General features: G+C 39.3%; 2 protein-coding genes, 4 long non-coding RNA genes, 2 other non-coding genes and 3 pseudogenes across 44 annotated transcripts, besides 48 other annotated features; 6 read left to right on the forward strand and 5 right to left on the reverse strand.

The window, feature by feature from the left end:
- Nucleotides 6,167-6,675: an enhancer, noted in NCBI's record as "OCT4-NANOG-H3K27ac-H3K4me1 hESC enhancer chr6:44634844-44635352 (GRCh37/hg19 assembly coordinates)". NCBI's record gives its function as "activates a minimal SCP1, AML or CMV promoter by ChIP-STARR-seq in naive H9 embryonic stem cells {active_cell/tissue: H9 hESC(naive)}" and the evidence as "EXISTENCE:reporter gene assay evidence [ECO:0000049][PMID:30033119]".
- Nucleotides 7,694-8,201: an enhancer, noted in NCBI's record as "H3K27ac-H3K4me1 hESC enhancer chr6:44636371-44636878 (GRCh37/hg19 assembly coordinates)". NCBI's record gives its function as "activates a minimal SCP1, AML or CMV promoter by ChIP-STARR-seq in naive H9 embryonic stem cells {active_cell/tissue: H9 hESC(naive)}" and the evidence as "EXISTENCE:reporter gene assay evidence [ECO:0000049][PMID:30033119]".
- Nucleotides 43,403-43,652: an enhancer, noted in NCBI's record as "active region_24641". NCBI's record gives its function as "activates an Ori minimal core promoter by ATAC-STARR-seq in GM12878 lymphoblastoid cells {active_cell/tissue: GM12878}" and the evidence as "EXISTENCE:reporter gene assay evidence [ECO:0000049][PMID:35858748]".
- On the reverse strand, nucleotides 65,693-67,087 carry LOC124901325 (uncharacterized). The gene is made up of 2 exons (XR_007059603.1): nucleotides 67,005-67,087; nucleotides 65,693-65,875 (listed from the first exon to the last, which is right to left on the reverse strand). It is a non-coding gene; the product is annotated as an uncharacterized LOC124901325 (long non-coding RNA).
- LOC101929770 (uncharacterized) lies at nucleotides 66,996-172,170 on the forward strand. Of its 4 annotated transcripts, none has more exons than XR_926855.3 (3): nucleotides 66,996-67,139; nucleotides 111,579-111,679; nucleotides 168,648-172,170. It is a non-coding gene; the product is annotated as an uncharacterized LOC101929770 (long non-coding RNA). The 4 variants fall into 4 exon arrangements; XR_007059596.1 differs by lacking the exon at nucleotides 66,996-67,139 and adding an exon at nucleotides 70,178-70,428; XR_007059598.1 differs by lacking the exon at nucleotides 111,579-111,679.
- Nucleotides 74,678-74,767: an enhancer, noted in NCBI's record as "active region_24642". NCBI's record gives its function as "activates an Ori minimal core promoter by ATAC-STARR-seq in GM12878 lymphoblastoid cells {active_cell/tissue: GM12878}" and the evidence as "EXISTENCE:reporter gene assay evidence [ECO:0000049][PMID:35858748]".
- Nucleotides 75,008-75,057: an enhancer, noted in NCBI's record as "active region_24643". NCBI's record gives its function as "activates an Ori minimal core promoter by ATAC-STARR-seq in GM12878 lymphoblastoid cells {active_cell/tissue: GM12878}" and the evidence as "EXISTENCE:reporter gene assay evidence [ECO:0000049][PMID:35858748]".
- Nucleotides 98,686-99,277: an enhancer, noted in NCBI's record as "H3K27ac-H3K4me1 hESC enhancer chr6:44727363-44727954 (GRCh37/hg19 assembly coordinates)". NCBI's record gives its function as "activates a minimal SCP1, AML or CMV promoter by ChIP-STARR-seq in primed H9 embryonic stem cells {active_cell/tissue: H9 hESC(primed)}" and the evidence as "EXISTENCE:reporter gene assay evidence [ECO:0000049][PMID:30033119]".
- Nucleotides 110,712-111,331: an enhancer, noted in NCBI's record as "OCT4-NANOG-H3K27ac hESC enhancer chr6:44739389-44740008 (GRCh37/hg19 assembly coordinates)". NCBI's record gives its function as "activates a minimal SCP1, AML or CMV promoter by ChIP-STARR-seq in naive H9 embryonic stem cells {active_cell/tissue: H9 hESC(naive)}" and the evidence as "EXISTENCE:reporter gene assay evidence [ECO:0000049][PMID:30033119]".
- On the reverse strand, nucleotides 148,117-716,994 carry SUPT3H (SPT3 homolog, SAGA and STAGA complex component). 29 transcript variants are annotated; one of them, NR_146635.2, is made up of 13 exons: nucleotides 716,564-716,722; nucleotides 704,261-704,361; nucleotides 444,982-445,066; nucleotides 359,606-359,692; nucleotides 353,861-353,951; nucleotides 342,713-342,852; nucleotides 300,813-300,888; nucleotides 293,555-293,667; nucleotides 292,370-292,477; nucleotides 289,103-289,243; nucleotides 271,713-271,823; nucleotides 168,824-168,917; nucleotides 148,117-148,561 (listed from the first exon to the last, which is right to left on the reverse strand). NR_146635.2 is itself a non-coding variant. In NM_181356.3 (13 exons), exons 3-13 carry the CDS (start codon nucleotides 661,974-661,976, stop codon nucleotides 168,876-168,878), a joined length of 987 nt encoding a protein of 328 aa, NP_852001.1. In that variant the 5' UTR covers nucleotides 661,977-662,027; nucleotides 704,261-704,361; nucleotides 716,828-716,994; the 3' UTR covers nucleotides 165,786-168,875. The 29 variants fall into 29 exon arrangements, 18 of the variants coding, with proteins under 18 accessions (NP_852001.1, XP_011513251.1, XP_016866859.1 ...); NM_181356.3 differs by lacking the exons at nucleotides 148,117-148,561; nucleotides 289,103-289,243; nucleotides 716,564-716,722 and adding exons at nucleotides 660,856-660,951; nucleotides 661,939-662,027; nucleotides 716,828-716,994 and having other exon boundaries at nucleotides 165,786-168,917; XM_011514949.4 differs by lacking the exons at nucleotides 148,117-148,561; nucleotides 289,103-289,243; nucleotides 716,564-716,722 and adding exons at nucleotides 251,061-251,131; nucleotides 660,856-660,951; nucleotides 661,939-662,027 and having other exon boundaries at nucleotides 165,786-168,917; nucleotides 704,261-704,342.
- Nucleotides 209,957-210,580: an enhancer, noted in NCBI's record as "OCT4-NANOG-H3K27ac-H3K4me1 hESC enhancer chr6:44838634-44839257 (GRCh37/hg19 assembly coordinates)". NCBI's record gives its function as "activates a minimal SCP1, AML or CMV promoter by ChIP-STARR-seq in primed H9 embryonic stem cells {active_cell/tissue: H9 hESC(primed)}" and the evidence as "EXISTENCE:reporter gene assay evidence [ECO:0000049][PMID:30033119]".
- Nucleotides 217,889-218,389: an enhancer, noted in NCBI's record as "H3K4me1 hESC enhancer chr6:44846566-44847066 (GRCh37/hg19 assembly coordinates)". NCBI's record gives its function as "activates a minimal SCP1, AML or CMV promoter by ChIP-STARR-seq in naive H9 embryonic stem cells {active_cell/tissue: H9 hESC(naive)}" and the evidence as "EXISTENCE:reporter gene assay evidence [ECO:0000049][PMID:30033119]".
- Nucleotides 221,493-221,662: an enhancer, noted in NCBI's record as "experimental_91988 CRE fragment used in MPRA reporter constructs". NCBI's record gives its function as "activates a minimal promoter by MPRAs in K562 erythroleukemia cells, with activity observed for both the introgressed and non-introgressed 6:44850255 variant alleles {active_cell/tissue: K562}" and the evidence as "EXISTENCE:reporter gene assay evidence [ECO:0000049][PMID:34662402]".
- NUDT19P4 (NUDT19 pseudogene 4) lies at nucleotides 237,693-238,355 on the forward strand (annotated as a pseudogene).
- Nucleotides 269,158-269,359: a silencer, noted in NCBI's record as "fragment chr6:44897835-44898036 (GRCh37/hg19 assembly coordinates)". NCBI's record gives its function as "represses an EF-1alpha promoter that drives an FKBP-Casp9 reporter gene in an ReSE screen in HepG2 liver carcinoma cells {active_cell/tissue: HepG2}" and the evidence as "EXISTENCE:reporter gene assay evidence [ECO:0000049][PMID:32094911]".
- Nucleotides 303,799-303,999: a silencer, noted in NCBI's record as "peak5818 fragment used in MPRA reporter construct". NCBI's record gives its function as "represses an SCP1 promoter by STARR-seq MPRAs in K562 erythroleukemia cells {active_cell/tissue: K562}" and the evidence as "EXISTENCE:reporter gene assay evidence [ECO:0000049][PMID:32103011]".
- Nucleotides 311,879-312,079: a silencer, noted in NCBI's record as "peak5819 fragment used in MPRA reporter construct". NCBI's record gives its function as "represses an SCP1 promoter by STARR-seq MPRAs in K562 erythroleukemia cells {active_cell/tissue: K562}" and the evidence as "EXISTENCE:reporter gene assay evidence [ECO:0000049][PMID:32103011]".
- Nucleotides 401,167-401,827: an enhancer, noted in NCBI's record as "NANOG-H3K27ac-H3K4me1 hESC enhancer chr6:45029844-45030504 (GRCh37/hg19 assembly coordinates)". NCBI's record gives its function as "activates a minimal SCP1, AML or CMV promoter by ChIP-STARR-seq in naive H9 embryonic stem cells {active_cell/tissue: H9 hESC(naive)}" and the evidence as "EXISTENCE:reporter gene assay evidence [ECO:0000049][PMID:30033119]".
- Nucleotides 401,828-402,488: an enhancer, noted in NCBI's record as "NANOG-H3K27ac-H3K4me1 hESC enhancer chr6:45030505-45031165 (GRCh37/hg19 assembly coordinates)". NCBI's record gives its function as "activates a minimal SCP1, AML or CMV promoter by ChIP-STARR-seq in naive H9 embryonic stem cells {active_cell/tissue: H9 hESC(naive)}" and the evidence as "EXISTENCE:reporter gene assay evidence [ECO:0000049][PMID:30033119]".
- Nucleotides 413,659-413,859: a silencer, noted in NCBI's record as "peak5820 fragment used in MPRA reporter construct". NCBI's record gives its function as "represses an SCP1 promoter by STARR-seq MPRAs in K562 erythroleukemia cells {active_cell/tissue: K562}" and the evidence as "EXISTENCE:reporter gene assay evidence [ECO:0000049][PMID:32103011]".
- On the forward strand, nucleotides 437,003-438,409 carry RBM22P4 (RNA binding motif protein 22 pseudogene 4; annotated as a pseudogene).
- On the forward strand, nucleotides 497,906-498,591 carry LOC100420052 (poly(rC) binding protein 2 pseudogene; annotated as a pseudogene).
- Nucleotides 536,734-536,830, reverse strand: MIR586 (microRNA 586). Its single transcript, NR_030313.1, has one exon. It is a non-coding gene; the product is annotated as a microRNA 586 (primary transcript).
- Nucleotides 548,899-549,099: a silencer, noted in NCBI's record as "peak5821 fragment used in MPRA reporter construct". NCBI's record gives its function as "represses an SCP1 promoter by STARR-seq MPRAs in K562 erythroleukemia cells {active_cell/tissue: K562}" and the evidence as "EXISTENCE:reporter gene assay evidence [ECO:0000049][PMID:32103011]".
- Nucleotides 608,299-608,499: a silencer, noted in NCBI's record as "peak5822 fragment used in MPRA reporter construct". NCBI's record gives its function as "represses an SCP1 promoter by STARR-seq MPRAs in K562 erythroleukemia cells {active_cell/tissue: K562}" and the evidence as "EXISTENCE:reporter gene assay evidence [ECO:0000049][PMID:32103011]".
- Nucleotides 666,108-666,114: a transcriptional cis regulatory region, noted in NCBI's record as "FRE (FOXO response element); -1269 to -1263". NCBI's record gives its function as "mediates induction of transcription by Sirt1/Foxo3a" and the evidence as "EXISTENCE:reporter gene assay evidence [ECO:0000049][PMID:21713995]".
- Nucleotides 666,108-667,712: a biological region, named in NCBI's record as "RUNX2 P1 promoter region". NCBI's record gives its function as "regulatory_interactions: RUNX2".
- Nucleotides 666,187-666,210: a protein binding site, noted in NCBI's record as "GATA site". NCBI's record gives its function as "negative regulation of promoter activity" and the evidence as "EXISTENCE:protein binding evidence [ECO:0000024][PMID:16140555]".
- Nucleotides 667,072-667,712: a promoter, noted in NCBI's record as "p306 fragment". NCBI's record gives the evidence for it as "EXISTENCE:reporter gene assay evidence [ECO:0000049][PMID:11604227]".
- Nucleotides 667,119-667,159: an enhancer, noted in NCBI's record as "CE1". NCBI's record gives the evidence for it as "EXISTENCE:reporter gene assay evidence [ECO:0000049][PMID:12186862]".
- Nucleotides 667,272-667,328: a protein binding site, noted in NCBI's record as "TRE-site A". NCBI's record gives the evidence for it as "EXISTENCE:protein binding evidence [ECO:0000024][PMID:27253998]".
- Nucleotides 667,292-667,314: a protein binding site, noted in NCBI's record as "OSE2". NCBI's record gives the evidence for it as "EXISTENCE:protein binding evidence [ECO:0000024][PMID:12890574]".
- RUNX2 (RUNX family transcription factor 2) lies at nucleotides 667,390-890,142 on the forward strand. 6 transcript variants are annotated; one of them, NM_001024630.4, is made up of 9 exons: nucleotides 667,390-667,520; nucleotides 667,721-667,844; nucleotides 761,653-762,017; nucleotides 770,923-771,079; nucleotides 777,007-777,111; nucleotides 831,001-831,174; nucleotides 851,306-851,467; nucleotides 884,277-884,342; nucleotides 885,887-890,142. In NM_001024630.4, the coding sequence occupies exons 2-9, from the start codon at nucleotides 667,787-667,789 to the stop codon at nucleotides 886,363-886,365; spliced, it is 1,566 nt and encodes a 521-aa protein (NP_001019801.3). In that variant the 5' UTR covers nucleotides 667,390-667,520; nucleotides 667,721-667,786; the 3' UTR covers nucleotides 886,366-890,142. The 6 variants fall into 6 exon arrangements, 4 of the variants coding, with proteins under 4 accessions (NP_001019801.3, NP_001015051.3, NP_001356334.1 ...); NM_001015051.4 differs by lacking the exon at nucleotides 884,277-884,342; NM_001369405.1 differs by lacking the exons at nucleotides 667,390-667,520; nucleotides 667,721-667,844 and having other exon boundaries at nucleotides 761,335-762,017.
- Nucleotides 667,397-667,442: a protein binding site, noted in NCBI's record as "TRE-site B". NCBI's record gives the evidence for it as "EXISTENCE:protein binding evidence [ECO:0000024][PMID:27253998]".
- Nucleotides 667,464-667,509: a protein binding site, noted in NCBI's record as "TRE-site C". NCBI's record gives the evidence for it as "EXISTENCE:protein binding evidence [ECO:0000024][PMID:27253998]".
- Nucleotides 672,238-672,438: a silencer, noted in NCBI's record as "peak5825 fragment used in MPRA reporter construct". NCBI's record gives its function as "represses an SCP1 promoter by STARR-seq MPRAs in K562 erythroleukemia cells {active_cell/tissue: K562}" and the evidence as "EXISTENCE:reporter gene assay evidence [ECO:0000049][PMID:32103011]".
- Nucleotides 716,636-716,915: a silencer, noted in NCBI's record as "silent region_17265". NCBI's record gives its function as "represses an Ori minimal core promoter by ATAC-STARR-seq in GM12878 lymphoblastoid cells {active_cell/tissue: GM12878}" and the evidence as "EXISTENCE:reporter gene assay evidence [ECO:0000049][PMID:35858748]".
- Nucleotides 716,926-717,469: an enhancer, noted in NCBI's record as "H3K27ac hESC enhancer chr6:45345603-45346146 (GRCh37/hg19 assembly coordinates)". NCBI's record gives its function as "activates a minimal SCP1, AML or CMV promoter by ChIP-STARR-seq in naive H9 embryonic stem cells {active_cell/tissue: H9 hESC(naive)}" and the evidence as "EXISTENCE:reporter gene assay evidence [ECO:0000049][PMID:30033119]".
- Nucleotides 717,236-717,285: a silencer, noted in NCBI's record as "silent region_17266". NCBI's record gives its function as "represses an Ori minimal core promoter by ATAC-STARR-seq in GM12878 lymphoblastoid cells {active_cell/tissue: GM12878}" and the evidence as "EXISTENCE:reporter gene assay evidence [ECO:0000049][PMID:35858748]".
- Nucleotides 760,139-761,276, reverse strand: LOC124901324 (uncharacterized). The gene is made up of 2 exons (XR_007059602.1): nucleotides 760,905-761,276; nucleotides 760,139-760,719 (listed from the first exon to the last, which is right to left on the reverse strand). It is a non-coding gene; the product is annotated as an uncharacterized LOC124901324 (long non-coding RNA).
- Nucleotides 761,739-761,807: a repeat instability region, noted in NCBI's record as "repeat instability region; changes in the polyglutamine-coding tract can disrupt the gene product, resulting in cleidocranial dysplasia". NCBI's record gives the evidence for it as "EXISTENCE:nucleotide sequencing assay evidence [ECO:0000219][PMID:9182765]" and "EXISTENCE:polymerase chain reaction evidence [ECO:0000082][PMID:9182765]".
- Nucleotides 761,739-761,861: a biological region, named in NCBI's record as "runt related transcription factor 2 polyalanine expansion region".
- Nucleotides 761,742-761,807: a tandem repeat, noted in NCBI's record as "imperfect repeat".
- Nucleotides 761,810-761,854: a tandem repeat, noted in NCBI's record as "imperfect repeat".
- Nucleotides 761,811-761,861: a repeat instability region, noted in NCBI's record as "repeat instability region; expansion of the polyalanine-coding tract are a cause of cleidocranial dysplasia". NCBI's record gives the evidence for it as "EXISTENCE:nucleotide sequencing assay evidence [ECO:0000219][PMID:9182765]" and "EXISTENCE:polymerase chain reaction evidence [ECO:0000082][PMID:9182765]".
- Nucleotides 785,008-785,509: an enhancer, noted in NCBI's record as "NANOG hESC enhancer chr6:45413685-45414186 (GRCh37/hg19 assembly coordinates)". NCBI's record gives its function as "activates a minimal SCP1, AML or CMV promoter by ChIP-STARR-seq in naive H9 embryonic stem cells {active_cell/tissue: H9 hESC(naive)}" and the evidence as "EXISTENCE:reporter gene assay evidence [ECO:0000049][PMID:30033119]".
- Nucleotides 844,012-844,306: an enhancer, noted in NCBI's record as "tiled region #695; HepG2 Activating non-DNase unmatched - State 21:Repr, and K562 Activating DNase unmatched - State 8:EnhW". NCBI's record gives its function as "activates a minimal TATA promoter and a strong SV40 promoter by Sharpr-MPRA in HepG2 and K562 cells {active_cell/tissue: HepG2 | K562}" and the evidence as "EXISTENCE:reporter gene assay evidence [ECO:0000049][PMID:27701403]".
- Nucleotides 859,279-859,833: an enhancer, noted in NCBI's record as "NANOG-H3K27ac hESC enhancer chr6:45487956-45488510 (GRCh37/hg19 assembly coordinates)". NCBI's record gives its function as "activates a minimal SCP1, AML or CMV promoter by ChIP-STARR-seq in primed H9 embryonic stem cells {active_cell/tissue: H9 hESC(primed)}" and the evidence as "EXISTENCE:reporter gene assay evidence [ECO:0000049][PMID:30033119]".
- Nucleotides 881,012-881,306: a silencer, noted in NCBI's record as "tiled region #12811; HepG2 Repressive non-DNase unmatched - State 22:ReprW". NCBI's record gives its function as "represses a minimal TATA promoter and a strong SV40 promoter by Sharpr-MPRA in HepG2 cells {active_cell/tissue: HepG2}" and the evidence as "EXISTENCE:reporter gene assay evidence [ECO:0000049][PMID:27701403]".
- Nucleotides 904,110-915,851, reverse strand: RUNX2-AS1 (RUNX2 antisense RNA 1). Its single transcript, NR_187177.1, has 4 exons — nucleotides 915,087-915,851; nucleotides 912,439-913,174; nucleotides 906,466-906,747; nucleotides 904,110-905,458 (listed from the first exon to the last, which is right to left on the reverse strand). It is a non-coding gene; the product is annotated as an RUNX2 antisense RNA 1 (long non-coding RNA).
- Nucleotides 915,852-985,163: 69,312 nt separating this feature from the next.
- Nucleotides 985,164-985,270, forward strand: LOC124901518 (U6 spliceosomal RNA). The gene has a single exon (XR_007059942.1). It is a non-coding gene; the product is annotated as a U6 spliceosomal RNA (small nuclear RNA).
- Nucleotides 994,756-995,955: an enhancer, noted in NCBI's record as "P300/CBP strongly-dependent group 1 enhancer chr6:45623433-45624632 (GRCh37/hg19 assembly coordinates)". NCBI's record gives its function as "activates an origin of replication core promoter dependent on BRD2, BRD4, P300/CBP, MED14 and CDK7 cofactors, with strong dependence on P300/CBP, by STARR-seq in HCT116 cells {active_cell/tissue: HCT116}" and the evidence as "EXISTENCE:reporter gene assay evidence [ECO:0000049][PMID:35650434]".
- Nucleotides 1,016,822-1,016,881: an enhancer, noted in NCBI's record as "active region_24644". NCBI's record gives its function as "activates an Ori minimal core promoter by ATAC-STARR-seq in GM12878 lymphoblastoid cells {active_cell/tissue: GM12878}" and the evidence as "EXISTENCE:reporter gene assay evidence [ECO:0000049][PMID:35858748]".
- Nucleotides 1,016,892-1,017,011: an enhancer, noted in NCBI's record as "active region_24645". NCBI's record gives its function as "activates an Ori minimal core promoter by ATAC-STARR-seq in GM12878 lymphoblastoid cells {active_cell/tissue: GM12878}" and the evidence as "EXISTENCE:reporter gene assay evidence [ECO:0000049][PMID:35858748]".
- Nucleotides 1,020,942-1,020,991: an enhancer, noted in NCBI's record as "active region_24646". NCBI's record gives its function as "activates an Ori minimal core promoter by ATAC-STARR-seq in GM12878 lymphoblastoid cells {active_cell/tissue: GM12878}" and the evidence as "EXISTENCE:reporter gene assay evidence [ECO:0000049][PMID:35858748]".
- Nucleotides 1,040,565-1,041,072: an enhancer, noted in NCBI's record as "NANOG hESC enhancer chr6:45669242-45669749 (GRCh37/hg19 assembly coordinates)". NCBI's record gives its function as "activates a minimal SCP1, AML or CMV promoter by ChIP-STARR-seq in naive H9 embryonic stem cells {active_cell/tissue: H9 hESC(naive)}" and the evidence as "EXISTENCE:reporter gene assay evidence [ECO:0000049][PMID:30033119]".
- Nucleotides 1,045,574-1,045,623: a silencer, noted in NCBI's record as "silent region_17267". NCBI's record gives its function as "represses an Ori minimal core promoter by ATAC-STARR-seq in GM12878 lymphoblastoid cells {active_cell/tissue: GM12878}" and the evidence as "EXISTENCE:reporter gene assay evidence [ECO:0000049][PMID:35858748]".
- Nucleotides 1,053,792-1,054,086: a silencer, noted in NCBI's record as "tiled region #1586; HepG2 Repressive DNase unmatched - State 12:CtcfO". NCBI's record gives its function as "represses a minimal TATA promoter and a strong SV40 promoter by Sharpr-MPRA in HepG2 cells {active_cell/tissue: HepG2}" and the evidence as "EXISTENCE:reporter gene assay evidence [ECO:0000049][PMID:27701403]".
- Nucleotides 1,093,676-1,094,176: an enhancer, noted in NCBI's record as "H3K4me1 hESC enhancer chr6:45722353-45722853 (GRCh37/hg19 assembly coordinates)". NCBI's record gives its function as "activates a minimal SCP1, AML or CMV promoter by ChIP-STARR-seq in primed H9 embryonic stem cells {active_cell/tissue: H9 hESC(primed)}" and the evidence as "EXISTENCE:reporter gene assay evidence [ECO:0000049][PMID:30033119]".

A 1,153,433-nucleotide genomic window follows, 5' to 3' on the forward strand; every position in this document is an offset into this window, starting at 1 on the left:
GCTTTTTCTGATTTTTGGTTTTCTTGCAGTAGTTCATCTGTTTTTCTTTTCTTTTTTTTTTTTTTTCCTTTTTAATGTAAACAGACTTTCTCCTTTGTAGCCAGCCAAGTCTCCCCGGTGAATTTGTTAGAGTAGGACAACTTTTATGACTTCACAACTGAAAGAATCGTAAAAAGCAACTGGATGTCATAAGAATTGGTGCTGCTCCTTCTGAGATCAGGCCCCAAGGTTTGAGCTGAGACTTGGCTCTCCTTGTTGCTTGGAATTGGCCACACCATGTCACATTGCTTAGAGTCTACTTAGCATTTCCTTCGTTCTGAATTATTTTCGCATTGATTGTTTAAACTAGCCCCCAGTAGACAGTGAACTCCTCTAGGGCAGGGACCGTGACTTACTTATTAAGTCACATCTCTCCCACAGCCCAGCAGACTACCTTGAACTCTGCCCATTCACCAGTTCATTCACTCACAGATGGCTGCATGCAAAAGCCATTTGTGGAATGCCTACCTTGTACTGCCAGAACTCATTAGGGAGAGAACTGCTTGGGCAAGATGGGTCATGCAGATAACATCAACTATTAAAATTCTCATGCAACAAGGATTCAGCCCAATGTGACTTTCCTTTGCACAGCTTGAGCTTTTTAGAGTGGTGAACACCACTGACACAGGCTTCCAGAGGGATCTGATTAAAGGGAAGATTGGGAAAAGCTGATGAGAAGGTGACAGCGATTCTTTGAGGAGAAACAATATCTTCAGCTTCAGAGTCCTAACTAGTCCTTCCCTTCTTTTATTCTTTTTCTTTCATTTAACATATTTTTTGTGAAAAAATATATATACAAAAGTAGAGAAACTAGTATAACAAGCTCCACGACCCATCAATTATCTTTAACTCATGACCAATCTTGTTTCTTCTTTGTTTTACTCCCTGCCCCTGCCCTGGGTTATTTTGAAGCAAAGCGCAGATGTCAGATATCATTTCGCTTATATGTTTCAATATGTGTCTCTAAATGGGAATTTAAAAAAGATATTCATGATGCCACTATATATCTAAAATATTAGCAATGAACCCTTTAATAGTATCAAGTATACAGTTCTGTAATTGTCCCATAAATATTTCTTTTTTTATTTTTAAACAGTTTATCTATTTGTTTCAGTATCCAGATAAGGTCCATACATTGTGATTGGTCAGTATGTTTCCTAAGCCTCTTTGAATTTACAGCAGGAGCTTTTAACTAGGGGCAGTTTTGCTCCTAAAGGGGTAACTTGACAATGTCTGGGGACAATTTTGGTTGTCAAAACTGGGTTGGTGGGGAGTGTATCTAGTGGGTAGAAGCCAGGGATGCTGTTAAGCATCCTATCATGCTCAGGACAGCCCCCGAGACCCCTAACAACAAAAAATTATCCAGCCCCAATGACAAGGGTGTTGAGGTTGAGAACCCTGACCTAGAGGTTCCACCCCCTCTCTCTTTTCCTTGCAATTTATTAGTTGAGGAAAATAGAGTTTGTGCAGTCCCACAGAGTTCCCCTATGCTGGATTTTGCTCCTTGTGTGCCAGTGGTGCAATCTAACATGTTCCTGTGAGCTCTGTATTTCCTGTAACTGGGTGGTTGGAATGTTCACATTTTTCTCAAGGTGGCTCCTGTGCCCGTGCCACTCACAAATACAGGTATTTTCCTAGTGGGTGCGCTACTGCCTTCAGCTGGGTCCTCGTGTTGACCTGCCTTGTAGACAGGGCACACCTGCGGGAAACGTCACGCATCAGAGGAGAAGCACTTCCCCGGGCCCGGGCTCTGTCCTGGTGGCCCCATTTGGCCTCCCTGTGTGTCCTTCTTCCAACTGGGCTAGTCGTCCTCCAGCTTAAGCAAAACATCTGTCCTTTTGTGGTTTTCAATTTGACACTAAGAAACTTGACATTTACACAGATGCAAGTTTTCAAAGCAGGTTCCAGGAATTAAAGTTATTCTTAATCAAATTAGCCCTTGAAACAATCCGGAAGCTCTTGAGTCTGCAGCTGGCGTGCTGTCCATCCACACTCCCCAGATCTACAGGGGGCAATTCACACACAGCCCTTGCAGCGGCCCCCATGGCTTGTCCAAAAGCCAAATTCCTGCCATTCCAACGGTTGAGGACAAAAACCACAGAGACAAAGGTAGAGAACAAGACTCCTGCTTGTCAAGGAAAACAGCTCAGAGCCCTGCAATTTAATTTTTAAGACAGGCGAGGCCCTCACCCAATAATTGGGCATAAAGTAAGACACACAGTCAGCAGCAAGAGGTGAGAATTCACAGCAGAAAGAGTGGAGGGACCATTTCAAAGCCCCAGTGGTCTGCGCCTATTTAGGGCAGAGATAAATAGCCTACTCAGCTCTGTAGCCCCTAGGGCTGTAATTATAATCACCATCATCAGTGTCCAGGACACGTGTCTAAGTCATCAAGAGCAAGACCGAAGGAAAGTTGGTGCTGAAATGATGGAGGGAGAACTGTTTATTGCCCACTGCTCTGGGCGCTGGGAGTACAAGGGGAAAAGACACAAGCCCAGCCTTCAAGAAGTTTATGTGGGCGAACAGGAAGGATTTCTGTGGGGTGAAATTCCATAAATGAGGGAGCACAGTAAGGTAGACCTAATGCAGCTTGAGAAAACTTCCAGGAGAAGCCGACAGCTGGGTTGCGCCCAAGAGGAACAGAAGTTAGCCAGGTAGAAGGGTGACAACAGGACTCTACAGTTCAGACCTGCAAGGGGCATGGCCTGGCTGGCAGGTGGGGCAGGAGAGTGTCCATGAGAATGTTCTGTGCAGCAAACCAAGCACTCGAAGTTTGTTCTCTGAGCTGAAGGGAGTTTTGAAGGTTTTAAGTAGGGGAGGGACATGATGTGATTTACATTTTGGAAAAGGTTAATCTGGCTGAAAGGATCAGGACAGGAGGGGGAGCAAAAGCAGGGCTCCCTTAGTGGTTGACAGTAACCCAGGCAAGCAAGGGAAGGGCCTGAAGGCAGTGGAGGTAAAGAGGAAGGGGCAAGGGACAATGGGATTATTGCAAGGCATCCCCCAGAATGCTATCCCCTACAGGGTCAAAGCCATCTCTCCGGGAGGAGACAGACTCCTGGTGCTATTAAGGTCACAGATAGGGAGCGATGCTCTCTGGATCCCAACCCAGCTCTGACTCCCAACACCAAACCAGTTCCAGGCTGGCAGGGCTGTCCTGCATTTTATGTCTTTGATGAAATTATGCCCAATGTGATATGTAATTTTTTTAAGGTAGGAAAGCATAATATGCTTTAGGAAGATTTCTATAAAACAATTAAAATATCAAAGAGTGCTTTCTCTGGAGAGAACCTGGTAAGTCATGAAGCTGGTGTCCCGATGCCAAGTGGTGACTGTAAAAGTATGTGTTCCAGCCACTGGGAACATGGGCTCCAAGAGAGGCCCCATCATTCAAGGTCTAGGGGGTGGCAGGGCGGGGTGGTGGTCCTTTAGAAGGGCTGTGTCTGACCTAGAGACCAACGGGGAGGTGAAAGATGAAAGGCTTTGAGAGAGAAGGACAGTGTGGGCAGCTTTTTAGAAAGGGCAGAGCCGGGCCCTGCTGCCATGGGAAGGGGCTCGCTGTGTTTACACGGTGACATCGGACCCACCACCAATGGCTCTTATTGAAAAGTGCGGTGGTCTCCACAGGAAGAGGAGAATGGTATGTTTCAGGCTTTCTCTCTCTCTCTCTCTCTCTCTCACCACCACCCCCCGCCCCACACACACACACATGCATACACATACACAGTCTTTTTAAATGTAAAGAGCAAGGGGAAAATGTCTATTTGCACATCTGGCTTGTTCTTTAAATAGCTCATTCCAAGAAAGAAATATGTTCTCCCTGCCTTAATTTATGTTTCTACCTTTTTCTTCCAATAGGCCTGCAGGAGGAAAGAGGGAGGGAGGGGAGGCCTGAGGCCTTGCAGGGATTCGGCAATGGCTTTGGTATGCTGCTGCCTACACAGCAGCATTTAACCCAATTACAGGATAATAAGGGCTCAGACAAATTATCTGCAAATAGATATGTCTATATGTAAACCCTCGTATTTGGAACATGCGTCTGGAGCCAAAGAAAAGTTAAGTGCTTAGCCAGAGAGCGACTGAGCTCACAGTTTTTTTCCCCCTCAGACCTGCATGTGGAGATACTTGACTTAGATAAATAAGAAATCCCAGGTACAGGCTAGATCCAGATGAGCAGTTTGACAGAAGGAGGAAGAGACTGTGCTCCCAGACTATTGCCATTTGGGGTATGTGCCTGCCCAGTGACCCAGGGTACACTGAGGGGCTTCGCTGGGTTGGCCCAGAGTGGCCCTCACACAGACTGCGGTCTCCGGGGGCTGCCTGGCCACCCTCCTCCCCTTCCTTCCCAGACAGCAAGAGCAGACCACCTAGAGAAATGCTCACAGCCCAGCCCAAAAGAAATTGCTGCAAGCCTAATTCACAAAGGCCATGGGCTGGGCTAAGGGCAAGTGGGGACAAAAGCAATGGAAGCTTTGTGCATTTTAGGATTCAAAGCCATCAACCAATGCTCAAAGAACTCCTGTGCTCATCAGCCCCCACACTTGAGCTGCACAGCAGAGAAAGACACTGAGGTGCAGAGAGGAGCCTCATGTTCTGGCCCATGAGGAAGTCAAAGCAGAAAGAACCCAGGTGTCCCCTCCACAGCACAGGACTCTTTTTGGGGCCAGCACCGCCCTCCAAGGAAGAACATGGCTGGGGAGTGGAAAACTGTTCTGGGCGGCACAGCTCCTCTCTGAGAGCACAATCTAGAAGAAGCTGGAATTTGTTTTCTTTTTTTCCCTTTGTCTCCCTAATAATTTACCCCTAGAGGAAACTTTTACAAATATGAATTACGTAATGCGCACAACAAAGTGTGCATTGGGTGATGCAAAATCCCTTCGTTGCCATGGGGGTATGTTTGCTTGAGTACAAACAGGAGCATGATCGGGGACGGCTCTGTGTGTGGGTCTGTGTGTGTCTGTGTGAGTGGCCGTCCCACAGCGGGCCCAGCACTATGATCTCTGAACCATTGTGCTGGCTTAACAGTTTACCCATTTCTCCATTCCACCGTGTGCTTGCTGGGCTACAGTTTTCTGCATTATGATGTGTTCTGCTGCACCTTAAAAACTGTTTTCTTTAGACAGGGTGTTTGCTGTTTTATATGGGGCTATTGAAACCAGCCCACATGTAGGCCTTGGAAAGTAGTTTTGATTCCCAGGGAGAGGGAAGTGTACCAACTGAGGCAGCTTTCCCAGAGGTTGTGGGGAGAGGGGGCTTTTCAGGTAAGACCTGCTAAAGACACCTGGACACTTTCCCTTGTCATTTCCAGGAACATCTTAAATCAGTTTGAACATCTGCAAGGCTTTGAGGATGGTCAAGTCAGGGCCTGGTGGGGAGGCTGGAGGAGGGAAGAAGCCCAGATGTCCAGCCTTAAAAGTCCTCTGTCTTAACTCTTGGAAGATGCCCCCAATCCAGCCAGGCCCACTCCTGCCTGCTTCTACCACCTGTTTTAGTACCAAGGTTTTAAATTTAGTTCAGTGTTCATAGAGCAGGGGCAGCTGAGTATGGAGCAGGGCAGGGAACGGTGGAGAGACCAGGGTGTTGCTTTTTTTTCAGACAGGAGGCCTGGCTTTTGTCGGGTGTGAGGAGGGACCCAGGTGTTTTTAGGCAGCCCCCAGAGCAGGCCTGGCTGTCTGGAGTGGATTTCAATTCTCATTTGCCAAACTACACTTTCAAGAGGTGTCAGATATCGAAAACCTCTCCCCCAAGCCAAAGCAAGCATTTGGGGAAGGAGAGGCACAGAAGGGGCTGCGGACGGTAGGAGAATATGCTGGCTTTTAAATTGGGAAAGAGAAATGTTCCTTCACATAGTGTTCCACGATGGGTATTTGTTTTTAAAATAATTGGTTAAGCTGTTCATAAAACCAGGTAAGTCTATTCTGCATTGCAAAGAAGACTGGGCAGAGCCTGGTCTTCCTGGCACAGGTGGGATTTTTGTAAACCAGAGCTTTACAAGACAAGGGCAGGGGCTGTGTCCTGGTGACCTGAGATGACCCACTTCTTAAGGGAAACCCAGAGGAGGAGAAGGAGGGAACGGCAAGAAAAGGTGTGAGGGAAGCATTGGAAGGAATGGAGGAAGGAGAGAAAGAGGAGAAGAAGGGAAGAGAAGGAGAAGAGGGAGAGGATGAAGGAAAGCAGGCGTGAGCACAAGTTTCTAACTCTGGGGTCTCAGGCCCCTCACCTGTATGAAGGACGAGGCTGGCAGAGCTTGGGAGCCCCAGGCTGTCTCAGCACCTCCATCCTTAAGCATCAATAACTTCATTGACAGTTGCCCCCTCTATAGGGTTCAGCATTCTCTCTAGTGACTCATGAAAGCATAAAATCAAGACATTCTGGGAAGCCAAGGGAATCTGGTTTAAAATGTGTGTTTGGGGAATGGAAAGCATTAGAAGAATGCTTGTGTCTGGACTATTCTGTTGTTTTCATCCTCTGTTTTCTCTTCAAATTAATGGATGAGTCATGGTCGTCTTTAGGCCTGTGAAATGCCTCCACAGGGGGTGTTGGGGGAGCTGGGATCTGACAGTCGCATTTGCTCCGGCTTTTTGGACTGTTCAGACCTGTGGCTGTTTTCCTCTTCCTCTTTCTATGTGTCTCCAGAGAAAGGATCTTTCCCATTAATAAGCAACACAACTTGAATGTGTTTCTCCTCCCTCCTCCTACCACCAGGACTAGACCGCCCACCTTGAATAAAACCCAGCCAAGTTACAGGATTTGCAGGCCAGGTTCCCCTGGATCTCTGCATGGTGCAGAATCTGGGAGGCCAGTTCCCATCTAGTTGAAGCCCTTCCTTTGCCCCACACACCTTTGATTCATCCCCCAGTGTCTGCCTTTTGTCAGTTCCCCAAACCAAGGGCACCCCTTCAGAGTGCACAGAAATAGCTTGTCAACCATCACAGGGTTAAAGAACAAGGTACAGCAGAGCCCCATTTTGCCGAGGTGCCTTCCCTCTTTTCTCCCTGCAGGTGGGCCCCTCCCTTCTCTTGCACTTCAAGGACTCCGCTCCTCCAGGGCCCACTGTTCAGCCTCCTTGGCCCTGCCCTGCTAAGCCTGCTCTGGCCCCACACAGCGCTGAGCCCCTGGGACTTTCACAAGCCAGCCATGCCCCATGATTATCTCTTGAGGGAGTCCTTCTTTCCTCTGCCTCCATAAAACCAGCTGTTCCTGAATGCTGGCGTTAGGAATGTGATATGTGATAATAAAAGGGACGAGAAAGAGAGAAGAGGGAGCATCTCATCTGAAGAGCTCTGCCAGCCTTCCCAAAGCCCTTTGCAGTTCCTACCCCTGCCGACAGATGGCTAAGTGACATCCTTGACTTGCTGTGCCGCCACCACCCTCACCCTGCCTCCAGCGTCCCTGGGGAAAGAGACCAAGACTTCTTTCATGGAGTGCCTACTATGCACCTAGAGTTTTTCATTATGCCCCAGGAACCCTGCCATTGAATCAGGAAACCGCTGAGGTTCAGGGAGGTTACTAAGCAGCCCAAGGTCACCTACCCAGAGAGGGGGCAAGCCAGATTCACTTCTGGATTCATCAACCTTCCAAGCAGGAGCTGACTGCCTCCTGGGCCCCAGAAACATCTTCCCAACCTCTAACTCATTTTTCTTCTTCCGGAAGACAGAACTGGCAGCATCCACGGCCCACTGCTCTCAGAGTCCTGGCCCACGGGCTCAGTCTTGAAACTACATCTTAGCTTGAGGCCAAGCGGTCTCCTGTGCCCAGATGAGACCTGCTGGGGAGGGAGTGGCAGAGAGGGCTGGAGAGCTAAGCCTGCCCCATCCCCCGTACCCGCATTTCCCCCTCTCTCCCCATCCCAGCCAACGTCCAAAATGCCTGAGTTTGTTGTGCCAAAATTAGGCAAAGAACATTTATACCTTATTACCAAGCCACATAGCAACAACTATGCAAATGATTAATTATGCATCAGATAACCTTCGCTGTACGTTTGATTTAATTACAACACTAAAATTCCAAATACATATATTCCATCTTTATAGATTCTTGCTTGTTGACTATGGTCATTTACTCAAAATAAATTGAGGGAACATTGTTTATACATGCCAGTTTCAAAGCCAGTAGAGAAAAGCTGATGTTTATGTAAGATGTGATTATAAAATAATGACTGTGTTTTTTCAGCAAACAGAGTAGGACTCCAAAGACATTCCACTGGAAGGCTCCATCCAATTCCAGTGGAGTTGCCATCGCTCAAGTTCCTTGTGGCATCTCTTTTGGAATTGCCTTCAGAGTCCATTTGTGTGGGCCACATGGAAAAAAAAATAAACCACTCCGTCCCACCTCGTTATTGACCAAAAAATTTCATTACCCAGTTTGATTACTCACCTAATTCACTGGGATTGGCTTCAAATGATTTTCAGTTGCTTCTAAATATCAGATCAACCCTGAAATGATGAGAGTTAGCAGGCTTTGAAGGACATTTCCAAGTACACTGAGCAGGCTCTGAGAACAATCCCAACAGAGTCAGGATCCAGGCAGCGTTGGCGGCGAAGTCAGTTTTGAGCTGAACCTTGAAGGATGAGAAAGCTCTGAGTGACCATATGAGCGCTCTTCAATGTACCAAGTGCTTTTTCCACCTAGCCCTTCTTTGGAGTCTCGCAGCAGTGGGAGGTGTTGTGATGATCACGCAATGGTAGGTGAGGGATTTAAAGGCCAGAGGGAAATCATTCATCCCAGTCCCATAGCTAGAAGACAAATAACAGGGCTGGAACTTGAAATCAAGGCTTTGTGTGCCTGCATGCATAGTGTCCACCTTCCCCCAATGTCCTGCAGGATCTCAGGAGGCAGAAGCCAGTGAGTAGGCTGGGCTGCCTGAAAGAGAGGAGTCCTGTAAACAAGAGGAGGAAGGCAAGGCCAAGGTGGTAGTTTGGGCTGGATTCTGGGAAGCTGTTGGTGCCAGGTTAAAGAGCATGACAGAGATTGAATGCTGTAGCTCCTGGGCACAGACCAGTGGTGGGGACAGCATGGGACCCCCCAACATTGTTGGCTCTTTCCAGACCTGGACAACAAGGGGTTCTGAGATGCCCCAACATGGTGAACACTGCAGGCTGCTTCACTAAACATCTGCCTAAACCAGCCTCTCTGACTTTCCCAAATATGAGGGGTTGGTTCTCTGCAGCCAGAGTTACCTGCTAATGGCGCAGGTATAGCAAATGGCAGCCTCACATGTGGCAGGAAAGATGGCAGCGAGCAACATGAGTGGTGGCCAAGTGTGGGTACATTGGATCCCCTGGGGACATGTTTGTTTTTTCTGGAACCATCCTGACTGGTTCCCAACATCATGGGTGTAGAGTTTCTGCTGAAATTGTCCTGTGGTGTGGTTGGGTATTTGTCTAGTCTGCATTGTTTTTGGTTGGGCAGCATCCTGGCTTGGTTCCTGGGCCTCCCAAGAAACTTTGCAAACTCCCACATACTCTGTAATAAACTCATTTTCATGTCAATAGCTAGAGTAGACTCTGTTGTCTGCAATTAAGCACTTTGTTCAATCCATCCTTCCGTACATTGCACAGATGTATTCTTTTCTTTAAACAATTTATTCAACATCTACTAGTATCAAGTTTTGTGTTTTGACTTGCATTTTTCTTGTTTAATACAACAACTGCCTTGTGACATAGTACCTACTAAGAGAGGAGTACACTGAAGCTCAGAGAGGTTAAGAAACATAACTCAAGCTGCAGAGCCAGATTTGGGCAGATTTTCAAGTTGTCTACCATTTTCCCATGACCTAAAGGTCTGAGAAAAGGATGCACTGGTGAAGGAACAAAGGTGTGTGTGTCTTTTTAAAGACAGGAGGTCCAGCGGGCCAGAGCGTTTTGAGAGGCCCTGACTGCACAACCTCAGGACAGATTTGATAATGAGAAACTGAGGCAAGGACCAGAGAGAAGGCTAATTTGGGCCCTTGTCCTCATTAGGTGCACCCTATCTTTGGGTGTGCCTTGCTTACTAATGGTGATGGATTCTGTAAAATGAGGCCAGATTCCTGTAAATTGAGATATGATTTTAAAGACACTTCGACAGCTCACTATTCACAAGACTACTGCAGAACCTCCTTTTATCATGGGAAGAAGCCTTTTGTGATCATACTGTCTTCTCTGCTTTCCTTTGTAATTCAAGATTTTCACAGATGGAGTCAGTGCACAGTGGGGTCCACCTTCCTTCTCTGCAGCCTCACCAAGGCTTCCCAGTGCTCTCCGGGCAAAAGGTTAAGGCAAGAGGAAGGGGAGTGTTTTAGTTCCAAAAATATCCCCTCTCTTTGAAGCAGGTGAATTCTTTCTATGCTTAGTTCTTTGGAACAAGGGTTGAAAGCCCAGGGCTCAATCCTTTCTTGTTGCAGAGAAATGGTTTGATCAGGGCTAGTCTCCATTTCTCAGCAACAAGGAACTGAAAACATGGAGGGCAACGATTTACATCAATGTGTTCAGCCTTCCCACTTCAGGTTCCCTCCATGACTTCTGGTTCCCCCCACGGCTCGAGGCAGGATGCCTCCCCTGCCCAGTGGGAACAGGGTCCCCAGCAGCCAGAGGAGTGCTCCTGGCAGCTCTGGCCTGGGACGGCCCCTAGGAGGCCCCCTCCCAACTCCTCCCCTCCTTAATTTCCTCACCCCCTTCACTCCCTTACCCCCTCATCTCCTTCAGCATCCTCACCTCCTTCACCCCCTTGCTCTCTCACCCCTCACCTTACTTATCTCTTTACCCCACCCTCCACTCCTCCCAAATTCTCCTAGCCCCCTTACACCCCTAATTCCTCTAATGTCTCTTACACTCTCAATCCCCAGCCCCTCAGTTCTTCTCTCCCCCTCCTCTCCCTCAGCCCCCCACCCCTCCCCTCCCTTACACTTCCCCACCATACCCTGCTCCCTTTGCATCCCTGCACCTTCGGCCCTGCACACAGCTGCTTCACCTCATCCGCAACCAGTTCCTTTTAGTAGAGGCTGGTCTGATGAAAACCAACCCAGGCCAATTTTCTGTAGATTCTGGATATGATCATTTCTATTGCAATGAATAGAAAACTTAGCTCAAAAACCGACTTGAACAGTAAGGGAATAACATATTAGAAAATGCAATGGAAAGGCCAGGAGTGGTTCAACTTGCAGGAATGGTTTGATCAGGGCTATGTCTCCATTTCTCTGTGATCTGCCCAGTTCTGTCCTTTTTGATGATTTGGCTTCATTTCATCCTGATTTCTCAGATGGTGGCAAAACAGCTGCAATTGTTCTGGGCCTCACATCCGCATACCACACTGTGGAGTGTGAGAGAGAGAGAGCTCTCCCACCCCACCCCCAAATATTTAACACGAGTCCTGTGCTTCACTCTGATTTAGCCAGCCTCAGACAGACATTATGGCCAGGAGAGTGTCAAGCACTGATGGGCTTGAGCCTAAGTTCCTTCCCATCCCGGAACAAATAAATCACTGTGGCAAGGGGGATGAAACTACATGGACTGGCTTATGGAGCTAGGAGAGGGATGATTTCCACCAAAGCAGCATGCTGCCCTACTGTGGGAGAGGATGGGGGATGGGGTAGGGGTGGGCTGGGAGCCATCACATTGTCTGCCTCCCAGTGACCTGGTCTTTGGTCTTAGGTACAATCTGAGCCTCAGGGCGTCCTAGTGAAAGCATGGCATTTAGATACTGACAGACCCTATTTGGATATCAGATCTGCCACTCTCAGGTTAAGGAAGCTTTAACAAGTTGCTTAATCTCAATGAGCCTCAGTTTTCCCAGCTGTAAACTAGGCATAATTCTTCCTGCCTTTCAGGGAATTAACATATGCAGGAGAGTCTGCATGGTGCCTGGACCCCACATCTGTCCAGATGCCTGGACAACTGATATGTGGTAACAATAATTATGAGAATTTTTAAGCCACAGATCTCAGGAGTAGGCTGTCTGTTCCCCAACCACCCTACCACTGCTGTCTGCTAGAAGCAAAAAGCTCTTTGTGTTGCATTTGAGCCAGAGGCCAGTACAAAGGTTTCAGGTGACCTGCTGAGCTTCTTCTTGTTCTCAAGTTGCTGGTGAGTCAGGGCCCATGGGCATGTGGCTGATCCCCTCATCTGCCCCCGGGCATCCTAGGAGAGCTTGTTCCAGGTAACACACTCAGAGCTGGCAGGCACACGGCTATGAAAAGCTTTTAGTTCGCTAACAAAGTACTAAGCAAGATTCTGGGAGTAAATAAAGGAATAGTCTTGACCCTGAACATTGGTGTCGGGCTTGAAGGCAGGAGCGTGGGCTTTGGAGTCAGACAGCACTGGTTCCAATCCTGGTGTTGCCACTTAGGACCTGTGTAGTTTACCCCTTGGGAAATGATTTCCTCCTTTGTAATAAGAAAATAATAATCAGGCTCATTTCATGGGTTTGTTTTGAGGACTGACTGCAATAAACCATGCAAGGAACCTAGGACTGTGTCAGAAATTAATGATTGATAAAGGTTAATGCTATCATGATCAACTGCCAATAAAAATATTTCAAGAATCTCTCTGCATTGCGTCTGTAACATTCTAGGATTTGTTGATTATATCTGGGGTTCAAGAAAATTTACAGGATGCTCATATTATGCCAGTTCAACTTGCATCAACATCAATTCATTCAACTGATATTTACTGAGCACCTACCAAGTGCCAGGTACTCTGCCAGGAGCTGAAAACACAACTAGGCAGCCAGGTATGGTCATGCAGGTTGTGCACTGCACAATTTCATGTGCCTAGTCACATCCTAATCTGTGTAAATGCCCCCCATGCTCTGGAACTGTGCAGTGCACAAACTGTCTGGACATACGAGGTGCCCTGCCTACTCTCTACTCAAATCATTCCACCAATATATAATTCAAAACTCAGATGTGTGTAATGAGGAATAGGCAAAGGAGGGCTGGAGTGAGGTCCAAACCATGTAGAACCTCATTGGCTGGGTTAAAGACTTGGATTTTTATCCTTGGAGCAATGGGAAGCCATTGGAGGATTTCTAAGGGGGAGCAACACAATCCAATTTGCATTTTTAAAATATCCTCTGGCTGCTATGTAGAGAATGGATTACAGGGACAAGTGTGGAAAGCAAGGTGTCCTCCATGAGGCTTTTCCAGGAGAAAAATGGTCACATCTTGGACTGGGTGGCAGGAAAAAATGAAAAGAGGAAGAAATTCAGGGGTTTACATGGGCTGGGGGTGGGGAGAAGAAGGAGTAGATGGAGGCTGGGCATTTTTTCTGAGAGGGGAGCCAGAAGGAAGACCACGTTTGCTCCAGACTTCCTAACAAAATCTTCTGTGAAGGGCTTTATGGTGCACCTTCTGTTTCCGTGCCTTGAGACACTTAACATTTCCTCAGCAGCTGCAAGAGTCAAGCTATAAAGGGCAAGCAGGGAAGTGGGTGGTGGGGCAGGCTCGGGGACAGAACTCCAGCTCAAAGCCCTGGCTCAGGAAGATGCTATAATCTCAACCAGGTCAAGGTCATGTCTAAGTCAGGAGCTATGCTGAAAGCCTCGACACAGAGCTGCAATCCTCATCCATAAGTGACAGCAAATCCAGTGTTTGAATTCCCTATGGGATTGCACCTTTATGGGAACCTGCCTGAGGCACTGGAAAGATGAGTCAACCCCAGGCACCGGAAGCATGCGAGACCTCAGAAGTCTACCTGTTGGAAAGCCTATTATTAGACTTCTAAACTGCCTCAATCTAGCCCACAGAGGCACATCCTACCTGTATGCAAATCTCCTTTCCACCCTTAAGTCATTCATTAGTCACCAATGTCTCCCCAGCTTCCAAATCTAGTTCCGCTCTGGAGAGATTACCTAGGGCAGAGTGGGCACCTCTGAGGGCAAAGGTCCCACAAAGATCAACTGCCCTGATTCTCCACCACAAAGGGTGACAATGGGCCACTGCCCTGGCAAACAGGCCACCTCCTCCCTGGAGGACAGCTGGACCTCTGAGTACCTTTCTCTCCGAAGCTCAGCTGCAGACCCAAGCCTCAGAGTGGGTCACAGGGTGAGGGACCGGCAGGGTGCCAGATAACTCAGTGGATATTTACAAAATGGCTTGCGAAGCAGGTTAGGGTCAAACTTTACCAAAAATTCAGTCTTTCAAAGAGTGTAACTGTGAGATGCAGACTTCCCATCAAAAGAGTCCAAAGCACGTTGTCTTTTAGTGTGTGCTATCCCCCTGTTCATTCATTCATTCAGAAAATGTGAATGGAGCACTTTGTGTTTGGCAACGTGCTAGATCCTAGGAAGAATTCAGACACTGAGAGGGGCAGGGTTGCCACCTGTTGGGAGTTTGCATTCTAGTGTGTTGGGACCTAACAGTCTCCCTTTGCCTGAGGTCTGAAAGCTTCTGCTCATTGTCTAGATGTGTCCCTATCATTCTTCTCAAACCTGAGAGGAGGTGCATTAAAAAAAATAACCGGTGCACCTCCTGATTGTAACGAGACCTGCCCAGCAGAAACCAGGATACTCCTGGAGTATTCAGCCAAAGCGGATAACAACCATGAGCTCAACCCCTTGTGGACAGGATGTAGAACAGATTATTAAGTAGGGCTTGCCAATACCTAGAGAAATAAATAGTAATAAAACTAGCTAACATTTGAGCTTTACATGTGCTATTACTAATTCAGTGCTCATAACCACCTTACGAAATTGGTATGATGATTTTTATTGACAAATAACATTTGTACAAATGATACTTTGTTACATGCATAGAATGTGTAATTATTGAGTCAGGGTATTTAGGGTAACTACTGACTCAAGTATTTACCATTTGTATGGGTTGAGAACATTTCAAGTCCTCACTTTTAGCTATTTTGAAATGTACAATACATTGTTTTTAACTACAGTCACCCTACTCTACTACTGAGCATTAGAACTTATTCCTTCTCTCTAACTGTATGTTTGTATCCATTAACCAACCTCTCTTCGTCCTCCACACCCCATACCCACAACCTTCCTGGCCTCTGGCATTCTATCATTCTACTCTTCACGTCCACAAGATCAACTTTTTAAAAAGCTCCCACACATGAGTGAGAACATGCGATGTTTGTCTTTCCATATCTGGCTCATTTCGCTTACCATAATGACCTCCAGTTTCACCCATGTATGCTCAGCAAATGACAGGATCTCATTCTTTTTTATGGCCAAATAGTATTTAATTGGCTATGATGATTACTTGGACTCTGCAGATGAGGATATTGAGACAGAGAATGTGGTTAACAGCTTTGCCCAGTGCCACGCAGGTAGCAAGTAGCAGAGCCAGGATCCACACCGAGGCACCTGGCTCCAGGGCTGTGCCCTAACTGCTGCGCCACACTGCTTCTCCTGGGAGTGCCCCCTGGAGAGAAGCATGAATGCACTGGGAGAGAGTGTGTCCATGCATCCATGTTGCCCTCCTGGCAGGGTGCCAGGATTAGCATATCAGTAAAAGACAGTAGATACGGGGTTTCTGGACAAGACCAGAGAACTATACTGTGTGGTTGGGACAGTGACTGGTTGAATGACTGTCTTCAAGGGGAAGCAGTGACTGGGTTGGTGTTACCCTGGAGGGGCACGTCCTTGAGGAGGGCCACAGGGCATGGAGTTTGCCACCTAGAACATTGGAACCAAACATTCCAACAAAGATGCCCTCAGCCTTGGCCCACTGAGCATGTTCGTCAGTGACTCGGATACTCAGGGGTGAGGCTGTGCCTACTGAGTCTGCAGAGGCAGGAGGGAGAGCCGGTGCAGGCCATATAGACCTCTGTCTCCCAAGCTGGTGGTCTCCCTGGAGGAGGAGAGAAGACGATTACAAGCTTCAATGAGATGACTTCTGGCAAACAAAAGCAGTCACCGCTTAGCAGAAGGAGGCATTTATTGGCAGGTAGGACCTGGCTGGACGCAGTGGGGATGCTGGTTTTGTGGTCTCCTGTCCCAGTCCTAGACACTCTGGAGCCTGGGCTTTAAATCCCATAAGGCCGCTGGCTGAGTCAGCCTCAAAGAGCTGCTTAGCCTGTAGGCTGCTTCCTGTGACTGGATCCCTCAGAAGTAATATCAGAAATGAGATTTGTGAGCAGAGGCTGAGCTGGGAGAAGAGTCGGCTCTGTTGGCTTGGTTTGCACTGTCACCTCCAACCCATGTGAATGCCTGTGAGTCTCCTGTTAAATCCCCTCCAAAGCCTCAGCTAAAAGACATCCATGTCACTGCTACTTACGTATTAGCAGGAATTAGTTTCTTGGTTCCCAGGCCAAGGACTAAGAAGCACCCAAGAGAGGCTAAGGAACCGCCCAAGACAGACTGGCACCCAGGGGCCTCTGCAAAGCCAGATGGGAGGATGGATTATCTCCCATTGCTGTGGAACCACGAACTCTGTGGCTTAAAACAACACCCACTTATTATATCACAGTTCTGTAGGGCGGAAGTCTGGTACAGCATGGCTCAGCTTAGGGTCTCACGGTCCAAAATCAAGGTATCCACTAGCCTGGGCCCTGATCCAGAGGCTGTGGAAGAGAATTCAGGATCTAGCCCCTTTCTGATGTCATCCAAGAGCCTCTCTCTGCTCTGTAAAGCCACTCTCGCCACTGCTCCCTCCATCTTCAAACAGCAAAAGTGGGTCAAGTTCTTCTCACACTTCCAATCTCTCTGACTTCCCTCAGCCATATCTCTTCTGCCTTTCTCCCCTGCCTCATCTCTCTGACTCCAGCCAGAGAAAGTTTTCTGCTTTTAAGCCCCTCTGTGATTAGAATGGGCCATGTTTTCATGTAACTTGTGGCAAGCTTTTATTAAAAAAAATTTTCTTGTAGCATGTGTTGACCTACAGCTGGAATTCCATGTATGGGCTTAAAAAAAAAGATCTCAAAAGACAAAGGATAGAGAAGAGGTGGTAACTGGTGACAGCATCATTCCCTACCCTATGCACACACATGCACATGTGCACACGCATACATGCACACACACACAGACCCGCACATACGCACATGCTGGGTGCCTGCATTGCACTATTCCTGGAATATAACACACACTAAGTAGATGTCATGAGTAACATCACAAGCCACCGCAGCCTAGGGGTATCACAGCCCCCACATAACAGTGACAAAATAGTATCTCTTCACTCGTGCATCAACTGTGTGCACCACTGCCAGGAGTGCTAGGCCCTGTCTCTGTCCCTGCCTCACAGTTTAGCTGTAGAGAAGGATGAGTTACCCCTAGAACATAGTGTCAGGAGGGGCATGATAGGAGTCAAAAGAAAGTGTACAAGCCCTAGTCCGAAGAGCTGAGGGAACATCCCAGTTTCCGCTCCATGAACACTTTTCCCTGCCTTCATTCTCCTGGAGTGAAGGTATCCACCAGCTTGGACCCTTATCTGGAGGCATGATCTCCCTGCCCCCATGACTCCACTTCCAAAAGGGATGGATGACACGTCACCCCTGCAAGAAACCCAGGGCTGGCATGGCAGAGCTGCTCAGGGTCATGCCTGCCTGTCAGCTGACTGTCCCTGCTCCAGGGTGTGTGTCTCAGTGTGTCTGTGTGTGATCTATTCTAGAGTCATGCACACACACATACACACTCATGCACGCACGTGTGCACACACACTCCAGGGCTTAGTGCCAAGATCCCTTATCCCCTCTCTGTCTCCTCCTCTGTCCATCCCTCACTGGGCCACGGAGGGCCTTGGTGGTCCAGGCACACCTGTTTGGCACCCACATGACTCCACTGCTTCAGAGAGAAGGGGTGAGACAGAAGCCTCCTGTGAGCTGGGGGAGCTGCCCCGCCCGGCCTCCCCCTTGCTTCTCCTCTTGTCTCTCTATCTTATCCAGAGGTGGAGGCTCCATCTAACTCCAGCCCCTGCCTGTCCAGAGTGGCCCCATGATGCAACCCAGGCGTCATGAGGGAGGTTCCCAATTGTGACACAGGCGTTTGATTCCACTTAATGGGATGTATCAGTTAGGAACAGTTCTGGCTGTGTATAACAGGATACCCAAATTTTAATAATTTTATCATAAATACGTGAAATTATCTCACAAAACAGGAAGCCCAGATAGCTGGTCCCAGGACGTAGTGGTTCAGAGATGTCCGCAGATCCAGGCTTTCCCCAGCATCTTCCTCTGCCGTCCTCATCCTGACAACACGGAGTGCCCCTTTGTCACAAGATGGCAGCCACAGCTTCAAACATTACACCTTCACACAACAGCATTCCAGGCAGATAGGAGTGATGCAGGGGCTTTGTTTTCACATGGCTTCTATTCCAAGTATGAGGTGGTTTCAGAACTCCTGTCAAGCCAAGACAATCAGGAGTGATTGCGACAGTTCACAGCTTAAAGTTTCTTTCTTTTTTTTAAAAAAATTATTATTATACTTTAAGTTCTAGGGTACATGTGCGCAGCGTGCAGGTTTGTTACATATGTACACATACGCCATGTTGATGAGTTCATGTCCTTTGTAGGGACGTGGATGAAGCTGGAAACCATCTTTCTCAGCAAACTATCTCAAGGACAAAAAACCAAACACCGCATGTTCTCACTCATAGGTGGGAATTGAACAATGAGAACACTTGGACACAGGAAGGGGAACATCACAGCTTAATGTTTTCTTTCCGTAGTCTCCTTTGTTCCCATGGAAAGAAGCTCAGAGCCAAGATTTGATTAAGCCCAACTCATTTACCAAGGAGGCTCAGTGTTCTCTTCCTGCGAGTTCTCACCAGCCACACCCATGCCCTCTGCCTGTCCTATTCCTTTTTCCATGATCTCTTTCTACCCGTATGTCTGTGTGGCACCCCCAAGAGTGAAATAATGTCATGTAATGGATCTGCAGTCCCAGAGGTGGGGGTCAAAGTGACTCTGTCAAATGACTAAATCCACTAAATCTAGAAAGAATGTTTGTGATTCCTTCCCTTCCTTCATTTAACAATTTCACACTCATCTTGTACGAATGCCAGGCACTGTGCATGGGAACAAAGACTCATGGCCCTGTCTTCATGAAACTCATAATCTAGTGGGGAGAGGGACAATATCAGAGAGTCACAAAAATAAGTGCATTGTCACGCTTTGTGATATATGCTCTGAAGGACACATGGAGGTGGTGTGGGCTCTGAGAGCCTCTGATGTGGTCTGGGTGGGGGTGTGCAGAGTAAGGAAAAGCCAGAATCAAGAGGGGGTGGGAGTTAGCCAGGCCAATGTGAGATGAACACAGACAGTGGTGGGCTGCAGCTGGCAGGTACCAGCTTTCCAGAGCTGACTGTGCACATCACATTCCAGCTCTGCTATCAGCAACTTTGTGTTGGTGGCTTGAAATAAGCCACAGAGGGTGTACTTGTACTACAGAAATTGGTAACCACTACAAATCAGGGCTTTCTTCCCTGGAGAGCCAGGAATATTTACCAGCCTGCCACTGAGACAAGGGGTGACTTCTGAGCATGTGCGAAGCTGGAGGCCCACAGTCATTGTTTAAAGTCATTTCTCTACAAAGTTCTGCAGGCTTGTGCAGACAAGGTACAGATTCTCACCTGTCGGATGCATCACTGAACAATAGTTCTGAATCTCCCCACACTTAGGGCTGTGCGGCTGAGAGCATTAAGATCCCATGAGAAAGAGTGAGCCAGCATTTCATCATGATAGGTGTGACCATGGCAACAAACCATCAGAAGGGTTTTTCGTTTGTTGTTTTAACCCACAGGGTATTCTAGGTCTCCCTGGTGCCCCCAGCTCTCCTTCAAGTGCAATCACAGGGTCTCTCCAAGCCCATCCTTGGTTACTCTCCTCTGCAGACCATCTGCTCAAATTAAAGCAAATCTAATTTCTTCCCTCCTTGACTCCTGGCTTCCAGATCACTCTCTTCCCCAGATCCGTCCTTTTGTGACCAGCTCACACCTTCTCAGAATGTAGTCTCTCATAACTGGGTACAGTGCATCCTCTACATTTCCCTTTTAAACCCACCTCCTTCAGGAAGCCTTCCCTGATTACCCCAACTCCACCTTGATGCCTCATTTTGTTTGGTGTCTCTTAGTAGATGTGCTTTTCATTTTCCCCACGGGGGCTAGTGGCTTTGAAACTATTCTCAAGTTAATTCACAGGTGTGCAGTCAGACTTTCCCTTAGAGTATATGCTCCTTAAGGTCAGAAAGTTCATCTTAATATTACTATTATTATTATTTATAACTCCTAAAAAAGGCAAAAATGAGGTAGGCACTTGGAGACATGACCCAAATGCGTAGTCAGCCATTATAAAGTTGTAACAGTGAGTTCTGGAAAGGAGGAGTGTGAGCAGAGGAGGAAGAGCATGAGGCTGTTTTTTACCTCCTTGTCCAAAGGGAGACAAGGCCCTAGGGATGGAGTTGTTAAGCCAAGGTCAAGCATGAGCCTTCTACCCCCTCTCCAATGACCAGCCATGGGGCCTTGGGCTCTTCTACCTCTCTGTCTTTCTCTAGGCCTCCCTTTTCTCATCCCCACAATAGGACAGTAAAACCAAGCTCAGGGGTGGAGCATGGTGGGTAAAGAACAGTGCACGTGAGTGGCACGTAGCAGCACACACCACAGCACTCAGAGACTGCGACTGTGCCCCTGGCAGAGGGGAAAGAAGAGGGTCTGACTCCTGTCCCCACAGGACGCTGCGAGAATTGTTTATCCTTGTGTGCACCGTCTCTCCCTCCCTGGATTCATCTGTTTTATTTATCCTTGTTTCCCCGCCAGCCTCTGCACATAGTAGGTGTGCTTACTATTTGTTGAATGGAGACACCAGTTGTGGAATATCCAGTCATCTGACAGCAGTCATTTTGACATGAACAGTGAGGTTTTTCCAGCAGCTTTTCCCCACCTCCCTTCCTCCGCCTGCAGTAGTGCATTCATCTGGGTCCCATGATTCAGCCTCTGGCTTTTGCTTTGCCCCCTGGCTACCCAGGCAGCCTATGGCATCCTCAGCTGCGCTGGACGCCCCCTTCCTATTGTCCCCCAGTCTGACCCTTCGCACGTCGTCCCTGCTGTGACAGCTGCTCTTTTAAGTCTGTGCAGATTCTCTGACCTAACGTGTCCCTGCTCTCCAATCTCAGTCTTGCGGTTGCCGGGTCACCCTGTGGTTTGCTGAAGGTCAACTCTGGAGGACTCCCAATTTTCTCAAGTGGAATCTAAATCTGCCCCTTGGAGGGGCTCAGTGGAGAGTGCCGGGTGGTAGGTCCTGCCCAGAGTTCTGGCTCCTTCCTCTAAATGGGACCTGCCCCCACCCCCAAATACCTAAGAGGCATCTAGCATTGAAGGGGCCCCTTCTCCTTTCATTTTTTCTGCTTCAACTCAGCTATTTATTAGCCAGCATCTTGACTTGAGAGAGGCCCTCTGGGCCAGCAGGCCTGGCTCCACTTGAGGTTCCCAGACCTTTCCAGGAAGGGTTACAGCAGGCTCGACACCCCCTGGTTTCCTAGAAAAAAAAGGGGAGCCGTCGGCAGAGGTGGGCCCTGTCCTCATATACTCCATGGTGACGTCCTTGGCAGCTACTGCCAGCTGTATCCACCTTGGGGAGATGACTTCCTCAACCAGAAGCCTGAGACCCCTAACCCACAGCATAGCATTCCCTGTGGCTCTGGGCTCCCCTCCCACAAGGCAGCTGCCACACCCCTAAGCCCCTCAACAGTCCTCTCCAGGGATGGAAGCCAGGACGCCAATCCCAGGCTCTGTCCAGGCTCCCGTGTGCCACTTCCTCCTTTTCTTTCTTGTTGCTCCTTCCCTTCCCTCCTTTCCTCTCTCTGGCTCATAAAGCCAAGGCTGTACTCCAGCCATAACTCAGAATTGTGACCAGATGACCATGTAACTGAATTGAACTCTTCTCAGTCATGACATCACATCATTCTAGAAACCTCTGCTTTGGCTCTGCTGACGAGTTCACATCCACTTTAAGGTTTGGCTCCAAAGCCACTGGTCTTACTTGCTCCATATTACCTAAAAAGAGCTACTTATGCTCTGCAAACCTCTGCAGCCTCTGAGGTCAACTGCAGCACATGTAGCGACCATTCCAACGTTCTGAAGCCCATGATGCTTTTGGCTCCTCGGAGCCCTTCTGCGGAAATCCCTGCAACCACTAACCAAGTATTTTTCAAATCCCCTTTAAATAAGTTCGTGTTTTCAAAACACAGAAAGCAATGGTGAGGCTCAGCTACTCCCAGGCTACACCAGAAAGAGAGGAACCAGGGACTCACCCCTCGCCACTTCCATCTCTCCCCTCTCTCTCATCCTCACCCTCCCACAAAATCTAGTTTTCTGCCAGGAGCAGCTCGTCACAGTTTGCGTAGTAAGTTTCATACAGACAGGTTCCTGGAAGGTGAGGTTTGATCCTTATCTTTGGAGAGCGGGCCACAGTAATAATACATAATAATGTAATAAAAGAGTATTTCCATAGCACAGAATTTTAACAACTGTTCCCCAGATCCCTTCCCAGGCTCCTCAACCAGTCATATGACCACTCTGTGACATCTTCTAGTGTCACGGACACATAGGTCTCTGACTCCAAGGCCATCACTCCACATGGAGGCTGTGGTGACTCAGTGGTTCTTTCGTGGAGGCCTTCTTCTGCTTCTAATATTGGCCATGTAGCTCACAGGCTGCTCACAGCCGTCTTGTTGCTGAGTGCAGATGGCCTAAAGTGAGCAAAGCATCCTTCTCCCAATCAACAGCCCAGGAGGATCCGCTTTGGCCCTAGTAACACAATCGTTTTTCTCTCCCAGCCCCCTTTCTTGGGACCTCTGGCACAGGTACAGGTAACTTGTGTTGGAGAGCATGGGGTAAAGGAACACGCAAAAGGACAGAATGATCTAAACTGCACACATGCAAATTATTTTCAGAATGTCCACACCCCTCTGGAGATAACCTATTGTCCTTGCATTGAACATATGCATTTGTACCTCTCTTTCCTTAAAGAAGTGACTCTCAAAGGTGGCCCATAGTGGGAGCACCTGGGGGCATTCCCAACCTTTACACACACACACACACACACACACACACACAGATTTTGATGCCTCTACCCTGCATTGATGTAGTACACTGCCAGTTACCCACTGTGCCAGACAAGTTTGTGGTACTCACCAACTCCTCTGTAATGTAGGGGCTGGAAGACTGGGAACTATATTTCCCAGAATCTGTTGCCAGCAGGCTTCTGGTTTAAATTTCCCGATGAGAGGCACTCACTGAGAATTGGAAGATAGAAGGGGAACAGACGCCAAAGGGTTCCTTCAGCAGTGGTGGGCAGACACATTTGGGTTTGTTTTGCAGCCGCCTCTGATTTTCCCCTGTGAATCACCTGTCTTGGTGTTGCAGGTAGTTCTAGTCATCAGTGGTGGTTTTCTGTGGTCGTGGCATTCCCGTGTCTGAAATCAGGCGGTGAACCCGAGAGCCTGCTCCGACCTTCCCTTCCCTTCCTTCCTTTAGCCCTTTAAACCATCTTGCAAGCACAAGCACTTGATTCTTTGTATCAACTCCCTTTCTCTTTGAACTGCATGAAATGGGGTGTTTTCTGACTGATACACATCTCCAATATTTATTCACATCTTCTTCCTTATGAATAGAATCCTGAGTTCAGCAGGGCAGCCATTTGTTCAGCTACAATGTCCAAATGTTCCCATCCTGACTGATAAGCCATCAGCAAAAGTCTACTGGGCATTTGGGGGAAACATTTTGCTTTTCTGATGACAATATTGCCCCTTCGTTCTCATTTTCTCTCCTCCATTCCTGTTTTCTACTTTCTGGCTGGAATTTGGACTTAGTGGCTGAAAGTTCAGCAACCATATTTTGACCATGAGGAAAAGTCCAAGGGAGATGTAGAGACCTCAGCCCTGAAGTCTGCAAATCCCTAAACTAATACCAGGAACTACCTCTTCTGAACTTCTTACTTTGTGAGGGAAAAAAATCTTCCTTAAATTCTCTGAGCTTGCCAGGTGCAGTGGCTCATGCCACTTTGGGAGGCCGAGGCTGGTGGATCACCTGTGGTCAGTAGTTCAAGACCAGCCTGGCCAACATGGTAAAACCCCGTCTCTACTAAAAATACAAAAATTAGCTGGGCATGAGGGCAGGTGCCTGAATCCCAGCTACTTGGAGGTTGAGGTAGAAGAATCGCTTGAACCTGGGAGGTGGAGGTTGCAGTGAGCTGAAATTGTGCCACTGCACTCCAGCCTGGGTGACGGAGTGAAATTCCATCTCCAAAAAAAAAGAATAATGTCGGCTTCTGTGTAGTCATGTTTTCTATTACTTATAGCCAAGAGTAGTCCTAGTTGACTTAGTAGAGGTGTTCGTCTCCCTTACCTCTTTGGAGAGCACTGTCATATGAGCTACACTAATCCAGTTGTGTTGAGATATAAAAGCAGTTGCAAACCTCTTCTGAATGGAGAATTCTTTCTAGAAGCTCCCTGGGCTCTCCAGGATGTATGAGAATCAGTCCTACCTTGCTGCTTCCACAGTTCCCAAACACGTCCAGGCATGTCTGCATCCACTGGGTAGAGACATCTTAGGCCAGCCTTCCTGCATGAAGGTATGCATAGGTTTTATCTAGAACCTGTTAAATTCAGCTCTAAAATATAAAGTGTCTCATTTCTATAAGGCCTTCCTAATACTCACAATAATCTGCTATATATAAACTGGGATCACAAATTCATTCAAATCTTTTTTTTTAAAGATATCTTCAGGTTTCACTGTGGAACAAAACAGGCCTACTTTGGAAAAAATTATATTTAACATGAGTTCTCGAGGCTATACTACACTAGGAATAATAGTGGGCATAGAAAAAGTACATCTGTTTCTGCAATGCAGTGAGAGGTATTTCTGCTTATTAACAGAAAATCAGGCCACGTGCAGGGGCTCACACCTGTAATCCCAGCACTTTGGGAGGCCAAGGTGGGTGGGTTATTTGAGGTCAGGAGTTCGAGACCAGTCTGGCCAACATGGTGAAACCCTGTATCTACTAAAAATACAAAAAATTAGCTGGGCATGGTGGTACGTGCCTGTACTCCCAGCTAATTGGAAGGCTGAGGTAGGAGGATCACTTGAACCCGGAAGGTAAAAGTTGCAGTGAGCTTAGATGGCACCACTGCACTCCAGCCTGGGTGACAGAACAAGACTCTGTCTCAAAAAAAAAAAAAAAGAGAAAAATTATTTGTATTTTGAAATAAAGAATTTGATCCTGAACATGAAAGAGGATGGTAAAGGACAAAACCCCAATTGATATAGGAAATAGTAGAAGGTTTATGAAAAGATAATTTTATTTGTCTGGAACTATAATACCTGAAGATAATTGAGCCTCATAAATAAGTCATTGAAATTTATTAAAATTTTGCCAAAGCTGCCTAAGTTTTTATGGGTTTATTAATACAATTTAATGTTATCTTTTAAAATTACAAAATATACTTAAACTGTATTATTTGTTTTTCTAAATTTGTAGTGTCAATTATACATACATACATAGTTTATATTTTTATTTCACTAGTTTTGGGGGAAAAGGTGGTGTTTGGTTGCATGGAAAAGTTCTTTAGTGGTGACACTGTACCCAATGTATAGTCTTTTGTCCCTTACCCCCTTCCCTCCTTTCCCACTGAGTCCCCAAAGTCCATTATATCATTCTTATGCCTCTGCATCCTCATAGCTTAGCTCCTACTTATAAGTGAGAACATAGGATGTTTGGTTTTCCATTCCCGCGTTACCTCACTTAGAACAATGGTCTCAAACTCTGTCCAGGTTGCTGCAAATTCCATTATTTTGTTCCTTTTTTATGGCTGAGTAGTATTCTTTGGTATATATACACCACATTTTCTTTATCCACCCGGTTAATGGGGATTTAGGCTGGTTCCATATTTTTGCAATTGCGAATTGTGCTACTACAAACATGCGTGTGCAAGTGTCTTTTTCATATTATGACTTCTTTTCTTCTTGGTAGATACCCAGTAGTGGGATTGCTGGATCAAATGGTAGTTCTACTTTTAGTTCTTTATGGAATCTCCATACTGTTTTCCACAGTGGTTGTACTAGCTTACATTCCCACCAGCAGTGTAAAAGTGTTCTCTTTTCATCATATCCACACCAACATCTGTTATTTTTTTATTTTTAAATTATGGCCATTCTTGCAGGAGTAAGGTGGTATCTCATGGTGGTTTTGATTTGCATTTCCCTGATAATTAGTGGTGCTGAGTGTTTTTTCATATGTTTTTTGGCCATTCGTATATCTTCTTTTGAGAATTGTCTATTCATGTCCTTTGCCCACTTTTTGATAGTTTTTTTTTCTTGCTGATTTGTTTGAATTCCTTGTAGATTTTGGATATTAGTCCTTTGTCAGATGCATCATTGCAAAAATTTTCTCCCATTCTGTGGATTGTCTGTTTACTCTGCTGATTATTTCTTTTGCTGTGCAGAAGATTTTTAGTTTAATTAAGTTCCGTCTATTTATCTTTGTTTTTGTTGCATTTGCTTTTGGATTCTTGGTCATGAACTCTGCCTAAGCCAATGTCTAGGAGTTTTTTCAGTGTTATTTTCTAAAATTTGTATGATTTCAGGTCTTAGATTTAAGTCTTTGATCCATTTTGAGTTGATTTTTGTATAAGGTGAAAGATGAAGATCCAGCTTCATTCTTCTACTTGTGGCTTGCCAATTATCCCAGTACCATTTGTTGAATAGGGTGTCCTTTTCCCACATTATATTTTTGTTTGCTTTGTCAAAGATCCGTTGGCTATGAATATTTGGCTTTATTTCTGAGTTCTCAATTCTGTTCTATTGGTCAATGTGCCTATTTTTATATCAGTACCATGCTATTTTGGTAACTATAACTTTGTAGCATAGTTTGAAGTCAGGTAATGTGATGCCTCTAGATTTGTTCTTGTGGCTTAGTCTTGTTTTGGCTATGCAGGGTCTTTATTTGGTTCCATATGAATTTTAGGATTGTTTTTCCTAGTTCTGTGAAGAATGGCAATGATATTTTGATGAGAATTTCATTGAATTTGTAGATTGCTTTTGACAGTATGGTCATTTTCATAATATTGATTTTACCCATCCATGAGCATGGGATGTGTTTCTATTTGTTTGTGTCATCCATGATTTCTTTCAGCAGTGTTTTATAGTTGTCCTTGTAGAGATATTTTTCACTTCCTTGGTTAGGTATATTTCTAAGTATTTTATTTATTTTGCAGCTGTTGTAAAAGGGGTTGAGTTCTTGATTTTATTCTGAGCTTGGTCATTGTTGGTGTATAGCAGTGCTACTGATTCAGGTACATTGATTTTGTATCCTGAAACTTTACTCAATTCATTTATCAGATCTAGCAGCTTTTTGAATGAGTCTTTAGAGTTTTCTAGGTATATGAACACATCATCATCAATCAGTGACAGTTTGACTTCCTCTTTACTGATTTGGATGCCCTTTATTTCTTTCTCTTGTCTGATTGCTCTGGCTAGGACTTCCAGTACTATGTTGAATAGAAGTGGTGAAAGTGGGAATCCTTGTCTTGTTCCAGTTCTCAGGGGGGAATACTTTCAACTTTTCCCCATTCAGTATAATGTTGGCTGTAGGTTTGTCACTGATGGCTTTTATTTCCTTGAAGTATGTCCCTTCTATGCCAATTTTGCTGAGGGTTTTATGCATAAAGTGATGCTGGATTTTGTCAAATGCTTTTTCTGCATCTATTGAGATGATCATATGGTTTTGTTTCTAATTCTGTTTATGTGGTATATCAGATTTATTGACTTGCATATGTTAAACTATCCCTGCATTCCTGGTATAAAACCCAGTTGATCATGGTGGATTATCTTTTTGATATGCTGTTGAATTCATTTAGCCAGTATTTTATTGAGGACCTTTGCATCTATGTTCATCATGAATATTGGTCTGTAGTTTTCTTTTTTTGTTATGTCCTTTCTTGGTTTTGGAATTAGAGTGATACTGGCTTCATAGAATGATTTAAGGAGAATTCCATCTTTCTCCATCTTTTGGAGTTTCAGTAAGATTGGTACCAATTATTTGAATACTTGATAAAATTCAGCTATAAAGTCATCTGGTCCTGGACTTTTATCATTGGCTGTTTTTAAATTACTGTTTCCATCTTGCTACTTGTTATTTGTCTGTTCAGAGTTTCTATTTCTTCCTGATTTAATCTAGGAGGATTGCATATTTCCAGGAATTTATCAATGACCTCTAGGTTTTCTAGTTTGTGTATTTCAAGATGTTCACAGCAGCCTTGAATGGTCTTTTGTATTTCTGTGGTATTGGTTGTAATGTCTTCCGTTTCACTTCTAATTGAGCTTATTTAGATATTCTGTCCTTTTCTTGGTTAATCTTGCTAATGGTCTATCAATTTTGTATTTGTAGTAGAGACAGGCTTTCTCCATGTTGGTCAGGCTGGTCTCGAACTCCTGACCTCAGGTGATCCAACTGCCCCGATCTCCCAAAGTGCTGGGATTACAGGTGTGGGCCACCCCGCCCTGCCATATGCTCCATATTTCTTAGATAGTCCAATACTATCATGAAAGCTGTATGTGAGGTGTTGACAAATCAAAGCAGTAACATTTCCTAGATTTTCAGAGATTTGTATACATTACAAGAAGGTTCAGGAGGCTGATGAATACTCTTATGAGAAACATTGATCTAACCCATATGTGATAGTTTTATATTATAACCTAATAGGTTTCAGTCTTCTCCATTCTTATTAGCAAGTAATTTCTGATTTCTTTTCATGCTTGCCTGAAAGATTTTTTTTTTTTTATAAACTATAGCCTAGAAATTGGGTCTTCAACAAAGAACAGTCTCAGAAACCCAGTGGAAATGACTGCAACAGATCCTGTTTAATGATTACTACTTCAAGAAATAGACTTATAGATACAAGCTTCTGAGGTGATATCACTTAGACGAGTTTAAGAGAAAAGATTTCTAGGACATTTTTTATTTCAGAAACAAGTGACTTTTTGTAAACCACTGCTAACAAAGATCCAACAGAACCTTACACAGGACTGAGTTAACTGGTAAGGGTGATCTAATTGTGGTTATTTGTTTTCATTTTCATGTTCAATGTTTTATCTTATTATGGCTATGTGATGAAGCCCTTCCTTTTCTTAATCTATTGCTAACCTTTAAGTTAGTAGTCTATGCTTTTGTATGTAGAAATAAAACATTCTGGATGGGTACAGTATCTCATGCCTGTAATCCCAGCACTTTGGGAATCTTAGCTGACAGGATTGCTTGAGGCCAGAAGTTTGAGGCTGCAGTGAGCCATGATTGTACCACTGCACTCCAGCCTGGATGACAGAGTGAGACCCTGTCTCAAAGAAAGAAAGAAAAAGAAAGCAAGAAAGCAAGAAGGCAAGGAAGGAAGGAAGGAAGGAAGGAAGGAAGGAAGGATTATTTAAATAACTTGTTTTTACTGACACCTCAAAATTTAGGAACAAATATAATTTACTGAATCTCTGTGCTTTTAATGGAAGTGTAGTTTATTTATAGATTCAGTAAGAATTTGTCCTCTTTTTGTTTTTTAGCAGGATATAATTGGACAATTTGATTGTACAACCAAAGACAAATTCAGGTGCCATGTTTGAGAATAAATTTCATTTTGTCAGGTATGACAATCCCACTGTTAAAGAACAAAAGTTGCATTTCATACGTGAAACCAATGTCCACAGCCCTCCTAGAAAACTGATCTGAAGGCTGGGCATGGTGACTCATGCCTGTAATCCCAACACTTTGGGAGGCCAAGGCAGGTAGATCACTTGAGGTCAGGAGTTCGAGACCAGCCTGGCCAACATGGTGAAACCCCATCTCTACTAAAATTATAAAAATTAGCTGGCCGTGGTGGTGGGCACCTATAATCTCAGCTACTCAGGAGGCTGAGGCAGGAGAATCAGTTGAACCTGGGAGATGGAGGTTGCAGTAAGCCGAGATTGCGACACTGCATTCCAGTGTGGGCAACAGAGTGAGACTCTGTCTCAAAAAAAAAATAAAAAAATAAAAAAATAAAAAAGGAAGGGAGGGAGGGAGGAGAGAAAGGAGAAAGAGAGAGAGAGAGAGAGAAAGGAAAATTGATCTGATATCTGTTCTATGGCTTATAGAAAAATCACTTCTTGGCAGTCAGGAATCTCTGCAGGTTTGAAGGACCTCGAGAAGAAATTCACTCTTATTTATAGATGTGGTAAGCAAAATTGATGGAGATAATTATTATCTTGGGCCTGGTTTTTTAACTTTGGAATAGAAGAGCAATTTAAAAATACTGGGATAATAGATATTATTGAAGATGCAATTGCTTTCACAGTCTTCAGACAGAAGTTAATTTTCTGGCCATAGCAATGCCTCACACCATATGGCTGTAGATTTGCTGACCAGACTACAAGGAAGTTTACATATGTTAATCTACTTTTTGCTATATGTATATAAATTAATCAGGCCAAAACACAGTGTGATTAAAAATAATACCTGAACATTATTTATAATCACAAAGAAGATAATTCAGGAGAATTATCCAAAAGTTGGAAATAGACAAAGAGATTATTACACATTCTTTCAGTGCTAAGCACTGCTGAGCAGGCCCACTGGAAATTACCCAGTTCTCTAGGAATGTGTTCCTTCGATTTGCTACTTACTACTGATTTAGGCTACTTTATAAATCTATAAAGATAGGTATTGACTTGCAGAAAACTGAAAGCGATGCAATTGGCTTTTGTCCAATAGTAATGTAAATGAATTTTGTTCAGTGGAGACACAAGTATTTCTGTCTGGTAGAAAAGATGACACCAAAGGTTATAGTGTTATTGCTCCATGGCATATTAGCCAGTTTTGTGTCTAAATTAGCAATCATATTCAGGCATTCTTTCTTCCAGTCACTGTGAATAGTTTGCTCCCTCCAATCAGTCTGCCATCTTGCTTGTTCCATTAGGAATACATACTCGCTTAGAATAAAACAGAAACCTGAACACACAGAATGAAGAAACATGAAAGTTGAGATATTTATTAATGTTCCTTTTAACATGTCATAAATGTTCATCTTCTGACTCTGTAGGAAACAAAGAAGATATCATACTAACAATCAACCGTAAGCTGAAATATCTCCCAACACCAGGCAACAAACCCAAACAGAATGTCTTGTGACTATGGAAGTGCTGGGACAAAATAAACCAAATAATTTGTATTTCTGACATAAAAAACAATTCATAATTTTATTTTTTCAACAAAACATAGCTGGCTTATTTTGCTCATAATGTAAATGTGGGATGCAAATAGTGCTAAAAATTGTATCATTAGCCGGGCATGGTGGCTCATGCCTGTAATCCCAGCACTTTGGGAGGCCAAGGCGGGTGGAACACAAGGTCAGGATATCGAGACCATCCTGGCTAACATGGTGAAACCCTGCCTCTACTAAAAGTGCAAAAAATTAGCCCGGCGTGGTGGCGGGCACCTGTAGTCCCAGCTACTCAGGAGGCTGAGGCAGGAGAATAGCGTGAACCCGGGAGGCAGAGCTTGCAGTCAGCCGAGATCGCGCCACTGCACTCCAGCCTGGGCAACAGAGCGAGACTCCATCTCAAAAAAAAAAAAAATATTAAAAGTGGAAAGTACTAAACATTTAAATGTTTTATCAGAATGGCAGTCCCATTCTGATAAAGCTCATAGTCCAAATTTTAAGTTTGCAATCATCAGTGAGGAAAAAAGCAGAAGTTGATCATGAATCAGTTTTCCATAAAACAGCATTTGTAATCATCAACATTTCTGACAGAGCGTTTATCAATGACTATTAATAAAGAGATAAATATTTTGAAAGTACTATTAGACTTCGTAACACTATAAGGTAGCTAGTTAAAAATAAGTGAGTATTTACAGATAGAAAATATTTAACAAACTTCAAAAATCATTAATTTCAATATGGGTATATTGTTATTTATGATCTTGTTTGTTACGAAACATCTATTAGGATAAAAAATTGCTTTTTGGAAGACATACACATTAACCAATAAAATGTCAACCATTATTGATAAAGTCTCAACATTGTTAACAATGTACTTAAATGTGGAATTTAAGACTTTGAAGGTAGTTTAATGGAATTTGTTGATCATACAGAACTGGAAGTAGTAACATCTGAAATGATATTGCTAAGTGTATCAATGCTTGGGAAAAATAATTTTTCACTGAGAAATAGTTACACGAAAATCTCATTGAATTTTATAGAGTGTATCAATATAATGAGATGAATAAAATATGAGGTTTCGGCACAAATTTTAGAAAAAATTTCCAGGTGTTTTAATTTGATATCATCTAAGTTACTGTATTCAGTTCTCTTTGAAATATTCAATGAAAAATGTAAATAAGTAAATCATTTTAAATCTGTCCTCCATTAACTTTATATTTATCACCTTTCTCCAAATAAGATATTAAAGATTAAATAATATACTTGAAGAGCTTAGAATTTAAATGACAAAAACCGGACAAATATTCAGTCTTCAAGAGCCAGCCTGCGGCATAAGAGCTGCAAAGGCAGGTTGGACATTGTGTCAAGGTTGAGATATTTATTTTAACAGAAATTATAAAGTGGCTATAGTTGAACATTTTCAAAATTTGTTTTAAGAGATGTGGCTTTAATCAATGACATTCATCCATTCTTTTGCCTTTTAAGAAAGAAAAGTTTCTTTGATAATTAATTTGAGGACAATTATGGTATCTGAGCCTAAAAAACGAAATATGGGAAACCATGAAAGAGACACACAAGATGTTACAGAGACAAAGCAGTACATCTTCTGTCTGTTTCCTCCTGCCCCTAGCCCTCTCTCTCTCCTTCTCTGCTCTGTTCTCTCACCTGTATGGCCCATCAAGGCTCACCAATGGGCTCCTGGGAGCTCTGCCTACCAACTGACTTTGGCCAATTGGAGCAGCAACAGAATGTCGGAGAGAGGGAGAAGTCTGAGGTCAAAGTGATCACTGTGAGGCTCCCTCCCTGCTGATAGCCAGTGCCTTCCTCGCACTGTGCACCCAGTTCTCTCTCCAAATGTTAGTAACAGCTCCATCTTCTCCTCAAGCCTGGGTTTAGTAATGACTGGCTGTGAGGTACTGCACTGACCTTTGTCTTTTCCCTGTGCTGGGCCCACCCCTTAGTAAAGAGTCTCTTTATGAACCTCTTCAAATTACTGAATTTGAGTGTTCATCTGTTTCCTACTGGGACGCTGACTGATTTATGTCATTTGAAACAACAAAAGAGAGTATCTGTTCTAAGGAAAAAAACAAAAACAAAAAACAACAATGGCTGGGCACAGTGGCTCATGCCTATAATCCCAGCACTTTGGGAGGCTGAGGAGGGCGGATCACCTGAGGTCAGGAGTTCAAGACCAGCCTGGCCAACATAGTGAAACCTTGTCTCTACTAAAAATACAGAAAAGAATTAGCTGGATGCGATAGCGCATGCCTGTAGTCCCAGCTACTTGGGAGGCTGAGGCTGGAGAATCGCTTGAACCTGGGAGGTGGAGGTTGCAGTGAGCCGAGATCATGCCACTGCACTCCAGCCTGGGTGACAGAAGAGACTCCATCTCCAAAACAAACAAACAAACAAACAAACAAACAAGACAACAAAAAACCATGAGATTATTTTTAGAAGAAAGAAAATGTGTTACATTGTTTGATAACACAAAAATTAAAAATATAATGAATGTTTATGTTCTTTCAATTTGTTAAATCTTGAAGCATGGCTAAGTGACATTTGGGTTTGAAGGTGAACAAACTTAATACATTTAGGCCAATTAAGTATGACGTTCCAATAAATAATTTTGTGTGACTCCTTCAAAAATAGAGACATAGAAGACAAAAACGTCATAAACAGTATGACAAGGGTTGGGAAAAACTTTACCTTGTTGCCATGAGTTTGGCAGGAACTGGGTGGGGGCTCAGTACTATGAACAGTGTCAATGACCTTAAGAGAAATTCTCTGTCTACTGAAACTGAAAGCCACCTGATGACTGTTAATTTATAAGGGAGTCTGTGGAAGGGTTTGATATTGTTCTAGACATCAAAAATTATTTGATATGTTTACCATTTGGGTAGTGACAGCTGAGGAAAGTAAGAATAGAAAAACAACTTCTAAAACTCCACCAGTGATTTGGAAGTTATCGACTGGTCTGGTTTGATGACTGATTTGCAGCACAACTTCTTTTTTTTTTTTCATTTTTTTATTTATTTTATTTTTTTTTTTAATTATACTTTAAGTTTTAGGGTACATGTGCACAATGTGCAGGTTAGTTACATATGTATACATGTGCCATGCTGGTGCGCTGCACCCACTAACTCGTCATCTAGCATTAGGTATATCTCCCGATGTTATCCCTCCCCTCTCCCCCCCACCCCACAACAGTCCCAGAGTGTGATATTCCCCTTCCTGTGTCCATGTGATCTCATTGTTCAATTCCCACCTATGAGTGAGAATATGCGGTGTTTGGTTTTTTGTTCTTGCGATAGTTTACTGAGAATGATGATTTCCAATTTCATCCATGTCCCTACAAAGGACATGAACTCATCATTTTTTATGGCTGCATAGTATTCCATGGTGTATATGTGCCACATTTTCTTAATCCAGTCTATCATTGTTGGACATCTGGGTTGGTTCCAAGTCTTTGCTGTTGTGAATAATGCCGCAATAAACATATGTGTGCATGTGTCTTTATAGCAGCATGATTTATAGTCCTTTGGGTATATACCCAGTAATGGGATGGCTGGGTCAAATGGTATTTCCAGTTCTAGATCCCTGAGGAATCGCCACACTGACTTCCACAATGGTTGAACTAGTTTACAGTCCCACCAACAGTGTAAAAGTGTTCCTATTTCTCCACATCCTCTCCAGCACCTGTTGTTTCCTGACTTTTTAATGATTGCCATTCTAACTGGTGCAGCACAACTTCTATAACTTGGTAAATAGTTCTGTTATTTACAGTATAGTTTATTTGGGAATAAAAGACAATATGTTTTTAAATTTGTGGTTTATACATTGATTTATATTTCAATTTGTTACCACATGAGTGGTTGTATTTTTTAATAGTGGCCATGTCATGTACTATAACAATGGCTTCTCCTAATATGAATTATGATCAATAGATGGTAGAAACCAATTTAAGTAAGGGAAAATTTAAATACAAATAATGCAATCCAGGTTTTTTTCTTTCTTTTACAAATCAACATTCCAATTTCTTTGTCATTGTCTGGGGTTGAATCATAACCACAGTTTTTCATAAAACTTCGCAAATGTTCAGAGGAACAGGGTCTGTGATTTTTTTTCCAGTCTATTACCTTCCCTCAGCAGAGGCCAGAGGAGGTACAAACTGATTTCACATCTCACAGTTGTAAGTGAAGACAGATCCCTGCCTTCAAACTCAGAGTGCTGTGTCATGCTGTAGGACAACAGGCAACATGGCATGGCAGGGGGAGGCCTGGGACAGTACTGACAGTACTCCTAGTGGACTCCCTTGTCTCTGGGGAGGAAAATGGCTCCCAAATGGTGACAATCTGCTTCACTATCTCATTCCTCCTGAGAGACCCAGGTTACAACTCTGGGAGGGTCCAGGCCCTTCCTAAAGAGTTCAGCTCTAATGATGCAGGGATGTGTGTGAGGATGGAGAGAGGGTATCATCAACCTCGAGGGGTGTGGGCCCACTCCTTGTAGACAAGAGTCCTGCTCCAGCTGTCAGGGCTCTGGTTGGCAGCCCAGCCGGATGTAATCCCCAAGTGAGACCAACCTGGAAATCAATTGGCCGAAACCTTTGCTGGAGACAGTGGCATCCAGAGGGAAGGCTGTAGCGAATACACATGAGGCTCAGCCAGACCTGGCAGGTCTAATGGTGCTCTTGAGCCAGAGATGGCTTCTGCTACTTGGACACTCCTGACACATCCAGCACAGGGAGGCATGGGCTAAGGAGGGAGGTGCAAGGGCAGGAAGAGCAGCATGTGGGGTGTGTGGGACAGGAGGTGCATGCACTGCTGCCAGCTGGCCCAGCTGTGCTCCCTGCCAGTAGCAGAATGGGCAAAGCTGCCGGGGAAGGGCTGGCCTCCAGATGTGCTTTCCTAGCGCAGGCTCTCGGACCACACATTCCCTTCATGCTGGGGAATCGGGGATAGGCGATTTTGAGAAAGAAAATGCTCACAATGGCCAAGACCAAGAGGTGGACAGGACTCTAAAGGGCTTTCATTCATTCCTTCAACCCTCTCTCGCGCCCCCAAAAACCCATCGAGGGAGGCAGCAGAGGTATCTTTGATATATTCATGGCTTAGAGTCACACACACACACACACACACACACACACACACACACACCAGTCATGCTCAAGCTTTGAAAAATGTCATTTACAAATTTTTTAATGTAGCTGTGCTGATAACATTCTTACATACTAGAGAGGGACTCCAGAGGGAGAGGCAGCTGGAGGGGTAATAGGATGGGGCAGACAGTTATAATCCTCCTGTGACTCCTCCAAGCACACAGGATAATCTGTCAGCCATTAGGAACCACAGTGTCAGGCCGTGGCTGCCCCAAGAGGAGGCTCAGAGACAGTTCACACTGCGGCAGCTGTAGCCCGCGGTTTGGAGATGTGTCTCAGCTAAACCAGCTGTCGGCGCCCAACTCAGAGCGTCAAACTACTTCGGAGGGTGGGACCAGGGCCTCTTGGGCTCCTCTTCTAGGGTTGCTGATTCTGACGCCATCTGTGGAAGTAAAGACAGGCATGGGCAGCAGGGACAGGGCCTGCCCCTTGGAGGTGGGAACAGCAGGGGCCTGAGTGTGATTCTCGCCTCGGGGGAGGGAAGGAGGTGTGGACAGGACAGGCAGCTGCCTCCCCAAATGAGTAATGAGCATAAAAATGAGTGTGGTGCCTTGCTTGGTGGATGGAGAGGACAGGCCTGGAGCAGAGAAAAGCAAGCACCTTCCCCAGCAGCATCCTCCCTAGCTAGGAAGGCTGGTCTTCTCTGGGTAGCTGTGATAAATCACCAGCACATTCTTCCTGGGACCTCAGCATCTTTTTCTACAGTGTAAGCCACTATCTTAGTGATAGTGGCTTATCACTAAGATAGGGTGGCTTATCCACTGTACCTCCAATTTATGGTTCTCTCCTCTGCCTGGTCAAACCTCACCCTGCCCATTCATTTACTCAACACATTTATTGAGCATCTACTATGTACCAGACCCAGTGCTGGAAAGGTCTCGAATTCAGACAGACCTAGACTCGAATTCTAGTTTGGCCACTTAATAGTTTTATGACTTCAGGTGTTGTCTAATCTCCCTGAGCGTCAGATGTCTTAAAAGGGGGACAAAAATACATACCTTAGAATGCAGTTGTAACAGTTAAATGAGATAATACAAGGTGCTTAACATCATGGGCAACAACTCTAACACCTCTTCCTCGGTTCTCTTTCCCTTCCTGTAGGATAGAGCCCTTGCCTTGTGCTTCCCCAAACACCCTGCAGCACCTAGCACACTGTGAGCACTCCACAAACGTTGGGTAAAGGACTCTAGATATTTCCGGGTGAAGAGTTGGGACACAAGAATCACACGCCTTGTGCTGGGGGACTCTCACTGTGCCTCCAAGCCCTGGTTAGGAGATTTATGGCTGCTTTTGGAGACACTGTCACTCTTTCATTTTGTTTTTGTTTTTATCCTCTCTCCCTCTTGTTAGCAAAAGAGCAAATCAAGACCTGGGGGACAGAAACTTGCCAATAGGGAAGCTGAGCTGCAGAGTGGGGAGCATGCTGGGTGAGGCCAGGAGACCTGGTTCAAAGCATGGACATGCTATGAACAGCATGTGTGCTGGGGCTAAGGCTTTGACATTCTTGGCAGTCCACATCTGCCTCCTCTGAAGTGTGGCTCATCCCTGCTCCATCTACTATGTAAGGTTGTTAGCAAGAACTGGGCCACCATATAGGTGCCATGAAAATGATTTGGAGAGTTCACAGTGCTTTGGCAACTGGGGCTGTCAACTGTTACTTTTGTTTCTCATTAAACCACGTGCACATTTGTGTTAAATGTTCTGTTGGAAAGAATAAGGAATGGGATGTTGGAATCTTAGGTTTAAATCTGGACACAGCTACTAACTTGTTGTGAGATCCTGAGCATCTCCTTGTCCATTCTGTAAACCCAGAGGTTGTGCGAGGTAATATATCACTGCCCTCCAGGATTTAAAGGCTGATGACTCTGAACAGACTCTAGTGCCTGTGAGCAGACATTCATGGCATTGAAACTCAGCAAATTCGCTCCAGCTCTAGATGTTTTGGAGAGTGACAATCTGTTGACAATGAAGTAGCTGGCTTCTTTAGGCCAGACTTTTGGCAGTTTACCCAGAGGGTGCTCAGGCAGGTGGGGGTTGAGCCAGAGGCTGCTTGGGCCATTGCTACAGCCCATGTGCAAGGCAGCTTGTGGGATTGTAAGCACATATTTGAGAGGAAAATAATTTTCCTTGAACAAAAGTCTGGCAGCTGCAGGAGATGTGGAACCCTGGTTCTGAGGTTTTCCAAGCCCTGTCAGATTTTTGACTCTTACCCAATGTGCTTCTGCACCAAAGTTGCAGTGGGGGAAACTTCTGATTCCCCCTTCAACCTCTTCCCCTGTTTAGTGCTGTTTGGCTCCTCAGTGGTCCCACATCACACTCCAGCCTCACAAGGCATCATGGAGAATCAGGGAGCCACAGAGCTTCTGTATTGGAATAATTGAGAGAAGCTTGATTCTACTGTCTTCACATCTTTCCAGTAGTTTTGCTGAAGAATAGGAAACCAACAAAAGTGGCATTTTGTATAAAGGCTTACTATAAAGTCAACATATGAGCATAGTAATGCTGTTTTGATGGTCCCCAAATGGAAAATTCAGAATTAGGTGTTACAGTTATAATCATATCAATATAAGCTTTCAATTTATGTTTGCATTTGTTGTTGTTGTGCAGATCATTAAGAAGATAAGGAGCTCCAATGGCAAATTTTTAGTTGGCTTGGAATCTGAGGATACCTTTCAATTACACAGAGGTGGCTAAGAAGCATCCTTTGTGATCTGCTTAAAAACAAGTTCACCTTCTCCCTCTCTTTCTCTCTCTCTCTCTCTTTCCGGGAGTAAAGGTGGATTGGCAAATTTATAAACCACAGACTAGATTACTCAGTCATGGGGCATGCATTCCCCCATCTGCGTCTGTCTGGTGCCTAGCATAGCACCTAGATAATGTTAAGAACTTGATAAATGTTTGTTGACTGAATAAAAAAAATGGCCAGTTTACTTGATATTTTAATCTTGAAGATATCTTCCTGACAAACTTTCCACCATATTCTCAGTGAAAATAGAGAGATAGATTATAGGTAGGTAGGTATAGAGATAGATAGAGCTAGCCTCTCTTGCAGCTGGGTTGGTAGTCATGTGACTCAGTTCTCACTGACGGAATATGAGCAGAACCGAGATATGTAGCTTCTGCATCGCTTGCTTAAATGCAAGTAGATTGCCCTTCATTTCTGCTCCACCTTGCTCCCTATGAACAGAGATGCTGACAAGGTGGTGACCCAGCTTTGATCCTGCAGATGAGGACAACTCTCAAGAGGATGGCAGAGTAACAGGGTGGAAGAGGCCTGGGTGCCGAGCGACTATGTGGAGCAGAGCTTCCCTCCTGGCCTGAACCACTCATTTCCAGACTGCCACGGGGAAGAGAACCATGCTTCAGTGTGACTGCGGTCTCTGTTAAAGCAGCGTGTCCAGCCTTACATAAAGCCCTACATCCTAAATACTAAACCTGTCTGGGGCTTACTCCTCAGTCACAGTCACCTTTGCAGAGGGTAAAATACACACCTTGCTGAAATTACAAAAGGTCAAGGTCAGAGTATGGTATGTGGAACCCAAGAGGGAAAATTAGAGCCCTCTTGCCTAGGAGCCAACCTTTCAGGAGTCTAGGGTCAGGTATAGAAGGGACCGATATGGAAAGACACCAGCAGAAGGAGTGGTTCTCAGGGATGCTGAGGAAAGACATCCAGCGGGGCTCACTGGCCTTTTGTAACCCATAGCTCTGATCATCCTTGGCCCAACCAAGTTCTGAACTCACAACGGTAGGAGCCATGTTTCAAAGAAGCAGCATCCTTAGTTCTCATGTCCAAGGATTCCTTTCGCACCAAGAACTTCCAAGTCTTCCCTCTTCATCCAGTGTGTGTGTGTGTGTTTGTGTGTGTGTGTGTGCACGTGTGTGCACTGTGGGGGCTGGATGGAGAGGGCTGAGGTTGAGGGTTCAAACGGGGCTCCCATCTGGATGGCAGGCTCTACTTTTCATTCTAGGTGCTGTGACGGTCATCTGGTTATGATGGACTCTGACACTCACACCAGACCTGGCTTTCCCGGGGCCTCAGGGTGCACCCATCACTGGGTTATACCCCCTGGGATGTGGAACCCTCTGCTCAGGCAAGCAGCCCCTTCTCGGACTAGGTCTTCCGTCTATGCCTCCAACATGCAAATATCATGGAGCCAGTCATCCTCCCACTTCTAAGGGCCTTGTCTTTCTTCTGTTTGATCTTGCTGACGCTGACAGGAAGTCCCAGGACTCTGCTAGGGGACTTTGATCCGCGTAATAGAATCAGGCAGAGGGAGTCACTAACATATGCTGAAAGGCTTTTTGGCTGGCTTGGGCTCAGGGCTAAGTGAAGCATGGGCTGGGATGCTTAATGAGGGCAAATTCAGGAAAACCCGGGAAATAAAAAGTGAAAGATGTAAAATAGGGAGAGATTATCGCTGAATTCTTGTAATTGTCTGACAAGCCCCTCTGGAGGGGCAGACAGTGACTAAGAAGGGACTCTGCCATGGGATGATGATTAGGGCTTGGCAGGCAGAGGTGCGGTTTATACTTGGTCTTGAAGGAAGCTAAATGTTCCAATCCAGGTTTTTTCGATCACTGGTTTTGTCAGTTTTCTTCCTCCCGCCCCTGCCCCAAAGCTCGTTAGCATGAGTCAGGCGAAGGATGCTGAGGACTTAGGGAAGTAGGCGGCTGCCTCCCTTTTGTTTGGGAGGGCTGGGCTGGTCCCAGCTCTGCCCTAAGCAGTCACATGAAGCGACAAAGCTTTCCTTTCGCCTCCGCAGGCCTCGGTCTTATTAGTAGCGTGGACCCAGTCACTTCTCACCATCTCTGCTGTGTGGCACATGCAAAGTTGGCTTGTGTGTCTGCCCCTCTATGCTGGACTCCAGCTGTGGGTCCCGGGGAGGGGCAACTTCAGGAGGCAAGAGGGTCCCACTGAGGCAGTGAGGCTGCATGTTGCAGGAACCTGAACTTGGTGTGATGCTCGGTTCTTTCCTGGAACTGACCTGACTTCAGCTAGCTGCATGAACTTGGACGTGGACTTAGCTTCTCTGAGCCTTACTTTTTTCATCTATAACATGGAAGTTGTGAAGAGGAAATAAAATGTTCCATATAAAGTGCTGAGCACAGTGCTTGTCCTTAGGGAGTGCTCAATTCATATTTACCATTACTACCATTCTTCTCCCACTTCTCAGGCTACTCCCTGTGGCACACTAGACCTGGCCTCTGATTCTTCAGCTTCCCCTTGGCCTAGGACTCTGAAACAAAGTTTCATCTTTTGTTAAGATGATGTGACTCATTCATGGTGAGAAAAGCTTTTCATCCAGCTGCTGGCTGGGGTCCTCCTTAGGACACTGTGGGAAGAAATAAGGACCTAGTTGGAGAATAAAGACACACAGGCTTACAGAGAGATGACAGAAACTTAGTAAGGTGGAATTTTAAATTTGGACAAGAGCTGGAAATAAAGTGTGCTTTATTGCTATCTAGAAAGAAATAAACAGCTACCAGGCACTATGGTAGCCATTTTGCATACTGTATTTCCACTTTTTTCAGCACTCTCACAGGTAAAGTATTATTTTCTTCATTTTACAGGAAAGGAGATGGTATCAGAGACTAACGGAATTGACCAAGGCCACACACTTAGAAAGGGCTAGAGCCAGGATTTGAATCAGGTGAAGTGTGGTGCCAAAGCCCACGATGTAGAAACACTGCCTCTGCAGTGAGCCTTTCTAACTTCGCCCCACCTTCTGAGACCAAGTGCACCATAGTGCCTGCCTTGGGCCAGGTACACAGGATGGGGCCTGTGGGCTTTGGTGGACCACAGCAGGCCAAATGCATGATTCTGGCCACATTGGCAGCAAACTCCAGGCAATGGAGCCAGCTGCTGGCTGGGGTCCTCCTTGGGACACTGTGGGAAGAAGTAAAGACCTGGTTGGAGAATAAAGACCCACAGGCTTACTGAGAGATGACAGAACTTCACTAAGGTGGAATTTTAAATTTGGACAAGAGCTGGAAATAAAGTGTGCCTTATTGCTATCTAGAAAGAAAGAACATGCCAAGCAAATTAATAATGTAAACAAGATTTCCCACAAGAATCTTTAATCCATATAATCCTGTCCAATTCAATAAACAGTTTGTAAGCACTTACTGGGTGCTGAATTGAAGAACCGAGTGAATTTGTCCCTTTCAAAGGGAGTTCACAGCCCAGCCTAGAAGTAAGCAATCTAAGTGCACACACACGTGTACACACACACACGCACAAACACACACGCACACACACACAAACACACACACACACACACATATACAAACACAAACACACACATGCAAAGTATTTTAAAAAGTAAGTTCTGCGTGAATAAAATGAAAAGAGGGATAAATTAGGTTTGGCAAGATCCAAGAAAACTTTTAAGACTCAACTGACAATTTTCATAAATGCTTTCCTTCCAGAGGTCCCTTTTATTTGAAAGATTAACCTAGTGATGAAAATTATCCCTATCAAATTATTAAAGCAGGGTATCAAAGGGCTGATATCAACTCAACTTTTGTCAGCCTAGTTTAAACTATCATGTGAACATTAAAATAATAAGACTTTTCCCCTTCTAGAGACATTCTAGAATTTAGGTGTGCATTTGGTTCAAGTGCATCTCTCTCTCAGTCCAAGCTAATGCAGCTTCTCTGTAGGTCATGTGTAGAAAACTTATGTTTTCCATTTCTCAGGGGGTCCTGAAGCATTTTGCAATGAATGAACATTTACTAGAAAAAGGTGAAAATATGGTACAGAGGAATTCAGAGTTAAGATCAAACAGAGAGTACATGGGATGGTACCCTAGGGAGGGGAACTGGGCTATGGGCTTGGCATTTAACCAGTTCTCCTACAGAGACAGGAGAAGCAGTTGTGGGGTGAAGATGGTAGTCAGGAAATGGCAAAATTCAGACACAGAATTGGCAAGAAGCAAGAAAGATGGAGTAGGGTAGAGGCCTTGGCTCTGATGGGTCTATTTTGGAGGGTGGTTGGGAGGCTGTAAACCCTTGGTGACAGGATGTTGGGGCCATAGGAGGCTGGGAACCAGTGGGTGCTCTCTGTGGTTACCTCCCCTGGCTGTTGAGCCTGAGTCGGCTCATGCTCCAAGCCCCCTCTCTCAAAAACCAACATCCCTTCTTGAGTGCTCACTCAAACCCAACTACACTGACTCAGCAGGCCCGGGAAGCACCGAGAAACCTTTGGGGGAAATCCAAAGCCCAGACCTTCTTATTCTGAGAACCTCCCACCACCGGAAGGAAGAAAAGATCACGAAACTCAGCACTTTCCAGCCCACCATTCCTGTCCACCGTGGTGGCACTGGCCAAGGGTTGGCGGGTCTGCAGCTATTTTTACCCTCAGATTTCCGGAATTGCCAACCAATCCTGGTTACATGACACCACAGTCAACTCAACTACATCCGTAGTAATCACAAGAAACCTAAGCCACAATGTGCATCTGTACAAGGCCACACTCACCCTTATCCTGGACACCCGGGACCCTGACTACAGAGTCGAGTGCCAAGGCCCAAGCTGGAGAGCAAGGAGGCACCTCCTTCAGGCTTTCCAAGGGTCAGACGGATGTTCCTAGTAGCCCACAGCCACTGCCTGTTGGAGGACACCAAAGTTCAGGGTTTGTGTTTCAATCCTTCCAAGGGCCTCTAAGTTAGATGTTCCTGTGGTTTGTGGTGGACTTGGTCCATAATAGTATTTTACAGCCACAAAGAGCTACTTTGTTGAAGCCTGTCTCGCCCGACCCTGTGTTAATGGTTACCAACTTGACAATGGTTTCTTTCCTTTTTTAATTCTCTCACCTGTGAACCTCCAGCTGACTTACCTTTCGTTTTCCACCTTCCATCTGCCTCTCAGTCAACAGACTTCTTTCAGAGATTCTACAGGCTGGTATATTTTGAAAAGGAAATATTCCCTCATAGTGTGGATAGATAAATAATGTCAATGTCAAGAAAATTTTAATCCTAAATAGATTTTTTTTTTTCTACCTGGAATATATGAGAAGAATCCTGTGACCTGTAAAGTCCCACTCAAGGCTTTTCCAGGCTGCTGGAAGGAGGGTGTTTGGGAAGAATGAAAATGATCACAGTATTCTTTTCTCCAGTGGCATCCAATGGCTTTGGTTTTCTTTGAAGTGAGAGCTAGAAGAGTCAAAGAATACTTGTTTATAATTGTTGTTTAAATAGCATTTATTGCTGTGTTATATAAAGATAGTCCCGGCTGCAGGCCAAAGGCTGGCCCAGTTGCTCTGCCACCATCTTCCTGGAAAGGAGACCCTCGCTCACAGTGGATGTTTCTGCCTCCTAGTGACCAAAACGTTGTCCACTGAAAGCAACTGAATATTCAAGCCACCATTTTCTTTTTCTTTTATTGACAAATGTTTTTTGAGCCTCAAAACACTACTAAATCATAAGACCATTCCCCCTTGGATTTCCCTCAGAAAATTAACTTGGATCAAGAAGGATTCAGTGTGAGTCGGTCTCTAAATCTGCCCAGCTCAGGGAGCTCAAATGTTGGCCTACAGCCCCTCTTTTGCAGGCCCAGCTTCCGGTGACCATTCATCAGGGGATTTGCAACAGCAAGTATTTTCTGTCTCAGTTACTGATCTGTGATTCACCAACTGCAGAATTACCTAGCTGGCCCATCAGCAAGGGCGCCTCAGGGCTCAGAAGGCCAGGGTGGGTGGCATGGGGTGAGTTGAGGTGGGAGGAAGACGCAGAGAAAAGCTACAAAAACAACAGACTTGATAGGTGCACTATTTCATCATGTAATATTCAAATATAAGACCCTGGCCCAAAATAGCTGCTCACTTGCTGCCTTTTCTCTCTGTGCTAGCTCCAAGAAACACGAAGTGAGAAGGAGCTGAACAAAATGCCTCATTCATGAGAGCCTGGCGGATGCAAAAGAGTTCACAACTCGATAATCCCTGACAGCCCTCATTAAATCATGGCACTGCAGGTGCGAAGGCTGCTGGGAGTGGGGCTGTAACCCGGGTGGGCAGTGTCAGTCCCAAGCCAGAGGACTGGAACTCTGTCCCTTGATTCTCTGTAAGGCAGGAGAGGTCAGCTTCCAAGTTGACAAGGGGACAGCCTGGCCAGGGAACAGTCCCAATTCAGAATGAATACTTAAGGCAGAAGTCTTTCTGCAGCAAAAAGTCAGAGGCTTTCCTGTTAATTTGATGTATGTTCGTATAAAGGCTTGGTTTCTTCAATAAAATCGAGCCCCAGATACTCCAAAACCAGTAAGGGGGGAAGAATCTTTTGGTTCTTGATTCTCATCTCTCAAGAGTCACCCTCCTCTTAGAGGTCAATCCTAACTGCTGTTTTCTGCACATCAACTGCAGGAAAGAGCCTTCCTTGGCAGCTGGAGCACAACATGTGATCCTACCAGTACCAGCACACAAGAGGTCCCTGGTTTCGCCATAGGGGAGCATCTCCAGCAGGCACAGGAGGGCATCTTGTTAAATTGCAAATATCATTGAGAATCATAGCCCATGATGCTGTTCCTAATATTACAAGGTGCCAAGAGGGGATATAAAGGAGTGAAAGAACCCAGCTCCTGCCCACCAGTGACCCCACCAGCAAACTGTTGGTTGGCAAGCAACAGTCACAAAGGAAAACTGACATAGAAGGCAGCTTTAGACAACCTCTCTTGTCCTGTTTCTTTTCACGTACAATGGGGATGATGATAATAAAAACAGCACCTGGCTCTATCAGATGGTTAGGAAAATATAATGAGTCTGGAAATCTAGTATGAGCCTCTCAAAATTATATTAGTTAAGTGAAAACTTCCTATGGCATCGTTTGCCACAAGACAGGCTCCAGGGTAGTGCAACTCTGCTAGACCCTTCCTGGTGGTTTTATTTCCTGGCCTAATAGAGGCTGTGCTCCCCAGGGCCATGGCATGTGTCCCAGGGACTTCACTTTGTGAGGTCTTAAGTCACTTTCTGCAAAGAGAAAAATCTGGCTGCTGGGTCTCTTGGTATACAAGTTGAACTTGTAGCTACGGGGACATCAGGTTTTCAACTTTGATATGCACATTTAAGCCTTTACTTAGTGAAAATACTTTCTTAATAATTAAGATTTTTATTTGATTATTTGAGGGTATCAAATTGTCACATGCATCCCAAAAATATGTACATCTATTACACATCAATAAAAAAAAATTAACTCTTTCATCTGGTCACCTAGATAGCAACCAATATGTGAGGAATTGGGAATGAAAACACAGAAGTCATTCAAAGCAATCCAAACCATTGAAATTCAACCACCGTGTTAACACACTTTGCAAGCAGACTGAAGAAAAATGTAAAACTGAAGCTATTTCTAATGGCTTTAGTTAAACAAAATAAACCTGGAAGCGAAAGTAAAATTATTTCTCCCAACTGCAGTTTTTACAAGGGTAGAAAAATCAAATGCTTTCCTTAAACTACAAAGCAGACAGAACCCTTCAAAAGTACATGAGAAATGGCAGGTATTTAGGTGATTAAGTTTGAGTGGACATGTAAGAAATGTTTCTGGAACACTGTGGAGCAACTGGACAGGATGGCACTCAGCAGAATCATCAGGACTGGATGGTGTTAGAAATGCAAGCCTGCAGCTACACACTTGTATCCCAGGACTTGGAAACTGAATCCATCCTTAACTCCCCGCTACCTTCATCTCCCAAGAGACTAAGACTTGAAGGTCTTCAGAAAGCTAGAATGTTTGAGAAATCACAGGCAAAGTATTTGAAATCATGAGCATTTTCTGGGGCCTTCCTTCTGTTTTTCTAATTGGCCTTCCCCCGTGTGTTAGCCAGCTCAGGCTGCCATAACAAAATGCCACACACTGGGTGGCTTAAACAGAAATTTATTTTCTCACAGTTCTGGAGGCTAGAAGTTCAAAATCAAGGTGTCAGCAGGTCTGGTTTCTCCTGAGGCCTCTCTCTTTGGCTTGCAGATGGCCACCCTCATGCTGTGTCTGTACATGGTTATCTCTGTGTTCACACACATCCCTGTGTCTGTCTGTGTATCCAAATTTCCTCTTCTTGTAAGGACACCAGTCAGATCGGATTAAAGCCCGCCCTAATAGTCTCATTTTAACTTAATCACCTATTTTAAGATGCTATCTGCAAATACAGTCCCATTCTGAGGTACTGGGAGTTAGGATCTCAACACAGAAATTGGTGGTGGGGAGGAGGGGGCACAATTAGCCCATAATGCTCTGTTCTTAATCTCCCTACATCTCTGCACTGGGGATATTCTGCTGGGGGCTCTCTTGCCTGCTTTCTCTTCCATCTCTGAACCTCTTCATCTTTCTGACTCGGCGTCCTCAGTTCCTCTGTGCATGTCTCTTCCACCCACACCCTCCGCCCTCTTACCTACCTCATTCTTCCTGTCTTTCTTCAGATATCTGTTCATTTCTATGTGCCTGTTGTAAGTAATAGTGTATCAGTCTGTTCTCACACTGCTAATAAAGAGATGCCCAAGACTGGGTAATTCATAAAGGAAAGAGATTTAATGGAGTCACAGTTCCACATGGCTGGGGAGGCTTTACAATCATGGCAGAAGGCAAAGGAGGAGCAAAATGACATCTTACATGGTGGCAGGCAAGAGAACTTGTGCAGGGGAACTCCCACTTCTAAAACCATCAGACTTCGTGAGACTTATTTACTATCACGAGAACAGTATGGGGGAAACCACCCCCATGATTCAACTATCTCCACCTGGCCCTGCCCTTGACACGTGGGCATTATTACAATTCAAAGTGAGATTTGGGTGGGGACACAGCCAAACCATGTCAGATGGCAACAGAAAAATGTTGTCCCTGCCCCCTAGAAACTTTTATTCTGAAGTGGAGAGGAGACTTGACCTCAGATAACCATAATACAAAGGCAGCTTGTGATTAGCACCGTAAGAGACTAGAGCGGAGGTTGGCTGGGCACGGTGGCTCATGCCTGTAATCCCAGCACTTTGGGAGGCCGAGGTGGGTGGATCACAAGGTCAAGAGACTGAGACCATCCTGGCCAACATGGTGAAACCTCATCTCTACTAAAAATACAAAAATTAGCTAGGTGTGGTGGCGTGCGCCTGTAGTCCCAGCTACTTGGGAGGCTGAGGCAGGAGAATTGCTTGAACCCGGGAGGTGGAGGTTGCAGTGAGCCGAGATCGCACCACTGCACTCCAGCCTGGTGACAGAGCAAGACTCTGTCTCAGAAAAAAAAAAAAAAAAAGACTAGAGACTAGTAGAGGCTGGCAAACTACAGGCCATAGGCCAAATCCAGCCCACCTGTTTTTATAAATAAAGTTTTATTGAAACACAGCCATGCCCATTTTTGTGTGCATTATTTATGGCTGCTTTTGCGGAGTTGTGTAATTGTGACAAAGACTATATGGCCTGCAAAGCCAAAGATATTTACTTTCTGGTTCTTTACAGAAAAAAGTTTGCTGACTCTTGCACTAAAGTCAGATTTTACAGATGCGAGGTAGGATGAATCCCATTTGACTACTGCACTGGGAATATGTCCCTGAGGAAGTATAGTTTCAGCTAGGCTTTGAAGGATTCATAAAAGTTCAAGAAGTGAAGGTGGGAACAGGGTTCTAACAACATGAACAGCACGGACCAATGTGTGAGGCCACAGAAATCTGATGCATATTTGGGGCCAAAGTGAAGATAGGAGCCTGGATCTCAATCAGTGGGCTGTGGAGTATCTTGGAGACTTTTGTAGCAGGGGTTGACCTATAATTAGCACAGATGAGGCACTGCATGAAATACACAGATGAATTAGACCTGATTCCTGCTATCAAGGAGCTTATAACTCTAATAATGGTAATATGACAAGTGCCCAAACAATTATATTACAGGGCAGAACAATGCCTCTATAGGGAAACCTAAACCTGGAAAGTGATCAAAGAGGGGTTCAAGCACAGTAAAAACTGATAATCAGGTAGAGGATGGATTATTAATGACAATAATAATGATAATTAAGATTCACTGGGCCGGGTACAGTGGTTCACGCCTATAATCCCAGCACTTTGGGAAGCTGAGGTGGGCGGATCACTTGAGGCCAGGAGGTCGAGACCAGCCTGGCCAACATGGTGAAACCATGTCTCTACTAAAAATACAAAAATTAGCCGAGCATGGTGGTGTGTGCGTGTAATCCCAGCTACTCGGGAGGCCGAGGTGGGAGAATTGCTTGAACCTGGGAGGCAGAGGTTGCAGTGAGCCAAGATTATGCCACTACACTCCAGCCTGGGTGACAGAGTGAGACTCCATCTCAAAAAAAAAGAAAGAAAAAAGATTAACTGGACCTGTGGTATGAGCCAGGTCCTCTGCTAAGTGCTTTACACACCACATCTCAATTAATGTCATAATAACCTTGTAAGGAGATACTCATATTATTCCCAATTAACTGATGAGGTAACTCAGTTAAGTCAGATGACCCAGTTAACTATTATTCCTATTTAACTGATGAGGAAATTCAAACTAAGCTGGGATTTGAACCCAAGTTAGATACTTCTATACTCCATACATCCAAATTAGATACTCCCAAACCCCATGCATCCTAGTTAGACACTCCCATACTTCATGTATCCTAGTTAGTCACTTCCATACTCCACACATCCTAGTTAGACACTGCCATACTCCATGCATCCTAGGTAGTCACTTCCATACTCCATGCATCCTAGTTAAATACTCCCATACTCCATGCATCCTAGTTAGACACTCCCATACTCCATGCATCCTAGTTAGATACTCCCATACTCCATGCATCCTAGTTAGATACTCCCATACTCCATGCATCCTAGTTAGACATTCCCATACTCCATGCATCCTACTTAGTCACTTCCATACTCCACACATCCCAGTTAGATACTCCCATACTCCATGCATCCTAGTTAGATACTCCCATACTCCATGCATCCTAGTTAGATACTCCCATACTCCATGCATCTTAGTTAGATACTCCCATACTCCATGCATCCTAGTTAGATACTGCCATACTCCATACATCGTAGTTAGACATTCCCATACTCCATGCATCCTAGTTAGATACTCCCATACTCCATACATCCTAGTTAGATACTCCCATACTCCATTCATCGTAGTTAGACATTCCCATACTCCATGCATCCTAGTTAGATACTCCCATACTCCATACATCCTAGTTAGATACTCCCATACTCCATTCATCGTAGTTAGACATTCCCATACTCCATGCATCCCAGTTAGTCACTTCCATACTCTATGCATCCTAGTTAGGCACTCCCATACTCCACGCATCCTAGTTAGACACTCCCATACTCCATGCATCCTAATTAGACACTCCCATACTCCATGCATCCTAGTTAGACACTCCCATACTCCATGCATCCTAGTCACTTCCACTTCCATACTCCATGCATCCTAGTCACTTCCATACTCCACGCTTCCTAGTTAGATACTCCCATACTCCATGCATCCTAGTTAGGCACTCCCATACTCCACGCATCCTACTCCACACATCCTAGTTAGATACTCCCATACTCCATGCATCCTACTCCACACATCCTAGTTAGATACTCCCATACTCCATGCATCCTAGTTAGACACTCCCATACTCCATGCATCCTAGTTAGTCACTTCCACACTCCATGCATCCTAGTTAGATACTCCCTCCATGCTCTTCACCACTAAGGTGAGAGGGGCAGCAGGGAGAGACCTATTGGAAGACTTTTGCGGAAGTCTTACCATTTGGAGAAAAATGAACAGGAGGATTTAAGATTTGTAGTTTATAGTTAGTATTTGAGTAGGTTCCAGTTTTTGAAAAAACAAGGGGGGGAAATGTATAAGGACGACTGATGGCTCAGCACTTGGTTCCAATGTGTGGGTTGTGAAGGAATGGATTCCCTGCTGCTCCTTTGGGAGCAATGTGCTCCTCTCCCCTTCTAGGAGAGAACTCTAAAGGTGTTGTTCTCAATAGTATGTGCTCACACCATAATAGTTTGTGCTTTACATTTAAAAGTACCTCAAGGTTAGTGATATAACTGGAGGCTCACTGAGGCTGAGGATTGCTGGCATTTCAGATGATGGGTGGTGAGGGGCGGGGGTGTTTGGAAGAAGCCCCTCTGGCCCTTCCACCATCCTCCTACAGGGTGCTGACAAGACTCCTGGAGATGTACGGGAGGCCTCATGGTACTAAGAACCACAGCTAAAAACCATGGCAGAGCAGGGGGCTTGGCGCATCAACAAGGAAGCATCCTCTGGGCAGCAAATGAGCTGGTGGGAAAAGAGACGCTCTGCAGTCCTGACACCCAGCAGGGAGGAGCAGGGAGGAGCAGGGAGGAGCAAGGAGGATCAGGGCCTGCTGACTACATTTGGGTCCTGAGGAGAAAGGTCAGGAGCTACTGCCCAGGGTGTCAGGGAAGACAGAATAGATTCAATGCAGGAAATCAGTAGCCCTTTGGTCCCCCCTTTTCCCCCCTGGGGTTCCACCACATACCACTGGGTCATAAATGACAAGGTGCAATTACAGCAAAGTGCTAAAGTTACAAGTTTGTTCTAAACACTCTTCAACAAAGAATATTCAGTGAAAAGGAACCCCAGGGAGTTATAAACCTTTTTTGCTGTGTAGAAACCATAAGGTTTCCATCCAAGAATGTGTTGTCTGTTTGAGGCTGGCCTTTATTCTTTCAGACGGGTGCCAGTGGCATGCATCTCAAATGAGCAGTTGTCTGTGGCCCCAGAGTCTGTGGCTGAGGCATATCTAATCAGGTTAAGCGGCCGTTCATCCCAGCTGTCAGCTCTCTGGAAATCAGAACATTATCTGCAACCACACACAATTCAAATAAGAGGCTGGCATTCAGAGGCCTGAATCTCCAACTTCCCCCCAACCTTGCTGTGATGGTCCCTGGTTTTCTCTTTTCCTACGTGACTATATACAATAGTAGCAAAGCTATTTTAGGGATTAAAACAGCTAATTGCAGATTTCCATCATGGCCAGCCACTCAGAACACAGGTTTGAAGAGCGAGCTGTGGTCTTTGCCTCTGGGGATGGTTTTGGCTCCTTTGCCTGTGAAGTCCACATCGCTGGTCCTTAAAGTTGTTAACGGGGGCTCTTCCATGTGGCCCATGTGGTTCTGGGCTTGAGGAATTTGGTGGAACTTAGTGAGAAATAGTGTGTGATGGTCTCTTGGCTCTAGAAGTGTGGCTAGAAGGGCCTTTAAACATCATCTACTCTGCCTGCTTTACTGGATCAAGAAATCAGGCTCAAAAAGACTCACCACTCTTGAAGTGGCATGAGGCTCCATGTGTCCTGACTGTCTTTCTGGTGTGCTCTCTTATGAGATGCCTGAACAACTTGATCCTGTTGCTTAACAGCATAAGGGAGGCAGTAAAACAGGACTAAAGTCAGGTTTAAATCCAGGTTCCCACATACATAGTGGTATGATTGTGGGTGAATTATTTAACCTGGCTGAGCTATAGTTGCTTTATCTATAAAATGGCAGTAATAATACCTGCCTATCAGGTTGACCAAGTATTTACACAAGATCATGACTTAAAGCTTTCAGCACAATACCTGACATTTAGTAAATGGCCTCTTGACAGTGTTTGGTGTATGTCTTGGTCTGTTCAGGTTGCTATAACAAAATATCATAAATTGGGTAGCTTATAAGTAATGGAAATTTATTGCTCACAGTTCTGGAGGCTGGAACGTCCAAGATCAAGTCAGCAGCAGATCTGGTGTCTGGTGAGGGCCCCCTTCCTGGTTCACAGTCAGTGCCTTCTCTCTGTGTCCTCCTCACATGGTGGGAGAGGAGAAGGAGCTCTCCAGGCCCTCTCTTATAAAAGTGCTAATCCCATTCACAAAGACTCTGCCTTCATTACCTAATGACCTCCCAAAGGCCCCACCTGCTAACACCATCACTTTGGGGGTTAGGATTTCAACATATTAATTTTGATGGGGGTGCATAAACACTCAGCCCACTGCAGTGTCCCTGTTACTATTGTAATGATGATATGTGGATCCTTTTGCTGAGAGCTACTCTACAGATTCTCCACCTAGGAGATGCATTGGACGTTGATTTTCATGCAGCAGCTCCCTCCAGCTACCTAAATGCCTCCTGTCATTTCTGAGAGGTAATCTCCACAGGGCCAGTGGGACCTAATCCTGGGAAGGCTGGGGACATAGAGGGAGCAGAGACATTCAGGAGGAAAATACATTATTTTATCCCCAAGAATTAAATATCCTCCTGCAATGAAAATAAAGCCTTCCAATTGTGGTCCTCCTCTTTCTTTAGAATAGATTGGATGTGCAGGATAACATGCTCACTCACCACTCAATGTCCTTGGCCTCTCCAGAGAAAGCTGTTTGTGTATCTCCACCACTGGCCCAGAGGACACGCTGCATGAGGCAGCCCACAGTTGCCAGGTAGGGTTTCCCTCCTTCAGGGGAAAGTGTGGTTCTCACAAGAGAGGAAAGGATGGTTCCTGCTTTGCTCATTGCCATCCCAGCTCAGAAGGCAGTATCTTGAATTAATTTCAGAAGAGAAAGTTTCCAGTTTGGGGACAATGATAGACACTTTGCAGGAGAAGGGGGTCTTTACTGGGGATATTCTTTTGGTGAGATAATTTGACTAGAAATAGAGAACGGAGCCTTGAAGATGGGAAAGAAAGAAAACAAGCATTTGGGCAGTGAGCTGGACTTGAGGAGAACCGGGAGATGAGCCTGAGGAGCCTGGGCATTTGGGCAAAGGCTGGGTGAGGGGCTCTGCCCGTGGCCTCACTTCACACAGAGCTTCTCCCCAGCTCTGGAAAGCCTTGGAAAGCTCTACCTGGTGTGCGCTCCTCGGAGTTTTTCCAATTGCCATGTGGAACTGCCAACATTTTCCACATTAAGAACAAATCAAAAGAGATTTTTCACTAAGCGTGAGTTAGTGGATGGGAATGAGAGCAAATCAAATTCATGCAAAAATAGAGGAAATTAATTTTTAAAAAGCCCAACCAAACACCCTGTAATTTTCAGTGATTTCCTTTCAGGGAAACTGTGACCACTGTCACTATAAACAAAGCAGAGAATAAATAAATAAAAAGGGAAAGAAGGTTGTGTTTTTTCTACTTGCCTCCCTGATGGATGGTTTATAGAGGCCTCGGGATAAAAGTCAGCCTCTAATCGCTCCCAGATGGCGCCTGCCTCTGCCCCTGCTTCAGCGTTTCCCCACGTGCCTCCGCCTGGCCTGCCAGACACACCGATGGTGACAGGAGCCGGACTCTCGCCTCCTTGGCTGTGGCCACAGCCCAGATGCAAAGGGGCAGCAGAAGGTTGGGGCCACTGGAGGGAGGGGTAGATGGCCACAACAGACCCATCAGCTCCATGGAAATGAGCCACCCAAGCCAGCACCCTCTCTGTTCAGGGCATGGCTGGGCCGTGGGGGCCACCAAGGAGCCTATGTGTTTCCTTCCTCCTTGGAACCCTTCCTCAAGTGTGCTCACTGCCATGCTCCTGGGCTCTGCTGAGTTCCACCTCTGAGGGAGGGGGGCCTAACCCAGGAGAAGGATTCTGCCCTTCTGATGCACTGCTTATATTGGAGTATCTGGACCAAATCTTATAAGCAATCCAAAACCTTTCTGAAATGAGGCAGGGTGTCCATCAGAATGAAAGTCACCATCTTATATCATCTTTGCTCCTGGGCTATTGAGGCTGGGGGTCCCCAGGGACTGCCCTCAGTTGGCATAGCTGTCCCATCTACCAGGAGTCTCCACAGCCCATGTTGCCACCCCCAAGGCCTCTGCTGCTTGTCTGCCTCCACAAACCTCAGGAGGCTGCACTGGCAGAGCACATGACTGCACTGATCACTTGGGAAGCATCTTCTGTCTCCTTTCCTTCTCCCCGCCCCACCTTTTCAGAATGAAACCTGAGATGCCACATGAGTAAGTCCCCACTTGATCCCTCAATAACTGGGATTTAGCAGAAATGAGGGTTGGACGTGTAGCCAGATTTTGAGCCACTGTTCTCACCGTCTTGGCTTCTCTATTGACTATTTTAGGAATTCAGGTGCTTTTACGGGACGAGATGTTCTTTTTGTACACGAGAAGACATAAGCCTTTCTCTATGAAGAACTTGAAAATAACTTTTTAGCTATCGAATATCTCTTGCAAAACAAATATCATGATGAGTTGGGGTAAATGAATCAGAAACAGATGGATAAAATTTCTCTGAAATACACAGATTTTCAACCTAGAGGGAAGGGCAGAGGCAAAAAGCATTTGGGGTTTCCATGAGCCCAAAATACAAGGAAAAGGGCACGAGGCACTTGACTGATCCAACCAGCTCATGTGGGAGCACCCAGTCCAGCGTCAACAGAAATGTCTGTGCAGCCTCCAAGAGGCACAGTTATCAAGAACATGGAGCTGCTATCAAGTTTCTAAAACATGGCTTCTGAAAATAAGCTGTTCTAATTTACAGTATACCTTCCCTAAACCACTCCCCTGGAGCACTTCCATGGAAGATGAAAATTATTTTGGAGGTAACCAGTTGCTGGGTTTGCCATCCATTCTGCAACAGTTAGATGTGTGCATAGAGGCCCTGACTGGTGGGGTGGGAGTGTGCTGGATGGTGGAAGCGGACACATCAGTGGTTTCTGCAAGAATGGGAAAATAGTATATTTTGTGACCAAGTTGCTCCAGGGTAGGCAGATTGCTCTCAAATCGGTTACAGATTTCCCTGAAATATGCAGGGACTTCCATACAGAAGAAAGGGAATTTGGAGCTGAAATGCATTTGGAGTTTTGTTAAGCTCAAAACACAGGAACAGAGTCAGAGATAATGGCTGGTCCCAGCAGTGGCCTCTTGGCCAGTCCTCATCTTTCCAGCACACCTGCTGCCTGTGCTAGCTGCACATCTGTAGGCTTTGCAGAGTTCTCAAGGGGAGTTGCTGCCTCCGTGGTTCTCCAGTCGGTGCTGTGGTATTAGTCTATCCTCCAAAGCTGAATGGAGTCTATCACCACCATGCAGCTATCTTTGTTGTTCAAAGGAGTTGTTCCTGTTGAGACATAATATTCTGAAAATGATACCAAAAGGAAAAATGATTGGGGATCTTCAGAATTTGTCCTAAATTTAATGTTCTATGGAATTTTTTTTAGACATTCCATCACAGGCCCAACTGTGGTCCTTCCTAGAAAATCAAAAGCATTATAAAATCTGCTAATTCATACTTAGCACGTCTAAAGTGGGATTCTTTGTTTCTGTTACTGCCTTAGTATTCCCATGTCAGGCAGGGGCAGTGGAGTCTACTCAAGTTGGAAATCTCAGATTCCGCCTCAATCACTCCCTCTTGCTCATTCTTTAGATTCAGTACACAAGGAAATCCTAGAAGTATGACTCCCAGGCCCAAAAATATGTCTTGAATCTATACACTGCCATCGACTCCTCCAGGCACCAGCATCTTCTGGCTGGACAACCTCAGTCACCTCCCAGGTAGCCTCCATCATCTCTACTCACTGCTCTTCCTGCCTTTCCACCAGTGCCTCCTCCAGACAGCTGTCCCAGAGACCATGTCACTTCTCAAAGCATAATTCAGATCATGTCATTTCTCTGCATAAAAATGTACAGTGGCTTTCCATTGTAGTTAGAATTAAATCCAAACATCTCACTGTGACCTGCAAGGCCTTGCTTGATCCAATCCTCACTTCCCTTAACTCTCTCCCCATTCCCACTCTGCACCCCATTCTGTCTTCCCTGGGCTACAGATACCTGCCCCCCAACCAACCCTGACAACTCCCAGACACTCACACCCATCTCAAGCCCTTTACACATGCATAGCACTGAGATCTCACTCGGAAGCTCTTTTTATCACGGGTTCCTTCTCATTCTTTGAGTCTCAGCTTGAAGGTCTCCTCTTATTTGTTCATAGATTATAATAACAATCTCAAAGCCCTAAGATCTTAATGTAAATTGGCCATTGATTAGACAGTTTTCTGGCTGCAGATTTTTTTTTTGTTTTGTTTTGTTTTGTTTTGTTTTTTTGAGATGGGGTCTCACACTGTTGCCCAGGCTGAAGTGCAGTGGCACGATCTCAGCTCACTGCAACCTCTGCCTCCCAGGTTCAAGTGATTCTCCTGCCTCAGCCTCCTGTGTAGCTAGGATTACAGGTGCCTGCCACCATGCCTGGCTAATTTTTTTTTTTTTGTATTTTTAGTAGAGATGGGGTATCACTATGTTGGCCAGGCTGGTCTTGAACTCCTGACCTCGTTATCTGTCTGCCTTGGCCTCCCAAAGTGTTGGGATTACAGGCATGAACCACCATTCCTGGCCCTGGCTGCAGATCTTAATGTCTGTTGAGTCTTTGACACTTGTTAGCATAAGAAGGCACATTTGCATACATGTAAGGGTATATACAACACACATATTAACATGCATTCACCTGACATTGGCATGGAGTATACTGGTGAGGAGGGTGATGATGGTAGCAGAGCTGGGAGACCTATAAGCAAATTCCCACAATAAAAAAAAGCAATTGTAATCTTGGATCCTCCCAGCCTAGGAAACCCCACGAAGGTTCTGTGAGGGAGGGTCTCTCTCCTCTTCCCTGGCAGTGAAAGATGAGGATCCTAGAATGGCTGCTGGGTCTGTGCTGAGTGAGTTGGTAAGGAGGAGCATTCCATTGCATCGGGGGCAGGACAATGATATCTAATTTTTACCAACACACGGGAGCATGAAAGGGTAGAAAGAGAGTAGGAGGAAGGCCTGATTTAGGACAGACAGGAGAGACAGAACAATACATGCTCTCTTGTAAACTTTAAACATTACAGAAAATTAAGATCTAGGGGAACAAATCTCTAAGGATGCCCTTATCCAAAGACAACTATTGCTATGATTTTGATGAGTTTATTTCCGCCTTTCCTTTATGTGATTTTTTTTTTAGTGTTACCAAGCAGCCATGATATTGTACATACAACTTTCTGTCCTGTTTTTTCCACGTAACCTTGTAACCTAAGCATTTTCAGATTATTACTTAGCCACTGAGAATATTATTAAGGGCATGGACATACTCAATATTCAGTTTATCTTTCCCCTATGTATGGGAATTTGCTTTATCTTGAACAGTTAATTTTATACATAAAGTGGTAGTTAACATTTTTTATGAAAGATTTAGGACAACTTTCTCAGGATAGATTAGATGGACTCTTTAAGTTAAGCTAGTAATTTTAATCTGTGACTTCAAATTACATTTATTTAGTTCACCATAGTCAGTAATCACTTTTACATCTCTACTTTCTCTCTTCATCTTTTGTTTTCCCTTTAGATTCTTTCTGAGGTATCTTCCAAATGTTTGCAGGTCTCACCAATGTCTATGTAGGTGTGTGGCAGAGACTGATGACTGCTCAGGAAAACCCGTTCTCCCCTTCTTCCATGCACACAACTAGATCCACTTCCCAGCTTTCCTTGCCATTGGGCATGTCATGTCATTGACTTTGGCCATTGGAATGTAAAAGGAGGTGAGGTGCTCCACTTTCAGACTGAGCCAGAAAGTCTCCCACTTATGATCCTCTGTAGTTTTCTCCTTCTATCAACTGGGTGCATGATACCATAGAGAATGACAGAGCCATGAGATAGAAGGAAACTGGATCCCTGAATGACATGGAAGAGCATCACCCTACCTTTCTTGACAACTGTACAGAACTATTACATGAGCAAGAGATAAACTTGTATTGTGTTGACATATTACAGCTTGGGACTATTTGTTACAACAGTTTAGCCCACATGCACAAATGCAGAGTGCAAATAAAACTGCACTAACATCAGTCCCAAGCTTTGGATGGCTCTAAGCCCCTATCAGTATGAGTGTAGGATTTTGTCTCCTCACCCAGGTATTCCTGGAGGTCCTGGGCACAGAAACAGTTCTCCTCATCCTCATCCATCTGCCTCACCATGGAATCCTGTTTCCTTCTCCAAGGTGAGTAAAGCACAGGTGTTTTCAATCTCCTAGGATGTGGCTTTGGAATAGACAGTCAGAGACATGCTTTGAGTTCCTCAGGGATAGGTACTATCAGAGTCTCTACCTGGCTGAAGGGTTCAGGAACCTCTCCTGAGCTGTCCCCTGTGAAGGGATCTCTGGACCTGCATAGGACTCAGAAGCAAGGCAGATCTGACTGGCATTGCCCAAGGCAAAGGCAAGGATAACCAAACCACAGTCCTTCTGAAGCCTCTTTCCCAAGAGGCAGGGTGGTGGGCAGCCAGAAACAGGGTGGGGGTGAGGGGTAGATGGAGCAGAGGTGAGGCAACACACCCTGGTGAGTCCCAAGTGCTCCAGAGTGGGCCCTGTGTCCTTGCTCATGGGAGCTAATGGGTCTCCCAAGGGTGCCAAATCCATTTAAACATGTGCCACAAAATGATAAGGTGCTATTTCCTGAACTGCCTAATTTAAAAGCCCCCACATCAGTGACTTGGTAATAAAAATACCGTTTCATTTTCCATATATGATGAAAGCTTCCCAAGTGCCAGTGTTTCCACTAAGGAACCTCTTGCTCCATCATGGTCCCACTCATTCAGTTTCACAGTCTGTCTCTGTCACAAGGTACAGTGTGGACATCGAATCCCAGCTCCAGTGGCTCTACTAGACAAGGGCTAGTTTCTGACATCTCTGTGCCCTAGTTTCCCCCTCTGGAAGATGGGGACAAAGGTGGAAACTGTCGCAGAGGCATCAAAAAGATTGAATGAATAAAAAAGCATGAAAAATCACATAACTACCTGGAAGATAGCTACAGGTTGAATATCCCTTATCCAAAATGCTTGGGAACCAGAACTATTTCTGATTTCATACTTTTTCATATTTTGGAATATTTGCATAGACCTGAAATGCTCCAGCGAGCATTTCCTTTGAGCATTATGTCAGCACTCAAAAAGTTTCAGATTTTGGAGCATTTCAGATTCCAGATTTTCCTATTTGGGAGGCTCAATCTGTATGATTACAAGAAACAGGCTTCTCTGGCTGAATTCTACAACTTAGACACAGACTGTGACCTTATATTTACCAGACACTTGAACCAAATAAAATAGCTATCCAATTTGGAGAACACTTTTATGTTTTGTTTTTGTTCCAGTTCAAGTTTTTATTTTCATTTAAAAATTTTTAAACAGGTTCAATTATTTTTTTCCAAGTAGGTTTGCTGGGCTTTTAGAAAATCTTTGGTTTGGTTAATGGCAAAATTTGAAAAATATCATTTGGGTTTGGTTTGGCTTTCAGTTGAAGAGAGTAGTTTGGGCTGGTCTGGGGTTCAGTTCAAAGCCTGCCCATGAGAATTTGATTCTTTTTTTCAAAAAGAATGTCTACGGTGTGCAGGGCACGAGAGAACAGCAACACCCTAGATGTCAGTGCAGCTGCAAATATTAAAAGTTGCTAAGCTTTAGGCTCTGTATCAAAAAGTTACTTGAAAACTATGGCCTGCAAGCATCTTGCAATATAATAATATTAGAGGTCTCAGAACCACATATCTCACATTGTAGGGCAATGGCATAAAGTTTTTGTTATTGTTCGGTTTTGGCTTTTTTTTATGTAGCATAAGAGTTTCACACACACACACACACACAAAAGCCCATAGGCACTCAGAAGAGCCTGCAGCAGAACCAGGTCTCATCCTGAAAGTTCAGCGTATATTTGTTCTAAATTCATGTCCATTGATGAATTTTAACTTTCTGCCTCACACTATTTCAGAACCACTGAATTTGTAGAAAATGTTGGAGTCACCCACCAAAACATTACTTTTAGATTTATTTCCCCCAACTACTTTGAACCAGAGAGGTTAAGCAAATTTCCAAGTCATGTAATGACACATGAGGACACCAGAAACATCCCAGGACTCCTAACATCTCATGTCCTGCGCTAACCTCCAGTATTTCCTCATCTTCAGGAGGGTGGATATGTTACTTAATGGTATCCCCTAATTCCCTGGTAAGTCCATGGTGATCTGACATGCAAGTGAACAGGCTGTTTTTTCACTTTCTTTTTTGGCATCTCAAATACTGAATAGAGAATTAGGTCCATAACACTGAAGAACAATCAGTAAGTAAATGTGCTATGATTTTATTTATTTATCCTAGTTCCCCAGGCCACTCCAGCAAATCAGCACAGATTAAGTCCCCATGAATGATAAGAATCCACAGTTCGCTGGATCTCACATCCATGTGCTTAGGGAGGACCTTGGCCCCTGCCAGATCTCCTCTGTTTTCCTTCAGCCTTCTAGCTCCTTGGTCCCAGAAATGAATCCATGGGGATTTCAGAGGGGACACAACAGAATGACAGATTTCAAGCTCAAGCTCTATTCTGAACTGTGGCTACTTACTGATCCCTATGGGTGTTTTTTAGTTTTGTTTTTTTTTGTTTTTAACTTGCTCAAGTTGGCCCCATCTGGCTGCCTCCCCTCTTGGGCTGCATTCTCCTAGCCGCCCCATTTCCTCAGTCACATATGCCTCTGGTGACCCTCCCCATGAGCTCCCCAGACACACTCAGATAAGTCCTAATTCCAATTTAGGCCTCCTCTGTTTTTCTTAGGGTATATAATGCCTGTGGGTAGATGAAAATATCAGGAACTCAGGGCTTGAGCTATCTTATAAAGATATTTAAATATCAACACATGAAATAAGTAATGAGTCACATTAAATAATAAGAAATGAGCAATGAGAAATCACATTGTAAATTACAATGTGCTCTGCAGATAACAGACTGATTTGCCAAAAATCAGCCTGCCACCTCATCTGCCTGCTGGCGTTTCCCATTTCACTATATCCCTTATTATGGGTGGGGTCAGGGGGATATGAGGTCCATTCCTGCCTCTAATTGGGTTGAATTTACCTGATCAAAACCATGTTTCTAGTAACTATTTACCAACTCACACTTCATGAAATGGTTTCCACAGCCTTTGGGGGTTTTCCTTATTTTCAGTTCTAGTTTTGCTGAGGCTTTCTAAAGCCAATCCCTGAAGCTGGCTTGTGGGAGGGAGCTCCAGAGACCCTATCTTTTGGAGCAACAGTGGTGTCCTCCCTTTCCCCACAACTTGCTCCACAATTCCCCTGAGTCCTGCCCTCATAAACACCTGGGAGCAAGCCCTTGACACCCCACTTCTTCACATAAAACCTGCCAGTTTGGGATGCAATTGTCATTTCTGGCAAATTGTCCAGGGGTAAGACTAGATTGTCTGCAAATACAGCCAATAACATTCTTCCCATCCCTTATGGGCATCAAGAAGTCCATTCTCCCTCCCCCTTGAATCTGGGCTGACTTTGTGGAATGTGACCTTCTGGGACTTCTGAGCCCAGGCTTTAAGAGGTCTGGTAGCTTCGGTTATCTTGGAGCTCTGAGCTACCCCTTGTAAGTCAGGCTACTCTGCTAGAGACAAAGGTCCTACCAGCTCTCAGCTGTTGCTGCTGTGAGGGCCAGGCATATTGATTTATTCAGCCTCAGTCCAGCCTCCAGCCTGTAGAATCATGAGCAAATAAATGGTTCTTGTTTTAAGCCACTAGGTTTTGGGGTGGCTTTGTTATGCAGCAATAGATAATTGATACACCATCTGTAGCAGGTTGATTACTCTGGCAGCTTGCATATGATTAACTCGAAACTTACTGGGGAAATGTGAGCAAATTTGCATAAGGAACTCAGGAGTCTTCTGGGAGAAACCAGAATTCTCTCCTCCGAGATTCCATATTGTGAACATTAGTCAGGATAAATCCAAAGCCCAGGCTATCATCTAGGGACATGAGCATACAATAAATCTCCTGAAATAAAACCAGTGGAGTGGCAGTGATCAGTGCTTAGGACCCACATTAATGACCACCGTGATTCCTGTACTAAGGCAGTGGCCACAGGCAGAGGGACTCTCTAATTCCCTACCTAGCTCGGTTCTGTTAAGAAGAGCCAGATGGATATATTGGAGTTTTCTTGACATATGAAGAAGGGGAGGTGAAGGCAGAAGCAGGGTTGATAAAGAGACTCAGTATACTGGGACCTCAAACACTGCCCTTTGAGACAGTACTCGGGTGTTATATTTCGACTCCTAAACTGTAAAGTCAGACATCCCAGCTGTGTTACTGTTACAATTTTCAGTTTAATTTTCTTTTAAAAAGTAGGTACTCAATCTTGAGCAGGAAAACATTTTTGAAAAACAGTAACAAAAATTGTAAAGAAATATCCTGTTCACAAGCAGTGTCACTCTGCCTTTCCAAATGCACACTGTGTATAGCAGAAAACAAAGAAATAATTTTTAGCCTATGAGGAAAATTGTTCTTAATATCCCCATACCTAGTGTATGAAAAGAAGCCTCTGCCCTCATTGAATATATGAATGGTTAACATCTTGATTCTCTTTAAAAACAAAGCACCCGAAAGAAAACTGATTTTGGATTTTTCTGGTGTGTGTGTGTGTGGGGGTGTGTGTGTGTGTGTGTGTGTGTGTGTGTGTGTGTGTGTATTTTCCAAAAATCAACAAATCAGAACACAACTCCACCTCACTGAACTTGAACTCCAAACATGTGCTTAAGGAAGACAGGGCGGACAGCCTAGGGACTTGAAGGTCCCATTAGCAGTCATCCACACCCATTACCTTGTCTCACTGGATTTCCTTTTATGCCACTGTTCCAACACTCTGCAAAATGAACTGACAGACAGATTCTGAAATTTGCATGCAGATCCTTCTTGATAGTAAAAATGCTTCAAGATGTGGCTGGGAGAACTAAGTGGCTGACTTCTGAGGCTTTGAAAGGCACTCCTGGTCTCAGCCTCATTTCTCACAGTGGAGTGGTACCTGTAGTTGGCCCTCCCGACAGCAGTGACCCCTCAACTCCTCTGCACTGGAGGAGTCTTAAAAGGGACCATGTGACCTGGGAAGGTGACTTTCTCCAGAGCACTTGAAGGTCAAGGTTCAGAGAAGTGGGGATGCGCAGTGAGGGGCTGTAGAAGGCAGAATGTGTGGACACAGTGGGTTTGCAAATCCTCTTCAGTGACTCGCATCATGGCTGGAGCTAATCCAATGACTACAGGGGGAAACAGGGTAAAGGAGAGGACATTTACTCATGGTCATTCTGCCATCTCACGGCTGCAGAATGTCACGGAAGGAAGTCAGCCTGCAGTCACCCCACTTCCCTACCTACAAATCTGTCAGGCCTTTTCCTTTAGCTTTTCCTCTGGAGCTGTCTCTCTAGCAGAGTTTCTTAATCTGAGGTTAAATTTTCAGGGGTTCTCTGAATTTGAAGGAGAAAAGAAAAACTTTATTTTTATTCCCCTAAAGTTGAAATGTAGCATTCCTTTCAAATGCAGTCTTTTTCACTGGCAATCACAGATATTTTCATATTATAGTTACAAATATCAAGAAATATTTTTTATATTACGGTCCCACCACAAGAGCTTGTTATTTAAGGTCTTAATGAAGCATATATAAAATTTTATCACACACCTCACACCCATTATGATGGCTACTATCAAAAAAATAGAAAATGGATGTTGCTGAAGATCTGAAGAAAGTGGAACCCCTTGTGCACTCCCTGCAGGAATGTAAAATGGTGCAGTTGTGTGGAGAGCAGTAGGGTGGTTCCTCAAAAACAAAAAAATAGAATTGCCATAGGATCCAGCAAGTCTAATTCTGGGTCTATACCCTAAAGAACTGAAAGCAGGATCTCACTTTGGGAGGCTGAGGCAGGCAGATCACGAGGTCAGGAGATCGAGACCACGGTGAAACCCCGTCTCTACTAAAAAATACAAAAAATTAGCTGGGCTTGGTGGCGGGCGCCTGTAGTCCCAGCTATTCGGGAGGCTGGGGTAGGAGAATGGCGTGAACCTGGGAGGCGGAGCTTGCAGTGAGCTGAGATTGTGCCACTGCACTCCAGCGTGGGCGACAGAGTGAGACTCTGTCTCAAAAAAAAGCAGGATCTCAAAGAGATATTTGTACACCCATGTTTATAACAGCATTATTCACAATAGCCGGAAGCTGGAAGCAACCCAAGTATATATTGATTGATGAATGAATAATACGTAGTATTCACATTCAATGGAATATTATTCAGCCTTAAAAAGGAAGGAATTCTGACACATGGGTGAACCTTGAAGCCATTACGCTAAGTGAAATCAGCCAGTCACAAATTGACTGTTTGATTCCACTTATATGAGGTAGTTAAAAGTATTCAAAATCATAGAGAAGAAAAGTAGAATGGTGGTTGCCAGGGGGGTGGGAGTACAGGGGAATGCGGAGTTAGCATTTAATGGGTAGAGTTTCAGTTTGCAAGATGAAGAGCTCTGTGGATGGATAGCGGTGGTGGTCGCACAGCAGTGTGAATATATTTACTACCACTGGAACTGTACACTTAAAAATGGTTAAGATAACTTTTTAAAAAGCTGTCCAAAAAAAAGAACCCCCCAAAAAACTGTATCACAAATTCAATTCAAAAAATATTGTTAATTATATTTTGATATGGCTTGTTTCCTTTATAATCTCAAGTGTTTTATTTTATGCATTTAAAACATTATTCTGGGGAGGAGTCCCTGGACTTCTTCAGGCAGCGAGAAGGGTCTGCAGCACACATACTTGAGATCCTCTGGTCCAAGGCTCTGCTCTTCAAACTGCCTGGAGACACAGAATTGGTGCCTGAATAAACAAGAATGGTCCCTGGAAAATCTGTTTTATTCAAGTGTTACACCTTTTGAACATATTTAAGAAGACCCGGATGTATCATGGAGTAGAAAGCAAACTTTACGTGAACTCTCAGGATAAAAATGTTAAATGCATTTTGTGCGTGTGGCTGTTTGGATATACCTCCAAAACCTCAGGGGCTTACAGTCTTCTCTGTGTTAAGGATTAGGTATGTTCCCTGAAAATCTGAGATGTCAGTTTCCTCTTTAGCCTCATGGCCCTTCAAATTAGGAAGGCTGCGTGAGGTGGCTGAAAGAGGAAAAGTTTTCGCAGAAGAAAAACCTGGGTTCAAATCTGAGCTCTACTAGTTATAGCTGTGTGGCTGTGGGTCAGTTCCCTACCTGCCCAGGGCCTCCGTTTCCCCATCTGTAAAATAGAGATAGATGGCAGTATCTACCTCATAAAGTATACAAAACTTCTAGTCCCTAGAAGGGGCCCAACACAACTTAGCTTCAAAACAGGAAAACCAAGCTCTTTCTTGTCTGTGGATAGCTGTATCCAGGGCTGTCATGGCCTGGGTACCAATTTTTGTTTCAGCTCCTCCACCTTACTCCAGTGAGATGGGATCTCCCTTTCCGACTCCCCGGCCTGCATTTGCGGGTCCTCAGTATTTTGGCTGTCTCCTCTCGGGGGCTTCCAATTTGACGACGAATCTGAACAGGCTGGTAACAGCCGCAGCCAGGCTAGTGGAAAACTCGCCGGATCTGAAGCTGCCCCCCCACCTTTCACCGCCCTAGGAAGACCTCGACAATCCCCGCAGCTTTTATCAGCACACAAGATCGGCGCTGAGCACCACAACTCCAATCACCGCTAGAGAAGCTGGGTCCAGAGGAGTTGGAGGCAGCGCAGAACCTTGGGAGGGCCCGCACCTGCTAAGCATGCACGCGGCAGGCTCACCTGAAGCCCGAAAGTGAGCCCGCACAACGCACGCACATGAGCACGCACGCGCACGCACGGAGGCTCGCTGGAAGCTTGGAGGCGAGCCCGCACGATGCTCGCACATGAGCGAGCACGCACGCGTACACACGAGGCACGCAGGTGGGCATGCGTGCGTTAGGTGTACCTGTACACTTGCTGCTCCCCTGATGATTTGCTCAACAGTGTCTGCAATTGGCAGCCAGAAGGAGTCCGCAAGAAGCAGGAGGGTTCGGACCTGAGACCGCGCCACAGGAGGAAGGCCAGGATCTGGGAGCGCAAGGTGAGTGCAGGGGAAAACAGCCTGAGCAGGTCTTGAGCCAGCTTCCTGCTGCCTGGGGCAATGATGGCGTCAGGCCTGTGGAAATAAGCGCCAGGTTTGAATACTCAAGGACAGTAAAGCCAATTAAACAAGTGGGTGCCCCTCTCTCCTTTTCTGATTAGGCCTCTCAGGCCTTGCGCCATCTCGTGCTAGGATGCCTCTTCAGTCTCTTTCTCACTACTTTTATCCTCACGCTCTCAGCTCTGGTCGTGTGCCCTGCCTTGGGGCAGACACCTCCTGGACTGCACCCTGAAATGAATGTCTGAAGCCTAGCCCTGCCCTCCGGAAAGAACAGCCAGCTGTCCCACAGTGGCCTTACTGACACTGCCCTGCGCCTTCTGTTGGGAGCCCACCTAGTCTCCTGCAGGTGCGGAGCCGGTGCACAGCTGGCCAGGCCAGGCAGTGGGAGACTCAGGCTCTGCAGGCCTCCTTTTCCTTTGAGGCCAAAGATGGGCTGTGGTCAGCACATGTTGGATGTGCCTCATTGGGGCTTAGTGAACTGGCAATAATAATAGTGCTACAAAATGAAAAAGTAGTAATACCTTATATTTGTGCTTTCAAATTTGAAAAGCCCTTTCATTAATGAAAGTGTAATGCTTGCAACCTTTTAAGGTTAATGGTATCCACCCATCTTCTTATTCCCATTTTACAGATGAGGAAACTGAGTCACAGAAAAGTTATGCAACTTGCTCAGGTCACTGAACCTTTTTTTTTTTTTTAATCATTCTGATTTGTAAGTGCCTCTATGGTTAAATTGGGGTAGCGGGTAAAAGGACAACCACCGCAAAAATGGTACATGGGCAGTGTCTTGTCCAAAAGCGAGGGTCTCCAGGTTCTTCTGAAAGCATCTCAGACAAGAGAAGGCCACTCCTGGGCCCTAAGGGCTGCTACCAGCCTGGTTTATAAGTTGTATGCTAAACGAGACCTGAGATATTGGGGCTGGGGTGGAGGCCAAGGACCACCTGAGAGACAAAGCTGGGCATTGCAGCAACACAGGTATAACACAGGTTATTACCTCAGCAACACAGGTTATTACCATGGCCACTTCACCAAACTGTAGTGATGTCTCAGCAGATCTTGCAGATCCTTAACACTGTGATGATTAGTGTCCCCATCTCCTGCCTCCTGTGTCTCCAGGCAGAGAGGAGGCTTCAATTCAACCATTTTGAACAGGGTGATACTACCAGCTGAGGGGCAATTAGCATTTTGCACACTGGATAAAGGATGCCCAATACCCTGCCATTCCTGAGACTGTCCTGCAAAATGAAGAATTGTACTGTGCCCTACACAACTGTCAAATTACTAACTGGACAATTCTGGAGGTGAAAAACCTGACTTTATCATCTTATACCAGGACGCAATACAGATTATTTTTTGCACGGTTTTAGAAAACATTGAATGCATGCAACCAGTATGTAAATTAAGATTGTACTTTAACAGTGTTCACAATACAGGAAAGCATTGTATCTGACAGCAATGCTGCATGTAGTTTTGGAATCCCTGTATGACCCACCTTGTCACTCTGCATTGATGATGTTGCTGGCACCGGGAGTCCGTTCAGCGGTGCGGTGCTGTGCTTCATCAGGGCTTCCGAAGTAGCCATGCCCACACATTTATATATGGCAGTACACATTAATTTATCATAAATTGCCCTTTTTACAGTTAAGATGTTTGACCTTTTAAAATTATGAGTATAATATATTACCTTTTATTTCAGGATAATAAGGGAGTATTATGATATATTTGTAACAGAATAGAGGCATTGAGTTTGAGAATCACTGCTCTGAGCAAATGGCAGTTTCCTTTTTTTCCTAGAAATCATAGGATTTCAGGGTTAGAGGAGACCTTGAGTGTCACTCAGTCCTTTCCCCACTCCATCTAGTACTCAAATCCCTGCAGTTGGAGGACCAAGGACCTTCACACACCTCTGTTTCCTTCCTCCTATGATGTGACCCTTTGGAGTTCCCAGGATGGAACCAAGTGGGAAATGGGCCTGAAGGACCAAGGGCCCAGGCTCAGTGAGCTTCACCAGATCTTGGCAGGTGGTATTATAGATATTGGGATCCAAGAGTCATTCAAGATCTCATCCACTTAAAGAGGTTGGCATCAGCTCAATGGAAAACCTAGACCTGCATTGCAAGAGGAAATACTCTACCCTCAGAGGCTCAGTCCATATCAGGGACCCCCAGAAATGCCAGGCTGGTGGACAAACAAACTGTATCTCAGAACATACCCTGGTGCTGGAGTTCTGAATGACTCCATGGCATCTGATTCTCAAGAAGCACTGGGCTAGGTGGAAAGAAGTAAATAGATGGGCTGGGATCATTAGGAAACTAGAGGCAACTAAGTGAAGGTGTCTCCTCTTGGCAGTTTATTCCAGGATCAAGCTTCAATGACTTCATATTCTTGGATGAAGGGGCTGTGTCATGTCAGAAGGGCTAGCTTAGTGAGCTTCAGCCAGGGCGAGCCCCAGTGCCTTTGCTGACTCAGTGTCCCAAAGCTGCCTTGACAGGAGACGGACCTGAGAGGCAGAATGCTGGATTAAACCACCTGCAACCGTGCTCAAATCCTTCCCCCATCTTTCTTCTCCACTGCCCTCACTACCCAATGAATTTGCCACTCAGTTGTTCCTTCCCATGCCCTGTGCCCTTTCCACTGGAGGCTGGACAGCTATACTCCACCTACTTCCCTCCAGCCCCCCTGGACTGACACAGAGCCCTCTGTCTTCCTGTGGAATGCAGTAGCAATTCTGAGCATGGTGCTGGACAAGAAGTCCAGCTCCCCTCATAAACTTTTTATAGCTTAGGAAAATAAACATGTGGTTTAAGGTCTTTGCATAGGCGGTGCTCGCTGAGTTTGAGCTTGCTTTACAGAACTACGAAAGAAAATATTGGTAGAGCTAAGAAATTTCTGAGCCAGCCAAGGGACAGTAGTCCAGAAATCTTGGGGAGGGTTTGATGGTTCAGGCAATAAAAAGAGAAGTCATCTACCTAGCTGTTATCTCGCTCTGTCCTGCTAAGAATCTGCCTGCCTGAGTGATGCAGCCAGGCTCCCTTGTTCCCTGGGGCAAGGAACCAGTAGAGGGATAGGGAATCACAGTGTTTCCCGGCTGCAAGGGCCCTTGGAGATGGTTTTACAGATGAGGAAGCAGAGTCCAGAGAAAGGAAGTGATCTGCTGGGAACCACTGTACTTTTCACACAAGCAACTTTCCGGGCATCTGCTATGTGCTGTCCACAGGATGGCGAGGGGGTAAGGAGACCACTTAATGCATGTGTGCCAGCAGCAGGGCAGCAGCAGGGGTTCAGGGGCCATTTGTAAGGTTTACTTCCTGGCTTTGTGGAAGAGAAGAGACACTTGAAGAAGGAAGAATGACTATGAGGTTTTCAGTTGGAGCAGTGGGTAGTAAGAATAAAAATAATATCAGTATTGCTCTTGTTATCATTTATTAGACATTTACTCTGTAAGACCTGCTGTCACCCCACTGAATCCTCAGAACCCTGAGAGGCTCATATTAAAGTCCTCAATTTGCAGTTAAGAAAAACTACAGCTCAAGGGGGTTGAGTCATTTGCCCACAATCACCCAGCTGGTAAATGCAGAGCCAGAATTAAACCCATGCTGCCTGACCCCTGAAGCCGGGACACCTGCTCAAATAGCTTGCTGGAACAGGTGATGGGAAAGCAGACAAGAAGAGTGGGTTAGGCCGGGCTAAATTTGAGGATCCCGTGGAACAGTCCGGCAGAAATACAGGTCCAGGTTGGAGTTGGGCATCCGAGAGGGATACGTGGATTGGGGTCACCTGCTAAAGGGATATTGAAGCATGTCTGTTTACTGCCAAAGTCTCTCTTTGGGACACTGAAACTCTGTGTGTAGAGAGTGGTGCAGGAGGACTAGGTGGAAACCTGGGGCAGTTAGTGGTTACAGGCAGGCAGAAGGCAACTGGGGCTCTGTTTACAATGGGCAGGTCTATGCAATCCCACCCCCAAAGTCTGAAGAAGCTGAGAGGCTGAAGAAAGAGGCTGACAAATCCAGTTTCTTAGAAACATTTAATAGAGACTTAAGAAAACAAACCATGTTTATGTCTCAGGTGGCAGTGAGAGGAGATGGTGGATCCACGTGCCATTACCCTCCAGACCCAGGGCTTATATACCACAGGGGAGGGGTGGTTCAGAAGGGAAGTGTAGGACAGTTGAAGTATGATAACATCAAGGTTGACCTAAGGGCAGGATTTATAGTAAGTACTTGCTCTTACACAAGGAACAATGGATATGCTGGAAATCTTAGAGGCCGTCCCAGAACTGCGGATAATCAGAAGTCAACATGGTGGGTAGCTTCCAAGATGGAGTTGCTTTGGCCTCCACAGGCTCTAAAGGCGGCTCTGGCCTTACTTGCGGCAGAGGAGAAGCCACACCACAGCAGAATGTTCCTGGCCTAGAGGCTGATACTATAACTCCCTAGTGAGAAAAAACAATCCCCATGGCCGACAAGGACATGGAGGACAGGTACATGTTCCTCTCCTACTATGCCTTCCAGGCACACTCATTCTCTCCAGGCCAGGACAGCAGCATCTGAATCAACCCTGCAGGTAGGCATTCCATTCAAACCCAGCATTTTCCTCTTCTAGGAACTTATTCTGAAGACATAATGAGGGATGCGTATGAGGATATGTATCACAGCATTACTTCTATTTGTGAAAAATCACAGATCATATAAATATCCCACAGGAAAGGATAGATTACATCATTAAATACATGCTGATAGTAAAATCAAATTGTAGATTAATATTTATGGCCAACATTTTTGACATATTATTACATTTTAACTGGCAGGCTACAAACAGTATGACAATTTTTTGTAATGAAAAGAATGGCTATGTGTACATATTTCATAGGAAAACACTAAGTGTGCATGCCAGGAGGTGAAGAGGATTCTTTTCGGGTTGAGGAATTGTGTGAGTGGGTTTTCCCTTTTTTCTTTTTTCAGATATTGCAAGGTTGGTTTGTTTTTACATCGAGTATATATTAGGTTTGTAATTTGAAAAAAGAATTCTTTATGTAAGGGTTACTCATGAATAATATTAGCAAATGCTTGCCTGGTGCTTATTTTATGCCAACCTCTGTTCTGAGTGCTTTTCATGGATTAAGTGATTTAACCCTCACGAGAATTTAGACACGGGAACCATAGCTCAGGAGGGCTGGGCAGGTTGCCCAGGTCAGCAGAGTTGGTATGTGGCAGAGCTAGAATCTGAAGCCAAGCCATCTGCCAACAGGGTCCATGCAATTAACCACTGCACCACATTATTACTCCCCAGTGGAAAAAGACAATCCCCATGGCCAACAAGGACATGCGTGGAAATGCATGTGTTCCTCTCCTGCTATTGGTAGCAGAGGTTCCCTTGATACACCTTGATCCCAAGTGCTCCATGATGGTAGTGCTCAGGTACTATATTCAGTGAATGAATGCAAGTGACAGGTTCCACTTGTCCCCCAGGATCTGAAAAGACAGTCCAGCTTTTGCTAGATTTTGAGCATGACCATGATGGGACTCAAGGAACCTTCCCTCCCTAACTTGGCAGTGGGTGACTTGACTTCCTCACATGCTCTGGAGGATGGTTTTCCACTGAGAAACCTGTCCTGTCTTCTACTTTTCTGGGAGGGTAGAGGATGGCTCAGGGTATCATGGCTCTATCCCCATCGAAGGGGGCAGAGGGGATTCACCAGCTGTGGTAGGTCATTGCTTTGTGGCATTCAATGAACTATGTCTCTTAGAAGTCACACTTTTGTGTGGTCGCTCCTGCATTGACTCTGGAGTTTGCCATGTGGCTTTCTTTGGCCAAAAGGATATTAACAAGCATGATCCAAGCCGTGGCTTTATGAGTGCTTGCGCACTAGGCTTGTCTTCTTAGAACAGTTCCTCTTGGAACCCAGCCACCCTGCTGCTAAAAGGAAGTCCAGACTAGGCCAGTGGATAATGCAGGGACATGGGAGAGAAGCTCTGGAGGATAAGAGGCCATCTTGGACATTCCAGCTTCAAACAAGCTTCCAGATGAAAGCAGCTGCTAAATGAGCCCTGCCAAACCACCCAGCTGAATCCAGTCAACACAGATTCATGAGAAATCATAAATCGTTGTTATAAGCCACTAAATTGGTAGTTTGTTCTGCAGCCACAGGTAACTGAAATACTAGTCTTCTTTTCCTGGACACGCCTGAAAACAGATCCATATATACTTATTAAGTACCCACTGTGTGCCCAGCCCTGTTCTAGGCACTATGGGATAATCATGAAAGGATTCTAAGAAATGAGAATCTGAGGAGACAAGACTGCTACAGGAAGTAAATCTGAAGAAGAATTATGGCTAAACTGCTGCATAGTAAGGAAAGGCGACTGATTTCCCCAACCCAGCCCCCAACATTTCACCTCACAGCAAAGCTGTTGTGGCTGATAAATTTGGCAAACAGGGGTGGCATTGTTGGATACATTGATCTTTTACTTTATTATGATGATGGTTTTGGGCACCTCGGGCCCCCAGCTTTGTTAAATGCTGTTCCTATGGCAGGACAGTATTCTCCATGCACTTAAAGGGGAACCATTTGTGTGACCTTCAGATCAAAGAAGGTAGATGAGATGGAGAATTGAGTGGCCTACTCAGCCGATGGACTGTGACACACCATCATTACTCTTTAATGGGTGGGAGGGGGTCTTGCTAGTGCATCTGCTTGGCTCTGGCTAGGACTGGCCTGCTCACAACTTCATGAATATTCAGTTGCTCCATGAAGGTCCACTGCCTAGAACATTGGAGCAACCCGGAGGGTCATCTGGTCTGATGTTCTCACTGTTGAAAGGAGGAAACTGAGGCCCAGAGGTGAGAAGGGCTCGCTGGAGGGCACACAAGATTTATAGCTCCTCCATCACTGGCGCTGGTGTTAGCCACAGCTCAGCTGTGGTTTGCAGATCCTCTGAGACCCCAAATCCCATGCTCTTTCTCTTACTGCCCTCCACCCTCCTGCTCGGGGCTTGCTTTGGTGGCCAAGCAACCAGGGAACTGAGAAAGTCCACCCAGTTGCAACAAGGCTATATACATTAACCTCTGCTTCAGACAGTATACATGAAACTGCAAAAGTGTGCAGAGACACAGTTCCACTTAAAGCATTTAAAGGTGTCCTGAGGGGAGTGCTTGGGAAAGCAGGCAGACAGCCCATCATTTCACTTTCTCTCTTAGTTTGATTTTCAGTGTGGGTTTTGCTTCTAAGGGGCCATACCTCATACTGCACACTTGAAGGAATGCCAGTTGTGCTTGAAACCCTACACATTCCTGAGCAGCCCCTTTTCCCATCTGGGCCAGTGCAGGTGGATGGCAGGACCCCTGGCCTCAGGAGCCTTGCTGCTGACACTGGCCCTGAGAAGCCTGTTCATAGGGCCTTGTGGAACTGGCCACTTCTTTTCTTTGTTTCTTGATTTTTTTTCACTGAGACCAGATGAGGAGAGCCAAGACTATGGGTAAATTCCACGAATCAAAGATACATCTGGAATCTGCTGGGGAGCCTGGGAGGCTGTTCAAGCCAAGGCATCATCATTTCTCAAATTGGGAAAACACAGGCATGGAGGGGCAAAGGGGTTTTCCCAAGGCCTGGGGCTGGTGGGCTCGATGCCAGGAGAAGACTCAGGGACGATGCTTTCGGCTGGAGGACAGGATGAGTCAGGCCCCCAAGGTGTTTTCCCCACATGGTTTCAGTTCTTAGGTCAGGGTCTTGGCACCTGAAGGAAAACCTGGTCTAGGCCATGTGGAAATCCCGAGCTGCTGCAGCATCTCACTCCGATCGGGCATGTCTGGGAGGCAGCAGGTTGCAAATAAGTGATTTACAGCATGTTCCCTGATGTTTTACATTTTCATCATTTCATGTTGCAGTCCTATCTCCAGTAATGGTATCTGCAAAGGAGTGCAGCTCCCAGCCTGCTATCTGCAGGAGCCCGAGTGGGGAAGCCTGTGTAGTCTCAGGTCTCAGCCTTGACTTTCACGGTGTGACTGTGGTGTCTCAGGACTCTGCGACCCAGGATCATCATTGTGACCATCTTCCTAGTCTTCACTGCTTCCTTTACACCTCAATTCTGAGGACCTGCTCTGAGCCGCACACGGTTCTGGGCTCTAGGAATGGCGGAGGACTTGGGTGCCACGAGAGCACCAGGTAGTAGCTCCAGCTCAGCCTCCCCTAACCCTGACTCAAACAAAACCATCAGATGCATCCCCTACCACTATCTATCTGTCTGAGGATTCTCAGAACCTTTCCACTGGTGGGAATGTAAAGTGATGCAGCCCTGCGGAAAGAAGTTTGGCCATTCCTCAAAAGTATATTATATAGAATTACTATATGACCCGGCAACTCCCCTCCTAGGCATATGCCCAAAAGAATTGAAAGCAAGGACTCAAACAAATACTTGGGCGTACATGCTTATAGGAGCATTATTCACACTAGCCAAAGGTGGGCACAGTTGTCCATCAGCAGATGAATGGCTACACAAGGTGTAGTATATACATACAAAGAAATACTACTATTCAGCCATAAAAAGGAATGGAATTCTGATACATGCAACAACATGGATGAACTTCAGAAACATGCTAAGTTTCTAAGCCAAGCTAACATGCTAAGAAGCCAGACACTGAAGGTCACATATTGTATGATTCTGCTTATATGAAACATCTGGAAAGAGACAGAAAGCACATCAGTGACTGCCAGGGCCTGGGATGAGGAGAACTTGGGAGTGATTGCTTCGTGGGCATGAGTTTTCCCTTTGGGGTGAAGAAAATGTTCTGCAACTAAATAGAGGCAGCAGATGCATGACACTGTGAATGTACTAAGTGCTACTGAATTGTGTTTAAAATGGTTAATTTTATATTATGTGAATTTCACCTCTAAGAATTTTTTTTTCTTTTTTTCTTTTTTTTTTTTTGAGACCAAGTCTCACTCTGTCACCCAGACTGGAGTGCAGTGGTGCAATCTTGGCTCACTGCAACCTCTGCCTCCTGGGTTCAAGTGATTCTCCTGCCTCAGCCTCCCAAGTAGCTGGGACTACAGGTGCCCGATACCACACCACACCTGGCTAATTTTCGTATTTTTAGTAGATATGGGGTTTTGCCATGTTGGCCAGGCTGGTCTTGAACTCCTGACCTCATGTGATCTGCCCACCTCAGCCTCCCAAAGTGCTGGGATTACAGGTATGAGCCAACATGCCTGGCCTAAGAAAAAATTTTAATTAAAACTTGCCGCTGCCTACAAATCTCACAGCACCCTGATGTCACATATATCAGCCGCAACTCCACCTGCTAACCCAGAGCTCCAGATTCCTGACATGAGGTAGTAGGTGAGACTGTTGAGGCAGGAATTTGAAGATTGGCCTGCAGTGGGGCCGCGTGCGGGTCAGGGGGTTGGCACGGGGGCCTCTCTTAGCTAGCGAGTGCACTAGAGGCCTCCCAACACAGGCATCACACCTCGGATCAATTTTGTCCTGTCTCCCTATCCCCATGCTCACTGTAACACTCATAATGTGCTTTGCTGCACCTGGTGGGAGGAGTTAACGATATGTAATAGTGGTAGCTGAGAATTGTGGGGGCTAACATGGCTTCAAAACACTCCCTTTGTCACTGATTGGGAAGTAATGAGAGGTCTAGATCTTTAGCTTGGGCTTCCAAACTCAATGGATGGGCTCAGTTAACTCCCAGCATCACTCCCACCCCTCCGGGAGGACACTCCACTACTCTGGCACTCTCTTGAAGACTCAGATTATTACTTCCTCCACACCAGAGCACCACTCTTCTGTGAAGACTCTTTGGCCCAGCCTCCAGTTTTCCCTTGCTTGCCTGAACTCCTGAGGTCACTGTCTGGGCCTCTTCCCTGGTGTTTATTCTAACTGTGTGTGCATGTAGGTCAGTCATATGAAAGTTTGTCATTTTGGTAGTTAATATCAGCCCTACTTTGTATTTGCTTTAAGAGGAAGTGAAATACATTCGTGCATTTATTTTGTCTTTTGTACTTGGCTGGGATTCTGTAATTAATACTTGCTGTTTAAATGTAGACTGGCTGTACGTGGCTCCCTCGAATCTGACACTAGCATTTCCTCTTGGGCTTGTCACAGGTGATCTGACCTGGGCCTGTCCCCGGACTGATGGCGGCAGCATTGTTAGTGGGAAAGCAGGTGGAGCAGGAGGCTCTGTGGGATTGGGATGTGGACAGTGGGAGATGCCAGGGGCACCCCAGTCTTACCCTGAGAACAGTAAGCCCTTCTCAGCAGGGCTCCTGGCCTTCCCTGGCCAGGCCAGTCCTCAAAAGATACCAGCCAGTCCCTGAAGGAACCCCCTACCCCTCAAGTGCTGCTTTCCAGGAGGGCTGAGAGCAGAGGGCCCTGTCTTGGCTTCTGCGCTGCTGTAGAAGGTCCCCATATTTCCTTCTTTAGATTCTTATATATGCTTCCTGTGACTTTAGGCTTTGGCTTTGGAGCAATGAGGCCTCAGTGTGAAAACTAACAGGGTAAAAAGATGGGGCCTGGCAGAAGGTGGCACATCCGGAGCCTGAGAATGAGCCAATCCCCCGGGGATCTTGTGCAGTGCAGTGCACTTCTGTAGTGCAGTTTTGAAATTGCCTTTCTGACTCAAAGGAAAGCCCTTTGGCCTCCATGTGAGAGCAATGCTGATGATTCTTTGCCCTTCTTTGGCTCTGATATGGGCGGGGGATGGGGAGTATGTGGATGTGAAGCAGTAGGGAGAACAGGCCAGCAGAATAAACAGACAGTGTCAGCCCAGGCCTGGGGTTGTCACTGGAGGAAGGGTTGTACCCTGGGGAGAGGATCATGGGGGTGCCCAGTGACAAGGAGAGAGGTTGGCTCAGGAGGAAGGAGACTGAGAACAAAGAAAGCGAACATCCACACAGAGAGAGAAAGGGAACGTGTGGGGGCAGGGCGAGAACACAGAGACCAGCCTCCCCCTTCCCCACCCTCCTCTCCGCCCCCAGACACTGACGTTCTCAGGCTGCCCTTTCACATATGGGCCTAATTCAGGTAGAGTGAAATCTTGCATTGCTCCGGGTAAAAATTATTGCTTTGGATAATGAAATCTTTGTCATTGGAAACTTTAAAAGAAAAAAATGCCCTTCAAGCCGTGACTTATGGGCAGTGTGGTGATGGAAACGAATTCATCATCCCATTTCCCGCACTGGAATGGGAGGACAAGGTTGATTCATAGCTGGGCCGCGTGCGGCTGGTCCCGCGGGCAGGGTGGCGGCCGGGCCTGCTGAGGAGCCAGCAGGGGAAGCTCCAGCCGAGCGCTGGGGCTGTGGGAGCGGAGTGATAAGCGGCTGGTTGGCACGCTCTGGTCTCAGGTTTTCCTGAGAATTTGCCTGAGCTGTCAAAACATTTTAGGGCTGTGCAGAGACTGTGTGCCTCAACAGAAAAATCCCATAATGGCTCTATGAAACAAGCTGTATTTTTTTCTTTAAACTCTAAAACTCATAGCCATAAAAAAATCTCCCAGCCAAAGCCATTTGACCAGCACGAGTGAACAGTATGGCTGTGAATCTCTCTGACTGTGGCACTTTTCATCTGAGAAGTACAATGTGCTTTCAATTTTATATTTCATTGATGTTCTGGGCTCCCCACAGGGTAAACAAAGGGAACACATCATTGAATGTGTTTGGTAGAAGTGGAGTTCAGCCACAGCCAGTGATCCTGAGCGTGTTGCACATGGAACCAGGAGCCTCCAGTCCCTAGCTCAGGGTCTGGGCCTCATCCCCAGGCCTCTAGCCAGTAGTCCACCTCCAGGCCCTGTGTTCCTTCCATTTCATGACAAGGGTTTGGCCACCTGGAGTCAGGGTCCTGACATCTTTATAGGGCAGAATTGTTTTTGTTTCCCTAAAGCCTAAAGGTCAATGAGCATGAGAGGTTGTAGAAAGGCTGAAGGGAATTCCTGGGCAGACTTGGGGTAGAGGACCTCCAAAGGACCAGGGCAGACTGGTCTGCCAGTTTGGAGACCCACCAGGTAGGGTAGCAGGATCTGGCTTGGACTCCTGTCAGGTGACATCTGGTCCAGTTGTCATTCCTCCCACAGCAATTCTTCATGGGGAAATGGAGTAGAAAAGCTGCCACTGAGGTGGTTGGGCTGTGGAGAGAGGGTTATTGATATGGGCAAGAGATGGCTTTTGCTGGTGTTCAGACTCTGCCGCCTCCTTCACTTTGCCAGATATTTGTATGTGAGTGCTGGCGGACCTAGGCACTGGGGATTTGGGAAAACAGGACAGATACATTCCACTTTCACGTTTAGGGCATGGGGGAGACAATAAGTAATAAACAAATGAGAAAATTTCAAGTTAAGTTCCAAGAAGAAAATATGACAGAGTGAGGAGAGGGAGAGGGCCTGGGGGCTTCTTTGGATTAGGAGGTCAGCAAGGCTTTTGCAAGGAGAAGTCCCCTAAACTTAGTCCCAAAGACAAGATGGGGCCTGCTGTACTGAAACCTAGTGGGAGAGTATTCCAGAACAGCGGCAGAGTCCCTGAGGTGGGAACAGACACACAATTTACCGGCCCCCAGCAGCTGAATATTCTCCCAGAACCCACATGGCACGTGGGAGACTAGGAAGCAGACGTGTGGAGTTTGCATTCTGGCTGCCTGTTTACTTCCTAACTGTGGGGCTTTGAGCAAGTCACTCAACCACTGAGACCCTCAGCTTCCTTATCTGTGAAGTAAAAGGATGACTCTCTCTGGGGCTTACTGTGTGTATTAGAAATGATGTAATGTAAAAGGCTTTAGCACTGCTCCTGGCACCCAGGATTAGTAGCTTTGCTTTATGGCTAAAGGCGCCTTCTAGCCCTCCCAGCTCTGCCTGGTTTCTCATTCCTCATTGCCTGCGAGCAAAAGCCCAGCCTTCTGTGCCAGCCCCTCACACCCTGGCGGTCTCGGTCCAGCCACCTAACATAGGCTCCCTAGAACTCAGGATTGCCTGTTCTCAGGACTCCAAACACCACTGCTTCTGGAACTTTGACAAGGCAGTGGCATGCTCGCTTCCTGCCTGGGTCATGAAGATCCCCTCTCAGAACCACCTGCCCCTCTTGCAGCAGACCCCTCCTGCAGGCCAAGACCTCAGCCAAATCAGAGGCAGCCCAGAAGGAAAGGCAACTTTCTGTGAAGACAGATCCCAGTGCAATCCCAACTCTTCCTCTTGCTATGTGATCTTGACTGATTTATTTAAACTACTGAGTCCAATTGGCCTCATCTGTAAAATAATGGTACTTTCAGAGGTAGGAAATTACTATTTTACCACAACCAGTACCAGTTTCACATGGGAAAGGAATGATCTTAGTTTAGTAAAATGCACAGTAGGTGGGAGGCTGAGGCGGGTGGATCATGAGGTCAGGAGATCGAGACCATCCTGGCTAACACGGTGAAACCCCGTCTCTACTAAAAATACAAAAAATTAGCCGGGCATGGTGGCGGGCGCCTGTAGTCCCAGCTACTCGGGAGGCTGAGGCAGGAGAATGGCGTGAACCCAGGAGGCGGAGGTTGTGGTGAGCCGAGATAGTGCCACTGCAGTCCAGCCTGGGTGAAAGAGTGAGACTCCATCTCAAACAAATAAAAAAAAAAATGCACAGTAGGACATGAGGGTGGGAGGGGCCCCTAGGGGAGGCTGGAGTAAGAAGAGGAATAGGGAACCATCCTAGTCTGCATGAGAAGGGACCAGAATTGGTGGTGGGCTCGGGGAGAGGATTAGAGAAGAGAGGGCTGCAGCAACCAGGAACGGAGGCAGAAGGGTAGGAAATGCCCAGGGGCTTCCTAAGAACTTAAGTCCACTTTTAAATTTCCCTGCATCTTGGAGTGAGATGCACGTTTCCAGCTATTGCCCCTAAATCTTCAGAAAAATCTCTACATCCAACTTCCATGCCTGCTTGTACTCAGAAGCTTGGGGATCAGGGAAAGTTTCTGGGTCTGTGCTGGGAGGTGTCATAGGAAGAGACACAAAATGAAGAAGAAGGATAATTCAGCAGAATTCTGAAATCAGCGCCAGAAGAGGATAGAAGAAGCACCAATCTCTGAGAATTCCCAGAAGTCTTGGTGAGGGCACTGCACATGCCAGGGGGAGGGGTTCAAGACAATCAGGTCTAGATCTTAAGGGACAGATGACCCCGGCTGACACCAGGGTTGGGCCACTTTTTAAGGCACTGGAGGAGAGTCAGCAGCTTCTGTGGGTATTTGTATTCAAAGGGCTCTCTTACAAGACATTCACGGACATTACCCTAGCTGGGGGACTTGGCCCCCTGGTGGTCTCTCTTACCTGGCTTGGGTCAGAGGGTAGGGTTTAGGTGATTTGCTTCCTGAAAGCATGGGGATGCCTAGCTGGTTCCTTAATGCCTTCTGATGCCTCTGTGTCCCCAGTGCAGCCCTGAGGTGTGGGACCAAGCCTCAGAAAACAAATCACATGCACTGAAGCAATTTCTGCTTTGAGTGCTGGTCTGCTCTCCAGACCCACTGGTTATTTGAGTGAGCCAGCGAATGAGTGAAGAGCTGCTCAGGAATTCCATCCTGTCCAAGTGGTTGGAGTGATGCAGCCAGCTTCCAAGAGTGAGCTGAGTCCCCTTCACCTTAACAGCTGCAAGGATGCAGGGGAGTGTTGGTGGAAGAGTGGTGCATCTTTGCACAGAAATTCAGGTTCTAGGCTTGGGCTTAGAGGGAAGCCAGATATTCAGGCCTATCCTTGGCCATCCTGGTAACCAGTACTCTTGGAGGTCCTCCACCTCCCTAGGAGGGCTGCTGGTTCTACTCATGAGGGGAACTCCACAAGCTCCTTTGGATGGGGCTCCTTCCTTCTCTCTGCCCTCTCCTCTACTGCGTGATCCCATTAAGCTGCTCTGGCTCCTGGAAGGCAAAGTCCAGGAAATTCATCGTCTCTAAGCAGACTTTAACCCCAGCCTGTACCACAAGGCTCCCCAGAGGTGCAGGAGCACAGAGAAGCTTCCCACTTGGAACAGAGGGAAAAATACAGCATGAATTCATGTCTCAATGAATTATCCTGCAATCATCTTCATATAAATCACCTCAAATGGCTCAGATGTAGGGGGCTGGTGCAAGTTTGTGTTGCCACAAGAAAGCTTTCCTGGGACATTTGGGAGCCCAGCTCTTTGAACCCAGGATTTAGAGAGGAATTGTAAGCTATATCCCTGGAGACCCCAGCCTCCTTCCTCAGCACTGTCACCTGGGAATGCCACTTCCTTACTCCAAAAAGGCTTCTAGTCCCTGTTGTCTGTTGACCTAAAAGGTAAAGAAGCTGAGGCAAAATTAATATAAGTAGAAAGTTTATTTGGGCCAGGCCTGAGGATTACAACCCAGCAGTATAGATTCAAGTTGTCCTGAGTATACTGTCTAATTAGCAGCAGTTACAAATGGGAAGGAAGAGGCCATTCCTGAGTTGTTTACCAAGACTTTACCTTAAAATAACATAAACTGTTGACTATACATTGTTAAGCTATAGACTGGGTTATAGTTTCTGGTGGAGCATTATTAGGTTACTTTGTAGCTACTAGTGGCAATAGCAAGCAGTTTTAAGAGATGAATACATATCTTAAAAATGGGGTGGGGGAGTAGGATGTGATTGTGGCTATAGTTTCATGCCTCTCTGGGTCTGATAATTTAAAAGGATTTGCGTTTCTCAGATAAATTTTCTTTTATTTTCTCATTTCCCTCTTTTGATCAAAAATATTTCTTCTTGAAAGCATTGATGATCAAAATCTGAGTGTCAAGGTGTCCCTCATTGCTGGGAAGGCTCGATCTTAGGGTAGTCCTGTCAAAGTCATTGATCTATAGCTGCTGTCACTTGTTAAATCATCTCTAGTCTGTAGGGTACCATGAATTTAGTTTTCTTAGAAGTAGTAAAACAATGAGAGATATATAGTAGAAATATAATACACACAAGGACTATAATAAAGAAGAAAATGTGTATGCCAAAATTTTTAATAAACCTATTCCATTGGGGAAGTCAGTTAAACGCATCATGAAGAAAATTAAAGCCTGGTCCTTTTTTAGAGACTTGTATCCAGGAAGTAGTTCAGGATGTAGTCCAAATTGTAGGAAGATAATAAAAACTCAGAAAAATGGACAGGGCTAGAGTCTAATAACAGGTGTACTGTAGTTTTCTTCTGAAACATAATTTTTTTCTGTTTTCAGCCCCCATTTTTACCAACGATAAATCTTAGTAGGACCAATTTATTTGTAAAATAAGTTTTAATGTTATACTTGGTCTGATTACTTGCATAAAGTGCAAGAAAAATGATTGGCCAAATAGGCTCTTTTAGGTTGACTTTGCTGGAACTTTCATAAGGAATTTTGGATTACACTGTTAAAAGTTTTGAGGTTAGGAAATCAAGCCAAGGATTCACCACTAGACTGCCATTGTAATACCTGTAGGAATTGGTAAATTTGTCTCTTCACAAGGTCCCCAAAATATCTTGAGGTTCCCAAACCTGTCTAAAAGTGACATTCTTTACTTACCACAAGGACAGAAATCTTGAAAGGGAACTGTGTAAGATAAGGTTTCAGGCCAGTCTTTCCAAGAGGCTTTTTATCAGCTCTATAAAGTCAACCTCAATTCCTCAAAGCAGTCTGATCATCTCTGAAAATATACCATTCCAGTCAAAGTCTGGCTAAAAACACCACCACCACCAAACAATGTCTTCAGTTGTGTCCTGTTACAGAAAACAGATTCTTATTGAACTAGTGCAGATTACTAGATTGCCATGAAATAAGAATACCCATGAATAATTTCCAAATTTGGGGGAAACAAAGTAGAGAGAAAGGCAAATGTTTTGATTTTGCTTATAAAGATATATTACCCAATTGCTATAACCTATAAATAGCTCAAAAGAAAAATGTATTTTTGACTCTGGAAAACAAAATATAAAAAAAATCAGCAATGTTTGAAATAAAAGGTCTTAAAAATCATTTCAGTTCTTTATCAGTTTAGTGACATGTAATTCATGTTCTGCTTGATGTTGGGTTAGTAATCTTCATGAACACGTTAGTTTATTGAGTTTTGAAGATTTTTACTTAGTCCAGTGGTATGATCTCTGAAGTTATCAGATGTCTGTACTCAAGAGTACTTGTCAGGGTCCCTTTTCATGAATTTCTTTGAAGAAAAAGCAAATTTTGGATTGTAGCAAATTTTTAAAAAAATTTTGTTATTGTACTTCAAGTTCTGGGATACATGTGCAGAATGTGCAGGTTTGTTACATAGGTATACATGTGCCATGGTGGTTTGCTGCACACATCAACTCATCATCTACATTAGGTATATCACCTAATGCTATCCTCCCCTAGCCCCCCATCCCCCGACAGGCCCTGGTGTGTGATGTTCTCCTCCCTGTGTCCACATGTTCTCATTGTTCACCTCCAACTTATGAGTGAGAATATGCGGTGTTTGGTTTTCTGTTCTTGTGTTAGTTTGCTGAGAATGATGGTTTCCAGCTTCATCCATGTCCCTGCAAAGGACATGAACTCATCCTTTTTTTTTTTTTTACAGCTGCATAGTATTCCATGGTGTAGATATACCACGTTTTCTTTAACCAGTCTATTATTGATGGACATTTGGGTTGGGTCCAAGTCTTTGCTATTTTGTGAACAGTGCTGCAATAGCAATAAACATATGTGTGCATGTGTTGTGGTTTTTTATTTTTTTTCTTTTTTGAGATGGAGTCTTGCTCTGTCGCCCAGGCTGGAGTGCAGGGGTGCAATCTTGGCTCACTGCAAGCTCCATCTCCTGGGTTCACGCAATTCTCCTGCCTCCGCCTCCCAAGTAGCTGGGACTACAGGTGCCCACCACCATGCCTGGCTAATTTTTTTTAATTTTTTAGTAGAGACAGGGTTTCACCATGTTAGCCAGGATGGTCTTGATCTCCTGACCCTGCCTTGATCCCCCTGCCTCGGCCTCCCAAAGTGCTGGGATTACAGGTGTGAGCCACTGTGCCCGGCTGCATGTGTTTTTATAGTAGAATGATTTATAATCCTTTGCTGGGTCAAATGGTATTTCTGGTTCTAGATCCCTGAGGAATCGCCACACTGTCTTCCACAATGGTTGAACTAGTTTATACTCCTACCAACATTGTAAAAGAGTTCTGATTTCTCCACATCCTCTCCAGCATCTGTTGTTTCCTGACTTTTTAATAATTGCCATTCTAACTGGTGTGAGATGGTATCTCATTGTGGTTTTGATTTGCATTTCTCTGATGACCAGTGATGATGAGCTTTTTTTCAGATGTTTGTTGGCTGCATAAATGTCTTCTTTTGAGAACTGTCTGTTCATATCCTTCACCACTTTTTGATGGGATTTTTTTTTCTTGTAAATTTGTTTAAGGCCTTTGTAGATTCTGGATATTAGCCCTTTGTCAGATGGATAGATTGCAAAAATGTTCGCCTATTCTGTAGGTTGCCTGTTCACTCTGATGATAGTTTCTTTTGCTGTGCAGAAGCTCTTTAGTTTAATTAGATCCCATTTGCCTATTTTGGCTTTTGTTTCCGTTGCTTTAAACCATTTTTTGTTTTGTTTTGTTTTGTTTTTCAGAAGAATCAAAGTAGAATACTAATTGTCTGTAAATGACAAAAGACTTAGGATAGCTATGGTTAAAGACAAAATTGACAAGGAAATTTGGTTATTCCTGTGGCATACAGCAGTTTAATCATAATCATGACTGATTTCATATACCAAGACATATCTGAAGTGGAATCTCCTACAATTTTGGAACATATTAACATAGCTATACAAATATAACTCAAAGTTAAATACTATTTCTTATTTGACAGTGCTTCCCATATGATTTTAATATACCAAATAAGCCTAATATATCTCTCTTGGACTTCCAGGGTTTTCTTCTGGAAAAGACTTAATTTTAGAATTTTAAATTTGATTTTGGGAGTATGTCAGATACTGAAGGTTTAAAATATTTGATCAAAATAGGATTACAGGCCACTAATAATAGTCATTCATTTAACCAAAGTGATAATTCAAATATTTCTGAAAGCAAAAACCTTCTTTGCATATAAATAGGACCAAAAAACCACAAAAAACAACACCTTTACTCTTTGATAGAGAGGAGACTCAGTTTTCCAAGCAATCAAAAGACCTAATAAAGACAGCATTGGATGAAAAAATGTCTTTCCCTCTTTTTTCCACTCAGAAGGTGAACAAAAAATTAATCCTTATTAGTACTTCACAAAAATATTGTTCAAAAGAGAAAAACAAATCTTACCTTTGCATCAGTGTATTATTAATGTAAAGCTAATTTTAATTAAACTTTATAAACAAATCTATCCAGATGTTTATTTACAAGATGGCTGAATAGGAACAGCTCCAGTCTACAGCTCCCAGCATGAGTGACGCAGAAGACTGGTGATTTCTGCATTTCCAACTGAGGTACCAGGTTCATCTCACTGGGGCTTGTCGGACAGTGGGGGCAGGACAGTGAGTGCAGCCCACTGAGTGTGAGCTAAAGCAGGGCAAGGCATCACCTCACCTGAGAAGCACAGGGGGTCGGGGAATTCCCTCTCCTAGCCAAGGGAAGGGGTGAGAGATGGCACCTGGAAAATCGGGTCACTCCCACCCTAGCACTGTGCTTTTCCAATGGTCTTAGCAAACAGCACACCAGGAGATTATATCCCACGCATGGCTCAGAGGGTCCCATGCCCACGGAGCCTCACTCTTTGCTAGCACGGCAGTCTGAGATCAAACTGCAAGGCGGCAGCAAGGCTGGGGGAGGGGCACCCACCATTGCTGAGACTTGAGTAGGTAAGCAAAGCTTCTGGGAAGCTTGAACTCGGTGGAGCCCACTGCAGCTCAAGGAGGCCTGCCTGCTTCTGTGGACCCCACCTCTGGGGGCAGGGCATAGCTGAACAAAAGGCAGCAGAAACCTCTGCAGACTTAAATGTCCCTGTCTGACAGCTTTGAAGAGAGTAGTGGTTCTCCCAGCATGGAGTTTGAGATCTGAGAACGGACAGACTGCCTCCTCAAGTGGGTCCCTGACCCCCAAGTAGGCTAACTGGGAGGCACCCCCCAGTAGGGGTAGACTGACACCTCACACGGCCAGGTACCCCTCTGAGACGAAGCTTCCAGAGGAATGATCAGGCAGGAAAACTTGCTGTTCAGCAATATTTGCTGTTCTGCAGCCTCCATTGCTGATACACAGGCAAACAGGGTCTGGAGTGGACCTCCAGCAAACTCCAACAGACCTGCTTCTGAGGGTCCTGACTGTTAGAAGGAAAACTAACAAACAGAAAGGACATCCACACCAAAACCCCATCTGTACGTCACCATCATCAAAGACCAAAGGTAGATAAAACCACAAAGTTGGGGAAAAAACAGAGCAGAAAAGCTGAAAATTCTAAAAATCAGAGCGCCTCTCCCACTCCAAAGGAACGCAGCTCCTCACCAGCAACAGAACAAAGCTGGACAGAAAATGACTTTGATGAGTTGAGAGAAGAAGGCTTCAGGTGATCAAATTTCTCTGAGCTAAGTTTGAACCCATTGCAAAGAAGCTAAAAACCTTGAAAAAAGATTAGACGAATGGCTAACTAGAATAACCAGTGTAGAGAAGTCCTTAAATGACCTGATGGAGCTGAAAATCATGGCACAAGAACTATGTGACAAATGCACAAGCTTCAGTAGCTGATTTGATCAACTGGAAGAAACGGTATCAGTGATTGAAGATCAAATGAATGAAGTGAAGTGAGAAGAGAAGTTTAGAGAAAAAAGAGTAAAAAGGAATGAACAAAGCCTCCAAGAAATATAGGACTCTGTGAGAAGAGCAAATCTACATCTGATTGGTGTTCCTGAAAGTGACGGGGAGAATGGAACCAAGTTGGAAAACACTCTGCAGGATATTATCCAGGAGAACTTCCCCAACGTAGCAAGGCAGGCCAACATTCAAATTCAGGAAATACAGAGAATGCCACAAAGATACTCCTCAAGAAGAGCAACTCCAAGACACATAATTTTCAGATTCACCAAAGTTGAAATGAAGGAAAAAATGTTAAGGGCAGCCAGAGAGAAAGGTCCGGTTACCCACAAAGGGAAGCCCATCAGACTAACAGCTGATCTCTTGGCAGAAACTCTACAAGCCAGAAGAGACTGGGGGCCAATATTCAACATTCTTAAAGAAAAGAATTTTCAACCCAGAATTTCATATCCAGCCAAACAAAGCTTTATAAGTGAAGGAGAAATAAAATTCTTTACAGACAAGCAAATGCTGAGAGACTTTGTCAACACCAGGCCTGCCCTACAAGAGCTCCTGAAGGAAGCACTAAACATGGAAAGGAACAACCAGTACCAGCCACTGCAAAAACATGACAAATTGTAAAGACCATCGAGGCTAGGAAGAAACTGCATCAACTAACGAGCAAAATAACCAGCTAACATCATAATGACAGGATGAAATTCACACATAACAATATTAACCTTAAATGAAAATGGGTTAAATGCTCCAATTAAAAGACACAGACTGGCATTTCGGATAAACAGTCAAGACCCATCAGTGTGCTGTATTCAGGAGACCCATCTCACATGCAGAGACACACATAAGCTCAAAATAAAGGGATGGAGGAAGATCTACCAAGCAAATGGAAAACAAAGGTAGGGGTTGCAATCCTAGTCTCTGATAAAACAGACTTTAAACCAACAAAGATCAAAAGAGACAAAGAAGGCCATTACATAATGGTAAAGGGATCAATTCAACAAGAAGAGCTAACTATCCTAAATATATATGCACCCAATACAGGAGCACCCAGATTCATAAAGCAAGTCCTTAGAGATCCACAAAGAGATTTAGATTCCTACACAATAATAATGAGAGACTTTAACACCCCACTGTCAACATGAGACAGATCAACGAGACAGAAAGTTAACAAAGATATCCAGGAATTGAACTCAGCTCTGCACCAAGTGGACCTAAAGACAGCTACAGAATTCTCCACCCCAAATCAACAGAATATACGTTCTTCTCAGCACCACATCGCACTTATTCCAAAACTGACCACACAGTTGGAAGTAAAGCACTCCTCAGCAAATGTAAAAGAACAGAAATTATGAGAAACTGTCTCTCAGACCACAGTGCAATCAAATTAGAAGTCAGGATTAAGAATCCCACTCAAAACCGCTCAACTACATGGAAACTGAACAACCTGCTCCTGAATGAATACTGGGTACATAACAAAATGAAGGCAGAAATAAAGATGTTCTTTGAAACCAATGAGAACAAAGACACAACATACCAGGATCTCTGGGACACATTTAAAGCAGTGTGTAGAGGGAAATTTATAGCACTAAATGCCCACAAGAAAAAGCAGGAAAGATCTAAAATTGACACCCTAACATCACAATTAAAAGAACTAGATAAGCAAGAGCAAACATATTCAAAAGCTAGCAGAAGGCAAGAAATAACTAAGATCAGAGCAGAACTGAAAGAGATAGAGACACAAAAACCCTTCAAAAAATCAATGAATCCAGGAGCTGGTTTTCTGAAAAGATCGACAAAATTGATAGACCACTATCAAGACTAATAAAGAAGAAAAGAGAAGAATCAAATAGATGCAATAAAAAATGATACAGGAGATATCACCACCGATCCCACAGAAATACAAACTACCATCAGAGAATACTATAAACACCTCTATGCAAATAAACTAGAAAATCTAGAAGAAATGGATAAATTCCTGGACACATATACACTCCCAAGACTAAACCAGGAAGAAGTTGAATCCCTGAATACACCAATAACAGGCTCTGAAATGGAGGCAATAATTAATAGCCTACCAACCAAAAAAAGTCCAGGACCAGATGGATTCACAGCCAAATTCTACCAGAGGTACAAGGAGAAGCTGGTACCATTCCTTCTGAAAGTATTCCTATCAATAGAAAAAGAAGGAATCCTCCCTAACTCGTTTTATGAGGCCAGCATCATCCTGATACCAAAGCCTGGCAGAGACACAATAAAAAAAGAGAATTTTAGACCAATATCCCTGATGAACATCGATGCAAAAATCCTCAATAAAATACTGGCAAACCAAATCCAGCAGCACATCAAAAAGCTTATCCACTATGATCAAGTGGGCTTCATCCCTGGGATGGAAGGCTGGTTCAACATACACAAATCAATAAATATAATCCAGCATATAAACAGAACCAAAGACAAAAACCACATGATTATCTCAATAGATGCAAAAAAAGGCCTTTGACAAAATTCAACAACCCTTCATGCTAAAAACTCTCAATAAATTAGGTATTGATGGGACATATCTCAAAATAATGACAGCTATTTATGACAAACCTACAGCTAATATACTGAATGGGCAAAAACTGGAAGCATTCCCTTTGAAAACTGGCACAAGTCAGGGATGCCCTCTCTTACCACTCCTGTTCAACATGTTATTGGAAGTTCTGGCCAGGACAATCAGGCAAGAGAAATAAATAAAGGGTATTCAATTAGGAAATGAGGAAGTCAAATTGTCCCTGTTTGCAGATGACATGATTGTATATTTAGAAAACCCCACCGTCTCAGCCCAAAATCTCTTTAAGCTGATAAGCAACTTCAGCAAAGTCTCAGGATACAAAGTCAATGTGCAAAAATCACAAGCATTCCTATACACCATTAACAGACAAACAGAGAGCCAAATCATGAGTGAACTCCCATTCACAATTGCTACAAAGAGAATAAAATACCTAGGAATCCAACTTACAAGGGATGTAAAGGAGCTCTTCAAGGAGTACTACAAAGCACTGCTCAACGAAATAAAAGAGGACACAAACAAATGGAAGAACACTTCATGCTCATGGATAGGAAGAATCAATATTTTGAAAATGGCCATACTGCCTAAAGTAATTTATAGATTCAATGCCATCCCCATCAAGCTACCAATGACTTTCTTCACAGAATTGGAAAAAACTACTTTAAAGTTCATATGGAACCAAAAAAGAGCTGACATTGCCAAGAGAATCCTAAGTCAAAAGAACAAAGCTGGAGGCATCATGCTACCTGACTTCAAATTATATTACAAGGCTCAGTAACCAAAACAGCATGGTACTGGTACCAAAACAGAGATATAGACCAATGGAACAGAACAGAGCCCTCAGAAATCATACCACACATCTACAACCATCTGGTCTTTGACAAACATGACAAAAACAAGCAATGGGGAAAGGATTCCCTATTTAATAAATGGTGTTGTGAAAACTGGCTAGCCATATGTAGAAAGCTGAAACTGGATCCCTTCCTTACACCTTATACAAAAATTAATTCAAGATGGGTTAAAGACTTACATGTTAGACCTAAAACCATAAAAACCCTAGAAGAAAACCTAGGCGATACCATTCAGGACACGGGCATGTGCAAGGACTTCATGTCTAAAACACCAAAAGCAATGGCAACAAAAGCCAAAATTGACAAATGGGATCTAATTAAACTAAAGAGCTTCTGCACAGCAAAAGAAACTACCATCAGAGTGAACAGGCAACCAACAAAATGGGAGAAAATTTTCGCAATCTACTCATCTGACAAAGGGCTAATATCCAGAATCTACAATGAACTCAAACAAATTTACAAGAAAAAAACAAACAACCCCATCAAAAAGTGGGCAAAGGACATGAACAGACACTTCTCAAAAGAAGACATTTATGCAGCCAAAAAACACATGAAAAAATGCTCACCATCACTGGCCATCAGAGAAATGCAAATCAAAACCACAATGAGATACCATCTCACACCAGTTAGAATGGCAATCATTAAAAAGTCAGGAAACAACAGGTGCTGGAGAGGATGTGGAGAAATAGGAACACTTTTACACTGCTGGTGGGACTGTAAACTAGTTCAACCATTGTGGAAGTCAGTGTGGCGATTCCTCAGGGATCTAGAACTAGAAATACCATTTGACCCAGCCATCCCATTACTGGGTATATACCCAAAGGACTATAAATCATGCTGCTATAAAGACACATACACACGTATGTTTATTGCGGCATTATTCACAATAGCAAAGACTTGGAACCAACCCAAATGTCCAACAATGATAGATTGGATTAAGAAAATGTGGCACATATATACCATGGAAAACTATGCAGCCATAAAAAATGATGAGTTCATGTCCTTTGTAGGGACATGGATGAAATTGGAAATCATCATTCTCAGCAAACTATCACAAGGACAAAAAACAAAACACCACATGTTCTCATTCATAGGTGGGAATTGAACAATGAGAATACTTGGACACAGGAAGGGGAACATCACACACCGGGGCCTGTTGTGGGTTGGGGGGAGGGGGGAGGGAAAGCATTAGGAGATATACCTAATGTAAATGACAAGTTAATGGGTGCAGCACACCAACATGGCACATGTATACATATGTAACAAACCTGTACATTGTGCACATGTACCCTAGAACTTAAAGTGTAATTAAAAAAAAAAAAGAAAAAAACAAACAACCCCATCAAAAAGTGGGCAAAGGATGTAAACAGACACTTCTCAAAAGAAGACATTTATGCAGCCAACAGACACATGAAAAAATGCTCATCATCACTGGCCATCAGAGACATGCAAATCAAAACCACAATGAGATACCATCTCACACCAGTTAGAATGGCAATCATTAAAAAGTCAGGAAACAACAGGTGCTGGAGAGGATGGGGAGAAATAGGAACACTTTAACACTGTTGGTGGGACTGTAAACTAATTCAACCATTGTGGAAGATAGTGTGGCAATTCCTCAATGATCTAGAACTAGAAATACCATTTGACCCAGCCATCCCATTACTGGGTATATACCCAAAGGATTATAAATCATGTTGCTATAAAGACACATGCACACATATGTTTATTGCGGCACTATTCACAATAGCAAAGACTTGGAACCGACTCAAATGTCCATCAGTGATAGACTGGATTAAGAAAATATGGCACATATACACCACGGAATACTATGCAGCCATAAAAAAGGAAGAGTTCATGTCCTTTGTAGGGACATGGATGAAGCTGGAAACCATCATTCTCAGCAAACTATCGCAAGGACAAAAAACCAAGCACTGCATGTTCTCACTCATAGGTGGGAATTGAACAACGAGAACACTTGGACACAGGAAGGGGAACATCACACACTGGGGCCTTTCGTGGTGTGGGGGGAGGAGGGGAGGGAGAGCATTAGGAGATATACCTAATGCAAATGACGAGTTAATGGGTGCAGTGCACCAACATGGCACATGTATACATATGTAACAAACCTGCACGTTGTGCACATGTACCCTAGAACTTAAAGTGTAATTAAAAACAAAAAACAAAAAACAAATCTATCCAATCTCAATCTCAGTTTTTTTTTTTTTTATTATACTTTAAGTTTTAGGGTACATGTGCACAACGTGCAGGTTAGTTACATATGTATACATGTGCCATGCTGGTGCGCTGCGCCCACTAACTCGTCATCTAGCATTAGGTATATCTCCCGATGCTATCCCTCCCCCCTCCCCCCACCCCACAACAGTCCCCAGAGTGTGATGTTCCCCTTCCTGTGTCCATGTGATCTCATTGTTCAATTCCCACCTATGAGTGAGAATATGTGGTGTTTGGTTTTTTGTTCTTGAGATAGTTTACTGAGAATGATGATTTCCAATTTCATCCATGTCCCTACAAAGGACATGAACTCATCATTTTTTATGGCTACATAGTATTCCATGGTGTATATGTGCCACATTTTCTTAATCCAGTCTATCATTGTTGGACATTTGGGTTGGTTCCAAGTCTTTGCTATTGTGAATATTGCCGCAATAAACATACGTATGCATGTGTCTTTATAGCAGCATGATTTATAGTCCTTTGGGTATATACCCAGTAATGGGATGGCTGGGTCAAATGGTATTTCTAGTTCTAGATCCCTGAGGAATCGCCACACTGACTTCCACAATGGTTGAACTAGTTTACAGTCCCACCAACAGTGTAAAAGTGTTCCTATTTCTCCACATCCTCTCCAGCACGTGTTGTTTCCTGACTTTTTAATGATTGCCATTCTAACTGGCATGAGATGGTATCTCATTGTGGTTTTGATTTGCATTTCTCTGATGGCCAGTGATGGTGAGCATTTTTTCATGTGTTTTTTGGCTGCATAAATGTCTTCTTTTGAGAAGTGTCTGTTCATGTCCTTTGCCCACTTTTTGATGGGGTTGTTTGTTTTTTTCTTGTAAATTTGTTTGAGTTCATTATAGATTCTGGATATTAGCCCTTTGTCAGATGAGTAGATTGCGAAAATTTTCTCCCATTTTGTTGGTTGCCTGTTCACTCTGATGGTAGTTTCTTTTGCTGTGCAGAAGCTCTTTAGTTTAATTAGATCCCATTTGTCAATTTTGGCTTTTGTTGCCATTGCTTTTGGTGTTTTAGACATGAAGTCCTTGCCCATGCCTATGTCCTGAATGGTAATGCCTAGGTTTTCTTCTAGGGTTTTTATGGTTTTAGGTCTAACGTTTAAATCTTTAATCCATCTTGAATTGATTTTTGTATAAGGCATAAGGAAGGGATCCAGTTTCAGCTTTCTACATATGGCTAGCCAGTTTTCCCAACACCATTTATTAAATAGGGAATCCTTTCCCTATTGCTTGTTTTTGTCATGTTTGTCAAAGATCAGATAGTTGTAGATATGCGGCATTATTTCTGAGGGCTCTATTCTGTTCCATTGATCTATATCTCTGTTTTGGTACCAGTACCATGCTGTTTTGGTTACTGTGGACTTGTAGTCTAGTTTGAAGTCAGGTAGTGTGATGCCTCCAGCTTTGTTCTTTTGGCTTAGGATTGACTTGGCGATGCGGGCTCTGTTTTGGTTCCATATGAACTTTAGAGTAGTTTTTTCCAATTCTGTGAAGAAAGTCATTGTTAGCTTGATGGGGATGGCATTGAATCTATAAATTACCTTGGGCAGTATGGCCATTTTCACGATATTGATTCTTCCTACCCATGAGCATGGAATGTTCTTCCATTTATTTGTATCCTCTTTTATTTTGTTGAGCAGTGCTTTGTAGTTCTCCTTGAAGAGGTCCTTCACATCCCTTGTAAGTTGGATTCCTAGGTATTTTATTCTCTTTGAAGCAATTGTGAATGGGAGTTCACTCATGATTTGGCTCTCTGTTTGTCTGTTGTTGGTGTATAAGAATGCTTGTGATTTTTATACATTGATTTTGTATCCTGAGACTTTGCTGAAGTCGCTTATCAGCTTAAGGAGATTTTGGGCTGAGACAATGGGGTTTTCTAGATATACAATCATGTCATCTGCAAACAGGGACAATTTGACTTCCTCTTTTCCTAATTGAATACCCTTTATTTCCTTCTCCTGCCTAATTGCCCTGGCCAGAACTTCCATCACTATGTTGAATAGGAGTGGTGAGAGAGGGTATCCCTGTCTTGTGCCATTTTTCAAAGGGAATGCTTCCAGTTTTTGCCCATTCAGAATGATATTGGCTGTGGGTTTGTCATAGATAGCTCTTATTATTTTGAAATACGTCCCATCAATACCTAATTTATTGAGTGTTTTTAGCATGAAGGGTTGTTGAATTTTGTCAAAGGCTTTTTCTGCATCTATTGAGATAATCATGTGGTTTTTGTCTTTGGCTCTGTTTATATGCTGGATTACATTTATTGATTTGCATATATTGAACCAGCCTTGCATCCCAGGGATGAAGCCCACTTGATCATGGTGGATAAGCTTTTTGATGTGCTGCTGGATTTGGTTTGCCAGTATTTTATTGAGGATTTTTGCATCAATGTCCATCAAGGATATTGGTCTAAAATTCTCTTTTTTTATTGTGTCTCTGCCTGGTTTTGGTATCAGAATGATGCTGGCCTCATAAAATGAGTTAGGGAGGATTCCCTCTTTTTCTATTGATTGGAATAGTTTCAGAAGGAGTGGTACCAGTTCCTCCTTGTACCTCTGGTAGAATTCGGCTGTGAACCCATCTGGTCCTGGACTCTTTTTGGTTGGTAAGCTATTGATTATTGCCACAATTTCAGCTCCTGTTATTGGTCTATTCAGAGATTCAACTTCTTCCTGGTTTAGTCTTGGGAGAGTGTATGTGTCCAGGAATTTATCCATTTCTTCTAGATTTTCTAGTTTATTTGCATGGAGGTGTTGGTAGTATTCTCTGATGGTAGTTTGTATTTCTGTGGGATCAGTGGTGATATCCCCTTTATCATTTTTTATTGCATCTATTTGATTCTTCCCTCTTTTTTTCTTTATTAGTCTTGCTAGCAGTCTATCAATTTTGTTGATCCTTTCAAAAAACCAGCTCCTGGATTCATTAATTTTTTGAAGGGTTTTTTGTGTCTCTATTTCCTTCAGTTCTGCTCTGATTTTAGTTATTTCTTGCCTTCTGCTAGCTTTTGAATGTGTTTGCTCTTGCTTTTCTAGTTCTTTTAATTGTGATGTTAGGGTGTCAATTTTGGATCTTTCCTGCTTTCTCTTGTGGGCATTTAGTGCTATAAATTTCCCTCTACACACTGCTTTGAATGCGTCCCAGAGATTCTGGTATGTTGTGTCTTTGTTCTCATTGGTTTCAAAGAACATCTGTATTTCTGCCTTCATTTCGTTATGTACCCAGTAGTCATTCAGGAGCAGGTTGTTCAGTTTCCATGTAGTTGAGCGGCTTTGAGTGGGATTCTTAATCCTGAGTTCTAGTTTGATTGCACTGTGGTCTGAGAGATAGTTTGTTATAATTTCTGTTCTTTTACGTTTGCTGAGGAGAGCTTTACTTCCCAGTATGTGGTCAATTTTTGAATAGGTGTGGTGTGCTGCTGAAAAAAATGTATATTCTGTTGATTTGGGGTGGAGAGTTCTGTAGATGTGTATTAGGTCCGCCTGGTGCAGAGCTGAGTTCAATTCCTGGGTATCCTTGTTGACTTTCTGTCTCGTTGATCTGTCTAATGTTGACAGTGGGGTGTTAAAGTCTCCCATTATTAATGTGTGGTAGTCTAAGTCTCTTTTTAGGTCACTCAGGACTTGCTTTATGAATCTGGGTGCTCCTGTATTGGGTGCATATATATTTAGGATAGTTAGCTCTTCTTGCTGAATTGATCCCTTTACCATTAGGTAATGGCCTACTTTGTCTCTTTTGATCTTTGTTGGTTTAAAGTCTGTTTTATGAGAGACTAGGATTGCAACCCCTGCCTTTTTGTTTTCCATTGGCTTGGTAGATCTTCCTCCATCCTTTTATTTTGAGCCTATGTGTGTCTCTGCACGTGAGATGGGTTTCCTGAATACAGCACACTGATGGGTCTTGACTCTTTATCCAATTTGCCAGTCTGTGTCTTTTAATTGGAGCATTTAGTCCATTTACATTTAAAGTTAATATTGTTATATGTGAATTTCATCCTGTCATTATGATGTTAGCTGGTTATTTTGCTCGTTAGTTGATGCAGTTTCTTCCTAGTCTCGATGGTCTTTACATTTTGGCATGATTTTGCAGTGGCTGGTACTGGTTGTCCCTTTCCCTGTTTAGTGCTTCCTTCAGGAGCTCTTTTAAGGCAGGCCTGGTGGTGACAAAATCTCTCAGCATTTGCTTGTCTGTAAAGTATTTTATTTCTCCTTCACTTATGAATCTTAGTTTGGCTGGATATGAAATTCTGGGTTGAAAATTCTTTTCTTTAAGAATGTCGAATATTGGCCCCCACTCTCTTCTGGCTTGTAGGGTTTCTGGCAAGAGATCAGCTGTTAGTCTGATGGGCTTCCCTTTGAGGGTAACCCGACCTTTCTCTCTGGCTGCCCTTAACATTTTTTCCTTCATTTCAACTTTGGTGAATCTGACAATTATGTGTCTTGGAGTTGCTCTTCTTGAGGAGTATCTTTGTGGTGTTCTCTGTATTTCCTGAATCTGAACGTTGGCCTGCCTTGCTAGATTGGGGAAGTTCTCCTGGATAATATCTTGCAGAGTGTTTTCCAACTTGGTTCCATTCTCCCTGTCACTTTCAGGTACACCAATCAGACGTAGATTTGGTCTTTTCACATAGTCCCATATTTCTTGGAGGCTTTGCTCATTTCTTTTTATTCTTTTTTCTCTAAACTTCCCTTCTCGCTTCATTTCATTCATTTCATCTTCCATTGCTGATACCCTTTCTTCCAGTTGATCGCATCGGCTCCTGAGGCTTCTGCATTCTTCACGTAGTTCTCGAGCCTTGGTTTTCAGCTCCATCAGCTCCTTTAAGCACTTTTCTGTATTGGTTATTCTAGTTATACATTCTTCTAAATTTTTTTCAAAGTTTTCAACTTCTTTGCCTTTGGTTTGAATTTCCTCCTGTAGCTGAGAGTAATTTGATCGTCTGAAGCCTTCTTCTCTCAGCTCGTCAAAGTCATTCTCCATCCAGCTTTGTTCCGTTGCTGGTGAGGAACTGCGTTCCTTTGGAGGAGGAGAGGCGCTCTGCTTTTTAGAGTTTCCAGTTTTTCTGTTCTGTTTTTTCCCCATCTTTGTGGTTTTATCTACTTTTGGTCTTTGATGATGGTGGTGTACAGATGGGTTTTTGGTGTGGATGTCCTTTCTGTTTGTTAGTTTTCCTTCTAACAGACAGGACCCTCAGCTGCAGGTCTGTTGGAGTGACACCCTGCCATGTGAGGTGTCAGTGTGCCCCTGCTGGGGGGTGCCTCCCAGTTAGGCTGCTCGGGGTTCAGGGGTCAGGGACCCACTTGAGGAGGCAGTCTGCCCGTTCTCAGATCTCCAGCCGTGTGCTGGGAGAACCACTGCTCTCTTCAAAGCTGTCCGACAGGGACATTTAAGTCTGCAGAGGTTACTGCTGTCTTTTTGTTTGTCTGTGCCCTGCCCCCAGAGGTGGAGCCTACATAGGCAGGCAGGCCTCCTTGAGCTGTGGTGGGCTCCACCCAGTTCGAGCTTCCTGGCAGCTTTGTTTACCTAATCATGCCTGGGCAATGGCGGGCGCCCCTCCCCCAGCCTCGCTGCTGCCTTGCAGTTTGATCTCAGACTGCTGTGCTAGCAATCAGCAAGACTCCGTGGGCATAGGACCCTCTGAGCCAGGTGCGGGATATAATCTCGTGTTGCGCCATTTTTTAAGCCCATCGGAAAAGCACAGTATTCGGGTGGGAGTGACCCGATTTTCCAGGTGCTGTCAATCACCCCTTTCTTTGACTCAGAAAGGGAACTCCCTGACCCCTTGCGCTTCCCAAGTGAGGCAATGCCTCGCCCTGCTTCTGCTCACGCACGGTGCGCGCACACACTGACCTGCGCCCACTGTCTGGCACTCCCTAGTGAGATGAACCCAGTACCTCAGATGGAAATGCAGAAATCACCCGTCTTCTGCGTTGCTCATGCTGGGAGCTGTAGACCGGAGCTGTTCCTATTCGGCCATCTTTCAATCTCAGTTTTGACTGCACAAGATTTCTGTAAACCTTTTAACCTTTACAATTTTCTATTAAAGAACAGATCAGTGCTCCAAGAAAACCCTGTTATTTTGACCCAGGGGCCTAACTCTGGCCCTGCATCAGTGTATTTTTGATATGCTCCATTTTTAGGAAAAATAATCCCCTTCTAATTTAGCCAACTTAATCACACATAAAATTCTTTTCATGAGATTAATCTTCTACAGGCCTTCTACAACTTGCTTAAACCTTCAGTTTTGTGTTGTATATCCCCTTTTTATATTGGCATTCTACCTTAGGTGAAAATTTACTTTCCTTGCCCTCTTGTTTTGACCACACAAAGTTCTCTCATGTAAAAGGAAAAAAATTATTCTTTTTAAAAACTCTTTTTGCATCTTACTTTCTTTATATACTCTGTATGTAGAATTGTTTGTCTTATACTTAGTAGTTTTAATTGCATATATTAATTCCAGTGTGAACTCTTAGTAACCCTGATTTTCAGTGAAAAACCTAGGAACCGATTTTACTTATGTGTCAGATGCAGATCCCAGGACAAAGGTTGGATGCAGCCTTTCCAGCATGGTCAAGAGGCATAGCTGACCCAGGGAGGATGCAGCCCAGGCACTGTCCCAAGGCCTCACCATGGCCACTATCTATACCACAGGATTTAAAGGCCCAAATTCAAAGACATAAGCTCACAGACAAATTAAGCAAGTGTCAAAAATATCATAAAAGCAACAGCTTTATGACTTTAAAATATCTAGTAGAGACATTATAAACAGATCTGATCAGTAGACCCAGGCAAAAATGTCTAAAATTCTGAAGACATTTCTATTATTTTATCAACAATTTAAAAACTATCTTTATTTACCAAAGAGTACTAAAGTCACAGGGACCTGAAAAGCATTTGGGTTATTTAACTTATGAGCCCTCATTTATTTATAAGTCAATGGTATCACAACCAATATACAAACAGCCATGTATATATGTACACATAATACAGACAGGCACAAATAAAGACATTATAGCTTTGATTTAAAACTCTTAACCATGAGACCTGTAAAAGTCACTAGCTTGAAAGGATGGTGGGATTCAAACTGTGTCTTTGTGAATGAAAAAGGTTAAAGTTTATCTCTCTCACAGGGCTGAAGCCCTTACGGAGTTTTAGAGAAAACATGATAGCAAATTTACTTCTCAAATCAGAGAGAGAGAGACAGAGAGAATTTGGCTTCTTTCAAGAAGGAGTTTGGGTGTGTTAGAGAAAGATTTAAAATGGATGCCAAGGTAACACAAATGATAGGAAAATGCCATAGCATTTTATAAGGAGACCAATTTTATTTAGATAAGTAGCTTTTAATTTAGCCTGTTTTCCAACTGGACTGCTATGTTCAGGGCAGAGCCCATTAAGAAACATGACCAACAAAGCATTTGTAATTTTTAATGGCCTAATAATTTATGTGAAAAGCAGGTGCAGTTGGGAGGCAGAACATCTAGATATTTAAAAATCAAGGACTCCACTTTTACACTTTATCCTGAGTTCCCAGAAAGAGGAGAATGCCATGGGACTGAGCCACGCAATGCTTTCACAGTGCACTTTACTAGAAACACATTTCTTTAAGTGTTTAAATCATGCCTTTTAAATCTAAACATGCAAAGAAATGAGTAGCCCTCTCTAATAGTAACCATTCATTATACTTCCTAAAGTAAGGAAGAGAAAAAAGAAAGCAAAAATAAAAATTTTAAAGTTTTTAGAAAATAACCATTCATTTTAAACAGCTGCTGTCAGCTACCTCCAAAACTGCAGCTCTTGCCATTGACTCAGCAGCCATCACACATACAAAGGTCAAGTGCTCTCTCACAGTACAGAGAAATCTCTGGTACCCCTCAAAGCCAAAGAGATCAGGTAATACAATACAAAAGAAAGCAGAGTTTTAGACCTGAGAGGAACTCGTCCATGACTCTTCAGACTCCACAGGAAGACAGAATACCCCAAAAAGAGGGTTAGTGGTACTCTTTTCTGTGTGCCTTAAGGGAATTTGAGTCATTAGAAGTCTCTTCTAGATTCTTTCATGTGCGACCAAAGACAACAAAGAGAAAGGAGGAACTTGTATATCAGCTTTTAATTAAGCTGACTTTAACCATAGAGCTTAAAAAAAAAAAGTCTTTGCATACCTCTTATTATCAGATTTTAGCCAGGAAAAATAGCTGGTATTCCTGGCATTTGAACTTTTGTTTTAACCAAAGGCAACCTCCCAAGTGACTCACCAAAACCAATAAGGCTTAACCAAGGTATGACTTTTTTTTTTTAATTTAAGTTCAAGGGTACATGTGCACAACATGCAGGTTTGATACATAGGTATGCATGTGCCATGTTGGTTTGCTGCATCCATCAACTCATCATTTACATTAGGTATTTCTCCTAATGCTATTCCTCCCCCAGTAGGCCCTGGTGTGTGATGTTCCCCACCCTGTGTCCAAGTGATCTCATTGTTCAGTTCCCACCTATGAGTGAGAACATGCAGTGTTTGGTTTTCTGTCCTTGTGATAGTTTGCTGAGAATGATGGTTTCCAGCTTCATCTAGCTTCATCCATCTCCCTGCAAAGGACATGAACTCATCCTTTTTTATGGTTGCCTAGTATTCCATAGTGTATATGTGCCACATTTCTTTAATCCAGTCTATCATTGATGGACATTTGGGTTGGTTCCAAGTCTTTGCTATAGAGAACAGTGCCGCAACAAACATACGTGTGCATGTGTCTTTATAGTAGTATGATTTATAATCCTTTGGGTACATACCCAGTAATGGGATGGCTGGGTCAAATGGTAATTCTAGTTCTAGATCCTTGAGGAATCGCCACACTGTCTTCCACAATGGTTGAACTAATTTACACTCCCACCAACAATGTAAAAGCATTCCTATTTCTCCACATCCTCTACAGCATCTGTTGTTTCCTGACTTTTTAATGATTGCCATTCTAACTGGTGTGAGATGGTATCTCATTGTGGTTTTGATTTGCATGTCTCTGATGACCAATGATGATGAGCATTTTTTCATGTGTCTTTTGCCTGCATAGATGTCTTCTTTTGAGAAGTGTATGTTTATATCCTTTGCCCACTTTTTGATGGGGTTGTTTTTTTCTTGTAAATTTGAGTTCTTTTTAGATTCTGGATATTAGCCCTTTGTCAGATGGGTAGATTGCAAAAATTTTCTCCCATTCTGTAGGTCACCTGTTCACTGTGATGGTAGTTTCTTTTGCTGTGCAGAAGCTCTTTAGTTTAATTAGATCCCATTAGTCTATTTTGGCTTTTGTTGCCATTGCTTTCGGTGTTTTTGTCATGAAGTTCTTGCCCATGCCTATGTCCTGAATGGTATTGCCTAGGTTTTCTTCTAGGGTTTTTATGGTTTTAGGTCTAACATTTAAGTCTTTAATCCATCTTGAATTAATTTTTGTACAAGTTGTAAGGAAGGGATCCAGTTTCAGCTTTCTACATATGGCTAGCCAGTTTTCCCAGCACCATTTATTAAATAGGGAATACTTTCCCCATTTCTTGTTTTTGTCATGTTTGTCAAAGATCAGATAGTTGTAAATGTGTGGTGTTATTTCTGAGGCCTCTGTTCTGTTCCATTTGTCTATATCTCTGTTTTGGTACCAGTACCATGCTGTTTTGGTTACTGGAACCTTGTAATATAGTTTGAAGTCAGGTAGCATGATGCCTCCAGCTTTGTTCTTTTACTTAGGATTGTCTTGGCTATGTGGGCTCTTTTTTTGGTTCCATAAGAACTTTGAAGTAGTTTTTTTTCCAATTCTGTGAAGAAAATCATTGGTAGCTTGATGGGGATGGCATTGAATCTATAAATTATTTTAGGCAGTATGGCCACTTTCACGATATTGATTCTTCCTCTCCATGAGCATGGAATATTCTTCCATTTGTTTGTGTCCTCTTTTATTTCATTGAGCAGTGGTTTGTAGTTCTCCTGAAGAGGTCCTTCATATCCCTTGTAAGTTGTATACCTAGGCATTTTATTCTCTTTGTAGCAATTGTGAATGGGAGTTCACTCATGATTTGGCTCTCTGTTTGTCTGTTAATGGTGTATAGGAATGCTTGTGATTTTTGCACATTGACTTTGTATCCTGAGACTTTGCTGAGTTGCTTATCAGCTTAAGGAGATTTTGGGCTGAGACGGTGGGGTTTTCTAAATATACAATCATGTCATCTGCAAACAGGGACAATTTGACTTCCTCATTTCCTAATTGAATACCCCTTATTTATTTCTCTTGCCTGATTGTCCTGGCCAGAACTTCCAACACCATGTTGAACAGGAGTGGTGAGAGAGGGCATCCCTGTCTTGTGCCAGTTTTCAAAGGGAATGCTTCCAGTTTTTGCCCATTCAGTATGATATTGTCTGTGGGTTTGTCATAAATAGCTGTCATTATTTTGAGATACGTTCCATCGATACCTAGTTTATTGAAGAGTTTTTTTTAGCATGAAGGGCTGTTGAATTTATCGAAGGCCTTTTCTGCCTCTATTGAGATAATCATGAGGTTTTTGTCATTGGTTCTGTTTATGTGATGGATTACGTCTATTGATTCGTGTATGTTGAACCAGCCTTCCATCCCAGGGATGAAGCTGACTTGATCATGGTGGATAAGCTTTTTGATGTGCTGCTAGATTTGGTTTGCCAGTATTTTATTGAGGATTTTCGCATCAATGTTCATCAGGGATATTGGTCTAAAATTCTCTTTTTTTTGTTGTATCTCTGCCAGGCTTTGGTATCAGGATGATTCTGGCCTCATAAAATGAGTTAGGGAGGATTCCTTCTTTTTCTATTGATTGGAATAGTTTCAGAAGGAATGGTACCAGCTCCTCTTTGTACCTCTGGTAGAATTTGGCTGTGAATCCATCTGGTCCTGGACTTTTTTTGGTTGGTAGACTATTAATTATTGTCTCCATTTCAGAGCCTGTTATTGGTGTATTCAGGGATTCAACTTCTTCCTGGTTTAGTCTTGGGAGGGTGTATGTGTCCAGGAATTTATCCATTTCTTTTATATTTTCTAATTTATTTGCATAGAGGTGTTTATAGTATTCTCTGATAGTAGTTTGTATTTCTGTGGGATCGGTGGTGATACCCCCTTTATCATTTTTGATTGTGTCTATTTGATTCTTCTCTTTTCTTCTTTATTAGTCTTGAGAGTGGTCTGTCAATTTTGTTGATCTTTTCAAGAAACAGCTCCTAGATTCATTGATTTTTTTTGAAGGGTTTTTGTGTCTCTATCTCTTTCAGTTCTGCTCTGATCTTAGTTATTTCTTGCCTTTTGCTAGCTTTTGAATTTGTTTGCTCTTGCTTATCTAGTTCTTTTAATTGTGATGTTAGGGTGTCAATTTTAGATCTTTCCTGCTTTCTGTTGTGAGCATTTAGTGCTATAAATTTCCCTCTACACACTGCTTTAAATGTGTACCAGAGATTCTGATACGTTGTGTCTTTGTCCTCATTAGTTTCAAAGAACATCTTTATTTCTGCCTTCACTTTGTTATGTACCCAGTAGTCATTCAGGAGCAGGTTTTTCAGTTTCTATGTAGTTGAACGGTTTTGAGTGAGTTTTTTAATCCTCACTTCTAATTTGATTGCACTGTGGTCTGAGAGACAGTTTGTTGTGATTTCTGTTCTTTTACATTTGCTGAGGAGTGCTTTACTTCCAACTATGTGGTCAATTTTGGAATAAGTGCGATGTGGTGCTGAGAAGAATGTATATTCTGTTGATTTGGGGTGGAGAGTTCTGTAGATGTCTATTAGGTCTGCTTGGTGCAGAGCTGAGTTCAGTTTCTGGATATCCTTGTTAACCTTCTGTCTCATTGATCTGTCTAATATTGACAGTGGGGTGTTAAAGTCTCCCATTATTATTGTGTGGGAGTCTAAGTCTCTTTGTAAGTCTCTAAGGACTTGCTTTATGAATCTGGGTGCTCCTGTATTGGGTGCATATATATTTAGGATAGTTAGCTCTTCTTTTTGAATTCATCCCTTTACCATTATGTAATGGCCTTCTTTGTGTCTTTTGATCTTTGTTGGTTTCGTGAAGTATCTCCAAAGAAGTTCAAAGCAGTCCTCACAAGATCCAGAACTACCCCAAAGACAGCTCAAAGAAAGGAAGGTTTTGCTAGCTGCAAATGGAGTAAACTCACATTTCTGTCTGGCCATGTTTTCTTGGATCTCAGCCTTTCAGCCTAGCACCTGTGCACAAGGACCCGAAGCCCCATATGCCCCACAAATGGAAAAAGAAGGGAGCCCAAAAGCTCTCCACGGAAAGGGAAAAGGACCAGTAACAAATGAGTATCCCAAAAGGTCATGAATCATGCAAATAATTTTAAACAAATCGGACTATTTCCCTGACCAGGGATTGAACCTGGGCCACCCTGGCCACTAGACTACAGGGTGGAGTGCTTTTTTGTGTGTCAATCCTGCAGGGGATCCAAAGCAGGAAGTTTGAGTGTTTAAAGGATTTTAACTTATTTCTGATCTGATTTGAGTTGGACTGCTGCTTTGCTAATTTTCTGGATGTTAGCATTTCAAAGACACGATAAAGTTTAAAGGGTATTGTTTGATATTGGGTCAGAAAATCAGTGTATTTATTAGTCTTGGTTTAGGACAGTTGTTAGATCTGCATTTTTATAATCACAGTAGTTTTATTTCCATCCTGCAGTTGCTCCATTTGTTCCTTCTGTTCTAAATTTAAATTCATTTTCCCCTCTGAGAGAAGGAAATGTGTACACTGTAAAATTCCAGAATATCTCTGGCTAAAAGGTGTATGGGAGTTGAGGGAACAAGCAGAAAGGGATGAGTAGATCACAGGGCTCATCTGAAGGAGCAGTGAGAGGTGAAAGGGAGAAAGCCTGTGAAGTCTATTTTAATAGTTTCAAATATTCCTTTGTTTACCTGTTGAATGGAAGAGGCAATTTTTTTCTGTTAGAGTTTCTTTTAGAGGTTTTAAGGTGTATTGGAAATAAGTCTCCTATTCAATTTATCTGGTTCTAAAACCAGCTGTTCCTAATTGTTCACAGAAATAATTTTTTTTTTTTTTGAGACGGAGTCTCGCTCTGTTGCCTAGGCTGGAGTGCAGTGGCACGATCTCGGCTCACTGAAACCTCTGCATCCTGGGTTCAAGCAATTCTCCTGCCTCAGCCTCCTGAGTAGCTGGACTACAGGTGCGTGCCACCATACCTGGCTAATTTTTCTATTTTTAGCAGAGATGGGGTTTCACCATGTTGGCCAGGATGTTCTTGATCTCCTGACCTCGTGATCCACCTGCCTTGGCCTCCTAAAGTGCTGGGATTACAGGCGTGAACCACTGTACCTGGCCTGTTTTTGGTATTTTTAAAGGCCTTCATTTTTGGTCATTGCTGCTTATGACCATCCCAGGTTAGGTGGGTCCACGTTCCTGGATATCTACAAGAGGGCACCCTATAAGTGTTCTACATAAATCCAGCTGGTGTTTTTAAAAGGAGCATTGAGATTTTGAAGCTTGATTTCCCATCATTTAGGAATTTTTCAAAAGTGAGGCTGGGAATGTGTTTAGGGTCAAAGTGTGATGAATCTCTGAGTGTGTCTAACTGCCAGGTGGCAGCAGAATGCTAAAAGTATGTGGGGCCAGACCCTTATAAGAGTCTGGAAGAGCAAAACGGGGGTACACTTTTCACTTAGTAACAAACAGGAACCAGTCACAAATGAAAGGCTAACCCTGAATTTTCAAGAGATAGAAAACAGCCACAATCTTAAAAGCATACTATGTAAAATGAAACCACCAGTGCCTAACTGCCAGCCTTTTGCCCTGAGTCTCTGCTGTGAGGCAGGCAGAAAAACCTTGACTCAAACCTCTGGTCCTGAGGCAGAGGTGGAAAAACCTTGACCCGAACTTCTGCTGTGAGACAGAAGTGGGAAAAAAGGCAGTTCCCCACAGAGCTCTCCACCAGAATCTCCTGTCCAAAGACTGAAGCCCTCACTCTTCAAGAAAGAGTTTGAAAAACGGTCCAAAGAAAGTCTAGACCTTTAACCAAAGAGTGGGAGGTCTGAATTCAGGAAAACTCATCTGAAACACCCAACGGGACTTCTGAAGACAGACTGTTTATGCTGGTACCGAGCGCTGCTTTCTGAGAGAAACACCAAGCGGTTGGGGTCCCGGGGAGTCACTCTGAGTCCTGCTGATTTATGCTAGACATGTTGACCTAAAAGGAAGAAGCTGAGGCAAAATTAATAAAAGTAGAAAGTTTATTTGGGCCCAGCTTGAAGATTACAACCCAGGAGCATTGATTCAAGTTGTCCCAAATATACTCTCCAGTTGGCAGCAGTTACAAGTACACTGTTGAAGGGAAAGAAGAGTCCATTTCTGAGTTTGTTACCGGTGGCAGGCATCTGAGTTACTGGCGGTGAATCCATATGGGTCTGCAGCAACCTCAATTTTTGCCTTCTCAGAAGAAAGAATTCAACTGAGGGGCATATGGCAGAAGAAGAGACCGAAGCAAGTTTTAGAGCAGGAGCGAAAGTTTATTAAAAAGCTTTAGAACAGGAATGAAGGAAAGTACACTTGGAAGAGGTCCAAGTGGGCGACTTGAAGGGCAAGTAGTCAGCTTGACCTTTGCCTTGGGGTTTTATACATTGGCCTACTTCCAGGGTCTTGCATCCTTTCTCCCCTGATTTTTCCCTTGGGGTCTGTTGTCTGCATGCACAGTGGCCTGCTAGCACTTGGGAGGTGAGCATGCACAGTGTGTGTACTGGAGTTGTACACATGCTCACTTGAGACATTTTTTTCCCTCGCTGGTGGAATGTCCACGGAGGGTCATATACCTGTTAAACGCCATCATTTTGCCTCTTAGTGCGCATGTGTGAGCCCACTCTTCCAACTCCTGAAATCTTATCAGGAAGCTGCTGATCACCAGTTTCAGGTTTTGTTTTTTTTTAAAAATCTATAGGGAGTCTGCTTTTCCCTGGCACTGACTGCGACCAATTGTTATTTTAGAGAGACAGTTAACAACTGCCTGGCCGTCACCTGATGGTCGCCTGACCTTCCTTGTTGTGATGGGCAAGCTCTCCTGCCCTGCTCATATCTGCCTGACTACCTACTGTAACAAGTTGTTTACCAAGACTGTACATTAAAAATAACAACCTATAGATTGACTATACATTGTTAAGCTATAGGGTGTGGGTTATAGTGCCTGGAGCAGCATTATTAGGTTAGTTTATAGCTGTGGCAGTAGCAAGCAGTTTCAAGAGATAAATACAAGTCTCAAAAGGGAGGGAGTAGGATGTGATTGCTGCCTCATTTTAATGTCTCTCTGGGTCTGATAGTTTAAAAGGACTCACATTCCCCAGATAAAAGTTCTTTTTTTTTTTGTTTTTTGTTTTTCTCTCACATCTGTCAGACAGGAAGGGTTTCCTCCACATGGATGTGATGCTTAAATTTTCTGAAAAATCAAGACCAGCTTTGTTCATTTTGCTTAGGATTGTCTTGGCTTTATGGGCTCTTTTTTTGGTTCCATATGAAATTTAAAGTAGTTTTTTCTAATTCTGTAAACAAAGTCAATGGTAGCTTGATGGGGATAGCATTGAATCTATAAATTACTTTGGGCAGTGTGGCCATTTTCACGATATTGGTAACAAAGCTGGAGGCATCACGCTACCTGACTTCAAACTATACTACAAGGCTACAGTAAACAAAACAGCATGGTACTGGTACCAAAACAGATATGTAGACCAATGGAACAGAACAGAAATAATGCCACACATCTACAACCATCTGATCTTTGACAAACCTGACAAAAACAAGCAGTGGGGAAAGGGTTCCCTATTTAACAAGTGGTGTTGGGAAAACTGGTTAGCCATATGCAGAAAGCTGAAACTGGATCCCTTCATTACACCTTATACAAAAATTAACTCAAGATGGATTAAAGACTTAAACGTAAGACCTAAAACCATAAAAACTCTAGAAGAAAACCTAGGCAATGCCATTCAGGACATAGGCATGGGCAAAGATTTCGTGACTAAAACACCAAAAGCAATGGCAACCAAAGCCAAAATTGACAAATGGGATCTAATTAAACTAAAGAGCTTCTGCACAGCAAAAGAAACTACCGTCAGAGTGAACAGGCAACCTACAGAATGGGAGAAAATTTTTGAAATCTATCCATCTGACAAAGGGCTAATATCCAGAATCTACAAAGAACTTAAATTTACAAGAAAAAAACAACCCCATCAACAAGTGGGTGAAGGATATGAACAGTCGCTTCTGAAAAAAAGACATTTTTGTGGCCAACAAACTCATGAAAAAAAGCTCATCATCACTGTTCATTAGAGAAATGCAAATCAAAACCACAATGAGATACCATCTCATGCCAGTTAGAATGGCGATCATTACAAAGTCAGGAAACAATAGATGCTGGGGAGGATGTGGAGAAATAGGAACCCTTTTACAATGTTGGTGGGAGTATACATTAGTTCAACCATTGTGGAAGACAGTGTGGCAATTCCTCAAGGATCTAGAACCAGAAATACCATTTGACCCAGCAATCCCATTACTGGGTATATACCCAAAGGATTATAAATTATTCTGCTATAAAGACACATGCACACGTATGTTTATTGCAGCACTGTTCACAGTAGCAAAGACTTGGAACCAACCCAAATGCCCATCAATGATAGGCTGGATAAAGAAAATGTGGCACATCTACACCATGGAATTCTGTGCAGCCATAAAAAAGGATGAGGTCATGTCCTTTGTAGGGACATGGATGAAGCTGGAAACCATCATTCTCAGCAAACTAACGCAAGAACAGAAAACCAAACACTGCATATTCTCACTCATAAGTGGGAGTTGAACAATGAGAACACATAGACACAGGGAAGGGAATATCACACACCAGGGCCTGTGAAGGGGTGGGGAGCCAGGGGAGGGATAGCATTAGGAGAAATACCTAATGCAGGAGACGGGTTGATAGGTGCAGCAAACCACCGTGGCACGTGTATACCTCTGTAACAAACCTGTATGTTTAATATCCTTAATATATAATAAAATTTTACAAATAAGTAGGAAAACTTAAATAAAAAAAAGTCAAGACCAGAAGCCTCAGACATCTGTCTTTGCTGCTGATTACAGAAGCAGCCTACAGTTTCAGACAGTTCTGGGCAAGTGTAAAAGCCAGCCTAGAGAAAATGATACTTATTAGCAGGCAAAACCTCTGCTGAGGAGAATCCACAGGCAGGGAAGTGGCAATAATTGGGCCAGAGGCCAGGCCAGAGCTTGCCCTCTTTACTAACTGCAGGAAGAGCTCAGAAGGGAAAAAAAAAAGGAAGGCAGGGAGGAGGGGAATGCTTAACTGCCTTAGGAGAACAAACAGCTTTTAAATACTTTAGACCCATTTTTCACCTGTAACCAATTGATGTGCTAATTCCACTTCATTCTTCTTTGTGGCACCAAAGGAAGCTCTAAAGCCCCTACTTGCCAATAGCTTGTTTCAGATTATACTGTTTGTCCGTAGAAAAAAAATAAAACTACATTTCTTTAAAGCTAGTGTTTGATTTCTTTAAGAACAGCGTATAATAGAGAGTTTTAATAAATTCCATTTATTTCCACAATTGCCATCCAGGTCAGCCCTAGGTCCCCCTCTGTCAGGGCCAGGGCCCAAGTAAGGAGAAACATGTCTGGGAGCTGTGATGACGTCACCCTCAAGAGGTTAGGGACATTTTGGAACATCTGTAGCTTCCTGATTCACAGGCCTCCTTTATGTTACTAAAGAAATGATGCAGGTCATCCATGAGCACCCCAGCTGGGAGTACACGCTCCATACTTTCCCACCTAGGAGATCAGCCTTCCTTTTATTTGCCAGAACTCAACTCTGCAGCCTCACCCAGCAGAATCTTTCATCTTAGACTTGGGGGTCAGGGGGATGGGGACACAAGTCCTGGGTGTCCTCTTCTGGAGGGCACCCTTCCCAGCTTTAAGTCTCAGCCCCTTTCCTTTACAGCCTCATCTTGCAGCCTGAGGGAACAGCCTCATATTCAGGCTTCCTTTTGCCTTCTCTGCTTCACCTTGATTGAAGCTACCCTTCTCTGCACCTTCTTTAAGGTAAGCAAATGCCATTTTTTGGAAGCTGGTCTTGAAACTGCCTTCGCAAAATTATAAGTAATGAGGGAAATCTAACATGACTGACTGAGGTTAGAGGTTACTTCTAACCTCACAGGCTAAATTATTGTTTTGTTTTTGTTTTTTTGCTTATTCTAGTGTTGAGGCCAAGATAACGATGAGAGGACTTTAGTTCACAGGTAAAGTTTGAAGCAAGGAAAACTGATCCTCTCCTTGTCCAGAGATTGAAGCTACATTCATATGACAAGGCTAGAACTATGGTGGAGGCTTGAACTTTGTTAAGGAATCAGCATAAATAGTAACCTGCCATTGCTTAGTTTGCTTTTCTATAAATTGCTTACTACCCCACCATCACATAATCAAAGATTGCAAGATTTATAACTTCCCCCAACTACTCCTATACATGACATCACTATTGTGAAACCTAAAGAACTGATCTTTGAGATATTTTTTCAGATTTAGCATTTTGGTAAACCAAAAGATGCCACCTGGTCCTGAGACCCCCCTCCCTACACCCTGCCACCAAGAACTGACTCAGCTGCATGAAGACAGTTTAGACACCCCTGTGATTTCATCCTAAGCCAATCAATTGTTTCATTTCTCCAGTATCCTGCTCACCAAAGTACTCTTAAAAACCCTAGCCTCTGGATTTATTTATTTATTTATTTACATTTTTTCATTTAAAAAATTTCATGGTATATAGTAGGTCTATATATTTAAGGGGTACGTGAGATGTTTTGATACAGGCATGCAATGTGAAATAAGCACATCATGGAGAATAGAGTAATCATTCCCTCAAGCATTTATCCTTCGAGTTACAAACAATCTAGTTGCACTCTTTAAATTATTTTAAAATGTACAGTTAGGTTATTATTGACTATAGTCACCCTGTTGTGCTATCAAATAGCACAAAGTAGTTCTTATTCATCCTTTCCATTTTTTTATGCCCATTAACCATCTCCACTCCTCCCCAGTTCCACACTATTCTTCCCAGCCTCTGGTAACTAACCTTCTACTCTCTCTGCCCATGAGTTCAATTGTTTTGATTTTTAGATCCCACAAATAAGTGAGAACATGCGACGTTTATCTTTCTATGCCTGGCTTATTTCGCTTAACATAATGATCTCCAGTTCTATCCATGTTGTTGCAAATGACAGGATCTCATTCTTTTTTATGACTGAATAGTACTCCATTGTGTATCTGTCCCGCATTTTCTTTATCCATTCATCTCTTGATGGACACTTAGGTTGCTTCCAGATGTTAGCTATCGTAAACAGTGCTGCAGCAAACATAGAAGTGCAGATATCTCTTTGATATACTGATTTCTTTTCTTTTTGGTGTATACCCAGCAGTGGGATTGCTGGATCATATGGTAGCTCGATTTTTAGTTTTTTAAGGAACCTCCAAACTGTTCTCCATAGTGGATGTACTAATTTGCATTCCCACCAAAAGTGTACAAAGGTTCCCTTTTCTCTACATCCTCATCAACATTTGTTATTGCCTATCTTTTAGATATATGCCATTTTAACTGGAATGAAATGATATCTCATTATAGTTTTGATTTGCATTTCTCTAATGATCAATGAAGTCAAGCACATTTTCATATGTGACATGGTTTGGCTCTGTGTCTCCACCCAAATCTCATCTCGAATGGTAATCCCTACGTGTTGAGGGAGGGACCTGTAATCCCCACAAGTCGAGGGAGGGAGGTGATTGGATCATGAGAGTGGTTCCCCCCGTGCTGTTCTCATGATAATGAGTCCTCTTGAGATCTGATGGTTTTATAAATGTTTCACAGTTCTTCCTTCACACGTTCTCTCTCCTGCTGCCTTGTGAAGAAGGTGCTTGCTTCCCCTTCACCTTCTGCCTTGATTGTAAGTTTCCTGAGGCCTCCTCAGCCATGTGCAATTGTGAGTCAATTAAACTTCTTTCCTTTATAAATTACCCAGTCCGTCTTGGGTATTTCTTTATGGCAGTGTGAAAATGGACTAATATGATATGCCTGTTTGCCATTTGTATGTCTTCTTTTGAGAAATGTCTGTTCAAATCTTTTGCCCATTTTTTTGATTGGATGATTAGATTTTTTTTTCTTGTAAAGTTGAGCTCCTTATATATTCTGGTTATTCATCCCTTGTCAGATAGGTAGTTTGCACATATTTCCTCCTACTCTATGGGTTGTCTCTTCACTTTATTGATTGTATCATTTGCTGTGCAGAAGCTTTTTAACTTGATATCGTCACATTTGTCCATTTTTGCTTTGGTTGCCTGTGCTTTTGGGGTATTGCTCAAGAAATTCTTGCTCAGACTAATGTCCTGAAGATTTTCCCCAATGTTTTCTTGTAATAATTTCATAGTTTGAGGTCTAGCTTCTGAATTATCAGGGAGGCAGATTTGAGAAATAACATCGTCTCTATCATCCTTTCATTTGCCTGGCCCTGCAATTATTAAGCTCTTTCTTTGCTGCAGTACCTGCTGTTCCTAGTGCATTGTCTTTTCTGGGCAGCAGGAAGAAAGAACCCATTGGGCTATGACAGTCTGACTTCCAGTGCCAGAGGAAATTCACTCACTGCAAATGTCATTTACCTAGTACTTCCAATTCTCCTTCCAGGCACATGGAAGTATTACATTTCCCTGCCCCTTGGAGCCAAGCTTGGCCATGTGACATGCTGTGTGAACCACAGTGGTATGTGTCACTTCTGGGTGGAAGCATTCAGAGCTAGTGTGTGATTTTCCGTGCTGGAGGTTTCCTTATGCTGTGGGAACCACTATTGTATCAGACAGTGGCTTCTCTGAGAAAGCTGCTCAGCCTCCAAGGGGGACACAGTCTCCAGAGCTCACTCCTGACTTGGCCAAAGAGAAAGAATATTCCAGAGGGCTGATCCAGAGATCTCAGAGGGCAGTGGACAATGGGAGCTTCTTTCAGAGCTGGAAATGAAGGCCTAATCAAGAAACAATCCCCATCCAATGATAGGTGCCCTCAAAGTGGGCAGGGCGGGTGTTTGTTGTCTGCTAAATTCTCCATTCCCCTTTTAGGACTGGAGTGTCATTCTGCCCCTACACCACATTTGTACATTGTGGGTATGGGGCAGATAACTTGTCATAGGCATTCATATCAGGAAAAAACACACATCCAATGTAGACTTGATGATGGGAATATTGTGCATTGCCCAGGGATCTGGGACCTCCACCAGAGGTCTGCACAGACTTACAGATTGTCTTCCTAAGGGAGGAAGCACTTGCTTTGGTCAATGAAATGTTAATGGGGTTGATATGGGTCGCCTCTGAGCAGTGAACAATTTGTCATTTCTGTCTCTCCCTTTGCCGTGATGATAGACACTGTTTCAGATGGTGACGACTCCGTCAGACCAATTCCAGTGTGTTGATAATTTAGAGCTCCCAGCCAATTGAAAGACTTGTTTCATGAGCAAGAAATCAACCTTTTGTTAATCATTCTAAGCCAGTGAGGTTTTGGTAACCAGAGCATAATCTAGTTCATTCTGACTGATACTCTCTAACACACATTAATTCTTTCATTCAACAAATGTTGACTTAATGTGTGCTGCCTTGAGCCCCAAAAATGCAGAAATTAATAAAGTGCAGTTCACTGCCTTTAAGGTGCTCACTGTTTAAGGGAGACAGACCAGGCCAATAGACAAGCAACATTACCCTTCCACCTCATGCATATCTGCGACAGATATTAGCACTCTGGCACTTTTCTAACTGTCTTCCAATAATCTCTGTATATTTCCCCTAAAAGCTCAATACTCTCAAAGATCTTATAGGACAGGGATTGGTTGGGGGGGTGGGTTGATGGATGGATGGATGGATGGATGGATGGATGGATGGATAGTTGTGTGGCTGAGTGAGTGGATGGATGGATGGATGGATGGATAGATGGATGGATGGATGGATAGATAGTTGTTTGGCTGGGTGAGTGGATGGATGGATGAATGGGTGGATGGATGGATAAATGGATGGATGGATGGACAAGTGGACAGATGGATGAAAGGAAGGAATCAGGTGGAGCTAGTTTGATTGAAGAAGCACTTTCTCAGGGCCCATCCTCCACCCTTTCTCCACACCATATCAAGCTCCACAGCAGTAGGAACAATCGTGTGATCCTTCTCTGGTTCTCAAGTATTAGCAGCCTGATAATATTGATTCTAGAAATTTGCCTGAGTGATGGCAATACATACTTCTCTATTCATTTGAGAAACCTTTATTAAAAACTTATAGCCGCCCTACCTTTGAAGGGTCAGATATGATATATGATTCCTGAATAGATATACCACATTTTTGGCCTCTGATCATCTTTCTACAAAAGCCCACCAAAACTCCTGTACCCCACATTTCTCTTGTCTACTTTATGCTGCCACTGACTTGTTAGGAATGTGGAGTGAGTCTAAGAGAGCCTCAAACCTGCCTTCTCTCCACAGTTGCTTGTAATAGGGAGAGTGGTTTAGGTTGAATTAGCATATCAGCATGCCTTTTAAAATGTTTTGTTTGCTCCCAAACATAATTTGAGACAGTTTACTAAATAGCATATTCTGCAGTAGATGTTACTGTAAGAAATGAAGGTTGAGTTCCCCGGACAGCCTGACTACTTAATTTCAGGCGGGGCTGGTTCTAGGCTAAATTGTGAGGTCAAAATCATAATCTCTACCTCTGTTTTCAACATCCTTGTCTCACCTATATCTCCCTGATCCAGCCTGGGCACTATAAAGAACTGGCAGTCAGGAGGTCAGGGTTCATCCAGGATCCTCTGGTAAGTAGCTGTGTAGGTCATGCCATGTCCCTGAGTCTTGGCCCTCTCCTCTGCAAGAGTCCAAGGTCATACTCAGCATCCTCCTATGTTCTTGCCAGGCCCAGCACTCTAAAATTTTGTTGCCTACTTATAAGAGTAACATTTTAATTTCAAACTAAATGTTATTTATGATTAAAGAGGTAATATAATTGTGTACTTCAAAACTCATGATAATATGAAAAGATACACAGTAAGAAGTCTTGTCCTGCTCCATCTCTAGCCACCTAATTCCCTCCTCCCCCCATCTAGAACTGTGAACGGTTTGATTTTACCCTGCTTGCAAGCTAACATATAAGCCACCACTGTTATACAGGCAGAAGATGTAAGAATTAGGTAAGAAACAAAGGACTTCATTACTCATGGCACAACAGACAGCATGCATTTGATATTCATACCAGTTCCTTGTGTCCCCCAGGGCGGGCATGTGGAGTGGCCAAGGTGGGTGCCATACATGCAGTAGGTTTGCATCATAATTCAGGAATCCCGAGATTAGGAAACCCTAATGTTTTATATTGGGCTGAGAACATACCTACCCAATATTTGCCCTGGAGAAAGACATTATTTTACTTTTACCAGACAGCAAACAAATCTCTTTTCTGCTCTGGAGAGAGACACTATATCTTCTAAGCCTGTTTCTGTACACACATCCTTGGAAAAATAATCTACAACATATGCTGTCATGGTCTCTGCTCAGAAGACATGCAGAAAATTGTCTCCCAGCACCCCACACCTAGCCATCTAGATGTCTGCTCTTATTAGTTTCTTGTGTATCCTTCCAACATTTGTATATGTAACTATAAGCAAATATATTTTCTAATTTTATGCTGTTTGTTATATGAAAGCTGAACACCACATTCATGGTTATATACTTTGGTTTTTTTAGTTAACAATGTAAGTTTTTCTCTTTTATTCTGCTGCAGAGTACCCATTGTACAGACATACCATAGTTGATTTGGCCAATCCCCTATATATGGACACTTTTTGCTGTTTCAAATAATGCTGCAATAGGTGATCTTGAACATTTAGAATGAAGAGGGATTGGTTACTGAGCTAGATGGTGATTGAATTTGTAATTTATTAGATATTGTGAAATTTCTCTACATAAAGGTTATATACTATTTTGTGCTTTCACCAGTTTTACCAATTTTATCAGTGAAGGGGCTGGGCAATCTTCTCAAGAACAGTAACCAAACAGGAGGCTGACAGGTTGCAAAATAGGAAGGAAGGAGTTAACTTTTGCCCCCTCCAACCTTGCAGTCTCCATCTAGTGCCCCCTCTTGGCAGAGCCTAAGAGGTCAACAGCTGTCAAACTAGAGAAGGGGTTTGCAGAGGTCCAGCCCCAGCATTGCAAAGCAGAAGCGAGAGGGGTGGGTTTGGAGCTGAGAGTCAGTAACAAAAACTAGCACATCTCTAGGTGTATTTGTCAAACATTTGGATTTTTGCCAACCTAATAGGTGAGAAATGGTATCTCAATGGAGTTTTAACATGCATTCTTATGAGTGACATTGACCGATTTTTTTATAAGTTTAAGGGCAATGTATGTACATTTTCTGTTAACTCACTGTATCCATTGGCTATTTTTCATTTGGGTTGTTGGCTTTTTCAGCAACATCTTAGTGCAAATAGGCACAAGTAAGCTGAGTAATTAATCCTATCCAGAGTATGGCCATGCTTAAAGAGGCAGCAGAGCTCAACTCAGAAGAACGAAGCTCCATCGGGAGAGTCTTAGACATGGCAATGCCCAGCTTGGGAGATCAGTAGGCCACCTGTGACCTTCACAGCACACACTCTTAGCTCAAGCCTATACTCCTTGTGTAGCTCAGGCCCTGGCCTTGGAAGCCACCCATGCCTGCCTTGCCCTGGAGTGGCCTTCTGGCTGCCTCCACTCTGGCTTCGATTGTTATTTCCACACCTGTAGTCTCCTTGGTGAGCCCTTCAAGAGACATGCTGGATCCTTATTTGTGCTTGAAATACAGGTGATTTCTGCTGTCGCCACTTCCCCAAGTGGCTCATCCAAGGTAGGACGTTCTGTCACAGGGCAGTGTTTGCAAAACCTGGAAAGTACTGGAGAGTTTTAGACAAATTCAGGGTGTGTGACATTGGATATAAAACACACTTTCCAAAAAGGGAACAGAAACCCACACACATGATTAAATCATAGAACACGTTGGGGAAAACTCCTGTCCTCTCAGCTGTGAACCAAGAAGGAAGCAGAAAAGTTCTCCAACCTCTCAGAGGTCAGTGTGCCCGAGATCACATGCTTCACTCATGCTGAGCTCCTCAGGCCTCTGTTCACAGCCTGCTAGTTCTTCTATTGACAGGGAGGGGTGATTTGCAAAAGAAAAGCAATGTTTAGCTTTTAATAACAGTTACCGTTTATTGAATGATGACTGTTGAGTGGTACCTGCCTTTCATGTTTTATTTCTAGTGTCTACAACAAGCTGGCAAAGCAGTGCAGTTATCCCCATTTTATAAATGAGAAACGGAGGCCCAGAGAGGTCAGGTAACATGTGCAGGGCACACACGTGGTAAGCCTGGAGTGAGTCTGATTGACTGGGATGAGAGCTGAGGAGCTGTAGTGTCTCATCTCCCAAGGAAAGCATGGGGTTGTGCTTGGTGAGCCCAGCAGGGGTGAAAAGCATTCAGGGGAGGAAGAGACTGTGGAGGCTATGGCAGCCCAAGAGGCCTTCTTGACGGAGGTGGGGCTTGAGCTGGGCCCGGAAGGCTGAGAAGGATCAGGGAAGCGGGGAGGGACAATGAGGGAGAGTAGCATTCCAGGCAGGTAAGCCCACTAGGGTGAAGGAATATGGAGGTCCTTGCATGGTGGGGACCTTCTGGCTCAGGCAGGCACTTACCATCTCCACCTTATTGTGATAGGCCCACAGGAAGAGTTCCTGCACTGACTGAATGCAGCATGGAGGGGCCTGGGCCGGGCACTCCGGGATGAGAACAGCACCTGAGAGGAGGTGCCCTCCCTTCCCAGTGCTGACTAAAGCCATGGTCCCAGTTGGGCCAGGGGCAGGACAGACCTGAGGCCTGCTGAAGGCGTACCTCTGACCCACCAGGGGCTCCCGGCACCCTCATGGTCTCTGTGGCGAGACACTCAGGCATTTGCGGGATTCACCTCCTGCTGCCGCTCTGAGCCTAGAGTTCATTTTTATTTATAAGGGTTTATTTGATATTCAGATTGCAGAAGTACGACATATTTCCTGCACAAAATAATAGAAAACACAGAAAATCACCAATAAGACAACTGAGAAAAGTAACCTATCAACTGATATCCCAGAGATTCCACTTGTTACTTTTTGGTAGAGAGACATCTCTGCTACTGTTTGTTAAGTACTCACCAGGTGGAGATACTGTGCCATGGGCTTCACATTGAGCCCTCATAACTACATGAAGAAGGAAGGGCCTTTCATCCCCATTTCATAGCCGAAGAGCTAAGACTTTGAGAGAATTAGTTAAGTTGCCCAGGTTATCTGAATGTTGAGTTTGAGCTCTTAGTCATTTTGCTATGCTGCTGTTGATTTTATACATATATATATATATATCTCCGTTTATCACATCTTTCTCACTTGACAATAAAAGATGCTTATTTTCCTACATCACAACATATTCTCCTACAACACATTTTAATGTCAGCATTTGGAGGCATAATGATTTATTAACCCCTTTCCTATCATTGTTTCTAAGTGTTTTCTCAAATAAGCAAAGCTGCCACAGCATTGTTTTACCCAAAGCCCTGTGCATATCTAGCAATATTTCTTTATGGCAAACCTGTAGTTTAGGGATTGGTGGTTCAAAGGGTTGGTCTGATTTAAGGGCTTTTGATACAAACTGCCAAACTGCCTACCAAGAGTTTATAACAGTTTATTCTTTCACCTGCATGGGAACAGCTGTCATTCTACAATCTCACTGGTGTCAGATGTATCTTTTAAAACCTCCTTGCTGATTTGATAGGTGACAAATGGTGACTTGTTTTAGTTTACATTTTTCTAAGTGAGGCTGGACATTTTCCCTCAAACTCTTTGTGTCTCAGTATCCCAAAGTTCTGCAGTCCCCACTTAGAATCTATTCCCTTTAGAGATTGGGTCTCTGTCTGTGTTTTTCTATTTAAAATTAAAAAGTGGTGACACCCCAGATCCCTTCTGAGATCAGCAGGAGACACCGAGGCCCCCTACTTCCAGGTTCACCTCCCAGAAATTCTCCCTAATTAGGCCCTGCATGAAAACACAGAAATGTGCTTTGCTTTCCCCGCTTAAAGTATATTTTTTTCTTTAATACAACATCAAAGAAACATTGTTTTTGGGAGGACTTATCCAAAAATTTTACTAGGTATATAAAGCAGCCATTATATACTCTCCTATAGAGAGGGAAAAGGAAAAGAAAGAGAAAAAGGAAAAGATTCTCACTCCGCAAGACTGTAAAGGGTTTCTCAAGCAAGGGCAGGGCTAACGGGGACCAGCCTGGAAACAGGATCCCTTCTGTCCCAGGGCAGCCACTTGGAATTCCTAGTCCTCATCAGGAATTGGGATGTAGCTTAGTCAGTGAGGGTAGAAACTGAATTAGAGAAGAAATAGAAAATCCAATTGCTCATGAAGGAATCCAGACTGCAAACAATGCTAAATGCTGCCTCCCTTGTCAGTCCACATATGGATAACTGCAGAAATGAATGTCCCAGGGGCCCTGGCTTAATGTTTCAGGCTCCTGCCCTTGGCATCATCTAACAAAGAGCCCGTAGCAGGTTTGCACTAAAGAGCTGACCCTAGCAGTGAATTCCTAAAGTACCAACAGTTACTGGCTGGAAAGCAGGCAGCCTGGTGGCATGTGGGGGGCAAGATTCCCCTGACCTTGCCTTCTCTCTGGAGTGCGGAGTGCATGTTTGGAAGCTTCCACATTAGCATGGCTCACATTCAGCACCAGACCCTGGCCAGGGTGGCATGGGCAGTGAGCACTGTGGCCACACACATGTGAATGTAGGGATGTGTATTCCCTTGATGCCCTGCCCCTACTGCTGAGCAAGTCATCTGGAAGCACACAGACATCTGCCAGTTGCTTTAACAAAGTATGTTGGCAAGTGATCCATCTAGTAATATTCCTGGCTCAGTAGACAGTAGTGTACAGTAGTTAATAACCAGTACACTACATCACTAAGAACCAGCTATGTCACCTACCATCTGGGATACCTTTGGCAAGTTACTTAAGCACTCAAAATTTCACTTTCCTCACCTCTGAAATATAGATAATAAAGGTTCCTAAATCATATGGAGGGTGGCTGCCTCAGTGAATGGTGATCTCATTCCTCCAGTTCGCTCAGGTCAAAACCTGGTTGATCTCCATGGTCCTTCTCTCAGACTCCATCTACAATCTAGCAGTACATCTTGCCAGCTCTGCCTTCAAAATATCAACATATATTCAGGATCTTACCATCTCCATTGCTCCTCTCTTGTTCAAGCCACCATCATTTCTTGCCTACATCATCTTATTAGCTTCTTAGTAAGTTCTCCATTTCTACCCTTGCCCTCCTGCAGTCTATTCTCCACACAGCAACCAGAGTGATTCTTGTTAAAACATAGTTAGTCTTTCTCTTGTATTACTCGCTCTTGGGGAAGTTAGATGTCATGTTGTCACGACACTCAAATAGCCTGTAGAGAGGGCCATTTGGTGAGGAACTGAGCCTCCTGCTAACTCCCATGTGTGGGAGCCATCCAGCTTCAGTCAAGCCTTTTAGTGACTTCGGCTCCTGCCAACATTCTGACTATAGCTACATGAGAGGCCCCAAGTAAGAACCTCTCAGCTAAACTGCCCCTGAATTTCTGAACCACAGATACTGTGTCATAATAAATGTTTTGGGGTTAATTTGTTACATGACAATCAAGAATACAGGTTTTTGGTATCTGCAAGAGGGGGTTGCCATAACAAATACCTACAGAAGTTGAAGTGGCTTTGGAACCAGGAGGTAAATGGAAGCTGGAAGGACATTAAAGAGAGTGCTGCTGAAAGCCTGAAGTGCCTTGAACAGTCTGGATGAGAAGGCTGCTGATAGGCCCTAACAGGAACAAAGGAACATGTTACTGGAAGCTGGATAAAGGGAAATCCTGAATACCTAGTGGCAGAAAGGGTAGCAAAAGTGTCACCTAGAGTCATGTGGAAATAGAAAATGCACCTAATGAACTGTGTGATCTAGTAAGGATATTTCCAGCTAGAGTGTTAGAAGTTTCACCTGATTCATGATGCTTCTACTAAAATGCGACAGGAGGGAGATAAGCTAAGAGGAGTAAGGACTTGTGATTTAGACACTTCCTAACATCTCTAGATGCCAAATGATGCTAAAAATTAAGAAATATCTTTTAACTAAAGATCAAATCAAGGGCACTGCTGGGAAAACATGGTCCAAAAATAAAGCTGAGGCTGTGGCTGTAAAATTCATTGTTAAGATTTCAGAAAAGATCTAAGAGATGCCTTAGAGTACCATTCAGATAGACAAAAGGTGCTAAAGTTTCTAAGAAGCTTAAGAGTAAAGCTAACTGATTGCAGTAGAAGCCCAGGGTAGAGAAGGGCTTATCTCAAAGAGATTTATATGTATGTGGCTTTTGTCTAATGGAGAAAACCCCCAATGACATTCATAGGAAAGCTACAAGTTTTTAGATAATAATCACAAAAACATATCCGGCTTGTACTGAAAGGGACAGAATTAGTACAAAATAAATAAAGGCCTTTGGACCACAAAATTCTGGCAGGAATCAGGGTGAGACAAAAAACAAAAATAAAGAAAAAAAGAATGACTCACAAGGGGAAATCAAGAGCACAGGGGCTGGAACTAAGAGCCTGGATGTTAGAGTCAAAATCCAAGGAGAATTGTTCTCTGGCTTTTGACTCAATCAGAAGTAAGACTGATTCCTAATCAGGGAATTTGCCCCCATGAGATTTCAGAATTGCTATGGGCCAGTGACTCCTTTGTACCTCCCATTTCCCCTGCTTTTGAACAGGAATTCCTGTAGAAATTATCCTATCCATGTTCCAACATCAAGTGTTGGGGGAGGAAGGGATAACTTGTCTGTCTAGTTTGAAGGTTTTAAAATCAAAAGTAGCGTATTCAAGGAGCTTGCTTAAGGAACTACCCTCAAAGGAACCCCATGAGCACCTAGACCTCATTTAGATGAAGGGATTCTGAACTTTGATCTGAAGCCATAATGGTATGAGACTTTTGGGAAACTTGGAAAGGGGGAAGTGTATTTTGCATGTGGGAGGGAAGTGAATTTTGGAAGGCTAGAGGGTAGACTGGGATAGCCTGCCTCAAAGATGCCCTCCTACTCAGACTCATGTCACTTACAAGTGCCCCTAAGTGTGACTGTTGTACCCCTGACTGATAGTGGGATATAAGAGGCTGGTATCCTTTTGTGTAAGTGGCATACATTTTAGGTGGTAATTCATACTTCAGAGCTCCCCACGGGATCAGACAGACTAGACTTCCTCTGAACCCATTTCTTTGCCTATCTTCTTCCCTTGTCCTATCCTGCTTTATTCACTCCCTCAATAAAACATTTATACACAGAATTCTTGCCTCAGGTTCTGCTTCTAAGAAACTCAACCTAAAACACCTAATAATTATAAAGTGGTGCTTGTTCAAGACATGTTTACTTCCTAATGGAATTTTGGGGCATTTTGTGAAATCGTCATGGATATCAGGAAAAAAAAGAATGAAACAGCCTTAAATCCAAAGTTAAACAGCCTTAAATCCAAAGTTGAGATATTCATGGTTGAGGTAACATTGGCAATCTTTGTTTGTTTTATTTGCTTGTTTTGTTTTTTCTGTTGAACTTGAGGAGCAGAGTAGAGGTAATTGTACTCCCTAGTTGGTAGTACACTGTCTTCACTAGCCTGGGCAAGCCCTTCTCTTGTTGCATTTTATTCCATTTCCCCCTTCTCTCTGACTCACGTTCTTATTTATTCTGAATATTCACCCTAATGCATTGGAATGATTTGGATATCCTTAAATTTGTTTGTATCTTTGTAAAATATGTACTGTTTTGTGTATACATGTTTTTAATTTGCATAAACAGAAATATGCTATAATTTTTGTTCTGCTTCATATTTTTTTACTCAGCACTGTGTTTTGAGGACTATCCATGTGATTATATGTTCATTTAGCTCATTGCTTCTTACTGTTGCATGATATCAGCTCTTTAAGTTAATTTTAATATAGTCAAGTTTGTCAGTATGATCCTATATAGTTTGCATTTACCTGTCTTGTTAAATAATTCCTTCCTGGCTCTGAGATCATAGAGATAGCCTCTCCCATTGTCTTCTGAAAGATGTAAACTTTTGCCTTTCACAGGTTTTTAACCCACCCAAAGTTGGTGTTTTTTTTTAATGTAGAGTGTGAGGTAAGGCTCTAAGTTTATTTTTATCTCACATAGATAACACATTGTCTTAGTTATATTGATCAGTCCACCCTGCAATGCCTGTTTTGTATTGGGTTTGGTCCTGGGTTGATTATTCTCTTCCACAGGTCTCTTCGTCTCTTCTTGTGCTAATACCGCACTGTCTTCATTTTTATAGCTTTATTGAAAGTTTTGATATTTGGTAGGACAAGTCCCTCCATTTTGTTTTTCATCTTTAAGTTATTTTTGACTTTTGTTCTTCCATATAAATTTTTAGAACCACCTTGTTTAGTTGCTGTCCCCCTGCCACCACTGTCATATACACACACGTAATGAGATTTTGCTTGCACTTGCATTGACTGTGCATCAACTGAGGAGAATATTGACAACTTCAGGATCTAGAGTCTTCCTATTTAAGTACAGTCATCTTAATTAGGTCTTTTTTGTATCTCTTAATACATGTTTATAACTTTATCTGTAGAGGACTTTCACATCTTTGGTAGATTTATTTCTGGATATATTTTTGTTGCTATTCTAAGTGCAGTGTTTTATTACATTGTCTAGCTGTTTTTACTGGAATATAGAAAGGGAATCAGCTTACGTATTAGGTTGGTGCAAAAGTAGTTGTGGTTTTTGCTATAATATCACTTTTAAAGTCTATTTTATTAACTCTAATATTTATCTCAAGATTATTTTGAGTTTTCTAAATGGAAAACCAAATCATCTGCAAATAATGGTAATTTTGTTTCTTTCCAATCCTGACATTTCTTTATGTGTCCTGTGGAGATGGCTGGACAGCATTGAACAGGAGTAGAAAGGGACAGCCCCATGTTTCTGCCATCACAAAGGGAGGGCTTCTGCGATTTCAGGGAATGCGTTTGCTGCAGGTTCTTTGTGGATATTCTTGATCAGATTCAAGAACAGGTCTTCGGATCCTAGTTTGCAAAAAGCTTTTGTTTTCCCATTGTCAATTTTTGAATTTTACCTAATGCTTTATAAGGAATTCATTGCTTTAAAAAGCAATGAGATGATCATAAGGGTTTTCCTCCTTTAATATAACATTAATGTAATGATTTATTAATTGTTAATATAATTATATAATTAATAGATTCTAACTTGGCCAGGATGTATTGTTTTAAAATTTATTTCTAATAAAATATTTGTTTGCTAATCTTTTGTTCAGAATGTTTGGAGTGAGATTGTCCTGTAATATTTTTGCTTGTACTATGCTGTCATTTGCATTGATCTCTTTTTAGTCTCCTCGGTAAATTGGAGATGGGAGAATAAATTGCTCTTATTCCATTATTTTATTTGTATTGGAATGATCAATTCTTTAAATGATTTATAGAAGTTACTGTAAAGCCTTTTGGACTGTGGTTGTCTTTTTACTGCTATTTTAAACTAGTAATTTAATTTCCTTAGTACTTATAAGATTACCCTGGTTCTTTATTTTTGCTTGAGTCACTTTTGGCAACTTGTATTTTTCTAAGAATTTATCTATTTCATTTTATCTGAATTTTTAAATTTACAGACATAAAGTTGTTCATAGTATCCTCTTATTATCTGTTAATCTCTACAGGATGTGTGGGTCATGTTCCATTTTTCATTCCTAAAATGGAGCGCTTTAGCGCCCTTTTTTTCTTGATTCATCTTGCCGAGGTTTACCTTTTCTAAGAACCCGCTTTTGACTTTGTTGATTCTGTTATCTATTTTCTGGTTCCTTAACTTCTACCTTAAGTTTTATTTCCTGCTTTCTTCTTCCTGTGGGCTGAGTGGTTCTTTTTCTGACTTCTTAAGTGGGAAGGCTGTCACTCATCTCGGTCCTTCCTTACTCTCTGAGGTAAGCATGTACAGTGTCCTGGCCCGTGCGTTGCTCTTAGCTGCAGTCCTGAGTTCTGATATGGTATGCGTGCCCCTCATTTTTCTTATCCACTCCCCTAGAGGTTAACATTTGGGATTCTCTTAACTCTCCATCACCAAAGTAATACCACACAAACATTTCTGTACATATCCCCTTACCAAACTGTGTAAAAAGGATTGCTTGAGCTTGGAGAACCCCATACTTGGTTTTCTTTAAATATTGCCAGATTTCTTTGCAGTGCGACTGTGCCTGTGCCCATTCCCACCAGTGGTTCCTGTGTCCTCACATCCAAGCACTGAGACATTTAAACAAGACCAGGTGAGCCTTCAGGTGGCATCAGAATGCCTTCACACTACCTCTACTACCCAAGTAGAGGAGGATCGGGGAGGCTGTCTAATCCCGAGATGTGCCACACCAGCCACTGCTGACCCGCGTCAAAGGACGCGGTGAGGAATGGGGAGAACAGCTTGAGCGGAGTCTGCTGTAACAACTGAAGCACTTTGAGTCCCAGAGGTGAGACTCTTTGTGGAGGGCCTGAGGCCTTGCTTGTGGGTGAGGAAGGCTCTGTCAAGGACAGAGAGCTAGCTCCGGCCCCAGGCTGTTTTCTGTCGTCTGGTGCCACCCAGGATTTTATGAAGGGCTCCATCTCCTCCTTTCCACAAGCCCCATTCCACATCCTTGACCCTAACCCATGGCCTATTTCACCTCTATTCCCATCTTCTCAGGCTCCCGCCAACTCTATGTCACCAGTGACTCAGCACATGCGCAGATGCCCACTGGAAGGGCCACTCGAGCCCAGCATGATGACAGGGTTGCCCCAGGGGCAGCTTCCTGGAAGATGTTTTAAAGACAGAGCCCGAATCCCAAGCCCTCTTGTGATCTTAATTTGTGGCTTTGTCTGATGGACTCGCTTCCCTCTGCATCTTCCTCTGGCTGTTTATTTGGGTAAAGGATATTCTCCTCCCTTTCATGTCTGAGCGGTTTCCTCCTGTGAGTGTTCACTGGGAGGTCTTCTGCATGCTGCTCTGCGGGGAGGGGTGGGTTCTTCTTCTGAGAAGGGAGCCCTTGGGTGGGGGTCGGCCAGACCTTGTCTTGGGGCTGCACCCTGTGAGGCCCAGTTTGCCCAGTAGGCAATCCCAGCAGATCTGACTCTCAGCAGATCTCCTTGGACTTGGGCTAATAAGATTTTTCCTTTAAAAGGAACTTTCCATTGTTTGTTTTAAAAGTGAAATAAGCATTTTTTCCAACCGCAGAGGCGATGCTGAAGGAGCCTGTAATTTCTAGGATCCAAGACTGGAACTTAAAAACAAGAAGAATAAAAGGGGGGAAAAAGCTGTCCAATTAAAATGGGCCTCTTTCCTCCTCCCCTCAGGCTTTCTCCCGTCTTCAGCCTTCATCCTGGGGAGTCAGCAGGACTCTTATTTTTCCCTTCCACCCCAAACTCTCATGAGCAAATTCTGACATTTTCTTTTCACCAATAAAGATATACCTGCAGCTGATTAGAGGAACTGGGTTGAATCTGAAGTTGAAAACGAAGTCCCAATGCCATTCAGTTCAGTGCACACCTACTATGTGCCATGCAGTAACTACTGAGCACTTGCCCACAGCACGCCCCACTCTAGGGCGCAAGCAGGGCTTACACAGCCTGGTAGGGAAGATAGGGAGGGAGGCGAATATGCACAGCACAGAGTGAGGAGAATGAAATCATTGATGGGAAGGAGTGGGGAGCTCAGAGATGGGCCTGATGAACTGTTGTGTGGTGTTTTTGTTTGTCTTTCTTTTCCTTTTTTCCTCCCAGAGCAGAACAGTGGGTGCATACCAGGCAGGGTACCAAGGTGACAAAGACATAATCGCTGCTGTAAGGGGACGATAGTCTTTGGGGGATCCACTCACAAATCTGGATCAAGGCAGGCAGACTGAGTCCTAAGTAAGTTGTATGACACAGTGGTGAGCACAGTGCCATGAGAGTCTAAGGAGAGGGAGAGATGATTTGAGACTGGGGAGGAAGGGTTTCAGAGGAAGCCAGAAGAATCCCTTCTCTTAAAACCCAGGAGAAGAAGGTACCCCACCTGGGCAGACACCTGACACAGGTCTATGAGGTTGCTGCAAGGCATCAGAGCAGTAAGGGGCTGGAGGGAGTGAGGGCCCTCTGCAGTCGTGAGGGGGCTGCCAGGCATTGCTCAGAAGAGCTCAGAGCTGACCTGGCCCGAGCACTCAAGTTCATTACCAGTCCTGATTCTACCTTCCAGACTTTGCAGCACTTGGCTGGAAAGTTTATGAGAACTGGCTTATTCTCTGGTGTCTTGGCACTTTCCCTTCATGTCCTGATTGGAACCAGGGAGGCTCTAAGTGCAAACGTTTTTGTACCTTAGAGTAAATTATATCTGCGTTCCTGGAGAAGGCCGTGGTGAAAGTGTCTCTTGTTTCCAGTGGCCCCACTCTCCCCCTCAGGAGACCCAAATTCCAAGTCGGCGCTACTATAAAGTTGATGAATGCATGCCAGGCCCTAATCCAATATGCAATTGCCCTTCTTTTCTCCTCTCCTTTCTGCAGGGAAAGGAAGCTGGATTTTTTAATAAGGTAATAGCACCTCTTTTATATTTTCCTTTCATAAATTATAAAGAATTGAAAGCAGAATAAGGCAGCAGCTTGGCATAATGGAAAGATTACTGAATGGGGTGGGAGTGTAAATTGGTACAACCACTTTTGGAGAGCAAATTGGCAATATCTAGTAAAGCTGAAGCCCAGCAGTTCTTCTCTCAGGTGGATTCCCTAGAGAAACTCTGGGCCACGTGTCTAGGGGCATTGCAGCATTGACAGAAATAGCAACACACTGGGAAAAAAATGAGTCCATCAATAGGAAAATGGAAAACTGTGTCCCCCAAATACTTATTGCAACATTATTTGTAACAGTGAAAGAAACAGAACTAAATACCCATCAATAAAGGGATAAATAAATTACGGTACCTGAGTAGTTTGAACGAATGAACCAGCCCTGCATTTACCAACATGGTTTTAAATCTCAAGAACATAATGGCCATTTGGAGGACTTGTACAGGATAGTGATGTTTATATGAAGTTTTAAAACATACAAGATGATTCTATGTACTGTTTATGTATACATACATATGTTGTAGAAGTATAAAAACACTTGGAAATGTTAAATACCAAATTCAGGTAACCTCGGGGGAAAAGGAGTGGGGAATGGAATTAGGGGAGGGTACACAGGGACTCTCAATTGTGTTATAATGCTTCATTTAAAAACAAAAGATATACACTTTGGGAGGGCCTGAGGTGGGAGGATGGCTTGAGGCTAGGAGTTCAAGACCAGCCTGGGCAGTGTAGTGAGACTCATCTCTACAAAAAATTTAAAAATTAGCTGGGTTTGGTAGTCGCAGCTACTCAGGAGGCTTAGATGGGAGGACTGCTTGAGCCCAGGAGTTTGAGGCTGCAGTGAGCTATGATTGCATCACTGTAATCCAGCCTGGGCAACAGAGTGAGACCCTGTCTCAAAAAGTAGGCAATTTTTGCAAAATATAAAAATTGAACAGGGCTGGGAGGTGGGTATGTTACTATACTTTTCTGCATGCAGGGGCCCTGGTTGCACCCCAGATTTGCCACTAATTCACTATGTGACTTTGGGCAAGCCATACCTCTCTTTAGGTCTCAGTTTCCTCATCTGTAGAATGAGAGGTTTGGCCAGATCATCCAGTGTCCCTTTTGTGGCTCAAAGAATTGAAAGGAAGCTTAGGGGTGCTTATGTCATGAGCTTCCTGAGCAAGTGTCCAACGAGACTGGGGAAAGGCAAGTCAGTAGAGAGCGCCTCTCTCAGGAAGGAGGCTGGCCTGGCATCTTCCTGAGCCTGCTCATGTCCTCAAACTAGGGAGCTGCCCAGAGTATGGAGGGCAGAACTCTCACCACTCACACAGTTCACCACTCAGCTTTCCTAGTGGCCCAAGGGCAGACAGGCAGGATTGCTGAACTGGGCGTCTGGTGATCAGGACTCCAGACCCAAATCCTATTAACTGGCTGTGTGACCTTGGAAAATTACTTCATTCTTTGCTTCATTAGTGAAAAAAGTAAGAATGGTACTCCTCCTTGTCCCCCGCTCCCCCAAGGAGGGGGCGTTGTGACAATTGAACCCTGTGAAATTACTGTAGAATGGAAGGCACTGCTGTCTTTGTCCTCTCCCAAATCCTCAAATCTGGATTTTCTTCTATTAATATAACAGTTTGTCTTACCCAATCTGGACAAAGGGTTCCCTCCCTGCTCTACCCACTCTGCTCTTCCACTCCTAACCTGCACTTACTTTTGGAACAGAAAGACTGTCCCCAGCTACATAGGAGTTTGTGGATTCATTCATTCATTCAGTAAATATTTATTGAATGCTGGGACTGTGCTAGGTGTTTGGAACACAAGGTTTCTGCTCTCATAGAAGTTATATTCTGGTGAGGGGAGACAGAAAAGAACAAGGTAAATAAGATGACACTGAATGATATAAATGAAGTGAAAGTGTGACATGGCAGAGTGGGCCAGTGGAGGGGAGCTAGTTGAGGTCAGGGAAGCCTCTCTGAGGAGGTGACTTTGAGCTGAGGTATAAAATCAGGAGGGAGTCAGCCATGCTGCTCTGTAGGAAGGTAAGCATGGCAGCAAGAAGTTAGTAAGATGATGATGGATTCCAGGAGCTCAGGTCAGAAGTAACGAGGTCTTGGATCAGGACTGTTGCTGTGGAGATGGAGAGAGATAGATGAATAAGGGCAATATTTTGGCTTGATGTATTGGATGTGGGATTTAGGGGAAAGAGGGTGATTGAGGGTGACTCCTTACATTTCGAGTTCCAGCACTTGGGTGAATGTTGGGGCCATTTACTGAAACCAGGAAGAACAAATTTGTGGCAGAAGATAAAGAGTTATCTTTTGGCTTTTAAATGAGATCTTTTTTGTTGTTGTTTTTTTCTGAGACAGAGTCTCGCTCTGTCTCCCAGGCTGGAGTGCAGTGGCGAGATGGCTCACTGCAAGCTCCACCTCCCGGGTTCACGCCATTCTCCTGCCTCAGCCTCCAGAGCAGCTGGGACTACAGGCGCCCACCACAGCGCCGGCTAATTTTTTTGTATTTTTAGTAGAGACGGGGTTTCACCGTGGTCTCAATCTCCTGACCTCATGATCCGCCCGCCTCGGCCTCCCAAAGTGCTGGGATTACAGGCGTGAGCCACTGCGCCTGGCCTAAATGAGATCTTTTAAGTGAAGACATCATGTAAGTGGTTGGATATATCAGTTTGATGCTCATTGGAGATGTCAGAGCTAGGGATATCTGGCAGTCACTAGCAAAGCGATGGTGTTTAAAGCCATAAGACTAGATGTGATCTTTTAGGAAGATACTGTAGGGCCAAGCACTGGGAATCTCAACATTAAATGTTTGATCAGAGGAGGAAAAGCTGCGAAGGAGACTGAGAATGAATAGCAACTGAAGTGGGGGAAAAGTGGGCATGGATGGTGTCACCGACATCAAGAGTATTGAGGATGAAAAAGGAGGGGGCGATCAACTGTGCCAAATGCTGCTCAGAGGCCAGGAAAGAAAAGAAGAGAGAAATAATGACTGGATTGGCGGTGTGGAGTCCCTGAAGACCTCAATAGGAGATGAGGAAGACTTGGAAGATGGGTTTTGGAGTGGGGAGGAGTTGGAGCACGTGCTCCCATACTTCTTAGGGAGGAGGCAGCAGGCCATGTGACTCCACGCCCGGCCACAGATGAGAGGCACAGGAATAGACTTTACCCAAGTAGAGCCAGTTGGATTGTCTGTTCCAGGACAGAGGCCTCAAGATGCCGTGACTCCAGTTGATTGATCAGTGCCTCTGGGCCTGGAGTGCCTGTTTTTGTGCTAAATATAAGAGGGCAGTGGTTCACCAATATCCTTGCTTAGGTAAAGATCCTAGGATTCAGTTCTATGCCAGAGACGGTGCTGGGGCCTTTACTTCCACACTCTGCCTCCTTCTGCGTGTCATTTCTCTTTGGGGAGCTCATGAGTGTCCTGTGCCATTACATTAAATGCAAATTAGAATAGGGTGAACAGCGTGTTAGAACATTACTCCTGCTGGAACAATTGTCAGGCCATGTGCAGGCTGCCGTCAATGGGAGAGCCTTGCTGACCAATGAGGCTACCCAGTGAGCTTCTGGATAGGCAAAGAATGGTGACCGGAAGCCTGTGGGTGTTGACTTGACAGTTTCTGGACAAGACTCTACTTCCACTTTCCCACTCTGGCTCCTGCCAGTTTGCCTCATCATGTTCCCGTGGTGCCATCCATTTTGCAGCCTGTGGAACCATTCACCTCTGGGGTCTGCTGGTCTCTTTCCACACCTAATAATCTGTGCCATCAGTCTGGATTATGGCATCAGTCCTGTTCAGGATTTTGCCTTTTGTGTTTCCATACCACAAAACTGATTAAGGCCCAGCAGACTCTTTTGCTTCCACATTCGCTTGGTTCTTGCCAATCAAAAGCCCTGGCTTTCAAGACTAACGTTTTTGCCATCAGTGTCAGAAGTCTCTTTTCCAAAAGTGGGCATGGAGGAGGGTTTCTTTGTTTCCCTTCCTTTTAGATTGACAGCCCCAACATTCCCTGAACAATGGATGCCACTGTCTGAACAGGATCAGGTCTAAAGAAAGTTAATTATTCAAGATGTGATCTGACCTCATAAGAGAGAGGATGCTGGTGGGCAGAACTAACGGAGAGAGTAAAAGAGGTGCAGGGTTAAAGAGGAAGGGGAGACTCTGAGAGGCTGTGTGGGGAATGAGAGGGAGAAAGATGTTGCTGTGTTTCCTATAGCTAGCTGGTTCCAGCTCAGCCCCTTATTAGATCTGCCTTATTTACTGCCCTGACTCCTTACACCAAACTCACTTTTCCTTAAGCCAGTGTGAGTAGGCCTTTCTTTCTTGCCCACTGAGGCAGTGTGAATGACCCAGGGAGCTCATTTGGCTGATGTGTGCGCCAATGAAGCTGGTGACCACACAGATACTTTTCATGGGGCAGGGTGTGGCAAATGCTTTTATAGACATTTAATCCTCACTCTCAGAGACAAGTCAGAGCTCACAGTCACTTCCACTGCCAAAGGAGTGTGTGAGTTCAATGAATTGGGTTTTAATTCTGCCATCTTTCTGGGTTTGCTGTAGTTTCTTGCATAGAGGTCAAGTTCTTAGAGCATGGAGGCTATATCTAGTGATCACGGCCACAGTAGATGCTCAAGAAATGTTTAGTAAATTGTTGATTAGTTTTTTTCTAGAGAGCGCCTTTTACTTCTAGTTCAGTGCACCCAGAAAGCACTCAGCACCAAAAAAGGGAGCCTGGGAGCCATCTCCCTAACCCAAGACATGTGTCACTCTTGGTGGTCGCAGGTCTGAGACCTCCAATCTCATGCCACACCACAAAACCACTCTTCCATTGTCTCCCACAAGCCCTTCTTCTTCCTTTGCTCACTACCTACCCTGTAGTAGTTTTTAAAAACTCATTTATCGTGGAAAATTTCAAATATATAAGTAGACAGAATAGTATAATGAAACTCAGAGCACTCCTCTCCCATTTCAACAGTTATCATCGATATTTTTCCAATCTTTCATTTATTCTCCACCACTTTTATTTCTTAAGCATTTAAAAACAGATCCCATAGGTATTCATTTTCTATTAGTGCTGATGAAATTACCTCGGTGACTTAAAACAACACAAATTTATTATTTTACGGTGTCTGGCAGGGCTATGGCCCTTTCTTGAGGCTCCGGGGGAAAATCTGTTTCCTTGCTTTTTCCATCTGCAGGAGGCAGCCCACATCCCGCATCCCGCAGCCCACAGCCCGCATCCTGCATCCTTTGTGTTATGGCCTCTCTTCTCTATCACTTATGTGATTAGATTGGGTGCACCTGGATAACCCAGGCCGATCTATCTGAAGATCCTTAATTTAATCATGTCCACCAGGTTCCTTTTGCCATGCAAAGTAACACATTCACAGGTTCCAGGGATTAGAACACAGGCATCTTTAGGAGTCATTATTCAGCCCACTACACTAGACATTATGTAATTCACCCTAAATAATTCAGTGTGGATCTCCAACTGTTAAGGTATATCTCCATGCCATTATCATACCTTAAAAATTTAAAAATAAATAGTAATAGCCAGTCCATCGTCAGTTTCCTGATTTGTTATAGCCTTCTTGCAGTTGGTTTGTTCAAATCAGGATCCAAGCAAGGTCCACACATTGTATTTGGTCGTTTTATCTCCTAAGTCTTTTTTATTCTTTAAAAACTCCCTTATCTACCACCTCTTTTTAATATCTACCACCTCTTTTTAATACCTTTGATTTGGTAGAGATATCGGGTTATGTGACCTGAAGGAGGTTCTACATTTTTGATTTGGTTGATTGCTTCCTCATGGTATTGTTTGGTTTGTTCCTCTGTCCCTTGGATTTCCTCTACACTGCTACTGAGTGTTGATCAGATTCAAGTTTGTTTGGCAGTACTTCAGAGGGAGTATATCACATTATGAAACACACAGTGTTCAGCTGCCCCCCCTTTACTGATGCCAAAACTGACTGATACATTCAGGTGGTGTCCACCTGTCCCTTCCACTGGAAAGCTCCCCATCAACCTTTCATCTGATGATTTTGGGACCTTCAATGATTGTTGCTTGATACATTATTTCATTAGGAGTTGCAAAATGGTGATTTTTATATTTCTATTTTTCTTTTTTTGCACTTATTATTTGGAATTCTTCTAAAAAAATTTTCCCTAATAACAGTTTAGTTTCTCCAAAATCCAGTTCATGCAGGAAAGACAGGATAAATGCTTAATTCCTCTCAATTTTTAAAAGCAAGTTTTCAGAATAATGAGTTGGTGGCTTAGTAACTTGAAAAAAGGTACTGTAAATTTTCATTGTACAATTGTTCTGAACCCATGGATGTATATCAGATATATATATTATTGGGTGTGTTTTAATCTTTTTGATGTTCATGTTATCCTATTGTAGGCCAATAGGAGCCCCTTCAAATAGACTCCGATGTCCTGTTTTAATGAGCAGACTCTCATTAAAATTAGTCTTTGATAGTTTCCCTGCTTTCTGGTTCAAGATATCAGGCTCATCTTGTATATTTATTGCACTAGACCTGAAGTCAAACATTTCTCTAAGAATGTTTGGTTTCTTTTGAAAGGAAATCGCATTTAGAGGCCACGATGTAGGAGCTTACTGCTACTGGGTTGTCAGTTTCTAAGCCTTTTCAATGGATAGAGCTAGGAAATATGCTTTGTTAAGAGAACAAAGGATTCACATTGATTTTCCAATGTGAATTAAAATTACAATAAGACACCTGAATGCAGTATAAGATCTCTTTGTAGTTCTTTTTGTCCTGATAATATACCTTACCAGAGATGTATAATCAAAATACTGTATTTTAAAGTGACCTGAAGTAATTCTTTACTCTGTGTGGCTGTATCACCAAATTGATACAAAGTTAAGATTATTTCAGTTTGTTTGAATAATTTTTAAATATTCATCTAAATGAATATTCATTCATTTGTATATTATATATCGCCATAGCAGTGATTACTACTGGGAACTTACCTTGTTCATTGTTTGTTTCTTATCTACTTCCCCCATTTAGCAGGTAAGCTCCGTAAGAGGAGGGTTCCCTTCTGTCTTGTACCCTGCTTATCCCCAGTACCTGGAATAATTTCTGACATGTAATACACCTTCATAAGATGCCCATAAGATGGAAGCTGCTTTCTCATACATATCCCAACAGTGAGAGGTAGCATTATTATCCCGAATTAACAGATGAGGAGGCTCAGGCTCATGCAGGATAATTGCTCATACAGGGTTTCACATGTAGTCACAAGTGGAAACTTGAGGGAGGCTGGGCTGGTGGATAAGATTCTGGGCTTCCAGTAATTCTAGATTTGGATAAATTCAATTCCTGAGTAGAGAAACAGAGGCCCTAATGCCCTTGGTTCCTGGAAAAGGAAGCTGTATGGAGAACTTCTTCACAGATGCAGGAAGCAAGGCAGGCCTGGGTCTCCCAGTGACTTCACCCCCTTGCACTTAAGCCATATTAAAAAATCCTCCCTACTTTTAATTTGCAACAAGAAAAAGGACTTATCCCAGAAGCGGTTCCCTGTGGTAGAAGGAGCATCGATGGAAAGTCAGAGACTTGCTTTAGAGATCTATCTTCATTGCATTTTGCCTGTGTGCCCCTCAAGACACGCAATCTCTGCAAACCTCAATTTCCTCATTTGTAAAATGGACTGACAGTTTCAGCCCTGATTACTTCTCAGTATTGTTGTAGGATGAAAGGAGGCAGTGGATGAGAAAGCTCTTTGTGCATGTAAAAGGCTTTCTAGACAGAAGGGGTATGATTGTCTCTCCCTCTACTCTCTTTTCTAGTGGCATTTTATTAGAAATGTGTTCACCTCTGCCAAAGGCTTTCAAAGAAGTTGGCCAGAAATATTCTTACCCAGGAGGCAGGCAGATACTTTTTTGGAGGAAATTATCAAATGAAGAACAAAAAGAAAACCCCAAACCAGAGAGTGGATGGAATAATTGGCTTTTAGTGATTACTCACTATGGAAGGGGGAAAAAAAGTAAGTCTTCAGAATAAACAGTGGAGTTAGAAATTTATGCTGATGAAAACTGAATGTAGCAAAATAATGGGTCCCCCTCACTGACCACACGCTCTGTGCCAGTTGCATAACCAGCACTACCCCAAATCCTGCAAGACAGGAATTATCACCTCCATTTTATAGATGAGGAAATTGAAGCTCAAATAGGTCAAGTGACATGCCCAAGAATAGACAGCTGACCAGAACCAGAACCAGAACTCAAAGCCTATGAAGTTCTCACTCCTGTGTATCATCTTCAAGTCCAGGGAAGTTTGGCAAACTCTATTAAGTCATAAGGGTGAGAGAATTACACATTTAATGTGAACCTAGGTGGAGGAGGGCTTCACTTTACTTGGTTAAGGGAACCTGCATTCTCCCTGTGTTGTTGATGTGTGGTACAGTGCTTGGAACATAGAGGGCTCAATGAATAAAAGAGGAAAGACTGTTTCATAGAGAATTTTGGATGATCTACAGGAAAATGGAGTGACTATCATGCTTGCAGACACTTTTAAGAGGCATAGAAGCCAGTGCTCAGCTAGTGGCCGTATTTGGCTTCATGGCCTCAGGGCCAGGCCAAGGTGGGTGGATCATTTGAGGTCAGGAGTTCGAGACTAGCCTGGCCAACATGGTGAAACCCCGTCTCTGCTAAAAATACAAAGATTAGCTGGGCGTGGTGGCGGGTGCCTGTAGTCCTAGCTACTTGGGAGGCTGAGGCAGGAGAATCGCTTGAACCCAGGAGGTGGAGGTTGCAGTGAGCCGAGGTTGCACCACTGCACTCCAGCCTGGGTGACAGAGCGAGACTCTGTCTCAAAAAAAAAAAAAAAAAAAAAAAAAAAAAAGGAAAGAAGCCCCAAGCAAGTTAATCAAACCCCAAGCAAGTTAATCAAAAGCCACATGATTCACTCCAGGAAGTGCAATAAGACAGGCTGCCATTTTACCTTCTCCATTTCAGGGCCAGTAAAAATGCTGATGCCCCTCCTGGTTCCATCACGTTTGGGTTCATGAAAGCGAGATCAGCAGGAATGAGGAGACCTGTTTCAGACTGGGTTTCAGCACAAATTTATCGCATGCCTGCAGGCAAACCTACATTACAAAGCCTCAGTTTTCTGGACTATAAGTGGACAGAGATGCCAAAGTCACCACTGAGCACTTTCTAACCCCTCAGGAAGAGGTCTAGAACTTTGGCCATGTTCTATTTTTTATTTGCTTTTTAGCACGCACAAGTATTTGCTCTTGTGATTGTTTTTAATCTCCAGCGGTACCTCTCCTAAACCGTTCTGAGCCCCCTTTTCTGTTTAGGAGAACCGCATAGCCATCTCCAGTTCACTCCATGGTTCAATCTGTGTGGCCTTAAACCCCTCTTCACCTCAGATTTTCATCTGTAAAATGGAATAATAACATCAATCTCAGGACTGTGGTAAAGATTAAATAAGATATAAATATAAATGTGTGTATATTTGAGATAGGTGTTATATTTTAAGTACTTTTAGACAGGATTTTTTTCCCTTTTTATTACAGAAAGTTCTGTCCTGTTCTCTGATTTCTTTTCCCATTCCATCATCAGAACACAAATGACAGGAGTCAGTTGGAACCTGGAACTTCTAATTCAGAAATCTTAACTTGAAACCACAATAGGGAGAAATGTTTTCCTCTGGTTTGAGACAAAGTGACAAAGAATGATGACTGCAAGTTGCTGGAGTTTAATTATTACACATAATTATATACTTATTCTATATAAATACTTTTGCTACTTTTATTTTTCCCTAGAGGGGAATAAATGACTTAATTCTCTTTCCATTCTTTTCCTGATTGGAATTTTTACCCGTTGACTTCCCTGTTTCTCTCTTATAAAACATATCTCAGGTGATGAAACCTTGGAGCGGAATGAACAGCTTGAGGAAACTCAGGGCTTCTGTAGAAAGCAACAAGCTGTTGCTAGGGAGGCTGGAGAGAAGTGTATTTGTTTAACATCCTTATTCCTGCCTTGCTGAGTCCAGTGGCATGTTATTTCCACTGGGTGGGAGCCAACATTGAGTTCCTCCCTGTTGTGTCCAACCTTGAACATTTCTCTGCGATTATGTTTCATCCAGGGATTAGCAAAATGCAGAGGGGAAAAAACCTGAGAAGGTGTTTGGCACGGGGCTTAGTGCTGCGTTCGCACAATCTGCTTGCATTCTCGGCTAATTGGAGAACAGCAGCAAACAGAAGTGGCTCCGAAGCTCACGGGAACTCCTTATCTTAGCTTCTATAAATGGTTTATTTATTGAGTGTCAAGGTTTTTTGTTTGTTTGTCTTTTATAATCCCCAAGGAGACCCCAACTAAACACACAGTTCTCACTCCCTGCCTTGTCTTCACCATTACTTATCAGGAAATCTGAGAGCAGTGAGTGGAGCTAGGAATTCTCCCTTTCAGACTTGCCAAGTGTCATCACTTGGTGAATCTTGAAGATTCATTTTCCTTTTTTGTAAGTGGGATACACATAGCTGTTAGAAGAAGAAAAGGGGTTTCCAAATGAAAGATAAAGTTCTGTTACCTAAGATTTGCTTTTGGCAAAAGAAGTGCAAATTTCTGAGTTTGCCTCAGTCTGTCCATGGCTACCCCATCAAGACTTCAGAGTGGAGCTCTGTGGGGTCCACTCTGTGGGGCAGTGGGGTAGTGTCTGCCTGAGGTGCAGGATTGTGTCCAAGGCAACATCTGAGTGACTCTTCACCTCTTCTCTTCGCACCAGACTTGGCCTCCCTCGTGTTGCTGCTTGTCTTGAGCATAGAGCCCTTAGTGGAGACCTCAGTAGAGCAGACACGTGCCAGGAGGAAATAAAAAGGAGGCTGGCTCAGAAAAGAAAAGCAGTCCTCTCTGGGCCCAGGAGCCTGCACGCAACAGCTTCCACTCAAGCTTTCAGAACTCGAACCTTTTACAGTCCCTCTGTGAGGCCAGGGGGGAAGCAACACTTTAGCAGGTACTGAGCTGCCACCAAGTCGCAACAGAACTAGGAGCTCCAAGTTTCTTATTAAAACTCCAAGGCCGTTGGTTGCATTTAAATGAGCTGCAGCAGTCAAGTAGCAAGTGAGGTCACCAGCTGGTCCTGTAAAAACTGGTTGAGAGCTGTAGTCCTGGGGAAAAAAGCCAATAACCCCGAGATCTCAAGAACACATCAGGAGAAGGGAGAAAACAGATTGAAAGTGCAGGCAGTAGGTCTGAGGCTGGGATATGTAGCTTGAGACAAAGTGTGACAGTGGAAAGAGACAAAAGTTCTAAGGCAGGCTGGCAGGGAGACCCAGAGTTAACAAGGAATAAGATAATTAAAGCAGCATGAAATCTCACAAAACCATAGTCTGGAATGAAGTGTCTGAGGGTGTGTAGGGTACAGCATCTTGCTAGGATTATTTGGCTTAGAGGATTACAACACCGTGCTAGGGAGACAAGGAGACCGAGATGGGGTCAGGCTCCATATGGATTGTATAGCCCCACCCCTGCTCCCATCCTATGGCCACAAATTATTCCTTCCTTTGGAGGAAGCTATTTTAAGGGAACACCATTACCCCAAAGGGGATCATGAGTGTGAAATTTTCGAAATGATTCTGAACTTTGTATCAGAAGACCTGGATTCTAGTCTTCTAGTCCTAGGATTCTATCAGGATTCTAGTCCTGATACTGCCACTTACTAGCTCTTGGCAAGCAGCTTAACCTCTTAGAGTCTCTAGTTTCGTCATCTGGGAAGTGCATGCGTTGGATATATTATGCAAGATCACATAAGAGAAAGCGCTTTATAATTATAAAGACATTTAATTACTTACATGTAGAATGAGAAAAATAAAAGTTTTTTTTCTTTTTAATAGAGACAGGGTCTTGCTCTGTCACCCAGGCTGGAGTGCAGTGCTGTGATCATGGCTAAGTGCAACCTCTAACTCCTGAGCTCAAGTGATCCTCCTGTCTCAGCCTACCAAGTAGCTGGGACCAGAGGTGCACACCACTGCACCAGCTAATTTTTAGAATTTTTTTTTTTTTATATATAGAGACAGGGTCTCACTATGTTGCCTAGGCTTGTCTTGAACTTCTGGCCTCAAGTGATCCTCCCAGCTCGGCCTCCCAGAGTGCTGGGATTATAGGTGTGAGCCTGCACCTGGCCAATAAAAGCTATTAGTAGAGAGTTGGTAGATCGATTGCAAAAATATCCACACTTCACCACCCTTCCCTATTGCTGTGCCCTTTGCAGTGTCACTTTGCAGTTCCTCTCAGAAAGAGGTAGAGCCTACTTTCCCACCCCGTGAATGTAGGCAGGGCTTGTGGTATATTTTGGCCTTGAATGTGGCAGAAGTGACGTTGACATTGTACCAGTTCTGAGCCTAGGGCTCAAGAGACCCTCTCATGGAATCCTGCTGCCTCTATATGAACCACCCAGGGCCAGAAGGGTAAGACTACATGGAGAAGAGCCCACTTGTCTTAGCCACAGCCATCCTATGCCAGACGCAGTCACCTGACCCCTAAACAGATGATAGTGTCCAGCCAGGATCAGCAGAGCTGCCAACCAACACACAGAACGCAGATGCAGATGCACGAGTAAGTCACCTGAGACCAGAAGATCTCTGGACTCATCCACAATAATAAATGCATGTTGGTTTAAGCTACTGAGTTCTAGGATTTTGTTAGGTGGCAATAGCTAACTGATATGGACCTTGTGGAGTATTTTGCCAAAAATTAATCAATCAGAACTAATAGTTAAGGGCAAAGTCAGTATAAGTAATGGCAGTGGCACATGCAGTCCATCACAGAGAGGGGCAATATGGCCACCAGCCCTGAGGGTCTCTTCCTTGGGTCACACTCTCCGGCAGGAGGATGGGATGGCACATCAAATGATGTCTTGGTCATGTCTTAGGTAGACTTGGGGTTCAGAACAATGTAATATGAGTCTGTGTGAGGCAGTTTCTGAAAGGAAAGTCCATGTTTCTTTGAAGTTTATAAAAACACAATTGTAACAATGAGTGAAGTATCTCTGTGGAACCTGCTAAAATAATACGCAGCATTGTAAATGTAATAATTTGAAGTCAAAGTCCCCCTTCTTGACTTACAGGTTTACCAAATTAACCTGCGAAATTAACATCCTTCTTGCAAAGACAAAGAAACTTCCAAGAATGGACTGAAATGTCATGTGTCATCTCCAGCATAGCCTCAGCTCTGAGACATGCTGGGACTTCAGTGGAGGCTGCTGGGTGGGACGAAGTAGTCAAAAAATGTATGCTTCTGGAGTTAGGGTAGATAAAGGGAGTGTAGGACGAGCTCTAGTCCAAATTGCTGTCCCGAGTGTGTGATAAACAGAGCTCTGGTGTGGGGTGTCCATGCACAAGTCTGCACTGCTGAGTGGGGCATGGCAGGAGTCTCTGCAGAGGCAGTGGTCAGGAGGCTGGCTCCTGGGGACCTCCCCCAACAAGGTGAAGCTGCATCATAGCCAGAGGATAAAGGGGTAGGAAACAAGAGTGTCCTGGCAGTGGTGGAGGGGGTGACAGGATGGGTCCTTGCATCATTCCAGTGGACTGGGGCAGGGACTGGACTAAGACTGCAGGTTCATGGCCCTGAGTTCCTCTGGAAGTCTGTGGCAATCATGGATGACCAGTGAAGAGCATCTGAGCCACTGGTCATTCTGTGCAAATGGTAGACGTCACTGAGTGATCAGTGGCAGGTAGGTATTTCACAAAGAACTTGTGGAAGAAAGTGGAGCACCAGTGGGTCCATGCCCAGAAATCAGAATACTCGCCACAAAATATCTAGAGCCATCAGGATGGGAGAAGAATGGATGTGGAGGGAGCGGCAGGCTCCCTTGGCTGAGAAGATACCACCTTTGAGGGTGGTGGGGACCAGCACTTCATGTTCCTGTGCTCATCTCGGAAAGTTGTGAATGGATCTTAGAGGACCCAAGACTTCTTTCTGCTCTAAACTTCAGTGATTCCATGATTTTATGCAGATTTAAGACCAGCTAGGCCACCCTCAGGCTGCATTTCCTCCAGTGCAGAACTAAACCAGCCCCTACTTTGGATGGAACACATAGCTCTCTCTCTAGATACGGGTTCTGCAGGTTTCTGGCTGAAAATCGTTCCTCAATTTTCAATCAGCTGTGGCTGATTCTGGAACTCTGAAAGGTTCCAGACTTGCTGTCTAGGATGAAAGACCTTATTCTGTAGCACTTTTTCCATAGAAGCAATGACCTCATTTATATTCACTGCTGACCCAGCCAGCATTTAAGGTGCAGAATCTGCCCCTTCAGTATGGCAAGTCCTGATTCCTCCAGGGCCAGCCCCAGGGCTTCTGCAAGCACACACAGTGACTTTGTACAAACAAGCCAAATGGATCCTCATGAGGCAGAAGAATTACGAAAAAGTGCCTCCTCTAGGTAGGGGAATGATAAAACAACGCTCCCTCTGAGTGGACCTTGCTCCTGGCTGACACAACTCCTGTGCCAGGATGCAAGGCTTGGCAAGTGAAGGCCAAAATGAAAGTTAGTCTCCATCAATGCCTTCCTGGCCTGGTTTCTTTGTGTAGGGCACAGTCTGTAAAACTCTGCCAGGTCCTGTTTGCTGCTGCCTAGAACCAAACAGCCTCACACCTTGCTCTTACAGGGCCTGTGCCCACTTAGGACAAGTGGGATTCAAGTCGAGTGGCCAGGAAGTCTGAAGGGAGTTGAGGAGTAAGAAGGCATGAGGAACAACCTCCTTCATTAGACCTGTGCTCCTGTCCTGACAGACTTCTTTGAACTTCTTGCCACTTGCTGATTAAGTGACTGAGGGGACTCAGGTGAGCTGGAGGACACCCCCGTCTTTCTCCAACAGGTGAAACAAGGTGGTTCTTTTCTGTAAGACAAATGTGGGTAATAAACAGAAAAAAGGCCAGCAAACAGATCAAGTTCCATAAAAACAAAAGCAATCAGTGCACCCTCTATGACGTAGGTTCACAGAAATGACAGACCAAGTGTGTGAGACACGTCCTGTGCAGGGACACGTGTGACCTTCCGAGCTGTGGGGGAAGGTGCAGCTCAGCGCAAACCGTACTCAAGATGAGTTTTATTTCCCTTCTGGTGTATCTCCAGAGCATGCTGGCAAGTGAGTGAGTCCACTGTTTCTTGCTTCTCGGCATCAGTGACATCATCACTTAATAAGTTAGGGAATCACAACCACATTTCAAAGAATCATTCAGTTTTCTCATTAAGATTCTATAGGATTTTTTTTTTCCACAGCAACAGTCTTGCCAAAATAATGTTAAAAATAGACCTGGTAATACTTTTCACATTTGTAGGCAGTCATGAATGTTTAACAGTGTTTATGTCCAGCAGATGCACATAACTTAAGAATTAGGCATGAGATTTTACACAGTAATACAGAGTACATATATTGTCAAAAGGATTTTTTTTTTTAAATAAAGCAAATACCAAGCCTGGGGAAGAAAAACCTGTTCCCACTTCATCTTCTTGTAGGAAAGTGTTTAATGCATAAAAAATTGGGAGGAAAAGGCATATGTAAAATGTTTGTGAAAAAAGTTTTCAACAGTGATTAAATTTGGATATTCTGACTCACTTAAGTGCATATGGTAAATTCTCAAAATTCAAGGGTCTGAATTCTGGCTCCCGAAGTAGAGAATTATTTTGGAGACAGGTAGCGTCCTATGCTTGTCTGAGTCTGCATGGCTTGGGAAAGGGACACATAGGTTTGGGGCGAGCTGAGAGGTGGTTAAGGTCAGAGGTCCCTCTGCTGAGAAAATGCACCGAGTCTGACTGCCTGGAATTTCTCAGTGAGATAAGCTCTACAGGTCACTGGCCTACAGAAAATGAGATGCTACCTTAAAAGAGGTAAATGAAGTAAAATGTAATTATAATGATTTTAAAACAGAAGTTCTACACATTAATAACTTTATTTGGGGGACTGTCCCTAGTGAGTCCCAATTAAATCACTGGCTCCCAAAAAAACTGGCCTAGATGGCCTTTAAAGAATCTTTTTACAGCTGGGCCTACTTGACATTTTGGAAATGTAAACGTGCCTCCATGCATTTGGAGGATGGCTACATGGATGTTTCCTGAGTTCCCAGCTCTCCTTTTTTATTAATAGTTGTAACTGATCAACAGACGATACAGAATTGATGGCTGTATAAATATAGCTCTTAAATATAGTCATCGTAACTTTCTGATTAGCTTTGGCTGGAACTTTTTTAACTTCTAGCCGTACATCTACAAATGGAAGTTTTCTTGCTTTGGGGGTAATCACATAGATGGAGATTAACTCTCTTTTTCTCCCAGGCTCTAAAAATTATTTTGACCAAAATGTTTAAGTCAGGGGTTTCATGTAGACACAGCTTACATGAGTCATTAAGAATTTTATTGGTTAAAGTAGGCATATTTTTTTCCTAGTAGACATAATGACATAACAGTAATAAAAATGTAATATTCAAGTAATTGGTGTAATGTAATTACAGTTTGGTCATAAAGTAAGATTAGAAGTCTGAGATGGCTGTTTTGTGGGTGTGCACTTTAGCGTCTGAATGTAGTCTTCGAGGTGCCTGCCCGGTCTCCCTGGAATGCTAGTGCAGTTCATCACATAACCAGGTGGCTGGGCGCCCAGCTGAGCCAGCATTATCTGTGAGTCCTGTTTACCCAGTCTGCCCTGTCTGGACGTTGGTGTCCTGCCTGCTTCAGATACCTAACCATCACAGGAACTGAAAACAGTGTTTCTGGTTTTATATAGACAACAAAAGGGGGAAATAAAGGCCAGGGTCCTCACTAGGCAAGGGACAGACGGAGTTCCAGTGCCATCCTAGAATGGCCACCTCTTTGCCCACATGATGTTGTAGCTCCCCATCTCCCTTAAATTGCAGTGCTTGGAGCAGAGAGCTCCCATATGCCTCTGATGTGCTACAGTGTCAGCCTGTTCTGGCTTTTGGAGGGAAGAACAATTTCCAGATTGAGGCTGAACAAAAGGAGCTGTCTTAGGCATTTGACCAAAATATATTTTATCAAAGGATTTGCCATCATTGGAGATACTCTTTCAACTATTATAAATGAATTTCTCCCTGTTTGCATTTCTTATTTAGTGGCATGGCCTGCAGAAACACAAAATTTAAGCAAGAGTACTTATCTATTTTTGAACACAAACATAACATTTTAATTAACAGTACTTACAATAAATAATTTAAAGAACATCTGATTTCTTTTTTACTATTTTTTCCTTTTTAATTAATCAGTAATTTGTGGGGAGACAATCTGAGACTACATAAACCACTTCTTATCAGTCTTCCTCTACCATGGATGATCTTTTAATGCTACTATTCCTTCTTATTTATTAGTTGGCATTCTTCTGCAAAGAAGACTTTTCACTTTCTCCTCTGTTTACTTATTTATACTGCATGGACTCATGAATATTTATTCGATGGGTGACAAACTAGTACTATCATTTATTTTGATGCTCAAATTGTCCCAGATTTGGCCAGTAAGAGCCTCTTCCAGCTCCATTTTTGACCTCTCCCCATGGTTCTTTGACCAGTTCCTTATTTTCTTATGCAATAAAATATTCAAGGCTCATTTTTCCAGGCATCTTTCCCTGCCCTGGTTCTGGGATCAGGCATTTCTCCAAGGAACCCTGAATACCAGTGGGGAATGATATTTAGAAACTAAGATCTGGGCACTAGGTGTGAAAGATCATCACTTTTTAAATGTGTAAAATTTATTTGGAAAAATTTAGGGTGCTTATAAAGAGCTAAGCATGTGCCACAGGTGAAGGCTGCCTTTGGATCCTGAAAGGGTTGGAATTCTAAGAGAAATCACCCCCCGCCCTCACCGGCCCTTGCCAAATAATGTAAATATGTCACGTAGTATGCCAATTACAGTTTCTGCAAATTGATAAGATCTTTAGGCTTTTCTCCTTCTAAGCAAATACTGTTGTCTAAACCTATTTCAAAAGAACATTAGTATCACTCCTAACTGACAGCTCTTGATGTCTGCTAACTCACAGTTCAGTCATTCATCAACGGCGCAGAGTGATTCACAAACTTAATTTCTTGCCAATATCAGTGACTTTAAACATCCATTGTCTCCGAACCCCCCTTTATGAATATAAATCACACACCTACAAAGGCCTGTCATGAATGCAGCGGGCCACATGCAGTATGTCTGTGCCTCATCATTCCTTCTGGCATGTCACCTTAGTAAACAATGTATAGAGTCTCATTCTAACCCTTGAGTCTGTGGTCTTGTTTTCTACAATGGTGGCTGCTGAGCTGAGGCCCCAAGGAAGGTGAGAAGCCAGCCACACTGAGCCAAAGGGCTGGCAACAGTGACTGGAGCAAGGCTGGACATACAGGATTCCCTGTCTTTAACTCCTTTAAGTAAAGTCAAGGGAAAGCAGAGTTTGGTATCCGACTGATGCAGACTGTTGGCTTTTACTTGGCATGTACTTTCTTACTGCTTGAGAAATGTTATTTTTTCCTTAAACTTCTTTCTCATTAATCTTGTGTTAAGAGTGGTCTAACCCTGTTAGTTTGGTAGGCAGCTTCTGTTCCAATTAGCATATATTTCCATAAGTGTTGAGTGGGGAAGGGAAGGAAAACGCAGAATTTCTCAACTATTGACCTTGAGGGACTTGTAGGAAGGTGTGTCTGACATGCTTGTAATACAACTGACTCTGAAAAAGCTCTAGTAAATGGTTAAGTTATGGTTGGCTCTGATGATTTATGCTGAACAGAATAAACTATGATGGAGACATAAAATATTTCTAAGCTTACACTTTAGTCACTCAATATACATGAAACTCAATCTTCTTACTTAAAAAACAGATAGAGCACTGAGAATCTCCTAAGGAAATCAAGTTGTTTATTAGTCTTGTGTTCACCCATGTCATGCATACGAAGATTGAAGAGCTGAAAACGCTTTGATATTCTCCACTGTAAGGCACTGTGTGATACCCCGCTTAAAACTATTCCTACCATTCCACCAAGGGACTTTCCTTTCCACTGACAAGTTGAAGGAGGAATTCAGAGACAGTGCTTCCGTAGCCAAATTGTTTCATTGTTCAAGTATATTGATAGGGTGGTTGCCTAAGCAGAAAATGCAGAATTAAACGAAGGAAGCTTGTTTTGAGAGCAGGTCTGTCACCATCTATGGTACATATGACAAGGAAGTAAACAGGAAGTGCTGAATTGGCTTGGTTTACTCCTACAGGGACAGAGAGAAATAAAATCAGTGTTTACCAAATGGAAAAGCACAAAGTTGGTACAGAGAGAAATGTTATTTTCAGGCTTCTAAAAAGGCATTACAAATAACACAAAGTTTCAAACCTATAATTAAAAACTATTTTTAAAAAGTTTTGATTAGGTTCCCTTCAAAAATAGGCATTTTAGGCTGAAATAAATTCTTAAAGTTTTGACTCCCACTTATGCTGGTTTTTCCATAATCCACACTCCATAAATGCCCCTCTTAAATAACAGATTTCAGGAGTAAAAAATATGTCTTAAAGTCATCTAGTAGAACTTCAATGCTCCCACTTAATAGATGAGGAATCCAAGACCCCAAAGTTAAAGCAATTTCTCAAACACCACACAGCCATTAAGGGCAGGGAGAATTTAGGATCCAAGTTACTCATCAGGCAAGAGTTACGAATAGATATAATTTCTTAGTGCCAGATCCACGGAGGAAACAAACCTTGTGGTGAAGGGGCCAAATGTATTGTTGGTGTAGTTTTTTCCAGAAGCCAAGACTGGGCCTGTGGGTCCAAACCGAGTATACTTCTGTCCTTCAGCAGCTCTGGACAAGAGCTAAATACCATCTAAATGCCTGACTCCAGAATCATGAGAAATAAAAAAAATAATGTTGCCTTAAAGCCACTAACGTTTGGGGTGGGTTTGTTACACAGCAAAAGATAACTGAAACAGAAATAGGCAGGATCACCCCATGAGGCAAGGAAGCACATCAGCTGAGTTGTTTACTAAGGGCAAAGGCGATATGGACTGGCTAACAGAAGACGGAAGTTATAAATACTAGCAAGGACCATTGGACCAGTTACAGAAATGATGACAGTAGTGGTTGTAAGTATTTCTTTCTTACTTTAATATGAATACAGCATTTTTTTGGTATTAATTTTCTTTACTCCCCCACTTCCATTCCCTATCTTTAATAGAAGATGTGTTAATAGTGGCTAGCCATATAGCTCAGTATTTAAGTTACAGGATATTAAAGAGGGAGTGTGACTCAGAGAAAAGAGGAAAAAATATCACCCCAAAATGGATGTGTCATATAGGACTTAATAGCCTTTTACTAAAAAAAAAAAAAAATGCACTTTTGGCGGGGCATGGTGGCTCACGCCTGTAATCCCAGCACTTTGGGAGGCTGAGGCAGGTGGATCACGAGGTCAGGAGATTGAGACCATCCTGGCCAACATGGTGAAACTCCGTCTCCATTAAAAATACAAAAATTAGCCAGGCCTGGTGGCACATGCCTGTAGTCCCAGCTACTTGGGAGGCTGAGGCAAGAGAATCACTTGAACCTGGGAGGCGGAGGCTGCAGTGAGCTGAGATCGTGCCACTGCACTCCAGCCTGGATGACAGAGCGAGAGACTCCATCTCAAAAAAAAAAAAAATTTATATTAGAACAGTTTTACATTTACTGAATTGTGAAGACAGCACAAAGTTCCCATATACCCAACACCTACTTTCCTCTATTATTAGTAATTTACATTATGATACATTTGTCACAATTAATGAACAAATATTGGTATGTTATTTCCTAAAGCCCATACTTGATTCGGATTTCCTTAGTTTTTATCCATTGTCCCGTTTCTGCTCCAGAATTGCATCCAGGATGCCACATTACATTTATGTCATGTCTCCTTAGGCTCCTCTTGGCTATGATAGTTTCTCAGGCTTTCCTTGACAGTTTTGAGGAGTGTGGTCAGGTATTCTGTAATGCCTCTCAAGTGACATTTGTATGATGCTCAAGATTAGAAGGGGTTATGGGTTATTGGGAAGATGACCACAAAGGTATTTATACCCTTTTTGGAGGACAGGGTTAGCATGCATCATGTTAGGTGGAAGCATTTTGCTGTTGACTTTATTTGGAGGTTAAACATGGTTAAAAGATGTATGTATGGGTACCAAGTAGACAAAGGTTGGATAGACTGCAGTCATTGGTAGTGTGCCAACTTGGTGAAACTTAAACTACTTTCCCATTCCCTACAGGGTTCTGAGTTAGAGTTGGCCAAAAGGGAAATGTATGCAGATGTGGAAGGTGGAAATGAAGCAGCTATTGATCTTTGAAGGTCTTGCAGGTACAGAGAAGGCACAGAAATGCTGACAGGTTCTAGCTTGTCTTCACATTCTTCTACTCCACATTCAGTTCTGACTGAAGAGGCTGTTGACCAACAGTGGCTCCCAGCTTATGCCAGACACTCAGTGGTGGGCCTGCCAAGGTGGCAGTTATACAGAAGCATGGCTTCCTGCATACCTTCTCATAAGCCATCACTTTGCAGCCACTTTTGGCACTTGGTTGTTCTTTGTTTCTCACATTGATGGGTTGGTCTTTTTTTTTTTTTTCTCTGATCCTCCAACTTCCTTCCTATGCTTTCACTTTCCTAGTTCTTCTCACAACTGTATAAGGTCTGATTCCTGTAATCCTCATCCCATAGTACACAGTGGTTCTGATTCTGTGACTGAACCCTGACTGATAACTCAAGGTATGAGAGACTGATTTTCAAACTGCAAACAACTACAGAAGCTGGAAAAAAAAATACAAATGCAGTTGTGTAATAGTTTTCTATGATGCCGTAACAAATTACTACAAATTTAGTAGCATAAATACCACAAATTTATTATCTTACAGTTCTATAGGCCAGAAGTCCAGTATAAGTCTCATTAGACTAAAATCAGTGTTGTCAGACTATGTTTTTTTCTGGAGGCTATAGGGAAGAATCTGTTTCCTGTTCATTCAGATTGTTGGGAGAACTCAGTTTCTGTTTCTTCAGTACCAAGGTCTCCATTTTCGAGCCGTCTGTAAGCTGGGGCCATTCTAGGAGGCCATCATATTCCTTGGCTCGTGGCTCCTTTACTCTGTCTTCAAAGCTAGAACATCAAGTCATTTTCATGTTGCATCTCTCTTACCCATTCTTCTGCTTTTAAGAGCTCATGTGATTAGACTGGACCCATGTGGATAATCTAGGATAACCTCTCCATCTTAACTTCCTTTGATTAGCAACCTTCATGCCATCTGCAACCTTATTTCCCTTTTGCTATGTGATGTAACATATTCACAGGTTCTGAGATTTGGATATGGACATCTTGGGGTAGGGGTACAAATTATTTGAAGCATCAGAAAAAATCCAGTGTGGCCAGGACTTGAGAGAATAAGATAATGGAGAAAAGTCAGGTTCTCTTTTTTTCTCACGAAATTTGCCAATTAACTGTGAGACGAAGTGAGGCCAAACAGTCTGGGAATTATGGCAGTATCACTGGGCTGGGGAAGCAGAGGTTGGAGTTTGGGGCTGCCAAGGCAGTTGAGGGACCATGATTCCCTGACCAGAGGAAACTACAGAGAAATAAGTCTATAATTCTGCATGCAATTTCCCCTTGAAGCATATGTCAACTCCAAAGCTGTACATATGGTGGGGTGGGGGGTGAGAGCAGCAGACGGAAGGCTAAAAAGGTGAGCAAAAATTCCATCAATCTTATTGGGTTAGGGGTTAGATTTCAGAGCTCACCAGGGTTGAAGGGGCCTGGTAAACACCATAGGCTCTCAGCTGAGACCCTAGGGATATTTTCTAGGAATAAAGGCAAAGCAGAAATAGATCAACCTTGATCCAACTGTACCCCATCTGCCTGCCAGAAAATTATATCCTCTCTAGAAAAAATCACCATCCAGAGTTTCTTTAAGACAAGGTCTTGATCTGTCATCCAGGTTGGAGTGCGGTGGTGCAATCATAACTCACAGCAGCCTCAAATTCCTGAGCTTAAGGGATCCTCCTGCCTCAGCCTTCTGAGTGGCTGGGACTACTACAGGCACATGCCACCACGCCCAGTTAATTTTTATTTTTGTAGCGATGGGGTCTTGCTTTGTTGCCCAGGGTGGTCTTGAAATCCTGGGCTCAAGAGATCCTCCCCCCTACCTTGGCCTCCCAAAGTGGTGAGATTACAGGGGTGAGCCAGTGTGCCCAGCCCAGAGCGTCTATATCTTTTGCATATATGATGTCTGGCATTCAGTAAAACACTCATAGGCAAAGCAGGAGGCACTGAAAACCAAGAGGAAAAAAAAAAAAACAGACAACAGAAACATTCCCAAGCAACCCAAATATTGAGGTAATAAAGAAGGGACTGGAACTGGAATTTTTTTTTTTTCAAAAAAGAATCAAATGGTGATGGTATAATTAAAAAAATAAAAAAAATTTAAGAATTCAGTAGATGAGCTTAATAGAATTTTAGAAGGAAAGTTCAATAAATACAAGATAGGTCAGTAGAAAATATTCATATTGAAGCAGAGAGAAAAGGAAATAAGAAATACAGAAAAGGGTACAGAAGACATATAATGTATGGTTAAAAAAATAAGTCTGACATACATCTAATTGAAATCCTAGAAGACATAAAGAAATATTTGAAGAAAAGTGGATAGGATCTAAAAAAATCGATGAAAAATATCCAGCCACAGATTCAAGTAGTTCTACAAATTCCAAGAAAGAAAAACAAAGAAAACTACATGTAGGCATGTCATACTACAACTGTTAAAGAATAAAAGGAAAAACACCTCAAAAGCATCCAGAGAAAAGCAGGCACATTACCTTCACAGGGGCAACAACAGGCTGACAACCAAAATGACAGAGGCCAAAAGAGAAGGAAATAAGTCTGATGTGTGAAAAATAATGCACATTTTATAATGCAAAACTTTAGGAAAAGAGAAATGTCCAAAAATAGGATACAATTGAAAACGAACCAGCCATCATAGTATGAAGAAATGTAGTGACAGGTCTCCCAACAGGTTATTTAAGGGTATATGTTCACTGCTTGAACCCTAAAGGCCAGGCAGTGATCCAAGTCCAGGGTGCCCAGCAGAGGAGCAGGTGTCCCTGAGAATCCAAACTTCCCAGAGAGTATCTGGGAACATACCAAGGAAAACAGTCCCATCACACACACGGTAGGCAAAGAGCCAGAAAATTAGCTTAAAAGCAGCCTTCGAGATGGGAGGCAGCGTGGATCTCTAGAGTTGTTCTGCTGCTGCCCAGGAGTTCCCTGTCTGTAAGTCTTAATAAACTCATCTACTCACCAAGCTGGACTTGTCCGAATCATTCTTTGGTTTCTTGGCATCTTCCCAGTTTGGGGGTGGGAGCAGTGTTATAGTCTCAAAATTTTATTTTTACTGTTATTTTTTTTTTAGACAGAGTCTCATTTTGTTGCCCAGGCTGGAGTGCAGTGGTGTGATCTCAGGTCACTGCAACCTCTGCCTTCCGGGTTCAAGCAATTCTCCTGCCTCAGCGTCCTGAATAGCTGGGATTACAAGTGTGCGTCACCACGCCTGGATAATTTTTGTATTTTTAGTAGAGATGGGGTTTAGCCATGTTGGCCAGGCTGGTTTCAAACTCTTGGCCTCAAGTGATACACCTGCCTTGGCCTCCCAAAGTGCTGGGATTATAGTTGTGAGCCACCACGCCCGGCCTCAAATTTTTTTCATAACAGAAATACTCTGCAGTCTTAAAAAAAAGTCATGAGAAAGTGTTACTATAGGTTACAAAGAAGTATGTACTTTATGAACATATTGTGTGTGTGTGTATGTGTGCATGTGTGTATTAAAATGTCAGTCACGTGTAGTCTCAACGTTAAAGGACTATAGCTAATTCTAATTGCATTCTTTGTGCTTTTCTGAGTCTTCTGAGTTTTTTGTTTGCAATGAATGAATATTTTAAAAATAATAAAAAGGGTGGTAAAGAACAAGTTAAAGAGTTAAAATGACAAAAATAAGTTAAAACCAAGAAATACAAGTTAGCATGTTAAGGAGTTATGATGAGGATAAGATTGTAGATTTAAATGTAACCATATCAATCATTACATTAGATATAGTCTAAAGAGTGGGATTAAAAGGCAGAGATTGTAAAATGGGTTAAAAAGCAACACCTAACTATAGGCTATCAGTGAAAAAGATACTTTAAATAAAAGTAAAGGATGAAAAAATATGTATAATATAAGTACTGAAGAAAGATGAAGTAGATTTATTAATATCAGACCAAGTACACTTCAGAACATGACATACTGTCAGGGGTAAAAAGGAAAATTAAGAATGCTAAAGGGGACAATTAATCAAGAAGACATGCCATTCCTAAATGTGTGTATGTAACTGAGAACAGAACTTCAAAATATACTAAGCAAAACCTAATAAAACTCAAAGGAGAAACAGATAAGTCTACAATATTAATTGAAGACATTAACCCTCCTTTCTCAGTAATTGATTGTAAAAAGTAGAAAATCAGTAAGTATACAGAAGAACTGAATAACACTGTTAGGTTGATGCAAAAGTAATCATGGTTTTTCCCATTACTATTTCAAAGGCAAAAACCGTGATTACTTTTGCACCAACATATCAACCAACTTGACCTAATATTTATAGAATACTACATCAAAGAGCACAATACACAAGTTTTCAAGTGCATATGCACATGTTCTGGGCCATAAGCAAACCTTAGAAAACCTAAAGGAACTGAAATCATACAAAGTATGTATTATAAAATTAAACTAAAATTTAGTAACAGGAAGATATCTAGGACATTCTCAAACATTTGGAAACGAATCAACACATTTCTAAATAAGCCATGAGTCAAAGAGAAAATCAGAAAGGAAATTAGAAAATGTTCTGAATTGGATGAAAATGAAAACAAAACACATTAAAGGTTGTGGGATATAGCTAAAGTAGTGTTTAGAGGGAAACTGAAAAGGAAGAATAAACAAATTGCCAATCTTAGGAATTAAAAAGAGGAGTGTCACTACAGATCCTACAGACATTTAAAGGATTATAAGATAATTTAATGAACAACTTTATGCCAAAACTTTTGTTAACTTAGATAAGGGACAAATAAGAGACAAACTATCAAAACTCTCTCAAGAAGAAATAGATAACCTTATATCTAATAGATAACCTTATATCTATCTAAGAAATAGCCTTATATCTAATATTATTCATAGCTAAAAGCTTTCCCACAAAAAAACACTTCAGACCCTGATAGCCTCCCTGGTGAATTCTACGGAATTTTAACAACAACAACAAAAAACACTAATTCTACAGAAACTCTTCCAGAACATAGAAAAGGAAGCAGCAGGCCCAAACTCATTTTATGAGCCTAGCATTAGCTGATATAAAAACCAGAAATGAGACATTACAAAAACTCCAGATCAATACTTTTCATGAGTACAGATACAAAAATACCTAGCAAAATGTTAGCAAATCAGATCCATCAAAATGTCGCCAGGCACAGTAGCTCAGGCCTATAATCCCAGTACTTTGGGAGGCCAAGGTGGGAAGATCACTTGAGGCCAGGAGATCGAGACCAGCCTAGGCAACAAGCAAGACCCTGTCACTACAAAATAAAACAACAACAAAAAAAATGCCAGGCATGGTGATGTGTGCTTATACTTCTAGCTGTTTGGGAGGCTGAGGCGAGAAGATGGCTTGAGCCCAGGAGTTCCAGGTTGCAGTGAGCTATGATCATGCCACTGCACTCCAGCTTGGACTACAGAGTGAGACCCTGTCTCTTTAAAAATACAAACACACAAATATATATAAATATACACATACATATTCACACACACACACACACATGCCCACACACACGGAGGTTAATACATCATGACCGAATTGCATTTATCCCAGTAATGAAAGATTAGTTCAACAAGTAAAAATCAATCAACGTAATCTATCACTGGGAAAAAAAAAAAAAACTCATTGTCTTCAAGGATGAAGAAATCCATTTGATAAAATTCAACATCCATAAAAACACTCGGCAAAAAAGGAATAAAAGGAAACTTCCTTAATGTGATAAAAAGCATCTAAGAAAATCTTAGCTAATTTAATGGGGTAAAGGCTGAATGCTTTCCCCATAAAATAGGGAAAAGGACAGGATGTCCATTTTTACCACTCCTATTCAATAGTGTACTGGAGATCCTAGTCACTGCAATAAGACATGAAGAAGAAATAAAAACCATACAGATTAGAAAGAAAAAAAATTGTATTTGCAAACAAAATGATCATCTATGTAGAAAATCCCGAAGAAACTATAACTGCCCCCACCACCTCAGCAATCTATTAGAGCTAGTAAGTTCAGCAAGGTTTTAGCATAAAAAGTTAATATACAAAAATCAATTTTATTTCTCTGTGAAATAAAATGAATAATGAATAATTGGAAAATGAAAAAAATTTAAATATTTCTTATAACATCAGCCATGAAATATCCATGCACGAACCTAATAAAATATGTACTAGGTTTATATTCTGAAAGCTATAAAACATTGATGAGAAAAATTTAAAAAGACCTTTATAAATGGAGAGCTATATCATGTTCATTAATTAGAAGGCTTAATGTTGCTAAGGTGTCAGTTCTTTCCAAATTAAGCTATACATTGTAAGCAATCCCAGTGAAAATTTCAGAAAGTGTTTTGTAGAAATATGAAAAAGCAAAGAATCTAAAATATGCAAAGCAATTTTGAAAAAGAAGAGCTGAGAAACTCTTAAGACCTGATTTCATGACTTAGTATAGAAGTCATAGTAATCAAGACAACCAGCATTAGTATCAGGATAAACAAATAGACTAATGGAACAAAACAGGATGCAAAGCAGAGCAATATTTATATGGTCAATTAATTTTAGACAAGGGTGTCAAGGTAATTCAACACAGAAAGGATAGTTTTCTCAACGAGTGGTATTGAAACTATCTGACATCCACATCCATATGCAAAAAAAACAAAAAAATAGAACCTCAACTCTTATCTTGTATTAATACCATATACAAAGTCAAAATAAATAGAAAACCTAAAAGTAAAAATTCAAAACTTAAATATCTAAAAGAAAACATAGGAGAAAGAAAGCCTTTGTGAGCTTGGGTTAGATGAAGGTTTCTTACATAAGACATACAGTATAAGCCATAAAAGAATAAAAATTGATAACTTTGACTTATTCAAAATTAAAAATATCAGCTTTTCCAAGGGCACTTTAGGAAAGAACAAGCTCCAGACTTGAAAGTTTTGAAAAGCACATTTCTGATAATAGATCTGTATCTAAAAGACATAACACTTATATTGTAAAGAGACAAACAACCATGTTTTTAAGGGGCAAAAGATGTGAATAAACACTTCAACAAAGAAAAAATACAGATGGCAAATGAACACATGGAAAATGCTTAATATCATTGGTCATCAGGGAAATGCAGGTAAAGCCACAATGAGATATCACTATGCACCTACTGGAATGGCTAAAATTAAAGCAAAATAAATAAGCAATACACCAAATGCTGGATCATACCAAAAGCTAGTGAAGATATGGAGAAACTAGAAATCTCATATTTCTGGTGGGAGTGCCATATGGTACATCTACATTGGAAAACATTTTGGTAGTTTTTTATAAAAATAAATATTCACTTACCATGAGTCAGTAATCCCACTTCTAGGTATTTACCCAATACAAATGAACACGTGAGTCCACACAAAGATCTGTCCATTTGTGTTCAGAGCAATTTTATTTTTAATAGCAACGAAATGGAAACAATGCAAATGTCCACTCAATAGCGAATGGATGAACAAATTGTAGTGCATCCATATGATGGAATATTACTCAGCAATAACATATAATGAACTAACACACGAAACAAGATGGATAAATCTCAAAAGCATAATGCTAAGTAAAAAAGACACACAAAAATCTTGAAATTCAACTTGATATGGAATTATTGCATTTAATATGCCATTCTGGAAAATATAAAAAATGATAGGGACAGAATGAGTGTTGCCAGGGGTTAGTGATGAGGCGGGGGAATCATGTTACAAAGGAACATGAAAAAACTGTTTTGGGTTCTTTTATTTTTATTGTGATGGTGATTACACAACTGTTCATTTGTCAGAAGTCACTAAATTGTGCTGTACATATAAAAAGGGTTTATACCTATATGCAAACTAGATCAGACTAAGCATTTTTTTTTTTTTAAAGAAACATAGATAAGAGTGGTGATTCATGCCTATAATCGCAGTACTTTGGGAGGCTGAGGCAGGAGGACAGTTTGAATCCAGGAGTTTGAGATAAGCCTGAGCAACATAGTGAGACCCTGTCTCTATAAAAAGAAAAAAAAAATGCTGGGCATGGTGGCATGTGCTTTGTAGTCCCAACTACTCAGGAGGCTGAGGTGGGAGGATTGCTTGAGCCCAGGAGCTGTGATCATGCCAGTGTACTTCAGCCTGGGTGACAGAGTAAGACCCTGTATCAAAAAAAAGAAAAAAGGAAATATATTGTTTCTATGTGCCATATCTAAAGAACTTCTGCAACATATGAAGTGATAAATAATACATGATTTTTTAAATAAAAATGCTAACCTGGAGCTGTGGTAAAAAGAAAATTTGAGCAAGTGGTGAAACAGATATATCAAAATAGGCCAGGTGCAGTGGCTCATGCCTGTAATCCCAACACTTTGGGAAGACAAGGTGGGCGGATCACTTGAGCTCAGGAATTCAAGACCAGCCTGGGCAACGTGGTGAAACCCTGTCTCTACCAAAAAAATATTAGCCGGGCATGGTGGCATGCGCCTGTGGTCCCAGCTACTCAGGAGGCTGAGGTGGGAGGATCATTTGAGCCCAGGAGGCAGGGGTTGCGGTGAGCCAGGATCACGCCACTGTACTCCAGCCTAGGTAACAGAGTGAGACCCCATCTCAAAAAGAAAAAAAGATACATCAAATAAAATTTGACATAATATTACTGAAACCTAATGACATCACAACTAATTTCTGCTTGTAGTGGTCAAATTTCTTATTTTGTTGGAGATGCACTGTGATTTAGGAAGTACCAAAATGCAAAAATGTTTTTTAAAAGAGTTATGTTGAAAAACACAGTTGAAGAAGTTCAGAAGTCTTGGGAAAGTCAAGGGGAAGCTGAATGTTGAGATATGAAGATGACGAGCCAGGACAGAAGTGAAAAGGAAAAGCTAAAGGCTGGAGAAGAACCAGAGAAGTATAATAACATGGGTATAGTGTTGCAAGAATTTGCAGAATTAAGTACTGATCAGTCATTCATTCATATAATACTGACTCAACACGTATTATGTGTCATGCACTGTTCTAAGTGCTGGGATATAGCAGTAGGCAAAATAGACCATGATCCTTAATTGCAGAGTCTACATTCTAGAGGGAGAACACAGTAACAAAATAAACAGATCTATGAAATGGTATTTTAGAAGACAGTAAGTGTTAGAGTGAAAAAGAAAGCAAGGAAAGGGATATGATGTGCTAGAGCAGGGGTTGGGGTCTCAATATTTAAAAGGGTGGTCAGAGAAGGTCTTATAGAGAAAGTGATTTATGTTTTTTTGAGACAGGGTCTGGCTGTGTTGCCCAGGTTGGAGTGCAATGGCACTATCCTAGCTCAGTGCTGCCTTGAACTCCTGGGCTCAAGCGATTCTCCTGCCTCAGCCTTCCCATTAGCTGGGACTACAGGAATGTGCCACTGTGCCTGGCTACTTTTTTAATTTTTTGTAGAGGCAGGGTCTTGCTCTGTTGCCCAGGCTGGTCTCCAATTCTTCGCCTCAAGCAATCCTCCCACTTTGGCCTTCTAAAGTTCTGGGATTACAGGTGTGAGCCACTGTGGCCCGGTCTGAGAAAGTAACATGATATTTCATGTATGGCTTGAAGAAGGTAAGGTAGCCATGAGGACAGCTTTTTACGGTGGATGCTTCTAAACACCGAGTACTCATGGTATGCACAGCTAACATCCATCTACTTCGTTGAGACCCATTTAGCTTCCATTGAAATGATATTCAAATATACCATTAATGTGATAATTGGTTATGACTGCTGATAAAAATGATTTACAAAATAATCTTCATTTCAACTGAGCAAGAAAAATTTGAGATCCAACTGAAAGAAAACCACATACCTCACTTTATTTTTAACTACTACTACCCCCCTCTCTGAAACCTGCCCCTCTTTCAATTTTCATTATATGTGACTTTGGGAATGCTGAATTTACTTTTTTAGTATCATTAGCTGGGAAAGGGGGTTAGAAAGAGTGGGAGGAAATAGCCTATCCATATGAAAACAATAATCACATAATATTTATTGTCTGGGATTGAAATGTTTCAAATAGGCAAAGCAATAAAATGTCAGGAAAAGCAAAACTTCCTAATGTTAAAAATATCATAAATTTTTCCCAAAATAAGACATATGAAAAAAGTTCCAGTGATAGTTTATGTCAAAGGAAGAAAAAAGCCCTCAAATCCACGTTAAAGCTGCCTGAAATCTTCAGAAGGCACAATCTACTCACCATTGGAGAACGAGGAGACAATGGCAATTATGATAAAGTACAGAAAGCAACGATTACCTTTTATTGAGCTTGAGAATCACTTTTTAACATAAACTCACTGATCCCTGCATTCTATAACTTGGCTTTTGCTATCTATTGTTTTTTAAAAAAAGGTAGTGTCAAAAAACTAGCAGGATTTCAGTATCACGTTAAAGTGATTTTACATTTTATAATTACAATGGGACTTATGTGTATATTTATTAATAAAATAGAGTAGCACCTACATGGGCAAAATATACTTTATTGAATCTACAGATAATTTAATCTAGGTGGGTTCATGAACCCCTTTCTGTAATTTCACGGTTCCCCTCAGGCTCACTGTTTGGGGCCTGCAGACTACATGTTGATTGCTTGATTTTCATAGGTGCCAAATAAGATTTCTGAAGGAATGGCTATAAAGAAAACAGACATTTTAATTTCAAGCTACTCTTTGGAGTAGCTTCCGGTTCACAAAATGTTATTTTTAGTCTAAATAGATCTTTATATTTGCTTTAAGTTCAGTGGACATGTTATTCCATTACCTTTAGGGAAATTTGATCCTAAAAGGCTCATTGTCTTTACAGTGAACCAGTGGGAGAACTGGTAGGTTTTCAAAGATGGACTATATACAAAAATAGTCCTACTAGTTTGTAATTCTTTTTCAAGATTGTATAGATTCAGATGGAACTCAAAGGTTCTTAGGTCTTAGTAGTGCAAAGTAATGCAAATATGATTAAGGTCATCTGTTTATGAGGTCCTTAACCCCTTCACACAAGACTGATGGCACAGTGACCTACTCACAAAGGCCACAAGAAACCTGATGCATGCGGTGCTTTAAATTGGTTTTTCTGAGACATTGTATTTGTCTTTAAGAGAAAAGCTGTGATCATCTAAAGTTCATAAGCTGTATAGCCAAATAAGTGAAATAAGAATTGATGAGATTAAACAAAGATTTTTAAAAAAGGATTCTGAGCTTATGTTTAAATGCATTTTTTTTTGGCTGGGCACGGTGGCTCACACCTGTAATTCCAGCACTTTGGGAAGCTGAGGCAGGTGGACTACTAGAGGTGAGGAGTTCAAGACCAGCCTTTCCAACATGGTGAAACCCTGTCTCTACTAAAAATACAAAAATCAGCTGGATGTGGTGGCGCATGCCTGTAATCCCAGCTACTCTGGAGGCTGAGGCAGGAGAATTGCTTGAACCCGGGAGGCGGAGGTTCCTGTGAGCCACTTCAGCCTGGGCAATAGAATGAGACTCCGTTTCAAAAAAAAAAAAAAAAAAAAATTTTTTTCTACCAACCAAACCACAAATGTTTATGAGTATCTGTGTATATGAGAATGACAAAGAGGTGTTAATTCAAGACTTGCCCTCAAGAAATTCTTAATCTGGTGCAGTCTAAAGGCACATGGACAGATGATCAGGGATACTAAATAGGAAGCAGAGAGAACAACAAGGGCTTAGAGTTCAGAGGAAGCAAAGGGTGCTATGTGCTGAGACAGGCAGGAAACTTTATGGGAAAGAGCTAGGGAAGGAGACCACCATGAAAACCTAGGAAAGAAGAGGCAGATTGATTTTGCATACTGCTAACAGAAACACCTGACCTTCTACACATTGCCATGGAAGGGCTCCCAGGAGACCTCATCTCCACATAGGCCACGCAGCCCTACCTAGGCCATAGGGACCTTCCTCTGTGATTGTCACAGGAACACAGCAAGACAGCCACTCTTGAGAGGAGCTGCCACAGGTAGTTTTGCATCTGACTCCCTAGTTCTGGTAAGGCAAAGGTCTTTCCACCTCAGCCCCCTTTGGGATGTGAATGCAAGCTATAAAACTGCTTGGCTGGCCAGGCACGGTGGCTCACGCCTGTAATCCCAGCACTTTGGGAGGCTGAGGCGGGTGGATCGCCCGAGGTCAGGAGTTCGAGACCAACCTGGCCAACATAGTGAAACCCCGTCTCTACTAAAAATACAAAAAATTAGCTGGGCGTGGTGGCAGGCGCCTGTAATCCCAGCTACTCGGGAGGCTGAGGCAGGAGAATCGCTTGAACCTGGGAGGTGGAGGTTGCAGTGAGCTGAGATCGAGCCATTGCACTCCAGCCTGGGCAACAAGAGTGAAACTCTGTCTCAAAAACACAAAAAACAAAACCAAAAAACTGCTTGGCTGTGGTTTAGAGTTGGCTCCTCCATGACATGGTAACCCCCCAGTCACTCATGTCTTCTGTCAATTGGCCCCTCTGGCTTGGTATCTTCCTGTGGGATTAGGAACGTGGGAAGTTGACACTGTGCCGATCTTGCTTATGTAGCTGTGTAACAGACTGTCTAAAGCCATTTGGGCTCACCGTTTCCTTACAGGCCAAACCTATGGAAGTGTGGCAAGCCAACTCATGAGCTGCAGTAGTTGGTGCTGCTTAGTGTCTGCTTGCTTGACTGACTGGTATGTTTAGGTCAGGGAGGGGTGACAAGTGGCCAATGCATTGGCAGGTGAACTAACTCTTCCCAAGTGAAGTAGCTGGAAGACACACTTAAAACCATTCAGAAATAGCTGGGTGAGGTGGCTTGTGCCTGTAGTCCCAGCTAATCAGGAGGCTGAGGTGGGAGGACTGCTTGCACCTAGGAGTTGGAGACCAGCCTCAGTGATATAGGGAGACCCCATCTTAAAAAAAAAATTCAGAAAAGAAAGTTGTACCACAGGCTGGTGCAGTTATTTGGAATCTTAAAGGACATAAATCAGAAGGTGGCTTGTCCTGAGGCAGAACAAACTTAGGGTTGAATTAAAGAAGCTGCTGACTGGGTGTGGTGGCTCATGCCTATAATCCCAGCATTTTGGGAGGCCAAGGTGGGAGGATCACTTGAGTCCAAGAGTTTGAGATCAGCCTGGGCAACAAAGAGAGACCTGACTCTCTCTCTCTGTAAAACAAAGCTGCTGCTAACTACTGAGTGGAATGGAAAACTATCCTTTGTAATTCAAATTGTGCATGGTAGCTTTTTTTCCACTTTCCTATTTATTTCCATACACCACTTCCCCCAGACCTGCCTCACACACAAACATGTCAGGCTGGGAAAAACTATGACTACTATATAATTAATGAATTAATGAGCAAGCCTTTAAAAGGGTCATTTATTTAAAGTTTCAGGGCATTGCCATATGTACTTTTGTATCTGCTGCTGCAAACACGTAAACAAGATGGGAATTATTTTATAACATGGATACATACCTTGTATGAAAGCGTGAAACGGTAGCCTGTAAACAGAGCCTTCTGGGGAAATCTGGTCTTCAGAAAGGAGAGAAGCTTTGTATACATGGATCTTTGAGGAATTTTTTCCCATAATTTGTATAGGGACTTTTTAGTATATTCATTGATTATATACATTTATCTTGAGGCTTAAGACATTATTAAAAACTTGGCATGAGCCTATATAATTATATTCTATTGTACATGATATAATATTCTATTATATACATAATACTTGGCATTAGAGGAGGAATGTTAAGTTAAAATTTTCTTGCAATCAAATTTTCTGGTTCTGAGAAGTGCTTCTAGGTTCAAGGTCAGGCAGCAATTCTCTTTAATATGGTCTCAGAAATCTCTACTCCAGTACAGTCCACGTTGTGTAACAGTGGTTAACAGCATGAGCTTTGGGATCAAAGTGCTGGGTACAAAAGCCAGCTCTACCTTGGGTAATTCTGCATAAGACATTTAATCTGCTGTTCCTCAGTTTCCTCTCTCCTGCCTGTGGGCAACAGGGCATATCTGGTAGTGGGGCTGTGAGTATTAAATGAGATAAATCGCACAAACTGCTTAGTACACAGGGTAGCACATGGTGTGCTGTAATTATTATGTCATAGCTTATTAAAATGCTGACACAATACATCATCATTTTTGATAGCAAGTAGAGTGTTACCTGGTATAAGTAAAACTATATTTTGATCATCTTGAGCCTTGCCTCCTTCTTTTTTTCCTATCTATCTATCTTTACCCTCCTTTGAAAAAAATGAGAATAGTGAATATTCAGTAGTGATGAGCAGAAAAGGGATCATGAACACAATGCTGTACAGATAATTACAGTGGCTCCCAACAATGAAATATGTATGCGGCGTTCTTGTGACTGCAGGAATTGATTGCTTTAAAATATGCTTCAATTGCCAAAACTTCCATGACTTATGACAGCTTGACTATTTACTATCTATCTTGCTCTGGAAAACAAATGCAAGTCTCGTCTCTTTCTTTAGGTATCATGGTATCAGTATCCGACTTACAACATTTGAGACTTTCTTTAAGAGATACGACTTTCTAATATTTGAGTTTTTAACGACATCTGGCCCTTATTTAACCATCACATTTACATCCAATTCCTGCAGGCAAAGTTTTGTTGTTTAAGCTTGGCTAGATGCCCTCTGCAGAAAGCCTTTGCTTTAATGAACACAATTCCACAAAAACTGCTAGAGTTCCCTGCTCTCTTCTCACCCCTGCCACTGTACAACAATAGCATGTAAAGTTTCATCTTGAGTTTCAAATAAGAAGGTAAAAATAAGAAACTGTGTTGCTGGAGAATTAGCTCTTTGTAGTGGCCACTGCTATGACATATTCAACTTGATGCCCTTAGATTATTTGCAGAGTGTTTATGTACTATGAAATGTTCGGCCAGAGCATACAGGAAACTGTAAAATATTTTATGAGATGTATACATGGTTGATGGTAGAATTTTAAATGTAGCCTGGAAAGGTTCTATCCAAATTCCAGGGGGGCAGATGAGAGAATATGTTCTCTTTAGTGATTCAGTTTTACACAAGAGGTTATATGAACTGGAAAGCATTGCCTGATTTGAGAACTACGTAAAAAAATTCATAAAATTAAACTTTATAATTAATTCTAAACAAGTAAACATGTTTTCTTTCAGACCAAGAATCACCAGTTATGTTTATTTGTCTTCTACATGGTAAAAGCATCAGACATGGCTTGTTTATTATTTTATAAAAACAAAGAACAGCAATAAATGAAGGGTTCTCCCCAGATACAGGAATTATATACACCATTTAAAAAATATTTGTGCTTCTGATGGTTTTCAAATAAAAAGTCTTGGTTTTAAAATTGAAACAGTATTTTTGAATCACAACGATTACAATCTAAGAAGGCAGGAAAGCTAATGGCATAACCCTCTAAATGGCACGTTCAGAAAGTTATACTTCCAAATTTAGGTGAAGGGAGAAATATTTCTACTTTCTTTACCCTTAAATCTAGGAAGCAGTATCAAGAGACGCTATTTATTTATTGGCTTATTTATTTTCAAATTCAGTCTCTAAAATACAAGGGACAAAAAATAGAAACTAGCTTTGTATATTTCCATTTGACTTAGAGTTAAGCCTGATGTGTAAGATAACAGACTGTTTACTTAATACCACAGTCACACTGAAGATTTTACTATATAACACGTATGCTTTAGGATGTATCCATAATTAGTACAGTTTTTAAATAAATTTACATCGTTGTCTAGGATAAATATGCCATAAAACCCCAACATGTCTTAGTAATATTCTTATGCTAACCCAGTATGGTAGAAAATACTGTATAATACCGACTGAAAATTAGGGACCATCGATTCTCATCTCTGGTCTGTCACTACATTATTGAGTGATCTTAGGAAACTCACTTTCCCTCTCTAGGCCATGGTTTTTTCATTTGCAAGATGAGCAGCTGTTCTTAATGATCTCTAAGACTATCTTCTGCTCTAACATTATGATTATTGAGAAAATAATTTACTGAAGTTTTCTTAAACATTCCTTCTGTAAATTTTCTTTTGTTTCTATAGTCACTGCTGAAGGAAGTTTTATTTCACTTCAAATTTAGTATTGTGCAAAGAGTCAGAGAAAGAACCTAAGTATAAAAAATAGAAAAGGGAATTAAAAATATTGAGCAATTATGGGGACATGTAGGCTGGTTCAGGACAGACATAAATGACCTTGCTTTATTCTAAATTCAGCTTACTGGCTTATGATGAAAAATGAAAGGTTTTATATGAACTTACTGGGCAAAACCAGATTTTATAAATAATTACCTGTCAGACTGTTCAAGATAGACAAACATATGCCAGACCAACAAAAACACAGACCTGTCATATTTCTGAGAGAAATGTACATTGAGTCTTCCTTCTCTGGGACTATAAGGAGATCAGGTGGAATAAAACGAAGGAAAAAAACCCAAACCCTATATTTTCTGCCTTGTGCATACTTTAAAATGTATAATGTGGGAGAGAAGGAATTTTGATGTGAAAAATTATCCCCTGAAAATTTTATACCATCTATAAGCCTGGCAGATCAAAACCAAATACAATAAATGCTATCGTTTAAAAGTTAAGTTAAGTTAGGATGTTTACTGCAAGCTTGTAATTTTCCATGATTATGGATGCCAAGGAAAATAAGAATGATAAAAAGTTTAATCATAATCATACATTTTAACAAGCATAGATGGAACATCAAAATCCTTTGGGAATATTTTGATATTATATATCTATCCGTGCTTTTTGTTTCTGAAATGCAAATTTTTTCTAAAAAGATTAACATAGAGCAGGTAAATGACAGTTAACAAATGTAAATAATGTGGCATAATAATATTAACTGAGCCTCATAATTCTTTGAGTCTGATGGTTTTCAAATAAAAAGTCTTGAATTTAAAATTGAAACAGTGTTTTTGAATCGCAACTATTACAATATAAGAAGGCAGGAAAGCTAATGACATAACCTCTAAATGGCATGTTCAGAAAGTTTTATACTTCCAAATTTGGGTGAAGGGAGAACTATTTCTACTTTCTTTACCCTTAAATCTAGGAAGCAGTATCAAGAGAGGCTTGCTCTCTTGAGCAGTATCAAGAAAAAGGAGCAGTATCAAGAAAAAGATCTTTCATGTTTCTCATTTCTGTTTTTATTAATTCTTTAGAAAGAGTGTTTCAAGTATGTGTAAAAACCATAAAAGTAAAATTATACAAAACTCCCACAGAATTAAAGAAATAACTTTCTTTTTTGCAACTGAAGTTTAATCAGGAACTGTACAATTACATCTGCTATATTTTGGTTTGTTCCAAAGAGTTACGGTTCCTCATTTACTGGAGAAAGTATAGATGCCAGAAGGGTAGCTCGGCTGCTAACAGCAAGAAATTACCCAGCCCACATTTCCAGTCTAGGTGTGGTAGTGCTTTGAAGGGAGGAAGCAAGAAATCACTCTGCTCCCCTTCTACTGATTCTGAATACTTGGCTTCTAAATGTGTATGGCATGTGCAGGAGTGGTGGATCTGGGGATTGGAGGAACAGGAAAAGGAGGGAAATGAAGATGGAGGAAGAGGTTCTGTGTGAGGAAAAACACACATGAAAGGCAGATGGCAGGAAGTTGGGAAGCAGGCATTGAAAATGACACATACTATAAGTGGAGTGAAGGGGAAAGGAGGTGGGAACAGGTGATTTATCAGGTCTGTTAGATCTTTGATTACTGTAAGTTTATAAAATGGATAGCTGTCACTAAAACACATGTCAACAAATGTTGGAAAGTAAAGTTGGTGGTGTAAGGGAAGGCGAAAACTCACTGTCCTTTTAATTTTGTTTCCTTGTTCCAAACCTGGATTATAAAATATATCAAATAAAATGCAGACAAAACGCTGGACGGGGGCAACCACTGCTTTTAAGGTATGTGAGCTGAGGGCAGTAAATCTACTCAAATTAAAATTTCAAAACTGTGTGATCTGCATTCTTGTCCACCTACAGACTATCCTAAACATCCTGCCATTAATTAGCTGAACAGCCCATCTAGTAAACAAGACCGATGGTTGAGGGGCTGGAAAAGAGGAGGAGTCAGCAAGTTGAAAGTCACAACAGACCAGCCCACTCCCTCAGATAAAAGAAAGGTAAATTTGTATTTTATTTTGTTCACAAGAAATCACCTTAATATAACATTGCCTTTCCTGTTGTTGCAGGCACATCACAGTTGTCACATCAGCAGGCTAGAAAAGCCATCCCATTCCTGCGGTAGGCATTCTGTCAAAGAAAAAGAAATCTGCAATGAATTATCACATGAAGTCAAACAAGGAAAGGAGGCAAAAAGCAAGCAGAGCCCTCTTCCTGTTTTGTAGACTCTGCTGGCTACAATCTAATAGAATGCTTAATCTGAATATTTCTGGTGGCAAAACTATAGCAACCATTCTGTCTATTAAAAAGTCAGTGTGGTTAACAAGTGGTTAGTGATTCTATTTTTGGGAAGTAGCAGATACATAAAATAAGACATCCCATTTTGTTAACTGATTGGGCTTGGTTAGGCCAAAGAGATGTATTGAATCTGTTTGTCTTTTATAAACATGTGTTCTCTATTCGATATGCTCAGGAATCACTTCTAACTAACTAAGTATCTTAATAGTCTATAAATTACTGACTCATTACTGGCCCTTCCCGGGCCTAATTTATAGTCTGAGTGAAAAGCTGTCGGAACAGACACTAATAGAGGCCTCTCCTCCTCCCTAAAATATGATGATCTCAAAGGAGTTCTGTATAGTTCTGCATATTGTAGACAGTATCAAAAATGCAAATCTTATATAATTTTATATACATACCTGTACGTACAGATGTACACATGGATATGCATGGTGGGATAAAATACTCCCATAAAAGAAAATGGGAAAATGGATTCTAAGTGCAATAATTAATACGTTTCAGTAAAGAAAGAAAAGTTGCATGCTTTTCATTCCAAGAGACATATTTTGCATTTCAGTGTTGGGAGACCTGGATCACACAGGGTCTCTGTAACATCCTGAATTCCACCATAAGACCCAGAGGGGAGCAGAACTAAAATTCAGGACTTAGGAATAAAATTTCCCTTTCCCTGGCACATTTTTAATCATTTAAACTAGTAACAGTCACATCCAGAGAATTCATAACCGTCAATCTTTTCAGAAAAACAAAGAAAATCATAAAATTCAGGTTAGGGATTTTTCCCCCTTAGGCTAATAACTCTGAAGCAGTTCTGGAGTCTGTATACTTCCAGCCCAATGAATTAACCTTGAACAGCCACAGCCATATTTTAAGAAATACAGAATAACCTTTTACGATCAAGATAATGCTATGGAGGCAGTGAAATCTTCATCTTAAAAAATAATTAAACCACATTTATAATTAATTATACTAAAAATGGAAAGTAGACTTAACCCTTTTAGAAAGACTTCCATCAACATGAGGTGAAACAAATATAGTTTTCTAGATAACCTTCTCTTAATCATAAAATTCAATTAACTTGAAAACCTTCTCTCCAAATATCCTGCTTAAGAAGATTTACTGTGCTTGTCAGGCTTTGGCGCCCTGGCTGAAATTTCTTTGCTTAGTTATGCTGCTATGCAGTTCACTCCAGATCAGTGTATCAGGGATGACAAAACAGTGGCACATTCCAAGTGTCATTCCTCAGTGTTCTTTCTGTGAGCTTGTTCTTTACCATGGGGCTTTTTGTGTTGTAGAACACTTCTGGATTGAAGAAAACATTCTAACAAGGACTAGAAAATTCCAACTCTACTTCCTAAAATTGCGCTATAGAACAGTGTTAAGTGAATGCCTCAGAGAGCCACAAATAACTTGCAGGAATGCATAGGGTGTCTTCCCACAACCACAGGCAGTGGAGCCTCAGTCTGTGAAACAAACAGCTCCTACCACCACGGCTGCCTTACAGAGAGGCTTATGCCAAAGTAATACTCTTAGCTTCTTGACCTTGATATTTTAAATTTTATAACCACAGTGACAATCTTTAACATCATGTATTATTTAAAGCACAGGGATGGTTTTATATGGAGTTAAATGGACCTAGGAGTAAGGCTGCATTCCTTCTAAACATACAGTGTTGAAGTGAGCCTTGCTTGAGAAAGGAGGTTTTGGCTTAGAGGGAGACTGAGTCTTAGCTGAGTTCACCTGAGAAATAACCAGGTTTTAATCTTTTCAGACGGGGCAATATAAAATAGTTCTTATTAGCATGGAAAAGGTCACTTTTGAAAGATCGATTCACCTTCACAGATGATTTATCACTGCTTTGCAAACAAAAGATTTTTTTTTAATAACTTATTTAATAACACAGATCCTATGAGAAAACCAAAGTTTAGAGTTGACCCAGATTTCTGTGATGTTCTTCCCATTTGAATTCTGAAATAAATAAAGAAGGAACAAACAAGCATGTGTAATTAGTGAAGAGCAATTTCAGTAAACATATTCCCTAGGGTACTCTATTTTGAGTCACTGCTTTTTCCTTTTGATGTACAAAGGATGTACATTGTCTATGTAGGGCAATTATGGGAACGTCCCAACTTTGGCATGCTTTCCAGAATAAGCAACTTTACAGGAAGATGGATGAAGACAACAACTCATCTTCACGTCAACTGTAAATTTCTCTCTATTTGTGTTGCAAATGTTGAAACTAAATTTAAACATTGCTTGGTGTGAGGGCCTTCCAGAGGCCACATTCTCATGGAATACTTTGTATCCCACTTACTTTCTTCTGTCAGACCCTATGAATGATTCCCAGTTCTGTATCTATCTTTACAGACACTCCTAGTTAGTAAAATCCAGGCTTTGACCAGAAAGAGTCAGGACTTCCACCCACTACTGAAAATTATAGCTTAATCAATAACACAATTAGACCTCCCCAACAAACTGGATCCTACGTGCCTATATACTACTTAAGGTTCATTTCTGGTTTAATAAAGCTCTGTTCTCAACATCAGTTGCTCCTTTGTGAATTTGCTGAAAAGCTCAGACATTTTAGCATCTCTTAAAGTTCACAGCAAAGACAATACTTAATGTGTTTAAGGCCCAATTAGTTATAAAATTAGGAATTCATAGTTCCCATTTTTTTTAATTGAGGACCCAATTTTTGACATTCATTTATTCATACAGTGCCAAATTACGACCTGTGCCAGAATGTCAATCTACCTGGATAAGCAGATACAGATTTTACCTACTGCACTGGGCACTGTGGGGTAATTAATTTCTAAGTGTGTACTTTTTAAAGTGACTGTTTTTTACTTCATATGGACAAGGTAGAGAAAACATTTAAATCCCATAGTGGTTTACTTCTGTTTTTTATGGGTTATCATAAATTGATACATCTTAGGGGATACAAATGAATATTAAAAAGCAAAAGATTAATATTTTTCTTAAAAGGACACATGCTACAAAACTTACTTTGTAGTTCCGACTTAAATATTACTGCGTATTATGTTTGCCATTAGCCTACTTATTAAAACATTAACTATAAACACCAGTCTTTCTTCCAGTACAGACTTGTTTTATTCTATTACCTTTCCTGATTCTCTTCTGCTTTCTCAAATCTTAAATAAACTAGCATAAGAATCTCACTGTAGTAAGTAAGTCCCAAACTCTCCTACAAATACTTTATTTCTCAAAGGCATAAGAAAGAGGTTTTGGTTCTATTGTCTGAATTCCTATAAATTTGCTTAATATGATTTCAGCAAATTTTTACTGAGTTCTTATTCTGTAAATCACTGTGTGCTTGGTGGTACAACAGGACACTAAGATAAATAGACAGTCCCTGGCTTCACTAAACTTCCAGTTTCACATTCAAGTTTTAACCACCACAAGTAAAATGCACTGAGAGGTCATTCTCAAAGTGAGAAAGGAGGGAGAAAACAAAGCAGGCTTTTGTTTTTTTGCTTCTAATCACAATATTTAATTTGAACTTACTTACACTTTCGAAAGGCATGAGATTTGTCTATTTCTCAAAGTAGGGAGGGGCAAAGATTAAAAAATGCTGAGATACATGGTTTTATGGTTTATGAAATATTTTCATGTCTGTATCTAATTTGAGCCTTACCACAATTAGTAAAAGAGTAGATTTTGGATTTAAAACCCAGGGCCTGTGTTCTTTTCATTATACTACATTGTCTTACAATAAACAAAACAAACCAGACAGTCCCCTGCCCCAATTCCACCCAGAGCACTGTAGATACACATATTCTCTTAGTCCTAACAAACTCAGTTCTTGCTAAACATCACTTAAAGGGTAAATTACAATTTTATTTCAAATTTAAGCTAAATCAGCCAGGTATAATACTTCCGAGTACAGACAATGGACCTTAAATCTAAATCATCTTCACTTTGGAGGCTTTCTCAACTACTGCTTATTTTCCAAACTAACTTTAAGAATAGTGTATAGTATAGAACATTGCACCCAAATCACTTGGGGAGCTTTAAAAGACACAGATGCTGTAGCTCCAGTTCTTCAAAGCCAATGGGTCTGAGTGGAGATTAGGCTTTGGAATGTCTTAGAAGTATCCCAGGTGCATAGTGAGAGCTGAGAACAGTGGTAAAATGGATGAGGAGATCATTAACAGGACCCAATAATGGTTTCGTCAATAAATGGAACATTTTCAGAATCTGTCATGATTATGGAGTAAATAAATATTTCCTAATGGAAATTCTAATTTTGGCATTTAGTAAATTTAACATGGAAGAGGCAGAAATTGAAGTTTTCAGATTGTGGCTTTTATCCACAGCAGATGGGTTACCTGTATCTCTCACTTTAGGTTATCTGTAGATTAGGCATTGCTTTCCGCCCCCAAGATGCTGAGATGCCACTGTTAGGAGCACAGTCTGTCTGACTGCCACAACATGTTTAATACTATAGTGAAAAAGGAATTTGGAAACTAAGCCTGCTAAACCAAGCTGAACAAACCCTTTACTAACATCTAGAATCAAGGAACAATAGAACTTTGGAATTGGAAAGTATCTTTGTGAATTCCTCTGGCCCCATTCTTAATTTAACAGATGAAAAAACTAATGCCCAGAGAGAGTGACCCATCCACAGTCACATGGTTTTCGCCTAGGATTCCTGACTCAGTTTAGGGCTTGTTGCAGATGGTTCTGATTCTGCCCAAAGCTATGTGTTTAGCTTCCCCGGCCTTAATGGGGAAAACAGATGCAGGGAAAGAAACAGTTTTTCTGGATAAAGAACAGCCCTTGGGAGCAGAACAAAAGTGAAGAAACTGGTGGAGTTGGCGGAGGGGCGGTTAGGGGAGGGGGAAGGAAGGAACACAACTTAATTATGTCCGAAACAATATAGCTGAGCAGGTAGAGGTCAAGCCATTATAAGCTTTGAGTTCTACCTTGGGCTTTTCTGCTTTATGATTAGCCCTCCCCTGGAGAATCACTTAATTTTCCTGAGTGCCCAAAATAATAATTCTGATAAATGGACAAAGCATCAAAATAAGATAGATATACATAGCTGAAAGGTTCTGTGGCAAATGTATGCATCTTTAGGACCTTCAGGGGGTTGATACACCATGTGTTTTCATGGAAGTCTTACTATGGCTATGCTCAGTATCTGATTTTGGGTTGAGCAAATAATATGGCCTGCGTGGAGCTGTTTGGAGTTGGCAAGTTTGGGTTAAATCAAGCAGTAAAAGGGACGATAAAAAAGATTTGGAGCATACATTCACCCTCTCCCAAACTACTGTTAACTCCTAATTAACTAAGTATAGAGTATACATGCTCTGTCTCTAGGATGATCTGTGGGCCACAGGAGCTGCCCTGTCACCAAGAGCCTGGGGTTTTCCAAATTCTTCACATCTTGGGATGTGAGGGCACAGAGGGTTGAGGTTGAAAGGGATGAAGATGGGCACAGAGGGTTGAGGTTGAAAGGGATGAAGATGGGCACAGAGGGTTGAGGTTCTATGCTGGCTTTGCTTTGCTGGGAGAAAAAGGTAGGGAGGTAGTAGAATAAACTAGAAGCAACAGGCTTTCACTAACTCTTACTTGTTAACCTAAATGTCTGGTTTATTGGAATACTCAGTTGAGCCACCGTTGGGATGGTAGGTACATTTCTGAATTTCATGTATAAATGCTGTTTAGGTCAACTAAATTAGTCCCCCTCTCTGTCCCACCCCACTCCCAAGCTTTATAGTAAAAATCAGTTGTGCTTCTAACAGGCCTTTTTCAATCTCTCTTCTGGTAGAAGAGAGACTATGCCAAGTTGTCTCAAACTTAGGTTGTTTCAAATTCAACTGCTCCCATATGTCCGAATTCAGCCCTGGTCTCTGTGAGGTCATTAGATTCTGAGTCTAAGCCCTCCATTTGCCTAAGAAGATGACCGTGCTCTGAAAGACATATTGTTTTGCTTTAATACTATAAATCCTGGAAGTTCAGGAGTTTCATATGAAAGCTATGCAATCGCTTTTTAAAAGATAAAATATGCCCCTTTCTTTGCTGCCCTTGTGTCTGCGTGTGGGCAAGATATTTAATTATAATGAATAAAGCCAAATGGTGGTCTAAGACTCTTAAAATCAAAGTGGGAATCATGGCTGAATTTCATTAGCAAACATAAATACAAATAGGCACATCTTGTTTGCACCATGCCATGTGACTTTTCTCCTTTTGATAATTTCATTCTAACTCTGATATTTCAGAGGACCTAAATTAAACCATATGATATATAGCACTGTATAACATGCAAAACTCATCATTAAACATTTTTCTTTTGTATACTTGCCCTATGTTATAAATATCCTGTCAGAAGCAGAGCCCTGATTTAACAACAGTGGAGGGAGCCCTGCCCTTTAAATAAGAGGTCTTCTCCGGCTGGCAGAATGGGAAAAAAACATAGTATTAACTCTCATTGTAGTCCATGTAACCCAGAGCCCATAAATCTTGAGGAACTTGTCATTTTATGCCCGATTTTCCCTAACTCTATGCCAGTCTCTTCTTATTTTATTGAAAATACTAACATTGGACTTTTATAAATTCTTGAGTTATTACCAAGTTGTTTTGGCAGTCTGAATACAAAAATCTCTAGATTAAATTTAGTTATTAAAAGTTACCATTCATAATTGCCCAAGTCATTTCAAATTATGAGATATATTAAGACTTTTTTGTTGTTGAGCAAAATAATTAAGTGGCTAATAAATACAACATTGTATTTTAGGAAAAAAAGGTTTTTTGTAAATATTATCTTCAGCAATTTTATGAGACTATGTATAAATTCTTTCCATGACACTACATGCACTTACATACATCTTTGTTTAATAGTAACTTAACACCAATAATATTAAACTTGTCTTCAGCTACTTTTATATTAAAGACAATCAAAACAAATGTCTCAAATTATTCCAAGCTGCAAACACATATAAGTAAACATTTTAGGTTCACATACTGTTACCAAAAATTAGAATCAATAGTAGGTTTGTAATAGATAACATCAAATACTCTTTTTTTTACAATCTTGGTTTTGTAGTCATGTTACTCAACTGCATTTTCAAGGTCTTAGACAATACTGATACAAGATAAAAACAAAAAGAACGGCCAAAAAGTGCCAAATTGGCAGGAGTTAGTAACCCAAATAACAATTGTTTGGGGGCTCAGCTCTAACAACAGTTAATTCTCATTTCGCTTGAGTAACCTATAACCTCCAGAAGGAAGGGAACTTACTGTTCTGTTTATTTCTGTATGTCTAAGGCATAACCCAATGCATGAAATAAATTAAATGCTTAATAAATAGTCATCTAATGAATGAATGAATTTGACTAGCAGGTAGCTTCTTTTCCTCTGGGCAATAATGGGAAATGCTGATGTGCTCATCATTAGAGCAGGGGCTGGATAGTCTCAGTTCCTAAAAAGTGGGCTTAGACCACACACTTACCATTTTGCAAGAGAACCATCAGCACCAGTTATTAAGAAAACTAAATTAGTGACCTTGATAGCCCAACCACTAGCAATGTTGCAAAGCAGTTATTCTGATATTAGGTCTCAGTTCCCACTGGGAGCATTTCTGGGCTTCTTCTTACTGATTATCAGTCAACAGTGAAAAGTTATGCATCAATCAAGCCAATTGCTTTGTTTGCCAGAAAAAGAATATTCAATTCATCTAAAACAACACTGTGAAATTATTTTGTTGAGTCTATAAACATTTTAGGTTCAAATACTCTGTTACCAAAAATTATAATCAACAGTAAGTTTGTAGTAGATAATATAATTTTTTTTACAATCTTGGTTTTGTAGTCATGTTACTCAATTGCATTTTCAAGGTCTTAGACAATACTGATGTAAGACAAAAACAAAAAGAAAATACTGTTGCTATGGCCTTCCCCCGCCTTCTCAATGGCCTTTGCCACATTAAAACACCATACAAGGAGTAAGAACACAGATAGCAATAGCTGTTTGCCAATGGTCAACACCAATTTGATTGGACAGTAAGTAAATTACAATTAAGGTCTTTAAGAATTCTTTAAAGACAATAAATAAAAAATTATGACAAAAATCAGGAGATGGTAGTTAATAATATCAATTACATTCGGTAGCCACCTGAGAAGATATATTTTTACACTTGATTTTAGCCAAAAGGCTGAGAAATGATAGAGAAGGTGTATGTCTGTATGAACCTACTGTCATTTTACTTATTCATTCAAAAAACACAGAGTACAAGGTACAGTGGGTACAGCAGGATCACAGATGTGGTTCCTGCCCTCTGTGGTGAACAGGCTGAGGGGGAAGACACATACTGAATGAGAAATGCCAAAAGTGATGGAAGTTACAAAATGAGAATAGAGTGTAATGGGCTGTGTAAGAGGGCAGTAGAGGGAGATGGTGGTCATCAAGGAGGTTTCTTGAAGAAGTCACACAGCTGAGATCTGAGTTGGGGACGGGAAGGGGATGGGTTCAGGGGACAAAAAAGTGTTTTAAGTAAGGCCAAGAGGAGAGAGATCTTGACTTATCTTGTTTCCAAATGCCAATCTATAGGCTAGTCAATAAATGCTAAGTCTGAGACACCAACCCAAACTACCTACCACTAAAGAGCTTATCCAAATTCAGGTCCGAGATACTCATAAGCATTCAACCAAGTGATTCTCTTGAATCACTGCTTTAGGGCCTGGCATAAACTCTTTATATTAAATTAGAGTACTCTCTGTTGGCATTTATTTCCAAGCTGAACTGCTGTGGACTGACAATAGGGGGGCATGCCTCTTCCATGCCTTTGTGTCTCTTTCCTTAAAGTTAGGTGTTCTTGAGACACTGTGAACATACTTTTACCTTGTACATATTACACATCTATATTTCTAAAACAGAGTTGTGTTAAATTTGCCATGGACATTTACAATAATATGCCTTAACCATTCTGAAAATTTATCTCCAACATATCATAAATAACAAAAGTGTCTCCTCTGATGTGAAAGATTAATTTGAACAGAGCTATCATATTAAATGACAAGATCCGAGTTGTGGAGCCATCCCAAGTCAGATATATTATTTATGTGGTAGTGACAGTACTCATTTTATTGGGTATTATTCTAATTAATTCTAAAAGGTGAGCTTTTGGGCTCATGGTAACTAGGATCCTGCACTGGCCCAGATCACCCTTATCACACTATTGTCCAAGTCAACTGCCTACTGGTTACATTGTCTCATAAACACAGTGAAAAGGCTTAAGCGCATCAAAAATAAATGTTTGTTTCACTATTATTATTATTTTTTTTTGAAACTGGGTCTCGCCCAGGCTAGAGTGATGTGGTGTGATCATGGCTCAATGAAGCCCCAATCTCCCACACTCAAGCAATTCTCCCACCTCAGCCTCCTGAGTAGCTGGGACTGCAGGTGTGCACCACCACGCTCAGCTAATTAAAAAAATTTTTTTTAGAGATGAGGGTCTCACTTTGTTGCCCAGGCTGGTCTTGAACTCCTGGGCTTGAATGATCTTCTTGCCTTAGCTACCCATCATGCCTGGCCCCTTGTTTCACTTTTAACATAAGTTATTATAATTAAAAATACTTATTAAAAATATTTTATTACTCAACAGCCAAATTAACAAAATGGATCCTCAAAAGGGCCTATGAAAAATTCAGCACCAGTTTTTTTTTTCTTTTTTGAGACGGAGTCTCTCTCTGTCGCCCAGGCTGGAGTGCAGTGGCGCCATCTCGGCTCACTGCAAGCTCCACCTCCCGGGTTCATGCCATTCTCCTGCCTCAGCCTCCCGAGTAGCTGGGACTACAGGTGCCCGCCACCACGCCCGGCTACTTTTTGTATTTTTAGTAGAGATGGGGTTTCACCGTGTTAGCCAGGATGGTCTCGATCTCCTGACCTCGTGATCCGCCCGCCTTGGCCTCCCAAAGTGCTGGGATTACAGGCGTGAGCCACCGCACCCAGCCCAGCACCAGTTTTTGACTACTGAATTAAGAAGTCAGTTGAAATTCTTGTCCAAACTGGTTGGCAAAAGTTGAGATCAGAGTCATCCTTACAAAAGAATGTGGCTGTTATATTTCAATAACTTTTACTGCGATTTCTTGAGGACCAGCTGCATAAATTCTACCTTTATGTATTCTATTCATGTAGCAGTCAAATGAAATGTAAACAGGCATTCTATAAAATATAGCCTCAATGTATAATCTCTATGCTTAATTCAAGGAATAATTTCAACTAGGTTTTAGGAGAAGGGCAAATGGACCTTCCTCTGTCTCTCCAGTCCAATTGGTGGTGGGAGTGACTGGGTAAGCTGGTCTCACCACTTTCGGGACTGCCTGGCCTCCTGTGCATGCAGCCAGTCTCTTGTTCAGCAGACCCGTGGGAGGTGAGAGGAGGTAAGCTAATGCACAAGTAGCTGCCAGAAGAAAAGATGGGAGAAAAAAGCAAAAGAAATATAGTATTTCAATCAAAGTCTAAAATTTGTAAAAGTGGTTTTGGTCTCCATATAGTAAAAATATTTATCCAAGAAACTCCTACTCGGGTGTGAACATCCTACTTCTAGTGGGATTTTGTTTGGCAAAGGTCTGTGAAAGAGTGGAAGCTAATACAGAACATGTCTATAAACAAATTTATTTAGTTAGTACAGATTGACACATTCACTATAGGATTTCAGCAATTACATGTGTAAAACTATTTCCTATAGTGGTTTCCTTTTGTGATTTTGCTAATTTATTCAATCTAGGCCATTTTCATGCACTGACTCTTAGAAGCCCTTTAGCCACCCAGGCTGAAATGAACATATGGAGACTCTATGCCTTCTTTCCAATTCTTTGTGTAAACATAATTATATGGTGATATTAAAGAGTCAAACTTCCAATGAAAAAGTCAAATAAGGTTGCAATACCTTAAAACATGATGTTGTCATCTAACTTTGGAGAAGAGAAATTTGAGAGTTTGGCTATGATAATGTACATGAAAGTATTATCTCTCTGTCTGTCTCTGTGATGTGCCTGCTTCCCCTTTGCCTTCTGCCATTATTGGAAGCTTCCTGAAGCAGATGCTGCCATGCTTCCTGTACAGCCTGGAGAACCATGAGCCAATAAAACCTCTTTTCTTTATAAATTACCTAGTCTCAGGTATTTTGTTATAGCAAGCAAGAATGTCCTAACAGATATTATTATTAGTTGTTATATGAATTAATAAGTTCCACCTTTTAAACCCTGTTTTAGCCATTATTATATCTCCTGTAATGTCTGACATTTAGATGCTCAATAGGTATTTGGTGAATAGAATTTATTTAAATACTGTTCAAGTTTAGGTAATCCGTGCTATGCTGTGAATATGGTTTTTCCCCACCAAAACTATTTTTTTAAAGCCTCACCAAAACTAATGGTAAGGCTTGGTCCTCAATGTGGAAGTGTTGGGAGGTGTTTAAAGACACCCACATAGGAGGTGCTGTACTTCTCGTAGCCACTGACCAACAAAATATGTAATGATTGAAAGCCTTCAATAATGTGTTTAAATAAATTTTATTAATCACAATGGTATCTAATATGTAATGACTGACAGCCTTCAATAATGTATTTAAGTAAATTTTATTAATCACGATGGTATCTACATACCACTGAAAAACATAAAGAAAAATCAGTTATTCTCCCTACAGACAATGCTTAATGCATCTTTGGGTCTGCAGATGTCCCATTGTAAGCATAAGGCTCTTGGGGAACTCAGGTTTGGAAACGCCTCTCTGGCCTACTTTTGCTTATTCATTTGTTCATTCACTCATTTACAAGTATTTATTAAGTGCCTATGACATGTCAGGCACAGTTCTTAGTGCTGGAGATGTATCGTGAATACATGTGAATCCACTAAATCTTACTTTCTAGTGAGGTATAAGATAGTCTCTGTATGTGTGTGTGTATATACACACAATGACAGTGGTAAGTGCTATAAAGACAAATAAGGCAGGATGAGGTGACAGAGAGAGATGGGGTGAAGGTGTTACCTCTCTGATAAAGTGACATTTAGAGGCCTGAATGGAGGAAGCCATGCAGACACCAGAGTGCAGATGGCCTATTAATGGACAGCAGAGTGTGGGTGCTGAAATTGTGTTTAAAAGGAAGGCTTTGATAGGATGCTGGGAACATTGAGAATGACTTGTCTTTCCAACATTTTTTTCTGTGTATATTCTCTGTGAAATGCACATGGTAGGCTCTGAGGAATCAGTTAAACAGTCATGGTTCTTATTACACAGGAGTCTCACTTTGGGCTGGGGGTGGGCAGAGGAAGGAAGTTACTTAGATGTCTGTGTGTATCATGTATATGTATACATGCATATTGGATTTAGAAATATAAATATTATTCATTAATAAATAATGTTTATTAACATTTATTTAGAAATAAATGTTTCCTCTACAAAAACAGGTAAGTGGTATCAGTGTCAGGACATGAGATCATGAGGCTAGTCAGTGCTGTCCAATTGTCTTGGGATTATTTCAATATAAAGAAATGAATGGAAAGAGAGTAAGACATTACCAACTATAAATCATTTAAAGGCTTTTCATGCTGTCATATACCTATTTTTTTTTAAAAAAATGCTTACATGATACATAAAGATAAGAAAGATTATTTTTTAAAATACCAGTGATATAAGAGCAGTTTGATGGTCTGTGCTTTGACACAAGGGGAACATGATTACAGACAGGCCTATTTATCCAGTCTCCTGTGAGACAGAAGGGACCATTTATTACATTACTATATATCAGCACAAGATTATGGTGGTGACTATGAATACATGCTCACATCAGAATGAATCATAATAAATGTTAATGATGTCACTTGTTTTCGGTGGGAGCAAAAAGACATTGCTCAATGAAAAAGACCCACGTCTACTGACTTTTGAAAAGAAACATACTGTTACGTGGAAGGGAATTATCACCTGGGCACATTGTGGCTACCCAAATGTCCATCCACTGAAGGGAGACTGGATAAAAAATATCCAATATTTCTAGAAATTTTAGAAATAGTAAAAAAATAAAAGCCTAGTTTCAGGACACATGCAATTCAGTGTGCTGACAAAAAACCTTTTTGGTAGCAGCAAATTATTATAAATTGTTTTATATCGGTGCTTTAAGTGATATACATGAAGAAGCATTAGAAATTTCAAAATGAGTTGTGTATACATACACAAAAATAGACAGGCAAGAACAATGGTGCTGTACAATCTGATAAAAGACATACATAAAAACCCCACAGCTAACATCAGTCTTAGTGGTGAAAGTCTAAAACAATTTCTCCATAAGATCAGGGATAAAGCAAAGATATCTACTCCCACTGCACCTATTTCACCATTAATACCAGCTGAAATAAGGAAAGAAAACAAAAGGCATACAGATTGGAAGTGCTGAAATAAACTGCCAGTATTCACAGACAATAATACAATTGTTTACATAGAAAATACCAAAGAATCTACAGAAAACTTACTGGAACTAGAGAGTTTAGTAAGGTTATAGGCTATAAAATCAACACCAGAAAAAAATAAACTTTATTTCTATATCTAGCAGTGAACAAGAAGAAAAAATTAAGAAATTAAAATGGCATAAAAACATAATATTAATTAGGGGACTCTTAAAATATGTGTAAGACCTGTACAATGAAAACTACAAAACACTACAGAGGAAAAATTTTAAATATTAATATATAAGTGGAGAGAGATACTGTGTTAAGGGATCAGAAGACAATATTGTAAAGATATTTTTCCATAGACTTATCTATAGAGTCGGTGTAATTCTTTTCTAAATCCTACCAGGCTTTTCTGTAGAAAGTGATAAACTGATTCCAAATAAAAACTCAAAGGACCTTGAACAGCCAAACACACACACACACACACACACGCACACACACACACACACACACACACACACACATGCACAGAAAAAGAACAAAGTTGGGAGGAGGCACACTACCTAATTTTAAAGCTAAAGTAATCAAGTCAGTATGGTATTGGCACAGATAGAAATGCAGATCAGTGAAACAGATGAGAGAGTCCAAATAGACCTACACGTTTTTGGAGTATTTATTTTCAGCATAGGTGCCAAGATAACTCAATAGGGAAAGGACAGTCTTCAATATATGATGCTGGAACAATTGGACATCCATATGCAAAAAAGTGAACCTCGATTCTTACCCCATACCATGTACAAATATTAACTGAAAATGAATCACAGACCCAAACACAAGTAACCATAAAAATTCTAGAAGAAATAGGACAAAATTTTTGTGCCCTTATAAGCAAAGCTTTCTTAGCTAACATACTTATCTGTAAAAAAAAGATCGATAAATCAGACTATGTCAAAATTACCAACTCAAGAGAAATGAAAACATGTCCATGTTTTATAGGTGAACATTTATATATTTTTATGTAAACTTTATTCCTAATTGCTCAAAACTGGAAATATCCCAAATGTCCACTACAAAGAAACCAAATGCGGTACACCCATAGAAGGGAACACTCTTCAGCAATAAAAAAGGAATGTATTATTGATATATGCAATAACACAGATGAACTTCAAATGCATTATGCTAAATGAAAAGAAGTCAGACTCAAAGGGGTACATATATACAATTTGCATTTGTATGACATATTACAAATGGGAAAATTATAGGGTCAGAAAACACATCAGTGATTGACAGAGCTATGGATGGTAGGGGTAGAGGACTGACTATAATGAGATGTCAGGACATCTTTTTTGCAGCAATGGAAATGCTCTAATATTTTAATTGTGATGGTGGTTTTATGGCTATATACATTTGTCAAAATCATCAAACTATATATTTTAAAAGAATGAATTTTATTGTATGCAAATTATAACTCAGTAAAATAAAACAACAAAACCCCCCCCACAATAATGCTTTTGTTGGAGATGGTCAGGATTTGTACATCACAGGCAGGATGTACTTGTTTGGACTTGAACAGTACTAGAAATGAAACACAGCACTTAGTAAGTTTCCAAGTTGTTAGTTTTCTACATGGCAGCACACTACATGTTCATTAGAAAGTCCCAGTTGAATAGAAAAATTATATGACTAGAGTTCCTTAAGACCAAGGTAAACTGTGTATATAATTATACAATAAATTCCATTCATTTTGGCAAACATTTATTGAATGCTTACTAGTACCAGACACTGGGGTAGAAACTGAGTGGGAGAAAAACAGATACGTGAGGCATAAAACAGGGTCTCCTGGGACTCACAGGAGTACATCTAAGCCATCCATTCATAAGCTATCATTGTGAAGTGATATACCAATCACTAGACAGCTCTGAAATGGCATTTCTCTATGGAGGGCTTGAATTCTAATTCTGAAGAACTGCTCCTTGATAAAGGTATATGAAGTAGCAGGCTTTCAAAAACTGTTTTGGTACTGGTATGGAAGAGGGGCAAAGAAGTGCTGGGAAGAGAAGGGTGGGTCCCTGGTGAGGGCTCCACCCTAGGGCCTGTACCCACAGACCTAGGTGAGGACAGGCACTTCTGCCCAAATGTTGCATTTCCCAAGACCACCCTGGTCCACCACGCCCCGATCCTGTGCCTATAAAAACCTGAGACCCTAGTGGGCACACACACAAGCGGCTGGACATCAAGAGGAACACACTGGCAGAAGAAGACACAAGAGGCTGGATGTCAAGAGGACGTTGAGGGGAGCTCGCTGGCATGAGCCCAGGCCACTGAGCAACCCGACACCAGGGGAAAATATCTCCCTTCTGGCTCCCCTATCTGCTGAGAGCTACTTCCACTCAATAAAACCTTGTGCTCATTCTCCAAGCCCATGTGTGATCTGATTTTTCCGGTACACCAAGGCAAGAACCCTGGGATACAGAAAGCCCTCTGTCCTTGCGATAAGGCAGGGGTCTAATTGAGCTGACTAACACAAGCTGCCTATGGACGGCTAAACTAAAAGAGCACCCTGTAACACACGCCCACTGGGGCTTCAGCTGTAAACGTTCACCCCTAGACACTGCCATGGGGTCAGAGCCCACAGCCTGCCCGTCTTTATGCTCCCCTAGAGGTATGGGCAGTGGGGCACTGAACAAGCGAGCCACACCCCCACTGCATGCCCTGTGAGGGGGAGAAGGGAATTTTTCCCATTTCAGTACCATCCCTGATCCTTTGTCCTTTTCATCACTTTGCCTTCCAACTTTGCACTCACTCTGCTCTGTAACTTTAGGCTTGTCAATCATGAACTTTTCCTCAACTTAATGCAAAAGGCTAGTTAAGGATACCAACAGTTCGATTTACTAATCTCTTCAAGAGTTACACTTACGCATATTTCAACAAGCTAACCACACAGATAGTGACAAGAGGCTCAAAGGTAGTTCAGACACCAGACAACCTTACAGTTGAAGGGAGGAACCTCAGAGCCCTTCAATAAAGCATGTGCACCAGACTACAGAAGAAACAAGGGAGGTTTTAGAAGGGAAGGAGTGGGAAAAAGGAGGTAAGACCAGGATAGATGTCTATATTGCAGGAAACTGAGAAGGGTCTTTGGAGAGAACAGGGGAGGGCTGAGCTTTCTGAACATTTTTGTCTTTCCCAATTGAATTTTTTTTTTTTTCTTTTTGAGACAGAGTCTCCCTCTGTCGCTCAGGCTGGAGTGCAGTGGCGCAATACTGGCTCACTGCAACCTCCGCCTCCTGGGTTCAAGCAATTCTCCTGCCTCAGCTTTCTGAGTAGCTGGGATTACAGGCATCTGCCACCACATCTGGCTCATTTTTGTATTTTTGGTAGAGACGGGGTTTCTCTGCTGGACAGGCTGGTCTCAAACTCTTGACCTCAGGTGATCTCTCCGCCTTAGCCTCCCAAAGTGCTGGGATTACAGGCGTGAGGCACTGTACCCAGCCCCAGTTGAAAAGTTTTTTGAAGACTAAAACAATTTCCACATCAGGGATGGAGTTTTTAAGGCTTACCGTTTGACTTTCTTGGCTTTTTCTGTGTTTAAACTGGAAAACACATAAATGTGATTTTTCTGTTTTCAGTAATTGATATTAAGGATGAGATTGAATCCTTGGGCACAAATCAGGACAATGCTCTGAGAACTGGACCCTTAGCATCACAATGAAAGACTAATATTTTTTTTCTTGTATTTTAGTTTGGGACTGTGCTAGCTACTATATACTTTTCCAATTGCTGATACAGTTATTTTGTTAGGCATAGAAATGACCTGAGACTACAAGTCTGGTCACAATCAAAGTGTCTACACATTTCATGGAATCAGCCATGATTGGTTATAACAACACAGATTAGCTGTTACTTAAATATTTACTACAGGGAACAAGAATTGTGAAAACAGCACTTACACTTGTGTTTACGTATACCTATCGCCACTTGACTCATTCTATAGCTATCATATTACTGGTTGAATACTAATTTTTAAATGGAAACTTAAACAGTTATGGGAAGATTTTTTTTTTTTTTTTGAGACAGAGTCTTGCTCTGTCACCCAGGCTGGAGTGCAGTGGCACAATCTTGGCTCACTACAACCTCCGCCTCCCGGGTTCAAGTGATTCTCCTGCCTCAGCCTTCTGAGTAGCTGGGACTACAGGCATGTGCCACCATGCCCAGCTAATTTTTGTATTTTTAGTAGAGATGGGGTTTCGCTATGTTGGCCAGGCTGGTCTCGAACTCCTGACCTCGGGTGATCCACCTGCCTTGGCCTCCCAAAGTGCTGGGATTACAGGCGTGAGCCACCACACCCAGCCTATGGGAAGATTTTTTAAATGCTCTGTCTTTTCTTCTCCTGCTCTTGTCACTGGTGAGATGTCAACCTAAGCTACTATAGACTATTGTTGGAGATGTATGGATTCCACTAATTTTCTTTACCATTCATTACAGAAATATTTTCTTCTAGTGTTGACAGTTATCTCTGTGTCTTTTTTTTTTTTTTTTTTTTTTTTTTGAGATGGAGTCTGGCTCTGTTATCCAGGCTGGAGTGCAGTGGCATGATCTTGACTCACTGCAACCTCTGTCTTGTGGTTCAAGTGATTCTCCTGCCTCAGCCTCCTGAGTAGCTGGAATTACAGGTGTGTGCCACCACACTCAGCTAATTTTTTTTTGTATTTTTAGTAGAGACGGGGTTTCACCATGTTGGCCAGGCTGGTCTCGAACTCCTATCCTCAAGTGATCCACCTGTCTCAGCCTCCCAAAGTGCTAGGATTACAGGAGTGAGCCACTGTACCCAGCCTGTGTCTTCATAACTAGACTTCTGGAGGTCTTTTATTGATTTCTCTAGCACGGTGACTTTTCTCAACACTGGCTGGTTGTACATTAGAGCCACTTGGGGAACTTTTAAATATCCTGAGACCCACTGGCACCAATTAATTTCTGGTGACAGGCCCCAGGCATCAATTCCAAAGTTCAGCCAGGGCAGAGAACCACTAGGCTAGGGAGAAAAATCAAAACCTTATTTGTCAGGTTCATTCCTAGTTTTAAATCTCTGTTGTCTTTATTCTTGTGATAAGAACAGTATTAGAGTAATAGTCTGTGTACATTTGTTGTGTGGATCTCTGCAACTGTCCTTTTCTAATGAAGGTTTTCCTGTGAGCTGACTTACAATTATAAGAGAGTCTTTTCTATTACAGACCAATAGATATTATAGAGATAGGCAAGGTACTTCTACAAGCATTCTCTCATGTGAACCTAACTGTAATTCTGGAAAGCAGGGGGGATTACTATGCCCATTTTAGATGAGAAACTGTGGCTCAAAAAGGTTAAATGATTTTTCTAAATTTCGTGGTTCAATGACAGACTCAGGACTCGAAACAATGACATCTAACATTTAACCTACTACACTTCCTACTACTTCATTCCCCCCAACCTTCCTTTGAAGGAAATCAGAAGTGAATAAGAGACGACTTTCTTTTTAAAGGCATTTTAGTCTAAATAAACAACTGATAAAAACACTACCTTATAACTTTAATTTCAACTCCAATGTGACATTATAGGCTAAGTCATAGCTGAAGCACTGGGTACCATACATGGGAGCAGTTTAACGTAATTTCATGAAGTGCCTAGAATATAACATATGGCCAACAAATATTTGTTGAATAAATTTACAAACTTCCACTTGTTTCTTGCCATGTATATGACTTTTCTATAGGGCATAGCTGTAGATATAAGCACTACAAATGAATACTTTTTTTTTTTTTTTTTTTTTTTTGAGACGGAGTCTCGCTCTGTCGCCCAGGCTGGAGTGCAGTGGCGGGATCTCGGCTCACTGCAAGCTCCGCCTCCCGGGTTCACGCCATTCTCCTGCCTCAGCCTCCCAAGTAGCTGGGACTACAGGCGCCCGCCACTACGCCCGGCTAATTTTTTGTATTTTTTAGTAGAGACGGGGTTTCACCATTTTAGCCGGGATGGTCTCGATCTCCTGACCTCGTGATCCGCCCGCCTCGGCCTCCCAAAGTGCTGGGATTACAGGCGTGAGCCACCGCGCCCGGCCATGAATACTAATTTTTATTCTAGTTTGATCTGCCTATAATCATGAGGATCTGGAGAAAGGGTCAGAAAAAGTAACTAAGCATTTAGGCTGAATTAGTCTTGCAGGAAGACAAGGACAGACTGATGGACAAAAAGAGACACAGACATAGTCCTCTATTCTTCTGTCTGGAACAATAATCTCAGGAAATAACTAAATATGTGCAGGAGAAAATATTAACCAAAAACAGCTTACAAGACCTACACATTGAATTAAAATCACTGGGCAGGAAAAATAAAGGATAGCTATTCCAGCAGATCAACCAGATGTATGGCCTGAGTACAACTGTAGAGGCAATATATTTATACATTTATAAAAGCGAATTCATACTGTTGGCAATGTATTTAGCTGGGGAGAAGACAGTTACTATGTATTTGTAATAATGCCCCCAGGACACCTGGCCTGAGGACCACCACTGGCTGACATTTGGAGCAATGCATAGATACCACTTCCTCTTCAGACATTCAAGTCTGAGGAGTTGCAGAGTGGATATGAGGCCAAGAACTGGTCAGAGATGATGACTAAAATCTGTGAAACAAAATGCTAGTTAATGGTAGAATAACTTCCAAGAAAAAGAATCAACAATTTTAAAATGCTACTAATGTAAGAATGCACTAATGATCAGATTAAATTTTAACCAATAAATGATTTAAGGAGGCCTAAGGGACAATCTCCTTATTGAAAAATAAAAACTTAAATAAAATAAACAGAAAATTGTTTGAATCACAGTTCCCCTCCACTTCCCCCTAACCTTTTTTTTCCTGCTTCCTTTCAGTTTCTTTAGTCTCTCAGAAATTCCCTGGTGGGGCTTTAAAGGGACACACTCTTCTTGACATATATTAGGCAGGTCAAATCCAGATGTATGTTTTTTGAATTAAGATGGCTTATTTAAAGCAATAAGAAGCTGCCACAGAATAGCCAAAATTATAGATATTAGAGATGGAAAAGACTTATTAGATCATCAAGTCTGTCCCTCAGGGCCAGTGCAGGAGAAGCAATCAAAATAAAATGATCCACTCACTCCAACTGTTCTCTGTGGTTAGCAAGACAAAAACATTCTCAAATAGAAAGGAGTCTTGGAAGTTTATGACTGAAATACTGAACTTTCTTTTTTCAATTATTTTGTTCATTGTCAGTCAGAATCCAGGGAAGCTGGGCTTATTTTGCTTTTGGTTTTATATACATCTATCTATCTATCTATCTATCTATCTATCTATCTATCTATCTATCTATAAATGTACCTTGTATGTACAAACATATATAGATGCTATGAAGCCACCATTTATAGCTTTCAGTTTTCTCAGTTATAGTCATATTAGCATTCATAATAAGCTACTGGTTTATCTAGCGGTTTCTGATAAAGCTTCTGGTTTGTTCAAGATTTGCTAGTAGGAACCCACCCATAGACCAAGTTCTCTCTTTTTTGGGAGCTCAAGGTCTAATGACATGGCTGTGACCTCTGACAGATGGTGTACGTGATGGACACTGAATTTAATTCATGTGATGGAATTCTGGAAATAAGCATCAAGGACTTGGGGATTTTTCTATGTGTAGAGACCACAGGAAGGGATCAGCCTTTAGCCCTCCTCATAGGAATGGTTTCAATAAATTTGAATACCTTTCCATGGCCCTTTATATTTTTTGAAATATTTACATATAAAGATGTACTTAAATACAAGAGCAGAATAAAATAACACCAATATCTAAGGAATAAAAAGAGTTTTCTAAACTGGCTAGGATGAGCAGAAAGTGGGGATGTAAGAAATTCTCCTTCATTGGTAAACAGGCAGTCTTGGAGAGACACTGATGTGACTCACGCTTGTGTTCATATTCACCACAATTATGGTTGGCAGAACAGACAGACTTATTAGGCAATTAGAAGGAAATAAATCCAACTTCAGATTGATCTACCAAAATACTCAGTCTCTAAGACTTGTGCTAGATATAGTGGAACTAGTGATGAGAAAAAGTGTGATTTCTTTATTGAAGAGCCATCATTGAGTTATCCTAGGTCTCCTTGGAGAAACTTGTCAAAATGATCCCCGGTTAGCCTTTTGAATTTCCATACCAATGGAGACATATTGTTGCCTTCTAGTTCCTTAAAACAAAAATGTGATAGGATAATTTTTAAAAAGGATTCCATATGGCTATGAACTTATTAAAAATACATAAATATCTAGGTTATGAAATACTAGAGTGCCTTTTAAAATTGATTCAGTTGATGAAATCTGGTGTCTGGAGTGATTTCTATAAAAAGCTGCTCATTGAGCCCCTGATCAAGATTATAAACTCCTACTGAACACTGTTTCTATGGGAAAATCGAAAACTGACTTACATCATTTTGACTTGTCAGGCCTTTTCCAGGAACTTAGTCTGCCAAAGAGACAAAGATTGACTCCTTATTTAAATAAGAGGGGCCCCATTGGCGTTTCCTACAAATTTGGGTGCCAAATGAAATGGAAAATCCATCATCCTCACACATTAGAGGACCAATTCGTGGTAATAATACCATATCTTCTATTTTCCAGCCTTGGGGAAACTCAAAAACTTTTGCTTTTAATTTTCACTGTATTCTAGTGAGGAGGGAAGAGGCTGAGAATCAATTATTTAAAGTATTTAAGCCAGAATTAGGCAAATGGGCACCTGAGGAAAAGTAATTATAGGTGGCACTAGTCACCTTTTCCAGTTTGCTTTCTTTACCTTTCAACTAATTCCACTCTACTATTTTTTCCCTAATTTTGCATTATGCTTGGCTGAGGCATGCTCAGACCTTGCTCAGCTTCATTTACTACACTGAAAGCCATATTATAGAGCTGTGAACATATAATATGGCACCTACATCAAAAAAGGCTTTGGAGGTCAAGTTTCAGCAGGGCTCTATTTTTACATTTTTACTTAACCTCTTCTGGTTCTAAGGCTATTGAAGGACTTCATCCTTTGAAAAATTAAGTGGAGAAGGAACAACCTCTTCTCCCAAGCTTTCTGTTACTTTCCTTACCCTCTTCCCAACCTCCCACAAGAGAAATAGTATTCATGAACATTAGAAGAAAATGAAAACATCTTAAAAATTTATGCTATTTACTCATTCTTCTAATTTGGAGAACATACTATTTTCATAGAAGAACAGCTATGGTAAATTCTCTATATTTTTAACCTTTAAGTGTTTTATTAAACAAAAACTCCTATCAGCATACAAAAGGTCTTGCTCTCCCACAAAACAAGTAATTTGTATAAAAAATGCTACTTCTTCCATAGTTGTCGCTGTTCTGTGAGCTGACCTTAGGGCAAGTGCAGAGAAAAGGTGTACGTACAGTATTAGCTAACTATGCAGCAATTTGTTTTGCACTTTGTCTTGCAGGAGGTTCCAGTCTACCACCTGGTTCAAAACAATTCTAAACAGAGTTTTACATCTATATCTTTAACATTTTTAAATAATGTCCTAGTGGCTGTAGAAAGTATGTTACCTAACGACTGCCTTGCTCTCTAGAGATTAAAGAGAAATAAGCTTTTGTTTTTTAATTATAATAACAAAGTCTAACATACTGTGTTTACTCTGTGCTTGGGACTATTCTAAGCATTTAACATGTATTAACTTATTTAGTCCTTATAACAATGCTATTAGACAGGTGCTTTCAGTAAGGTTATATAACTTGCCCAAAGTCACACAGTTGCTAAGTGGAGAGTCATGATGTGAACCTAGGCAGTTGCTCCACAACCCATGTTCTCAACTTCTACGTTGTACTGGCCTTTGAATCACTGATAACCTCGAGAAGCTCTAAAATCATCATAGGAAACATGCATTCAATAAATGCAAGTGGTGCATGAGGTGGCTTATGCCTATAATCCTAGCACTTTGGGAGGTCAATGCAGAAGGATTGCTTGAGCCCAGAAGTTCCAGACCAGTCTGGGCAACATAGTGGGAAACCAACTCTATCAAAAATAAAAAAATAAAAATTAAATAAGTACATGTGTACAGGAGGAAACAATGCTTCCTTTTACTCTTTCCAGGTTCTCTGGTCTAAGAATTAAATCAGTGTAAGACAGATTAACAGGAGAAAAAAACTTAATTACATACATATGCATGAGTGTTTTACAAAAATGAGGCTCAAGGAGATGGGCAGATAATTGAGACTTACATACCTGAGCTATAAACAGGAGTAGTGGTTTAGGGGCTTCTGGTGGGGGGAGTGGGAGGCAAATTATGGGAAGGTGAGGGGAAAAATGTGTAGCAAATAAAGTTTGCTTTATTATGCTGGTAAGAGTGATAAGAACTACTGAGAGTAGTTCTCTTCCTGATAAAAATACTTTACTAGTGGAAATTTCATTTACAAAAGTAAATTTATACTTTATTCTAGATAGTTGAGGGGGAGGTAAAGAGCTTTTCCTGCATCAGCTGGTTCTCAATTGCCTTTAGCTAAAAAAAAAAAAAAGTCAAAGTGGTATATTTTGAACCCCTTCACTTATAATAAATATACGCAGAGAGCTCTTGGAGTCTGCACTGGAGACAGAAGAATAAACAAGACACAAATATCACTGCCATGACATTCAGTCATTTAAACAGATGAAAAGTTAATCCATGCTTGGGGCCTGAAAATGCACATAGAACAAATTATAAAATTTATTCCCCCAAACAGGGGAATAAAAATGAATGCAGGAATGATTTTTTTTGTCTTGTTAACAGGCAAGAAAAAAATAGGCTGAAATCAGCTTTCCCAAAACAAAATGCACTGTACCATCATCCTTCTATGGACTCTTTTAATAACACCCTAACTGGTCTCCTTGCTTCTCTTCTGGTCTGTAGGACACTCTCTTCATAGCAGCCTGAGTGATCCTTTACCACCTATTTTGAAAAGAAGCTGTCAATCAGTATAAACTAATACTGAACAGTAGATACTAGGAGTCATTCTGCTCTTCTGTTGAACTTGGTTCTGGAGCGGGAGAGCTTAGTGGCATCAATGTTACTGAACAGCTTCTCTCTGCTGAGGTTCCTTCTCCTTTTTCCCATTCTATATGCCCTCAATCCCTTGCAGCCAGAATTCTCCTCTCTTTTCTTTACGCTTCTTGCAGATCCAGCTCCATTCAGCTTCTGCACTCAGTGAGTACGCCCTTATGAACCATCTCTGCTTATGACCACAAACACATTAAAGTAAAAATGCCAGCATTTAAATGTATCTAAAATGTGATTTTAAAATATTATTCATATGAAAGATAAGAAGAAATTTATTTCCATCTGGATAATTCTTTTAAACTAAAGACTTTCTTACAGAATCTGGAAAGATGACAGCTATCTTCAAATACCTGAAGGACTATCTTATGTGACAGGATTCATTATATTACTTAAGTTCAAGAAACCTCCAGAGATAAAACATAGAATTTCCTTATCTAAAAGATAAGCACAAAGAGGAAGCACAAAATGTGTCCTTGATGTTTTCACCTTAGAATGAAAACAATCATAGAGTTCATTTTTCACCACTCAGTTGTGCAACTTGCAATTCTTGGGTTATCAAAGAACAGTCAGATTATATTAAGAAACTCATGTTTTCTGATCTCAAAGCTTTTTCTATCACATGGAATTGCACACAAACATCTTGCACTTTCTAGAGAGGGTCATATAATACCACACACTTAACTTTGCCCCTCTTCTCCCAAACTGCTTTGCTGTGGATCAGGGAGGTGCTGACGGGCTTGAGTCCCATCTCTTGGGCTGGCCAGTTTTGACTGGCAGATGCTTCTACTGAAGCAGCAGTTTTTCATCTCCCCAGCTTTATGGCCCACACTGTAACAGATAAGGGGTAGCAGACATCCTGGCTCTAGTGTGCTCAGAAACGAATACAAACTAATGCAAAACAGAATCAGAAGGCACAGTTTTTCTTATTTGCTCTCCTAATGAAACTGTCATCTTTATTCATAGAATGGTTTCTTCATATCTTTTCACTACTTCTGTGCAGCCATAGGTACTGGTCTGAAATGTGCCGTATTTGATTCTTGGTCAATTCCAGTTTCTTCAAATATTGCAGGGAATCAAGAATTAATATACAGCAAAGACTACACAAAGATGGTGTGTAGACGATAATGCAGATAGACAACAGATACATCCATACATCTTACACAAAACCATTATATATGCGCTCACATTCTTTTTCTGTTTCGGTTCTAGGACAGCCTTTAGGTCCCACCCCACCACCCTGACAATCAGAGACACTTTTGACTACTTCAGAGGCAGTCAAGCATTTACACTACCATTATTCTCGTTTAGTAACAATACTGAAAAGCTTCATACTGTCTGCCATTATGCCTCCTCAAGCTGTCTTTTAATAGTTTCAATGAAAGCTGTGCAAGGAAATAATATTCTACAATCTCCAGTCTCCAGGGAAGAATATGACTGTTCCCAGAGGAGAGTAAGCCTTTGCTGAATCTGCTACTTTATGAGTAAAACAGGAAGTTCGGTCCTCTTTTATTGTACCTTTTTCATTTTTGAAAAGCTGCCCAAATGGTTCCAAATATAGTTGAAGCACTTATTAATGTCAAGAAGCCAAGATATTTCTCCATGGTTTGCTGAATAAGAAAGGAAGAAAACCGCTTGTACTCAGTTGTCCTTTGCTTCCCTTGCCAAAGAAGCAGGAAGGAGAGTGAATGAATAAGTGAAAAGGGATGGTGTTTATCTTTCAACAAAATCATAATGTTCTGCACTCAGCTCCTGCAGTCAAATGTGGCCACTGCATCTTTAAGACAGCTAGTCTCTTCCCTCAGAGACGACACACTAATTATAGTGCTTCTGCCAGAGGGAACTCACACATGTAAACCATTATGTAAAATATAATTTCTTTTTCTTTAGGAATACTCAAGATCATTAGACATGGTTTCTTCAATGCTAGAAAATCAGGCCAAAAATGAAAATAAACAGTTTCAAGTATTTGCAACATAATTCCCTCATGCATTTATGGAAATACAGTAAAAGTGCCCTAAAATGTGGTTTGACATTTCATGCTGCACTGGTTTTTTCTATTTTTCCAATTCTCTAACATTTGCCCTCTTATCCTATATCATTTCAGTTTCACTATATTTCAAATACTCACATAGCAATAGCCACAGCTATTACCAAATAGTTGGGCTTTGAGGGAGCTAGTGAACAACAGGAAGCAGCCCAGAAGCTTGTTGTAAATTAAACAAACGCCTTATAAATTAAACATGGTAACACATGAACACAAACGTAGGGCACGGCAACATGACATAACTTTTAAAAACAGCAATTAAATGTATAGCATTGCTTTCCCTAATGATGTGCTATGCTAATTTAAGGCAAAGGTAATGATTCCGTTGATTTAACAGTTTGACATGGAACTCATAAATGAGAATAAAATCTGTAATAAATCATGGGGACTTCGGTATTCACGAGTATAGAATTAGGTATGTTATTATATGGGGGAAAGATATACATTTCAATTCAATCAATTTTCTATATCATAAACTAACCCAAAACATAGGCTCAACAGTAAGCAGTCTTTTGAGACTCAAAGAAATAATCCCTTTATTAAAAATTCAGATTTTCAATAGTATATTAATTGGTAAATTTTCTTTTTTATTGTTACTGTCTGCATTTTGCTTCTTCCACATTGTTTACCTTTTTAATCTTTTTATCCAGATGTTCTGAAAATACAAAATAAATAAAGCATCACTTATAATACCCTTATAAAACACAAAGCGCCATAATGGACACATAAGTTTTATCTTAGTAAAAGGACAAAAGCGGAAGAGAAACACATTCTCTTAAGCTCGTATGGGTTTGTGAAAGAAAGGGATGTTCTACTGGGGAGAGCAGTCTCATTGGGAGAGATCTGACTGCTACAATCGTTTGCTTTAACTGGTTTACTTTGCTCTATTAAAAAAAATCCATATCAATTGGATTGATTTTTAATGTCTATGTTTAGCTCAATGTTAACTGGCTTTGTTTTTGAAAAATGCACTCTTTGGTTATTCAGATAAATAAGTAATCCAGCTCTTCTACAATGATTTTACTATTGCTATTATTATGTAGCATTATTAACAGATTTTCTTTAAAAGTTCTTTTCTATTCTGGAGGCCCAGTTTTTACTTTTTAGTCGATTTTTCTTACCTAGGATTACATAAAAATACCTTTAGAGAATAGCCACTTCTGTACAGGACAAAAACATTACAGCTGGAATCCTTTGGTAAGCAACTCTCGAACTATTCAAATAGGCAACTAGCAATAAGCTCTTGATCACATTGGTAAAAATCATATACATTTTTGCCATGGTGTCAACAGATGAAACCTGTTGATATATGGGGTAATAAGTGCAAAACAGGAGGGAAGTAAAGACTTGTTCTCAGAACACATAATGCTCTCTCTCCCTCCAGCCTCTATACTTTATATTCATGCTGATGAGTCTGTTCTTCCTGGTTACTTTTTCTTGGCTAACGTTATTAGTCCTTTAGATTTCAGCTTAGCTGACATTCCCTGCAGGAAGCCTTCCCTGATCATTAAGACAAAATCAGGCCTCGCCCAAGTGCACTAAGTCCACAGCACCTGCTAGCCCTACAGTAGCACTTATACTACATTACTACTACACTACACTACATTATAATTGAACCTTGAGGGTAGGGAATATAGCCTATTCAGAAATGTGGCCCCAGTACCAGGCAGCTTGCCAAATAGTCAGAAGCCAATAAATATTCATTGAACAAACAAATTAGTAACATGCTGATAATGATGACAATGTTACTAATGACTAAATTTACTGAGTGCTTGTTACATGTCAAGTGCTATTCTAGGCCTTTTACATTTAATCTTCACAACCCTACAAGGAAGGTGCATTTGTGCCATTACCACCTCCATTTTACGGATGAAGAAGCTGAGACACAGAGAACCTTCTGTATTTTGTTGCATTGCTTTGTTTTGGTAGTGGCTTGTCAATTTAGATGAATTCAGATTATATGCTCGGAGCAAAGGTGAAGTGAAGAGTAACTGCTAATTGATAACAGATCAAAATAATTACTAAGTTGAACCATATAAAACTGTTGGCATTCAATTGGGTTTGACCTACATAAATGGCAATTTCATCTTTATCCCTGTGCTTTATCTCTAAATCTACCCACAACTGGGTAGCATGCACCTACATATTGCCATGCTAGAGTGACACGCACCTGGAGAAGGACCTGAGAAGGTATTTATGCACATAATTATTTTTAACTGTGTCAACAGAGCTTTGTTCCTATGGCTGTCTAGGACTTAATGATATTTTTGGGATATATTTGCTATAATACATTTTGCCTGTGTAGACAAAGTCAAGGGACTCAAAAGAGGTAAAATCAGTAATGATGGTTTTTCCATAGTTCTAACTCATCCAGGATGACAAAAAGCCAAAGATAAAAGAAAAAAAGAATCTGGAATTGAAAATGATTTAAATTTGCCAGTTCCCAGCACTTCTGGAATACTGCCAGGGTTAATTTGGATTGGGCCTTTCAGAGTTTGCATTACTTTAACTTGATGTAACCTAAAAAATAGACTTGATATAAAGAGGTAAAAAGAGTCCATCTAACTCAACACAACTGACAGTCTGTTCTCAAGTTGCCTAGCCCTGAACCAGAATGTTTTATTTGTTTCACTCCAGAAGAGGGTGATACTGTGTCTCTTAGTGAAAGGTATTTGTGATGAAAATAACTTATAGACTAATCCAAAGCTATGTAAGGCAAATGCTCACAGAAGGAAACAGAACTTGTTTTTTAAGGTGGAAACATTTTTAGAGCTTGCTGGAGATTTTCATTTCAAAATCTCCAAATTCAACAATTCTTCAGCCTCTGTAAACTTTCAAATGGAAAGCTCCAATATTTAGAGTAAATAATGTCTAAGCTTCCCCTTCATAGCAAGTTTTCTTTTTCTCTCCTGTCATAAGAGTGTTATATCCTGGCAAGTGAAATACAGAACCCCTTTGTAGTAAAGCTATCATACTATACCACTCAGAATGTGGTGCTAATGAGGTTATTGCTTAATAGAACCATAGAAGGACATTGAAAAAAGAAAATACCCTGACAAATGTGTTGACCAAAGGATACCAACAACTCTCCTAGGGTCCTGTCCGAAATTCAAGGATTTAAAAAAGTAAAAATGAACTTTAGTGTATGTGAAAAATCATAACATTGAAACATAAGTCCATTTATCTTTTAACTATTTTTCTAGTTCTCTTCCAAAATTTTGCTGGTTATTAAAACACTGCTGTGTAAATAAAAATGTTCTGCTTTATAACTTAACCCCATTTCTTGTCCTTACAATATAATAATGTCATTGTTTGTTATATCACACTTATTCTCAAAGTAATAGGGCTTGATTTAAAGGACTTTAAATAGCACATTGAGGAAGGGCTTCTGCAGAAAAATGAGATTGGGGAATCAAACACAGAATGGGGAATTCAGAAATGGACTATGAAGGACTTCTATTATTCTGAGAGTCCTAAAAGAGTTTATATACCATGACTCCCACTGAGATAAGCACAGCTCTTCATAAACACTCTTAATAAACATCTGCTAAGTGGGCTGTCCCAAGGCTGAACTGTCCACTGATAAGGTCGTGGGGAATTTATTACTAGAATTTCAGTGAAGCCATTCAAATTCCCAGACTGTGAATATAGTTGCAAATAAATGAACTCATTTCATTAATACATATCCTCTGCCCTGATGAGTAAATGCCCACTTTTGCGTCTCTTCAGAGATATTCACAATCAACTGCTTCATGTACCCAGCTATCCTTAGTCATTCAGACCACCAAAAATGAGAGCTTGCAGCAGTCTATAACATCACCACTCTCACAGATAAAACACAACATACCCTATAATTAGAATCACAGACTGTAGGAGCTCGAATGGGCCTTAGAAGTAATTTAGTTCAACCTTCTCATTGTACAGTTGAGCTTGAGTGACTTTTCCAAATGTTATTCAACCAGTTAATGGCCGGACTGGGAGTAGAACCAGGTCTCCCGACTCTTATTCAACTGCTTTTGCCATTATAACAGGATTCAGCCATGACATACTATTTAAGCAAGGTCAGTAAACAGACACTACTAGGACTTAATGGCAAGTGATTTCATTAACAACAAGAGGCTGTAACAAAAAACTCCCTGTATCTAATTCCTAAAAAATTCAAGTTGAGGGATGGTAACTTGGTATTCTAGCCACTAACATAAAAAAGCAAAGAAACTATATGGACTAGAAACCAATTCTAAAAGAATCTTTTTAAAAAAAGTCTGCATTAATAAGATTAATAAGGATATACTCAATGTAGAACATTTATTCTACTTGGGTGATATATATTTTTTTAATCTCACCTATTGCACCTGCATAAGAGTGAGGAATTTCTGTATTAAACAGTAAAAGTTTTCTTTTGCCAATGATGTACATTATACTGCAGAAAAGAACTAGATTGAGAATCAAGAGTCCTGGGTTCTGCTATTAATTCACTGAGATACTCTAATTTTCTCATTTTCTCAGTCATAGCTTTCTTTTGTTTTGTTTTGTTTTTTTATTTTTTGGATACAGGGTGTCACTCTGTGATTCAGGCTGGAGTGTAGTAGCACGATCACAGCTCACTGCAGCCTCAACTTCCTGGTGATCCTCCTGCCTCAGCCTCCTGAGTAGCTAGGACTACAGGCAAGCACCACCACACCTGGCTAGTTGTTTTATTTTTGTAGAGATGGGGTCTTCCTATGTTGCCCAGGCTAATCTCAAACTCCTGGGCTCAAGTGATCCTCTCACCTCAGCTTCCCAAAGGGATTAAAGGCATGGGCCATGATGCTCAGCCACAGTTTTCTTTTCTTTTCTTTTTGTTTTTTTTTGAGAAGGAGTCTCACTCTGTCGCTCAGGATGGAGTACAGTGGCACAATCTTGTCTCACTACAACCTCCGCCTCCTGGATTCAAGCGATTCTCCCGCCTCAGCTTCCTGAGTAGCTAGGATTACAGGTGTCTGCCATCACGCCCAGCTAATTTTTGTATTTTTAGTAGAAACAGGGTTTCACCATGTTGGTCAGGCTGGTCTTCAACTCCCGACCTCAGGTGATTCACCTGCTTCAGCCTCCCAAAGTGCTGGGATTACAGATGTGAGCCACCACCATGCCTGGCCCCAGCCACAGTTTTCTAATATAAAAATTGAAAGGGTTGATTTTTAACAGTGTGCTAAGAAGGGCCCTGGAAGTTTCCCAGAGTTGTCCTAGGAGCTGACAAGAGGGGCTAGGGAAGAATAAGGAAGATACCAAGCTTGGAAGTTCTGTGTTTTCCACCCCAACCTCAACTGGGCAGTTCTGCTTTGATCTGATTTTAATATTAAGCTAAAATGTAAGATCTTGTTTGAAGAACAAGTTATGTGGCTGAAGTTTCAAAGCCACTGAAAAGTTGACAGTACCTATAATACACCTTCTGACTCTGATGTTCGCTTAAAAGCCCTGCAAGGACACTACCTTAAGGATTAAACCCAAGCTCCTAAATACAGCATTCTCCATGCCTCAGCCCCCGCCTCTCCTTTTCTTCTCATCTCCAGCCATTTCTCACCATGTACTTCATGCTTTAAGCATTTCAAAATGTTGGTAATAACCTGACAATGCAGTGCTGTTTCACACCTCCTTGGAACTCACTTTTGCTCATGCTCCTTCTGCAATTTGCCCCCTTCTCTGCTTGGCTTAACTCTTCTTACTCTTCAAAATTCAGCTCAGGCAATCCTTTCTCCACAAAGCCTTTTTGGAACCCCAAAACCAGGTGAAGTGCCCTCTACTTGCTCTTACTACAGCCTGTGAAGGATTCGCACATTACACCTTATAAAGAAATGATACAGGGCCAGGCGCAGTGACACACACCTGTAATTCCAGCATTTTCGGAGGCCGAGGTGAGCGGATCACCTGTGGTCAGGAGTTTGAGACCAGCCTGGCCAACATGGTGAAATCCCGCCTCTACTAAAAATACAAAAATTAGCCGGGCGTGGTGGCAGGCACCTGTAACCCCAGCTACTTGGGAGGCTGAGGCAGGGAGAATTGCTTGAACAAGGCGGGTGGAGGTTGCAGCGAGCCAAGATTGCGCCACTGCACTCCAGCCTGGGCAACAGAATGAAACTCTGTATCAAAAAAAAAAAAAATTAATATTAAAATAAAAAAAGAAATGATAGAATTCTATAGTTTCTCTTTCATTTGGGCTATAATTGTCTCATGGGCAAGGCCCTTCTCTTTTGTATTTGTTAAAATATTAGTGTCTAAAAGTTCAATAAAGACGTATTGAAGGAGGACATTAAAAAATTTTAAAAACACCTTGAACCTGATCAAACAATTTAATTTCAAAAACTAAAAAATCCCCTGATGGTGTACAGCTTCTCTCTTTGACGGCATATTCTCTTAAGCAAACATTTTAGTTAAGAAAGGAGTCTCCACAAGGTTTGCCTGCAGCTGACATCTGCTTGTTAGGAAGCAAGAGAGCAACACTCCACCTAAAAACTGTTATAAAAACTCCCCTCAAAGAACAAACCTAAAAATTACTAATTAAAAACAAAATAAAATAACAAAGTTCACCAAAGAAAGGGCTAGTATATTTGCAGAATGTATGTATATCTACTCTATCTTTAATCCAGTCATGCACTGATTACTTACCAGTCACTCTTCTAGGTGTGGGAATGCACCTGTGAGCCAAACAGGTAAAGTCCATGCTCTCACACAAAATATTACAGTGGAAGAAATATGCAATAAACACACACACACAGTATTTGTGGGTGACACATGCTATGGGATGAAAAGGGGTAATGTGCTATGGGGAAAAGATATCCTGGGAAAAAGCAACGGTGAGTTCTAGAGAGGAGGTGGTGTTCCTATTTCATGTAAGGGGTCAGGAGGTCCTGTTCGTGAAGGTATCATTAGATCAGGGAGCTCTATAGTAAATGACAGAATAAGCCATGTAGTATAATATATGACCAAAAAGCACTCTAGGTAGAGAGAAGTGAAAGTGGAAAGACGTTGGGGTAGGAACATTAAGTGGAGTCTTTGAGGAACAGGATAGAGGTCAGGGTGGCTGCAGCAGAATGAGCAAGAGGGCAGGTATTAAGAGATGAATTAAGAGGTTGTCGGGGGCCAGATCATGTGGGGCTGTATTTTCATGCTGCTGATAAAGACATACTCAAGACTGCATAATTTACAAAGAAAAAGAGATTTAATGGACTCACAGTTCCACGTGGCTAGGGAGACCTCAAAATCATGGTGGAAGGCAAGAGTCACGTCTCACATCGCAGCAGGCAAGAGAGAGAATAAGAGTCAAGTGGAACAGGTTTCCCTTTATCAAACATCAGATCTCGTGACACTTATTCACTACCATGAGAACAGTATGGGAGAAACTGCCCCCATGATTCAATTATCTCCCACCGAGTCCCTCCCACAATATGTGGGAATTATGGGAGTACAATTCAAGATGAGATTTGGGTGGGGACACAGAATGAAAGCATATCATTCTGCTCCTGCCCCCTGCCAAATCTCATATTCTCACATTTCAAAATCAATCATGCCTTTCCAACAGTCCCCCAAAGTCTTAACTCATTTCAGCATTAACTCAAAGTCCATAGTCCCAAGTCTTATCTGAGACAAGGCAAGTCTCTTCCGCCTATGAGCCTGTAAAATCAAAAGCAAGTTAGTTAATTCCTAGATATAATGAAGGTACAGGCATTGGGTAAATACAGCCATTCCAAATGGTAGAAACTGGCTAAAACAAAGGGGCTACTGGCCCCATGGTGCAAGCTGTCAGTGGATCTACCATTCTGGAGTCTGGAGGATGGTGACCCTCTTCTCACAGCTCCACTAGGTGATGCCCCAGTAGGGACTCTGTGTGGGGACTCCAATCCCATATTTCCCTTCTGCACTGCCCTAGGAGAGGTTCTCCATGAGAGCCCCACCCCTGCAGCAAACTTTTGCCTGGACATCCAGGTATTTCCCTACATCCTCTCAAATCTAAGCAGAGGTTCCCAAACCCCAATTCTTGACTTCTGTGCACTGGCAGGCTCAACACCACGTGGCAGCTGCCAAGGCTTGAGGCTTTCATCCTCTGAAGCCATGTCCTGAGCTCTGTGTTGGCCCCTTTCAGCCATGGCTGGAGTGACTGGGACACAGGGCACCAAGTCCCTAGGCTGCACACAGCGTGGGGACCCTGGGCCCAGCCCACAAAAAAAACACTCTTTTCTCCTAGGCCTCCGGGCCATGATGGGAAGGGCTGCCATGAAGACCTCTGACATGCCCTGGAGACATTTTCCCCATTGTCTTGGGGCTTAACATTTGGCTCTGTGTTACTTATAAAAATTTCTAAAGCTGGCTTGAATTTCTCCTCATATAATGGGATCTTCTTTTATATCGCATTGTCAGGCTGCAAACTTTTATGTCTGCTTCCCTTATAAACCGAATGCCTTTAACACACCAAGTCACTTCTTGAATACTTTGCAGGTTAGAAATTTCTTCTGCCAGATACCTTAAATCATCTCTCTCAAGTTGAAAGTTCCACAAGTCTCTAGGGCAGGGGCAAAATGCTGCCAGTCTCTTTGCTAAAACCTAACAAGTGTCACCTTTGCTCCAGTTCCCAACAAGTTCCTCATCTCCATCTGAGACCACCTCAGCGTGGATTTCACTGTCCACTCCATATCATTATCACCATTTTGGTCAAAGCCATTCAGCAAGTCTCTAGAGAGTTCCAAACTTTCCTACATTTTCCTGTCTTCTTCTGAGCCCTCCAAACTGTTCCAACTTCTGTCTGTTATTCAGGTTCCAAAGTCACTTCCACATTTTCAGGTATCTTTTCAGCAGCACCCCACTCCTGGTACCCATTTACTGTATTACTTCATTTTTATGCTGCTGATAAAGACATACCCAAGACTGGGTAATTTACAAAGAAAAAGAGATTTAATGGACTCACAGTTCCACGTGGCTGGGGAGGCCTCACAAGCATGGCAAAAGGTGAAAGGCATGTCTTACATTGCAGCAGGCAAGAGAGAGAATGAGCACCAAATGAAACAGGTTTTCCCTTATCAAACCATTAGAACTTATGAAACATATTCACTATCACAAGAACAGTATGGGAGAAACCACCATGATTCAATTATCTCCCACTGGGTCTCTCCTACAATATGTGGGAATTATGGGAGTAAAATTCAAGATAAGATTTGAGTGGGGAAACAGAGCCAAACCATACCAGGAGCCTTAGAGGCAGGGACTTGAGGTACATCACATATATTAAGTAGAATGTTCTCCAATCTTCTAAAGAGTTCTGCTGTAAAAGGGCAGTAACAATAATAGTCATCTGCACTGCCAAGGAGAGGACTCAAGATGGGGGAGACCTGAGTCTGCTAAAATACAGACAGGAAGCAGAAAGCCAAGTGGGAGAACTTGCAGTGAGGGAGGGGAGTTTAAGAGCTCTGCTTGACAAACTAATCAGTACTTTCTCCTCAGAAACAGGTCTAAGAGAGATAACAGGAATTAAATTACAGAAATGTTGAGGTGAGGAAGAAAATAATTTAGAAAGCCTACATCGACTTTTTTTTTTTTTTTTTTTTTAAGCAAAGTAGATTGCCTGTCTAAGAGTCACAGGGGCAAACTGGGGGCTTGAAAAGAGTGAATAACTTTTGTATGATTCCTATGGGATAAATGAATCCTCCAAATTCATTACTTCTCTACTCCATGACTTGAGGGGGAGGTGGCACATGAATTATGTTTTATTGTTTAACTGGGGAAAAAGAAAGAAAATACTAAAAATGACAAAAGCAAACCCGGCTTAGCAGTGCACGCCTGTAGTCCCACTTACTTGGGAAGTTCAGGTAGGAGGATCACTTGAGGCTAGGAATTTGAGGACAGCCTAGGTAATATGTTGAGATCCATCTCTTAGGTAATATATATATATATTGAGATCCATCTCTTAGGTAATATATATATATTGAGATCCATCTCTTAGGAAAATAAAAAAAAAAACATAAAGCTTTACAACTGTCTTCTATACAAGCAACTCCTTCTAGTGCCCAACTCCTTTTAGGCTTTACTGTGTGTCAAATTAGGTTTGGTCTTTTTCTGCAGCAGCTGGTGTGACAACTCCTTTTCTGGTCTAGGGGCAGCAGTTAAAGACCTGAAATCATTGCCTCAGCTTATATCCTAGAGAAAGCTCTGACTATTCATATTTATTATCCCCCACAGCCTTCAATGGCTACTTGAGTTGAAGTTCTAAATTATTCTTCAGCTGGTAAAACATTAGCTTGCAGTAAGGGAAGTCTAAGGAGTGACTTAAATCAGTGTAAACACAAATCATTACCAAGGGTTGCGCTTAAGTCAGAAGAATAGCACATTTAGTAAAGACATATTCCATAGTAATAAAGACTATCACAATTTTAGATATTCTCGGATATTATGGAAAGGAGAGTGAAAGGAAACATCACTGTCCTTTAACTGCACATGTAAAAATACTAACAACTGAAGAAAACTATTTCTTAAGTAAATGGATTAAAAACAGCCACTATGATTACTGAAATTTGGGCCACGAATAATTAAATCTTTAAAGAACTTTTTAGACAGTTACTTATAAAGGAAGATACACTTTTTTTTTTTTTTTGAAATGGAGTCTCACTCTGTCACCCAGGTTGCAGTGCAGTGGTGTGATCTCAGCTCACTGCAACCTCCGCCTCCTGGGCTCAAGTGATTCTCCTGTCTCAGTCTCCTGAGGAGCTGGGATTACAGGCAGGCATCATCACAGTCAGTTAATTTTCATATTTTTAGTAGATACATGTTGGCCGGGCTGGTTTCGAACTCCTGACCTCAAGTGATCCTCCCGCCTCGGCCTCCCACCTTTTTTAATAAAATTCATGTCACAATAAAGGGCTACCAAATATTCAATCTTCAATTCAGAATGCTTTAAATTTCATCTTCTACTATAGATATGATTGATTCGCTAACATCTAAAAAAGATTCAGCTAGTCAGAATTGCTGTCTCTTTCTAGCAAGTTTTCACTTTTTTTTAAGCAGTAATAAGCAATTCCATCCCCAATGCGGACTTAGAATCACAGCCTACATGTGCAAGTCTATAACAAACCTGCATGACACACAGTAGAATCTCATTGGTTCACACCCTTGCAAAAACCACAACCCCTCAACTTTCAAAAAAGCAAAGGCCTCTTTACCTAAGTGCACATTAGCTGCTGGCTTAGGCAGGCCTTATGACATGGCTGCCTCCCCAGTGGGCAGGCGTACCACAGCAAGGCACTCATTAAGCTATTGAGTTTCATTCCAGTAACCGTTCAAATACATTCTTCATTGTACCATAAAGTATGTTTGTTTGATGCTAGAACTTTGATTTTCCTCCTCCTTCTCTTTTTCTATCCCCCATCCCTACCTTCTCAACCATTTTGGTATTTTTTTTTTTTTCTCCCATGCTAACACACTCACAAAAATCCAGTAATTCTCAATGGATCTCTTGGTCATTAGTGCAAATTAGTGAGGTTTTACTGAATATGCTCAGATTTGATTTGCCAAGTTCTTTTCCCGTTAAAGTTTTAAACCCATGTGTATTTCAAAGGAAATCTAATTTGTAGGTTTCGGATTCATTTACACTCAACTCACAAACGTGGTTCTGTGAGTGCCCCCATAGCTGGTGTACAAGAAGCCACAGGAGCTGGTTTCCCTTCCTCTTAACAAGTTCTTGTTAGAATGTTTGCTTTGAAGTAGGTATTTGGACCATGCTGGAAGCAAACAGAATAAAACCCCAGGAAAACGTAAAGTAAAATTTAAAAACCAAGTTCATGTTTTTCTTGCCCCAATAATTATACTTTTTAAAGAAAAGTCTCTAAGGATGGAACCATCCATTTCAGCCTTTTAAGGATGATGTCACCATCTACCTGCCTGGATGAGGCTGTGTCTCATAATGCTTCTGTGACAAGGTAGTCATCTGCGAGTATATGGCTTTCTCTGCTTAGGTCCTGTCTTGTCCATTTTGTCATGCTATGGACTCTGTTCAGCTGCTAGGCAACCCAACGCTGCTCCACCATTCCCTCTAAGACTCTGCTGCTGGGAGTCTTGAAGGTGCCATTTCTGCCTGTGGGGGTCCCCACACCTATCAATTCCTGCCTGTCTTCCCCTCTTTGGAGCTCCTTAGCTCTGCCTGTTTTCTTGGACTTCATCACAGCAACTACTTCCTGTGTTTCCTGATGTTTGTCCCAAAGACAAACATCAGGATAGATTCCTTGTCAACTCATCTTGGATTCCCAATGCTTCTTGGCTAAAGTCACAACTGCAGACCTCCTGCTGCAGTCACGGAATACCATGGTTTTGCCTCTGTGCTGACAATTTCCCCAATAGCTATGCTATCCCAATGGGTGGACCTACTGCCTACTGCTGACCCTGGCTTCTCTTTGTCACTTTTGATTCCTCTGAATAAAAGAGCCAAATGTCACTGATGTTTCTGTTTCTATTACCCATTTCCACAGTGTGAGACCAGTAGCAGGTAAGATGTGAATGCTGATGAGACTCTGTGCTCACATGGATGGCATGAGCTGTGCCTCAAAAGGCAGAACATCTCTAGCAGTGCCAGCTCTTGTCCAAACATCAAAAGTAAGCAGCAATTCTTAACACTGAGTATAGGCTGCTTTGTCTTTTTTTTTTTCTTTGAAGACTGCCTCCTTGGAAAGACAAATAGCATATCACACCCCAAAGGCTGTGACAATACTGAAAAAGCCCTTCTTTACCAACTGTCTTCTACAAAAACAACTCCTTGGGAGTTCATTTCAAGGGACTCGAGAAAAATAGCCATGCATGCTGCTAAATGCTGGGTGACTCACTGAGGCAGAGGTGAAACTCTGAGCAGTGAACCAAGGGCTGAGATATAAACCACTAAGAAAACCCAGTAGGTTGAAACAGACGATATTGCAACTGTTCTGAAAATCAGCACGTATGTAGGTAATTACTCCTAATATGCCCAGACAACTTCAATGTGTGTATCTGTGTGTCTTATCTATGTAAATGCAAAAAAACCTAAACCAATTCTACCTACCTACCTAAATGCAAAGAAATATAAACCAAGTACACCCATGAATCAGAAAGCTCTTTTCTAACCTGCCCCGAATCCCTTGCTCTAAGACTCCTTGAAAGCATTGTGCCACAGTCCACCGGAAGATATAGCATAATTATCTCATAACCACTAGTTAGGAAGTCCCTAGGAAGTACCTTCTGACTGCTAAGAATAGCTATTCATTTATTTTCACTCATTCACTCACCTATCAATCTTTAACAAGGTGTCAAACATGTCAGGACAATGTGAGGCTCTCTGTATTAGATAAGAAAGAATTTCTAGGGAGAATAGTGGAGATGAGAAACAATATCTCTTTTCATTTCCCTGCCTCTAAATTTACAAAGCAAAAGTAGAAAGCAAATTATACAAGCAAGTTGTGTATGAGGTACCCAAACACCTATAACCAGTCTTTTGCCAATTATCAGCCAATTTTGCTTTTTTTCCCCCAAAGAATTTCAACATTTCTCTTCATTCATCCACTTCCCAACCTGGTCCTTTTTAGTGATTTAACTTTGATCTGGCAAATAATGGCTCTTTCAACAACTAACAAGTTATAAACAGCTTCTACCAATGGAACAGTGCCTCTTTCCTCACAAAACAGCTCTTTCAATTAACATGTATACAGAGCACAGCAAGAGTTAAAATGATGATCAAAAAGAGTTTCATCAGCATAGTATGCTTAAGATTTGTGTATGTCGGCCAGGCGTGGTGGTTCATGCCTGTAATCCCAGCACTTCGTGAGTCTGAGGCAGGAGGATCTCTTGAGGCCAGGAGCTCAAGACCAGCCTGGGCAACACGGTGAAACTCCATCTCTACGAAAAATACAAAAATTAGCCAGGTGTGTGGTGGTGCACACCTGTAGTCCCAGCTACTTGGGAGGCTGAGGTGAGATGAGCACTTGAGCCCAGGAGGTCGAGGCTGCAGCGAGCCGGGACTGTGCTACTATACTCCAGCCTGGGTGACAGAGTGAGACTCTGTCTCAAAAAAAAAAAAAAAAAGAAAGAAAAAGAAAAAGAAGGGGGAGGAGCCAAGATGGCCGAATAGGAACAGCTCCAGTCTACAGCTCCCAGCATGAGCGACGCAGAAGACGGGTGATTTCTGCATTTCCATCTGAGGTACCGGGTTCATCTCACTAGGGAGTGCCAGAGAGTGGGCGCAGGCCAGTGTGTGCGCGCACCCTGCGCGAGCTGAAGCAGGGCGAGGCATTCCCTCACCTGGGAAGCGCAAGGGGTCAGGGAGTTCCCTTTCCGAGTCAAAGAAAGGGGTGACGGATGCACCTGGAAAATCGGGTCACTCCCACCCGAATATTGCGCTTTTCAGACCGGCTTAAAAAACGGCGCACCACGAGACTATATCCCACACCTGGCTCAGAGGGTCCTATGCCCACGGAATCTCGCTGATTGCTAGCACAGCAGTCTGAGATCAAACTGCAAGGCGGCAACGAGGCTGGGGGAGGGGCGCCCGCCATTGCCCAGGCTTGCTTAGGTAAAAAAAGCAGCCGGGAAGCTCGAACTGGGTGGAGCCCACCACAGCTCAAGGAGGCCTGCCTGCCTATGTAGGCTCCACCTCTGGGGGCAGGGCACAGACAAACAAAAAGACAGCAGTAACCTCTGCAGACTTAAGTGTCCCTGTCTGACAGCTTTGAAGAGAGCAGTGGTTCTCCCAGCACGCAGCTGGAGATCTGAGAACGGGCAGACTGCCTCCTCAAGTGGGTCCCTGACCCCTGACCCCCGAGCAGCCTAACTGGGAGGCACCCCCCAGCAGGGGCACACTGACACCTCACACGGCAGGGTATTCCAACAGACCTGCAGCTGAGGGTCCTGTCTGTTAGAAGGAAAACTAACAACCAGAAAGGACATCTACACCAAAAACCCATCTGTACATCACCATCATCAAAGACCAAAAGTAGATAAAACCACAAAGATGGGGAAAAAACAGAACAGAAAAACTGGAAACTCTAAAACGCAGAGCGCCTCTCCTCCTCCAAAGGAACGCAGTTCCTCACCAGCAACGGAACAAAGCTGGATGGAGAATGATTTTGACGAGCTGAGAGAAGAAGGCTTCAGACGATCAAATTACTCTGAGCTACGGGAGGACATTCAAACCAAAGGCAAAGAAGTTGAAAACTTTGAAAAAAATTTAGAAGAATGTATAACTAGAATAACCAATACAGAAAAGTGCTTAAAGGAGCTGATGGAGCTGAAAACCAAGGCTCGAGAACTACGTGAAGAATGCAGAAGCCTCAGGAGCCGATGCGATCAACTGGAAGAAAGGGTATCAGCAATGGAAGATGAAATGAATGAAATGAAGCGAGAAGGGAAGTTTAGAGAAAAAAGAATAAAAAGAAATGAGCAAAGCCTCCAAGAAATATGGGACTATGTGAAAAGACCAAATCTACGTCTGATTGGTGTACCTGAAAGTGATGTGGAGAATGGAACCAAGTTGGAAAACACTCTGCAGGATATTATCCAGGAGAACTTCCCCAATCTAGCAAGGCAGGCCAACGTTCAGATTCAGGAAATACAGAGAACGCCACAAAGATACTCCTCGAGAAGAGCAACTCCAAGACACATAATTGTCAGATTCACCAAAGTTGAAATGAAGGAAAAAATGTTAAGGGCAGCCAGAGAGAAAGGTCGGGTTACCCTCAAAGGAAAGCCCATCAGACTAACAGCGGATCTCTCGGCAGAAACCCTACAAGCCAGAAGAGAGTGGGGGCCAATATTCAACATTCTTAAAGAAAAGAATTTTCAACCCAGAATTTCATATCCAGCCAAACTAAACTTCATAAGTGAAGGAGAAATAAAATACTTTATAGACAAGCAAATGCTGAGAGATTTTGTCACCACCAGGCCTGCCCTAAAAGAGCTCCTGAAGGAAGTGCTAAACATGGAAAGGAACAACCGGTACCAGCCACTGCAAAATCATGACAAAATGTAAAGACCATCGAGGCTAGGAAGAAACTGCATCAACTAACGAGCAAAACCACCAGCTAACATCATAATGACAGGATCAAATTCAAACATAACAATATTAACTTTAAATATAAATGGACTAAATTCTGCAATTAAAAGACACAGACTGGCAAGTTGGATAAAGAGTCAAGACCCATCAGTGTGCTGTATTCAGGAAACCCATCTCACGTGCAGAGACACACATAGGCTCAAAATAAAAGGATGGAGGAAGATCTACCAAGCCAATGGAAAACAAAAAAAGGCAGGGGTTGCAATCCTAGTCTCTGATAAAACAGACTTTAAACCAACAAAGATCAAAAGAGACAAAGAAGGCCATTACATAATGGTAAAGGGATCAATTCAACAAGAGGAGCTAACTATCCTAAATATTTATGCACCCAATACAGGAGCACACAGATTCATAAAGCAAGTCCTGAGTGACCTACAAAGAGACTTAGACTCCCACACATTAATAATGGGAGACTTTAACATCCCACTGTCAACATTAGACAGATCAACGAGACAGAAAGTCAACAAGGATACCCAGGAATTGAACTCAGCTCTGCACCAAGCGGACCTAATAGACATCTACAGAACTCTCCACCCCAAATCAACAGAATATACATTTTTTTCAGCACCACACCACACCTATTCCAAAATTGACCACATAGTTGGAAGTAAAGCTCTCCTCAGCAAATGTAAAAGAACAGAAATTATAACAAACTATCTCTCAGACCACAGTGCAATCAAACTAGAACTCAGGATTAAGAATCTCACTCAAAGCCGCTCAACTACATGGAAACTGAACAATCTGCTCCTGAATGACTACTGGGTACATAACGAAATGAAGGCAGAAATAAAGATGTTCTTTGAAACCAACGAGAACAAAGACACCACATACCAGAATCTCTGGGACGCATTCAAAGCAGTGTGTAGAGGGAAATTTATAGCAGTAAATGCCCACAAGAGAAAGCAGGAAAGATCCAAAATTGACACCCTAACATCACAATTAAAAGAACTAGAAAAGCAAGAGCAAACACATTCAAAAGCTAGCAGAAGGCAAGAAATAACTAAAATCAGAGCAGAACTGAAGGAAATAGAGACACAAAAAACCCTTCAAAAAATCAATGAATCCAGGAGCTGGTTTTTTGAAAGGATCAACAAAATTGATAGACCGCTAGCAAGACTAATAAAGAAAAAAAGAGAGAAGAATCAAATAGACACAATAAAAAATGGTAAAGGGGATATCACCACCGATCCCACAGAAATACAAACTACCATCAGAGAATACTACAAACACCTCTATGCAAATAAACTAGAAAATCTAGAAGAAATGGATACATTCCTCGACACATACACTCTCCGAAGACTAAACCAGGAAGAAGTTGAATCTCTGAATAGACCAATAACAGGCTCTGAAATTGTGGCAATAATCAATAGTTTACCAACCAAAAAGAGTCCAGGACCAGATGGATTCACAGCCGAATTCTACCAGAGGTACAAGGAGGAACTGGTACCATTCCTTCTGAAACTATTCCAATCAATAGAAAAAGAGGGAATCCTCCCTAACTCATTTTATGAGGCCAGCATCATTCTGATACCAAAGCCGGGCAGAGACACAACCAAAAAAGAGAATTTTAGACCAATATCCTTGATGAACATTGATGCAAAAATCCTCAATAAAATACTGGCAAACCAAATCCAGCAGCACATCAAAAAGCTTATCCACCATGATCAAGTGGGCTTCATCCCTGGGATGCAAGGCTGGTTCAATATACGCAAATCAATAAATGTAATCCAGCATATCAACAGAACCAAAGACAAAAACCACATGATTATCTCAATAGATGCAGAAAAAGCCTTTGACAAAATTCAACAACCCTTCATGCTAAAAACTCTCAATAAATTAGGTATTGATGGGACGTATTTCAAAATAATAAGAGCTATCTATGACAAACCCACAGCCAATATCATACTGAATGGGCAAAAACTGGAAGCATTCCCTTTGAAAAATGGCACAAGACAGGGATGCCCTCTCTCACCACTCCTATTCAACATAGTGTTGGAAGTTCTGGCCAGGGCAATCAGGCAGGAGAAGGAAATAAAGGGTATTCAATTAGGAAAAGAGGAAGTCAAATTGTCCCTGTTTGCAGACGACATGATTGTTTATCTAGAAAACCCCATCGTCTCAGCCCAAAATCTCCTTAAGCTGATAAGCAACTTCAGCAAAGTCTCAGGATACAAAATCAATGTACAAAAATCACAAGCATTCTTATACACCAACAACAGACAAACAGAGAGGCAAATCACGAGTGAACTCCCATTCACAATTGCTTCAAAGAGAATAAAATACCTAGGAATCCAACTTACAAGGGATGTGAAGGACCTCTTCAAGGAGAACTACAAACCACTGCTCAAGGAAATAAAAGAGGACACAAACAAATGGAAGAACATTCCATGCTCATGGGTAGGAAGAATCAATATCGTGAAAATGGCCATACTGCCCAAGGTAATTTACAGATTCAATGCCATCCCCATCAAGCTACCAATGACTTTCTTCACAGAATTGGAAAAAACTACTTTAAAGTTCATATGGAACCAAAAAAGAGCCCGCATCGCCAAGTCAATCCTAAGCCAAAAGAACAAAGCTGGAGGCATCACACTACCTGACTTCAAACTATACTACAAGGCTACAGTAACCAAAACAGCATGGTACTGGTACCAAAACAGAGATATACATCAATGGAACAGAACAGAGCCCTCAGAAATAATGCCGCATATCTACAACTATCTGATCTTTGACAAACCTGAGAAAAACAAGCAATGGGGAAAGGATTCCCTATTTAATAAATGGTGCTGGGAAAACTGGCTAGCCATATGTAGAAAGCTGAAACTGGATCCCTTCCTTACACCTTATACAAAAATTAATTCAAGATGGATTAAAGATTTAAACGTTAGACCTAAAACCATAAAAACCCTAGAAGAAAACCTAGGCATTACCATTCAGGACATAGGCGTGGGCAAGGACTTCATGTCCAAAACACCAAAAGCAATGGCAACAAAAGCCAAAATTGACAAATGGGATCTAATTAAACTAAAGAGCTTCTGCACAGCAAAAGAAACTACCATCAGAGTGAACAGGCAACCTACAACATGGGAGAAAATTTTTGCAACCTACTCATCTGACAAAGGGCTAATATCCAGAATCTACAATGAACTCAAACAAATTTACAAGAAAAAAACAAACAACCCCATCAAAAAGTGGGTGAAGGACATGAACAGACACTTCTCAAAAGAAGACATTTATGCAGCCAAAAAACACATGAAAAAATGCTCATCATCACTGGCCATCAGAGAAATGCAAATCAAAACCACTATGAGATATCATCTCACACCAGTTAGAATGGCAATCATTAAAAAGTCAGGAAACAACAGGTGCTGGAGAGGATGTGGAGAAATAGGAACACTTTTACACTGTTGGTGGGACTGTAAAGTAGTTCAACCATTGTGGAAGTCAGTGTGGCGATTCCTCAGGGATCTTGAACTAGAAATACCATTTGACCCAGCCATCCCATTACTGGGTATATACCCAAATGACTATAAATCATGCTGCTATAAAGACACATGCACACGTATGTTTATTGCGGCATTATTCACGATAGCAAAGACTTGGAACCAACCCAAATGTCCAACAATGATAGACTGGATTAAGAAAATGTGGCACATATACACCATGGAATACTATGCAGCCATAAAAAATGATGAGTTCATGTCCTTTGTAGGGACATGGATGAAATTGGAAACCATCATTCTCAGTAAACTATCGCAAGAACAAAAAACCAAACACCGCATATTCTCACTCATAGGTGGGAATTGAACAATGAGATCACATGGACACTGGAAGGGGAATATCATACTCTGTGGACTGTGGTGGGGTCGGGGGAGGGGGGAGGGATAGCATTGGGAGATATACCTAATGCTAGATGATACGTTAGTGGGTGCAGCGCACCAGCATGGCACATGTATACATATGTAACTAACCTGCACAATGTGCACATGTACCCTAAAACTTAAAGTATAATTTAAAAAAAAAATTAAAAAAAAAATTAAACAACATACTCTTAAATAACCAATGGATCAAAGGAGAAACATCAAGGGAAATTAGAAAATACTTTGAGATGAATGAAAATGAAAACACAAAAGCAAAACTGTGCTTAAAATACATAGTTGTAAAAGCCTACAATAAAAATAAAGATCTTCAATTGAAAAAAAAAAAAAAGAAAAAGAAAAAAAAAGTGTATGACATTGTATGAAAATTTTATCTTAAAAGAAAAAAACTGAACATTAGTTAATAACATGCATCCTTAAATGCTGATGTTTGTAACCTACTTAGAAATGCATTAAAAAGATGGGGTAGGTTATACCTCAAGGAAACTGGAAAAAGGATTTGACAGTTATGTCTAGTGTATTTCTATAAATTTGCTTTTAAATATCTTATCCTATGTCAAATAATGTAGCCTTCTTTACTCCTTACAATATGCTGAGCATTTTCCCAAGCCATTCAACATTTTACAAAATGTTATTTTAATGGCTACTTAATATCCCAGTGCATGGGCTGGGCACGGTGGATCATGCCTGTAATCCCAGCACTTTGGGAGGCTGAAGCAGGCAGATCACCTGAGGTCAGGAGTTCAAGACCAGTCTGGTCAACATGGTGAAACCCTGTCTCTACTAAAAGCACAAAAAAATTAGCCAGGCGTGGTGGCGCATGCCTGTAGTCCTAGCTACTTTGGAGACTGAGGCAGCAGAATCACTTGAACCCCAGAGGCAGAGGTTGCAGTGAGCTGCGATAGTGCCACTGCACTCCAGCCTTGGTGACAGAGTGAGACTCAGTCTCAAAAAAAAAAAAAAAAAAATCCCAGTTTGTAACACAAATTATTCAGGTGTGTCCTTACAGGTAAGCAGATTATTTCCACATTTTCACTAACATAAGTGTACTACCAGGAAAACCCTTAAATGAAAATTATTCAATCCCATTTACTTCTTCAGCATGGCTAAAGGGTAGGAACAGTTTATGTGTGTGTGTATCTATATATCTATACATTTTTAAACAGACCTAAGATTGCATTTCTCATGCAAACCTCTCCTGCATCAAACATTATGTTCAATTTTTTTTTGTCAGTGATGTAGACATTGGTTTATCATTGTTTTCATAGAATTCCATTATCAGTGAAGTCTGCCATTCATATTTTTAGATGAATTGTCGGTGTTTGTTCTCCAGTTCTGCACTGTGATGTTGGTATTTTTCTCCTTATTGACTTCCAAAGGTTCTTTGAATAAGCCTGATGTGCTTTCCATCCTGGAACCTGATCCTGTTTGTAAATTCCTTAGTATGTCTAAAAGGAATTTAATATAAAATGTATGATATGCCGTTTCTTCATTTGGTGAAGCATTAAAGCTATTTTGACACCCAACTAAAGGAGTCCTTCCAGGACAGAATGCTAACATGGGCCAAACACTGAACCCTAGCTGCCAGCATTTTGCTTTTAAGTCTAACAAATCCTAAGTAATTCATATGCTGTTGTAAACAATTAGGTATGATCCTAAATAGTGATAAAGTAATATAGAGCAGTGTTGTAACAAGGTTTTATTTGAAATTGTTTTCTAAAATGTGATGCATTACTGATTTTGACACTGTTTGAAGCAAAGTCCATCATCAAATGTGATGCTTATGATGAGAAGATACATGTATTTGTAACGTTTAATGGAACCTAAACTCTTTTAAAAACAACGTGCCATTTGTGGGTATGTTTCTAATCTCCTATCATAAATCGTGAGATAGGCCTTTTTTTGGAGATATTTGGGCTTGCACTAAAGCCTTTTTTTTTTTAAACTAATGAGAGTTTTGAGAAATAGAAGATCGTGTTGAAGTTACTGTGTATGTGTGTGAATCCCTTGCTTAAAAATATTTCATCCATTGGTTAGGTTGTGGAGAAACTGGAACACTTACGCATTGCTCGTAGTAATATAAAATGGTATAGCTGCTCTCGGGTGTGGATGGCAAGATGGCTGAATAGGAACCACTCTGGTCTACAGCTCCCAGTGAGATTAATGAAGAAGGCGGGTGATTTCTGCATTTCCAGCTGAGGTACCCAGCTTATCTCATTGGGACTGGTTAGACAGTGGGTGCAGCCCACGGAGGGCAAGCCGAAGCAGGGTGGGGCGTTCCCTCACCAGGAATAGCAAGGGGTCAGGGAACTCCCTCCCTTAGCCAAGGGAAGCCGTGAGGGACCATGCTGTGAGGAATGATGCATTCCAGCCCAGATAACTATGCTTTTCCTAGGGTCTTCGCAACCCTCAGACCAAGAGATTCCCTTGGGTACCTACATCACCAGGGCCCTGGGTTTCAAGCACAAAACTGGGCAGCTGTTTGGGCAGACACCGAGCTAGCTCCAGGAGTTTGTTTTAATACCCCAGTGACACCTGGAATGCCAGTGAGACAGAACCATTCACTGCCCTGGAAAGGGGGCTGAAGCCAGGGAGCCAAGTGGTCTAGCTCAGCAAATCCCACCCCCATGGAGCCCAGCAAGCTAAGATCCACTGGCTTGAAATTCTTGCTGCCAGCACAGCAGTCTGAAGTCGAGCTGGGACATTCGAGCTTGGTGGTGGGAGGGGCGTCCACCATTACTGAGGCTTGAGTAGGCAATGTTCCCCTCACAGTGTAAGCAAAGCTGCCTGGAACTTTGAACTGGGCAGAGCCCACTGCAGCTTGGCTAAGCTGCTGTGGCCAGTCTGCCTGTCTAGATTCCTCCTCTCTGGGCAGGGCATCTCTGAAAGAAAGGCAGCAGCCCCAGTCAGGGGCTTACAGATAAAGCTCCCATCTTCCTGGGACAGAGCATCTAGGGGAAGGGGTGGATGTGGGCACAGCTTCAGCAGACATAAATATTCCTGCCTGCTGGTTCTGAAGAGAGCAGTGGATCTCCCAGCACAGCACTCGAGCTCTGCCAAGGGACAGGCTGCCTCCTCAAGTGGGGCCCTGACCCCCATGCCTCCTGACTTGGAGACAACTCCCAGTAGGGGCTGACAGACACCTCATACAGGAGAGTTCTGGCTGGCATCTGGCGGGTGCCCCACTGGGATGAAGCTTCCAGAGGAAGGAACAGGCAGCAATCTTTGCTGTTCTGCAGCCTCTGCTGGTGATACCCAGGCAAACAGGGTCTGGAGTGGACCTCCAGCATACTCCAGCAGACCTGCAGCAGAGGGGCCTGACTGTTAGAAGGAAAATGAACAAACACAAAGGAATAGCATCAACATCAACAAAAAGGACATCCACTCAAAAGCCCCATCTGAAGGTCACCAAAATCAAAGACCAGAGGTAAATAAATCCACGAAGATGAGAAAAAAGTAGAGCAAAAAGGCTGAAAATTCCAAAAACCAGAATGCCTCTTCTCCAAAAAATCACAACTCCTCGCCAGCAAGGGAACAAAACTGGATGGAGAATGAGTTTGACGAACTGACAGAAGTAGGCTTCAGAAGGTGGGTAATAACAAACTTCTCCGAGCTAAAGGAGCATATTCCAACCCAAAGCAAGAAAGCTGAGAACCCTGAAAAAAGGTTAGAGGAATTGCTGTCTAGAATAACCAGTTTAGAGAAGAATATAAATGACCTGATAGAGCTGAAAAACACAGCATGAGAACTTCATGAAGCATTCACAAGTATCAGTAGCCGAATCGATCAAGCGGAAGAAAGGATATCAGAGATTGAAGATCAACTTGAAGAAATAAAGTGTGAAGACAACATTAGAGAAAAAAGAATGAAAAGGAGTGAACAAAGCCTCCAAGAAATATGGGACTATGTGAAAAGACCAAACCTACACTTGATTGGTGTACCTGAAAGTGACGGGGAGAATGGAACCAAGTTGGAAAACACTCTGCAGGATATTATCCAGGAGAACTTCCCCAGCCTAGCAAGGCAGGCCAACATTCAAATTCTGGAAATACAGAGAACACCACAAAGATATTCCTTTAGAAGAGCAACTTCAAGACACATAATCATCAGATTCACCAAGGTTGAAATGAAGTAAAAAATATTAAGGGCAGCCAGAGAGTAAGAAAGGGTTACCGACAAAGGGAAGCCCATCAGACTAACAGCAGATCTCTCTGCAGAAACCCTACAAGCCAGAAGAGAGTGGGGGCCAATATTCAACATTCTTAAAGAAAAGAATTTTCAACCCAGAATTTCATATCCAGCCAAACTAAGCTTCATAAGTGAAGGAAAAATAAAATCCTTTACGGACAATCAAATGCTGATTTTGTCACCACCAGGCCTACGTTACAAGAGCTCCTGAAGGAAGCACTAAATATGGAAAGGAACAACCAGTACCAGCCATTGCAAAAACATACCAAATTCTAAAGACCATCATCAACTAATGGGCAAAATAACCAGCTGGCATCATAATGACCAGATCAAATTCACACATAATAATATTAATGTAAACAGGCTAAATGCCCCAATTAAAAGACACAGACTGGCACATTGGATAAGACCCATTGGTGTGGTGTATTCAGGAGACCCATCTCATGTGCAAAGACACAAAAAGGCTCAAAATAAAGGGATGGAGGAATATTTACCAAGCAAATGGAAAGCAAAAAAAAGCAGGGGTTGCAATCCTAGTTTGATAAAACAGACTTTAACTAACAAAGATCAAAAGAGACAAAGAAGGCCATTACATAATGGTAAAGGGATCAATGCAACAAGAAGAGCTAACTATCCTAAATATATATGCACTCAATACTGGAGCACCCAGATTCATAAAGCAAGTTCTTAGAGATCTACAAAGAGACTTAGACTCCCACACAATAATAGTGGGAGACTTTAACACCCCACTGTCAATATTAGACAGATCAACAAGACAGAAAATTAACAAGGCTATTCAGGACTTGAACTCAGCTCTGGACCAAGTGGACCTAATAGATATCTACAGAACTCTCCACCCCAAATCAACAGAATATACATTCTTCTCAGCACCACATTGCACTTATTCTAAAATTGATCACATTATTGGAAGTCAAACACTCCTCAGCAAATGCAAGAGAACGGAAATCATAAACAGCCTCTCAGACCACAGTGCAATCAAATTAGAACTCAGGATTAAGAAACTCACTAAAAACTGCACAGCTACATAGAAACTGAACAACCTGCTCCTGAATGACTACTGGGTAAATAATAAAATTAAGGCAGAAGTAAATAAGTTCTTCGAAGCCAATGAGAACTAAGACATGACGTACAAGAATCTCTGGGACACAGCTAAAGCAGTGATTAGAGGGAAATTTATAGCACTAAAATGCCCACAGGAGAAAGTGGGAAAGATCCAAAATCGACACCCTAACATCACAACTAAAAGAACTAGAGAAGCAAGAGCAAACACATTCAAAAGCTAGCAGAAGCCAAGACATAACTAAGATCAGAGCAGAAGTGAAGGAGACAGAGACACGAAAAACCCTTCAAAAAAATCAATGAATCCAGGAGCTGGTTCTTTTGAAAAGATTAACAAAATAGACTGCTAGCAAGACTAATAAAGAATAAAAGACAGAAGAATCAAATAGACACAATAAAAAATGATAAAGGTGATATTACCACGGATCCCACATAAATACAAACTACCATCAGAGAAAACTATAAACACCTCTACGCAAATAAACTAGAAAATCCAGAAGAAATGGATAAATTGCTGGACACATACACCCTCCCAAGACTAAACTAAGAAGAAGTACAATCCCTGATTATATCAATAACAAGTTCTGAAATTGAGGCAGTAATTAATAGCCTACCAACCAAAAAGAGTCCAGGACCAGATGGATTCACAGCCGAATTCTACCAGAGGTACAAGGAGGAATTGGTAACATTCCTTCTGAAACTATTCCAAACAATAGAAAAAGAGGGACTCCTCCTTAAATCATTTTATGAGGCCAGCATCATCCTGATACCAAAACCTGGAAGAGACACAACAAATAAAGAAAATTTCAGGCCAATATCCCTGATGAACATCAATGCAAAAATCCTCAATAAAATACTGGCAAACCGGATCCAGCAGCACATTAAAAAGCTTATCCACCACGATCACGTTGGCTTCATCCCTGGGATGCAAGGCTGATTCAACTTATGCAAATCAATAAACGTAATCCATCACATAAACAGAACCAATGACAAAAACCAAATGATCATCTCAATAGATGCAGAAAAGGCCTTCGATAAAATTCAACACTCCTTCATGCTAAAAACTCTCAATAAACTAGGTATTGATGGAACGTATCTCAAAATAATAAGAGCTGTTTATGACAAATCCACAGCCAATATCATACTGAATAGGCAAAAGCTGGAAGCATTCCTTCTTAAAACCAGTGCAAGACAAGGATGGCCTCTCTCACCACTCCTATTCAACACAGTATTTGAAGTTCTGGCCAGGGCAATCAGGCAAGAGAAAGAAATAAATGGCATTCAAATAGGAAAAGAGGAAGTCAAATTGTCTCTGTTTGCAGGTGACATGATTGTATATTTAGAAAACTCAATCATCTCAGCCCAAAATCTCCTTAAGCTGATAAGCAACTTCAGCAAAGTCTCAGGATGCAAAATCAATGTGCAAAAATCACAAGCATTCCTATACACAAACACAGAGCCAAATCATGAGTGAACTCCCATTCACAATTGCTACAAAGAGAATAAAATACCTAGGAATACAACTTACAAGGGATGTGAAGGACCTCCTAAAGGAGAACTACAAACCACTGCTCAAGAAAATAAGAGAGGACACAAACAAATGGAAAAACATTCCATGCTTATGGATGGGAATAATCAATATCATGAAAATGGCCATACTGCCCCAAAGTAATTTACAGATTTGATGCTGTCCCCAATCAAGCTACCATTGACTTTCTTCATACAATTAGATAAAACTACTTTAAATTTCATATGGAATCAAAAAAGAGCTCATATAGCTAAGACAGTCCTAAGCAAAAAGAACAAAGCTAGAGGTATCAAAATTGTAACTATACTACAAGGCTACAGTAACCAAAAAGCATGGTACTAGTACCAAAACAGATATACAGACCAATGGAACAGAACAGAGGCCTCAGAAATAACACACCACACATCTACAACTATCTGATCTTTGGCAAACCTGACAAAAACAAGCAATGGGGAAAGGATTCCCTATTTAATAAATGGTGTTGGGAAAACTGGCTAGCCATATGCAGAATAATGAAACTGGACCCCTTCCTTACACCTTATACAAAAATTAACTCAAGATGGATTAAAACTTAAACATAAGACCTAAAACCATAAAAACCCTAGAAGAAAACCTAGGCAATACCCATAAGCATGGGCAAAGACTTCATGACTAAAACACCAAAAGCAATGACAGCAAAAGCCAAAATTGACAAATGGGATCTAATTAAACTAAAGAGCTTCTGCACAGTGAAAGAAACTCATCAGAGTGAACAGACAACCTACAGAATGGGTGAAAATTTTTGCAATCTATCCATTTGACAAAGGGCTAATATCCAGAATCTACAAGGAACTTAAACAAATTTACAAGAAAAAAGCAACACCATCAAAAAGTGGGCGAAGGATATGAACAGATACTTCTGAAAAGAAGACATTTATGCGGCCAACAAACGTGAAAAAAAGCTCATCATCACTGGTCATTAGAGAAATGCAAATCAAACCATAATGAGATACCATCTCACGCCAGTTAGAATGGTGATCATTAAAAAGTCAGGAAACAACAGATGCTGGAGAGGATGTGAAGAAATAGGAACGCTTTTACACCGTTGGTGGGAGTGTAAATCAGTTCAACCATTGTGGAAGACAGTGTGGCGATTCCTCCAGGATCTAGAAGCAGAAATACCATTTGCTCCAGCAAATACCAAAGGATTATAAATCATTCCATTATAAAAACACATGCACACATATGTTTACTGCAGCACTACTCACAATAGCAAAGACTTGGAACCAACCCAAATGCCTATCAATGATAGACTGGATAAAGAAAATGTGGATCAGGAGCCAAGATGGCCGAATAGGAACAGCTCCGGTCTACAGCTCCCAGCATGAGCAATGCAGAAGACGGGTGATTTCTGCATTTCTATCTGAGGTACCGGGTTCATCTCACTAGGGAGTGCCAGACAGTGGGCGCAGGTCAGTGGGTGCAGCACACTGTGGGCGAGCCGAAGCAGGGCGAGGCATTGCTTCACTTGGGAAGTGCAAGGGGTCAGGGAGTTCCCTTTCCTAGTCAAAGAAAGGGGTGACAGACGGCACCTCGAAAATCGGGTCACTCCCACCCTAATACTGCGCTTTTCCAATGGGCTTAAAAAACGGCGCACCAGGAGATTATATCCTGCACCTGGCTCGGAGGGTCCTACGCCCACGGAGTCTGGCTGATTGCTAGCACAGCAGTCTGAAATCAAACTGCAAGGCGGCAGTGAGGCTGGGGAAGGGGCACCCGCCATTGCCCAGGCTTGCTTAGGTAAACAAAGCAGCCAGGAAGCTCGAACTGGGTGGAGCCCACCACAGCTCAAGGGGACCTGCCTGCCTCTGTAGGCTCCACCTCTGCGGGCAGGGCACAGACAAACAAAAAGACAGCAGTAACCTCTGCAGACTTAAATGTCCCTGTCTGACAGCTTTGAAGAGAGCAGTGGTTCTCCCAGCATGCAGCTGGAGATCTGAGAACGGGCAGACTGCCTCCTCAAGTGGGTCCCTGACACCTGACCCCGAGAAGCCTAACTGCGAGGCACCCCCAGTAGGGGCAGACTGACACCTCACACGTCCGGGTACTCCTCTGAGACAAAACTTCCAGAGGAACGATCAGACAGCAGCATTCGCGGTTCACAAAAATCCGCTGTTCTGCAGCCACCGCTGCTGTTACCCAGGCAAACAGTGACTGGAGTGGACCTCTAGCAAACTCCAACAGACCTGCAGCTAAGGGTCCTGTCTGTTAGAAGGAAAACTAACAAACAGAAAGGACATCCACAGCAAAAACCCATCTGTACATCACCATTATCAAAGACCAAAAGAAGACAAAACCACAAAGATGGGGAAAAAACAGAGCAGAAAAACTGGAAAGTCTAAAAAGCAGAGCACCTCTCCTCCTCCAAAGGAACACAGTTCCTCACCAGCAACGGAACAAAGCCGGACGGAGAATGACTTTGACGAGTTGAGAGAAGAAGGCTTCAGACGATCAAACTACTCCGAGCTACAGGAGGAAATTCAAACCAAAGGCAAAGAAGGTGAAAACTTTGAAAAAAATTTAGATGAATGTATAACTAGAATAACCAATACACAGAAGTGCTTAAAGGAGCTGATGGAGCTGAAAGCCAAGGCATGAGAACTACGTGAAAAATGCACAAGCCTCAGGAGCCGATTAGATCAACTGGAAGAAAGGGTATCAGTGATGGAAGATGAAATGAATGAAATGAAGTGAGAAGGGAAGTTTAGAGAAAAAAGAATAAAAAGAAACGAACAATGCCTCCAAGAAATATGGGACTACGTGAAAAGACCAAATCTGAGTCTGATTGGTGTTCCTGAAAGTGACGGGGGAGAATGGAACCAAGTTGGAAAACACTCTGCAGGATATTATCCAGGAGAACTTCCCCAATCTAGCAAGGCAGGCCAACGTTCAGATTCAGGAAATACAGAGAACGCCACAAAGATACTCCTCGAGAAGAGCAACTCCAAGACACATAATTGTCAGATTCACCAAAGTTGAAATGAAGGAAAAAATGTTAAGGGCAGCCAGAGAGAAAGGTCGGGTTACCCACAAAGGGAAGCCCATCAGACTGACAGCTGATCTCTCGCCAGAAACTCCACAAGCCAGAAGAGAGTGGGGGCTAATATTCAACATTCTTAAAGAAAAGAACTTTCAACCCAGAATTTCATATACAGCCAAACTAAGCTTCAGAAGTGAAGGAGAAATAAAATCCTTTACAGACAAGCAAATGCTGAGAGATTTTGTCACCACCAGGCCTGCCCTAAAAGAGCTCCTGAAGGAAGCACTAAACATGGAAAGGAAAAACTGGTACCAGCCACTGCAAAATCATGCCAAATTGTAAAGACCATCGAGGCTAGGAAGAAACTGCATCAACTAACGAGCAAAATCACCAGCTAACATCATAATGACAGGATCAAATTCACACATAACAATATTAACTTTAAATGTAAATGGACTAAATGCTCCAATTAAAAGACACAGACTGGCAAATTGGATAAAGAGTCAAGACCCATCAGTGTGCTATATTCAGGAAACCCATCTCACATGCGGAGACACACAGAAGCTCAAAATAAAAGGATGGAGGAAGATCTACCAAGCTAATGGAAAACAAAAAAAGGCAGGGGTTGCAATCCTAGTCTCTGATAAAACAGACTTTAAACCAACAAAGATCAAAAGAGACAAAGAAGGCCATTACATAATGGTAAAGGGATCAATACAACAAGAAGAGCTAACTATACTAAATATATATGCACCCAAGACAGGAGCACCCAGTTTCATAAAGCAAGTCCTGTGTGACCAACAAAGAGACTTAGACTCCCACACAATAATAATGGGAGACTTTAACACCCCACTGTCAACATTAGACACATCAACGAGACAGAAAGTTAACAAGGATATCCAGGAATTGAACTCAGCTCTGCACCAAGCTGACCTAATAGACATCTACAGAACTCCCCACTGCAAATCAACAGAATATACATTTTTTTCAGCACCACACCACACCTACTCCAAAATTGACCACACGGTTGGAAATAAAGCTCTCCTCAGCAAATGTAAAAGAACAGAAATTATAACAAACTGTCTCTCAGACCACAGTGCAATCAAACTAGAACTCAGGATTAAGAAACTCACTCAAAAGTGCTCAAGTACATGGAAACTGAACAACCTGCTCCTGAATGACTACTGGGTACATAATGAAATGAAGGCAGAAATAAAGATGTCCTTTGAAACCAACAAGAACAAAGACACAACATACCAGAATCTCTGGGACACATTCAAAGCAGTGTGTAGAGGGAAATTTATAGCACTAAATGCCCACAAGAGAAAGCAGGAAAGATCCAAAATTGACACCCTAACATCACAATTAAAAGAACTAGAAAAGCAAGAGCAAACACATTCAAAAGCTAGCAGAAGGCAAGAAATAACTAAAATCAGAGCAGAACTGAAGGAAATAGAGACACAAAAAACCCTTCAAAAAATTAATGAATCCAGGAGCTGGTTTTTTGAAAGGATCAACAAAATTGATAGACTGCTAGCAAGACTAATAAAGAAGAAAAGAGAGAAGAACCAAATAGAGGCAATAAAAAATGATAAAGGGGATATCACCACCGATCCCACAGAAATACAAACTACCATCAGAGAATACTACAAACACCTCTACACAAATAAACTAGAAAATCTAGAATGGATAAATTCCTGGACACATACACCCTCCCAAGACTAAACCAGGAAGAAGTTGAATCTCTGAATAGACCAATAAGAGGCTCTGAAATTGTGGCAATAATCAATGGCTTACCAACCAAAAAGTGTCCAGGACCAGAAGGATTCACAGCCGAATTCTATCAGAGGTACAAGGAGGAATTGGTACCATTCCTTCTGAAACTATTCCAATCAACAGAAAAAGAGGGAATCCTCCCTGACTCATTTTATGAGGCCAGCATCATCCTGATACCAAAGCCGGGCAGAGACACAACAAAAAAAGAGAATTTTAGACCAATATCCTTGATGAACATTGATGCAAAAATCCTCAATAAAATACTGGCAAACCGAATCCAGCAGCACATCAAAAAGCTTATCCACCATGATCAAGTGGGCTTCATCCCTGGGATGCAAGGCTGGTTCAACATACGCAAATCAATAAAAGTAATCCAGCATATAAATAGAACCAAAGACAAAAACCACATGATTACCTCAATAGATGCAGAAAAGGCCTTTGACAAAATTCAACAACCCTTCATGCTAAAAACTCTCAATAAATTAGGTATTGATGGGACCTATCACAAAATAACAAGAGCTATCTATGACAAACCCACAGCCAATATCATACTGAATGGGCAAAAACTGGAAGCATTCCCTTTGAAAACTGGCACAAGACAGGGATGCCCTCTCTCACCACTCCTATTCAACATAGTGTTGGAAGTTCTGGCCAGGGCATTTGGGCAGGAGAAGGAAATAAAGGGTATTCAATTAGGAAAAGAAGAAGTCAAATTGTCCCTGTTTGCAGATGACATGATTGTATATCTAGAAAACCCCATCGTCTCAGCCCAAAATCTCCTTAAGCTGATAAGCGACTTCAGCAAAGTCTCAGGATACAAAATCAATGTATAAAAATCACAAGCATTCTTATACACCAACAACAGACAAACAGAGAGCCAAATCATGAGTGAACTCCCATGCACAATTGCTTCAAAGAGAATAAAATACCTAGGAATCCAACTTACAAGGGATGTGAAGGACCTCTTCAAGGAGAACTACAAACCACTGCTCAATGAAATAAAAGAGGATACAAACAAATGGAATAACATTCCATGCTCATGGGTAGGAAGAATCAATATTGTGAAAATGGCCATACTGTCCAAGGTAATTTATAGATTCAATGCCATCCCCATCAAGCTACCAATGACTTTCTTCACAGAATTGGAAAACACTACTTTAAAGTTCATATGGAACCAAAACAGAGCCCGCATCACCAAGTCAATCCTAAGCCAAAAGAACAAAGTTGGAGGCATCACGCTACCTGACTTCAAACTATACTACAAGGCTACAGTAACCAAAACAGCATGGTACTGGTACCAAAACAGAGATATACATCAATGGAACAGAGCCCTCAGAAATAACACCGCATATCTGCAACTATCTGATCTTTGACAAACCTGAGAAAAATAAGCAATGGGGAAAGGAATCCCTATTTAATAAATGGTGCTGGGAAAACTGGCTAGCCACATGTAGAAAGCTGAAACTGGATGCCTTCCTTACGCCTTATACAAAAATTAATTCAAGATGGATTAAAGACTTAAACGTTAGACCTAAAACCATAAAAACCCTAGAAGAAAACCTAGGCATTACTATTCAGGACATAGGCATGGGCAAGGACTTCATGTCTAAAACACCAAAAGCAATGGCAACCAAAGACAAAATTGACAAATGGGATCTAATTAAACTAAAGAGCTTCTGCACAGCAAAAGAAACTACCATCAGAGTGAACAGGCAACCTACAAAATGGGAGAAAATTTTCGCAACCTACTTATCTGACAAAGGGCTAATATCCAGAATCTACAATGAACTCCAACAAATTTACAAGAAAAAAACAAACAACCCCATCAAAAAGTGGGCGGACATGAACAGACACTTCTCAAAAGAAGACATTTATGCAGCCAAAAACACATGAAACAATGCTCACCATCACTGGCCATCAGAGAAATGCAAATCAAAACCACAATGAGATACCATCTCACACCAGTTAGAATGGCGATCATTAAAAAGTCAGGAAGCAACACGTGCTGGAGAGGATGTGGAGAAATAGGAACACTTTTACACTGCTGGTGGGACTGTAAACTGGTTCAACCATTGTGGAAGTCAGTGTGGCGATTCCTCAGGGATCTAGAACTAGAAATACCATTTGACCCAGCCATCCCATTACTGGGTATATACCCAAAGGACTATAAATCATGCTGCTATAAAGACACATGCACACATATGTTTATTGCGGCATTATTCACAATAGCAAAGACTTGGAACCAACCCAAATGTCCAACAATGATAGACTGGATTAAGAAAATGTGGCACATACATACCATGGAATACTGTGCAGCCATTAAAAATGATGAGTTCATGTCCTTTGTAGGGACATGGATGAAATTGGAAATCATCATTCTCAGTAAACTATCGCCAGAACAAAAAACCAGACACCGCATATTCTCACTCATAGGTGGGAATTGAACAATGAGAACACATGGACACAGGAAGGGGAACATCACACTGTGGGGACTGTTGTGGGGTGGGGGAGGGGGGAGGGATAGCATTAGGAGACGTACCTAATGCTAAATGACGAGTTAATGGGTGCAGCACACCAGCATGGCACATGTATGCATATGTAACTAACCTGCACATTGTGCACATGTACCCTAAAACTTAAAGTATAATAATAATAATAATAAAAAAAAAAGAAAATGTGGCACACATGGAATACTATGCAGCCATAAAACAGGATGAGTTCATGTCCTTTGCAGGGACATGGATGAAGCTAGAAACTATCATTCTCAGCAAACCAACACAGGAACAGAAAACCAAACACTGCAAGTCGGAGTTGAACAATAAGAACACAAGGACACAGGAAGGGGAACATCACACACTGGGGCCTGTCGGGGTTGGGGGACTAGGGGAGGGGTAACATTAGGAGAAATACCTAATGTAGATGACGGGTTGATGGGTGCAGGAAACCACCATGGCACATGTATACCTATGTAACAAACCTGTACATTCTGCACATGTATCCCAGAACTTAAAGTATAATAATAAAAAGAAGAAGACCTCTTAAGAAGTCAAAAAAAGAAATAAAAAATAAAATGGTACAGCTGCTGTGGAAAACAGTTCGGTGGTTCTTCAGAAAGTTAAACATAAAATGACCATCTGATACAGAAATTCTACTTCTAGGTGTCTAATCAAAATAACTGAAAGCAGGAACTCAGATACTGGTACACCAATATTCACGGCCACATTATTCACAATAGCCAATAGATGAAAATAACCCAAGAATCAATTGACTAAAACAAATGTGGTTTATGATGGAAGATTATTCAACCATAAAAGGGAACAAAATTCTGATACACATTACAATAAGTATAAACCTTGAAAATATTATGAGTGAAATAAGCCAGACACAAGAGACCACATATCATATAATTCCATTTATATGATGTATCTAGAATAGGCAAATTCTTATAGATAGAAAGTCGATAGAGGCTATTAGGGATTGGGGTTGGGGAGGAAAGAATGGGTTGTTATTGCTTAATGGGTACAGAGTTTCTGTTTGGGATGATAAAATATTTCTGAAAATGGATAGTGGTGGTGGTTGTACAACACTGTGAATGTACTGAATTCCACTGAATGTACACTTAAAAATGGTTACACTGGTAAATTTTTTATTATGTATATTTTACAATAAAAAATAAAAGATTCATTCCAGGAAAAAAAAGATGGTTGATGGAGAATGGACAGATTAGTGACCAAAAAAAAAAGACAAATAAAATATTAACTGTCGATATAGGTGGTAGGTATACAGGTGTTCACTGTAAACTTTTATCAACTTCTCTGTATGTTCCTAAGTGTCCTAATAAAATCTTGGGGAAAATTCCATCAAAATGTTCTATTCTTTTATATATTTATTATTTCTCTTATTAATTTAGAAAGCTCATGAAATGTTAGTATTTTCTTCCTTTTTAATCTAAAAAAGGAAGATAGTGAGTACAAACCATCTGGAATGAAGAGAATGTCTAGAGTGAAATGAAATTCTGGGAGAACTGCTATGGACTGAACTGTATCCTTCCAAAATTCATATGTTGAACCCCTAACCCCCAATGTGACTATATTTGGAGACAGAGCTCTAAGGAGATAGTTATAGTTAAATGAGCTCATATGGTTAGGGCTCTGACTTTACAGGATTGGTGGCTTTATAAGATGAGGAAGAGAGGGAGAGAGGGATCTCTCTCTCCACAGACAAGTACCAAGGAAAGGCCATGTGAAAATACAGTGAGAAGGTAGGTGGTCATCTACAGCTAGGAAGAGGGTCCGTACCAGGAACTGAGTCACCCAGCAGCTTGATCTTGGACTTTTCAGCCTCTAGAACTGAGGGAAAATAAATTTCTGTTGTTTAAGCCATAAAGTCTGTGGTATTTTGTTATGGCAGCCCTAGCTAACTAAGACAAAGTCTACAGTTAAACATCTATGGATATTTAGATAATCTGCATGCAATTAATACACAGGGAAAAAAGGATCTGAAACAGTACATGCAGAATTTGAATGATGGAATATTAAAGCTTGAAGACATTCCAGCAACCATACTACTGTCAAACCTTTCATTTTACAGATAGGGAAACAGAAGCCCACATAGGTCAAGTGATTTATCTGAGGTCCTTCAGACAGATTAGTGGTAGAGCCCAGGACTGAAGCCCAGGCCTCTTGACTTCTGCTCTTTTCACCACAGCACATGGCTTCATCAAATCAAACACCCTGAGCCAAGTGTTAGCAGCCAAAATTATAATTACTTTCCTTCCACTAAAATCTCTTTCAGAAATTCAGCTGAATTTTTCTGATTTTGTACTTTACTCTTTTTTTTTAAACCCACAAACCAACTATCCAAGCAGGATAAAAACTAAAGAAGTCTTTTGAACAAATACAAAATGTATGTAGGAATACAAAAATACAAAACAATATATACAAACACACACACACATAATTTAAATTTGGACAAATGTTGACTCAATTATTCATTTACAGCAGAGGCCTGTGTGCCTAAAGGTTGCATATGTACACACAGAAGGCATCTCATCTCACTTCCTTCTAGTTGCCTATTTATAATATATAAAGGCATTCTGGAAAAATAATAAAAATGTATTTTTTTTAATTATTATACTTTAAGTTTTAGGGTACATGTGCACAATGTGCAGGTTAGTTACATATGTATACATGTGCCATGCTGGTGCGCTGCACCCACTAACTCGTCATCTAGCATTAGCTATATCTCCCAATGCTATCCCTCCCCCCTGCCCCCACCCCACAACAGTCCCCAGAGTGTGATGTTCCCCTTCCTGTGTCCATGTGTTCTCATTGTTCAATTCCCACCTACGAATATGCGGTGTTTGGTTTTTTGTTCTTGCAATAGTTTACTGAGAATAATGATTTCCAATTTCATCCATGTCCCTACAAAGGACGTGAACTCATCATTTTTTATGGCTGCACAGTATTCCATGGTATATATGTGCCACATTTTCTTAATCCAGTCTATCATTGTTGGACATTTGGGTTGGTTCCAAGTCTTTGCTATTGTGAATAATGCCGCAATAAACATATGTGTGCATGTGTCTTTATAGCAGCATGATTTATAGTCCTTTGGGTATATACCCAGTAATGGGATGGCTGGGTCAAATGGTATTTCTAGTTCTAGATCCCTGAGGAATCGCCACACTGACTTCCACAATGGTTGAACTAGTTTACAGTCCCACCAACAGTGTAAAAGTGTTCCTATTTCTCCACATCCTCTCCAGCACGTGTTGCTTCCTGACTTTTTAATGATCGCCATTCTAACTGGTGTGAGATGGTATCTCATTGTGGTTTTGATTTGCATTTCTCTGATGGCCAGTGATGGTGAGCATTTTTTCATGTGTTTTTTGGCTGCATAAATGTCTTCTTTTGAGAAGTGTCTGTTCATGTCCTTCGCCCACTTTTTGATGGGGTTGTTTGTTTTTTTCTTGTAAATTTGTTGGAGTTCATTGTAGATTCTGGATATTAGCCCTTTGTCAGATGAGTAGGTTGCGAAAATTTTCTCCCATGTTGTAGGTTGCCTGTTCACTCTGATGGCAGTTTCTTTTGCTGTGCAGAAGCTCTTTAGTTTAATTAGATCCCATTTCTCAATTTTGGCTTTTGTTGCCATTGCTTTTGGTGTTTTAGACATGAAGTCCTTGCCCATGCCTATGTCCTGAATGGTAATGCCTAGGTTTTCTTCTAGGGTTTTTATGGTTTTAGGTCTCACGTTTAAGTCTTTAATGCATCTTGAATTGATTTTTGTATAAGGTGTAAGGAAGGGATCCAGTTTCAGCTTTCTATATACGGCTAGCCAGTTTTCCCAGCACCATTTATAAATAGGGAATCCTTTCCCCATTGCTTGTTTTTCTCAGGTTTGTCAAAGATCAGATAGTTGTAGATATGCGGTGTTATTTCTGAGGGCTCTGTTCTGTTCTATTGATGTATATCTCTGTTTTGGTACCAGTACCATGCTGTTTTGGTTACTGTAGCCTTGTAGTATAGTTTGAAGTCAGGTAGCGTGATGCCTCCAGCTTTGTTCTTTTGGCTTAGGATTGACTTGGTGATGCGGTTTTTCAAATTATTTATAGTCTAATTTAGCAAAGTATTATATATTTATTATATTTAAAATATGTATTTTGAGAAAACGCCCTTATAGGCCAGGAAAACCATGTTAATAAGCATGAGTGTTTCATAGGGCAATAATATATTTTATAACATTTTAAAATAATATAAAATATAAAAATTGAACAATCTAATAATTGAGCATTATTTTGTTTAAAAGAGTTCTTATAGAACTTTTAATTTCACTTTTCCACTAGGTAAACTTAAGAGTGCATGAAGAGAAATACCTCTAATGATGTTGATATAATGGGAATGTGCCAATGACATCCAGAAATGGTAATAACCCATTATTACCATTCAATACTTAAACATTTTCTTTAACATTTATTTTTTTCCTCAGTTTAGATTCATTATACACAGACAATGAATTGAACCATAAGAAAGTCCATTTCATAATTTTTCTTTTTCATATTAAAGTCAGATGTATCAGAGGTGGTCTTAATCTATAACTATATGGAATAATAATAGTGTGATTTGTTTGTCATCACTTAGTCTTGTTTTTTTTTTTTTTTTTTTTTAAGAGACACAGTTTCACTCTGTTGCCCAGGCTGGTCTCGAACTTCTAGGCTCAAGGGATCTTCCTGTTTCAGCTTCTTACTGGGATTACAGGCACACAGTACCATACCTGGCTCAACCATTTAGTCTTTTCAAAAGGACGTGCTGAAAGCTCTGAAGATAATTATTAAAGCTGATTTTAAAAATACTTTGACCAAAGGCAGCACTGTTTGGAACTGTAGATATATTCAAGGACATTTTGTTTTGAGAGACAGTCTCTGAGAAATAATGCTCTAGTTATATTTGAAAACAAAACAAGCAATAACAAAACCAGTGAAATTACTTTCTAGTATCACCTGTCTTTTTAACATGGCTAAAACAATGTTTGTATTGTCTGGGGCTGTGGTTCAGCCTGATGGAATAACTGCAGTGAAGGGAATGGGATTTTACTTTTTATGCACTTACCCAGGGCAGAACCACAATTAGTGGAAAAGATTGGAGAATTGGAGAACAAAGAGCCGATTTCAAAAGCAAACAATTATTTTACTGCTTTAATAGGCTGTATAATGTAAAATGAAGTTCATTCTCTTTATCCAAATAAGTAAGAAACGTGTAGACATAACTAAAGTAGGGTAAAAAAAGTGAAGCGGTCACAAATAGTGCTTGGGGAAAAAAGCAGAATTCTCTTCTACCTTCCTAGGTAGTGATGCCCTGTAAGACTTCTTACTTTTGAAGGAGGGATTGTATATGTCCCATGGGCATTCAGAGGCCTGGGGACAAACAACATTACAACTTCTCATTCCATGCTTTTTTCTGTAACACAACCTATAAAAAACGCTGGGAGAGTGTGATTAGGGGTCCAGCTGTGTAGATGCTGTGCTAGTCAATTAGTATTTCAAAACCAGGTAACGAGGTTTGAAATAAATATGTGCAAATAATGTGGTTTGATGGAATTCATAAGCCTTGAATTCAAGTTCCAGCTGTATAAGCTCTAAGTAACCTCAGAAAACTTAAGTAACTGTCATGAATTTCAGCTTCCTCATCTGCAAAATCATCATCATCATTATTAACACTTAGGGTCCTAAATACATCGCAAGTAATGTTCTAAGGACCTCACATATTTTAATTCATTGAATTCTTAACATCCCCAAGAGAAGGCACTATTATTGGTCACATTTTCTACATAAAGAAACTGAGTTACAGAGAGGTTAAGTAACTTGCTCAAAGACAGGAACACTTATTCCACAGGGTTGTTGTGAGATGAAACAAAATCAATAATCTGGTTAGTGATGGAACAGATTCTGAGATCATCCAGTCTAGGCTCTAACAGTAACTAAGAGGCATCACAACAAAATTGGTTAACTGCAGACGTCAAACCAGGTCTTCTGGTTCTTATTCCTGTGCTTTTTAAACACATCTCCTTACTATTTTGCTTTCCTGTAAGTAATTTTCATATATTTCACTTATATGTATAAAATTCCTCTAGGGTAGAAAAGTGGGAGAGTTGTTAATTTCTATGTTTTAAAAAAACAGATGAGAAAATGCAGGATACCCTGAAGTCAGCGTGTATACAGCACAGCTAGACAGAGGGTCAAGGTCAACTGAATGATAGTGACAACGATGACACAATGAAGATGGCTGTAATACCATCTCATTTATCAGATCCAGATTCTCTTTAGGGCACTGTGCCAAAGCGCCTTATGCAAATTATCTCATTTAATGCTAAATCTATTTCTGAGTATGTGACTTAAAATCCTGTTAGTTTTAAAATCACAGAATGGCTAAGCCTGAGGTATACAAAATGCAGACTTTCTGGAGTCAGGATCACAAATCCCAGCTGTGTCGATTCAGCCCAAGGTCCTAATACAGAGAATAAACTGAAGGCCAAGTAGATTAGTTAGTGTGGGCTTTGGGCTAGACATTGAGAATGAAGACCTTTTCTCTACAGTGAGGATACACACTTGGTGCTTTTTGAAAAAGCTGGGGTTAACCTCAACTCTTTCGACAGAATATCGGGTTTATTTGCCAAAATGGATTTTTAAAAATAATGGCTGAATTGCCCTACAGTCCATTAGTCATCCTATAGAAATCTAATGTTAGAAAAATATTCACTTAAAATATAGTGGGAAAAACTCTCTGAACTATGTTCAGCAGTTCTTGGCTGTGGTCTTTTATCCAACAGAAATTTCCTCTTTTGAAATGACCAGTTACTTTGTGTAATATAGCCTAATCTTCAGCATTTGTACTTATGGAGAAGAGATTAAAGCTCCTGACTTTGCATCATGTTTTTACTGATAATGTGATGTACTGGAACATCATTTCAAGCAAAATCATAAAACCCTAAGCAAAGGCCATGCTTCCATTTTTAGCTCTCTGTACAATATTCTCCACATCCTAGGAACTCCAGAAATTAATCACTGGACATCTACTTGTATTATGCAGTGTGCTGGTTCCTGGGGATACAACAGCGAGCAAAGGTGACCCAGACCCTGCTTCTGGAGGGAGCTCAAGTTCAGTTTATTTCTCATATCCCCCAGTTAAGGGTATCTTTGCTATGCTCTTCTTTCTCTGGCTCCCCCAAACTCCTTCTTCACTGAGCCCTAGGCCTCATCTACTATCGTCCTGTCAACAAAGAGTTGACATTTAATTTTTTCAGTCACCAAATCATACTGTATTTTCTTGTTATACAATTATATAAGACATTTGAGAAAATGCCAAGATCTCAGAACCATTCCATCCAAAAAAACTTATAACCATTTGTCACATACACAAATTATTATTACATAACATACTTGCTTACCCAATTTTAAGAAATAAGGGACTAAGAATTTGCATTGGGACTAAGAATTTGCATCTTATGATCCTTTGAGGCCTTTTGTTAACTTGAAGTAGAAATGATCTCTTATCCTAAAGATTATATCCTTCTTAAGGTATGGTGGTAGCCAGCTTCCAGATGGTACCTGACAATTCTTGCCTCCGGGTATTCATGCCCTTATGTATAGTTCCTTCCCATACTGAATGTAACAATGGTGAAAGGAACAGTATGTGACCTTTAGGGTTAGGTCGCAGAAGGCACTGTGGTTCACACCTTGGTCTCCTGGATTGCTTGCTCTGGAGTAAGCCAGCTGCCATCCAATGAGAATGCTTCAGCCCTCCCATGGAAAACTGAGGCCCCCAGCCAACTCCTAGCATTACTCTATCAGCTACGTAACAAATCAGTGAACAGCTGGCTGACATCTGACTGCAACCTCACAGGAAATTCCAAGCCAGAATTGCCCAGCCAAGCTACTCCCAAATTCCTGCCCACAGAAATCACCATATAAGTGGTTACTGTTGTAACAGTAAGTTCTAAGGTTATTGCTATAATAGATACAATAGAAACCAGGCCTCCCAGCCAGCCCCCTACACCTGAGGTGCCTGCATTCTTGCACTGCCACAGGGCCTGGCCGCCTGGTGTGCTTGTGCACACCTGGACTGCACAGCGTGACACCTGGGCGCTGCATGACAGGAGCAGCCGGCTCACGCCTTTCACGTGCAGTGGCAGTCGCTGCTTCAACAGGGTATTCTTCCTATGCTGCCTGCATGAGCTGCTCCATGACTACCCCGACTTGGCCAAGGTGGTGAGCTGTCAGTGGTCATTGACATCAGAGGCAACTGACAGTTTTTTTTATCAACAGAAATTTGGTTGTTGCCCCCAAAGTTCTATGAAATAAGAAGACTTGAAAACTCTGCCCCCCTCCCTGATTTGCAAAAATTTTGTTTGGATCATGAATTAGAAAGGGTAGAAAGATGGCTGGGATCACCTTATTAACTGCTGATGGGATGCCCAGCTTTTACCAGGTTATGAGCTGGCTTTGTTTACCTAGAAGATTCACACTTTTTAGAAAATATTTTGTCTACTGAAAAAAAGACTGACAAAATCATGAAGGCAAGAAATGTCACTGAGTAGTGATGTACAATTGCCATCTTTACAATATCCATGTGACTATTCAAAGTAGAAATACATTTATCTTAAGAACTATATAGTAAGTAAGAGTCACTTGTAAGGTGCTGCCTGGTTGTAAGCTGGTCTATTTGTAGTCCTGATGAATAATGAGGGTTGACTAAACTTGCTTGAAATTTAAGGAAATTTGTGCCTATAAAAGTTATAATGTGGCCGGTGTGGTGGCTCATGCCTGTAATCCCAGCGCTTTGGGAGGTGGAGGTGGGCAGATCACGAGGTCAGGAGTTCGAGACCAGCCTGGCCAACATGGTGAAACCCCGTTTCTAATAAAAATACAAAAAATTAGCCAGGTGTGGTGGCGGGAACCTGTAATCCCAGTTACATGGGAGGCTGAGGCAGGAGAATCGTTTGAACCCGGGAGATGGAGGATGCAGTGAGCTGAGACCATGCCACTGCGCTCCAACCTGGGCAACAGAGTGAGACTCGTCTCAAAACAAAACAAAACAAACAAACAAAAAATTTCACAAGGGTTCCCACTCTGTATTGTTTTATTATCTCAAAAGTTTAAATGAGATGTTCTACTGCCATTGGCCATTGTTATTCTTGCTCTCAAATGTATTAGTACTTTTCCTGATGTACTCTGGAGGTTGATCCATGAATTTCATAGACTTTCTGCTGGAAACTAAGGGTGTCTGATTAGATGGTGGAATGTAGATGGAGACAACCTTCAAGTGATAATGTCATTGTTTTCTTGCTGTGTCATTACCTTGATGATTAAGATACAATTATTTTTAAAACCAAAAGGCACTAGTTATGTTTCTCAAATTAGAAAACTATTTTAGGATGATGGAGCCAAGACGGCTGAATAGAACAGCTCCAGTCTACAGCTCCCAGCATAAGCGACGCAGAAGACAGGTGATTTCTGCATTTCCAACTGAGGTACCCGGTTCATCTCACTGGGGAATGTCGTAAAGTGGGTGCAGGACAGTGGGTGCAGCGCACCGAGCGTGAGCTGAAGTAGGGCAAGGCATTGCCTCACCCGGGAAGCACAAGGGGTCAGGGAATTACCTTTCCTAGTCAAAGAAAGGGGTGACAGACTGCACCTGGAAAATCGGGTCACTGCCACCCTAATACTGCGCTTTTCCAAAGCTCTTAGCAAACGGCACACCAGGAGATTATATTCTGCGCCTGGCTCGGAGGGTCCTATGCCCACGGAGCCTCGCTCACTGCTAGCACAGTAGTCTGAGATCAAACCGCAAGGCGGCAGCAAGGCTGGGGGAGGGGCGCCTGCCATTGCCGAGGCTTGAGTAGGTAAACAAAGCGGCCAGGAAGCTCGAACTGGGTGGAGCCCACCACAACTCAAGGAGGCCTGCCTTACTGTGTAGACTCCACCTCTGGGGGCAGGGCTTAGCCAAACTAAAGGCAGCAGAATCCTCTGCAGACTTAAATGCCCCTGTCTGACAGCTTTGAAGAGAGTAGTGGTTCTCCCAGCATGCAGTTAGAGATCTGAGAACCGACAGACTGCCTCCTCAAGTGGGTCCCTGACCCCCAAGTAGCCTAACTGGGAGGCACCCCCTAGCAGGGGCAGACTGACACCTCACACGGCCGGGTACTCCCCTGAGACAAAACTTCCAGAGGAACGATCAGGCAGCAACATTTGATGCTCACCAATATCCGCTGTTCTGCAGCCTCCGCTTTTGATACCCAGGCAAACAGGGTCTGGAGTGGACCTCCAGCAAACGCCAACAGACCTGCAGATGAGGGTCCTGACTGTTAGAAGGAAAACTAACAAACAGAAGGAACATCCACACCAAAACCCCATCTATACGTGACCATCATCAAAGACCAAAGGTAGATAAAACCACAAAGATGGGGGAAAAAACAGAGCAGAAAAACTGGAAACTCTAAAAATCAGAGCACCTCTCCTCCTCCAAAGGAACGCAGCTCCTCACCAGCAACAGAACAAAGCTGGATGGAGAATGACTTTGACAAGTTGAGAGAAGAAGGCTTCAGACAATCAAACTACTCCGAGCTAAAGGAGGAAGTTCGAACCCATGGCAAAGAAATTAAAAACCTTGAAAAAAAATTAGACGAATGGCTAACTAGAATAACCAACGCAGAGAAGTCCTAAAAGGACCTGATGGAGCTGAAAACCAAGGCACAAGAACTACGTGACGAATGCACAAGCCTCAGTAGCCGATATGATCGACTGGAAGAAAGGGTATCAGTGATGGAAGATCAAATGAATGAAATGAAGCGAGAAGAGAAGTTTAGAGAAAAAAGAATAAAAAGAAACGAACAAAGCCTCCAAGAAATATGGGACTATGTGAAAAGACCAAATCTACGTCTGATTGGTGTACCTGAAAGTGACAGGGAGAATGGAACCAAGTTGGAAAACACTCTGCAGGATATTATCCAGGAGAACTTCCCCAATCTAGCAAGGCAGGCCAACATTCAGATTCAGGAAATACAGAGAACGCCACAAAGATACTCCTCGAGAAGAGCAACTCCAAGACACATAATTGTCAGATTCACCAAAGTTGAAATGAAGGAAAAAATGTTAAGGGCAGCCAGAGAGAAAGGTCGGGTTACCCACAAAGGGAAGCCCATCAGACTAACAGCTGATCTCTCACCAGAAACTCTACAAGCCAGAAGAGAGTGGGGGCTAATATTCAACATTCTTAAAGAAAAGGATTTTCAACCCAGAATTTCATATCCAGCCAAACTAAGCTTCAGAAGTGAAGGAGAAATAAAATCCTTTACAGACAAGCAAATGCTGAGAGATTTTGTCACCACCAGGCCTGCCCTAAAAGAGCTCCTGAAGGAAGCACTAAACATGGAAAGGAAAAACTGGTACCAGCCACTGCAAAATCATGCCAAATTGTAAAGACCATCGAGGCTAGGAAGAAACTGCATCAACTAACGAGCAAAATCACCAGCTAACATCATAATGACATGATGAAATTCACACATAACAATATTAACCTTAAATGTAAATGGGCTAAATGCTCCAATTAAAAGACACAGACTGGCAAATTGGATAAAGAGTCATGATCCATCAGTGTGCTGTATTTAGGAAACCCATCTCATGTGCACAGACACACAGAGGCTCAAAATAAAGGGATGGAAGAAGATCTACCAAGCAAATGGAAAACAAAAAAAGGCAGGATTGCAGGGGTTGCAATCCTAGTCTCTGATAAAACAGACTTTAAAATTACAAAGATCAAAAGAGACAAAGAAGTCCATAACATAATGGTAAAGGGATCAATTCAACAAGAAGAGCTAACTATCCTAAATATATATGCACCCAATACAGGAGCACCCAGATTCATAAAGCAAGTCCTCAGAGACCTACAAAGAGACTTAGACTCCCACAATAATAATGGGAGACTTTAACACCCCACTGTCAATATTAGACACATCAACGAGACAGAAAATTAACAAGGATATCCAGGAATTGAACTCAGCTCTGCACCAAGCTGACCTAAAAGACATCTACAGAACTCCCCACTGCAAATCAACAGAATATACATTCTTCTCAGCACCACACTGCACTTACTCCAAAATTGACCACATAGTTGGAAGCAAAACACTCCTCAGCAAATGCAAAAGAACAGAAATTATAACAAACTGTCTCTCAGACCACAGTGCAATCAAACCAGAACTCAGGATTAAGAAACTCACTCAGAACTGCTCAACTACATGGAAACTGAACAACCTGCTCCTGAATGACTACTGGGTACATCATGAAATGAAGGCAGAAATAAAGATGTCCTTTGAAACCAACGAGAACAAAGACACAACATACCAGAATCTCTGGGACACATTCAAAGCAGTGTGTAGAGGGAAATTTATAGCACTAAATGCCCACAAGAGAAAGCAGGAAAGATCTAAAACTGACACCCTAACATCACAATTAAAAGAACTAGAGAAGCAAGAGCAAACAAATTCAAAAGCTAGCAAAAGGCAAGAAATAACTAAGATCAGAGCAGGACTGAAGGAGATAGAGACACAAAAAACCCTTCAAAAAATCAATGAATCCAGTAGCTGGTTTTTTGAAAAGAACAACAAAATTGATAGACCGCTAGCAAGACTAATAAAGAAGAAAAGAGAGAAGAATCAAATAGACACAATAAAAAATGATAAAGGGGATATTACCACTGATCCCACAGAAATACAAACTACCATCAGAGAATACTATAAACACCTCTACGCAAATAAACTAGAAAATCTAGAAGAAATGGATAAATTCCTGGACACATACACCCTCCCAAGACTAAACCAGGAAGAATTTGAATCTCTGAATAGACCAATAACAGGCTCTGAAATTGAGGCAATAATTAATAGCTTACCTACCAAAAAAAGTCCAGGACCAGATGGATTCACAGCCGAATTCTACCAGAGGTACAAGTAGGAGCTGCTACCATTCCTTCTGAAAGTATTCCAATCAACAGAAAAAGAGGGAATCCTCCCTAACTCATTTTATGAGGCCAGCATCATCCTGATACCAAAGCCGGGCAGAGACACCACCAAAAAAGAGAATTTTAGACCAATATCTGTGATTAATATTGATGCAAAAATCCTCAATAAAATACTGGCAAACCGAATCCAGCAGCACATCAAAAAGCTTATCCACCATGATCAAGTGGGCTTCATCCCTGGGATGCAAGGCTGGTTCAACATACGAAAATCAATAAACCTAATCCAGCATATAAACAGAACCAATGGCAAAAAACCATGATTATCTCAATAGATGCAGAAAAGGCCTTTGACAAAATTCAACAGCCCTTCATCCTAAAAACTCTCAATAAATTAGGTATTGATGGGATGCATCTCAAAATAATAAGAGCTATCTATGACAAACCCATAGCCAATATCATACAGAATGGGCAAAAACCGGAAGCATTCCCTTTGAAAACTGGCACAAGACAGGGATGCCCTCTCTCACCACTCCTATTCAACATAGTGTTGGAAGTTCTGGCCAGGGAGAAGGAAATAAAGGGTATTCAATTAGGAAAAGAGGAAGTCAAATTGTCCCTGTCTGCAGATGACATGATTGTATATCTAGAAAACCCCATTGTCTCAGCCCCAAATCTCCTTAAGCTGATAAGCAACTTCAGCAAAGTCTCAGGATACAAAATCAACCTGCAAAAATCACAAGCATTCTTATACACCAATAACAGACAAACAGAGAGCCAAATCATGAGTGGACTCCCATTCACAATTGCTTCAAAGAGAATAAAATACCTAGGAATCCAACTTACAAGGGACATGAAGGACCTCTTCAAGGAGAAGTACAAACCACTGCTCAAAGAAATAAAAGAGGACACAAACAAATGGAAGAACACTCCATGCTCATGGATAGGAAGAATCAATATCATGAAAATGGCCATACTGCCCAAGGTAATTTATAGATTCAATGCCATCCCCATCAAGCTACCAATGACTTTCTTCACAGAATTGGAAAAAACTACTTTAAAGTTCATATGGAACCAAAAAAGAGCTTGCACCGCGAAGTCAATCCTAAGCCAAAAGAACAAAGTTGGAGGCATCACGCTACCTGACTTCAAACTATACTACAAGGCTACAGTAACCAAAACAGCATGGTACTGGCACCAAAACAGAGATATAGACCAATAGAACAGAACAGAGCCCTCAGAAATAATGCCACATATCTACAACCATCTGAACTTTGACAAACCTGACAAAAACAAGAAATGGGAAAACGATTCCCTGTTAAATTAATGGTGCTGGGAACACTGGCTGGCCATATGTAGAAAGCTGAAACTGGATCCCTTCCTTACACCTTATACAAAAATTAATTCAAGATGGATTAAAGACTTAAACGTTAGACCTAAAACCATAAAAACCCTAGAAGAAAACCTAGGCAATACCATTCAGGACATAGGCATGGGCAAGGACTTCATGTCTAAAACACCAAAAGCAATGGCAACAGAAGCCAAAATTGACAAATGGGATCTAATTAAACTAAAGAGCTTCTGCACAGCAAAAGAAACTACCATCAGAGTGAACAGGCAACCTACAGAATGGAAGAAAATTTTTGCAATCTACTCATCTGACAAAAGGCTAATATCCAGAATCTACAATGATCTCCAACAATTTACAAGAAAAAAACAAACAGCCCCATCAAAAAGTGGGCAAAGGATACGAACAGACACTTCTCAAAAGAAGACATTTATGCAGCCGAAAGACACATGAAAAAATGCTCATCATCACTGGCCATCAGAGAAATGCAAATCAAAACCACAATGAGATACCATCTCACACCAGTTAGAATGGCAATCATTAAAAAGTCAGGAAACAACAGGTGCTGGAGAGGATGTGGAGAAACAGGAACACTTTTACACTGTTGGTGGGACTGTAAACTAGTTCAACCATTGTGGAAGTCAGTGTGGCGATTCCTCAGGGATCTTGAACTAGAAATACCATTTGACCCAGCCATCCCATTACTGGGTATATACCCAAAGGATTATAAATCATGTTGCTATAAAGACACATGCACATGTATGTTTATTGCGGCACTATTCACAATAGCAAAGACTTGGAACCTACCCAAATGTCCAACCAACAATGATAGACTGGATTAAGAAAATGTGGCACATATACACCACGGAATACTATGCAGCCATAAAAAATGATGAGTGCATGTCCTTTGTAGGGACATGGATGAAGCTGGAAACCATCATTCTCAGCAAACTATCGCAAGGACAAAAAAACCAAACACCACATGTTCTCACTCACAGGTGGGAACTGAACAATGAGAACACATAGACACAGGAAGGGGAACATCACACACCGGGGCCTGTTGTGCGGTGGGGGGATGGGGAGGGATAGCATTAGGAGATATACCTAATGTTAAATGATGAGTTAATGGTTGCAGCACATCAAATGGCACATGTATACATATGTAACTAACCTGCACATTGTGCACATGTACCCTAAAACCTAAAGTATAATAAAACTATTTTAGTTATTTTGAAGAAATATAAAGCCATAACAAAAGCCATTATGCTTTTTACTCGAGTGTTAATGAATGCAAAGAGATTAGATAGTAGTATTTAATTAATGATGTTTATCTTCAGTATATTTAATATGAGTAATTTTTCACCTCCTTTACAGAGGAACAATGTTTATTGTTTAAAGGTGGGAAATGATGGCTAAGCCACCAAATCTATTTCACGATATTTGACTGTATTATGCATTGTACAATGGATTTCATTTTTCATGTAATATCTCAGTTTTCTTACCTATAAAACAAAAGCAGTGGCTGGGCGCGGTGGCTCATGCCTGTAATCGCAGCGCTTTGGGAGGCCGAGTTGGGCGGATCACGAGGTCAGGAGTTTGAGACCAGCCTGGCCAACATTGTGAAACCCGTCTCTAATAAAAATACAAAAAATTAGCCAGGCATGGTGGTGGGCCCCTATAATCCCAGTTACTTGGGAGGCTGAGGCAGGAGAATCGCTTAAACCTGGGAGGCAGAGGTTGCAGTGAGCCGAGACTGCGCCACTGCACTCCAACCTGGGCAACAGAGTGAGACTCCGTCTCAAAAAACAAACAAAAAAAATTCACAAGGGTTCCCAGTCTGTATTGTTTTATTATCTCAAAAGTTTAAATAAGATGTTCTCCTGCTCTTGGCCATTGTTGTTTTTACTCTCAAATGCATTAGTACTTTTCCTGATGTACTTTGGAGGTTGACCCATGAATTTCATAGACTTTCTGCTGGAATTTAAGGGTGTCTGATTAGATGTGGAATGTAGACGGACACAACCTTCAAGTGATTAACGTCATTGTTTTCTTGCTGTGTCATTACCTTGATGATTAAGATACAATTCTTTTAAAAACCAAATGACACTAGTTATGTTTCTCAAATTAGAAAACTATTTGTTATTTTAAAGAAATATGAAGCCATAACAAAAACCATTATGTTTTTTACTCCAGAGTGTAAATGAATGCAGAGATTAGACAGTGGTATTTAATTAATGATGTTTATTTTCACTATATTTAATCTGAGTAATTTTTCACCTCCTTTACGGGGGAATAATGTTTATTGTTTAAAGGTGGGAAATGATGGTTAAGCCACCAAATCTATTTCACGATATTTGACTGTATTAGCATTGTACAATGGATTTCATTTTTTATGTAATGTCTCAGTTTTCTTACCTATAAAATAAAAGCAGTGGCCGGGCATGGTAACTCATGCCTGTAATCCCGACACTTTGGGAGGCTGAGACGGGCGGATCACCTGAGGTGGGGAGTTCAAGACTAGGCTGGCCAACATGGTGAGACCCTATCTCTACTAAAAATACAAAAAGTTAACCAGGCATGGTGGTACACAACTGTAATCCCAGCTACTTGGGAGGCTGAGGCAGGAGAGTTGCTTGAACCTGGGAGGCAGAGGTTGCAGTGAGCCCAGATCATGCCACTGCACTCCAGCCTGGGCAACACAGTGAGACTCTGTCTCAAAAAAGGAAAACAGTAAAATTATTATACTCTAATTTGTATGCGGTTGTTACAGGCATTATTGTTTTGGAAGGTGATATTTTTCATCTTGTACACAACATGGCTGTCTCCATTTTGTGAGATGCTGACCTCACAGGCTTTCAAAATTTCTGATTTGCTAAAAATATTAGTAATGAATGTTTATCTATATTTTCCTCAATGTTAAGTTAAAGAAAAAGAAAAACAAAACTTGCTTAGTTACTTTCTGAAGATAAGTTTTGATGATGTGGCTCTGACTATGGTAAAGTAAGGAACTGTGGAGGACCAAAGAGCCAGGAGAACTTGAAAGAGTAGCAAGAAATAACCAAAACTGCTGAAATCCATTTCATTGACCTTCTCAAGGAAAAAATTTTAACAACTCCCCATGTGTCCAAAGAATTTAATTTTAACCAGTGCAAAAATGTAGCAAGATTTTTAGAAATAACTTTTTTTTCTTTTCTTTTTTTTTTTTTTTGAGATGGAGTCTCGCTCTGTCACTCAGGCTGGAGTGCAGTGGAGCTATCTGAGCTCACTGCAAGCTCTGCCTCCTGGGTTCACATCATTCTCCTGCCTCAGCCTCCCAAGTAGCTGGGACTACAGGCGCCCACCACCATGCCCAGCTAATTTTTTGTAATTTTAGTAGAGACGGGGTTTTACCGTGTTAGCCAGGATGGTCTCGATCTCCTGACCTCGTGATCCGCCCACCTAGGACTCCCAAAGTGTTGGGATTACAGGCATAAGCCACCGTGTCTGGCCAGAAATACCATTTTTAAAAGCTAGACACTGGGCACTGAATCTCAATTCTAAACAGAAAAGACATACTACGCATGAATTCATGGAACTTGCCTGGCTGCCAAAAATTTGCTATTTCACACTGGTACTATGGGGAAAGTATTTAAGAGAACTGCCAACTACGCAATCTAGCTTCGTAAATTAGACCCATTCCATGTGTAAAGGAAAGTCACCTTTACACCCCAGAAAGTCTTCACTGCAAGCCAACTTTGTGCCTAGCACTATGCAAAGAACTGTGGAAAGGTAGGTATATATAATTCCTGACATATCAGACATGTAGGCCACTAAAATATCTGAGTACAAACTAAAAAAAAAATATTGAAATATTTGGTTTATAGAAGTACTCACTGGTTCAGCCTTACTCTGAGCTAATATTGTCTCTAAAATTTTAATAAATAGGTAATAGTGGAAAATTGGTTTAGAAACTCTAAATTATAGCATAGGGAAATATTAAATAATAAGCTTTCATCTATCTCCTCAGCAACAACTACTTTTATGATTTTCATGTGTCCTTCCAGATAATTCTATGTATATACTAGCATATATATGTATACACATATAGCTATAAAAATATATCTTTAATTACCCCCTTAATATAAATAACACTATGTATCTTTCTGCTGCTCTATACCTAAGAGGTGTGTGTGTGTGTGTGCGTGTGTGTGTGTGTGTGTGTGTGTGTGTGGTTACTAACATATTTTGGGAATTTTTTCTATATCATATGCTAAACTTGCTATCCATATTTGGGTGTATTTCTGATCTTTCTAGGCTGCTCAATTTATCTATTTATGTATTAACATCAAATTGAATTACTGTAGCTTTGTAATGTTTTGATATTGGGCCTAGTTAATTAATAACTCCCTCCCTAATTATACTTTTCAAGAAATTTCCTGGCTCTTCTTATATATTTCATTTTCTATATGAAATTCTGGATCACCTATTTAGTCCTTTCCCCAACCTCTGATTTTGATTTTTAAAAATTGGGATCAGAAGTGCTACATCTTTAAGCTCACACTTATCCTATAAAATGCTCAGATTAAGTCTTAACCATGTAGCATACTAATATATAACAATTATCTTGAATTTTATAGTTATCTAGAATTTTCCTATGTACGAAGACTGTTCACTTTTATTATCTCCTTTAACCTTTTCAACCACTATGGCACCATGCAGGGGCCTGTTTTTTGACTCTCACATTACAGATGGAGAGAGGCGCATGGACTTGTCCTCAAGGCCTGTAGGTAAGGGCTCTGACACCTAGCTCAGGCCCAGGGCTCTTCCCATTATACCAAAGGCTGAGGGCATTACAAGTCTTCAGGAAACATTTTCAAAATAGGGAATGCTACCATTTTAGAAATGTTGGCAGGCTATCAAATTTTCAAACTTTAAATGAAGTTTAAAACACAATAATACTGGCATGAATACAGTGAAATGAGAACTCTCACGAATTGCTGGTGGGAGGGTAAAGTAGCATAGCGCTTTTGGAAAGTATTTGGACAATACATACCAAAAGTCTTAAAGTGTTTCAGAGGAAGAAGAAAATTGCTACTGGGATTTCTGGGCTGCAGTTCCCTCTGCTCATGAACCCACTTCCCTTGCTCCAGTTGGGCCTATTTCCCCACTGTCTTCTGAGTCCTGTAATCATGCTCAACTCTCTACCTGTCTGTAGAACCTCCCTTCCCCTATCTTCTCCTTCTCTCTTTTCCCCTACACCTTGGACCTTCAGGCTGGCAAGGTGTCACTGAAACCTGACCTTCCATGTTTCCCAACATTTCCCATTAGCTCCAGATCCTTACATGTCATGCCTTCATTCCCAGTCTCTTATCTTCTCCCAAGGTTTCTCTACTGCGTATCTTGCTGGTGGAGAAAATTGTTTACTATATTCCTTTCATTTTTATTTCAGAATTAATAACCATTGTTCTCATTTTCCAATTAAATGACAAAATTAAAACTTTTTCAAACAATGCACATCCCCTTACTTACTTCATGGGATTTAAGTAACTTTTCCAGAAATAACAACAAAATAAACCCCAAAATGATAAGACAGTCACTGAAATACTTTTCTCTGAATAATATGCCTTTATCTACCATGACCAGAAAATATTATCTAAAGAAATTAAGATTGTGAATCTTCTTCATAATTAGGCAAATATTTTCATTTCCTTTTTCTAATTTCTCTTTGATTTAGAAAATGTATTTTCTTTCAAATTAAAAAAAAAAAAGGGGGCCAGGCATGGTGGCTCACGCCTGTAACCCCAGCACTTTATGAGGCCGAGGAGGGTGGATCACTCGAGGTCAGGAGTTCAAGACCAGTCTGGCCAACATGGTGAAACCCCATCTTCACTAAAAAATACAAAAATTAGCCAGGTATGATGGCAGGTGCCTATACTCCCAGCCACTCGGGAGGCTTAGGCAGGAGAACCATTTGAACCTGGGAGGCAGAGGTTGCAATGAGCCGAGATCATGCCACCGCACTCCAGCCTGGGCAACAGAGTGAGACTCCATCTCAAAAAAAAAAAAAAAAAAAAAAAAAAGTAGCTTCTTTTATAAATGAAATAGTCTAACTTAGATATAATTGTTTTTGATGAGTTTTTTTTTAAAGCTATTGCTAACACTATTGGTAAGCTTTTGCTAACATTATTATCCATATCAAGTAACTATTGATAGCACAATTCAAAATTGATTTCATTTTCCTCCAAAAAGGCTTTGAGAATCTTCTGTTGTTCTCTTTTAGTGCATCTTCTTTTGTCTTAGAATTAATCACTTAAATTTTTTAGTCAGCATTCCCACCACATGTTTGACAGTGGTTGCAAGGTCAAATTTGGTATATATTTAATTAGGATGTTTTTTCCTTTGGGCAGATTCAGAAAATATCATAACTATCTTCCAAATTGTTCCAAAGAATGTCACTGTTATTGACACAACTCCTAGCAATACATTCAAAAGACGATGCATTACTTACGGCATAAAAAATACTTCTGGAATTTATGCCAAAATTCTGGCATGTATACCTTTTCTTTTGTCAGCTGTATTAGTACCATCATGATGGTCTTGCCCTTCAGATGATTTTAAATTTTTAAAATAAAGCTGCAATTTTTATTATAATTTTTTGAAAATTTAATGGACTCATTAAATATTTCTATTTTAAAGAAGGTATTCACAATTCTAATGTCTACTATCCATATAGTTGCCAATATAAGGAATGACTATTACAGTTCATGCACTTTACATCTAGGCCTAAATATGTACCAGTGTAAGGGTAATACGAATTGTTACTGTTTTTCAGCTAACATTTGCAACTGCTGTGGATACTGTGTTAATTTGTGAGCATATTTGGAACCTTGAATTAGAACATGGAGAGAGGCAAGAAAACTGATGCTTGGCACCACTAGGAAACAATGCTTCCTTATGCCAGAAACTATTGCATTCATACCCAGAGAAAGGCTTTGATGAGTTAATTTCCTTTCCCTCTTAAATAAAAGCTCTGCAGCTCAAATCTTCCCCTTGCTCTTACTTAAGCAGTGTCTGTCTACGAAGTCATGGCAGCACAATCCACAGAACTTCATGGAATTCAGCAGCAGTTTCCTTTGGAGGCAGGGGGTGATAAAATATATATAACAAAATTTGTCATTTTAACAATTTTTAAGTGTACAAGTCAGTGGCATTAATTACATTAATAATATTGTACAAGCATCATCATCTACTTTTTCATCATCCCGAACAGAAGTTCTGTGCCCATTAAGCAATAATTCCTCCTCTTCCCCCACTGCTGTAGCTTCTAATCTACTTTCTGCCTGTGTGAATTTGCTCATTCTAGATATTTCCAGTAAGTGGGATCATACAGTATTTGTCCTTTTGTGTCTGGCTTATTTCACTTAGCATAATATTTTCAAGGTTTATCCATGTTATAGCACGTATCAGAACCTCACTCCTTTTTATGGCTGAATAATATTTCATTGTATGTATATACTATGTTTTGCATCCCCATTCATCATCAGTTGCCTCTTATTCAGGGCACATTGTAAGAGATGTGGAGAAGTGGAACCTGAACAATGTTTGTGATAGGAGATACTCTCTACACTGTGGGACCTGGGGCAGGAGTCCTTCTGCCTGGTCTGAGAGCAGTAGTGCTGCCCCACAAGAATCACTGGCAGAGATTCTTGATTATTCCAGTTGTTGTTCCCTTTACCTCTGGATTCCTAAAGCACCTAGAACCAATGATGTGAAGTTTAACACTTATCTACAGAATGAGTTACTGTTGCCCTCCTTACAATTAAATGTAAAGTCTCTTTTTGTTCTCAGCTGTTGATAGTTGATACAGAAGGAAATGAACACTGGCTCTGAATGTGGCAGTTACTGTGCTAGGTGAGGAGGCACCATAGATGTTCAGTTTCTTCCCCTTCTCTCTTCTCCAGTGTCTAATATTGCACTGATAATACACTAGGAATTCAAAATTATTGTCGATTCATTGATTGGAAAATGCCTTCTTCCCAAGAAAATGTGTGAAATACTTGACTCTCATTCTTCTTTGTTCATCAGAAAAACTGATTTCCCTGGCCAGTAAGAAGAGGCAAACCAAAGCTTACCCCTCAGGAAAAAGAGGCTTCAGAGAATTGCATTTCCTGATTGTAGATGGGAGAGGGGATTTCTTCTCCCTTTCTTCCCAAGGCTCATCTCTATCTGCATAATGGAGTAGAATCATCATCCTTCCAGTTGACAGTCTACATTAGGACACATTTCTTTGCATTATTTTTTCTTTGCTACAATGCTGAGAATTCTTCTCTTTTTCCCAAGGAAAGCAGAGTCACAGCATGCCTGTGTTTATCATTGGCTTTTATTTGGCATAATTAAAACAAAAAAAGATGAATTCTCCTCCAGTCAGGAAACATGTGAAGCCCCATCTTCAACTTGCAGCTGTCTAGCTTTTTTATTTAGCCATATAGCACAAAATATTTTATGTTGGGAATTTCTTAACAGGATGAGAGAAGGGCTCCTCATTAAGAATGTAGACAACTACAGTCTGCATGGGAACCTGATGAATTTCATGGCTGCATGTGAATTTGTTATCCAAGAAGAGAACATAACTTCCAAATTTGAAAACAAGACGTCTAGACTCTTTTCTTAATTGATGACTACACATAAAAATGTATAATAAAAATGTGTCTGCAACTCTACAAAAGCATCCCACTAACAAAAGCACTTTTATCAGAAAAATTAGGTTGTGTCTATGAGAACACACATTCATCTAACAAATAGATGCGTCTTACTGTCCATATTATTCTGCTACTTGGGGTTCTTCAAATTTTGTTTTCCAAGTGGTTATTTTTGGTATCTAAAATTTTTCAGACAAAAGCTTCCTAAATGGATAGTGATGATTCAGTGCCACCCCTATCATATAGTTTCATGTGTAACTTGTGATTTTCATAACAAATGTTTATCAACTATCAACTTGAGTCCTCATTAAATATTTTCCATTTAATAGCTCATAAAATAGTCACATGAGTAAAATCTGCCTTCATCAAGTACCATTACAAAGAATAATATTCTATTATAATAATATTCTATCCAGAACCTAATAGTTAGGCATTGCTCCTTTGAATACATTTTTTTAAAAAATTGCTGTCAGGAACAAATAGGTAGACAGAATGGACTTCTGTGATAAAAGTAACCATGAAGATTAAATGTTTTATACATATTACCTAGTCACCTAAAAGCCACTTTTGCAAAATGATTAAAGAGTTTTATCAGTGAAGTTAAAAGATAATCCTCAGAGGCTTAAAATTGACAGCAAAGTTCTTTCTTGTTGGTTATGTGGAGCTTTGCTCCTCAGTGCTGAATGAGGTGCAGAGTGCAAAGGTCAATTAAACAGGCATTTATTAGCTCCAATTATAGTTCCAGCATGGTGCTAGGAGCTCAGCTTCATACTTTTCCCAGTATGGTTAGGGTAGTACATAACTACCCACTGAACATATTATTTCAAAACAGGTATTACTCATGAGGTAGCTTGGGCATTATTTTGCCTTGGATTCATGAGGAATCAATGATCAATCCTGGACAGTAATAATCAAACAATCTTATGATTTCTTTTGGCTGCCCTGCAGTTACCCATATGCAAATTAATCATAGGTAATGAAGTGTACATTTATATAAGGCACATTAAGTTTGAGGGGCCTAAAACTGATTAGGGAGATTAAAATTGGACTCTATCAGGTGGCTGTTGTCTCTTCAGACCATCGTTCTGTACACTTGTCCATCCATTCATCAATCTTTTATGTTGAGCTACAAATAAACAAAAGTATTGTCCTTTGCTGAGAGAGGAACCCAAGATGATTAAGACGCAGTCCTTTGGTCTACCTGAGGATACAGGTCCTCACCAGGTGTGGATCAGATCAGGAAATACGATGTATCTTGGAGCAAGTGGGTCAAAGCTTAGGACTAGATCCAAAAGGAGAAAACAGTTCAAACAAAGTCAAGGAAGTAAGAAAGAGATGAGATCTGGACTCTTACTACCATGCCCTGTATCACCAGGAATTCCCTGGGCACATATCTATCTAAATCTGAACATCCAATTCTTTCTCCTTACCTTACCTCTAAAGAAAGTATGAGTGCTAAGAAGCCATCTTGGGATAAAAGTAAAGAGAGTGGCAAAATTCTCCCAACTGAATGCATGAGAAATACTGCTACCAAAATTTGGAAGGGCCTCAGAGAGTTTGTTCATATAACATTACACATTTTTCTTTCCACTGGGGAGAAAGAAACACTTTCAACTTAGGTTTGAAGAAAAGTATGTAACTATCAGATGCTAAGATAACCTGGCGACCAAGATTTCACAATTAAATTCTTAGGAAATTTCTGGAAACTGTATACATTCTCATCTGTCTTGAATAATTTACGGTTCTGCTGAAATAGACTAAGAGAATAAACCAAAGATCATACTAGTTACCATAAACCAAAAGTAAAGTTCTAAGGCCCCCCAACCATCTGAATGGACTTTCTCCTTGGCCAGTGCATTCTAAAATTTAACCTGAAAGACTAGTTCATGCCATGATGGGAAGTGGGGGTTGGACATGCCACATTATACCCTCCAGCATTAACATCAACACAGACCTTAAGTCTGATAAGAAACATTTACACTCTATTCTCTCTGAAGTCTGCTACCTGGAGGCTTCATCTGCATGATAAAATTTTTGGTCTCCACAACCTCTTATTGTAACTCAGACATTCATTTCTATTGATAATAACTCAACCAATTGCCAATCAGAAAAATTTTAAATCTACCTATAACGTGGAAGCTCCTGACCCCTCCCCACTTCAAGGTGTCCCGCCTTTCTGGACCAGACCAATAAATGTACTTGATTGATGTCTCATGTCTCCCTAAAATGTAAAAAACCAAGCTGCACCCCAACCACCTTGGACATATGTTCTCAGGACCTCCCAAGGGCTGCATCATGGGCCGTGGTTACTCATATTTGGCTCAGAATAAATCTTTTCAAATATTTTACAGAGTTTGACTCTTTTCATCAACATTATCAACTTAAAGTGTTATTGCTGAACAATTTTGTTGAATTATAGATTTTCTCATCTAGATGTTTGAAACGTTAAATTTTCACAGGTGTACAAAGACATATTTTAAGAGATGACAATGACTCCACACTAGTAGAAGTTTAGGAATCAGTAAAAGCAGAAGTAGGAACTATTTCTGGGTAAGGATCCTTTCCTGATGCTCAAGCTGGAAACTTATCATTAAAGCCAATTCACAATACACTGCATCTTTCATTTTTTTCTTTCAATCTAAAGCTTCCAACTTCAGTAAGCTCTCATTCCTGGAAATGATTTTGGTAGTTACTTTTTGGAACCCACAATTTCTGTAGATCCTCATCTTTTTACCATACCCTTACTGCCTCTAAGCCTTATTCCCCATATGTGGTCAGTAATGCCATGGACACTGGGAAGTAAAATGGTACTCAGAATGGGTCTGTTTGCCCACACAAGGGCAAACATGCAGGGCAGGAAAGGAGTCCAGCATTTGTGGATCTCAAGATATTCTGAAAGGTTTTGGTAAAGAGAACATATTATTACTAACTGAAAATGGACATAGAAACATTAGGGAATTTTTTGAAGGCTATAAAGAAAGCCAATTATGGCTCTGGGTCTCTGTCTCACACTCAAATGTCAGGCTGGGCTTCCCTTTGTGATTCTCTGAAGGGTACTATTGGCAAACTAGCATTGTAATCTACATTTAAATTCTAATATGATAATAATGATTTTTAAATACTGCATTTCTTTAAGCATGTTCTATGTTAAGCACAGTGCTGGAAGCTTTGAAGTATTATTACTGACACTTATTAAAAGTTGCTAATTTGGGGGCTAGGCACAGAGGCTCATGTCTGTAATTTCCCAGTACTTTGGGAGGCTGAGGCAGCTGGATCGCTTGAGTTCAGGAGTTCAAGGCTGTGGGTAACATGGTGAGACCCTGTCTCTACAAAAAACAAACAAACAAACAAACAAACAAACAAAACTACTTGGGCATGACAGTATACGTCTGTAGTCCCAGCTATTTGGGAGGCTGAGGCGGGAGGATTGTTTGAGCCTGGGAGGTTGAGGCTGCAGTGAGCCAGGGCTGCACCACTGCATTCCAGCCTGGGTAACAGAGTGAGACCCTGTCTCAAAAAGAAAAAAAAAAATTGCTAATTTTAACAAATCACAAAACTGACTCAGGCAAGTTGTCTGACTCAAAAGCCCTTGAAAAACCATCAAAGACAGTAGAATGTTAACTGGTCATTTACGTAAAATAGTGTTCATTAAATTTTTGGTTCATTTAGGATAATCATTTTAAATGAGACTGTATTTGAGACTGTATACACATACATATACATGTTTACACACATATACGTACAATATATGTACATTCTATCTAAAAGATCATACATGTGTGTACATATATGTTTTTAAAAGTCAAACTGACATATTAATGGAAACAGTGCTTACATCTCTGGTAGTGATTTTCTATTAGCAGCAGCCCTACATATGCTGCGTCTCTGAACAGCATGTCAGTGCCATGACTGTCTAAACATGCAAATATGACTGACAGACTCTTGAGACAGCTTTCACCTTGGTAGAGCACAGGGAGCACCACATAAATTTTCAGGAGTATAAATGAAGCCTCATGAGTCTTTTAGAATAAATACCTCCAGGCTAGGTGGGACCACAGCCAAGCAGCCTAGAAGTTCTATCCTTGCTTACAATAGTTTGTGAACTACGATACTGAGAGCTGTGTAATCCAAGTATTTTAAATACTTCCACACCATTTCCAGTACAATCATGGAAATTTAAAAATACTCCTCTATCATCATATATTATATAGAAAAAAACCAGTTCTTTGCAAAGCTGGCTTAAGTGAGATATTTGAGTACTTAAAACCTACTTTAAAATTTCTATCGGTAATGCCATGCTCTATCAGCACAATATTGGCTTCCTCATTAGCAAATTCACTCTAAGTAAATTCATTGGGGGTAATCTAGTGATACAGCTGGTAACCTGTGACATTAAGTTAAATGACCAATGTATCTCTAGAAAATTAGTTCAAAATGATGCATCATTTTGCCAAAAGGTCTTAGGAATTAGCTAAGATCTCTCTTTAGAAATATGAATCCCCTTGAAACCACTCCCACAAATAGCCAACATTTTAAGTAACTGCTAAGCCACCTGGTTTTCTCCAAGAAACATCATGAAACTCACAAGTTAGTAAAGTTTTGGAAAGCCTACAAAATCCCTATTTTTCTGACAAAGTTTACATATTTTGTTTCAGTGACTTTATTTCCCCTTTTCTGAGAATTAAAAAGTCCCCACATCAGATTTATAGTTCAAGCTACAGACTTATTTGCAAAAGAAGGACTTGTAAGTAGATGCCAAAGAACACTTCTTCATCACTTTAGTCTGGACTTGGCACAGTGTTTCAGATGGTATTCATTTGGAATAAAGAGATCGATGATATACCTTGTCCAATCCTCCTTTATAAGTGACTTTACTAGAAGTGGGTAAGGGCATAAAAATATAAATTCATCTGACTGTAGGCAACCAAAAATATACCAACTCATCTTGGAGTAATTTAACCAATAAGATGATTTAGAGGACAGTTCAGTGGCACCATTTTTGGAAGGCAAAAGCTTAGCAGAAGGAACATAAATCAAAGGTGACTGGCAGGTAAAGGATATATGCTGCAATCAGCCAAACCATGTGCATACTGGCACAAATTCAATAAGATCATTTATAAAATTTTTAAGGCAGAAGTACACAAAAGGGGGTCTGGTGCTAACGAAATCCACAGATAGCTTACACGCCACTGAAATAAACACTTCCAGATGCGGGTGTACAAAAACCTTTCACAGAAAGAAATGTTTTCTTTCATAAATCTGAAGGAGGGACACTTAGCAGGGAAGGGCAAAAATGCCTGAAATTGAGCCTGAGCTTCTTACAGACTGGAAGTGCTTATTGAGGTGGAATGATTGTATGGGTGATGATGAACTACATAGCAAGTCTCCTTTAGAAGCATCACTACAATCAGTAAGGCTGGATTTCTGTTAAATTGTACAAAAAGTGCTAACTCATCATTTCATAAATCCTATAAAATCTGGTGTGTAAGTTAGTGCTGCTCTCATTACGTTCCTTACAGTTTCTTTTTCAGGGGGCGTGGAAGAGCAATGACAGAGACGATAGCTTCTCACAGAGATAAAAGCTGCTAATCAAAGTTTAGGAAAATAATGCCTTGGATCTTACCCAAAGCTATTGCAGGCATGGCTTTAATGAAGGAAAAAAAAAGTCAAAACCTGGTTAGATTAGGCGTCTTCTAAGAATGCATGACCAAATTCATTAACGGTTTAGAAAGTCAATTTGTTCATCAAAACAGCATAATATGTGGGACTTTCTGGTCGTATATACAAACCCTCCCAGAAGTTCAAACAGAAAGCTATAGTGTATTTTTTTTTTTTTAAAGTTTAGATGACTTCTGCTTTGAGCTACCCCCACCCTTAACCAGGATATCCCCCTGAAATTAGTTTCCCTGGTGAATCTTTAAATTTAATGCAAGTTCTTCATTAAGTATATGAGCATTGAATTTAGTCTCGAGAACATTTCTAATTGTCTGTTCTATGCATTCAGCCAAATTGTAAACTTGCTATTTTTTTATTCTTCTCTCACTCAGGGTCTTATTCTACTTATTCTATACGGCAAATATATCTTGAATACATTTTGTCTTCTCTGGTCTCACGCCATTGCCTCAGAAGATGCTCTTTTAGCCTCTCGCCTGCAATATTGCAGTGCCACCTAATTTGTTTCCTTGCCTATTATATCCCCTCACACCAGTCTCTTCTCAACACAATCACTTCTTTTTCTTTTTTCTTTTTTATTTTTTGAGACCCAGTCTTGCTCTGTTGCCCAGGGTGGAGTGCAGTGGCGTGATCTCAGCTCACCACGACCTCCGCCTCCCAGGTTCAGGCGATTCTCCTGCCTCAGCCTCCCGAGTAGCTGGGATTACAGGCGCATGCCACCACACCCGGCTAATTTTTTGTATTTTTAGTAAAGACAGGGTTTCACTGTGTTAGCCAGGATGGTCTCCATCTCCTGACCTCGTTATCCACCCACCTCGGCCTCCCAAAGTGCTGGGATTACAGGCATGAGTCACTGTGCCCAACCCACAATCACTTATATTTTTCTACAACACAGAGCTGTTCATATTAATACTTTGCTTAAAAAAATCTGAAATAGCTCCTTAATGACTATGTCTGTTGTTTAAAAGAAAATTTCCCACTGGGTGTGGTGGCTCACATCTGTAATCCCAGCACTTTGGGAGGCCAAGGCAGGAGGATTGCTTGAGGCCAGGAGTTAGAGACCAGTCCGGGCAAGAGAGTGAGACCCCATCTCTCCAAAAAGTTTTAAAAAATTAGCCAGGCATGGTGGTGCATAACTACTTGGGAGCCTGAGGTACGAGGATCACTTGAGCCTGGGAGATGGAGGCTGCAGTGAGCTATTACTGCACTACTGCATCACAGCCTGGGTGATAGAATGGGACCTTGTTTCTTTCAAAAAAAAAAAAAAAAAAGACAGAAAAGGAAAAAGAAATTTAAGAGACAAAAATTTGTATAACTAGAGAAAACACTATTATTTGTGGGAAATCCATAATGTATTTTGGCAGAACAGTTTGCTAACTGCTGCCCTAAATCATAAAGTCTGGGTAAACTGGCTCGCAATTAAAAGTCCTTCTCAAAATGGCATCACTTTATCTTTGATGCTTCATCTCATCTCAACGTACTCCAGATCCAGTTCCTCATCTTTGCCTGAACAGCCATGCTACTTTCATACATCTATTTTATTTTTCATTTTATTCCTGCTCCTCTGTGTGCTTGTATTGTCTTTTCAAAATCACTATTCATTCCCTTCCCCTCTGTTTTATAAAGTCAAATATTAAACACCCTAAAAGTTTTCCTTCACTTCCTCAGGCAGATTGTGCCATCCTTTCGCCGTATCTAAGGGACTGTCCCTCTTTTAGTTACAACATCAGTCACATGGCACTGCTTATTTATTCACCTCCTTTGCTATATTTGGATAACTGGTTTCTTATCTCCATACACCATACCTCCCTCCCAATATATTTCTAACACAATGTTTGGCACATGCTTATTGAATAAATGCAGGTATCAAAGCTATAAGGATCTCAGGACACATGTGGATGTTAATAATGGTCACATGTAGTTCAGTTGTACAGATACGGATTCTTGTCCATACTCAAAAATCAAGTGCTGTCCTTTGTATGCGAAGTGTGCTTTCATTCTATCAGGAAGGCATGTACTTTGGATTGTTTTTCTAGCAGTGGTGGGTGACAGATTGACTCATAGCAGTACACAGTCTTGCCCTGCCTCCTTAATTTTTTATTTTAACCATTTGCAAGCTGGTTGTGTGAACGATAGACATTGTTTGCCATCAAAAATTAAGGCAAAGTTAGGTCACCAACATGAAGATCAACCCCTAATACTTTCTTCTTTAGACAGTGGCTTCAGAGAAAAGCACAGTGTAGAAACCAAGCTAGCTCTCTTTTCTTTTTTCTCTTTCTCTTTTGAACACCAAAACCCTGCTTGGATGAGAAATATTTGTCAACTATAACTCATTTACTTATTAGGATCTTACCTAATTAGTCTTGAATACAGGTATGGGTTTTTGGGTTAGATCAGGAATATAGAGTGAAATCAGAGCCAGAAATGTAGTCTCTAACGTCTCTACTGGAAACTGTAAAATCTACACAAGTGTTTGAATTGGATTGACAGAAATCTGTAGGCCAGGCTGTGAACTTCTGCAGCCAGAAAGTCAACTCAAATACTCCCTCCCTGCTATTTCCACCAGAGAGGCACAGCAGCCCAACTGTCACCTTGAATGCGCCTGGGCAAACTCAGAGCCTGACACTGGGCTCTGTCCTCATGACCTCTGCCAACTAATCAGTCAAAATATTTCCTGATCTAGAGAGCATACTCCACCTATTGGGCATATGCCCAGAGCTGCGAGTGCACTCTAATCAGGTGGGAGAACCTATCCAGGTGCCAGGGCAAAAATTAACATCTGACTGACATATGGACTATGAATTTTCTCTTCTCGCATCCTAGAGTCATGCAGAGGCAGTATGTGGGGATGGGAGATTTGATCTGTGCATACATAGCCTAGGGGATTTGGTTTAAATCAAATCATAATTAAAACACTGGTTAGGAAAACAAGGCATAATTATTTTTTTCCCGCACATTTTAACTAACTTGCATATAGTCTTAAATATATGTTGGGCACAATAAGAGTAAGGTATCAGTTTCATTTTTGAAAGGTGCAAATTTCCTATTTAAAACAATCCACTTATTATGTTCTGGGATTAACTTTGCAGCTACATCAGTAAATTAAAGGACATTTCAATGATTACATTTGTTGACTAAAGTTATGTAACACTATTTAAGAAATCACCAAAAAGTAAATCACCTACAGTTCAACAGGCTCTCATCACAGGTATTTGGAGGGGATTTTTTTGTCACACTATCAATAAAACAGTATACAAATGCTTCACTTAAACAAAACACACTTATGAATGTTAGATGTTTCTGGCAATAGTAAATAAATAATCTATTTAAATAGAACTGATATGTTATTTTTCTAATATTCAACTAATTTGTATATAAAATACTTAAAAAATGAAAATAATATTTTTGCTAGGTCAACATGAGCAACTTAATGTACTGAAAGAGTCATCTATCTGAGTATTTATAATCTTCTTGTTTCTTCATAGACTTTAAAGAAGTTTCTTGCCATTTTTACAGCACAATTTTAAAATTTAGAAATAGCTCAACTTAGTTTAGTTTCTCCTGGCTAATCCTTGTGCTGCTTTCATGAATTCATGAGTTAAAAGAATCCTGTAATTTTTTTAAAGCCATATTTTCCTTTTCAGAGTCACTCCAAGGATTTTCTTCATTCGATTTCCATTCCTCCAGAAGACAGCAAAAACCCAGAAACTGTAACAACATTTAAACCTCAAGATTTAGTCCTTTTAGAATATTCCACTCAAAAGGTTTCTATTTGGTATAAATTACCCCTTTCCTTGCACTCATGATCAAATTCTTCCTCTATTCCTCAAGATACAGTATACCTGTTATAACAAAAATAGATTTCTTGAAGTACTACCAATTTAAAAAGACTTTGAAATATATAAACTTGGAGAAAATACAGAGGGATGATTAAGACTGTCATCTTTCATTGCTGCTTTATGTCCCCCATTAGAGAAAAGTGATTTGCTTTTCCAGACTATGTTCCTGAAAATTCTAGGATTCTTTGGAGTATTCTAGGGTCTCCATAGATGTTTGGTTTGAATGTCTATCACAATTTTTGTGCTACTCCAAATAAAGGTTATGTCATCCACTGTTTTATATTTGAACTTTTCATAATTGTTCTGTTGATTAGTAAGTTACGTCTTGGAATTTAGGTTTTGTTTTTGATATTTAAAGCAGCCCAAATATACTCTGAATAAAATTGTGCAAGTAAGTCTATCACCTCAGGATGTATGTCCTGTGCTGAACTAAATTTCAGGTGTTTACTAATAACACAAAGTGAAAGCAGGAAAGAGTAAAATGTGTTTGAACAGTCACTGTATACCACAGAGACAAACATTAGTTATTGGCAATACCAGGATTTTTCAAAACAGAACTGAATAATTTCTTATAAACAAATGTACTGGCTGCCCCAAGGTAAGATATTGCTGCAGAGAGTTTAAATGAGATAAGATCTCTCTTCCCTTCTCCCCACATCTGCCTGCTGATTAAAAAAAACAAAAAACAAAAAAACAATAAACAATTTTATAATAGAACTCCAGTTGGCAATGTAGACTCATGATGTTATGCTTACAATAGCGGAAAATGAAGTTCACCAAATATGGTTTCAATAGACGAAGCAAAATAAATTTAACTCTCAAACTTCAATAAATATTTGTCAGAGAAGGATCCTCAGATGACGGAGATTTTCTTTGTGACATCTTTAAGTAGCTTACAGTGTTTTAAGATTCATTTAAAAATATTTTCCAGAAAACCTTGAAGAATTATGCTGGATAAGAAATCCATATATTGATTCCCTCTAAACACTTTCCAGTTTAGAAATGGAAGCACGTGCCAGATATTGTTAGTGAAACAACTTTCAAACAAATAATTTTTACTATTTCTTTTGCACCAAGACTTTTGCAGGCCTGTATAGCACATTATTAAAAACGGCTGTATTTTGAATCAAACTCTTTTCAATGCTGTGCAATTAAAAATATACAAAAATAAAGTGGACATTAATGGATATAATATTCCAACTGTCATCCATAACTTTGACTTCAAAATACACCTATACTTACTGAGTGAAATTTTAAGAGTGGATCTTCCTTACACAAATACAGACTTAATACCTCTTGGAATACTTGTCTTCTACAGAATTTAGTTTAGGAAATGCTGTAGTTTTAGAATAAAACCACTGAAAGAGTTAAGAATACAGGTCAACCAATAAAGAAAAAGTTTAATGGGTAGGATTAGTAAGAATTTATTGAAGCCTATGGTACCAGTAAGCCATAGAGTATTTAGCTGCTGTACACAGAAAAGGCTCTGGTGATTAAAATTAAAAGTAATTAAATTAAATGTTTCATATCTTTCTGGGAAATACTCACTTTCAGGTTATTCTTATATGATAAATATGCTACATGTTAATTTTTTTCCTTAGGATCAGTGGCCTACAGTTTTAAACATATGTTTGGTTTCCAATCTGTAATAATAGATTTAGTACTCTCAAAAAATTTATTATGAAAATTTTCACTTCCAGTAAAAACACATATAATTTATTTCTACCCAATTTCTACTTGGTATTTACATTTGAAAATTATTCTAATATTTTGTGACATTTAATTTTCCAGGTTGAACACATAAGATGCAGACAAACCTAATGTGCTCATGACATAAATATTTGCAAATATGAAATTCTAGATCAAAATGATCAAAACAATCTGCCATGCCACTTTTGTTTTTAAAAGTTCAATGTGAAGAATTCTTTAAAAATTTTTCATATTTTCGATCCCTATTAGTCCATTATGAACATCCCTAAACTAATGATATGAAAACATCTCTAGTACCCTCTAATAAATTTACATCAAAGTAAATGGGCACAGTAATCTGAGAGTCAGGAGGCTGGATTCTAGGGTTAGTTCTGTCATGCACTTGCAAAGTGTCTTTGGGTACAGCACAAAGCTTCTCAGAGGTCCAGACTAACTGGCTAGCTCAAGTCCTCTCCAGTAAGGACTAGAGATTTGTTTCTACAGATGCACTTAAGGTATTATTCAGGTTAATGACCATGCTTAAATGAGCAATTTTATTGTCTCACTATTCTAGTTCAATAGAAAGTTACCTGATAACATGCAAGTTCAGAGGGTTAACATTTTTCTACTGTGAATATCAGGAGAAACTAAAATAGATTTAGGCATTACAGATGGGATTATGTCATCACACTCGGCAAACACAGTTTCCTTTCTCTGGCTTTCAAAATTACAGACCTGGGTTTATATCAGCAATTTACAGCACTTCCCATTGAGAGCTAGGCTTGAGTAGGTAACCATGGGTACCACCCACTGCTTGTAAATAGTGAAGATCTAGATAAAACATGTCTGACCACCTTCCCTGTGACATAAGAGAACACTAGACTACCCCTCAGAGTTATTTTCTCTGAGAGAAAACACCAAATGCTCTAATCATAACATTTTAAAATGCTCTTTACTTCTAACCCTGAACAAGTAAATTCTAAGAATGTTTTTGTTAAAATCATTACCATTACCATTCAAAAGCATTTGAATTTTTAGGTTGTGAAAAAAATATTCTTCAAACAAATGCCAATGAATTTTCTGATGGGACAATTCATTTAAACCTTTGTTACACCCATTTTTAGACCCTGAGGCCCTTCCTCAATATTGTATTCTTTATATATTCAGGTAGTACATACAAAACATTATCAATAATTTTGGAAAATAATACAGAATAGAAAACAGAAAGACCCGCGATACGCTTGTAGTAATTTAACAGATGATAAATAAAGTAATCCTAATAAATAGGAACTGGATAGATTACTCATTTAATTGATTGGCATATTTTGATATTTAGTTTTTATATTATAGAAACTCTCATTCCATATATTAGATAAAAATGTAGAATTATAGTTGAATAAAAAATAATTAAAAATACAGATGTGTATTTAATCTCAGGTTATACAATTTTTTAAATCTTAAGACAACGGAATATTATAGAGGAAAATACCAGTAGACCTAACTACATAAAATCCTATATATTGAAAACATATCGAATTAGAAAAAAATTAAGATAAATGGAGAACTGGGAAAAATACCTGCAACAAACCTGACAAAAAGTTTTACTGTTCATGACTGATAAATGTCTTAAAAATTTTTTTAATTACAAAAATTTATTCACATAAGTTAGTAGATTCATACAAATAAATCTAATGCCCTACAAAAAATGGCAAAGACATAATTCAATTCAAAGAAATACAAATTATTAGTAAATATATAAAAATGTTCAATATCATTAGTTATCAAATACAAATTAAAACAAAAATATCCTATCACTCACTAGCTGTATGTTAACTTGGGAAGGCTAGTAACAGTCTGTTAGTTTTCTCATCTATAAATTAACAATAGTTTCTATTTGTTAAGGTCGTCATGAGGCCTGTGTGAGTCAGTACAGTGCAGTGCATGATGCATGAGTGCTCAACAAATATTAGCTGCTATAGTTGCTACTTTATTTTTGCCTGGAAAATGACAAAAATAAAACTGATAATATTCAACGCTGATTTGAGTTTATACTCTCATATACCACTTATACAATTATGAAGTCATTCATGTTTTCTAAGAATTATTTTGGTAAGATTATCAGGAAATTTAAAAGGTCCAATCCTTTGATCCAGGAATTTCACTTCTAGTAATCTATCATAAGGAAACAACTAGATAGATGGATAAATATTTACATACAAGAATATCCACTATCACTATTTATAACCTAAATAAAGAACAAAATGGAATGGTTAAGTGAATAAAGGTACAGTTAGATGTATAATGTGTATTATGAAGCTATTACAAATCATGTTTTTAAGGACTACATAATATACTATAAAATGATAAGTAACAATATTAGAATAATCTCAATTTTGCTAAATTATTAATATGTATATACAAAGAAAAAGGGCAGGATGAAAAGGTAGTGATATATTAACAGTAGTTATCTCTAGGATGTAAGTTTTATTCTATTCTTTATTTTTCTATATTTTCGTAATTTTCTAACAGTAGCATTTCTTTCATAATGAGTAAACTGAAGAAACTTTAAAAGTTGAGAAAAATAAGCCCAGTAATTAAAAAATGTATCAACTTTGATATATTCATCAATTTCTGAAAACCTTTTCAATAACTTATGCAAATATGTAAAATCACAAACACTGAAATTGAAGAAACTTTATAAATTAGGTCACCCATTTGTTCTTTAGATTTCTGTTCCACAGAGCTAGTATGCAAAACCTAGCTGGTATGCAAAAAATCGGGTGGTAAGTATGTACACTCAGTTGCTAAGACTTATTTATGATGATCAGTGATTAAAAAAACAATTATATTCTTTAGCCGTTATTAATCCAAAGAGTAAAAATGAATATTTTCAGGAACAATAATTTTTACATGGTATTTAAATTTCAATGGTACAAACTATTAGTCCATAAACAAACCACATTATTATTGAAATTTTTAGTTTTTTTCCGGGCTTATAGAGTAAGGCCAGATAGGCTCGGTGTGTACATATGTGTGCACAGGCACACGCATTTGAGTGTGGTTGAGTGGAATGGTTTCCGCTTACTTTGTATTATTTATGTCTTTTAAAAAATATACCATAGCTACTACTACTTCCACTATTACTAATATAATTTATTAAGAGCTTAGTTCTTACAGTACTTCTTAAATCCTATTATGAAGTATAATCTAATATCCTCACTTTAGGGATGAGGAAACAGCCATAAAGCGGTGAAAAAACCTGTGTAAGGCTACTCAGCTTGTAGGTAGCAGGGCTGGGATCTGGACCCTAGCCATTTAGCTCCAGGATCGAAGTTCTTAATCACCACACAATATAACTTCACATATTATCAACTACTATGAATAAAAATGCAATATAAGATGGCAAGCATCAAAATCACTCAGGACATTCTAGGTTGCAAAAGCACTCTAGAATACTGCAGATCATAGAATCTGAAGTGATTTTTAGAACTAAGAAAAACAAACAAGAAGCAAAAAAGTAAAATTAGTTTCTCTAAAGGTTCTTTAGAGTGTGTATACAGAAAGTGAGGTACGGTGGGCACAGTTGCAAAAGTGTGTATTTCAGGAGAAAGTGTTTGAAGCTAGGGGTTGGAAGGCCTGAATCTTAGCTCTGGTTTAATTTAATTTAATCTAATGAATAGCTTGACTTAGGAAAATTACTTAAGAAGGTAAGATACCTTCTCTTATCTTCTGTGTAGGATTGAGAATAAATGAGAATACAGAAAAGAAACAAGGGCCGGGCGCGGTGGCTCACGCCTGTAATCCCAGCACTTTGGGAGGCCGAGGCGGGCGGATCACGAGGTCAGGAGATCGAGACCACGGTGAAACCCCGTCTCTACTAAAAATACAAAAAATTAGCTGGGCGCAGTGGCGGGCGCCTGTAGTCCCAGCTACTCGGGAGGCTGAGGCAGGAGAATGGCGTGAACCTGGGAGGCGGAGCTTGCAGTGAGCGGAGATCGCGCCACAGCACTCCCGCCTGGGCGACAGAACGAGACTCCGTCTCAAAAAAAAAAAAAAAAAAAAAAGAAAAGAAAAGAAACAAATCACCAATGAAAACCAATATGCCAAAGAGAGTACTGTTGTTAACCACTGAGTGGGGACGGATGGTGTGTGTCTCCACAGCACACATGAATGTGGTGTTCACAGGTGTGTGGCAGGTGACTGATGTTTATGCCATTCTCCCTGTGTACTTCCTACTCCAGGAGCTACTACAATTCAAAGCATTGTTTGTACTCTTCTCCTTCTTCCCCAGCTAACATGGCTTTAAGTATTCCTTTCTTCTATCACTTTAAATAATTCCTAAGGTGAAAAATTCACTTACAATTCTTTATATAATGAATTATATTCCTGAAATTGATCATGTCATTTGGTATAAAATTATTTCAGAAGTCATAAAGTAGACAGAAAGATGACTCGCTAAAAGCAGATTTTTAAATATAGTATCTGAATTATGTTTCCATGTAAACTATTAACAATATCAAATTATTGGTAAATGGATATATATATACACATTGTTATGGGTATTCTAAATTAGATGTTACATTTAAATATATACCAAAAACTCTAGATTTGGGATGACATGCTATGAAGACAAAATCTCTATGCTTCATAAATATAAACTAGTTGTTCATTGGCATTTTAATTTATGAAGTACATTTTACATTGGAGGCAAGTCAGTTCAGCCTTTCTGTATGAAAATATAGGTGTCAATCTATGATTACTATAAAAGCAGTCCACATACCTTTTCTCTTGTTAGGAGCTGCAGCTCAAAGCCAAGGTGGCAAAGTGTCCCCACTGCAGCTTAAAGTACCATGTCAGGTCCTCAGAGTGGACCTTAGGGAAGTGAACATCAGCATCCCCAATCATGGTAAGTTTCTACCATGAGCTCCCTTTTTTTTTTTTTTTTAGCAGCTTGAGGTATGTGGGAGCCAAGACAGGGTGGCCGCGTTATTGACACACACAGTCTACAAATCCATCCCATTTTAATGAGATAATTTTTAACTTTAAAAGGAAGATTTATGTATTATATACCCTGAAACCTGTGTCACCCTGGTCATGCAATTCATGATATAAAAAAGCATAGGTAGCCTGGGCGCTGTGGCTCATACCTGTAATCCCAGCACTTTGCGAGGCCGAGGTGGGTGGATCACCTGAGGTCAGGAGTTCAAGGCCAGCCTGGCCAACATGGCGAAGTTCTACTAAAAATTACAAAAATTAGGCTGGGCGAGGTGGCTCACGCCTGTAATCCCAGCACTTTGGGAGGCTGAGGCAGGCAGATCATGAGGTCAGGAGATCGAGACCATCCTGGCTAACATGGTGAAACCCCGTCTCTACTAAAAAACACACACAAAATTAGCCAGGCGTGATGGCGGGTGCCTGTAGTCCCAGCTACTCAGGAGGCTGAGATAGGAGAATGGCGTGAATCCGGGAGGCGGAGCTTGCAGTGAGCCGAGTTCGCGCCACTGCATTCCAGCCTGGGTGACAGAGTGAGACTCCGTCTCAAAAAAAAAAAGAAAAAAAAATTATTACAAAAATTAGTTGGGCATGGTGGCAGGTGCCTGTAATCACAGCTACTCAGGAGGCTGAGGTAGGGAGAACTGCTCGAACCTGGGAGGTAGAAGTTGCAGTGAGCTGAGATCGTACCAATGCACTCCAGCCTGGGCAAACAGAGTGAGACTCCGTCTCAAAAAAAAAAAAAAAAAAAAAAAGTGCAGGCATATTCACTCTTGTAGTGCGCAAATTCTCATAGCTGAAGAAAATGGAGGAGACCTTTCCAGGTGGTGGTCCCCTCCTGAGGAATAATAACACCTTGGGTGCCCCTCTGGGGTGGAGTTTGTTACCATTTGTTGTTGATTTTGTTTGATTGTTCTACTAGCGGCTAACTGAACCTTCCAGGTCATGGCTTGTTTTATTTTCTAGATGTATTTAAATTAAGCATTTTAAAATTGTGTCATCAGTTTTAAAAAGCCCATTCTTTATGTTTATTAGATCCAAATTAGCTTAGGCAATACCTGAAGCTAGCTTAAAGTGCATTTTTATCATATACTAATACTAACAGTCTTAGATTGTAAAAGTAGTAATACATAAGTACCAGGTTGGACATGGGGGAAAAGATATACACACACACATGTATGTAAATAGTGTCATCAACCACGATGGCTCTCAGGTGATCTGTCCAGTCTATTTTAAAAACAAAAACTTTGAAGAGAGAAGCAGCTACCGCTTCTTTTTGAGGAAATAATGCAGACTTCATGATTAGGGCATTTTCTCCTTGTATCAGATACATTTTCCTTTATGTAATCTTATTCATTACTTTTAGTTACCATTTTAGGTTATTTCTCAAAAATCATGTTTCCCTTTGCTATCTTTTAATTGCTTCTAGATTATTATCAAACACTGCCTCTTTTTTCTTCTTTTTCCCTTCCACTGTCTCAACCTATTCATCATTATTTGACTGTTTTCGATGGATTTGATATTTTTAATCTTTCATTATAAGTTTTTTTTCACTCTCAGTTGGTTTTTAAATTCTTACTTCCAATTATCTCTTATTTTTCTCATTCATAATTTTTCATGTTCATCTTCCTTCTGGCCTGTCATTTAAAACAGCTTCACCCATCATGTAAAAGAAACTTGATTTAATTATTTCTTTTCAATTATAAGACTTCAAAAACATTCATGCAAAAGGATATATTGCTTTAATCAGCAATATTAAAATCATGTTCTTATATAAGATAAACTTCAAATATTAAAAGTGCAAAGTTTCACCATTACAGAGAGCTTCTGGAGACATTTATAAAACATGTTCTTCCTGTTACACAGAGAATCTATCTACATAATTAACAACAACTAAAAAAAATAAAGGATGGAAAGAAAGCATTCTATTTAACTAAACATAAGGAAAAAAGATAATATAGACAAAATCATGACTTTTATGAATAGTAAAATCCACTCAGGTAAAAATGTATACTATGTAATACTATTTATTTTCTCATTTGTTTATGTATAATGTTATACATATACATTTTCATTAGCTTGTTAAAACAGAGTATCAAAAAAGTAAATTTGACTTTCCTCAGTTAGGTATATCAAACTTTACTTTCTGTTGAACTACTTCCTTATAAACAGAGTAGGACTTGAAGAAATTTCTCTTAACACAAATAAGATCTTTTTTTTAAAGGGCCATAAGATGAGCATTTAATTAAAACACACACACCTGCACACACTTTCTTTAGACTGTTGAAATATCAGGTCTTTAATTCCCCATTAAAACAACACAAAACCCTGATTATAAGTTTTCAAATCATTTGAAGATGTAAAAGGCTGTCTGCATTTCAGCTTAGTTCAAAGCCAGTAAAGAAATATCTCTTCTTCTTCCAACTAAAAGCATGTTTAGGAGAAGGATATCTGATAGAAGTGGTAATGCCAATCTAACCAATTTTAAAATATAAAGTGCTACTAGCAATATTTAGATACATATAATTTGAGAATAACGTTTTATAAACCTAAGCTTTGAAAAATAGAAACTATAAACCTCAACAAAAAAACTTAATTTGTAATTGAAAGAAAATAATATTTTGTAGAAAAAAAGTGTCCTTCCAAAAAGAGATGAAAATGACTTTCATTTCCCAAGAGAATTATGCCACTTTTATACAACAAAATTACAGTCACCACAAATTGCTTTCAACAATTCCATTGCTTCTTCATTTGACCACTTGAAAATCAAAATTCTTTCATATTATAAATATAACTTTTTATAACTCTGTTATTACGTACTGTGAATGGGGAAAGTGGGCCAATCCTGTGGCTGTAGCGTCGAATGGCCTCTCTGATGTGGCAGGGCTGGATGGCATCGCTGTGAGCCTCAACACCACAGGCTGCAGTGCTCTGCGACAGAAAAACACATAAATTGTTACTAAATCAAAAACACGCAACAGAACTACAGTGTATAAATATGAAAATAAACCTTTACAAAAGAGACCGGTTTTTCCCTTAGGATGCACATCACTACTGCCATATACTACATCTAAAAAAGAATTCCATTAACAAATCAAAGATGACTTTTACATGACCCCTTTCTAGCAGACCTACCAAACGCAATTTTTATGCCCACAATATTTCACCTAAGCCTGCATGTCAAGACACAGGAGAATACAGCCACTTGCCTGCAGATAAAAAGTGTCATGAAAGCTTACTGAAAGAACCACAGGAAGTTATTTTTTTAAAAAAAACATTTTAACATTTATTATTATAAACGTTTCTTAGGAGCTTCTTTGGCACATTTCTGAAATAACTTGAGGGTCATCAACTTAAAATGAAAAATGTTAAATTATGATACATTTATTTATCATACCTGGGATTGTCATAAGACCATTTCAACTTGGTTTCTAATTTTCTAGGTATCTCAGGACAAAACAAAAACGAAACCAACAACTTTCTGTTTTAATTTGCCGCATCTGTAAAAGGCAGGTTTGCAAGCACAAAAAGATACAAAAAAGATAAGGATTATTTGCGATGAGAGTGTGAATACAAACTTAAGAAATTATAGATGTGTATATGTGTGTTCAGCATGATTTTTCAAAATAACTTATAGGGCTAGGGTTTAGCCCTACAAGTTACCAGCTCTGCCAAGATACATAATATCTCGGGCCTCGGTTTCCTCACCTGTAAATTGGGAAAACAATTATAATTGCTTGTAGGACTGTTGTGAAAATTAAATAAGTTGAAATACATAAACCACTTAGAACAATGCCTGACACATGCTAGGAAATTGTTTTATTTTTATAAAGAGATGTTTCATTTTGTCACCTAGACTGCAGTGCAGTGGTGTGCTCACAGCTCACTGAAGCCTCAAACTTCTGGGCTCAAGCGATCCTCTGGCCTCAGCCTCTGAAGTAGCTGAGACTAAAGGCAAGTGCCACCACATATGGCTAAAAAAAAGGATTAATTTCTTTAGAGATATGGTCTCGCTATGATGCCCAGGATGGTCTTGAACTGCTGGGCTGAAGTGATCCTCCTGACTCAGCCTCCTGGGTAATGTTAGCTAGTAATAGTATTAGGTTATTTAAATTAAGTGTTAAAAATGGGATCGCTAAGTTTTTGAAATGGAAGCTCATTTACTTCAAAGTATAGTAGGTAGCAGATGGCAGGCCATCAACATTAAAGAATTAACTTGCATATTACTATAACGGGTCTAGAAGTCATTTGTAGTCACAGAATTAATATTATTTGTTTTTCTGATAATTACTGTATTTTTTTGATAATTAATACATTTTTTACTCATAATTCTTTGTAGGGAATATAACTCTATAGATAGCAACCTCTATGGATAGCAATTTGGCAAAATCTTATAAAAATGAAAAAGAACAACCTCTTTTACTCAGCAATTTCACCTGTAAGAATTTATCCTACAGATATATTGCACAGGTACAAAATAATATATATACATAAGGATACTTACTATAGTACTAAATGTTCATTAATGAGGGATTGGTTAAATAAATTATCCATTCAAAGAAACAGAAACCAAAGCAACCACTGAAAAGAATGAGGCAGTTCCCTACATACTCCTATGGAGCTATCTCTAAGATATTATATGAAACACTGATCAAAAACTGAAGTAGGAGGTTTACTATGGTAAGTCTTTGTGTTCCCCTAAAATTTGTACGTTGAAATCCAAGCCCACAAAGTGATGGTATTAGGATAAGAAGCCTCTGGGAATTGATTTATCCACGAGGGTGGAGCTCTCATGAATGGAATTAGTTCCCTTTTAAAGAGACCAGGGAAAGACCACTCACCCCTTCTGCCATGTGAGGTTTGGGTGAACAGATGACTGCCTATGAACCAGGAAGTGGGCCATCACAAAACACTGAATTTGCCAATGTCTTAATCTGGGACTTCCTAGCCTCCAGAACTATAAGAAATACATTCCTATTGTTTATAAGCCACCCAGTTTACAGGATTTTGTTATGGAAGCCCAAATGGACTAAGATAGAAGCTAAGTTAGAAAAATTTTGTGACTGCCATTTGTAAGATATGGAGACACATAAGCCAGCCTGGCTGAATCATGCTATTTTTGCCAAAATGTGACATTAAATTATATTAAAATAAAAACATTGAATTTTGTGAAAAATGTCATTAGAGTTTCCATTTTGCCAATTTCAGGTTTATCTGCCATAATTCAGCAACTGTTAACATTAGCATAATGAAGCTACTAGGCGCACTTTTATACTTTCTTGATTTGCTCATTGAGTTCTCCGGAAGGAAGCCTTTAAACGTTATAATCCCAGTTTTTTTTTTTTCCACCTCAACAAATATCTTCACATTCTCTTTGTCTGTCAACATCTAGTCCTTTATCAAGGTGCTAATAATCTGTTCAAATTAAAAATGTATCCAAAGTTTAGAATTTTTAATATAGCAGTGATTCTAGCATTATATTCTTCAAAATTGCTTCAGAAGAATTAACATAAAATGTACATATTTGTTATTAATAATCTTATATCAGCTATAAACACGTGTGAAGAGCATTATACTTATACATCAATTCATCTTTAGCATCCTGATTAGGCCTAAATTTTATGATATTCTTTAAATTTTCAAAAACTAAACCCAAATATTTGACAAAATACTGAGTCCTGTTTATAGAGTATTTGCAGAAATCTCTCTGGGATATAAACTCTGTATTTCTTTAAGAAAAGTACTAGCTGTTTGGAAAAGTTCTCCATATGTCAGGTCCTCTTCCTCTTGGCTGCATTCACACTCTATTCTTGTATCCTTCCATTTTTGTATTAATAGTTCTTCAACTAGAAACTGATGCTGGGTATTAGAAGCTGAAATAGCATATGGAGTTCTACATATTTTCCGGATTTGGCTGTTGTCTCTCTGCTTTTCTCTGCCGGTTTACAATGAACAAAATATCTTAGCAGTTTAAACTCTCAACTGTGATGCAGAAAGTTATACTGAAACTTAGGTTTGCCCCTGGATCTCTCACTGAACCTTTTTCTCCCAACTTAAAAAAGTTCTTGGCAGGGTTAGTGTCCTATCCTTTCTCAGCCTTCCCCTTACCAGAGTGAGTGTTTAAGAAGGATCTAGAATCTCAATCAACTGCATCTTATTCTTTCCACATCTATAATGGTAAACTAGATCTTCTGCTAAATGTAAAATCTTAAGTCTTACAGAGAAGTAACACTTACCTCAGACTAGAGCAACTGAAAGTCTAGTACTACTATTACTAACATTTTGCAGACCACAAAAGTTGATATGATCTGGCCAAGGAAGTATTGTCTTTCTCCTGTTACACACATAGCTCCTCCAAAGTTTCATCCTTATGGAGAATTTTTTTCACATGAAGGTGGGCCATTCATTGGCCAAAGGATATAGTGTACAACATATGTAATTTTCTCATTTAAAAGTTTGAGATGGTAACTGTTAAAATGTAGTTCTTATATAACTAGAAAAAGCTTTTATTTATTTTTTTCTTTGTATAAATGTATGCAGTACAAGTGTGATTATGTTACATGCATAGATTAGAGTGGTAAAGTTAGGGCTTTTAGGATATCCATTTCTTGAGTAACATAGTTACTCATTAAGTAATTTCTCATCATCTACCCCTACTTACTCCCAACCTTCCAAATCTCCATTGTCTATCATTCCACACTCTACCTCTATGTGTACACATTATTTAGCTCTCACTTATAAGTAAGAACATGCAATATTTGACTTTCTGTTTCTGAGCTGTTTCACATAAGATGATTGCCTCTAGTTCCATCCATGTTGTAAAAAATATTATTTCGTTCCTTATTTCTTTTTTGAGACAGCGTCTTGCTCTGTCCCCCGGGCTGGAGTACAGTGGTGCGATCTTGACTCAATGCAACCTCTGTTACCCAAGTTCAAGTGATTCTCATGCATAAGCCACCCAAATAGCTGGGACTACAGGCACACCTACCGCACCTGGCTTATTTTTGTATTGTTAGTAGAGACAGGGTTTTGCCACATTAGCCAGGCTGGTATCAAATTCCTGACCTCAAGTGATCCACCTGCCTCGGCCTCCCAATGTGCTGGAATTACAGGCATGAGCCACTGCACCTGACCCATTCTTTTCCATTTCTGAATATTATTCCATTGTGTATACATGCCACATTTTCTTTACCTATTCATCTGTTGATGGAAACTTAGGTTGACTGCATCTTTGCCAAAGTAAATAGAAGTGCAAATAAACATATGAGAGGAGGTATCTTTTTGATGTAATGATTTCTTTTCCTTTGACTAGATACCCAGTAATGAGATTGCTGGATTGAATGATAGTTCTATTTTCAGTTAAGAAATAGCTATACTGGCCAGGCGCAGTGGCTCATGCCTGTAATCCCAGCACTTTGGGAGGCCGAGGCAGGTGGATCACTAGAGGTCAAGAGTTTGAGACCAGCCTGGCCAACATGGTGAAACCCCGTCTCTACTAAAAATATAAAAAAATTAGCCAGGTGTGATGGCACTTGCCTGTAATCCCAGCTACTCGGGAGGCTGAGGCAAGGGAATCGCTTGAACCCGGGAGGTGGAGGTTGCAGTGAGCCCAGATCACGCCACTGCACTCCAGCCTGGGTACCAGAGTGAGACACTGTCTCAAAAAAAAAAACCGTACTGTTTTCAATAGAAGTTGTACTAATTTACATTCCCAACAACAGTGTACATGAGTTCCCTTTTCTCCATATCCTCACCAACATGTTATTTTCTCTTTTTAATAATAGCCATTCTGATTGGTGTAAAATGATATCTCATTGTGGTTTTAATTTGCATTTCTCTGATTAGTGATGTTGAGCATTTCTTTATATGCCTGTTGGCCATCGGTATGTCTTATTTTAAAAAATGCCTATTCATTTCCTTTGACTAGTTTTTAATGGGATTACTTGGTGTTTTTTTGTTGTTGTTGTTTAGCTGTTTGAGTTCCTTGTAAATTCTGGCTGTTAGTCCCCTGTCGGATGCACAATTTGCAAATGTTTTCTCCCATTCTGCAGGTTCTTTGCTCACTATCTTTTTTTTTTTTTTTTTTTTTTTTTTTGAGGCGGAGTCTCACTTTGTAGCCCAGGCTGGAGTGCAGTGGTGTAATCTCAGCTTACTGCAACCTCCGCCTCCTGGGTTCAGGCAATTCTCCTGCCTCAGCCTCCTGTCACTATCTTATTTCTTTTTCCATGCAGAAGCTTTTTAGTTTAATTAAGTCCCATTGTCTATTTTTTTTTTTTACCTGTGCTTTTGAGGTCTTAGTCATGAATTCTTCACCTAGACCAATGTCCAGAAGAGTTTTCCTCAGGTTTACTTTGAGTATCTTTTTATAGTTTCAGGTCTTATCTTTAAGTCTTTATTCCATCTTGAGTTGATTTTTGTATATGATAAGAGATAGGGGACCAGTTTCATTCTTCTGCATATGCTGATCCAATTCCCCAGCTCCTTTTTCTGAAGAGGGTGTCCTTTCCCCAGTGTATGCTCTTGTTAACTTAGGCAAAGTTTAGTTGGCTGTAAATACATGGTTTTATTTCTGGGTTACCTACTCTCTTCCATTGACCTATGTGTCTATTTTTATATCAGTACCATGCTGTTTTGTTACTATGGCCTCACAGTATAATCTGAAGTCAGGAAATGTAATGTCTTCAGCTTTGTTGTTTTTGCTTAAGATTGTTTTGCCTATTTGAGCACTTTTTTGGTTCCATATGAATTTTAGGATTTTTTTTTCTAATTCTGTAAAAGATGGGGTTGGTATTTTGATAGAGATTGCACTGGATCTGTACAATGCTTTGGGCAGTATAATCATTTTAATGATATTAATTCTTCTGATCCATAAGCATGGGATGGTTTTCCATTTGTCAGTATCCTCTACAATTACTTTCATCGCTGGTTTGTAGTTTTCTTTGTAGAGATCTTTCATTTCATTGGTTAAATATTACTAGATATTTTGTTATTTTCTTTGTAGTACTTTAAATGAGATTGCCTTCTTGATTTCTTTCTCAGCTAGATTATCGGTGAATAGAAACACTACTGATTTTTGTACAATGATTTTGTGTACTCAAACTTTGAATTCATTTATCAAATTTGAGAGGTTTTTGGTGGAATCTTTAGGTTTTTCTAGATATAAGATCATATAATCAGCAAACGGGAATAATTTTACTTCTTCTTTTCCAATTTGGATAACTTTTATTTCTTTCTCCTGCTTTATTGTTCTGGTTAGGACTTCCAGTACTATGTTGAATAGGAGTGGTTAAAGTGGGCATCATTGTCTTGTTACAGTTCTTTGAGGGAACGCTTTCAACTTTTTCCACTTCAGTATGATGTTGGCTGTGGGTTTGTAGTATATGGCCTTTACTACTGTGAGGTATATTCCTTTTAGGCCTAGTTTGTTAAGGGTTTTTATAATGCAGGGATGCTGAATTGTATCAAATGCTTTTTCTGTACCTATTTAGATAATCACGATTTTTGTCCTTCATTCTGTTTATGTAATGTATCCCATTTATTGATTTGTGTATGTTGCATCCTTGTATCCCTGGTATAAAACTCACTCAACCATGGTAATTATCTTTATGATATGCTAGTAGATTTGGTTTGTTAGTATTTTGTTGAGGATTTTGGAGTCTGTGTTCATCAGGGATATTGGTCTGTACTTTTCTGTTTTTGTTGTGTCCTTGCCTGGTTTGGTATCAGGATGGTAATGACCTCATAGAATTATTTATGGAGAATTCCCTACTCCTTAATTTTTTGGGGCAGGTTCAGGAGGACTGGTATTAATTCTTCTTTGTACACATTTGGCTGTGAATCCATCTGGTCCTGAATTCTTTTTTGTTGGGAGATTTTTAAATTACTGATTCAATCTTGGTACTTGTTATTGGTCTATTCAGGATTTCTATTTCTTCTGGGTTCAATATTGGGAGGTTGTATGTTTCCAGGAATTTATCCATTTCTTCCAGGTTTTCTACTTTGTGAGTGTATAGTTGCTCATAATAGTCTGTGACAATCTTTTGTATGTTTGTGGTATCAGTTGTAATATCTCTTGTTCAATTCTGGTTTTGTTTATTTGGATCCTCTCTCTTCCTAGTTAGTCTTGCTAGCAATTTACCAATTTTGTTTATCTTTTTGAAGAACCAACTTTTAATTTCCTTGATCTTTTGTATTTTTTTTTGTCTTTATTTTTATTTAGTGCTGCTCAGGTCTTTGTTATTTCTTCTGATAATTCTGGGTTTGGTATTTTCTTGCTTTTCTAATTCCTTGAGACAGAATGATAGGTCATCAATTTGGGATCTTTCTGCTTTTTTGATATATAGGCATTTAATGCTACAAACTTCCCTTTTGCAATGCTTTTGCTGTATACCACAGGTTTCAGTGCGTTGTGTTTCCATTTTCATTTGTTTCAAAAAATCTTTTAATGTGTCTTAATTTCTTCATTAATCCCATGATCATTCCAGAGGATATTGTTTAATTTCCATGTATTTTTATGCTTTCTGAAGCTCCTCTTGTTACTGGTTACAGATTTATTCCACTGTGGTCTGAGAAGATACTTGATTTTAAAAATCTCTTAAGACTTGTTTAGTGGCCTAACATGTGATATCTATCTTGGCAAATGTTCCATGTGCTCATAAGAAGAATGCATATTCTGCAGTTGTTGGGTAGAATGTTCTGTAAATGATTGTTGAAGTCCTTTTGGTCTAAAGTCCAATTTAAGTCCAATATGTCTTTGTTGACTTCTGTCTCAACCATTTGACTAATGCTGTCAACAGGGTGTTGAAGTTGTCCATTATTACTGTATTGCTGTCTATCTCTTTAGGTCTAGTAATAAGTCTAGTAATATTTGTTTAGGTCTAGTAATATTTGTTTCATGAATCTGAGCCTTCCGGTGTTGGGTGCATATATACTTAGAATTGTTTTAGCCTCTTGCTGAACTGATTCCTTTATTATTATGTAGTGACTTTCTTTGTCTTTTTTCCTGTTTTTGATACAAAGTCTGTGTTATCTAAGTATCACTACTGCTGTTCACTTTTGCTTTATATCTGCATGAAATGTCTTTTTCCTCCCTTTCACTTTCAGTCCATATATGTCTTTATAGGTAAAGTGAGTTTCTTGTAAGCAACATATAGTTAAATCATGTTTTGTTTTTTCCATCCATTCTGCCAATCTGTATTTTTTAAGTGGAGCATTTAATCCATTTATGTCATGGTTAATATTGATAAGTGAGGTTTTGCTCCTGTGATATTGTTAATTATTTTCTAGTTGTTTGATAAATTCTTTGTTTCTTTTTCTCTTTGTGGTTTGGTGGAATTCTGCCAAATTGCCATTTGATTCATTTCTCTTCCTTCTTTGTGTGATATTTTATAAGACCTGAGAATTTTATACTTTTGTGTCTTTGTATGATGGCGAATATTAACCTTTTGTTTCCATGTTTAGGACTCCTTTGAGCATTTTGTGTAAGGTCAGACTAGTGTGATGAAGTCCCTCAGTGTTTGCTTACCTGGGAAAAGCTATTTCTCCTTCATTTATGAAGCTTAATCTTACTGTATACAAAATTTTTGGCTGACAGTTTTTTTCTTCTTTCAGTACTTCGAAAATGCCATCCCATTATTTCCTAGCCTGCCTGTAAGGTTTTGCTGAGAAGTCTGCTGTTAGTCTGATGGGGTTTTCTTATAGGTGACTGAAAAAGGTTTTCTTTAATTAAAACCAGAAAGGTGTTTAAGGAAAAAATAATAGAGGTTCACTAAATTCAAGGATTCATACATTATTATCTCTGGATGGGACATAAGAATGGTCTATTCTAAATGTTTCCAACTCCTACACAATTTTATAGATGAAAGAGTGAAAATACGGGACATGTCCAAGGCTACAACAATAGTATTACAGATATAACTATACATCAAATTTCTTGGCTTGTAATACACGTAGTGAGTGTAGAGATTTTATTATTATATGCAGGATTACTTGAACCATTATAGCATCATAGCTGAGGTTTCCAGTGAGTAAAACTCAAAATATAGCAAAAGTCTGAATATAGAAAGAAGTGTATAAATGAGTAGAAAAATAATTAAAGCCTCTGAAGTGGAACAATATTAATTCTGATGCCACTAAGTTCAAATTCAAGAGAATACAGACATAGACTGGGATAATACTTTCCTCAGGAAAACTTTGTTGTAAAATAACTCCAATTTAATAGTTTTCAACAGGATCGGGAAGAAATGTTTAAATATACGGAGAAAAATGTAAAGAATTTCTAAAAACATAAAAAATTAATTTATGTATACATATCACTAGGTTAATTACAACTCCTTCTCACATACTTTGTGAATCAAATTAACTGAAGAGGTCTTTTAGGTAAGATTTTGTTACCATAGTTTTAGCTACTGAATGAGTTGCAGAGTACAATAGCTGAAATTCTTACAAACTTTGAATAGGTAATAAAAAAAAAAACCAAGTATATGAAAGCACTGTAGACTGATCAAAACCAGACTGAAACTGGAAACGGTAGTATGTACTTTTAGAAGGGAATGTCAGTGGGTGGATTTCCTGTCTTTACAGTTTTAGCCTAAGGGCAGCATCCAGTGGGTAGAGGAGTGGCTAACATATAATCTTAGATCCTTGATAAACGAGATGCCAGAGTTCGCGCAATCACAGTAGGTGCGGAATGAGAAAGGAAATCCCCAAAGGGACAGAATAGAAAAAGGGGGAGCCCCAAATTCGGTGTACAAATTTTACCCAAATATTTTTTTGTGGGTGGGGAGAGATGGGGTCTCACTATGTCCGGGCTAGTCTGAAACTCCTAGGCTAAAGTGATCTTCCTATCTCAGCCTCCTGAGTAGCTGAAATAACAAGTGCCGTCACGTATGGCTTTCCGCAAATCTTTTACTAACCCCTAAGTTCTTCCTGTATGGTATGAAATGCATGCAATCTCACTAAAGCAAAAAGAAATGAAAAGACATTCTAGTTGCTGCCACTGAAGAGGAGTTCAAAGTTTATAGGTGAGTCTAGAAAAGTAACTTCCCTGCTGAACACATATACCAATGCCACTACCACCACCACCAATAAAAACAATATATTCACAGGAATAAAACAGAATCCTAAAATGCCTATGATGTATTACTCACAATGTCCACTTTACAATTCAAAATTACCAGACATGCAAAACACAAGAAAGCATGACTTATATTCAATGGAGACCAAGAAAATTCACATATTTAATTTTGCAATCAAGAATTTTAAAACAGCAATTCTAACCATGCTCCAAAGCACAAAATAAAATACATTTGTAACAAACGGACAAATAAAAAATAATGATAGATAAATGGAAACTATAAAAAATCAAATAGAAATTTTAGAAGTATAAAATGAAATATCAGAAATAAAATATTACTAGATGGGTGTCACAATAGATTGGAGTTGACAGAAAGAAATGTATAGAAGATAAAAGTTCAATAGAATTGCTCCAATCTGAAGAACAGAGAGAAAATATTAAAAGAGGAATTAAAAAGCACCTAAGTTACCTATGGAATAATATCAAAGTAACTAATACAATGTACTTGGAGTTTCAGAAGTGAAGGAGAGGGAATAAGGCAGAAAAAAATCTGAAGAAATAACTGCCAAAAAGTCCCCTAATTTGGTTAAAGACATACACTGTCTTTGATTCAAGAGATTCAAGATTCAAGAATTTTGGTGAATTTTCGGCAGGATAAATACAAAGAAAACCATGTCTATGGATATCATGGCCAAACAGCTGAACATCAAAAGTAAAAATACAATTCTGAAAGCATCCAGAGAAAACAACACATTAGACACAGGGAAACGATAATAGAAACCTACTGACTTATGATTAAAAACAATAGAGAAAAAAGTGGAATGACATCATTAAAATACTGAAAAATAAAACTTTCGAGACAGAATTCTGTATCTAATGAAACATCATCCAACAATGAAGAAAAAGTAAAGACTTTTTCAGAAATATCAAAACTAAGATAACCATCACTAGCTAACTTGCACTACAACAAATGTTAAACAAAATTTAGCAGAACAGAAAAGAAAAATGATACAAGAAAACTCTAATTATGAAAGAGAAATAAAGAACAATGGGAATGGTAAACAATAAGCTCTTTTTTTTAGTTGCTTCTCAGCCTTTTGGCTAAGATCAAGTGAAGCTCTATTTTTTTCTCTTAGTTTCATTAAAACGCACTAGATTATTTAAGACAAAAATTATGGTATTATGGCTTATAATATATATAGATGTAGTATGCATGACAATTATAGCATAAAGGACCTGGACCTATATATATACAAGAGTCTTACATTTTATGTGAGTTAAACAGTGTAATAACTCCCAAGTATACTGAACATTTAAGGATGTACATTGTAATTCTTACCATGACTACTGAAAAAAGGATGCAAAAAGATATCATAAAGAAATCAATATATAAATTAAAGGGAATTTCTAAAAAACACACAACCCAAAAGAAGACAGGAAAGAGAAACAGATAAACAGTAAGAGAGGAAATAAGCAGAAAAGAAATAGGAAAAGTTACCCTATATCTGACCACGTGACTTAATACATCAAATATCACAGAATTATGGACTACAATTAAAAGATACAGATCGGGGGAGGGCACAGCAGCTCATGCCTATAAAAGCACTTTGGGAGGCTGAGGTGGGTGGACCGCTTGAGCCCAGGAGTTTGAGAATAGCTTGGGCAACACAGTGAAACCCTGTCTCTACAAAAAAAAATACAATAATTAGCTAGGCGTAGTGGTGCATGCCTGTAGTCCCAGCTACTCAGGAAGCTGAGGTGGGAGGATTGCTTGAGCCTGGGAGATTCAGGCTGCAGTGAGCTATGATCATGCTACTGTACTCCAGCCTGGGAGACAAAGCAAGACCCTCTCTCCAAAAAAAAAAAAAAAAAAAAAAAGAAAAGAAAAAAAGATACAGACAGACAGAAAGGAGGAATAAAGAAGCAAGACCCAATTATTTGCTGACTATAAGAGATGACTTTAAATATATTATATTTATCTTTCAATACAGGCATACCTCACTTTATTGCACTTTGATTTATTGTGCTTCACAGATGTTGTAAGTTTTGCAAATTTAAGGTTTATGGTAACCCTAAATCAAGCAAGTCTTATCAGTGCCATTTTTCCAAAAGCATATACGTGTCCAACTTTATGTCTCTGTGTCATATTTTGGTACTTTTCACAGTATATTTCAAATATTTTCATTATTATTTTATCTGTTATGGTGATCTGTGATCTTTAGTGTTACTATTGTAATTGTCTTGGGGCGCCACGAACTGTATTCATATGAGATAGCAAATTTAATAAAAGTGTTTGTTCCGACTACTCCACTGACTAGCTGTTCCTCCATCTTTCTTCTCTCAGGCCTCCCTATTCCCTGAGACACAACAATACTGAAATTAGGCCAATTAATAACCCTACAATGGCCCCTAAGTATTTCAGATGTAAGGAAGAGTTGCATGTCTCTCACTTTAAATCAAAGCCTACAAATGATTAAGCTTAGTGAAGGAGGCATGTTGACAGCCAAGACAGGATGAAAGCTAGCCCTCTTGCCCCAAATAGCCAAGCTGTGAGTGCCAAGGCAAAGTTCTTGAAGAAAATTAAAAAATGCTGGTCCACTGAACACACAAATGATAAGAAGGTGAAACAGCCTTATTGCTGATATGGAGAATGTTTCAGTAGGATGAATAGAAGATCAAACTAGCCATGACATTTCCTTAAGTCAAAGCCTAATCCAGAGCAAGGTGCTAACTCTCTTTAATTCTGTGAAGGCCAAGAGAGATGAGAAACATGCAAAAGAAAAGTTAGAGGCTACCAGAGACTGGTTCATAAGATTTAGGAAAGAAGCCATCTCTATAATATAAAAGTGCAAGGTGAAGCAGCGAATGATGATGTAGAAGCTGTAGCAAGTTGTCCTGAAGGTTAAGCTAAGATCAATGATGAAGATGGCTACATGTAACAACAGATTTTCATTGTAGATGAAATGGCTATTAGAAGAAGATGCCATCTTGGCCATTCATAGCTAGAAGAGGAGAAATCAATGCCTGGCTTCAAAGCTTCAAAGCTGACTCTCTTGTCAGGGGCTCATGCAGCTGGTGATTTTAAGTTTTAGCTAGTGTTCATGTACCATTCTAAAAATCAGGATCCTGAAAAATTATGTTAAATCTATTCTGCTTATGCTCTATAAGTGGAACAACAAAGCCTAGATGACAGCATATCCATTTACAGCATGGCTTACTGAATATTTTAATTCCAGTGTTGAGACCTACTATTCAGGAAAAAAAGATTCCTTTCAAAATAATTACTGCTCATTGACAATGTATCTGGTCACCCAAGAGCTCTGCTGGAGAAGTACAAAAAGATGAACACTGTCTTCACAATAGCTAACAAAATCCATTCTGCAGCACAGTTCAAGAAATAATTTCAACTTTCAAGTTTTATTACTTAAGAAATATATTTCATAAGACTATTGCTGCCATAGATAGTGATTCCTCTGATGGATCCAAGGAAAGTAAATGAAAATCTTCTGGAAAGGATTCATTATTCTACATGCCATTAAGAACATCTGTGATTCACGTGAAGAGGTCAAAATATCAACATTTACAGGAGTTTGGAAGAAGCTGATTCCAGCTATCACGAATGGCTTTGAGCGGTCCAGACTTCAGTGGAGGAGGTAACTGCAGATGTGGTATAAATGGCAGGAGAACTAAAAGTGCAGCCTGAAGATATGACTGAACTGCTCAATCTCATGATAAAACTTGAATGGGTGAGAGTTGTTGCTTATGGATGAGTCAAGAAAGTGGTTTCTTGAGAAGATGTCTATATCTGTTGAAGATGCTGTGAACATTTTTAAAAATAACTACAAAAACTCCTACAAAGGACTTAGACTTAGTTCCATAAACTTAGCTGATAAAGCAATGTCAGGGTTTGAGAGAACTGACTCCAATTATGAAAGAAGTACTGCTATGGGTAAATGCTATCAAACAATATCACGTGCTACAGAGAAATCTTTCAAGAAAGGAAGAGTCAATCAATGTGGCAAACTTCACACTGTTGTCCTATCTTAAGATATTGCCACAGCTACCCCAACCTTCGGCAACCACCACCCTGATCAATCAGTAGCCATTAACATCGAGGCAAAACCTTCCACCAGCAAAAAGATTATGACATGCAAATGACTCAGATAATAATTAGCATTTAAAAAATAAAGTATTTTAAAATTAAGGTATGTACATGTTTTAGACATAATGCCATTGCAGACTTATAGACTACAGTATAGCGTAAACATAATTTTTATATGCACCAGGAAAGCAGAAAATTTGTGTGACTCGCTTTATTGCAATATTCACTTCAATATGGTGGTGTGGAAACAAACCTGCAATATCTCTGAAGTATGCCTGCAGAAACATACAAATATATTGAAAGGAAGTGGATGGAAAAACATATTATGTAAACAGCAATCACATGGCTGGAATGGCTAAATCAATCACATAAACAGACTTCATATGTACAGCATTTTCAGTAATAAAAAGAGATATTTCATAAATATAAAAAAGAGAGAAAATCCATGTTCATGGATTGTGAGACTTAGTATTGCTAAAACATATCCCAAACTGATGTAAGCAGTCAGCCTAATTCCTTTCAAAATCCCACCAGGCTTTTCTTTTTTTTCTTTTTCTTTCTTTGGCAGTAACTAACAAGTTGATTCTAAAATTTACATAGAAATGCGAAGAACACAGCATGTCCATATTAAGCTTAAAAAATAACAGAGTTTGAAGACTTACATTATAATCAAATAAACACAAATGAAACTCCAAAAATAAATCCATTTAGATATATTGTTCAAGCAATCCAATGGGAGAAAAGAGTCTTTCAGCAAATAGTTCTGCAATAACTAGATATCCATAAGTAAAAATTGGATTTGGCTTCAACTCATACAATAAATGGATTTTAATTTGACCAGATTAATAGAACTAAATACAAAAACCAAAGAGATAAAGCTTCTAGAAGAAAACACAGGACAATATCATCATGACATGGGAGTAGCCAAAGGTTTCTTAGGACACAGGCAATAAATATAAAAGAAAAAAATTGTGTAAGGAAGGGATCCAGTTTCAGCTTTCTACATATGGCTAGCCAGTTTTCCCAGCACCATTTATTAAATAGGGAATCCTTTACCCATTTCTTGTTTTTGCCAGATTTGTCAAAGATCAGATGGTTGTGGATGTGTGGTATTATTTCTGAGGGCTCTGTTCTGTTCCATTGGTGTATATCTCTGTTTTGGTACCAGTACCATTCTGTTTTGGTTACTGAAACTAGATCCCTTCCTTACACCTTATACAAAAATTAATTCAAGATGGATTAAAGACTTAAATATTAGACCTAAAACCATAAAAACCCTAGAAGAAAACCTAGGCAATACCATTCAGGACATAGGCATGGGCAAGGACTTCATGACTGAAACACCAAAAGCAATGGCAACAGAAGCCAAAATTGACAAATGGGATCTAATTAAACTAAAGAGCTTCTGCACAGCAAAAGAATCTACCATCAGAGTGAACAGGCAACCTACAGAATGGGAGAAAATTTTTACAATCTACCCATCTGACAAAGGGCTAATATCCAGAATCTACAAAGAACTTAAACAAATTTACAAGAAAAAATCAAACAACCCAATCAAAAAGTGGGCGAAGGATATGAACAGACACTTCTCAAAAGAAGACATTTATGCAGCCAAAAAACACATGGAAAAATGCTCATCATCACTGGCCATCAGAGAAATGCAAATCAAAACCACAATGAGATACCATCTCACACCACTTAGAATGGCAATCATTAAAAAGTCAGGAAACAACAGGTGCTGGAGAGGATGTGGAGAAATAGGAACACTTTTACACTGCTGGTGGGACTGTAAACTAGTTCAACCATTGTGGAAGACAGTGTGGTGATTCCTCAAGAATCTAGAACTAGAAATACCATTTGACCCAGCCATCCCATTACTGGCTATATACCCAAAGGATTATAAATTATGTTGCTATAAAGACACATGCACACATATGTTTATTGTGGCACTATTCTCAATACCTAAGACTTGGAACCAACCCAAATGTCCAACAATGATAGACTGGATTAAGAAAATGTGGCACATATACACCATGGAATACTATGCAGCCATAAAAAAGGATGAGTTCATGTCCTTTGTAGAGACATGTATGAAGCTGGAAACATCATTCTGAGCAAACTAACGCAAGGACAGAAAACCAAACACCGCATGTTCTCACTCATAGGTGGGATTTGAACAATGAGAACACTGGGAGACAGGGTGGGGAACATCACACACCAGGGCCCGTTGTGGGGTGGGGGGAATGGGGAGGGATAGCATTACGAGACATACCTAGTGTAAATGACGAGTTAATGGGTGTAGCACACCAACATGGCACATGTATACATATGTAACAAACCTGCAGGTTGTGCACATGTACCCTAGAACTTAAAGTATAATTAACAAAAAATTAAAAAAATAAATAAATGCAAGCGGAATATTGTCAAAAAAAAGAAAAAAAAGAAAAAAATTGGATAAATTAGGCTTCATCAGAAACTTAAAATTTCTCAGCTAACAAACTGAGAGAAAAATATGTGAAAAATATGTGTTTGATACAGGACTGTTGTCACAAGATATGTAAAGAACTACAAACTGGTAATAAAAGTCAGCCCCTTTGCCTGCAAAAAAAAAAAAAATGGGCAAAGGATTTGAAGAGACACTTCTCAGAGTAAGATACATAAATGGCCAATCAATACATTAAAAAGTGCTCAACCTTATCAGTCATCAGAGAAATACACACTTAAACTGTTATCAGAAAATATCCACTAGAATGGCTAAAAGTAAAAATGACAATGCCAAATGTTGATGAAGCTGTGGAGCAACTGGAACTCTAATACACTGTTGGTGGAAGTATAAAATGGTACAACCTGTTTGGAAAAAAAGTCTGTTTCTTTAAAAACCAAACACATGCCTAACTCTATGACCCAACAATTTCATTCACTGCCATCTACCTAAGAAAAACAAAAGCATTTGTCCTTCCAGACTTGTACAGTAATATTCATAGCAGGTTTATTCATAATACCTCAGAAACTGGTGACAGTCCAGATACTCACCAACATGAGAATGCATAAACTGATATGTTCAAGGAAGTCTGTTCTTTCTTTATGGAGAAGTACTTTTAAATAGTTGAAGACTTATCTTTCATAGCCTCTTCTCTTTAATGGTCAAACACCTCAAGTTCATCCCAGCAGTTACTACAAGAAATGTTTTTCAGTTTCTTCAGACACCTGCCCCCTTTCCCATTACTCTCCTTTAGACATGCTCCACTGTGTCAATGTCCATTCTATAGGATGATGCCCAATACTAAAAAAATTCCTTATCAGTCACATCACAGTATTGGCTCCTAAGAAATTCACAGGCAAATAAAAATCTCAAAATCATTTTAATGTATGGTATTATTAATCTACATTTTCCTCATCATCAATCATACCAACTGCACTACTGGCCCACAATTCTTCATAATGTATTTTAAAAAATAGCCGAGCATAGTGGTGTGCCTGTAGTCCCAGCTACATGGAAGGATGAGGCAGAGAGATGGCTTGAGTCCAGGAGATCAAGGCTGTAGTGCACTATGATCATGCCTGTGAATAGCCACTGCACTCCAGCCTGGGCAACATAGAAAATCTAGAAAGTTAACTTGAATTAATATTAAACTTGCTAATCTAGTAAGAACCCAAGCTTAACCAGCCCAGTTCCTTATATGGTTAGTGCTCAAGAATGATACCCCTTAAAATAAAATGCACTGTGTATTAACCCACATCTTGAGTTTCCAATTCTAATCCACTGTACATGGCACTACCATTTGGATCTTTTTTTTTTTTTCCTCTTGTTTTATTTTTTATTATTATTATTTTTTATTTATTTTTTATTTTTTATTATACTTTAAGTTTTAGGGTACATGTGCACATTGTGCAGGTTAGTTATACCATTTGGATCTTAAAACACCCTTTTGAACTCCTCACCCTTCAGCCAAGAAACCATCAACAATTCATTCCTTCCTAACTCTAGCAGTCTAAGACTCTATATAATCTGAGCCTTAATTTTCTAATCCAAATGCCTACTATTCCTCTTTAATGAACCTTAATCCTTGAATATTTTAAACAGCGTTGGGTTTTTCTCCTTCTAAAATGGTACTTATGCTGTCTTTGAGTCCTAGAGTATTATCCTAACTTCTACCTTATCATAGTCCTATTTTTCTTTTAACCTTAGCTTTCTCTCTAAAGTCTTTGACTGCAACTAGAGAAGGTTTTTTTTTTTTTTTTTAAACTTCTGTATTTTCTGTCTGAGTCACTCATTTGGAAACCAGTATATGCCATCTTAAACTGTTTGTTCAATTATTTGCTTATTTGTTTTACAAAATATCCTGTCTCCCTGAACAGAGATCACATCAGTCTCCAGAGTCCCACTTTGGACTCAATTTGGTATAGTATTTGATGTACAGGCCCTTGATGTTAGCTGCTGATTTTGTCAAGTGATAAAGGGCAGGAAGGAAGACTTCCAGTCTCTGAATATTCATCTTGACTACCAGTCACAGGAGGGGAGGGGTGTCTGCCAGCCAGAAAAAAGTTTGAGGCTTATACTAACATATTTTGTCAGGAGGCTCTCTGACACTCATGCTCCCACCTCCCAGAGAGCCCAGGAAATCCAGCACATATAGGATATTCCTCTCAACTGCTGGGTAGCTGGGAACAGCGGCTGCGGTTGCTGAGCAGTTGCCTAGGGCAGCTTGGCCACCCTGGAGAACCAAGAAAAGAGGGGAAATAAAGAGTTTTCCTAGGCATGCAAGCAATCACTTGAATGTTAAAAGAAAACTAGGCCCGTTGTGTTCACAGTAAATTTTCTCAATTAGAAATGTTATAACAAATTTGTCTGATGTTAATGGAAAGCATACTTATACACATATTCATAAAGTGAACAAACATCAAAGACATTTTAAAGGGGGTTTTTTGACATCATAATTTGGGTTTGTAACATAAAGAAAACAAATAGTGATTAATCAACTAAGTAAGCTTTAGGGACTTTTGTATGTTGACTGATAATGATGTATGACCTTTTCTAAGAAAAAAATGGATTTTTAATGGGCATAAACATTTTAATCCCTATTTGGTTTCCAAGCCAATTTGATTTTCCAAGGGGCATAAGAAAATGTTGAATTGTCCTTTTGTTTGTAATAAGATGCTATATGGGCATATATGTTAACATATTTTCTATGTATCCTAGAGCAGAGAAATTTAAACCTAGGGTCCATAGGGTTCACAGATCCCTTGGATCCATAGAATGGCTTCAGAATGTCTCTGAACAATCTGAAACTGTAGGCAAAATTTGTGAATGTGTTTATAGAAAAAGGGTTTATAGTTTTCATCAGATTCTCAAAGGGGTGTGTGACCTAAAGAAGATTACAACTACTTCTTAGAAATGATTTGAACCACTATCCTTGCCTATAGATATTTAACAAGGAGTAGAAATGTGTAATCAAGGTATGGCTATAAAACAGAGCTTAGCCATTTTCAGGTTATATATTTCAACCAACTTGATCCAAAACGTACTTCACAACTCTACATGTAGATGCGAACTTAACCTTCTTGCTGTCTTATCTATGGATATTCGATTGAATTACGTGAAACTGCTGTTTTTGTTAGTGAAAAGGGTCGAATATTGGCAAATACATTCAAGACACTGCAATACATTTCTGGTTTTGAGGTAGATGCTGTTTACAGAGGAGATTCTGTATACTAAAAGTGGTGCACAGTTATTATACAGAGCCTTAAAATTGGAAAGAAAACTTTACGGTTCCCATAGCAAAGCCAGATCAGAAAAGAATATAATTTTCACATAGTAGGGGCAATCTAAAAACTCAAGATGAATGAAGACAAGCTTCTTTAAATCATTTTTAGAGATGAATCAATAACTGAAATGGAAAGTTATCAATAAATGCCAGGGATTATTTTGTGAATAATAATGATAACCCTCTTATCTTTTGAAGCACAAAGAAATAAATGACTTTTCCAACATTACCTAAACCAGTTTTTCATCTCCCATAAAAATAAGAAATGCCTTGCAACTATCCCTTTCAATGAAGGGGTAGGAAAGCTAAGTGAAGCAAGAAAAACGTGAAAAAAGTCATTGTCTTAAGTGGACTGTCAGGGCCTGGCACACAGTAGGTGCTCAATTAAATACTTATTTGAATGTCTAATGTATTAAGATTCTTTGACTGAAGGTTATACACTCCTGCATAATCTTTATTAAAGAATCACTAATGTAAATACCAGATATGTGTCAAAATTCACAAATGTTTTAAGACAGATTTTTTTTGTACTTACCTCAGCAGAGTTGTGATACTGAATGAAGGTTGCAGAAATGGCATGGCTGAAGGGGTCCCCTGCCTTGGTTACCATGTCTTGCCTCACAAGAAGAGCCAGATCCACTAACTAGAAGACCAGAAGAATGAAAGTCACATAGCTAGAAATAATCATGAATGCCACTGAAGTGGCAAACCTAAAAGCAATACATTCTGAATGTTACTGATAATCCTGCTTGCCTAAAAATCTATATTGTAGACATGAGCACACACTTTCATTGACTGGTGAATGGACCTAGTCATGATATATTCTGACTTTTTAGGAGAGTAGTTCTCAAAATTTATTTCACAGTCACTAGTGCAAATTTCTGGGCTTTAAGTCCAGAGATTCTAATTCAGTAGGTCTGTTTTAAGCATATAGTCTAGGAATTTGCTTATTTTATTTTATTTTATTAATTTTTGAAATGGAGTTTCGCTCTTGTTGCCCAGGCTGGAGTGCAATGGTGCGACCTCAGCTCACTGCAACCTCGGCCTCCTAGGTTCAAATGATTCTCCTGCCTCAGCCTTCCTGAGTAGCTGGGACTACAGGTGCCCGCCACCATGCCCGGCTAACTTTTTTTTGGTATTATTAGTAGAGATGTGGTTTCACCATATTGGCCAAGCTGGTCTTGAACTCCTGACTGCAGGTGATCCACCCACCTCGGCCTCCCAAAGTGTTGGGATTACAGGCAAGAGCCACCGCGCCTGGCCAGAATTTGCATTTTAAACAAGAACCAAGGAGATGCTGATGCCTGTGGTCTAAAGACCACATCTTGAGAAAGTCTTTTAGAGGGCGAGATTCCAGACCCAGAATTTGGTAAGTACTCCTAAATTCTCACATACGTAGAAAGGTGTTTTTCAAAGCTCAAAAATAATCTCTAAACAAGGCAGATGTGGATTTGAGTTCAATGTCAAGAAAAAGCATGCAGGGATTCCATTTCTCATTAAGATAAAGGTACAAGAACTCTTTTTTATCCTAGCATCCACTTGAATTGAGGATGCAGAGACACATAACTGAACTAAATTTTAGAAAATGATGTAAATGCCACAGGAGAGAATTCATGGCTGTTATTACTGGTAGAGCAGCAGGGAGAAGAAGAATTGATCATGGGCAGAGATAAAGAAAAACCAGCCAGTGTGGCCCGATATGACAGATTAGAATTCTTACCTGTGCCACAGTTTCATACGCTAAATATGCTAAGATTTCCATTGCGACAACATTGGGTTTTATCTCCATACTGCTGCAGTCCAACCAGTCTCGAAATTTGGAAGCTTTTTTGGCTGGCCATTTAAAAAAAACAAGTGCAGAAATTTTAATTTTTAAAGTGTTTTAATACTGCACATTACTATCACAAAATTAAAAAAGTATACTCAGAATTGTACACAAAAAATAATGCACATAAAATGCATAATTAATGTCTAGATATTCTGGCCCCAAGAAATCCAAGTTTTAACTCTCAGTTATAAGGCAACACAATGGTTGTTTTCAACAACTCTCTTACGTATTTGGGTCTTTTATTTTACACCTATGCTATATGACATAGTATATTAAAGCATTTAATGTTTAATACTTCTCACACTGTCAGATTTACCATTGGCTACCGCTCATGTTACAACAAGAAGTCAGAAGATGTTCTTGTCTGATGTAACCTTAATTTACTCATATAGAAAGAAAATCTTGCAAGAAAGAACCTGTGATGAAAAAAGAAACATACAGAAACTATTGCTAATATTTTTCAAAAATATTCTCTAGTCTCAGAAGAAAATGGCACATAGCAGGCAGGATTAACTTGCAGCTCCCACTTGGATGGGTAGAGCAGCACGTGGAGACCCACACTGTGAACTTTTGCTCCAAGAACTACCGTAGGAATATACCAGGAAAGCCAAGAGCCACAGACCCCTTGAAGGAGGTGGATCACCACTGCAGGCTCTGTGGGACGCAGAGGAACTGTGAGTAGGCTTGCTTTCTCAGCTAGGAAGCCGGTAGCCTGGGGAAAGTTCTCAGCCCTGCTCACCAGCTGCCTGGAAATAAAGTTGGTGCTGTTACGGGCAGAGGGCATGGTGGAGTGAGACCGGCCTTTCGGGCTGTGGGCTGCATGGGAGCTGGGTGAGGCCTGCGGCTGCTGGCTTTCCCCCACTTCCCTGGCGACCTGCGTGGGGCAACAGAGGCAGCCATAATGCCCCTGGCAACGGTAACTCCCTTGTTCTAGAAGCCACACCCTCATCCCCCACAACAGCCACAGCAAGCCCCGCCCAAGAAGAGTCTGAGCTCAGACATGCCTAACCCTGCCTCCAGCTCATGGCAACCCAAATATCCTATACTCTCACTTATAACTGAGAGCTAAACTATGAGGACGCAAAGGCATAAGAATGATACAGTGGAATTTGGGGACTCAGGGGAAAGGGTAGGAGGGGGGTGAGGGATAAAAGACTGCACATTGGGTACAATATACACACTGCTCGGGTGATGGGTGCACCAAAACCTCAGAAATTGCTACTAAAGATTCATGTAGGCTGGGCGCGGTGGCTCACGCCTGTAATCCCAGCACTTTGGGAGGCCGACGCGGGCCGATCACGAGGTCAGGAGATCGAGACCATCCTGGCTAATATGGTGAAACCCCGTCTCTACTAAAAATACAAAAAAAATTAGCCAGGCATGGTAGCGGGTGCCTGTAGTCCCAGCTACTTGGGAGGCTGAGGCAGGAGAATGGTGTGAACCTGGGAGGTGGAGCTTACAGTGAGCCGAGATGGAGCCACTGCACTCCAGCCTGGGCGAGTGCGAGACTCCGTCTCAAAAAAAAAAAAGATTCATGTAACTAAACACCACCGGTTCCCCAAAAAACCTACTAAATAAATACGTTTAAAAAAAGTGTCTAGGTCGGGCGCGGTGGCTCACGCCTGTAATCCCAGCACTTCGGAAGGCCAAGGTGGGCAGATCACGAGGTCAAGAGATGGAGACCATCCTGGCCAACATGGTGAAACCCCATCTCTACTAAAAATACAAAAAATTAGCTGGGCGTGGTGGTGCGTGCCTGTAGTCCCAGCTACTCGTGAGGCTGAGGCAGGAGAATTGATTGAAACCGGAAGGTGGAGGTTGCAGTGAGCCGAGATGGCGCCACTGCACAACAAGAGCGAAACTGTCTCAAAAAAAAAAAAATAAAAAAAAAAAATAAAAATAAAAAAAAAAAAGTGTCTATTACCAGAATGGCTCAAAGTTGTAAATTTAAAGTTAAATAAACTGACATCTGGTCTAATCTAAGCCTGTGGTTACATTTTTTCCGGTTATGAAGATGTCTAAATTCTTAAGCCTGACTCAAAACCATCCAGACTGATTCCAAGCAGCCTTTAAGATATTTCCCTATTAAACCATCACCTGGCCTTGAGTCTTTTCCTCTGTGTGTCTACTCCTACTCCTTTCCTTCCATGGAATGCTCTGCCATCACTCTTCTTCATTCATATGAATCTTGATCATACAGGCCAAAGGTATACTTCCCTACTCTAGCCATTTATTGAACACTGATACCATCAGATATTCTTTCACAAATGCTTATAATTTCTTAAGCCATATTACAAATTTTTGTGGGAGAAGACCATGCCTTATGTCTCTGCATGTGTAATAGTACCAAGCATATACAGAACCAAGCGCGTATGTAACCTTTAGTTAAATATCTCTACACTGCCACAGTGCTAAGCAGTCTAATTTGATATAGGGACTTCATTAGACATTATTCATTTAACTAGTAACCTAGAGGGAAAGATTGATAGTGAAGATTTTATGAAATCTGTAAGATTTTCTTTATAATCCACTGATTATTCTTTTGATTAATCTGGCCCCACGGGTCTATAAAACACTTAATAGTAACTCAAAGCATGATATTTTGATCCTTCTATATAGAATCTTCAGGATTCCACATACAGAAGAGTTCTCTTTTAAATAAATCATGGAAAACATTAAGTCCTGCTATCGAAGCATATACCCAAAGCTGTCAAATATGGCAGAATTATGATAATCCCCCTTAAAGCTATCTCCCCAACGTAACAAATCTTCCAAATACTTTCTGACATGCAACATTCCATCTAACTAGTATGCTGCGATAGCTCACAAACACTTGTTTAACATCTGTGGAATACTTCTAAAGTTAAAGTTAACAGGCAGCAATTTGGCAAGATCAATGAGATGTACATTAATCACTTATCTCCTTGACAGATCTTTAGGACAGAAACAGATATTTTGTGACTGTGCTCTAAACAGTTGATTTTAAAAGTGAGGGAAAGGATCATTATTAATATTCAGTTGGATCTATCCACATAACAGAATTAGCTTCCTTGCTAGATTGTAACCACCGAGAATGCAGGGACAAGGACCATATATCTCCAACTGTATCCCTAGCACCTAGAATACTGCCTGGCATTAGCAGACTCACAAGAAATATTTCCAGAAGAAATGAATAAATGAATGAAGTATTTTTTAAATAAAAGAGTAGAGTCCAAACTTTTCTATTCATCAAAAGACATGCATAGAAGTCCAAAAACCACTTGGGTTATTGCTGTTCCACCAAGTGGTGGAGATTCTTTGAGAGCTAATTCCTTCCCTGTCATGTGGAGAAGGATGGCTTTAGAGCCTCACCCTTCCAAGGTATTGTTGGTTCCAGCAAAAGAGGCACAGATACCTGTAGTTAAGACAGTTTGTTTTCATCAAGAGGTGAGAGGGGCCTCAGAATAAACAAGTTCCTTCTCCTTCGCCCCTCTTCCCAACGTATCAGGAGAAACGATAACCTGGAAATTGACTAACAAACAGAATCCTGAGCAATGGTCAAAAGTTCCTAGGATTATTAGCATTGTAATACTACCTGGATTTTCAGCCTGCGCTGAACTTAAAAAGCAATTTTACATGATAATTTCATATGGAAATTTAAGGTTAATCTCACATACTTTTTATCTTTCTTATCAATGATCACTAACAAAATTTAAGTTTCTTGCAATATTCCATTCTCTCATGCCTGCATACTATTCAGTGATTTCTATCCCATCCCTTCCCAACAGTCTTTCCATTCCCAGTCCTTTCCTTAGGGTCCTCTGGAATGCTCATTCCACTCAGAAGAAACTACTTTGCAACTTCAACCTAATTGAAAATAGCCTTCTTCAGAGGGCATGGTTTTCCCTGGAAACTTCCCTAGCAGGAGTTCCTTATTCCTTTCCTTTATACATATTTATGGGCAACTACTTGGGCCAGTGTGTTCATTTCCCCATATAAGGGGGGACCTGGCGTCAATGTCTTCATTCTCTTAGTTTCTTCCACAGGAAACATACATAATAAGTAGACTGACAGCAAACTTCTACCAACAACAGGGGCCAAAAGACAAGGGAATCATGTCTTAACAAGTTAACTATCAGCTTACCATTTCCTACCCAACTAAACAATCATTTAAGTATGGGGGCAAAATAAAGACATTTAAGAAAAAAAAATGGGTGTTTTTAAGCTTGTACAGAGCTGTAGGAAAAAATGACATTAGGCCAAGAAGGAAAGTTTAAGTACTTATCAATGGTTTTTTTTTTTTTTTTTTTTTGAGACGAGTCTCACCCTGTCCCCCAGGCTGATAGTGCAATGGCGCGATCTCGGCTCACTGCAACCTCCACCTCCCGGGTTCTAGTGACTCTCCTGCCTTGGCCTCCCAAGTAGCTGGGATTACAGGCATGCACCACCACGCCTGGCTTGTTTGTTTGTTTGTTTGTTTGTATTTTTAGTAGAGACAGGGTTTCACCATGTTGGTCAGGCTGGTCTCTAACTCCTGACCTTAGGTGATCCACCTGCCTCGGTCTCCCAAAGCACTAGGATTACAGGCGTGAGCCACCGTGCCTAGCCAAATATTTAACAATTTTAAAAACTTTACGTCATGGATGTATATCAAAAAAAAGATAGCAACTGAAATAGTACAAAGAGAATATAGGACTTACAAACTTGCAGAGGAAAAAGAAATGAAGAAAACCCAATCAATCTAATACAACATAGAAAAGGAGGAGAAAAAGCAAATTAAAAAGCACAGAAATTTAAAACACAAGACAGCATATACAATATCAGTAATTAAATCCATATAAATTAATCAATTAAAATACACAGAGCCTCTCTGATTACAAACAAAATCTAGATAAAACCAAATATAAAATAAAAAGTTGAAAGTAAAGGACTGGAAAATAATTTACCAATTATACATTTTAATTATAGATTATAAATTTTAATGATTTAAATTATTATAAATTATTCTTTATGATTATGAGCTTTGTGTGTCAATATTAATATCAGATTTTAAAAGACTTTAAGAGAAATAACTCTCTGACTTATATACATATGAAAACAAAAGACTGAATTGTGAATTAGATTAGTGTGCCGATGCTACAGCTTACCCTCAGCCTATAAAGTTACAGACTCATTATTTTAAAATGTACCAGTAATTCCAGGGATGGCTATGATCAAATACTTAAGAAGATACATATGGCAGGACCACAATTCCTGTATCTTGGTAATTTATTAGAAGGAGAAGAATGAAAAGAGCATAACACTCTGACGAGTGCAGGAATAGCTTCTGAATTTGCTGACCCACGTGGATTAAAGCATTCTCAACCACAGTATTTTGCCATATAAAACAGATTTCCCCACCAAGGTTTCATAATAAAACACCTATGGGCACCATATATAAATAGTTTTAAATGACCAAGTCCTTCCACTCTAAAGAAAAGAAAATTAAACATAATACACTGTTTATACTATAGTTATTTTATACAGAAAGGGAAAATATTATTTTTTAATCTACTATAGTTTATTATTGAGTTAAAAACAAAACATGGGCCGGGCACAGTGGCTCACCTGAGGTCAGGAGTTCAAGACCACCCTGGCCAACATAGTGAAACCCCGTGTCTATTAAAAATACAAAAATTAGCTGGGTGTGGTGGTGCACGCCTGTAGTCCCAGCTACTCAGGAGGTTGAGGCAAGGAGAATCACTTGAACCCAGGAGGAGGAGGAGGAGGAGGAGGCTGCAGTGAGCCGAGATCGCACCACTGCACTCCAGACTGGGCAACAGAGTGAGATTCCATCTCAAAAAAAAAAAAAAAAGAACAAAAGCAAAACAAAACAAACAAAAACAAACAAACAAAAAAACATGAAGTAACTGAAAATCTGATTTTCAAAGAGAAGGCATATTAGGAGACTTTAAGATTATGAGTTTCAGTGTGAAAGTAGTATGTCTGTTCCTTTAAGTGAATTAAATTTAAAATATAATTTAAAAAAATAGTTCAATTGCACTAAATGTTACTTTATAAACTGGAGGTTGATACTTATAAAGACTTGAATGCCATTTTTAAACCTAAAAATTACAATACAAAACCTTTCATTTGCTGAAATTGCCATGATCTGAAGTGCCATTTACTTAATGCTTCACAGATGTATGATGCCAAGTTGTTAGTCAAATTGGAAAGTATATTTAGTCAGAAAAAAAAAATCTTCCAAAACATGTTTTCCTATATTTTACTGACATTTACATGGGATACTATGCAATGTGTCATTTATTTGCACTTTATAATCTATAAATGAAGCTCTCCCTTTCTTTTTCCAAATCAAATATGCTGTTATTGGGACCACATAATAGCTTTCCATTTAAAGACACCATTGTTTCTATAATCCCTCAGACCATGGTCATGTGCTACTTTGTCATATTTTTGACTGGACTTTTCATCACACTTTCTTCTTTGACCTTTACCCCGAGAGCCTTAGTCACAACTGAAACTTTGCTGTAAGGATGTTTTGCTACACAATCTAGCTCACTATTACGAGTCATTATACACTTTCAATAAGCTGATGTGCAGTGATGTGAAAGTACTAATTTTACCACGAGGTTACTAGTGTTACTAGAGCATGTACTAATAAATTTGGCTAACACTGAATACATGCCACGGTAGGAGGTTAGACAAAAATGGAAGAGACCAGTGATATGTTCCTTTGTGGTAATGAGTATACATAAAGGAAAATAATTAATATTAGGGTCCTTTAAATGTCATGACTACTATTAGAGTCCATTACGGATCAAATGCAATCAGAAATACTAGTGTAAATATGACTAGGAAACTAGAAATTAAAATGGAAATACTAAGACAATGGAATTTTTATGATTAAAAGTACTGTAAATAATTACCATAGCACTCTGTATATTACCAGCACCACTTAAGACCTCTTAATGTTATTAACTGCAAAGCAGTAGAATGTAGGAAAATCATTTATAGGCTCCCCACAATGTAGACGTTGTTTGTATAGCACTTACAACTACACATATATTAAATCCACCAATTTCTAAGAAACAGATCCTGTCATACTTTAGTACATCTATAACACAAATCTCTTATGCATATAATTAAGCAAAGTTAAATAGTTACTTACAGAAACTTAATTGTCGACTTTCACAGAATTCTGCATATTGAGCTGAATCCATAATTCGAGTTTGTCTTTCTGCTCTCTAAAAGATAAAAATACATAACATTTTTTAAAGCAAGCAGATTATTATATATGTTTTCACAGCTTAAACTTAGAATTGAAGTACCATTTTCCTTTCCTTATTCCAGGTGAACAGGGTAGTACTACCACATAGATCACGATACATAAAATCACAATAACTAACACTAGTTGTGAAGCTGGTGTCTTTTGGAAATAAAGTTTAAATATTACTTTCTGCTCCTTTGTTATTGAAACTAAAACTAAAGGACCTCACGTCTAAATTTTCTGACTTGTATCATCCTTTTAAAGAAAAAGAAAATGATGAGGGAATAATAAACCAAACAGAAAAACTGTTACAAATATTATTGTCAATCTGCTTTAAAGCTGTGATGTTCAATGTTAAACAAGAATCAGTGAATGGAATCCATATATTCCCTTTCAGTCAGAATCTGGGGCCACAGTTGACAAATCCATATTTTAGATTGCAAGAAAATAAAGAAAAAGGTAAACACAATACAGATCCTTTAATCTGAGTCCAGGTATGATTCATTTGGTATAGTTTCATTTGTGGAGTTTTTGATTCAGTATAGCAGATGTTTACTGCTTCACTGTCCCACAAGAGGTAGGATAATTATAATTCATCCATAGTTTGGTGGGAAAGAATATGACCACTTCCGCTTCCTTGGTAAGGAGAGCATTTTGAAATGAGACAGGCTGGTACTTCTTGGAATGAATTTCTGCCCAGCGAAGAAAAAAAAAAATCCCTGAGATTTAATTTTTTTTTTCTGTTGTGGAAGAACTTTCAGCAAGTTACCTTTACCATCGTTGTCAGAGCACATAAGTACCATTTCTTCTAATGTCTGTGGATGTTTTTGTATTTTTGAAATAGAAATTATTCTTTTTTCTTTTATTTGTGTGAGTAGTCAATTCCAATGATAGGTCAGTTGATGGAATGAATAATGGTGTACTAACTGGAGCTTAATAGAGAATATAGATGGGGCAGTAGGAGTTAAGGTAAAAATTACTAGTCACTACCGTGGTTCCTTCTAAGACCAATGACTGTTTTTCCCCTTCCTTATTTTCTGTCTCCCTTTTTTCTTTCTCTCCCTCTCTCCCTTCCTTCATTCCTTACCTCCCACACATCCACATACTCACAAATCCAAGTCTATCTTGGTTATTTACCCACTAGGTTCAAGTATACTTTTTGGGCATATACAAACATTTTATATATATACACATATAATGTATATATGTATGTGTATATATATACACATATAAAGATAAATATATAAATTATATATGTACACATATACACATAAATTTCTTTTTTTATATATATACACAAACACACATATATGTATATATGTATGTAAACATCTTCTTGTGCATGTGTCAGAAATATCACGTCTCGGCTGGGTGTGGTGGCTCACGCCTGTAATCCCAGCACTTGGGAGGTCCAGGCAGGTGGATCACTTGAAGGCAGCAGTTCGAGATCAGCCTGGCCAACATGGCAAAACCCTGTCTCTACTAAAAATACAAAAATTAGCTGGACATGGGTCTGTAATCCCAGCTACTTGGAAGGCTGAGGCAGGAGAATTGCTTGAACCTGGGAGGTGGAGGTTGCAGTGAGCTGAGATCACGCCACTGCACACCAGCCTGGGTGACAGAGTGAGACTCCGTCTCAAACAAACAAACAAACAAACAACCACACAACCACGTCTCCTTAAGAGTATATTATTGGGTTAATTTTTATTTACTTGGAAGTATTTTTTGATATTTAAATGCATGATCTAGTTTTAGCCCTCTTTTTAATGTATCTGACACATGACTCAATAAATGTTTCCTGATGAAAATAGGAAGCAAGAAAGGGAGAATTTATTTATGTGTTTTGAACATTACAAAAAAAGTTGCAGCTGGGCACGGTGGCTCATGCCTATAATCCCAGCACTTTCGAAGGCTGAGGCGGGTGGATCATGAGGTCAGGAGATTGAGACCATCCTGGCTAACACGGTGAAACCCCATCTCTACTAAAAATATAAAATATTAGCCGGGTGTGGTTGCATGCGGCTGTAGTCCCAGCTACTCGGAGGCTGAGGCAGGAGAATCGCTTGAACTCGGGAGGCAGAGGTTGTAGTGAGCCAAGATCACGCCACTGCACTCCACCCTGGGAAACAGAGGGAGACTCCGTTTCAAAAAAAAAAAAATTGTTAATGTGTTTATTTAAATAAACTCTCTAAGACTGATAATACTAACGTTAATTTGTATCTATGTACGTATGTTTGTGTATATATATCTGTTTGTCTGTGTCTCACTATAGCAGGAACTACTCACGTTTGAATTTCTAGCTCCTAGGAAAATATCTGACACATGGTAAATAAGCAATAAACATTTGTTGGATGAACAAATGCGACTGTTTTATTCCACAGGGCAAATGACTATCACCATAATGAAACTAGATCGAGAATGATTATCTAATGATTCCTACATACCATCTCTGCTGCTCTCCAGCTTGGTAGCCTCCTCCAACCAATAAATGGCTGGACAGAAAAGATTTGGATAACTATGGAAAAAGAATGTTCCTAAAGGGATTCTTAACACTAACTTTTTCTTCCACCAAGTTGGACAACCAAGATTTGGCCTCTGCATATATGCTTACATAGCTGATGTATTCGCAATAAGTGTTTCTAGAAATGAGAGGTAGCAAAATTTGTCGTCAGAGGTTAAGGTTGCCAGGATTGCCAGCTACAATATTTCAAAGATATCCATAAACATGTGAAAGACTAAATTATGGCAAGCTTCATTCCTTTCAGACACCCTCTCCAATGCCTATTCTCTTTTCTTCATTAAGCATCCTAGTTCTTTTTTAATTCCTCCAGCATCGAAGCAGTAAACTTTGATCTGAGGAGCCCCACAAATCTGACCCTAGGGTATATATAAGAAGCCATTTATCCAGTGCCTAGCACACAGGAAACACTCCACGCAAAGCAGCTGACTCAACAGCAAAGACTTATAGACAATACAAAATCATGGCTTAGAGATAGAAGGCAGCTTAAAGTTTATCTTGTTCAAATCTCTTCAATTCAAAGGGAATTGAGGCTCAGAGAAGTGATTTGTCAAAGGTGGACTAAGTTAGAATTCAAGCTCAGGACTCCCAATTCCTAAGTCAGCCTATTTTCATTATAAAAAGCTGTCTTCAACTAATGGTAATTTTTTATTCCAATGTTTTCCTTTGGGATGCTCTAAATTTCATATATTGTCTTACTAAAACATGTCATGTAGCTCCTACAATTAACATGCTCAAACTATTCTTAAGAAAAAGAAATTAGCGAGGCCCTGGGTCAGCAAATGACGTACAAGCTGGGGGTAATCTAATGAAGAGTGTAGAAACTGTAGTGTATCTGATAGTGCAAGCACATCACAGGTGTGTAGAGATACTGATTCCATTCACTCTCTGGATGCTGAACGAAGCTGAGGCAGCAGAACCCCTAGGCTGGTATCTGCTACCAGCTGCCTTGTCCATTTACCTTGGTGGGTGATAAAAATATTATCATTTTCTATGTGTGCCATGATGTGAGAAAGACTGGAAGCACTGTACTAATACTAATGTCCTTGAATATTATATGATATAACACATGAATGGTATTCACAGCATAGTCAAGGGAGTTCATGAAATCAGAGATTCTTTGAGCTATATATGCACTGACTTGGATTTGAGGATGATGAAGATGATCTGGATATGCTTATCACCTAATTTTTGTTTATTCCTCTCTCTTCCCCTGAATTGTTTAAAAAAAAAATGGAACAAATTTTGGCCAATGATGAAGATGATTTGGATATGCTTATCACCTAATTTTTGTTTATTCCTCTCTTCCCCCAGAATTGTTTCAAAGATACAAAAAAAAAGGAACAAATTTTGGCCATATGATCCAAATAATTCAACATCTGAGTATTATATTTTCTCCTGTCCTTCCACTATCATCTTAAATACTGAGAAAGGGAGTAAATATCTAACTTTCATGAACTGTATGTTCTCCAAATACAGGAACCGTGCTGCTCTTCTAGAGTGCTGAGGCAATGCTTTGCTTGGATTTGCCTGGGCCTCACTAGCTGAATCAAGGGACAGATGAATGGATGGACTAGGACAAAAGAAATGCGTTTAAGTACGTGTTGACCGGCCTAAGACCAGAAACTGTAAGAATTAGGATCAAACTGTAATCCAATTTTACAAATCCCAGGGAGACAAGGCAGTTTTAAAGACAAAAATCCATTAAAAAAATCAAGACAGTGGTCAAATATTAAATAAGTGTGGCTCTTATTTTCTGTGGTGCCCTAATTCTACCTTCTCCTCTGCCTCTATTCAGATCACCCATTCTGATCCATACTAAAGTATACACTGGCAGTCCTTTTCTATTCCTTTAAGAAATCTTTGGAAAAAGATTCAAGGGGACAATATCATAAGCCTAGTAAAACATCATGATCAGAATAATGCTTACTCTTTACTGAGATGGTTTTATTTTTAAAATGAACATAATTTTTTTTATTTTTAAAATGAAACTAATAAAACTGCTTATTCTTTGAGATGGTTTTATAAAATAAAATTTATAAAATATTTATATTTATTTACATATTTAAAATATTTATAAAGTAAAACCATCTCAATAAAGAGTAAGCAGTTTTATTAGTTTCATTTTACAAATGAAGACACTGATTTAGAGAACTTAAAGGAAAACTTTAAAAGCATACAGTTAATAAAGAGGCAAAACTAGAAGTAAAACTTGGGTCCTAAATACCTACCTCTAAGGTATACAAAGTTTCTCAGAAAACAGTTACTATTCTAGATCATATTACTTGTAATGAAGGTTGTACTCCCTTTAGGCTCTAGTTTCTTTTGAACTAAATATTACAATGCAAACTTAATTTTAAAAGACTTACTTTGGCTATTCCGTATAGTCATTAAACTATAACAAAAAAGACATCATATCATTGTCAAAGGCACTGAAAACACAAATCTCTGAAATAAAAGTCACTGAATAATCACAGATGATTTATCATGGCTTTTATTCATACTGAACATTCTCAAATTACACAATGCTCTCCTATCTCAGACGGCCACATGAATGTAAGGTCATCTTTGGATTAGTCATACTCTTGTATCTGCAAGTCCAGTATGTCTTCTGCTTAATCTGTCAATTCCACCCACTCCCTGGTTTCTTTAGGTGTCATCAACAGCATTCTTGAACATTCATAAAATATGCAACATACTTAGAGGATTTTAGGAAATTAAATCTTACTAGTATTACAATATAGCTAAGTATTATAACATAGGCACAAATGTGGAGAAACTACTTGTGAAAGAATTATTCCTAAAGTTTTCCAAATACTCAACAGTATTTTAAAATTTAATTGAAATAGCTTTTTAAAAAGGTAAAACAGAATAGTTGGTGACTAGTTGCTTTTCTCACTACCGGGAAGTTACAGCATTTTCTTGTTATTGTAAAACATACAGAGAAGGCAGACTTTTATGCTAGATGAACTCACTTTCTGCGTCCTACTTAAATGAAAACAGAAATGCTAATATCCCTACAGATACAGTGCCTAGTATAATTTGTTTGTTCAATATCGTGAATACAACAAACTCTCGGTACATATTTGTTAATCTGAATTTTCAGTGAAAAGTTTTTATTTCAATTAATGTGAAGTTGATTGTGCCTTTGAAAAATACTTTCAGTACGGACAATCATCATTTGCCCTGTCTATACCACTTTGAGGTGTAAGGCTGGATTACTTATGCAGCATGCAGTTGCATTTAAATTCCATGTGCTCTCACTGAAGCATTTTTAAAGGTTATGGAAGCTATGTGCTGGCATATCTCTTGGCAGCTTCTCAAGGCACATGGCATTTAACTTTCTTCAGCAACACAAAAACACAGAGCATAACTTTCAAACCAAGATGAGAGTATCTGCTCTCACTTCTACTTCAACATTTTTTTCATTTCTTTTTTGAGACAGGGTCTTGCTCTGTCACCCAGGCTGGTGTGCAGTGACACCATCATGGCTTACTTCAGCCTCAACCTCCCCAGTTTAAGTGAGCCTCCTGCCTCAGCCTCCTGGGTAGCTGGGACTACAGGTGTGTGCCATCAGGCCTGGCAAATTGTTTTCTTATTTTTATAGAGATGAGATCTCTATAAAATTGCCCAGGCTGGTCTTGAATTCCTGGCCTCAAGTGATCCTCCTGCCTCGGCCTCCCAAAGTGCTGGGATTACAGGCATGAGCCACTGCACCTGGCCAAAAAATTTTTTTTAATCTTATTCTGATTACTCTTAAAAGTCTTACAATTGAAATGCAGAGTCCTTTTTGCATGGAAAAGGCAAAATGCCTTTTACTAAAATGGTAATCTACCAACAATCTCATGTTCAATAGGCATTGGTTGTTGAACTTGAAAACTTCAAATGGAGTGGTTGGCAGCAGCATTCAGCAATGCGGCAACATGTAAATTATGAAATGTGTATGCATGTTTATATATGTATAACGTGGTCCACTTGCAGAAGGATAATATTAACAAGTCAGTAAATACCACAAAATGCCGAAGAAACCATATCTCTAACTCACTGTAGGTAAAGAAGCTGAGGTCCAGAAAGGTTAAAGGATTTACTGGGATGGTTGCAGAGGCAATCCAGTACCCCAGTGAGTGCTCATTCTGCTTGCTGGGTCAGTTTGTAATTTGGTAGACTCCTTACCCAAAAGCTAAGTAAGCCTCCCTCAAAACACATGGTAAAGCACCCTTTCTTTTTATTCCACTGCAAAAGTCATCATTTTGGTCCTGGGGTATTGCAACAGCTTCCTAGCTTTCACAGACCTTTCCTCTCCCAACCTATCCTGCATACTAGTATTTTAAATAAAAACATGGAGAAAAGGCCCTCGTACATTGTAAGATTCACTGTAGTAGGCTGTCCTGTGTCCCCACATCACTTTCTTTTCTCTGACTCATAAACAAATGGCTCTAAACTAAGCACTGCATCAAATTTAAGCTCAAATGCCTGACTTCTAATTACAGACATAATCTCGGCCATTCTACCTCAGCACACATTGTTCTCACTAAAACCAAATTTATTCTTTGTTTTTAGTTAGGTCACCCTTTGTCATATGTGCCATGTACTGCTGCCACCCTGCCACTCCCCCATTACTGTGCTGGCCACCCCTCCCCATCTTCAGGGTCATTTAAATCATTCCCTTTCTTCAAGGTCTTGCGTAGGTCCCACCTCCTCTGGGAAGTTTGTCCAGTTTACACTGATTTCTCTCTTCTGAAATTATTTGTTCTTCTAGATAGTATTATACCCCTTCCTGCACTTTCCCATGTGTGCTACTTTTGTCTCTCCTCAAAGATTAGCTGCAGGAATGTATTATTAATGGAAAAATCAAGTTGCATACTAGAATGCATGTACCTTAATTCCATTTATGTTTGAACATACACACACATATGCACGTGTATGTCTGCAAATACACGGAAAGTCTGGAAGCATATACATTATACTTTTGATAGTATTTATCTCTGGAGGTGAAATTATAGGTAACTTTAACTTTTCAGTGACACATTTCAGTAATTTTTTTTTTTAACAGTGAATTACAAACAGAAAAAGCATTTCAAAAGTAAAGAAATCTTCTTTCCTCTTGAGTTAATTTTACTTGACTTACAGGAAGTCATTAACTGTGCACACATAAAAATAATCAAAGCAGTTACCCAAGAGGCAGAAAATCACAGAGAAACAGCAGAGGCTTGAATATATGTTTTTAGAAAAAAAATCAAAAAACAAAAACACACATACGCACACAAAGGAGAACGTCATGCAATATTTAAGGGACCGACTCAGAATCCTGACTGATGAAGTAGAAACCAAAAGTTCATTTAGGTTTGACCTGCAATTTTCACTGAATTACATCGACTTGAATAGAAATGCAGTATATTTTCTATATCACAGCCTTAAAAAATAGGTTTCCAGTGGTGCTAATTTGTTTCCCCAGAGTGGCATTCATAATATACCAATTTTACATGTCCAAGGTATTAAGAATGTCTTACAGTAATTATATGAAGTTTCCTAAAGAAAGAGCTGTAGACCCTAGAAGATTCAAAGGATTTAAAAGAAATTTTGTGCTGAAAGTGAGTAATCCTCAGCAAGTACAAAGCATCAGTGATTGAGAAACACACAAAAAGATATTTGTGCTACTATGACATAATAGAGTTGTTTCAAAATATTGAATTCAGTTTTTTTTATCTATATCCTATGGGTCTAAATATATTAATTAATGTCATCATAGGAGCTTTACCTTTTTCATACATTTTAAACTATCAAGAGTGGGCATTAATTGGTTATATAATGAAAAATGTAGTTATTAAAATCAAACTAATAAATTTAAAAATGTTTTAATGCCCATTAAAAATTTTTAATCTAAATTTATTAAGCCAGTAATGGGGAAAAAAACCATATGTAATAAAATATTTCCCATCTTGGGATAAAATGTGTGTTAAGAAAAGTATCATTTTAAAACAACCTAGTGCCATACAACCTAATTACCTGTCAAGTTGTAAATCCCAGTGTTTAGTGTTAGTACCAATTTTTGCTAATGTTTCCTTAAAATTGTAAATATGCTCTGGAATAACTCGGTTGGCAAATAACATAAAAAGCCATGTGAGTTTCTGCCCAAACTATTTCTTTTAAGTAATAGAACACTGACTTTGACTTTTTGTTTTCCTGATTAAGGATGTTACAACCCTTTTTTTTTTTTGGTGATTTTTATTTGGCTATATATAAAAAAGTGAACATGCTAGTTTAATATGTATAAAATCTTCAGGCATTTTGAATAACATTCTTAAAAATTCTCAGAGGTTTACATAATATCTAGATGAGCTGAAAGGCTTTACAGTACAGCAAGCATATAGGGATATGGTTAAATATTTTGGTCATTTTGGGTAAAACTTTAGAATACTGCCTGAAAAATATATAAAGCCATTAATTCATAAAATTTAGTTCATACTTTCTCTTTAATCCTGAGTTAGAACTGCAGATCTTTCCATCTTGGTTTAGGCAAGATCAAATTCTCAAGTAGTCAAATATGCACACTTTATGGAGTCTGGCTTTACTTACATAGAATAAAAGTCTAGCATCTTTAAGGTAAAATCTTGTGAAAAGGGAAGCCTGTCAGTGCAGCATGGCTCTCACCATCCTCCCCAAGGATACACAGAATTCTGTAAAGAACAAAGGAGCCCTGCTTGCAATCTCCCTTTGTTGCTACTATGTGATTTATCTTAGTTTTTTCAGTAAGGACTTTTTCTAAACATGTGAAAATAAAAATTTTTATTGCAGATTAAGTCATCAGTTAATTCCCTCTAAGCATTTTCAATCAGCTCTATCTTTAAAATACAACTAAAATAAACCACTTTCATCACCTTCTAGGGTCACTGATACTACTCTAGTCCAAGCCACCATCATCAACTCTCCTCTGGATTGCTCTATTAGTTTGTTCTCATGCTGCTATAAAGGACTGCCTGAGACTGGGTAATTTATAAAGGAAAGAAGTTTAACTGACTCACATTTCCACAGAACTGGGGAGGCCTCAGGAAACTTACAATCATGGCAGAAGGGGAAGCAAACACATCCTTCTTCACGTGATGGCAGGAAGGAGAAGTGCCAAGCAAAAGGAGGAAAAGCCCCTTATAAAAACATCAGATCTCCTGAGAACTCACTCACTATGATGAGAACAGAAGCATGGGGGTAACTGCCCCCCATGATTCAATGACCTCCCAATGGGTCCTTCCCATGACACATGGGGATTATGGGAACTACAATTCAAGATGAGATTTGAGTGGGGACACAGCCAAACCATATTAATTCCATCCCAGCTCCTCCCAGATCTCATGTCCTCACATTTCAAAACCAATCATGCCTTCCCAACATCCCCCAAAGTCTTTTTTGCCTGTTTGTTTTTTCTTGAGACGGAGTCTCACTCTGTCGCCCAGGCTGGAGTGCAGTGGTGCAATCTCGGCTCACTGCAAGCTCCGCCTCCTGGGTTCATGCCATTCTCCTGCCTCAGCATCCCGAGTAGCTGGGACAACAGGCGCCTGCCACCACACCCGGCTAATTTTTTTTGTATTTTTAGTAGAGACGGGGTTTCACCATGTTAGCCAGGATGGTCTCTATCTCCTGACCTTGTGATCTGTCCACCTCGGCCTCCCAAAGTGCTGGGATTACAGGCATGAGCCACTGCGCCCAGCCAACATCCCCCAAAGTCTTAACTCATTCCAGCATTAACCCAAAAGTCCAAGTCCAAAGTCTCATCTGAGACAAGACCAGTCCCTTCCACTTACAAGCCTGTAAAATCAAAGACAAGTTAGTTACTTCCTAGATACAATGGTGGTACAGGCATTGGGTAAACATACCCATTCTAAATGGGAGAAATTGGCCAAAATGAAGGGGTTACAGGCCCCACATAAGTCCAAAATCCAGTGGGGCAGTCAAATCTTAAAACTCCAAAATGATCTCTTTTGACTCCATGTCTCATATCCAGGTCGCACGGATTCAAGAGAGGTGGGGTCCCAGGGCCTCTTGTCAGCTACGCCCCTGTGGCTTTGTAGGGCACAGCTCCCCTCCCAGATGCTTTCATGGGCTGGTGTTGAGTATCTGCGGCTTTTCCAGGAACACAGTGCAAGCTGTCAGTGGATCTACCATTCTGCGATCTGGAGAATGGTGGCCCTTTTACAGCTCTACTAGGCAGTGCCCCAGTAGGGACCTGTGTGGTGGCTCCAACCCCACATTTCCTTTCTGCACTGCCCTAGTAGAGGTTTTCCAGGAGGGCTCTGCCCCGGCAACACACCCCTGCCTAGACATCCAGGTGTTTCCATACATCCTGTGAAGTCTAGGTGGAGGTTCCCAAACCTCAATTCTAGACTTCTTTGCTCCCACAGACTCAACACCATGTGGAAGCTGCCAAGGCTTGGGACTTGCACCCTCTGAAGCCACAACTCTTTTAGCCATGCTGGGACACAGGGCACCAATTCCCAAAACTGCACAAAGCAGCAAGGCCCTGGGCCTGACTCATGAAACCATTTTTTCCTCCTACGCCTCTGGGCCTGTGATGGGAGGGGTTGCCGTGAAGACCTCTGACATGCCTTGGAGACATTTTCCCCTGTTTTGGCAATTAACATTTTGCTCCTCATTATTTATGCAAATTTCTGCAGCAGGCTTGAGTTTCTTCTCAGAAAATAGGTTTATCTTTTCTATCATATCACGAGGCTGCAAATTTTCCAAAGTTTTATGCTCTGGTTCCCTTTTAAACATAAGTTCCAATTCCAAAGTGTCTCTGTAAATACATAAAACTGAATACTTTTTACAGCACCCAAGGAACCTCTTGAATGACTTGTTGCTTAAAAATTTCTTCTGCTATATACCCTAAATCATCTCTCCCCAGTTCAAAGTTCCACAGACCTCTAGGGCAGGGAAAAAATGCTGCCAGTCTCTTTGCTAAAACACAGCAAGAGTCACCATTATTTTAGTTCCCAACAACTTCCTCATCTCCATCTGGGACCACCTTAGCCTGGACTTCATTGTTTACATTACTGTCAGCATTTTGGTCAAAGCCATTCAACAAGTCTGTAGGAATTTCCAAACTTTCCTACATCTTCATGTCTCCTGAGCCCTCCAAGTCTCTAGGAAGTTTCAGACTTTCCCATATTTTCCTGTCTTCTTCTGAGGCCTCCAAACTGTTCCGACCTTGGCCTGTTACCAACTTCCAAAGTCACTTCCACATTTTCAGGTATTTTTACAGCAGCACACCACTACCTGGTACCAATTTCCTATATTAATCTGTTTTCACACTGCTAATAAAGACATACCAGAGATTGGGTAATTTATAAAGGAAAATGGTTTAATTGACTCACAGTTCTGCAGGGCTGGGGAGGTCTCAGGAAACTTACAATCATGGCAGAAGGGGAAGCAAATACATCCTTCTTCACATGGTGGCAGCAAAGAGGAGAAGCCCCTTATAAAACCATCAGATCTCCTGAGAACTCACTTACTACCATGAAAACAGCATGGAGGTAACAGCCCCCATAATTCAATTACCTTCCACCAGGTCCCTCCCACGACACGTGAGGATTATGGGAACTACAATTCCAGATGAGATTTGGGTGGGGACACAGCCAAACTGTATCAATTGCTATAACAGACTCCTAATGAGTCTTCCTGCTATGGCTCACATATATTAGGTAACTTGTCCAAGGTTGCTAAGCAATGTGTGCTGCAATCTGAAATGAGATCTGTCTTACTCTAAAGTTTATGCTCTTTTTACTACAAAAGGGGTTTGGCTACGTGTGTATATGCTGGGTGGGGTAGGTGTATGTGAACATTTGAAAATATGTATTTGTGTATATATATATTCATATATACATGTTTGTATATATAAATATATATATGTCTGTATAACTATATACACACATATATGTATAATGTGTGTGTATAAATTGTGTGTGTTTGTGTTTGTGTAATTTAAGAGATACCTTATGGAACCCTCATAAATGAAGGTGCTGAAACCAGAGATGCTTTGATAGAGGTGAGGGAAGAAGACTCACAGTCCTCCAATATTCTTTCTCCTCTGCAAAGTACTTCTCAATGAAATACCAAAAACTGCAAAACACAACTTGAAAACTACTGTACTATACACATTGCCGTCCCTTCAAGGAGTAAGCATTGTGCTTCTGGTTTCAAAACAGAGGCCATTTCACAGGAAGATCATGGTACCAAAGGAAAAAGTAATCCCCACACACCGGACAAAGTGACCTTTTAAAAATGCAAATCATGCTGTGTCATTTCTATCAAAACCCTCCTTGGTCCTGACATCATGGTCTGTTGCAAAAATGACAGGCTATCTATAAAGCACTTAGGAAAAACTGCTCCTAAAACAGACTAGAACAAATGTTGCTATATTTAACTTCCCTGAGTCAATACAATAAGACCTCTCTTCACCTCTGATAAAAATTCTATACCCTATGTGAAAGCTACCCTACTGCTGCCAGAAATGTTAATGAGTAGCAGAGATAACTGGCTCAATGATGTATTAAGATGACCAGTTTATTGGGAGGCCGAGGCAGGTGGATCACCTGAGGTCAGGAGTTCGAGACCAGCCTGACCAATATGGTAAGACCCCGTCTCTACTAAAAATACAAAAATTAGCTGGGCATGGTGGTGGGTGCCTGTAATCCTAGCTAGTCGGGAGGTTGAGGCAGGGGAATCACTTGAACCCAGGAGGCGGAGGGTGCAGTGAGCAGAGATCGGGCCACTGCACTCCAGCCTGGGTGACACAGCAAGACTCCATCTCAAACAAACAAACAAACAAACAAAAAAGACGACCAGTTTATAGCTTTTACTATCTGTAATTTATCTTCTTAGTTTCACTCTCCCAGTTTATAAATATTTTAAAAGTTGACTCTTTATATAGAAAACCATAAGTATTCTAACTAACGAACTAAGTTGGGCCTAAATGCCCATCAACCAACAACTGAATAAAGAAAATGTGGTATATATATACCATGGAATACTACTCAGCCATAAAAAGGAATGAAATAATGGCATCTGCAGCAAGCTGGATGGAGTTGGAGATCATTATTCTAAGTGAATTATCTCAGGAATGAAAAACTAATTATCTTATGTTCTCACTTATAAGTAAGAACTAAGCTATGAAGATGCAAAGGCATAAGAATGATATAAGGAACTTTGGAGACTTGGTGGGAAGGGTGGGAGGGGGTGAGGGATAAAAGACTACACTTGGGTACAGTGTACACTGCTCGGGTTACAGTGCACCAAAATCTTAGAAATCACCACTAAAGAACTTATACACGTAACCAAAAACCACCTGTTCCTCAAACACTATTGGGAAAAAAATTGAAATGTCAATATACTTGGAAAGAGTCCTATTAATAATATAAACATCAAATTACTTCTGATTTTTGATAAGCAGAGTAAGTAAAATGATGAGCTCATTATTAAAAAAAAGAAAATATGAAAAAAGCAAACTCATGCTGAGTATGTCATGCTCCAGTAAGGAAACAATGCCACCAGTGTGGGAAAAATTCTCGAGGAAAAATAGGCTTTTATAACTGGATAGCATTTGAGTTAAGATTAGAAACAAAACAAACAAAATTAAATTATTTATTCCTCTAAATGGAACGTTCTTAATCATCTTAATGCTAAAGTTTCCTTTCTTGTAATTGGCTGAGTTGTTTTCACGAATCAGAAATGAGCAAGTCCATCAATAGAAATCTGTCACAGAGACTGATCTAAGCTAGAAGCATGAGTTAACATAAAACAAAAGGAAGAAAATTTTTTTCCTGAGAATGCCAAGATTTAGTCACTAAGAAAAGGAGAAAATGATAGTCTTTACCAAGTATGACTATCACGAAGATACAAGAATAATCATAACAATCAAAAATGCTTTGCTTCAGATGTAGTAAACGTAAATTCCTAAATACTTAAGAAAAAGCAGAAATGTCTACACATTTGGAAAATTAATGTCTTTTTTTTTTTTCTTGAGACAGAGTCTCACTCTGTTGCCCAGGCTGGAGTGCAGTGGCGCAATCTTGGCTCACTGCAATCTCTGCCTCCAGGGCTCGAGAGATTCTCCTGCCTCAGCGTCCCGAATAGCTGGGAATACAGGTGACCACAACCATGCCTGGCTAATTTTTTGTATTTTTAGTAGAGACGGGGTTTCACCATGTTGGCTAGGCTGGTTTCAAACTCCTGACCTCAAGTGATCTGCCCGCTTCAGCCTCCCAAAGTGCTAGGATTACAGGCATGAGGCACTGCGCCCGGCCATATTTTGAATTCTTATCTGAAAAGTCTACTTACCTAAACTAAAAATATTTTTTAAAAACAGAAATAATCTTTAAAATAATTGTGGGTGTGAAAATCTTTGAATTATAAAGTCTTGCAGGGACTTTTCTCTTGAAGAAGGCTTGGCTATACTTAGATTCAGTATAGGTATTTCAAGTAGCCTGAACACAATGGCTGTCCCTTGAGCTTCTAAGAATGCAGAAGAGCAAAATCCTCTGCAATCATAAGTGCAAAACCTGTAATTATGGTTATTTAACAAAATGGTTTCTGTTAAGATATTTGATGATGAAATTTCCACTCTCTTAGATGTCAGTGCCCACATTTTATTCAGGCTTTACTCATGAGTAAATGTATTATAACTGTTATTTGATTAAATGTCAGTGGCCACCAGGCCTAGTTCATAAGCAAGAAGCTTAAAGAAGGCAAGCCACAGAGGGTGTGGAATGATTACAAAGAAAGATGATGAAAGGAGAATTGTTTTTGCAACTTGGTGATGTGAGGCAGTGTTTCACCTTAAATAAAGTAACCACAAAAGCTTTAAAGAAGCAAAGGACTATTTTGGCAGCAAGAGGAAGGGAAGATCAGTAAAATGGGTAAAGTCAAGTAAGGAAGAATCACAGCATAGAACAGCAGTATTTTAAAGTTTTATGTATACTGCCTTATTTACATGTTTATCCACTCAACAGCTGTGTCAGGGAGAAAGATAAGCTATTATTACATTTCCATTTATAGAAGAAACTGAAACTTACTGATTCTCTGGATTTTTTAAAAATACTTTTTAAAAAAAATTTTTGAACTAATTTTAGATTTGCAGAAAAACTTCAAAAATAGTACAGAGAGTTCCTGTATACTCTTCACCCCACCTTGCCACCCTACATGCATCTTATCTGATCTCACAAGCTAAACTGGGTCAGGTTTGTTTAGTACTTGGATGAGAGTTTTGTGGTTTTTCACCAAGGTAAAATATATTGCTAGAAAGAGTTTAAGATTCCTATTCCAAAATCAGTGCTCTTTCTACTATACTACTGACTTCTACACAAAACTCCTTATTCAGATATAAAATTTTCTATCTGATCAAGTAAAATTATGCAGTTCACTTGACATTACTACTACATGTTACAACTTTAGAGATGTATAAAATTTGCAATAATCTAAAAAATTCTACGTGAAATGCTCTGTAGTGGCCCTGATAAGAAACTGGTTTTGTTTTATAGAATTGAAACCCTCAGATTGCGCTACATGCAGTTTTCATAAGATCTAGAAATGTATTCTAAAATGAATACATTGCTTAATGAAATATAAGTGGACGAATGTCATGGAATTATCATAGTGCCTACTGAATATTCAGACTACATTTTCTGAGTCATTTTACTCGGTGGTAGTAGTAAATATTACATATTCCACTAACTTGATGTTATGCATGCTGCAAATCCTTTGATTCTGATTCTAGTCACTATGAAGGGAAGATTATTTCTAAAGTAAATTCCATAGGAATATTGCTATATTATATATTTTCATAAAGAAGATTCTGTCAATGACAGCTACCATTTCTTAAACACCCATGTGCTGAACTGAGCCAGGTATATTACATATGTTATCACAAATCCTTCCCAACACTTCTAAGATGCAGGTCCAGATAAAGGAATCTGAGACTCAGAAACATGTAGTAATTTGTCCAGGTTAGTAACATACCTTGGATAAAGAATGGAACTGTGATTTTAATATGTAGGTCTATATGACCCCAAAGCCCATGCTCTGGTCATAATACCATACAATCTAAAGAGAGTATCAGAAAAAAGACAAGTATACTACAAACAGTTTGGTAAAAGATAAAAACTGTCATTCTATAATAAAGAAAATGATGCAGAGGGAAGAGATAGATTTGCTAAACAATGAGAATATGCATACTGTGTATGTTTCATTAGTTTGTAGGCTTTAAGTGGGAACACAGTGTTGTGACATAGCATGGTCTCATCTGTCTGGGAAGGTCATCCTTCCTTTCTATTCGTTCTAAGTAATAGAATAATAGTTATTCTATTGAGTAAGAAGCAACATGAAGGATCCACATGGGAGGACTAGGGTGAGGGTGAAAGTAGGGAGAGAGTTTGGTCTGTCAGAACAGGCTAAAAACCCTATAATCACTGGGGCAACAGGTTTCATGACCAGATTGCCCAAACGTTGTATGCAGATTAGAAACAAAACAAAACATGGACAACATTGAAATAAGTAACAGAAATCCACACAATGAAAATATGTCCTTGCCAAAATAATAAATTAATATTCTTCAAAGCACAAAAGCAATCCTGTTAATATTCTTTTCTATTGGTGCCTTTTAGGTACATTTACAACATGATAAACTAAATTGGATTTTATACAATTCTTAAGTAATACTCCTATTGTACCACACCAGGTATCCCATATAGTTAAATGAACACGCCTTGTTACTTTGCATACCCTCCTTTGCATAATGTTCTTTAGAGGTAGAAAAACACACAGCCCAGATGGTACTTATTTTTCTGTAGCACAGTATTTTAATTTCTCAAGTCGCAGAACGAATATTTTGATTAACAAAAAAGCCTAAAATCAAATCCTCCCATTTTCTTTCAGAATTTAAGAGACAAGAAACATACTAATAAATACTGAATGATTTCTTCAACCATTTGATAGGTTGATAGGTTTCAATGAACAAAATTCTTCAAATTAGTATGAGTCTTAGGCTAAAACATGTTAAGATATTAACACTTGGCCTATGGTTATGATTGTTCTTTGAAAATCATAAACCATGACAAAATACTCTTTCAATACAAAAAGTAAACTCAGTTTTTATCAATTATCTGTGAAAGAATGAACAAAGTGTGTGTGGGGGGGGGAAATCAATGTTCTATGTAAAAGGTTAAGTGGAGCTTTGGAATTGACAGTGAAAGCCCACACAAAAGCTAGGATGAGTAATCTCTACAGCCTCCTTGACCCATTAAAAGGTGATGAGTTTGTGTGACAGCCAAGAATTATCTGCTCTCATGACATGGGACAAAAAAAGTTCGTTTTACATCTTATGAACTTACGAGTTCATTTCATTGGCACAAATTAGAAATAAGACTATGAGATAACCTGGATTTCTTCAAGCATCAGGTAAAACAGAACGCAATTACTGTCAAACAGATTGGAATTATTAAGTTCTTTCCATTTACCAAACTGTTAACTAAAACAATTTTTATAGTAGACCAGGTCTACCTTAAGACACTAATTATTTTCTTGAAGTACGTTCTTATCAATCCAGGGGGCTCATTCACGTTTTATTAGTTAAGATTATTTCTGGCTACATATATAAGCCAAAATTATAGTTGCTTAGGCAAGATCAAAGTTTATTTTTCCTCACATAAATGAATTCTGGAGATAGGTATTCAGGCTTTACACAAACACTGACTGAAGTCTCCAGGGCCTCAATCTCCTCCAGTATCTGCTCTGACATTTTGTGATTCAGAATGTCTTGGCTTCTAAAGCTCCAGCCTTGAATCTGCATAAAATAGACAAATGCAGAAAGGGTAGGGAGTGTACCCTTTCTCTAAAAAAAAAAAAAAGAAAAAATGACAGTAAGTCCTCACTTCATCTCATTGATAAGTTCTCGGAAACTGAAAATTTATGTGAAACAACATATAACAAAATCATTTTTTTCTTTGTCCCTCATCAATGTTATAACAAAATGACAGTGAAGGAAAGGAAGTTGAGGGCCTGCTGTACAATGATGTTACGTGAGGGCTTATTGTACTAAGGATTCCCATAGAATGCTTACATTTCATTGGCCACAACTCAGTCGTGTGACCAAACGTGGCTGAGGGTAAGAGAAATGCAGATTTTCTTTCTTTCTTCTTGTTTGGTCTAGATGTTAAAATACCCAGCTACAAATCAGTTTTGTTACAAAGGAAGGAGAACATGGATACTGAGTGGCAAGTAGTTGTGTCTACATGGTGGTATATGACTGAGGTTAAAAATTCATTACATCTATGTGACCCATCATAATCATTTCCAGAACTGATTTTTAGCAGTCATAGGAACCTCTAATAAGTTTAAGAATGAGGATTCTCTTCCTTCACATCACTTACAAACATTTTTTTAAATGCAATTTATGTAGCTTTAAACTTCACTAGAGTACTTTCAGAGGATAAGGAGAAGGCAAAGTTAAGTCAAATAACCATGTCTAATAACTGTCCTAATTCCAAAAAGATTAAGAAGCGCACGTCTGAAGAAGTAGATTTAGTGGCATTTAATCTATTCATACCTTAGAGTTAGCATAACAACTCCTCAAGGAAGGCAAGTGACAGGAAAAGGGGTTTGACAAATGATTCACTCCAATGCCTACTTAAATGCTTTGCCGTTTTGCGTAAATGCCAGCTGGTGGGATGGATCACTGCTACTGACATGTTCTACTCTAACTCTTTACTGGAAGCCCAGCTATAGCTGCTATCCATCTCAAACTTCATCTTAGGGAGAAATACACTACAGGATATGAGGGGTAAAGTGATTCCAAGAACAAGGAACTTGAAAGTAACAGAGAATATTTGCAGAGCTGGGTATAAATAAATGAAGGATGGATTTTAATGAAGAAGTCATATACCTGGAAAATATTGCTTCACTTGTTAACAAAAAGCATGAAATTACATTTTTGTCGTTTTATTTTGATGAGAGAGATATGAATAAAGCAAATGACATTTAAGATATATTTGAAAAGGAATGGACTGGGTACATCATAGGGTAAATACGATTCCAACCCAATCCCAATACATTCTGTATATCAACAGTGCTTAAGTGTTGTAACTCAGTGGCAAATGAGTTTTAATCATAACCCAAATATTTTGAAATATTCTTCTATAATATTGAGAAACATTTTATACCATTAGAAAAAGATTAGCGTGAGTGGTAATAGGAATGTTTACCTGGGAATCAGAAGATCTGGACTCTAGGTCTCAGTTTTACCTCTAACACAAGATGGGACTCTCTAGGTTAAGTTGCTTCATCTCACTGTGACTGAGTTCTCTCTTCTTTAATATAGCTCTGAGATTCTGTGGTTCTACGTGTATTCTCTTATCTCAGGGAACTCCTGAAAGCCTTAGAAACATTTTGGCTGGGCATGGTAGCTCATGCCTGTAATCTCAGCACTTTGGGAGGTGAAACTCCATCTCTACATGACATGAAAAAAAAAAAAAAAAGCAAAACTAGCTAGGGACCATGGTGCGTGCCTGTAGTCCCAGCTACTGGGGAGGCTAAAGTGGGAGGATCGCTTGAGCACAGGAGTTTGACACTGCAGTGAGCAATGATCTCACTATTGTGCTCCAGCCTGGTCAACAGAGTGAGATCCTGTGTCTAAAACAAAGCAAAGCAAAACAAAAGAAAAGAAAAAGAAATTTAAAAAGCAAAGAAATATTTCATAGTTCTAAGATTTAAGAGATAAGACAACCTGGCCAAATCCACACTGAGAAAATTTCAAGCTGTTTGCAATGATTCTTTTTGTTTGTTTGTTTGTTTGTTTGAGACAGTCTCACTCTGTCACCCAGGCTTTTTTTTTGAGATGGAGTCTCGCTCTGTCGCCCAGGCTGGAGTGCTGTGGCACAATATCAGCTCACTGCAAGCTCTGCCTCCTGGGTTCACACCATTTTCCTGCCTCAGCCTCCCGAGTAGCTGGGACTACAAGTGCCCGCCACCACGTCTGGCTAATTTTTTGTATTTTTAGTAGAGACAGTGTTTCACCGTGTTAGCCAGGATGGCCTCCATCTCCTGACCTCAATCTCCTGGCCTCCTGAAGCGCTGGGATTACAGGCGTGAGCCACCATGCCCAGCCCGATTCTTTATATAGAAGAAATGTCACTGGAAGAAGCCATAAGGGTCCTAACTTCTGGTAAACATCCAGATACTTCAAAACTATGAGTGTGTTAGAATCACTTCACTTGTATCAAAGATACAGCTATGTACTCTCCTGTATCAACTTTGTATTAGTCTCCTATCTCTCCTCTATCTTGCACAGAAGAATTTTTTGCTGATTTAGAGAATGAAGAGGCCTTGTGATAGTGATAATGAAAGACAGACTATGGCATTCGTAAGAATCTGTACTTTCATAACAGAGAATGGAAAAATAATTCAGGTACTTCTTAAAGTCAAGAAAATAAAAGGATAGGAAAAACACCACTACTCTGGCTTCAAATAGTTCCTCCTAGAGATGCTCGTATAGTGAATTAGGTCCAACACAAGAAATCTAAGAAGATGTTCTAAAGAACTTTGCAAAAGGTACCAATCACCATGGGATTCACATAGAGGCTAAATATTAAATCTGTCTTTTTAAGATAAAATATATGTTGAAAGCTATTATCAATAGTTGTTTTTGAGAGAAGTATATCTAAGAGATTATGGTATTCAAATGTATGTCAATGCTCTTTGAAAATAAGTGTAAAAAATTCTAAATGGATGTTTGAGTCACATAAGCATAGATGAGCAGAAGCAAATGTAAACTCCCAAATCAAATAATGTCAGTTATTTGTAGATCACCATAGCCTCATACTTTTCCACTATATTAGTCTATACAGGGTGACTTGTTAGGTAAAAGTGGACATTCTAGATTACAAGAAAGTCTTTGGTTTTCTGATAATAAGGAGATAAAGTGAGCCTTCAAAAATTTACATTAAATTTATTGGACACATTTTAAGAAAGTGAAAGTTCATTTTCTAATAGCTAATGAAGGCAGTGTGTACCTTCAGTAGGCAAGGAATGTGAACATACCTTTACATATTCTTTGAGAAAAGCATATCCTATCCCATTAACTGAAGAAAGAAAGAAAGAAAAAAAATCCCCTACCATGTCCCTATTAAAAAGAAATCAGGCTTGGTATGCTTATGACACTTCAAAGAGCATATTATGTGGGAAAACAAAATAAACATTTAACCTGGCAAATGAAAATGGACTTGGGGTTTTGACATACTTGGCAGACAGGTAGAATTAAATTCAAGTAAAGAATGCAGAGAAACTAATATAGTATTTAAATATTTGCTTAAGTAATATAGTATTTAAAATAACATTCAAAGAACCGTTTTTATTGAAATGTTTTACAGGTTTAGTGAGGATGTTTTTTAACTGAAAGAGCTTGACTGGAAGTACACTTTACTTTCTCTCTGTCATTCTGTGAACTTTAGTGAGGTTTTCTATTTACTTTTTCATTAGGCATTTTCCTGTAAGTCTAAGATAACTGTACAGTATGCTCTGTAGCTTTTTAAAGAAAATTTAGATGACAAAAGTCATTTTTGAAATAAAATACCGACAGTCTCAAGATCAACCTAGCATATATATGGCATATTATGAATATAAATGTTGAGTGGATGAATGAATAGAGGGTCTAATCTAGTAAGGAGCTAAGGCACTGTCTGCCTCCTCTTGCCTCCATCTCCGCAAGGTTGCCTAGAAGCCTCTATGTGAGAGAGGTGTAACAGGATCCTGCCTTCTAGCGATGGTGCCAAGTCCAGGCCTGGACACTAGACACAGCTGAATCAAACAGAGGCCATTTCCTGAGACTTAAGATTGGTAATCCAGTGAGCTGGGCCTGCCTCTCTCAAGGTGATGAAGCTAACTTGGGAACTACTGGTGGCATGTAACCCTCTAAGTATAAAGCATAGCTCAACAAGGAGAGAAAAATTAAGCCTATGTAGAGAGAAGTGGAGATCAGAAATAGTGAATAAAATTTTTATTTTATTGGTGTCTGAGTTGTAGTTCTTGAGGCCCAGTTGTATACCCATCTGTAGGTTGCTTAGAAGATACACATCCTTATAAAATGAGAAATTTGTCTATGTAGTTAACTATTTTTCCAAACAACATGTCAAATAGAGTATAAGTGAATATATATTTAGCATCTTTGCGATCCCCAGTCTCTACATGAATCCATGATCTCTGTATAGTCTGTCACCAATTGCAGGAAGAACAGTAGCAACTCCCAATGAAATAAAACTCCCATCGCAACTTTGCTTCAGCATCCTGACAAAACTGACCTCTTTCCTATATGTAACTAACTTTTATTACTAGTAGCACACTTAATTAATATACATGTTTTAATTACCATAAGGACATTAACCATCAGGGCATTGCCAGAAACATAAACATAAATTACATAAAGGCCAAAAGATCAACACAAAGTCCTTTACATAGTAGGAAATATTATCTTCCTAAATAGCCCATAATAAATCAGGTAGAGGTGCCAAATTTTGCTCAGTATTCATCTGTAATACTAGTTTTCTGTTCCCAGAGAAAACAAGCTTGATGAAAGAGTTTTGGGGGATGACGGACAGTTTTGTGTCATTGAAAATTTGTGATCACAAAAAAGTCACATTCAAAACTAAAATATAGGCTGGGTATGGCAGCTCATGCCTGTAATCCTCGTGTTCTGGGAGGCTGTGATGGAAAGACTGCTTGAGGCCAGGAGTTCAGAACCAGCCTGGTTAACAAAGCAAGACCTCATCTCTACCAAATAAATAAATAAATAAATAAATAAATAAATAAATAAATAAAATAAAATAAAATAAAATAAATAAATAAAATAGCCAGGCATGGTGGCACGCATCTGTAGTCCCAGCTACTTAGGAGTCTGAGGTAAGAGGATCGCTTGAGCTCAGTTCAAGGATGCAGTGTGCTACGATGGCACCACTGCACTCCAGCTTGGGTGACACAGTGAGACTCTTTATCCAAAAAGTTAAAAATAAAAGAAGATATAGAATCTCCCAATTCATAAATACGTTGTATCCTAAAAGTCTGTTTAGGGTACAACATCCTAAACAAATCCATCTTCCCATAGAAACACTGTCCTAAATGGTGGTTAGGTTCCCAAGTAATCTACAAAAACCTCTTTAACCCATATGCACCTGGACATACTCAGTTTATGCAGGAATCAGAAGGGACATATTTAAGAAAATTTTGTCCTCTTTCTACAAGTACCAGTATTACGCAAAATTCTGAAAGCATAAAGTTGGTCTTTGACATATTTTCACTTTATTTCTGAAATCTTCTCAACTTCTTAGCATCTCTCTCTAGAATTTTCTCCTTCCAACAAGTACAGCACCTCACTTAATATTCCCTACTCTTTAAGGTTCAAAACTACTTTACCTCTACTCTTTGCCAAACAAAATTCTTTAAAGTCCCTCTTAGCTAATGATCAAGAGGTAAGCAATCTGATTCACACTAATATGTAAATAACTGAGTGTCCTTGGCCCTTCATGTGTTTTTAAAATTTTTGAAAGAAGATAAAGTAATCTCTTATCAACTATGGTTTTATAAATTGTGGACTTAAGATAATGAGGGTTCACGTTTGTAAACCAAGTATGATAAGTCCATTATCTTTTAATATGTGATTCTGTTCAGAAATTGACATGGCCAAGCAAAAGTAAAATATCTTTATCAGCCTTAAAATTAGGGAGCCTAGCAACTATACATAACAAAACTCGAGAAGTTTCTTCCAGATAAAGACCAGAATGGAAGAAATATAAAACTTTCCCAATACTTTCCTTTTCCAGATAGTGCATGCACAGAGGAGATTGCTTTCCTGGTACTTTTCACTTTGTAACTGTGACCCTAGACAAGTTACCTAATCTCTGTGCTTCAGTGTCCCCAACTATAAAGTGAACAGGGTAACAGAAACTATCCCATGGGTAGACTGTGAAGAAAGGAATACATCAGATAATACATATATTAGGGTTTAGAACAGTATCTGGCATGCAGTAAGTGCAATGAATGACTCTGGTACTACTACTACTAATACTATTGAGGACACTACAATTTATTGCACTTGGTAGAGGGAAATGTCTTGGCTATGGTCAATTAAAATTATACCATCAGTAGTCGAAATCTTTACAATACTTTGAGTTGAGATGCAGAATGAATGTCAAAATCCTTTATCCTACCCAAAGGTTCACTGGTTCGCTCTAAGCAAAGTAATTAAAGTAATTAAAGGTGGTTATTATGAAATTTCTGAACAGAATCACATACTAAAGATATTTTCATTATTTGTTTATATAAAATATATTTATTGAGCATCTACTATTATTACACTCTGTTCAGGGTACCGGAGATACTGCAGTGAACATAATAGATGAAGCTCTTGTCTCCTGGAGCTTTCTCCTCAAGTAGAGGAAGACAGAAAAAAAAACAACATATAAAAGATCACGGATGATAAGTGCCATGAATAATATAGTAGAGTAAGGATTTAGAAAAGGATTGATATATGGGAAGTACACTGTTCCTTTTGTCAGTCTGCTGGGGCTGCCATAACAAAATACCATAGAATAGGTGGCTTAAACAACAGAAATATATTTCTCCCGGTTCTGAAGGCTAGAGGTTCAACATCAGGGTGCCAGCACACTCTGGTTCTGGTGAGGGCTCTCTTCCTGGCTTACAGATAGCTGTCTTCTCCCTATGTCCTCACATGGCAGAGATCTCTAGAGGTTCTTCCTGTTCTTACAAAACACTAATCCCATCATGAAACTCTACTCTCATGACTTAGTCTAAACCTAATTAACTCCCAAAGGTCCCATCTCCAAATACCATCACACTGGGCATTGGGAGTCAGGGCTTCAACATATAAATTGGGCGGGGGGTGGGTGGGAAGAGGGCAATTCAGTCCATAGCCCCTTTTTATGGGATGGTCAGAGAAAATCTCTCTGAAAATATGATATGTGAGTAGAGATCTGAGGAAAATGAGAGAGCTAGAAAACAGCACATGCAAAATTCTGGAAGTGGCAGTGTGCTGGTTCAGTTCAGGGCCACTGAGAGCTGATATCCAGAGAAAGATGGAGATGGAGAATTGACCAATGTATTTGGCAACAATGGAGGTTAGTAGCAACCTTAACAAGAGTAATTTCTTGTAGAGTGCTGAGGATGAAAGCATGATTCAAGTGGGTTCTAAAGAGAATGGAAGGAGAGGAAATGTAACCTCTTTTGAGAAGTTTTATGCTGAATGAGAGCAGAAAAATATAGTTGAAAGCTTTTTTTGTTTGTTTAAGATGGGGGAAATTATAACATTTTTCTGTGCTGATAAAAATTAACCAATAATGTATGTCGGTGCTCTGGTAGCGTGTGAAAGTACTCTTCCGATTACTTCTTTTTTCTCAGTGCAACAAGATGAAGTGAATCTGGAGAATGAGTGAACTAGGAATGAAGCTGGAAAAGGGAAGAAGTGCAAAAAGTCTGAAGAGAGGAAAAGGTTTAAATAATCATTAAGTACCACGGGAGAATGGGTACACTAGGGAATGTTCTAGGATTGCTGGGCAGCGCCAAGGGTATTTGAGATTCTTAGTGAAGTAAGAAAGTAAGATTAGTCTGCTTATTTTTCTCCAGTTGTGTTCTGCTACTGAGGAATAGACATAATATAGCTATGAAATGGGCAAAGAGTGAGATCTAACCAGGATTGGGGTTTTACTAGGGCAGGCATTGGTGCAGTGTGAGTTTTCAAATTTTTACTGAAGAGGGTCTGTGGTCAAAAAAAATTTCGGAGACTAAGGATGAAAAAGCACTAAGTACTACTAATACTGATGATCTAGAAGATACTTGAAAATCTTCCTAACCTGTCCACGGAACAGTTGTAAAAAGCCACTACATATCAATGTCACCAAGAAAATTCTAATAAATTCCTTATGCTAATATATCTAACAATCTAACTACTATGCAACAAAACAACTAAAATACCTAATAAAGGAAGAAACATATAAAACACCCAGCCATTTGGAAAATATATATCTATATATTTTAAATATTATAAGTAAATTAGGCCAAAGGGCAATTCAAAAGGGAAATTACAGACTATGTATGAAAGGCTTAAATAAAAAAAAAAAAAAAAAAAAAAAATTTATGGGCTACACCAAAAGCAATATTAAGATGAAAGTTTACAACACTAATATTTCTATTGTTAAATAAAAATTTTCCTATTTTTAAAAAAAAGACTACATTTGATTTTAAAACATATTTGTAAAATTATTTCCCTAGGAGAGTACCTAGAAATGCAATTTCTGCATCAAATAACATATAATGGTTTTTAACATGTATTTGATAGATATTGCCACATGTATTTCCAGAAAGCTGTATCAATATATGCTTCCACTAATATGAGATTGTCTATTTCTCCACACCCAAGCAAACACTGGATAATTCTTGGTACAAATTAAACAAATTACATTTTCTAGCTTAAATAAAGTGTGGCTTCTTTTCTTCCTGGTTTTGATTTGGTTTCTGGGGTGGGGAGATTCAATATTATTAGAATTTATTACGAATGAATTGTAAATTTTCTTATAGATGTCTCATGCCTCAGAGATCCCACAATTCTTTGAATAACACACATTTGGCCTATAGTTGTATGTGAAAGTACCCAAGTCCCACACAAGTGGATGGAATGATTTATAATAACATGAGACATTAAAAGAATATTTAAAAATATCTGATGAGTTTGAGATGACTGATATCCCAAGGAAATAAAATCCAGGCCACCAAAATAACCCATCACCCTTTGGTTACACTGCATGTATAAGTGAGATCATGTAGTATTTTTCTTTCTGTGTCTGGCTTACTGCACTTAGCATAATATACTCTAGGTTCATTCATGTAGTCACAAATGGCACAATATCCACTTTTTTGAAGGCTGAGTAATATTTTATTATATATGTGTGTATATCTATTTCACAATTTCTTTATCCATTCACCTGCTGACAGGTCAGGTAGGCTGTTTCCACATCTTGGCTATCTTGGCTATTGTGAATTATGCTGCAATGAACATGGGAATGCAGGCATCTCTTTGAGGTATCAAGATCATTTCTTTTGGATATATACCCAGAAGCAGCATTGCTGGATCATCTGATAGTCTACTTTTAACTTTTTGAGGAACTTCCATGCTGTTTTCCGTAATGACTGTACCAAACTTCCTTTCCCACAAATAACGTACAAAGGTTCCTATTCCTCCACGCCCTAACACTTACCTCTTGTCTTTTTAATAAAGGCCATCCTAATAGGTGTGAGGTGATACATCTCACTGCAGCTTTGATTTGCATTTCCCTGATGATTAGTACTGTTAAGCATCTTTTCATATACTTGTTAGCCATTTTTATGTCTTCTTTGGAAAAATGTCTCGTCAGGTCCTTTGTTCCTTTTTTTAATTGGGTTGTTATTTTGCTATTGAGTTGTGTGAGTTCCTTATATATTTTGGGTATTAACTCCTTATCAGATGTATGATTTGCAAATATTTCTCCCAACCCACAGGTTTCCTTTTCATATTGTTGACTTTTTCCTTTGCCATGCAGAAGCTTTTTAGAGTGATATAGTCCAAATTGTTTATTTTTGTTTTTGCTTCATGAGCTTTTGGTGTGATATCCAAAAAATCTTACCAAGGCCAACGTCAAGGAGCTTTGCCCTATGTTTTCTCCTAGGAGTTTTACACTTTTATGTTTATCTTCAATCCATCTGAGTTAATTACGGTGAGAGATAAGGATTCAATTTCATTTTTTTTTCGCATGTGGATATTCACTTTTACCAACACCATTTATTGAAGAGACTATCCTTTCCCCATTGTGCATTCTTGACACCTTTGTCGAAGATTAGTTGACCACATGCGTGTAGGTTTATTTCTGGGCTTTCTGTTCCATTGGTCTCTGTGTCTGTTTTTATGGCAAATCTCATGTTAAAATGTGATTTCCAGTGTTGGAGGTGGGGCCTGGTAGGAGGTGATTGAATCATGGGGGCAGTAGGGTACTGTTTTGATTACTATAGCTTGGTAACATAATTGGAGATCAGGGTGTGATGCCTCCCACTTTGTTCTTTCTCAAGGTTGCTGATATGGTTTGGATATTCTTCCCCTCTAAATCATATGTTAAAATGTGATTCCCAGTGTTGGAAATGGGGCCTGGTTGGGGGTGATTGGATCATGGGGGCAAGCCCATCATGAATAGACAATGGAACTTTACACAGAGCTACTCTCTAGGAACAAAGGCTTCACTTCTTCATCCATTCATCTCTCTCTTTTTCTTCCCCTACCTCATTTCTTTGTCTCTCCCTCACTTGAATAACTTCTACAGTTACAGTAAAGGTATACGGTAGTATTCTTTGCAGATATTTGTGTATGTATTAAATTTTGGCAAAGTCTTATTTTAAATTACTTAAAAGAACAATGATTTAAAATAAATTTATTATTTTAATAAACAAGTTATTTATTAAAATAATTATTATACTTTTATGTAATACAAGTATTCTTGCAAAATGAAAACAATTACCCAGTGATTTTGGATTTTTCTAAAGTTTGTTTTCCTAAAGGTGGCCACTTTTGTAATTTAACCTCTATATTTGAGAGCAGCTCAACGAATCCATTAGTCATGACTGTCTTCTACTATTTGAGGTGAGAATAATGAGGAAATAAAAGTCCTTTCTTCAAGGTAGGACATGTAAAAGTAAGATATAATAAATATTTTTAAAAAATGAGATAAAATGCCCAAATTGTTAATACTTATTATTTATCTGAAAATTAAACACTCAAAAGTTTATTTCATGGCTATTAATTGTGAGAGTAAAAATTTTCGGAATTTCTATAGCAATGCAAAACACTGCCCTTTGTAACTGAATATTAAGTGCCATAGTGGTGACAGTAATAATCATATTAATCCCATGCTAAGGAATTAAGACTGCTCTCTAGAAAATGGAGAATCATGAAAAGGAGAAGCCTGGTAGGATCTGATCTGCCTTTTTGACTGATGCTATGAAAAGTTCCAAACGGATATGCTAATACAATAGATTATACTAATCACTAAATATTTATGGCTTAATCCAAAATTCTTTTTATTTATTTATTTATTTATTTATTTTTAGATGGAGTCTCCCTCTGTTGCCTACGCTGGAGTACAGTGACACGACCTCAGCTCACTGCAACCTCCGCCTTGTGGGTTCAAGCGTTAATCCAAAATTATTAATTCTAAATGAGGAACACAATGATATAGAAAAAAATCGAATTACATTAAACAGCTTGATTTGCACATTTTCTATAAAGTAGTGGCAACAATAAGAATTAAACTAAAGGCAGCTCCTCAGCATGGATGCACATAAAGAAATGGGGGAAATTATCTATACCAAACAAATAATGATCTGTTAATTCCACTAAATAAACTGAAACATTAAAAAGACAAAAATCTTGCCAGAGAATACACTTGTTTTCATATTTAGAAACACTAACTTGGTGAGATTAAACCAATAAAGATAAATAAAGGCCAAACTATGTAACAACCATCTGCCCACCTACTGTGGGGAATGTGGGTAAGGAGAAAGAATAGGGAAATATAATCCACAAAATATTCAAGGCAAAAATATTTTGGTTATTACAACAACCACAATTTGAGAACTATAAACATTAAATGTAAATTAGTGGCAAATCTTGTGGTGTTCTTAAATTCAATGATATTTTAAAATTCATCTTTGCCAAGGTGTTTTACAAACAAGCTAGAAGACTGATCTCTAAGAAAACCCTTGAAAAGTATTTTTTAAAAGAGAAGGATCTCATTTTAAAAAGAACAAACTGAAATTACTTGAGACAGAAAATATTGAGTGATTCTATAAAAAACTTAATTGAACAGTATAATCACCATGTGGCAGTCAAATATCCGTTTAGGCAAGACTAAAAACAGCAGCCCGGTAAGGCCTGCATCATGCATCACCAACAGTGGACACGAGTGTTCACAGTGTGCAGTGCTGATGTCTATCTTTACCCAAATAAATGACTCTGTTTTACTTCCCTTGATGTAGGAAAGGTGGAAATAAATAGCAATCATTATTCCAATGCTTTCCTACCAAATCCAGATAGAAAATATCATGTCCCCATAACAAAAGATACTTGTGAATATCAGATAATATATTCTGATCTGGATTAGGGAAAATAGGATTACTATGAGTATGGTTTCAATGCTGCCACCATGTATTTTGCTCCCCTGCAGACTAAAGAAAGGAATAGGGGGAAGAAAACTTTTAAATTTCATCCAAAAACTAACAGTAAAGAATCTAAATAGGTCCAAGGGTGGGGGACAAATGGGAATGGTACTAATATTGTTTTTAAAAAGATGGCAGTCATTTGATTAATCCTGCTATAAAATTTCTCTACAGCAAAGCAACAACTGTAAGAGATTATATATCCAGAAATGTTAGAGAATGATTAAAAAACAGTGCCAGGCTTGGTGCCTCACACCTATAATCCCAGCATTTTGGGAGGCTAAGATGGGAGGATTGCTTGAGCCCAGGAGTTTGAGACCAGCCTGGACAACATAGTAAGACCCTGTCTCTACAAAAATATGAAAATTTGGTGGGTGTGGTGGCACGTTCCTGTAGTCTCAACTACTTGGGAGGCTCAGGCTAGAGGATCGATCAAGCCTGGGAGGTTGAGGCTGCAGTGAGCTGTGATTGGGCCATGGCATTTCAGCCTGGGGAACAGAAGGAGACTCTGTCTTTAAAACAAAACAAAACAAAAACAGAATAAAACAAACACAACCACTCTAGTTTCACACCTGTATGTGAGGTGCTCTAATCATCAAAGCAGAAGTCAGACTCCACCCTCAGCTGAAGCTCATATTTCACAAGGTTAAGAAAAGCATAAAAAGATCCCTTGAGAGCCATCTTCAAATTGGATATAGTAAGCTACAGAAAAATAGGGATCTAGGTAAGAGTTAGGTTAGAGTTCCATTTTTATAGATCTGTAACTTGCTTTTTATTTCATTAACTGAAAAATGCCTTCTCCAGAAGGCACTTTCCCCAATTTTAGACAAGCACTTATGACAACAAATACACAATTCTTTACCATTATATCATAAAAGTACAGCTATAGCTATGGGTAAAATGTAATTTGATAGTATAAAAAGTCACAGACGGAAATCACTTTCAGAGCTACATATTACATCTATTTTGGGTTCTTCTAAATCAAATAATACTACCTCGTCTACAGTTCCTATGCCAGAATAACATATACTGAATGACATTAATCCTGCACTGTGCAGCTAGATTTACCACAGGTATCTTGTTGGTATTTCTACTAATACTCCCTTCAGAATAATTTCATAAGTATTTTGAAATTGTTTGAACAAAAATTAACCTTTAATAAACATAACAATGAGTTATCCTAATGAAACTCTTCCAGGAACTAACCTTGACGTATTACATTGTTTCATGTTTTTCAATGCACCCTAGCCCTTTTCAAGTTTATTTTGCAAACCACACTGAAGCTAATTCAATGACCCTGCCTAAATGTCTTAAAGAAGTAATGTGCCCTATGTCAGAATAAACTAAATTTCAAATTATGTAGCAAGTAGAAAATATATGGCTCAAAAACAAAACCAATAATCCATTAAGAAGGTTCAAAATTAAAAACAAATATAGTAATAATTAGAATAGTAACCCATTTATTGAGGCTGTATTCACCTTTACTAGATACTTACTTTTGATTGGTCAGTTATTACTCTAGGACTGTGAGGGCAAAGGCCATATTTTATCTTTTTTTAATAGTCACAGCCTCAGGACCTAGAACAGTGATTGACTTAAAAAATCTCAATAAATAAATGTTTAATAAATAAAGGAGTGAAAGCATGGATGGACGATTTGCTTGACTCCAAAGAAAAAGATTTGCATTCATTTTTACCACGTTGTGTCTTAGAGAAAACTTCCTAGAGAGTTGAACAGAGCGCCAAGATTCTAAGACATCATTCTACTAATTCACACTGCCGTAATGTTAAAGACCTTTACACTGAAGGACCTTTGTGGCTATCTTTTCACACCCATTACTTCTTCCTAAAGTTCCAGAGATCCAGGGTTTTGCTGAAGTCTGACTGTACACTCAACTTCAGGGATGAAGCATACAGCTTAGGGTAAGCCAGACAGGACATTTCATCCTACTAGCTACTGCCACTGGCAGGGACTGGGGAGATGTTGTGACCCAAGCCTTTTTAAGAGTAAATCTTGGGACAAAGGCATTCTCTCTCCACCTGGACCTAAAACTTCTATAGTCATTTGTGCTCCTATGTGAGAAATAAATATTCAATATGACCTGAAGATTAGGCCAACAAAAACATAAAAGGGCAGGAAAAGCAGAATAGGGAATTGGAGCTAGAAATCCAATGTACATTGTGAACTTCAATATCAAACCTTGCTTGAAGCCAAATCTACCTCTGGGCTTTGTTATCTGAAACAAAACCTTTCCCTAGCTGCTTAATTTTGTTTGAATTGGTTTTTTTTTTTTAATTAACTGCAATCAATAGCATCATGCAAAAATATTAACTGTTTTCAACTTTTACATCATTATTACTGCTCTGAAGATGGTCTGTATGACACTATGTAGGGTTATAGTCCCCTACTCTTCAATTATATGATGTAATATTATACCTATACATCTTCAAATTGGAACAGCAGCTTTCTGAAATATTTGAGAATCTAAACTCAAACTATAGCTGAATAAAACATTTAAAGGACTAAAAATAAACACCAATATTAATATCTATTGATATTTATTTATTGAGAGCATCTAATAGATGTTACTGCATTTATACAAAAATACCCATGAAACTAGAATCTTCCTGATATAATCATGTCTCAAATAAAATGCAAAATAAACTTTATTACTTTCAGTATGACAATTCACAGACAACTTTTTCTTCCCTAAAGATCTATTTTATTCCCTACCTCTTTAAACTGTCTTGCATCTAGAAACAAGGGACAATTAAAAGGAAAAACATGCATAAGAAACAACTGCTTACTTAGCAAATCACAACTAAACCACCATACTTTCTTATGTCTAAAATTTAACTGACACTTTACGAGTTTCTAACTGCTAGTATTTCAATCTGGCAACAAGCGCCTTCTCTAGATGAGAAAAAATCAATGGTACATCTTTTTGCACAACATGCATTTACTTGTATTTACATGCATATTATATGTGTATATTGCTTCATACATTCATCTGTTCAGTCTTAACTGCAAGCATCTAAAGAGCCTATTTAATTTGCTTCATAAAGCATATCCTTCAGCACCACTTACAAAGTAAATACTTCTGATGGGAAAAATAAAATAAAATGAAAAGAGAAATTGCAGAACAAAGGAAATCAAATGAGGATTAAGAGAAACATAACAGAGATGGTAAATATGTAAATTCAAAACAGCATAAATTTATAAATTCAATAAACTTGTAAATCTCATCCTCCACTGTCAGCCACTATTAGCATGTTGGTATATTTCTCCTTGCAGCCTTAATTTCAATGTGTTTGCGAAACATGAATATTCCCTTATCATCAGGTAAACAGGGTTCTCAGCCCATTTCCAATACTATGAAAAACATTGTGATGAATAGTTTTGTGCATATGAATGTGCACATGAACAAAATTCCTGATATCTAAAGAGAAATTACCAAATGTAGGTCTACTAGGCTGCAGTATATTAATGCTTCTAATGCTTCTAACTGAATTGATATTTTAAAATACTTTCTCGGTTTTACTAATCTACATTTCCACAGTTAATGTGTTACCACTCCCATCTTACTTTTGACCATTTTATATACAAAAATGGCATTATTTCAATACCAGTAAGTAGATACTTTATATATTTATTTTTATTTCTTCTTGTTTTTCATATCCTTTGCCAATTTTCCTACTAGAATGTTCTTACTGATTTTAAAAGAGCTATATAAATGATACTGATAGTTTTGTCATATTTTTATTCATTTGCCTTTTAATAATTTTTGTGTTTTTGAAACAGACATAATTTTTATAAGATCAAATTTAAAAGTCACTTCCTTTGTGATTTTTTCACCCCCAAACTGGGCTCTGAGTGACCTTTCAGAATATTTTAATAGAGTCTATTTCCTCTCTTGAAAAATTCACAAAATTTAGCATACAAAACCCTCTGAAAATTCCTAAAAGAAACTTCTTAAAAGTTTGAACTTAGCATTTCACAAACTTATTTGAAAACAGACCACTCCCTACTCCCACAGTGTATTTGACAACATCTTGAGGAACAGCATTTCTCAAAAGCTTTGAAACAAAAGCCTAGAAAGTCCTTCCATATTACCTGTGGTTATTTGTATTTTTTAAAAATGGTTTTACTTTTTATACCAATTTTTTAATATTCTGGAATGTATTTTGATGCATGTGTAAGGTTAAGAGTTATCATTATGTTTTCTTTTTCAGTAGTTCTATAATTGTCTTGGCATCTTTCTCCCACTGATTTCTAATACCATCTTTATTGTGACTAATTCTTCTTTATATTTAATTGTATCATTTATTCTCTTCACAGGAGTGCCTGTGGGTTTTACACTAGTACCACACTATTTTGACTGTCGTAGTTTCATGGAATCTTATATTATTTGGTGGTATTAGGTTGGTGCAAAAGTAATTGTGGTTTTGCCATTAAATTAAACTCAATCTCCTACTCTTCTTTAATGAAAATTTCTTGGCTATCCTAATTTTTTATAACTTCAGATGAAGTCTAATATCATTTTATAAAGTTTTTTTTAAATCCTGCTGAGATTTCTGTTTAAACAACATTAAGCCAATACATTAATGTGGAAACAACTGAGCTATTTACAACATTTAGTCTATATCCAGGAACATAGTGCTTTTTCATTTATACACTCATGTCTCAGTACATTATTAAAAATGAGTTACATATTTCTTTTACATTTTTTGTTAATATAAAGTTCATCTCCAAATAATTTTTTTCTTGTATTATTCTGATTGACACTGTCTTTTTTCTCAATTCTACTATTGAATATTACTGAATTTATTATTGAGTATTACTGAATTATGGAAGAAGCTCCTAATTTTGGTCAGTGTCTATCTGACTTAATGAAGACTTTTACTGGCTTCAGTACTTTTTACATTGATGCTCAAGGATTACCAAAATTAATAAATTATGTTATCTGTACATAATGATAAATTTTTGTCTCCTGCCAATAGCAATGCCTTTTATTGCACTGCCTAGTGCTCCTTGAACTCTCGCAAATAAAAGTGGTAACAGTGGGCATTCCAGAATTTGACAGAACTCTTAATATTTTTAAAACTATCATGATGTCTGTTCATTTAAGTGAGATATTTTTTATCATGAAGTAGAAGGACTTTTCTATATCTAGTTTATTAAGATTTTCTAAAAAGTCTAGGAAGTGAATTTTGTCATATCTCTTTTTATTACCAATTAAAACTATCATATGGTTATTCTTATTTGACCTAGCTATTTGATATATGATAGTAATATATTTTCTAATATTGAAGCATACTCGAACTCAAGGAAAAAATCCTACTCAGTTGTGATACATTTTTCATTATATATACTTTCAAATTAAAATTGCTAATACTTTAAGATTTATGCATCTATATTCCTAAGGAAGGTATTATGATAATTTTCATTCATTTGAGCTCTGTCTGAAGTTATGCTTGCTTTTTAAAATTTAATGACAAGTTCTCCTTTTTTTTTCTTTTCTATGCTCTGAGATAGCTTGGATAGCATGATAATTAACTATTTCATGAATTAAAGAGCTCTTCCATAAACTGGGTTAGATTCAGAGACTTCTGAGCATACAACTGTTTAAAAAAATTTGTCATTTCTTTGAGTTACTGATTTATCCAGGTTTAGTACTTCCTGATGAGTAAAAATTACACATTTATATTTTCTTAGAAAAACACTCATTCATCAAGATTTATAAATAAATTGGTTACTAAATTATCGAGCATCTATGGCTATATCATTATTCACTGCTAATTTTTAGTATTGATTGGTGCAAAAGTAATTGCGGTTTTTGCCTTTTTAAATGGCAAAATGATAAATTGTGGTCTTCTGTCAATAGCTATACCTTTTATTGAGAGCTCCTTGAACTCTGGCAAATAAAAGTGGTAACAGTGGGCATTCTAGAATTAAATTTTTTAGTGGCAAAAACTGCAATTACTTTTGCACCAACCTAATACTTATTTTTTATTTTTCTTATTTAGAGGTGACACAGATTCATTCTACCACTTTGTTCTTATATTTGCAAAGAATTTCTTAAGTTGATAAATTTAATTATATGTCTTCTTTTTATTTCTGCTTATCTTTGTATTTTCATTTTTCCTGTCTTCTCTATTTTATTGTAAAATTTCTATGCTTTAGTTGAATGTTTGGTTTATTTTCATTATTTCCAATTTAATAATGAAAGACTTAAAAGCAAAAAAGTTGCTTCTCTTTTTAACAAAGCTTTGTCTACACTTGTTTAATTTTATATGGACTTTTCTCGTTGTTACTATCTAAACAGTCTGTGACAGTACAGTTAAATTTATTTTTGGTTCATTAGTTGCCTCTGTGATTTTTTTTCCCTTTTTAATTTTCAATCAGTCAAGGTTTTGTTTGTTAGTTTAACTTCCGTTATTACTTTCTAGGTTTTCTTTCCATTCTGGTAAAGTAATATGCCCTATAAATTTTTGCATTTTTGGAGTTTGTTGACTGTATGTGTGTGAGAGAAAGCGACAGTAAGAAAGAGAGTGAGAGTGAAGGTGGGTGTGAGAGACAGAGAAAGATTTTGTTTGATTCTTCATGGATGGTTGAATAGTGTTTCGGTTTTTCGTTTTTAACAGACAAGGTCTTGCTATGTTGCCCAGGTTGGACTTGAACTCCTAGGCTCAAATGACTCAGTCTCCTGAATAGCTGGGACTACAGGCGTACACCACCACGTGCACCTGAAGGGTGGTGTTTTGTAACGATTTTCGATTTTAAAAAACAGTGAATCACTTTCTTCACTGATGATATGTACAGCCATTACATATAATTGAACATGTGCTGGTTGAAGGTGTGAGGGCAGATGGAGGCTACAGCCCCACCAAACCTCTTCTCTCTTCCCTGAAGAGACCCATGGAATCCTTGGAGTTGTACGATTTTAAGACTATTGCTCATTTATAAAACATTATATATGCATCTATTAGATAAACTTAGATATTTATTAAAGTCTTTTTTTTCCCTTGAATTAATCAGTCAAAGATGGGGATGGTGTGTTCTAGTCTCCACAACAAATGTTTTTCTCTGACCTCTCTCCACATACTAGAAGCTTTCAATGCTCTGGAATTTGATGATTAACAGTTTGCACCTACTATATTTTCACTATAGGTGTATCTTTTAGTAACATAAAATTATTGCCTTTATTCCATTTTAAAGCTTCTCTCCTTAAATTCTCTTTTCTCTGAAATTAATACTGTAACCCCCAGTATTACAGGGTTTGTATGATATACCTCTGATTGTTCTTTAACTTTTACCTTTTAAATAATCTAGAAAAATTACATTTCTATTTCTATATATGTATATATGGGCATAGTGTATACATGTATGTACATGAATTTGCATATGTAAATGTATATACACATATAAATGTATATACACAGATATATACATACATGTATTTATTATGTACATATGTAAACTACATATATCTTTGTAGTATATAATTCTATCTTTATTTCACAGTCCCATATATTATAACATATTTAAGAGTTTCAGTTTTTAACTCAACTTTTTAAACTTTTCTGGTATTTGTGAATGTTTATCTTACTGGGATTAGCCTTTTTCTTTTATGTTAAGTATTATGTAAGATATTTTTGGACTGTTAGCTTTACAGACATTTTATTTTCCTTTTCCTTATAACTGAAATAAATCATGATAGGTAGAAATGGGAATGGTAGAAAGACTTCAAAAACAGGAGATGGACAACTTCTACAGGCATCCACCTATTTCTTCTTCAATGAGTTTTCTAGTCCACTTACCTCCAAAAACCATAACCCTGGGACTCAAAATCTCCAGGCATCATAACCATGCCACACTTGGGCACAACTGAATGATATATCTGATTTCTCTTATTATTCAGTCTTTATGAGAAACTATATGTTTTCAAATCTATGGTCAGTTCATTTCAGGTTAAGCAAATTCAGATGACTACCTGGCACCTTATTTAATTTAAAGCTTATTATCAACAAATTTTAAGCTGCCTTAAATGTTATGTATATCACTCTGCTTTCTCTCTAGATTCCACTATTAAGCCTCTGATATGAAAACACAAGATAAAAAGTCACTAGGGATTTTCTGCACCCCAAACTGTTTAAAAGCTGCTCTCTCTGGTAAGCTCTAATCCTTGCTCTCTTGTTTACTTTTATCAATTTGAGGATTACTCTGAAGGTAGAGTTCTCTCAACTTTTTAAGCACCCATTGTTTACATCTCTTTACAAACTTAGGGGCTTACAAGACTAGATAGTTTACTTGATTATTGACAAACTTGAGCTTCTCAGGTTCCTCTACAAGCAGCAAAGCAGGTTCTTAGGCACAGCTCTTCTGTGGGTGACCACAGTTCCTCACTGACAAGAAAACTCAAAGCTATTTGAAGCTTTCAGTGACTGTATTTTGGTCTTTGGTTGACAATATTTGATTAGATGAAAAAATTAGAATGAAAGAAACATTAGCTACACTTAGACACACCTGCCTTATTTTAGGATGGAGGTGGGTGGGGTTGGAGGGAAGCTATAGTTGTATGTATTTCCCTGCTCTTCTTTCTCAGTCCCTCAAATACACTAAAGCAACTCTGAGCATTATTTAATCTTTATTTGATCATTTAAAAGGATGTTCTGAGATCATGGATCTCTACTATAGGTATGCCCAAGTGCTAGAATCTGGTGCTAGAGAAAAATAAATGTGTAAGAGTTAGCTAACTATCACGATGATGAACTAGTAAGGCAAAATGGATGTAAAAATTCAGATTTTTTTATATTTCAAGTCACATAAACTAATAGTAATGAAGTAAATTATGGATGAAACTAAAGCCAAGCACACATACATCAGCTGAAAACAATAGGAAAGAACTCAGGCTGTTTTTTGTATGTTTGCTCAATGTTTTGAGAAGAAGCTAGAATACCAAGTGAGTTTTTATATCTATAAAGAAGAAAGAAAACTAAAATTAAGCCTGTTGGTAGGTCTATACCATTTTCATACATGCTAGGGGAGAAGGTAGTAAACAAAGTTTCTGCAACCATAAGTGATGCTTGGAGGAAAGTTAAGTCATTGAATGATGCCAGGACTGATTATTCTACTGAACTTTAAAAGCAAGAGATTGCAGTCTCTGAGTCCAAAGTGGTTTCATATGAACTGCCACAGTTGTGGTTAACTCTTGAAACTATAACCTATCAAATTAGAAGCAGGCAAGGCCTATGCTCTTAACAGTTCCACTTTCTACTGTCTACAGTTAAGTTATGTCTACAAGCCCAGCATATTTTTTTCAGTTAAACTGTTATTTGGATGAGTAGAATATAAAAGCTACTCTGTTATGTTGGCCAGAGAAGATTTTTGTTATGATACAAAGCTTAACGAAGTTGCCAGTCTCATGTTTATTTGTACATATGAAGATTTTCACTGTAACTAGTTTTATCAACTTCTGATATTTTATTATCCTGGTTACCAGTATGTAATACATAACTATAAAGAAGAAGTGTACAGACTGCATAAGTACCCAAGCTTTTTCTACCCTGCATCTCCAGATATTTTATTGACTTTAGTACCCTGCTGACCCCCAGTTTTCTAGGTCTACAGTAGCCTGCTATTATAGAGCTACAAAATGTTCCATTTCTTCTCTTCTTGATTGTGGAATGCCCTTTTAGGTAACAGGTTTGGCTAGCCAAGATCTTCCCATCAAAATTGAAAAGTTACCTGTTCAATTTTACTAATGCTTTATGTATTATGCTTTATTCCTTAATGAACCTTTCTCAGTGGCCATTTTTATAATATAAAAATATTTAAAAAATAAAGCATAAACAATATTTGCTCTTTGTGTAATGCATCATAAGTGAAACCATGCCACTAAACAACCATATCCTGTTTGGGCAATGATGACATCAGAAATACATGTTTATCATCTGCTTTGGACAACTTAGCATGTTTTTGGCCCAAGGCAAAGTTGAACTAAAATTATTTGCAGTTGTACCAAACCAAGATAACCACACATTTCTAAAGTAATTGATACCTAAAAGAACACTGCCTTTAGATCACAGTTCATGATCCAAGCCTGCTAATTCTTTAAAGGTTGTTGAAGTTTATAAAGCATGTATGTCTACTGGACCTCCTCCAAAGTTTAACATAAAATAATTATATCTTCAGCATGCATAGAAACTATAAAAAAGTTGGCACTTAGCACATCTTTTGCAATTCTGAAATTACCTCCATTGCCCAACTGAAAGAGAAGGGGAAAATGGAGATTCCTTATATGTGAAAGTATGATAATAGCAATATGAACTGTGAAAATACTGTCTTGTAATTTGGAAGGCACTCAAATGCAATAAATCATTTTACTTTAAATTTTTCCTTTAGTGTTTAAAGAAATAATAATTTTATGTATAGATAGCTAAGGTAAAAAGAAGACATATAATTTTCAAATGCATTGTTAAGACATATCCAGGGAATCCAAATACATGTCACTAATTTTGTCTTGCAGTGATATAAAGCATGTAACTGCCCTGGGTACTACCCTAGCTAGTAAGTCCAATCAGAGCCTGCAACTATAGCCAGAAGAATAGCTCTTCACACTATATATGCCAACATAAAAGCAGTAAGAATTAGTTTTGTTTACAAATAAAACTGGATGATTTGAAACAAGAAAGGTAAATATTTAATTAGAAATTAGCTTCATAAAATAAAATCAGTAAATGTCAGATCCAGAGTAGGGAAACCTAATCATTTTCAAAACGGGAAATAAGGAAACAGAAAACAGAAGTTGTTTCCCAAAGTTGATGCTGAAGGCAGATCTGACTCCCACTTCAGGGGCTGATCCTCTGCACATCGCTGCCATCAGACATAAAACCACTGACTTAGAGATTTCAGACAACATTTAAAGAACATGAGAATAGGACCAAACAGCATAGGCACTGCAATGATTGTTCTATTTCTGTAAAAAGGGAAGAATGTACTATACCTCCATTCTTTCTTGTTTAACTTCATCAATTTCGTCATCTTCAAACATTGCTAAAAGTTCTCCTGTCTGGTCAATAGAGTTGAGGAAGTCCTGAGCAATCTTTTGTCTTTTGTTCGCATTATTGCTGCCACTCAATTTGTCTTCATGAAGTCAAGGGAAAGAAAAAAAGAAATGTTCTCAATAGGTTTACATCAGCACTAATTATTACATGTATTAAATATAGTATACCAAATTCAGAATTGGGATTCTCTGAAAATAATCTTTTAAAAAATTCTTGCATTCAAAATAAAAGTATAAGTCATACAGAATTAAATAATTTTTCATGTCACAAATTAGAATGAAAGAATAGAACCAAATGATCAATTATCAAAGTAAGTGTGAAAGGGCTAATTAAATCCCTTATAAAAAGGAGAGAGTGGTGTGCTCAGATTTGGAAAAAGAATACTGTTATATAGTATTTATAACAAACACCTCTGAAATGAAATGACAATACAAAAAATGATGAGTAAGGATATGCTAGGCAAATACAAGCTAAGAAAGCAGAACTGGTAACATTAACGTTAGAAAATACAGCTCAAGACCAAAAACACTAAAGGAGACAGGGTGAAATACTATCTAGTAATAAAAGGAATTTTAAACGGCCATAAACTTTTATGTAACAAAATAATAGCAAAATGAATAACACAAAGGAAATCTTAAAAAGCACAATTATTGTGAGATATCTGAATATATATATTTTTAAATTTGACAACTTAAGGTTACAGAAGATTTAAAAAATATATATCTCTAAGCACATTAACAACTATATACATATAAGAATCTATATTATCATCTTAGGTCCATAGATCTTTTTCTTCATTTTTATCATTTCTTTTAAATTTTTAAATCAAAAAGTTTTATAAACATCTATAAATTAAAATATATTAAAATATCACATATCATTTTTGCTTGATTACTCTTTCCCATTTCCTTCCCTTTTACATGATCAGCCAAATTCCAACTCAAAATCTTGTAACTCATATTAACACCACCCAATATGTATTCTCCATGCTCATATATCCATAAAAATACATTCATTTATAGAGCTGTTTTATTCATTTATATTTTCTAGAAAAGGGTTCTTATGATATTCCTTCTATTTCTTTCTGGTCTTGCACTTCATGTTTCTTCGTCAATTAGGAAGAAAAATCCCTCCAAGTCAACTGGTACAGCCCTGATTCCTTCTTAACGGCTGTGTAATATTTTACAGTATGTATGTACCACAGCTTTCCAGCCAATCCCCTATTGATGGGCATAAACTTTGTTTCAGGTTTTTGCTACCCAGGGGAAATGCAGTAATGAACATCCCATCCATATGGCATTCTGTATGGTTGGCTTAATGTTTATGGCATAGATTCACAAGGATGGAACTACTGAGTTAAAAGGTACAAACATTTTAATGGAAGTTAAGAGATTGTTTACCAGTGCATTAACCTTCAAGTTTCCAAGACTAATGAGGAATGCCTTGTCTCTCCATGAGAAAAGCCTAATAAATGTAAAGTGATACATCATTGTGATTAAAATATTTAATTTCCCTAATGAATCTAAACATGTTTTCCCATATGTTTGTTAGCTATCTGAATAAGCCTTTCTGTTAATTGTCTAGTTTTATCCTTTGCCCATTTTCAACTGGGTTGCCTTTTTCTTAACAATTCAAAGGGCTCTTTTATATTACCCCTTTGTTATCTAAGTTAAAAATGTTTATCCTAGTCTTTCATTTGCCTATGAATTTTAAAGCATCTTTTGCCACTAAAAAATTTAAAATTTGCCAGGCGTGGTGGCTCACGCCTGTAATCCCAGCACTTTGGGAGGCTGAGGCGGGCGGATCACCTGAGGTCAGGAGTTTGAGACCAGCCTGACCAACATGGAGAGACCCTGTGTCTACTATAATCACAGCTACTCGGGAGGCTGAGGCAGGAGAATCGCTTGAACCCGGGATACAGAGGTTGTGGTGAGCCGAGATTGCTCCATTGCACTCCAGCCTGGGCAACAAGTGCAAAACTCGTCTCAAAAAAAAAAAAAAAAATTTAATTTCTATATTGTCAAATAAGTTCATTTTTTCTTTTATAACTTTTGTTTGAGATGACTTCTCTCCACTCACACAGATGGAATGGATCCTATCAGATATCTATTCTTATTTAAATTTGTAAAGGTTTACTTTGTGGCCAATTTTACAATTAAGTTTTGTAAATGTTCTGTAGATATATTGAAAAAATTCATAGACCCTCTATTCCAGATAAATACAGGTCGAAGCATATCTTGCTATTTTGCTGATTTACTATTTAGTGCTTATGGGTCTATTATGTTAAAAATTGTGTCTTCTATAATTATTCCTCTTTATCCTGTTTTATTATTATTATTATTACCCTTTATCCTTCTATAAAATATTCCTCTTTGTTCTGTTTGGGCTTTTAATGTTAAATTATAGCTTGCATGATGCTAATATTGCCACTTCCGCTTTCTTTGCATTTGTGTATGCATTTATTTACCATTTATTTGTTCATCGCATTATTTATAACCTTTCTTTATGTTCAAGTTTTATTTTTGTGGTTGTTTATAATGTCTCAATGTAAGAATTTAATCCATTTCATAATTAGTGCAATGACCGATATATTTCATTTTTATTATTTTCTCTTGCTTTATATTTGGTATTTATTTCATATTCTTGTTTTTTCCTTTTCCTTTCTTCATTTTTAATGGTTTGGCCATGTTGATAGTCCTTCCATTTCTTCTCATTGTTAATTTGAAATTGTAATATACTTTTCTATTCTGTTAACGTTTACCACCCCTTTTTCCATTTTCTTTAATGTTTACCTCGCTCTTTTCTGGTTGGACACATTGCTTGAACATATTTTAGACAACAGTTTCCATTATTATTTAAAGTAAGATATCAATTATACTCCTACCAAGAGGTAACATTTTCCCAATCAAGTAACTTTTTCTTCTAACGTTTCACCCTTTCCAGTATCAAGAGACCTTCAGAACACTTTCATTTTCCCTATCTCAGCTTCCTATCAATAGACCTTTGAAAAATTTTTACTTCACCCCTTCTCCATCTCTAAACTTTTGGCTTTCCGATGAAAAGGGGTATTATTTTTACAGTATTAACAGAATTTCACCAGTATTTTAAGAAATTTAGCGCTTATATTGCATGTTCTCACATATTGTATCATTAGAGATAAATACTGAGTCCAAACAAGATTAACTACTCAACATACTTCTTTCCTATTCTTCCTTTTTCTAACTTTGAAGTTTATCACTGGGATCTATGGATGATTTACTTTCTGCATTTGCATTTACTTTCTGCACTTGATATTTGCATATTGTCGAATATGTTTCTTTAGCACTATAGACAGATATCTTATCTTGGTTGGGTATAAAGTCCTTGGATTGCAGTCCCTTCCTCTCATGAATCGATAAATATGATTCTAGTGCCTTCTAGCTTCCGGTGTTATACATGAGAAGTCCAATTATAATGTGATTCATTTAATAATTCCTTTTTTGGAGGTAGAGGAGGCTGAGCTTTTGTAAGATTTTCTCATTATGTTTAGAGATCAAGAATTTTACTAAGACATTCCAGGTGTTTATCTACTCAACTTTTTTTACTCTGCAGTCTTGGATTATTCTTAGCTCTATAATTTATTAATAATTGCCTCTCCTCCATCTCCTACTTTTACTTTCTGAAATGCCTATCATATGCATCTTAACTCCTCCGAATTTATCCTCTATATCTCTTACCTTTTTCCCTCATAATTTTCATATCTTTACATTTTTCTATGTGCTTTGAGATAACTATTGCATTTTATTCTCCCTAATTAGGTCTGAAGAGTGACTTTTTGACAAAAAATCATTTAGTTGTGAATTACTGTGTGTTAACTCTAGAAAATCTCTTTTGTGCTACATTTGAGTCCCACTATTGTTCTCCTTACTTTTTAAAATTTAAGTTGTCATCTAATCCCAACTATTTTGCTGGCAGATATTACGTTCTGTCTTAGCTTCCTCTATGTTGGTGCATTACTCCCCTCACCCTAAGTATTCCCCCCCACTTTTTTTTTTTTTTGCTGCTTGATGGGATTCAGTTGTAATGTAATCAATGGTAAGGGTTTGAGTGGAGGATTTTAATGGGATTTTAAATGATTCCCTATCTCAATCTTCCCCTCCACCAACTCTAGGCAACCACTACTCTACACTCCATCTCTTTAGATTTGCCTATTCCAGACATTTCATATAAATAGAATAAAATATCTGGTCTTTGTGATTGGTTTCTTTCATTTAGCTTAATATTTTCAAGGTTCATCCATGTTTTAGCATATATCAGTATTTAATTCCTTTTTATAGCCAAATAATATTCCTTTATATGAATATTCCATACTTATTTATCCATTCATCCACTGATAGACATTTGGGCTATTTCCTTTTTTATTATCATGAATGCTGCTGCTAACACTCATGTACAAATTTTTATGTGAATACATATTTTCATTTATCTTATTCCACTTCTTTTGCTAGGAATGGAATTTCTGGTTCAGTTGGTAAATCTATGTTTACCCTTTTGAGGAACTTCCAAAATGCTTTCTGAATTGTCTGCACCATTTTATACTCTAACAACTTAAGAAGGTTCTAGCTCTCCATGTCCTCAACAGCACTTGTTATTATCATTTTGTGTGTTTGTTTGTTTTTAATAGATAGGGTCTCGCTCTGTTGCCAGGCTGGAATGAAGTGGTGCAGTCACAGCATACTGCAGCCTCTAACTCCTGGGCTCAAGTAATCTTCCCACCTCAGCCTCCTGAGTAGCTGGGTCCACAGGCACATGCCACTGAGACTGGCTAATTAATTTTTTTTTTCTAGAGATGGGGTCTTGCTTTGTTGCCCAGGCTGGTTTCAAAATCCTGGCTTAAAGTGATCCTCCTGCCTCAGCCTCCCAAAATGCTGGGATTATAGATATGAGCCACCATACTCGGCCTTGTTTTTATCTTTTTGATCACAGTCATCCTAGTGGGTGTGGAGTATTATATCAATGTGGTTTTGATTTGCATTTCTCTGATGGCTAATGACTTTTTTTTTTTTGAGATGGAATCTCCCTCTATTGCCCAGGCTGGTGTGCAATGGCACAATCACGGCTCACTGCAACCTCTGCCTCCTGTTTCAGGGTATTCTATTGCCTCAGCCTCCCAGGTAACTGGGATTACAGGCACACACCACTATACCCAGCTCATTTTTTGTATTTTTAGTAGAGATGGGGTTTTACTATGTTGGCCAGGCTGGTCTTGAACTCCTGACCTCAAGTGATCCACCCGCTTCAGCCTCCTCAAGTGCTGGGATTATTTATAGGCATGATTTTTAAGTATCTTTTTCAGTGTCTATTGTCCATTAGTTAATCTTCTTTGTAGAAATCTCTATTCAGACCCTTTGCCCATTTTTAAATTGGGCCACTGTCTTTTTATTGTTAAGTTGCATGCATTCTTGATATATTCTATACAAAAGTACCCTATCAGATATATAAGAAAAATTTTCTTCCATTCTGTGGTTTGTCTTTTCACTTTCTTGATGTTGCTCTTTGAAACATAAAACTTTTAAAATTGATCAGTTAATTTATTAGTCATTGTTTTGACTTTGAAATAATTGATCAAGTCCAATTTTCCCTTTTTCTTTTGCTGTTTGTGCTTTTGGTGTCATACATTCAGAATGCTTTGCCTCCTCCAAAGTCATCAACATTTATTACTGTATTTCTTTTTAAGAATTTTATAGTTTGAGCCCTTGTATTTAGGTCTATGATCCATATTGGGTTAACTTTGTGTACTGTGTTGTTGTAGGTGCCCAAATTCTTTCTCTTGGACGTGGATATCCAGTTGCTCCAGCAATATTTGTCAAAATGGCTATTTTTTCCCTATCAAATTCTCTTGAAATCCTTGTCAATATCAACTGATCCTAAATGCTCATTACTGAACTCTCATTCCATTCCATTTCATTGACAAATATGTCTACACTTATGCCAGTACTGCTCTATCGTAATTACTGTAGCTTTATGGTAAGTTTTGAAATCAGTAAGCATGAGTCCTCTGACTTTATTCTTTGTTAAGATTGTTCTAGGTATTCTAGTTCCCTCACGACCTAGATGAGTCATTTCCATATCAGAATCTGGTATTTCTATATGATTGGTAGAATCAGCGTATTCATGATTGGTAGAATCAGTGTATTCATTTCTACAAAAAAGCAGATGAAATCTGTAGGCCAAGTTGGAGAGTATTAACACTTTAATAATACTGAATGTTCCAATCCATGAACGTAGGATGTCTTTCCATTACTATCTAGGCCTTCTTTCAACAATATTTTGTAATTTTCAGTACATAAATCTTGCAGGTCTTTAGTAATTTTATTCCAAAATATTTTATTCTTTTTGATGCTATTGTAAATGGCATTGTTTTCTTAATTTCATTTTTGAGGTGTGCATAGCTGATATATTAAAATATGCTTGATTTTTGCATATTTCTCTTATATCCAGCAAACACATCGAACCAGTCTATTAGTTGTAATAGTTTTTATTGAATTTCTTAGAATTTTCTATATACAAAATTATGTTATCTGTAAACAGAGGTAGTTGTACTTCTTTTTTTCTAATCTGGATGCCCTTCATTTCTCTTTCTGACTAAACACCTGGCTAAAACCTTCAGTACAATATTGCATATAAGTGCCATTAATGGACATCTTTGTCTTGTTCCCGATCTTATAAGGGAAAGCATACAGTCTTTTACCATTAACTATGATGTTAGGTGTGGGTTTTCCATATATGTCTGTCTTAGCTCAGGCTGCTACAACAAATACATCATAAACTGGGAGGCTTAAACAACAAACATTTATTTCTCACAGTTCTGGAGGTTGGGAAGTCTAAGATCAAGGTGCCAGTAGATTTAGTGTCTGGTGAAGGCCTGCTTCATGGCTTACAGATGACATGATCTTGTTGTATCCACATATGGTGGACAGCAGAAACAGAAGAAACAAACTTTCTTGTGTCTCTTCTCAGAAATGCCCTAATCATAAAGGTTCCATCCTTATGACCTAATTTTTAATGCTTCCCACAATTCTCATCTCCAAATACTACCACACTGGGAATTAGGCTTCAACATATATATTCAGAGGGTGAGGAGGGACAAAAACATTCAGTCCATGCAATCATCTTTATCAAGTTAAAGAGGTTTCCTTCTCTTCCTGGTTTGTTGAATGTCCCTCTCATTAAACACTTTTGGAATTTTGTTAAATGCTTTTCCTACATTTATTGAGGTGATCATGTGATTTTTCTCCTTTATTCTGTTAATTTGATGCATTACATGAATTGTTTTCTAAGTTTAAAACAACTTTATATCCCTATGACAAATCCCATTTGGTCATGGTTTATAATCCTTTCTATACTTGCTGAATTCAGTTTAATGGCATTCTGTTGAGGATTTTTGCATCTGTATTAAAAAACATTGCAGTCTGGTTTTCTTTTCTTGTGATATCTTTGTCTGGTTTTCATATCAGGCTCAATCTATATTACCTTTATAGAATTAGTTGGGAAATAATTGGTATTCTTCTTTAAACATTTGGTGGAATTCAACAGTGAAATAATCTGTGACTGAGCTTTTCTTTGTGGAAATTTTTAAGCTACTAATTTAACCTTTTGCTATTGTCCTGTTCAGATTTTCCATTCCTTCTTGATTCAGTTTCAGTGGTCTGTGTCTTCATAGTAGACCAACTGTATATTTATATAGTTTGTTATATTAACCATTTTATTTGCCACTTCTGGTTCTTTTCATTTCTTTCTATAACTTGAGGTGCCATTTCCTTACCCCAGTACAGCATTATTACCACTTACCTCATTCGTGTCATTACTGTCAAATATATTATATTTCCAAACATTACAGACCCAACATAACAATTTTTATATACATAGTGTTTTATATAGCTGCTTTATAAATCAATTTTAAAAAGGAAATATACAATTATACTATCTCTTATATTTATGTACTTAATTATCTTTATAAATGTGTGAATTCAAATTATTTGGTGCAGCTTGCTTTTAGACAACTATACTTTCTCTTATATTTATGTACTTAATTATCTTTATAAATGTGTGGATTCAAATTATTTGGTGCAGCTTGCTTTTAGCCTTAAAAACTTTTCTTACATGGGTCTGACGGCAAGAAATTCTCCTGGTTTTTGTTTATCTGGGAATGTATTTTGCATTCATTTTTGAAAGATAGTTTTGCTGGATATAAGTTTCTCGGTGGAGAAGTTTTTTCTTTCAGCACTTTGAATATATCATCCCACTGCCTTCTGATTGCTATGTTGATGAGAAGTCAGCCATAAATATTGTCAGGGTCCCCCTGTATATGCTTTTTTCTTGTGACTTTCATGATTTTTTGTCTGTTTTTTTTTTTCCCACATTTTTGGTAAAAGTGTCTTAGTGTAGATTTCTTTATGTTTATCCTAATTGGAGCTTGTTGATATGCTTGAATTAGTAGACTGGTAGTTTTCATCAAATTTGGGAGGTTTTCAGTCATTATTTCTTGAATATTTGTTTTTCTACTTTTTCTCTCATCTTCTGATACTCTCATTATGTGTATTTTTACACACTTAATGGTGCTCTACATTTCTCTGAAGCTGTTAATTTTTCTTTATTATTTTTTCACTTTTTTCTTCAGATTGTAAACTCTTTAATGATGTCTTCAAGTTCAGATTCTTTCTTCTGCCAGCTGAAAACAACTATTGAGCCCTTCTGAATTTTTTCATTTCAGTAATTGTATTCTTGAACTCCGTAATTTCTATTTTTTAAAATAAATTCTGTCTCTATTGATACTCTTTACTTTGTGAGACGCTATTATCATATCTTCCTTTTTTAAAAATTTTATTTCCTTTAGTTATTTGAACACATACATAATAGCCCCTTTGATGTTTTTGTCTGCTAAGTCCTACATCTGGGCCCCCAAAAAGCAGTTTCTATTGTCTACTTTTTTTTTGTCTCCTTTTTATTGTTCACACTTACCTATTACTTGGCATATCTAGTATTTTGTTGTTGTTGTTGAAAAGGGACACTTTAGATAATACAGTGTAGCAAATCTAGACAACTCCCTCCCCTCCCTGGGGCTTGTCATTGTTTATTTCATGACTTGGCTGAACTAGTACAATGAAGTCTCTTCCCTTGCAGTATGCAGCCTCTGATGTTGTTCTTCAGAGGGTGCAGCCTTGAGTATGCAAACAATCTCCTCCATAACCAGAGATGACTGTAGTTTTAGTCAGGGGGTGTTTGGCTGTTACCTTCCCTGATCTCCCTATTAAGTTTCTGGCTGTTTTGCCTCTACTGTTATCACATACAGCTGTTAGCCCCCACTAATTGACAGCTGTTTGCTCCACTGTTTCTGATAATACCCTTGGGCATAAATTGCTCCAGAGATTGATTGATCTAAATAATGTTGGGCCCCTGTGAAATGTTGCCAGCCTTTAAGTTTTGCTCTGACTGCAGGAGGGCTCTTTTTAACTATCTCTTTCCCTTGTTTTCTTTGTTTAACATCTAGCTGACCCACTGTTTTGCTTTTTGCTACCAGTATCATGGAGCTACCAGTCCCCTCTTAATCACTCATCACCAGGATCTTCATTGTTGTTGTTGTTATTTTTACAATGAACTTAGGTATGAACTTCCACACACTCTGTTCCAAGCAGTGACGTGGAAGAGCTGCAGAGCTTTCTGCTCCTAAGGTCTGAGCCGAACATCTGTACCACTGTACTGAAGCTGAGGGTGGACCTGCAATTAACTTCTCCTGGAAAGACTTCCCTGGATCTGAGAATGGTGATCTGGAAAGGGAAGCAACCCCTAGACTTCTAGGCTTGTCTATTCTGGTATGTAGCTTTGCTCCCTATGAGAGCTAGGGTGGTGGCAATCAGAGCCCAGTATTCTCAGACTACCATGTCTGAGGTAGAGCTTTTATCCTATGAGCTGAGGTTAAGTGAGAAAAGGGAGCCCCAGTCATCTCAGCTGTGCCTGCCTAGAATAAAGCTTTTGCAACATGGGGCTGAGGGAGATGAGAGATGCCTACCTCTTGCCCCTTCTGGGGTAAAATTGTTGCCCTAGAATAAGAACTGGAGGGGCAAGCTACACTCACTCAGAGTAGAGCTTCTGTCACACTGAGTTAAGGTGGCAGAATGGTGAAGAGTGATCATGTGAGCAGGTCATGGTTTAAATGCAACAGACTCTCAATACTGTTCTTAACAAGATTTAGTTGATCTTGAATATGTGTTGCCCTGCTTGCTGTACGTGCTTAGGACAATTTCTACAGACTTTAAATGATTATTTCAAAAAAAATTTACCAGTTAAATGTGTTTCACTGGGGAGAGACTCTGCCATCCTTACATAGCCATTTCAGAAGTCCCACGTCAAGATTAGATGTGTTCTACCTGAATATTTTACTTTATAATTTCTATCAACTGTTTTTTTTTTAAGTTTTAGTGTGCTTTTTGTAAGACACACAAAATTAGAACATACAAATGAAGATAAGGGGGAAGATTTGAAATGAATGAGAGGACATCAAACTAATATGATGGTTTAGCAAAACTGAATATTACTCTTACCATCCCAAACTTCATGGTGTCTGAAGCATGGTGTTAACTGCTATCATTCATTTAGTGGCAGGCAGGTATCAAGTGCTTTTCATATATTATGCTAAACTCTCCTAAGCACTCCACGTGTTACACAATATAATTTCCCTCCACATAAATGAGGAAACTGACCCTCAAGGTCACACAAAGAAAGCAGAGAACTGGTATTGATTGGAATTCCGGTCTGTTTTACTCTAAGTCTGCATTCACTATGTGCTCCATAAAAAGAAACATTTCAATTCATCTGCAGAACTATTTTTCAAGAATTAGAATCTATGAGAAGTGTAGTAATATTAAATAGGTAACACGGTATAATATGTTTTATCAGAAATATATACTTTTGCAAGGGTATTCCACTTGATTTGTTGACAGTAAACAAAATTAACTAGTTCTCCAGTTACATTGGAATTGCATAAATGTGTTATCCAGCACACATGTGTCATAAGCTCATGTTTTAGTTTTGTGTTTTGTTTTGGTTACCTTCGAGAAGATCATCCTCATCGATGCCTTTGACAATCTTTGATTTGTAGTCTCGGATAAACATGTATTTTAGCAGTCTTCTAAGTTTTTTCTATTAAAAATATAAAATAAGTAAATAAGAAAACCTATACATATATTCACTTTACTGATTAAAGACTACTATAACCAAATTTAATAAACTTGTACCCCATGATATCAGAGAAAGTAAAGTAATCCTTAGCATACTGCTATGACATAAAAAGGTAGTCATCAAACACAAAGGCTAAAATACAAGTCTTTTAAAAAGCAGTTTTCATTTACAAATATTCGGATGTTCCAGAATCACAATACTCACACATTGCTTAATGAAGGGGATCTAAGAAATGCCTCCTCAGGAGACTTCATCGTTTTGTGAACATCACTGAATACACTTACACAAACCTAGATGGAACAGTCTAATGCACACCTAGGCTACATGGTGCGGCCTACTATTCATGGGCTACAAACTGGTATGCAAGGGTAAGAAAATGGTAAGTATTTGTATATCTAAACATTTCTAAATATACAAAAATTAGTTAAAATACCATGTAAATGACAAAAAATGATACATTTGTAGAGGGCATATACCATGAATGAAGCTTGTAGGACCTGAAGTTGCTCTGGTTGAGTCCATGAATGAGTGGCAAGTGAATTTGAGGGCCTAGGACATTACTGCATGCTATTGCAGACTTTATTTTTAAAAAAGCTGTACACTTAGGCTACACTACATTTAAAATTTTTCTTTCTTCAATAATAAATGTGCCTTAGCTTACTTACTGTAACTATTTTACTTTATAGACTTAATTTAAAAAATACTTCACTCTTACAGTAATACTTAGCTTAAAACACAAACACCTTACACAATTGTACAAAAACGTTTTTCCTTTATATCCTTATTCTATAAACTTTTTTCTACTTTTAAATTTCTTATAGCTTTTTAAACTTCTCTGTTAAAAACTAAGATGCACACACGCGCGCGCACACACACACACACACACACGCCTATGCCTACATAGGGTCAGGACCGTCAATATCACTGTCTTCCACCTCCACATCCTGTCCCACTGGAAGGTCTTCAAGGGCAATAGCATGCATGGAACTGTCAGCTCCCTTGATAACTGCTTTTTTATTGGTATATCTCATGAAGGAACAACCTCAGGTGGTTCACAGTTAAGTGTTTTTTGCAAATAGTACACTCTAAAATAATGATGGAGTATTATAAATACATAAACAAGTAACAATCATTTATTATCTTTATCAAGTATTATGTACTATACATAATTTTATGTGCTATGCTTTTATACCATCAGCAGTGCAGAGGTATACACCAGCATCACCACAAAGTCGAGTCATGCATTGCACTACAATGTTAGTATGATACCTACAACATCACTTGATAATTGGAATTGTTCAGCTCCATTATAATCTTATGGGACTACTGCTGTATTTGCAGTACATTTTTGAAAAACAGTTCATCATATGGTACCTGACTATAATTGTTTTTTAAATTTTTTTTTATTTATTTTTTTATTTTATTATTACTATACTTTAAGTTTTAGGGTACATGTGCACAATGGGCAGGTTAGTTACATATGTATACATGTGCCATGCTGGTGTGCTGCACCCATTAACTCGTCATTTAGCATTAGGTATATCTCATGCTAACCCTCCCCCCTCCCCCCACCCCACAACAGTCCCCAGAGTGTGATGTTCCCCTTACTGTGTCCATGTGTTCTCATTGTTGAACTCCCATCTATGAGTGAGAACATGCAGTGTTTGGTTTTTTGTCCTTGTGATAGTTTACTGAGAATGATGATTTCCAATTTCATCCATGTCCCTACAAAGGACATGAACTCATCACGTTTTATGGCTGCATAGTATTCCATCGTGTATATGTGCCACATTTTCTTAATCCAGTCTATCATTGTTGGACATTTGGGTTGGTTCCAAGTCTTTGCTATTGTGAGTAGTGCCACAATAAACATACATGTGCATGTGTCATTATAACAGCATGATTTACACTCCTTTGGGTATATACCCAGTAATGGGATGGCTGGGTCAAATGGTATTTCTAGTTCTAGATCCCTGAGGAATCGCCACACTGACTTCCACAATGGTTGAACTAGTTTACAGTCCCACCAACAGTGTAAAAGTGTTCCTATTTCTCCACATCCTCTCCAGCACCTGTTGTTTCCTGACTTTTTAATGATTGCCATTCTAACTGGTGTGAGATGGTATCTCATTGTGGTTTTGATTTGCATTTCTCTGATGGCCAGTGATGATGAACATTTTTTTCATGTGTCTTTTGGCTGCATAAATGTCTTCTTTTGAGAAGTGTCTGTTCATATCCTTTGCCCACTTTTTGATGGGGTTGTTTGTTTTTTTCTTGTAAATTTGTTTGAGTTCATTGTAGATTCTGGATATTAGCCCTTTGTCAGATGAGTAGGTTGTGAAAATTTTCTCCCATTTTGTAGGTTGCCTGTTCACTCTGATGGTAGTTTCTTTTGCTGTGCAGAAGCTCTTTAGTTTAATTAGATCCCATTTCTCAATTTTGGCTTTTGTTGCCATTGCTTTTGGTGTTTTAGACATGAAGTCCTTGCCCATGCCTATGTCCTGAATGGTAATGCCTAGGTTTTCTTCCAGGGTTTTTATGGTTTTAGGTCTAACATTTAAGTCTTTAATCCATCTTGAATTAATTTTTGTATAAGGAGTAAGGAAGGGATCCAGTTTCAGCTTTCTACATGTGGCTAGCCAGTTTTCCCAGCACCATTTATTAAATAGGGAATCCTTTCCCCATTGCTTGTTTTTCTCAGGTTTGTCAAAGACCAGATAGTTGTAGATATGCAGCGTTATTTCTGAGGGCTCTGTTCTGTTCCATTGATCTATATCTCTGTTTTGGTACCAGTACCATGCTGTTTTGGTTACTGTAGCCTTGTAGTATAGTTTGAAGTCAGGTAGCGTGATGCCTCCAGCTTTGTTCTTTTGGCTTAGGATTGACTTGGCGATGTGGGCTCTGTTTTGGTTCCATATGAACTTTAAAGTAGTTTTTTCCAATTCTGTGAAGAAAGTCATTGGTAGCTTTATGGGGATGGCATTGAATCTGTAAATTACCTTGGGCAGTATGGCCATTTTCACGATATTGATTCTTCCTACCCATGAGCATGGAATGTTCTTCCATTTGTTTGTATCCTCTTTTATTTCCTTGAGCAATGGTTTGTAGTTCTCCTTGAAGAGGTCCTTCATGTCCCTTGTAAGTTGGATTCCTAGGTATTTTATTCTCTTTGAAGCAATTGTGAATGGGAGTTCACTCATGAGTTGGCTCTCTGTTTGTCTGTTATTGGTGTATAAGAATGCTTGTGATTTTTGTACATTGATTTTGTATCCTGAGATTTTGCTGAAGTTGCTTATCAACTTAAGGAGATTTTGGGCTGAGACGATGGGGTTTTCTAGATATATAATCATGTCGTCTGCAAACAGGGACAATTTGACTTCCTCTTTTCCTAATTGAATACCCTTTATTTCCTTCTCCTGCCTAATTGCCCTGGCCAGAACTTCCAACACTATGTTGAATAGGAGTGGTGAGAGAGGGCATCCCTGTCTTGTGCCAGTTTTCAAAGGGAATGCTTCCAGTTTTTGCCCATTCAGTATGATATTGGCTGTGGGTTTGTCATAGATAGCTCTTATTATTTTGAGATATGTCCCATTAATACCTAATTTATTGAGCGTTTTTAGCATGAAGGGTTGTTGAATTTTGTCAAAGGCCTTTTCTGCATCTATTGAGATAATCATGTGGTTTTTGTCTTTGGCTCTGTTTATATGCTGGATTACATTTATTGATTTGCGTATATTGAACTAGCCTTGCATACCATGGATGAAGCCCACTTGATCATGGTGGATAAGCTTTTTGATGTGCTGCTGGATTCAGTTTGCCAGTATTTTATTGAGGATTTTTGCATCAATGTTCATCAAGGATATTGGTCTAAAATTCTCTTTTTTGGTTGTGTCTCTGCCCAGCTTTGGTATCAGGATGATGCTGGCCTCATAAAATGAGTTAGGGAGGATTCCCTCTTTTTCTATTGATTGGAATAGTTTCAGAAGGAATCGTACCAGTTCCTCCTTGTACCTCTGGTAGAATTCGGCTGTGAATCCATCTGGTCCTGGACTCTTTTTGGTTGGTAAGCTATTGATTATTGCCACAATTTCAGATTCTGTTGTTGGTCTATTCAGAGATTCAACTTCTTCCTGGTTTAGTCTTGGGAGAGTGTATCTGTCAAGGAATTTATCCATTTCTTCTAGATTTTCTAGTTTATTTGCGTAGAGGTGTTTGTAGTATTCTCTGATGGTAGTTTGTATTTCTGTGGGATTGGTGGTGATATCCCCTTTATCATTTTTTATTATGTCTATTTGATTCTTGTCTCTTTTTTTCTTTATTAGTCTTGCTAGCGGTCTATCAGTTTTGTTGATCCTTTCAAAAAACCAGCTCCTGGATTCATTAATTTTTTGAAGGGTTTTTTTGTGTGTCTATTTCCTTCAGTTCTGCTCTGATTTTAGTTATTTCTTGCCTTCTGCTAGCTTTTGAATGTGTTTGCTCTTGCTTTTCTAGTTCTTTTAATTGTGATGTTAGGGTGTCAATTTTGGATCTTTCCTGCTTTCTCTTGTGGGCATTTAGATTTATTAGACCGTAATGCTGCTTAATTTTTAAAGTAACTGATAATCCTTTGTAGCTTGTTCTATGCTTACACTTAGAATGTATTATCACTCGTTCTTGACCTTCAGGTTCAAGATTTCTATTAATAGCTGAAACATACTGCATTTTACACAGTTCTTTAGATGCACATTATTTGATATCTTCAATAGTTTCTTTGCATCTGGCGCCTTGTACCTAAGACTGCCTCACCCTGGGCAGAAACTTTCACTTTAAAAAATCCTACAGTCTCTCCATCTAATCATACAACCTTGAAGTTTCATGAGTCTTAAAATTCTTCTTCAAGTAAATCATATAGATACCCTATACCAAATAATAATTTTCTTAATAGTGAAGATTTTCATTTTGTAATATTCTTCATATCATCTAAGAGTTGATTAACTGAAACATGTAAAATATTAGAGAATATTTTTGACTACCTACTCATGAAAAATAATTATGGCAAAATTAGACACACAAATATCAGCTTAAATATTTTAATACCAGATTTCAAAGAGTAAGAAAGGTAGGCCTTTGTTCAAAAACAGAAATTATGGCATATGTTTATCCCACTGAAAATTAATCTTTATTAATTTACTTTTTTCAATAAGGTAGAGCTACAGACTAAACTTTGTATTTCAGGCTTAAAAAATTACTCTATGAAAGTCTATAATCCTGGTAATGTTAATCTGTAAGAAGAGGAGAAAAATAAATATGCCATTCAGTTATATCCCACTTATGACAACAGAACATAGAGTCAGTATTTAGTGAGTATCATGTAGCAATGAAAGTGTCTGCATAGACGCATAAGGATAAGTGAGGGTTCGCTGTTAGCACAGTTTTTATATAAGTGCTTTTGTCCACATAATAAATATCAATTCTTTTGTAAACACATTTTGTCGTCCAAACCATGAAGACTAAAACATCAGTTCAATAGTTATTATTTTAATTTGAAAGGTACATAACAAGGATATATAGTTTCCACATGCAAGTTCAATTAAACAAAACGTGGATTTTAATACAATAAAATTATGTTATATTACCTTATCTTTGCGCATCAAAAACAGAAGATCTTCAGGAGTGATTACCCTTGCTCCCCGCAGCTGAGAAACTTCAGCAGCTTGCTGTAACTAACAATAATGAAAATTTAGAAATTTTTCTCAGTAACACAAATTATATATAGTACAGTCATGATGTCTCTAAAGAGATAAATATACTAAGAGTTAAAAACCTTTGGGAAATAATCCAGCAATCACATTACTGCTTTTAAGAGTAAAATGTCTTATGTTTTTAAGATATAAAACATGCAATTAAATTAACTTATGAGCCCACCTGTAACCAATACAATAAACAGAAATCTTTTATTTCTTTCTTGCAAAAGAAAAATCATACACAGCTTCCAGAAATGCATTAATGCACCTGAAAATGATTTCATGAAATTTTATCCTTCATACTCATGTGAGCAATGGTTTCACTCAGTATCACTAGTTGAATAAGTATATTATTAATCTGAGCTCCCATGCTGCTCTGATTTGAAATAGGCCCATTCAGAACTTTAAAAGATCAACAAAAACAGTAGCTGTTTCTAATATCCAAAGGAAAAAAAATACGTTTAGTTTTGGCAAGTCTTCAGTGGGTAAAGGATTCAGTCCATAAATCATAATACTGGACTGCATTAATTTCTTTCCATACTAATCACATGCACACAAAAAGTTAACTGTATCTGGAATATACAACACAAAACATTACTGCACTAAAAGTTAGATTCCCCCTGAAATGTTCATCTAGCCCCTTATATCTACAAAGTCAAGATTTTTCAGGAATTCATAAGTCCTAGAAACATAATCTTACTTAAAAATGACATGGAAAATAAAAGAATGTGAAAAATGATAGTTCCGTTTTTTGGCACAGGCAAACTCAATTTCTTATTTTGATTAGTTGGAAGCAACATAAAATACGCCCATCTGAAAAAAATAAAGATGCTACAGAAAACACTATAAAAATGTGTCTGTAACTTCTTCCAAATTTGATCAAATCTTACGGATTGCACCAAACCAAGTCTATCCAATATGAAATACTATAAAAAGTTACATATAAAAGCTGTTCCTGAATGCATCCTTCTTTTAAAAGATAAACCTAACACATTTTCTTGAGAACTAATCTTTAAAATGTGACACACTATTATCTCAACAAATATATGAAATCAAATAGTACATTTGTGCTAAAGAAATTCTGCTTGAATGTTTAATCCTTTTTGCTAAGTAAGCTTCAAACCTTCTCTAAATACACAGACTACAAAATAGACTATAAACTCGCTATGTGTCAGCTTTACCACTGAATTTCCTGGATACTGCGGTTGGTATATAAACACTATCCTATCTAAATATAGAAATTTAAATTTAACTGTGAACCATTTAAAAAGAAATCTTGGTGGGGGGGTAGGTTTTTAAAAAGATGATGTTATCTACTCAGAAACTGTTTTCAGCAGGCATGAACATATTTTTTCTAAAAATTGGTAGAGTGAGGGAAATATATGTGCACATGCTTTTCAAATAAAAATATTTCTATCACAGTCTAAAATACAGGCAATCAGTGTTGAGAAGAATATGGGCTATATATACATTTGTCTGGACACATACACAGTAAATTTATTTTCTTAAATGAAGAATGCTGATCATTTGAAATCTGAAAAACACTATACAGACACATGTAATTTTACTCACATTAAGAAGGATCAGGAGAAATATGTATCCCTAAATAGTTTTCTCAATTAATCAACAGTTTATGCACACTACATATAAATAATCTCTATTCATAACATTCTCCAAAGTATCAGTTTACAAACATATTAGCCAGGATAAGTATGATAATAGAAAATAAAGACACAGAAGAGTTGAACATTTGGAATCACTGTTTTTTTTTTTTTTTTTTATTTTCAGAACCAATACATGACCACTGTAAGGATCTGGAATTTATATCATGGTTATCCTGTCGTATGTAGTAGGAAAAGTTTATCTTTGTTTTTTATTTACCTGTTTTTCTAATTTATCTCAACCAACATAATATCCTTACTAGGACTAGCATTGGTACCACTCCCTTGTCTGCCTTGGACCTCTGCCTAGTTAGTATGTCTCTGGAACTGAAAGTATCACTATGTTACCTTACCAAGGCCTGCCTATCCCGGATGTGTCCCAAACCCCAAAATTACCTCTCCCAAACTCTGACCTCCTCTTCTCTACCAAGTGAAGACAGAAATCTTATTAGCTAATTAAAGTAACTCATACAAAAGTCATCTACTACCCCCATACCAAAATACTCAAGTCCTGCACTTAGCCCTATGGAACCTGTGTATCCAAAAAGTCAGCCCTCCTTATAGAGGAGTTTCACATCTCAGGAATACTATTTTCCATCCATGTTTGGTTGAAAAAAATCTGCATATAAGTGGGACCATGCAGTTCAAGCCCAAGTTGGTCAAGGGTCAACTGTGTTATTATGCATTGGTTTACTTCTCCTGCAAATTTTTGCCTACTACCAGAAAGACTAAAGAAAGTTTTCTTTAACAATACAAACTTCAAAAACAGGTGAGCATTAAAAAGTGGGCAAAGGAGAAGAACAGACACTTTTCCAAAGACGACATAGATGTGGCCAACAAGCATTTGAAAAAAAAAGCTCAGTAACACTGATCATTAAGAGAAATGCAAATCAAAAGCACAATGAGATACCATCTTACAGCAGTCAGAATGGCTATTATTAAAAAGTCAAAAAAAAAAAACAAACCAGATGCTGGCAAGGCTGTGGAGAAAAGGGAACACTTATACACTGTTAATGGGAGTGTAAATTAGTTCAACCATTGTGGAAAGCGGTATGGTGATTCCTCAGAGCTAAAAGCAGAACTACCATTGGACCCAGCAATCCTATTACTGGGTATATACCCCAAGGGGTATAAATCATTCTACCATAAAGACACATGCACACAAATGTTCACTGCAGTACTGTTCACAATAACAAGGACATGGAATCAACTTAAATGCCCATCAATGACAGATTAAAGAAAATGTGGTATATATACACCATGGAATATTATGCAGCCACAAAAAAGAATGAGATCATGTCTTTTGTGGGAACATGGATGGAGTCGGAGGCTAACTAATGCAGAAACAGAAAACCAAATACTGCATGTTCTCACTTATAAGTGGGAGCTAAATGATGAGCACTTATGAACACAAAAAAGGAAACATAGACACTGGGGCCTACTTGAAGGTGGAAGGAGGGAGAGGAGAAGAAAGGATAACTCTTGGGTAGTGGGCTTAATTCCTGGGTGATGAAATAATCTGTATAACAAACCCCAGTGACATGAGTTTACCTATGTAACAAACCTTCACATGTACCCCTGAACCTAAAATAAAAGTTAAAAACAAAACAAAACAAAACAAAAAACAGGTGAGCAACTGGGCAGTCCAATTCCACAGGCATTAAACTTAAAATTGGTGCATTTAATGTGAAAACAATAGTAGAACTGGGAAACCAATATCAAAAATGTTCCTCAAAACTTCAGTGTTAACAGCAGTTCAGTTATAGCATTTCTGTTTTTTTCTGATTAATATTACTTCTATTTGTCAAAGTAAACAAAATATTAACTTGTAACAACTTTGTTAGGAAAAAACTCCCTAAAATATTAAAACTCATGTTTACATTTTAAGTATGTTATAATACTTTATTAGGAGGTTGAGAAGTAAAAGGTACACTATTACATGTCACCTCAAATGCCACATCTTTGACCCTATAAATAAATCTGTTCTCAATTTCACATTGCTATCCATGACATTCATTTTTTTTCTCACTGTATTATATTTTCACCAATTTCTGTTTATTTTGTTGTTTCTTTTAATCTTCTCAGGGGTCTTGAATGTGCTATTTCCACCATATTTGTTCTACTATAATCTCCCTTAAATATAATGTCTGAATTCTTGCTCTAAGATTAATAATTCCCTGTTATCTAAATTCAATGTGGTCTTTAAAGCTCGAATGATTCACATATTTTCCCTGCCTTTCCACTAATTATATTTATTGTTTTTCTCTCATATAATTCTACATTTAGGCTCCAATAATTTTGGTTCTTTTTACCTTTGTGTACTTGTGATGGTTAATTTTGTGTGTCAATTTGACTGGACCGCGGGGTACATAGACATTTGGTCAAGCATTATTCCGGGAGTGACTATGAGGGTGTTTCTGGATGAGATTAACAGTTCAATCAGTAGACTGAGTAGCAGACTGTCCTCCTTAATGTGGGTGGGCCCCATCCAATCAGTTGAAGACATGGATAGAACAGAAAAGGCTGAGTAAGAGGAAACAACTTCTGTCTGAATGCATAACCTGGGACACTGGGCCTTTTCTGGCCTTTGGTCTCAGACTGAAACATCAGGTTTTCTTGTGTTCTGAGGCTGCTGGCTTTCATACTGGAACTAAACATCTACACATTGGCTTTCCTGGGTCTCCAGCTTGCCAAATGAAGATTTTGGGAATCCTTAGACTCCATAATTGCATAATTATAATTTATTATCCTTATAATAATACATAAATCTCTCTCATACACACAGGTGTGCACACTCACACATACTTACTGCCGGTCTCTAATATAGTACTATAGTTAAATTATGAGAAAATCCTGATTCTTTATAAGATGTGGCACTTTTTCTTTAAAATACGAGCTTTAAAATAATTTTCTCAGAAAAATAAGATGTATGATTATTTTCACACAACAGTGTTTCTCATCTAACGTAGATAGAAAACTTAAATGCAGTTCATAATAGCTTAATTGCACTTGTTATCAAGTTTTGTAACACTCCTGCCTCCCAAATTTCTTTTGAATTATACACGTAGGTCCAGAACCATTGACCCTGAACAGGCAATTTATAAATGTTTGTTAAATGTTGGCAATCCATCTTCCCCTCCATGATTTTCAGTTTTTCAATTTAAATGTAACAGAAATGAGTTAAGCTATGTAAAATCGATGGCCTTTTGCATTTGGCTGGGGCCCACATAAATTCAGCACAAAGATTTCTCTAAAGTTCTAAAAGGTTTAAAATGTACAACAGAATTGGCCGGGCGCGGTGGCTCACGCCTGTAATCCCAGCACTTTGGGAGGCCGAGACAGGCGGATCATGAGGTCAGGAGATTGAGACCATCCTGGCTAACATGGTGAAACACAGTCTCTACTAAAAATACAAAAAATGAGCCTGGCGTGGTGGTGGGCGCCTGTAGTCTCAGCTGCTCGGGAGGCTGAGGCAGGAGAATGGCGTGAACCCAAGAGGCGGAGCTTTCAGTGAGCTGAGATAGCGCCACTGCACTCTCGCCTGGATGACAGAGCGAGACTCCGTCTCAAAAAAAAAAAAAAAAAATGTACAACAGAATTAAGTTGATTATTCCACAATTACTAAGCTACTGAAAGTATTTTAATGAGACTTCCATTGCAGCTCTTTCTTTTAGGTTTTGCCTAAGACCTTGGATTTGTCCTTTTTGAAGATAAATGGTAAACGGTAGGAGTTGTGGTGAGCTAGTATCATGAAGAGGCAGAATCCTAGGTAAGGTTATCGCCTGGCTTAAAATTATTTATTTTTCCCTCTATTAGTCTATCTATTATGCACTCATTATCCATCAGGCCAGATTCTAGGTTAGGCTATGAATGGTCAGCTCTGCTTGCAACCATATTTGCTAGCCAGAGATAACCTCAAAGGTCTTCTCTTAAATCCTCCATGATAAGACTGAAAGAACCTGGAGTTAAATTTCCTAAGTTGGAGTTAGGAAACTCCAGTGTAGTTTCATCACTAAGTGATTGCACAACCTTAGATACATCAAATAAGTTCTCTAGATTTGTGGGTTTATGTTTCTCTTTTATTTGAAATGGGTAATCAATGACTTTAATTACTAGTAGAATTATAATCTTAGTGGTAATAATAGTGGCCATATATTGTGTCCCTAATTTGTGCCAGGTGCTGTGCTATGTGTCTTATATTTAACTTTTAAATTTTATATCTAATTTAAAAAATATATAAAACATTAAAAGTCAAATAATACTATAAATTTTATGACAGATAGGAATACCTTGCCACACTTCTTCTGAATCTGTAATTCTGCTTCCAGTGGCAATCACCTTTAACTTTTTAAGCTTGTTTCTATTTTATTTACCAACATATTTGAAATAAGCTTATAATACTTGTTTTATTTTTCAGCTTTAAAAATTATCAGATGACTTATTATGAGAGGTGAAAAAGATTTAGTGTTCTTAGACACCCCAAATTTGACCATCTCTCCTCTTGACTTTACCTATGAAATATAATTTTTGTTTAAATATACAGTGTTTATGTTATACCAAACTATTTTTGAAAAATTTGAAATGTATCAGAATTTATTTCAGTTTTGCTTTTGATGAGACATCTCATCTGGAGCCCTCCAGACTTCCCTTCTACTCTTCTGCTTTGGATCCTTTTTTTTTTTTTTTTTTTTTTGAGACAGGGTCTCACTCTGTCATCCAGGCTGGAGTGCAGTGGTGTGATCACAGCTCACTGCAGCCTCAACCTCCTAGGCACTATAGATCCTTCCACCTCAGCCTCCTGAGTAGCTGGGACTATAGGCGTGCATCATCACATCTGGATAATTTCTGTATTTTTTTGCAGAGACAGGGTTCTGCCACGTTGACCAGGCTGGCTGGGAACTTCTGGGCTCAAGTAATCTGCCCACTTTGGTGTCCCAAAGTGCTGGGATTACAGGCACGTAGGAGCTACCGTGCCCAGACTGGATTGTTGTTTTCTTGACCCCATTTCTGCTCTTTCTCATTTCCTTCCTCATTTACTTCCTCATTTCAGCAAAGCATATTATCTGAAAGTTTCCTTTTTAGTTGATGAGCATAGTTATGATAGCTGCTTTAAAATCCTTGTACATTAATTTTAACATCTGTGTCATCTTGGAATCAGTCTCCATTGACTATTTTTTCTTGGCTTTGGGTCATGTTTTCCTGTTATTTCAGATTTTAAGTAATCTAGTGTTTTATCTGAGATATTGTGACTAACATACCGTAGGAACTCTGGATTTTGTTGTATTCCTTTGAAGATTAAAAAATAGGCACTTAACTAGAACGGATTCAAACTACAACATCTTTTTCTCCCCTGTGGTGGGCTACAGCTGAAATATACTTGATATTACAGTTTTCTGAGAAAGGGTGCAAGGGAAATAAATTTTTAAAAATCTTGTATGTCTCAAAATGTGTTTATGTCATCCTTCTATTCAATTGATAATCTGGCTGAGTATACAGAATTCTAGATTAAAAATAATTTTCCCTCAGAATTTTCAAGGCACTGCTACCTTTTCTTCTAGCTTAAAATGTTGCTGTTGACAAGTCGATTACATTATGATTCCTAAGCCTTTGTGTGACTTTTCCCCTAGTCTGAGAAACTTTTACTATTGTTCTTTTTATACTTCAAGTTCTGAAAATTCGTGATGCTTCTTTGAAGGTCTATCTTGAAATATTTTTCTAAATACTCATAACAATACTTCAACCTGTATGTTCTTGTCCTTTACATTTGAAAAATGTTCTTGGACTATTTTGAAAATTTCTATTGTCTGTTTTTTGTTTTGTTTGTTTTCCTGAAATGTCTATTAAATGAATGCTGGTGGACTTGTGTCTAGGATTTCTAATACTGGAGATCATTTTATTTCACCTTTCCACAAAGTAAAGTTATACTATTTTGCCAGAATGGCACAGGGGTAGCTAATGGCCTACATGGTTTGGATAGGGTACTGGGATAAAATTATGCCTTTTACCAATCTTCCTGTTTTTAGTCTACACAAGACTTCTTTCTTCAGAGGAACCTTCAATCCCAAACTTTTCCATGTTCCAAAGTTTCATTTTCCTCAGGTCTATTAAGCCTGTCTACCCACTTTAAGCTTTCAGATTTTTTTTTTTTTGACAGTTCTCACCTGCTATTTAGTCCTCTCCCATTTTCTACATCTTGTAAGTTTATACACTTAAAATTATTTTGTTATTTAGTGGAGTTTTCAGAGTTTGAAGCATGTGTACTACCCGTATTTAACAGGAAGCTGACACTCGTTTTTTATGCTAACATTTATAGAATTTATTATCCTATGCTTCATGTCTTCTATATATTATCTCATTTAACCTTCACAGCAAACTTATGAGAGATGTCCAAACACACAAAACTATTACTAAGTAATACATGTTTAACATTAAGCCATTCATGTTTCTCTCCTAGATTTCTTATTCAGAATAGAGGAAGATGCGTTCACTAAATCAAGCCTTACATTGCATAGAAAAGTCTAACCATAAAAATGTTTATTTGCCTTTCAAAACATTTTCTTTCTTGGTGAATAAACAGTTGCCAAAAAAAAAAAAAAAAAAAAAAAAAGAAAGAAAGATAAAAGGTTTGGATCAAAACATCCAAGCCAGTGGCTCCATGCAGACCCAGCCTAAGGATTGTGAGCTAAGTAAGTATTTGAAAGGAAATGTATTTGTAACTAAAGTTAACATTCAGAATACTCTACATTTAAGGTATTTGACGTAGTATTTTCCTACCATATAATCGTATTATTCTTTTTTGATGATTGGTATTGTTTTCTTAGACATTTGAAACATAAATGAGTATATAAATTGATAAAAGATGTGCCTAACTTTTTAGAGTTTCATTTTAACTGTTCTTTTTAGAATAGTAAGTCAAGCACAGTTAAGTCAGGTTTTAAAAAATATATAAGGCTATAATTACCAGGATCTCATGGCTCAAAAAATTCATTCATATATACTATGTGTGTATATATGACATATTTGTATGTGTATATATATATATATATACATATTCTTTAAAATATGTGTGTGTACATATATTGCATGTGTATATATATATAATTACTCAGTTACAATCAATGTGACCTCTAAAGCTTAAAAAATATCCAATAAACAATAACTATATATTTACTGTATGAAGATAGCAGCCTTAACATGGAACTAATTCTGTGGTTACTCTGTGATTTAAATGTGAAATTAGGAGAACAAGAAGCAATAATCATTTGAACATTTTCTTTTAACCTGTTTTGCACACAAGCTATTCATAAGCAACTTTCAACTCTAAATATATCTAAGTTTTGAATGTAAGCAAAGGCACATTTTAGAAATTTTTAAAAGTTGAAATTAAATAAAGTCATAGTTTAAATAACATAGTATTTTAGTATTAATTAACTGTAATTGATAACTGTTTTAAAATTTTTCTTTTTAAGAGACAGGGTCTTGCTCTGTCACCCAGGCTGGAGTGCTGTGGCACTACCTTGGCTCACTGCAGCCTCAAACTCCTGGGCTCAAATGATCCTCCCACCTCAGCCTCCTGAAGAGCTGGGACTACAGGCACATGCCATCATGCCTAGCTAATTTTTGTATTCTTTTTGTAGAGACAGGATCTCACTTTATTGTAGGCTGTTTTCGAACTCCTTGGCTCAAGTGATACTCCTGCCTTGGCCTCCCAGAGTGCTGGGATTACAGGTGTGAGCTATCACACACAGCCTCTTTAAAATTTAACTATTTAGTATTTAACTATTGAAATGAAAATACAATTTGACTATTTACTGAATCTAAAATACAATTAAAATTGCAGAACGACAGAAGCGTACCTTGAATTTGTTCAACATAATATATAGTTATCCTTTGGTAACTCAGTAACTGGAAATTGATGTATTTTTGAAGTCTAAGAAAAGGTTACATTTGCATTTCTTAAAATTCAGAACCATAAGATATTTTGGTTGCCTATATAATATGTGCTTTACTTGACTACATTAATAATGCCTCTTCTTTCTCAGCTTACTTCTTGGCATGTCCACACCCCTTTCCATATTCCCTTCTGTTCACATTTGTAAACAGGCATCTACTGAACGGGTTGTAGCCCTTACTTGTTTCTTCAAAGGACAAAAATATAACATGTAAGAGACTGAATTTCTTAGTTTTTTTCAGAACTCTTCCTCATTTGTTTTTACAAGATAGCCTGATTTCATTTCACCCTAGAATGTTCAGGAATAAACACAGGTCTTGTGCTAAGTCTTCATGGCTGGATCAGGGTACTAAAAGCACTGAATTACACCAGACCACACACAGGCCAATGTAATGATTAGAAAAGTTACCAAATGGAAAGAATAAAGTCCTGCTTTAGAATAATTATGGGGAGTAAGGAAAGTTGATATCTAATTTTATCTCTATTACTAATTACCCTTGTTTTGGCAAAAGCAACTTTATAATTTTGTCTTTTTGTTGAGAAAATATATAGAGAAAGTGCCAATTTTAGATTTGCAGCTTCTGATGCTGGATCTAAGAACCTGATCCATGCAGAGGGCAAGGATCTGCTATGAAACTCGGTTAAAATGTGGCCTCCTCTGTTAGTGTGGTACATCCCGAAGAGTGTTCCAGAATCTTTAGATTATTACCTCCAAGTTATAGTCGAATACAGTAGTCGAAGCTTTAAAAATCATTACTTAGAAAATGTTTCCCAAACCATCTTGACTTTCTTTGTCTCATAACATTTTTTAAATGCCTATGATTTCATGTTTTAGTGAGGTAACATCATGCAGCATATAGCTAGCCTGACGTAAATGTTATTGACATTTATTTAGAAAAGATAAATTAAATTGTGAAGAACTCATAAAAAAGTTTATAACTTTTAGTACTCACAAAGATTAAAGGTTATTATCAAATTATTATTAAGTATTAATGACATTTTCCCATTAAAAAATTTAGGATGTAAATAATTTGTGGATAAATGTATTTGTATATATGTGTGATATTTTTATCCTTAATTATAATACATATTTGTGTGTGCATACATAGATACATACCAAACATGTCTGTACATCACTAGAATCACTTTCTTGTAAAATGTAAGCTAACTTTCATCCAAACTTCAAGGGAAAAATAATGTGGGCTTTTTTGATAGAGAACGAATTGTTTCTCTAATAATTTCTCATGTAAAATTACCTCAAAATGAAATACAATGCACACATTAGTTTTGTTGTTACGGTTTTTAACAGAATAGCTGATCTTTTTGGTCCTCAGGTTCTTCAAGTGAGAACTAAAGAGAGGTGAATATCAAATAAGCTCCAAAGATCCTTTTGGCTTTTCTGATTCTAGTGTTTAACCCTGGGTATAGTTTTGGTTCCATAATTAAGCACTTACATCAATAAGAGAAAAAATAAAGAGGAACCATAAGAAAGAATGGCGCAACTTGGTAAGGTGCAGATGGGAGTCAATGCTCTAAGGGAAACTCACTTAGTCATACCAGTGGAAATAGCAACCAGCTCAACTAGCTGCAAGTGCATGAAAGGAAGTATGGGGTTGGGTTCTTATTTAGCAGTAATGACTTATCTTACCATGTTTACCATGGTACACAAATCAGCAGGTGATATAATTACTTTAGTATTCTATTCAATAGTTCCAGGTGTATTTGAAAGCCAAAGACAGTTGCAAAATGGGATTATAGCAATGCAATTGCTAATTAATATGTAAAAGACATTGGTCTCTATCCATTTCTCATCTGCCCTATGCTTTCATCATATGATGAACAGAGATAATTTGTATATACTTCTCCCTCAGTTTGTCAGAGAAAGTAGCCCTTATTCAAATTCTGTATCCAAAGATTGCTTGCATAGGAAAACCAATACATGTTGTATACAGTATTTATCAAATTAGATGCAGTATATGTAAAATGAAATGAAAAGTCGGGTTTCCCTAAGCTCAGATGTCAGTTCCATATTTCACTATCAGGTTATTAAAAAGGGCTCAGGAAGGTGACAAAGTACAGATTTTATTACACTTACAGATCATTGTAAAGATTAAATGAAATAATGTAGTAAAGACAAATAGAGAACTATAAAACACTATACCTGCATAAGTATTGCTTAGGGATGGCTCATTTTTGGCTAGGGAGAAGTTAAGACAGCAATGTATATAGAAAAGGAAAAGAGATTCCACTAATAACTTGGTAGGCTGAGAAAATGTTTAGCTCTGGTCACTAAAACCAAAATCAGGATATTCCTGGGAGATTCATTCACATCAGGATAAAATGGTACAATTACGCAACACTCATACAGTTACATTCTAAGGAAGCAAACAGCGTAGAGAAGATGGAACCTCATAACCTTCATAAATAAAAGTGAGACATCACTGTCTCTTTGAGGTCTTCTCTAACACAAGCATAGACCTAAGCACTCCCTTTCCATTGTACTGCCCAGGTCCTCATAGAACTTCAGCCAACTTACCACTCAGCACTCTTCTCTACAAAGCTCTCTTTATAAGAAGGCGGCTTCCTTTCTACTAGGATGCAAACTCTCCATTAATGTGTGTTAGAATGAGCTAAAACAGTATTTAAGCAATTCAGTAAAAGCCTCTGAAGACTCTGAGTTGTAGGCAGATGTAGGGGAACAGGCACAGGAAGTAGAGTAGGAAGACTGAGCGCTGCTGGCTCCTACTGTGTGCTCTGTGAGAATGTGATCAATAACTAAATATAGAGAAGATTGTACTAACTCACCAAAACAAAAAAGCAAATATAAGAGTAATACCAGTTTCCTTGCAGATATGTTAAGAAGAACAAGTAAGGGGAAAAAAACAGAGAAAAGATAATGTCTGAAATATAGTAACAGCCCAACATATATTAACCTTTTATTTCTATCTTGTGATTCTTAGGGCAGTAATATCACAAAAGAGAAGTCTCAGAAGGATAAATCTTCAAACTACAGTATTGTGGTTGAACCTAAAATAAAATAAGCAAGCATGGAGATTTAAAAAATCTATTATTTTTAGTTAAACACTGGTAGCCTCTTTGTTCCTTCAATATATACTTATTGAGCACCTAGTATAGGCCAGTCATGGGGCTGAGAAAGGAAATTATGCTAACCAGAAGCAAACCAAAGCAAGTACACAAACAACAAAACCAAGAAGAAAACAAATGAAAACATGGTCCTTCACCTCACAGGGCTTACAGACTGATTACTTTTAGATGTACAATAAATATTGTACAGATATTATGACTATCACTATGAAAAGTTTATTCTAAAATAATTTCAATGAGTTTATGCTAGAAATCAGACAACTGCAAGATAGGTATCATAACTTATATACTATATTGAGGAGTGTGTAAAGTTAACATCTTTCTAAAGTTGCACAAGGAAGCCAGACTATATTAAGGTTATGGATTTTAAGTGTCTCAAAGAGACTGCCACAGATTATCTAAAATATCTAAAGAAAATATTCCTACCCATCTTGAGTTAGTGTTCAGTTAGATACTAGCCATGATGAATTTTAAGCCTGAAGGCAAATCAGATTATGCCTCCAAGTCTCTAATCAGAATTTGGAAAAAGTTCAATTTTGAGAATTTAACTGGCTGAATCTCAGCTAATATATGTGTGTCTGAGGCATCTTTGGGGATGACCCCAATGGAAGTATTAATATTGATTTGAATATATGTATATTAGTCAGGGGCTTGGAGGGAAACAGCATAGTTAAACTGTGTAACTGAAGAAGAGCTTAATACAGGAACTGTTTATAAAAATGTGGGGAAGGCTTTAGGGAAATGACCAGGGAGATTGTGGTGCCTCCTCACCATCCTACCTCCTCCTCCTCCAACAGCAGCATGAAACCATTACTAAACCTAGGCCTAGAGGATTAAGGGGGAATTAGCTGTTACCTGAAGCTGGAGGCTAGAGAAGCCCACCTGATAGGGATACAACCAACCCTGTACATTCATCCCACTCTCAGAGCTCCCCAGTCCCCTCCCACAGGCCAAAATCAACCAGAAGTCAGAGGGCAAGAGAGATCCAAAGAGACTAGCCTCCTGGAACACAGAAAAGAACAAAGGGTGAAAAAAGGATCTAGAGAGAGAAAGAGAAGACATTTAGTGTCATATAAGTCTTTAGAATTATCAAGAACAGCCTCACCAGGGCCATTTTCCACTTAAAACACTTAAAGCAGAATGTTTTTAGTCCTCTTTAAAAGTAGTTCTGTTCAGACTATTTAAAAACATAAATGGTGGGAGGTGTCCAGCACCAGATAAACACTATGGTCCAATGATGAAAATTGTAATTCCAGATTCAGAGACTTAATTTAAGAAAGGACAACACCAATAATAACAGTAACAAGAACATAAATTAGCATTTGTTGAATACAACATGAAATTTCTGACACTTTACATTATTTTTACAAAACTGTTAGTTCTACTAACCCTTGTAAAAACCTTGTTAGGTGATGTCAGTGTTTTATTATTTTTAATAGATATTTTACAGATAAGAAATCTGTAGTTGAGAACAGCTAAGTGACAAAAATGGGATTTGAACAAATCTATCAGACAATAACTCCTGTCTCCACCGTAGTCCACAGCTAGTAGACAACTTTTCCCATTTTCCTTAGGACACTAATATTTAATAGTTTGCTCATGGAAGCTAATATTTAAATATGTAAAATTCAGTAATTTGACCAATCAACATCCAGCATGCTAGAGGACTTACACAGAATTAGTTTAATATAGTTTCTATGGAGTATTTAAAGTCTCTGATAAATTTCTGTTAAGTATTTCTATGTAAACATGTTTTGTTTTTGGTGTAGGGTAAGAATTTTTCATATGGTTTATAACAGATGTACTCTTAAAATGCATTACTAAGACTTTCATTAAATTCAAAGTTTTCAGTTGATGGATTAGACCTGACACTGTTATGTGACTTTGTGCTAGGTAACTGATGTCTCTTACCTTCAATCTCCCAATTTTTAATATGGATGTAATGATACCTGCACTTCAGGAGTGTGTATGGACCATATTAAGCTATGTATACAAAGTGTCTGGTACTGTTTATTATCAGACTCTCAAGAAATATTCATTTGTATCCTCACTGTTTTATGTCCAAAAGGTTGTATGGAGAGGTAATCTGAAAAGTACTAGCACTCTGACTCCTTACTAGGTAAGGATGGAGGTGGAGCTTAGTTGCGAATTGTTACCAACTCAACTGGATGCCAATGCCATTCATGTACAGACTCTGATTACTTCCCTACCTCCATCAATATTTATATCATGTATTTTAAAAATGTGTTTAGTTAATGTATTGCCACAGTCGTAGGTATGAATTAGAAGGGAAAAATTATCCAAAACCGTATTTATTTTAGTGACACTGTGACCTGATAAAGGTAAATAGTTATTACAGATTGTGAAGTAACTGTGGGTAGAAAACTCACTTTCCGTTTTAATTTGCTTCTCTTAAAACACTTGAGTCTAGTATATTAGTAATTAACTAAGACAAAAAATGAAAAATAAAAAAGGTAAGTTAGAGGATTAATACAGTTCCAATATCCCAAAATGGATGTTCTGGAAGAGAAAGAAAAAAAAAAGAGGTGAAAAAACTATTGAAGAATCAATTCAAGAAAATTTCCCAGAAATGAAAAAATCGGATTTTTCAAACTGAATCTACTATTATAATTCCTAGGCACAATGGATGAAAAGAGACCATACCAAGTCACATTCACTATTCATATTGAAAATCCAACAGAATTCTCAATGGTAGGGACACAGCATTGAATAAAAACAGATAACGCCCATGTTGTCATGAAGCTTATCGTTTAGTGGTCAGGAGGACAAATAATAAACAACTTGCAATGTCATAATAACTGCTATGCCAAATAAGAAGAGTAGGAAGGATCAGGTGAGGGGAGTTTGTGGATTACTTTATACAGGGTAATCAGGGCAGTACTCACGAACACCCCATGCAAAGGGAATAGGAAGTGCAAAGGTTCTGAGGCAAGACTTTGCTTGAACATGTTGGAGGAAAGGGAAGGAGCTAACACAGCTACAGTATACTAAGAATAAGGAGAGTGGCTGGGGATGAGATCAGAAAAGTAGCCAAGGTGGGGTGGGGGACATGTCATGTAAAAGATTCTAGACATATCATTGTGAAATTTCAAAATTCTGATGAACAGTAATACTAAAAACAGGGATAAGAAAAAATGAGGTCACAGGTAAAGCTTAAAAAGTTACATTGCCATTTCATTCTAACTGTTTAAGTTATAATAATTCTAAACACCAGAAAATAATGAAAAAATGCCTTCATAATCTGAGGAAAAATAATTTCAAACCTAAAAGTTTTCACACACAGCCAAACTGTCAACAACCTGTGAAGGTAGATTAAGGTAGTTTAAGACATGCAAAATATATAAAAATTCACCACTCATGGACTCTTTCTCAGGAAGTAGAGGATGTGTTCCAGCAAAATAAGGTAATAAATCCAAGTAAGAAGATGACTTTTCATTGGTTTATGCCTAAGAAGTAAGATAGGACATAGGGGGTCCCAAACAGAATAGAGGAAGTCCCCAAGATGTAAGGGTAGATCCCAGGATGGATGTGCAGGAAGCTTAAAGAGCAACTTCCAAAGCAAGCAGACAGAAGAATCTAGGAGAGGTATTCCCCAAAAAGATGATATTGTGGGAAATACTTATTTTATTTATATTGACAAGAGAGTCGCACTCAGAGCTGGATATGAATTACTGGTACATAGAAAACTAAACAAAGGAATAAGATAATTATTGTGAGGAAAATAAAACAAAATTATAAGAAAATGCAAATATAGTACCATACACAATTCAGCTATGAATTCAGGTGATTTCAGAGCCAAAACGATGACCAATAAATTAACTGAAAATTATGATATAATTGTATTAGAAAGCTTTGGTAGGAGTGGCTGCAGTGGAAGGGGGTAAGAAATGGAGGGAGAAAAGAAAAGATGCAGAAAAAAAAAGAAAAGAAGAGACTATGAAAGTAGATGAACATAATGATAAGATAGAAATATATGGCAGGGCGCAGTGGCTCATGTCTGTAATCCCAGCACTTTGGGAGGCTGAGGCGGGGGGATCACAAGGTCAGGAGTTAGAGACCAGCCTGGCCGATATGGTGAAACCCTGTCTCTACTAAAAATACAAAAAAAAAAAGAAAAAAAAAGTTAGCCAGGTGTTGTGATGCATTCCTGTAATCCCAGCTACTCGGGAGGCTGAGGCAGGAGAACTGTTTGAACCCGGGAAGTGGAGGTTGCAATGAGCTGAGATCATGCCACTGCACTCCAGCCTGGATGACAGAGCGAGACTCCATATTAAAAATTAAATAATTAATTAATTAAATAAAAAAATGAAAGAAATATATGAGAATTTAAGATAAAATAAAAGGGGTAGTTTATTTCAGTAGGAAAACAGAATTAATTAACCAGCCTGGGCAACAAGAGCGAAACTCAGTCTCAAAAAAAAAAAAATACTAAGGAGTAGTTATATCTAGATAACAAAATCATATGTGATTTTTATTTTCTATAACTTTCTGTATTTTTCAAATTCTCTACAATTAACTTTTCTTACTTTTACACTAATACAGTTATACAATTAATGCTTTTAAACTATCTCTTCAAGTTTAAAGGATAGGTTTAATCATGTAAATATTTTGTCACTGAGGAAATTTTAACTGGGGCTCATAGACTTTCTGAAATTATACGTAAAATGTTGTATTAGATGGGAAGGAATCCACAGTCTTGTTAGAGTCTTGACGACATCCATGACAAATCAATGAAAGATAAAATTAAAAAGAATAAAAACACCCTAAAAATATCCAGTTCATTTATAAAAACTACTCAAGTTTTACTTATGCTATGAATAGTCTCAAATTTATCTCCCTGGGCCCAAAGAGAAACTGCTAGCTGGCTTGTTCAGAGGGTACTCAAATTAATTCATCAAGGTCCTCCAAAAATCAAAGTACTTTCTTCTTTAGATAGGTTTTACTAGCATTAAAACACATATGACAAGTTGTAAAATCAAAATGGATGAAAAGAGCTGTGTGTCTAACACCCACCAACAGCTCACAATGCCTAATGATTAGAGTAGCTATTCATATTGAGAGCTATTCATGTTTTTTGTTTTTACATCATTTGTCATAATAATCAGAAATGAATGATTTCCACTTCATCGTACCTAGAAACATTGAATAATATTGGTTAGTAAGTGACTGAGTCCACTTTTGGCTTTAAAACATGTACAAATAGCTATCTCATTATATGTAAACAGGAAAGACTCCTCTGGTTGTTATACTGTTTGAAGTATTAGGACTTCTTTAATTCTGTAATTTTTTTTAATAACATTAGGAGAAAACTATTTTTCAATATAAACAAGGCAAGTGAATACAGCACATAAAATACACATACACAATTTGAAGGAAATGATTTTGACAAAGTTTAAAGGTGTATTATACCTTGGTATAAAAACTAAAACTTGATAAGGACTAATTTGGCAATTCATTAAATTATACTTTACTGGGTGTATATATTGCATGGCACTGATTTTTAAATAACTGAATAGTTATTAAAATCTTGGTATTATTTCAAAGTAGCATGTAACTAGATTTAATCATCAGATATTTCCAGGGAAAAATTATGTTTCTGTTCTTTAAGGTGTATTTTTAAATTAACATTCATTTCTCAAGGACATTGATTTGAAAGAGCTATTTCACTTCCCGTTAGTGCAAGGAAAAAGGATACCATTTAAACTTTGGAAGGGCACAGAAAAAAAATAAACAAATCTGCTGAACATAATTTCCTCTTTATTGCTTTTGAAAAGTTATGAAATCAAATCTATTATTTAATTACATTGGATCAAGAAACAGGAAGAAAAAGACGCATTTAAGTCACAACACTCCTAAAAGAATAAATTACTATACTTCCTTTGGGAAGAAAAGTGTTTTAATATGTGGATGGGTATTGTCCAAACATTTCAAATCTACTTTGCTGAGGTGGTACGTGTGATAGGCTTTAAACAAAAAATCAAAACAAAATAGCAAAATGTCAAAATTGAAGGAATTAAAAAAACTGCTAGGATTGATTTCAGTATTTCTGTACTATTAAAGAATTTAATTTTTGCTCTCAAATCTGTTTCCATCACCTAACTTTAAAAAAATACAACTCCTGGGCCGGGCATGTAATCCAGCAATTTGAGAGGCTAAGGCTGGTGGATCACTCGAGGTCAAGAGTTCGAGACCAGCCAGGCCAACACGGTGAAACCCTGTCTCTACTAAAAATACAAAATTTAGCTGGGCGTGGTGTTGGGCTCCTGTATTCCCAGCTACTTGGGAGGCTAAGGCAGGATAATCGCTTGAACCTGGGAGGTGGAGGTTCCACTGCAGTGAGCCGAGATTGCACCACTGCACTCCAGCCTAGGCAACTAAGAGAGACTATGTCTCAAAAAAAGAAAAAAACAAAAACAAAAAACAAACAAAAAAAACCCTCTGACCTAATCACAGCAAAAAAAAAAAATTTTGCTAGATAAATAGGGTTTATCTTTGCTATGCTTGAATAAAATGCACAAGATGTTCCAGATTAGGACAACTGTTATACAAATAAGAATAAAGGCTTTCAGCTTTTTAAACTGGCAACAGGATTTTGCAGTTGGTCAGACTCTGTCAGGGGACTTATGGGATGAACAGTGATCACACAGTCACTGCCCTTATACCATCTGCAGCAGGGTTTGACAAACTTTTAATATAAAGGACCAAATAATAAATATCATCAGCTTTTTAGGCCATATGCTGTTTCATCTATTCAACCCCAAGGTTGTGGCATGAAATCAACCATAAACAATACATAAGTGAATGAGCATGGCTGTGTTCTGACAAAACTCTATTTACGAAAATAAGCAAAGGATGCCGTATTTGGCCCATGGGGCTGTAGTTTGCTGACCCCTGGTCTACTGTAGTGTGGGGAAAATATGAAAATTATATAGTGGGAGGAAAAATGCTATACTATAATGTAAAACAAAAACGAGCAGTACTGAACATGAACTTAGACTTTATTGCAATCTACATTCGTACATGCAGATTAAGAATAGTCACAATAAGAAATAGTTGTTTGAAAGTTTTGACACAACTGTATGAAGTATTGTTAAGACAGCATTCGGAAATGTTGACAGTTAATTGCAAATTATATACTTGCAAAGTCCTGTTTTCTCCTAATGCTTTCACCATTACCAACACAGAGTGGCTTTTCAAAAACAAAAACAAACAAAAAAGCTTTTCAAAGAGAAATTCATACTCTTGAACAACACATTAAATATTCTGTTTTTACTGTTCTTATTTGCTCTCAAATAATAATACTAATTACCAATAATCCTGTTGAATAACAGAGAAGCCCCACAACTTTAACATGTGTAATTAATTAAATATATTGAGGTTGATACGGAAATTCAGACAACAAACCCACAATATGTCACAAGTTTTTAACTTGTTAGTTTTAAACTGAATATTCTGTTTCCTTCTCTTGAGAGATTTGTCCCTCCCTTATATGTGAGGCCAAGTAATTGGACCCCAAGCTCTCAATGAGCAATTTATTTTTTCCATTTCAAAATCTTAGCAAACAAATCTCACCAGAGAACTGGTGGCTACTTTCTATCTTGTCCTAGAGAAGCAAGACTAAAGTGAGCTTTAGTTTTCAATTCGTTTTCATTCATTTACTTAACCATACTTACTGAGTGCCCACTACACACTAAACACTGTGCTAGGAGCTAGGGTGCCATCGTGATAAAAACAGCAATATCCCTAGCTTCAAGGGGCTTCCATTACGTTAGGGAATAAATAAATAAATAAATGAAATATTTACAAGTCATAATAAGTAAAATAAAAAACTCAGTTCACTGAAACTGCACTTAAAGGCAGGGGAGACACCTACATTAGACAATGATGTCAAGGAATGCCTTTCTAAGTGGGTGACCTTTTAGCTGAGACTTAAAATCCAACGGATTAAAGGGCTCTGGTTATTCAAAGGGCATTCACTGGAGAGAGAGTGGTGGTGAGTAGCTACCAGGTACAGGGAAGAACATGTCCAAAGACTTCTGGACAGCAAATAACTTGGTCTATATGAGAAACTGAGAGATGACAATGGTGAAAGAGAAATAAGAATGAACAAGTGAGGACACAGAAAAAGGCAGTTGCCAACTGATGCAGGGCAGTGTTGGCTATTTGTTTATAAACCTTCAAAATTAATGAATAATAAATGCCAAATTTTCCAAATCAGAAAAATTGCTTTTGAAACAGAAATTTCCAGGAGCAGCTGAAAATGCAAAGAAAAAACATGCCATTTTTCTTACCTTCCACCTTCTTTTTCTTCTTTAACATCTAAACATTTCTTCCTCACTAGTCAGTAGTCCTAGGTACAGGTAAAATTAAGTGTCTCCTACCAATAGGATATTGTAAAGATATCTGTATATTCTCAGGACTCAGTAATTTTTCTGGGTTCCAATGTCCTCATTTCAAATATTGGATAATGGCTACTCCTTCTTAGGGTTATGAGATGATTATGGGCTTATCCTACAAAGTATAAAGATACCATGGTACGCAGGCCTCCATCAAGGGTAAAACAAAGTGAAGCATAAGTGTGCAGCACGTCTTCCAGAAGTGTCAACTATATTAGAGACAGTAAATAAAGTATCATTTTTATGTTAAAAAATACAGATACAGTATGGCATAGAATAAAAAACTTGAATTTAATATTATGAAAGAAAGCTTTTTAAAAAACATCAAACTTGTTTAAAAATCCATTCAGTCTGGCTGGGCGTGGTGGCTCACACCTATAATCCCAGCACTTTGGGAGGCCGAGGCAGGCTGATCATCTGAGGTCAGGAATTTGAGACCAGCCTGGCCAACATGGTGAAATCCTGTCTCTACTAAAAATAAAAAAATTAGCTGGGCATTTTGGCAGGCACCTGTAATCCCAGCTACTTGGGAGGCTGAGGCAGGAGAATTGCTTGAGCCTGAGAGGCAGAGGTCGCAGTGAGCCGACATCATGGCATTGCACTCCAGCCTGAGGCACAAGAGGGAGACTTCGTCTCAAAACAAAATCCATTCAGTCTAATCCCTCCTTATAGTGGTAAATGCATACCTAGAACATGATATGGTTGCTTACTATATGTCTGGAATAGGGCAGATACTCATATTTGGTATCATAAGGGAAAATTAGTTGTTGTTTTTTTTAATTATACTTTAAGTTTTAGGGTACATGTGCACAACGTGCTGGAGAGGATGTGGAGAAATAGGAACACTTTTACACTGTTGGTGGAACTGTAAACTAGTTAACCATTGTGGAAGTCAGTGTGGCGATTCCTCAGGGATCTAGAACTAGAAATACCATTTGACCCAGCAATCCCATTACTGGGTATATACCCAAAGGATTATAAATCATGCTGCTATAAAGACACATGCACATGTATGTTTACTGCAGCACTATTCACAATAGCAGACTTGGAACCAAGCCAAATGTCCAACAATGATAGAATGGATTAAGAAAATGTGGAAAATTAGTTTTTAATGCTTAAAAAAACTGCTAGAAGCTAAGTTATATACCTATAACTATTTATTTTATTAAAAAATTACCCTTTCTCAACATTTTGTTCAAAGAAGGATTTTTACAAAACGGCAGTGTCCTCCCTTACTAAATATTTAAAGCAATATAGCATACATGAAAAAAGAATCTTTTCTGTTTCATTGGTTATTTGAACTATCCCATAAGAAGTACACTTTTCTGGGAGCCTTGTATCTTACATACACACATACACACACACACACACACACACACACACGCACACACACAAACACCAAAACCAAGGCAAATTACAAAAAGAGTATAAAATCTTTAACTTAATTAACACCTATTTAATTTTGTTTTGTTCTCCATGAAAATGAGAGAAATGACAAATGCACACAAATAGAAATAAACGGTCTTATTTATTTTTCCAACCTTTATTTTAGTGTCAGGGATATATGTACAGGTTTGTTACATGGGTGAGTTGTGTGTCACTGAGGTTTGGTGTATGAATGATCCAGTCACCCAAGTAGTGAGCATGGTACCTGAGATAATGTTAGTTTTAACACAGTCCTTTTCCTCCTCAGGCAAAATTCCCACAGGGAGCAATGATGAGACTTACACCTAAGTTAAAAATCCCTTCATGACATAAATTCTGAACATTTATTCTACACGCAGACACAATATTAGATGCTTTTTAGAATTGGAAATGAAGAACAAAAAGAGGTGAAAACATGGAAAGCAAAAATGTCCCAGCTTGCCTTCAAGGAGCTTATTCTACTATGGAAGACTATACACATATTAAAGGCTGAAAAAAAAGGAAAGAAATTCACAAATAAATATGATCTGATTATAGCTATGCACCATTACTATTTGATGAAACCACATTAATTCAGCTTTCACTAATTTCAAATTTATAATTGTTGGGGCATGGTAGAGATTGAAATTCAGCTTTTACTCACTATGAATAAAACTAAATGAACTGAAGCTACAAACAACTCAGGGCTTTCAAGAACCCCTTACTGCCTTTCTAAAAATGAGAAACTCAGAAATGTACACCATATTAACAGAATTTATTAATTTCAGGTATGTAAGTCAAGAAAAATACATTTTTCCTATACTTTCATTTGTAACAAAGTGGGCTGAATTATTTATTCAAATTAAGCTACTACAGTTCCCTCCCATTTACCTAAACATCTAAAATGCTAATGCTGCTAATAAAATAGCAGTAGTAGTAGAGGCAGTGCAGTGTTAATGCTAATGGTAGTGTCCATTCATTGATTTCTTAAGCCTCTGTGCCAATCTCTATTATCATTTCCAACCTCGCCCCTATGCACTTTTCACTGCAGGGCTGAGTTCTCTACACAAATCCTGCTTTGTATGCCTTTGAATCCTTTATCAGGTTGGAATAATCTTTCCAATTTTGTCTAGCTAACTCCTATTCAACCTTTGAAACTCAGCTCAGGTTTCATATCCTCGGGGAAACCCCTAATCCCCTGGTTCTCAGGGTATCTACAGCACTAGGGAATAGGTGATAGCACTGTAATGTTAGGCTAGATCTCCTTTTCTACCTCCACTACTTATCTGTAAATCACTTGTAGTCAGGAATCACATCTTACCTTATTATGCATCCAAACAGCTATCATTAGAAGAGACAGTCAATATATTACTTATTGAATGAATGAGTCAGGCACTATACCAGGAATTTAATTATGGTAAAACAAATACTTTAAAATTTTACTGCTAAAAATAGCTTGAGAGATGGAATATAACATGATCAAGGTCTCATGGTTACTGGGTGATGGAATCAGAAATAAATCCAGGCCTGCTGGGTTTCAGGCCAGGTGACCCTACGCTTTCAACTCAAAGTGTTATCTTAGATTCTTAGGTCTTAGATTCTTGGATGGGATCTCTTCCAGTTTTAGAATAAAGCCACTTCTCTCTGGCCAACTGAGGAGTCAATTTTAAGCATGCAAACTGGGATTTCAGTTAAAAAATAAAAATTATTTTAGTGTTACAAATTGTCAGTGAAGGACTTTCTCAAAGCTTTAATCATATAAATAGTTTGACATCTCTAAGGTAGCAGTTCTCAATTTCATATTGTGGATTATTTCACGAGAGGAAAAAAGAGTGACCAACTCCATCTATACCCACTATGTCACTGAAAAGAAACCTCATCATGACTCATGGGAAGAATGGCATCTGAAAAAATACTTAAGAAATGTCACAAGTAAATTATTAATCCATGCCATAAAACAGACTACAGATACTGTCATATTATAAACCTTAGAATTTCAAGAAACCAGCTGGAAGACCACCCAGAGAATCCTAGAAGACCATCAGTGGTCTATGGGGACCATACTTTGAGAACTACCGTTATAAGAAATGAAACTGCTTCCTCCTCAGGAACTTCATCTTTTTGTTGGGGGAACACACTGTCCTTCAAGCCAAAAACATCAAAGTATTAAGACCTCTAAATTCTTCTAAAATACTGTCATAACCCCAAACTACCTTGTTCATGGGATGTAGTCATGTAGTTGTAAATGCAGATCTGCTTATCTATTGTTGGTGTATAGGAATGCTTGTGATTTTTGCACATTGATTTTCTATCCTGAGACTGTGGAAGTTGCTTATCAGCTTAAGGAGTTTTGGGGCTAAGACACTGGGGTTTTCTAAATACAGAATCATGTCATCTGCAAACAGAGACAATATGACTTCCTCTCTTCCTATTTGAATATCCTTTTTTCTTTCTCTTGCCTGATTGCCCTGGCCAGAGCTTCCAATATTTTCACATGTGCTTACTGGTCATTCACATATATTCTTTTATAAAGTGTCTATACAAGTTTTTTTACCTGTTTATCATTGGATTCTTTGTCACATTATTACTGATTAATAAAGAGTACTGTATATATTCTAAAGGCAAATTCTTTGTCAGATATATGCATCACAAATATTTTTTGCCTGTAAGCTGCCTTTTCATTTTCTTGACAGTATCTTTCAGAGTGCAAGTTTTTTAATGTTGGTGAAGTTCAATGTATCACTTTTTCTTTTGTTGTTCTTCATGCTTTCTATGTTCTATCTAAGAAGTCTGTCTAACTGAGGTCATGATATTTGGTGAAAGGGGCATCCTTGACTTGTTCTCATTCTTAAGGTGAAGGTTTTCTCCTACACATTTTTCTAGAAGTTTAATAATTTTAGCTATTTTAATATTTGCACATGGCACGAAGAAAGGATTGAGATTGTTTTTCCACATGGATACCCAGTTGCTTCAGCACCATTTGTTATAAATAACCTTTCCCCATTAAATTATCTAACCTGTCAAACTGCAGAAATTCAACTCAACATATGCTTGTCTTTATATCTGCATTTCTTATTCTGTTCCATTGATGTATATGTATGTCTATCTTTATGTCATTACCACACTGCTTGTTTTTTTTTGTTTGTTTGTTTGTTTTGAGATGGAGTCTTACTCTGCTGCCCAGGCTGGAGTGCAGTGGCACGATCTCAGCTCACTGCAACCTCCGCCTGCCAGATTCAAGTGATAATCTCACCTCAGCCTTCCAAGCAGCTGGGACCACAGCTGTACACCACCACGCCAGGCTAATATTTGTATTTTTAGTAGAGAGGAAGTTTCACCATGTTGGCCAGGCTGGTCTCAAACTCCTGACCTCAAGTAATCCACCCACCTCGGCCTCCTAAAGTGCTGGGATTACAGGCGTGAGCCACCGCTCTCAGCCCATACTGCTTTACTATAGGTTTACAGTGAGTTTTAAAACAAACATCTAACTGTTCTTTTCTAAAAGTGTTTTGACTTTCTAAGTCCTTTGCATTTCCACATTAATTTTAGAATTAGCTGTCAATATTTAGAAAACAGCCTGCTGGCCTTTTAATAGAGGCTGCAATGAATCTGTAGAACAATTTGGGGAAAAATGATGCCCAACAATATTGAGCTTTCTAATTCCTGAAAAATTACTCCTCTCAATATAGTTAAGGCTTCTTAAACTTCATTTAGCAATGTTTTATAATTTTTTGTGTACAGGTATTATATACAATTTGTTAAATTTACCCATAGATACCTTATGTTTTTGGTACTAAATTCTGATGTCACTGCCGGTATATAAAAATACAATTACAATTGAATTTTGTCGATTAACATTGTATCTTTGACCTTGCTAAATTCATTTATTAATTCTAGAAAAACTTCTTTGGTAAATTGTATAGGATTTTCTAGCTATATGATTATGTTTCCTGCAACTAAAGTCAGTTTTACTTTTTTCTTTTTATTTGCTATGGCTTTTTTCTTATTGTTCCTTATGCAATGTGTAGGGCATCTGATACAAAATGGTCAAGATACTTGGTGAAAGGAGCATCCTTGCCTTGTTCTCATTCTTAAGGTGAAGGCATTCAGTCTTGAGCTTTACTAAGTAGGTTTGTATTGGTAGAGGTACTGGTATGGCAATCCTGCAACCATTTCTTATGTATTAGAGCACTGAACAAATAAGTAAGAATATTAGGGTTGTTGGTAATCAAGTTCTTAGTATGCAAGAAAGGAGAATAACATACAAAATAAGCAAGAATTGGACTGTGGGAAAAGTGATGGGGAAACAGGAATTAAAGATGGCCCATACAAACAACTATTTTAAGGAATTTTGCTATTAAGGGTAGCAGCTATAGAAAGAAGGTTTTTAAAAAAGGAGTTTTCAGATGGGAGAAATAACAGCATGTCTTTATTCTGATAAGAATAATCTATTTTTAATTTTTTTAAGGAAAATCCATACTATTTTCCATATGGCTGTACTAATTTATATTCCCACCACTAGTGTGCAAAGGTTCTCTTTTCTCCACATCCTCTCAAACACTTCATATCTGTCATCTTTTTGACGACAGCCATTCTAACATATGCAAAGTCATATCTCATTGTGGTTTTAATTTGCATTTCTCTGATGATTTGTGATGTTCAGTAATTTTTCATATATGTGTTGGCCATTTCTATGTCTTATTTTGAGATATGTCTATATACAGTCTTTGCCCATTTTTTTTTTTACACTGTCCTAATATCAAATCTTTATTCCATTAACAATCAAACTTTTACATCATCGCCAAGGCTTTTTGTTCACTTAAGATTTGGTAGTCTTTGGACTAGACTCTGGAATAGACAAAGAGCATCAGTGGAAAAATGCAAAATCCAAATAAAGTTTGGATTTTAGTTAATAGTAAAGTGTATTATTTTCTTACTATTGAGTTCCTTATAGATTCTGAATATTAATCCCTTATCAGATATATGGCTTGCGAATATTTTCTCTCATTTTGTAAGTTGTCTCTCTACTCTTTTTTTTTTTTTTTTTTTTTTTTTGGCAGAGGCTTTTTAGTTTGATGTAATCCCATTCATCTATTTTCACTTCTGTTGCCTATGCTTTTGGGTTCATATCCAAAAAATCATTGCCCAGATCAATGTCATGGAGCTTTCCTCCTGTGTTTTCTTCTAGTAGTTTTACAGTTTCAGATCTCACATTTAACTCTTTAATCCATTTTGAGTTGATTTTTGCATATGAAATAAGAGTCTAATTTCATTCTTTTATATGTGAATATCCAGTTGTCTCAACACCATTTAAAACAGAACTACCATATGATCCATCAATCTCATTATTGGGTACATATTCAAAAGAAGTAAACTTAGTATGTTTAAGAGGTAGCATTACTCCTATGTTCACTGCAGTATTATTCACAATAGCCAAGATGGAATCAACCTAGGAGTCCATCAGTGGGTAAACGGATAAAGAAAATGTGCTATATACAATGGATTGTTATTCAGCCTTAAAAAGGTAGGAAGTTCTGTCATTTTTGACAACATGGATGAATCTAGAGGATATTATGTTAAGTGAAATAAGCCAGGCATGGAAAGACAAATGCCACATGATCTCATATGTGGAATCTAAAACGTTTGACCTCACGGAAGTAGAGAGTAGAATGATGGTTACCAGGAGCTGAGGGGGAGGGAGGGGTTATAGAAGGGTTGGGGAGGTTTTGGCCAAAGGATACAAAACTTCAGTTACACAGGAAAACATACAAGAGAACTGTACAGCATAGTGACTATAGTTAATAACAAATGTATTCTCGCAAATTGCTAAGAGTGCATATGTCTTCTCACTACAAAAAAATTAATATGTGAAGTAATACATATATTAATTAGCTCAATTTAGCCCTTCCACAATGTACACGTGTTTCCAAACATAGTGTACATGACAAATATATACAATTGTTACTTGTCAATTAAAACAATTTTTTAAAAAATCAGCTTAGAAAGAAAATGAGAAGAAAAGAAGGATGCCAAGAGTTCAGCCACCGATCTGCTTCCAACCCTGAGACTTCTGGTGCTGGATCTCATTTATGTGGATCCTTTAAAAGATAACCTTCATTATTCAGGGATGCTCCAAGGGGCCTCTGTCCCACACAATCAGCCTTACTCAAACAGTCAACACAAGTTACACTCATTCACAGGGATAAAAACAGGAAGTTAGGTCTACATGTGACAGCATGAGTCACTTCTCCTTTCCACAACTCAACTTTTACCTTCACAAAATAAGGGGTATGGATTTTCTAGGTCCCCTTTTATTTTCCTAAGTTCTTGTATCAAATGAAACTATAATGACATTTCACGACTTGCCTGCCACTAATTTTGCTGCCCGCTGGCAACCAAACTCACAGTTGCGCCAACTCAGAGTTTAAGTGACTGTAAGAGCAGGGCCTTGGTTAAAGTAGTCTTTGAGTATACACAAGTAGCTTCATTGTTTATAGCTTAACTCAGAAAGAAAACGAAAACAAACAAGCAAAAAACCCCTTCACTTTTTACTATATTTACCTCCTGATGGAATTATTTCTACCCAATTCTAATCCTTATAAAATAAGGACAATATTGATAATATACTCTTAAAGCAGCCCCTTACAATTAAAATACAGATCAATTTGCATAATAGTTACATAATAATATGGAAAAATTCATGTTATGTATCCATCAATAAAATAAGAACCAAAAGAATAACCACAATAAGACTAATTACTTGACAGTAAGATAAATATTTGGTACCCTCTTTTTAAGCAGCAGAATGTTCTGGGGAAAATGAAATCATATATGAAACCCCTTACCATGAACAGGTAAAACAGAGCTCCTTTAATTCAAGTACTCCAAGTATGGCAAGTCTAGGATTCCACCCACAAGGACATCATTATCTCCTGAGTAAAATCTCCTGAAGTACTTCTATAAAAGACAGTTTGAAAGCCACTGCAGCAGATTATCTAGGTAAGCTATAGCTTAAGAAACAGGATACTCAGAGCCACCTTGCCAGTCAGTCCACACACATGGTTTAGCAAACACTGCTTTTTCTGCAGTGTGTGTGTGTGTGTGTGTGTGTGTGTGTGTAAAAAGAAGATACTTCCATTTGAAATACCTATAAACCACAAAATCATCTGGGATCATGGACATTTTCCCAAGAATATTTGCATAACACAATTAACACAAAATAACACAAGAAGTTAATACAGAAGCATTGAAAGGCAAAGAAAAAAAAAACCCATAGTTTGGTTTTCCATTTAGGAAATTTTCATGGGGGCGGGCAGGGAAAGAGAGGGAGGCACAATAATCATTTGAACCTATAAATTAAATTACAATTACTAAAATGTTCTTGGTCTCCACTGCAGTATTCAGTAGAAAATAAACCATGCCACATATATTTGATATTAATTTTGTTTTAAAGCCTCACGGAAGACAGTTTTCTGATTTTGCATGTTGATAATACAAGGTCAATGAGTAGGCATGTTACATTTCAAAAGCTACTTTCTCACATTCCCCAGTGTTCAAATACTTAGAAACTTGATGTTAAGTTTATATATTGGCTAATTATTCTCCGAATAATCTAGTAAAGAGTAGAAATGTAATAATGCAGGAGAGAAAAGTGCTGATGTCCTTGTGTGTATAAGAGGGTATGGGATTTTTTTTTTTTTTTTTTTTTTTTGAGATGGAGTCTCGCTCTGTAGCCCAGGCTGGAGTGCAGTGGCATGATCTCGACTCACTGCAAGCTCCGCCTCCCAGGTTCATGCCATTCTCCTGACTCAGCCTCCTGAGTAGCTGGGACTACAGGGGCCTGCCGCCATGCCCAGCTAATTTTTTGCATTTTTAATAGAGATGGAGTTTTGCTGTGTTAGTCAGGATAGGATGGTCTCGAACTCCTGACCTCGTGATCCACCCGCCTCGGCCTCCCAAAGTGCTGGGATTACAGGCGTGAGCCACTGCGCCCAGCCTGAGGGTATGGGAGTTTAAGAACAAGTGGAGAGGTTGGGGAATAGACAGTTAAGCTACAATATGGGGAGGGAAGACAGGTATGTGGGCATAAGTACAGGAAAAGAGCAGATGAAGTAGAAACATATGAAAGGCCTGTTATATTTCCTCATACTTCCTTAGAGAGGTAGGAAGCACAGCTATAAGCTGAGAATCAGGATAGGAAATAACTTGTTAGAAATTCAAAGAAAAAGAAAAAGGTATAACACATCATCCAGGATACTGGGAGAGTGAAATAAATAGGGAAAAATTTATGTATAATACATATTTATTAAATATATATTTATCAAATGTATGTATGTATATATATTTATTAAATATATGTATTTATACATATATCACAGGACAGTATTAACAACTCATTAAAACTCTAAAGTTAGTGGTCAGGAATTACTGTAAGCATGTTGTATTTATCTCTAGCAATATTCAGCTGCATTGGTACAGTTTAAAAGCTGCTAAAGAGCAGAATTTAACCAGTGTTGAGTATTGCCAGCTGAATAAGACAAATGAAATGAGGCCAAGGGTACTAAGTACATATGCAAAGGAGTAATTATAACTATTGAGCATAAACCTTTAAATTAGGTGACAGACAATGGGAGGTGGTGATTGGAGAGTAGAATACTCTAAATTGAAGTTACACAGGAGTTGCAGTCATTGTAAACAACAAGGTCTAGGGTACAATCATGGAATTAATGGCTGAAATAAATTGGAGGACAGTGCCATTGGAGAGAAAATGAAAAACTGAAAGTCCAGGATACTAGAAGGATCATGCACATGGCTACTGAAATGATCAAGAATTGTAACAGGAGTATTATAGACAAAAGCACAATGAGCCAGACAATAAAATCTTTTGAGAAATCAGAGGGAATCACCTAGGTATTTGGCAGTATTGTCTGATAGAATGATATATTTAGTTACAAGGAGGTGCACAAAAAGCTCTTTTGAAGAGAGTCGGTGATAGAAGATTCGGAATATATTTTCTGAAATGGGATAATTAACTGGTGGAAAGACTATGTCATTAAGTAGTTATGAGTTTTTAAAAAGCCCATTTAAAAATGAGATTGCTGTAATTTATTTATGTTGTGATATTCATTCTGAAATTTAAATTAAAATTAAAGAAAAGCATGAAACTTGTTTATCAGGTGACAAGAGCTAAGGACTGTTGCAGATACATAGCTATACCAAGTTACATTGAAAGGTTTTATAGGAATGTGCTAAATACAATTTCCAGATTATGGCATGACTACCTTTCAGTAGCTTTGCAAAAAATCCAGTCATACAAACAGTAGCATTTTGTATTGACTGCGTTTCTCAGTGGATGACTGTCAATGTAATTAGACACCTTTGACTCAGACACTCTTATTTAGCTAAATTTAAAGCAATAACAAAACAAAACCTCTACATAAATACGGTTCTTAGAAAATGCCCCATTATTACCAACAGACATTACCTTAGTCCTAAAGTCATGAGAAATAAATCCATAGACTACACCTTACCCTAAACTCCTGTACTGGACACTACACCAGAGGCTGGGAATGCAAAGATGACTAAAATGTGGTCCTTACCTTAGGTAGATCATAGTTTAATGGGCAAGACAGACCAGAAAAGGAGGGGTGAGTAGAAGAGTATGAAAGAGGATAAGGACATTTCAGATAGAACAGGCAATGCAGAAGGGGGTAAAAAGGTATGTGTGATATGAGAGTGAATAGAGTGAGAGAGGAAAAAGGAAGAGGGAGAAGAGAGAGGAAGACAGGTAGAGAGAAGGGAGGTAAAAAGGGAGGGAGGAGAGTTGAGAATAATTTCTTGTTTTTGGTGGTTTTGTTTTTAGAGACAGAGTCTTACTCTGATGCCCAGGCTAGAGTGCAGTGGCACAATCATAGCTCACTGCAGCCACAAACACCTGAGCTCAAGCGATCCTCCTGCCTAGGCCTTCTTAGTAGCTGGGACTATAGGCATGTGCCACTGGGCCCAGCTTTTTTGTTTTGTTTTGCCTTTTTTTTTTTGTGGTATAGATGGGGTCTCACAATGTTGCCCAGGCTGGTCTCCAACTCCCAGCCTCAAGAGATTCTCCTACCTGTTCTCAAGGGCATTGTCGAAAACAACAGCAATTGGTGGCAAGTAATCAGGAATACCAAGTGTGGCTAACAGAATAGCAACCAAAAATTTAAAATGGAAATCTGCAGAAGATACCTGATGGGGTTCAAGAAATACTACCCCAAAATATGGCACTTCAGCATTTGAGAAAACAGTATGGTGAGGTGCAAGAAACACAACTCCAAAATAAGGCATCTTGAAAATTGAGAAAATAGCAGAGGCAGAAAGTCCACTCTCATTTCTCCTTCACCCTTCATCCCTAAAGCAGGCTATAAAACCTAAAAGGGTCACTCTGATGGCCGGGTGCAGTGGTTCATGCCTGTAATCCCAGCACTTTGGGAGGCCGAAGCAGGCGGATCACCAGGTCAGGAGATCAAGACCATCCTGTCTAACACGGTGAAACCCCATCTACTAAAAATACAAAAAAAAAAAAAAAAAAAAAAAAATTAGCCGGGCGTGGTGATGGGCGCCTGTACTCCCAGCTCCTCGGGAGGCTGAGGCAGTAGAATGGCATGAACCCAGGAGGCAGAGCTTGCAGTGAGCTGAGGTCACGCCACTGCACTCCAGCCTGGGCAACAGAGCAAGACTCCGTCTCAAAAAAAAAAAAAAAAAAAGTCACTCTGACTTTCTCCCTCCCTTCTCCCCTGAAGACCATCAGGTGACAGGTGAGCTCGCCTATACCCAGAGAGAGGGAATGAAGGCACTGAAATGCCAAGAAAAATCTGAACAAACAGGACTTGCTAAGTTCCCTTCAGTTTATGTGTCACATAAAATTTATATTAAATAAATTTGCATGCCTTTCTATTGTTAATCTGTCTTTTGTTATAGGGGTCTCAGTCATGAACCTTGCAATGACTGAGAAATCTTCTCCCCCCTGTAAGCTGTAGTAGGAAGGTCTCTCTTACCTTCTCCTACCCTTCTCCCCTGAAGCAGGCCACAAAAGAATTCTCTGGCCTTTCTCTGAAGTAGGTCTTAAGGCCCTCATGTACCCCACACACAGAGGCAAGGAATGTCGCACAGGGATACAGAGAAGACTGAACAAAAAGGTCTTGCTGAAATCTCTCCAGTTTATTACTATTAGATCATATCTCTCTTTATCCAATCAGACTTCTGCACAAATGTCCACTCTTCATTTAATGTAGCATAAAAATAGTTTTTCCAGTTTCTTTAGGTTTTAATTTCTGAAGGCTCCTGTGTCATGTAAAATTTATATGAAATAAATGTGTATGCTTTTCCTTTGTTAGTCTATCTTTTAATACAAATATCTCAGCCATGAACCTTGCAATAAGTGAGGAAAAGATAAATCTTTTCTGCCACTATGTAGCCATTGGGGGCTTTGAAAAGTTCCAATATATTCCTGAGAATCTGAACAGATTACACATGCACCAGGTTACATGCATGCTTAGGAAAGACCAGAAAAGTCCTCAGCTGCCTACTTATCAATTGTAGACCACGAGATCCTGTACACCCTGAGCAGACTATGAAGTGAAACCACAGGCAGACTTGTAAACTGCCTGAACTTTGAATGTGTGCCCTAATATACATACAGATTTCTCAGCAAAAGTGGAAGCCTTATGGGTTCAAAATGTTTGAACCCATAAGAAAACTTTTAATCACTGGCTGACCATTAAAACTTGCTGCCCCAGGGGTAATCACTAAAAAGCCATGTTTAAGCATAATAGCAACTATTAAATTAAAAAAAATTATTAAATTAAATTTAGAAAAAAACTTGAGCAGAGACTTCAGTGGTTATATACAGAAAGGCAGACAGATTTTATGGAATTAGTAATTTCACTAAATAAACAAGAATATGAGAAACAACATCCCTAGAGGTGACAGAGATTCTGAGAGTTGCTAAAATATATTATCTAAAGGTTCCATGCTCATGGAGGGTAGAATCAGTATTGTGAAAATGACCATACTGCCAAAAGCAATCTACTAATTCAATGCAATTCCCATCAAAATACCATCATCATTCTTCACAGAACTAGAAAAAACAATCCTAAATTTCATATGGAACCAAAAAGAAGGCTGCATAGACAAAGGGAGACTAAGCAAAATGAACAAATCTGGTGGCAACACAGTACCCAACTTCAAATTATACTATTAATACATGGCTGTATTCACCAAAACAGCAGGGTACTGGTATAAAAATGGCACATAGACCCATGCAATAGCATAGAGAGCCCAGAAATAAAGCCAAATACAGCCAACTGATCTTCGACAAAACAAACAAAAACATAAAGTGGGGAAAGGACACCCTATTCAACAAATGGTGCTGGGATAATTGGCAAGCTACACGTAGAAGAATGAAACTGGATCCTTATCTCTTACCTTATACAAAAATCAACTCAAGATGGATCAAAGACTTAAATCTAAGACCTGAAACCATAAAGATTCTAGAGGATAACCTTGGAAAAAACTCTTCTTAGACACTGACTTAGGGAAAGACTTCATGACCAAAAACCCAAAAGCAAATGCAACAAAAACAAAGGTAAATAGATGGGACTTAATTAAGCCAAAAAGCTTCTGCACAGCAAAAGAAATAATCAGCAGAGTAAACAGACAACACACAGAATGGGAGAAAATATTAGCAAACTCTGCATATAACAAAGGACTAATATCCAGAATCTACAAGGAACTCAAACAAATCAGCAAGAAAAATACAAATAATCTCATCAAAAAATGGGCTAAAAACATGAATAGATAATTCTCAAAAGAATATATACAAATGATCAACAAACATATGAAAAAAATGTTCAACATCACTAATGATCAGGGGAATGCAAATCAAAACCACAATGAGATACCATGCCACTTTACTCCTTCTAGAATGGCCATAATCAAAAAATCAAAAAGTAATAGATGCTGTCGTGGATGTGGTGAAAAGGGAACACTTTTACACTGCTGGTGGGAATGTAAACTGTACAACCACTATGGAAAACAGTGTGGAGATTCCTTAAAGAACTGAAAGTAGATCTACCATTTGATCTAGCAATCCCACTCCTGGGTATCTACCCAGAGGAAAATAAGTCATTATATGAAAAAGATACTTGCATATGCATGTTTATAGCAGCACAATTCACAATTGCAAAAATATGAAACCAGTGCCAATGCTCATCAATCAATGAGTGGATAAAGAAAATGTATAGGTACATCATGGAATACTCCTCAGCCATAAAAAGAAACAAAATAATGCAGCATTTGCATTTGCATTATTTGCATTTGCAGCAACCTGGGTGGAACTGGAGACCATTATTCTATGTGAAGTAACTCAGGAATGAAAAACCAAACATTGTATGTTTTCACTTACAAGTGGGAGCTAAGCTATGAAGACACAAAGGCATGAGAATGACACAGTGGACTTTGGGGACATGGAGGGAAGGCTGGGATGGGGTGAGGGATAAAAGAGTATACATTGGGGAAAGTGTACACTGCGTGGGTGATTGGGTATACCAAAATATCAGAAATCATCACTAAATAACTTATCCATGTAAGCAAACATTACAAGTTTCCCCCAAACCAATTGAAATTAAAAAAAAGTTCCAGTCTTAAACAACAACAAAATTACCAGATATGCAAAGAAAGAGAAAAAATCTACAGCCCACACACAGGAAAAAAGGCAATCAATAAAAAGTGTCTCAGAGAGAGCTCAGATGTTGGACTTAGGAGACAAAGGCTTTAAATAAGGTATTATAAACATAGAATTGAAAGATGTATTTGAGTGTATTTCACAAAGACCTAAAACAAATACAATTGTCTTTCTAAAACGTAAAGAATATATTAATAACATGAGATATACCTTAGGTAAACATAGAAGTTCACCCTAAAAATAAAAGATATTGATTTAAATTGTTTAAATGATTTCTTTGATAATGTTTTTCCTTTTTAAAATCCTTCTTATTATGGACTCAATCTTTTATCAATTCTTCCTAGAGAGAAATCAGATAATGGTACCATATTTTATAATTTGAAGACAAAGTTTATATCAGTCTTTTATCTCATTTCTAGACATATGTAAAAGTACATTAAATTAAATAAAGCAATGTTTCCAGCAATGTTCACTTAGAAAAATCAAGATTTTTTTCTTAAAAAAGAATTGGAACATAGAAGGTATTGTGATGACACAAAACCCAACAGAGCCTGACAAAACTAACTAAACTAAAAAAACAAAAAACAAAAAAACAAAACAAAAAAAACCTAATAGAGCCTGACAAAGTGAAATGCTAAACTAAGCTTTAGGCTTCTACCTTGAGGAGGACTCAGAGTTGAGAGGATGGCAGTATTTATTTTGCTGTTCAGTGTAACTCATAGTTTTTCAGTAGTCATGTGTCTCATTGAGACAAAACAAAGAATGCTTGGACAAATGATAACCACATATTTTGCAGGGCCTGGAATATAAAGTTTAATTATTGGGTCTGTGAACAGAGGCAGTTACTTTGAAAACCTGGATTTGTGAAAGACTGCCATTTCTGCAGACAAACTGCTGGGAAAGCCACAGTGTGAGGGGGAAAATGTCACTTCAGTCAGTAGGATCAAAAACAAGAAAAAAGAAAAATCTAGGACAAAGAATTGCTTAAGTAAACACAGCAAAGGCAGTTCCAGAGAGAACTAACATATCAATGTGACGGTTACTACGTGAAAATGTTGACAATTTTAGTTATACACATGAAACAATGCCAATTAGAGAGTGATATAAGTTAGTTATCTAAGTTAAAAGTATCTTTTTAGACACACGAATGTGAGAAAATTATGGGGTGCTTATTTTTTTAACTTTAATGTGCATTAGTGGATTATTTTGATAGAAAACAGATTCCATTTTAAACTCCTTATTATTGGAAAGAGTAAGACAAGAGATGAAGCAAGATGAAACTAAAATAATCCATGTGAGATCAGAGCCTCCAAACCTAAAACAAACCCTCACACCAGACTCTTAGTCCTAGAAATTATGCACATTTTTGGCAGTTTAGCAATTGATTTCTTATAGTCAAGGTTTTGTACCTTAGTTTCCTCATCTGGAAAACAGAAACACTAATAACTATAATTTATATTCACTATTTAAACTCTTATTTATACATTCAACAAATATATACTGAACACCTTCTATATTCTAAGGAATATGCTATGCATACAATTGCTGTAAAGATTAAAATAATGGATGCAAAGTACTTAGTACAGTGTCTGGCATAAAATACTGTTATATTATACAGAGTGATTTTCAGTTTGGGGATACACCCTGGCGAGGCCCTTATCAGAAGTACCTGTGGGGCTCTTTGAAATCTTACATACTGGTTTTAAGATTCCAACCCTTCCTACTAAAAGGAGCGTTCAGCTATTGTTGAGAAACACTGCACTACAGTATAACTTCAGCTCCCTTTCCAGGTTCATTATGATTCATTATCCCTTCCCCTGCCCCATCATTTTTAGCTCTAGCCAAACTCACTACGCATTATTTACTAGTCTATGAAGTTGCTCATATGAACACCTATCTGCTCCTTTTGGCTTTGAACGTTTTCCCTCTCCACTTACCCATCTTTCCATGTGAAATCTTATTCATCCAGTAAGATCTACCCGAATTGCAAGTGTTTTATAAAGCTGTTTTTGATGCTTTAAGTAGGTCTGATCGCTCTCTTGGTTGACTATTTAAGCACTTTGTACCTTTTTCTTTATGACACTTATATTTATAATATAGGTGTAAGATAGGAAGCATCAGGAGGATAAGATCTGAGTCTTACTAATCTTTGCTTTCCTTTCCTTCATAGTATTTTCTACATAGCATAGAACCAAGTTTTGGTATACAGTACTGGAATATACTCTATTCAGAAATTAGGGATTGTTCCCTGATGAACATTGGTGCAAAAATCCTCAATAAAGTACTGGCAAATCGAATCCAAAAGCACATCAAAAAGCTTATCCACCATGATCAAGTCAGCTTCATCCTTGGGATGCAAGGTTGGCTCAACATATGCAAATCAATAAATGTAATTCATCACATAAACAGAACTAAAGACAAAAACCATATGATTATTTCAATAGATGCAGAAAAGGCCTTTGATAAAATTCAACATCCTTTCATGTTAAAAACTCCCAATAAACTAGGAATTGAAGGAATATACCTCAAAATAATAAGAGCCATATATAAGAAACCCACAGCCAATATCATACTGAATGGGCAAAAGCTGGAAGCATTCCCCAGAAAACCAGCACAAGACAAGGATGCCCTCTCTAATCACTCCTATTCAACATTGTATTGGAAGTTATGGTCAGGGCAATCAGGCAAGAGAAAGAAATAAAGCATATTCAAATAGGGAGAGAGGAAGTCAAATTATCTTTGTTTGCAGATGACATAATCCTACATCTAAAAAAGCCCATCGTCTCAGTTCAAAAGCTTCTTAAACTGATAAGCAACTTCAGCAAATTCTCAGGTTATAAAATATTGATTTTAAAATGAAAAAATCACTAGTATTCCTATACAACAACAACAGGCAAGCAGAGAGCCAAATCATAAATGAACACCCATTCACAATTGCCACAAAAAGAATAAAATACCTGGGAATATAGCTAACAAGGGAAGTGAAGGATCTCTTTGAGGAGAACTATCAACCACTGCTCAAGGAAATTACAGAGGACATAAACAAATGGAATAACATTCCATGCTCATAGATAGGAAGAATCAATATCGTGAAAATGGCCATAGTACCCAAAGTAATTTATGAATTCAATGCTATTCCCATTAAACTACCATTGACATTCTTTACAGAATTAGAAAAAAAACTATTTTAAAATTCATATGGAACCAAAAAAGAGCCCGTATAGCCAAGACAATCCTAAGCAAAAAGAACAAAGCTGAAGGCATCATGCTACCTGACTTCAAACTATATTACAAGGATACAGTAACCAAAACAGCAAGGTACTGGCACAAAAACAGATGCATAGACTAATGGAACAGAATAGAGATCTCAGAAATAAGACCACACACCCTACAACCATCTGATATTTGACAAAACTGACAAAAACAAGCAATGGGGAAAAGATTCCCTATTTAATAAATGGTGCTGGGAGAACTGGCTGGCCATATGCAGAAAACTGAAACTGTACCCTTCCCTTACACCTTATATAAAAATTAATTCAAGATGGATTAAAAACTTAACTGTAAAACCCAAAACTATACTAGATGAAAATCTAAGCAATAGCATTCTGGACACAGGCATGGGCAAAGATTTCATGACAAAACCACCAAAAGCAGCTTCAACAAAAGCCAAAATTGACAAATGGGATCTAATTAAACTAAAGAGCTTCTGTACTGCAAAGGAAACTATCATCAGAGTGAACAGACAACCTAACCTACAGAATGGGAGAAAATTTTGCAATCTATCCATGAGATAAAGGTCTAATATCCAGAGTCTACAAGGAACTTGAACAAATTTACAAGAAAAAAATACACAACCCCATTAAAAAGTGGGCAAAGGACGTGAACAGACACTTCTGAAAAGAAGACATTCTTGTGGCAAACAAACATATGAAAAAAGGATCAACATCACTGATCATTAGAGAAGTGTAAATCAAAACCACAATGAGATACTATCTCATGCCAGTCAGAATGGTGATTATTAAAATGTCAAGAAACAAGATGCTGCCAAGGCTATGGAGAAATAGGAACGCTTTAACACTGTTGGTGGGGATGTAAATTAGTTTGACCATAGTGGAAGACAGCATGGCAATTCCTCAAAGATCAAGAAGCAGAAACACCATTTGACCCAGCAATGCCATTACTGGGTATATACTCAAAGGAATATAAATCATTCAATTATAAAGATACATGCATGTTTATGTTCACTGCAGCACTACTCACAATAGCAAAGATATGGAATCAATCCAAATGCCCATCAATTATACACTGGATAAAGAAAATGTGGTACATATACACCATGGAATACTATGCTGCCATAAAAAGGAATAAGATCATGTCCTTTGCAGGGACATAGATGGAGCTGCAAGCCGTTATCCTCAGCAAACTAATGTAGGAAGAGCTAACCAAAAACTGCATGTTCTCATTTATAAGTGGGAGCCAAACGATGAGAACACGTAGAAACACTGTGGGGAACAACACATGGGGCCTTTTAGAGGGGGCAGGGAGAGGGAGAGCATCAGGAAGAATAGCTAATGCATGCTGGGCTTAATACCTAGCTGATGGGTTGATCTGTGCAGCAAACCACCATGGCACAAGTTTACCTATGTAACAAACCTGCACGTCCTGCACATGTACACCGGAACTTAAAATAAAAGTTGAAGAAACAAACAAAAAAAGAAATTAGGGATTGTTTATGCTTTTAAAAACAATTTCTTACAATGTAGATTGATAATCTTTATTATAAGCTTTTGCAATATGTGTATAGTTCTAAAATCCATTATGACTATATATATCAATATCAGACTAATATTTTATGTGATACTTATGAATAACATAATTCTAGTCATGATATCTTTGAAAATGATACCATTGTTCTGAGCTGTAAATTCAGAGTTACACCCCAAAATCAATTGTGGTACAGCCAGTTTTTTATCCATAAGCTGTTTTTTTTTTTTTTTTTTTTTGGCAAAGACTCAAATTCTAATTGAAAGGTATTAAATTGGGTGATGTGTTATATGAACACTTACACACTAAAACACACACTATTAAAATTAGTGTTATTTAATATCCAAATTTTCTTGATATTAGACATTATCCAGTATCAATTCACTTTTAAACACAAAGTAAACAAATTTTTATATGAATATACACCTTATCTAGTATTTACACTGGCGTCTGATATGGCAAAGGATACAGATGCCTCTTTTAGGTGAATTATTTCAATTCAGTCCATAATAAAGTTGTTGTAATACTGTTGGGAAAAGTTATTACATTCATCTTAGAAAGTAATTTACAAAGTAACACAAATAACATTTGAAAAAGTTGAAATAATAAAAATTATAAATCTACACTGTACTAAATTCTAGTTTTCAAGGCATAAATCCAGAGCATTATAAATATCATAAAATTATAATTCTGAGACACTAACAAATATTACAGCCAAGACACACTAAATGGAGCATCAAAGCGGATCAGCCTTCTAAAGAGTACACTGTAGGGGTGAGGAGCCAAGATGGCCGAATAGGAACAGCTCCGGTCTACAGCTCCCAGCGTGAGCGACGCAGAAGACGGGTGATTTCTGCATTTCCATCTGAGGTACCGGGTGCATCTCACTAGGGAGTGCCAGACAGTGGGCGCAGGCCAGTGGGTGCGCGCACCATGCGCAAGCCGAAGCAGGGCGAGGCATTGCCTCACCTGGGAAGCGCGAGGGGTCAGGAAGTTCCCTTTCCGAGTCAAAGAAAGGGGTGACGGACGCACCTGGAAAATCGGGTCACTCCCACCCGAATATTGCGCTTTTCACACCGGCTTAAAAAGCGGCGAACCATGAGATTATATCTCACACCTGGCTTGGAGGGTCCTACGCCCACGGAGTCTCCCTGATTGCTAGCACAGCAGTCTGAGATCAAACTGCAAGGCGGCAGCGAGGCTGGGGGAGGGGCGCCTGCCATTGCCCAGGCTTGCTTAGGTAAACAAAGCAGAAAGGAAACTCGAACTGGGTGGAGCCCACCACAGCTCAAGGAGACCTGCCTGCCTCTGTAGGCTCCACCTCTGGGGGCAGGGCACAGACAAACAAAAAGACAGCAGTAACCTCTGCAGACTTAAGTGTCCCTGTCTGACAGCTTTGAAGAGAGCAGTGGTTCTCCCAGCACGCAGCTGGAGATCTGAGAACGGGCAGACTGCCTCCTCAAGTGGGTCCCTGACCCCTGACCCCCGAGCAGCCTAACTGGGAGGCACCCCCCAGCAGGGGCACACTGACACCTCACACGGCAGGGTATTCCAACAGACCTGCAGCTGAGGGTCCTGTCTGTTAGAAGGAAAACTAACAAACAGAAAGGACATCCACACCGAAAACCCATCTGTACATCACCATCATCAAAGACCAAAAGTACATAAAACCACAAAGATGGGGAAAAAACAGAACAGAAACTGGAAACTCTAAAATGCAGAGCGTCTCTCCTCCTCCAAAGGAACGCAGCTCCTCACCAGCAACGGAACAAAGCTGGACGGAGAATGACTTTGACGAGCTGAGAGAAGAAGGCTTCAGACGATCAAATTACTCTGAGCTATGGGAGGACATTCAAACCAAAGGCAAAGAAGTTGAAAACTTTGAAAAAAATTTAGAAGAATGTATAACTAGAATAACCAATACAGAGAAGTGCTTAAAGGAGCTGATGGAGCTGAAAACCAAGGCTCGAGAACTACGTGAAGAATGCAGAAGCCTCAGGAGCTGATGTGATCAACTGGAAGAAAGGGTATCAGCAATGGAAGATGAAATGAATGAAATGAAGCGAGAAGGGAAGGTTAGAGAAAAAAGAGTAAAAAGAAATGAGCAAAGCCTCCAAGAAATATGGGACTATGTGAAAAGACCAAATCTACGTCTGATTGGTGTACCTGAAAGTGACAGGGAGAATGGAACCAAGTTGGAAAACACTCTGCAGGATATTATCCAGGAGAACTTCCCCAATCTAGCAAGGCAGGCCAACGTTCAGATTCAGGAAATACAGAGAACGCCACAAAGATACTCCTCAAGAAGAGCAACTCCAAGACACATAATTGTCAGATTCACCAAAGTTGAAATGAAGGAAAAAATGTTAAGGGCAGCCAGAGAGAAAGGTCGGGTTACCCTCAAAGGGAAGCCCATCAGACTAACAGCGGATCTCTTGGCAGAAACCCTACAAGCCAGAAGAGAATGGGGGCCAATATTCAACATTCTTAAAGAAAAGAATTTTCAACCCAGAATTTCATATCCAGCCAAACTAAGCTTCATAAGTGAAGGAGAAATAAAATACTTCACAGACAAGCAAATGCTGAGAGATTTTGTCACCACTAGGCCTGCCCTAAAAGAGCTCCTGAAGGAAGCGCTAAACATGGAAAGGAACAACTGGTACCAGCCGCTGCAAAATCATGCCAAAATGTAAAGACCATCGAGACTAGGAAGAAACTGCATCAACTAATGAGCAAAATCACCAGCTAACATCATAATGACAGGATCAAATTCACACATAACAATATTAACTTTAAATGTAAATGGACTAAATGCTCCAATTAAAAGACACAGACTGGCAAATTGGATAAAGAGTCAAGACCCATCAGTGTGCTGTATTCAGGAAACCCATCTTACGTGCAGAGATACACAGAGGCTCAAAATAAAAGGATGGAGGAAGATCTACCAAGCAAATGGAAAACAAAAAAAGGCAGGGGTTGCAATCCTAGTCTCTGATAAAACAGACTTTAAACCAACAAAGATCAAAAGAGACAAAGAAGGCCATTACATAATGGTAAAGGGATCAATTCAACAAGAAGAGCTAACTATCCTAAATATATATGCACCCAATACAGGAGCACGCAGATTCATAAAGCAAGTCCTGAGTGACCTACAAAGAGACTTAGACTCCCACACATTAATAATGGGAGACTTTAACACCCCACTGTCAACATTAGACAGATCAACGAGACAGAAAGTCAACAAGGATACCCAGGAATTGAACTCAGCTCTGCACCAAGTGGACCTAATAGACATCTACAGAACTCTCCACCCCAAAACAACAGAATATACATTTTTTTCAGCACCACACCACACCTATTCCAAAATTGACCACATACTGGGAAGTAAAGCTCTCCTCAGCAAATGTAAAAGAACAGAAATTATAACAAACTATCTCTCAGACCACAGTGCAATCAAACTAGAATTCAGGATTAAGAATCTCACTCAAAGCCGCTCAACTATATGGAAACTGAACAACCTGCTCCTGAATGACTACTGGGTACATAACGAAATGAAGGCAGAAATAAAGATGTTCTTTGAAACCAACGAGAACAAAGACACAACATACCAGAATCTCTGGGACGCATTCAAAGCAGTGTGTAGAGGGAAATTTATAGCACTAAATGCCCACAAGAGAAAGCAGGAAAGATCCAAAATTGACACCCTAACATCACAATTAAAAGAACTAGAAAAGCAAGAGCAAACACATTCAAAAGCTAGCAGAAGGCAAGAAATAACTAAAATCAGAGCAGAACTGAAGGAAATAGAGACACAAAAAACCCTTCAAAAATCAATGAATCCAGGAGCTGGTTTTTTGAAAGGATCAACAAAATTGATAGACCACTAGCAAGACTAATAAAGAAAAAAAGAGACAAGAATCAAATAGACACAATAAAAAATGATAAAGGGGATATCACCACCGATCCCACAGAAATACAAACTACCATCAGATAATACTACAAACACCTCTACGCAAATAAACTAGAAAATCTAGAAGAAATGGATAAATTCCTCAACACATACACTCTCCCAAGACTAAACCAGGAAGAAGTTGAATCTCTGAATAGACCAATAACAGGAGCTGAAATTATGGCAATAATCGATAGTTTACCAACCAAAAAGAGTCCAGGACCAGATGGATTCACAGCCGAATTCTACCAGAGGTACAAGGAGGAACTGGTACGATTCCTTCTGAAACTATTCCAATCAATAGAAAAAGAGGGAATCCTCCCTCACTCATTTTATGAGGCCAGCATCATTCTGATACCAAAGCCGGGCAGAGACACAACCAAAAAAGAGAATTTTAGACCAATATCCTTGATGAACATTGATGCAAAAATCCTCAATAAAATACTGGCAAAACGAATCCAGCAGCACATCAAAAAGCTTATCCACCATGATCAAGTGGGCTTCATCCCTGGGATGCAAGGCTGGTTCAATATACGCAAATCAATAAATGTAATCCAGCATATAAACAGAGCCAAAGACAAAAACCACATGATTATCTCAATAGGTGCAGAAAAAGCCTTTGACAAAATTCAACAACTCCTTCATGCTAAAAACTCTCAATAAATTAGGTATTGATGGGACGTATTTCAAAATAATAAGAGCTATCTATGACAAACCCACAGCCAATATCATACTGAATGGGCAAAAACTGGAAGCATTCCCTTTGAAAAATGGCACAAGACAGGGATGCCCTCTCTCACCACTCCTATTCAACATAGTGTTGGAAGTTCTGGCCAGGGCAATTAGGCAGTAGAAGGAAATAAAGGGTATTCAATTAGGAAAAGAGGAAGTCAAATTGTCCCTGTTTGCAGATGACATGATTGTATATCTAGAAAACCCCACTGTCTCAGCCCAAAATCTCCTTAAGCTGATAAGCAACTTCAGCAAAGTCTCAGGATACAAAATCAATGTACAAAAATCACAAGCATTCTTATACACCAACAACAGACAAACAGAGAGCCAAATCATGAGTGAACACCCATTCACAATTGCTTCAAAGAGAATAAAATACCTAGGAATCCAACTTACAAGGGATGTGAAGGACCTCTTCAAGGAGAACTACAAACCACTGCTCAAGGAAATAAAAGAGGATACAAACAAATGGAAGAACATTCCATGCTCATGGGTAGGAAGAATCAATATCGTGAAAATGGCCATACTGCCCAAGGTAATTTACAGATTCAATGCCATCCCCATAAAGCTACCAATGACTTTCCTCACAGAATTGGAAAAAACTACTTTAAAGTTCATATGGAACCAAAAAAGAGCCCGCATCGCCAAGTCAATCCTAAGCCAAAAGAACAAAGCTGGAGGCATCACACTACCTGACTTCAAACTATACTATAAGGCTACAGTAACCAAAACAGCATGGTACTGGTACCAAAACAGAGATATAGATCAATGGAACAGAACAGAGCCCTCAGAAATAACGCCGCATATCTACAACTATCTGATCTTTGACAAACCTGAGAAAAACAAGCAATGGGGAAAGGATTCCCTATTTAATAAATGGTGTTGGGAAAACTGGCTAGCCATATGTAGAAAGCTGAAACTGGATCCCTTCCTTACACCTTATACAAAAATCAATTCAAGATGGATTAAAGATTTAAACGTTAGACCTAAAACCATAAAAACCCTAGAAGAAAACCTAGGCATTACCCTTCAGGACATAGGCATGGGCAAGGACTTCATTTCCAAAACACCAAAAGCAAAGGCAACAAAAGCCAAAATTGACAACTGGGATCTAATTAAACTAAAGAGCTTCTGCACAGCAAAAGAAACTACCATCAGAGTGAACAGGCAACCAACAAAATGGGAGAAAATTTTCACAACCTACTCATCTGACAAAGGGCTAATATTCAGAATCTACAATGAACTCAAACAAATTTACAAGAAAAAAAAAACAACCCCATCAAAAAGTGGGCGAAGGACATGAACAGACACTTCTCAAAAGAAGACATTTATGCAGCCAAGAAACACATGAAAAAATGCTCATCATCACTGGCCATCAGAGAAATGCAAATCAAAACCACTATGAGATACCATCTCACACCAGTTAGAATGGCAATCATTAAAAAGTCAGGAAACAACAGGTGCTGGAGAGGATGTGGAGAAATAGGAACACTTTTACACTGTTGGTGGGACTGTAAACTAATTCAACCATTGTGGAAGTCAGTGTGGCGATTCCTCAGGGATCTAGAACTAGAAATACCATTTGACCCAGCCATCCCATTACTGGGTATATACCCAAAGGACTATAAATCATGCTGCTATAAAGACACATGCACACGTATGTTTATTGCGGCATTATTCACAATAGCAAAGACTTGGAACCAACCCAAATGTCCAACAATGATAGACTGGATTAAGAAAATGTGGCACATATATACCATGGAATACTATGCAGCCATAAAAAATGATGAGTTCGTGTCCTTTGTAGGGACATGGATGAAATTGGAAATCATCATTCTCAGTAAACTATCACAAGAACAAAAAACCAAACACGGCATATTCTCACTCATAGGTGGGAATTGAACAATGAGATCACATGGACACAGGAAGGGGAATATCACACTCTGGGGACTGTGGTGGGGTGGGGGGAGGGGGGAGGGATAGCATTGGGAGATATACCTAATGCTAGATGACGAGTTAGTGGGTGCAGCACACCAGCATGGCACATGTATACATATGTAACTAACCTGCACAATGTGCACATGTACCCTAAAACTTAAAGTATAATAAAAAAATAAAAAAAAAAGATAGGGATGGGTAGAGATAAGGATAGGGGTAATCTCCTAAAATAAATTTCATTTCTGAAATCGGTACTAATAGCAAGTTGATTGAAAACATAACATGATTTGTTTTATTCCACTTTATTTTTGGCAATCATAAGATACTGACTAGTTTAGAATCAATGTATATATTTTTTCCCTCTGAGCCCAGGCTTAGTGAATTGCTGTCAAACATCAACTTTGTTACTGTCACTGTGTAGATCATGTAGCTAGTGTGCTTGGCTCCTCATAGTGTGTGGACTTCACACTCATTTTGCCTCTTCAGTCTCAGTCTCCCAATTGTAACATGTTGCCACACTTTAACCAGCTTAACCTGGGCTTTCAAGATCATGTGAACACAGTATGAATTACTAATCAGTAGAATGTTCGTTCCATTGATGTCACTACTTATCCCTTGATTATAAAACCCCCTTAAACATTCTATTAAAAAACAAAATGCTTGCTTGTGGAGTTTTACTTTGCAAAAAAAAAAAAATAAAAAAAATAAAATAAAATAAAGAGTACACTGTATAGCTTCCACCTGTGATTCCTAGTGTACTTTACAATGCTTAGAGCACAATAGAGAATCAATAAGTACTGTATTGAACATGTGAATGTAAAATACTGAATTAGAAGGTGAAGGATAAAGAGGGATTATCTGTGGCCTTGTAACCAAGAAAATTATAAAGGTAGTAAAAGAAGATAACAGATTGTAAATACCACAATAACAGTATAAACCAATTGTATTAGAGGAACCAAAAACTTCATGCAGAACGTGTTAAACAACATTCTAGGACTCTGAGCAGGGAAGAGCGACATGACAAAAAACGTGTTTAGGTTGAACAGTATGTGTTAGACAGGGAGGACACAAGAGGGACTAACACTGAAATCTGGATATCATCACCTGGTCTAATTTTATAGTTGTAAGAAGAGAGTAAGGAAAAAGGATGGATCTGTGGTCCTAATATTACTTAGATTTATAGGCCCCTATAAATTGGCATGGCATATTTGGCTTGGTTTAAAAAGTGTTTTGAGGGAAAAAATGTAAGTATGATCCGTATAAGTATATGTAAACTAATGGAAGAAAACAGTACACTCATAGTCACCTTCCTATTTCCTAGAAAGTTCCTGTGAAGAGTTTTAAAAGATTAACTGCTTAAGCATTATACTAAAAATAATCTGAAATATATGAGGGCGAGGAAACCACCAAAAAATCCATAGATTAACTCAACAAAATTATATTTTGCAGAGAACTCTTATTTATTTATTTTTAAAAGTAGTCACCGAATTGGTTTTATTTTTTCAAAAGTATTTGAATGGTAATATTTAATTTTCTGCAGGTCTCAGATAACTTCCATGACACAAAGGAAAAAAAAAATACATTAGCTCCCTTCCACTGATATAAATATGCCTAGAGAGGAGCCTGCCAACAGCTGCGGGTAGCAGCATTTCTAACTGCCAGAAGAGGAAAACATCTCTGCTCACTTCAGCAAAGGTGTGCAACAAAGTGGGCACATTTGGCAGAGCCATCAGATCAATGCCAGGTATGAATATATCATGGTCATTCCCAAGGAGGACTTCTATCAGAGTCTGCTTTGAAGTTACCTAAAGCATAGAAGAAAATCTGCATGTTTTCATAGGCTATGAATCCAATGATATATCATTGGATTTTCCAGATTGACTTCGCATAATCTGGAAACTTAAGGGGAAAAGGACCATTGTTATCCAATAAACCCATTTTATCGAAAAAATATTCACTATATTGATTGAAGTTATAACACATTGAAATTTATGAGAATTATATAGAGTTTTCAGATCAACAGAAGATTTCTGATCTTTCAAGACCACCCAAAGCCAATTTGGAAACCCCAGGATCCAACCTAATCTTATTTGGTATTCAGAAGTATATACTTTTGTTGTTGATAAGGTCACATGCATGGACAACAGCTGGTAAAATGAAATGCTTTGGCCGGGCATGGTGGCTCACGCCTGTAATCCCAGCACTTTGGCAGAGGCAGACGGATCACCTAAGGTCAGGAGTTCGAGACCAGCCTGCCCAACATGGTGAAACCCCGTCTCTACTAAAAATACAAAAAATTGGCCGGGCATGGCAGCACGCGCCTGTAATCCCAGCTACTCCTGAGGCAGGAGAATCACTTGAACCTGGGAGGTGGAGGTTGCAGTGAGCTGAGATTGCACCACTGCACTCCAGCCTGGGTAATAAGAGCAAAACTCTGTCTCAAACAAAAAAAAAAAAAAAAAAAAGAAATGCTTTAATCTCAAAATGAAAGCAATTTCTTTTTACAAACTGGAGTGACGACAAGGAAGAAGTGTTACTACCAGTGTATAGCAGAGAGTTTATATTACTAAATTTAAAATCACCATTAAGTTCACAGGAAACAAAGCAGATGTATAAGCAACAAACATCCGAGCCGCAAAACAAATTCCCTATTCTTTGTAAGTCTTTTCTTGCCATTTATTCCTAATTAATCAGTATGTTTGCTATACTATTAAAATAAATATGATAAAAAGTAATCAAACCAATACAGAAAAAAGATGTTTCCCATATTTTGTCTCTGTTTACCTTTTTTGGAGAATGTAAAATGAAGAAAAATGGACATAGTAATAGAAATATGTATCTTCATTTCAGGCAGGTTCCTATTTGGCAAGAGTTTCAAGTTAATTGGGATATATGAACAATGAAAGCATGGTTAACAGACACCTGGGAAACCTAAATTTTTATTAATCCCATAGGTCAGTAAACCAAGGATTCCCCAGACCCACATCAAGAAAATCTAAATTATATTTTAAAATTGTTAGAAACATTGAAAAAAATTGCAAAAGTTACACATGAGGAAACTACCTAACCAAACCCAGTAAACTCTTTATTATTTTCCTGTCTTTTTTTGCCCCATGATATCCATTAAAGATCACTGATCTGCAATCTGAGTCCTTATTATGCTTGGAGTCAAGGAGAAAGAGTCAGCAGCCAGAAAAGGGTAAAAGAGAATCAGTTGTCTTAGCCTGATACCCAATGCAGAGGACAGGTAAGATATTATATGTTCACATGTCACCCAAGAAACAGCTTTCCCAGAACCCTGAGCCATGTATACTGTGACTGGGGATCTGTCCCAGTTATTAGGGTGCACTCCAGTTTTCTTTTGGGACTAGAGTCCTACTGAGAACATTGATCTGTCCAAAATGAGCCCTGACAAGCCATCTTAAGTCTTTACTAGATTCCTCTCTCTGAGAAGGGAGATCATGACTTTCTATCAATTGCTTACTAAAGACCTGTTTCAGCTCATTCAGACATACATCCTTCAATGTGATACAGATCTCTGATGCCCAGACCTACCAAAGAAATGCAAGGCTGTTGGTATTCCCTGGATTATACCTGAATTCAAAGGTCCTTGAGAGCCAGCTCTTTGAGGAGGGGTAATCTCCTGGCATGCTAATAATCTCTCTACAGTGCCCTGTCATTGAGTTCCTATGAGGAAAAGTCTGGGTGAGTATGACAATATGCTTTAATATATATGACATTCCTACTACGTCCAGTCAAGTGATTTCCACAAATTTTCTTATTTAATGATTACAACAATGCTATGAAGTCAGAACTAATATTATCCCCACTTTACAATCAAAAGGCTCAGGCTTAGAAATGATATGGGACTTCCTCCAAAGTTAACTAGGCAGTCAGACTCCTAAAACAATGCTTTTAAAGAAATTAGGCAATATACACCAACTATTTCATCAAACCTCTAACACCACCAAGTGTAAGATCACCATTATTTTGGTGGGTTAAGAAAAAAAAGACACAATGAAAATTAAACTGATAAAATGTTTTCTTTTCAGTGCCACTCAAAATGTGGACCCTGACCAGTGCCAGACCATAAACTGTTATCAGTCTACAAGGTCAGAAAATAAGAGTGTTTAGAAACTTTTGTAACATTTTAATATTGCAGTGAAAATTTCAAATATATTTTATAAAAGTGGTGAAGGTAGAAAACAAAAAACTAGACCTTGGCTTCAGATAGTCTAAGAAGCATTGACTTAGAATTTTTATTTTATTCTCATTTTTAAAGTTCTTTTAGATTCAAGGCATAGATTATCATTATAGATCATACTTGGGCATTATTGTTTCACTTCAGCATAAAAAGGAGGAAAACAGCAGCAAAAAAAATTGGTTAAAGTATTCGTAAAATGTTTTCACATTCAGAGTCTGACTCTTCTGAATCTCTTTTTGATGCAGAGTAATTGGTACCCATCTTTCTTTGTGTTACCAAGGCTGCCCAATCTAGGATTAAAAGCTCCTGGGTTTTAATCTGAGGCACTGACACCTTCTTCAAACTTGGATACTGGCCCTCTCTCTATCTTACCAGAACTCAGGAAATAACAGCTGTGTCACCACAAATCCAAACATCAGAAAGTTAAAAAGTTTAAAAAAAAAGTACATCTTAGAAGCCACGAAACAATAGTATCATTTATTGTTCTGTCATTTCTAAGATTTCTTGATGTTTTCTGATGTTTATTTGCCTAAATATGAATTTGAAAGAAATGACTTTCTCCGTTAAAGTCTATTTCTCATCTCTTATCTATACTCACAGACAAGATTTTGGTTGATACTTTGACAGATAGTCTTCATTATCTACGCTGAAGATATGTAGGTATTCCATGAGCAGTGTCATTCAAACATATGTGTCTATATAACTCAAACAATATAATGAAACCTACCAACTGAAAGCATTCTAGAAGCTCAATTCTGTCTTCTATTTATATCAGCTTGAGAATTCATTAATCAAAGTGCCCTAGTATCTACATATACCTTGTTAATTAATTAGACTACCAAAAGTTTAGAGAATACAATCTACCCATGGATTTGTTATAAAAGCAATAAATGTTTATCATGGAAAGCTCAGAAAATACAAAAAAAAGCTTAATAAAGATAAAAATCACAAATAATTCAAAACTCAAATCCAAAAATGGATCTTCCAATTTATGTCAGTTTATGGCGAACTGATAAAATATATTTAATGTAAAAAACCACAAAGCCATCTCCTTTGATGGGATGCATCCCAAAATGAACACAGATGACTAGGAAATTTTATATAGAATAGTCACTAATTTATGCTACTATATCTAATACCTTGATTTATACTACTATACCAAATACCTTAACATGTTAGGGGCATCATGTTCTCAAACCACAGCTAAATAGTTTCAGAAAATACTTAAGATCTTTTGACTTGTTTTGTGAGGTACTGAAGTTCGTTTCTTTACTATCAGCTATGAAAAGGGCAAGAAAAAGGAGCTATATAAGGTGAGAATAGGAGGAGGGATACAGGATAGAAGTTAGATACAAATTCTACAGATCACTTCTTATTGACAGAATTAATTGATTCTTGAGTATTTCTATGGAAGAGAACAGAAAACTGCAATGAGTGCTGACATCAATTTGTTGAAATGTTATGAAAGACACAGCTTAGTGATTCACTAGTGGTTAAACCTGCAAGGGTTCAGAAAAGCACCTAAACAGAAAAGCAATTAAATTAAAGGAGGAAAGAGAATAAAAATGTTAACTCTATATGTAATTTTAGTCACACAGTCCTTTATTTATGTCCAAAAATGTTGCTGAAACACAGGTAACAAATGTTACTGAAACAGCTAAATGGAAAACAAAAAAGCTCCACTATCTATCTAACTCAATACCTAAAAAATAATTAAATATGGACCACAAAATTAAGCATAAAAACTATAACCATAAAGATAATAGGTACCATATAACTATAAAGATAATAGATACCATATAAACATTAAGAAACCTAACAGAAAGTCTTCTTGACCTTTGGGTATGCAAAGATTTCTTGGACAAAACATAGAAAGTATTAATAACCCAATAAAAAGGAACAAAAAGTTTGAATAGACACACCACAAAGTGAGATATATGAAAGGCAATAAGCCAAGTGAAAGGTGCTCAATATCATTCATCTTTAAGGAAACAGAAATGAAAATCACAATAAAATAATACTGCACACCCACTAGAATACATAAAATAAAAAAGACTAACAAAACCAAGGAAAGCTAGACACAAAAGGGCACACTCTATGTAATTGCACTTACATGACATCCAAGAACAGACACGCTAAACTATGGTAATAGAAACCACTGGAGGAAGTAAGAAAGTTGTGACTGGAAAGGAGAACTTTCTAAAGTACAGGAAATACTATTCCTTGCTTTTGGGGTGCTGGTTACATGGGAGTGCAGAACTGTCAAAACTCCCTGAGTTAAGCACTTACAATCTGCACTTTTTCTGTTAATCTTATGTATACAAATATGTGTATTTACAGATATTATACATACACACATAGATACAGTTTAAGAAAGGTGTTAATATAATTAAGTCTTGGTACAATAATTTAATAAACATACATATACTGAGTTTCTGCTATGTGCTTCGTGCTACAAATTATTTATTTTTGTGTTAAAAATGAATGTCTTAAATTTACTTAAGCGTTCTAACACAAATACTGTGACTGAAGTAGACCATTCTTTAAATCTCTCTCCTAAGGAATGATAGCTTGTCAATTCTCAGAGACTAACATGGTTCAGTGCCTTTTCGGCATACAATTAATATATTCCATATCTTTTAAAACAGGAATATGCCACTATTAGCAGAAATGAAAACTATAATTATAGTATTTTGAAAATTATTCGTTTGCCATCAGTTACTTTCCACTTATGTGCTTGTACATTTTTAAATACCTTCCTAAACAGTTAACCAAGGCCTGAGAAAAGCACCTTTACAACAGTGGCCCTAATACCAGATATGGTCATACTTGATGTTACACTATATTGAATCACCAGAAATGTCCTTGGCTTCTCTGACTACATGGTATTTGTGAGCAATACTTAGGTTTCTCCAGACTAGAACATTTCCAACACAACAGTATTAATCATCTACAAAACAACCACTGAATAACAAAATATTTCCTTCGGAGAGAAATGCTTACTGTCTTCTGCTTAAATTGTTCTGCCTGAGTCATTACATTATCTGGTAAATTTTCTCGTCATGAAATTCCATCTCATGATAGCAAATCCTCAATACTGTTGTTACAGATCTTTCACAAGTATGTGTTGTTAGAAATTCATGTGCTTTGTGATTTCAAAATTGCTATTTATATAACGACTGCAAGTTCCAGGCAGAAGAAACTATTATTATTTAACATACACGATATACCTGCAGAATGCAAAGCACTGCCCAGGATGAATTTTTAATTCTTCCAAGTTCCACAGTAGTTCTAAATTCAATTAAGGGAAAAAAAAAGAAGTCTTCTTCCTGATTTATAATTCTGAGCCATTTCTTTTCATAAATAATAATGATCTAAAATTACTATGCTTGTGTGTACCTAGGATTATAATAAATGCCATGTGTCAAAGGGGGTATTACTAGAATAATTTTCAGTATCTATATAATTAGTTCATATAATATATTTAATGGCCTGTTACATGTTTAGCTGGCAAGTTTCTACATTTATTAACCTCATAATTTTAAATTAGAAAATTATATTTTGACCTACCTACTGCTTTTATTTTGACTGCATCCCAAATATATTAATAGTGGCATATATGTTTAATAAATGAGCCATTATTTCTCCAAGGTGTATAACCATACACACAGTGATGTCAATTGCGTTAAATGTTCCTGCCAAACAGGGAAACATTTAAGTTGTGTTAACTATAAAATCAGGATTACAATAATTTTAATGAAAGATTTACTTTTTTAGAAAACTTCAGACATACAGTCATGTGAATGGTAATGTAATGCTGACTGTATAAAATATGAACTATGCAAAGGTTTTACAGCTGGTTTTGATCAGCTTCCTTTGTTTAACATTAAAAGTTAACTTCCAGAAGACACATACAAGCTCTACATCCTACAGGTAATGATTACCAGATGGAGATGTTCTTCCTGTTACGTGTCTGATTATCATAAAGAATATACTACAAGAAGAAAAAAAAAAAACTAGGGCAGAGACTCTGATGTATTCTCTGATACAAACAGGCTCTTCCAAACTTTAGTCAATGAAGTCAGACTCACACTCAAAAATGCTTTTGTACTTGTAAAATAGTGATACAAGGTTATATTCTGCATATATGGTCAAATGTTTTAAATAATTAAATTGACGCCTTTAATCATTAGCCCCCTTTGGCTGTCAAAATGATTAAGTTGCAGCCTACTGAGTAACACTAATGATTTCTTACAATCTGCTTGAAAGAAAATCCAACCTATTGTCAAGCCCTGGCAGTCTAGATGCCCAGTTTCCTAGCAGGGCCCCCTAGAAATGGCCTCCTTGCCTCAAATTATTCCATGCACAATACTGGGTTATCAGCTAAAAACACCAGCTGAAACTAGGCTCAAAACTTTAAATGGCTCTAAATTTCTACCGAATATGGTTTGGTAGTTTTTTAATCTCCCTTTGTTCCTTTTCATGCATGCTATGTTCCCCTCAAAATGTTCTATTCACTTTTCTTGACTTGTTCTCCTACCTGTACTTCCCACTGTCTCAACTCTCTTTCTAATCTCTATGTGGTCAGATACCACCACTTCCAATACCAGCATAAAAATGATTTCCCCCACGAAGCTTTCCCTCATTCTTTTAAGGAAGAAGTAATTTCTCCCTTTTTGAACCACTGTGACACTTTATAAAACATTACATCTTCATTAGTAGTATATTCATTCCTGAACAGACCATATACCATACAAACTATATCCTCTCTATTGAGATAGAAGGCCTTGTCCATAGTACCAACCATAGGATTTTGCTTATGATAGGTGTTTAAGAAATGTTCATAGGCTGGGCATGGTGGCTCATGCCTATAATCCCAGCACTTTGGCAGGTTGAAGTGGGAGGATCGCTTAAGTCCAGGAGTTTGAAACCAGCCTGGGCAACATAGTGAAACCCTGTCTCTACAAAAACTTTAAAAACTAGCCAGGTGTGGTGGCCTGTGCCTATAGTCCCAGCTATTCAGGAGGCTGTGGTGGGAGGATCACTTGAGCCCAGGAGATTGAAGCTGCAGTGAGCCATAATCGTGCCACTGCACTCCAGCCTAGGTGACAGAGTGAGACCTTGTTTCAAAAAAAAAAAAAAAAGAAAAGAAAAAAAAAAGTGTTCATGAAACAAATCAATAAAAATCTGTATTTCTGCAAGGCCAAGTGCATTTCTACTTATAGTGTCACATTATCAGTAGAAAAACTCAATAAACACAAAAGTAAAGAAAGATAGATCAAAATGACAAATAGCCCACACCTCAACTTTTTGTTTTGCCTAAAATTTCAAGAAGTTTTAAAAAGGTGTATTTTGGAGGAAAAAAGAAAAGCTTCAAAAACAATTTTGGAAAATAAAGAATGGTATTAGTGAGCCAAAACTGAGGAATTGCTAAAAACAGAAATTAAACAAAATCAGATGGATAGAAGGACTGGTTGGGGGGGTGGGGGAACACACAATCTAAAACATAAGAAAGACAGGACTGTCAGTACACCTGGCTAATTTCAGTATTTTCAGTAGAGACAGAGTTTCGCCATGTTGGCCAGACTGGTCTTGAACTCCTGACTTCAAGTGATCTGCCCGCCTTGGCCTCCCAAAGTGCTGGGATTACAGGTGTGAGCCACCATGTCCAGTCCTCCGGTCATTTTATACCTCCTTTCTTCCTTTCATGCTCTACTGTTTACTGCTTTGGTTTTGTTCTCTTTTTTGTTTGTATATCTGCTGTAATTAATTAAATGTTGGTCACATAAAAATACTCTCGACTTTTCCACTCTGCCACACAATTTATATTTCTGTGGCCTTAATTTACATTTTTATTTATTATGTGTTCCTTAGCCAACATTGCAGTTGTTGTTTTTGACCATTTTGACCTTAAACCTTCATATTAGTTGACTGAAAGATTTACACAGTATCGTTACAGCATTGGGGTGTTCTTAGTTTTATTATAAATTTAGCTCTATTGGTGAGTTTTATACTTTCACATGTTTTCATTACAATGATTCTCACCTTTTTATTTCCTGTTGTAGCATTCCTTTAAGAATTTCTTGTAAGTCTGGTCAAGTGGTGATAAATTCCCTCAGCTTTTGCTCCTCTGGGAAGGTCTCTTTTTCTCTTTCATTTCGAAAGGAGAGCTTTGTTGGATACAGTATACTTGGCTGACAGGTTTTTTTATTTGTTTGTTTGTTTGTTTTCCTTCCTTTCCTTTCCTTTCAGCACTTTGAATACAACACCTCATTCTCTTCTGGCCTACAAAGTTTATGTTGGTAAATATACGGATAGTCTAATGGAAATTCCCTTATATGTGACTCAGTGTTTTTCTTTTGCAGCTTTTAGAATTCTCTGTCTTTGACTTTTGACAGTTTAATTATAATGTGCTCCAGAGAATCTTTTTCACTTGAATCTAACATGGGACATTTGTGCTTTCTTGATCTCAATGTCCACATCTCTCCCCATACTTGGGAAGTTTTCAGCTATTATTTTGTTACATATATTGCTGGGCGCGGTGGCTCATGCCTATAATCCCAGCACTTTGGGAGGCCGAGGCTGGTGGATCACTAGGTAAGGAGATCGAGACCATCTGGCTAATATAGTGAAACCCCGTCTCTACAACAAAATACAAAAAATTAGCCAGGCGTGGCAGCACAGGCCTGTAGTCCCAGCTACTTGGGAGGCTGAGGCAGGAGAATCGCTTGAACCTGGGAGGCAGAGGTTGCAGTGAGCTGAGATCACACTACCGCACTCCAGCCTGGGCGCCAGAGTGAGACTCCACAAAAGGCCCAGAATAGCCAAACCACACTCAGCAAAAAGGAAGAAAAAGAAAGAAGAAAAAAGAAGAGGAGGAGGAGAAGTGGAAGAAGGAAGAAGTGGGGAGGAGAAGGAAGAAGAAGGGGGAAGAGGAGGAAGAAGAAGGGGGAAGAGGAGGAAGAAGAAGGGGAAAGGAGGAGGAAGGAGGAAGAAAAAAAGGAAGGAAGGAAAAAAACCTAGAAGAACCATGTTACCTCACTTCAAATAATATTACTGGGCTATAGTAACCAAAACTGTATGGTGTTGGCATCAAAACAGATACACAGAACAGTGGAACAGAAAAGAGAACCCAGAACAAATACATACATCTACAGTGAACTCACTTTCGAGAAAGATGCCAAGAACATACATTGGGCAAAGGACAGTCTCTTCAATAAACAGTTCTGGGAAAATTGGATATCCATATGCAGAAGAATGAAACTAGACCCACATCTCTTGCCATGTACAGAAGTCAAGTCAAAATGGATTAAAGACTTAAATCTAAGACCTCAAACTATGAAACTATTCATAGAACTCACTAGGAATACTCTATAGGGCATTGGACTGGACAAAGATTTCTTGAGTAATACCCCACCAGCATAGGCAATCAAAGTAAAAATGAACAAATGAGATTACATCAAATTGCAAAGCTTCTGCACAGCAAAGGAAACAATCAACAAAGTAAGAGACAACCCACAAAATGGGAGAAAATATTTGTAAACTATCCATCTCACAAGGGTTCAATAACCAGAATATATAAGGAGCTCAAACAATTCAATAGGAAAAAATCTAATAATCTGATTAAAACATGGGCAAAAGATCTGAAGAGACATTTCTCAAAAGAAGACAAACAGTACACAAGTATATGAAAAAGTGCTTTACAACTGATCGTCAGAGAAATGCAAATCAAAACTAAAATGAGGTAGTATCTCACCCCAGTTAAAATGGCTTTTATCCAAAAGGCAATAACAAATATTGGTGAGAATGTGGAGGAAAGGGAACTCTCATACATGTTGGTTTGAATGTAAATTAGTACAATCACTACGCAGAACAGTTTGGAGGTTCCTCAGAAATCTAAAAACAGAGCTACCATATGATCCAGATATACCTCTGCTAGGTATATCCCAGAAAAAAGGAAATCAATATATTGAAAAGATATCTGCATTCCCGTGTTTACTAGTCACAATAGTAAAGATTTGGAAGCAACATAAGTGTCCATCAACAGAAGAATGAATAAAGAAAATGTGGCATATACGCAATGAAGTACTATTCAGCCATTAAAAAAAAAAGATTCTGTTATTTGCAACAACATAGATGGAACTGGAGGTCATTAAGTGAAATAAGCCAGGCACACAAAAACCGACTTCACTTGTTCTCACTTATTTATGGAGGCTAAAAATTAAAACAATTGAACTCATGGACACAGAGAGTAGACAGATGGTTACCAGAGGCTGAGAAGGGAAATGAAGAAGTGGAGGTAAAGTGGGGATGGTTAATGGGTACAAAAAACAGAAAGAATAAATAAGGTCTAGTATGTGACAGCAGAACAGAGTGACTACAATCAATAATAATTTAACTATAGCTGTAAAAATAACTAAGAGTATAAATGGATTGCAGTAGAAAGCACAAATGCTTGAGGTGATGGATGCCTCATTTACCCTGATAAAATTACTATCCATTTTATGCCTGTATCAGAAAATCTCATATATCCCATATATATATGTACATATATACGTATATATGTACATATATATATACAACTATGTATCCACAAGAATTTAAAAATTAAGAAATTAAATGAATAAATAAACAAAACCTTCTCTCCTGAACAAAGCCAAAGAGAGTGAAATTGACAGAGAGAAAAACAATGCCTACATAATCTGGTCCCTATCTTACTTTTACATTTCAGCTCGTCCCATTTGATCCTTAACTCACTTCACTCCAGAAATACTGATATTTCTGTTTCTGGAGTACATTCCAATCTCAGTACCTTTATACTCCCTGTTAATACATGGTATTCTCCTTCACATTATTTAATTCTTTGCTCATGTATCATCTTCTCTGAGGTAATCTAACATTATTACTCCCAGTCCTTGTCCTAGATTATTTCCTTCATAGTAGTTAACACTATGTGATACTATTTATTCATTTACTTATTGTCCTTCTTGCATACCAAAATATAAGCTCCATTAGAGAAGAGACTTTCTTGTATATACCATTATATCCCCAGTACCTAAAACAATGGTTGCCACATTTATCAATAAGTCTTTGATGAGTGAATGAATGATAGAGCTCCTCTGTGGCTAGAAATCACCATCCAATCTAACTCTACGTCTTATATATACACTATAATTGTGGAAACAGGATTTTCTATCATATCTGAATCCACATACTTATACACCATTTAACAGGGTTCTACCTTAAGAGTGGCAATAAAAACACTGCAGTAGCTGCAGAATATTTTACTCTTGGGCCTGATAAAATATTGACAGAAACAATTCTAAAAGAACTGCCTGCTCAGCAATTTCAGCCAATTTTTGAGCCTGGAAAAAATAGGGGGAAAAAATCAAGTGAACTTTCACTCAGTTACATGAAAATGCAATGCATTAGTTTTATTTCATTTGGGCTTCTAAATAAAATAAGCAATTTAAATAAAGCCAATCAACTTGCAAATAAAGAAAGTGCCACATCTATGGCATTTTACACAAACTAGAAAATCTAGAGGAAATGGATAAATTCCTGGAAATACATAACCTCCCAATATTAAATCAGGAAGAAATTGAAACTCTGAACAGACCAATACTGAGTTCCAGAATTAAATCAGTAATAAAAAGCCTACCAACCAGAAAAAGCCCCAGACCAGACAGATTAACAGCTGAACTCTACCAGACATACAAAGAGTTGATATCAATTCTACTGAAACTATTCCAAAAAAATGAGGAAGAGGGACTCCTCCCTAACTCATTCTATGAAACTAGCATCACTCTGATGCCAAAAGCTGGCAAAGACACAACAACAACAACAAAAAGAAAACTTCAGGCCAATATCTCTGACAATTGTAGACACAAAAATCATTAACAAAATACTAGCAAACCAAGTCCAGCAGCACATCAAAAAGTTAACTGACCACGATCAATTAGGCTTTATTCCTGAGATGCAATGTTTGTTCAACATATATGTCAATAAATGTAATTCATTACATAAACAGAATTAAAAACAAAAACCATATGAGTATCTCAACAGACACAGAAAGAGCTCTCAGTAAAATCCCACATTCTTTCACGATAAAAGCCCTCAAGAAACTAGGCATCAAAGGACATACTATCATATCATACTACCAACATCATAGTAAAAAGGCAAAAGCTTGAAAGCATTCTCCCTAAGAATAGGAACAAAGTATGGATGCTCACTTTGACTACTTCTACTCAACATAGTACTGGAAGTCCTAACCAGAGCAATCAGGCAGGAGAGAGAAATAAAAGGCACCCAAATAGGAAAATACTAAGTCAAATTATCTCTCTTCAGAGACAATAGGATTCGACACCTAGAAAACCCTAAAGACCTGACCAGAAGGCTCCTAGAAATGATAAATGACTTTAGTAAAGTTTCAGGATATAAAATCAACATACAAAAATCAGTAGCACTTCCATACATTTATAACATTTTAGCTGAAAGCCAAATCAAGAACACAATCCCATTTACAATAGTCATAGTCACACAAATATCTAGGAATACATCTAACAAAGGAGGTGAAAGATCTACAAGGAGAACTATAAAACCCTGCTGTAAGAAATCACAGAATGACACAAATGGAAAAACATTCCATGTTCATAGATATTAAAGAATCATTATTATTATTATTATTATTATTATTATTATTATTATTTTTCAGACGGAGTCTCACTCTGTAGCCCAGGCCGGAGTGCAGTGGCGTTATCTCGGCTCAATGCAACCTCCGCCTCCCAGGTTCAAGCGATTCTCTTACCTCAGCCTCCTGAGTAGCTGGGATTATAGGCACACGCCACCACACCCGGCTAATTTTTGTATTTTTAATAGAGACAGGGTTTCACCATGTTGGCCAGGCTGGTCTTGAACTCCTGACCTCATAATCCACCCGCCTCAGCCTCCCAAACTGCTGGGATTGCAGGCATGAGCCACTGTGCCCGGCCAAGAATCACTATCTTTAAAAAGGCCATATGGCTTAAAGCAGGGTACAGATTCAATGTTATTCCTATCAAACTACCAACACTGTTTTTACCCCAATTAGAAAAAACTCTTCTAAAATTCTTACAGAACCAATAAAAAGCTTGAATACCCAGAGCAATCCTAAGTAAAATGAACAGTCAGAGGCATCATATACCTGACTTCATAAGGGTACAGTAAAAAAAAAAAAACCAAACACCATCGGTCTAGTATAAAAACAGACACATAGACTAATGAAACAGAATAGATAAGCCAGAAATAAAGCCACACATCTACAACCATCTGATCTTTGACAAAGTTGACAAAACTAAGCAATGGAGAAAGGATTCCATATTCAATAAATGGTGCCGGGATAACTGGCTAACTATAGACCTTCATTGGATACATTTAGCTAGCTAGCCAGTTATCCCAGCACCATGCAGAAGAATGAAACTGGACTCCTACCTTTCACCATATACAGAAATTAACTCAAGATACATTAAAGATTTAAATGTAAGACCTCAAACTGTAAGAATCCTAGAAGAATATCCATGAAACACCACTTTGGACACTGACCTTGGCAAAGAATTCATGACTAAATCCTCAAAAGCAAGCGCAACACAAAAAAAATTGACAAGTGAGACCTAATTAAATCAAAGAGCTTCTGCACAGCAAAAGAAACTATTGACAGAGTACGTTAGAAAACTTGCAGAATGGGAGAAAACATTCACAAATACCCATGCGACAAAGGTCTACGTCTAGAATCTATAAGGAACTTAAACAATCCAACAAGCAAGAAACAAATGATCCCATTAAAAAGTGGGCAAAGGACATGAACAGACACTTCTGAAAAGAAAACATACAAGCTACCAACAACATATGAAAAAAATTTCCATATCATTCGTCATCAGAGAGATACAAATCAAAACCACAATGAGGTACCATCTCATACCAATCAAAATAACATGTTGGCGAGGCTGCAAAGAAAAAGAAACTTTCATACACTGCTGGTAGGAATGTAAAGTAGTTCAACCACTGTGGAAAGCAGTTTGGAGATTTCACAAAGAACTTAAAACAGAAGTATCATCTGACCCAGGATCCTATTAATGTGTATACACTCAAAGGAAAATAGATCATTCTACCAAAACCACACATGCACTCATGTTCATCACAGCCCTATTCACAATAGCAAAGACATGGAATCAATCTAGGTGTCCATCAACAGTATATTGGATAAAGCAAGTGTGTTACATACACACCACGAAATCCTATGCAGCCATAAAAAAGAATGAAATCATGTCCTTTGCAGAAACATTGATATAGCTGGAGGCCATTATCCTAAGTGAGTTAATGCAGGAACAGAAAGCCAAATACTGCATGTTTTCACCTGTTAGTGGGAGCTAAACACTGGGTACAAATGATGTAAAGATGGGAACAACAGACACTGGGAACTATAGGAGGTAAGAGGGAGGGAGGGGGCCAAGGGTTTAAAACTACCTGTTGGGTCCTATGCTAACACCCTGGGGGATGGGATCCTTCATATCCCAAACCTCAGTGTCACTCAACATACCCATGTAACAAACCAGCACATAAATCCCTTAATCTGAAATAAAAGTTGAAATTTTTTAAAAAATTAATTAAAAATAAATAAAAATGTAGAAAAGAAAGTGCAAACATCTATACATTTGCACTAAGTGCCAGGGGAAAAATGTGATTTGAAATTTTTTCTGTCCTGTCTCCCAACACAGGTTTAAATATTTAATTAAATATTCTGAAGCATCTCTATGCACCCAGAAACAAAGTATTTATATACATTTTTGCTATTGCTGGAATTTTTATTCAACATAAATGTGTGTGACATTCTCAAATGATAATTTTCAACCCATTTAAAGCCAAGGGAAAACTACATACTCCATACTACCTGTTTTGTTTCTCCTTTTTTTACATCTGACAAAGTTCCTTTCAGACCTTTTGGGTCACCTGTTCTAGAGATACAACTGAACATATTTGGTACCTCATTTCTAAGAACTTGGTTAATTCTAGAATGAACTTGATGATTATGGAAAAAATTATTCAGAAATTATGGAAATCCACCCAAAAACCTGATTATATGAGAAATGTAGCAGAAAGTATTTAACACTGTAATCAAAATTCCTTTCTACTTATCTCTTGCTTGTATATGTTTTCCACATTTCTATATACTTATCTTTTCTGTTAATTAAGACAACATGAATGACAACTTCATTTGGCACTTTATCTCTTGAATGAGATTCAATCGAATACTGGATGATTAATAAGTAGTTGATGAATGGATCAAAAGAAGAATGATAATTTTTGCTTGTCTGGGGAAAAGGTATTACACGAATTATAAAACAACGGCTTATTAGGTAGAAATAAAAAACACAAGTATATTAAAAACATCATAACTATTATTTAAAACAACTCAATTATAATCCTCCTATATTTAAAATGTTTGATCTTTAGGTATGAGAAACATACTTCTCTGAAAATTACATTTGGAAAGTCAAACACTGAAGGTTGCAGGAGTTCTATCAGAAATTACTTGAAACTTAGTTTCTGTCACTGACTTTGTAAAGTTAAGCATAAATTAAAGGCTCAATCTTAGCTAAAAATTTTCATCCTATTAGTAATATCATTCCCCATTTTAATGAGAGACACAAAAAATAAAATGAACAAATTTCATTATCTGTATTGGCCAACTATATTTCTGACATACCAAATGCTTACTGCACAAATAAATTTTCTCCGAATTATATATACAGTTTCACCTAGTTGTGTAAAATCGGATATTAATCGACACCTTTAAACCTTATTACTAGGAAATCTGGGGCATTAAAATCATCCTTAGGAACTCATAGGAAATGGTAAACATATAATATCACCAAGTCTCCCTTTTTGAAAATTAGAAATAACTCAATCATGCTCCATTCCTGGTCAACCAAGAATTTTAAATTTATAATGCTTGCATGACTAAATGTGATTTTGTTCTATGACACAGAGACTAAGCATACATAAACTAAATCAGCCACTTAGACACGTAGCTTGAAGTACTTATGTACATAACAAAGCACTGGGATTTTAAGAATCTTGGTTTTAAAAACTCCCTCCAGCAATTCTTCCATCTCTAAAACTCTAGGCTTCTTAGAGTTTTGTTGCATTCAAAATGGCCTCAGCAATTGGTTCATAATGATGTCACAGGAGTAACCAGAAAAACTGTGCATCACTGGTACTGAAAATGAGAGTTATTTATCTGTGAATAGGTACACGGCTAAAATATGTTGAACGTAAATCTATTTCCATAATTATTAATAAATAAAATTTAATATTTAAGATATCAGTAATAGTGAACACTAGGTGTCAGTGTAAGAAACGGAAAAATATTTTTAAAAACCTGTTGTTTCCAATCAGGTGTATAACAATAAAATCAAAAGCAGCTGTGACCACATTTACTTATAATTACATAATTCGGTTAACAAGCCAATCTTTCTTTCAAACAAAAATTTCTGTTCCAAAACCATCAAGAGTTTAAAATCAGATTAAGCTAATTATTAGAAGTTACAAGTCTTTTGTAACCTTGGCTACATAAAGCATAGCAAATTTTTACTTTTAAGAATATATATTTTGAAGAAAATTCTACTTTTAGGAATACATATTTTGAAGTGTTAAAGTGCAGAACTACTATACTGCATTATTTTCGTTGGTTATTTTTCAAAATAATAATGCTGGATGATTAATAAATGATACTGAATTTTAAGCTTTTCCCCAAACAGAAGTTTCCCACATAAATTTCAAGTTATTAAAAGTTAAAATGTTTAAAGGGTCAATTCACAAGGAAAGGGCACACGAACTTAGGAAGTACAATTGCTTCTCTTAAAATTTTAGTACCTAGAATTTTTCTAAAGTATAAATGCTATCATTTATACTAAAAATATCATCTAATAACTTTACCAATATTTCAGATAAAGAGTTTTCTCTATAGACTTTTGAGGGTAAATGCTTTTAAAACACAAGTTTTAAAAAGATTATTATTAGCAATAATAATAAAAGGAAATGTCAACATCAAAACAGTGTCCCTAGTTTTATGAAAAGGCACTTTACAATTTACAAACACATTCATAGTATTACTTAATTTACACCTAATAATAATAATATAAGAAATCTATACTCATTTTAGCACACTGGTCAAGTTTGGGGGCTTGAGCTCTCTGTTTCATCTACCTATTTATCCATTTCTCTGTTTCACCTCCCTCAAACTCCACATTACTATGTACTTATGAAATCATGTATTTTTCAAGAATGTTGGGAAATTTCTTCACACAATATTCTGAAAACCATCAAGTTTGAAAAAGAAACAAAACTAAACATAGAAGTCGCCACTAAAATACAATATCTTAGGACTCGAAGATCATTTAGGAGAATATTCAAGGATTTGCTGGATAAAAATAAGTGCTTTCAGTCAATGCTGTTTCTTATTTCAATGATAGTTAAGTTCTATTCCAATTATAGAGATAAAACGAGAAGGCATAAAATTAATGGAAAAGCTTCCTAAGTCTCCAGGATTGAAATGAATTAAATTTAGATCATTCTGCGTCTGCAGGTTTCTTCTCAGGGACATAAAATCAGACGGGAACTGACAAGAAAGGAACAAGGAAACTCATGTTTAATAAATTATCTAAACTGGGTTTTAAGAATGTTGAGGTATCTAAGAATATTGGCAATAAAAAGTAGAGGTAGGAGAAATAGTGACAAAACTGTATAAGGCATGACATGCTAAAGCAGAAGGGTGGCCTCAGAAATACTGCATGCTATGAATCTTCGAGCGCTCTTTCTGCCTCTTAGTGTCTTTGCCTTTGACACTCTGTTACTCCAAATGTCAAAAAATTTTTTGGCTGCCATTAATCCTGTTCCCATTGGCAAATAATGTAGACCAGTGTTAGGTCATTTACACACATTATCTTATATAATGCCTATGATGTAGGTAAATTCCAAGAGATGACTAAATGAGGACTTGGATTAAGGAATATGCTCAAGACTGTATAACTGGCAAGTTATGAAGCCAAGATTCAAATCCAGCAATGTTTGTCTCCAAAAACATTCCAGTCTACAAGCATTTACCAACTCATGGCTCACGAACCCTGTGGGTTTTGCAAAAGTAATCAGGGATCAGGGGAGTCACATCTAGAACAGTGATTACCAAATGAGAATATACCAAGTTAGTACATATAAATGTACTAACAACTCAGTATTTCTATCAGTTTCTCACTCAGATCAATACTGACAGCTGTCATGGTAGATTTGATTGTTATATGATTTTAAATTCATTTATTCTCTGTGATATGGAATTTAATTTATACCCATACTGAACTATTGTTTACAGGTAGTAAGCATAAGTAGTTGAAGCTAAAACAAAATAATATATAACAATTACACTAACTTTGTAAATTTGATATCTTTCTTTACCAGAATAAGATGTATTCATCTGAAGGAAAGTAGAATTCAGTACATTGAGATATGGACTTCAAAATATCATATGAATGGAAAATATAGTAGCAAGTATACACAATTTAGCTTTTTGTTTATCCATATCAGAAAATTTTATGGCAAAATGCTTGCCAAGAGTAGCCTATAACATTTTCCTTTAGTCCACCTTAAAACAAAAGTAAAAATATATAGGTTTTTAAAAACATCCCATTCATTTCAAAGCATTATGAGTAAGAATTCCAAAAACAGCAGTTTTGTATCATTCTAATAAAATTAAATTTCAATCTATATGTTACATTTCTTATTTCAATGATGTTCTTCCCTTTTACAATCAGGACTCAATTCTTCTCTTTTCAAGATTCCTGGGTATCCTCTTGAGTGGCGTCACCCATTTCACTTGTAACCAGGCCTCTTTGTAGGCAAACAGTATCTTCCTGAAATGCCATTCGCCTTATTCTAAAACCCTTCTTCTTCTGCGTCTCTCATCAGAGCTTCAAATTCATGTCTAAAACCACCATTTCTCTTCCAAATCTGTGCTTTCTGACCTATTTCAATTCACAAATCTGTCATTCTCCCAATTGCTTAGGAAATATCTCTGACTTGCTCTCCCTTATCTTTTATTTAACCTTCCTGGCCCTGAATTCCTGAACCCATGAAATCTTGCATATTGCAGCTCTACATTTTTTTTTCAAACTAGGATGTGTTAGTTCAGAATCTGTAACTGTGCAACTTAGAGCTAGCAACAACTTTTGCCTAAATACTGCAATATCCTCCTTATAACTGACCTCTCCAGAAGCAGCATCTTGAGTCTTTCACAGTTCGATATAAAATAGCCAGGTTATTCTATCCACTTCACTTACTTTGCCACTCTCTAAAATTTTTAATTGTCCCCAGCTGTCTACAGAATTACATACAAATTACTCAGTTTGAAATTCAATGACCTTGAAAATCTGGTCCCAAGTGTCTTTTTCATCACCTTTCTCCATCATACAATTAAGAAACATTGCTCATACAACTGGAAACCCATATGGCTTGATCAGAGGTGATATAATATCAACCAATAGCTGAATTTGGTTCTTGGCATAAAATGCAAAAGCTCTGCAATATAGCTGACATTTTAAAATAGGCATTCCATTCCTGACAACATCATTCACATCCATTCTGAAATCCAAACGGGGTTAGCTATTAATCATTACTATGTAGCTTATTATTCACACAAAAATATTATACTTACTGAAAACAAAGAAGCAATTGGTTTTGAAACTCAGTGTAAATAAAAGGATAATTTATTAATTACCATTCTCTCTTTTGGAGAACAGCCATTAGGTCTTTAATACTGACATAGATAAATAACTTCATTCTTGTCTTATAAAAAACTTTCAGTTCCTGACTAGCATAAAAAGAGAACAAATAAATTAGATATGTTAGAAATGGGAAACTGAATTCCAGTATTTTCTTTATTCTCACAAAAGAGACATTTGAAAATATCACCACCTGATCTCTGATTTTTATGAAAATGCAGGGACTTTTTTATCCACCATGATAGAAAATACCAAAGTTATTTAGAAAAAGAGTATTAATACTTTTGCTTTTAGTGAAAAAAAGAATTAAAAAATATTGAGTTTCTACTAAATATAATGTACTCATTGAAACCGTATTCTTATCAGTGAAATCAAATGCTTGCATATTTAGAAAAAAAGGCAATATTTGATTTTTAAAACCTGCCATAGACAAAATAATTGAAAAGGATAAAGCTGAGACTTTTATGATGGGAGTAAAAGTTAACTAGTGAAAAAATTATTATTCTTTTAACTATATGTGAACCATAAACATTTTATTAGGAATACAGTTATTTTACTTCTTGTATTATCATCAAATCTTACATCGAGTCTAGTGATCTTCTTAATAAAAACAGTCTACAAAGAGAAACTTTAGTGCTCAAGGAAAAAGATTCTACTAAAACTTTTCTTCTTAAAGCTTATTACCAAAGCAAGCAATAATATGGTTGATTTCTGGAAAAGTTCACAATATTTTAAATATCCTTTTCAAGTATGTTTAAATTCCTTCTTTCTTATATATTGAATTACCTTTGTCCAGTGGTCTATCAAATGATTTCTATTTTAATGTTATGAAATTATAACTTATGCCTACATTATGTTTTGTTGGTTATTAAAACTATTTCTCATGTTAAAGAATGCTATTCTCTTTCCAAACTTCAAATATGATAAATATTTATCATAGACTTGAAACTGAATTTGTATTTTCCACACCAAAAGAAGATTGTGCTTACCTTTCTTGGCACTTCTCTTTTTCAATTACTTCTTTTTCAACCACTCCTCACTAACTATTTGCAAAATGTAAATACTACTCTGAAAACAATATTCTTCTTACTGCAGAGAACCACAGAATACTCAGAATTAGAAGGGACCTTACAGACATATAGTAAATTCAGTCTGATAAGTACCCATTAAAAAAACAGCATATTTTCTATACTAAGGAATCCCCAAACTCTCTAGAGAAGAAATGGTTTGAATTCCCTATCTACTACTTATAAGCTGTGTGACTGTGGGCAAGTTGCTTAATCTTTCTGTTCTTCAGTTTCTAAACCTATAAAGTGAAGAGAGTATCTTCTAACTCTCTAGGTTTACTGGAAGTATTTAGTGAAATGTTTCTTATAAGTGATGCCACTCTGTCAAACTACAGATAGAAACACAGAAAGTTTTAAAAATATTTTTCCCTTAATTCCTTAAGGATATTTGCTAAATTATGGAATCTTTATATACAGTTTTGGGGAGAAAAATGTTTTGGTCATTTAAAAGTCTTTGGTCATTACAGTTTTGGGGAGAAAAAGTTTTTGGTCATATAAAATTTTTGGTCATTTTACATAAATAAAATATAAATTTTATATTTTATATGGTTACAAATATCAATACGCATACTGGGCTAAATACAACAGAATGATGTTCTCTGAAACCAAAAAGTTAGGAAACTTGATATTTTAATATATATTTTCTGGAACATACTTTACATTATATATTTTACTTGTAAACCAACTAGATAACCTATAATTGTGTGTATTTGTGTTTTTAGCAATTATTTTATCTTGGCTCTACACCGTCACAACTTCTTGCTGTTTCTTATCAGCATCTGCCTTATTAATTGCCTTGGTCCTTTCCATTCCATTTTCCTCCTACTCTACTGCAAAAAAAACCCAAAAAACACATAAAGAAACTCTTAGATTAAATACATTCTGGGTACTGAGCATGATTTTTACAGTATTTATGCTGATGTTTATTACTTAATGCCATATTATTAGTTGAATTAGAAGTGCAAAGTCAGTGAAAATTTTACTGATAAACATCATTTTCAAAGTTCTATCCTGAAGATGTTTTCTTAAGCCTTTTCTAGTTGACACATTTATTTAATAGACTTTCTCTTTCCATTTAATTAAAAAATTTGAAGTCAGCCGGGTGCGGTGGCTCACACCTGTAATCCCAGCATTTGGGAGGCTGAGGCGGGTGGATCACCTGAGGTCAGGAGTTCTAGACCAGCCTGGCCAACATGGTGAAACCCTGCCTCTACTAAAAATACAAAAACTAGCCAGGCGTGGTGGCAGGCACCTGTAATCCCAGCTACTTGGGGGACCGAGGCAGGAGAATTACTTGAACCTGTGAGTTGGAGGTTCCAGTGAGCTGAGATTGTGCCATCGCACTCCAGCCTGGGGAACAACGGTGAGACTTCGTCTCAAAAAAAAAAAAAAAAAAAAATTAAGTCAATTTTATTCTAGTGCTTCAAATATAAATACCTTTTGAATTTCAGATTATATATATACTTAGAGTTTCATAACAACTTACTAGAGAAGTCTCTAAGGACAGTTAATATATGCTTGGGAAACTAACAATGTGATTTATAAATTCACCCAGAGATGTGAGAACGACTAGAATTGAAATTATCAGCATAAATAATCTGTTCCCTAACACAATGTAGTAAAATAACACCCCTAATAAAACATCTAACACAATGTAGTAAAATAACACCCCTAATAAAACAACTAACACAATGTAGTAAAATAACACCCCAATAAAACATCGCAATGGATGTGAAGAGTTCATATCAGAATCTAAAGGGATAAAAATACATATTTTACAAAATAATTGTATGTTCTTCAAATGTAGAAAAATATATAATACTGAGATCTGATAAATAAATAAAAGTTGCTAATTATATTTTTATAAAAAATAGGATAAATTCAAGCTAGGTTAAAATTTTGTAAGTTAAAAAGCTATACAGAAATGTTTTTATTTAAAACCTGGAAAATGGCCTATATATACAATAAAATAATATAAGCAAACTCTTTAGAAGACGGCCTCACACATAGTAGATGTTTACTAACTGTTATTTTCTTCTTTTCTGCAGAAACTTAACACTAATCAAGAGTAATAGCAGCAATGGGGAAAGAAGATGCAGAGTTATGGATAAAGAAAAGACATTCAAAGATCTTGGGAAAGGAACTGGAAAGAGGAAGTTTTAAACAATCTCTTAGTTCAGATACAGAGGAGAAAAGAAAAACTGATAAATGAGAATAGAATACTTGGAAAACATCTGCCAAATTAAAAAGCACAAAAAGTAAGAACAAAGAAAGAGGGAGAAAGAGAACCTGATGCATGCTAATCAAGATGGGAGACTGAACAGTTACTCTTCACAGATATGTTTATTCTTCATTACTTTTTATAATTCAAGATTATAAATAATCTCAAAAATAATCCAGAGAATAGATTCACATATGAAAGCATAGTTCAACAGACTGAATGGCTTACTAGTTGTTGAGTAGATTCACATAGAAAAAAACCTAATATGATTTTCAAATGGAAGGTTAGATAATTATATTCTATGCATAAAACAAATTATATTCTACACATATTTAATAGAGTAGTGAAAGCAGCCACATAGCCATCAGAAATCATGACAATTTTTGAACTTCATTTAAAATTGGGTATTATCAAAAGCATAATATAGACTCAGTCACACAATTTCAAGATGGCGCAAATCTCTGCCTATCTCTATTAAGACATGCAATTCAATCTGGAGAGTGGGAGTTTTATAAAAAGTTTGCATCTCTCTGGTAAATCTAAAACACTTGGAACCTAAGCATTTATGAGAAATTTTAGCCCGAACTAAAACGTTCAGCACAGATTAAAAATCCAAGCATGGTACAGGATACAAGTAGCTAGAACTTAGCTTAAGTCAGGGGATAGGAGTCTAGCAGACCAGCAGAGAAAAAAAGGAAGAACCTTTAGGGAGAAAAGCCTGATGCAAGAAAAGAAACACAAATTGAAAGGTGAGAAGATGCTATTTTATATCTATGCTAAGAAAACCAAGTAACATGAGACAATACTTGTAATTTACTGGAAGTGAAAAACAATTTATACTCTGAAATTCTGTGACACTGAAGTAAAGACTGCTTTTCAAAATGAATTGGTTAGTAGGATATACTACAGCAGGAAAAAAATATGTTAAGAGTGGGAGAAAGGACTGGGAATTCCTTCCCAGTTGATCCTCTGTGTCATGCCTTTAGCAAACTATCCATGGCAATTGGTGGGGAGAATGTAGCATAAGAGGCATTCTACACAGAATATGCCCATTTTAAAAACTAAGTATCAGTCAATAGTTACTTATTATTTTTTTAAAAAGACAATTGTATTTATTGATGCATGAGGTAGTAATATATGAGAGAAAATAAGACTAATTTAAGTAGAAGATATTAGGAGTGATCAATTACAAACAAGTGGTGCTATACAGAAATAATCAGGAAATTTTCCATAATACTTATTCCATAATACTTCATTTTTACTTAAGAAGTAAAAATGAAGAAAAGTAATCAGATTTTACCAACACAAAATATTCTATTTTGAACAACTCTGTACGCATATGTGACCATACGTGTGTGTTTTCCCCAAAGCAGGTGTGTTTTTAGTCTGTTTATTCTAAACATATGCTTAATTTACTCCACAGTAGCAGACAGAAAGGCCGAGAATTTTTTCCCAGATGGTATTTGTGGACTACCTCATATTCCATTCATGTAAACACAGAGTGTGTTCTGGTTTGCTGAACTACATATACATGCTCTGGCTTAGTACAAAGTATGAACGTTTAGTTAGCAAGAAGACTGTTTCCATCCTATGATTCATTAGGTCCCCATGGTACCTCTGCTTCCTTTATTTTATGCAATCACAAATTATATTAGTTTGTCCTATTTTGATAACCCTTATAATTGAAATTCTACATAGGAAACTTTATTACTATTTTAAAACACACCCATAAAACATTACTGAGGTGGCATAAGTGACAGCCTCACAGAACTGGTGATGAGGACAGAACAGAGCTTTGCATGAACTGCTTCTACCAGGGAAATTAAAAAGCATTACAGGAGGGAGGGGTGAATTCAGTGCATTTTAATCCAGATCGGAGATTAAGCCATAACTCTTCACACTTATAAATTTGTTCTTTATTACTTTTCATAATTAAGGAGAATTAGCTAAACATGATAAATTGGTTCTGATGTGAAAACTAGTGTAACCAACTACACAGCTTACTACTGACTGGTAGATTCATACAGTGAAAATCTAATATGATTTTTAAATGGAATGGTAATTACATTCTATGCATAAAATGTAGTGAATCTTTTGATATTTAACTTTGAATGAACAGAGAAATGAAAGCAGCTATATAGCCATCTGAAATCATTACTTTTTGAACTTGAAAGAGATATTGACAACATCATAACAACAACTCAAACATAATTTGCAGTTGGCACAAATCTCTACTTACTTCAAATGTGATTTAACTCAACCTGGAAAGTGAGGAGTAAGGAAGCTTAGGATATGAAAAAGTTTGCATCTCTCTGGTAAATGTGAAATTCTTGGAAATTTTCTAATCCATTTCTCATCTCAATCATGCCATTAAATAGCCCCATTATTAACGACAATAGCAACTATTACTACTGTTACTAGTAACCTAGAGAAGGGACGCTATGTTCCAGGAATTTCATTAACTCCTTCATATATATATAATCTTTATGATGCTTTATAACTACAGTAAAAAGTAAATATTAGCATTGCAACATAACAAAATAAAGAAACTAAGAGTTTGAAACCTTTCTCTAGTGACAATTTCTAATTTGTATTGCATTGAATCATATAAAATCACCAATATTCAATCATTTATAGCCTGTAAATATGTCAATTTCATTTGGTTCAAACTTATGTAAGAGTTGGTTTAAATAATTTCTCAAGTGTAATTCAACTTTGAAATTCTATGACTTTATTGTTCTAATCTGTTCTTGAAATAGTAAAATCGAAAGCTTTATATAGATTTTAGATGATGTATTTTCATTATTTAACATAGTATATAATCTACATGTACATAAACTTCAGGGAAAAACAGTCAACTCAGGCCTAAGCTATCCACAACCTAACAAGTGGAAAAGAGTGGAAGAAGGTGAAATTACTTAAAATGAAGCACAGGCCTAAGTGAAGCACTGGATAAGAATTATGCATTAGATGAGAGGATATAGATTCCACATGGGAACAACAGGTCAAAGAAAGACGAGACAAAAAAAAATGATTTAAGTAAAAACTTCTAAATGTAGTTTATTGCCAGTCTTATGGTAGTATTCCCCAAATGAAACAATATGTACCTACTGCCAAAATAATCTAAAAAATGTCCATCATCCTTGGTAGTTGATATTCAACAAAATATCAACAGTAGATATTCAATAAAAATCTGTATTGACTAAGGGAGGTTTTTTTTTAAAGAATCAAAGTATATCATAATAAGTCTTGTCAAAAACACAGCTTCACCTACTTCGAGGTGCTATATTCAATCTTGATATATATCTATCAGGAGATAATAGCTAGAAATAGTCCATAGTCCCAAAATAAAATTTTGAGGAGCTGAAAGGACTGACATAACTGATACTGAAAAAATGCTGTAGGACAAAGAGAGTGTAGTATAATATATATCAGGCATCAGTCTTGTGGAACTTGTTATCCTATACATAGTGAAATGATGAAAAGATAACACTGATCAAAGATGGACTTCAAAAATTTTTGACTGACAGAAATCTACAATACACAAATAATCAAAAAGGAACTGTTCTGGTTGAATTTGGGGTAGGGATCTCAGAGCCCCATCTTCTTCTCTTCCTCAAATATGAGGTGTCCCTGAACATTCTTTTGAATACTGGTGTTTCATGGACCATGCTAATTTGAAAGCCACTGCTTTAGTCAGGAAGTTTGCTACAGGACACAAGTGTCAAGCCCAGCTGTGAGTTTTCTGGCTTCCCAGAAACTCTAGAGAGAGAAGTCCGTGCCCTGAAGGAGAATTGATGACGGCTCACAATTTCTTGAGCTGCCACAGAAGCAAAGGCAGAGGAAAGAGGTGTGATAAGGAAAGGGGGAAGCCCACCTAGCTTAAGATGGGCCAGCACAAGGCAGCCCTATGCAGGCTGTGAGAGGCTTCCAGCCACTTGCTGATTTGTGAGAAATTCAACTGTGGCCACACAAAGTCATTCCACTGACATCTCAAAGAGATCCACTGTTACAATTACAGGTGACTGTAGCTACAATGGGTCCCCAAAGGTTCCTGCTATGCAAATACAAATATTGATGAAGATAATACTGCTGTCCTTCTACAAAACAGTAACAACACTCATGTTTCTTCTATCTCTAATGATAAAAATATATATACTGTGCAAAAAGACATACAGGTTTTTATAAACTGAAAGTCTGCCCTTGTATCTTCTTCTCTCCAAACTCACTCCCTTCTTAGACCTATCATTAACAGGGAAATTAATTTCATACTGGACAAAGACACTTATGAAAAAACTGGACTGCAAGGTCATCCATTTCAGTATTCTTGCAGAAAAATCATGAAATTTGGGGCTGGGTCTGATAGGATTGTGGCGGTCCTCTCTCCCACCTCAACAGCTACCACTGCCTCCAGATGCTCTAAAGATGGCGAGCTCTCTGGGTTCCCAAGCTTACAACACCCAGAACTGGGAGGGGGTGGACTTTCCTGTTCTGTGCCAGGAATGTCTTGCAGAAATCTATATATATTAAATAGCCAAAGAAAAAAGCAGGAAGGAACGCAAAATTTGTGCCAGGCCATTCAGTGTTTTGCTTGTGCCCTGGGGTCCACATGCATTTCAAGAAGACAGAAGTGTGCCAACCCTGCAGTAAATTGAAGCATGTCTGTTAGGCCTAAATCTTAAGACCTAAAGCATGGTCTGCCCATCCAGGTTAATAATGCAGAACTGTCTTCTGAAGGTGACCTGCCAAAGTCTGATGTCAAAAAAAGAGTACTGCATGTAGAATATGAGAGACAGGGATTTCTAGCTCTGATGGAACGTGGCCAGTTTGCCTGCTGGGGAAAAAGCCACACTGACCAGAGACATGCTACTCAGTCCAGCTTGGACCACACCCTCCTACCAAAGGAGTAAGCCCCACATTTGCTCCTCCTGGGTGAAAGGAGAGTATAAGAGAGGAGAGGAACATCCATGCAGACATGAGAAGCCTATAGATCCAGATGATCCCCTTGCCAATCAGAATATTATGGAATCAATGATCCAGAAACAGATAAGCATCTAAAGTGGGCTTCAATCATGCCCCATCTGGACCCATCAGAGGACAAGGTTATCCTCCCCATATGTTGGTAGTCTGGATAATACCCTTTCTGAGACAGATCTAAGACATCATCACTACCAGTTTGGAGAGATGCAGATTGATTACTGTTGTTCAGAGAGAGCAGTGTGCTTTCATCCAGGTTTCCACAGGGCAGGCTGCAGAAGTGGCTGCTGAGAAGTCCTTTGATAAGTTGATTGTCAATGGCTGTAGACTCAACATAAAATGGGGAAGATCCCAAGCATCCAGAGGAAAAGAAAAAGAGAAGAACAGATCACAGACTCTGGGATCCAGCTACAGCCTATTCCAGCACTGCCATGAGCTCTTCCTCCTCCTACAGCAGCAGAAGATGCATGTGCCAGCTACTTCAACCTGCCCCAACATGGTCCTCCAGCTGTGGTGAACATTGCCCAGCCACCAGCCCCTAGTCTTCCACACCCCCAACCCCAGGATTTAGGCCACACATATTCACCTCAATGGGACCACCCTTTCCTTTCATGACAACTCCAGGATTAATCCACTATCTTTCTCATGACCCTCAGAGGATGGGAGCTCATGCCAGAAAACATAGGAAACCCTAGCACACTATCAACACTCTGGGGCTCTATGGAAGAAAGAACACTTAAAAATCCGAATCAATGAATCTTGGAATAAATGTGTTTTTCTTAAAAAAAAAAAAAAATCATACTGTAAATGGAATAAAACACGTTTCTGTGTCACATTTTGGGCCAAGTTTATAACCTCTATTCCAATGCTTACTTTCCTCAATTCAACTCAATAAATACATGTTGAATCCTATGAAAGATTTATCATTTATTAGAGACATGAATATAGAAATACATGAAGAATTCCAGCCCAGAATAATTATCTCTTCTTAAAACCCTCATCTCACTCTGGATATCAGTATTATCACTTACCATAATGTTTTAAAATTAGCTTCTATGTGTTAATGTACCTGACAAAACTGTAAACTCTTATTCATCTTTGTATCGCTATAACCAGAGCTATACCAGTGTCAATAAATAAGTGTACTAAATAAATGAATAAAACATGAAAAAGTAAAAAATACCTAATAATTTATTAAAGCAGAAAACCATTCAAAACAGTAAATGGCAATCTAAAAATGAAATGATGACCTCATTTACACTTTTGTTTTCAGGATAATTAAAAAAATTTAACTTCGATGTGCAAAGAACACCTCAGGGCCATTTACATATCATTTTAGATTGTGTGGCTAAAGGCTTAGCCAGATAGGGATTCCCACATATCAGAACAAAGAAATACAGACAAGAATATTCCCGAGAATGGTGAGTCTTTTCAATAAACGGTGCTGGAAAACCTGGATGTCTATATGCAGAAAAATAAACTAGACCCCTATCTCTCACCATACTCAAAAAATCAACTCAAAATGAATTAAAGACTTAAAATCTAAGAACCAAAACTTTAAGCTACTAGAAGAAAGCACAGGGGAAAACGCTTCGGACATTGTTCTGGGAAAATATTTCATGAAATGGAACTCAAAAGTACAGGCAACAAAACCAAAAATAGACAAATGGAATTATATTAAACTAAAAATCTTCTACACAAAATCAAGAGTTAAGAGACAACCTGCAAGATGGGAGAAAATGCTTGAATTTCTTCGGACAAGGGATTAATATCCAAGGAACTTAAAAGCAATAAAATGAAAAATCCAATTAAAAAAATAGGCAAAAGAGCTGAATCAACATCTTTCAAAAGACACAGTTGGGTGCAGTGACACACACCTGTAATCCCAGCTACTCATGAGGCTGAGGGGGGAAATGGCTTGCACCCAGGAGTTTGAGACCAGTCTGGGCATCATAGCAAGACCCTGTACTTAAAAAAAAAAAAAAAAAAAAAAAGACACACAAATAGCCCACAGTACATGAAAAAACTCTAAATGTCACTAATCATCAGGGAAATGCAAATGAAAACAACAATGAAATAATCACCTCACCCTAATTATTAGAATGGTTATTATCAAAAACAAGGTTATAATTAATAATACCAAATGCTAGCAATGAGGAGGAGAAAGGGAATGTCTTACACACTTTTGATTGAAATGTAAATTAGTATAACCATTATAGAAAACAATAAAAAGCTAAAAATAGAATTACCATATGATCCAGCAATCCCACTACTGGGTCCACATACAAAGGAAAACAGTATGCCAAAGATATATCTGTGCTCACATGTTTATTGCAGCAATACTCACAATAGCCAAGACATGAAATAACTGAAGTGTCCATCAACAGACGAATGGATATCAAGAATGTGGTATATATTCACAATGAAATACTATTTCACCATAAAAAAGAAGGGAATTCTGTCATTTGTGGCAACATAAATGAGCTTAAATGACATTATGTTAAGAGAAATAAGCCATGCACAGAAAGATAAATATCACATGTTCTCACTGATACATGAAAGGTAAAAAAGTTGGCCAGGCGCGGAGGCTCACGCCTGTAATCCCAGCACTTTGGGAGGCCAAGGCAGACAAATCACCTGAGGTCGGGAGTTTGAGACCAGCCTGACCAACATGGAGAAATCCCATCTTTACTAAAAATACAAAATTAGCTGGTCATGGTGGCGCATGCCTGTAATCCCAGCTACTTGGGAGGCTGAGGCAGCAGAATCGCTTGAACCCGGGAGGCGGAGGTTGCGGTGAGCCGAGATCGTGCCATTGCACTCCAGCCTGGGCAACAAGAGCGAAACTCCGTCTCCAAAACAACAACAACAAAAAGTTGATCTCATAATAGTAGAGAATAGAATAGTAGTTACTAGAGGTGAGGAAAGGGAAGTGGAGAGAAAGGTATAGCCAAAGAGTTGTACAGAGATAAACAGCTAGATAGGAGAAATAATTTCTCGGGTTCCATAGCATTATGTAGTGACTATAATAGTAACAATTTATTGTATATTTCCAAATAGCTAGGAGTGGATTTTGAATATTCCCAACACAAAGAAATCATAAATGTTTAAGGTAACGAATATGCTAAATACCCTGATATGATCATTATACATTGTATACATGTGTCAAAATAACACACTGTGCCCCATAAATATGTACAATTATTATGTGTCTATTAAAAATGATAATAAAAAACAAAAAAAAACCTGGCAGTGAGTTTCATTGTTTTTATTTTCTACTCATATCCCCTGTATTGAACTCAAAGGGAGTATGAATCCAGGAACTGCTTACCAAGTATAGACAAAAAGAATTAAAAGAGAAGTCTTTTCCTTCTTTGACAAACAATGGGGACCTCATAGTGGCAGAGGGTTGGGGTAGAAAAATTTGACAATGAGTAGAACAAGATAATTTTTTGGGGAATGAGGGAACTGTTCTGAATCAATTTTAGTTATGGTTATAAGACTACACATTTGACAAAACATAAAGAACTGAAAAAAGAAAACAAAACAGATTCTGTTTTATGTAATTTCAACAAAAAATTTAATATTATAAAAACTAACAAATATAATGTATACTGGTTACACAGTATTCTACAGTAAGGGAATATTAACACTTAAAAAACAATTTGCCTACTATTTTTCCCTTTCTTCTCAAGCATTCAAACATACAAGTTTAAGAGAGACACAAAAGAGGAAAACGTACAAGTTTAAGAGAGACACAAAAGGGGAAAAGCCAAAAAACAGCAGCAGAAAGCAATAAGAATTAACGAGAGAGGTGACCTCCTGTCTACAATATGGGGGAGAAAACATTTTATGTCCAGCCAAGTTACCTGCCAGCTAAAACAAAACCAACAAAAAGTCTTCAGAAGAGTCACAATAATTTATTATATAAAATATCCACTTTTAAAAAAATTATTAGACATGCAAAAAAAACCCCAAAAGAATGACACCTAGTAAGTAAAAAGCAGAGTCAATATAAATGCCTTCCAATGTGGTACAGTTACTGAATTTAGACTATAAATACTTCAACAAAGCTATTATAAAGATGTTGACCGGGTGTGGTGGCTTATGCTTGTAATCGCAGCACTTTGGGAGGCTGAGTCGGGCAGATCCCTCAGGTCAGGTGTTCGAGGCCAGCCTGGCCAATATGGTGAAACCTTGTCTCTCCTAAAAATACAAAAAATTAGCTGGGCGTGGTGGCACACCTGTAATCTCAGCTACTCAAGAGACTGAGACAGGAAATCGCTTGAACCCAGGAGTTGGAGATTGTAGTGAGCCGAGATCATGCCTCTGCACTCCAACCTGGACGACAGAGTGAGACTCCGTCTCAAAAAAAAGAAAAAAAAAAAAAGATGTTCAAAGAATTACAGGAAAAAACTGATCTTAATAGGCAAATGGATAAAGAACTACAAAGAGATTTAAATGAAGAGTACAAAACACACACATATAATTTGTCATGACTACATGATATTCCATGGTAAAAAAGGACTGACTTTTTGAAAATAACTGTTCTCTATAATTCTTCCTTTCCTCTAAAGAACTCACTCTGACATATGCCTGGATATTGTAGAGGTAAACAAAACAAGGTTTTCCTCTAGTTAGGTATATCATTCAATGTAATATTTAGTGGAATCTGGACAGGATGAATCTCACAAATAGGCATCAAAACTATCATTCAAATATTAAATGGGTAAGGAGAGGTAAGCATCTACTGTAATAAGAGGATTTCTCATTATAAGTAAAGGCACATACTATTTCTTGTTTATACTAGTGTAGCAGTCATCAAATAATGTTCCACCTTCTGTATTTAAAATAGAATATAAAAGTATGTATCCATAATTCAAAAGGGGTTTATAACCCACTAAGATACATTTTCAAACAGATACTGCAATAGAAAATACTATGGGCTACACTGAAAAAAACACTAGCACTGACTAAATAGCATATTAGACATGGCAGAAAAAATAGTAAACTTAAAGGTAAAGCCATAGGAATTACAAAAGTCAAATGAAACAAAACAACAGAAGAAAAAGGGGCAGAAAAAGTTTGGAGAAACACTAAAGGCCCTGAAAGTCTTGTGAAACAATGTCAAATGGTAAAACTTATGGCTGAAAACTTCCACGAATTGATACCTAGTGTTCAACAAGAAAATAACGATTTCAAAAATCACTCCTAGAGATAGCAAACTACCCAAAGCCAAAGATAAGGAAAAAATCTTGAGAGCAGCCAGAAAAAAACTACATGTTACATACAGGGGAACAAATGAATAACAGTTAACTTGTAACAGAAACTAATGTAGGTCAGAAAATATTAGAATGACATATTCAAAGAGCCGAAAGGAAAAGATTATCAACATAGAATTCCATGTAGGGAAGAACATACTTAAAGAATAAAGATAAAGATATGTTCAGATGAAAGAAATGTAAGAGACTTCATCATTAGCACAGCTGTACTACAAAAAAAGTTACAAGGCTTCTTCAGGATGAAGGAAAAGACTGAAATGGCAACTAAAATCTGTGAGAAGGAATAATGAGCATGGGAAATGGTAGATATGTGGGTAAATACAAAATAGGCCATATGCTTCCTTTTTTATCTACATTCCTTAAAAGCATTTGACTTTAAAGGAAAAGTTATAATGTTGTCATATAAAAATAGTAACATACATAGATTTAACATGAATAACAATACCACTAAAGAGTAAATATCTGGTGTCCTTATAAGACAGGAGGACATGTAAAGAAGGGGAGAAGGCTATAGAAAGATAGAGAAAAAGAACAGTCAACCTAATATTCTACATTCAGTACTTTAAAACTGTTGTGCCATTTCATTCTAGCCTGCCTGTTTTCTGATAAGAATTCCACTATCTTTCAAATCATCCTTCCCCTATGATAATAAACCTGTCAGGCTTTAAGATTTGTATTATGTTATTATTGTTCAGCAGTTTGAACATGGATTTCTTTTAATTTGTTCTAAACGGAGTTGGCTCATCTTGAATCTGTAGATTTATGTATTTCATTAAACTTTTGAATGTTTTCAGCTGTTACATAATTATAGAAGAAATCCATTAACAATAGCAACAAAGAAGATGAAATAGTTAAAAAAACAAATTAACAAGAAATGTGTGAAGCTAAAAGAAGAAAAATATTAAAACACAACTGAAAAACACAAAAGTAGTCTCAAACAAATGTAGATATCCCCATTCATAGAATGATTCAAGATTTTAAAGATGCAGCTCTCCTTAACTTATAAAATCATGTAATCTCAATAAACATACCAATGAAAATTTTTATTAGCTAGAGAAGTTGCTACTAATATTCATGAGGAACAATAAATATACATGAATAGCTGGGAACATACTGAAAAAACAAGAAAAACTACAAGGAAGTTTAGCCCTAATAATCATTAAAATATACTATAAAACCTGTAATAAATGCCATACTAGGATATACATATACTAAACCCTTAGTATAGCATATACAACGAGAAACAGATACCTATATATATAAATTAAGTATATTATAAAGAAGGCATTTCAAATCACTAAGGAAAAGATAAATTTTAAAATACATGATGATGGTAAAACTGAGTTCCCATTTGAAAAATGATAAAATTAGATCCATATCTCACAAAATAACAGGAATAAACAACAACTATATGAATGAGCTAAATGTAAAAATAAAATCTTACAAGGATTAGAAGGCTACATGAGTGAATTCCTCTTTAAACATGGTACAGGCATACCTCAGTGATACCGTAAGTTCAGTTACAGACCACTGCAATAAAGTGAGTCAGACAAATTTTTTTTAAATTTTTTAACTTTTAATTTTTGTGGGTACAGAGTAGGTGTACAGTCAAATTATGAGGTTACTCAGTGCATATAAAAGCTATGTTTACACTATACTATAGTCTATTGATTGTCAAATGGCATGTCTAAAAAATAATGTACATACCTTAATTTAAAAATACTTTATTGTTACAAAATGCTAACAACCATCTCAGCCTTCAGTGAGTCATAATCTTTCTGCTGTGATGATGATGGCTGCTGACTGCCCAGGGGAACAAGGGTTTGTTTTAGATTATGCAAATTTTCGATATCATGATTGTGTTATAAGTTAATATTATAATATTCCATTGTTGAGGCTCAGCAAATTATGCATTAAACTAGTAAATTTTGTTATATATAAAGTATACTTCAATAATGCTAACAAAAAAGAATTCCAGCTGTAAATAAAATGTTTTTAAAGTGTTGGGTTACCATCCTAATAAAAGAATGCAGAGAAGAGAAACCAAATCAAATTATATATGCTCTTACCAGATTAATTAACTGAGTGTGTACCACATCTTCTACCAAAACTGCTGTTTCATGAAGAGGCCTTCTAGCATCACCTAAAGAATACCTGCAAAATAATTTTAAACACACCAATATTAAGGACTATAAAACTAAGAAAGGCAAAAAGTGAAACATTTATTACATGAATCAGTTTAGTAAGGAGAACATAAATTGTTTGCCCAAATGTCTGAATGGGTGTGCAATTTTCTTGGCCAGGTGTGGTGGCTCACGCCTTTAATCTCAGCACTTTGGGAGGCCGGAGCGGGAGGATCACTTGAGCCCAAGAGTTCATGACCAGCCTGCATAACATGGTGAAACTCCGCCTCTACAATAAATACAAAAATTAGCCGGAAGCAGTGGCATGTGCCTATAGTCCCAGCTACTTGGGAGGCTGAGGTGGGGGGATGGCTTGAGCCCAGGAGGCAGAAGTTGCAGTGAGCCAAGATCATGCCACCATACTCCATCATGGGCAATGGAGTCAGACCCTGTTTTAAAAAAAGACAAAAGAAAATAAAAGAAAGTCTTTCCCACACAAGTTGCAACTTCAAAAGAAAAGTGCAGTGTTATCTATGCTATTTCTGGATTCGTACAGTTTTTATTTTTTTTATTTTTTTTGAGACAGAGTCTCACCCTGTTGCCCAGGCTGTAGTGCAGTGGCACAATCTCGGCTCACTGCAACCTCCGCCTCCCGGGTTCAAGCAATTCTCCTACCACGACCTCTAGAGTAGCTGGGACTACAGGCGCGTGCCACCACACCTGGCTAATTTTTTATTTTTAGTAGATACAGGGTTTCACCATGTTAGCCAGGCTGGTCTCGAACTCCTGACCTCAGGTGATCCACCCACCTTGGCCTCCCAAAGTCCTGGGATTACAGGCATGAGTCACCACGCCCGCCTTGTACAGTATTTTTTAAAGGGAATTTATTGTTTCAAAATGCAAAATACTAACAACTACTTCACAATACTGGCAACCAGCAAATCATGTAACCACATCCCAATTACCAATGTAAGAGCCACATAGAAAGGTATAAAAGTGTATGATGTAATCAGCTTTGAAAGTTGGTAAGAAAAATTTATGTAAATACCATTGAATATGACTTGGAATTATATAGAAGCAGATTTTCAAGAATGGATTAAAAAGGCTGGCCTTAGAATTCCTCTTCTTAAAACTTAAAAGTAGACTGGATGTGCAAAGAATACCTTCTTGGTAAAGAACACTTGAAAATGCACAATAATATATTTAAAGTATGCTTTAACCAGCAGTAGGGAAGACAAAACCAAAGTCAGACAAGATGAAAAAAAGAGTTCTATAATAGAGTACTGAACCTTCAAAATTTATTCTGAAGGCATCTACCTAATCACAGTAACCTACAGTCTATACCGAACTAGTAGAGAATTCAAGGTATAGAAAAGAATGTGGGGACAAGAAAGGTAGGAAATCAGTTTGAGAATCCAATATAACATTGAGAAACCTAACATAAAATGATGGTGACACCCTCAATGTGTGAACTAGGAAAATACCCATTCCAGAGAATGCACTTTGCCTACCTCACCCGAAGCTTTGAGTAGGAGAGGAAAAAAATCTTCCCTAAGAATTGTTAACTATAAATTCACTTCCATGGTGCTAGAGTATCTGCTACCCATATAGCCTTAAAAAAAGGCCAAGCATTAATTTAAAGTGATTTATATTGATAGTGCCCACAGGTACCTTGTAGAAACAAATGCAATTCATTTGTTGAAGAACATATTTCGAACAAATAACTGAAAGAATTCCCATGGATGACATATCAAGGACCATAAATTCAAAATCAAAATTCACTACATGTACCAGGAATCAAGTCATCAAGAATGAGAGTGAGCAGGACCAACAAACTGCAGAATCAGACCTACAGCCTATACATACCTGAATAAATAAGTATCTATTAACTATAGTAATTTATGTTTTTTTAAAAGAGAAATGAGAAGTATATGTAGGACAACAAAAATCTTACCAAATGCTTAGTCATTTTTGAAAAAGTACTAAACAGAAATAGAAATGAAAAATATAATAGCATTTAAAAAGTTAATGGAGAAAAGTTATCAATCTGATAAAGACCATATATGAAAAACTCACAGCTACTATCCAACTTAATGGTGAAACACTAAAAACTTTTCCCCTAAGATAAGCATTAACACAATGTCCAATTTTGTCACTTCTATTCAACACAATACTGTAAATTCCAGGCAAAGCAATTAGGTAAGAAAAAGAAATAGGCCAGGCACAGTGGCTCATACCCGTAATCCTAGCACTACTTTGGGAGGCCAAGGCTGGCGGATTGCATGAGCTCAGGAGTTTGAGACCAGCCTGGGCAACACAGTGAAACCCTGTTTCTACTAAAATACAAAAGAAATTAGCCAGGCATGGCGGCATGCACCTGTAGTCAAGGACTATAATTGTCATGATTAGTTCCTCCTTGTTTTGATATGTGTGTGTATGTGTGCATGCATGTGCATGTATCTTATATGTATGTGTGTATCTCCTTTATAAAATCCTATTGCTTGTATTTTTTCTAGAGAACTTTGACTAACATAGCCAGGAAAGGAATAGCTCAATATTGAATAAATATATTAATATAACTACATTAATTTAGAAAATGAAAAAAGAAAACCTACATAATCATTTCAACAGATGTAAGAAAACCACTCATCAAAATCCAGCAACCACTCATGACATAAACCTTTAGTAAGCTAGCACCACAAGGAACTTTCTCTAATTTGATAAAGTGAATCTGCTAAGACCCTACAGGAAACCACATACACAGAAGCATTTAAACCCTTTAAGAACCAGATCAATATAAGGATAACTATTATCACCACTTTCAGTCAATATAATATTTAAGATTATAGTCAGAACAATAAAACAAGAAAAAACTAAAACTATAAAAGTATTGGAAAAGAGAAAACTACACGGTCCTTATATGCAGATAATATGAGTATCTACATAGAAAACCAAAAATCAAGAAACAAATTATTTGAATTAATAAGTTAGCAAGTTTCTGGCTATAAGATCAATCTACAAAAAATCATCATTAACATAAAGGTAGAAGATGCAATTAAAAGTAAATATAAATTGGTTCTAAACATTATATGAGATGGTAAAGAGACAGGAATAGTCAAAACACTTTTGAAGTATAAGATGGGAGAGTATTTTCTACAGGACTTAATATAAAGCTACAATCATTAAGATAGTATGTTATTTGGTGCAAACAACCAATAGAACAAAAAGAGAATAAAAAGTCCACAATAAAAAGCAAACTCCACAAAGGCAAAAATCTTTTGTTGTATTCACTGATATATGCATTATTTAATTCGTTGGAATACTTGAATAAGGTTTTCCTTCCATTATTCTAAGTTACTTCGAATGTCACTGTTAAAAAAAAAGTGCAAAGTTATCAACGCTAAATAATTGGCTTAACCATAAAACTACAAATTCAATTGACATCTATAGTAAAAAAATTAAAAATACTTCTTGTATCAATAAAAGACACAAATTGCCTAAGCTTTTATGAGAAAGTTAGATCTTTGTACTAAAAACAGTTTTCATGAGCATACACTGTAAAGTAAGTACCTAAATTAGTTACAATGACTGGTATCAGGTGTATCATTTGATGAGTATATTATTTTAATTTTCAGGGTTATTGGTACTTCAGTTTTTCTCCAACAGCTTTTATAAATAACTTCTGTCATTTTTCCCCTCATACACAGAAAACTAGATATTGTTCTAGTCGTTTTTGGAAAACAGAAATGAAAACTGCTGTACCTGGCCACAGTCACTTCCTTTTTTGCTCTGCAATGTATGTACTACTTGTAAGCCACTTAAAGACAGACAAGTAATTGATACTTATACAACTATTTTGATTTTTTTCCCCTTTGAAGACCTATCTCCCAGTGCTCTGATGTCTTGACTGACTTATCCTGGGTCTTGTCCTAATCAATAGATTCTGATACCCTATTCATTTACATACTGTCTTGATGCCTGTGACAATACCAGTACTGCCTGACTACCGTCCACTAAAGGTCTTTCAGGAAACCTTCTGAAAAGGCTGCCCCTCTCCTGGTCTCCTGCAGCAGTCTCGTTGCTATAACACACAACCCTCCATTTTAGGAAGGACTGTGACTCTGACAGCCATGATTATAACTAAGGCCAGAGCAACTTAATAATGATTGGGGCGGAGCAACTTACACCCTATCTTCTCATGCAAACAGTATTGGCTTTATTCAATCCTGGGATGAAATGTCTCACTTCAACCTAGGGCAACTGACTCTGCAATCCGCTTGACAGGTGCACAGTGAAAGTATGAAACAAACAAGGGCATTCATGAGATGAAGTTAAACTTTTTATTCTGTATACTTATACTGGGATCCAGGAGGATGAATGCTGAACAAAACCATTGGATACTGTTTTAAAAAGACAGCAGAATTTATGACTAACACTTTTAACATTTTTGCGCTATGTATAGCCCAATACTATCTAAAATTAGGGGAGATCCTTCAAATAGACATCTATTAAAATATACAATAAACGTCTAGTCATTTTGCTCTCAAAAAACAACAGAACCCCTTTTCAGTGCTTTCTAACATCAGCTTTTTTTAAAAAAAAAAAAGGAGAAAGATTTCTTAAAAATGAAGGAGCTTTACTATCTTATGTTGAATCCACATGTGACATCTTTGGTTAGTAATCTATGCCAAGATGCTACCCAAATATAGCAATACTCTTTTAATCTCTCTATAAATTCTAAAGCATCATTTCATTTGCTAAAATCTTTTGCTAACCTCTGGACCCTATGTAAATGCATGTATTTGATGATGTATCAATTGACCTATTCTCCTCACATCTACATATCCCCAGCTGTGAAAGGCAGTCAACTCCAAACTCTTTTAATGGCATAAACTGTAAGGGGAAAATAAATACTTTTTGAGAAAGTATATGTAATGTGTGTACATATGTGTGTGTGTATTTCTTTTCAAGTTATACAAATTAATATAATAACAAAACAGCATAAAATAAACACAAAAGAGAAATATCAAAGGAGGTAAGAAATAAAACAAACGATACTTTTTTTTTTTTTTTTTGAGACAGAGTCTCACTCTGTCACCCAGGCTGGAGTGCAGTGGCGCGACCTTCGCTCACTGCAACCTCCACCTCCCGGCTTCAAGCAACTGTCCTGCCTCAGCCTCCTGAGTAGCTGGGATTACAGGCGCCCGCCACCATGCCCAGCTAGTTTTTGTATTTTTAGTAGAGACAGGGTTTCACCATGTTGGCCAGGCTGGTCTCGAACTCCTGACCTCGTGATCTGCCCACCTCAGCCTCCCAAAGTGCTATGATTATAGGCTTGATCCACTGCCCCCAGCCAAAATGGTATTTTTAAAAATATATTTTATTTATTGGTGTTAGAAAATCTTTTTGCATTCACTAACATATATACATTATTGTTATCAGCATGACCAATCACCCTAGTTTGCCTGGGATTGAGGGGTTTTCCAAAGTGTTCCCTACCAAGTAAATCAGTCTAATTAGTACTAGAAGGTCATGGCATACATTCCCCCCTCCCTCCCCCCCGCAAAAAAAACAAGCAAGAAAACAGTTTCATTTGTTAAGGGAATGAATTAACAATAAATAAAACTTGTATTTTTCCTTTCAAACAATTACCCTTATTATTTCAGTTCTAAAGTCTCAAAACAGAAACAAATAGCATATGGGAAATTTATTCCTTCATCTGAAGATAATGCTTTTCTATTCTCTGATGTTGAGGATGAAGTTCATGAGAGTCAGTGGATGAGTAGGTGCCCAGCTGACATCTCACTGTAGTCACGGCCCCCCCACCCCCACTCAGGGAAAGAAATAGCACCAAACTAAATGACCAGCCAGAGATTTGAGCTCAGAAAAATGGATGAAGTTCACAGGGCTTGTATCCAACTAAAAAGATTACAATAATGCTGCTAGAAGTCATACTATATTCTGGCCGTCAGCTACAAAGTAGGAAAAGTCAGTAACCATGAAAATATCCTGGAAGTTAGAGGATCTGGTTCTAGTTCCCACTATGCTATTAAGAAGTACTGCAATGAGCAGGTAACTTCTCCTGGCACCTCAGTTTCTCAGCAGTAAAAGGAGGGGACTAGATTAGATAATTTTAAAGAAACCTTTTCAGAAACTTTATTTTGAATCAAATATATCTGATTCAACTATAATTCGTAAATCTTAAAGACTGTCTTCAAGAATGGGGCAACACTGTTATGAGAAAATCAAATTGCACAGAGTAAACTGTGGGAAAATCATGAAATTAAGAAAAAGAAAAACATGTTAAAAATGAGTAACAGAACGAAATAAATAAATAAAAATAATTAGAGGAAGGAAAAGAAAGCTATAGTTTATCCCTGGCCTTATATGTGGAAATAATTTCTAAGAAACATGTCATTGTTCCTTAAATTTAAAAAAAAAGGTGGGGGGTGTTGAACATATTATCACGGAATTTTACATTATTCTTTTTCAATTAAAAGAATTTAACAGGCCTAACTTTGAGTCTAAAATACTTGTTTTTAAATTTCCAAGCCCTGATTAAGAATAGAGGGGAAGGACTGATTAAGTTTCTAACAGAGGGGAAGGACTGATTAAGTTTCTAACAGAGGAGAAGGGCTGATTTAGAGGGGAAGTGCTGATTAAGTTTCTAACAGAGGGGAAGGGCTGATTAAGTTTTAATTAAAGAGATTCTGAAAAAGAAGCAAAGGGGATAAGTTTGGTGATGATCTGTGGACAGCCTGCTGGGCCAGTCACCAAGCATACAAGGCCTACAAGCAGATCTACTCATAAAGCATCTAGAAACCAAACATAAAGAAAGGATAAAGAGATGTTTCTTTACTGCCATGTGTACATCTTCTTGGATGCTGAGTTGCTTTCAATACTTCCCACTGGCTACAGACTCTAATGTGGTTAAATCATTCTGGATACTCTGGTTAAGTAATTGCTGTGGTCTTGGGAGCTAGTCACTTTTTTTTTTTTTTTTAATTAGTTCTGGTTTTTTTGGATGTTTTCCTACCCCAGGTAATTGACATTACTTTAGAATGGACACTGTGTGACTATTGCTTGGTTTAAGAAGGCTCTGGGTAACTTGCTGTCCCCAAAAGAAAGGTTTTTTTTTTTTCCGTTCAAAGCATTTTTTGATTACACTTTTATAGACTAGGTATTACTATAATACCCAAGAATTTCTCCTAAATGGAATTAGAGTGAATACCAGGCTACAGCCCTACCATACACTTTAGTCAGCTAAACTAGTACTAGATGATGTATGTGAACACAGACATCATACTGTTGTTTATGTCATTCTTACCCAATATCTGTTGACACTGATTTGTCCACTATCCAAAGTGGGGAATAAAAGTGCAGAAGTTTGGCCGTGATCAGTCATTTAATGCAATTGGAAAGTTATAAACACTACAAATTAGCCTTGCTCTTCAAATTTTAACAGCTCTTTCACAAATCTATGATTTTACCCACCTGTTTTCAAAGGAAGAAATGAATTTTATTAACAATAGCTCTAAGAAACCCCAAGTGATAGGTAAATCAAAATATCAAATAAGGCTGGGCGTGGTGGCTCAACCCCAGCACTTTGGGAGGCCAAGGTGGGTAGATCACCTGAGGTCAGGAGTTCCAGACCAGACTGGCCAACATGGTGAAACCCCATCTCTACTAAAAATACAAAATTAGCTAGGCATGGCATGGTGGCGCATGCCTGTAACCCCAGCTACTTGGGAGGTTGAGGCAGGAGAGTCGCCTGAGCCTGGGAGGCAGAGGTTGCGGTGAGCCGAGATTGAGCCATTGCACTCCAGCCTGGGCGACAGAGCAAGACTCCATCAAAAAAAAAAAAAAAAAAAATCAAATAAACATCTAAGACAACAGATTTCCTAGCAGTGATGATTTTTCTCATTGCTTGCTTGATTTCTCAACAACCATTTCCCCATTCCCCTTCTGATAGTAAACATTCATATAATTTAACTGAACTTTGAGAAAACTTTTAGAATTTTACAAAACACCATGAAATAAATATAAATATGTGAAGATATATAAAAAGCAAAATTAAATTATTTATGATATAAAATAAATAATGCTGACGTAAAAAAATACAAATATACTAATATACATATATGTTTAAAATAAAAGATAAAACAGTATAAAATTTTGAAAAGGTAAACACATAATACCTACAAGTATTAATCACTCAATCAACAAATATTGACTGATTGCCTGGTATGTGCCAGGCACTGTTCTGGTTCCTTGGAACATATCAGTGAACAAAACAGACAAAAAAATGAGTCAAGTTTACATTCCGATGAGGAAAGGACAATAAACAATATAACTAATGAATTACTAAATAAATAATTTGTATGTTAGAAAGATGAGAGAAAAAAACTTAGAACAGAATCACGAAATGTATGCAATGGGCAGTGTGAAATATTAAAACATGTATTTATTAAGATCTGATGTGTGAAAGAAATAGCTTTAAATAGAAAAAATATATAAATCAGAAAATTTTTTTAAAAATCAAGATTTACATAAGAAAGCTCATCCATAAATATTTATAAGAAAGCTCATAAAATAAAACTCATCTACAGTGCATGAAAATGTGCATCTGAGAAAGTTTACAAAACTAGCAGAATATCTTTATGAATTTCTTCTAACAATTTACAGGGCATTTTTCCTCATATATCCTACATTTCTAAGAAGCAAATATTCCCATCTTCAAACTCTTAATAGATAGCAGCATAAAGCAAATTATTATAAACCGTCCCTATTTGAGGAACAGGAAAGATCTATATAGCAATCATTGAATGTTAGGTCAAAAAATAATCTAAAAGATTACGTAGTCCTTTCATTCAGTTTTAAACAGATGAAAAATGAAAGCCCAAGAGGTTAAATAGCCATCTCAAGGTCATAAGTCCAGTTAGAAGTAAAACTAGGACTTTTACCTCATCCAGAACTCATTGTACAACAACACGCTAAATGAACATCTATTAAGCCTCCAAAACATTTAATGGACTTTACTATCTTAGATTGACTGAAATTTAGTCAAAAAACTAACTTCCTATAACATTGAAAACAGATACACTGTAATCACAATAACACCTCATAGTCATAGAGGACTTTTCTCACCTATCATTTAAAGCAAACTGTAAAGCATGCAAACAGGAAAGTTTCTCCCATGTTACATAAACATGGAATCAGAGAGAGTCAAGAAAGTTAAGACATTTACCCGGGGAGTCAGCAACAGTAAGCGTCAAGATTACTTGGTATGAGATAGTCACAGAGATAAGAGAATTTTGTACCATCAGATCTTTAGAAAATTATCAATATAAAATGGATATAAATATGGCATACTGCAACAACATTTTTCAGATTGACAGTGTCCAGAAGAAAAAGTATTTTGTAGTTAAATGAGCTTGGAAAATGACATATTTTATTCTTTTCTAGATTTGCAATACATGTTACCATACTAAACACTCTGAGAGGTTCTGAAGAAAAGAAACTCTTGATTTTAAACGTATTTACTGTGTATATAATCCTTTTCTAAGCCCATGGAGTTACATAGCATTGAAAAAAAATTAGGAAACACTGATTTAAACAAACAAACAAAACAACTTCCAAAATAACTTAAGGACTTTAGTGAGAGGATTCCAAATAAAATGCAACCTAAGATTTTAGAACTCCAAAGCCAAGTTCTTCAGTTTCTAACAATGACATGATGATGGTGGTGATAATGGCAAACATTGTGAGCTTTTTAAAAATGCACTTACATTCAACGAATATTTATTGAATACTGGGTCTACATCATGTCAGGCACTGAATATTATACTAGCTGAGAATTTTCAAAGTTCCCACAAACTTAAAGACATGACTGATTTTCTGTAGCCATGGCAATAAACAGCCACCAGAACCAGGAACAGACTCATTCCAGTAAACACACCCTTGAGTGCCAACCAATCAACAACATTCTCATCTCTCTTATTATAGATTATGTCAACTCCAGAACACGACCAATCCCTGAACTCAATGCTTCCTGAAAACCCAAAAGATCAGCAGCCTTCCTTGCTAACAAACTGTGCTTGACCGGCATGTATCTCTCCTTTATGATAAGAAGAAATAAATCAAGTTTTCTGTTTTTATTTCAGATACTGAATGACAGGCTCGTTATTTTTCACAGCATTTAAGGAAGTTTGCCCTCACAAACTAGTCAGCCTAGCCTCCCTTCCTCTCCTTCTTCTCACATTTTATTTTGAAAGATTCCTAACCAACAGAAAAGCTGAAATAACAGTGGAATGAACACCTGTAAATCCTTCACCTAGAATCACCAATTATTAACATTTTAGCACAACTGCGCACGTTTCTCTCTCTCTCTTAAAAATTATACACACATACACTTGTATCTTTATCTGTATTAATTTTTCTTTAAACAGTAAGCATGTATTAAGTGCCAGGTATATTTATATATGTCATTTAAACCTCTTAAAGACCCTGCAACACACTATCACTATGCCTGTCCCTCTGCATCTTGGAGAGATATTTGTTCCAGTAAGTGAAATTCTGGGTTTTTAAAAATTAATTTCCATATGCTGGGATTAGCTTTGTCCCCTGGAACTGATGAAATGACAAATCCTTTTACATGACAGGTCTTCAAAAGTATGAAGAAAGCTTACTTTAAAGGTCTGGTTTTGTTTTGTTTTTGCTAAACAGCATCTGTTTTAAACAGCTTTATTGAGATATCATTTACATACCATAAAATCCAGTTGTTTAAAAGTGTACAATTCAATAACTTTTAGTAAATTTACAGGGTTTTACCATCATCACCACAATCTAGTTTCAGAACATTTCCATCATTCCAAAACAATGTCTCATGCCCATTTACAGTCAGTCCTATTTCCCATCCTCAGCCAAAGACAACCACTAATCTACTTGAAGAAACCATACATCCTCTCTAGGCTTCTTCAAGGTTAAAGACTTCCTATTTCTTATCATTTTGGTCTCAATGTAAATAGCATATCTTTGAAAAGACTTTCCAAAACTACTACCACTTTCAATTCTCACTTGAATCAGAGTAGTTTGGCATTTATTTGATTTATATATTTAGGTCCTACCCAAGTTTTCATTAAAAAAAAAGTTATAAAACTTTTAGTAAACAAACCAAAGGAATGCAAACCTCTAAGTGTTGAACAAGTCATAGGCCAATTATAAAGCCCTGTAGCAAAGAGATATCCTTGAAACAACAGATCCAATAATCAACACTTTGTGGGCTGGGAAGAGTTGATCCAGGTTTCAAGCTGTCTTTGTCTGAAATATAACTCTCCATCTCATCCAGCAGAACATCAGCACAGATGACATCAAACATCTCATTTAAATTTTTACTCTAAAACTGTGACATTACCTTAATGAAAGTAAAATTATTTTATACTGATATCAATTGTGAGCTCATGCAAGTTCCTAATAATTATAGATTCCAAAATTTTTCTTGAGATTGATGTCAAGTTCATCAGGGTATAATGACTAGAATCTCCTTCACCCAACATTTTAAAAAATGAAGCAAACTCATGCCAAAATTACAACTTTATTACACTTCCTTACAAAGCATTCTAGAAAAACCACCTGGCAATAATTAATACCACTATTGTACATAATCTAATTTGTCACCAAAAACAATGGCTTTGCTCTCAGAATATGAATAAAACTATAAATTAAAAAATATGGAAATAATGCAACTTGAAAATTAATTGTGTAAATATCTGTGACTGCCAGTAGGAGAACACATAATATATTCCAGTTGTACTACATAATATATTCCATTAGTTTCTTCACAAAGGGCTTTCGCTTGAATCAGGAAGTATATAAGACAATTGTCTTATAGTGATCAGTCACTTTTAAGAACATTAAGAAAAAGTTCATCTCTAGTCTCAACAATACTGTATTCCTCAAATAAAAATGAAATTTAGTATGCCCAGAAGAAATGTGTTTTCAGTTTGTTCTCTAGAACATGGATAAAAAAGTGATGACATGAGAAAGACATTAAGACACAACTCTACTGAGAATAAACACATAGCATACATTAAATGATCTTTTACTTTAGTATAAAGTCTATAACTTAAAAATTTGGCATGCATAAATAATAACCCTTTATAGATATTTATATACACTATTAACACTGAAACTCATATTAACCTTTAAATTTTACTATGAAAAGATCAGTATGTACTTGTAGAAGCTTACAATGAACATATAAAGTCTTTAAGTATACTGAAAATATTAGTGAAAACATACATCTCTGTATCTACCTACTACCACCCTGTACACGATTAAGATCTTCATAGGTACAAGCTCTGTGGTAGCAAATAAAAATATTAATAGGCAATACCAGGCAATTAATTATTTATAATAGTTAATATCAATAAAACAGTAATTAAGACCCTAGCTTAGAGCCTTCACAGAATCCTACAACTTTCAAACTCCTCTGTTTATTATATAAAAGTCTTTGACATCTGGCTTCTCTCTGGTTCCACCCTTATTTCTAGCCATGCACCATTTGTTCCTAAAATATCAAACTCCCTATGGACAGCTGACCACACAATAGGTTTCAGGTCTTCTCACTTTTGTACATGATATTTTCTCTGTCAAATAAGTCTTTGTTTCTTCTTCCATTCAGCCAATGCCTTCCAAACTTAGTTCGAGGGGTACGACCCTTGGGAAATTTTCCATAATACTCATTTGCTGCTCTAAGGCATATTGCACTGATTGCCCTAACTCACCTTTCACCTCATATTATATTCATTCCCATTGCCAAGTAACTTTAAGTAGCCCTGCACTATAACCCTGAGCTCAACCCTGTTATGTTCTTTGGCCAATGGGATATTATTAGCAGCAGAGGCTAAGAAGTGCTTAAGCATTTCAACTTGCACTCTTGCACTCTGCCACTGCCATGAAAGTATGACAAGGCTAATCTGCTGGAAAATTAGAGATACATGAAGCAGAGCTCAGTCACCCCAGTTATCGTAGTTGAGTTATCATAGATCAGCTGGCAGTCAGCTGACCCTCAGATAGATAACAGAGCACAGCTGAGATTGGTGGGGTTGTCTAATCTACTGTCATAGACATATAATCATAAATGCTGAGGTTTCACAATGTTTTGTTATGCAGCATTATTGTGGCAATAAATAACAAATCCCACTCCTAGATGCTTCCATAGCACTCTTCACAACCTCCTCATAGTATAGTTACATAGTTGTATAGTTATGTAGTTACATAGTCATACTTTTACATGAACTAATTTGTCTCTATTCTCCCCTATGCATTTAGAGGAAAATAATCACCTGTTATTTAAATTTGTATTCTGAGCACCTAAGAAGATGCCAGTTGTATGTGGGCACTCAATGTATGTCTAGGGAAGAGAAGGTATGAGGACGGATTCACCTCCCAACTGATTCCACTATTATCTCAGACCACAAGGAGCCTTCCCTATGTTGTGAAAGTTCAGTGGGCACACAAACTAGATACTGTTAGAGCAGATTAAAACCTTAAGCATATAGGCTTTAATATATGCTTATTATATGTATATAGCTGCCTGTTGGATGAGCACAGATGGCCACAAATTCATGTGATTTGTGGGCATAATGTTAACAGGAAAGAGTCAATAATTGCAGCACTTTGGACCAAATAAAGAGTGGAATTAGGTTATGCAGTAAAAGATGCCAGGGCAGAGAATCAAAGGGTGTATTCCTAGAAAACTTAAGATTTTCACATGTAGAAGGAAAAATGTTTGAAATTTCATTAAACTTGGTATGCATTTGGGGCCAAGTAAAAAATATTCAAAAAGGAACCAGATTAATGATTTATTTTTTTTAAAGGCAGCAAATACTTTTAAAAAAGAAAAGGAAAAAAATGAGTCTGAAAATATATACAATTTAGAATCTGTTTAATAATGATAGTTATGACAAAATGACAATGAGTCGATTATATCCATAATACATACTGAGGATTTACTGTTTGCTAGACACCACTGAACTGATTCAAATGTCAAAATGACTCTAAAAGGTAAGTACTATTACTATTGCTACTTCAAGACTTGAAGAGGTTAACTAAATTACCCAAGTAACATAGTTAATAAGTGGCAGAAACGAGATTCCAAATCCCATCAGTCTGACTGCAAACTAAAAAAAACAAAAAACAAACAAACAAAAACCCTCTAACTGCTCTATAATATTGTCTTTCATAGAAACTGAAGAGACTTCGGAAGTAATTTATTTCAGTTTCCACCACAATAAAGAAAATTTTAAAAGTGAAAAGACTATATAGGCTAGGCATGGTGGCTTCTGTTTATAATCCCAGGATTTTGGGAGGTCGAGGAGGGAGGGTCACTTGAGCACAAGAGTTTAAATCCAGTCTGGGTAACAGTGTGAGACCTTGTCTAAAAAAAAAAAAAAAAAAAAAAAAGACTATATAAGCATATATCCAAGTTAGGGTGACTGGAGTAGGATGATGATGATACTTTGATAAAATTGGAAATAACTTTTTGACAACCAGTGTGGTACATGCAGAAATGCAAACCAATATATAAATGCCACAATAGTTGAATTCAGAAGATTAAGAGGAAAACTAAAGAAGTTGAACAACAAATGATGTCTATATCAATAACCAAAAAAAGGAATCTATTAAAAGGCTGAACAAATTCTTCCAAGTCAAAAGCAAATAACTGGCTTCCTCTATTCATGCAAATAGCTGTTTGCCACATGAAATTTATCTTGCTTTTAGGTTTCAAGAATTAAGGGTAAATATTAAAGCTACAAACCTGGGGAACTCCATAGTGTCTTTATGCATAAATCACATAGAAATTTCTCAGGTTCTGAGATAAAGTTCAGGAATAATTGTACTAAACAATGCAAAAATTTCCCAAGGCTAAAATTTGAACAATATTAGAACAATAATATTAGAACAATAATAAGTATAGGTTAACTTCATCATACTATTAATAGATTATAATACAAATATTACACAGAGATTAAAATTGATACTTTGGAACAGGTTGATTATCTAGGTATGTAATTATTATTATATTCAGAGGGAAATATTCCTTGCAGCATAAAGACACCAATACCATTCATATACTGTTTCCAGAGAGTTTGATAAACAGAAAAATTCCACAAAAATCTTGGCCCAGAAACTCTCCACAACCAGGATCTCTGATTTCCATAACCTCTAGATCCTATAGGAGTAAAAATTAGAGCTTCTCTTATGGTGAACAAATTTCCTATCTCAAAGCCCTTGGAGAACGTCCCATTTTTTTCTAGAGAGAGAATGCTTGGGCAACTCTGAGAGGAAAGAAGGAAATTGTGATGCTCTGTATGTCCTGGGGACCAGAGGTTTCCAGGATTCAAACAAATGTAAACAATTTGACTTCCTGAGTATTGACAAGGAATTAGAATATTAGATTACTAAATCTGGGTTTTCTCAGTTGCAGGAGTTTCCCTTTCCCCCACATTCCAAAGATTTCAAAACCCTATGAAATTATGTGGGGGGGGGGGTGGATTATCTAAGTATATCTTTCACAGTTGAATGACTCAAAACAATATTTAACATTTTAAATTAACCTGTTCATAATGCAGTATTCAATTCTTCACTAAACTCACATAACTCATTTCTACTTATAGATTTTTTTTGGGTTTTTTTGTTTTTGTTTTTGTTTTTGAGACGAAGATTCGCTCTTGTTGCCTAGGCTGGAGTGCGGTGGCGTGATCTTGGCTCACTGCAATCTCCGCCTCCCAGCTTCAAACAATTCTCCTGCCTCAGTCTCCTGAGTAGCTGGGATTACAGGCACCCGCCACCACGCCCAGCTAATTTTTGTGTTTTTTTAGTAGAGACGGGGTTTCACCATGTTGGCCAGGCTGGTCTCAAACTCCTGACCTCATGATCCACCCGCCTCAGCCTCCCAAAGTGCTGGGATTACAGGCGTGAGCCACCGCACCTAGCCAGATGTGTTCTTTAAAACTCTGAGTAAAGAAAGTTAAGTGAAAGATATCTTTCATTTAAAAACAAAAAAAAAAGAAAAATTAAAAATGAACAAATTGTATTTTCTACATATATTAACTTTAAAAAAGAAAATGCAAAATTAATCTATTTACCATAACTATATTTTCACACAGGTGTCACCTTTATTACGCTGTAAAATGCTAGAGCCTACAATAATCTATTCCAGATATGGGGTTGGGGTTGGGAGCAAGGGTTTGGCAAGGGAGTGGAAAAGTAACAAGGCTGTCTGTAGCACTTTTAGTACATGTTATAAGAATAATCCATAACAAAAAAATATTGATTCAATTCAGTATAACTACTTAAATTTTCTTAAAATCACACATACTTTATATAGTTAAAACCCTAATAAAACCCTAATACACTTTCTCAAAAACTTAGGAATAATTTCACAGTACCTAAGGATTAAGAAAAAAGGTTTTTAAATAAAATATTGATGTTTAAAATGTCTCTTTAAGCTATTTGCTAGCAAAACAAAACAACAGACTTTGAAAGAATACTAAACCCACCATCATTAATTTTATTTTGGTAACTAACTTTATTCCAATGACTTCATAACAAAGTTAACCTTTAAGGATAAATCACCATATACACCATTAAAACACCAAAAATAGAAGACAGAATTGCTCCTACTTCCATGACATTTTGTTTCTAATTAAAAAAAAATTTTGGGAGTATTGTTGAAGAGAATTCATATTAGAAGATATATCAAATTAAACGAGAGGCACTTCATGTCTATTTTCTAAGTTTATATCATACTGAAAACTGTGCTTGCAGACCCCATGAACAAGAATAATCATCCACAAATTGCTAGACTCTTTCATTTTGGATTGTACACTGAAAATGAAAGGTGGACATTTAGAGTCTACATGTTCTATTTTCAGCTTCATCATTAACATGTTTGAGAACCTGGGGTAAATTTCTTTACAACAGGTAAATATTCTAATACCCTATTACTTAATGGAAGCTAGGTCCAAAAGCTGACACTTAAGTGGAATACTAAATAAATATAGTCCTATTTTCTTTATTGGGTTTTCTGATTTAAAATTCTACCACATATATACATAACCATCTTAATTTACATATAAACTTAATTCACTTTAACAATATTCACTGAACATCAACCAAGATGAAAGTCCTCTCCTGAAGGCTGAGGAATGCAAATGTAAACACCAAGTCCTTGTGAACTCCAAAATTAGTACATACCACACTGGTAAATGAGATACAAATAAGCACACATGAAACTCTCTTTCAGTCAGTCTAATTTAATTAAAATTCTACTATGACAATACAAAAATCATCAATTTTTTTAAGTGTGAATTTTAAATTGTATCATTTATTTCTTTTTTTTTTTTTTCCCCAGATAGGGTCTCGCTTTGTCACCCAGACTGGAGTGCAGTGGTGTGATCATGGCTCACTGAAGCCTCCACCCTCTGGTCTCAAGTGATCCTCCCACCTAGGCCTCCCATAGTGCTGGGATTATAGCTGTGAGCCACTGCACTCAGCCACTAAATTGTACAATTTTTTTAAAGTACAATTAAAAATTTGTACTATTACAAAAAATAAAACAAAGATTATATATATATAATCTATTTTAACCTGTGTGGTGAAGTGTAACAGGTTGGGGAAAAAACTATAGGTGTAATCCAAGGGTCAGCAAATATTTTCTGGAAAAGGTCAGACAGTAAATATCTTCAACTTTGTGGGCTATAAGGTCTCTTTTGCACAATGGCCATCACAATACCAAAGTCACCAATGACAGTCCATAGATGAATGAATGTGTATAGCTATGCTGCACTAAAACTTATGAATGGTCACTGCAATCTGAATTCTGCATCTCACATAATTTCATCTCATGTAAGTGCTACATCTCATGAAATACTACTCATCTTTTGTTTTTTTCCCCAACCATTTAAAAATGTAAAAAATATTCGTGGTTACACAGGCTGCTGAACAAAAACAGGGAGCTATGTTGATTTCGCCTTCAAGCCACAGTTTGCCAATCCCTGGTATAATCAAACACCAGTATCAAATAATATGAATTAAGAGTGACTAGTAGCTGACCATAATTGCCACTGTTCAGAGAGGAGAGAAAGGAAAATATATTCAAATAATCAAGAACTTCTTTTAAAGAAGTATTTGAGTAAGAGCTTGAGTTAATGTAAGGATGATGATAACTCATTTACTGTAGCTATTATATTATTTAGTAACTGCAAGAAAACTGTTCCACTGTTAAAAAAAAACACTAATTTGTCAAAATATATGGAAAACAAGCAATCAACTTCATGTTCTTATTTAAATTGTAAAAGTACAGTTGAAAAATTGTACTGGCTGAGCACAGTGGGCTCAGGCCTGTAATCCCAGCACTTTGGGAGGCCGAGGCAGGTGAATTACTTGAGGTCAGGCGTTCAAGACCAGCCTGGCCAATATGGTGAAACCCCCCCCTCTACTAAAAATACAAAAATTAGCTGGGCATGGTGGTGCATGCCTGTAATCCCAGCTGCTTGGAAGGCTGAGGCAGGAGAATCCCTTGAACCCGGGACGCGGAGGTTGCAGCAAGCTGAGATTGCAGCACTGCACTCCAGGCTAACAGAGACTCCATCTCAAAAAAAAAAAAAGAAAGAAAAATTATACTATTTTTAAACTGTACAGCTTACCAATTTTTAAAATATTGAATATTCATGTTTAAAATAATAATAAAAAAACTGTTATAGGTTGAATTGTGTCCTTCCAAAAACAATGTATAAAAATCCTAACCCCTAGTACCTCAGAATATGACCTTATTTAGAAATAGGGTCTTTACAGAGATAATGAAGTTAAAACAAGGTCATTAGGGTAGGCTCTAGACGAATAGGACTGGTATCCTTACAAAAAGTGGAAATTTGCACAGAGACAGACACACACAGAGGGAAGGCAATATGAAGACGGAGGAAGAAGACAGTAATGTGACTGGAGTGATGAATCTAAAAGCCACGAAACACCAAGGATTGCTGGCAAACACGTAAAGCTAGGAGAGACAAGGAAGGATTCTCCTCTAGAGCCTTCAGAGAACAAGACACTTGATTGTGGATGTCTAACAACCTCAACTATGGGCAGTAAGTTTCTGTTGCTTTAAGTCACCCAGTTTTTGGTACTTTGTTATAGAAGCCCTAGGAAACAAATACACAAACTTATCAACGTATTAGGCGTGTTTTTCACTTTGTAATTCTATCACTATAGTAATCAAATAACATGTCATCATTTAATGAACAAAATTTTAAGTCCAAAATAAACCATGAATTATAATTGTCATGTTAAAATTAAATTGACTTTCTATGCATGATATGACTACCAAACATTTTTTTTCTACAATACTTTGAACCAAATTTTGTTTGGTTTTTGGGTTGTATTACTATTGATGGCAAATGCACACTACTGTGGAATGGGGAAAATTAAGTGGTAGAAATGCATGGGGTCTTAAATCTTCCTCTCATAGAGTATGGATGCAAAAGATTCTTGCATTCTAAAGTACCATTTTCAATAGTGCAACGTATCCACTTTCTTGCATCTCTTCCTGTTTTGATTTGTGATTTCAGGGATAGTTATGATGATAATATGGTACATGGGTCTCCACTTACACTCTTGCTCTGTGTCCTACAAATTTTGAGGTGGGCTTCAGCAAAACCTGGATCAGATTATGGCTTCAGTAAACTCTCATTTCTAGCAGTGATTTATTTTTCAGGTAACTGAACACAATAGTATGTGTTTGAAATACTGCATTAAAAATATAAAGAACTATTGACCTTAAACTATTACCAAAAAAAAAAAAATCTTTCTGGTTTTAAAAGACTTCCAATAAAAGAAAGTCCAAAATTGTATTACTCTTTACACTAAAAGTTTCCATTTTCAGTTATTCGTATCCCATCCATTTTTTTTCAGAAGTTTTGAAAAAGGAGATTCACATAGAATGTTGCCCAAATTTTCTGAGACCCAAACATGATCTCTTAAAATATGAACCAACAAGCTTCTGCATGTCTCTGAACTCAGATTTGTGCATTTCAATGTCACCTGGATGCCCAAATTTAAATTTCAGGGCTGCCTATCAAGCACAGTAACTGAAAACTTGCACTAAACTCAGAAGTGTGCAAAGAAGTAAATACCCATTGGAAAAAAACCTCTGATTTACAGGGTGGCCCATTTAAAACAGTTCCCATTTAATAATGTGGCTGTGTACAGGGCCTCTTTTAAATGGGCCACCCTGTATGAAGCTTAAGTCCAAGATAAAAAATGTCCTCCCTTGAGAATTTTTAAAACCCAAAAACATTGTAGGTTTAGTGGTTATTTTTAAGGTTTTAGATGGTTTCTTTGGACTCCTTTAGAACTGAAAAAAGATGGATACACATTTAAAAAATGAAATGTTACAACCACACATCTGTAATGAGAACCAGTGCCAGTGGATATTTTTAAAACAAATTAAAACGGTCAATTTTTTTTTAACTTAGGCAAACAGCTGCTATACACACAGTGCACAGTAACTACTTTTCAGCAAAAGTTCAGAAGGAATTTCCTAATGAAGATTTACAGAATGTTCTGGGATTGATAATTAAGGGTTCCCCCAAAAGATATGAAGAACAGTGTTAGCGATGTAAGGATTAAGGACACTGACTATGCCTATCCTCTAAGGGAGAAGCCTGGAATTTAGAATAAAAGATACACACTAAAAACCACTGAGGGAAATCAGGATAAAATAGGTACTGTATATCTTTTCTGTACTGACTTCAAAGTGTTTTGAAGGATTCCATAATAATTTCTAAAGTTTAAATATCTCTGCAATTTAGTTCATTTTTTAAAAAGGGGGAAGAGACGATGCGAGGAGAAAAAATGGAAAAAGCTTGCCTAAAAAAAATTATATTGATACAAGAGATCATGAGTTCTGAAAATTCTGACTTCCACTGTGTACCTGACTTGAATAATGCTGTTTTCCCTCCAAAACCAATATTATTAATAATAAAAAATAACTATGGGCTGGGCACAGTGGCTGACGCCTGTAATCCCAGCACTTTGTGAGGCCAAGACGGGCAGATCATGAGGTCAGGAGTTCGAGACCAGCCTGACCAACATGGTGAAACCCCGTCTCCACTAAAAACACAAAAATTAGCTGGGTGCAGTGGCGTGTGTCTGTAATCCTAGCTACTCAGGAGGCTGAGGCAGGAGGGTTGCTTGAACCTGGGAGGTGGAGGTTGCAGTGAGCTGAGATCGTGCCACCAAACTCCAGCCTAGGAGACTGAGTGAGAATCCGTCTCAAAATAAATAAATAATAATAAAAATAACAACTATGAACACTGTCCTCATACACTGTCATCATACAGTGACATCATACACTTCCCAGGCACCTGACATCATTAAATCATTTAAACTCCACAACAATACTATGAGGTAGGTATTATTACCTCTTCTTCACAGATAAGAAAAATGATGCACTAAGAGATTAAATAATTTGTCTAAGGTCACAAATATGGTAAAATTACCTTTCATGATTCAAACAAAGACTCTAAATCCAGAGTTAGCATTCTCAAACACACACTCATAATTTATGTTTTTTTCTTCATGTAGCTAGGAGTTTATCTGTTTTTTGATGTTCTCAGAGACTTCTATTTTCAAAGACTTTTCTCTATTGTCTGTTTTCTATCTCGCTGATTTCTACTCTTATGTTTACTATTTCCTTTTATATTTACTTTGGATTCAATTTTCACTTTTTTTATCTTCTTAAGGTAGAGGAAATACTGATTTTCAACATTTTTCTTTCTGTTCTAACATAAGCATTTAGAGCTATAAATTTCTCTGTAGGCACAGCTTTAGATTCATCTAATAAATTCTGATAGGTTGTGTTTACTATCATAGGGTGAATTTTTAAAATTTCTCCTATTTTGTCAGCTTTGCTTCCTGTATTTTGAAGCTCTCTTATTAGGTGCACAAATATTTAGGACTACTGTTTCTTCTTGACAGACTTTTATCATTATACCCCTCTTTATTACCGATAATGCTTGTTATTCTGACGCTTACTTTGTCTGATATTAATATAGCCCTATCAGCTTGCCCAATCCTTATGACTGGGCTTTGCAATGTACAAGAGAATCAAGGCAGTTTTCTTAATGAAAAAGTCACAAAAATAGCTCACAAGCTAAAGTAAACTGTCTTAGAAAATATAATTATCAGCCAGGTTCAGTGGCTCACGCCTGTAATCCCAGCACTTTGGGAGGCAGAGGCAGGCAGATCACGAGGTCAGGAGATTGAGACCATCCTGGCCAACATGGTGAAACCCCGTCTCTACTAAAATACAAAAAACTAGCCAGGCATGGTGGCATGTGCCTGTAGTCTCAGCTACTCAGGAGGCTGAGGCAGGGGAATCGCTTGAACCCAGGAGGTGCAGGTTGCAGTGAGCCGAGATTGCACCACTGCGCTCCAGCCTGGCAACAGAGCAAGACTCTGTCTCAAAAAAAAAAAAAAAAAAAAAAAAAAAAAAATATATATATATATATATATATATACACACACACACACACACACACACACATACACATATATATATATACACACATACACACACATATATATACACACACAATTATCCACAAGAGTCCAGTCTATAGAATGAAAAGTATTTTTTTCTATTAAAAGATTCTTTTTTTTTTTGAGACAGAGTCTCCTTCTGTCACCCAGACTGGAGTGCAGTGGCACAATCTTGGCTCACTGCAACCTCTACCTCCTGGGTTCAAACGATTCTCCTGTCTCAGCCTCCTGAATGGCTGGGATTACACGCATGTGCCACCACACCTGACTAATTTTTGTATTTTGAGTAGAGACAGCGTTTCACCATGTTGGCCAGGCTGGTCTCAAACTCCTGACCTCAAGTGATCCGCCTGCCTCGGCCTCCCAAAGTGCTGGGATTACAGGCATGGGCCACCACGCCTGGCCTCTATTAAAAGATTCTTTGTCACATTAACTATGTATTCATGACAAATTTATTATTAACTTGTCCAATAAGCAAAAGCTTTTAAAAAAGAAAAAGATGAATATTTCCCATACATAAATAACTTGAATGTGGTTTACTGTAGTTGCTGTATCAAGTTTTATAGAGCAGAAAACCATTAATAGGGCTCATCTGAATTGCCCTCTACTCAGACTCTGACCTGCTATTACACTGTACAAAGCCTTTCAAATTCATTCTCTTTGCATTGTTATGAAAAGTGCTATGTAAAAGACAACTATTTACTCACTACTGATGTATGTTCTACACAGGATCTTTGGTGGATAAAGAAGTTTTCATTTGGCAGTCTGGACAATGGTGCCCATTAATGAAAAAGGCTTAGTATAGGATATTGAAGATCTGGAATCAAGTCCTCGCACAACAAATTTCTAGTTATGTGGTCTCACACTTCAAATTCTTGGTTTCCTTGTGTAGATATTTAAGCAATAATTTCATGTTTATGATAAGGAGAATTAGACTGCTAAAGATCATTTATTGAAAGTTCACCGTCCTAGATACCCGTATGAACTAAATGTCAGTCATTTGATTACTACCTTCACAACTTGTGCTGTTTTTTTGTACTAGTTAGGCAGCTACTGATTTTTGTACGTCAATATTTATTACTATTTTAATAAATTTAAAAATAAACTTTTTATCATGAAAATCTACCACAGAAATCAATATCGTATGCCAGAAAGCGAAGACGTATACTACTTATGGATTTTTTTAAAAAAATCCATCAATCAATCAATTGGATATTCTCTTTTGGGGGAATTTTGGGGGAATTCTGAATGAAGAACTTAGGAAAGGATGGAGAGGAAGACTGCAGGAGAAAAATAAGGAGAAATAAATAGAAATGAGTCAAAACACACACAAAAAAGGCAGTGTTAAGACTGGCGTAATGATTGGTAAAAGCCACTTGCGAACTGGCACAAGACAGCTAAGTGATCAAAATATTCTAAAGATTATTTTTAACACTTTCACTGAGATATAAACATACCATAAAATTCACCCATTTAAAGTGTACAGTTTAGTAGGTTTCTGGACATTCACAGAGTTGTGAAACCATCACATTAATCTAATTTTGAAATATTTCATCAACCCAAAAAGAAACTCTCTACCCATTAGCAGTTATTCCCCATTCTCACCCCCTCTCTCAGCATCTTCCCTGCCTCAGGCAACTTTCTGTCTCTATGAATTTGCATATTCTGGATATTTAATAATCGAATTATACAATATGTGGCCTTTGTATCTTTTCTCTTTTACTTAACATAATGTTTTTACGGGTCATCCATGTTGTAACATGTTATCACTACATCATCCCTTTTTATGTCTAAATGATATTCCACTGTATGAATATACCACATTTTACTTATAATAAAATTCAGCTGATGGACCTTTGGATTGTTTTCCTCTTTTCAGTTACTATGAGCAATGCTGCTATGAACATTTGTATACGAGTTTATTCCATCCTTTTTGAGGCCTAGCTCTGTAGCTGCTGGGATGGTAGGTCCATGTGTCTGTACTTCCTACTGCATTTTTACTGTAAATTCTCATCGTATGAAGTAATTTACGGGTATCCTTTATCTTTTGAACTTTAAAGAGTCACACTGGTGAAAGCATACCTTACAGGAAAAAGACAAAGGTAAAAAAAAAAAACAAAAAAAAAAACCACTTTTTTTTTTTTTTTTTTTTTTCAGATGGAGTTTTACTCTTGTTGCCCAGGCTGGAGGGCAATGGCATGATCTCGGCTCACCGCAACCTCCGCCTTCCAGGTTCAAGCAATTCTCCTGCCTCAGCCTCCCAAGTAGCTGGGATTACAGGCATGTGCCACCACGCCCAGCTAATTTTGTATTTTTAGTAGAGACGGGGTTTCTGCATGTTGGTCAGGCTGGTCTCGAACTCCCGACCTCAGGTGATTTGCCAGCCTCGGTCTCCCAAAGTGCTGGGACTACAGGTGTGAGCCACCACGCCCAGCCAAGAACACTTTTAAGTAGCAAGCAGGAGCAGAGGACTAGGACTCAAGGATCTGAGGTATCTTCTCTCAGTGCTGTTGCTATCCTCTCCATGATCCTGATTAGATCACTCGCCCTGCAAGGAGCTCAGTTTCCTCAGATGTAAATATGGAATACTGGGCTAAATTATAGGTTGCTTTATGTTCTAAAGTATTATAATTTAAACCTGTAGTCTCATCCTTCCAGATACGGCAAAATAAGGCAGCAGAAAGAAAAATCTCATGAGATTTTTTCCTCAGTGTTCTGCCTAATTCATTCATGCATGATTCACAATCACAGTCTACAACAAATTAAAAATCTATTCACTCTCAATTTACACATCTTATCCAGGATACGGCATAACTTAATATTTATTTCCAAGCCTATATGTAACCACTGTACCTCAAGTATAGATGGGTTTCTAACATACATATTAACAGCTTATGTTTATTTCCAAGCCTATATGTAACCACTGTACCTCAAGTATAGATGGGTTTCTAACATACATATTAACAGCTTATGTGCCAGTTTTGATAAAGGAAGCCATTAAAGTCAAACTGTTACCATATAAGCCAAAGCCCTCTACCTTGCATCACATATAAAAAGATATTCAGATTGACGGAATATGTATAAATATGAAAAAAGAAGAAAATCTAACATGTTAACTCTTTACTTTTAACTACTGTAATATAGCTAAGCATCAAAAATAAATATTATTCCCAAAAAGCAACATGAATAGAGAAAAACAGGTGAATTATAGCTTAAGTATTATTTCATTGTAACTACAGTCCCCAAATATTCAGGCTGGTTGGAACAATGGTGGGTTTACAATAGCCCCCCTTCATTCATGGGAAATACGTTTTGAGATCCCCCACACTCCATGGATGCCTGAAACTGGGTAGTACGGAATCCTAAACATACATTGTTTTTCCTATAAATACCCATAATAAAGTTCAATTTATAAATTGAGCACAGTAAGATATTAACAACTAATAATATAATAGAACAATGATAACAATATTCAGAACAGTACATTATTTAAGAATTATTTCTGGAATTTTCTATTTAATATTTTTGGACCATAGTTGACAGCAGGTAACTGAAACTGCAGAAAGCTAAACTGCAAATAAGAGGAGGACTACTATATTTTCCTGCTCCTGGCACTGGCAATTCCAGAATTCCTATAAAATTAAATCTCTGCATTCTCTGGAAGCTGTCCAAACTGAGAGAGAGGAAGTGTTGCTTTGTCAGACTGTTTGTAAACTTCCCATCAACCCTGGTACATAAAATAAGCTAACTTCTAAGACCTTTTACAGTTCCCTATTCCCTTTAAAATTTGCTACAAAAGATTACTTTAAACCTACTTTTAAACATTTTCCCTACTGCTTGATAACCTATTTCAACAGCCGTCCAACAAAATAAATGACAGGATAGAAGAGCAAATCTCTTTCTGCTATCTTACATTTATCTTTGACCACTAGACCTTTCCTGAAACCAACACATTTTAAATATTAAATTCTCTTACAGTGTGTTATATTTTGATTGCAATTTTAGTGATATTTCTACAAAAGACTTGGCAGATTATCATGTCACTATTTTTTATTGATGATTCTTCCAATATGCCAGTGCACTATGCTTTAGAAGAACCCAATGGAAAATAACCCATCTGAATTTATTAAATTTAGGAAGTGATTCTATTCTTAAAAAAATTTCCTTACTTTGCAAAATGATTCAACACTTGTTGTCCAGATTAGTGTTGGTCTAGAAATAGAACACTAACAATAACAGAAATGATCTAATTCAATCCTCATACAAGTACATAAAATGGTATTATTATCACCCCCTTTACAAAAAAGGAAACTAAGACAGAAGTCACATGATTTATCCAACAGGACAAAAGTAGTAAGTGTTTGAATCTAGGTCTGTCTGAGTACACATCCTGAACTCTTACCAGTACAAATATTGCCTCCCATGAATAGACACTACTTGAATAATAAAGGGATAAAGAAGGAGAGTAATCTTTTAAGAGTAAACATACACACAGACAAAATTAACAGTTATGACCTTGACATGCTTATTTCTTGCCCAATTCTACTTAATTGCTTAGACTGCTTAGCACACAAATTGAGAAGGCAGTATCAAAGTTCTAAACTTGTGGGAAAAAACTGACTCCACACAAAGTTCTTTTCTTCTTGCTAATACTCCATATTACACGTTCAGATCTCCAACCAACATACTTAGTTTCCTGCAGTCTTATCTTCAAAAAGTGTTTTGAAATATGAATTAATGAAGCTCTTTCCTTCCCCAGCAGAACTGTTCTTTCAAATACAGAATATTCTGATGTGGGAGAGAATAGCCAAGCAAAACTGAACTTCTGATTATCTTTTACATTATAATCATTGTAGAACTGAAAATAAACCATACCAGATACTTAGTTAAAATGCTAAGATTGATCCAGTCCTGCTTGATGGGAGGACAACAAATCTTCTGCCATTTCCCCAAAAATATAAAGCTTGACAAAACTGAAAAACAACAACAACTATTTCAGCACTCAGAAAACCAACCATAGGCTTACAAAAATCTGAGATGTGATTATTCATGGAACTACTGAATTTTGGGTAAAACAGCATGACTCTGTGGATATTTTTTCCGGAACATCTGACAACCCTCCAGATCTATTTATATGGTAGTTCAATCAGGAGAAAGCAGGAGGTGATAACTAAAAATTCTGCTCATGTTGCTAAAGAGGAGAAAACTTGATTTAGTATTGTCAGTTAAAGTGGCAATATTAGTGGCACATGAACAGGGAGTGCCAGCACCTCCACTCGCCTGAAGTAGTGAGCCTTCTTTTGGCAAGGAACAGATTAGCAGTGCATTAAACTGAAGATTTGGATCCCTGCAAAATTCTTTTGTTGAATTACAAACCCCCAATGTGATGTTATTAAGAGGTGGGGCCTTTGGGAGGTAATCTCATTAATAAAGTTTGTTCCTGTCTTTGTTGACTTCATGTTACTATAAAAGAATATCTGAGAATGAGTAATTTATAAAGAACAGAGATTTATTTCTTATGGTTTTGGAGGTTGGGAAGCCCAAGGTCAAGTGATTGGCATCTGGTAAGGGTTTTCTTGCTGCATCATCCTATGGCAAAAGGTGAAAGGGCAAGAGAGTGCAAGGAAACAAGCGAGGGCCGAACTCACTATTATAACACTCTCATGGTAACTAATCCACTCCAATAACAACATTAATCCATTCAGGGAGACAAAGCCCTCATGAACTGATCACCTCTTATTAGGCTCAACCTCGCAATACTGTTGCATTGGGAAAGAAGTCTCTAACACATGAACTTTTAGGGATACATTCAAATCACAGCATTCTGCCACTAGCCTTCAAAATTCAAGTCCTTCTCACAATGCAAAACACATTCATTCCATCCCAATAGCCCCAAAGTCTTAACTCATTCCAGCAGCAACTCAAAAGTCCAAAGCCTCATCTCAGTCAGATATGGGTGAGACTCAAGGCATGATACATACTGAGGCAAATTCCTCTCCAGCTGTGAGCCTATGAAAACAACAAGTACTGCAAAAATAAAATGAGGGTGAAGGCATAGGACAGACATTCTCATTTCCAAAGAGAGAGACAGGAAAGAAGAAAGCAGTAAGTAGTCTCACATAGGTCTAAAACCCAACAAGGAAAACAACATTAAGTCTTAGTTCTGCCAGGATGGATTTGCATGCTGGTAGCTCGACAGCTCTGGATTCTCAAAGGCAGCCCCACTAAGAAGCCTTCACTAGGAATTACCCTATGGGGACTATCATCAGTGGCCTTGTTCCCATGGCTCCACTACGCACTGCCTTGGTGGAGACTCTCTGTGGCAGCTCTACCCCTACAGCAGGTTTTTTCTGGGACCTCCAGGGTGTCCACAACATCCACTGCAATCGGGTTAAGGATCACCTTGGCCCCAAATGTCTTGCATTCTGTGCACCTGCAGAATTAGCAAAGTTTACAGGTTGTACCTTCAGGAGTAGTGGCATAATCAGCACTTGAGCCTGCTTGAGCCATGGCTGAGGTGGACAAGAAACAATAAACCACAAACAGATGAGTAGAGTGCCAAGGCAGCACAGGGCAGTGAAGGCTGAAGTCTCCCTGGCACCTTGCTAGAAACTTTGCCCTCAGAGTCTTAGCTTGCCTCAAAGGTCTCTAAAAGGCCTTTGGGGTCATCTTCCCATTGTTTTAACGAATAGTAACTGGCTCCCTTCTATATACAGTAATCTCTTTAGCAAACAGTTGCTTGGACACACCCTTGGTTTACTCTCCTAAAGATGCCTTTTTCACTCTTTACATGGCCTGGCTGCAAATTTTCCAGATTTTTAGGTTCTATTTCTCTTTCAATTATAAATTAAATTATTTATCTCTTCTCACATCTTACTATATGTGGTTAAAAGGCCATGTAGCACCTTCAATATTTTGCATAGAAATTTATTCCACCACATACCTAGTTCATCACTCTTAAATTCCGCCTCTTATGAAGCCCTAGGGCATGGACACAACTTAGCTAAGTCCTTTGCTAATTTATAACAAGGATAGTCTTTACACATACTAAAACCATAGCAGTGCCCTTATAAAAGAAACCACAGTTTTTGCCCATTCCACCATGTGAGGTTATACCAAACTTTGGCAGTCTGTAATCCAAGAGGGCCTTCACCAGAAACAACAATGCTGGCACCCTGATCTCATACTTCTAACTTCCGGAACTATGAGAAATTGCATTCTGTTATTAAAAAGCCATCCAGTCCATGATACTTTGATATAATGGCCTGAACTCAGACAGGCAGACAAGCCAGGGATTTAGCAGGTAATTCTGGGAGGTGATTCATCCATATGGGGATCAATGTGATCGCTAATTATCCTGCATTGACTGAGGTTGATAATATACACAGCAGAGATCAAAGTGAGTTATCAGCCACCCATACTTCCTTAGCCAACAGAAGTGAGCTCACTCACAGAAGACACACCAGTGAATCCAATGGAAAATAAGAGCCATGAAAAACTTAACAGCCTGAACAATGAATGTACCCTCCATGATCAAACACAGATCCATAAGCAGAAAGAAGAAGCATTGATTCAAACTATTTGAGCACAATCTCTGAACTGACTAAACACAAGGCTGTAAGAAACAGAAGAAAAACCCAGAAAGTCAAGCCTAAAATAAAACAATTTAAAAAATAAAACAGAGACATCAGTGGCTACATGTTTGGGTGACAGACTTAGTCTAGACAATTACCAAACACACAAACAAAAATCAACAATAACAATAACCCCAAAGGAAGAAAAAAGTAAAAAACTGTAATTGCTTGCTACAAAATACTATCTTAGTCCAGTGTTCAAACAAAAAATTATAAGATATAACAAACAAGAAAGCAACTTATTGACCTGGGAAAAAGGGAGTCAATCGAAATACAAGTCAAGCAGTCATTATAAATATTTCAAAGAGCTAAAGAAATTCAAGTTTAAAAAAACTAAAGGAAAGTATAACAACAATAATCCACTAAATGGAATATCAACAGAGACATTATTTAAAAAAAAAAACAGAAATTCTGGAGTTGAAAAGTACAGTAACTGAAATGAATAATTCACTAGAGGGGCTCAATAGCAGAACTGAGCTGTCAAAATAATCAGTGAACTTGAACACAGATGTATAGAAAGTATCAATTCTGAAGAGGACAAAATGAGTAAAAAAGAAATGACATACCCTCACAGAACATAAGTGTTCTGGACACACAAGTGTACCAATGTGCATATAACAGAGTCTCAGAAGGAGAAGAAAAAAAGAGGACAAAAATATTTACAGAAATATGGCCAAAAAATTCCAAATGTAATGAAAAACATTAATCTACACATCCAGTCTCAGCAAACTCCAGATAAGATAAATTCAAAGAGACTCATGCCAAAAGAGAGATTATTGACAGAAGCATAAGATAAGTGACTCATTCCATACAAGGGAATTACAACTGGATTAACAGCTGATTTCTCATTTTTTAAAAAGTGAAGACAAGAAGCAATGGAATATGTTAGAAGGGCTAAAAGAAATGTCAACTAAGAATCCTAAATCCAGCAAAACTATTTTTTAAAAATAAAGGAGAAACAAAGACATTCACAGATTAAAAGAAAAGAAAAAGCCTGAGAGAATGTGTTGCTAGAGGACCTACCTTGTAAGAAATACTAAGACAAGTCCTTCATTTTGAAAGGAAATGACATTATGTGATAACTCAAATCAATCAAGCAAAAAGAAAAAAAGAAGAACACTCAAAAAGTTAAATATGGGGGTAAACATAAAAGACTCTCTAAAGACACTTTTTCACATTTCTTCCCTTAGTTTCTTTTAAAGACATATTATAAAAAGCAACAATTACAACAACGTACACCAGGTTTAAATATACCATATGTCTATGTATACCAACATATACCAATGTAATCTATATGACCATAACAGAACAAAAAAGAGAAGGAGAATATATATTAGAATAATATTTCAATATTTTACCACAATTAAGGTATTATTCTGCAGCAGATTATAACAAAGTTGCAAATTTTAATTCCTAGAACCACAAAGAAATAATAATAATGAATGAACAGAGAAATATAAATTGTAAACTAAAAAATATTTATTTAACAGAAAGGCAATAAAGTAGAAACCAAGAAATAAAGATATAAGATTGAGAATAAACAGCAAAAAAGGCAGTTATAAATTCAACCATGACAATAATCATATTACATGCAAATATACTAAACACCCAACTTATAAAGCACCTGCAATAAGTGACAAAATTGACAAATTGAACTTAATTAAAATGAAAAACTTTTTCATTTCAAAAAAACAATATTAAGCTAATGAAAGGACATGCCAAAAAGAGGGAGAAATTACTTGAATATCATATATCTGAAGGACTTGTACTCAGAATATAAAAAGAACACATAAAGCTCAATAAGAAGATAACCCAATTTTTAAATTGTAAGATTTGAATACATGTTTCTCCAAAGAAGATATACAAATGGACAATAAAATAATAAAAAGATGCTCAACAGTATTAGTCATTAAGAACATGCAAATCAAACACACAATGAGATATATTTCATACCAACTAGGATGACAATAATCAAAAAGATAATAAGAAGTGCTAGGGAGGATGTGGAAAAATCAAAATCCTCATATATTGCTACTGAGAATGTAAAATGATATAGCTATTTTGGAGAACAGTTGGACATTTTCTTAATATGTTAAACACGAACTTCTCATATAACCCACTCCTAGCAATTCCACTCCCAGCAATCCATCCAAGAGAACAGAGAACATATGTCCAAAGATTTGAATGCAGATTTTCACAGCTACATTACTCATAAGGCAGAAAAGCAAACAATACTCAAATGTCCATCAACTGGTGAATGCGATAAAAAAAATATGGCACGTCCATACAATGGAATATTTTTTAGCAGCAAAACTCAAGGAAATACTGATACAACATGAATGTCCCTCAAAAACATTATGCAATATAAAAGAGGCCAGATGGAAAATACTCTGTGTGTGTGTGTGTCTGTGTGTGTGTGATTTCATTTATATGAAATGCCCAGAAGAGGCAAATATATGAAGACAGAAAGCCAATCAAGAGGAGTAGTTATAAGAATAGAGACTGGGTACAAATAGGATCAAAAGAATTTTAGGGGGAGGTGAGTAATGTTTTACAACTGAATCACAGTTATGGTTACACAACTCTATAAATTTACTAAAAATCATTCAACACTTATGACAGTGAATTTTACACTATTTAAATTATACCTCAATAAATCTGAAAAAAGCTAAGTAAATGATAATGACAATAATGCACTTGTATTATTACTGCAACACTGACTTCAAGTCTAGTGTCAGAGAATAGCATCAAATCCCCTAGTGACTGACATGTTTGGTGGCACTGCTGTCATCTTAAATTGTAGAAGAAAAAAATTCCTAGCTACCTCAAGCATATAAATGCAGTGCCTATTAAAAGTCTACCCCCCTTTTAAGTCACACTGTCATTAAATCTGCAGCCTATCCTTCCTATGAAGGTCACTATTTTTATATTATTTTCATAAATTAAAATCAAAGCTAAAGTTTTATGACTTAAAAAGATACTCAGGTAAATGATACTTAAAAATATAATTGGCAATAAAAACAAAATGAAAATTTTTCTAATTTCATAAAACAACCTCTATTATATTTTACAAACAATTATTGTGTGCTAAAAATTCTGGTGACGCATCAGGTCACATTCTGTTTAAAAAATATATTTTCTTGACAGAGGTAGGGGAAGATGGCAGAGAGGAGACAGGGCTAACAAGCAGCTCCCACTTGGATAGACAGAACAGCACATGGAGACTCACACCATGAGCTTTTGCTCCAAGAAGCACTGCAGCAACATACCAGAAAAACTGAAAGAATTCACAGATCCTTTGAAACAAATGGCACACTGCTGCAGATTCCACGAGACAGGAGAAAAACTGTGAGTTCCCAAAGTGTGAGAGGGGGAAAACCTGCCTCTGAACACATATCCCCACTGAAGAATGTGAAACTCCAGGTAACAGGAGAAGGATTTACCTTACGTAAAGCTGAAATGTATTAGGGAGCCACACGAAATATAAAAGCAGAAGAAGCAGCAGGAAGAGTCTTGCAGGCACTCCCAGTCTATAACATGAGCACAGGGAAGCCCACCTTCATATATCTCACAGGGGCCCTTAGGGAAAGCAGACAGCGTACTTAGGGAGGCGGTCACAGGGTGAACGAAGCTTCCCACTGAAATTTGTAATAATTTTGACTGGGCACAAATTTACCTCAGCAGAATTCAGGGGGCAAACGGGAACTGCTACAGACACAAGCACAGGAGCTGCTGCCAACAATGTGGGCAGACAGGGAGGGTTGAGGCCTGAAAGCCATGCTTGCTTTATCAGACTGGGGCAAGGTCTGAGCGGGGTACTATGGGAACAAGACCAGCCTCCGGAACTTCATGGGAGCTGGGTGAGGCCTTTCACTACTGATTATCCCCCACTTCACTGGTGAACTATATGATACAGCAGAAGCAGCCCTAATCCCCTATGGAAAATAACCCCACTGGCCTGCAAACCACCCCCTCCCCATCCTCCACAGCGGCCATGGCAAGCTCCAACCAACAAGAGTCCGAGGCCAGACCCACCTAAGCACGCCCCTACCTGATGGTATTTCTTTACCCACACCAGTAGCCAAACACAAGAGATGTAACTTTTGGGAGCTTTATGGCCCCATCACCTGAGAAGCCAGAATACTTAGCATATTTACCTTGGCCAACTTAGAGCAAGCTTAGATCCCCCTACTACTGCTACAGCTGGCACTTTCTTCAAAGCACCACCCAACTCAGGCAATTACATCAACTCATGACAGAATAACCCTGCTCCCAAGAATGAGAAAACAACAGCTAATTTCACCGTCTGCAATACCCTGCCTAACCAAAGGTCCTGAGTCTGTCCACAGAACAACTTCATTGCTAGCATAATCAGCATTCAAAAAAGCCAGTGCACTAAACATATCTATAACCAAGGACTCTCACATAGTGTAAATCACTCCCCTGCCACCTCCAGCACAGCAGGTTGCTGGTACCCATGGCTGGGAGACCTGAAGACGGATAACATCACAGAACTCTCTGCAGACATTCCCCAGCACCAGCCCAGAGCCTGGTAGCCCCACTGGGTGGCTAGACCCAGAAGAGCAGTAACAGTCGCTACAGTCTGACTCTCAGGAAGCCCCATTCCTAGGAAAAAGGGGAGAGCACAACATCAAGGGGTCACCAAGTGGGACAAAAGAATGTGAACAGCACGCCTTGAGTTCCAAGCTTTTCCACTGAAAGAGTCCAGAAAAGTAATTCTGGTAATATGACAAAACAGCATTCTATAAGATCATAATGTTCACCAGCAATGGATCTAAACCAAGAAGAAATCTCTGCATTGCCACATAAAGAATTCAGAAGAGGCCGGGTACAGTGGCTCATGCCTGTAATCCCAGCACTTTAGGAGGCCAAGGCGGGTGGATCACCTGAGGTCAGGAGATTGAGACCAGCCTGGCCAACATGGTAGAACTCCATCTCTACTAAAATTATAAAAATTAGCCAGGTGTTGTGGCACATGCCTGTAATCCCAGCTACTCAGGAGGCTGAGACAGGAGAATCACTTGAACCCGGGAGGCGAAGGTTGCAGTGAGCTGGGTTGTGCCACTGCACTCCAGCCTGGGAGACAGAGCAAGACTCCATCTCAAAAAAAAAAAAAAAAAAAAAAAAAGAAAAGAATTCAGAAGGTTGATTATTAAGCTACTCAAGGAGACACCAAAGAAAGGTGAAAAGCAACTTAAATAAGTTTTTTTTAAAAGTACAGCATATAGATGAAAAATGATCCAGAGAAATAGGTACAGAAAAGAAAAAAAATCATTAAAATGAAGACTTCTGGAAATGAAAGACACACTTAGAGAAACACAAAATCTACTAGAAAGTTTCAAAAATAGACTAGAACAAGTAGAAGAAAGAACTTCAGAGCATGAAGACAAGGCTTTAAATTAACCCAAAAGACAAAGACAAAAAAAATTTTAAGTGCAGACAGCCTCCAAGAAATTTGAGATTATGTAATAACAAGTCGTGAGATTAAAACAGTAATAAAAAATTGCCAACAAAAACAAGTCCAGGAGCAGATGGATTCACAGATGAATTGGTGTTCCTGAGGAAGAAGAGAAATCTAAAGTGTGGAAAACTTATTTGAGGAAAACTTCGCTAGTCTAGCTAGAGATCTAGACATTCAAATACAATAAACTCAAAGAACACATGGGAAATTCATCACAAAAAGATCATTGCCTAAGCACATAGTCATCAGGTTATCTAAAGTCAAGACAAAGGAAAGAATCTTAAGATCTGTGAGACAAAAGCATCAGGTAACCTATAAGGGAAATTTCCCCTGTAAGATTAACAGCAGATTTCTCACCAGAAACCTTACAAGCCAGAAAAGACTGAGGTCCTATCTTTAGCCTCTTGAAACAAAGTAATTATCAGCCAAGCATTTTGTATCCAGGAAAACTAAGCTTCATAAACGAGAGAAAGATAAAGTCTTTTTCAGGCAAACAAATGCTGAGAGAATACATTACTACCAAGCCAGCACTACAAGAAATGCTAAAAGAAGTTCTAAATCTTGAAACAAAACCTTGCAATACACCAAAAAAGAACCTCCTTAAAGCATGAATCTCACAGAGCCTATAAAATAACACAATGAAAAGAAAAACAAGGTATTTAGGTAACAACTACCATGATAACTACAACAGTACATCACATCTCAATACTAACATTGAATATAAAGGGCCTAAATGCTCCACTTAAAATATGCAGAATTGCCAGGAGCGGTGGCTCACGTCTGTAATTCCAGCACTTTGGGAGGCTGAGGTGGGCAGATCACCTGAGGTCAGGAGTTTGAGACCAACCTAACCAACATGGAGAAACCCCGTCTCTACTAAAAATACAAAATTAGTCGGGTGTGGTGGTGCATGCCTGTAATCTGAGCTACTCAGGAGGCTGAAGCAGGAGAATCGCTTGATCCTGGGAGGCGGAAGTTGCAGTGAGCAGAGATTGTGCCATTGCACTCCAGCCTGGGCAAGAAGAGCTAAACTCCGTCTCAAAAAAAAAAAAAAAAAAAAAAAAAAAAGCAGAATGGCAGAATGCATAAAAATCCACTAACCAAGTATCTACTGTCTTCAAGAGACTCACTAACACATAAGGACTCACATAAGGTAAAGGAGTGGAAAGATATTTCACGCAAATGGAAACTAAAAGCGAGCAGGAATAGCTATTCTTGTATCAGACAAAACAGATTTTAAAGCAACGACAATTAAAAAAAAAGACAAAGAGGGACATTACATAATAAAAGAGTAAGTCCAACAAGAAAATAACACAATTCTAAATATATATGGACCTAACACTGGAGCTCCCAAGTTTATAAAACAATTACTACTAGACCTAAGAAATGAGATAGACAGCAACACAATAATAGTGGGGGACTTCAATACTCCACTGACAGCACTAGACAGGTCATCAAGACAGCAAATCGACATAGAAACAACGAACTTAAACTACACCTTAGAATGGAACCAACATATTTACAGAAAATTCTACCCAACAACTGCAGAATATACATTCTTTTCATCAGCACATGGAACGTTCTGCAAGAGAGACCATATGATAGGCCACAAAACAAGTCTCAATAAATACAACAAAATCAAAAGTATATCAAGTATCCTCTCAGACTACAGTGGAATAAAACTAGAAATTAACTCCAAAAGGAACCTTTGAAACAATACAAATATATAGAAATTAAATAATCTGCTTTTGAATGATCTTTGGGTCAAAAATGAAATCAAGATAAAAAAATTAAAAATTCTTTGAACTGAATAACAGTGACAAAACTCATCAAAATCTGGGATACAGCAAAAGTAGTGCTAAGAGGAAAGTTCATAGTATTAAATGCCTACATCAAATAGTCTGAAAGAGCACAAATAGACAATCTAAGGTCACACCTCAAGGAACTGGAGAAACAAGAACAAACCAAACCCAAAGCCAGCAGAAGAAAATAAATAACAAAGATCAGAGCAGAACTAAATGAAATTGAAACAAAAAAATGCAAAATAAAGTGAAACATAAAGCTGGTTCTTTGAAAAGATAAACAAAATAGATACACCAGTAAAAGATTAACCAAGAAAAGAAGAGAGAAGATCCAAATAAGCTCAATTAGAAACAAAATGGGTGATATTACAACTGATACCACAGAAATACAAAAGATCATTCAAGGTTACTATGAACACCTTTATATACACGAACTAGAAAATCTAGAGAGACGGAAAAATTTCTAGAAATTTACAACTGTCCCAGATTGAATCAGGAAGAAACAGAAACTCTGAACAGACAAATAACAAGCAGTGAGATTAAAACAGTAATAAAAAAATTGCCAACAAAAAATAAGTCCAGGAGCAGATGGATTCACAGCTGAATTCTATCAGCCATTCAAAGAAGAACTGACGCCACTTAGTGAAACTATTCCAAAAGATAGAAAAAGAAGAAATCCTCCTTAAATAATTATCTGAAGCCTGTATCACCCTAATACCAAAACCAGAAAAGGACATAACAAGAAAAGTGAACTAAAGAACATGTTCCTGATGGACGTAGATGCAAAGATCCTTAACAAAATACTAGCTAACTGAATCCAACAGCATATAAAAAAGATAATATATCACGATCAAGTGGGTTTCAATAAATGTGATATATCACATAAACAGAATTTAAAACAACAGTCATATGATCATCTCAACAAATGCAGTAAACACATTTGACAAGTCCAGCATCCCTTTATGATGAAAACCCTCAGCAAAACTGACATAGAGGTGACACACTTCAAGGAAATAAAACCCATCTATGACAAATGTACAGCCAATATTATACTGAACAGGGAAAATTGGAAAGAATTATCCCGAGAAATGGAACAAGACAAGGATGCCCACTTTGACCACTCCTAGTCAACATAGTGCTGGAAGTCCTAGCCAGAGCAATCAGACAAAAACGAAAGAAATAAGGGGCATCTGAATTGGTAAAGAGGAAGTCAAACTCTCACCATTCACTGATAATATGATCATATACCTAGAAAACCCTAAAGACTCATCCAAAAAGCTCCTAGATTTGATAAATGAATTCATTTGATAAATGAATTCAGTAGTTTCAGGATACAAAACGAATGTACACAAAGCAGTAGCACTGCTATACACTAACAACGACGAAGCTGAGAATCAAATCAAGAACTCAAATACTTTGACAACAGCTGCAAAATAAATAAAATACTTAGGAATATACCTAACCAAGGAGGTGAAAGATCTCTAGAAGGAAAACTACAAAACACTGCTGAAATAAATCACCAATGACACAAATAGAAACACATCCCATGCTCATGGATGGGGAGAATTCATATTGTGAACATGAGCATACTGCCAAAAGCAATCTACAAATTCAATGCAATTCTCATCAAAATACCAACATCATTTTTCACAGATCTAGAAAAAACAATCCTAAAATTCATAGGGGACCAATAAAGATCCTACATAGCCAAAAAAAGACTAAGCAAAAAGAACAAATCTAGAGGCATCATATTACCTGACTTCAAATTATACTACAAAGCTATAGTTACCGAAACAACATGGTACTGCTATAAAAATAGGCACATAGAGCAATAGAACAGAACAGAGAACTCAGAAATAAAGCCAAATATTTAGAGCCAACTGATCTTCGACAATACAAACAAAAACATAAAGTGAGGAAAGGACACCCTATTCAACAAATGGTGCTGGGATAACTGGCAAGCTACATGTAGAAGACTGAAGCTGGATCTTCATCTTTCACCTTATACAAAAATCAACTCAAGATGGATCAAAGACTTAAATCTAAGACCTGAAAACATAAGGATTCCAGAAAATAACATTAGACAAAGTCTTCTAGACATTGGCTTAGGGAAAGAGTTAATGACCAAAAACCCAAAAGCAAATGCAACAAAAATAAAGATAAATAGATGGGACTTAATTAAACCAAAAAGTTTCTGTACAGCAAAAGAAATAATCAGCAGAGTAAACAACCCACAGAGTAGAAGAAAATAGTCACAAACTATGTATCCAACAAAGGACTAATATCGAGAATCTACAATGAACTCACAAAAATCAGCAACAAAAAAAGCAAACAATCCCATCAAAAAGTGGGCAAAAGACATGAATAGACAATTCCCAAACGAAGATGTACAAATGGCCAACGAACATATGAAAAAATGCTCAACATCACTAATGATCAGGGAAATGCAAATCAAAACCATAATGAGATACCACCTTACTCCTGTAAGAATGGCCATAATTTAAAAAATCAAAAAATAATAGATGTTGGAGTGGATGTGGTATAAAGGGAACACTTTTACACTGCTGGTGGGAACATAAACTAGTACAACCACTATGGAAAACAGTGTGGAGATTCCTTAAAGAACTACAAGTAGCACCATCATTTGATCCAGCATCCCACTCCTGGGTATCTACCCAGAGGAAAATAAGTAATTAAATGAAAAAGATGCTTGCACACGCATGTTTATAGCAGCACGATTCGCAACTGCAAAAATATGGAACCGGCCTAAATGCCCATCAATCAATGAGTGGATAAAGAAAATATATGTATATACTAAATGGAATATATAAATGGAAACCCAAATATCATATGTTCTCACTTATAAGTGGGAGCTATACTATGAGGACACAAAGGCACAAGAATGATATAATGGACTTTGGGGACTCAGGAAGAAGGGATGGAGGCGGGTAAGGGATAAAAGAGTATACACTGGGTACAGCATATGCTGCATGGGTGACGGTGCACCAGAATCTCAGAAATCACCACTAAAGAACTTATCCATGTAACCAAAAACCACCTGTTCCCCACAAACTATTGAAATAAAAATAAAATAGATATTTTGTTTCTTACTCATCTTTAATAGCTAAACATATTAAGTGCATAATACATGTAGCAACAATATAAATACAATCAATGCCTAATAATCACTACAAAAGGTGGTTGGCCTTATAAAGCATCAAAATTGGGTGAAGTAGATTAGCCTTGATTTCCTTTCATCACTAACTCACACCTGAATCTGGTAAGTGGTAAGATTTTCTTTATTCAATTGAGAAGAAGCAGCACATCATAAGTAAGTAGGAGAGAATGGTATAAGCAAAGATGCTCCAGAGCAATGGTAGGAAAAAAGTCCTTGAAACTTAACAGCAAGTTATAGGAAAAAAGTCCTTGCAACTTAATAGCAGGGCATTAGTTCATAATAATTGAGAACAACAAGAATAGGTAACATCTATTATTTACCATATGCCACCTAAAATTCTAGACACTTTACCAGTAACAGTTTATTTACTCATTATAATAAGTTGATGAAACAAATACTATTATTATTCTCATTTACCAGGTAAAGAAACTGAGGCACTGAGAGGTTTAGTAAATTGCCGAATTTCATCAAATGAATAAGTAGGTGAGCGAGAAATCTAACCAAGGAGTCTTCAGTCTAGCTTCACAGACTGTTCTCCTGACTACTACATTATATTGTCGAGATATTTAAAATACGTTGTCCTCGTTTTAGAAAAAAAGAAAAAGAAATATGAAATTAAACACTGAATGATAAAAGCTGAACTAATTCATTAACTTGAACCTAGGTGTTCAATTTTTAAACATTTTGACCTACCTTTTCTTCATTGTTCCTTCCTTCCTTCATTCATTTCCCTAATACTAACTGGACAACTAGTATATGCTAGACCCAAGAGACAATAATACAAAATCTCTGAACACAAAGAACTTAGACTTCAGCGAGGCCATAAATGTGAAAAATATTATTATACAGTGTAATTGTTGTTGTAGGAGAGATATATATAAAGGAAGGGTATAAGGGACCTGACCAGACAAATATGATCCAGACATTTCCAACAGCACAGACAAGAATTAGATCATCTAGGATGGCTTCAGTGCCTGGTGTCATAGGAAGAGGTGGCTGGGAGGTGAGGAGAAAATTCTAGCAAGGAAACAGCCTGATCCCTGTCACTTTGGCAGTGGTATGGAGGATGAATGAACTGGGGGAAGATAAAGGCAAATCTTAGTGCTAGAAACAGGAAAGGGGCAGAGGACAGAGGAATTTGATTATATTATGGTAATAATGAAGATGAAAGATTAAGACAATGAATGTAAGAGAAAGAAGAAAGATGATGAAATAAGTAATGTCAGTTAGCTAGCAGTTAAATAACTGTACTATTTTAATAAATAAATTGATGATTACAGAAAAAATTAAGCAATAAGAACATGCTAACTTTCTATCATGTATTTTTATCACGTACCCACAGGTAAAGCAAAGCATCACTGCTGGTAGCAACTAACTGAATTATAGACATAGATTTAAATTATCTACAATACACTAAATCTATATATGTAACATCTATGTCTAACTGAAGAAATAAAAATCACAAAAACATACATTTTTAATTTCTCCAGATGGGATGATTTCTAAATAGGAGTTATAGAAAATTCCTTCCTTTTTAACAAACATATACCATATTCTATTTTAAACTTGTATGTATACATTCATTTAGTCCTCCTCAAACTCCTATGAGGTCAATACTACTATCCCTATGTTACACAAGAGAAAATCAAGGCTCTGAGAGTTAAGTAATGTGCAAAGCTAACTAGATGGTACAATCAGTTCTGCTATAATACTTATTCTGAAATGCAAATGTGTCCCAATCCAACTGATACATTAGGGAACAATTTGAGCATAACTCAGATTTCATTTTGCTTATGAGTGACTTCATCCATAAGAAACATGAGGTGACTACAGAAAACTGAACCAAGTCATACAGGAGGACACCAAAAGCACACGCTCAGACATTAACCAGCTATCTCAGTTCACCATGTGAGTTGTGACTGATACCTATTCAGATCTAGTACTACAACTTTTCTTCTGACTTCAGATAATCCTCTTTCCATCACTTCACAACTCACAAGCTACAACCTCTTCTGCTTCCACGAGGGAATTCAGGTCTTTTTCAATATAAAGTGCCAAATATATTGCAGTATTTATTTATTAACCATTTAACACTTATGATATTTTTTAAATGTGTTACTGAGTTTTTGAGTATTGTGCCATAACCCCATTTTCCCGTAAGTCCTGTGGTTTTCATTGTGTAATTCTGAAATGCATGCTGACTTGTAGGAGCAAATATGTTGCATTTTAGCAGGACTGACTCTAAGTAGTGGAGTTATATTCAAGTTTGCTGATTTCAGTGCCCAGGCTTGTAAGTTACAGTGTTTTCCCATCTTTATTTATGTATCATCCCAAACTTTTAGTACACAATATGTTTTTGGACATCTTAAATTTCCAATTCTCTTTTGTGTGAACTGTTGGGATTACTAAACATATTAATATACAGTAGTTGTAACTTGAAAAATATTATAACACATACCTGTGACAAATATGCATTGGTATGAACAAACATTGCCTATACATAAGAATAACCCCATCATAAGTTACAAATTATAAATACTGTCCAAAGTGGAAATGAACTGTCACTGTCAATTTTCACTCCAATTATTTCTCATAAATGCCAACTTGTAGCTATCTATGACCTACTACAGTTGAAAGGAAAATCATAACCAAAAAAATGACAGAATAAGGTTTAATAATTTAGGTTAAAAACTCTGCATAACACTTTTAAATTCAGGTTCCACTATGTACAGTCTACAGTAGCAAGTTAATAATGGAAATGGAATCCCCTACTGGAACTACTCAAGACTTTACAACTTTTCCATTAGTTGATTTACTTTACGAAATATCATCACTGCCAAATCATTGGAGAGAAAATAAATTTGTCAGTTGCAAAAACCATTTAAAAATTATCTCTCCAATGCTTAAGTAGAAGAAAAGCTGAAATCACATAAAATCCATATTTAGGTAGACACACTTGAACTCACATCAATGTCTTTAAATGTAGTATAAACCAGGAATCAAAGTAAGAATATACTAAGGTAGATGTTATCTGGTCAGTGCTAAGCAAAGTCTAAAAAATGTTAACAATCTGGACAAAAAAACTTTAAAAAAAATTCCAAATATCTCTATGTTTAGTATTAAATAGCTAAAATATTAGCATATCTAAGTAAAATTTCCCATCCTTATTCAGCGATACTGAGTGATGGCTTCAGCATCACTTCTTGGCCTTTTGGCTAAGATCAAGTGAGTGACAGCTTCAGCACAGTGGTTCTAACACTGGCTGAATGTTAAAATCACCTGAACAATTTTTTTAAAAAAGGTCCAGGCTACATATCAGGTAAATTGAATCTGAATATTTGAAATTGGGGCCCCAGCATCAATGTTTTTTTTAAGAGCTCCTCAGAATGGTTACAAATATGTACAACTAAGGTTGAGAACTGTTATTCTAAAATAATCATGATTTCTTTAATGAAGCTTATTTTTTTTACTCATGATTCCAGGAGCTACTCATAAATCAAAAGAACCAATTAGGATATAAGAAAATTATACATTTTAAATTCTAAAAGTTCAAAGTTTTATTTGTTCCTTTTTTTACTAAAAATAGTAGCATTCAGATATAGCTTAACATATGGGTCCCTAAAAATATTACTTGGGAAATTTTTGTCAAGTCTTAACTGACATCAGTCAAACATACATGGAAATGTCTGATGAAAAAATGACCATTGTTGGAAATTTCTGTTCTTCTAGAGCTATCATACGAAATACACAAATATATAAATACTTAAAGAGTCTACTAAAACACAGCTGAGTAGAGAGACAACACAAAATGAGATATTTTTCTCTAAACATTCAATATTGAATATAAACTAAATTCAGAATCAATATTGAATATAAAGTAAACTCAGCATGGGACACCATGCCTTATAGTTTTCTTCTATCTCAGTGGCAGCATTTTCTCCATTTCTTTGGTTGGTTCTCTTTCTGTTCTTGAAACATTACCTTGTGCCTGAAGGCTCGATTCTCAGACCAACTTCTACTTCTACTTATAATCTTTATTCTGCGTTTTTTTTTTTTTTTTTTTTAAGATGGAGTCTCACTCTGTCGCCCAGGCTGGAGTGCAGTGGCACAATCTCGGCTCACTGCAACCTCCGCCTGCCATGTTCAAGCAATTTTCCTGCCTCAGCTTCCCAAGTAGCTGGGACTACAGGCGTGCGCCACCATGCCCGGCTAGTTTTTTGTATTTTTAGTAGAGACAGGTTTCACCACCCTGGGCAGGCTGGTCTCGAACTCCTGACCTCGTGATCCACCTGCCTCGGCCTCCCAAAGTGCTGGGATTACAGGCGTGAGCCACCGCACCCAGCCATCTTTATACTGCTTTCAAAGCATTCAATGAGAGAAATAACCAGAAAACAAAAAAGTTAACTTCTTGAAATCCAAAGAAAAAGATGTTTCATACATATTTCTCCAACTATAGCCTTTATGGCTATTTACAGGACAAAATTTTTGAAAAATTTTGAAAAGAGAAAAGTGGGTATGCAGATAGTAAACTAAATGAGTTCAAACTAAACTCTTAATAAATTTTAGTACTTATAAAAAGCTTTATTTTTTCATCTAGTATTTTTAATTCAGTGTTGGGAAAAAACTATTCTAATTGGCTAATTTCTACAAACACTATTCTAAATCTATTTTCAAATATCCTCTGTTAAGCAAGTTTCAAAAAGATTGAAAGCCCATATACCACCATATATAGCACTCATATTGACAAAAGTATTTCAGATTATCTGTAATTAAGATTGCTCATATCAAACTGATATTCTTAGAAATATGTAGCCATTTAAGACTATCACACAAAGACTAGATTATAATGGAGTGAAGCTGGGCAAAGAAATGCTTAAATCAGGCCCTTAGAAACAGAAAGTTAACTGTACTCACTTTAAAACAAGTTAAAAGTGTTTAACCTTCCTCCAACACTGGGCATTAAATCTTACAGGTAATTAATTATGACGTAAAAATGTAATTCTAATTCATAATTGTAACTGTTTTCTAAATCAAAGTATTTTTAAAATTAACATCAATTTATATCAAGTTTCTCTTTTCTAGGCAAGTATTGTCTACCAATAGGCTAGCTAAGTTAGCCCAGTGATAAAGGCCCTTAGCATTAAAACAGTTCAGTCTTTCCTTTCTGAAATCCTTCTTCATTTGGTTGCTGGGACACCATGCTCTACTGGTTTTCTTCTATCTCAACAGCAGCATCTTCTCAGTTTCTTTGGTTGGTTCTCTTTCTGTTCTTGTAACATTAACTTGTTCCTGAGGGCTCAATTCTCAGATCAACTTCTCTTCTATATCTACATATACTTTCTAGGTGACCTCATCTAGTCCCAAATCTTTAAATACCATCTATAAGCCGATTCCCAAACTTCTATGCTAACTTTTCCCCAGAATTCTGGACTCTCTGATCCCACTGCTAACTTGGTATCATAAACAGAACACACCCAAAATTAAGAAGAAAATCTTAATTTTCTTCTCCAAAAGTAGTTCCTCACTATCTCATTGGCACCACCATTCCCAATTCTTAAGCCCAAAGGCCTTAAAATCATCTCCAACATTTTGCTTTTTCTTGTGCACCACATCAGATCTATTAGCAAATCTTGCGAGCTACCTTTAGAATATTTATTTCCACAATGCAATCAATTTTCACATCTCCAACTGCTAATGCCTTAAGCGAAGCTGCTATCATCTCTAGCCTGGGCAGTTCTAGTAGACGTCTATCTGGTTGTCTGCTTTCACCTCTGTCCCACCTGATGTGTTTCCTCCACAAAGCAGCTAGAGGAATCCTTTTATTTTTATTTTTGAGACACAGTCTCATTCTCTTGCCCAGGCTAGAGTGCAGTAGTCCTATCTCAGCTCACTGCAACCTGTGCCTCCCGGGTTCAAGTGATTCTCGTGCCTCAGCCTCCCGAGTAACTAGACTACAGGTGTGCAACACCACGCCCGGCTAATTTTTGTTATTTTTCGGAGAGACGGGTTTTCACCATGTTGGCCAGGCTGGTCTCAAACTCCTGACCTCAAGTGATCCACTCGTCTCAGCCTCCCAAAGTGCTGGGATTACAGGCATGAGCCACCACACCCAGCTCCTAGAGTAATCCTTTTAAATTTAATCATATGCTCTCCTAATCAAAATCCTTTAAGTAAAAAAATATATATACATTTAAATAAAATCACAACTCCTGATCATGCCCTACAAGGTCTGGCTTCTTTGCCCTCATCTATATATACCTTCTACCCTTACCAAATAGCCTTTGTGATGTTCCTCAAACACACCAAATACATTCCTCCCTAAACATCTTTACATTTGCTATTCTCTCACACAGGAAGAGCAATATAGCAGTATCTAGGGCATTCTGGCATAATGGCATTCAGATCTTAGCTCAAATATCACCTTTCAGATTGGCCTTTCTTGGTCATCATATTGAAAATATCAGCTTCTATCATATTCCATCCCCTTATCCTGCTTTATTTTTCTTCCTAGGACTTACCACTATCAGACATAATATCATGTATCTGTTTGTTGTCTACTTCTGCCATTAGAATGTAAGCTTTATGAAGACAGAACCTTCATCTTCTTCACTAGTGTAGCCCTAGTGGCCAGAACAATGCCTTAGGCATGATAGGCACACAATAATGTTAGTTGAATAAATTAGTCCCTTAATAGGGACAACAATAATTAATCACTTAATAGGAACAACAAGTAGATATCAGAATATATGTCTCATGTTTGTGAAACAACTCTCAATAATAAAGTAAAATTAATAAGGCAACAAGGAAAAGAAACTGATGACTCAACCTGCATAGGAACTATAATACATTATTAAAAATTAAATGAAAAATGTGCATATTTGTGTTAACAAAGATAGGTCAAAAGATAATGTTGGCTGGGCACAGTGGCCCACACCTGTAATCCCAACACTTAGGGAGCCCGAGGCTGATGGATCACTTGAGGTCAGGAGTTCGAGACCAGCCTGGCCAACATGGTGAAACCCTGCCTCTACCAAAAATACAAAAGTAGCCAGTAGTGGTGGCACATGCCTGTAGGTTGGAATTTGGGCAAGATAAAAAATCAGAGCTTAGGCCGGGCACGGTGGCTCACGCCTGTAATCCCAGCACTTTGGGAGGCTGAGGCGGGTGGATCAGTTAAGGTCAGGAGTTCGAAACCAGCCTAACCAACATGGTGAAACCCTGTCTCTACTAAAAATGCAAAAAAATTAGCCAGGCGTGCTAGTGCATGCCTGTAGACCCAGCTACTCGGGAGGCTGAGGCAGGAGAATCGCTTGAACCCGGGAGGCGGAGGTTCCAGTGAGCTGAGATCACGCCACTGCACTACAGCCTGGGCAACAGAGCAAGACTCTGTCTCAAGAAAAAAAAAAAAAAAAGCGCTTAGTCCTCCTATGTTAGAACTAATTTCAAATAAAGAAAATCCCAAAGGTCAATCAATACTTTTGGTTTTGCCTACTTAGCTTAAAACACAAGTAGCTTGAAATCCATATAGTCAATTAATTCACATATTATTTACTTCACACCTACTATATAGGAAGGATTCTAGGAAGTGTTTGAAACGAAACAATTGGAGGATGATGCTTAGTCAATGTCTGTTCAATGAAGAAATGACTGAACAATTAAAAAAAAGAAGAAGAAGAAAACTTCCAAGAATGGCATCAAGGCTAAGAAAGGTATCTTATGCCAGTGTTGTGGCTCAGAAAATAACAGACCTCCTCCCAAGAATCTCATCAAATAATCAAGACCAATTAACCACTAGAGAAGAGAGAAAACTTCAGTGAGTAGTCACCATGCTCACATAGACTTTTCATCTATTGTGAGAGCAGCTTCTAGAGATTACCTGAGGGAATTTATGTGCATAATAGGACAACTTTTGTTCACAGTGAAGTTGTGCTTCTCACCTTCCTGCTCCTTGACTCCAGTTCAGAGGAACTTAGTCCCAGGCCATTGTTCTTCAGGCTCATTCATATCCCCTAAAAATCATTTACTCCTACATCCTGCCCTGCACCCATCAACCCTATCCCCAATGAGGAAGAATATGTAGCATCTAAACCTCATTGGGTTATTGGGTAATCATTCTCTTGCAATTCCCCTGTGTTATACCTGTTAAATAAACGTGTATGCCCTTTCCCCTATTAATCTGCCTTTTGTCAGTTCATTTTCAGAGAACCTTCAGAGGGCAAAGGGGAAGCTCTCCCTTGGCCTCTGTACCTACGTGCCTGATAATATGGACAGTCAGTACATGACTTCCGTGGAGAAGGTAGTGTTTGATCTGCAATTTGGAGTGAAACTCTGTTCATCTTAGAAGGAAAAAAGTTAGGTTTGAAAAAAATGGCACAACAAAATTAGTGTGAAACAAAAAATGCATCTTACTGGGCTCATTAGAATGTGTGATTAAGATAGCTCTAACTTCCTATTTCAAATATATATGTTGAACCATAAATATTCTCATAAAATATTAAGTAGACTTTGCTTCATAACCAATTAATTGAGAATGTTGTTTTACAATGAATTGTAACGAAGTTCAAAGCTCTTACCACTTGCCACATGACAGCCAAGATGTCAAGAGGCAAGGAAAGTGACTTCTATTTGGAGAGCCAGCATACCAAGAAGATGGTGAACTAGTGTCCTAAAGAACCATCTTAAGTTAATATGAATTTTAGGCTCCTTTTATGTGGGGGAAAGGGAGATGAGGGAAGGGGCTGATGTGGGCAGCAGTGACGGTCAAAGAAGACTGAAACTTCTTTGTCCTTGGTCAGGTCACAATGCTTCAACAAATCTTTTAACACTACATTGTTACTTCTGTGTAAACCCTCCTTATCTCCTCAGGAGTTAGTTTCAAGGAAGGGACTATTATCATCCTTGCTTTAAACTATAAGCTAAATTCCTCCCATAGTTAGCTTGGCCTATGTACAAAGATAAGCAAAAGCAGCTAACCTAAAAGAGAGCATGAAGGATGGGGAGTTAGGAACAAAAATGGAGTTAGTCATGCTACGCCTCCTTTTCACTGTTACATAATTATAGATAAATAAGGGGAAAAGGACTAAGGGGCAAGACTGAGATTCCAGGGTCACTGTACTCAGGAAAACCCCCACATATTAGGGCAATGGAGCTAACTTGAAGCTACTATGAAGCATTCTGTTGAAGAAACCAGTAAAAGTTCACTTATATATAAATGATAGGCCAATCTACCCAAAAATGGGCAAATTTATATTTTTGAACTATACCTTACAGCAAATAATTCATCTAACGTTCAAATTCAAGGACAATAAAGCCAAACTCATTACCTCTTAGAGTAAATAATATGTTTATAATTTCTCAACATGACCCATCTATGTTCTAGGGGATTTAAAAAAGAAGAAGAAAAAAGAAAATAGCTTGTCACAAAAAAACAGCCAATGGAAGATTCTATGGCCAATAATTATGCTACCAAGCTACACGATGCTTAAAAACATTTTAAGCATGAGCATAAGCTCATTTTGCATATGTAACTTGTTTCTCTCAGTGTCTGAGACTATCAGAAACAAAGAAACCCACATCCTAAGCCACAGAATACAGCCACCTGGTTTTACTCTTATCACAGGATGACAAAAATGCTTTCAGTCTCCTAAGGTCATGCAGATATCCTCAACATTTGTATAGTGTTTTTTAACTAACAAAACTGTTGCATCCTTCCTGAGTTCTAGAGTGGTCAAAAGATACAATGCAAACACTTCTTACGATAACCTTTGCTGTCACATTTAAAGGCATAGGCTCAATGACTAACATAAATTTCAAAATGCTAGCTCCCTTTTCTTTCCCTTTTCTGTTCTGATACTAATATAATAATATATATTTTCTGTTCTAATACTAATATAATTAATATAATTTCAATAAATTTCTGGAATCTTTGTTTATAAAAATGTTAAATCAGTGTCAGCTTTGCAGAATTCATCTGTTAACCCAAAGAAACATAAATAAGTTTATGAGTATAACAAGAAATGAGTTTTTTAAAATGTCCCCATTCTATATTTTTAAAACCCTTGGTTTTCTCTTAATATATATATATATTTTAGAATGATGAAGTTTTTGATTTTTTTATCAGAACACTTTTTACAATAACTTCCAAAGCTAGTGTGAAATATTTGTTGACACATAGACATTTAATGAAGTAATTCCATGATTTAGTACCATAATTTTTATGGTTTTAGTGAAAAAAAAGTGAGACTTGGATAATCTAGTTGAAATCAAGACACATGTGTAAAGAACTTAACAGAAACTACCACCTATACTTGATCTGTTGATTTGATCAGAGAACATTAATAAGTTAAAGGAATGCAACTTCCAATAATTTTCCATGAAAATGCAATCATCTGGCAAAAATATTATTTATTTCTGTTAAAACACTGGTGAAATCTTCCCATCCTTTTTTTAACTTCACAAATGTATTCAACTTCATGGACTATGTTTATATACAACATCGTAGAAAAGAGTTTCAATAATCTCATAATAATTGGAGAGGCTTAACAAGCAACATATGATTAAGAAAAATGGTTATCAATTTTTATATTTTGAAACATTCTTTTTAAAAACAGTATTTAAGAACCAACCTCCAAAAATCAATATATTATTTAACATTTCATTTATAATGTATCATCAGATCATACATTTATAATGTATGACAAGACCAGTCATTCTCAACTTGGCTGCACATTAGACTCACCTACAGATTTGAAAGACGTACCAATGCCAAGAACTCCAACCCCAAGAGATTCTGATTTAATTGGTCTGGGTAGAAACCACATACATATATGTATATATATGATGCCTATGTTTTATATATATAAATATATATATACATATGTATTTCTTTTTGAGATGGAGTCTCACTGTGTCACCCAGGCTGGAGTGCAGTGGCACTATCTCAGCTCACTGCAACCTCCAGCTCCCGGGTTGAAGCTATTCTCCTGCCTCAGCCTCCTGAGCAGCTGGGATTACAGGCGCGCACCACCATGCCCGGCTAATTTTTGTATTTTTAGTAGAGACAGGGTTTCACCATGTTGGTAAGGCTGGTCTCAAACTCCTGACCTCGTGATCCGCCTGCCTCGGCCTCCCAAGTGCTGGGATTACAGGAGTGAGCCACCGCACCCGGCCAGCATTATATTTTTAAAAAGCTTTTTAGGTAATTTTAATGTGTAGCCAAGGATGAGAATCGTTATAGATCATGATCAGCATTCTAAAAACTATATATCTAAACTTATAATTTCTGTAATTATAGTAATTATTAATAATACGTAATTATAACTCCTCAACATGACCCATCCATGCTCTAGGGGATTTAAAAAAGAATCACATTTATAATTTATTTATAAATTATTATAATTTATAATTAATATATTTATATACTAATATATATTATATAATTATTTTATAAATTCAACCCCTAACAGAGTCACTTCTTCCCTGACTCTGATCTACAATCATTTAATTGGTCTGGGTAGAAACCATAGAGATAGATAGATAGATAGATAGATAGATAGATAGATAGATAGATAATGCCTATATTTTATATATATAAATATACATATATATATATATATATATATATTTTTTTTTTTTTTTTTTTGAGATGGAGTCTCACTATGTCACCCAAGCTGGAATGTAGTGGCACTATCTCGGCTCACTGCAACTGAAATAGGGTAATGTTCAACTTGATAAACTGTAGTGTCCAGAAGGAAGCATACCTACGACTGGCAATAAAAGTAAATCTTGGGCCCTAGAAGAAGGAACACTAGTTCACAGCCACGTTCTAAGTTCTGGGTTGACTCCACCAACCTCAAAACATCTGAACTCTACACAGGATAACACTCTTCTAGATCAGACATTTTTGGAATCCTGCTAAGGAAGGGATGACTTGGGGATACCTTTGATTTGGGGTGAGACATACCCAGCCACTTCCTTGTATGGTTATCGCTAGCTGTCAGAGTATAGGAATGGCTTCCAGAAATATTCCTATTGCCCACCCTACTCACTCACCTATTTTATACTATGATGGTGCAGAACCAGAGGTCATATCCTGATATGAACACATTCTATAGCATCTGTTACCAAGAATATGTAGGTAATGGGAAAACAAGACACTCCACTACTACTAGTCACCCTGAGGTAGGTGGTCCTTGCTGGTCAGTGGGGCTATCTCATCAGAAAGTGTGGTTACAAGATCAAAAAAATCAGAGCAAAAGGACTCAAATCCAATGGCAAGGAAGACACATTTCAATTTGACTGAGTGTTCATCACTGCTGCATTCTAAAATCCATAATGTAGTATGTCAGGATGACCTATGCAGTTGTGTTAGAATCCAGTCCCTACATTCCCATTCTCTCCTCCCCACTGAAGGGGATGACCAAGATGTTCAGTTCTCCAGTCACCTTTCTTCGTAGGTTGTCAAGCCTCTGCTCTTCAAGCACAATATCCTATTGAACTGACCAGATTTGATCAAGCTGTACTTAACTTACTGTCAATGCAGCAGACCCATTTTCCAATGATGCAATATGGGATTCAATGACATTGATTCCACCTCTACAGAGGTGAAAGATTGTTACTGGGCACACCTGAACGTAACTGGCTCAAATTACTTATCATGAAGTCACTATTCGAAATTACTTAATTGGCTGCCTAATTAGGCCTCTAGGCTTCAAAATCAATTAGCATGATCAGTTATCTCAGGCACAGATCAAAATAGTCATCCCAGAGAAAGGGTTTACGGAGAGACAGGTTGTCATCCTTGGATCTAGAGCCATCAATAGCCTCACCCAATATCTAAACATCAAGCTTTCTTCAGTCATGGAGGCCAGCAAGAACCATGTAGATTCACCCATAACTCACAATTCATCTACATAGTTTCTGAACAGTCAGAGATCCTGTTTTAAATAAATTATAAATGTGTACTTGCTACACAACTCTATCATAAATTTCTCATGTTTAAAGTGTTCAAATTCCTTTCTTTGTTTAGCTACTACAACAAGATCCACGTTTAGTTAGCTTCTCCTTATTACTTTTTTGGTTTGTTGGTTGTTCTTGCTCTTTATTTTGTTTCCAAAATGTAAAAGTAAAATATTAATAAATTACAGTTCAGTTATGTCAGGAATTTTTCAAAAACAATTATTGGTCTGAGCTTTTTTCTTGAAGACCAGAAGTCACAGTTAAAACACACCCACACCTACATATACCCAAATAACACAACATAGTCCACAATCCCAAAAATTAATGCGAGTTATAAACTAACAAAAATCTGGGTTCAAATAATTAATTTATGGTACAGTCATCAGAGAAATAAAATAGAACTTTAAAATAGTATTGCAAAGTAGGTACCAGAAGAACTAATATAAAGCATAGCATGTACCTCTCAAATGGTTAAAGCCAAGGTCATTAACAAGGATACCGAAATGTTTCTCTTAAATAGCCATTTGGCAGGCTAAGACTCACATTCAAGTTCTTGTCAAAGAAATACAAACTCACTAAAATGTTGTTTATTTTGAAAAATTGTTAATATGAGGCAGGTCTTCAAACAAGGCAGTTAAAGTTTCTGGAATATTAAAAGGGACTTACAAAAAGATCTACAGCAAGTATTCACAGTAGTCGTATAACAGTAGTGCTTCAATGTAGAGGACAAAATAAATGCATGACCAAATGTTTTCTTGAAAATCAGTCTAAAATTAGATGACCAAAGACGTAAGTACTACATCCACAGTCAAGATATAAAGAGATTTTCCATAGAAATGAATGAGCACGACACACACAGATTCTGCAAGCATAGCAAAACCTGAAACTAAAAATATTGTTTTAGCTGGGAAAAACATTTTTTATATATAAGTGAATTACGGTGAGTTTCCAAAAGGCCTGAAATGCATACTGAATTGAAACAAAAAAAAAATCCATAAAATTTGTAAATTTAAGTGAGGAAGGTAGAGTAAAAAAGTAAAGTACAAAGGAAAAAAATTAATGAACACAGTAAAACTACTCATAGACACAAAAGAAATACAATATGTAGGCAATACAAAAATTTGTTATACAAGAAAAAATATGGATACCCAAAGTTTCCATTCTAGGTCTTGATATGAATCTCCCCCTATAAAATCCTTTAACTACACCACAAAATTTTCCTGCCTCTGAAACAGGTAATTGATAAGTTTGAATGTTCCCTCCAAATTTCATGTTGAGATAAAATCTGCAGTGTTGGAGTGTGGGCCTAGTGGGAGGTGTTTGGGTCATGGGGGCGGATCCCTCATGGCTTAGTGCTGTCCTTGAAATAGTGAGTTCATTCTCAGGAGCTCTGGTTGTTTAAGTGTGTTCCCCCAACACTCTCTCTTGCTTCTGCTCATTCCATGAGACACCTGCTCCCCCTTTACCTTCTGCCATGATTTGTAAGCTTTCTGAGGTTTCCCCAGAAGCAGATGCCAGCACCATGCTTCCTGTACAGCCTGTAGAACTGTGAGTCCATTAAACCTCTTTTCTTATAAATTACCCAGTCTCAGGTATTTCTTTATAGCAACACAAGAACAGACTAACACAGTAATGTTTATCTGATGAACTCTTGTGTCCAGAAGGAAGCATTACCTGGGCCTGACTATAAAGGTGACTCCTGAGCCCCAAAAGAATAGTTCACAGCCACATTATAAACTTTCAATTGACTGCACCTACCTCAGGAGATCTGATCTCTACGTAGGGCAATACTTTTCTATAACAGAAGTCTCTTGAGAGTATGGACACTAGAAAAATATCTCTACTCTCTGAACTCTTATTGCATTTTCTCTTCTCTACAACAAATTGTGTGAGACTCTCATAAACTGCATTTTTTTCAAAAGCACTTTTGGAAGTACCATTACTGCTAAAGGCCACTGTACATGAAGTCAGAGCTCCTTGAAGGCATGAATAGTGTCTTATTTGACTTTGACCCTCCCTCCATACCGTAAAGCTGCTGACCACTCAACACACACACAAAGCCTGTCTTGGTGCTTTAATCACAACTGACACCCAATAAACATTTGATTAATAAAGACCTACTATATTATTCTTCTCTCGAATTTTTTCAGCATCACACAAGTAGACATTTTATTTTATATGGCTTAATTTAAACACTATTTTACACACTATTTCTGTACTATTTAATTCAAATGTCTTTATCACTCAACAAAACAGTAAAACCAGGAGATGAAGGATGATGCCTGTTGTTTTGTATCTTAGGCAGTGTCTTAAATGTAACACGTACTAAATAAAGACAATGACAACCACAGCATTCCAACAAATACATAGGAATGTGTATAACTCTTCAGAACATGTTTAAAAAAAAACAAAAACAAAAACATGGAACTGACAAAGGTAATGCCACAGTTTGCTTTCAAGGGTATGGATATTTTTCACATTCCCCAACCTGACAGGCAGGTCTTTGCCCCATAGATTTACCAATGATCATATAATTGCCAGATTAATTCAGTGTTATATGACTTGCTACAAATTAATGAGACTCATTAAAAAAAGAAGAAGAAGAAGAAGAAAGAGCCAGGTGTAGTGCTTGTAATCCCAGTGACTCAGTAGGACAAGGCAGGGAGGATTGCTTGAGGGCAGGAGTTTGAGGCAGGCCTGGGCAACATAGCAAGATCCCTTCTCTACAAAAATAAAAACTCTTAGCCAGCTGGGGTGGTGTGCACCTATAGTCCCAGCTACTCAGGAGACTGAGGCAGGAGGAATACTTAAGCCCAGAGGTTTGAGGCTCCAGTGAGCCAAGATCATGCCACTGCATTCCAGCCTGGGCAACAGTGCAAAACCTCAACTCTAAAACAAAAACCAAAACATTATATACAAATTAAAGATAATTAGACTCAACAAATGGGTATAAAACTCCCTATTTAAGGCCATGTGCTAACAGCTGAGGATATAAAGGTAAGAGGCGGTACCTAACCTTAAAGTGTTTACAACGCTATGAGATGTCTTCTCCAGGTAGTTCAAGGGAGACAGCCAAGAAGAGACTTCAAGTCCCTTAAAATGCTCATTCTTTTCTAAGAGTAACGATGCTTGTTCATAGTGATAGATAATATATAAATTATTTTCATGATAAGAATAATGAACTGTCTATAATCAATGAAGATCAAATGGGGGAAAATGACTTCAAATATAAGGAGAAACTTCACTTAAATATAAGATTATTTGATCACTCAAGAAGTTAAAGACTAGAGTATATTCCAAAGACTGTCTGCATCCCTGGAGATCTGTAGGGTGTGAAGTGACAATTATTTTCTTGTTTTGATAGAGCACAAGAACAACTGATGTTCAAAGATCTTTTGCTGGCCTATGAAATTACAGAACAACATATATATTGCAAGAGAAGTGGGGAGATTACATATCTAAAACATTAGTGAGCAATATGGAATTCTTGAGCACTAGTTTCTGTATTTCCAGACTTTCTAGGTGAACTGCAGATAACTGGAAACAACTTAAAAAGCTTTGCATTGCATTACTAATGACTCAAAGTAATAATGTCATGAAAGACAAAGCTCAAGTTGGTACAATTCATTTCACTGCTAATTGCATTGTTAATTGTGATTATCAAAAGAAATGCACTACAATACCGCACTTAACTTAGCATTTAGGTAATTTACTGTTACCTAAATCTGGCCAAGAATACAGCCAGTTAAAATAATCTTCTATCTAATATAGTACATAAGTATTACATATGTAAAGTAGTGAGCATAATCAACTGCCAGTAAATACATTAACTTTCTATTTTTAAAAAAACTTACGTAAAAGCTGGATTATTGGCTATGTCAATTGGAAATCATTCTTTTCCAAATAACAGTAAGCTTAACCAACAGCAGCTTAAATATGTAGGTAGTTATTTTTCTCAATTAAAATGACTGTCAGTAGGTGGTTGCTAGGATGGGTTTAGCTGCTCATTGCTATAACCAAGGACCACTATCTTTTTACCTTACAGCCCTGCTTTTCATGTTTATACTTGTTACCTTGTTGTCAGAGGATCACTGCCATACTTTTCAACTCAAATCAACATTAAATCAGAAAGAAAAGGGTGATGCACCACCACTTGTCACTTTTATAAAAAAAAAAAAAAAGCAAGAGGTCCTCAGCATGCATTTAATTACTTACCTTTAACCAGAAGAACTCTGTCACATACCTACCCCTAATTATTAGGGAGATTTAAAAAGTAAATAGTTGATCCTTATTATTTGCAATCCCGTATTTGTGAATCAGCCTACTCACCAAAATTTACTTGTAACCCCAAAATCAGTACTTGCTGTGTTTTCATGATCATTAACAAACATGTAGAGCAGTGAAAAATCTGAGTAGCTGATACACATATTCCCAGCTAAGGTCTAACAGGGAGACACTCTGCCTTCTTGTTTCAGCTCTCACACAGAGATGCCCACCAGAGGACAGAGCTGTGGGGGGCAGTGCAGTGTAGTTCAAGTAGCTCCAGCTCTAGAACCAGCTGAACGAGTTTGAATCCCAAATCTGGGACCTATTCATGGGGCATCAAAAAGTCAGTTAACACTCTGAACCTCAGTTTCTCTTTTGTTAAATAAAGAGAGACTCTACCAGGATGAGTAGTTTTCAGGATTAAGATTATATAGCCTACATGAAATGTGTGGGTGTATGTGTGTTTGTTCATATTTTCCTTAGGAGCAATAGTTGAGAATTTGCTAATTCAGTCATCATGGTGACTTTACAGAATCTAACTACCAAGAATTACAAAAATTGACTGTATTTAGCTTTTCCAGTCTCCTTTATACAGGTAGACAGGAGAGGTGTTAGGGAATGAGTGCTTCGTTAGTCAACCTACAAGTGTCTGCCTCACTGATGACTCACCAGTGTTTTAAGGTGGGTTTTTCCGCCTTTGTTTTTTGCTTGGCCTAAGCCTCAGTACTTCTCAAAGTTTCCACAAAAGTTCCCCTAAGGTCAGAGAAGACAACCATGTATACCAGAAAGTCTGAGGAGTGTTTCACAAAGCAGCTTGCTATAAATAGGTATTTCTTTGTGAACTTATATTTTGTCATAAAAATTCATCCCACTTTTTTCATATTTTAAAAAGTATAGTAAAATTTTTCGGAAGTTCTGCTTCTACTTCAGGATGTAGAGATCCACAATAACTGTTCTCTCATACCAAACAAAAGTTTAAGCCACCAGAGAAGAAGCATGAAACTTTGGGTCAAGACTTTAGCAGAAGTCATCTAAAGCCCAAGACCCCAAAGATACAAGGCAAAGTTTGATTGCATAGGAGGGTAAGGCACATACACAGAGAAGGTCACACCCCCAAGGCACATGTATGCAGGGCCCACCTAAGATTAAGGTTGAGAACTAAGAAATTTCCATTCTGTCCCCACTGCAAGGCTCACATCCAATAACAAGGAACAGCAGTTTACTGCTAGGGGAAGAGCAAGAGCACAGAGAGAAATTCCCTGTCTGTGGTGCAACCCTACAGGCACTGATGAAAGCTATCCTAAAAGAGCTGGAACACTGAGAAAAACCACCAGTACCAGAGAGCCCATACTAAGCACAAGGTAACATTATTTTCTACTGGAGAAGACTGAAGCCTGGTGTACTAAAAATGAATGTAGCAACACCAAAATCCAAAATAGCTCAACTACTGATTGACTCTACCACTCAGTTAGCAGAAGAAATGTGCCTATTTCCAGGAGTAAACACTCTTTAGCACAATCTATACTGTTCATTTAAAAGCATTATCCAGCATTTCCAAATAAAAAATTATGAAACGCAAAAATACAACCATTACCAAAAGATAAAGTTATCAACAAATCTAGTATCAGAGATAATCCAGATGTTGGAAATATTGTATAAATGCTTTAAATTAACTAGTATTAATATGTTAAAGGTCCTAGTGGAAAAAGGCCCAATATGCAGAGAAGAAGGATTGCAAATGAGAAACAAAACATACAAAAAATATCAAATGAAAGCGCTAAGAATAAAAAACAGAATATCAGAGATAAATTCATTAGATGACCTTATTAACGGTAAGGACATAGCTAAAGGAAGAATCCAAAAACATAAAGACAAGTGAACAAAAGTGATCTAAACCGATAAACAAAGGGGAAAAAAAAGACTGAAAGAAAGGGAACAGAGAACACAAGAGCTGTGAGAAAATACTAAATGATCTAACATAGGTAAAACTGTAATCCCAGAAAGAGAAGAAATAAGATGCATATTGGAGGAAAATATATGTAAAACACATACCTGATAAAAGACGTGTATCTAGACTAAATAAATAAATCTAGACTAAATAATGAAATGTAGGCCAGGCACAGTGGCTCACGCCTGCAATCCTAGCACTTTGGGAAGCCAAGGCAGGAGAATCACTTGAGCCCAGGAATTCAAGACCAGCCAAGGTAACACAGGGAGATGTCATCTCTACAAAAAATTTAAAAATTAGCTGGAGGTGGTGGCACACGCTTGTGGTCCCAGCTACTTAAGAAGCTGAGGTGACAAGATGGCTTGCATCTGGGAGCTTATGGCTGCAGTGAGCGTGATTGCACTGCTGTACTTCAGCCTGGGTGACATAGTGAGACTCTGTCTCAAAAAGCAGGGAGAGGGCCAGGTGCGATGGCTCACACCTGTAATCCTAGCACTTTAGGAGGCCAAGGCGGGAGGATCACGAGGTCAGGAGATTAAGACCATCCTGGCTAACACAGTGAAACCCCGTCTCTACTAAAAAATACAAAAAATTAGGCATAGTGGCAGGTGGCTATAGTCCCAGCTACTCGGGAGGCTGAGGCAGGAGAATGGCGTGAACCCAGGAGGCAGAGCTTGCAGTGAGCAGAGATTGGGCCACTGCACTCCAGCCTGGGCGACAGAGCAAGACTCCATCCAAAAAAAAAAAAAAAAAAAGAGGGGAGAGAAAAGGAGGGAGAAAAAGTAGAGAAAAGAGAAGAGTAATATCACGACTCAGTAAAAGGATAAAACAAAAAGCAAAATCCCCAAAAATAAAAACTGAGTTTAGGATTTGAATAAACACTTCAAAAATGAAGATATCTGAATGGCTAAGAGGGACATGAAAAGATGTCCAACATGATTAGTCATTAGGGAATGCAAATTAAAACAACACTTACACACCATTACATACCCACTAGAATGGCTAAAAGTTAAAAGACTGACAAGAGCAAGTGTTGACGAAGATATGAGTAACTAGAACTCTCATGCATTGCTTGCAGGGAAGTAAAGTTGTACCCCACTTTGGAAAACACTTTGGCAGTTTTTTAAACAGTAAACATACACTACATGACCAAGCAATTCCAATTCCACTCTTATACATATACACCCAATAAAGTAATCAAATAATTTTTTAATAAAAAGCCTTAACTTTGAATTGCCAGGAGCACATTAAGATCTCTGAAAAGACACAATCTTGTAATATAAGAGTGCTCCTGGGTAGGATTCCTCAAATGGGCTAAGGGCTTAATGGACAGAAGTGTAGGTACTATAAAAGCTAGCCAAAGTCATTGGTTTCCTCTCACTTTAACCTAATGCATGGCAAGAACAAAGAGGAAAAGAAGTGATAGCAACCGGAAGAATGCTTTCCAAGTATACCAAAGTCTGATGGTCTCCTGGAATTTCTCTTGGAACTTTACACCTGGCTCCACTGCTCTGAATGGGCTTACTAAATGATAACTAAGCACTTATCTTTCCTGTGAAGTTGCTAGAATTCTAATCCCTATGTGAGAGATTAAGATGAAGTCATATTAAGAAACCTTTTTGAAGTAATTTTTGGTAGTAAGGCCAATTGAAGGCCAATTTTTCTCAACCTTTTTCTGTCTTTGCTTATGTGTTATGTTTTCTGCTTCATAATTAATGTTTTGATCATCTGTATCTTTTGATCAAACTCAACATTTTTTATCTTAGGAATTTCACTCAATGAAAACTTCTAGGACACAAGACACTTGTGATTTTGGCTGTTTTTTTTTTTCTAGCTGGAATAAGGAAAATTTAGAGGATGAAAAACATTGAGAGAAATATTTACTTAACTTTGATGAAACACAGCAATATCTTCACTCAAGTTTTGACTCCGATACTGGCAAAAGAAGTTCACTTCTTTATTTTCATTTATTTTTTTTTTTTAGACAGAGTTTCACTCTAGCTGCCCAGGCTGGAGTGTAATGGCTCTATCTTGGCTCACTGCAACCTCCGCCTCTCAGGTTCAAGTGATTCTCCTGCCTCAACCTCCCGAGTAGCTGGGATTATGGGAATGTGCTACCATGTCTGGCTAATTTTGTATTTTTAGTAGAGACGGGGTTTCTCTATGTTGGTCAGGCTGGTCTCGAACTTCCGACCTCAGGTGATCCACCCACCTCGGCCTCCCAAAGTGCTGGGATTACAGGTGTGAGCCACCGCGCCTGGCAAAGTTCACTTCTTACATCATATGAAAGTGTACCTCTCACCAAAGAATCAATTATGCTCTTTTCCTTTTAGTTTGTTTGGAAAACTGTTTACCTGTGTTCTTCAGGGCACTACTGCTTTCTAGGAATCTCACAATTTATGCTAGGATACAGTAACGGGCTAAATATCTGTTATCCAAAATGCTTGGGATCGGAAGTGTTTAGGATTTCAAATTTTCTCGAATTTTGGAATATTTGCATTACACTGGTTCAGCATCCCTAATCCAAAAATGCAAAACCCAAAATGGTCCAATGAGCATTTCCTTGAGTGTCACATTGGCACTCATGTCTCCCCAAAATGTATAAAAGTAAGCTGTATCCCGACCACCTTGGGCACATGTTCTCAGGACCTCCTGAGGCTATGTCACAGGTACATCCTTAACCCTGGCAAAATACACTTTCTAAAATGACTGAGACCTGTCTCAGATATTTGGGGATCACACAGTAAATCAGTAAGACCTAAGGTAAAATCCTGGCTGCATCTGTTTTTAAATTACTTATAAACCCTGAGCCTAAATCTCTAATTCCATGAAGCTCAGGTAAATCTGGGCCAGAGAAAGTTGGATTCTGGTTGTTTCCAGGTAAAGTGAACACTGTGAGCAATGGGAGGTAAGTATACACGCACCTGGCATAGTATGGGAAAGAAAAGCGTTTTGCTACCAGAGCTAAGAGCAAAAGAGAAAGCTTAGCTTAAACTGTTAAGGGCCTTCAATGCCATTCAATGTCATAAAGAGACTTAAATTTTTTCAAAAAATCAGCCAGGAAGTTGTCAAAAACTGATCAGATTCTGCTGATCTGGTGCTGAAGAAACACAACTGGACTCGTTAATTCCAGTGGCACTGTTGAACTTTGAATGAATGACTGATTTTAATGTAGTGATGAGTATGAAGTCTGATTGTAATGGATCAGAGAATTTTAAAAAGGGTGATAAAGGAGCATACAATTAGAGTCCACATATTCTTCTTTATAACTACAAAAACATTCATAAAATTTTAGAGCTGAAATCTAGCCCAACTCATTCATTTACAGATGAGGGAAAATATTAAGCCAAAATTAGTGGTATAATTTGGTCTCACATAAACTCCATGGCTGATTTTTTACTACTCAAATGCATTCTTATTTTCAGATTCAACAACTCTGCTGCTGTTACACATAATGCAAACCAATTCTTCTGGGGAAATAAAAATCATTCTAAATTATTAAAATTATTCTAAATTATGAGGAATATTAAATTTATACTTAAAATTGTAAAAAAGGCTCCCAGACAAAATAATCATTTGCTATGATCCAACTGTATGCAGCACTAGATGCTACATTATTCCAAATCAGAATTATTCATTAAAAAAGCATTTATTATGTTTATTGTAAGAACTATCCAAAATATTGCTTGAACATAAAAAAAATGTTTTTATATGTTCAGGTCCTATTGTAAACTTGCTTCCAATTTAATATCAGAGTTTAGAGTCTTTTAAAAGCATTTTGTATAAAAATATCCAATCAAATTATCTGGAGAAATTTGTGGAAAAGCTCTTCAGATTATTCTGCAATAGCTCCTTGATGAGCAACGTTAATAAATCTAAGAGCTTTTTTCTGTAAAATGTAGTTTTATTATTTTCTAGGCAGAACAGTAATATGTTTAAAATCTCTAAGATTCATCCTATGATTTCAAGGACAATAGTCAAAGTATATGAATATAAAATCAGTTAAGAGGATAAACTGCTTGCAATGTCATTTTTTTAACTTACAAAGTTAAGGTTCAAACCAGTATATAAAGAAGATGCTAAATAAAATTATTTACTTTTGAGTCTGGCAGCTCAAAATAGATCCACAGGGCACAGCCCCAGGGGGTGGGAATGGTCACACATTAAGTCAGACTCCTGGAGCTTGCCTTCATACTTCCCACTTCTCTCTTTCAACACAGAAAGTTAATAGTTGCCTCACTTTGATTTAGGACAGGCTATGATTTAAAAAAGAACTCTTCGTAGACTTCTAGGTAAGAAAATTTACCTCTTAAAAGTGCAAACTATCAATATTTGTAATAGTTACAGAGATGTTATTATCGTTCCTAGGGCTGACAGAACAAGAAAAAATCATTTCTGAATAATTCTATAGGCATTGTTCTACACTGGCTGCAAATGAGTCTTGCTGAATTAAAGACAATTAAAAACTTTGAGCAGTACTTTGTGTTTCCTCAATTTTTTCTGGATTAAAACAAACAGTAACATGAAATTTTCCTCAGTCTACAAATAAAGAGCATATCCCCACACTCCTTTCTACAGAAAAACCTCTCTGCCCTCTCCAGCCAAATAAAATGTTTATGTTCATTGACTGTTGAATACATCCGCAAATCCCCTGTAGCTGAAATCAGTTCAGCGAAATTCTGTTTAAGGGAATTAAAGCCCATCTGTGTAGTTTATCATAATCTTTAAAAGGTGTGTTAGTTTATCATCACTGAAATAAAAATGACTACCAAGGGTGTTTAGGTTCATTTTCTTTTTTTCTTTTTCTTTTTATTTAAAATTCTGAATCTGGTAGAGTTCCTTGAATTTGTGTTCAGAATGTGAATATGGCAATTGGCTTTTACTTAACTTGGATCCTACAATTACTTTTACTTCCATAGGTCCTAACGTTTCTCCACAGCTGTCATTTCTAACTATTAACATAAGAATGCTAGCATAATTTCTCTCTGTTTTCTTTTCCAAAATGCAATGGAATGTCATATAACTTAATTCTGTGATATCATAAGCCCAATATTCATGACAATAATTTTAAAATCAAGACACTTCCTTGAGGAATATAGAAAGAACATGGAATCTAGAGCCAAACAAACGTCTTAGTGATATCAAAATGCTATGATACAGGCAAGTCAAGTAAGCTCTCTGAGACAGTAACATTCCCTTATCATATTGGCAGTGGAATCAAAAGGACATACTGGTTCTATAAATAGCAAAATGTTATAAGCATGTTAGCTACTGGTGTATTTTAATTTCTACTAACTGTCCAAATTTCTGAAATGTATTCATTTTTTGTATCTATATTAGTTTTGAGCATGAGCATTAAGATGATGAAAACAAATTTTTATTTGATCTCAGGGCACTAATTTATCAGAAGATACATAAAATCAAAGAAAAAAGCAATCTGTCATATTATTTTCTAAAATGAATACCTTATTTAACATTATAAATTGTGCATAAATTTGTACATTCAGTTTTGTTGTTTCTGTGTTTTACAACATAAACAAGGCAAAAATACTCTTAAGAAATATTTGCTAGAAATAAAGGCAATACCAACACTGAATAAATATAAACAAATATGGTAAGTACACCTACACAGAAATCAGTACATGCTATTTTTAATCAAAACCCAAAACCACCATGGTATTTTCATGCCTTATAACTGAAGAGGACCTTTCAAACCAGTGTCCCCAAATTGAACAGTGAGTCACTTCAAGACTGATAAAAGTAAGATTATGATCTTATGTAATATCAACACCTAGCTGTCATAAAATGCAGACGACTATTTGAAATCATTCCCTTCTGGTAAGGCATTAACAAAAATTCCACTTGCTTTTTTTTTTTTTTTTTTTTTTTTGACAGACTCTTGCTCTGTCACCCAGGCTGGAGTGCAGTGGTGTGATCTCGGCTCACTGCAACCTCTGCCACCCAGGTTCAAGCGATTCTCCTGCCTCAGCCTCCTAAGTAGCTGGGACTAAAGGCATGCAACACCACGCCCAGCTAATTTTTGTATTTTAAGTACAGACAGGGTTTCACCATGGTGGCCTGGCTGGTCTTGAACTCCTGACCTCGTGATCAGGCTGCCTCGGCCTCCCAAAGTGCTGGGATTACATGCGTGAGCCACCACACCTGGCCTCCACTCACTTTTTAAAAAGTGATGGCATTCCAATGGAATATGGTCATTTATTTATCTTTTTTTTTTTTTCTTTTTGAGACAGAGTCTCACTCTGTCGCCAGGCTGGAGTGCAGTGGCGCGATCTCAGCTCACTGCAACTTCCATCTCCTGGGTTCAAGCGATTCTCCTCCCTCAGCCTCCAGAGTAGCTGGGACTATAGGCTCACGCTACCACGCCCAGCTAATTTTTGTACTTTTAGTAGAGATGGGGTTTCACCATGTTGGCCAGAATGGTCTCGATCTCTGGACCTCATGATCCGCCCCCCTCGGCCTCCCAAAGTGCTGGGATTACAGGCATGAGCCACTGTGCCCAGCCCTATTTTATCTTCATAGTCTATAAAATATTATCCTTACATTATCCTCTATTTATCTCTAACAATCCTGACCATCTCAGAGCGTAAACTCTTTGAATCCAGGGAATGCGGCTTGATTTATGATTAAATAGGAACACAGTTGATGATTTATGATTAAATAGAAACCCAATATGCCTGAAAACAGGAAAAAAAAAGTCTGAAAATAAATCCTTAAAGATAGATATATTTTTTTTTTTTTTTTTGAAATGGAGTCTGCTCTGTTGCCCAGGCTGGAGTGCAGTGGCTTGATCTCAGCTCGCTACAACCTCTGCCTCCCAGGTTCAAGTGATTCTCCTGTCTCAGCCTCCCAAGTAGCTGGGACTACAGGTGCGCACCACCGTGCCCAGCTAATTTTTGTATTTTTATTGGAGATGCGGTTTCACCATGTTGGCTAGGCTGGTCTCGAACTCCTGACCTCGTGATCCGCCCATCTCAGCCTCCCAAAGTGCTGGGATTACAAGTGTGAGCCACCACACCCGGCCCAGATATTTTTAAAAATTCGTAGTTGAGGAATTATATTGGCTATCCTTCAACAGATAAAAATCTGAAAAATATCAATGAGACAAAAAGTCCTTTATCAAAAACTTCTCAGCTTCCATATGTGATGAAATAAAGACGCAAACAAAGCGTATAGATTTCCAAGTCCTGGAGAAGGTACATACAAATAATCAAACACTAAACATCCTGATCACACACTTAAGAACTCTACTGGTAAATTCTTGGTGGATTTCTTAAAAAAAACACTGTTTTAATATCTATCACCAAAATAAGAATGTTAATTCTTGTTTCTTCACATGGTTTAAATTTATGGTTACTACTTGAAATATTATAAATCTTACATAAACTTAAACAGAACATTTTCCCCACTATTTGAGGCACAAACTTAGTATCAAAGGTAACGTGGTAACCATTACATTTTTGCAATTACAAACACAAGCTCATTTTATTAATAAAAGCAGTTAACACAGTACTGAGTATATATCAGGCACTGTGCTAAGAGCTTCATAAACATAATCTCATTTAATCTACAAAACTAGTGTTTCACAGAGATTACCTGCTTTATCCATGGTCACACACTACAGGAGCAGGATTTAAATCAAATCAGGTTTACCAAATTCCAGAGCTGATCTCTTTTTCCTAAGAAAGCCAACCACTTTTCATTAAATGATTTTATCACTGACATCTGACACCTGTAGTAGATGCAGAAGTTTGATTATTTCTAATGGTTCTAAACCAATAACTGTAAACCATACTCTGTCAACTGAGACTTGGAATCTTGGTGTTGGGGAGAACTTATCAGCATAGAGCCAGAAAAGGCCACATACATACTTCAAAAGCCTAAGAGATAGATGCTGCAGAGGCATTAACACTTCTTTAAGTCATGCCAATAGCAAAATTGAATTTAACTGTCCTCTTCTGGGGGAAGACATCACTGATGCCCCCACCATGTATAATCAAAACAATTTTACAGTACTGCTCACCTTGCAGTATCAATACCTACTTTATTGTTCTACTCACACCACTGCCCTCTGCCTTTTTACTTTTGTGCCCCTGCTGCCCAAAGAGTTACTGGAAAATAGGGCATCTGTTTGTGGCCACAATGGTTTGCTTGGTGATCTCACCCAGTAATTCTTTCATTCAGGGATAAATAGAATCCACCTGACTCTAACCTTTCAATCTAGCTGACTTCAGCAACTAGGCTTCAACATCAAAATGTGAAGAAACCTGAAAAAGACTTTTCAATGTGCAGCTTTTCTTGGCTAAGTACTGAACAGTGGTTACAGTGGTTAAGAGTCAACAGTTTTAATATGGGTTGTCCCATTAACGTTCTACGTAATCATAGGCAAGATTACCCATTGATGTGATCCTCAGGTTTGTCAACAGGCATAAAGACACATTCTAGTGATAAAGCAGAAGTGTATCGCCTTTCTCTAAATAAACAAGAAATTAATCTTTTACATCTCTGGAGTTTGGTTCCTCTCTTATGACACAAGGGTATTTAAGTATATTATTATAAAAGATTCTGACCTCTTTCTTTCAAATCTATAATCTATGCTCCAAATCTAAGATACAGACCATGCGGCAGGTTAAGAATCATTGAGCATAAAGTGAGGTGAATAAGAGAAAAATTGGGCAACAGGAACATCAACAGCCATAATGGTGCACAATGCTAACTGCTTAAAACAGCTTTCACTTTTATGAGCTATAAAACAGCACCTTTACAAAATACTCTAAAAGAGGAACACACAGTCTGTAGTAACATGCTCTATTTTAGAGCAACATCTATAAAAAAGTTTTATATCTCATCTTCCTGATGTTCTGAAACTAAATTATATTCTCCAAAAGTTTTGCACATATATATACAGAAATTCTGTTAGACTAAATTAGGTATAGAATAAAAATAAAAATAGCCATTCTTTGAAATACCTATCTGAAGTATCTTCATTAATTTCTCCTTACACATGATTCATCTAAAATGTCACTTCTAAACCAGGCATGGTAAATCACGCCTGGAGTCCCAGCTACTCGGGAGGTCAGGGTGAGAGGATCACTTGAGCCCAGGAGTTAAAATCCAGCCTGGGCAACATAGTGAGCCCTCGTCACTAAAAAAAAAAAAAAAAAAAAAAAAAAAATTAAAAAAATTAAATGTCACTTCCTTGTCCACATTTTTGCTGAATACTAGATTGTTATTTACTTACATAGAACTTCCTACTATATCACTTAACATCTAATAAAAATTATTTGTTTGTATATATATACCGTATATGTTTGCAGATGTGTGTGTGTGCACATATAATCTTTTATTACTAGATTGAACTGCTGTATTAGTCCGTTCTCACACTGCTACAAAAAACTGCCCGAGACTGAGTAATTTACAAAGGAAAGAGGTTTAACTGATTCACAGTTCAGCATGGCTGGGGAGGCCGCAGGAAACTTACAGTCACGGTGAAAGGCGATGGGGAAGCAAGGCACTTTCTTCACAAGACAGAAGGAAGAAGTGCTGAGCAAAGGGGGATCACGAGAACAGCATGGGGGAAACTGCCCCCATGATTCAATTACCTCCACCTGGTCTCTCCCTTCACACGTGGGGATTATGAGGATTACAATTCAAGATGAGACATGGGTGTGGACACAAAGCCTAGCCATATCAGCTCCTAAATGGAAGAGGTTTGGGTCTTTCACCGATCTTCTTATCTCTAGCAGCAGTACTCATGAGTTTATTAAATAAACTAACAGATTTTGAAGGCATCCTACATGAATACGATACCATGGTGCTAGGCCCTGAGGCAGACTCAAGTGATATTAAAAAAAAATGGTAATTTTTAGGCTACGTATTATGGAACCCAAAGTTTTATGAAATCCTATTTAGAATTTGGATAAATTATACTAAAAATAAGCTTATACTGAGAAACAGATAACTCCATGATTCAAAGCTTCTCATTATAGATACCAGTTATTCTCATGTGACATCAAGGTTATTGCTAGACTGGCTGATTTCCTTTGAATTACTTTAGAATCTTTGGGAAGAAGGTGAAGGGAATTTCTTCCTAGCAGATATCTCCAATATAACTGAATTTATTTTGTATCTCCCAAGCAATGACTCAATCTGATTGCTCACCTTGGTCCATGATTGGTATTTAAAACTATATCTTGGGGGGAGGAGCCAAGATGGCCGAATAGGAACAGCTCTGGTCTACAGCTCCCAGCGTGAGCGACGCAGAAGACGGGTGATTTCTGCATTTCCATCTGAGGTACTGGGTTCATCTCACTAGGGAGTGCCAGACAGTGGGCGCAGGTCAGTGGGTGCGCGCACCGTGCGCGAGCCGAAGCAGGGCGAGGCATTGCCTCACCTGGGAAGCGCGAGGGGTCAAGAACTTCCCTTTCCGAGTCAAAGAAAGGGGTGACGGACGCACCTGGAAAATCGGGTCACTCCCACCCGAATATTGCGCTTTTCAGACCGGCTTAAAAAGCGGCGAACCATGAGATTATATCTCACACCTGGCTCGGAGGGTCCTACGCCCACGGAGTCTCCCTGATTGCTAGCACAGCAGTCTGAGATCAAACTGCAAGGCGGCAGCGAGGCTGGGGGAGGGGCGCCTGCCATTGCCCAGGCTTGCTTAGGTAAACAAAGCAGCCAGGAAGCTCGAACTGGGTGGAGCCCACCACAGCTCAAGGAGACCTGCCTGCCTCTGTAGGCTCCACCTCTGGGGGCAGGGCACAGACAAACAAAAAGACAGCAGTAACCTCTGCAGACTTAAATGTCCCTGTCTGACAGCTTTGAAGAGAGCAGTGGTTCTCCCAGCACCCAGCTGGAGATCTGAGAACAGGCAGACTGCCTCCTCAAGTGGGTCCCTGACCCCTGACCCCCGAGCAGCCTAACTAGGAGGCACCCCCAGCAGGGGCAGACTGACACAAGGCCAGGTACTCCAACAGACCTGCAGCTGAGCGTCCTGTCTGTTAGAAGGAAAACTAACAAACAGAAGGGACATCCACACCAAAAACCCATCTGTACATCAGCATCATCAAAGACCAAAAGTACATAAAACCACAAAGATGGGGAAAAAACAGAGCAGAAAAACTGGAAACTCTAAAAAACAGAGTGCCTCTCCTCCTCCAAAGGAACGCAGTTCCTCACCAGCAACGGAACAAAGCTGGACGGAGAATGACTTTGACTAGCTGAGAGAAGAAGGCTTCAGACGATCAAATTACTCTGAGCTACGGGCGGACATTCAAACCAAAGGCAAAGAAGTTGAAAACTTTGAAAAAAATTTAGAAGAATGTATAACTAGAATAACCAATACAGAGAAGTGCTTAAAGGAGCTGATGGAGCTGAAAACCAAGGCTCAAGAACTTCGTGAAGAATGCAGAAGCCTCAGGAGCCAATGCGATCAACTGGAAGAAAGGGTATCAGTGATGGAAGATGAAATGAATGAAATGAAGTGAGAAGGGAAGTTTAGAGAAAAAAGAATAAAAAGAAACGAGTAAAGCCTCCAAGAAATATGGGACTATGTGAAAAGACCAAATCTACGTCTGATTGGTGTACTTGAAAGTGACGGGGAGAATGGAACCAAGTTGGAAAACACTCTGCAGGATATTATCCAGGAGAACTTCCCCAATCTAGCAAGGCAGGCCAACATTCAGATTCAGGAAATACACAGAACACCACAAAGATACTCCTCGAGAAGAGCAACTCCAAGACACATAATTGTCAGATTCACCAAAGTTGAAATGAAGGAAAAAATGTTAAGGGCAGCCACAGAGAAAGGTCGGGTTAGCCTCAAAGGGAAGCCCATCAGACTAACAGCTGATCTCTCAGCAGAAACTCTACAAGCCAGAAGAGAGTGGGGGCCAATATTCAACATTCTTAAAGAAAAGAATTTTCAACCCAGAATTTCATATCCAGCCAAAGTAAGCTTCATAAGTGAAGGAGAAATAAAATCCTTTACAGACAAGCAAATGCTGAGAGATTTTGTCACCACCAGGCCTGCCCTAAAAGAGCTCCTGAAGGAAGCGCTAAACATGGAAAGGAACAACCGGTACCAGCTGCTGCAAAATCATGCCAAAATGTAAAGACCATGGGGACTAGGAAGAAACTGCATCAACTAACGAGCAAAATAACCAGCTAACATCATAATGACAGGATCAAATTCACACATAACAATATTAACTTTAAATTTAAATGGATTAAATGCTCCAATTAGAAGACACAGACTGGCAAATTGGATAAAGAGTCAAGACCCATCAGTGTGCTGTATTTAGGAAACCCATCTCATGTGCAGAGACACACATAGGCTCAAATAAAAGGATAGAGGAAGATCTACCAAGCAAATGGAAAACAAAAAAAGGCAGGGGTTGCAATCCTAGTCTCTGATAAAACAGACTTTAAACCAACAAAGATCAAAAGAGACAAGGCCATTACATAATGGTAAAGGGATCAATTCAACAAGAAGAGCTAACTATCCTAAATATATATGCATCCAATACAGGACCACCCAGATTCCTAAAGCAACTCCTGAGTGACCTACAAAGAGACTTAGACTCCCACACATTAATAATGGGAGACTTTAACACCCCACTGTCAACATTAGACAGATCAACGAGACAGACAGTCAACAAGGATACCCAGGAATTGAACTCAGCTCTGCACCAAGCGGACCTAATAGACATCTACAGAACTCTCCACCCCAAATCAACAGAATATACATTTTTTTCAGCACCACACCACACCTGTTCCAAAATTGACCACATAGTTGGAAGTAAAGCTCTCCTCAGCAAATGTAAAAGAACAGAAATTATAACAAACTGTCTCTCAGACCACAGTGCAATCAAACTAGAACTCAGGATTAAGAATCTCACTCAAAAGCGCTCAAGTACATGGAAACTGAACAACCTGCTCCTGAATGACTACTGGGTACATAACGAAATGAAGGCAGAAATAAAGATGCTCTTTGAAACCAACGAGAACAAAGACACAACATACCAGAATCTCTGGGACACATTCAAAGCAGTGTGTAGAGGGAAATTTATAGCACTAAATGCCCACAAGAGAAAGCAGGAAAGATCCAAAATTGACACCCTAACATCACAATTAAAAGAGAGAAGAATCAAATAGACGCAATAAAAAATGATAAAGGGGATATCACCACCGATCCCACAGAAATACAAACTACCATCAGAGAATACTACAAACACCTCTACGCAAATAAACTAGAAAATCTAGAAGAAATGGATAAATTCCTCGACACGTACACTCTCCCAAGACTAAACCAGGAAGAAGTTGAATCTCTGAACAGACCAATAACAGGAGCTGAAATTGTGTAATAATCAATAGCTTACCAACCAAAAAGAGTCCAGGACCAGATGGATTCACAGCCGAATTCTATCAGAGGTACAAGGAGGAACTGGTACCATTCCTTCTGAAACTATTCCAATCAATAGAAAAAGAGGGAATCCTCCCTAACTCATTTTATGAGGCCAGCATCATCCTGATACCAAAGCCGGGCAGAGACACAACCAAATAGGAGAATTTTAGACCAATATCCTTGATGACCATTGATGCAAAAATCCTCAATAAAATACTGGCAAACCAAATCCAGCAGCACATCAAAAAACTTATCCACCATGATCAAGTGGGCTTCATCCCTGGGATGCAAGGCTGGTTCAATATACGCAAATCAATAAATGTAATCCAGCATATCAACGGAACCAAAGACAAAAACCACATGATTATCTCAATAGATGCAGAAAAGGCCTTTGACAAAATTCAACAACGCTTCATGCTAAAAACTCTCAATAAATTAGGGACGTATTTCAAAATAGTAAGAGCTATCTATGACAAACCCACAGCCAATATCATTCTGAATGGGCAAAAACTGGAAGCATTCCCTTTGAAAACTGGCACAAGACAGGGATGCCCTCTCTCACCACTCCTATTCAACATAGTGATGGAAGTTCTGTCCAGGGCAATTAGGCAGGAGGAAATAAAGGGTATTCAATTAGGAAAAGAGGAAGTCAAATTGTCCCTGTTTGCAGATGACATGATTGTATATCTAGAAAACCCCACTGTCTCAGCCCAGAATCTCCTTAAGCTGATAAGCAACTTCAGCAAAGTCTCAGGATACAAAATTAATGTACAAAAATCACAAGCATTCTTATACACCAATAACAGACAAACAGAGAGCCAAATCATGAGTGAACTCCCATTCGCAATTGCTTCAAAGAGAATAAAATACCTAGGAATCCAACTTACAAGGGATGTGAAGGACCTCTTCAAGGAGAACTACAAACCACTGCTCAAGGAAATAAAAGAGGATACAAACAAATGGAAGAACATTCCATGCTCATGGGTAGGAAGAATCAATATCGTGAAAATGGCCATACTGCCCAAGGTAATTTATAGATTCAATGCCATCCCCATCAAGCTACCAATGACTCTCTTCACAGAATTGGAAAAAACTACTTTAAAGTTCATATGGAACCAAAAAAGAGCCCACATCGCCAAGTCAATCCTAAGCCAAAAGAACAAAGCTGGAGGCATCACGCTACCTGACTTCAAACTATACTACAAGGCTACAGTAACCAAAACAGCATGGTACTGGTACCAAAACAGAGATATAGATCAATGGAACAGAACAGAGCCCTCAGAAATAACACCGCATATCTACAACTATCTGATCTTTGACAAACCTGAGAAAAACAAGCAATGGGGAAAGGATTCCCTATTTAATAAACGGTGCTGGGAAAATTGGCTAGCCATATGTAGAAAGCTGAAACTGGATCCCTTCCTTACACCTTATACAAAAATTAATTCAAGATGGATTAAAGACTTAAATGTTAGACCTAAAACCATAAAAACCCTGGAAGAAAACCTAGGCAATACCATTCAGGACATAGGCATGGGCAAGGACTTCATGTCTAAAACACCAAAAGCAATGGCAACCAAAGCCAAAATTGACAAATGGGATCTAATTAAACTAAAGAGCTTCTGCACAGCAAAAGAAACTACCATCAGAGTGAACAGGCAACCTACAAAATGGGAGAAAATTTTCACAACCTACTCATCTGACAAAGGGCTAATATCCAGAATCTACAATGAACTCAAACAAATTTACAAGAAAAAAAACAACCCCATCAAAAAGTGGGTGAAGGATATGAACAGACACTTCTCAAAAGAAGACATTTATGCAGCCAAGAAACACATGAAAAAATGCTCACCATCGCTGGCCATCAGAGAAATGCAAATCAAAACCACAATGAGATACCATCTCACACCAGTTAGAATGGCAATCATTAAAAAGTCAGGAAACAACACGTGCTGGAGAGGATGTGGAGAAATAGGAACACTTTTACACTGTTGGTGGGACTGTAAACTAGTTCAACCATTGTGGAAGTCAGTGTGGCGATTCCTCAGGGATCTAGAACTAGGAATACCATTTGACCCAGCCATCCCATTACTGGGTATATACCCAAAGGACTATAAATCATGCTGCTATAAAGACACATGCACACATATGTTTATTGCGGCATTATTCACAATAGCATAGATTTGGAACCAACCCAAATGTCCAACAATGATAGACTGGATTAAGAAAATGTGGCACATATACACCATGGAATACTATGCAGCCATAAAAAATGATGAGTTCATGTCCTTTGTAGGGACATGGATGAAATTGGAAATCATCATTCTCAGTAAACCATCGCAAGGACAAAAAACCAAACACCGCATATTCTCCCTCATAAGTGGGAATTGAACAATGAGAACACATGGACACAGGAAGGGGAACATCACACTCTGGGGACTGTTGTGGGGTGGGGGGAGGGGAGAGGGATAGCACTGGGAGATATACCTAATGCTAGATGACGAGTTAGTGGGTGCAGCGCACCAGCATGGTACATGTATACATATGTAACTAACCTGCACATTGTGCACATGTACCCTAAAACTTAAAGTATAATAATAATAAATAAATAAATAAATAAATAAATAAATAATAAAACTATACCTTGTCTAATAAAACTGCTTTTGAAAGTGCTAAGTAAATTTATGCTTTGAAAATAAATACAAGTTGTATTCTCAAAGGCACAGTGGTTGAGAGTAAGCCCATCCTTTTTCTCTGAACATAATCATAATACGTTTCCTTTTTTGTTGTACTTTACCTTAATAAATTTTTATGCACCAAAGGTGCTGGAGCTGATGTCTTCAAAAGCTATTCATAATAGAAGGAGCTGATGCCTGTAACAAAATTCCAACGTTTAGTGTTGAGTATTCTGAAGAAGCCACAACTGCTGTTACTGTCCCATAGAGCTTATAGAGAAATAGCTCATTTGTTTGCCTTTTTTATTTTTATTTTTTAGTTATTTATTTTAAGAGACAGAGTCTCACTGTAACCCCCAGGCTGGAGTGTAGTGGCGCAATCTCGACTCACTGCAACCTCCGCCTCCCAGGTTCAAGTGATTCTCATGCCTCAAGCCCTCCAGGTAGCTGGGATTACAGGCACCTGCCCCCACGCCTGGCTAATTTTTGCATTTTTAGTAGAGATGGGGTTTCACCACGCTGGCCAGGCTGATCACAATCTTCTGACCTCAGGTGATCTGCCCGCCTCAGCCTCCCAAAAGGCTGGGATTACAGGCGTGAGCCACCGCACCTGGCCTGCCTTTCTTTTTTAAATACACTTTTTTAGAGCAGTTTTAGGTTCACTGCAAAAGGTTTCAATTTTTAAGTTGTAATTCCTATATGGTATTTGACCTACGAAAGCTTAATATGAAGTCTCTTATCTACACAGGACAGGAATGGAAGGCTGTATTTCTTTTTTGGATGACTTATCGTTACTTTGAACATAAAAAGCCATACACACAGAAACACAATGAGATACAACTACATACCTACCAGGATGTCTATTTAAACAAAAAGGAAAATAACAAGTGTTGGCCTGTTGTGGAGGAACTTGAATCCTATTACATTGCTGGTGGAAATACAAAATGGTCCAGTCACTGTCAAAACAGCTGGGTGGATCCTCAAAAGGTTAAACATGTAATTACCATAAAATCCATCAATTCCACTCCTAGTTATATATGCAAAGAACTGCAGACATACATGGGTATTTGTATATCAATGTTCACTGCAGCATTATTCACAATAAATAGCCAAAAGGTGGCAACAACCTAAGTGTCAAAAGGTGAATGGATAAACGAAATGTGGTATATGCATACAATATTATTCAGCCACAAAAAGAATGAAGTAGTGATAATGCTACAACATAAATGAACCTTGAGGACACTGTACTAAGTAAAATAAGCCAGACACAAAAAGACAAATATTGTATGACTTCACTTATATAAAGTATCTAGAATAGGCAAACTGATAGAGACAAAGTAAGTTAGTGGTTACCAAAAGCTGGGGGGAGAGAGGAATGGAAAGTAACTGCGGAATGTATACAGAGTTTCTGTTAGCTATTGTGTTAGTCCGTCTTCACGATGCATAAGTAATGTACATAAGTAACTGAGACTAGATAATTTATAATGAAAATATAAACAAATTTACTCATAGCAGAAGGTAAAGTGGGAGCAGGTACATCACAAGGCAAGAGAGGGAGCAAAAGAGAGAAGAAAAAGGTCCCACAAGCTTTTAAACAACCAGCTCTTGCGTGAACTCAGAGTAAGAACTCGCTTATCACCAAGTGGATGGTACCAAGCCATTCAGGAGGGATCCCATCCCATGATCAACAACTCCCACTAGGCCCCGCCTCCAACACTGGGGATCACATTTCAGCGAGATTTGGAGGGGACACACATCCAAATCATATCAAGTATAATGAGAGTGCTTTGGAAAATATTCAGTAACAAAAAGCTTATTAAGCCACAAAGACACAGAAGAACCTTAAACGTACCTTGCTAAGAGTCAAAGAAGCCAATCTGAAAAGGATACCTACTGTATGATTCTGATACAACATTCTGAAAAAAGCAAAACGATGGAGATGGCAAAAAGATCATTGGTTATTAGGGGTTGGTGGGGGATGAGGAAGTGAAAGATGAAGGGATGAACAGGTAGACACAAAGAATTTTTAGCACAGTGAAACTATTTTGTATGATACTGTAATGGTGCATACATGTCATACATTTGTCAGAACATACAGGATGTATTTGGCTCATCAGTTTTAACAAACACATCACACTAATGCAAGACGTTAATAAGTGGGGGAAGGAGAGAGTACATGGAAACACTCTATACTTCCTTTACATTTTTCTGTAAACTTAAAACTTCTTAAAAAAAAGTCCATAAATCTTTTTAAGTTTTAGAAACAGTGTGATGATTGCACAACATCGTGAATGTAATTAACGCCTCTGAAGTGTATGCTTAAAAATGGCTAAATTATAAATTTTATGTTATATATATTTTACCACATTAAAAGACAAAGCACTCCTTTTTTTATAGGAAAATAATCCTGTTATTCTAACAGGGGAAATGGTAATAATGAATCACAGCCCGATGTCCAAATTGATGAAAATCTTCATGGAAAAAATTCTCACCAAATATTACTCCACTATAATAATGAGATTTAATTTTATTTTTGAGTGCTTCTATGTGAACAAAAACAATATTTTGAAGGCTCTCTGGTTGCATCAACGTGGAAAGCCCCAGAGCTCCCAGGTCATTCCTCTTACAACTAAAAAACCCAAAACACAACACAACAAGAAAAGCACAGGACATCGCTGAAAGGTAGAAAAAAAGAAGGCTGGCTGCCTAGGGACGTCACTATTTGATAAATAACATGGCAATGAGTCCCCTGCATCTCCTTATTGCCTCCCATATATCCCAAACAGGGTGATAGAGAAGACTCCGATGTAGAACCACCAACAGGCAGAGGAAAAAAAAAAAAAAAAAAAAAAAAAAAACTCCAAGGAAAGCCTGTTCCTAACTAGCAAAGCAATGATCATAAAAAGGGTGGGCAAACAACAAAAAGCATTTTTGGCAGTATCAGCCAATCATCAATGGAAAAACAGCTTTACCACCCACTTTCAGCAGGCCAAATGGTACATTAAATTTCCACTCCAAAAATCTCTAACCTATTCCGTCCTTGCAGGTAGCCTAACTTACCCAACAGTAGTCAATCAGGAAGTTTGGCAGGCTAATTTTCCATCATCTACCAGATAGGCTAAGGGTACTTTCACTGGGGCAGAAGCAGGAGGAACTGATTTTACATTCCCCTCTGTGGATCGCATTCCTCCAACTGATTAGTGTCTACAGGGTGCAGCAGCAAGCTAAGCCTCCATCCTGACCCAGCAGCAAGGAGACTTTATTAAGAAGGAAATCCAAAGCACAGCTAATCGCCACTATGTCTGTTGTTAGTGGGACGCAGGAAAGAGTTGAGCCTGAACTACCAGACAGGAACAAAGAGACTGTACAAGTGGGGGCTAATTGGTATTCTACTTTTCTCCTACCCTTGGTGTTACTGATGCCCAATGGAAGCTGGGTCTCCATACCTACCCAGAAGCAAAGAGACTTGTGAAAACTGATTATGCAAAGGAGATTTTTTTGTCATACCCAACAAAAATAAAGTGGGAGGAGTCTTAGGGAAAAACATTCTAGGAACTATCTCACAAGCCCAGTCCAAAACCGCAACAGCCTGCCATAACTTTAAGCTTACAAGTTTTACCTAGAAACTGTCACTCACCAATCAGAATTCACCAGCCCCTGTAAGACACTGCCAACACCAATGAACTTGCAAAACAAATTACATAAGCTTCCTCTGTTCCCCCAGTAAAGCCCCAGACTTTTCCTTTGTTCTTCAGACACACCTAGGGGCTACCCCAGTTTTTGTGTTCTGAACTGCAATTCCTGTATATTATTTCCAAATAAAACCTTTGCTTGGAGACTTGTCTCTATATATTTATTTCATGCTGACAGACTGAAGAGGCAGTGTCAAGCAGGGCTACTCAGCACTCCTGTTCTCCACTCCACCCATCAGGATCAGCAAAGCCCAGAGGGAAGCAGAGTCCCAACCCACTTTGTACCAATGAAGCCAAAAAGGTGAAGGAATGCAGAGCTGGTGGGCACTCCACTTTCCCCTCCTACTCCTGTAGCAGTGGGTTCAGCAGGGGACCAATGTTAAACTCAAACCAGAGGCAAACAGGAAGGGAGGTAGACCACTTTCGCAAGAAGGCATCAGTGGGCTGAGGAGGTGAACATCCACATCCTATCTGTAAAGGCAATGTAAGTCAGTGTCCCACTTTGCTGTAGTGGTACTGGGGGAAAGGGCAGGCAGTGGGAAGGTGAGAATATACTCACCTAGCCCTCATGTTACACTTCAACAACAACAAAAAACATTCAAAGCCTCATAATATCCAAAAATCACTGTCATCCCAAGAACCAGGAAATCATAATATGAATGAAAAAAACAACCAACAGATGTCAAAACTAAGATGAATCAAATGTTTAAATTATCTGACAGGATTTTAAAGTAACCATCAAAGACGTATTTCAAAAAACCTTCAAAAATCTCTCTCAAAAAATGGAAAATCTCAGCAAAGAAACACAATTAAAAAAATAACCAAATAGAAATTATAGAACTGAAAATATAATAGCCCAAATGAACTCGCTGGATGCACTCAATGTTAGAGTGGAGATGACAGACAAAATCTCCAGGCTCAGATAGTTTCACAGGAAAATTCTACCACACTTCTACCAGATTTAAAGTAGAATTAACATCTAATAAGGTTCAGTACACACTCCTCCAAAATATTTTAAGCTGGAAAAATTTGAGAAAATCTCAGAAGCAGGTACACCACTCTTACCTTCCTCCAGCTCTTCTCCCCTGACCCAGGTCATAAAATCTAAAAAGGATTTTCTGACATTCCCATGAAGCAAGTCATAAGATCCTCATTTGAGAGGTGTCCTTCCTATACTCAGAGGAAAGGAACATCCTGATTTCTGATGATTTAGGGTCACAGAGAAGAACCTGAATAACACCTTGCTATGTTCCCTCCGGTTTATTACCATTAGGTCATACTTTTTAATCCAGTCATACACACACTATCCACTTCTTCATCAAACCTAGCACTAAAAGTACACAGGTTTAGGCCAAGCGCAGAGTATGCACCCCTGTAGCCCCAACTACTTGGGAGGCTGCGGCCAGTAGATACCTTGAGCCCTGGAGTCCAGCCTGGGCAACATGGTGATACTTTTTCGCCTTTAAAAAAAAAAAAAAAAAAAAAAAAAAAAGATGGCCAGATGCAGTGGCTCATGCCTGTAATCCCAACACTCTGGGAGGCGGAGGCAGGTGGATCACCAGAGGTCAGGAGCTCGGGACCAGCCTGGCCAACGTGGCGAAACACCGTCTCTACTAAAAATAGAAAAATTAGCTGGACCAGGTGGCGGGTGCTTGTAATTTCAGCTACTCAGGAGGCTAAGGCAGGAGAATCGCTTGAACCCAGGAGGTGGAAGTTGCAATGAGCCAAGATTGTGCCATTGCACTCCAACCTGGGCGACAAGGGCAAAACTCCGTTTCAAAAAAAAAAAAGACAACCCACACACAGATTTACCTCTTTCTTCAGGTTCCTTTCCCTTACGAGGGCTGTGTGCCATGTAAAACTCCTATTATATAAATGTATCTTTTCTCTTGTTAATCTGTCTTTTCTTATACTGGCCTCAGCCATGAACCTAAGATGTGAGGACCTAAGAGAGAGGAAAAGACACTTTTCTTCCCAAACACATCAATTTTATATAATCTGTTCCAGGAAATAAAGGATGAGGGGAAACACCTGATTTTATAACTATTATTATTACTGTTATACCAAGACAATACAGTACAAAAAGACCAAGGCACAACAAAACCAAAGGGAAGTACAAAACAGAAAATAACAGACCAATATTTCTCATGAACTTAGATGCAAAATCATCAACAAAATGTTAGCAAATCAAGTCTGGCAATATAGAAAAATAATTACAGCAGTTCCCCCTCACCATAGTTTCACTTTCTGAGGTTTCAGTTATCTACTGTCAACTGTGGTCAGAAAATATTACATGGAAAATTCAAGAAATAAACAATTCATAAGTTTTAAATTGCATACCATTCTGGGTAGCATGATGAAATCTCACTCTGGCCCACCCAGGACATGAATCACCCCTTTGTTAAGCCTGTACACACTTCTATAGGCTACCTGCCCATTAGTCACTTTGCTGCCTTCTAAATTCTATCAGATCAACTGTCACAGCATCACAGCGGTTGTGTTTAAGTCATCCTTATATTATTTAATAATGACGCCAAAGGGCAACAGCAGTGATGCTGGCAATTCCAATTTGCCAAAGAGATGCCATAAAGTGGTTTCTTAAATTGGAAAGGTAAGACTTCTTGATTTAACAAGGAAAGGAAAGAAATCTTATGCTGAGATTGCTAAGACGTATAGTAAGAACGAATCTTCTATTCATGAAATCGGGAAAAAGGAAAAAGATTTTCTTGCTAGTTTTGCTGTCCCACCTCAAACTGCAAGTTATGGCCACAATGCATGATAAGTGCTTAGTGAAGGTGGAAAAGGCATTAAATTTGTGGAAGACATGAACAGAAATGTGTTCTAATTTATAGCAATCAGGTTTGGTACTATTTGTGGTTTAATGCATCCACTGGGGGTCTTGGAATGTATCCTGCACAGATAAGGGGAGACTACTGTGTCTAACAATAATCAGTGGAATTTATTCCAGGCATGCAAGCCTGTTACAACATTTGTAAATCAATCAATGTAATCCACCATGTCTACAAACTAAAGATATTTATATGATCATATAAACTGATGCTGAAAAATCATTCAACATAATTCAACATCATTTCATGATTTAAAAAAAAAAACTCTCAGCAAATGCTGGTTCTCACCTCTACTGTACTCATTGTGTACCTCAGCACTTAACCACCCTTAAATGATGGTACTCATTTTTATAGGTAGTTTGAGTTCACGTCATTGCAGACTTTTTGTTCTTTAAAATAGGTAAAAAAGTATTCATTGTATAATAAACCTTTAAGGTGGCAATATCATTGGCACTTTTCTTTCTGGTTTTTTGTTGTTTTTGTTTTGTTTTGTTTTTTTGCTAGAGATGAGGTCTATGTTGCCCAAGGTGGTCTTGAACTCACGGGCTCAAGTGAACCTCCTGCATTGGCCTCCCAAAGTGCTGGGATTACAGGCATGAGCCACCAGATCCGACCCACTGGCCATTTCTTAGAAAGAACTTAAAAAAAATAAAATAAAATGTGAGAGATCATTTGTCTTATTTGCCAAACAAATAAAATTATATTGGGCAAAAGCAACTTTTATGAGTGAGAAACCCTAGTAAGTAAAATAAAATGTTTCAGATAATTAGTGTATCACTTAGTGTTATTTTTCTCCTTACCATGTTTATAAATCACAAGGTTCAAAGTTTTAAATATAAAACAAAACCTTTAAGATAGTCTCTAAAATGAAAAATTTAATTTTTAATGTGAATATATTTCAGGTTCATTTCAGTTCAACTAATAAAAAATGTTAATGTTCTCATCAATCCAAAATTTCAGAGAAACATGGTTCCCTTATTAAAAAACCAACCCTCAAGGAAGTTCATGAGCCAATCCTATTCATTTGACCAAATCTATAGAGGAAACCATAAGATGGGGTCTGAATAAGGAGAACTGTAATCGTTATTTATTTGAAAAGGTAAAGTAGGATTTCTGTGTCAATCCCCAAGGCCAAAAGACCACCCAAAGACATTTTCACTGGTCAAAGCTTAGAAAAATCAAAGAGGAAGTCCTCACCACCAAAGAAAACAACACTCTTTCCAGTAAAATTTATTTGTGAAACAAACTAAGAGCCTTACCTTTGAGACCCCTTTTTTACAGAGGAATAGCACAATTGATTTTATTTTTATTGGAAAGCCATTAATAACCCCACGTTCCTTGATGTCCCAAGTTATATGTAACACAATTGGCCACTTTTAATAAGCATAGGATTGGAAACAGTTTCTGAAAAGTTACCACAGAAAAATCCCTTTAAAAGCACAGCAAAATTTAAACTTTTTAATGTATCTTCCCTTTGGAACTAGGCCAAGGGAATGTCCCACTGCATGCAGATCTAGGGCATCATTTATTTCATGAATGTTCTGCACAACAATATTCTGGAAGCTTTAATATATGTTCCAGAGGAACAGATTCCATTGTCAAAGACTTCAACTGTTGCGTTAAACTAATGAATTAGGTTTCTTTACTATAAAACTTGTTAAAGCTTTAATATGCATTGCAACTCTCCAAGTGATAATATATAGCATGAAATATTTCCCAAAAAATGGGACTAAGAAATAAAAATGTTATGGTTAAAAAAGAAATCTATACATATCTTGAAAAAGATTCAAATTCCATGAAATACAGTTTGAGAAATAGTATTTTAACTGCAAACTAAAATGGATTAGGAATTCTCATTGGCCCAAAGAAATCAGTGGTTTCAATGCAAAGCTTCCCAAAGCAACACACACCAAGAATAAGATAAACCAAAAACCTAACATTTAATTTTTACAAATGTTTTTCCATATGTAAACTCTGTATACGGGCCAATTCTTTGTGCTGAAACTTATGTGAAAAAAAAATGATGGAAGACTTTGTTGGGTTATTCTCATTTAAACTATTAAATTGAGTTGTGAGGAGACCCATCAGGTAGAATGAAAATAGATTTTGAAAACGTAGATAGTTTATAAGGGAAGATTTTAAAAATAAATGTTTTAAAAGAATAAAAAGACAAGCCATAGACCATCTTTGTAAAACACTTATTTGATCAAGGACTGGTAACCAAAATATACAAAGAACCCTTAAAATTCAAAAGTAAGAAAATAAGAATCTCAAACATGGGCCCGAAGATCTGAACAGACACCTCACCCAAGAACATACACACATAGCAAATAAGCACAGGAAAAGATGCTCAACATATGTCATTATGTTTCAAATAAGACAACAATGAGTTACAACTATGGCTAAAACCCAAAACACTAACAATACCATATGCTGACAAAGGTGTGGAGCAACAGGAACTCTCATTCACTGCTGGTGGGAATGTAAAATGATTTGCCACTTTGGAAAATAATTTGATAGTGTCTTATAAAACTAAACATATTCTTACTATATGATCCAGCAATCAAATACCTTGGTATTTACTCAAAGGTTTGAGTAAAAAACTTATGTCCACATATAAACCTACACACAAATGTTTATAGTGGCTTTATTTATAATTGCCAAAACTAGTAAGCAACCAAGATGTCCTTCAATAGGCAAATGGATAAACTGTGGTATATCCATATAATGAAAAATTATGCAACAATAAAAAGATATGAGCTACCAAGCCATGAAAAGACATGGAAGAACCTTAGATGTGCACTGCCAAGTAATAGAAGTCAATCTGAAAAGGCTACATCATATATGATTCCAACTATATGAAATTCTGAAAAAGGCAGAACTATGTAGACAATAAAAAGATCAGTGTTTGCCAGAAATTCAGAGGGAAGGAGGGAGGAATAGGTGGAGCACGCGGGATTTTTAAGGCAATGGAACTATTCTGTGTAGTAATATAATGGTGGATAAATGTCATTATACATTTGTCCAAACCCACAGAATGTGAAACACCAAGAGTGAATCCTAAACTATGAACTTTAGTTAATAATAACATATCAATATTGGCTCAACAAATATAATTGAAACTGTAGGGAGGGTGGCAGGTAGGAACTCTGTACTTTCAGCTCAATTCTTCTGTAAACATTAACTGCTCTAAAAAATACAGTCTACAAAAATAAGATAAATGTGGGCACTTTAAGAGAGAAAAAGTTAGCTACATTCAAATTTTACAAAAACGTTTATCAAATCACCAATTCCACATTAAGACCAACAACAACGTATTTATGTCATCTCCCTAGCAAAAGCAGAGAAGATATTATTTACTATCCCAGCACTTCCAGTGTCTGTGGCTTAAATAATTCAGGTCATGAGACTAAAAAATATTAATATACCTCATTTCTTAAATTTATATAATCAAACTTTATACCCAATACAAGTCTTCAACATTTTATTTCAGTCTCCTCATATTCACTTACTTTACTGAGTAAACTGATGTCAGAGAAACTGCTATGTCGAAAAGGGCAACATTAGTTCACTGAAAGCTCTGCCACAGAAATAAGTTTTTCGTATCTGTTAGTCCAGTACTCCCATTCTCTAAATCCCTTCAATTTAGATTTCTAGGAGTTGGTATTCCCAGTATACTTCTAATATCTTTTACAGGCAGTTAACTGAATTCTCTTAGTCATCTGATGAAAGGAGAAGTCAAGTTTCCCATGCTGGCATTATGGAACTGGCTGTAATATAGATTTTGCAAGGGGAAAAAATCAGTTTATAGGGAAATACAATGTCTTCTGTTTATATAACATTTTGACTTATTAAAACGAAACTGTTTGAAAAAGCAAAAATCTGATTAAGCACAAGAATTATATTCTTTGAAATGAGAATGGTTAACTTGGGATCAGATGAAAATGAAACTTGATTACTTCAAAAAAATACATTTTAATTTATTTCAGCTTTAATTTTATGTTTTTAAAGAGTATGTTTATAACCCAAATAAGTCAGCCTAACAAGGATGAATAATTAGGTAATTTTTGGTGTTTCTCTTTAAATTGTATTAATAAGCTATTTAAATAAAGTGTTCTTAATCTTAGATCTAATGAAAGAACAACTTTGCACACTTTATAAGCCTTTATCATATAACAAAGCAAAGATTCCTTACTTAATATTTCGAATCAAAGCAAAGTGGTTAACTCTGAGAATAAAAGGCACAGAGAACTTAATAACTCATTGATTATGACTCATCACACCACACTAAAGCAGATCCCTACTGCAGAGAATTTAGCTACAACAAATAAAGAAAATCAGAAATATAAAATTCCATAAGATTTAAGACACAAAAATAATAACTCTGACTTCTAGTATTATAGATATGAGAAATGCAAAATTGTAAGAAAATGTATCCGACTCTTTTGCTCTTTGAACCATTTTCTAAAAAGGTTTTGTTATGACCAGCCCGCCCAAATTTTCTACATTTGATGAAGCTACTTACTGTAGAAACCAGGACAAAAACAGAAACAGCACCCATAGAGTTCCAAAGAATTCTCTTTGACAATGTTTTTCAAACTAAGTAAGATTCGTTAAGGGACCATGACCACCACGCTTTAAGAAATAAATATTAGAGTGTATGTATGTAAAGTAGGAATAAATGTTCTTTGAAACTCTCGATTCAGAATAACACATGTACACCAAAAAAACCCCACTTATATCCATTTATATATAAGTTTGTGTACACTGGTTCCTAATGTAAAATCTACTATTTATAAATAGGCCATGATCAGAAAAGTTTAATGTCCTAAATAAGCTTTAAAATTTAGTTCCAAATTTTAAAAGGGATTGTTTTTCATTAAGAATCTTTGACTTTTTAAAATCAAAGCTATTTTAATATTTCAAGATTATGTCAAGAAAAAGCTTCTGTAATGTCAAATTAAATATTAAGATGCTGTATCAAATTCACTTTTAAATCTCCAGGGCCAAGCAGAGTCAGTGTTCAATAAATACTCCTTCATTGAACAAAGTTGAGTAAAATAATGTATTCCTCAAAAAATTAGCTGGGCATGGTGACGGGCACCTGTAATCCCAGCTACTTGGGAGGCTGAGGCAGGAGAATCGCTTGAACCCGGGAGGCAGGGTCTGCAGTGAGCTGAGATCGTGTCATTGCACTCCAGCCTGAGCAACAAGAGCAAAACTCCATCTCAAATAATAAAAATAAAAATAATGTATTCTTGTTAGCTTTCTTAGAAAAGTTCAATCAGTAGAGTCACACCAGGTTGTAACGTACATTAGGGATTAAATCCCAAAGATTGCAATACAGAATTCTTAGAGTGAGCCCTCATACAGATAATTAACATTAGTTCTGTAAACTAACATACAGCTTTTGAAATTTTAAGTATTTTATCTATTTAAAATGTGTCTTAGTTTAAACACACATTGAACAGAGTATATATCTGTTCCACATTAGAAATTTAAACTGTCCAGTTATACACTTGGGTCTTCAGCTTCCTTTTCCAGTGGGTTCATTCATTAGAAATTAAAGACAACTTTTTGTTGATCATTATTAGCAGGCCTTTACACGGTCTATGTGGTTATTTCACAACTGACATACTTTTACAACCAACAGGATTCTGTCAAACTTTACATTTTATGGTATGCATTTAAAAAATAAAATTTACATTTTTTCCATCATCCAAATAAGAAAATCATCTTATCTTTATTAACTATATTTCAAACACAACACATGTATCCCTGGTTTCACAAGAATCATGCTATATAGAATCTGGTTGAGAAGAAAAAAAAATCAACTCAAAATGATACTTTAAAGTGTTGTTTGTGGTGTGGAGGAAGAAGAAAAACCACCTCTATTATATATCTACAAATATAAATTTTGTTTTACTAAACCTATTGTTTACAACAAAATACAGAAATCATAAGTTTAAAGAATACTATTCAAGTGCTTGTTGTATTGGTGATAACTGTTTTCTACCAAAAAAGAGCAGAGTAAAATTATCATTCAATCTTCTATGACTAAATTGGTTGAAGTAAAAATGATTTATTTTCTAATGCCTTCATAAGCACATGCTGCAAAACATTTTAGTGAAATACACACACATATGTATACAATCAAAAGAAGTTCTCTAAAGTGGCATCAAGGTTAATAAAAATACATTAATTCTAATAAAAAATACACTACGGTTATAATGCAACAAAAAGAATGTCATTGCAATAGAAAAAAAATTAAACTGAACCTGCTGTGATATTTTTCTTACAGTCATTTAAATCAATACAATTTAAACCCAATCTCATCCTAAGTAGTATTCATCTAATCTCAGAATGCTTAGCAATTTTATTCCAAAAGAAGCTGACTACTATACTTTAGACAAATTTATCTGTTTCTAGGATACCAAATCATAAAAGGCAAAACTAAAATGCTTTAACTACTGTGAAAAGACCTATAAATTGCAGTGTAATGTTTTTCAGTTGAAATCTGTGAATCTAATTCTTGAGAGTTTGCAAATTTTCTGTAATATTTCTTGTATAATTAAATTTTTATGTCAATAAAAAACAATGAATTGGCACAAAAAATTGGCTTTTTGTGGCAGGATAATGGAAAAGAAAGAAGGGACGTGAAATGAGGCTAGCTTAATACAAAATAATGGCCAAGTGATGCTATGATATATTATACAATGGTTTCATAATAACTGGAACAGAGAAAAGTCACAGGAAATTGTGTTTGTTATCTTACAGAAAAAGAGAGCAATGATCAGAGCTTTCCAACCCATGCCCTTAGGAACAAAAGCCACCAACTAGGTACAGGTGTGTAGGTTTTAATGCTCTCAGCCTATGGAATGCCTGACTGGTGGGACCAGAGGCATTTAGGAACCCCTGAATTGTCTGCTGTCAAGAACAACCTTGTGCTTCTATATCCAGTGGCCCTATGAATATTATCATTTTTCACTTGTGCCATAATGTCAAAAGAATTGCAAAGCACTGGGAAGATGTAACAAACTTTTAGAACACAGTAGTCATATTAAGAAAGGGAATTTATTTTCAGGAGTTAAAAGTCTGTCATATCAAATTAAGGTTATTATTTTGATTGTGATATGATCGATTTGTTTTTCATTTCTGATTGTTTTTGACTTAGTAGTTTCAATAGATTTAAATGCAATGAAGAATTGCTATCTAGATTTTTATATTTGTTCATATTTCAGTAACATCAGCAGAAAAATACTTGAAGTTAAAACTAGGGTACATATTATTTCTTTTCCTCTTTTAATAGTATCTGCCCCAAACATAAGGTGAAAAACAATTGGATTCATGAGTCTTTAGTTTGAATCTCACTGAGGTCGGTAGTTACAAACTTTCTGATCCCGGGCAAGTTACTTACATCAGTTTTCTTATTTGTAAGATGGGAATAATGATCATTCTTACCCAAGGAAGGAGAAGATTCAACGCCTATGAAGTGTATATGCCAGTAGCTGGCATATAGTAACAAATATTTACAGGTTAGAAAAGTGAGCTGACACTAGCACGCTAAAAATATATTTCACATCTATCAAAATATACTTTTAGTTTAATTTATCCAATCTACCATAGATAATACACAATAGATATCTGACTTTATATCTGTGACAATATTCAATCATTTTAAAAGGGGGTAGGGGGCAGATATATTGCTTTAGAAGTACTCCTACCATTCTAAAAATACTGTCCCGCAGCTGTTTAAAATTTATTTTTTTAGACCATAGCACCACTGTTTGGTTGTTTCCAATTTCTAAAACCACAAATAGTAAAAGTGTACTCAGTCTACTGCAAACATAAATAGCAAATGCACGCTTCAGCACTTTTTAAAGGATATGGAAATTGGCAACAAAAATGCAGTTCATGTTGAAAATTTACGACAGCCCTGCCATATTTCTTCAGAAATACAATCAGGTAAAAATTAGGAAGATCTCTACCAGCTGGGTGGTATTTTTGTGTTTTTATACTTATATTTTCACTAACTGAAAGACTTTCATTATGCAATTTCTGGCACTTGATAAAATAGAGCAATAGTACCTTTGCTAAAACCACAGTTTCTTTGGTTATGTTTAGCATTACACAAACATCTTTCACCTTAGATATCCTTTTGCATTAGAGTGTTTAATTTTAAATTGACTGAAGGGAATAACTTTTTTCAGAATATTATGCTTTCTGGATATCACTAAGCACAAGAATTGTATTTTCATGATTTCTCAAAGATCATGTGTATGTGTTTCAATTATTAGGCATTTGGTTCCATAAAAAGTGTGACAACTACTGATAAAAGATGAGAATACAAAAATGATTCAAGAAAACATGGAGAAGATTGACTTACAGTGTTGCTATATTATTTTTTTAAAACCCTGTCTTTATAAAATACGTAAAAAGCCACAACATGGATTTACCATCTCTTCCTTGGTAAAGATACATCTAAAATAACACATCCTCAGCTTCTGAGGAGAAGAAAAAAAAATCCCTGGTACAAAAGGTTAACATAAAAAATAGTATGCTAAATTCAACAGTGGAGGAAGAAGTTTCGTTTTAAGACATAATTCTTCAATACTCATTTCTCATTTTAATATTAAAATTGCTACTACATATTTAAATTGGTTTTAAGTATCAGAAATAGGAATAAAGATTATTTTTTAATATTTTGATGCATCCAATAAAATTGTGTTCAATTAACACTGAATGAACAAATAATCAAGTAAATGGAGAGAAAATGTCACTTGATCATTTCAGATTTTTTCATGAAATTTTTAAAATAAATGACTCAAAAACTCATGAACAATAGTTCATACTATGATCTAATAACTTAAATGATTTGAAAGAAAAATAAATCTACCAAGGAATTTTTAAGTGGCTCCTGTTTTACATGGTGTTTCTTCTTTACATACATTGTTACTAAGTGCATTTAACCAATAAACATTTTTCAAAGATCAGTTAAATTATGCTATTTGGTTGGATGAATACTTCATATATCCTCTATAATACATGCTTTTTAAAACTAATTAAAAAATAAGAATTCAAATTGAAATATGCAATGTAACAAAATTAAGGTAAACTATGAGAAAGACAAAAGTTTTGTGGTATTTGCAGAAAAAAATTGACAATACTATTTTTTCATTTACATAAAATAAGAAGATAAAGAGTGAAAAACCATTATGCATTGTATTTTTAGGGCCCACATGTATTGGGACCTAAAAATACAATGCATAATGGTTTTACCCCATGTCTTTTAATAAGAATTTGACTTTGTTAGATAATTGCTTTTCTTTGAATTTACAAAGTGTAAAGTGAGTCTAACTGCCATATTAATCACCAAAAAAACCCAAATTACATACAACGTAAGAAACTTAAAGCTGTATTTCTCATCTGCAATTAGCATCTATTCAGACTGTAAACTTACAAAAGCATTCAGATTTCTTCTTACTCTGAATACTGTTTAATAACCCAAACTTGATAATGTTCCATCACTGCATTTCTAGAAATAAAAAAATCTCTCAAAGTTCTCAACTTATCTTTTGGTCTGCTGAACAAGATATTATCTGAAATGTTATATGCTTTGAATACCCATTTTTACTTTAAAATGATACTTAATCATATCTTCTTAAGAGCTGGTCTAATCAATATGAAAGCCAGGCAGGAACAAAAAAATATTTTAAAAATAGCTTTTCAAAATAGGAATACATATTCTAGTGATGCAGTTTTCTGATTTGAAACAGGATCACTTTTACAAATACTGAGTGTCATTTTGTATTCAACAGCAGCAGAAAAAAAAGGTATAAATGTCTACCTCATTTGCTATAATGTAAGTTCTTAGATGGAAATACTGAATTAAACACTGGTGGCTTATGGAACACACAAGCCTTGCAATTTAAAACTAGAAACCTTCCTCCTAATACTTTGTTATATCTTTAGGTTAAAATATTTGTTTTCTTAATTAACCATAAGAAAACAAAGAAAAAGAAAAGAATCAGTCCCAATACATTAATTTGCTGAAATTTTCACTTGTGAAAACAAATCAAGTTTCAGAACTTGGGAATAGCATATAACAATGAATCAATGTCTCATCTGTAACAACGACACAGTTAAAATAACTTCTTGATATAAGTTAATTTTTAAGAAAATTAGTTTGATCCAGGGTTATTTATAACAGGTAACATGAGTGGTTTTTGACTAAGCTGCTATATCTTTCCTTGAGTTACTCTGAGTTAAGTCACACTACCTGAAGTTACATTTGGAACACCAACATCTTAATTATTATCATGAAATAGCTACCTATTATTTTTAAGTAAATGTACTAACTTCTAATCATATCTGTTATTTTAAGCTTTGAATAATATGAAACTAAATCATGTAATTAAGGATATAGAAAAATGCAACAGAATAGCTTTATAACAGACCAATTACAACACTTTATTTCCCATACTGTTACTTAACAAATATCTGTGCTATTTTATAACATTTTAAAATCTTAAGACTAGAAATAATTACATCTTTTACTAGTGCTTATAAGGGCTGTTGTCATCTTTAAAGACACAACATCTTTAAAATTAGAAATGCATACAATTTTATATTTCAAAATGTATTAACTCAAAGACAATAAAATACACCTATTTCTTAAGATCTATTTTAAAATACTGTTGTTGCATTGGATTAAATGTATATATGTGATTAATGAATGCTTCCAATATAAAGATTTAAGTCTATTTTTCCTTGCCAGAAAAAAACAACTCAGCTTAATTTTTAACTATTTTATTATACCCTTCAGAACTTAAAATTATATACAAATAATGTAACCTGAGACCTGCTCTGGTCATCTGAGGAATTACAATTAGAGCATGAATCTCCACAATTCTGCAGCACCTTAAGTAATTTTATAAAAAAAAGTATTTTTTGCATATTTCTTTAACTCCATTAAGATCATTTCCTGGGCTTCTTACAGTGAAAAAAAAAAGTCATTTGTTTTAGAATAAAGAATACAGCAAAAATACTTCGTCATCCAAAAGACTATTTTTCCTACACTATGGTCAGGCAACCAACCCCACTAAATATAGAAGACTGACATTTGTAGGTAATTCAATAGTCAGATGATAATTCTTCAGTAGTTTCACAGTAGCATAATTTTTCACATTACTTGAAACCACTGTTAAACCTATAACACATTTTCTGTTTCTCTGTGGGTATTTTTTTCTGTCTTTAACCCTAAAAGGAATATGTTTCATCTGACAGCAGTACAAAAGCCATTCATAATTCAGAAATGTTTTCCTTTTTTGCAATCAATACATGACTTTGAACTCAGGTTTTTCAAAGATTAGTTAAACATTATGTTTCTTTAAGTCTAGAGCCTTATTTATGTGAGTCTGTGGCTTAACTGACAAGAATTTTTCTGTTCCAAGGAAAGTCAGTCAGTTTGTATCTGAAATACTATAATCTAGCTTCCGTCCATATAAACATCTGCAAAGACTCACTCAGTCAAATGTTATACACCCCATCAACCAAATCAGAGACTGTAAGAATCATTATTCTGTGCGACAGATAAAAATCTTCTGTGCAATAGAGAAAAATGAAAAGCAAAATGATGAAAGAAAAACATTTATAATTTTGAAAATTAATTAGTAACAATACTCAGTGTAAATATTTGTTAACATTTCTTATTCAATTCTACAAATGTTTAATAAAATCCTAAAATGTAAACATAATGAGTGCTGTATTTATATGTTCTCTAATTGTATTATCATACAAAATATTGTTTGTATAACTGCCATATATATTTTGTCTATTTCTAGTAAGTTACCATTAAATGAAAGTTAAATTGTTCAATGTTGAATGAAAGCAAGTATGACTTATTACATTAATAAAAAATTAACCCATGATCAAAATGTCTAAAGTATATCCCATTTTGATGCACATTTTAAAAATATTAACAAACTTAACAAGATCCTAAAGCCTCATATTTTTTAGGTGCAGCTGGTAAAAAAACTAACAGATATCATATGCTAATAGTACTTATGATGTGCAAAGTACTGTTTGTAAGCACTTTACATTTTTGAACCTTCTTAATGCTCAGAACACCTTTCACTTTAGAGACAATAAAAAATGAAGCTCATAGGGGTTAAGCAGCTTACCAGAAGTCACACAGTTATTAAGTGACAGTTTGGTTCCAAAGTCCATTCTCTTTAGGCCTACCCTGAAAAGCATCACTGTAATATAAGATTTTTTTTTAATTTGAAAGAAGAAAACTGTGGTATTCACTGACATAATGCCTAGAACAAATATGTCAAATATTCTTATTTGAGGATGCTACCATAAACTTTATATAAATTACATACTGGTAATAAATGTACCTTATTTGTAATCATTTTCATTCAAAGTAACAAAATCAAAGTTTCTCTCTTGTCAATTTGAATTAAACAGTCATGTGTACAAATATACACATAAGCACCTATGTATTACTTCCTTATGGGAACAATACGAAGATTTCAATATAAACGAATTTACTAAAATCAAGCATAAAAATATTTTCTGATGATTAGTAACTTACATAATAATTAAGTATACATGTTAACTTGCATTTCATTAACCAAAATTTTAATATTTAAGCTTAAGTGAATGATACGGGTAACATAATCATTCATTTTATTTGTAATGTGAACTAAAAGTTACCCTTTCAACTGTCTTATTTTTTAAAGTTCAGTGTAATCCTAGAGTTTAACATATGAATTGGTAAATGCAAATAATCTCATACTGCAACTTGCCAACTTAAAATGCAAGAATTCATTTCTAATTGGTTGGTTTATTGCTCACTCAGAAAATTTTTATTTCTTTTTCAGTGAATACTGTTTCACATTTGGTAAAATACAGGAAGTCACACCACCAATGGAATGCGATTATCTATAATGAGAGTTAGTTATTCCATATTCCCATTTTTAAAAATAAATTAATATATCAACACACTCTGTAAAATTTATATAAACTTAAAAATACTAGTGAGCTGAAAGTGGAAAAAAACATAATCGGAATAATTTCATAACATGCATAATCATTCTTCACAGAATTTTTATTACCCAGTATGGAATGGATTATAGTAAATGTACTTCACACATGCTGTTTCTTATTCAAAAGGAAACACAGAATAGGACAGAGAGAACTTCCAGCCAAATCTTCATTCTAATCCAACAGTCATGGACGCCACTGTAATTGAAAGACATTTCCAAACAGATAGCTGTGGACCCCATTTTCCTTTAAAATAATATGTCTTTCACATCTGTTCCAACTAAAACATGTGTGTTCTTAAAATTTACCAAACTACCTTATGCTTAGTTTTTAAAATATTAACAGTTTTATATTGTTCTGCTTAATTTGCAACTAGTTAAGCCCATAAAATGTACATTTTCAAATTATGTTAACATGTTAAAAAGTAGTAGAATATGCACGACTAATCAACATTTTACATCTGTGATTTCCAAAGTTAGGAAACCTCAATTGTTTTTCACTGACTCAAGCAACTTCTTAAAATGGTACAAATCATATATTTTGCCATTATAATATTAAGGTGACTTCATTTTATTTTCACTTTGAATATCTTCCAAAATAAGAAATCCAGCTCTCAAAATCAGGCATCAAAAGCAATACTATTAACTCTTTTGACATACCCAATAATTGGAAATTAAAAATAAATCATGCAATATTTAGACATTATCTGTCATAAGAATCTTTTAATAATGATGATACCTTCCTTGGAACGTTTACAAAATTATAAAATTGCAGATAATTATGAAACGGTTTAAAAAAAATTTCACATCCAGAATATAAAAATAAAATAGTATAAAAGAAAGAAGAGCAGAAAACAGAAAAAGGAAAACAATGAAGGCCTTACATACTTGTTAAAGTCAAAACTACTGCAACAAAAATTTAGGATTACTTTTTATATAACAGTATCTTCAAAAGCATTTACAAAGTTAATAAAAACTTAATCAGATTGCTTTTACCCAATGATCTTTTGTATAACGTAGTCAAATATCCCATTTAGAAGTTTGCCTAAATAATTGTATCCATAAACTTTTCCTAGTCATTAGCGTCAAAAAATACCTTGTACATTATTACTACTCGTACTATCAAAATCTCTATTTTGAAATATCATTGTCATTCCATTTGGAGCATTAACCTAGAACGGACAAAAAATGTTTATCAATATTATAAATCTGACATTTATAAATAATATACAATTCTATTTAATGAACTAAAGAGCAAATTGATTTAACAGAGGTAGTTAGTACTTACACATTTTACACTGACTTTCAGGTGCAGATATTCATAATGTAGAAATAAATGATAATATAAATTGAAGAAATCCTACAAATGTATGTGTGTGTGTGTATATATATATAAATCACTAGAGATCAATTACAGAGCAGCATCAAATACAAGACAGTAAGATATAGATTATACACAAATACTGATAAAATATAAGGTAAAGATAACATAATCAAGGATGAGAATATTGATGAAAGACTCCATGAAGGAAGTCTTGCACCACAGTTTGGAGGAAGATCTCGAAATAAAATAAAATACAGGTTTTATAAAGCAGTCATTTAAGTGGATAGAGAATACAGGGCATGGAGTAAATGGCGAGGAACACAGGCACTGAGGAGACAGAAAACACCATGTAAAGACAACATGCAAAACAACCGAAATAAAGGAGGTGCAGTCCATAAAGTTTATAAACGGCATTAACATTTACCCAACTGTTCAGGTCAAAATCTAAGCTGTCATCAATGATACTTTCCTCTGCCCTACACTCTGTACCTAAATGATCACCAATTCCTGTTAATTCTACCTCTTAAGTATATCCTGAGTTGTCTTTAGTTCCCCAGCAGCACCACCTGTTATTCAGACTATCTCTCATCTGAACTATTTTTGTAAACTCCAAGGCAGTCTTACTGCATCCCCTTGCCCTCAATTTCACTTCTCCCTCACTTGAAACCTTTTCTGCATATTTCTGCCCAGGATGATCTGTTTGAAATGCAAATCAGGTCACTTTATGCCCTCACTAAAAAACCTTTCAGTGGATTACCAATACTGTCAAAATAATGTCCGGAATCTTTAACACGACATGTGTTGCTGTGGTCCTAATCTATCTTACCAGTTTTACTTTGTACCTCTCCAGCCTCATGCAGAGCCTTCTGCCCCAGCCATGAAGGACTTCTCTCAGTTTTTCATACAACCTATTTGTGCACTTTCTCTCTCATCTCCAGGCAAGATCAATTGTAACTTTTCCAAGAAAGCCCCCCTTGACCATCCCTCTTATGAAACATGACAGACTACACTAAGTCTACTTAAACTCTGAACTACTAATACTTCTCTGTCACAGCTTTTAAATGGCAGCTTTCTATAATAAATTATTAGTTCCGTTAAGAAGGGCCACCCAAACACAGTGGCTCACGCCTATAATCCCAGCACTTTGGGAGGCCGAAGCTGGAGGATCACTTGAGGTTAGGAGTTCAAGACCAGCTGGCCAACATTGTGAAACCCCATCTCTACTAAAAATACAAAAATTCGCCGGGTGTGGTGGTGCATGCCTATAGTCCCAGCTACTCGGGAGGCTGAGGCAGGAGAATAGCTTGAACCCAGGAGGTGGAGGTTGCAGTGAGCCGAGATTGAGCCACTGCATTCCAGTCTGGGTGACAGAGCAAGATTCCGTCTCAAAAAAGAAGAAGAAGAAGAAGAAGAAGAAGAAGAACCACCTGTATCTCTTTTGTATTCTATACATCTTCAGAGCCAGGTAAGAGTCTAAAATAATAAACATTTGATAACTGCTAAGGTGAGAAGAAACAACAAAAGATACAGCCATGCAGAAGATACACAGGTTATCACAGACAAGCAGTTCACCAAATACTGGATCTACGAGGAACACTTATAAAGAATCTACTTTGGTGATTTCTGACTATACTCATCAGAGCCTTTGGGTTCAAGGAGGACAAGAGTCAGGAAGATGCTCGTTCCTTCCACATATATTCTCCACCTCTGCATCAAACAGATCTGCTTCAATCTTATGTGTTTTTAACATATCGAGTCATCACATAACATTTCATTTGGGGGGAAAAGTTTGAAAACCTCTATGCTGAAAAATTTCCAAATCTTGATGCAGTCCTTCCATTCAAATACAATCCTTTCCTGGAATCACTCCCAGGCTACTGACTGACAGAAACCACCCCTAATAACTCAGGCTGAAACCCAAAATCACCTTAATTTTTGATTCCTTGACTCCTCCATATCTAATCAATCACCAGATCCTATTATTATTCCTTTCTTACATTAACCCATTTTTCTCATTCTCACTATTGTCAGTTTAAAACAGATTCAGACCCTTCTTATTCCTGAAATTACTATACCAAGTAATTTTACTTCCTAACTTGCTTGCTTAACTCCAATCTCCCCTTCATTAAATATGCCCATGTTGGGCTCAACTTTCTCATGCAGTACTTTCATTTTAACTATAGAAATAATATCTCGTAGATTCCAGTTTTATACTGTACTATAAAGCAAAACCAAATTCCCATCTCTGACTTTTGAAATCCTCTTTCTATAACCTGCCCAAACTAGCTACTCAACCTATTAGATTTCCTTCTCCTTCTATCAGATTGGTTTTTTAGTTTTCTCAAAAGTACATTGGAATCATTTAAGCAGGATATTTTACACTTCTATCTACAGATGCAAAGTAGTATGCCCTAAGTTACTGAAGACCATCAGACATAACATAGAAGGACTCCATGTTGCCAGTTTTCCGAGTTTGCACTATTGGAATGATCTTTATTTATTCCCACATTTTCTATAGTTTCCACCTCCATTAGGTCATGGCATACCATTCCACAATTACATAATATAAAATTCCTGAAATTCTGATAAACTTTATATAATGTATAGCTTACAAAATGCAATTCATAGATAAGAAAAGGAAGCTCAAAAAAGCAATGGTTGCGGGTGGTGGCTCATGCTGTAATCTCAGCACTTTGGGAGGCCGAGGATGGCGGATCACTTGAGGTCAGGAGTTTGAGACCAGCCTAGCCAACATGGTGAAACCCCATCTCTACTAAAAATACAAAAATGACCTGGGCATGGTGGCAAGTGCCTGTAATCCTAGCTACCCGGGAGGCTGAGGCAGGAGAATTGCTTGAACCTGGGAGGCAGAGGCTGCAGTGAGCCAAGATTGCGCCACTCTACTCCAGCCTGGGTGACACAGCAAGACTCTGTCTCAAAAAAAACAAAACAAAAAAAAAAACCAGTAAGCAATGTGTTCAAAGTTACACCACTAAGTTAATGGCAGTGCTGAAAACAGACTACCAGTTGAGATCAGCTCACTGCCTTTTTCTTATGATCAGCTACAATTATTTTCACAGAAGGCCTTAAAATTCAACAATTATGAGAAATAATTCTAGAGTCACAGTGCTGGAGTTTGAAAATAGGTCACAACACTTACTTGAAAATAAAATTTGACATTCCATTATATTAATTTTTAGCTATGTATCTATGCAGTATGTAAGACTCATTCATTTAACCAGCATTTAGCAAGCACCTACCATGTGTGAGAGATACAATACTGAACAAAACTGACTAAAATACATTTATGAAGAACATGTGTTAGTAAGGAAGAATAATATATGAATAAATGAATATGTAAATTAGATATTTACAGTGTCACACAGAGATAAGGCTATGAAGAAAAATTAGGTAGAAATGGCAAGTAGAGAAGGGAAAGACTGCTATTTCAAATATGGCGATCAATGAGGTCTTCAATGATGAGGAGACCTTTAAGCAGGAACATGAGGAAGAGAGTAAGAAGATATTTGAGGAAAGAATATTCTAGCAGAAGGTGAGGGCAAGAGCAGAAGAAACTGAGATCAGAAAAGTAGTGAAAAGTGAGGACACACAGCCCATCATAAAATATGTGACTTTTACTCTGAATAAAATGAGAAGCCATTAAAGAATTTCAAATTATAAAAGTAAAAAAAAAATCTAATTTAAATATTTAAAATTTCACTCAATATCACAGGAAGAATAAAACAAGGGGCAGGGGGTAGAAATGAAAAACAGGAGCAAAAGTAGTTGCAGAAAGACAGACCTATTACAAGAATAAAATCCAAGTAAAAGATAGTAATGACTAAGAGCAATGTGTAGCAGTGGAAAGAAATGTGGGCTGTGAGAGAGTTAAAGATAACTCCAAAGATTTTGACCTGCTGGAAGTAAAGAATTGCCAAATAGATTGCTGAGATGAGGGGGAGATGGCAGCAGGAGCATGTTTGAGGGAATATAAGGACCTGGTTTTGGCTACACTAAATTTGAGAAATCTACCAGACATTCAAGTGGAGAGAGAGGTATAGTACTGATTTCAATATGTGAACAAGGAGTTCAGAGGAAAGCTCTATGTGGAGTAGTCAGAAACAGTTGGGTATATGGTATTTAATATTGAAAACCACAGGACTGGATGAGATCAACTATAGGTTAAGTTTAGATAGAGAAGATAAGAAACAAAGGCTGAAACCTAGCACAATCCATTGTTCAGAGATCCAGAAGAAGAAAAGCAAACAACATCTAGGAGATGAGTAGAAACGACTTAGTGAAGTTAAACCTAAATAAATAAAAATAAACCAGAAGACTGAGGTGTTCTGGAAGTCAAGTGAATGAAGTCTTTTAAAGAGGAGGGTGAACAACTGTGTCAAATGCTATTGATAGGTCAAGGAAGATAAGGACTGAAAACTAGCCACTGGATTTAGCAATATAAAGGTCAGTGGTGAACCTGAGAAGAGCAGCTTTGGTGGAGTGATAAAAGGAAAAAGTCTGACTGAAGTAAATTTTAGAAAGAATGGGAGGATAAAAACTGGAGATAGGGAGAAAGCAATTCCTTTGAGAAATTATGCTAAAAAGGAAGCAAGGTAATGGGATGGTAAATAGAGACTAATGTATGATCTAGATGTTGTGTTTGTTGTTTAAGATGAGTAAAATTCATGCAAGTCTGTATGTCATTTGTGGCAAGTCTACTTGGTGCCATTTTTCAACAGCATGGGCTCATTTCATATCTCTGTGTCATGTTTTGATAATTCTCACAACATTTTAAACTCTTCACTAGTTTCGCACCTGTTATAGTGATCTGTGATCACTGATTTTTGATGCTACCACTGTAATTGTTTGGGGGCACCAAGAACCAGGCCCATATAAAATAGCAAATTTAATTGATACATATTGTGTATATTCTGACTACTCTACCACCTGGCTATTCTCCCATCTCACACCCTCTCCTGGAGCCTACCTATTCCTCAAGATGCAACAAAATTGGAATTTGGCCAGTCAATAACCCTACAATGGCCTCTAACTGTTCCAGTGAAAGTTAAAGTTTTACTTCTTCTACTTTAAATAAAAAGCTAGAAAGAATTAAGCTTAGTTAAGAAGATATGCCGAAAGTCAACACAGTCCAAAAGCTAAGCCTCTTGTGCCAAACAGTTAACCAAGTTGTGCATGAAAAGGGAAAGTTATTGGAGGAAATCAGAAGTGCTACTCCAGTGAATACAAGAATAAGAAAGCAAAACAACTTCATTGCTGATATGGAGAAAGTTTTAGTGGTCTGGGTAGATGATAATACCAGTTAGAACATTCCCATAAGCCAAAGCCTAATCTAGACCAAGGCATTAATTCTTCTCAATTCTATGAAGGCTGAGAAAGGTAAGGATTCAGAAGAAAAGTTAGAAACTGGCAGATGTTGGTTCATGAGGCTTAAGGAAATAAGCCATCTCCATAACATAAAAGTGCAAGGTGAAGGAGCAAACAATGATGTAGAAGCTGTAGCAACTTAACAAGAAGATCTAACTAAGATCACTGATGAAGATGGCTATACAAAAAAAGAGATTCTTGACTGGGCGTGATGCCCATGCCTGTAATCCCAGAACTTTGGGAGGCCAAGGCGGGCAGATCATAAGGTCAGGAGATTGAGACCATCCTGGCCAACATGGTGAAACCCTGTCCCTACTAAAGATACAAAAATTAGCCAGGTATGGTGGTGTGCACCTGTAGTCCCAGCTGTTCAGGACGCTGAGACAGGAGAATCGCTTGAACACAGGAGGTGGAGGTTGCAGTGAGTGAAGATCATACCACTGTACTCCAGCCTGGGCAACACAGCAAGACTCTGTCTCAAAAAAAAAAAAAACAAACAAAAAAATTCTCAGTGGAAACAAAACAACCTTCTACTGGAAGAAGATGCCATCTAAAACTCCCATAGCTGGAGAGGAGAAGTCAATTCAAAGCTTCAAAAGACAGGCTGACCCTCTTGTTAGGGGCTCATGAGGCTGATGACTTACCCTCTTGTTAGGGGCTCATGAGGCTGATGACTTTAAGTTGAAGCCAGTGTTCATTTACCATTCAGAAAAATGTCAGGCCCTTAAGAATTATACTAAATGTACTCTTCCTTTGCTCAGTAAATGAAATAACAAAGCCTGGATGACAGCATATCTACTTACAGCATGGTTCACTGAATAATTTAAGTCTACTGTTGAGACCTACTACTCAGAAAAAAGATTCCTTTCAAAATATTATTGCTCATTGACAATGTACCTGGTCACCCAAGAGCTCTGGTGGAGATATACGAGGAGATGAATGTTGTTTTCATGCCTGCTAGCACAACATCCATTCTGCAGCCCATGGATCAAGGAGTCAGCTCAACTTTCGAAATCTATTTCATGAGGCTACAGTTGCCACAGATAGTGATTCCTCTGACAGATGTGGGCAAAGTAAGTTGAAACCCTCTGGAAAGGAGTCACCATTCTAGATGCCACTAAGAACATTTGTGATTCATGGGAGAAGGTCAAAATATCAGCATCAATAGGAGTTTGGAAGAAGCTGATTTCAGCGCTCATGGATAACTTTTAGGGATTCAAAAATTCAGAGCAGGAAGTAACTGCTGATGTGGTAGAAACTGTAAGAGAATTAGAATTAGAAGTAGAGCCTGTTGTGTGACTAAAGTGCTGCAATCTCATGATCAAACTTGAAGCAATGAGGAGTTGCTTCTTATGGATGAGCAAAGAAAGTGGTTTCCTAAGATGAAATCTGTTCCTGGTGAAGATGTTGTGAACATTGTTGAAATGACTACAAATAATTTAGAATATTCCATAAACATAGTTGCTAAAGCAGATACAAGGTTTGAGAGAACTGAATCCAATTTTGAGAGAAGTTCTGCTGTGGGTAAAATGCTATTAAAGAGCATCATGTGCTATAGAGAAATCTTTTGTGAAAGCAAAAGCCAACTGGTGCAGCAAAGTTCATTGTTGTCTTATTTGAAGAAATTGCCTCAGCCACTCAAACTCAGCAGCTGTCAACATCAAGGCAAGATCCTCTGCCAGCAAAAAGACTATGACACATTGAAGGTTCAGACGATACCAGCAAAAAGACCATGACACACTGAAGGCTCAGATGATATCAGCAAAAAGACTATGACACATTGAAGGCTCATATGATCAAGACAGCATTTTATAAAAATAAAGTATTTTTGTAATTAAGGTATGTATACTGCTTTTTTTTAAAGACATAAGGCTACTGGAAAGGAAAATAAATCTCGGGACCCCAAAATCACTAAGCCAAAGGGAAAAGACAAGTTGGAGACTGTTAGGCAAATCTGCCATCCATTTTATTCCTAAATAAGACAGCTACAAAGATAAAAAGCTACATACTCACCTCACAATTTGCCCAGAAGGAAATTGCTTTTAGACAAAGGACAGACAGAACTCAAAGTCATACTTCTGTTCACCTAGGACAAATGCATATCTGATTGCTTTCTCTGCCCTATTGTTTCACTAAGCCTGACAAAGGCATAAGTGACTATTCCTCTACCCTCCTCTCACATATAAATTGTGTCTTCAGTAAAAGGCTAAGAGGCTCAAAAGAATGTAACCATTTTTCTCTTATCTACCTATAACCTGGAAGCCCCCTCTCCCACTTCAATAGGTTCTGCCTTTCTGGACAGAACTAATGTATATCTTACACATATTGATTGATATCTCATGTCTCCCTAAAATATGTAAAACCAAGCTGTGCTCTGACCACCTTGAGCACATGTCATCAGAACTTCCTGAGGCTGTCTCATGGGTGCATCCTTAACCTTGGCAAAATAAACTTTCTAAACTGATTGAGATCTGTCTCAGATACTTTTGCATTCACAGACACTTAATAAACTATAGTATAGGGTAAATGTAACTTTTATAAGCACCAGGCAATCAAAAAATTCATGAGACTGACTTCATTGCGGTGGTCTGGAACTAAACCCACAATATCTCAGAAGCATGTCTGTGCTTCCAGTCTTTCTCTTAAAGATCCAAGACCAGGTCCAAGTACAAGAATGGAAAAGAGAAGAAAAGGGAGCAAAAAGTAAAGTAAGCTCCCATCTGAACAAGCCTCTTTCAAGCACCAGTCCCAAAAGTTTTCCACCCAGTGACTTTCACTTTAACTGACCATTCCACAAAGGAGCATGGGAAAAGGTGTTTTTTATTAGACTCATTTTATTACACTTCCATTTTTTTTAAACAAAGAAGAAAAAAATTTTAATGAGTCAAAATTTCCCAACATAACTGTCTTTGAAAATAACAAGTATAAAAGTTACAAGCAAATACTTACATGGTTAAAAAATCTAATTTTTATAAATGTAAGTAAACTTTTATTTCTTAATGTTCTACAGTATCTCGATATCCATCTCTGTAAGGTGAAGTTGTAACAGTAAGGCTCCTACTCTCTCCCCTGCCCTTTCATGGTCCTCATACTTTATGTTTATTTTTATACTGTAAAGTTTATTAAGATTCATATTATCTCCCTTAAATACAAACAAGTCACTTATGTTTTGACCACAGAATGACTCTAAATTCTAAAAATCAATAAAAATGATTATTTTTATTATAATTATGTTCTGTGCTTTCCAAGTAGAGGACAACGAACACATCTCCTTCGGTATTTGTCCAATAACATGGTCTCTAGGCCAATTAAAAGAGAATTCTGGGCCAGGCGTGGTGGCTCGCACCTGTAATCCCAGCACTTTGGGAGACCGAGGCAGACAGATCACAAGGTAAAGAGATCGAGACCATCCTGGCCAACATGGTGAAACTCTGTCCCTACTAAAAATATAAAAATTAGGGGGGCGTGGTGGCATGTGCCTGTAATCCCAGCTACACGGGAGGCTGAAGCAGGAGAATCACTTGAATCCCGGAGGCGGACGTTGCAGTAAACTGAGATAGCACCACTGCACTCCAGCCTGGCGACACAGCAAGACTCCGTCTCAACTAAAAAAAAAAAAAGAGAGAGAGAATTCTTCAGCCAGGCACAGTGGCTCACATGTGTAATCCTAGCACTTTGGGAGGCTGAGGTGGGCGAATCACAGGAGGCCAGGAGTTCAAGACCAGCCTGACCAAGATAGCAAAACCCCATCTCTACTAAAAATGGAAAAAGTTTAGCCAGGTGTGGCAGTGCATGCCTGTATTACCAGCTACTCTGGATGCTGAGATGAGAGAATTCCTTGAACCCGGGAGGCAGAGGCTGAAGTGAGCCAAGATTGCACCACTGCACTCCAGCCACAGAGCAAGACTCTGTCTCAAAAAGAAAAAAGAAAAAGAAAAAGGAAATTTTTCTAGCAGCAAGATCAAATATACACACTTTTCTTATGCTGAATCAATTGCTTAAAAATCATGCTTCATTTTACTATACTTGGTTGTTCTTCCCCGAACTTTTAATATAACTTTTAGGGTTGGAATTTTACTTCTTTTCATTCTTCTTGTTTAAAATGAAAAATGTATCTCAATGAGTTTAAGCATTCCACTCACTTCATCATGGCTTTATTAAAAGGAGTTTCCTTTTCTTCCTGGAAAATGCTCTCTTCCTCAGCCGTAGGTTCTGAAACTTCCCTCCACCTCCACTATGTGTGTGTGTGTGTGTGTGTGTGTGTGTGTGTGTGTGTGTGTGTGTGTGTGTGTGTGTGTGTGTGTATTGACTCTACTACTCACTAGGTCCTATGACTTTGTTTTTCTTGATTTTCTTCCTTATTTATTGGAGAAAGTCTTCAAGAAACTTCCAAAGGGTATATAGAATGTAGTACTAATCACTTGAATACCTAAAAATAATCTTTTTCTGTCTTCAGGGCTGACAATTTGCTTAGGTATCGAATTCTACATACAAATAACCTTCCCTCACAGTTCTTAGGACATCATTCATTGTCTTTTAGGATCTACTCTTGATACCTGATTAAATACCATTCTTGTTTACCTTAAATATCCTTCTGTTTACAGGTGATGTCCTTCCCCCACCATGGATGGATGCATTTACATGATCAAAAATTATACAAGGTTGTTTCCAGGTAAGGCAAGTTTATTTTCCAAGGATGACAAAACCCAAATACCAAAACATGCCACAATCAGCACAAGAAAGGAAGCCGATTTTGAATGTAAACGCAAAAATATACTGGTTTAGCCAAACAAATGACACCAAGCTCCCACCAATATTCTAAAATATGAGAGTCAAAAAGACAAAACAACTGTGTTTGCCACACAATTCAATTAGCATATATCCTGAAGAGTGACATGAGTCTAAGTTCCCTCATGATTCATTTAGCTTGAGCTTCTCACCACAGGAAGTGCGCCTGGAAGAGTTTGAGTATGCATTGTTCAAGCAACAGGACCCCTAAAGGCAAGCATTCTGGTGATGAACTGAATATAAAGAAAACTGAATAAAACATATAACAAACATGTATTTTTTAATAAGTTAATGTCTTTAGCATATAACAAGCCATGTAAATTTAATATGAAAAAAAGAATGCTCCAAAAGAAAAATGAACTGTTTTATAATTCACAGAAGAACAAACATAAATGGCCAAAACTTTTTTTTAAATATTTAACATCACTGAGGGAATATAAATTAAATAACCTATTATTCTTCATTGGCAAAGATAAAACAGATAAATACTGTGTTGTAATATGTTGGAGAAACAAATATTTATAGCCACTGTAAATAAGAGAATGAACAAAACATTCATAAATCAATTAGGTAATATTAATCATAAGTGACCAATTCTGCTGAAACAGTAAGCAAACTTTTAAGGATTATATCCTACGATAATTAATCAATCAAATTATTAAGAACAAGGAAGCCCATTAAATGTTCGTTATTTATTAAAAGCTAGAAAAAAATCTAAATTTTTATAAGTTTTTAGTCCAAGTCACACAAAAATTATTCCAAATTTTGAATTAAGACAGCAGTCTTTATTACCAAATCTCTATCATTTTAAACAGAAGATAAAAATTCTCGTCTGGGAATCAATTTGAAAGTTGGTACTAAAAAGGGCTTATTTCAAATTTCTAAAATACATTAAAATTTACATAATTTACTATTTAAATGTAATCAGCCATGTCCATAATCATGTTAATAACACTCGAAAGCCTTTTGAGATTTTGAAATGCAAAAAAAAAAAAAAAAAAAACAAGTCAATAGACTAAAAGCAATTAACTCCAGGAAGAGATTTTAAACAATAAACCAATGTATAAATGAGCAAACACAGCTCACAGCTACAGTATCAAACGATTCAGTGACCACCCAAGTACATAACAGCTCAGAAGGAAAAAATCAGTTTTCTACAACACCTTATGAAAAAAATTTAAATAAGTGACCACACACATTCTCAATCCATGCTGAGAAAAGTGAAAATAACAGAGAAAAAAATAATCTAAAAATGAAGAAAAAGCAAAAATTGCCAAATGGGAATGTAATGTGATTGACAGTATTCAGAAAACTAATGATAGTAAAAGCTGGGGCAAGAAAATCAGGATTACTTGGAGAAAGGAAATCAGCATTAAAGAAAAGAATTACATACAAAAAAAAATGAAAAAATACAGAAAGGAAAGAAATACAGAAACTTGTATCTAATAATTAAACTCTTCATGTAAAACACTGAAAATAAATATTTAAAGATGGATCATAAAGTACAGACAATTTTGAAATAAAGACTGAAAAGCCAGGTGTGGTGGCACACATCTGTAATCCCAGCTGCTCAGAAGGCTGATGCAGGAGGATCACTTGAGGCCAAGAGTTGAAGACCAGCCTGAGCAATACAGTGAGCTCCCATCTCTAAAATAATTTATTTCATGTTAGCTGAGTGTGTTGGCACATGCTTGTAGTCCCATTTACTCGGGAGGGTAAGGGAGGAAGATCACTTGAGCCAAGGAGTTTGAGGCTGCAGTGAGCTATCATCATGGCAGTGCACTCCAAAATAGGTAACAGAGACTTCATTAATACTGGAGCCAAGACCTGCTGCTTGTAACCCCCTCACGACCGAGAGTCGGCACTCCATGCCCCTTCCTAGTGATACTACCTCTGCAACCAGCAGAGCCGCTGTGCCCAGTGTATTCCATCCCAGACCTGAGAATCAACCTACCCCGTGGCTCCTACTCCCAGGAAAGCTGCACGACAGCAACAACAAATACCCACAGCCTGGGCCACAAAGCCAATCACAGACACCACTGATATCAAATAGAGCTGAAGAAATCACTGGAAATTCATACTACCACTACTGCACTAACTCAGAACCAAAAATCAAAGCCTACTCAACCAACATGATAGGACACAACTAGCAGGAAAAATGTTATCCCTAATTAACAAAATTAACATAAAATCTGAAGAGCTGATTGTCCCACTAGATTTACAGAAACCAAGGTAAAGACACAAGAAACATGAAAAAGCCAGAAAATATGAAACTGCCAAAGGAAGACAATAATCCTCAGTGACAGACCCTAATGAAAAAGATAACTATGATATGCCTGAAAAAGAATTCAAAATAATGATCCTTACAAAACTCAATGAGATACAAGGGAATACACAGACAATTCAACCCAATCAAGAAAACAGTATGTGATCTACAAGAAAAATTATATGAAGTGATAAATATCGGGGAAAAAAATCTTGGAGTTAAAGAATTCAATGAATGAAATTTTTAAAAATGTAGTACAATTGAGAGCACTAACAATAAACTAGATGAAGCAGAAGAAAAAAAATCTACATTAGAAGGCAGATCTTCTGAATTAATCTAGTCAGACAAAAAAGAAAGGAAAAAAAGAATGAAGAAAGCCTACAGAAATTATGGGAAATTATTAAGCAAACCACAGCCACATTACAGAAGTCCCAAAAGGAGAAGATACAGGAAAGGGCACAGAAAACATGTTTAATGAAATAATAGCTGAGAAGTCTGGGGAAAGATATGGACATCCAGATTCATAAAGCTTAAAGGCCAAATAGACTGAACCCAAAAATATCTTCTCTGAAGCAGAATATAGTCAAACTGTCAAAAGTCAAAGCCAGAATTCTAAAAACAAGCAAGACAAGTGTCAAGTCACATATAAGGGAATCCCCACTAGACTAACAGGATTTCTCAGGAGAAATCATGCAGTCCAGAGAGACTAAGATGATACATTGAAAGCGATGAAAAGTGTGGGGGGATGGGGGTAATGGTAGCCAAGAATATCATACACAGCAAGGCTATCCTTCAGAGATGAAAGAGAAATATACACATTCCCAGACTAGAAAACTGAGGAAATTCATCATGACTAGACCGAACTTACAAGAAATGCTTAAGGAAGTAAAAGGATGGTAACTACCATCTGGAAGTAAAAGGATGGTAACTACCATCTGGAAGTAAAAGGATGGTAACTACCATCATGAAAACACACAAAGTATAAAACTCACTGATACAGCAGATACCTATGAGAAAGTGAAAGAAATCAAAGCTTATCACTGCAAAAAGAAACCCACGAAACTGTAAAAAAAATTAATAAAGGAACGAAGTATATATAAAACAACCAGAAAACAATTAACAAAATGATAAGAGTAAGCCCTTACTTGTAAATAATAACTTTAAATAGAAAGTTTTAATTCACCAATTAAAAGATAGGCTGGATAAATAAACTGAATAAATTATTTTGAAAAAGATGCAAACACACTACCTACAAGAAGCTCACTTCAGCTGTAAAGACACACATAGACTGAAAGTGAAAAGATGCCAAAGGTATGCCATGCAAATGGAAATTCAAAATGAGCAGCAGTAGCTATATTTATATCAGCTAAGACAAGCTTTAAGTCAAAATAGTAAAAAGAGACAATGAAGGTCATTACGTAATGATAAATGGATCAAAACTGCAAGAGGATATAACAGTTGTAAATATATTTGTACCTAACACAGGAACACCTGATATATATTTTAAAATTATTATACCTAACGAGAGAAACAGACTCCAATACATGTATGAGCCTGGAGGATATTATGTTAAGGGAAATAAGATAGGCAAAGAAAAATAAGTACCACATGTTCTCACTCACATGTGGAAGCTAAAAAATTTGATCTCACAGAAGTAGGGCATAGAATAGTAGTTATTAGAGACTAGGGAGGGCAGAGAGATTACAAGGTAGGACAACTTTGGTTAAAGGATATAAAACTATTCTAATTTGATCATTACACATTGTATTTAAATATTGCTCAATGCCCCATAGATACAATTATTATGTGTTAATGAAAAATAAAATAAAAAGCCAAAATGTAAAGAGACCTAAATAAAAATAAAGTTTCTACATTTCCTTAGAAAAATAAAATGATGGCCAGGCATGGTGGCTCATGCCTGTAATCCCAGCACTTTGGGAGGCCGAGGCAGGTGAATCACAAGGTCAGGAGTCCAAGACCAACCTGACCAACATGATGAAACCCCATCTCTACTAAAACTACAAAAGTTAGCCAGGTGTAGCGGTGCGCGTCTGTAATCCCAGCTACTCAGGAGGCTGAGGCAAGACAATCACTTGAACCCAGGAGGCGGAGGCTGCAGTGAGCCGACATCACGCAACTGCACTCCAGCCTGGGCGACAGAGCAAGATTCCGCCTCAAAAATAAAATAAAATAAAATAAAATATAAAATGATGACATCAGTAGACTAGAATAAGTCACATGTATGTATACCCTAAGCAACTACTAGGAAAATTATACAAAATATAGTCAAAAATACTATATATTTTAATCTGGCCGAATGTGGTGGCTCACGCTGTAATTCCAACACTTTGGGAGGCCAAGGCAGGTGGATCACTTGAGGTCAGGAGTTCAAGACCAGTCTGATCGACATGGCAAAATCCAGTCTCTACAAAAATACAAAAATTAGCCAGGCGTGGTGACGTGTGCCTGTAGTCCTAGCTACTAGGGAGGCTGAGACAGGAGAACTGCTTATATCTGGGAGGCAGAGGCTGCAGTAGGCCGAGATCACACTGCTGCACTCCAGCCTGAGTGACAGAGCAAGACTCTGTCTCAAAAGAAAAAGAAAACAAAACAAAAAAACATATATATGAAGCAAGGTGGAATCTGAAAAAATGTTCTAGTATACACAGGAAGGCAAAAAGAAAGAATGAGAGAAATGAGAAATAGAGGAAAATAAACAGAAAACAATAAATAAAATGGAAGAAAAGCTGTAACATATTCATAATTAAATGAAAATTGTTGAAATATACCATTTAAAGGGGCAAAGTTGGGCAGAGTACATAAAAACACGTGAAGGTAATCCTTTGAAAGCAAAAGAGTGAAAAATATATAACATGGAATATTAATAGAAAGCAGAAGGAGCTGTATTAATATCAGATAAGGTGAATTTCAGAGCAAAGAAAATTACTAAACATGAGAAAAGATATTATATAATGATCAAAGGAGCAATCTACTAGGAAGACATAGGAATCCTGTAAATACAAACAACCAAAAACAGAGTCTCGAATACATAAAGCAAAACTGATAGAGCTGGAAAAAAAATTGATATATCCACAACTATACATGGGGATTTCAAAAGCCCTATCTCAACAATTGATGAAAGTACTAGTGGCCGGGTACGGTGGCTCACGCCTGTAATCCCAACACTTTGGGAGGCCGAGGCAGGTGGATCACCTGAAGTCGGGAGTTCGAGACCAGCCTGACCAACATGGAGAAACCCCACCTCTACTAAAAAAATATTTAAAAATTAGCTGGGCATGATGGCGCATGCCTGTAATCCCATCTACTTGGGAAGCTGAGGCAGGAGAATCACTTGAACCTGGGAGGCGGAGGTTGCGGTGAGCTGAGATCACGCCATTGCATTCCAGCCTGGACAACAGGAGCAAAACTCCGTCTCAAAAAAAGTACTAGTGAGAAAATCATCAAGAATATAGAAAATCTGAACAACACACTCAACAAAATCAAATTAAAACATACAAATACTACACCAGAAAAAAGTACCCATTGAATATTCACTAAGATAGACCACGTCCTGAGCCATGAAACAAATCTCAACATATTTCAAAGAGTTAAATCAATATAGAACATGTTATCTAACCATAATTGAATCAAACTATTAATCAATAACAGAAAGATAATGAGAAAATCTCTAAGCACACTTCTAAATAATCCATGGGTCAAAGAAGTTACAAAGAAAGTCTAAAACTCATAAAACTGAATGAAAATAAAAAGACAACACACCAAAATATGTTTGATGCAGCTAAAATCAAGAGGAAAAAGAAACTCATATCACTACATGCTTACATTAGAAAAAAAAGTCTTAAATAAATGATCTAAGTTCTTATCTCAAGAAAGTAGAAAAAAAGCAAATAAACCTAAGCAGGTAGATGGAAGGAAATCATAAAGATAAGACACAGAATTTAAAGTAGGAAAATAGTAGAGAAAATCCATAAAAGAACTGGTTCTTTGAAAACAGATGAATAAAATAGATAAACCTACAGGAAGAATAACAAAAATAGAGAAAAGACACAAATCACAAACGCCAGGAATGAAAAACTAACAAAAATAGAGAAAAGACACAAATCACAAACACCAGGAATGAAAAAAACGACATTACCACAAATCCTGCATCTACTAAAAGATTAAAAAGGGAATACTACAAACAACTTTAGACTTACGAATCTGACAAGTTAGAAGAAACAAGCCAATTCCTTGAAAACCACACAGTACCAAAATACAACCAGTGTGAAATGGATAATATGAACTGTCCTATAACAATGTTAAAAATTGAATTCATAATTTTATAGCTCCCCCCAATTCCAAAACAATTATCTAGGCCTAATTGGTTTAAGTGGAGAATTCAAAATTCTCTAGGCCTAACTGGTTGGGTGGAGAATTCAAGTAAACTTTTAAAAAAGAATTGCCAGGCGCAGCAGCTCACGCCTGTAATCCCAGCACTTTGGGAGGCCGAGGTGGGTGGATCACGAGGTCAGGAGTTTGAGACAAGCCTGGCCAACATAGTGAAACCCTGTCTCCATTAAAAATAAAAAAATTAGCTGGGTGTGGTGGCACGTGCCCGTAGTCCCAGCTATTTGGGAGGCTGACGCAGGAGAATCGCTTGAACCTGGGAGGCAGAGGTTTCAGTGAGCCGAGACCATGCCATTGCACTCCAGCCTGGGTGACCGAGAGAGAGACTCTGTCTCAAAAAAAAAAAAAAAAAAAAAAAAAAGAATTACACCCATTTTCACAATCTATTAAAAAAAAGATGAGAAAATGCTTCCCATTTTATCAGGCAAATATAAACTGAAACTAAAACCAGACAGAAAAAGATTATTGCAGACCATCTTCTCTCACAAATACAGACATAAAATACCTACACAAAAATTAGCATATCAAATTCAACCATATATAAAAATAATTACATATCCTAAAAAAGTGGGAGTTATTCCACATGTGCAACACGGTTCAACATTCAAAAATAAAGCAATGCAAACAATCACATCAACAAGCTAAAGAAGAAAAATAGTATGAACATATCAATTGAGGCAGAAAAAAAAATCTGACAAAATCCAACATTATTTCATCAAGGGAAACTTTCCCAACAACCAAAAAATGACAGCTAAAATTATTCATAATGATAGAAGACTAAATGCTTTACCTCTAAAATTAGTAACAAGGCAAAGATATCCACTCTCCCCACTCTTTCTCAACATACTACTTACTGGAAGTTCTAGCTAGTACACCACCATAAGAAAAAGAAATAAAAAGCACACATATTGGAAACAAACAAAATATAACTGTTCCTACTTGCTAATGACATTACTGTCTGCATAGAAAATCACAAAGAATCTACAAAAGCCTCCTGGAAAAAAATAACAGAGTGAACCCTAGAAGAAAACCTAGGCCATACCATTCAGGACACAGGCATGGGCAAGACACTGTTGGTGGGAGTTCAACCATTGTGGAAGATAGTGTGGCGATTCCTCAAGGATCTAGAACTGGAAATACCATTTGACCCAGCAATCCCATTACTGGGTATATACCCAAAGGATTATAAATCATGCTACTATAAAGACACATGCACACGTATGTTTACTGCAGCACTATTCACAATAGCAAAGACTTGGAATCAACCCAAATGTCCATCAATGATAGACTGGATTAAGAAAATATGGCACAAATACACCATAGAATACTATGCAGCCATAAAAAATGATGAGTTCATGTCCTTTGTAGGGACATGGATAAAGCTGGAAACTATTATTCTGAGCAAACTATCACAAGGACAGAAAACCAAACACTGCATGTTCTCACTCATAGGTGGGAACTGAACAATGAGAACACTTGGACACAGGGTGGGAAACATCATACACCAGGGCCTGTCATGGGGTGGGGGCATGCGGGAGGGATAGCATTAGGAGAAATCTAATGTAAATGACGAGTTAATGGGTGCAGCAAACCAACATGGCACTTGTATATATATGTAACACACCTGCACGTTGTGCACATGTACCCTAGAACTTAAAGTATAATATAAAATATAATAATAAGAGTGAAATAGTTACAGGATACAAGATTGACACACAAAAATCAAGCTGTTTATAAATGCTAACAATTAACATGTGAAAACAGAAATTAAAATACTCCAAAGAAATTATAATTACTCCTAAGACAATTACTTAACAAAACATAAACAAGAGTTATATACTCAAAAGTATAAAATGTTGATGAAAGAAATCAGACAACCTAAATAAATGGAGACACAGTTTATGTTCATAGATTAGAAGACTCAACATACTGAAGATATTAATTTTCCCTAAATTGATATATAAGTTTAATTTAATTCCTATTATAATCCCATCAAGGTTTTTTCTTTTTGTAGACATAGGGAAGCTTATTCTAATTTGTAGTGCTTTTCTCACTTCATGGTCACAATAATTTAAGAAAATAATAATTTGTAGAACAGCTACTTCTAGAACAGCTAAAACAATCTTATAAAAGAAGAACAAATGAAAGGACTCACTCTACTTAATATTAAAGTCTACATATAACTACAACAATAAATACAGTGTGGTACTGTAGATGGACAAAAACATAGATCAATAGAACAGAATACAGAACGCAGAAATGGACCAAGCAAATAATGGCTCACAGATTTTTTAGAAGCTTAAAAGTATAATTCAATATAGGAAATATAACCTTTTCAACAAATAGTGATGGAGCATTTGGACATTCATAGGCAAAAAAATAAACTTCCACTTAAACCTCACAGCATATATAAAAACTAAAAAATGTATCACAGGTCTAAATATAAAACATAAAACTTAAAAAAAAAGTAGAAGAAAATCTTTAGAATCTAAGGCTAGGATTGACATCAAAAGCAAGATCCCTAACATTAGATACATTGCACCTCATCAAAATTAAAAACTTTTGCTATGCAAAAGAGCCTGTTAAGAGGATGAACAGATAAACTACAAACCGTAAGGAAAACACTCAACGCTTGACAGTAAAACTACAAACAATCCAATTAGAAAATGACAGAAGGCAGGAATGGACATTTCATGGAAGATGACATACAGATGGCAAATAAGCACACAAAATGGTGTTCAACATATTAGCCAACAAGGAAATGCAAATGTAAACCACAGGAGATTATCACTACAGGACCATCAGAATGGCTAAAATTTAAAAACAGTGACAACAACAAAGACTGATAAGAATATGGAGAAAGTGAATCATTCATACATTTCTGATGACAATGTAAAATTGTACAGATACTCTGGAAAACAGTTTATCAGTTTCTTTAAAAAATTAAACACACAATTACCATAATGACACAGCAATTATGCTCTTGGGCATTTATTCCAGAGAAATGAAAACATGTGTTCACGCAAAATTCTGTATATAAATGTTCACAGAAGCTTTATTTTTAATAGCCCAAAACTGGAGACAACTCAGATGTCCTTCAATGGGTGACTATTAAAGAAACTGGTACATCCACACCATGGAATACTCTTATCAATAAAGAGCTAATAACTACTAATGAATGCAACAACATGGATGAATCTTCATGGAATTATGTTTGAGTAAAAAAGATCAATACCAAATATTACATATTGTAATCCATCCATTTAACATTCTTAAAATGTCAAAACAATAGAAAGAAAGAACAAATCAGTGTTTGCCATGGGATAGGGAAAGAGGTAGAGAATATGAGAGAAGAGTTGGTGGAGGCTATAAAAGGGGAAGCAACACAAGGAATTTCATGGTAATAGAACTGTTATGTGTCTTGACTGGTGTAGTAGATACATGAAACCGTATGTGAGAAAAAAAGAACTAAACACTAAACAAACACACAAGTTCAAGTGCAGAAATCTTCACAAAATCAATGGATGTTATCAATGTTAATATTCTAATTTTAATAGTGTACTATAATTTTACAACCTCTTACCATTGGGGGTAACTAGATAAAGGATACACAGGATCTGTCTGTATTATTACTTGCAACTACCTTTGAATCTACAATTATCTCAAAATAAAAAGTTTAATTTTAAATAACTAAAATGAAGAAACAGAAATGATACCATATACTATTGTAAAAGTTCAGTAAGGTGTGCCATACTAAATTCGTATGTACCTAGAAATTCCAATCTAAAATTTCAGATTCCCAGAATTAAAACATCAATTATAGAACTTTTTTCTAACTATATAAATCATACCCTACAAAGCCCCTAAATTTTATATTTAATAATGAAATTTTTTCTTAATCTGATATATATCTTCTCAATTAATCTTACCCTCTTATAACAGATAAACTAAAGCTAAGTTGCAAGCTCTATCAAATCCTAGCAAATTCTGAATGAGTAAAGTCTAAAATTACCAAATATTTAAATTTAACTTCAAGGATACATTTACTGTAATTATCACATCATGATGTAAATTATTGCAAATATAAGTATAATCAAAGCTAGAGCTCTACTTACGAATTTACTATGAAGCACTAAATTACTAGTTTATTTTAAATTCCTCAATTTAAAACATTAATATAATCTTAATCTAACAATGTTAAATTACAAGTAGAATACTAAAAATGATAGAAATACTTAACCAACAGTAAATTACACCAACAAGCCTTAATAAAATATATCTAATATCTTAATATATATTAAATATACATATTAAATATAAAATATATCATAATGTACCAAAAACAAATCATTTGAAAAAAAATTCCATAAAGAACCAAAGGCAATATATTTTCAGTTAGAATTCACTCACAGGATTGAAAGACAAACATAATATATATATATACATATAAATGTAAATGTCATTAAAACTAATATCATTCTTACCACTCACTATACAGGTTTTCCTGTTCCCATTGTATTGTCTATTTAAAGATGTTCTCATTACTCATATGTAAGTACTCCCTCTAAAATGCATAAAATTCTCTCAATGGGATTGTTAAAAGATCTACAGTACTTCATGGTTTGAGCAGAACAAACTATGACATGCTGAAAGAATGTTTCTCACTGTGTGGTTCTGTCACCACCTACATACTGAGTTTACTATTTTAAATAAATGGTAGTGACACTTCACAGTGTACAGCATTTTAGTATCAATACATCTTCAAAAAAATTTAAATCTCTATATATTACCATCATTTGACAAAAGGATGAATAGGCAAGCAAGAGTTCATTCAAAACTATACCCAACTGGATCAAGAGGTCAGGAGTTCGAGACCAGCCTGGCCAAGATGGTGAAATCTCGTCTCTACTAAAAATACAAAAATCAGCTGGGCGTGGTGGTGTGAGCCTGTAATTTCAGCTACTCTGGAGGCTGAGGCAGGAGAATTGCTTGAACCTGGGAGGCAGAGGTTGCAGTGAGCTGAGATCGCGCCACTGCACTCTAGCCTGGGCGAAAGAGTGAGACTTTGTCTCCAAAAAAAAAAAAGAAAGAAAGATAGAAAGAAAAAAACTACACCCAACAGATTTTATTAACTATTAGTCAAGGTAAGATAATTTTTCATTTATTATAATATCTATCATTGCCACTATAATAAATTTTGACACAGAAATAAAAGTTATCATTATGTGTATTTCTGAACACATAAAAGGTCCCATACATTTAAGTTATTAAACTTCTAAAAATATACAATCTGCCAGGCGTGGTGACTCACACCTGTAATCCCAGTACTTTAGGAGGCCAAGGTGGGTGGATCACCTGAGGACAGGAGTTCAAGACAAACCTGACCAACATGGTGAAATCTCATCTCTATTAAAAATACAAAAATTAGCCGGGTGTGGTGGCATGCGTCTGTAATCTCAGCTACTCGGGAGGCTGAGGCAGGAGAATCGCTTGAACCTCGGAGGTGGAGGTTGCAATGAGCCAAGATTTAGCTACTGCACTCCAGCCTGGACAACAAGAGCGAAACTCCATCTAAAAAAAAAAAAAAAAAGACAATAAAAATATACAATCTATACTGTCAGACAGGATTTTTATGTTCTTCACTAACAAGGACAAAAGAACATTTAGGCAAATACAGCTACTTCATTTAATCGACATTTTGTGAACTATCTTATATGCCTTAATTTTCAATATTAAGAATCAACACCAAATCTTTACAGATAGCTACTGTATCATAATCAATATTGGCCCCAGCTAAATCTATACAAAATTTCTTATAAAAATTAATATTTTTGACCATTCCACATATGGAGAGAGATTAACTGGTTGGATTACTACTTTCTTCCACTATCTTCTTCCTCATCACTGAATAGATGGTATGCTAGTATGTTTTTTGGCAACCCTGCAAGTATCTTGGAGGTTTGTTTCAAGTCTTTTATTAAGTGTATATAACAATAATCCACTTTTTAACAGAGTCTGCTGTAGAATAAAACATACAATTTAGTATATTTCTGTCTCATCACATTATTAAATACATACAAAAATCTCTTTTATACCCACAGATCAAGCACAATCCCAAAAGACCTGAAGAAATAACAGCCTTCCACATGGTTGTAGTAATTTATCAATGAAACTAAAATACACCACTAAAACATTCCCTACTCTACATAACAAGCAATAAACATGGAGCCAACTGTTTAGTACAATGACAAAGAGGGCATAAATTTGTTAAGGAGAAAAAAAATTAACCTAAACACTGTCATCTTCACAAGACATATACACCAATGCAATCCTCAGATATGTAAGAATAAGTCATACATTATATTAAGCACTTACAATGTGTCAAGTAGTGTGCCCTTTACATTTATCAGTGAATTTAATCCTCTTGATAATCCTATAATTTTACAGCAGATATATGAAGTCCAGGAAATGGTGATATTTTTCAGTTGGGTATATTAAAACTCTAAGTTTTATTTCAGAAAAGTATTCCTATTTTAAGGCAGCTAAATTGTTTTGCTTTCTGCCACCAGGGGATGTACACTATACAATATGACTCTAAGCATACAATATATATTTGTATGTGTGTATGTTTGAGTGTGTGTGTGTGTATAACGTTTACTCAAATACAGAAAAAAATTAAATTTTAAGCCTGCATGATGACTGACTGTGGTATTGTGCTGTGCTGGTAAAATAGGCTTATTAAATTGTCATGCTTTGGGAGGCCGAGGTGGGAGGACTGCTTGAGGCCAGGAGTTTCAGGCCAGCCTAAGCAACATAGGAAGACCCCCATCTCTACAAAAAAAAATTTTTTCTTCTTTTTGAGACGGAGTCTTGCTCTGTCACCCAGTGCAGTGGCGCAATCTTGGCTCACTGCAACCTCCGCATCCCGGGTTCAAGCAATTCTCCTGCCTTGAGTAGCTGGGATTTCAGGCCCATGCCACCACACCCAGCTAATTTTTATATTTTAGTAGAGACGGGGTTTCACCATGTTAGTAAGGCTGGTCTCGAACTCCTGACCTCATGATCCGCCCGCCCTGCCCTCCTAAAGTGCTGGGATTACAGGCGTGAGCCACTGCGCCTGGCCAACAAAAATATTTTAAAAAAACTACATGTACTCTGTGGCAAGTGCCTGTAGTCCCAAGTGACTAGGGAGGCTGAGGTGGGGGAATGGCTTGAGCCCTGTTCGAGGTTACAGTGAGCTACGATCATGCCACTGCACTCCAGCCTGAATGACAGAGTGAGACCATCTAGAAAAATATATATATATTTAAATATATACTAAATATATATATTTAGTAGAGAAAAGGTTTTGCTATTCTCAAACTCCTGAGCTCAAGGGATCATCCTGCTTCAGCCTCCCAAAATGCTGGATTACAGGATGAGCCACAATGCCCAGCCAAAATTATCAAATTTTTAACCTATTTAATGATAGTTAGTATATGAAATAATACTAAAATAAATTCCATGATTGAAGGAAACTAGAATATGTTTATAAGAGAAAAATTTCTGGAATTAAAATAATTATGAAAAATTATTTATATTAGATATCTTTTGAAAAACATATTCTACTTCAGACATTTTCAACATTAGTAATATGTTAATTAGTTTGATGATTCCTTAACTCTGTGATGTTTATGTGCTTATGCCTTCACAATTATGTTTAACTTATTTAACTTAACTGTAGATTTCAGCTTTAAAAATAATCATAAAACTAGATACTGCTCATAAAAAATAAAATTCATGCAATTTCAGTTATTAGCTTTTCCCACTAGTTTTAAACTATTTCCAGGCTCCCTCCAAAAAAGACTATTTATACTTGGACTTCCTTTTCCATTTTATGTTTCAGATTAGGAACCTAACACATAATATTAAACAAAAGGTTACCTGGACACCTGTTGCATTCCTAGATCACAACTGGTTTCCCAGTGAGACAGGACACCCAACCCACCAGGCAGCTTTATGCCATGAACAATAAGATTCAAAGGTAGAGAATAATAAGAAAAGGTCCAAAACACAGGTACCAATCACTTCAATGATTAAATTATTCCTTAATTTAACATTGTGTCTGGCCTGACTAAAAACACACTAAGCCCATTAAGGCAATATAGCTAATGTTTTCAGATGATACAGTAAAGCTTGCTGAGAGTGAGGAATATATTAAAAATAAAACAAAATGAAACTTTTATATTTTAATTTTTATCAAGATAATAAGAATGGCGAAGAAAACAAGCAAAAAAAAAACTACACTCAAAGTACATAATGATCTGTTGCCAATATGAAAACATACAGAGCAATGCTATGGCAATATCACACTGTGAAGGTGTAACTTCTACAGGTGAATCATTTTCTATCTGCTCCTCAAGTGCAATCAGTAAGTGAAGCCAAAAATGTCTGCTTTTATTATTTTCTGCTTACCTTTTACAATGTTCAATTTTATGTGTGACTTAAATGGGCCAAAGGGCACCCCAATATCTCATGAAACATTATTCTAAGTTATTCTATGAGAATGTTTTGGGATGAGATTAACATTTAAATCAGCAAACTAAGCAAAGCAGATAGCCCTCCATAATGGCAGTGGTTCTAATCCAATCAGTTGAAGGCCTTAATAGAGCAAAAGGCTGACCCTCCTCCAAGTAAGAGAGAATTTTGCTGCTTTATAGCCTTAGAAATGAAACATGAGCTCTTCTTGCCTATTGTCTTAAACCTGAAACATTGCCTTTTCCTGGTTATATAGGAGCTTCTAGCCTTCAGATTCAAATTGGTATGTTGGCTCTGCAGATGTTAAACTTGAATCATGTGAGCCAACTCTTTATAATAAATCTCTTTCTATGCAAACACCCGCGCGCGCGCACACACACACACTATTGGTTTTCTCTGAAGAATACACCTTCTAAAAATAAAAATAAAAAAAATTTTTTTTTTGAGATGGAGTCTCACTTTGTGGCTCAGGCTGCAGTGCAGTGGCACAGTCTCGGCTCACTACAGCCGCCGCCCCCAGAGTTCAGGTGATTCTCCTCCCAAAGAAGCTGGGACTACAGGCATGCACCATCACACCAGGCTAATTTTTGTATTTTTAGTAGAGATGTGGTTTCACAATGTTGGTCAGGCTGGTCTCGAACTCCTGACCTAAGGCGATCCACCCGTCTTGGCCTCTGAAAGTGCTGGGATTACAGGCATGAGCCACCGTGCCCAACCTAAAAATAAATTCTTAATAATCAATTTACCAATAGGATTATCAAACTTTTGCTATGATGATAAGAAGATATAATCTTGCATGAAAGCATTTAATTGAATGAATTAACAAGCACTCCAAAATATGCTAAGATTAAACCCTAACATTTTTTAAAATCATATATAAAATCAAAATTCTGGAATCCTTTTTTATAAAAATCATGAGTTTGGTAAAAACTGAGTTATTTGAAATATTACTTACTGGTTTGGGTTTTTTAATTTTATTTTTTAATTTTAATTTTTTATTATTGCAGTAACCATTTTTACCAAAATAGCCATTATTTAACTAACTTCTTGGGACTCATTGTATCACAGCAGGAGTTATGTCTTTAAACTCATTCTTTTTCCTAGGAGAACTACAAATCAACTTATACTGAGAGAGTTTTCTTTTGCATTCTGAAAGGTGATACTGCCCCACTGCATGAAATACACAGGATGAAATAGGAGTATGAGCCATGTATTCTACTATAGCAAAATACTAAAATAAAAATAACAATATCTGGCATGAACTGAGTACTTATTACATTCCAGACATAGATGGTGTTCTATATATATATAATCTTCTAAAACAGATTATCTTGCTGATACAATTATCAGCCACATTTTACAGATGAGAAAACTGAGGCCCAAAGATAACAACTATTCCGAGAACACATTAAAGACTAAGTAGCTAAACCTCCTTCAAACCCCAGCCTAACTCTAAGCCCACATTTTGTTTCTCTCTTTTATTAATACATAATAATTTATATATTTTGGGGATGTATGATAATGTTTGTTACATGCAAAAAAAAGTGTAATGATCAAGTCAAGATAAATGGGGTAATCCAACATCTTGACTATTTATTATTTTTATGTACAGGTATCAAGTCCTCTAGTTACTTTGAAATATATATAATATTCTTACTAGTACAGTCACCCTATTCTGCTATCAACCATTGGAATTTATCTATTCTACCTAACTATACATTTGTACCCATAACCAACCTCTATTCATGGTCCCTTTCCCCCACCCTCCCAACTTACCCTGTCTCTGGTATCTATTCTTCTATTCTCCATGTCCATTAGATCTAGTGTTTTAGTCCCAGATATGAGTGATAACATGTGGTATTTGTCTTTCTGTATCTGGCTAATTTTCATTTCACTGAACACAATGACCTCCAGTTCCATCCACAAACTGGATAAAGCTGTTAGATAAAATGACTTCCAGTTGCATTCACAGGATTCTGCAGTTAGTGGATAAAATGTTCTATCAATGTCTGTTAAGTCCATTTGGTCTAAAGTCTAGTTTAAGTCTAACGTTTCTTTATAGATTCTCTGTCTAGATGACCTGCCTAATGGTGAGAGTGGGATGTTCAGGCCTGCACAATTATTTTATTAGAGTCTGTCTCTTTCTTTAGATCTAGTAATATTTTTGCTTTATGAACCTGCATGCCCCAGTGTGGGGGGGGCTTATGTAACAATTGTTATATGAATTCTTCACTTTATCATTATTATATAATGACCATCTTTGTCTTTTTTTATGGGTTTTGTTTTATCTAAGTATATCTACTTCTGCTCACTTTTGGTTTCTGTTTGCATGGACTATCCTTATCCATCCCTTTACTTTCAGTCTGTATGTGTCTTTACAAGTGAAGTACACTTCTGGTAGTAAACATATAGTGAAATCATGTTTTAAATTCATTCAGTCTATATATATATATATATATATATATTTTTGAGATGGAGTCTTGCTCTATCACCAGGCTGCAGCGCAGTGGCACGATCTCGGCTCACTGCAACCTCTGCCTCCTGGGTTCAAGCGATTCCCCTGCCTCAGCCTCCTGAGCAGCTGGGATTACAAGCATGTGCCACCATGCCTGGCTAATTTTTTGTATTTTAGTAGAGACAGGGTTTCACCATGTTGGCCAGGATGGTCTAGATCTCCTGACCTCATGATCTGCCTGCCTCGGCCTCCCAAAGTGCTGGGATTACAGGCGTGAGCCACTGCGCCCAGCCAATCTATATCTTTTAAGAATTTAAATCATTTACACACAGGTTATTATGGATATGAAAGGTTTTTCCCCGTCACCTTGTTAACTGTTGTTTAGTTGTTTTGAATATTCTTTGTTCCTTTCTTATTTTCTGATTGATTGTCCTTGTAGTTTGCTGATTTTCTGTGGTGATACCATTTGAGTCTTTTTTTCTTCCTCATTTGTTGCTTTACCAGTGAGTTTTATACTTTCAAGTGTTTTCATAATGGTAACTGTCACCCTTTTGCTTGCTTCTAGGTTTAGGACTCCCTTGAATATTTCTTGTAAGATAGGTGTAGTAGTGATGAATTCTCTCAGCATTTGCTTGTCTGGAAAAGACTTTATTTATCCTTCCTTCATGAAGAATCATTTTGCTAGATAAGGTATGCTTGGCTGGCAGGGTTTTTGTCTTTGAGCACATTAAATATATCCTCCCATTCTCTGCTGACCTGTAAGGTTTCTACTGAGAAAGCTGCTCTTAGTCTGATGGGGCTCTTTTATAGGTGACTAAACGCTTTTCTCTTACAATTTTTAGGATTTTCTATGTGTCACTGACTTTAGGCAATTTCACTATAATGTGGGGTGGAGAAACCTTTTTACATTGCATGTGATTGGGGGTCACTAGGCTTTCTGTATCTGGATGTCTAAATCTCTTGCTAGACTTAGGAAGTTTTAATCTATTAATTTGTTTAATAAGTTTCCGAACCCCTTCATTCTCTCCTCAACCTTCAGGGATACTAATAACTCATACATTTGATCACTATGTGGTGTCCATATATCATGAACACTTTGTTCATCCTTTACTCCTTTTATTTTTGTCTAAGTGGATTATTACAAAAGATGTGTCTTCAAGTTGAGAGTCTCTCTTCTGGTTGTTCTAGTCTATTGCTGAAGCTTTCGAGTGTATTTTGTATTTCATAAAAGGAATTCATCAGTTCCAGAATTGCTATTTGATTCTTATTTATGATTATCTGTTTGATAAATTTCTCATAAATATCCTGAATTCTCATTTTTTGTATTTTCAGAATTCTCTTGTATCTCTCTGAGCATTTTTAGTTTAATTTTACATTCTTTTTCCAGAATTGTGTAAATTTATTTTTGATTGGGATCTATTGCTGAGGGATTATCACATTCTATTTCATACTTCCTGTGTCCTAACATTGATATCTGCACATCTGGTGGAACAGCTGCTTCTTCAGGTTTTCTGAATTTGCCTTCTTAGGGGAGAACTTTTTCTGAAGATGTACCAATTGTGCTGGTTGGGTAGGCCCCTTTGGCTTTGATTATCGGTGTGTGCAGTAGTGTCATCACTATATGATTTCTCCAGCTGTAAATGGCTTCAGTGGTATCTGTGCTTTCCCTGGTGGCTTAGGTTATGGTTATCAGTAGATCCTATGGTAATGTTTTGTTGAAGACAGAGATGCCAGGTGGGCTAGTCTTAAGATCCCAATGATGGCAGTGATGAGCTGACTGTGCCTGATCATGGGCTCCAGGGCAGTGTACATTGGTATGAGGGTATTACTGGGACCAGGCAGGCCAATTCGTGGGCACCCAGGTGGCCTGCTCAAATACTGGTAGTGGAATCAGTGGATTGAGCAGATGAGAGGGTTCTTGAGTCACTGGATAACCTGTGTGATGTGGGTGATGGTAGTAGTGGGATGATCCTCTGGGGCCCAAGTGTTGCACACTGATGTTGACACTGGCTACAGTGCACGGTCACCAGCCAGAGTCCCAGACACACAACTCTCAGGTTCTTCCACTCTCTGTGACAGGAGCACCACAGCACTGCATAAGGGTTAGGGGGAGGCACCCAGCCCTTCACACACAAACTGAAGATCCCACTGCCAGTGAGGGTGCCGTCACCACTCACAGCCCTGGAAAGCTAACCCTCCAGTTCGCCTGCCCCAGCCTCCAGGAGCAGCAACAGTGGCTGGGCCTACAGAAGCGTCTGGAGTGAGACAAAGGGTCCCTCTCTACATGTGAGAGCCTGAACACAGTGATAACTCTTACGGGGGGAAGAGATCATACTCTCTGTGTGCTAGGCCGAGCACACAGTTTATTTCAGCTGGGGGCAGGGTCACTTCTCACAGCCTGAGACAGGAGTCTCTCAGGTTTTAGAAATTACGCGCTTTAGTTTTCTTTGTACAAGAGGCTGTCTTTGGTGTGCTGCACTGTCCTTACTCCAGGGATTAGTACTCCCTGTGGGCTAGAGTACTGAGGACCCTTCAGCACTTTTGGGCTGGGTCCAGCCAGCGCTGTGCTGCTACAGCCCTCCAAATGGACTCTGGGAGACATCAGTGGTGGCTCACAGGATGTGGAAATATGGGAGCTGTGGTCCCGAAGACAGGATGCAGCTCCATGACAGCTATGTGCTCACGATGGTGCTCAGCTGCAGTCACTCAAGTCTCAGGTGTGTGAGTGAGCCAGCGTGAGTACCCTGTCCAGTCTAATGCCTTGGTGAGGTCTTTAAATGGCTACTCATGCTAGTGTCAGAATTTGTGAAGGTAGAGAAGCTCTCTCTGGTTCCAACCACAGTACTGTGCAGTGGCAATGTTAACTGCTGAGGTTCTCTCACTTACTCTTTCACCACAATATCAAGCCCCTATGGGCTCCCAACCAATCTCAGCCAAGTCTCCAATGGCTTCCTTCTTCTGTGCCGCAGATGTTTCCTGTGACTTCTCTGTTGGATTCTGGTGTTCTCTCCTATATATTCTATTCAAGGTATGATTGTCTATTTGTAATTTTAGCTCTTCTTTCTGGAGAGGATGTGTGTCTGATGCCTTAGCCATTTAAACTGGGATCTCTAAACCCACATTCCTAACCACTATGATAAAGCCACCTACAGCTACTCTAAAGGAAAATCTTTCCCTTTCTATTAACTCTTTTAGAACAGTATGACTAAAACTATAAATTACCTTAAAAATAGATGTCCTTTATTGGGATAATAAAAACACCCTTGCTGTCACTAATAAATTACTAAAAACAACTAAAATGGATACATTCTCAAATTCTTACTGTCTAAAAAATAGTCACCTAGTCCTTGCAAGGTATTTGAATATGTACTAAATTCTAAACTGGCTCAATGTTATTAGAAGTACTCTCTTTCTTTTTAAAGCTATAAAATCCCCTTTTCCTATGTAAATATTACCTATGTATAATTGACTTTCATAAAATATATTGCTCAGTAAATACTAACATTATATTCAATTATTGTCTGGAGTGAGTATCAGTTACAAAGGATAAAATTCTTTAATCCTTTGGTAAAATACATTGATGTTGTTGAATAAAACCAAAGATACACTTTGGGAGGCCGAGGTGGGCAGATTGTCTGAGGTTAGGAGTTTGAGACCAGCCTGGCCAACATGGTGAAACCCTGTCTCTACTAATACTACAAAAATCAGCTGGGCATGGTGGTGGGCGCCTGCAATCCCAGCTACTCAGGAGGCTGAGGCAGCAAAATATCTTGAACCCAGGAGGCAGAGGTTGCAGTGAGCCAAGACTGCACCACTGCACTCCTGCCTGGGAGACAGAACGAGACGCTGTCACAAAAAAAAAAAAAAAAAGAAAAGAAAAAAAAGAAATACATATATATATACACACATGACCTGAAGTTCTAAATTATTATTGGGCTGAACAAATGCTTATCTTCAAATAACTGCTGCAATTTTTAAAAACTTATTTTTTCCTTACCTAGTCACAACCCTTATAGCATGCCAACTTAAAATTATTCCACTTAAAAACTTTGAAAATGTAAACAAACTATAGCTATCAAGTTACCCACTTTTATATCCAACTGATAATTTTCTTCATTTAAGTGGCAACTTTTCTGGAGATCTCTGCTGATCAGAAACTGTTCCATGGTACAACAGATTTTTATGAATTTTAACACTCCCAAGTCCTTAAAATGCCTAGAAATAGTTTAACAAGATACAAAACGCTTCTTAATAAAATTTAAGAGCTGAATGAACCAGTAGTTTACAAAATTCTGCCTTAACCTGTCTAACATGAAAATACCTCTCATGAGAATTTTTTCGGATTTAGGAAAAAAATGACACAGAAATTAGATGAGAAAAAGAGAATGGAAAGAAATTAAAATTAACACTGGAAAGAAAGCCAATGATACAAGTGACAAATGCTTTATCTAAAACTATGGATAAAACATTTGAAATTACAAATTAAAGGGAAATGATATATATGTTTCCAATGAATTTTTCTGCATCAGTATAAACATTATTATAAGGCCACATTTTAAATAAAATAGCCCCACCTTATAAACACTTATGAATAATTCTAATAACTGAAAAGTTTAAATTACTGATAAGGACAATCTCCATTCTGTACTGTACATAAATATGTCTTCATTTTTACACAAAAGTCACCATTAATTCTCTTTTGAAATCTGGGAGGATCAAGTGGCATTAAATTTGTAGATTCTAATATAAATATTATTAGGGAAAGAGCTCCTTAGAAACAGAAAAATGTAATATATGTATTTGATAACTTTATATTTACAGGATATATACATGTGTGTGTGTGTACCTGAGACCTAAATTGTACCCAGTACCTAAGACCCTAAATTGATTTACTTTACAAACACACACGCGCATTTATTTTTAAGTAAATCAATTTAGGGTCTCACGTACTAGGATGGTGAGAAGGTGGAAAATTGGGTTTCTACTGGACAAGAGAATTAAGGAACTGGAGAAAATAAAGTTAATCTTAAAGAAGAAGGCAGATTAGGAGTGTGCTGGGAACAGACCCCCAAATCTGGCCATAAGCTGACCTCAAAACCGGCCATAAACAAAATCTCTGCAGCACTGTGACATGTTCATGATGGCCATGACTCCCATGCTGAAGGTTGTGGGTTTACTGGAATGAAGGCAAGGAATACCTGGCCCAACCAGAGCAGAAAACCACTTAAAGGCTTTCCTAAACCACAAATAATGGCATGAGCGATCTGTGCCTTAAGGACATGTTTCTGCTGCAGGAAACTAGCCAGAGCCCATCCCTTTGTTTTGGCCCATCCCTTTTTTCCCGTAAGGAATACTTTTAGTTAATCTGTAATCTATAGAAACAATGTTTATCACTGGCTTGCTGTCAATAAATATGTGGGTAAATTTCTGTTCGGGGCTCTCAGTTCTGAAGGCTGTGAGTCCCGATTTCCCACTCCACACGCTATATTTGTGCATATGTCTTTAATTCCTCTAGCGCTGCTGGGTTAGGGTCTCCACGACTGAGCTGGTCTCGGCAAGTGGAACCCAACGTTGGGGCTCAAACCCAGGTCGAAAGGTCGCCGGGGCAATGGTTGGAGAACATGGAACTAAGCTGGAGGACACCCGAGTGCTCTTAAGCAATCCCCGTGGTGAGTAAAAAGGGGAGCTCAGAAGCATCAGGGTAACAATGGGACAAGTGTGGGCTCTGGTTAGTTCCATCTTGGAACCTTTTCACACTGATGATGAGGAGGAAGGAGAGTATAACAAAGTAACAGAGCAGGTTTGTTTGCCAGGTAAAGCTAAAGTGGCAAAGGAGGCAGATGTTCATCCCTACCCTTCTGCACCCCCTCCTTATTTTGAAGAAAAAGAGTGGCCTAACCCTCCAGATCTTTCTTTTCTGGAGGACCTTGGGTGAAAAGTAGTTGCCCCAGTGACTGTTCAAGCAGTGCCTCAAGCAACCTCTCTCAGTTCTATTCAGGCAGGAATCCAGCAAGCTAGAAGAGAGGGTGATTTAGAGGCTTGGCAGTTTCCTGTTAGAATACACCCCCCGAGATCAACAGGGAAATATTATAGCTACATTTGAGCCTTTTCCTTTTAAATTACTCAAAGAATTTAAGCAAGCGATTAATCAATATGGACCAGGTTCTCCTTTTGTAATGGGACTGTTAAAGAATGTTGCTGTCTCCAGTCAGATGTTGCCAGTGGGGACGGTAGGATTACTTCTAGGTAGGTCTGGTTTAAATTTAAAAGGAGTGCAAGTACAAACAGGAGTCATTGATTCAGACTACAATGGGCAAATTCAGATTGTTATATCTACTTCTGTTCTCTGGAAAGTAGAGCCAGGAGAGCGTATAGCACAACTCCTGACTGTGCCATATGTGGAAATGGGAAAAAGTGAAACTAAACGAATAGGAGGATTTGGAAACACAAATAAACAAGGCAAAGCAGCTTATTGGGTGAATCAAATTACTGATCAATGTCCTACCCGTGAAATAACTATTCAGAGAAAGAAATTTAAAGGTTCAGTAGATACAGGAGTGGACATTTCAATCATTTCTCTACAGCATTGGCTGTTCACGTAGTCAATTCAACCCACTCAATTTAACATAGTTGGAGTTGGTAAAGCCCCTGAAGCATATCAAAGTAGTTACATTTTGCATTGTGAAGGACCCGATGGACAACCTGGGAATATTCAACCAATTATAACTTCTGTACCTATAAATTTATGGGGAAGAGATTTATTACAACAATGGGGAACACAAGTTCTAATTCCAGAGCAATTGTACAGCCCTCAAAGTCAAAGTATGTTGCATGAAATGGGGTATGTCCCTGGTATGGGACTAGGACAAAATTTGCAAGGTTTGAAGGAACTGCTTCAAGCGGAAAGACAAAGTTCCCGCCAAGGTTTAGGTTATCATTTTTGATGGCAGCCATTGTTAAGCCTCCAGAACCTATACCTTTAAAATGGTTAACAGATAAGCCAATTTGGATAGAACAATGGCTGCTAAGTAAAGAGAAAATGGAGGCTTTAGAGGACTTAGTTCCTGAACAATTAGAAAAAGGACACATAGCTTCAATATTTTCCCCTTAGAATTCTCCAGTTTTCATAATTAAGAAAAAATCAGGTAAATGGAGAATGTTAACTAACTTAAGAGCCATTAATTCAGTTATACAACCTATGGGAGCATTACAGCCAGGATTGCCTTCTCCTGCTATGATTCCAAAAAACTGGTCTTTAATTGTCATAGATTTAAAAGACTGTTTCTTTACTATCCCTTTAGCTGAGCAAGACTGTGAACACTTTGCACTTACAATTCCTGCAGTAAACAACCTGCAGCCTGCTAAGCATTTTCATTGGAAAGTGTTGTGACAAGGCATGTTAAACAGTCCAACAATTTGCCAGACTTATGTAGGGCAAGCAATTGAACCTACTCGTAAAAAAATTTTTAGTGTTACATTATTCAGTATATGGATGATATACTTTGTGCTGCCCCAACTCGAGAAATACTACTCCAATGTTATGATCACTTGCAAAATTCGATTTCTTGCACTGGTTTAATTATAGCTCCTGACAAAATTCAGACTACTCCTTACTCCTACTTGGGGACCTCAGTAACTGACAGTACAATTGTGCCACAGAAAGTAACCATATGTAGGGATCAATTTAAAACACTGAATGACTTTCAAAAATTACCAGGGGACATTAATTGGATATGACCTGCTCTAGGCATTCCTGCCCATGCCATGAGTAATCTATTTTCTACCCTTAGAGGAGATCCTAGTCTCACTAGCCCTTGGCAATTAACAAAGGAGGCTGAGGCAGAGTTACAGCTGATTGAAAGGCAAGTCCATAAAGCTCAAATAAATAGAATAGATCCCAAGAAGACTCTAGATTTGCTAATTTTTCCGACTCAGCATTCACCTACTGTTGTTATTTTGTTATTGTCCAAGAACAGGACTTAGTAGAATGGCTTTTTCTTCCACATGTGAATTCATGGACTCTATAACTCCTTATTTGGATGAAATTGCTACTATGATAGGAAATGGGAGAACTTGGATTGTTAAATTACATGGATATGATCCTGGAAAAATTATTGTCCCTCTCACGAAGGCACAAATACAGCAAGCTTTTATAAAGAGTCTTACTTGGCAAACCCATTTAGCTGACTTTGTGGGTATTCTCCATAGTCATTTTTTCCTAAAATGAACTGTTTCAATTTTTGAAATTAACTAATTGGATTCTCCCTAAAATAACTAAATTCAAACCAATTGAAGGTGCTGAGAATGTTTTTACAGATGGGTCCAGTAATAGTAAAGCTTCTTATTCTGGATCGAAAGGTAAAGTTTTTCAGATGCCCTATACTTCAGCTCAAAATGCGGAGCTTGTAGCTGTAATTGAGGTATTGACTGCTTTTAATATGCCTATTAATGTGATTTCTGATTCTTCATATATGGTTTATTCTACACAATTAATTGAAAGTGCTCAGTTATGATTTCATACAGATGAACAACTGATGACTTTATTTACCCAACTGCAAACAGCAGTTAGGAGTAGAATGCACCCTTTTTACGTTACTCATATTACAGCTCATACATGTCTTCCAGGACCTTTAACTGAAGGGAATCAAATGGCTGATTGCCTAGTTGCTACTGCAGTATCTAATGCTACACACTTTCACAATTTAACCCATGTTAATGCCTCTGGTCTCAAGCGCAGATACAGCATTACCTGGAAAGAAGCTAAAGCTATTATCCAGTGATGCCCAACTTGCCAAATGGTGCATTCCTCATCTTTTACAGGAGGAGTTAATCCTCGAGGACTGGAATCTAATTCTCTTTGGCAAATGGACATCACACATGTTCCCTCGTTTGGGAGACTAGCTTGTGTACGTGTATGTGTGGACACCTTTTCTCACTTTGGGCTACATGCCAATCAGGAGAGTCTTCTGCCTGTGTTAAACATCACCTTTTGCAGTGTTTTACAGTGATAGGCATTACAGCTTCTATTAAAACAGATGATGCCCCAGGCTATACTAGCAAAGCTCTAGCTACATTTTTCTCTATACGGAATATTAAACACATTACTGGCATCCCATATAATTCTCAAGGACAAGCCATTGTAGAACGAATGAATCTCTCCCTAAAACAACAATTGCAAAAGCACAAAGGGGGAAACAGGGACTATGGAACACCCCATATGCAACTTAATCTAGCATTATTGACTTCAAATTTTTTGAGCCTGCCTAAAGGCCAGATGCTATCAGCAGCTGAAGAGCATCTACAGAAACCAGCTGCAAAGACAGAAGCAGAACAACTGGTTTGGTGGAGAGATCCGATAACAAAAAGTTGGGAAATAGGTAAAATAATAACTTGGGGTAGAGGTTATGCTTGTCTTTCTCCAGGCCAAAACCAGCAGCCAATTTGGATACCATCAAGACACCTGAAACCTTATCATGAGCCAGATGCCAAAGAAGACATTCTAGCAGGATTGCGAGGACCCCCCAGTTGCAGCCATGTTGACACTGATGCTGAGGAGGACCCCAGCTGTCACAGATGGTGGAAGAAAACCTGAGGAAAGCGGACAACCTGTCACAACGAGTAATTTAATGATAGCTATGATAGCGGTGGTCACTACTGCCGTGAGTATTCCTTCAACAACGGCTGACACAGAGAACAATTATTCTTATTGGGCATATTTATCAATCTTGGCTGGCAATAATGCCTGGATGTAATCACTCTATGACACATATACACATGCTTTCTGGTCTCAGTATTTACCATAATAAATCTGCTCCTATAATTAGGCGTACCGCCCTCAAAAACCTATCTGTAAACAGAATTGGACCTGGCCAGAAATAATGAACTTACTTGTTTGGGAAGATTGCATTACAGAACAGGCAGAGGTGCTGCGCAGCGATTCCTATGGAATCATTGATTGGTCCCCTAAGGGGATGTTTAATTTGAATTACACCTCTCAGTCTGCGTGCCATGGCCACACTATGTTCAGCTGGTCCAAACAAAACAATCAGATGGTAGAAACAGTAAAAAATACGGCAAGTTCCTATTATTTGGAAACATGGTGGTATAGAGGCACCTCAACCTCAGATGATATGCCTGCTGTAGGAGCTTAACATAAGGATTTGTGGAAACTATTAATGGAAAGAATAAAAAAACATCTAGAAGGACACTCTACAAACTTGTCTTTGGATATTGCAAAATTAAAAGAACAAATATTTAAAGCATCCCAGGCACACCTGACCTTAATGCTAGGAACTGGAGTGCTTGAAGGAGCTGCAGACAGATTAGCAGCTAGTAACCCATTAAAAAGGATAAAAACACTTGGAAGCTGGGTGATTTCAATGATGATTGTGCTTTTAATCTGTGTTATTTGTCTTTGTATAGTCTGCAGATGCAGATCCCGACTCCTGCGAGAAGTAGCTCACCGTGACAAAGCTGCCTTTGTTTTTATCACTTTGTGAAACAAAAAAGGGGGACATGTTGGGAACAGGCCCCCCCCCAAATCTTGCCATAAGCTGGCCCCAAAACTGGCCATAAACAAAATCTCTGCAACACTGTGACATGTTCATGATGGCCATGATGCCCATGCTGAAGGTTGTGGGTTTACCAGAATGAGGGCAAGGAATACCTGGCCCACCCAGGGCAGAAAACCACTTAAAGGCGTTCTTAAACCACAAATAATGGCATGAGCAATCTGTGCCTTAAGGACATGTTTCTGCTGCAGGAAACTAGCCAGAGCCCATCCCTTTGTTTCGGCCCATCCCTTTTTTCCCGTAAGGAATACTTTTAATCTATAATCTATAGAAACAATGTTTATCGCTGGCTTGAGGCCAATAAATATGTGGGTAAATCTCTGTTCGGGGCTCTCAGTTCTGAAGGCTGTGAGTCCCCTGATTTCCCACTCCACACGCTATATTTGTGTGTGTGTCTTTAATTCCTCTAGAGCTGCTGGGTTAGGGTCTCCACGATCAAGCTGGTCTCAGCAAGAGTGAGAGGTCATCAGTGAGAAAAGAGGTTTGTGGCCAAGAAAGTACATGACCAATGAAAGAGAGTTAACAGAAATGGAAGGGGGAAAAAGAAAGGTAACTAGAATAAAAACTACTAGTTTAAAGAGAATGGAATATAATTAGGAAAAAGCAAAGTAAATTTGTCCAGAAGAATAAAACAAAGCATAGGATCCTTTGAGGAAAGAACACAAGGCAAGAAAGCAAATTGCTAGTCATGAAGGACTACACAAAGTGGTTATGTTTTACTCTATCCAATAAAACATGATTAATAAGAAACCAATCAATTACATTATTCCAACAGTATTCTAAATAACATTCCAGACAGTTCCACTTGTGGAAACTACAGAGCAAATTTACTTGACTTGGTCTTCTGCTGTAAACAACCAGAAAACTAGATAAAATACATGAAATAACTGGCCTCACACAACAAACAAAAACCATGCATAACAGCAATGACTGAAAGAAGCAAAATAAAGAACACCCTATGCTTATCCAGCCTTTCGTGTGTAGGTACTTTCTAAACAGAATAAGGACAGGGATAGAACATAGAAGCCAAAGTTCAAGAGACAGAGACAACAACTTGAGAGGTAGAGGCAACTGAAGTGCCTAAGTGTACCGAAGAGATAGTATTTCACCAAGAAAGAACTTTAGAAGTCTCCACTGATGTCCCCTTGAGGCTTTGGCTAAATACTAAGTTGAAAATGCATAAAGACAAAATTCACAACACAAGACACAACCATAGGGGAGCTTGAAGATGAACATTCTCAGAGCTCATATCAAGCTGGGAGACACTTAAGTTCACACCAGTCAGAGTGTAGACATCACTGAATACAATAGTGGCATTCAATAGTGACTCTTGGAAAGCAGTAGACTATAATGGCCCTAGAGTAAAAAGTATTCCATACTAATTCTAAGAAAATTTTAAAAACTCAACAAGATCAAGTGTATCTATAACTAATCTATAATTAAATTGCCTGGAAAAACAAAATTCACCATTCTTGAAGGAAGATAACAAAATCTAGAAAGTCAAAAACATGAGTCACAATGACTCACCACCAAATAATTTATTAGACATGCACAAAAGCAGGAAAATAAGGCCCATAAACAGAAGAAAAGTCAATAGAAACAGATGCAGAAATGGCATAGATAACAAAACTTGGCAGGAAAAGCTTTTAAAAGAGCTATTATAAGGCTGGGCGTGGTGGCTCACGCCTGTAATCCCAACACTTTGGGAGGCCGAGGAGTGTGGATTACTTGAGGTCAGGATTTAGGACCAGCCTAACCAACATGGTGAAACCCTGTCTCTACTAAAAATACAAAAATTAGCTGGGCATGGTGGTGTGCACCTGTAATCCCAGCTAGTCGGGAGGCTGCGGTGGGAGGATTGCTTGAGACTGGGAGGCAGAGGTTGCAATGAGTTGAGATAGATCGTGCCACTGCACTCCAGCCTGGGAAACAGAGCGAGACTCCTTCTCAAAAAAAAAAAAAAAAAAAAAAAGCTACTATGTATTATATACAAGCTCAAGAATTTAAAATGAGCAGACAAAAAAATCTAACAATGAAAAAGAATCTTAAGAAAACTTCTATAGCATAAAAAATATATACAAAGTGAAAAAACTCACTGCACAGCTTAACAAAGTCAGCCAATGAAAAGAAATAATAAAAATTTGAATGAAAATCAAATAGAAAACAGACCAAAAACACAGAAAAATTACTCAAACCTAAACCTGATCTTTTTAAAAGATTGATAAAATCAATAAATCACTAGTTAAACTAACTGAGAATGAGAAAAAGAACACAAATTATGAATCTCATTAATACAAGAGATTGTAAAAGAAGAGGCATAACTATATATTCTACAAACACTGAAATGATAATAGGGTAATATTTTGAGTTACTTTATGCCAATAAATTCAACAACTGAGATGAGATGGACAAACTCCTTGAAAGACACTACCAAAAATGGTATAAAACTTTGAAAATCTGAATAGCCCTATATGTATTAAAGATACTAAACTACTAAGTAAAAATTTTCCAATAAATATCATTCTGAATTACAAAGAGCAGTTCTCCTTCTTTGCACTAATACTGTTGCCTGTATTTCCCCTGTATCAGATTACAATATACCCGATCTGTTTTATATTTTTAATTTACTATTTGTTCATTTAATTTTATTTGAGACAAGGTCTCACTCTGTCACCCAGGCTGGAGTGCAGTGGTGTGATCATGGCTCACTGCAGCCTCAACATCTGGGCTCAAGTCATCCTCCCACATCTGCCCTCCTGGGTAGCTGGGAAGACAGGCATGTGCCACCACACCTGGCTAATTTTTTTCTATTTTTTGTAGAGACAGGGTCTCACTATGTTGCCCAGGCTGGTCTCAAACTCCTGGGCTCAAGTGATCCTTGGCCTCCCAAAGTGCTGGGATTACAGGCATGAGCCATGGCATCTGGCTGTTTTGCTTTTGGCTGATTACCATTTAGATCAGAGATGGCACGGCCTCCGTAATTCACCTATAGGAGCCATTACAACCAATCACAAATCTTTTTCCTACTAAAGCCTAGATACGCTCCCACAGTTCTTCTCAAACATTTCAAGCAACCAAGGGGAGCTGCATATAAAGATAAAACCTATTAGCCACACCTTATTTATATCCTTAATAATAATTTCATTATTCATCTCATTTTTAAATCATTATTTTTCCCAAATAGCTTTAGGAAAATTTTCCAATCTTATGCTCTCCTTCATTATTTAAATCTTACACAAAACAGTACTCTTGTATAAGTGAACATTTTAAACAAACAACCCCACTACCTTTTCCTGAAAACTGGTGCTGTCCACACAATACTAAATTCTTCCTGGTTAATACCTTCTACACTAATTTTACCCAATTTTCTTGCCTATCATCTCTACCTGTTTAACACTGTTTAGAGTTTAATTGCATGTAATTTTCTAACTCATTACCTGTTGCTATTACACCTCAGTAAACTTCTATCTCTTCCACACCCAACATTCTCTTTCACATTAACCTAATTCCTACTTCCCTATCTTCTAAAATACACATGTTCATTCCCTTCTCCATTCCAATATTTCAGCACTTTTCATTCTGAGGGTTAAATTTCTTGAGAATAAAGTTTTCTATGTGCTTATAATATAGATGTCTTATAAATCTATACTAAATAAATGAAAAATCTTATTATTTGAGCTGCAATTTGACATAATAAATACAACCAGTTACTAAATATCTATGAATGCACCTAAAATTCCCATTTCATTATTTACAAACTCTTCCACAGTAAAACTAGCTTTACCTTCGAGCATTAAAAGATTTTGTAAAAATCATTTTTTAAGATTGGTAATGCTTTGATTGGTAAGATCATAAATATTTTCTACAAGTTTTTCATTGCAAATGTGTAGTATTTCAGATATTTCACATGTTTTTTCAAGAATATCTATTTTGGTTAATCTGGGAATTTAAGTCCCTAAATAATACCATTACCAAGGTAATGTGTATTCTGAGTTCCAAACAATTAAAATACAAGTGAACTTTTCTTTGTGTGGTAAAATATTCATAACATAAAATTTACTATTGTAACCATTCTTAAGGTTAAAATTCAGTGACATTAAGTACATTCACATTATTGAGCAAACATCACCACTATCCATAACCAGAAATTTTCTATCATACCAAGCTGAAACTCCACACCTATTAATCAAAAGCTCCAAATTCCCCCTCCTCTAGCGCCTGGTAATCTACTTTCTGTCACTATGAATTTGACCATTCTAGGTACCTCATATAAGTGGAATCGCATAACATTTGTCCTTTTAGGTCTGCTTTATTTCACTTAGCCTAATGTTTTCTAAAATTATCCATGACGCAAGAAGTTCAAAATTTAATTCCTTTGTAAAACTAAATAATATTCCATTTCATGTAGGTACCACATTTTTTTATCCATTCATCCACTGATGGACATGTTGGTTGTTTCCACCTTTTGGATATTGTGAATAATGCTGCTACAAACACTGGTGTACCAATATCCATTTGATACTCTGCTTTCAATTCTTTTGGGTATATAACCAGAAATACAATAGCTGGATCATGTGGTAATTCTGTTTAATTTTTGAAGAACCACTATACCATTTTTCACAGCAGTTCAACAATTTTAAATTCCTACCAGCCATGCAGAAGTGTTCTAATTTGTCCATATCCTTGCCAACACTGTTTTTTTAATAAATAGCCTTTCTAATGGGTATGAAATGGTAACTCATTGTGGTTTTGATTTGCATTTGTCTAAGGACTGGTAATATAGAGCATATTTTCATATTCTAATTGGCCACCTGTATATTTTCTTTGGAGAATGTTTATTCAACATTTTTGCCCATTTTTTAATTGGGTTGTTTGGGAGTTTTTCTGTTGAGTTTTGGGAGTTCTTTATGTATTCTGGATATTAACCCCTTATCAGACATATGATTTAGAAATATTTTCCCATTCTGTGGATTTCCTTTTCACTCTCTTGACAGCGTCCTTTGATGCACAAAACTTTTAAATTTTAATGATGTCTAATTTTTTATTTTTCTTTCGTTACCTGTGTTTTTAGTATAATATCCAAGAAATCACTGCCAAATTCAATGTCTTGAAGCTTCTTCACTATGTTTCCTTTAAGAGTTTTACAGATTGAGCTCTTACATTCAGGTCTTTTATCAACACAGGTGAACTTTTAACCATCATCGTAACAGGAAGTAGAGTGCAACTTTGCACTAAGTTAAAATTATCAGTCCCATGGTTTGTTTTCTCCAAATTATGAAAAGCATTTGCTCTTAAGAATCAATATTTAACTCCTACTAGCATGTAAAAAATAGAAAGTAATGCAGATTCAAAATAGGAAAATAAGACGCTATTACTTCTTACAAAGTATGTTCTCTGACCATAAATAACCTAGAAATCAACAAAAGGAAGGTACCTGTGAAATCCCCCAAGTAATCAGAAATTGTAAAACACGTATCTAAGCAATTCACGGGTCAAGGCAGATGTCTTAAGGGGATTTACACATATTTTTAACTAAATGAAAATGTAAATACAACATATCAAAATTTGTAAGATACACCTAATGCAGTGCTAAGAGGAAAACTTACAGCATTAATTACACATATTAGAAAAGAAGGTCTTAAGTCAATAACCAAACCTTCCCTCTTAAGAAACTAAAAAGATAAGAAGTAATCCTAGAGTAAGCAGAAGGAAAGATATAATTGAGACAGAAATCAATGATATTGAAAACAGAGTAAAATCAATAAAAGTAGAAACTTTAAAATTGATAATTTTCCAGCCAGTCCAAGCACAAAGTACAAGAAGAGCTATCCCAATGGATCCCACAGATGCTAAAAGGATAATAAAGGAATACTATAAGCAAATCTCTGATAATAACGTTGACGAATTAAAAGAAATTGATGATTTCCTTGAAACATACAAACTACCAAAATTCACTGAAGTAGAAAGAGACAACTGGAATAGCCCTATATTTTTCAGGAAAGAGTTGAGCAGCCCTTCTGCTATCTTTTGGGGAGCCTGACTGCAGAGCTGGCCTTCAGCTGGCATGTAAAAACTTGGCCTTTGGGGTGTTCCCATGTAACATGGTTATTTTGCCTGTTTTGGGCACAAAACCCTGACATACCAGCTTAATCTAGGTCTTTTGTAGAAACACTGTGATTTATTATAAAGACCTGTTCTCTTTCTTGGAGTCAAGTATTTTACTAGTTATGGCTAGTCATGCAGGTACCATGTGCCTACATGACCAACCCTTAATAAAAAAACTCTTAAGTCTTAAGGGGGCTTTCTAGATAGAAACAATGCACATGCATTACTACAATTCACTGCTGGAAGAAGTGTGTTCTTTGTGCCTACCACTCTCAATAGGGAGAACTTTGGAAGCTTAAATCTAGATGCCTCCAGACTCTACTGGATTCTTTTTCCATTTTTTTTTTTTTTGTAGACATAGAAACCCAATTCTAACTTTCATACAAAAAAGGTAAGAAAACAAGAACTAGAGCCAAAAATGTTGAAAAAGAAGAACAAAAAGAATTCACTCTAAGACATTTTCTGACTTATTACAAAGCTACAGTCATCAAGACAGTGTGGTAATGGAGAAATGTTAGACTCAAAAATCAGTGGAACAGAATAGAAGGTGCAGAAATAAACCCAAAGAAATATAGTCAATTGACTGTTCACAAGGATGCAAAGTAATTCATTGGAGAAATGACAGACTTACTTGTCAACAAATAGTGCTAGAATAACAGGACACCCATATGCAGAAAAAATGAATATTGACCCATACTTTACAACTTATACAAATGTAATTCAAAATGAATCACAGACTTAAATATAAAACAGAAAAAAACCTATACAAAAAAACTACGAATCACTTAGAGAAAAAACTGAAGAAAATCTTTGTGACATTTGTTTATGTACAGAGTTCCTAGATATAATACCAAAACCATGATATATAAAAGAAAAAATGACCAATTGAATTTCATAAAAATTAAAAGCTTTTGCTCTGCCAAAGATGCTGTTGGAAAAATGAAAAGCTACATATTTCCATGGGAGAAAATATTTCAAATTACATATGAGACAAAGGACTTCTAAAGGACTGGTATCCAGAATGTATAAAAAGCTCTCCAAATAAAAAAAATAAGAAAAATTATCCAGTAAATAAAAAAGGAAAATGCTGAGCAGATACTTCACCAAGGAAGGTTTACAGATAGCAAATAAGCCATCAACATCATTAGTCACTAGGAAATGCAAAAGAAAATCATAGTATGACACATCTTCACACCTATTAGAATGGCTAAATCAAAAAAAGAGAAAAAACTGGCAATGCGAAGTGCCAAAGAGGATGTGGAAGAATTAGAACTCTCATACATTGGTCAGGCGTGGCTCTTGCCTGTAATCCCAGCACTTTGGGAGGCCAAGGTGGATAGATCACGAGGTCAGGAGATCGAGACCACCCTGGTCAACATGGTGAAACCCAGTCTCTACTAAAATACAAAAGATTAGCTGGGCATGGTGGAGCGCACCTGTAGTCCCAGCTACTTGGGAGGCTGAGGCAGGGGAATCACTTGAACCCAAGAGGCGGAGGTTGCAGTGAGCTGAAATCACGCCACTGCACTCCAGCCTGGTGACAGAGCAAGACTCCATCTCAAAAAAAAAAAAAAAGAACTCTCATACATTACTGATGGCAATGCGAAATACAAAGGACACTCTGGAAAAAAATTTGGCAGTTTCTAACAAAATTAAGTATATACGTACCATGCAATCTGGGAATTCTACTCCCAGGAATTTACCACTTAGAAACCACGTGATATCGTTTCTAAACTTTTTTAGCAACAAAAAAAGGAGTTGAAGAATAGCAGTTATTCTTTCCCAGATATAAGAATATTTCATTTAAATAGTTTCCTGACTAATATTCATATGTTAATCTTCCCTCATTTTCTGATTTACTATTTCATTCAGAGATTTACTTAGCATTATTCTTTTATTTTGCTTATAGTTTCTCTGTATTGCATTTTATTGTCTATCATGTAGATAAAACTGTAAGCAAACATTACATGCTCTAACTTAAGAAGGAAATAGTATATCTAGTCAAATGACATTTAACTCTTCTCTGTACTAAAAAGGCAAAATTACTAGTCTTTTTATTTTAGTAAAAATTCTAAAGGAATACAAACAACAGACACACAAAAAAAAAAAGGGAAAGGAAGACAGCACACAAAAAATGTTAATAGCATTTTGGAAGCTAGAAAGCACACCCGATGAAATAGAAACCTAAGCCCAGGGGGATTAACTCAGCAACAATCAAGAAGCTGTATGCCACAGAACTCTGACAAAGTTCGGGACCTGAAGGCAGGGATCCACGGTGGCACTGACAACCAAAACACATTGTAAATTGTTAAAGGAAACAGAACTCCAAATCCCTTTTCCAACCTCACTCAAGCCATGCCACTATTCCTTCACCACTCCTGCAAAACACTGAAGCTTTCATCTTTGGGGAAGTTACACCAGAGAAACGCTGTGTTTGTGAACAACACATCTGTGGGGGGGTGGGGGCCAAGGGGAAAGGGTTGATGATATATCATACTGAAAAGAAAAATCTACATACCAATTTATGAGAAAACACCCTCAAACCTTATACCAGATCCCTTCTGCTCAGCTGCAAAAGTATTTACAACCAGGCTTATAAACCCTAGACAAAAGACTAAAAGGTTCCTGTTTGGAGAAATGTTCAGTCTAAGAGAAACAAAATCTACAGTTAATTCTATCACTGAGGAATCCTGCACAAAAAAACAGCCAGATCTCTACCTGGTCATCCTACAATAAAGGTCTACCTCAAATACATTTTGATGCCTCGGTCTTAAGTATGAACAGGCATCAAAAATCACCAAAGAATAAGGAAAAGCCTCTGACATGAAAGATGGTGAGCAAAACAAAAAGGATAAAAAGGAAATCAGAAGCAGCAGAAAAATAAAGGGAGTAAAAGAAAACTTCATGCAATCATGACAAATATCTAAGGCAGACAGAATCTTACATCTATGAAAAGACCCCAGAGGCTTTTCTTTCAATGAAAAAAAAATGTAAAAGAAACATTAAGGCAATAAAAAAATAAAACAATAAAAAATAAAACAAAGACAATAAAAAAAGCTCTTACAAATTAAAATTTTGACTAGAAGAATAAAAAACTGTTAAAATTTTCCAGATAAAGTTGAGAATAATCTCCTAGAAAGTAAAACAAAAAAGTAACAAATGGAAAACAGGATAGAAAAGAAAGCTGAAGGACCACTTCAAGAAAACCAATAGCTGAATAACAGCAATTCCGGAAAGCTGAAAGATGGAAAAACAGAGGAAACAGGAGAAAAAAATTATCAAAGAAATAATTCAAAAAAATTTCCAAGAACTGAAAGATAACTATATCTAGCAAATTGATGGAAAAAACACCCATCTCACAGCACAGTATCACAAAATTTCAGAACACAACAGAAAAAAAGATCCTAAAAGCATCAAGTAAGGGGAAAAAAGGGTTTATAGAAAAGCTCATGGATCAGAAGGGCATAAGACTGCCTTTTTTTTTTTCTTTTGAGACAGAGTCTTGCTCAGTCACCCAGGCTGGAATACAGTAGTGCTATCATAGTTCACTGCAGCTTTGAACTCCTGGGCTCAAGCAAGTAGCTGGGACTACACATGAGTACTACCACACCAGCTATTTTTATTTTTTCATTTTTAGTAGAGACAGGGTTCTCGCTAAGTTGCTCAGGCTGGTCTCAAACTCCTGGGCCCAAGCAATCCTCCTTCCTCAGCCTCCCAGAGTGCTGGGATTACAGGTGTTAGCCACCGTTCCCAGCCAGGACTTCTCAACAGCAACAATACGAGCTAGAAAAGAGCAGAACAAAGACTTCAAATTTTTAAGGGAAAATGATTTGCAATATAAAACCTATTGTCAAATAATATGAAGTTTATATACAAATGATCAGAGATGTATGTGTATGTATGTGTTCCCAATCATTATTCTCGGCTTTAGAATTTATGTTATGTATATTCTTTCAACAATAGTTAACATCTAAATTATGTTTCTCTAAAACCAATTAGTCTCTTCTTTAAACTTATTCTAAATGACTAAGAAGAGAAGCTGCACACACACACACACACACACACACACACACACACACAGTGTTCGATGCCAGCAGAAAGCCAAAGTAAGACTGAAAATTTGCTGTAATTCCCAGGCACAGGTGAGTATAAAGAAATTTATAGCTGTCAATTTCCATCTGAACAGCAATCTAGTCACAGAATTCTTAAGTCCTAATAAAGAGTAAAGTAAAAATTGGAAAATTTAAATGAAAAGATAGGTATAACAGAAAAAAAGAAGGTATTTTCAAGTAGAAAAAGACATGCTTAAATAAAACACCTCTCTGATATCTACAGAACTGAATAATTTCTCAAAAAAATTCCAGTGCTAGTTTCATTCTACCATAAACAAAGGCCAGTGCTAGTTTCATTTTACCATAAACGAAAACCAGAGTAATTGAGTGAATTACTCCTTGCCTGATGATAAATGTCAGTATTTCTTCCACTAGGCTAGATGGTCTCCAAAGGTTTAGATATGAACTGTTCATAGTATAAAAGAACAGGGTCCCAAGATAAGAAAGGTCATCGATAAGAAAAAAAGAAAAAAAACATTATCTCAAATATTCAATTTCAATAAATCATGTTTAAATAAAGAAAAGGTCTTATAAATGGGGTGAGGGAGTGGAAATAAGAAAATAACCAGCCGACCAGAAGATGAAGATATGGTCAACTTTAGCTCCATGTTCCAAATTAAAACAAGAATGGATGAGAAAATACTGCAAATGTTTATTGATTCTCAACTATGTTCTACATATAATATTATAGACATCTCATTTAGCTCTCATCAACAACAAACATATTAGTCTCATTTGTAGAAAGAGAACTGTGCTGAAAATGGTTAAGCAGTTTGTCCAAGGTCACAGTTCATGAGAGAGAGGTAAACTGACTTAATTCTCCAGCTGAAGTCACTCTAATCCAAAAATGAGTAATGCACAATTTAAAAATGAAATGTTATACTTTTGCTTCAATATGTTTCTGATGCTGTGAAACCAATATTATTTCTATTAATGAAATAATATGATGAAACAACACAGATTCAGGGAAAATAGATATTTGCCAATTGTCTGTATGCTGCCCTTTAGCTCAGTTCCATTGAATAATTCACTCGTTTCCTATGATGTAACAAGCACTGTTCTGGCGCTGCAGTTCTGTCCAATAGAATTTCACATCCAGGAATGGCACAGTAGACACCTAAACATGTAAATTTGAAAGGGTTAAGAGTTCTAAGGTAAAATACAAACAGGCACCTGAAAAAAAAAAAGGATGCTGTCAGAAAACATCTATCAGAAGAGGTGATTCATGTGCAGGTTCTTGAAGTTTATTCATTCATTAAAAGAATATTTTCTACAAGCCTGTTATATGCCAGTCATATTTAGTGGTAGAGCAACAAGACAAATGTTAGTGAGTAGGGTCAGGGCTGTGATGAATAAAAGAAAATTAGAAATAATGTATCAGAACACAAGAAAAAACCCAAGAAAAAAGCATTCCTATGGATTATTCCTGGGAGGACTGGATTCAAAAACTAACAAGCATTAATGGAGACTAAAAATACAATATGTGAGCCTAACCATCTTCAGTGAGTTATTCATAGAGGGCTATGAGAGGATGACTTAATACTAACCTTACCAAAAAGTAGTTACCTAGCATGACATCGAAGCTAGAAAAAAAACAAAAAAAAGACTCATGTGTGACATGACATAGATTTTTAAACTCCTGAATAAAAATAAGTACTATAAACATATAAGTTTATTATTTCAAATAATAAACTAAAAATTTCTTATAAAAAACAAAGAATTAAAGAATTTCTCTCAATATACAAAGATTTCTTATAACTCAGTAGGGAAATACAAATATCTCAACACTTTTACATGGGTAAAGAATAGCAGATAATTTACAAAGAATTAGTCTGCCTGAAGTAAGGGCAGAGAGCTAGGCATCAAAAACCTATTTTTGTAGACAACAATGATCTGATAACTATCTAATTATCAAGCACTACTGGGCATTTTGAAGTGCCCTCCGAAGAAAACAGTGTAACTGAGCACAATTTTTAAATTGTAATTGATCCACTTCTCCATTTACCCCATTCCATCTCTAGCTCAGAATCAAAACAAATTATAAGCTGGGCCCAGTGGCTCATGGCTGTAATCCAAGAACTTTGGGAGGCTGAAGTGGGAGGATCACTTGATCCCAGTAGCTCGAGACCAGCCTGAGCAACCTAAGCAGAACCTTGTCTCTACATAAAACTTAAAAAATCAACTAAGCGTGGTCACACGTGCCTAGAGTCCTAGCTACTTGAGAGGCTGGAGCAGGAGAATCACTTGAGTCCAAAAGCTTCAGGTTACAGTGAGCTATGACTGTGCTACTACACCCGAGGCAACAGACCAAGACCCTGTCTCTAAAATAAATAAATAAAATGTTAAGTACTGGAGGAAAAAATACACACGTACACATATACGCATATATATATATATATATATATATACACACACACAGTACATATATAGAACCAAAAGTTATGTGGAAGCACCAGAACAAAAATACATACATATATACACACGTACACATGCACAGACACACACACATTCATATCTATACCTGTATCATTACTGATATGTGAAGCAATAGGCACCGAACAACAAACAAATTCTTTTGAAATGTACCTCATATGTTTATATTTTATATCTTTAAATGAGTATTACTACATTTATAATCAGCAATGGGACCCACTCTATTTGGCAACTGGGATAAAAGTCTGGGGCAGATAGTTACTAGCATTTTAGAGATATTTCTACTTTAATCAGAATTGAAATAGGAACCCAAGTTGTATTAAACCAACAAAGGGAGACTTCGACCATGAAACACTGACAAACACAGGATAGAAACAGCAGAAATTAGTAAACTTTAGAGGAGGCACACAATTTAAAAGCCATTTCCTTTTCTCTTGTACTAATACATGATTAACCACCTACTATTAGCAAGCTCAAATCTGTGCTCAGCAATTTAATACAAAGGACACTAAAATTTAAAACAGTCTATGTCCTCAAAGAAGTGTTAATCAGTAATGAGATAAAAACTAAAACTAAACACACACACACATTAGTATACAGAAAGGTCAAAGATTGGCAAAGATTCTAAGTGCAGAAGTTCAGAAAAAGTGACAGTTTTATTGTTCTGATAAGGAATAAATAAAATTACAGAAGAGAGCTGTAGTATCAGGTAAAATGCCTTCCATTGCAAGAAACAGAAAACGCTGAATCACATGCCTTATTTTTATCACATAAGTAATCCCAAAGCAGAGCGGACCAAGGCCTTTCCAACTCTAAAAAATTCCTTCCTCTGCTCCCCATTATCCAAGTTTCACTTACCCATGGTTTAAGTTACCTACAGTCAACTGCAGTCTCAAAACATTAAACAGAAAATTCCAGAAATAAACAATTCATAAGTTTTCAATTGTGTGCCATTCGGAGCAGCATAATGAAATCTCATGCCAACCTGCTGCATTCCCCTCTGGAATGAATTCTCCATTTGTCCAGCAGATCTACACTATATAGGCTATCTACCCATTAATCACTCAGCAGCTATATAGTTTATCAGATCAATTTGCTGTACTGCACCACTTGTGGGCAAATAATCCTTATATTACTTAATAACGGCCCCAAAGCATAAGAGTAGTGATGCTGGCATATTGCTATGATTGTACTATTTTATTAGTTGCTGCTAATCTCATACTATGCCTAATTAATTAAACTTTATCAAAGGTATATCTGTATGGGAAAAAACACTATATATATAGAGAGAGAGAGTTTGGTAGTATTTGAGATTTCAGGCATGCACTAAGGGTCTTGGAATATATTCCCCGGATAATGGGGGACTATGATATTGTCTTCTTTCTGACTAGCTCCTCTAAGGGCTATAATTAATTTTTACCATATTTATCATTATTTAAGTGCTTGCTCTGCACCAAGTATTATTCAAAGAACTTTATGTTCATTAATTTATTTCATTCTTAACAACAACCTATAATAGGTTTTTTTTTTTTTTTTTTTCAGTCAGGTTCTCGCTCTCTCTCACCCAGGCTGGAATGCGGTGGCAAAATCATAGCTCAATGAAGCTTTGAATTCCTGTACTCAAGCACTCCTGCCACCTCAGCTTCCCAAGTACCTGGGACTATAGGCAGGCATCACCATGCCCAGCAATGTTTTTTTAATTTTTGTAGAAATGGGGTCTCACTATGTTGCCCCAGTTAGTCTTGAACTCCTGGCCTCAGGTGATCCTCCCGCATCACCCTCCCAAAGTGGTTGGACTAAAAGCATGACCCATCAAACCCAGACTAGGTAGATACTATTATTGGCACCATGTTTCAACAGCTTTATTGAGACATAATTCACAAACCATAAATTCACTCATTCAATGGCTTTTAATATATTCGCAGATATGTGCAACTATCACCACAGTCAATTTGAGGACATTTTTATCACACAGAAAAAATAAAACTAGTGGCCGGGCATGGTGGCTCATGCCTATAATCCCAGCACTTTGGGAGGCCGAGGCGGGAAGATCACGAGGTCAGGAGATCGAGACCATCCTGGCTAACACGGTGAAACCCCGTCTCTACTAAAGATACAAAAAATTAACCGGGCGTGGTTGCGGGTGCCTGTAGTTCCAGCTACTCAGGAGGCTGAGGCAAGAGAATGGTGTGAACCCGGGAGGCGGGGCTTCCAGTGAGCCGAGTTTGCACCACTGCACTCCAGCCTGGGCGACAGTGCAAGACTCTGTCTCAAAAAATAAATAAATAAAAATAAAACTAGTATCCTTTAGCTGTCATTCTGTCATGGTCTGTTCAGCCTGCTATAGCAAAATGCCATAGACAGTAATTTATAAACAACAGAAATTTATTTCTCACCATTCTGGAGACTGGGAAGTCCTAAACCAAGACACCAGTACATTCATTGATCTGGTGAGGGCCTATTCCCCATGAATGATGATTTCTCTGTTTCCTCACATGGAGGAAGGGGTAAAGGCTCCCTCAAGCCTCTTTTATAAGGGTATTAATCTCATCGATGAGGGCAGAGCCCTCATTACCTAATCACCTCCTAAAAGCCCCATCTCTTCATACCACAACAGGAATGAGATTTCAACATGAATTCTGGAAGGACACAAACATCCTGACTACAGCACTCTCCACCCCCCACCCTCCCTCCACTAGTCTTCCTGAACCTCCACCACCACCACTCTAAGGAACCACAAATCTGCTTTCTGTTGGTATAAATTTCCCAATTATAGACTTTTATAGTAGTAAAATAATATAGTGACTGGCTTTTTTCATTTACCATAGTGTTTTCAAGCTTCATTCATGTTTTGGCATATGTCAGTACTTCCGTCCTTTTTGTGCCTGAATAATAATCTGTTATGTGGATATACCACATTTTGCTTATCCACTCACGCACTGATGAACATTTGGGATGTTTCAACCTTTTGGCTATTATGAATAATGTTGCTATAAACATTCAAGTACAAGTTTCTGTGCTGACATATGTCTTCAGTTTTCTTGAGTGCATACCCAGATGTAGAATTGCTAGGTCATGTCGTAATTCGACGTTTAATGGTTTGAGGAACTACTAGTTTGTTTCCCAAAGCAGCTGTACCATTTTACATTCTTACTAGCAGTGTATGAGGGTTCCAATTTTTCCACATCCTCACCAACACTTGTTGCTATCTGACTTTTTGATCCTATCCTAGCGAGTGTGAAGTGGTATCTCATTAAGGTTTTGATTTGCACTTCCCTAATGATTAATGACTATAATGGCTTTTTCCAAACGACTAATGTTCCATTTGAATATGAGCCCCATTTTTACCATAAGAAAAACTAAGGTACAGAGATATTAAATAAATTATCCAAGGTCACAAACCTACTAAGGGAAATGCTGAGATTTTCACCCAGGCACCCTGGCTCCATGCCCAGAATTTTACTATACTCCAGCAGCATTTCTAGGCATTTCATTCAATGCAAGAAGGATAGACATTTCCAGAGAGTCTGTTTTATCAGTGAGAAAACATTCTCAGAAGCCATTCAAACTTTTTAAATGTCATACATAGACTAGGTTTGGGTCACATGACCCTTCTTAAACCAATTACTGATAAGAAGAATACAGTCATCGTTGTTTCAGTCTGTTTTGTGCTACTATAACAGATTACCACAGACTGGGTAATTTATAATAAAAATTTATTGTCTCACAGTTCTGGAAGCTAGGAAGTCCAAGATCTGGTGAGGGCCTTCTTGCTGCGGCATCCCATAGGTGGAAGGTGAAAGGGCAAGAGAGAACAAGAGGGAGCCAAACTCACCCTTTTATAATGTCACAGTCCTACCCATGAGTGTGAAGCCCTGATGGCCTCATCACCTCTTAACCTTTTTCCCATGTGACCTGAGAATACTCACTGGAGGCGATTGTGGCTGCAGCATTTACCCTGAGATGACTTTGCCACAAAATACCTCATTTTTATTATTTTTGCATTGGTCTAATATATTGACTTTGGAAACAAAAAACATCATTCTATTTACAGCATTCTGTTTTTAATAGTGATATTTCCATTTACGAAACATAATAATTCTCGATCACGGAAAACCTCAAATCCCAGAAAACGTAGCATTCCTAGGCATGATGTTAACATCGTTCTTGAATAATTGTTAGCCAAAGATTCATTTATTGAATCCAATTTTTCTGAAATAGATGATTCTGACGAATCAGACAATTCTGATATTAGTTCTGTTTAGACACAACTCCAAGAAGAGTTTTTATATTTTATTTTCACATTGAAAATCAGATTTTCTTCAGCCTCAAAGAACATGTTTATGTAAAATTAAATGAGCGTTGTCAGCAAACTGCACTTTTCTAAATGGGAAAAGGGTTAAAAGTCCATTTTCTTCATTACAATGGCAATTAAATTTCAACATGAGTTTTAAAGGGGAAAAACATTCAAACCATAGCAACCATAATTGGCTGAGATTATTCAAGATTTCCAAGCAAAATCAGGGCTCTTCGAGAAAGGTAAATCTTGATCAGTCAAATCAATAGTATCTGCAACAGGTATAAACAAACAAAACTTTGTTTTCACTTTTTACACCATCTCAGAAATAAGAAAAGTTACCAGATTTAAAGAGTTATCATTCAGCTTCCATTGCGCTAGTGTTATTTGCATAAGTATGAGTAAATGGATAATTACAAGTCAGTCAGTAAAAGACTTCACAACAAAGGAAGCAACCATTTCAAAAAAGCAAACAAACAAAAATTTGCACTAGGTTGAAATCTGTCTATGGAAAACTAAGCCTTCACTATAGGAGCAAAGCATTAAGTAAAAAAATTTATTTGCACGTTTCCTAATCTTTGAAAACTTGAGTTATGTGGAATTTAAAGCTGAAAAACAGCAATTAATCATTAATAAAAAACATGATTTTAAGTTACAAGGCTTCAAAGTATCCCTTCCAATAAAATGTCACTTATATAACAAAAATTTTTGTTCATTTTAAAGTTTTTTGAGGCTTAGATAAGCTTGTCTTAAAAATGTAAAGTTTAATTTAAAATAATTTCAAGTACTATGTTACTCTAACAACTGTACTACCAACCAGATTTCATCAATCATATTTTAACCATAGTATTAGTTGATAATAGACAAATTTTTTCGGTACTTTTTATAATTTTATACTTGTAAATTAGTGTGTATGCTCCAAAAATGATGCAGTACACTTTAGCATTTGCTTGTTGGGAAGAGATGAGAAAATAAGATGCGTTTATCAGATCTTCCAATTGCGCACCAGAAATACTTTCAAAGTACCTATGTTGTAATTTCATTTTTAAAAAATTCTTTTCAATTGGGGGGGAGGGTGAATAAGTAATTACAAAGAATGGCTGCCTTTAGATAGAGGTTTATCATGTAATTATAATAATGATCATTTAAAAGGATCCAAAATGTCTCCACTAGTTTAAAGGGCTAGGCAGAGTTATTTTTAAAATCAAACGTATGTGCTTTTTCTGTTTATGTCTTTGGAAAGAACATTCTGTATAATGAAAAACATGACCAAATTTTTCACAGTACATCACTATAAAACCCTGTAATTGACTTTTGGGGTTGGTTTACTCTATATCTATTTTTGACCTCGTAGAAAACAGCAATGATGTGGTGAAAGGCCCAAAATTTAAGTCTCATTGCAGGATAAGACTCCATCCTGATTAGTATAGAAGTATCATATTTGTGCTGGGAAATGTGCCCATTCTAGTAGAGAAAACTTTAGTGCATAGGAACCACCTCTTTTCTAATCAAGCCATGTAAAAACTAGTAACTCTGGTGTCTAGTCTGGGCCTTGGATGGAATGTGGATGTTGTTTACACCGATCCCCTCCATTAAAGGCAGCATAATGTTGGTCTTCAAAACTGATGTTGGAAATGACAGGTTCATTGCAGTTAATCTGATGGAAAGTAACAATGTATGTCACAGGTAAATTATAAATTAACCTTTAAACATATAAATTATCATTAGATAGTTCTTTTTCTCTTGTGTTAACACAGATTAAATAAAGAACTTAATCTCCTTCTAAAAGCTTTGAATTCCGTTACTAAGGAACAAACTAATATGTTATTCCTAACAAAAAGCACTGTTCTTCATCGAAGTCTAAAATACCTCTGAATGGGTACTCCTGCTTTCACCAGTAAAATTTACATACTACCAAGTAAAATAAACTTATGTTACATGGTATAAAAATCAGCCCTGTAACACCTACCACAGATTTATCTCCTGTGAGTTGACTCAATCATTCCTTCTTTTCAGTAAATAAACTACATTCTACGCAGGGAACTGCAGGAAAGTTTTTCAGAGGCCAAGTCAAAGAATATGTTTCACATGGAAACTTCCAAATTGACAGCCTGCCCATTTTTGGTAGGTATTAAAGGGTCCTCAGCACTTTATGAATTAGTTGTGGTTTACCTAAATAATCATGGCCAAAGCTGCCACCGTCACTGCATTCAATTTATTCCTATCAAAAAAAATCAATGTACCTTTAAAAAAATTAACACATTTTCTAAAATTCAGGCTAAATAACAGCTTTCTAGCAGCATTGCTGATTGAATGATAATCATAATAAATCATTTTTAAAACAAGTATATTAAAATTAGTCCATTTTTATTAGTCTCTCATAACATAGATTATCTTTTAATCTCTACATTTTAACAAGTAAAATAATGAATTAACATTAACTACACAAGATTATTTAACAGCTTCCACCAACTTCTTGAGGAACAGTTATACAAAGATGTTTGAAGAATATCCTCTTTATGAAAAATAAAAAGCTCCTGAAAATCCTTACACGAATTGCCTATATAAAAGATCATCTCTGAACAATGAAGGAACTTCTTACCAAGCTAACAAGATAGGCAAATAAAATAAGGTAAACAAGTATGTGACAGCCTGAGCTATATTAGAAGTCACCAAGACGAAAATCACTGAAAGACTTTTGACCCAGCTGCGTCAGGTGTCCTGGTCCAATTCCCTGCAATAAATTCCTCATCTAAACAGATGAAACTGCCCACAGTATACTACTTGCACACCACCAGATAGGCCAGCTGATGTTTATAACTGAAAATAAAGCCAAGAATTAGAAGTATATTTTAAAATAATTTTTTTAAAACCCTACCAATCAAAACCAATCAAAATTTGCCCTGGAACAGGCAAATTCACAGCCAAATCCTACTAGACATACAAAGAAGAGCTAGTACCAATCCTAGTGAAATTATTCCAAAAAAACCAAAAATCAAGTGGGAACTCCTCCTTCAATCATTCTGTGACTCCAGCATCATTCTGATACCAAAACCTGCCAGAGACACAACAAAAAAAGAAAACTTCAGATCAATATCCCTGATGAACAGAGATGCACAAATTGTCAACAAAATACCAGCAAACTGAATCCAGAGGCACATCAAAAAGCTAACTGACAATGATAAAGTAGCCTTTATTCTTGTGATGCAAGGTTGGGTCAACATACGCAAATCGATAAATGTGATTCACCACACAAAAAGAATTAACAAAATCAGAAAAAAAAAACACATGATCATCTCCATAGATGTAGAAAAGGCTGTCAATAAAATTCAACATCCCTTCATGTTAAAAACTCTCACCAATGGCATCAAAGGAACATACCTCAAATAGTAAGAATCATCTATGGCAAACCCATAGCCATCATCATACTGGACAGGCAAAAGCTGGAAGCATTCTCCTTGAGAACTGGAAGAAGACAAAGATGCCACCACTCTCACCACATCTAGTCAACATAGTACTGAAAGTCCTAGCCAGAGCAATCAAGGAAAGAGAAGAAACAAAAGGCATTCAAATAAAAACAAAGGAAGTCAACCTATCTCTCTTCAAAAATGATATCACTCTATACCTAGAAAATCTCAGATTCTGCTAAAAGGCTCCTAGAACTGGTAAACAGGGTCAGTAAAGTTTCAGAATACAAAATCAACATAAAAAATCAGAAGCATTTCTATATACCAATAATGCCCAAGCTGAAAGCCAAATAAAAAATGCAATCCCACCTACAATACCCACAAATAGCATCAAATACCCAGGAATACAGCAAACCAAGGAGGTAAAAGATCTCTACAAGAATTACAAAACACTGCTGAAAGAAATCAGCGATGACATAAACAAATGGAAATATAGTCCATGCTTGTGGATAGCAAGAATCAATATTGTTAAAATGGCCATACTGCACAAGGCAATTTACAGATTCAATGCTATTCCTATCAAACCACCAATCTCACTCTTCACAGAATTTTTTAAACTATTCTAAAATTCTTATGGAACCAAAAAAGAGCCTAGACAGCCAAAGCAATTCTAAGCAAAAAGAAAAGCATATTACTGGCACAAAAACAGATACACAGACCAACAGAACAGAATAGAGAACCCAGAAATAAACCCAAGCACCTACAACCACCTGATCTTCAACAAAGTCAACAATAACAAGTAATGGGGAAAGGACTCCCCATTCAATGAACAGTATATGATAACTGGCTTACCATATGCAGAAGATTGAACCTGGACCCCTTCCTTTCACCACATACAAAAATCAACTCAAGATGGATTAAAGACTTAGATGTAAGACCTAAAACTACAAAAACTCTAGAAGAAAACCTAGCGTACCTATCTGGACATCAACCTTAGCACAGTTTATGGCCAAGTCCCCTAAAGCAATTGCAACAGAAACAAAAATTGACAAGTGGAATCTAATTAAACTTCTGCACAGCAGAAGAAATTATCTGTAGAGCAAACAATGTCTCCTACAAAATGGGAGAAAATATTGGCAAACTATGCATCCGACAAAGGTCTAATATACAGAATCTAGGAGGAACTTAATATGTGAAATACAACCCCATTAAAAAGTGGGCAAAAGACATGAACAGGAGCTTCTTAAAAGACAACATACAAACAGCCAACAAATATATGAGAAAATGCTCAACATCACTAATTATTAGATAAATGTAAATCAAAACCACAATAAGATACCATCTCACAACAGTCAGAATCGTTGTTATTAAAAAGTCAAAAAATAATAGATGTAGGTGAGGTTGCAGAAAAAAAGAAAGCTTACACACTGCTGGTGGGAATGTAAGTTCAGCCACTGTGGAAAGCAGTTTGGAGATTTCTCGAAGAAGTTAAAACAGAACCACCATTTGACCCAGCAATCCCACTACTGGATATATACCCAAGGGAAAATAAATCATTCCACCAGATAGACACTGGCACACATATGTTCAGCACAGCAGGGTTCATAACTGCAAAGACATGGAATCAACCTAGATGCCCATCAAGAGTGGCCTGGATAAAGAAAATGTGGTACATACACACCATGGAATACCACACAGCAATAAAAAGAACGAATTATGTCCTTTGCAGAAATACGGATGCAGCTGAAGGCCATTGTTCTAAGCAAATTAACAAAGGAACAGTGAACCAAATACCATATGTTCTCATCTAAAAGTGGGAGCTAAACATTAGGCAGACATGGATATAAAGATGGCAACAACAGAAGGTGGAAACTTCTAGAGGGTGGGTGAGGGAGTTGGGTATGGGTTGAAAAACTACATATTGAGTACTACGTTTACTACCTGGGTGATGAGATAATTCGTACACCAAACCTCAGTAACATGCAATTTACCCACGTAACAAACCTGAACATGCACCCCTGAATCTAAAATAAAATTGGAGGAAAAAGGCTATCATTTGAAAAGCTACAGAAATGAACAAATGTAAAAAACGGACTTGCTGCATGATGATAAAGGGAATGCCATTCTTGTATCCCTACAGTCTCAAATCCAACAAAAGAAACAAACATAGTCCCTTCTCACCCCCCAAAAATGTGCTTTTTCTTGCCATAAAATCGTAACCATCACACAAAGGCACCTTGGTGATTTCATAACATTGTATATTATAGTCCATTTTCTATTAAAAATACCACTAAAGTAAATTTTTAGGAAAATTATGTTACCTGATCAGTAACTTGTACTTAAACATCGATTATGTACATCATTTGAATACCTTCCAGAGGATCGATTCTCCAACATAAAATTGAAAGAAAACCAGATCCAATTAAATAAGCAAATTCAATTTACAGAAAAAAATTACTTGTTTCATTAAGTCAAACATTGTGGTGGTACACCAGAGAAGTAGAAATCTATTAGCTATGAATTAATTAATGAAAAAGAAATGAAAACACTTATTTTTTAAAAAATTTACATAAGCATTATAAAACAGAAATGACAAAGTGCATTTAAAAAACTGATTGGATCTTGAAATCTGTATTTTTTAGAAACACCCAGAATAAGATTTCAGAAGAAGTATTTTTATATACATTTTTAATTGTTGTGGTGTAAAAATTGTTGTGGGTAAAAGTTCACCAGCCAGTCATTTTTCTTTCATTTTCTAACTTCCTCAAGAAAACTGGCTGGGCACGGTGGCTCACGCCTGTAATCCTAGCACTTTGAGAGGCTGAGGCAGGTGGATCACTTGAGATCAGGAGTTCAAGACCAGCCTGGCCAACATGGTGAAACAATGTCTCTACTTAGAGTACAAAAATTAGCCAGGCATGGTGGTGCACACCTGTAGTCATTAAGATTTAATGAACATTGGTTATAAGGTTCCTGTTGTTTAACTTAATAAACAAAGCACAACAGTTCATCAGCTATACCAACCCTAAACTGTCTAGCCCTGCACTTCTTGTGAGGCAGGATAAAATAAATAAAACATCACTTACTTAAGTCACTATTTGTTATGTTTTCATTACAACAAGTCTAATATGAGCCTAACTCTTATAATATTTGCTACCAAGAAAGGAAGGGAGGGAAAGAAAGAGAAAAGAAAGAAGGGAGGAAGGAAGGAGAGGAAAGAGACAAATGAAGACAAGTAGGGAGACGAGCAAAATTTAGAAAACATGAGAACTAGTTTAAAGAAAAGAGAAACTATTTTTAAGTGAGAGAAGGCAAAACATATCCGAACAAATGTAAAAAGGATAAACATCTATTAAAGGAAAAAAATCACTTTAATGAGATTAATTTGAACTGAAATTTCCCCTATGAAGTATTGGAGTGAGAAGACAACAGCTCTAGTTACAATGAATTTTCCTTGATATACACACAATTATTTCAAATCCAGTGCATTTCCTCAAGAAAATCTTAATTATTCAGATTAAAGCAATATTTTTGGAAATGAATGAAATACATACAATAGAAAAGACCTCTCAATAGGACACCTAATATTATCAGTGTATTTTAAATGATCCTCAATTTTAATAAAACCGTACTAAACATAATTGAAAATTTTTCTTAGGTAAGACCTTATGTCCTTTCCACATACTTTCAATTCTACTTTGTTATATCACAAAAGAAACCTTGTATATTTCATTCTTAGTTTTTCTAAGTTGTTGACAGATGGAGAATGTTTAACTGAACTTTGTCCTGTCAAACAGAATCAACTACTAATTGTTTTGGCTAATGATATTTAGCATGAGTCTAGTCCGGCTAGGTCTTAAATAACTTTCAAAAGTTTTTTAACCTTCGTCACTTCCTGGGATATACATCTTAGCAATCACAACCTTGAGCTAAGCCAAGAAAAGACTGCACATTGAGCAACACTGGTGATATATTTAAATACATTAAGGTTAAAATCTAGTACTTTTGAAAAATCCTTAAATATATAAGGCACACCAAAGTAGGGTTTTTACTTTTACCTTTAGAAATAAATCTGCAGAAAAAGTACTAACAGTATTACATGGCCAAGAAAAAATATCACGTAAAATTAGTGTGTTCCCTGCAGCATTCCAACAAAAATTATGCCATTTGGATAGAGGTACTGAATATATTATGCAAGCAAGAATGTTATGTTTGACCAATTAATCTCCTTAAAGTAGTTAAAAAGATCACACTATAACAATAAAATAGATGTTTGAGAAGATAAAATATATCAAAATGTATCTACCAAAAAGTGATCAAAAAGAAACTCATTCATATCTTTTGCCCAAATATAAGTCACCTTTCACAGAATTAATGTTCAGAAACAGTTGCCTCACATTAGAATCCTAACAAAGATTCTCATATTACACAGTACCACCACGATTTTTTATTTTTAATCAAAAAGTAACATTTGAGAAAAATACACTAGCCTGAATTGACCTCAATCAGTTGGAAGCTTATAGAGTTATAGCTTGAAAACTTATAAACGTAACCTGACAATTTTTTTTTTAAGAAAGAGAAAAGCCACAAGGAAATTCAAAATGGATTTAGCCGTTATTCCCGGGAGAATTACTTTACAATTCCAAATGCTAGATGTTACTGTAAAAATTTTTTTTAAAAATCTAGAAACTTCAAAAGAAATAAAATACTTACAACATGGACATCATAAATAATGAGTGCTTAGGACTTGGTAAAAATTTCTAATGATTTCGTCAAAGTGATACTTAACCTCAAACAACCAAGAAGAAATAAAAATCATATACCATGGAAAACTCAGTTGATATCTTAAAAAATATTTCTAGGATTGATGAATACACTTAAGTCAAATGCATGTAACAATATGAAAAGACTCAAGAAATTTAAATAGAAAAATAGTATATTTAAATTAACATTTATATGATTTGAATGTATATTAAATTATTAAATATTATGAATAGACATTTGATGACATCTATATCCCTAATAATTTTCACATTCAACTAAGTAAACAACTTTTTAAAATCTTCTCATCTGATAAACAGAAATCTGCCTTATATTCAGAGACACTATATTCAGTCATATATAAAAACTCTGAGGCATAAAATGAAAAATATTTTTTCACATATTTACAGAGGTAGCCATTAAGGAACATCTTCTTTACAAATTATGTTGGCATATTCAATAAATGAGTACAGCTTAAGCATTCCTAACCTGAACATCCAGAATGCTCCAAAATCCAAAAGTTTTTGAGCACCAGCATGGTATCTACAAGGGGAAAATTCCACAACTGACCTCATGTGACAGGTTACAGTTTACATAGTCAAAACTGTTCAGCAAACAAAATTATTAAAATTATGGTATAAATTTACCTTCAGCCTATAAGTATAAGGTATATACGAAACATAAATGAATTTCATGTTTAGACTTGGGTCCCATCCTCAAGGTATCTCATTATATATACACAAGTATTCCAAAATATGAAAAACAAACTCAAAATCCAAAATACTTCTGGTCCCAAGTATTTTGGATATGAGATACTCAACCTGTATTATTGAAAAGGCTGACCATGCCACACATATCTCCGATTTTAATTTATATAACGGATTTAGAGAATACGCATTTTAAGACCTAAAATTCATGCCCTAATTAAGGAGTTAACAAGGACATCTAAAATCCCTTACTTCTTCAATCTATTCCTTTTATAGAGTAAAAAGGAAAATATTTAATTCTCTCTCCCATATTCATACATAAAAATATGCACACATTTCTGCACATGCATACAAGTGCAATGTTTTTATTGCAAGCCTTAAAATGATCCCAATGTTGTCTGCCAGGGCAGTAAACTGAAAGTTATTGAATTAAAAAATATATTTGAAAATAGTTGAGATATTAAGAAATTATTTTAAAAACTTGGCTAATATTCAATTTCTTAGTGTTATTCTTCAGTGCCTAATACCTATCTCCTTTGAACTCTCACACTACGATAGATTACAATATACACCATCTACATCCAATATATTGCACTTAGCAGAGTTACTTCTCTGCCTCTTGACTTTAAATTGGCCAATGATAAATAGGCAGTAGTGACAAAATGTGCCAGTTAAGAGCCTAGGCCTTACAAGGACTTAAGAGGCCCTCTGGAGACACCACCATCACCAAAAGAAAAAGAAAAAAAGCATGACCTAGGTTGCCCCCTAATCCAAAAGTAAAGATGAAAGTCATGGGGAGTAGCACCAACCCAGCCTACCCACACATCTGCAATGCGAGGCAGAGCTGCCAGCTCACATACAAATAATTGTTGCCACTGAGCTACCCATTATTTGCTATGCAACAATAGTAAAAAGAGTTATAGGTACATTATTCTCATTGACATTAAGGTTGAAACATCAACAGTATACAACAATATAAAATTAGTTCTCTTTCCATAGAATGAAAGGCCTTGATATTCAAAGTTAAAAAACAAATGAAATCATTAAGGTAAACACATCAATGGAAACAATTAGTTCCTTCTTTTATCTGGAATACATATATGCAATCATAGTCCTGCTGCTATGACATGACAGACTCAGAGACCCAAATAATTTATATCTTGTAATTACAATTCACACTTTTAGAAATTAAAAAGGGGTGCGTGTGGAACTCTGAAATTAATGGCAAATCCTCCAAAACATAAAAATGCCATCAAACTTGAATGTCAAATATTTTTCCACAGCTTAGCACCTAGATACATGATTTACAGATCTGCCTAAATAGAGTAAAAACAACAACAAAAAACATGATTCTCCATAAAAGCACAACAGAAAATCCTTAAAATATTTTTTAATGAACGATTCGGATAAATTGGAGATCATTTAAAATACAATCTCCAAAACATAATCAGGACATTCTTATATACATCAACTGACATGAATTTTTATTCTCACTGTAAGCAATTATACAAGTGTATAGTATACCTACTTGTAAAAAGGGTCTAAAGTAAACTACAGCAGAGGCACACAGAAAACAAAAACCATAACTATTCAACAAAACTAAATGTTAGATAACTAAGAAGAATGTGTACACATAGAAAACAAAAACCATAACTATTCAACAAAACTAAATGTTAGATAACTAAGAAGAATGTGTGATAGTTTCTGAAAGAAACTTATTTCAGATAACCTGACAAATTGAATATGGATTTTTACTCTGAACTTCATCCTAGTCAAAATTATTAAAGATTTAATGAATATATTGGTTAAAATGTTCCTACTGCTTAACCTAATAAAATGAAGCACAACAATTCATCAGGAAAATGTAACTTTTTTCCTGTCTTCAAAAAGATGGTGTCATGCAGAGCTTTATGAAAGAGAGACATGAACATTATAACTGAAGGTATTGTTCTGGAAAGTCAATCACCTAGAAAGCCAAATAAGTAAAGCTTGGGTATATCATACTCCAATCACCACAGCTAGTGAAAAGAAAGAAATTTGAGCAGCACATACTAAAATATGTTTCAGAGAAGGATAACGGCAAAACATGGTAACAGGTATCGTCAAATCAAATGGATACTGAATGAACTAAATTTGGGAAACCCTTAGTTGAACAAAATTAAATAGTTTCCTTACTGTAGGACTATTTGGAGCCTTTAATATGGTACCTACACTGTTAAGTACAAATAATACCACATTCCTCATTTGTTTAACACCATTTTATCAAGAAGCATCTGAAGGAAAGCCTTATTTAGAACATATTTTAGAAAACGCTAAAGAAACAATTACTTCCTCAGACTATACCATTTTAATCATCAAAATTATTAGTACTGTTGTCTCACCATGACAACTACAATTTGAGAGTCTACTAAGCTCTGAGTATTAGGCACGCACTTTATCTCTACTTAAACAGAATCATTTGTAAATCTCTCAAAGTATTATCCCCTCAACCGACATTTGAATGGTTAGGAAAGACAATTCCCTCTACAGAGATCCCTTCCACAGTCTGACAGGTAAACAACTAGTCAATCTTCAAGCTTCACAATATCTTTAAGCTATTGCACTTACCACGTTATCAATTTAATTGTTTGCTTTATACACTTGCCTCCCATATGAGACAGATGTTTAAAGCGCAAGGGTTATTGATCATTTAACAATTTTATTGAGATATAACTCACATACCATAAAATCCATCCACTGAAATTATACCATTCAACAGTTTTTAGTATATTCATAGTTGTGCAACCATCAACACAATCTAATTTCAGAACATTTTCATCACTCCAAAAACAAACCCTGTCCTTTAACAGTCATTCCTCTATCCTGACCCTACTCACTCCCTGCTCCCAGCCCTAGGCAACCACGGATCTATCCTGTTTCTATAGATTTGCCTATTCTAGATATTACAAATAAGTGAAATCATGCAATACGTGGTATTTATGACTGGCTTCTTCAACATAATGTTTTTAAGTTCATATGAAGGGACTTCATATGACAAGTTAATGGAAAATGTAATTGAAAGATAAAAATAAAAGAATATAAACCTTATGTTCAACATAAGCTCCATCAAGGTCAAGACACTTGTAAATGATGATACCAGCCACTTATTACTCTATCCCTAAAGAACTGAGAGTCCTGGGAATTTAGCCATGTCAGTGCAGTCTTTTTTTATACACTATTAACTATATTAAAAAAAAAAGTGGTTGACAGATATGGTTTGGCTGTGTCCCCACCTAAGTCTCATCTTTAATTCCCAGGTGTTGTGGGAGGCACCCAGTGGGAGGTGACTGAATCATGGGGGGAGGACTTTCCTATGCTGTTCTCGCGGTAGTACATAAGTCTCACGAGATCTGACGGTTTGATAAGGGGAAACCTGTTTTGCTTAGCTCTCATTCTCTCTTAGCCTGCAGCCAACCATGTAGCACGGGACTTGCTCCTCCTTGCCTTCTGCCATAATTGTGAGGGTTCCTCAGCCACGTGGAACTGTAAGTCTAATTAAACCTCTTTCTTTTGTAAATTGCCCAGTCTGGAGTATGTCCTTATCAGCAGTGTGAAAATGGACTAATACAGTAAACTGGTACCACCAGAGTGGGGCACTGCTGAAAAGATACCTGAAAATGTGAAAGCAACTTTGGAACTGAGTAACAGGCAGAGGCTGGAACAATTTGGAGGGCTCAGAAAGACAGGAAAATGTAGGAAAGCTTGGAACTCCCTAGAGACTTGTTAAATGGCTTTGGCCAAAATACTGATAATGATATGAACAATGAACTCCAGGCTGAAGTGGTCTCAGATGGAGATGGGGAACTTTATGGGAACTGAAGCAAAGGTGACTCTTATGTTTCAGCAAAGAGATTAGTGGCATCTTGCCCCTGCCCTAGAAATTTGTGGAACTTTGAACTTGAGAGAGATAATTTAGGGTATCTGACAGAAGATATTTCTAAGCAGCAAAGCATTCAAGAGGTGACCTGGGTGCTGTTAAAGGCATTCCATTTTAAAAGGGAAATAGAGCATAAAAGTTTGGAAAATGTGCAGCCTGACAATGCGACTGAAAAGAAAATCCCATTTTCTGGGGAGAAATTCAAGCCAGCTGCAGAAATTTGCATAAGTAACAAGGAGCTACATGTTAATCCCCAAGATAATGAGCAAAATGTCTCCAGGGAATGTCAGAGGCCTTCACGGAATCCCCTGCCATTACAGTTCCAGAGGCCTAGGAGGAAAAAATGGTTTCCTGGGCCAGGCCCAGGGTCCCCGCGGTGTGTGCAGTCTAGGGACTTGGTGTCCTACGTGCCAGGTGCTCCAGACATGACTAAAAGAGGCCAAGGTATAGCTCGGGCTGTGGCTTTAGAGGGTGGAAGCCCCAAGTCTTGGCAGCTTCCACGTGGTGTTGAGCCTGTGGGTGCACAGAAGTCAAGAACTGAAGCCTGTGAGCCTCCACCTAGATTTCAGAGGATGCATGGTAATGCCTGGATACCCACGCTGAAGTTTGCAGTAGGGGCAGGGCCCTCATGGAGAACCTTTGCTCAGGCAATGTGAAAGGAAAATGTGTGGTTGGAGCCTCCACACAGAGTACCTACTGCGGCACTCCTTGGTGGAGCTGTGAGAAGAGGGCCACCATCCTCTAGACCCCAGTATGACAGATGCATGGACACCTTGCATTGTCCATCTGGAAAACCTGCAGACACTCAATTCCACCCCATGAAAGCAGCTGGGAGGGAGGCTGTACCCTGCAAACAGAGGGGCAAAGCTGCCCAAGACCATGGGAACCCACCTCTTGCATCAGTGTGACCTGGATGTGAGACATGGGGTCAAAGGAAATCATTTTGGAGCATTAAGATTTGATGGCCCCACTGGATTTCAGACTTGCACAGGGCCTGTAGCCCCTTTGTTTTGGCCAATTTCTCCCATTTGGAATGGCTGTATTTACCCAATGATGTACTCCCATTGTATCTAGGAAGTAACAAACTTGCTTTTGATTTGACAGGCTCATAGGCAGAAAGGACTTGCCTTGTCTCAGATGAGACTTGGGACTGTGGACTTTTGAGTTAATGCTGAAATGAGTTAAGACTTTGGGAGACTGTCGGGAAGGCATGTTTGGTTTTGAAATGTGAGGACATGAGATTTGGGAGGGGCTAGGGATGAAATGATATGGTTTGGCTGTGTCCCCACCCAAACCTCATCTTGAATTCCCACAGGTTGTGGGAGGGACAAGTGGGAGGTGACTGAATCATGGGGGCAGGTTTTTCCCATGCTGTTCTTGTGATAGTGAGTAAGTGTCACGAGATCTGATGGTTTGATAAAGGAAACCCGTTTAACTTGGCTCTCATTGTTTCTTTGCCTGCTGCCATAATTGTGAGGCTTCCCCGGCCATGTGGAACTGTTAGTCCAATTAAACCTCTGTCTTTTGTAAATTGTCCAGTCTCGGATATATCTTTATCAACAGCGTGAAAATGGGCTAATACATTGACCTTTAAAGACAGTTTAAGATTAGTAAAGAAAAAGAAGTCAGAAGAAGCTGAATCAGGACTGTAAGGTGGATGCCTAATGATATCTCATGGAAACTCTCACAAAATTGCTCTTGATTGGAGGAAAGACAGGAGTACCGTCCTGGTGGAGAAGGATTCTAGCTTTACCAGGCATTTTTTTTTCTGCTAAAGCTTTGGCTGACTTTCTCAAAACACTCTAATAATAAGATGTTATCATTCTTTGGCCCTCCAGAAAGTCAACAAGCAAAACGCCTCAAGCATCCCCAAAAAAACTGTTGCCATGACTTCTGCTCTTGACCAGTCTGCTTTTGCTTTGCCTGGACCACTTTTACCTCTTGGTAGCCATGGTTTTTATTGTTCTTTGTCTTTAGGATCATACTAGTAAATACACATTTCAACTCCTGTTACAATTCTTTGAAGAAATGCTTTGAGATCTTGAGCCCATTTGTTTGAAATTTCCACTGAAAGCTCTGTTCTTGTCTGCAGCTGATCTGGGTGCAGCAACCTTGGCACCCATCGGGTGGAAAGTTTGCTCAACTTTAATTTTTCAGTCAGAATTGTATAAGGTGAACCAATTGAGATATCTATGGTATTGGCCAGTTTCTGCTGTTGTCAATCCTCTTCGATAAGGCTACAAACAAGATACATTTTTTCCTTGAAAATTGATGTGGATGGTCCGCTGCTGTGGGTTTCACAGCATCGCCTCATCCCTTCATGAAATGAGACGTTCATTTGTAAACTGCTGATCTCTTGGGGCACTGTCGTCCTCATATACTTCTTGTGAAGCATCAGTGATTTCACCATTCTACCACCCAAGCTTCCCCATAAATTTGATATTAGTTCTTGCTTCAACTTGGGCAGAATTCATGTTGCTCTTTTCAAATGGATGTCTTATCCATCTTAGTCCCTCAAACTAGATCCTGTCATACATGTTATAACAAGTTAGTAAGAGTTTATTTTGTTGTTTAAAAAAAATGTGAAACCCAGGCATAGTATTTCATAATTCACATTTTCCACAAACTTTTAAAAGACCCCTTGTATATCAGTAATTAATTCCTTTTTATTATCAAATAACAATATTTAATTGTATGACTCCTCCACATTTGCTATCCATTCATCAGGTAACAAATATTTGGGTCATTTTTATTTTTTGACTATTAGAAATAATGCTGCTACAAACATCATGTACAAATTTTGTGTGGACTTATATTTTCATTTCTCTTCATTCTGCTTCACTAGGAGTGAATCTGCTCGATCACGTGGGAAATCTGTATTCATTTAACCTCTAGAAAAACTGCTAAAAATGTTTTCCAAACTAGCCACACCATAGCACATTCCCATCAACATTGTAAGGTTTCAATCTCTCCACATCATCACATTTGTTATCTTTTTGATCATAGCTATCCTAGTGGGTGTGAAGTAGTCATCATTGTTGTTTTGATTTGCCAATAGCTAATGACATTGAGCATCTTTTCATGTGTTTATTTGGCCATTTGTAAATCTTCTTTGGAGAAAAGTCTATTCAGATCCTTTGCCCATTTTTTAATTGTAATGTCTTTTTAATTGTTGACTTGTAAGAGGTTCTTCACAGATACAAGTAACTTACAAATTTGTGATTTTCAGAAATTTTCTCCCATTGAGTGAACTGTGCTTTTATCGTCTTGAAAGTGTCCTTAAAATACAAAAACTTTTAATTACAATGATGTCCAATTTACCTTTTTTCCTTTGTTAGCTTGTTATATCTAAGAATGCTTTGCCAAACTCAAGGTCATTGTGTTATATCTAAGAGTGTTTTGCCAAACTCAAGGTCATGAACATTTACTCCTATATTTCTAAACATTTTATAGTTTGAGCTCTTATATTTAGATCTATGATCCACTTTAATATCTATGTACGGCATGAAGAAGAGGTCCAAATTATTTCATGTTGTTCCAGCACCATTCCTTGAAATAGCTATTCTTTCCCTTTTGAATTATTTCAGAACCTTTATCAAAAATCAGTTGATTAGCTGGGAACTGCAGCTCATGCCTGTAATCGCAGCACTCTGGGAGGCTGAGGCAGGTGGATGGCTTGAGCCCAGGAGTTTGAGACCAGTCTGGGCAACACGGTGAAACCCTGTCTGTATTAAAAATATTTTTAAAATTTGCCAGGTGTGGTGTTGTATGCCTGTACTCCCAGCTACTTTGGAGGCTGAGGTGGGAGCATCACCTGAGCCCAGGAGGTCGAGACTGCAGTGAGCCAAACATGCACTGTGGCCTGGGTGACAGAGCAAAACCCTGTTTCAAAAAAAGAAAGAAAAGGTGTTGGACATTGTCAAGTATTAATTTTTGTATGTATCTATTGAGTTGATGCTTTGATTTTTTTCTTTTTTTCTATTAATGAGGCATATTATATTAATTGATTTTTGGATGCTGAACCAACTTTGCATTCCTGAGATAAATTTCCCTGAAACTTGGTATATATGTTTTATATGCTGCTATTATTTTGTTGAGAATTTTTGTACCTATATTCATAAGCGATAGTAGTGTACAGCTTTCTTTTCTTGCAATTACTGTTTTTTATATCACAGTAATATTAACATCACAAAATAAACTGGGAGATGAAAAAGTAGTGGGCTTGGTGACTGGGAACATGAGGGAGGATTCTAAGATGAAGGCAATCTTCTATTTCTTGGTCTGCTTACTTGTTTCATGACTATGTTCAGTTTTTCAATATTCATTCATCTATAATATTCTTATAATCTCTGTTATTTTTGAGATGTATGTTTTACTTTACCATTTTTTTAGAAAAAGAAAAAATCATTATGACATATTTCTAAATTTGTTCTTAAAAGTGTTCTTTTTAAAATTATCTGTTACACATTGTGTAAAATTATTGTCAGTATTCATCTAAAGTATCACGTCTTGAAAGACAGGAAAAGAATGAAGAACTGTCACAGATTTGAAGAGACTAAGAAGATAGAATATTTAAATGTAATGTGAAATGACAGACTGATTCCTGGAACAGGAAAATTCCACTGGAGGAAAAACTGGTGAAATTTAAATAAGGCCTGTAATTTAGTTAATAGTATGATAAAACATAGCATTTCCTAGTTCTCATATTTATACTTTGGTTAGGTAAGTTGTTAATATTAGGGGAAGTTGGGTGAAGAGAATACTTAAATTCTCCACTCTATTGTTGCAACTTTTTAGAATGACATAAATTATTTAAAAATAAAAAGGTTTTAAAAATATTACCTTGTGACTGAATAATACATTTATCTAGCTCAATATTCAATAGGTTAAAAAATTAAAAAAGAAACACACACTGAAAAGTCTCCCTCCTATTATTGTCTACTAACTATCTAGTTCCCTTACTGAAGAACAACCAGTATTATCTTTTTTCTATTCCCTTCCAGAGATTATTTTTTCTAATGTACCATAAGAAAATACATACCTGTCAGGTATGTATATTATTTTCCCCCAGAAACAGCTTTTCATAAAACAATTCCAGTCGCAGAATTTATGCTAACAACGCACTAAAATATTCTGCTATTTACTGCATTACTGTTTATTTTACCAAAAATGTCAACATACATAAACATAAAAGCCTAAAAAGTTTACTAAAAACAGTGTTTGAATAAACACACTCTGCAGACATATAAATAGAATAATATAGCACAACTAAATGGAGTTTATATATTAGTACCATTTAACATTTCAAAATTAATGTAAAAAACTACACAGCTTTTCAAAATTATAATATGAAAATAGAAACCTCTCCTATAAAAACTTATACAATATAATCAAATACTATATAAAGAAAAAAGTTATGCACTAAAATAGTTATTGTTCATTTGCTTTTGTTGCTTTAGGGTCTGTGAGATAGATTACAATAATGGCCCCAATTCTTCACCCCTCCCCATATCTGTATCTTTTTCCATGTGGTTTTGCAATTTTTGCAATTCTTTTCATTTAAAGAGTCAGCGTATATTTCCCACTCATTGAACCCTAGCTGATTTTCTGATTTACTCTGGCCAATAGATTAAAGTGATGGCACACCAGCTACAAGATTAGGCTTTAAAATGTATTGCATTTTTTGGTCTTTATTACATCTCTCCCATTATGAGGAGAACACACCTGCTACTTGATGAGAGAGTAAAACCAAGTCAAACAGTTCCTCCAATTAAGGCCATCCAAAATCAGCAGAGCTGCCTAGCTGACCATCATACACACATGACCAATGAGGACTTAACTGTTGCATGCCACAGAGACTTTGAACTGCTTTGTGATATTGCATTACTGTAGCAATAGATAACTGATACAAGATACTTAACTATATACTACTTAGGACACTGGTCACCAGAAACTACCTTTTAATTACAATACTTCCAAAGATAAAACACATTTCTATTTTCTATAAGCTTTTCTTATGATTTTATATTACATAAAACTCCTTATCCAATGTAAACTCAATATATTAAACCATTTAATCTAATGTAACATTACTTAATAATCACTTATTCTTGCTTTGTGATGCTTATACTAAATTCTTAAATGCAACTGAATTCATTTTGGGACTCTCCATTTTATTCCACTAATGTCAAATTATTATTATTAGTTAAGATAAATTCTAATACTTCATAGAAATACTTTTCTCTATTAGAAGTGTCCAAATTATATATAGCTATTTTTATGTTACTGCATAAAATATTACAGTTATTTTTCCTTTACAAAGAAAAGGAGGTTTAGATTAGAATTATTATCTAGGATTAGCACTTCTAATATGTCTGGAATCCTCAGGCTACAATAAACGTACAGGTTTATATGGAATATATCCCAGAAGAAAAGAGAATTTTTTTTGTACCAGTGAAAATAGATGACAATCAGTGGGATGGATACAATCTTTATCTCTACTAGCCATAAACTTTCCACCACAAATGGATCTGGAGGGCCACAGACCCTCCAAAACTGTAGACATATGGTGAAGCAACAGGCAGGCATTCAAGTAGGTGGGAATTATTACATGACTCTGAATAAAGCATTACCCTATAGGGACTCAGAAGAATACAATTTTTGGTGTAACTCCATATTCTCTGTGTCAGGATTTACACACACGCAATTCCAAACATGACTTGGATCTCCGATTAGAAGTGATAGACTGGATAAAGAAAATGTGGCACATAAGGAAAATTACCTCCTTATGACAACTAGCTAATTAACTAGCTTACAAAGCCACTAACAGTAGCTTACAAAATCACAGCTGTTACTTTTTCAAACAACTAAATGTTGATTTCATTTTAAATGTCATTTCAAAAGAATTAATGATTTCCTCAAAGCACTACAATTTATACAGCATGGAATACTATGCAGCCATAAAAAAGGATGTGTTCATGTCCTTTGCAGGGACATGGATGAAGCTGGAAACCCTCATTCTCAGCAAACTAACACAGGAACAGAAAACCAAACACTACATGTTCTCACGCATAAGTGGGAGTTGAACAATAACACATGGACACAGCGAGGGGAACATAACACAATGGGGCCTGTCGGCAGTGGGTGGGGTCGGGGGAGGGTTGGGAGGCTATGGGAGGGATAGCATTAGAAGAAATACCTAATGTAGATGACGAGTTGATGGGTGCAGCAAACCACCATGGCACATGTATACCTAAATAACAAACCTGCACATTCTGCACATGTATCCCAGAACTAAAAGTATAATTTAAAAAAAAAGAAAATATACTTTAATGATATTCAAGTCTACACAGGTCTTTTTCCAACTATGGTACAAAACAAAAATCCTATAATGAACATGTTAAGTATAAACTGTTGCCTTTCAAAGTTCCATCATTATCCTATTCCACAAAAGCATTAGCAACTATGAAAATAAGTGGGTGGGAATGTGTAATCCAAAAATATTTGGGCAAAGAAAAAGCCCACTATGACTAAAACAAAATGGCAAATGACTTCATCTTCTTTTGGAAAATGACCTCATTATGACAACTAGCGAACTAGCTTCCAAAGCCACTAACAGTAGCTTACAAAGTCACAGCTGTTACTTTTTCAAACAACTAAATGTTGATTTCATTTTAAATGTCATTGCAAAAGAATTAATGATTTCCTCAAAGCACTACAATTTATAAGCAAGAATTACACAGAGAAGAGTACAATAAGAAGTCTGTGACTTGTTCAATACAGATTATAGAAAATGACAGAACAATCATTTAAAAAACACTGGACTGTGAGCAACAAGCAGACATATTTAGGAGCACTGCAAATTATTCATGAATAAGACAATAAACACAAAAAGTGCTAATTGTGACCTTCAAGCAACACAAAAATCATTTAATTGATAGAGTAGATACAATGTAGAATTTTTTAAAACTAGCATATTTCAAAAAAAAGACATTTGGATAATATTTCTGAAAAAAGTTAAAATAATTCATGAAACCTAAAACTCCAGATCCCAAGTACAATGAAAAAACTGTCACCTAATTAAAATTTTTATTTAATTCTCGATTAAGATACTTATGTTTCTTAGTGTTAACTACAACTTTTATTATTTAAAAGTTTAAAAACAGCCTTCAAATATCTAAAATCTTTTGACCCAAAATGGGATTAATGAAACCAAATTATGACATCTGCAAAATAAAATACCATGTGACCAGTAAGCATTACACTGTAGAAAATATTTAGGGACAATGTAAAATGTACATATTTAATGAAAACAATGAGAGAAACCATTTAAGTAGAGGTTATGTGTATGTTTGTGTGCATGTATGATATGGTTTGGATATGTGTCCCCTACAAGACTCATGTTGATATGCTATCCCTAATGTTGGAGGTGGGGCCTGGCAGGAAATGTTTGGGTCATGGAGGCAGATCTCTCATGAGTGGCTTGGTGCTGTCCTCCTGAGAGTAAGTTCTGCCAAGATCTGATTTTTTAAAAATGTGTAGCACCTCCCCCCTTTCTGAATTGCTCCTGCTCCTGCTATGTGAGATGCCAGCTCACCCTTTGCCTTCCACCACGACTGTAAACTTTCTGAGGCATCATAAGAAGTCAAGCAGATGCTGCCACCACACTTCCTGTGCAGCCTGCAGAACCATAAGCCAATTAAACCTCTTTTCTTCATAAATTACCGAGTTCACATATTTCATTATAGTGATATAAAAATGGCCTAATACAATGTATTTATACAAAGACATCTATAAAAGCTATCATATTGATAGAGCTGTTATATCCGGTCCAGAAATCTCTCCAGACTCACATCCAATAGCCTAGTTGATATTTCAACTTGGTTATCTAACAGATACCTCAAATTTAACATAACCAAAACTTAATTTCTAATATACCTGCTCTACTTGCACTCCATGATAGCTGATGACCATTCCTATCTATTTAGTTGACAAGAACAACAACTTTTGAGTCATTTTAACTCCAGCTTTATTTTCAATCCCCACATCCAATCTCTTAGCAAATTATCTTGACTCTTTTAAATATATCGAGAATCTAATCATGTCTCACCATCTCTTCTACTGCAAAAATATGTATGTCTAACACGGGAAGCCAAATTTTTCCACAATCAAAAACAGGTTCCAAGAACTAAATGAGGGTACACCAAGAATGTGAGCACAAACTTTTAGGTATAGGCCAGGTGTCGTGGCTCACACCTGTAATCCCATCATTTTGGAAGGCTGAGGTGGGTGTATCACTTGAGGTTAGGATTTTGAGACCAGCCTGGCCAACATGGTGAAACCCTGTCTCTACTAAAAATACAAAAAAAAGTTAGCCAGGAAACATAGCACATGCCTGTAATCCCAGCTACTCGGGGGGCTGACACAGGAGAACTACTTGAATCCAGGAAGTGGAGGTTATGGTGAGCCAAGATCATGCCACTGCAAAATCTCAAAAATAAAACAAAACCAAAAAACAACAAAAAAAACCTCTTAGGTATAGATACAGAACCACATTTTCCAATCAGCTTATCATTAAAAAACAGAAAAAGAAAAAAAGGTTTATACTTTGATTATCATTTGTCTATCTTCTGTCTCTTTTCAATATATTCAGAACACGTGAGGATTATTATTAATTACTCCCCTTGTAACATGAACTGGTAATAAAAGGTCTATTGTGGATAAGAGGAAACCAACTACAGAACTCCTAGTGGCTTCACCTAGAGTGGTAACCATGGGATAAAATATATGGGCAAATTATTAAGAATAGTTTATGCCTTATCAACTTTATTTCTCCTATTTAAAAATATAACATGTTCTATAACAACAGAGTGGTTAAACATTCCTAAATATTTAAAACTTCCTAAAATGGTTGAGTAATTGCCATTAACATCTGTAATGTCCATAAAAAACATACAATTAAAAATAGCTAACAAAAATAAAGGGGGAAAACTGCACTTCGATGTAACCAGATGTAGATTATTTGTTTTTCAAAGTAATAGTAATTAACTGAGATAGCTCATTTCAAATTAAGCAACTTATAAAAGACTGTTTTAGTTTTTAATATCTTTAAAAATTTATGAGGGGTGGAGACAAGATGGCCGAATAGGAACAGCTCCAGTCTACAGCTCCCAGCATGAGCAATGCAGAAGACGGGTGATTTCTGCATTTCCAACTGAGGTACCGGTTCATCTCACTGTGGACTGTCAGACAGTGGGGACAGGACAGTGGGTGCAGCGCACCAAGCATAAATCGAAGTAGGGCAAGGCATCGCATCACCCGCGAAGCGCAAGGGGTCAGGGAATTCCATTTCCTAGTCAAAGAAAGGGGTGACAGACAGCACCTGGAAAATCGGGTCATTCCCACCCTAATACTGCGCTTTTCCAATGGTCTTAGCAAATGGCACACCAGGAGATTATATCCCGTGCCTGGCTCAGAGGGTCCTGTGCCCACAAAGCCTCGCTCATTGCTAGCACAGCAGTCTGAGATCAAACTGCAAGGTGGCAGCGAGGTTGGGGGAGGGGCGCCCACCATTGCCGACGCTTGAGTAGCTAAACAAAGCAGCCGGGAAGCTCAAACTGGATGGAGCCCAGCACAGCTCAAGGAGGCCTGCCTGCCTCTGTAGACTCCACCTCTGGGGGCAGGGCATAGCCAAACAATAGGCAGCAGAAACCTCTGCACACTTAAATGTCCCTGTCTGACAGCTTTGAAGAGAGTGGTTCTCCCAGCACCCAGCTGGAGATCTGAGAACAGACAGACTGCCTCCTCAAGTGGGTCCCTGATACCCGAATAGCCTAACTGGGAGGCACCCCCCAGTAGGGGCAGACTGACACCTCACATGGCCGGGTACCCCTCTGAGACAAAACTTCCAGAGGAACGATCAGGCAACAACATTTGCTGCTCACCAATATCTGCTGTTCTGCAGCATCCACTGCTGATACCCAGGCAAACAGGGTCTAGAGTGGACATCCAGCAAACTCCAACAGACCTGCAGCTGAGGGTCCTGACTGTTAGAAGGAAAACTAACAAACAGAAAGGACATCCACAACAAAAGCCCATCTGTACGTCACTATCATCAAAGACCAAAGGTAGATAAAACCACAAAAATGGGGAAAAAACAGAGCAGAAAAACTGGAAATTCTAAAAATCAGAGCACCTCTCCTCCTCTAAAGGAACGCAGCTCCTCACCAGCAACAGAGCAAAGCTGGATGGAGAATGACTTTGACAAGTTGAGAGAAGAAGGTTTCAGACAATCAAACTAATCCGAGCTAAAGGAGGTTCGAACGCTTCGCAAAGAAGTTAAAAACCTTGAAAAAAAAATTAGACGAATGGCTAACTAGAATAACCAATGCAGAGAAGTCCTTAAAGGACCTGATGGAGCTGAAAACCATGGCACGAGAACTACGTGACAAATGCACAAGCTTCAGTAGCCGATTCGATCAACTGGAAGAAAGGGTATCAGTGATGGAAGATCAAATGAATGAAATGAAGTGAGAAGAGAAGTTTCGAAAAAAAGAATAAAAAGAAACAAACAAAGCCTCCAAGAAATATGGGACTATGTGAAAAGACCAAATCTACATCTGATTGGTGTACCTGAAAGTGACGGGCAGAATGGAACCAAGTTGGAAAACACTCTGCAGGATATTATCCAGAAGAACTTCCCCAATCTAGCAAGGCAGGCCAACATGCAAAGTCAGGAAATACAGAGAACGCCACAAAGATACTCCTCGAGAAGAGCAACTCCAAGACACATAATTGTCAGATTCACCAAAGTTGAAATAAAGGAAATAATGTTAAGGGCAGCCAGAGAGAAAGGTCAAGTTACCCACTAACGGAAGCCCATCAGACTAACGGCTGATCTCTCAGCAGAAACTCTACAAGCCAGAAGAGAGTGGGGGCCAACATTCAACATTCTTAAGGAAAAGAATTTTTAACCCAGAATTTCATATCCAGCCAAACTAAGCTTCATAAGTGAAGGAGAAATAAAATACTTTACAGGCAAGCAAATGCTGAGAGATTTTGTCACCACCAGGCCTGCCCTAAAAGAGCTCCTGAAGGAAGCACTAAACATGGAAAGGAACAACCAGTACCAGCCACTGCAAAAACATGCCAAATTGTAAAGACCATCGAGGCTAGGAAAAAACTGCATCAACTAACGAGCAAAATAACCAGCTAACATCATAATGACAGGATCAAATTCACACATAACAATATTAACCTTAAATGTAAATGGGCTAAAGGCTCCAATTAAAAGACACACACTGCCAAACTGGATAAAAAGTCAAGACCCATCAGTGTGCTGTATTCAGGAAACCCACCTCACGTGCAGAGACATACATAGGATCAAAATAAAGGGATGGAGGAAGATCTACCAAGCAAATGGAAAACAAAAAAAGGCAGGGGTTGCAATCCTAGTATCTGATAAAACAGACTTTAAACCAACAAAGGTCAAAAGAGACAAAGAAGGCCATTACATAATGGTAAAGGGATCAATTCAACAAGAAGAGCTAACTATCCTAAATACATATGCACCCAATACAGGAGCACCCAGATTCATAAAGCAAGTCCTCAGAGACCTACAAAGAGACTTAGACTCCCACACGATAATAATGGGAGACTTTAACACCCCACTGTCAACACTAGACAGACCAACGAGACAGAAAGTTAACAAGGATACCCAGGAATTGAACTCAGCTTTTCACCAAACAGACATAATAGACATCTACAGAACTCTCCACCCCAAATCAACAGAATATACATTCTTTTCAGCACCACACCACACCTATCCCAAAACTGACCACATAGTTGGAAGTAAAGTACTCCTCAGCAAATGTAAAAGAACAGAAATTATAACAAACTGTCTCTCAGACCACAGTGAAATCAAACTAGAACTCAGGATTAAGAAACTCACTCAGAACTGCTCAATTACATGTAAACGGAACAACCTGCTCCTGAATGACTACTGGGTACATAATGAAATATGAAATGAAAACAGAAATAAAGATGTTCTTTGAAACCAACGAGAACAAAGACACAATGTACCAGAATCTCTGGGACACATTCAAAGCAGTGTGTAGAGGGAAATTTAGAGCACTACATGCCCACAAGAGAAAGCAGGAAAGATCTAAAATTGACACCCTAACATCATAATTAAAACAACTGGAGAAGCAAGAGCAAACACATTCAAAAGCTAGCAGAAGGCAAGAAATAACTAAGATCAGAGCAGAACTGAAGGAAATAGAAACACAAAAAACCCTTCAGAAAATCAGTGAATCCAGGAGCTGGTTTTTTTTGAAAACATCAACAAAATTGACAGACCGCTACCAAGACTAATAAAGAAGAAGTGAGAGGAATCAAATACATGCAATAAAAAATGATAAAGGGGATATCACCACTGATCCCACAGAAATACAAACTATCATCAGAGAATACTATAAACACCTCTACGCAAATAAACTAGAAAATCTAGAAGAAATGGATAAATTCCTTAACACATACACCCTCCCAAGACTAAACGAGGAAGAAGTTGAATCTCTGAATAGACCAATAACAGGCTCTGAAATAGAGGCAATAATTAATAGCTTACCAACCAAAAAAAGTCCAGTACCAGAGGGATTCACAGCCAAATTCTACCAGAGTTACAAGGAAGAGCTGGTACCATTCCTTCTGAAACTATTCCAATCAACAGAAAAAGAGGGAATCCTCCCTAACTCATTTTATGAGGCCAGCATCATCCTGATACCAAAGACTAGCAGAGACACAACAAAAAAAGAGAAGTTTAGACCAATATCTCTGATGAACATCGATACAAAAATACAACAAAATACTGGCAAACCGAATTCAGCAGTGCATCAAAAAGCTTATCCACCATGATCAAGTGGGCTTCATCCCTGGGATGGAAGGCTGGTTCAACATACACAAATCAATAAATGTAATCCAGCATATAAACAGAACCAAAGACAAAAACCACACGATTATCTCAATAGATGCAGAAAAGGCCTCTGAGAAAATTCAACAGCCCTTCATGCTAAAAACTCTCAATAAATTAGGTATTGATGGGACATATCTCAAAATAATAAGAGCTATCTATGACAAACCCACAGCCAATATCATACTGAATGGGCAAAAACTGGAAGCATTCCCTTTGAAAACTGGCACAAGACAGGGATGCCCTCTCTCACCACTCCTATTCAACATAGTGTTGGAAGTTCTGGCCAGGGCAATCAGGCAGGAGAAGGAAATAAAGGGTATTCAATTAGGAAAAGAGGAAGTCAAATTGTCCCTGTCTGCAGATGACATGATTGTATATCTAGAAAACCCCACCGTCTCAGCCCAAAATCTCCTTAAGCTGATTGTCAACTGCAGCAAAGTCTCAGGATACAAAATCAATGTGCAAAAATCACAAGCATTCTTATACACCAATAACAGACAAACAGAGAGCCAAATCGTGAGTGAACTCCCATTCACAATTGCTTCAAAGAGAATAAAATACCTAGGAATCCAACTTACAAGGGACGTGAAGGACCTCTTCAAGGAGAACTACAAACCACTGCTCAATGAAATAAAAGAGGATACAAACAAATGGAAGAACATTCCATGCTCATGGGTAGGAAGAATTAATATCGTGAAAATGGCCATACTGCCCAAGATAATTTATAGATTCAATGCCATCCCCATCAAGCTACCAATGACTTTCTTCACAGAATTGGAAAAAACTACTTTAAAGTTCATATGGAACCAAAAAAGAGCCTGCATTGCCAAGTCAATCCTAAGCCCAAAAGAACAAAGCTGAAGGCATCACACTACCTGACTTCAAACTATACTACAAGGTGACAGTAACCAAAACAGAATGGTACTGGTACCAAAACAGAGGATATAGACCAATGGAAAAGAACAGAGCCCTCAGAAATAATGCCACGTATCTACAACTATCTGATCTTTGACAAACGTGACAAAAACAAGAAATGGGGAAAGGATTCCCTATTTAATAAATGGTGCTGGGAAAACTGGCTAGCCATATGTAGAAAGCTGAAACTGGATCCCTTCCTTACACCTTATACAAAAATTAATTCAAGATGGATTAAAGACTTAAATGTTAGCCCTAAAACCATAAAAACCCTAGAAGAAAACCTAGGCAATACCATTCAGGACATAGGCATGGGCCAGGACTTCATGTCTAAAACACCAAAAGCAATGGCAACAGAAGCCAAAATTGAGAAATGGGATCTAATTAAACTAAAGAGCTTCTGCACAACAAAAGAATCTACCATCAGAGTGAACAGGCAACCTACAGAATGGGAAAAAATTTTTGCAATCTACTCATCTGACAAAGGGCGAATATCTAGAATCTACAATGAACTCAAACAAATTTACAAGAAAAAACAACCCCATCAAAAAGTGGGCAAAGGATATGAACAGACACTTCTCAAAAGAAGACATTTATGCAACCAAAAGACACGTGAAAAAATGCTCATCATCACTGGCCAGCAGAGAAATGCAAATCAAAACGACAATGAGATACCAACTCACACCAGTTAGAATGGCGATCATTAAAAACTGAGGAAACAACAGGTGCTGGAGAGGATGTGGAGAAATAGGAACACTTTTACACTGTTGGTGGGACTGTAAACTAGTTCAACCATTGTGGAAGTCAGTGTGGCGATTCCTCAGGGATCTTGAACTGGAAATACCATTTGACCCAGCCATCCCATTACTGGGTATATACCCAAAGGATTATAAAACATGCTGCTATAAAGACACATGCACACGTATGTTTATTGCAGCACTATTCACAATAGCAAAGACTAGGAACCAAGCCAAATGTCCATCAATGATAGACTGGATTAAGAAAATGTGGCACATACACACCATGGAATACTATGCAGCCCTAAAAAATGATGAGTTCATGTCCTTTGTAGGGGCATGGATGAAGCTGGAAACCATCATTCTCAGCAAACTATCACAAGGAGAAAAAACCAAACACCACATGTTCTCACTCATAGGTGGGAACTGAACAATGAGAACACATGGACACAGGAAGGGGAACATCACACACCGGAGCCTGTTGTGGGGTCGGAGGAGAGGGGAGGGATAGCATTAGGAGATATACCTAATGTTAAATGACGAGTTAATGGTGCAGCACACCAACATGGCACATGTATACATATGTAACAAACCTGCACATTGTGCACATGTACCCTAAAACTTAAAGTATAATAAAAATAAAAAATAAAAAATAAAAAATATAAAAAATTATAACATGAGTGAATGGCTGATATCGGTACTCTGATGTTCATAACACCATTATTCACAATAGCCAAAAGGTCAACAAATCCAACTGTCCCTCAGCAGATAAACTGATAAACAAAATGCTGTATATCCATATAAGGCATTTAGCCTTAAAAAGAAAGGAAATTCTGTAACACACTACAATACGGATGAACCATGAAGGTTGTTTAGTGAAATAAACCAGTCACCAAAGGATGAATATTGCATGATTCTACTTATAGGAGTGACCTCATATAATTTGTATGGTCCAATTCAAAGAAAGAAACAGTAGAATGCTGTTTGCCAGGGACTGGGAGGATGGGGGAAGGAGCAGTTATTGTTTAATGGTTGCCAAATTTCAGTTTAGGAAGATGAAAAAGTTCTGGAGATGAATAGGTGTAATGATTATGCAATGTCAAGGTACTTAATGCCAATGAACTCTACACTTAAAAATAGTGCAAATGGTAAATTTAATGTATCACTACAATTTTGAAAAGCACAAGACCATTAATCAATTTCAATAGTTTCCAAAAATAACTGCAACTTCCGAACTGTAACAGACTTATCCTAAAAATTACTTAAAGCAACTTACCACACTTAGTTCTTCGTGTTATTTTGTAACTTTTTGAAAATGAGATCTGCTGCACATTCCTTTCCTAAAATTTTACTTCTGTAGCTGAGAACAGCTAATTGTTATATTTGCCTTTAAAGTTTCCAGGTTAACGTGACAGCCATTCATGTATTTTATGAAATTATAAGGCTTGATGCACCTATTTCTTACTAGAACTTACCTAATACTATTTTCTAAAGAGAATCCTAGAGCAGCCATCAGGTAGTTTCTGAGTTGACATCTTTTATGTGCCAAAGCCACCTTCTGCTACTCACCTTTCACAATATGATATCAAATCCATTCCACCTCAACCTCAAACATAACTCAATACTTAACTGACAACTAAAAAGGGCTGAAACTAATGTATCTTTTAGGGATTATAACTGAGAAGCATAAATAACGGTATTTATTAAGAGACTTAAGGATAGTTTTTGAATCAGTAACAGTGGTTTCCTGCCATTTTAAGTCAGAAGGTAATTTCTTTAACACAAAAAAATCACATATTCAAACATAATAACTATGCAATGCTGATTTAGAATATAGATGGCAAAATTATTATAAATTCAATAATGTTTTAAAATGTATTTGTACTTTATTAATCACAGTATTTACACACAATAAGAGATACAATGTGTGTGTGTGTGTGTATATATATATATATATGTATATATATATATATATGTATATATATATATGTGTATATATATATATGTATATATATATATATATATATAGCAAAGCATTTTTCAGTCTACATGCAATGTTCTGAGTACTGTTTATAAATTCATTAATTCCTTGCAATAATCACACTGTGGGATACTTTAATATATTCTAAATATTCACCGTTTGATAAAGACAAACCATTACCATTATAAAGAACACAACTTTTTCTGACAGTTTTCACAAAAGACATTTAAAAGAAAGAAAAAGAGAGAACTTTTTGCCCATCCTCTGTCCATTGATCCATCTTTCCACTTATCTTCTCTCCCTTCCACTGACTCAGTTTTAAAGAATTACATGAGACGAGGTCCTATATACACATTCTACATTTGATACAGGTGACAAACATTATACAGTGTCCTCTAATATAGGATCCATAGGAGCTATTTCTCTCTACTCTCAGCATCGGGCCAGGATTAGTAACACATTTCTTTTAATAAGAAACTGTATCTTAAAACATGGTTCTTTCTAATGTGTTTTTCATATTCCATGTTTAACCATCTTGCATATCAGCATACTATTGCACTCTTATTTGCTTAATATTTTCTTCAAGTATTTTTTCAAATTATCAACCCTTTATGTTGTTAAATTGTTACTAAAATTAATTTTAAAGGGAATTTTTATATCCCTACCATAAAAAAATCCAGAATCATGTATTATAAATAAAAAAGAACCGTAAGAAGAGCCAAAATAAGATATTAATAAATTCTAATGACAAACTGCTTCTCACTCATTTTTGAAATTATAAAGTACTATAAAGATACAGAGTATTACTGAGGAAATAGAAAGCCACCATCCACCTTTCTTTTATCAAATAAAATATTGAGGAAGTGGAAATCTGAGGATTTCTCAGTAATTCACTGTATCTTTAAAGTAATTCATAATTTAAAAAATAATAACATGAAAAGTTTTTGTCTTATCTTCCCTGAGCCACTCTCCTTCCATTCTTAGTGGCATATTAAAGAGATATCATCTGAATAACTTGAGAGGTCAGATAATATATTAACACATAGGCTTTTTAGAAAATACTTATGCATAAACCATTATTGCTCTTCAGTTCCTCAAAAAGGAATAAGTAAACACGAGAAAACATCCATCAGTCATACCTCTGTTACGTCATATGCTATAAGTTTCACAGGTAAGGATGAGATATTTACTAAATATGCTTGCTGTTTAGATTTTAAACAAAAAATGGTACGTCAGCTGGTAACACTAGTACAGAGGAGACTGAATTATGATTGTTTTTAACAGCAACAATTTCTTAACAAAAATATTAAAGTCCTGGTGCAATGGTTCACACCTATAGTCACCTAGCATGTTGGAGGCTGACGCAGGAGGACTGCTTGAGCCCAGGAGTTCAGGACCAGCATGGGCAACAGAGATGCCATCTTTACAAAAATTTTAAAAAGTTAGTCAGGCGTGGTGACACACACCTGTAGTCCCAGCTACTGACAAGCCTGAGGTGGGGCAATCGCTTAAGTCCAGGAGTTCAAGACTGCAGTAAGCCATGATCATGCCACTGCACTCCAACCTGGGCAACAGAGTGAGACCCCGTCTCAAAAAAAGAAAAAAAAATTAAATATATTTTTCTTCCTTTGGACAAATTCAATCTAAATTTTAAAATCATTTGGAAAGTAAAAAGGCTCTTGCTTTTATTTGTGAACAAAAAGGAAGACAAATGCTGACTTAACATATAACTACCTTGGAGTTGGTCAATTTAAATTATCTACCAGGCACAGATCAAACTACATTTGTAGTACTCCAGTCAGGTCTGAACTGCACTGTCATAGGATTAAGTGAATCTCTTCTGGAAAAAGATCAGGGCATGGATGATCAAAAAAAAAAAAAAAAAGCAGAGGGTAGGGAGTGGAATGGAAGAGAAATCTAGCATTTATTTTGTATTTACTCTTCTGGGCACTGTTTTAACTATATACTCCTTTAAACATCAACAAAAATCCCGTAAGTTGGGCCTTATGATCTCTCTTTTAAAAATATTTTTAAAAAACTAAAAACTAAGTCCAAAGAAGTGGCTGAAACTCTCATTCAAAGCTAAAAGCAGAGTTAGACCAGGTATCAGGTCTATCCAATTCCGAATTATTTCTAAACTATTGTTTGTAGTGTCACATGATAACAGTAGCTAACACTGAGGACTTACTCTATGTACTAAGTATCCCACAGTATTGTATCACATAAGCCTATGGAGCCAGAGGCTTTTCTAGTCTCATTTCACAAATGAGGAATCTGAGGCCCAAGAAAATGGATGGATCATGGCAGACAGGAGGCAGGACTAGACTGCAGCTCTAACTCGGATGGACAGAGCAGCATGTGGAGGCTCGCATCATGAATTTTTGCTCCAGAACGACTGCAGGAATAAATCAGGAAACCTGAAAGGACCCACAGACCCCCTGAAGGAAGCAGATTCCTCCTGCAAGACCCTGGAGACACCCCAAATACTGTGCTGGTATACACAGCTGAGAGACTCACAGATGGTTCACATCACAGGACTCTGCAGACAACCTGCAATACCAGCCCAGAGCCTGGTAGACTTGCTGGGTGGCTAGATCCAGAAGAGAGATAATCACTACAACTCGGCTCCCAGGAAGCCACATCCATGGGAAAAGGGGGAGAGTACTACATCAAGGGAACACCTCATGGGACAAAAGAATCTGAACAACAGCCTTTAGCGCTAGACCTTTCCTCTGACAGAGAGAAGGAACCAAATGAGAAGGAACCAGAAAACCAACTCTGGTAATATGACAAAACAAGGTTCTTTAACACCCCCCAAAATCACACACTGGCTCACCAGCAATGGAACCAAACCAAGAAGAAATCCCTGATGTACCTGAAAAACAATTCAGGAGGATAGTTATTAAGCTAATAGGGGAGACACCAGAGAAAGGTGGCCACAATGTAAGGAAATCCAAAAAATATTACACGAAGTGAAGGAAGAAATATTCAGGGAAACAGTATAAATAAAAAACAATCAAAACTTCAGAAAACAATGGACACTCATAGAAACGCAAAATGCTCTGGAAAGTCTCAGCAATAAAACTGAAAAAGTAGAAGAAAAATTCAGAGCTTGAAGACAAGGTCTTCTAATTCACAAACTCCAACAAAGACCAAAAAAATCAGAAAATACGAACAAAGGCTCCAAACAGTCTGGGCTTATGTTAAACAACCAAATCTAAGAATAATCGGTGTCCCCAAGGAAGAAGAGAAATTGAAAAGTTTGGAAAACATACTTGGGGGAATAATCGAGGAAAACTTCCCTGACCTTGCTAGAGACCTAGACATCCAAATAGAAGAAGCAAAAGGAACACCTGCAAAATTCATCACAAAAAGATTACTGCCTAGGCACACTGACATCAGGTTATCTAAAGTTAAGATGAAGGAAAGAATTTTAAGACCTGTGAGAAAAAAGCACCAGGTAACCTACAAAGGAACACCTATCAGATTAACAGCAGATACCTAAGCAGAAACCCTACAAGCTAGGAGGGATTGGGGCCCTATCTTCAGTCTCCTCAAACAAAATGATTTTTGTCAAGCATTTTGTATCCAGTGAAACTAAGCTTCATATATGAAAGAAAGATACAGTCTTTTTCAGACAAACAAATGCCGAGAGAATTCGCCACTACCAAGCCACCACTACACGAGCTGCTAAAAGGAGCTCTAAATCTTGAAATAAATCCTGGAAGCACATCAAAATAGAACCACTTTAAAGCATAAATCTCACAGGACCTATAAAACAAAAATACAATTTTAAAAAACAAAAACAAAAATACAATTTAAAAAACAAAAACAAAATCTAATGTATACAGGCAACGAATACCATGGTGAATAAAATGGTACCTCACATCTCAATACTAATATTGAATGTAAATGGCCTAAATGTTCCACTTAGAAGATACAGAAATGCAGAATGGATACGTATCCACCAACCAATTATCTGCTGCCTTCAGGAGACTCACCTAGCTAACATATAAAGACTCACACAAACTTAAGGCAGAGGGGTGGAAAAAGACATTTTATGCAAAAGGACACCAAAAGCAAGCAGGAGTAGCTATTCTTATACCAGACAAAAGAAACTTTAAAGCAACAGCAGTTAAAAAAGACAAGGAGGGACATTATATAATGATAAAAGGCCTTGTCCAACAGGAAAATATCACAATCCTAAAAATACATGCACCTGACACTGGAGTTCCCAAATTTATAAAACAATTACTAACAGACCTAAGAAATGAGATAGACAGCAACACAATAATAGTGGGGGACTTCAATACTCCACTGACAGCAGTAGATAGGTCATTAAGACAGAAAGTCAACAAAGAAACAATGGATTTAAACTATACCTTGGAACAAATGAACTTAGCAGATATATACAGAACATTCCATCCAACAACCACAGAATATACATTCTATTCAACAAGGTGTGGAACTTTCTCCAAGACAGACCACACAATGGGGCACAAAATGAGCCTCAATAAATTTAAGAAAACTGAAATTATATCAAGCACTCTTTCAAACCACAGTGGGATAAAACTGGAAATCAACCCCAAAAGGAACCTCCAAAGCCACGCAAATACATGGAAATTAAACAACCTGCTCCTGAATAATCAGTGGGTCAAAAATGAAATCAAAATGGAATTTAAAAAATTCTTTGAACTGAATGACAATAGTGACACAACCTATCAAAACCTCTGGGACACAGCAAAGGCAGTGCTTAGAGGAAAGCTCATAGCCCTAAACACCAACATCAAAAAGTCTGAAAGAGCACAGACAGACAATCTAAGGTCACACCTCAAGGAACCAGAGAAACAAGAACAAACCAAACCCAAGCCTTGCAGAAGAAAGTAAATAACCAAGATCAGAGCAGAACTAAACGAAACTGAAACAATCAAAAAAAAAATACAAAAGATAAATGAAACAAAAAGCTGGTTCTTTCAAATGATAAACCTGAGAGACCATTAACAAGATTAACTAAGAAAAGAAGAGAGAAAATCGATATAAGCTCAGTGAGAAACAATACATGTGAAATTACAACTGACGCCAAAGAAATACAAAAGACCCTTCAAGGCTACTATGAAGACCTTTACATCCACAGACTAGAAAACCTAGAAGAAATGGATAAATTCTTGAAAAGATACAACCTTCCTAGCTTAAATCAGGATAAATTAGATACCCTGAACTGACCAATAACAAGTAGTGAGACTGAAATGGTAATTTAAAAATTACTATCAAAAAAAAAGTCCAGGACCAGATGGATTCACAGCAGAATTCTACCAGACACTGAAAGAATTGGTACCAATCTTATTGACACTATTCTACAAGATAGAGAAAGAGGGAACCCTCCCTAAATCATTCTATGAAGCCATTATCACGCTAATACTAAAACCAGGAAAGGACATAACCAAAAAAAGAAAACTACAGACCAATAACCCTGATGAACACAGATACTAAAATCCTTAACAAAATACTTGCTAACCAAATCCACAATATATCAAAAAGACAATTCACTATGTTCAAGTGGGTTTCATACCAGGGATACAGGGATGGTTTAACATACACAAGTTAATAAATGTGATACACCACATAAACAGAATTAAAAATCACATGATCATCTCAATAGAAGCAGAAAAAGCATTCAACAAAATCCAGCATCACTTTATGATTAAAACTCTTGGCAAAATCAGCATACAAGGGATATACCTCAATATAATAAAAGCCATCTATGACAAACCCACAGCCAACATAATACTGAATGGGGAAAAGTTGAAAGCATTCCCTCTGAGAACAGGAACAATACAAGGCTGCTAGCTTTCACTACTCCCCTTCAGCACAGTACTGAAAGTCCTAGCCAGAGCTATCTGACAAGAGAAAGAGATAAAGGGCATCCACATCAGTAAAGAGGAAGTCAAACTGTTGCTGTTTGCTGATATGATTGTTTACCTAGAAAACCCTAAAGCCTCCTCCAGAAAGCTCCTGGAACTGATAAAAGAATTCAGCAAAGTTCCCGGACACAAAATTATTGTACACTAATCAGCACCTCTTCTGTACACCAACAGTGACCAGGTTGAGAATCAAATCAAGAATCAACCCCTTTTACAATAGCTGCAAAAAAAAAAAAAAAAAAAAAAAAAAAAAACAACTTAGGAATATACCTAACCAAGGAGGTGAAAGACCTCTACAAGGGAAACTACAAAACACTGCTGAAAGAAATCCCAGACAACACAAACAAATGGAAACACATCCCATCCTAATGGATGGGTAGAATCAATATGGTGAAAATGACCATACTGCCAAAAGCAATCTACAAATTCACCAATGCAATTCCCATGAAAATACCACCATCATTCGTCACTGAATTAGAGAAAAACAATTCTAAAATTCATATGGAAGCAAAAAAGAGCCCACATAGACAAAGCAAGACTAAGCAAAAAGAATAAACCTGGAGGCATCACATTACCTGATTTCAAACTATACTATTAGGCTATAGTCACCAAAACAGCGTGGTACTGGTAGAAAAACAGGCACATAGACCAATGGAATAGAGAACCCAGAAATAAACCTAAACACTTACAGCCAACTGATCTTTGAAAAAAACAAACAAACAAAACATAAATTGGGAACACTTTTCAACAAATGGTGCTGGGATACTAGGCTAGCCACATGTAGGAGAATGAAACTCAATCTTCATCTCTCTCTGTATACAAAAATCAACTCAAGATGGATTAAGGACTTAAATTTAAGACCTGAAACTATAAAAGTTCCAGAAGGTAACATTGGAAAAACCTTTCTAGACATTGGCTTAGGCAAGGATTTCATGACCAATAACCTAAAAACAAATGCAATAAGAACAAAGATAAATTTCTGGGACTTAATTAAACGAAAGAGCTTTTGCACAGCAAAAAAAAAAAAAAAAAAAAAAAAAAAAAACAGCAGAGTCAACAGACAACCTACAAAGTGAGAGAAAATCTTCACAATCTATACATCTGACAAAGGTCTAATACCCAAAATCTACAATGAACTCACAGAAATCAACAAGAAAAAAACAATCCCATCAAAAAGTGGGCTAAGGACAGGAACAGACAATTCTCAAAAGAAGATATGCAAATGGCCAACAAACATATGAAAAAATGCTCAACATCACTAATGATCAATACCACCAAATCCTGCAAGAATGGCCATAATCAAAAAACAAAAACTGGGTAAATGTTGGCATGGATGCACTAAACAGGCAACACTTCTACACTGCTGGTGGGAGTACAAACTAGTAAAACCACTATGGAAAATGGTACGGAGATTCTTTAAAGAACTAAAAGTAGAACTACCATTTGATCCAGCAATCCCAATCCTGGGTATCTACCCAGAGGAAAAAAAAGTCATAGGAAAAGATACTTGCACACACGTTTATAGCAGCACAATTCGCAACTGCAAAAACATGGAATCAACCCAGATGCCCATCAATCAACGAATGGATAAGGAAATTGTGATATATATATAAGTATATATACACACATATACATATACATACACACATATACATACATATATACATACACATACTACACACACACACACACACACACACACACAATGCAACACTACTCAACCATAAAAACGAATGAACTAATGGCATTCACAGCTACCTGAATGAGACTAGAGACTATTACTCTAAGTGAAGTAATGCAGGAATAGAAAACCAAACATCGTTATTTTCTCACTAATAAGTGGGAGCTAAGCTATGAGAATGCAAAGGCATAAGAATGACACAATGGACTTTGGGGACTCAGGGGGAAAGGGTGGGAAGGGGGTTAGGGATAAAAGACTACGAACAGTGCCAGGTGTGATGACTCATGCCTGTAATCCCAGCACTTTGGGAGGGCAAGGTGGGCAGATTACCTGAGGCCAGGAGTTTGAGACTAGCCTGGCCAACACGGTGAAACCCCGTCTCTACTAAAAATATAAAAATTAGCGAGGCGTGGTGGCACATGCCTGTAATCCCAGCTACTCGGGAGGCTGAGGCAGGAGAAGCACTTGAACCCGGGACACGGAGGTTGCAGTGAGCTGAGATCGTGCCACTGCACTCCAGCCTGGCCAACAGAGTAAGACTCTGTCTCAAAAAAAAAAAAAAAAAAAAAAAAAATTACAAATAGGGTGCAGCGTATTCTGCTCAGGTGATGGGTGCACCAAAATCTCACAAATCACCACTAAAGAACTTATTCATGTAACCAAACACCACCTGTGCCCCGTGGAGATCATGCCACTGCACTCTGCATTCCAGCCTGGCTGACAGAGTGAGATTCTGTCTCAAGAAAAAAAAAAAAAGGAAGGACTACAAATGTATAGCGTAATCTGCTCAGGTGATGAGTACACCAAAATCTCACAAATCACCACTAAAGAACTTATTCATGTAACCAAACACCACCTGTACCCCAATAACCTACGGAAATAAATTTAAAAAAAAAAAAAAGGAAAAAAAAATGATGTGCTTCATCCCCCATTACAGAGCAAATAGTAAAGCCAGGTTTCAGACATCATGAAGTTTAACTCAACCATTATACAAGAAAAATTTTAGAGGAAGGGATATCTATCTACCTGTCATTGTTAACTAAAATTCTCTATAGTAGACTTTTGTCTTAGGTGCAGATTTATAAGGAAAAGAGGAAATCAACTGTATTCAGAGTTATCCTATACAAAGTCCCTTAAGTTTTTAATAAAGTGCAGAATAGTACTGTCTCATAGGCATAACAAAGCTAGATTTTCCTTCACCAGTGTGTCAGATCACTGTCTTTTTTGTACTTCTAGATAAAATAGTTGGTTTGTGTTTAAAGGTTTGTGTTATACAAAAATTACATAAAATATTTTAAACACTAGGAGTCCCTCTGTCACTGAAGTTCCAAGACAGGTTGGCAGAAATGCAAGTTTAGAAGGATTACTATAAATATGCTAACACATTTATTTTAAATCTGAGCTCATTTTATTGTCTTCTGGGAACCAATAAATTGTTGGAGGCTTTTTAAAACTTAACATATTAACAAACTACACACACACAATGTTACACACATGTTCATAATGAACTTGAAGTTCAGTAAGATACTTCCCTTCTCCCCATTACTAATGGTATATAAAATTTTAATACTTTAGGCTCCCTATGCAGCCTATCACCCAGAGAAAACTTAGCACAGAGTAGACATCCAGTATGTATTTACTGAATGAACGATTCAACATGAATTGCTTATCAGCTCCTTGTATTAGGTACTTTACACATATTATTTCATTTAATGCTCACAATATCCATAAAAAGATTATTATGCCTACTTTAGAGATAAAAAAGCATAAAAACACAGAAGTTTAATAACAAGCTTCAGGCCACCAAGCTGATAATTTGTAGAGCCAGGAGTGGAATGCAATTTGACAAAATCCAAAGCTGGTAACTTTTTACAGCTTCATGCAGTTCTCACAATGAAGTTCATCTCTTTTCCACAAGGCTACACTGAGAAGTTTTATGAAGAGTTAGGACTTTCGATAATTTAATGAATGATCATGACTTCAGAAAGTAGAGACAGGAAGATTATTATAGACCAAAGAACGAATAGGAACACGAACACAGAAGACAGACTGGAAGGATGACAGTGCCATTAAGAAATTTTGTTTTCTACATTTTAGCAATGTGCATGAATAAGTTTTAGAATCAGGAAAAACTAAAATTATTTTTGTCACTTAAAAGAAAAAAAAAGTAGGTTATCAAGAGGAGAATGGGAGGTGTATCACAGTTAATTCCTAGATATCTGTTCTTTGATCCACCTGTAACATATCAAAAAAGTAATTTACAAAAATCAGAAAAGAGCCTTCCAAGATGGGCCTAACACATATGAAGAATATTCATTAAAATGTTATCTCTTTTTTTTTTTTTGAGATGGAGTCAGGACGGTCTCGATCTCCTGACCTCGTGATCCATCCGTCTTGGCCTCCCTAAAATGTTATCTCTTAATGACCAATAACTCAAACATCCAAACAACACTTTGTAAAACATACAAAGTTATCAGATCTGCTCAAATGAGACAGAAAAATGACTAAAATTGGCCAATGTAATTGTTACTTTTCTATTTACTGAATGGTAAAATCTGAAAATATCCCATATTGCAAACTAAACCTCTCCACTAAAGTAACTCTCTAGAATATAGGAAACCTTTCAAAGTATATAACCAAATTTATCTTTTAAGTTCCTGTCAACTTTACCTTGATCTCACAATGATCCCTGTGTCTTTTTATATTAAAAATTTTTAATTACTCATCAAAGAATAAAACTAATGCTTCTAAAACATGGACCATTTTAATCCTGTGGCAATAAATTATCCTTGACGAAAAACCATAAAACCACGTAAATGCAAAGTTTAAAAAACATCAAAATAAATTAAAATGTTTTGTAGAATTACATGAAGTGCCCAGGAGCAGTGGTCACACCTATAATCCTAACACTTTGGGAGGCCAAGGCAGGTGGATCATTTGAGGTCAGGAGTTCGAAACCAGTCTGGCCAACATGGTGACACCCCATCTCTACTGAAAGTACAAAAAAAAAAAATTAGCCGGATGTGATGGCAGGGGCCTGTTGTCCCAGCTACTTGGATCACTTGAACCCAGGAGGCAGAGGTTGCAGTAAGCTGAGATTGCGCCACTGCACTCCAGCTTGGGCAACACAGCAAGACTCTGCCTCAAAAAAAAAAAAAAGAATTGTATGAAGTAATGATCTTAAACTGATGACTATGTTAAAAACAAAAGCAGTAATATAAGATATGTGTCCCCTTTAACAAAAGAAATCTTAACTGAAGATTGAAGATTAGAGATTTTAATTCATATGCACACACAAAAATGTGTAATATAAGTAAAAGTTCAATTTTATTTATCTTTTTATGAAAATGCTGTAATATCCACAAGGAGGAATACTGTACACAGTCATTAAAAATCACACTACAGAGATTTTTTAGTCAATTCAGAAAACAAATTTTAATGGTAGCTAAAAAAATTAACAAGCCTATAATCCCAACACTTTGGGGAGGCTGAGGAAGGAAGATCACTTAAGCCAAGGAGTTTCAGACCAGCCTGGGCAACACAGTGAGACCCCGGCTCTGCCAAAAAAAAAAAAAAATTAATTAATTAACAGTATCATGTACATATATATACATCTCAAATACATACAAAAGTAGACTGATTTAAAATTTTTATCTATAGGAAAAATGTTTTTATGTTCTTTTTATTGTCCAACATTTTGTCATTTTTCTTAGTGGTAAGTATATAACATGACTTTTATATGCGTATTATATATGTGAATATATATATATATGTGTGCACACACACACACAACAAAACATATCAATGGGAAATTCTGGCATAAGTGGCCCTTTAATTAATAGCAGGCACTGAAAATGAAACTGAGCCCCAATTATCTTTTCTTACACTGAAACTATGTCAAGAATAACATCTCTCAAATGTAAAAAGGGACAACCAAAAGCTTAATACTGTATACTTCTATTAGACTGCCCAATAGTTAATCACAACTGAATTTTATTATTTTCTTTCTATGCAAGTCTTATAAAACCAAAGATAGAACAAATCTTTTAAATCCGATTTCAGTTTGAATCGTACATCACAAGTAAAGGCATCTATACAGTGCTTTGTAATACGCCAAAAGTTTTCTCTCACAAGTTGATTCTCACAATAATGTTAAGAGGAGAGTTAGTTCAATTTGAAAGAAGAGTATCCACAGCCACTAGAATGACCCTCAAAATAAAATTGGAAAATAACAAGCATTGGTGAGCATGTGGAGAATCAAAATACTAATACTTCAAAATTGCTGGTAGAAATATAAAACTACATGGCCCTTTTGGAAAACAGCTGGCAAGTACTTCAGTGAGTTAAATTACCATATGATGAGATAATTCTACTCCTTGGTGTTACCAGTGGCTGCTTAGGGGCTGGAAGATAGGAAGCGACGGCTTAATGGGTTTGGAGTTATCCTATGGGTTGATGAAAAAGTTCTGAAAAGAGATAGTGGTGACAGTTGCACAACATTGGGAATATACTTAATGCCACTGAATTGTATACTTTAAAATGGTGAAAACTGTACATTTTAAATTATGTATACCTGATCGCAGATTTTTTAAAGGGCTGGGGAAAGTGGGGGTGGGTGTTAGGTCAAGTCCCTGAGAGGCAAAACCTAAGAACTCTGTGCACATGATTGAGGAACTGCTCTTAGTAAAAAATTTAAAGAAGTGAATGAGGCAACAAAACTGTGGGTTCAGCTAAAGACTAGCCTCAACCTGATCTCAGAGTGAGCTCTGGAGTCTAACTGGCACCAGGGAGATGTCACATATTGAGACAAAGACAAGGCCTTATACCCTTATATCAACCAGTCATTGACTACAAGTCACCTACCTACCCCCTGGGAAAGTGGGAAGCTTAAGATCTCTGGGGTTTCTGGGCAGGCAGGTCCTGGCAATTCTGTGGCACTAGTGAGAACTGAGAGCTGTAAGTCACCAACACTATGGGTGAGGGATAGGTAAATAAACCATCCAGATAAAAAGGGACTGGATGGGGTACTAACAGCATCTACTGCAACGAGAAAAAGGAAGCTTACAAAAACTGAGTGACTTATCTGGAAACACAGAGCAGGTACAATTGGAACTTGAAACTTATTCTCTTTACCTTATAACTCATGCTCTTTTCCATTCCAGCTTTATATAATTTCAACCTATTAAAACATAATGGGAAGTTCTCTTTTTTCTATTCATTAGCCCTTTAAGTTTTTCCCCTTATTCTTTTTAGTTTAGGGTTTTTCTCTTATTGTTTTGGGTCTTTTTGGTGCAGGCAGGGGTTGAGGATAATTGCTTCATCTCTGCTTGAAATGACCTTTGCCATCAGTTCTCCCTCCTGGCAATCTCCTAGTTAATGTTACATCACCTTACAGAAGTGGTTCTTCTAATTTATGTCCCTAAAAATCCTGTTTATAGCTATGATTTGTATTATTTCATATGTATCATGTGTGCAAGACTGTTTACTCTTAACATTGTCAAATACTTGAAAGCAAGGATCATTTTAGTTTATCAATCTTTATATTATCGGTATGTGGCACCTAATGGGAATTTGAAAATAGTTTGTTGAATTAAGCTGTACTTTGTTTTAATATAACTAGAAAAGAGCCAAAGGTACAGTATTTTTTTAACTTTGTATCTTTCAGTGTCCTTTAGCAAGTGGATTTGATTTGTTAAAGTTTATGGCAAGTCACTGTTTTAGACTAGCCTCCCACACTAAACTTTAGCAGACAAAACCAAACCAAAATGGAATCACTCCTGTTAAGTGCCAAGTAAATGAACTGAATTTTGAGATGGGCCAGTTTTCCACAGCAACCAATGAGGCCCAGTTTACCTGGAGCCAGCATGATAAGGAAGTCCCCTCTGCGTCAATTGTATGAGGGAAGTAACTTTTTAAATAAATTTATTTCCATAGGCTTTGCGGGGGAAAGGTGGTATTTGGTCACATGAGTAAGTTTTTTAGTGGTGATTTGTGAGATTATGATGCTCCCATCATGCAAGCAGTATACACTGAACCCAATTTGTAGTCTTTTATCCCTCACCCCCTTCCCACCCTTTTCCCCAAGTCCCCAAAGTCCATTACATAATTCTTATGCCTTTGCATCCTCATAGCTTAGCTCCCCCTTATGAGTGAGAATATACAATGTTTGGTTTTCCATTCCTGAGTTACTTCATTTAGAATAATAGTCTCCAGTTCCATCCAGGTGCTGTGAATGCCATTAGTTCCTTTTTATGGCTGAGTAGTATTCCATATATACATATATATATATATGGAATATATAATATATAATGAAGTATCTCAGGAATATATATATATATATATATATATATATATATATATATATATGCATGCCACAATTTATTTATCTACTTATTGATTGATGGGCATTTGGGCTGGTTCCATATTTTTGCAATTGCAAATTGTACTGCTGTAAACATGTGTGTGCAACTATCTTTTCTGTATAGCAACTTCTTTTCCTCTGGGTAGATACCCAGGATTGGGATTGTTGGATCAAATAGTAGTTCCATTTTTAGTTCTTTAAGGAATCTCCACACTGTTTTCCAAAGTGGTTGTACTAGTTTACATTCCCAACAGCAGTATATAAGTGTTGCCTTTTCACCACATCCATGGCACCATCTATTAATTTTTTATTTTTTGATTATGGCCATTCTCGCAGGAGTATAGTGGTATTGCATTGGGTTTTGGTTTAAATAGGCACAGGACCAATGGAACAGAAGAGAGAAGCCAGAAATAAACCCAAATACTTACAGTCAACTGATCTTCAACAAACGAAACATAAAGCGGGGAAAGGATACCCTATTGAACAAATGGTGTTGGGATAACTGGCAAGCCACATAAAGGAGAGTGAAACTGGATCCTTATCTCTCACCTTATACAAAAATCAACTCAAGATGGATCAAGGACTTAAATATAAAACCTGAAACTATAAAAATACTCAAAGATAACATCAGAAAAACCCTTCTAGACCCTGGCTTAGGCAAAGACTTCATGACCAAGAACCCAAAAGCAAATATAACAAAAACAAAGACAAATAGGTGGGACTTAATTAAACTAAAGAGCTTCTGCACAGCAAAAGGATATAAACAGCAGAGTAAACAGACAACCCACAGAGTGGGAGAAAATCTTCGCAAGCTATACATCCGACAAAGGACTAATATCCAGAATCTACAAGGAACTCAAGCAAATTAGCAACAAAAAAGCAAACAATCCCATCAAAAAGTGGGCTAAGGACATGAACAATTTTCAAAAGAAGATAGAGAAATGGCCAACAAACATATGAAAAAATGCTTAACATCACTAAGGAAAGTAACTTTGAAACAACCAATTTGCTTTTTGTTTCTCGTTTCTGTTTTCTTCAGCCATTTTTGGCCTATAAAGCCAACTATCTCTGCTCAGTCCATTCTATTTAATAGAATGAGATGTTGCCTGATTCTAGAAGTAAAAAAAAAAAAAAAAAAAAAGAAACAAACAAAAAAAGCCAGGCCGGGCACAGTGGCTCATGCCTGTAATCCCAGCACTTTGGGAGGCCAAGGTGGGCGGATCACGAGGTCAGGAGTTCAAGACCAGCCTGGCCAATATGGTGAAACCTCATATCTAATAAAAATACAAAAATTAGCTGGGCATAGTGGTGCGCGCCTGTAGTCCCAGCTACTCGGGAAGCTGAGGCAAAAGAATTGCTTGAACCCAGGAGGGGGAGGTTGCACCACTGCACTCCAGCCTGGGCGACAGAGCAAGACTCTGTCTCAAAAAAAAAAAAAACCAAAGCCAATTAAATCTTTAAATTAAATTTGTTGTACTTCTCTTTTAATAGACTATATACTGTAGAAAGCTAAATATGTTGGCAGATGAGAACTAAGTACTAGTATACTACAGATCAGGATCAGTAAGAGTTAGTCACTCTCACAAAGTGGATGCTTTATAAATGGAAAAATAATATACTTTTTATCTATTTAAATGTGTAAACAGCAATATCTAATAATTATATTTCACTTAAAATATATTAAAAGACATTTAAAACTGCTTTATACAGGAAAATATTACAGATAAAAGTTACTAATCTCTACCCATCCATCCAAATTATAGAGGTCTAATTTTGAAAATCAATTTAGCAGAGGAATGTTACTTAATTTAAAGGAAAAATCACTTTGATAATTATGCTCAAAGACACACCTCAATGAAACCATCCAAAAAACTAAATATGTAATAAATTTTTCCACTATTTTATCGTTATGTTTGGCATTAATGATACCACTTAGTATTCTACTGCTCTACAAGGCTAGTATCATTTTCTAAAACTAAACAGACTGTTAGCAGAAGTTATTTCAAAGCTATACAAACAGACCTCAGAAAGTTTCTGTTAAATTTTTTTTCCTAAAAAGAAAGGTCAAAGAGGAAGAAGTTATTAGGAATACAGGGTGAGAAAATAAAAGAAGTAGTATTCAAAACAAAACCAAAAATACGAATAGAAAAGAATGGCTTCAATGATTTTTTTCCAGTTGCTTATCCTCGCAAAGTAACCATTTAATGGGTAAGAATGCCAAAAATATCTTAGAAAATGCACAATGCCATTATACCTAGATTCTTTTTAAGCACCAATGGCCATCATCAGTCAATAATGTACTTAAAATGAAAACCCACTTGAGCACTAAAAGAACACAAATAGAAGAAATCAACAGCCTGAAACGTTTATTTTTACAAACAGTTGATTACAGAAACCCAACTCAAGAACACCATGGCCTGATCTTCTTTTTGAATACATAATGTATCCAATAGGAATCACAGAGGAATAGGCATTTTCTTCACGCTTTTATATTTGCTTATTCGTTTGCTTTTCAAAGAAAAGTATTATTTTCATGAGGCATAAATTCCAGAGAATGACATGGCTAATTATAGTTTGTAGAACTTTTTAATCTAAGCCATTAGACTCCCTGAACTACCTCAAACGAAAAACATCGGCTTTTAGCTCTAAATCTAAATGAATTGTTTCCATATTACCGGAACATAACTCGTTTCATCTCACCACCTGTATTACATAATATCATGGTCTTTTCATACCAACTCCAATATAACTACAATATTTATTGCTTCCGCTATACCTACTGCATTTTATGATTCAGTGTTATTACACATATAAAATGAATGGTCGTGTTTTGAAATTTTCAAGAAGTTACAAAAGTCTTTTCACAAATACATCTACATAAATTCAGCTAGATTATTCTAATAACATTTGACAAAATGTTCCTTCCACCAACTTGTTTGTTTATAAATTAAATTACATGCACAAAACTAATTTTCAACCAGTTTTCAGAGTTCCCTTTCTTTATGTGGTTTTAGTTCATTCAAGCCCTCAGCATTGTTCACTACAAAATCCTTCTGGTCCCTTCTAATATACACTATATACCACATTGCTATTAGATGATTCAAAACCATACATCATGTAACTCCTTGCCTTAAAAATCCAATAATGGAAATGACATCACCAACGACAGAGTAGAAGCCACTATCTTTCCCAACTCCACACCTGCCCCAACCCCAGAACTGCAGTCATTCTACAAATAACCCACTCCAAGCCCAGGCAATGTGGCTGCACTGGGCCCACATTTCAGATATCTGAGCCATCACCTTAGTGAGCAACTTCATATTCCCTGGGCTAAAAGCCAAGCCCTCACTGCTCATGCTTGTACTCCAAGTACCAAACCAGCTATCACACAGAGCTAGGCCCCACGTCTACCTAGGAGCCTCTCTAATTCTGCATATACCTGTACTCCCAATTCTCATCTCCACTGATGTGTTCACAAGCCTCCAGGCATCACATACTGCTGCCAACATGGCAGGTGAGGTGCCTACATGATACATATCAGTGCCATTATGGACCCAGATGCCAGAGCCATACTCCCTCCACAAGTACCCAGGCTTCAGGTCTCAACTCCAAGGCCACATCACAGGCAACACACATCACAAACTAGTACCACTGCTATTTCAAGCAAGTCCACAAGCCATACCCAGTACCAAAACGAATCCATGCTCAGCCACAACTTCCCTGTTAGGAGTAAAAGAGATCACAAGGACCTTAGCAGCCATTGTCACCAAAGACCCCAACAACCCTTGCTGCCACCACAGACATCAGTATTAGCCACTGAGGATTCACACTATTGGCCACTGAGCATCCCTCCAATCTTGGTCTAAAATCAACCTCGGCTGGCAGAGCTACACAGATTACCCAGCTTGAACCCTCACTGGTGCCAGAACTGTTGTACCCTAACCAACAAGCGCCCTCATAAGGTGAAGGTCTTTCCATAGCAAAACTAGCCCAAAAAGTCTGCAAGGGGTGACTACTCCACCAAATGCTCAGACATCAACATAATGCAACAAGAACCATGAAAAACCAAGGAGACAAAACACCACCAAAAGAATACAATCGGGCGGTTCCAAGATGGCCGAATAGGAACAGCTCCAGTCTACAGCTCCCAGCATGAGCGACACAGAAGACGGGTGATTTCTGCATTTCCAACTGAGGTACCGGGTTCATCTCACTGAGGCTTGTCAGACAGTGGGTGCAGGACAGTGGGTGCAGCCCACTGAGCGTGAGCCAAAGCAGGGCGAGGCATCGCCTCACCCTGGAAGTGCAAGGGGTCAGGGAATTCCCTTTCATGGCCAAGCAAAGCTGGAAAATCAGGTCACTCCCACCCTAACACTGCGCTTTTCCAATGATCTTAGCAAACGGCACACAGGAGATTATATCCCGCACCTGGCTCAGAAGGTCCCAGGCCCACGGAGCCTCACTCATTGCTAGCACAGCTGTCTGAGATCAAACTGCAAGGCGGCAGCAAGGCTGGGGGAGGGGTGCCCGCCATTGCTGAGGCTTGAGTAGGTAAACAAAGCCACCAGGAAGCTCGAACTGGGTGGAGCCCACGGCAGCTCAAGGAGGCCTGCCTGCCTCTGTAGACTCCACCTCTGGGGGCAGGGCATAGCCAAACAAAAGGCAGCAGAAACCTCTGCAGACTTAAACGTCCCTGTCTCACAGCTTTGAAGAGAGTAGGGGTTCTCCCAGCACACAGCTGGAGGTCTGAGAACAGACAGACTGCCTCCTCAAGTGGGTCCCTGACACCCGAGTAGCCTAACTGGGAGGCACCCCCCAGTAGGGGCAGACTGACACCTCATACGGCTGGGTACCCCTCTGAGACGAAACCTCCAGAGAAACAATCAGACAGCAACATTTGCTGTTCAGCAATATACGCTGTTCTGCAGCCTCCGCTGCTGATACCCAGGCAAACAGGGTCTGGAGTGGAGCTCCAGCGAACTCCAACAGACATGCAGCTGAGGGTCCTGACTGTTAAAAGGAAAACTAACAAACAGAAAGGACATTCACACCAAAACCCCATCTGTACATTACCATCATCAAAGACCAAAGGTAGATAAAAAAGACAAAGATGGGGAAAAAGCAGAACAGAAAAACTGAAAATTCTAAAAATCAGAGTGCCTCTCCTCCTCTAAAGGAACGCAGCTCCTCACAAGAAACGGAACAAAGCTGGATGGAGAATGACTTTGACGAGTTGAGAGAAGAAGGCTTCAGACGATCAAGCTTCTCCGAGCTAAAGGAGGAAGTTCAAACCCATGGCAAACCTTGAAATAAGATTAGACAAATGGCTAACTAGAACAACCAATGCAGAGAAGTCCTTAAAGGACCTGATGGAGCTGAAAACCACGGCACGAGAACTACGTGACAAATGCACAAGCTTCAGTAGCCGATTTGATCAACTGGAAGAAAGGGTATCAGTGATGGAAGATCAAATGAATGAAATGAAGTGAGAAGAGAAGTTTTGAGAAAAAAGAATAAAAAGAAACAAAAGCAAAGCCTCCAAGAAATATGGGACTATGTGAAAAGACCAAATCTACACCTGATTGGTGTACCTGAAAGTGACAGGGAGAATGGAACCAAGTTGGAAAACACTCTGCAGGAGAACTTCCCCAATCTAGCAAGGCAGGCCAACATGCAAAATCAGGAAATACAGAGAACGCCACAAAGATACTCCTCGAGAAGAGCAACTCCAAGACACATAATTGTCAGATTCACCTAAGTTGAAATGAAGGAAAAAATGTTAAGGGCAGCCAGAGAAAAAGGTCGGGTTACCCACAAAGGGAAGACCATCAGACTAACAGCTGATCTCTCAGCAGAAACTACGAGCCAGAAGAGAGTGGGGGCCAATATTCAACATTTTAAAGAAAAGAATTTTCAACCCAGAATTGCATATCCAGCCAAACTAAGCTTCATAAGTGAAGGAGAAATAAAATACTTCACAGAGAAGCAAATGCTGAGAGATTTTGTCACCACCAGGCCTGCCCTACAAGAGCTCCTGTCCTGGGATCGGGGGAGGGAGGAGGGAAAGCATTAGGAGATATAACTAATGTAAATGACGAGTTAATGGGTGCAGTACACCAACATGGCACATGTAAACATATGTAAGAAACCTGCAAGTTGTGCACATGTACCCTAGAACTTAAAGTATAACAAAAAAAATAAATTTAAAAAAAAAAAAGTCAAAAAAAATAATGAAAATTCTGAATTAAAAAAAAAAAGGTGCACAATTTGGTTTGTTATGCAAATTTTTGTTTTTCCTGAGCTATTCAGCTACTTTAAAACATGCATATAAGCTAGCTAGTCATTTTGAATAAGAAGAAAAATAAATGGAGAAATGATTATGATAGCACTGTTTATGCCTTTTAAAAACAGAATGTCTAAATATTTGGAAAAAAAAAAGGTGCACAATTTGGTTATGCAAATTTTTGTTTTTCCTGAGCTATTCAGCTACTTTAAAATATGCATATAAGCTAGCTAGTCATTTTGAATAAAAAGAAAAATAAATGGAGAAAGGATTATGATAACACTGTGAGTGTTTATGCCTTTTAAAAATAGATGTCTAAATATTTAGGAAAAAAAAAAAAAAGAATACAATCTCCCAGTGCCTGACCACAAAGAAATGAAGATAAACTGCCTGAGAAAGAAATCAGAATAATCATTTTAAGTGAGCTCAGTGAACTTCAAGAAAATAAATGACCAAAATGAAAAACCTAATAGATTGAAATTATAAAAAGAAACAAATTCCAAAGCCGAAAAACACGATGAAATGAAATTAAAACTTTAACTGAGTATCAACAATATCAGAACTGATCAAGCAGAAGATCTGTGATCTTAAGGACAAGTTAGTTAAAAATATATAGTCAAAAGAGAAAAAAAAAACTATGTAACTGAAGAAAGCTTATAAAATATATGAGACAGCATCAAAACAGCAAATATTTCGGTCATAGGAGTTCAAGAAGAAGAAAGAGAAAAAGTGATAGAAATCTTATTTAAATAAATAGCAGAAAATGTCCCAAATCTGAAGAAGATATAAATATCAACATATAGGCAGGGAAAAAAATCTCCCATCAGAGTTAATCCAAACAAGAATAGACGAAGGTATATTATAACCAAACTGTCAGAAATCAAACATAAAGAAAAGATCCTGAAACCAACAAGAGAAAAGAAAGAAATCACATATAACAGAGTTCAAATAAGGCTAACAGCAGTTTTCTCGGTAGACACCTTACAGACCAGGAGAGAATGGGATGATATAGTCAAAGTGATGAAAAGGATGGGGAGAAAATGTCCACCAAGAATAGTGTACCAGATTGTGAATGTTAGCTTCTGATCAACTGCAGGAACAAACCAGCAATCCTGAGAGGACCCACAGAACCTCTGAAGAAAGCGGACTGCTCCTGCAGTACCTGGGAGACACCTCAAATACTCTGGGAAGTGGAAAGCCTCTGGTAAGTTTTCAAGCGTGCCCTCCACCTGGAAACAGACTTGGGGCTGTTGTGGGCAGCACGGTGGGAATGAGACCAGCCTTTCAGTTCGCTTGGGAGCTAAGTGAGGCCTGTGATTGCCGCTTTTCCTCACATCCCTGACAACCTGCATGACTCGGCAGAGGCAGCCATAATCCTCCTAGGTATACAATTCCAGTGACCTGGGAATCTCACCCCATCCCCCACAGTAGCCACAGCAAGACGGCCCAAGTAGAGTCTGAATTCAGACACACCTAGCCCCATCCCCACCTGACAGGATTTCCCTAGGAAACCTGGTAGCCAAAGACAAAGGACATACAATCCTGGGAGTTCTAGGGCCCCACCCACTGCTGATCCCTCTCCACACTACTACAGCTGATGCTTTCTAGAAAGCACCACCTCCTGGCAGGAAGTCAACCAGCACAAAAATAGAGCATTAAACCACCAAAGCTAAGAACCCTCACAGAGTCCGTTGCACCCTCCACCACCTCCACCAGAACAGGCACTGGTATCCACTGCTGAGAGACCCATAGACGGTTCACATCAGAAGGACTGTGCACAGAAACCCTCAGCACCAGCCAGGAGCTGGGTAGACTCACTGGGTGGCTAGACCCAGAAGAGAGAAAACAATCAGGCAGTTTGGCTCACAGGAAGCCATAACCACAGGAAAAGGGGGCGAGTACTACATCAAGGGAACCCCCTGTGGGACAAAAAAATCTGAACAACAGCCTTCAACCCTAGACCTTCCCTCTGACAGAGCCTACCCAAATAGGAAAGAACCAGGAAATCAACCCTGGTAATATGACAAAACAGGGTTCATCAACACCCCCATAAAATCACACTAGTTCACCAGCAATGGATCCAAACCAAGAAGAAATCCCTCACTTACCTGAAAAAGAATTCAGGAAGTTAGTTATTAAGCTAAACAGGGAGGGACCAGAGAAAGGCGAAGCCCAATGCAAGGAAATCCAAAAAGTGATATAAGAAGTGAAGGGATCAATATTCAACAAAATAGATAGCATAAAGAAAATACAATCAAAAATTCAGGAAACTTTGGACACACTTTTAGAAATGCAAAATGCTCTGGAAAGTCTCAGCAATAGAACAGAACAAGTAGAAGAAATTGAGAGCTCAAAGACAAGGTCTTCGAACTAACCCAATCCAACAAAGAAAAAGAAAACAGAATAATATGAACAAACCCTCCAAGAAGTTTGGGATTATGTTAAACAACCAAACCTAAGAATACTCTGTGGAGAATGCACAATTACTAACAGACCTAAGAATAATCAGTGTTCCTGAGGAAGAAGACAATTCTAAAAGCTTAGAAAACATATCTGGGGGAATAATCAAGGAAAACTTCCCCAGCCTTGCTAGAGACCTAGACATCCAAATACAAGAAGCACAAAAAAACACCTGGGAAATTCATCACAAAAAGATCAATGTCTAGGCACACTGTCGTCAGGTTATCCAAAGTTAAGACAAAGGAAAGTATCATAAAAGCTGTTAGACAAAAGTACCAGGTAACCTATAAAGGAAAACCTATCAGATTAACAGCAGATTTCTGAGCAGAAACCCTACAAGCTAGAAGGGATTGGGGCCCTATCTTCAACCTCCTCAAACAAAACAATCTTCAGCCAAGAATTTTGTATCCAGCGAAACTAAACATCATATATGAAGGAAAGATACAGTCATTTTCAGACAAATGCTGAGAGAATTCACCATTACCAAGCAACCACTAAAAGAACTGCTAAAAGGAGCTCTAAATCTTGAAACAAATCCTGGAAACACATCAAAACAGAATCTCTTTAAAGCATAAAGCACACACGACCTATAAAACAAAAATACAAGTTAAAAAGCAAAAACAAAAAAAACAAAGTATAAAGGTAACAAAGAACATGATGAATGCAAGGGTACCTCACATTTCAATACTAACATGGAATGTAAATGGCCTAAATGCTCCACTTATAACATACAGAATTGCAGAATAGGTAAGAACTCACCAACCAATTATCTGCTGCCTTCAGGAGATTCACCTAACACATAAGGACTCACATAAACTTAAAGGGGTAGTAAAGAGCATTTCATGCAAATGGACACCAAAAGCAAGCAGGAGTAGCAATTCTTATATCAGACAAAAGAAACCTTAAAGCAACAACAGTTAAAAAAGACAAAAGGCCGGGCACAGTGGCTGACACCTGTAATCCCAGCACTTTGGGAGGCCAAGGTGTGCAGATCACGAGGTCAGGAGATCAAGACCATCCTGGCCCTGGCTAACACAGTGAAACCCTATCTCCACAAAATATACAAAAAAATTAGCCAGGCATGGTGGCGGGTGCCTGTAGTCCCAGCTACTCAGGAAGCTGAGGCAGGAGAATGGCGTGAACCCAGGAAGCGGAGCTTGCAGTGAGCCGAGATCGTGCCACTGCACTCCAGCCTGGACGACAGAGTGAGACTCCATCTCAAAAAAAAAAAAAAAGACAAAAAGGGACATTATATAATGATAAAAGGCCTTGTCCAACAGGAAAATATCATAATCCTAAACATATATGCACCTAATACTGGAGCTCCCAAATTTATAAAACAATTACTAACAGACCTAAAAATGAGATAGACAGCAACACAATAATGTGGGGGGGGGGGGGGACTTCAATACTCCACTGACAGCACTAGACAGGTCAACAAGACAGTCAACAAAGAAATAATAAATTTAAACTATACCTTGGAACAAATAGACTTTGAGCAGATATATACAGAACATTTCATCCAACAACTGCAGAATACACATTCTATTCAACAGCCAAGGAACTTTCGCCAAGATAGACCATATGATAGGCCATATAAAGAGCCTCAATAAATTTAAGAAAATTGAAATGCTATCAAGCACTTTCTCAGACCACAGTGGAATAAAACTGGAAATCAACTCCAAAAGGAACCCTCAAAACCATGCAAATACATGGAAATTAAATAACCTGCTCTTGAATGAGCACTGGATCAAAAATGAAATCAAAATGAAAATTAAAAAATTCTTCGAACTGAATGACAATAATGACATAACTTATCAAAACCTCTGGGACACAGCAAAGGCAATGCTAAGAGGAAAGTTCATAGCCCTAAACGCCTACATCAAAAAGGTTGAAAGAGCACAAACAGACAATCTAAAGTCACGCCTCAGGGAACTACAGAAACAAGAACAAACCAAAACCAAACCCAGTAGAAGAAAAAAAATAAGAGCAGAGCAGAACTAAACAAAATTGAAACAAACAAACAAAAAATACAGTACAAAAGATACATGAAACAAAAAGATGGTTATTTGAAAAGATATATAAGATTGATAGACCATTTGCAAGATTAACCAAGAAAAGAGAGAAAATCCAAATAACCTCACTGAGAAATGAAACAGGAGATACTACAACTGACACTACTGAAATACAAAAGATCATTCGAGACTACTATGAACACCTTTACACACATAAACTAGAAAACCTAGAACAGATGGATCAATTCCTAGAAAATACAACCCTGCTAGCTTAAATAAGGAAGAATTAGATACCTTGAACAGACCAATAACAAGCAGCGAGATTGAAATGGTAATTTAAAAATTATAAAAAAAAAAAAAAGTCCACGACCAGACGGATTCACAGCAGAATTCTACCAGACATTCAAAGAAGAACTGGTACCAATCCTTTCAACACTATTCCACAAGATAGAGAAAGAGGGAACCCTCACTAATCCATTCTATGAAGCCAGCGTCACCCTAATAACAAAACCAGGGAAGGACATAACCAAAAAAGAAAACTACAGACCGATATCCTTGATGAACATAGATACTAAAATCCTTAACAAAATACTAGCTAACCAAATCCAGTAACACATCAAAAAGATAATCCACCATGATCAAGTGGGTTTCATACCAGGGATGCAGGGATGGTTTAACATATGCAAGTCAATAAATATATTTCACCACATAAACAGATTTTAAAACAAAAATCACACAATCATCTCAATCGATGCAGAAAAAGCATTCGACAAAATCCAGCATCCCTTTATGATCAAAACCCTCAGCAAAATCAACATACAAGGGACATACCTTAATGTAATAAAAGCCATCTATGACAAAACCACAGCCAACATAATACTGAATGGGGAAAACTTGAAAGTATTCCCCCTGAGAATGGGAACAAGACAAGGATGCCCATTCTCACCACTCCTCTTCAACATAGTACTGGAAGTCTTAGCCAGAACAATCCGACAAGAGAAAGAGATAAAGGGCATCCACGTCGGTAAAGAGGAAGTCAGACTGTTGCCGTTTGCTGACAATATGATTGTTTACCTTGGAAACCCTAAGTACTTCTCCAGAAAGCTCCTAGAATTGATAAAAGAATTCAGTAAAGTTTCCGGATACAAGATTAAAGTACACAAATCAGTAGCTCTTCTATATACCAACAGCAATCAAGCTGAGAAATCAATAACTCAATCCCTTTTACAATAGCTGCAAAAATAATAAAATACTTAGGAATATACCTAACAAAGGAGTCGAAAGACCTCTACAAGGAAAACTACAAAATACTGCTAAAAGAAATTACAGACAACACAAACAAATGGAAACACATCCTATGCTCACGGATGGCCAGAATCAGTATTGTGAAAATCATCATACTGCCAAAAGCAATCTATAAATTCAAAGCAATCCCCATCAAAATAGCACCACCATTCTCCACAGTTAGAAAAAACAATTCTAAAATTCATATGGAACCAAAAAAGAGCCCACATAGCCAAAGCAAGGCTAAGCAAAAAGAACAAATCTGGAGGCATCATATTACCTGATTTCAAAATATACTATGAGGCCATAGTCACCAAAACAGCATGGTACTAGTATAAAAATAAGCATATAGACCAATGGAACAGAATAGAGAACTCAGAAATAAATCCAAATACTTATAGCCAACTGATCTTTGACAAAACAAACAAAAACATAAAGTGGGGAAAGGACTCCCTTTTCAACAAATGGTGCTCAGACACTAGGCTAGCCACATGTAGGAGAATGAAACTCGATCCTCATCTCTCACCTTATACAAAAATCAACTCAAGATGGATTAAGGACTTAAATCTAAGACCTGAAACTAAAAATTCTAGAAGTTAACATTGGAAAAACCCTTCTAGACATTGCCTTAAACAAGGATTCCATGACCAAAAACCCAAAAGCAATTGCAATAAAAACAAAAAAAAATAGCTGTGACCTAATTAAAGAGCTTTTGCATGGCAAAAGGAACAATCAGCAAAGTAAACTGACAACCCACAGAGTTGGAGAAAATCTTCACAATCTATATATCTGACAAAGGACTAATATCTAGAATCTACAACAAACTCAAATCAACAAGAAAAATCAATCAATACCATCAAAAAGTGGGCTAAGGACATGAATAGACAACTCTCAAAAGAAGATATACAAATGGCCAACAAACACATGAAAAAATGCTCAACATCACTAATGATCAGGGAAATGCAAATCAAAACCACAATGCGATACCACCTTACTCCTGTAAGAATGGCCATAATCAAAGAATCAAAACACAGTAGATGTTGGCATGGATGCGGTGAACAGGGAACACTTCTACACTGCTGGTAGGAATGTAAACCAGTACAAGCTGCTATGGAAAACAGTGTGGAAACTCCTTAAAGAACTAAAAGTAGAACTACCATTTGATCCAGCAATCTCATTACTGGGTATCTACCCTGAGGAAAAGAAGTCATTATTCTAAAAAGATACTTGCACACGCATGTTTATAGCAGCACAATTCACAATAGCAAAATCATGGAACCAACCCAAATGCCTATCAATCAATGAGTGGATAAAGAAGCTCAGATAGACAGATAGATAGATAGATAGATAGATAGATAGATAGATAGATAGATAGATAGATGATGGAATACTACTCAACCATACAAAGGAATGAATTAACAGCATTTGCAATGACCTGGATGAGATTAGAGACTATTATTCCAAGTGAAGTAACTCAGGAATGGAAAACCAAACATCGTATGTTCTCACTGATATGTGGGAACTAAGCTATGAGGACACAAAGGCGTAACAATGATACAATGGACTTTGGAGACTTGGGGAGAAGAGTGGGAGTGAAGTGGGGGATAAAAGACAACAAATATGGTGCAGTGTATACTGCTCGGGTGATGGGTGCACCAGGTTCTCACAAATCTCCACTAAAGAACTTACTCATGTAACCAAATACCACCTGTACTCCAATAACTTATGGAAAAATAAAATTTTAAAAAAATAAAAAATAAAAATGAATCAGGGGGATGTCTATGTTGAAAGCTGTAAATACTAAATAACTCCTATAAAAAGCAAAAAAAAAAAATACTGTATCAAGCAAAATTAGATAAGAGAAAGAAATAATAGGCATCCAAAGGAAAAAGTTATATCATCTCTGTTTGCAGACAACATAATCTTTCATGGAGTAAAACCTAAAGACTCTGGAATAAACTGTTAGAACAAATAAACAAATTCAGTAATTCTGCAAGACACAAAATTAACATGTGAAAATCAGTATCATTTCCATACTATTCAAAAAAGAAATTTTAAAAAACTCATTAACAATAGCTACCAAAAAAAGGTAAATACTTAGAAATAAATTTGACCAAAGAAGTACAGCCTGTACACTATACTGTGAAAACTACAAAACACTGATGAAAGAAATGGAAGACACAATTAAATGGAAAGATATCCTAACTTTATGGATTGAAAGAATATTGTTAAAACCAGGCACAGCGGCTCATGCCTGCATGAACACTGAGGAAAGAAATGGAAGAAGACACAATTAAATGGAAAGATATTCTAACTTTATGTATTGAAAGAATATTGTTAAGGCCAGGCACAGTGGCTCATGCCATATGGAACCTGTAATCTCAGAAATTTAGGAGGCCAAGGTGGGCGGATCACTTGAGCTCAGAAGTTCAAGACCAGCCTGGGCAACATGGCGAGACCCCATCTCTACAAAAAATACAAAAATTAGCCAGGCATCGTGGCATGCACAGATAGTTCCAGCTACTCAGGAGGCTGAGGTGGAAGGATCACTTGAGCCTGGGAGGTAGAGGTTGCAGTGAGTTGAGATCACACCACTTGCACTTCAGCCTGGGTAACAGAGGAAGACTCTGTCTCAAAAAAAAAAAAAAAAAAAAAAAAAGAATATTGTCAAAATGTCCAGACTACCCAAAGTGACCTAAAGACTGAATGCAATCTTTATCTAATGACACTTTCCACAGAAACAGAAAAAAAATCCTAAAATTCATATGGAACCACAAATGACCCCAAATAGCCAAAGCAGTCTTGAGCAAAAAGCAAATCCAGAGGCTTCACATTACCTAATTTGAAAATCTACTATCAAGCTACAGTAATCAAAACAGCATGGTACGGGCATAAAAGCACACACACTAACGGAACAGAACAGTGAATCCAGAAGTAAATCCATACATTTACTGTCAACTGATTTTCAATAAAGATGCCAAGAACACAAAATGAGGGAAGGATAGTCTCTTCAATAAATGGTGCTGGGGAAACTGGTTAGCTACATGCAGAAGAATAAAATTAGATCCTTATCTAACAACATACACAAAAATCAACTCAAACTGCATTAAACACAAACATAAGACATGAAATTGCAAAGCTGCTAGAAGAAAACAGAGGGGAAAAGCTCTATGAAATTGGTTTGGATAATAATGTTTTGGATATGACCCCAAAAGAACTGGCAACAAAAGCAAAAATAGGCAAATGGGATTACAATAAACTAAAACACTTCTACAGAACAAAGAAAACAATCAACAGAGTAAAGAAACAAGCATACAGAATGAGAAAATATATTTGCAAACCATACATCTGCAAAGGGGTTAATATCTAAAATACATAAGGAATGCAAAAAAACAAGTAACACAATTTTTAAAATGGGAGGTTTTCAGGTGATGAGAGCCTCACCCTCAGGAATAGATTAACACCATTATGAAAAGGACTTGCAGGATTGGGAGTCAATTCCAACTACATGACATACTGGAAAAGGCAATACTATAGACAGAGTAAAAAGATCCGTTGTCACAATGGTTAAGATAGTAAATTTATGTTATATGTATTTAACCACTATTACATACATGTATCAGTAAAAAGAAAGGGAAGAAAAAAATAGTTATTAACAGGGATTGTGGAGAGAGAAGGATAGGAGGTGCACAGAGGATATTTAGGGCAGTGAAACTATTCTGGATGACACCGTAATTTTGGAGACAGGACATTATACATTTGGCAAAACCTATGAAATGGTACAACATAAAGAAAAAATCCTAATGTAAACTGTGGACTTTAGCTAACTATAATGTATCAATATTGGTTCATCAATTGTTATTAAGTGTAGACCACCAATGCAAGATATTAGTAAGAGTAAACTGAGAGCTGTTGGCAGTGGCAGGAAGGTGAGAGCTTATGGGAATTCTCTGTACTTTGTGATCAATTTGTCTGTAAATTTAAAACTGCACTGAAAAATAAAGTCTATTAATTTAAGATATTATCACTAATCAACTTTATAAATATTTCATGCAGTAAATAACTAAATAGCAATGCTAGAGTATACACCAACCAGTTGTATTGAATAATCCATAAATTATTTCAAAAATATGCCATCTTTAGGATTTCTCAATTTTCAAAAAACATGAATTTATAACTAAAAATGACAGGAGTCCTAGAGATTTAAAATAGTACCAAGAGATAGTGAAATAAATAAAGTAAATCTATATTAACCATTTATTATTAGTCAAGATTTTATTTCTCAGAGATTTTCCTACTACATGATCATTATATAACTTTAAATGTCAAAACTATTTTTAATTTATTAATTTTGGATGAAAATCTTCCCTACATAAATATTAAATATTTCCCAGTCTTTCATAAAAAAGTATGTTTAAAAAAATGTTCCTCTTGTCAACTAGTTCATTAAATTCCTACACTGATATCTTTTAAAATGTACTGAGGCAGACAGGGCAATCAATCTGCCCTCACATTAAATGACCCTTGAAGATGCTTTTTGGGTTTGTATATGTGTGTGTTTCTCTCTCAGACGAGCTATCTTTCTTACTGCTTGCAATGATTTATGTGTTTTATAATTAAATAGGTGTCTTATAATTATGTGTCTTATGATGTGTCTTATAATTAAATATGGGAGGTACAAACAATCACTTTGGAACTTTATCATAAATGAGGGCAAACAGGCAATCACCAGAGTTTGTAAGGCAGGAGGAAGCAGGCAGAAAGATTCCTCCTCCATAACAAAATTACTTGAGACATATTCTTGCCGGTATATCTAATAATTAGAATTGCTTAAAATGATCATGGACAAAATAAAGTACACAATAATTTGAACTGTAAGCTGTTACTTAAAGCCATCCCATTTATATAAAACCTTAAGTGTTAACAGGCTAAAGATCTGAAATTCAGATCAGAATACAAGCTCAATTTTTATTTACCAATAAAAATACATAAAATATTACTTTTCTTACTCAGTAGTAACCACCATCATCAAATAATACTCAAAGTCTACCTAATGTAGGTAAATCCTCAGAAAATGAATTTACTTTGGATATTATGTCCAATGGAAGATGCAATGACTGTTTCTGGAAATACATAGTAATATCAAATATAACTAGTTACTTTTTCCACTCAATGAAATTCAAATATGGATAAAACAGAGGGAAAATAGTTGATCATAGTTGTTACTAAGATTTCTGCTAAAATATTTCATGCTTAGGCATTAAACGTAGTGAACTCTAAAAGAGAGAACATTTCTGTGGATAATAAGTACATAAATCTTAACATCTTATTAGTAATAATGAAAAGTAAATAAATTAAATATTGAGATTGAAGATAATTTATAGATGGACTCTAATCAAAATTATTTGGATTCCAACCTCATCCTAAAAGGACTTTAGGGTGACACAATATAATGATTATATGATCAAGATGAACTTGCATGACTCAATTCAAGAGATGGTTATTACATACCATAGACACGATCTTTCACGTAACAATATTATTAAAAAAATTTCCAAATACTTCAAGAATTCTATTATAATATATAAATAAGAAACATGATCTTCATTATTACAAGTCATTCTTGCCTGTTCTATAAGAGGAGTGGACAAACCACTATGGCAGCTTCCCAGGTTTTTTTTGTTTTTTGAGACAGGGCTTTGCTCTGTCGCCCAGGCTGTAGTGCAGTGGCAAGTACACAGCTCACTGCAGCCTGCACCTCCTGGGGTCAGGTGATCCTCTCACCTCAGCCTCCCTAATAGCTGGGACCACAAGCGTACGTCACCATGCCTGGCTAATTTTTCTTTTCCATTTTTTTTTTTTTCTGGTAGACATGGGGTCTCACCATGTTGCCCAGGCTGGTCTCGAACTCCTGGGGACAAGTGATCCTCCCACCTCAGCCTCCCAAAATGCTGGGATTATAGGTGTGAACCACCATGCCTGGCCACAACTTCCTGTTTTTGTAAATAAAGTTTTACTGGAATTCAGCCATACTCATTTGTTTACTTATCATCTGCTTTCACACGGCAATGGCAGAGTTAGGTAGTTAACAGAAATCCTATGGCCCACAAAGCCAAAAATATTTACTACCTGGCCTTTTAGAAAAAGTGTGTCAATTCCTGGTAGGGCATCAACTAGTATAACACAAATTCAAAATTAATACTTTGTACATAGAGACGTAGTCTTCTGATCATTAAAATACTCCTTGTAAAGTGTAATGTAGTAGTATAAACAATTTAGTAGTATTAGTACAGTTGTAGTAGTATAAATAATTTAGTAACAGTAGTACAATATAATAGTATTTAATGTAAATAAACTTTTTAAGGCTTTTATATATATATTCCAGAAGCATATAGCTAAGAATACACAAATGACATACCAATAACAGATGCTTGTTTTGATCCTCTAAAAATTTCTAGCCTTGAATTACCATAATACAAACTCATAATTCTTAAAGTTAGGATTTTCAAAAATCTTTTACCATCTTCAATTTATATTTGCCATATATAAATAAACTGTGAAAACTAGCCATTTTTTTACTGTGAATAAAATTTAAAGACTAAAACTATAAACTAAAATCTAAAATTGCTGTATAGCCCAAGCTACTCATATTCACTCATTTTTAAAAATTTATTTATACATGAGTGAATTTTCCTCAAGTATGATTTCCATTTGAAATCAAATTTCTGTATCACTTAAACATAAAATGGTTTACCTTTCAGAATTCACTGTTTAAGCTGAAAAATGCCTATATATCCTTTACTTATATTCACCAATTAACATTTTGACACATTTATTTTACAAATGTATTTATTTTATGAATGTATTTAATTAAATTTTATTAATTCAGCTCATATCTCTTTTAAGACTATGGATATTGTACTATAAAAACATGATAGCATTATCACATCTAACTTAATACATATTCCATAGTATCGTCGCAATCCAGTCCATATTCCAAGTTTTCTCAAATATCCTAAAAGTGAACTATGCAGCTCTACTTTCAATCTAGCAACCAATCAAGTTTCACATGCATGTTGATTTCTGACAGGTAAGCACCAGATCTTTCTCTAAACAATCTATTTGTATCTAATACATTCTCTCTTCTACCCATAAACTTGTTCTCTTGAAAAGCGATAGGAACACAATTTCCCACTACTTACCTGCCAGAATCATTCAGCAGTGGAAGGATATTGTGATAACAATAGGGAAAAACTGATTTTCCAATTATTTCTATAGAATCTGTTTTCCCTATGAAGCTAGAAAAAAAATTGTAATCTCACCTTAGATGGTTAAAACATATTATAAATAAATACCTAAGAAATATTCATTAATCATCAAGTAAAAAGTCTTGTGACCTCCCAGTTCCCAAGAAGTTTTAATATTGTTAATACTAATAACTTAATAAGAATCATGAATAATTATCCAATGCAGCATTTTATAAAAAGAAACAATTAACATTTTATAAAAGTCTAGAGTGATCTCTACTGGTCACTAAAAAAGCTAGTTTTAGAAAACTAGAAATACTTATTTTTAAACATATTCAAACAATTTTATAGTTCATTAAGCTGAATAAAGTTTTAATCATCCCATAAAAAGACTGAATAACACGTATATTATGCCTATGCATCAAGAAACAGACTTCTTCAGGAATTAGTTTCAATGCTTTCAAGCTTCTATTAAAGTGTAAAACCTACATTTTAAACAATGCTTTATTATACCAATATTATAAAAATGTATACTTTTATAATTTTCTAATATTAATATAATTAAAATATATGAATATTTTAACATTTCTTTCCTGACTTCCTTAATCTTAAAAGTAAAATTAGTGCAAGTTTTCACTGCTATGCTTTCTGAGAAATTGAGATTTCCAATGGGAATACTGTCAAATATATAAAAACAAAAAGATCAGTATTCTAGCGCTTCATTTTCAATATATTTTCTATATTGTTAATTATGCTAGAACTCAAGGTATTTTCCAGCATAAGTTATACACAAGGCCTAACAAATAGAGACCTAAATCTGCGATCGCCTTTACTGAAACCAATGAAAAATCTATACACAGTAATGAAACTGGCATGCAAATAAAAGAACTGTCAAGACATGTATTCCTAAAAATAAGCCTACAATAACTATTTTAAAGGCTGTGTGTGGTCTCGCCCATATATTTTGGCAAGATGCACTTTCTCCAACCACAGTTAGATTCATCCAAAAGCAGTGGCACTGGAGAGCCTCTGTCTCACCTGTCAAAGTTGAAGAACGTTGTTCCAAAGACCACCATGAGTCCATGGAGAAAAGCCACAGTGCTACAGCTGTTATTGATAAGCAGTTTCTAAAGGAGAAAAAACTTCAAACAATTAAGCAAATCATCCTTAATAGAGATACAGACAGACATACGATGATATTCATGTTTAAATTATGAGATGACAATTACTGTGCCGGTTGTGAAACAAAACACTGACAATTTATATACTGGAATGCTCAGAGGGGAATCCTTCATAAGTAACACTAACTTACAATCTTCTCTATTCTTCCTCTAACTAAACTTGTATACATTGGTTATCAATTCAAAAACTCTATTATGTTCGGTTAAACCTTCAACAACCTCCTTTATAAACCTCAAAATTCATCTAAATTATTAAGTTACTAACTTCATCAAAATTGCTGAAGTCTGACAGCTAAGAGCACAGTGGATTAAGATTTATAAACGGAAACCTTAAATATATTAAAACCCGATTTTTTTAGATGATGCCTTAACATGTTTTTCAACCACATTATAAAAGCAGTTCACATTTTTGCTTTAGAATAACCTCCCTACAGTAAAGCACATAGACTGATAGAGCAAGCCATTAACATGAATAAAGAGCAAGAAAAACAATTACTTGAAAAAGAAATATGCCTCAGTGGACAATTCAAGTCCCACCCCCAACTTGGCAATAAAAGACATCTTAAAACAAATTGTAACGAAATATACATGACTATACTAAAAGTTTAGATAATGACAATGAGTATCTCAAAATTTAACTTATTTTTCCAAGTGATAATATCCTCTAATCCTATTTAATACTAAAAGAGTTCAATTGAAAGAGAGGAGATTTTCCTTTTGTACCTTTTCCAAGAAAGCTAATATACAAAAGATTCTCATTATAGGACAGTTTTACCTACAGCCATGTTCCATAGCACAAAGTTACAGCAGTGTTCCAACGTATACTATAATGTCCTACAGTTTCATTTACTATATTCTCTAAGTACAAAGGTTCTAAAAAGATTACTTTCACTTCTCCCTAGATACGTTAAATAGCATAGCTGGGATATTATTTTTCTTTGGTTTTGTCAGTAGCATGTTTGATATAAATTATATTAAGTGGTAGTGTATGTAACATTGCATTGTGGGTAGTAGTTTCCTGCTTTAGTCTAGCCACATCCTCAGCTGTCATATGAGCATGTTTCCCATATTTTCTGCAAGTTCTCGCCTTTTTTTATTATTACAAAAATGACAGCATTCAAAGATGAATTGTTCTAATAATTACAAGAAACATGAATTACTTATACAGCTACATTAAACAAGTATGGATCACTCTGCACTTCAAAGAATAATCAAAGAAAAAAAAGTAATCCTCATAATTAAAGTGTTAATACTATGTGAACAATGTATTAAAGTAAATTAGCATAAAAGGATTCAAGAAACAATTAAAAACAGCTGAAAGAAATTAAGTCTCTATAATCAGATGCCAATACTATCTAACAACTGAGGCATTACATATTAGAATATAACAATTTCTAATGAATGTTAAGAGCTCCAAATCTACCGAGTATTCATTAGTGAGGATTAATGTCAATATCCCCTACTAGAACTTAAGAATCTACTTTGAGGCTGTATAGAAATGAGGGAAAAAAGGAAGAGAACCCAAAAAAGCCTGAAGGAGAAAGAAAGGGAAAGAGGAGGAATGGGGGAGACAGGTAGAGGGAGAGAGATTGGTAGAGAGAGAGAGATAGGGAGAGGGAGGGAGGGAAGGCAGGAGAGATTGACTTAGCATTTTCTCTTCTGGCATTCCACATAATCTCACATTTAGACAGCTGCTAAAACTAATCAAATGAAGTTGTTCAAACAATCAGGGAAATGGTGCTAGTTTGGGTTTTTACCTGATCTAATTAAAATAAACTGAGAAAAATGCTCTTATTACAAAAAGTACTACAAAACAATGCCTTGTATACATACGCAATAAGACAAATGTGCATGCAGTTGTGTACATAAACATATACCCCATTAAACAAGGAAATGGAATACTGCACAGTCACCATAATTTAACAGATGAAACTATACATATTTTACTAACAGAAGTAGTCAATATAAGGCCAAATAGATCCCGTGTAAGCTTAAACAGCTATACATCAAATCCAAAAAAAAGAAAAATTGTCAAAAAAAAGTAAAATAAGAAACAGTCACATACCAAGATGAAACAATAAGTTAAAAACTTCCTTCGTAAAACCTCATAATCAGAACATTTTAAGCCAAATTAGGACTTCTAAAGTTTAAAAATTCCTGCATCAAACCATTTTCTCCTTTGTTTTTCAAAGAATGAGCAGCAAATAAAAGAATAGAGTTAGCAGCAAATAAGTCTAAAATAATCCTTAAAAAAATGCATAGAAATGAGCACAATATTGATAAAGTAAAACTAATGTATTAAAATATGATCATTAGTTAAGAAAATAAAAAATTACTCAAATGGTTACAATGAAGACACACATAGCATTTAAACACAAATACCTTGGTATTTTCAAAAGTTCAACCAATTCTAACACATTTTATTCACTACAAAGCAATGGAGAAGCAAGATACCAACAACTTTTTTTCTTTGAAATTGATTTCAAGATCAAAACTGTATTTCATTTCCATGGCATTAAAGTATGTGATTTATACAGTATACCTAAACTTGTTGCTTACTTCAAAACAGCAAATACTAACATGTCCCCAGAGAGGATAAAATTTTATGGGTCTTTAAAAAGCAAAAATAAAAATAAAAATAAATCTGTGGTTTTCAATTTCTGATTATAACCATGGTATAAATCTATAATCAAGAGCTTTATTTGCATTGACTTTTCTAAATCAGTATCTCTTCACCACGTGTAGTAAGCTATTTCTAATGAAACACACTGTTATCAAATGTGTACCAATTATCAAATGTGCCCCAGTTGTCATTGTTTTTTAAATTTTTACAACAAAGTAATATTTGCTCCAAAGAGGATATATTTTCGTTTTAGGAAAAAAATTCATGTGGATAATGAATATACTAACTTAAAGCACATGATTTCACTATCTTTCTCCTGCTAGAATTTGATAGGCCTCACAGAGGACAAAAAGTGCATATATAACAATATCTACTAAACTCTCAAATCCTGGTCCAAAAATTACATGCAGGAGGATTACCTGCAAAAAGTGAACAGGTAATTAAATGACAAATAGATGTTAAAAATTACTTAAATTCTTATCAGGTCAATTTGAAGAGCCAAAGTTTACATAAAGAAGATTTTAAGGAAGAAAATAGCAAAATGTTGGGTTTGTAAGATGTTTCAGTGAATGCTAATGTAGAAACTATAAGCTTATTTGAAAAGAAGAAAACCATTTGCTGATCATACTACAGCAGCTACCTACATATTTTCAATTAAGTGATTCTGCTATTATAGGTACACATGAAACCATGTTTGGAAATCCCACAAGCTATAAGGACAAAACCCTCCTTTTGTTTACTTTGGATACTAATTAGAGATACAGATAATATGGATACGACTTATTTATAAAAGAGAAAAAATAATTTTTCTCTCCTTCACATGAATAACTGCATGTTAAATGAACGCTTTTACCTTTCAATGTAAAATCTGTTTACACATACAATAAGGCATGATAAATCCATAGTTAAAATAAAACACCAAAATGTATTTCTGGTTTTTTATCACTAAAAGTTTATTCTGAAAAGGTTCTGGACATTTGAAAAATAAAGGACTAGAATCATTCCCATACCCTACCAGTGTATTTTGGGAAAATCAAATTTTCTGTAAAGAAACTTATGAACATATTTGTACAGTTATTGTGATCTAATATGAACCAAAAGCAGATAATGAATAGCACTAGGAAGAACACAGGGATATTTTAGTTCTAACACCCTCCTGTCTCCCTAGCCCTTACCTCCCTGCACATTCCAAATAATCTTTTGTAATTCACTGTCTCCGCCCACCCCATTTACTTTATGCCACTCCTAGTTACTGTCACACTAGGAAGAAGTCTAACATGCAGATTTAGAGTGGCATGGATAAATGGCAAAAAAATGCCTAGAAAATTGGTCTGTTCGCCTTTATAATTTTGGTTGAAAAATACTCCATCGCTCCCAACTGATGAAAACAGGAAGCTCTATTCATAAATATAAAATTCACTGCCTATGATATATAATCATCCTAATAAGAAAATGAGTTCTATACATACTTGTCCAAAGGGGCAAAAAAGGAGATAGTTTCCCAAAGATGTTTCCAATTTTCTTCTGAATCAGAATTAGCAAATCGAGACGACTAACATACTCTGTCTGTGGGCATTATTCCTTACTACACACAGCATTTTGTAATTTATTTCAAAGCTTCCATTAGAAACAAAAAAATACATAGCTTCTGTTAACCCACTCTATTCTAAGCTCATAGAATCAAATACTGAACAATCTACATTATAACATAAGCATTTTACTTTATAGAAGATCTGCTATCAGAAACTCTATTAATGTCTAAACTACTTAAAGAACTATATAAACTGAATACACTTCAATGAAAGACAAAAAATATTACAATCATAAAGAAAACTAAGATTCATCCAATAAACTATATTACAATCCCTGTCATTCATTTTTTTAAGATCTTCAAACTAGGCATGAGATAATGGTATACATGAAACATTACATTTAATCTTTATTGTAAAGGCCGCCATCTAATAGATTGATAATAAACTAGACAGACGTGATTTAAAATTTGTAAAAGAATGCCCAGACTAACACTTTCATGACAGCCAATTATAGTCAAGCCTAGCAAGCAGTTTGCAACCAGACCTTAAGGTAAACTTTTTTTTTTTTTACAATGAGTTACAGATTCACAAGTTTAAGAAGACAAGAAAAAGGAAAACAGAAGGAATCCAGCCACCCAGCAAATATGAAGCAGACCCCAGAATGTGATACAGTCCAAAGATGTGAATTATTGTATATCATCACTGTTGTTCAGAATTTCACACAGACTCTTGAGCCAATTTTGTTCATTTTTCCACAGACACAATAATGAACTAAAAAGAGGAGGCAAAAAGGCAGAGGTTGAGCGGGGAGTAGAAAGGAAAGCCCTTAACTGCAGAGCTCTGCTCTACAAATGCTTAACCTTACAGGAGTTTGGGCTCCTTCAGCATTTGTATTCTATCCAAATCCTCATGAGTCACAAAAATTAAAAAGCTATATCCTTCTGGATGCCAGGAAAGGCCTTACCACAAGCCTTTTGTGAGAGAAAGAGAGAGAGAGAAAGAGCAAGGGGGAAAAGCCACAGTGGTAGGCAGTCCCACTTTACTTAAGAGTACTGTGAGGTCACAAACCACATGATTCTGCCTCTCCAGTAATAGTGCTTGCAAAAAAAAGGAGTTTTAAAGCTTTTGCTTTTTTGGATTGTGTGAATGCTTCATTCGCCTCACAAACAACCACAGAACCACAAGTGCGGTGCAAACTTTCTCCAGGAGGACAGCAAGAAGTCTCTGGTTTTTAAATGGTTAATCTCCGCAGGTCACTACCAGCCACCGAGACCAACAGAGTCAGTGAGTGCTCTCTAACCACAGTCTATGCAGTAATAGTAGGTCCTTCAAATATTTGCTCATTCTCTTTTTGTTTTGTTTCTTTGCTTTTCACATGTTACCAGCTACATAATTTCTTGACAGAAAAAAATAAATATAAAGTCTATGTACTCCAGGCATACTGTAAAACTAAAACAAGGTTTGGGTATGGTTTGTATTTTCAGTTTAAGGCTGCAAGCAGTATTTACAACAGAGGGTACAAGTTCTATCTGAAAAAAAAAGGAGGGACTATGGCATCAAACAGCCTCTTCAGCACAGTGACACCATGTCAGCAAAACTTCTTTTGGGGTAAGTGTTACCATTTTTAAAATCCTGTAAGATATGAACCTGTTAAACATAAAGGTATGATTCTTTGATAAACTGCTAGCTTTTCCAAATAGCATATTAAAGATCCTAATTATGCTATCTTGTTGCATTAAGAATTGAAAAATGAAATTTCTGTATATATTTGCATTTGGTATCTGTAATGTATCTAATTTTCAAAGTAATGACTTGAAATATACAAAATTAAATTATCTCACATTGATCAAAATGTTTTCTAGAGTTATAGAGGTGAGGATATGAAAACAGTAAAAGAAACAGTTTAATACTCTCATTAACCCTCACCAGAAGAAAAGTCAGATCCTAAATTAATCAAAGCATTATAAATTATTGACTCCGGCAGCTCCCAATATTTGAGCAAACTTCAAAAAGGAAGCAATTTTACAAAATAACAGACCACAGAATTATCTCAACATTATGGTCTACCATGTATAACACAGAAATAAACCTGTAGTACAGTTAACATTTTAACCAGCTCAACTAAAAGAAATCTACTTATAAATTCAAACTGTATCCTATCTAAATAAGTTTGTTTCTAAACAACTTTATATAAGTATACATTCAGCTGAAATAAAATTATGATAAGCACATCACAGCCATTTTTAAAAGATCTTTATAGTTGCCCAGGATATTAAAAAGTTCATGGAAGTATTTTAAAACTTACATGCAACTGCATTTTTCTATGTAATTTTAATTTTACATCTACACACTGTTATCCATAGACCTTGTTATAAACACACTGAAACACTGAAACGTCTAAGATTCTTTTAATCACATTCTTGGACCTACCAAAATGAATAACTGCTGTTTAGTCTCATGAAAAATAAAGCTCCATAAGGATACCCTGTATGATTTTTAAAAGCCACAACTATTAAACCATGCTGGACTTTAAAAGAAGTAGGCATAATCTTGTCCCTTAATATTTAATTTCAAGTTACTGTTGATACAGATATGTAAATGACTTTAACATTCATCAGCTGATGTGTTATTATAGCAAAATATCTAAACACACTTACAAGATTCTCTTTATGATCTCCAACATGTTCCAACTACAAGGCAAGTTTTCAAAAATTTTTCTTATATCCATTAAAATAAACCTTCTTGCTGTGTACATCTATATTAACTCTGCTTTTAACTTACAACTAATGACTGGAGTTTCCTTTACTCCTCCTACTTCACACATTTTAACTGGATACTACTAGAGGATCAGTCTCAGTTTAGGTCAAACAGAAATAATTAAACCTGAAGGGAGAAAAAATGGTTTCTCTTACAGGGTGAGGAAATGTACTTTGTATTTTACAAAAAAAAATGTAAAATTGCTTTAGTGACTCCCTCAATAGCTGTAAGTGGGCCCCCTCAGTTATAATATATACAATATAATAATCACAGATTAATTTAAAATTTTAATGATGGGTACCAAGTATTACTCTAAAAACTTCTATATTAAGGAAGCAGGACATAAACACAGCTAGACTACATTACAACACATAGCATAATTACAGCTTATACATCGAAAGTTTTGTTACTACTACCCAAGAGATAAAAGGAAAAAGAATAGTTAAAACTACTGTTACACAGAGGGATAACTTGAAACAGGGATAACAGAGATATCAGGGAGGGATAACAGAGGCAGTTAAGTTACTCTTTCACGTTATCACTCTGTTTAACTATTTATTTTAAACACATTTTAAAAACCAGATCAGGAACAACACAAGTTTCAAAAAATTCTTCAGTATTAGAAGTAAAGTTATCATGAAGAATATGTTAAAATTCTCACAAAGAATATATTAAACTGCTTCTTATTCTATCATAACAGGGATCTTATACTTCTGTAACATTCTTAATAACTATTCAAAATTTCCAAAACTTGACAGGATTCTAAGCAAGGCATGGTAGTGAACCTTTTTTTTTTCCAACATTACAACCAGTTCTTCCTCTTTTGAAAAGTGGGCTGCACCTTCCCTCCCCGCCAGCCCCCAAACAGTATCTTGAAGCCTGAATAGAGAACTTAACATCAACCCACTACCTCAGACTAATTACAGGTGAGTAGTGGACATCATGTATATGTTATCACATTGCAAACATTTCCCCATTCTATAATCTATGCAAAGCCTAAAACCTCACTTCAGGCTTTAGATTTTTATATAATGATTATCACCACCACCTAATGAAATGTCTTAAGTATGTGCCCCAATTTTGTAAAATAGTTAAAAAGAAAGTTTAGGATTTTCCTAGGTGAGGTACAAAGCACACATTAACAACTGCTTCACCTCAAATACAATGAGTGGTGTGTGTGTGTGTGTGTGTGTGCGCGCGCGCGCGCACATGCTAGAGAAAGAGTATGTCTGTGTCCTTGATCTCTCAGCATACTTCACTTTGAGTTAATCAAAAATTTTCAATCTGTACTACTCAAAATCTGTCCATCATTTATCATAAATATAGCTTGCTGAAAATCACAGATGTGACTCATAGAGTATCTTAAAATTAATGACTCATGAAAATATATCAGCTGACTGATTATCTACATAAAATCTTTGTAACTGCTTGAACATGATGTGTGAACACTGATTTCCAAAACAGCAATTGTGGTCCATATCAATAATATATTTATAGTTTCAAGATTCAGTAGTGACAAAGTTTTATAGCTTCTTTTTAAAATACAGAGCTAAATTCCAAAACTAGGGAGCAGAATTACAAAGTTAAGAACAAACACAGAAAATCACTCTAACACATATCAAAAGCTAAAAATGTCAAAGTAATTCCCAAAGACTCATATAAATTATTTTAAATTATAATAATCCTAATTTTACATTACAAACTGTTAAAGATTTTTAGTTTTTATTTTTAAAAAATGTTTTGAAATCTAAAACACTGAAAAGAAATTGTGGAAAAAGATCTGGCTGGTCTGTCTGACTCTCCTGATCAATCCGTCTCTATATCACAAGGCATGAAATATACATGATTACATTATGATATATTTTAGTTATCTTAAAAGAACAAAATATTAATTTATTCAATTACTCTCTTCCAGCTAACAACTGATAGTTTGACTTGTTTAAATCAGTCATGCTAAAGTTAAATTCGGTAAGATAGAAATGTTCCAGTTTGTTAAAAGAACACTGAAATATTTGATGGTTAAATAAACTGCAGGGGCGGGGGGAGCTAACTCATTGAAGGCACTAAGATTTTATCAAACACACAGAATTAATATTTATTGAATAGAACCATTCACAAATCAAAACTCACTGTACTCCAATACTTTAAAGCAGCGCTAATCAATTACAAACCTTTTCTAGTGCTTCAAAATTCATGTGCTTTCAATTTTACACACTGGTGGTCCTCAAGTACTGTACTGAGGCTGAGTTAAGACATTCTGTATCACAACTTTTTTTTTCAACAAATATTCATCTAGAGGGCTTTCCCCCTCCCCCCGATTCAAGAGCTGCTCACATGAAAACTGTGGTAATATTTTTATACTGTACTTCTTTGTTGAAGCAAAAGGTTAGGGGTTACCTAAATACCTCAACTGTATATATATATTTAAAAAAAAGGAAAAGGTAAGTATTCATAGAAAAAAATCCAATGGGACTATATTATTTATTTTTGCATTTCTCATGATTAATGATGCACCCGTGCATACTTGAAAATTGACGGCAAAACAGGGTAACATCTCAAATCCCTCTCCAAAGCATACAAATACCAATCTTCCATACTGTTCTAACCTTTGTTCTAGGATACTAAGATATGACAACTCTAAGTCAATAGTGAAGTCATGCAAAAGCTCATTAAATGCATTAAAACTGCAAATACTATTACCTAACAAAAATCTTTAGACATTTTATATGAAGGATTCACCGAAACAGTCTACCTCTATAGCATCTATTAAAAATATATAAAAACATGTGACCAAATAGACAAATGCCATCAACTCAATGTGAAAAAAATCCTTCCTGCAAATACTAAAATTGTAATTATGGCAAAGCATAACTATTTTTTCTAGTCACTCACAAGTCAGACATTACTAATCAGGTGCTAGCAGATCCAATGGTAATTTAAGCAGAGACTTCTCAATACGTTACCTTAATGTACTATTTTTTCTCCTATACCAATGAACGCTGCAACTTCCACTGAAGATAGATAAAATTCTGCCTCTCCTCACCCCCCAAAAAATCATAAAACTCCCATAATAAAGATAACAATGAACTCCAATACTTGGTATTTTCTAAATAATAAAATATTCTAAGCTAACTGTCTAAAGCATGTGAAAATTCTTCATCAAATCTGAGATGTTAGTATCTTAAAACAAATCTTTAAAAGAAGTCTCACATAATGAAATTTTATGCCTTAATATAATCTCTTGCCATTTCAAAAAGATTATGAAATTCACTGGATATATTTTTTGATTAATGTGTTACGATTCAAAAAATAACAGGGAAATTCTATACCTTATTAAAAGGGAGTTTCCTTACATTTTTAACCACAGTCAACCACAAGCTTTTGTCCATTCAACAGCACATACACATGAAACAGACCATACATTCCCATACAACTGTTTTAAGACCTGTATAGCAATTCAGATTAAATGCTCTTTTACTGTATACAGTATCTTCACTTTATGTAGAATTCTTAGGAATTTCCTCCCCTTTATACTATTTATTAAGGGCATAGGACTCAAGATTTGGAACAGTGTTGAGTGGATGTAAGCAACATGTTATCAAACACTTTAGGTTTTGTTGTTACTGCTGAATAGAAAGAAGCCTAACTAAAGCAAAGTTTTTCATAAACACTAATAAACAGAAACTGCATCATTTAACATGATATAAAAAACAATCATTTTTTATATCATTTAACCTGATATAAAAAACAATCCCCAAATAAGATGAGCTGTAGAATTAAAACAGGCCTTTAAAGGCTAGTTGCTACATAAGTACTTAATACATGAAGAGAAAAAAATTGTTATTCATGCACTTCCTCTACTCTATATTCTTGTTAATACTCATAAATCCAATATACACCCAAGGAACAAAAATCATACCAAGGGTGACTTGAGCTCTAAATAAAAGATAAATGTTTACCTTGATTAGATGATTTTCATCTTTTAAATCAACTGCCCACAAAACAAGGAAATCTCTGACATATATACATACGCAATTTCGATAATGTTTGAGATATTTAAAAATTATCATACTGATGTTAGAAAATTTACCAAGTTAACATTATTCCCAGAAATATATCTAAGATTATTTTGGCAAACAGTTTAAAGACTCTTTTATCTCTACTATTCCTATTGCCAATTCTCTTAATTATACATTAGTTACATCAGATTAGTGACATTTCTAAAAAGGTATATCTAAATATCCTATGTAAGGCAAATAATTTTCACCACAAAGTCAAATAAGGTAATTTTATTTTACATTTCAGTTACATCGATTTTTTACATCAATGATGTCTACCAGAATCATTATATACCATCAACTATAAACATATATTTACATAATAGACTAAGTTAAAACTCAAGAACTTAAATACACATTTGTAGGTTCCCCTAAATTACATGAACCATACCATTATTTACATATTCCTTATAGTCATGTATCTTACACCTACATCTATTTTGTGCTTCAGGAAAAGCAAAAAAAAAAAAAAAAAAAAGACAAAGTTAAATGCTAGCCAAATCACAATAACAATCATCAATAAGGTTTGAATACATATATATGCAGTCTTTCTTTAGAAATATCAGAATAATAACGTGATATTCCACAGAACTTCACATGAACACGATGTATTTTTACACCGAAACAAAATACGTGTCATATATGTTCAACTTAAATTTCTTCTGGCTATGTTTGTCTTAACATTTTTATACATGGCATATACACATGCATGAGTGTGAATGCATTCACACCAATGACTACAGAACTTGTAATAATGATTATAAACCAGGAAAAAAATTGTAAATTATGTAACTGAGGTACTATAGTTCTGTCATGAAATATAATCAAAATTTTTTTGCATGTAAGTTAACAAATGTCAATCTATAAAACCAGTAACAGGGATTAGGCATCTACTAGGAATTTCAAGACTAAAATAATCAATCTTATAAAATCCAAAGATGTTATTTTCCAGTTATAAACTTAAGTAACAATAATTAAAAACTGATATCAGTTAAACAAAGTATTAGAGTTTATAAGGGCAAATATGAATGGAATTAATTTGCTAATAGATTCCTATTTATAAATATTATCTCAAAGAACAACTCTGGCTTGAAGCTAAACAGGTATATTTTCTCATTGACCATGTAACCTGGGTAAACAATTTAAGCATTGAATTTCTAATTTTTCTATGATAATTGCTAGAATTAACTTTCTTTTTAAATTTCTGTACTGAACTTCCCAGTTTAAGACTTCAAATTCCCAATATAATTTTAAGTGAAAAGATATAATTTTACTAAATGATTACAAATTATTTAAATGTATCTAAACAATGTGAATTTACTTTGAAGCTTAAAAGAAAGGATCATGACATTTATTTTACTATGTAATATGGTATTACATTTTACAACATGTCAACCTACTGCTGTATCACTATAACGATCCTAGAAAATCCATGTGTATCAAAAAGGTACACAGTATGGATTCTCTTCAATCAATTACAATTTTATTATAAGATACTTTAATGCAAACACAGCTCATTAAAATACATTTTTTTAGATAAAAGTAAATTCTCATTTTATTTCATAAACTGTCAGATTACAGATATCTGTAACAACTGTACAGGATCACAGAAAGGAAACTTCTTTATGCTAACAATCCACATTATATCAATCACTGTGTTTTCCATAAAGCTGATACCTGTGAAAGTACATAAGCATTTCATACTAAGAACCTAACACCCAATTCAAAAATATTAAGACACCATGAAGTAATCTATGAGAAAACTCCCATCAAGACAACAGCATCTTAACATTAGGCAGGATAAATGGTTACAAAAGATAATCTAATAAGATTAATTTTTTTACCTCTCATGAAATCTGTAAAGCATTTCGGTAATTCAGCTTTTGACAAAATGCAGAAAAACTTGCTACTGCTCTTATAAGAGTCAATGCAAAAATGAAATATTTAAGAAGATAATGCCTATGGAGATACTACTTACAAAGACAATGTGCTACAGTGTATTTCTAAAGAAATGGAAATATACAAGTCAATGTACTCCAACTTTTGATCATTAATCCAACCTCCTTTCCACAGAAGAAACTCCTTTTCACATATTATAAACTCCAGTGTCCACCCAGAATTCTTCTATTCTCCCAGTTTTCAAAACCAAACACATATACATTATTTCTCTCTCTGTAATTTAGAAGGAAAACTTAACATTTTAAAAACTTTTTACCACTAGTAACCACTTCATTTTAAAAGTGTTAGCTAGATAAGGACAATGAGTACTGTCACGAAAGCTTTATTCTTGATTATGTAGTAAAGATTTAACAATATCCCTCCCTTATAACACGCATAAGCATATTGCAGAATATTTTTGTACACCAATAGGACTAGAGAAAACACATAAAGTGATCTGTTTTTAACATTATCACTCACAAGTACCCAGGAAGAAAATTTAGAGCCATGTGCTGATTATTAGGCTTATTTTTATTTTCATAAATATTCTGGTCCTATCAAGACACAAGACACACTAAAATCAGAATCTATCAAGATACACTTAAATATTTTTTAAAACATCAAAATACTTGGCTTAAATTGCTAAATTATTTAATTATTAAATGGTTAAACCACTCTATATATGTACAATAAATTTTTACTCAGACGTATTCAAACAATTTTCTTGACTATAAAATTAAATCCTGTGCTCCAAGAAATACTGTAACACAGTATTTTTAATAAAGTATTTACTTACAAAGTAAATACATATTAGATGTACAAAAAGATAGGAAGTGATTTTCTATAATATAACTTCATTAATAATACATGTAACTCAAATTTTCTACCTCTGTTTTAAACTTTCTTCATTCAAATACATGGTCAATTCACTTAATTTTTTTGATCCAGAAACATCTTAAATGCTGTTTTAAAGGAAACTTTAATAAAAATGGCCTTACTCATTATTATAAACTGGCATAAAAATATTTTTTGAAACTTGCTGTGAAAACAGTGTGATCTGAAAACTTACATACTTAAAACTTATGACATGAACACAAAAAATGCAAGCAAATGCATAAAACTACATAGCAACAATAATATAGTGAGAAGCCAACCCCGAACATAGGAGATATACATATGCTTTCTAAAATAAAAGCTCAAATTAAAGCTTGCCTTTTGAACTGCCCATATGAACAGAACAACATGCCAATGACTTACAGAATTTTTTTCTAAACTGGCAAGACTAAAAAGAATCACATCCAATCCCTATTTTGCAATTATAATGTGTGATACTTTCTTTAACCATAAGACTGTCATTTATTCTAAATTTGCTGGAAAAGCTTGCCATTGCATTTTTCCTGTACGTACCTCTTCCTTATCAATTATGGTGTATCTCCAGCATTCGAAGAAAAAAAAGCTCCAAAACTTTAACTGCATTTAAAATATATAATTAAATCAATATATACAAGGGTTACTCTAAAAATACTCATTTCTAGAAGGCCAGAAAATCTTATTTTTTTAAGCTGATGCATCTACACATAGAAAGCAACTTTTAGTAAGTTCTTTTGCTACGCCATAATGATCTGCTCCAGAAACTCAAGGGTACCTAAAACAACGGACTACCTGTTCTAGCCATGCTTAGGAATGTGTCCAAATCATTTTTATTGATTTAACCTTTATAGGAATGCTACATATCCTCAGAGCAAAACATTTTGAATGTATTTATAATATGATACACTTCTAGAAGCCATGAAAAAGAAAGCTAAAAACAAATCTAAGACGCCCCTCCACTGTTGGTTGTTATGTTTATTTTTGTTTATTTGAAACAAATATTAAATACATATTAAATAATTCTTTTTGCGAAAACTCACTTTGGTACTACTGTAAGTAGAAATAAGATTTTATTTTTTTAGAGAAAAAGTATATTTAAGTAAATTCTAACTTTAAGAAACAAAACTCCTGACTTGACAATGATGTTATCACCTATAAATTTTAAAGGATTCTAAATGCTTCTTTCATACTCTAATTACACATTAATCATGGAACCTATAAACAAATCAAACTTAAACTTACAGAATTTAGTCTTTATTGAATAAACTTAAGTTGTACTCTAGTTTTCATCCTCAGAGTTTACAGATAAAGTTCTGTGTAGCCTATCTTTCTAGCTTTCTGTAAGTTGTACTTTACAAATGGTTTCAACAGCTAATGCCTGTATTAGGTATGTTTGCCAAATAATTCACAATATTATGCTTCCTCACATTATGGTTCAGCATTTGCTAACTTAAACATCACCTCTAAAGAAGTTATACTTTCACTGCAGATTGTTCTCTCAAAAAAGGCAAACAACTTTTGAGCATTTCCAGATGTAGCTCTCATAAAAAAAAAAAATTATAGGCAACTTCTCAAGAAATTCTAAAATCAGTAATAAAAATACAATAAAACTGGTATCATTTCTGATTACTTCAAATGATCACATATAAGCTTATATAAAAAGCTGATGGTACTATATTTTGAATTAAGAAACTTTGACAGCTACAAGAGCACTGATTTCAGGTAGCTGCCAGTAGGTAAAACAACCAAGTGTATTTCAGTGTCAAACAAGATTCTGCTGAACTGGAATTTAGGAAGCTCTGAGGGTTACTGACCATGTGATAAAAATAATAATACTATCTTTCTCAAATAGTTAATTTATTTTTATACTGGGCAATATAAATTTGGGTTCAGCTATACTATTTCGTTTTGTCATCAATTTTTTTATAAAACATCCAAGTATGCATGAGATTATGCTAAACTAAAATAAAAATAATTTATATGCAGCCTATTTCTCTGGATGAGACAAGGGAGGCATCCAGGGCACAAAATTTAAGGAGGTACTCACTCTTGCACAGTCCTCAAAGAGACAGCCTCCTTAAATTTTGTGCCCTAGGCACTTTGCTTGCCTCATACAAATTCTAGTCCTGAGCTGAAGACACATAAGTATAAACTATTTACACTCATGTGAGTATAAAATGACATGTAATAAGCAGGGTGACATAAAACATAGAAATAAGGTAATATAAGAAGAAAAATTAAAAATAAGAATATTTACATTAAAGAAGACATACTTGCCATAAATATCTTGCAAACTAAGATAGTTATGGCCTTATTGCTTGACTATAAGGCTAAGTAATCTTATTACTTGACTATAAGGCTTTAAGAAAAAAGGGATTGAAAGAGTATTCCATTAAAGAATTCACTAGCCTATACAAGACTTCTTATGTTACAGTGGTATCCAAATCTGGCTGATCAACAGAATTACCTGGGGAGTAAGTCTTGGGGAAGAGCAGCTTGTGGAGAGAAAGCCTTCAGAACTTTTTTAAAACAAAACTCCCTAGATAAATTAGCCAAGATTGTGAGCCAATAGATAGCCAACTTTTAATACTCCTAGAAATAAGCTAAAGACAAAATGCATATCCAAAATATATTAATTCCAAATTGTGTCCCCAATAAACATTTGTAAAGCTTGTTCACAAGAAAAAATTAGTTCCTTTCTTTCCTTCCTTTTCTTCCAATAGAGGTGATAGTCAATGGTTATGTGTTTAACCAGTAATATTAATAAGAAAAATAAAGTTGTGTTTAACAAGCTATATTAATAAGGAAAATAAGAAGTACAGAGGATTCCATAAGATGACTATAGCCAAAAACATTAATATTCTTATTTTTCTATTAGGTTCAAATAGCTATTCTAAGTACATAATCAATCTAATCCAAAACTTTATTTTAAATGTTGTTTTAAATTATTTAAAATTTATTAAAGTTTTAATTTAATTAGACAACATATTTTGAAAAATCAATGTAACTAACATAGTCTATAATTTTTATAGAGTATACCTTAATTGAAACTGTACTTTGTTAGCTTTCATTGTCGAGCGTTTACTGTACCGGGTACTATGCTAAGCCATTTATAAACATTATTTCCTTTAATTCTTACAACTCCCTTATATGAGACATGTATCATAATTATTTACAGATGAGGAAGCTGAGAATGAGGTAAAGGAACTTGCTCAAGGTTACAGAGTTGAAGAGATGGGATTCCAACCCAAGCCTTTTAACTCTTAATTACCACTTTACAGTGTTATACATGATCTAAATGAAGTTACTTCCTAGTCCTCAATCAATTTCATCTGTAAAGGTGTTAGTTCTCAGAAACATAATTATTCTAAAGTTATTAAACCAATAAAATACAAACAAGAAGATAATCCTGGAGTCTTCAAATTACCCTGCCACATATCTTTAAGAAATACTAATCTGACAGAACCAAAGAGATTAAGAAAAAATAAAAGTATATCAAGGAATAAGATTAAGGTGAGGTTTGTTAAGCCCCCTTCCCCCTCAAGACAAGGTCTCACTCTGTCACCCAGGCTAGAGTGCACTGGCATGATCACAGCTCACTGCAACTTTGACCTCCTGAGCTCAAGGGATCTTCCCGACTCAGCATCCCAGGTAGCTTGGACTACAGGCACGCACCACCACGCCCAGATAATTTTGTAATTTTTTGTAGAGACAGGTTTTTGCCATGTTGCCCAGGCTGGTCTCGAACTACTGGGCTCAAGCGATCCTCCCACCTCAGTCTCCCAAAGTGCTGAGATTATAAGCATAAGCCACCGCACCTGGCCTTTAGGTCGAGTTTGATCAGAAAAAAAAAGTTTCAAGGAATTAGATAATTCTTAATCATTATAATTAATAGTCTTAATGTCCACAATACACATATATACTCTATGTGATATAAAAATATAATTTAGGGGTAAAAAATTAAACACTTAAACACCAAGAATGTCTAATCCTCATTTATAAAATTAAAATAATCTTGTATCATAAATATGATTATAATCATAGGCTTTGGTGTCAGATCTGGAATCAAATCCTACTTCCTATATTTATCTGTAGCATTCCTTATACTATGGTCTCATAGCCCCATTTACAAAGACCTATACCCCTACACATATGCTAAGTGATCCAGACAACCTTTATTTCTAAGCTTTAACTTCTAATTATAATTTCTTAAATTCTAATTCATTTGATATTCACAAAAATCCACTAGTAAGTGTACTTTTTCCTGTGCCTACCAAAAAAATACTGCACAAGATTCTAAGAAGTAAATCCTTGACATGTACTATTCACCCCAATTTTAACCACAATTATCCACATTATTACTCAAAACAAAAAGTTCTCAAACAAGCCACAAAAGTGCTCCGCTTTTTTCTCTGGCAGAGGGTAGGAATAAAGCTATGAGATTATATTTTTCAGTCTATATGGTTTTGAGAAAAAATGCTGATTAGAAACCATAGGTTATGATATGATACATGAGATATTTTGCAAAGATAAAGCACTAAGGAAAAGAGAAAAGCTGTTTGGGGATCTATGAATCTCAACAGACTTCTCCAATCATTCTGCACCTATATTTAACTTGATAGGTAATATTTTAATGAGCAAACTAACAACTTTTAAAAGCTACATGAGGTAGGATCACACTAAAATAAATACATATGCAAGTATAAAGTCATAACTACATTTTAAAAGGAAAACACAAATTTTCATATTAGTTTTCATTAGAAACATCCACTGAAAAAGGTTAAAAGTGAGTTTGTCTCCGCAACTTCATAAAGAGTACAATGGCATAAGACTCGAGGTAACAAAAAGAAAGGAATGAAATGGCAAAATGTATACACATGAAAATAACTACGGAATAACAGATAGTTAAAAGTCCTCAGCAGTAGCAATATTATTACAAGTTCTCAGATTCTGGTACCCTATCTGGCAATGAAGGCAAGAAGTTAGAAAAAGATGTGGTTACAAATTAAAAATGACACACTAAGATAATTCATCGCTTTTAGTTTAAACCCTACAATTATTCACACTTATTTCATCAGAAGCCACTAAAAAGATGTATGAAGATAGACAAAAGGTTCTGTGTACAGCCAGAACAGTCAACCAAAACAGCAGAGAATAAATTCACAAATAACATGGTGATTTAGTAGTTATTAACCTAGCATTAAAAAAAAACGGAGACTGGACTGAAAAATATGGGCAAGTTGAAGAGATATTACAAAGAAACTAACAGAAGAATTTGGCAGCAGTTATGGAAGAGGCAAAGAATAAGGAAAATGAGACTGCCACTTAGGACAGAATGGTTGATGGTGCCAATGATCATGAGGAAAATAGGAAAGGGTTTTTATTATAAATAGAATGAGTTCTCTTTGTCACTACAGTTGTGCCTAGTGAAAAAAAAATAGAATACTAAGTTATATATAACACAATCTCAATTTTTTTTTTGAGACAGTGTGTCGCTCTGTCACCAGGCTGGAGTGCAGTGGCACAATCTCAGCTCACTGCAACCTCCGCCTCCTGGGTTCAAGCGATTCTCCTGCCTCAGCCTCCCGAGTAGCTAGGACTACAGGTGCGCACCACCACGCCCAGATAATTTTGTATTTTTAGTAGAGATGGAGTTTCAACATGTTGGCCAGGATGGTCTCGATCTTCTGACCTCGTAATCCACCCGCCTTGGCCTCCCAAAGTGCTGCGATTACACGCATAAGCCACGACACCCAGCCCTACAATCTCCATTTTTAAAAATAATATGAGAGTGCCTCTATATCAGAGGAACTCAAAACAGTCATAATATAAGGTTTACACAGTAGCAGGATTTTGGAAGCCTTTTTTTTTATTTGCCAATATTTTTCAATTAAAAACCATCAATACATAAAATTTCAAAAATTTAGTTAATAGTTTGCGTTAATGTTTTAAAAGCTTATTTTTCCTGAACCCATACAAAAAAATACATATGAAGAACAATGTTTTTAATTTTTCATGCTCAAGTTGTAAGAAACAGAACAAAGTCCTCCAATTACAAGATATTTGTAAATCGAAAAAGTATTCTCATGAAAACCATAGAATGTCATGGAAACACAAGGACAGCAGGGGTTTTGGTGTTAAGTTTAAATTCCAGTTATAGCGCCTAGTACATAACCCTGAGCAACCAACATTTAAGCTCCCTGTGTCTCAATTTCCTCATCTGTAAAAATATTACCACCTACCTTGAAAGTTTCCAGTTAAATAAAATGTAAAGTGTCTACACTGATCTGACAAAAGCATTACAATTATTAAATATAATCAACTTTCCAAACCTTAAATCATCTTAAGTCTAAACTCATACTCATAGTGTGGCTCACAAAACAGCAGAATCAGCATGACCTGAAAGCTTGTTAAAAATGCAGAATCTCAGCCGGGTGCAGTGGCTCACACCTGTAATCCCAGCACTTTGGGAGGCCGAGGCGGGCAGACCAAGAAGATCAAGACCATCCTGGCCAACATGGTGAAACCCCTTCTCTACTAAAGGTCCCTAAAGTTGTTCACTTGATCTGTTTCAGAGTTCTGATACTGAGTGAAGAGCACCTGGTAGTTTACTCTTAATTCTGAAGGACTCGAGAGACTAACAGAGATCATCTAATCTATAATAATTGCACCTCCAAAAGGCAGCTTTTCAAACCTGAATAGAATTTTCACATTCATACACCCCTCAGTTTACCCACAATGACTGATTAAGAGAGAAGGTCCTATGTACATAACTCTCTCTTGTAAAAAATGCCTTCAATAATTTGAGACATTCTGCAAATTATTAAGTTGCATAACAGTACGAACTAGCTACTAGTCTATATTTCTTCATGTTGTCAATGATGTCTCACCACAAGCTTGTGAAAAGCCTTGATGAAGTTTAAAAATGGTGTCTCTGTCCCATGTTCCTGAGACAGCTATCCAGTAGCTCTGATGTAACACAGAAGTTTGTGAGGCATGACTACTGCTGAGGAAAACCATTTGGCTCCAACTACTCACCTTCTAGGTGCTTAAAATCATGCTTTTAATAACCCATATTAGAATCTTAGCCATCAAAGACCTCCACCTGACAGGTCTACAGGCTTTCATTTTATAACCAGTTGCCCTTGATATTCTATACTAGTTGTTTACTGGTAAAATATTTTACAATCACAGGTGCCTATTCCTGTCTTTTTTCCTCTCCATGACTACTAATTGAATAAAACAGAAAATATGAGACAATTGTATATATGAAAAATTGTCAAACTAAAGAGCAATTCAAATTCCTTTTATTCGGAGAGATAAAAGTTGATATGAAGTGGATATGACAAAGAGAAAGAACATCCACTAAATACTTAGTAGTATACAAAGAGTTAGACCATGACAAAGTTCCTAGAAGTTTAGCTCCTCTGCAGGGGTTTCTTAGACTACTTGAACCAGAATTTTCAATCTTATTTCTTATACAGTTGGGAACCACTTCATTTATACTTGGCCTAAACTTCCCCTTGTCTGTATACTTATTTTTGCTCTCCACCCTTAAAACTGACTTGCCCTTAGCTATAAACAATGTACTTTGTTGCCCATTCATGCAGTGCTTTATTGTTTTCATTCTCTGATGGTTTTTTTTTTCATTCATGTCCAAATGAGCAGTGCCTTAGATTCTAAATATCCAGTGGAGAGCCCATATATGTACATTTTCCTTTGAACGTCTAGAACAGTAACATTATCAATTAAGTACTTAACTGCTTTACGATATGCACAACAAAAACTATTAAGAGGCCACAAAAAGCTATGCCTACCACAAATTTAAAACCCATTAAAAATCAGGAATGTCAAAAGCATGTTAACTTTTTAGGTAAAGTGTATAAACTAGCTCTTCATGGTTGGCTAGGAAAGCCTAGAGAAAAAAAATCCTAAATATGAAAGGTGAGTCTGCCTTTAAGACAAAAGAGAAATATACTTGGTGGACCTAAAAAAGAAGGCCACTTCAGAAGTTAAAAATGCAGTAAGCCAAGATTCAGACTATGACAAGGGAGACGGTAAAACTAATGGTACAGAATTTTTAAATCCCTGAAGTTTAAGGGACTCTTTACAAGCAGGATAGTTTAGTAGTTGCCATGGACTATGCTCTGAAGCCAAGCTTCATTCTGGTGAGTTTAGAAATCTGTTTCACCTAGCTGAATCAGAATTTAGCAAACTGATTTATGTAACAAAAAGGCTGTACATTAAAACGTTCCTCATGGGATGAAACAGAGGAGAAACTACCCACTCATCTGCGCTGCCTCACATGGATGTTTTGAGATTTAAATGAGATATTAATACAAGATGTCAGAATACTTATAAAAATCTTTGACACTTTATAAAAATATCAAAGATAAGCTATTACAATTTAGTATTATAAATAAAACTTCTGTTCACTTGATTGTTAAAGACTGTAAAATGTCATGCTCAAATGACATGTTTTCCTATTTGCTATGAGGTTGACAGTAAAACTTTTGCCCCATCTCAGCAACCAGAGGGACTTTATTATATGCATCTCTGCAGACTTTTACCTTCTAGATTAATTTTGTATCTCTATTCCTTTCAGGCTTCATCTCAATTTCCATTTTTTAATCCTTTAGTATTATAAATAATTATGATAGACTCCTCAACCAGGATACAAATGATAAACCAACGCTCAAACCTGCAGCTTAATGGCACGATCAGCTTGCTAGTCCTCTAAGATAGAAACCTTGGAATCATTTTTGGTAACTAATTCTCTAATCTCATAAATCCCCAAGACCTAACAATCTAACCTATGCAATATCACTTACACTTGCTTGCTATTCTTCATTCCCATTCCCTCTTACATGGACTACTACAATAGGTCTTTCCACAGCCAACTCATTTTACATGATGCATTATCAATTCTTCTTAATGAGTATCAATGCACACCGTACCTTTATCTTTCAAACATTTTTCAAAGGTTTCCAATTGTCTTTGAAAAAGACTTAACTCCTCAGTCTGCCAAAGCTTGCCACATTTTGATACTAATCATGTTTTATCTGTATTTTCTATGACCCAGTTTCTCTCTAGACACAGTAAGCTATTTGCTCCAAATGCCTCATCCCTGCCTCTGTGTCTTTGATCATGCTGTCTCCCGTACTTGCAATATTCCCTACCTATCCTCACTGTCACCCTACCTACAAATCTCTACAGGGCTAAATATTGCCTATCCTTGAAGAAAAATCTCAAACGACACTATTTTCACTGGCTTTCATCCTCCAAATTGAAAACTCTCTGATCCACCTCCATATTCCTATAGTAGCATATCTGTAACTCTTTTCACATACTTACCTGCATCTACCACCTGTCATTCTCTCAGTTTCTATGTGTGTAAGATTCTCACTCTACTTATGTATATATGTAAATATATATAATTCTACTAGACAGGTGATACTGAAGTTTTTAAATTGCAAAATCCATTGTTCATAGGAAATGCTATGAGAAAGCCCAATAAATAAAATAGATTTTTAAAGGAGTCTACAGGGTTGAAACGAAGAAGGGTGAGAGGGTAGCTAGAACCTCGCATGCCCTCCTGAGCAGCCCCACAGGCAACTTCATTAAGCACAGAGATACAATACAGTACACTAAACTACACACTCTCTTGGTAGCACAGATACACAAGAATTCCCTCTCTCCCACTCTTACTTTCTTTTCACATCATCTAGCCAAATGCCTGGCATATAATAGGAATTCAATAAACATTTCTTTTTTTTTTTTTTTCTTGAGATAGGGTCTCACTCTATTGCCCAGGCCAAAGTGCAGTGGTGCGATCTCGGCTCACTGCAACCTCCACCTCCTGGGTTCAAGCAATTCTCTTGCCTCTGCCTGACTAGCTGGGATTACAGGTGCAGGCCACCATGCCTGGCTAATTTTTATATTTTTTTAGTAGAGACCCAGTTTCACCATGTTGGTCAGGCTGGTCTCAAACTTGACCTCAGGTGATTCGCCCACCTTGGCCCCCCAAAGTGCTAGGATTATAGGCGTGAGCCATCGCGCCGGGCCTCAATAAACATTTCTTAAATGAATTAATGAAACATTAGGTGGAAGTGGATGGACAAATAAACAAGTGCCTAAACAAAAAGTAGGAGGACTTAGCAAAGGGACGTGGTAACAGCTAAAGAAATACTATATAAGAAAAGAAAATGCCTTAAAAATAACTTACATGGCTGAAAAGAGAGGTGGTACTTTATATAATTAAAAATTGAACACATTTTAAATAAAAATACCCCACAAATATGTGTGAGTTTACTATCAAAGAAAGAAGCTAAGACTAAAGAATTATTTACATGTATCATATTAAGATAAGTGAAATAATGGGATATCTGGCTAACATCTAAATTTAATTTATATTCAACACCTTAGAATTAAGAGATATAGTAAATTAAACTACAGTGAATAATTAAATTTCTTTAAAATGAATTCGATTTCACTGATATATATATGACTGTTAGGGAACAGTGTTCTGATTTTAAGATGTATTTCCTTCTTTCTCAAGTTACAAATGTAAAGTTCTGCAATTGTATTTAAAATCTTTTGGTGGTAGATGTACACAAAAGAAATACCTCAACATAAATCACTATGGCACATAATGAACCCAAAAGGAATATCCATGTATCATTATAGGCAAGATGTTAAGTTTGAGAAAAACAAAATCTGACCTTTAATATATTTTTTAAACTGGTTAATAAACATAAATGCAGCAAGGCTTACATTCCATATATTTTTAAATTCCCCAGCATTCTTGGGGTCTGTCTGCAAAAGCAAGGGAATATGCACATGACAGAGAAAAAAATTTTAAATAAAAGAAACATAATCCTGTGAGATTATTCCCTTTAAATAGAAGAGTGAAATCCAAATACTTTATTTTTCTACATCCAAAAAAGAACTTCACAATTCTTTTTTTTAAAAAAAAAAGACGTATATTTCATTAAAACACTGTTTGTCTATTTATCAGAGAATAATTCTGTATTCACATTGTAATTACTATTTTTAAAAAATACTACATGCCTACTGAAATAATGAAACAGAATGTCAGTATGGTTACCTGTGAATGAAAAAATTATTTCCCTCCTTGGTTCTAGAGATTCCAAAATCTCAAACAAATGCATTACTTTTACAATCAGAGAAAGTTTAAAGTTATATAAATAGGTATGTATGCATGTGTACACATGTGTGGATATGTGGATATGTGTATGTATCCCTCTAAATGGCCTGCTTATGTCTAGCTTATAGTTTTTACGTTAAAAGCAGCACCTTTCTCATTTCCATAGAAATGAGAAAAAAGGGGCATACTTACATTATTTAATAATTAAGAAAATAAGTTTAAATCTAATATAACATAGCAGTTAAAAGTCTGACTCTGGAGTCAGAAAGACCAAATCTAATCCCAGTTCTACCACTGAATAGCTGGATGACTCTGGAAAGCTATTTAATTTCTATTAAAGAAATTCTAAATTCTAAAAAAAAATTCTCTACCATTAGTTTTATCGTCTCCTCATTTTCTTAATCTAAAATTTGGCAATAGCCAGGCACGGTGGCTCACGCCTGTAATCCCAGCACTTTGGGAGGCCGAGGTAGAAGGCTCACTTGAGGTCTAGAGTTCCAGACCAGACTGACCAACACAGTGAAACCCCGTCTCTACTAAAAATACAAAAAAAAAAAAGTTATCCAGGTATGGTGGCGCATGCCTGTAGTCCCAGCTACTCAGGAGACTGAGGCAGGAGAATCACTTGAATCCGGGAGGTGGAGGTTGCAGTGAGCCAAGATCCCACCACTGCACTCCAGCCTGGGTGACAAAGTAAAACTCCAACTCAAAAAAAAAAAAAAAAAATTGGCAATAATATCATTCAACTAACAAGGCATTAAATGAAATAATATATAGGAAGATGTTAGTGCACATTACCTATTTAGTGATGGAAGTGATATTTCCTCTTCCCACAACTCTGTGTAACCAAAATTCCTATCGATCCTTCATGTTTCAGCTTAAATGAACTCTCTTTGAGAGGCTTTAGTTCCCCCATTACACTATCTCATAGTATCCTGTACATTTTCCTTCAGAGTCCTTATCACAATTTATAATTATTTATTTCCACAAATGTATACACAGTTCATGGCACACCACATGTACTTAGTAAATGTTGAATAAATGAATTTATGAGTGGAAAGAGGTTTATAATCTTTCCACTGGTATCATTAAATTCTGTCATTACGTAAATCAGTGGGATCCTGATTATAAATGTTACTGCCTATAATACAAATGGGGTATTTAAATTTCAATTTAGTTCTTCTAGGGACAACTACACTAGAGGGGGAAAAAAGAATATCGCTAGTATTTCAGTCTACTTCTACATATTTAAAGTCACAATTATGGAATCACAATAATTCTCTATATTTTGTCCCACAATCTTCCATTTAATGAGTCCACTAAAATAAGGATTAAGAAAAATGTGGGTTCTTTCTTGGCTTTCAGTTTACCTGCTGAGTTTTCTTTAAGTCACCATCTGCTACGGCTATGATTAAATTAGCTACTTATTGATAAATCGGGGCACTACAAGATGACATTATATAAAAGCACTAGTTTTCCAAGTATGGTCTCTGGATCACCAACATCAACATCACCTGGGAATTTATTTGAAAGGCAAATTGCTGAGTTCACCCTTGATTTATTCAATCAGAAAGGCTGGAGGTGAGACCCAGCAGTTTAATGGTTCAGCAAGGCTCTCAGGTGATTCTAATGCACACTAAGGTTTGGGAACCATTGCACTGGAAGATTCATTTTTTTAAGTCATAGGTTGTTTCACTGGTTTTCATCAATTTGCTGCTCTTTATATTTCATCATTAAAATTATATTATTTCAATATAGTCTCTAAAATACTCTGAAGTCTGACAAACAGGTCATCTGTCAGAATATAAGAAAGGCAACCAAACAATGATTGCTTAACATACAATTCCATCCACTGCATAATCAGTTCATGTTGTCAATGTTCTCTTTTATTCAAAATTAATTCCTTTTACATCTCCTTTTAAATAAAAAGATCTTTGCTTCAGAAAAGCTAATTTCAAGTAAAATTGGGAAGTGACTCAAATAAGCAATTACTGTTTTCAAAGGTTTTATTAGTCACAGGAAAAAAAATTACTAGAGCCAAAAATATAAAGTAGTATTGCCACTATATGTAAAGATACATACAATTAAGTCTAAAGTTTTTATACACAAAACTATAAACTGCAAGAATACAGTTTACTACAAAAACAAAAGTATTTCTGAGAAATGAGAAATAAAATTGATATTTCTAATACAATTAGAATGTAGCCCTGAGATTAAGGATTTTGTGTTTGTTTTATTCACTGCTATATCTCCAGAGCCTAGAATGGTGCATAGTACACAGTAGGCACCCACTTGGTAATTGTGAATGAATAAACAAAAAACATTTGTATATAATAATCTTCTAGATTAAATGTGGTCTGCCCAACAGGTGCTAGTCTAAAAACTGTTTCAAGTACACAATAAAATACAAGGAATTTGCACCAGAATGTAAATCAATTACATTAGGTAATTTGTAATACACACCATTTAATTTCTCCTTTTATCACAAGAAAACTATTTCAACAAAGGAAGCAGGGAATTGGTTTACATTTTGGCTCAAGCTGCTTTCTCACAGAAGACCAATAATAGTCACAAACTTGCTGAGTAACACTGCTTTAGACTAAATGTTGAGAGTAGAAATGAGAGGGAAAAATAGGGGGATGAAAACTAACTTCAAAGCAAATAATAATTTCTAAAAATAATTTCTGGCTGCTAAGATGTGGTCATAATCATATTACTATGCCTTTTAAAGGAAGCTTATAAAACACATGAAAACAACAAAAAATTTTAAGGATAAGCTCTTTTTGTCAGCTAAATGCCAGGTTCTAATCAGGAAATTTAAGATATCCCAGTAGTGTCTAAATGAATGAAGTCTTTACATTTTCAGACGGATTTATAATAGCTCAGGGGTCCCCAACCCCCAGTTCCAGTTCGTGGCCTGTTGGGAACCAGGCTGCACAGCAAGAGCGAACACTACCACCTCAGCTCTACCTCGTGTCAGATCAGTAGCAGCATTAGATTCTCCGACCCTATAGTGAACTGCACACGCGAAGGATCTAAGTTCTGCGCTCCTTATGAGAATCTAATGCCTGATGATGTGAGGTGTAACAGTTGCATCCCAAAACCATACGCCCCATGTCCCCACCCCACCAACCCAGGTCTGTGGAAAAAATGCCTTCCACGAAACTGGTCCCTGCTGCCAAAATGGTTGAGGACCACTGTAATAGCTGGTCACAGAAACTAAGATACATACAAAAAAATTATGCTCTAAATTAGTGAAAACACTTCAAGTATACAACTCACTCATCACTTCAGCCACTCCCACAGAGACTGCCCTCCTACGCTATACTAACCCATCAAGATCACAACTTCCTATGCATTCTACTAAATTCAACACCTACCAGGCATACTTACGTACCAGGCACTGTAAAACATGAAATTTAAAACAATCCCCATAATCAGGGAGCTTATGGTGAGGAAGAGAGAAAAATAAAAAGATCACTGTAACATAGTAAAATGAGGACTTAAAAGAGTATTATAAGTTACCACAGCACACAGAAAGGAAACTGAGTGGAGATGTCAAAGAAGACTTCCAGGACGATGAGATTTCCAAGGTGATACTTGTATTTTCTGTTACATTTTCTGTTCCTCCAGCTCTCTTAATTACTACTTCTACTCTACCTAGTTTTATACTTCACTAAAATCTCCAATCCCTTCTCCCTCCCCATTTTTCTCCAAATTGATCAACTCCATACTTTCTATTCTATCCCTCCCAACCAGCCCAAAGTTAGTGATCAGAACCTCCAACATCTCAAATTTCAATAGCCTTCTGCCACATCTGCCCTTCAAATACCTAAATTAACCCAATTATCTTTCTTTCCCAGCCCTATGCCCAGCTGCTGAGCACTTTGAAAAAGAGTAATACAGCCTGTTAGAGGCCTTATAAATGCTGACTAAGCTCAGCTGAGTCACTGACAACTTAGGCAACAATTAGTATACTCCTAATTAGCTTTCTGTCCCTAATTCTACCGCTGACACAACAAACCTTTACCACTCTCTTCAAACTCCCCTACCTCAAATCTTTGCCATCCCAACCAGCTGTCTTGCCTGCTTCCTTAAAATGATATGAATGGTAATTAGGCATAGCTGAAAATAAATATTACCTGACCTTTTTTATAAGCAAAAGAAGTGTACTGAACTACAGCAATCTAACTAAAAATCCTAACAGTATTTCATTGAGAAAAGAGTCAGTCCCAAAGGACTTACAAATAACCTTTGATCGTCTACCTGACAATTTCAGCCTTAGAAAATACAATAAAAAATATGAACCAAGGAGTAAGCAAACCCCTCTCAAAACTGATATTATGTTTATGCACCAAAGATCAAGTAGTTTTTTTCAGAAAAGAAAGTGTATCAAGTTTTCCTAGTTTATGAACTCTTATTATAGATACAAATCTAATAAATTTGATTACTATACTGTTGTAGACTGGAAGCAACATTCAAAAGGAAAGAAGGTGAAACATTGCTGGAGTCTGGTATGACAGCAACAAAATTACCAGCCAAGGGGAGAGAAAACAAAAACTATAAAAATAAATCTATAAATTCAAACAAAATTACAGATTGGGACTATTTATCCTAGGAACAAAGTACATTTTATGCTTCTATGATTCACTAGGACATCACTGTATTACAAGTAGAGTACTATGGAGCAACTGTACCTAGTATTCTGTTTATAAGTAGTCATGAATATTCATAATCTACTGTAGAAATAATTTCTTTAAAATAGAACCATTTGATCACTTAGATCATGTATTTACAAAATAAAGAATACATTAAATACCTTTATTCTTTATTACTTATATTGCATAGATATCTACATATATATAATTCTATTAGTCAGAATGCAGTTTTATATATCTATAAAAAAATTAAACTGGTCATTTATTTCCAGCTATGACTACCATTCAAAATTAAGACAATAACTGCATGATTTAAAATTGAGGGAATAGTTTGGCTGATTTTTACATACTGCAGTCACAGCACAATTCTACATTCTAGCAAGAAAAACAAATATTAAAGAAAACTGAGAAGTTCTTCAGAGTCTCTAATAGTACAGTAGTTAACCGGCCCACTCATTAGTCAGTTGTTTTTACTGTTTCTCTCCAGTGTTGTTTCAAATAAACTTTCTAAATGTAAAATGATTTCATTAATCAACTTTAAAAGTAAAATGAATTGCACAGACCAATGTCTGAAATCTGAGTACACAGCAAAAAGCAGAAAAAGAAAAGAAAAATGAAACTACTTAAAATTTGCACTTAGAATTTGTTTTGGAACTTGATAAAATGATTCCTAAAAATTCATCTGGAAAAATAAAAATAGGAAAAGAGTCAAAAATATTTTAAAAAGAAAAGTTATGCGGATGGACTTGAACTATAATACTAACTATTAAAACATATTAAGAAGCTATAATAACTAAAATAATGCAGTACTGGCAAAGGAATAGACTACTCAACGGAACAAAGCAGAAAAGTTTAAAATAATTTATTATCTGATAAAGGTAGTATTTCAATTCTGAGGAGAAATAAAGGCTTATATAATTTGAGATGGTAAGTACACTGGCAAATCAATTTGAAGAAAAATTATTCTAACTTAGAACCCTCCCTGACATCATAAAACAAAACAATGGATTAAATATTAAACCATAGAAACTAAAAATATGAAATGTAAGAAAGTGCATGAAGATATGTATCAAAATCAAGGGTAGGACATTCTGTCAAAGACAGAAGCAATAAGATATATAAGACTGATTCAACTATATGAGCAATGAAAACTCATTTTTTTTTTTAATCACTATATACAAACCTTAAGGCAACCACGAGATTTAGGTGCTGGCGGGGAAAATAGGGAAAATGCCAAATATAATCAACCAAAGGTCAGTGCCTTTAGTATATCAAAGGTCCTTAATAGGAAAAAAAAATACAGTAGAATTATACTAAGAATACAGACAAGCACAAAAGAAGAAATAAAAATGGCCAAAGTATTTTCAAGCTCAGTTGTCAAAGAAAAGCTGAAAACACAATATTTTTACTGTTAAAAATTGTCAGGGAAGATGGAGGGAGGTGCTCTCATAACTTGATAGAAATACATTAGTTCAACTTTCCTGTAGGAAAAATTAGGAAGTTAGTATCAAAAAAGTCTTTAGACTCAAAAATTCCTCTATGACTTTCAAATAGTAGGTTTCAAGATTCCATTATATCATTTTTAATAATAGTGGAAAAACTGGACAAAACCTAATTACTTAACAGCAGGGATTAAAAATAATATGATAGATATACACACAATGAAATAAAAAGATCTGATAACATAGTTGTTCACAATATAGCAGGTGAAAGGAAAAAAGGACAGTTGCCAAAAAAGCACAGTAATGACTAAAAATTACTAAGAACATAAAAATTAAGTCACACACAAATGTACACACCCCAAAGTGTATGCCTCGCTTGGAAAGGAATCATAGATGCTTTTATGATCTTCTTTTTTGCTCATCTGTGTGAGGATCTCATTACTTCTACTGCCGCTGCTAACTCATTCAGGGATTGTCTCAGTTTCCTTGGATAATAAGGGGCTTCACTGCATTTAAGGCTTCCTGATTTATTCAAACAGTAACTACACAAATGCACGCACACATACACACACACACACACACACACAGTCTCCTATATGTTGCTATGCAGAGATCTCTAGACACATTTAAAAAAAGAAAAAAAAAGTTTTAGGCCAGGTGTGGTGGGTCACCCCTGTATTCCCAGTACTTTGGGAGGCTGAGGCAGGAGGATCGCTTGAGGCTAGGGTTTATAGTGCAGCTTATAAAGATAATGCTGTGTATTTATCAACATGGAAAAGTCCTGTGATATATATTAAGTAAAAACCCAAGTTACACAGTAGTAATTATAATATGGGCTTTTGGTATTTTTTAATTTTTTGTATGCATTGGAAAGAAACTGGAAAGATAAATACCAAAGCCTTAATAGCACTTTGAGGTTTTTTTTGGAGACAGGGTCTCACTCTGTCACCCAGGCTAAAGTGCAGTGGTACGATCACAGGTCACTGCAGACTCAACCACTTGGGCTTAAGCAATCCTTCCACCTCAGCCTCCCAAGCATCAGGAGCCACAGGAGCATGCCAAAAGACCTGGCTTTTTTTTTTTTTTTTAGAGATGGGGTACCACAGACTGGTCTTAAACTCCTGGGCTCAAGCAATCCTCCTGCCTCAGCCTCCCAAAGTACTGGGATTACAGGCATGAGCCACCATGCCCAGCTCCAATAAGCACTTTAATTTAATTTAATTTAATAATTAAGGTGTTAATTATGAACTTTCTGTATTTTCTAATTTTTTCCTTTTCAGAAAATAATATAAACTGTCTCTATGAGGAAGTATAAAAAATACTTCATTTATTATAGAATAAAATGTTGATATAACAGTTCCCCTACCCATAAAATTTCCAGGGTTTTTCATTGGGGGTGGGGGTTAATTGTTCCTAAAATATAAAATCCACCAATACAGAAAGAAGTGAACCAAGATCTTGCAGCTCCAAACCTAGTCTTCTCCACTGTATCATGCTACCTTAATCACTCAGATGTAGCATTATTTTTCTTTGTATCAATTTGCCTTTTGAAATATTTATATTTAATTACAAATTCCAGATAAGTGAAGTTTTATTTCTATTAAAAATAAACATTAACTATGTTCACATACTTCTAAAGGATTAGAGATATATAAAAGACATTAATATGCACAAATTCTAAATTGGAAGAGGCAGAATAAAAAATACTATCAGTGCTTGACTTAGAAATGGGTTGTATTCCAAGTCTGAATGTTTGGAAAGTAATTCCAACCAAAAAGAATGTTATTTTTGTTGAATAAATAAATATTAATTGATTGCCAGGCCAACCCCAAAAATTTAATTTCCCCCCCTTTCCCTATTAAACACACATTACTAACCAGTGTAATACAGGAATAGAGAGAAAGCCATGAAAGGCTAATAGAACTCTACTAGCCATGGCAAAAACTGGTTGTAACGTAGTTGTTTTAAGACACAGAAACCTATGAAAGGTAAGAAGAAAGCAGTCAAAGATAATAGATTCTCACTCCTCTTCTCTAGAAAAGTGGTTGTGTACTCTATTCTGTCATAGGAAAAAAATGTTATGCCAATTAGAAAACTTTCTAATGACTACAACAACATTTTTTTCAAAGGCATATGGTATTTCACAGCTAAGGTTTTTTTTAAAATCTACATAGGTGTCCAAAAAAGATATATTTGCAAAAGATGGCATACTCATTTGAATATATATTTTTTATATATTTTAGTATATTAAAAACACACACACATATACACACATATATGTTAATATATGTTAACATCTTAAAACACATTGGAATATATCAATTCTCATTTCTTTTTTTTTCTTTTTTTGAGACAGAGTCTCACTCTGTCACCCAGGCTGGAGTGCAGTGGCGCAATCTCAGCTCACTGCAACCTCCACCCACCAGGATCAAGCAATTCTCCTGCCTCAGCCTCCTGAGTAGCTGGGATTAAAAGCGTGTGCCACCACGCCTGGCTAATGTTTATTTTTTTTTTAGTAGAGACAGGGTTTCACCATGGTGGCCAGGCTGGTCTCGAACTCCTGACTGACCTCAAGTGATCTGCCCACCTCAGCCTCCCAAAGTGCTGGGATTATAGGTGTGAGCCACCTCGCCTGGCCCAATTCTCATTTCTTTGGCTGTAATGTAAAAGTGTCCATCAGTCTCACATCTAGAGATAATCAAAACTGTGCTTTGGCAAACTTAACTATCATGGGACTTCAGAACCAGCAAAAAGTCAAAATCAACAAGATTTATTCCACTATATTAAGAATTTACTACTCTTTTCTAAAATTACACTCACCTTTTTTAATTTACAGAATTTACTGTAACGAGGCAAATCAATATATAATATAGGCATCAAATATTAATTTCCTATCTAAAACTACTAACCACTCTCTGATATATTTTTAGTAATGAAGAATCCATTTTTTTCTTTTCTGAGACGGAGTCTCACTCTGTCGCCCAGGCTGGAGTGCAGTGGCACGATCTCGGCTCACTGCAAGCTCCGCCTCCTGGGTTCACGCCATTCTCCAGTCTCAGCCTCCAGAGTAGCTGGGACTACAGGCACCCGCCACCAAGCCTGGCTAATTTTTTTGTATTTTTAGTAGAGACGGGGTTTCACCATGTTAGCCAGGATGGTCTCAATCTCCTGACCTTCTGACCCGCCCACCTCGGCCTCCCAAAGTGCTGGGATTATAGGCGTGAGCCACTGTGCCCGGTCAAGAATCCATTTTTATCTAGTACCTTTTTTATTTTTTATTTTTTGAGACAGTCTCACTCTGTTACCCAGGCTGGAGAACAGTGGCAGGATCATGGTTCACTGCAGCCGTAACCTCCTAGGTGCAAGTGATCCTCCTGCCTCAGCCTCCCAAGTAGCTGGGACTACAGGGCCCAGATAATTGCTTTTAATTTTATTTTCTGTAGAGACAGCGTCTCAAGTATGTTGCCCGGGCTAGTCTCAAAACTCCTGGCCTCAAGAGCTCCCCTGACGTCAGCCCCTCAAAAGTGCTGGGATTACAGACATGAGCTACCACACCTGGTCCCCCTTTTCTAAAGATTAATTTTGAAGCTGGTACATTTAAACTAACAAGTTTTCAAAATCTCACCATAATAAAAATAATGAATTGACAGAATACTACATAACATTGCTAATTTTACAGCTACCAGAAATTTTGTAAATCTAGCTACATAAAAATGAGAACCTAAAACTCACAATGACATTACATATTCAATTACACATGCTGACATAATAATGAAGTGTAATACATTCAGAGCTACAGTCATAGGATTTTTCAGAAAGACTAAGAGTATATATATATATAAATACATTCACAAAAGAACATTTTTAAGAAACTGAACACATTTCTTTATTATTCATACTTTCTAAAAAATGGAACATAAATGTAATATTAAACTTCTCAATCAAATCTGACTTGCCAAAGTAGCCAAAAATTAACATCTTCAAAGCTATAAAGAACTGTGGGACAATGACAACTTAAAAAAGAGAGACAGGAAAAAAGTAATCAATGACCGTGTTAAAATCAAATATAAAAACAGGTTATAACATGTAAAATGTATTTTTCCCATCTCAATAAAAATGTAACAGATGCAACCCAGAAAAGAAGCATTCTATAAATAATTTGTATTTACTATATTTCTTCTGTGCTGCCCAATATGGTAGCTGTTTGCTAAGTTTATGGCTAAACTTAAATAAAATCTACAATTCAGTTGCTCAGCTGCCTGGCTTATTTAATATACTCAATAGGTACACATGGCTAGTGGCTATCACACCGGATAAAAAGGAACTAAAATTTCTATCACTGTGGAAAGTTCTACAGCATGCTATAATGTAGACAAATCCTTTCTTCTCTATAATTATGAAATTCTTCCCATTAAATTGCAAATATTTCCCCCTATACTTGAATTACTTTTTATAAACTCCTTAATCAGTATGTTGATGATGATATTTATTTTTTAAAAAGATAATGGTAACAAGAGCACAATGTTTATCATCTGCCAGGAACTACACTATGTGTTTTAATTCAATCATCTCATTTAATCTTCGTACTAACCCTGTGAGGTAGATACAGGTTCACAGTCTCTTATCTGAAATATGTATTGCAGAATATAAAGTTTTCAGATTTTTGAAAGTTAATACTGTACATAAATCACATAATACTTTCAGCAGAGTCTAGAGAAGCATTCAGGAACATGGTGAAACGTATGAATATTCACTCTAAAAATAAAAAAAGACTATAAATAGCTATATATCAATTACAGCATGGATCTACCATCAAATTAGTTCAGAACAGAGACTGCCACTCTCCAGTGTGATAATCAGCAATTATACTGCAATTTTAGGCTGATGGGTCTGTGAATTTTTACCTATTTTTCCCCATATAACTAAGGATTTTCATCACAGAATTACTCAAATAACTTCATCTACCTGAATTTCAAGAATTCATTTCTGTAAGTAAGCAAGACACTTTTTTCCCTGGTAATTACACATATAATCCTAAACTGAAAGTTCTAGTTATTATCTTCTCATGAGAGAATTGATAGTAATATTTAAATAAAAAAATCAATTATTTTATGTAGCCACATTTATAAAATAACATTTTTTAACACAAGCACTTAATTTCACTGGATCTAGAAACTTAAACATTTCCTATTTCATTTCTGAAAGGAAAAAAGACTTTCCATTATGCAGTGTTTTTATGTTCTCAATCTGCTTTTATACATAATATCACTTTCAGGAAATCTGCCTTTATACATATTCTCACTTACATTACAATTTGAAAATATTCCTAATTACTATTATAGTTATAAACTAAAGTATATCTTAAAATATCCCAAACAGATGCATTTCACAAAAAGTAAATGGGTAAGTTTACCACATATTTTAGTGTAATTTAAATATCAGGAAGATCAATTATTATTTAACAGTGAAAAAACACAAAAGTAGGATAGACATTTAAATATTCAAATAATATGGCCACATTTGTATCCAAAATTATGAAATAACACAAATACAAGCATCTAATAAGTATATAGTAAGTATATAATTTCTATGAAAAAGTATACTTTCTTTTGGTTACTGATATGCCCTTGCTGAAAAAGATCTGTTGTTAGATATAGGAAACTGCAACAAATGCTATGATAATATAAAAATGACAGGCTGGGCGCAGAGGCTTATGCTTCTAATCCCAACCCTTTGGGAGGCCAAGGTGGGAGGATCACTTGAGCCCAGAAGTTCAAGACCAGCCTGGGCAACACGACAAAATCCTGCCTCTACAAAACAATACAAAAATCAGCCAGGTGTGGTGGCTCACCCCTGTAGTTCCAGCTACTTGTTGAGGCAGGAGGATCACCTGGTCCTTGTTACTAATAACCGAGCAATCAACTGAAAAAACATTTAGCTTTCACATTTTATTTCATTATAGCACAGTAGTCACACATAAACTGTTGAAAGTCATTTATAAACTAAATTTTGTAAATCAAAATAAAAAGTTTATTAACTGAAATTAGTTTAGCATAAGTGCAACAGCACGGAATCTGGAGTCAGACTTCCTGGCATTAATCCAGAATTTGCCACTGACTATAGGATAATATTTGGTGAGTTACTCAACCTTTGTGGCTCTATTCTTTCGTCTATAAAAGGGGAATAATAGCATCTACCCTCACAGAGTTGTGTGAGGATGAAATGAAATGGCATATGGAAGTACTCAAGAGAGTGCCTGGTACACAGCATGTTCTATACAAGCATTCATTATTATCACTGATATTATTAAAGCACCCTTGGAATTACAGTATGTTCGTACTTTTTACCTTCAGGGTTTTTCTTTCTCCCAGTTTCCTGAAAAACTTAAATGAACCAGGGGAACAATATTTGAAGGAAGCCTGTGTTAGCTTAAAAACCCATCTACTAAAAATTCAGAGACTATACATATCAGGGCTCTCTAAAGTCAGATGAAGGGGGCACACATTCTTTCACAGCTCATATCTTCATAATACTTAAAAAATAGTCAAATGATACCATTTCACATATAAAACAAAGCTCTAGTACACTGCAGCAATGAATAAATGGTCATTGCTATTTATCCCAAACACTCTCAGGAGAAGAAGCAAATCTTACTGAGAAAATTGTTAGTTCAGTTTTGGACATTCTAAATTTGAGGTGCTCGCAGAACACTTAACAGACATTCCAGGAAGCGGGCAGAACTACAGACCTAAACGTAGGTAGCTTATCCTCAGAAGAGTTCCTCATTCCCTCCTTTGTACTACCATGGAATTTTTCGCATCCTATTGCATTACAAATATTTGTCTCCTTCTCTACTGCTAGACTATATGCCTCTTGAAGGCATTCAGTTCCTGCCATATAATAAGGACTCAGTGAATGATTTTTAGCTGGGCACAGTGGCACATGCCTGTAGTCCAAGCTACTCAGGAGATGGGGGCAGGAGGGTCACTTGTGCCTAAGAGTTTGAAACCAGCCTGGCAACATAGAGACCCCATCTCAAAAATACAAAGGTAATTTTTTAAAATGCAAAAATTGCAGAACTGTACAATTTTTAAAATGTATTTTATTATATATAAGAAAATTCTGATTAAAATTTTTTTAATTTGTGGATGTTAGATAAGGATGAAATTTTCATTTGGAAGAATTCTTACAATATAAAAGTAACATGTAAACAAGATTTTTTCAATGTTATTGCTATTTATCCCCAAAACTCCCAATTTTTAAAAACGTGGTGACATTATAATTACTAAGCACTACTGAGCTGTGAAATCTGGCATCATTATCATCAGGCCTGTAACTCTGAAAAAGTACATGACAAGGCAAGAAATATATAAATGGGTAAAGTAAGGAAGAACTCAGAGAACTCAGTGAAGACTCTCAAAGTGCATTTAAATTAATTAAAATTCTTAAGAAGTTTGTTAAAATACCTGTAATGTCAACTGAAAAGATTTCACTTTCAAATTTACAGGCTGCTTGAGTTCAATAACCTAAAAATGAAAAACCTCTGGACCATTCCAGTACAGGTTATTCAAAGGAGCTGTGATAAAGAGCATATAGCAAATGTGCTCAGTTATATGCACTAGGTAAGGCACAACTGCTATCATCCCAACCCACTAACACTTGTTAGACTACTAATCCTTTCCTTTCAAATCTGTAAGAAGGGGCCAGGCACGGTGGGTCAAGCCTGTAATCCCAGGCACTTTGGGAGGCCAAAGCAGGTGGATCACTTGAGGTCAGGAGTTTGAGACCAGCCTGGCCAACATGGTGAAACCCCATCTCTACTAAAAATACAAAAATCAGCCTGGCGTGGTAGCGCATGCCTGTATTCCCAGCTACTTGGGAGGCTGAAGCAGGAAAATCACTTGAGGCCGGGAGGCAGAGTTTACAGTGAGCAGAGATCAGGCAACTGCACTCCAGCGCCTGGGCAACAAAGCTAGATTCCTCTCAAAAACAACAACAACAACAACAACAACACAACTTCTGTTAAGAATGCCTCACTGGTGATATTCACCACCCAAATTCAAAATATGGTAAGTTCTTCAAGGCTCTAATACTAGGACAGATTGGTTGCCAGTTCTAGATTTAATAGCAGATCATGACTATTTCATTTGTGCTTGACAACTAGACAACTTTCAGTGAAACCATTCCCCAGAAATGACACTACAATATTGTTACTTATTTAGACACCAGGGAGCCAAAAGAACAACAACTCATTAATAGTGAATGGATTGGGGAAGACAGCAGCAGAGGACTGAAAAGCAGCAATATAAACAGGCTTAGAACTATGAACAGCAGCAGTAGGGAGTCACAGAATGAAATTACTGTAACACAAAATAAACATAGCAGAATAAGTCCACACTTTCTCATTTGAAATATACATAAGCAAGAATTAAATGTATATTGAGTCTAATTTTATACAATCAAAAGCCTAAAAATCTCATAACAATAGAAATACCAGTAAATTTAAAAGGATTCTCCCAATTTTGGCCCTATTTCCCTGTTCTATAAAGAAATTCCTAAGGGCAAAAAAAATAACTTCAGACTATAAATGATGAATGTAACTATTAGGAGTGGCCTCTCTATGAGGTCTGAAATAGAAGGAAAATGTACATTTCTTCCAGAGCTGTAGCCAACAATAACTTTTGCATTCCGAATTCAGCTTAGGTACATTGGTTGGGAAGATGTTTGCAAAAGTATTTAATAAGAAAGTGCTGAATTTAGCCTTTATTTTTTCTCAGTTTTTTTAAAATGGCCCAAGGTCCATCAAATGCACTAAATAGAAGCTCTCCTAAGTATAAATAACAAAAGAATATAATACTCTACAGCTTTTAATTTAATTTTTAATTTTTGTGGGAACAGTTTGGTTTTTTTAATATTTTATTTTTAATTTTGGTAGGTACATAGGTTTTTTATTTTTATTTTTAATTTTTGTAGTCTTCTTCTTAAAGGCAACTGTCTTTTACAGATCAGAGATTATCAAACTTTTTCTGTAAAAGACCATATAGTAAATATTATCAGCTTTACAGGCCATATAGTCTCTGTCGCAAATACTCAACTCTGGCACAGAGCATGAAGGCTTCAATAGACAACAGATAGATGAATAAGCCTGGGTATGGTACAGTAAAAAATTATTTACAAAAACAGGCAGCAAGTCCATGGCCATAATTTGTTGACTTCTGCTATAGGACATCTGTTTTTAACTTTACTAACAAGTATATTGTTTTAATAAATACTATAAATTTTGAAATAAGATGTCTGGGATTTGCTTTAAAATACTTCATATTTTTTTAAAAAGGGAGAGTAGGGAGAAAGGTTAAATAAGACTGGAAAAACACAATTATTGTTAAAGCCAGATTATGGATATATAGGTTTCATTACACTGTAAGTTTGAAAATTCCCAAATTAAAAGTTTTAAAAATACAAAGTAAATCAATGAACCAGCTCTACAGAAAATGAATTTTTTCACCTTATTCTAAACCTTTTAAAACATGCTTAGTATTTTTAAACATAATTAACATAACACAACATAAAATATTCTTAATATAAAGCCACTAAACTATAATGAAAAAAATTAAACTAATCCACAAAAATGTATATAAGCATAAACACTTATAATTTTCCATAATTTAAAATATAGGCTCACTTCACGCAGTTGCTAAATATGTCAAATTTATTGGCATCTCATCTGAAAGGTGTAATCAATTTTTGGCTTTAGAATATTTTTATAAGAAATATATTATTTATATTAACATATAACAGGTTTACTACTTTTCAAGTTAATGCATAAATTTCTTTCTTTTTAAATTCTAAGTAATTCTGGCCAACATGGCGAAACCCTGTCTCTACTAAAAATACAAAAATTAGCCGGGTGTGGTGGCATACCTCTGTAATCTCAGCTACTTGGGAGGCTGAGGCAGGAAAATCGCTTCAACCTAGGAAGTGAAGGTTGCAGTGAGCCAAGATTGTGCCACTGCACTACAGCCTGGGCAACAGAGTGAGACTCTGTCTCAAAAAAAAAAAAATTTAATAATAAATTCTAACTAATAAATATTAATAGATATAACCCTCATAAACAAATATTCTTCAGGATCTTCAATGATTAAAAGTATAAAAGGATCCTAAGGCCAAAAAGTTTGAGAGCTCCTGAACTAAGTGTTTTCAATATTGTATAAAGTAAGTTGATCATGCAATTATAAGACATCTGCTCAAACTCATTTTACCTTTTAACAGTAATCATCACATAGTGACGTTAATTCAACTATGAAGGCTATCAATTTAGCCACAAGAGGAAGACACTTAAACCTTCAACAGATATATTCTTTTCAACTACCTGTTAAGTCATGAATAATGTATCCACAGGAAAAGAAGAGCACTATAATATCTTGCCCCCCACCTTATACAGACAAAATTGTCTCCTGAACCAATATAATGAAAAACTACTATGTGTCAACAGACATTTCTAATAAATATGCTACCTCTTATCAAATCAAGAGATATAGTTTCACTTAATGCAAGAAACCAGAAATCAAGATGAACAGAGCCTTAAGAAATCTTAATGACTCTGCAATTTCCCAAAGATTGAATACATGTTTTTCAAATGCTCTAAGTTTTTCCCCAATGCTCTGAAACACAGTGATTTCAAATATTATCAGAACTAAAAACTAATTTAAATTAGGCTTACTGAATTATTACAAGAGTTGAGAAAAACTAAGAACTTCCATGTGAAAACATTTCAACTGTCCAAGAATATAATCAGTCTCAAAATTTCCTAAATCTATAAACTAGAATAGAAATAAACAATACATAACACAGACTCAGGCAAATAATTAGAGCAATTGTGTCCACCTGATTATTCATTCTATCATTTATAAAGATGAACTAATACTCATTTTTCAAATACAGTACCACTGTAGCATTTTTAACCAATTTTGCCTCTACATATGGCAATTTAAAATGTTACCACAGTATTTCATTTTTACTTGATTAATAACAAATTATTTCCAAGTTAAGTTTTATAAATGTTGTTATGTCTATTGTCTTTCAACATGAATAAATTTAAAATAGTAATAGCAATAGCATGCAGGGACATACTTACATCATACTCTGTAATTCTGTTGCAAAGCTTATAGACTTCCCTGTACTCCTTCCACTACTTGAAGTTGCAGTAGACATTGGACTAGCTGCCGTATTATTCATCTAAATAAAAAGGAGAAATAAAGCTTACAAAATGTACCTAGCTATAAGTAAATGCAAAAAAAAAAGAAAGCAAATATAAATTACTTCAAAAAGTAGAGAAAATTTAAATTTCTGATTTGTTTTGCACAAAACTGATTCACTTATACTTAATGTTCTTTATTAAAATGAAATAGCAAGGTGGAAAAAAACTAGTCAAGTAAGATGTCAGCCAATTACTCACTTCAGTGATAAATACTTTAGCACCTATTTTACAATAGGTAATGTAAAAACAGTATTTATTAACATATTTTACTAGAGCTCATTGGTTTTCAAAATGTGCTTCAGGGAGCCCTACGGTTCATCAGCAATGCTTCAGGGCATTCTAGATGGACCCCAAGCACAACACACTCCCAGTTTCATTCAGGCCACGGAACAACCCTGATTTTTCTAGTTGATATATGAAGGTTCCAAGTAAGATCTCATTTAAAGAAACAATTCCACAGCTGAAAGATACAAAATTAGAAAACTACAGCATAATCTAAATCCTATTTGAACAAAAGCCTAAAATACAAATAATAATGTCAATCGGTAGATCAAAAGCATTATATTTTATAATCCTATGGGTAAATAACTTACTCAATTTTAAATGTGACATTTTTCCCAATAAAATTAAGGTGATGCATAATGATAAAGTGGGTGCCAATCCTAATGTATGACATTTTATTTAATGCATTAAAAAAATTGGCAAGATTTAGTCAAAGTAACATTAAAATAATGTCATGAAAGTAGGTAAACCCTCATCTATTACACTATTATACTGGAAGTGCTCAATAAACATTAGTTATTATTTCATATGCTTGCATAAACTTTGCAAAGCTGTAATTTTCCTCAAAATATTTTTTGCAGTTTCTAAAGAAGAATGTAAGATATTTAGAACATATGATAAAGTAAAGCAGTGCAGAGGACTTTCAGTAAACTAAGAGGGCAGGTTCTGGGGTCAGACTGCCTAGATTTGAATCCCAGCTCCGCTCCTTTGCTAAGACTTTGGGCAAGTTACCTAACTTCTCTGTGCTTCAGTTTCCTCATCTGTAAATGGCAACGATAATCTCACCTTCTTAGGGCTGTTGTGAGAATTAAATGAATACATACAAAAATTTAGAGCAGTACTGATAGCACACAGTGGATACACAATAAATGTTAGCTATTGTAATAAGCAGACCTTAAGAACTCCCTCTTCCGTTAAAGGGGAAAGTTAAAGAAGAAAAAAGAATTCCCCTCCTTTATCTGCTAAAAACTTTTATATAAATTTAGATGTATTACCCTTTTTTTCACAATCAGGCAAGTTTTTAAAACTTAAACATTTTTACTAAAAGACCTCTATGCAACTAAACAAATACTAAGTAGCTTCTTTATAAGTTGAGTTTTCACTGATGACATCACTACAACTACTAGTCACTTGGGCTCAAAGTCTCAGTCACTACCTTTGACTCCTTCTCCTGCACCCTACAATTTGTAAGAAGTCAAGTAAATTCTACTTTCTGTATGTTCTCAGACCCTTCCCCTCTTGTCCTACGGCTATGGCCTTCTAAAAACTCTTAGCTACATCTTCTATCTCCATCTCAGTTCATTCTCCATACTGCTGCCAAATTTATCTTCTTAATATATCTTTCTAATCTAACCACTCCTGTGGGTAATGATAAAATTCATAAAGGGAATCTAAACCAGGGTCACTTACCAAGGGCTGAGATGGAAGGGCTGGGCCCCACGAAAGAAGGTTGGGGAAAAAAAGCTACTACAAATCACTGATGGAGATAGGCTTTATTTGAAGCTTTTGAGAAGGCGACAGGACACAGATCTAAGGCAAGCAGCACACTAGCTAGGTGACTAGGTTTGGAATATCCCAATATCCCTCTGGTCTAGTCTGAGGGCCCTAACAGCCAGGCCAAAACCACTATACCAAGAAGGCAAGAGCACAAAAAGCGAAGGAAAACAAAAACGTTCCACTTAAACTGAGCCCGAAAACCAAAATTCTAAAACATATGAAGAACATAATGCTAAGAAAGACCATCGCTTTTTTTAAGCCTAAATTTGTGCCATTGTTTAAAAAGACTTTTGGAATAAGTACTTTTCTCTACAAATAACACAGGAAAAGAAACATAACCATTTGAGACTCGGATTAAAAAAAAAAATCACAAGTCCAAGACTGGGGGAAAACAGGAAACAAAGGACTTCCCTAAATAGTCCTGCAGAATTGGGACAAAATGCGAAAAAAAGGAGCCTGGATTTCTCAAAGACCTCAGGAAATGTTCCCTTGTCTCAATAGAAGGCTGACAGAGCTATCTTCGAGAACATGTTAAACTCAAAGAGTAAGTAGTAACCCCAGCCTCCAGAAAGTTATGATTTGAGTTGACTTGTCTGATTTGACAGACATGCCATTCCATGGGATTATCCTATGGTCAAATGTCCTGAGACACTGCTGGAGCAATCTGCTCCTTTTTCATTTTCAAATCCAGTCACCAAACCTAGTTTATTATAACCATGATCATCCTTTCACAGTCAAGTCAATTTTTATATCAAACAGGTGAATAACATTTTTCTTGACATGATGAGCTGATAGGTCATTAGACTCTTTAAAATAATTATTTCCCATACCCACATTGTTTGATTTAGATAATTAACTTCTTTTGACATTAACTTCTTTACACATCAAAGTCCTATCATTCCAATGCTCTATTTCCTTTCTTCTAGACATTAAAAAAGAAAAGTCTGTTAAAAGCAGAAGCACTCAAGTCAATTTTCACTAATAAATACAGTTACTGTGGAACTGAAAACCTACTGTAATCTTTTCAATGGGTTAATGTCCTGCAGTTGTTTCAGCTTTCAATTGAAAATGCATCTGTTTGCCATATTTTACAAAATGAATTCAGATGTGCAGATTGGGACCTAGATTATTTCAACATGCCAGAGTTTAAATGTGAACCCAAGGAATAAGTTCATATCTGATTAATAGTATTTAAACCTGATCATTAAGCTAATAGCTAATATTATAACACACCTGTAAAACTGTGTTCCAGAGAAGAAAAATTGGCATTTACCTTTCAATTTAAAATGAAGGAATTTAAGGATGCACGCCTTTCCTCAGAAAATATTGCTATCAAAAAAAAAGTTTTAATTGTAGTGAAGTTAATCACAAAAAGTGAGTTAAACAAAATGCACTGAACATGCTACTGGGTTTCTAGTTAGATCTCATATTTTGGGGGACTAAATGACCACAGAAGAAATACCATGAAACATCTTTAAGCTTAAAAGACCTCAAATTGTTGAGAACCTTATTACTAGTTTCTGCACCCTCCAAACATCATCAAAATCTGGACTGTGAAAACTATCAGTCAATCCACTAAAAGAGAGAAGTTTTAATCTTTTCTTCTATATTGCTGAAGAAAACTATTTCAGCAGACCTATGTACTGATTTTGAGCATCTACAGAGTCTCAATTCTAATGATAACCTGAACATCTCACATAATATAAATTAATAGAAAACTTTTATAATTAGAACATTTTTATTTTCATAAAATTCCAAAGGCAGGAAACAATTATGGTTAAGCCAACACTATTATGCACTGAGTTTTCGTTTTGTTGTTTAAAAAAATAATCAGGTTACATCATGATCTAAATTTCTTCTGATGTGAAAAATAATACCAAATGGTCAATCACTGAGAATGAAAAAAATTAAAAATTAAATACATAAAATATCTATAAAAACTTCTAGACCTAGTGTTTAGAATAACACAAAGGTAATCTCAATATATTAATATATGCCCCATTTTAAGTGGACTTTGGAAGGTATTAAAAAGCCTGGTTTATAAACTTATCTCAAATCAGTCACACCTGACCTCCCCAGCCTCCTTTTCTACCACAGTCAAATCAAACTTTCACTATCTCCAGAACCATTCCATGTTCTTTTGAACCTTTACCCCTACAGTTCTCTCTACTTGCAATACCTTTTGAAACAATACAGTATCTCTCAACCTACCCAAACTCTACTGACCTAAGCCCATCTCCAAGAAACCTTCCCAGATATGTAAACAAAAGAAATTCTTTCTCTGACATCTAATTATTTTAGTTTATATTAGTTTAATATTAAATTACTTTAGTGCATACTAATTATTTTTGTTGAATGAGCCTCTGTCCCACAGTGAATCCCTCCCCTAGCTATGGACAGTTGACATCATCTTCTACTTCCAGAGAAATAAAAAGCTATCATTTAGTCATTCCCTCCACTCTCCTCCACCAAAGACAGTGTATCGTATCCTCCCTTAATTCCCTCCTCTTATAATAAAGACACACTCTTATTTAAAGCCAACACCACCAGTGCTTTGGATTCTTCATATCTAAGTATTTACGGGGCACCTACTACAGGCCAAACACCGTTCTAAGAGGTAGGGATATAGTAGTGACTAAGTCAGACAAAAAGAAATACATTATAATGCAAGAGACAAGCACATAAACAAATATAATTTGAGGAAATAACAAATACTATGAAATCAAAAAAACAAGTTGATTTCAACTGGGAGGTGGCATTTAATATAAGATCTGGGAGGGAGCTCTGGAGAACTTCCCAACAGAAAGAACAGCAAAGTACCAAAATCCTGTGGCCAGTGTGGCTAGAAAGATATGAACACAGGGGTAGCAAGAGGGCAGATCTTATAAAGCCTTTAGGCCACAGGAGTTTACATTTCACTTGAGTGTAATGTGAAGCTATTAGAGAATTTTGAAAAGGGAAGTTACTTGAAATGTTTTAGGTTTAAAAAGATAACTCCAGCAGCTGGGAGAATATACTATATGGAAGCAAGAGTGCAATCAAGAAGACCAGTTAGGAAGTTATTGAGGTTGTGCAGACAAGAGATGACAGTGGGTTGAATTAGTTTAACAAGCGGAGATGATGAGAAGTGGTCAGATTTCTGGAATACATTTTGAAAGCAGAACTGATTTGCTGATGGATTACACGTGGGGTGTGAGAGAAGCGCAGTCAAGGATGACCGAATTCTGGAGCCTTAGAAACTGGTTGAATGGTGGTGCCATTTACTGAGATCCAGAAGACTGGGAAGGAAAAAAAAAACAGTTCAGTTGGGCCTATGTTAAGTTTGAGACAACTATTAGACATTCAAGTGGAGATTTTAAAAAGCTGCAGAAGCTTTGTGAGAGATGTTGTAAAGCAGAAAACTGAAATAAAAGCCATGGTCACAAGATTTTTGTTAAGGATAATTAATCAATATAATAGAACTTTGTATAAGGATATAAGGATCAACTAATCTCATAAGTTCAGTTTCTCTGTCAGGAATAATTTATCTCACAGGAATCCATATAATGGGCACTAAAAAAAATCTGAATTGAAAATATCAAAACACCCTGTAAACATGAAAACTACCCCCATCCTTTCTCTCTGGATGATAAACAGCTAAAACTGTGCAGCATTACATATCCTACCTGAGCATCTTTTTGAACAGACATAGGAGCCCAGTGATAGACTGCTCCGAGACACAGGAGTTTCTAGCATATCCTCCTTCTTTAGTCTCACATTAAGTTTCTATTCCATATGCTTTCATATCCAGTACTCTCACAGAAAAATTGAGTTTAAAAAAAAAATTTCTTTGCAAAAACAGTCCCTAAGGTGCACTGCAAATGTGCCTATCAGATTATCCTTAAGCCCTGACAAATGGCACATAGCACACTTACTTTTCCAACATTAAAACACTGTTGTTCTTACACAAACTTAATTAAAGAGTTACTTAATGGTTAACTTTTGAGATATGTGGAAGATTTTGGCAGCAATTATACTCCTAACAGTAAGAGGTAAGTGTATTTGACAAACATGTCAAAAAAATAAGCAGCTCCCTTAAAAATCAAAACTCTCTTCCAGTCTAGAGTCACATTTCAGAAATATTAAAGCTTATGAGAATTCTGCATTAAACATAAACAATTTACAAAATATCTGATGTGTTTAAAAACAGTTTATGTGACCAAAAAGAAAAAGGACTGGGGGATTTACTGTAGGCATGTAAAAAATAGAGGAATTTGGAGTTTATAAAGGGTACTTCACCAGTATTAGCTCACTTTTTTTTTTTTTTTTCACAATTACCCTACAAGACAAGTATTCTCCCTCTACCAATGAGGAAACTAAGACTGGCTGAAGGTCACAAATCCAATAAACAACAGGCTTTGATCCCAGATAGCAGATAACCTGAAATATTCAGGCCATTTAGATATACTATGTTTTAATAACAATCCTCTCATTTTAGTGCTTTAGTTTTTTCATTAGTAAAAGATCTCTATCTCCTAAAACACTAAAATATTGTGAAATTAACTGAAAAGTTGTAAACATAGCAGTCAGGGGACTTACATGGTCATTAAGTTATCTTGGAGACTGATGACTTTAAACACTCAGTTAAGAAATTCTTTGTTTAAAAGAAAATCTTAGGTAGATGGATAAGCAACTATAACAGACAAACATATATGCAAATTGGTGGGAGGGAACCAAAGACATCTGAGCAGACTTCAGAACTACAGTTTGAAAATCACTAATTTCCTCCAAATCCCTCATTTTTCAGGTGAGGAACTGAAGTCCAGAGGGGTTTCTTGAACTGCCCAAGGACACACTACTATTTAGTGATACAAGCTGGGACTAAAACTGAGGTCCCCCGACACCTGGTCCAGAGTTCTTTCTACTATACATCAAAGAATATACAAATAAAAGTTTATCATAACTAACCCAAAAGGCCTCCACAATGTGTATGTCACAGTGAACTGTGTTGTGAAATATTAATATCTGACTATGCCAAACCACAATGGAAGCAGTAAAGAGCTAGGCTCTGGAGTTAAATTATAGGCTCTAACACTTACACATGACCTTGGGCAAGTTATGCCACCTCACTGCCTCAGTTCCCTCATCTCTAAAATGGAGATTAAAATTACTTCTCTTATAGGTTACATAAAATAACATACGTAAAGCCCTTAGTAAACCGCCTTGTACATATAAGGCATTTAGTTCATGCTGATGATGATGATTAACTCATGCAAAAGCATAGCTTCTTGAAAATATATCACAAAAGATTACTGTTAAACATGTATATTCTCAAAGAATGTTATGACTAAGAGTAGACCTTTAAAGACTAATATGAATAAAGTGAAATATACAGAATTCAGTCATAAAACCACTATAGCATTTAAATCAGCAAAAGTACATTTCAAGATTTTTTAATGATTTATATTTGTATGTTATTTTAGTTTATAAAGTATATTCACATAAATTGTTTCAATTTACTGTCCTGTGAATTCAACAGCATCTTTTCAGTAACTCCTACATACCATACACCAAACAGAGTACTATTTTCTTTTTGAGACAGGGTCTCTCTCTGTTGCTCAGGATGGAGTACAGTGGCACAATCTCAGCTCAGTGCAATCTCCACCTCCTGGGCTCAAGCAATCCTCCCACCTCAGCCTCCCAAGCAGTTGGTACTACAGGCACAAACCACCAAGCTCAGCTACATTTTTTTTTGAGATGGAGTTTTGCTCTGTCACCCAGGCTGTAGTGTAATGGCACAATCTTGGCTCACTGCAACCTCCGCCTCCAGGGTTCAAGCGATTCTGATGTCTCAGCCTCCCAAGTAGCAGGTGCACGCCAAGACACGCGGCTAATTTTTGTATTTTTAGTAGACAGAGTTTCACCATGTTGGCCAGGCTGGTCTCAAACTCCTGACCTCAGGCGATCCACCTGCCTCGGCCTCCCAAAGTGCTGGGATTACAGTTGTGAGTCACCGCACCCGGCCCAGCTAATTTTTGTTTTAAATTTTTTCTAGAGACCAGGTCTCACTATATTGCCCATCACTCTTAGGCTCAAGCAACCCGGGCCTGTCTTGGCCTCCCAAAGTGCTGGTATTACAGGCATGAAGTCACAGAGCCGGCCACGATTTTCATGTTCATTATCTTATTTAACCTTCACTACCCATTAACTATGGGCCAGGTATTTTCAGAGGGAGAACTACAGTACAAAAAAGCCTCACAGACCAATTCTAGAAAGTAAGAGCCTCATTAGTATAACCTATTAGGTGGGAATATGTTTGGATAAATGAGATACAACGGAAGGAACACATCAAGTGCCCAAGAAAATGTTGGTTCTCCCTTAGCAGTAGTATGGGGTTGTTTTCCGTAGAAAATATATTGTGACCAGATCAAAAAAGCACCATTACTGTGACTTAAAATATTATTTGTGTGTGTGTGTGTGTGGTTTTTGAGACAGAGTATTGCTCTGTCGCCCAGGCTGGAGTGCAGTGCACGATCTCGGCTCACTGCAACCTCCGCCTCCCGGGTTCAAGCGATTCTCCTGCCTCAGCCTCCTGAGTACCTGGGACTACAGGCATGCACCACCATGCCCGGCTAATTTTTTTGTAATTTTAGTAGAGACGGGGTTTCGCCATGTTGGCCAGTCTGGTCTCCAACTCCTGACATCAAGTGATCCACCCATCTCAGCCTCCCAAAGTGCTGGGATTACAGGTGTGAGCCACCACACCCAGCCTGTGACTTACAATATTATTTGTAAAAGAGAACTGTCTTCAGTAATAGTGCCTATTATACACTATCCATGCTGTTACACAAAATTTACACAACAATTTTTGCAGGTCACTCTTTAGTGGAGGCTGAAGGTAGACAAGATGAGACAAAACCAATTCAATATAAAAATGTTTGTAAAGTAAGACGATAATTTTTAAATGTAATTCTCATTTGATGCCACCAACAGTCCTATGAGAAAGCGGGATGAGGATGGGTACTAATTCCATTTTACTGATAAGGAAATTGAGGCTCTGATATTAATAAGTTAAATACCTTAACTGAAATGACAAAAGAATGTGCCAGAAAAGGGCAAAAGCTAGGTTTACAGAATTGGGTCTTAGTGCTCTGTTCACCAACCCACATAACATCTCAGAACATTATTATCACTTCTAGATTATCCAATAAACTTAAGGCTACAGCAGCTAACAGTTACTGAACTGCACACAACCCATCACATGAGTTATTTAAATTAACCTCTTATGAACCTAGAAGCAGATGCCATTACCATCTTCATTTTATAAATGAGGAACCCAGTATTCTTAGGAAGATTAAATAATTTGTCCCAAATCACATGGTTAGGAAGCAGCAGAGCGAGAACTCAAATCAAGTGTTAGAGCCTCAATAAAATATTTTACCCACTTCAGTATAAACTTAATATAATAATGCATATGGCTGAATTATTTTTCATTAAGTAAACTGTAAGCAAAACCCTTCTTTAACATTCTAATACATAATCAGATTTCTGACGGATTTCACTATTCAACCTCACCATAAAATAAAATCAGTGTTATTTCAACACAAATACTCAATCACCTGATTTGACTGACATAGACTACCATGCAGTCACCCCCACCAAAAGATGATTTTCTTCCAGAGGGAACCAAAACTCAAGCTGCTAAAGGTTTATATTCAAAGCAAAATTTTAAAATTATCAGTGGCTTAAATGGGAAAGTCACTTGCTGGCCTTATTCCAGGTATCTTATTTATTATTTAGACACAAAAACAGTAATTTTGTCACTGTTTTAAAGTATATTTCTGGCCGGGCACGGTGGCTCACACCTGTAATCCCAGAACTTTGGGAGGCTGAGGCGGGTGGAGCACTTGAGATCAAGAGTTCAAAACCAGCCTGGCCAACATAGTGAAACTCTGTCTCTACAAAAAATACAAAAATTAGCCAGGCATGCTGGCATGTGCCTGTAATCCCAGCTACTCGGGAGGCTGAGGCAGGAGAATCGCTTGAACCCAGGAGGGGGAGGTTGCAGTGAGCTGAGATCGCACCATTGTACTCCAATCTGGGCAACAAGAGTGAAACTCCATCTCAAAAATAATAAAGTATTTCTGATATTGCAATGTGGTTAATCATCCTAAAACTATATATTACAAGTCCCAACAAGGCTAACAGTAGGGTGACATTATGATGTGGTCCCAATTCGAACATTTTGATAGTGAAAGGGGTTCTATTAAATAAAATAATTGTGCTGGAACAATCAGGCTTTATACTACGACTGTCTCAGAAAAATTAAGATACTATAGTCACCCATAAAAGCACCCCATTCTGATTTGTATATTATGAGCTATTCTCTCCATCTGATTTAACTCGTGAGCTTTAAGTTATTGCTCCAGATCTAACAATTATCTTCAGCCTTAAGACCAAGAGCATCATTTTTTTTTTTAAAGAGACAAGGTCTCCCTCTGCAGCCCAGGCTGGAAGCCTGGCCTGACCATGATTCACTGCAGCCTTGAACTCCTAGGTTCAAGAGATCCTCTGGCCTCAGCCTCCCAAAGTGCTGGGATTACAAGCATGAGCCAACGTGCCTGGCCCAAGGGCACCATTTTACAGACATCAGGCCAAGGTTAAGGGTGCTACCGCTACCTATAAAGGTTTTTTATTTGTTCTTTTAGTTTTATTTTCAAATTTGACTTTATATACACTTGCTTTAAAAAAAAAAAACAGATGCACATATTTCAAGTAAAGTAATTTTGTGAAACATCTATTACCTAATTTCACTTATCTCTCCAAAAGATTTGGATAACCATAAAACTAGTTCTAAAATGTCCTAATGCTCAAGAGTTACAATTTTTCAAATCGCTTTATTACACAAAAGGTTAAAAAAGAAAAAAACTTGAATAAGAGCTGGAAACTTCTCACTGAAAAACCAACCAAAGTGGTAAAAGATAGCAGAAACCGACAATCACAAAATAGTACAATAATGTTTAAAGAAAACTCCAGTTAATACTGTCATAGCTCTCTGAATCTGGCATTAGCTGTACAACCTAGGAGACAACGTTTTGCTTTAATTTGTCAAGATGTAAATAAGTACTAACAGACCCATGGTCTGAACTGCAGTATTTGAATGAAAGGCATTATTTGAATATAATTACAATTCCCTATGGCAATAAATGTTCCAAAGAGCTGGCTTATCTGATTTAAAACTCAACCATATCAAGACTCGGAAGGACTCTCAAAATCTAAATTGTAGCCCTGTGCTGTCCAATGCAGTAGCTACCACTAGCCACATGTGGGTATTTAAACGTAAATCAATTTATTAATTTATGAATAAAATTAAAAATTAAGTTCCTCAGTGACACTTATCACATTTCAAGTGCTGAAGAGCCACTGTGCCTAGGCTACCACTAGTGCCTAAAGGCACAGATTATGGAACATCTCCATCAAGGCAGAAACTGCTAGTGAAAAGTGCAGCCCTAGACTTAGGCATACTTCGCTCCAACGTCCCGAATATCCTGAGATAAGAAACTTTCCATAGCACAATGAAGAGCATTCCATTCTTGCAAAGTACTCTCACGAACTGTTTCTCATAGGCAAATTCAGCCTCTTTGAAACATTCACCAGAAATTCCCCAAGTTTTGTCCTTCAAGTAAATCTTTGCAGGGCGAATTTAATTCCTCTTCCAGAGTCTGCCCTTCACATATACTAAGACCCCAGGTCCTCTCCTTCCAAATACATACATACATATATACACATACATATACTTATATACACACATATGTATATACATATATATACACACACATTTCTTTCTACCGAAATAACTTAACATTTCTATTAGCCTCTTGGAGAAATGCTAATTTATCCACGTGTACAGTAATACTACGTCCAGGATCGTCTGAGTGTCAAATATTACATATCACTGTCTTCATAACTTCACTCTCACGTGTGAGACCAAGTGTCCTGATTCTCTGAGAAAATAAGGTCACAGTCATTCTGAACTCCTAAAACGTGGAGAGCAAAAGCAGAGCTAATATGTACTGAGCAGCACCTGGCGCTGTTCTAAGCGTTTAACGTGTATTTTCTCATATAATCCTCACAATTCTGAAATAGGCTATAAGATCGCCATTTTACAGACCAAAACAAGGCAAAGACAAGCTAAATAATTTCCCCAGGGGTCACAGACGTGAGCTCACCCCACAGAGAACACAGCGGATCTTTTCCTCTTTCTGGATGCTACACTCCCACTAACTACCTAACTCTTCTCTCGCCGTGCCATAAAGCAACAATTTCCCTCTTTAATGATTCCTCCGGCAGCCCCCACACTACCTAGACGACCCGCGCACCCCGCTTCTCAGCACAGCCCAGCCCCCCTCACCCCACGCCCACCCGCCAAAAGGGAGGAGTCGAGAGGCAACTCCACGCTCGGCAGCGGAACCAGGGCGCTGCGCCCGGCCAGCGCCTCCCACAGCCGCCCTCCCTTCAACACTCCGGCGTAGACCACGAAGACCCAGGCAGCCGCCCTCGAGCCGGGGCCAGGGCGTGGCCGGCGCGGGGGCCCAGCGACGCTGGGATCTCCGCTCTGCGTCCCTCCCGGCTCTCTGACGTCTCCCCCGCCCGAATCCCCGCACCGCCCCCCGCAAGCCCTACAACCTCTGCTTTAAGAACCCTTGGAGGCACTGCTGCGCTTCCCGCGAGGAGAATGTGGGGGTGGAGATGGTGCGGTTTCTGCTGCTGCGGCCCGGGACACGCTTGGAAAGGGGCGGGGTGGGGGACTGAGAGTGTGGAGTGTAGAAAGGGAAAAGGTGACTCGGCTGTGTGACGGGGCGATGGGGGGGGTACAAGATGGCGTGAGCCCGACTCTCGGTGGGGCGGGGGTTGCGGAGACTGAGGAGTAAGCGATACGGACGCCCCCCGCACTGGCAGTGCGGGCGCATGCGCGCTTGGCCAGGTGGCGCGCGCTCTCCCAGCCCGAGCGAGCTACTTCCGCCACGCTCGCCGGGGGCGGGGCGTTGTGCGCGGCCTTCAGGGCCCGGCTTGGGCAGCGCTGAGCCACGCGGCGGCGTTTAGAGCTGGGGACGCTGGGAGCGGAGTGGGGACGAGCTGAGATCGGTCAGGGTGTACAGGGTGCAGGCTTGAATTCTTTAGGAATTGGGCCCGAGAGGGCTAGGATTTTTGAAGGATTGGGTGACCGGCACTGGAAGTTGATTTTCAACTCCGAGGAAGAGATTCACCGTTCTAAGCTTCTTTCCAGGAATTGGAGTGAACGGGATCTTAATGGGATTGCGCGTTTACAATGGTGAAGGGAAACGGAGGGGTCTGAACGCTCCCCGCAGGGCCGCAGTACAGGCGTGTGGATGTGGAACCCTTTCTGGGACGGCGAAACCAGCTCTTACGCCGCTTCCGCGCGCCATCACTCCCTACCCTGACCTCGCACAGAATCTGTTTCATTAATCTGCTATTAATGTTTTTTCCCCAACTCATGTTACTAGACGCAGGCGTTTAACTACCATGTTTTGTTATTGAAAACTTTTTCTACTTGAAGGCTTTTTTTTTTTTTTGGACGATTCTGTGTTTAGATTTTGGCCTGTTCCTCATTTTAAAATCTTGCACCCCCAGTATTGTACTGTACATTCTGTCCTGCCACATTTAATTGATATAGATGTAGTTCTTTAAATAATACAGTAGTCGTAAGACAATGCTTTCAGTCTTTCACTCTTTATATTATATGAAGTCTTATTTATATTTAACATTCTTATTGCCTGCTTAGAGAAGAAAACTGGTTATCCATGCTCACCTTCACACCTGTGTTGTCAAATACTATAAAATACTGTATTTTATAGGGATTCAAGTATTAACCCTCACCAAGTCTTTTTAAGCATCACTGCTTCAGTTATTTTCTTGCCTATAGATACTGTGAGTTCTGAAATCCCTTCCTTCTATTTGCTTAAATTGTTTAAAATAGCAACTTATTTGGTTATTTCCTCTGTGGATTGTAGTTGAGTCTGCTAGTGTTGTGTTTGATTCTCTTTAATCTCCCCAACGCTTCAATATTTGCCAAATACCTAAAATTCCAAAAGAATAGATATATTTAGGATGTGAGAGCTCAGCTTGATGTGTAAATCAGGGATCAATTCATTGCTGAGCAAAGTGTGCAGTATAAGGGAAAGTAACAGAGTGAGTATGGTGATAACTTCTTACATGGGAAGACTGGTTGAAAGCTCTTTTGAGTACATTACCAAGAAATTAGTTAACAGAAGATTAAGAGAAAAATTAATGTTCACATCTAAAGAAACATAAAAGTAGATCATTTCAATTAAAATTATGTTCAGTTAATGTTATCATAGAAGTTCCTGCACTGGAGTTTCACCTGCATCAGATGAGTACCTGTTTGATCCAGTTTATCAGGATAGAATCCAGATCATCTTATTCTAGGATACTGGTGTCCAGCCTGCATAAAATCACACACAGGCCAGGCGCGGTGGCTCACGCCTGTAATCCCAGCACTTTGGGAGGCCGAGACGGGCAGATCACAAGGTCAGGAGATCGAAACCATCCTGGCCAACATGATGAAACCCCGTCTCTACTAAAAATACAAAAAAGTATCCGGGCGTGGTGGCACGTGCCTGTAGTCCCAGCTACTCGGGAGGCTGAGGCAGGAGAATCGCTTGAACCTGGGAGGCGGAGGTTGCAGGGAGCCGAGATCACGCCGCTGCTCTCCAGCCTGGCAACAGAACTAGACTCCGTCAAAAAAAGAAAAAAAAAAATCACGCACAACAAAAGTTAATGAGAGTGACACATGGAGAAGGGAAACTGAGTTAAGGCATTGATACAGGAAGTTTAAAAATTTATTCTTAGGAAACTGAATTGGGCTGTTGGCAGAGATCTGATTTTTAAAGTCACATGAGTTAACCAGGTTCCTACCTCCTGGAATTTCTTAAAATCCATTTTTGAAAATCTGATTTAGCCATAATTTTGCTCATAGTTTGAGACCATTGCTATATACAAAGGGCCAAAAATATTTTTGCATTACATTCATATCAAATATCCTAAACTATCAATGGTACTAGGGTATCTTAATTATAACAAAGCTAAAACAGCGAAGCTGTTGCTGAAGTTAAGGCTTTGATGACTACCACCTCTCAGAAAAACAAGTGATTTTCCAAGGCATGTGGGGAAAACACATCAGGAGACCAAGTTAATTTATCACTCCACAAAAATGTCTCCATGACCTGGACAAAATTGTTAAAGAAAAATGAAGCATTGTTAGCGTAGACTTTAACGTTCCTCTGGCATGTAATATTCACGTAGACTCACTAGTGCAAAGAGAAAGTGCATGTATCTAAGTAAAAGTGCCCATGGGCATCTTAAAATGATTAGGTAGTAAGCCCACATTCTCAAAAGAGCAGCAGAAGTCATGGCTAATATGGAACCATCTCTCTGATTCCATGGAAGTGGTTTCTTTTTATTATTATTTTTTGAGACAGAGTCTCGCTCTGTCACCCAGGCTGGAGTGCAGTGGCCCGATCTCGGCTCACTGCAACTTCCTCTTCCCCAATTCAAGCGATTCTTCTGCCTCAGCCTCCTGAGTAGCTGGGATTACAGGCGTGTGCCACCACGCCCGGGTAATTTTTGTATTTTTAATAGAGACGGGGTTTCACCATGTTGGTCAGGCTGGTCTCAAACTCCTGACCTTGTGATCTGCCTGCCTCGGCCTCCCAAAGTGCTGGGATTACAGGTGTCAGCCACCGCACCCGGCCAGAAGTGGTTTCTTCTCATGTGGATGCTACAGTGACAGTTCAGGTGACTTGGAAATTCTTTGTTGTTTGAGATTCATAACTCTTACTTGCTAGGATGTTTGTGGGGACTTTTTATTTTCTATTTATCAATTATTTCATCCTTTGCTATATTTGCCTTCTATTTTTAATGCTTAAGTTGTCACCATGGAAATAAACTGGGTAGATTGCATATTGTTTAGAACCGTATATTGCAATTGTTGCTATATTTGTTTTCTGACGTTGAGAACTGTTTTCCAATTGCATTCTCAAAAGTATCTTGTTTTATGTTTAGAGCAAGTTGTTCTGACCAAAAAGATTACTCAGCCCGGTAGTACCTGAGCAAGTCACTTAACATCATTGCACCCCAGTTTTTGTATCTGTGGAATGAGATGATAGAACCAAATGAACTAAAACCTTACAGCCCTAAAATTCTATGTTCCTTCAAAATGGGAATAGCCAAAGGATGGATACTAAAGTTGTGCAGAATAATTTCAGCATTTGTGCTACAAAAATTACAAAAGTATTCAGGGCTTTTCTTTTTTTTTTCTTTTGAGACAGGGTTTCCCTCTCTGTTGCCCAGGCTGGAGTGAAGTCATGCAGTCATAGCTTACTGTAGCATCAACCTTCTGGGCTCAAGCAATCCTTCCACCTCAGCCTCCTCAGTAGCTGGGACTACAGGCATGTGCCACTACACTCAGCTAATTTTTAAATTTTGTGTATAGATGGGGATCTCCCTAGGTTGCCCAGGCTGGTCTCAAACTCCTAGGCTTAAGAGATCCTCCTGCCTCAGCCTCCCAAAGTGCTGGGATTACAGGAGTGAGCTGCCATGCCCTGCCTGATGTTACACATTTCAAAAGAAAAACCAGCGTGAAAAGATGTATCAAATATGCTGATGCACTGCAGGGGGTTGGGGTGCCACAAAATTATTAAGGTGTAATCAAATTGGCTTCCCCTACCTTCCAATTGCATTCATAAGGAAAAGCAGTACAATGATTAGAAAAGAAATGTTAAAAAATTTTACAGTACCAGGTAGCTTGTAGAATTGTAATCATGATCATCCTCTTAGGGACCTATCATTGTAGATTTCACAGTCCAGTGTCTTTTAAAAGTAGTGCTTGGCTGCTGAAAAAATGATTATGTTTTTGAGAGTCAGAATGGTAAGGGAACCATGGAATACCAGAGTTTCAAAGAGCCTTTGAGCTCTTCAGGCACATGAAAACTTAGTTGTTCCCGTTCCCATGGAATCCAATATGTAAAACTCTTGTACTGGAATCAAACAACTTCTACATTTCAACGGATTGTTGTAGGCCTACCATGTACCTGACACTATTCTCGAAGCTGCAGATAGAGCAGTGAACAAAACAGACAAAAACATATGCCATCATCAAACTCACATGCAGAAGTTAGACAATAAAAATAAATGCCTAAAATAAATACCTAAATTATATAGTATGTTAGAAGGTCATGAGTGTTATCAAAAAAGTTTATACAGGAAGGGATGTGGAAGGAGACCAAGCACAGGAGAAATGGGGAAGATGTCATTTTTAAATTGGGCAGTTGAAGCAGGCCTCACTGAGAAAGTAGTATTTGAAGAATGACTTGAAAGTGAAGGAGATACCTGCACATATCTGAAGAAAGAGCATTCCAGACTATGAGAACAACTTGTGCAAACCGTAGGGTGGGGACAGGTCTGGTAAGTTGAAGCAACTGCCAGGAGGCCACTGTAGCTAAAGAAGAGTAACCCAGAAAGAAAATCATGTGATATGAGGTCAGAGAAGCACTAGGCCAGATGGTGAAAGGCCTTGTGTGCCTGACACTGAGAGGCTATTGGCAGAAGATTGACATCGTAAGATTTAGGCTTTAAATTGGTTACCTTGGCTGCCAGGTTGAAAATAGTCTGTAGAGTGACAGGTCCTATTGCAGTAACCCAGGCAAAAGATGATGGTAGCTTGTACTAGGGTTGTTACAGTAGAGGGCTTAAGACATGGTTGGGTTCTGGGTATATTTTGAAAACCAATATGATTTGTTGACACATTGGATTTAGGGTTCTAGAGAAAGAGAGGAATGAAGGATGAACAATTTTGTTCAGAGCAACTGGAAAAATTGATTTGCCTACATTAGCTGAGATGGGGAAGATTGGGGTTGGAGTATGCTGGGCAGGTGCAAGAGATCAGGAATGCAGTTTGGGGAATAAGTACATAATTAAGCATGATGTTTGTATTATCTTTAATGTTTTGCCATCAAAAATAAATAAGTTCTGGGCCGGGCACGGTGACTCAAACCTATAATTCCAGCACTTTGGGAGGCCAAGGCAGGTGGATCATTTGAGGCCGGTTCAAGACCAGCCTGGCCAACATAACGAAACCTCATCTCTACAAAAAAAACACACAAAAAATTAGCCAGGTGGGGTGGCACATGACTGTAATCCCAGCTACTTGAGAGGCTGAGGCAGGAGAATCGCTTGGACCCAGGAGGCAGAGGTTGCAGTGAGCCAAGATAGCGCCACCGCACTCCAGCCTGGACAACAAAGCAAGACCCTGTCTCAGTAAATAAATAAATAAGTTCTTAAGGAAATGAGAACTTTGAATTTGTAACATTCTATAATAATTAAATTAATTTCTAATCTTGCTCATGTAATAAAGTTCCATTTAGACCTATCTAATATATGTCAAGGAATACCTTTAAGAAAGTTTGAGAAAAGCTAAACATCCCCTTGTTTAAAAAAAAAGAAAAAGAAAAATATTTTTTGGTCTATTAATCCATGAAAGTAGAGAATAAAGTTAAGACGAGTATACAGAAACATCCAGTTCTCCAAAGTATTTTCATTGAAACTGAATCTATTTCAGTAAATTATTCAAATAACTGCCTTCTTTTTCTATTACATGTGGAAACAGGACCAAAAGTTATTTGGTGTCATATAAAATAAACTACAGTGTGGCTAAGGCAACCTGTTATTCCTACTTCACATTCTGAAGGTGGATGCAACAAACCTATTTTGACTAAGTAATGCTCAGATCATTTGTTAATAGTAATCAGGGAACTGTACCAACAGGTTTCACCAGGTTACTTTGTTTTTATTTTTAGCTTTTTACAGATGCAGCATAAGCTGTATTTTCCTCTTTCCAGAATATGTTTAAAACCATTTCTTTAACTCAGTCAGGTATAGTGTAAAAAATAAAGGCTTTGGTGTCACTTTAGCCATAATGCTGGGCAAGTTATTCAACTGAAAATAAGTGTCCTCCACTGTAAAATAAGGATAGGAATACTTAATGTAGGAAGGTTGATATCAGATTTAAATGGGAAGTTCCTGACACATTGAAAATATTTAATAATTTGTAGTTATTATTGTTTTCCAGGGGTGGGGGGAGTGGTTGGGGTTTTTTTTGTTTGTTTGTTTGTTTCTTTGTTTTTTAGACAGAGTTTCACTCCATTGCCTGGGCTGAGTGCAGTGGCATGATCTCAGCTCACTGCAACCTCTACCTCCGGTGTTCAAGCTATTCTTATGTCTCAGCCTCCTGAGTAGCTGGGACTACGGGCATGCACCACCACGCCCAGCTAATTTTTGTATTTTTTGTAGAGACAGCATTTTGTTATGTTGGCAAGGCTGGTCTTGAACTCCTGGCCTCAAGTGATCCTCCCACCTTGGCCTCCCAAAGTGCTGGGATTACAGGTGTGAGCCACTGTGCCTGGCCAGTTTTCTAGTTTTTATTATAATTAGTTATTGAGTAATTTTATAATGTTTATATTTTTAATGTGTTAGACATAGTACTATTAAACACAAAATCTTATCTCAAGTATTAGACATTAGGGTGTCTTTTTTTTTTTTTTTTTTTTTTTTTTTTAAAGACCGGGTCTCACTCTATCTCCCAGACTGGAGTGCAGTGGCACAATCATAGCTCACTGTAACTTCAAACTTCGGGGCTCAAGCAGTCCTCCCACCTGATGCTACAGATGCACACCACCATACCCTGTTAATTTTTTAAAAAAATTTTATGGAGATGGGGTCTCACTATGTTGCCCAAGCTGATCTCAAACCCCTGGCCTCACGTCATCTTCCTGCCTCAGCATCCAAACTGCTGGGACTACAGGCATGAGCCACTATGCCCAGCCTATTTTTTCTTAATTCAGTAAACTTATGTAAATTTGACAATTATTCTTTTAACAGACATTTACTGAGGACGTAGTAAGTACACTATTTGTCATTGTTAGACATTGGGAATATAAGATGAATAACAGAGTCTCTGCTCTCAAAAAGACTTCTTACTGGTGAATTTAGGAGAGACAAAGGTATATAAACAAGGAAGAGCAAAGGTACTATGATAATATGTAACCTGGGTGTCAGCTGAGATCTCCCTGGGTTTTAACCTCTCGGTTAGGATTGGTTTGAACCTCCATTCCACCTCATTTGCAAGTCCAATGCCCAACCCAAGTTTTTTTCTTATTTCTGGGGAGCTGATGTTCTCACTGAACCGCTTTGGCTCTGAACTTCCCCTTACGGTAAACTAGTGAGGTTCATGGATGAGCTGCCATCTGTCCTTATTCCACAAACATCCACTCAGATGTGGAACTTATCCCTGTTCCTAGGTTTCACCCAAAAGCATTTTCACAAAGCTCTGTGTGGGCACAGCAGATTTACTAAGGTTGTGAAATGATGAAAGGGAGTTAACATCACAACATCACAGAAACACAACTTAAAAGTACTGTAAATTTCTATTCTTAAAAGCAGGCCAGGTGTGGTGGCTCAAACCTATAATCCCAGCACTTTGGGAGGCCAAGGTGGGTGGATCGCTTGAGGTCAGGTGTTCAAGACCAGCCTAGTCAATATGGTGAAACCCCGTCTGTACTAAAAATACAGAAATCAGCTGGGCATGGTTGTGCATGCCTGTAATCCCAGCTACTCAGTAGACTGAAGCAGGAGAATCTCTTGAAGCTGGGAGGTGGAGGTTGTGTTGAGCGAAGATCGCACCACTGCACTCCAGCCTTGGTGAAAAAGCACTCCTGCCACAATATCGTGCTTCTCCACAGTGCCCCTTTTTCTTCTTTCTACTCAGTCCTCTGCTCTTCCTCACCCACAAATTCTTATTTGTTTTTAATATTAAGTAGTTTTTTCTTTTCTTAGATTCCAGCAGGCTCCAGTCTTTGAGGGCTTACTGCCCACCCAGCAGCTTATTAGTGCTTTTTTTTTTTTTTTTGAGACGGAGTTTCACTCTTTTTGCCCAGGCTGGAGTGCAATGGAACAATCTCGGCTCACTGCAACCTCCGCCTCCCAGGTTCAAGCGATTCTCTTGCCTCAGCCTCCCTAGTAGCTGGGATTATAGGCATATGCCACCACGCCTGGCTAATTTTGTATTTTTAGTAGAGATGGGGTTTCTCCATATTGGTCAGGCTGGTCTCAAACTGCCGACCTCAGGTGATCTGCCCACCTCGGCCTCCCAAAGTGCTGGGATTACAAGCATGAGCCACTGCGCCCGTCCTATTAGTGCATTTTCTCAAAGAAATTGGAGATCATTTCCTTCAAAACTATGCTCTGATATAAATTATCTTACCTCCATATGTATAGATTGTAGCAGAGACACAATTAGGGAGTAGTCATTTGAGGCCACTAAGTGTTGACTGGAGCAGAGAAAGATGTCAAGGAAGATAACTTCTCTGAACCTCAGTTGTCTTCAAGGTCTTGTGATGAGGATTACATGGAAATGTATGCAAAGTGCCTTGCACATGATAAGCTCTTAATAAATGTTGGGTTTTTTTGTCATTATTGTCGTTACTGTTGAGAAGATGACGCATCACTCAGCCTTGAAGAGTAAATGATGGTTTAACAAAATGAGGAAGGATAATTTAGGCAGAGGGAGCCGTATTAGCAAAGTCAGTGTGTTGGAGGAAACTGCCAGTTGTCCAGCATGATGAGATCATAGGGTATGAGAAAGAAAGCTAGAAATTTGACAGGAGCCAGATCAAATAAAGTCTTGGGCATTAAGTTTGGGCTTTATCTAATAAAAGATGGTGAGCCTTGGAATAATTTTTTTTAATGCAATGACATAGTTTGCTTTTTAGTTGACAGTAATGTGTAAGACAGGTTGGAAGGGTGAAAAACTGGAAGGAGCTAACAGTTCAGGAAGAGGTGATACGGGCTAGAGTTAAGTCAATGGAGTAGGAAACAATAGAAGATGGCAGGAGAAATGCTAAAGAAGTAGAATTTTATATAACTTGGGTACTCGTAAGACATGAGGATAGAAGTAAGGCAAAGAAGGAACTCAAGTATCATTCCAAGGTTTCTTGACTTACTGAGTGGATGGTAGTACCATTTATCAAGACAAGGCATACTAAAATGGCAGTTTTGGACATATGTTTGAGGTGACTGTACAAAATCTCAGTGGCTATGACAAGTAGCAAACTGGAATATTCAGGCAAAATAGTCAAGATAGAAGCTAGAATAAATTATGTAGTTCAAGAGAGTGGCTGCACATTTAGGTTTAGGAACCAGAAGCACACAGCACTCATCATTCCACACACATAACTCACATGCGACACACAGCCCTGTTCCTAGATTCGGCCTAGAAACATTCTCGCAAGAATCTGTGTGGGCACAGCGGAAGCCAAAGGAGACAATGAAATGCCCGAGACAGTGCATAAAACAATGAGAAGTGAGTCAAACATCAAATCCTAAATATCCACATTCAATGCTTCTAGTTCCCAGATCTAAATGTCCACATACTCTCCTGATCTCCAGACTGTATTCTAGCTTCTATCCGCACCATTCTGCCTGAATATTCCAGTTGTGCTACTGGTTATAGCCACTGGGATTTTATACAGTTACCTTAAACACAGTCAATGGGAGGAGGAGAGGAAGAGTCAACAAGGAACGTTGAGAGGGTGCTTAGTGGTGTCACAGAAACCAGGAGAGCAGAGTTTCAGAGAGGCATATTAATGATGCTAAAACGAGAATCAGGATTAATTGGACTTAGCCAGTTGAAGGTAATCGTTGGCAAAACAGCTTCAATAGAGTGGTAGGAATAGAAGCTTGGTTATAGTGACTTGGAAAGTCCTATAAGTTCCTTATTCTTCCCAAGAAATTGGCCTGTGAAAGAGAAAGAGTAGCTGGAGAAATATTCAGGGCCATGATATAGATGTTCAAGATCAAAAGACTTGAGGTTATTTACAGGCTTTCGAGAAGAAGCTGGTAAGGAGGGAAGGTTTGAACACTTGGGATAGACGAAGGCTAATGACGAAATCACTGGATGCAAAGATAGAATTAGACCCTAGAAAAGAGCCCAGAAAGTGAGATGAGTCTTAAATTAGAAAAGAGGCAGATTGGAAAAAAGAAATGAGAACTTGAAGCAGACCATACCTAATGATCCCAGTTTTTTCAGTAATGTATGAAAGCAACTATTTTGCTGAAAAAGTGAGGATGACAGGGTAAATCCTGTATGAGGTGATAAAGTTTTGTTGCCACACTATGAGGAATAGGACAGAGATAACCAGAGGCTTGTTAAATTGCAGCTAGCCCAGAGCATACAGCAGTGGCTTTAAAAGTGTACTTGCAGCATCTGCTTCTCGTTAGAAATGAATATTTGGGCCCCGCCCCAAACCTGCAGAATCAGATACTCTGGGGGGCGGAGTTCAGCAATCTAACTTAACAAGTTGTCCAGGTGATTTTGAAGTAAGTTAATGTTTGAGAACAACTTGCACTAGAGCATCTACAGAATTTGTGACTCCTCCAACTAGCAAGCAATGATGAAGCACAAACTATGTTACTCAACCACATTCTAGTCATTTTTGGTCATATTTTTCATATTACAAATACATTTATTTGGAACAATATTGTTAAGGACTTTTAAAAATCTACTGGTTTCTCTCTAGAAATGGGTGTCATACAGGATTTAAAAATCTAAACCAAGAGATTTCTTTCTTCCAAGTTTTACAAAGCAAATACTATAAAAAAAATCTTGCTTCTCTACTCTCATTTTACATTTATAATAGAGAAATAATAAAATTGTTGTTCATAGCATCAGAAATATTCAGCGACTCCCCCTATATAGCAATTCTCAAATTATGCTCCAGCACTGGTATCATCTCATTCTAACCAAATAATGGCAGTCATTTCCCAATTCATGGGGAAGGAATTTATGAACTGAATTTCTCAATTTTAAATTATCCTCCAACAAATGTTTCTTAAACCTTCGGCTTCTACTACTACTTGTCTTGCAGCAAGTGCTAATTGATGACCAAGTAAGTGAACAAATAGTAAATAAATATTAATGAAACTTGAAGTTAGCCAGTCATACTTAGTTCAATAGTTTCTCTTCAATAGAACACATGTTTATGACTGTGATTTTTATATTGCATACCAATAATAAAGTCATTTTCTACTATTATTGTCCCAATAATCTTGCCATTGCTCAAATATTTGGAACCTAACTTGGAACTACTTTCACGATCTGGGAGATATCCTTTTGGAAATCCTGAACAATGAAACAGCCAACAGATCACTGGTCTAGAAAGATCATAAAGACTCATTTTTCAGCTAAATATGTGTGTAGGTGATCAAGGTGATTTAACCAAGTATGTCTTGCTTAAAGAAATATGGCATAATATGTAGAAATCCATATTTGTAAATCATAGATGGACATATAGATGACAGTGAGACATTCTCCAATTACTTACAATTAAGACTAAGCTCTGAAAGTTTATTTGTACAATAAGTAAATAATGGATCATTGTAGAGATACAGATCCAAGACAGCAAGCCTTAATTATAACCTGATTAAAATATGATATAAATAAGAAGAGAGGTTAGTCAGGAAGCACAGAAAGAGCAGAATTAGAACATATTGGCAGGCCGGGCATGGTGGCTCATGCCTGTAATCTGGTACTTTGGGAGGCTGAGGTGGGCAGATCACTTGAGGCCAGGAATTAGAGACCAGCCTGGCCAGCATGGTGAAACCACGTCTCTACTAAAAATACAAAAATTAGGTATGGTGGTGCACACCTGTAATCCCAGCTGCTTGGGAGGTTGAGGCACGAGAATCACTTGAACCTGGGAGATGGAGGTTGCAGTGAGCCGAGATTGAACCAGTGCCCTCCAGCCTGGGCCACAGAGGAAGACTCTGTCTCAAAAAAAAAAAAAAGTTATTTCACATTCCAATTCTGTGGAGGTAAATGAGGAAAAGAAATAGGTCAGGCTATGATGGTCTTAGTATTATTTAAAAATTCAAATTATGTAGATAACTCTCATTATCCTGATTCTGTTGTGACCAAGCAACCTTCAGATTCTTTGGCTTCCATGAATAGTATTTGGCTTCTCAGTAATGTGATAATAATGTCAATGATAATGTCAATAACTCAGCATTTTGTTTTTTATGCTGGGTCTCTTATAAGTTGAGTCAGCTCTGGAACAGCAATATGTTGTCTGGTGAGGGTCAAGGGGGTCAAACCCCAAACCCGAACTCCACTCTAAGAGGTTCAGGCCGTCTTCCTTGGCAGTACCCCAACCTGGAAACCTGTTTTTCTTCTGAACAACTACAGGAAACAGATAAATTATCATGTGCTTTTTCACCTCATAAAAGGATCGTTTGCTTTATGAAAATGTTTTAAAACATTGGGAACTTAAAGAAGATGAGAAACTGAGAAGTGACTTTTGAGTTTTCAGAAGTGCTTTAATGTTGACATAACTAGTCTTGATGGTGTGGTGAGGGTATAAATGTGAACATATTGAACAGATCACTCATTTGAGAAGGTTAGCAGTTAAAAGAAGGAAGGGAACAAAATGGAAGGTGAAAGTGTAATTGGGTAATTGAAAAGAATTTTGGTTGTCATTTTCCCCCATGAGAAAGAAACTAGGTCAGAAAAAAAAGAGAAAGGCCAATGGAAATGGAAATAGAGATATGAACATCACAGGAGAGAAGCTGGATAACTGAGAATACAGGCTCCCTAAAAAGATTGGGTTTGTGGGGCAAGGGAGTACATTTCCTTCAGGGAAAACTCCTTCAAAATTACTCTGAAACATAGTACTTCTTTTAAATACATAACTTTATTATTATAGATTGGCTTTAGACTCTCTTCCCTCTGATCAAATCTCTCTCAAATTTTATTTATTTACAAAATATGAATGAAGCGTCTCTCACAATTAAAAGAGGAAGAAAGATGTGATCCCTGTCCTAGAGAAGCTTATAGTCTAACCGGAAAAAATGGACTTCTAAACAAATCATTGCATGTCTTGTATAGGTACAAGATTCTATGTGATATGGTTTGGATGTTTATCCACACGAAATTTCATTTTGAAATGTGATTCCCAAAGTTGGAGCTGGGGCCTGGTTGAAGGTGACTAGATCATGGGGGCAGATCCCTCATGAATGGCTTGGCACCATCCCCTTGGTAAAAGTGAGCTCTTGCTGTTAGTTTATATGAGATTCTGTTGTTTAAAAGAGTCTGAGACCTTCCCCTTGCTCTCTTGTTCCCACTCTCGCCCTGTGATGAGCCTGCACCTGCTTCACCCTTCATCATGATTATAAGCTTTCTGGGCAGATATTGGTACTATGATTACTTGTACAGCCTGAAGAACCATGAACCAATTAAACCTTTTTTCTTTATAAATTACCCAGCCTCAGGTATTTCTTTACAGCAATGCTAAAATGGCCTAACACAATGTATTAGTCTGTTTCCACACTGCTGTAAAGAACTGCCTGAGACTGGGTAATTTATAAAGGAAAGAGGTTTAATTGACTCACAGTTCAGCATGGCTGGGGAGGTTTCAGGAAACTTACAGTCATGGTGGAAAGCGAAGGTGAAGCAAGGCGCCTTCTTCACAAGGCAGCAGGAAAGAGAAGTGCCAAGCAAAGGGGAAAGAGCCCTTATAAAACTCACTATCACGAGAACAGCATGGGGAAACCGCCCCATGATTCAATTACCTCTACCTGGTCTCTCACTTGACACTTGGGGATTATGGGGATAAAAATCAAGATGAGATTTGGGTGGGGACACAAAGCCTAAATGTATCACACACTATGGAAGCATAGAGGAGATTAGTTTTGCTTTTTAAATATTCAAATAATACTTCAAAACTATTTAATCCATTTCATTGGTGGCTCATCTTTTCACCAGTTTCCAGTCCTCATCTGCAGGCTCTCATATATGTAGTCAGGCCTTTATACTTGTTTCCAATCAGTTAAACAAACATACATTTTCCTTGCTTGTACAGTATAATAGAACTAGAGGCTCTGGGGAACTCAGAATTACGTAATACATAATACCTGCCTTCAAGAAATCTGCACGCCAATTGAGGTGTGCAAGCTAATAGAACATTTTATTTTTTACTATTTATATTTAAATATAGGCTGGGCATATTGGCTCATGCCTGTAATCCCAGCACTTTGAGAGGCCAAGGCAGGAGGATTGCTTGAGGCTGGGAGTTTGAGACCAGCCTGGGCAACATTTTGTGAGACTCTGTCTCTACAAAAAAATATATAAAAACTAGCCAGGTGTGGTGGCATCCACCTATATTCCTAGCTACTTGGGAAGCTGAGGCAGGAGGAATGCATGAGTCCAGGTTACAGTGAGCTGTGATCACACCACTATACTCCAGCCTGGACAACAGAGTGAGATTCTGTCCCTAATAAAATAAAATAAATAAAAATAAATACCCTTTTACTTCTTAAAGGGAAAACTAATTAGGCTGTATAATCCGCATAATAATTCTGTGACATTTCCCAGACAGCAAAGACTTTGGGTGGGGAGGGTCAGAAGAAAAAGAAGGGAGACCAATACATTGTAATGTTAATTTCTAGGTGTGGAAATTACCTAGAAAATGCCTAGATCTATTTTTTTTTTTTTTATATTTATGCTGTTTGGTGTTCTCTGAGCTTCCTAGTCTAAGGTTTAGTGTCTCTCATTCATTTTGGAAAATTCTCAGCCATCATTACTGCAAGTATTTCTTCTGTTGATTTCTTTCTTTCTTCCCCTTCTGTTATTTCCATTACAAGTATGTTACCCTTTAGTAATCGGCCCACAGTTCTTGGACATTCTGTTCAGATTTTTTTCTTTCTACTGGCATATCTTCAGGCTCACAGGTTCTTTGTCCATGTCACATCTTTTGATGAGCCCATCAAAAGCATTCTTTATTTCTGTTACAGTGTTTTTGACTTCTAGTATTTCCTTTTATTGTTTCCTAGGGTTTCTATCTGTTTACATTACCCATTTGCTCTCACATGGCATTCTTTTTTTCTCAATTAGAGTTCTTAGCATATTAATTATAGTTATTTTAGATTTCTAGTCTGATAATTTCAAAATCTCTGCTATATCTGAGTCTGGTTCTGATGCTTTGTCTATTCAGACTGTACTTTTTGCTTCTCAATATTTCTTGTAATTTTTTGTTGAAAGTCAAGTATGGTGTATTGGGTAAAAGGAACTGAGGTAGATAGGCCCTCACTGTGTGGTTTTATGTTTTTCTGGCTAGGAGTTAAGCTGTGCTTATTGTTTGCTATAGCTGCGGTGTCAGTGTCTAAAATGTACTATTAATGTGTTCTTGCATTGTGTAAAGTAAGATTTTTTTTTTTTTCCTGGAAACGGAGTCTCGCTGCATAGCCCAGGCTGGAGTGCAATGGCCGATCTCAGCTCACTGCAACCTCTGCCTCCCAGGTTCAAGAGATTCTCCTGCCTCAGCCTCCCGAATAGCTGGGACTGCAGGCGCCCGCCACCACCCCGGCTAATTTTTCGTATTTTTAGTAGAGACGGGATTTCACCATGTTAGCCAGGATGGTCTTGATCTCCTGACCTCGTGATCTACCCACCTCGGCCTCCCAAAGTGCTGGGATTACAGGTGTGAGCCACTGCACCCAGCCCGGTAAAGGAAGATTTATAAAGAAAAGAGGTTTAATTGGCTCATAGTTCTGCAGGCTATATAAGAAGTGTAGTGCCAGCATCCCTTTCTGGTGAGGGCCTCAGGAAGCTTACAACCATGGCAGAAGGTGAATAGGGGAGCCAGTTCATAACATGGTGACAGCAGGAGTAGGGTTGGGGTTGGGTAGGGGGTGCCACTTTCTTTTTTTTTTTTTTGAGACCGAGTCTCACTCTGCCCAGGCGTGATCTCGGCTCACTGCAACCTCTGCTTCCCGGGTCCCGGTTCAAGCAATTCTCCTGCCTCAGCCTCCTGAGTAGCTGGGATTAGAGGCGTGCACCACCATGCCCAGCTAATTTTTGTATTTTTAGTAGAGACGGGATTTCACCATGTTGTTCAGGCTGGTCGTGATCCGCCCTCCTCGTGATCCGCCCTCCTTGGCCCAAAGTGCTAGGATTACAGGCGTGAGCCACTGCGACCAGCTACCACACTCTTAACCAGATCTCACATGAACTCAGAGTGAGAACTTACTCATTGTCATGAGGAAAGCACCAAGCCATTCATGAGGGATCCGCCCCCATGACCCAAACACTTTCCACCAAGGCCCCACCTCTAACACTGAGGATTATATTTCAACATGAAATTTGGAGGGGACAAGCATCCAAGCCATATCAAATGTCCTCTAGAGTCCTCCTTTTAGCCTCGCCTGTTGTCTTTGGGTTTCCCTAGAGACTCCTTTTTAAGTAGGGTCTGAAGCTTACAGATCTTTTAGCTGTGATTCTCAGTGAGTATAAAGGACCCTAACTGATGTGGTGGTAAAGCACAGGAGCAGAGGAAGTGTTCCATAATTTTATTATTGGCTTTCAGTCTTTTAGTGAGCCTGGCTCCCTGGGCTGTGAACTTCACAAGTGCTTCTCATCTTCTCCTCCTCCCGACACTGCCATCAAGTTAGATAGGAAGGCCAGTAGGGGCTGGGGTTATGTATTTCTCTTCCTCCATGTGGAATGCTGGAGGAGGCTGGAGTTGGGTATTTTACTTCCCCCAGCTCAGCTAAACCCGGGTAAAATAGTTTGCCTTAAGGGCAGGCGTTGGTTAAGCAGAACAAAGTGCTCTGAGCATATTTCAAATGATTGCTTTCCCCTCTTTCCACAGGAAGCTTGAGAGCATTTTTCCCTGATCTTTATCCTGAGAACCTAGTGGGACTCCTGGAGGTAAAACTCAGGAATGGGTGTGTGTGGGGGGGAGGCAAGACTAGGGCCCCAGGAATTTTATTGTTGCTCTTTTTAATATCTCAAGCTAGTCCACAAGCTTAGTCTCCAGCGCTTAATGAATTACCCTTTAAGTGTCCCTACTAGGCTTCAGCCACACTTCTGTTCCTGACAATCTGTGATTGTCTATATTCAGTCTGTTTCTCCAGTGTTTGGGGCAGTGGTTTGTCCTGTGACCTCCACTCTCTGATGGAACTAAGAAGAATGGTTGGTTTTCAGTTTGTTCAGCTTTTTTTCTTGTGAGAGTGGAACTGACAACTTCCAAGCTCTTTACATGTCACATTGGAAACTGGAAGTCCACTTCAGTCTCATACATAGAAATAATTGATGACTATTAGAATCTGAACATCTATCAGCTGAAGTCACGCTGGTACTCAGTGATAGAATGACATACTGTTTTATGCTCAAATCTGGTTCTTAAACCTCCTAGGTGTTAGGTTATTTTAGTTGAATTACTGAACCCATATGAGCTCATATATCCTCTTCTATAAAATGAGAGTAATACAAATTCTTCCTAAAACATAAGAAGAGAGTAAAATAAGAACATATAACAAAAAATTTAGGGGAAAATGTGTGACAAAAATTTAGCAAAAGAGGAGGCAATTTCTATGGTTCTTTACCTTACATTATAAACTATAAAAGTAAGCATTTCAAATGAGTCATACACTATTTAACCCAAGACTTTTTTGAGACAGGGTCTTGTTCTGTTGCCCAGGCTGGAGTGAAGTGGCACCATCTTGATCTTGGCTCACTGCAACCTCCACTTCCTGGATTCAAGCAATCATGCCTCAGCCTCCCAAATAGCTGGGATTACAGGCATGTGACACGACACCCAGCTAATTTTTTTGTATTTTTAGTAGAGACGGATTTCACCATGTTGGCCAGGCTGGTCTCAAACTCCTGGCCTCAAGTGATCCACTGGCCTCGGCCTCCCAAAGTGCTGGGATTATAGGCATGAGTTACTGCACCAGCCTTAACCCAAAACATTTTCAACCCACTATATTAATTAGTAAAAGATTATGAAAAGATTTCTTAATTGGGTAATTGCTTTAGAATAAAGACAGTTTCAATCTGAAGTGACATCACCTAGTGACAAGCAATTATAAAGCTTTAGTATAAAAAACTCTCCTAATAGATACCATAATATGCATCTGTCAAAATAAGCATTTTATAAAATGGAAATAGATTCCATACTAATTCTCAGATATTACATAAAAGCCTGAGAATTTTAGTCATATAATAATATTTTATAATTTTAAAACAATCATTGAGGTATAATTACATATCATATTTACATATCATGAAATTGTTGTATAATTCAATGGCTTTAGTACATTTACCGAGATGTGTAACCATCACCATAATCCAGTTTTAGAAGGTTTGCATCATCCTAAAAGGATTGTTAATTCCCATTTCATTTATGCTCCCATGCCAGCCCTAGACAACCACTAGTCTACTTTCTAGAGTTCAGTGGCACCATTATAGCTCACTGCATTCTTGAATTCCTGGACCCAAACCGTCCTCCTGCCTCAGCCTCCCAAATAGCTGGGACTACAGGCATGTGGTACCATGCCCAGCTAATTTTTAAATTTATTGTAGAGACAGGGTCTCGCTATGTTGTTCAGCCTGCTCTCAAATTCCTGGGCTCCAGCGATCCTCTTGCCTTGATCTCCCAAAGTGCTGGGATTACAGGTGTAAACCACTGTACCCATCCCACTAATCTTCTTTCTGACTTTGGACATTTCATATAAATAGAATTATATAATATGTGGCCATTTGTGACTGGTGTCTTTCACTTACCACAGTGTTTTCAACCTTCATCCATTTTGTAACATGTATCAGTATTTTATTCCTTTATATCACTGAATAACAATATCCATTGAACAGATACAGTATATTTTATTTATCCATTCACCAGTTGATGGACATTTGGATCATTTCCACTTTTTGGCTATTATGAATAATGCTGCTATAAAAAATGCTTATACATACTTTGTCCAAATTTTTGTGTAGATATGTGTATAGTATATATATGTAGTATATATGTTTTTATTTCTCTTGGGGATAAACCTAAGAGTAGAATTTCTGGGTCATATGGTAAATTTATATTTAAAACTTTTTTTTTTTTTTGAGACTGAGTCTCGCTCTGTCGCCCAGGCTGGAGTGCAGTGGCGCGATCGCAGCTCACTGCAAGCTCTGCCTCCAGGGTTCATGCCATTCTCCTGCCTCAGCCTCCCAAGTAGCTGGGACTACAGGGGCCCACCACCACGTCCGGCTAATTTTTTCTACTTTTTTTTTTAGTAGAGATGGGGTTTCAACGTCTTAGCCAGGATGGTCTCGATCTCGTGACCTTGTGATCTGCCCACCTCCGCCTCCCAAAGTGCTGGGATTACAGGCGTGAGCAACCATGCCCGGCATATATTTCAAACTTTTAAAAAGATCCAACTGTTTTCCAAAGTAGCAGTTTGGAAATGGTACCATTTACCATTCTCACCAATAATATTTGAGAGTTTCTGTGTCACAGCATCCTTGCTAACATTTGTTATTGTCTGTCTGATTATAGCCATCCCAGTGGGTGTGAAATCGTGTCTCATAATGTTTTAATTTGCTTTCCCCTAATGACTAGTGATGCCAGATTCATGATACTTATTAGTATTTCAAAAATGGTATATTAGCCATTTTTACACTTTCTTTGGCAAAATGTCTATTCAAATCTTTTGCTAGTCACGTAATATTTTAAGGGACCAAAATTAAAGAATTACTGATAAATTATTTTGATTGAATTTGATATTTTATGCAAGAATCATGCATATATACTTAATATAGTTGGTGCAATTAATCATTTTTAAACTTATAACATTAAATATAAACAACACAATGGAATAACAATATTGACCTATTGAGGTCTTCGAGGCAGGGAGGATCTTATCTCATTTTAGTGTTCCCTGCGTGTGACATTGAACCTAGCATTGTGCCTAGAACATTTTGAGTGTTCAGTGGATGATTTACACTCAGTTTTGGATATCCAGTCTGTGTGAAATTATTTTCTCCTTAGGACTTTGCCAGTGGTTTTGTTGGGCTGCCTCTTTGGCTCTGGGACACATGGACATAGAATATAGCAGTTAAGGGTGTAAGCTATAGATTCAGATTGCCTTGGCTTCACTGCTTTCAGTGTGCACTTAGGAAAGTTACTTAGCCTGTTTATTAGGCCCCGGGTTCCTCACCTATTAACTGTACTTGCTGCCTAGAGTTGTAGTGGGAGGTAGATGAGACGATCCATGCAGAGCTCTTCACACACTGCCTGATCACAATAAGTGCTCAGTAAGCATGAGCTATTATCATTGAAGTTGTTAAGAGTCTGAACAGTGAGACTTCAGCTTTAAGTCTGATTAACAAAGAGGCAGTTTAGCTGCATTTTCTCCCCTCAATTTTTCCTTAAAATATTTATATATATAGGCTTTCTTTTGAAACCAATATATATAACATTACAAATGTTCAAAAGATATGTGAAGATTTTAAAGAAATTGGCAAGTACATACAATATGGTAACTTCATTACTAATCCTTCAATTTTAACAAGTATTTCTTGACCACAATCTGGCATCATTCATCCCCTGACTTATGTAGAACATTTTTTTCTGACTCACCTTAGATCTTTATCTTGAAGTCAGTCAGTCCTTCAAAAGAGCTCCTTTAACCTTCATGCTAGTTTGTCATCTAGAGTTCCAACTTAGGGCTTTCCTCCTTATAACATTAATAGCTATCTTTTAATAAGTGCCATGTGGCATGTGCTCTAATACAACTCATCTCTAATTATCACAACAATCTAAGAAAGTAGGTATTATTGGTCCCATTTTAGACATGAGGACGTTGAGACACACTGTGGCTATGTAATTTTCCCAAGTCACACACCTGGTAAATGAAAAGCCTATATTTAATATAATATCTATGTAACTCTTGAGGGCTGTATTCTCTTGCAGAAAAGATGTTTGAAGCTTTTGTTTACAAAAGCAAGCTGTAAATAAATTTCTAGTTAGGGATAAAAAAATCATTGAGCTACCTGTAACAGTGAGTTTGAGTTGCTGGGACTCAATTAGAAAAATTAGTGATATTATTCACATAAGTTTCTCTCCTCTTCCCTCCCATTTTTCTACTCCCCTGACCCCAGTTTGTTTCCTCCTCTCTTCATCTGTATTTCTACTAATGAATAGTGTCAAGATGGAAGCAGAAATTGAGGAAGATCAGCATTGGAGGCAGAGAGAATTGCCCATCTCCCAAAGTGGCTTCTTTTTCTCTTCCCCCTTTCCCTTTTTTGTCTTCCTGTTTCTCTCTTCTTTCTCATTTCTTTCTTTTCTTTCCTTTTTTTTTTTTTTTTTTTTTTTTTTTTGAGATGGAGTCTCGCTCTGTCACCCAGGCTGGAGTGTAGTGGCACGATCTTGGCTCACTGCAACCTCCACCTCCTGAGTTCAAGCGATTCTCCTGCCTCAGCCTACTGAGTAGCTGAGATTACAGGCGTGCACCACCACGCCCAGCTAATTTTTGTATTTTTAGTAGAGACGGGGTTTCACCATGTTGGTCAGGGTAGTCTTGAACTCCTGACCTCATGATCTGCCCACCTTGGCCTCCCAAAGTGCTGGGATTACAGGCGTGAGCCACCTTCTCTCTCATTTCTATCTCTCCCTGTTTCTTTCTTTCACTCTCCAAAGAAAGAAAGAAAGAAGAGAGGGAGGTAGGGAGGCAAGTGGGGAAAGAGAGAAAGGAAGAGAGGAAAGGAAGGAAGGAGGGAGGGAGGGAGGAAAGGAGGGAAGGAAGGAAGGAGGGAGGGAAGTAAGGAAGGAAGGAAGGAAGGAAGGAAAGAAGGAGGGAGGGAGATTGAATATAATACATTCTTATTTTTAAAATGCCTCCAGCCATATTGTTTGCACTGTACCTTGAAATTCATTTTCTTTAGAAAGATGAATTCATTTTCTTTAGAAAGGAAGGAAGGAAGGAAAGAAAGGAGGGAGGGAGGGAAGAAAGGAAGGAAAGAAGGAGGGAGGGAGGGAAGGAAAGAAGGAAAGGAGGGAGGGAAGGAAGGAAAGAAGGAGGGAGGGAAGGAAGGAAGGAAAAAAGGAAGGAAGGAAAGGAGGAGGGAGGGAAGGAAGGAGGGAGGGAGGGAAGGAAGGAAAGAAGGAAGGAAGGAAAGAAGGAGGGAATGAGGGAAGGAAGGAAGGAAGGAGGGAATGAGGGAAGGAAGGAAGGAAGGAAGGAGGGGAGACAGAGGGAGGAAGGGAAATTAGAGAGGCGTGAGGGAAGGTGGAGAAAAGAGAGGAGAACCATTGGCAGTGGCTGGATCCTTTATGACAAGTTCGGGTTTTCTTTCCTGTCTAACTTCTTCCTTCCTTTCCTGCCTTTTTCCCACCACAAATATTGCCTCTAGTGATAGAACACCTCTAGTTCCAGTAAATGGTAACTGAGAAACGAAGTGGTAATTTACTTGTCAACTGGTATTTGCCTGTTCCTTAAATGATCTAGATAAATGGGCTTAAATCCCTATTCACACCTTGTGCAAAATCTGATGCCCTCCCCAAGACTTCTCCAAATTCCTGAAAGTTTACAGTCTTGTGATCACCTCTAGTTCTAATTCCCTGACTCCAATAAATTTGGGTTCTTCCCATTGTCTTATGTATTTTTTTATTTCAGTCTCTCTGCATCTATTTACACTTAGAACCCAGCCGTTTTCCTTGATTTCTATTATTGAAAGACACCATCTTCACAAAGACTCTCTGTGTGGTGAGCTTTACCGAAGGTAAAGAGAAATGAAGAATTACAGTGCTGCAAAACAAACAACGTAAATTGAATATAATACGTTCCTATTTTTAAAATGCCTCCAGCCATATTGTTTGCACTGTACCTTGAAATTCATTTTCTTTAGGAAGATGAGTTGCTGAGTAGATAGAGGTGGATAGATGTACAGATGTATGATAAAGCAAGTATAATAAAATATTAATGTAGAATCTAGGTGGTAAGTATATGAGTGTTTGCTGTTTAAAAACAACTTTCAGCTTTGCTATTTATTGGAAATTTTTCGTAATAAGATATTGAGAAAAACAAACAACAAAACAAAAAAATTTCTTCAGCATTTCTGTCAAGTCGTTCAGCCATCCATCCTACCCTCTCTCTTAAATTCTGGATTATCTTCCAGTGGGTAAACCCTGCCAAAATTTCTGTTCATTTCTAATGGAAAGCATTTTATCATTCTTTGTTATCTTCTACTAACCACAATCTCATTGCATTCTCACCCAAGCTGCTTATGATCTCCTCCTAAACAAAGACTTCCTTAAGAATTCTTTAAGAACAATAACATCTTACACATATTTATATACTCTTTAATCCATTTAACAATGCCTTGTTCATAGGAGATACAAATATACATGTGAGGCTATATTGTACAGTAGAATTAAGGAGGAGATATGAAGCCAAAAGAAGTTGGTTTAAGTCCTGGCTCTGTCACTAACTCTGACTTTGAACTAGTTGTATAACTTCTTTGAGTCCATTTCTAAGTCTTCTAATCCAAAAAAGAGGTATGATTTTTAAACAATGCGTACCTCACAGGGCTGCCATGAGAATTAAATTGGATAATGCAGGCTTTCAAAACTGCAACCAGTAATTGAATAATTGGATAATGAACAGAAGGCAAAGATTGTTTATGTGATTGGACTGTGTGACTGACTGTTGGGGCCCCTGCCTTTCTGGCTAATGAACAACAGGCATACAAATGCCAGTACATCTTCCTAATGTAGACGTTCAACCTCTTCCAATGGCCTCTCTTCTCCTACCCCAGCTGCAGCCTTAGTGGCAGTTCAGATGGTTCTAGAACTGATACTTTCTGTGGTGCTCATTTGGCACAAACAAAACTCATGTATCCTTGTCAACCACTCAGTGGTAATGTTGAGACCCAAACTCTCTTTGTCTTCAGCTTTCGCTCCTAGTGTCTTGGGTTCTAGAGTTACTACTAGGATATCAGGAAACGTCCCATTCGACATCGTATTATACTGTGAGTAATGGATTAGATAATTCAAGGAAAGTGTTGGTTAATTATGCTCTTAGATGCATAATGGTATTTCACTGTGAATATTCATCTATCTCTCCACAAATTTTCTTTGTCCATGTTTGTTTGCCACTTCACTTTCTAAAAATAATTTAAGTATTTCTTACCTCTTTTAACTTATCTACTTCTTTAGCTGAAGCTAGTATAAATGGGAATTTTAAAACAATGATTCCCTTAGCAACTGGCAAATTTTGCAAATTTCCTCATGCTGTTCAGAGTTGCAAAAATCATATACCATAAGTAGCATTATGAAAGATTAATTAATATCAGGATGTCTTCCAAAGCAAGCCATTTGAAATACCATTAAAACAGAAGAATACAAATTATTTTAAAGAGCCCTGAAATGTTTTCATCCAAATTGGGTAAATACATATTAATTTTATTTATCTCTCAACAAATATTTTAGGAATTTTTATAGAGCTTCCTATAACATGCCAAAAGATAATAATCAGTTATATAAAGCATTAACAAAATTTTGGCTATGATAATCAATACTTAAATATCAGCTGGGCACGGTGGCTCACACCTGTAATCCCAGCACTTTGGGAGGCTGAGGCAGGAGGATTGCTTGAGGCCGGGAGTTCAAGACCGGCCTGAGCTACATAGAGAGCCTCTGTTTCTACAAAAAATAAAACAAAAAAATTAGCCGGGCATGGTGACATGCTCCTGTGGTCCCAGCAACTTTGGAGGCTGAGGTAGGAGGATTGTTTGAACCTGAGAAATCAAGGCTACAGTGAGCCATTCATCATGCCACTACATTCCAGCCTGAGCTACAGAGCAAGACTCTGTCTCAACAGCTCCCACTCCCCTATCCCGCAAACAAACACACTGAAATATCTATTTAATAGTCCCTTTTTGGAAAAACATAAAAGTATATTTTAAAAAAATAACTTTATCACATATATAGCAAAAACATTTTGGCAGATCTATGAGGTTTAAAAAAGTAATCCATACTCAATGGACATTTTTCTTCTTAAGGTTATAAAACACAAGGATATGATTACAACAACCTTATAATAAAGATCCAAGTTCATTACATTAAGTTTGTTATTGACACAAAAAATAGGATTTAAGGATTTATTTTATTTATCTTTAGCAGTTGGCCATGGGTTTAAGGTCTCTTCTTCCATACTTAATTGTTTGAGTTTCTTTTTTTTTTTTTTTTTTTTTGAGACGGAGTTTTGCTCTTGTTGCCCAGGCTGGAGTGCAGTGGTGCGATCTCGGCTCACTGCAAACTCCGCCTCCCAGGTTCAAGCAATTCTCCTGCCTCAGCCTCCCAAGTAGCTGGGATTACAGGCATGAGCCACCATGCCCAGCTAATTTTGTATTTTTAGTAGAGACCGGGTTTCTCCATGTTGGTCAGGCTGGTCTCGAACTCCTGACTTCAGGTGATCCGCCCGCCTCAGCATCTCAAAGTGCTGGGATTACAGGCGTGAGCCACTGCGCCTGGCCTGACTTTCCTTTTAATTAACATAGATGTGTTTAATCTAGCTGACCAATGCTGTAGATGTAGTCTATTCAAGGAACTAGACCACCTCTGCCACTTTTGATCATATCTTCATTTACTTGTATTCTAACTAGTCTTTATTGAATGCCCATTATGTGTGAGTCACTGTTCCAGGTACCAGGGATTCAATAGTAAACAAAAAAAACAAGCTCTCATGGAGCTGACATTCTAACCTATGTGTGACTTGGGGGAAGAGGGAAGACAGAATATAAACAAACAAACATGTAATTATATATCAAATGGTAAACTATCAGAGAAATGGAGAAAAACAAAGCAGGGGAAGAATAGGGAGCCAGTTTGGGCTGGATGGTGTGGGGAGAGAAAATCGCTATCTCCCATACCTGATCTGGGGAAACTCACTGAGGTGACATTTAAAAAGATGAGGGAGTAGGCCGGGCGCAGTGGCTCATGCCTGTAATCCCATCACTTTGGGAGGCCAAGGTGGGTGGATCACCTGAGGTCAGAAGTTCGAGACCACCCTGACCAATATGGTGAAACCGTACCTCTACTAAAAATACAAAAATTAGCCGGGTGCGGTGGCGTGTGCCTGTAGTCCCAGTTACTAGGGAGGCTGAGACAGGTGAATTGCTTGGAACCAGGTGGCAGAGGTTGCAGTGAGCTGAGATTGTGCCACTGCACTCCAGCCTGGATGACAGAGCAAGACTCTGTCTCAAAAAAAAAAAAAAAGAAAAAGAAAAAAGAAAAAAAAAAGGAAAAAAAAGAAAAAAGAAAAAAAAGTATTCTAGGCATAAGAATCTGCAAGTGCAAAGGACCCACCTTCTTGAAACTCTCTCCTGCTCTAGGATGTCTCCATTCCCCATGGCCCTGCCTCTTCACTACTTCCTCCTCTGTGTTCTTCAATGGTGCTTCTTCTCCTCCCCATTTATTGAAACGGCCAATGTGAAAACAGCTTTCTGCACCTTTCCCTTTAACAACCCATCCATTCTTTTTGATAGTGTTGTTGTTGATTAACATGTATTAATCGATTCTTTAAAATATCTATGCAATTGAACAAAATTTACAGTTCTCAAGGTGCCTGTCTGCAGCATATTAGACATCAACAGACAGACCTGATTATTACTAGGAAATAGACCAGAGGCCAAACTTCACAATTTACCAAAAAAGTATATTAGATTTTATTTTAGCCAGAGGAAGAGTCTCAACATTGCAGAATCAGAACATCCCATTTTTAAAGATTAGATTTCAATGCTCCCTTCATGAATGTATTTCTGGAAAGGCAGTGATATAGCCATACGGTCAGATAGGCTATGAGTTATAACTATACGAACCAGCAAACTTGGAAAATATTTCAAAATGTCATCTGATTAACCCTCTTGCCTTTTGGCAGATCATTGTTGAAACTTATCCCGGTTGCTGGAAAATTTTTCATTGAGAGGAGTTCTACAGTTTCTCTTCACAGTCTGCTTTGATGAAAGCATTAACTCATGTAAATAACCCTTTTTGTTCATGTTCTTACCAGTATTTAGAATGTTTTCCTTTTCATCCATGCAAATTCTGCAATGATTTAATAACTTGTTAATTCTCCATAAAATCTTATTTGCCCATAGAGGACACTGCAATTTTTCCACCTGTAAGCCAATATCTACAACATTTATCTGGCAATTAAGTGTGAACTATTATTCCTCTTATAAAGTTACATACATATGTATTATTTAATACTTCCGGCAGCAAATATCATCTCTTCATTTAGACCATCACTACCATAAGGGCAAGAGTTGGAGCTAAACAATTTTGTGCCTTGACAGAGTGCTTCTTGTATACAATCATAATTTGATAAATCTTTGTTCAGTAGTGCACTACAGCTAGCTCATATCAGCTACTAAAGCCAGTTGTGCACATCTCCTTCCAACCCATTGTTTGGTGACATCATGCTGGTAGCTTAAAAATCAACTATGGTAGGCTGGGCGCAGTGGCTTATGCCTGTAATCCCAGCACTTTGGGAGGCCGAGGCAGGGGGATCACCTGAGGTCAGGAGTTCAAGACCAGCCTGGCCAATATGGTGAAACCCCGTCTCTACTGAAAATACAAAAATTAGCCGGGCGGTGGTGGGCGCCTGTAATCTCAGCTACTTGGGAGGCTAAGGCAGGAGAATCACTTGAACCCAGGAGGCAGAGGTTGCAGTGAGCTGAGACTGTGCCACTGCACTCCAGCCTGGCCAACAGAAGTGAAAATCCGTCTCAAAAAAAAAAATCAACTATGATGGGAATATTTAGACCATAGAAATTGGCAAGTGCTATAGATCGGTAGAATGGGTTCACATCTAGCATTACGATTTACTACTTGTGTGACATTTGATGAGATACCACCCTGTGCCTCTCACTTTCTTCATCTGAAAATAGGGATATTATATTACCTATTTCATACAGTTGTTGTCAGGAGAATAAGAGTTTATATATGTAAACCACTTAGAAAATTCGTTGGTACATAATATATATTCAACAACTGTTAGCTTAATTTTTATTAAACAATCTCTCTACCTATTTCACAAATTCTCGACTGCTCTGTAAACATTTTGAGGAAGTCTATGATATGATCATAATCTATGCAGCATTATTTTCCACGACTCCCCAGTAAACACCCTCTGTTGTCTCAACAGACTCCTCTTCACCTACCCCTATGATAAGGGAACTTAACCATAGCATAGGAATCCCTCTGTCTGGACGACTACAGTAGAAATTATCATGGGGAGGCTGGAACTAAAGTAGTAAGTGGTGTGTTCTGGTATCCTGACTTCTCAGGTAAAGGTTGGGCCCATTTTTTGTAGAATCAATGGAAGAATAAGACTCTTAGCATTATATTTAATATTCTTTTTATAGTTGTTTTTGGAAGAGTCTCTCACTCTGTCACCCAGGCTGGGGTGCAATGGTACAATCTTGGCTCACTGCAACCTCTGCCTCCCAGGTTCAAGCGATTCTTGTGCCTCAGCCTCCCAAGTAGCTGGGACTACAGGCACGCCTGGCTAATTTTTGTATTTTTTGGTAGAGATGGGGTTTTGCCATGTTGGCCAGGTTGGTCTCAAATTCCTGGCCTCAAGTGATCCGCCCGCCTTGGCCCCCCAAAGTGCTGGGGTTAGCATTACATTTAGTTTTATTGCATGTTAAATAGGCTTTCCAGGGCCAGATAAGAATTTGACCAATTTTTATATTATTTTGTGGGAAAGGATGTATTTGTTCCCAATCCCCGAAAATACTAAAAATAATGACATGAATTTTCCAAACCAATCTCCAGCCCAACCCAGTACTAGGAAATATATGTGCTTTAATGTCATAGACTTTGATATTCAGAACCATAGAGCTTTTAAAAATTGCTTTATTAAATACTGAGTAGTATCAAAATATAATATTGTTGGGTATAAAAAATAGCAATACAATGAATACTTGTGTAGCTACCACCCCACTTATAAAATAAAACATTATCCTTACCTGTAAAACCCTGATCTGATCTCTGAACCAATTCAGAGGTAAACACAATCTTGAATTTGGGGGTTATAATTCCCTCAAGTTTTATTTACTATTAATATTTTTTGAGATGGGGTCTCACTCTGGAGTGCAGTAGTGCAATCTCTGCTCACTGCAACCTCCGCCTCCCGGGCTCAAGCGATCCTCCCACCTCAGCTTCCCAAGTAGCTGGCACCACAGGCATGTACCACCAGGCTGGTCTCGAACTCCTGAGCTCAGGTGATCCACCTGCCTCGGTCTCCCAAACTGCTGGGATGCAGAGATGAGCCACTACTAGCAGCCTCAGATATATGTAATGCAGGGGAAATACCACAGTGATGTGAGACACCTTCATCCATTAAAAAAATACATGAACAAGATCCTCCTCAGTCAGAAATTTTACATTGTTTATTTTTATCCCACTCTTATTCTTCTTCCACAAAATCATTTTTATTGTTGTTTTTGAGATAGGGTCCCCCTCTGTCCACCAGGCTGGAGTGCAGTAGTGTGGTCATAGCTCGCTGCAACCTCTTAAGTCCTGGCCTCAAGAAATTCTCCTATCTCAGCCTCCCCACTAGCTGGGACTACAGGAACATGCCAACCAAGCCCAGCTAATTTTTTTTTTTGACTTTTTGTAGAGACAGAGGTCTCGCTATGTTGCCCAGGCTGGTCTTGAACTCCTGGCCTCAAGCGATTCTCCTGCCATGGCCTCCCAAAATACTGGGATTATAGGCATGAGCCACTGTGTCCAGCCCAAAATAATATTTTAATGGTGTATTTTTTTTTTGCTTTAGAGTCTCAATTAGTCATGCTTCACTATTTTTTCAGCAGAAAAATAAGTACATAAATTGAAATTGCAAGTAAGTAGTTAAGCATCCTAAGTCCATGAGTTTATAACTGTTAAAATAATTCTTCTGGTTTGAGTTATTATAATATTATTATTACCATGGTATAGAATTGATGAAAGAACATAACTACATTATACTTTTTATAAACAATTATTAAACATGAAAGTTAACTGTTTTTTTGGAAATACATCTCTTAAGGATTTGAAAGAAGTGGTGCTTTTGGTGCCTTGATTAATGGAGGCTCTGTGTGGAGGCCAGGAGATTTTTATTTTTATTTTTTATTTTTTTTTGAGACAGAGTCTCGCTCTGTCGCCCAGGCTGGAGTGTAGTGGCATGGAGGCCAGGAGATTTTTTTATGCCCAAAGGCAATGCATAACAGTAAGGGAAGGTGGCCTACTTTTGCAAAGTAGGAAAAGGGAAATATGAAGGGAGAAAATGGGAACTATGGGCAAGTTCCTAGGCATATCACTTTTAGGAAGGAGTATATATGACTTTGAGGATTTGGGAATTGATTCTCTTAAACCTGTGTCTGTGGAAAATTTTCAGGTCTTGCAGGAGTACCTGTACATCTTGTGGAAAACTACCTTGATGCAATGCAGCCCCTAAGAACACTAAAGCAAGCTATCCTAAAAGTCACTGAATCAAATGTCTTTCAGACTAAAATAAGATGCCTGTGTCATGTAATTTAGTGAATTAATTGAAAACAGAAGGATAAGCAAGGGGAGAGGAATGGTGTAGGTTAACCTACACCTAGGCTAGGGTCAAGCAGAATGGAAGGACTGCAGTATTTGAGTTCATACATCTTGTCTCTTCCTCCTGTGTATCAACCTTCCCCTGATGGTGTGGTTACAAGACAGAGTCAAGGTTTGAGCAACAGGACTTGGCAGAAGGATGGTGCCTCAAGTGAACACACTGGCTTTAGTTTAGACCTGGCCACAGCTGTAGCTTGCCAATTACACTGATGAACAGCTATGGAGCTTACTGGGTAAAGGACACATGGGCTAGAATGGGTTTTGTAAATGAGAAGTCAGTTTAAGACCTTATGAATATTGAGTGCCTGATATATGTTTACTGTATGAATATTTGGTGCTCTTGGTCCTACTATTCCTCCCAACTGAAATTAAGCACACATATGCTCAACTTCTTTTATGTCTAACATATCTCACAAGCCACTAGCTTTTATATTTAGTTTCATTCATTTTCCTTATTTTTCTCATTTTTCATAGCATACTGAATATTCTTAAATAAAACAGCAAATATTCATTGCACCTGGTTGGAAGAACACCACCAATATTGGAATGGAGACTTGTCTCTTCCTTTTGAACTCCCTTCCAGGAACAGAGCAACAGGATCACATGTAAACTATATATCTTCTCTGCACATCCTAAAAGAGTGGGTAGACTGAAAGATGGGAAGTACACTGGGAAGCCTTTTTAACTAACTCACTATAAAACCTTCCATTCAGGACAAGTGCAAGATATTGATCTCCTGAGCCCTTAGGATACCCACATGGGCTAAGGTGGCTGGAGCTGTACTCTTTTGCCTCCAAACACAAGCTTCTCATTTCTTTATTCCAGTATGACATACAACGTATTATAATTTTCTATGTATATCTAGGGTAGATACTTAGGTACGGAATTGCTAAGTCATACAGCATATGCAGTTTCAACCTTAATGCCAAACTATTATTTCGAGGTTTTTTCCCCAATTTATATTCCCAACAAGATGTAAGAAAGTTCCCATTGAGCCACAGCCTAATCAATATTTGATAATTTCAGAAAGAATAATAACACTTAATAATATGAAAATTTCCTATTTTAAAAGGATAGAAAATTCAGGTCTAAAGATAATTTAATAGGTTTATTTATTCAGTGATTCATTTTAACAAGCATTGATTGACACTTATTTCACTCTTGGCATTATGCTAAATGCTGAGGATAAAAGATGACTAAGACTAATCCCTGTTCTCAAGGAACTTACACTCTATATGGAATGCATATATGTCAACAGATTATTCAGGTGATGAGTGCAATAATGGAGGTAAATGCAAATTTCTGTAGCACTGATGAAGGAAAGAGAAAAATGAGTCTGAGTTTGGGGCAAGAGATATCAGGAAATGTGTAGGTTGAGGTTTTTCACAAGATATATTTGTTTTCAAATTTGGGTTTTACTTTTTAAACTCTATACTCATAGTTCTGTAGTGATAACTTGGGAAGGCCAGGACATGAAGGGGTTTTGTATGATAGATGATATGGAACCACTTAAAGAGTTTTAGGCAATGCAACAAAATGAACGAAATTGTATTCTAAAAAGAGAATGCCGATGGCAATGTGGAGGATAGACTGGGATTGAGATGGGCATGAATGGAGGCAGGGAGACACGTTAGGAGTCCATTGTAGTTGAAGTTCAAGATGATAAAAGCCTGAACCTAAAGCAGTGACAATGGATATGGAAAGAAAATAGATATGAATAATATTCAAGAAGTAGCATTAATAGAATCAGGTGATAAACTAGAAGTAGAAAATAATGGGAAAAGATTAGTCTATCATGATACCTAAGTTTCTACCTAAGGGGATATATTCATTCATTCATTCATCAACTAATATATATTGATCACATGCTACATGCCAGAACTTATGCTGACTGTGGGGGCTATCTAGGGATAACATGTTAACATGGCTCCAGGGGACACTATTCACGTGGTATATACATGGAATATGGTAGGGATGGTGTTTCCAGACTTCTTCAATCGTGTGGTTCCAGATTTTCTGTGGATAGGACATAGTTCCTACGGTTAAGGAGCACACAGTTCTGTGTACAGTTGTACTGTTAACCAAGACGGAAAAAAAATAAGGACTGTGCACCGAGCCTTGGGAACCTACATGTTGCCCCTTGTCTTTCTTTTCACCTGAAACAATTAGTTTGGCATATTGGACATGCTGACCTTGAAGGGTTTATGGAATGTTTAGATGGAAATTTCTATGAAACCACTGGACATGTTAGTCTAGAGCCCTTGGTTAAGGGTTTATAGTGAGTTAGTTAAAAAGGCTTCCCAGTGCACTTCCCACTTTTCAGTCTACCCAATCTTTTAGGATGTGCAGAGAAGAAGTGTAGTTTACATGTGGTCCTGTTGCTCTGTTCCTGGAAGGGAGTTCAAAGGGAAGAGACCAAGTCTCCACTCCAATATAAACCTTCTGAAAGTTTTTTTCTTTCAATGGCTCCAAATTGCACACTCTACAATTGAGAAGTTCAGAAAATTGAGTAACTCATATTAAAATTTTCAAGACCGCAAAGGTTTTTCACATAATAGAACAATTTTAAGGGTGAAGTAAATGAATTCAAACTAATTTATTTTTCTTTTCATATATGTCTAATAAAAATGACTGACGGATTGTTTGGACTTTAACGTGTTTAGATGTGAGTCTCCCCCCTTTTATTCAGTGACAAGTGCAAAGCAACTTGCCAACAATTTTTTTTTCAATTTTGTAATTTTAACACTGACAATAAGAAACATTCTATAGAAAGTTTGACTTTGAACTGGAATATTTTTGCCATATCTCTGCCTAGAGGGAATTTTTATGGTTGAGTTTGTAAATGCTAGCAAAACAAAGTTGAAAATGGAAAAGCTTTCAATTTTCAAGGCTAATGTAAGATGAGTTATGCTTCTTATGCATCATACTTCTGGTAATTCTCTTATTTTTTATTTGTTGCAGTGTAAATTTTATCAGAGAAGCCTTTGAAAAAAAGATATTTATTTTTGTATGAACCAATACCATCAGCATCAGAGAAGCCATAATTTAATTATGAAGGACTATATATTATAATAAGTTATAACACTTCAACCAGTTTTCATGTTTGTAGTTATGGGCACACTATAATAATTTCCTTCAGTAAGGGTAAACACCAGTGAAGCAAGTTAAAAACAGAATAAATAAAAAAACTATATTCAATGAAACTACTAGATGCAACCCACATTTCCAGTAATCCTGGAGAATAGTAAGCATTAAGCTTAAGATCTGGAACATCTCATTCAGTGTGCTTTACTGTAGGATATCTTACTTGAAAATAATAAGAATAATGTCACTCAATAGCATTTTAGACTTGTTGATTATCTATGTACATATAAATCTGGTCTAAATGTTGAGGTAAAAATCCGAATTAAAACTTGCTGAGGCTGGGCACAATGGCTCACACCTGAAATCCCAGCACTTTGAGAGGCCAAGGCCAGAAAATCGCTTGAGGCCAGGAATTTGAGACTAGCCTGGGCTACATGCCCAGTATCTATAAAAAATACAAAAAAAAAAAAAAAAAAATTAGCCGGGCATGGTAGCTCATGCCTGTAGTTCCAGCTACTCGGGAGGCTGAGGTAGGAGGATTACCTGAGACTGACAGTTTGAGGCTACAGTGAGCTATGATCACACCGGTACACTCCAGCCTGGGTGACAGAGAGAGACCCTGTCTCAAAAAATAAAAAATAAAAAACAAAACCCCCCAAAAAAAAGAAGACTTGCTAAGATTCTTTTGTACGTATGAGAAGTAAACTAAGGGTTTTGATTTTGAGGCATGTGAAAAATCCCTACTTCAAAAAGCCAGAGAATCAGTATATCATGGTTAAGACTCAAACCTAGTCATCAAAAACTGTAGAAAGAGGTTTCACTTAGGAAACAGAAATAAATATATTCTCTGGGCAAAGATGTGAATTCAGAGAAAAATAACTGCATTGACAAAGGAAAGAATACTGGCCAAATAACCTTTTTTTAAAAAAACAGTTTTTTTCCTACTTTTTTTTTTTTACTCTGGTAAAAGTTTACCTTCATAGTGGCACTGGTGGGAACTGCCCCTTTTATTGTTATTTATTTACTTATTTCTGAGACGGAGTCTCGCTCTGTCATCCAGGCTGTAGTGCAGTGGCACAATCTCGGCTTACTGCAACCTCCGCCTCCAAGATTCAAGTGATTCTCCTGCCTCAGCCTCCCTGAGTAGCTGGGACTACAGGTGTGTGCCACCACACTCGGCTGATTTTTGTATTTTATTTTAGGTAGAGGCGGGGTTTCACCATGTTGGCCAGGCTGGTTTCAAACTCCTGGCCTCAAGTGATCAGCCCACCTTGGCCTCCCAAAGTGCTGGGATTACAGGCGTGAGCCACTAGGCCTGGCGGGAACTGCCTCTTTTAAACTCTTGTAAAGATTTGATAATGGAATCTATTTTATTTACTAAAGGAGAATCTAATTAATTTAACATCAAAGATACACTTATGGGAATGAAAGAAAATAAGCCCCAAGTGTAATGTGTTTGCAATGTATTTAAATAAAATCAAAGACAATTCTAAAACAGACGGAAACAACAAAACAGGAATGTCTACTTCTTTAAAATTACATAGTAATAAGCAGATAATCCATATTTTTGTTGTTAAAGAGTGATAACCAGGTAAGCACAGGACACACACACACAATCACCCTTACATAGTGAAGGTCAAAATTCTGTTATATCTGCTATCAATACTTCAAGTAGATACAGAAAGTTAAAAGATACATTCTTTTTTTTTTTTTTTTTTTTTTTTTTTGAGACAGCCTGTTGCCCAGGCTGGAGTGCAGTGGAGTGATCTTGGCTCACTGCAACATTTGCCTCCTGGGTTCAAGTGATTCTCCTGCCTCAGCCTCCTGAGTAGCTGGGATTACAGGTACACGCTACCACACCTGGCTAATTTTTGTATTTTTAGTAGAGATGGGTTTTCATCATGTTGGTCAGGCTGGTCTTGAACTTCTGACCTTGTGATCCGCCAGCCTTGGCCTCCCAAAGTACTGGGATTACAGGCATGAGCCACCAGAGCTTGGCCTAAAAGATACATTCTTTTGTGGAAGAATATGCAGTGATTGCAATTTGTACTTATATTTAATAACATATTAAAAAAATAAAGATGCTCGTAATGAAGCAAGGAAGCCTGAAATCACTCGGTAAGTTCTCAATACCCACAGACCTAGGGCTGGGCCAGGATGAGATGAAATGATGGAGGCCCTAGCTAGCCTTAGGGGCAAAACTTAAGGGAGTTCCAAACAAACCCTAGTATTCAAGATATGATTTTAATGGAATATTCTGAAAAATGAAATTGAATACCAATAAATACATGATAAACAAAATATCAAAGTATTAAATAATGAGGGGATCCACTCCCACACCTGCATAACTCTTCTGCTTCATCTTAATGAGGACTCAAGAGGAGTGAAGAGTCATGCCCAGAGAAACTTTCATTCAACTCTCCTTTTTAGATGAAGGAAGGTAATGGGCTGTAATAGCGAGGAAAAGACCAAGATTGTGGCTTCTAGAAGCAACATGAATATTCTCCCTCTTGTAAATGTGCACAAAAGTGGGAATCATGGTACCAAGGCCCTCTTTGGCTTGGCTGCTTGTAGCCAAGCCAACTTCACTTCTCCACTATATTACAATATTCCCTTCTAGACAGAACGGTCCCTTTAATGTTCCAACACATTTTTTTCCCACTTTGATTTAGCTCAGTATTTTCTAAAAATACTTCAAAGACCTTTAAATTCCTTTAGAAGCAATAATTAAATAAGTTTGTAAATGCTGTATTTACAAACTTGTAAGTCCGTCTAGTGGAGATTCAAAATGCATGTAGCATATTAAAATCTGGGATAAAATTGACAATATGAAGTCTGTTTATCTTGTTTAATACAGCGTTTTCCCAATTTTATTTTATCATAGAGTCACAGCACTACCCAGTCTCTGACTTCAACTGCAATAAGGCAGCAATCGTCTAGCCCTGCTCCCTTTCTTTCCTTGGTGGTAGTAGCATTTTGCTTTTCTGATTCTGTAAGGTATCTCTCCACCTTCCCAGATCCTGGCTTTTTTTTTTTTTTTTTTTTTTTTTTTTTTATCAGATCTAGTGATAAGGCAGCTCTGGAATTTTTGCCCAGGATTTTGTTTATGTGTATTTTAGTTTCAGTATGGACATAAGATCATGGGATTTCATGGAAGATGTCAGGACGACTGTGGGAAGAAACACTGACCAATTTTAGCCTGTGCTTTAAAATAGCCATATCTATACTCTCTGTCTACATCTTCTTCTCTTTAAAATATATGTCCTCTAATTATAGGCTTATAATTAGGAAGAGATAAATCATTTAATAGATGTGATATGGTGTTGGAAATCCTCATCTTATAATTACCCCAGTGGAGTGATCCAAAATGGAAACCACTATGAATAGGCATGTCTTGGGGATCAGAAAATGGAAACCTTAGCATATCAGTCTAAGTCCAATGAGGACAGAGAAACCATATAGTAATTTGAATAAGAAAAGTTTAATGTGAAGAATTATTGACTATAACAGAGGATTGGAGAAACAAGGAATTGGCTAGGAAGAACTAAAAATAACTCTAAAGAATACAGGAATAACAGCATCCACTACCCTCAGGGCTGAAATACAGCAACAAAGTAAGAGTCCTCCCCTCTTCTCAACCAAGGCTGAATCCAGACCCTGCACAGCCTTGGCTCCCTGGGTGGCAGAGAAGTTGTGCTAGTAGAGCTTGCTGCAGATCTGCTCTCTAGGGTGCTGGGGAAGGCTGTTCACACGGAGTTGCCTCACCAGAGCCACACTGCTACAAACAGCCCAGGAGGGGAGGGTGCTGGGGGAAACTTCTGGCTACCGGTGCTTCAGGAGCCTGGCACTGGAAAAGCTAGCTTTATTGCAGCAGCTGGGCTTTGGAGAAGATGTGGGTATGTATGCACTTCAGGAGCCAGGAGCTGGGAAATCTATATGTCCTGCACTGCAGAAACTGCTGTGTGAGCACAAGTTAACCAGGAAGCAAAACCCTTTCCTCCTGCAATGTCTTTCTAACGTCCCCACCGACAAAACATGATTGCCAACTGATAAAGAGAAATATTTAATGGATCCGGATTCATTTTCACAGAGCAGGTAAAAAAAGGTGAATTTGGAGCTGCAAGACAATAAACTGATAACTGGCACACCTAGGGAAGAAAAATGATCTGGAAGAAATATTGTCACTAATAGGAATATGAGTCAGGAAAAGATCCTGCCAATAACGAAGATAATTCAGGAGAATCATCTAATGTCAGAAAAGATGAGTCATTGCTTTTAGAAATTGATTATGACTAGATGGGAAGAAGAAATTGTTTTCTCTGAGAAAAGTCTAGTTTAGAAAAGCATGGGGAAAAACACTGAGAGAACGGTTTCTGAGTATGAAATCCAGAATAGCAAAAAACTTAGAATGGTGACTTATAATAACTGGCATCCCCTAGGATTGCAGCTAATAGAACCAAGTTGAACTCTTACTATTCTATTTTTTTCTGTTCTATTTTTTCTTACTTTGCTAGTTTGTAATTCAAATTTCTCACACTGTGCAAATGTTGATATTTTTAGTACTTTACTAGATGAACTGAGAGTATTATGATTTACATTTTTCACTTTGATGGCAGGGTGTAGGGAGGGGACAAATAATTGAAGTCACTGCCCTAATGCCTAAAGTGAAACTTTGGAACCTTGGGCAGTGAGATTAGAATAGGATAGCACCTTCCTTGGTGACTTAAAGGCAATATGTGAGCAGCTGGGTAAAGAATGGCTGAATTACTACAGGAAATCTTTAATTTTAGGGTGTTCTTAGAAGTTTCATCACAGACCTCTGTAAACTTTTATATATAACATTCCACTGCTGCTCAAAGATCACTGCTACTGCCATAGGACAATTGCCAACACCAAAATACCAGAAGGCTGATTTGAGAAAATTAGTTTTCTCTGACTCCTGGGTAATGAATTAGGCTCTTTTTAGAAATTACATTGGTTTCTTAAGGTAACTAGGGTGTCGTTTAGTAAGTTGGTATTTTAGTCAAACAAAATATATACCTCTTTAGTCAGTACCATGCCTGAAGAGTAATTACACAGATGCTCCATGAATGTGGTTCTGAAAGGTCATATGGCAAGTGTCAGCCTTTTTATGACAACACTGTACTCTCTTGTAAGTGCCTGAATATGGCCCTTGGGAATGCTAACTAAAACAACAAGGAAAGGTTTATGATGCTAAGTCCTCCACTACAAACATTTCATCTCTTGTTACAGCCATGCAAATTATTATAGGTCCATTGACAATGGGAAAAATTTACTGAGCTTAAAACAAATCAGACAGTATTTAACGGTATAAAAAGTTAAAATGGAAAAAATATGTCAAAAAGCTTTGGGATCACTTAAGTTACTAAGCTAACTGTCTGAAAACTGTATATAGGTCTTACGAATATATTGTATACTAGAAAATTATTGGTAAGCTCATTGAGTTTCTTGTGTAATCATGTGCAACACAGTTGGAATAAACCTACTAAAACCTTACCTATTTTTTATGTTCAGACTACATGAGAGTTTCTTCACTCTTCTTCATCTATGCAGTTAATGTGTTCCCACTATATTTTAAGGACAATGGAAAATGCTGACATATGGAGATGTGTAAGAAAATTGTTCTTAAGGAGCCTGTGAAAATGTACTCGCTCCTCATTCTTTTCTTTCTGTTTTGGCACCTCCAAAATTATTAAGTGAAAAATATTAATCTAATTAACAATTTATGCAGAAAAGAATAAGTTAAATGTTACGTTGTTCACTTTTAGAGAACTAATCTGAACCACATGCACACCCATTCCAGTATCTTTATAAAATATCTACTCTTTTCTGCTATCTCACTCCTCCATGGTCTTGCATCCCTTTCACTTTAGGGCAAGGGTTGGCAAACTTTTCTGTAAAAAGTCAGTAGATATTTTAGGCCTTGTGACTCGTACAGTGTCACAACTACCCAATTCTTCTGCTTTAGGTGAAGGCAGCTATAGATAATACACAAATGACTGACCATAGGTATATTCCAATAAAGCTTTATTTGTAGACACTGAAATTTGCATTGCATATCATTTTCATGTACTATGAATATTATTCTTTTAATTTTTCAACTATTTAAAAATGCAAAAAACATCTTTGAGAATTGTACAAAAACAGGCATTAGGCCAAATTTGTCCCATGGGCCATAGTATGACGACTCCTGGTCTAGTGGCAATGCTGCTTCTTCAAGGGCTGAGTAACCTTCTGTCAATCAGAGTCCAAACGAAAATTCTCCAAAGATCGTTCTGTTTATAAAGTTTTCCCATATGAGACATTCAAAGCTTTAGGGATCATCAATGTGCCCATAATTTTCCATTGGTTTTCCCACTTTAATAGCTGGTCCATTGAAAAATATTTTAAGATTTTACAGGGACTTATTCTACTTTTCATCATAAGTATATATAAAATAATGTATGGGGGTTAGAAAAGGAAACCAGGATAAAAGGCCTATGGGTTCTGTTCCCAGTCAGTTCTTTGACTGGATAAATAACCTGACTGCTTCACATCTCATTTTCTTTGTCTAGAAAGTCAGAATTGTCAGGTGTTGTTACTAAACAGTTATGTTAAATGTTAAAGGACATGGTAGGGAGTGGTGGGTGGGATTATGTTTGTATCTTCCAGAGTTGCCACATTTTCAGAAAAAAAGTGTATACTTTTTAGTGCCATCACATACAACTGAAAAGATGAATATTTCTGAAGAGAAATAGGGTGGGTGATTTGTTTCAAACATTTTGACGTAGAAAATCTAAACCCAAAGATGACATCAAGCAAACTATAGCACAAAATACACATATGTAAAACCTCATGGTTTTCCTATGTGCCTACGATTAACAGGAGAGGTTTGGTTTAGGGGTCTGTAAAAATGTTTTCTTTCTTTAAGCATAATGCTCAGAGCCAAGACATCATCAGCTCCAGGCTCAGTCAGTTCCAGTCGAAAGTGTGAATGTTCAGCAAAAGGATGTTTTTGAAAGGAGACTGAAAACCCACTGTGCCAGATACCTGAAACGTTGTTAGGGTATTCAGTGGAAAATTTCATTTCCACATTATAAATAACTGTAGGATATTTTAAGAGATCCAAGACTAGTAACTTCCAAGAGCTGCTTATATTAGTTCCACTGAAATGTGAAATGGAGGAAGGATACTGAGAAAGGCCATAAAGCTGAGTTACTAGATATGATTAATTAAAATAAATAATCTCACTATTGATTAAATTGCCCTTAAAATCCCCAACCACTGAGGACTGCATAGTTTGCTATCCACCAAATAAAACAAAGGACAAAACAGCGATGGAGAAAAAAGGAGGAAAAGTCCCCAAGGTAACTTCTTAAATTCAATTCTAGAATTTTTTATTTGGAAAGCCCCTCTGGTGGTCCATATTTGAAATATTAATTGTTTCTTATTGTCTTCAAAGTTCCAGGAATTCTCTGTTCTATGGACTTCCTGGGAGGAGGACAATCCCAGAGAAGGTGGCATATCACCCACCATGGTAGTTATGGAATTTTGGTGTCACTTTTACCATAGAAATAATCAATTCCCATAACTGCTTCCCCCCTTTGCAGCCCCCACAGATTTAAAAACAAAAAACGAGCCAGGGATCTCTGTTAGACAGTGGCACAACATGCCCAAAGTAAAACTAGCCCCCTAAAAAGAAAAAAAAAAGGCAGGAAAAAAAAGCCATGACTCTATGAGTGTGTATGTATTTATGTGTGTCTGCGTGTGGACTTGCAAGAGTGTGTGTCCGAGTGCACATGAGTGGACGTGTAAGGTAGGACAGCAATGGATGCAGTCTCTCTCTCTCTTTTTTGAGGCGAAAGCCTGGCTTCCCTTCCCGGATCGGCCGCCTGTGGGACTCGAGAGACCTGTGCACGCAGGGGACGCGGCGGTGCCCGGGGTTAGAGCTCTCCCCTGTGACCGAAAAGATAATTAAAAATCGCACGCGCAGGAGCCAGCTCAGCTCCTGGCTGCGCTTCCAGTTGGTCCGGTCTGGCTAAATGGGTTCTCGCACCCTGGCGGCGCCCGGGCTGGGAGGCCAGTAGGCCGGGCGCGAAGAGTAGGTTGGGGACCAGGTGTCATAGCCGGTGGCGCAGAATCGCTTCTCGGAGTCACCGAGGGTGGCAGTGGCAGGCGGCGGCTGTGGGGCGGGAGGGGCGCGGCTTGGGGCTAGTGTCTGTGGAGGGATTTGGGGAAGAGGCAGGAACGTGGAGAGAAACGTGGGAAAGGGAAAGACCGACGAGGGAGGCGTGGAGCAGTGCATGGAGGAAGGGCAGGTAAAAATAAAGCCCCAATTAGGAAGGACAGAGTAGTATCCCCTGAACTCCATCCTTACCCCTCGAGAGCGCACACCTGGCTACCCCGCACCCCCACCTCTGCTCCCGCGGTCTGGCAGACCCTCAGTCCCCCGCGCATCTCTTCAGCGGGGCGATCCCGAGTCACGCAACCACAGCCCCCCAAGCTCATCTTGTACTCGAAAGGGCTCCAGAGTCCGCGACTGGCACCAGGCCCCCATCTTCCGTGCCCCTCATGCTCTCAGAGCCCTTCCAGGCCCCTTCTAGGGCGCAGACCCGGGCGTGGGCTCAGCGAGTGGGAGCAAAGCTCTAAAACCAGACAGGGAGGGTCGTGGCAGGTCGCTACGAGGGTGAGGGAGGCGTTTGCACTGAGCAATAAAAACACCCAGTAATGGGTATGTGAATTGCTTTAAATAAGATGGGAGGGCGTGAGAGATGACCCAACCATCTTTCTTCCTTGATGCTTCGAGGGGGAGGCATTCTAATTCTTCATTTATTTTATAAAATCACTTGTTACTGTGTCAGCTACTCCACTAGGAATCTTTGAAACTTTGGCAACTGATGATTTTTTTCGCAAACACGTTTTCAAGCTTTGGAAGGCTTTAAAGAGTTTGGTAATAAGCAAGAAACGTAGTAGTACACAACGCCGAGGGTAAAACGGCCCTGTGCCCCCTTCTTGGGGTGTAATAGCCTCAAGCGGATTTCCCGGCTTCTGCGGGCGCAGCACATTGTTTTATTTGTTTTGAAGGCTCAGAGTTTGAGGCTGGTCGTAGACACCCACGTGCTCTGACTCTCATCAGCGTAATGATCGACTTAGCCAGAGTCGTGTCTATATAAACCACAAAAACCTAATCATTAGAAATCCCAGCCTCCAAAAACCACATTTTAGGTAAAAAGTGCCGCTTTTTTTCCGCGCTCCTTCATCCTCTCGACCACAACTTTTTGGGGGATCCAAAGTCGCTTTTTAAACCCACACTAGGAAATAAATACATAAATAAACAGCCACGGAAGCATTTTGAATTTTTTAGTTCGTATTTTTAATTTTTCCCCGTGAGCGCTGGGGAAGACAGACACGAAACTTAGTCTTAGATGTAGAATAGACTTAATAAAATATTTAAATTCATGGAAAACGGCTGGTGCTTTTCCCCAGCAAGGGTTTTGCAACTTATTTTAATCACAAAGCTGACAGTTTTTCAGTCCTTAAAACAAAAACAAACAAACAAACACCTCATTCTTGTTCTCTAGGAATGACAAGATTGAATATATAAGAAAAAAGAAATGTCCAGCTATGCACTTGAGTTCCTAAAAACTATTTTGACTAGATCTCCCTCCACCCCCCCTCCTCATTTTTTTTGTGTCACTTAAAACAAAAAACACCCAAACCCTGCAAAATCTTTTTCCCTTGGGAGTCGCTCAGACAGAGGTGGGGGTAGAGGTGGGAGGGTGAAGAGTGCTGAGAAGTCAGCACAGAGGCTCAAGAATTTTCTTTCCTCCTCTCCTGAAGTTACAACGAAAAATAGCGACAGTCAGATCAGCCGGGGGCTCTCTGGTGTCTCGGCTTCAATCTCTTCCTACAAAGAGGGGGTTCCTTGTCCTAGGGGTGGGGAGAGCAAGAGGACGCGACCTGGCGAGATTGCCCCTAGTCTGGGGCCGCCTCTAGGCTTCGGAAACTGCACACGGCGCGCGGGGGGCTCCTTCTCGCGGCCGGCTGGCGGCGGCAGCGGCTGCGATTCGCAGGCTCGAGATTCGTTGCCCCGAGATCCGCTGCCCACGACTTACCTCTTGGCACCTTGAAGCGCGAGAGACAGGGGAGCTTTGCAAATTGCAGGAGGGAGTGGATGCAAAGAGGTGGCTGTGAGAGGGCGAGAAGAAAAGAAGGGAAAGGAAGGAGCCTAGCCGGGGAGCCGGGCTGGCAGCCGCCGCGGGAGGAATCTGAGCGTGCAGCCCGCGCGGGGGGAGCGGCGGCCGCCGCGGAGGCGGCGGCGCGGGAGGGCGGAGGCGCGGCCGCCTGCAGCTGGGTAGCAGCGCGCGGCGCGGCGCGGCGGTGGCGGGCAGCGCGCGGCAATGCCGGCCCCGGGGCTGGACTGCTGAACCCACACCGCTTCACCACCGGACTCCAACTGGGAGGGGGCGCCAGCGCACCCAGGACGCGGTGCCCCAAGGGACCCCATTCCAAGCTGCAAACTCAAGTCCCCCGCCTCCCCAGGCCAAACACACCCCCGCGCCCGTTCGCAGCTGCCACCCCGGGTGTTCCAAAGACTCCGGCAAAGATCTGCGCCTCCCGGGTCTCCCTACCCGCCAGCCCGACTGCGCCGCATCGCCAGACTCTGTTGGCCCATCAGACTCCGCCCGGCAGTCGGCCTCATCAAACTTGATTTCTCACCTCCTCAGCCCCATCACCTCCATCCTCTTTCCCCCCGTCTCGCCTTCACCCCCCCAATTTCCTCCTTGCCCCTCATTTCCACCCTCCTCCCCCTCCCCCGGCCACTTCGCTAACTTGTGGCTGTTGTGATGCGTATTCCCGTAGATCCGAGCACCAGCCGGCGCTTCAGCCCCCCCTCCAGCAGCCTGCAGCCCGGCAAAATGAGCGACGTGAGCCCGGTGGTGGCTGCGCAACAGCAGCAGCAACAGCAGCAGCAGCAACAGCAGCAGCAGCAGCAGCAACAGCAGCAGCAGCAGCAGGAGGCGGCGGCGGCGGCTGCGGCGGCGGCGGCGGCTGCGGCGGCGGCAGCTGCAGTGCCCCGGTTGCGGCCGCCCCACGACAACCGCACCATGGTGGAGATCATCGCCGACCACCCGGCCGAACTCGTCCGCACCGACAGCCCCAACTTCCTGTGCTCGGTGCTGCCCTCGCACTGGCGCTGCAACAAGACCCTGCCCGTGGCCTTCAAGGTAAGAGGCTACACCGCCCCCCGCCCCCGGCCGGGAGCGGCGGAACCTGCCCGCCGGTGTCTTCCTGCCCACGGGGCTGGGCCCCGGACGTCCTCCAAGACCTCCTGCCTTGGCGGCTCTAACCCCAGAAACCCCCGGCCGGGCCTCCCTCCGGATGCCCTGGCGGGCTCGGGGCTCAGTCCCTCCGCGCAAATCCCTCCCTCTCCCACCTGTGCCCGCTGCCACCCCGACTTCAGCCCTAGTCCCCCTGACCCGTTCAGCACTCCTCATGCCTCCTGCCTGGCCTTGATTCTCACTCACTCCTTCGCGCCGTCTCCCTTTCCCCCAGGATCCCCAAAGTACCCACTCTTGCACTGCGAGCGGACTTGCTCCACCCCGCCCCTTTCCCGGGGGCGAGGATCCCCGGCATTGTCCCCTGGGGCTCCCGCGTCCTTCCGGGACATCCCGGCCTGGCCGCATTGCGGGCTGCCCGCGCAGCCTCTCTTTGGGGCTCCGCGCGCTCTCACCCGCTTCCCTCACAGCCAAACGCCTCTCCTCAGGTCTCGGCGTCCCCTTCCCCGACCCGCAGAGTTCAGCGGTCCTGGTCCCTCCCGGGCTCCCGTGCCGGGATTCGTGGGGTGCCGGTGCCGGGCATTAGTGCCCGGGGCTGGGCGTGGGGTGCTGACTGAGGCGCGCGGGCTGCGCTACCAGTGCCCGGGAGGGTCCTGGACAAACCTAGGGTCTCCAGAGGAGGGGGTGTCAGGGCGGGGGCGTTTGCTCTGTTCGCTGACCCGCGCCAGATCCCGTTACCGGGAGGAAGGCGGGGCCGCTGGGGCGTCCGCAAGCCCCGAAGCGGGGGCGTTCAGGGGGCCTGGGCGCTGAACCCTCGAGTGCTGGGAGGCGCGGGCCAGGGGACGGGGCGGGAGCTCGGGCCGCTTCTTCCAGCCGGGACCGAGCTCTGCGCCTCGCCCCGCCAGGGAGGGATGAGGGAAACCTGTGGAACAACTTTAGTTCGCCCAACTTGAAAACGGAGGTGAAATTTTGTATTTTTGCTTTATTATTATTTTTAAAGGACTTAAATCTAAAAAAGATCCCTCCTGCTTCTGAAAGGTGGTGAGAGGCTCCTGCTGGTGGCCTGAGCACGGAGTGAGCTCGAAGGCTTGAGAGCGGCCTCTGCGCGCCCCGCAGACTCTTGTGCCTGCCCGGCCCGTTAGTTTGAGGGCGGGTGGCAGCCGCGGGAGTCGCAGGCAGGTGCTCCGCAGGTTGAGGTTTTAGGATCTGGAGCCTCTCACAGTAGCCCGATGGCTCTCCATAACCCGATCCAGATTTCCCGGGGTAGCCCTCTACAGGGGGGAGACGCGGAGCCCCCAGGGCCCAGCGCACACTGGGTTGATGGGGAAACGGGTTCCCAGGCTGTCCACACTCGCAGGACTGTCCACACTCGCAAGACGCCAGGGATGCAGGGGTGGTAAGCCAGACGTGGAGATGAGACTCTCAGAAAGGTGCTTTGGGCCCTTGCTAACCTCTGAACTTGAGTAGGTGGGCCTGGGTCCCCTGGGTTCTGAGGTCTGTGGAGAGCAGGGCAAGCAAGGCCTTGGGGGAGGTTAAAAAAAAAAGTTGGGGGAGGAATCATGCCAGTTTCTCCGCTGGGGACCCTGGGGCCAAACTCCCACGGGCCACTGACAGTTCCCAGTTGTTGATCACCCCCACCCCACGCACCAATTCAGATTCCGTGTGTGGGTGGGATGGAAAGAAAGAGGAGTCCAGGTCAATTAGACCTGGTTATCTCGCTAGGACTTATATCAGAACAGAAATCAGAATGAATTGTTATGGAAAGGGGATGTTGCATTCTGGGGCAAGTTTCATTTTGCAGTTGGCTCAAGAAATTTTTTTTTTTAACCGTCACATTTCTCCTTTTATAAACCACCCATTTTGTAGGTTAATGTTTGCTTCCTTGAAATAGGAAAAGCTCAGAATACATGTGAATTGTATAAATTTAAATTTCCATACAATATATATCTTTTACAATGTCCATCGTCCAAGGGCCCAGAATTTTTAAATTAGTCTTATATGAGAATGGAAATTTGTTTCCACCAACGCCCTCCAATCCCCCAAACCAAAAGCCCCCAAAAACCCCAAACCTGGATGAAAACAGCAAAAAATACAAATAAGTAGATACCTTGTCTGCACAATGCCACAAATCAGAATATGTGAAAATATAAGAACAGATGCTTACATTTTTAAAGTGTTCCATATACCATTCTGCTAAACATATTTAAGGTCTATCTTGAACTGTTCTCTTGCATTTATGCGGCTGAATTGATTTGAACATGAGCATTTTGGATGGAAAGGTTGTTTTTTGCACTTTAGCTTGAGCTAGTCTCAGATATTTTGGCTGTCATCTAAGATTTTTCACTACCACCCTTTAAAAATTATTTTGAAAATAAATTTTGCTCTTTGTTATTAATCAACTTGTTAATCACACAGAGTACATTTTTGTATCTTAAGCAGTAAACAGACCGTAGGTAACAAGACCATATTAAATTGACTATTTTAATTCATATCAATTGAATAATGAATTGAGTTAACCTACAACCTGACTGTCAATGTCTTTCTATCAACATACCTGTGTTAAACAATTCAAAAAGTGGGTGATAGCTAAGATCTACTCAGTATAGAAAATACTCTGTTGAGAAAAAATGTATGGATGTTTGGAACATCCAGATTGTGACAACCTCTCTTTACCCTACTTTTGGAATAAAAGCCTGAGAGCACTAGACTTTCTATACTCTTACAATATAATCAAATACATCTGCAATGAAGAAATAATATGAAGAAGTCTCCCTTTTAAAAGTGGTGACAGCAATTTGGCCATGATATTTAGAGCTATGTAAAAAATAGATTATAGTGGTTGTCAGGTCAATAGCAGATAGGTAAATGGATTTAAACACACACATACACACACACACACACAACTTATTTGTTGTGAAGTCTGATATTCAAATCAATACAATATTTATTGAGCCCGTATTTTGTATCTGTCACACTGAGCTTGACACCGCAGAGAATCAGAAATGAATTCAATAGACTGTTTTGAAATGTCAGTTTAAACTCGTGTTTAAACACGATATTGTCAATCTATTTCATTAAGAATGTATTAGCGTTGTTCATCTACTCTTGTTTCGAGATGATATAAAATTTATTTATTTTTACATGTAAAAATGCAAAAACAACTGGTATACTTTATATAAAGTTGTTTATTAACATTGTATTTTTAACAAAGTTCTGCAGTTTTGAAATGTTCGGTCCCCCCAGGTGTCAAGGAAACGGAAATAAATATTTTTAACATTTTCAGGTGTATCTCACTGAAACCTTAAAATAGTTAGGGCATACTATTAGAGGATCCCAGACCCTTTCTATCCTAGATAATTCTAGTGACAAAGAAGTAATTTGCAAATTCAGCTCATTAGCTGATGGTCAGGTAACGGTGGAGAGAGCGTGTCAACCATGCATCCAGTAGCACCCTTTTAGTTAGGGGTCTGTCAGCATTTCCACTGTGAAGCCTGGTGTTCAGGGTTCGTAACTTAGTTGCCTTAAATAGCTTCAAGCTGAAACACTATGCAGAAATTTTAAGTCCAGATGTATATTTTAAAACTAAAAGTAGTTCAAGTCTATTCTGCTGTTTTAAGTTAGAGAACACTGGACTACATATATTTATCAGTATCATATGTTTTTCTGGCAGTGTTAAAGAAAGAAAACACATTTTTAGATATATAAGCTAGCACTCATAGTTAATTCTGTATATTTAATAATACCTTTCAGTGCTTGTCAAAAGGAGGGGTTTCAAAATGACAGAGCAATTTCTGTTTGAAAATAAATTTTTGGCATCACTAGCCATTTTTCTCTCTTCGAAAACAAATATACAACTGGTAAATACTTGATACCAGTGAGTAGTATTTTTCTTACATAGTTAATGATCAGATTTTATGTTTATATTTTTTGAATCTCATTGTATCTAAACTAGGGAAAATAGGTTGTTAAGCCTGTTAAATCCTTATTAACCGTAATATAAATTATTATGCAAAATTATGTAAATCAATAGATTTCAAGTTGTGTGAAGACAGACACATTTTTGTGTTATGCCTTTGAATTCAAGAAAACTTATTTAAAGTTAAATATTTTGGGACTGAATATATAAAACTTCTAAGTAAGGAAGTTGGAACAAAGAATTTCAGGTGGAAAATAAATACTTATAAAATTTTTTAGAAAACTTCTATTAAATATTTGAAAATAGGTATGGTAGATATCTTTCATTATTTTTTCCTCTTTGGCATTATTGTTTGTATCCTTTCAAAATTCCAGAATATCTATTGTTAGATGATCTAAACCACCATGATACATGGCCCACAAATTGCTGCTTTACATTGAAATAATTTTTATCAAAATTTATCTTTGACATATATATTTTTAAAATTATGAAATGACATATTGTGTTTTTTCTCTAAAATTCAATGGGCTTTTCCTAAGTTCTAGGATAAATTCAAAATATTAACTGTAGTATTTGTTGAAATGTTTTGATACTGTATTTGAAGTTATCTTTAAGTAATTGTGATAGGAATAACATTTTTGCTTTTTGCAATTAGTCTCACTTCTCTTTTTATTGCAAAGAAAGATTTGATCAGATTTTATCTTGAAAAATAATTATATTTCAATTATACCGCAAGTACAATATCCTGAATTATTTTGGCCTATAAGAGTAATTGATTAGTTAAGACTAGACTTCTGTCCATGGAAATGTCATAGGCAATTTTAATTTCCATATAAAAAGATGAGAAACTGTTTTAAGGGTTTGAGTTAATTCTCCATTCCTCTTCTTTTAGTGATTCACAGATTTAGTCATAAGGAGTCTCATACAAAATTTCAATAGCATTACTACAGTTAAATATCCTTCTACTTTATTTTGTGCAAGCCACATATCATGTGATTTAAATGCTAGTTATGGTGAGGTGCGCTAAATAAAGGAACGTCTTTCTCTATTCTGAAATGTCAGGACAGAAAATTACTTCTCCTTTTCTCATGGAGTTTCTTGAATTTGTAGATTTTATATTTTAAAAAAACATAGAAATGTAATTGTTAAGATCATCACAAATTATTCTTTGCAGAGCAGTACTTTTGTATTGGGTAGGATGGAAGCAAATTCTAATTTGTGCTTATTCCTAACTAGTTAAAGAGCGAGTTTTGACTGCACTTTACCCCTTCAAATGTTTTTCCATTGCTTGGTTTTGGTACAGATGAAATGTGTAAAAATTTCTTGATTCTTTTGGTTTTCTTTTAGATAAACACAGTTGAGAATCTCCAAGGGAAACTTTTTAGCTTCAGAGATCTACTTAAAGAAAAAACCTCTCAAACATATAATTATACTTCTGATTGATATAAAGTCAAATACAGTACTTCCCCCAACTCCCAACCTTTTCTCCCCCTCAGAAAAACATCGGGCAATCTGATTTGGTAGAGTGAATAGCAGAAAAAAAACCAATATATTTAGCCATTAAACTAGAGTTCAGCTTTAACAGGAAAGATTGTCACTACCTTGCATTAGCATTTTTTTTCAGGTCTTGCTCTCAGCCTCATAGAAGGCTCACACAACTTGTGATTATTTATTTGTTTTGTAAAATGTGATACGTAAAACACACTAATATTGAATATGGTCATTATTATACTGCTTAAGCACAGTAAAATGGATGTATGTATTTCACTCTTAGGGATCTTTTCTTTCATATTTTCCCATATTGAATCAATTTTCCATTTCTTCTAACTAAAAAAAAATTCATTATGTTAAAAATATGCAGTAAAATAATAATGTCCCAGAGTTCTTGAAAACCTTTATATTGGGGCAGATTGCTTTTTTTTTTTTTTTTTCGGAAATGTAGCCAGACTTGAGTGAAATCCACCAGCAGTCATCCTGTATCTCTCAACAACATCAAAGAACATCTCAGAACATGAAGTGAGGAAGTACGTACTCAGTTGAACCCTTTAAGAATGCTTATAAGTAAAAGCCTATGTTTAACAGACAGCAGATTTGGAACAGAACACTGTGTTACCCTCCTCATCTTACAAAAAGCACATCATTATAATTACACTCTATACTTATATAGTATCTTCTACATTTTGCAGACTTTCCAATTCATATTGGAAAACTGTGGTTCCTGGAGATGAAGTTATTTTGTGTGAGGTCATAGCAGATATGTAGCAGAAGTGGGGAAAAAGTGGAGCCTCTTGATTTTGGTATATTCATTCTCTTCTAAACAGTACAACTTTTCTCCTGCCTTTATTAATATGCTTACTGGGTCCATATTTACTTTGACATAGAAAGCCACGCAGCAGGTGTTAAAATACAATATGCTGAGTGTACAAAATGTCAAACATTCAGATGAATCCTGGCGAATGTAGTCAATTATTGCAGTATTTTCAAATGTTCACATTTTTGGCATGGTGAATTTGAAAAATTGAAAAGCACATTGCCTCCATCAGGAGTACAGCATTACCTGTATTCAGTAGCCGCTTGAGATATGAGATGACGTGTACAGAGAGGAAGTCTTATTTTCAAGGGATTTTACTTTTGATCCAGGAGACTTCTCATATTGAGAATAACTATATTCTCCAGGGAAAGGGAGGCAGCATGGTTCCGTCTCCTCTGAGATGAAAACAATGTCAGAAAACAAGCTGGGGGCAAGGGCACATTGCTGTTAGCAAGGGGTGCTGACTCAACATTAACTGGCCCTCTCAGAGTTTTAGTGGGTAGCCCCACAGACTTCTGTCTCTGCGAAGTGGGGCTCTTTATGGAGCTCTTTCATTTATTTCAAAAATGTTTACCTGGCTGGGCTCGGTGGCTCACGCCTGTAATCCCAGCACTTTGGGAGGCTGAGGCGGGCGGATCACCTGAGGTCAGGGGTTCAAGACCAGCCTGGCCAACATGGTGAAACCCCTTCTCTACTAAAAATACAAAAATTAGCCAGGTGTGGTGGTGCACACCTGTAATCCCAGCTACTCGGGAGGCTGAGGCAGGAGAGTCACTTGAACCTGGGAGGTGGAGGTTGCAGTGAGCCGAGATCGTGCCACTGCACTCTAGCCTGGGTGATAGACTAAGACTCCATCTCAAAAAAAAAAAAAAATTAATAAAACACTTACCATGTGCTGGACACTTTTGGGAGCAGGGTTGATAAGTGGTGAACAAGACAGATGAGATGAAGGCCCTTCTCTCGTGTAGTTTCCTAACTCATATAATCTGGACTCCTAGGAGTGAGTCCCTCAGCTTTGGCCTGGTATATTTAAAGTAGTCATAGACCATTAATATTAACATATGTACGTTGAAATGAGGATCACTTGAGTACATTGGGAGGCTGGGGAAAGTGGGGCCTGTAATTTAAGGAAGGCTTTATTGATTTTGAACTGAATAACACAGTACTAAATGGAAGGAATGGAACTGAGAAACAGCCTAAGAGAAAAGTAAGGGTGACAAAAATATTGACAAGTTTTTTGTTTGATTGTTTTCCTGGCTGGAGGAGAGGACATAGTGAAGGCGTGTTGCAGTAGGGTTCATGGATGGGGGAAATTCAGCCCTAAAATATAGGTATAGTGTGTATTATCACACTGTTAAGAAATCTACTGTAATATGCCAATTGTATTGGGAACATGGAATTAAATGCTTAGGTTTGTCTTATGGAAATCTTGACAAAGGAGGGAGTAGCACTAGAAGGAGAAAAAGATAAGTGGGAGGTTCACCAGACAGGCAAGCACACAGGGGTATTATTGTCAGACAGCTGTGGGCTACTTGAGCTGCGGTCATTGCTGAGTTACCATGAGGGCATCTGGAAGCTGAATGAGGAAGACATGGAAATAATCTGAATATAGAGTCCTGGAAGTTCGTTGAGAGAAGGGATTGTTACCAAGGGGCAGGATCTTGGCAATGGATTAGGAGGAGTGTTTCATATATGACAGTGAAGGATCTGCACCAGCATCTCCTTACTGGGCTCTGTGTTAATCAAAGGCACACATTTGCATGTTAGCTGACTCAGGTTAAAGTGTTATCTCTAGTCTTAGAGCAGAGAAAATGTTTGTTTGTTCCAAAGATGGATTAATCTAGATCTTTTCTTGATTGAGTTAATTTGCTTCAGATTAACTGTTGAAGATTAAGCAGTCAAGTATGTCATTCCAGGATGGCAGATGGGACACAAGACATAATAGAACTGAGGCTAAGGGTATATATTGTTTTTTTCTTATTTATCATCAATTATTTTCACCTTCAGTTTCTTGATGACTTTGGATATCACACTGGGTCCCACCGCAGTGTGGTTTTCAGTAAATATACTTTATTAAAAGCTGAAGTGCTAGCCCAAAGTAAGGAGATAAAACAGACTACACGATATCTAGGCTCTATGTAGTGAGGAGCCCCAGGGTTTCACTTAAAAATCTTCTCCCATAAAGTTGACCAGACTTGATATTTTTTAGCCTGTGATGGGATAAGACCACACCTCAGGGCTCTCCCTGAGAGAAAGCCTGCAGACAGGTGGTGCCTTGATCTGTATGATGCAATCTGCAGATGGGGCATCCCTCTTCCTTCTGTGGCATAATTCCTACGGACAGCTTAACATGGGGATTTAATAAAAATGTACATATTTTCTGTGAAGAATCCAACAACAAATGAAAGAAGTTTTTGCCTGCCTTTGAAATGGGTGGACCCTGAAACATTGGTCTGTTTGAAGTGGCATCACAACCCATACACAGATGCTTCATTCCTGTCGGCCATTACTGGACTGGACTAGAACACTAAGTCCTGATAAGACACATCATTTGCAATGAGAATATATTCTGTTTGTAAGCCTTTCTGATGTGCCATTATTGCTGCTGTGTTTCCTGTTTTATGTAGGTGGTAGCCCTCGGAGAGGTACCAGATGGGACTGTGGTTACTGTCATGGCGGGTAACGATGAAAATTATTCTGCTGAGCTCCGGAATGCCTCTGCTGTTATGAAAAACCAAGTAGCAAGGTTCAACGATCTGAGATTTGTGGGCCGGAGTGGACGAGGTAGGTCTCTGACTTTTGATACTGATAATAGAATAAGCACATTAGGCTCCTTTGATGAAATGTAGACTAGTCTGTATACAAATCAGCACCTTCTTTTTCTGAATAGAATTACTGAAGATTTGATTTAAATACATCCAGATGAAGTTGAGTGTTTTTCTGAGTACTCAGGCCTTTTTCATTTATTTTATGATATTGAAAATTCAAACAATGTTTTCAGAAAAACTAGCTCCTAATTTCACTGGGTGTGAGCATATAAGGTAGAGAAAAGAACAGTTGGAGGATCAACTTCTGAATTATGAGGAGTCAAATAACTGAGTAAATTGAGTGGTAAAGGGGAAAGAAAAATGGATATGTTGGATCAATTTCCTGGTAATATCAATTTTGGTCTAAGTTGTAGCAAGGACAGCTGGCATAATGCTCTTCACTTATCACAGGTTACCTCTATATGATTTAATTTACTCTCATAGTAAGAATTTATTAAAAACCATGGTTTTTTTTTAACATAAGGCTTTTCATTTGAATAAGTGAATAATGTATTACTTATGTTAGAGTGACTATGTAAGGTTGCCTAGACAGATGAATGATTAGTACTCTAATATTAATAGTTCCATACTATGTAAGGATTCCCATCATCTGAATCCATATTCAAAAATTAGAGATCCTTAAATAGAAAATTATCCCTTTTAGGGTTTTTGTAACTGTTTGATAAATGAGGTTAATGTTTTTTAAAAAAGTCTTTAAGGAGGCCAATATTTTGGCTTTTATTTACTTATTCTACAGAAAGACTTTTACTAGTTACTCACTATTAGAAGCATTATGCTTATTTATTTACTTAACTGAATCTAATATTTCCATTTTAAGTATTTTGATAAGAAGAAAGAAAATAGACCACTTTAGAACTGAGGTGAAATAAAGCCTTATGGAATCATTGCAACCCAGGTTTGAATAGGAAATGAGGAGCACCACTTTTTAAACCATGTCTAATAATTGCTCTTTAGTTTGGATCAGATGTCAAATTATTACCATTGTAAAAACTTGATAAGGGAAATTCAAGCAAGGCTGTTTCCGATGAGTAGTGTTAGTTTACTTTCTAGGAACAGGGCCAAGAAGTTGTACTTTTTAACTTAAAAAAAATGATTCATGCTAATGAGATACTGTCACTGACATGTTGTTTGAAATAAAATGAGGCTCACAGCCTCCGGTAGAATCAAAACTAAGGGAGTTATCTCTGCATCAGGTTTAGTTAACTTTCATAAAAAGAAGAAAAAAAGACACATCCTATATCACTATTGACTGATTAGGTTTGGAGTATGTGTGTGTGTGTATTCATTCTTCCTTTTTCTCATTTACTTATGCAGGTCCACTATGCAATTAAAGTTTTCCTTTTTTTCTAGTTAGAATCAAGAAAAATGTGAACATGATGATTTACCTGTATGCTCTGAATTGCATCTTTCTTCTTATGTAATAATACTTTTTTTTTTTAACTAGAGTAATGAATTTTAGTTTTTAAAGGATTGGGTGCCATGCTTAATTTTACATTACAGATTCAAACTAGTGTTTTCATTTATCTTACTTTTGTATTATATAGATGCTGCATAACTTTTTTCTGATCAATTTAAGTAGAAAGTATGGCAAAGTGATAGTGTACTTTGTAAACCCTCAACATATTTATTTAAGAAACTTCAAAGAGAAACAAAGGGTGTGCACTGTTTTACTATATTGGCTTTCTGAGTTTTGGCTGGTTTCCCAAATAGCAATTTTTATATTTAAAAAAAAAGACAGACTTAACTGCTTGCAGACTTTTCACGCATGGAAGATGAAGAAAGCTTCTTTTGATGAAGTGTAATTATGTCCAAACAGAGCTGACCCCCTCCCCCTATATTTCTTATGATCTTAACTGAAGAAAGTAGGATTTTTCCTTTGAAGCAGCCGGGACTTGGTGGAGGATCTGAAATGCTACAGTCTGCTGCCAGAGGCAGGATGGAGAAATTGGTCCAGACTTGTCTTCAAGACTTAGATGGGGGGTAGGGGGAGTGGGTGGAGAGAGAAAGAAAAATTGATTTATCACTAATAATATATTTTTATATCACTGCATTAACATTGTATGAAAGGAAACAGTAATATCAAGCTGAGATGAAGAGGAAAAAAGGACAGAGAACACTGATAACAGATCACACTCTGAAAAAAAAATGGGTCAGTTTTTCAGTGGCAGGAAACCCTTTAACCTGCCTTTGTACCCTTTGTACCTGACCTGCTTTATAACAGACTCTTCCAGCTTCCTCTTTGATTTTCACACTTCTACATTTCTCTTAAGCTATTAAGTCTGGATCAACATGCTGCTACCATTGTATTTTCTTTCCCGGCTTTAAATATTTCTATTTTCAGTAGTGTTATAAAAAAACACCAAGTTCCTCAAATATTGCACTTTTTTTTTTCTTTCCACTGGTAGAAACATAAACTCTCAGAAACTGAAAAACAATCTTAGATTATAAAGGAGTCATGTCACTACTGACTTTGACTTTATGGGTCATCTTATGACCACAACTTTTGAAAGTGCTAGAATAAAAGTAGAGCATCAGTGGAACTTGCATTAAGTTAGGAGAGGCTTAAGGTTTTTCATGGTTTTTCCTTTTTTTTATCCTTAATCTTTTAAAGAGAAGTGTTTAAAATGATTTTGGTCCTTAAATTTTTTTTTGGTATGCTTTCTTTTTCCTGATGAAGCCATGGATGACACAATTAGTTATCTACTGACTGCTAGCTCCCTATTTGAGAGCCTACATTTTAAAATAACAGGCTGTATTTTATCACTTATGGAAAGTGATAAAAAGGGGATTTTTGAGAAAAAATTAATTTAAGGAAATCATGAATGCCCACATAAACATTTGACTTAAGAGGTGCATTATTATTATAGGATGAAGAACCAATTACTAAATTGGTTGGTAATTTCTGAAAATTTCTTCAACATTGCATACATATTTCTTCTGAAGGGGCAATAAGAAGCAGAAGGAGCCTCATTCACTTTTGCTGTAGTTGTTAATTACATCTTGATCCTTAGGGTCTGATTTTGGCAGATCATAGTTATACTTAACTACTTGTTTCCTCCCCCAAACCCATCTCTTTTTAAAAGCAGTTTTTTATAGAGAACTCATTCTACTCTGAAAATTTAAATGCTTTATACTTGAAGGGTGAATTTTATTTTTGGCTTTTGTTCCTACATGAGGCGTCACCCTGAATTTAGGGGAAGCATAGATGACTTTTAATATCCTAAGTAAGTTGTAAAGGTCTCAAGTAGAACTGTTACCAAAACTGGTTTAAATAAATTTATGGACAATCTATTTTATCTTTTTTTCTTTTTTGAGATGGAGTCTCACTCTGCCACCCAGGCTGGAGTGCGGTGGCACCATCTCGGCTCACTATAACCTCCGCCTCCTGAGTTCAAGTGATTCTTGTGCCTCAGCCTCTTGAGTAGCTGGGATTACAGGCGTGCGTCACCACGCCCAGCTAATTTTTATATTTTTAGTAGAGACAGGGTTTCACCAGGTTGGCCAGGCTAGTCTTGAACTCCTGACCTCAGGCGATCTGCCCTCCTCCACCTCCCAAAGTGTTGGGATTACAGGCGTGAGCCACCGCGCCCAGCCGACAATCTTTCTACCAGGTTATTTAGAGACATTAAGGATAACTGAGATCTGTATATATCCTTGATTTATTAAGATGAGTGCCATAGATGAAAACTGACTCTGAAACACAGCCATGGGAGCCACTGTTAGAAAGGCAATCCTGGGCCCATAGACCACTAATCTGACCCCAAAATGGCACTTTAAAATGTTTTAGTGTAAATTAACTTTCAATCTAGAGATTCAGCTCTTTTACTTTTTGCGATCTTTCCATTGTTTTGAGGTTCTAACTTGGACCCAGTGGCTTCCTATTCAAGTTTCTGGTTTCTAATTCTGTAGGCTTTTAGTTTTCTGTAACTAGTTTAGACTCCTGGCTGGTTTATTCTTCTGGTTAGTCTTAACGCTTATAATAAAGCCTCTCTTTGCTAACCAATTATAAATTATTTAAATCCGTGTAATAGCCAATATAGTGGATAAAATATATCAATGACACTTTAAAAATAGATGCTTTCATCATCCTGAGATATTGCATTAGTCCATTTATGTTTACTGTTTCTTGGGCACATAGAGCTGATTGGGACGCATCTAGAAATAAATTACTTATTAATTTTTTTAAATGGCAAGTGATCAAGCCACTTAAGGAAGTGGCCAAGTGACAGAATATTTAAAAAAAAAAGAGCATTAATTTTAGGGTCTGAAAAATGAGGTTCAGATCTTCATTTTTTCATTTATTAGTTGTATGAACTTGGGTAAATTACTAAGTCTCTTGAGGCTTCAGCCTCCTTATTTGTGCAATGGGGGTGAGAGATCTAAGCGGGGAGGATTAATTGAGATAATGTGTATGAAGTGGCACTTAATACGTTTCTAATTGTTATTCACCTTTCCCTATTCAAACTGCACCCACCCCATTCCTGTCTTTTCTTTCCTGTTTTTTTCCCCTTGGCTATAGAAAAGTATAGCCAAGGAGACTTAAAACTATTTATACTCAGTAACAAATGATGTGCGTCTTAAACAGATTTTAGGAACTTACATGGTCTAGGTTGAAAAGAAAACCCATTCACTAGACTTGACAGCCAAAGACCTGTTCTCCATTAAGCCTTGTATATAACCTGTTCCATATTAAGCTTTGAAAAGACTGCATTAAACTTTGCATTGGTACATATTGTCAAAGATTTGTGTTTTGGTTTAATACTCTCAGTTTTCAGTAAGGGAAAAAGAATCTCTGACCAAAAAACAAAGCAAAACAAAATGAGCTTTTTAAAGGTCTGTTACAGGAGCAGACTGAATGAGTACTCTGGCCTGAGATTGCTGAATGTTTTATTGAGTCACTGTTTCACGCCCACCTCTTCCTGTCTTGTAACAGTTTGCAGTTTTGACTATCTGACATGATTAACCGTTGCAAATCTAACTGATTACAACTGTTAGTAAGTCTGTGCAACAGAGAATGGTATCTTCTTCTGGAGAAAACAGACATCCAAATATGCTACCAAACTTTTCCCTGTCTCTTTTCCCCTTCTTATTCGTCGCTTTTAGCTCATTAATTTGAAGCATCAGATGTAATATTTCAATGAAGCACACCTTCTGCTAAAAGCAAAATTTGAGTTTATACTGAGAGATGTCATGTTCATTTAGCAAAAAGTAAGTCGCTGTCAGGGGGTTATTTCAAGATTTAACAGCAAGGATGTATGTTAGGGGAGGGGTGGACAGGGAGGAGAAAAACTTTGTTCCAGTAATGATGAAATCATCATACCACAGGCACATTACGGCCAGGACAGGAGACACTGGCTCCTGTTAAAATGATTCCCATAAGAACTTTCCTCTTTTATCTTCTTATTGTAGTGCAGCTAAGCAAATGAAATGCTAAAGCTATGTGAAGTAAATAACATAATCAACAATGATTTACTATTGTTCTCTCGTGAGGTCATGACCCAACCCTAAATAAAGACTTCTAAAATTGTCTGTGCTTGGATGTGTTCCTGATGTTGGAGAAAACTGAAAGAAAAAGAACCTTCCTCAAGTGGACCAGGGTTTTGTTTTCATTACAACTGTTGCTACTGAGGAGCTTTTTTGGAATTGGAGTCTTCCTGTGTAGCACTACAATGAGGACGATGATCTTGACTCTAAGCAAATTTGGAAATGTCCTAAAGTGGTCATCGGAGGGTTTCCAATTTAGAAGAAGGAGTCCTGCCTCTTGTCTTTGTTTCATTGCCTCCTTAGAGATGCTTAAATGCAATTTGGAAATCTATGCTGCTGTGTAATCATCAACACTGTTTTTTAATATTCACTGTATATTTTCCCCTTTTATATCTGCAGGCAAGAGTTTCACCTTGACCATAACCGTCTTCACAAATCCTCCCCAAGTAGCTACCTATCACAGAGCAATTAAAGTTACAGTAGATGGACCTCGGGAACCCAGAAGTAAGTACTCCCCTTTTTATTGAAGAAAGTAATAGAGTTTCCAGAGACCCTATGAGGAATTTATTCCAAATGAGTTAGTGTCACTTTCATGTCCATAGTGTCTTTGTGGACTTTGCTATCTGCATATATTTTTTTTAGTGAGGGAGAGTTAGTCAAACTTCAGAGTTAGTAGAAAATAAAACTACGGTTTTAACCTTTGCCACACAATCACTAAGGCCTCCGTAGCTTTGGGAAATGAGTGAATAATTATTCAGTCACTGTTAACTATTTGCTAAGAAATTTTGCTCATGTACTGAACATAATGGGGCAGAATAGACCCATGAGAGCTGAGGAAGAAAAGAGCAAACTTAAAAATCTTGAGCTTAGTCAAAAAGCACTGGCATGTGTTTCCCATGGCCTAAGAATGTGTTTTAGCTTTTTAACTCGCCCACTCAATTCCCTTTATGAAGAGCACACTGCTTAATTACAAAGAATTTATTTGCAAATGATAACTTGCTTGATTGTTACAACACTGTTGTTTGGTCATGCTCTAGTAATTGTTATAGGTAGTTTTCTTTTAACAGATAGAGTCAAACCACGTTTAAATCCATCTTGGTTTATTTGTCTGTCTGGACATCCAGAAGGTTTCACCGGCAATCAGTTTCAGGTAGCGCACATAATCTACTTGGGCCAATATGTATGTTCCTTCTAAATCTAAAATGACCGAGGTTTGCTTCCCCCACCCCCACCAAAAAACTGCTTTGAACAAACTCAGCATAGCGGTATTTGAATATATTTAGAGATTAAAGATTATTTGATATATAAACCATTAACAATTGTGTGCCAATGGAAACATCATATAGAACTCTGCCTTTGCTGAGTGAATACATTGGAATCCTAACCACTGCATTTAGGGAGGTCAGTTTGGTTTGTGGTGGAGGCATAGCTGGCAGAAGTACTTGTTCTATAACAATCAACCTGCATAGACCATGAGAGTGGCATATCTTTTCTTCCCCTAAAATGAGAGAAAAGGTCTCATAAAGTTTTGCCTCTACCCAAGCAGCATACCTTCCTAGCAGTGGGAGCATATGGTGGGTCCCGTCCCTTTTGCTGCTGTCTCTTTTCACAAAGGCTGACTGCTTGCCTGAACTAGGGAGGTTTCCTGCCTCAAAAGCAAGTCTTTGAGGTTTTTGTTTTCTTCTCCTTTCATGTGTGTGGCATTCTTCCAGGTTCATAATGTTGAGTCAGTGCTGGCCCTGTCTGTTCAGTTTGGGAATGTCCTGTTAGGTGATTGCTGTACACATGTGTGTAAGCACCAAGTCTCTAGTCCTAAGGGCTAGTGGTTATGGAGTGCAGGTGAATAGAACAGAGCTTTGCCTGGTTTGGGGCTTTGCCTGCCTTTTCTGGATAGCCATAAGTTGGGGATGATGCCTTATGATGGAAGATGTCTTCTAACTTTTGGTCAGACTAGCCCCGGAATTCCTGAAAAGGCAGGACGTCCATTTTAGTAATGCACATAGCAGGATAGTTGGTTTTTAAAATGTAGCACCGCTAATACTTATCTCTTAAAGATATTTCCTGCTGATCTCAGCTGCTTTTCTCAGTTCTTGGAAAAACCATTTGCGTGTGTTTGTGTGCGTGTGTGTGTGTGTGTATGTGTGTGTGTATGTTTGTGTGTGTATATGTGTACATACACACAAGAGTTGATGCTCAAAAGTTGATGGCTGGGAGAGGAAAGAGGGAAGGATAGGTGCTCCCTGTTCTGAACGATATGACAATAAGTGAGAAGGCAGGGTAGCTTTGGAAAAGTCACTTCTGTTTCAAGTGTGCATAGCAGTACCTTATTTCAGAGAGGTTTTTGTCCAAATTAGTCAATAGACTAATTTATAAAGGCAGAGAATTGCCTTGTAAAGGCAGAGAAGTGCTCTGAAAGCAGTGAGAGTTAGGAGTAGAGGGGCCAGGTGGTATACGTGGGACCTGAGTTCAAGCTTTGTGTGGTGCCCAGGGTGGGCGGTGGAAGCAGATACAGATCTGCAAGTGGTAGGCCACCTGCCCTAGATAAGCCTGAGTAACATTTCTTATTAACTGAAAATATCGGTGAAAATGCGGGGTCATTTTCCTGACATCATAGGGTGACTTGACGAAGTCAGTGTCTGGAGAGAAGCATGGGTCTGCTTTGAGCGACAGCTGAATCCTATAACCTGGATTCTGTGCTGGATTATTTTTTTCCTCCCTGTTCTTGGCCATCCTGGGCATTGAATATTTGTAGCATAGCCCTCTTCTCAATATGGTTCTTTAATTTTGACACTCCCAGGTGTGGGAAATGCACAATATTTCCAATTTTCTTAAACAGTGAGTATAATAGGAGTTTGATTAGTTGGTGCATATAATGTTAAATGGGAGATCCTCTAGAACACAGACTGGCACACGTTTTCTACGGAGTGCCAGATAGCAAATCCTTTAGACTCTGTGGGCCGTATGGTGGTCTCTGTCACAACCACTCAACTCTGCCATTGTAGCTCAAAAGCAGCATAAGCAAATACATACATTCATGGTCATGGCTATACAGGTTGAGTATCCCTTATCCAAAATGCTTGGGACCAGAAGTGTTTCGGATTTCAATTTTTTTTTTTAATTTTTGGAATATTTGCGTATATAATGAGATACCTTGGTGATGAGACCCAAATCTAAACATGAAATTCATGTATGTTTCATATACACCTTATGCACACAGTTTGAAGATAATTTTATACAATATGTAAATAATTTCGTGGAAGAAACAAAGTTTGTGTTATGTACTTATGTGTGGAATTTTCTACTTGTGGCATCATATTGGTGCTCAAAACTTTCAGATTTTGGAGCATTTCGGATTTTCAGATTAAGGATACTCGATCTGTATTCCACTAAAATTTTACTTATAAAAATAATTGGTGGGCCAAGTTGTAGTTTGTCAACCCTTGCTTATTCAAAGTGGCTTATTTTATTGATCCTTAACAGAGAAGGGCTTTAGTAAAAGGCTTTCCTGGGGCAGTGTTGGGGCAGGGGGAGTGGAACAATTTATATGCAATTGTTTAGCCTCCTCTCCCCCAAATTATAATTCCTTAATTAGTGGTTATTAGTCATAAAAGTAGTATACTTCTGTTTATCACTTATAGTGGCTTGAAGTTGAGGATTTTGTACTATCGGTTCCTGTTGTTGGAATTTCACTCCTTCCTCTAAAGATCTGAATATATATTGAAAAGCCTGCTTCTGGTAGCTCAGCTGTTTGAACAAGGACAAATTCTGGGTTAACTGGTTGGGTCTTTATGTCGGACTGCTTGGATCGAAATCCCAACTCCATCATTTATTAACTGTATGGAGGCAGGCAAGTTACCTAACTTCTCTTTGCCTTGGTTTTCTCATCTTTTATGTGAGAATGATAATACCTTCCTCATCAGTTGCTGCAAGAATGTTAAATATTGTAATGTATGTAAAATGGGTAGCACAGTGACTGTCATGTAGTAAGTGTTCATTAAGTGTCAGCTATTATTACATCAATTTTCTTTAGTGTCAGACGTTGGCTGTAGAGTTTTGCTTATGGTATGCCTCTAGGAAACAGATAACATCTATAGATTCTGTTCTCTAGTATATTACTTTTTTCCCCCTGCAGATGACTTTACTAATTTTTGCTCATTAGTAAATGACACTAATAAGTATTATAAATTATGCCTGAGCAGATATTCATGCTCCTCAGGGAAAGCTGTGCAGAACTGATGATAAATTTAATTTGTTTGCAGCAAAGTCCAAGAGCAGATGCTATGGCACTAGTACCCCACTGTGAGGCCTTGCCTATCAACACATCTGCCAAGACTTGCTTTTCACTCAAAAATCCAAAAGGTTTCATCCTTCTATGTTTTCTGTCTCTGGCAGCTGAACCAGTGCTGTCACATCACAAACAACTTCTTTTCTTAATATACACATCTGGCGTTGGCAGTTGGACTAACTTCATAAGAGCACATGATCATCACTCATTACAAGATTAAAAAGTACCCTATGGCATCATTGATGTTTTTTAACTTTGATCTTTTGCAGTTGTGATTCATCTCGGTTATAAAACTTCCCTTTAAAGGAACATAGCCGATGACTTATTAGAACCTTCATCTTAAGTAGCGTAAACATGAAAATGGTACACATCTTTACAAAATGCCATTTATTTTCTTTGCCAGCTTATCATTTTAAGACATGACATCATACTTAAGATCCCAAATTTGTAAGTCTTGTGTTTAGGCAAGGCATTTTGACCTTCTGTTGGCAAGCTAGCTCTGAAGAACAACTGTCAGCCGGAGAAGTGGTGTAGCAGCAGCAGCAATAGTAATGCATTTAGATACCTAGCTCTTTGAAACATCGGTTTCTATTAGGATCCCTTGTTCCATCTGTGGACTTGGTTCCACCTCCAGTCTGATTTAAATAATTTCTACAGGAATGTGAAAACTTGGTTAGCAACATCATATTCTATAGAAGTGGTTCAGAGTTAGGGAAGAGGACTGATGGGAGAAGGTATTATTTGTTGTGCAGAGGATGGAAAAAGTAAATAAGCTTACATAGGATACTTTAAATTCTCTTGCTGTATTTTTTAGTTGTCTATTACTAAATAATAAACTACCCTCGAATATAACATCCAGTTTATTATTTCTTATGATTCTGTGGGTTGATTGGGGTTCATCTGGATGGTTTTTCTATTTGTCAGGCTTGGGGTCTATCATGTAGCTGCAATCAGATAGTGGCTGGTGCTGGAACATCCCACATGCTTCATTTATGTGTCTGATGCCTTGGTGGGATGGCTGCATGGTTGGGCTCAGCTGGAATGATGCAACAGCAGGCCCCACTGCATCTCTTTCCATATAATCCTGGATCCTCTTCCTCTCCACGTGGCCTCTCCATGTGGTCTTTCCCGCTGAGTCTGACTTCTCACATGGCGGCAGCTCAGGGCTCCCTAAGGTACAAAAGTGAGAGTTCTCAGGCCTTGCTTTTTTTTTTTTTTTTTTTTTTTTTTTTGAGATGAGGTCTTGCCCTGTCATCCAGGCTGGAGTACAGTGCCATGATCATAGCTAACTCCAACCTCAAACTCCTGGGCTCAAGTGATCCATCCTCTCACCTCAGCCTCCTGAGTAGCTGGGACTACAAGTAAGTGCCACTATACCTGGCTAATGTTTACATTTTTTGTAGAGATGGGGTCTCACTATGTTTCCTAGGCTGGTCTTGAACTCCTGGCCTCAAGTGATCCTCCTGCTTTGGCCTCCTGAGCAGCTGGAATTATAGGTGTGAGCCACTGCACCCAAGGATGTTGGGCCTTCTTAAGGATTAGGCTCAGAACTGGCATGGAATTGCTTCCTCTAGATTTGATTGGTTGAAGCAAGACACAGGTGCAGCCTGGATTTAAGGGAAAAAAACCACCAATGGTGTGAATGTTGGGGGATGTGGTTCATGACACCAATGTCATCAACTTACATAAGTGCTTAGCTGGCAGTTGTCATTGTCACAACAGGAAAAATAATTCTTTTCAAGGTGCCATCTTCTGAAAGGACTCTTGGCTTTTTCAATCTAGGGGACATTCAAAGAAAATACTCCAAATTTACTAGTCTAATCGTAGTGTCATTCTGAATTGAACAGATTTGGTAAATATCAGATGAATTAGTGGTGGGTATTCCCTTGTGGTGCTTGGTATTAGCAGATCACTACTCAAGTGAGAAGAACATTAGATGTTTGAACAAAAAGAAGTATGAGCCTTGCCCAGCAACATGACAAGTCTGTAGCAGAAATATCTTATGAATCCTCAGATGGTTAAGATTAGAGGTTTTTTTTCAATTTTTAAAATTTTTTTTCGAGATGGAGTGGCATGATCTTGATCTAGGCTCACTGCAACCTCCATCTTCCAGATTCAAGCAATTACCCTGCCTCAGCCTCCCAAATAGCTAGGATTACAGGTGTGTACCACCATGCCTGGCTAATTTTTATATTTTTAGTAGAGACGGGATTTTGCCATGTTGGCCGACTGATATCGACCTCCTGACCTCAGGTGATCTGCCCGCCTCGGCCTCCCAAAGTGCTGGGATTACAGGCGTGAGCCACTGCGCCTGGCCAAGATTAGAGGTTTTATACTTTGTATCATCCAACTTTGAAATTCTTGCTTGCTGGCACCTTGGCAAACCTACTGCCTGACACATGTGAGTGGGTTTCTAAAAATTTTTGTGTGTCGGGTCTCAGGTAGGTAAACCATATTTACTCTCAAGGAGAGACCAAAGCTGTGAATTGTGTACTTCCTGCCAGGGCACTGGCATTCACCACTGATCAGCCAGCCACCTGTCTCAACCTGGTGGGAAAAAGGAGAAGCTCTGCCTTTTTCCCTCCGGTGATCTAGCTCCTTTCTTGCAAGCTCAGAGTACATGGCTGCAACATTTCTCTGCTTGTCTTTGTGTGTAGCTTCAGTAAGGGTCTGGGGCTTAGGTTAGTGAGAGGTTATCTGGAAGTATAGGGTACTGTTGGTATTTCTAGGCTTGCCTTAGTATCCTGCTTCACTCAGCTTGTTAGGCTTAGGTCCTGCAGCTAAACTATTTTCTTTTCCTGTTTGCTTATTCTCAGTTGTGCCCAATTCATCAACAAATCTGTAATTGTTCAGAGAAGTTTTATTTCTCTGTATTTTTGAGGCATGTCCAATTGCAGAAGTTTTACCTTAACAAACTTGAGTGAACAGACTTAACGAAACAGGTGGTGTAGGCAAGACATCATCTCATTTTTCTCTTACGCTGTTCCACCTAGTTCTGGGACTGCTTTCCAGCCTGGTGAAGGGTGGAGAGAATGGAGGGGTTGACATTTTTCTCTTCCTCATTCCAGCTGATGTCAGCGGCAGCTCGCTTTTATCCTCCATTACTTTTCATCTTAGTTGGGTGAAGGAATAGACTTTTTATGCCAAAGGCTAGCCCATGACTTTTGCTTATTTACCAAAAGAGGATGCTTATTTTATTTTATTTTATTTCAGATGGAGTCTTGCTCTGTCTCCCAGGCTGGAGTGCAGTGGCGGGATCTCGGCTCACTGCAACCTCCACCTCCTGGGTTCAAGCGATTCTCCTGCCTCAGCCTCCTGAGTAGCTGGGATTACAAGTGTGTGCCACCACACCTGGCTAATTTTTTGTATTTTTAGTGGAGACGGGATTTCACCATGTTGGCCAGGCTGGTCTCAAACTCCTGACCTGGTGATTCACCCGCCTCAGCTTCCCAAAATGTTGGGATTATAGGTGTGAGCCACCGCGCCCGGCCCAGGAAGATGCTTATTTAGAGATTGGTCACATGTGAAATAAGGTGAGGGTACATGTAAAATATGTTGGATAGAGGGACAGCAGATGTATTTTTTAAGATTATTTGATTCTTCTGGACACAGTTCTTGCATTCACATTCTTGCAGTCTGTGAGGATGATTTGAAAAAACCTTGATAGCCTTTGTGCCATGCCCCAGATGCTGCAGGCCTGGGTTTTAGTCCTTAGCACAAAGCATTAGTAGAGAAGCCCTTAACTTCCTGACTTTCAGACTTCCCCTGGGTTCTTCACTGTCTCCGAAGTGCCCAAGGAATAGAATTTATGGGTAAATGCCATGTTTTGATATTTACAAGTTGGCAAATACAAGCAGCAATTTGATTGTCATAGATATTAATCACTTGGCTACCAGTATATAAAACATCGTTGAAAATCTTTAACTTAAGAGAATAATAACAGTAAGAAAACCCCACTGTTCTCTGTTTCCCTTTCTTCAAGAAGGATGAGGGGGGCGGGGGGATGGGTCAGAAGCGCTGGTGGAGGTTATGTCTGGTGGTTGGTGGAATGTGCTCTTGAGAAGACCAGTTTTAAATATCTTTCAGTCCTTTTTTTTTGTTGACTGGCTGTCAGGAGCTGGGAAGATAGCCAAGAAGGAAATGACACATCGAGAGGCATTTTGTGTTGTGCAACATTCTGTGGAACTGATGCAAGGATATATGGCCTGTTTACACATTCCTTCGCTCGCAGACTGCATGGCAGTAATTTAATTCAGCAGCACATGGCATGCTGCAGCAAGGAGCTATGGCATTAACATCCTTTCATGGCAAATTATCACAGCCGTTAAAACATGCTCGTGTCCCTCCTTTGCACTCTTCCCTGGCTTCCCAGCTCTGAATATGCGTTTTCATTGTATTGGACTTGTGTTAACAAGGTGCTGTAGCTTTCACAGCAAGAGCACAGTTTCCACATGCATATGTTCCAGTTGATATATTTACTTCTAACTAAATATAGCATGGCAAGTTTTCAAGTGATATGTGTTCTAAAAACACATACATGCTTGATCCAAATGTGTCAGTAGTTTGTATCTTAGTGTAAGTCAGAGATCATTCATTCTGAAAATAGTGTTAGGGACTTGACAGGGACTTGAGAGAAAGAGGTTCCCCTCCCCCCCTTTTTTTGTCTCTCTTTTTTTTTTTTTTAAATAATAATGACCTTTCGTTCTCAAGAAAGATAATTCCTGATAGATCACTGAAATATTCTGTTCACCTCTATTTTGTTTGTGCCATGGCAATTTCTTCAAGGAAGACTAGACCAGTGAATAGGACATACTTAAAAATAGCAGGGAAAAAAAAGATTTGTTGTATTGCTTTTCCCATTCATACCTGTCCATACCTAGCATTTTTATAGGATACATTTATGATGTCAACTAAAGAACATCTTTGGCCTTCACATAAAATCTCTAAAGTTTTTATTTAAGCAGGTATAAAAAATAATTAATTGCTCTTGTTTGTTCAAGTAATTTTGGAAATTAAGAAAAGGCATAAAAACCATTTAGGTCTAAAATATTAATTCAAGATCATATGTAACAGTTAAAATAAAAGACTGTGTTTGTAAGTAGCAAAGGAAGGGCTCCAGTTCTCATAATTTCTCTGCTACTGCACACTGGTGGTGAAAATCTATTTGTTGGAAGACCAAAACTCTTCATTAAAATTTAGGTTTAAGGCTTAAACCCAAGCACCCCTGGAAAAGGTAACTCAGACTTAAATTCTTATTAAGATAAAAACAAGTGACATAGAATCATTTTTTGGGAAGTAGGTTTTGGAAGATAGGGGAGGAGTGGTCAGTGAAATCCTGGGTACTAGAAAGTAAACAGTGAGTGGCAGTGTGCAGCAGGCAGGACCTTTGCCGGCCTTGAGGCCAGTGGTTGCCAACTTCAGGCATCACAGTTTTGCTGCAGGTCAACTGTAGCAATGAGCATTCCTGATGCTTTCCAGTTCTGATATACTCTTAAGAGTGCAAGATTTTGTTATTGAAAGGTGAGAGTTTTAGGGTTCTGTATTTCCATATCTCTCTCTTTTGCAAATGTTTTCCTTTCAGAGTATTCCTTTTCTGTTGTTCTAGATACATGCTAGCTTTCCTACTCTATTGGTTTGCAAGTTATCATTGAATGTGTTTCTTTTATTTTAGTATTATCTTTACCATTTTAATATGTATATTTGTCTTATTAAAATTAATCATGATCTCTGTCCATACAAGAACTTTAGCATTCTTTAAACTGCAGTCTCACCCCCTCTCTTCTAATGTCGTTATCTGATATTTTAGTAGATCCTTGTTTTATATTTCCTGGATTAGTCATTATCGGTGTTTAAAAAATGTTTATACTTGTATTTATCCATTATGTTTATTGATTCATTTGCTTATCATTCCTTCTTTCACCTTAGTTCTTCCTTTTAAGTTGAGTTTGCTTTTTTCTTGATGTAGATCCTTCAGTAATTCCTTCAATGAGAAACTGTTAGTGTGAAACTCTCAGAGAGTTTTTATTCCTGAAAATGTTAGCAGTTGTGTGTGTTAGCTGCTGCCAACATGCGGTGATGTGAGAGGCGTTCTGCTGAAAGCCTGTCTGCTTTGAGTGCCTGAGATCCACACTTCCAGTCATTCCTTTGTATTGAAACTTTCAGGTCATTATTATCAGGTTAGCTGGAGTAGTATTTAAGGAAATGGAACACAGGACAGATAATATTCATGAAAGATGGTGGAAGGGAAATGTTTCTAAGCTCCTGTCACTCTGGAGAACTCTGGAGAGGTCTAGGGTCAGTGAGTGGGGAGGAGGTCAGAGGGAATGTTCCTGCAGAGGAGAAAGCAAACGGGGAGGAAATTAAATCCCTTATTTTACACTTTTGCCATGGGCAGGCACTGAGTTGCTTTGGAACTTTTTATCCAAATTTATGTTAAAGAACTCCACCATTACACTTGCTCTGCAGAGGTCATGTGGCTGTTGCTCCCTGAGCAACCGGAGCAGGAATCCTTAGATATTGGTGTCCACACGTTTCTGTCATTTTGGTGAGAGTACAGGACTCAGAACCACAAGAGCTGTCTTTTGTAGGGTAAACGAATCAACGAATTAAGAAGAGGGAAGAAAATAATGTGTGGACTAGAGGAACATGGTTTAAAAGGGCCAGGAGACCACGATCTGGGGTGAGACTAGCTCTGGGCAAGGTGGATGGGGTGACTCCAGTGCTGGCTCGGTGTGTGTCTTCCTGGGGTTGTGCAGTAGTTGGCAGGTGGGGAAGACATCAGATGACACTGAAGCAAGCTGGTGCTTTCTGCCTTGCCGTGAACTCTCAGAATGCATATGCACCCTCCACAACATGCATTCTCATCTTCTCATTTACCTCCTTGGAGTTAAATTTTATGAGATACAATCTGGGTAAAAACGCTAGCATGTATTTTGGTTGCGGGGGATACTCAGGATGATTAATCTGGGCCTTATGCCTCCTTAGGATTGGCCCAGGAAATTATTAGTAGGCAAAGATGGGCCCTTCAAGGAGATGATGAAGGTACCAAATGCAGGTTGTTCTACAAGAAGTGAGGAGAAATATAGATGTGTAAAAAGAAGGGTGAGTGTGAAGTCTGGGTTACTAATTCTAGAGCTTTGGTTTCTGTTTCACCCCCTCACTGTTTACTCCAGCCTACAAAAACAAGTGACAATGTGTTTTCTACCATGAAGGCTATTTCAGAGTAGCTTAACAGGGAATTAATCTGTAAGGGTAGTTTGTGTTTAAGAGGTGGATTCCCTTATGGCTAAGGGGATTGGAGGACTCAGGAATTCTTCTTTTGAGACCTCATTGCCATCTTTGTGACCTTAAGCAAACCACTAAACTTTTCTCTACTTCTATTTCTTCATCTTTCAAATGGAAATAGACATGAAGGCAACTTCACAAAGTAGCTGGGAGTAACTCCTAAGGAATGATCATAAAGTACTTGGCACACATGAAGGGCAGCTTAAATACCAATTAGTAATTATGTAGCGCCTTTCTGCCAAGGAGTTCCAAATGCTTAGACATTACCTCAGTGATTCTCTGTACATCTCTCTGAGGGAGGCGTTATGCATTTTACACATAGGTAAACTGAGGCATGGACACCTGAGAACTCATTTGTCCTATGTTACTCTGCAAGTCAGCAGATGATTTATAGAGACAGGCAAGGATTCCAGATATTTTCCTGTTTATCCTGTTGCCGTTTGTCAAGTCTGTGTAAGTGTTGGGCCCAGGGGATTCTTGGTTGATGTGATGAAGCAGTGTTACATAAGAAGCATGCTTAATGCTGCAGTAGCATCGCTGAATAGTACAGAAGTCAAAGTTATAAGGCCTGGCACAGAGTGGGCATGCAGTTCATGGACATAGGCATGTTTGTTGAATGAGTATTGAATTCATTTTAACAGCTGAAAACACTGAATTTTGTGAGATGAAAATAATACATTGTATAACTTAACCTCAATAGAATCTTACTTTGAATACCAGTGAAATGAATTTAGTACTTAAAAAAAATTAACTTTAAAAAATTGCACAAGTGAAAAAATTGCACACTAGAAAATAAAAACTAATAATAACAAAGAAGAAGACAGAGATCACTCATAATTGCATCTCCCAAGATTACCACTACTAACATCGTGATGTGTATCTCCCAGATATTCTGTGATAGATAATGCTGGTACTGTTATGAAAGATAACAGAAGTTGGGGAAATAACATCAGGAAAATGATGGAATGCTACAGAATGGCATGACCACATTGAAGCTCAAAGGAGAGCGAATAACTGGAAATGAGGATAATTGCTGTAAGGAAAAGGAGCATGACAATAGAACCGACAATTGTTTCCAGTTAATGGCTGCCTCTGTGATGTGAAGGGCCTGTGCTGCCTGAATGATGTGGGACTAGATGGATCTGAGAAAGATCCGTTCCTCCCCCAACCCTGTCCCACCACTGAAAATACCATCTCCCTTTAAAATAGCTGACAGAGCCTTTTTTTTGGTGACAATTAGAGATGTGTTTTAAAATGTAAATATTTCCGGCATGGGAACATTTATTCATTCAAAAAATTACTTTTGAGTGCTTACTGTTAGCCAGGTGCCAGGCAGGCGTGATCCTCCCTTTGAGGAGCCTACATTCTGTAGAGAAAAAAGGCAAGAAACAAGTAAACAAACATTTCTCTATAATCACATCTAATTGCAAATTGTGATAAGTGCTGTAAAGGGAACTGATGTCATAGTAAAGAGTAATGGAGTGGGAGGGAACAGGATGGAACCTATTGAAGAGTGGTCCAAGGAAGGCCTGTCTGGGGAGATGACATCGGAGCACAGACCTAAAGGGTGAGAAGAAGCCAGTTTGAGGAAGAGTTGGGGGAAGAGACATCAAGGCAAAAGGTACATTGTGTGCAAACCTTGAACACAGTCAGTATCAGAATCTAATATCTAATTTTGCAAGGTGAGAGGGCATTAGCAATGCCTACATGGTTGGGAAGAGGTTGCAAAAAAAGTAGACTGGACTCACACACCCAAAAGTGGCTGTTTATAATTGTACCCAAGGCTGGTGTGGTGTAATTAGAGGAGCACAAAAGGACTCTTCATGTTCATCCCTCCTGGCCCCAAACCACTCTCTTATCATTCTCACCAGGTGCCTGAGATTCTTCTTCGAGTTAAGGCTTCGAGGACAGGATGTTCATAGATGTTATCTACAAAGGATAACACATTCTAAGCCATTTTTGGTGAACAACTTGGTTTAAATAAGTGAATCAAATCAGATTAGCTAGATACTTATTTTATAGCAGAGGACCACAAGACCCAAATTGGTAGGGAAAGCAGGTTGAGAAAGACCTTGAAGAGCTCTGGTGAGAAAAATCGAGTGGGAGGAGGTGGAGGGGGAATGGCTTGTCTGTAGCTGGGGCTCCGTAAGAATTCTGGGTCCCGAATAACATGTTTTCTTAGATGAAGAGCAATAGGAGTGGGCTTGTACTAAAAATAACCCAAACAAAGCTGTAGGCTACCTATATAAGTAGATTCTCTTAGGACTATGTATCATGCAGTAAAGCCTTGGCTTATGTGGACAATGAGAAGCAATCCCGAAGGTGATCTGGGTTTCAAAACATAAGAGCAACATGGAAAACTTCAGAATGTTTAGCGAAGAGCATTGATGATGATTAAAGGCTTGTAAAATTGAACCTATGAGGATAAGTTGAAAGACTTGGGATCGTTTAGCTTCAAGAAGAGGAGACTGAAAAATGACTTAATAACAGACTCAAAATTATGAGAGTTATTAAGCTATGTATGGTGACCAGCTGTTTTGTTTCTGGCAAGGTCAGAGAAAGAATAGGTTTCAAATGAATTAGGTTAGATTTAAAGAAGAACTTCTTGACTATAAGAATTGTTAAATAGTACAGGTTGCTGAAGGATGAGGGCTTGAATGGAGGGCTTTTCAAATACCTTCCATTTTAGTGATTCTCTGTGTGTTTATAAAGTGCAACAAAGTGCCACCTTTCTGCTTTCAAAATCAAAGGCATGATTTCTGTTTTCCATTATAATTCTGAAGCTCAGACTCGCAGAGGTTTGTGGACATAAATAATGAGGGTAATTTGTCTTGACTCTGTGGCCATTAGAATCTTTAATTGAGAAAAATATGACCAAAAAGAGAAACAGATCTGCCATATGATCAAAAAATTGTTACTGATAATCAGAATAGGTGCATTATTAATTTTGGACTGAGGGGGATAATGTTTTATTGTTAGAAAAACCCACGTTCATTTGATTTGTATATTCCAGATAGAAAAGGTAGGGGGCTTTATGAAATTGATTCATTTTTGTCTGTTCCTCCCTATGGGGAGAAATTAAAAACATTTCCAGGTGACACCAAAGTTCGTATAACCTGGAGCTTGAGTGATGCAATCCAAAAATCAACCTCAAGGAATTTATTGTCACAGGGAAGGAAACAGAGAGGAAATAGGCAGGATTTATTTCTGAAAACAGAAACCTTCATGCATTTAAAGACTGGCAGAGAAGTGAAGTTGAGCAGAGCAAGTCTGAGAAAGGCTGGCTGAACACACCATTCCTTTCAGCTTTGGAGCTGGAGCTGCAGGAAAGAAAGAGCCCTGTTTTCAGGGTTAACTTTTCTTGGAGAAGCCAAGCATCAGAGTTTGTATTTTTAAGTTTATTTTTTAATTCATTCTTTTGCTTATTAAATACCTGTCTGAGCAACTTTTGTAATAATTAATTAGTACACCTGCACATGGTTTGCTTTAAGCACTCACTGATAGCTCATTGATGAAACGATGAGAAACAAAGCATGTACACACACACACAGACACACACATGCACACGAGCACAGTGTTTTAGATGAGTTCTTGTTTTGAACTAAGTGCATACAATTTTCTCTAAGGGAAAAAAATAATCAAGAGACCAAAGAAACAGACTTCGAAACAGGTGACACAACAAGGAAGAAGGCTGAGTGGGTGTGGTGCCAGGCTAGGGGAAAGGAAAAATACTCAGAAAGCCTATTTTTCTTTCCTCCCAAAATAACTTGGGCTCCATGGCTCATTAAGAACATTTAGACCCTTAGCCACTACACTTTACCCTTCCAAAGCACCATCACTGGTGGAGAACCACCCACAGTTGAAGATGGGTCAGAAGTCACAACTTGCTTTCTTCCACTGCCCTCCTTTCTTCATTGTCCATGACATTTTCTTAGTGGTCCTTGGCACTTCTGATGTCCTTCTTATGATTTTTACATTTGGGTCTCCCCCACCCCTCCCCCCAAGATGATTTATTTTCAAACCTCTTCTAAAGATTTGTAAAAGCTACAGCTGTCTCTTCATGGGAAAAGCCAACCTAAAGGGGATTAGTGGCCCTCCTTTTTTGCTGTGAGGCCACAGGATTGATAGTGGGAAGGAAAATCAGCTGGAGAGAGGTTTGGTTTCCTCCTGTTGTTTATCTTTATAAAAAAGAACGCTCTTCTCAAACACGTTGCTATAGGAAAGGTCTCTTCATTACCTATGTGGGGACAGTGGAGGGCCAGTTCCATATTTTCTGCAGTAACTGAGGCTGGCTCTGTTTTCCTGAGGAATAAGCTGTGAAACTGAGGATATACTAGGTTATCTGAAGCAACAGAACACCCACTGGTATACCCACAAAAAGTGTTTGATTATCTGTTCTCCCCTGAGGACTTTACTTAAGACTTATAAACCAGTCTCCCTTTCCTTAAGAGGTACTGTGATAGAGACAGAGTGAGAGCTTTCAGTGGTCAGGGCTTTCTAGAAGGCTGGACACATGGCCATGATAATGCCTAAAGCACAATCAAGAAGGATGGAGGCTTTTATGAAGGTCTTGAGATTCAAAGGGAACAAAAGTGGATGGTTTGGAGAGTGTGTCAGTGAAGGTCCTGTGCTTTGATCATGTCTCAGGAGATTCCCCACATTGACTCTCTTTGGGTATTTATGAAAGTCTACATTGTTGGCACAGATCTGATATAGCAAGGAAATTTGCTGGGGCCAGGGATCCAAGAGTTTTTGGATTGTATAATTAGGAAAGCACTGATGGTCCAAAACGCAGGATGAACATTCATTTTATTTTTTACAGAACATATTTTTGTCCCCTTTCTGTATATTATATATTGGTTCTATATTTTGTGAGACCTGGTGCAGCAGTTCCTTGGTAGAGCCAAATAGCCTGAATGAAGAGAAGGAGAGATGCCTCTTCCTTTGCTTTCATTCTAGATTGTGTTGGAGCTATGCTGAGGATGGTGAATAGAGAAACTGATTGTAGTTAATTTGTCACCTCGTAGCCCAGTGGTAGCATTTGAATGGAAGTAAGTTAATGGAAAAGGACTTTGCAAGACATACCAGCCCCAACCACTCATTCTTGCTGAGGGTCAACCCACTGTCAGATATAGGTGGAGAAGCCCTTCTGTGGTATGGAGGCACCATTTCTTTATTCTCTTGTTAGGAAAACTGAAATATAAATAAATAAAAATTTGCAACTGAATTGGAAAAAATCTGACACTGAAGGATGAAATGTAGCTTTCGTAGCATGAGATTTGTGGCACAAACTGACCAGAGGAAGGAAATCTGATGATCTAGATAGATGCCTTTGGTTATTACCACTTTTGCTAAATGCCTCTCTGCTAAGAACTCAACAGGATGAGTCATCTCTTAGCTGTAAACAAAAACTTTTATGGGGAAGGGAGAAATCCTTGTGTTTGAAGGAATAGGTGGCATTTCCGGCTAATTTATAAATGTCTCCTTTCATTCCTTTCTAAATTGGGACAAATTGCTCCAAAAAGTCTATCAGAAGATTATGTATGTATGTAGGTATTTATCTATGTATGTGTGTGTGTATGTACTTTTGTTACAGCAATGAGGTCCTCCAGCTGAACCATAGCTGAGTTCTATTCCTACTTCTATTCCTGGTGCTATTTGGTCAGTTCTTAGAATGGATTTTGATAGTTTTCACTTCAGGAAAACACAGTCTCAGGCCGGGCATGCTGGCTCATGCCTGTAATCCCAGTACTTTGGGAGGCTGAGGCAGGTGGATCACTTGAGGTCAGGAGTTCGAGACCAGCCTTGCCAACATAGTGAAACCCCGTCTCTACTAAAAATATAAAAATTTGCTGGGCATGGTGGCAGGCGACTGTAGTCCCAACTACTTAGGAGGTTGAGGCAGGAGAATCGCTTGAACCTGGGAGGTGGAGGCTGCAGTGAGCCGAGATCGTGCCATTGCACTCCAGCCTGGGCGACAGTGAGACTTTGGGAAGAAAAAAAAGAAAAGAAAACATAGTCTCACCGTTCTCCTCCACATAAATGTGGCCAGGCTGTTGGAAAGCTCGTGGTTTAGAAATTATTTAAAACAACTGCGTTAGAAAATATTATTTGTACAATAGCATCTTAAATCCCAAGACCTCTATACAACTTACAAAGTAACTGTAGAAATTCAGGGAAATTCTTCTTTTTTAAGTTTTATTTCATTTTTAATTGACAAATAATTATATTCCAGTAAAATTCTAATGTTGATATTTAGATGCTTTTGTTCTTGGTGAGCTTGGTAATTAAAAGAAGGTAATTTTAGGAAAGAAAATCAGCTTTAATAACGTATCCATATTGTTTATTTCTACGTTAATTGAGCAAACATTTGCACCATGGCTGCTCTGTCCAGGGCTTTTGAGAATGCTAAGTGCTGCTGAAATAACTTTGAGAGTCTAACTTGAAAGGGCCTCCAGCAGAATTGAGTATAAACCCGAGATTAGCACCCGTAAAGGTCCATAAAGGGCTTAATTTGTAGTCCTTTTATTTATCTTTAGCACAGTGTGAAGTGTGATGGACTAGGGTGGAAGGTGAAGGAGCAAGGTAAAGAGAGACTCCCGTGACAATCAGCAATACGCCTTTAAGTTCATTGGGCTTTGCTTATCTTTACTAAGCCATCTTTTCTTCTTAGAGAAACTGCAATTATTATTGGTCACAAGAAATGAATATTCTCATGTACCTTACAGGATTTGTTTATCCTGTTAGTCTTTAATAGCATTGTAGATAAATGCCCTGCCATTGTAGAGAGGTAATCATACTTTTAGTTTTTGATAATTTAGATTATGTGGAAAAAATTCTGTTTTGGTGAAAATACGACATTGTTAGGACTAGTAACAAAAGCATATATATGATGCTCAGTGCTGCCAATTATTTCTTTTTACATTTGAAATAACATTTACTTAATTTAATTAGTATACAGGAAGATCTGTTGTAAACATTTCAGAAAATTCAGAAAGCATTGAAAAAAAGGTAAAAAGTCATTTGAAACTCAACACCAAAGATAATCTCAGTTAATATTTTGACATAATTCCTTTTACTACTTTTTCCTAAATGTATTTGTATGTATGAATATATATTCACATATACTTTTTATTTTATACATTTTTGCATTTTCTAAACTGATTTTATTTTTTAATTATTCAAAGGAATTGACTGACCTATACCCTGAGTCTTAATCGCAAAATGGTAAATCCTGTTCGATTAAAAATGAACATTTTGAAAATTGATTTACAAAAATTGGTATAAAATCTATTCCTTTAAAAACATTACAGCCCACTGCATTATTTTCTGATATGGTTGCCTGCCTCAGAAGACAACTCATATGAAGTGTACATTCTTCTCCTTGCTTTTCTTCTTGTCTCTTTTTTCCTTTTATCTCTGTTCTGTTTTATAGGTGCTCACAAGATGTTTGGTATGCTAATCGAATAAGAATATGCTATGTTGGGCACTCTAAGCATGCTTTGAGGGTCTCTTGGGTTTCCTCTTCAGACTTCCTCAAGGCTCCATCTCTTTATGTCATCTTTTGGAGTGGCTTATGTATACCTTAGCAAAGGATGCTCAGACCTGCCCTATGGGCTGGGTTTTCAGAAAATAATATATTCTGTATTTGCATAGCATACAAAGTTTGTAATAACATTGATGACTTCACAACAACTCTGTAAAGCAGACAGAGAAGATGCCCTTTTTCAAGTGATAAAGAAGGCTGGAGAAATTAGAGAACTTGCCCAGGATCACACATCTGTGTTGAACATTTCATATTTGAAATTGGTTAGTATGATTCAAATCAAATTCAAGTTGAAAAAAGGTTCCTGCTGTGAATTTGAAGAAAAATGTGTAAGATGTCACTATTTTACCACATCCAAAATAATTTCAGATTACTCTAACTAGAAGCTAGCCAATTTTTATATGCATTTTTTTGGGAGGAGGGGGCAAAAGTAAGTAGGAATCAGATACATGTGAAGAAAAAAAAATTCAAATCAATTTTGGGGGTTACATAGTTGTAGTTTTTGTTCTGAATTGCTCTGGTGGAGGATCAAAGAAAAGCAGAATTAATGGAGAAAAAGAGATATGTAGAAAAAAAGAAAACATTGCCTTTTTAGTGTAGCAGCTTGTTCATTACTAAGGATGGAAGGGAAAGGTAATGCTTAACCTTTCCCAACAGAAGAAGGCTGCAAGTCAGGGCAGGGATGGCTGAATCAGCAGGTAAGGTAGTTCTTTTTTCCTCCTGGACCATCTCCATAGGAGATAGGGTGACTGGAGAAGGGAAGGTGGAAGGAAGATCCCATGTCAGACAATGCTTTTTCCTATTTTTGGAATTCTAGAAACATGAAAGATGAGAGGATGTAGATTTGAAGACTCTAAAAATCCTGAAAAGTATAACATTTTCAGTTCATAAGTATATCTGGAAAAGAAGAAGCATTCTTCTTGGCACATGCTTTGCCTTAAGCTACTAAAAGTCTACCTGAAAATGCAATTTGAATTATTATTATTTTTTATTCAACGCTTGTAAAAACTAAAGCAGCCTTTCTAGTGTGACTTTTGACATCAAGGAGGCTAAGTGAAGTAGAGAAAAGTAGGAGACTAGGTTGGGGAGGCTGGCCCATAGAACAAAGTAGAAGAAATAAGCCAGGGCAATGGCAGCTTGGCTGATGAGAGCCTGGGACTGAGTGGAAAAACATAGAGGCCCAGTCAGCCATTGTGGTTAAAAGCTTTGTGAAAAGTGTGCAGAGGTGGCTCTAAAATGCATTTGTCTGGTTAATATGACAAGGAAGCTCACAGGCATATGAAGGTTTAACAGGCAATGAAGGCTCTCTGACAGTCTATATGGGATCTAATCAAATGCAATGATAAATTCTGGGATAGGATTTTTTTTTTTTTTTTGACAGAGTTTCACTCTTGTTGCCTAGCCTGGAGGCTGGAGTGCAATGGCGCGATCTCAGCTCACTGCAGCCTCCGCCTCCTGGGTTCAAGAGATTCTCCTGCCTCAGCCTCCTGAGTAGCTGGGATTACAGGTGCCTGCCACCATGCCTGGCTAATTTTTGTATTTTTAGTAGGGACGGGGTTTCCCCATGTTGGTCAGGCTGGTCTCAAACTCCCGACCTCAGGTGATCCACCCACCTCAGCCTCCCAAAGTGCTGGGATTACAGGCATGAGCCACCGTGCCCGGCTTGGGGTAGGAAATTAAAAACAAAAACAGTGCCAACTTTTAGGCAATGAAGAGTATTTGTTAAGCATCTTACATTCTTGATGAAACTACCTAGAGTCTGTGTTTCACTTTTGTAACATTGAGAAATCAGATAGAAATATTGGGTTACTAAGGAATCAGCTGTGACAATTTTGATAAACTATACATTTATTCCGTGTCACCAATGTGTTAACTGGCAAATACATTATGATCTCCTTCAGTTTCTAATCCTTTTTGCCAAGTAAATAAATTAAATCAACAATAAAATTTTGATTATTTTTCCTCTCTGGTATAAGACATTTCAGTAAAAATATATGAAAAATAAACTGCGAATGGAATCTTCCAGTTAGCTGAATGGACCTTTCAAGGTTCATATATTCATTCTACATAAAACTCATATGTAATAATCTGTGGCAGGAGGGAAAAAGTGGCTCTAAGTATGATCTGGAAACATACAGAACCTCTTGACTCCTTCAAATTCCTGAGGTGCTCTTTTGTTAATGTCTCTGGTTTCAGAGGGCAAATGTTATGGATGCAAAACCTCAAGGTCCACAATCTGTCCTCTTGGAAAAAACTTGCCAACAGAAATGCGTAGCTGTATTCTCTGTTTCTAAAACCTGACAGTAACCTGAAGCTTTGAGCCACTTGCCTTCTTCCTTCCCCTCTCCTGATTAATTTCCTTTTCCCTGTGTGTATGTGACATTAAGCAGCCCTTATTTCTGTCTGGATTTCTTGACATCCCATATTCTCTCTTTAGTCTCAACCCTTACTCTTCTTTCAGTTGAATTTACTTTAGCTTGGGTTCTTGCCATAAAGAACCCCAGAGCTTGACATGTTTATAGTTATTTGTACACATTCTTATGGTCACATACATCATGATCTTCCATTTTCAGTATCAAAAACCGTATTCCCACAGAGCAGAGATATAACAGTTAATTTTCTTTGTAAAAATCATAGAATTACCTAAAAATAACTGAATATACTTGAATTGCTGAATATACTTGAAATTCTGATCCTGCTTTTCTCTACGTTGCTCACATCAACCAGGCAGCCACAGTATTTACTGAGCACCTGCTGTGTGCCTACAAGTATGCCAGCTACACACAAGTTTGGAATATAAGGCACAAAGTTTTACTTTGGAAGAATTAAAATATGGTCCTGGAGATAGTGCTATAATTAATAAACAATTAGATGGCACTGTGTATTCAATTCGGCTATCACATGTTCATTCTTTCAACAAGTGTTTATTGAGCCCTGCCATATGACAGACATTCTTCTATGTGTTAGGAATATAGCCTTTAACAAAATGTACAAAATTGTTTCCCTCTTGGAACTTGTGTTCTATTGAAAGAGGGAGACAATAAGCAAACAAATGAATATATATAATATGCAAATATGCAGATAGTGATAAGTACTTTAAAGAAAAAAGAACCAGGGTAAGGGGACAGAGGGAGGGAGGTGGATGATTTTTCATGTAGGTCAGTCAGGCCTTGCTGATGGGGCAACATTTGAGCGGAGGCTTGAATTAAATAGGGAGCGAGCCATCTATCAATATCTAGGTAGCAGAATGTCAAGAGCAAAGGCATTGAGGCCCAGCTCTTTGGCATGGTTATGGGATAGCAAGCAGGCCAGTGTGGCTGCAGCAGAGTGAGTGAATGGGAAAGTGGTATGACATGAGGCCACAGAGATAGTTGGGGGCAGAGAATGGTGCGTGGAAGGCACAGATCAAGTAGGAGCTAGACCATGAGTTGGCCTTCAGGCTCTAGGTCAAATCTGGTGTGGTATTTAAAGTCATAGGACTGGAATAAATAATTTTAGATAGAGAAGAGGGCCAAGGACAGATCCCTGGGGGTAATTCTCAACATTGGAAATAGGGATTAGGAAGAGGAGCCAATGTGGGACCCTGAGTAGGTACAACCAGTGAGATAGGAAGAGTCCCAAAGAATGTGGTATTCAGGCAGCAAAGGACTCTGTTCAAGAAGAATGTCACCAACTGTGTCAAATTTTGCTGACCAAGGACTGTCATTGAGTTTGGCGGTGTGGAAGGCATTGATGATCTTGGCAAAAAAGATGTCAGTGCAAGGATAGATTCAAAAGATCATTTGTTGAAAATTAAGAGAAATGGAGGCTAGGAGGTGAGTACAATGAATTTAGAAAGTGAACACACTTTCAGGATGTTTAAAGGGAGCAGGGAAATGGGGCAGTAACCGGAAGGGGATATGGCATAATGGAGCTCTTGTGCTGAACTGTTAAGAACGAGTGACCCTTGAGCTGGGTTTGGTGGCATGCACCTGTAGTCCCATCTACTTGGGAGGCTGAGGCAGGAGGATCACTTGAGGCCAGGAGTTCGAGGCTGTCATGTGCTATGATTGCACTTGTTAATAGCCACTGCACTCCAGCCTGGGCAGTATAGCAAGACCCCAACTCTTAAAAAAAAAAGAGTGAGTGACCCTTGACAAACCACTTTGTCTCTCAGAGCCTTGGCATCTTCAGCAGAAAAATAGAAATATAATAACACCTACCTATAATGGTTATTTTAGAGGATAGTGTATAGTAAAATTTTGTCATTTGTAAAATGCAACATAAATGTAAAAGTCATACTATCCTTAGCGTGTAATAGAAATTTTGAAAGAAAGACAAGATCACTTGGAGGAAATTAGGTCCTGAAGAAAATGGTTATGATGGATTAGGTGGACTGAAGGCATGTGTTACAGGCACAGGGAAGGGAAAGACCAGGGAATGTGAAGAAGTAAGAACAGCTGGTTTGGAACAGAGGATGAATGTTGGGGAGAAGAGGAAAATCACATTGAATAGGTAGAATCAGGCTAATGATGCAGGGCTGTAAAAGCTATTCAGAAAAGTCTCAGTTAATGGAGCAGGCAGTAGGGTGGCCTCATGAACTCCCCAACAAGATAGTTGAAGGGAGGGCTTTGGATTGCCACCTGACAGGGAATTACAGGGACTGGATCCATTCTACCTCTGTCCACAGAAGTGCTCCAGTGTTGTGAAGCAACAGAGATATTTTGATTTGGTGGGGAAAACAAGAGGAACCAAATATACGGAAGACGTAGAAGGGAAGGGATGTATAGAGGCAAAGAAGCCAGCTGGAAAAGTACTCGCACAACCCCAGTGTGATGAGACCCAGGAAATATATATGCCATTTAAAGTCAGTATCAACATCATGGAGAAGGAAAGTGCAAAAGGAAGGAATGTCTTAAGATGGGGAAACACTCATGAAATGAGTCTGAAGTCAATCGACAAGAATATTAAGCACCTACTATGTACCATTGCTGTTCTTGGCACTAGTCTGGGCACTCTTCTAAGCTCTGTTCTAAGCATGGACTACAAACATGCTTAAGGGCAGGAAATGTGTGGGAGGAAGCCAAATAGTGATAGAATGAGGCTTACTATTTTTTTTTTTTGTTTTTTGAGGGATTAGGTCCATTAGATTTTGTATTTCTTCGGTGCCTACTACATAATTTGCTAAGTGAATTAATGATTTTTATTAAATGAATTATCGATATTAATTGGTTGCTGCAACTTTTTTTTAAATGTGATTTGACAATATAAATTACTAGCTTTAAAAATGTTCCCAGGGCAGCTGTGGCTAGAACACATGACCAGATTTGGCTTGTCCAGCTGCTAAAGAATTCTGTCAAATATAAGCCCCCCAGCCATTCGTGTGACCCTCATACAAACAAATAATAAAAAAGACATTCAGATAAATAAAGCAAAATGTACAGAGAAACCCTGATTAAAAATAAAGAGAGAAAAAAGAGGTTCCATTCCTGACAGTCTGCTTTAAGGAAATTGCCTTAAATACATGAAAGGATTTAGAATCAATGAGGTGCACTGCAGTTATTTATATCCATATGTTAAGCAACCCATGTTTCTACTTCTAATTCAGTGAAAGTGCTGCTTGGATCCTTTCCAGGGAAATAAGAAGGGGGCGGCATTGGTACTCCACCGTTTACTCAACATTAAGCTGATGGGGTATGACAGTTCTGCTATTGCTTCTCATTGACATCGATAGTCTTATAGGTCTTATGTGTATCTGTGGGAGGGATGTATAAGAAGACCACAGAACATTGTACCTGGAGATTTAGGTGAGAATAAACAGATACATGAATAAATGAGCTCTCAAACTGGCTGAAAACAAACCTTAAGCATGAAATAATGTGCTTACTAATTTCTGAACTGTAGTTTTGAATAATTCGTCAGGGCTAGGACTCTGGTTTTAATGATTTGTGTGGTGACAATATGCCACTATTCACAATAGAGTTTTTAAAACAGTATATTTGTAATTGATGTTGTTAAAATGACGGACTTGGGTTTGGGTTTTAAAGCACATGTTCAGTGGTTAAGATTAATTTCTAGCAATGGTTTTGGAGGTTGAAATCAAAGTGTGTACAAAAGTAAACAGTTCCCTTTCAGAGCAAATAATTTGAACTTGAATGAAACTTAAGCAAGTGAGCATCAATTGCAAGTTAATTTTGACATGGATGTCTGGAAGGCATCATCAATTACCACAGTGAGTCGTAGTGTAGTATTGTCCCTCTGTGCTCATGTGAGTAAAGGAACAAGTTGCTTGTCTAACCCCAGAGTTCTGCTGGCTGGGCAGAACCTGAGGCTGAAGTTGTCCCCATCTGGCCCTATGTGAAGGATGCATACAGTGGCACAGGCACCTTTACAGACCAGCAGCCACTTGGGTATCTGACCTGAAAGGAGCACATCGCAGGCAGTTTCTCTTTCTACCAAATATTGATCAATGACTTTTAAAAAGAAGGAGTCTTTACCAAATGGTTTAGTTCCTGGGTCACTTTTCTTTTTGGTCTTGTAAGCACAGGAAATAAAATACATGCTGATACTTTCCAATGGAAATAAAATGCATACCATTACTCTCCAACAGAAATAAAATCTTTCCATACAGAAACAAGAGGAAAAGTCTGTACAAGGAGGCATTTATATCATCCTCAGGCATATTAAAAACAGAATGAATTGACTAAGACATCAAATATTAAAGTAATGTTATAAGGTGGACCATATGCTAAATAGACTGCCATTAAGGCATTTTAGGTGACCTTATTATTCCAAAACAAGGAGATATTTTCTTTCTAGCTGGGGAGAAAAATTCTTTCCAACTTTAGTCTTTATTTCATTTGGTGTATGCTGGTTTTTTTCCTTTTGTCTTGCCAGTAGAACTAAAACTGATGGATTTTCTCAGTGTAAGTATGATAATGTAAAGCAAAGAAATCTATACAGCGATACTCAAATTTGTTTAAATGCTTTTTTTAAAAAAATGAATTCTCCCTCCTTTTATTTTTGTTCCCTTTTTCTTTCAGTTTACTTTTCCCTGGAAAGAATAGGGTATCTCAGTTTATTCATTATTCTGGGTCAGCTTTGAGACAGTACAGTGAGGGATTTGCATCCAGATCTTTACTTTGTCTTGGAAATACACATATTAATGGAAATGTTTCTATCTTCATTAATTTGTGAGATAAGACTAATTTGACAATGAGTTGGACTCATTGTGGACTGTGTTTGAAATTAGAAAAATGTTCACAACATCAGCCGGGCACGGTGGCTCACGCCTGTAATCCCAGCACATTGGGAGGCTGAGGCAGGTGAATCACGAGGTCAGGAGATCGAGACCATCCTGGTTAACACAGTGAAACCCCGTCCCTACTAAAAATACAAAAAATTAGCCAGGCGTGGTGGCAGGTGCCTGTAGTCCCAGCTACTCAGGAGGCTGAGGCAGGAGAATGGCGTGAACCCGGGAGGTGGAGCTTGCAGTGAGCCGAGATCACGCCCCTGCATTCCAGCCTGGGCGACAGAGCGAGACTCCGTCTAAAAAAAAAAAAAAATGTTTACAACATCAGAGACAGTTTGGCTCCTAAGTGATCATTTATTGGTTCTCTGTGTATCAGGGACTGTGTCTTTTCACCCTTATGTGCAAGGTCCCAGCCCAGTATCTGTCAGGTAGTAGTTAACAGTAAAGTTTTCAAATGAATAAGTGAACTGTTAATTGATTGCTAAACCCAAGACATTTATACCCTAAATATAAACTTTTTTTTTTCTTTTTAGTGATGATGGGCTAGAATGATGACATGAGAATAATGTAAAGTGAAATACAAGTCCTTTACTTCTTTTTGATAAGTGTCAGCATTCTAAAACTCTATCTACAGCGGCCCTTGGGTTGCATGAGCTGCTTCAAACCAGATTTTTCTATCTGTTGCTTTACTCTCTACAGAGCTGGAAAAACCAGCTTAGGTCAATGTCCGAGCATTATCCAAAACTCACTTTCTTACAGAAAACAAAGGAATTTCCTCTTTCAGAATCTGTATATGATTGAGCAGCTAGGTAGCCTGTTCATTCACTTTTCTCATTTTACCCTAATGAATATTTTCCTATCAGTCACATCAGAAGCTGTCATTTTCATAACCATAGGTATTTAACTGTGCCTTGGTAGGATTTAAGCTTTTTAAAGTTGTCTGGACAAACCCTCTGGTGGGTGTGAATCACAATATCTCTTGATGCACAGTGGGATTGTGGCAGCTGCTTAAGTGTCTGGAACATTTATCTATCATATGGCCAGTTCACTGCTTTCAAACACAAGGAAACTCTGGGAGTGGTGCTGATTCTTGAGTATATACAAGATTTGCCATCTTTTGAGCCTTATAAGAAAAAATGTTTATAAGCTGGGGAAATACTTTAGAATTTATATGTGACTCTTTCTTTTGTCTCTGCCATGGTTCCTTATAAATCACTCGGTGGCTCAGGGAGAGCAGTATGCTTCTGAAATAAGGTTACCTGCTTTTTGATGTATTTATAAGCCTTGGCCAATCCATCCATTTCTTGTAGGCATTCCATAGATACTCTGAAAACTCCAAGTTCCTGTTATAATCCCAGAGGATCTTTCAGAGACATTGCTCAGCAAGATCATCTAAGGGCAGTGAAATGGAAATATGACAACTCTTATTTCATCCTTCTGAAATATTAATCCTTCATGGTTAATTATATGATATTTTGAGGGTGTTCTGCCTGGATAATAAATATTATTGGTCAAGAGTCCTATTCTCAAAGGACTCTAATTTTAGTACTATGCATACCTTATATAATAAATATTAATATTTAATTAATCTGAACAAGTATAAACTTTTCAGTTAATTAAAAAGTGGCCTTGTCTAGTTGATATGGTCATATGGTCATATGATGTTTTAGAAATTTGCCTTCTGGTCTGTATCTGTAGGAACTTGATGAAAACTACTTAATTTTTCTGTTTTTATTTTTATTTTTTTCTTTTTGGTTTTTTTTTTTTAGACAAGATCTCATTTCAATTGCCCAGGCTGGAGTTCAGAAGTACAATTTTGGCTCACTGAAGCCTCTAGGCTCAGGTGATTCTCCCACCTCAGCCTCTTGAGTAGCTGGGACTACAGGCACATACCACCACGCCTGGCTAATTTTTTTTTTTTTTTGTATCTTTAGTGGAGACAGGGTTTCACCATGTTGCCCAGGCTGGTTTCGAACTGCTGGACGCAAGCAATACACCCACCTTGGCCTCTCAAATTTCTGGGATTATAGGCGTGAGCGACTGTACCCCGCCCTACTTCTTTTTTCTATGCCTTAGTTCCATGCCTGCTAAATTGCAGCAGTAGCTCTAATCTTGAGATGTTAAGAAAACTAAAAATAGGCCGAGTGCAGTGGCTCATGCCTGTAATCCCAGCACTTTGGGAAGCCGAGGCGGGCGGATCACTTGAGGCGGGGAGTTCGAGACCAACCTGGCCAACATGGTGAAATCCTATCTCTACTAAAAATACAAAAAAATTAGCCGAGTGTGGTGGGCGCCTGTAATCCTAGCTACTCAGGAGGCTGAGGCAGGAGAATCGCTTGAACCAGGGAGGCTGAGGTTGCAGTGAGCCGAGATCCCGCCATTGCACTCCAGCCTGGGCAACAAGAGTGAAACTCCGTCTTAAAAAAAAAAAGAAAACTAAAAATAATAACTAATATTATAAAGTATTTACGATAACCCTCTGAGGTACTAGTGTGATTTCAATTTAAATGTGAAGAAAAAAATGGGGAGAAGTTAGGTAGTGTGCCCAAGTCCTCAAACCCAGTGACCTGCAGAGTCAGGACTGGAATCCAGCATCAACATCCAAGCCTGAGCCCTTGCCAGGCTACAATACAGCTCCCAGTCTGGTTGTGTGATGATCTTTCAGGTCTCCAAGAAGGGTGGCCAGGATGGCATTGACATCTCTTCACAGGTGGCCTTGGTGAGAGACCTTCCAGTATTCTAATGCTGTGTAGTTTTTAGTAGGATTCCAGTAGGAGTACGTAATTTATCTTTTCCCCTCTTTCTGTCTCCTGGAGAGATAAATCCTATTTCCATTAAACAGATTTTTGTTAGGAATGCTTCATTTCTTAACCAGTGTAATTTGTATGCCTGAGTAGCTCATCATAGAACCTTAGAGTTGTAACAAAGGCTGCTTTGATTCAGTTCATTTATTCGACAGATAAGAAACTGACAAACAATTCCTGCAATGCTTTAATATTTATTTGGTCAGATTGTGCTAAAACATCCCTTTCCTTTCTTACTCTTTTGAGATGATATTTTATTTTTCTTGCTCCTAACCACCAAACTTCTGGAAAGAGTCACTTAGACTTGTCGCCTTCATTTCCTCATTGCCTACTCACGCTGAGCCTCCTGCAGTCTGGCTTCTGCTCCCACGGCTTGACTGTTGTCTTGAAGGTTGCTTAGCCATGGTCCATGCCTTACTCTGGCCGACTTTCAGTCCTCATGATCCTTGGCCTCTTTGCAGGTATAATCCTGTTGGTGACCCCTTCTGCCTCCATCCTTGGTCTCTTCCATATCATATTCTAATTTTCTCCTGCCTGTATGACTGGTCCTCTTTCTCTTTTGCTTTATCTTTTATTTATTTATTTATTTACTTTTATTTTTTGAGACGAAGTCTCCCTCTGTCGCTCAGGCTGGAGTGCAGTGGCGTGATCTCAGCTGACTGCAACCTCTGCCTCCCGGGTTCAAGCGATTCACCTACCTCAGCCTCCCAAGTAACTGGGACTACAGACGCACACCACCACACCTGGCTAATTTGTGTATTTTTAGTAGAGGTGGGGTTTCACTATGTTGGCCAGGCTGGTCTCGAACTCCTGACCTCAAGTGATCCACCTGCTTCGGCCTCCCAAAGTGTTGGGATTATAGGCATGAAACACTGCACCAGGCCTGCTTTATCTTTTAGAACCGCCACCCCCACCGCCCCCAGCCACTCATCTACCTCCTACAAGTGGACAAATGGACATTGCCAAAAGTTCTGACTTGGCTTTCCTTTCTTCCTGTTTCCTTGCTTGCTCATCAAAGACACTATCATGTGAGCAGTCACCTTGACTTAATGAACAACTCCCAAATCTTTATCTTTCATTCTAGCCGTCTTCAATGTCCCATCTCCCTTATGCCTAAAACTAATGCCACAAAATCCTTTTGATCTTTAAATAATATATCTCTGTAAAAACTAACCTTTCCTTACCTTAATATAGGGAATTGTAGTGATTACCAATTATTCTTCTAGCTACCAGCCTCTTTCTCCTTAAAGTTCTTTTCATGCAGTGCTGTAACTCAGTTTTCCTCGATCTCAGCTTTGATCATGTCAACCTGAGGCCTTCATGTTGTGAAACTCTCTGTGGTGCCCCACATGCTACTCAACCAAGTACAGGCTTCTCAGGCTGTTTCCCTATGCCCAGAATAACTTAGCCCAGTCTTATCATTACAACTGCAGTCACTTTCTTACACACATTTTAGCCCCGTACTTCTCAAATGTATTAGGGCCAACACCTCCTTTTTGTAACGAATACTCAATAATCTCTCTTTACTATCCTCAATGAAATCTGTAGATTTTCTAAATATATCCACACAATTTCTGAAAGATCACTCTGATGCCATTACCATAGTATAAAAGAAAAATAAAGGAACCTAATTTAAAACAAAATTATATTCATATATTTTAATATCTAAATACTTAGAGAACATGCTAGAAAACACAATGAACTAGCCAGCTTCTTGAACATGTGTAAAACCACCTTGAATATGACAGCTACAAATCAAGATTGATGCAGGTGCATATTAGTAACTCAAACACTAAGAATGATGTTACTGTTAGCGAAGATTTTCTGAAATGTAGAGCAACTCTTGTTGAAGCTCCTAATGAAACAAAATATGCTTTGTCTTTGGTTTCTAGATGGTTTTATTCCTAGAAAACCCAATGTGTTAAAACTTTAGGGAAAAAAATCCCTTTATATTTAAGTAGAACTAGGTTCTAGGCTCAGGTAATTATAACCAGATTTTTTTTCACCTACTTGAATGTCTGGTGTATGTCCCAAAAGTCATGAGGAATGTGGAAAAACTTTTCATTCTGTAGGACTGTCCCATTGCAGGACAACTGGCATCATTAGCCTATGCCCACCAGATTACAGCTGCACACCCCCAATCATGTAACAATCAAAACTGCCTCCACATATTTCCCAAACTCCCAAGGAGTTTGTACTACCTGAGCTGAGAACCACTGCTTTAGCCAAACTGCTCTCACTGTTGGTGAACATGCCTTGCCTTTTCCCAATTGCACATCTCTTTTCATGTGGCACCTTTTGATTTGAATATATTTCTTTCATTTCTGCCTTTTGAAATTTTATCTCTTTAGCTTGAATGGCATACACCCCATTAAATTTTCCTTCAGTCTAAAATTTTGCAGCATCCAGATGTGGCACTTAGAATTCTTAAAACATACTGCTTCATGTTAGTTATTTGTGTACAGCTATTACCTACCAGCTTGTAAGGTCCTTGGGGATATAGACCCTTTATGTTATTTACATGTTATAAGAGGTTATATTCCCCAGTGTTTCTATTAATAGCAAAGTGTCTTGCACATAGTAGGTGCCCAGTGAATGTTTATCGGGTAAATGAATGGTTAATTTTAAAAGAATATTTGTAAAGAAAAAAGAAAAGGTTGGTTTTTATTTTAACATTTAAAACTTACTTTTGTTTTTATAACATTTACATTTTATCCTCATGTCATAAACTTCTAATAGTACAAAATAATATCAGAAAAGCACATAGCCTATAGGCCTATGGTTTGGTCTGTACACATACTTATGAATATGTGTCCACTGGAATTATTATTAAAGATAAGATCATTCTCTACACATAGCAAGAACCAGCATTCAAACACTGTAGAGAAAATACGGAGAAAGTGCTTCTTTTTCATTCAATTCTGAAATGTACAGATCAAATCAACTTGTGAAGTCAATTGGGATGCCTGTACAATTTCCCTGTTTTCTCCCTTTATTCAAAAACCTCAAAACCACTATGGGTAATTCCCTCAAGATCTCCTTCTAACACATAGAGTCTAAAGAGTAAGCGAGATTTCCAAGAACTGAAAGCTTTCAACTTTTTTGAGTATCCCTCTCCAATGACATGAGCTAGGAAAGCCCAGTGCTCACTCCACCCACCTTTCATCTCTAACTAGAGGAGCATCAAGCATTTGTGCAGTCTTTCCTGCCATGGCTTCATTTTCTGTCATCTTAACTCCGTCACGAACCCTCAGCCTCCTAACAATATCCATATGAAAGAAATCAGACCCCTTTGACAATGAAAAACACATTTAAGCTACTGCACACACTATCGCCACTGGAAAAGTAGATATTTTTTCTGCCAATCCAACTGCAGTACTCTGGCAATGTGTAGTTTTCATGGTTGTGTTTTCATTTATTAAATAATTAGTCGAACCATAGGTGCTAATCAACAAAAGTTCGTTACTATTTACAAGAAGAAACTTAACAGCTCTTTGTTTATAATTTTTTCTGAAGTAGGAAGTATTTGTCTTTGAATGTAGAGACCATGTAAAGTGATCCAAGAAAATGATATGGCCAAATGACATGATTAATTTTCATTACTTTCTTTCCATCTCTTGCCTCAGATGCATTTGAGCCTCGCCCAGAGCCCAGCTTGATAGAAAAATGCCAGACTTGGGTTGAATCAGTCAATTAAAAACCAGCTCTTCTTGTAGTTTGAGAGACACAATGGAGTATAAAGATGTACTCTGCCTTCAAGGATTTTACGTAGAACTGGGAAGTTAAGCATCTGCCAGAGGAGATTACAAAGAAGTGTATGATAAATGTCACATGAGTGATACAGACAAGAGTACCACAGATTTGGGGGATGAGATCACTGTGGACCCTGATACTCAGAAAAAGCAACCTGGCCTCCATGTGAGTCCAAGATTGTCTTTTGATCAGATTGTCCTTTCTTTGGTACCGGAAATACTTCTCCTGGTCTCTATGAGGTTTTCCCTTGGGACTCAGAAACTGTGCCTTTTTGTAGCACCATGATTGGGCATTAAAATGTCTCACTAACAGGCCTGTTTCCCCTTGTAATATATTTCTCTGAAGACATGCCTCAAACTCTTGTAGCTCTTATACTTGTTAGCTCAAGACTCTGGCGAGTCCTGTGGCTTTTGTGAGGGCAAAAAAGTTTCCATAGAAATTAAACTGATTCATTTTAACCCATTTCCTCTACCACTCTGTCCCAGAGAAATTGGCTTAGACTTTGTGGATTCAAGGCCCCAAATTTGAGATTTGACAAAAGCTTACATAATAATGGCATTGTGGGAATAATAACGGTATAGCTTTTCAGTTTTGCTAGTTAGAGCCAAGATGATAGAAAGCCAACCCAGGAGCCATCTTGGGACGTGGACACTTGGGGGTTGGGAATGGGGGTGGAAAATTACTACTGCATTTTTTCCCATTCTTTTTAGCAAAGGTGCCTCAACTTTTAAATTTGATAAAGTGATTTCCACTCATTGATGTCACCAGATTTGTTACATTAAAAAGTAGGTCCAGAACAAATAAGTTCCTGGTTGTAAGGAGTGTGTATGACTTCCTAACAAAGTGCTAGCGTTTGGGAGATATTTATGGATATAAGTCAGGGAATCATCCTCTTTCTAAGTTCCTGAAAAGCAGGGTGTTTTGTGCATATTTTTTCCTGTGCATGTAGAACTCAAGTGGTACCTACATCCCTCGCCCCAGACATTTTCTTTCTTTCTTTTTTTTTTTTTTTGAGATGGAGTCTCGCTGTGTCGCCCAGGCTGGAGTGTGGTGGCGCGATCTCGGCTCACTGCAAGCTCCGCCTCCCAGGTTCATGCCATTCTCCTGCCTCAGCCTCCCCAGCAGCTGGGACTACAGGCGCCCACCACCACGCCCAGCTAATTTTTTGTATTTTTAATAGAGATGGGGTTTCACCTTGTTAGCCAGGATGGTCTTGATCTCCTGACCTCGTCCTCCTCGGCCTCCCAAAGTGCTGGGATTACAGGCGTGAGCCACCGCTGCCCGGCCAACATTTTCAAAGCTATTTAAATAGGATAATCATGAAGACAGTGTCCTATTATTCCATCAAAATCGGAAGTTAGGTATTGTCTATTAATGGTTAATTTCTCAGATTTACCTTCCTTTTCTCTATTAAGCGCTGAGTTTTTCCTTTGAAGGGCATATAGTAGAGGCTGGTCTTTTTTCTTTGATAGAGCCCTGTTTTTGTTTTACTGTTTTAACCAGTATACTATTAAAGTTAAACTTTGATACTGCTTATGCTTTAAGAAAATAAATCTGATGAATGAAGGTAAGTGGGTTCTTGGTTCTTCTTTTTTTTAATTTAAGAAAATTAACTGAAGCTTGTTTGATAGTAATTCTCATGCACGACTAGGCCATTTTTTAATTGTTTCTGTTTTTAAGAAATTTCAAGATTTTTAGTTTATTTTTTATCTAAATAGTCCCCTGGATTGTTAAAAACAAAATAGCCTTAGTGCTGCCTGGTGCAAAAACTAGATGTAAAGGTATTACTGGAAAGGAAAGTGAGCAGAGGGCTTTCTCTACCCAATAAGTAAGCAGACATCAGAAACGGATAGCAAAAGTGAGAAACAAAATTTAAGTCTGGGTGTCAGGAACAAAGGCAAAGTTTCAGTCAGATGTATATGATGTTGGAATTACATTCCCCTCTCCCCCAGAAAGAACATCCTTAGGTTTTCTCCCATTCTGCCAAATATTCCCTCCTAGGCTTTCGATATGTTCTGCAGGCCACACACACAGGAGCGGGGCTGTCTGTCACTGAACCCAGATGCCCAGCTGTGGAAGATATTCTTTCAGCAGCATCCGTCTGTTTCTTGGCAGGACTTTTAGGCAGTCTAAAGAAAACAGTCCCGGAGCAGCCTTTGGGCCTGCCTTGTGGTTAATACTGTGCTGGCTTGTATCTGGTTCCTGCTCTGACCCTGTGGCCTGGACACTGCTTTCCTTATAGTCTTTGTCTCTGTCTCTCTCTTTTAAAGAGTATTCGTGATTTTGGTTCGATTTAGTGAAACACCCGTGGACATCTAGAGAAACTGTAATTTTTTTTGCTTGTTTCTGTATTGATTCAAAGAGAGGTGGGTGGGTATTAGAAAGCAAAGATCTTATGGGAGGAAAAGGGTATCTTTCTGCAATGGGCCAAGTATGTTGGCAAAATAAAAGCCTGTTTTCACCAGTTCATTTTCAAGCTCAATAATCTTTAGTCGTCTGAAAGGGAGAACCAGTTCATTTCATACCCAGCTAGTGTAATAAAATTGAGATTCAGGGGCAACCTGGTGTGAGTTAGCATATTTTGTTCTTAAGGGAATATTCTTAGGCTTAAAGGGTGGTCTTCTTTGAAAGAACTATTTAATAGTTGTATTCCTTGGTTTAAATCTTTATTTATACAGCATTTGTGTTGTTCAGCCTTTGCGCTGAAGGGATTTTATTTTCCTATTCTCTTGATTATTTTAAGGTTAGCAGTTGAATGTTGCTAGAATTTACACAAGGGAGTGGTTCCCCACACCCCCCAGCTCCACCCTCCCCCATTCCTCCCACCTGCCAATTGTGTCTGAAGTAATTTCCCAGCAGTGCTGTTGACTTTGGGAGATGTAGTATTTCCAGTTCGTGTGTATGTGCGCGTGTATGTGTGTTTGTGTGTATGTTTGCCTTAATATCTAACTGATAATAAGTTGTTACTTAACTTGGAAGATGGACACATCTCTCTCCTTTTCTTTGACCCACTCTGAGAATTAACATGTGGTACTCAAAGGTGGGGGAGCGGTGGCGGCGGTGTTGCCTTATGCTTGACGACAGGTGCTAATCTTCAAGGAAATTTACCTTACATTCCACCCATTAAGGGTATGGTACATAAAAATGGCTTAATGTCTCTTTGAAGGTGTCAGCAGGCATGTGTGGACCACACAGAATGGGTTTCACTGAAAGTAATAGAGTGAAATTGTCTGCATAATTATTTTCGTTGGATTGAGAATCAGCAGCCCTCTTTGGGTTCAGGAAATAAACCTCTGTTAAAACCATATGGCACTATTCTCAGAAGAGATGTTATTACAGGGCCACTTCCCTCTGAAATTTTGAGTCAGGAGTTCTTGAAAGGAGTCACATATGTGGGAATGAATGTCAAGTTTTCTTCCTCGGTCATAGTTGTGAAAGTTAGATGTTTTCTTTCCGTTTTCACAAATGCCACCATGGTCACCAGGTCCTGGAAAGAAGCAGGCTCAGCTGCCGCAGCACCGCCACTTCAGGTGTAAATGTCTGAATTATTATCTGCGCCAAATGATTTTGTCTTTAAAAGAAAAGAAAAATTGCCCTTAATCCAGTGAAATATGATTTGTCAACCCTGAAAACACATCTTAAGGTCAGGTTAATTGCATTCTGTCTGTCCAAACCCTTAGTGCAGATTTAGTTGGCTTTTCTGTTTTCTTTTTTTTTTTTTCCCTTTGCCCAGCATCAGGGGCTATAAAACTTTCTCTGAACTAATTTGTCACAGTGCTATTGTGCCCTAGAGATAGGTATAGTAGAGTAAAAGGTAAAGTGAATAAAAGTTTAGTTTGTATAATGGCTAGGGAATATTTGGGAATAAACTAAGTTAGGAAAAGATATTAAACAATGGCCACCATATTTTTATGTTTTATATATGTGTGTGTGTGTGTGTGTGTGTGTGTGTGTGTATTTCAGTAGACAATACAATGTGTGCATTGTGAGAAATCATTGTGGATTTTATCTTTTTTTTTGAGAGGAGTGGGCAGTCTTCCTGGTTAGTCTTTGCTGTAGAAGAAATATAAACAAACCATCGATGTTTGTTCACATCTGTTAATAAGCCTGGGATCTTATCAGAGTCTGTAGAGTTTAGTCTGGCTGTTGGTAATGCTGGGGAGTTGAAATGTCCCTTTGAGCATCAGACTCTCGGGGAGTACTTAATAGATGTTGAGTCCAGCTTTTCATTTCTTATCCTAGAGGAAGAAGGCAAAATAATCTATGACTGTGAATGGTTGAGATGGCTTTTTCTATTGCCTTATTTGTTTTTGTAGTGAGAGCTGCTTTTATTAAGTAGAATGGTTGCTAGCACATAGAACCTTTGGTCACTGAATCACACTCTGAATTCAATAATTTATTTATTCAACAAACACTTACTGGGTACCTACCATAGGCACTTTAAGAAAGGGCTGTGGGAATTCAGAGATGATGACTGAGTTCTGACCCATCTCTGGCCCATCACATGGGCTAGAAAGAAGCTTAATCTCCGGGTGTGGTGGCACGTGCCTGTAATCCCAGCTACTGAGGAGGCTGAGGCAGGAGAGTCGCTTGAACCTGGGAGGTGGAGGCTGCAATGAGCCAAGATTGCACCACTGCACTCCAGCCTGGGCGACAGAGTAAGACTCCATCTTAAAAAAAAAAAAAAAAAAGAAGCTTAATCTGTTTTAGGAGATAAGACATGGGTATTAATAACTATGATTATGTGACAGAAAGTGATAGAACATGAGAAAGGGCATAAGAAAGTGGCAACTGGAGTGACATGGAAGTTCAGAAACATTTTTACTTCTATTTGAGGGTGGAGGGGAGGTTTTATTGAAGTCAAGGCGTTTGAGCTGAATCTTGAAGATTAGAAATTAGACTTATTGGCAGAAATTCTTGGTTATAAAATTCTAGGTAGATAGATGATGACTTTTAGGAGACTAACACTATATGTCTTTCACTGTCTTATCCCTGGCTCCATGTGCAGGTATACTGATGGAAGGTATGGCATGGAGATATAATATCACATGCCTTAGTGCTTTAGCTTAGGTGGTTCCTTCCACCTCAGTGGTGATCTGCTCTATTAATCTAGGGCCTATTCAACATTCAGAGCTAATTTTAAATGCCACTTTCTCTAGTATTTTAACAATTCTGTCATTTTTTAGTTCTGTATTTATTGATCTCCCCTACTAGAGCTGTACCACTACAATATGATAACGTTTTGCACATTCTAGATATTCAACTGATATGATTCAGTTGAACAAAGTAGATCAGGTATCTGAATTAGTCTTTTAAATACATATTGAAGTTTGTTTTCAGATTAGTGTTAAGGAATAACAATTTATACGGTGAACTGGTACATAAAATTATAGCCCTAGGGCCTGATCTTGAAATACTAGAAAATAAGCCCATTACAAAACGATGATAATCATGTTTTTTCAAGGGACATTCTAAATTGTTCTAGATTTTAGCAACCTCTGGTGTTCTGTTTTTTATAGGGAAAAGTAAGAGGTCCAAAAATCTTCAGGCCAACTTGGTGGCTCAGACTTTCTTTCTCAAGCCCTTTTATATGTGTTTATTAGTTAAGTTTGCAGCTCTATAAATGATATCATTTGTACTAGTTGCATTGGATCCCTGCCATTTCTCCATCCATAACAGATGGATTCTGTTCTTCCATTCCACTATACGTTGCTCAGGGTTTGTTACTTTCTGATAGACAACAGAAATGAGAATGCAGAAATGGGATGGAAAAGAGGGAGTGAGTCTGTTTTATTTTGTTTCCATATTTCTCCTAAGCTTACTGGAGTGGCAAATGGTAGGATAAGTGGTCAGCTATACTGCCCCATGAGATTCAAGGAGCCTTTGGGGAGGAAGGACCTTGCTCAGAAGATAGGCTGGGGAGGATGGTTAATTTTGGAGATTTTTGTTGTTGCTTCATGTTTTCTTTTGATTTCCCTCATCTTTGATGCTGACTCTGATGTTGGCTTTCCCTATATAATATTTGGACGAGAACAAATTTTGCCTACTCTCTGGCCTGTGCAAGTGACACATACAGAGCCATTGTCTGACTTGTGACTTGGCCCAGAAAGGGCTGATTGTCATGCAGTTGGGAGGGCTTTTAGACTGGGTAAAAAATTCTCCCATTTGTTTAAAATAACATGACTAAGATTGAACTCAGAAGACACTGTGCATGCATTTCTTTTCAAATTAGTGTTAAGAAATAAAAGTTTATACTGCGACCTGGTATATAAAATTATAGACCAGTCTAGGGCTCCATTTTGAAATATTAGAAAATAATACATCTTTGTATAAGAATACCTCTAATAGTATTTAGACATTTTTCCCTTCTAAATCTATCTTTCCCTTTAAATAATGAATATCATTAGAGGTATTCTTATGCAAGGATGTACAGGAAGCATTTAGAAATATGAATCTGAAGCTTGGTAGAAACTGGAAATGCATTTTCCATAGTCATAGGAACTTGAAGCCATTGGGATTGATGAGGCTGCATGAGGAATGGGTATGGAATGAATGAAGGAGAGTTATCCTTTTTACCATTGTGACCTAACTTTGTGTCCCTTGCCTGGACACAGACAAAGGTTCTCTTGCTAAGCTCCCCTGGGTCCCTGAAGCAGCAGAAGAGCAGATTCAGAACCGTTTCAGTGGCCACTGCATGGGTTGTCTCCGCCACTGGCTCCTCATCTTTCTCTTTCCTAGATCACTTTTTGTGTTCCTCTTCCTTGCCTAGCCACCCTAGGAGTGTTTGCTTCTCAGGGTTCCCTTTTAGACACTTTTCTCCACTCGTTCTGTACCCATTCCCTGAGTGTCCTCATTGACACTATTAACTTCGTGTTCCCATGACCACTGAAAATGCATCTTCAGTCTCTTCTGAACTTCAGACTGGTATTTCTAGGTTGCTTCCTGGGTGTCTGCACCTGAATATGTCCCATGGGTACTTCAAACTCATGGCCAACACAGCGTTAGGGATTCCCCACCTCTACTTCAACCAAACTTCTCTGCCCAAACATGAACCTCCTCCAGTTTTACCAGTTTTGAGTGCCCTACAGTTCACCCAGGTGACCAAACCAGAAACCTGAGACTCACCTTCTCTGCCTTACTTCTGACATCTAATTATTCCACTGTACTGTTGTCTGTACCTCTATTCTATGTCTCACATTCACTCCCTCAAATCTTTTAGTGCTGATTTAGCTTAGTATACTCTCTCAGTGTTTATCTTCTGACTTATAACGTAAAAACAATTTCCTAACTGGTTTTATGTCTCTAACTGCACTCCCTTCTAAATCTATCTTCCCCTGTAAGTAAAGCAATCTTCCTAAACTGTAAACCAATGCATGGCACACCCTTGCTTAAAATACTTCAGTGTCTCCCTGTTATTTGCAGGATGAAGTTCAGACTTGGTGGCACACTGACAAGGCCCTTCAGCATCTGCTCTGCCCAACTGCCTTCCACCCACACACCTGTGGCTGAGCTCCAGCGATGCCAAATTGCTTCACTCTATACTTTCTCATCTCGGTGTCTTTGCACCTGCTGTTCCTTCTGGTTGGAATGTTATCTTCTTCTGCATTTGCTTGACTAAATTCTACTCATTCTTTAAGTCTACTCAAACGCTGTCTCCTCTGGGAGCCCTTCCTGACTGCTCTTGAAAGTCAAGTATTTAATCTTTGGCTCCTCTTTGGTTTCCTTTTCATACTTTAATTATATTATTTATCACACTGCTGTAATTATTTGTTTTTATGATGCCTCCAGTATACCGTGAGCACCCTAGTTTAGCATAGTTCATGAAACATAATAATGCTTAGGATATTTTAATTGATAAGTGAAGATTACATTTGCATAGTGGTTTTACCTGTGTAGGACATTTTCACCTCTTATTACATTTTGTCCTGACGACATCCCTGTGTTGTAGATACTTTGTTTTTTTCTGACAGATGAGGAAGTTGAGTCATAGGAGGAAATTGAATCATAGAGATGATAGATATTTGCCTACAGCCTCACAACTAACTTAGTAGCAGAGCTAGGAATAGACTCCCAAGTTTTCCTGCTCCTTGTATAGTCAGGCCCAGAATTAGAAATGAGATTCTCCTTTTTAATCAGACACTGCCTTGGTCTTTTAACTATTCCATTAAGTTCACTAATTGTGTGTAAATGTGTGTGTGTGTGTGTGTGTGTGTATTTGTGGAACTCATAGTGACAGGTGAGGAATCCATAGCTTTATTGATTCTTAGGATTGCAAATTAGGTCACCTGTTATTTTACAGATGAGAAAATTCTGTACCTGAGAAGTTCACACTTGCTATTAGTAGCAGAACCCATGTCTCCTTTCAGTCACATGTTCTCTTTCATACTGCATTTTGGGCAGTCATCAATTCCATAGGACAGACTTTTTTTTTCTTTTCTTTTCTTTTCTTTTTATTTTAAGATGGAGTCTCTCTGTCGCCCAGGCTGGAGTGCAGTGGCACCATCTCGGCTCACTGCAACCTCCACCTCCTGGGTTCAAGCTGTTCTCCTGCCTCAGCCTCCAGAGTAGCTGAGATTAAGGTGCACGCAATAGGACAGACTTTCTGTGTTGAATTGCAAGGGTTGTTAGTAGGATTTGTTGAGACATTAGGCAAGTTAAATCTTGAGAAGAGCCCATCCTCTGAGCAGAAAGAATGCCATTCCTGAGAACATTCTCAATGAAAGGTCCATGAAAGAGATAGGACCCAGAAGAGAAAGAATTAAATGATAATATTCTTTCAGGGATTATCCCATTCTTCCAGATTGCATTACTTCTTTTCCAGTGAGCTTCATAGGTTCTTCGGTATGTATCATTTTGAACTAAAATGAAGGCATCTAATTAGGCTGAAGGATGAGAACTTCCTATTGCAAAGAAAGGTACGTTTCTATTGCAAAGAAAGGTATGCTTGTGATCAGAAGTGTTTGTGATGTCATGGGGCAGAGTATAAAGCATGTGGGGCCTTGAGAGGACGGTATCCCTAATTACCTGGATAGAGACATGGAACTAATGTTAGTAGTAACGCTGTTCCTCTGGCTGGATTATTCCTCTCTGTACACATAGGTATGCATATAATAGAGATAATATAAATTTATAACCACATATATGTACGTATATGTGGAAAAGGGAATATATTTCATATGGACCAAAGAAAAACATTTTGCCAAACTGTCATTATTGATTAAATAATTCAGCATGAAGCCAGCAGGCAGATATCCACAAAACTTAACACTACACTTGCTTTTGAAAAACAAAAAAAGGTTTTAAATGTAATCGCTCGAAGGATGTTTTTTAATATTAACCCACACCAACCTGCTTCCTTTGGCTTGAGAATAATACACTTTAAAAAAATCTGTTGTGCCTTGAAAAGAAGAGTAAAACTTGCTATCTTCTAACTCCATTTAACACTACATTTGATTCCTTTTTATATAACGATAACTTGATCCTACTCAAAATACTTGGCACCTTTAGTGACAGAGTGGCATGTAAGAACACTTTAACAGATTTGAATGTGAGTAAACTCCAGTAGTTCTGAAATGAAGAGGTAGAGTTTTCAGTTCCTTATTCAGAGTTCACAGAAGATAAGAATACTGGGATTAACACAATAGACTCCCCTTCATTACACCTGGCTGAATAAAGCAATTATCTGTCTATCAAGACTAGCAACTTGTGCAACAGCATTAAGAAAGAGTGGATGGATAGGTGGATAAACGCTATTCCATTGGAAAGCGGTGCTGATATATGAGGTAATCCTTTGAGTTTAACTTGTAAAAACAGTTTTATTTTGGAGTTTATATCATGTTACTCTTGCAGCTTAGAGAGAAATGATTTTTCAAAATATTGTTGACTGCATTTTTCAGTTCTTTACCCATCTGAATTTTATTAGGGGGGTTATTTCAAAGACGTCTCTTGTTTAATCATGTTTAAACAATCTGTTTAAGACCTGTTGTGTAGATATAAACACAATAGTCCTTTAATGTCGTAAAACAGACTTCTGACAGACATAGCACGTAACAGACATGCATCCATTATTGCTTAAGCTGCTGTTCCTTCCATGCCTGACCTGAGAGGGTAACCACAGAGCTCAGCTGAAAGCGTTCACTGGTTAGAAGACACTGACATGTGCCTATGCACTGTATTAATGTCTAGCAAGCAGAGAATTGCAGAGCAGCATACAATTGAAAAGGTCTTAGACTAGATTAAAACTAAGTACCTTAAATCTGTTTTAATGGCTGTGTTTACATCTCCTTCTTCTTCATTCCTTTAAAAAAAGTAATCAGGTTTTGCAGGCGTTAAGAAAACCACCTCTTCTTGCCAGCTGGACTAGGTCCAGTTTAAGCAAGAAATTCTCCGCCTCCTTTTTTCTGTCTTTTTCTTTTTTCTTCCTCTGTGATCTTCTCTGCCATTCAGCACAGCAAGACCAGGCTGTGGGAGTTGGCTGACTTTTTCTTTGGTTATTACTTTTTAACATTTTCTTCCTGTTACAGAAATGAGAAAATTGAGAATGATGTTCTGCTGCTGCAGCAGTGAATGTCAAGAGAGGAGCCCTTTGCCTTTTTAATTACATCTGTGTAGTGTTTCTTTTTGCTTAAAACACTCTGTCTCTCTGTTTCTCTGTCTCTGTCTCTGTCTCACTCTCTGTCTCACATAAAATATGCACAAAACCTTAATAATGAAAGAGAAATAGAAAGGATCGCATGCTAAGGAAATTGAGCCAGGATCCAGGAATTGCGTGACAGTCTGTTTGTAGGCTAGTTGTCACTGCACTCTTTGAAGAATAATGCCATCCATGTTTAGCTGGATTGGCAAATAAACAGTGATGCTTTTTGTTCAACTACGAAAACTGCTATTTCCATTGCTAAAAATGTTACCGCTAAAAAAATCTTTGCATCTCTCAGTGGGGTCTCTATAAGTGCTCGAAACACAAAGAACTGTGGTATGTGTGAACATGTTACAGAAAAAGAAGGCAAAGAAAATGTTTTTGGAACTAAAACACTCAAGTTTTACTAAGTTTTGGAAGTAAAGTGTAGACATAGAGAAAGAGTTTTTTTGTTCATTTCCCATAAAGTCAAGGGAGAGATAAAGATTCACATGGTCCAGGATGGTGTGAATGTTCAGTTGTAATTAGTAGGAGAACAAGTGATAAAACGGAGTCAGAGAGACTGGGCATAATGTAATAACATCTTTGAAGTAAGCTTCTGCACTTTTTCTTAATGTCTCCTTCTGGTCTCTTTGCTCCACGTTTTCTTCTTTCCCTCAGTGGCAGCCTGGTATAGGAAAAAGGAGGCTCAGGCAGTTTAGGGGACTGCCTCCCAGTGTCACTGCCTAGTTCCATGACTTTAAAGCTAGTCTCAGTATTTTTCTGGGCATTAATTATTTCTCTAAAATGAAGAACCCAGTCTGATGAAATCTATATTCTCTTACAACTCTGAAAAATCCTAATTCATATAATTTTACTTTGAATTGGAGTAAGGAGGGATGGAAGCATCCCTTGGAAACAACAGGCAGACAAATTTGAGTAGTAGGTCTGAAATGAGAAAATACCAGTAGAGTTGTAATAAAGAAGCATAGTAGGTTAGAGGTGTATTAGGACATGGGAGAGGAGCTACGGCGAAGTTAGCCGGATTCCCGGTTAGCTCTTTTTTTCCTGCCTGCAAAAAGTATTACTTCTCATCTTGTATATTTCCATGATGCTTTCATCCAATCTTTTTAAAAAATTTTTTAATCCTTTTTTGCTTCCTACCTCCTATGAAGTTTCTTTTTCTTCAGACGTCTCAAGTTTTTTTAGTCCATTATCTGAAGAAAAGGGATTATACTGTAAGCACGTGTTTATTATAATTTATTTCCTGAAGTTTGACTGATATTGGCGTAGCCTGATAACTGTCCTTTCTCCCAGACACTGTATGCTTTGATTGTTGTGATTCGCCACAGCCTAAAACCTAAAAGTTATAAAGGAACTTGCATTTATAGACATTCAAATTAACATTGTACAATTCTTTTATTTATTTATGAATTTATTCAAAGATCTCGAATTCTTCAATCCTTAGAAGCCTAAATTTTGAAAGGAGCAGGCCTTCACTTCTCTCTCACACACATCTAATTGTATTTAAATATGACTACATATGAGATTGAGATAGTGAACTTTATGTCACTGGTCTAAATGGGTGCCTTTTAGTATTAAAAGAAATCAAACTCAGCTTTTAACATTTTTTCTATGAAATGGAGTCCCTAGAATATTTCTATGGAGTCTATGGTTTAACCATGTAATTATGTCTCTTGAGTAGATTATATTTTTCTTCCCATAATTATGTTTCACCCAAGAGACTGGAAAGGCTTTAGACCTGTCTTGGGTGAAATTGTTCTTCCTCTCTTCTCTCTTGATAAACGCCGAATCTTACGTGCCTGACTCTGTTTAAGAGCTGAAAGGGGACTCTTGAAGATATGTGGTAGTGATTATGATTTTTTTCCTTTAGAAATTGGTTTATGTATTAAGAAGGGCCCTTAGAGAGAAGCTCTGTTAGCTCATTTTTGAAATGCCATCAGAGAAGAATCTTCTGGAAGCAGATTTGTTTATGATCTGTGGTCCTGTGTCTGAAGCCACACACTAACATTGTTCTAGGGCTGTCTCTACTCACGAGCTATCCTGTATCATATTGCATGGCTATTAATTTCCAGCGGCTCAAAGGGCTAGAGGCCTTAAACATGAAGACAGTTTCTTAGCCCATTTCATTATTCTAGTCCAGAAATAGTTTCTGACCTGAATCAGACAGTGCACTCTTAGGGAAAAAGATGACGCAGCAGCCTTTCCCAGCAAAGATTATAGACTCATCAATTTTACTGTGGGAAATGTTTCCCAATAACCAGCTTTTTTTTTTTCTGTCTTCTTTGTCTTTACTGGACAAAAGTACAGATAATTTTAAATTTATCCATGTTCTTATTTTTTAATTCAGCAATCATTTGTTGTGTGACTTCTCTGTACCTAGGCTCCAAGTTTGTGCTAGACATAAAATGTGACACCCATCCTTAAGGGGCTCTCAGTCAAGTCTAGGAAAATCTAAAATATTAGGGTTTGAAATTTTGTATAAATATTTTATGTCAATTCATAGTAAGTGAATGCTTACTGGATGCCTACTGCACATAAGCATAACCACATGTAGTAGACAAAACATAGTTGTCGCTGCTGTCAGCTTGCTGGGATATAAATCAGAGGGATCATCAAGGCTCTCGAGACAGGAAACACCAGAACAATGTGATGACCAAGTTGAGCTTGGAAGGGATTTTGCCAAACGGAGTTGATGCGGAGAGGGTGTTCCAAGTGGAGGGGACAGCTTGAGCAAAGGCACAGGGTGTATTTGGACTGTCGATAGACCAGTGTGAGTAGAGCACAAGCTGGGAGCAGTACAGTTGTAGCCATTGGAAATGAGAGTGACAACGCATATTGCGACCATATTTTCCAGGTCCTTATTTGCTGGGCTCAGGGGGCTCTATTTAATTCAATAGACAATGGAAGACAATTGAAAGGTTTTGAGCAGGTAAGTGACATGAATGTTAGGATTTGGGGGCAGAAAGAATTTCAGAAATTATGGAAACTAACTCTTCATTTTTTGGTAGACGAGGAAGCTAAGACCAACAGGGTTCCATTTTGGTGCCCTTCCAAATATGCCAGGCTGCTACTCTGTTGTATTAGCCACAGGCCAGAGGTTAGGAGGGTTCTAGTGGAGGCCCATTCCTGAAGAAACTGTAGAAATGGGCTGGAGTGGATGATGGGGGTCTAGGAAAGGAGGTGACAAAGATATGCCTAAGCTGGATTTTGAGTCTGAGAGACTAGAAAATGATGATGATGAAAATAAGGAAATCAGAAGAGAAGCTGGTTGGGATGGTTTGAGGAGGAAGGGAGGGGCAAAGGGCTTAATTAAACATTACAAGAGTATAGGTCTTTGATTCCTAGACATTCACAAACCACCAGTGAAATGTAGTCATCTGAACGTAAACAGAGGAGCAGACTTTCACTTTTCTCCGTAGTATCTTCATTTTTACATGTATGTAGGAATGCAGAAAATCAAAGTTTTTAAATTTAGAGCCTCAATAGTTATAATAAAGTATGTGGATGAGAACTTTGCGTGGCTTTCCTAAGAATGTACTTGAGTCTGGGTAATCTTCCTTGTGCTATTGCTTTTGCTGGAAACCATCGACTGAACTCCCTAAGATACAGTAAGGCTCATCCTTAGAAGTAGAAATGCAACAATTACATGTGGAATGCAATCGTGACTTTAAAATTAGTCAACCTGTTCCCTAACGCTTCCCTACAAACACACTCCTTCATGTAGCACTTTTAGGATAGATTAGAAGTGAAGGATCTCATTATTTTTTTCCAAAACTGCTGTGGAATAGCAGCTCTGTGGACATATAACCAATTTTCTCTGAGAAATAGTAATTCTGATGCAAGTCCTCTCCTCTCTTCCTTTTTACTCCAGGGATCATTGTCACAACATTCTGAAACTGTTACATCCTGTGGCTTGAGCCCTAGAGTATTGGACCAGACTTTATTCAATCACATACTTGGTGACAGCAAAATTAGCTCATGTCTCCCCAGTTACCCCTCTCTTCCAGTGAAGTCTGAATGCATGGTGGATGAGGCTCATGGACTGCCAAAGTATGGTTTTATTCATTAAGAGAGCTGTCTTTTTCCTTTCTTTTCTTTCTTTCTTTTTTTTTTTTTTTCTTTTTTGAGACGGAGTTTTGCACTTGTTGCCCAGTTTCTCACTTGTTGCAGTGGCTTGATCTCAGCTCACCGCAACCTCTGCCTCCTGTGTTCAAGCGATTCTCCTGCCTCAGCCTCCCGAGTAGCTGGGATTACAGGCATGTGCCATCACGCCTGGCTAATTTCATATTTTTAGTAGAAACGGGGTTTCTCAATGTTGGTCAGGCTGGTCTCGAACTCCCGACCTCAGGTGATCTGCTCGCCTCGGCCTCCCAAAGTGTTGGGATTACAGGTGTGAGCCACTGTGCCTGGCTGAGAGCTGTCTTTAAAGGGCAGATTCCCATAGGTACTGCATAGCTTAGAAGAATTAATGTATAGTAGTAAGACTAGAGTTATAAAGTGGTTTGAAGAATGGTGTGCGTCTGTTTAGATTGATATCACACACATATATAGATAAGCGTATATATATGTGTGCATGGATATGTATGTGTGTGTGTGTGTGTGTGTGTGTATATATATATATATATATACACATATTTAGCATCATCTTATCTCACAAGATATTTATTATCAGGTTTTCATCATTTTTCTTCCAGCTAACTTTCCTTGTTTCTTCTCTGCTTATCAAAATCCTAGTCAACCTTCAAGGACAGGCATCATGATTTTGTCAGTGAGGTTTCCTCTTTCCCCTTAGTCAAAATCAATTGCTCCCCTGCACTTCCTATAATACTTCAATACTTTTTAAATTTTTTATTATGAAAAATTTCAAACATAAAAATAAAGATTATATTGAATACAATACTATCTACCCATCACCTTTTATTTATTTTTTGGCATATTTCCTCACCTACTATTTTGCCCAAATATTGTAAAGCAAATACTGGTTGCCATGATATTTAACCCCTAACTATATGTTAGCCCTTCTGAATAAGAAGGACATTTTTCTACATAATCACAGAAAGTACCACTTCCTTAATATTTAAAAACAGTTCATATTCAGATTTTCTCAATTGATCCGCAATCATGGCATTTTAGTGATTGCCCTCACCACAGCCTCTCTTCAGTTATATTTAATTGCTTTCTTCCCCACTAGACTGTGAACTCCTTGAGGGCAAGGATATTATCTTATATATTTTTCTATCCTCTCCTCCTCACAATACCTAGTGAGGCTTGCATGTAGTAGATAACCAGTACACATTAGCTGCACTAACTGACCCAAATATGGACATGGTACTGCTTCCTTATTGATGCTCTATTACAGATCTTCTTTTAAACTTTATTTTATTTAAAAATTATGTTTTCATGATACTTAGGATACAGGTAAATACCTAGGGAATTTTTAAAATCAAGTTAAAATACTACTCCAAAAAGATGAGCTGCCAAACATCATGCCCTAGTGATCAGCAAAATGATTCTGCTGTGCCATATTAGGGTAGACTGGGCATCACATGGCACACTCTTCATGAAAAGTGCCTTGTTTTTTGTAAGTGCATTTTGACATTCTTCAGGGTGCGCTGACTGGTGCAGTGCATCAGGTTGTGGATATAATACAGAGAATGTAAGTTTCTGGCTGGGGAGCCACGTAGCTCTCCGAAGTTGTTAAATGTTTCTCAATCAACTTTCATAAAAATGGGCAAAATGGGTCACATCACACAGAGTCAAGTTTACTTTCATAGTTCACAGACCACATTTTCAGAGTCTTCGTGTGCCAGTTTCAGATGTGTGATTTTTGAAAGCAGAAGTTATAATGGTAGTATTACTAACTTTCATTGTGGGTAGGGCACAATGGGGTGATTCGCTAGACTATGGCTTAGGGACTTAACTGTTTCTCATTTGTCTTTGCTCTAAGGATGTGTGAATGCTGTGACCTTTTGATTATGCTTTCTTCTTGTGCCCCTGAATTTATTGCAACAAAAGTCATATTCAGCTAAACACACTCAACTTTTTGAAAGAAATCTTTTCTGGAAACCACTTTTTTGTTTTTAATTTTAAATTGATTTTTGATCATGATTTCCCCTGAATGACTGCTGCTGAACTATTATGAGCTGAAATAAGCTGGTTGGCAATGGGAGAGAAAACAGCCCCAGGCCAGCAATCAGGAAAACTGAGTCTGGTCCTGCCACTAACTATATGACTTTAGGTAAGGCATGTCCCCTCTCAGGGACTCAGGGTCCTCATCCATAAAAGAAGCATGTTACTCTAAACTTTAGAGTCTAAATGATTTCTATTGCCCTTTCATCTCTCTGATTCCCAGTGACTTTCAACAATGCTTAAGAATTACAGTGAAAGTGAATAGGGTTTTCCAGAAAGAAAGCAAATTTTTACTTAAATGAATGTCCTTCAGTAAAATTTTGTAGGAAGCACCAGTAAGGGCTTATCTCTAGAGAAAGGTTTTGCCCACTAGATTCACTAGATTGTCAAACAAGAAGAACTTTTTTGGGGAAAGAATATGATATATATAATATGATGTCCTGGACCAGAAAATTTTCTTTCACTCAAGGAATTTATCTAAAAGAGGAGAATATTCATTCATTCACTTATTGCATAAATATTTACTGAGCACCCACTCTGTAGCAGGCACTGAACTAGGTTGTGAGATTATAGCTGTAAACAAGACAGAGGGCTCATTCTCATGAGACTTACAGTCTTACAGGAGAGACAAAAATAAATACACAAGATAATTATAGATTGTGGTGACTGCCATAAAGAAAATAAAGAGAGGGTGTGTTCAAGAGGGTGGGAACCTATTTTGGTTATGGGAGGCAGACAAGGCCTCTCATAGGAGGTGGTGTTCATTCTGAGGTCTAAGGGGTAAGAAAGAGTGGGCCCTACAAGGAATCAGGGGAGAGCACTTCAGGAATATGGAAAGCTCTTGAGATGGGAAACTGAAAAGGAGACAGATTTTCAGCTGCCCAGAGAGAAATGCTAGAGTCTTAGGCCAAGGTTATATCAGTAGAAATGGAGAGAACTGAATCGATTTGAGATATAGCATTCAGAAAGAAATGGCAGGACTCGGTAATGGATTGAATGTGGAGAGTGAGAGATAAGGAGAAATCAAGGAAAATGTCTAGGCTTTTGGCTTAGGAAACTGAGTGGCTAGTGTCATTTACTGAGATGGGGGACTATTAGAGAGAAATAGGATTTTTTTGGAGGGGAGAATAAAAAATTCTGTTTTGAATATACTGCATTTAAGATGCCTTTGGGACATCCCAGGGTAGATGTCAAGTAGGCAGTAGAACACACAAACCTGGAACTCAAGACAGAGGTCAGGGCTCAACCAGAAAAGGGGGAGTCATTGCTATAAATAGGTAGTATTTAGTGCATGAGACTGAGATCACCTTGGGCAGTGGTTCTCAATCCTGGCTGCAGATTGGATCATGTGGTGAAATCTTGAATAAAAGAGACCTTTTCCCCAGGTCCCACTATCAGAAATTCTGATTTAATTGATCTGATATGGGGCCTGGACATCCATGTTTCAAAGCTCCCTAGGGAATTTTCTTATTCAGCAATGATGGAAGGATTCAGGGAGAAGTTCAGCTAGAGAAGGGATCCAGGACTGAGCATTTTTACATAGAGTCTCAAGTATAATACAGGAATTTTCCATTCTTCATACCCTCCTCCTGTTTGGAACATCTACTCGTTGGCCCGTTGGATGAGGTTTAGTCCTCACTGCACTATGACAGAGTACCCTATCCTTGACTTAGTCAGTGTGTCCTTGGTCTTCCATGTTCTTAATTTCTGAAGGAATTGCTTGGGTGCTGGGGATTTAAGTACACCTTCTTTCAGCCCATCATTCGAGTGTTACCCTGATGTGGTTTAGTGGTAACAGGTATTTGTCATAGTTGAAATGTGAAGAACTTGTTTGGCTTTTGCTCTTCAATGTACTTTGTTCTTCAATGTACTTCATACATTATGAAGAGTGCATTTTGTTGTGGTTGCAGTGGTGTCTGTGAAGGGGCAGATATCTACAAAGAAAAATGCGTATGTTTTTGTATGTGTGCATCTGCAGATAAATGTTTCCTGAATTATTCTAGGGTGCCTGTAGATACTTGGAAGTGTTCTTTGAAGATAATTTCCAAAAGATCATGAAGGGTTTTAAAATTTCACCTGCTTTAAAATTTTTCACACTTACCAGTCCTAGCCTAAGTCCTTTATTTTTGCCTGCAAACTCTTATTACTCCTGAAAACGCTGGGCTAAGAGAAAGTAAAAATGTACTCACACATGTACAGTCTGAGCTCACATCTCATACAGCCTCTAGGAAAACCTAATGAAAAGGCTATAGAAAGCAGAGGCAAAGCTTATTAAATTTTCTTGTGACCCATGGCCCACGTAAAGTCCTAGTGTATAAAGGAACCATGCAAGATCATGTAGCCCTCCCCTCAGCCCTCAGGGAACCTGCCATTCCAAAAATATGGCCTATTAAGAAAAATAACTTCCAGGGACAATTCCGTAAGCTTTCTTGTTAATGTTTACAGCTGTATCAACACCACACCAATACTATGTGTGTGCATGTGTGTGTCTGTGTGTGAGTGTGAGGAACAGACTCCATGGATCTGTGACAAGTACTATATAATTCCCTAATTGTGAAACTAGTTAGACCCAGCAAGATGTATTGATGGAAGTTTGGTGAGTTAGGCTACAGCCATTTGTTTAGGGTAATGGGTGAATTATTAACTTTGTAATTGAATCCTTGTTGCTACTTCTGCTTATGTTGAAAGCCAGCCTTGGCACCTCACTGGGCTTAGTTCTTAGGTGTTTCACTCTATATGATCTGGATATTTTCAGTCCTCCATAGCAGCTGGAAGAGGAAGGGAAGAGAAAGCTAGAATACCAGCACTGATGGTGCCACGTGATGAATGGAAAGCTCAGTCAACTTGGACGAGGGCTATATCCTCGTGAAGGCTCAGCTAGTCGGCAGCCGAGGACCATAAGCTAGTTGTTCTACCTCTGCAGGCCTCAGTCACTTCATAGGTGAACACCTTACTTGCCAGGGTCTAGGAGTTGTTTTGGGTCATCTCTAAAAGTCCTCTAGGGATCTAAAATCTATTTGTAATCTGGATACAAAACAGTAATGGTGGGGAAAACAACCATTAACAATGAATTTCTCTAATTTTTCCTGTTCATTTTTCTCCTAGGTCTAGTCCTTCTGTTATAGCAGATGCCCAAAAACTTGCACTGGCAGGAAATAGGGTGGTGGGTGCATTTCAGTTAATGGGCCTAGTTGGAACACGTTTGGCCGTGGAGACAGCTACACTCATATTACCAAGCCTTGGCTTCCTATCTGTTTTCTTTGGGCTGGGAAGGCAATGAAAAAGGAGACAGGAAAATACATTTTGGGGCAAATAAAATAAGGAATTTGTCTTACGAAGACAGCTTATAGTTGGGAAATTCTAATGTTCAATTTAACCCTATCCTGATACATTCCTCTTGTTCTGTATTAAGTGGAAGCTAAGGCGTTTGCGCTACCCATAGAGTAGTGAAAAACTCCCAGGCTTGAAGGCTTTTCATAAACCTTCTTCAAGGTTTCTTTCTTTTATGGATAATATTCTAATTCCCTTAGTTTCTCTTCAAGGGGCAAACTCTTAATCCCATCATCATCTTGGTGGTTCTTCCTCGAATCAGCTTCAGTTACTTAATAGTCATACTAAAATGTTAGGGCAGCACCCTAGGGCCTCACTGGCACAGAATCTGGAGGAAGGAATCCCCAGTCCATTTCTGTTTCTCTATTAGCATTGCATTTGTCCCCAATAGCACCACCCTATAGATTTACTCTACTGTGGTACACCCAGATTCAGATGCTTTTCTGTTATACTTGCACCAAGACACTAGTATGTCTTTTGTTAAGAATGATTTGATGATTTTTAAGAAGTCTTAGTATCTTGGTTTGTTTTAATTTGTGCATTTCTCTAATACCCAGAATTTCTTTAGCTTTTAGACTTGAATAAACTAGAAGAGAGATAGAAAGGCTCCCCCCCTCCGCCAAATAATGGATTGTCACAGTCACATGTTTACTTAAAGAGTGTATTTCAGCTTCTTTTCCAAAACCACAGTAGTGGATTTAAAATAAAAAAGCATTCTCTCTGATTTAACAGAGTTTATTATACACATTCCAGCTTTGGCATATCACAAAATATCCAGATTCCTCTTGAGAATTTGAGTTTCCCTGCTTACATTTCTGTTTTTTTATTTCTTAAAGGGGTTTAGGTTTGAGTTTTAATTTTCCAGAAAAGAGTCTTAGTAAAGAGTAGTTGTAACGTTAAAGAAAAGTCACTATGGTCATCGTGGAAATTTCCCTTTGACAAATGTGTTTGTCCGTGTCTCTGCTCCAGCTTTGTGACATTGTGGCTAACATGCACGGACTCTCTGAACTTTCAGAGGGGATTTCCTCCATCATGAAACAAGCAAACACCCCCAATACACATCTCTCCTGTTTGTTTTTTTTTTTTTTTTTTTTTTTACTGAGAGGGCCAGAGAAGGTGTCTAGTATCCTGCCTCTCTATTGATGCTTGACTTCAAGTTGTCCTCTGAGACCTCAGCTCTCCATTTATAAAACAGAGCTAGGAATGCTGGCCACCAGATACCGCTTATAAAGCAATTTGAAATGGAAGGCATTATGTAGACAAGTCATTATAAATATTAATATTGATAATTCCTTGGCTTAAACTCCCAGTTTGTATGTTCACATATCTATTTAGCATGGTCAATTGTTCAGCTAATTAATATGCTTTTATTTTATGATTTGCTATTTCCAGGGCACAGACAGAAGCTTGATGACTCTAAACCTAGTTTGTTCTCTGACCGCCTCAGTGATTTAGGGCGCATTCCTCATCCCAGTATGAGAGTAGGTGTCCCGCCTCAGAACCCACGGCCCTCCCTGAACTCTGCACCAAGTCCTTTTAATCCACAAGGACAGAGTCAGATTACAGGTAAGACAGACTCATAGGTTTCACTTGCATAGACGCTGGCAGGCTGGGGGTGAGGGGCTACCAGAGGAGATGTGTTCACTTCAAAACTCCTGGAGCTGTGAAGCGGCTTATTATTAAAGAATCAAGACTTGAAGACACTGATTTCTTCTTTTTTATTAAAAAAAATAACATTCAATAACTTGGGGATAACATTTTGGGGGATATTTCTACTAATGCTCTACTCTGCAGCAATCTCAGTCTACACCCTGGTGGAACGGTAATAATGCACTTTGGGAGAATGTTTATTATACGTTTCTATATTGTATCCAGGTGGTGCAGGGGATAACATCACACCCTTACTATTAGAAAATTAGTGTTACCCTCTCAGATTTGGGCTTACATTTCTTACATGTATAACTATTTCATTAAGTCTGCTTGAAAATTGCCCAGGGCGAACAGGAAGCCTTGATTGGTAGTTATAAGGCAAGGTCAATGTGTGGCTCATCGGGCACACAGAATTCACTTCTGATTTACATTTAGCTCTGGTTCTCCATTAGACATTTCTCTTTATAAATTCTAGTCAGCTACTTACTTTACCTTTCTTCTGAGAAATTAACATCGGCATTACATTACAGACTAATCATTCACATTTGGTGCATTAAGACCCCCAACTCTTTTCTTTTTGTCCCACTTGTGCAAAAACAGATTTATTTAAAGACTCGTTTGAATGCTTTTAGGTCATGATGACAAGAGAGTGTATTAATTATTATAAATCTTTAATTTGCAGATAAAAGTATTGAGAGCTGAAAGGAAGTTTACATGTCATCTAATTGCTATCATTGGTAGAGGTGGACTAGAATAGAGGGAAAGTAAGTCAAAACAAAATGTGTAATAAGCCCTCAACATGGATCTTTTTTATGGTTAGATTTTTGTTTATAGTAGTTAGGCTCGAATGTTCTTAATGGTCTCAAAACATAATTGTTTATAAGCAGAATGACCTATCTCTTCTTCTCTCCTGCCCATATTATGTAAATGTATTCTTGGATAGTTACTTAGAGTAGGTTTCAGTTTCTGTGAGTGTATATATTTTAGTCGGAATGTATGAGTTTGCATGAGTGTATATTTTAAAAAATAATATAGAATTATAAAAATCAAACATCTAAACACTAAAGATAACCAGATATCTGCATTAAGGAAGAACATTATTGCTCTTTGAAGAATGGCCATGTTTTAGACTATATAAAACTTTAATCATTCATATGTGGGGTTGAAAGGTCAATGTGTTCACTAGACATATGTCCTTGATAAAAATACAAGAGTAAAATTCACACTAACTTGTGAATTTGAAGCTTGTAGCTATGGGTGCTGCTGCATTTAAAGTAGTGGACTTAGAGACTACAAAAGATGGGAGAGTGGGGGGGCGGTGGTGAGGGTTGAAAAATGACCCTTGAGTACAATGATTGCTGTTTGGGTTATGGGTGCACTAAAAGCCCAGACTTCACCTCTATGCACTATATGCATATAAGAAATCCATACTTATACCCCCTAAATATATGTAAAAAAAAAAGTAGTAGACTTTAGATTATTCATTAAGGCATAAAATAGCTTTCCTTTTGTCTTTATAGTAATCCTTAGACTGTGTGTGTGTGTGTGTGTGTGTGTGTTTGTAGAAGCAAATGTATATATATACACACATATATATGTGTTTATATATGATTTGTAATGGATTTATGATGACTAATAAAATATATATAAATATATGTTCCATGATTTGGCAACCACTGGCTTTTTAAATGTTTGATTTCTGTATTCTGATCATTATTTGTTTGCTATTTATGCTGTTAATGACTAATGCTTTAGAAATGGCCTTTGGAGACTGCGTGTTGCCAGATTCACTTAAGAAGATGCTTCTCTCAAGGCTTTGTCCTTAAATCTAAAGATGAGATCATAAAGTAGATCCAGAGGACATTTTAGAACCTAAAGGTACCTTAGATATTGTGAAACCAATGGCTGGAAAAATTGTGAAGAGGATCTGTGTTTTAGTAGCATCCCCGCCTAGCAGATACACGTGCAGAGAGTGAGGCTCAGAGGAGGTGTGGGGCTCACCTGTGCCACAAATGCATCTGAGCAGATCGAGAGTGTGGCCACCTCCACAGGCCTGGCCCTCCTCCAGTTGTCAGCTTCTCTTCACCCTCTTCCCTGTTAGGGGGCTCAGGAAGTTAAGCTTCTTGTCTGCAGTTGCACAGCAAGTTACTGGCAGGGCAGGGAACACATTCACTGGATATATTTCTGAAAATGAAAATATAAAACAAGTTAATTTCTAGGTACTGATAGCTTCTTGGAATTTTTATGAGTATTAGTGCTCTTCATTTTGGGATTATAGTAGTAATAGAATTGATTTATAGACTAGTGTTCTTTTTTTTTCAACATCCACTAGGTATTGGACCCAACAACTTTTCTCAAACTTTCCAAATTTCCAGATGTCCACATACATACTTGTCACCCCAACCACTCTTGGCCATGTGAGCTTTCTTTAAATGTTCCCATATTGTGAGTGAGAGAATGCCTGTATCTGTCCATAACCAAGGAGATGCAGTGTTCTACTGTGACCCAATTTTTAAAGGAAAGCCCAGGAACATCTGGAGCAGCAGCAATGCGAAAATGAATTGAATAGGTTCAATTTTTTAATCTCTGGATTGACTTCTTTGTTTATTCAATAAGTATGATTTGGGGCCTATCACATGTAGCAAACTGGGTGTTAGGTAATATGGAGAGAGAAGAAAAGCGCTGTTCTTAGTTGTAGTTGAAGAGATAGTTATCCTCCCCAGCCCTGGCATACCACATCCTGTGCCCCAACTGTAATACCATTCCTGAGTACACGTGCTTCTCTCTGTACCCCTTTACTCAGCCAGCCCATCTACAGTAGTCTCTGTCTGCTGACAAGATTCCACCCATCCTCCAAGGCCACTGTGTTATCTTCTTCAGGAAAAAGTTCTGGAACCTTCATCCAAAGGCAGTTCATCCACCCTCTAAGCTTTAGTTAAGATTGCCTTCTTTTAAGGATACTGTGTATTCATCTTTTCTACCCTGCTACATTGTACATTCTTTGAGGGATTTATTACAGGGATTTATTTTCTTTTGTGACTAGCCCAGTGGCAGTGTCTCATTAAATATGAATTATTGAAAGTTCAGGTGAGAAGCAATCGGTGCAATAAGGGTTGAGAGGATATCATATCTGTCTTAGTAGCATTAACTCTTCTTTCTAATTTCCTGTCCCAGGATGTCATTGTTCCCTAGTGATGGGCAGCAGCTTAAATCACATTTCAATAAAACATTTACTTAGTTAAACTGTTCGGTTTTATTCAAGTTTAGGGTCAATGTAATTGCATGACTAAATTTAAATTCTTGCCTGTAATGGATTTTGTAACTTCTTTGCAATATGCCATATCTGCATTTTAGTTCATGTAATCCTTTGGACAAGACGTTTGTAACAGGAAGGGCCCAGTTTCCTCTCTGCAATTGGCTTGCTACTCTTGATATCTCAAGCTTTTACCCCAAAACTGTAGATAATGATCATGGTTATATAGTCCCCTCTAGTTCTCCCACTTGCCAACATAAAAGGCAGAAGACGTCTTTAAACTCCCAGAAGAGTGAAGTGAAATTAGCAATCATAAATTGAGGAAGTCATAAGCATTTAGTGTTTCATAGTTAGCCTTTTCCAGTGTCTCTTGCAGTTCCTAGGACCAAAACTTCTAGCCATGTGGTAGCTAGAACCTAATTAAAGTGGTTTCCACATAACTTCAGTCTGATTCTGTATTCCCTCCCTGGTATCTTTGCAGTGCTTGTCTGATGGTGATATTTTGTGGAAGTCTTTAATGGCTGATGTTCAGCTGAAGGCCCAGGGCCTCCCCACAGCTTCCTGGGGAAGTTGCTTCCTCTAGACCTCTTATCATTCAGACATCTGCTGCTTGTCTCTAGGTGCCAGGAAACACCTAGTCTGTCACAAATGTTCACTTCTTTTGATTCAGAAAGCGGCGATAGCAATAGAGTAAGGATATGATGTTGGGAGATATCGCTTAAGATATCTTTAAACTCATTATCCTCTAGATGGGTCCGCTACACCTAAAAAATAATGCTGATTCAGGCCCTTGGGTTTGGTGGATTGGGACATTCATCTCGCTTTTAGGGTGGGGGATGTACTGCTATTCTGTTTTTCACTCATTCAAAAAATACTTAATGAGTGCGTATTATCTGCTAGGCATTGATGCAAGTGAGTGAGAGAGACACAGCTTCTGCTCACAAGGAGCTTATATTTTAGTGTCAGACACAGTCAATAAATAGGTAAATAAGCATACATATAAGATAATGTCTGATAATAATGAATGCTATGAGAAAATGAAATAGGATAATTGCTAGGTAACAACTCGGAGAGGGAAGGAGCTAATTTTGATTGGAAAGTTGAGAAAAGGTCCTTTGAAAAGCTTTGAAGATCTGTGAGGAATGACATTTCAGGCAGTAGGAAACTCATGCAAAGCCTAGATTATGGGGAGTCTTGGGGGCCACAATAGTGGCTTGGGTTTAGTTCTGATTGTAGTGGGCTACCAGTGTAGTGGGGGATGTGAAGCAAGGGAATGACATTATGTCATTTACATGCATAATAAAACCTGTTTGGATGCTGTTTGAGGGGACCATAAGGGGCTAAACAAAGAAGCAGAATTATGTTCAGGAAGCTGCTACAGTAGCTCGAGAGAGTAAATGGTGGTAGCAGTGGAGGTGGAAGGACACTGAAGGATTCTGAATACTCTCTTTTTTTTAATAGAGAGTTCACAACTCTCGCTGATGGTGAAGGGAAAACAGGACTTCAGAGTTTTGACCTGGGCAATTGGAGGATGGTGGTGCCATTCACTGATGTGGGGAAGACTCAGGGAGGATAAGGTGGAGTGGGGCTGGGGAGCTCAGAGAAGCAGTTGGGTGGAGAAAAGAAGATACTAAGAAAGAAGAGACTCGACATTCTCACTCCTACAGTAGCTTGTAAAACTGCCTTTGCAGACACCCAAGGGGCTTCCCTTCTCATGATTCTTCCTAGGTTGCAGCGTTCCCTTTCATGATTTCCTTTCTCTTTTAAAAGCAGCTCTTGGTTCTTTTGAGTCTTGGTTGTTTTTCTAAGCAGTCAATGAAAGTTGATTTTCCCTGCATGTAAATGCTGGAAGGAAGTGCACAGGATATTTTTTTCCTTGGTTCAGACCCCTATTTGCCCTTCACTCAGGAGTAGATTCTGGACACTTCTGCATAGGCTGCTAGATAGTCCATCATGTTATTTATTGTGACTTTTTCTCCTTTTGTAATGTACAAGCAATTCATTTGAAGTTTCACTTATTTTTTTATTTTAAATTAATATGTTATTGTATTTCATGCTTTTTTCTCTGCCTAGACACTCTTCCTTGTCTTGTTTTTCCAAACACATTTTTATTGTTTCTTCAAAACTCAGATCAAATGCTGCCACCTCTGTCAAGCCTCTTCCAACCTATCCAAGCAGAGTCGAATCAGGCTCCCGTGCCACCTTGTACAACCCTTGATTATATCTTGTTCCATGTGCTGATGATTACTGTTCACATGTCTGTCTCCTCCATCAGACTTTGGACTTTTCAAAGTCTAGGGCCATGTTTTCTTCATCTTTGTGTCCCCCATTGTCTTACACGGTACCTGCTTACTACGTGACTTTTGGTTCGGTGATCAGTGAATAAATGGGGTCACTGACCTCTTCAGGAGGCGGGACCCACTATTATCCTAGCCTTAATATTTTTCTAGTGTCTGTTTGATTGAATTACTATTAGTTACCATTTATTAAATGCTTGTCATGTGTCAGGCATTGTTCTAATTAGTTTAACTCATACGTTCCTCACAATAGCTCTATGAGATAGGAGGCATTCTTATGGAAACTGATGGTAGACAGGTGGAATAACTCACCCAAGGTCCCACTTACTACTAGTAAGTGGTAAATACAGGAAGTAAAGGCAGCTCTCCATAGCTCCATGGCCCTGTGTACTTACCACCAAGTACTCTTGGGAAGCTGAAAGGTACTTTTATCATGGCTCAGCTTCCTCCCATTTCTGTACCTCACTTTCATTTATTCAGTTCTTTACCATTTACAAACCAAAGGCCTAAAACAATTCTAAAGGTACATATTTCACAGATGGAAGAAATTGATTCTTGGAGAAATGACTTGCTGAAGGCTACTTCAGCTATTGCAGTTGACTGTGAGTTCCTGATTCTTAGCAAGCACTCACCTTCATCCCTATCAAGATAGGTTGGGCTTGTTGCCAACAATCTAAGTGACATGTGTCCTGCAGGACTAATTTCTTTTTCTTCTGTCCATTATACATTATTTAGGATACTTAGAGAGAATATTTTCATGAACGGGAGTTAGCATTAGGAATATCTGAATTATACTTTAAAATTCAATATAATCATTTAAATGATTAAATTCCAGTTATATAAGGCATGTATTTAAGGTAAAAACTGCTTGCCAGACATCCTGTCTAATAATAATCTTATCAGCAGTTACTGTGACTGAAGTGGTTTCCACCTAACTTCAGTCTGATTCTGTATTCCCTCAGCAAACAGAACTCCTTTAAAAATTAAGGGGACCTCAGCCAATTAGGCCAGCTGGAATTAGGCTGTGTATATGTTTGGCTGTCCTAGGATTCTAGTGCTTGTCCCGAAACATTTACTAGTGTAATCCTTTCAGAAATCAGAAAGCACAGCTGAGTTGCATGTGTCTTAAGTTACTGTTCTGTTCAAGTGCTGAGTGACCACATGATTCTTTAATGTGAAACAAGTTGGGAGATGAAGTGGGCCTGGGGTGATGTTGGCTGTGAGTGTGAGGGTGGATGGACCCATAAGAGGCTCAGATACTGTTGGTGAGCAGGAAGAATGACAGTAGGGTACCATCAGTGTGGGTATGGAGGAGAGTGGGAGTCAAGTGAATTCTCAGACTTCACAGTCACTGTGGTCCTGCTCACTTGTAGGCAACTTGTGTCAAGGAACTGAAGTCACTGCATTGAAAGACAGATTGTTGGAAGTGGTTCTTTTTTACTTTGGTGGTGCAGTGTTGTAATTTCTGAAGTTCCTGGGAAGTTTTGCCCTGTCTTCTTCCTTTGAGATGTTTCAGGTGGGGCAGCTGGGCAAATTTGCTGCTGCCTTGCACATGTGTGAGCAGGGAATCTGTACAGGAGGTTGCTAGTCACAATCCTTATTTTTAGAAAGGGCTCAAATCCTGTGTGTAAACACTATTTCATACTGATTCTGCTCTGGTGGCCACATTATGAGGAAGAGTAGACTTTAGGTGCAGCCTGTGCTGGCTTTAAAGAATGAAGCTTCCTAGGACTCTGTGAAGGGCTGGTGGTCAACCCGTTATGTTGTTGCTTAGCCTGTTAGCAGTATCCACAGATGAGCTTCTTAAAGGTGCTCTGTTTGGATTTCTGTCTGTTGGCATTCCCTTATTAACTGAAGATGGTCTGACTTTAGTACGCTTTCAGAAAAGTAGAGAGGGTGATGTTCCCAGAAAAATTATTTTTTTGTTTCAAAAAATTGTCTTTGTAATTTTCTCCTATCTGGGAATATAAGATGCATAGTTAACACTTAGTTGTGATAAGAAGGGTTCATCTCCTATATAATGCCTCATTTTATCCTTCTTCCCCCAAAACAGTTCCATTTCTAGCCTGTCTTTAACTCTCCATGCAGAGGAAGTCTTGATTTTGTTCTCCTATTCTTTTCCAACACATCATCTTTCTCTTTTAGTTTTATATTTAGTTTTAGTTTTATATACATATGTATATGTACGTATATATGTACACCCACGTGTATGCATACCTGTCCCCTTTATTAGTTGCTTAGGGTCCTTTTTTGCCCTGTTTTACCTTTTGTGATGGACTATGGGCAAAAGGATCAGAATAGGAGATTAATGTTGAAGGAAATATTAACTTATGGGGTAACCCAGCAGAGGGGCAAGTTAGGCCTGCGCTTTGTGCAAAGATGCCCTGGTGGTATATTTTCACACTAAATAATGGATATGCTTCACATATCCATTATTTATGTGATATGCTTCCACATATCTCAGGGCTTCACACAGAGAGTTGGTGTACATTGACTGTGCAGTATTAATAGCAACAATAATATATTATAGATATGATCAGTCTAAAAAGTGTTTTCATTTTAATGTATGCGAAAGTATTCCAGGAATATAACTGTATGGCACTACTCCCAGTTAGAGGCATCAGATTCTCTTTAGGGCTTTGTTTATTGTAATAAAGACTTGCTTTTTAATGGCTTAAAACAATTGGTTTTAATAGACTTTAAAAGACAAGATTTAACGGAAGAATCAGATTGTGATCCATATAGAGAATATGAAAACTGAGGTGCTAGGAGATTTCTGAAATCCTCAGAGCTGAAATTGGAAATCTGTGTCTTAGGAAGGTGAAACCTGACAGATAGTTTTAGGTGGGGAGTGGGTGAAGGTGTAGGGGGAAAGATTTAGAATGAAAAATGTTTGGCGCTGTTGCCAGGGTGAATGGTGGGAATGGAAAATGACTTTGGATGAGCATCTTTGAGGACCCAGCTGAAGGTAGAGGTCATGGGAAGAGCCAATTGGCATGATTATGTGATTCTCTCCCACAGTGGTTACAGTTTGTGACTAGGAGTGGGCTAGGCTGTCGTGGACCGTCTGTCTGCTAGGACTAGGTAGGATTCAGTACAACACAGGGGAACAAGGAAGATGTTGAGCCAGTTTCCCATGTGGGGGAATGTCCTGCAGGTTGGTAGATGGAAGAACTTCCAAAGAGGACTTGACCCATCTGGACTGGGAAAATGAGCAGCAGCTGAGTGGAAGGGTTAAGAGGGAAATTTAACGGGGAAATCCGTGTGTTCGTTCAGGTGGGAAGGGGAAGGAGTGTCATCTGGAGAGGTTGAAGGTAGATGGGCGCTCTTAGCCATTCTTCAGCTATTCCTCATGTGACCGATAGAGGTCCCACACCTTGTCCTGTCTTCTCCAGTGCTCTAGCCTGATGCTGCCTCTTGAGAACACAATCCGCTAGCTATGCCTGACCAGGTCAGTAGGGGTCTACTAATATTCTGTTAATATATCCCAAGTTTGTGTTAACTTTTTGTTATCCCATCACACTGTGGCTGTCAGTCCATGAAAAACTCTGCTCTTGGAGCAGGCTCCCCCATCCTGTCTTGTAGTTGACAAAATGCAGCACTGTACTTTTGCTCTTATTTCATTTCATCATGTTGCTTTCACCTCCTCTTTCCATCCTGTAGGGTTATTTTGTAGTTCTGATTCTTCTTCTGTTGTGTTGGGTTATTCCTCACAACTTTGTCTCATCTTGAAGCTTGGAAAGGTCCCTTCTAATCCTTCAAGACTTTGGTGAAGATGCTGGACAGAAATAAGACTATTGTGCCCTGGATTATGCCACCATATAACTCTGTCTAAACTGACCACAATCTATATATTAATGACCACTTTCTGGCAGGCTTTTTAACTAGCTATAAATCACTTAGAGATAAGGCATATATCTTGCTGAGGTCCAGATATGCAATAGACAGATGAGCTGCCTTCTAATCTATTGCTTTAGTAATTCTAGGAGACAGTTTTTTAGTGAGCCCATTCTGCTTTCTGATAGTCACTGTGGGATGAAGTGTGAGAAGTTCTTTGCACACTGGCTATTGAAAGTGTTTTTAGTGGGCTGCAAGCAAGTCAACACCAACAGTGGCTCCAAAACAACTTAGTTTCAGCAACTTAGATTTTACCAATAGCAATGCTGTTTTCAGAATAAGATAAATGGAATAAGGGAATGTAAAACCTAGTGTATTTTGTGTCGTAAACTTTAAAGGCATTATCTTCAAGTAATTTAACAGCTGTCATGTGGAGTAGTAATCCCAGAGAGCAAAACTAAGATTAGTAGTGATTGGAGTTATAGGGAGGCATATTTTACTTAATCTAAGGAAAAACTTTTTAGACCCTGCTCCATCAAGAAGCAGCCCCTTGAGTACTAGTTACCTACATTTTTGCCATGTTGTGGGATGTCATTTATCTTGGAGCAGAGACTTGAATTCATCTAAAGCAGCACACTGCTCTCCCTTATCTCCTCACTTCTCTTGGGCCTTAATTTCCTCTTATGCACGTTTGTTCTGCTCTTTCTATGTAAGATCATCCTTTTTGATAGGGAAGATTAAATCAAAATAGGGTTCGGTAATTTTCCTTTCTAACTTTCATTAATAAAAATTATGCCTATTGTTCTTGAACTTTGGCACATAATCACATCACCTGGGGAGCTTGTTAAACATACAGATGCCCAGGTTCTACCGCTGAATTAGAAGGTGTGAGGTGGAGCCGGCCCAAATCACTCCCAGCTGTAGGCCCAAGGCAGGCCTATTACTCAAGGCTCACCTTACCCATCCAGAACTCATCCTGATCCAGCCTGAGGCCATCTCAGGAGCCTCGCCCCCGTGATCAGCTGATGTGTGGAGGCAGCTAAGAGCCCGAAGCCTGAGTGCAGCCCCTGGACTCCACCCCTGTGTCCATTCCAGCTGTTGTTTTCTCTCCACACCCTTTCCTGCACGCCTGGTCCTAGACTGGACTTCTGCCCTGTTTCTTTTAGGATGCTGCCAGAGGGAGATTTTAAAAATGCATGTCTGATTATGTCACTCTATACCTAAACATCTTCTAAGGTGACCTATTGCATTTAGGATAAAGATTAAAATGTCTAGCATGGCCCAGCAGGGTCAGCACAGCCTGGCTCCTCCCTGCCTGCTCTCCATTCTCATCTCACAATATTTTGAAACTTTTTCACAATGTTCTAAACACAGGCCTTCTATCAAGTACATAAAAAAATGATATTGCCTTCTTCCCAGGAACTGGACACGGGCCTAAAGCCCTCTTAACCTCCCTTACTCATCTTCTAGACTTATGCTTGTCATTCAGGTCTTGGCTTGATCTTTACTACCTTAGAGAAGCTTTCCCTGATGCTCAATGTGGTTGGAGTTCCCATTTTATGGTACCATGAACATCTCTTTTTCAGCATTTACCATAGTTATATGATTATTTGATTAATGCCTGTCTCTCCTACCCAACTGTAAAACTCCATGGGACCAGGGATTAGGTCATAAAACTCCATAGCACCAGGGATTAGGTCTATTTTTATTCAACATTAATATTCCAAGTGCCTACACAATACCAGAGTAGATACCTGATACATATTTTTTTGAATGAATGAATGAGAGACAATTACTAGAACGATGGATATAATCATCCATGTGACATCAGGTATCACCATGCCTGGGGACCTTCTGTAATACCCCGACTGCCCATATCTGATTTCCTGGATGTTGACATCAGCCTGATTTGAACCTGAATTTACCACACCCAGTTCAATACTATGATTCGAACTAAGGGCCACTCTCCCTTGCCAGCATCACATCTCAGTGGCATTTCAAGTTCTTGTCCCACCCTTTTGTATCTCATTTCTCTCCCTCTTCTAGCTTTGCCGTTGAGATTCAGGATATGCCAAGGCTGAGAGGCCAGGACAGGTATGACATGTGGTATAGCCTCTTTCTTCTTCTATTAGATTTTTTTAAAACAAGAAATGCCTGTCCTTTTCTGTAAGACAGTTATGATCCCTATCTAGCAAAAGTTGGTGATACATAAGAGTGCTTCTCATCACCTTGTCTTAACAATGCAACTTCCTTCTGGTTTTTCTTTTAACATTTTATTACAGGATATGATATCTTAGGCCATACATATCGTTTTTCATTCTCTTCTCTGCTTATTGTCTTCTAAGTTTACTAATTCTCTCTTCTCCCATTGTTTGTGTTGTAATATAACCTATGGTCATGCCTGGTGTACCCTACATAGCCTCCAGTTTTAACCAGTTTGCTGCTTTTTTTTCTCAGATTTCATTTTTAGACTCTGTCACTCGGGTCTGTCTCCTGCTGGATGATTCTGGTAGCCACCAGATCAGTTGGAGAAGGCCCTTGGTGGGGACAAGGGGGGTCCGCACCTTGCTCTTGGGGCTTCTCAGCAGACATGAGCCAGATGCTCTGTGATGGGAGGCGCTGCATTGTCAGCTACCTTTCATAGCCACCCCAAGTCAGCTCTGCATGGCTTCAGTCATTTCTGATGCAGTTACAGTCTCCAGAAAGGACTGAGGGTTGGGAGCTCACTCTTCTGAGTGGTTAGCATCATAGCATTTTGTATCTGGAAAACATCTTAGAGATAACCCACCCATTCCCATGTTACAGGTGAAAACAGTGAGACTCAGAGGCCATAAATTATTCGTCCAAGCCTGCACAGTTAGTGCCAGAGCCTCCAGTCTAGGGCTCTTCCTATGCTTGGAGGAGGCCATTTGTTTGTAAACAGTTTCCTGTTAGTCAAGAGAACCAGAAATGAGTGAAGAAAGCTCATTCTAAAATTCCAGTCTTGCTGACAGGGTTATTAGAAAAGACATAGAATTTAACATTTCATATTTAGTGTAGATTGTTTTGAAATGGGAATCTCTGTATGTATGAATGTGTATATGTATAAGTGTGAGTATGTCTGTATTATGAATGACAGTAATATGACAGAAATAGTTTAAGATAGGAAATGGCAAATCTGCTCCTCTGTGTTAGGATGATTGACCCTGGTAGCAATTAAGAGGCATAGTTCTAAGCCAGTAGACTCTGTATATCATTTTTGACACCCCAGTTTTCTCAAGAAATATTTGAGGTTTACACAGCCTGATTTGAGTACTGTTTAGGGGGAAAATGGGTGGAGAATAAGGGGTGGGATTGTGGGGATCTTTGATTATACCTTGTTGCCCCAATACGGCAGGTACTCCCTGCAGACAGCTTTGGCAGAATCACTGGCTGCCATGGTGTCCTGTTACACAGAAGCCTGCTGGCCGCAGGAACAGGAAATAGCCTTTTGTATGCGGGTTCAGGCTTTGCTCCCATTGACTTGTTTCCTCCCGTCTGCATCAAGTTCAGCACCCTGTCCCTGGTGTGCCTTGTTGTGAGCAATTCCTAGGAAAGCAGATCCTCCTTCACACCCACACATGTTTAACCAAAGTGTTTACAAAAGGAGCCTTGCTAATAGCAGCTGCCTTGTTTCCAGCATACCTTTGGGCTTTCAGAAAGCTCTCTGCCTGCTCTGCTGCCCCCACTCAAACTTACTCATTCAGAAGAGAATTGGATATGTTTTCCCGGAGTCAGTTCATTTTCCTGGGATGCCTTTTTTTTTTTTTTTTCTTTTCTGCCTTCCTCCCTTCTCAATATAACTCCAAGTGTTTAGGGTTCAATTATGCAGATGCGAAATTTGGCTTTTTAGTCATTTGAAAGTATGGAGACTCCTAGAGCTCATGACTCTTCTATATCACTGTAGGAAGTGCATAGCCACCCCCTTTTTGTTCCCCATACCAGTGATTGTACTTCAGAAGCTGTGGTCCTGCTCAAAAAAGACTGTTTGCTTTCCTCATCTCCACAGGTTTACATAAAGGGTTGTCTCCATTTTTGCCTGATGAAAGGCAACTTGAGACAGAGGAACCACCCCTCTCCCAACTAGCATTTTTGAGCACCCCCTGGGTACGGTTTTGCCTTCTGTGCTTTTATGTTTTGTGGTTTATAGGATGGAAAGCAGATGCAACCACTCTCCAAGAAGTCTAAGCTGAAGGAACACCACCCTAGAAGGAGAACTTATAAAATCGATTCTGACATTGGTGCTCCATGGTTCCTTTCCATCTTTAGAGCGTTTTTAAAAACACAATTCCATGCTTGTGACAGACTTTGCCTCGGTTGAAACACATGCTGAAGGGATTCCTTATGACAGATGACTGGTTCCTTTTTACGGCTTTCAGTGGCTTCTACCTTAGACAGAAAAAGAGAAATTAACCTGAACTCTTAATAGCTAGATTTGGTCTACTCTCACGGAGGAAACCATGATTGCTTCTGAAAATGTGTTGTTGCAGATCTGAGGGGTCCAATAAATAGCCTTCCCTTTATTCCTGGTGGTGGTTCTTAGTGTGCTTTCTCGGCCCTGGGGACCCCTTTCTTCCTGGGTTCATCCTCAGGGCCCGCAGGAGCAGCCCTGGTCCTCTGCTTTGTTCTCTTCTCTCGCATGTAGTCATTTTGATCAATCACATCCTGTCTGTGAGTACAGCAGACCCATCAGATAGGAAAGACCTGATTTTCTCTCTCAAGTTTATGTTACAGGTCAGATTTGATTACCACTTCCCTCTAAGACCCCCTATTTTAGGTGGCAGGAGAGAAGTTGGTGGAGAAATAAGAGTGGAGTCATCTTTAGTGATACGTAGTGCCTCAGATTTCCCAAGCACTCAAGAGTGAGTGCATAAAAACCCAACACCAGAGGGTTGTTCATATATCATATCCATATAAAAACATGTCAATTTGTTGAATTTCTCTAATATAGTAATTAAAATAATATTGATACTGTTTCTGAAGATTGCCATATAAAAAGAATGAATTATAGTTTTTAAAAAAACATAAAAATATTTAAAGTTCAACAACAGTTTTGTTGTTGTTGTTGTTGAGACAAAGTCTCGCTCTGTCGCCCAGGCTGGAGTACAGTGGCGTGACTCAGTGCCTCCCAGGCTCAAATGATCCTCCCTCCTCAGCCTCTAGAGTAGCTGGGACCACAGGCATGTTTCACTGCACCCGGATAATTTTTGTATTTTTTTGTAGAGGTGGGGTTTCACCGTCTCTACAAAAGCCTGTTACCCAGGCTGGTCTCCAACTCCTGGGCTCAAGTGATCCACCCAACTTGGCCTTCCAAAGTACTGAGATTCCAGGCCTGAGCCACCGTGCCTGGCAACAGTTTTCTTTCCTTTTTTTTTTTTTGGAAACTTTCTGTGACATAGCATTGATTTAGCCCCCGAAAACTTGTAGGTAGTTCATGGCTTTGAGGTGACACTCTGGCTGACCTATAACTGCAGTCAGCCAGGGTGTCACCTTAAGGCCATGATTAAAAGTCAAGGATATTTGTGTTTATGCTGGAGTGTTAGGACATGGTTCTTCCCTCCATGTTTCTGTAGATTTGAAAAGACACACCATCCAATATAACTCTGGGTGAGGCAGGGTGACGGATGGATTATCCTTGCTCTGTGGGACCTGAGGCTGAGATAAAGACAGTTTCTTGTTTGTCGTTAATTAGTAGGTTTGTCTCAGAGCTAGGCCTTGTATCTTTCCTATTAGTAACTTTAGGATTGACTGATGATGCCTGAAAAACATCTATCACCTGTTCTGACTCATCCAATTTGAGAGTAAATCTCAGAAGTCTCAGGTTTCTTCAGGAAGTTGAGTTCAGAAATTGTTTATGAGATCAGGTTAAGGTGACTTTCCTCTACTATAAGCACTAATAATTGTCCATAAAAAGCAAATATGTTGTAATCATGTATTTATGACAGGATTATATTTTCTTGGTGATTGCGCATTTAGGAAGTGAAGACATTTTACAGCCATTTTTTTCCCCACTAAAAGATTGAAAAGGTTAAAGTGTACAGTATTTGAAAATACACTTAAAAAATTAGGATTTCTCTGGGAAGAAACCAAAACTTAAGAAAGAACATGATTAAGGTTAAGCCATTGTAAAAGGATATCAACGTGACTAACACGGACATATATGCTCCAAATTGTGAACTACACGGTACAGGAAGCTCTCCTAAAAATTGTACTCTGCCAGAAAAAGAGGTCAAGGGCTAGAAACAAATATAAAATGAAGGTTCAGTAAGATAGAGTCTTTAACTGTGGGAAACATTTATCAGGTTCTTTCCATATGCTAAACTCTATATTATATTATCTCATTTAATCATCAGACAACTTTATGAAGGAGATATTCTTATTTACTCCCATTTTATAGATGAGGAAACTTTAATCTTAGATACGTAATTTGTCCAATCACACAGTCTGGAAATGGTGGAGCTTGGATTGGTAATCACTCATTCACAAGGTATTAGAGAAGGCATGGGGGTGTTTGGAGACCATGGCTTTTGTTTAAAAGGTTGCTATCCTCTTTAAAATTGTTTTTTATGCTAGATCTAGTGAACCCCATAACCCCATATGGCAGTTCTTATATTTCCTTTTTTTTTTTTTTTTTTTTTTTTTGAGATGCAGTTTTGCTCTTGTTGCCCGGGCTGGAGTGCAATGGCGTGATCTCGGCTCACCGCAACCTCCGCCTCTTGGGTTCAAGAGATTCTCCTGCCTCAGCCTCCTGAGTAGCTGGGATTACAGGCATGTGCCACCACGCCCAGCTAATTTTGTGTTTTTAGTAGAGACAGGCTTTCTCCATGTTGGTCAGGCTGGTCTTGAGCTCCCAGCCTCAGGTGATCTGCCTGCCTTGGCCTTCCAAAGTGGTGGGATTACAGGTGTGAGCCACTGCTCCCGGCCTATTTTATTTTTCTTTAGTAACTCTTTCTTTAAGTCATTCTCATAGACTCTTAGGACAGTGACCTTGAAAGAGACTGGCTTGACTCTAGCCTATCCTCTGAGAGACAAAAAGACAAAGATAGATCTTCTGACTTGTTTAGGGATCTTGAGAACTTACTTTTCCTAATCTTGGATATTTGGAAAGGCCTCCACTAAAAGCAAAACTATCCTTTAACAGACTTTTCTAGTATATATTCTGGCAGTCAGGATGTAAAACCTAAAACCTCACGATATAAACCTCTTTGGTAGCTTAAAGAGAAATTAGAGAATTACTAATTATGACTTAATTTTAATATTTTATTATTCACTCAAGCCACCCTGAAAGGTTCATTCAATAGTTGTTTATTGAGTACTATGTGCAAGGCATTATACTTAGTTATGCTGAATCTGATCTTGGAAGTCTTTAAGAATAACAACATGAGACAAACCCAGCTACCCTAGATAGCATAGAGTCATATTTTAATATTTATTTTTAATAATGATGATTTTCCATTTACCATATATTATTTAATCTTCAGTCTGAGGATTCAACTCTTTGAGATAGTATTATCATCTCCATTTTGCAGATGAGGAAATTAAAGCTCAGTAACATTGAGAAACACAGCCCAGGTCACAAGGCTCAGGCAGGGCCTTCACCATGTGAGCTCCTAAAGAGAGTCAAAATAGTTTTTCTGTAGTACTTTATAGTTATCAAAATGCTTTTACTTGCATTATCTCATTTTCCAAAAATGAGAGTATTTATTATTGTATTCATTATATAGATAGCTCTTGTATTTATTATATACTTAATATGTGCTAAGAGTGCCAGGTACCATATTAGACATGGCCTAGTTCATGTAATCCTCACAAAAACCCTAATAAGTATCATTATTCCCATTTTATAGATGAGCCACCAAGGCCTAAAAGTTTAAGTGATATGCTCAGCACAGCAGGGAGGTTTAACTGAAGCCTAGGTTTGTCTGCACAGCCAGGATGTGTGACCACTTTACTATATTCACTTTTCTGTATTATGCTGCCTCATTTTCCAGATGAGGAAACTGAGATTCAGAGTTAGCTAACCCAGATGAGGTCATACAGCTTATCAATAGCGGAGCTGGCACGCCAACTCAGATCCTCTCACTAGAAAGCCCACTTGTTTCCCACTGTACTGAGCCGCCTTTCTGCACAAGGAGAACTGTATCTTACATCCAGGTTGAGTACCCTAATTCCTTTTCGTCATTTTTTACATTTCTTTGTATTTGTTCTTGTTTTTAGGCAGGGGGCCCTAGACGGATGACTTGTTGCAGGAGAGGAATGGTATAGGTTAAACTGCTTGCTCAGGAAGTCATCTGGGGAAGTTAGATGAGAACTCAAATCCAAATTTGAGTCCTGTGTACCCAACTTATTTAGCTATGTGGTTCTCAACCTCTTTGTCTTTTGAAAATGTTGCTTGAGAGAAGGACTTGCCCTTGCGAGACTGCTTTCCTGTGCTGTAAGGAATGAATCTTTTTCCATCTGAAGATCATTTACCGTTTCTCTGAATACTGAATTACATTAATGGTGTAAGGCAAGGAAGTATGTCAATATCAGATATATAACAAGGACCAGTCACTCAGATTTGAAATGTTGCCAATCTCTACAATCTCGGCCTTGAGAATTTTAAGGCACAGAAGCCCGTTACTTTAATGATCAATTATCCTTTAGATTTCTGAAGGAAAAGTTTGTTAACCACTTATAGTACTGCTTTTTTATTCAAATTGCAAACTCAGGTAAATGTTCTTTAAAATTGAATTGGATGACATTTTTCTGTATATGTCAATGTCAGTAAACATCCGATAAATATCCAGGTGTGTTTAATTATTTTGACTCAAGGAAGTATGTCCTATTTAAACAATCTTTAAATAAATTGTTTCTGAATTGAACAAATAAACAAGAAATAGCTGAACTAAACTGCTGTGACTGTATAGAAAAACTGAGAGGTTTTAACGGAGGAATGATCTAAAAATCCGCATCTTATTATACTCATTTTTACTTTTAGAGATAAACCTGAATTAACTGTTCAAGTATATTAATAGTTTTTATTTTCAAAGAATAATAGGTGATGTGTAGGGATAATTTGAAACCTATTCCAAGTGTATTAACTCCAGTTCAGATATGTTTGAAACATGGAACTTACCCTATGTCACCCAGAGTTTTTTTTTTAATATATATATGTATATAAAATAATTAATGCCTATTAAGTCTATTTTGTGCTAGTTTTCTCTTAATCGTTTTCTCCTGTAATTTTCATATCCTTATGATTCAGGTATTATTGCTGCCCCTCCTTCCTCACCTTTTACAGATGAGGAAACTGAGGCTCAGAGTGACTGAGTAATTAAGCCAAGGTTACACAGAAAGAAGAAGTCTCAGAACTTGGACCTAATTCTGAACATTCCAAAGTCCGTGCATATTCTAAGATACCAAGCTATCTTGTGAACAGCCTGGTCTATTAGAATTTTAAAAATTAACATAATTTAAAAATTAGCATAAAAACGTGTTAAGAGAAATTTGGTTATGATTTTGTTTGATTAGCCCTCAAGTAAGAGCAAAAGAGTTTGAAATACATACTTTTTTTGCTTTGGAAACATACAGCACATTTACCTTTTTTTCTGTATATAAGCAGAAGGTCTTTTAATAAATCTATGTGGCCTTGAGTTTGTACCTCCAAGAAACTCCTAGAGATACATCAAAAAATATTGTTAATGTTCAGCAATTAAACCTAAACAGCTGACTGCCCATTAGTTTTATTATTACAATGACTGTAGGTAACACTAGGCCAAATTCCAGACATGTGACTTCTTCTAAACAGATTCCAGTAGGATTAAAAACATTTCCCCGTTCTCCTGTTTTGGGGCATTTTCTTACTGTCAGAAACTATGGTGCTTAACATTGAAACTGGCTGGTGATGAAACTTTTCAGTTCTTAATGGTAGTTGACTTTGAAATTAAATTTTTGTCTTTTTCTTCCGGGTTATTTTCTGTTTTAGCTTTAGCATGAGAGTAACGTAACTGGCTTCCCTCCTTCCTGTTCATCTTACGTGCTGCCCCTCCATTCTCATTCCTGCCCTTATTCCCTTCACCCCATGCTAGAAAGGGCCATTCCATTGACCTGCCTGAAAAGAAAGTGCCCTGAGATGAAATCATGGAATCATGCACTTTAAAACCAAAAAGCATGTCTGAAAGATAGTAAGTAGCTGGATATGCAGCAGCGAAAGGCACAGTCTACATAGTCTTTAACCAAGTTAATTGTTCAGAAAATATTCTAACTTAGAAAAAGTTATCCATGTTCACTGGAGGAATTTTAGAGATACAGAAAATAAATATAATTCCACTTTGTAAAGATAACCAAAGCAGATTGTTTTCTAAATGACTATTAGACTTTCGAAATTGAAATATTTGGAAGAGAGAGACAAATAGTCTTTATGCATCATCCATTTTGTTGCTTTCATTGAGACTCAAAGTCTAGAACGCTTTGTGCTATTTAAGGCCTGAAAGGATGGGGTTATAAGAGATAAATAGCCATTCCTTATATATTATATATATATAAGCCATTTTTTTTTCTCTCCCTGTTTTTCTGCTTTTTCCTTTCTGAGTTTTGGGTTGCATGTTTCTAAGGCTGCAATGGTTGCTATACTAAAGATTTTTCTTTTTCTTTTTCCCAGACCCCAGGCAGGCACAGTCTTCCCCGCCGTGGTCCTATGACCAGTCTTACCCCTCCTACCTGAGCCAGATGACGTCCCCGTCCATCCACTCTACCACCCCGCTGTCTTCCACACGGGGCACTGGGCTTCCTGCCATCACCGATGTGCCTAGGCGCATTTCAGGTAAAGACCGTGCTTTAACTAAAAATCCATCCCTGCACAGGGGTCGGGGGGAGTGGGATGGGCTGAGCCTGTCTCATCCATGCTCACAGTGACTCTCTATTAGAGGCATGTGGGCAAGGGAATGACAACTGGCAAATTAAATCTTCTGAATTATGGGGTTATCAAACACTGGAACATTTTAAGTCAAGAGACTGAAAATCCGCTAGAGATGGCATACTTTTAACATGGTATTTAATGCCGCCCAGTTAGTGTCCTGCTGAATTGTATCCCATTTGGTGGGCACTGTCTCATAACTAGGGCCTTTTCCTGAGGGTATTATGCCAGGATTTCCTCTGCTTGTGTTCCTTTCTTTTCGTAACATCTGCCTATAAACAAGATTGATGGCACAGCCCTCCATTCCTAAAGGCTTATAAGTCCCAGGAGTCCAAGCTAGTCAGTTCCAAGAGAGAGCACCTGCAAACTTAGGATCTTTGTCAGAAACTAGTCATTTGAAGTGCTGTGAGGCCTGGAAGAATCTTAAAAGACAATGCGTGGCCTCTGAGTGGCTAACTCAAGAAGGAGGCAGACTTTCTGTGAAACATAATGCATGCTGCTGTCACTTGCAGCCCGGCAGCCCAGTGCTCACAATTCCTCTGTTCCAAAGGCACCACAGAAATGTGTGGCCCATGGGGAGAGTGTGTGTGACAGATGACCTGGCTGCCCCTCTATCCTGGAGAATTCATCACAGAGAGCCAGAAAGTGTTCACAAAAACTCCAAACTGACAAGTAGAGAAAAGTTAAAGGCCCTTAGCTGACTATATGAGTCCCATGAATAAGAAAAGAAACCTCTTGGTCCACCCTGACATATGAACTGCAAACATTGTCCCCACTCAATGACGTACGTCCACAGAGGCACACACCCCATTGGATCCCACGTTTGCCAGATACTCTTCTCAGCGTTCGGGCCCCTGCACCTGTTTGACTCCTGGCCAGGTTAATGCCTTTCTTTCTTTCTCTTTGTGTTTCTGTCTCTGTTTCTCTCCCTCTCTCATTTTCTGCAAAGCTCGAAGCCGTTACTCACTCCGCTGAGTTGCATCACTGACAAGCTGAAGCTCCACCAGCAGGCTTGCGGGTTTTGATTAGTTCAGACTCCTTTATTTCTTTCAACTTGGGAGGAGGGAAGGCTTTGTTTCTCAAGCAAATAGCAGGAAAGGGCTCTCTGGTCCTAGTGCCTCACATTTTCTGCAGCAGATGGACTCCCATGGGGGTGAGTAGGGAAAGAAGAGGGGTGGAGGGAGAATTGCAAGGTTTTTTGGAAAACCATGTTACCACTTTTCATTATGACTCCTGTTATCATTTTTACGAATCACATAGTATGTATTGGGGAATTGTATAGAGTATAGAATTTTAGTTATCATTTCCCTTGCCTGGGATCACCGTCGCCTTCAGGCAAACATTAATTAAAGGTACGGGAAAGGATGAGTAAGGCACAGTGGGGATAACGAAGGCTGATGCGGGATTAAAAGCATAATGTTGATGGTGTTGAGTTAGTTCTGGTTATTCCTTCTGCATTTCATACTGAGAGGCTGTTTTGTTTTACATAGGGCCGAAAGGACACTTTGACAGAATAGACTTATGCAAACTTGCTTCTGTTTGGGGTCCCCTGGGGCTTCCATCTGCCCAACCCACTGTGGCTGAAGCAGATTTTGCTGTTTTTTTCTCTAGCAGTACCTACAAGAAAAAAACCTCAGGGAGTGATGGTAGCATTAGAGACACTTAACTACAGCAGTTTCCTACTGAGGTATATTCCTGTGAGTTCACCAGGAAAGCCATTGAAAATAACATTGGAAAAATGCTGCATAAATGAGTAGTCGTCATTGTTTATCATGTACATGTGTAACGGAAAACAGCCAGATTATTTCAAGTTACTTTACTGAGGGTTACTTAAAACATTTCCACAAAACAGTACCTTTCCCATTTCACAGGTAGGGAGGCAGGAGCAGAAACTGGTTAATTTTCCAGCCATGTATCTATCTTAGGCCACAGGTAGGAGTGAGCCTCTGGTTTAAACTGGTTTATACTGAGTTTAGTCCAGTTTTTTCCTCCAACCCTTAACATTTCTGGAGTTGTCACTGGTAAAGTAACATGGTGCCAGGGTGGGAGGTTCTGTATAAACAGTAAAGAGAACAGAAAATCCCTCTTGTCAGCATGTAGGTAGGGAAACAGGAAGAAACAACTAGACATGGACTGTCAGGGAACTGGAGGAGCCGTGACTCACCTGACCTTGCCCTGGGCTGCGGGGCTGTGCCTGCACACCCAAGCACTGCCTGGTGGACTCAAGGACCATGTCATCGGAGTGTGCACCATTTCTAATTCCCTGGGGACTAGTCCTGGGAGCCTTCTTGGGGGAGCCTGTCTCATAGGTTCCCAGGTACCAAGTTAGACAATTTATATCTTATGATTCCTCTCAACATCTAAACCCAATGTCTAAGTCCATGACCTAGAGGCTCCTACATGTGAGACTTAAGCATGAGGGGTTTTTTAATTTGGGTTTTTTTTTTTTTTGTTTGTGTGCTTTAGTAAATAAAGTCCTTTGGATTGAGTCCATTCCTGTGCCTTTAGTCTTCATAATGCTCTGTGCCAAATAATGCTGTTTCCACATAACGCGGACAGCTAAAAATACTAACCTCTATCCCTGTTTACAGGCAGTCCTGTGGTCTCTTTTTGAAATGCTTTCCAGAACAGTTTATGTTTTTGTGTGCATTGATCAATTTTCATCTCCATATCTAAAGGGATACACAAAATATTCTCATATGATTTTGGGTGAGAAAGAATAAAATTCTTCACTTCACAGTAGGATTGGATGTTCGGACCCAGGTTTTTATCCCAGCTCATACATATATCAGGCAACTTCTTACTTCTCTGAAACTTAGTTTTATTATTTGTAAAATAGGCATACAATATTCATCTTCAGGGTTGGTGTGAGGATTAAGTGAGATACTTCATATAAAGTGTTTAGAACTGGCCTGGCACATGATATGTGCCAAATAGATTGTAGCTGATATTATGAAGCTAAAATTGTTTTGTAAAAATTCTATATCCATATGTAATTTACAGGCAAGTCTTGTTAAGTGAGTCAAATTAGATTAGATAAAAATCTAAACTTTTAAAGGGGACTTTTCCTTCAGAAAATAGATCACCGCAGGGCATATTTAAAACAAAGCCCTTAGATTATCTAAATAAGTTAATACCCACATGGCATTCATAAAGCACTTAATGCAGTACCTAGCACATAGAACTCCTCAAATGTTTCCCATTATTATTATTATTCGTAGATTTAAAATGAATATTTACAGAGCAAAAAGCAATTGGGAACCATTCACAAAAAAGTCAATAAAGCATTAAGAGAAAATAACGATTCAATTATGTCAGACAATAGAAAGTGCTGAGTTACACTTAAATTAACTAGGCATGCTAATGCTGTGTTCCAAGGGATCATAGGAATAGAAACAACCAGAAAGATCCACCAGAAAGAACTGTTCCAAAAGAAATTCCATTTTCTCCTAAAAGACCATTCCAAAGAAAGACCATGATTTAATCTACCTAAAGACCTTCAGAGAATCCAATATTTCACCTTTCTTTATTAGTATCCTTTCTTCTGAGTAATTTTCAAGCATGGCAACAATTCTAGAAGTTAATAAATGACAATAATCACAGTGATATTATATTAGATAGTCTTGTAGTTTTCCTCAGACCATTTTTGGAAGGAAGGTATAAACAAAATAAGATAAAATGATAAAGGTATGTTACCTACAATCCTTACTTTACTGCAGAGAAAGATATAATACTAGACGTCTTCAAGTTCAGAGGTACAATACAATGATTCAGGAAATATTTCCTTAACATTGGGTAGCCTTAAATATTGTAATGGAACAACAAGAGCACATATAAGTTTGTAATTGAATGAGAAGTTATTGCCATGTAATTGACTAACAGGTGTATGTTATGGTAATGAGTTTGAATCATATTCAGTTGAATTATAAAAGTCAGCACTAGTCTCAGAAACCAGTCTAGTGATGTTACAGTGCAGAAGACACCTCCTTTCCTACCATACTTACATTGATACATATGGCCTCATCATATAATAATCTGTATTTAAGTAGCACTCCTATCCCCAGGTGATTTTATACATTATCTCACTTCATCCTACATGTTTCTAAAAGATTATTCAGTACACAGAGGTGGCCAAAGTTATTTCTCATTGATTCTAGTCAAGGGTAAGGTGTGACAAGGCAAGCCTTATATGACCCGAACCACTGCATGTCTTTATAATTGCAATCGTATCACCCATGGCAGTTTTGATCTTCAAAGCACTTGTGAGGCTTGACACAAAGATTATAATTACATTTCTGGAAGTCATTACAAAATACTATGTAAATAAATAATTGCTGACTTTCAAAATGTATTTTATACAATTATCCTACTATGGAAAGAAGCACAACTCTTTATTGAGGCTGATTGTTTGGGTCAGAGTATGAGTCTCCTAGAGAGCTTACACAGGTTTTTTTTTTCACTGCAAATAACTCCTCCACTATCCCACTCATTTGAGTGAAGTAGCTTAGATTAACCTAAGTCTGTACCACTCTTTGGCATAATGAAGTAGAAGGGATTTATACCTTTCTGATGCTTTCTGGAGGTTTCTTAGAGACTTAGGATATGTTAGTTAAAGATGCACAGGTAAGATGCATCTTATTCATAGATGTTGGCTGCCTCAGTTACTCTGAAAGAGGTCACTATAGATTTTTTTTTTTAAGAGACAGGGTCTTGCTCTATTGCTCAGGATGGGATGCAGAGGCGTGATCATAGCTCACTGCAGCCTTGAATTCCTGAGCTTAAACAATTCCCCCATCTCAGCCTCCTGAGTAGCTGGGACTAAAGGCCTGCACCACCTTGCCAGGCCAATATTTTTCATAGGGACAGGATCTCACTATGTTGCCTGGGCTGGTCTCGAACTCCTGGTCTCAAGTGATCCTCTTGCCTTGGCCTCCCAAAGTGCTGGGATTACAGACATGAGCCACCTCTCCCTGCTTGCCACTATAGATTGTATGGAAGATTCTTCTCTGCATTTATGGGGTTTTTGTTTGTTGTTGTTGTTAACATAGGACAGAGTTAATCTTTCTGTAAGGTTATTTTTTTCTTCTGCTTAGGAAAGTAGTCTTGAATCTCTTATTTCAAAATATGTAAATATTAACACTTTTCACTTACTCAACTGCACAGGACTATTGAAGATGTCTCCAGTTTTATGACTTTCGGTGGCTAAACTATAATATTCCAAGGTCAGGAGAATAAGCATTAGTTTAATAATACAATTATTAAAAATTATTTTATCACTACTACAAAATCTAGAAATTGCCAGTGGAAAAACCCCACCCCATTTGAGTACTCAAGGTCTGTCAGGAGGATTCAAACCCAGTAGAGTTTGAGGTTGTTCATTCTAAAATGTCCCTTATAACCCAGTCTCTATCAAGTCCACCGAGTCAAGTTCTTGAAACCAGCAGCTTCGTAATGTGCCAATTATATGTGAACATTTATTTTAGCAGAGCAGCTCTTAACTCACAGGAGGGAGGAATGCCTTAAGAAAGGTTAAAAGGAAAACTTCAGCAATTAATACTAATAAACCAGAAAGTTAAAGCAACCATAATAAAACACTAGAGCATCTACTTTTTACTACAGAACCATTCCTTTCTTAAGAGCCACCTGTTTGGTAGACATACTCTGCCACAGCAGCCACAGGCAAATAATTAAGTTTAATAGGAGTAACTCTTATTTTGAAGAAGTTCTCCGTTTAAAGCCACAGAGTGGGGAAGTTATTAAATTTTATGGACCCTAAACAAAGGCAAGCCCTGTGTCAAAAATTGAATGTTCCGTATTCTTCATTATATCGCCACTGATTGGATGGATTACTTTTGCATTCCATAAGTTGAAATTCATCTTGCTTTCCCTAAAAATAGCCTATCTTTTGACATAGCAGATGGTGTTCTAATCTTACCTGGACCTCCGTTTACTCTAATTTTTGATTTACTCCTGCTGAGGCCCAAAGAAGTGGTTTTCATTCCTACTAGATCAGTTGGAGATAATAGTTGGTCCAGCTCACAAAGTTTACTAAGCTTGGTTGTATGATTAATTACTGTTATTTGTAGCTACACTGAGATACTAAAGCTCAGAATGAAACCTGTGTACATGGTTTGACTCTGATTTTTTACATGGTTTTTCTCAGTTGTTTTTGTGGGGATTTATTTCTGACACATGTACAACCACCCACACATAGGGAAAAGATTTAGTAATGAAAGGAATCATGCTTTTGCAGGGATGGCAAACACATGGTTATATATTTTATTGAGGATTTGCTGAAATCTCCTTTCCATCAAAGAAAACTTGAGTGTATGAACCTCATTTCACCCAAAGTATTAATTTTCTAACGATAGATACAGTGGCTTCTGCAGTGCACTGGGGTCTGAGAAGAGGGGGCGCAGTTTAACTTAGGACACCTGAGTTTTCATTTCATTGTCACTAAAGAGTCTTTGTATCATTCTCAGATACAGTTAATTTATTGTGCCTCAGTGGTCCTATGTTAATGAATTACTAGAAATCGCTGAATCATATATCTCAGAGGCTCTGCAAGGAGTAAGGTGCTATCTGTTTAGGGATTTGATGTTCTTAGGACTTTTAGTAAAGTTTGCCTTACCAGATAAATGCTAGTGGAAAAAGGAGGTCGCATAATTATCTTCTAAAGAGTAGAAATGCATGCGACATTATTACTTTTATGTATATGTCTTAAAATTAATACTTTATTCTTTTGAGAGATTTTAAGTTTACAGAAAAATGGAGCAGAATGTATAGTTTCTTATATTCTCCTCCTACCATCTCCCACTTTCTCCTGTTATTTACATCTTGCATTTGTGTGATGTTTGATGTAATTGATGAACCAATATTGATACATTGTTATGAAATAACGTCCATAGTTTACACAGGGCTCACTCTTTGTGTTGTGCAGTTCTATGGGTTTTATCATAATGCCATGTGTCCACCATTACAGAATCATAAGGAGTAGTTTCATTACCCTAAAAATCCCCTGTACACCACCTGTTCATCTCTCTTTCCCTTCTCTTTTCCTGAGCCCCTGGCAACCACAGATTCTTTTTTTTTAACTGTCTCTATAGTTTTGCCTTTTCCAGTGTTATATAGTTGGAATCATACAATAAGTAAGTAGCTTTTGCAGACTGGCTTCTTTCACTTGGTAATATGCATTTAAGTTCCTCCATGTCTTTTCATGGCTTATTAATGCATTTCATTCTACCCCGAATTGCATTCCATTGGAAGGATGCTATTATATATATATATATATGTGTGTGTGTGTGTGTGTGTGTGTGTGTGTGTGTGTGTGTGTGTGTATATATTTGAGATGGAGTTCGCTCTTGTTGCCCCTGCTGGAGTGCAATGGCATGATCTCGGCTCATGGCAACCTCTGCCTCCCAGATTCAAGCAATTCTCTTGCCTCACCCTCCCGATTACAGACTGGGATTACAGGCACCCACCACCACATCTGGCTATTTTTTTGTATTTTTAGTAGTGATGGGGTTCCACCATGTTGGCCAGAGTGGTCTCGAACTCCTGACCTCAGGTGATCCACCTGCCTTGGCCTCCCAAAGTGCTGGGATTACAGGTGTGAGCCACTGCACCCGACCGGATGCTATTATATTTTTAAAATCATCAAAGGTGCTCTACCTGAACCTGAGGATACTATCTTATCTTCCATTTTCCTTTTGTTGCTGACTTTGTCAGTGGTCGTTCCTATTAGAAAGCATTTCACACATTTCTTCCTGGAGAAGCATGTTTTCTATCATAGCAATTGTCACCAAATGGTTTTCTGTATCTTGGGTGCATTTTTAAATTAAATATTTTTTTCCTAATCTTGCCCATAGATAAATTCCTGAACATCTACTGTTTGGTGGTCATGCATACCAATTCAAATACGGAACATACCAAGTTAAAATAACAATACAGTTATGTGACTGCTTAGTTGTCTCCCAAAATATTTGACTCTCCTAGGTAAAGGGGGGCCTTTTCTCTTAAAAATGCCTGGCATTCCTTAAGTGTGCTGTGCTATTTCCCACTTCCATGTCAGCCCATTTCTTTGCACTGGGGGGCAGGGCCCTGTTGTTCCCTCTTGGGCATGCCTTTCCCAAACACCACTTTCTTCAAAGTGAATCGCTGTCTCATCTACACCCATTTGTATGTCATTTCTGTACTTTGGACACACCTCTAATGTGTACATATCTTTCTTTTTTTTTTGAGACAGAGTCTCACTCTGTTGCCCAGGCTGGAGTGCAGTGGTGTGATCTCGGCTCACTACAGCCTCTGCCTCCCAGGTTCAAAAGATTCTCTTGCCTTACCCTCCCGAGTAGCTGGGATTGCAGGCATGAGCCACCACACCCAGCTAATTTTTGTAGTGTTAGTAGAGACGGATTTCTCTATGTTGGCCAGGCTGCGAACTCCTGACCTCAGTTGATCCACCCGCCTCGGCCTCCCAAAGTGCTGGGATTACAGGTGTGAGGCCTCATGCCCAGCCCATATTGTCCTTTAGCATAAAAATTTAATTGCATGCCATTCTCCTTTTATAAGCTTCTTAAGGACAGTGGCTATGTTTTGCATATTCTTGAATCCTTATAACCTAGCACAGTTTTTGGCACATGGTAGGTGCTTAAGAATGTTTAATGAAACAAGTATTAGTGGGAAAGAAGATTTTAAAAAAAAGAGGAAGATAGATATGTAGGAGAAAAAAAGGAAGAAAAAAGATTTTGTTCACCTGGAACAACAAAGAAAGGGCAAAACAAGAGAAACTTTCATTGCTGATAAGGACAGGAAATAGCACAGTAAGAGTGTGCATAAGCAGTATATATTTTTATCTCCAAGTCTTTTTGCAATATGTTTCATATTTAGAACACATATCAAGACTGTATCTGTTTCCAGAACTTGCTGCTAACAGTTAGTAACAATGCCAAAACATATTTTAGGTCCAGCTTGAAACCAAATGATCAAATAGAATTTTTGATTTCCACTTTAGAGTCTGACATTAATTATAGCCATCATGTAATAAAGTGTCAAAGCTCTTTTCTGAGAAAATGATAGAAATTATGTTAACTAATCTGTAAACTGAAGCACAGCTATTCCTCTACAACAAAGCAAAAGATAGGGTTTTGACAGCTATCATTTCTCATAGTCTTATCTTTTTCAGGCTGAATTTTTCCTGTATGCCCCACCTCTGCCTGTTTTTTTTGACGCTTTCTGTATAGTATGGTTGCAGGTCATCCTACTGGTCTGGTCAGTGGTCTCTGACACAGTTCATTAGTGTCCATCTTAACGCCTCGTACCCAGAACCAAACTATTCCTCTCTTCTCAGGCTCTGGTAGTGCAGGCTTTAGTGGCCTTTGTTCTTTTGGTGACCATATTACACTGTTTTCTCTTATTTGCCACTTCTGTCAATCTGCATTTCTCCAATTATTTACTTTTAGAGCTGTTTTTTTGTAGATCCAAATATGATACTTTACAGTTATCCCTGTTAGGTTTTACCTTATTTAATTCAGGTAATAATTTCTGCCTGTCTAGAACATTTTAGATTTTAATAATGTCATCTAATACATTAGTAGTCCCTGGCATTCCTTCCTGTTTGGAATGCTTTTCTTTCATTCATTTCAGTCATTTCAAGTCAGCTCAACAAATATTTGGCATGTACTTAAAATGTGCTTATGCAGGTGAGAAGTAAAAAAAGAAATAGAAGATATAGTCTCTGCCTTCAAGAAGCTTTCAGTCTCATTTAGGATACAACATAAAGCAAATGTGATGGTTACATTATAGTACTAGCCCATGTAGATGCCAAAAACATGCAAAGAATGCTCAGGATTTTAGGAAAGGAGATCTCTTTTGTTCCTTTGCTCTATTATAATAATTCACATCCGTAACCAACTTAAAGCCATCTGCATTAGGAAATTAAAAAAAAACAACAATCCCATTCAGCTCAGATTATACTTTCACTCCGAATTGCTTCAACAATTACGTTTTCAACTTTTAAAAATTACGTATGTTTGATGTGTGTGGCTTCATGTTTCTTAAGATGTGACAAGGATATGGAGGATCTTGTCTTTTCCCAGCTAGACTGAAAGCTCCCCTAAGTCAGGGGCCTAGTCTTCTAATCCTTTGCTATCTCTCCAGAGCTCCTGCTAGATTGAAGACTCCCATTGGCCCAGGGCCTGGCCTTCTAATCCCTTTCTATCTCTAACTCCTACTCCGATGCTCAGCATGCATAATGTCGTGGGAAGTACTAGCATTCAGTAGAAAAGTCTACCCAGGAATCAGTGCTGCATGCTTCAGGGTTCTTATGCTGTGACTATTATTAGAAATTGGCTAATAGATCTAGAAGTAAGATTCTATAGGAGACTAAGACAATTTCTGTTTACCTTTATTTCATATTTCGTAAATGCATGTATGGTCTCACTATGCAATATGTTACGGAATATGCCAGCAACTCTGACAAAATCAAACAACGTTGTTGCTCTGCTTCAGCATATACATCCCCATATGCATGAATCCACCTACTCATTATATTGATAATGAATATACATATAAATAGTCTTGACAGGTCTATTATTTGTGATATTAATAAATATTAGCCAAGTTCATACTTTTTTCAGGAAAAATAGGATCACTGACATCCCTATGTCTTAATATTATTTGATTACTTCATTAAGCATTGATTTCTCAGGAAACATTAACTGATCACTGTTGATAGAAAGGGGACAGAGGAACTGCATGATTATTATTATTATTTTATTAATTTTTTGAGACAGAGTTTTCTCTTATTGCCCAGGCTGGAGTGTAGTGGCATGATCTCAGCTCACTGCAACCTCCCCCTCCCAGGTTCAAGCGATTCCCCTAACTCAGCCTTTCTAGGTAGCTGGGATTATAGGCACCTGCCACGATGCCTGGCTAACTAATACAAAAATTATTAGTAGAGACGGGGTTTCACCATGTTGGCCAGGCTGGTCTCAAACTCCTGACCTCAGGTGATCTACCCGCCTCGGCCTCCCAAAGTGCTGGGATTACAGGCATGAGCCACTGCGCCCGGCCTGCATGATTATTTTAAATTAGCTCTTAGGTTTGTTAACATGCAGAAATAGTTATAAGGGGAAATCTTAGAAAATAGATAACTAGGCTGGTGCGGTGGCTCACGCCTGTAATCCCAGGACTTTGGGAGGCAGAGGTGGATGGATCACGAGGTCAGGAGATAGAGACCATCCTGGCCAACATGGTAAAACCCCATCTCTACTAAAAATACAAAATTAGCCAGGCGTGGTGGCACATGTCTGTAATCCCAGCTACTCAGGAAGTTGATGCAGGAGAATCACTTGAACCCGGGAGGCGGAGGTTGCAGTGAGCTGAGATCATGCCACTGCACTCTAGCCTAGCAACAGAGCGAGACTGCATCTCAAAAAAAAACCAAAAACGAAAACAAAAAAAAAGAGATAACTAAACAAGTAAAAAGCTTTTTTCTAATTAAAATATCTTATATGATAAAATGCAAATGACAGAACTTTAATTTGAATTGTTCAAAGTCATTTGTGGACAACACTTTGTTTCAAATAGTTCAGTCATTTTCAGACTTCTTTTTTGTTTTCCTGAAATGCAAACAGGAAGGCGTATTTTCTGGAACTGGGTCAGAATTTAAGTAACTTGGTCTGAGGCAAATCTAGGACCCCATTTGACTATACTGCCTAAATTTTTTTATATGACTCAATAAATTAATGAATTTCAAATCCATGAAAGTAATGTAAATAAAAATAAAATGCTGCACAGGCAACATTGTTCCTAAATATCTCAGAGGATTTTTTTTTAAGTAGAAACATGCCATGTATTTTCCAGAGAGACTGTGACCTTAAGTGATCAACCCATAACTATGCAGCGAAGCATGGGAGACTAGGAGGAGCCCTGTGCTTTTGTATCTAAAGCTTATCGCCATCTCGCGCTGTACCCAAAACGGTCACCGTTCCAGCTCTCTGTGGTAATTAGTAACAATGCTATAGTTGATGGAATAAAAATAACACATATAATGATGGTTACAAACACACCCTGACCTGTGCCAAGGAGAGCAGTGATTCATGAAAAATCAATAAATAAACCCATTGATGTGGTCACAATAAATCCGTACATAATTAAGAAGAACCTTTTCTAAATAAAAACTACAAAGGAAATAAAAACAGGTTTGGAAAAGAGGAAAAAGTCTGATAATAGCGTTATGGTACTCATCATTAAAGAAAACAAACTTGTAAGCTCCCAAACTACACCTTAGGAAAACAGTACATTCTCAGTGTGGCTTAAAGATATGGTAGAGGCTGGGCGCGGTGGCTCATGCTTGTAATTCCAGCACTTTGAGAGGCCGAGGTGGGTGGATCACAAGGTCAAGAGATTGAGACCATTCTGGCCAAAATGGTGAAACCTCGTATCTACTATAAATACAACAATTAGCTGGGTGTGGTGGCGCACGCCTGTAGTCCCAGCTACTTGGGAGGCTGAGGCAGGAGAATTGCTTGAACCCGGGAGGTGGAGGTTGCAGTGAGCCAAGATTGCGTAATTGCACTCCAGCCTGGGTGACAGAGTGAGACTCAGTCTCAAAAGATATAGTAGAGAACTGACCTAAAAGATTCCAAAAAGGAAAGAGTTTGGCCCTCAGAGCAGTTAACAAAGAAAGTTAAAGTTGTTCTCTAACCTTAGAAATTGGCAGGTGCCACAGATACTCTTTGAAGGGTTAATAAAACCTCACATAACCTCTTTAATCCAGTAGGTGGTTGAAACTTTTGAATTGGGTCTTGCCTCCCAAAGAAGAATTGAGTTCAACACTGATAAAACAGCAGTTGCTCAATAAAATTGTGCTGAATTGATTTGGTTTATCAGGAAAACATTTCTTCCATGACTCAAGCATGTAGAGTGGTAATTAAACATTCATAGCATCGTTGACAGTGTATTGGAAATAGGAGTTGGCTGGGAATTGAGGAGCCTCTCTTTTGAATTTCAGATGTGCCTCTGAGTTCTTGAGCAGGTCACTAACTTCTGTAGGTCTTAGTTTCTTTAAGCGTGAACTGAGTTAATTGGGCTAGTTTTTCCCCAAGGTATATCATAAAGTTTTTGATGTCTGTGATTCTAAATTAAGGCCTGAAAGGGCAGGTTTTCTTACAGGAGAGATTTAGTAATCATCACATCAGAAAACTAAATTCCGGCTGGGTGCGGTGGCTCACATTTGTAATCCTAGCACTTTGGGAGGCTGAGGCGGGCAGTTTGCTTGAGCCCAGCAGTTGGAGACCAGCCTCAGCAACATGGCGAAACCCCGTCTCTACAGAAAATACAAAAATTAGCTGGGGGTGGTGCGTGCCTGTAGTCCCAGCTACTTGGGAGACTGAGGTGGGAGGATTGCTTGAGCCAGGGAGGCTGAGGCTGCAGTAAGCTGAGATTGTGCCACTGCACCCCAGCCTGGGTGACAGAGACTCTGTCTCCAAAAAAAAAAAAGAAAACTAAATACCACCATCAATAATAACACTAAAGGCTAATATAGCATTTAATCGAAGAACTAAATTAACAGGAGCAACTATGATAGATGTCAGGAAAGGTTTTGTTTTGTATTTCAGTTAAGAGATTCTGATGAGAAGCAACCTAAGATCAGGTTATTTAATACCAAAAAACTGTACATTTAGATCTTGATACCTGACCACAGCTGAACCTGTCTTTAAGGTGAAGCCTTATATATGTGCATGTGTGTCAGAATCCATAGACAATTTTTGAAATCCCAGATTTAATGTAAAATTAAGGAATTTTATTGACATCTCTCATACCCTTGCATGGTTTTATGTAATTTATTTGTTAACCCTCTTTACATGAGAATGGTACATTTGTAAGTGATAATTTATCTTACTGGAGAAATGAGAACCTTATAAGCTAAGAGTTATTAAAACAGACGAATTCTGTTAATAACAGAATAAATGTGATCACAGGACCAGGCTTTCTATATTAAAGAAATTAGATCTATTTAAAGAAAATATGATTTGAATCATAACGAGATTTCTCTTAATGAAACATTACTGTCATAGTGTTTTATGACTGCATGATAAAAATATTTAACACAAGTTATTGCCAACATTAAAGTTACTCATTTATTGAGCACCGTTCTGCCCACTGGAGATACTCTGATGATCAAGACAGAAAGGCTCTTGGAACTTTTTCTATTGGCATATGGCATAATAATTAAACAGTCTTTAGAGCCAGGTCTAAATTCAGGCTTCTTTACTCACTAGCTTTGTGCCTGTGGGGAGGTAACTTAGCTTGTTTGTACCTCAATTTCCGCATCAGTTAAATGACCATATAATCTAATAATAATAATACCTGCTTTAATAGGTTGTTATGGGGACTAAAGGATAGTTAATATATGTAAAGCCCTTAGAATAATGCCTGATGCTCAATAAATGTTAGCTATTACTACCAAAGGGTGGGCAATTGAAAATAATAAAATATTATCTAGGGATATGTACTATGAAAGAAGTAAAATAGAGTGATGTGATGAGGAGTCAATATTGAAGCTGAGATCTAATTAACAAAAAAGAGTTAGCCCTGTCAAGATCAGGAGGAAGGGAGGGCATTCTAGGCAGTGGGAAAATCGAGTGCAAGGGCCCAGAGGTGGGAAGACTGTGGGGTGTTTGAGAAGAATGCTCAGTGGCTGGAGTGTGTAGATGACATGAAGTTAGAGAGATAGGCTGGGTCCAAGTTATGCAGGGCCACTACAGGTCAAGATCAGAGGTTTAGATTTGCTGTTATGTGCAGTGTTAAGCCATTTGGCAGATTTTAAGCAGGGTCTTGATATACACTGATTTATATTTTTCAAAGCTCACTCTGGCGGTTGGGTGGAGAATTGTAACAGGGGTAGGGAGGAGGTTAGGAGGCTTGGCAGTCACCCTAGTGAGAGGACAGTGGCTTGGGCTTCCCTGGAAATGGTGGGGATAGAGACACTGGAGTAGAGAGAGAATTTTGCTGGTATCATCAAAATGCTTTAGTAATGTTTTCTCCCAATTGTTAGTTTACTTTAAAAGGAATAATATTGCATCTTTTACAAGTTTAATTAATGTTTAGACACTATTATACACCCTAAGTGAAGTGGTAATTCAGGAGTTACTTGATTTATTAAACAAATACAGAACTATTAACCTGGAAATTTCAGGCCAGAAATCCATTTTGAGATCTGAAATGTTTTGTTTGACTGAAAATTTTTAGGTTTTTGTAATCACATTTTGTTAATCTTCTGATTTCCAATAGCTTTCCTTCCTTGGCACCATGCAAACCCAGATTTTAGTACAATGATGTACAATGATGAGATGAATTTTGGGGACTGAAAGAACATTATATGTTTGTATTAGTCTGTTCTCATGCTGCTAATAAAGACATACCCAAGAACTGAGTAATTTATAAAGAAAGATGGGTTTAATGGACTCACAGTTCCACATGGTTGGGGAAGCCTCAATCATGGCAAAACGCGAAAGAGGAGAAAGGCACATCTTACATGGTGGCAGGCAAGAGAATGTGTACAGGGGGCAGGGGAACTCCTCTTTTTAAAACCATCAGATCTCATGAGACTTATTCACTATCACGAGAACAGTATGGAAGAGACCCACCCCCATGATTCAGTTACCTCCCACCAGGTCCCTCCCATGGCACATGGGGATTATGAAAGCTATAATGCAAGATGAAATTTGGATGGGGACACAGCCAAACCATATCAACATTCTTCTCATTCTCAAAATGTATCTTCTGTATCTTTCATACACACCAGTTCCTTCTACTGCTTCTAAAATGCACTTTAGGTCAGGCGCGGTGGCTCAAGCCTGTAATCCCAGCACTTTGGGAGACCTAGGCAGGTGGATCATTTGAGGTCAGGAGTTCAAGATTAGCCTGGCCAACACAGTGAAACACCGTCTCTACTAAAAATACAAAAATTAGTCGGGTGTGGTGGCACGCAATTGTAATCCCAGCTACTGGGGAGGCTGAGGCAGGAGAATTGTGTGAATCCAGGAGGCAGAGGTTGCAGTGAGCCTAGCTTGTGCCACTGCACTCCAGCCTGGGTGACAGAGGGAGACTCTGTCTCAAAAAAAAAAAAGATGCACTTCAATGGAAAGCATCATGCATGCAGGTGTGACCAGGCTGGCTTTGCAGGCAATCATTAGATGATCACACTGGGCAGTGCGTGGCAACAGCTCTGAAGTGAAGAAACACTTAGGCAAGGGGCTATCAGTTCCTTCAGGCTGGCGAGCTAATATCCAGCAGTCAAGAAAAGTCAGTCCAGGTGAGAAACCAGCACTTGTCCTCCCTGTGGAGTCAGTACCCAAACAGCTTCTTCAGAGGACTGAGAAATTGGGGCTTATCTTAAATAGCAAGGAACTTGAATTGATAAGGGATGAGGAACATGTTCTAAGCAGAATCTCATAACCACAAGCCAAGCTTATAGGAGAAAGCTTTAAACAGGTAACCCTGTTGGCATCACAGTTGTAGTAAGCTATCACTCCATTCTCAGATCCTTCAACCATGCCCTAAAAGGAGATTCCTCCTCATGAAACTCTAAATTTGGGGCTCTGGAAGTTAGCTTCAAGATCTTATGCAGATATGAACACTTTTTCTTATATTTCCTGTTTAAAATGTAATGAAGTTCCATTTCTCCATGGACACAGCTTTCTGTTCTTTCTGGAATCCTGAAGTTCAGAGGTGTGTGTACTGAAAACTATTACAGCCATTTGTTAGTTTGTTTTAAAGGAAAGGAGAGTAGTAAAATCAGGACCTGGAGAGCACATTTCCCAGTGACCAAACCTACTCAAAATGTATTTGATGGATTTATTTTGAGTTTTGGAAGCTCAAGGACTCCATAGAAGATACAGTTCAAAGGGTGTCAGCATGGGGAATCCAGAATAATTCTCAGAGCTCCAAAAACTTCATAGATTGGAGCTTCGGATGATGGGTTGGCTGTTTCTTTGGCTGTCAAACCTAGTTTTTAACCTTTCTCCCTGGTTAAAAACTAGGTTTGACAGCCCATTGAGGGAAACGGGAAGAACAAAGAGATTGGTACAAGTACAATCTGTGAGTTAGGCTTATTGCATTCCCTTTCATTTAGAAGGGTATAGTAAAAGAGAATGGAGGTGAAAAAATGTAATGTGAATTTTCTCACTAGAGTCAGAAGCAGCAGATAACAGATAACAGCCCCTGGAAAAAAACAGTCACTTTAAAAAGGAATAAAATTGGTAGGGTAGTTTATTGAAAAGAGGCGTGCTTTCTCCCCATGAGCCAAGAGGTCTGAATCCTGACAATACACATGTGTGTAATGAATTCCCCTCCTCTTCAGATGAGTGGCTGGACTTGCTTATACTAATGCCCTCCCCCTCCAGTCTTAAGGCATTGGTACTGATCTTTTTCACTCCAACAACACCGTGGTATAATAGTGAAAATCACCGCACAGGTGGGTTAGGAGATAGGTAACTAGGAGATAGATTAAAACTAGGGAACTGGAGATGTGGTTATCTTTCAGCCCATTTGCAGACTTTGCAAGCTAGTATTTGAGGTGTCAGCTTTGGACTTGCAAAGCCACAGCTTCTGCAGATGGCTAAGTTGCCTTCCTCCTGCACTTTACCACATTCCCTGGTACCTAAGAGAGAAAAACTATTTCTCCAAAGTGAACCCCTCCCAGGGGTCTTCCTACCACCATTTTAATAAAAAGGTTAAATCTCAAACTGCAAATTATAGAATGTCTAGTTAGAAGTTTGAAAACAATCTTTGTAAAAGTTCATTAAAATCAAATAAGCAGTACCACTTTAGGTTATATAGAAGGCGATTTGGAGGTAAATCCCTTCAGTTATCTAAAAATGTGGCAAGTAAGTTCCAACAAGTGTAACAAGCAGGTTAACACTGAGGGAAACGGGAAGAACAAAGAGATTGGTACAAGTACAATCTGTGAGTTAGGCTTATTGCATTCCCCCACAGTATCCTATTGCATATGAAGAGGTCCATGGTCCAGTGCAGTTAGATGACAGTGGACTCTGGCAGCTTATCAAGCTGCTGTCTCCAGAGGATGCTGCTGGTCATCCAAGAGAAGTGGAAACTCGGGCATGTGCAACAGAATATGTACAGACAAACTGAGGACTCCCCCAGGAAGGAGGAGGCATCTTAGGAGGGCACCTTGAACTCTTCTGCTCTGCTTCAGGAACTCCAGAGAGTGAGGGAATTAAAAAGGAGCAGGACTATTGGGTCCTCTGTAACAGCTCTTTTCTGATGGCGGAAAGTACTTAAAGCTCACAGATAAAGAACATCATGTTAGAACCTCAGACAAATTAAGTGCAGGGGAAGATGGGAAGAATTTTAGCAACTAACTCCAAAGGTGAGAGTAAAAATAAATGCATAGCAAGACTTAATATTAATAATACTTAGATAGTGCTTTACATCTATAGAAAGCACTTTCATAGACATTATTTCATTTAATCATTACAACGCATTGAAGTATCAATACTACTATACTCAGTAGTTTGCCAGCAGGAAATGAGGGCTCAGAGACATTTAGAGATTTGTTCAGGGTCATCAAGTGAAAGGGATAGAGAGTGAAAACTCAATTCCAGGTCTTTTAGCTCCACATAATATGCTTTTCCCTACTCTGCGTTGCTGTAGGAGTCTCCATATCAGAATCGGACTTTGCTACAAAGGCCTGTTGGCTATCATCCTAAGAGGAATATTTGTTATCACTGATCTTTCCAGCCCAAACCTGGATAACACCATTAATCCTTACTAAGTAGCCAAAATTCATGGTTTGATGCAGATCAGAGAACCCAAAATAAAGTAAAATGGACCAAATCCCTAACAAGAAATAATAGTGGAAAAATCTACCTCCCAATTTTGTAAACATAAATTTTATTCTAGAAATTAAAAATGTACACATTAATGAAATCTTAAAACCTCAAAATAGGCCAGGCACGGTGGCTCACACCTGTAATCCCAGCACTTTGGGAGGCCGAGGTGGGCAGATCACAAGGTCAAGAGATCGAGACCATCCTGGCCAACATGGTGAAACCGCATCTCTACTAAAAATACAAAAATTAGCCAGGCGTGGTGGTGCGCACCTGTAGTCCCAGCTACTTGGGAGGCTGAGGCCGGAGAATCGCTTGAACCCAGGAGACAGAGGCTGTGGTGAGCCGAGATGGCGCCACTGCACTCCAGTCTGGCAACAGGGTGAGATTCTGTCTAAAAAAAAAACAAAACTCAAAATATATGGTTTTATATGTGGGGCGAGGAAATTTAAAGCTACTTAAATTTTGCACGATATATTCTACCTTGCAAGAGCTGGAAAGGTTGATACAAAAAATCATTTATTTAACTTTGGATAATTCAGATCAAACAATTTGCTTAAATAATCTAGAACAGAAAAGAAAGAGAAATAGCTCACGTGGTATCTCCCATCGAATATGGGAGCCTGAAGTGTTAGTTTTAACCTCCTTTACTGCTAAATTTAAGGATGAAAGACTTTCTTAAAAAGTTAGTAGTGTTCCCATTTTCTTTTGGCCTGTGTTGGGAACTGTTGTTAACAATTACATTTTTTTAGTTTTTAGAAAAGATCCTAAATTTTTGAATTGACATTTTGTACATAGAAAACCTAGATTTTTTTTTTTTTTTTTTTTTTTTTGCACATTGAATGTATAGCTTTATTACCTCATTTTGAAAACTAGTACTGCTTTTTAATGAATGGGGACCATTCTTTGCAGGAACAGTATTTCTAGTAGAATTTTTGAAGGTATTTTTGGAATTCTCAGACTTGTCCAATATGTAGCAGGATCAGAATTTTAGAGCAGGGAAACCCACAGAGATGATTTCATCCCCGCCCCTCTTTTTACTGACAAGGAATGTGTGGGTCAGGGAGGGAAAGGGACTCCACCGTGATCACCCTGTGAGGCAGGGACAGCACTGTGGCCAGAACCCACATCTCCAGTTGCTAGTCCAACACTCTAGAATTATTTTATCCTGCTACTCTTCTCATAGGCTACTGACATTGTATTAAAATTGCTATCCATGGCCATTGTGACCTGAAGAAGAAGAAAAAAAATGAACCACCAATGACCTCTTCCTCCTCTGCACCTTTCCTCTTTTCACCCGAAAATTAAGTCCTTATGAAAAGATTAAATAGATGTGGCCCTGCATCTGTGGCAGCACTGTCTCTCCTGACCAGTCACTGACTGTTTTGGTCCACATCTGGAGTGGACTCAGTGGACATGATTCTCAGGCTGAGAAAAATAGGACTTGGATTTTGTCCTTGGCAGGCAGAGAACTTCCACTGTTTGAGGAGCTACTACTGGACTACTGTGTGTTTGTCCCACGTCCCACAGCTAGCTAAGCAGACCGGGCTCTTTTTTTTTTTTTTTTTTTTCACGGTCATCAAAACAAGTAGCTCCTCTCAGACACCTTAATACATAATTAGGTGTGTCTGTTTACACTTGGGAGACAGAGGGCTTCATGTCCCAGAGAAATACAAGACGTCTGGGAACAGCCACAAACAGATGTTGAAAATGTCCATTTGTGGCGAGTTTATTACTATAGCACCAGGAATAAACATTGAAGATGAAACCCCTCTGAAGGGGTGTGTGTGTGTGTGTGTGTGTGTTGAGAGGGGAATGTTATCGAACAGAGTAGAAAGTGAAAGGAGGTTCTATTTTTTAAAAAATTTGCTCTAGTATTTGTTTATCTCCTGCAACAAGGAAAATTTCGCTATTTGGCTTTGGCTGTTTGAAGGCTTTTGCCAAATGCTTAACAATCTGTAGGGTTTGATTTCTTTCAGAAAGACCACTTTGAGAACAAGGCTCTATGTAACTAAGATGTGTTTGTTTTTGTTTAAATCACTCAGAAGAGAAATCATCTCTTGTCCATTGTTAAAAAGAGAGTTTTCAATCAAAGGAAAATTCTACATATTCTAAAATATACAAACAGCTCTTTGAAACTGATGCCAAATCAAACTCTAAAAGGGACGTTTTTCTTGCAGAAGTTTTGAGTTAATTCTGTGTGCAGGGCTTGAGTGGAAAAACGCTGAGACTGTCAGAGGAACGAGTTACTACAACACTACATTTGGATTCGGAAGTTACATAAGGAGCATTGTCTCAGGATAGCAGGAAGACTCTTGTACATGGTTTTAGGCTAAATCCTAACAACAAAGAGAAAGAAATTCTTTGCAAAGTCAGTTTTTCAGTTAAATAAAAGGTAGTAGTTTGGTTCCTGATGTCACTGGATATAAACATCCAGTGCGAGAAGGCATACCAGTCATCACTTTAAAAATATCAATTGAAATGTGCCCTGTGCCCTGTTTTTAAAGAAATACCGTCCTTTCCCCTGTTGAGACTTTTTTTTTTTTTTTTTTTTTTTGGAGACAGAGTCTCGCTCTGTCATCCAGGCTGGAGTGCAGTGGCTCGATCTCGGCTCACTGCAACCTCCGCCTCCTGGGTTCAAGTGATTCTCATGCCTCAGCCTCCCGAGTAGCTGGGACTACAGGTGCCCGCCATCACGCCTGGCTAATTTTTGTATTTTTAGTAGAGATGGGGTTTCACCATATTGGTCAGGCTGGTCTCAAACTCCTGGCCTCAAGTGATCTGCCTGCCTGGGCCTCCCAAAGTGCTGGGATTACAGACCTGAGCCACCACGCCCAGACCTCCCGTTGAGACTTCTGTTTGGATGGAAAGTAGTAGATGCTAATGAGGCACCTCTATTGGGGGAAAAAAGGACACAAATTGGAAACCCAACGCGTTCACTTCAGCTCTGCACTAATGAGCTGTGTCCTCGAGATGGTGCCTTCTTTCTCTGATGAAGCTTCCTTATCAATGGGTGCCTATCCTGACTACCTCTCAGGCTCTTTGTGAAGGTAAAACCAAATGTATGTAAAAGCAGTGAAAACTTAAAAAGCAAAATCTGAGATGTTACCTTATTATTTCATGATGATTTTTGAGAGGTAGGTTGATGTGGGACCTGATGGTTTGCTGGGACTGAAAAAAATCAGAAACAGTTTTTGTTCATAGGATAAAGAGGGCAAGCCAGGGAACTGAGGAGAGCAAGAGACGCACCACAGAACTAACTGGTAGTCAGGGCAGAGCTGTGGCTCCGCAACTAACCTGAACCCTCTCAGGTAAACACAGGTAGAGTAAGTAGGAAAGGCAGTTAGTTGAAGATGTACAGACAGAAGGCAGATGACACACACAAATTTCAGTGAAAGACAAGGATTTAGGTCAAATCTGCTATTGCCATCATTTTTCCCTTAGACACACATGTAAATACTTTTTGTATGTAACTGTGAGAGGGGCCATGGTGTGTTTAAAGATAAATAGGACAGCATTCCCATTTTTAAGCAGTTTAAAGTCTAGTTGAACACAGCCATAAAAAAGAAAGATCATGTCCTTTGCAGTAAGATGGATGGAGCTGGAGACCATTATCCTTAGCAAACTAATGCATGAACAGAAAACCAAATACCGCTGCATGTTCTTATACGTGGGAGCCTGAATGATGAGAACACATGGACACATAGAGGGGAACGGTGCACACTGGGGCCTATTGGACGGTGGAGGCTGGGAGGAGGGAGAGGATCAGGATAAATAACTAATGGGTGCTAGGCTTAATACCTGGACGATGAAATAATCTGTATAACAAACCTCCGAGTCACAAGTTTATCTATGTAACAAACCTGCACATGTACCCTTGAACTTAAAAGTTAAATTAAAAAAAAAGGCTATAGAGGTGATTGCGCGATTGTTGCTTCCCCAGCACACTTATAAGAAAGATACAAATGGGCCGGGGGCAGTGGCTCATGCCTGTAATCCCAGCACTTTGGGAGGCCGAGGCGGGCAGATCACGAGGTCAGGAGATCGAGACCATCCTGGCTAACACGGTGAAACCCCATCTCTACTAAAAATACAAAGAATTAGCTGGGCGTGGTGGCGGGTGCCTGTAGTCCCAGCTACTGGGGAGGCTGAGGCAGAAGAATGGCGTGAACCCGGGAGGCAGAGCTTGCAGTGAGCCGAGATTGCGCCACTGCACTCTAGCCTGGGCAACAGAGTGAGACTCTGTCTCAAAAAAAAAAAAAGAAAGAAAAAGAAAGATACAAATGAAGAACTAATTGCCTGCAGAGAGGAAGGGGAGGTTACTGTGGGCTAAAGCAGGAATATATGAAGAAGCTTCACAGCAGAGGGGGACTGTGAGGTCGATTTTAAAGGCTGCTTAGAATTTTAAGGAGCTGAGATAGGGTAGGGGGCTAGTGGGATACTAAGGGCGGAGGGGCCAATGTAAACCCAGGCAGGAAGGTGGGAAAAGGTAGGGTAGCACAGAAGATGGAAAAGGGTCTGGTATGACTGGATTATAGAGTTCATGGAAGTAAAATGAGAGACAAGACTGGAAAGGTAAGTTGGGACAAGATTGTTGCTCTTGCAAATGTTTGTGTGCCCTTAACACAGAGTCTAGAAACACACACACACCTGAGCGAAAAAGCCTGACGTGAAGTCACAGAACAGGTAGGCAAACATGAACAAGGAAATCCCGAGGAACCAGAAAGTCAAACAAGATAAAGATTGAGGAAGCCAGATAAACCACCCAAGCAGAAGATGCAACACAGAAAGTGAACCTTGAATATAAAGCCAGCTTCTGTCACAACCCGGAAGCCCCTTATGTATTTCCTCCTGGGGCAGGAACCCCTCCCAGGGCATGGTCAGCCCAGGCCTCCAGTGGGGCACAGGTAAGTGGCTGCATCTGACTGTAGAGGGAGAAAGGGCAAAAATAAGCATAGGTCCTCACAGGATACAGTTTGAGGCTGAAGCCTGTGGCTTTGATCCTAGATTAACATGGATTGCGTTAGGCCTGGGGTAGCTGTATCTTTTGGAGCTGAATTATAGAGACTGAACAGCACTTGGTAATCTGGTTCAAGTCCTAGGTCTAGGGGCATCAGGCAATTCGAGCCACGTGCTTTAAGGCCCAGGATGGCCTCAGGGCTGTTGGACCACACCTGGGGACCAAGCCTTTTGAGATCTATTTTGGGAAATTGTATTTGAAAAAAATAGTGCCCCCAGCTTGTCAGGTTTTGTGTGATTCGGCCTTGAAAACAGCCGCTGCCTGCAGCGGACTCTTCCTTTTCCCCGGCATCTCTCCTGGACCAGTGCTAGTCTCAGTTACAGGTGTAGTCTTAGATTGGGTTGGTTTTAGATTTAAAGGAGCAGCTTGAGTCCTACTTTAAGAAGCAGAGTCCAACCAGAACTCTTCAAACTCTATCTGAAAACATTGGGCTTTGTGGTGATTATTCATTTCATAGTCTTTTCCTACCTCAACCAGCATCTCTCTTCTCAGTTATGGTTTTTTTACAGAAGAGTTTGGCTGGACCTGCAGCTGGGTGTGTGGGGTTAATCACGAATTTCAAGATTTTGATTCTCAATTTATGTATTTTCTAGCTTGGAGACCCAATCTTTTCGGTTTCCTTCTTCTCTGGCTCTACTAGTTCAAATAGTGCGGGTAAGGAGGAATGCCCTTTTAGGATGGAAATGTTTGCTATTTGCTGTGTACTGTTACCAATTCCTGCTTACAAGAGTCTCATGCAATGAGTTTACCTAAGGAATATAAAACATGGTTTGCTTCATATCATTCAGAACACCAGTGGTAAAGACAATATCAGAATTCTGGGGCTGGGTCAAGCATGGCTAATGAGTGCATGCGTCTGCCTCCCATTCCACCTCCATCCCAGGGCTGTCAGTGATAATTGGTCAGAACACTTTTCATCATTGCCCTCCAGGTAGCCATGGCCAGGCTGCTAGATTCACATGAAAATGACCCCGAATCCCTGCACCTTAGGGGAGACAGTGACAGCAAAGCCCCCACAAGTCTGGGGCCAGGTCTTGGGCTACCATGTACTGATCTGTAACTTCGACGAAATCACTTTTTTTGAGCTTGAGTTTGCCATTCATATAGTATAGTCAGTGGCATTGCTACCTTACAGAGGATTTAATGACAAAATGGCAGTGGGAGTGCTTTGATCGAGTACTTCTGCAGATCTGAGCTGTGGCATCCCAGCTGTTTGGTTAGCCACTCTTTCCTCTTAGTCAATTTTTGCTAACACCATGGGATGCTGTGGCTATTCCATCACTTATAGGATTCATATGGTTAGGGAAAAGCGACTGACTAGTCTGTTAAGCAATAGGCAGTTCTAGTTCCCAGCCCATCATCAAGCAGCTTCAAGTCAGAACATTCCTGCACCAGGGCTTCAGGCTTGCTACCAAGCCTGAAAGAAACGCTGCGCAGATTTTTCCACGGGAGCGCCTCAAAGGGCAGAGGAAACTCAAGGGCTCCTTCACTATCCCTGCTCTCCCTGATCTGCTGGCATAACCCAAAACAACCCCAGGTCCCCAAAGAGAATATTTTCAAGTCTCTTGTTTTATCTGAGAATGTATGTGAATTTTATTTTAGAATATGTATGTTTTTGTTTTAATATATAAATAACGTTTTAACTTACTAATATCAGTTAAATGTCCCCCTTTAAAAACCCTTCTCCATTTGTCCACTTCTTGTATTTCATGCCTTCCTATCAGTTAGGCTTTGGTGTCTAATATATAACATCTCAACCAGTTCATAAATTTCTGCTTTTAATATAGACCAAGTTACCACTAGCGCAGGCCACAGGAAAATACCAGTCTGTCCTGTCTGAATTCTGGCTTTTTTGAAAGATTTACTTAGGAACAATTTATCATTTAGTTTGCAATTTTTAAAATAATCTTAATTGACCACATATGTTATCAAATAAGAGTTGGTCTTGTAGCCTCTGCCTCGCTCGCCATCTCCCCGCCACCTCCCACCCCCTCATTTGCACATGTGTACAACCTTCTGCCAGGATGTCAGAAAATTAATTATGCCACTCCAGGCAGATACCATCGCAGGAAAGGCTCTCTCTGATTTAAGATAAGATTACCAATATCTAAGCTGTTATTTTTAGGAGGGAAAGGCTATCACTTTTAAACCTCTCTCCCTCATTTTCCTAGTTCCTTCTCTCCTAATTTGGCTCCATGTTTTGGTAGCCATAAGTCATTAGTGGTTTTTAATTTTTCTGAAACTGAAATAAGGTCTGAAAGGGTGGATTTGTCCCTTTTTTCCTCCTTTTTTCCTTTTTTTTTTTGGCTGGCTAATCGGAGGAACGCAACCACATCTGAAGCCACTTGGCTCATTATGAATTTCATGGAAACTGATTCTCTGAAAGTGTTTCCATATGTGTTCCCAATATATCCCATCCTCTCTAAATGGGAGCACAGACGTGTGCATGGGCTGGAAATGGCTTCAGGATGTGACAGGGCAGTCATATGACTGCCACGGCACCGTGGGTGGCCCCTTCTGAAAGACACGGTGTCCTGGGTGCTGGCCTCCTTCCTGCAGTGGATCTGGTTTCAAAGACTATCCATCCTTCCTAGGATTTAAAAAGTTCTTAATCAAGGCCTAGCAGGAAGATCTCTCTCATTTTTCCTCCCTTTTCTCTCCCCCTCCATCTTTGGCTCGTTCCTTCCCTTACTCTCCCTCCCTGTATGCATACACACTCACTCACACATCTACTGCCTGCCCCCTTTCCCTTTATAAAAGGAAATATATTCTTCCAACAATATCCTCAAAATTTGGGTGGGTTTAAGGAATGGCTGAATTTTCTGAAAATTGCCAGGTTTTTTTTTCTCTCTCTCTCTCTCTTTTTCCTTCAGCATAACATACTTTCTTAGCCTTAGGATCAGCTAGTTCTTTCAGAATTTGTGAGCATGCAGTGGAAAAGTACAATTCATTACAACACAGAAAACAAATATTTAGACTGGATAGTCGAGGGACTTTCCCTCTCTTTTGCAAAAGAATGGAGTTTGCTGGTCATTTCATTATCTTAAAATGATTTTACAATCTCATTTTGCTGGTTTCTTCTCCATCAGCATGATCCATTGCATGTCTTCTATATATGGTATATTTTCCTAATTATTATCTAATGAAATGAAAAGTAAAACTAAGTTAGTGATGGATAGTTGGTCATTTTTTAGTGTGAGGGGAGAAATTCAGGGAAATTTAGAAAATTGGTCCCTTAGAACCTCAGTGTGGAAAATGCAAAGTAATATTTTGCATATAGTCTACATTTGACTTTTGAATAATGTTTATCCATAGCATTTCTACCTCTGTCGTGTTTGCCTCCTTGAGACTTTGGTAGTAATTCATCTGCTTTGCAAAATTTTTTGAAGCATCTGTCTTCTCAGCACCATACTATAAGGTAGGATCTGGAAGAAGAATATGTGGTTCTTCCTCTTCATTTGCTTCCTCTTTAGTTGGAAAATGAAAATTCTTATCTAAAACCAATGATAATACTTAGGAATGTGTGCAGCAGTAAGATTTATCTACATAAATGTCCAAGGTTAGTTTGGTAAATGAAATATTATGGTAAGAATTTGTGTGCCCAGGAAATCCTTGTGTAGTGGTGAGCTTTGAGCCAGAGCTCGCTTACTTTGGTCTGGCAGAGAGAAGAGAGAAAACCATGGGTGCTGGGGAGAGCATGGGCAAAGCTCCCGTGAGTGTCCTGAGTATATAATCACTCCACCAGGAAGAGGGGCCATGCTTAGGAGCAGTGGGATATGACTTTGAAATAGGGCAGAGGACTCTGAATATGCCCATAGCCTCCTTCCTTTTCACCCCTTCATTACAGAATTGCTCAGATATGCTTTTTGAAAGGTGGCTGGCCTATGCTTGAGTAAGGGGTAATACACTCTTGTTTTAAGGCCCTGCTGCCTGTGTGACTTAAAAAGGCAGTAAGTGGAAGAATTTCCCTTTTCATGTGTGTTTTCATAGAATGCAGATCTCAGGAAGCTCAAGGCAGACCCTCTATGTTTTCCTCTGCACCCTGCATGCTCTGTCAGGGTGCAGAGGTAGAATAGAATGCTGGAGCTAGGACAGAGAACCATGTTGGAGTCTCGTGTTGCCGCTCAGATCTACCATGCCTGCAGGTTTCCGTGTCTATAAAACTCATCTATAGAACTCATCTATGATTCTTGATGACTCTGACTTCTGCTTCTGTATACTAGTCTAAAAAAATTCAAACAAGATGCTAGTTTCACTCTCTGTTCCTTTAAACTATTCACTCCAAATAAAGATTATGATCTTAGTGGCAGCGATTAACCCAGGATCATAAGGAAGGACGAGTGTGCTTACCTAACAGCAGGCCATGGGTTTCTGGCCTGGCCCTCTTTCCCCTTCATCTAGTCTCCCCAGGGCTCCCTAGTGTGGATCTACACCCAGATACTGGCTGGGAGGCAGGACAGGTGCTGGGAGTGAAGAGGAAATAACAGTGGAAGCAAAGCAGAGGCATCCGTTTACTAGTGTCAACTGCTGTTTTGGGGGCTCCTGTCTGCAATGTGAGGTCAAGTGATGCAATAATGCTTGGGAATAGCTTTGAATGCTCTTTAAAGAGAGTTGTATAAGGTTTTATAGGTATGGAATGTATTTGAATTACATTTTAGGTTTGATGTCAGCATTGCTCAATGCTTTTCATATCTTTTCCTTTTGTGTTAAAACTGTACAGAGTTATTGTACAGAGTTCCCAATCCTTAGACTCATTTACGTATTCATTTATCCATCCAACCATGCACTGACATTTTTTTTTTCATTTTAGCCTCTTACAATGTACTAGGTTCCAAGAGGGATATGAGAGGAAAACATATTCTTTACCATCCAAAGCTGACTTTATAGTTGGAGAAAACAGACTAAGAAACAGCTAATAATTCAATAAGGGAGTGAGTAAGGGTCCAAAAGAGTGATATAGAAAATAAATGCTATTGGAACGGAAGTAAAATAGGAAATTAAATAATAGAGCTGTTGGGAAGGGGGCAGCCAAAACGTTTAAAAGGGGGAGAAGATTCTTGGTTACCAGGGGAGAGCAGCTCCACATAGGTCTTGTGTATTACATGTTCCAATAGAAAGAACTCTGAGAGGGGTTAATAAAACGTCCTTCGGATTTATTTGAGATTTGTTGAAGCAATAACTCCTACCATTTAAAAGGCCCCAATGAAGCTTTGAAGTTAACACCTCATTGCTGAGAAGTACAATGGCTTTTCATTCTGTACCTTTATCCCCTCACATAAAGTGGGCAGAGGACTCTGAATATGCCAGCATATGTTCAGTCTGGATTCAAGGCCCCCCTTCCTTTTTTCTGCCCTGACCTGCCTGCTCTGCTGGGATGTGTGAATGTACTGCACAGAGGCCAAGAGGACATGGGGCATGGGGTTTCCCAGCTGACAGCCCCAATGGCAAGTACCCGGTCTGTTATTTTGGTCAAATTCCAATTTCTTTTTTGTTCTAGAGATCTCCTTACCCATTTTCCGTCAACCAACCATATTTATTGGGGGCCTAGTCAATGAGAAAATGTATGTTAAAGTAAAGGCCTTCAAATGTCAAACAGGTGTGACTGTTATGAAGTTCTGAAGGGGAGGCAAAGAAGTATCAGACACTTCTCTACCCTCCACAGCTCACTCTCAGTGGGAGCCAAACGTGACTCAGGATAAGCAGCATTCGAAAACAGTGTGTGAAAGATGCCACAGGGAGGATTCCCGGCCCTGAAAATTGAAGATCAGACATTCTGTTTGATTCCCTCTTATCTTGGTTTCACACACTTTCCACTTGAAGACCCAAGAAACCTAGTTGGGTAAAGAGAGGCTATTTCCTTTTCCCTCATAGACCTTGGGAGGAGGGGCAAGATGTTTTAATTTTTATTAGTGATTTTATTTTTATTTGTGCTCCATGGAAATGTTATTAATATATTCTTTCCTGTGTATATTAGGTTGTGAAAAATTGCTGCTGCCGCTGCTGTTACTATTTTAATGAGCAAAGTTCTTGCAGCTCTTTTTATGACAGCTACATTTGTTTGCAAGCTGTTTGGCTTTGGCTAGGGGTGTAGACAGCAGTTTTGGAATGAAATGCATCTGTAGGAAGCCAGCAGGTCCTAAGGGGATCATACCCTTGACCTTGGTCTCATTCACATGTTGCCCTGAGCAACCAAACTAATTGCCCATTATTTAGCAGATTAGATCAACAAGGCCTAAAAGAGTTATTAATAATATCCCAAAGATAGGAACTCTCACTGGGGCAACACTTAGGCAGTAGAAGAGTCAATTTAAGTATTTTGAGATATTTTGAGTATTTTTCATTTAGGCAAATCAACTTCTAAGATAGCAGGTGTGTATGTGTATGTAGATAGACCTGTGATCATGTTAACCAAATTCCTTAAGGGTAACTAAGATAGCATATCCTTTGTTAGAAGTCAAAGAGGTCTGTCTAGCTGTGGCTGTGATTTTGTGATATTGAGTAAATGGCTTCTTTTCTCTAGATACCAGCTTTCCTATTTGTCAAACAGGGGTTAGATTTGCATTACCTAAGCAGCAAATTAAGAGTTTAGACTTTTCCATCAGAGTTCCTCAACCAGCATAAAGGAGTATTTGAGTACCTTGGGGGATCTCGGATCATAGCCTAAAGCTTTACAAGAGCAAAATTTTGTTGAAGTCATTTTTTATTTATCTAAAAATTCACATAAATGTTGCACTCTCCTCCACATCATATTCATGTTTATTGTATAGTGTATTATTTTCCCCAAGTTGAGTAAAACCAACCCATCAGGAAAATGCACGATGATTATCTTGGGCTTCTAGTAACTCCTGGCAGTCCCCCAGGAAGATGTAGGCACATACCATTTTGAAACTCTTCGCACCAAGTGATCTAGTGTTGGCTATAGCACTCTCAACTTCTCCACTGTTCAGCAAAGCCTAATAGCCGAATGTACTTTGTATATGGAGGAGATAACATGGATAACAGCAAAAAGAATGGACTTGTGCAAGTTGTTCCTTGCTATTTTAAAAAGGTCCCCAAACCACCTTTGGCTTTATCTATCCAGTAAGTTGTAGTCATGAGTTTTAAACTGGCTCTTGGGAGCTCTGAGCGTACCAGGCATATCACTGGGGGAGTGGCTGAGCTTTGGTTTTATATTTAGAAAATCAGATTGGGGTTGCACTGCTTTTAGAACTCTAGGCCTTCATAATATGGACTCTTAATAAGTCAAACTTATATTTTGCTTACTTTAGTTGATGTAACATCCAGTTAGTTCTATGTTGGTAAGTTTGTGGCTACAATGTGGTTGGTGACACAAGGATGACTAGTTTAGGATACAATGTCAAAATAGCCCAAGCAGGGGTTCTAAAAGAAAACCTGAGTTCATGTACAAAACAGACATTGGAAGCACAGACACAACCTTATTCAATGAAAGAAAATTTAAGGATATTATTTGCTTCTGTAACTATTATTATTTAAAAATTTGAAGATTAGGAAGGAGTTTATAGTCTTTCTTTTAAGTTTAGGATTTCTCCCACCACCTTATCATGATTATTTTATAAGGGATCTCGTATGGTACTAGAGCAAATTGTTACTATTTCTTCCTAGAGAACATGTTGCAAAATGTTTCAGGAACATTTCTTGGTAACATAAAGTGACTAAGCAAATTCCAGAAAATTCTATTGTTTGTAAGTTGAAAAATCATCCTATAATCCCTTTCAAGTCAACATTAGCGCTCTTTATCAAGAAAGAGTCCATTCTCAAGACATTAAGACTCAAATGCCTAGAAGTGATTGGTTAAAATACTGTAAACCTAGCGGAAATTTGTTGCATTGTTTTCTATAAACCATAACCAGAGCTCATTAATTGAAAAACAAATGTCATTTTGTGTTAGCTAGCATCTATAAACCAAAAAGGTACAGTGATCCTGGCATGTGATGGGCAATAAAAACATCAGCAAAATGTATCAGGTAAAATTGAGAGGAAGGAGTGGGGAGGGGTAAATTCAAAACCATATTGGAGTTTACTGCCAGGGCCCCACATAAAGAGTTTTAATGAGGCTTCTGCATCAAAATAAGTGAAACCATACGGAATTGTAATTATTACTGCAGTGTATTTTAAGTACAGATACACCTAAGAAGCAGTTTTTACATTAACATGTCTATCTGTGTGAACTCCATACTTCTGCAGGGGGCACACGTTGGCGTTTTAAGTGCGACTTCTTTCTGATACACGCTGTTCACATTATTCTGGTTCTTCTTATATGATCTAAATATTGAACTTAATGCATACAGAAGTGCCCTGCCCATCGCTGTTAGTTCTGCCAGCTCAAGGTCACCTGGATGCCCTGCAATGCAGAGGCTGCCTGAGGAACGTCTGTGGCCTCCATTTGGCCTCTGTATTGTACGAGGCAGGGCACAAGCACTGGGCGGGGGAAATGTTATGGAGCATCTGCTCCCATTTCTGATTCTGTCATAATCGCTGTTTCCACATTTTTAAATTTAAGCTTGTCAGAATTTCGTTTTTGGGAGGAATAGGTAGAGGCTAGTTGAGGATGGAAGAATTTATAAAAAGCAGAGAGTGACTGCCTGGGCTGTCAGTTTTGGTTCTTCATCTTGAAAGTGTTTGCTTCTGGCCTTAGAAGCTGCTCACTAGCTTTTACCCTCTGCTTATGGGCCTGCAGACTCTGGGAAATACTAATGAGGGATGGGAACCTCTCTGTCTACCCCTCCCCTAAGGCTGTTGCTTCTCCTTCTCTCTTGGAATTCATAGTCATAGAACATTAGAGCTGGAAGGGAACTTAGAGCTCATCCCCCTCATTTTACAGATGATGACACTGCCACCTCTGACTTCTGCCTCTGGCCTTCCACTCTCAGTAAGAAGAGCCAGGCAGGTGAGACTTTTAACAATTGCTGGGCTGGGCAGGGCTGGGCTGGGCTGGGCTGTCTGGTTGTTACTGTCCGATTTGTGAGTTTTGTTAACTATATGTTGCTTTTAAAGAGTCACTTTTTATTACAAATGCACATCATGGCACTTAACCCTTGCATTTTGTGAAGATTATAAGCAGTGTGCATTTTAACAAAAATTAATAACCTTCAATCAGCACCTTTAAAGAAAAGTGTTCGGATTATTCCCTTAATAAACATCGTAATATCCAAGAACAAGGTCTGAATAAAAATGAGGTGAAGAAGTACCCATTCATTAAAGTCCTCAAGAATTGTTTAGTGCTTTCCTTTATAGCTAAAAGCTGTAGGAGAAACAAATATATGAGATCTGAATAATCAAAATATTTTAGAAGGGAACAATATCTTAACAAGAGCACTGGTATTAGAAAAGGGCTTGTCACAATTCTGTCAATTCTAGAAAAATAATAATAAACCCAATCTTTAAAGGTCACAACTACAAGATTCTAGCATTTCAGAAAACAAATTTCCACATGAAATGGTTTATAACGGTGGTTTCATAACTTAGGCACCAGAAACATCTATTAAGGAGGCCTACTGTTAGCTTTAGAAGTGAAAGGACTTCATGTTTTAGGGGAAAACCATCTTTGCCTTCAGGTTACTGCTTCAAGTTGACCTGAAGCTGGTTCTGTAGGATGTGGTGCTGGGGCCTGGGAGACGGGTGGGGAGTGCCCTCCTCTTAATCTCCCCTAGGCAGCGAGCCTCTCGCAAAAGCTACTGTTAGCACCTGGTCTAAATCAGGTCACAAGTCTCCCATCAAGACTTGAAATCAATGATTCCTAAGGTACCAAGCCCCCTTGTGCCTCCTAACTCCCATTTTCAAAACCGACTGATCTAGTAGCTTATGACCCTCCCTATCCACCCCCAGAGAAGTTATGAGTTTCTGGTTTGATTTCACTGTTGCTAAGATGAGACCTCTGACAAGATTTTAAATTCTTTAAAGGCCTTAAAGGAAATGATAGGAACATGATAGGATATCTTTTTGATGTTCCTTCATTGATGAAAGAGCCTACCAAGAGTAAATAACAGTAAGACATTATTTTGGAATTTCTTTATATTGAGTTGAGGAAAATAAACTTGTCTGACTTAGTAAAAATTTCACTTCAAATATCTAAAGTGCAACGAGAAGCAAAAAGAGAAAAAAAATCCATGAGGATTTGGTTTTAAAGTCTGGTGAGTGAACCTATGTGATCAGAGTGTTGGGTTGGTTTACACATTGACCTGGCACACATGTGGGTTTTTAAAGCCCTCTGGGATTCTCTGGGGGTGAAGAACTTAAGGATCAATGCTGTTAAGACTGCAAAGTGGGGGAAAAAGACTGTAAAGTGACTGGTGCATTTGAAGGTCTGTCTGTGGCTTGCTGTTCCTTTATGGGAAAGCTAAAGTTTTCTCTTTTTTTTTCTTGTAACAATTCTATCATTATTTTAATTGATATTTACAGATTTTTCCCTCCATCTTCTGTTATAATTTTTAGGTGCTTCAGAACTGGGCCCTTTTTCAGACCCCAGGCAGTTCCCAAGCATTTCATCCCTCACTGAGAGCCGCTTCTCCAACCCACGAATGCACTATCCAGCCACCTTTACTTACACCCCGCCAGTCACCTCAGGCATGTCCCTCGGTATGTCCGCCACCACTCACTACCACACCTACCTGCCACCACCCTACCCCGGCTCTTCCCAAAGCCAGAGTGGACCCTTCCAGACCAGCAGCACTCCATATCTCTACTATGGCACTTCGTCAGGATCCTATCAGTTTCCCATGGTGCCGGGGGGAGACCGGTCTCCTTCCAGAATGCTTCCGCCATGCACCACCACCTCGAATGGCAGCACGCTATTAAATCCAAATTTGCCTAACCAGAATGATGGTGTTGACGCTGATGGAAGCCACAGCAGTTCCCCAACTGTTTTGAATTCTAGTGGCAGAATGGATGAATCTGTTTGGCGACCATATTGAAATTCCTCAGCAGTGGCCCAGTGGTATCTGGGGGCCACATCCCACACGTATCAATATATACATATATAGAGAGAGTGCATATATATGTATATCGATTAGCTATCTACAAAGTGCCTATTTTTTAGAAGATTTTTCATTCACTCACTCAGTCATGATCTTGCAGCCATAAGAGGGTAGATATTGAGAAGCAGAAGGCTCAAGAGAGACAATTGCAATCGAGCTTCAGATTGTTTACTATTTAAGATGTACTTTTACAAAGGAACAAAGAAGGGAAAAGGTATTTTTGTTTTTGTTGTTTGGTCTGTTATCATCAATAACCTGTTCATATGCCAATTCAGAGAGGTGGACTCCAGGTTCAGGAGGGAGAAGAGCAAAGCCGCTTCCTCTCTGTGCTTTGAAACTTCACACCCTCACGGTGGCAGCTGTGTATGGACCAGTGCCCTCCGCAGACAGCTCACAAAACCAGTTGAGGTGCACTAAAGGGACATGAGGTAGAATGGATGCTTCCATCACAGTACCATCATTCAGAATAACTCTTCCAATTTCTGCTTTCAGACATGCTGCAGGTCCTCATCTGAACTGTTGGGTTCGTTTTTTTTTTTTTTTTTCCTGCTCCAAGAAAGTGACTTCAAAAATAACTGATCAGGATAGATTATTTTATTTTACTTTTTAACACTCCTTCTCCCCTTTTCCCACTGAACCAAAAAGAAATCCCATCCCTAAAACCTGCCTTCTCCTTTTATGCAAAACTGAAAATGGCAATACATTATTATAGCCATAATGGTATAGATAGTGATTGCGTTTGGCTATGTGTTGTTTTCTTTTTTTTTAAATTATGAATATGTGTAAAATCTGAGGTAACTTGCTAACGTGAATGGTCATATAACTTTAAAGATATATTTATAATTATTTAATGACATTTGGACCCTTGAAACATTTCTTAGTGTATTGATATGTTGACTTCGGTCTCTAAAAGTGCTCTTTATTAAATAACAAATTTCTTCAGTGGTCTAGAGCCATATCTGAAATATTGCTAAGCAATTTCAGTTCATCCAGGCACAATGTGATTTTAAAAAATACTTCCATCTCCAAATATTTTAGATATAGATTGTTTTTGTGATGTATGAAGGAAATGTTATGTTTAGTTCTTTCAGATCTTTGAATGCCTCTAACACAGCTTTGCCTTCTAAAGCGGTAATTAGGGATTTAAAAAACAACCTTTAGCCCTTTATCAGCATGAAATGCTGGAGTGATGTGGTTTTCTAATTTCTTTGGGGTAATTATGACTCTTGTCATATTAAAAAGACAAGCACAAGTAAATCATTGAACTACAGAAAAATGTTCTGTGGTTTCATAGTTAAGCAAAACTCTAAATCGCCAGGCTTCATAGCAAAGACATAGTCAGCTAAAAGCCGCACATGTGGATAGAGGGTTCAATTATGAGACACCTAGTACAGGAGAGCAAAATTGCACCAGAGATTCTTAACCAACCAGCCTTACCAAACAACACAACAGGGGAACCCCAATCTGCCTTACCCAAGGCCCCACTGGCAGCTTTCCACAGAATTTGCATTTAGAGGAGCAGAATGACATCACTGTCCTTTGGGAGTAGGTCCTCTGAAAAGGCAGCAGGTTCCAGCAGGTAGCTGAGCTGAGAGGACATATGGCCCACGGGGACCTACAGACAGCCTTTGACATTTGTATTTCTTACAATGGAGGGCCAAGGAGGGCAAGGGGCTGTGGAGTTTGGTGTCTACTAGTGTGTATGAATTTGAGCTAGAGTCCTTCTGTGGCATGCACTTTGACCACTCCTGGCAGTCACATGGCAGATTTCCAAGTGCAAATCCTTAATCCAAACAAGGATCATCTAATGACACCACCAGGCCAATCCCTGCTCTCCTCCCCGAAAAGTCAGGGTCCCTTCATTGGAATCCTCCACCCACCCAAGCAGAATTTAGCAGAGATTTGCCTTCAAACCCTAACGGCCCCCTTGTTCTCTGGTCCTTCTCAAACCCACCTTTGTAGGCCACCCAGCATTGCAGGACAGCGTGTGGGGCAGCTGGACCTGTGCTTCCTGCCTGGGAGTCTCCCTTGGAATTCATCCTGACTCCTTCTAATAAAAATGGATGGGAAAGCAAAACACTTTGCCTTCTAAAGGCCGTATACCAAGTATGCTTAGATAAATAAGCCACTTTTCTATTACTTAAGTAAGAAGGAAGTAGTAATTGATACTATTTATTGTTTGTGTGTGGTAGCTTGAAGCACACCACTGTCCATTTATTTGTAAGTGTAAAATATGTGTGTTTGTTTCAGCAGCACTTAAAAAAGCCAGTGTCTGGTTACACATTTCAATTTTAATTAATTGACATAAAAATGCTACCGCCAGTGCCAGCTGCATCCTATTTAATTAAAAAGGTACTATATTTGTACATTATTTTTTAATGTTAAAAGGGCTTTTTTAAGTTTACAGTACACATACCGAGTGACTTTAGGGATGCTTTTGTGTTGAAATGTTACTATAGTGGCTGCAGGCAGCAACCCAGAAACACTTTAGAAGCTTTTTTTCCTTGGGAAAAATTCAAGCACTTCTTCCCTCCACCCTCACTCCAACCACCCCAATGGGGGTAATTCACATTTCTTAGAACAAATTCTGCCCTTTTTTGGTCTAGGGATTAAAATTTTGTTTTTCTTTCTTTCTTTTTTTTTTTTTTTCACTGAACCCTTAATTTGCACTGGGTCATGTGTTTGATTTGTGATTTCAAGACCAAAGCAAAGTCTTACTACTACTGTGGAACCATGTACTAGTTCCTGGGAATTAAAATAGCGTGGTTCTCTTTGTAGCACAAACATTGCTGGAATTTGCAGTCTTTTCAATGCAGCCACATTTTTATCCATTTCAGTTGTCTCACAAATTTTAACCCATATCAGAGTTCCAGAACAGGTACCACAGCTTTGGTTTTAGATTAGTGGAATAACATTCAGCCCAGAACTGAGAAACTCAACAGATTAACTATCGTTTGCTCTTTAGACGGTCTCACTGCCTCTCACTTGCCAGAGCCCTTTCAAAATGAGCAGAGAAGTCCACACCATTAGGGACCATCTGTGATAAATTCAGAAGGGAGGAGATGTGTGTACAGCTTTAAGGATTCCCTCAATTCCGAGGAAAGGGACTGGCCCAGAATCCAGGTTAATACATGGAAACACGAAGCATTAGCAAAAGTAATAATTATACCTATGGTATTTGAAAGAACAATAATAAAAGACACTTCTTCCAAACCTTGAATTTGTTGTTTTTAGAAAACGAATGCATTTAAAAATATTTTCTATGTGAGAATTTTTTAGATGTGTGTTTACTTCATGTTTACAAATAACTGTTTGCTTTTTAATGCAGTACTTTGAAATATATCAGCCAAAACCATAACTTACAATAATTTCTTAGGTATTCTGAATAAAATTCCATTTCTTTTGGATATGCTTTACCATTCTTAGGTTTCTGTGGAACAAAAATATTTGTAGCATTTTGTGTAAATACAAGCTTTCATTTTTATTTTTTCCAATTGCTATTGCCCAAGAATTGCTTTCCATGCACATATTGTAAAAATTCCGCTTTGTGCCACAGGTCATGATTGTGGATGAGTTTACTCTTAACTTCAAAGGGACTATTTGTATTGTATGTTGCAACTGTAAATTGAATTATTTGGCATTTTTCTCATGATTGTAATATTAATTTGAAGTTTGAATTTAATTTTCAATAAAATGGCTTTTTTGGTTTTGTTATGTGTGTACCTTGGGTCTTTTCTTGTTCACGGTTTCTCCCTAGTCTGATGTCTACTCCTGCTTACACCTGGGCACTGTTTGGTCTTAGGACTTGCCAGGGCTAGTTAAGAGAAGAGATGCTATATTACTGGGGAGAAGAAAAAAAATCTTGGTAAACGGTGTCTTCTTGTTTTGTCCTGTTCCTAGCGAGGGGTGGGCAAAGAATCTAGCAGTGAACTCACTTCCTTACTAGCTTGTGTCTGAAGGAAGGAGTGCTCACCTCATCCTTGAGTAAGGCCATTTATTCCAACTGGGGGACCTATCAGGCGTATAGATGCAGTCTCGATGGCTTCATGATTCTAATCTCTGAGAACATGAACAGGGCCCCGCAAGTGAACCTCTGGCTATCAACAGAAGATCTCAGGCAGCCCAGATATAGGCTAGTCTGTTTTCCTTTCCACATCTCTTTTGGGTTCTTAAAAATAAAGTCAACCAAAGCCCAAGGATGAGTAAAAACGGACCTTGGCCTGGAGGGCTATAGCCTCAGAAGAATTCTCCTAGTGAACATAACTATAGTTTGGAGATTTTTTTTTCCCGTGGCCATTGTTTATTTTTGGTAAGTCCCCCCCCTTGTGATAAGGTTGAAGACCTGGGGTAGAAAGGTTGCTTTCTCTGTGTCCTATGCTTTCTGAATGCTTGGGCTCACCACAATTCTAAAATAGGGACCCAGGAAAACATGGTGCAGAGAAGGTCAGCCAGTGGCCAAGCTGACCCACATCACAGGGAGAGTTAGAGACCTTGAAGATCTGCTCATTCTTAACCCTTTGGCACTATTTTCTAAGAAATCTTGGAAATAGTTAAATTCCAAGAATAGGAAATGTCCTGAAAGCACTTGGGTGAGCTTAAGCCAGGGAACTTGTCTGCAACTCTGAGGATGTAGATTTATTTATTTAAAAAAAAATCAAACATCTGTGTGACTTTAAAGGGCATTCACAAGGGAGGTGGTCACAGTGGCTTGCTTTCTGTCTCCAGTTTTCTCTATCAGGATGGTCTAGGGCAAATCCCTTTATTCCTCTGTGTCTCAGTTTCTTGGTTTATGAAAAGGCATTGGGCTAGATCTTGGCACTATTGACATTTCAGACTGGGTAATTCTTTTTGTGTGTGTGTGTCAGGGATGCTCTCCTGTGTATTGTAGGATGTTTAGCAGCATTCCTAGCCTCTACCCACTAAAAGTTAGTAGCACCTCCCTAGTTAGGACAATCAAAAATGTCTCCAGATGTTGCCAAATGGTCCCTGGGTGGCAAGATCACCACCGATTGAGAACCACTTAGCTAGAGGCTTTATTGACAGAACTGATATGAGAATACATTGCTTATTAAATCAGAGTAGCCAGGCAGAGGCTGAGGGACTTCCCAGTGATGGCTACACCTCAACCTTTTCCATCCCTTCACTTGATTTGGATGTATCATGAGGGCTGCTGTTGGCTTTTTCGTCTGCACCTCTTCACTCCTCTCTGCAACATGGGCTGTGCAGCCAGTGAACAGCCCAGCTGTGGGGCTTTGTTAAGCCTGGATTGGTTGGCCATATTTATCATGGCCTGTTTCTCACTGAAACGGCAGGCGGAAGAAGAAAGCAATTTCTGCAGTGTTTTTGACCCCTGGTGTCCCCTATCCCCCAAATATTTAATCATCAGGCATTTCTGCAAGAGTGGGTGTTTCCTGTTAACTCAATCCCAGCCGGGACTGGCCCAATAAACACCTCAGGTCTCTGTCATAGAGTTTATTTGGCTGGGAAATGGGTATTGCCATGTAAACAGGAAGGCCCCTGAAGTTATTATCTACAGACGCAGTGGAAGAGCCGCATGTTTATATTTATGGGACTTGAAAACAGTATGAAAGGCAAGGGAGGATGTCAGGGAAGCCCTCATTGGCAGTCAGTGAGAGCAGGTCCTACAGCTCTTTATTAGTTAATTTTTCATTCTCTCTGGAAATGGTTGGTAAACAATAATGACCTAGCCAAGAGCCACTGCAGAAATGGAGGTACTGGCTTGCCTGTACCTAGATTACCAGGTTAACAATAAGAAATGCTATCAGTTGGCCTCTCTGTCCTAACTATTCGAAAATTATTTTAGAGATCAGTCCTAGGAAGCAACAATTTGGAGGTATCTAAAAAGGATGCTTATGAAACAGTGTCACCATCTCTAAGTTCTTCTGGGGAAGTGGAGGACAACTCAACTGACTGCTCCAGTTGTAGTGAGTGTGGGCCAGCTCACCTGTGAAAATCCCAAGCAAATTCTCATGCATTCACTCCTTAGTCAGTTTCTGTGAGGCTGGAAAGGACATCTTCATGCAAGAGTTCATAACACCTGAGCTGTCCAGGTATTGGTACTGGGAATCAGGCTTACACCCTAGGCCTATGCACCCCAGGTATACTCCAAATTGCTCCCAACCCTTCTCGGCTCTTCCATTGTCTCTCTCCTCTGGCCCGGAAAAGGTGCTAAGAAAGGCCAGGTAGGAACCAGTATGTGGAGAGCTGATACTCTTGATTTAAACTCTGGGTTCTGAGCAAAGGCAAGGGAGTCTTTCCTTCCTCACCACCATTGCTGTGGACCCTGAGAAGCCTCTTTGTGTCTTCTTAGGGGCTTCTCAGCGGTAACTACTCAATCAGGAGGCCTTGGAAAGGAAATTTTAAAAAGTTATGAATCAAAACTTACCAAGGAAAAGGATCCAGTGAAGACGCAAAGGGTAATACACCAGGGATGTGTGTGTGTGGGCGTGTGTGTGGTGTATGTGTGTGTGTGTGTGGGGTGTATGTATGTGTGTGTATATGTGTCTGTGGTGCATGTGTGTATGTGTATTTATGTGTGTGGTGCATGTGTGTATGTGTGTGGTGTGTATGTGCACGTATATGTATATGTGTGTGTATATGTGTATACGGGTGTGTGGTGTGTGTCTATGTGTGTATGTGTGCATGTGTGGTGTGTGTATGTGTGTATATGTGTGTGGTGTGTGTGTGGTGTGTATGTGTGTGGTGTGTGTGTGCATGTGTATGTGTGTGTGTGGTGTGTGTATGTGTGTGTGGTGTGTATGTGTGGTGTGTGTGTGCATGTGTATGTGTGTGTATATGTGTGTGGTGTGTGTGCATGTGTATGTATGTGCATGTGTGTGTATATGTGTGGTGCATGTGTATGTGTCTGTGTGTGGTGTGGTGTATGTGTGTATGTGTGTATATGTGTATGCACACACAGGTATGTGTGTGCCTGAAGGGAGGGAAGGAGGAGGGTGAAGTTTGGAAAGGGTACCTGAACAGCCACCCACTCAGAGAAAGATGGGGCTCACCACCCCTGCACATGTACTCAGGAGACACAGTGTTTCTTGGCCTCAGTTTTTTATTTCTGCAAATTCTTCAAAAAAAAAAAAAAGTACTGCCTTTATCCCACAAGTGATAAAGAAACAATTACTTGTCTTCAAATAGGTTACTGGGACAAGGGACACTGGATGCTCCTTGATATGTCAATTAAGGGAGCAGGGAGAAGCTAACATTTAAGGAGTTTTTAGTAATTTTTGTAAAGCTATTATTCAAAAGTTTGTGACTCAATCCAGCCCTGCTATTCAGATATGCTCAGCCATTTGGGAAGCAGAGGGATCAAATTTCTGGAAACACATTTAACATTTACCAAAATGTCTTTTAATTCGTTTCTTATTATCTTGTTGCATTGATGTCAGGCCACTTAGTGGGGTTTTCTGCAAAACTTGCTTCCTGTTTTAGCACTGCAAACATAGCTCACTTCTTGATTGCTATCTATTCTTTCCAGGTCATTCTGTCCCACTCTGTAGCCAATAAAAAGGGAAGAATTTCCCCCACCTGCTATTCTTATAAAGAAATCAAGGACATAGAGCAAAATACTTTTAACAAAAAGGCAAAATTCTTCCACATAAGCCCTTCAGGGAGTAGCTCTTGGAGCAGTAACATTAAATGGGACCAGAACACAAAAGCGCACAGGCTCATGTGGCCTTAGGAAATTTCTCTGGGAGGACCAAAAGTACTAGAGTTAACCCGAATGTGGAAAATGGAAATAGGATAGAGTGAGCTTCGTGGAATTAGAGATACAGTATATAATGGCAGAAACTAAGGGTGTTTTTGAGAGATGGGAATGCCAAGAACACCCGAAACACAATTGGATGATGGATTGATAGAAAAGTACAAATTTATTTAAAAGCAGCAAAAAGCAGATAACAAAATCACATGACATGTAGAATTGTGGCACGATTAATAAAACAGTGTTAGGATTTAAATCACCTTCGACATCCTCTCTTTCCTAAACCAAGTCACCTATGTATCCTAACTCCATCTATCTCCAGCAGTGAAATAGTTGGACCAATTTCATTTTCTGTTTCTCTGTGAGTTTCCCTTCATTCTTCTGCCCCCAAATGAGAGGAGCGTTTTGTGGGATCATTATTTATCCCAGAAATGCTTCAGCCTGATTTTGTTCTCCCTAACCATCATTTAGTATTTAAAATCCTAGAAATCACAATGACTTTACTCTTTTTTAGTAGAGTGCTTAAAGAGTCTTTGTGTGTGTAGATTTGGGGGCGTAGAACATTTGGCTCCTTACAGAAATCTTATTTATGGCTTCACAGATGAGAAATACAGAGATTATTATTGAATACGATTCTCAACCACACCTTCTGGAGCACAAACTGTGAGCTCAGGTTGTGCAGGGAAAGATTGGTGAACCAACCGTCATTCCTCGTGGGCATGAGAGGGAGAGAAGGATCCAAGGAGAAAGCAAGTTTGAACTTCAGCAAGGAGTTAAGTGGTTAATAGGAACTCAGTTTTTTTTTTTATTGGCTAATAAAACCTCTCAGCGTTTTTCATATTATATGGTCCCTTCAGGCTCCTAGCCCAATGGCTTAAAAAAAGGGAAAGACAAAAACAACAACAAAAAGCTGGAGCCTAAATACCAATGCAGTCCCAGTCTTGTTTACTTTTTCATTTCCGCAGTTGTAAAAAAAAAAAAAAAAATTCCTCTGGTAGTTCAACTTTATCATAGGAATTGCAGGAACGGACCGGTGTTTGAACAACTCCAGTCATTCCTGCCTCCCAGTGAAAGGAAAAAATATGCTCTGCCTGTGTGTGCCTGTTTCAGAAAAAAAGTTGACCACGCTGCAAGTGATGGATGCATCAGGAAATCTTAAAATGAAAGCAGGGGTGGAAGGAGGGAGCGCAGATATTGAACTGAAACACATCTCTGGAATCCTGAATGCAAATGATCTCTGTCCTTTTATTGCCAGTGGTGCTGTTCTCCCAACAGAGCAGGATGTTCTTGTTTTTAATAATAGCCAGGCCAGATGCTAAATTCGCCTCAGCAACATGCTGTATAAGTGAGAAGGCAAACAGCTGATTCCTGTTAAGACGAACACCAGGAGAATAAGCCAGAAAGTATGAGAATTCTCTGGAGGTTTTTGCTTTGTAAACCCCTGTTTGGCAGAAAGATCACAGAATCTGAACTGAAAACACAGTGTGTCCCCTGCACCCGTTCCTCGGCGGAGCTGCTTGCTGGGGGCCTTTAAGCCTCTCGCCTTCGCCATCCAGCCCTTTTCTAAGCTGTCCAGAAGACGAGCTTACAGGTTTCCCAAGAGGGAAAGTCGGAAGCCCTGAGTCCTTTGACTTTTAATGACTGTAGAAAAATACTCATCAATAGGAGGATTTTTTTTTTTACTTGTTCCTTGCAGTAAAAAATAGCGAAATCCTGAACACGAGCCAGTATTTTTAAATGGCATCTTTGTTCCATCTTTTTCACTACCTTCTTCCCCCTGTCAGAGTCCATCAAATCCCTCAGATACTATTCCTTTCAGAATAAGCCACACATGCAAGATGCTGCTTTCTTCTTTCCCAGGGAGCTGCCAGAGCCTGTGTGGTGTTCTGTGCGGCTGGGCTGACCAGATCAGACAGTGACCAGGCTGCACGCCGCTGCTAGCTCATGCCACCTCCAAATGCTGCCCTGAAGGCCCTTCCTGGAGAGCAGGGGTACCCTGTGGAAGGGGTCTGCAGAGTGTTGTCTTCCAGTCATTCCTGGGGGCTTTGCTTCCAAGGCCTGCAGGAAAGTGAGCGAGAGAAGAAGGGGATGTTAGGAGGAGGTTGAGAAGCTCGCCCCAAAAATAAGTTCCCCAAAGACCCCTTTCATTACCTTTCCTGTTCATATCATCCTCCTAAACCCTCATACTTTCTCTCTCCAATTGCCACATCCTCCCCTGAAATGCAGAAAGTGCACATTATCCTTTCTATTTTTTCCTCCCTAGCTGTCCTTGAAGTTCACTTGGCCTTGATCTCACTAGTATGAACATCCTGGGGGGAAAGGAATGGGAGCCAAAGATGATTTTCCTCCTTCCCTACTTAGGATGGCACTGAAGCCCATTGTTTTAATGTCTTTTTGAGGAAAATTCAGATTTGGTACCAGTAGCATGATCACATATGTACCTGGCACTTTTCTTAATGTTTCACGTGCCTTATCTTAATCTTCCCAGCAACTTATGAAGAAGTTAGTACTGTGTTTATCCCCATTTTACTGATAGGAAAACTGAGGTTCAGACTTGTCCAAGGTTATACAGCTATTAAGACTCAAGTCTAGATCTGCTTGATACCAGAGACTATGTTCCTAAGCTCAAACTTTGGGCACAATCTCTGTATCATCTGTATAATGGAGGTTATGAGAAGTAAATGAATTAATGAGATCTAAAAATGCCCAGCAGAGTGTGTGGCACATAATAGATGTAAACTAGATGGTACGTTTTATTATTGTTGATAATAATTAAGATTGTTTTTAAAAGCATAAATAAAATGTTCAATTAGTTGGAATCACAATAGAGCTGAAGCCAGAAGTGGAAGATTTTTAAAAAATGCTATTTTAACATTTTTAAAAATGTTGCTCTTTGACAGAGGTTTTTTTCCTATATATTTTATAAACTATTTTTCTACTGAACATTAAGGTTCAGGCTGTTACAACAGCCATTAGTCCATTTCATTAAGGTTAAGTTTGGCAATTGGCTTGCTATGGGCTTCTTCCCTAGGGAACCCGGAGATATCGTATCACGTAAACCATGAATGGAATACATCAACACCTTCAGAACAAGAATGTTGACCTTACCCCCATCCCAATCCTCAATCTGTAGTCTCTTCCAAGGTTTTCCATGTAGGTATGTTGTGTTTTGTGTGAACAATGTCACTGAAAATGTTATTATTGCACTTAATTTGGCAGCATTGGCTTCATCTAACTAGAAAGAGACCCGAGCCAAGAAATTCCTGTCAACTTCAACCCTTACCTTTCTATGAATGGCTCTGGGGTCCTCCTTGCAATCTGACAAAGGGGCACTACCCAGTTCCCTCACATCTGAAGTGGAACCCCTGATCTGGGCAAGGCTTTGTGTTGGTGTGCAGAAGCCTGGAGGAGCCCAGGGATGGGGCACGACCGTTTCTTGCCCTAAATGATTTAAATCACTTTGAATGAATAGGTAGGCTTCTCTCCAAGTATCTTAAAGTATCTTGCAGACTATTTTCTTAAATCTATATGGAAAAAAATATTATATTTTACTGAAAGTCCAGATAATAGAAATTATCTCTCTCCCTCTCACACTCTCTCCCTTCTTTTCTTTCTTCTCTTTGAAAATATTTATTGAACAGCTACTATAGGCAGACCAATATGTTGGAAGGCTTGCCGTCATTAAGAAGCGTATTGGAAAGCATGTCTGTTCAACTTAATCCATTTCAGTAAAAGAGGTTTTTGTCATGCCATTCTTTATTTTAAGCAAATTCATGAATTCTTGAGATTGCAAAAAACAGATATTAAAAGTAGTAATTAGTTTATAGAGAGAATTTAGACAGTTTTGATTTCTGTTTATAGCCAGTTTCATTTTCCATTTCTCATTTCCTAAAGCAAACACTCAAATATTTGTAAGGTACTTGGCATCTATATTTAGTCACACAAGACTTTCATTCCCACCACATATATGGGTGGTTTGGTATTCTAAAAGTGGGTGATTTTCATACAGTCAAAGAGGGAAAATCTACTCTTCCATTTTCTCCACCCTGTTGTAGCAGCCATGAAGCCAACTCTCCCTGAAGGGGTTGAGCAGTGTATTGAAAGGGGGACATCAGAAAGTGGCAAAAAGTTCTGGGTTCCAGATCCTTAACCCCTACTAACTAGATGCATGACCTTGAACAAGCCACTTAACCTCTCTTGACCTTCTCTTTAACTTGGGACAATAATATATTGCCAGCCAGATGGTCTGCTGAAGGACCATGGAGCTCTTACCTATAGATTTGGAATGGCTTTTGGAATGGAGAAATTATGGGGAGTTTTAAAAGACTAGAGTCTGTCTAACATTAAGAAAGAGAATGGGGTCCATTGTTTACTGCAGAACTGGCAAAATGGTCATTTTGTAGAGGATGGGGAAATGGAATCCCAGAGAGGTCAAATCACTTTTGAAGGATCACCCCATAGACAGATGATTGGAAGTCAAGGGTCAGGACATCTATTTCAAGCAGTTTCTATACTCACTCACCGTAAGAGATATTTCCTTCCTTCATAATAGTAGCACCTTCTGCATTATATTTTCATTAACTACTTTTTTAATGTCCTAGTTTTCATGAACCTATTTTCATTTGTTATAAATTTAGGCAAACTGATTTATTAAAACTTTCTTATATAAATTAATTTCCAACATGCTGATCCCATACCATGCTCCAGCTAACCTTATTAATTAAAGACCTGTTATATGTTACTTTATTTAAAACATAGATGAAGTTAGCATACCAGGCCTGACTTAGAGGATGAGAAATCCAGTCTAGGAGCATCAGTGCCATTTCTTCCTGGAGAAAGCTGATATATCTGTTGGCAACATGCTTCAAGTTGATTTCCGTTTAGTGGACAAGAGGGATTTTCTCACCCAGACCCTTGCCATCAATGCTAAGGGTAGTGGCTTGGAAAGGTCTTTCTATTTGCTGTTTCAAGCTTTGGCCTCTAGAGATGGGGCCATAGTCTTGACTTCATTAACATGATGTCCTAGCCACCTAAACAAATCAAAGCATAACAGCTATTCTTGAAAAAGGGCTTGTCATCTCAATTGTACCTTTTATCTGCTTGCTATCTAAGTTACCTATAACCAATATCCCTTTGTATTAGTCCATTTTCACACTGCTGACAAAGACATACCCAAGACTGGGCAATCTACAAAAGAAAGAGGTCTAATTGGACTCACAGTTCCACGTGGCTGGGGAGGCCTCACAATCATGGTGGAAGGCAAGGAGGAGCAAATCATATCTTACATGGTTGGTGGCAGGCAAAGAGAGAGCTTGTGCAGGGGAACTCCTCTTTTTAAAACCATCAGATCTCATGAGACTTATTCACTATCATGAGAACAGCATGGGAAAGATTTTCCCCTATGATTCAATTACCTTCCACCGGATCCCTCCCACAACACGTGGGAATTCAAAATGAGATTTGGGTGGAGACACAGCCAAACCATATCACCCTTCAATTTAAAAAGTAGAAGGGGAAAACCATTCTGATGGGGTGATGATAGAGCACACAGGTATTAAGTATAGTGTTATAAGACTTATAACATAGTTCATCTGACCCCTGTTTAATGATAGACACAGCCATTATTGTGCCAAGTGATTCTCAGACATAAGTGTCAAGTCATTTACAGGGCAGAGGAAGGTGGAAAGCTAAGAGGAGGAGGAATTTGTGGCTTCACCCCATCCCTTGCTTGAGAAAATAATTGTCATTGCTTTGCTTCAGTCCCCAACTCTAGTCTGATCTTAAGGGAGGGGTTACATTTGTATTCATTCAAAAATATTGATTAAACACTTACTAGAAATGATGGAAATGAAAATGAATGAGATATATCTCCACCCTCATGAAGCTCACCATCTGCTCAGAGAGACAGAAGTATAAACTTCACAGCCAGGTGCGGTGGCTCACGCCTGTAATCCCAGCACTTTGGGAAGCTGAGGCGGGTGGATCACCTGAGGTCAGGAGTTCGAGGCCAGCCTGGCCAACGTGGTGAAACCCTGTCTCTACTAAAAATACAAAAATTAGCCAGATGTGGTGGTGCACGCCTGTAGTCCCAGCTACTCAGGAGGCTGAGGCAGGAGAATCACTTGAATGTGGAAGGCAGAGGTTGCAGTGAGCCAAATTGTGCCACTGCACTCCAGCCTGGGTGACAGAGTGAGACTCCTTCTCAAAAAAAAAAAAAAAAAAAAAAGAAAAGAAAAAAGAAATATAAACTTGTACAGTGCAGCAGGTGCCATATGAACCAAGGGCAGAGGGGGCCCCAAGGAGGCAGCAAGTCCTGGGAAAGGCAGGAAGATGACATCTGGGCTGGATCTGGAAGCCTGAGTAATTCCTTGCCACTCAGGGTCTGAAGCTGAGCTAGTGTCAGTTCCTGCAGTGCAGCACCTGGGAGTGGACACGTACTGCCAGCATGGAGCTCCCATGTGTAGCTCTTCAGAAAGAAAGAGAAAGAGAGAAAGAAAGAGAAAGAAAGAAAGAAAGAAAGAAAGAAAGAAAGAAAGAAAGAAAGAAAGAAAGAAAAGAAAGAGAAAGAAAGAAGGAAGGAAGGAAGGAAGAAAGAAAGAAAAAGAAAGAAAGAAGAAAGAAAGAGAGAATCACCCCAGGCTCTGCAGCATTCTTTAGCATGCCAGACTACACGTCCACGGATAGGATGAGCAAGGGGGTGGAGTGGTGGGGTAGGGTGGGCAGTATCAGAATTTCTGTGGGATAGGAGTCATACTTGGGAAAACCATAGTCAATAGTAGAATTTAATAATTAAAAACCTAGAGAAGCACCTATGTTGTTAAAACAGATAACATGAAAAAATGTGAGATTTTAATGTTTAACAAAAGAGAGCATAGATATAAAAATGTTGAGAGGACAGCATAAAATGTCAAATTTTCAGTACAGAACAGGGATGTATTTTATCTGATTGCTCACCCTGTACCTACTACCAAGTGAACTAGAGTCTTGATAGAGCAGTGAGGGATAATTTTGGCACAAAGGACCCTTCAGCCTTCAATAGGAAAGGTTGTCAAGCATAAATGGTTGGGGTAAGACCACTCTGCATGGTCACACATTCAAAGAGCTTGACAAGAGCTATGCTTGTGACTGATCCTATGGAACATTTTAAAGCAGGATCTTGGTGTCTTCTCTACCCACACCTCCACAGCTCTCCTTTGGAGGCTCACCATGCCCCTAGAGGACTTCACATGGACTCCCCTCTCTCTAAGCCCACATCAGCTAACCCTTTCCCGTGGACCTCCCCTTTCATAAAATGAACCTGTCCTGACTCTCATCCTGGAGGGGTGAATTTGCATTTCCAGGGAAGTTTTCTGGAACTATGAAAACCTTACCTTCAAAGCCCCATAGCCTCGTGGAAAGGCAGGAACCTTCCTAGGGATGCTTTTTTGGCATCCTCACTTCCCATCCTGGAGCCGCTGCCTCCTTGCGGGCTACTCTTCCCCGCCCAGTTGAGAGCCATTCTTCTCTCTCGCGCCCAAGCATCCAGCCCAGATCCCTTGAAGTAAGAGAGGATCTGAGCCCATAGCCACTGTGGGTTAGGGTGAAAATGAGAGAGAGTTCTGATTCTATCAGAGGCCCATTTTGGGAGCTTGCATTGATTTCTGTCTCTGTGAGAGTTATTTTATTGATTCATGGAATCTTTATTAGAGTTATTAGAACAAATAAAACACACTCATGCACACACATGTTAATTCATCTATACCCCTCCCAAACCACTGGCTGGCGAAATGAGTTATATTTCCAGCCCTGACATCTTGCCCGTTTGTCATTCTCCTTCCTGGCCACATCAAGTTCCATCGGGTTTGAGTTTATTGGCTACACAGTGAAGTTTATGTTGTCACAGAAATTAGCCTTGATGGACAGGGATATGGCCAGGAAATCAGGAGAGCTCGGCAGCTTCATGGTGTTGGCATAGCTGAGATGTTAGGGTGCCTGGAGCCCTCTCCAAGAAAAATCAAAGCTGGCTCTTTGCAGCAGCAAATGAGTGCAACAAGACACTCCTGAGGGACGAGAGCCTGGACGTGATTGTGAGCCGTCCAGTTCTCATTCTACTCATCCACCCTCCCCCCTTCCTCCCCAACCCTTCTGGTGCCCCCCACTGCCAAAAATCCTTCCCCGTGCAATGGAGGCAGGTCTGGGAGGCCTGAGGTCAAGCTGCTCTCTTCTACAGTTCGTGGTTAGCTTTCGTAGCTTCTTGGCTGCTTGACAACGTTGGATAATAATTCAATATTTCTTACTGAAATACTTGACCTTATTGTTAGTTTTTGTGACAAGGGGAATTTAAAGGAGCTGCAAAAATGCAAGCAAGTGTGGCTGAGAAAGGCCAGGGTATGCCACTGAATAGTGAACAGTTTCTTTTTCTGACATCTATAAAATTTAGGTGAAAACAGGTCAACATTGATCTTGGCAAATGGGAAAGCCAGTTCTATTGTTAGCAAACGAGCTTCAGAAATAAATGTAAGTCTGGTTCAATCAAAACCACGTTTGGTTTTAGAGACTAGTGATGTACTTTCTATAAAAAAAAAAGTGTATTTATATAGACACACGAAGTAAAAATATTCTTTGGCCAAAAGGATCATTTTCTAAGTATCAAATCAACTTGTTAAAGTACCAGATGGGACCCCTTTCATTTTCTTTTAAAATTTGTAGGGTGCCTGCTCCCGGAATCTTCTTTTCTCTTTATTTTGTATCGGCAAGGGCTTTTGAAGATTATAATCATGTATTAAGAAAAATCCTGCGTCGCCTAATGTTGGGACTTATTGCAGACTGTGAACTCATGTTTGAGAGAGAAATGAAGTTATAGGATTCAAATATATAGCTCTCCAGATTTGGCCTGAGTCTTAGAATCATTTTTATGGGCTGCTCTCAAGAGTTTCATATGATATGTTTGAGCTCACAGAGGAGGAACATAAGAGAAGTTCAGTCACTTGCCAAATCCAGATTGTGGAGGGTCAGTTAATTTTAGCCTACTGGCAGCTTGCTGATCTTATTTTCTCTCTGTCCTGTCCTGGGATCATCTGGAGTCCTTGTCCTGCTATAGGAATTAGAACAATCATAGGGGTCAGAACTCTTTCTTCTCCCACAACCTCCCATTAACAGATGAGGAGACGAAGCTCCAGAGTTAAATGTGTGTTGGTTTATAGGATTCTAGAAGGATTGACTCTTTATCGGGAGATTTAAAAAAAATTGAGTTGAAATTCACATAACATAAAATTAATCATTTTTAAGTGAATGATTCAGTGGCATTTAGTACACTCTCAATGTTGTTCAACCACCACCTCTGTCTAGTTCCAAAACATTTTTATCACCCTAAAAGAAAACCTCGTGCCCATTAAGCAGTTGCTTCCTAGTCTCACCTCCACATCCATTTTTTAATATAAGTTGACCTGATCAGCTTGGTTTCCACAGAGTGTCCAGTTAGGGATTCACAACTTTAAATAAGGCATGGCTGTATTTCTGGATGGGACTGAGAGGAGAGAGGGAGTATTTCTCATGGGGAGCAGCAGAGGTCCTGGGCTGGGATCGGGGTGGGATGTGGGAGAGACAGAGTCTGGAGTCTCATGGTAACACAGAATCAAAGACTTTCTGAATGTGAGGGAAACATCTGTTGGGGTAGCTGCTCTTTCTGGGGCAGATTTTTGGTCTCCTGCAGAGGTGATGATCCCTTTAAAGTTCTCACCATTCTCACTCTTGAGTGTCCTGCCTTCCCATCTAGGAGGTGTCTTATTCCTTTAATTTGTGTTGGTAGGCATCCAGGTCTGGCACCAAGCAGTCCCCATTCTGGAAGCCGGGAGGTAGTGTAGTGTAGTCTCACCCAGGTCTTGAGAGAGAGGTCTCCCCGGGATGCTACCTGTAAGCTGTCTCCTTCAATACCCATCATCCCCCCATATAATCATTTTCAAATGGCAAATGATAATGAAAGCTTTCCTCTATTTTGCTTCCAAGTGTCAACGTATCTATACAGGTTATAGATGCATATGTGAGTTGCCTGTTTAAGAAAAAAAGAGGTTTGAGGGGTATTCGAGTATGTTCAGGGAAGACTGAACATTGCCTTGGGTTGCTTTCCAAATGCTCTGTGGGAGGAGGCCAGGAGCATGGTCCAGAGACTGAAGAACTAGGTTGTTTTTAAGCTGCCTCTGGGCAGGGTCAGGAGGTGGTCTCTCCTGAGTCAGGTTCCTTGTGAATCTAAGGGTAGCTTAAAGTTGGGACTGAGACAGGAGTGGGGAACCCAGAGGCCAGTTATGGCACTAAAAAAGATCTGTGCATAGATCCTGAAAGGAAAAACCCAAGTCTCTGACCCCCTTGAGGTCACATGTTCTGGGGCACACAGTGCCCAGGTCTCATGGTGACCCTTCTTCATGGGGCATCTGTTTTACTGAAGAGATTGGGATGGGTGGGGAGAAGTTAAACAATGTAATTGGTAAGTAATTTCAACCATTTTTAAAATTAAAATGTAGATGACTAAATTATGAAATGCAATATAAAATTCATAGGAGTTGTGAAGATAAAGCAGGACTTTGGTGAAATCTACTTTGGGCCAAACCCAGGCAGACTCCCCGGTATTGAGGCAGTTAGGTGGCTGTGATAGAAATAATTGTGAAGTCCTGTCAGTGTTCAGGGCATGTCCCCAGAGGCCTATGGAGTGGTTAGCTCTTGTAGAATTTTCTCCTGCATACCTTGTCCTTTCACTCATCCAACTCCATCCCTTCCTGCAAAACATTTCCCACCTCCTCCATGAAGATCTCCTTGCCATTCTGACCCAATTGCTCAGTGATAGTATATGTAGCCTGCACTGTGAGTTTGGTCCTCCAATCCTCTTATACTCTGTTTCAGTTATCTATTGCTGATTAACAAATTATGCCTCAACTTTGTGATTTAGAACAACAGTCATATTATTGCTCACAATTCTGTGGATCAGGGATTCAGTCAGGAGTCAGCAGGGTGGTTCTGCTCCACAGGGGATCAGCTGGGGCCATTCACTTGGATGCATTCAGCTGGAGTTGGGCTGGAAAGTTCAAGTAGGCTTCACAAACATGTCTAGTTTCTTGGTGCTTCTCTACGTGGCCTTCCTCTCTCCCAAATGGCTAGCTTGGGCTTCCTCACAGCATGATGTTCCCATGGTAGTTAGAATTCTTACATGGTACAGGCTTCTAGGAGGCACAATAGTGGAAGCTACAGGTCTTTTAAGGTCTACCTTGGAAAAGGGGTGGGCAGGATCACTTCCACTGTGTTCTCTTTGTCAAAGCTAGTTACAGGGACCTGCCCAGAATCAAGGAGAGAGGAATAAGCGGAGAGGCAACAAATTTAGAGCTGTCTTTAAACTATTACATGTATTAATAGTTGAAACCCATCGTGACTGACTTGGAAGCCCATGATCTTAATCACTTTGCAATGATTCCTCTTAGATATCATGGTTCTCAATGATCCCTCTCAGCGCTGATTGCAGTGGGACTTAGTGAACATCTGGTGATTATTTCAGGGTTCCAGCATCAGTAACAGGTGTACAAGGAGAAGAGATTTTGGGCATGAGGCATCCCTGCACAGGCAGACACCTCTTCGTCAAGACACAAGGATAGGAAGCATCATGGTGATAAGGAAAGTGAGTGTTTGGCAGGAAAAGATGAGTCCTTAGTGTTTTGTGAATGGAGTCATTATATGCTTTCTTGAGTCCTGTAATAGACTGAGTATATGTCAAATAACCGGCAGTTGAGGGAGCCTTGGTAAGGGGGAAATAGGGACTCACATCACTTTACGTTTCAAGATCTGCAGGGAAGTGCTAGGTGGCAGGAGTCCTCTGAACTTCCCAGTGCACCTGGGGGCTGCCCTGGCCATCACTCAGAGATCCAGCAGGGTCCAAAGAGCAACCCTTCCAGGAAAGCAGAGCTGGGACTCTCCAGAGAAAGAGGCTATTGTTTCTTGCCACTTTAAGTAGCTGATGACAGTACAAAGGAATGCAGTTACGACCCTCCCTTCTAACTATGAAGGATTAGAGACTGAAGAACCAGACTGTGAAAGCCTCTGGGCATGAGGTGTGGGAAATGCTGCGGAGGCAGAGGGGAGCCAGCGTTTCTTGGGGATGGCAATGTTGATTCTAGAATTCTGCCCCTCTACTTCTCAACCATGGGACTCTATCTCACTGGGCCTCCGTTTTCTAATACACACATTGGTGATATGAGAAATGCACAGTTGTGCTGCTCAGGATTTTTTTTAAAGAATTAAAAATTTAAAGGATCTTGCATGGTGCTTGCCACAGGATAAGCACTTACTAAACATTAAATTTTTTATCTCCAAAATGTTAGAAAAGTTGCCTTAGAAATTGTTGAATTCCATTTGTGAATGACCACGCTGAGGCCTGGAGATGTTAGAATGATTTTCAACATGTTGGTGAATCCACATTTCCTCCTCTTGGTCCAGGGCTCTTGTTTCTGTTCCATAGACATTGAAGCCCCTCTGTCAATGCATTTTCATCATAGCCACACTGGCCTTTGTTCTTGAGCAGAGTACTTTATATGACCCCAAAGAACACGCGGTGACCCAAAGAGAAAATCCTAGCTTCAAAAAACAAAGCAAAACGTTAAAAAACAGACAACCAAATAAAACCAATTAAAACACCAACAAGTTTTAACATGAAAATCTTTGAATAAAGCCATTGCCATCCACTTAAATCACATTAGTAAGCCCTTACTCCTCTTTGTATTTTTTTCTATTTTAGTTAAAAAAATTATTTTAAAGATCAGAGTTCAGAATTCTTATTATTTAAGGGACGGGGTCTTGCTCTGTTGTTCAAGGTGGAGTGCAGTGGCAGGATCATGGCTCACTGCAGCCTTGACCTCCTAGGTTCAAGCAATCCTCCTACCTCAGCCTCCTGAGTAGCTAGGACTACAAGTGCATGCCATCACACCTGGCTAAACATTTTTGCAGAGATGGGGTCTCACTGTGTTGCCCAGGCTGGTCTCTAACTCCTAGCCTCAAGCAATCATCCCACCTTGGCAAGTTCTGGGATTGCAGGCATGAGCCACTGCACCAAGCCAGAATTATTTTTTCAAAAAGAATATGTCTCCTTCCAGGCTGTGCCCCACTCCACCCTTGCCTGCCACTTCTATACCAGACAAGTTTTACGCAAGTCCAAATTGGTCTCCCTCTTATCAACAAGTAGCACTGGGAACTTTGTGGTCCATTGACAAGGAGTCAGGGCATTTCGGTTGATGGAAATTAGTTGTCCAGATGAGATGAGAGTCAGGAGGCCTGGGTTCTATGAGACATTATACCAGGGCCCTGTTATGTTTTGCTGCACAACAAATCACCCCAAAACTCAGTGGTGTCAGAGAACAACATTTTATTATGCTCACAGACTCTGTGGATCAGGAATTGGAGCAGGCACACTAGGAATGGCTCATCTCCACCCTAAATATCTGTGGTCTCAGCTGGCCACCTTGAAAGGCAGGGGGTGACCTGAAAGGCTGGGGGCTAGAATCTTCTGAGGCTTCTTCACTCACATGCTGGGTGCCTGACTGGGCTGGTCAAAGGACAATCTTAGCTAAGACACTCTCCGTGGCCTCTCCAGGATAGCCGTCTCAGGGTAGTTAGATTTCTTCCATGGTAACTTGGGCTCTGAGAACAAATGTCCCAGCCAACTTGGCTGGAGCTGTGTGACCTTTTATGACATAGCCTCAGAGGTCATGTGGTGTCTGTCACTTTCACCATACTCCATGGATCGAAGCAGTCACAAGCCTCCTCACATTCAAGGAGAGGGGACCCCATCTCTCAAGGTGGGAGTGTCAAAGATTGGCAGCCATGATGTTAAATGGTCACACATGGTGATCAAGTTTTGGAACACTGAGAATCCACTGCCTGACCGGATTGGTGCTGCTTCCACGGAAAAGAGACAGTCTAAGAGATCAGACTTGGACATTGATGTATTGGATCTTTGGGGCATTTTTGAAGGTTTAGATACAGAGTAATTAAAAATGAGACTATCTTGGGTAATCCTGGGAGGGAGGTTAAGAGTTTTAAGCAGTTTGCTTAAGATTTTCATTTGCCACATCTGAGAAGAGAATTCACCACCATCTGCTTTTTAACTGGAGTGGGACTGCCCAGGTGACACCAAAGGAAGCTTTCGCCTGGAAACATGTGTGGGCATGAACTAGACTTTACATTTTTTTCTACCAACAGCAAAGGAAATGGCAGTGCAAGGAACTCTCCCTAAGAGCCGAGAAGAGGGAGCAGTGGCTTCATTAGGAGGAGGTGGTTGGGCCCCACCCACTAGCCTTCCCCCAACCTGTGTACATACCCAGAAGGAACATCGTTTGTATTGAATCCAAAGAGGAGCCTTTGAAGCCCTCAGAGATCTTCAGAGCAAAGTGCTGGGTGAGGTCAGGGCATTCAAGAGGCCTGGATGGAGGGAGGGAGACTGGGTGTGTGCCAGCCCAGGCCACTTCGAGGCTGCATGCAGCTGGAGGGATGCCCCACTCACAGCTAGGCAGCCCCAGAACAAGTGGTCTGGGGCAAGAAACACAAGTTCACCATGCCGTTCCTGACCTCCCTGTGTTCCCAGAGTAGCAAAAGTGTGTGGGGAGGGGAGAATTAGAGGACTGAGAGCTTGCTTTGTGTTGGGCACTGCGTTAGTCACTTTGTGTCATTAGTCAGTCTCATTTAATCCTCACAGTAATCCTATGAGGTAGGCCTTATGATTCCTAATTTACAGTTAGGAGACTGAGGCTCAGAGATCTTAAATATCATTTTTAAGGCCACAGAGCAGTAAGAGGGGATGATAGAATTCCAAAGAGGCAGATTTCATTTGCCATTCCAAAATCAGCATTGTCACAGGACAAGGACACCACCCTCTGTTCTCCTCTTCCTGTCTTCATTCCATTCCACACTTTTTTCATTAAACTATAATATTTCCATCACTAGACTTCTTGATGCTTGCAAAACCTAATCCCTTCATAGTCAGGGTCAAGGAGTTTTCTGCAAAACATATTTGAAGAAATGATGATCTAGAGTTGTGCTGTCCAATGAGATAGCCTCTGTCCACATGTGGCAGCACAGCTCTAAATAAAACTAACAAAATTAAATTTAAAATGCAGTTCGCTGGTCACACTAGGGCTCTTTAGCCACATGCAATGTATTATTGGACTGTGCTGCTTTAGAGAGTAAGTCGAGAAAGAATTGCATTTTCATAACTAGTTCTACTGCTAGTTTAATTAATACTTCTAATGGTACTTGAGTTACTTATTTATTCCAAGTCTTTCTCAGAGATAAAATAATAGACTTTTTTTTTTAAACAGTACTTTGTAGTTTACAAACTTCATTCTAATGCAATAGCCTTGCAAAGTAGAGTAGGTAATGAGGTTATGAGTGAAGTAACAAAGGTTCCAAGAGGTTAAGCAGCTTAGCCAAGGTTCTACAAACAGTAAATGGTAGAGCTGGGGCTTCAATGCAGATTCTCTCGCGTGTACTCTCCAAAGGGAGAACTTGTGTATATGATGCCTGAAACTATTCTCAGGCAAAATTGTTAAATCAAAAGTAATTTTTTTTTTTTTTTTTTGTGATGGAGTGTCACTCTGTCATCCAGGCTGGAGTGCAGTGGTGTGACCTCGGCTCACTGCAACCTCTGCCTCCTGGGATCAAGCAAGTCTCATGCCTCAGCCTTCTGAGTAGCTGGGATTACAGGCATGTGCCACCATGCCCAGCTAATTTTTGTATTTTTATTAGAGATGGGGTTTCGCCACATTGGCCAGGCATGTCTCGAACTCCTGACCTCAAGTGATCTGCCCGCCTCAGCCTCCCAAAGTGCTGGGATTACAGACAGTGAGCCAACATGCCTGGCCTAAATCAAAAGTAATTTACCATAGCTAGGTGTGATGGAGGATAAATATCCAGTACATGGAAAGGTAACCAACAATACCTAGTCAGGTACGATATGTGTCAAATTAATATATAAAGAATAAGTCATTCATTCATTCATTCATTCATTCATGTATTTCATGTGAAATATGTCCCATCCACTGTTCTAGACACTAGAGACAATAACAAAGGCAGATAAACAGTAAATTCATAATGAAATAAACAACATCATATCAAGTTTTGATAAGTGCCTTGCATAAGCGAAAAGCAAAGAAAGGGCAAGGAGTGGGTGGCGATGTTGTTTTAGATAGGGCTGTTAGGAAAGAGCTTTCTGAAGTGGGCACACTTAATGGGAACCTGAAGAAAGTGAGAAAGTGAGCTGTAACTGTAGGAGAAACAGGGCCAAGCCACAGGAGCCATGAGTGTGAGGGCCCTGGGGCAGGCACATGCTCTGTTTTTCTTCTTGCACTAACTAATCTTATGTTCTTTATCTGATTATATATTTATTGTCTGTTTCCCCGGGTATAATGCCCACACTTGGCTCAAGAAACAATCAGGAGGCTTATGTGCCTGGAATGTAGTGGGAGAGTGGGGAGCGGTAGGAGAGAGAAGTCAGGAGGAGACAGGGCCGAAACATGAAGGACCAGCAGCAGGCTGTGAAGGACTTCAGGTTTTCTTCTGAGGTGACTGGGGAAGCCGTGGTGGTAATGGATGGAGGGCACAAGCTTTTTTAGGCTTTATTTGTTTTATTATTATTATTAATTTAGAGACATGGTCTCGCTTTGTTACCCAGGCTGGAGTGAGCACAGTGGCAGGATGCTAGCTCACTGCAGCCTCCAACTCCTGGGTTCAAGTGATCCTCTTTCCTCAGCCTCCCAAGTAGCTAGGATGATAGGTACAAGCCACAACACTCAGCTAATTTAAAATAATTTAAAATTATTTTTTGTAGAGATAGGGTCTTGCTTTGTTGCCAAGGCTGATCTCAAACTCCCAGCTTCAAGTGATCCTCCCACACTGGCCTCCCAAAGCACTAGGATTTCAGACATGAGTCACCAAGCCCAGCCTGTTATATTAATTTTAATCCAAATTTTTATTTAGAATACTTTTAAGCTTTCAGAAAATTTGAAAGAATTTTACAATAAATACTCTACCTAGATTATTCACCAATTAACATCTCACTGCATCTCTCTCTCTCTTCTTTCTCTATTTTCCCCCCTCAACCACTTTAAAGTAAGTTTCAGATATCATGACACTTTAGGCATAAATACTCATTACATATCTATATATCTATATATCTATATATATCTATATATCTGTATATCTATCTATATATCTATATAGATATATCTATATAGATATATTTATATATATACATCTCCAAAACATGACATCACACCAAAGAAACTTTAATAAAATAATATTATCTATTATTAATATTGTGTATTATTTAAATATTAAAATATGTTAATACGTAAAATAATATTAAATATACTAAACAGCAATATATTAAAATTTTCAAATTAGCTCAAGAATATTCTTCATAGCTCTTTAACAAAAATTCTCTGATTTGATCAAGGATCCCATATTGCATTAGCTGTCATGTCTCTTTCCTCTCTTAATTTGGAATAGACTAGACCTCTGCGGGTCAAATTAATATATTAAGAGTAAGTCATTCATTCATTCATTCATTCACTCATGTATTTCACTTTTCCACCTCCAAGTTCCAGGAGAGGACTGTTCTAATTCAAGAAAACCCAGCTCAGTGAGTGCAAAGGCTTGGATGTCTAAGAATAGGACCCCTTTAGGAGAGGCCCAGGGAAGAGAAGAGGAGCCTGGTTCGAAAAGGGAGACTGGGGCCAGATAAGGGAGATTTTAGGTATGAAGCGAATGACCGGGGCCCTAGGAAGCCACTGAAGGTTTTTGTCAATGGCCCAGGGAAAGCAGTGTTCATCTGGCTGCAGGGTGCAGAGTGGATTCGAGCTGAGAAAGCCTTCATGGTGGAAACGTGTGACATGGTGGCATTTGCCTCTGCCCTTGTCCTCTCCCCAGCCCCACCCAACTCTTCCTTCCTTCTGGTTACCAGAGCAAAGGTGTTATTTCCTATGCCTTCCTCCTCTGCTTCTGGCTGTGTTGACCTCCATCCTCTGTTTCTCATCCTCTTCCTTCTTTCTTTCTGAACTGCCCCCCACCACTCTTCCTTTGAGATCCTTTACCTAAAATGGGAAGCTGAGTGAGAGGGAAGTTGGGGTCTTTGTCAGGGGAACCCACGGAACAATAGTGGAGTCCACCTGGCCTGGGTTTTCTTGAGTTAGAACAGCGCTCTCCTGGAACTTTGAGGTGAAAAAGTGAAAGCCCCAAACCCAGGAACTTCATAGTTTCCAGTTTAAACTCACCTTGCTGCCTCTGCAAAGTTCTCACTCTTCTCGCCATTCCTATAGGCTCCCTCTCGCAACCAGGAATCTAAATCATAGAAAGCTTCAGACTTAGCTGCCATTCTCATCGGCATGGAGCCGTGGTCCTCCTGTGTCCTTGCCAGGCACACCTGTGCTTCTGATGGCAGCTTCATCATGGGGCCCTGGCTATTGCTTTTGAGGCCACAGCAGGACAGAAGTCTAGTCCACAAGTGGGGTCCTCGGTGAGCATGGCCTTGCTTCTGTGGTCTGGTCTGGGAAGTAGCTCAGGCTGGGGGGATTGCCTTGGCTGGAAGGTACAACGTGGCAAATGAGTCTTGAACAGGTTGGAGTTTGTAGGGGCCACTCAAGGCCCACCAGGTAAGCTGGTTTCTCCGCTGTTTCTCACTATGAAACTCGTTCTTTTTTGTTTTGTTGTGCTGTGTTTTGTTTGAGACGGAGTCTTGCTCTGTTGCCAGGCTGGAGTGCAGTGGCGCGATCTTGGCTCACTGCAAACCTCCGCCTCCCGGGTTCAAGCAATTCTCCTGCCTCAGCCTACCGAGTAGCTGGGATTACAGGCATGCATCACCACGCCTGGCTAATTTTTTTGTATTTTTAGTAGAAATGGGGTTTCACCATATTGGCCAGGCTGGTCTCAAAGTCCTGACCTTGTGATCTGCCCACCTCGGCCTTGAAACCCGTTCTTGCACATGTTGGTAAATGTTTAATAACTGGCTCTCTGAGAAAAAAAAAAGGAAGAAAACAAAAGCCTTTTTAATGGTGTTTACTGATTTCTGTGATGTAAATATGGCAAAGTTCAAGCTATCAATATGATGTCACTAAAACCAGGATTGAGAAGTGATGCACCATTTTTTCTCACAAGCTGGTGTGAAGAAGACCTGGCAGTGACAGATACTAAAATGACAGAGGATTGTATGGGACAGTGTGGCAAGTCCCGCGGCTGAGAGGCCATATGGTCATGAAAGCACGGCTCTGTAGGTCACCACTGCTCTGTCTGGTGGCTCAGCTTCCTCGTCAACCATGGTAGTAGGAGCATGAGATGGTTGAGTTCTGAGGGGAAGTATGGAGGAAGAGGAAAGTCCCCTGAGTTATTTTGTTTGCCAAGCAAAATATAAATTAAGAAGCTTGCATGCAGCATGGGCAGTTAGCTGTAGATCCATTGGATGGAATTTTCTACAACCTTAGGATGGATAGAAGCTAATGACGGTCTAGGTGTGCCCTCTATTCAATATTCTTTGACTGAAATTGAATTGATATAGGAGCAGCGTGTTGGTTTAGAATGAAATAGGACATTTCATAAGCCAGCCAAAATGCAAAAAGCAGACAGGAAAACCAAGCAGGACAGGAAAAACATCCCTTGAAACATGAGCCAGGGAGGGTTAGGTTTGAAATGACAAAAGATCTGAGCTCCAGAGAGTCCGAGTATTACATTCTGAACCAATTACTGACAGAAGTCATGAGGCTATGGACCTGGGGAAGGACAACCATGGGTAATGGAAGCAGGTGGCTTAGAAAAAAAAAGCACCTTTCCTCTAGGCACACTCCTGGGTAATCTGGTGTGTTTGGAACATGTATGAGCCTGAGACTGAGCTATCAGGACACAGGCCATGGTGAGCCAGCTGGGGTGTGCCAGGTGCATGTGGATCATGCATTCCCCTATTGAGTTACAACATCCTGTGGGTTCATACCAGCCTCACAGTGCTCCTTGCACAACCTGCTGTTCAGGGAGCTTTCCGTAAGGGCAGGTGCTTCCTCACAATGAAGGGCATGGACACCTGCTGCACTATGCAATAGTAGTGAGGATGGGAGGAGCATGGAGAAGCCAAATATGTAGGAAAGGCATCCTCTTCTTAACTCAGACTGCTGAGTCCCTAATTACCAGCTGCAGACCACCAATAAGGGTAATTCCGGGTTAAGGATGAAGAAGAGATGTCATGATGAGTTAGAAAATCTCTTGACTCAATGTGGGAGGCTGGGTGGCATTCTCTGCCAGGGGCCTGCATTCTTAGCGCCACTCTGCCCTGGCTAATCCTGCTACTAGGGCAAGTCTCTTCAGTCTTGAGGCTTTATCTTCCATATTAACAAAATGGTGATGGTGGTAGTCCTAGCTGGTTTGCAAGTTCCTGTCTAATTGCTTAATTCTCTTTTTCACCAAGGCAAGTGCCAAGACTGGCTTCTGAGGAGTACAGGGGTGGCCTAGGACCCAAACTAGCCTATTTGGTAATGCAGATGTGATTCATTAGCATCACCACCTCCATCACACAGCATTTGCCATTCTTTTGTTAGATCCAGTGCAGAATGCCCTGTGTATTTTGTCCATAGTGTTTCCAGCCTAGCCTGGGAAGTCGATACACGGCATTCACATTCTGTTTGCCATAACATGTGCCAATGGCATATGTTGTGAAATAATTCCTGGTTCCTCACTGTATCTGGATTAGGTGTCAGGATGCTTAATTTCATTGCAGGTGGAGCACCATGCCTGGACATAGTGGCCATGCTTTTATATTTGGACTGGACAAAAGGGATCTTGATAAGAGTTTAGCCTTGGAAGGACTCCTACAGAGAGCATCTATGACCCCCAAAGACAGATTTCAGGCCTACTAAAAGTCTCTTTCTCATGAGACACTTACCCATTGATCAAATGACTTCTCATTCATGGTGTTATCAGTCCTGTTACAATGTTGTTTAACCTGTAACATGGATATAATATCTGCCCTGCCTTCATTTTAGGATTCTAGGGAAGTGCTTGGAAGAGCACCAAGTGCAATGCAACTATAGGGTTATTAATAATGTTGCTATTATACATTTTGATTGATGAGATTTTGACAATGGGAAGCCCCCTCTCTCCCCACTCTGGCCACAGGACCTGTTCCTAAACGTACATCTCAGTCCACACTCCAAAGACATTTCTTGGAAACGCTTCTCATTGTGGTTCATTCTATAAAAAAGTGCTCCGGCTCCAAGTGGGCATGAAAGTTCATCACAACATTTGCCATCAATAAAAACCCAATTCTTTCCATGTGAAAAGCATTACTGCTGTCAAATGGTTATTGAGTGATGATACCTGAATAATGGGAATATAGGAACCGGAAAATATACAAAGGGAAACCTCACTGGGATGCCAAATTGTAAAGACAGAAATGCGAATATCTGAGGGAAATTAGTTAAGCAGAGCACAGCACACATGCCTTCACCAAGGAGGGAAGATGAGCAGGCAGGATCGGTGGAAGGTAGAGAGAAGAAGTGCTGGGTTGAGCATGGCTTTATCCACTTCCTGGTGGGCCTGGGGCAAGTCGCTGAGCTATATTCAGGCCCAGTTACATTGTCTGTTAAATGGGAATGATTCTTCCCTCATGGATGTGTGTGAGAAACAGATGGTATCAAATGGTGGAAATGAGAGCATCAACAATGCCCTTTTGATACGTCACAGAAGACGGTAACTATGACAGCCCATAGACCACGCCCACTTTACGGCCAGCCCTCTCAGTCCAGGAACTTGTTGAAAGTTATCGTCTCAAAAATTCTGTCACAATAGCTGGTGCCTTTGCAATTAAGCTCCTTTGGTCACACAGGACCCCTGGAGCTCATTTGAGACACTTCCACGCCTAAGGGTCAGAAGCTGGTCCAGAACACCAAGGGAGCAGCCTCTTTTGGCAACCCACCTGGCTGCCTGTGAGGCTTCCTGGCCGGGATGCCCTGCTGCCTCCTCTTGAAATGCAGCTCTGCCCTCTGCTACTTCAGCTCCTGGCCACCTTCCAGTTCAGCTGCACATGCTCACATGTTACCAGCCCACTCCTGTGCCATTCTTGGCTGACCAGAAGGAATCAGCGCGGGTCAGTGTGGCAGACAAAGAATAAGGCTTTGAAGAAGTGCTGGGTTGAGCACGGCTTTATCCACTTCCTGGTGGGCCTGGGGCAAGTCGCTGAGCTATATTCAGCCCCAGTTACATTGTCTGTTAAATGGGAATGATTCTTCCCTCATGGATGTGTGTGAGAAACAGATGGTATCAAATGGCTAGTCCCCTGTGTATACAGCTATACCCACGTGAAGTGTTGGTAGAGTGCTCATACTCCGGTTTGCTGGAACACTCTGTTTAGGACAGTTATCCCGATGAAATCAGTAAACAGGCCCCATTTTATTCTCAAAAGTGTCCTGGGTTGGGTAATAAATTATATCACCCTGGGTATTGTGATATCTGGAGGGAGTAAATGAGGCTGGGAACTTTCCCCAAAGATGTTCAGATCCTTAGAATTCCAGTCCCTTCCTCCTCTTTTGGAGCACAGAACTTCGCATCCTTCAGTCTTGATTCACTTTCAAAATAATAATTCTTCAGTTAGTCCATTAAAAGAAATAACAGCCCCGTTTTAATTTCAGCAACGGCCTTGGAATGAAAAGACTACTAATTACTCCAATTAACCAAGCACATTAAGTGCACATGTTCAAACGCATATTAAGATACCATCTATCTCGGTCCTGAAGTTCTCGAGATGCTGGAATGCATAAACATTCAGTGGAAGAATTGTGACTGCAGAGAAAACACAAACAGAGCAGGCTGTTTGTTTGTGTGACTGCCTACTTGTGGAGAAATAACCAAGAGATGTGGAAAGACATGAGGGCTTCTCCCCAGTTTATGTTTGTAATTATTGCCCAGAGGAGACAGAACAAAGAGCTTTCTATTTATAGCCAAAGTCTAAAGGGGGTTGGGAGGGTGGGAGGAGGAAGCTTAGTCATGAGAAAACACAATTTACTATTGGCATTAATAAAATTATATAAAACTGTAGTTTATCAAAAGAACAAACTGTCTTCAGGGAAAATAAATAACTCCTTCCATTTCCTGACTCTGTATACAAGGTTATTAACTACCACTGTCCTTACCAGTGAGAGTAGAGTGGAAGTCGGCTAATGCCATGGGAACGGACGGGCTTCCTGTGGAAGCTAAGTCTGGAGCAGCGCAGGCACAAAAGCTTCAGGGCTGGTCGTGTCTGAGTACCTGTAACCAGCAAAGCCAGTGAAGGCCGCATTTCTTTAGGCACACTTCTAGCTCTCTGGTTGTTTCTCAGAGCTCAGACCTTGGGAAATGCTATGAAGGAGCACAGAAGAAGCTCAAGAACAGTGCTGGCTACTCGTAAAGGATTCTGGTTGATAATATGCAGGTAGCCTCAAGGTTCAGAATCCCATCTTGCTTGAGAAGAGACCAAAGGGGTGGAAGACGCCACAGTGGTGGCCTCCTCCATGTGGAGGAGCTGCTTTCCCAGCTCCAGGAGACAGTACCTGCGTCACATTATGGTTTGTTCTCTCTCTTTCCTTCCCTTTCTCTCCCATCTCTTTTTCTTTCTCCTTTTCCCTTTCTCCCACTTGTTCATCCACTCTTCAATGATTTATGCAGCACATATTCATTATTCATTATTTATGCAGCAAATATTTTGTTTTTTAGAACTAAAATGTTTGACCTATGCTCAATGCAGTGAGCACAAGGGAGCACATTTCTTGCCTTCAAGATCTTACAGCTTCACTGCAGAGACAAGTCTTTCCCTTCTGACATCTTTATTTTGATCACTGATAAAGTAATTTCCATAATAGGCCAGGCTTTAACATTCTAATTCCTGAAGATTCCATTTCTTTCATCCCCTCTCTTCAGTCCTATTGATTCTACTTCTCCTCTATTTTTTCTCTCTCTCTTCTTTCCTTTACATTTCCACTAGCATTTCTACAGAAATGGAAGGGTTTTCTTTATCTTCACTTTTTACAAAATTAATTTTTAAAAATAAGTATTGAATTATTAGATTGGCCAATCACTGTGCCAGGTAATTTCTATATTATCATCCCATTGAAGCCACCCAACAAACCTTTAGAAGTCTGTTACTGCCATCCCCATTTTACAGATGAGGAAACTAAATCTCAGAGAGGCTAAGTGACTTACGTAGGCCACACAAGTGGAGCTCTAGAAGGCCTAGGGAATGGCCAGTTTGGATACCATTCTACAGGTTGTGAAAATGATTATAAAGTTGCCTCCATTTCCAGGTAACTGATTCCTTGCCTTTTGGTTGCTTAAGATCTTGTATCTAACCACTGGACAATGTGACTCCAGGAAGTTCCTGGTCTAGGGCACAGAGGGTACACTTGGCAGCCCCATTCGAGAACCCATGGCATGGTTGGAGTACTTCTCCATCCCTTCCAACAATTTATCTGAAGGTCCAGAGCCTCTAATGTTGTGGACTGGAATTAGGGAGGGTCCTTGGAGGACATGCAAAAGAGGATTTTTTTTCATTCTAATCAAATTGACTTGTGTTTTAGGAGGCTCTCAAGACCGTAGTGGTGCTTCATCCTCTGTTATGCCTAGCAAGGGAAGATATGGAAGATATCGGGGAGGGGTTCACTATTCTGTATGAATGCTCCAGAATGTCCAGTAAGTGAGTCTTCTGCAGAAGCAGAGTAGAGCAGGCACTGTTATCATCATTAAGTCACTTTTGCCTCTTCCTTCAGTTTCACTCAATTGTTCTTCCTATGACTGACCTGCAAGAACAAGAATAGTGAAGAAGTTCTGTTGCTTCTTTTAGATTTATCCATTCCTTCTATCTTGCATTTATGACACTGTCCCAGACAATTATTTTAGTTGTTTTGATTTGTTTCTCTGGTTCTAGTTTTTGTCTCTTGATCTCTAAATCCATCTTGTTCTCTACTTCCCACATAATATTTTATTCTCAAGCCCTTCCTGACTAAAAAATCTACAGTATCCCATTGCCTATTTTTAAGATTTTTTTTTTTTTTTAAGACAGGGTCTCACTCTGTGTCTTAGGCTGCAGTACATTGGTGTGATTACAGCTCACTGCAGACTTAAACTCTTGGGCTCAAGTGATCCTCCCGCCTCAGCCTCCTAAGAAGCTGAGATTATGGGCATGCACCACCACACCAATAGGTTTTGCTATGTTGCCCAGGATGGTTTTGAACTCCTGGCCTCAAGCAATCCTCTCACCAGTGTTGAGATTATAGGCGTGAGTCACCACAGCCCGAGTTTTTTGTTGTTGTTGTTAATTGTAAAAAAGTAAACTTACTTATTGTCCCAAATTCAAACAATACATAAATATATAAAGGAAACTATCTCATATATATGCATACATACATACATATATATATATATACACACACACACACATACACACACACACACACACAGTCATGCACTGCAAAATGATGTTTTAGTCAATGAAGAACTGCATATACAACAGTGGTCCCCTAAGGTTACAATGGAGCTAAAGAATTTCTATCACCTAGTGAGGTCTTAGCCATGATAACGTCATAGTGCAACACATTATCTTTTCTATGTTTAGATACACAAATACTTACCTTTATGCTATAATTTCCTGTAGTATTTAGTACAATAACATGCCATATATGTCTGTAGCCTAGGAGCAATAGGCTATGCCATATAGCTTAGATGTGTAGTAGGCTAGTCCATCTAGGTTTGTGTAAGTACACTCTATGATGTTCACACAATGAAGAAATCACCTAATGATGCATTTGTTAGAACATATCCACATTGTTAAACAATGCATAACAGTATGTGTGTGTGTGTGTGCATATATAAAAATATATATATTCAAACCAAAGAATTGTTCCCTATTTTTTCTTCTTTGTTAACTTTAAATATTTTATCCTTGTAATTCATCAATATGCTAAATGAAAGTTCATTCAAACAATAATAAGAAGTCTTACAATGAAAAGCAGCAATCTCCTGCTCCATGCTTCAACAGCACAGCTTTGAAGTCAAAGGCCTCAGCTAAACTTTGAAAGCACTATGTGACTTGGTGCTGCTTGGGTTACCTTTTGAACCTTTTCCCCACTTCTCAACTTGGACTAACAACTCCCTCCAGGTCAGGCGCTTGTCTGATTGTCATTCTTTTAAGTGGAGAGTTTAGGCCATTTATATCATTTGTAATAGCCAAACTGTTTAGATTCATTTCTACCATCTTATTTTGTACTTTATAGTAATATTTACCTTTTTTTCTATATGTTTTTTTTTTCTCCTTTGCTTCCTTGTTTTGGATTGATTGGTTTTATTCACTCAACTCTGAATTCCATTTTTCCCCTCTATTCCACCCTAAAAATTTTAATATGCAACTTTAACATAATTTAATTGAAAGCTAATTAATATAAGCTTTTTCTGAACAATACAAGAAACAAAGAACTCTTGAAATCTAAGTATTCATCTCTAAATTTTACATGAAGTTATCCAGATTTTAATTATCTCTTGATTTTTAAAGATTCATAAATTAGACATTGTTGTTTGGTACATATAAGTGTTTGTTTAGATTTATCCACATGTTTACTTTTATCTTTGTCATTGACTCACTTGCAATGCAGATCTACCTTCTGGGATGATTTCTTTCTAAAATGAATGTCCTTTAGATGTTTCTACAATGACAATATTCTGTTAATAAAGTCTCTCAATTTGTGATAGTTTGAAATTGTGTTTCTTTGACCATCCCTCTTTTTTTTTTTTTTTAAAGGAAAGATAGCTTTCTTTGTTTAGAATTCTAGATAGCTATTTGACATTAGTTGGTTGATCTGAAGTCATTCAATTTTCCCTGCTGGTCTTGAGAGCTCAGCTATGACCTGATCATTCTTTTTCAGACAATCTACCTGTTCTCTCTGATTGCTTTTAAGGTCTCTTTGTCTTTGTTGTTCTGCAGCTTCACTATGGTATATCTAGGCAGGGATTTCTTCGGTATTCTCTAGGCTTTCTCAATTTGTGCACTGGTGTCTTTCATTAACTCTGGACAATTCTTAGCTATTATCTCTTTTAATATTGCTTCTCCCCATTCTCTTTATTGCTTCCTATAAAACATTCTCAAATTATTCTTTACATTTTCTCACCATTTTTCACATTTCTCATTGCTTTTTTTACTACTAGATTCTGTGTAATCTCTTCAGTATTAAAGTTCATTGATTTTAATGTTTACCCTATTTATTTAAATTATTTCATTTATTACATTTTTAATTTCTAAATTTCTGTTTGGTACTTTTCAAATGTGGCTAATTTTGATAGTCTCTTTTACCTTTCACATAGTTTCAATCTCCTCTCATATTTATAAACCTATTAAACATACTAATTGTATATTCTATATTTGAATAATTCCAGTATCTGTGGTCTTTGAAGGTCTGATTGTAGAGTTTATTGTTTCTGCTGACTTTCACTCAGAGTTGTTTATTTACTTTTTATTACTGATTTTTTTTCTACAGAGCTCATTTTCTTTGTAACTTAATAATATGTAGTAATTCTTTGAGGCTCCATTTATCACCAACTTGGAATCAATTTAACTTTGTAGAGTTTTATTTTAGCCACATTTGTTGTGTATATTCAGGCCCAAAGTTATAAACCTACACATCTGTAGTTAGAAATAGGGAGGGGGAACTTTTTCTTTTTCTTTCTTTGTTTTTTTTTTTTTTTTCTACTCAGAGTCAAGACCAAGCCAGTCATGTATCTCCACCTTGTTCTGTGGGATAGATGTTTTTTTAGCTCCGTCAATGGAGTGTTGCCTTTCCATGATATTGGCTTATTTGTGGGTCTCCATTCTGATATTTCACTCACCTTGAGCTTCAGATTTTTTTCTCTCATGTGCAGGAAATGCTGACTCCATCACTTGATGATGACTCTGGATTTGGGCATTCTGATCATTCATGGGGCCCAAGGAATTACTTTCTAGATAGATCTGTCATACATTTAAAATTTTTTTTATATTTTTCCTAGTATAGTGAGGGATTTTTCTTAAAATCATGTCTACTCTATTGTCAAAAAGGTAAGACCTCACTTTTTTGCATATTGGGTAAATTATGTCTCTGAACTTTCATTTATTTCCTCAGTAAGGTGAAAAAACACATATCATTAAGATTTTTGTGAGGATTAAATAAAAGACTGGATATAAATGCCTTCCATGTAGACATTTAATAAATGATGATTGTTACTATTACTGCTGCCACTATTCTACTATCAATATTAGTACAACCTATTACTAACAACACAAAAGAGCCTGTTCTTCCATGGAGAATCAAATAACTATCCAATTAAAACAAAAATAGTTAATTTTTAAAATAGTTAAGATTTAAGCTTTCTAAACATATTTTTCATGTGTATTATGTTGGGGAGGGTCTTTTGTTTTTAAACACTACCCCTTGAGTAGTTAATAATAACAGACATGGGCCTGTACTCTGAGCTATATCTTTGATAGTGGTATGTGTGTGGGCTAGAAGTTGGGCTCCAGTCAATAACCAACACCAGAGTCCATAGTGGAAACACTTCCGTTCTGTGCAGCATGGGTGGGCAAGCTGAAAGAACACCACTTATTGGAAGAAAGGTGCTACACATATACAATGAGGTGTTATATTTATTATTATTTCTATTTTAAATTATCCATTGAAGAAAGAAGACATGGAGAGAATTTTTAGTGAGGTCCAGGGTCAAATTGGGTTCAGAAGCCCAAAGGGGAACATGGTAGTTTTCTGACTGGGATGCATGTGACCTTGGGCAGGTCAACTAACCTCTCCCAGCTTCATTCCCCTCATGGGTAAAGCAGAAGAGTGGGACTGTGTAGTTTTAGGGAACTTGTACATCTAAATTCTATGATTCTCATCTTTTATTCTCATCCATATCCCCTGGACTCCCTAGTTCACTGACTTCTAGGACCCATAATTATGACTATGTGAAAGAATACTCTTTAATCCAGCGATGCATTCCCAGAGTGACATGTGCTCTAATGTGAGAAACAGTAATGAGAGCTACAGTAGAAACAGAATCCTTCAGTGGCTTTGGCCTCCCCAACTTGATGAGATGCTCATTCATCTCGGGTGTGTGGTTGGAACATGAGTGGGTACAAAAAAGGTGCCAAAATTGCTGCCTGAGGAAGGAAGTAGTTGGAATTGATACCCTGTGAGTGGGGTTAGCTATGTGCAAAAGTAGACCACACCTAGAAACAGGGTATAGTTGTGTTTCTAAGAAGACTCAAGAAGCAACTTGATCCTGTCAGGGGACTGGGCCATATCCCTCAGCCTGGAGTGCAGGGGGTGAAATGTACAGCACTGGTACACGAAGGAGGAAATGGCTGAAGTGCAGTGGTCTCTTTGGAGTGGCTTGGAAGCAAAGGCATATTTCTGTTGATGGGACATATTAGGAAAGGACAGTGATGTTAGAGATAGTTAGAATGAGGCTCAAAGCATGGCTTTTGGAGCCTCTCATCTCTAACTGGAGGCCAAAAGCAGTGGCATGGGGGCTGTTCTGTCATTGTTTCCCAAACTTCAGTCATTTGGATGCCACAGTTAAGATGTTTGCTGTATCCACCTGCTCTATTATTTCTTTAACATTTGTATTGAAGTTGATTTGTTTTTATTGAAATGTTTATTTTAAAAGGAAGCTTTCTATCATTATCAGAAAAAAACCAGTATCACTTGCCATAATTAGAAGACAATCATCCTGTCTCCCCCCCGCACACCATGAAAATAAAGCAATGTCATGAAGTCCTAACGAGGTTATCTTACCTGTAGAAGGCTGTGGGCCTGAGGATTGCTCCTTTCCTGTTAAAGGGAAGATTAGAAAGTGTTGGACTCACCAGCACACCCAGACTTTCTTCTTGGAGTAGTAAGAAAGACTGACAGATCATAGTAATGGGTAAAATTTGTTGAGTCTCTTTTTACATATCCTCCCATTGACACCTCCAGATTTTATGAGACCAGTGATTCTATCATTTCCATTTGTTTTCTAGCTGAGGACATCAAGTCTGAGAGAATAAACCACTTGCTCAGAGCACCCAAGCTAGCTAGGGGTGTAGACAATGGGAAGCGAAGAAATTTGACTCCAGACCTGGAGTTCTTCAGCACAGGACTATATCTTCTCTTACGTGTCAGTCTGTGCTATTGAATGCTTTGACTTCATGGCCTCTGAGAGCATCTCAAGTGCCTCCTACAAGCATTTGCTGTATCAGGAGTTTCAGGAATCTTACCTGAAGGTGCTTAATAAGGATTGGTCTCTTCTCCTCCCCACAACCCTCCTGTTCATGGGACAGACCATCCTGAGCCTTGGTTCCAGTATTCAAGGATGCTGGAAGAGAGGTGGCCACTTCATCTCAAAACACTCGTCCTTGTCCTCTGACAATCCCAGAATTTCCAGGCAACCTTCCAATGGTGACCTGCTTTCCACAGTGGGCTTTCCAACTGGGGTGAGAATGAACCCATCAACTGATAGTAACGCTTGATTTTTGGTTCACAGATGTACCTTAGTGATGGGTACAGGGCCCTCTATCAATATTTACTGAATGAGTGAGTAAATGTTTGGCAGTTATATTTCTAAAACTAACAATGAGATTAATAATAAAATGGCTACTTTATGAAGCTCCCATGCTACACCTGACTTGGTCTTAAATGTCCCTCCTGTGTTATTTCCTCAAACAACCCTATGAAGTAGGTGCTGTTGTCCTCTTTTACAGATGAGGTTGGAAACTGAAGAGCTAAGTAACTGTTTGATCCAAAGCCTGTGGGTGCTCCCAACTCTTGCTTATGCTGCTCCCATCAGAATTGCCCACATGGCTCTGAGTTCTGATGGATTTGGTTAATGATGGTCAGGCCCTTTGAGCACCACCTCTGACTTTACTAACAAGCTGAGTCTCGTTTCCGTCGGCCCCAGTTTCTTCATCTACAAACAGAATATTACTGAAGAGAGCACATGAATGCACTTGGTACATGGCCAGCATTCAATAAAAGGCATTTCTTATTATGGGGAGGAAGCAAAGAGGAACCGCATGGGGAAAGAGAAGCCACTTCAGGAGGATAATGGAGATGGCAGCAACGTTCTTTCTGTTTTTTGGTAACTATGGTGAAGGTGTCAGACAAGGCCTCCAAATGCCAATTTCCCCCTTTCTCAGAAATGCCCCAGAGAGCAAACTCTCCCACCCCAAGTTCCCCCAGAATGAGTATTCAGCACCCTTAGTTGTTGGATACACATCCTCCTGGGCCATGTGGCCCCCCTGCTGCCCGTTGCAGAAACAGCCTGCTGCAGCTGTGGCATTGCAGGAAGTTAATCCCCTCACTCAGGGCGGAGACCAGAGATGGGTGGAACACCCGAGAAGCACAGGCAACGGTGGTGATAATGAAGAGCGTGTGCGAGGCTGGGGGGGCCACCAGGGAGGGGCGGGAGGGCCCCCTGGAGGGTGCAGGGAGGAAAGGGTGCTGAAGCCTCTAGTTAGCTGAGCTCAGCCCCTCCAGCCTGGACACTGGCAGGGTACAGTCCTTCCCAGGGCAGTGTCAGCAACTTGACCCTGGCACCCGAAGATCCCTTCCACCATGGAGTGTGAGGTCTGAATTTGAGAAAGACTCTGTTAATGTGATGTGGTCTCTTGTCTTTATCCATCCTCATTACCCCACACCCCCGCCCCTTTTCAATCACTGTATCAACCCTCAGTTGCCTGTTTACTTGGTTTTGTGGTTTTTCACTTAGATGTGGTTAGAGAAAGGTGGGGTCAGAGGACAGGTTCTCCACCCCGCTCCTTCACCCCCACCCAAGTGTTCTACTTGGTCTCAGAGAGCAGAACATGACACTCTTGGCACAGCAGATAGATAGGGAAATTCTGATTCAGTTTCTCTGGGGTGGGGTCCACGTGTAGGTATGTGCTCTAAGCTCCCAGGTGATCGAGAGCCACTGCTGTAGTTATTGAAGGTATTGGATGACTCACTGCATTTAGAAGGCAAGTCAGTGGGGAAAAAGTTGAACCCAGCTAGTAAGAGTTAGCATTTCTTATTCCTGCACAAACATTAGCTAAGGAGGATTTGACTACCTAGAGTCTTTTGACAAGGCTCTCAAAAACTTATTCCCAGCACTCCATGGATGTGGACAAAGAGTATATATTGTCCAGCTCATTTTATACCTGCAAAATGGCATAGTTAGTAAATCACTGGGGAGCTAAGAAGTTATGATAACAATGGAATGACTTAGCAGAGATGATGGTGGTGGTGATAAGAGGGACAAGCCAAGACCCGAAACCTTTGATGCTCAGATCATTCCACAGTTCTTCAGATGTTATTGAACCAATAGGTGTGCCCTAGAATAATGAATTCCATCCAATACCATCTGCCAGATCCTGGAGGCCATCTTAAACCTACCAGGATAGCTTGGAGGGCACAAATGCCACTTAAGGAGAGAGAGGACAGAGCCAGGGCTGCTTCCTGCCAATATATTTACAGGAGAGATTATGGGCTTAGAGCCTCAGTGAGACTCTGTAGAAAGATATGAGGAAGTTTAGGGATTTTTAAGGAAATGATAGCTTACTTCGTGGGCAGTGCCTGTGTGCTGGATAGTCAGTGGGGCAGTGGTGTGGTGTCAGGACATGCCAGGTGCACACGTAGCAGGCCTGCAGAAGTCTCAGTTATGAAAAGCGTGGAACACACCATCAGTGACAGATGGAGAGGCCCCCCACCCCCACTCTCACCCTGCCACACCCTACCCCAGCCTCTTAGACCACAGGTGCAGACCCAACTCCAGAGTTTGCAACACAGATCAGTAAGAGTCTCCTTCATTGTGTTATTTATATTTTCCCTTCCCCAGCAAGATTGCCTGGTTCAAGATTCGTTATCCACCAGCAGTTACCATTGAGAAATGATGATAGAACATGAAATACCACTCACAATGACAGCTAAACCCACAACATACCTGGGAATTGACCTCACAGAAGATCCCCCAAACGTTTTTGGGAAATTAACAAACAAACTATTTTAAAGTGTGTAAAAATGAAAGGATGATATTATAGCAGAATACCTTCAATGTAAAGTAAAACATGTATACTCCATTTTTAAAAATGATATAGACATATTCAAGGACTTACAGTAAGTAAGTGGATAACCCTGGGAAGAGGGAATAAACTAGGGGCTCATATACATAGACACATATATATTATCTGATAATACCTAAACACATTTCCTCAGCAAATAATAGTTGCTTTCTTGAATACTCAACCCAAACAGGCAAAATGTGTGTATCTTCCATGGTGCTTAGCTCAGTGCCTTGCATGAAAAAGGTGCTCAATACACATTTTTGTAAAAGTTCCATTAAAAATAATATTTATATAATATTTACACATTATGAATGTATAGCAAATTTAGAACATGTACATTATAGAGAGAATCTAGAAAATACACATTATGAAAATTTATAAAATATCGATAATCAAAAGTATGTTAAACTCACCCATACTACTCCTTATGGATAACCCCTATGAACATTTCTAGATTTATTATTCCAGATTTCAATTAGGGTATTTTTTATGATTGATTGATGACTTTTACTATGTTTTCATCCAGTAGTTTTAGCCAGTTTGTAGTTTGAATGAAAACCATTTTGAAATGAGTTCAGTGTACAAAATATTCACTATGCATGAAGTGTAGTGTGTGCAAGGCAGGAGCAGCTAGCCTGGGAGTGAGTCCGAAAGGTGATGTCAAGGAAGACGAGGGGTCAGTCAGGCTCAATGTGATGGGGTTGATCAGGAGAGGGACAACAGGGTGTTGGCAAACCTTCTGTAAATAGCCAGATAGTTAATATTTGCAGGTCCTATTATCTCTGTTACAACTACTCTACTGTGCTGTCATACTGTGAAAGCAGCCAGAGGCAATATGTAAACGAGTGAGCATGGCTGTGTTCCAATAAAACTTATGGGCATTGAAATTTAAATTTCCTATAAGTTTTTCATGTCACAAAGTATTCTTCTTTCAATTTTATATTAAAAAAAAACCAATTCTTAGCTTGTGGACCATACAAAAACAGGTGGTAGGCTAGATTTGGTCCATGGACCACCGTTTGCAGACTTTTGGGGGTGATGTCACAGGACGAAGGAAAAGACCAGAGGCAAGAGAAACCTTGGCAAGTTAAAGAGCTAATGGAAGGGTGTGATAGATCATTGAGTGGGAGGCTGGAGGTGAGGCGTGCTCCTGGAGAGGCTTCAGACACCCATAGCTCGGCTCCATGTGCCACTGAAAGGTTGGGAGTAGTGGAGAGAGATCAGCTGGAATGGACTTCAGAAGAGGATCCATTCTGGGATTATACCAACATTCAAACCATTGCTCAAACTATGTTAGGCCAGAAAGTCTGGTTTCAGGTTCTTCTGAACTCCTTCAAGAAGAAAGAGCAACACACAGGAAAACAATGCCCCGCCTTGAGAACACCCAAGATTTAACACAAATAATCATCTTGAGGTTGGAGTGTGAGAGGTTTACATAAATAACTTCACCAATAGGGTGGATGGTCTATGGCGTCCTTGCAAAGTCAGCTGTGGCAGTCTATTCCTCCCCCTACCCTCCTTATAATGATACTCCTTTCTACTCATTTTTGGTCTCCTCTTCCCACATCCCATTGGTGTTGTGTTCCCATCACTCCCACTTACCTCATCCCCAGCTCTCTTGAGTGCAGAATCAGATCACCTTGCCTAAATGGCACTGCTACTGTCTTGATTGGTCTCATCCTGATTTAAATGCTACCTTGAAACCTTTGTAAATAGAGGTTCACTATTTCCTTAGTTATTTCGTCCCCCACTTCCCACACCTCCTTGTGACACCAGGCTGCAAGTGTATGCAATAACCTGGACTGGACTGGGCAGAGGAAAGATTATGTTTACTCTCACTTAATTATATTTTACTGAAATTAAATGTGTACCTCAATGAAACATGACACATCACAAAATCTAAGCAGACTGTTTTTCTACACCTAGTACCTGATCTTAGCCTGGTTTCTTGCACCTTTTTCCAGATTTCCTGGACATGGTGTTTTGGTGCAATACCTACCTATTTTAACTCCATCTCTCTTCCAACTGCAAGAAGGCTTTGGCTTTCAGCATTTGGAGTTTAAGATTTGATTACTCATCCAGGGGAAATATTCAGAAGTGATCTCATAGGCATGATTTGCACCTTGCAAGCTTGCTTAGAATATTAAGCAGGGGGTTTTCCAAGTAGACTTGCCTCACTGTCCTGTTTGCAGGCCTAAATTATGAAGCAATTAATATACAGCACATAAAACTGTCCAGTCTGTTTGTTCTTGCTGTCATATCGTCAGTAATGATGGCAGGAACTGACTAATGAACCGGCCCAAGTATCTATGTACACTGAGAAAGAGAGAGGAAGAAAGGGGGCCAGTGGCAGAGAGCACGCAGAACAAGTATAACTCATATTTCTCAAAGAGCACGACTCTTCCATTTCCTAATGCTTTTCTCATGAATAGTTTGGGTCTTTTTTTTTTTAAAGTCTTTATGAAATTTAAGCCCTGTTTCCCATTTCACTGAAAAACCTTTAAGAAAAGACATTTTTCATACTTAAGACTTTTTCAAATCTCTCCTAACCAGTTACACTCTGTATTGTATCTTTCGTAGCTGGCAGCCATCCAGCGACAATCCTTAAAAATCCCTTTACAGTTTTAGAGGAAAATACAAGCTCTCATTTACCACTGGATCGAGTCAGAAAATAAAAGCTTAATGCCTTGACAGGCCTGGATATTTTTTTGAGGCCTAAGTCTGATTTATGGCAGTAGCCGGCAAACCAGGCTGGTGAAATATTTGCTGCTGCTCCTAGGGATATGGAAAAATGAAGTGTGAAGTTCTGGGGAGAGCAGGCCACAGCCTTCCAGTCACTAAACACTCCCACCAAGTTGGCAGGGGAACAGAGCCCTGGGCTGCAAGATGAACCTCAAAGGAAAAGGGAGGAGAAAAGGACTGCGCACCGTGTCAAAATACTGCCAAGGCTTAACGCTCACCATACATTTTGTGACCTGGGGTAGGATGTTTATGAGGGGGGTTTAGGGAGGAAAGAGAAGAGAAACATTTTCTTCCTTCTTTATTTATTCTATTTTCTTTACAGCTTCCCTGTAGGGGTTTCAGTCCAAGTAGAAGAAATTAAGAGCAACAACAGGAATGTAGGAAGTTGCTTAAGCCCCCATCATAAAATTGTTCAGATCGAAAAATATGATCTGGTTAGAAAGAAAGCACTGGCCTGCCTTAGGGCTTGCAGCTTCAAGGTGGGGTGACAGACCCACTTCCCCACACCATGGGTCCCCAGATCTGAGAGCATGGAAGTTGAGATTTTCATTCCCATGAAAAGGGAATTTCCTAGAGGTAGAAGTGAGGTGAGTTTTCTCCCCTAGAATTTTGTTGAAGTGAGTCATCACAAATGCACAAGCCAGGCAAAACACTTGGTGTTTTTATTTTTTCTTTCCTTTATGTAAAAAAAAAGTATGTATATATATAAAACAGTTAATATCCACTGTTTAGATTTGTTTTTAATTTTAGGTTTCTGAAGTAGAGTCTTGGATACCCGTGCTTGTCTCAAAGAGCTTTATCTGTACTTGGTGTTATTCACAGAGGAGATGAGTGGAGCCCCCACAGAAAAGCAGGGGTTGATTTTAGTTGTTTTCTGAAGTGCAAAAAAGTTCTCTTCTAGTTGATATTTTTGATAAACAAAGGCAAAAAAGGGCAAAGATGGAAAACATGCATCTCATTTTCTCCTCACACGAACTTATCTTCGGAAGATCAGTTTCAAAATCTGATTCATTTGAGGGTTGAATAAGGGTTTTTTTTGTTTTTTGTTTTTGTTTTTTTTTAAATAACAGCACTTCTGTCTGCTAGGCAGAGATTTATGTTCCTGTGAAGTCTTGGGTCAGTTAAAGCCGTCTCAGTAATTACAGAAATGTTTATATCCATGTGCAGTCATCCCCCTTCCCCTCACTAAATCACTAATAAACACACCTACTCTCACTCAAACAGACTCCCAGACTCACCTAACGCCCCCACAAAAACTATCTCACTCATTTACTCCCTTATCACAAAGTTAAACGTAGAGGTAATTCAAGTCAATAAATATTTATTGATGCCTACCATGTATAAGGCACTGTTAGGCAATGCAGGGGATCAGGGTCGGGGGCTGCGGGTGGAATACAAAAGCAAGATTCTGGTCCCAGGCTTCAAGATATTTGCAATTTAATGGAGGAGGAAACTGGACTTTGATCCATTTGCCTTTTAGTAAAACCTACATTTTAAAAACAATAAAATGTGCCTTTGTTTTTTCTACATGGACAGAGAAGAGGAAGAAATAGGGGTCTGGAGAAACGGAGCGGACTTACTTGCCCCATGCCACAAACAGTAATAGCAAATATGATTGGGCTTGTCGTATGTGCTGGGTGTGAGGCTTAGCACTTCCGATGCCTAATCTCATTCAGTTCTTCACAATTCACTGAGAGGTAGGCTCATCCTTCAACAGATGAGAAAACTGAGGCAAAGGGCAGTTAAGTAACTTGTCTAAGATTATAGAGCAAGGAAGTGTGTGGCTGAGGTTCACAACCCTTTTCAGAACTCTCTTGGTCCCATCATTAACCTGAGATTTAAAACTTTTGTCTCCTTCCTCCTGGTCCAGTGATTTTCCTATCTGTCTCTGGTCCCCAAGCCTGTGATGATGAGTTGGAATTTAGAAAAGCAACAACAACAACAGACACACACACAACATTTTACCTTTTCATTTATTTTGAAGGGGCTTGGAGTGCAGAGGCTATGGAGTGCTTTGCAAACTATTTTTGTTTATTTGAAAGCACCTAGATTTCAGCCTTAAGGAGGTTTGTAAATACTTGTAGAAAAATTGAAGATGGTCATTTCCTAGCCATCCTTCTTGGAAAAAAATCTGTTTTAGGAAACTGACTAATCCAGGGCTTGTACAAGGGTGACCAGACCTCCAGCGTGGCTGCCCTGGTTTTTGGTAACCGATGTGCTGAAAGAGATCATCAAGCTCTGAATTTCCTCAATGGTGACTACCACACACATACAGGCCTTAAAACACATACCCACAGTTCAAATATTTTAGCAAATGTCCTGGCTTTCCTCCACCACTAAAATGAAAGTGAAGGTGAAATCATTTGGGGGCCACTAGAGTAGAATTCTTACCCTTGATAGCTGCCCATAGATTTAAATGTCTCACAGGAGACCCAATTAAATATTAGTGAGATCCCAATTCACCAAAGGATCATATTTCCTGGCCATTTTCATCACTCACACTTCCCGGCAATTTAATGATGAGTTTAGGATATGACCTCTTCCCTCAGGCTCCCCTCCTACCTTTTTTATTTTCTTTTATTTTGGATCTGGAATCTAGATGGCTCAAGCATCTGGAAATACCCTACATAGGTTTTTCTAACCAAGTCACCAGTTGCTGTCTGTACATACCCGAGTTTTGCTGTGATATGAAGTTGTCACAAATGAGGGCTGATAGGAGTCTCCATATTTTGATGGCAGTGATTATCCAAGATGACCCCTAGAATGCAAGGCCAAGGGAGCACACATAGCACTGAGCGTCACACAAAGAGGATGTTTGTTGAGTGAATAAATGAGTGAGGCACCCTTGGTGAGGCCTCTTGCTTGCAGCGGCTAGAGGAACAGAGGCAGATATTGGTACAGCAGGTGTTTCTCACTGCTTTCCCCAGAATGACCCCCAGCTTGTGTGTTTGATCAAGAACAGCCATCTTCACACTATGGTGTGTATCCTTCTGGGGAGTGCCTGAAGATTTTTCGGGGGTTATGCAGATGCTGGTGGCTTTAATGCTGTTGATTTTCAGATGCTCAACTTTCATGCGCACCCTTTCCTAAAACTCACCATCCTGAGAACACACCACTTGTCACTCTTTCCCACCATCCCTTCACAGTTGCCCTTCTCACACTTTTAAAATAAAAGGCATCCTTTCACTCATCCCCCTCCCACTATAGAGCATTTCCTCAGGGTCTAAATATCCTCTGGGTCTCTAAACATTGGGGACATGGGCCTGGCATGGTGACTCAAGCCTGTAATCCCAGCACTTTGGGAGGCCAAGGCAGGTGAATCATGAGGTCAGGAGTTCAAGACCAGCCTGGCCAACATGGTGAAACCCCCTCTCTACTAAAAATACAAAAAACTAGCTGAGTGTAGTGGCTGGCACCTGTAATCCCAGCTACTTGGGAGGCTGAGGCAGGAGAATCACTTGAACCCGGGAGGCAGAGGTTGCAGTGAGCGGAGATCCTGCCACTGCACTCCAGCCCGGGCGACAGAGTGAGACTCTGTCTCAAAAAAAAAAAAAGCCAAAAAGCGTGTTAGGGGGAAATACTGAAAGGGGGCAGAGCACCATTCTGTCCCGTGGCAAACTCCTGGCAAGCCTCCATGCATGTATGTAGTGTCATAACTATCCATCTACCCATTTATCCATCTGTCTATCAGGATGACACTTCAGAAATGAATTAGTTGCCCTGGGGAGACATATTAACACACTCATTTGAATTGGAAAATGAAGTTAGAATTTCTCCACGAGAAAGTGAGTATGATTTGGCTAATTGGATTGACAGTGAGGACTGCTTTACCATTTAGGTCATATGGCAGACATAAACAGAATCACCTAAATCTTTTGCAAGGAAGTTTTGATGAAAATATAGCTAAAGCATAAGCAGAGTGCACAGGCTGTCAGGTGGTACATCCTTCATAACAACCTAAACATATGTTGATGAAATTTAGGTGTCTTCTTAAAAATGTAGTTAAAAAATTATTTTAGGGTATACACAAACAAATAATTCAAAGACCTCTGATTTAGAGAAGGGTTAGAGACATAGGCAAGGAGGAAACTCATTAATAGGCAGAAAGGTGCTGTGGGATTGGAAAAATGCTCTCAAAATTGTAGAAATCTGAAAAGAGGTGGAAAAGAATTAAGAGACCCTGGGAGAGAAGATCCTACTGTCAGCACTATGGGCGTGAATTCTGACATTGTGTCATCTTGGTGAGCTGTCCTATCTAGAATGAAAATACCCAAATCACTCAGGTTCATTTGTTTCATCCATCTGAACACTCTGAAATTTACTTTCCTTTTTTACCAACTTTTACCAAGGTCATAAAAACAGATGTACAATAATCATGAACTTGTCAGTCTTTTTTTAAAGCTAGTTAGCAAGAGTATGACTGCTACTAAGAAGTCATTGTTGTTATATTTAGCTGTTCTTCCAATAATAGACTGTGACAGTATATTATACAGATATTAAGTAGGTGACTCTGAAATAGCTGGGGCAATGAAAGTGCTGAATACCAGTAGGCCAAGTTGCCCACAAAAGTATTTATGCTGAGGTTCCTTAAAAGGAAAACACCTCATAAAACAGATACACTTCTAAGAATCTGTGAGAAGTGCCCAACACGCTACAAAAGATGTGCTATTTAGTGCTGATGTTATGCCAGAGATTGCAGTGTTTAGCTGCCTAATTTACTGCTATCTGGCCTTTTCTACAACCCCATTAATCTGTCAGCCGAATGAGCTCTAATTATGCATCTTGTAACCTGGTGTGCCATAGCATACTGCATTCGAGGGGGGATAGATCTTTAAGATTTACTGCACAATTGCTGATAATCTCATGGGGTCTCTCAACTGGGGGGAAATTCGCCTCCTCCCAATTACTGAGAACGCCAGTAGAGGCGCAGAGAAGCAGATGGGCATGGCAGAAGAGGCTGAAGTTTCAGCCAGTGATTCAGTGGACTCTTAACAGCCTGACAAAATGCAAAATACATTTTAGCATGTTGCTTTAACCTAGACCATGTACCGTCTAGAATATATAGTATACTCAGTTTGTTTGAGAGCTTATTAGAAGCACTACTCCTTCTGCTGCCAAACTCATGTGTTCTGCCTCCTTCTGTGGCTGGCCCATTTTCTGGATAGATGTGGCAGTGAGGAGGAGAAAGGAAAGGGATTAACAGGGAACTGCCTTTTTATTATGGATCATCATTATTATTTTTTACTTAGATCATCTCCTTGGATCCTCATCAAATCCTATGAGGTATACACTGTAATCCCAACTTTAGAAATGAAGAAAACTGAGTCACAGAGAGGTTCAGACTTGTGTGTTTGCATGTGTGTATGTATGTTGGAGGAGGCATGCAATCCTGTAGCCTCCAACTCCTTGGAAAAGCTGAATGCCTCAAATTCCTTTCCATCAGCTTGCTTTATCCTAGGGAAGTCATTGATATCTCCTAACATAGGCTTTACGGATTTCTGATTTGTGTTCCTATCTATACTGCTGGCTTTCTCTCCCATCCTACCACCTACCCGAAGGTTGTAGGGATAAGTCAGATAATGCCCATAAAAGGCTTTTAACGCCTTAGGAAAAAGTTGCCCACATACAAATACTGTATCCTATAATGTTTCTGTGTGGGTTCATAGCCCCATCCATCCTCAAAGAACCAGAGACAGTCTTAGATGAAGTGGAATCATCTCCAGCTGCTGCCGGGTTCATTCCTTCTGGGGTAGACAGTTGTACTGGCTTGACTCTGCAGTGCCATGGCACCCAAAAAGATCTTTGCAGAGAGCAAGAAGAAAAAACTCTGTTTACAAACACTTTTACTAACTTTTCTTTTTTTTTTGCCATTCATCCCTAACTTGACCAGTGTCACACCAGTGACTTTAGGTGGTGTGAGTTTGATCTTCACATGTGGCCATGATACAGGGTTATTTTCAATTTTAGCATGAAATCTTATTTGCTTTTAGTCTAATTTCTTTTAGGCTCACCTTGGTTTTGCTGGCATAGAAAGCAAATGATTTCACTTCATTGCAATTCGATGGACTAAATAAAAAAAGTTAAGGTGCTGGTGTTTGGTTGAAACTCAGGCAAGCCCCCAGTGGTGGAAAGGATGTTCAAATGACTCCAAATGTACAGGACTCTGGTTTTCATGGGCTACCCTAAATTCTCTGCCAGCAGCCCTGAGTTCCCTTTGACCTCATCGGAAACTGAGTTCTCTAAACAGAAACGGTAACCATGATAAGTTGTGTCACTTTGGTGATATATCTCTCAGAATATTATAAACTGGGTAGCAGAATTTTCCATTGCCTTACAGACATCCATAGCCAGAGATCTAAGGATAGAGAGTTCATGTCTCTCTCCATTAAGAAATTTAATTCACATTTTACTCAGTCTCAGCCTTTGATTAATACTCTGGATACCTCATGCAGCAGTCCTTAGGATTACAAAAAGTGATTTGTCTAATCTGCGTGTCAGTCTCCTTTGGAGTCTACATAGGGGAAAAAACCCAAAACCAACACTCTGTAGCTATTGATTTCATAGCATTTGCTCAGCGTTTGCCTTTACATTCTGGCCAAGTCAAGTGGATAAAGAGCAATTTGATCCATGGAGTGTGGCGGGAGTGTTGTCACCATCTACAGAACTTATTCATCTGGAGGATTTCAAGTTGCACATATCAGCTCTGGAAGTGGGTTTTAATGAAATCACTAGCAAAATGAAGTTCATATAAAAGTGAATGTAAAAACATATGCTATGGTTCCAGCTGGCTGGCAGAGATGTAGTCAAGTTTGCACGGGATTTAGGTCCCCATTTCTGACTTTCGGCCCCAAGGAATAAATTTTGGATGATCTGAGTCAAGGCTAGACTGAAGGACAATTGTAAAGATCAAATGTGTCATGCCACTTTTCTGAACGTGAGCTTGCCCTCCTCTCATTCGCTTTTCCTGTCTCAGTACCCATGGACTCATTTATCCACCATGGCAAAATCTCAACTTTTCTACCTTTCTTGTCCATAAATCAAATTTCCCCGGATGTAAATTGATGTTATCTTAGAGCCACTCCTTCTTCCAAAGGGATGCCTAGCCAAGTTGATGTGTGCATCTATTGAAATAGATGTGGCCACCATGATACATGTGTTTTACCAGTCACATTCTGGAGACTATATCTTAACCCAAAGTATTAAATGGGGATTTTAATGGTAGTCAGGAAGAAATGCTTGAGCAAGTAGGGCTTTTACACACTTTCGTATTAGAACTCACATAGTAGTTGTTTATATCTGATAAACAGATTTGGCCTGCCTGAAGGGGGTGTATCTTGCAAAAGTCTTGCTTTAACTGGCTACATGAACCAGAGAGAGGTATGGAGACACAGAGATGAGCAGAATATGGAGCTTAGGCACCAGGGAGGTTGGATGGGGAATCTGCTCTTCTAATTTGGGAAGGGCAGGTAGGGCTGAAAGAGTCTTGCAAGTCACCCCCTGCTTTTACCTAAGCCATACTATGAGGAGAATTGAAAAACAATTAGTTGTTGAAGAAGATTATGTAATCTTTTGAGTAACAAACTTTAAAGCATCTCCTGAATCCTTGAAAGAAGTGAGATTTTTCTGATGAAATAAAAATATACTTCCATTGCTTTGCTTTGCTTTTTTTCCTTCAATGAAATAAACATTTAGTGCTTATCAGCAAATGTTAGTATCACTTCATGTAGTTAAAGATTGCTATTTTTAGCCCCTCTCTAGACCAAATTGTCCCTCATGTTAGTTTTCTCCATTGATTTATAGTTCTAAATCTTTCATTATTTTTATTAATTTTCTCAGGGCTCTTTCCATGTTTCCCACTTTTTTTTTAGCAGGATGACATTCCAATTGAGGGAGACTATTGAACTATGTCCAACACTAGGCCTTAGAATCTGAAGTCTGTGTTTGAATCCTGTCTCTAGCACTTAAAACATGAGATGTTCCTGTGTCTCAGCTTCCACATTTTCATAGTGGGCATGACTAGGTCTCACTCCCTTCTAGTATTGCTATGAGGATTGCATTTGAAATACAGTAGCACATTGCTTGGCATCTGGAACATGGGGTGTACATCATAAAAACAACTTTTATCTGCATCATCAACACCAAAACAGAGTTACCAGAACCATCAAGACAATAGTGTTGACTCCTAACCTTGTCAAGATATGCAAAATTCTTCAAGATGGCATCTCTATAAGAGGGTGCATCTTCAAAGAATCAGGAACAATTCAGATCCCTGGTGTAGAATCCACAAAACACTGTACTACCTTTGAGAAATATGAGTCATGACTTCCAGCAAATTACTTAATCACTCTGAAGTTTGTTTCCTCATCATATATTGGTAATAATAAAATTACCTCATAGTATTTATGAAGATTAAATGAAATATAGAATGGAGACTTGTGGAACTTCTGGAATGGTAGAATGAGAAGCCTGTCCAACACTCCCCAAATACAACAATGAAACTGGACAAAATTGTAAAAAACAACCATTTTGGGACTATGAAAAATTAACTAAAGATACACAACAAATTGAGAAGTATTTATTCATTACAAACAGCAGAACCTTAATTAAGAACAAAGGGAGTCTGTGCCACGGTAGACTGGGACTGCTCCTACCTCCCCAACTCTCACTCCAGCTCCATCAGCGCGGTAGTTCCTAACAGGGCAGGATAAGCCATAAAACCCAGCAGGTTTGCTGCTGGAGGGGGTTGACTTGCTTTGGAGTGAAGTGCAGGAAAACCCTGTTAAAACAGTAACCATGTTGGTGGCGAATGAATAAGAAAGGCCAATACAGCAGCCATCCTGAGTTTGTAATTCTGGTTCAGGGAAGCAACAGAAAAGGCAACTTGCCCCAAAAGAACAGGAAGATCCAAGGAGTGGGATAGCCACCGTGGCCATTGATAACATTTTTGGAATTGTGGAAGGCTGCACACAGATGCAAGGCTGTGCACACACTCAGTAGTGACCAGAGAGGGCCGTGATTATCCACACATCTCTGGCTAAACATTAGGTATAGGAAGTTAGGATTAAAAAAAGAAAAAACTTTAAAACTTCAGCAGATACATCAGTGGCTACATACTGCAGGCAGACAGACTCTACAGAATTAATCCAAGGATGTCACCAACCAACCAACCAAAGCAGCAACAACAACTTTTGAGGAGGAGGAATCAGAATCGAGACTGGCTACAATACATTAACTGAAATGTTCAGTTTTCGACAAAAAAATTGTAAGACATATTAAAAAAAAACAGAAAAGTATGATCCATACATAGAAAAAAAAAGCTGTCTTTGAGAAAATCCAGATTTTGGACTTAGCAGAGAAGGACCTCAAAGAAGATATAATAAACATGCTCAAAGAACTAAAAAAAATCATATTTAAAGAATTTAAGGAAAGTATGGTGATGACACATCAAATAGAGAATATAAATGAGGAGAGAAACGTATAAAAGAATGAAATTCTGGAGTTGAAAAGAACAATAAGTGAGATGAAAAATTCACTAGAATCCCTCGACAGCAGATTTGAAATAGCAATAGAAGGAATTGGCAAACATGAAGATAAATGAACAGGAATAATCTAAACTGAAGAATAGAAAGAAAATAGCATGACAAAATGTGAACAGAGTTTCAGAGATTTGTGGGACTTTATCAAGCATACGCCATATGTGTAATATGTGTTCCAGAAGGAGAAGCAAGAGAGAAGAGGCAGAAAAAATATTTAAGGAAATAATGGTTTTATAGTTCCAAAATTTGATTTAAAAATTAATTTAAATATCAAAGAAGCTCCACAAACAAGTAGTATGAGAAAAAAAAGCATTATACCTAAACACGTCATAGTCAAACTATTAAAAGATAGAGAAAAACTTGAAAGCAGCAAGAGAAAAGCAACACATTAAGTACACAAGAATAACAATGTGATTAAAGTTGAATTTCTACCACAAACATTGGAAGTTAGAAGGCAATGGATAACATATTCAAATCCTGAAAGAAAAATGTAAACTGAAGTTATTATATTCAAGAAAATTGTCCTTAAAAAATGAAGGTGAATTAAACACTTACCCAGAAAAACAAATATTGAGAGAGTTCATTGCTAACAGACCTGCCTTACAGGAAATATTAAAGGAAATCCTTTAGGCTGAAAGGAAATGACACCAGAGAATAACTTGAATCCACGTGAAGTAACAAAGGACACTGGAAAAGGTAACTATGTAGGTAAATAGAAGAACTGTATTATATATTTTTCTCTTTTCTTCTCATATCAGATTTAAAAGATCATTGTGTAAAACAATATTTATAAAACTGTATTGTTGGGCTTATAACATATAAAGATTTAATGTATATAATAATAGCACAAAGGAAAGGAGATAAAATGGAGCTATATGTATGGGAACAAGTTTTCAATATTGTACTGAAATTCAGTTAGTATTAATCCAAAGTGGATTTTGATAAATTAAGATACATATTGTAATCCCTAGAGTAACCATATGAAAATATTTTTAAAAATAGTTTTAAAAGCCAATAAAGGAATCAAAATGTCATATTAGAAAATACCTATTTGACACAGAAGAATGTAGTAAAGAAAGAACAGATGAATTTAAAAAGCCATGGGATTTATAGAAAACAAATAGAACATGGAAGATGCAAATCCAAGCATATCAGTAGTTGCATTCAAGGCATATGATTTAGACACTTCAATCAAAAGGCAGTGATTATCAGCCTGGAAAAAAAAACAAGATCTAACTATGTGCTACTTTCAAGAAACACAATTTAGATTCAAAGATACAAATAGATTTTTAAAAATGGAAAAAGATACACTGTATAAATAGAAACCATTAGAGAGCTAGAATTGGATCGATTAATGTCAGATGAAATATGCTTTTAGACAAAAAGTATTATTGGAAACAATGAAGGATATTTTGTAATGATAATTAGATCAATTCACCAGGGAGATAAAAAAGTTACAAACTTATGTACACTTAAGAAAACAGTCCCAAAATATATGGAGCAAAAATGGAAAGAATTGAAAGGAGAAACAGATAATTTGACAATAGTTGGAGCATTTAACATCCCACTCTCAATAACTGATAGAATAACTAGACAGAAAATCAGTAAGGATTTAAGAAGACTTGAACACACTATTAACCAACTTGACCTAACCGACATCTATTTCTATAGATGTATAGAAGTCCACCCAACAACAGCAAAATACACATTCTCTTCAAGCATATATGGAAACGTCTCCAGAACAGACTATATCCTAGGTCATAAAGCAAAGTGTCAATGAATTTAAAAGCATTTAAATAATACAAGGCATTTCTCTGAACACAATGGCATTACATTAGAAATTAACAAGAGAAGTAAATGTGGGAGATCTCCAAGTGTTTGGAAATTGAACAACACATCACAAAGGAAATAATAAAATATTTTTAACTGAATGAAAACAGAAGCACATCATCAAAATATATATGATGCAGCTAAAGTGCTTAGAAAGAAAAAATTTTTAAATAACAGTTTTATTGATATATACTTCACATACTGTATAATTCATCCTTTTAAAGTGTACAGTTCAACAGCTTTTACTGTATTCACCAAGTTTTGCAACTATCATCAGTCATTTCAGAACATTTTCATTATTTCAAAAGAAACCCTATACCCATTACCAGTCACTGCCTATTGCCTCCTTCCCCCATTCCTTTGCAAATACGAATCTAATTTTTATTGCTATGCATTGCTTATTTTGGACATTTAATATAAATTGAATCATTCAGTATGTGGCCTTGTGTGTCTGCCTCCTTTCACTTAGCATAATGTTTTCAAAGTTCATCCATGTTGTAGCATCTATAAGTATATCAATCCTTTTCATGGCTTAATAATGCATTGTATAGATATACCACTTTTTTTTTAATCCATTCTTTAGTTGATTAACATTTGGGATGTTTCTGCTTTTTGACTATTATGAATAATGCTGCTGTGCACATTCATGTACAGGTTTTTATGTGGATATATGTTTTCAATTATTTGGGGGCATAAACCTACTAGTGAAATTGCTAGGTCATGTGGGAGATCTATGCTTAACCTTTTGAGGAACTGTCAAAAAGTTTTCCAAAGTGACTGCACCATTTTACATACCCACCAGCCATAAAGTATATCTATGAAAATCCCACAGACTCAATGGTGAAATACTTCCTAAAGTAAGAAATAAGAGAAGGATGTTCTCATCACTGCTATTCAGTATTGTGCTGGAAGTTTTAACCAGGGAAATTAGATGAGAACAAGAAATAAAAAGGTAAACCAGATTGGAAAGGAAGAAATAAAACTATCTCCACATGCAGATGAAGTGATTTTGTATACAGAAAATCCTAGGTATTCCACAGAAAAGAATGTTTAGAGCAATGGAACTAGTCCAGTAAAGTTGCAGGATACAATATCAATGTATAAAAATCAGTTGTAATTCTATACACTAGCCATGAATAATCCAAAATAAAATTAAGAAAATAATTCTATTTATAATAGAATCAAAAAAAGAAAGTACTTAGGAATAAATGTAACTAAGGGAGTATAAAGCTTTATAGTAAAAACTATAAAACGTGGATGAAGGAAATTAAAGAAGACATAAAAAAATGGAAAGCCATTTCATGTTCATAGATTAGAAAACTTAATATTGCTAACACGGTGTATTAGTCTGTTCTCATGCTGCTAATAAAGACATACCCCAAACTGGGTAATTTATAAAGAAAAAGAGGTTTAATGGACTCACAGTTCCACATAGCTGGGGAGGTTTCACAATCATGGAGGAAGGCAAAGGAGGAACAAAGGCATGTCTTACATGGTGGCAGGCAAGAGAATGTGTGGCAGGAGAACTGCACTTTATAACGGGCAGATCAGATCTTGTGACACTTATTCACTATCATGAGAACAGCATAGGAAAAACCCACCCCCATGATTCAATTATCTCCCACTGGGTCCCTCCCATGAACATGGGGATTACTGGAGCTACAATTCAAGATGAGATTTGGATGGGGACACAGCCAAACCATATCATGGCTATACTCCCCAAATTTATCTGTAGATTCAATGCTATCTCTATCAAAATTCCAACTGCCTTTCTTGCAGAAATGGAAAAGCTGATCCTTAAGTGTTCCTTGGATTATTGCAAGCCTTTAGTTAATTTAGAGTTCTGAAAAAAATTCATTTTGACATTTTTGCCAACGTTCTCAGCTTTATAGAGGAATTGACTTTCAAACGTCCTTTCTTAAGAGGGTCCATTTCATAAGAGGGAAATTTATAAATTTATGCATCTATATTTGAGAAGAAGAAAGATCTCAGATTAATAATCTTAGTTCATATCTTAAGGTACTAGAGAAAAGAAGAGAAAACTAAGCCCAAAGCAGAGGGAAGGAAATAATACAGATTAGAGTGGAAATGAATGAAGCAGAACACAGAAAAACAAGAGAGAAATTTAAAGAAACCAAAAGTTGATTCTTTGGAAAGATCAACCACACTGACAAAACGGTAGCTAGACTGGCCAAAGAATGAAGAGAGATAAGACACAAATTACCAAATTTAGTGATGACCCTGCAGAAAGTAAAAGGATTAGGAGATACTATGAACAACTTTATGCCAACAAATTAGACAATTTAGTTGAAATTGATAAAATCTTAGAGAGAAATTATACCAAAACCAACTTTTTTTTTTTTTTTTTTTTTTTTTGAGATGCAGTTTTGCTCTTGTTGTCCAGGCTGGAGTGCAGCTGCACTCCAGCCGCACTCGACTCACTGCAACCTCCACTTCCTGGGTTCAAATGATTGTCTCACCTCAGCCTCCCAAGTAGCTAGGATTACAGGATGCGCCACCACACCCAACTAATTTTGTATTTTTAGTAGAGATGGGGTTTCACCATGTTGGCCAGGCCTGGTCTTAAACTCCTGACCTCAGGTGATCCACCCCCTAGGCCTCCCAAAGTGCTGGGATTACAGGCATGAGCCTCCATGCCAGGGCCAAAACCAACTTCTTAGAGAAGAAATAGAAAATCTGAACAGATCTATAACAAGAAATTAAATTTGTAATTAACACTCTTCCAAAAAGAAATATGGTAGGGAAGATGCCTATCAAAGTCTTTGGCATAGAGTTGGCCCCAAATAAATGTGAGTCCATTCCCTCTGGCCCTTTCAGACAATGAGGTATCAAAGCCCTGAGCAAAACTTCTCTCCTCTGTTGAATTCTATGGGGACCTGCTGTACCCACTGATGTAATTTTAAGAGCTAAAAGTTACTTATATGTGGGGAACTCACTTTAGTGCTAATTTTAAATGATAAACGCTAAGATCATGGATCATGCAAACCAAGATATCTTGACCTCAACCAGATTCCATCATGAGCAGGGTCAGTTTTTAATGATACTTACCCACAATAACCTCCACCTCCCCCACCAGCCGACTCAGCACACATCTACCCCGACACATCCCTAACAACACATCCAAACAACCAAACAAAAACTCTTAAATATGGGCGGCTCTTTTTTTTCCAAAGATTGTGATCTGGGAGGGACAAGAAAAGGATCGTATTTCTTTTTTTTTCTTTCTTTCTTTCTTTTTGTTTTTTGGAGACAGAGTTTCGCCCTTGTTGCCCAGGCTGGAGTGCAGTGGCACAATTTCGGCTCACCGCAACCTCCGCCTCCCGGGTTCAAGCTATTCTCCTGCCTCAACCTCCCGAGTAGCTGGGATTACAGGCATGTGCCACCAGGACCGGCTAATTTTGTATTTTTTTTAGTAGAGACGGGGTTTCTCCATGTTGGTCAGGCTGGTCTCGAATGCCCGACCTCAGGTGATCCTCCCGCCTCGGCCTCCCAAAGTGCTGGGATTACAGGCGTGAGCCACTGCACCTGGCCGGGAAGGATGGTATTTCTAGTTGACAGATGAAGAAACTGAAGCAGAGAGTCAAAGATATTATGACACTATGGGAGGTACAGCGACTACTTAAACAGTTATCTTAGTTTTCCAATTAGTACAACAGAGAAAAGAGACAAAGGACCTAGGGTCTAGGTCCAGCTTGCTGTTGATTTTTGTCAAACTGTTTCTTTCTCTAGGTCTCAATTTCCTCATTTTAAAAACAAGACACTAGTCCTTGAACTACTGTGAGGACTGCTATGAAGAGCAGTGTCTGATCCTGGCCTGAAGGCATGCTGTGTTTCTTGTTCGTATTCTTCTAAGTGAAGCTGATTCAAGGGAGGTTTGCTGTGATTGTGTAATTGTCTGTCTGAGAATGGGCATTACAATTAGAAAAGAAAAGAAATATTTATATCAATGAGCTAAATCCCCAACTTAGGAAGTTAGGGGAAATACAAGAGTAAAGATAAAGAAAGTAGAGAGAGGGGAGAAGTAATAGTATCAGAAGGGATTAATGAAACAGAAACAAAGATTCAACTGAGGATTGTCGAAAGCCAAAAGCTTGTTCTTTAAAGACTACTGGATATCTGCAGAAAAATTAAGCATGAACAAACCATGAAAAAAAGGACAACTATAAACATAAGAGTTTAAAATTATTGGGATAACTTAAATAACCTTATACCATAAAGTTGAAAATTTAAGTGGACAATTTCCTATTAAAGCATATTACCAAAATTGACTCAGAAATAATACAAAACCCCAATTGACCTATAACTATTGAAAAAATTAAAAGGAGGTCTCTTCTAGCCCTAGTGGTCTATGAAAACTTCCTTTCCTCTCTCGCTTTCTCTGTCCCTCTCTTCTTCTACTTCTCTGTCTGTCTCCGACTCTGTCTCCCTCCTTCTGTCTCTCTGTCTCTCTCTGTCTGTCTCCCTCTCTCTTTGCGTGAGTGTTTTGAACATGCAGAATCAACGCTAGAATAGTTTCTACTTGGAGTGACTATCTCTGCGTGAGCAAATTAGATGTGTGTTCAGTGGGAAGTGTTATGTCTAATGCCCTCTAAAGAGCAGGCAGTTGTGTGTGGGGGGGATTTCTTTTAGGATTGGTGCTATTGCAGGGTGTGGGTGTGGGAGTGATGGCCTCGCTGAAGTTTTCATTTGAGGCAGGCAGAGCTCCTGTTAGTTCCTAGCTCCTGAAATGTAGTAGAGGGAAGAGCAGTGGGGAGGGGCCGTGGGGCAGAGTTTTATGTGTACCTCTGAGGTGTGCACAAGAAGGCAAGGACAACAGGTTGGGGACAGAGTCTGAAACCTCTCAACTTCTACCCCACTGCTGCAGGCTCAGCAAGGATGAACATATTCTGCACCTGGCTTCACACTATGTGGCTGGCCAGCTTTTCTCAGGCCAGTCATTTTCTGTAGAAAGGCATACTTGGGAGAGTTTTGTTTAGGGTAAGATGCCACAGTCGAACCAAATGGCCATGTGTACGGCTGGCCCTTTAGAGACTTTCTGCTCTGTGCAGGGATGAAGCGGGAGGTGGGAGGGAATCCTGTGAGGTGCTGAATCCAGGTTTTCCCTTGTGGAATTAGGGAGAAGATTATACATAACCCCTTCACCTCATCTCACCCCCTCTCCAGGAGACTGTAGGTGCCTGAAATGCTGAAATTAACTTTTGTTTCTTAAGTTGTATTCCCTAATAAAACAAAACAAAACAAAACAAAAACTACTTTCTGATAACATATTTTTACAGGAAAGAAGGAGGTTTAATTAACCAGATGCTGTGCCCCTTCAGTGAGGTTGGGACTGATTGGGAAGTTAGCCACAAAAGGGACATGAGTACAGGTGTCAAGGAGCACTTCATTGTTTAGGGGAGGACTGTCCCCAAAAAGCTTCCTGCTCACTGAAATGCTCCCAGGAAAGTGGCTTGCTGAAAATGGATCATAGACATGTTTTAATCCAACTGCTGTTTTTCAGGTTAAGCAAGATAGGTTTCATTTGATTGCTTTTTGCATTTTCTTTTTTATCTTAGATAAAGGGTGTGCCTGGTTTTTCTGCTGCGAACAATGGCCTGATTGTTAGAAGTCTTGCTTACATGTATATATGTGTGTGTGTTTTGCCATGACTCCTGTGTTTTGGAAGTCTTTGGGGACAGATGATATTTATGAATGATGTCCCAAGGGTATAATCAGTATGACTCATTCTTGGAACCAGTTTTATCCGTTAAGGGGTGCCAGCTGCACCCAGTTCACAACTGAACATACTCGAAACATCTTCCCGCACTAACCTACTCCTGGTTTGGGGTCAGAAGGACATATTCTAGTAGCTTTTCTACTTCTCCAGGGGTTTAATTTCCCATGACGGGGTCCTGGGGACTTTCTGTTAAGAATTTTGACAAGGTGAAAACTGTTACATAGTTGAGAATGAAATTGTGTTTCAGGATTTCAGAAAACACCCCCACAGGAAATTTTATGAATTTCATCATAATAGCAGTCATAAAGAATCCTATTTATTCTCTGTCATTCTTTAAGTAATTCAGAAGAATGTCCTGATGTTATCGTCTCTGAATTTATAGGACACCAGTGAGGCTGGCAGGGTGGATTTCATCATCTCTTTTATTCTGCCTCTTACCCTCCCAACAAGTCACCTTGAAAACGGGGGTTACTGAGGCACACATTGGTCATAGGATGTTCAAAAACCACTACAATAAGGCAGGGTCAGAATTAGAGACCACGTTTTGGTTTCCGGGTTAGAAAGCTTTCATTTTAAATTCCACTCCTATCTAGTCAAGCCGGAGTTCCTGATGGCATCTGAGACTTAATTTGAGATGTTGAGGTGTGTCCTGCCATGACCTTTACTGAGGGCTGGCTTTCAACAAATCTGATTGGCTCACTTCTCCTCAACCCAGCATCACCTCATCTCAAAGGCATTTTCAGTTCTCTAGGAGGCACCTGTTGCTCCTTGTGCTTTGCTTTCTTGGCTTTTCCCATAGATGGCGGTCCCGGAGCACGCGGATCAGCCCAGTCGTGGTTCTCTGTCTCCCCTGCCATGTTTTCTGGTGTCTTCATGACCACAAATTATTGGATCCTGGGAAATTGCCCTGTTTTCACTTTGTTCACCCATTTTGCCAAATCAGACATGTGACCAGTCTGTGGATTAGGTAGGCAATGCCCTCCCTTTTTTTTTTTTTTTAACCCATCTTTGAAATAGCTGTCTGACCTCGTCTCTGGGAGAGAAGACATGTGGAGTGTGGAAACACACTTCAACCTGCACATCTGGCGGAAGAACAAGAGTGGAATTCCTGGATCAGTTTCTTGGTTTGTGGTCTCTGGGGATTGCTCGTTGAGTAACTCCACATCACATCACTTCACAGATAAGGAAGATGTCATCCCCATGGCATCTCTGATTTCGGCACACGCTTCAGAAAACCCCCAGCAACTCATCTAGAACATGATGTTTTAAGCTGCTATAATCACCAGCCAACTTTGAACATGTGCCATGCACATGACGGCCTTCCTTCTTGCCTGTGAAGCTTGAGTATGAGTCTGCCTTAGTGCACTCCCTTTGTCCAGCTCCTATTGAAGGTGTCAGTGCTGGACCCTGGGATGCAGTCCTGAGCCATAGTGCCTGCAGGATGGAATTCTTCTGGCAGGCCCGGGCTGTGGACCTAGTACAACACCAGGACTTCCTGGAACAGGCACTGAGTGGAGGTCAAGAGCCCTTGGTTCGTTCCTCCCCTGGCACAATTTGTGAGATGTTAGGCATGTCCCCTCTCTGGGGCTAAGTGTCCTTAACAGCCAAATGGGAATAATTAATACTTGTCTTACATGAGGCTGGGAAGGATCTTGACTATTTTGGAAAATGGTGTCAGGATTCAACTGAGCCAGGCTGGAACAATAGATCAAATGGGCTAACAAGCTAAAGTTTAATGGGGAGAGATTTAATGTCCCAGTCATGGGCTCAGAAACAACTGTACCAGTCAGGAATGGGGAGGAGCTGAATAGGCAGGAGCACATGAGGGTGAGTGTTGGACGTTGCAGTTAATGGCAACACAGAAATGAGGACTCTGGAAACTCCAAGTGCAAACAGGCTGCATTAGTAGAAATGCAGTTCTCAAAACAAGGAGGTAATAGTCACATTGGCTAGACTAGTGCTGAAGAACTGGGCTGGATTTGGGACCCCACCTTAAGAGGGCAATGAGGTCCCAGGGTGTATCTGGGGAAGACTAACCAGCATGGTGACAAGTATGAAAGCCTGGGGCATCCAGGGATCAGCAGACAGACTTGAAAATGTTCTTTTCCTTCCTGGAAAGGGTTCATTTAGCAGGATCTGATCGCTGCCCAGAGAACCAACCTATGACAAAAAAGCAGGAAAGCAGTTTTTTGTTGTGGTTGTTCAGACTGGTCCCCCAGCTTTTAACCTTGTCTCCTGACAGCAGCCAGAGAAATTCTTATTAAATATAGCATACATTCACATGGTTCAAAACCCAACCAACCAACCAAACCAACCCACCAACTAACCAACCAAATAAATAAATACATAAATAATGAACCAACTAACCAACCAACCAACCTAACTAACAAAAAGCATAAAGACAAATACAGGACAAAGCCTCCCTCCCACCCTTGTACTCTAGTAGGGACAGTTTGTGATGGTCCTTAAGAGTGTAGTCTCTGAAAGCTGTGCTGCCTCAGTTTGTCCCAGTCCTGCTACTTCTTAGCTGTGTGGCCTTTGGCAAGTTACTTAACTTCTCTGAACCTTAGCTTCCTCATCTGAAAAATGGGGATAATAATGGTACTTATCTAATAGGATCGTTGTGAGAATTAAATGAGTACATCCACATAAAGTACTTAGAACAGTTGCTGGCATACAATCAATTTCACAAATGTCTTAGCTCTCATTTTTCTCTGCTTAGTTCTCCCCTTTCTCCAGTATTCAACCATTATTTTTATATTTCATCTGTATTTTATCAGAGTTTTAAAATGCATATATTATATATGCAAATGTGAACGTCAATTCTTATTTTTCTTATTTTTTAAGTTCCAAAGCTAGTATATTAGACATATTGTTCAGCACCTGGCCTTTTTTTTTTTTTTAACTTGATAGTATATCTTGGAGATTTTTCCACATCAGTACAGAGAGAACTTCCTCATTCTTTTTCACAGCTGTACATATAAGGAAGAAGTTTCTAACAATTAGAGCTTGTTTTAAAATAAAACTCTGTCAGAGGAAGCATTCAGGTGAGGAATAGACAGCCACTTCTCAGGTACGATGGAGTAGAGATTTATGTGTCAGTAAGGCAGTCAGGCTAGAATATTTCTACTGTTCCTCCAACTGAGATTTCTTGATCCTATGTTAAGTTTTCCAAAGAATCACAGAAGAATTAAAACCTGTCTAGAAACAGTACTGTTGCTTTGTTTATCTGACTGGATTCTGACCTGGGGCTCAGCCAGCACTGGGTGAGGGGGACTTTAAAGAGGCCCTCTTGCAGGGCCCATCTGTGCCATCTTAGAAAGCAGGTGGCTCTGAGACAAGGTCCAGGTTGTCCTCTAACCCCACCTAAAGCTAACCTGGCCCAGGTATTATTACCTGGAGGGAAGAAGGACTCTGCTGCAGGGAGACCTCGAGCCACCCGTTGGCAGGCATAGTCTCATTGAAATGTGTTTTCATAGGACACTGAGTTTATCCCTCATTTCTCAGCCTGGAACTCACCATTGCAGGTACAACTTCAGTGGAGACCAGCATGACTGAGCTTCCAACAGGCAGCAATGACTCCAGGGCTCTTCTACTACCTGCCCTTTCTGAGTGTTGAATTAGAAGGGAGGTGAGAGATTAGCTCGGCTTCCCTCTACCAGCAGGCCAATAACCAGAGGGTAAAGGTCTCCAACTTTGAACATGTGCCATGCACATGCAGAAGGTAAGTGATTGCAGGAGATTGTCCATGTGGTGGTAAGGTCCCCCAAGCTTCAACAGAGCCTGAAATGTCCTTTCTAGACATGAAGCATTTTGAGTTTTTTTATTCTGCCAGTCTATAAAAAATCCAGGTCTTTTTGAAAGAAATAGCACAAGTATTTTTTAAGCACGAATTTTTCAACCTGAGTAGCTGAGAATAGAGCTCCTCACTGGGCACTCGGACAAGGAAGCAAGACGGAGTCCACATGGGAATGGGGCATGAGAGGTGGGAAGGTTATTGGGGTCTGGCCCTGGCTTGGGCCAGATGGGACCAGATTCTAAATGGATTCACTCTTGTTTACTTGTTAGGATTCTTAGCAGAGTCTTTGCTGCAGCAGCAGTGCTTAATGGGGGAGGTGGGGGAGAGGCAGGCATGAGACTCCCTCCCACAATCTCCATAAATACAGGGAAAGCCATGGTGAATCTTGATTATACACTGTCTATTGAAAGCTCCCCAAGGAGAGGGGCTATGCTTTATACTTTTTTGAAGTATAATTTACAATAAACTACAAATTTTTAATGTGTACAATTTAAAAAGTTTTGACATGTATATCTACCCTTGAAACCATCACCACAATCAAGCTAATGAACATATCCATCACCCCAAAAGGGTTCCTTGTGGCCTTTTATAATTTCTCCCTCCTGGTCCTCCTTGATTCCTCCTTCATCCCTAAACAATCACTGATCTGCTTTCTGTCACTATAGATTAGTTTGCCTTTTCTAGGATTTTATATAACTGGAATCACAGAATAAGTATTATTTTTTGGTCTGGCTTCTTTCACTCAGTGTAATTATTCAGAGATTCAACTATGTTGTTACATCTATATAGTTCATTCCTCTTTACTGCTGAGTATTATTCCACTGGACAGGTATTTGACACCTGTTTATTCATTCACCCATTGACAAACACTTTGGTCGTTTTCAGTTTTGGGCTATTACAAACGAAGCTGCAATCAGCATTCATGTACAAGTCTTTCTGTGGACATACACTTGCATCTTTCTTAGGTAAATACCTACAAGTGGAATGAATTATGTGGTAGTTGTGTATTTTTTTGTATTTAACTTTTTAAGAAAGTGTCAAACTACTTTTCAAAGTGGTTGTACTATTGTACCTTCCCACCCAGCATTGTATGAGAGCTTCAGTTCCTCCATATCCTTGTCAACACTTGTTATGGTCAGTCTTTTTAATTTTAGACATGCTAATAAGTATCTAATAGTTAGTGGTATCTGATTATGATTTTAAGTTGCATTGTGTCCTTAATGTACATTTTCCTAATAAGGACTGGCACCTTTTCATCTGTGTATCTTCTTTGGTGAGGTGTCTTTTAAAATCATTTGCCCAATTTCATATTGGGTTGTTTGCTTTGTTATCATTTAGTTCTGAGAGTTCTTTGTATATTCTAGACACAGGTCTTTTTTTCAAATCAGCTATGTGACTTACAGATATTTCCTTCTAGTCTGTGGCTTGTTTTATCCATTTTGTAATGGTATCTTTTGAAGAGCAAAATTTCTTAATTTTGATAAAGTCCAATTTATAATTTTTCTTCTTGTATGGATGTGCTTTTGGTATCATATCTAAGAAATCTTTGCCTAACCACAAAATCACAAGTATTTTTCCCATTTTTTTCTTCAAAAGTTTTAAAGTTTTAGGTCTATAAGCCATTTTGAGTTAATTTTAGTATATGGTTTGAAGAATGGATGGAATTCCATTTTTTGGCATGTGAGTATCTAATTGTTCCAGCAACATTTATGGGGAAGAATTTCCTTTCTCCTCTAAAAAGCTTTTGCACCTATTTCAGAAATCAATTGGCCATGTATTTGTGGGGCTATTTCTTTTGTAAGCTTGAACCCTACTCTGTCATAGCCCCAGCTCAGGGCCAGCACATGGCACGTGTTTAATAACAGCTCGGGGATATAACTTGACTCCAGCTGTTTTCAGGAGTTTCTCATTAGATGCAGTTTAGTGCTGCTGGTTTTAGGGACAGTAATGCAGTGAGGAAGTCAGATGGCGTGAACGAGCAGCAGTGTTCTGTTAGTGCTGCGCCAGCACATGCTGGTTCTTGTTCACAGTGCACCCAATCGTCAGCACTAAATAAATCAGGGTCAGCCTGAGTTCCTGAAAGACTCTATGGGAATAAACCTTCCCACCAAGCCAGCAAGTTTCAGAAACCACGCCTCCAGCTTGAGAAACGTGGGATTAAATCATCAAAAATGCCGTCTCTAGCAAAAGTCCCTTGATCTCTGTTAACTCTCCATAGCAGTGCTGTTCAGTAGAAAGCAAATGTAAGCCATATATATAATTTAAAATTTTCTAGTAGATGTATTTTATTTTTTATTTACTTGTTTTTTTGAGACAGGGTTTCACTCTGTTGCTCAGGCTGGAGTGCAGCGGCATAATTATGGTTCACTGTAGCCTCGACCTCCTGGGCTCAAGTGATCCTCCCACCTCAGCCTCCCAAGTAACTGGGACCACAGGCATGCACCGCCATGCCTGGCTAATTTTTTATTTTTTGTAGAGACGGGGTCTCCGTATGTTGCCCAGGCTGAACTCCTGGGCTCAAATGATCCTTCTGCCTTGGACTTCCAAAGTGCTGGGATTACAGATGTGAGCCACCTCACCCGGTCAATGTATTTTAAAAAGTAAAAATAAGCAGATGAAATTAATTTTATAATATATTTTTAAACTCAGCATATATAAAATATTATCATCTTCATAATTAGTTGATATAAAATTATTCATTAGATATTTTATATATTTTTGAACTAAGCCTTCAAAAATCTGGTGTGTGGTTTATAGTTATAGCACATCTCAATTGAAACTACCCACACTTTAAGTGCTCAGCAACAACTTGTGGCTAGTGGCTGCCGTATTGGAGAGCACCACTTTTAATCACGCATCACATTTCTTGCTTTAACACTTCCCCTTTCTTAAAATCTTTATTGAATGGGAAAGTCCTTCCCTCTGGACATCAGCTTCTCTTCTCCACCATAACCTCTCCTGTTGCAGAAAGCCAAAATCAGAGGAGGGGGAGGAGAAGCAAAACATCTTGAAGATGGAAAAGATTAAAACAAAATCTGCTGGGCATGGTGGCTCAGGCCTGTAATCCCAGCTCTTAGGGAGGCAGAGGATAGCTTGAGCCCAGGAGTTCGAGACCTGCCTGGGCAATATAGTGAGACTCGGTTCTCTACAAAAAGGAAAACAAAAACATAAAAACAAAACCTAAGTTCAGGTAAAACAAAAGCTCATGAGTCAGGTTGTATTTACACAGCAAGATGAGTAAGAGGTGATGAGGAGGGCTCAGTGGTGCAATGGAGTTGGCTGATGCTGGCTCCACAAAAGCTTAAACTTTTCAGGAATTTTGCAAGCCAGTTGTTAAATACAGACATTAATAAGAATTAAGTTATACAAACTTTCCACTGAACAAATTATATTGAAAACATACAAAATATTCAAAACTCACCATATCCAAATTCTGTTACTGCATTTCACTATTATCTATGCTTTTGAGGTTATTGATGGCTATTCCATCTGAATGGTGGAAATACTATATGATTTCATACTCTTGAGCATCTCTTCCCGACTTGGTGTCATAGCTTGAAATTGGTAGGGGTATTTACACCACAGGAAATGGTAAATGCTAAAAGCCAGGGCTTTCATCCAAGATTTGCCAGATGCTAACCCTTCACCAGCACACCCCTAGGAAAGCTCCAGGAGGTGTGAACTCATTGAGATGAGGGATGCCTGACACATTATAAATGTTGAATAAATGGTTGTTATGATTACAGTGATTGAAAGTCTGAATAAATCCTATCCCTGTCCCTTTTCCCTGTCCCCACTCACAAGAGGATGCTTTTGTGTAAAACAGCCTGCATTGTTCCTGTAGTTTTTTTTTCCATTCACCTCTACTCTGGACTATTCCACATTCAGAGTTCAAGAGTGAAGTCAAGAGCTAGCAGGTACAGCCGACTCTCAGTGTGGTCTAGGTCATGAATCCCTAAGCCCTGGGCCACGGACCAGTATTGGTCATGGCCTGTTAGGAACCAGGCTGCACAGCAGGAGGTGAGTGAGCATCCCTGCCTGAGCTCCACCTCCTGTTGGATTACTGTCAGCATTAGATTCTCATAGGATCCCGAACCCTATTGTGAACTGCCCATGTGAGGGATGTAGGTTGTGCGCTCTTTATGAGAATCTCATGCTCCCCACTCAGCTCTGTCTGTGGAAAAATTGTTGTCCATGAAACTGGTCCCTGGTGCCAAAAAGGTTGGGGACCACTGGTCTAGGTTATACAGTTATTCTCTAACTACCCTCTTTCCCATTGTTCTAGAGGATAGGAGGAGAAAGAAGGCTTGAAAACTTACATGTTAGATATTCATAGAATTCTCTCTAGAAGGTGAGGGTTTTCTTTTGCTTACCTGCATTTTCTAATTTTTCTACAATGACACTCCCTGTTTTAAAAAAGTTAAAATTTAAAACAACATATAAGAATTTTCAAATGTCTTCAAGGGCACATTTAGACATAACTGGCTAGTGCTAAAAGTAGGAAGAGAGGTATTAAGAATGAAAGAGTTTTGGTTGGAATGGATGAGTCTTCCAGTGTTTGGGGATGAATCAATTAAAAGGAGGTGAAACAGGAAGGCAAAAGGCAGATCTCTGTAAACCCTGGAGTGTTTCTCTTGAGCTACTCTTCCTCCTACACAAGAGCTCCCATCCATCCTCATAGTTGACATTTGGGATGTCTATAATGAATATGGATTTGATGTGATTTCGTCTCTCTGCCAAACTAACTCACAGAACTAATTCCACTTTTGACTATGTTAAATGAGGTTTTAAAAAGTGTATTAAGAGGATAACTTTTGAAGTCTCTAAGCTAGATCAAGAGGTGCATTTGGGAGAAAACTTTGGGGACCCTTCTTACCCCTTGCTCACAGTTGGAGTCATATTTTGATGTCTTTGATTTATAAGGGTGAGAGACTGTGGGGATCTGTCTTGAGAGGGCTTTGACTTTTAAGGGATTCAACTAGTTGAAACCTTATGTGCATTTGGAAATAAAGCTCTTTTATATCACAGGGTCTAAAAACTTGAAGGTGGAATGGGACCTCAGAGGTCAATACTCTAACCTAATTTGGATGCCCATGTCCCCTCCTTTTTGTCTCTGCCCAAGTGTTCAGCTCTGCCTGATACCTGCCGTGGCAGCCCAATTCCTTTCAGGTGTAGTCCATGGAAGGTCCTGCTCACGTTGACCCTAAACCCCACTTCCTGTAATGTACAGCCATTATTCCAAGATCTGGGAGATGGGGGCAAGCACAAACATGGATATAAGCTAGTGAGATCTGTGTAAGGAATAGAGACCATTTTTGTTGAAACATAATTCAACATGACTAGCATCTCCTGAGCCATTCTTTCTATGCAAGGCACAGATCTAGGTGCTGTGGGAGACATAAATAAAATAGAGTCCCCACCCTCAAGGAATTCACAAGATATCATTTAATGTGTGTAAACAACAAACTCCAATACAAAGGCAGAAGATGATCTGATGAGGGAAATGGAACCAATATTTGTCAAGTTCCTTTGATGTGCCAGGCCCTGCTTTCATTGACATAGGTCTCAAGTAATCCTTGTGGCACTGTGCATTAAACTCCCTGAACCTCCCTTCCTTCTTTGTAAAATTTAATGTTGGACTAGATACCTTCTGAAGTCCCTTCCAGCCCTCATATCCCATGATTCATCCCTCTTTCTCCAGTCAGTGGCCCTAGGCTTCCCTCTCCTGGATTGGGCTGGCTAGGGAAACGGAAGGGCAACAGACTTTTTTGTTATTATTCGCTTTCTCCCCTCCCTGTGAGATGTATTGTTGACTTAAAACCAGTTTGAACAAAGCACTCAGGAATAAACCACAGAGAACCATCTAGAATTGGCAGAGGATAACCCTATGACCCCAGAAGCCTTTTCCAGCTCTAATTTTTATGATTCACTAATTTGCCACACCACATTCAACTCTGTCCGGGAACTCAGAGTTCAAAAAAGATGCAATGTAAATTGCTGGAGGTAATGAGAAGGCTGAAGGCATGGTAGGGCCAGAAGCTTGGTTTTCTGTGAAATTAAATACAGGAAGATATTTAAAGAAGCCAGAAAGCTTCCCCCTCCCCTTTTTCTTTTCCCTGAGAGATTCCCATTTTAAGACTGGTAGGGCAAATTTCAGGTTTCCTCTTTTCAGTGGTATGACTAGGTTTTTGCTATGTTATGACTCCAAAAGAGCTGCCTGTTTGTTTTATAACCTCCCAAAAAGCTGTTGGATGTGGATGTGGCTGTTTAGCAATAAGTTCTGCCGCAATTTTAAAAATCACTTTTGAAGTGGTGGGAGAACACTGTAGGAAGACCACTGTTCTCTAAATATGCAGGTCATTTTTTTTTTTTTTGAGGAAATTGCTGAGGGCCAGAAAGTTATTGAGATAACTTGGTATTTGATGGATCTCATGAATTTTTAGTGCTTTCTACATTTCCCAAACTTTTGGGGATCATTAGGCCCCTTGGTGGCACCTTTGCAACTTGCATTAAATTTATGGACTGAAGATAAGATACAAGCAGGATAATTGTTCCAGAGCTCCATGGCTGCTGAAAGACCAGTAGGCCAGTAGCCTTTGGTGCTTGTGGGAGCTTGGTAAGAGTTAGCTCAGTGTGGGAATGAGGGGTTTGGGTAAGCTCAGGGCATACCTGTGCAGAAGGATAATGACCAGGCACTACAGTGGAGCCGCATTGTGCCTGGGTCCACCTTCTGCAGTCAGCTATGCAGTGCACACCACGCATGCTAAAATTATTGGCAAAAATACCATAGAAGGCACCATGTAAAGTATCAGATGAAAAAGTTGTCTTGTGTTTAGAAACCATGCTATATGAGAAATATATCTTTGAATGTTGGACTTGCACTCAGCAGAAGCACCTGAGGCCTGAAGTCACAGATGAAACAGTAGATTATATTATTCATCTTATATGTCCTCTGGGGTAAATGCCTATAGAGACAAACACTGGGCTTAATTACCAGCACTGCTTATTTATTTTGCTAATTCTATTTTTCTCTAATTTTCTCTCCAATGCCCCCAACAAATATGGAAAGTTCAATTTGCAAGGTAAATGAGTACATGATATAAACCGACTGTATCAAGATTTACATGGTTTATCTCCTTTGCTTTTCACAAAAACCCTAAAAAGTAGGTGGCATTGTCCCCACTTGCAGACGGGAAAACTGAGAGAGGTCACAGGACTAGCCTAAGTTTTCTCAGTGAATAGGCAGTAGTGGAATTTGAAGTGAGGCTCCAAAGCTGGTGCTCCTTTTTCTATGCCTTACATACTAGATTTTTTTTTAAAGGGGGATGAGAAAATAGAAGGCATATGAAGGAGGACAGAGATGAAGAAAGGCATGCAGGGAAGAAACAAACATTTCTTCATCTCAGATGCCCTCTGGGGTAAATGCCTACAGAGAAGAACATTGGGCTTGATTACCAGCGCTGTTTGTTTATTTGTATCTGCTAATACCATTATTGTGCTTGGCATTTTCACATCTCTATGTTCCAGACTGTATTAGTTTCCTATGGCTGCCATAACGAATTACACAAACAGTGGCTTGAACAGTAGAAATGTATTCCTCATAGTTTTGGAGGCCAGAAGTCTGACATCAGCATCCCTCTGCTGAAATCCAGGTGTCAGCATAACCACACGCTCTCCGGAGGCTCCCGGGGAGAATCTGTTCCTTGTCTCTTCCAGCTCCGGGTGGCTGCTGTCATTCTTTGGCTTTGACCACATCATTCCCGTCTCTGCCTCTGCGATCACATCGCCTTCTTCTCTTCTGTGTGTGTCAAATCTCTTCTGCCTCTGTCTTACAGGACATGTGTGATTATACTTAGGGACGTGTGATTACACGCAGGGCCCACCCAGGTAATGCAGGATAATCTCCCCATCTCAAGAATCCTTAAGATTTGCAGTTATTTTTTGCCATTTAAGGTAACATCCACAGGTTCTTGGAAGTAGGGCATGGATATCTTTCCGGGGACCACAAATCGACCTACCATAAAGACTAATCATAAATGTTACAGAGCAGCCTAGGTTGACAGCTCAGCCATTTACATATTTTGTTCTTGTTGTTTATTTTTCTGACTCCAGAACCCACAGCTTAAGTCTCTTCACACCAGTGTCGGTGTAATAATGTGTAATGTGTTTTTGCCATGTTGTTAACTCCTCACTGACATGTAAGCCTTAATGTTCACTGTTCTCATAAGATTAACTTTCAGTTCAGATGGTTAGCCTGTGGTTGCCCTTGGTCAGCGCTTACTCAGAAGGCCACAGCCCATCTGGTGCCCACAACTTCTGAAAGCACTGGGGCTCACATTGTCATGAGAGAAATTTAGATGAGCTATGTAGAAGATCTGATTATAAAGGCAAGTGATGGGTTCACTGCATTCTTTTCAACCTGGCAAGGGACAGGGTTGGAGGAGATTTGAGAGGCCTTCAGAGACTGCAGCTGCAAAACAGGAAATGACTTTTTAGCATGTTCTTTGACCTCTGAGTGGAAGACTACAATTTGGAGGAGGCAAGAAGGTGTGCAAACAGGGAAGGGCTGATGGCCTTCACAAACCAAATGTGTTACTAGGATGTTGGCGCCATGCTGAGGTGGGCGCTGCCGTTCACAAGCACTTGCAGCCACTCTGGGGTGTAGAAAGTGCTCCTTTACACAAGTGTTGGTTCTGATCCCAAGATACACAAACCCAGAGGGGTTTTGGGTCTTCTGAAATGCCAGTGATGTCTACCAAGGGCTTGAGGTTCTCTTTTGACTTGAAAATTAGATAGTTGGGTGTCAATCCATCATTTTAAATTCAGGTTTTTCCCATTCCCCTGCTCAAACCAACTCACTCTGCTGATGTGCCCACTTTGGACATTTGTACAGGGATTCTTTCAGTTACTCAGCACTGAAGCCTTGATGTCAATATTGACCTTTTCTTTCCTTGGCTTCCCACCTTCTTCAATTCTTTCAGAGGTGAAGCAGATAGTCTAGTGATAGGACTGTAGGATCTGGAGTAGAGAGAGAAACAAAAAATAAAAGTTGGGTTGGAACCAGGCTCTGCTACTTATTTGCTGTGTGACCTTGGACCTGTTTTAACCCTCTTAAAAACTAGGGTAAGAGACAACTTACCACATAGACTTATTATGATGATTATATAATAATAATAATATGAGCTAATAATAATAGTTATTATTGTTCTTCTTTCTTTCATTGTGATATTGTGAAATATATATTTAGTCTTCTACCGTTTCCTGGCATAAAACTCCTAAAATCCTTAGCATCTCTAAAGCGATAAATCTTTGTATGCTAATGATTGACCAATAGCTGGCAACCCCTAGTTAGCTTGAGGATGGGGGCTGGTCACCAGAAAGACAAAGGCATGATTAGAGGGTTGGGACCCTTGGTCTTTCTGGTGACCAGCCCAACCCCCACACCTCCGGGGAGAGGGGTTGAAGGTGAAGTTGATCACCAGTGGCCAATGGTTTGATCAATCATGCCTGTACAATGAAGCCTTTATAAAAACCCAAAAGGACAAGGTTTGGGGAGCTTCTGGGATATTGGAACATGTGGAAGTCCCTGAATGGTGGCATGCTCAGGGAGGGCATGGAAGCTCCATGTCCCTCATACCTTGCAGTACACATTTCTTCATCTGTATCCTTTGTAATATCCTTTATAATAAACCAGTAAATGTAAGTGTTTCACTGAGTTCTGTGAGCCACTCTAGCAAACTAATCAAGCCAAAACTGGGAGTCACGGGAACTCCAACTTGAAGTCAGTCGATCAGAAGTTCCAGAGGCCTGAATTTGCAACAGGCATCTGAAAGGTGGACAGTCTTATGGGACTGAGTCCTCAACGTATGGGATCTGATGCTATCTCCAGATAGATAGTGTCAGAACTGAATTAAATTAGAGGACACCCAGCCACTGTCCACTGCAAAATTGATGGCTTGCTTGGTATGTGAAGAAAAATCCTCATGCATTTGGTCACAGAAGTCTTCTGTGTTGATCATTGTGGAGTGAGAGCAGTGGAAAAATGGTGTGAGTATTTTCTCATACTTCCAATCTAGTTCAGGCTTTGGTGACCAAAATTAACACTGTAATAATAGATTCTTTTGAAGTAGTAGTTTTCAAACCTTTTAACCATGATCCACAGTGACAAATTTACTTCATTACTAAATTATGACATTAGAAACGCATCCACAACATTAAAGATTTTATGAAATATCTTGATGTTTTCTATTCTTTTCTCACTTACTGCAAAAAAATAGTGTTTTTTGTGTTTTTTTTTTTTCAGATGGAGTCTTGCTCTGTTGCCCAGGCTGGAGTGCAGTGGCATGATCTCAGCTCACTGCAACCTCCACCTCCTGGGTTCAAGCGATTCCCCTGCCTCAGCCTCCCAAGTAGCTGGGACTACAGGCACATGCCACCATGCCTGGCTAATTTTTTTTGTATTTTAGTAGAGACAGGGTTTCGCCATGTTGGCCAGGATGGTCTTGATCCCCTGAACTCGTGATCCGCCTGCCTCGGCCTCCCAAAGTGCTGGGATTATAGGCGTGAGCCACTGCACCCGGCCAAAAATAATTGGTTTTAAATCAAATTGATTTTATGACCCACTAAGAGGTAAAGTCCCACAGTTTCAAAAAATAATGCTCTAGAGATAGTCCTGACTGCAGTCTCTACTTCCTTCTAATTCATCAAGTATCTACTTTTCAAAAGGAGAACACTTTCCATATTTTGTGAGAAAGCATTACCGTCTACCATCCACATTTACATCATATTTTACAATTCCAAGTGCCTTTGTATATAGCATGTCATTTAATTCTCAACAGCCTTTGAGAAAGAAGTTATTTTAGCTTCATTTTACCAATGAGGAAATTCAGATTCAGGCCAGTCACATGTCTCATCCAAGATCATGTACCTGGAAATGACTGAATCAGGATTGAATCCAGCTCTTCTCAAATGGATCCAGGGCTCTTCTACACAAAGCAATGAATTGAAAGGGGGATTTATGTTTTTAGAACCAAATAGGAATACAAAATGGATTAAAGTCATGGGCAAATCTTCTATTTTATACTTTCTTTCATAAAACAAAACATGTAGGATTACTACCACACAGCTTTCTCTAAGAGAGTCACATTCTGGAGCCAACATTAGCTTAATGGTTGTGCCACTTAACTGCATCCCCACTCATTCATTCATCCATCCACTCAACAATGTCATTCATTCATTAATTCAAGAAATAGTTTTTGGGTCTCTACCATGTACCAGGCACTTAGTATATGGATACTAAGATGAACATAAGAAAATTTAAAATGTCCCCAATCAGCACATGGTACTAAATGCTATGTGGTACTAGATGTGTCAACACATATAAGGTGGTACTAACTGCTATTATTAGCATGTAAGGTGGTACTAAGTGCTATGTGGTACTAAGTGCATCAGGATGTAAGGTGGTACCAAAGTGCCATTATTAGTATGCAAGTGCTATTATTAGAGTTTCAGATGGTACTATGTGCTATGAAGAAAATAAAACACGGTAAAAGGAAAAGATTGTTAGGGTTTTCTTGTGAATAGTATGGTTAAGAAGGGTTCTCAGATGAGGTGACATTTGGACAGAGACCTAAATGAAGTGAAAGGGCAAGCCATGTGGATATCTGGGGAGAATTTTCTGGAAACAGGATAAGGCAAGTTAAAGAGAGTGTGAGCTTGGCAGTGATTGAGGAGGAGCAGGGGAAGAGTGTCAGGAGATGAGGTCACAGAAGGGGTTAGATCATATAGAACATTTAAGCCATTGTAAGGACTTCGGATTTTTTAAAATTAATTCTTCAGAAAAGAACTCTATGGAATAATTCAAAAAACATGTTTTGTTAGATCATTTTTCTTTCACACAAACTTCTTTAAGCCCTAGTAGTTTAGTAAGTTGCCCTAGCTGAGAGCCCCCATCATTATCATTGTGATAAGAATCTCAAGTTATGGCTTAAGAAGAAAACCCACCCACTCAACCCATCCTCCATCCTCACTCATTCCCTCTGAGCATAGCTGTATCCTCAGGCTTCAGCTGACCTTATTCTAGATGATACTTTAACTTTGATCTTTGATCTATCTGTTCTTTTTTTTTTTTTTTTTTTTGAGATGGAGTCTTGCTGTGTCGCTCAGGCTGGAGTGCAGTGGCACCATCTGGCTCACTGCAACCTCCATCTCCCAGGTTCAAGCGATTCTCCTGCCTCAGCCTCCCCAGTAGCTGGGATTAAAGGTGCCCAACACCTCACCTGGCTAATTTTTGTATTTTTAGTAGAGAAGGGGTTTCACCATGTTGGTCAGGCTGGTCTGGAACTCCTGACCTCAAGTGATGCACCCACCTCAGCCTCCCAAAGTGCTGGGATTACTGGTGTGAGCCACCATGCCCAGCCTATCCATTCTTAACAAAAAATTACCATTGGTGATGAACCATCAAATTTTAAAATGCATCATAGGGAACATATCACACATGTAGGTTCAGTCCCATGCTATTAGGATGGTGCAAAAGTAATTGTGGTTTTCGACATTACTTTTAATGGCAAAAACCGCAATTACTTTTGCACCAACCAACTATGATGTTTGACCAGGCGTTTGGCCGGGGATGCACTCTGAGCACTAATAGCTTGGTGTCTATGGATTACCTGGGTTTATAAGGAGGCCTTAGGCATTTCCTTAGTGTAGCTCATTCAGCAGAGCTAATTTTCCCATTTTACATGCTGTGACTTCAGAAGCCTGGCAACCTGCATCATTCTTGTCTTCCTATTTGAAGAATACTTCCTCCTGTAGACACCTCCAGAGTTCAGGTAATCTGTGTTCCTCCCTAATAATAAAAATAGCCTACATAGAGTGAGTCTTTAGTGGGGAAAAGTTCTGCACTATTAGGGCAGAGCTTAACATGCTTTATTCCTTTTAGTCCTCCAAGTAACCCACTGAGGTAGGTTCTAATATTCACTTCCTTTTATAGAGTAGGAAATCAAGGCCTAGAAAGGCTAGATAACTTTCCTAGAATGAGAGGTAGAGTCTGGATTTAAATTTGAAACATTCTCCGTTAGCTTGATTAGCTACTGGGCCACGGGTGCTGTGTATATCTTAGCTGGGTTTGTAAGAAAGGGAAGTATGTTTTACAAGAAGGCCCATTTTCTCCTCAGCGCCACTGCCTTTGCCTTCCCTTTCTACTTTCTTTCCCTTTTCTGGATGGCACCTTTTATGTTCTGGCTCATTTTGTCTCTGTTTCCCTCCCTCCCTTTTTCTTTTTTTCTCTCTTCTTCTGCCAACAAAATAAAACCCAATCTCAGGAGGGAATCTGATGAGTGCACACATATGAGTGATCATAAGGTCACAACTCGTGAGCAGGCTAGTCTATGGCAGGAACATATCTGATCACCGACTATTTAGAAGTACCCTCTACAGGCAGTCTTTGGGGCTGTGTCACTGGATTGATTCAGTAAATTGCCATTGCTCTGACCTTTGGGGAAGCCTGGCACATTAGGGACCAGAGAGCTGAAGTGACTGCCTGAGATCACACAGCTAGCTACGACAGAACCAGTAGGAGGACTGAGGCCCCTGATTCTCAGTCTCATGTTCTGTGCTCTAGATTATACTGCCTCTTCGATTTGCTTTTTGACATACAACAAAAACTTTAAGCCAAATGAGTCACTCTTGATGGTAAACCTCGAAGTGGCCTTGAGTCAGAGGTGGAGAGTTTTTGGGATGTAAGAGGCTCTTTTAAATTCCCAGCATATAGAAAGTGGCCTGCTCCAGTTATTTTTAAGGATTATCCTGGAAAACACAGTAACAGGGAGTAATCATCTCCTATTATCAGTGTAGACACACAGGACAGGCAAGCTTTGATGAGTAGAGAAAATTAGAGGTAATCATCTGGAAAGAGCAGCATATTTCCTTACCAGCAAAGGCACTGTGTTGAGAAGTCGTGGGTCTTTTAGACAGACAAGAGCCCAGAGAACCTACTGGAAGAGGAAGGCCCTAAAACAAGAGGTGGAGTGACCAGGACAATCCTGCTTCACAATTGCCCTCATCACATCAACGTAAACTGACCCTTCGCTAATCGGGGCATGCAGAGAATCTTCCAGTAGCCAGTTAATCTTCAAGTTTGTAGGTCAGAACATTGCAGGGCTGAGTTAGCTGACCCTTGGATCTGCATACTCTTCCTCCAGGCTTACAGGCTCACAGATCATTTCTGTCCCCTACCCCCAAGGACCCAAGTGCTTTTAACTCTCCAGGCCAAATCCACTTTGCTCCTGGGCTGAAGCACACTGGGCACATTCTTGAACAGAGTTCAAACTAACAGGATTTCCCTAAAACAAGCAACTCCCTGGATGCCCTGGGAAGCACTGTGACTACTTGTGGGGATTAACTTAGCCAGAGCAACGTGGCTGTGGTCCAGAAAGAAAATGTATGTGCTTACAAAAAAAAAGCTGGCTCAGAGTCTTGGGAACCCCATAATCAGAAGCATACTCATTCTGACAGTTTCAAAAGACCCAACACCCACCTCAGTGTGACCTGGCGAGGGTTCAGAGAAATCCACCCCGTCTTTTGTCTTTTGGATGGAATGCAAGAGCCATGTAAGACTTCCTGCCCAGAAGGCAGAGAGTGGGCAGGCCTTTGCCACTCGCCTCAGCAATGTAGGGAGACATGGAGGCCATCCTTTGGCTCATCTTTGGGTGCTGTGACTTCATCTTATGGCATGAGGCATTCTGTGTTAATTCTACATGGCGCCCAAGTCATTGCAAATCTGCTACCTAATCTTCAGGGTTTCTATTGGTTCATGTTTTGTTTTGTTTTTTTTCCTGGGGAAGAGCTACTCATAGGTTGGGGTGTGGGTGGCTCCTGTCAAGACTGGACCTTGAAACAACAGCACTGGCTGGTAGAAAAGTCAGTCTGGGTCTAAGTAGGAGCTGAGTCACCTCTGGCTTCTTGGTTATTTCTAGTAGGCTAGGGAGAGGTCTGGGGCTCAGGGGAGCCTACTGTCTATCTTTAATGAGCCAGATTCTAAGGTTTGAGGTCTGGGAAGAGGGAAAGTCTTACAGCCACTAACAGACACTCTCCTGTGGTCTCTAACTGACACTGCATAGGACTTTGCCTGTGGGTGTTGGGTTTGCAGGCCGCTCCCGCAAAGGAAAATGAAGAAGCTGTCTGCTGCAATTTGTTATGATCCACATTTTCTGCAACTGGAAATGCCAGTGGAGGATTTTAAAATATTGGATCCATACTGAGCCAACTTCGTGGGGGGACTCTGGCAAATGGATGGCTTAAACATTTCCTTAGAAATCTTAATTTTCTAATACTGGCTGAATCTTGGGACAAAACTACTCTTGCAGGTCCAGGTATAGCAGCCAGCCTTCCTCTGTACACACGGGTGCTGGTCTGTGCCTGGGGATGAGGCTTCAGTATTATTCCTTGAAAGTCTTATTTTTGGCGTATGACTCCAATGATGATCACGGATGAGCATGGTACTGCACTTAAAGCAAGATTTCAAACCAGTGCTTTGTAGACAACCCTTAGTTAACACATCATTGATTGCTTCTTCCTCCAAATTCACCATCCTTGCATCTATACATTCATTCATTCAATGAACACTGAATGCCTTCTACTTGCCAGAACCTACCAAGTGCTGAGGAAAGATACAAAACTGATTAAGAAGGAAGAGGTGGAAGCATGATCTGAAGAACCCTTGAAGAGTAGCAGGGTCAGTGTCTTGCTTGGAGTAGGAAAAGGGAAGATAAAGAGATCTTCTGAACATGTAGGCCAAGACAACCCTTGAAGATTTAGTAGATTGGACTAATATGTGGTCAGATCACACATGGCAATGATATGAATGACCAGAATGTCCAAATCTGGAAGAGACTGGGATCTGAACTTGAAGAGGGAGAATATGGTCTCCTTTGTGGGAGTGCATGTTGTTGCCTTCTTATATGAGGGACCCTAGTGATGAGGATTGCTGTGAGGATGACTTTGAAGGGATGTGCTTTTGTTTGTGAATACCTCTATTGAAGCTGCTGGAAAGATTCTGGTCTGTGAGGAATTATCTGGCTGTTTTGATTGGAATGGATAATTCTACGTCAGTACTACAGGTTCTAATGGCAAGGGCTGATCCTAGAAAGGACATGCACATGATCACACTTGTCCACTAGACTAGAAGTTCCTTGATGTCAATAGTATTTTGTCCATTTCATATCCCCAGGCTTAGCAGATGCTTAATATATGCTGGTGAATATATGAAAGAAGTGAAATTTGGGTAAGACAGTGTGGAAAGGATGAGTAGAAACCCATTACTATGACATGAGAAACCCCTCTAGTATCTACCTACTTTTACTGAGTTAGGGGGAAAACCTGAGTCAATTTTCCTTGTCTTCTACCCCCACCCTCCACACAAAGACTGGGTGCAGAATTACCATTCAATTTTCCTCTTCAGCAACACTTTGTGTATTGTTGTCTACAAGCAATGGAAAAAAATGATGCTAGCCTAGGGAACTTAAAAATCTTGGAAGGGCATCAGTTTTGGCAAATTCTAATTCCTAGAGTTGAAAGCATATGTATCAGCCAGTGTCTCTCCAGAAAAAACAAAACCCATGCAGAATAATTTAATAGAGGAAATTTAATATGGGAAATTAGTTACAAAGGTTTTTAGAAGAGTTGAAAGAGCAACCAGGGTAAGGCAAGGCAACCCCAAGATTAGCAATTGCTGAAAACTCCTATTTTCCCTAGGGCTGGAGGAACAAAGGTATTACCTGAGCCAAGAGCCTGAGCTACCTGCTGAAAGCTGGTTCTGGGGGGAATCCAACTGGTAGTGTCTTGATAGAGAAGTCTCAGCCCCTAGTAGGGGAGGGGTGTGAAAACCTGGCTTCTCTTTTCTGCCCATTCTCAAATATCTGCCCATATTTGTCATTTGCCAAACCAAGCAGGAAGCAGTGGGGAACCTTGGTAGTTTATAGAGGTCATCCTTCTTTGAATATAGAGAAGAGCCGGGAAATGGCAGAGTCTGGATCTTAGAGCTTGTTTGCAGATGTCCAGCACAGCATCCACTCATCCATCCCCAACACTCCTGCTGACTCTCCTGTACGGTGTGAAGTTGAGGGAACATGGGTGCACTCTGCTTGGATAAATGGTGGCCCCTTGGGAAGGTTATACTGAACTATTCTCCTCTTTCTTCCATATTTGGCCTTGGAAAATATTCAGATTTCTTACTGAAGCCACTAAATCCCCAAACTAGCCTCACACTTAAGACTGAAACTTACATGAATGGAACACCTTTTAGGCAGCTCCTCATTAAATAAACACTTGACCAGTAAGGGGACAGGCTGGGTGAACTTTGTTTGTCCAGTCTTTGCTTCTTCATTTGCCCTCACCAGTGGGATGGAGGTGAGCAGGAGGGATAAGAGAGGACTGGACATGTGCTGTTGGGTTAGAATTCAGATTCATGGGTCTGCTAAGTCCTAGTTCACAGGAAATGAGGCCAAGCAGATCTATAGGAGAGAAATGGGGGAAACTGAGAGGCTCACTGAAACCACGGATGCCATTTTACATGCCTTGTAGGCTTCCACGGGGTAGACTCCTGGTTGGGGACCCATTCTGTTTGGAGATCCTGTGATCACATAAGTAGTCAAATGCCCTGTGTCAGTTAGAATTTGATCAAGAAAGCTGAACCACTATGAGGGACAAGGTGAATGAGGGCTTTTCTGTAGGGATTATGTTTTACACAGTTTTGGAAGCTGGTGAGGAAGTCGATAGAAGGCTGTTGCCTCGTCTGGTGATGGGCCTGCGGCCATTGCAAGTCCATAGGATCATCAGTTGGAAAGAAAAGGTTGGATATGAAGTGGGAATGGCCAAGGATAAACTGGAATGCGCCAGCATGAAGCCTTGAAGACAAACTGGAATTCACATGTGTCACTCGTTGCTTTAGTCCATTCAAGCTGCTCTAACAAAACATCTTATGTTGGGTAATTTATAAACAACAGAAATGTATTTCTTTCAGTTCTGGAGGCTGGGACACTCCAGATCAAGACACCAGTAGGTTTGGTGTCTGGTGAGGGCTTGTGTTCTGCTTCATGGGTAGTGCCTTCTAGTTGTGTCCTCATGTGCTCCCTTTAATCTTTTTAATAAGGGCACTAATTATATTTGTGAGGACATAAGCACTTCCCCACAGGCCTCTCCTCTTCCCACCATCACATCGAAGATTAACTTTCAACCTATGAATTTGTCAGGAGACACCAACATTCAGACCATAGCACTCACCACCTTGACAAAGCAGTTGGTTTGCAGAAGCAGGTGTCCTTCTCCATAGAACTGGGCACATGCCTGGTTCAGGACCCAGAGGAGCTGAAGGAAGAAATCTTGTAGGATCTGAAAGAGCCACAGGACCAGCTCTGCTGTCTTCCAGCAGATGGGCAGTGTACCTGTAGCAGCAATTTAAGCTAAAAAGATGCCTGGAGCCCCATACCTCCTTCCCAGCATAATGGAGGCTAATTCACTTTCACCTCCCAGATCCCACTCTAAAGTCTCTTGTAGCCAACCCTAACTTAGAACTGTACAAGGAAGAGAATTCTGAGAATTCTAGTTACAGTTTAGCTAAGTCAACCCAGGACAAAGCCAGCATATGTGGCAAGAGAGCTCGGAAAACTAATGGTTGGAGGAGAGATGCCTGTTTGGATACAGAAATGAGCTTTCATCACCCCTGAGAGAGGGAGGTATGTCTTTCACTTCTTGGTGGTTGGCAGCAGTAAAGCTGGTGACCTCCTCTCTGGATGGCTCCTGCACTCAGGGGAAGCCAGGAGATCTACAGCCCTTGGAGACCTGCGAGGGCCCTAGCTGACCAGAGGCTGCCAAGAATTTGCATCTCCAGGATGTATCTCTCTCAGGCTTAGGGAAAAGAGAACCTCTTTGGGCCACCCCAGCCTCTCTCTCTCCCACACAGATATAATCCCACCTCCCTGACAAGGCCGTTGTGAGAATTCATTCGTTAATGCTGGGGAAAGGGCTTTGAAGGTGAAGAGTGCATTGTGAATGCTGTTATAATTGTACACAGATGCCTGAATCCAGACTGGTGGCATTTTGCTGACTAATAGTAGAATTTGTTGGAGTTGGTGGTGACCTTTTCCTCCCGTTACATTTCTAAATATTTTGCTTGTCAACTATAAACAAGCCCATTCCAAAACAAAAATCAGTTCTTCTACTGATGCTCATAAAATTGTACTTGTTCTGTGGAGGATTTCCGGTTTCCCTTTCTCCCTCCTTTCTCTTCTCTTAGGCCAAATGAGGTTTACTTAGCTGTCTGCTTTCCCCTAGAGGAGAGCCTGCTGAGAATTGAACACACCATTTCTTGTTTACCTTCACATTCATTTCTGACCAGGTGGACAGGATGTCAAAGCTTTTAGCCAACTTTTCAGGGTGGCAAACATATTACAGACATGCATTGTTATAAATTACCATCAGCGGTGGACCACATATACAATTGTGGTTCCCTAAGATTATAATAGAGCTGCTCTATACAGGTGTACTATTTTTTTCTCTATTATACTGTATTTTTACTGTGCCTTTTCTATGCTTAGATTTGTTTAGATGCACAAGTGCTTACCATTGTGTTGTAATTGCCTACAGTATTCAGTACCATAACATGCTGCCCAGGTCTGTAGCCTGGGAACATAGGTCATACCATATAGCTTAGGTATATAGTAGGCTTGCCCATGTAGGTTGTGTAAGTATATTCTACGATGTTCACACGATGACAAAATTGCCTAAGGACACATTTCTCAGAACTTATCCTGTTAAGCAATGCATGACTGTGGTCAAACATTTAGATTCTCATTTTTTTTTTTTAAATAACTAGAGAATTGGCCTTTCCTACTGCACTTCTGGCATCATGTCGGCAGTGCTGCTGTTTGTATCTCTGTCCTTTTTTTTGAGATGGAGTCTCACTCTGTTGCCCAGGCTGGAGTGCAGTGGCACCATCTTGGCTCACTGCAATCTCCACCTCCTGAGTTCAAGTGATTCTCCTGCCTCAGTCTACCAAGTAGCTGATTACAAGCATGCACCACCACACTTGGCTAATTTTTCTATTTTTTAGTAGAGACGGGGTTTCACCATGTTGGCCAGGCTGGTCTCAAGCTCCTGGCCTCAAGTGACCCCCCTGCCTCAGCCTCTCAAAGTGCTGGGATTACAGGTGTAAGCCACTGCACCTGGCTTTGTATCTCTGTCTTTCTGAACCTTCATCCATTTCTTTCTTGTCCCATTTGCTTCTGTATTATAATTTTGAAGTGTGTAATAAGGACAACAGGTTGTAATACATACTTATAGCCTGTCTCCCCACCTCCCCTTTGAAGCAAGGCCTTTAATTTTTCAATATCTCTTACATTGGTTAAGATAAGATGAAAAGAAGAAAAGAGGAAGAAAAATATCTCAAATTACTAGAGAGGCCCAGTCGACACACGTAATAAAGAGCTGAGCCAAAGAGGGGAGCAGGGAGAGAAAAATGAAAGCAGGCATGAAGTGGGCTTTCAGGAGAGTGTGAGAGCCATAGAGAGGGAAGGAGTAAATAGATTTTTAGGGGGAGCCACTGATAAGTGTAAGAGAATAACCATGAAAGATATCTAAAGAGGGTTGGATTAGTCTGCTGGGATTGTCATAACAAAATGCTGCAGAGCAGGTAGCTTAAACAGCAGAAACTTACTTTCTCACACTTCCGGAGGCTGGAAGTCCAAGATCAAGATGTTGGGAGGATTGGTTTCTCCTGAAGCCTCTCTCCTTGGCTTGCAGATGGCTATCTCCCAACATGGCCTTTACTCTTTGTACATGGTAACTTGATGTCACGTCTTACAAGGACTACAGTCATATTGGATTAGGACTGCCTCTCTAATGACTCTAATGACCTCATTTAACCTTGATTACCTCTTTAAAGGTCCTATTTCTAAATACAGTCACATTGGGGATTAGGGCTTCAACAAATGGATTTTAGGAGGACGCAATTCAGTCCATAACAAGAGTTTTAAAACTATTTTATTATATGAAATATATGTCCTCCCCTGATTTGGTGTTTTCTAAAAAGAACAAGAAAGGATTTAAATAGCTTTCAATTACATTTATCTATCTTTTCTGTTGAATTGCTTTTAACATAGCACTTCACCAAGCCTGGGCCACAGGGCCTCTGGGTTTATATGTGTTACATTCAGATTCAGGCAACTCTCTGTTACCCAATTTCAACTAATTAGAATGTAATAAAGTAGACTTGATAAGAAAATCAGAAGGAACCTAATTTAATCTCTCATTTGTAATTCAAAAAGCCTCTTAGGAGTTTACTTATCCCCAAATATGAAAATTATATGTATGAAAAAAATCCAGCTACAGTTTTGTTGTTGAAAAAAACAAATGTCATGTAACACTTATTTTTTGTAGGTATAATCAAGTATTTATAACCACATGTAGCTCTATATAGTTATAATGCAGATTTTCTTTTGCTATTAAGAAAAAAAGAATTGTAGCCTCAACTCTGCTAGTTTCGTTTTTGATGATCATCTAAATGAAACCTGTCATTTAGTGACTGTAATTTGGAAGTATCAATAACTGTTTGAAAATAAGCAAACCACAATCTGGATGGGAGAATAAAGCTTGTCCTCCAAGACCATGGTCTGCTTCTCTGATTACTGCTTGGAGCTGCTGCAGATTCACATAATGGCTCCTTAACCAGTGCTCGGGGCAGTAGCTATGAAATCTGGAGCACATTTTGCCGAGGCTGCAGACACATGTTGTATGTCAAACATACAGTGCCTGTCAAGATACAGTTCTAAAGTATTGGTGGCCCCACACCCTTCACGAGATGTGTCAAGAGCATAGAGAAGTGCATGTGGCACCTTCCATTGTGGGTGCAAACAGATCTGCAGCCCCTGGACACATCTGAGCTACTGCATCACGTTGATGTGGTTATTTGCAGGGTCTAACCTCAGATCGTCTTGCTGAGGAATGGCACACAGAGCAAATATGTTAGAGTGGAAGAGAGAAAGAAAGAGAGTGTGGGAGAAAGTTCTGTGAGGGACATAAATGGAAGAAGATATGAATGTCTTGTTTATTCAGGGACAATTTCTAGGCCAATCAAATCAATGCTATAATAAGGCTAATCTGGTGCCTACTCATGCAATAAGACAATAGTGAGATGTGGGTCCAGTTTTACAAATGCCATAGTAGTGGGTCCATATTTCCCTGGGATGGGCCTTTTTTAAAGCCATTATTATTTATAATTCATTCACATATGGAAGACGATGGTTCCTTATGGTTCAAATGATCCAAATCTGGGCCTTTAAAGCCATGCATGATTTATTTGCACAAGGAAATCATGTTTTCTTTGGAGCTTTTCAATGGAGGCATAATTACAGTGTTGCAAATACAGTGCTCTATTTAAGGGTCTGTCAGCATTTCCATAATAAACCTCTATTTTCAGGAGTCCAGAACATTTCCAGAGAGAGAGAGAAAGAAATCCTTCTAAAATATAAGCTTGGTGGGTCCATCCGGGGACTTTATTTTTAATCCAAATCTGTAAATGCATTTGCAACCAGACAGTCTTCTGTATTTGTGTGGTGGTGCCAGTCATGTACCAAGCGTCGCTGGACCCTGCCCAGTGGGGCTTCAGCTTTAAAGCAGGATCTTCCTGGGAAGCAGCAGCGTGCTGGGTGGCTGGCCAGCTCCCTTTCCAGACCCCAGCTGATTGCCAACTTGCATCTCAGCTTGAAGAAAAGAAAAAAATGTTTTTGCTCTTGCTTTTTCTCTCTTCTTTTTCTGTTTAACTTAGGCATATGCTAACTTGGATCTTGAATAATAATAATATGAATAAGAACATTAAGCCTGATTTGAGGGCCCAGTATGTGCCTGGCGTTTTACAAATACTTAATTTTTAAACCTTATAACAATCCTGCAAAGTAGAAATGGTTATTCTTGATTTTTAGATGATGAAAACAGACCGAGGGGAGGTAACTTGGCTGGCTAAGAACAGGAGAGCAAGATTCGGGCAACTAAGGCAGTAACTGAGATATCCCCATGATGGGCTCCACAATCTTTTGGGAGGCATCTCTCAAGTTGGAGCAGCTCTTTTAGAGGGAATGAGACTAGGAAAGGTGGATGGACTCAGAGAAGACATAGGCAGGACACAGAAGGCTGGTGGGAACCGGCCAATCAGTAGAAAATGCCTTGGAAGACATTTAACAACCTCCCAGAGTATGGTTTCATAGGTAAGTGTGATTTGAGTTGAACCTGGATAAAAATATGTGAAGTTTTTGGAGGCTTGCTATGTGGCAAGCTTACACTTTACATGGATTATCTCATTTATTTCCCCATTTTACCAAAACAGAGAATGAGTTTTTATAGAGATTGGATAAAATGCCCAGGATTATATAATGAGGAAGTGGCAGAGTTCCCAGGTCTGGAATCTTGGTTCTTGACCATTATGCTTTATGGCTTCCAGGGGGCCAGTCTCCCTCCTTTTGGAAGGTACAGTGTGAATGGAGACAGGAAGTTGAAACTCAGGATCCTCCTGCTTTACGTGGGAGATCCTTTCTCCGAATTGCTGATGGATCGTTTCCAGGAGTTTGTGTGTTGGCATTTAGCAGAAGGAAAAAGGTAATATATACCCCTCTGGCACAGGGAGGACAAGGGACAGGCAATGGAGGGTAAGAGACCACCCTCTGCACTGCGTTTGCAGCCAACCACGGGGAAAGTGTTTTGTAAACTCCTGATCCCTCGTGGGTGGTGTGATTTAATTCTTTTTCCTTCTCTTTTCTGGGACTGCTTTTGGGTTGCTAGTTCCAGCTGAGACTAGAAGTGGCAACACACAGCCCAGGGAGCGGCAGTAGAGGAAAGAAGGGTTTTCACTAAGAAACTTTTCTTCCTTCTTCTTGAAGCAAAATCAGGTAACGCTATGGGGGATATTGCTTACTGAGGTATTTTCCTGCTGTTGAAGCTGGGGTCAGGGCTTAATGTTTAGAGGGAGAAACTCAAATTGTCTTTTTAGAAAGCAGGATGCACTTATCTTATGGAAAACGATTCTTGGGGGTGGCAAAATCTGTTCTGCCGGGATTTACTGAGGTCCTTCTAAGGGGTCTGTGTTGGGCATTATTCTCCATAAGGGAAAGTGTCTTGACTGGCATGGAAAAGCTGATTCAAGTCAGTGTTGGAGAGAAATGGTAGAGGGAGGTCCCTCCATGGTGCCAAAACTTCCACGCTAATTTGAGAGATTGCCACACTAGTCCTACTGAGAATAGGAAGTGAACTGACTAGTGTCTATTTAGAATAAGTGCTATTCATTTATTCAGTCATTCATTCATTCAACCAGTATTTACTGAGCATCTACTATATGCTGGACACTGAGATAGGAGCTAGGGATTCAATGGTGAGCCAGACAGATGTGGTTTCTACCCTCACAGAACTTAAAATCTAGTTGATAGAGACATTAAGCAGATAATCACACTAATACTTAAATAATTATGACTGTGATAAGTTCTTTAGAGGAAAATACAAGGTCCTGTGAGAACAGATAAAGGAAGAATTAAGTCCTTTACAATGCATTCAGCTGCAAATAACAGAAAACCCAATCAACAGTGGCTTGCCTAAGTAGGGTTTGTTTCTTTCACATAACAAGAAGTCCAAAAGCAGACATTTGCTGGCATTGGTTCAGCGATATCAAGCCTCCAGGCCATTTCTTGCCTCTTCCCTGCCATCCTCAACATAATGATTTTCCACCCATACGCTTGTTGCCTCATGGTTACAGAATAGCTGCAGCAGCTCCACTTTCAAAGACTGGAAGCACAGGGAAGGAGGTATACTAGAGAACTCTTTTCTCTAACATAATTGTATTTCATCAGCAGCAACATTTTTTTCCCAGAAACCTTTCAGCAGACTTTCTGCTACATTTTATTAGCCAGAACTGAGTTTGTTTTTTTTAATGAAGACTACAGAAAAGACAAACTAGTCAGTGATTATATGTGTATAATGATAAGTAATATTTGTGGAATGCCTTATAAGCCACACTTGTGTGTATTAAGTCGACTGATTCTTACATCAATCCTGGGAGAGAGACAGAGCAATTTTTCAGATGAAAGCATTGGAGCTCAGTTGAGGGACTTGACCAGAAACACGTAGTCAGTCCCCCTCCAGCTAGAGGTCCTCATCTCACCCTTGGGTGCTTGTATCACCAGGTCTCTGCTGTGTTTGGGAGAGTGGGATGATCCTGAGCCCTAAATGCAGTAGATTCCTAAGGGGACATGATGGTTTGCTCGCTGAGGTATTTGCTTAGAGTCTCGAAATGTTGATAGTGTCTCTCTGATGTTTTCCTGTGGCTATCCCTGGGATTCAAAGTCACATGGTAGGAAGGAGACCAGCTGGGAAGAAAGAAGCTTTCTTCTCATGGTGAAGTCAGAGTCTCACAGTGGAGCCTTTGGGATCCTTACTTGCCAGGATATAAAAACAGGTATAGAAAATCGTGTCTGCTGATGGAACCATGACCTCATTTCCAGAGGACTTTGGAAATGTTGATTTTAAGTGTTTTTGAGTAACCCTCCCCAACCCCTGGCACCCCACCTGGGCAAAAAGCAGTGCGTTTAACATCTAGGATACATGAATGAACATTTAAACCACAGATTCTCATGTTATTCTGAAGGCACCCAAAAGAGGCAGGCTGCCAATCATATGTGACATCCTAGTCTGCTCCCCCCAGCTCCCAGCATGCAGTGTGTGCCCGTCACAGCAGGGTCATGTCCTTGGGTCCTCAGGTTGTTTCACTCTTCTCACCTCCCTTGCTGCCTCTTGTATCTGGGCTCTGAGGTTGTTGGTTGTCTGTTGCTGGGCTGGTTGAAAGTAGAGACAGACCTGTTGGCTTGAGACCATCCTATGAAAATCAGGACTGGCAGGGAGCCCAGAGACGCACCAGCACGGGGCTCTGCATCCCTGAGTTACGCCAGTGGAAACAAGAGTCATGTACCCTGTGCTGGAGAACGTGTAAAGTTGACACCGTTTACCAGATGTTCCAGTGTTTTATGAGCTTTACGAGGCCTTCTGTTAAGTAACACTTACTTTAAAAAAAGTAAAGCTTGCCTGCTCTGAGTGGAAAGTTTTTGTCTTTTGTTTTTTTAAAAAATCTTTTGGGTGAACTCTGAGGCACCTGTTTGCACAGCAGAGCTCTGGCCTGTGAGGGGCTGCTTGTGGTGAGTGACAGGCAGGGAGAGGTATGTGGCAGGCAACCTGGTACAGATTTTAAAAGGCCAGAGACCAGAGGCCCAGGCTCCTGGATGCACAAATACACATGCAAACAGGGACCCAGATGTGCCCCCTTTCACTTTAATACAATAAATATGTTCCTGAAATGTTGAGTACAAATCACGTGTTTTTGTAGCCCCAAATATTAATAGGCTATTTCTTTCTTATGCTAGGAATTGTTGTAGAAACAAAAAATTACCATCTAATTCATTTTTAGTGTACTTTGGAATTTTCAAAAGATAGATTTGATTAACATAACATCCATTTTCATCACATGCTCTAGAGTGCAGCATATTACAAAGTGGGCATTTATCATATTTGGTGTCTTGAAGATGTCATTCAAGATGGTGAACAACTGGCATGCACGGACAGGCATGAAAAGTTCAATGCAGAACGCGGCAAACCTACTCAGGTGAAGGTCAGGAAGATCAAGATCTAAATAATTTGATGAGAGAAAGTCAGGAAGGAAACAGTTGCTCTGTGGGAGCAGTGAAGAGTTCTGTTCAGTAGTGTTGAGGAGAGGCCATCAAGAAGGCTGAAAACAACCTGGTTTGGTACCATCCTGTCCAAATCACTGCCACACACAGACAATGGGGCAATGGGGTGTGTTAAAATCAACACAGACCCCTGTCACCTTATTATCCAACTTAGTTTGGGGAGAAGGAGGAGGAGGAGGAGGAGGAGACTCTGTTTGTCCCACAAGTATATTTTGAGTGCAACTCAGTTATGGCCCAGCAACCAACCAACAATCTTTATAATTATAGCAGCACATCAGTGTCTATGGGTTAGAGGTCTTCTGACTCCTTAATTACATGTGTGGATCTCCATCCTTGTCTCTACCAGGGTCCATTGTCTAAAATCAATGCCTTCAATGGGAGCAGGGCTTTCACTGGGCTCTGCTGCATGCAGAGAGAGTAGAAAGGAGCTAAGTGTGGAAGGAAGCACCTCAGGTAACACTGGTTACCTGGAGCAGGAGCATTGAAGAGGGGAAGGTGGGATATGAGAAAAAAAGATCATGGAAGAGAAAAATGTGTGCACTGTATTAAAAGACAATATGTGTGATATCCCATTTATATAGAAAATGTATCTATGCTCACATATATAAGGAGATAGATGAAAGGATGGTTATCAAAATGTTGGTGATGATTAGCAGGTTAGTGGGCTTTAGGTTAGCTTTCATTTTAAAAAATACTTTCTGGAGTTTGAACTTTTTACAGTGTTTATTATTTTAAAATCAGAAAACAATAAAGCTACTTTCGATGTGAAAATAAAAATAGCAAAATAACACAAAGACAACTCCCTGCATTTCAGAGCTCAGGGTGTCTCTCCTCCTCTCTCCCCATGAAGCCTGGCTACATACTGGAAATGTGGCCTCCAGGAGAAATAAAAGAGGATACAAGACACGGATCACTGATGCCACGGCTGGGGTTGTGACGTCTTTTTGGAAAACCAGTTGTTGGTTACCAGGTGGATATCTCAGAGCATCAGCACCAACCTTGTGGAAACTAAGCTTGCAGAGGCCCCTGTGATCAGAAGGATTGCTCATATTTTTGCTTTCCAACGGATAACTACCGAGAAGGTACTTATTGTCAAATAAAGTTAGGCTTGTTAACTTCCTGCAGCAAGGGAGAACATACCCCAGGGACCCATCTCAGGAGGATGGAATGGGGAGGGGCATTTTATAAGCTTTGAACTCATGCTTAATGATGGTAAGGAGGGACTAGGGGAAATGTGGACCTGCTCTGAATTGCATGCCAACATGAAGTGGGGACAGGTTGGGTATCTCAGCAACTTCTGAGGCAGTAGGAAAGAGACAAAGCTGGAGATGTCATGGGCAAGGCAATCTCTAAAAAGAAGAATTGTTAGTCACTTTGCAGCATGGTGTGGCTTTGGGAGAAACACTGATTTTTGTTGGCCTTGCCTCAGGCCCTGTCAAGTCTTTCAGGGATGTTTCTGATGAACAGCTGGGTTGATTTTCGTTTTCCTTCCCTGGGGCCCAGGGCTAGCTGTCATTGCTGGAGAAGTGGTTAGTGGTGGTGAGGGTGATGGAGGCTGCTGTGTCCACAGTCCTGGCTGGGAAGGGTTAGGGTGGAATGCATGGAGCTTTGGCTGCTGCCCAGGACTTCATCCTTCATGGTGTTGTCAGGCATTGGAAGCCTGTGGGAGTGAGGAGAAAATTGCTCATCAGGTTCCACAGGGCAGGTCCTGTACCCACTGACATAGAGGCTTCTGGGGACAGATGCCCATCAAACCAACTGAAGATGCCTCCAGGCCTCCCAATAGGTGTTCGAGCCCCACCCTTGCTGTGCAGAGGCTGGGAAACTCCTCAGGAATCCTGCCTGACTTCCTCTGATTCACTTCATTTTCTCCATACCGCTGTTTTCTCTTCTATGAAGAGGGGAAAATCATACCAACTTCTCTAAGTAAAGCCAGGATGGCTTCGGGGGCAACCCAGATTATATTCTCCAAGAACTCCTAAGTTCAAAGAGAAAGAGGATGCCGAAATGTGTAGGTCTTAATGTGGGGTGAGCTCTTATTCTGTGGTCAGAAACACACAGTGGCCCCACTGACGATGGCGCCTGCCGGCCTGCCTGACGTCCTTGTGGAGTTACGATGGTGGCTGCCGCTTACTTTTCTTCCCTCCCTTTGCTTACCCTGAATGACAACTTCTTCAGGATGATACCCCTGAACCATGGCTTCCTCCTGTCTCAGACACGCCTCTTTTTCTTCCTGTTCCTATGGCATCCACCCCTAAATTTGTCCTGGCCTCATTCTCCCAGGAGCAAGGTGGAGGGCAGGAGGCAGACGGGCCCAGGATGGAAGGTCTCCGAGTCTTGGTCTTCTGACTCAGGCCCTGAGGCTACTACCTCTGTGGCTGCCCAAAGTGACAGGCGCGGCCTCCGCCTTAGTGGCTGGCCCGGACTCACTTTGTCGGCGGAGGGTCAGGACTGGCCCTGTAGTCTGCTCATAGGACCTGGCTGTCACCCACAGGCAATTCATCCTGACCGCGTCTGCAACTGTGTATGGAAAACAACAGCAGTCGCTTTAACAGCAAAAGCAACAAACACACACCAAACGGGATCATCCCTGTGCTCCCAGGTGGTGGGAGGCAGATACGGGAGGGAGGACACATTTTCCTGCGATATTGAATAAGATGAGCAATGGTTATTTTGGGCCAGTCTCCAGCAAGCATTTGGAGAGCGCCTCAGAACTGCAGATGAAGCCCCGGATTGACTTTATTGGGTGATTTCAGCACGGCCAAATATTTGTAGTGTAAAGAAATCATAAAACGTGCTGGTGGTCCGGGAGCTGGATGGGGTACAGTCTGTGCATATTTGAGATGACTGTGATTTGGTGACAGGCCTGTTTGATCCCCTCACCTAGAAATAAGTTAGGATCCGCCACAGAAATAAATTAAATGAAGATGGCCTGGAATCCATTTCCTCTGCCCGTCCCTTTTCCCCCCTTATCTGGAGAAATCAGCAGTTTTTTTGGCCTCCAGGTGCGATTTGTACTGAATGATCACAGTTGGGCTTTCTCTCCGGCGCTGGAAGCCTGAACTGGCTTCCTTGCCACCCGCCTGCTGCGGAGGACAGGGCTCCCTCTTAGTGATTATGTTCGCTGTTTGTGTAGTCTGCGGCATGTGCAGTAGAAGGCTGATCGGTTTGCTTTAATTAAGCTTCAAAAGAGAACCCAAGCCTCCATCTTATCTCCTGTTTGCTCCTTAATTCCCTTTCCACGGTCCCTGCTGTAGGTGGGAAACGGAGCCTGTGGTCAGATGCAGGGTGGGACCCTCACGGTCTGGGTGAGCCTTGCCTTGAGAATGAGTTTCTCTGAACTTCTTCCAAGGGAACTCTTTTCGAATGTTCTCTGATTTCCACAGGGAGCTAATTGCCAATGACCTTTTTTAAAAAAACCCTCTTGGGTGTTTCTCAGTGCAGGAAGAAGCAGTGGTGGGGAGGGGGAGCTGCGGCCGGCACTAGTGACCCCACCGTCTGAGAGCTTCTAACAGGGGGCGAGTTTCAGCAGGCTCCGTGGAAAGCCCTCAGTGAGGCCTGGTGAAAATAGGCCCCCCGTACTTTTGTAGAATTTTCCTTCTAAAACTAACATGAGGGCCGCAGCAGCAGCTTTTTGTCCCAAGTAATCACCGGATGGATTTTTTTTTTTTAACCAGCTTCTGTGCTCCTCAGAAGGAACATTTGTAACCATGCATTCTTTATGTGGTCTTCGATTAATAAACAGGAACCCACCTTTCTAGACCGATGGGGAAACAATTTTTTTTCTGTGTGCTGCTCCTGTGTGTAGGGTCCATGAATGGGGGCTTTGAGAACTTGTCCTTTCGTGGCCAGATATCAAAGTGCTGCTCACACATACAGATTGACCGCCTCAAGGTGCGGCCCGGGCCGCCGCCCGCGTGGCCGCCCACTGCGCTTCCACGCTGGCCGCCTGGTCGGGCCGCAGGGCCAGACTTGTGATGACCCAGTTTTCTTCCCTGGGATGAACGCCGACCCACCAGGAAGAAGGGGGAGACCACCAGCAGCCATTCTCCACCGAGTCCTAAAATAACCATATTTATATTGACTTGTATGGGCTCTTTTTTGTGGCATTCCTCTCCCATTCATATCCCTCTGGGAAGAGAAAGTTCATTTTTAAAGATTTTCTGGCCTCATGTTCTTCCCTTTCTTTTCTTTTTTTCCCCTCAGCTCCTCTCTCCTCCTCTCTCCTCTCCCCTCCCCTTTTCTCTCTCCTGTCTCGCCTCCTCTCTCCCCTCCCTTCCCTTTCTCTCTCCTCTCCCCTCTCCTCCCCTTCTCCTCTCTCTCCCCTCCCCTCTCCTCCCCTTCTCCTCTCTATCTCCTCCTCTCTCATCTCCCCTTCTGTCTCCCCTCCTCTCCTCTCCCTTCCTTTCCCCTTCTCTCTGCCCTCCTCTCTCCCCTCCCCTTCCCTCCTCTCTCCCCTCCCCTCCTTTCCCCTTGCCTCCCCTTCTCCCTTCCTCTCCTCTCCCCTCCTCTCCTATCCCCTCCCCTCCTCTCCTCTCCTCTCCCCTCCTTTCCTCTCTTCCTTCCCTTGTCCTCCTTTCCCTCCCACATCACAGACTGGGGTTCCCCCAGAGTCTTCTTCCTTGTGCTGCCTCAAGCATTGAGCTGTGACTTCAGGGAAAGGAAGCAGGCAGCATCAGGCTGGGGAGTAGAGATCACAGTCAGGTCCCTCCAGACAGAGCGACATGTGAAGGGCTGGGACTCTGTCTAGGATTCCTGAAGCCTGAGATTAGGCTGGTGAAGACGTGAGCAACAGCCAGGAAGACAAAAGGCAGCAACGTAGTAACTGGAAGTGTGTATCCTGAGTATTTTGGCAGTACTGGGTCCTCTGGAGGGCTCTCCTGTCTGGCAAAGGCATCTCCTGACCTTTGGCTTCTATTTGATTATGCTGGGAACCAGCTTCAGAGTGCCTATAAGCAGCAGCACTGGCCATGACCATTGACTCAGAGAGGGGTGAAGAGGCAGGAGTGTCCCCATTCTGTTCCCTCCTCCTTCCTCGCCTTCTCCCACCAGTCCTCCAACCCTTGTTCTGGTTACTCTAGAAGACCCTGTAAGGAAGATAGAGTTATGGTCACCTGGGCTAAAATCTGGACAGGTTAAAAGTAACACTCGCTCTGCCACAGTCTTCCAGAGCTTCTCAAGAAGCTCTTTGCAGAGGTGAGCGGTGAGGAGACTCTCAGGTGTAGTCAGGGCGGGGTTTGTGGCAAGAGAGGGGCTTAGGCTGTCTTTGCTGTGATTCACACTGTTCATCGTCCAAGGTGAGGCAGCTAAGGGGGCTCTCACCGTGACATCTGCAGCTGGAATCGAATGAGGTGGGACCTTTGGGTCTCCTCTACCTGCATATGTTGGCAGACAGGGATAGTGCGGGTTTGATCTTCATAGGGAAGAGATGCTGGGTGGCAGGAATGGGACGTTTTAGGAAATGGTAGAGGGACTAGTACTCAGCTCTCTCACACTCCTGCCCCCAGAGTGCCCAGAGGCCCCTGGGAGACACGCTGTGGGTGGGATGGGGAGCCCTTGTTCTCATGCTGCAGATGAACACACTGAGGCTCCCAGTTGCAGCATGACTTGCACCTTCAGAGTGTCGGTGTACCCCAAGCTGTGCTTTCCCAGCTGCTCCCCCAACCCCAGGTACGCATGCCTTTGCAGAGGAAGAAACGTGGGTGGGCCTGCAGTGCTGGTTGTGATTCTTAGCAGCCCTGATGGTTGTCCAGGGGATATCACCTGCCCAAATCTCACATAATTCTTACCCCTCTTTGTAGGGACAATGCCAACGGGAAATGGGAGGAAATGATGGGAGTATACACTGTGGCCGCAGCAGGGCAATGGCTGTAGACTGAAACATCCTTTGCACAGGGTGTGCCCTGTTTCTTAAAGCTTCCATGCTGATGGTGCCCTGTGGGAATACCCCACCCTGCCCTTGGCTTGGCTGAGACAGTCTCCCTTCTCCTCCCCTCATGCTCTCAGGCATCGCCAACACTCTCAGGAAGCAAGAAGACTCCCCTCTCCTTTCCCTGATTTGAAGGAAACAAAATTGGTCCATGGGCACGTGTCCAGGCCATAGGGCAGTTTGGAGACTTCTTGATAAGGGCCCTGTCACATGGACCACCAAGCTGAACCCCCAGGGAGCCAGGAGGTAAGAGTCAATTACTGAGGGGCTTGGAAGAAGTGAGAGCAGGTCCAAGAAAGCAGGCAGCAGGAGGGGAAGGGCTGTAATTAAGTAGCCACAGGCCAAGGTGCTGAGTCTGTTGTTTTTAGACTTTGAAATACTTTTGTTGTGCTAATGCAGGTGCTGCTGGGGGTGAACAACTGAGTGGCCTTATTGTGAGAGGAGTAGCTTTGGGTGTCTCTTTGTTAGTCCATGGCTGAAACACCCCAGAATAAAGTCTCAGAGTAAAGCAAGTCCTCCACTTGTCAAAGTGACTGTTGAAGGTTCTGGAAGATGAGGCCAATTCTGCTTTTCTGGCTTGAAGGAGGGCAGAGGTGCTGGTCTCTGTGAAGGGGTGGCCTATCCAGGATCCTATGCTGGGCACTGTCCATAATTCTAGAGTGGAGCCAGCCTTGGAGGAGCTGGCATCTCCTGCAGCATTGGTCAAGGGGATGTTTGCCTTGCCTCTCAAAATATTTCTTAGAAAAGGGGAGTTTCAAATAAATTTGGAAAACTCTACATTCTGCCTCTCTCTCGGATGTTTATGATGCTCTTTATCATGTTAAGGTCCTCAGAATTCCTAAGGGAAAGAAACCATTTAACTGTGTTCAGCTCAGAATGTTCTAGCATGTTTATCATGGGACCGAATTTACATAGACGCTAGGAAACAGCCTCTAGGAAACCCCCTTTTAAAAGTGAAATACTTCTCTGGTTTGGTTTTTGTTTCTGCAGGGGTGAGTAAAACATTTAGGGAGGGGACTGTATCACTGTATGAGACACAGTCCCTACTCTCCTCTTGTTGAAGAGGCAACACACAGCTCCCCATACCCCCAGATAACCAACCAGCCTTGAGAGGGAGGTATGGGGAGAGATTTGTTAAAGGATCCAAAATTACAGCTAGATAAGAGAAATAAGTTCTAGTGTTCTGTACCACTGTAGTTAACGGTCATATAGTTTCAAATAGCTAGGAGGAAGATATTGAATACTCCCAACACACAGAAATGGTAAAAGTTTGGGAAGATAGATATGTTCATTACCCTGATCTGGTCAATATACATTATACGTATCAAAACATCATCATGTATCCCATGAATATATATAATTATTATGTATCAATTAAAAATAGAATTAAATTTAAAAAAGAAGAGAGTAGGTTGCTGGGGGTAAGGAGCTAGGGCAGGCTGAGGGTGGGAGTGGAGACCAGTAGGAGAAGAGGGAAAAAGAGTGAATGTTGGGGTTGAGGAGAAGCAGGTGAGGAAGAGTAAGGAAGGAATGAGAGACAAAGAGGGCCCAGGGTGCTTGCTTCGGCAGCACATATACTAAAATTGGAAGGATACAGAGAAGATTACCATGGCCCCTATGGTAGGGGGAGGCGGGGTGGGGGGAAAGTGAGGATGGTTAATGGGTACCAAAAGAAAAAATTGAAAGAATGAACGAGACCTAGTATTTGATAGTATAACAGGGTGACTATAGTCAATAATAATTTGATTGGATTACACATAGCACAAAGGATAAATGCTTGAGGGGAGGGATACCCCATTTTCCATGATATGGTTATTATGCATCACATTCCTCTATCGAAGTATTTTATGTAACCCATAAATATATATACCTACTATGTGCACACAAAAATGAAAATTACAAAAAAAAAAAAAAAAAAAAAAGAGCCCAGGTGCAGGAGGAAGGCTGCCTGGTTCTGTCCTGTCCCCAGGCTCAGGTTCACTTTAGCCCTCCCTCACTGGGTTCTTCCGGTCTGTGGGGAGCAGAGAAGTGGGACCCCGACTGAGAATTCTTGGATGAGGGTGGTGTGGGGATGGCAGTAGCTGTTTAGTCCCTGTGCGGGGCCAGAGAGCCAGCGTCAGTGCTCCCTCCTCCTCTGGGGACACTCTGTCCCTTGCAGTGATGCCAGGGAGGTGTAGGGTCAGTGGAAGGGGGTTCCTCTAATCTGTTCAGGGTCCTTTAGCTGAGGGTAGAGGGCAGAGGGCAGAGGGAATGCGACTCTGGGCCCCATTTTGTAACTGGCTGAAGTCTGACTGCTCGCCGCTCAGAGGTAGAAAACAGAAGAAGAGAGGTGTGGAGAAAGGAAAGCAACTTTATGAAAATGCTGGTGGTTGGGGTATGGCCAAGCTCATGCCTTTGGAAGATCATTCCAACTTTTTAGGCCGAGGGAAGGGTTTTAGGAAGGAAAAGGTGTGGGAATAGGCAGGAGTAGTGAAAAGGGGCGCAGGTCCGCCTGTCTGCTCTGTGGCCATCTCGGTAATGGCTTGTGGGGAGGTCTGATTCGCATCATACTGACTTCAGCCCGGCAGTGGGGGGCTCACTGTTGCTAACTCTTCTTGAGTGGGAGGATCCTGCAGCTGGGTCTCTCTGCCTGGTATGTTTCAAAGTTGGTCCCTGGAATTTCTAAGCAAGCTCATAATTAGACAAGCGTGCACAGTGGGAAAGGAAGAAGCAAAGAGTTTCAAAGTCTGCCTCAAGGCTGAAAGTAAGAAAGGAAAAAAAAATGTTTAAATGCATCTTGAGGCTGAGATACTGGGTTACAAAGAATTCATCACCTGGGGCCTATCTTATGCTCACAATCTCCATGGCCTCAGGACGGGCATGGGGCCTGAGAGTGCTGCTTGTGAGGGCCAGTGTGTATCCCTGATCTGGGATGTGTTTCTGTGTGCCCAGGGGAGGATGTGACACATGCAGGCATGCCCAGCCGCCAGGCAGCACCTGCTTAGGGACACAGCTGCAGCCAGGACAAGGGGCATTCTTGGCTGCTGCCTCATGGCCACCGTAGCAGCTGCCTGGGTGTTTTCCCGCATTTTGGGTGTGATGCTGATGTTGGGAAGTCCTAGTGGGGAAGAGCCACCCAGGGCCTCCTGTGCTCCTTGGTCAGCCAGGCTCTGTTCTGTCACCATCACCAAGCCTCGACACACATCAGGCTTGGCTTCAGGGAGCCTCACTCAGTAACCTGTTTTGGCAATTGGTCCAAGAGGCAGAGCAAATTTTAGAGCCAGGGCTCAAAGTCAAATTTATTTCAATCTATGAAAGTGTATATGAGGATAAAAAGAAGAGATGTAGGTGGGGAGCAAAGGCAAGGGAGAGGAAGGGAGGAGAGACGAGGAAGTACTCACGTGGACAAGGGCCCACCCCAACTGAAGCAACTTCCTTTCTCATCATACAGATTAGAGGGGAACAAGTTTTGGCTGCATTAGAAAGAGAAAAAAAAGGAAAAGTAGAAGAAGAATTTTTTTTAAAAGGTAAAGAAAGCAGGCCAAGAAATTACTTAAAGGCTTTCTGAAGGCCTCATAGCTCATACTACTTGTTCCAAGTTATATAAGACACAGGGGAAGAGTTACAGGAAACATATGACAACTAAGCAGAATTCCACTCTATAATAACATTTTTTTCTCATATAACTTCTTTAATCCAAGGATCTTAAAACACTTCACAAATTTGCAACAATTAAACCTCATGGCATAGCTGTGGGAAAGAGTGTTGTTTTGCTCATTTTATGTGTAAGTGAGCTACAGCCCAGAGCGTTTGAAAGAAAATGTTTCCAGAGCCCGCCAATGAAAGTGGCCTGGGTCTGGGTCTCACAGAAAGCCTGGGCTCCACTGCGTACATCCAGGGAACTTCTGCTTCAGGGGAAGCTCTGCTTCCAGGAAGCCTCTCCCAGCGGCCTGCACCTCAACAGGCAGACAGCAGATGGTAGAAAACGGTCAGCTGGGAGAAGGAAAGGCTCTGCTGGCTTACAACAAATAAATAAGCAAATGAACAAATAAAGAAATAATAAAAATATATAATAAAATATAATGTATAATAAACATTTTTAAATAAAAATATAAAAGTTATAGTTCACTAAAATTTTATTCTTCTTTGCCTCATTTTGTTCTCCTTTTGCTGTTATATGTATGTGAAAAAGCAGCCATTCAGAATTTTTTTTCCCATAATGAGAAGGAAACTGGGAGCTGTCTTTTTCCGGGGTGGTGAGACCATGGGCCTGTGTGCTTGCATGTGAGAGGACAGGGGAAGTGAGGAAAGGGGAGAAAAGCCTGTGGAGAAGAGGACAGTTGCCTTCTTCATCTCAGTTGAAAGAGCCCTGGAAAATATTGATCTCACTTTTCCCTCAGAATGGTAGAAAGTATGAGAACTCTGTTGTGGCCTCAGGAACCAGGTCTGGCAGGTGGTACAACGTGCCAGGCTGGCAGCTGCGATGGGGAGAGTGGATAGTTTGACCCCAGCACAGCCAGGGACAGCAGAGCAGCCCACCTGCCCTACCACCTCCATCTGTTACTTGGACAGTTGATACCAGCACACAGGAAAGGCTGAGAGGAGAAACAGGGCCTCTCTCCTCAGCAAGCTTTTCCTTCAAGTTGAGATTTTCCTTCCCAAGTTATGCTTTCCACAACTAAGGATGCCTTGACCCTTCCTGAGGGTCTTGGGCTAGAAGGAGATAAAGGGCCTAAGGGGTCGGAGGTGCTGTGTCCTATTTTCCTCAATGCCTGAAACTCACTTGATGTCTTTGCCCCTCAGTTTCTGCATTTGAAAGACAGGAATAAAGATATTCACCTCTAAATTCTCAAGGATATTAGAAAGTCTTTTCTTTTTCTTTCTTTCTTTCTTTCTCTTTCTTTTCTTTCTTCTTTCTTTCTTTTTCTTTCTTCTTTCTCTTCCTTCCTTCCTTCTTTCTTTCATCTTTCTTTCCCTCCCACCCTCTCTCTTCTTTCTTTCTTTCCTTCTCTTTCTCTCTTTCTTTTCCTCTTTCTTTCCTTCCTTCCTTTCTTCCTTTGAGACAGAGTGTTGCTCTGTTGCCCAGGCTGCAGTGCAATGCCATGATCTCGGCTCACTGCAACCTCTGCCTCCCGGGTTCAAGCAATTCTCCTGCCTCAGCCTCCCAAGTAGCTGAGATTACATCTGCCTGCCACCACACCCGGTGAATTTTTTTTGTATTTTTAGTAGAGTCGGGGTTTCACCATATTGGTCAGGCTCGTCTCGAACTCCTGACCTCAGGTAATCAGCCCACCTTGGCCTCCCAAAGTGCTGGGATTGCAGGTGTGAGTCTATGCTACATTCATAAAAGACGTTCATCTTCTTCGGCCCAAAGAGCTGAAGCTAGTGAACCTCAACGATGGTGATACCAACAATTCCTTGCTACAATCTAACAGTTTGCAAAGTGCTTCCCAGAATCTGCTCCCATTAACCCGGGTTGAGGCAAAGCTTCACAGATATTTAACAGTCTCATGGTAGCACTCCATTTGTTTTAACTCAAAGATCTATCGAAGGATGTCATTGATTTTTATTGAGCTTCTCCCCCAAACTCTTAGGGGTAATTCTAAACTATCACTAGCAGAAACTGATCATGGCTGGACTCCACTGGCCAGGATAGCCAGTTCTGGTAGTCAGAACTCGCACATGAAATTGTAATGAATCTACTTCGTTTGAGTATTTCAGATGGGTTGTCAACATCAATAAAATTGCATAGATAGTTCTACCTACCTGGCAGCCCAGTTCACCTGGGCCTCTCAGAGGGTGTGTTAGGGTCTCGGATCTTGTCATTGTGAATCTGGGCAATGCTTCTCCTTTCTTCTCCATTCCTCTCCTCATCACCCCCTCCTCCGGTTTTCTAAATGCCCAAAATATAAAGAGCAATGGAACCATACAAGAGAGCTTAATTTTGAAAGGAGGTGAGCTGCATAAACAGGGATCTTTGTGTAGTTCTGGAGAATATTAATAGTCTGATCAAGTTTGTTGTAAATATATTTCCCTTATCTCCTCTAACTTGGGGACTGTACAGAGGGAGAGTCAGGGAGAGGGAGGGGGCCTTCTGGATTTTTGCCCAGGGTTACTCAGCAGGGACATGGTTTTCCTAAAGTTCCAGAAGGGAGGGGAGGCCACTGCAAGCTCCACCATGTGTCCCAGTATATCATGTTGACTCATGACTAGATCTTGAGAAAAACTCACAGAAGTCAGGAAATTCCTGGCAAATGCTCTCATCTCACCCTCTGCTAACCTTGCAGGGAGAGCATAGGTAGGGTCAGATCGGAGGATGTTTTTAAAAGGAAAAATCAAAGCATGTCTGTAGCTTCTGCATGCCTGTAGTGGGACAAAGAGTCCTAACAGGCCTGGCTGAAGATGCAGAAGCAGCTTCAAGCCCCAGTGACCAGGGACAGCCAGCACTGGTATGTTTCTTCGTTCTAGATTTTTATTTCTGCAAAAGATTTTCCCCCTCTCCTTGGCGTTGTTTCCCCATGGGGAGTAGCATCTTTCTTTTTGAGCAAAGCCAAATGACCAAGGCACCACCCCCACCCCCTTCAATGGACAGGGCCAAATTTAGAGTTGGGGTTGCTCATTTAAGCTTTGTATGTAATTGAGCCTGGCACAAAGGGTTATCATTAGAAGGAATGGCATGAAATGAAGGAATGGAAAAGCTCAGACCCAAATTAGAAAAGATGTCCTGAGGGAGAGACACAGTGGCAAGGCTGGGAGCTCTGGTCTCAGAGGAATTCTTAGGAGAAAGGACTGGGCATTAAAAGTGCCTGGATGGGACAACTAGGGAACTGAATATGGCCCTGCCATCTCTTGGGATTATTTGCTTCTAAGTGCAAGGGCATGGTGGTAAGAGGTGGCAACAGACACCAGAGGCATCAATTGTTAAGAGCCAGCGTCTGCTCCCAGGGCACCATGGAATGCTGAAATAGGATTATCCTCTTACCAGATGTTTACCAAGTGTGTCCAGGGCTGGGCAGTGTTACTTTATTCCCCAAGCAAATGGAAGGTGCTAGAGGACTCAGCCAGTTCCGCTGACTTACTGAACATCCTTGTCGGAAACCTTGCTGCCTATTGCTTTGGGGAATGGAGCCATCACCTCCCTCCTCTCCAGATGGGGTGTCCTACTGCTTGGTTGCTCAGTGTGGGTTGGGGACTTGGCAAGGGAACACCATGGAACAAACCAAGGAGGCTTTTTCTCTGAGGTGCCTGTCCCGGCTGACACATCTGTCACCCTTGGCTCCCCCCGGAAGTCCTGGAGCTTGATGGTGTGAAGAGGGCCCAAGTGAACTCCATACGGCTGGGCGCAGCTTGCCCGTTCACCCTGCAGGATCAGTCCTCCTGCCTGCCTATCCTAGCTGTCCCCCCGTCCTCCTGGTTGACTCACGTGGGAGCTGGCAGCAGGGGGCTGCAGTCGTTCCCTCCGCTCCTCGCCAGACTGTCTCTGCTCCCCACATTAATGGTGGTGTCCTAGCTCCATGTGACCCCGGCTTCTAATATTCTTGGGTTAGTTCAGACTATACAGCTGGCCCAACTCTAGGCTTCCTAGCCTTGTTAAAGCCAAAATGCTGTCTTTTACTACCCTGCTCTTTCCATCAAGTTCTTCAAGCAACCCGAGTTTTAGAAGCTAGATGACTCTTTTGGTGAGCTCTTCCTCTGGGGGTAGGGAGCCTGGGTTTCAGTAGGGCCTGGACTGGGCTACATCATTGTTATTTTTTTTTAATGGTAGTTTTAGAAAAGAAGGTTCAAAGGTGAGTGACCCTCCAGGAGGAAGGATTAAGTGGGTTGACTTGGGAGCCATTCAACCCAGGAGGCATTGCTAAGGAACATAATCTATTTTGCATTTCGTTTCATGAGCCAAAGTCAGTTATGGCATAGGAATAGCTTTCTCATGCTGTCTCTCCCTTTCTCCATTCTACAAAAATATTCATGCCAAATAATATGCAAGTTGTATAAACATCCCTTCAAAAAGCACATAAAGATATTATATATAGTCACATATGTCTCCTTCCAAATGGGTGTGTTCCTAGAGATGCATAGAGATATCTTTCACACCCTATATGTAAAAAACAGCCAATTTAAGAATTGGCAGAACAGCCTTGCCTAAGTGAGTAGAAAACTTTGGCTCAGGGCTCTCCAAACAATCCCATAAAACCCATGCTTGCTTTTATTGAATGGTGATGCATGAAAGACCAAGGGTGGCCAACTTGAATGAGGGCAGGAGCCAGCGTTCACAGGATTGTCATAAAGGGTGGCAGGAAAGTTTCTTTTTGCTGAAATTCAATCTATTCCTAGAAAAAAAAAATTGCTTCCAATACTGGCTGGCTGGATGTCACTCTTATGTTCACTTCTGCTGCAACATCATTTGAGCTCATCAATGTTCAAGATGTTACTTTTACATTTGGTCTTCTCGCCTCCAGCCTCATCCCATCCATTTCAGCCTCCACTCCACTGGCTGCCAAAGTAATCTTTTTAAAAGGCAAATCAAATCTATTACTTTCCTACTTAAAACCCTTTGGTGGCTCCCCGTTGCCTGCTAAAGTTCAAATTCCTTAGCTTGGTAGACAAACTCCCTCAACCTTCTGTCCTCCGTTACCCTTTAAGCCATTCCATGAAGTCCCCCAGCCCCATGGACGCTCCACTCCAGCCATTTCAGACGGCCTTTGAGGCCACAGTCTTCCAAGCCTCATGCATTTGCACATGCAATTTCCTCCACTGGCATATTCCCTGGGGATATGAGTGGAACAGTGATAGCATCTGTGGTCAGAGCAAGGGGGACAGGAAGATGATGTGGTAGAGTGGAGGGTGGCACTTTTAACTAGGGTGGCCAGAAAAGCACACTTGAGAAGGTGACTTTGAGTGAAGGCTGACGGAGATGAGGGAGACAGCCTGCAGATATCTGAGGGAAGAGCATTTCAGGCAGCAGGAACAGCAAGTGTAAAGGCACTGAGGTGGGAATGTGCTTGGTGCCTTCAAGGAATAGTTGGAGTAGGGTGAGCAATAAAGGGATGAGGTGTCTGGAAGTTGGGTGAGGACCATGGAGCTCTTGACCCAAACACTTGCCAGTGTTGCCAGTGGGAATGAGTGACCTGAGCCAGAAGGTTGGCTGTGAAATGCTTGGAGGTTGCAACACTTTGCTTATAATGCAGATGAGTGTAAGAGTGGTTCTGAAAGTGTCAGGCTCTAGACTTTACTTTCTCCCAACCTGCATCCACACAGTCTCAACAAAGCCATTTTACTAGAATTTGACACCCTGATGACTAAAAAACCAGACATCTTTGAGGAGGCATTAATGTTTAGTTAGAGTCCAGGACTGGGTAAGTAATCCTCATCCTCAGGAGCCTCCGGGGTGCTTAACCCATACCTGATCTATCATGTTCTCCATAGCAATTTATTTTATCAGCTCTTCCCATTCCCATTTTATAAACATTTATGGTAATGCCATATATAGATCTTTCAAGTGCTTGGACAAAATTGTGAATTAAGGTGTCAAACTTCTCCTCCACCTTTTTATTGTGGTAAAGTATACACAACATGAAATTTACTATTTTAACCATTTTTAAGTACATAGTTCTGTGGCATTAAGTACATTCACACAGTTGGGCAACCATCACCAGAACTTCATCCTTCCCAACAGAAGCTCTGTATCCTTTAAGCACTAACTCCCCCTCATTTTGCTTTCTGTCTCTATCAATTTGACCACTCCAGGAACTTCATACAAAAGAAATCATACAATGTTTTGTGTACTGGCCTTTGTGACTGGCTTATTTCACTTGGCAGAGGTCTCCAAGTTTATCCATCTTGTAGCATATATCAAAATTTCCTTCCTTTTTAAAGCTGAACAATATTCCATTGTATGTTTGTGCCACATTTTGTTTATTCTTTCATTCATGGATAGGCACTTGGGTTGCTTCCACCTTTTGACTCTCGTGAATAATATTGTTATGAACATGGGTGTACAGGTATCTGCTCTCACTTCTTTCTCTTCCCTTCTTTAAAGGTAGTCTTTGAGCAGAAGCACCTCTTGGCTGCTTGAATCCATCTGGATGGCTGCCCTTCTCCCTTGTCTTGACTTGGCTTTATTATCAATTGATGATGAAGTCTGTTTCTGATGAGCTCAACCCTCAGCCACCAGAAAATTAGGCTCTGAATGATATATACAGAAATAAATGTGTGATGACTTTTCTAATGTCACTCCTTGGGAAATCACTAGCACTGCTAGAAACAGAGACTAGGGATTTCCCCAGGGCTGGGCCTTCTCATTCTCAGATGGTGGCCCCTTAGGGGTCAAAGCCACAGAAGATGGCCAGTATTCTGCCTGGGAGAGTCAGTGGGCACCTCCCAGCCAGGGCTCCTGGACATCTCTTCGGAGATCCTGGTCCATTGGCTGCAGCAGAGCCTGGATGAAGCCAAGGCCGTGGTTTCAGCTGCCCCTGGGCCAACCCTCCTGACTCAGTGGCTATAGACTGCATTGCTACTCTCAGGCAGCTGACCTAAACAGCACTTGGACTTGAACAAACAAAATGAAAATTGTAAAAGAAATTTATAATAGAAAAAAATCACATGTTTTCAAAATAGAGGATGCCCAAATATGAGAGAGAATGGAATGAACTGAACAAACATGGGTGTTGGAATCAGCCAGATATAGATCAAGACATGGGTCTTATCAGCCATGGGGTTTGTGCAAGCCATCCAAATTCTGTGAGCCTCAGCTTCCCCATTTACAAATGGATATAGGGTCATTAAATGAAAAAAAAATAAAAAACATGAAACTTGCTTTTATTGAGCAGACCTTATTGCATATTAGAATCACCTGGAGAACTTTTAAAACCTAGGATGTCTGGGTATGACTCCTAGAGATACTGATTTAATTGGTCAGGGGCACCGATAGTGTTTATAAAACTCCCCAGGTGATTTTAATGTGCAGTCAAGGTGGCATATAACTGGCCTAGAGTGTAGCAGACCCTCCTCAAATATTAGCTTTCCTCAGTCCTCCTCCCATGCCTGCAAAAACTCTAGAAAGCACATGCCCTCCCTCACATGGAATAGCCTTGGCATCAGCTGCCTTGGTTCATATCACAGCTCTGTGCCAGTGACCAGGGTTCCTAACATAGCCGAGCCTCAATTTCCTCAATGGTAAGATGGGATTGATGACAGAAACCACTTCTAGTTTTCTGTGAAGATTAGAAGAGATAACGCATGGCTTGGAGTTAGAGAGTACACAATAAATGTCAGCTCTTATTGTGAGCATGGTCAGTGTCAAGTCAAGAATCCCATCATTTCCACTGCAGCCAGCCCTTCTCACCCCCTCCCTCCCCAAACCCCAAAGCAGAGAAACCAACCCTCCTGTTCCCTGCAGAGGGCTGGTCAGTTCCAGCTCTCCTGCTGAGCCATGTTCCTAGGAGATGCCTGGTGAGAACTTGGGATCAGATTGAGTCAGAGGTATTTGTAGACTTGACTCACCAGGTCTTAAAACCAGAAGATTGCCCTGTGGGTCTCATGACATTCCTGGAAAATAAAAGAAGTGAATATTATTGGGCTGAGTTCATCAGACACTCAGCCCTCCCTTTTGTATGCCGGTGCTTCTGAAGAGAGCAGGCAGCAACTTAGCCAAGTCTGAACCATCAAAGGCAATGGCCTGGTTGCAGTGCAGGGAGATGTTGCTTCTCCTGAAGACAGGTCTGTTCCTCTTTCCATTCCTCTTCTCTTCCAGTCCCCCAAGGCTATCGACTTTCTCCTCCTTCCAGGTTCCTGGGAAAATGTTTCTGAGGGCTGCCTCTGGTGAGGTGTGTCAGAGCTGAGCTATTTTCGAGGGCTGGGTGTGGGCTGGGAAGGGGCCACCCATATTCCAAAGAATAAGAAAGGGAAAGTTCCCCTTCTGGAGCCAGGATTTCTGGAACCTTGCACTGAAGCCCCAGCCAGGTAGGGGACCCATTTCTCTGAGGCCTTCTTTCCCCACACTGCGTCACATCCCTAACAATAGTAAGTCCTGTTGTTTCCACATCCCAACTATCTCTAGAATCTACTTCTCTGTATCTCCAGAGCCACAACCCTAGCAAAAGCCACTGCCATTTTATAATTTCTCACCTGCAACTGCAACCTCCTGTTTCTACTGTTTCTATTCTCTCTACCCTTGTCTTCCCAACCTGCCACCGGCAGGCAGGTAAAATTTTCAAAATATAAAACTGATCATGACACATACACGCATATGCACATTTAAGCTTAATACTCTTTCAAAGCTTCACATTGCTCTTGGGATAAAGGCAAAACCTCTAACAAGTCTGACAAGGTCATGTAGATCAAGATTTGGTTTGGCTATGAGTGACAGAAAACCCAAGTTAATAGGGGTTTGAATAGATAAGGTTTTCTTTTCTATGTGAAGAGTCTGCATTTCAACCAGTGAGGATTGGCACAGCAACTCCTTAAAGTGATGGGGGACTCAGACTACTTGAGTTATCTGCTCTGTCATCCTTAGTATGCAGTTTTCACTTCACAATCCAAGAGGGCTGCTTGAGCTCCAGCCATTGCAACCAAATCTCAGCTCACAGGAAGGAGGAATTGCACACAGCACTTCTACTTGCATCCTTCTGTGCAGAATTTAGTCACATGGCTACAGGTAGCTGAAAGAGAGGCTGGAAAATGTAATAATATTTTTTTCCAAGTGGCCATAGCCCACCAAAAATGGAGGAAGAAGGGGAGAATAGATATTGAGTGATAACTGGCAGTGTAAATCATATAGTACTCCTCTCCTGAGCATCATTATACCTCATGCCTTCTTCCCTTGGCTCTCTCCACTCCAGACACACTGGCTTTCTCCAGATGTTCCACACATTTGCAATACTCCCTCCTGCCATAGGCCCTTGCTCATGCTTCAGTGTTCTCTCCTCCCTCCTACTTAATTACTAATCCTTCAGAACTCCACTCAAGCAGAGTTCCCTCAAAGAACCTTCCAGAGGTCAGATCCTCATATTTAGAAGGGATTTTTTATCCTCCTCTTGTATGTTTAGCTTATAACATGTAGATTCTGTCACTGTTGCAATCACACATTTGTTTTGTATGACTATTTTCTGCACATCATCTGTCCCATGATGAGGACAGAATTTAGGCTTGGTTTTGTGCACTATGGAGCATCCTGCCTGGCACACAGTAGGTGCTCAATAAGTATTTCTTGAATGAATCAATGAATAAATTTAGATATTACCTAAAATGTATTAAAGGGGGACCAAGAATTAGGCAAAGGGTTTTCCTGGGGCAAGTCATAGGGAGTGGCTGAGAGGGGTTGGGAGATGCATTCTAAATAGTCCATCCAAATCTAGTAGGCTTTAGGTGTGGCAGAGAAAGTGTTGACCTGGAACTCAGAAGACCTGTTTTCTGATCTCAGCTCAGCCATCAACAGCTGGGCCACTGCCTAGAGACAGAAATGGTCAGATGTTGGGTATATTTTGAAGGTAGAGTTGACAACAATTGCTGACAGATTGGATGTGGGAATTGAGGGAAAGAGAAGGGTCAAGGATTAGTCCTGGGTGTTTGGCTGAACACACAGAAGGCCATTTATGGAGAAGGGGAAGACAGTGAAAGGAATAGCTTTTAAGGAGAGGGTCTGAAACTCTTATTTGCAAATGAGCCACATGTTCCCATAGCCAGATGCACACTTCAACTCTTCCACAGAGGAAGCCTAAGCCCCAGGCTGGGGGGTGTCAGTGGTGGAGAATACTAAATGGATGTAAAAAAAGTTAACTGAACCCCACCCCATCCCCCCAGAAAATGCCCAAACAACTGGACTTTCAAGGTGCATAGTTACCAGCCAAGTTATTCAGCTTAACTCAGCAACAAGATTGAAGAGAAAGTGGTCAGAAGACCTTGATACTAGGCTTGGTAGGAAGCAGTCACTTTGGGCTCAAAAGTCAGTGATGAGGGAAGGCATATCCATGCATAGTCACTGCAGAAATCTTTGAAAATTAAGAAAATTACAATCCCAGTACATGCCTCACATGCCTAACATCACCATGTATTTTCTCCCAATCTTTATTGTACACATTTTCCTGTAAGCAGTGGCACTCATCTGAATAATGTGATTTGGCAATTTCCCTTTCTCACTAAACATTATCATACATGTTTCTAAGTTGCTTTCTAAACAGGCTGTACTGATCTACTCAACTAGAATCAGTATATTAGAATGCTTCTCTCCTGGCAATCTTGTTCACAATGAGCGTTAGCAAAAGAATACTTTGACAATTTTATAAGTGAGAAATAGTAATTCATTATTATTTTAATTTGCAGGTTTAAAAAAATTTCTAGAGAGCCTGAACACTTCTCAAATGCTTGTTAGTTACATTTTTTTTTCAAGTGACCTTTGCAAAGATATTTCTAGACGTGGAAGGAACCAGAATAACCAATATTTAGTTAAATCCCACTTCCTTCACCTCAAGAAGCAGCATCTCTCCCTTCAAAAACCAACCATATGTATGAGGGGGATGGGGGTGGCAAAGCAGAGAGAAAGAAGTGCTGTGGTAGAAAGTTTGCACTCAACTGCTGCGTGGCAATGGCTCACCGCCAGCCTCTAGTCCACCTTCTTGTGAATGAGGGTGAAAGCTTTATAAGCAAATCAGTGCTAACTATAGCTGGTGGATGTCTGCTGTGCAGCTCTTTTGGATTTCCGCCCTAATCTGATCTGCCATCTGGGTTTTGATATGCACAGAGAGGCAGTCTGTTTTGGTGAGATCTACACCCCGTGTGCTCTCCCACTGACTCTGTGGGAGGACAGAGAGTCCACAGCCCGATCTGCTCCTTCAGGTAGGGACTCTGCCTGGTTTGGCTGTGTCTTAGAATATAGTGTAGCACCTGGCACACAGTAGGTTCTTATACATATTTGTTCTGTGACTGAGTGATCAGGATCCTGAAGGGATAACTAGGAGAGAGGAGACGCTGTTCTCTCTGTTCTCACTTCTATTCTCAGCTGTGTCACTAAACAGTAAGTCACTTTCTCTCACTGGCCTCTACTTCCTCGTTTTAAGCAATTAATCCAAAACGGCAGCAAAGATTTCTTCTAACTCTGAAATTGTGTGAAAACTTTTAACCCATCTTTGCTTTAGTTTCTTCATCTATGAAATAGGCAGGATGAAAATGTCAATCTCCTATGAGGGTACCCGATAAAATACAGGATGCACAGTTAAATTTGAATATCAGATAAACAAGAAACACATTTTTTCAAAGTATAAATATGTACCCAATATTGCATAGGTTCGATAAATAACTGGAGTGCTGGATGACCAAACAACATGCAGCTGGATCTGTTTATTGCATTTAGAGTTGTGTTTCTAGACTATGATGATTACATGGTGTTCAATCAACAAGTATTTATTAAGAATCTACTATACTCCAGGCACTGTTGAGGCCCTGGTGATACAGCAGAGAATGAAATAAGCAATGTCCCTGTTTTCACTGGGCTTAAATTCTAGCTAACAAAAGGTTCACAAAATGTCATGTAGTCTTCATGCTCAGAAGGCTAGCAAAGCAGGCTAAGGGCCAGAGACCATGTGGAGGGCTGAGAAAGGGAGTTAAGGAGGCTGAGGAACCCAACTCTGTGCACCTGAAAGCCCCCAACCTCCACACAGACCTGTGTTTGTACAGCAAGACTGTGATATTATTTTGTAGCAATCCCCAAAGCTGCATAAAAATGTCATTGATTCAAAAAGCTCGTGCACCAAATTTGGGATAAAATGAGCAGTAGCTTGGATGGAAGAGACCTATAAATCATTTAGCCAATTTTAGCTGAGCTAGGGCTGCAACCAACTTTCCTGACAGCCAGGAGAAAGTTCTGGGAGGTGATGTGGCTTGTGAAAAAGTGATTCTGATTTTCAGTTCTGTTTACCAGTGTGGTTGGGTTAAGTCTTGACAACTTTTGTACATGTTTTAAAGTTTTAGCTGAAACAACAGTGAAGCATTTTTCTTTGAGACATTTTTACCCTCACTGAGCCAGTGCTCTTTGGTTCAAGGTTTTGCTGGGGCCTATTAAGTGAATGGCTGTAGAGGTCTTCTTTTCTTCTCTTCTCTTCTCTTCTCTTCTCTTCTCTTCTCTTCTCTTCTCTTCTCTTCTGTTCTCTTCTCTTCTCTTCTCTTTTCTCTTTTCAGATGGAATCTCGCCGTGTTACCCAGGTTGGAGTGCAGTGGCGCGATCTCAGCTCACTGCAACCTCCGCCTCCCGGGTTCAAGAGATTCTCCTGCCTCAGCCTCCGAGTAGCTGGCATCACAGGTGCTTGCCACCATACCCAGCTAATTTTTGTATTTTTAGTAGAGACAGGGTTTCACCATGTTGGCCAGGCTGGTCTCGAACTCCTGACCTCATAATCCGCCTGCCTCGGCCTCCCAAAGTGCTGGGATTACAGACGTGAGCCACCGCGCCCAGCCGAGGTCACCTTTCTTATACCTCTGGTAGCCCAGAGAAATCTCAGCATCATTGCTATCACCACCTTTATGATGGCATTAGGTCTCTAGGTTGCTTCTACCCTAGAATATTCTGTGTGCTTGCCTCTATTTCATTTTACACATTAGACTTCTATTTGGTTTAATATAGAGATTTTATTGTCTGCTACGAGAATTGGATATGTGAAGCTCATTAACATTTCTCAAGTAAAACTAGAGAAAACAGTTTGTGGAGTTTCTTTTTTATCATTTTCAATTCATAGTGGTTGGGTTCTTAGAACTAGCCATGATTCTTGGTTTATAAAAGAAAATAATCACAGACACCTGGGGATATATAGCTTTGGTGGGGGAGAGGCAGTTCTGTGAAAGTCAACAGCAGAAAGTACCCATGAGCTTTTTGTTTGTGAGACAGGGTCTCACCCTATTGCCCAGGCTGGAGCATAGTCATGTGATCATGGCTCACTGCAGCCTCAACCTCCTAGGCTCAAGTAATGCTCCCACCTCACTTCCTGAGTGGCTGGGACTATGGGCACATGCCACCAAGTTTTTTGTAGAGATGGGGTTTCACCATGTTGCCCAGGCTGGGCTCAAACTCCTGGACTCAAGCAATCTATCTGTCTTGGCTTCCCAAAGTGCTGGGCTTGCAGGCCTGCACCACCATGCCTGGCCCCATGAACTTTTTCCATCAGAGAAGCTCTTAGGCACATTGCTGGCTTCTCCTCAAATGCTGTCACCCAAGGAATAATTGCCTTTCTGATCCCCTCAGACACAATTCCCACACAAACTGGACATCTGAACATCTGGGGCCTGTGAGCTCTGTGAGAACGTTGTTGGACACTGGAGTCGGGAGGGATGAGGGACCAACCTCTCCCCAGATGACTAGGGCTTCTCTGAATCTGAGCCAGACACCAGATGAAGGAACAGCTCACCCATGACGAGGGTGAGAGCACACATGTTCACAGGCAGCGGGGGATATGTTTACTCACTGACTCTTTCATCAGGTCATCCTCCCCAAGATAATAAGCTGAGGTACTCGAGCAAGTTCTGCCTTTGAAAAGCTTGGAATCCCCAAAGGGCGGGGCACCAGGGTGGGCACTCAAACGGACAATGCAGAAAGCCAAGCGCAGACGGTTCTAGCTGGAACCGGGAGAGAAGCCTCCAAACCTGGCTCCAGTAAAACTCAGAAATGTTTCCAGGGTGAGCATGGACCATCTCCCCAAAGGCGGTGACCAGGGTGGCTGAGATAGCTCAGTTAAGGTAGCTCGCATTCATGTGGCTCCTTTGATCTGAGGTTGGTAAACCTTGTTACCATATCCAGTCACAAAGAGCTGCCACCTGCTTTCTACCTGGAAGCTCAAGGGATTAGGGGAGAACTAACAAAAGTCGGTCTGTAAAGTGCTTCCAGATTTTTAAGTGCGTCCACTGTGAACTTAGATCAATGCTTCAAGCTGCAGACTTTTGAAGGCAGAATGATCTGTTCTGAAGGGTCCCAGAGGCTATTGGCCCCAACCTTCTTATATAAATGGGAGGATGTAACCAAGTCTCCAAGGAGGGATGGGGCTTGCCCGAGGTCCCATGGCATTTTCTGGCAGAGCAAGAATCAGCACTAAGGTCTCCTGGCTCCCGGCCCTGAACTCTTTCTCCTCCACCCTGAGAGCCTCGCTCTGCTGGGGAGGTGGAGGGTCATCTGTTTAACACAGTTCTGTTTTTGGCAATCTTGGGGAAGGCCCTTCTTGTCATAGTCTTCAGGGCTGTCCTTGGCAAGATTGCCTCCAAATAAGCTGCAGCATGGTCCCCTGCCTGGACGTCCATCTCTGTCTTCACACCCGTGCCACCTTTCGAGACCAAGTGGAGAGCTAGGTCAGGATGCCTTCTTGGACTTGCTGATCTTCTCTGCCCCTGAGTACCTAGGCTCTGTACCACACCCTCTTCACTTTGTTCTCCAGTCATTAACTGCTCATATAACCCTCTTTTCCTTACTGAACTGCAAGCTCTGATGGGTAGGAAATACATTTCCACCTTCTCATTCGTTTAAGCACCTAGCATGGAGCTGGGCATAGAGTTGGCGCACAATAAATGCTGATGAGCATGCATGCCTGAGTGACTCTCTGGTTTCTTCCTTGACAGATTCAGAGCCCAGTACCTTGGACTCCCAGTCTTCGACCACCTTGTTCCTCTCCTCGGAGGAGCCAGGCCCCTCCACCGCCGCCCTGCCATCTCCCTCCTCCTCTTCCTGCGAGCCTCAGGCCTTTTCCCCAGGTCCGCCAGCGCTGCCTCCGCTGTTGCCTCCGCTCCCCGCAGCCTCGGCGCCCCCAGGCCCCGGCGCCTCCCGGCGCACAGGCCGCTACTCAGTCGTCGCCTCCTCCCCGGAGGCCGCCCCGCGTCTGGTCGACTGGCTCCCCGGTTGCCCTTCGACCATCTCTCCCAGCACACGCGGGGATGACAAGGAGCGGCCGCCGCCCGTCCTGGCACCGGCCGAGGGCCCGGAAAGGAGCCGCGCCCCGCGCCCCAGCACTGCGGGCAGGGAGGAGGGCACCGTGGACGCGGGTACATCCCCGCCGCCCCGAGCCCGGCCCGCCGCTGCGGCGAGCTTGGAGGCCCACGTCGGGGACATCCTGGTGGAGCTGCGGACCATGAACGGCCACCTGGACAGCATAGCGCGGGCCCTCACCAAACTGGCTTCGTCCCTGGGGCCCCAGCCTGAGCCCCTGCCAGATGTTTCGGATGCCAACTAATGGAGCTCGGCGAGGCTGGGCCGCCCCGGGGCCGAGGGATCGCTTGCACCAGGCATCCCTGCCTGTCCCTCCCCAGCAGCGAAGCGCGCCCAGCGGAGGAGCGGTTGCTCTGCGCAGCTGCCTAGCGGAAAGCACGGCCCTAGCGTTTCAGCGTGAAACAGACCCGGTTGCGCCTCACACCCTCCTCCTCCGCTCTCTCACGGCGGCCCCTGCCCCGGCTTCCTGGCCCTTCACATGCCCTTCTCTTGTCTTGAGCGTCTAGCAGAAAAAGTGCCTGGAAACGGCGGTGGCACCCTGCGAAGGATGCTTAGAGAAACACTCTTTCACATCCCATTCCTGCGACTTCCGCGTGGCGTGGAGGGAGAGGAGCTCAAAGCAAGTCGCCAAAGCAGCAGCGAGGCCAGCTCCAGCGTTGGTGGGGCATCCATCTCTGGTGACGTTCACAAGTTTGTTTGTTTTTAAAATCGTTTTTGGAAAAATATTTTTTTTTCCTCATAAGCACATTTCAAGAAGTTTGGAAAATAGAGAAATGAAACAAAATCTGGTGTATTTGTGGAAAAGGGGGGTATTTAAGTCTTTCTTATGAGTAAGAAAGTATTTTGTGTAATAAAAAAAATGTATATCCACTTTCTGGGCGTTGGGCTCTCCCTACCACATTTCTTCCTTTGCACGGCCCCTTTCTCTCTGTGCTTAGTTGCTTGTCCCAGCCCTCCTATAGTCCTTGAGTTGTTGAACTTTTGTCATACTTGTGAAGTATAAGCTTCTTTTTAAATTTAATATACTTTCTTTTTTGTTAAGAGACAGTCTTACTCTGTCACCCAGGCTGGAGTGCAGAGGCGCGATCTCGGGTCACTGCAGCCTCTACCTCCCAGGCTCAAGTGATCCTCCCAACACAGGCTCCTGAGTAGCTGGGACTACAGGCATGAGTCACTGCACCTGACAAGAATAAGCTTTTAATGGTTCTTCTGATTCTTTCCGTAACTCCCAGATCTTCATAAATTTGATAGACCCACTCTTCTCATTTGGACTGAGTGGAAACCAAGTTCCAGAGCGACTGGGCAATAAATATGGAGGAAACAGCATCCCCAGCCTCTACTCACTGCCAGAATGACCAGCTTCCCCAGTTGAAACAACCAAAAAATGTTTCCAGACATCGCCACTGTCCCCTGGTTGAGATCCACTAACCTATGTAGAATTTCAAAAATTTGGGATGATCCACACTCTCCAGAATCTGGCTTCCCGTAGTGAGGCAGGGCTCTTCTCCTCTTCCTATTAGAATTTTAATAAAGTGTGCTTCTTTGCTAGAAGCAAACATGCTATGCTGCTCTTTCTTCAGAAACAAACGAAAATATTCATGCACGGTGGCTCACGCCTGTAATCCCAGCACTTTGGGAGGCTGAAGCGGGTGGATCACTTGAGGTCAGGAGTTCCAGGCCAGCCTGACCAACATGGTGAAACTCTGTCTCTACTAAAAATACAAAATTAGCTGGGCATGGTGGCACATGCCTGTAATCCCAACTACTCAGGAGGCTGGAGCAGGAAACTGGCTTGAACCCAGGAGTCGGAGGTCGCAGTGAGCTGAGATCGTGCCATTGTACTCCAGCCTGGGCAACAAGAGCAAAACTCTGTCTCAAAAAAAAAAAAAAAAAAAGAAACAAACGAAGGGTCTGAGACCACATTGCACAAAATAAAACCCTGTCTGGGAGCACTTATAGGGCTCACAGCTGGCGTTCTGCGGCTGGTAGAGTTTGTGCACCTCTAGTGCCTCACAGACTTTGATAAGCAGGAACTACGTGGAGAGCTAGTGAAAATGCAGATTCTGATTCAGAAGTTCTGGAGTGGGGCCTGAGACTCAGCATTTCTAGACAGCTCCAGGGAGACGCTGATGCTACTGATCCAAGACACACTGTGAGTAGCCAGAAAGTAATGAGGGGTTTTCTGCTCTGGAATTCCTGCTTATTTGAGTTGCCACTGCTCCCCAGGAACTTCTGCTTGTCTTTGTACCCCACAGTGCCTAGATTCCTCAACTCTAACCAAAGCTTTTGGTTTTTGTTTTTTTTTTTTGGCAGAGTGTTAGCTCTGGCCTCCTACTTCTAAAACTGTTCCAGCGAAGTTCAATCTAATTCAACAAACATTTACTGAGTGCTATAATGCTGGTGCATCGGGGGACACAAGATGAATAGGATAAGGTCCCTGCCCTTAAGGGGATCCCAGCCTGGTGTCTCACACAGGGAGGGATTATCAACAGTTCCAGTGTGTAAGCAGTTTGAAGGTGGTGGAGAGAGGCAGCAGGGTGTGGTGAAATTAGTATTCGCAGGGAGGCCAGGCTTCCTGTGGTTTGACTTTGGGAGTGTTCTTTAATCCCCCTGAGCCTCAGTCTCCTAATCTGAATCAAATGGAGATAACATCGCTGTACCGCAGTCGATCAAAATCAGTCATGGATGTGATGGGCTCGGTATTCCAGAAAGTGCTCTCCAAATGTCCTTTTATGGTTATCGAGTTTTGTTACATCCTCTCTCTTGAGTCCTGTATCATTAGGAGGCAACTCTGGTGGAGTGAGAGTCATAGACTCAGGTCTGAGCTGAGCTTTCCCCTTCTTTTCTTCAGGAGGAGAATTGATGGCCCAAAGTGAATGTCCTGCCCTGTGATCTGCCCTTTAGCGGAAGAAACAGCAAAACCGGCATCAACTAAAGCAACTGGGAACATCAAGTTTTTATTCATTTGTTGATTTGAACAGTATTTCATTCTGATTTTAACTGACTTCTTTTGCATTAGATTAAAAACAACAACAAAAGACTGAAATCTTTCAAGAACAAAGAGGAGCTGGCCTATAAATCCTAAATACAGATGTAGTGATTGAACCCATCTAGGTAGCTTATGAATATAAATCTCACCCAAAGTTTCATCCACACTTAAGAGATAACCACTGTTAATATTTTGGCAACTACTCTTGGAAGTATTTGTGTCTAAATACAAATACCTATGCGTATGCAATTTTACTTAACTGTGATCATAGTAGGCCTGCTGTTCTGTAACCTGTTTTTTTTTAATCTTGATAATAGATGATAGAAATCTTTTCATTTAAAAAGCAATGTTATATATGAAGTAAAATTTGCTTAACCATTTTTTTATTTATGCTTCCGATTTTTCACTATTACATGCAATGCTGTAATGAATCTATCTGAGCATACATGTTTTTACTCTTCTGTAATTATGTTGTGTAAGTAAATTCCTAGAGGTATGATTGCTGGGTCCAAGGGCATACACTCCTAACTTCTTTCTTTAGGGCTGTTATGGCTTCACCAAAGTTCAAAAAGGGGAAGTGAATGAATGGTAGGAGGAACACTGGGGTCTCGGGGTGGCTCCATTTAAAAACTTTGTAAAAGGGAAATAAAAACAAAGCTATCTTCTGAAGATTAAACTTTAAAATCAGCACACAGCAGGCCAGAAGAGAGATGTGCAAAACCATGCTGAAGAGATGAATCATGGTCACTCACATGGTGTATGAGTCCGGTCAGGAAACAGAAGCCCTCCTGGTTTTTCACGCTGAGGGGATCTAATTGAGGAATCAGAAACTGGGTGATGGAAGGACTGGAGGAACAGTGGCAGTCAGGTAAGGTTATCCGAAGACTAGCGGCTGCAGGAAAGCGCCACCAGCTGTGGGCTGGAGGAGCCAAGGGGGAACGTCTCCTTGGAAACCAGAATCGGTGTGATTCCAAGCCATGGCTGTAGAACTGAGCTGCTTCAGCAGGAAGCCAAGAGCAGCACTGCTAGGCCAAAGCCCCTGACACTGCAGCCACTGCCACTGCCACCCTTGGGTGTCAATAGCACTGTCACAACTGCCTGAGACACTACCAGAGGCCAGCAGGGAGGAACTATCCAGGCTTTTGGCAGTGCCTCCTCTTCACAGAACCTCACTGAAAGCCTGTTGGAGGGCGTCTGGGAAATGCAGCATGTGGAGGCTCACCCTGCTATGCTAGAGCATAGCAAAGAAGGCTGGGAACGCAGCTGACAGCGAGTAGGCAAATGATCCGTGCAAGTAGTACTGTGGGTCAAAGCAGTGGGATAGCTAAAGAGAGCAACTGTCAGTCAGAGGAAGGGCATCGCAGCCATGGAGGCACTGAAGATGGGGCGTCACAGAGTGACATGGGCAGTGCTTATGCCAGCAGAGGTGGGCTTGGCTCTCTGGAGCTAGCCACAGGAAGAACCCTGTGGTGACCGCCGCCCCTTGGCTCTCAGTCTATGCCACGAGAACATGCTGTGGGAGACTGGCCCACAGAAGTGGCTCTGCTGCAGAGCACAGACAGATGGGGTTTCTGAACCTTCTTGGTGGACTGCTAGGCCCTGGGCAAGGGCAGGCTAACCAGTGTGCATTGCCATTCTGGGAGACAGGAAGCCAGCCTGCCCATAAGGCAGATAAGTCTTAATATTTTTGTGCTGCTATAACAAAATACCTGAGACTGGGCAATTTATAAACAACAGAAATTTATTTCCTCACAGTTCTGGGGGCTGGGAAGATCGAGGAACCTGCATGTTCAGTGTCTGGTAAGGACTTAGTCTCTCCTTCCAAGATGACACCCCTTGTTGCATCCTCACATGGCAGAAGGTGAAAGGGCACAAGGAGAAACATCTTGCCAATTCCCTCTAGCCCATTATAAGGGCAGAGCCCTCATGGCTTAATCACTTCCCAGAAGGCCCCACCTCTTAATACTATCACATGGAGTCTTAGGTTCCAATATATGGATTTTGGAGACACAGACGTTCTAATCATAGCCACATACCTCCCAGGGACTGGCCCTTGGCCGTCTTCCTTTACCAAAAGGACATCTGCACAAGTGTTTATTGGGTTCCTATCAGGTCCTGGCCTTGTGCTATGTGCTCTACATATAGGATCTCATTTATTCCTTTCAGTAACCCTGTGTGCAAGGTTAGGAGGTAGGGCCTATCACTCCCATTTCACTGATCAGGAAACTGAGGCACAAAAAGGTCAAGTGACTTGCCCATGGTCACATAGCTGGTACCGAACGGAGACAGGATCTGTTTGTCTCCAGGGCTCTGGCTGTACCACCACCTGGGGCTGCCTCTCCCGTTAGACTTCCTCTTGGTAGCAGGTCAAAGCCCTGGAACTGTTGAGCCGCCTTTGGCTAGTGGGTCTCCCGCCGGGTGGCAGCAAAGTTGCTCTCTGGAAGCACTAGGTCTCTGAAAAATAAGAAAATGCCAGGAAACTAGAGCAGAAAGCTGGAAAACAAGGAACCTTACCAATACCCTCATCCCCCATCAGCCACAGCATCAGTGTCGTGTGGGGAGGGAGAAAGGAGGTGCTGAAGGAGAGGACAAGGTGCAGGAAAGAGGAGGAGAGAAGCCGGTGGGCTGTCCAACGTGATGGCTCTGAAGCACCAGTGGCTCCTAGGCCCTTTAAGGTCAATGTGATTAATCACGTTCCATGTACAAGGTGACTTGGCTGTTACTGTATGTTATCACCCTCCTCTCTCGTCCCCTTAGATCATCTGACTTCAACAACCAACTCTGCATGAGAACTAGAAAATGCAAGGATTTCTATAGGTCTCTATGGTGACTGTATTAGTATCCCAAGGTCCAAGGGCATTTGCTACCAAATTATCATTATTATTATTTTTTTTTATAATTGTGAAGCTTTTTTTTTTATTATACTTTAAGTTTTAGGGTACATGTGCACCTTGTGCAGGTTAGTTACATATGTATACATGTGCCATGCTGGTGCGCTACACCCACTAACTCGTCATCTGGCATTAGGTATATCTCCCAATGCTATCCCTCCCCCCTCCCCCCACCCCACCACAGTCCCCAGAGTATGATATTCCCCTTCCTGTGTCCATGTGATCTCAATGTTCAATTCCCACCTATGAGTGAGAATATGTGGTGTTTGGTTTTTTGTTCTTGCGATAGTTTACTGAGAATGATGATTTCCAATTTCATCCATGTCCCTACAAAGGACATGAACTCATCATTTTTTATGGCTGCATAGTATTCCATGGTGTATATGTGCCACATTTTCTTAATCCAGTCTATCATTGTTGGACATCTGGGTTGGTTCCAAGTCTTTGCTGTTGTGAATAATGCCGCAATAAACATACATGTGCATGTGTCTTTGTAGCAGCATGCTTTATAGTCATTTGGGTATATACCCAGTAATGGGATGGCTGGGTCAAATGGTATTTCTAGTTCTAGATCCCTGAGGAATCGCCACACTGACTTCCACAATGGTTGAACCAGTTTACAGTCCCACCAACAGTGTAAAAGTGTTCCTATTTCTCCGCATCCTCTCCAGCACCTGTTGTTTCCTCACTTTTTAATGATTGCCATTCTAACTGGTGTGAGATGGTATCTCACAGTGGTTTTGATTTGCATTTCTCTGATGGCCAGTGATGATGAGCATTTTTTCATGTGTTTTTTGGCTGCATAAATGTCGTCTTTTGAGAAGTGTCTGTTCATGTCCTTCACCCACTTTTTGATGGGGTTGTTTGTTTTATTCTTGTAAATTTGTTTGAGTTCATTGTAGATTCTGGATATTAGCCCTTTGTCAGATGAGTAGGTTGCGAAAATTTTCTCCCATTTTGTAGGTTGCCTGTTCACTCTGATGGTAGTTTCTTTTGCTGTGCAGAAGCTCTTTAGTTTAATTAGATCCCATTTGTCAATTTTGTCTTTTGTTGCCATTGCTTTTGGTGTTTTGGACATGAAGTCCTTGCCCATGCCTATGTCCTGAATGGTAATGCCTAGGTTTTCTTCTAGGGTTTTTATGGTTTTAGGTCTAACGTTTAAATCTTTAATCCATCTTGAATTGATTTTTGTATAAGGTGTAAGGAAGGGATCCAGTTTCAGCTTCCTACATATGGCTAGCCAGTTTTCCCAGCACCATTTATTAAATAGGGAATCCTTTCCCCATTGCTTGTTTTTCTCAGGTTTGTCGAAGATCAGATAGTTGCAGATATGCGGAGTTATTTCTGAGGGCTCTGTTCTGTTCCATTGATCTATATCTCTGTTTTGGTACCAGTACCATGCTGTTTTGGTTACTGTAGCCTTGTAGTATAGTTTGAAGTCAGGTAGTGTGATGCCTCCAGCTTTGTTCTTTTGGCTTAGGATTGATTTGGCAATGCGGGCTCTTTTTTGGTTCCATATGAACTTTAAAGTAGTTTTTTCCAATTCTGTGAAGAAAGTCATTGGTAGCTTGATGGGGATGGCATTGAATCTGTAAATTACCTTGGGCAGTATGGCCATTTTCACGATATTGATTCTTCCTACCCATGAGCATGGAATGTTCTTCCATTTGTTTGTATCCTCTTTTATTTCCTTGAGCAGTGGTTTGTAGTTCTCCTTGAAGAGGTCCTTCACATCCCTTGTAAGTTGGATTCCTAGGTATTTTATTCTCTTTGAAGCAATTGTGAATGGGAGTTCACTCATGATTTGGCTCTCTGTTTGTCTGTTATTGGTGTATAAGAATGCTTGTGATTTTTGTACATTGATTTTGTATCCTGAGACTTTGCTGAAGTTGCTTTTCAGCTTAAGGAGATTTTGGGCTGAGACGATGGGGTTTTCTAGATATACAATCATGTCGTCTGCAAACAGGGACAATTTGACTTCCTCTTTTCCTAATTGAATACCCTTTATTTCCTTCTCCTGCCTAATTGCCCTGGCCAGAACTTCCAACACTATGTTGAATAGGAGTGGTGAGAGAGGGCATCCCTGTCTTGTGCCAGTTTTCAAAGGGAATGCTTCCAGTTTTTGCCCATTCAGTATGATATTGGCTGTGGGTTTGTCATAGATAGCTCTTATTATTTTGAAATATGTCCCATCAATACCTAATTTATTGAGCATTTTTAGCATGAAGCGTTGTTGAATTTTGTCAAAGGCTTTTTCTGCATCTATTGAGATAATCATGTGGTTTTTGTCTTTGGCTCTGTTTATATGCTGGATTACATTTATTGATTTGCGTATATTGAACAAGCCTTGCATCCCAGGGATGAAGCCCACTTGATCATGGTGGATAAGCTTTTTGATATGCTGCTGGATTCGGTTTGCCAGTATTTTATTGAGGATTTTTGCATCAATGTTCATCAAGGATATTGGTCTAAAATTCTCTTTTTTGGTGGTGTCTCTGCCCGGCTTTGGTATCAGAATGATGCTGGCCTCATAAAATGAGTTAGGGAGGATTCCCTCTTTTTCTATTGATTGGAATAGTTTCAGAAGGAATGGTACCAGTTCCTCCTTGTACCTCTGGTAGAATTCGGCTGTGAATCCATCTGGTCCTGGACTCTTTTTGGTTGGTAAACTATTGATTATTGCCACAATTTCAGCTCCTGTTATTGGTCTATTCAGAGATTCAACTTCTTCCTGGTTTAGTCTTGGGAGAGTGTATGTGTCGAGGAATTTATCCATTTCTTCTAGATTTTCTAGTTTATTTGAGTAGAGGTGTTTGTAGTATTCTCTGATGGTAGTTTGTATTTCTGTGGGATTGGTGGTGATATCCCCTTTATCATTTTTTATTGTGTCTATTTGATTCTTCTCTCTTTTTTTCTTTATTAGTCTTGCTAGCGGTCTATCAGTTTTGTTGATCCTTTCAAAAAACCAGCTCCTGGATTCATTGATTTTTTGAAGGGTTTTTTGTGTCTCTATTTCCTTCAGTTCTGCTCTGATTTTAGTTATTTCTTGCCTTCTGCTAGCTTTTGAATGTGTTTGCTCTTGCTTTTCTAGTTCTTTTAATTGTGATGTTAGGGTGTCAATTTTGGATCTTTCCTGCTTTCTCTTGTGGGCATATAGTGCTATAAATTTCCCTCTACACACTGCTTTGAATGTGTCCCAGAGATTCTGGTATGTTGTGTCTTTGTTCTCATTGGTTTCAAAGAACATCTTTATTTCTGCCTTCATTTCGTTATGTACCCAGTAGTCATTCAGGAGCAGATTGTTCAGTTTCCATGTAGTTGAGCGGCTTTGAGTGGGATTCTTAATCTTGAGTTCTAGTTTGATTGCACTGTGGTCTGAGAGATAGTTTGTTATAATTTCTGTTCTTTTACATTTGCTGAGGAGAGCTTTACTTCCAAGTATGTGGTCAATTTTGGAATAGGTGTGGTGTGGTCCTGAAAAAAATGTATATTCTGTTGATTTGGGGTGGAGAGTTCTGTAGATGTCTATTAGGTCCGCTTGGTGCAGAGCTGAGTTCAATTCCTGGGTATCCTTGTTGACTTTCTGTCTCGTTGATCTGTCTAATGTTGACAGTGGGGTGTTAAAGTCTCCCATTATTAATGTGTGGGAGTCTAAGTCTCTTTGTAGGTCACTCAGGACTTGCTTTATGAATCTGGGTGCTCCTGTATTGGGTGCATATATATTTAGGATAGTTAGCTCTTCTTGTTGAATTGATCCCTTTACCATGATGTAATGGCCTTCTTTGTCTCTTTTGATCTTTGTTGGTTTAAAGTCTGTTTTATCAGAGACTAGGATTGCAACCCCTGCCTTTTTTTGTTTTCCATTTGCTTGGTAGTTCTTCCTCCATCCTTTTATTTTGAGCCTATGTGTGTCTCTGCACGTGAGATGTGTTTCCTGAATACAGCACACTGATGGATCTTGACTCTTTATCCAATTTGCCAGTCTGTGTCTTTTAATTGGAGAATTTAGTCCATTTACATTTAAAGTTAATAATGTTATGTGTGAATTTGATCCTGTCATTATGATGTTAGCTGGTGATTTTGCTCGTTAGTTGATGCAGTTTCTTCCTAGTCTCGATGGTCTTTACATTTTGGCATGATTTTGCAGCGGCTGGTACCGGTTGTTCCTTTCCATGTTTAGCGCTTCCTTCAGGAGCTCTTTTAGGGCAGGCCTGGTGGTGACAAAAACTCTCAGCATTTGCTTGTATGTAAAGTATTTTATTTCTCCTTCACTTATGAAGCTTAGTTTGGCTGGATATGAAATTCTGGGTTGAAAATTCTTTTCTTTAAGAATGTTGAATATTGGCCCCCACTCTCTTCTGGCTTGTAGGGTTTCTGCCGAGAGATCCGCTGTTAGTCTGATGGGCTTTCCTTTGAGGGTAACCCGACCTTTCTCTCTGGCTGCCCTTAACATTTTTTCCTTCATTTCAACTTTGGTGAATCTGACAATTATGTGTCTTGGAGTTGCTCTTCTCGAGGAGTATCTTTGTGGTGTTCTCTGTATTTCCTGAATCTGAACGTTGGCCTGCCTTGCTAGATTGGGGAAGTTCTCCTGGATAATATCCTGCAGAGTGTTTTCCAACTTGGTTCCATTCTCCCCATCACTTTCAGGTACACCAATCAGACGTAGATTTGGTCTTTTCACATAGTCCCATATTTCTTGGAGGCTTTGCTCATTTCTTTTTATTCTTTTTTCTCTAAACTTCCCTTCTCACTTCATTTCATTCATTTCATCTTCCATTGCTGATACCCTTTCTTCCAGTTGATCGCATCGGCTCCCGAGGCTTCTGCATTCTTCACGTAGTTCTCGAGCCTTGGTTTTCAGCTCCATCAGCTCCTTTAAGCACTTCTCTGTATTGGTTATTCTAGTTATACATTCTTCTAAATTTTTTTCAAAGTTTTCAACTTCTTTGCCTTTGGTTTGAATGTCCTCCCGTAGCTCAGAGTAATTTGATCGTCTGAAGCCTTCTTCTCTCAGCTCGTCAAAATCATTCTCCATCCAGCTTTGTTCCGTTGCTGGTGAGGAACTGCGTTCCTTTGGAGGAGGAGAGACACTCTGCGTTTTAGAGTTTCCAGTTTTTCTGTTCTGTTTTTTCCCCATCTTTGTGGTTTTATCTACTTTTGGTCTTTGATGATGGTGATGTACAGATGAGTTTTCGGTGTGGATGTCCTTTCTGTTTGTTAGTTTTCCTTCTAACAGACAGCACCCTCAGCTGCAGGTCTGTTGGAGTACCCTGCCATGTGAGGTGTCAGTGTGCCCCTGCTGGGGGGTGCCTCCCAGTTAGGCTGCTCGGGGGTCAGGGGTCAGGGACCCACTTGAGGAGGCAGTCTGCCGGTTCTCAGATCTCCAGCTGTGTGCTGGGAGAACCACTGCTCTCTTCAAAGCTGTCAGACAGGGACATTTAAGTCTGCAGAGGTTACTGCTGTCTTTTTGTTTGTCTGTGACCTGCCCCCAGAGGTGGGGCCTACAGTGGCAGGCAGGCCTCCTTGAGCTGTGGTGGGCTCCACCCAGTTCGAACTTCCCGGCTGCTTTGTTTACCTAAGCAAGCCTGGGCAATGGCGGGCGCCCCTCCCCCAGCCTAGCTGCCGCCTTGCAGTTTGATCTCAGACTGCTGTGCTAGCAATCAGTGAGACTCCGTGGGCGTAGGACCCTCCGAGCCAGGTGTGGGATATAGTCTCCTGGTGCGCCGTTTTTTAAGCCGGTCTGAAAAGCGCAATATTCGGGTGGGAGTGACCCGATTTTCCAGGTGCGTCCGTCACCCCTTTCTTTGACTCGGAAAGGGAACTCCCTGGCCCCTTGCGCTTCCCAGGTGAGGCAATGCCTCGCCCTGCTTCGGCTCGCGCACGGTGCGCACACCCACTGGCCTGCACTCACTGTCTGGCACTCCCTAGTGAGATGCACCCGGTACCTCAGATGGAAATGCAGAAATCACCCGTCTTCTACAGCTCACCCTGGGAGCTGTAGACCGGAGCTGTTCCTATTCGGCCACCTTGGCTCCTCCCCTTGCTACCAAATTATTACTAAGCCTCCTACAAAGCAAGGTCTCCACTACTCCTTTGCTCAAGCATGGTGACTCTAACCTTTGCATTCATGGATGTGGCTGGCAGGATGCCCCGTGGGCTCAAACCATTTCCATAAAGTACACGTGCAAAGCCCCTGCTGAGAGACACCAGGAACATCTTTCAAGGCTCTCAGCTCCAGCTTCTTCTTTCAAAATGCACAAGGTACAGTTTCTGCTGCCCACGTGGTCACTGGAGGGTGTTAATTCTCCGACCCAGCCATTCCTTCCAGAGCAGGCACGGTATCCTGTCCACCCTGTCCCTATAATGCCCAACACCATCTAGGCGTGTAGCTGGTACCCAATACTTGCTGATGGAGGGAGCAGTCCCTGGGCCCACGCTGGCAGCGGTGAGCTCCGTCTCTTACTTCCTGAGGGATGCCTGGGCTGCCTGGATGGAGATGAAGACCTGTCTGCTGGCCAGTCTGGCAGTGGCCCGGGAGGGAAGGTCATGATGACCTGTCTCCTCTACAGCTTCCAGGCCTCGCCTTTGCTTGTTTTCTGGGAGCCTCGGTGTCTGCCCACAATGGCATGGCTCCTTCAAGCTGCCCAGATTCTTGGCCTGGTGTGTGGGCCGCACGGCTTGTTTCCATGGTGAGCATGGCAGGGGTGGCTGGCACCCCCAGGCTGACAAGCATTCCTCCCAGGTCTCTCTGAGCAGAGCTTGTGCCAGCCACTCTGTTCCCAAAGGGGGTTTTCTGATGTGGGGGGTGGTCACCTCAAAATTGGCTGTGCTTTGAGCTAGAGTGAACAAATAGAAGACATTTGTATCCATTCCTTTCTCTGACATCCTCATTTGGTCCTAAATGGGTTTGGGATGCCTACAGGAAATATCGCTTTTGGGAGGGAGCTTGGACATCATCTGGCCTGACCCCCTTCACCCTGCAAATGGATCTCGGAAGGTCACAAAGGGCAAGAGACGGGCTCAGGGCACAGAACAGATGCAGCACTGAGCTGGGAGGAATCCTCATGTCTCCTGAAGCCTGTGTTCTTTCTGCTATAGCGCGTCTTGGCTCTCTGGAGTGAGTTACCCAGTGTTACTTCTACCCTAGGAAGGTGAGGTGTGGCGCGTTGGGACTGCCTGGAGCTGTCAGGCCACACGCTCATGCACATGCATGTATGCACAGTGGGAGTGGATACAAAATTTAAAATAAAAAACAATTTTAGTTTGTCTAAACCACGGGTTGGGGTGAGGGGTGGTGAGCAAACCACGACCAGTGACTTACTCTTGTACAGCTTGTGAACTGAGAATGACTTTTACTTTTTTTTTTTGAGATGGAGTCTCGCTCTGTCGTCCAGGCTGGAGTACAGTGGCGCAATCTTGGCTCACTGCAAGCTCCACCTCCCAGGTTCACGCCATTCTCCTGCCTCAGCCTCCCAAGTAGCTGGGATTACAGGCACCCGCCACCACGCCCAGCTAATTTTTTTTTTTTTGTATTTTTAGTGGAGATGGGGTTTCACTGTGTTAGCCAGAATGGTCTCGATCTCCTGACCTCGTAATCTGCCTGCCTCAGCCTCCCAAAGTGCTGGGATTACAGGCGTGAGCCACCGTGCCCAGCCTACATTTTTAAGTCGTAGTGAAAAAATAAGATGTGACAGTGACTGTATGTAACCTCAAAGCTGGAAATACTTAACCATGTGACCCTTTCCAGAAAAAGTTTGCCAATCCCTGACTTGATGACCTGTCTGATTGTTCACCCAGTAATGGTTGGCAGTCTTCCTAGGACATTCAAGACTCCCTCTTTATAGGTAGATCTGGTTGGCTTCATAGGCTCAGACTCTGAAATGCAGAATTGGCAGCTTTCTTCCTTCGTCTGTCAGATGCCTATGGCTTTTCTAAGTTTCTTGCTGTTGCTGAATTTTTCTCTCCTCAGGATAAATCAAGCAGTGGAATCCTTTGTCAGGTGAATTAGGGAGCCGAGGCTGGTGATGGACATTTACTGCTGGTACCCACGGTAGGGCAGGGAGGCAGGGACACTGTTGCCTGAGGTGTCCTGCAAATAAATGACTCGGCTGGGGCTAACCAGAGTTGAAGGCTGAGAACAGACAGCTGCCAAGAGTGTGACAGGGAAAATGTCTTTCCCGTCAAAGAAAAACATAAAGATGCTTGCAATCTGAGTATTTCTGTTTCCTCCCCTCCACGACAGGCTTCTCAACTAGTTCCTGTCTAGCCAGGCTGCTCATTTCTTTATAGTCACTGAACCAGAATAACCACAGATCAAGCCGGAAGCACATGATAACCCGCTGAACTCCGCACAGCCCTGGCTGGGCTTCTCTGAGTGAACAAACGCTGCCCTGGTCTCCGCAGCTGTGAAATATCCAGTGAGCATCCAGCTGCGGGTTAGTTACTTCCACAGTCAGAGAAGGAAAGAAGAAAATAAGAGTGACAGATGCACAGAACCACGGACATTCGAGACTGTCATAGCTGTTCACAGTTGTTGAAGATTTACAGGCAAGCCGTTTGGAGTTTAAATGTGAGATGACACCAGGGGCCTCTAATGTACAGTGGAGCTTTAAGCATGATATGGGGGCAGAAAATGGTCTGGGAACCCCCTTCTCTGAGATCTTAGAAGTTCTGTTCTATTGACTCCAGGCAGGGCTGCAGCCACGGTGCACTTCATGGACTCATAAATATAACATTATTGGACAAAAAAACCCCAATCCTTCTCTGACTGATTAGGCCCAGATTGGTCAGCCCATAAATCAATGCTGAATAAGAACTATAAAGTTGTGAATCAATGTGTCCCAGATCTCCAAACTGGAATGAAAAAACAGGAATAAAATAGCTGGAGCTCTTCCAAGATCCTTCTTTTCATCCCCCTCCTCCCACCGCCCCATATGCTAGTATGCTAATTTTAAAAGGCTTCTCTTTTCCGCTCCTTGGCCTGGCTGTGGACAGCATTTCAGGGCAGGAAATTCGGTCTAGAAGTGTGGCTGAGGAAACAAGAGGCTGTTCTGTTGCATTTCTGTTCAGGACTGATCTGTAGCTCTGTCGTGTATCCTTGGTCATGTATCCTTGGCCAGGGTCTCCACCTGTGGCCGAGAAGTGATGGCATTTGTTGTCTGTGTCACAGATACAGGAAGGGAACAAGAGTGATCAGGTCATGTGTGGTCCATGAATGGTTTTTTAGGTCCAAGCAGTTTAAGGGCTCTGAGTCCCTGCATTGAAATATTAAATATAATAATGGATTCTCACCTGTAATCCTAGCACTTTGGGAGGCTGAGGCGGGTGGATCATGAGGTCAGGTGTTCAAGACCAGCCTGGTCAAGATGGTGAAACCCCATCTCTACTAAAAATACAAAAATTAGCCTGGCATGGTGGCAGACACCTGTAATCCCAGCTACTCGGGAGGTTGAAGCAGGAGAATTGCTTGAACCCAGGCAGCAGAGGTTTCAGTGAGCCGAGATCATGCCACTGCACTCCAGCCTGGGCGATAGAGTGAGACTTCGTCTCAAAAAAAAAAAAAAAAAAAAAAAAAAATGGAGTCTCCTCTTAGAACTGCACATGAGGTTTAGAAATGCCACCTGGTCATCCCTGTTGGACATGGTTACCCTCTTTGGATCTGGGAGCTGAGGGTATCTGCTGTGAATGTTGTCCACGTGTACTTGGAGGGCATTCCCTGTCCTTATTCCTCTGGAGTTCCAAAGCAAAGTTTGTTTTCTGAATCCCCCTTCTCTACCACTCTCCTCTCCAAAACACACCCTCAGGGTACTCTTTCCCCTCCTTTTGACAGCTCATTTCAGGGACACACTGTGTACATGTACCTGCCCCTCATAAGGGCTCGTTGTTAGGGGCCTGCTCTCCTGGGCTGGGAGCTCTCACTATTTCCTGGTCACCCCGACGCTGAGCTTCCCTGCTATCTTCTCCCCTTTGGGGAGGACACACACATGGCCCCACGCAAATATTCTGTGCTGGTGGCCTCCTGGTTTTCCCCAAACACAGACTATAAAGACTGGAAGGAACCGCAGGCTCACCCAGTTCCACCTGCTCATTTGGGGAAACTGAGGGGTGCCAACTTACCTAAGGTAGAACTCACACATCTTTCCACCCATTTCACTTTATCCTGGTATAAACCTGAGCTGACTGCATTCTTGTTCTTTCCCCCTGTAAAGAAATAAAGTCCCATTTAGGTTTTCCCAAAGCACTGTCTCTGTACAGTTGGCTGTTTCCTGTGGACATTTTCATTTTCTCCTGTGTTTTTCTCTCTCTTTGCTGTGACTTACAAGACCATGAACACATAAGCACAGGACCCCAGAGGAAAAGTTCTCTCTTTCAGTGTGTGCCTCCAGGAGGAATGAGACTACCGGCAGTGATGTTTGACTGATGAGCACCATTGTGGTGCTTTACCACTAGCGGTCACAGAAACCTTGCAGAATGTGTCTAGGGAAGTGGATTTTGTAGGGTTGGCTAAATTTGTACCACCCACAGCACAATAGCAGCACTGTACAGAAAAGGTGGCTTTGAAACAGGTTCAGTTTTACATTACTGTGAGGTACAAAATCAGGTGAAGGACCATTTCTATAGCTTAAGAATTTATATTTTTCCTCTTAGACCTGAAACTTTATTCATCCTGGGTCTTCTACCTTTAAAAAATTGAGACATTATTTCTCCCCATTTTCTGGGAAGACAATCCACCCTCAAAATTAGCTGTAAGAAATAATGTGATCATCAACAAAGTAAAAAGGTAACTCTCAGAATGCGAGCAGATATGTATAAATCATGCATCTGATAAGGGATTAATATCCAGCATATATAAAGAACTAAAATTCAAAAACAAAGAGCCTAATTTAAAAATGGGCATTTCTGGGCCAAGTGTGGTGGCTCACACCTGTAATCCCAGCACTTTGGGAGGCTGAGGTGGGCGGATCATGAGGTCAGGAGATTGCAACAATCCTGGCTAATATGGTGAAACCCCGTCTCTATTAAATATACAAAAACAAAATTAGCTGTGCGTGGTGGTGGGCACCTGTAGTCCCAGCTACTCGGGAGGCTGAGGTGGGAGAATGGCATGAACCTGGGAGGTGGAGTTTGTAGTGAGCCGATATCGCACCACTGCACTCCAGCCTGGGTGACAGAGTGAGACTCAGTCTCAAAAAAAAAAAAAAAAAAAGGCATTTCTCCTAAGAAAATATACAAATAACCAATAAACACATGAAAAGAGGCTCAACATCACCAAACATTAGGGAAACGCAAATCAAAACCGTAATGAGGTAACACTCACACCAAATAGGATGGCTACTATCAAAACACCATAGCAAAAAGCAAGTATTAATGAGGATACACAGGATTTGGAACTCTTGTGCCCTGTTGGTGGGAATGTAAAATGGTACAGCTACTGTGGAAAACAGTATGATGATTCTTCAAAAAATTAAGAATAGAATTACCATAGGATTCAGCAATTTTGCATCTATAGGTTGGTGCAAAAGTAATTGCGATTGTTGCCATTAAAAGAAATAGCAAAATCCACGATTACTTTTGCACCAACCTAATAGGTCTATACCAAAAAGAATTGAAAGAAAGATCTCAAAGAGATATTTGTACACTTATGTTCATAGCAGCATTGTTCATGATAGCTAAAATGCAGACACAACCCAAGTGTTCCTCTACAGAAGAATGAATAAACAAAATGGTATGTACATTCAATGGAAAATTATTCAGCCTTAAAAAGGAAGGAAATTCTCACACAGGATACAACATGGATGAACCTTGAGGACATTATGCTAAGTTAAATAAGACAGTCACAAAAAGACAAATACTGTATGATTCCACTTATATGAGGTAATTATTTGAGTATAAAATTACTAGATCTAATCTAAATCTGCCAATTACTATTCAAAATAATAGAGATGGTGGTTGCCAGGGGATGGGGGCAATTGAGAGTTATTGTTTAATGGGTAAATAATTCCAATTTTACAAGATGGAAAAAGTTCTGAAGATGGGTGGTGGTGATATTTATACAACATTATGAATGAAGGTATTAAAACCACTGGAACTATACACCCTGAAAAATCTTTAAGAGGTTAAATTTTAAGTTATGTGTATTTTATCAAAATAAAAAATTGGAAACAATATTGTAAAGTTTTAATAATCTAAAGAAAATTCTTCCTTTAGGGTGTTATTCCCAAAAACGTGGTGTTGGTGTTCTAAATATCTAGGATATTATTTTTATAATTTTAAAACATGCAATCATACTGCTGGGACATGACTCTTTAAACAGCAGATCTTTGAGTGAATGTGAATGTGATAAACTCTGCTTTCTAGAGAATCCTTTTTAACCACTTAATGCCTCTTTTAGCTACTAGGTCTAAGAATCTATAGAGAGGGGATATGGCAGAGTGTAGAAATGACCCTAATTATTCATCCCTCCTGTATCTATGTCCTTCACCATACACATCTGTATTGCTGTCCAATGCTGTTTCTGAGCCTAATCATGGACCTGTTTTGGCCAACAAGGTAAAGTGTAAGTATCAGTTCCACATATAGAACTTCAGAGACTGTGTGTGTTTCCTTTTGCTGTCTTGTGTATCTGCCATTGCCATGACAACACGCTCAAGCTAGCCGGCTGGAGGAAGAGAAACTGAGCAGCAGAGCTGAGCCATCTCTGTTGCTCCAGTCAAAGCCAGTCTAGATCAGCCAACTGCCAGCCGACTCTCACACATATGAGTAAGCCCAGCCAAAATTAGCAGAGCCACTTAGCTGACCTCCAGCTGACCCTAGATGTTTACTGTTGCATGTCCCTGAGGTTTTTTTACTGCGAGGGAGCATTATTGTGGAAGTAGATGACTGATTTAGGGAATTGCCTCATATGCTTTTTTTTTTTTTTTAATCACTCCTTTTCCCCTTGTTTCAATCAACTTGTCACAAATACATCTGAACATTGTTAGGTGTCTACCCAATATCCACTCTCCTGCTTTTTCTTACTGCCAGAACCACATGCCCAGCTAAAAACCTACATTCTCTGGCTTCCTTTGTAGAAAGGAGTTGTCATGTGACATTCCTTTGGCCAATGAGAAGCAAGTGAAATATTGAGTAGTTCCTTGAAGGAGGATGGGGAGTCCTTTTGCCCTTCTCCTTCTTCCTTTCTGGAATAAAAATCTGATGCTGGAAAATATTATGGCCCCAAGGAGCCAGCACAAGCTGAGAATGATTGAGAGGAAAGCAGAAAGAGCTTGGGTCTCTGATGGTATGACTACAGTACCAGCCATGGGCTGCCTCCTTTTTCACTTCTAGCTACATGTGAAAAAAATAAGACTTCTCAACTAATTATGCCACTGTTTTTTTTTTTTTTTTTTTTAATTCTTTTACTTGCAGTTCATTGTAATTCATTTTCTTCTTTTTTTTATTTGTGACAGAGTCTCACTGTGATGCCCAGGCTGGATTGCAATGGTGCGGTCTCAGCTCACTGCAACCTCCGCCTCCTGGGTTCAAGGGATTCTCCTGTCTCAGCCTCCCGGGTAGCTGGGATTACAGGCATTTGCCACCACACCCAGTTAATTTTGTTTTTTTAGTAGAGATTAAGTTTCTCCATGTTGGTGAGGCTGGTCTTGAACTCCCGACCTCAGGTGATCCACCTGCCTTGGCCTCCCAAAGTGCTGGGATTACAGGTGTGAGCCACCATGCCTGGCCCATTGTAATTCTTAATACTACACTCTAGAGCCTATTTTATCCTTATTTGAAGAAACTGCTTAGAACAAATAAAGATATTTCACATAAAATATCATTGTGAATTACTATGCAAGTACATTAATCCATACATAAAAGAACAATGACTTCCATGCATTTATGTCGGTTTATATTTTTGAAAGTTTACAGTATTCCTAATAGATTCCCCTCAATACACATTTGATTAGTACCCCATGTCCATTCTGTATTGGGGGAAACTGAGGCAAGGAAAGGTTTAACTTTGTCCAAAGTAAAACAACCTGTTAGTCAAAGAGATTGGTGGGGGGGACTTGAAAATGGGTTATTCAGGATTCCTGAGGAAGGATTGGATGTGTGTCTCAATTAGACCTAACTATAATGATTGAACTTCTGTACTTTGGACTGTGACCAGCCTTTACTCAGCGAGACCAAAGACACTGAGTCTTTTTGACTCTGAATGGACCAACCAAGACAGAAAGTCACCACAGTCCAGGACAGTCTTGTTTATAGGAAGAGAGAAAAGGAATAAAGGGTAACTTGTTGCCTTTTGTGCCCACAAAATTGTCTGCTCTCTCCTTTCTGCTCTAAAGTGGAGTGAAGTCAATTGGTTATAAGTCTGTCTCCCCAGAGCTTTCTGGTGGCCTCCTCAAGAGCATGACTAGATGTTTTTGTTTATATATCCCTGGCAGACCAGTGGGTACAGTTGTGCAGGTTGGTCACTGCCCAAGGGTACCAGGCTGAGGAGTGAGTGAAATCCACACTTATCAAGCAGTAGGGCCAATGGGATTATTCTACATCAAGAGGAAGGGCTTTTTTTTCTAATTTGCACACAGGTCCTCTATGGTACAGCGGGAACCCTGGTCCTTGATGCCCAGAGCAGAGTACAAGAGGCTTATTTGACGGTGAATAACCTCTCAGATGACTGCTTCTTTTTTGAAGCTCAGTTTAATCAGGTTTTAGTAGCAATAAAGTGTTTCTCAGGTGGGAGCTGGTGAGTGTGACAGACACTTAAATTTTTTCTCGCAAGTTGCCACAGAATATTCACAGAAGTGAATCAGCAGTTTCAAAGTTAAGAGAAGAGAAAAATAATAAACAGCTACCATTTATTAAGCAATTATGTGTCAGATTTATACTTATTATCTCATATAATCCTTACAGCAAAACTGTAAGGTAGGTTCCATAATACCCCCATTTGAAATATAAGGAAATGGGTTCCAAACTGCTCAAAGTCATATAGGTGGCAAGTAACAAAGTTTGGATTTGAGCCCAGGCTTGTTTGATTTTAAGCTCTTTGTTCTTTGTCATGCATTTTCCTAAACTGTAAATTATTTGTCATTAGTGCAGGTGTAGCAAAGACACTGGTATTCACCAGTTGTTCCATTGACTCCCCTACATTTTTCACTCTTGCTTGTAATTATGTTGGGGCTATATGATTGGGTGCTTCCAATAGAATATAGGTGGGAATGATGTCCAACCACTCCCAGGCATGACATTTAATAAAATTCTTGGCAAACCATCACTCCTCTCTTCCTCTGCTACAATGACTCTGGAAACCAGATGTTCAGATGTTGGCATCTCCAGATGGGTGGAGTCTGGATCCCTGAATCACTGCATGGAGGAGAATTGCCCTGAGGAGCCACTCAATTTACACCTGACTTTACATGAATGAAAAATGAGTCTTGTATTTATTGAAGAATAATGTAGCCTAGCCTAACTGATATAGCAGAAGTAGTAAGAATACTTTTATATATTTATGTTATACAATTGTTTATACTGCACAGAATACTTTATTGATTCTCATAAAAATTATGAGAGATAAACAGGGATTATAAGCCCCATTTTATAGGAGAGGAAATCGAGGCTTAGAGAAGTGAAATGATTTTCTCAAGACCACACAGTTGGTAGGTGGTCAAACCAAGGTTAGGATCTTGGTATTTTTCCCACACTCTGCAATTTTATAACTTCCTAGCTTAATGTTATAAAAGCAAGCAGTAACCTCAGAGGGAATGAGGGTCCCACTGTATAGAGTTCTGCAGATTAAATTAAACACCTTGAAGGACTAAAAGGCTAGGTAGCCAGGACAGACAGGTGTAATACATTCCAATGGTTCATATTCTTAAGTCAACAAGATGTTGGCATCCTGTGGCTGCTCAGACTCCTGGGTGGTCCTGCAGGGGAGTCCTAAGCCTAGCTTTCCAGCAGTCCAGTAAGCAGATCTCCAACCTGAGTCATAGGCTTTGAATTAAAGATAAAAATGCACATGCTCTGGGTGAGAGCCCTCAGTCTCTCCAGGAGAATCAGGGGACTGTTTTTCCCTCTTCATACCCACACAACAATAATCATTTTACTTTTTACAGAATTCTTTACAGTGCACAAAATGTATCCCTCTCCATTATCTAATTTAATTCTCCAAAAACCTGATCATGCATTTTTGTGGTGAAACTCAGAAAGGTTGACTTACTGTAAGATAATAACAGTGATGCCTCTGATAATAAAATTTGCCATTTTTTAGACGTCTATTATCTCATTCAGTCCCATAACAGTCCTCCAAGGTTGGTATTACCACACCTTTTGTGCAATGAGGAACCTGAGGAATGAGAAGTTTAAAAACACGTCCAAGGATATTCAGTGAGGAGGGCTCTGAGTGGGCTTCATAAAACCCATGCTGTAATTCTTGACAAAAAACAAAAGGGACAGGCTGGAGTGTGGAAGCCCTCAGTTATCCCACCCCATACTGGGGACGTGCTACAAAAACCCAAGGGTCCACTTTATGCTCTGGAAACTTTGTTAGACACAATCAATTTAAAACTTCTTTAAATCTATCATAGTTTTTGATCTTACCTTTTTTCAGGGAAGGGGATCCACAGTTCTGGAAGATCCCTTTTGCAGGAAGTGGCTTCCATTTCATTGACCTCCAACGACAACTTCCTACTAAGAAGATGGTAGGAATCTCCTTGTTTAAAGGCCTTCGTCATAACTTTGTAAATGTTGACCTTGCCCACCTTCAGTGTCTGTTGCTGACTAAAATCTCCAAATCTTTTCTCTCTCTGGGTCAAGCTCCTATGTTCCTTCTTCCACAGCCTTGAGCTGCCAATGGTCTGAATGCAGCAAGGATCCAAGTCATGACTGTTTGTGTTCGTTGCTATCCTCCATTCCTTGATATGGTTGGGTCCTCTGCTGGCATCCTCCTCTGTAAAGCTCACGTTATTGGGACAGGAGACCATCTTTACATTGAGGGTTTCCCTGCGGGGTCTGCAGCTACCCAAATCCAGGACATCTTTCACTCTGTGCTCTGTGCATGTGCCCCCTTGGAGTAGGTAAGGCAGGACTGTTCTTAGACTAATTCATTCATTCAGAAACGTTTATGAAGCACTGGCCATATCTTAGACACTGTACTGGTCTCTGGGGATGGAGTGGTGAATAAGCCATGTCTGTCCTAATTGATGGGAAGGTGCCATCCACATGTGTGTCACTTGGGAAACTCAAGAGTCACTATCGACTTATTTTTCACCCTTAGTCCCCACATTGGAATCGAACATCAAGTATTACAAATTTTACCTTCTGAACATCCATTATACTCATCTCTACTCTGCATCCCAGCCAACACTCCCCTAGTTTAGTCCTTTAATGCCTCTTCTGTTGATTATTGTACTTCCCCCATAACTAGTGTGTCTGATCTGGTGTCACCCTCAGAAATCCCTCTCCCATACTGTAGCACACAATCTGCCTCACATACACTTCTAACTAAGTTGCTCATTCAGATTTTCAAGTGGCTCCCTTTTGCCCATTTTACATGGAGTACAAAGTTCTTGGTGCCTGGTTCCTACCTGCCTCTCTTGCCTTGCCCCTCAGTAGTTGCTATTCCACCACCAGCCAGATCCTTCAGCCCTTTTGGACTGGCCGGCCTCCCGTTCTCCTGGTGGGTGAGGGATTTGATTCTTCCCTCTGTACATCTCTCCCCTGACCCCACTGCCTCTCTGCCTTTGTTCCCTGATCCACGCAGTCTGGACCCTGCCTCTTTCCTAACTTCTGCATCTAGATAACCCCTTTTTGTTCTTTAGGGTTTGTTTTAGGGCCTAATTCCTCCAGGAGGTTTTTCTTGATTCCCTGTCCATTCCATGAGAGGCATCTTTCCTCAGTGGGCCCATGGCGTCCTCTGCACAGCTCCATCTTTGCTCCTGACCCCTGGCATGGGAGTCATCTCCACTGAGCCTTGGTGCTTCACTGGACTCTGGACTCCACGAGCGGAAGGGCCCAGTACTCAGCACACAGTGGGCCCCCAATAAGCTTGCTGAATGGTTAAGCAAATAATCCCAGTGCAATGGAAAACAGGCAGCTTGAGGGCATGACTGACTCCACCTGGGGAGTTTGGACGTGGTTCTAAAGAAAAGACATGCAACTGCATGTTGAAGGAAGCAGAGAAGTTTATGGGACGGGTGTAGGGATAGGGCAGGCCCCAGCCCCCTGCCATCTTCCTTGTGGTCGCCTGATTTCTGGTGCTGGGCAGGAGCTGAGCTATTTCAAAGAAAATGTAGTCAATAGCCTTCGAGAAAAGCGGATTGAAAACCCACCAGAGCAAGAAGCCATGAAGCAAGATGAGTCAGCCACAGATCCGACTCTCAGTGGTTTCATGGTCTAGCAGGGAAGCAAATGCAGTCTTTTTTTCCTCCCTGTTTTATAGTTCTATTTGTACCAGTACAACGTTCATGCAGGGTTACAGGTTACAGGGAGCGCAAATAGACCTCACACGCACTTGTCTGTGTGGTCTGAGAACCTGTCTTGTCCCTGTGCCCTGCTCATCACCCCCATGACTGCCCACGGTGTGATGGCTCAGGCCACTGCTTCAGGGCCGGCTTCTTTGGGAGCAGAGCAGCACCTAGGAAGTAGGTCCCTTCTGGGATTGGAGAGTTGAGGCACGAGGTACCAGGGCTCCAGTGACACTGCTGCTGCCCTTGCCGGCCCCTCTTCTCTTGGGTCTTTTCTTGGTTCCTGGAGTTTTTCCTTTTTCCTGGTAATGGATGTTGGAACTAGGGAGGGTCAGAGGCTATGCAGTTCTGGGGACAGAATGGTACAATTGGAACAAATGGAATTTCAATCCTAGCTTTTCAGTGGAGGGGGTGGTCAGCTCCAAATGTCCATGCTTTTGTGATAAAGAGCCTCAAGAAGCCCCCACAGTCTGTTTTGTAGTAGGCATCAAAAGTGTTAAAAATGGGTGCACTTTCCTGACTATATAGTGGAGTAAGACTCTGCACTAAAAAGGAATAAATTAGTGATGCAATAATATGAATGAATCTCCAAATAATTATGCTGAAGAAAAGAAACCAGAGGAAAAGAGTATGTATTGGGTAACTCCATTTATAAAAAACCCTGGAAAATTCTACCTAGTCTGTAGTGATAGAAAGCAGAGCAGTCATTGCTATGGGGAAAGGAAGGGGAGAGAGAGAGGGATTAGAAAGGGCCACAAAGAAACATATGCGGGTGACAGATGTGTGCATCACCTTGATTGTGGCAATAGCTTCATGGGTATATACATATGTCAGAAATTACGAAATTTTGCACTTTAAATACATGCAACTTATTGTATGTTAATTATACATTAGTAAGGTTTCTTAAATTTTTTTAAATGTGGGTTCATTTTGACCCAATAATTCCATTTCTAGCAACCCTTCTAATTAAGTAATTGAAGAAGGGCACAGTTTATGTTCAAGATAATCAGCATGTTGCTTAGAATAGAAAAAAGGAAAACAACTTGGAAGTTCAATAATAGGGGATAGTTAAAAAAATTAATGGTTAAATAAATTCCAGATGATGGTGGAATATTCTGTATGCTTTAAAAATCAGAAAATATTATTTATTATGGTGGAGAAAATGCTTATTATGCAGTGTTTGGTGGAAAGTCTGTTTATAGTAGGAACATTATGACATCAATATGTTATAATAAAGACACATGCAGAAGAAAGACAGGAGGACTGGTACAAAATGTCCACAGCAGTCATTTCTAGATGACAAGTAGGTAACAAGTAACTTAAATTTTCTTCTTAGTGCTTCTTTTTTTATTTTAGAGATGGGGTCTCACTCTGTCACTCTGAGTGGCGTGATCACAGCTCACCGCAGCCTTGACCTCCTGAGCTCAAGGGATCCTCCCACCTCATCCCCACCAGTAGCCAGGACTACAGGCATGCCACCACACCTGGCTATTTTTTTTTCTTTTACTTTTAGTAGAGATGAGGTCTTGCTGTGTTGACCAGGTTGGTATTGAACTCTCAGCCTCAAGTAATCCTCTTGTCTTGACCCCAGCAAAGTGCTGGGATTACAGGCATGAGCCACTGTACCCAGTTTCTTAATGCTTCTACGTATTATTTGAATTTTCTACTATTGAAATATATCACTTTTTAAAATAGAAAACAACCCAAAGCAATACAAGATTTCTTTCTTTCTCCTTTCCTTTCTCTTTCCATCTTTCTTTCTTTCCGTCTTTCTTTCCTTTCTTTTCTTTTTTCTTTCTTTCTTTCTTTCTTTCTTTCTTTCTTTCTTTCTTTCTTTTCTTTCTTCTTTCTTTCTTTCTTTCTTTCTTTCTTTCTTTCTTTCTTTCTTTCTTTCTTTCTTTCTTTCTTTCTTTCCTTCCTTCTCCCTTTCTCCTTCCCTCCTTCCTTCCTTCCTTCCTTCCTCTTCTTTTTTTGAAGGCCCCACAGCCTCCTGTGTGCAGAGGCTTCAGGGGAAGGGCCCAACTCTCCCATGCTTTTACTCCTGTGGCCAAGTAGGTGCTGTCCCTTGACCAGGCCAGTGCTCCACAGGGCTTAAGAATGCTCCTGTCCAGGCCTTCACATTCTGTCTGGGGCCCTGGCTCTTCTCAGCTGGCCGCACTGTTAGATTGCACAAGGGGCCACTTGCTCCCTGTGCTGTCAGGGCAATAACTGGGCAAAGGATGCTTGTGGCCAGGCCATGGGGGGCCTGGGCATTGGGGAAAGTGGCAAACCTTGGCATTCCGTGATCCTTTCCAGCTTCATTTTCCCTGGTTAACTGCAGCTGTTAGGAGCACTTAGGAAGCAAAGCATTAGCTAGTGTAGCCTTGCCCAAGTCACATGTCTATTACCTTCCAGTAAAAGCTGCAGCCACAGACTGGGAGCCTGGGTGCAATATGAGCAAGTAGGTTGGCCTGAATTTCCCAGCCTCCTTTATCTTTCTTCCTCCAGCAACAGAAACTGAGGAGGACTGAAAGAAGTGCTGTTAGCTGCAGACTTGTTGAGAACAGAATGGCTTTCTTTGCACTAGGTGTCCTGCTCTCTGGGTTGCTAGTCTGGACCAACCAGCTGAAATCAAGAGGTTTAACTGGTACTTTGAAAATGCCCCTGCCTGGTCTGCTAAGGATGACAGGAGTTGGAAGGACTGAGGTGACTTGTCCCAGCTGGCTGACACTGAGAGATTGTTGCTGAATGAACAGTGGAATCCACCAAGACCAAGAAGGTCTGTGACATGAAAACCAGTTTGCCTGAGTGGACAGAGGCTTGTGGGGGAAGCCACTGGGTGTAGACCATTGGTGGCCCTGAATATATGCAGGGGTTGGCAACATGATGGATGAGCTGCATAACCTCTGTGAGGCTGTTTGCTCATATGTACAATGGGATGTGAACACACACGTAGGATTCATTCATTCAGCCATTTATTCACTAAATATTGACTGAGCATGCACTGTGGGTGTGTAGATACAACAAATTGATTAGGCTTGGTCCTTATCTCATGTTCTCTGTGGTTCTTCACTATCATGTTGCTGAGATGCCTGGGGATTATACATATTTATGACCAAGCTCATGACACATTGTGGATGCTCAAGAAATGCTACTGTCACGGAGGCCAGGACTCTTGCAAGGGAACAATGCCTAGGCCTGGTTACTGGACCTGTGGCTATGAGGCAGAAGCCTGGATACTGGGGCACTGACCATTGAGGGATGTCCTACAAACAGGCATTGACAGTGAGTCACCTGCACTGTTGCACTGGTGTGCCTGAGGGCAGGGTTGGCTAGAGAACTTTTGGGAGCAAGGGAAGGGCTTAGCTATAGGGAAAGAAAGGTATGGGAACCATGCTGTCATTGGAGAAAGGTTTTCATTGGCTGCTGGAAACAAATAAGTATTCTCAATGTGTGTATATACGTGCATATTCAGGTGAAAGAGTGTTCATTTTGTATATTATTCATTTATATAAAAAACATTTATTGAATACCTGTTCAGTGCTATGTACTGTGATTAGAGTTGAAAATAGGCGAACCATGAAACACAGCACTCCCGGATCTTACAATCTGAGGGGAAGAAAAGGAATTGCATATAAACAAGGCAAAGTGGTGGCCTTAAGGGCCAGGATGAATGATTGAGGACATAGTGTGCACTCAGTGTTAGAAGGCCAGTGCATGGAGAGTTCAGAATGGGTGAGATCGGTTTGATTTGGAATGGGCAGGAAGTTGGAAAATATCTTACAACAGATAAATGGATGTGGGGGTTCTTAGCTCAACCTCACACTCTGTGCCCTGGGGAGGTTCATAGGAGAGTCAGCACACAGGCATCAGGAAGTGGAGGTTGCTGTCGAGTGGCATTAATTCATTCACTCAACAAATCTTTACTGAGCACCTACAATTGCCTGGCACTATTCTAAACTCTGGAGACTCAGTGATGACAGGAAACAACTCCTGCCATATTATGGCATGCATTGTAATGGAGGAAGATGAAAAATAGTTACAGCAATAAGTGAGTTATATGCAGCAGCAGTTCTCAAAATTTTGGGTCCCAGAAGCCCTTTATATTCTTAAAAATTATTGAGGACCTCAAAGAACTTTCATTTATAAAAGTTATCGCTATTGATATTTACAATACTAGAAACTAGAATTGAGAAATTAAAAATGCATCTATATGAATACTTAAAAGTAATAATAAGATACCCATTACATTTTAGCACAAATGACATATATTTAGTGAAAAATTATAGTTTTTTCCCAAACAACATTTTAGAAAAGAGTGATATTTTAAAAAGTCTTTTTTTGCAGATTTCTTTAATTTACAAGTAGAAGACAGCTGGATTCTCATATCTGCATCTGCATTCAATCTGTGTTGATGTACTGTTTTGGCTGAAGTATATGAAGAAAATCTAGCCTCACGCAGACATATAGTTGCACAAGAGAGGAGTATGTTACGAGCCTTTTCATTTAGTTGTTGAGTCCTTTTCTTTGCTACTACACCAGAACTCAACAAGTAGTTGTTTCTTAAAGGTCATTTGCAACGTTGAATCTGAAACTATAACAACATTTTGTTTTATTGAAATCCATTGGTCTATGTTGCACTTTGAATGAGTGTTTTATCAATGCATTGTGAATGGATCTTTTGAAAAATATAAGTTCACCAAATTACGTAAATCTTTCAAATGTTACTACATTTTATTATCCAATCCCCAAAATCACATTTATTAATATCATCACCAATTTCATTAGAAAAGACTTTAAGTATTGAATAGTGACAGATATAAAATTTACAAAATTTTAAATGTTTGCAAGAAAGCCTATATTTTATCCTTGGCAACAAATGCATTAGTTATTTTTCAGAAAATGTCTGTCAAATACTCAAGTCTGAGTAACCATACCTTGTCTGTCAGTAGTCATTCTTGCAAGTAAAAACGTGATGCATAAGGAAAACAGCTAGTTCAAAGGCATAAGAATGATACAATGGACTTTGGGGACTTGGGAGAAAGAGTGGGAAGGGGGTGAGGGATAAAAGACTACAACTATGGGCCGGGGGCGCAGGTTAATGCCTGTAATCCCAGCACTTTGTGAGGCTGAGGCAGGCAGATCATCAGATCAGGAGATCAAGACCATCCTGGCTAACACGGTGAAACCCCGTCTCTACTAAAAATACAAAAACAAAATTAGCCTGGCGTGGTGGCGTGTGCCTATAATCCCAGCTACTCGGGAGGCTGAGGCAGGAGAATGGCGTGAACCCGGGAGGCGGAGCTTGCAGTGAGCTGAGATCGCCGCCACTGCACTCCAGCCTGGCGACAGAGTGAGACTCCGTCTCAAAAAAAATAAAAGAAAAGACTACAACTATGGTACACTGTATACTGCTCGGGTGATGCGTGCACCAAAATCTCACAAATCACCACTAAAGAACTTACTCATGTAACCAAACGCCACCTGTACTGCAATAACTTATGGAAAAAATAAATTAATTAATTTAAAAAATGTAAGAAACAAGATGAATAATGATGAAAATATAATAAGATGAGAAGGAATAGGCAGACTTAAAAATATAGAACTTATAAAAATAAAAAGTATGGTTAATGCATTAAAAGCATGTCAGTGGATGCACTGAACAGATAATTAGACAAAACTGAAGAAAGAATTAGCAAACTGAAGATAAACCTGAGGGTATTACACAGAATCCAGCAAAAAAAGAGAAAGAGATTAAAATACATGGAGGATAAAATGGAAATATCCAGCAAATATCTAACTGGAATTCCAGAAGGAATAAACCGAGGCTGGTATTAAAAGAGACATTGTCTAGAAAAGAGGCATATAAGGTGCCCAATACGTTTGTTTCTATTTCTTATATTTATGTAACTCTGAAGTTCAAACACCGTTAACCACAAGAGGTCTGTGATCACCATAGACCTTCTACAATGTGGTATAGTCATGGCGTGTTATACATGGAAAGAATTTTATTTATTTATTTATTTACTTTTGAGACAGAGTCTCACTCTGTCACCCAGGCTGGAGTGCAGTGGCACCATCTCTGCTCACTGCAAGCTCCACCTCCCGGGTTCAAGCAATTCTCTGTACCTCAGCCTTTGAGTAGCTGGGGTTACAGGTGCCCATCACCACACCCAGCTAATTTTTTTTTTTTTTTGTATTTTTTAGTAGAGATAGGGTTTCGCCATGTTGGCCAGGCTGGTCCCGAACTTTTTTAAATTTTATTTTATTATTATTATACTTTAACTTTTAGGGTACATGTGCACAATGTGCAGGTTTGTTACATACGTATACATGTGCCATGTTGGTGTGCTGCAACCATTAACTCGTCATTTAGCATTAGGTATATCTCCTAATGCTATCCCTCCCCCCTCCCCCCACCCCACAACAGTCCCCGGAGTGTGATGTTCCCCTTCCTGTGTCCATGTGTTCTCATTGTTCAATCACCTATGAGTGAGAACATGCGGTGTTTGTTTTTTTGTCCTTGCGATAGTTTGTTGAGAATGATGGTTCCCAGTTTCATCCATGTCCCTATAAAGGACGTGAACTCTTCATTTTTTATGGCTGCATAGTATTCCATGGTGTATATGTGCCACATTTTCTTAATCCAGCCTATCGTTGTTGGACATTTGGGTTGGTTCCAAGTCTTTGCTGTTGTGAATAGTGCCGCAATAAACATACGTGTGCATGTGTGTTTATAGCAGCATGATTTATAATCCTTTGGGTATATACCCAGTAATGGGATGGCTGGGTCAAATGGTATTTCCAGTTCTAGATCCCTGAGGAATCGCCACACTGACTTCCACAATGCTTGAACTAGTTCACAGTCCCACCAACAGTGTAAAAGTGTTCCTATTTCTCCACATCCTCTCAAGCATCTGTTGTTTCCTGACTTTTTAATGATCGCCATTCTAACTGGTGTGAGATGGTATCTCATTGTGGTTTTTATTTGCATTTCTCTGCTGGCTAGTGATGATGAGCATTTTTTCATGTGTTTTTTGGCTGCATAAATGTCTTCTTTTGAGAAGTGTCTGTTCATATCCTTCACCCAGTTTTTGATGGGGTTGTTTGTTTTTTCTTTTACATTTGTTTGAGTTCATTGTAGATTCTGGATATTAGCCCTTTGTGAGATGAGTAGGTTGCAAAAATTTTCCCCCATTTTGTAGGTTGCCTGTGTTTATCTCAATAGATGCAGAAAAGGCCTTTGACAAAATTCAACAGCCCTTCATGCTAAAAACTCTCAATAAATTAGGTATTGATGGGACGTATCTCAAAATAGTAAGACCTATCTATGACAAACCCACAGCCAATATCATTCTGAATGGGCAAAAACTGGAAGCATTCCCTTTGAAAACTGGCACAAGACAGGGATGCCCTCTCTCACCACTCCTATTCAACATAGTGTTGGAAGTTCTGGCCAGGGCAATTAGACAGGAGAAGGAAATAAAGGGTATTCAATTAGGAAAAGAGGAAGTCAAATTGTCCCTGTTTGCAGATGACATGATTGTATATCTAGAAAACCCCATTGTCTCAGCCCAAAATCTCCTTAAGCTGAAAAGCAACTTCAGCAAAGTCTCAGGATACAAAATCAATGTACAAAAATCACAAGCATTCTTATACACCAATAACAGACAAACAGAGAGCCAAATCATGAGTGAACTCCATTCACAATTGCTTCAAAGAGAATAAAATACCTAGGAATCCAACTTACAAGGGATGTGAAGGACCTCTTCAAGGAGAACTACAAACCACTGCTCAAGGAAATAAAAGAGGATACAAACAAATGGAAGAACATTCCATGCTCATGGGTAGGAAGAATCAATATTGTGAAAATGGCCATACTGCCCAAGGTAATTTATAGATTCTATGCCATCCCCATCAAACTACCAATGACTTTCTTCACAGAATTGGAAAAAACTACTTTAAAGTTCATATGGCACCAAAAAAGAGCCCGCATCGCCAAGTCAATCCTAAGCCAAAAGAACAAAGCTGGAGGCATCACGCTACCTGACTTCAAACTATACTACAAGGCTACAGTAACCAAAACATCATGGTACTGGTACCAAAACAGAGATACAGATCAATGGAACAGAACAGAGCCCTCAGAAATAATGCCGTATATCTACAACCATCTGATCTTTGACAAACCTGAACAAACAAGTAATGGGAAAGGAGTCCCTATTTAATAAATGGTGCTGGGAAAACTGGCTAGCCATACGTAGAAAGCTGAAACTGGATCCCCTCCTTACACCTTATACAAAAATTAATTCAAGATGGATTAAAGACTTACATGTTAGACCTAAAACCATAAAAACCCTAGAAGAAAACCTAGGCAATAGCATTCAGGACATAGGCACGGGCAAGGACTTCATGTCTAAAACACCAAAAGCAATGGCAACAAAAGCCAAAATTGACAAATGGGATCTAATTAAACTAAAGAGCTTCTGCACAGCAAAAGAAACTACCATCAGAGTGGTCTCGAACTTCTGACCTCAGGTGATCCGCCCACCTCAGCTTCCCAAAGTGTTGGGATTACAGGCGTGAGCCACTACACCCAGCCAGAATTTTAAAGGTAACTTAATGATGTAACTAATGAATAAACCTGCATTTTCATCCTAGCTCTGGTGCTTATTAGGCAAGCATTTTGCTTAAACTCTCTATGCTCTAGTTTCTTCAACCATAAAATGGGAATAAAAACAATTAATCCCTAAAAAGGGTTTCTGTGAAGATCAAAAGAAAAATCCATTAAAAAAAAAAAAAAAAGAAAACAGCCAGTTCAGCTTGCAACTCAAACAATAATACAAGTACTTTTCCTTGAGACAACTGTCATAGTTTGGTAGGTGGCAAAAGACCTTTATGTATATTTTTCAGAGTATTAAAAGACATACTGCAAGTGTAAGAGAGAAAGGACATATACTGCAAGGGAAAAAGGACAAGTAATGGCTTCATGTTATTACGAAAATTCTTTTGATGTGTCTCAGAAACCTTCAGGGCTTGTACAGCATACTCTGAGAACTGCTGATACACACCATTTTGATGGTGATGAGTGTAGTGGAGAGAGATGTGGTGGGGAGAGGTATAGGGAGGGCATGGGGAGAGTTACAATTCAAATTGGGTGGTCAAGGAATGCTTCAGTGAGAAGGTGACATTTGATAGGTGACATTAAAGGAGGTGAGGAAGTGAGCCCTGTCATATTGTGGGGAACAGTGGCCAAAGAAGAAAGAACAGCAGGTGCAACAGCCCTAAGGTAGGAGCATGCTCAGTGTATTCAAGGAACAGCAAGTAGGCCAGGGCAGCTGGAAAAGTGGACATAGGGAGTAGTAGAAAATGGGGTCATGGGGGATATGAGAGCCAGACTGTGTGTAGGGTCCTGCAGGCCATTATAGAGGACTTAAGCTTTAATTTGAGTTAGCTGGAGAATGCTTGAAGAATTCTAAGTAGAAGAGTAACATGATTTGTTTCCATTGAAGAAGAGACTAAAGCTGAGTTGGAAGGTGTGGTCAAATTCTGTATTTGTAAGGTTTGAACATTTATTCTTGAATAATCCCTGACACACAGTAGGTCTTTAAAATAAGTATGTTAGGTGAAAGAATGTCCTTTACTCCTGTACCTGTCAAAACAGGGTTATGTTAGCCAGTTTTTGCTACAATAACAAACAGCCTCAATAACTCAATGGTTTAAAAGAATAAACATTTATCTCTTGCTTATATTGCTTGAAAGCTGTGTTGGCAGCAGCTCTGGTGGAGTGGAGAGAGGAGAATTAATATTTGGGAACAATAATACAATCTAAAAAGGACACTCTGAGGGTGAGATGAAGCCATAGTCAGTTAATTACAGCCCTACCTGAATTAACACACTTGACTAAATCTTTTGCTTATGGAGCCTGGCGGAGGCCGTCTTACAAGAAGCCTGCTGTCAGAATTGAGTCATCAGCTTGCGTGCATGAAGAACAAATGCTTAGTCCTCCTTCTGCAATGCATTCCAAAAGAACGACCACAAAACCATGGCCTTTTCACCCCAGGAGCACAGAGCTTATCTCCGGGTTGCTCAACCCTGACTACATGTGTTCTGTTTGGGGTCCATGAGTGGAGCCAGACATGGGGTTCTGGGAGAGGGTTTTGGTCACGGTAAGTCCTTAAACCACCAATATCAGAATCCCTTGGTAGGGATGGGGTCTTGCTAACCTCACAGATTCCTGGGCTCCACCCTAGGAATCTTTGGAGGTCAGGCCTGGGATTCTCTGGGTCTTTTATATTCTAAAGAGAAGGGACGTCTTAATAATATGAAGTTGGAAAATGAGCTATATCATGATAGCCTGCTCCTGGCTTCTCTTCCCTTGCCTCTGTTATCATCTGGGAGCAATTATGAATTGGATGCTGGAGCTGGTGTACTGTACCAGGACAGCCTGAGGATGATTGGAGAGGTGGGTAGGGCGATTTTAAAACCTGAGTGACTTTCTTAATTTGAAGTTACATCCATGACCTCACCAGGTCACCAGCAGCCCTGGCTATCTTCTCATTTTTATACCAGACTCATCTGGATTTGGCTGACTGTTAGGCCAATATTAAAAGGAAGCTAGGCTGGGTGTGGTGGCTCATGCCTGTAATCCCAGCTCTTTGGGAGGCCGAGGTGGGTGGATCACTTGAGGCCAGGCATTTGAGACCAGCCTGGCCAACATGGTGAAACCCTGTCTTTACTAAAAATACAAAAATTAGCCAGGCTTGGTGGCATGCACCTGTACTCTCAGCTACTCTGGAGACTGAGGCTGGAGAATCACTTGAACCCGGGAAGCAGAGCTTGCAGTGGGCTGAGATGGCGCCACTGCACTCCAGCCTGGGAGACAGTGTGAGACACTGTCAAAAAACAAACAAACAAAAAACAAACACAAAAAAAGGAAACTAGATAGTTAAATGTCATTCTTTCCCAACCTGGACCCTTTAACCTTGAACCTCAGCCTCTGGGTCTCAATGCATCCTGCTTTTGAGGAATGCTTCCTTAAAAATTTCTCAGCTACCAGGACAGCACAGGTGCCAGGTTCATTTTTGTTGGGTGATTTTGTGCCACCAGAGCTATTGCCCTTTAACCACTTCAAGTGATTAAAAATGGATCGTAGTCCTCCCTTGACCTTCGTTGGTGGAAGTTTCTTTTTTTCAGGACTCATCAAGTTCAAGCAGCTCAGGGACACCTCCACTGAGGCCCTCTTTATGGTCCACAGTGATTTATAGTAGCACTAGAACTTCTCACAAAAGACAAATTAGAACTTCTCACAAAGGACACCTTTTCACCGCTTTGTAGTGCTTCCTTTGAGAAAGAGACTTTTGACCCAGGGCTAAGATGTGGGAGGCAAGTTGTTCCCCTTAAGCCTTATTGGGTGGTAGCCTTTAGGATCACACCCATCTTGGCCTCATGTCCTCCTGAATGCTTCAAAATTGGTCTCTGCTTTTGACATGATTTCTCTTTCTTTGTTTCTCAATTTTGGTTTGTGTGAATTCGTTGTTCCCTGATCAAAGGAACACCATGGAAACACAGTGGGTTTCAGGGAGAGGGTGAGTTTTGAGTGTTTTGCCCATCCTGGGTTTAAGTCAGGTTTGCTTTTCTTTTTTAGAGGATCTCATCAACGGTTCCAAATACTTTAGATTTGGTGGCATTGTTATATTACTAAAATTCTAGTGAAGTCTTTGAGATTTATAATTAAAACAGATGAGACTCTCTATCCTCCAATAAAGAGGAAATAAGACCCTAGAGTCTTAGCAGAGGAAATTGTAGACAGTCTTAGTGAGGGAAATACTGAGAAAAAGAGTGAACATCTACATGGGAAATGGCTAACTTCCAAAGGTCATATAAGGCGAAGCATTTTTGATCAGTGGGATGTGAATTTTCATATTTTTATATGTGATGATTAAATGAGTACAATAAGGAACTAAGAAGTATACTGGTTGCTATTATGAGTTTTTTTCCCTGCCATGTGGCAGGGTTAGGATTAGGCCTGTTATCTGCAGTTTTAATCGCAGATAAACAGAAGGGCTTGTAAAGTTGTTCCTCAAAATGTGTTTCTGCCTGGAGGTTCCTTTGTCCAGAAGCAGTGATTATTAAACACTCACCTAGAGACTGTTAGCATTCCATTCATGCTCAACCCAGCATATTCCGAATCAGTAAGTCTGAGGTGGGTCCTGCTAATATAGACAGAAGGCAGGGAAATACTGGGCAGAAGAGGGCAGGTCTCTGGCAAAGGCCCCATGCTGAAGCCTGGAAATCTGCAGCCCTAAATGGGAACAGGCATTCCTGTTTTCATACCCAAATGTGGCCTTTTGGCCTGCCATGCCTGCCTTCCTATCCTGTACCCATATAAACCCCAGACCCCAGACTCCATGAGCAGCAGAGCAGCAGATTGGTGTAGCAGAGAAGGAGAGAAGAGAAGGAGTGTCTGAACATCAAGAGGAGCTTGGCTGGGGATGGTCAGAGAGGAGATTGGCCGCAGGACAGCCAAACCCCATGGGAAGATCATTTTCCCACTCCATCCCACTGAGAGCCACCCCCTTCACTCAATAAAAATCCCCATATTCACCATCCTTCAAGTCCATGTGACCTGATTCTTTCTGGCCACCAAACAAGGACCCAGGTACCAAGAGGGCAGGGTATAAAAGGACGGCACCCTGACTATACACTGAGCTGGTTTACCACTTAGCCATCCGTGGCTGGTAAGTACTGAAAGAGCATTTTTGTAACACCTCCCTAGATGCTACCATGAGGCCGGAGCCCAAAAGCGCTTACCCCGGCTCCTGCACCTGCCCGTCTGCATGCTCTCCCTCCTGTAAAGGGTTTGAGGTGTTGCAGCCAAGCAAATGAGCCACACTCCTGTCAAAAGTCCCAGGAGGGGGTCAGGGAACTCTCCTATTTCATTGGGAATCTGGGTTGTAAATAAATGCCCGGGCACTCCTGTTGCAGCAGGTCTTATGTTTGGGAAATTCTGAGCTAGAATACTGAGGTCAAATGATTATCAGCTTGTGAACTTGGCTTTGCTCGTTTACCCTGAACCTTGACTCTTGGAAATATGTGACTTTAATTTTAATACATGCTCATGACTCTGGACTCAGATATTCTACTTCTACGCTTCTATCTCAAGGAGAATATTCCAAAGCTGGTATGTGTGGAGACAAGCCTTTGAACACAAAATTATTTGCTATCATAATTTATAAAAGGGCAGTGTTAGAAAATAAATGCTTTTCCAAGAGGGGAATGATTAAGTATGTATGTTAACTCCACTTAACAGAATACTTTGCAGGCTTTACAAAAGATATCTGCTAAGTCTGTATGATTACAAGGAAAATGCTCATGATATAACAAAAAGAAAGATGCAGAATATAAAACGCTTGCAACAAGGTTAAGAAGGGAAAATCCCTCATCTATGCATAGAGGACTGGCAGGTAAGAAATACAACAAAGTGTTAACTGAGGTTGTCTTTGGATAAGGGTATTTGAATGCCTTTGTTCATCTTTACATTTTCTTTAATGATCAATTATTGCTTTTATATTACATACACATATGCATCTATATCTATGCATAGATATAGATATATATTTTGAAAACAGAAGAATTGCATGGATTTGATCATGAAACAGGACCTGGTGCTACAGTGTGTGTGGTTAAGACCAAATTTGTTTCTTTTATTAGGAAGTAAGTGGGTGAGATCAGTGGTGTGCGCCTGCAGGTCGCATATAAGCAATGTCCTCTAGACCAGCAAAAAAGATATGTATGTGACAATATTCAGCCACTGAGACTCTTTCCCTGCATAGAGATCGGCAGATGCCATTTCTGCAGACAATAGACATTGAATTCAGTGTGAGTTCCTTGAGGTCTAGATGGCTGAGATTGTTCTAGCTCCAGGGGAACCTAGGACAAAGATGCAAAGGGTGGACTCCCTCCAGTGAGCACAGCTGCCTCCATTCTACTCAGAAAGCCTCCAAATCATCCCTGCAGGACATAGAAGCTCCAGAAATGCTCCTTAGTAGTCAGATAATAGACCTCCTGACTAAGGTAGGGTGATTCTTTCTCTTTAGGATAGAGACAGAAGAGCTTTTAAACCATACTGATTGCTTGAAGCCCTGTGTTAAAAAATATCGTGAGAAAGTCTGGGGATTTAAAATGCACACAAATGGGCCGGTTGAGGTGGCTCACGCCTGTAATCCCTGCACTTTGGGAGGCCGAGGCAGGCAGATCACCTGAGGTCGGGAGTTCAAGACCAGCCTGACCAACACGGAGAAACCCTATCTCTACTAAAAATACAAAATTAGCCAGGCATGGTGGCGCATGCCTGTAATCCCAGCTACTTGGGAGGCTGAGGCAGGAGAATCATTTGAACCTGGGAGGCAGAGGTTGCAGTGAGCTGAGATTGTGCCATTGCATTCCAGCCTGGGCAACAAAAGTGAAACTCCATCTCAAAAAAAAAAATGCACACAAACAAACACAAACACAACTCCACGTAACTGCAGTGCTGTCCGCCTTGAGTGATCAGGGATAGAAGGTGTCAGGTCATGCTGGATGTCTCCCTGAATAGACCAGCTTTTTCCTCTGGCTTCACCTGGCCTCTGAACATCCCTGACAGAGCTTTTTCCACTTGTCACTTTCAGCCCTTCTAAATATTATCACTGAGGCAAAACTGTGCAACTTGAGCCAAATCAACCTGCCCAACTCCACTCCTATGCATCCTGCAGAGCCCTGTGACCTGCTTCATTACTCGTTCATAACAGGGTGGAAGTTAAAAAAAAAAAAAGACTGCACAGTTTTCAAAATCTCCATCCCCTGGCCCTCAGACAAGTCCTTCTTTTATTTAGCACTTAGTTCAAAACCTGTGCTGTCTAGTACAGTACCCAATGGTCACATAAAGTTATTTTATTTAATTTAAATTAATTAAAATTAGATAAAATTTAAAGCTCAGTTTCTTAGCTAAACTAGCTGTACTTCAAATGTTCAAAAGTGGTAAGTACACAGGGTACATAGAACATTTCCATCATGCAGAAAGTTCTAGAAGTTCTACTGAGCTATATTACAATTTCTCTTATCTATGTAATTTATTTTAAGTTTCTCGACCCACAACAGATTAGAAATAGCAAGTTAAGGGCATAGGGAATGATGACAACAAAGAACCTGATATAAAGGGAGGAGATGAAATGATTAGAAAGCAAAACACTCATCCATTTATTCAATCATTAAACAAATGTTTATTGCACAACTACTATGTGCCAGGCAGGTCCAGGTGCTTTAGCTAAAGACAAAATCTCTGCTCTCCTGGAGTGCACTGAACCAGTAATACTTCGAGAATATTTAGTATAAGAAGCCTTGTTTTCTTCATTATCCTCTGAAGGCATCATCCTCTAACAATCTAATTCAACAATTGGTTTTTATCTTGAGTCACTAAGAATAGTTAATATGGTTTAAGAAGTCAACACGTATATACATTTTAGAAAGATTACTCACCCAGTAGCTAAAGGAGCTGGTTTCAATTACTTACACATTGGGGCTGCCTACTCTTTTTTCTTTCTACATTGGATAACTGGCATTTTATATGTAAAGAATCCAAAAAAAGTACCCAATTTCTACAAGCTCCTTTTTGCAGATGAGTTTATGTATTGACTTACTTTCTATTTCTTTTCATGTCAATATAATTTGCTTTCCAGTTCTGTCCACTGATACTGTATGACTCTGGATAAGTCATTTGAACTTTTTTATCCCTCAGTAGGAAAGTGAGAGAGAAACAGAACTAACACAGACATAATCGTGGGTGGCATAAATTTTATCAACAAGATGTCTGAGAGGGTTTTCTGAAACAAGCAAGGACCAGGTAGGATTTGATGAACCCATACAATTTCCCTTTTCCCCCACTCTCTTTCTTGTCCCCCACTCTAAACCCAGAATGAATTGTCTTCTTACCCTTCCCAACTGGTGAAAAAATGGAAGTCAAGCAGTATAAAGCTTAAATATTTGCTTAGAGAAAGAATTCAATTCTGATAGTAAAAGAATTGTGTCAAAACAGGTGAGGAAGAAATTAAAGTCTTTGGGAACACTCCAGGGCTTGGAAGACATAATTTTTCCAGGTGATGGTCGGAGTTCAGTGAAGGAAAGCAGAGACATATATGTCAACTGCTTCTAAAAAGTGTAGGTCAGAATCAGGCCAGAAACCCCTAATTTAAAAATGATGTCAAAGGCAGAGTCTAAGATCACTGATAAATGAGAGGTAGTATGATGTCGTGGGAGAAAACACAGCATTTGAGGCCAGACAAATCTCAGTGAAATTCTAGCTCCAGCACCTACTAGCTGTGACAACCTTTCTTAACTTAACCTTTGTAACTTAACCTCTCTGTGTCTTGGTTTACTTATTTGCAAAATAAAAAGGATAGTGATCATACCTACCATGCAAGACTGTTTCAAGTGTTCTATGAAAGTAATTTGTGTGAATCACCTGCCATACAATAGGTAGTTGTGTTAGTTAAGGTGACACTAGCTTTTCTAACAATTAAATGCCAAATTCCAGTGGCTAACATAATTAAAGTTTTTTTCTTGCCTATGTGATAGACCAAATGGAGAAAGCTGGAGCTTTCCTTCATGTGGTGACTCAGGGATACAGGCTTCCATCTTGCAATTTCCCTTTGTCCATCTAAATACAGAAAGCAGAGGGCTTTTCTCCCTGTGGTCACTCAGGGATTGTGGCTTTCATCTTGTGACTTCTGCATCCCCTGAAACCTCAAAGTCTCTGCTTCCAGGTGGCAAAGAGGAAGGAGAGAGTGTAGAAGCTTTAACTGTTTCTTAAAATTCCTGGCCTAGAGATGAGACTTATCTAGTTTCACTGACATTCCATTGATGAGTACTAGTTTCGTGGCCTCCCCCGAGTGCAAGAAGAGCTGGGAAATGTAGTCTTAGTGTAGCAGCCACCTTTTAGCAATAGCTTACACTCTGAAGGGGTGGCAAATGCATTTGGCCAACAGGTAGCTATTTTGCTATTATGTCCAATAAATGGTACTCATGCTTACACTCTTTGGTATGAAACACATAGTTAAGTGAGCAGTGATTTTGTTATATAACAAAATTAAGTATGCTGTAAAGTGTTCAAGGATAGAGAGAAAGTTCAAAACCCAGCTGATAAAGCTACAGGAGTAGACTAGTTTTTTTTTTTAATTATCGTACTTTAAGTTCCAGGGTACCTGTGCACAACTAGTTTTTAAGGTTCAGTAGTATTTTGGGTCGTGTTTTATTTGGTCATATATGAAACCAAAGAGTGTAATGATTTTATTAATCCACCACAAATATTTATTATACTGATCATATGCAGGACACTGGTCTAGGCATTAGGTGTGGGCTGGGAAGGGTGTACAAAGGGTGTGAGACCTGGCTCTTGCCTTCAAAGAATTTATATTCTGGTAGGGGAGGGAAGATACGCACATCCTCAAAGACTCGTAAAGACAGGCAGTTTGGGCAGTGCCCTGAGAAGTACAAAGTGCTATGGGATTTGAGAAAGGGTGGGATGGTTTCTGTCCAGCGTGATTCAGCTGCAGGAGAATATTCCAAGCACTCAGTGTCTATTTGCCCCTGGACACCACTCTACTTGCTCCATAACACCACCTAACTTTGTTTCTCAAATCTCCTCTCTGCTCCATGTCTGCTCTCCATGGCTGAGAGCCCTCCTTTTCTTTTTCAGTCTGGGTCCTTGGTTTGTCTTTCCTCTCTGGCAGGCCCTAGGTTTACAAACTCCATTTTCTGCAGTGAATCCCTTCTCCTGGCAACTCTCAAGAGCTTTGCTCCAGGGAGCTGCACTTCCTAGGTGTGGCCTTATGTCCCAGATGCCACTCAATCTCCTTGGCTCTTTTCTGTCTTGGGGTTGGAGGGAGGGACCACTTCATGAATAAAACTGCATTTCACTTAGGCCTTGAAGGATGCACAAAATTTTGTTAAGTAGAGATGAAGCTTTCATTTCTGTAATGCTTGACTCAACAAAAAGGCCCTTTGTTACCACGGATTGATTTTAATTGGAATCTCTTCAGTTTCCTCTATGTTTTTGGAAAGGCCACTGTATATCAGGCATCTTGCTGATTGCTGATTGTACATGGGATACAGAACTCCCATGATATAGGTAGGGTAGCTGGTATCACATCCATTTAATGGACGAGGGAGACTGAGGCTTGAAGAAGTCAGGTGACTTTCCTGGTGTTAATCAGCCAGTAAGTAGAATAGGCTGGATTTTTCTCTAGTTCTCTTTCACCCTAGTCCAGTGTTCTTTTCCATGTCACAAAATGCTATGGAAGTTCAAATGGACGAACTGAATTGTATCAAATTAAATTTCATTCAAAAAGACATAAGACCCCTCAAGAATATTTGCAATGTAATACGGCATTCTGAAAGACTATAAAACCTCCAGCAGTCAAAGAAATAAACCTTGCAATCACTATTTGCTGCATGCGTGAAGGACTGCATTAATGAACTAATGAGTGTATGGTGCCCTGATAGTTCCTCTAATCTGAGTGGGTAAGCAAGTCCGTACCCTGTCTATTCAGAAGCAGGTGCTGACCCTGACAGTCTAGTCTATAAGTGCAGAGGACAAGCAGTCCTCATCCCTTGCTTTTGTGATCCCCTCTGGTGAAAGTGTGCCTTGCTCAGGTTAGCTGAAACTGACATTTAATTTCAGTTCTACTATTACTCCTTCCCCTTCAGATTCTCAGGGCAGGGTGTCGAGGTGGAGGGGCCCTCCTTGTGAGGAAGCAGCAGCAGCAGATTTTGCTGATGGTTGAAGAGGGATTTAAAGAGAGGAAGGGACTTGAGAACAGAATGGTTTGATGAAACAAGAAATGGGTTGCCCAGAATACAAGGGACAACTTTGAAAACAACAGAGATGTGAAGCTAGTGGAAGGGATGGAGAGGTAGATGCAGGACAGGAAGTGGGTGCAAGGGTGAAAAGCATGTTTTGGGTGTTTATTGGGCAAAATGCTTAGAAGATTTAATAGCAATGCCGAGCAGTCATGGCTGGGGAAAGAATCCAGAGAAATGGCATCTGAAATGAAAATGATGAAGTTCACCACTATCCCAGGGCTCAGAACCTGTCCTACGTGCAGAAACATAACTCTTGCCTGCTTTGGAAAAATGCTGAATTTTTCTATTTGAGAACAAGCTGCACCTCTTTCGCCCCTGGAGGTAGGGACAGGGAGATGTGAAAGAATCTCTCTCAGTTCTAGCCATGAGCACTATTTTAAAATGCTGCTTTTCTTAAATGCCTCATATTTTGAAAGGTAACAAAATCTATGTTTGAAATTAGAAAAATAAATGAGCAGGAAAATGGTGCAGCAGGAAGAATCTGAAGAGGCCATTGAGAGATGGAGGTAGCTTTTCAGTTCTGAGCTCCCCAAGGGTGGGGCCTACCTCATTCACCTGGGGCCGCCGTCTCTGGCAAATGTCGGGAAAACAACGTACAAATGAATGACTGATGCATAAGGAAACTCACTTCTGGCTAGACTAGAGAAGTGGGAAATTGAAACAGGGCACCTGTTTCAGACAGGCTTTGTAGGGGTGAGGGTGTGAACCCAGAATGTCTCGAGGTCTGAGTTTCCTGGTTGTCTTTTCTGCCACCAGTGAGCAAAGTACAGGAGCAGTAGTAGACTTGGCAGAAAAGGTGGCAAGGAAGGTATTTGGGTGATGTGTGTATCTCTCAGGATTAATGTCAGGACGAAATGAGAACATCTACTCATGGAATGTGCATTTGTTGAGCTCCTTGTATGCACCAGGCAGTTAGGGACACAGCAGTGAACTAAATAGGCAACAATCCTTGCCTTTGTGGCACTGACATTGCAGAGGGGGCAGGCAGACAATGAATGAGCAGACAGGTAATAGCAGTGGTATATTAGATGGTGGTATGTGATGGAGAAAAACGTAGCAAGAAAGGGGCTGAGGGAGTACAGGATGGCTGTCAGAGAAGGCCCGTGGAGAAGATGACATTTAAAGCATATGATAGAGCCAGAACTGCATCGATCTGGGGCAGGAGCATTTCGTGCCCAGGGTACAGAAGGCACACAGGCCCTGTGGGGAAGCTGTCAGGTGTATTCTAGGAGCTTCAGGGAGGCTGCTGGTGTGGCTGGAGCCCGGTGAAATGGGCAGAGTGTGCTGAGGATGAGGTCAGAGAGGAGCAAACCCTTTGAGCCTTACAGGCCATGCCTGGAACTTGGGCTTTTACTGTAAGTGAGATGGAGCCTCTGGAGATGAACAGAGCTTGGACAGGATCTGGCTTAAGTTAAAAAGATCATGCCATGTGGACTTAGGTTGTATGAAAGTCTCTTAAGGTACTGGTGAGAACATAGCACTTAATAAATGTTAGCTGTCGCTATTATTAAGCTTATTAAAACATAGTGGGGAGAGGGGATCCCAGAGTGGTAAGTGGTTTCCTGTAATGCATGTTACACTTCAGCTCCACCAGCTTCTCACACATTGGTTCTGATAAAACTCAGAACCAATCAGATATCAGATGGTAAACATGCTTGGAGATTACAAGATCTTGGGCCTAAAACTAGATTAGCAGCGTCCTGATTTGGTGATGAATTGCCTCATGGATGGAATAAGCATCTATTGAGCATCTCCTACATGTCCGGTGCTGAAGCAGACACTGGTAATAAACATAGACATAAGTGGGATGGACAGAGTTCCTGCCCTCACAGGTATTATTTAATTCATACCTCCTCCTCTGGGCAATGTGTGAAACAGACATGAAACAAACAATTATGTAAACCATTATCCTGATCTAACAGTGATGAGTGAAATGAAAGATGGGTGCTGGGTGCTCTGGAATGCACTGCAGAAGGTCATCATGAAGGGCCTCTCTGAGGAAGGGACATTTAAGCTAAGACAAGAGAAAGGCGGAAGGTGTTGTGGTGGGAAAGAACCCTCTGGGAGATGGAACAACATATGCAAAGGCCCTGTGACAGGAAGGAGAAAGTGATTCCCATGTCTGGGGAGCAGAGGGCTTGGGCAGAAGCAGGGGAGCCCAAAGGGGTGGACAGGGCTGGTCAGGTAGGAGCTTTTGGCATGTGGGGATTTGGGCCTTTATTCTGAATGTAATGGGCAGTCTTAAAGGGTTTTCAACAAGGGAGTGACCTGACCAGACTTGCAATCACTCTGGCTGAAGGTGGGGGGCAGCCTGGGTGGGAATAAGCATGGACTTGGGACCTGTTGGGAGGCCCTTGCAGCACTGAAGGGGTCAAATTTCTACATGATGAAAACTGAGGTTCAATGAGCCTTCACGGTACTGACATTGCAGAAGGGGCAGGCAGACACCCCCATCTTCACTAAGGCTGTTAGCCCTTGATATAAAGACCACGGGCATTGGGCTTAACCTGGCCTAGGATCTCAATTCTGTCCCTTCCTGTTTTGTGGCTTGGATGTCTCTCAATTCTTCATCTCCTAAAATGAACAAAATTACACTTGCCACACTGGGTGGTTTGGGAGATATGGGAAAATATCACAGTTACCTTGGGGCTTAACAGCCCACTAGTGCTCTGAGAATCAAAAATTGGACCATTTCAAGGGATCTGAGTAAAAGGTGCTCAACGAATGTGAGATATAACCATTGCAAGATAAGTTTCTGCTGTCTATATAAACCTTGTTTCCAAGATTAATCAACGCTTATTTAAAAAGGAACAAATGGGCGGGCGCAGTGGCCCATGCCTATAATGCCAGCACTTTGGGAGGCCGAGGCGGATGGATCACCTGAGGTCAGGAGTTTCAGACTAGCCTGGCCAACATGGTGAAACCCATCTCTACTAGTAATACAAAAAAATTAGCTGGGCATGGTGGCGCAAGCCTGTAATCTCAGCTACTCAGGAGGCTGAGACAGGAGAATCGCTTGAACCCGGGAGGCGGAGGTTGCAGTGAGCCGAGATCGTGCCATTGCACTCCAGCCTGGGCGACAAGAGCGAAACTCCGTTTCAAAAAAAAAAAAAGGAACAAATATTATTAGCATGTTGAATAGGGAAATGATTCCTAAGAATAAGACTGGGCCCTGTATTTCAGCTGGTGTGGACTGTATGCTTATGTATTTGCGTCTATGTACTTATCATTCATTTGACAAATAATAATTCATTATCTCATGCTGCTGACGTGGTACTAGGTGTTATCTACGGGTGACACAGAGTTGGCCCTCATGTCTATTTCTTCCACAGAAGACTACAGAACTTCTGACTCAATTCCTTAGTTAGAAACCGGAGGGCGAAACTCTGGTTTTTCAGTTTCAATGGGTGTTTTAATTGTTCCTTTAAAGTGTCACATTTCATCACGTGTATCATCATCTCTTAAATTACATTATCTTGAAAGTTGCTACTCAAACTTATGCTATTCAAATTTCAAAAAAAATTTTTAAATGATGAACCTCAAGTAATTTATCCCGTGAAGTTCCAGAGGATGAAAATGTGGCTCAGAGATGATTAAAAATCAGACAGTAAAATATACACATGGATACCTCAGAATTTGTGATGTACTCCCAGGTCCACTGAGACCTGTGCACAGCATGAATCACTGGCTTCTGGTATTGAACCTAAGACATGAAGTGGGGGCAATGTGTGTCCCACTGTCCCCCATTATAACATGCCCCTCGGGCCAAATGTTCTATCCTGATGTCCCCTCACCCCTGGAAAACATGCAGTTGTCAGAAACATGATCACATAGTGAATTTGCCAGGCAAATTGTGAAATATGAGTCATGGTTCTATTTGTTCTGCAATTGTGAAAATTGCAAACTTTTTATCAAGATAAAAACTGAAACTTTGAGTGTCACCTCATGGGGGGAGCCCTGACACTCTCACGTCAGACTGTTCTCCTCACCCACCCCCACGGCTCTGGTCACGCTATGCCTCTGCCAGGGACCAACCTGCTGTTTAGTGTTCAGCACCCAGAGAGTGGCTTGCCCGGAGGCCCTTTCAAATACTGGTCACAAGCACTGCTGTTAGCCTGACCTCCAGCTTGCCTGTCAAGTAGAGGCTTGGTTGTCCTGGAGGCACTGCCTCTCTCAGCCCCCTCCCCTCCTACTGTCCAGACTCGAGTCCAGCACTCCCTCTACCCGTGTGCTCTCCATATCCCTGCCCTGTAGCCAGGGACTCCCAGTCACCACTTACCTAAGTTTCATTCTCTAAAGACCCTGGTAATTGGAAATAGATTCCTACTAATGCACTAATTTGTTACTCCTCAAGAAGTAAATGTGATCTTAAAGTGATCTTAGGTAGATAAAGTCTTAATCCACTGGTTTCCTGAAGTCCTCATCTTCCTTGGATGTACCTGAGGGTCACTATAGAAAGCTTGGAACCCTCCGCCCTCTATCAGAGCTCCAGCCAGAGCTGTTCTGATTTTATACGCCTCCTTAAAAACACTCTATACTGGGGTCACACAGTGTGATCTATGAAAGGGTGGGCTCTGGAGCCAGACCAGGCAGGATGGAAACCCAGCTCTAGCACCTACAGCTGTGTGATGTTGGGCATATCATTTAACTTCTCTGTGCCTTAATTTTGCCATCTGTAAAGTATGAACAGTAACAGCACACTGTATCTACCTTGTAGAATTGTTGGACTAAATGAGTTAAAACATCTGGCATACAGTAAATACTACTTAAGAATGCGCTAGTATCGTCTACATAGGGGCCCTCAGAGATTTTGTTTGAAAGAGGGTTTCCACTGCTTTACAAAAAGGTAAAACAAACAAAGCTCCAAACTCCCACTCCCTTCACTCAAAATATGAATAACTTACTGGAATGCCACCACCAAGGGTAAGTTTCTTGGCGCCCCTCGGATCTTACCTAAATGTGGGGCTGAGCCGGCTTCAGGTCTGCCCATGAACTGGATCAATCAACTCAAACCAGCATTGTTGTAGCTGCTGACTTAGGGAACGGAGTTAAGTGCAATATCTGAGGCACTTTATTCATTTTATTGTTCTCTAGGTTTTTAAAAGTTGTTATTATTAAGCTAATAATGTTAGGCTCTATACCTCATGAGTGCCCAGCAAGAGGCCATTGGCTCACGGTGTCAGAGGAACCATGTGAAGAAATATTTCCCAATTTTTGAAGTGAGAGGTCAGATATTAGTATCAAAGATCAGATGTTAGTATCAAATAACACTGTGGCATCTGCTTGATTAGAAATGAATGAATAAACTAGCCCACTTTTCAATTATTGGTGACAACTTTTTTATTTTTATTTTTATTTTTAGAGACAGAGTCTCATTGTGTCACCTAGGCTGGAGTGCAGTGGTGCGATCTCGGCTCACTGCAACCTCTGCCTACCGGGTTCTAGCAGTTTTCCTGCCTCGGCTTCCTAAGTAGCTGGGACTACGGGCACATGCTGCCACACCCGGCTAATTTTTTGTATTTTGATAGAGACGGGGTTTTGCCGTGTTGCCCAGGCTGGTCTCAACTCCTGAGCTCAGACAATCCACCCACCTCAGCCTCACGAAATCCCAGGATTACAGGCGTGAGCCACTGCACCCAGCCTGGTGACAACTTATTATTGGACAACATCTTGACCACTTGGGGCAGGTGTCATAGTTAATTTCTAACCAATCTTGAGGTCCTCAAACGTGGAAATGATGCTCTTCCTTTCTTTTTAAGACTTTTTTTTTATTTTCATGGACTCAAGGAAGGTACTTATTACATGACAATGTAATTCTCATTAGCAGGGGCAGCAGCGACGCTGAGTTGCGCAGCAAACACCGACTTGAGCGTGGCTGAGGATCAAGGAGGAGAACTGAAGCATGCACCAGTTGCCACCACCAGGGCAGTGTCCCACCGAACACAGGGCTATCAGCACCATGCCCCACTTGTACCCCAAGCTCCACTATGATGCTGTAAATATTCCATTGCTTGAAATGAAGGGTCATCATGGTGAGGATGAAGACAGACGCAGTCTCTTTGTGTCTGAATTTGAGTAATGGGTAGGGGGTGGGTGCTTCCACAGGGTTTTATTGCCCTTGGATCTCAGAAATATTTATTTTCAGTTGATTAATACTCTGCCATTTATACTGACCACATGGCTTCAGTTTTAGAACTCCAAAAACACAAGGGCTGTTGGGTAGAACAGGAAACAAATTTTAGGAAGTATGTATCACAGTCCCCCATGACATTTTCTTGTGGGTTAGTCTTAAGTCATACAGGCATCAGAATTATAATCCTGAGGAAATTTCTTGTAGAAAGAGAGGATTTTCTTGTATGTCTGTACCTCTACACTCAGAAGAATGTTGTGGTATTATTTTATTAGCAATGTAATGATAGCAGTTAACATCTGGCGAGTGCTGACTATATGCCAGGCATGGTGCTGAGTGCTTGCTTTTTTTTCTGAGATGGAGTCTCGTTCTGTCACCCAGGCTGGAGTGCAGTGGCGCGATCTCGGCTCACTGCAACCTCCGCCTCCCAGGTTCAAGTGATTCTTCCACCTCAGCCTCCCGAGTAGCTGGGATCACAGGCACCCGCCATCATGCCCGGCTAATTTTTGTATTTTTAGTAAAGACGGGGTTTCATAATGTTAGCCAGGCTGGTCTTGAACTCCTGACCTCAGGTAATCTGCCCACCTTGGCCACCCAAAGTGCTGGGATTATAGGGGTGAGCCACCTCACCTGGTCCCTGAGTGCTTTTACATAGATTATCTTATTTATTCCTTGCAATAAGTCTGTAAAAGTAGGTGCCATTACATTTTAGAGATGAGAAAACGGAGGTTCAGTGGTTCTAGGTGACTTGTCTGAGGTTATCTGAGTAGAAGGTGACAGGGTTGGGATTTGAACCAATGTCTGGCCCCAAAGCCTGGATGCGTCCCTTTATACACACAGGCTCTTCTAATGAAAATGGGGCATTTATTTCTGTATATACTGTGGCTACGTTCTCCAAACAGTTCGGAGCTTTAGAAAATATTTTGAGAATTCTCACTCAGATAGACTTTCCGGCAAATACAACTTATTTTGCTTGAGAATTTCCCTGTTTCTTGCACCTTTGTCTATTCAGCTTGGAGAACCAACCTTGGGGAACAAAATCTCCCTCCACCTATCACAGACATTTTCTTTGAGACAGCAGCTGAGCCACCATCCACAGCTTCACCTATCAAGACAGGTGTCTCTGTTTTCCATGAAAGGTGTGACTGCCGGAGATCTCTGTCTTCAGCATTCTCCACCCTTCCCTCCCAGTGCTGCAGAAAGCCTGGCATAGGGTCAGGCTGGTGAGGCTGGATCCAGGCCTACCTTCTTGAACTTTAAGCCGTAAGTGGGACATTTACAAGGGAAAGATCCCTTCTGTGGAATCTCACTGTGAAGTTTCAAGGGCTGCTGCCCCACGCCCACTATGGGCGCTCATAGCCAGGGCTTCTCTGCGTGTCTTACTCTCATCTCTACATCTTTCACTCTCACCGTTATCTCTGAAGAACCAAAGGGAGAAATCACAGGAGTTGGAAATTCCGATGAACCTTTTGCTCTTAGTTGTTGTGCTGAGGCTGGGTGAGTCTCATTTTTAGAAGAAGATGGTGAGAGATTAGTGACCGTGGCTGCTAATCAGCCTTCATCTGAGGAGGAGGACTGCAGAGCCCCATTTTGTCAAAATGAGAGGGAAAATAAGGCAATGAGGCATGTGAAAGGGAAATGTGTTTTTATTTCCTTAAAACCATGCTTTACTGAAAGAGGCACACTGCTTGGGTCTCAGGCGCCCGAGGTGGACTCTGAAAGCTGGCTCTGAGAAGGGAGCGGGAGGGCAGAGAAGGGGAAAACCCATCTGGGACTTTAGCGAATTTTGAGCTATTCAAAAGTTGTTGATCTTGCCAGATTCCAACTTCTGACAGCTGCTAAATATGGCACCTGAGAAAATAGCTTTGATTTTGTAATTTGGAAATGGGAAGGGAAAATTCATTAGGGTTAAATGCACAGAAAGAACACCAGCGGCTTTCCTGTGTCCATCCAGAGGCTTTTAGAGACTTATTGAGTCCTGGTACACAGAGAGTAGATGTGAGGTCCCGCAAGGACGAAAAAGACATTTCCTCCCCTCTGAGCTTGGGCACTAACAATGACAAGCTGAAGGCAAAGGCTGTTAGGAATTCGCCTCTATGCAACATCCCCCTCTACTGGATTCTTGCATGGAAAACAGCACCCTTACAGCCTCTGCTGCCCTAGAAGGTTTTCAGAGCTCTTTCTCTATGTTAACACACACTTTGGAGTCGCCAAGGCAATTTCCCCTCCCTTCTCTATTATTTCCTTGATTAAGATGAAACATTCTGTAAATGCACACACATCCAAGAAAGATAAGACACCAGAGAGAGAGGAATGAAATGATGATGGGGTCAGTGTGGAATTTTAGGACTCCAGAAGATTGGGTTGTTTACCTAGTGTGGGATTGAGGGCCAGAGAGGGGGGCCTTGCTGGAGGCACACAGCTGGTAAAAGGCAACACTTATGCTGGAACCCCACCTCTCCCGACTCCCCTTTAGTGCTCTTTCTCATGTGACAGAGTGACATGTATATTCAGAGTGATTGAACCTTGAACGTGGTTTCTGGTCATGGAAACCACAGGGCTTGTCTAAGGAGAAGGTGATCCTTCTGATTGTTTCTCTTGCAAGATCTCCTTCTCTGACCTGGGTGGACTTACTGCAGTTGCAACTGACCCCAGGGAATGGGGTCAGAAATGGTCTGGCCCCAGGTCATTGGTGATCCATAGACCATAAGTCCAGGCAGGGAGCCTGATACCATGAGAAGCACCTTCATGTCTTCCCCAGTCACAGGGCTGGGGCCTTCCCTATTAGAGTCAAGTGCATCTACAGCAGTCTGCCCAGTAGAAATTTCCACAATGGTGGAAATGAGCCATGTCTGCACTGTCTAATATGTAGCCACCAGCCACATGTGACTTCTGAGTCCTTGAAATGTGGCTAGGGTGACTGAGGAACTGAATTTTGAATTGTATTTAATTGTAATTAATTTAAATTTAAATAGTTACATGTGTCTAGTGGCTACTTGATGGACAGGACAGTTCTAGGAAAGACTTGTTGACATATATACATCACTTGGCCAATGAGACAGTAGTTTTCTTATTAGGTGCTGCTTGATAATTGGCAGGGCTGCGAGCAGAGGACAGAACCTGGGATGTGGCAGAACAGCTTGTACAAGCAGTGCTGGAGCAGGAGGAAAAACACCAAGGCTAAACTCTTGCTTCTGCCCCAGAGTAGCCGCATGAATTTGGGAAACACTTGGGACTCCATGTCTTCATCTGTAAAATGGGGAGGTGATTTGGTTCTCCACCTCTTTGCCTCAAAGGAGCCCTTTTATTATTTTTCCTCTATTGATTCTTTTTTAGACAAAAAAGCCTGTCTATGACACAAGCAACATTTACTGAAAGAGGAATTGTTGACATTTAAAATGACAAACTTGTAATCAGAATCTTTAACACCAGCTAACTAGAATGAACACAGTGAGTGGATATAATTCCATCCAAAAGCAAAGCACCTGAGGCATAATTAGCCTGTCTGGTCTCATGTGTAGCACACTCATATGCTTATGAATGGCTTTAAAAATACGAAGAATACCTCTAGGACTCCCGTTATGGCCTGCTAGGACATTTAGGGGGCTCAGGGACCCAGGTTAGGATCCAGATGAGATGATCTCTACCTTCCTTCTGGGTCTTAGAGTTATGAGTCCAAGGAGGATTTGATGGGAGGATGTGGTCAGGAGTGAACAAGTTAGTACAGCACTTTTGGGGGAATCTGGGCCTTGTTGAGGGGAGGACACTGAAATGTAGATGGGAAAACCATGCAGGAGAATCTCACCTGATTCACGCTTTTGCTTAGGGCACTGCTTGGGGGCTACTGGAAAATGTTAGAGCCATCTGGGCCAGAGATGGCATCCGGATCAGGCAGCCACCAGCTGCCAGCCACCATACCAGGCTGTTCTTCTTTCCCTCTGGGCACCACCTCCAACAGTGGGGGACAGGGCATGAGGCAAAGGGCCATTTGCCTCCCAGCATGCGACCCTCCGAGGCTGTGGAGGTGCCACAGAGAGGGTGGTGGGAGGAAACCCAGAGCAATGAAGCAGAACCTGAGAAAACTTCACACAGGAAGCTGCAAGGAAGCTCCTTCTCCCGCTCAGAGGGTCTGTGAGAGTGGAATGTTCTCTTTGAAGGATGTGCTTTCAGGCCGAGCTGACATCTGTGCAGCACTTCTGCATGCTCTGGCCTCAGTTACCTCATTGGATTCATACAGTAGTTTTCTAGGAGGGAGAAGATATTAGTCCACCTTACAGGCAAGTAAGCAAAGGACCTGGGAGGCCAAAGACCAGCATGAGATTATTTAGCTTGCAGATGGCAGCTCTGGTATTCACACCCAGGACGGTGGAGGCTCTGACCCTAGGCAGTATGCCCTGACCCTGTGATACGCTGCCTCTGATGACAGGACATGACCTGTGATGACCTCATCGCTGTTGCTCCTATTACCTGGTACCGTCTTGGGAAAGGACACCTCCTTTAACTCAAAACCAAGAATGATCTCTCCTTGGTTTTCACATCTTCTGTCCTTTACTTATTGTGGCTGGTTTATGTGTATAGGTTTTGATTTTTCAAAGATCTTTTTCACACAATCTAATTTTATTTTCTCAAGAACCCTTGTACGTAGGTGGAGCCAACCTCCTTGTTCCTACTTTACAGATGTATAAACTGAGGCCCAGAGAGATACATGACTTTGTCATTGACTACAGGGTTCGATTGACTAAGTAAAAGAAATTTTCTGGCTGGTACATTTTTGCCCTTTTGACCTCTACATCTGAAGTATCCACCTTATAATGTCAGTACCCTTCTGACACTTTTTGTTGTTGGTGGTGGTAAAAAAGAGGTCTTTATTCACTCCAGTTTTGATCATGAATCAGTGTGCTCCTAATCTCAGCAATGTTTGTAGTAAGGATAGAGGTCTTAAAGTCTTTAGATGGTTCAAAAATCTTGTGAGAACAGGATTTTCTCAGTGTTTGTGGGTGTCTGTATTATTCCATTCTTTGAGGGACCTCCGAGAGGTACATCCCTTCGAGGCCAGGTGCAAGCTTCGATATGCTGCATTAGTCATAGCAACTAATGAGCATGAAGGCGCTTTTGAACAGCAGAGCATGCTCTCAGTGTGGGGACTCTGGTTTCAATAACTTACTTTGTTTGGTCAGGCTGGGGCTTGGTCGAACATGGTGCACAGCGTTGCTTTGTACCTATGCACTTACTTATTTTTAAATAAACATTAATTGAGCATCTACTATTTGCCAAATGTTGTTTTCTGCACTTGTGTTGTCATTTTCCCTTTGAATAAGGCTCATGTTTAATTTGGGTTTTGTTTGGGGAGAGTACCTGGGCATCTGGAATAGGATTAAAATAATCATAGCCCTCTCTTTTCCCTTCTTAACTCTTCAGAATTTATTTCCCAGGGGACGGTGTTCAGTTGTTTGATTTTACAATTTATGATGATGGAGGATTTTTTTTTCTTGCATTAAATGCTTGCCAAGGAAGTGTGTTCTACAGAGGGTAGACATCAGGCTGGAATGAGAGTCTGTGGTGAGGACAGCTTGACAGGGGAGGGGCCTGCGACATTAATAAACGGAGATCATAGAGGAACAGGGGTGGGGAGCACAGGGCTTTTGTTGGAAAGATATTAATAGGGATAATGCTTACATTCTTAGTTGAAGAAAGTATTTGATCTCCTGAGCATAGCTCTGATGTCCCTTATGATATGTATTAAATGTAAAACCTCCCTCCACTCAGAAAGTCATTTGTCAAATCAAGCGGTTGGAAGTTTCTACAAAGTCCGGAGCCTCAGGAAGAAAGACAGGCATGGCTGGTCCATCAGCAGCTGTACTGAGATGGAATAGACGGGCTGGGAAGGCTCCGTAGGATGGGGAGCTTCATTACTGGAGTGTTGGCATATGGTCTGTTGGGGTCTGAACTGTATAGTTTTGGTGGACAAATGTGGGAGATGGGAAACACAATTAAACTGACATTCATAAAGTACCCATGATGTGCCAGGCATAGAGTGAGGTGAGGCACTTTTAAATCTATTTTGTTATCTAATTTGGGCGATGATCTGATCACCTGGGGTATATGATTCCTCTTTAAGGGTGGAGTGGGGTTGGGGAGAGTGGGGAAGAAAGGGAAAGAAGGGGTGGAGAAGAGCCTCAAGCTGCCCCGGGGCCCACTCTAACCTATTCAACCAGAGAAAATGAGTGACTGTAATTCAGTGGGTGGGAGAGTGCTTCTAAAGGGCCTTCTGGTCAAAACTATCTCCTCCATTGGACTAAAATTCCAAACAATTGAGCCACTGGTGAATCAGATTTTAAGCATGAGCTATAGACTCGAGGAGCCCTCTGTTTTTGTTCCTAAAATTCTCTGTGGGAGAAGAAAAGTCCCTTGGCATTAGCATGTGTTTCTTTTTCAGGTTGATAGAAAACTTGGGGGTTGGTTTCCATAGAAAGGGATGGACATTCAAAATTTTACATGGATAGACCCTGCCTCTCCTCCTTAGTACCCACATAGCAGCAAAGACCATGTCCCACCTTGAGCCTATAAATTTCCTGTGTCGTTCTATGCAGGTGAAGTCCAGCTGTCTGTCAGTCATGAAGGAAGCAGAGGAGGCTGGTTTGGCCAGGACTGTTGCCTGCCTCTGGTATGGTCCTGGGAGGTAGAGGAGAGATGGGAATGGAGGAAAAGAAGACCTTGCTCACCCACCCAACTGGGCAGTCAAGTTACTCAAAGGGAACTTTAGGAAAACCGGGCAAGAATGAGAAGAAAGCAACAAAATCAGTTGGAGCTAAAAAGTAGGTTCTTCTAAGGAAAAACAAAAGGTGGGCTGTGGATCTAGTAACTGTGATCACACATGAGGATGCAGAATAACAATCATGTCCAGGATACCTCAAGAGTTTCTTGGGTATTATGTTAAGTGCTTTCTGTGACATATGTGACTTCCTCTTCAAAACTACCATATGAAGAAGATACTGTTGTCACCCACATTTTACAATGGAGCAATCTCAGTCTGGAGGATTTTCTAGCCTCTAGAATCAAGCAAGAAATACAATTAGTTACATATTTACTGGGACGATAACATCAGAACAAATTAGTAGCTTAAGAGAACATAAATATACCTGGTATTGAGATTAGCTCAAATGTCTCTTTAAAGATATGTGGATGATCCACCATTGCAGAATAACACAATTTAAAAACCATATTATGCCAGAATCTACATCCAAATGAGTGCTGGGCTGTTAAGAAGATCTGCGCCCCCTTCACCTCCTGCCCAATGTTAACAGCATAAAAACTGGAGCTCCAGGAGGACGGTAGTTCTCACTTCCAGTGAAGGGGTGCTGGTGTGTGGATGGAAATTTGTCCTGCCTGGAAATTGTAGCTGACTTCTAATGACACCAGCACAGCTGGACATGTGAATATCCTCTGTGGTAGCAGATGGTCATCCTGGGGGAAATGGCTTCAATTTTTGGAAGTTGAGGTCCAGTGAATAAAGTCAATGCTTTTATAAACTTACCTTTGGAGGGAGAAATGACAAGGCCGATTTTCTTTTATGGTCTATAAATCAACTAGATTCCTAGAAAGAGATTCCAAAAATCTTTTGGCGGCAGCCTTGGAATAAGTGTGTATGGATTCCCAAGATGAGAGCTTTGGAGATAGTGTTCATTTGTAGGAATAAGTCCTGATGTTTCAGTAAATAATCAATTCTGTTATCTTGTATGTCTTTTTTCCCTGATTAAAATATAAGATCCTGAAGGCTGGGAGGCCAGAGTGGATGCATAGCTGAACTTTGGATAGTGGAATCATTATATGAGGTCATGTGTTCCCACCTCTGTGGGGAGCCTTCCCCATGAACAGTAATTCCATTCTCCCATGCGCTGAACAAAATCCATGGAATTAGCCTAACTCTTCTCCTCCTGCCACCCTCCATGTCCAATCTGTCAGGAAATCCTAATGATTTTCCCTTTAAAATATACCCATCATAAGACTGCTCCTCACAGTCCCACTGCTCTTATCCACGCCACCCTCCCCTCTCATCTGAGTAACTGCTGTAGCCGCTTCACTGTTGTCTCTGCCTCCACCTTTGCCTCCTGTGGCCCATTCCCAGCCCTGCAGCTGTTTGGAAAGCAGGTCATGTCACATCACTCCTCTGTCTACCCAGAACCCTGCAGTGTAGATGGTGGTCAGCAGATTAAAGGCTCGCAAAGATGTCCACAGCCTCATGCCCAGAGCCTGTGAATGTGTTATCTCACATGGCAAAAGGGACTTTTGCAGATGTGATGAACGGTATAGATCTTGAGATGGAAAAAGTATCTTGGGTGGGTCCAACACAACCTAGGGTGACATGTCTTGGGGACATGAGTCCCTGGGAGCAGAGACCCTTTCCAGGCTGAGGTCAGAGAAGTTGGGTTGTGGGGGTGGAAGAATAATTAAAGAGTTGTGAAGTGAGGTGGTCTTGACCCTTCATTGCTGGCCTTGAAAATGGAGAAAGGGAACCAAGGTCCAAAGGATGCAGTCAGCCTCTGGGAGCTGGAAAAGGCAGGGAAAGGGTTTCTCGAGAGGCTCCAGCAAGGGACACAACCCTGCCGACACCCTGATTTTAACACAGTAAGACCCGTGTTAGACGTTTCCCCTCCAGAACTGTAAGATATTAAATTTGTGTTGTTTTCAGCCACTAAGCATGTGTGTTTATAGCTTTGTTACAGCAGCATTAGGAAACTGATAGAATTTCTCATCCCACTTAAGTTAGTTCCAAAGGTTTGATCACAGCCTCCAAGGCCCTATGTGATCCAGCCCCCATTACCTCTCTGACTTCGCCTCTTTCTAGGCCCCCTCTTGTTTACCCTGCTTGGGGCAAACGATCTCCATGCTCTTTCCCTGCACACACCAAGAGGGCTCTCGTTTCAGGCCTCTATTCTTGCAGTTTCCTCAACCTGGGGTGCGTTTCCCATGTGGCATCCTTCCTCTCCCTCTGTTCAAAGCTCTAATAGGGCAGTCCAGGGGCCTTCCGCAGTGCCCTTAGCTATGACAGCACCCTCTGCTGGCTGGCATTTCCACCCTCTCTTACCCTACTTCTTCCTCTTCATAGTGCTTCCTGGCACCTGACACACAAACAGACACGCACACACATATTTCTATGTTTGTTGGCTTGTTTATTGTCTGTCATCACCCATTAGAAAGTAAGCTCTAGAGGCCGGGTGTGGCAGCTCATGCCTATAATCCCAGCACTTTGGGAGGCTGAAGCAAGTGGATCACTTTGAGGTCAGGAGATCGAGACCAGCCTGGCCAACATGGTGAAACTTTCTCTCCACTAAAAATACAAAAATTAGCTGGGTGTGGTGGCGCACGCCTGTAGTCCCAGTTACTCCGGAAGCTGAGGCACGAGAGTCCTTTAAACCAGGGAGGTGGAGGTTGCAGTGAGCTGAGATCGCGCCACTGCACTCCAGCCTGGGTGACAGAGTAAGAACTTGTCAAAAAAAAAAAAATAATAATAATCAAGAAAGTAAGTTTTAGAAAGACAGGAATTTTCACCTGATTTTTATCTCTGATATGTTATCGATGCTTAGAATATGGCACGTAGCAGCTGCTCAATAAACACTTACTGTATGCATGAAGGAAAAGTGGTTAACAAGACATTAATTGTCACTTGCTATAAACAAACCCTTTGTGATAAAATATTGATCATTCCTTAATTTGGCTGAGCCTAAAATTAGCCCTCAATAATAAATTCCCTGAACAGGCAAATCTTTTTTTTTAACAATTTTAGACTATGTTGTACACTAGCTGTTTGCATGCAAAGCCCAGAAATAGCATAATTTTATTACCTCTGTTCCTGCAAGCTGCCTGGGTGGCAACTTCTGCTTAGCAACACAGAGCTAGGGTTCCAGGACAGCTTCACCTCACTGGCCTGGTGACGCTGGGCAAAGCACTTTCCTCTGGGCCTTTGTTTCCTCCTGGGATGGGGGCTGGACTAGATAATGATTCCTGGACTTCCTCCACCTCTATAAGTCTCAGCGCCCACTGATTTAATAAATGCCTGGCTCATTCCTGGTGGCTAACTATAAGAAGGTTTAGACACCATTTCTTTTGGTGTCTTTGAGAGACAAATGCTACTTTATGCTCTGCCCTGGAAGCACTCCACATTCCTGAGGGTGTGGCTTCTCTCCAGAAGGGAGCACAGGTGGAGTGTGGGTGTGTTTTAGCCAGTGTTATTGCTGGGGAGACAGGAGAAGAGACATTCAAGGTGAGGGAAGAGAAAACCAGTTAGAGAGGGAGCAGGGGAGAGAAACAGGTCATGACACATGAAAAATTCCTAAGCTCTTAGGGAGAAAAAATGTCGAATCTGGCTCAAGGATGCTCCTGGCAGGCATACTGAAGGAGGTGAGTGGCTGAGTTAGGAAGAAGTAGGTCTTGAGCGTGGCTTTTGAATTGACTTCTTTAGATAACAGTTTGGCAATATCTAGTAAAGCCGAAGAGATGTATGCACAATGACCCAGCAGCTCCACTTTGCTGTGGGCTGAATGGTGTCTCCCACAATATTCATATGTTGAAGCCCCTCGTCATCTCTCCACCATTGATGGTATTTGGACATGGGACCTTTGGGAGATAATTAGGTTTAGATTAGGTCATAAGGGTGGGGCCTTCATTATGGGATTAGTGCCCTTATAAAAGAGACACCAAAGGCCAGGCATGGTGGCTGATGCCTGTAATCCCAGCACTTTGGGAAGCTGAGGTGGGCAGATCATGGGGTCAGGAAATCAAGACCATCCTGGCCAACATGGTAAAACCCCGTCTCTACTAAAAATACAAAAAATTAGCTGGGTGTGGTGGCACATGCCTGTAATCCCAGCTACTCAGGAGGCTGAGGCACGAGAATCACTTGAACCCAAGTGGCAGAGGTTGCAGTGAGTCTAGATCGTGCCACTGCACTGCAGCCTGGGCGACAGAGCAAGACTCCATCTCAATAAAAAAAAAAAAAAAAAAAGAGAGACACCAGGGAGCTTGCTGTTTCTCTTTCCATCATATGAGGATAGGTAGACAAGGAGGCTGCCTATCAGCCAGGACGAGGGCCCTCACCAGGAAGCAGCTATGCCCACACCTTGATTTTAGACTTCTAGCCCCCAGGACTGTTAGAAAATAAATTTGTGTTGTTTAAGCCACCCAGTCTGTATTCAGTTATGGCAGCCCAAGCTGACTAAGGGACACTCTTGGTATTTATACCCTTGAGCAACTCTTGCATGTGTGCACCAAGGGATCAGAATGCTTATAGCACCATCATTGTAGCAAAAAGTGGGAACAAACTAAATGTCCATCAATGGTAAAAAAAAAAAAAAAAAAAAAAAAAAAAACACTGAATAAATAGTGGTACATTCATATAGTAGAATACTATACAGCAGTAAAAAGGAATGAATTCCAGCCCATCAACACAGATGAAACTCCCAAGTTGCAGAAGAGTATATGTAATGTGAACTCATTTCTATGAGATTCAGAATCATATAAAACTTAAAAATATATTATCACACATATGTGTATATGTGTATATGTACATAGATAGTAAGATTATTGAGAAAAAAGCAAGGTGATAAAAATCCCATAAAATTCAGGAAAGTGTTTACTCTGGAGAAGAGGTGAAGGGAATGAGAACTGGGAGGGCACACAGGATTTAAAAGCAATTATAGTGGCTATGTGTTAGGCTTTGTGGTGGGGGCATGGGTTTTGTTTTGTTATTCTTTATACCTTCTATATAGTGTTATGTATATTATTACATATGTATATGAAATATTTCCTTATTAGAAAAACAACTTAAGCAATGAAAAAAACATCATAAAAGCATAGCTTTTGGAGGCAGGCCAACCTGGGCTCTGCTCCAGGTTTTGCAGTTCTATTAATGAGGAATCTGAGCAAGGCTCTTCCCTCTGTGACTAATGGCATCTCCAAAGAAAACCGGGAATCAAGTGAGAAGAGCCTGTGTATATAGTATGTGTTCCATGATGGGGAGTGATGATAATGAAGGTGAGAGAGGAAGACCTACAGAGCTATTGAAAAGGCTTTTATTCTTCTCAAGATGATAATAGGTGCCGCAAAAAGTTTCACCAGTGATACCCTGCACATGAAGCTTTGTGGTTTGCGAACCCTCTCCTCCTTGGAGCTGACACCTCTTTGAGGCAAGTGAGAACAGATAAGTTTGCAAAGGTGGAATGAACTAAAAGGAGTGACCGTGAATCCCACCATCAATGTGGGAAATGTTGAACACATCTATTTTAGATCCATCAGACCACAAGTTAGTACAGCTGAAGAGCCTTTGAACAACTCAATGAACAAGATCCATTTGGTGAACCTATAGGGAGTCCTGCTCCCTACACTTGGGGCTTGCATATTCTCCCCAGTGTAAATGTTTATAAAAACTGGCCACATTTTAGGCAATAAAGAAATCAGGAACACATAGACAATGTTTTCTGACTACAATGCAATTAAGTTAGCAACTAACGACAAAAGGATAACACACACATTTGGAAATGTGAACATACTACTAAGTAACTTGGGAATCAAAGAAGTAATGTAAAATTTAGCAGAGAGGTTTTAAAAAGCTATGAGTAGGCTGGGCACGGTGGCTCATGCCTGTAATCCCAGCACTTTGGGAGGCCAAGGCGGGCGAATCACGAGGTCAAGAGTTTGAGACCAGCCTGCCCAACATGGTGAAAACCCATCGTTACTAAAAATACAAAAATTATCTGGGTGTGGTGGCGGGTGCCTGTAATCCCAGCTACTCGGGAGGCTGAGGCAGGAGAATCGTTTGAACCTGGGAGGCAGAGGTTGCAGTGAGCTGAGATCACACCACTGTACTCCAGCTTGGGCAATAGGGCAAGACTCCGTCTCAAAAAAAAAAAAAAAAAAGAAGAAAAAAAAGCTCTAAGTAGCTACTACCACTGTTTGTTAAGCTTTGGTTGGCCCTGGAGAACATGACTAGGTTGGTGATATTTGTTCTGGGTCCTGGCCTTTTAGGATTCCTCTCCTTCATCCAGGCTTCACGTAGCTGCCTGGGTCTTTAGGCCAATGTATAATGTACTGACTGCTTTTATCCTACTCCACTCCTTGCCCTCACCCCACATTGCTCCCTTTTCTCATATAAAAATCTCCCAGCTGACGGTCGGAGTGGAAGAAAACACATGTTTGTGGAAGGCTGGCTATGTAGCAGGTGCTGGGACAATGAATAAGATGTAGTTCTTGCCCAGGAAGAGCTCCCAGTTGAAAAGGGGAAAGAAATATTATTATATCCATTTTATGCACTCACAGACACACATAAAGGAGTATAATACCCATTATATTCCTATAACATGGGACCATGTCACAAATGCGGTCTCCAGAACTTTGGGATGAAGAGACTGGCAGGACAGAGTGCCCAGAGTGAGGTGGGCTGTGGAAACGCAGCACAATCCAGAAAAAATATCAGGCTCTTGAAGGGTGGGGTGGAGTTCTTCAGGAGGAGAAGTGGAGGAAGGCCAATGGAAGTGCATGGGAGAAGACAGGAGTGAAAGGGCCTGGATATTGAGAAGAATGCTGGGGAGCCCGGTGTGCAGCATAAGGCGCTATGGGTGGGGTGTGCCAACTGAAGGGCCATGAGCTCCCTGCAGGGGCCAAACCACAAGAGGCCCTCAATTCTAAGGACCCTAAGGAGTTGGAGTTGTATTTGTAAATGAAGGGGAGTTAGCAAAGCATTTTAGAAAGGGAAGCGACAGGGACTGATATGGGCTGTTTTAAAAAGCAATTGCTGTCAGAAGAGGACAAGATGAATGGGAAGGAGGGGAGAGCAGTGCCAGACAGCCAGCGATGATCGGGGTGAGGGTGATGAAAGTGTGATAAATGAATTCTTGGATGCTGGAGACTGATACTCAATGTGCTATCCCTCCCAGAAATTTTAATATTTTGACAGAGGACACTATCTTAACCCAAAGGAATGAAACTCCAAAGATGGTAATTCCTTGGATTGTGACAAGTCTTCAGGAGAGAGTTTTTTAAGGGGCCATTAGAGTCCTTTAAGTAGGCACCATGGAGGTGGGGGTCACCACACTGCCTTCTGCGCTGTTCCTGGTTATAGTCAACATGGATCTTAGTCCTGTTGCATTGTAAGTATTAGGAAAAGAGTTGTAGGCCAGGCGTGGTGGCTCACGCTGTAATCCCAGCACTTTGGGAGGCGGAGGCAGGCAGATTGCCTGAGGTCAGGAGTTGGAGACCAGTCTGGCCAACATGGTGAAACCCCGTCTCTACTAAAAATACAAAAAAATTAGCCAGGCATGGCAGCATGCGCCTGTAATCCCAGTTATTCAGGAGGCTGAGGCAGAAGAATTGCTTGAACCCGGGAGATGGAGGTTGCAGTGAGCCCAGATCACACCACTGCACTCCAGCCAGGGTGACAGAGTGAGAATCTGTCTCAAAAAAAAAAAGGAGTTGTAGCTGAAACTGTATAAAACCATAATTCAACCGGATTTGAAAAAGAAAGCTCTTTCTTCATCTAGACCATGCAAGACTCAGAACCTTAGCCAACCAATCCTAAGAGCATTCACTTTCCCCCAGCCAGTCAATGTGATGATGTAACAGTTATTAATATAAGTCTGGGCCTGGGCCAGTCCAGAGGCAGGGGCTTTTCTGCCAAATCAGTCTTGGCATAGAAGCTGCTGCAGGGCTGCCATCTTGGGTGCCACAGGGCCAAAGTGGGAGGCTGGAGCAGGAGCTCTGGGAGGAGAGGCTTGTACTCAGGGAAATCCCTGTGTTGTCTTCGGGTCTGGGATCAGTGCTCTTGCTGAAACAGTTTATCTGCCCTCAGGAATCATTTACTATCTTAGCTACTCCTTGAGTGGACAGAGAAGGTATCTGAAATCCATCACAATGAAGTTAATGAGAGGAGATGACGTCCGTTTCTACCTCTTCAAAGCTGGGTTAGATTCTTTCTGTAGTTTCGGGGACAAGTTTCCCTGAACTGTCCATATTCTTACTTAGCCTCCTTGCTGTCTACACACAGGCATTATTAAGACGGCTGGCGCAGGTTAGGGATGGGAGGAGGGCGTGTCCATGGCTCAAGGCTATGACCTACCTGGGCCACCCAATATTCCCACCCTTGGCCTTGTGAGCATGGTGTCTTGTATGCACCTGGCACAGTTTCCTGGGCACCTCCCCAGACTGGCCTGAGGCACCTCTTCCCTGATCCTACATGCTTCTTTGAAGGCACAGATGTGAATAGGACAGGTGCACACAGAGTCAACACAGCCCAAGAAGCAGGGAGCTCAGATTTCACTGGGGCTTAATTCCATCAGAGGCCGGGTTGCCAGCTGAGCTCCAGTGCCTGCATCTCAGATGCCCGACCAGGGTCCAGGCATCAGCAGGACCGAAGTGCACTGGCAGCCCAGGTGGTGATCCCCAAGCCATACAGCTTCTTCCTGCAGCTGTCTTGGCTCTGACCTTAGCCTGCCCTTGCAGAAAGGGGCTTGTGGTCAATCAGGTGGGCAGATGTGACAGGAGATGTATGTTCTGGGCAGAGGAAAGGAGGCCAAGGCCTGGCTGCTTCTCAATCACTGTAGTTTTCATCATATCCCAACCAAGAGCAGGGTGCCCCTGGAAGTCCAGCCAGTGGAAGCAGTGGTGGCAGGTGCTTGGTTCTTGAGAAGGCTAGAACTTGGTGTGAGGGAAGAGGAAGCTGCCAGAATCCCGTGAGCACTTGGCTCCAGTGGGAGGGGAGATAGAGGGCAAGGTGGAAGACAGGTCCTGAAATGTGTGGCAGATATTCTGAAAGCAAAAGATGGCAACAGTTTTTTTCCCATTAAATATTTGTTGGCATGTTTCAGCTTGGCTAGTGGCTTGAGAACTCCTGGGAAGATTCTGGAATGTTCTAGAATATGGATGGTCATTTGAATTCCAGCATTTTCTTAGCCCCTTTTATGACAAGGCTGACAGAAGCAATTCAGCCTCTAAAACCTGTTACCCCTTTTAAATGGCTCTTCCTGTTGCAGTGTGGCCTGGGACCAGAGCCAGACTTACGCAAAATGTGTGTGGAAGACAAATCCTTATGACAATACTCATTCTTCAATCCCTTTCAGGCTCAGAGGCATATGATTCTGTCTTCCACTCCTCTTGGCCTTGCTCCAGTGAGACTTTGAATCTTGCAGTCAGAGGGACCCTGAGGCAACTCCTGAGTCCAGGGTTTTCCTTTATACACTCTTATCCTCTACTGAGGAGCACGACAATTTTATGCCGGCCAAATTCTGACCCCTGCTATGAACAGGACTGTAAATTTTTATGTATATTTCTACCAGCAAGATTTTGTTGAGCTTTATATCTTATAGTGTGTATTCTGAAAATCATTTTAAAAAATAAATTTCTGAGTATAAAATTAAATTACTCTAATGGTGTTTGTGTAAAGGTTTACAGTCACAGGGTAAGGGGTTTGCACCTGATCCCAAAGGCAGTGGAGAATCATTTGTGCACTCAGAATATAGGCCAGAGTCAGGACTTAGGGATTTATGCACATTTTGCCATTTAATCTCCTTATCAATCCTGTTGGGATAATGAGAGTCCCATTTTAGAGATAAGGAAACCGAGGCTTGGGAGGTTAAGTGACCTGCTCTAGGTGCTGTAGCTTAAAAGAGCAGAGGGAGGAGTAAAACCCATGCCTATTTGGCTTTGAAACCCATGTTTTTTAAGATTCCAGGTGTCTTAGGGAACTGTCACTCTCCATTACGGTGCATCTGGGTCTCTGTCTCACCATCAGGCTAGTCCCATGTACCCCAGTCCTTTTTCAGATGTAATGATTGGTTCAGGTTTTCCCAGAGGGGCATCTCCTTCTATACCCAGTTGGACCTGTCAAAATCCTCCTGGCTATTGACTGAGCTCATGTGGCCCCTTCACCATGAAACCTCCAATCTCTTCTGTTTTTCCTGTGAACTCTAACTCTGTCCTGTTTGTGCCCTGAGTCCTCACTGCCTTCTACTGTTGTCTACTGTGGCTGTGCCTAAGGGCCCCGGTAACTGTGTGACCTTGGCTTGGGTCTTGCAACGTCCACCTTAGAGGTCCATCCTTCAGGACTCCCTCACCTCAGGAAGGGTGGGCCTTGGAGGGTGAGATGAGTAAAAGGGAGGCATGTGAGGAGGGGAGAGCAATGCCCCAGAGTGGAGCAAGATTAGGCCAAGAAGTGGCATCAGTCAGGAGCCACCAGAGTCTTAATCCCTGAGATTTAAGGTAGAAGGAGGAATTCCAGGTTTAAGGAAGTGTCACCATAGGGGAGTTATTGGATGGTAGTTGAGATGGTAGTAAAAAGTGAGATGGAGGTAGAAGCCTGGAGGTGTGCATTAGGCATCATTCCTGCTGGTGGGTCGGGGAGGAGGCCGTTTGCATGAGAGGAATGCTTTTTGGACAACTGCATGGTGGTGACACTTTCTTCCTAGTGTGGAGGCAGGTGAGGCTGAAGCTCAGAGCTCCACGGAAGAGGCTGTGGGATTTCATATCCTTGGTAGGCCATAGGGACACAGGAGTAGCCTGGTGAGTAGGGTTTTTAATAACTTTGATAGCTCTCTGTTGCCATGCCCACTTGTTGGCATCACCTCCTACTCACTGTTCCTCTGGGAGGGACATGCTGCCTGGTGAAGCAGGCAAAGCAACAACAAACATACCCAGCAACAGCCACCTTCCAGGGAAGGGGTGGAGATACAGTGGTGAATAAGATCCATGTAGCTCCCTTCTTCAAGAAACTCACTAGCTATTTGTGTGATGTCAGTATCAGTATTTCTGAGTGATTACTTGTTTATCCACCTGTAAAATTAGTCAATTTGTATCCCTCCCAAGACATTTAGAAGGTGTCCATCTGTTTGTGGGTGATTGAAGCAAGGATACATTACCATGTCCTTTCATAGGGTCAATGTTCAAGGTATGTTGAACACTTCCTATTTCTCCTGAGCCCCCTTTCTTCTTCCTCTTCACTCTACTTGATAAGAATTAGTTATTTTCAAGATACCAATTTTTAATTCCTTGGTGTCCTAAATTCTTTATATACATTATTTGACTGAATCTTTAAAACTACCCCAAATATGATTACTCCCCTTTAGTAATAAGGAAACCAAGGTACAGACAAGTCAAGCAACTTTCCCAAGGTCACACAGCTAGCAAGTGAAGAGGTGAGAATTGAATTCAGCACTCTAAGGTGCGTACACTTAAAGACATCCTCAGCCAGCATATCTGGTGGTGTCAGGGTTCTTCTCTTAGAATTCTCTGCCCTGATCTGCACAAAGGGGTGGTGGGGCCACTCAGTGGTGGGTGTGTGGGTTGTTGGCTACTGCACTCTAGGGAGATCCAGGGAGTCGATGCTTCACATGACCTGGGTGGCCAGGTTTGGCCTGATTAAATGAAATACTGATGTGAAACATATTTGATGGCTAAAAGTATTAGGTAAAAGCAAGGCATTGTTATGGAGACATTAGGTATTATCTTTATTGAAGAGGAATAATGTGAAGATCAGAGGGGAAAATTCTTGCTTGAGGTCACAGATAAGAAAAGAAGAGCCAAGACTTGAACCTGGGCCTCCCTATTCTTGTCTCTCCCAGCAGGGTCTGGATTCTGCTATTTTGAATTCAAGACTGGGCCAAAACCATGAACGCTTTAAAATGTACGGTTTTCCCCATAAAGAATGCAGCTTTGGTGAAATAGAGATGATATAATTATTTCTCTTGTATGTATTGGGATTTGCATGTATCATGCTCTAGAATGAAGGCCTGTGAGAATGGAGCCATTGTCCCTGCATGTGGGACTCTGCCTGGCACATGCCAGCAGCTCAATTTCTACAGGCTGCTGAAATGGATCCTATGCCATTGTCACTTCCAATCAATACATTGTCCAAGTAACCCAGGATTTCCAAGCTGGTATTGAAGTAGCCTGGAACCTCAGAACACACTCTGGAATTTCACAAGACACTTTGCAAATGAGGGATATACTCAACAGGAAGCCTGGGAATATAAGCTGGTAGGTGGCATAAAAGTAAAGATAAATGTGAAACAAAAATGCAGAGATGAAGGATAAATGGTCCAGAAGTAAACTTTTAAAAGGAAGTATTCAGGTGACTCCAATGACCGGAAGGTGACATGGAGATGTGCACAGTGTGACATGAAGAAAAGGCATGGATTGAAGATGGACAGATCCAAATCCTCTGCCTTTGACTAGTGCTGTGACCCCAGGCTAGTTCATTAACCTTTCTGAACCTCAGTTTTTCCAACTATAAGATAGGAGTTGTAAAGATTAGATACAATGTTATAAAGCGCCCATCAGGTGGCTTCCTGGCCTTAAGTGACTGGAGTCTGTTATTGTTATTTTACCAAAAAGGAGGAGAGCGAAGTGTCCTCACCATCCTCGCCATCCTCACATCACCATTGTCACTATTGCTATCATCATCGTTAACTTCATCACTGTGATTTTCATTAATGTTTATTACATTTTCAATTGGGTCAGGTGACTGTCATGGGTCAGGTACTGTCCTAAGTTCTTTACACACATTAATTCATTTAATCCTCACAAGCCCTTACATAGGAATATGAGGGAGGTTGAGTCACCCATCAAAGATTACATGCTGGGGACATGGTAGCTGTTTTATAAAGGCGTGGCTCCTGTCATTGTCAGGCTGTGCACCCTATCCGAGCATAGGGTCACCCTACACACACCCCAGGATGTAAAGAGACAAGACCAGCAGACTTCCTGCTGCCTAGTGACTGGCAGAGTGTGTATGAAGGAATTCTAATCTGCAAAGCAGTATTCAAACAGGAAGCATTACAATGATGGCTTGCATAAAATACACCATCTGCAAGCACCCTGACTTCGGAAGAATTTCCAACATCCTGCCCCCCACTGAACAATGAGGAATAGATGAACCCCACTGACTTCCAATTTACTCGTGTCTCCCATCTTTCAGTGTCCTCAGGCGGGCCCCTAATCTTACCCCAACAACCACAGATGAGATGCAGCAAACTGACCACCCTTTGGCACTCACACTATTGGAAATAAACACACAGAGGAAATCTCTGGTTAAAATGCATGAAATGTTTCTTTAAAATACACAAGCGCTTTCTAAGACAGCCATTTCACTTGGCAGCCCAGTGCTCATGGCTCCAAATAAAACAAGAGTGTTAGTGAATTGAGCCAATTCATCCGCTTCGCTCTAATGTAAATGTATACACCAGTGTGGCCATGGGTGTCTGCGTACAGCCAGGGAGTGTTTTCATGGTAAGAGTCGAGCTTGGACAGTGAGGGGTTGGTCTCTCTTTCCTACTTTGCTTCTGGTGCTCAGTGGAGTCTACTCTTTCTTGTTCAGAGGTGGAAATTCCCCTCAGAGGGTGAGCTCACAGCCAGCGGTTCTGGCTTCCCAGCTGAGGAAGCAATGTGCTTCTTGTAATGTCCTTTTCCCTCCTGAGGTTTTGGACCATGGCTAAAGGTGTGTCCACCAGACATCCATGAACCGAAGGAAGGATAAGCAAAAAGGGACAACGAACTTCAAAGCTCCTCTGAACCTGGCACAGGACGGTCCTTTAGAAAAGGTGTCATTTGTAATGGAGAGATTTGAAAATAAAACTTCCAATACATGAGCAAAAGATTGCAGAGACTCACTTAACCTTCATTGCCCTGTGATCTTATCACATCCCCATTTTACAGATGAGGAAGCTAAGGCACAGAGAGGGTAAATCACTTTCCTAGAGTCCTAGGGGTTGCAGTGGTGGATCTGGGATTCACAGTCAGGGAGTCTGGCTCTAGGACCCAGGTTCTTTTTTTAAAATTTATTTTATTTATTTTTAAACTTTTATTTTAGGTTCAAGAGTACATGTGAGGGTTTGTTATATAGGTAAACTCATGTTACAGGGGTTTGTTGTACAGATTATTTCATCACCCAGGTATTAAGCCTAGTATCCAATAGTTATCTTTTCTGCTCCTCTCTCTCCTCCCACCCTCCACCCACAAGTAGACCTCAGTGTCTGTTGTTTCCTTCTTTGTGTTCATAAGTTCTCATCATTTAGCTCCCATTTATAAGTGACAACATGTGGTATTTGGTTTTCTGTCTCTGGGTTAGTTTCCTAAGAATAATAGCCTCCAGCTCCATCCATGTTCCTGCAAAAGACATGATGTTATTCTTTCTTATGGCTGCATAGTGTTCCATAGTGTATATGCACCACATTTTCTTTATCCAATCTGTCATTGATGGGCTTTTAGGTTGATTCCATGTCTTTACTATTGCGAATAGTGCAGAGACCATGTTCTTAATCACCAGGTTCCCTCTCTGTTGCTTCACTCTGTGGAGATGGCACAGCCAGGATTTCAGCTTTGGCATCTTCTCTAAAAGCTGACTCTGCTATGTAACAGGTGTGAACTTGGCCAAGGTTCTTCATGTTTCTGCATCTTGGTTTCTTTCTGAGGCAACTGTCATATAGGGATAATATTATCCCTGTTACATATCCCACAGCATTGTAATGAGGGATTAATAACAGAGAAAGTGTATGAGAAGGTGGTGCATAGATTAGGAAGAGCAGTGAAGAATTACGTGTTTATAACACTTTTTGATTTACAATGTGTTTTACTCTTGCTACTTAATCTTTCTTCTAACTTTTTGAGCTAAGTCTTATCAATCCCAACTCAAATATGAAGAAACATACTCAAAGAGAAAAAATGACTTTCCTAAGGTCCAGGCAAACCAAGGTCTTCTGAATTCAAGCCTAAGACTCTTCTATAGGACCCTTTTAGCAGTTCATAGGCTTTTGCGGGGCATGGAGAATGTCATGTCTTTATCTTGTTTTGTTTTATCTTTAAATATCCCTGACCATGTAGCACAGTGACTTGAATATGAAAGAATTTAGTTGCTCTTGACTGAATGAATCCTGAGTGGATGGAGAAAAGACTTGATTAACCAGAAACTTGGAGAAATGAAAGTTCTGACTGAGTTTTATGATGACTCTAGAATCCTCTTGGAACAAAAGCATTGACATAGTATATCTAAATTGAAAATATATCTAAAACAGTTCACTCTTTTCCCCCTGGAAGAGACGTGTAGGGCATATAAGTGAATGTTTATTGGTTACCTAAGGATCTTACAATGTTGCCCTTTCATGGAATTACGGAATTTTGAAAACTAGAATGCATCTCAAAAGTAATCTGATCCAATTTTCTGCTCAGTGGATAGATTCCTTTGTCCCTATGAACCTCACTGGGTGGGTGAAAACCCAGGTCAACCCTCCCTCTCTATTATTTTTCACAATTAAAATCAGATAAACTGGATTCAGATACCAAATCATTTACAAGAAGCTTTTACAAGTAACCTCGAGGAAGTTCTTTAAGCACTCTATGCCTCGGTTTTCTGATTTGTAAAAAATACATTTTGATACTTTGGTTTTTTTTCTTAACTCTATACCTGGGATAATTTTCTATATCAATATATATAGAACTGCATAATTCTTTTAATACACACATGCACACACAATTAATTATTCCCCTACCAATATAGGTTTCTTATATTTTGCTATTGCATACATTTTATAAAATATTTTATAAAATATAAAAAATATTTTATAAAAATAAATATTGTCAGACAGAAAAAAGTACCTACTTCATATGTTGTTGTGACAAATTAATTCATATAAAGCACTTAGACCAGTGGCTTGGCCACAAGAAGCACTCTATAAATGCTAGCTAGTATTTTAATTTGTGTTAACTGAATAATTGAAATTGTTGGAAGAGGAAATAAAGGGAGAAAATACGTAACCTATTGAGCGAATTTATCAATTACAATTAGGCTTAGCTGTGAGTAGCAGCTTAAACCAGATAGAAGTTTATTTACACCTTATGTTCAAGAAGTTTGGAGGTGGTCAGTCCAGGGCTCCAATGGCTCTTCATGGTGTCAGAGGTAGAGGCATCTTTAATCTTAGCCGTCCATTATGTGTGACTTCTCTAGGTTATCTCATGGTCCCAGATGGCTGCTGGAGTGCTAACCATTATATCTATATTCCAGCCAATGGGCAGGAAAAAGGCAGGAGGAAAGGGCACAACCTGGCTTTTTAAACCAGTTCCAGCAAGTTATACACACCACTTCAATCACAAAGGCAAGGGCTAAGTTACATGGTCACACTTAAATGCAAACAAGGTTGAGAAATATGGTCTTTAATCTGGCATCCAGGCACCGCACAAAAAATCATGGATCTTAGTAGTGTGGAAGAGAGAGGGCATAGCTAGCTATTGGGGGATAATTAGTAATTACTGATGCAGGGGATTTACGGAATTTGGAGAAAGGCAGTCCTGCAACCTTTGCTTTGATAACAGGGAGTCTTTTGATCCAGGCGAAAAAGCGTTTTGGATTTGTGCCTCAGGGTGTTTTATTAGAACTACCTCCTTCTCCCAAAACCCTTGTTTCCTGCAGCCGTGGTCTAGCAGGCCCTGGTAGCAGGGTAGAGTCTTCCTACCTGCACAGTGGGGATGTGCGCCTCAGCTGCTCAGCCACTGGGCTGTCTGCAGTCATCTGAGATATGAGAGCTGCCTACCATGTGTGGCTTGTGGAATCAGCTTTTGTGACCTATGTCATCAAAGGTCAGCTTGATTCAATACTGAGTTCAGGTCAGACTTTGAGAGTTTTAGCTGCTTTTCTTCTAGAGAAAAAGCAAACAAAAAACCCCCGAAAACCATCCTGATAGGATTCACTAAGTCTCTTCTAACTATGTAATATGGACATGCTGGTTACTTAAAACATCTGGTAAACCACAGTCTTACTGATTGGGGCCCATCCGTATTCATTAGAGGTCCTCTTCTTATTCTGGATTCTATCTGCTCTCTCTTTTTCCATCCAATAAGTGATCACTACCTAAAGTAGTTCCACCTGCAGCAGGAATTTTCTCAGGGCATATGCAAATTAATTTTTGGAAATGGAAACAACCTTAGAAGCAGTTATTCTCCCTATGTGGAAGATTATATATTTCTCCCTCTCCTTCTTTCCCTTGATCCTTCTATTTGGAAATGCCAGGTAACATGGAGTAGGGTTGTTGGTCCCTCTGTGACCCATTTCCTCAGGCCAAGACCTCAGAGTGGACAGATGTGATCTGGGCTGAATGATGGCCTCAGTCAGACAAGGGTAGGACTGGGAGGGATTGCTGCAGTCCTTGCGGCTGGTGAGGGGACTTTTGTTTTTCAGGGGAGCTTTGTACATTTGTAGGAGGGTGTCTTCTGTCTGTGGTCAGATTGTGGATCCTCACCCTCTTCAAGGTCCTAGCAGCATCCCATTCTTCTAAACATTTCTTAATGTTAGAAATTAACTCCTCCAAAACCCCTTAGCACTTTTCTGGGGACTGGGCTACTAACAGATGAATGAGTCTCTACTAAATATGTCGACTTCACCACAAAGGGGGAAAATGTGATTTTTCGTATTATAATAAGACAAATTTTAGAACTTAAAAAAATCATTAAGGTTTGTGTCAACAACCTGGTGATTAACCCACATAAGACCCCACAGATAGTATGTTGCGGGAATGGGATTCAACTTCAGATTCTTTGCTGATCAGTGTCCCTGGCCCCATGGGGGATTTTAGAAAGGTAAACAGGGGCAATAGGGACAATTGGGGGCATACGGATCTTTCAGGGTAGGCCCTGTCCCTCCTCAGACTGGCTCTGCTCTTCTGGAGCTCAGGGAGTGGGCCACCAGGATAAGCTAAATATGTAAGGGTTTGGGTTCACAATTCAACTTGAATCTAGCTGGGAGGAAAGTCGACCAGGAAACAGAGAACCCTGGAGGTAAACCAGGTGCGAGTTTTTGTAGGAGAAATTGGAATAAGGCTGGGGCAACCTTTCCACTTCTTTCTTCTCCTCGACTCAACCTGAAAGTACGTCAAATAATGTGGTTTTGGCTCCGTTTAGCTTCTTTCAACCCGAAAGTCAAATCTTCTCTCCAAAGGAGGGAAGCCTGCATGAGCTGAAACTGAAAGAAGTTAACTCAAACCCCTGTGAACTGAAACTGTCAAATTTCACACAGCTCCAGTTCATTTTTCTCTTCTCCCTTCCACCCCCACATCCCAAGTCATATTCATTCAGGGAACAAGTCAGATTTTGATGTTTTTCCAATGGCCAGGCTCACAAAATAATCCAGACACCAAACTTGTAAGCTGGCTAAAAGCGGCAAGGAATGATTCTTGGCTTATCTCCCACTGGATTTTACTTACTGGGCTATTCAAGTGGATTATTTCATTCAAGGTAGAAAGCCCTCCACACGGAGGGCTGGACAAATTCCCAGCACACCCAAGCTATTAGAAGGCCTTTCAGGGATGACAAGAATATGTTAGCTTCATTTCTTCTCTCTCACAAGAGACTCTTCCCTCCCACGAAAAGACTGAAACAATAGATTTACCCAAAGATGGCCGCTCTGAGGGCCTGCCCTTGATGAGGTTAAAGGAAGTGGCTGAGACAAGTAGGATTCATCTAACACTGGAAAAGCCAGTGGGTGACTACAGAATGGGATTTGGAGGTTTCCATGGAAGGCTTGCCTCCAAAATGTCCCTCCCATAGCCTAAAATGTCTGCCTGCGAGGCATCAAAGGGAATCACCAACTCTGGGAAGTGAATTGAATGTAGAGAGCCTGCCGATTGCATGGACAATTCTGTTTCTCTTGGGTCACATGGGTAGAATCTAACAATAATTCTACTGGACAGAAAAGGGTGCAAGGTAGAAATTTCCTTTTGTCATTTGGATGGGTTTCTTTGGTTAAGAAACTCATACTTGGCTGGTCCCGGTGGCTCACGCCTGTAATCCCAGCACTTTGGGAGGCCGAGGTGGGTGGATCACAAGGTCAGGAGATCGAGACCTTCCTGGTTAACATGGTGAAACCCTGTCTCTACTAAAAAATACAAAAAATTAGCCAGGCGTGGTGGTGGGCACCTGTAGTCCCAGCTACTCAGGAGGCTGAGTCAGGAGAATGGCGTGAACCCAGAAGGTGGAGCTTGCAGTGAGCTGAGATCGCGGCACTGCACCCAGCCTGGGCAACAGAGTGAGACTACATCTCAATAAAAAAAAAAAAAAAAAGAAAGAAACTCATACTTTACTTGAATGCTCTGTTAATTCAGAGGGTAAGAGGAGGGGGTCTGAGGAGAGAAAGGGAATCAAATGGAATTAAAAAGAATATGTAATTGCATCTATTTTGCAAAAGTGCTTCCACATCTCAATTCATTTTCCCAATAAATGCCTACCAATGGCTGTTCTGAAACTCAGAGACAAGCCCAAGGTCGCCTGCTTAGGAAGTGACTGAGTTGGGAATAGAACTCTTATCTCTCTGACTCCAAAATCCACACTCCTTCTACAACCTCAATTCTCTCTTTCTAAAAGAAGGGTTTTTAAGGTCACCTTGGACAATCTGCCCATTTTATGGATGAGCAAGCTGAGGCCAGAAAGGTAAACATAGACGCATACAGCTATTGGCGTCAGAGCAGAAGACTATGTTTCTTGATTACTAGACTATGATTCTTTCAACTACTTTACCTTCTTGCAGTAAGGTGAATCAAAAGGCCCTCTGCAAAGGCCAATAAAAAATATCAGAGCATGCCAAATATGGTGGCTCATGCCTATAACCCCAGCATTTTGGGAGGCTGAGGTGGGAGGATGAGTTGAGGCCAGGAGTAAGAGACCAGCTTGGCCAACATAGTGAGACTCTATCTCCACAAAAAGTAGAAAAATTAACTGGGTGTGGTGGTGTGCCTGTAGTTCCCAGCTACTTGGGAGGCTGAAACTCGGGCCTAGAAGTTTGAGGCTGCAGTGAGCCATGATTGCAGCACCACTGCACACCAGCCTAGACCCCAACTCAAAAAAAAAAAAAATCACAGTATGGGTATGGAGTGTAGAGGAGAGTGATTTCATTTTAGACATTACTGAGGGGAAATTATATTAATTATACTTGAGGCTTCTTGCCACAAATTTTCATTATTATAAGCAGAATATTTTACTGCTGCAAAAATTAACCTAGCGTAATGCATGCTGGATTACTTTGTGAATAAGACTCTCTATAGGTATGAATTAAAAATACCGCAGTTCAGGTGATTCTAGTGTGTAGCCAGAGATATGAACCACTGCTAAAACTCTGTAAGTCTTTTATTAACTTCTTTGCCTTTAAACTCACCTTAAACTAAATGAAAGTATTTGAAATTAATTTAATTGTCATAATACAGGCTGTGAATTAAAATCCTGGCTTTGTCAGGTGCCATCTGCAGACTTTCAGTAGACTGGCTGGACTGCAGCTGGGTAGATATTTCTCCTTGGCTGTAACCCATGTTACACTTAATGCAGGCATAATTCACAGTGCATTATAGTAAGAGAGGAAATTCTACTATAAGCACCCTTCTGACCCTGAGATTATATGATTTAACATGTGTATATGTGCATTGTATCACATACCCAGATGTATTTAAACATAAAATATAGATACCTGCATACAACTTAACTGAAATGATTACAGGTTTTTTCTTTATTTCTTTTGCAGAGTCAATGATTTCCAAGAAATGTGGCATTATTTCTGGGGGAGATTTCTTGCCTCTTCCTCAGCCCTGGTGAAGATCTTGCTAGAAACAATACATCTTCTATGAAACACTCTCCACAGAACGTTTTGGAAATAAATCTTCCCTTTCACCACTGGAGCTGAAGTCAAACCGAGCAGTGCACAGAGGATTTGGAAGGATTGACACTCGAAGGAAGAAGGAAAAGTGTCCTGAAAGTAGAGTGTGTCGTGGAAGGGCCCGGGATAGAATTCTCTTCCGGTGTCCGTTCTGTGGCACTGCAAGGATGGGAGTTAAGGCGAAGAAGAATACAAGGCTTCCCCTTAATACATTGTTGGCTCACACCTTTCGTGCCCCTTTAGAGGAGAATCAGAATAGCATGAAAGGGGACATGGAGCTCTCCTTGCCTTACCCTCTCTGCTTTAAGGGTGAGCCGGCCAGAGCCAGTTGCACAATGTGTGTTCAAGAGAGACCACTTATTCCAACTCGTGACCAGTCAGAGGTGCAGTTCTAGGCCTGGTGAGCCTCCGAGGTGGGCTGGGCAGAAAGGGGAGCAGGATCTTCAATGGGGGAGGCCTCTGAGGCTCCCCAGCACTATCCGGCTGTGCACATCTGTTCTAATGAAGCCACTTGTTAGGGCTAGACATAGGGTGAAAGAGCCCCCTGGGGTGAAAGACGTCCTTTGTGAATTAAGACAAGATTATTATAAATGACGTTTGCTTTGTTTAATTAATTCAAAAGCCACCTTCCTTATCACTTTATTACATGGCGCCTGCTCTCCGGATGCCGCGGTCTCCAGAGCAGGCTTTTTCTCCCCTTTTTGCCTTGGCTCATGTTGCCTTTGTAGGTATGAATTTGTTTTCTTGTTTATTATATTGTTTTTCCCCCTGTTCTTATGTAAGTAAGATCCTTGTGGTCAGGATCTTTGTCTGTTTTGTTCAGAGAGGTAGCCCAGGCCTCTAGAACAGGGGTGCATAGTAGGTGCTCTGTCAATATTTGTGGATTCAAGAATGAATGAAAGCACTCACTGAGGCAGGGAAGATGCTAAGTGCTTTCCTCTACTCCTAAAAACATCCCCTCCAGGCAGGTTCTATTACTGTCCCCACTTTATACACAAAGAAACCTCGTGACGAATGTGATTGATTGACAGAAGCCATCTGAGCAGCTTTATGAGCTGGTCCCTCAGAGGTCATTGGCAAAGGTGCAAAGTCAGGCAGGCAGGCGGTTGCCCTCTCCCTCCTGTTTCTGCCCACTCTGTGGTGAAGGCCTGGGCTTCCAGAAATTTCTTTGAAGGAGAAGCTCTACACTCTGTGGTTCTTGAGGCACTTTCTGGCCTTGCTGTGGGTTCCTGAAACCTGACGTTCCAAACAGAGGCATTTGCTAATTTCCTGAAGAAAGCTCCAGGAAGTCTTGTCCTTGGGTAAAAGCTGTTCACAGTAGGTGAGAAAAAGGGAAGTTTTCAGACCACCACACACTTGGAGGTTTCATTTTCAGTGTTGTGTGGAGCTGACAAATAAACCTATCTGACTTGGCTCTCCTTCCTTCTCCACCCCAGCCCCGCCCCGCGCCTCTCCTCTTTTCCAGATTCATGTGAATGTTTTGGTTAACTTTATCCCCTCCTGTGTTATTGTTGTTGTACCACATATTAATGTGGGGCTTCTGTAGCTGAGAGGAGTACGGTTGAGTTACAGTAACAAGCTACAAGCTGAAGGAAAGTGCTGCGGTTTTTGGCTGGTCCAGTCCCAGATATACACCCTCACATCTGGACAAGAGATCATGTGACAGCTTGAAAAGCCAGAAACATATCCTGGATACCATAAAAAATGGGTTCTGTTAAATTAAAAAGGCTTTAAATACTGGCTCAGCTGGTTTGAGGTCTCATTCTCTCTCACACACTCGATTGTTCTGGAATGTGTTATAAGATTTGTGATTGCTGAATACTTAATTTAATATCGTGAACCCACTGTATGGTAAATTTGTTTGCATGTCTTTCTGAAGTCCAGCCAGCCCTTCTCCGTTTTCCTAACTTGGGGCATGGCTTGTTGATTTGGGGATCAGAACTTGGTGTCCTGGTGATAAACACTCTTCCTCTATTCCACCCCCACCCACTTGCCAACCTTCAGGTACCCCCCCAGAGAAAACCTCCAAAACTTCTGGCCAAAGCAGCTTCCTTTCCTAACCTTTAAGAAAGAGCCTATAGGATAATAAGCTTTAAAATATTATTAATGGAGAGAGATGTCATAGTTCTCTTTGAATAGAATCAAGAACAGATTGGAAATAAAAAAGTTTTTTGAGATGAACGGATGTTAAACACCAAAATATGGTCAAAACTCTATTCCTGCAACTCAGAAAAAAAAATCTATTTTCTTTTTCTTACGCAAATAAAACATTCTTGTGTTGCCCACTGGACATATCTTTCTCCCTGATTTACCAAGATTGCAGAAACCAGGATTAAACAAGGCGCCCGTTCCAAAACCAAAAATTTGTTTTCTCAAACTATCAAAGAGAGAATGACTTTGGAAGCAAGCATGTGATCAAAAGACAAGATAGGAAAATAGTGCCTGGTTTCCTTTTTAAGAATAAACAGTCAGTTAGGCCAAGTGCTGTCTCCTGGCATCTGCATTATCTGTTGGTGATGGTTAATTTTTTAATTTAGGAAAATGTAATAGAAATAATATTGTTATGTACCACTAGCTTTGTGTTTTCTAAAATATCTTGAAATCATCTTATTTTAACATATTAATTAGTTCAACATTTCTCCTCCCCCATTAGACTCTAAGCTTCCTATGAATAAGGACCTTGTTTGTTTTGTTCACTGTTGAGCCCTCACTGTCTAGGACAAGGTATTGCTCAATGCTACTGCCCAGCTTTGTGTTGATCTACTTTGTCCTTCCAGGTCCACTCGCTACACTTCCTCCCTGCGTTGGGCCAGGAAGCTGACTTTTATGAACTATATCAGTGGGCTCCCTCGCCCCCGGCTTCCCTTTCGTGCAGCCCATGGAGGAACCAGGAGTAAACCTGCATACAGGTTGGTTGAGTCCCTCTACTGAAACAGCAGCTCCTCTTGGGCTCAGGGAGGGTGATGGCTCCCTCCGTTTCTAGCCTCAGGGTACTGTGCTATCCTTGGTAGTAGTCTCTTCATTAAACTCATAAAATGACTCCATCTGAGGTTATCTGTTTCCTCCATTATCCACATCCTGCTGGGAGCCTGACTGATGAAATGAAGATTTATCGAATAAACAAATGAATGAGGCTCCACTGTAGTAACTCTTGTTTCTGGACAATCGCAGCAAGTGGGTTCCAGAGCCATTTTCTCCTGTATTCGGGTGTTTAGAGATGTAGTTGTCACCATGACTTCGAGGCTTCAAGCATGAGCTGGAATTGTTCGTCTCCAGTAAATACCCAACCCTGCTCCAACTCCACCTTACTTGGTTTCTCTTGTGATCGATGGTATGAACAAACAAAACAGTTTGCTGCATTTAGAGAGGTCTACAGTTGAATCACCTACTTGTTCATCCATTCATTAATCCATTTATCTATTCATCACCATTCAATAAAAATTTAATAAGTAGATGCTTATTAGATACCATGTACCACGGATCTGGGAATGATAATTTTATTTCATCTTGAATGCTACATAATAGATTCATACAGCATGACACTCCGGAGACTTCTGAAGCAGTCTGGATCAGTGAGAAAATGTGCCAAGAACGGTTAGTAATGTCTACTCTGGGTAGAGAAGTGGAAGTACATATAACAAGTATTTACATGGATAGTATTTGCCATCCCTATGTTAGACGCCACTGGGTGAGCAAAAGCAAAACAAAACAAAAACAACTAGTAGCAAGAATTATTTTTGTCTCTAGTTTGGCTGTTTCATGTTAAAATTGCATGCTTACTCAAGAACTCCTGATATAACTTCTTACATACAATAACCACCTCCACCTCAGACACACCTAAATGATAATTTGATTGTACAAAGGTATCATTGACCTGTCTATGCTTATTTTCATTATTTATATTCTGGATTGTATTTTCAGGGTTACAAAACACAAATTAAATAGAACGTTTTAAATCTAGTTTCCTGGTATGTAAATCATGACCTGCAATGACTGGACAGTTCCCAAATTTATAGATGAACATTTGCTAACTGGTTTTTATCACTCTAGGGTAACTTGCCACAGCCATCCTTTCTGAAAACTTTTCTCTCCAGGCCTCTCTTCCTGGATTTTCTTATCAAGGAAATACATCTTAGGAAAGTTTCTGTCCATAGCCTTTTTATTCTTGATTACAATAAAATTTGCTTCTCTATCCAGTTCAATTCACAAGACACTGGATTTGACATGCAGATTTCCTTGAATTGAACTTCCTGTGTCCTTTGCACACACTATGCTTGGATTAGGTCTTCTGATAGACCAGGCTTGGCACCTAATCCTCTTTCTTAAGCCCTGTTTCTTTTCTACTACCTAGCTTAGCATTCCTGGGCAAATCACTTACCTAACCTGGTCCTACATCTGACGGCATGGGATTAGATAATAAGAACTAATGCTTATTGAGCACTTACTTTGTTCCAGGCTACATGCTAATGTATTTTACTAAATGTGTATTAATTGGGTTAGAGTAAGGGTCACAGACTTTTCTGGAAAGGGTCAGATAGTAAATATGTTCAGTTTGGCAGGCCATGAGCTGTCTGTTGCAGCTACTCAACTCTGCCACTGATGTAAAAATAGCCATAGATAAATATGCAAACAAATGGGCGCGGCTGTGTTCCAATAAAACTTTATTTATGAAAAGCAAGGAGTGGACTCAATTTGATCTGCAGGCTGTGCAGATGGATCCCCGTTTTACAATGGTTCAACTTATGATTTCTTTTCTACTTTGTAATGGTGCAAAAGCAATACACACTTACTAGAAACCAGACTTTGAATTTTTAATTTTGCTCTTTCTGGCCTAGCAATATGCCATATGAGGTTCTTTTGTGATGCCTGGCAGCAGCAGTAAGTTGCAGCTTGCAGTCAGCCACACGACCATGAGGGTAAACAGCCAATACTGTACTCTGTGGTATAGTCTTACCTGAGTTATTCAACTCCTAAATATAAAACAGGCTTACATTAACTGATTTTACCCAACTGTAAGCTAATGTAAATGTGCTGAGCATGTTTAAGGTAGGGTTGGCTTAGCTGTGACATTTGGTAGGTTAGGTGTATTAGATGCATTTTCAACTTACAATGCTTACAATGGGTTTATTGGGAGGTAACTCCATTGTTAGTCAAGGAGCATCTGTAGCGTTCCATCTCTGCTTTATTTGAATTACTCTGTTTAATGTTTGTAATAACCCCACGAGGTAGGTACTAGTTAACTAGATTTAGTCACTTTTCTGAGGTTGCCCAGAAAGAAAGCCCTAAAGTCAGGATTAAATCCAGTCTAGTGGCCCCATTTTTTTTAAATTTTATTTATTTATTTATTTTTTTATTTTTTTGAGACGGAGTCTCGCTCTGTCGCCCAGGCTGGAGTGCAGTGGCATGATCTCAGCTCACTGCAAGCTCTGCCTCCTCGGTTCACGCCATTCTTCTGCCTCAGCCTCCTGGGTAGCTGGGACTACAGGTGCCTGTAGTGGCCCCATTTTTAAACCACTTTTCTTCTGAGTTTCTAAAAGCACCAAACATTGACCCACTTCTCCCTGCACCAGGACCTCTTTGGCAGTCCCTGCATCTCAGGCTGAGTTCTACCAACTGTCTCCTTTCCCCTGTTCTCTCTCTCAAAAAGGCCGCCCCTCTCAGCCATTCATTTCCTCTTAACTCACTGCCTGTCCTCACACCGAATTTGGCATCAACCCTAGAACGTTCTAAATCCTCTTACATTCTAATTAATACGTCCTCTGTCAGACTGGGGTTTCTCTCAGTCTACATACAATTGGAATGAAGTCACCAGATGTAACCCAAGAGCTCACAGTTGAACAAAGCATATTCAATAAATATGTTGACTCTCCTGTGGTTTTTAGCTTGAACCTTAGTTCCACTGTTAATTTGCCATGTGACCCTACGCATGTCAAAATCTCCTGGTGTCTTATCTATCAATGGTGATTTTAAAAAACCAAATACATAAGTTTGTTGTGACATCTTGCCAATAAAAGCATTATGCAGTTATAGTATGCAAAGATGCAAGCCAGACCTTATTCTTTTTTTACACTGCTTTTCTGAGAGTAATAAGAAATGGAATTGTTAGAAGTGGGTATGATTTAGTTGTCCTGTGACTTTCCTCACCTCGTGTTGAGGGATGACTGTAAAAGCATTCTATGCACTGTCAGTTCATGGTGTGTCCTTGTGTCTAGTGGCCCCTCTGTCCCCGGCAGGTGAGTAGAAAGCTGCTGTGACATGGCTTCATCTCGTGTTCTGGGTACAAAGCCCAGCACAAAGTGAGTGGTAGAAGCATCAGTTTCAAGCTTCAATTCTTGTCACCTATACTGGGTTAAACTCCAGCAGAGAGTGGACCCATAGATCCATACACTCACTGGGGCAATATTTATTGAGTGCCAGCTCTGTGACAGGCACTATGCTGGCTCTGGGGAATGTGATGGTGAGCAACACAGCCTAGGTCTCGTATGTCCTAATGAGATCCACAGATACTCAACAACTCATCCCCGGGGTTGTATTTACAAGTATAGTACGGGCCATGAAGCAGTCAGGTGTCATGAGAGCATATGACAAAGAAGGACTCCAAACTGGGGTGCAGAGAGTTTGGGGAAGTCCTGCCGGGAATGTGCCTTCACCTTACTCTGTCAACCCCTCCTGGCTTGTGTGAAGGACCCAAGGGCAGGAGGACAGGAGAATTTGGGTGTTCTGAGAAAATGAGCCCAGAGTATTAGGGGTCTTGGGGATATGTGTTGAGTCAAGAGAGATATGCTGCATCAGGTGATGCTTGTAGGTGTTGGGAAGAAGTATTGATTTAATACCAAAGATAATAGGAAGCTATCAAAAGATGGTAAATAAGGAGTGATGTAATCATGGATGGGCTAAGAACATAAGAGCTTGACAGGACATTGATCTTAAGGATTTTGAGGTAAAAAATTGGCCCCAACCAATTTTCCCATCCATCTTTTTACTATTTATTTATATTCTCCCACCCTTCTCTTTAACCGATAGGTCTTCTTTATGTTTCCTGGACCCCTACTCCATTGCCACACCTCTGGCACTCTGCTTCTCCCCACAGGAAAGTTCTCTGCTCCTCAGTACTTATCTAACTGTTGCCCTCCTTCAGAACCTGCTCACATCTGACTTTTCCATGAAAACTTCTTGGGTGGCCATTCACCCATTCATCAAAGTACTAAGTGTAGTCAGCATATTAGGCATACAAGAATGATAAAGGTCAAAGTTCTACCAATCTTACTTTAATCATTTCCTTCAGAGTTCTTTCCAAGGTTCCCAGCTGAGCTCTTTAGCACAGCCCCTTCCCACGGCTCTAGATGTCTTTTAGTTTTCTATTGCTGTGTAAGAAATTACCATGAAGTAATGACTTAAAACAACTCACATTTATTATCTCACAGTTTCTATGGGTCAGGAGCCTGGGGAAAAACTAAGCTTGGTTGTAAACTTCAGGGGCTCACCAAGCTGCAATCAAGCTATTGGCCAGGGCTGTGGTCTCATCAGAAGCTCATCTGGGGAGGAACTCATCTCTACATTTATTTAGATTTTTGGCAGAGCTTATTTCCTTGTGTGGCAGGACTGAGGCCATCCTTGGCTACCAGAGGCCTCCTGCAGTTTCTTGCACTATGAGCTTCCACTTACTTTATGGCAGCTTTCTTTCTCACAGCCAGCAAGGGAAAGAGATTCCAGGCTAGTCTTCTAGGAGTCTTATGTAATTGAATCATGGGAGGAACATATCATCACTTTTGCCATATTGTATTGATTAGAAGTAAGTGATAGATCCATCCCACTCCCAAAGGGAGAGGGATATACTAGGTCATGAACACCAGGAGGCAGGGATCTAGGATCTGTCTGCTACAGCCTATATCTCCCACCACTGCTTTTGAAAAGTGGATGCCAGCAATATCAGATGTTTCTAGTTCTGTAACATACCATGTCTCTTTAAATCTTTAGGAATTTATATATGCACTTGTGTGTAACTGAAATGTCCTTCCCTACTACATCTCCTCCAGTAATTCTTCCTCAGTGTTTTCTACCTTATATAAATGTGATCATTCCCTTCTCTGTTCTCTGGATCCATATCCATGGTCATCCTCACCAGGCAGTGAGGTATGTTGCTTGTATGTCTCTACTGTATCAGACTGTAATTTCCTTGAGACTGAGGAGTATGTGTTCTTCTGTATCTCTAGGGCTCACATCTAATATTTGATTAATAAGCCTGGAGAATGGATAAAAGGTGGCTTATATAATGGGAATTGATCATTGATCTAAAATGTTAGGCTGTAATATATTTGCCCTCATACTCTTTAAATAAAACTTAAAAAGGTATTTAGCCTCTCAGATATATTAGTCAGTTTTAATTAGGTAATGTTTTTGTATAACAGCATATAATATAAAAATTAAGCATATAATATATAAAATTAAGCATATAATATATAAAATTAAGCATATAATATATAAAATATAATCTAGATTTATAACAACAAAGTCTTATTTCTTGCTTACTTGATACTTTGGCTGTGATTCTGCTCCACATGGATTCTTTTTTCCAGGATCCACATGGAAGAAGCACCTGCTGTTTGGGACACGCATTTTTTTTTGTTTGTTTATATTTTTATTGGGTACAGAGTAGGTATATATATTTATGGAGTATATGAGATGTTTTGACACAGGCATGCAGTATGAAATAAGCACTTCATGGAAAATTGTTTATAATTTTTTAAAGAGATAATATAGCTCTGCCAGAACCATGTGATCATTCTTAAAACTTCCATGCAGCTATGGCTCACATTCAACGGGCAGAAGAAGATCATATGAGCAAACCTGACCCAAGTATAGTTTTAGTATGAGGATGGCAGCAAATAGAAACAAAAATACAATCTATCACAACATCTAAAAGTTTTTCATTACAAGTTTACTAGTTGCAAATTTTGTAATTTATGACATATTGTGTATGTGCTTTAAATATTTTTGTCATAACCTTAGAACTCATTCAGTTTTTGAAAATGTCCAGTCATATAAAATCACTTTGGCAAAGGCAGTTCACACAGTCTTATTTGTTTTTTTTTTTTCCAGAAAAAAAATCTGACTTAAATTTTCAACTCAAATTGGTGCAAACCTATGGCAACCATCCATTCCTAACTCACAGACAGGTAGATAGATACGCAGTTAAAGGCACAGAGCTATGCCATTAATTGCTTTTTTTTTGTGGAAGAAATAAGGTTCTGGCCCTTCAATAATTCTTACTAAAGACCTCGTTGTTTCATTGTCAAGGGGTCCCTTTCAGGAGCCATGCATTATTGAATTGTCCCCTTGTTTGGTATCCTAGAGATTTATACTCACCAAAGTAATGTTCCAAAGCAAGATCTGAGTGGGCAAGAAATATGCCATGTTTTGTCAAGTAGGGAAAATGTTGTCTGTGAAAGGGAAGTGCAGAGGCAGAATGGCAGGCTGGTCGGGGAACAAGTTCAAGAGCATTTCTGGAGTCAAGGATCTGGAAAATGATTCCCAATTTATTCACATTTGTGTATCCCTCTGGAAAGTCTTTGGTTCCCCATAGAGGTATACACAGCCAATCTGAAGATTATTTCTGTAGTACTGGAATGCTCTAGGTGCAGGTAAAGGTGCACCTAGAAAAATGAGTAAAAAGACCACAGCAGGAAAAGGAACCAGAAGGAAGAAAGTGGAATAACAAATGTGATATTGTGAAATATGTATTTGGTCTTCCTCCTGTTTCCTGGGATATAACTCCTAAAATCCAGGGACTCTCCCAAGTGATGTGTCCTTCTGTATGCTAATGAGATAACTGGTGGCTGGGGGTCCTTAGGTAGCTTCAGGATGGGAACTAGTCACAGGAAAGACCAAGGCAGGATTAGAGAGTTGGGACTTTCAGCCCCACCCACCAGCCTCTGGGAAGGAGAAAAGGGATGAAAGTTGAATTGATCATCAATGGCCTATGTTATAATCAATCATGCCTTTGTAATGAAGCTTCCATAGAAACCCAAAAGGACTGAGTTCCAGGTGCTTCTGGATAACTGAACACATGGGGGTTCCTGGAGGGCAGTGCACCCAGGGTGGGTATGGAAGCTCCATGTCCCTTCCCCCACACCTTGCCCTATGCACCTCTTCATTGTATTCTTTGTAATATCCTTTATGATACACTGGTAAATGTAACCAACTGTTTCTCTGAGTTCTGTGAGCTGCTCTAGCAAATTAATCAAATCCCAAAAGGGGGTCATGGGGTCCCCAATTTATAACTGATCAGATAGAAGTATAGGTGACAACTTATTAATTGAGATTGGTGTCTGAAGTTGGGGGAGGCAGTCTTGTGGGGCTGAACCCTCAACTTGCGGGATCTGATGCTACTTCCAGGTAGATGGTGTCAGGATTGAATTGAATTCGAGGACACCCAGCTGGTGTCTGCTGCAGAATTGATTGTTTGCTTAATTTGTGGGGAAAAACTTGGACACATTTGGTCACAGAAGCCTTCTGTGTTGATGGTGTAGTGTGAAAGCAGAGGAAAAACAGTGTTTTTTTGCTTCATAGAGAACACTTACAGAAAAAGTGTGAAAGCTGAGACGTGAAAGTTTTCCCTGGCTGAAGCTAGCTAAGGGGATGACATGAAACTTGCTCCTCCAGGAGAGCAGGAGAAACCAGTCATGGGGTTGGATAAGAAAAGAGAATTTGGGGGTGCATCCCAGAGTGAGGAGTGATCATAATAGGAAACTGTCCTGGAAACCTTAATAAATCCACTGCACGAAGGATGAATATGAGCGGCAGTTTGAGGAAACATCATATATGTGGTTTCTCCAGTAGATTTCAGAGGAAGTTGGGGGAATCATTGATTTCATCTGCTCATCGCCAGTATGATTAATACACACTTCAGAATACACACACACACACAAACTTTCTTATTAATGAAGCCTACGTGCCTTATACAAGAAGCAAATCACAAAGCTTGGGAAACACTTTTCTAGGACATCTCCTGTCCCTGCTCCTACCCCTCTATCACCCACCACCACCACTTCTATCTTCTTTTCTTTACCTTATCTTTCTTTCTTCTCCTTTTCTTGTTTTCTGCCCCCTTCTTGCTCCTCCCTTTTATTCTCATCCTCATCCCCAAAGGCTTTACCTTCCCTCAGTTTTCCAATCAACAACGAACACTGATTTAGAAAAAAATCAACATACTTCATCCTTTACCTCAGAAAATCTTAGGAAGTGCTTTAGCCTGGGAAGAGCATCTCTGTTGGGAAAATGAATCATGGACGGTAGTGTCTCTAGCCAGGAAAGTCTCTCTAGCCAGGTACAATGTGGCCCATCACCAAAGGGCTTGCTTAGGGTCCTTACTCAAATCTATATGTTTGCATAGAATTGTAGGATGCCAGAAGCGAAAAGAAACTTAGTGATCACCTAATTTAAAATGTTCTTTTTACAAAAGAGGAAACTAAGGTCAAAGATGGAAAAAGATGTGTCCAAAGTTACATAGGACTGGTAGTTTTAGCAAATGTAGTACAGATAGTGTGCATATGCTGCTCTTTATTTCCTTTCTGTTGGGTTTTTGATTGACGACAGCCAGCTCCTATTTACCAAAGAGTAGGATACTTATGGTAATTCAGTAACTCATTAGCCCATTTGTAACCATGCAGCAGTTTTAGGTCACGCTGGAAGGGAATGAGGGCCGCACAGACAGTGACATATACCTGAGCAGACTTTTGTCAGTTCTGAGGCACATACCTCTGATGGAAGTCTTAAGCAAAATATACCCGAGGTTAAGACTGTTTAAAATGATCTATTCTCCTAGGAAGTGCTTGGCTGGTCGTGAGAAGATCTGGATTCCAATCTAGCTCTGCCACTGGGTTTTCTCTGAATGGCCTTGGGTAGTCCTTTCCCCTCTTGAGGCTTCTGTTGCAGCATTTTAAAATGTGAATCATACCCCATGGAGTTGTGAGAAGCAAATGCATTGACGGGTGTAAAAGCATGTGATCGATGTTCCCTGCTGCAATAATAAAGGGAGTTTAATTTGTATGACTGCCTTCCGCTGCCAAGGAGAATTGAGGGTTGTGTTTTCCTAGGTGAACGATACCCTCATGCCATGCTCTCACATTGCACTGCAACCCCCCGCCAGGGTCTCCCCTTCAGAGAGGCTTTTCTGACCAGCCCCTTAACATCTGAAGTGCTACCCACTGGGTCCTTCTCTATCTTCTTCACTGGTTCTATTTTTATCTTTTGCACTCATCAGCCTCTATTATGCAGCATTTGTTTATTATCTTTCTCCCCCATCAGAATGTAAGATTCAGGAGGGCAGGGTCTTTGCCAGTTTTACTCACTGGCCTGATCCCAAGGCCTAGGACAAACAGCGCCTTGCTTTTTTTTTTTTTTTTTTTTTTTTTTTTTGGTGACAGTTTTGCTCTTGTTGCCCAGGCAGGAGTTCGGCTCACTGCAACCTCCACCTCCCAGGTTCAAGCAATTCTGCCTCAGCTTCCCGAGTAGCTGTGATTACAGGCACTCATCACCATGCCTGGCTAATTTTTGTGTTTTTAGTAGAGATGGGGTTTCACCATTTTGGCCAGGTTGGTCTTGAACTCCTGACCTCAATTGATCTGCCAGCTTCTGCCTCCCAAAGTGCTGGGATTACAGATGTGAGCCACCACGGCTGGCCCAGCGCCTGGCTCTTCGTGCCTGTTCAACAAACATTTGCAAATGAATGAATAAACGGGAGATCTCTTGAAGAAATTTGACGCAGGCACATGTAGCATTGAGCCCATCAGGAGTTGTAGTCGCAATAGGAGATGGAGGTGACTTAGGTGTGATGGTGATGGCTTGGGTGATCCACAAATTCAGATTTTGTGGCCTGAATGGATGATTTGAATGCCCAGAGATATTTGAGCACTTTTGGCAGAATTTTACTTCTTTATTGTACAAGGAGAGTTAGGGATCAACATCTAGACATGGGTGGAGGTGAGACTGTGGGAGAACAGCTCATTCTTATTTTATTTTATTATTTTACTTTAAGTATACATGTGTCATGGTGGTTTGCTGCACCTATCAACCCGTCATCTTGGTTTTAAGCCCCGCATGCATTAGGTATTGGTCCTAATGCTCTTCCTCCCCTTGCCCCCTACCCCCGACAGGTCCCAGTGTGTGATGTTCCCCTCCCTGTGTCCATGTGTTCTCATTGAGAACAGCTCATTCTTATAACATTAGCAGCAGGAGAAGATGAGGAGGCAAATAGGGGGTTAAAAAGGGAGGCAGAAGGGCCTGTGGCACTTAGAGGAGACTCTTCTGCCATCTGCAAGTGTGAGCCCGCTTTTGCTGAACAGAAGACGTGATCTGGGATGAACTGTTTACCCAAGCTGGGGAGCCTATTGATGATTGGCTGTACATGTAACCTGGAAGCTTCTGTTTTTGTGAAGTGAGAAAAAAAAAATCTACCCACAAAGAACATTTGGAGCACTGATGGGAAGTACAACTGGTATTTCCTCAGAGAATGATGGTAGGGGCACAGATCTCAGAGCAACCTTGCTCTGAACTGACTTCCAGCAAACTGGGGTTGGTAAAACGGACTGTTGTCCACAAGTTGGTTGAGATCGAGGGTCTTGATCTCAATGGTGGTATATAAGGATATTATATTGTATGATATTATCTCTTACTATGTTATACTGTGTTGTGTTGTAAGATTTTATATATTATATATCTACATTTGCATCTATACACACAGATATGCATACGAGCATACACACCTGTGTTATGAGAAAAAAGCAAGGAAAGAGGGAGTTGGGAACGTGTTGTGTGTCCCTTGAGCAGTGTTGACCAGCTGCAAGAGTCTCAGGGAACTCCTCTTGTGATTCAGCTGTTTCAGCACACGGAGTGCCTCTGCAGTGCTCTGCAATCCTTCAGGAGCCCCTGGTTGAAATGAGCCAAGCAGCACTTAAAAGAAATGAAAGAAAACAGTTAAATGCAACTAATCCCCACTGCTGTCCCAGTTGGTAGCTGTGGAGCAGAATGCCAGCTGTCCAGAACCTCGCTCTGGGTCGCTGATGCTGGTCTGCCTGTCAGCAATCCCGGGTCGTTGTTTCTGTCCCGAGGCACACCTTGCGGCTGGGTGGTTAGGGGTCTGCCCTGGGCTAGGCAGGCTCCAGGATGGGAAAGCTGCAGGGTCAGCAGGGCTTTGCCTGGGTCTGTCTCTCCGAGAGAACAGCTCGCACTTCCCAGGTGTGTCTGAGTGTGGTAGATGGGGGAGTGGTGAGGTGGGGACCCTGGTCCTGTTGCCCTCGAGTGTGTGGAAGAGACATGCTCCACCTTGTGCTCTCCCTTCCTATCTCTTCTTTCTCAGGGTCTGAAGAGGCTTTCTTGGTGTGGCTGGGGGATCCCTTCCCTCCACACAGTCCTCCTGCCTTTGAGCAGTGGGGCTCATTTAGGGCTCCTGTAAGTTTCCTGTGACATCCCGGGCAAGCTGCTTTTCTCCTCAGGATGCTTTGTCCAGCCAGCCAAGTCATGTTCCATTGAGGTCATGGGAAATGGAGTCTTTTACACAGATACTTGCAAATGAGGGCTCAAACTTGAATCCACAAGTTGGTGGCAGAAACTTGCATATGTCTATCCCCATCCTCTGGCACCCTCCACCCCAGCATCTGTTTCACACCTTTCCAGCTTGCAGAAACTCTCTGGTCTCCTTTGAGTTTCAGTCTTCCCTGGGGTTCAGTGGGAGCCATGATGTGTGTGGACCCTGGAGCTAGGTGTGGCTGGGAGCCTCAGGTCATCCTGGATGTTGAGTAAAGGCTAAGGGTTCAATTGGACTGGCAGGAACCTGTGAAACCAAAAGTTACCCATCAATTGCCAGAGTGTGTGAGGAGGACCACACACCATTGTTTTCTTTTGTGATACACTCCCTCCTTGTCCCCCACCACCTCATGTTAGACTCAGTGTTATGTTATATCCAGGGGAGTTTTTCTTGGCACAGTTATGGATTGGTCTCTATTTTTGATGTAGGCCACAGAACAATTGTTCTCAAAGACGGCAAAAAAGAAAATGGAGTAATTGTGACCCAATCCTCCTCTCAACTACCTGCTCCTTCATTTCCTGCCTCTCTGAAGAGTTTTAGATAGTACCATGGTTCCTTCTGCCCTCCTCGAAGCCCCACAGCCTGCCACTTCTCCCCTAAGCCCCCTTAGAAATTGTGCCATTAGATAAGGAGAATTTTAGAACAGCCCACAGTAATAAAGGTTAGTCAACTATGATATGTTTTACTCTAAAGGTTTTTTTTTGTTTCTTTGGTTTTTTTTTTTTTTGCCTCCAGTCAGCTCAGAAGCTGTTAATTTGGATTATGATTCCTCAGACTCCAAAGGTATTCAGACTGTGAATGCCAAAAGCCAGGGCTTTAAAGCACCACAGTTTCTCTCCTTTCCCACCCCCAAATTGGTGGTGAGTTATTTTTGACTTGCTCATTTCCAAAACTCTTCCAAGTTGAGTGCATGGTCCCCAACATCCTATATAAAAATCAAATCTTGACATCTTACTCAAAAACCTTCAGTGCCTCATGGCTACCTGCAGGATGAATTCCAAAGAGTTAGCCAAACTGCTAAGTACAATTGTTTAGGTTGTACACTGCAAAATGCTAAGGTGCACCATTCTATGCACAACCATACTGAGGTCCTGTAATAAGCAAAGCATTCAAAGCACTTCATAGTATATTTCCAAGAAACTCTTCTACTCTTATGTTCCCTAAGCCTATAGATGTACTGTTACCTTTAGCCAGTCTGGTCTCACTGCTTTTAAATGCACATTGAAATTTCCACATCTGGACCTTTGCACAGACTTTTCCCTTAGCATGAGGAACACTGCTTTCTCATCTTTACATGGTTGAGTCTTCCCAGTCCTTCAAGATCCACCTGAAGTTTCACCCTCTCTATGACATCTTCCTTGCCCACACCACCTGGAAGCCATCTCTATTTCTTCTGAACTTCTCTAGCACTTGTCAATAGATCCCATGAGACACATTACACATAGCTGGAATTTTAGTTCTCTTTCCATTCACCCTGTATCTGTAACTAGAGTGTGCACATTTGAAGAGCCTGTGTTTAACATTTCCTGAATTTCCTAAAGCATCTGACAGTGCCTGATACACAATGTGTGTTCAACAAATTATTGACCTGCTAGCTGGTTGGTTCAAGTTGCATTGTGAAGAACCCATTGGCTCTCTCCCCCATTCCCTTGCTATTTTATTCCAGTTCCTGGAATTTCATAATAACAGAGATTGTTCCAGAAAGCTGACACAGAGATGGTTCCAGAAAGCTGACACAGGCCATTTCCTCTAAACAAACCCATGTTTTCACAGGACGTGCTGTGGAGCTTTCTATAAAACACACACACACACGCACATGCACACACACAGACACACACACACACCCGTGTTTGGGTTCTATCAAACACATTCCAAATAATAATAATAATAATAGTAATAATAATGATAACAAAACAATAACTATTTATTTGGTGCTTACCAACTGTAGGCACATGGACTAAGTACTTTCCATACATTCTCTTGTTTAATCCTCAGTAAACCAACAAGGTAGATATTTATATTTTCCCAGTTTTACAGATGAATAAATGAAGGCTCAAATAAGTAAAGCAATTTGTCTCAAATCACAGAGGTAGTTAGTGGAGGCCCCAGGGATTGAACCTTGTGCTGCTGAATCTCTAGGGTCTTAACCACTGTGTTGGTATACAAGGTTTTCCATGTCTAGTCAATAAAGCATCTCAAGCTCATCCTGGTGGTAAGGCAATCTGTGGGCTCAGGGAGGATCCTGATATAGCCAGAGGCCTTAGCCCTAACGATGTTTCTGCCAGAAACTAGTTAATATGCCTTATCTTTCAAATTAAGTGATTGGACGAGATTCCTTCCTATTCTAAGAATTTATGTAACTACAAAAAAGGAAAGACATGGGCCTTGCTCTCAGGAATTTACAATCTTGTTGGGGAGGGAAGATATAAACCTTAGTAGAGAGAAAAAGCTAGCTAAGGTAGGTATGTACCAGCTGGGAGAGTCGTCAAGATCAGCAGCTCAAGCATGGCAAGAGGAGCTGAGAAGCTGGCGCTGTCTCCCTGCAAGCAGGGTGAGCTTGGACCTACCATCAGAAGGATGCCTTTTCTTGCAAGACGATGAGCTTGACCTTCACAATAGGGCTCAGGGAGGCCCACTGGAGGAATGGTGCAAGTCACAACCCCAGGATGTTTATCAGCCAGGCCTTTTTGACCCTTCAACAAGATGTTTCTTGAGCAAATTTTTTGGAATTTTGGTGGGCTCTGACCTGCAGTTTTCACTTCCAAAATAACTTGACTTTTCTAAAGTGGTAATTTCATTTTCATGATAATACTAAACTGAAGCCACATGATCTCTAATTGGAAGCAGGTCTTGGGCCTCAGAGTTGCCAAGAAACAGTAAGAAACATGCTTATTCTACTACTTTGCTTCAGGCACTCAGCATTTTTGAGTGCCTGGGCAGAAATATAGTTTTTTAAATAAAGCCAATCCCTGAGAGAGGAGAGGGTAAGGGGAGGGGAAAGGAAGACATGGGTGGGGGGTGGTTAGAAATAGGAGAAGGGATTTTTTTTTAATCCAAAGAGAGGAAAATAATACTCTATATTTTTGTATTTAAATTTTCCTGCCTGTCTCTGCCATCTTTTAGTATTAGTGAAACCGGGGTGTGTCCCGTCTGTCTTGGGGTTGAGGTGGGACTGCAGCTGATGTTCCTTTAACTTTCCAGTTAGTATTCTGATTTGCTTCCTCCCAGCAAACACTGGGACCAACTTCATGAGGAAAATGAGGAATTATTTCTTTTTCTATTTTCCTTCCCACATCATTTCCCATATCCTATTAATTGTATCCTAATGAGTCAAGTCCCTCTCCAGTGGCAGTAGAAAGACTGTTTTAATAAGTCTGTCTTTGCCCTTTCTTTTCCTTCTTTCCCTCCTCTCATCCCTCCCTTCCTCCCTTCCTTCCTTCTTTTCTCTCTATTCTTTTCTTTTCTTTTCGTTTCATTTCTTTCTCTCTCTTTATTTTATTTTATTTTCTTTCCTTTTTTTACAAAACAGCATAAATTGTCCCAGGGAAGGCCCAGAAAATACTGACACAAAGGAAATCTTTTAATGACATTTTAAAAAAGAAACAAAACAAACCCCTTTCTGAAAACAAAAATTATATAACAGATTAAATGCATAGCAGAACTTTCTGCCGGAAGCCAAAGCTGTTTTTTAAATACAGTTGGGAGCTTAGTAATCACATGGTGTTTTTTGAGATTTTTTTTCTTTTCTGTTGCCCTCAGTTTCCTGCAAGCGCCATTTTAGACAAATTGGCTGGAGGAGACTCCGGGTTCTGTGGTTCCGTCCCACCCTGTCAATTAACATCCTCCTAAGTGCTGCTCTGAGCCCCGTTGGTCGCCAGCCCCTCGGGTGTCCTCGGGGTGGGGCAGCATCCTGCAATGTCTCTGTTCCTTGTGCCTGGATCTCTGTACCGCGTGCCTGCTGTTCCTTCCTGCTTGGCCGGCCATTGCCAGCACTGAGCCTTTTCTGCCAGGAGTGCCCATTTCTCTGCTGTACCAGAAGAATCCTTGGCATGATTGTTATGCTCCCTTTCTTACTTTGCACATGGTAGGAAAGGAAAGCCATAAAATGAGGTATGAAGAAAGGAGCAATGACGAGGAAAAATGATGGGGAAAGAGAAGGCTCTACATTTCAGCTTCAACGGCTGCCTAGAAAAAAATCCACAGCACCCTGGGTTGGAAAAGGGCAGGCCAGAGCTTGGGCTGAAAGAGAAAGTCTTGAGGGGCAAAAAAATCTTTAAAAGTGCAACCACAACGTCTCAAGATCAGTGTGACTCAGTGACTTCCCAAAACGTGTATTTCAGATAGATATCACATTATGTCCTTCTTGTACTTTTCACTTGGTTTTTCTAAGGTGGTTGTTGACGTTTTTAATTTAAACCCTGCTCACACCCGTTGCAGTTTCCAGGGAAGGCATACAGGAGGTGAAGGTCCAGTGGGGACATTTGCTTTCTCCTGATGTCCCCAAGGACTGCTAGGCCTTGAAGCCCTAAGAATCCAGAACATCTGGTGCATTTCAGCAGTTTATTCACAAGTTCAGCCAGTCATCTGGATGTTTTGTCTATGCAGTGCCAAACATCTGGATTGACATTTTTTTTTTAACCAGACTTACTAGATGTTTTGGCATTGTGTAGACAGGAATTCAATTTTTTAATAGTTCTTTCTCTACTCATCTGAGATTCTTAGTAACCGACCCTACAGTACAAAGCAGGAGAGAGACAGAAGTTCTTTTTTTTTTTTTAAATCATTGTTGATGGACTTTCTCAATAAGCCTGTGTTTGTACAATCATGAAAAGTGGGCAATTTTGGTGATGACTTTTTTGGCAGCATCTACACAACCTTATATAATCGGTTTGCTTTACTTTTTTGGCGGCACCCGCACAATTCTAAATCAGTGGTTTGACTACTTTGCTTTTTTGCTGGTGGACTAAATTGACCAAAATAATATGGTGTGTTGATCTTAGATGCTCCAAATACATTTGAAAAGAATTAGAATTTTAATGCTTTTAACAAGAGCTTAAAAAGTTAAAGAATTAAGTGATTCTTGAAAATAACTTATGAGAATTAGTTTATCTCTAGTTTTTACACTTATCATTTCAAGTAAAATTGTAAGATCCTGGAGAGCAGGTATGATTTTTAAAAAGCGTTAGTGTTTAATTGAATGGTGGTGGTGACAATGGTGGAGATAGGGGTGGATAGAATGTGAGCTTACTTTTTTTGTTGTCGTTGTTTACTTAGAGTTGTATTATGCTGTTTATCTTTCTTTTGTAGGTTCTACACTGTAAGTAAATATAAGTGTAGTGATTTGCACCTTGAAAACTCCTGGTATTTCAAAATATTACTGAACTAGAGAGATCTTTCCTTCTCCTACAAATAGTAGGAAAGTTGTTAACTTGCAGAATTTTTTTTTTTTTTTTTTTTTGCTAAGTTGTTTCAGTCTTGAGGAAGGGAAGAACTTAATATTTGCAGAATGATTTGCCCTGATTCTGGGTGCAGTTTTACCATCAACTTTCTCTTTCTAAGTCTTTAGCAAGTCTCTTCTCAGTGAATAAGCCGTGGTGGAAGGAGGGGGTTACACTCAGTGAGTGATATTGGTCTGGCTGGGAAATCCAAGACACCAGACTCTGTTTTCTCCTAAATCAAGCACAGTAATTAATCAAAGACATTGTGTGAAGAGTTTGAGTACAGAGCCAGGGAAGCAGCAGTAGGTCAAGAAGCATCAGCAGGTCAAAAGCGATCAAGCACGGGTCCTAGGCAAAGATCTGGAATTGGAACAGTTGAGGCTGGACCAGCTGAGTCTATGCAAACCGGTTCTTATGTGCCTGATATGTTGTCTTGTAGGAGTCCAGGTATATTTAAAGGGCCAGAAATGGGACAATGCTTCAGGTCTTGGGATTCTCCTTTGTTAACTCAGACGTGAATCTCTTCCTACTCTGACACTATGTAATTCCCTTGAAGAAATGCTCAGGAAGCTCATGATGCTTTCCTATTGCAAAGACATCAGATATTCAGTTGCTCTGAATCTCATTTTATCCTTGCCCTACTGTCTGTATGACTTTTCAGGAATCAAACTGTGCCCTTCCTGAAGCAGACAATAAATAATGCTAACCAAATGACCAACAGTGTAAACAGAATTTACCTTTTAGGCAAATAAAATCTCAAAGAGTGAAATGAAAGGTTTTAAGAGACAAGATTTAGGATTCTAGGCTACCTGTTTTTTGTCCCACTTTTGAACACGATATCCACTTCTTAGCTTCTCTCAATGGATATATTTCAAGGTCAAAGAGTAGCTGGCAGTGCATGCGGTAGCTCTGAGGATTTATGGAAGATCAATGCCTTTCTCATCCCATTATGCATCCAGCTTCTCTTAAGAGCTAATCATTGCCAATAATATGAAATGGGGGAAGGACTGCCTTTGGGACCCTTTTGTACAATTGTGGCCTTCTGTTCCCACTAGGTCTTAAATTTCTCTATGAAGGAAATGTGTGCCCTTGTTGCTCCCCCATGATTACTCTATAGGACACTGGCAGGCATTCAGCAGATGTCTGATTGATTGAATTTCCATGTTTTTCTCAGAGGTCCTGAAGCCTCAAGATACTTCTTGGCTATCCCAGGCATGCCAGTGTGGTAACCACACAGACTTCTCTTCCATACATTTTCTCTTGCCACTTCTAAGTTGTTCTCTTTCCTCTTCCTCTGAATTGTTCCTGAATAGATAAACTGGGATCAGTTTAATCAATTACTCAACAGGGGTGATATTCAAAAGATTCAGTGACTAGTATGGCACACACACCAACCAAACAAAAAGATACTGGTCATAGAATTGGAGCAGGTTTCTGAAGGATCCTATGTCTACTGAACTAGGCATTAACCCTTTAGTTGCTGGATAACTGGATGGTCTTGGAGAACCATGGGAATGGCTGGGATAGTTGTAGATGTCTTGGAACACTTGGGCATCTTCAGGTAGTGGCTATTTACCAACCTGCATAGAAAACACTGTCAATATTTTAACAAGTTGTGTACATGTTCTAATGCATCTTGGCTTGAGAATCCACCCTCACGGTATGTAACTATTACTTTTGTTTTGCCTGGAGAAAAATAGCAAAGAGCAGTTGTCCTGAGATTCTTGTATTTCTCAGATTAGTAAAATTTAGCCCAAACTATGTAGGGTAGAGGGGATGCGGAAGGACTTATATCAGGTTATTAATTGCTTTCCTCATCCCCAGGTTTTTTAATCTATAAAATGACCCCATGGTAATCAAGGAACGCAAATAGGAATAAAATTATATATTCTTCATCTATTATATTGGCAAAAATTATTGATGTCGATGAATTTTTTCAGAATAACTTTCCTGTGTTGTTGATGGAATGAACATCAGTACCATATTTCATCAAATCTAAGTGCCACCAATTAAAAAATCTACTAATATTTTATGTAAAAGTTAGCAAGAAAAATTAAATTATGACATGCCATTAATTATTGGATGAATCTTGATTTCATAAAACTTAAAATGGAAAAGTTAGTTTCTTAGAATCAATGAAATATGGTATATTCTTTCTAAAGGATTTTGTGCAACAAAAGCCTTTAAACAATGTAGTAGCCACACTGTCCACTATGCAATTAAAAAAACTGATAAATATGGAGAAATATGGGAAAATGTGATTTATAACCAGGAGAAAAATTAATCAATATAAATAAACCTAGATGACAGAGGTGTTGAAATTGGCAGACAAGGATTAAAAAGTCCTATTTTAAATATAGTCAAAGATTTCTAAAAATATATGAAATATATATAAAAAAAGGAAATCCCAATGGAGAAATGGAAATTATACATAAAAGAAGAATCAAATGGAAATTCTAGAATTAAAAAATACAATGTCAGGTTATGAAAAAATTCAATATACAGGCTTAACAATAGAGTGGGCACTGCAGAACAGAAGATCAATAAGCCTGACAACAGGGAGACAAATTATCAAAAATGAAGTATACAGAAAGAAGAAACAAGAAAAAAAAAAGCAGAGCATCAGTGATCTGTGGGACAATATTAAGTTATCTAATGTGTGTAATTGGAATCCCAGAAAGAAAAGATAGAAAGAATGGGACAAAAACTTAATGAATCCTAAGCAGAATGAAGACAAACCTAGCCATATAATAATCAAAATGCTTAAAACTAAAGATAAAGAGAAATTCATAAAAGAAAAAAGACATTCTACAAACAGGAGAACAGTCATAAAATTGACTGCTAAATTCTCATTAGAAACAACACAACCCAGAAGACAAAAGAAAGCATTTTTAAAACACTGAAAGAAAAAAAAAATCAAGGAAGAATTCTGTATCCCACAAAAATGCACAAATAGCTTTCAAAGATTAAGGTACAATAAAAGACATTTTTACATAAACAAAAGCTCAGAGAATTTGTCACCACCCAAACCAGCACTAGGAAAAAAAGTTAAAGACCTTCAGTCAGAAGGAAAATGATTCTAGGTAGAATCTCAGAGCTAGAAGTAATAAAGAGATCTGGAAATGCCAAATATATTGTAAATGTAAAAGACCTTTTTTTTCTTTTTTCCTAGTTTTCCCTAAAGACTAATAGACTGCTTAAAGCAAAAATAGCAACAATATGTTTTGTGGTTTATAACAAATGGAGAATTAAAATGTATTCAAAGTACAAAAGATGGGTAAAGCTCCTACATTATACATGAAACAATGAAATCTTGCTTTTTGGCAGAATGTGATATGTTAAAGTCACATATTGTAAATCTTAAATATAAACAAACAAACAAACAAAAAACCGCACAAGATGGAATAGATGAAAAGCCAACTGATGAGGCAAAATGAACTGAAATCCAAAAAAGACAGGAAAATAGCAGATAGGACAAATAAATGAATAGAAATGATGCTAGACTTAAATCTAACCACACCAATGATTATACTAAATGTAAATGGACTAACCACTTCATTTAAAAGATAGGATTCTTAAGACTGAATTAAGAAGAAAGATCCAAAACTGTGCTGCTGTCTGTAAGTAACCCACCTTCAATGTAAATACATATAGGTTAGAAGTAAAAACATGTAAAAAGATATACAAGGCAAATGGTAATTATAAAATAGTTGGCATGGCTATTAGTATCTGACAAGATAGACTTCAGAATAATGAGTATTTCCAGAGAAAAAGAGAGACATTTCAAAATTATAGCAGGGTCAATTCATAATAAATACATGATAATTCTAAATATATATGCACCTGATAACCAGACCACAAAATACATAAAGCAAGTAACTTACAGAACTAAGGAAGTAAAAGACAGATTTACAATAATAATCGGAGATTTTTGACACTCTCTTCCAGTAATTGATAGAACAAGTAGAAAATCAGTTAAGACATTGAATACTCCTTAAAACTATCAATAATTGGTAGTTTTGATATCAATTAGATTAATTTATCTAATTAATATTTATGGATTACATTTACCAAATAACTGCAGAGCATAAATTCTTCTCAAGATCTGAAACTTTAATTAAGCTAGATCCTATTCTGGGCTGCAAAACAGGTTTCAGTAAATATTAAAAGACTGAAATCATATAGAGTATGTATTCTTACTACTGTGGAATCGAATTAGAAATAAATTTAAAAAGAGGACTGGAAAATTCCAAAATATTTGAAAATTAATCAACACAAGTAATACATGGATGAAAGAAGAAATTACAGGGGAAGTGAGAAAACACAATAGCAGATTTTGTGAGATGCAGCTACAGTGGTGCTTAGAGGGAATTTATAGCTTTAAATGCATATCTAAGAAAAAAGAAAGGTGTAAAATCAATAATTTAACCTTTCAACCTTAAGAAGTTAGAAAAAGAACATATTAAATAAGTGAAATAAAAGAAATAGTAAAATTAAGAGCAGAAATTAATGAAATAATGAACAGCTAAGTAGAATATCAACAAAACTCCATACTAGTTGCTTGAAAAGATCACCAAAGTTGTTTAACACTTAGATTTAAACTGATCAGTGTAAAGGGAGAAAAATTTTTAAAAAATCAGATAATAAGGAATGAAAGATAATTTATCAGGACATACTGTAAGACATTACAAAATAATCAAGAAATATTGTGAACAACTCTATACCAACAAACTTGATAGCTAAGATTAAATGAACACATGAAATATACAAATTACCCAAAGGACACAGGAAGGACTAGAAAATCTGAAGAGCTCCGTGTCTTTCATATTTATAAACTTCGCAGAGGACTTCTGCTACTGGCCAAGATTGAGTAGGCCTACTAGAGCACATCTTTCCCATTGAAGACAACTAAAAACTCTGGACAGAATACAAAAAGCCCCTTCCCCTTCCCCTTCCCCTTCCCCTTCCTCTTCCCCTTCCCTCCTTCCCTTCTTCCCTCCTCTCCCCTTTCTCTTTCTTTTTTTGTTTTTCTTTCTCTTTCTTTCTTTCTCTTTCTTTCTTTCTTTCTTTCTTTCTTTCTTTCTTTCTTTCTTTCTCTTTCTTTCTTTCCTTCCTCCCTTTCTTTCTTTCTCTCTTTCTTTCTTTCTTTCTTTCTTTCTTTCTTTCTTTCTTTCTTTCTTTCTTCTTTTCTTTCTTCCTTTCTTTTCTTTTCCTTTCCTTTCCTTTTCTCTCTCTCTCTCTTTCTTTCTTTCTCTCTCTCTTTTTTCTCTTCTCTGAGGCAAAACTGCATGACAGCATAGGAGGCTAAAGCTCTGAGAAGAACACATATTTCTGGCTATAAAAACTGTCTAAAGGAGTCTTTAGAAGATGAAGGTTTGGAGGAAATGAATAAGAGAAGAATGCTAGAAGATAAGGTCTCCAAATGTCATGGATAATCTAACGTAAGTGTCAGGCTTGCCCCTGAACTATGCATGTGTGGGTAAGAACCTATGAAGTATAGTAAGGTATTTGAGAACTGAGCTAAGATACAAACTGCCCAAGCACCTACCAGACTAACCCCTGAGTGGTGCAAACACAAACAGCCGTGCAAAGGCCATGGAAATGAACTGCCATTAAAACCAACATTCACAAAAAGCAAGGTAAGACTGCAGACTGAACCTACGGTGGTTGATTGTGTAATAAAACAAATAAGAGATGAAAAATTTTCAAAGATTTTAACAGAACCTAGAGGATCACAACATACTATTCAAATTTCCAAGATGCAATCCAATATTACGTGGCATACAAATAAAAAAAAAAGAAACATTAAAATGGGACCACTTCCCAAAGGAAAAGACAATCTACTGTTGCCAAACCCAGGGTGATTTAGATGTTGGAATTATCAGACAAAGAACTTTAGAGCAACTTGTAGAGTCATGCTCCTTAGAATAAAAGCAAACACTTTTGAAGTGAATGGAAGAGAGAAATTCTCAACTGAATAATACAAACTAAAAAAATTAAATGGAGTTTAATTTTTAGAAGTATAATATATAATATCTGAAATGAAAATTTCATTGGATGGGCTCCGTAGCAGAATGAAGATAACAGAGAAGTTTGTGAACTTGAATATAGATTAACAGAAATTATCCAACCTGAAGAATACAGAAAAGAGAAAAAAATCTATGGGGAATAGATTGTCAGGGACCTATGGGACAATATCAAAACAACATTTATATCAATGGAGTCTCAGAAGGATAAGATAAATAGATTGGTATGAAAAATTTGAAGAAATAATGTCTGAACACTTCCAAAATATAGTACAAATACAAATATATGGATTCAAGAATCTCTGAGAACCCCAACAATAGAAACCCATGGGAAACAAAGCCCAAATATATCAAAATCAAACTTCTGAAAACCAAAGATAAAGAAAAAAATTTCAGGCATCCAGAGAAAAACACCACATATAGGCCAACACAAATTTGAATGAGAGTGAATTTCTCATCAGAAACCAAAGAGGCCAAAAGATGGTGGAACAGTATCCTCAAAGTGTTGAAAGAACAGAACTGTCAAACTGTATTTTTTAAAAGCCCCTCAAGAATAAAGATGAAATAAAGAGTAAGGTAATTTTGCCAGCAGACTTGTGTTAAAAGATATGCTAAAGGAAGTTTTTTAGGAAGAGAGTATCAGGGAAAAACTTTATACTTTGGGGATGAAGGAAGAGCAAGATAAATGTTATATATCTGGCTGTAATATAAGATTATTTTTCTCTTATGTTTCCTAAAATATGTATGGCTATTGAAAGCAAAAATTATGTTGGTGGAAAATGTATGCAAAAGTAATACATATGTCAATTATAATAAAAAGGGGATATTTAAAGAGATATATATAGTGCTAAGGCAACTACATTTTACCTAAAGTCTTCTACATCTTACTCAAAGTAAAATGTTAACTATAATTAGTCTGTGAAAGGTTAGGTGTGTAGTTTGTAGAATAGCAAGTAAGAAAGTACAATGAGATATAACCAAAAAATGAAAAGATAAATAGGCAAATAATCCAAAACAAGGCAGAAAAGTGAGGAGAATAAAAAAGGACAAACAGAAAATAATAAAATAGTAGACCTAAATCCAACCATATTAATAATTACATCAAATATAAATGGCCTATACATACCAATTAAAATACAGAGATAGTCAGATTAAACAAATGACACCTCAATGACAATCCATACTTAGTGACTATTCAGAAGTTTTTTGGGTGACAGTTGCTGGGGGAGTGTGTTACAAATAAGGAAAAAGAGGGGAACAAATTTGTTTAGAAATATTGAGTTTAATTTTGTGATACAGTCTTCATTGCAGGAGCTCGTTTTTCCTGTGTTAAAAATTATGATTTATAGTTATAAAGCTTTCACTTAGTTCAATGATTTTGTCAAACGACCACCTATGACCACTGCCTGGGTTGGATGATTGCACTACCCTCTTACCTCTCCCTCCAGGCACAAGTACTCTGAGACTTGCAAAGTTGCATCTTGGTGGCGGAAGGAAGCCCAGATCCCTAACCATATAAGGATACAAGTCACCCTCAAGTAGCTCAGGTTTATGCCAAGATAGAGAGCCTCTTTCTACAGTTACTTATGACACTTGGGAGTTTCATGTTTTCCTGGAGAAATCTTATTTTCGCTTTTGGTGCCTTTGCCATTGCCCTGGCAACTAACATCAGAAGAACTGGCTTTTGCCCAGCATCATGATAGGATCTTAGTTATCACAAGCCTACACTATCAGAGCAAATCTGGTGCTCAAGGTTCCTGAAGAAATATATATCTCGATGGATAATGTACCCTCAGATTTTATTTTAGGATTATGTTGAAGACAATTTTTGTGTTTTCTCTGCAACTCAAACTGAAGACATAATTGCATTTTGGGGCTTTATATATAGGGCTCTGTGTAATATTCCAAGCACATTTTAGCACCAGGGAAATAATTTATTTCATTAGAAGGCATCATGATCTCCTTTTGGCCTAGGCTGCTAGGAATCTTCAAGCCAAACTTAAAGGGTTTCAGTTTTACATCCTAGGCATTTAACAAAACAGCATCCCCTCTCATTAAATTGTTTACAGTTTCTCATATTAATTTTCTAAAACTGCTTTTATTTCATTACAATGTTGCAAACTCAGTGCTTCGAAATCCGAAGTATACAAGACATAAATAAAGAATATCTACCACTAAGAAGAGTACTTAAAGTCCTCCAAAGAAGATATTATCCATACCCTCTATGCTAAATTTATTAAAATGTGTATAAGTAATATAAATTAAACACTGCGTAATGAAATGCTAAAAAATCCTACTAGTTAAACAAAATAAAGATTATAAGATATTCCTGTATAAGATACATTATAATGGGCAGTGTTTCCGGGTTAGATTCGCTTGCTTTTGTTTTTTTCACAAAAATGTCAATGGAGGTTATTAAACTCCACATAGATGCTATACTCTTCACAAACTGGATTGTGGCAGGAGACAGTGGGAATTGACTTCTACCTTGGTGACAAGTAATTATACCCTAGGGCCACAGGACAAATGGAGACTTAAGAAACAGAGTAGATTCCCCCAAGATGACAACCTTGCAAGTTGAATTCCATGGTTTGAGTGCTGATGTCATTGCTTTCAATATCTTTCTTCACAACTCTAAAGACATAGACATAGTATTGAATTTGAGGTTTTGTTCCTCCCCCCATGTTTATTTATTACAAATCCTCAGCAAGTGTCTTGTGAAAGTTAAAGACTGGGACCAATCTTACTATGGGACATCAGCTTTAAATTAGACCTCCCTGCCTCCTTCCCAAGCTCCTACTCAACACTTTGTTATAAGCGTGAAATCAGCATTGTTATAAGTACGGATTCATGTTAAAATAAATCAAGAAAGGAAAACTGTAAACTTAACCCTATGCTGCCACATCATGCCCTCTTCAATGTCACGCCAGTTTGTCTTTCCAGGCCCCAAATTTCAACCAATATCTGGAGGGAGAGTCCACTAATCCACTGTGCCCTGGTCTCTGGGATTTGTCTTCTAATAAGCTTCCCTTCCATAGAATGTGAACATGACTGCTTCAGTGAGAAACTAACTTCAGTAGAATGTGAACATGACTGTGTCAGTCAAAAATTGGGGAGAAGAAACTTCAAAGATGGGGAAGACCTTGGTTATTTTTTCCCCCATTTTTTTGCTGGCTGTAAAGGACAGATACTACCACTAAGAGAGGAAAAGGATCTAATTAGAAAGGTGAACAGAGGGTTCCCTGAGGAAGTGAGCTACAGGCTCAGTAAGCAAGAGAAGCCATCATTGTCTGAATAAGGAAGAGAAACCATCATTTTCCAGGCACAAGGAATAGTGTACCAAAGTTCTGATGGCAGGAGAAATCAGGAGAGAACAAAGGATGGAAGAAGTCTAGTGTGCATGGAGTGGAGAGCCATGTAGGGCCTTATCTGAAACCATCAGAAGAGTTCTGTTTTAGCTTCATAAAAATAGGAAGTCATTTAAAGATTTTAGATGGTAAAAGGGATCAGATGTTTTTGTGGAAAATGGTTTGTAAAGAGGCCAGTGAGGATGCAGGGGGACCCCTGGGCTAGTAGCACACAAAAAATAGTGCTGAACATCACTAGTTATCAGGGAAATGCAGATGAAAATCACAATTATATGTACTATTCACCCACTAGAATGGCTAAAAATAAAAATGCTGTCAACACTAAGTCTTGGCAAGGATGTGGAACACCCAGAAGTCACATACATGGCTGTTAGGAGGTATAAAAATGGCACTACCATGTATTAGTCTGGCATAACAAGGTACCATAGACTAGGTGGCTTAAACAATAGAAATGTACTTTCTCACAATCCTAGAGGCTGGAAGTCCGAGATCAAGGTGTCAGCAGGGCTGGTTCTTCTGAGGCTTCTCTCCTTAGCTGGTAGCTGGCTGTCTTCTCCTTGTGTCTTCACATGGCCTCCCCTCCATGTGTATCTCTGTCCTGATCTCCTCTTTGCAAAAGGACACATTCATAATGGATTGGGCCCATTCTAACCACCTCATTTTAACTTAATTATTCTTTTAAAGACCTTATCTCCGAATACAGTCATATTCTGAGATATTAGGGGTTAGGACTTTAACATATAAATTTTAGAGGGATACAATGTAACCTGTAACTTATTACTTTGAAAAATAGTAGTTTGGCAGCTTGTAATAAGGTTAAACATATTCCTACCCTATGACTCAGTAATTCTATTTTTAAGTACCCTAGAGAAATCACATATTCCCCGCCAAATGTCTTGTACAAGAATGTTTATAGTAGCTGTGTTTATAATAGCCCCAAAATAAAAACAACCCAAATATCCATAAGCAGGTGAATGGATAAATTTGGGATGTTCATATAATGAAATACTACTAAGCAATAAAAAGGAATGATTTACTAATACTGGCAACATGGACAACCTTACAAACATTATGTTAAGTAAAGAGTCCAGATTGCAAAAGAGTAAATACAGTATGATTCCATTTACATAAAGTCTTAGTATTAATCTATCGATAGTACTAGTCAGATTTCTTTCCCAGTAGATTAGCTTTAGATTAATAGATTAGCTTTAGTACTAGTATTAAACTAAACTAGTACTAGTACTAAAGCTAATAGATTATCTTTAGTACTACTAGTCTAGTAATAAAGCTAATCTATTGGGAAAGAAATGAGAGCAGTGGTAGCTTCTGGTAGTGTTGGGGAGGGGTGTTGACTGGGAGGGAAATTTCTGGGGTAATGAAAGCATGCTATATCTTGATAAGGGTGTGTGTTACATGGACATGTGCATTTGTCACAGTCAATCACAGTTACATGTAAGATTCAGGATATGTAATTTTTACATCTACAAAAAGCTTAAATACATAAAATCTAAACAGTACGTGAAAATGGTCATAGAGTGGACCCTGTATAATTGCTGTCAGTGTGTTATGGCTGGTCTGCTCATCGCCAGGGCAGCCTCCAGGCCCAGGGTAACTCCAGCTCCCACAGACCTCCTGCTTCAGCTTCTCCGGTTCCTGGACCAGGTGTGAGTGCAGATCCACCCACACGCCCCTTGCATTACCGTATCAGAGGTGGTGAGAGGTGCACAGTGCTCCTGTTTGTCTTTGGCCTCCCCTACTTCCCCGCCTTCCCCTTCTGCCTGCCCACCCTGATAGCGAGCAGATGACTGACATAATCCATGTAGCTTACTTCCATGACTGCAGAAGGCCCAATCCCAGAACACATGCCATCCAGAGGTTATGCTTCTGTGAGTGAACCCTGATGATAAGAATTTGCTGGATTGGGACAGGTACTGTGCTTGGTGAAATAAGCTAGGAAAAGACTCACAAACCGTGGAAACTATTTCCAGGAAAAGAGTGCAGTGTTGTGAGAACACCTGATTTGGTGACAGATGAGTAGTGTTTGTGTTCTGGCTTCCCTATTTCCTTGCTGTGTGACTTTGGCCACATCACCTAATCCAGCCTAGGTCTCCTGGCCTGCAAAATGTGGGTCATAACACCTCATCTCACTCCCTTGCTGAACTCCCAAGAGTTCTACAAAACATCAATTGTGACTGTGATTTCCTTCCTGCCCTCTGGGAATGTGGTCTTACACAACCCAGGGCCAGGGAGTGGGTGGTTAGGGTTTTCCTAGTCTGAATTTGGATCCTCTTAAGACCTTTAAGTAAGACGGAAGAAAATTTAAATAAGGGCCAAATGGAAAAATGAAGCTCTCAAGGAAACAGGAAACTGGATGTGCTGTGGGATTTTATTTCTCATATGCAAAGCACATTTTCTTCAGCCTATCATTTCTGAAATAAATGATCCACGATCATTTAATGTGAATGCATCCCAGACCTGGGTTGGGCCCACGTAATTTGGAATAACAAGTGACTGACGGGTTGACAGAAAAGTTCTGCCAATAAATTACATACATCCTGTTAGTACAGTCTCATACCTAAAAATATCTTCAGAGACTAAAGAGAACTGGCAATGTCTATAGATTGACTGAAAAAAAAAGTCAACCATAAAAACAAAGCAAAATTATATCCACATTCCCTAAACTGTAGTTAAAATTAATTTGCTTTTAGACCAAAGTCAAACATGTCAGTGCAATATGTAGTTCATTGAATCCATTCAGTCAATGTTAATTCAAACTGGATTTTTGTTGTGTAAATTCAGCATCCAGATAGAACCTGTGTTTTGTTTTTAATAGAAGTGCAGGATAGTACCCTCCTGTGGAAGTGGGCTGCATGTAACTCCATAAAGTGTTTCTGTTTCAGGAAGAAGAGTTGGTATCAATGATAAAGAAAGAGATAGATTCTAGTTCTAGACAATCAGATTTGCTATTTGCTACAAATTTGCTATCCAAAAAGCAAGACCTTTAATTCCTATAATACTATTGCCTTGTAGCTGGAAATCACTTCCACACAATTGGCCACACAATTTGCCCACAGGAAGCAATTTGGAGCTTTAGTCCTCAGAATTGTCTTCCCCTTCCCAGATGGAAGACCAGTGTCTGGTTTCAAAGGAGCTCGAGGTGAGCGTAGTTAAGGCTGACGTTGAGAAGGCCATTCCTCAGCTACTGCTCCCCATCACTGTTGCCAGGTCAGGTCAGGAAAAGCTAAATAATTTGTTTAACCCGATCCCCTTTCCCTACCTTGAGGGAAAACTCCTATAAGCTCACTGTAAACATAATTATGCCATGTGGGGCTTTCATTAATCTAGTACAAACCACAACCTGACATACACTGGGCAGGATTTGCTTTTTTTTTTTCTTAGCTCATTTTCAACACCAGCTTATCCTCACACTTCCTACCCAGAGGTGGTTATTTGTACAGTGTGAGTTTGGGGGAAAAGAGAAGTTACCAGAGCCAATCTTTGCCATTGCAAAAGTGTTTTCCAGGACCCAGAGATGGTCTCGAATTCTCAGGATTGGTTTTCAGGGGACTCGGAGTTCATCATAAATTGCTGAAAACTCATTTTATAAGTAGGGGACTGAGTCCCACAGGTCACCTAGCCAGTGACTGGTGTTCATTCATTTAGCAAATACCTATTTTGTGCAGATACTGAACTAGATGCAGGGATGCCTTCACGAATAAGAGAGATGTGATATCTACCTTGAGAACCCAGAGTCTAATCGCCTTGACCTAGTGTTCTTTTTATTAGATAGCCCTGTAGGCTCAGACATTAACTAGGGACAGCCACAGCTTTGGGCTGGGGAAAATCTGTGTTCATCAAACTCTTTTGACCATAACTCACAATAACAAAGACACTGACATTTCATCACAGTGCATGAAGAATATATATGTATATGGATATAGGATATATATAGGATATATATATATAACTAAAGTATTAATGTATATAAAAAAATTCCAGAAACAATATTTACATTTATTGAATATCATGCACTCTGGTGTTTTCTATTTTGTTTTTTTAAAATGATGACTATGATCCTCTGCTTTAGAAGGTGAAGGTTTGTGGCAGAGCATTCCCTGAAGCTTAAGGGTGTGGTGACATTGGTGGAACTGGGATTTAATGAAGGTTTTCAGGGATTTGAAGGATTACGGTGTAGAGGATGAGGAACCAGCTGCTCTTGCTTGCTTGAGGCGCTGGGGACCAACCTGGAGGAAGTGGGCTTAAATGGTAATGGCTGCGATTTAGAGTAGTAGACAGAGAAGCTAGCTGCAAAGTCTGCCAGGGGACACTGGCAAAGCTCTTACCTGCAAAAATACCATCTGTTGAAAATGGAAGTGGGGGAGGATGACAGACCCCCAGAGACCCTACAGCATGAGGGTGTGGGGACTTGTGGGGAGAAAAGATCAGGCTTATCGGGAGACCTGGTTGCAAGTGGGGGTGGAAAACATGCCACTGAGAATCATGGCACAGATACAAATATTCAGGAATTCATGTATCTAGCCTCTGGAGGGATCCCTCTCCTCCCAAAATCTATAATCCAACCCTTCATGCAACCCATCTTTCTCAGTAAATTAAAGAGAGACAGGAGAATACAGCACTACTGAAAACAGCATGTTGGTTCCTTTGCTCTAGAAAGGAACTGGAGATGTTTTTGAGAGAAAAAGACTAAGAAGACCCAATGAGTATCTCCAAATATTCAAAAAGTGGTCACGTGGAATAATGAGTATGTTTGTTCTATGTTTCTTTGGATGACAGAACTAGAACCAATGGGTAGTAGAAACAGGAAGATAGACCTAAGTTCAAATAAAGAAAGAACTTTCTAATGATTAAATGCTGCCCAAGCCTGCAAGGGAGATCTAAATTATCAGAATTGTTTAAGAAATGGCTGGATTACTTTGCTTACTCACAAACCTTGACTGAGTTCCTCTTGTGTGCAGTGTACTGTGCCAGCCCAAGGAATATGCCGCTCTTGAGGATCTCGTAGAAAAAAAATTCTGCACTGTTTGAGGAATAGGATTTTATAACTTCTTAGATTTCTTCTAATTCTAAGATGTTGTTCAAGGTTGCCAGGGTGCCCTTAACTTAGGAAGAAGATCTGTTAAGACCACATGTGAGGGGGCAACCTTGGGTAGTGTAGTGTTTCCATGGTCACTCAGTGCAAAGACTACCACTGATAGAAATGATCAATATCTTAGGCTTAGGGAATTTTGCATGACCAACAGCCTATCTTGCTGTGTTTATCCGAAGGGTTCCCTATTATTCACAGGATGAAGTCCAAGCTGCTTAGCCTACCCAATTGATTTACCCAGTTATTGCAACATCCTAGCGTAAGTTGCCAAATGGTGATTCTCCATGCTAGCCTGCCCGAAATGCTCAATCTCCTCTGATATGGGTGCCTATACTCAGTCTTCCAACTTTCTGGAAGTCTCTCTTTTCCTCTCCACAGTGCCCTTCATGACTACCATTCAAAGCCTTTCTCTGTGAAGCCCTTCCTAAAGTGCCCAGTTCATTCTCTATCTTCTTGCCTACTGTATTAAATACATCCCATCTGTATTGTCTAATGGCATCTCTTGGGTAGATCATTAACTTTGGGCACCTGTATAATTTACCTCACCAACTGGATTGCGATCTTCTTTTGGGTAGAGGCCACACATGCTACTTTATTCTGTCTTCTTTTGCCATAGGGCAAAGCATATCTTCGATTCATATGAAGTTGGCTGCAAGTGAACAAGACCTTTCCCCATCTGGTCTTGTTACAACACAGTCACAGCTCAGGCCTATTATTTATATGAATGGAGAACATCTTATAGATAACAATGCTGAAAATGTTTCAAAATGTATGTGGCAGGCTTATATTTCACATGGGGTTTGAACAATAAGGGTTTTAATTTTTATTTTGTTTACTTACAAACATTTCTATAGCATTTACCATGTGCCAGGCGCTGACCCTCTGGGTCCATGAGCCTTTCCAGGAGCAGGCCCTTTCTTGTTCTCATTTTCTTTGCCATGACCTATTGGTGTGTCGCTGCACGGTGTATGATGCACTAATTTTAGTTTTGTGTGCCTGGTGAGGATGTGGAATTTTAGAAGGATTGAAGGGTCTTCTGGGGGAAGCCTTATGTTTTCTTTTGGGATTGTAGCTGTCTAGAATGAGCCACAACACTCTTACTTCTCTCGCAAGACTTGCAATGTTTCTCCACAGTCCTTTCTTTTGAAACTCTCTTAGCTCCATTCTTTTCACATAGGACTCTGCTTTTTTCCTTCTTGAACCATTTCAGGATGGTGGCCTAAGGTCTCCATTCTCTAGGAATTTTTCATCTGATGGTGGAGTAAAGGGTGGGCCTTGAGAAAATTCTCAGAAGAAATATTTCATCTTGGAGGGCTGTCTCACTGATAAATATGAACATGGAAATGTGGTATGATGTGAGAAAACTGTTTTCTTCCAGAATGAGGGGAGCCTAAGGGGTGCTTATTATTAAACTCTTGCCTTATCCAACCCTCCTCACCTTCCCCACCCCATATTACACACATACACACATACACACACACACACACACACACACACTCTTCTCCAGCCTTCCAGACATCTTATGGAGCTGTTACATTAAGTTAGAGTAAGATAGAAAAATCTACCTTCTCAAAATTAGAAATCAAAACTTCATTCTGAAAACAGTATTTTCCTTGATCAATAGATTTAAGTAAATAGAATTCTGCGATTTGTGTATTATGACCTTAGTCAGTAACCTTTGCCTTTTACAGATGAGGAAACTGAGGCCCAGACAGGCTAAATCATTCACCTGAGGTCACACAGTTCATTGATGATAGAACTAGGCTGAGACTTTCCATCTCCTGTGTCTCGGTTGGTTGCTCCTCAAAGGAAATGATGACAGATCCCGATAGCTCATGGATAAGCCTTTTCCTCCTCAGGCTCAGCACCAACAGTCATGCTCTGAAGAAAATTGTTGGTTGACTGCTGTTTTATTTGGATGCACTAACCCTGAGATTTGTTTTGAAATTGATTGGCCCTGTTTCCTAGTATCACAAATAGGCAAAGATTGAATTTATTCTGTTGTTATTCAAATTGCTTGCTTTTCTAAAAGGCTTATTAGATGGAACTCTTGGGAAACTAAATAGGTTGGATTTTTCAAAGAAGTTTTTTAAAAAAGAAAGGACCTTCTCCAGATGACAAAAATGTAAAATGATTATTAGAGATTGATCTTATGTATCCAAGGGGAACACTGAAAGTACCAAGAGGGCTTGTAGAGAGACTATATTTACCAGCTCTTCCAATGAATCTATGTAATTAGATTTGTTTCAGCAAACATTAACGACCACTGAATATATACAAGGCATTGTGTGAGCAGGAGAATTAGATGGGTATGAAGGAATACAAGACCTAATCCTTGCCTCCAGGTATTAGCAGACTAATATGGAAATGCAAAGACCCTTAAGCAATGTTGTCTAGATTCTTATTTTTGGTTGAAGAAGACAACTTCCCCTGCCTAAGAAACTGACTATTCTTTGGGCAAAGATATATGAAGAGTTGCATTTTCTTTAAATAAAGCTCTCAAATTTATCTGTATTTTTCTAACCTTTCTTGAATATACTTATAACATCCGCTGGATTCTTTTGATAGAATAACAACTTCCATGTTTTTCCCATGGATAAATGTGATGTATCCTGTGATGTATCACACAATACCTGTGATGTATCCTTTAAATATATATTGCTTTATTGAATAAATAGAGTATGCTTTTTGTTAGTCTAGCCCCAAAACTACTTTTTCTAAACTCCTATGAGTGTGAGGAAGGAAGGGAGCCATGGGAAAACCCATGACCACCTTGCTTTCTCCTTTGTAATCTCGTAGATATTAGTAATATCCCTTCTAAATGTTCCCGACTAAAGAAACTTCCATCACTTTAATTATTTCAGTTTCCTTTTTTTAATATGTTTCAGTCTGCCTCCATTTCTCCCTCCCTCAATCCATTGTCCTTGTTTCTTTTGCTCTGTTTTCTCTTTTTGTTTTCTGGGTTGCCTTGCTCAGCTAATTACATCTTTTGGGGGTCGAGGTCAGGGGCCGTGGGAATGAGAACAATGCAAATTACCCCAGTTGTGTTGCACCATGCCTTTATTCAGGAATCACATAAATTGTCTGTATTTTCAAAAAAGCAATCGTGCTGATGATGTGCATAGAATTTTACTGGCCTTTTTGGCCCTAGCTACACATTGGGATGATGTCTTCAGGGAATACCCTATAGAGTCTCCTGAATTCCTTTCTTATAACTAGTTGATTGTGGGGATGCCAGTTGGTTATGAATCTGCTAGATGCCAAGTGTTTCTTTTTATTGTTGTTGTTAGGCTTCCAGAAATGCTTACATATTTTGGCTTATTTTCTTTCCATTTCCTGCACCTGTTGGTTGTCTGATTAGGTGTACAAATTGTCCCAATTTCTTCTTATGTGAATGGATTCTTTCCAAACCCCTCTAATAAGAATCCTGAATTTCAAGCTTACATTATTCTTGTTGGAATCCCAGCCTGTTAGAGTGGAAAGCACCCCAGTGTCTAGTTTAGCAGTATTGATTATTTTTCTTTATAGCTGGGGAAGCCTTTTTACAAACCAAATTTTAAATCTTAAATGGAATCTCATTGCAGTAGCATTAGGTTATGCATTCGAACAGATTTCATCATACATACGTGTGTGTGTGTGTGTGTGTGTGTGTGTGAGAGAGAGAGAGAGAGAAACTTGGCTCAATGACGGCATACCCCAGAGTAAGTGTGAGATGGGAGATGCTCTTCCTCACTTGGTTTTGGTTCTTTTGTACTTCCCACAGTAAACATTTGGGTGATTTAGGATTTTTTAAGAGTAATTTTGACTCCATGCCATTTTCCTTTATGAGTCAATTCTAGGACTTTACAAATATGGCTACTTGATGGAATTAGGGATGAGGACTCACATCCTATCCTCATTCCCCAACTCTTTCCTCTCCTCCCTAATACAGGTTCCAAGGAGCATGGTTTGTAAGTCAGTGAACCAGACTAATTCCATTTTATGTGCAAGGAAACCTGGACTTAGATATAGGCATTGATTTGCTTAAGATTGCACTGTTGATTGGTAAGCATTAGAAATGGAATTTCTACTCTCAAGACCCATAGGCCATTGCTCTGGAAAGAGCATATCAGCTTCCCCTTCCTTCTTTTGGTTTAAAATCTCTTCTAGCACCTTGTAAATATTTATTGTCCATGTCTGGTGCCACTTTAGTTCAAGCTGAGAGTAGGTTTTCTGTGGATCTGCTGCCAAGGATCTCTTCTTAAACTCTACTAACTTTCTATTGTCCAAAACTTCACTCTCCAACCCTGCTTTTCCATCATCTCCTGCATGGAAGCTCAGATTGTTCTTTGTCAACCAGTTGTTTGGGCCCTGTTCACAATATGAGCAATGATTCTAGAACCTAGAGGGCTATCTAGTATCCTGACATTCATTAATGATCGCAAAAACCCACTGGATTTGGGAAGATATTTACAATGGACCTAGCACTGTGTTAGTCACATTACAAAAATTGTATTAGTTAACTCTTACAACAAGGTCTGAGGTGAATACTGTTTTCCATTTTTCAGATGAGGAAATGAGGCTCAGAGAGACTGCCCAGGAGCGGCAGAGCTGGAATCTGAGCCTCAGCCATTCTGACTCTAAAGCTATACTTTAGGCCTCCAGGCTCTCCTGACTCTCAGTCATTTGGAGCCAGGACTTCCTTATGCCATCAATACCCACATTTATTGTATAAGTAACTGTAATAATTAGGGGAAGGTGTGGGGTGGGCCGCTGCTTTTTGTAGCAGCCTAAAATGATTTTAATCTCATTTTGTAAAGCAAAGACTATGGGTGAACTTGTTCATCAAATTCTGAAATACAGGGCAAGCAGGCAGTTTAGAAGCTTGAGGTAAGTTTAGGGAAAATAAGGAAATAATACTTCTCCTAGCACGTAATAAAGTTATGGAACTCATTACCCTGAGAGGCTGTACAGACAGGAAATGTAAATGAATTAAAAAGGAGTTTGGACAAATTTATGAATGACAGAGTCATAAAAGCCTTCTAACAGAAGCTGGAATATACAAGATATGACTATGAAGCAATGAAAAATTTTTTAAAACAAACACTAGAACTTGTATATCCAAATAAATATATACTTTTCCTGCAAAGTATCTGCCTTGGGAGAATACTGGCTTATTTTAATATTACTTACTTGTTCAAAACATTTTTGAAACCCATGGAAATTTAGAGGTTTAAGTTCACCCCTCTCCTTTTGCAGATGAGGAAACTGAAACCTAAAGTAATTAAATAGCATGCTCACAGTTCTGGGCTTAGAATCCTGGTTGGCTGACTTCTGGCTTATTGCTCTTTTCACAGCCGTAAGCTGTCTCCTGCAATTGATTTCTTCAGAGTCCATGGCTAATTCTTTAGGATACCCTAATCGTGGTAAGTCTTTATCCTTTGCAAATGGGTTTTTGGAACAGCCAAAACTGATTTAGATTTAAGATTGATGGTTAAGATGTGTGTTCAAGCTGTACATTAATATTATTTGTTCAAAACCTGAGTTTTTTATTTTTATTTTTTTTAATAGAGAGGCAGTAAAGCCATGTTTCTTTTGTTCCCTATAAACTGCCTTTCTGCTAGCCACCTTCAGCCAGCCTGAGGAATGTATAGCACACCTTTTAGATCACTTTTCATAAGCCACAGCTTTGAGCTGAGTTGCTTGTGGCGCCTCCTTCTCCATTACACTTAATGAAAGCACAGCCAAGGGAACTCACTCTGTCAAGGGCAAAAGGAAGACAGTGGAGAAGCAGCCCCCCTGGGGCAAGAGGAGAGTCTTTGGAGCTCTCAGAACACCTGGAAGGAATGTTTCAGGTAGCCCAGAGCCCTATGTCAAGCAGATCAAAGATATTTTGAATAATGAAAAAGGAAAGAAGAGACTAGACAAAGCGGGGTTAAAATCTGGACAGAGACCACTGTTGTCAATGAAAAGACAAAAAAGAAAATTCAGAGCTCAGATGGAACAAAAGGAGATTTGGCTACAATTCCCTAGAGGCAGCAAATGTGTGTACCTGGGAGGGATCTCATTAAGATCCAACCAAGGACAGAGGTCACTGGGAGCTCATTGGTTTGTGTTCATTTATGCCCTGCCAGTTGAATTCACTTTGATCACTTTAATCACTAAAGGATATCCAACTGAATATCCTTTTCACTTTGATTTCTAAGGAAAATAAGGAGGGAGGGGAGTGACGGAAGGAGGGGTCAGGCATAGAGAAATCCCACAATCCATGAAGCATATTAGATGACTTTTGCTTAGGCTTGGACACTTTGCTTCCCCAAATGGATTTACAGCCCTGAACCAAAGCTAACAGAGAAAAGAAAAACATGTCACTGAAAGTAACATGTTGACATGTGTTGATGTCTCAGCCAAAATTTATAGCATAACCCAGAAAAGACACTTGAGATGCAGGGCCATGCATCCTGGCTGATGGCATGTTTCTGGAGACTACTGGTAGGCGATATCCCAGACAGGTCAAGGCCAGTAAGGAAAGTGCCCAACAGTGGCTCTAGATAGAATCACTGAGGCTCAGAATTTAACCTCTGTTTTGTGACGCTTGAAGCAGACATAACAGAAAGTCTGGATTGGGTAGAAATGGAAAAGAACAGTTTTTAGATTTGATGAAGACTTTGGAGGAGAATGAGGAAGAAGAGAAGGGATAAATATCTATCTATGTTTATACACACGCAAACACACACGCACTGAAAACACTTATATAAGTATCTACTATATATATGTGTATATATATGTATATGTGTGTATATATATATAAATGTGTGTATATATATATTTGGAGAGTGGGACATGTCCATCTCTGCAGTGTGGTGAAGGTAGGGATATGGCTGTGCAGTCCTTGTGTGTAGGTGTGTATGCACTCACAAGGACCACTGTGCACATGCGTACCTACAGACACACACATGCACACAACACACACTTTATCTCACAAAACAGAATTATTATATATGTCCTTTTTGGCTAAGAAAGGGGAAGGGGGATTGAGCCTTAGCTATGGGTAAGAAGTTGCTAATAGTAGGAAACTGCTTATTCTGAAAACTTCTGCAATTCCAGTTAATCCTATCTTGGCTCGAACCCAACTCCACAGAGTCTTGTAGGTTTTGCAGAGATAGAGAGGTTAAAAGGGACCCCAGGATGCTATTTTGAAAAACTCCTCATTTCCTGGGGCCTGCTTTGGGTTCCCGGAATGAGAGGAGGACAGCACCCTCAGCCTTGTGGAGGAGCTGCTGGGCAGGTTGTGTCCCCTTTGGGAGGCACAGTTTTGGAGGGGCTCAACGTACTCTGCTGTGTGGTGACGGTGTAGATAGGGTTATTGAATCCTTGTTGTCTTTACTTAAGAATGGGGTAGGTTTCTGGCTTAAAAATTGTTTCTTTGTTTTTGAGACCGGATCTCACTATGTGGCCCAGGCTGGAGAGCAGTGGTGCAATCACAGCTCACTGCAGCCTCGACCTCCTGGGCTCAAGAGATCCTTCCCACCTCAATTTCCTGAGTAGCTGGGACTACAGGCACAGGCCACCACACCCAGCTAATTTTTGTAGAGACGGGGTTTCATTATGTTGCCCAGGCTGGCCTCCAACCCCTGAGCTCAAGTGATCCGCCTGCCTGGGCCTCCCAAAGTGCTGGGATTACAGGCGTGAGCCACTGTACCCAGCCAAAAATAATTTTTTGGGTGCCTGTCTCTGTCCTGCTGATCACCAGACTGGACAAGCATTTGTTACTTCACCTTGGCAGATGTGTGTCTGGGTCCAAGGTGGCCAAGGCCCACAGGGCTATGTCACAGTCAGGCCACAGTGGATCTGGAAATGCTAAGTCCAGAGAGGGGACATCAGGCAGCTCATTGCCACCCGTCTCCATCTAAACCCCTGGTTCTGGCAACTTGTTTCTCAGTGTGGAATGCAATAAGCCTCTTTAGTAGGTGGCAAGTATTATTTCTTCTAAGAAAACTCATTTGTTTTCAAATTAAGCTATGTGTTTCAAATTGAAAAAAAAAAAAACTTAACAGACCCTAAGAAATAAGGGACAGTCAATGCTTGTCAGACTTGAAGGGGGCAGAGAAAACAGTAGAATCATTTGATCCATAAGTAACCTCAGGGCTAGGACAAGGAGCTGCCTACTGGTTCTTTTCAGCCTCCTGTGTGTCCCTCAAATGGAACTTTGGAAGCTTGTTGTCCCTTAACAGACTAAAACAAAATCCTTGCCACTCCCCCGCCCTACCATTTCTAAAAAGTTGAATGCAGACAGTCAACTCTGGCTCATGTGGCTCTCTTCTTGAGTTTAGACCGAAGGAACTCTTGGTTTGTGCATTCAGGTTTCAAATGAAAACCTCATCAATGAAGACTAATGGAAAAAAATAGACCTTTGGCAGGAATCTCAGAGTCTGACAAGCCTCACAGAAGATTGTGCAGCTTGAGGGTACCTTCAAAGTCCAGTGCAGGCCCTTCTCCAGGACTCTTCTCAATGGATCTTCTCATTACCTCAATCTCAAGAGCTTGTCTCTTTCCCTAAACAACTGACCGTGCCCATATTATTTAAGTACCTTAAAAGGAAACGGAGAGTAGGAACTGGTCCCGTGGATCCATTTACCTGATCCTTGTGTAATGCTGATAAAGGCAACATCTGGCCCATTTTAAATCTATGTGGGTTTGAGAAAAATGGCACCTGTCAGAAAAGAAAGCTTTTTCTTGAAGCATTTGTTCAGACTTCATATTTTTGTTTAAAAAGAACTATTATTTTTTTTTCGTCTAATCTTCAGACCAATCCCACACAGTAAGCTACTGGGCTATTAACAGGAAAATTAAGGCATGAGGTATGAAGGAACTTGTCCAGGCAGATTCATGATCCCGGACACTCAAAGATGAAGCCCAGGCCTGGGAGTGGCATAGGAAGATGAGTAAGCAGATGACCTCTAGGCTGTGCAGCTCAACCCCAAGTCCCGTATGAAACGTGAGGCAGTGCTGTGTGGTAGAAAGACAGGCACACAAGCCAGCCAGCCAGCATGGCTCTAGCTGTGTGAATGTGACCCAGTTATTTAATTTCTCTAGAGCTCGGTTCCTTCATCTTTAACATGGGAAAAATAGTGGTAATGTGACAATTTGACTTGGCATTTTGGTAGAGATTTTTGGCATTCACAGTAAATTTTTATGATACTCAAAGAAAACCATTAAAATGTCAGCTTTAATATATAGATTTATATCTGTGATGCTTGTATGTATTTGAAAGAACAGGGAAGAATAACTGGGCTATTAGCATTAATTACCACATGAAGCAGAACTTGTGAGAGGAATTATTAACTTATTCTTCATTTATCACTTTATTATTTAATTTGTTAGAAGAATCATTGATTACTTTTGTTTTTAAGGAGATCTAATAAATAAAATCTATTTATTAAAAAAATCTATTAAATAAATAAAATAATAAATAAATAAATAAAATAAAAATTAAAATCCATTTAAAAAATATCAGCTCTAAAATTTCCCCAGTATCTTCTGAGGAAGACACCTTAACACATTCCTGACTCCTACCCCATCCCTAAGCCTCATGTTAGGGATGGAGAGGGTTTGGGTTGGAATAAAGCTCAAGACGGGGTGAAGTTGAGGTAAAGTTCAGGGATGGGCTGAGGGCTACAGATCAAATGGAACATTTAATTATATGACTTCTGAGCTTTATTTAATCAAGAGGGTATACTTTAAAATGCCGTGTTTTGAATGATAAATCCCATAGGTTTGGGGGAGTTTTAAATGAGATGCTGTCTGTGAAGAGCACAGCACACGTTGATGATGGAATTACTATTAGCACTCCTTGCCTGCTTCCTTCCTCCTTCTTTCTCCTATCCTCCCTCCTTCCCTCTGGCTACTGAAAGAGCGAAAGACACTCTTACTCTTAACCCCATGCTATGCTGCCTTGTAAACTTGCCATCTCAAACACAGAGCCCTGTCATGATACAGAGGGGCTGGCACTAATTTTTCTGGTGCCTTCAGGGCACACAACCATGGTCCTCAATCATTTAAAAGATGGTTCTTGTTGCGCCTCCCCCGCATCACCTCAAGGACACTCTTCTCAAGGATCTTTTAGAACTCTGGGTTCTGCCTCATACTAGGTCATTAACTAATCATTCACTTCCCCAGCTAGGTTGAAGGACAGTGCAAGACACAGGCCAGCATTCCAGAAGCCCTGCACGGGGCTGAACTGGGCTCACAGACAAGTGAGCAAACAGTAGGGGCTTAAGGGCTGCACTGTACAGGAGGGGCCAGGAAAACTCTGAGGAAGCCAAGTTGGCTGAGAAGGCCACGTTGGCCTTGCTTGTCTGCACTGCCCCTTGGTCTCTGAACAATACTGCTCTAGGTCTGACTGGGAAGCTTGGAATAGGGTTTTGGGAGAAGTTCACATGCTGTGATTGTTTTAATAATTTAATTTTTCAGTTACCCAGAACGGCAGGGATTTTCTTTCTCCCCACAGCCTACTTTCTTTTGAGCCTGCATCCCTTTTGAGAAAGAGATTTCTGAGAAATGCATACAAAGCAGACTTGTGTGTGTGTGTGTGAAAAAACTTATCAAAGTTACCCTGCATGAGGTGGTCAACGTGACTGGCAGGGAACTTTTCTGTGTTTGGAGATGTGCCTTTCTGAGATATCCCAGGAACCTAGAACCTCAGTAATGAAGGATCTCACATTTCCCCCTGCAGGATGGAGCTGGAGCAGGTTGGCCCCAGAGATTGGATCCTGGGTTGCAGAGGAGGAAGATGCGTACTTTCCACTCTCCATGCTGACATAGACCGTTTTATATATATTTATTTTTTCATATCACATAATTTCAATCACCTTCCTGCACTAAAAAACGTAGATTTCTCCAACATCATTCTTGAGGCTTGCAGTGGATTCTATGAGATGAAGGTACATTTTCACATATGTTCAAACTTCATAGCCTGTCTTTCCCAGTGGCTTGTGATGGAGTCCTCATCAGTGTAGCGAGCTGGGGAAACATCACCGAGGAGGAAGCAATGACTGACTGGCCTGATGTGAGGTGCTGCCCCAGAGGTCCGTCTTGGCCTGAACCCCCTGAGATGAGCTGGGTCGCAGGCCCCCGATGTTTGCAGCCATGGTACATATGTGACATTTCTGCCAACACACATAATTATACTATCCCTTAATTAGTAACCCTGTCTTTATACCAGGGAAAGCTTCAGCTGCTTGTCAACAAAAATATATTTGTCCCACGGCCTTAAAAACACATACACATAAATTGCCAATTATTCCCCATTCATAGACTTTGGCAAGACACCGGAGAGCTGTTTGCTTTCCCTTAGGCCAAATTAAGACTTACCTTTCATGGCAACTTATTTGCCGGAGTAATTTTCCACCTCATTTAATTAGGCTAATTGATTCAACAGCCCTGTCAAGGGACAACGCAGTGCTGGGTGCTTGGGGCAAATTATTCTGACCTCCTTTGAGCAAAGGCCTGATTAGTCTTCCTGTTTTCAAATCCAGATCAGCCTTTTTTTTTAACCTTGTGTGTCTCACTTCGTGCCACATGGGTAAGTACATGTGGAGAGCCACTAATTTATTAAGCACTTTGAAAAGGGCTGGGTGCTGAGCCCAAGCTGGTGATTCCATCCAAGGAACAATGAGCTCACTGAAGCCTGAGAGTGAATAGAAATAACTGGATCTGGGGGAATCGTGAATTCAACAGATTCCAGCGCAACTAAGAATTGTCATTCTCTCCAGCTGTTAGTTCAGACGTTCCAGGAGGCATTCTGCAGGCCGTGTTCTAATGCATCCAGTTCAGAAATTTTATGGTTTTTAGGAAAAATAAATAAAAATCAGTGTAGTAAGCTGGGGAAACAGCTCTGAGAAGGAAGCAAAGGCTGACTGGGCTAGGTAGATCTTAGATCTTGCTAAATTGCAAAATGGATTTCTATTCTCTTTTTCCATGTTCTCCTTCTTGCCCCTTTTCTGATACATGTGTGTTTCACTGGACGTCAAGTGTAGAGGAATGGCTACACCACACGAAGCAAATAATTAGAAGCCAATGCTCATTGAGGCCACACTATGCGAAGGGACTGTTCTCGACTCTTTACGTGTATCGATTCATTTAATCTTCATTACAACCTGATGAACTAGGTATGATCACAATCCCCCTATACAGATGAGAAAAACTGAGGCATGAGAGACTGAAGGACTGGCCCAAAGTCACACAGCTGGAGAGCATGGAGTCAGGACTCAAATTCTCTGTTCTTTACAGCTACTCTAAAAAATGCTTCTTGTATAGAAAAGCAGTGACATGCTTATAAGATATGAGAGGGGGTACATTTTGAGGAAGGGCCATGTGTTCTATTTTTGCATTAATATATAAACTTCCTCCTGTTAAATTAGTGAGGAAAATGAGATTGTGTCAATGTTGGTCTAAAAAGGGAGTTGGCAAATTTTTTTGTAAAAGGCCGGATGGCAGATATTTTAGGCTTTGTGGACCACATATGTTCTCTGTTGCAACTACTCAACTCTGCCTTGTGGCACAAAAGCAGCTACAGACAGTATGTACACAAGCGAGTGTGGCTGTGTTCCAATAAAGCTTTATTTACAAAAACAGGCCGCTGGCCAGATGTGGCCCACAGGTCATACTTTGCCAATCTGTGGTCTAAAGAATGATATTTGTATGGGCTTAAACTATCATGAAAACATTCTGAAAACTTAAAAACAAAACAAAACCTATAATCCATTTATGGTCCTTGTAATCTAAATGCATTCATCTTTCCATGCTCAGATGAACTGATTTCTTGAGGCTCTCTCTCTCTCTCTCTGTTTTCTTACAGGTGACAACTTAGTGCATCGCATAAACCTGAATTTGCCATTTTCCCAACCTGAAAGCAAGGGTGGCCAGGCCACCCAGGGCAATGGTGAATGGTGGGTGAGAGGCAGAGCCCCTCTCCAATAAACAACCTGGACTGTTTATTGGGTTTTTGACCAACAAGACCTCAGGGAAATTCCGGGAGCCTGAGGTTGGCAGAGACACATAGAGGGGTGTGCCCTGTTGTCACTGACCAATGGCAGATGTGCCCTTACTCTGAACGCCATCAAGAACACCTCTGTAATAATTTTCCTGTCCTCATTAAGTTTGAGTTTGCAAGGAGACTCTTGCAAGCCAAGTTAAATATTCTGAGGCTTTATGTCTGAGATTCAGGTGGCTGCCACCCTGAGAGGGGAAATGCCTGGCATTAGAGCTTCTCCCACACAACAAGGTGGGAGTGCGGATTTCCTTCCAGAGAAATCACCATAACTCAGCCAATATTGTAATTAAAATAGCAGTCATATAAAGAAAAAAGATAAAGCAACTTGAACACTCATAAGTACAAGGCTCAACAATAAGATACACTATGTATTTACATATTTTACTACAGTATGACAGTTTAAAGAAATAAAAAGTATAGTTTTAAAATGGGAAGAGCAATGGGGAGATGGTGATACTTTTAATCTTTATACGTCTTTTCTATTTCTCTAGCAATATAAATCATATTTTTATAGAAAATCATCAAATATGAACCCATTTACAACACAATAATGATAACAAAACAATGGTCTCACACTCTGCTGCTGGCTGAATGTGTTTTTCTGTGGCACAAATGTACCTGGTGTACTTGTCTAGCTACGCTTCCTTCTTTGGAAGTTCCTTTGTGTAGGGCATACATCCATTCTGGTTTATTCAGGAAAGTCCCAGCTTATGCCTGTTGGCCTTGGGGAAGAGTGTCCCTTTCACTCTCTAAAATGCCTAAGTTTCATTGATATTATGATACAGTCACCCCAGCCATAAGCCTTGATGAATAAATAGACCTAGGAAGACATGTTCTTCCCTGGTGATCTGCTTTTATGTCCACATCGGGTTGAATCCCTCATGAACCTCTGTCCAAAGCAGAGCCAATTGGAGTCCCTCTCTCAACAATTTGGACTGAGTCACTAAGGTCAAGCCAAGCAGATTTGAACAATGGAGTTGAGGTCAGGTGGAGCAGTGGCCAGATCTGTTATGACAACAACCTAAAGGCATATTTGCATGTCATTATTATGGGGGTAAAGGAGTCAAAGGCTTTGGAAGGGAGACAACAGGGAGAAGGAGGTCCTGTTTTCTTGTCATTAATGGGTCAGACATCACCACTGGGCTGCTGAGAAGCATGGCTTTTATTATTCCCCATCCCTTCTTCCCATAGCTATCAAAGGCCAACTAGGAGTGGAATAAAACTGCCTATATAAGGGAGTGTTATGTGGCCCCCCACACCATTCTCCCTTCCCCTTCCCAGGGGCTTCTGCTCTCTTTGAAGTCAAAGGATGGAGCACCACTCATACATTTTTATGCAGACTCTTGAAAGTAAATCCAACTGCAGAAGGAGTTGTGCTTTTCATTTCCTGGTGGTGGCATCCAGTCACCAGGCTTGAGAGCCCATATCTGGGCTACTACAGCAGCAGAAAGAGATGGCATGGTGTGCTACCAGGCAGCAACAAAGACTGTCCCTCTGGGGTTCCTGGTTCCTGAGAGGATGGAAAACAGATCCTGTACACATCATGGGCCCCAGATTTGGGGTTAGGAAGGGTAACTGGGACTTGGTTCAACAGTCTTGCCAGAGACCAAAGGAGTTCGGGGCATCAGAGCAAGTGGATGAACCCATTGGCTGGAGGACAAGTGAAAGATGTGGCCTAGTCTCCAGGAGACCACCTATGCCTAGAAGAGTTTTTTGTCAGCATGGCTGTTGGAGCTACCACTTGACCAGGTTGAGTTCATAGATAATGAACGAAGTCAGCAGTTACTACCAACCAAGGTGATGTCTGAAAGCTCACTGTGACATTCACATACTAGATACACACCTTCTCTTTCTCTGCTCTCCATTCCAACACAAGAGGAGAGAACAGGAGGAAGGAAGCATGTGAGAGAGACTGTGTCTCACTGTTCACCCCTGGCCAATCCAGTCAAGCTCCATGCATAGTCTTCCTTGAGGCTGAGAAGGTGGAAGGAGAAGCACTACCCCTTGAATATGGAATTGGAGATTTAATATTGACAGCACTGACTCTTAGAGAACTGAAACGAGACAGGAAAGGCATGCTGCCCTTTTGGGTGTTGCTAAGAGTGTCCCCACCAGGGGAAAAGGGTAGTTCGACAGAGTCCAGTTGGTAACAGACACTCGATAAAAGAATCCGTTTTATGTTTATTATCTAATGAATCAAGATTCCTCATTAAATCAGTTTGTGGAGAGAATGTTAGAGGCTTCCTCTAACTCAGCAACTGTCTTTCCTGAAAATCCTAGCTCCCAGTACACGGAGCTGCCACCGTGAAGCTTCAGTTTCCCTGCCACCTGACACCATGGTGACTGCTCCCCACTTCCAGTGGAAATGTGTCACAGAAGCCGCTAATGTGAGTAAAATCAGATGCACAACTTTAATATACAACAGTTGCCACCCCCGATACATGTGGCATGGTTCAGGTACCAAAAGTCTGTTAGACTCTGAACCCAAAACATAATTGCAAGATTTTTACAATGTTTTAAATTAAGCTGGTCCACTTAACTATGGCATCAGAGTCCGGCCATCAAATATTGCAACAAATGGCTCCATATAACTCCTATCTAACAGCAAAGGAACATTGGAAGATTGTGTGATTGAGATACTCGGGCATTTGTACCTGTGCAGGAGGTGCACAGCCCTGGGCAGGAACAGGTGAGAGTCTTCACCTGGAACATACTTAGAAGATAACTCATGTTCCCAGAAGAGACAGAACATGGGAAGGTAGCTGCCTGATTATGACTTGCCAGGCCTTTTAAGACTTCCTGACACCAGCTTTCCTGACATTTCTTTAATAGAAATAAATCCCTTTTTACTTGGGTCTGGACTAAAGCATACTAATAGTTGCACTCAGATAAAGGAGAATTATTGTCGTTGTAATTCTGAGGACAGGATATTGGTGCAACCTTAGAGGTGGTTTTAGACTATTCCCTTCTTCTGCTCTAGTGAAGAATTTGGCACTCATTAGTTTAGGACATGCATTCTCAACAGGGGCAATATTGCTCCTAAAGGGCTAAGATTGACTGGGGAGGGAATTAGATATCACACTGGTTTGTGGCCCTTCAAAGCTCAACTTTACCCAACAATATCTACAGTATACCTATGATACTCAAATTTCATGGGGAAGACAGGGAGACACTTAGGAAATATGTGTCTAAAAAGGCTCTTTAGAGTGAGACATAATGAAAAAAGTTTAAGGAACACTAATTAGGGGAAAAACATAGAAAACAGAGCTCTTTCAGTTTAAAATGCTGAACAATGTTTTTCCACTTTCTTCGGCATGTATGAATTCCTTTCTTGATGACTAATATGAGAGAATTAGATTTACAGATGGCCTCTGCTTCTGAATGGAGATTTGCCTCTGTTTTCTGGCTTCTCTAGAGGTCCTAGATTCAGAGAAGGATCTTTTGCACACCGGATATTGCCTGTTTTTTCCAGGCTGCTTAAGTGTTATATAGAATTTGGGCTAGAAGGAACTACTTCCAAGTTTCATCTCCCACAGACACATTATCCTAACTTGTTAGCAATATTCAAGGTCTGTGGGTATTTTTATGACTTAGCACTGGATAAATGTGGCAAAGTCTGGGATTTGTTGAAGAGAATTTATTCCACACAAATAAAAATGCAGAATGAGTTCTCAGAGTGTAGCAAGGCAAAGTAGGCAAACATGAGAGTTTCCATGCATGAGTACTACATTCCAATAATAGCTGGATACATTCTTCCTTCCTGCTTTGCATGGTTGTAGGCATAGTTAGTCAGAATTAACCAACCACATTGTTCTCTAGTAGGAATTGTTGGCCAACTGAAGGCTGGTGCCTCAATGGGCACTGCAGGCAGCAAGCTTGGCATGGAGGGCACATCTCACTTCTCCCCTGAGCCTGATGCATCCATGGCACTTCCTTGCTTGGAACACTGGCTGCCCCACAACGCATGCCAGCTCCATGGCCTAGCAGTCCTTGCCTGAATTAGTGTCCACACAGCTAGCGTTGCCAACCTCTCCAGCCCATGAGGAAGTGTGGTGAGGTCAGAGAAAGGATGGTGCAAAGATACCACAACCAGTTTACATGAATAATCCTTGATTTTTGTATCTTCTAGGGATGCAAGGCTGTTTCAATATTTGAAAATTAATCAGTGTAATTTATTATATAAACAGGTTAAAGGAAAAAAAATCATAGGATCATATCAATTATCCAGAAAAAGCATTTGACATAATTCAGCACCCATTCATGAAAAACTCTTAGAAAAATAGGGATACAGTCAACTTCCCTAACTTAATAAAGATGATCTGCAAAAACCTATGTCTGCCATTATACTTAAAGGTAGTAGATTGAATACTTTCCTCCTACAATTGGGAACCAGGCAAGGATGCCTACTCTTACCTCTCTTATTCAATATGATGCTGAAGGATCTAGCCAGTGTAATAAGGCAGAAAAACAAAATTAGGCCTTATAGATTAGAAAAGAAGTAATAACACTCTTCCTATTTGTAGATGATATGATTGTTTATGTAGAAAATCCTAAGGAATCTATAAGCAAAACCTCCTAGAATTAATAAATGATTTCAGCAAGATTACAAAATGTAAGATAAGCATATAAAACTCAGTTGTATTTCTATATACTTGCAAACAGCACATGGACAGCAGAATGCAATACTATTTATAAGTGCTCAAACTAGATAAAATACTTACATGGAAACCTAACAAAACATGCTCAGGAGTTGTATGTTGAAAAGTATAAAATGGTAATGAAAGAAATTAAAGACAATCTAAATGAATGGAGAAACATACTGTGTTCATGAATAGTACAATAGCAAAGATGTCAGTCCTCCCCAAATTGATATACAAGATTAGCTCAATCCCTTACCACATCCAAGTAAGATATTCATTGTAAATATAAACAAAATTATTCTAAAATATATATGGAAAGGCAAAAAACCCCACTAGAATACTAAGACAATTTTGAAAAATGAGAATAAGTGGTGAAGGGCCAGGCACAGTGGTCACGCCTGTAATCCCAGCACTTTGGGAGGCTGAGGCGGGTGGATCACGAGGCCAGGAGTTAGAGACCAGCTGGCCAACATATAGTGAAACCCCATCTCTACTAAAAACATTAAAAATTCGCTGGGCATGGTGGTGGGTGCCTGTAATCTTAACTACTCGGGAGGCTGAGGCAGGAGAATCACGTGAACCCTGGAGGCGAAGGTTGAAGTGAGCCAAGACTGCGCCACTGCACTCCAGCCTGGGCAACAGAGCGAGACTCTGTCTTAAAAAAATAAAAAAGAATAAGTGGCGAAGAATCAATCTACCTGATTTAAAGATTTATTTTATAGTTACAGTAATCCAGACTTTGTGGTATTGATGGCATGATAAACACATACATCAGCAGAATATAATTAGAGAACCCAGAAATAGACTCACACAAATATGCCTAACAGATTTCTGATGAAAGTGCAAAAGCAATTTCCTGGAGGAAGGATAGCCTTTTCAATAAATGGTGCTGGAACAATTGGGCACCCACAACACCTCCCCCATAAAAAAGAACCTTGATCTGAGTCTCATATCTCACACAAAAAGTAACTCAAAATGGCTAGTGGCCTTAAATATAAGACATAAAATTATAAAACTTTTATAAAACACAGAAGCAAATCTTCAGGATCTAGGGGTAGGCAAAGAATGATTCTTATGCTCTTCTCTTTTGCCTATTTGTCTTTTTTGTTGTTTTTTTTTGTAGAGACAGGGTGTCGCTATGTTACCTAGGCTGGTTTCAAACTCCTGGGCTCAAGTGAGTGCTGGGATTAGAGGCGTGAGCCACTGAGCCTATTTTTCCAATTAAGTCCTTTTTTTTCTGTAGCAGTTCTTAGGAATTTCACTATATGTTGAGGAAATTATCTTTTTATGATATGAGTTACAATTATGTTCTTTCATTTCATCAGTAATTATTTGACTTTTTGTGGGGTTATTTTCTCTGATACAGAAATTTAAAATTTTCCTTAAATCTTTTTATGGCTTCTGAATTTTGTGTCATACTTATTAGTTTTTTTTTCCTCTAACATTATTTTTAAAATCTCCCCACCTTTCTTTTAATACTTTTATGATTTTGCTTTTCATCAGGGATCCAGGCTCTCTCCATCCTTTTTTATTAGCTTCCTTACAACGTAGGCTTCGGTCCTTTTACTCACAAGATAGCATGTGCCTCTAGACATCAAGTCCACATTCTAAAACAGAGGTGGGAAAAGGGCAAAGGTATGAAACAGAGTGGTAAGTTTGTTTTTTTGAAAAAGGCATCCGGAAAGTTTCAATTCAAACTCAACTTCTGCTTACACTTACTGGCCACAACTGGGTTATCTGGCCACTCTTAGCTTCAAGAGAGTCTGGTGATGTAAATAATTCTAGCTGGGTACATTGGTTACCCACCGCCCTGCCCCAAGAAACCGGGTTTCTGTTAGGAAAAGAAGGTAATAGTTATATTGGGCAAATAACTAGCAGTGTCTTCCTCCAGCTTTCTTGCATGATACACAGCTGCATTTTCTGGGTCCCTTGCTTCTCTCCAATTGTGTATATTTGCATTACTTAACTGACTTCTAGCATCTACTGTTAGCAACAAGTAGCATCTACTGTTTTAGCAACAAGTAGTCTGATGTTAGTGTGATTCAAGTTCCCTTCTAAAAACTTTTTCTCTTAGAAACTTTTGAAGTTTTCTTTTTATTTTTTAAAATACTGTAATATTTCCTATCCCCAGGGTGGAACCTTTTCCGGCATTTTGTTGAGATCTTAAGAACCCCTTCCAATCTGCAGATTCTTATTGCTCCCCAACCTAGGGAAAGTTTATTCCTCCTTTCTTTGATTGTTTTCTCCCCTCCCTTGTCTCTGTTCTTGCCTTCTAAAACTTTTATTGGACATATACTGGATCTGGTAGATTTCTCCTCTTTGTCTCCTAACTTTCTTATTACACTTTCCATTTCATTGTCTTATTGCTCTGCATTATGAGTGGTTTGCTTCGTTGTAGATTCCAGAACATCACCCTCATCTTTAGGCACTTTTGTTTTATTGTTGATATGGCTGTTTTATTTTGAAAATTGTTATTTTTAAAGTTTCCAAGTATTCTTTCTTGTTCTTTGAATGCTTCTGTTTTTTTGTATAGCCTGTCCTAGGTTTCTGAATGCATTATCTTCTTAAAACTCTTTGTGGATACTAATTATACTTTTTAAAAATACCATTTCTATTCTCTGAATTACCACTGATGTCTGTATTCATCCAATCCTTTTATGGAATCAGCTTTTCTTCAACATGAGATGACCTTTGGTCATAAGGTTCCCTTGTTTTTTTGTAGGACAAGGCTGTTCACCCAACAAACCTCTCCCATAAATAGGGGAGCAGGCTGTGTGCTCTGATTAAGTGGGCACGGGCCTCTCTATAGGGTAGAAGGGCATGGAGCAGCCAGGAGAACCCTAGAGGGACAAAAGAAGGAGGGCTGTAGTCTGGGAGTATTGCCCTTCAGTGTATTTTACTCCTGGGTGGAGCTGCCTTTTTGGTTCCCTAAGAATCTAATCAGGGTGATGGCTACAGTTACCAAAAGATTTGTTTCAATACTCAGGCTCAATCCTATACCTGGATCCTTCCCAGGCAGAAAACATATTTTCTTCAGAGACCAAATGTCAGGCTTTTTCTGGGGACAAAAGCTGTCAGCAGATGTAAGGTGCTGTTAGGAAGGGGAGAGGCCTCACTGCCTCCGCTATTTAGAAAGCAGCTTTAAAATAATAAATAGCCTGATGATCGCTAAAAGATTCTCAACAGAATGTGAGGGCCAAGTAAAATGACTGATGCTCATAATTGGAACCATCATGAGTCACTGTTTACAGTCTATACCATGTTGAGAATTTTCTGTTTAAGAACGTAGAGTAGTGTGTATTTTCTTTTAGAAAGTTTTGTGATCCCAATTAAAGAAATGTAACTTTAAATGAATGAGCTTTATTTACTTGGGAAATGTACAAAAATAATGTCAGATAAATGAAGCATTAATCTGACTGCAGATTGTGTGTGTGTGTGTGTGTGTGTGTGTACATGAAAGAATTATAGTAAGGTCTTAACTTGGCTTAATGTAACTTGATCAACAGTCGGGTCCATACTTCAGCTATCTATTATTAGGTGCACAACTCTGAGCTAAGTGCTGTGAATAATTCTTTTAAGAAATGGAGAGGTGAACAGAGGGCCCTGGCCATATGCTTTTCATAATCCAGCTGCACATTCAGTATTCAGAGTTTTCTGTATTTTTTTATGAACTTAGCTTAAGATCCTTTTTTCCCCTAAGATATTCAAGATAGTCACACAACTTTTGAGACATAAACTATGGAATCATCACTATCCCAACATATGATTTAAATTACGTATGCCCGTAATCAATGAAATGCTCAATACTTGTTCCTTGTTTAATACTCTTAGCCAAATAAAACTATATATCATGTAAACAGATATATAGCATAAATCACTATATTTCCTCATTGTGGGTGGGCTTTTATGTGTGCACATATGTAATATATGTATGTATATATAATATCTACACAGTATATTTTTAACAGAGAAGAGGCTCAACATAGTGCCCTGACTATGTGACTCATATGACCATAAGGGATACAAGCATTTATCAAAATTCATGAGTTTATTGATAAATTTGTGATTCAAGCTTTTGTGCCATTTCAAGAACTGATATTTTCTCTAATACCTTTATCACCAATTTTAGCTTTATTTAATTTTCCTAATCCATATTTATTAATATTATTAAAAAACAGAAAAATTTTACCTTTCATAAAACATGTATTTTTTAAAATTTGTAACTATTGGCTTCTAAAGCAACTAAAATCTCATTAACTTCTTTTTGTCACCAGCTTCCAAGGATGAAGTGTAGAGATCTTTTATGACTCTTACACTGTATAAGGTGTCAATAGGGACAGATGGTGTGCTCCAGTTAGAACTGTCCAAATTCTGTGAGAGCTTATTTGTTATACAGGTACAGGGGGCATGCAGAGGAGCCACAAGGGAGGGGGCAGGAACAAGGGCTGGAAGCAACAGGGTCATTGCCACTGCTAGGCTGACAGGAGAGGGAGGGGCAAGGAGAAGACCTTGCCAGAACCAGAAGGAAGAGAGTTCTGAGAAGAAGAGTGAGGGACAGGGCAGCTCAGGGCAGCTCAGGGCAGCCTCACAGGGAGGGAAGTGGGGGAATAAATTTCCAGGATACCTAGCTAGAATAAATACCCAGAATTCATCCTTCTTTTTTTCTCCTAACTCCATCAGGGCTCTTCACTAACCAAGTGGGCAGTAGAAGATCCAGGAGACTACTGGTGGGGTATACACTCACATCAGCCTCAGGGCAGAGATCAGGTGGAGAGGGACATGGAGGGACAAACCAGATGACCAGTGCATCCACACTCCCCTCAACCAGATGACCAGTGCATTCACAGTCTCTCCAACCAGATGACCAGTGAATCCACAGTACCACAAACCAGATGACCAGTGCATCCACAGTTCCCCAATCAGATGACCACTTCATCCACAGTCCCATCAACTACATGGCCAGTGCATCCAAAGCCCCCCCAGCCAGATGACCAGTGCATCCACAGTCTCCCCAGCCAGATGACCAGTGCATCCACAGTCTCCCCAGCCAGATGACCAGTGCATCCACAGTCCCCTCTGCCAAATGACCAGTGCATCCACAGTCCCCCAAGCCAGATGACCAGTGCATCCACAGTCCCCCCAACCAGATCACTAGTGCATCCACAGTCTCCCCTACTAGATGACCAGTTCATCCATAGTCCCCACAACTAGATGACCAGTGCACCCACAGTACCCCCCAGCCAAATACCCAGTACATCTACAGTCTGTGTTTGTGTGTTCACATGCATGTACATGAGGGTATGTGTATCTGTGGCAAGGGGGCAAGCACATCATGTATGGAAGTGTCAGAGGAGATGTCTCAAAGACTGAGCCTTAATTTGGCATAAAATTCAAAGGAGATACATTGTGCATATGTACCCTAGAACTTAAAGTATAATAAAAAAAAATTCAAAGGAGATAAACAATGACATTTTATTTGGTCCATAAGAAGGATATCTCAATGACTGTAAACAACTAAAGGATAAGGTGTATGTGCTGCCGAAGTGAGCTCTTAAGGATAAAGAACACAATGTAGGAATCATTGAAAGTTAGAGGCAGACAGGATCTTACAAATCTTAAAATTCTTCCATTTTTCTAGGTGATGATGAGGCCCACATGGCGAAGTGACCTCTTAGAGGCCACCCTAGATTAAGATCCAGTCCTCGTGGCTTCCCAGCCTTCCCTCTTTCCATCACACTCACCTGCCATTCTCTAAATTCTGCTGACTTCCCAGTGCATGGAATTCTGTGAAATTTGGAGAGTTGGCCATTTGACAAACACAATCCACACACTTCTGCTCTCCTGGGCAGCCTCTGGTTTCATTCCCTGCCAACCTTGAATCAGGCATAGCTCTTTGTTATACACCCTGTCCCCCAGGCTAATCCACCCCATGGAGCATCACTGAGGAATGTAGGTTTTACTGGAAATCAAGAGGGGAGACTAATAAAAATCCTCATTAAAAACATGTACCATCTACTCCAAAGTTACCCTTAGGCTATAGACCTTTCCTTCCTTTCTCCTAACCTTCCCGACCCACTTCTGTGTCTCTTTCTCCCATCTCTCTCTCTCTCTCTCTCTCACACACACACACACATGCACACACACACACAGACCCCTGCCCAAATCTACTTCCGTATTTTCCAAACTGGATCATAAACCAATAGTGAGTTGTGAAATCAATTTATTGGGTGACACTGTCATTTCTAAAAAATGAAATAAATTTTAAAAAATGAAATTAAAATGGTGTGTGTTGGTGGGGGACTATAGTGCAAAATGTATCTCATATTGTAAGTCCTGGTGAAAGGCTTTGGAAAACATCTTTCATCGCATTGCCATCAACATGTGCAAGCCCATTATTTTGAGAACCATAATGCGGGGCTCAGCTTCTTAAAAAGATCTTCTAGTTTCCAGAATTCACTCCTTTCAGGAGACATGGTGGGAGCAGAAATGACAAATGATAGATTATTTTTTTCTGTCATATCCATTAGTTGGTGAGCAGCAAGCAATATTTTTAACATGTTGTTGAATGAGATGTGGGAAGCTTCCCTATCCCAAAGAGTACAGGAAGAGGTTGGGGAGCTCAACCACTCTTCATGAAGAGCGGACAGAAAATAGGGGGCCAGGGGCCTACCAGTTACATGTGAGGAACATCCCAAAGGGAGGCCCCAAGTGTGATAGCTGTAATCCTCTTGAAAGTAGAATAGGAGTTAATTCAAGGAAGGGTCGATACCTCACCAGGTTGGAAAACCTGTGGATATCGAGGAGTATAACTCAGGGTACACAAGCTTTGCCTTCTTTTTTTTTGAGACAGAGTCTCGCTCTGTCACCCAGGCTGGAGTGAGGTGGCGCGAACTCGGCTCACTGTAAGCTCTGCCTCCCGCGTTCACGCCATTCTCCTGCCTCAGCCTCCTGAGTAGCTGGGACTACAGGCGCCCGCCACCACGCCCGGCTAATTTTTTTGTGTTTTTAGTAGAGACGGGGTTTCACTGTGTTAGCCAGGATGGTCTTGATCTCCTGACCTCGTGATCCACCCGTCTCGGCCTCCCCAAGTTCTGGGATTACAGGCGTGAGCCATTGCGCCCGGCCGCCTTCTTCTTTACATTAAAAAAAATACATATTAACCTTCATTTCTGATCCTTTTATATCAGGAAAGGTTCTATGTGATGGCAGAAGATGACAGAAAGGTGGTGTCAAATGTGGGGGAATCCTAAAGTGCTAGTCTTAGATAAGGGAACTAAATAGCTGGCTGGGGCTCCTAAGGATGGCATTATTCATGTCACCTATATATGTTCCAAGGCTTTCTGAAGAACCAAGTTATGCTTTCTTAAAGTCCAAGATTGTGAGAACATGAGTTCATGCCTGCAGACTTTCTGGACAGAACCATCTCCAAAATGTCACTCAGATGCTCTGAGAGTTTTGCAGAAGGTTGTGATTGGAACAAACCGTCAGGTTCCATCTTCTGATCTTGCTTCTGGCTGAGCGTGGAATAATCTGATATTGCCTCTCTGCTGTCTCATGTGGGTATTGGCTGGTGATGACTTGACTCCAGCCTCAGGGTGAGGTGCTGCTCACCTCAAGTTTACAGGCAGGGCTGATTGCTCTTGACCTTCCTACTGGCACTGGGACACCAGATGATTGGTACTGGTACTGGTACTGGGCCTCACTGCTTGAGTTTGTAGGGCATCACAGCTGCTGCCCTACATCCTGGCTGCCCAGAAACTGGCCATCTCTCTACATTGCCGTTGCTGCTGGCTCCTGCCACCTTCCCAGGGACAGCTCATCCTCACTGCTGGAATTGATCCAGGGTATCTGTATCTTAGAGTCTGGACCCAGTGAACTACTGGCCTGAGAGAAACAGGAAAATCTTCCTTCCCAGTCCAAAGATTGTGCCTTATTTCTTCCATTATCCTATTGTCTTCCCAGTGGAAATTTCAGATACACCAAACTGTGGGCTTCTGCCATTGCTCCAGGAAGATATAACAAAATAGCTCTAGATTGGTATATGTCACAAAATCTGTCTTATCCTGTCTTATCCATTGTCACCTTGGTAAAGCTTTCTAGAAACTGTCATTCATTGCTTGCTGGAAAGAGAGGCAATGGTTGGAGTTGTTTGCAAAATGACTTTACTAGGTACCTTCTCTCTGCATTTCTCCTCATTCCACCACACTTTTCATTTCTTCTCTTGCTTTGCAAACTATGAATATGGTTCTTCTCTATTCCTCTAGATCCATAGACCCACTGAGATTTGTTGATACAGATTAATTCAACACATACTTTTTGGCCATTTATTGTGTCCTAGTTACTACTGCCAGACTACACAGTTTGCTCCTACAGCAGAGAGACCTCATAAACTCATTTGCTAGCGTAACATGCGTCCAATGGCCCGTGTCTGGAAGCTGCCCAAAGAGAAACAAACATGGAGGAAGATCAGAGTATCTATGCCTGTGAGGGCTGCTGAAGATTTGTCTTAATTCCAAATGGCAGGAATAAAATCCGTCTGGCCAGGGTGTCTTAGGAAGCTACAATAAACCAGAAGTAGTGTTTTCATGTCGATTTTACAGGATTTCAGAGAGAAACCATAAATGAGTGTTTATTTTTAATCCCCCTTACAGGGGTCATTTTAATTAAAGTCTTAAGTTAAAGGGAGTTGATGAGTTTATCAGCCTAACATCTGACCTAATGTATTTTCTGTTTCTTTGCAGGGCCATGAAATTCTTCATGCTCTGGGATTTTTGTTTTCCTGAAACCTTTGACACAGAGCTTTCATTGAGAAGAGGAAATGAAGAAAGAAGCATGGTTCCAAGTACCATGAATAGCCCCACCCGAGGGGAGCAGTTTATGTGTGCAGAAAGCGCCCTGGGGTGAGTAAAGGAGCTGCCATTTAGTGGACAAGAGGCCCACTGTAAACCACAGAGGTAAAGGGAATTTCAAGGGAGGAGAAGTGAATTGACTGAAAAATGTCCCTTGCGAATGCATCGTATTTTCTCGTTCAACCAGCGTCAAATGCAATCCTGGACCAGCACCCTGCCTGGCCTAAGCATTGTCACTTTGTCTATCACTGAACTGAGAGTTGAAAAATCACCTGGGGGAGAAAGGTTATGAGGAATAATGAGAAAGCTTCTGGCCAAATTTGGTCCAAACTTCATGATTTCTTAGTTTTGAGTCACATTCAAACCTTTTGGGGCCCAGCTTTATTTTTTTTCTCTTGGCAAACCACAACATCCTATTTGTAAGAAAGGAGCTTTAAGAAAGAGTTTTTGGCCATCAAATAGCTGTTAGAAAACAACATTTTGATGAGTTAAGTGTAAATGAATCAGAAACATGTGGATTAGATTTACCTCAAGATACATGTGGGTTTGAAGGGAGAGGAGGAAAAGGCCTAGGCAGACTCACACTTGGGGTTTTGCTGATCCTTCGATGAGTGAAACGTAGATTTGAGGGGGCATCAACTGCCAGCACCAGGAGGATGTGGCCGGGCCTGTGAGTATCATTGTCATTGTTGTTCTGATCATTATTGATGATGCATGTGGCCGTTTAGAACCTAGCAGGGTCTCTTTATCTTTCTTATGCTTGTTGCTCAGACCATCCATCCCTATGAAGGGAACTTCCCAGCACAGTGAGGTGTTAATGGCAAGACTGGGCTTAGGACCGAGAACTTACACTTGCTTTGCCACTGAAGGATGATTTGTCTCTCCAAAGTTATGAGAAGACAATGTATAAAAATAGCCCTTATGGTGCTTAAAAAGGGATTTTTGAAAGATTTTATGGGAGGCTTTCCAGCATAAAATATGCCTACCTTCTGTCACTCAAGAAGCCCAATGGTTTCTCAATGTATTATGGAAGTAAAGGAATTTCAAAGGAGCAGAAGTATATTGATGGAAAGATTAAGTAATGTCCTGGTAGTTGTACTAAATGGTCTTGAAAACTCCTCCCAATATCCTTCATTCACCTACCACCAAATCTTCAAACCTTCCTGCAGCTTTTCCTTTCTATCTTTCAAGGGAGAAAATGTTGTTTACTCCATCAGAGGTCAATGCCTCTACCTGTGCTCTGGACCTGGGCTGTCCAATATGGTAGCCAGCGGCCACATGTGACTATTCGCACTTGAAATGTATCCAGTCTGAGTGGAAATATGCTATAAGTGTAAAATAGGATAAAAATGAATGTAAAATATCTCATTCATAATTTCTTACATTGATTACATGCTGAAAGGGTAATATTTTGAATATTTTGTGTGGGGCATAATATGTTATCGAAATTAATTTCACTTCTTTGTTTTTACTTTTGCTAACATATTTACCTAGATAATTAAAATTACATATATGGCTTGCATTGTGCTCTAGATGCAACATTCCCTGGGGGCTCAGGAATATTACTCTTCTAATATTGTCATTTCTTTCCCATATCTTCAACCCATCACTGTTGTGTGGATCATTGTGTTAGCTTTCCACTTGGGCAAATGGCTCTCCAAACAAAAGCAAACTAAATCCTCCCTTGACCTCATCACCCTCACTAGTTTCCACCCTCTCCCATATACCGTCATTAGCCAAGCTTCCTGAAAGCACTGCCTACACAGTCTGCCTCCGCTTCCTCATTAGCCCATCTCAGTCTGTATTCTCCTCACCGCAAGCCAAAACCTGCTATTGCTAAAGTGATACATTGTCTCTCCAGTGCAAAATCCAAAGGGTACATCTTTCCTGACCATCTCTGCAGTGTTTGACATAATCGATCACTCCCTGCTTCTTAAAAGTCTCTTCTCTTGGCCTTCACCTTGGGTGCCTGGCTCCCCTGCTCTCTCTGGCCATTTCTGCTCATCCTTTTTGTTGGACTTACATCTTTCACACCACCTCTAAATGCTGGGGCACCTTAGGCTTTCACCCTGGTCTTTTTCTCACAATATATTCTTTCCTTAGACAACCTCTTCTAATCTTATGAGTTTAAACATCATTTATGCCGAAAACTCCCAATCTAAAGACACCAACTGCAGACATGGAAATACCCAGACCTCTCTTCTGCACTCCACACTCACATCTAAGTGCCGAATTGACTCACATCTAAGTGCCAAATTGACTCTTAATTTAGGACTCTCTGAAACATCCCAAACTTACATCCAAAAAAGAAGTTGTAGGCTTCTCCTCCAAAGTTTGTTCTCTTTCATCTCAGGAAAGGTTATCCCCATTCACTCAAGTTCTCATGTCAGAAACCTGACAGTTTATCCTTAATTCTTACACCTCCTTCAGTATACAAATATCACCAAGTATTCTCAATTACACCTCCAAAATGTGTCTCAAATCCATCAGCTTCTCTCCACACCCTGAGGAAGGGTCCATCCTTTCTTCCTGGACTACTGCTAGTGTCTCTTAACTAATCTCCTTGCTATTGCTCCCACAATCTGCTCTTCATATTGTAGCCAGACTGACCTTTAAAAACAAGAATTGGACCATGTTACTCTCCTGCTTAAAAACCCCTGATGGTTCTCCATGGACTTAGAATAAAACCCAGAGTCTTTAATGTAACATGCAAGAGCCCACATGTTGAACCTGTTGGCCACGGCTACACTCTGGTGGCATTGCCCCCACTCACACACACACACTGGCCCTCCTGGAGCCACATTGGCCCTTCATGTCCTTGCAGCTATAGTATGAGTCCTGCCTGAGGGATTGCACATATGATAGCCCCTTTCTTCACCTAACTTACTCTTCCAGCATCCTTCACTTCCTTCAAGAGGGATTCTATGATTCCTGCAGCCTAAATTAATCCTTACCACACCCCATTAGTGTCTCCTATAGTGCTTTGTACTTTTTCTTCATAGCACTTCTCACAATTATGCAATTATATGCTATATCTACATCTCTTCCCCAATAGTTTAAAGCTTCCAAACTGGGCTGCATCTTACAAACTATGTGTGCCTGTGATGAAGTTGTATTTCTTACAATTGATAATGTCTTAGATCAAAGAAACAAGGCATTTATCTGTGCTTATTTGTTAGTATCTGTTTCTTCCACTTGGCTCTAGCCATGTGTGGGCAGGGACTATGTCTCCTTGGTTGTCCCTCATATTCCCCAAGCTGCCAGGACTGTGCTACACAGGAGGTATTGTATGAACATTTGTGGAATGAATGATTGAATGAAGGAAGGAGGGAAGGCAGGATATGCACACTGTGTTGTGGCCACTGCAGCCTCCTATTCTCTCCAAATGTGTCTCCTACTATTCAAGTCCATAGGCTGTGCACTCAGTAGAGGAATAACTGCTCCATGCCCTCTTCTTTTGATTTTGTCTTTCCTATTCCAACACATACACTAAGACTGAACATGATTTCCAGCTCCTCTAAGAGGACTTCTCCCAAAATAATGAACTTTGCTTAACTTCCTGAGTTAGAACCCAATCAGATCTTGTCCAAGATGTCTTTTTTACAGGAAATATTATAGCCCCAGGGAGGAGACACACCTGGGTTCAAATCTCAGCTTTCTACCTGTGTGAGCTTTAGTGTAATATTCAGTTTTCTATTCTATAAAGTGGGAATAGTAACAGAAAACCTACCTCAAGGGGTTGTGGAAGGATTGAACAGGATATTGAGAGTAGGGTGTCCAGCTAGCATAAGAGCATTAGTGAATGCAAGTTATGATTATTATTTGATCTATGTATTCTTAATTGTCATGGTATTTTTAGGGCTCAAAGGAAAGGACCATAAGTTAAAATCCCTCATATTCCTACTGAGCGAAGTTTATTGCTTGTTTTGGAGATATATAAGATGCATCAATTTTATTAAAGCTCCCTTTCAGCCAATAATTGCTGTCTGTGGTCATTTCTGTTTGGCAGAAGCCTCCTTCACACATTGGCCAGAAAGTCTAACAGCCATCCCACCATAAACTCTCTCTTGCTCGTTGCCCATCCATCTTACCTAGCCTCCTTCTACCTACTACAATATAGTGGAAAGACTCATAAGGCAGGTAGTGTCAGAGCCAGATCTTGAACCCAAGATCATGGTTCATGTATTAGTCTGTTTTCACACTGCTGATAAAGACATACCTGAGACTAGGCAATTTACAAAAGAAAGAGGTTTAATTGGACTTACAGTTCCACATGGCTAGGGAGGCTTCACAATCATGGTGGAAGGAAAGGAGGAGCAAGTCATGTCTTACATGGATGGCAGCAGGCAAAGAGAGAGCTTCCGTAGAGAAACTCCTGTTTTAAAAACCTCTTGAGACCAATTCACTATCATGAGAACAGTATGGGAAAGACCTGCCCCCCATGATTCAATCATCTCCCACCGAGTCTCTTCCACAACATGCGGGAATTATGGGAGCTATGAGATGAGATTTGGGTGGGGACACAGAGCCAAACCATATCAGTTAGTGTTACATGTTGTTCACTCTCCTGCTTCCTATGCTCACTCTTTATTTTTTCCTTACTGTTAGAAAGTAGGGAGCTAGAATTTGAACTTAAGTCTCTCATAATTTTTTAGATTGAGTAGGCAAGGAAGATCTCAAAACAGGTGATACTTAAGCTACTATCAGAGTGACAGGAAGGAACCAGGCATGAGAAGATCAGAAGACAGAGCAGAGAGAATTGCAAGTGCAAAGGTCCTGGGGTGGGAATGAACTTGGTGTACTTGAGGAACAGAAAACAGACAAGTAAGGTGGAGTTGACAGAGGCTGTGTGAGCCTGCACTCGGGGTCACTGGCTGTGGGTTTGAGAGAGGAAGTTGTCAGCTTGAGCTAGATGATGTCAATAGAGATGCAGAGAAGTAGATTTGTTTGAAATGTACTTTGGAGATAGAATCAACAATACTGGCAGTAGATTGGTGGTAAGAGAAGGGTAGGCTCAAGGGTGACTCTCAGTTGGGTCTGGCTTGAGCAACTGGGTGGATGGTGATGCCATGTACTGGGATGACGAATACTTGAAGAAATAGATTTGAGCATATGTTTGTGATCTCTCTGGGATACATCAGTGATGCCAGACAAGTAACTGAATATGCTAGTCTCAAGTTCAAACACAAAGTTAGAAACTAGAGATGCATGTTTTAGAGTCATCAGTTTATAGATGGCATTGAGAGCCATAGGAACAGATGAGAATGTCTAGGGAAGGAGGATAGAGAGAAACAAGAAGAAGGCCCCGGAGAGAACACTGACATGATTGGTAGGTGAGTAAGAGGAATGGAACTAGGGAAGGAATGGCCAGAAAGGAAAAGTAAAACAAGGAGAGGATGGGTTTCACACCAAATCTAGGAGGAAATCATGTTTCAAGAAGAAGGGATCAGTCTTGTGTCAAATGCTACTACAAAGGTGATGGAGACGGATTAAAAAAAATGTGTCTATGGAATCTGGCTTCATGAAAGGTTGTGGATGACTCTGACAAGAGAAGTGTAGGTAGAGTGAAGGGAAGTGACAGATTGCCTGCATAGCTAATATTTTTAAAGAACTTATTTTAAGGAATAACAAAGAAATGGGAATATGAGTCAAGAGGTCCTTTTAGTAGATGGGAGACAGGAGGGGCTGTTTTCTGATGAGAATGATCTAGAAGTAGAGAGATATATGACACAGGAAAGACTAAGACCCACATCTCTCCCTTCTCTAAAACTGGTGCCTTTAGTACTTATTTGCAGAGTCACAGTCCCTGTGGCCTTTGCTTGCTTCTCCTCCATATTGAAATTAGCTTGGAGAGGGTGCATTGATTCCTTCAGATCAAATGAGAGTCTCTTTTTGTTTCTCTTTGCCTAGACATTCATGTGACCTTCACAGACAAGTGTTTACTGGAGTTACTCAGAACTGAGCAAGGACAGCTTTGGTCTGATAAAAGCACACTCCCCACACTGGCTCAGAACCCTCAACCTTCCCTTTGAACACAATATAAATGCTACTGTGGACCTCAGAGGTTAATCCATTACAACAAGGCAATTAAATTTAGGGTCTGTTTGGAAGATAAAAAGCAGCAAGTAATAACCAGGTCAGAAAACTCAGCCATGATGGATTTCTATAATTTCCTCTGACTTCACGGAGCTGCGTCTGGTGACCTGAAGCAGGATGGTGTGACTGCCCGGTGGTGTCAGAAATGTGAGGGGGAGATTATTTTTATTAAACTAGTTATTTCTGAGGCATTGACCTCTCTTGCTTCCCCTTTCTCTCTCAAGAAGGTCATTTGCCAGCTGGTAATACATTTAACCCTTAAGCATACAGTCAACCTCAGGTTAGCAAGGAGGATCATTTTACAAAGGCAAGCGAATGAAACTGATGTTTCTCCTGGTTAGTGTTCTGAGTTTTGAATTTGGGCTACTTCCCCCTTTCTTGTTAAGCCACTTTGGTTTAAGTGCCTAACCTTCTCTGGTGGATTTTGTATAGATTTTCCAGTAATAAGATGGTTAGTTTGTCCTCATCTAGAGTGCTTTACCCATGAGAAAGAAGAGAAAATTGCTCTATGTCAGACTGGAGCTGGGATGAGAACCCTCAGGCCCTGATTTATTGCTCTTCAGCTTTGTTCCCTCCACTTCTGTCTCACACAGCGTGTGGTCATCCTGAATCATTCGTGCCACAAATGTTTCTGGACACCCACTCTGCCTGTGACACTGCACTAGGCACCATGGCAGAGTGTTTGACTACATGGCCCCTGCCCTCTGGGAACTGGTTCCTGCTCTATTTCAGCGGGGAGTGCAAGGAGGTTGCTGACACAGTCATTTTAGGGGTTTGTTTTCTCTGCGCCAAATTGCCCTGTCTCATTAATGACAGGCTCAATTTCCATCAGGTTCCTTGATGAATCTTGCAAAACATCCAAGAGGGAGCTTCCTTCCAGTGCAGAAATGTAATTCCCTGTGGATATGTGTTGGCATCCGCCAACTCAGAGGCATAATGAAGTTAATTTTGAGGGAAAGCAAACACAAATATAACGGTGATCGGAAGAGCAGCCACAACTGTCTGAGCCATTTATTTAATGGACTAATTAGCTTATTAAGTACTTTGCACTGTCTTCTTTTCCACAAAGGATTTAAAGAGATGATTGTCTGGCTCAAAGGACTGGTTTTGGATTTGTGATCAGGACACTGAGTTCGAGTCCCAGTTCTGATCATCTGAGCTCTGCCTCTAGCTCAGCCTGTATGGCCCCAGTGTCATTAAACCATTTGTCTTATCTACTTTATGGGACTGATGGGAGGATAAAATGAGATAATAATACACATGAAAGAACCTTGTTAAAGAATAAAGCGCTATGCACATGTTAGTTATTATTTCAGAAACCAAAGTTAACAAGAGATAAAAATCTTAAATCTGGGAGGAATTTTTCTATGGAGCTAGTTGGCAGGTCACTTCTTTTTCTCATTTCTTCTTTGTTTGCATCTCAGAGAATTAGCAACCAGATAGGAAGGAAATGCCATTATTAGAATGTGGGCTGCCTGAGTGGTGGGGAGGTGCCAGCCGAGGCATTTTTAACAGTGTGGCTTCCAGGGCTCTGATTTGCATACTTGCAGCTGTCTAGCCCACTGATGACCACATATACACCCAAGTGATATGTGTATCTATATTATGCTTCAGTTTGCCAAGGCATCTTTGATTTTTATCTTCAGGTTCATTCTTTTGGGTAAAGGCATCAACTTCAAACAAATAAACAGATAGCTCAGAATAGTGCTTAGGTGTGTTCAGAGGAAAAATCTCTTAGAGAGAGTGGGCATCAGCAGACCAGGCTTTGCCACTAATATTCGTATTGTCCTAGCTGCGAGAGGCCACGCCTTGCATCTGATAGGAACTGGCAAGTAGCTCAGTAGGTTGTATTTTGAGAAATCCATCTTAGAAATTTCTTATTTGAAAATTAAAATGGCACACACACATACATACATATATATACATATATTTTTTTTTCCTCTCTCTCTCTCTCTTAAATTTCCAGTCTTTTCTGTTTGTCCACCAACAAATAGGTGTTTACCAATTGGTTTTTCATCAATATTCTTCAAGTGTTTCTCGAAGAGTGGTCCATTAAAAGTCCACCTTTAAGAGAATCGCCTGGCGCGTTTATTACAAATTCAGACCCCCTTTTTTGGACCCATCAAATAAGCCTATCTGAAGGAGGGGCCCTGGAATCTGCATTCCCAAAAAACTTCCCAGGAAGACATCAAGCACACTCAAGTTTAGGTCCCCTTTTGTGAAGATTGTCTACAAGGGTTTGGTAGTTCTATTGCTATTTCTCTCAGGTTAAGTTTCTGGGCCAAGACTCTTGATTTCATTTTGGGCAGCTGGACCAGCTCATCCTGGTTACACATCCCTGTTGAGCTTTGGGAGATCCTTCACCAATTTTTATATTGCTCTCGTTGGCCTGAATATCACTGTTCTTTCCAGACAGGACAGAAGCAAAGCCGGAGTTGGAGAGCTCCGCTTTCATTTTGTCATCCTCCAAATGTACAGAATCGACAACAGCCTCAGACCCCTCTCAGATTGTGTAGTTGGTCCCATCCTACCACAATATACCCTCCTTTAACTCTTACATTGTCACTAGCCTCACTCAGTGTGGATCAGGATCAGGGTGACCAACGGTCCTTTTTTTTTTTTTCGGACTCTCCCAATTATAGCATTGAAAGTTCCATGCCCCAAGAGTCCCCTCAGTCCCAAGCAAACTGGAATGGTGGGCCACCCTGTCAGGGAGGATATTGCCCTCCTTGACACTCTCTTTCCTGTTAAGCCAAACTTGTATTTTCATGTTTGATTTAATGTTCATCTTTTGTACCTATCTCTTACATATTCCCCTGAGAGCTTCCTGAGCAAAAATACGGGTTTATTCAACTGAATGATTATTTTTATTAAAGCAGGTAGAGACGTTGCTTGACTTCTGTTGAATGAAGGAATACTCAGGACTCCCCACTAAACATCCTGGGGGTAGAAGCAAAGCTGCTCCAGGATTTGGCTGCATTTTAGTCCCCTGACTTTCTGCATCCAGCAACGCATCAGCTGTTTTGCTTTCCTTGTCTTTTAGTAGGGTTATCCCCTTAACATCTTAGGATATTTTGTGTCATTCTCTTAGTCAAAAGTAGGATCAATGTGGCTAGGATTTGCCTGCAGGTAGGAATGGAACCCAAACATCAAGCCAGCTAGGCCTTATGGCGATGCTTAACAAGACATCAAGCACTCACAAGAAGACCCAAATATTGCCAAGTTTATCCCATGCCTTCTACTAATACACCCCTCCCTGTGCCTCTTTCTCTGACCTTCTGATGTGGGTGGTTCTAATATCATTTGGGGAGGAGACTGAAAACAGAAGACTATTGCCTTGAGGTAAGGAAGGGAATGTCTTGAGATTTGTATTTGTCTTGGTCAAAATGTACACATTTCCAGCAGACTTGGGACATTATGTTATCTGTCTCCTCTGTGGTTCTTTGGTTTCAAATGGATAGAAAGGTCTCACAAATTACTTCAAGCCAATTCCACTTTTGTCCATACACCCAGCACTTCTATTATCATGGCTGCAAGGCAATCTGAAGACTCCAAGATAGGTCAGTAGAAAAGAGGGGAATGTCAGTATGTAGAAAGCCAACTCTAGGACTGGCCTCCAAGGAGGAGGGCTGATTAAATGTCATAGTGACATGGCTGAACTGAGATTGAATGTGTGTTGATGAAAACATCCTAAGATACCAACATGGTGGCTGAAACTCCGCAGCAAAAGGATCTGGGCAGAGGCATATTCTTCGTCTGGAGGGTGGGTGCCTCTGTGTCTAGGCACTTTTGTCTGTTAGCAGCAAAACCCGAGCCAGTAGGGAGGCGTATGGTGAAGAGTCTCCTGAACCTAGGCTATGTTAATAGGCCTGGATAGAATGTTGTGTTTTTCAAAATCATGAATTTCTAACACTCCACCAGCTGCTTATCATCGCTACAGGTTCCTAAGGGACAGGGGCAAGGGGAAGACGCTCTATTTCTGACTCAGGTTCTGGCCATAATTACCCATAGTCTTCCCTATGGCAGTGGGCTGGGTCATGTATGAACTGTAAGGACCCCATATTTCTCCTCTAATCCAAGACCTAGATTAAAGTCAGGACACTTTGACATATCACTCTGACATGAGGATGCACACAAAAAGAACCCAAGAGAAAGAGAAATTGGCCAGGTTCATGCCCATTTAATCTCCTCCCATCCAAAGCTTCACTGCCTAGGACTGAGATTGACTCTGTTCTGAGACTCCATGATTTCAGAACTTTTCCTCTTGGAAGCAGACAGAGAGTGAGGGGATTGAAGAAGCCACTTAGAGAAGAGAAGCCTTGAACTATTTCTACAGGTGAGGGTATCAGTAACACTGTTAGGGTTTAGACCTGCGTCAGTGGGCTGTGATTCAGAGCAGGGCATTCACCCCCATGGAAGTAATGGGATATGGAGTAGCAATGATTGAGAGGAAGAGGCTAAGTTTAGTGACTTGGTGGACACATAATGATCACCTAATTCCTATGAGCCATCAGCTTGTATGATGATCCAAACTAACTCCAAACATGCCTATTGATTAGGATAGGATTTCTAATTTACTGCCCGGCTTCAGCTGGCTCAGGGCTACAGTAGGTCTGAGGTGTTAATGAAGGGTGTTCAGTTCCTACAGGGCATGAGGCTGAGGCAGAAGAAAGAGTTATAGTACCTCCAGAAAGATGCTGTATGCTCTCTTTCTCCACTAGGAAGACCTACATCAGTTTTTTGTAGCTTACCTGCTTAACCCTCAGGGTGGATGGAGAAAAGAAAGAGTAATCTGTAGTGATTCTGCAATGACATCCCTGATATACCTGGGAGAGAGTCAGATTTTCATACTGCAGCAGGACCTTCTGAAATTAAATGCTCATTGCAGACCCCGGTATGTCTTTGACTAGTTGTTACCCAGCTATTCTGGTATGTTGTTTGAACATATTGGTTTCTTGACTAAACTTATTTCGTTTAATACATTTTAACAATATGCAACAATCGGTTTGACACTGGTTTGGACAATCAGAAGGGATGCAAAGATCAAATGGAACGGGTGCCACCTCCAATCAGCATGCTATCAATAGCCTGTCCAATCAAAACAGAAGCTGAGCAGAAGCAACCAATGCATCCACATAAGCTCAGACCAGCTGAGGAGCAGCCCAGTCCAGATGAATGCTTGGAATAATTAATTCCAAAGGAAGCCTTCTACTAGAAAGAGTTTCAAAAAGTATGATAGACTTGTTGAGTTTGTGGTTCTGTAAGTCCTTACAAGAGCTTTCTTGAGGCAAGGCTTGTCTTAGCATATTGCATGGCTTTATGTAGTGAAATATCTTCATGGAGGGTAAGGCAGCAGCTGAAGTTTGGCCGCTGGCCACAACTCTTCCGCTGCGGACTTGTGAGCAAATGTGTATATGGGATGGAGGCAGAAACAGAAAGATATATGCCAAGATTGTGCTTGAATTCCCTGGAGACGGCTTGGAGGCTGATACACTGACATTCAAATGTGTGCACTCACACGGCACTCTATGCTGGTTAGTGCTGCCTGGGTAAAGGGAGCTGGGCCCAGGCAGAGCTAGCGGCAGTCAAAGGCATTGTTCATTGTGTTGTGAGTGACATGAAATCCACCATTTGACAGCTAGCCCACATAGCTGTGGTGATAGGAAAGGCTCACTTTAGATCATGCATTCCACTGCTGTGCATGGATTAATATGGCTTTGAAAGGGCTTTTCTTTCTTTCTTTCAAACTTAATACGGGAGTATATGAGGAAGAACATGGTAGCAATTAGCTGCTGCTATGAATTTTATGAGCAGTTTGCTAGAAACCACATTAATGACTCCATGGGTAGTGCAGAGATCAGTTTTGTTATATTATTTTTTCTCTTTTTCACCCCTTTCCCTCTTAAAAGACCAGCCTGAAACTGCAGGATGGTGTCAGGCAGATGGTCCTAATAGACAAGGTTTTCTTTTCCAGGATAGGTAGCCCAACACAACCCTACCTTGGATCTTGTACTGAGTCTGCTGGTGGGTCCAGCCCTGTTTCTAACCCTGCAGCATTATAAAGATGGGAAGTAATCTGGCATTGGTTCTGACAGGTGGAGCAAGACTCTTGCAGGAAATGTCCACAGGGAAGTTGCTACCAAGGAGGGAAAAAAGAAAATCCTGAGTGTTTCTCAATGTTAGCAATGGGAATAAGAATAAAATGTGGGCATTAGCTAGGAAAAAAATGGAAACAAATAGTCTTTATATATTCTCAGGAAGCATGGAGATGGTTTCTAAAATATTTCCCCAGAAGCCAAGGGAAAGGGTGGGTATTGGATAAAGGGACTGGATGCAGGAAGCAAACAGGGCACAGCTTCCTGGGAATGTGTGATGAAGCCAACTGAGGTCTGTATTCAAAAACGGTTTCAATGTTTGGGTCTGGAATCTTGAAAGAAACAAAAATAAGTTTGTGACCAAGTCACAAGCCTTGATCAAGTCCCGAGAGAAGCACCTGTAAACACAAAGCAAATTAGGTGCAGTCTCAGCCACAAGAGTGAATCAGCAAGCAGGGGAGGTTAAATGGAAAAACAAAATCAAAACAAAACAAAAACAAGCAAGAAATAACCTCATTCTGCTAGAGAAAAAAAAATAGACACAGGGAGGGTTGCAGCATAGCTTTTACTTCCGATTCTTTTCTCCAACATGAAAAGTTGACAACCAAGAGCTCTGGAAGTAGAGCCAAGAAGGTAAACTGAGGCCTTTTCTGCAATTAGACATGGGAT

Source organism: Homo sapiens, chromosome 6, assembly GCF_000001405.40.
Source record: "Homo sapiens chromosome 6, GRCh38.p14 Primary Assembly".
NCBI lineage: Eukaryota > Metazoa > Chordata > Mammalia > Primates > Hominidae > Homo > Homo sapiens.

Coding starts and splice junctions, on each gene's coding strand:
- SUPT3H (XM_011514949.4), bottom strand. CDS start 661,976: ATGGTGGTCTTTGGAACAACGTTCTTCAACTTTGACAG. Junction 445,067..660,855: donor CTGCTGAATGATTCTGGCAG/GTAAGTAGTGGG, acceptor ATTATTTTGCAG/GTATTCTTTAGGTGATGCTA. Junction 293,668..300,812: donor AAGTCGACAATTAAGTTTCT/GTAAGTAACTAT, acceptor TTAAATGGCCAG/CCAAAAAAGCTTCCAAATTT.
- RUNX2 (NM_001024630.4), top strand. CDS start 667,787: ATGGCATCAAACAGCCTCTTCAGCACAGTGACACCATGTCAGCAAAAC. Junction 667,845..761,652: donor TCAGCAAAACTTCTTTTGGG/GTAAGTGTTACC, acceptor GTATTCCCGTAG/ATCCGAGCACCAGCCGGCGC. Junction 771,080..777,006: donor TGTGGGCCGGAGTGGACGAG/GTAGGTCTCTGA, acceptor TTATATCTGCAG/GCAAGAGTTTCACCTTGACC.